At 40.3% G+C, this 1153433-nt stretch overlaps 10 protein-coding genes, 1 long non-coding RNA gene, 1 other non-coding gene and 4 pseudogenes across 19 annotated transcripts; 7 read left to right on the forward strand and 9 right to left on the reverse strand.

Moving 5' to 3' along the window:
• Window positions 1–6081: 6081 nt before the first annotated feature.
• Window positions 6082–7032, forward strand: NCBP2L (nuclear cap binding protein subunit 2 like). The gene has a single exon (XM_045864151.3). It carries the CDS (start codon window positions 6405–6407, stop codon window positions 6927–6929), a length of 525 nt encoding a protein of 174 aa, XP_045720107.1. The 5' UTR covers window positions 6082–6404; the 3' UTR covers window positions 6930–7032.
• A 29969-nt stretch (window positions 7033–37001) lies between these two features.
• MID2 (midline 2) lies at window positions 37002–135149 on the forward strand. Of its 4 annotated transcripts, none has more exons than XM_045881291.3 (10): window positions 37002–37347; window positions 50891–51606; window positions 64358–64453; window positions 107231–107338; window positions 108744–108892; window positions 119208–119335; window positions 120284–120517; window positions 128046–128207; window positions 129621–129828; window positions 130220–135149. In XM_045881291.3, exons 2-10 carry the CDS (start codon window positions 50947–50949, stop codon window positions 130620–130622), a joined length of 2148 nt encoding a protein of 715 aa, XP_045737247.1. In that variant the 5' UTR covers window positions 37002–37347; window positions 50891–50946; the 3' UTR covers window positions 130623–135149. The 4 variants fall into 4 exon arrangements, with proteins under 4 accessions (XP_045737247.1, XP_045737237.1, XP_064430529.1 ...); XM_045881281.3 differs by having other exon boundaries at window positions 37044–37347; window positions 120284–120427; XM_064574459.1 differs by lacking the exon at window positions 37002–37347 and adding an exon at window positions 37473–37493.
• A 1915-nt stretch (window positions 135150–137064) lies between these two features.
• On the reverse strand, window positions 137065–139244 carry LOC129045992 (uncharacterized). Its single transcript, XR_008506591.2, has 3 exons — window positions 139148–139244; window positions 138403–138511; window positions 137065–137948 (listed from the first exon to the last, which is right to left on the reverse strand). It is a non-coding gene; the product is annotated as an uncharacterized LOC129045992 (long non-coding RNA).
• Window positions 139245–166081: 26837 nt separating this feature from the next.
• On the reverse strand, window positions 166082–167382 carry TEX13B (testis expressed 13B). Its single transcript, XM_064574463.1, has one exon. The coding sequence runs from the start codon at window positions 167380–167382 to the stop codon at window positions 166135–166137; it is 1248 nt and encodes a 415-aa protein (XP_064430533.1). The 3' UTR covers window positions 166082–166134.
• Window positions 167383–174956: 7574 nt separating this feature from the next.
• On the forward strand, window positions 174957–268874 carry VSIG1 (V-set and immunoglobulin domain containing 1). Its single transcript, XM_064574464.1, has 10 exons — window positions 174957–175046; window positions 219143–219250; window positions 224424–224486; window positions 226988–227132; window positions 249760–249923; window positions 258963–259161; window positions 263954–264109; window positions 264517–264636; window positions 267545–267698; window positions 268147–268874. The coding sequence occupies exons 5-10, from the start codon at window positions 249771–249773 to the stop codon at window positions 268430–268432; spliced, it is 1068 nt and encodes a 355-aa protein (XP_064430534.1). The 5' UTR covers window positions 174957–175046; window positions 219143–219250; window positions 224424–224486; window positions 226988–227132; window positions 249760–249770; the 3' UTR covers window positions 268433–268874.
• Window positions 268875–274598: 5724 nt separating this feature from the next.
• PSMD10 (proteasome 26S subunit, non-ATPase 10) lies at window positions 274599–281621 on the reverse strand. Of its 2 annotated transcripts, none has more exons than XM_045881345.3 (5): window positions 281488–281621; window positions 279192–279290; window positions 278171–278317; window positions 277989–278076; window positions 274599–275515 (listed from the first exon to the last, which is right to left on the reverse strand). In XM_045881345.3, exons 1-5 carry the CDS (start codon window positions 281599–281601, stop codon window positions 275508–275510), a joined length of 456 nt encoding a protein of 151 aa, XP_045737301.1. In that variant the 5' UTR covers window positions 281602–281621; the 3' UTR covers window positions 274599–275507. The 2 variants fall into 2 exon arrangements, with proteins under 2 accessions (XP_045737301.1, XP_045737293.1); XM_045881337.3 differs by having other exon boundaries at window positions 277910–278076.
• Window positions 281622–281658: 37 nt separating this feature from the next.
• ATG4A (autophagy related 4A cysteine peptidase) lies at window positions 281659–335669 on the forward strand. 3 transcript variants are annotated; one of them, XM_045881323.3, is made up of 14 exons: window positions 316971–317017; window positions 318352–318423; window positions 319254–319346; window positions 320141–320286; window positions 320540–320638; window positions 323104–323205; window positions 323381–323453; window positions 326491–326570; window positions 327222–327409; window positions 327531–327609; window positions 331451–331596; window positions 332824–332880; window positions 334497–334605; window positions 335133–335669. In XM_045881323.3, exons 3-14 carry the CDS (start codon window positions 319333–319335, stop codon window positions 335201–335203), a joined length of 1164 nt encoding a protein of 387 aa, XP_045737279.1. In that variant the 5' UTR covers window positions 316971–317017; window positions 318352–318423; window positions 319254–319332; the 3' UTR covers window positions 335204–335669. The 3 variants fall into 3 exon arrangements, with proteins under 3 accessions (XP_045737270.2, XP_064430532.1, XP_045737279.1); XM_045881314.3 differs by lacking the exons at window positions 319254–319346; window positions 320141–320286 and adding an exon at window positions 281659–281911 and having other exon boundaries at window positions 316907–317017; XM_064574462.1 differs by lacking the exons at window positions 319254–319346; window positions 320141–320286; window positions 332824–332880 and adding an exon at window positions 281659–281911 and having other exon boundaries at window positions 316907–317017.
• Window positions 335670–337466: 1797 nt separating this feature from the next.
• On the reverse strand, window positions 337467–612404 carry COL4A6 (collagen type IV alpha 6 chain). 2 transcript variants are annotated; one of them, XM_045881370.3, is made up of 46 exons: window positions 612144–612404; window positions 611897–611948; window positions 482483–482566; window positions 399702–399836; window positions 398467–398511; window positions 392536–392652; window positions 389166–389234; window positions 387679–387714; window positions 384649–384711; window positions 383828–383863; window positions 383611–383652; window positions 382526–382618; window positions 380932–380985; window positions 376363–376422; window positions 375270–375314; window positions 374738–374791; window positions 373214–373283; window positions 372157–372264; window positions 371099–371239; window positions 370140–370244; window positions 368926–369086; window positions 368250–368429; window positions 367507–367690; window positions 364538–364591; window positions 361622–361693; window positions 361230–361337; window positions 359926–360147; window positions 359365–359526; window positions 357615–357785; window positions 356925–357068; window positions 356347–356472; window positions 355678–355859; window positions 353710–353773; window positions 352597–352671; window positions 351979–352086; window positions 351778–351885; window positions 351194–351265; window positions 350740–350865; window positions 346874–346990; window positions 346382–346543; window positions 346091–346189; window positions 344332–344478; window positions 343288–343404; window positions 342229–342420; window positions 341187–341473; window positions 337467–338933 (listed from the first exon to the last, which is right to left on the reverse strand). In XM_045881370.3, the coding sequence occupies exons 1-46, from the start codon at window positions 612152–612154 to the stop codon at window positions 338673–338675; spliced, it is 5121 nt and encodes a 1706-aa protein (XP_045737326.1). In that variant the 5' UTR covers window positions 612155–612404; the 3' UTR covers window positions 337467–338672. The 2 variants fall into 2 exon arrangements, with proteins under 2 accessions (XP_045737326.1, XP_064430530.1); XM_064574460.1 differs by lacking the exon at window positions 364538–364591.
• LOC123848656 (small ribosomal subunit protein eS12-like) lies at window positions 414100–414528 on the reverse strand (annotated as a pseudogene).
• A 1463-nt stretch (window positions 612405–613867) lies between the features above and the next one.
• On the forward strand, window positions 613868–838428 carry COL4A5 (collagen type IV alpha 5 chain). The gene is made up of 51 exons (XM_045881390.2): window positions 613868–614241; window positions 703390–703449; window positions 713964–714053; window positions 720796–720840; window positions 725686–725730; window positions 725816–725878; window positions 728604–728657; window positions 729867–729893; window positions 731928–732008; window positions 734393–734455; window positions 736527–736562; window positions 736650–736691; window positions 736851–736943; window positions 738177–738230; window positions 738327–738383; window positions 738628–738672; window positions 740237–740290; window positions 742044–742085; window positions 744091–744223; window positions 755601–755774; window positions 756082–756165; window positions 759943–760035; window positions 761435–761505; window positions 761811–762002; window positions 762692–762860; window positions 765235–765327; window positions 765420–765524; window positions 766526–766623; window positions 768195–768345; window positions 779789–779902; window positions 784811–784978; window positions 786287–786376; window positions 786914–787063; window positions 788455–788553; window positions 789939–790028; window positions 790424–790563; window positions 805022–805148; window positions 808401–808481; window positions 809118–809216; window positions 809743–809793; window positions 811012–811197; window positions 820959–821092; window positions 824141–824213; window positions 824336–824407; window positions 825425–825553; window positions 826380–826478; window positions 828909–829121; window positions 833422–833599; window positions 835491–835605; window positions 835926–836098; window positions 837193–838428. Exons 1-51 carry the CDS (start codon window positions 614161–614163, stop codon window positions 837272–837274), a joined length of 5058 nt encoding a protein of 1685 aa, XP_045737346.1. The 5' UTR covers window positions 613868–614160; the 3' UTR covers window positions 837275–838428.
• Window positions 625953–626545, reverse strand: LOC123848687 (small ribosomal subunit protein eS10-like). The gene has a single exon (XM_045881417.3). It carries the CDS (start codon window positions 626506–626508, stop codon window positions 626011–626013), a length of 498 nt encoding a protein of 165 aa, XP_045737373.1. The 5' UTR covers window positions 626509–626545; the 3' UTR covers window positions 625953–626010.
• LOC123848682 (elongation factor 1-alpha 1-like) lies at window positions 646758–648242 on the forward strand (annotated as a pseudogene).
• On the forward strand, window positions 658196–659570 carry LOC123848691 (protein BEX4-like; annotated as a pseudogene).
• An 18965-nt stretch (window positions 838429–857393) lies between the features above and the next one.
• Window positions 857394–857499, reverse strand: LOC123851400 (U6 spliceosomal RNA). Its single transcript, XR_006792575.1, has one exon. It is a non-coding gene; the product is annotated as a U6 spliceosomal RNA (small nuclear RNA).
• Window positions 857500–864963: 7464 nt separating this feature from the next.
• IRS4 (insulin receptor substrate 4) lies at window positions 864964–881869 on the reverse strand. The gene is made up of 2 exons (XM_045874947.2): window positions 877775–881869; window positions 864964–867450 (listed from the first exon to the last, which is right to left on the reverse strand). Exons 1-2 carry the CDS (start codon window positions 881517–881519, stop codon window positions 867446–867448), a joined length of 3750 nt encoding a protein of 1249 aa, XP_045730903.2. The 5' UTR covers window positions 881520–881869; the 3' UTR covers window positions 864964–867445.
• Window positions 881870–927570: 45701 nt separating this feature from the next.
• On the reverse strand, window positions 927571–932772 carry LOC135361986 (glyceraldehyde-3-phosphate dehydrogenase-like; annotated as a pseudogene).
• Between the last annotated feature and the right edge of the window lie 220661 nt (window positions 932773–1153433).

The raw sequence follows: 1153433 nt of genomic DNA on the forward strand, positions 1-1153433 counted from the left end.
TGTTCGCCCAGCCTCCACTCAAATACACTGGATAAGTTCACATTTCATGATTGGATAAATGAAAAACTGTACTGAAAAGGACTTGCAATCTTCCCTTTGTGACTTCTATCCATTAATCTTACTTTTACCATATGGAGCAGAAAGAATCCTTCGAATGTTTCGTGACAGCTGTCCTGTCTTCTTTTAACCATCTCTTTGTGAGACTAAACATGTCCAGTTCCCAATCAGTCTGCAGTGGTTTCTTTTCTTCCTTTTTAAAAAAGGTTTTATGTATTTATTTATTTGAGAGAGCGAGAGTGAGAGAGCACAAGCAGGGGGAGCAGCAGAGGGAGACGGAGAAGCAGGCTCCTTGCCAAGCAGGGAGCCCGATGTGGGGCTCCATCCCAGGACCCTGGGATCATGACCTGAGCTGAAGGCAGAAGCTTCACCGACTGAGCCACCCAGGCACCCCAATATTTTTTAAGGATTTAATTATTTATTTTTGAGAGAGTGAGAGTGTGGGGAGTGGGGGTTGAGGGGGAGTGGGAGAGGGCGAGGGAGAGAGAATCTCAAGCAGACTCCCCTCTGAGCATAGAGCCTGACATGGGCCTTGATCTCATGACCCTGAGATAATGACCTGAACTGAAACCAAGAGTCAGTCACTTAAACCGACTGAGCCACCCAGGTGCCCTCAGTCTGCAGTGGTTTCTTGACCCTCATCTTAAAATCAGGCACCTGGAAATGGACATACTGCTCCCTGTGTGGTTTGACCTGTGTTGAGTACATTAGGACGCTTCCTTCCTATGATCTTCTAATATGATTTTATGATTCTGTTGGCTTAAGCAAAAAGGAAGTCATCTCTTCACATGTACTGAGCACCTACTTTGGGTCAGTTACAGTACCTAAGATCTACTAAGCGACCTCTCCAAAGGTTCAGTGGTGGAGGGTCTCTGTTCTCTCTGACCCCGTGGGGCCAGGAGATAGTATAGCTACCCTCTTCCCATACTTCCTGTTGCCTACTGCCCTCCGGGTCTCTCACTTAGTGAGGATGTCAGCACCTCACTTATGGTCTCCCCAACTCTGGCTACCATCCCGAGTGATTTTAATGACTCATCTACAAACTTTATTCTTTCAATCATCTTCACCTCCAATCCACTTCACCAACCCATTCCCGTGATCTACTTTGTTTTCAACAGATAACCTCATCATGTATTCCATTATGCGAATCAAGGCCATCAGATGCTCACTTTCATTTTCCTGCCCTTACCCCGCCCTGCCACGTAGCTCCTAATCTCCTTTTTTGGGTTGTTGTTGTTGTTGTTTTGTCTTACATGAATAGACATAGCTTGTCCAGTTCAAGGCTAATCCATCTATTTATGCTTCGGAGCCCAATCTCTCCTACCTCTTGGGGACTTTTCTCCATTGGTTATCCCCTTTCTCATCTATATCCTCAACCACTCTCTCTCTCTTTTTTATTGGCTGCTTCCCATCAGCATTTAGATCTGCTCGACTTTCTCCCATTAAACAAACAAACAAAACTCTTCTTTGACTCTGTTCCCAACTGGCACTCACCCTATTTCTTGCCTTCCATCGTCAAGGAAGCTTTATCAAAAGTGAGCAGTCTACACTTGCTGTCTTCATTTCCTCACCTCCCATTCAAAACTCAGCCCTGCCCTTTCCCCCACCCAGTCTGGCTTTTCTGACCCCAGAACACCACTGTTAACTGCTCTTGTTAAGGAAACCAATGACATCCTGATTGCTAAACCTAACGAACAATCTGAAGTCTTGATTTTCCTGGAACTCTCTCTGCTGCAGATAACATAAAGGATTGCCCTCACTCCACTTCTGTCCTCATGCCTCTCTTGAAAGTGCCTACTCCTTGGCTTTGGTCATGCTGTTCCTCTCCTGATTCTCCTCATTCCTCTTGGTTACTCCTTCCTGTGCCTCTTTGTGGACTTTTCCTCTGCCACCCCTTAAATGTTGGTCTTTGCCAGGATTTTTGTCATTCTATACCTTTCCCCCAGATCATCTTATCCATCCCTATGGTCTTATCTACCGTGCTGATGACTCCCTACTCCACAGTTATAGCCTCAGACCTCTCTTGGGAGCTCCAAACCTGAACACTCAATTGTGACTAAACATGTGGGGACATGTATGTCCCACAGGTACCTCAGACCCAAGCTCCGTGTGTCACAAATTCATCTTCCTTACTCAAATCTGCCCCCTATCCTCTCTCTACGTCACTACCGCCATCTTGGTGATGCAGACCTCTATCCACACAGTTGTCCAGGCCTGAAACTTGGGAGTCACCCTAGACTCTTCATTCAAGCAGTTGCCAAGACTTTTAAGTCTGTCTTCTAAGTCTCTGGTATGTCTTTTCTTTTTCTTTTTTTCTTTTAAGATTATTTATTTATTTGAGAGAGAGAGAGACAGATAGTGAGAGAGAGCATGAGCAGGGAAGAGAGGGAGAAGCAGGCTCCCTGCTGAGCAGGTTGCCTGAAGTGGGGCTCGATCCCAGGCGCCTGGGATCATGACCTGAGCCCGAAGGCAGATGTTTCACCGACTGAGCCACCCAGGCGCCCCGGTATGTCTTTTCTTTATATTACTATAGCATGCTAATCCAGACTCTCCATCTTCTTTCTTTAAACTATTTAAATAGCTTCTCAACTAGTCTTCTGCCTCGTGGTCTACTCCCCCTTTTAATCTGTTCTCCACACTGGGGGCTAAAATAAGTTTTCTGTAATGCGAATCACATCACATCACTCCTCTCTGCTTCAAGCCTGATATGACTCCCCACTGTTTACTGGTAGAGTCTAAGCTGCTCTTTATGCCTTACAAGGGCTTTCACAACCTGGCCCTGCCTACCCGTCCAGTCTTATCTCCTCCTGATGACCTATAATGCTTTCCTTATCCTCGTGCCCAGAGAATAGCAAACCAAACACCCCACAATGCCTCCATGCCTTTGGACACACTGTTCTCTCTGCCTAGAATGACCCCATGTCCTCCCGCCAAACTCTTATTCAACTTTCAAAATTGAGCTTGGAGTAGGTCGGGAGAATTACACAAGAAACGAGTAACAGTAATTTGCCTCTGCAGAGAACTGGGTGGCTGGGGCAGAGGTGGAAGGCCAGCTTGCCACTTCCATTTTGCATCCTTTTGCATGTATTGTACTTTGTACCAGACATCTGAATTGCTTACTTGAAACATAAATACAATGTGATCGTTAAAAAAAAAAAAAAAAAAGACCTAGGGGTCATGTTCTCTAGAAAGTTGTCCCCCCGCCATTCTTTCCTTCAGTACCTTCTGTAATTCCCCCCTGCCCTTCTTTGTGCTACCTCTGGGCCTCCTATGTGCTCCTGGAAGTAAAATAATCACGTTGGTTGTTATTTCTCTTTTAAGCTGTCTGGGCCCCCAGCCTGTGAGCTCCTTGAGGACAGAAGCGTATCTTATCTCTTGTTATTTCCCCAGGATCTAGCACAGTGATCCATGACTGTTTATCCAATGAAGAAATGAGTGGAAAAATGAAGTATGGGATGCCCCAATGATAAAACAGGGCTCCCAAGCCTGTGTTCTTTCCAGATCTCTCTCCCTCTGTCCCTTTGCCATGTGTCAAATCTAAAAGTAATAACTGACATTTATTATTACCCATCACCTTGTCAGTTTGGATTTAGCATCACCCAAGGCTGCCCAGATCCATTCAAAGTCCCTCCTACCTCAAGTCACTGGAAGAGTTGATAGGTATTTATATGTCTTATTCTGAGTCACTGAATCACAGAATGGAATAATTTGTCTAATACCTGCCGTTTATTGAATACCCACATGGGTTAACCACTGTGCTAGGTGCTTTTCTTTTCTTTTTTTTTTTTTTTTTATACATGACACTGTCGCAGCATATGCTGCAAGGTAGATATTTTGATCCCCGGTTTACAGATGTGGAAATTGAAACTAGTATGGTTAAGCACTTTGCCCAGGGTCACGTTTCTAGTAAGTGGTGAGGCTGAGATTTGAACTGAAGTCTTTGGACTTCAAAATTCGTGCTTGATTCATACACAACACTGAAGGAAAGGGGGCCTCTCCACTGCTTTGACTGTTCTGCAAGGGGGTCTCCAAAGTTGGCTTGAAATCCTCAGTGCCTAGTGCTCACTGCTCCCCCAGGCAGCCCATCCCATCTTAGGCAGTTTTGACCATTTTAAAAGCTCTTGTTTGTGGTAAGCCAAAATTATAAACGAGCTGAACAAGACACAGCCAGGAATAGTCTTTGGCTCACTGCTAGAACTTCCCTTCTGGTCTGACACCAAACCCTTCCGTTTATTCAACTAGTTACAGGCTCATCTCAACATCTCAATGGTATAGGAGCATCCAGCCTATACCCTGCCATCTCGTCTACAAGAAAATAATGGGAAACTTTGTCCAATGCCTGGATGAAATGAAATCCACTCTAGCTATCACATTCTTTGATCTGCCAATCTAGTAACCAGATTAAAAAAAAAAAAGGAAATGAAGTCTGGGAGGGATATTTGTTTTTTAACGGGGCAATTTGTCAATGACTCAAAGTAATGAGTTTCTAGCGGCAGACTTTCAGCCATCATTGACAAGCCATCAGGAAGATGGTTTTTGGGCAGTGGGCTTCCTACTGCTCTTCAAATGACGTCTAAATAGGCAGAGCTCCCCCATTTTCATTGCTTTGAATTGCACAGCACTGTTGTTTGCACCTGGTTTTATTTAGGCTTCTATTTCAGTTTTCTATTTAATTTTTCTTTGACTGTGTTCTGCTCTTGCACATATTTTCTGTGTCTGGTTCATTCCCGAAATTTCTACATCCTCCTTCCAAACACACGCGTGTTGCACGTGCATGTGCGCGCTTGTGCACAAACAGACACGCGCGCACACACACACACACACCCTCCTTGTCCATTGAGAGTCAGTGCATTACAGCCCCTCCTTGGAAGCCTTCTCTGATGCCCCCACACTGGGTAACTGCTTCTCCTCCTTCTGTGTAATGTAGTGGAAAGTGCCCACAGTGCCCATCACAGAGTAGATCCCCAGTAAATGTTCCTTCCCTTCTTCCCTTTCCCCCATGGATATCTCTACGCCGGTGTCGATCACGCCATATTGTATTTTCTTGTTTACTTGTCTGGCTTCATCCCTCAATTCTGAACTCATGCATGCATTCATTTGACAGATATTTATTGCAATGTCTACTGTGTGTGTGCAGATCGTTGTTCATGCTTAGAGCTGGGGATACAAATAATTTCTGAACATTGTACTTCTGCCATGTCTTTTTCGTTGTTGGATTCATAGCACCTTGCGTAGCGCCTGGCAAATAAAGAGTGTTCATTAAGTGTTTAAGAGAAAGCATGTCCTCATCCGGGTTCCTCCAAGTGTGGTCCTTGTACCACTTGCATCTGGATCACGGAGGGCTGAGGGGTGCAGGTTAGATGTTGAACGTGAGTTCCTGGATCTCACTCTAGAGCTACTGAGTCAGAATCTCTGAAGGGCGGGCTGCAAGAGTCTGCATTTCCATCTAGTTCTCCAGATATTTCTTGCACACTAAAATTTGGGAACTGTTACAAAACAGGAGAGGGGGGTAGAACTAATGCCTATTTTTGAAAAGTGCAGCTAAAACCGACTGAATCATTTTTAATGCCTCTGACCGCGGCAGGAAAATTTAGTAAAGGGGGGAAAAGGGCATTAGTTAAAATTCTCTGGGGAGGTTTTTTAAATAGATGGAATATTCAAGTCATTACATCTAAGGCCTTCTAAAGTCTAAGATGAAAAGTAGATTTATTGCTAGTAAAATCTAATCTCAATTTAGGTCAAATTTATGACGCCGGAAAGTTTTCTCTTTTACAGAGCTCCAAGTACACTTGATAGTATAGATATAGGGACTTTTTGTCTAACCTGACAGTGCGATATATCGATTTCCATATTATAGACTTGAATCGTAAATTTGTTATTTTAAGTTATGGGAGGGTATACTACAACTGTATTTGTGCTTTGACCCTGATTATATATATACCTGATTTATCAGCTGGCCTACATTAGGAATGATGGTAGTGCTCATTCTCCATGAAAACTTGATCCATTTTACTGTTTTATGCCATACTTTCCAAGAGCATTCTGTTATTAAATGTGTTCTTTGGTAATAATTAGGTATGTAAGAGCTGAGTCAGTCGAAGACAGCATAGGTTCCCTTGCGAGAAGACTTGCAAAGTTGCATTTTACGACCATGTTCCTGGGGCCTGGAACTTTCCATTTTGGGTTTGCCTTGACATGATCCTCATAGTCAAGAGCTAAGGTGTCTATGCATCAGGGCACAAACCTCTTAAATATACACAGGTATGTGTTTCTGCTTCCTTCCCTGTAACTTTAATTTTTTGTAAAATTTAATTTAGGGTTTTGTTGGTGGTGTCATTGCTGCTAAGATGGATCGCAAACAGCTGCCCTCACGGTGTCCACTGGGCACCGTGTCCAACGATCTGAGAATTCTGCAAGGCAATTCCTCCCTGGAGCTGAGAGAGTACTGGGACTGGCAGTTTGATGGGGATAATGATGATCAGGAGAAATTACTGAAGGAAAGCTCCACACTCTACGTGGGGAATCTTTCCTTTCATACTACTGAAGAGCAAATATATGAGCTCTTTAGTAGATGTGGTGCTATCAAGCATGTATTTATGGGCCTGGATAAAATTAAGAAAAAGGCATGTGGTTTCTGTTTTGTAGAGTACTATAACAGAGTTGATGCCGAAAATGCCATGTGGTTCCTAAACGGGACCCGCCTAGATGATCGTATTATCCACACAGATTGGGATCTAGGCTTTAGAGAGCGCAGACAGTATGGCCACCGACCTGAGGGCCAAGTAAGAAATGCTTTTTGTGAAGATTTTGATGTTGGTAGAGGTGGCTCTGGAAAACAGGCTCAGGCCCGTGATAGAAGAGGAATCCATTAGTGAAAAACCTGCAGCTCTGGCCCCTGGAAAAGTCTATTAAGGAACAACACCAGGTCAGCAAATAATCCATTTTGTAACAAGTTGAAATTACTTTATATGCTGAGCAGAGACCCTTTCGTTGTATTTTTCCTCTCTGAAATGTTATTAAATGGCACAAACAAAAACATTCTTTTGCTCTTGTCTTAATTTTGAAGCTGGTTGTCAGATTACCAGTTTGGCGGTCCAGTAGTCAAAAGTGAAGGGTTCGTTAGGACTAAATTCGGTGTAAATTAGGTATCTGGGTCAACCAAAGCATGACTACCATTTCAGGAAGATTTTATGGTCATGGTTCCAGGGCCTGAAATGATTTTTCTAAGAGCTTGCATAAAATAAAGTCAAATCAATGGAAATTAAAACAATTATCAAAGGAATAAAGGCACATTATTTTAACATAAAAAAACATAAAAAAATTTAAAAATCTGGAAGAGTTTATAATGAAACAAAAATTCTCTTGCCACACCAATTTCTACCCCAGGTCTACTCCCTAGGCAATAACTTTTAATTTTTTTTAAGATTTTATTTTTATTTTTTTAAAGATTTTTTTATTTATTTGACAGAGAGAGAAAGAGCACAAGCAGGGGAAGTGGCAGGCAGAGGGAGAGGGAGAAGCAGGCTCCCCACCCGGCAAGGAGCCCGATGTGGGGCTCAATCCTAGGACACTGGGATCATGACCTGAGCCGAAGGCAGAGGCTTCCCGGACTGGGCCACCCAGATGCCCCTTAAGATTTTATTTTTAAGTCATCTCTACATGCAACATGGGACTCAAACTCACAACCATGAGATCAAGAGTCAAATGCTCTTCTGACTGAACCAGCCAGGCGCCCCTTAATTTTTTTGACAAGTTTTTTTTGGGGGGTTCCTTTACTGGTAGTTTCCTCCATATTTCTAAATAACATGACTGCATATACTATTTATTTTCATTTTAAAAATCATCTGACTTCCTGCTTTCATAGATGAAGATTTAGTTCACTTACACCCACATTTTCACTTCTCTCCATCCTCTCAATATAGTTTACAACACTTTATTTATGTTTTCTATTGTTACATAAGGTAGGCTATACTGCAGTAACAAATAATCCCAAAAACCCTTAGTGGCTTACAGTCACTAAAGTCTGATCCTCACACTACATTTCCATTGCCGATTGCCTGGGGGGTTCTTCTCCACACCTCAGTGATCATCCTCCTTCTAGGGCCCAGACTGCATAGTCACCGTTATTAGTGTAAATCAGTTACAGCAATTAACCTCCCTCTTGCTGGCGATTGGTTTAGGAATCCAGGCTTAAGCCGATCACAGTTGACAGACCCTGTGATGATAGTTATTCATAAGTTCAGGGGCAAACGATGACCAATGGGGACGCCAGCAAGACTGAAATGAAGGATTTTTAGTTTATGTCTTTCCCATTGGATGTGAATAAGTCTGTACATAGTGATTGCTACAAGCAGCCTTCTTACAATCACAGGAGAAACCAGCCCTAGGCTGAATTGGACACTTTAAAGGAGGGGCCAATGAAACTGAGCCCTTCATGAAATTGTGCAGCTGCTGAAATCAACTAACCTTGCCGCACACACTCTCAGGGTTCTATTGTGTGAGGTAAGACACTATTTTATTGTGTAAGCCAGCTTGTTAACATGTACCTGAAAGCACTCTGATACCAAATACTTTTTCTTTTTTTTTAAAGAGAGGGAGAGTGAGAGTGCACGTGCGAGTGCACCTGCGCAGTGGGGGCTGAGTGGGGAGGGGGGGCGCCGAGGGAGTCAGAGAGAGAGTATCTTAAACAAGCTCGACTCCCAGTACCGAGAGCGGATGCAGGGGCTCAATCTCACGACCCCGAGATCATGACCTGAGCCGAAATCAAGAGTCTGACGCTTCACCAACTGAGCCACCCAGGCGCCCCACCAAATACTTTTTCTTAATTATATTCTTGTGTAAGTGATTTAAGTTGCTCCCTTGTGAGCCCAAACATATATCTCCAGGGTTCACGACCTTACATCTGGGAAGTTAGATAAAAATCAGCTTCTTGCTCCTGACTCCTTCACTCTGACCCGAGGTCATCCTCTCTGGTCAGTAACATTCTTTCCTGAATAAGAGAGGAAAAGGGGATGTCAGTTTTTATAGAATGGCTATTATGGGCTGGGCACTTTGCTAGAGGCTTTAAAACACAATCTCATTTACTCTGAATAGCTCTGTACCTGTGACATGGGTGAGGATACTGATGATCAGGGAAGTACGGTCACCAAGTAGTAGATGGTAGAGCTGGGGTCCAGAGCAAGGGAGTCTATGTCAAAACTGGTGCCCCTAATCAGGGGACTCTTTTGTCTCGTTCCCTTACCTTCAGTCAGGTCACTAGGTCCAAACCTCTCTTTGAGGTTCCTTTTTCTCTGGAAATTATCCCACTGAGTACATCGTATCTGAGCTCTCTCTCCACGCCCCCCCCCCCCCCCCGCCCCGCCAGCCCCAAGCAAGCTTCTGGAGTGCGTTGTTCTTTCTGCCTTGACATCCAATATCACTCAGGCTCAACACTAATACCACCCAGCCATATGTATCTTTACTCCCTGGGAGAAAAAGGAGCATTTGACATGCATTTTTGGCCAATTTAGATTAGTTTGTATACAGTAATGGAGTTCACTAACTTTTTAGGATCTCCCCCTTTGCAACTTCCCTAAAATAGAAGAAGATATGTTTAAAGTCATGGGATTAAAAATTGAATTTTAATTACAAAATGTTTCTGGAGGAGCATCTTGGCATATCTCTCAACCGCTCCTCCTAGTGGCTCCCCACTTGGATTGCTCCCAAGGATGTCTTTTCCTAGGCTCAGAAAAAGCATTTAACAATGTCTTGTGAAACATACTTTTGGTTAAGTAAAGAAACTTTCATACTGTATGGCTAGAAGAGTCCTCCAGTAGTTCTTACAATATACCATGTTCTTCAAAATCACACTGAATATATCAATAGAACAAAGGATGAAAATCACATGATCATCTCAATAGGCACAGAAAAAGCATTTGAAAAAATTCAATACCCTTTTCATGGTAAAAATGCTCAACAAACTAGGAATAGAACAGAGCTTCCTCACTCCGATAAAGGACATCTATGAAAACCCCACAGCTAACATCATACTCAGTGTTGAAAGACTGAACGCTTTACCCCTAAGATCAGGAACAAGACACTTTTATTCCATATTGTACTAGAGGTTTCAAGCTAGGACAATTAAGCAAGAAAATAAAACAAAGGACATCTAGATTGGAAAAGAATACATAAAAATATTTTTGTTTACAGGTCATATGATCTTGTATAAAGACAATCAGAAGGAGTCCACGAAAAAGAGCTATTAGGGCTAATAGTTCAGCAAAGTTGCAGGATACAAAAATGAAATACAAAAATCAATCACACTTCTATGAACCATCAATTAAAAAATCCAAAATGAGGGGCGCCTGGGTGGCTCAGTCAGTTAAGCATCTGCCTTCGGCTCTGGTCTTGATCCCAGGGTCCTGGGATTGAGTCCCATATCGGGCTCCCTGCTCAGCGGGGAGCCTGCTTCTCCCTCTGGCTGCCGCTGTCCCTGCTTATGCTCTCTGTCTCTGACAAATAAATAAAATCTTTAAAAAAAAATCCAAAATGAAAGTAACAAAGTAATTTCATTTCCAAGAGCATCAGAAAGAAGACAATATTTAGGTGAAAATATAACAAAGTGCTAAACTTATACTCTGAAAACTGCAAAACGTTGAAAGAAATTAAATAAATGGAAAGATATAAATGGAAATAAATGGAAAGATATCCTGTGGTTCATGGATTGGAAGACTTATTAATATTGGTAAGAGGGCAATAACTCCCAAATTGATCTATAGATTCAATGCAATTCCTTTCAAAAATCCCAGACGTCTTTTTTTTTTTTGAAACCGAAGAACTGACCGCCAAATTCATATGGAAATGTAATAAAATAGCCAGAACAATCTTAAAAGAGAAGAACAAAGTTGGAAACCTCACACTTCTTGATTTCAGAAGTTACTACAAAGTGTATATATATAGTAAATAAGACAGTGTTGGGCACCTGGGCGGCTCAGTTGGTTGGGTGTCTGCCTTCGGCTCAGATCGTGATCCCAGGGTCCTGGGATCAAGTCCCGCACCAAGCTCCCTGCTCTTCGGGGAGCCTGCTTCTCCCTCTGCCTCTGCCTTTCTCTCTGTCTCTCATGAATAATTAAATAAAAATCTTTTTTAAAAAAGACAGTGTTGTACTGGCGTAAGGGTAGACATACATCAATGGAATAGAATTGAGAGTATAGAAGTAAATGCTCACATTTACAGTCAAATTATTTTTGACAAGGGTACCAAGACGATTCAGTGGAGAAAGAATAGCCTTTTATTTTTTTCAGTTTTTATTTAAATGTCAGTTAGTTAGCATACAGCATAATATTAATTTCACGTGCTCAATATAGTGATTCAGCACTTCATACAACACCCGGTGCTCATCACAAGTGCCTTCCTTAATGCCCATTACTTATTTAACCCATCCTCCCCCCCCTACCTCCCCTCTGGTAACAATCAGTTTGTTGCACTACTAGGTATTTACCCAAAGAATACATACTAATTCAGAGGGATACATGCACCCCAGTGTTTATAGCAGCATTATCTACCATAGCCAAATTATGGAAATAGCCCAAGTGTCCATCAACTGATGAATGGATAAAGAAGATGTGGTATATATATAACAATGGAATGTTACTCAGCCATCAAAAAGAATGAAATCTTGCCATTTGCAATGACATGGATGGAGCTAAAGAGTATTACGCTAAGTGAAATAAGCCAGTCAGAGAAAGACAAACACCATATGATTTCACTCATATGTGGAATTTAAGAAACAAAACAAATGAGCAAAGGGAAAAAAGAGAGAGAGAGAGGCAAAGCAAGAAACAGACTCAACTACAGAGAACAAACTGATGGTCATCAGGGGGGAGGTAGGGAAGGGGAGAAGAAGACATCCAGATGGCCAACGGACACATGAAAAGATGCTCAACATCACTGATCATCAGCGAAATACAAATCAAAACCAGGATGAGGTACCACATCACACCCATCAAAATGGCTAAAATCAACATAAGAAACAAGAGGTGTTGACGAGGATGTGGAGAAAGGGGAACCCTCCTACACTGTTGGTGGGAATGCAAACTGGTGCAACCACTCTTATAGTATGGAGGTTCCTCAGAAAGTTAAAAATAGAACTACTCTATGATCCAGCAATTGCACTACATGAAGAATAGCCTTTTAAACAAATGATGCTGGGACGCGTGGATATCCACATGCAAAAGAATGAAGGTGAACCCTTACCACACACCATATACAAAAATTAACTTAAAATGGTTAAAGACTTAATGAGCTAAAACTAATAATCTTAGAAGAAAACATAGACATAAATCTTTAAGACCTTGGGTTAGGCAATGGTTTCTTAGATATGACACCAAAAAGCATGAATAGCCAAAGGAAAAAAATAGATAACTTCAATATCATCAAAATTAAAGACTTTTGTGCTTCAGGGGACACCAGTAAGAAAGTAGAAAGACAATACAAATAATGGGAGAAACATTTTGCAAATTATATGTCTGATAAGGGACTTGTACCTAGAATATATAAAGAAGTCTTACAGTGAACAATAATAGACAAATAACCCAACTTACAAATGGGCAAAGGATCTAAATAGACGTTTCTCCAAAGAAGAAATACACATAGTCAATAAGCACGTGAAAAGATGCCCAGCATCAGTAGCCATCAGGCAAAAGCAAATCAAAACCACAATGTGATGCTACTTCCCAAACACTAAGACAGCTATAACCAAAAAGTCAGGTAATAACAAGCATTGGTAAGAACGTAGACATTGAAACCTTTGTATGTTGCCGATAGGAATATAAAGTGGTGTGGCTGCTTCTGAAAGAGTTCCTTGAGATGTTAAATAAAGAGTTGCCATATGACCCAGCAATTCTACCCTTAAGTATATACCCAAAAGAAATGAAAACATATGTCCACACAAAAACTTGTACACGAGTGTTCATAGTACCATAAATTATAATAGCCAAAATGTGGAAACCAGCCCAAAGTCCATTTACCGATGACTGTATAAACAAATGTGGCATATCCTTACAATGGAATATTATTTGGCCGTAAAAAGGAATGAAGAACTGTGCATGCTCCATTACAAATGAACTTTGAAAACATTATGCTAACTGAAAGAAACCAGTCAAAAGGGACCACAGATTGTATGATTTCACAGATATAGAATGTCCACAGTAGGTAAATCCATAAAGACAGAAAGTAGATTAATACCAGGATCTGGGGAGAAATGGGGAAAGTGATTGTTAATGGGTACGAGGTTTCACTTTGGGGTGGCAAAAATGCTTTAAAATTGATTATAGTGATGGTTGCACAACTCTGTGAATATACTAAAAGCTGTAAATGGATGGATTGTATGGTATGTGACATATCTCAATAAAGCTGTTAAAAATCATGCTGAACAAAAAGCTTATTGGAGGTGGGCAGAGAAAGGAAGAGGCAGGCTATTCTATCTGTGTCTTTTCTGGTAAGATCGAAGGCTTTCTTCTGTTAAAATTTCTCACAGAACACTTGCCTTCCCTACAACCCTACTTTCGCCAACCCATTTTCTTTCAATTCATGTTCCTTGATGGGTTTTCCCCCATCCAAATATCTGACTAACTATACATTCCCTTGTCCCCCACAAAGGAAGGTGGGGACAGGGAATGTATAGTTAGTCAGATATTTGGATTCTTTGCTGTATTCTGTCCTAGAGGAACTATCTGTTTGTCTGGGTAAGGATAAGGCACTGGGCCAATTTCTGATCTAGATCCAGGAATAACGGGAACAGATATGTAATGCTATGTTTATTCTTTTAAAAGATTTATTTATTTATTTATTTATTTATTTATTTATTTATTTATTTCAGAGAGAGGGAGAGATAGGGAGCGAGGGAGGGAGAGTAAGCAAGCATGGGGGGGGGAGGAGCAGAGGGAGAGGAAGAAAGAAACTCAAGCAGTCTCCACACTGAGTGCAGAGCTGACATGGGACTCGATGTGGGGCTCAATTTCATGACCCTGAGATCAGGACCTGAGCTGAAACCAAGAGTCGGGTGCTTAATCGACCAAGCCACCCAGGTGCCTCCAGCATATTCTTTTTTTTTTTTTTTGATGTTTTTTATTTATTTATTCATGAGAGTCAGAGAGAGAGAGAGAGAGAAAGGCGGAGGCAGAGGGAGAAGCAGGCTCCCCGCCCAGCAGGGAGCCCGACGAGGGACTCGATCCCAGGACCCTGGGATCATGACCTGAGCTGAAGGCGGATGCTTAACCATCTGAGCCACCCAGGCGCCCCAGCATATTCTTTTTATAATGTGACTTTGCTACCCCTCCAATCAAGAAATGGAGTTTCCAGCCCCCCCTTCTCAAATCTGGGCTGCAACTTGCTCTGACTAATATAATGGAATAGGAATTATTTATAAAGCTGTCAATGCTAGGCCTTAAGAGATCCTGCAACTTTTGTTTTTGCAGTTAACTTCTTAGAACGTGGTTGTTATTTAGAGAAGTCCAGACTCTCTGGCTGGAAAAAAGAGACCATGAGGGAAAGAATTAAGTTGTCCCAGTTGGCAGCCAGCGCCAAGGCTCCAGTCATGTGAGTGGGGCCATCTTGGATCCTCCAGGCCCTGTCAAGCTGTCCAATCTGACACCATGTGGAACAAAAATGAGACTTCCTTACTGAATTCTGCCCGAAGAGGAGACAGGCAAAAAATAAATAAATAAATAAATAAATAAAGTAAAATCTATAGAATAATTATAAATTATAGTAGATTCTACAAAGGGAACAAACAACAGCCTAAGAAGAATAACACAAGGGACATACTTTAGATGCACTGGCCAGGGAAATCATCTCTAAGGAGTTGACATTTGAGTTCAGACTTGAAGGACACAGAGGAATAGTGGTAAGAGTGTACTATGCAGAAGGAAGACCAAGTGCAAAGACCTTGACTCGAAAGAGAGCTTAGTGTATTTCAAACACTGTTTAGCTTCAAACGGGGAAGCTAAAACAAGGAAGATGAGGCCAGAGAGGCAGACAGAGACTAGATTCCACAAGGTCTAGCCAGTTGGTCAAGAATTTGTTTTTGTTTTTGTTTTTGTTTTCCCTAGGTGCACTGAAGGGTTTTAAACAATGGAGTGATGGTGATGTGATCTTTCATTTTGAAAGGGTCATTTTTACTGCTGTGGGAGAAAGGATGGGGGGGGGATGCAAGTGGAGAAATCAGGTCATATTGCAATCTAAGCTAAAACTGAAAGTGGCCAGGTTAGAGTGATGAAGATAGAGAAGTGTGGCTAACTTTAAGATATGTTTTGAAGATACAGCCCGCTTGATGAGTACGATGTGAAGAACAGGATAAGGGAAAAGGAAGAATCAAAGATCACGTAGATTTCTGGCTTAGGCAATAGGATTGATGGTGGTGCTCTCTGCTGAAAGTAAGGAAATGATTTGGGGAATCCAGACTTCAGTTTTGGATATGTGAGTCGTGATATATGCGTGTGATCTCTCTATACAGGTGTCAAGTGGACAACTGGAACTCAGAAGAGAACTCTGGGATTTGGGGATCAGCAGGAAAAATGGCACTTAAATTTATGGGAATGGCTGAGATTAGCCAATGAAAGAATGTAGAAATGAAACGGGAAGAGGGTATAGGACAGATTGCTGAAGAATACCAATACTTAAAAATTAGCTAAAGGAAGAGCAGATAGCAAAAGGGAATGAGTAGTGGCTAAGAAGTTAAGAGGAAAACCACGGGACTGTGGTGTCAACAAAGGCAAGAGAGAAGTGATTTCCAGGGGAAGGAGTGGTCAACAGTGCTGAATGTTGCTGATGGCGTGAGTACAATGAGGACAGATAAGTGCCCGTTACGTTTGGCAATATCTAGCTCATTGGCGACAAGAGCTGTTTTGGTAGGATGGTAGAGGTGGAGATCTGATCTCAATGGATTGAGGATTGAATGGGAAGGCAGGAAGTGGAGACAGCATATGTGGAGGGCTGTATATGTGAAAAGTTGGCTATAAACAGGAATAGATGAATGGGATGGAAGTTGGATATACGCTCAAGGGAGAATGCTTATTTTTAAGATCAGTAGAACTAGAGCATGCTTGAGCCCTGACAGAAATGATCCAAAGGAGAGGGAAGGATTGATGTTGCAGAAGAGAAAGGAGATACCTGGAGAGAAGATTCCTTGACATAAAGAAAAGGGATAGAATTCAGAGCACAATGTAGGGACTGGGTGCCCTCCGGAGGTTTAAGTTCATTTGGGATTGGAGTTTTGCCAGAAGAGTCAACAGAGGGAGAGAGGGCCAAGGGAATTGACTGTATTTGCAAGGATGAAACATGGATTTGGGACTGGCTGAGGAATGAAATAAAGTCAGAATGGCGGTTGATGGATATTGAGAAGAGTGATGGCCAACAGATTGGAGGGCTTGAAGAGGCTGTGTGTGTGTGTGTGTGTGTGTGTACCGGCAGTGAGGGTGGGTGGTAGAGGAGTGGGATGTTTCAAATAAAAATGGGAGAGGTGATAGAATTTTGGTGATGATAATGTTCAGGGGTAGCCATGGGAGTAGGTGGCTGAGTTGGAGTAGAGGAAAAAGACCATGGGAGATGGATAGGTCAAGGCACTGAGAATCTGGGTGGTTCATCCATGTGAATGCTGAAGGAATAACTTTGGCAGAGTAGGAGGCAACAGCATTTACACAGTGTGAGTCCATCAGCGTGTTCGCTCTTTGGCAAAGAAGCCAGTTTTTGTGGTTGGGTTCTAACCTCAGCTGGGCCCTCAGAGATACTGGGGAATTCGCCATTTCCCTAATTAGCTCCCTCTCTCATTCCTCAGAACAGCTCCTTTGACCATGTACTACTTACTGTATTATGTACCTCTCTCCTCACACTTTGTACGTGACTTTGCTTCCTACTCTCGAAGACAATAGGCCATCAGGAGGGACATCTCTCATGCCAGCTCCTTCCATACAAACTAACTTACATATGCACAGTTTCATGGTTTCCTCCTTAAGTGGGATCTCTCCGTTCTCCTGAGGCTAATGCCGCATCGATGTGAAGCTCCGCCAACATGCCCCATGCTGGCAACATCCCCTCTCTTCTGTATCTTTACTCTATTTTTCTCGACGTTTCACCTGAGGCTCTAAACTGGCATACATCTGTCCCAGCTGTAACATAGCGGCGGCTGCCACCGTGACCACCACGTCCTTCCTCTGGGCTCCCTTCACTGGCAGACATGTTGAAAGTAAAGTGAAACTAGCAGAGAAGACATGGCTGCCTCCACTTCTTCATCTCAAAATCACTTCTTTGTCTTTTAACTTTTCATTTTGACCGAATTTCAGACTTACAGAAAACTTGCAGTAAGACTTAAAGAAAAGCCCATTTTGCCTTTTACCCAGATTCCCCAAATGTTAACATTTTTTACCACATTTGCTTCATCCTTTTCTCCCACCCCCACCTCCTCCTTCCTTCTCCCCACTCCCTCCCCCACCTCTGGTTCTCTCTCTCTCTCTCTCTCTCTCTCTCTTTCTCTCTCTCTCTCACACACACACACCCTCTTTTGTTCTGAACCATTTGAGAGTAAGTTGCAGACATATGCCATTTACCCCTCAATACTTCAGAGTATATTTCCCAGTAATAAGGACATTGTCTTACATGACCCAGTCACAATGATCAAAATCAGGAGATTAACATTGATACGATATTTACTAATGTACAGATCTAATTCCTAATTCAGATGTCGCTGAATGCGTTGACCCAATGATGTCCTCTATAGCAGAACATCTCAATTCACGAGTAGCACTCAGCTTTCATGTCTCTTTTCATTTGAAATAGTTCTACAGTCCTGCGTTTCATGACATTGTCAATTTTGAAGAGTACAGACCACCTATTTTGTAGAATGCCCTGCAATGGGAGTGTATCTGCGTTTTCCTCATGAGTAGATTCAGGTTATGTGCTTGTGGAAGGAATGTCACAGAAGTGCTGTGTCCTCAGTAGGCACATGATGTGGATTTGTCCCATGACTGGCCACGTTAACTTTGATCACTTGGATAAGATCCCAGGTGCTAGGTTTCTCCACTATAAAGTTACTATTTTTTCCTCTTGTACTAATAGATATCTAGCAGGGAGACTCTTCAAGACTATAAATATCTATCTACTCCACAGGGGGAGTGGGAGAGGGAGAAGCAGGCTTCCCGGCGAGCAGGGAGCCCGATGCGGGGCTCGATCCCAGGACCCTGGGATCACGACCTGAGCCGAAGGCAGACGCTCAACGACTGAGCCACCCAGGCACCCCTCTCCTACATTTTTTAATTGCTGTAAAGATGAGCTTTCCCTTCTCTTCCATGTGTTTATTTCTATCTGTGTGGACTTACAGATTCCTATATTTTTCAAAGGGTTATCATCGTTTATGATGATACTTTATTTTAATGCTCACATTCTCCAGATTTGGCCAGTGGAAGTCTCTCCATGCTGGCTCTAGTATGAATTAGACATGGTCCTCTCACTTCTTAAGTAGTTTGTTACTTCCTTGCACAAACAAGATATTCCAGGCTCATGTCGTACTTTCCTTGCCCTCGTCCTGAAATCAGTCATTTTTCCAAGGAGTTGGGTTCCTTTTAGTGAAAAATGTCATTGAGGAGCCAAGGTCTGGGTGCTGATTGTGTTTGTTGCCTGTAGAGTTTCACAGTGGACAGAACTACGAAATAGATATATGTATATACACCTACACTCATATGCATATATGCATATACCTGCAGAAATGAACACCTGTCTTACAACTATGTCTCTTTTGGCATCTATCTCTATATTAAAAACAATGAAATCACAACAATGGTCCAATTCCAATTCAACACCACAGAGTCATTCTGTCCTCCTTTTCCATATTTTAATTGTCTTCACCAACAGTAAGATATCTGACTCCCATTATCCACAGTATATTATAATCACTTCTTTACCTACTATACTTGGGCTTTGGTTCTACCAACTTACCAGAATGATTCGTGCCAAGGACACAAATTTTTGTAATTGCTAAATTCAAAGGTCACTCTGGTCCTAATATTCCTTGACCACTCCTCTGTGTCTGACTGTTGAAACAGCTCTTTCTTTTTTTTTTTTTCTGTGTTGTATAATTTTATTTCTTTTATTTTTTGATAGAATATATATCTAGAGCTTTTAAGTGTACATTTTTACCCCTTCTTCCCATAGAGACAATGTGCATATTCTTAAATATTGGACAGTCCACAGAATTGGGGAAGGGTTATGGACTTGATAAAGCCACCACTTGAATTTGCTAGTAATTCAGATAATCCTGAGTATGAATTCAGTCTCCAAAATTTTGGAGTATGGAAAACCCCAAGATAGGAGTTGTATGTATAGTACTGGGGGAAAGATTCTAGGACTCCAGGACACACAGTCCATATTATGGGAAACTCTGCTCATGGGCATCCCGTTACTTTTGGGTCTCAAGGCTTCAGGGTTATGTCAGGACTAGGTCGGAACTCAGGAGACTTTGTGGTTTGAAGTGTTGCTGAGTCTCCTCTCAGTTTTAAGCTAGAAGCTTCCTGGACCTAGAAGCTTTCCGGAGGAGGGCTGGTTGGCATGGGGCCTGTTTGGTTGAGCGTTGTCATCCTATGTGGGCCCGAGTGCCTGCTGAGCTGGTGAGTGTGTTGAATCATCAAAACCAAAGCCCATAATGATAAGTGATGATGAGCATCTTTTCATGTGTCTGTTGGCCATCTGTTTGTCCTCTTTGGAGAAATGTCCGTTCATGTCTTCTGCCCATTTTTTAATTGGATTATTTGTTTTTTGAGTGTTGAGTAAAAAGTTAAAAATAGAACTATCTTATGATCCAGCAATCTGGGTATTTTCTCAAAGAATACAAGAACACTAATTCAAAGGGACACATCACCCCTATGTTTATAGCAGCATTATTTATGATAGACAAGATATGGAAGGAGCCCAAGTGTGCATTGATTGATGGAATATTATTCAACCATAGAAAGGAATGAAATCTTGTCATTTGCAATGACATGGGTAGAGCTAGAGAGATAATGCTAAGCAAAATAAGTCAGTCAGAGAAAGACAAATACCACATGATTTCATTCATATGTGGAATTTAAGAAACAAACAAACAAACAAACAAGCAAAGGGAAAAAATAAGAGAGAGAGAGACAAACTAAGAAACAGACTCTTAACTATAGAGAACAAACTGATGGTCACCAGAGGGGAGTGAGGTAAGTAAGGGGATGGGTGAACTAGGTGATGGGGATTAAGGAGGGCACTTGTGATGAGCATAGGGTGATTTATGAAAGTGTTAATTACTATACTGTACACCTGAAACTAGTGTAACACTGTATGGTTAAAAAAAAAAAAAAACAAAAAAACCCAAAACAGGGCACCTGTGTGGCTCAGTCAGTTAAGCATCTGCCTTCGGCTCAGGTCATGATCTCAGGGTCCTGGGATCGAGTCCCACATTGGGCTCCTTGCTAGGCAGGGAGCCTGCTTCTCCCTCTCCCTCTGGGGCTCCCCCTGCTTGTGCTTTCTCTCTCTGACAAATAAATAAATAAAAATCTTTATTAAAAAAAAAAAAACCCAGACCCTTAAGTTGCTGCACTCCCACAGGGCTATAAGATCTGACAAGACTCCTCAATATTTTCACTCAGGCCCTGATCTTCCTTGACCTCTCCTTTGTGTTGGATTCCACTGAAACTCCTCCTTCGTGAAACTCTCCACTTCCTTAGTGCAGTAGATAAAATAATGCCTCCCGCAGAATGTCCAAGTTTCAATTCCTAGAACTTATGAATACGTCACCGAATATGGGAAAAAGGGCTTTGTAGATGGGATTGAGTTAAGGATCTTGAGATGAGGAGATTATCCTAGGTTGTTTGGACAGACCCAATGTAATCAGAAAGGTCTTCATAAGAGGGAAGAAGGAGAGCAGTTAGAAAAGACGATATGATGACAGAGGCAGAGGCTTTGGAGATGGAGGAAGTGACCACGAGCCAAGGAATGCGGGTGGTCTCTAGAAGCTGCCAAAGGCAAACAAAGGGATTATTCCTTAGAGCTTCCGGAAAGAACCAGCCCTGTGGACACCTTGACTTTAGCCTAGTGAGACTGATTTTCAATTTCGAACCTCCAGGAATATAAGGTAATAAATGCGTGCTGTTCGAAGGCACTAAGTTTGTGGCAGTTTGATAACTAATAGAATAAAAAATAGAAATATAGTAGTTTTTCCTTATCTGCAGGGGATATGTCCCAAGACCCCCAGTGGATGCTGAATCTTACATATGCTATGTTTCTTCTTATACCCACATTCCTAGGATAAAGTTTAATTTATGAATGAGGCACAGTGAGAGTTATGACAATAACTAATAATGAAACAGAACGATTATAGCAACATACTGTAATAAAAGTTATGTGAATGTGGTCGCTCTCTCAAAATATCTTAGTGTCCTTCTCTTTAAGATTTTATTTGACAGAGAGAACGAGCGAGCACAAGCAGGGGGAGCAGCAGAGGGCGAGGGAGAAGCAGACTCCCTGCTGAGCAGGGAGCCCGATGCGGGGCTCCATCCCAGGACCCCAGGATCATGACCTGAGCCGAAGGCAGCCGCTTAACCTACTGAGCCACCCAGGCGCCCCACTCTTAGTGTTTCATCTTGTGATGATGTGAGATGATAAAGTGCCTATGTGATGAGATGAAGTGAGGGGAATGACAGAGGCTTTGTGACATAGCATTAGGTTACTAATGACCTTCTCACTGTATGTCAGAAAGGGGACCGTGTGCTTCTGGACCGCGGTGGACAGCGGGTAACTGAAATGGCAGAAAGCAAGACCACGGATCAGGGGGCACTACCGTACCATACAACAGCAATAGAAGACTAATACACTTAGATCCACGACACTACGCTGTCTTGCCTTTCCTGCCTCTCTGGCTGCCCCTCCTCCCTTTTTCCTGGGCTCCTTCCAGGGCTCCTCTTCCTCTGCCACCCCTTAAATGTTGATGTCCCCCAGGGCTCTGCTGTCCTCAGCCCCTCCGTCATCTCATTCGGCGTCTCTTCCTGGGTGAACTTATCTGCTCTCATAATTCCACTGCACATGCTCATGATTTCCACATCTGTGTCTTCAGTCCTTACGTCTCTTCTGAGCTCCTCATCCACACATCCATTTGTCTCCTCACGTATTCTCCTTCATTATTCCATAGACTCCTCAAACTTAGCATGTTCCCAACTGATCTCATTATTCTTTCCCACATTGCCCCATCCTCTTTTCTCCCAAAAGTCTGCTCCTTTTTTCTGCATTCCCTACTCCACATAGTGGCACCACCACCTGCATGTACCCAATCAGACTGACCTGACCGGTCCTTCCTCTTTCTTTATTTTGTCGCAAAGTTCTATTCAAAGTTCTCAATCTGTTTTATATTTGTGTTCTCTTTATCTTTCTTAATATATTGCAATTGTTTCCCAACAGCTGTTCTGCCTCATTCCCCACCCCCTCAAATCCATCCTTCTCGTAGCTACCTGAGTAACTTTTCTAAAACACAAATTTCATCATAGCGTTCCCCTATTTCGAACCATTCAGAGATGGCTCACAGCTTCTGGATAATGTCCATATTCCTTGGGATGTCACACAGAGTCCTTTGTGATCTATTCTGGGACTATCTCATCAGCCTCTTCTCTTTATTCTACTCTACACTCAACTTATTTGCCTACAATATTATCCATTCATTGCCATAACCATATTCTCTTTGGCCTCCGTGCCATTGTGCACGCCGTGCCATCTTTCTGAAATGCCCTTTGTCCCACGAATAAGTTCTACACTGCTTTCAAGACTCATTTTTCCCTGACTACCCTCTTCCCACTTTCACTGCCTATTAGGATCCCATCCTACATGCTTTGTAGCAGCTTGTATTTATCATATCTCAGTGCTTTGTCACACTTCATTGTAATTGTCTGTTCACTTGCATTTCCCCTACTAGACTGTGGACTCTTTGAGGACAAGGACTCAGTATACATCAAAAAATAAACTCTTGGGGCGCCTGAGTGGCTCAGTCTGTCAAGCGTCCCGACTCTTGGTTTTGGCTCAGGTTGTGATCTCAGGGTCGTGAGATTGAGCCCCACGTTGGGCCCCATGCTCAGCAGAGAGTCTGCTTGAGATTCTCTTCCTCTCCCTCTCTCCCGCTCATGCTCTTGCTCTCAAATAAATAAATAAATCTTAAAAAAAAAAAAATCTGTCAGTCATTAAAAAAAAAAAAGAAATCTTGCCATTTGTGATAACATGGATGGACCTAGAGGGCATTATGCTAAGTGAAATAAGTCAGAGAGAGAAAGACAAATATCATATGCTTTCACTTACATATGGAATCTAATAAATAAGGCAAATGGGCAAACAGACAAGCAAAACAGACTCTTAAATACAGACAACAAACTGGTGGTTGCCAGAGGGGAGGTGGGTCAGGGGATGGGGGAAATAGATGAAGGCGATTGAGAGGTACAAATTTCCAGTTCTAAAATACATAAGTCATGGAGATGAAAAGTACAGCATAGGGAATACAGTCGATAATATTGTAATAATGTTGTATGGTGACAGATGGTGATTACACTTAACCATGGTGACCACTGAGTAATAGATAGAATTGTGGAGTCAATACGTTGTACACTTGAAACTAATATCACATTGTATATCAATTATACTTCAAAAATAAGGAAAAAAATAGACTCTAGTGTAATGATTTGATTTACATATGGCACCAATGAAAACCAGTCAAATTGCTTTGTAGTCACAGGCTTGTATCTTATTTTATTGTACATGTATACATTGACAATTCCTTGAAATAAAATGTAAGATTTGTATATTAATTGTCATGCATTTTTGTGTAGTTGCTAATCCTCTCATTCTGTCATCTGGAGTTCATTTTTATTCCCTGAAGCTTGTATTTCCTCAGAGGAAAACTTAAAGTCCCTTCTAAATGACTATCTTCAATGAACAGGCAAGTCATTTTCCATAGTTGCACATAACTGAGCTCTTCGTCCTCTCCTGCAAACTTATCAGGAATTGGAGAATCTGAGAGTTGAAAAAGATTTTTATAGGTTTCACTTTCCAGTGCTTCCCATCCCTGATAGCTCATCCAAGGGAGCCGGTAAATACACAGATTTGCAGGTCCCACCCCAGAGGTATGATACAGTAAAATCTGAGATTGGTATAGAACCCCTGATGGGTCTAATCACCCTGCCAGTGCTTAAATAAACTGGACAGCAGTATAGCATATGCAATTCTTCTTAAACTTGAGTCTGGAATTTTACTAGGTAGGTCTGGGTAGGGGTCCGGAGGTTCTGCATTTCTAGGAAACTCTCCTGTAATACTATGCTGCTGGTCTTTGGCCCACACTTTGAATAACAAGGGCATTAAAAGCACAGAGGGCAGAGTCAAAGAAACCTGGGTTCAAATCCTACTTCTGCCACTTAGTTGTTATGCAACCTCGGGCAGTTTGCTTCACTTTCCCAATCTCCAGTTTCCTCCTTTAGAAAATTGATACAATAAGGCCTCATTGAGCTGTTGTGGAGATTTTTTTTTTAGGTATACAAATTCACACACTTTTGAAAATTTGAGCAATCTAAACAAATTGAGCTTTCTCTTCATCTTGATTATGCAGAATGATTGGAAGAGAACATCGTTAACAGTACTGTGCCTTCCTATACAAGAATATGTCACTTTTTATTTAAGTTTTTTTTTTATGTGTTATGAGACATTAAATGAGATAATGCTTTAAAAGAACTTAGCGTGGTTCCTGGACATCGTAAGTATTCAGTACTTGGTAGATGGTAGCTTTTTTTCTTTTTAACATTTGCTTATAGAAAATTTCAAACACATGCAAAGTAGAGAGGATAGTATAAATGAACCTCCGTGTATCCACCACCCAGTTTCAACAATGATCAACGCATGGCCAATCATGTTTCTTGTGTACACCAACTCATCCCTCCCTCCTGGATTATTTTGTTTTTTTATTTTATTTTATTTTATTTTATTTTATTTTATTTATTTTAAAGATTTTATTTACTTTTTTGAAAGAGAGAGAGATAACATGAGCCGGGGAGGAGCAGAGTGGGAGAGAGAGGGACAAGCAGACTGTGCTGAGTGTGGAGTCTGACCCAGGGCTGGATCCCAGGACCCTGAGATCATGATCTGAGCTGAAACTGAGATTTGGATGCTCAACCAACTGAGGCACCCAGGTGCCCCTCCTGGATTATTTTGAGGCAAATCCTAGACACCCGTATCATTTCCTCTATAAGCACTTTAGCTAAAAGATAAGACCCACCCCCCATTGTGACCATTATGTCACTATTTTCACCAAACATTTTAACATGAAATCCTTAATATAATCAAATATCCACTCAGCATTCAAATAACTCCACTTATCTCATAAGCATCTTTTTGAAGTTGGCTTGTTCAAATCAGGATATGAATGGAAGTTGTATTTTTATTAGTATCATTATTTCTGTCACACAAATATCCAGCCTGGACCCCCCATGACAGGGAGCTTATCAGTTCCCATGGCAGCTCATTTCATCTTTGGATAGCATGACTGCGAGGTTTCCATTCAATATAAAGAAGTATTTCTGTCTCCCTGTGTCTTCCATCCACTGGGTCTTACGCAGGACCAATCTACTCCCTCTGACAGCCTGTATTAGCTTCCTGTGGCTGATGTGACAAAGTACCGCAAACCAGGTAGCTTTAAACAGCAGAAACTTATTGACTCAGTTTTGGAGTTCTGAACTCAAGGTGCTGGAGGGCTGTTTTCTTTGAAGGCTCTAGGGTCGAATCCTTCCTGGTCTCTTCCAGCTTCTGGGGGCTCCTGTTCTTTGGCCTGTGGCAGTGCAACTCCAATCTCTAGCTCCGTCTTCACATGGCCATCTTCCCTCTGTGTGGGTGGCCAGATTCCCTTCTTCTTATAAGGACATCAGTTACATTGCATTAAGCAACCCACCCCACGCCAATATGACCTCATCTGAACTAGCTGCATCTGCAAAGACTCCGTTCAAAAATAAGGCCACATTCTGACATCCCAGCGGTTAGGACTTCAACATACCTTTTTGGGGGACACAATTCAACCCATAACAGAGCCCTTCTGATATTTGAAGAAAACCATCAACTCCCTTATAGTTTTCCCTTATCCAGGTTATATCTTCCCTGTTCCTTCAACCCTTCCTGAGGTTTGGCTTGGTTCTTTCCAAACCACTGGCATGTATTGAATAATCTGATTTGGCTCACAGATTGAAATGTTGTTGGGGCATAGTTTGGCCATGCTGAATAGACACGCACTATCTCCTCGCTGGTTCCACGTACTCTATTTCTATCACTGCAGCCTAGTTTTGAATTGGTACATTCCACCCCCCATCCCAGGCCATATTAGGCGTTCCCTTTCTGTTCTTTCATTTTACCTCTACCATTGCACTTACCACACTATGTGACAGTTATTTGCGTGAAGAAGTATTAAGGGTGTTATAAGTCAAAGGTGTTATAAGTCAAGGGTGTTATAAGTCAACTCTATGCGCCAACATCCTGTTATGGCCATAAAATAGCTGATCCGTCAAACATTAATTGAGATTTTACTATGTGCCAGGCACTGTAATGGTGTGATGGATACAATTTTGAATAAAGCATAGTCTTTGCCCTCAGGAAGCTCACAGTCTAAGGAAGGATACAAGCATGGGAACAGACATGTTGGGACAAGTATTGTGACAGAGGCCAGTTCAGGACACTTGGAAAGTAAGGAGGAGAGACTTCTAATCCAGCCCTGGGTGGGGCATGTTAGGGGAAGCCTTCCTTGGGGACACCATGCCCTGGGCTGAGTCTGAGAGGATGACAAGGAGTCTGTCAGGCAAACGGGGGGAGCATCAGCGGGAATGGGCATCAAAACAGAGGTTGCCATGCAGTCAAAGGCATAGAAGTGTTGGGAGAATTTCAGGGTTGCAAGCTGTTCGGTATTGTTGAAACATAAGCTGTGTGTGAGACATAGTGGGGGATAAGGCTGGCAGGTTTGAGGAGATTTGCGTGGTCCTGAAGTAGCTTGGACTCCATCTTGTAGGCAGTGGGGTGTTACATGATCATATTTGCACTTGAAGAAGCTGATTTTGGTGGCTGTGTGGAGATGTGGATAAGGTTAAAACTAGAGGCAGGGAGACCAGCTGCGAGTTGGTGACAGCTTCTCGGTGTATGATGACTTGAAAAATATTTGAGAAGTTAAACTGTCAAGATTGGGTTAGGGTTTAGCTCTGGGGGGAGTGAAAGAGAGAGAGTGAGGAGGCAGAAATGACTTTCAGGTTTCTGGCATGGGAGTGATTCAGGGATGCCATCATTTGAGACACTGAATATAAAACATTGACTGGGCTTGAAGAGGAGATACTGAGTTTGGTTTTGGGCATGTTAAACTTGAGGTACCTGTGGGATTTTTCAAGGCTTGGGGTAAGTTCTGGCCTGGAGCTGTAGATTTGGGTGTCATCAGAACAGAGGTAAAAATAGAAACAATGGGAATGGGTGGTGGGGCCATCAGGGAGAAACTGGAAAGTGGGAAGAACCAAGGACCGAGGCTGAGATACTGGTCAACACCTACATGTTGATGGAGGAGGAGGATCACGCCGAGGACAAAGTAAGAATAGTTATAGAGGTGTGAAAGCAACTAGGAAAGTGTGGTGTCATGGAAACCAAAAAAAGAAAGAAAAGAGCAGCAGTGTTAAATGACACTAAAGGATCTAATAAAATAAAGGTTCCAGGAAAGACCTTGTTTAATGCTTTTCCAAAAACCAAAGAAATGCAAAATTCTGTTCCCGTTTCCTTGTTCTCTGTACTGATTAGCCTCATCAAAGAAGGAAATCAGGTTCAGTTGACTCATTCTTAGTGAAAACTGCCTCCCTTTAATAATCTGAGCATTCCAGAATGTTCATCAAGCAAATATTTATCAAGCACTTGCTGTACACCAGGCATTGTTCTAGACTCTGTTCTAGGTTTATCATTGGTAAACCAGACAGACAAACCCCCCTGCTCTCATGGAGCTTATAATTGAGGTGCACCATAGCTATGATTCTGACTCCAATTCCAATGTGTGGCTGTTTTTTCCCCCACACCACCAAGTGATTCTTTGACATCAGCTGTGTATCCTACAATTCAACTCAATTCTGACATTATCTATCTGGACATAGTGTCAGACTCCACTGGTTAAGGGCTCAGTCCTACAAGACTGCCCTCCTCCCCACTTCAGATGCCAATCGCAAGTCCAGGTTGTCATCTGTGCTTCTGACCCACGGCTATAGATGGAGGGTTCCAGTAACCCCCTTCTTTGGTTCGATTCATTTGCTCAGAACTCAGAGAAACACTTTATTTACTAGATGCCCAGTTTACCATAAAAAGATACAATTTAGGGGGCGCCTGGATGGCCCAGTTGGTTAAGCATCTGACTCTTGATTTTGGCTCGGGTCACGATATTGGGGTCGTGGGATCGAGCCCCCCCCCCCATTGGGCTCCATGCTCAGCACGAAGTCTGCTGGAGTTTCTCTCCCTCTGCCCCTCCTCCCGCTCACATTTCCTTGCACACACACTCTCGCTAAAATAAATAATAAGCCTTTTTAAAAAAGATACAATTTAGGAACAGCTAGATGGAAGCGATGCATAGGGCAAAGTATATGGGAAGCAGCACAGAACTTCTGTGCCCTCTCCCATGTGATCACCAACCTGGAAGCTCTCCAGCCTGGTCCCTTTGGCTTCATTACATAGTCACGATTGATTAAATCACTGGCCATTGCTGATTGATTCATCCTCCAGCCCTTTCCCTCCCCGGAGGTCAGGGGTGGGGGAGGAGGGACTGAAAGTTCCAACCCTCTAATCACATGGCTGGTTCTCTTGGCAAGCAGCCCCCATCCTTAGGTGTGGTCCAAAAGTCATCTTATTAACATAACAAAAGACATATTTTTCTGTTCCCATCACTTCGGAAATTCCAAAGAGTTTTAGAAGCTCTGTGCCAGAAACAGGGACAAAGACCAAATATTTATTTCTTATTATAAATCACAATATCCCAATAACATAATGCTTATGAGCTGGGTCTAGATCTGGAATCACTACCTGCTAAACTATGTAACCACATGGGCAAATTACTTAATCTCAGCCTTAGCTTCTTCATCTATAAAATGGGGACATGAAGGATTATTGTTAGGAGGTTATTATTAAGAGTAAAAGAGCTAATACCTGTAAAATGCTTTGAACAGTGTCAGGTGCATAATAAGAGCTCAAAAGAAAATGTTAGTTATTATCCTGGTGTGTGTGGGTGCGGGGAGACAAGTCAACACAAGAAAATACGTTAGTGATAAGTGCAAAGGAAAGAATTAAATTCGGGTGATTTGAAAGCAAGTAAATTCATAGTTACTTTGGCTTGAATGGTTTACTGTGAGACAGTGATAATTTGAGCTGAATTCTGAACCAACAGCAATTAGCTATGTTAACAGTCCTGGCAAAATACACTCCAGGTTGACCACCTGTGGCCCTTGGGCCAAATCCGGCCCACAGCCTGTTTTTGTAAATAAAGTTTTACTGTTTTTGTGTTGTCTATGGCTGCTTTCGCTGGGAGCTGAGTCGTTGTGACAGAGACCAGATGGCCAGACAAAGCCTAAAATATTTACTGTTCGGCTCGTTACAGAAAAAGTTTGCCCACCCCTGCTTGAGACAGAGGAAACAGCCAATGCAAAAGCACTAGGCAGGGCTGAGCTCGGAGAATTCAAGGAACAGAAAGGACTGAAATAGGTAAGAGGAAGAGAAGAGTGGTAGGAATCTTGTCTGTAATTTGCAAAACCCACCTTCTTGCCCTGTTTGAAAGCAGTTCATGTCTAGTCTTAGAGGATCTGGTACTGGCACTTCTCCCGTGTGTCCGATGATTTCCGGATGACAGTGGATCATTGATCTTATTTGCAAGTTCTCAGTAGCCTCAGGGAGTGATTCACTCAGGCCAAAAGGTTTGAACTAATTTCAAACCTGGCACTCTTAAGCCATCACAGGCCAGTAACCTCCTAATAGGTCAGTATCAACAGAAGGCACCACCCCAATCAATGCCTTGTTTAAAATTTGAATCCCGGGAGCGCCTGGGTGGCTCAGTCGGTTAAAAGCACCTGACTTCAGCTCAGATCATGATCCCAGGGTCCTGGGATTGAGCCCCGAGTCAGGCTCCCTGCTTAGCGGGGAGCCTACTTCTCCCTCTCCTCCCTGCCTGTGCGCGCGCTCTCTCTCTCTCTCAAATATATAAATACAATCTTGAAAGAAAAACAAAAATAAAATTTGAATCCCACTCAACCTCATTTCACTGATATCTTTGAGTTGGAATTTATGGTCACGGATCTTAAGTGAACTCTTATTCGTGTCTATTATACAGGTATCCCTGCTTTTTGAAAGTTCACATTACCCCATTTTGCATTCACGAAAGACCTACATTAGCCTCTGTTTTCACTAACCGAAAAGAAATCTGAAGATCCTCCCTTTTACAAAAAGAGATGAAAATCGAAAATAGCGCTTGGTATTTCAAAGTGAGCCCTCATTAGAGGCAACACGCATCCCGCGCAGCAAGAGGGACGCCCCCCCAGCTCCTTCCCCTGGACCGACCCTCAGCGTCTTAGCACCAAGCCGTCATAACTTTGAACTGTGTCTGAGCATCTGTGCTTTATCTTGACTTATTTTGTGTGTCCGTTAACAAGCTGTGTCCTAGGGAATCAAAAAAGCCTAAGAGAGGTTATTTTGGGGGCCTCAAAAAAATCTTTCATATAATTTCGTGGCCATCGCTTCTTTGCCATTTTCCCTATTTGCCATCGCCATTTTGGCTTAAGAAAGGTTTTATAGGAATGCTGTACTTTCAGAGAGCAGGGGAGACCTGAATACATCTATAGACCTACCTATCGATGCCTATATATCTACATCGACGGTATTTCCAAAACCACATTTTGAGAGATGCTAGTGTCCTACGAGATATTAATAAGTGAGAAGAACATAAAAGTTCCATGGTCAAACATATTTGGGAAATGTTATATAAAGCTAAAACAGGTTTTATGTCTGGCTGGACTTCTTAAAGCCTCGATAAGCTAATGTGTGCTGTATCTCTGAGAGGGAGATTCACTGTTGTAGCATTTCCTAAACTTCTTTTGTTCAAATTCTTTTTTTTCTCAGAACACCAGTTAATATCTTGAGGGACACTGGTGTTTCTTTTTTTTTTTTTTTTTAAGATTCTATTTATTTGACAGAGAGAGACACAGCGAGAGAGGGAACACAAGCAGGGGGAGTGGGAGAGGGAGAAGCAGGCTTCCCACCGAGCAGGGAGCCCGATCCCAGGACCCCGGGATCATGACCTGAGCCGAAGGCAGATGCTTAACGACTGAGCCACCCAGGCGCCCCCAGATGGAGATGTAAAATAGCCAGGTGTCTGTGCACATGGGTCTCAAGGGAGAGGTCTGAGCTGGAGGGATAAAATGGGGATTGTACTTAAAACCATGGGAGTAGAGGAGGTCACCTAGGGAGGGAGCAGAGATGGAGAACAGAGCCAAGGACTGAGTCTTGGGACACACCAACCTTTGGAGACAGAAGAGTAGGAGGAGGAAAGAACAGAACCTGAGGAATAGGCAATGAGATGGGGGTAAAAAAGCAACAACAAAAAACCATGAAGAACGTGGTATCAGAAGCCAGACTCTACGAGACCTGGGGCGCTGGTTAGGAAGGCATGGCCAGTGGGAACATATAGACTTGGGCCTGAAGACTAATTAAAACTCCAGGAAAGGGGCGCCTGGGTGGCTCAGTCGGTTAAGCGTCTGCCTCCAGCTCAGGACATGATCCTGGAGTCCTGGATCGAGCCCTTCGTAGGGCTCCCTGCTTAGCGGGGCCTCTGCTTCTCCCTTTCCCTCCTGCTCCCGTGTGCTCTCTCTCTCTCAAATAAATAAGTAAAAAATCTTAAAAAAAAAAATAAAACTCCAGGAAAATATTTACCAATGTAATATAAATATCAACGATTATGTGTGTCTTGTAACAAACAGCAATTGGGATAAATTACAAAATTAATAGAAAGCAATACCAAAATATAGATCAGAGGAGGGTAACATACCAGGAACGTGCTGTTTCTTCATAGAGGGAACATATTTATTGTGAACCACTGTCTCTTAAGCCATGAAATGGTCTGTTCACAACTAGTTTGAGAACAATGTCCTATTGATAAGCCCATGCCAAGCTACCTTTCTTCTCACCATCCTGTTAAGAGCCCCCTGGTTAGAAAAGCCTTGGTAAACCTCTGGATTTCAGACAACTAGCTGCTTCTTTTGAGAGCAGTATGAAGATTCCCTTCTGCAGAAGCGACAATTCTCTTGTGCAACAAAATCTCCCTTCTGTGATTTTTTTCCTTCTGAAACAGACGGGGCTCTGTGCTTCTCTCTGTAGAAAGTATCTGGAGTCATTCCCCCTCTCCTCCTCTCCAATTCTTAGCTGGGAAAAAAAAAAGAGCCCATGAGCTGTCCCTTTCATGCTCTAGGACAGTGGTGTGGTGAGTGGGCTTCGGATTAATTCAATTCAACACCTCAAGCTAAATTTGTCAAACATCTTTTTTTCCCCCATGGATCTGATTTATTTTGATAATAGGATCAACACATGTTCTGTACAAAGGTAACCATTAAATAATTATAAACACGTAATTTCATCACATACTCCCAGCCCATTTTGCATCTCCTGCCAGATACGAAACATTTACTTTCATACATTTACAGCGATAATTTGCATAAAACCACCGAACATGGGGATATTTTCAAAGCAGCTGCTTATGTGATGGGATTAGCAAAATCTCCCCCACCCCCACACACTATTAGTCATTTGACTTAATACATTGAAGGCCTCTCTTAAAATTAAAACATTATCTACTAAGAGAGAGACAAATGGAGCTATTACCATTTTGCTCAAATTAGTTGACTGAAATCCTTAATCAGTAAGGTCTTTTGTGAAACGGACCCAGAAGCGGTTTTAAGTTTTGACGAGGGAAAGGAAAGGTCCCTAATATGCGCTGGTGCCTGGGGAGGGAACACGGGGTTCCAGCACTCTGCATGGGACTCTGGCCAGGGATGAGCTTGAAAGCACCGGAAACTCAGGTGGAGCTGGGAGGGACACCTGGGTGGCTCAGTCAGTTAAGCGTCTGCCTTTGGCTCAGGTCTCATAACCCAGGGTCCTGGACGGAGTCCCACATCGGGGAGCCTGCTTCTCCCTCTGCCTGCCTCTCTCTCTCTGACAAACAAACAAACAAACAGATAAATAAATAAAATCTTAAAAAAAAAAAAAAACTCAGGTGGAGGGAAGGCTGCTAAAAAGTGAAGGAGAGAGTGGTTTCTGAAGGATGGCAAAGGCCATTAAAAGTAAATGCTCTCTAAGGGACAGTGCTGCCAAGAGCTAACGAGCTTGATTCAGGTGTCCGTGACCAAAGCGGTCACTTCTTCACGTTTTAGAAAATTCTCCAGCTCTCTGCAGAGATCATATCCAGTGAGGTTAAAGAATTCTAAGGGATCGATTGACTTCTGACTCAACTTGGGTTGTTTTTTTTTTTTGAGACATAACTTAAAAAAAAAAATGTTTAGGGGCGCCTGGGTGGCTCAGTCGTTAAGCGTCTGCCTTCAGCTCAGGTCATGGTCCCAGGGTCCTGGGATCAAGCCCCGCATCGGGCTCCCTGCTCTGTGGGAAGCCTGCTTCTCCCTCTCTCAACCCCCCTGCTTGTGTTCTCTCTCTCGCTGTGTCTCTCTCTGTCAAATAAATAAACAAAATCTTAAAAAAAAAAAATTAAAAAAAAATGTTTAACTACAAGAGAAATTCTCATTGCAGGATAGTCAAACAGTTATAAAATATATAGACTCAAACCTGAAAAATCCTCTCAATACCCACCATAATTTCAGGCTCCCGCTATCTAGATGTGCTCCCAGGTTCTTTTCTATGCATTTACCTGCATTTATGTAGGTTAACACTTGAACAACGCAGAGGTTAGGGGCCCAGACCCCTGTGCACTTGAAAATACGTGTATAACTTTTGACTCCCCCAAAATGTAACTAATGGCCTACTGTCGACCAGAAGCCTTACCGATAACGTAAGCAGTCGATTAACAAATATTTTGTATGTTATATGCATTATATACCATATTTTTTTGTTCTACATTTTTATTAAGTTTTTCTTTTAATTCCAGTACCGTTAACATACAGTGTTATATTAGTTTCAGGTGTACAATATAGCTGGATTTTTTTTAAGAATATTTATTTGAGAGAGAGAGAAAGAGAGCAGTAGTGGGGGTGGGAGGAGCAGAGGGAGAGGGAAAGAATCTCAGACAGACTCCCCACTGAGCACAGAGCCCAGTCATGGGGCTCGATCTCATAACCCTGAGATCATGAGCTGAGCAGAAATCAAGAGTCCAACCCACCACTGAGCCACCTAGGCAGCCCGACAATACAGCTGTATTCTTAGGGTAAGCTAGAGAAAAGAAAATGTGATTAAGAAAATCATAAGGAAAATAGGTTACAGTACTGCACTGTAAAAAAAATCTGTGCATAAATGGACCCACGCAGTTCAAGGTCAACTGTATATTTATTTTCTTACACAAACACCACAACCTCTACTTGTTCTGTATACGTCCTTATTCTTTAAATTTTAAAAAAATATTACTGTGGTAAAATAGACATCACATAAAATTTGCCATTCTAACCATTTTTGAGTGGCAATTAGTATATTCACAAGGTTGTGTAAGTCCCAACACTATCTGGTTCTAGCACTTTGTCATCGTTCCAAACTGAAACTCTGTAACCACTAAATACTTAACTCCTTATTCTCCCCTCCCTTCAGTCCCTGGTATCCTCTATTCTATTTTCTGTCTCTATGCTCCTTGTTCTTTTAAAATTGTTTTTAAAAAGGTAATACAGGGACATTATTAAAAACGTGAACAGTACAAAAGGGCGTATACAATGTTAAATACTACCTCCTATGTTTGACCCCCAGGCAACCAGTGTAATCAGCTTTTCATAGTAGCAAACCATACACCACTTACTGTTTTCATTTAACAACCTGAGAGAGAGAGAGAGAGAGAGAGAGAGAGAGAGAGAGACGACATATATATAATTCGTATTTATCCACTCCTCGGTTATGCCAGGATCAGTTTCCTTCTGACTCAGCTTTTGAAAAAATAAATTTTTTTATTGTGGCAAAAACCACATGACATAAAATTCACCCTCTCCACATTGTCAGCCACGTGCACATTGTTGTGCAACAGATTCCCCAGAACTACCACCCCGCCCCCCGCCCGCCACACACACTCACCCAAGTCCTGCATGACGGAAACTCCACATCCATAGAACAACATCTCCCCACCACACCCACCATTCGACTTTCTGTTTCTATGAGTTTGACTGTCTTAGATGCCTCCTATAAGTGGAATCATGCAGTATTTGTCCTTCTGTGACTGGCTTGTTTCAAAACTTGGCATATGATACTCGAGGTTCATCCATGTCCTAGCATATGCCAAGATTTCCTTCCTTTTCCAAGGCTGACATGAATATGCCACATTCTACTGCATGTATATGCCACCTTTTCTTTATCCTTTAATCTGCCCCTGGGCTTGTAGGTTGCTCCGACCTCGGGTCTAGTGTTAATAATGCTGCAGTGAATGTGAGGGTGCAAATCTCTCTTTGAGATTTTGCTTTCAATTCTTTTGTCTATATTTCCAGAAGTGGGATTGCTGGATCATATGGTAGTTCTATTTTTAATTTTTTGAGGAACTTCCATACTGTTTTCTGGAGCAGTTGTACCATTTCCCACTCCCAGCAACAGTGTACAAGGGTTCCAATTCTTCTAGATCCTCGCCAGCACTTCTTACTTTCTGTTTGTTGGCTTGTTTTTTTTAAAAATAACAGCCATCCTAACCGGTGTGAGGCGATACCTCATTGTGGTTCTGATTGGCATTTTCCTGATGATTAGTCATATTAAGCATCTTTTCATATGCTTGGCCATTTGTCTATCTCCTTTGAAGAAATGTCTATTCAAGTCCTTTGCCCATTTTTTAGTTGGGTTATTTGTTTTGTTATTGGGTTGTAGGAGTTCTTTATATATTTTGGATACTAACCCCTTATCAGACATATGGTTTGCCAACATTTTCTCCCCCACTGTTAATTCTTTTGCCGTGCAGAAGTTTTTAAGTCTGATGTAGTCCCAGTTGTCTATTTTTGCTTTCGTTGCCTGTGCTTTTGGTGTGACTCATTAACTTTTATTTCTCTTAGGGTCAGATTTTCATCAGGATAGCCTGGTTGTGATTTTTGCCTTGTTTCCACCTCAGCGCTCTCTAGTGCATTGTTTAACAGGGGTGTTGGCTAATTACTATTGGTTCCCTGATGGGATACTCCCAGAGCTACCTTAATTTTTCTGGACTCGTTCCCATGCACAGTAATGGCAGGCTTCTGTGGGAGGGGGGTGTTTCCTTCATCTTCTCTCTTCCTTCCCCTTCATCTCCTCCTTTTATCCCATGTCAGGTGCGGAATCTTCTCTGGGGCATCCTCCTTGTTTCCTCTCCCATCCTCTTTGTGAGTGGGGTGGTGGTCTCTGAGCCAATGACAGGTCAGCTGAGAGGCTGACTCCAGACCAATGAGGCTTCTGGCTTCCAGATGGACCAATTAGCTTATTAGGGACATTGTACCTGGATAGCTGGCATCTGTCCCATTGTCCTCTTTAAGGACCCTCTTGTTTCGCCCATCAAGGATCTGAATGTGCAAATGAAACCCTACTTTCTTTTGTTTTGTTTTGTTTTTAAATTTTGGTGGCTTTAATCCATCCCCACAACTTCTGCCCAAGGCCAATGAAGCACAGGCATTCTCCCCTTGTAAAAAGAAAGAGGGGTTGGGTTTCCTTCAATTGTCTGCCCTTTTCTGTCTCCTCCACTATTTTTGTTTTACTCTGTAGTTAACTTTGCATTTAGAGCAGCTTCATCTGAAGACCAGCGCGGTGGACCTAGGCACTCTCTTCTCATTGCCGGTTGCAATGGCCTTTTCCTTGTTCTAACCTGGTGGCTTGTGGGACCAGGGGTTCGGCGGGTGGGAGAAGAGTTTGGCCATAGTCTTCCTTCTGCATTTCACACACATCCTGCGCTCGCTCGCTCGCTCTCGCTCTCTCTCTCTCTCTCTTTTGCGCACACACACGCACACACACACACACACACACGCACGCGCGCCCGCTCGGGCCCCTCTCGGTGTGTCTTCCTTCAAGATGACAGGGCGCTGGAGAAAAGGCTGCTGGAATCAGCTGGTAGGTACAGTAGTAACCCGAACCCCACCCACCCGCTGCCTCTGCTTGCTCAGGTTTCTCCGGTCACTCCTGCCAGGGGAGAAAACATGTAAACGCGCCTCCACAGGAGGGGCTGGGGGAGCTGGGAGCGGCGGGGGCGGCGGAAGGTGAGCCCGGGAAGGTGGCCGGGCGCCCCTGCTGCCGGGGGCCCTTCCCAGTGCTTCCTCGGGGCGTCAGCCCCAGCCCTGTTTGCCCCCCACCCCCCTTTTCGTAGGGATCGCCTTTTTTTTTTTTCCCTCTGCGGCGGCGGAAATGACAGTGTGGTGCTGCCGCGGTGTCATGGTGCTGCCCCTGGACTAAGGGGCGAAAACTCTTAAGTTTGGCTCAGGAGACCCAGCTGCGGTAGCGTCGCAGCCGCCGTGCTGTCCCTGGCGGGGCGCGCGGGCGGGCGGATCCCGGCTGCTGCGCGGCGGCGGCGGCGGCGGCGGCGAAGGCGGGCGGCGGCCTAGAGCGGCGGCGGCGGCGGCGGCGGCGGCGGCCCGGGGAGCTCGCGCCGGAGCCCGAGCCAGCTCCCGGCGGAGGCAGGCGAGCGCCCGGCGCCCTCGGGCGCGCCGAGGAGATGGCTGGCACCCGGGAACGCTATGGGTAAAACGCGCCCCCTCGCCGCGGCCCCGGGAGCCGAGCGCCACCGCCCGCGCCCGCCACGGCCCGGGCTCGGCTCCCGCTCCCGCTCCCGCTCCGGCCGCCTCTCAGGTGCCGCGGGGGCCCGGCGCGGGCCGAGGGCTCCGGGGCTCGGCGGGGCAGGGTGACGGGGCCCGCGAGGCTCGAGGTGGCGGCGGCGGCGGCGGCCTCTCCCCCCGCCCCCCCACCTCCCCGGCCTGGCCCGGGCGCCCGTCGCTGCCCTCTTGGGACGGAGTTTGCACTCCAGGGTGCGGGGCGGGGGCGGCCCGAGGCCTCCAGCGCCGCGACCGGCCCGGCGCAGGGCAGTGGAGCGGCTCCCCCGGCGCCTGGGCGCGAGTCTGGGAAAGGGCACGGCCGCCTTCCCACGCTCCCGCGGCCCGCAGCCTCCTCGGCCGGGCGGCGCCCCTCCGCCGGCCCTCCGCCCGGGGTGGCAGCTGCAGCAGCCCGAGATGCTGCGGACACCCCGCCGGCGGGGAGGCCCGGCGAAACTTAATCCCTTTTCTGCCAGGGGAGCGATCCTCCAGTCTCCGTCTGGGTGGTTCCCTATTTCTGGCCTAGCTGTGAAACCAGCCCAGCGGGGGAGAGGGCGAACTTACCTATGTCCAGAGGACAGATTGCGACCGAACCGGGGAGAGGTGGGGTTTTTCCATTCCTGGCTCCTAAGAATTAAGTAAACAGCGGCGGAGTGGATTTACAGAAACATTTTTGGTGATGCTAAGGTTTAGGTTACTTAGTACTTGGTGTGTAGTGCGTTCTTTCTCTGGAGGCGTTTTTTGGTTTTGTGGGTTTTTCTTTTTTCTTTTTTCTTTTTGGTTTTGTTTTGTTGTTGTTTTTTGTTGCTGTTTCGCAGAGCAGGAAATTGGGATCCTGGGGCCTTTAGTTTCTTCACTTTCTCTCTTCCACACTCCCCTACCCGCCTTCGCGCTCACTTGCCTTCTTCCTGCGCCGTCACGCATCTACCTGCCCACCCAGATCTCCCACCAGACCCTATCCGTCCCCTACACTGCCCCCCACCAACCTGTGCACTCCGCCTGCCGCCCGGCCCTGCAGCCTCTTGCTTCTCAACCCATTTGCCTTTTTGAGGATTTCTGAGTGTGGGGCGAGTGGATAGTGATGGTTGTGTGTCTGTGAGGAGGAGCCCTTATACAGGAATATAGTGGAGTCTGTTGAAATAGACAAGTCATGTGTGTGGGTTGATTCCTTGGATTCTCAAGTTGGGCCATAAGGGCTGCCTTTAACCCTATTCTGTTCCCTCCCAGGACTCTAATCGCTTCTCTGGCGATGTTCCAATAGAAGGGGCATGCTGAATAGGGAGCTTTCCTCCCCTCCTTCTGGCTTAACCTCAGCTGATTACCCCAACCCTCACGTCCCCCTCTTCACCCGACTCCACTCATACTAACTGCCCAAAGGGGGAAACAGTCTTGGCTATTTTTATATATTCCTGTCCAATCAATTAGCTTAATACAGATATAAAATGTGAATTAGATCTTTCCTGACTGTTCCTCACAACTTGATTTATGTGGTTGAAATACAGGTCTAGGAGTCAAGAAGATCAGAGGGCTTATCCCAAATCTGATGTTACATTGGCTTCATGGCCTTAGGACATTCCTGTGACCTTTCTTTCATAGTTGAGGCACTTGTGTAAAAGGCATAATACTGTGTACTGGGTATTGTGAGTCTCGGCTTGGTCCTTTGAAGATGAAAGGGTTCTATAAACCCTTAGCATTACACTTTTCAAATAAAGTACCTCATTTACCTTTTATTGGGATAATAGATTGACTGGGTGCAAGGAGGAACCCTCGTTTACTGGAAACCTTAACTTGCCATTATTAGTCCCCCTGGGAGCCAAATCCATCACCGTACTCAGGACTCCTTTTTTTTGTTGTTCCTAATGCATGTACAACTGAATGAAAACATGCATAAAACTAGGCATGCAGAGTAATGGTGATTATTTTAAGTCGAGGCTTGAATCATATCTAATGTACTCCAACCTAACAGTCTGAGTCAGACTCATTTGAAAACATAACCTCACCCATTTTTAGCCTATATGGGGGCAGTTAGTTAATTTCTACTGAACAGTGGCATAAATAATTGTAGGCATGGCAATACAAGCATGATTAGCATCTAGCAGCGGTGAGTCAACAATATTTATTAAGCATCTACAATGTGCAGAGTTCTCTGCTGACCGGGCTGAGGCCCCAGTCTTGGCCTAGCACTTTGGCCTCCTGCTTGTTTGAGGCCTACTTCCTTACTTGCAGCTCCAGGAGTAGGACAGGGAGGAGCAAGGCAGGGGGAGAGGCCAGGCACAAGAAGGGGTGATTGTTTCCCTCCCTCTTTCGTGACCACTAGACTTCTCATCTAGCATGTTCTACCTTGCAAGGCCACCCCTGGGAAGCAGTGCCACAAATCAGGGTGACTCGGTTGCTTCATGAATATATCATCTGAACAGTGCAAATTGATTTAGATGAAATTGGTTTAGTTAATCCCTCCTCTAAGTGCAGGGCAACTTGCTCCAACTTGCAGATCCTAAAGCAGAGCCAGTGGAGTCTCATAATTGCATCCAAAAATTGCTCTGGGTAGTGCGCCTGTCCGTTCCCTCATCCCTCCTCCCATAAAACCTGCTGACGCCATGACAGTTGAGAAGAAAACTGCAGAAGGAGTAGGTCTTTACCACTCGGCAAACCTCTTTGGCTTGGTGAAGAGGAGAGAATGTCCTCTTTGCACTCTATCTCTTAGCACTCAGGTTCTTTCTTTCCCATCAGGGGCACAGAGCCCTGAACAAGAGGTGAGGGCAGGGCTGAGGCACAGAATGTGTCTCGAATGGCTGTTTCCAGAGGCACCTGCTTGACCTCTTGTGTGTTTGTCATCTAGTCTTTATGGATCTTGGGAACTCCCTAGCTGTTAGGCCGTGTGATTCCGCTGCTAGTGGAGGCCAGGGGGTGCTCCATTTCCATTTAGCGTGGGTTTTGTGTTTTTTGTTTTTTGGGTTTTTTTGGTCTTCTATGCAAAGGGGGAAATCGAGGCACTGTGTATGTAAAATGCTTCCTTACTTAAGCTGGGGGTCTTGACTTAGAGCATTGCATCGTCAAAATAGGACGTGGAACGTGTTGATCCTGGATATATGACAGTTCAGGAGGGTTGCACATTGTCCACTTTTTGATGACTGAAACGTTGGTACCCAGGTGGTATTACTGTAACCGCTGTATTTCAGGTCTCTCAAAAACCATTGTGTTTATCACCAAGCAGTGTAGAGCAGAGACTAGAAAAGTGTTTCTCAGCCAGTGTATTGGATCATGCTAACAAGTGAGAAGACCGGATGAGTGGTGTCGAGACAAGAAATTCCAACTCCGGGGCACCTGGGGTGCTCAGCCGTTAAGCGTCTGCCTTCGACTCAGGTCATGATCCCAGGGTCCTGAGATCGAGCCCCACATCGGGCTCCCTGCTCCACGGGAAGCCTGCTTCTCCCTCTCCCACTCCCCCTGCTTGTGTTCCCTCTCTCTCTGTCTCTATCTGTCAAATAAATAAAATAAAATAAAATAAAATAAAATAAAATAAAATAAAATAAAATAAATTCCAACTCCAATTATCCCCCTGGGCAGACTGCTTGCTGGTCTCCTTTTCATTTCCCCTCTCTTCCAAGGACCGATATGTTTTTCTCTCTATTTCCAGATCCCTATTTTCTCTCTAATTCAGAATTAAAACTCTGTTCAAAGTCTTCCGTGGGCCCCAGAGGTCAGTGGCTCTTCCTACGGTTTCTCTTTTTCCATCTTCCGCTTCTCCATGACCATAGGCAGACAGAATCTTTTGATAGTTAATCTCCCAGCTCCGGCGCTTCCCTTAGAAATCCCATGAGCTGCTCAGACTGCTAGATGTGTTACGCTGTGGGTGGTGGAGGGGTTCTGAGCAGTGTTCCAACACCCCACCACTCCCTTGTCCATGTAGGGTTCACCTGAGTGCACACTAGGGTGTTGGTTCAGTCTAAGTGGGTTAGCAAAGTATCATTAGTAAGATTTGTCCTACTTGGGTTCTTGTCTCCCTGCACAGCTCTGACTGCTTGACCTTGGGCTCTGTCTCAGCCTCTTTCCTGCAGGTCAGACTCCTCTGGGATGAACAGCATCCCCAGTCTTTGGATCTTTTCTCTAACAGAGACCAAACGATCTGATAACAAACTCATTATGTAAACTCAAATCCTCCTGAAACCGAAAATCCCAGTGTTTACAGTTTGCCCCGTTAGGAGCATAACGTATGGGCCTGGGAGACAATGCTAATGTAGGACGGTGAAGTGTGTGAATGCATACAGCCCAGAGATAGAAAAATGGTTTACGGTCCAGAATCCTCAATCGCTTTGTCTATAGCCTTTTGTTCAGTGTTGCTAGGATCCATGTGATTCCCCAGGGAGTAGAAGCTTGATTTCAAATAGGCTTCTGTTCTCTGTCCCTTGTCTCTGACCTGAACTTGGGGTGCTCTCAGCCTAACTAAGATTCAACAGTATGCCCTACATACATATATTGCCGGTTTTATTCTCTGGGAGTGGAGAGGGCTGCCCATCCAGGTGTGTCCCTGAACATTTAAACATTTACAACCATTGCCCTGGGTAAGAGAGCTTGGGAAAAGCAGTCCTAGAACAGATGGGAAGCTGGACTGGTAGCATGAGGTGGATTAAGTTGGTTGTCCCTTTGTTCACCCTTGTGACTGCCGGTGTGTTCTGCATGAAGATAAAGGTGTCATGAATTGTACTAAGGATTCCTGTCAATTATCCTGGGTTACCTTGGCAAATCCTTCTCTTGGTTCCTGAGATTAGTCTTTTGCCTTCGTAGCAAACGTAGGACTTTTAGTTCTGTTATTGTGATATTCACTGTAATGCTTATGGTGACTCTGTTATATAAAATGGCCAGTGGTTCGCTTTAGGAGCTAATTATTGTAAAGAAAACATCGTTAAATCCACATGCTATAAAATATTAAGTAGGCTTTAATGATCTTTCAGACAGGAACTGGTTCTGGTGCTTTCTGTCAGTCGGTCATCAACCTCCAGTCCTGAGCTCTCCCCATGCATGATAAAAGCTGAAAAGAAGAGAGACAGTTCTTCCCTTGGGGGGACTCCAGTATAACAGGGGAGACATATGAGCATAAGAAATACCGCAATCAGACACATGGTCCTCCAGAAAACTTGCGGGGGAGTGTGACTGTTCTCCGTCATGCCAACCGTGTGTTTGGGATGAATTTCCAAACATTTGCTGCTTTCCTCAATAACTTGCTTTGTATCCACCCGTCTGTGAATGTATGATGAGAATATCTCCCTATTTGTAAAGCAAGTTAATAATTTTATTTTATCTTCATGTGATCTTCATAAGAGCCTGAGAGCTGGGGTAGGGCTGGTATTTTTCAAGCCACAGATGAGGAGGCTGTGGCCCAGACACTTTAAATGTCTTACCTAGGATCACTCAGCTAATTCAGCTTAGAGCCAGGACTATAACCAGGCTCTGTTTTGAGGATCAAATGAGATAATGGCTTTGGAACCATTTGGAAACTATCACATGATACACAAACGTAAGATGGCTATTACAGACCACCTAGCCTCTTTTTTTTTCTGGGTTTCTATTTCTAGTCTGGGTCCTTTTAGGGTGAGAATTCTATGCATTGGCTGCCTTTTGTGTTCCCAAATGATCTCCCCCCCGCCCAGCTTCAATGGGTCCTTTCCTACTAAGAGCATTCCAGGATTTGGTTGTCTTTCTTTTCAGTTCCAAAAGGTGTTCTCGTTAGTTTGTACTCCCCTGGGACTCCTCTCCCCCTTTTTTGTCCTCTAGGAACACCCATTATATCTTTCTTGAGGTACAACAGGCAAAACCAGCCACTGTCCTTCAGCATCTTGGCTTAGCCAAAGGAAAGTAATGCATTTTGTTCCTTTCACGATGATGCCCTTCACTGGTCAGCCTTTCTAGTCACACCAATAAATAAGGTTTGTGTTTTGAGGAGCTAGTTTTCAATAAAGCCACCGTGTCTTTCCTATGTGGGAACAGAGAGCAAGAGCTCTGTAATAATCCCATGTCAGAGCTGGAAAGCATCTTAAAGAGATCGGCTGGTGATTCTAGTTCAACTTGCACGACGTTTTTACAGTTAGGGAAACATCAGACTAAGCCGGTACTCATTCTGTCATCCCCCAAGGCAGGGAGATGGGTTTGTAGTGTTTTAAGGAAAAGCTCATGGGACATCCATGTTAATATCCTGAAGAATGTTTATTTTCCATTAATTTGTTTTTAAAACAAGTCCTGCAGCTCAGCTCAATCTTCATTCTACAGCCCAGAGGTCAGGCTTGGTTTCACACTCTCGGTTTTTCTGTGCAGAAGGGGTGTGTGTGGGGGGAGCCATGGCTCCTCAGGGAGGTAGTGAGAGCCCAGGGCCACACTCTGCAGACCTGGGAGATGAAAACTAGACGGAATCTAAACTGCTGAAATACAGGGGCATTTAATTATGTTCCAATCACATTTGAAATAATAGAATTCTGCCAAGTTCAGATCACAGCTTTTCTCCGTGATCGGAGTTAACGGCATGCCGGATTTGGAGGGCAATGCCGAAATCAGTCTTTCATTTCGTAGGTGTAGAATGCATTCTTTTTATCTTAACCACCTGCACGGAAGCTCCTCTTTTGTATTTCCATGTACTCACACAGCCTTATGATACCTTCTTATCGTTTTGTCTCATCGACCTCTGTTTTTCAGGGGTCTCAGCCTGAAGGGGGTGCAGGGTGAAGATAAGGCAGGCAGAAACAGTTGTAAAACCAAGCAAGGGCGAATACGTAAACATACTAAATGATACAGAAGGGAACAAATCAGTGTCTGCGGATATGGGCATTTGTTCCTTAACATGGCAACTGGTATGCCCTCCCGGGCATTTCATCAGTGCGTTTGTATGACAAACCATTGTGTTTTCTGGCAAAAGCTTCCTGATTACCTGTTATCGGGTGGCACTGTATCAGGTTCACATCCTGTCTTTATCTTTAGCACACTCTCTAATTCTGCAGAGATCAGTGATTCACAGACTTTTGGAAGTTGCAACACTTTGACATTGTTTCATTTTTGTCATACTGCTTCCCTCTGTCCTTCCTAAAAGTATTTTGTGATATAGGAGCCAAGTATCTTTTTTTTTTTTTAAGGAGTCTTGTGGTTTTTATTTTATTTCACTTTTAAAGATTTTATTTATTTATTTATTTGAGAGAGAGAGAGAGATCGAGGGAAGGGGCAGAGGGAGAGGGAGAGGGAGAGAGGGAATCCCAAGCAGACTCCGCACCGAGTGTGGAGCGAAGCCCGACCGGGGCCTCGATCCCAGGACCCTGAGATCATGACTTGAGCTGAAACCAAGAGTCCGACGCCCAACGAACTGAGCCACCCAGCCCCCCGCCCCCGTTGTTTTTAAATGAATACAAATTGGGAGCTGAGAACTTTCTGACAACCATTGATCGTTAGAGGTATTCTAGGATGTTGCAAAACCTAGACAGGGAATCACTGACCCAGAAGAACAATCCAAAGAAGTAATCCAGGAGGATTTTAGAATGACTACATAGTTATATAGATGGCCGAATAGTATAGTGGTGATCTGTTTACACTCCAGGGTCAGACCTGGGTTTGAATCTTCTTTAAAAAAAAATTCAGATGTAATTCATGTATCATAATGTTCACCATTTTAAAGTGTACAATTCAGTGGATTTTAGTATATTCACGAAGTTGTGCAACAATCACCACTAATTCCTGAACGTTTTCTTCATCATCCCCAAAAGAAACTCTGTACCCATTAGTAGTCACCCCCCTTCCCTCTCTCTCCCCAGCCCTTGGCAATCACTAACCTACTTTCTGTTCTTATGGATTTGCCTATTCTGGGCATTTCATATAAAGAGAATCAAACAATTTTTGACCTTCGGTGACTGGCTTCTTTCACTTAGCATAATGCTTTCAATGCTCACCCATGTTGTGGTATGGATCAGTACTTTATTACTTTCTCTTGATGAATAATATTCCATTGTATGGATGTACCATATTTGTTTATCCATTCATCAGTTGATGGACATTTGGGTTATTTCTACCATTTGGCTATTATGACTGATGCTGCTATGAACATTTGTGTACAAGTTTTTTTTTTTTTTAAGTGTTTTATTTATTTATTCATGAGAGTCAGAGGGAGAGAGAGGCAAGCAGAGGGAGAGGAAGAAGCAGGCTCCCTGCCCGGCAGGGAGCCCGATGCGGGACTCCACCCCAGGCTCCTGGGATCATGACCTGAGCCGAAGGCAGATGCTTAACCATCTGAGCCACCCAGGCGCCCCTGTGTACAAGTTTTTGAGTGAGCACATCTTCAGTTCTTCTGGGTCGTATGCTAACTCCATATTTAACCATCTGAGGAATTGCCAAACTATTTCCTAAAGCAGATGTGCCATTTTACATTCCCACCAGCAATGTATGAGGGTTCCAGTTTTTCCATATCCTGGCTGACATTTGCTATTTTTTAAAATTACAGACATCCTGGTGGGTGTGAAGTAGTAATATAACCATCCCAATGAGTACAAAGTGGTATTTCAGTGTGCTTTTGATTTGCATTTCCCTAATGGCTGATGATATTGAATATCTTTTCATATGCTTACTGATCCTTTATTTGTATATCGTCTTTGGAGAAGTGTCTATTTAGATCATTTGCCCATTTTGGGGGTCTTTTTATTGTGGAGTTTTAAGAGTTCTGTTTATTTCTAGATACTAGACCCATATCACATCTGTGACTTGCAAATACTTTTTTCCCCATTCTGTGAGTTGTCTTTTTACTTTCTTGATGTTGTCATTTGCAGCACAGAAGTTTTAAACTTTGATAAAGTCCAATTTATCTACTTTTTTCTTTGGTTGCTTGTGCATTTGGTGTAATGTAAGAAACCCTCGCCTAATTTAAGTTCACAAAGATTTACACCTATGTTTCCACCCAAGATTTTAAGTTTCTGCACTTTCATTTAGGTTGTTGATTTATTTTGAGATAACTTTTGTATATGGTGTGAGGTAGGATTCTAACTTCATCACTTTTTTTTTTTTTTTTTGCATGTGGATATGCAGTTGTCCTAATACCATTTGTTGAAAAGATTATTCTTTCCTCACTGAGTGGACTTGGGATCCTTGTCAAAAGTTACTTGCCCATAAACATATGAGTATATCAGTTTGTTTCTGGACTCTCAGTCTTATTCTGGGCTTGAATCTTAGTTCTGCTACTTGCCAATAAATGTAATCTGGGACAAGTTACTTTTTTTTTGGTAATAATACTACCTACCTTTTAGAGGGTCGTTGTGAAAATTAAATGAGACACTGCACGTAAAGGGTATTATTTAGTGCCTGGCACATAGTACATACCAGATAAATTTTAAGGGGAAATGTGCTTAGATAATCAGGGAAGTAGTAAAAAGAGGAGATAGTTGAAAGGATGCTGAAATATTAGGAGTGTCCAGAACAAGGTGGCCTCATGAATGAGAGATGAGATGAAGAGATGTTTGAAAAAGTTGAAAAAAACATTCAGTTCCCCGATCTTGGCTACAGCAGTTGCTAGATGATGATGAAACAGAACAGAATAGAAACAGTATAGAAAAGTTACCATAAGCAACAGATTGGAACCATCTTATATTATTCTTTATAGATCTGAAATCAGTTAAGGTGGGTTATTTTAGAGCACTCGTGTTTGACTTTTTTCTGTCAAGGACTCTTTTGAGAACATTTTGAATGCTGCGGACAACCCTCTCCCCATGAGAATGTGTATATGACAAACACACAATGTTCTTCAGACAGTTCTAGGAGGTTCAGAAATCCCTGGTTAAAAGTCCTATCTTGACCTTATTTGAAGCAATGCTGACCCATAGCATACTTTCCCAAGCCTAATTTCATAGTGAGGTTCAAGTGTCCCACTTACTCCAGAACAATATTTACAGTTTCAGGGAAACTCGGAGAGCTTTTCCTCGTGTACGGAAGAATTTGTATGGCACCCTCCTAAGATTTAGAAGAATACCACAAATACTCTAATTGTTTTTCTATAGGTTTCAACACGTAGAGGTCTTTCAGCAATGCTCCTGACCAACTGTCATTTTGGAGGGGGGCCTTCCTCAGCTCTCCCAGGTAGCTCCCAACACGGACATTGAAGAGTGCAGACTTGCAGTCCTGGAAGAGATAGTAATAGAAATGCTGTGTGAGGTGGAGTTGGGCCTGGAAGAAAAAGATATGATTCTGGAAGGGACTCGGAATGAGAGGCAGCTTCAGAGAAACTCAGGGGGACACAGCGAGACAAAAATAGAAGCGGAAACATGCTGTTTAGAAACCCTCTTGCATATAGTCAAGATAAACTTCAGTGAAGGAGGTGAGATGATTGAAATAAAGGTGTAGGGGAGAGAGCACAGGCACCGACATCAGACCGACCCAGTGCCCTGGGTATGTATGTTCCTGGTTGATTTACTTAGCAGAGCTGAGCCCCAGTCTCCTAACTGTAATATGGGCATGGTAGTTCCTTCCTTACAGACTTCTTGACAGAATTTAATGAAGAAATGTGTGTAAAGGGCTTAACAGTACTCAGAATACAGGAGGTGCTCAATAAATGCTAGGTCCCTTCTTCTGACTTCTTCTACTTTATGGGATCCTTCATTTAACAATTACTGAATACCTATGTGTGTATGAGGCTCTGAACAAAACTATGAAATACTTGATGCCCTCAAGAAGCAGGGAGAGTTAGCTGGAGACACAGATATGTAAATGAAATAAAACAGAATGTTCTGGAAGCCACCAGTGGCTGTGGCGATAAACATGTAAATGAGCGAACTCCTAGGTTTGTAGGCTTGGATAGTGATATTCACCAGATAGGGAAAACTGGAAGAAGAGCAGGTGTTTGGGGTTTTTATGGTGGGGACCCGGGGGGGGGATGAATAACAAGGTCATTTATGGACATGTTGAATTTGAGCAGTGGGGCTATCAAAGGATATATTCCTGCCTGGAGCAAGAGTTGGAATCCATCATCTCTAACTAGAGTCTCCTCCAATTTTAAGAGTCTGTGATATATGCACATTGTAATTGTTTTACTTTTTCATCTCTAAAGGTGAATGCTGATAGATATTAGAAGCCACATGTGGCCAGCCAACAGTTTTGAGGCACTTGTAAATCGTAAACTAAGACTAACCACGTCTCACGTTTGAAAAAAAGTGGTCATACAAACATCTGAACTTACCCAACCGAGACTGGCTGTTTTACAAAAAAAGGACTCTACTTTTACAGCCCAGTTTCCTATAGATTTCCAATAAATAGCTAGTTAGTTTAGTGCACTTAAAGGTTTGATTCAGAAACAGCTTTTAGGGATGCATCTGTTGTACTTACTCAGTGGCAGAATCGAAATTTCAAGGCTTGGTGTGAGTGTCTCCAATGATAGTGAGCTGATGAACAAAAATTATTCAAAAGCCAAAGACGGTTTTCTCTTTTCTATAAATAGGATTAACATTTTCTGTCGATAAGACATATTTTTCCTCAGTTAGGGCTAGCTTAGATCATTTATCTGTGTTGATTTTATTTCTTTTTTTTTTTAAAGATTTTATTTATTTATTTGAGAGAGAGAATGAGATAGAGAGAGCATGAGAGGGGGGAGGGTCAGAGGGAGAAGCAGACTCCCCGCTGAGCAGGGAGCCGGACGTGGGACTCGATCCCAGGACTCCAGGATCATGACCTGAGCCGAAGGCGGTCGCCCAACCAACTGAGCCACCCAGGCGCCCTATCTGTGTTGATTTTAATTAACGGGAGACCCATGGCAGTATCTATTATGTTCAGCTCAGAAATGTCTGTGGGAGAATAGATTGGCCAAGAGATTAGTTTCATGTTAATTGGGTGACTTCTTTTATTCTCTGATGCACCTACCAAAACGAAAGTTACCAGGTCTGAAAATTTCTGGCCCCTCACCTTGCTAATTTGTATCTGGGTATTGGTTTGCATCTTGTTATGTTTTAGGAAGTATGAAAAGACACATGGGGAGGTGTGCTTCACAGTAGGCTTGTGCTAGTTCAGTGGGTGTGTAATAATAAAACCCAGCCAAAACCACAAGGTAATACATCTTCATTATTGATCAGAAACTACTGCTGAGTAAGTTGAAAAGTCATAGTCCCTCCTCATTGAGCTTGATGAGATGAAGAGCTTGCTGAGGGTGAGGGAAGGAAGTGAAAACTAGCACCATTTGTGTCTAGTAACTCAGCTTACTAGAAACAGGATAGAGCAGAAATTTCCATGAGTGGTAACAGGAAGTAATTAAGGTTCACACTCTGAAGAACTTATTATTCTACGCTGAGAAGTCCATTTTTCCAAAGCCCTCTCTTCTTTTTTTTTACTCAGGCTCTCAGAATGGAATCATTTCAAGAAGTAGAGAGTTAGTTTGAAATATGGCCTTATTTTCCTTCCACTGGATGTGGAATAGGCGCAGCCCCTATATTTTACCTTGAAGTAAAATACAGAACAACACTGGAGAATGGAGATGGAGAATTTCGCAGGGCCTCAGGCTCATCATAGTCCAGGACCAGAAATGTCAGTGGACAATATGTGAGGGACGGCTCCGTGCCGGTATTGTGAGCTAGAATAGTAATGTTAACCAGTAAACCAGGATTCAGCGGTGGCCACACGGTTCTGTTTATTAGTGCAGGAACATAAACTCAGGCATTTGTCGAAAACAAGGTTTGAAGCGGGGGAGGGTGGGGGAGAGAGGCTTTTTGATTAATTCCCAGATCGCTTTCCTATTGCTCCAGTGTTGCTGGGGAATGGAGCACGCAAGAGCCTCCGTTGGTTAGTGTGTAGCCAGTCTGCATCCAGGTTTCCTTTGGAGACGCTTAGTGACTCCCGCTTTGTATTCCTCGCAGGTGAAAGCCCAGCCTCTGTGGTTCTTAATGCCCCAGCAGGATTATTTTCACTAAAGATGGAAACACTGGAGTCCGAATTGACCTGTCCAATCTGCCTGGAGTTGTTCGAAGACCCCCTTCTGCTCCCTTGTGCCCACAGCCTCTGCTTCAGCTGTGCCCACCGCATCCTGGTCTCGAGCTGCAGCTCTGGCGAATCCATTGAACCCATCACCGCTTTCCAGTGTCCCACGTGCAGGTATGTTATCTCGCTGAACCACCGGGGCCTGGACGGCCTCAAGAGGAATGTGACTTTGCAGAACATTATCGATCGCTTCCAGAAGGCTTCAGTCAGTGGGCCCAATTCCCCAAGTGAGAGCCGCCGGGAGAGGACTTACAGGCCCAGCACGGCCATGTCTAGTGAGCGAATTGCTTGCCAGTTCTGTGAGCAGGACCCGCCACGGGATGCAGTGAAGACATGCATCACCTGTGAGGTCTCCTACTGTGACCGGTGCCTGCGGGCCACACACCCCAACAAGAAACCTTTCACCAGCCACCGCCTGGTGGAACCAGTGCCAGACACGCATCTTCGAGGGATCACCTGCCTGGACCACGAGAACGAGAAAGTGAACATGTATTGTGTGTCCGATGACCAATTGATCTGTGCCTTATGCAAACTGGTGGGACGTCACCGAGACCATCAGGTCGCGTCCCTGAATGACCGATTTGAGAAACTCAAGGTAAGGGATCTGGGAAATATCCCTTACACAGCGTGGTCTCTCTTAAACACGGCCGTACGGGTAGCGAGTTCCCTCACAAAGCTAGGTCCGCTTTTCCTATGTGGCATGGCCGGTAGCTCCCAAGTTGCTCTCGCGAGGAATAGCCTACCCACTCGCCAGCCCTCCCTGGAACCTGTGTCGTCGGTTGCACAAACATCTGCTTGCATTCCTTCACCTCTGGCCCGTTCTGGATGAGTTCAGGCCCCTGGCCCCACGCGCCACACCAGTAGCCCGTCCAGGGAAACAAGTCCCTCTGTCCTCTGTCAGTGGCAGATTGCACACTACCTATCTTTGTCGTGATCTTTCCACCTCTTCTTTTAAGTATGTGAGTACCTGTGTAGGTGTACTCTAATTAGCATAGGTGCTGATATGCATGCTGATATGCATGGGGAGAGCAAGGGGAAGGCTGGGCGTGTCTCCGTGGAGGTGTGGGGGGAGGTGTCTGAGTGTGTCTGGAGTAGGCGGGAGACCTGTGCGGAGGACGGTAGTGTCTGTGTTTGCTCGCTCCCTTCGCTAAAGAAACAAAGGCCTGGCGTTGGCTGCTTGCTACAAATCGCCCTCAAGCCCTTAACATGGGGCTAATTCTAAGCCCGCCTTAAACAAACAAACAAACAAACAAACAAACAAAAAAAGGAACTTCAGTTTACCGCGAAGTCAGAAGGGGTAATCCAATGTCTGAACTAGAACTTTAAACCGAAGCCAATCCATCTCGAATCCAGGATCCGATTTCGTGCCTGTGCTCGTTTTTGTGGGTTGCACACTGAAGACCGTGGTTGCAGGCCCTGCCTCGGAAGTTCCCAGTCTTCCATTTGTGTTCCGCGGACGGAGTTATCCGAGGTTGCCATGCCATATAATCTTTGTGCGCAAGGCTAAGTGCCCATTTTGTAAGACCGTCCTGCCTCACGTTGATGTTAACAAACGTCAGCTCCGGAAAATTGTTTTATTCCCGTTGTCTGCCCTCTCTGTGGCTTAACTGCTCTTAAGAAGGGAGCTATTTAGCAGAAATTCCAGGAAAATAAAATGTTTAAATGACTGACAAGATGACCACCCCCAGTAGGGACTGGCTATAGAAGCCGAGCTGGAAGGAAGACCCAGATAGGATGGAAGGAGGGCAAGCAGGAAGTGGGGATTTTCCTCTTGTCATGCCCTGAACAAGCCACGGTAACTTATCTGAAGATTTCATGGGGTTGGGGAAGGTAGCAATACTCCGAATAGGATATATTTTCCCCTCCCGTAATTTGTTGCAAGCTGACAATGGTTTGTGCCTTCTCTGATTTTTTATTTATATCTAATATTTACAAATTTGTACAAAGTTCAGTGTTTATCTGTGGATTTCACTCAAGGTGATATTCTCATTCACTTCAAAACTGCAGCGAGGAATGATCTGATTGACTTCAGTTCGTAGATGCCTAAGACGCTAAGCCTTGCACTTGGTCTAGCTGAAGCCTTACACTGTAATGTGGTATAAACTAAGACTTTGAGAGGTTAAGTGGTTTGGTCAAAGTCACAGAATTGGAACGGGAACTCAGCTTCTAGACCCCGCGTGAAGTATCCTTTCGGCTGTGGCCTGCCGCCGCTTTGTTTTGGACCTAAGTTTTGCCCGTGAAACGTGATTTGAAACTTAACTTTACACTCTGGCAATTGCACATTTCATGGGTCACAGATTAACGATTACCAGCATCAAGGAAAGGACATACTGTATAAACTTACAGCTTCATAATGGCAAGAGGTGGGGGTGGGGCTGCAGGAAGAGGGGGAATATGGAGAGGATGGAGCAATCTCTGCCAAATATTTGCAGGTGTTGGAACTATAATAAGGCATTGGCCTTGAGAAATACTCCAAACAGAAAACTCTGTATCCATATGTACGATTGAGATAACAAAAGACTGGATAGAATAAGGCTGTATCTGCAGAACACCAGCTTTTTGAAAACATCCGAAAACATGAAAACACTGGATGATTGATTAGATATTTGGCACCACACAACCACCGTCCTAGTCTCCAGGGTTGGATGGAGCACAAAAGTATTTCACCAAAAGATACTTTAGTCTGTAACTAATCGGTAATTTTTGCAGAAAGAAAGGCCAGATTTTTGAATTGTTCCCCTTTAAATTTTTTAGGAAATGTGCAGAAAATTCTGATTATAAATTAAGTGGAAACTTTTTTTTTTTTGCTCATTTTTGGACCGAGAGTGGAAACATATGAATCATTCCCAACCGTGTGGTTTGTTATGTTGTCTGGAACATCTTGGACTTTGGGGAGGGAGAGGTGCTGCGTGTGTGTGTGTGTGTATGTGTGTGTGTGTGTGTTGGATGTGTGGGGATCACTTTGGTTTGGTTTCCAAGTGTAAAGGCTATTAGTTCTCCACATGAAGCAGAGAGGAGGTCTGGCTTTGAGTGTCACATATTCTCACTTCTTTGGGTTAATTTTAATTTAAAAGCATTTAGAATTATCCCCTTAATCTGCTGGATTCTTCCCCAAGGAGAAAGGAGAAAACTGGTTGTCAGAAGTTATGGGGGAGATGGCCTGGAGCATACTCTTCTGGCCATGAGGGGAGCATGGGAGTCCTATAGGAGAAGGGGAAGGAGGATAGTACAGACATCTAGGGGTTTTATTTTCTGGCCAGTAAGTGAAATGGGGTTTATTTGTTCTTTTCGGTTCTGGAGCCTTACTTTTGGCCTTTATAACTACCCTTTCTGTACTAACCTCCCTGAGTAGGATTAGTGGTCTCTAGTATTTATTTGTTCAATAAAGAATAAACACACTGTTATGTTGTAAGACGGAAGGTCAGAATAACCAGAAGCCAGCTTGTCTTCTTAACATGTGCTCAATCCAGATTAGAGGGTTTGGGATACTTACTATGGTTTATTATCCTTATTTAGTTGTCCATTCTAAGTACATGCCCTTCCGAAGTCCACTAGTAGTTCAATTAATTCTTCAATTGCAAAGAACAATTTTGTTCACGGCAGTTATTACAGTAGAAAGGCCTATCACAGTCATTATTTCCTCCATCCCTTCTCTTTCCACTTAACCAGTCCCAATATATATTCTTAGCTCATGATATGTGCCGTATTTCTATAAAAATGCTTCACATGTTAAGAGTTTTCATTGGTCCGTGAGTTTCTCCCCTTGGAAAAGATCGATACTATTGCATTAATAAACGTTGGCTTTATAAAAAGAGGTCAAATTTCAGTGGCTCTGTATTGATGACAGATTGCAACTCGATGTTCTAAGTCCCGTATGACTTGGTTCGCATGCCGCCCTTCCGTCTTTCCCCCCTACCACTCTCAGACATGCCCAGGCTAGCCTCCTGACTGTCTGCTCAACACACCACTCCTCTCTGCTGCCTCCTAACTTTGACCCATGGTCTTTTCTTGACCGGCTTAGGAATCCTACCCGTTTTTTAGTCCCCAGCTAAAACCCCACAAGGCCCACTCCAAAACACCCCAACTATCCCATAAATTCTTTGAGGCCAGGCACAATGTCTTTTATTTCTTCAGTATCCTCCTTAGTGCCTTGCACAGATATTATATGCTCAAGACATCCAAGTGAATGGAACCTTTATAACGGATCTGCGGGAAGTACACCACCAGCATCTATAGCTTGCTTTATAAAGCTCTCATCTTGTAAGATATAAATCTGTCTTGCCATTGTGACTACTTTAGAGGTCTGAAAAAAAAGATCTTCTGTGGACTACTGATAATGTTAAAAACCAGAGTGTTAAGAGAAGTATGGCACGTCCTTAATTTTAAGTGCCTATTCATTTGGATCGCTGGATTTTCCAACTGCCTAACCCTATGGTGACATCTGTATAAATCAGATGCAATTATTATAATTCTCTTTGAGAGTGATGTCTTCACATTTCCATGCCCATAGCCTGCCAAAAATATAGCTGATGAAAACCAGGGGGAATAGAGGAATTTCCTGAAAGGAATAAACAAGCACATTTTCTTTTTCTCATTACATTTCCACAAATTCATTACTACAAATAATTCTTAAATGCAGTTACATTTACATATCAGGGATCTTGTTGTTATAAAATATTACCTGGCACTACAGTAAGCTTTTTGTTATGGGAAAGTAAAGCGTGCACGCACGCACACACACACACACTCACCCTGCCCCCCCACACACACACACAGAAAGAGAGGCTGAGACAGAGAGAGCTAAAGATTGCTAGACAAAGAGAAGGGAGATATGAGACTTGGAGAATGTTCAAAGGAAAGCCACAACGAGAGTTAAAAGGTTGGAAAATATGATATTCTAGAATCTTATCAGAGTTGATTACTTGCCCTTCTTCCTACTCAGTCACTCTGTCATCCACCCACCCATTCTCACTCAGCTACCACCTTCTCCCAGTCATTTGTCTGCTCACCCACTCGACACCCACTTCTGTCTGCCAAGACAGATACCCTCTCAACTTATCTACCACTGGGCATTTGACTGTTTTGGAACCAGCATGACTATTAATATAAGAGAAAGAAAGAAATATCTTCATGAAAGCCTGGGTTGAGAGGGAGTATATTTGCGTACATATGTATGTGTCGCCATATATGAGTGTGTGTATTTCTGCATGGCTGAGCAGCTGCGAATGATTCTGTTTGTTTGTCTATGTATATCTATAAATGTGTGTCACTGTGCGTGAGGAGGAGAGAGCGTCCATGTTCATCTTCTGTGGGCGTATCTGTAGAGAAGTTGGGTATGAGGATTCCACGCGCGTAAGGCCATGAGCGTGGTCCCCCTAAGAAGGGTCATGGCCTCAGTAGAACCTATCCTGAGACTAAGGATCTCCCTAATAAATGAGCCATGTCATAAATTCTCATGATAAGAAGAGGCTTCAGTGAGGCCAGGTTGGGTTACTGTAGGTGAGGGAGCAGAAAAAGTTGTTTCTCCATTTCACTCCCTTAGGTACTGAACCACAGTAGCAAAATATCATACAAGCAAAGTGTTTGGGTCCAGATTTGCACTCTCTACAGCATGGTGGTGGAGGTATGGGGGTGAAGGTAATGTCTGGCATGGGGTTTCTAAACTAGCTAAACTAGCCTTCAACTCCTGATCATAAAATCATTCCTACTTGTGGATCTGGCTTCTCTGTGGTCTCTTAATTGTCCATGACGTGCTCCCCATTATTTATAATATGTATCAAATCTCTACGCATTTTGTGGGGGGGCGAGGGGGATAAAATGCGTTTTATTCCATCTCGACTCAAATTGTGTGCTAAGACTCATCTGAACTCCTGTTCTTTTCCCTCTAATAATTATATGGAGTCTCTGGCTCTGTTCTCACATAGTATTAATGTGTTGGAAGATATTTTCTGTTGTTTTTTTATTGGTTTGAGAGCAGGCTTAGCAAGTGGATACTCCTATTATCTGCGCTATCTCTCTGTTTTTGTCATTTCTCTTGTCCCAAGTCTTCTCCTCACCACCATCTGCAAGGAGCTAATAATCGTCAGTCCGAGCACAATTTACAAAATGTTGACTCAGAGATTGATTCCTGGGCAGATGAAAATCCTGTCTATTCTTATTGGGCAAAGGGACATATTCCAGAAATATAATATAGGTGAGGAAAGATGAAGGAAAGAAGAATTATTAAGCCCAAAGAAGCGAAGTTGAAAGGGGGAAAATGTGATAATGACACGCAAGTTCTCGAAGGGTTGATGTAATGAGGTAATGTCTTGTTCTTTATCTCCCCTGAAGACAGAACAGATATTAACTTAAACTGTAGCACCAGAGATCGAGGCCAGGGATTCATTCATTCACTTAACAAACAATTCATGAACACTCATTTTGTTTACTGAACACTTCAACTGTTCGAGTCATCGTGGTAGGAGCTGGGGACACAGGAAATCAGGCACAGTCCCCGCCCTGCAGAGCTTTGAACTTACTAAGAGAGACAGATAAGTACATCAAAAATTCCAAAGCAGTATGGTAAGCGCCATGACCGAGGTGTGCACAGGATGCTAGGACGCACGAAGGAAGAATTAGGGAAAGGGAGTCATGGGGCTCAAAACAGGGAATCATGAATGAATTAGTTGGAGAGGTGGGTCAAACTGGAGGCCGTGAAGAACGAGTTGGCAGGACTTGGGTGAATGGCTGACTGTATGGTTACAGATGGTGGAGAGAAAGAATTAAAAAATGACTTTGGAGTAGGAGATGTCTTAAAGAATAGTGGTACTGGGGATAGAAATGGGGAAATTAGGTCGGAGCTAGCAGTTTTGGCGGGATGATTTGACTTTAGCTTTGAGTTTGCTATGATCGTGGGTCATTCAACATTCGTTCATTCATCAAACATTTACTGAATACCTGTTAGATGCCAAGCACCAGAAAGGATGTTGGGGTTACATTGATAAAGAGAGCACAGTCCCAACCCTGGTGGAGCTTTCAGCTCACTGTGGGGAGACAGATAGTTAAGGACACAGTTACAAGACAGTGTGGTGAGTTCTATGACAGTGGAAGCACAAGGGATTGAGAGAGAGCATGGGAGGGACATCCATCAAAAGAGACTTTGGGCGGATTTTTGGATGCCCTATTGGGGGACGGGGATGGAGTAAGGGGCAGCCAGGGCTCTCACAGAAAGAAAATAGTTTGCTCAAATATCTGGAGGAGGGAAAACATGGGGGTACTCTCAGAACTAAAAGGGCAAATGTTCTAGAAGGAGTTGAAATTCAGGCCTCTGTGGTGGCTGAAAGATCAGGGCTAGAGACGTAGATTGAGTGCCTTCAGCATGGAGGTAGAGTCATGCAGTGGTGAGCTGAGTGAGGGCTCAGGATTGAGCCTCGAGGCACACTCAGGGCCTAGAAGGTAGGCATGAGCAAGAGCGTGTGAAAGAGGAAGGCTAGGATGTGCACGAGAGGCAGGAACTGAAGAGGAATATTTCAAGTAGAATACAACATTGAGGACTCCAGGAAAGTAGAGTCGGCTTTGGCTCACTATTCTGTTATCAAAATAAAACACTGGATTTAGGTTTTTAGTACGGGTTTTCTTTTAGAAGGTCCAAATAAAAATTTACACACTTAAGCTAGAGATTTAGCCATGCAATGCACCTGAGGAGGGGGAAAGAAAAAAAAAAATGCAGGATGGTTTGCGTTAGCATTCCTGATAAGGGCACTAGGGGAGTCATGGGTCTTTGCAGAATGATGTCAGAACATTCTGGAAAGAAGAGGGATGGCCACCTGGTTCCCACCAGGGAGGGTTCACCTGGCTTGACGACCAGTCTGGCTATTCTCCAATGAACTTCAAGTAGAGTAGAGCTTGTGGATCCAGCATATCACCTGTATCTCATTCTGGGACATAGCCCGGATCTACACAACAGCAAATAAATGTTTGGGGAAGGAGTACACTCTGGCAGAAGGGGTGTGGGCTTCAGTTGGTGGACCAGATGGTGTGTTCTGCTGTTGAAAGGCCATATGTAATTGATACATAAAGTGACAGACTGAAGCAAAAGCAAAGTAAGTATTTTAAGACAAGCAGTTAAAAAAAGAAAGCAGAATGTGACCCCAAAAGTGTGCTAAGATTTTTGGTTACCGGCCTTTGGACTAGCTAGGAACATCAGTGAGCAGACAGGATGTCAGGAAAAAAGAGCATATCGATAAATAGTCATGGGGTCACTGGCTCAGATCATTTTTGAAGATGAAGCTGCCTTCTGTGAATTGGGAAGCCTCCAGGTTTGGGGTCCATCGGCCTTTCTTCCCTTCCCTTCTCCTCCTGCATCTGCCAAAGGTCAATTCCCACATCAGAACAGCTGGAATCGCATGTAGATTTAAATAACATTCCCCTCATGCCTTCTAGAAAGCAAAAGAGTTTACAGGCATTTGGTGACAGTTCTACGTGTTTCAATAGAACAGGCAGAAAGGCATCACCCCTTTCTAGGCTTCAAGACGAGCCGTGTCAGGTAGGGGTGTGTCAGTGTGCTCACCTGTGTGTGAATACATGTGCCTTCACGGAGCATGACAAGTGGCGATCGTGGTCGAGAGCGTGTGCCATCACGGGAATGCCTGGCTTTAATGACGAGGCAGTGTTTTGACGGATAGCTTGGTTTCTTGAGGGAGCCAGTGAGAAAGTTACCTGAAACAACGTGTGTCTAGAGAAATGGAGGAAAAAAAAAAAAAAAACAGCAATTGGGGCTCCTGGGTGGCTCAGTCGGTTAAGGCCTTCGGCTGGGGTCAGGGTCCCGGGGTCCTGGGATCAAGCCCCGCGTCAGGCTCCCTGCTCAGCGGATAGAGAAATGGAGGAAAAAAAAAAAAACCCAGCAATTGGGGCTCCTGGGTGGCTCAGTCGGTTAAGGCCTTCGGCTGGGGTCAGGGTCCCGGGGTCCTGGGATCAAGCCCCGCGTCAGGCTCCCTGCTCAGCGGAGAGTCTGCTTCTCCCTCTCCGTCCCCTCTCCCGCCTGCTCGTGCTCTTGCTCTCTCTCAAATGAATAAATAAAAATCTTAAAAAAAAAAAAACCCAGTAATTACTTGAGAGGGTTAAAGAAGCCATTTCTTTTTATGGAATGCTGTCTGGAAGAACAGCGCATGCCTGGTATCTCAGACATGGCCAAAATTCTCCTCTTTGTGAAGGGTAGAACAGAACACAAAGAGGCCAAGTCTACACGATACAACCGAAGCGGAACTCAGATAAAAAACCGGAATCGGTGTTGACCGTCAGTTTAGCTCACTTGGGCCTTTTAAAACCTCAGTTACGCAAAGCAGCCAAGTATCCCCCCTCACGTGGTGCTGCTTAGACCCGTGTAGAATTTCGTGAAGGCTGTAATGATGGAGTCATCTGGAGGTGACGAGGGGCTTAGTCTCATGGTGCACCCCCACTCTCTGACCCCCACACAGGGGAAGCACAGAAGGACCCAGAGGTAACCTCCTGCGGCAGGAAATGGGAGCTTCATCCTGCTCCCCTGCCAACCTCCTGTTCCCCGTTTCCTCCCAGCAGATATCTCCATTCCAATCTCCCCTGCCACTCTGGCCCTCTCTTTGTCATGGTTCAGCTTTCTGAGAAAGCTACACTAACGAGGCCTAGACAGAGGGAGCCAGGCTCAGTGATTCACTGGACAGCACCAGAGAAGAACAAAACAAACGGGTGTTTTAAAACCAACCTGCAACAATACAACACCAGAAAGACGCGTTGAATTTTCCATAAGCAGACTTGTACACGTACACACACACACACACACACACACACACACACACACACAGACATGTGTTCTCTTGGTCTACTTCGCCAAAATATAGGCAAGATAATGACTTGGCTAAATCAATGAAATCATTCGAGCCTACCATGGCCCCGAATTTCTAGTTCTAAATGATTCGCCAGTGCCAGGCGTGATAAGGAAGGGTGAAGAAACGGAATGCATACTTGCAGCAATGCTCCGTTTCCCTTTGCATATGTTCATTATCGAGAATCAATTCCAGTTTGAGAGGAGGCTTTCATTCCTTGCAAATGAAGAGGAAGTGAGTAAGTAAATGTTCGGGGTTTTCCTCAAATTATGTCTCATAACGTAAGAAAACAGTGGCAAAAAGCCATCAGCAGATGGTGTTTTCATTAGCCAGAGATTTATTTTTCCAAGCATTTTCATATTAATGAAGTAAGGTTGAAATTAGAGTCATCTTGTCCATTCTAGTTCTGTGGTGTTAAAATGTGCTGGCTTTCTGCAAATTGCTAGGGGGCCGAAGCAAAATAAGCATTTGCCATAATTTTTGATGGTAACCCAAGGTCCATAGTCAAACCAGACCCCAAATTATGTGTTCAGCCCTAATTTTTGTTTTCAGTGGCTTTACAGAAGCTGCGAGTCTCAGTGCTGGGCCATAAATGAGGAACACACGGCAGGGGCACTTAGCCCTGCTCGACACTATGAATTATTTATAGGCTATTAGTTTAGAGACAAGTGTTGCAACAGGTTGCATGGACTCGTTAGAAAACATTTTCCCCATGGAATCCTGTATTTGAATGGAAACGCATTACAGTTTGAAACACAGGTTTCTAATACTGTATCCGCTCTGAGTTCATCAAGCTACATTATGTCTACCTCCTCAGTCCCTATAGTCAATGGTGAGACATGGGATTTCCATTGGTCTAGGAATCTGGACCTCTGTGCTAGTAGAAGTCATAACCGATGGGGCCCATTGCCTATACCCACTGTCTAACCTAAGCTGGACAATTTCATCGAACCATAGCTCTGTCTTAGTCACCCCCCAAGCCAAATTTTTGAAGAGGAGTCCAGACATGCCACCTCCACATCGTCACTACCGAGGGACCCCCTAACTCTGTACCTTTTGGCATTTGCTTCCAAACCCCACGGAAACGCCTTTTTCAGAGGTCACCAGTGACTTCTAATGACCAAATCCAACTGCTTTTTCTTAGTCCTCCTATTTCTTGCCCTCTCTGCATAGCGGACAGTGACAAGTCCTTTCTCGAAACGTGTTTCTCTCGATTACCCTCTCAGCTTGGCCCAGACCTGCAGTACCAATGGCCTTGAACATCACAGCTTCCTCTTAACCAGTGTCCCTGCCCCTAGGCTCTCCTGTTTCAGTCTGCCCCACATTATTGCTGGTAGGTTGAGCTCATAAATGCTGCCCAGATTATGTCATTTTCTTGCTCCAAAGCCTTTGGCAAGTCCCCACTGCTAAAAAATAAAAATAGGTACAAAATCCCCACTTAAGCATTCAAGACCTTCAAAACAGGCCTCCAGCTCTATTTCCAACCTTGCCCCCCACTACTCTCCTGTACCCTCTATTCTAGCCAAATTCAACTTCTCTTCCCTGAACACGTCCTTATACTTTATTCCCTTTCACTCACATTATTCGTTGTGTATGGAACACCCTGTCCTCCTTCATTTCTGTGTGTTAAAATTCACCTTGTCCTTCAAGACCCGCCTTCGTTTCCCCTCCTCTTTCTCTTGGAATTCACTGCGTCCTCACTGGAGCAGGTGCTCATTACCTTTTGTTGTATCTGATCTCTGAACTTCTGCCATTTTTTTGTCTCGTGACATCTACTTAGCTTAGAGATCGTGTCCAAATCAACAGTTGCTGCCCTTCTTTCTCCCTTCTTCACTCTCTTTGCCCTTGCTAAGGAGAAGGCCATGGATGGAGACGGTTGGGGAGTTAAAGAGGGCCAGGGGAGACCCTGTGCCCAAGCCAAGAACAGTGGAATAAATGGGAGAAAATGACTTCCACGGGAATAAAGCCAAAGAAACCGAGGGAGATCTGGCAAGAAGGGGAGCAAAGCTTAAGCTGGTTCTCATAATCTAGTTTGAGAACAAGTGACATCAGACTGCCCATCCTGGAAATACATGTATCCATGGGAATACATCCTCTGGGATGGACTCATGGGCCAGTGCCAAGAATACTAAGGAGCCACAGCTACTTAGTAGATAAGAAAGGGGCCAAGTACATGAGTCTTCTCCCCATTCCTCCACTTCCCTTTGCTCCCCGCCCCCTCCATTCCCTCCTATCAAAAACATGAACTTTGAACAATACAAACCGTAGGAGCCATGGAGACAGCAACGAAGTGATGTACACAACCAAGGGAAGGAATGTTAGCAGAATAAGGGCCAAGAAGTTGGGGTATTACATTGCAACAGACTTGGTGGGGGTGTGGGGATGGTGAGTGAGAGAGGAGTGGATTTTGAGACTGGTCCTAGAGGAGAAGCCACCAGAGCTGAGGACTTGGGAATGGGGAGGAATATAAAAGCCCATTATCAACCTAGAGTGAATAACATTCTGTTTTTTTCACATAAGGAATGGGAGGGAGGAGCTTGCGCAACTGAAAATACGCTAAGAGTTCTGAGTACTGTTGTACTCTTGTTATTTTAAACATTTGCAAAGTGCTTCTCATGTGTACCAGAAAGGATCTATGTACCAGTAAGCAATCATAAGCAATGGATGTCCTACCTTGATACGTCAGGTGTCACGTTTTGAAGTCTGTCGTCTGCATGGGCTATTCCTTGGGGCCAAAGAAGGGAAGCTGTGAGATACAGTGCTCGATTTTGATGAACCTCGCAGTTAAAATACTATCTTTTTTTCCCCTGAAGGAAACTACTGATAAATCTAAAATGTTTCCAAGGGGAAAAAAAAAAAAACAAGAACAAAAAATCATGAATACTGGGGCAAAGCTGTGACTGAGGCTAGAGAACTGGGTTCTAGGCCCAGCTTTGTCATCTACTAATTATAGGACTGCAAAGAACACTTTACCCCCATTCTGAAGCTCAGTTCTCATCTGTAAAATGCTGACATATCCTACCTCATGGATTGTTGTGGTTATTAAATGTTGTATATGAAATTGCCTATAGCATAGTGTCCGGCACGTACTATTTGTTCAATAAATTATGGTTCCCTTAGTCTACTCATCTGTAAAAGAGAGGATAATACCTCTTTTCCTTATGTCACTGGATTACTATGAAGGCAAAATGAAATACTATGAAATACTTTAAAAAGTTAAAAATATTGTAGAAAACATAAAGTCGCCTTAACATTAAATTCCTATATCCACGAAGTCATGATTGTCATCTTTTCCCCAATAACGAGAGCCTGGACCAAATGCACAGTGTTACTCATTAGCACCTAGAACAGTGCTTGGCCCACAGCAAGGGCTCAATGAATCTTTGAAATGTTTGCCAACTGACTGAATGATCTCCACATGATATTGGTTCTTAAGCTCATTGAACCTTTCTTATTTTTTCCCCTCTTCCCTGTTTCCCTCTGGCTTCATACTCTCGGGGATGGCAGCAAACTCTGGAGATGAACCTCACCAACCTGGTTAAGCGCAACAGTGAACTAGAAAATCAAATGGCCAAACTAATACAGATCTGCCAGCAAGTTGAGGTATGTAACGGAAACTTTTGCAATTCTTTCAGAGGACCCAGATCAGGCGATCCTTGGGGGGAACACTTGAGTCTTGTCAAGAGTGTAGCTCAGCCATTTGGAATGAAGGGCTGAATGATAGTTCTAGGCAGTCTCATTCCCTTAAGATGCTTGTTCCAAGAAAAGTGGCAAATGGCTATTGTTTAAACAGAAATAGGTGGGTGGCGGCCATGAACTGGGGAGACAGCAATCCAGGGGGTAATCCGTTCTTTCCAAGGGGTAGGCAATATGAGAATCCAACATGCAGCGTGTTTCTTCTTTCATCAAACTGGACATCTTAGCTCCCTAAAGAGATCCCTGGGGTGTCACAGGGGCAGCTGGGAATCCTGGGTCCTTGGAGTCGGGCGAGGTTCGTTCCGGGCAGTATTGTGTCTGTAAGAATGCTTATCAGGTTTGCTTCTCCTGTTCCTAGCCTCTCCTCCCTTTGTCCCCACGCACCTCCCTTGATCCTCACTCATCACCGTCCCACTTGCTCTTGTCATCAACAAATGCTCTCTATGTTCAAGTTGTCTGAATTGTAGAGTGTCATACAAGTCTCAAGTTTTTGAAACCTGTTACCTGCGTCAAGCTGACATCAAAGAGCAGAGCTTACAAGAGGAGTCAGTCTTTTCATAAGTGGATGTAATAAAAGAAAGATGTTACTTCTCTTTCTTTCTCAAGAGCACGGGACTTCAGCTGTAGCGTTTGGTTTCTGTGTTGGTTTTGTAAAAGAGGCAACGGTAGGACTTCAAGTCTAAAGCGGGTCGGGTAAAATGTTATAGCACTCTTCCTGGGCAGTGATTGGACAGAAATGTTTCTAATTCTATTTGTAATCCCATGGTCTAGTTGTAACCTTACTTGTGTGACAGATAAATGTAGTGGTTCAAGTTAAATCCCACCTAGGGATTTCTACTTAAGGGAGTGTGAGAATCTTCTAGTAAGAAAAAGAATCGTCTTATACTCCTAATTGTTTGGATGTCTTCAAGTCTTGCGTTTCTTAAAGTAGGGTGTACTTGGATGATGAGCATACCATAGCAATTTAATCCCTGCTGGGCACTCCGTTTGTGGAAGAGAGTGGTGCTGTATGGAGGGTGCAGAGAACACCAGTTAAACTCAGGGGCGAGATGTGGAAATGTAGCAGGGCATTTAGGGAGAAGCCCGAGGAATGGAAAGAAAGAACCCTGGAAGGTAAGTTACAAAATGGGGTTCTAGCCCTGGCACTGCCATTAACCGGTGATATGAATTTGACTAAGTCACTTAGCCTCTCCGCTTCAGGGTCCTTACCTGTAAAATAAGGGGTTGAACTGACTCCCTGACCTTCGATGTGTCTTCCAGATTTCACGGGTCATGATTCTGCAAATGGTTACTTTCTTTATTCTCTTCTTTGGTCTTTGATTTCGTCCTTTACTACGTGCGGGGAGAAACAAAGCAGAAGGCATTTTAGAGTGCTTTTCAGCTAGTCGAACTCTGTTCCACTCTATCAAAGCTTCTGATTATGCTGTTAGGTTACAGTATAAGAAACCCACACTAGTGTAGAGACAAGGAAGTATTGTACGCAGGAGACAAGATAAGGGATCCCTTGGCTTAGAATTCTCATGGTTGAGGGCGGGGTAACAGCTATAGTGAATAAAACGTGGTTAGAAATTATAATTATCACCTTCCTCATTCTCATCAAAAAGACTATTAAGTATAGTGTAAGTTGTAGTCAAATTAGCAAAGTAAGCAGTTTGTTTTCATTGCTTATTTGCCCTGAGACCTCTCCAACATCTCATCATCCCACCCCTGGGCAGTTTATCACTCTGACCAGCTTCACCCAAACAGAACCCGGTTCAAGCCCTTCCCAGCCCACCGCACCAATCAGACCTTTGTATTCAGGGCCCCACTCTTTTCAAGCAGCGAGGAGCTAGTCTCATAAAACAATGCATCATTGTGTTCAGAGAGGAGGACTCATTCTGGCCCTCTGGGTAACAGGCAATGTTTTAACAGTGCCTTTCTGAAGTCAGTATTCGGGCTTGAGCCTTGCAGGAGATGACACCAGCGCTGCCAAATATAAGCCAAGTGGGAGGGAAGAGCAGCCCCATGATGAACCAGCAAAGGGGGGTGCGGATTAAGAGGCTCCCTTAGAGATGCTCGTTAAATCCATTGCGTAGGCCGCTGTCTGCTCTGGCACACAAAAGGTCGCCTTTTGCTAATACTTACTTAGGCACGGCTTTGTACCAGGTACAAAGAAAACAGCATGGGCGGGCACAGTATCTGCCTTCGGAAGGCTTACACACTGCGCAAATCCACCCGGATACGGATATACACGTGCGGGCCATAGAGACAATGGAATAAAAATGTTAACCGACGGTTGGCAAAGAACCATGAGATCCGGCATTACATGTCAAGGGTGAGAGTGTATTTGGGGAGTTATCTCCATAGGCCCTCCAGTTTAGGATTCTTTTTTTTTTTTTTTTTTTTTTAAAGATTTCATTTATTTATTTGACAGAGACACAGCGAGAGAGGGAACGCAAGCAGGGGGAGTGGGAGAGGGAGAAGCAGGCTTCCCGCTGAGCAGGGGGCCCGATGCGGGGCTAGATCCCAGGAACCTGGGACCATGACCTGAGCCGAAGGCAGACATTTAGCGACTGAGCCCCCCAGGTGCCCCCAGTTTAGGATTCTATCTTTGACAGGAACCCTGCAAGATGGTTCATGGAAGAGTGTGGCTGTGCTCTATGACATCATCCCTTCTGAAAGGTTAGGGATGTGCTCTAAGCTTCCCCATAATAATAGGGTGAGTCCAGGGTACTTATTATGCTCATTCAGCGCAGAGCCTGTGTGTCCAGAAGGCTTTGGAACAAGCCCCGGGATTAGAAATGCAGTTAAAGAAGGGACTTGAGACTTCATAAATGCTTATAAATACTTTATACAATGAAATAAATAGTAGGAGACTGGCTGTTATGAGAACCGGACACTAAAGGGTGATGTGAATTTTTTTTTTTTTTCTTATTCTATCGAATCCAGCTTTGTCTATAAGGAATGACTCTATTCGCAGTGTGAACCAGGCCTTTCACGTTGGGCGGGGGTGGAGGATACCAGCGAAGGCACTTCTGAGAAAACTGGAATAGGGCTATTTTCCTGCCAGACCTGTTCCCCTTCCTTATTGTCTGCAAATGTTTTTGTCGCAGATTGACTTTTCATAAAGGGGCCGTAAATACTGCCTCTCTCCTGGTTCTTCCTTCTTGTTCTCTGTTCTCCCCAGAAAGTAAACAAAGCCGCAGTCTTCCTATTATTACAGAAACAGAGATTAAGATCACCACAGATTTGTTAGCTGAATTCCTTAGTAAGTCAGCCTGTTCCAGTTGCTGCCCAGCTTCCAGAATTCAGGGGATGGGCAGCTGGAAACTGTTTTTTTTTTTTTTTTGGTTGGGGCTGGAGAGCATGGGAAGGAGGCAGGAGCAGAAGGAAGAGTCCTTTAATCTGGTTAAGGGAGGGCCATGCTTTGACCCTCTGGACTCTGGCCACTTGATCTCTATATATAGTTCTTTGTCCTTTCTCATCAGGCATCCTTTGTTTACATTTCCAAAGGAAATCTCTGTTTAATGCATAGCCAAGGGAAAATGTATACCAACAGATGAATATTTCCTCTTGGCTTCCAAGACCGCGCCGTTTTGTGAATAACAAGCATTCCTGAAAATATTGAGGGGAAGAAAAATAGTTAAGTACTTGGGGATCGGTCAGTTGACAACAAAGCATTTCTTGAGCCAACACTGCGTACTCAGTGCAGTGGGCAATTTGGGAACTATAAAAGAAACATATGCTGTTGCTGGCCTCCTGGAACTTTTGAGTCTAGCTAGGGAAAATACAGTTTCTAGTAAGAAAGAGAAGCATTTAGGAAGCAGCACGCAGTGTAGGGAAGGTAACCTTTCCGTTTTTCCTTCTTCAGCGTCGTTGGTAAGTTTCAGGGAACTGAGCCCACGAAAGCACCTTCCTGGATATTTTGTGTGGCATCTGTTTTCAGCAGTCCAATGGATTAGTCCATCCCAGAAGTCCCATGGGCAGATTGATTTCTTTCTGGTCCTTCTCAAGCCTTTTAAGGAGCTGGGTGGCTTCCCTTAGTTCGGTCTTAGCCTCAGTTGCTTTCGGAAGTCTTACTGTAGGTGGCTCCGCGTTCTCTGCCCTTTCTGCCCGTATCACACGCTGACAGGGTATTTGGCTTGCGAAGGGCAAGCAGCAATGCCTAACTGCTTCTCCAAGCATAAAAATAGGTGTTTGAATGGGAATTAATTTTTAAAAACCACGCTTCTGTGGATGACTTCAGCAGATGCTCCTTAAACGATTTAGAGTGGTGGAGCTGGGAGCAAGAATCGAATCGAAAGCATTAAAACACAGATCTGTTGGTTGGAAGAGTCTTCTCCAAGCCCCGAGAACATGATGAAATGAAGGAGTGAGTGGAGTGAAGTCAATGTAATCAGGGAAAATCTCATAGAGAAAATGCATTTTAGCCAAATGTTTCGGGAGGAAAAATAAATGACTCCCTCCGCTGAGACAGCGAGTGGAGAGGTATTAGAGGAGGTGGAAAAGAGCCTGTCATGTGGGCAAAATGGTATGCTACGCCCTGGGTGGACACTGGGTAGACAGAGATAAATAGGAAGCAGTCCCTGCCCTCAACTCAAGGGAGCTTACCTGACAGGTAAAATGTCAAATACAGTGCGAAGTGGTAATTATTGTAATGAAGGTAAGTGCAAGATGACAGGCTAGCGTGGAGAAAGAAACACGTAAGTCTGCCCGAGGGACTTAGGAAAGATGGCAGAATGGAAATTAAAAAAAAAAAAATCGAGTTCTCTTGAAATAAGTGTTGAATTTTTTGCTAATGAGAATGAGGTAAGGTAGTGAAGCGGACCCCATGCAAGAACACAGAAGGGTAAAGAGCACAGAGATGTGCGGGGCACGTCTTGGTTCAGCCAGAATGTGAAAGGTGAGACTCATTCATTGCAAGAGGTGAGTGTGGAGTCCCATGGGCTAGGGCCTAGATAATGAAGGGCCTTGTAGGCCATGCGTAGGTATTTGGACTTTGTCCTAAAGACTCTGGGGAGCCATGGAAGGATTTAAAGCAGGGGAATAACTGGATAAGACCTGCATTTCAGGATTGCTCTGGCTGTAGTACCCCCACCCCCGATGGAACAGGGGTCAAAGGTCAAAGGTGAAGGCAAAGAGGCCACTCAGGTGGCTTTTTACTGATGCAGGGAAAGACAAAGGCCCAACCTAAGGTAGTGGTAGTAGGGTTAGGGAGGAGGGGATACATTCAAAACACTTCTGGGAGGTAGAATTAGTATTACTTGGTGATCAGTTAGATGCAATGGGTGAAGGGGTGAAGAGAATAGTAGGATGATCCCCAGGTTTCTGGCTTGGGTCGCTGAATGGATGTGTCGCCTTTTAACTAAGTCAGGAAACACAGATGGAGGTCTTTTTAGACACCAGAGGTTTGTCACACTGTGAGCCAGATAGTCAGGTAAGAAATGCCTAGTAGGCAGGTGGCTGACTGGATCTGGAGGTCAGGAGTGAGGTCTGGGGAAGTAATAAAGACCTAGGACTCATCAGCACCTAAGTAGCACATAAAGCCACGGAGAAAGTCTAGAACGAGAAGGCCCGGGACAGATCAGCCCAATTGTTTGTCACGCAGAGTACAACGACAAAACGACCTTCCCGAAATAAATGGAGAGTGTGGAGCTTTTCATGAGATTACTGAAGAATGGTGTGCCCTTAGAAAATTTAAATATCAGAGGGGCGCCTGGGTGGCTCAGTCAGTTACGCATCTGACTCCTGGTTTTGGCTTCGGTCGTGATCTCAAGGCTGTGAGATCGAGCCCCGCCTCAGGCTCTGTGCTCAGCGAGGAGTCTGCTTGAGTTTCTCTCTCCCTCTCCCTCTGCCGCTCCCACCTGTGTGCTCTCTCTCTTTAAAAATAAATCTTTAAAAAATTTTAAGGGGCGCCTGGGTGGCTCAGTTGGTTAAGCGTCTGCCTTTGGCTCAGGTCATGATCTTAGGGTCCTGGGATTGAGCCCCACATTGGGCTCCCTGTTCAGCGGGGAGTCTGCTTCTCCTCTCTCTGCCCCTCCCCCTGCTCATGCTCACTCTCTCTGTCTCTCTCTCAAATACATAAATAAAATCTTTAAAAAAATTTAAATATCCGAAGTAAATGATTCATTTGTGCAAACAATCAACATTTTCGAAATTACCTTCATACAGACTATACTAAGTAACACTTAATGAAGATTTCTTATGTTCCAAATAAGCACTTTATATATGTAAACTCATTTCATCCTTCCAACAGCTCTTAAAGTAAGCACTACTATTACCCCTGCTTTACAGGTAAAACATTGAGATACAGAGGGATTGAAGTGATTTACCAAGGTCATGCTGCTAGTAGGTAACAGAGTGGGGGTTTGAATCCAGTTACTTTAGCTCCAGAGCCTGGGCCCCTAACCACCCCGCTGTGCTTCCTTTGGCAAAGCCAAGGTACACACTGCTTGGATGTCTCTTGTCCATCACCAGTGGTTCCTGACCCATCGTGAGGATGATTTGGAGTCAGGGGTGTGAGTGAGGGATGTGAACGCCGGAGGAGAGCAAAAGAGAAATGAAAAACAGAAGGGAGGAGGAACACCGTCCAAATGGAGGATCACAACAGCAAAGGAAGAGAAGCCTTCAAGGTGTGGAAGGTTTGATAGAGTCCATTGGAGTAGTAGCAACATCATACGGGAAGGTATCATTAGTGACCTCTGAGAGAGAAGGTTCAGTGGGAAGGTGAGGATGGAAGACAGACTGAGAGAGGTCAAGGAGATAGTTAAGTTGTAAGGAAATGCAGACCACCAGGAGTTTGATAGCGAAGGTGAAAAGAGGACTAGAGTGGTAGTTATTAACCTTTTCAAGTGCAGAACAATCTGACTCACACACACACACACACACACACACTCTCACATAAACTCTAGTCGTTTATTCTGTGACCGGGCAGCTAGTAATAGGGGTCACTAGATCCACTCTGACTCACACCGCCCATGCTTCATTTCTCCTCCTCACTTGGCTTCCAGCCACCTCTCCAGCCCAGGGCCCTCTTGCCCAGCTCCAAAGCCTCAGTTTCTACAATTCTGTCCTTCCAGAAATGGTATATAGGTTCTGGGATGCAGTGTGCCATGGTAGGTTTGGAGCTGGGCGGACAGGAGTCATGCTCGCTGTTGTAGCCTTGGACGTGTAACTAGTCTGCACTCGCTTTCATCATCTGTAGGACTTAGACTAATCAGACCTTGAAGGGAAAGGTAGTACATGCAACGCACTTGCTACTGTGCCTGGGATAGTCAAGGCTCAATAAATGGTAGTAGTAGTTGTTGTTGTAGTAGTGAGAGGAGTAGGAGTAATAATAGGAGTGGCTGTTAGCAATAGTAGTACTTAGTGATATTTCTGGGCACCACACCTTTGCCAGAGACTCCTCTCCCGGACCTCAGGACTTCTAGAGGTTTTTATCTTTATTTCCGAGGGTAGGGAGGACAGTGATTCCTGAATGCGCACCATCAATTTCCAATTTAACGTACATGAACTAGCACGCTTCTTGGGAAGGAGGGTGTAGTGAATTGTAGCACTAAAAATGTCGGGAATCTCAGCCATGTGACCCTAGTCAATAACCCAGCAACAACTCTGCGAAGGTGGTACAGTAAAAAGGGGTCTTGTGCTCAATAAGCTGCTCGTTTTCAGTTACTGAATTAAATTTTACCTAGTGGGGAAAAAGTTCACTGCCCTTCTGCAAGAATATCTAAGGGAGTCTTTAAGTTGATACTTAGGTAAACTTGCCCGTTATCGGGCCCAGATTCCTCTTGATTACTGCCTCTAAGCCAAGGCAAAATAAATAAATAAATAAATAAATGAATAAATGAATAAATGAATAAATGAATAAATAAAAATAAAAATAAATAGAAAAAAGAAAAGTTTTAGGGAGGGACACATACTTTCATTTCTAGTGGTTTTAAAAAGATAGCGTTCTTTGGGATTTTTAGAATGTTTATTAGCCAAAATGTTCTGTATTTTTGTGAGAGATCACAGAGTGAGTGGAGCCAACTTAACAGCTCCTGAGGAAGATTTGGGCTACTAGCACCTGGGGAGAATAAAATAGCTATTTTGAAACCAACGTGGAATTATAGGTGGAAAAAACGATTTCCGTGAACAATGAAAAGTAAGTGCATAGTGACCTAGCCAGTCTATTCATTTATAGCACTGAAATGATTAATTCAGAGTATTACATCCAATCCTATTAAGTGTATGGCAATTGACTCTTAATATAGATGAAAAACCTAAATCAACTGTGGAAATCCAAGGTGTGGGCAGAGCCTATTTTTATACTAGGAAAGCAAAGGCTTTATGATTTTTCAGTCATCTAAAGCATTCCATTCTTTTTCAAACATACTTTTTGACAATTCTTGCTAAATTCCAGCGAAATAAAAAATCCGAGGACATGAACTGCTGCATTTGAAACATTTGGAGGGTATGGACACATGGCAGGGTTGTAAGGATAAAATGGGTTAGGATTAATACTGTTTCCTCTCCTCCTCCCCCACATCTGTAGGGCATCTAGGCTCTCTGGTGTAGTCATGTTTTCATAGTCAAAACAGTTCACAGAGGCACGCACTCTCGTTCTGTTTTTGCACTTTCTTTGGCACAATGAAGCTCATTTTATAGCCCCATTTCCCATCTGCTGCCTTCCCCCTCCAGTTCCCGTTTCTCGGTGTTCAAATTCCAGGTTACTCACCGAGTGACCAGAACACCTGTCTAATTTTGGACCCCCTCCTGGCTCCGCTCTTTGCACAGCCCACCCAGGTTCCCCATGTCCAGCATGCCCTTGGAAAGTTGGTGGAATTCTAATAATTCAAGCGAAAGTCCTGTCAAGTCCACTCTGTACCTTTAAATGTTTCCAGTTCTACCCCGACCTCCAATTTCTCTTGCCTCAATCCAACCCCCCAAAAACCAAACCAAGACAAAACAAAGACAAAAAGCCCCCGTAAAATGAAAACAGCCACCACCACTACAACGGACATGCACATAGCCATTGAGATGCCCTTTCTGGGGCGCCTGGGTGGCACAGTCTGTTGGGCTTCTGCCTTCAGCTCAGGTCATGATCTCAGGGTCCTGGGATCGGGCCCCGAGCCCCGAGCCCCACGGCGTCTGGGTTCCCTGCTTAGTGGGGAGTCTGCTTCTCCCTCTCTTTCTGCCCTTACCCCCACTCGTGCACGCGTGTGCGCGCGCGCTCTCTCTCTCTCTCTCAAATAAATAAAATCTTCAAAAAAAAAAAAAGAAAGAAAGAAAGAAAGAAAGAAACGCCTCTCTAGAGAAGTCTAGCTGTGTGATAGGGTGAGCAGGGATTGGGAATGGGAAAGAATCCTAATTGAATCATATGTGCCGGGCTCTATGCTAGAGGCACTCTTGTCCCTGATCCCACTTCGTGTTGGGATGAGAGAAGTTAGATGCTTTTTTCCTCCCTTCATTAAATAGCTCTAGAGGCATAGATGGTCTCTTGGGAGGCCTGGCCCATGGCAAGCCTCTCAGGTACGGATCTCTGAGAGCCTGGAGCAGCTCTGTCCTCACAGCCCTTGGCGGGGTAGGAAGCAGAGGGAGGACTGCCGCTCGAGTTGGCAGAGGGAAGCAGGAGCGTCCGCCACTCAGGCACTTTTACTTGCTCAGATTATTTTTGTGCCGTGAGACCCAAGTGAGGGGTGAAAATCGAGTGGGCAGCTCCAGGTTGCCGACACGGACCCGAGTCACACGGGCAGTTTACTGTGGGACCTGCACTTCCTTCCTGAGACTGCTCGGTGGCGTCCTCCTCCTGGGCTTGTGCATGAGCGTGTTGCCAGGTAAATGCAGTCGCCACGCCACACGTGTTTCTCTTAATAGTTACAAAAGAGGTTGACAGCAAAGATGTACTCTCAAAAGCGGACTTAATGTTATCACATTTAAACAGCCTACGAATAAATACAATACCCCAATGACTGCAAATACACAGATTTCCTCAGAAGAAGAGCGGGTACGTTGTTAACTCTTAATGGTGGGCCCGTGTGCTTTTGGTGGAGATTACTGAGAAGTGCACGCATGCCCAGGGAATCAGCTCTTTACTCCACACCACAGCCCCCGCCCACTACTCCTCTCACCTAGGTCGTATGTTCAATCCAAGTTTACCCCTTCTCGGGCAGTTCTGGAAACTCTCATTACCGCCAAGAGCTTTGTGGGCATTAGCTCGTTTAATCCTCACAATAACCTTGTGAGGGAAGGACTGTTACGATTCTCAGTTTGCAGATGGGCAAACTGAGGCATAGAGCAGGGAACTAATTTGTACAAAGTCACAGATAAGTGGCAGAGGGAGGGTTGGTATCCGGCCAGACTCTGGAGTCCCTGCTCTTATAACCACATGCTGTATTAAAAGAGAAGCGAAAAGCTGAAAAGGTTCATCAATCAGTGGCTCTACATACCGCCTTTTGCAAGTTGCTGATTATCGTGCCTATGGTCAGGGTACAGACAGATGTCTATCTGGATAACCAGTCTTGGTGTGTTATGTGAGTGTGCATCCATGTGGGAATGGCCTGGTGTGTATCTGGAGCAGTATGTGGGCATGCCTTTTAAAAAAATATTTATTTATTTATTTGAGAGAGAATGAGTAGGGAGAAGGGCAGAGGCAGAGGGAGAAGCAGGCTCCCCGCTGAGCAAGGAGCCCGATGTGGGACTCGATCCCAGGACCCTGGGATCATGCATGACTTGAGCTAAAGGCAGATGCTTAACTGACTGAGCCACCCAGATGCCCTGGGCTGCCTTTCTTTGTGGTGATACGCTTTCCATAGAGCATGAACATGCTTTACGTGCCTTTGCACTTGCTATATGCATCTGTCTGTCTATTTCGTAGATGGCTGCCTCTGTGTGTGTGTGTGCGTATGTGTGTGTGTGTGTGTGTGTGTAGGGGTGATATTATAAAGAGGGCATATGTGGAAAGAAGAACATATGTCCAGTGAGAGAATTAGTGTTTAAACTGGATCGTGAGGTCTTCTTTGACCTCTGTTTTTTTTTCCCCCCTCAGAGGGTTCTTCACAAACCCCTGGTATTTTCCACATAAAGGAGGAGAAACTGGGACACAACTGGAGGAGATTGCCTTTTGTTTCCTCCGATTGGAAGTGTCGTCTCTTGTGTTCAGAGCAGGTTTCCCCTCTCGTCTCCTCTATATCCCACACCGGTTTCTAGCTTCTCCTTAGCAACATCAAAGGCACGAGACAATCATTGGCTTTGGAATAATTTTTTAAACCAGTGAAGCTTTAGCTACAAAACTACATTGTACCAATGGGGGTCCATGTCCTATAGAGCCACAGGGTTCCACCTTTAGCTCCTCCACGCCCACTCTATATCCGGGTAATTGTTCACTGGCACAGATCAGCGGGCGGAGGAGCGCGCAAAGATGTCTTCCTAGAAGCATGCCAGGTGGAGAGGCAATCACGGGACATGAGGACCGTCAGAGAAGGTGAGAGGAACAAGGCAGGAAAGGATCACAATGGGAGTTAGTCCGAAAGTATATGAAAAAGAAGGGGAAAACAATCACAGTGTGCCAGTTTACTACACACAACAGAATTCTTTTTTTTTTTTTTTTTTTTTTTTTTAAAGATTTTATTTATTTATTTGACAGAGACAGAGAGCGAGAGCGAGAGCAGGAACACAAGCAGTGGGAGTGGGAGAGGGAGAGCAGGCTTCCCGCCGAGCAGGGAGCCCGATGTGGGACTCGATCCCAGGACCCTGGGATCATGACCTGAGCCGAAGGCAGACGCTTAACGACTGAGCCACTCAGGCGCCCGACACAACAGAATTCTTGCCAAGTTCATGGGGTGTTCTAGCACTCGAAGAGCTCTGAAATTTCTAGCCTCCCTATTCTGGGCTATTCTGGGATTCTGATTGCCACCCCATCATCAGCCAAGAAATCTGAACTATTTTAGAAGGATTCCACTGGCTTTCGAATGAAATGGAATTTATGTTATATGAGAGAACATTTATATTTAAAAAGCAAAAAAAAAAAAATCTGATCTCACACATGAGTAGGCAAATTGTATATTGTCTGCACGCCAGGGAGTAGAATTAAACATCTTCATGCTTTCACACTCCATTTCTGTCAAAACCAGGATATTGGCAGCAAACCATCTGAAGAAACCCACTGACCTCCAGTGAGTCCATGCTTAATGCTAACCCACTGTACAGCTGTTAACCCAGTGACACGTCATTAGCCCAGTAGGCGAAAGCAAATGGCGTTCCGTGGGTTTTGGTATTTATTATTTGTGGCCTTTTAAACAGTAACTACCCTTATAGAGAGTCAGTAAAACCTATGTCACTTTTTCCTTTGTGAACCTTTATCAGAAGGTATTTATTAAACTCCACTTGTGTGCTTCGTTAGCATTGTTTGAAGAGCTCTGGGGACTAGAGCAGGTATGTAAGTCACTGTCTTTGTCCTCAAGGACGTTATCTCATTTCATCCTCTCAAATGCCTCTGACATAGGCACGGTCATTATCCCCATTTTTTTTTATTAAAGATTTTATTTATTTATCCATTAGAGAGCGAGTGAGAGAGAAACAGCACGAGAGAGGAGAGGGTCAGAGGGAGAAGCAGGCTCCCCGCTGAGCCGGGAGCCTGATGTGGGACTCGATCCCAGGACCCCGGGATCATGACCCGAGCCGAAGGCAGTCGCCCAACCAACTGAGCCACCCAGGCGCCCCCCCATTTTTTTCAGATGAGTTAATTCAGATATCTAAGTGACTTAGGCAAGGGACGTGTTGGGACGTGAGATTTAGAGAGGCCAGGAGGGACCTGATCACAAAAGACCTGAAGACTCATGTTAAGAAGTTTGGAAGTCATCCCAAGGTCAGAAGGAAGCCAATTAAAAGTTAGTGTGAAGGCATTTTAAGTATGGGGATAGTGTGTCTTTAAACAGATTATGCTGCCTGGCTGCTGTGTTAAGAGCACGTTGAGAAGATTCAAGACCAAAGATGGAGGGACAAGGTAGGTGACTGTTGTAACATGCTGCATGGTACATAGTAGGTGCTCGGTGCACATTTGTTGGGTGGATGGATAGTTAGGTGGAGGGATGGGTGGATTAATTTAAGGAAGAGATTCTAGTGGACAGAACAAGTGAGGTAACAATAAAGGATAGAAGGGGACAGATTTGAGTTTTATTTAGGAAGTAAAATGTATGGGATTTGATCCTTCATTGGATATAGGGGATGAGAAAGGGAAGTTAAGAATGATGCCCAGGATTTCTGAGGGGCCAAGCGGTGCCATTTATTCATTTAAGGAACATTAGAGAAGAATCACATCTAAAGGAAAAGGATATGGGAAGGAGATGTGTTAGGTTTTGGAAACACTGAGTTCGTGGTGCCCGTGCTTAGGCAAACAAAAATGTCACTAAGCAGTTAGATACGTGGGTCTCAATTTCAGGAGAGGAGCTTAGGATGGAAATAAGGATAAGCAAGGCAAATAGGGATCTTTTTGGGGTGACAGAATTATTCTTAAGTTGGATTGCCGTAGTGATTACACGATTCCGTAAATTTACCAAAAATCATTGAATTGTCCCCTTAAAACAGATGCACTTAGTGGTATGTAAATTACATCTCAACAAAGATTTTAAAAACTAAAAAAAAAAAGATAAGCAAGGCACTGTCATATAGATGGTATTGAGGCCTTTGAAGTGGGTGAAATCACATAAGAGAGTTCGTATATATTAGATGCCAGAATACTGGCATCTAAGGTACAAGCAAAGGAGTTGGGAGTGATCAGAAGGATAACTAGCAGAATTAGGGCCATGGAACCTGAGGGAAGAGAGTATAGTATTTACAGAAGTAAATGAACGATCTTTTTTGTTTTAATGAGAGGAGAGGCATAGATATCTTTAAATGCCAATGGGAAGGAGCCATTTGACAGGGAGAAATTGAGTGAAGGAAAGAGAAGGAAAGATGAATCAAGCAAGGACCCGGAGACGATGGGATGCAGAGCTTAGGTAGAGGGGTGAACTTTCTAGGGGAGGAGAGATCTCACTTCTTTGTAACAGACAGGAGGGAAGGATGGTTGAGGATGCAGGTATGTTTGTTTATTGGCTTGTGAGAATTGGAGGGAATTCTCTAGAGTGAATCCTTTTCTCTTTGTGAAGAAGGAAGTAAAATCATTTGCTGTGTTTTTACTATGAGAAAGGAGGTGGTGAGGTTGGAACTTTGAGGACTGTTAAGAGTTGAATCCACTACATAGATGTAGAGAGAGCTGTTAAGAGGAATATAGGATCAGTAGGAAACATTGGGAGCCCACTTGAAGCTGAACACTAGGAATTCATTTATTTGTTTGTTTGTTTATTTTTAGAGAAAGAGCACGAGCCTGGGTGGGGTGGGGAGGGGCAGAGGATGAGGGAGAATCTTAAACAAGCTCCACACCCAGCACAGAGCCCGATGCGGGGCTCGATCTCATGACCCTGAGATCATGACCTGAGCCAAAATCAAAGGTTGGATGCTTAACTAACTGGGCACTACGAATTTAAAGGGGAATCAATCTATGCTTGTGTGATCAGCATATAGGTCACACTTAAAACCATGAGAATGAAAATGCCCAGGGAGAGTATGCTGGTTAGGTAAGGGGGGGGATGGAGATTATCTATCTCTCTCTCTATCTATCTATCTATCTATCTATCTATCTATCTATCTATCATCTATCTATCTATCATCTATCTAATTTGTATCATTATATTAGTGATATAAACCTTTTGTCACCTGTGTTGTGATTTTTTTTTTTTTTTTGGTTTGCCATTTATCTATATGCTTGTATAGCTTTTTTTTTTTTTTTTTTTTTTTCTGGCTTGTGGAGGAAGGTCTCTCCTCCTTAAATTTCTTTTCATATTTTTAGTGACTTTCTTTTTTGTATTTTAAGTCTTTAATAGATCTGGAGTTTATTTTAGGATTTAAGGTTTTGCAGCTTATTTTAAGATACAGAGTTTTGTTTTCTTCCAGATAAATAGCTACTATGCCAAGACCATTTATTCATATAACAGTCCTTATCCCATTGAATGGATTTGCCACCATTGCCATATATTGGGTTTCCATATGTACTTGGGAATATTCTAGACTCTACTCTGTTCCACTCATTTAATTTGATGTTCATATGCCAATACCTTCTATTTTCATTATAGTGGGTTTATGGTAACTTTTACTATTTGGTGATATCCACTATTTCTTTGTCAAAATTTTCTTGCTATCCTTGAATATTTTGTTCTCATTCTCTGCATGAACTTTAAAATAATTTTATCCAGTTACAAAATATACTCAATTTGGATTGTGATTATCATTGTATTACTGTTATTAATTTTAGGAAGAAATGACTATAAATTTTCCTAATCAGAATCATGGTATACCTCTGCATTTTTTGTAAGTTGTATTTTGGGGACCGTCTCTTGAATATTTTATTGTTTTCCTCAAATAGGTATAGTAACTTTCTTGCTAAATTGATCCTTAGGCATTTTATGTTCTTGTCCCTGTTGTGAATGGGTTGCTTTTGTTATTTCCATTTAAAACCGCATATGGAGAAAAGCTCTTGATTTTATATATTTTCTTGTATATAATAATCTTACCAAATTAGGTCTCTTAACTAAAAAAAAAACAAACAAACAACCTAGAGGCTCTTAGATTTACCTGAAGTACTTATTTTTCTTTTAAACCAATATTTATACCAATTATTTAATTTTCTCATTTTCTTTTGCCTCAGCTAAAATATTAAAAACACTGATGAATAATAGTGGTAATATCAGTCATCCTTGCCTTGTTCATGATCTGGGAAGGACTTTAGCATTTTCCCCATTTAGTATGATATTTGCTATTTGTTTTTTTAGCATACTTAAAAGTTATCGTTTATGTAGAGTTTTTATTTGGATTGGCTGCTTAAAATCCACCATGGTGGGAGTCTGCACCATGGAAATCAGCAAGCACTACAAATAGTGGCTTTTTTTTGAGAGCCAATTATTAAATGTTTACCAACGCACTATTGTCTGAGTGTATCCCCTTTCCATTGTCAGTATTGTTTTTTGTTTTGTTTTACTTTCTCTTTTTCCATAATCAGGATTTTCAAAGAATCTACTCTTGATTTTAATTATCCTTTATATGATAGTTTCATTTTGATTCTATTAATTTCAGCTTTTTAAAAATGAAACCCTCTCTTTTGATTCTTTTAGTTTATTTCATTGTCCTTTTCAAGTTTCTCTTAAGTTGAAAAATTCATTTATTTTCAATCTTTATACATTTTCCTGAATAGGGCTTTAAGTGTATCCTGTAGATATTTTATTAAGTGTGTTTTTTTCATTATTTTCTATAAAATTAAGAATTTCAGTTTTGATTTCCTCTTAAATTTAGGGCTTTATATTTTTGTCATTTTCTTATTTTACAGGATTCTGATCAGAGAAGGTAGACTATAAAATCTCTACTTTTTAAATGACAAAGGACCAGCATGCTTAGTTAGGGACAGAACTCTGGGCCTCAGAGGTCTTGGCACTGAGTGGGAACCATGCTATAATTTATTACTGAAATTCAGCCAGGTCTCGACTTAGTCTAACCATTCCTGTGTTATACAAATACACTAGCCACAAGCCACATGTAACTATTTAAATGTAAATTAATTAAAAGTGAGTAAAATTTAAAAAAACTCTACTTTTTAAAATCTATCTGTATTATGTTGTTCTTTGTGGCTAAGTACACGATCAGCGGTCAACGTTCCATGGATAGAACAGAATAAAATATATTTTCTATAGGATACAAAGTTCTAGACATGACTATTACGTTGCTTTATTGGTAGTTTTTTTTTAAATCCTCTATATCCTCGCTTATTTTTTTAGTGTGAAACCTACTTACTTCATCTGTTGATTTCACACTGTATTTTTTTGTCTTACCATTTCTCTATTTTTAAGAATATTTGTTTCCTAGAAGTACAACTGACAGTTTAAAGCAAAGGCATATTTTTAAAGTTATTAATACATATTGTCAACAATCTCTGCTCACCAAGGCAATTTATACTCCCACCAGAAATGTACAAGGGAGCAGATGGGGCTTTCCTAAGTTTTCCTCTACTATGCTGTTGGGGAATGCTCCTGAATTCGGTCACCTACATTTGCCTTTTTTTTTTTTTTTTTTTTTGTCCTCTCTCTAAGAGAAAAATTCTTGGATGCCAGGCAGTAGTTGAGAGCAGGAGCTCCCACTGGATTAGGGTTAGGGTCAACAAAATTGATGGATGTCATCCAGTAGGCCTCGTATTCCCATAGCAAATTCAGTCTCTAGGGCTCAGGTTGCCTCAATACAGAAAGAGGTCAGAGAAATCAGTGGTTTTGATTAAGCAATTAAATATCCCCATGTTGGGGGCGCCTAGGTGGCTCAGTCGGTTAAGCATCTGCCTTCGGTTCAGGTCATGATCCCGGGGTCCTGGGATCGAGTCCCATGTTGGACTCCCTGCTCAGCGGGGAGTCTGTTCCTCCCTCTCTGCCTGCCGCTCCCCCTGCTTGTGCTCTCTCTCTCTCAAATAAATAAATAAAAACTTAAAAAAAATAAATATCCTCATGGTGCTCTTTAAGTAGCCCCCTCTACAGTTCCTGCTGACCCCACACCTGAATCCCCTAGACTCACTGTCTTTGTCCTGTCCAATAACTGACTTTTTCTTCTTCTTTATTTTTAAAGATTTTATTTATTTATTTGTCAGAGAGCGTGCACAAGCTGGGGGGAGGGGCACAGGGCGAGGGAGAAGCAGGCTCCCCACTGAGCAGGGAGCCCGATGTGGGGCTCGATCCCAGGACCCTGGGATCAGGACCTGAGCCGAAGAGAGATGCTTAAACAACTGAGCCACCCAGGTGCCCCGACTGACTTTTTTTCCTAATATTTCCTTCAAAACTTGTTTTCTGGGACACTGAAATTCCTAATGCTTCATGAATGAAGGAAAACTGCTGTACAGAGCTGCATTTTCACAAAAGACATATATTCTGACGGTAGAATTTTAAGGGTCAAAAATTTGAGTGGAGGCAGTGCATGGTACTGATGGAGTCTTCTTTTTTCCCCGCTATGTAACAGCGGTATTGAATTATTCTTTAGAAATATGCATGGCCTTTGAAAACTCAGTATTAAATTCCTCTTCATAAAGTATCTAAGTCAAACAAGTCAACTGTAAAAGCACATTTTTAAATATAATTCAGAAAATTTAAATATGGAACAAGCCTTAGATGAATGTTATTAAGGAATTATTTATTCACTGTGATTATGCAACAAAATATCCTATTATTTTTGAGACGCCAACGGAAGTATTTCGGGGTGAAATGATATACAGTGTTTTGCATTTGCTTTAAAATACTCCAGCAAAACAAGGCGGGGGTGCATACGAGGCATTTCATCATATTCTCTAGTTTTGAATATGCCTAGAAAATTCCATAATAAAACTGCTTAAAATGATAACAACGGCATCACTGCAGCCAGTAAAACAATGCTAAAATGTATAAAGAAAACATTTTTAAGTTTTCCTTACCCTCTCTCCGTTGAAATCTTCTGTGGCCTGGCTTATTTTTTGTCTACCAAATCCGTTTCTCTCGAAGTCACATTGTTTGAAGCTCCTCAGTGGAGAAAATGTGACGACAGGGAAAGATCCAGGTGGGAGAACTAAACCACATTACTGTCCAAAGGCCGTGCACAGGAAACTGGCTGCTAGTCAACGCAGCCTTCCTTAGAAAATGCATTTGGAGGGGCGCCTGGGTGGCTCTGTCGTTAAGCGTCTGCCTTCGGCTCAGGTCATGATCCCAGGATCCTGGGATCAAGCCCTGCATCGGGCTCCCTGCCTGGCGGGAAGCCTGCTTCTTCCTCTCCCACTCCCCCTGCTTGTGTTCCCTCTCTCGCTGTGTCTTTCTCTGTCAAATAAATAAATAAAACCTTTAAAAAAAAAAAAAAGAAAAGAAAATGCATTTGGAATCTGGTGCTGGAGATGTGAGATCTGAACTCGAAGAGATCATAAGCCTGAATTCCTGCAGTATATTCATGTTCAGAACAAGGTAGCTGAAATTAGCTCACTATTCAAGTAAGGCCACCCCAGCCTTTTTGGTTCTAGATGAGATGAAGAAGAATGATTTATAGAATAGAAATAATTTCTGAGTAATAACTTAAGCCTTTACATGACTTAGAAACAGATTCATGTGTGCACACATACATGCTTACAAATTAACAAATTCCCAAACTGTCTCAGTTAGCCGATAAAAGATTATGGAAGTTTCCGTTGTAAATAATAAATCACCAAGAGTTGAAAGGCCAGCCAACCTATTTTACAGTAAGACACGTAAATGCACACATAAATCAGAGCCTGAATCTCAGCTTTCTGAGAAAGAAGAACTGCATATTTCCAGACTAGAGCAGCAAGTTGAGGAGGTGGAGTGGGGAAGGGCATCTCTATTACTTACCTACTAACTATGGTCCAGGTTCTGTGCTAAGACCTTGATCTCTATTTTCTCATTTGAGTCTTACAACAACCTGTGAGATAGATAATAACTGTTTCTGTTTCACTCAGAAAGTGGGCCTTGGAGATGGTAATTGACTTGGTTGAGGTCACTCAGCTTGTAAGTGTCAAAAGCTGGAGTTCAGGCTCAGGCCTGCCTGACTTCAAATCCAGAGCTCTTTCCACTCTACTTTATTGCCTCCTGGGAGAAAAAGGTGCTGAGAAGAAATGGAAACTTAACACACAAAAATCCTCAAAAAGAAAAAAAAAAAAAAGGAAGGTGTTTTTTTTTTCCCCCCTCAAAAAAAAAAAAATAGTTATGGCTACAAAGAGAGTGATCAAAGGGCAGGCTAACTTTGATGGTTAGAATGAAACAGGGAATCTGAAGGAGCCCTGGCCTTGGGATTAGAAAAACTGGTTTGGGTTGTAACTCCATCACTTTCTAGCTTCTATGACTTTGATAATTTACTTTTACCTCTCTGGATCTTGGTTTCCTCATTCATAAAATGCAGAAAGTAATGCCTGTCCTATCTATCTCATAAGGTTGTTACAGAGATCAAATATAGAGATCAGACCTATCGGAAAGCACTCTCTAGGCTAAGCCACAAAAGCCACACAGCTGTAACAACTATGCTAATTGTAGTTAATGATTTCTTTGATTAACAGTAGCAACATATTAAGCTCTTTGGAATTTCCCAGCAAGTTGAGATTCCTTGTCCTTTGCTTTATATCTTCTCTAGAAGCTACTGGATTTCCCCAAGGGAGGAACTGAGCCCAGAGTCCTAGGCAGAAAGTAAAGACCCAGAGTAAATTGCACTCTGTGTTCCCTCAAACCCTCACCATTTGTATATAGGTGAATCATGTGAAGAGAAACATCAGGGGCAGACGTATAAGGGGAAAAGAAGGTCCAAAAAGGTAGCCTTTTTGTCTGAGCAAGTGCGATGATGGGGCACACAGATCTATCTGCTTTGTCCTAGTGGTGGTGAAGAGAGATTATGAACGATAGGCATTATATACACAGGACCGTGCAGACAAACACACACGCACACATATGTGAGCCTCGGGACTTTTCACCATAAGACAGCATCCATCAGGATAGGATCCCTGGATGAGCCAGTGTAACCTAGGGCCATCTCTGACTCCACAAATCCTTTCGTAACACCGCACTCTCTGTTCATAGTTTTGGCAACTGCCTCTCATCCTTCCTCGTCAATACCCCAGGCAGGCTAACTGGTGGATTCCCTGCTCTGCAGAGCAGGGATTGGATGTGGGAAGGTGCATATTCATCAATGCATTAACAAGCATTTTAATGAGCCTCCAAAGTGTAGAGCTCTACTCTGCTTGGAGCTGAGAGTGCAGGACACATAGGTTCCTCTCCCTCAGGGAGCACTGCAGAGGAGACTAAAATGGAATGGAATTAACGGCATTATATTTTTATACATGAGGGAATGTGTTAGGTAGCTTTCTTGCTTACATACCTATTTCTTCTCGACTCGACCTAATATCTTTTGGGCTCTGAGCCTGGGGGATTGTGTAAATTATGGGGGAACCCAGAGCAGAAAAACAGAATAACAAGCTGGGACCAGCCAAATTTCTTCCCAGCCAAGGATGTGAAATGTAATCGGTACTTTGTCAGAAATTAGCAGTTGACCTCCCTCCGGGCATCAGGCCCCTGCTCTGAACGGAGAGAGTAGGTGATGGTCTGGCTTCTGGGAGGAAGAGAGGCCATCTTACCTTCCGAGATAGGGCAAACCTTGTCCAGCAGTGTGGAGATAACCGCATTTGGGAATGAGGTCTAGGTGCTTAAGGTGTGAAAAGAAGAATAAGGAAAGGGACGTGGCAAACTCAGGGACAAGCAAATCATGACCCGCTATGTTCCAGAAAGCAAAAGCAGTCACCGAAACTGAATAAAAATAAACCAGATGATGAAACAGTGCTCACTTGTTCATTTGGCCGAAAACCCCAGAAGATATAGTGGTTATAGCAATAGCAGTCCCAGTCATCGTCATCACGATCGTGATTGTAGTAAAAACGAAACAATACAGAAATGACTATTTGACTACCTATCACGTGTCAGAAAATGTATTAGGTGCTTTATTTCTGTGATTTCATTTAATAAGCATGTGCAAAACCCTTTGAGGCTAGATGCTAGTATTATCCTTGTTTACAGAAGGGGAAACTTGGCCCACCCACCCAAAACCGAATAGGTGGTTGGTAAAGCAGCAGAACCAAAAGTCTAATGTGAGGCTGTCTGACTTTAAAGCCCATTCTTCTAATAATTGCCAATTTTAATTTTGGGTTTTGGTTCAGTAAAAATAAACCCCCACCCCAGGACTCCCAGGGACCCTTTCCAGAGAGCCCCTACACCCCCCCCCACTTTCTCTCTTTTTGTCTTTCTCTCTCTCTCTCTCCATCCCTACCAAGATAACCTGACTAAGGGCTCTCCTCGGGATCCCCTGGGCCCCTTGGGCTTTTCACCGTACAAACCCCTTAGCTCTAGTCTCTGTCCTGACTCATGAGGTACTTGGGACCACTGGAAATAGGTTCTCAAGACATCTTTGTTACCTAGTCATGGAGTTGGGTATTGTGCAGAGGCCTCCCTTCTCACTGATGTGCTTATATAGAATTCTTCAAGGCCCCTCGTCCTGGGGCTCTTTCCTGGTTTTTCTCCATCTTCTTTCACTATCCCCTACTCTTCCACCCCACCCTACCCTTTCAGTTTGGAAGCAATATAGCCCTTTCTTGAGCTATTTGTACTCTTTCACTTGCCCCTTGCTTCTTCTAGTGACCATCTGCCTTTTCTGAACATGGAACCAGGTTTTCTTTTTTTTTTTTTCCTTTTGTCATCTGAAGTCCCCTGTCTCAGAAGGAATGATTTCTTTCTCCGAATATGCCCTCCCTGACCTTAGCTGTCAGACTGTGTATGTCCCTGGCCCTTTGGGTTAGAGATTCCTGGCTCTGGGTATACAGGGAGTATCAGGGTACTGAGGCCGTCTCCCAGAAACAGAGGTCTTGGGGAGGGATGCTTAGATCAGACTCGAGTACAAAGAGGGGCTAAATGCTTCCCACAGTCTAGTCTGTGGCTAGAGAAGCCATCATCTTTCAGTGGCTTTGCCCTTGTTCTCCCTCCCTTACATAATTCTGTAGTGGTGAAGGGCAGTGACAAGAAGGGCTTGGGGAAAAGCCCGGGGCTAGAAATCAGGAAGCCCGGTTTCTGCTTACTGACTCTGGCACCCAGTAGCTGCACGGACTTGGGCAGAGCAGCCTGCATGTACCCTTTACACTGCCTACTCTGCTATATTGCAGTGACCTGATGACATCTCGTTTCCTTTGTTGGCCTCTCGGCTTCTTGAAGGCAATGGCCATGACCGTGCCACATTCATTACAGAAACTGCAGGTCCTAACTAGTCTCCCTAACCCACCCCCTCTAATCCATTTTCCACACTGCTGTGGGCACGAGCTTTTTAAAATGCAAAGCCCGCATGTCACCCCCCCCCCCCACCAACTGAAGGGTTTCTTCAGTTGTTCCTCATCACCATTAAGATAAAGGTTTATAAGACCCCTCTTGACCTGGACCCTGCCTATGTCTCTGGCATGCCCTTTTACCACCTGCATTTTGTCCTGTGTTCATTCCACAAATACTTAAGCATATTTCTGCCTTGGGCCAGGCATTGGGGACGCAGAGTAAACACGGCACCTGTCCTTATAGAACTTACTCTCCTCTTTCCTGCTGGCTGACTGCTGCTTGTCCTTTAAGACTCAACTCAGGCATCACCTCCTACAGGAAGCCATCACTCATGCCCTATTCCATTTGTCTCTAGCTCCCTAATCCGGTTCAGGTGTTTCCCCCTTGTGTACCTGGAGCACCCTATACACACTTCCATCATAGCACTTCTGTGTACCAATTGTCTCCCCACCAGACTGTAAACTCTGAGAGCGGGAACCGTGTCCCCTCCGCTTTTTTATACCCAGCACATGGCTTGGTACACAGTGGCTATTGAGAAAAGATAATTGAATAAACAGCACCCTCTGGTGGCTAGCTGTTGTAAGTACAACCTTTTATGCATCATAAAAGTGAGTAAAGCACAGGCAATTACCCAAGAGAGGTCAATTTTTTTTTTCTTTTAACATTGGGTAAGGAACCATTTCAGAATGTGTGGTCTCCTAGGACCTAGGTCGTCATTCCAACATCTTTCTAAATCTTTCATAATGCAGCAAATAATATGTAAATGATGGAACAAAATTACCATTTTGAATAATTGGGTAAAAAGAAAATATAAGGGAAATTTGTCTCATGCAATGAAAAAATGTAACCTGCTGTACAATTTTTCATTATACCTTTATTTCAGGGCCCACAAGCTCACATTCACTCATTCATTCAACAAACATTTGTTGAGTACCTGTAGGGTACCAGGCACTATTCTAGGTGTTGGGGATAGAGTAGTAAATGAAACAAAGTCCTTAACCTTAAGCTTACATTCTAGTTAGGGGAGGAACACAATAGCAAATATATTTTTATTATGGGTTATGCGTGCTGTGGATAAAAATAAACTAGGGGAGAGTGACATCACCAAGATGGCAACCTAGGTTGCTCCTGACTTTTCTTCCCCTCGCAAGAAGAATAACTAACATCAATTGAAGAACAGGACCCCACTGAGAAAATCCTAGAATATGGGGGTGAAGCTGAAGCACCCTTTTGCTCCACAGAGACCCAGGCAGACTGTATGAGAATGGTGAGAAGTGGCTACACATTGACCACATTGTGCCTCCTTCAGCCTAGTGCAGCACCGTGCAGAGAGGTCTCCCCTGAGCCTCCAGATCCTCCAGTGGGAAAAGAGAACCCAGTGGGGACACCCATCTCCCCCTGACATGTGGGTCACTTTGTGAGAATCCCTACTCTGATCTCACACTATGGGGATTGCAGGAGTATCTCTGGGGCTCAACCACTGGGAATCTGACTATGATGGAGAAGGGGGAGTGGATTAAATAACTAGTGTGTATGGATCTTGGCCCAGATAGTAATCCCAACAGCAGCTTTGCTTATCTACGGAATCAAGTTGGGGGAATACTCTAACCAAAGTACATTGTGGGGTGCAGATCTAGATTTGGATCCTCAAACAAGGAGTTTAGCCAGCCCTAGAGACCAGTTTGTCCAGGTCCAAGCAAGGAGCTGAATCATAGTCCCACCCACTGTGGAGACTGTTTTCCAGCCCCATCTGACCAGAAGGGCTGGTGACAATATCTGGAAGCAGTGCAGCCCAGTGACATGAACAGAGAGGCCAGCAGGCATAGCTGATCACCCCCAGGGCAAAGCTAGCCCTGGACGCAAAGCATTCTGTATGTATAGGCAGGGGGATCAATTCATAGCTAAGGCTGAGGGTAGCTCCTTATGCCAATGGGAGAGACTGGGAAATTGAGAGTGACCTGGAGTAGCCTCTCCCACTCTCTCCTAGGCAAGGGAGCTGAGACATAGCCCCACCAACCATGAAGATTGTCTTCTGGCCCTTTCTAACCGAAGGGCTGGAGACAACTCCTGAAAGTTGTGCAGCCCAGCGGCATTCAAGCTGAAAGGCAAGTGGGCAGAACTGGTCATTTTCAGAATAAAGCCAGTGGCCCTGTTCAATCAGGGAACTTGGGGTGTGGGTTGGCTTGAGTTAAAACAACAAAGAGCTTTACTGGCTTTAGAGCTGCTTCTCCTGCTGTGCCCAGTGAGGGAATCTAATTCATAGCCCTGCTCATCACTGAATAAAACCTTCAGATTGTCTGACCAGGGAACCTAACCAGAGGACATGGGAAGCTGCATAGTCCATTCAACAGCCCTGAGTATACTGGCACTTAAATAGAGAGCACAGCCAGTGGGTTCCCCCTTCTGCAGAGCAAAACCAGTGGCCTCACCTGACAAGGGAATCCAGTGCACACTCAGGCCTGATTATGGCCCCCAAACAACAAGCTGTACAGACCCTGAGCCCTGGCCTGCTTCCTTGCCAGGGCAGGGAAGCTAATTCATATCCACATCCACTAGTGAATGTAGTACCCAGTCCCAACCATCCAGTAATTCTGACCAGATAATCCAGGCAACAGTAAAGCCCATCCTTCAGCCTCACTTGGGTAGGGAACCAAGCCAGCAGTTCTATCCAGCTGTTCCCAGCCAGTGGCACACACCCCCATTCCTGTCCTCAGAGCTCAAGCTATTGCCTCATCCAAAAATAGACCATAATAGCAATCCCATCTGCCCGAGGACATTAAGAGCAGATGCCCAGAGAACCCAAACTGAGCTGACTGGTGAAGAACTATCTCTGCCAAAGCAAATCTATAAAGTTTGGAAGAGGAGCTCAATTACTTAAATGCACAGATACAAATGTAAGGAATCAAGGATCATGAAAAAGTAGGTAAATATAACACCACCAAAGGAAACTAATAAAGCACTAATTACTGACCCACTAATTACTGGAGATCTATGAACTGTCAGGCAGTGCATTCGGAATAATCCTATTAAGGAAATTTAATGAACAACTACAAGGAAACACAGACAACTAAATGAAGTTAGGAAAACAATGCATGAACAAAATGAGAATTTTGATGAAGAAAAGCAACCATAAAAAAAAACAAACCCATAAACAAACAGAAATGTTAGAGTTGAAAAATACCATAACTAAACTTAAGAATCCAATAGAGAGTTTCAAAAGTAGGCTTGACCATGTAGAAGAAATATTCAGTGACCTGGAGGATGGGACATTGTAAATTACCCAATTGGAGGAGAGAAAAAAAGTGTGAAAAAGTGAGGAAAGCCTATGGGAATTATGGGACAAAATGAAAAGAAACAATAGTCACATTATGGTGAATTATGGGACAATATGAAAAGAAACAATATTCACATTATGGGAATTCCAGGAGGGGAAAAGAAAGAGAAAGAGAAGAAAGTATATTTAAAGCAATAATGGCTGAAAATTACCCAAACCCAGGGAAGAAATGGACATCCAGATATATGAGGCCCAAAGGATGCCAGATAGGTTGAATTCAAATAGGACTACACCAAGACACATGATTAAATTGTCAAAAGTCAAAAGAAAGAATTTTAAAAACAGTGAGAGAAAAGAGAGACACTACATACAAGGGAACCCCCCATAAGATTGGTGGATTTCTCAACAAAAACTTTTCAGGCCAGGAGAGAATGGAATGACATATTCAAAATACTGGAAAAAAATAATTTTTTTGAGATTTATTTATTTATTTTTATTTTGTTATGTTAATCACCATACATAACATCATTAGTTTTTGATATAGTGTTCCATGATTCATTGTTTGCGTATAACACCATTCAGTACATGCCCTCTTTAATACCCATCACCAGGCTAACCCATCCCCCCACCCTTCTCCCCTCTAGAACCCTCAGTTTGTTTCTCAGAGTCCATCATCTCTCATGGTTCGTCTCCCCCTCCGATTTACCCCCTTCATTTTTCCCTTCCTACTATCTTCTTTTTTTTTTTTTTAACATACAATGTATTATTTATTTCAGAGGTATAGGTCTGTGATTCAACAGTCTTACACAATTCACAGCACTCACCATAGCACATACCCTTCCCAATGTCTATCACCCAGCCACCCCCTCCCTCCCACCCCCACCACTCCAGCAACCCTCAGTTTGTTTCCTGAGATTAAGAATTCCTCATATCAGTGAGATCATATGATACTTGTCTTTCTCTGATTGAGTTATTTTGCTCAGCGTAACACCCTCCAGGTCCATCCACATCATTGCAAAAGGCAAGGTTTCATTCCTATTGATGGCTGCATAATATTCCATTGTATATATATACCATATCTTCTTTATCCATTCATCTGTTGATGGACATCTTGGCTCTTTCCATAGTTTGGCTATTGTGGACATTGCTGCTACAAACGTCGGGGTGCACGTACCCCTTCGGATCCCTACATTTGTATCTTTGGGGTAAATACCCAGTAGTGCAATTGCTGGGTCGTATGGTAGCTCTATTTTCAACTTTTTGAGGAAAAAAATAACTCTTAACCAAGAATCCCATACCTAGGAAAGCTGTTTGTTCTTCAGAAACAAAGAAGGGATAAAAACTTGCTCAAACAAACAAAAGTGAGGGAATTCATTACCATCAGACCTGCCTTACAGGAAATGCTAATGGGAGTTCTTTGACTGGAAGTAAAACTATGCTAATTAACATCATAAAAACATAAAAAGTTAGCATAAATCTCACTGGTAATGGTAGATATATCGTCATAGTTAGATTCTGCAATATGGTAATAGTGGTGTATAATTGTGGTGTGGAATAATACTTACATAGCACTTACATAAGTACAATATTTACATAATAATAGTGGTGTATAATAATACAACTCTAGTTTAAAAGTTTAAAAAAACGAACATAGTAAAAGTAACCATAACTACAATAATCTGTTATTAGTTACACAATATTAAAAACATGTAAATATAACATTAGTAACCTAAAATATGAGGGGAGGAGAAGTAAAAGTATAAAGTTTATGAATTTTATTGAAGTTAAAATTTTATCAGTTTAAGATAAAGTATTATAAATTTAAAATATTTTATGTTAGCCTCATGTTAACCACAGGGAAAATCCTATAATAATTTCACAAAAGAACACTATAAAGAAGTCAAATCATACTGATACCAAAAGACATCAAAACACACAAAAAGATAGCAGGATAAGAAACAAAGGAAAGGGGATCTGTGAAACAACCAGAAAATAATTTTTTTAAATGGCAATAGTAAGTCCTTACCTATAAATAATTACTTGAAATGTAAATGGATTAAATTCTTCAGTTAAAAGACAAAAAATGGCTGAATGGCTAAAAAAAAATTTGAAAACATGCTGCCTATAAGAGACTCACTTTAGCCTTAAAGACACACATAGACTGAGAGTGAAGGGATGGAAAAAGACATTTCAAAAAAAAGCAAGTGTAGCTATAATTATATCAGACAATATAGACTTTAAACTAAAAGTGGTAAAAAGAGACAAAGAAGGCCATTTTATAATGATCAGTATATCAAGATGATAGAACACTTGTAAATATTTATGTGCCCAACATCAGAGCACATAAATATATACAGCAAAAACTAACAGAGCTAAAAGGAGAAACGAGCAGTAATATAATAATAGTTGGGGACTCTAATACCCCACTCTCAACAATGGATAGATCATTCAGACAGAGAATCAATAAATAAACAAATTTGAACAACATTATAAACCAAATGGATCTAACAGACATATACAGAACATTCTATCCACAGCAGCACTTCTCAAGTGCACAGGGAACATTTTTTGGATAGACCATATGTTAGGCCACAAAACAAGTCTTAGAAAATTCAAGAAGATTGAAATCATACCAGGTATCTTCTCTAACCATGGTGGCATGAAACTAAAAATCAACAAAAAGAGGAAAACTGGAAAATTCATGAGCACATGGAAATTAAACAATGCTCTCCTGAACCAGTGGATCAAAGAAGAAGTTAAAGGGGAAATAAAAAGTTGCTTGAGACAAACAAAATGGAAATAAAACATACCAAAATGTGTAGGATGCAATAAAAACAGTTCTAATAGGGAAGTTCAATAGCAATAAATGCTTACCTTTAAGAAGCAAGAAAGATCCCAAATAAAGAACCTGACTCTACACCATAAAGAACTAGAAAAAAAAGAACAAACTGAGCCCAAAGTTAGCAGAAGAAAGGAAATAATAAAGATTGGAGCAGAAATCAATGAAATAGAGAACAGAAAAACAATAGAAAAGATTAACCAAACTAAGCATTTGTTCTTTGAAAGGATAAACAAAATTAGCAAACCTTTAGCTACACTAACCAAGGAAAAAAGAGAAAGGACCCAAGTCAACAAAATTATAAATGAAAAAGGAGACAAAGGAGACAACTGATACTACAGAAAATTGAAGGATCCTAAGAGCCTACTGTAAGCAACTATATGCTAACGAACTGGACAAACTAGAAGAGATGAAGAAAATTTTTGAAACATACAATTTACCAAGACTGAATCAGAAAGAAATCTGAATAGACCAATTATTAGTAAGGAGATTGAATCAATAATTTATAATCTCCTAACAAATCAAAACTCAGGACTAGATGGCTTAACTGGTGAATTTTATTAAATATTTAAAGAAGAATTAATGCTTATTCTCAAATTCTTCTAAAAATTTCAAGAGGAGGGAATGCTTCCAAACTCATTTTACAAGGCCAGCATTATCCTGATACCAAAACCAGAAAAGAAAACTACAGGCCAATATCCCTGATGAATATAGATACAAAAATTCTCAATAAAGTACTAGCAAACTAAATTTAGCTGCACATTAAAAGGATCATACACCATGATCAAGTGGGATTTACCCCTGGGATGTTAGGATAGTTCAACATTTGCAAATCAGTCAATGATATATATTTCATTAATAGAATGAAAGAAAAGAATTATGTGATCATTTCAATAGATGCAGAAGAAGCATTTGACAAAATTCAATATCCATTCATGATAAAAACTCTTAACAAATGAGGCATAGAAAGAACATATCTCAACATAATAAAAGTCTATATATGACCAGACCACAGCTAACATCATATACAGTGGTGAGTATTTGAAAGCTTTTCCTTTAAGATCAGGACCAAGACAAGGGTGCCCACTCTCAGCACTCCTATGCAACATAGTACTAGAAGTCCTAGCTAGAGCAATCAGGCAAGAAAAAGAAAAGGTATCAGAATTGGAAAGGAAGTAAAATTGTCTCTTACTTGCAGATGACATGAGTTTATATATAGAAAATCCTAAAGTCCTAACCAAAAAACTGTTAGATCTAATTAATGGATTCAGTGAAGTTGCAGGATATAAATATTAGTAGCATTTCTATACATTAACAATGAATTTTCTGAAAAAGAAGTAAGTTGATGCCATTTATAATAGCATCAAAACCAATAAAATACTTATGAATAAATTTAACTAAGGAAAAAGATCTCTACTCTGAAAACTAAGACATTGATGAAAGAAATAGAAGAAAGCAAATAAATTAAAAACTATCCCATGTTCATGGATTGGAAGAATTAATATTGTTAAAATGTCAATACTACCAAAAGCCATCTATAGAGTCAATGCAATTCCTATCAAGATTACAATGGTATTTTTTACCAAAGGAGAAAAAACACTCCCAAAGTTTATATGGAATTACAAGAGACCCCAAATAGCCAAAGAAATTCTGAGAAAGAAGAACAAAATAGGAGGCATCACACGTCCTGGTTTGAAGCTATATTATAAAGTCATAATCATCAAAACAGTATGGTACTGGCATAAAAACAGAGAAATAGACCAATGGAACAGACTCGAGAGCCCAGATATAAACCCAAGCATATACAGTCAGCTAATACTTGACGAGAGCCAAGAATACTGAATGGAGAAAAGACAGTGTTTTCAATAAATGGTGCTAACCATTGGATATTCAATATCCACTTGAATATTGGATATTCAAATGTAAAAGAATGGAAGTGGATCCTATCTTATATCACTCACAAAAATTAGCTCTGAGTAGGGGTGCCTGGGTGGCTCAGTCGGTTAAGCATCCAACTCTTGATTCCAGCTCAGGTCATGATCTCAGGGTTGTGAGATCGAGTCCTGTGTCTGGCTTCATGCTGGGCTTGGAGCTTGCTTAAGATTCTTTCTCTCCCTCTTCCTCTGCCCCTCTCCCCTCCTCTAAAAGAAAATAACTCCAAATAGATTAAAGACTTAAACGTAAGACCTGAGAGCATGAAACTCCTAGAAGAAAACACAGGAATAAAACTCCTTGATATGTGTATTTGTGACTTTTTTTGGATATGACATCTAAAGCACAAGCAAAAAAATAAAGAAGTGGGACTGCATCAAACTAAAAAGTTCTACATAACAAAATAAACCATCAACAAAGTGAAAAAACCTACAGAATGGGAAAATATATTTGCAAAACATGTCTCTGATAAGGGGTTAATATCCAAAATACATGAAGAACTCATCCAACTCCATAGCAGAAAACCAAATATCCCAATGAGAAAATGGGCAAAGGACCTGAATAGACATTTCTCCAAAGAAGATATACAAAAAGCCAGCCAGTATATGAAAAGACGCTCCGCATCACTAGTCACTCGGGAAATATAAATTAAAACCACAATGAGAGGGGCGCCTGGGTGGCTCAGATGGTTGAACATCTGCCTTCGGCTTGGGTCATGATCCTGGGATCCTGGGATCGAGCCCCACGTCGGGTTCCTGGCTCGGTGGGAAGCCTGCTTCTCCCTCTCCCTCTGCCTCTCCCCCTGCTCATGCTCTCTCTCTCTCTCTCTCTGTATCTCTGTGTCTCAAATGAATAAATAAAATCTTAAAAAAAACCCACAATGAGATATCACCTCATGACTGTTAGAATAACCATCATCAAAAAAGATGAGGTAGCAAATGTTGGCGTGGATGTGGAGAAAAGGGAACCCTCTGTGAGCTGTTGGTGGGATTATAAATTGGTACAGCCACTATGGAAAACAGTATGGAGGATCCTCAAAAAATTAAAAATAGAACTACCATATGATCCATATATATATTGGATCTGGAAAATATATTATATTTTGGTTATATTCTGGAAATAAATCCAAAGGGAATGAAAACCCTAACTCAAAAAGAGATCTGCACTCCCATGTTCATAGCAGCATTATTTACAATAGCCAAGACATGGAAACAACCTAAGAGTCCATCAATGGATGAATGGATAAGAAGCTGTAGTATATAATATAATAGAATACTATTCAGCCATAAAACACCGAGGAAATCCTATCATTCGTGACAACACAGATGGACCTTGAAGGCATTATGCTAAGTGAAATAAGTCAGACAGAGAAAAAGAAACACTATATAATCTCACTTATACATGGAATCTAAAAAAAACCCAAACTCATAAAGAGATCAGAATTGTGGTTACCAGAGGCAGGGGGTGGGGGCAAGGGAAATTGGAGGAAGGTGGTCAAAAGGTACAAACTTCCAGTTATAAGATAAATAATACCAGGGATATAATGTACAACGTGATAACTGGAGCTAACACTGCTGTATGATGTATAGGAAAATAAAGAGAGTAAATCCTATGAGTTTTCATCACAAGGAGAAAGTGGGTTTCCCCCCCCCTTTTTTTCCTTTTCTTGTTATTCTGTCTAAATGAGAACATGGATGTTAGCTGAACCTATTGGGGTAATTACATATACTTCACAATATACGTAAATCAAAACGTCATGCTGGTGTGCCTTAAACTTACACAGTGATGTCTGTCATTAATTTCTCAATAAAACTGGAAAAAAATAAACTAGGGTAGAGATGAGATACCACTTGAGCAAAGGCCTGAATACATATTAGTTATAACTTCAAAGAACTATACAAATGTTGGTTCACCAGACCTGCCTAAAACATTATGGGACTTAGGGAGTTTTCTTTCTTTCGTTTTTTCTTTTAAATTTTGAAATAAATTTAATTTGACATAGAAGTTGCTAAAATAACATAGAGGGTTCCCACCTATGATTCACCTGCTCTTTCCCAGTGTTAACATCTTACGTAACCACACAACTACCACAACCAGGAAATTGTCACTAGTACAATATTCTACTAAGCAAACTACAGACCTCATTCAAATTCCACCAGTTTTCACATGCCCTTAACCTTTTGGGGATGGGGGAGGTTCCATCATTCCATGAATTTTATCACATGTATAGATTTGTGTAATCACCATCATACTTAGAACAATACAAATTCATCACCCCAAAGAAACTCATTTTTTTGCTACCTCTTTATAGTCACATCTGCCCCCCTGGGAACCACTGATCTGTTCTTCATCACTGATAATTTTATAATTTCTGAAATGTTATGTACATGGAAACATACGGTATATAATGTATTATGATTAACATATTATGATTTGCTTAATGTCACTCATCGTAATGCCCCTGAGATCCATTCACATTGTTGTGTGTATCAATAGTTTTTAAAATTTTTTTATTGCTGATGTTCCACAATTTGTGTATCCATGCCCCCACTGAAGAGCATTTCAGCTTTTTCCAGTTTTTGGCTAATGCATGTAAAGGTGTTATGAACATTCATGTACGTTTTTTTTGTGTGGACATGAATGTTCATATTTCTGTGGTGAAATATAGAGTCTTATGTCTTTAGAGGGGTTTATAAGCAAGTGCTGTGCTTAACAAAATGAGCGGGAGAGTGGAAAGAACACAAAAGATTTGGCTTCAGCCTTGTTCTGTCATTAATTAGTAGTATGATGTTGGGTAAGCCCTTCTATCTGGGACTCAAATTTCTATCTGTAAAGTGAGAGGCTAGAAACCTATGATTTCTTTAGTTTTTTTTTTTTTTTTTTTTTTGAGAGGGAGATGGGGTAGAGGGGCAAAGGGAGAGGGAGAGAGGGAATCAATCAGGCTCCATGCCCAGCACAGAGCCCAACGTGGGGCTCAATCTCACCACCCTGAGATCATGACCTGAGCTGAAATCAAGAGCCGACTGAGCCCCCCCAGGTGCCCCTCTTTAGTCTTTTCCACATCTAACAGTTCTGTGGTTCTGAAGAGAGAGAAAGGAGGTTTCTACCTCATTTCATATGGTATTTATAGCCATACACGTAGAATACCAGCTACAAGCCTAGATTATACCTCTCCCACTTTTTTCTGGCATGTTCTAAATAGTTACCCTGTGTGGAAAGAGAATATGGGGATGAAAGTAACTAATCTTAATGCGACAAAGGCTTGGGGGTCTGATCCCTGAGGAGAAAGGACTCTAAAATGGCACAGGGTCATTCCTAAGTCATGTATATGGAGCAAATTGTCCTCTCCCTCTGTCGCCAATATTTTTATTAGTTAGACTCAGGGTAAAATAAACATGGAATATGTGTGTGTGTGTCTATATATATATACATGTGCGTTATGTATATTTTCTGAATGTTACATTTCTAAACCTTACATGCATTTTTATACTGTATATTTTTTTTCAAAAGTCAGGAAATAATTACACAAAATATTTGCAATGGGTAAGTCTGAGGGATGTGATTATCTTGAGAGGCAATTCTGAGAGGAAAAGAAGCATGTGTGTGAGCATAGTCTCTCTCTCTCTCTCTCTCTCTCTCTCTCTCACATACACACACACTGGTTAAAATCATGGACAAGAGCCAAACTGCCTGGGTGCAAATCTTGGCTCTGCCATGTGCTGGTTATGTGATCTTGGGCAACTAACATAATCTCTGTGTCTCCCAGTTTCTTCTGTGGAATGACAATGATATTAATAGTGCCAACTTCAGAGGGTTAATAAGATGTAAATGAGTTAAAATATATGAAGCAATTTGAACAGTGCCTATTGCTTTGCAGGAAGTGTGTCTGTCAGTTGATGTCTGTGTCTGTCACTTCTCGAGATGGCCTGGCTGCCACCTCCCCATCCACATGGCTTTTCTAACTGCAATAGTCCCATCTCCCACCCACCTCTACCCACTAGAACCCCTCACCCACTCCTCTGCCAAAAAAATTAACTTAGGCACTGAGGCAGTAGGTTGTGTAACTCTGCCTCAGTAATTTTTGTGCCCCCTAAGCTGTATTTACTCCAGTCCAGGGGACTAAAAATCCTATTAATAATTTTGCGTAAATTGAATTTAAATAAAAAGAGAGAAAAAATAATTTTGCATACCCGCTAGACCTTTAATTGATCACCCTCCCCCCAAATCTTTTTTTTTAAAGATTTTTATTTATTTATTTGACAGAGAGAGCGAGAGAGCACAAGCAGGGGGAACAGTAGAGGGAGAGGGAGAAGTAGGCTCCCGGCTGAGCAGGGAGCCCAATGCGGGGCTCGATCCCAGGACCCTGGGATCATGACCTGAGCCGAAGGCAGACGCTTAACCATCTGAGCCACCCAGGCGCCCCAACCCTCCCCCAAATCTAAAGAAACAGATAAAATCCATTTGAAAAACAGCCCCCCCCCTTCATTTAGTTATTATATAAAGCTGGCAGGACCATCTTTGAAATGTTACATTGTTTTGCTTTAGAAAAGAAAAAAAAAGATTGTCTCATCTTCCTCTTCCTTTTATACCTTTGAACCTTTTCCATACAAAGGGCTGTGGTGGTGGTGATGGCAGTGTGTGTGTGTGTGTGTGTGTGTGTGTGTTATCCCCCTAGTGTGATCTGGATGAATCCCTTAGCTTAGACGCTGCTGTAGTTGGTGCTACATCTGCTTCGTAAACATTGTGGTTTCTTATTTTTCCCCCCAGGCTTATTGAGATATAATTGACATATAACATGGCGCAAGTTTAAGGTGCACAGTGTGATGGTTTGATATACATGCATATTACAAAATGATTACCACGATAAAGTTAGTTAACACATTCACCACCTCACAGAGTTACCTTTTCTTGTCTGTGTGGTGAGAACATTTAGCGCCTCTCTCTTAGCAATTTTCAAGTATACAACACAGTCTTGTTAACCTTAATCAAGGAATCTAACAAAGCTGAACTCATGGAAACAGAGAACGTTGCATTCTCTTGAACGCATCGTTTTAAGAGAGTAATGAATTCTTTGCAGCATCGTAAGGTGACAAAGCTGTTCATAACAACTCGTTGATAATCCATCAGATGTCCAATTTACCTCCCACTTTTCCTTCTCATCTCCTTTGCACAGAGAATGATTTTCCCACTTCTTTGAGTACTGTGCTGGCGTTTCCTCTCCCCGTTGTTCTCAACCAGGGTGTTAACTAACAATGGTTAAGGTGTTACTCTAGTTTTAAGATCCTGACATTTTTTTCCCCAGGTACACTCAAGGCCTCAAAATGGGAGCGCAGCTCTCCGTAATGTATCTGCAACCGCCGTTTCTAGCCTTATTTCCCTCCCTTGAACCTGTCAGGCTGATCTGCTTTATCCAGACATCCTCTACTTTCCTGGCTGTGCTTTTGTTCAGGCCCTTCGTAGCATTCTCTTTGCCTAGAATTCTCTCCCTTTAAACCTCATTTCTGTATGCCCAAGTCCTGCTCATCCTCGAAGACCAGCTCAATTACCTGAAACCTTCCCTGATCCCCCAGCTGCCCTTTGCCACGGGCAAAATGAGTTTTCTCTGTGTCCTCATAGAGCTTTGTTTGTGTTCTGTTATATTGCTTGTTCTGCTCTACCTTAAATTGTAGTTAGCTGAATTCACACTCATCTCCTCCACTAGCCTATAAGTGCCTCGAAGGCAGAAGCTGAGTCTTTTTCAGCATTCTGCCCCATGCAGGAACCCCCACAGTGCCTGGTACATAGTGTAGGCCCTTGATCAATGCTTCTGATAAAAACTCCCCCAAATGATCTTTAATACTGGTGTTTCAAAATCTTCTGGGGGGAGGGTGTGGCGATCTCTTCGGACAGAAGACCTCAGGGAATGAACTAGGTTGGCATTGACCGTAGAGTGGAGGACACTGAGATGAAGATGCCTACGAGGTGTTCTGTCCATTACCGCATAAATGATGTCACTTGACTCTGGCTATGGAGCTCATCTGCTACTTCATCCATATTGCCCCACCTGACCAGGAAATCTCAGTTCCTTCTGAACTCCTGTGCAGTGCTCTGAAGGGCTGATGGATGTGACTGAGCTGAGGGGAGGCTATGAGTGAGGAAGTTTCTCATGGGGATGAGTTGGAGGGAAGGCTGATGCACTTTGAACCCAAGAATAAAAGACCTATAGAATGAGCATGTGGGAGATTCCCCAAGAAACTATCAAATAAGCTCTCTGAAAGCCGCTGAGGGTAAAGAGGCCTAGGCCATTTACATTTCAATACAGAATAGAAACAATTACCAAAATGCTACTTTTTTGTGGCCTCTTAAGCCTTTGCAACTTGTGGCTTTTGTGAACTCCCACGTATTTATTTCCTTGTAGTGACCAGTAGTAAAATCCTTCTCATGGGACGTGTGTGTCTGTGTCAGGGAACGGTGGAAATTGGAGGAAGACTAGGTCTGACTATGGATTTAATCTTTGGGCTGGGAGGTAGGAAGGAACTTTGGGAAACAGTAGGGTGGGCGGTTGGATAAAAACGTGCAAGTCAAATTCTTGCTGCCTTTGGGAAGAAAGAAAAGACCACAGAGCAGAGAAGAGGACCTGGAGACCTGACAGGGGAGGTCTGTGGTCCCTAGTGCTTAGGCCTTGGAAGCCTCGTGCTGAGACTCTGTCTTAGACATCAGAATCTGCTCCCCGCCCCCACAAAAATCGCCCTTTTTAGGGGGTGGAGAGCTTTATACAAGTAGGTTGCCAAGATTACTCTAATGGTATTTTTCAGTGAGGATTGATTTTTCCGCAGATAAAAAGCCTTCTTGTCAAACCCACTAACCCAAACCAAAGAGCAAAGACCGAATAAAGATCTGGAATCTTCCACCAACCAACCAACCAACCTGTCAACCAATCAACCAAAAATGCTTATCAAGATAACGCCAGTTGCTTTCAACTAAGGGTTAATAAGCAAGTGAAATACATCAGTGCATTTTCAAGGAAAACTGCAGACAAGAAAAATACCAGGGCTTTCAAGTACCTTCCAAGCAATTTGAGATGTTTTATTCACATCATGAAGACAGTTTTACCCTGGAGTATTTCCTATTCAGAAAACACTCGAGGAACCTGCTCTTTTGGGCTGCTTCTTGACATGGAAAAATTTTAATGTCACTGCTTTACCTTTGCTTTGGGATTTTGCCTCTTCAGCCAAGTTTCCACTCTCCTACTTGTGCCTGGCTGTTTGATTTGCTCACTGCAGCTGTCCAAGCCCCTCCCTCCTTCCCTTGCTTCCATCTACATTTTCTCCACAAAATGCATTTACTGTAGTCCATTTTCTAATGTTTGTCATTCCTACTGGGCTTTTTCATTTTACTAAATCAATCAGTAAATGTCTGATGTGTGTAAGGCATTGTGCCTGTCATGGCAGGAGCAACAAAGTGACATCAGAACTTTCCTCAAGGAGCTTGCTGTCTAATTGAAGATTTTCAAGCCAGGAAGTGCTTCTCGTATTTGACCTTCCCTTTCGATTCCTGTTACTCTCTTTGGCTAGGCCCTGTTGACATCACAATAGTTTCCTAAATCACCCACCCCTCCAGCTTACCATTACCCCCAATCGAAGCAATCCCAGTTCATCTCTTTAAAAAAAAAAAAAAAGTTGACTTGATGGTTGCCAGAGGAGGGGCAAAGGAGAGGGAGAATGGGTAAATGGGGGAAGGGGAGTGGGAGGTATGGGCTTCCAGTTATGGAATGGATACGTCACAGGGAATGAAGGGTACAGGATAGGGAATATAGTCGGTGGTATTGTAATAGCGTTGAATGGTGACAGATGGTCGATACACATGTGGTGAGCACAGCATAGAGTAGTTGAACCACTATGTTGTTCACCTCAAACTAATGTAACATTGTGTGTCAGCTATACTCAAATAAAAAATATATATATATTTTAAAAATTCATTCTCTCTCCATCCAACCCTCCAAAAAAATATTTTTCAAAGATACCATATTGCCTAATCAACAAGGCAATTTCGTTAGCTTGGTTCAAAATTTCCCTCCCTTTTACTTTTAAAATCTAAGTCCTGTCTATCTTTAGGAATCAGGTCCCATTTCATCCAGGCATCTTTTCTCCCATTTCCCCACCAAGAGCGATCTTTCCCTTCAGTTTCTGTAGATTATATCCCACATCACTCATTGGTATGCTGCCTTGACTTGTTTGTTTTATATGCATGTGGCTTTTCCCCATTCAGATTGCAAATTTATTGGGAGCAGGGCCTGAGCATAATGCATTACACACAAAAGATGCTTAATACATGTTTGATGATGAAGACGGGGATGATTTTTCCTGATTTCAGGGTGTGTATAGGATGGGTTATGAGGGTGAGTGGCAAAGGAAAGATTCTGGAGGGAGGGGGATGAATTAATAAGGCTTTTACAGTCGCAGTCCAAAAGGGTGGTAAGGGCTTCAACTTACTAATTCCTTGGCTCAGAGCTGCATTGTATTGCCAGAAGAATTTTAGTGAGTTTGAAAAGAAAAGAAGGGGCAGGACTTTGGGACTGCTGTGAATTTATGTGGGGGTTGAGGGAGAGGTAGAAATCAGAAGTAACTGAACCTGAGTAACTTCAATAATGATAGTAGCATTAGAAAAAAGAAAGAAAGAAAGAAAGAAAAGAAAGAAAGAAAGAAAGAAAGAAAGAAAGAAAGAAAGAAAGAAAGAAAGAAAGAAAAAGAAAGAAGGAAAAAAAGAAATCAGAGATGGAAACCAGATGTAGAGGGGAGATGATGAAGTTTTTAAAATTTTTTTTAAAGATTTTTATTTATCTGACAGAGAGAGAGAGGGAGAAAGAGAGAGAGAACACAAGCAGGGGGAGGGGCAGAGGCAGAGGGAGATTCAGGCTCCCCAAAGAGCAAGGAGGCTGATGCGGGGCTCAATCCCAGGACCCTGGGATCATGACCTGAGCCAAAGGCAGACACTTAACCGACTGAGCCACCCAGGCGCCCGATGAGTTTGTTTTTAGACATACTGAATTTAGGGTAACTTGAGTAACCAAGTGGACATGTCTAGCAAGCTGTGAGATACACCCTACCCCCATTCAATTCAATGCAACAAATATTTACTGAACATCTACCATATGCCAGTCACTATGTTGGAGAGACCGTCAAAGAAGACACAAGCCCTGGCCTCCAGAACTCATGTTTGAGTGGGGAAGACAGACTAATAAATTCCTCTGGTATAAGGTAGTAAATGGTATAATTGAATTATATATAAAGTGCTATGGGGATATAAATAGGGGACGAATTGCGTCCAAGCAGGTGAGAAAAAGTTACAGGAGTGACGAGTTTTGAGCAAGGCCTGGAAAGATAAAGTAGAAGTTTGTTCAGTGAACAAATAGGGAAATGGCTTTCCAAGTGAAAGAAGTCTCGAGCGAAGGCACAGGACATGGAAGTGCGGGGCATTCTAGTAATCTGAAATGACTAAAGAGAGTGGGATGACGGAATAAAGATGGATGGAGCAAAAGAGGTGACAGGTGTCAGAAACTGGGCAGGAATTGTTACACTAGCCTGGGGAGGTGATCTAGTGCAGTGGTTAGAGGTGTGGACTAGTGTCAGACTCCCTGGGTCCAAATCCCATCTCTGCCACTTACTAGGTGTGTGGCCTTGAGTGAGTCCCTTAGTCTCTCTGTGCTCAGTTTTCCCATCTGTAAAATGGGACTGATGGTACCTGCCTCATAGGATTGCTCTGATGGTTGAGAGAGCTAGTATATGTAAACTGATTAGGGTCATGCCTGGCATTTAGTGAATGTTACGTAGAGGTTAGCCCAAGGGCTAAAAGGCAAGAAACAGAGCACTACACCATTGTGTACTACTCCCTCAGCAGCTTCAGAAGGAAACTATAAATGGGAACTAAGTCTCCGTCTCCAGATACTCTAAGCACACATCCGGGGAGCACTCGATGAATCTCCCCTTCTCACTGGAGCTGGAGTTTCTCGAGAGGGTGAGTTTCTCTGCCTTGGAAATGTAGGTCCAATTTAAGGAAAGGGTGAGGAGCCTGAGGGGGAAAAAATTCGAATGGCCAGAGTGGGACTGTTGATTCACAATAAATGGGAACTCTCATTAGGGCATTCCCTCCGGCAAGCGGAAATAAAACAAAATCAGGCAGCGATACCGCAAGCATATTTTATTTCAGTTAAGTAAGAAACAGAAAATTGGCCAGCAGGGACCTTAGAGGATGAGCGAACAGGCAGCAGGGTCCAGTGACAGTATTTTGCTGGGCTCGGAGTATGTGGGGATCCTCTGAAGGGGGCCAGCAATTGGAAATGCAGCCCTACCTTGCTAATGAAGCATATCTCGCCCCTGGAGTTCGGATGCTCTCAAGGAACCCATTGTGTGTTCCTCAGCTTTCTAGAACTCTACTTGAGTGCTCCTTGAATAGACTCTTGGAATGATTGTACTTCCCTGTGTGACTGCTCTATGTGCTGCTCAGATGGAACTGAACCTCGTCCGCCCACCCAGCCAGCCCAGGGGTTTCACTTGACAGAACTCGGTTTGAATTCTGGTTTTACCACTTGCTAGCTGAGTGATCTTGAGCAGGTCACTAAAATTGTCTGAGCTTCAGTTTCTCCATCTGTGAAACGGGAACGGAAATGGCTCCTCTGTTATGATAATTACACGAAAGAATTTATCTATAAAGCACTTGGAACATTAAGTCCTTTACACTTAAGCCACCCAAAGACCCCTGCTCTCATTTAAGCCCTTCTGGGGGCTTCCTCCCATCTAATGTCAAGAGTAGTAGAGATGGGAAGAAGGAGAAATCAGTATATGGAAAGACAGTGAAAAATGGTGGCTCTTTTTTCCAACACCCCCCCCCCCCACTCTGACTTTGTAGTAGAGATATTTTGATGTAGCCAGTATTCCAAAATAGGAAAGATATTCAGATGCTGGATGGCCGAAGATGAGAAATATCTACCGAGACATCATGAAAACTCTGTGAAAAATGTATCTACACATGCGTGTATTTACTGTGAAGTCACAGCTGTGCATTTGTATGTTTTAGGATGAGAAGGGGACAAGGAAAATCAAAAACATTTTTTTTAGGATGGTAGAAATAGATTGTTGTAATGTTATCTTAATATTGGTGTGCCTGTGGAGAGGGCTCCTCTCTTCCTGACATACTTATATCTCCTTGCCCTCTTTTCTTTTCTTTTTTTAAAAAGATTTTATTTATTTATTTGACAGAGACAGAGACAGCGAGAGCAGGAACACAGCAGGGGGAGAGGGAGAGGGAGAAGCAGGCTCCCCGCAGAGCAGGGAGCCCGATGCGGGGCTCGATCCCAGGACCCTGGGACCATGACCTGAGCCGAAGGCAGACGCTTAACGACTGAGCCACCCAGGCGTCCCTCCTTACCTTCTTTTCAAAAGAGCAGCAGGAGGAAAGGGTGCTGGAGTAAAGGGAATTGTACAGTGGGAATAACATGCCCCCATCTCATCTGTCCTTCTGCCCAGCCTTCCATTAACCATCATGATCTACCAGAGGCCGGAGAGCTTCCTGTCTGTGGTGCTTCAATGCCTTTGCATCATTAATATCATCATCTCTACCCTTCTTCTAGGAGAGGATCTAATGAGGGAGGTATGGAAGAAGTTCTGCATGCTTAGCTGTCAATCCGAACCTTTGAAAAGAGCCAGCAGGGGAAAAAGGCAGCAATCACTGTGTAATATTCTGGACTTTCTTGGCAGGTGAATACTGCTATGCATGAGGCAAAACTCATGGAAGAATGTGACGAGTTGGTAGAGATCATCCAGCAGAGGAAACAAATGATCGCTGTCAAAATCAAAGAGACAAAGGTAAAGCACGGAGCTTCAGTGAGGCCAAGGCAGAGTTGACTTTACAAATGTCAGAGTTTCATCCTGATAATTCCAGTTTGAATTTGGATCGTGAAAGTAAGAAGAAATGGGGTTGGAGGGAGGGAGGCAAAGAAGAGGCAATGTTTGGCCTAGTGCTACAAACCCGGTAAAAATGATGAGAGTTCTGGGGTATTGGAAATATTCTATACCTTGACCTAGTTGATGGTTACATGGGTGTGTGTGTATGCAACAACAACAACAAAAGTCACAGAGTTGTCCATTTCAGATGTGGGTGCTTTACTGTACGTATGTCATAAGTCAATCCAAAAAGAAAAAAGAAAAAAGTGATGGTAGAAATGTGGGCCAGAATTATGGAAGGACCATGCATGCTATTATATGGACTTTGGGCTTAATCAAAAAGGCATTGGGAAACCATTCTTGTTTCTTAGGAAGGGAGAGACTGATATGGCAGAAGTATGCAGGGTGGATCCAAATAGGATGATACTGAAGTCAGGGAAGCAATCTCAGAGGCTTATGGAATGACTCTCGATGGGAGTTGATGAAGACCTAAACCAGGGAAATGCCAGCACGAATGGAAGGGAAGGATAGAACAGGCATTACTAGAAAGGAAATGATGGATGTCATCGACTGATCGGCTGTAAAAGATGAAGGGGAAAGAGAAGACTTCCAGGTTTTTAACCTGGGAACTGAAGAAGCATGGTCAAGGTCAGGTGTGAACCTCCATGCATCTGTATGTTTGTAGGCTTATTGGTCTGCCGGTCAGGGTAGTGATTATAAGCTAATGCTGGGTATACAATGTGAGGAGTTATGAGAGTCTGGAGTGATGATCAATACTTTGTGCCAAGCTGGGTGGTGCCAGCTACCGTAGGAATTGAAATTTCTGAGAACACAGATCTGTGAACGCACAGGTGTGCATAAGGATCCGTAGAGAAATACATACATCAGAATGTAGATCCTCATAAAGAACAAGGAGGTACTTTTTATTAAACACGGTTGTGAAAATATATCGACCGTAAAATGTATTGATGTTGATCCCTGGGTGGCAGGGTTTCCTTTTATACTTTTTGTTTTCTAAATACTCTATAGTGAGCATGCACTGTTGTTCTAGTAAAAAAATTAAGGTTATCAATAAAAAAGAGGAGGTAGATGACCGAGAGTATATGCCAGGGTGTGTCGCAGCCTAAGTAAGTGGCCTGTAGGTGGAAAGAGGGGCTGGCACGACATAGATGGAGGGTGAGAAGCTGAGTGGTTCGCACAGGGGCCATGGGATATTAACAGGCCTTATATTTAGAATCACCGCAGTAGATCACCTTCGTGTTGTTGTATCGTTTTTAATTAAGCCCTGCATATTGAAGCTCATTTTTCTTCTGCTCATTCCTTTAAGGTTATGAAACTGAGAAAGTTGGCACAGCAGGTGGCTAATTGCCGCCAGTGTCTTGAGCGGTCAACGGTCCTCATCAACCAGGCTGAACATATTCTGAAGGAAAATGACCAGGCCCGGTTTCTCCAGTCTGCAAAAAATATTGCCGAGAGGTGAGCTCCTCCTGGTCTTTTCTCCAGGCCTGCCCTTAGGAAAAGGGTGCAGCCAGAAGTCACTTGATTCTGTTTGGGCATGTACGCAGCAGCTGCCAGCTCATTTTACTAAAGCCCCGGTGGTACGTTTGCTCTGTGCATTTCCGGCACCCTTCTCTCTGGGTAGCTTTACCGCTTCCCCCAGTGCACCACAGACCTGGCTCTGCCCTAGCTCTCCGCTGCCCACTCAGTGCTGCAGTTTTCTTCTTTTTTTTAAAGATTTTATCTATTTATTTGTCAGAGAGAGAGCACAAGCAGGGTGAGCGGCAGGCAGAGGGGGAAGCAGGCTCCCCGCGGAGCAGGGAGCCCGATGCGGGGCTCCATCCCAGGACCCTGGGATCATGACCTGAGCCGAAGGCAGACGCCCAACCGACTGAGCCACCCAGGCGTCCCAATGTGCTGGAGCTTTCTATGTTGGTGTTAGCATAGGGGCAGAGAGACTTTTGGCCACAGAGATAGGTGTGTCTTTGTGCAGCTTTTATTGCTTTCATTTCGTTCTCTCTCACAGATGGATAGAGCAGTAATTCTCAGGCTTTTATTTAATCAGTCACCCCTTGAAAACGTGATGGATGTCCTGAGCCCTCTTCCTGAGGGGAAAATGCATATTAGATATATACACGTGGAATTTTGCCTACGATCCCAGAGGACTCATGGATCTTTCGAAGGCCATCTATACACCACGTGCAAAGAATCTGAAGTCTAAAGTGGAACACTGCTCAGTAGAGTCACGGGGCTCCAGAGACTCATTAGGCGAATCTGACGTCCTTCTATCTCTCTCATTTACTGAAGGCTTTGGCTCCACGTTCACAGTATTCCTTCCTGTTGTTTCTGCCATCATTCCGGGTGACACTGGCAGCATCCACATGGCTGACCCCATCTAATACGCCAGCCATCCATTCTCCTGGCTCCTTGCCATTCCCTCCTCCAGTGACCCTCACCTCTGCTCCCCTTCATCTACCCACTTCCGCGGCTCCCATGCTGAACTCGCTACAACCTCTGTATTTACAGTGGATTGCTTTTCTTCCAAAGCTTCTAGTCTTCAACTGCATCGGGACCCCTAAGGCCCAACTCCTACCTACCACCTACTGTCTTTACTTCTTTCTTTGGCCTGTTGAGGGTCTGTGATTTCTCACTTCAGCTGCTCACTCTCGTTGCAGTATACCCACTTTCCTGGCCCCACTGTCTTTTTATCACACCAACCATCCTGATCGAACCCCCAACCCTGAATCATCCCAGCTCTCTCCACCTTTTCTTTTTCTTTTTAAAAATATTTTATTTATTTATTTGAGAGACAAAGATAGTGTGAGAGAGAGCACGAGTGGGGAGGAGAGGGAGAAGCAGGCTTCCCGCTGAGCAGGGAGCCTGTTGTGGGGCTCCATCCCAGGACCCTGGGATCATGACCTGAGCCGAAGGCAGACGCTTAACCAACTGAGCCACCCAGGTGGCCCTCTTCCCACCTTTTCCATGTCTGTATTTGAGTTGCAGAACCCAGCTAGAGAAAACCACATAATCAAAGAGGTTGGTACTACCGCACTACACATTTATGGCTTCTAATCTCACCGGGGCCCCCAAATCCTTCTGTGTCGCTTTGGTCAGCTTTCTTTTTGCTTTGTCTCCCTAATGGCTATTTCAGATTTTCTGTGTTCAACTCAAAAATTCCAACCCTGCCACCTTCCCGCTCATGCTCAGCAAATGACTTCATGTCCTATTTTAGAAAGAGACAAAAAGTGGTAGGTATGAAAGCACAAAGTTCTCAGCTTCTCAAACCGAACTGCTGGCCATACCTACATCCACATCCATGACTTCTGCCTCCACCCGCCTTTTTTTAAGTAAGCTCCATGCCCAGCGTGGAGCCCAAGGCGGAGCTTGAACTCACAATCCTGAGATCAAGACCTGAGCTGAGATTAAGAGTTAGATCAAGCTTAACCGACTGAGCCACCTAGGCGCCCCTCCCTTTTGATTATAGTAGAAGAGATGTCCCTTCATTTGTGTTTTGGCCACATGCTTCCTTTTTTTCCATAGCTTCAGTTTCTCCCTTTCTCTAGTTGACTTCACATGCACTTTTAAACCCACTCATGTCTCTCCTATCTAAAAAATATAATACCCACAGCTTTCTTCTCCCTCATACCCCCTCTAGCTATCGCCCTATCCCTCTCTTTCCCACATAGCAAACTTCTTCAAAGACAATGCCATTTCCTCACCTCTGACTTACTCTTCTTCAACATTAAAAGTTATTTATATTAAAGTAATACTTGTGCATAGTTAAAAAGTCAGATATTACTAATAGTCATATTACAAATAATAGCAGTCTTCTCCTCACCACTGATTTCTGTTCTCCCATAAGAATAATATTGAGCATTTACTCTGTGTTGAGCATTATTCTAAGCCCTTGTAGGTGTTTACTTATTTAATCCTCACAAGAACCTCATGAGATAGATGCTATTATTATCCCCATTTTACAAGTGAGAGAATGAGGCTCAGAGAGGTTATGTGATTCGCTTAAGATCACCCAACTAGTAAGGGATAGAGGCAGGATTCAAAACTAGGCAGTCTAGTGCCATAGTCTACACTTTTTCCAACAAAGCCAAGCAATTTCAACTCTGTTAGGTATTTCTTTTGGCATGACCTTTACATTTCTTTTTTTTTTTTTTAAAGATTTTATTTATTTATTTGATAGAGAGAGAGATAGCTAGAGCAGGAACACAAGCAGGGGGAGTGGGAGAGGGAGAGGCAGGCTTCCTGCTGAGCAGGGAGCCCGATGTGGAACTCGATCCCAGGACCCCAGGATCATGACCTGAGCCGAAGGCAGACGCTTAATGACTGAGCCACCCAGGCGCCCAGACCTTTACATTTCTAAATAACGTCCTTATATTGTTATTTTCCCCCCAATTTTAGACATTAACAATTGACTTCTGCAACCTGGAAATTTGTCAGCCATCATTTCCTCAAATTTTAAAAAGATTTTATTTCTTTATCTGAGAGAGAGAGAGAGAGAGAGAGAGAGAGCAGGTGGAGGGGTGGAGAGAGGGAGAGAATCCCAAGCAGACTTCACACTGAGCACGGAGCCTGATGTGGGGCTTGATCTCATGACCCTGAGATCCTGATCTGAGCCGAAACCAAGAGTTGGATGCTTAACCGACTGAGCCACCCAGGTGTTCCTCTCAAGTATTCTTCATGCCATCCCCTTCCTTTCTTATGCAGACTCCAATTACATGTATGTTAGGCTGCTTCAAGTTTGTCTCAGCTCACTGATGCTCTGTTCATATTTTAGCCATTTTTTTCCCTCTGTGTGTTTCATTTTGATAGTTTCTCTTTTTTTAAGATTTTATTTATTTAGTTGAGAGAGAGAACACAAGTGGGGGGAGGGGCAGAGGGAGAAACAGACTCCCTGCTGAGCAGGGAGCCCAATGCGGAGCTCGATCCCGGGACTCAGAAATCATGATCTGAGCCAAAGGCAGATACTTAACCTACTGAATCACTCATGTGCCCCTCATTTTGATAGTTTCTAATATGTCTTGGCATTCACTAACCTTTTCTTCTATAATGCCTAATCTGCCATTAATCTCTCCAGTGTATTTTTCATCTCAGACATTGTAGTTTTCATCTCTAGAAGTTCACTTTGGGTCTTTCAATAACATCCATATCTCTACTTAACATATTTAACTTTTCCTCTAGCTTTTGAATATATGGCATGCAACACTAATTCAAAAAGATGTATGCACCCGTGTTTATTGCATTATTTACAATAGCCAAGCAACCTACATGTCCATTGGTATATGAATAGATAAAGAAAATATAATACACACACACACACACACACACACAGGACTATTACACAGCCATAAAAAAGGATGCGATCTTGCCATTTGCAACATGCTAAGTGAAATAAGTCAGACTGAGAAAGACAAATACCGTATGATTTCACTCATGTGGAATCTAAAACAAAACAAAACAAAAACAAAACAAGTGAATAAACAAACAAAAAGCAGAATCAGACTTACAAATATGGAGAACAAACTGACAGTTGCCAAGGGCAAGCGGGTGGGAGATGGGCAAAATGGGTGAAGGGCAGAGGGAGATACAGGCTTCCAGTTATGGAATGAGTAAGTCACGGGAATAAAAGACACAGTATAGGGAATATAGTCAATGCCATTGTAATAGCAATGTATGGTGACAGATGGGAGCTACACTTGTGGTGAGCACAGCGTAACGTATAGACTTGTCAAAACACTGTGTTGTATGCCTCAAACTAATGTAACATTGTGTGTCAGCTATACTCAAAAGAAAATTAAAATCAAAATGTGGACAGAGCATGGAATACAGTTATCATAACTGTCATAATGTCTTATTCTAACATCCATGTCAGTTCTGGGTCAGTTTCAATTGATTGCTTTTTCTCCTCATTTTGGGTTGTATTTTCTTCCTTCTTTGCCTATCTGATCTTTTTTTTTTTTTTTTTTTTGGATGTTAGACATAATGAAATTTATCTTATTGGGTGCTGTATATTTTTGTATTTCTATAAATATTCTTAAGCTTCATTCTAGGACACAGTTAAGTTACTTGAAAATAGCTTGATCCCTTTGGGTCTTGTTTTTAAGATTTGTTAGGTGAAATCAGAGCAGTGTTTAGTCTGAAGCACATTTGTCCGCACTAGTGAGGCAAGACGTTTCTGAGTACTCTCCTGAGTGCTCCATGCATCATGAGATTTTCCAGTCTGTCTCTTGGGAACAGACACTCTTCCTGATCCTTTGTGAGCACCAGGGATTATTCCCTTTCATCCTTTAAAAAACAATTTTTTTTTAATTTATTCATTTGAGAGAGAGTAAGAGCACAAGCAAGGGGGAGGGTCAGAGGGAAAGGGAGAAGACTCCCCTGCTGAGCAGGGAGCCCAACGTGGGGCTCGATCCCAGGACCCCAGGATCATGACCTGAGCTGAAGGCAGATGCTTAACCGACTGAGCCACCCAGGTGCCCCTCCCTCTCATCTCTTTAGGGGGGCTCTTTCCTTGGCCTTGGGCAGTTTCCTCACATGCATGTGTTGATCAGTATTTTGTTGAATACTTGGAGGGGAACCTTCCGAAGGTCTCCAGAATTCTCTCTGTGCAGCCTTCTCCTCTCTGGTACTCTGCCCTGTGAACTCCAGCCAACTTAGTCTCCCAGACTCTCAGTGTTCTTAATTAGAGACTTCATCAGGCTCTGCCTGATTTCCTCTTCATGTACCATTTTACTCTCTTAATTTTGTTGGAACAATTTTTCCCACTGTCTCCTAAGAAAGAGTACATGGGAAGTAAGTTTTTGAGAACTTTTTGTTTAAAAAATATTTGAAATTTACATTTGATAAGTTGGAAATAAATTTCCCTTATAGTTTTGAAGGCATGGTCTATTGTCTCCTAACTTCCAGTGTTGGGCTAAGAAACCCACTGCTATTTTGATTCCTGATCTTTTAAATGTGACCTATATTTTAAAATTTGAAGCTTTTAAGGTCTTATCTTTAATCCAGTTTTTCTGAAATTTTTCCAAGATATGCCTTGGTGTGGGTCTTTTATCATTCATTTTTGTTGGGCACTAAGTAGGTCTTTCCAATCTGGAGCCTACTGACTTTACACTCTGGGAAATTCTCTTACATTATTCACTAACAATTTCCTCCCATTTATTTTCTCTTTTCTCTCTTTCTGGGACTCTAATTAGTCAGAGGTTGGACATTCTAGATTTTCTCTCTGATGTTTAAAATCTTTCATTTCCTAGTTTTCATGACACTGTCTTCTTGTTCTATTATCTGAGATGTTTCCTTAATTTTTCATCAGTCCGTCTATTAAAATTTTAATTTCAGCATTCTTATTTTTATTTATAAGAGCTCTTTCTTGATCTTGGCTTCTTTTTTTTTTTAGCATTCTGTCCTTGCTTTGTGGATGCAAACTATTTGTTTATCTTCTTGAAGACATGGACAGTCATTTAAAAAGCTTCTTCTAAACTCTGCATTGTTTTGGTCTCCCCCAAGTTCCTTTTCTCTCTTAGTTTGTTTTAATTTCTGTCTTTCCCTGAATGTCTGGTAAGCTTTTGGCTGCCTGTTGGAATTTAAGCACTAGAGGGTGACTGCAAGATCTGAGGGGATGGGAACAGTTTGTTGCATCGTGAACGTCACTATACGATAATAAGGTGGAATGCTGGATTTTTACCGAGGGGACCCAAGTGTCAGTTCTGTAAATGTTTTCTCTTCAGTCAGTTTCCCCTGGAAGGAATTCACCAATCTCCTGCTTCTGGCGGGGGAGGAGGGGTATTAAGCCTGGCTCCCACCATTCTGGGAGCCAAGCAAGGAAAAGTGGCTGAGGGTTTTAAGACTGCTTTTGGTACAACGTCAAAGCTCTGCGGAAAGTGAACCTCACATCTCCTGCCAGGACGAGGGAGGAGTAGTCTCTGGCCGAGTGGATCTGGGCTCTAGCTCTTCTTCATACAAACTTTCAACTGTCGGCGGCACAAAATCAGCTTGATGTTGTTGGCTTCCTGACCCAGCTTTCTCTGGTCTGTTGTTGGTTACCGCTCATCCAGCCCTTTCTAGCTTCCAAACATTTGTTGACAATCTCTCACTTGCTGGCATGTCTTTTTCCATTCTCTTTGTCTTTGTGGGTTTATGACATTTTATTCTTTGACTGTCATTTCAGTGGTATTTCATGAGAGCAGAGATAAAACATAAATTTAAACCATTGTATTTAATCATCCTCACTCACTCTTCAACTCTCTGAAATGTCTTCTGCCTAGTTTCCTGAGTGTTCTTCCCGAGGTCACCAAATGGATACCTTGTTGCTAAATCTAATCGACATTCCTTTGTTTTATCTTACTGTTTCATCTTACTTAATCACTCAGTAGCATTTGTCCCTACTGACGATGATTCCTACTTGAAATTTCTCTGCCCTTAGCCTCCATGAACACTCCTGCTTTTCTCCCTACCTACCTAGTTTCTTTTGCCTTTGGGAGCAAATCACCTTTGACCTATTCCTTTAATGCTGTTCTTTATGATTCTGTTTTAGGCTATTCTCTTCTGTCTTGAGAATCATCTGCCCAACCTAAATATCTTCATCAGCGGTTTCTCACAGGGTCTGAAATTCTTCCCCACCAATAATAATTGTAATAATCTATTATGGACCAAGACTTCAGTTAAAATGAAATTTCCACTGGGAGAGTATTCCTTCCCCCTTACAAATGACACTTACCATATTGTCCTTGAGAGATAACTAATGTTTTGCTTAAACATATTAAACATAGAAACACACACTTACATATACCCCAATGCCATTTTTACTCATCCTTAACTTTCCAGCCACTGTTAACATTTGGGAGTATAGTACCCCAATATTTAGATTTTTATTTTATTTTTTTAAGATTTTTATTTATTTGAGAGCGAGAAAGAGTGCATGACTGGGGAGGGGCAGAGGGGAAGGGAGAAAGAATCTGAAGCAGAATCTGCACTGAGCATGGAGCCTGATGTGGGGCTTGATCCCACGACCGTGAGATCATGACCTGAGCCAAAACCAAGAGTCAGACACTTAACTGACTGAGCCGCTCAGGCGCCCCTAGATTTGATATCTATTTCACAAACAAAAGGTCATCCTGCATATACTTCATTATACTCTATGTTTTAAATTTAACAATATATCATGAACTTGTCCCTGTCATTGGATATTATTGGATAACCTGATATGCCCTTACAGCTGTATCTTTGCTTACACCTCAGTTATTTCCTTAATAAAAAATGTATGAAGTAGAACTGTGGTGTCAAAGAATATTTGCATTTTAATCATGTTGGTATTTAATGCCAAACTGATCTCCAAAATTTATTATCAATTTCAGTCCTAATAAAATATGTAGGCATTATCTCATACAGGCATAAAAAGCTCCTATATAATTGTCATTATTTATAATCTTAAATGCTATCTCATTTTAATTTACATTTATTTGATTCCTCATGTACTTGGGCTTTTAAATATATTTTTAAAATATTTTATTTATTTATTTGAGAGAGTGAGTGAGAGAGAGAGAGAGCACAAGCCAGGGGAGAGGCAGAGGGAGAGAGAGAGAGAGAAAAGCAGGCTCCCCGTTGAGGATCCTGGGATCATGACCTGAGCCAAGGGCAGACGCTTAACCGACTGAGCCACCCAGGCATCCCGGGCTTTGAAATATATTTGTTGCCTATTTGTTTTCATATGGTGTGAATTAACTTTATGTTTTATTTGTCTATGCTCCTTTCACTACTCTCCTTTTTGCTCATTCCTAGACACCTTAAAATCTGTTCTGCCCCCAGTTTTGACCCCTTCCAGTCCATCCCTGCAGCCAGCGTACTCTTCCTAAACATAAATTTGAGCCTCACTTCTCTGCCTAAAGTGCTTCAGGTGCCCACACTGCTCTTCGGATAAAGTGCAAAGCTTGCAATATGGCCCACAGGACCCTGCATGACTTTGCTAATTCTCCAGGCAAGGGAGAACACACACATCCACATAGTCTCTGCTTACCTAACTCCTACTCATTGTGTAGGTCATTGTGTGAAATGAACTTCCTCTGGGGAGATTTCCCTTAGTGCCCAAGTCCCTGCCAGGTGGGTTTTGTGTATGTTACAGTCCCTTTGTAGCAGCACGTCTATTGCCTATTTAGTATCTTTCTCCTCCATGAACTGTGAACTTCGTGAGGGCGAGGACCCCAACTGTGTGTCTCCAGTGTGCTTAGCACAGGGCCTGGCACATTCGTTGTGCTCAGTGAGTGTTGGAGGGATGGATGGATGGTTGGAAGAAAGAAGATTGGGGAGGCCAGGAAGAAATTTCATGAGCCAATTTTCTGCCTTAACTCTTGCCCTGTAGGGGTTGTTGTCTTCTTACTCATCAAATCCTGGAAGAGGGGCCATTCAGCATGAGACCTGAAGATTATACTGCTAGTCTTTCATTTGTTTATCCTGGCCTACAGTTTATTCCTAAATCATCTCTATTTTCACAAACAGCCAAGAGCTCCTGTTGGTAGAAGTGTAGCAGGGTGTACATGCATGAGGATATATGTTTGTTTAACTCCTCAACCCCTTAAAACTAGTTCACCGTGGAAGTTTCCTCTCTGGCCTTCTTACATTCAGTGCATCTGCCCTTCATTCTACCTGCGTATTGTCGCCAAATTAATGTTTCTTTCCATTCCGTCATTTGCATGTTCAAGGATCTTCATTGGCTCTGATTCAGAAGGTCTGTCACAGGGCCTCAACATGTATGCTTTGGTCAAAACTCTCCGAGAGAATTCTGATGTGTAATCATGGTTAAGAATTGCTGAAGCACAAAAGAGTTTACCTAATTTTTTTTTTTTTTTTTTTAAAGAGCTGTCTAAATTGGTTCAGGGTATAGAGCTTAGAATCCAATGAACATGGATTCAGTTATATTTCTTTTTTTCCTGACCCTTACTGGTTGTGTGACTTTAGGCAAGTTAGTTAAGCTTTCTGTGTGCCATTTCTTGCTTACATTATATCTCACTGTCATTTACAAAATGGAAATAACATTTACTACGCAGGATTATGGCAAGAGGTAAATTAAACAATGTACATAAAGTACATGCATGGTCTCTTCTATCTACTAAATGCTCAGTAAATGTTAGCAGCTGTGTTGTTGTTAGTCATTCCATTATTCACTCAACAATTGTTTGCCATGTGTCCAACACTGTGTTACAGACCATGGAAGATATGAGAGGTACAAAATATAAATCCTGCTCTTGAGATGCTTAGAACTAGCTGGGGAGATAAAACTAGCATAGCATTATATAATCATAATAAATAATAATAAAATTAAATTCAAATGTTTTAAAAGAGTGACTAAAGTACAGTATTCAGGTGAAGGCTTGAACTCAGCCCCAGCATGCTGGCTTGTTTATTAGCATAAAAAAACATGGAGGGGGAGAAAAAAAATCTCTCAAACTGCTCTTACCAAGCCTTCAGAGGTCTAGTTTTGATGCTGCCTGCCAGATGGAAAATGATGCAGAGGGGAAAAAATCCTGTATTTACTTCTCAAAATTAAGACAGGATGGGGGAGTGTGTTTGAGGGGTGAACATATGTGAATAAATATGGTATAACCCTTAGTTGGTTCCTGATGATTAAATTTTAAATGGTTTCCATTCGAAAAGCACAGATATGATATTTTTCATTTAATGAATTAAGCCCTATGAGTCATTTATTTTCACCTTGTTGAACCAGAAATCAAACACTGAATAAAGGTTGCAAACCGATTTTGATGTATATTGATGTACTTTTTCTCTTTTCCAGGGTCGCTATGGCAACAGCATCTTCTCAAGTTCTGATTCCAGACATCAATTTTAATGATGCCTTTGAAAACTTTGCTTTAGATTTTTCCAGAGAAAAGAAATTGCTGGAGGGGCTAGATTATTTAACAGGTGTGAAAATACTGTGGTTTCCTTCCCATTTTAATGCTTGTCTTTTGGTGTTCTCTTACTTTAAGGTAATCAGAACAGGACAATATTTGTAATGAAAACGCTTTTATAACCTTTAAGACAATACATGTATCCTTTTAGATAGAATATACTTTAGCTCATGTAACAGAAAAGAAAGATGATGTGTCAAATATTTCTGGGGGCAGACGGGTATACCATCATACCTAAAGGTCAAGAAAAAACAAGACATTGCTGATGGATTTCTCCTTATGAGCCTATCAGCAATATATTGTTGCTTGTTGTTGAGGCAGTTAGAAATCAGGTGGCAATTATGGAATATAAAAGAATGTCCCGCATAGGTACAGGTACCATTCAAATTGTTTTAAGGAAATTTGAGGATCTGGCAGATTAGGACGAAAAATGTAACAATTTTAGGAAATGAGGGATGCAAACAGCCTATGAAAAATGCTGGCTACCTTCAGGATTATTGAATGGCCACCTCATGAGAAAAATACACACGTACAATAACTTTGCATTGGTCTTATTTTTGTCAACATATTAAAATAACTGTCATTTATTGAACAACTACTTTATGCCAGGCACTGTGTATTAATTTTATAGTATAAATATGTACCACAGATCTGTGAGGTAATGATCAATCATCCCTTATTTCACAGACGAGGGAATGCATATTAATTTGCACTTGGCCATCCTGCCCAGAATAAATGATAAAACTTTTTTAAAATAAAAAGAAACAGGTCGAAGGTCATGCAATAAGAAAACCACGTGACCGCTGGAGGTCTCAGCACGTGGCTTCCATCGAACGCTTCTCTTTTACGAAGAGAACCTCCTCACCACAAGATGTTGAGTTGGGCAGCAAGAGTGCCAATCGTTAACGTGTCAGAACAGAGAGTGTGCCTTTCTCACCTGCTTTCCCACCTTTCCTTACAGCCCCAAACCCACCATCTATCCGAGAGGAGCTCTGTACGGCCTCCCATGACACCATTACAGTCCACTGGATCTCGGATGATGAGTTCAGCATCAGCTCCTATGAGCTTCAGTACACCATATTCACTGGCCAGGCTAACTTCATCAGTAAGTCATGGTGTAGTTGGGGCCTGTGGCCAGAGATAAGGAAATGTAAGGAAGCAGTAAGCTGCTCAAGATTGGCCGGGGCGCCACGAGGCAAGTGTTTGTAAGACATGTTAGGTTGTTGAGTATAGTGTTTCTCGTAGACAGTGCAAGCTCCCCCAGGGCATTGCAAAGACCATATTACTGGGTGGACAAGCAAGGTGTGTATTTCCTTGCTGGGGCAGTCACGGGGGCCACTCCCATTTGTGTATGTAATCCTCGGCCTTTCCTCAGTTCATCCATGTCACTCTACTCATCCTGAGTCAGAACCCAGTGCAGAATTCATTCCTGGGTAACCACGCCACCGTCATTGCTGATTCTGTGTGTGTGAACATCTCTCTCCTCGGCTCTTCTTCCACTGCATTATCGTGATAAAATACATCACGTTCGAGGATGACTACTTCCTTTCCCGGACCTATTTGTGTCAGCGACTGTAGTGATAAGCCTTCTGTCTTTGTCACTGTACCCCCTCTCCCCCTCCTCCGAGAATGACACCAAATACAAAAAAAGTGTCAGTGGGCCACAAAATGAAATCTGTTCAAAAAGCAGTCACTGGGCTCACATGTTATGGTTTCACCTTCTGATGAATTGGAGCAAGACGAGGCAGAATAGAAACTTGACTCATCGGTGGCTAGATAAGAGGGACCCGGCTGTGAGTTCCCCTCCCTGTGCGGGGGAGAACTGGAAAGCAGAATTAAAACGGGATTCAAGACCGGAACTGGTTCCCACCCTAAGGTGCACCCTGGGTTCCCGCCCTAGTCCGCAGAGCTGCAAAGTAGTAATTTCTTTTACCTTTGTGCTTGTGCTTCCGTGTCTCACTTCGCAGGCCCACACGAGGGGAATTTTCCCAATGAAACCCTCCCAATAGGCTTCCTTTTCCTGTTTGGTGCCAATGCTGGGCCACATGGTGGGCTGGGGAGGTGAGAGGACATTGGGGGTCACACTCGAAAAACACTTGCCTCGTGCAGCTCCAACCTAAGCCACTTGGCCTGGGCAGCTGTGCTCCTAGGTGTTTTTTTTTTTTTTTTTTCAGCTTACGGAGTCACACACTCTAAGGCCTCTCTGACATGCTTTCCTGCCCTTGTCTGTCTGTCTCCTGCTCTGGCAAGTCTTACAGCCAGCAACTGAGCTTCTCCTTCCTGAGAGGGGGAAGGCAGTGGTCTCCAGGGAGCTGAGACATAAGTGCAAGCGACAAAGATCTAAAGGCTGTCCTCTCCCTTTTCAAAGATATATAGTCCTTTGTAGAAGAACTTAAAGGATAATTCTTAATGCCAATAGGATCATAGCGCCTTAGGATTGGAAGGAACCTTGGACGGTCTTTAAGCTAACCTTCTTCCCTTCTACCAGACACCCAGTGGATGATTGTCCTGTCTCTACTGGAACATTTCCAGTTCCAGGGATGGGTAGCCCACTTCTAACAAAATAACTCATTCAGTTCGTTGTGCAGCTATAAACAAATTGTCAGGGCTTCCTTATGGAGGGCCTAACTCTTCCTCCTGGTAAATAACAACGACAATAAGAATTGATACGTGCATTCTGCTTTGTCATTTATAAACGCTCCCACATACATCATCTCACTGAGTCCTCATGCGTTCTTCCTTAGCCTTATGAAATAGATGATACTAATTCTATTTTATGGATGAAGAAGCTGAGGTTCAAATGAAATGAGTTGCCCAAGGTCACAGAGCTACAAACTGATGGAGTCAAGGTCTGAACGCAAGCCTGTCAGACTTCAAGCTTAATGTTTCTTGAATTAAACCCACAGCTACTGATTAGTCCCAGTCCTGCCCTTTTGTGCCTCGCTAATGAACCTGATTCATCTCTCCATGACAGTTCTTCAGATAACGTTAGGTAGCTCTCATGTACGTCCCGTCTAAATTTTCTCCTTTCCAGGCTAAACATCCTTAGTTCTTTGAATCGCTCCTTATGTGACATGGTTTCAGGCCCCTTACTGTCATGGTATCCTTTTTAGGAACACACTCCTGTGTGTCAAAGTGCTTTATAAAATGCACTGTCAAGGGGCGCCTGGGTGGCTCAACTGGTTAAGCACCCGACTCTTCCTTTTGGCTCAGGTCGTGATCTCAGTCCTGGGATCCGGTCCCGCATTGGGCTCTGTGCTCATCATGGAGTCTGCTTGAGATTCTCTCTCCCCCTGCCTCTCCCGCTTGTGCTCTCTCTCTAAAATAAATGAATAAAATCTTTAAAAAATGCGCTGTCAAAAAAGTGAATACAGTACTCCAAAAGTGGTCTGACCACCACAGAAGACAGCTGGATTATTTCTCTTATACATTAGCTGATGCCCCCCAGCCCCGAACCTTTTTATTCCAGTAGTCACATTGACGACTGAGTATTGACTACTGAGCATGTAGTCACTTGGAATCCCTAGGTCTTTCAAATCCTTGATTGTCTAAACCGAAATGCAACACCTTGAATTCATCCCTATTACATTTTTTCTGGTTAGCTTTGACTTCACATTCCAGCCTGCCAAAATCCTTTTAAATCCAGTTTCTGCCTTCCCAGCCTGCCTTCTCTGTCTTCTTCCAGTCAAGTGGAATAGGATAGAGACAGAGCCCTGAGCAAAATTCTGTCTGGCAATGGGCAGATGAGATGAAACTATTTTAGGTGCCCCTGGGTGGCTCAGTAGGTTGAGCCTCTGACTCTTGATTGTAGCTCATGGTCATGATCTCAGGATCCTGGGATCGAGCCCCATGTTGGGCTCCGAGCTCAGCAGGGAGTTTGCTTGTCCCGCCCCCCACCTAAATAAATAAATAAATAAATAAATAAATAAATAAATAAATAAATAAAATCTTTTAAAAAAAGATGAGACTATTTTACTGGGAATATTCATGAAGATTCAAGGTCCTACCCTTATCTGTCGGTCTGGCCTACCACTGTTCTGCCACTGTTGATTGAACCTTGGCTCTGAGAGTTACTTTCCCTTGAGGTTTTTTCCACATTTTCTCTTCTTAAACCACTTTGTTGATATATAATCAGCATTCAAAGAGTTGTCCATCAACAGATCAACAGATAAAGAAAATGTGGTATGTCCATATAATAAAATATAGTTCAATCTTAAAAAAGAAGGAAATTCTGCCATTTGTGACAACATGGATGAACCTGGAGGGCATTATGCTAAGTGAAATAAGCCAGACACAGAAAGACAAATACTACGTGATACCATTTATATGAGGAATCTTAAAATAATCAAACTCCACATTTTCTTTAACCAGAAATTTCTTCCTTGTCGACTAAAATTTTGTCTGGAGAAGCTGTTCCCCTTATTTTTCTTTTTGCTTTTCCTTCCTTCCTTCCTTCCTTCCTTCCTTCCTTCCTTCCTTCCTTCCTTCCTTCCTTCCTTCCTCCCTCCCTCCCTCCCTCCCTCCCTCCCTTCCTCCCTTCCTTCCTCCCTTCCTTCCTTCCTTTTCTTCCTTCTTTCTTTCTTTCTTTCTTTCTTTCTTTCTTTCTTTCTTTCTTTCTTTCTTTCTTTCTTTCTCTTTTTCTTTCTTTCTTTCTTTCTTTCTTTCTCTCTCTCTTTCTCTCTTTCTTTCTTTCTTTCTTTCTTTCTTTCTTTCTTTCTTTCTTTCTTTCTTTTCTTTCTTTCTTTCTTTCAGCTTTCTCCCTTCATCTGTAATTATCTCCCCTCTTCCTCTAAGATTTGGAATGGTCACAAGCCAGTAATGTTTCCGATGATGCTGTTAGCTGAATTCAAACAGATGTTTGGCTGATTGTCTTCCCCATTACTGTCTATCTTTCCTCTATTTCAGTTTTGTGTTTTGCATTTTGAAAGCACTGGCTATACCCTCTGTCTGGCCAGGCAGCCTGTAACATACTGCCACCAAGATAAAACTTCTGTTTCCTCTCCTTTTCATTTCCATGCAAATGTTCTCCACCACACATTTAGACTCGGGTTCATGGATTTCCATATTGTGGTCTTTCCCGTTTGAACAAGGTATATACTTCCATTACCAGAATTCACTCCTCAACCCCATCTCGCCAAGTCCCATTGATACCCAGAAAATCCTCTTTTTACCTTTTCAAAATTTAGAAATGGTTTCAAAATTACAGAAAAGTTGTAAGAGTAGCACAAAGAATGCCCATATACTCTTTACCCAGATTCATCTGTTGTTAATATTTTGTCCCATTTCCTTTATAATTTGCTAGAAGTCCCCATCTCTCTCTATTTCTGAACCATTTGAGAGTAAATTGCATACATCATGACCTTTGACCACTAAATTCTTCAGTGTAGGTTTTCTAAGAATAAGGAAACTCTTATATAACTACAGTGTGGTTATCAACTTGAAGAGATTTGATATAATACTTTTTCTGATCCCGCCATTCATCGCCATTCATATTCCAATTTTGACAGTTGACCCAATAGCACCCTTTATAACATATAAAGGACCCGATATTGTCCTTTAGAGTCGAGGATCGGGTATTGCACTTAATTGTAATTATCCCTAGCCCCCTTTAATCTGGAACACTTCCTCAGCCTTTCTTTGTCTTTAACGACATTGACATCTAAAATCCCCTTTTATTTCTTTATTACAGTGTCCCTTATTTTGGGTTCCTCTGATGTTTCCTCACGATTTATATTCAGATTATGCATTCATGGCTGGAATACTGCACTGGAGATGTTGCATCCTCCTTAGGACATCACATGTAGAGGCATGTGATATCCACTTGCCCTTCATTGGGGATACTAATTTTGTTCAGCTGGTCGAAGGCGTTGCTGGGTTTCTTCACCACGTAGTTACTATTTTTCTTTTTGCAACTAATAAGCAATCCATGTGGTGATACTTTGAGACAATGAAAATGTCCTGCTTCCTCATCAAACCCATCCTGCCCCCACTCCTGTTTTAGTATCAGTCAAAAATCCTTGCCTGGTCCAGTCTTTACTCTGATGATTGCAAAATGATGATTTTCCAAATGAGCGTTCCCTCCCCCATTTATTAGTTGGCACTCTGCATTCTACTGTAAGCAAAAGCCCCACCCTCTATTTATCTACTCAGTATGGACTCATGAATTCTCTTTCTTTAGTGGTTTATAATTCTTTACTGCCCTTGCTTATTTTGATGCTCAGATTGTCCAGACTGAGCCAGTAAGGACCGTTTAAGCTGACTCCTGGGTCCTTAAATTCTCCCATTATTTTCTTGAGCACTTTACTTCTAGCAGAACAAAAGATTCTAGGCTCATATTGACCTTTTCCTGCCCTAGCCTTGAAATCAGCCATTTTCCCAAGGAACCCTGGTTCCTTTTAATGGGAGGATGTTATTAGAGAACAAGATCTGGGTACTAGAAACACACACATGTACCCATGTATGTATACATATGCACACGCATAATATACAAACGCACACACCTAACATATGTGCACATATGGATACACACACACACACACATCTATAGAAATCAAGAGTTCATACCAGTACCTCCAATTCCAGTCCATCCTCACGGGTTCTTTCTTGCCTTCCCCCGTTCCATATTGGTATGTTCCGACTTCACAGTGAGAACCCTGGCTCCCAACGACATCAACACACGTGCTCATTTGCTTAATCCCGTAATGTATCTAACAGTTTCAGAAGTGCTTTGCCCATACCATGACAGAAACAAACAATAGTTCAGGATTTGTTTTCAGTCTTCCTCCTTCCCCCTTCCCCTTGGTGTGGTTGTTTTTCATCTGAAGTGCAGTTGGGTTCATTTGTTTCACTTGCCTTCAGTTTTCGTCCCCACTCTTCCCATTCGTATTGATTTAATTGCTCTTTTCTGAATTCGTAAGGCAACAGGGTGTTTCCCAAAGGGAAAACGAGACAGAAAAGGTGTATTCAAACAAGTGCCCTTCTCTCCCCTATCTTTTTAATCCCATGCCCTTACCCCATCCCTTTGCCCACCGACTTCAAATATATGTACGTTCTCTTATTTGCCTTTCTTTCTTGCAAAAAAAAAAAAAAAAAGAATAGCATACTATCCATGCTCTTCTGCAATTTGCTTTTTTTCAACTAACAGTATACCCTGGAAATCATTCCATATCAGTTAATTGTGATCTTCCTCATTCTTTTTCATAGCTACATAGTACTTCATTGTGAAGTTCGGTCTTTTGTATTGTTAGAAGCATATGTGGAAGACCATTTATTTCTCTCTGTATTAAAATTCAGTGTGCAGTTTATGATTCATACTGTGAATTGGTACATGGATAACCAAGCCCTCCAACATTATTCCTGGCCCTTATCCTTCTTCTCTTTTCATGAGCATGACTGAGCATCTTCACCAGTTATTCTTTCTAGAACATCTCTGTTTGCCCTCCATTATGCTTCTTTTTCTAGTTTTATTTGAGACTTTTTCAACTTCCCACCAAATTCATTATAAAGACCTCATGATCAGATCTCTTTCAAAACACTCATGATTATTATTTTTTTCTAAAACACTCATGATTATTTTTAATTTTCAGCCTCACTAATTCCTTTACAAGTGCTGCATAGAAGTGACTAAATTCACTGCTCATTTTCCTTGCCCATTCCTTTGCATGCTTTGCTAGAATGGTGGTTAAAAAGCAGTAAACTGATTGAAAAGCAGATAACAGAACAGAGAAACCTCGATAATTCATAAACCAGAACGTCAACTCCTCTTTTACTCACAGTTAGCCAAATACATGTTTTTAATTATGCACATTTTTCTCTGTTTAAGTCAGTGTTTATGGTCCAAAGAGTTTTGAAAGCAGAAACCTAGATCTCTGAGTTTGGGAGGAAAGAAGGTTCCAGGCAACAATGTGTTCCTGGACCACCCCACCTCAAATGGGTATTAGAACCAGGAAGGGGCAAAAAGTGAGGAGACGGTAATGTTTGCTTTGGTTCTCATGCCATCTCCTTGGCTTCTCTATGATACCTCGGAGCCCAGGAGGGGGTGGGAGAGATGAGCCATAAGCCCTGAAAGCTTCGCTACCTTGCAGGGACAAAGCAACATGGTGTACACCTCCTGAATTGTCACGGAGTGGAGAGCGCAGTGGACTAGGGTGAGAGACCAGGGTTATACTCAGCACCATCACCATCTGTCTGTGGCCTTGGGCAAGTCACTTTTCTTCTCTCAATCTTAGTTTCCCATTTGTAAAATGAGGGAAATAGGGCGTGTAGGTGTCCTGTTGGCTCTGAGATTCCATGTTCCTGTGCTCTCTGCCCAGCGCCTCTCCATCCATACCAGGCCAGGCTCAGCTGTCAGAGGATTGGACCTTGGGTGTAAAGATCCAGAGACTCCATGAAAGTGATGATTCTGTGACTTTTGTAGAGTGGCTTTTCCCATGTTATCGGGCAGAAAACTGAAGCCACCTAATTTTCACTAGTGGTGGCATTCAACTGCCAGAGGCAAGGAGCCTGGTGTAAGCCTAGCTCCGTGGGAGGAAACAGACAGGAGATATTTAGTTCACTCTGTCGCCTGGGACTCAAAAGAAAACAAAATGAAATTCACTTTTTTTTTTTTTTGGTGGTGGTGGTAGCGGAGGTCAGGGGGGCTTTTGATGAATTTTCAATGTGCTTCTCATCCTATCTCTATTACCTCCTGGTTAATGTCCTTGTCTCCCTCCCTCCCTCCACAGGCCTGTACAATTCAGTGGATAGCTGGATGATTGTGCCCAACATTAAACAGAACCACTACACAGTGCATGGACTTCAGAGCGGGACCCGCTACATCTTCATTGTTAAAGCCATAAACCAAGCAGGCAGCCGGAACAGTGAACCCACCCGACTAAAAACAAATAGTACGTTGGGGTGATTCCAAAAGGAGAGCTCCGTTTTCCCCTCCGCAGGGACCCACAGCAGTGCAAGAGAGCGGAGGCGCTGAGTAGAGGAGCTTTAATAGTCTATGCTTTGGGCGCAGGGTTTGTTGGTGCCCTTGGGAAATACATGAACACAAAGATGTACACAAAGTATATGTAGTAGTAGCTGGTGTTTGGGGAGGGTGTTAGTAAACGGGTTTTCTCTGCACCCCATCCCATGCTAGGGGAACAGTTGTGTAAGACAGTACTGTTTGGAATAATCTGGTAGAATCCTTCTGCTGAGAAGCCATCCCTGTTAGGAATGCTTCTGACCTAAGGTGACGGGAAATCCAACTAACTCGGCTTAACAAATAGTATTTGTGAGTAGCAAAAACAAATAGTTTTTTTTTTTTTTTTCTCTTTCTCACATAGTGAGAAGCTTGAAGGTAGGCAGTTCGGGCCAGTGCAGCAGCTGGTTCTGTGATGTTGTCACAGACCCAAGCTCCTTCTCCCTTTGGGTATTGACTTACTGTTACATGACCACAATACGGCCCTTGTGACCACCAGATGCCATATTTCCTTTTAAGATAGGAAGAAGGGGAGAGGGTTGGTGCACAGGATGGCTATCTCTTCTATTGGGAAAGCCTGGCACTTTTCCAGAGTGTCCCCAACCCTGTCTGACTTCTGTTTCCATCTACTTCCATCTTACTAGCCACCCCTAGCAGCAAGAGAGGCTAGAATATCTCGCTTTTCTGGCCTCTGTGGTGAAAGAGGAGAAGGGGGAGTGTGTTCGCCAACAGTGTCTGCCATGGACCCATTTTGTATAATACAGCTCTTGCCATACCCAGCAATTGGATTCTAGTCATTTGTTTCATCATATGGTTATAAGGAATCCTCTGTCACGAATGATCCTACACAACAAATGTTTTCTCTGATCATTCCTGATGCATCAGTCACTCTAATGAAGTTACCTAATGATATGTTATTTACATCCCCATTGTAAGAGAGTAGAAAGATGGTCTTCACTGAGTCCTTCCATTTTTTTTTTGTTCTGCCACCAGCCGTTCCCCTCACTTTGTCTCACCTCAAATACTCCTTCCCCCAAGACCTACTCAGATCCCAAGCCACCCACTGAAATAAAGCAGAGTATAAGACATCTCTGAGAACATGAAAGCCCGAGAGCCCCCTCTTAATTTGATAACCCGTTGAGGGAGGCAGCTTATTCTTGTTTTATTGAAAATGGTGGCTTCAGGCCCTACTTCCTTAATATAATCCAAATAGCAGCCAACTTGCATGGGCCCAAGAATGATCGTCCTATCAAGAATCCCCTGGTAGCAATAGTCCCAGAGGACAGAGATGGCATTCTTAAATACTTTCCCATGCATTGTCTTTTTTTTTTTTTTCACTTTTTTTCAGGCCAACCCTTTAAACTGGATCCCAAAATGACTCACAAGAAGTTGAAGATCTCCAATGATGGGCTGCAGATGGAGAAGGATGAGAGCTCTCTGAAGAAGAGCCATACCCCGGAGAGGTTTAGTAGTACGGGCTGCTACGGAGCAGCGGGAAATATATTCATTGACAGTGGCTGCCACTACTGGGAGGTGGTCATGGGTTCCTCCACCTGGTGAGTAGATCCCACTCTTATTTTTTCTCCTCCCTTTTTCCTGCCATTAGGTTCCTGGGAGATCCAGGTCCATAGCACAAACATAGTACCCGCAGGTCAAGGTTAAGAGGCAGGTGATGAAAACCACACCTAGTAAAATTGGCCAGCTGTCACAAAACCAAAAAAATATGAAGTCCTGGGAAATACACTGGGCCAGGAGTTGGAAATTCCTCCAGCGCTCTAACTGCTGATTTCGTAAAGCCCTCGTGCTATCAACATTGTGGGTCTAAATGTAAACTATTTAGGAAAGGAAGAAGCATGCGTCAGATTTCTTATATATCCCATATGGTGCCTAGTACCACTCAGATCATTAATAAGTGTTTGTTTCTCTCTCCTTTCAACGGTCTCACAGGTATGCAATTGGTATTGCCTACAAATCAGCTCCCAAGAATGAATGGATTGGCAAGAATGCCTCCTCGTGGGTCTTCTCTCGATGCAACAGTAACTTTGTAGTGAGACATAACAACAAGGAAATGCTGGTGGATGTGCCCCCACAGTTGAAACGTCTCGGTGTTCTTCTGGATTATGACAACAACATGCTGTCTTTCTATGACCCAGCTAACTCTCTCCATCTTCATACTTTTGACGTGACCTTCATTCTTCCAGTTTGCCCAACATTCACAATCTGGAACAAATCCCTAATGATCCTGTCTGGCTTGCCTGCCCCAGATTTTATTGATTATCCTGAGCGGCAGGAATGCAACTGCAGGCCTCAAGAATCCCCTTATGTTTCTGGGATGAAAGCTTGCCATTAAGCTTCCAGAGAGTGTATAACTCACTGGCTCTACAGTCCAGCAGTTCTTCCCCTCCTAAACCTCAGTTAGTGTCCAATATACAAGACACAAAATAAAGTTCATCTGAAGCATCCAAAATAACTAGATATTATAGATTTAATTTTCGTGCATTAACGCTTATATTCGAATTAATGTATTGAGTCTCTCAGAACGAATTATCTGAGGAGTCTGGGTTCAAGCCATTGGAGGAGAAATTTAGAGAGTACCTCTCTTATCATTGGAGAATTAAAAATTCCCAGTGATTTAGGAGTATAAATGATATTGGAAGGAATTAGGATAACTCTAAGTAAATAATGTAGAAAGATGCTCTGAACAAGGGGCTAGCCAGCCGGAAAGGTGTGTGTGGAGGGTGTCAGCCTTTCTGGCACTGGCCAGTTTGGCCAAGTAGAATTTTGAAGTGTCGAAGGATCACATATTATATGTAGTTTTTGATAAAAAGCCTACAATCAAGGATTTATTATACGAAGAACATGTATGTGTATATATAATATATATATAAAATGAATACATAATATATGTTATGTATTCATTTTATAATTATATATACATAATAAATTTTTTGATTTGCTCATTTGAGTGAGAAATATACTGGAAGGAAAAATAAGTTATATCATTCATTTTTGTCCCCTAAAGGGAACATCATCAAAATCAGGCCAACATTTCCTCCCTCCCTCCATCCATCCGTCCCATTCTCCCTCCTGTCACACACACATGTGCAATAATGACGTAGATGGTCGGAAGAGCTCTAAGGTGGATTAGGAGAGATTGGGGGACAGGATTGCACAAGAGATGCTATTGCTGGATAGAAAATTGATCCAAGTAGAAGCACAGTTTCACTGAGGCTACTTAATGGAGGAGGTTCCTTTGAATTGTTAAAAATTCCGTCACAGAATGTCTCAAAGAAATACCGTCTTATTACTCTCAAATACATACAGTTACTAGAATTAGGCTAAAAAAAAAAAAAAAGAGTTGCATAATGGATGTTCTTTAGGAACTTTATTTACGTAATCAGGAAGAATGGAGTGTTCTAGATGAAACAACCATTTGCATATAAATGTACTTGTATTTTCGGATAAAACACTTCTGAAGTACTTCAGAATGCCGGAGAACAGTCTATTTTACTAAACAGGTTAAAGAATTGTTCCTCTTGCGATCTTGTTTACACTAGTCATCTGCTTAGCGGACCCTTCAGTGGCAAATGCAAATATAACTTTCATCCATCCCGGTCTTCCTCGCTATTGTTGAAGGGCATCAAGTTTTACGGTCTGTGCTTTTGTCAGTTCCACTGCAGGGACTGGGGATGTCAGAACCAGAGCTTTCTCCTTCCCAGGAGATAAGTCCACCTCAAGGAGTCTACTTCTCGGGAGTTGCAAAAATACTACTTTTGTACAAAGCGGTAGCTGTCCCAAGCCACCAGACGAGCCTTGAAACAATGCCAAAACGTCTCCCCTCTTCCTTCCGACCACCTCGGTGGACATTCATTCATTCATTCATTCAACAAACTACTAGATGCTGGGTACCACTCTGCTGCTGATGTATTGATAAAAACACGTCCCTTGCTGTCAGATGCCTTACTACTCTGTAGGAGAGACAAAGTATCTATATAAATCCCCTAAATAACAGCTTTGTATTGTTTGTTCACCTAACAGGGAAAGCAGGACTGATGCGCATATAGAGGGCAGGCTCAAACTTACGTTATCTAGCAGCAACATCGGCCTTTTGCTTGAAAAAACTGTATGTCATTTCTGCTAATTAGGAAAGGAGCAACCTCAGTCAGATCCAGCAGTGCCAGGAGCTAGCTTGCTGCCGTGGAAAGCCTTTGGACTAAAATAATCCTAGTTCTTCTGCCATTTCCTAGCAGTGTGACCTGGGGTATGCACGTCACTTCTCCGAGCCTCTGTTTCCTCTTCTGTAAAATAATACCTACCTCACAAGGCTGTTGCAAAGATTTCAAAAGACAGCACATGTAAACTGCCTAGCACAGCACCTGGCATGTAGTGAAGTGCACAAGAAATATTAACCTCCTCCTCCCGGCCCCGGTCCCAGTGCAGTGTAGCAGTGCTTTAAAATGATGCCTTTCATTTCTCAGTTACTCTGGTCTCTCCTCGAGGGCTTAGCCCCCAGTTTTTAAACAAAAGACATGATTTCCCCACCCCACCCCCCCCCTTCAGAAAACCTCTCACTGGCTCCCATAGCATTCAGTAGAAGGTCCCATTTACTTAGGGTTTGGCTTTTCAGGTCCCCATTTGCTTTCTCAGCTCCATCCTTTGCCACTTTCCTCCTTCCACTTGTTACTCTAGACAAGGTCAACTCTTCACACAAGTTGTTCTCTGGGCCTGGAATAGAAACATTACTAAGAGTTCTGATGCCCAGAGTGAACAGGAATTGTTCTGACATTGAGGGAATCGTGTGAAAATGCTATAAATGCAGAACACACCCCCTCCACCCCAGTCCAACTCCCTTTACCTTATCCTTGGGGCTCCCCAGCTATTCATTTTTTTGTGCCCTTTAGGTTTTAGTGGCCTGGGACAAAGCTTCAATTTCCCCTCCTTACATTTGACTACCTTACCTAGACTACCTTTCCCCACCCTGCCCCTCTCAACCAGATTAACTCTTGACCCCCCTCCCCCCACCCCTCTCAACCAGATTAACTCTTGACCCCCCTCCCCCCGCCCCTAGACTGGGGTATGTTCTCATCTGAGCTCTCATGGCACCCTGAGCGTTCCCCACCCCCTTCTCAGCAATAATCACCTTGCACAGCAGTGTTTTTCAAAGTGTGGTCCTTAGACCGCCTGTTAGAGTCACCTTTGGTGTTTGTTAAAACAATTGATCCTAGACCCCACTCCTGATCTACTTAATTGGACTATCTGGGCACATAAGTGGAATTTCACATTTTGAACAGGTTCCCAGGTAATTCTGATGCACACAAAAGTTTAATGTATAATAATCATCTTCCCTACTAGACTGTGAATACCTTGAGGGCAGGGACTGTGTCTTTTGTTGTTGTATTTTTTAATACTCAGCATGGTGTGTGGAACAGAGTGGTTGCCTGACTAAAGTTTATTGAATGAATGTATGAATGACGAATGAATAAGCAAAGTTTCCCTGTTGTACTCTGATATCCATACCGGTGTTTGTTATTTCCTGGGCAGAAAAGTTTGGTTACTTCTCCATTTGGGCTATGTTAATATTATTTTTGCAAATGTCCCAGGACTCATACATATCAATGACTATTGTCTGCCTCAGAAGCTCTGTGGAAGTTAACTTGGGGAATTGTCTAGAGCATGTGGCACCATTCTTTTCAAGAACTTTCCAGTCTTTTCAAACTTCGTTCTTTGAAGGTGGATTTAAGTTTGGGCTACAGCCAAAAATCACTCAGAGCTTAACCTACTGAATAATGCAGGAAATTAAACTGGGTTTGAGGTAAGCAATGACGTTTCTGAGCCAAATAATGAAAAGTGCTTTCCAAGAAACAACATGGTGGTAAAGTACACCTGTGGGGAGTGTGGTGAGTCCTGGAGACTTCAAGGCTTTCATAGATTGTGGCAATGCCAGGGACCTTATTGACTGCCTCTAGCTAAATAAACCCAGTTGGACAAAGGGAATAGGACCTGAATTTAACATCTTCAAGGAAGGTGACGCCCTCAGTTTTCATTGTTGTTGCCCTACTCAATCTATTCCCCTACGATCCTTTCTGCTAGCAAATTATTCTTTCTGTCTGCAATTTATGCTCGTTTCCACTTTTTTATATTGTCTTATTGAAGAAAGCACAAAATTAATCAAAATAAAGTTAAACCTGTTTTGAGAATATGAAAGAAATTTTAATGCCACATTGGAGTTGTGACTACTTGTAAGAATTGCTGCATCTGTATGTGTTTTTATCATGTAATTCCATTGTGTAACTTTGGATGCAGTGAAATTCAGATTTCAGCAAAATCACTTTTATGTTCTTTTCAGCTTAAATACACTAGGTGAATTTTCTAAGCTTCCATGGTTTACATATTTATATATGACTACCTGGATGGAGCAATCCATGGATGGACTTTTTGATAAGCTCAAATATTTGATACCCTTTCCTCTACAGAATGGAAATGTGAGGCTGACAGATAAGAACCACTCCCATGCTTATTTCAATTCCTGAAGCCAATTGCAGCCTTGGAGCCGTTGGCTGTATTTGGCTGTGTATTACAAGTTGGCCAGGTGGGCTGCCATCAGGGCAGGTAAAACTGCCTTTTACGGTCTGGTCTGCCAGCTTCAGACATATACTGTGTTGTTGTTGTTGGCTAGAATATTTATTAGACTATTGTCGGACTATTTTTTATTGAATATTTTATCCCAGGCTTGTTTGTACTGGGAGCTCTGGACCAATAGTGTCTCTCCTAGTGACAGAAATCTGAGCATCTGTGGATTACACAGCCTCATCCTTCTAAAATATCCCAGCCATCCAAAATGCTATATTATGAATTAAATAAATATATATGTATTCATGAGTTCTCGACTGTCTTTCACTGGAGTTTAAATTGGGGGAAGATGAAAAGAAAGACGGCCGTGGGTTACTGGAATTGTCTAAATGACTTGGGGGAAATCAGATATATAAAAGGTAGAGATCTGGGCAGAGAAGATCCAGGGGGTCCAGAAATCGGGATCCCATCATGAAGACTGGTTTCCAGGAGCAGACAACAGTCAGGAAGACTAAAGAAATGAAGGTAAAAGGCCCAAAGAGACACGCACATTACTTTTTAGGGATTGAAGCAGAAACTGGGAATTAAGGAATAACAAAGAAAATCCCACAACTGGAACTTATTGGTTAAGGTCCGAGTAGGGCCAGAAGTGACTTGAAATAGGTTGTCAGAACAAGGGCCTATAGAAATGATGGCCCCAATACAAGAAGATTAAAATATAAAAGAGACAAGAATTTGGAATATCAGGGCCCTAGTGGTCTAACTGGAGAGCAACCTAGGCAAAGGCCAAATATGGGGCTATTACCCACAGCTAAGATTGGGATGTGAAGTTTGGAAAGTCTGGTTCTATTTGATAGGCCAGGCCAGAGAAGATATGGGGTTCTTTATGTTCCCCTACCTAGGAATAGGGTTCCTCCTGGAGTCCCAGTGAAACTGAGCCTGCAGGTGGGGGTGAGGTGATCTGTTTATAAAGATTAGGAGTAACAGAGGCCATCAAGTCGGTTGTTACATGGCAGTGGAAATGTAGACAGCATGATAGCTAATGAGAATGACTCTCCTCCACTGTGAATTTCCAGGGGTGGAGGATCAAGGTGGTCTTCCTATAACTGTTTGGCACGATATGCAAATTACAATTGTGACTGGCCTGGACGGGTCATTCAAGAGGCATTCATTGTGTTCCCAGTATTCCTCTCATTTCTCTGGGGGACATACTAACATGAAAAAAGTATTCCTAACATTTATAATCTAGTGGGGCATCCAATTCAATAATTCATCCCAGATAGTTTTTAACCTACAAACTCAAATTACTCAAGGTAGCTGAAAAAGGAAGCCTTTCCAGAAGACACAGGGGTGAGAGTAGAAACTCTTACCAGACTTGTACATAGGACATGCATAGTAAATGCTGATTGAATAGAAATAGAACCTGATAAGCAGAATGACAAGCAGGCCACCTTGTACACTATGAAGTTTGTCTTAGGTGAACTTCACAGCACCACTTGTATAATCCCTCTTGGGCACATATCTCTGGTCCAGCATCCCCACAATTGCCTCTTTGTAACAGGCAACCATTGTTTAAGGCCAGTCTTCTTCAAAGGGAATAATTACAAGAACTAATAAATTAGCCATCGATAATGTGCTAATGGAGGAGGATGGGGGAAATTCACACCTCCTCCAGCTTCTCACTCTACCTCTTCCTTCCTTCTCAGAAAATAAGAAAATGTTAACAGGAGCCTTCTAGAGACAATGCTTTTGTTGTCCAATCTGGGGGTTTGGACAAGGTGGGGAGGGCAAGCTGTAGACTTGCAGGTTTGAAAGGGTCAGCCAGCAATGCTCTGGCAGGCTTGTAGGGGACATATTTGGGTTGTCTTTAACTCTACTTCTACTTTAACTATACTAGCATTTACTGTGTATGTCCTATGTCAGGGTAGCCTTGTCCACAGAATGCAGAGGATCTGCTACTCCTCCAGCCAGATTGAAGTCCCAGAAAATGGAATTTGGGCTGGTTTTCTCTTTCATGTCCAGTGGCAGGAAAAAGCCATTATGATCTACACATCTTTTTGCCCAGCTTAACTCCCTTGGTGATAAGGGAGGGTGTGGTGATACACCAGAAATGTGTAATTCACATCAAGCAGCTGGCAAGCACACAAGTCCAAGGCCTGAGTGATTTAGCAGGTAAGGGTACAATGGATCATTTGTTTGATTCAAACAGTTTATTATTTACACAACAAAAGAAAAAGTAGTCCAAGGTTCCTGCTCCTAGTGGTCCCTGTCCCAAACACCAAAAAGGAGGACACCGGAAAAAAGGGATCAGAGGACTGCAATGGTAGTTGTGGGACATCCCTTTGCCAAGAAGCCGATTATAGTATGTAGCTCTATTCTGAGAGGGATGAGCCAGGAAGTCTCTTATCTCATCAGATCCCAGGAGGTGGGAGGGGATGAAAAACTCTTGACAGCCTTCCAGGGGATGGGGGGATAAGGAGGCAGCGGGAGAAAAGCAGCAGTGGCCTTGAAGCAGCTCCTTGTAGGCCTCCCATCCTCTAGTGCCCTGGGAGGATCACAGGCGTTCTGCCAAGACTCAGATTAGTTATGGTTCAAGCCTTTGCCTGCAGGACCTCTGTAGATAGTGTGAGGCTGCCTGGGTGCCATGGAGGAGCTGTTCTCGTACAGCAGCTAGCTGAACACCCAGGTACCTTCCCTGGTGTGCGGGGGAAGCCAAAGGAAGCAAAGTCAGGGTCTGTTGAGGAACTCCCCGCCCTCCCTCCCTTCTGCTGACCTTCCATTCATGTCCTTGCACTCTGCTCAGTGTCTTTGGGGTTGGGATGGTGTGGAGGCAGGGATTAAAGGAACAACAAGACACACAATAAATTCAGACCTGGCAAAATTCAGTACCAAGGCCAGAGAATCCCAAAGCCCAAGTCCTTTGCTATCTCTGGCTTAGTTTTTCAACTAGAAATTGAAATGTATGAGTAATTTCTAAGGTCCCTCTTAGCTCTAACAGTAGGCATTTCCATAAATGCAAATTTTCTGAATGTAGTAGTAGGAGCCTAATCTGCATACCTACCCCAAGAATGTTGGGACATCAGGGCAGATCATCAGGAACCTATGACTAGAACAGAAAGGTAGATAACATTGCTGTTACTTTGGGACCTCCGTCAGACTCCTTTTCAAGGTGACTGTACTCCTTTTTACACACTTCTTTTCACTCAGAGCTCCCATGCCAGTCTCGCCCACTTATATTTGACACCATTATTTTTGAGCTTTCCACTTCAGCCCTCTTCCCGTTTTATTCACTAACTGTACAAAATACAGATCCTGCTCTAGTTAGTCAGGTCTCAGTTTCAAATTTCAGGTTAGCTGTCTGACAGTTTTCCACGTATCCATGTAGGAAATTGCCAAAGACATTCCACTTTCCAAAGGCAGAACAGGACACTTGATACAGAAACGAACAAGGGTCCTATGCACCACCTTCCCCAATCACAGCCTTTTTTCCTCAAACTTCCACAAATATACTCCTTACATGGAAGAGAGAGAGTCTTGGCACTTATCATGCAATTACTCACTTATTCATTCATTCAATGAATCGTTTATTGACAGAATCTTCGTGTCAGGGGCTGGAGTCCAGTGATGACTGAAACACATAGTCTCTGCCCTCATGAGACTCATAATCATCTAGAGGGGAGACAGACCACCGATGAATGAACCTTTGTAATAATAGGGGCTATCACTGATTGCTTACACGTCCCTGACACTATTCCAAGCATTTGAAATGTAGTAACTAATTTAATCCTTCCAGCAACCCTAGGAGCTAAAGACTATTATTGGCTCCATAGAGCATGAAAAGTTAATCCCTGTGCCCTTGCCCAGACCGGTAGATTCCGTGATGCCTGGTGAGCAGCTAGCAAGGCTCCTGGCCTTAGCTGCCTCTGGCGCGGGGGTAAAGGAGTTTAACGCCCAGCACCTCAGAAATGATCCCGGCCAGTGGCGCCAGGATTTGGGGTTCACCAGAAAGGATTCCCAGGACTGTGCCAGACACCCTCAAAACCGCCCCCGCCAAGGCTTTCCCATTCTCTTTTTTCCTCCCCTTTTCCTCCCAGTACCCCCCCCCCCAGTACTCCCCCTTTCCAGGCCGGCTCCTCCCTCTGAGCCGCCTCTTCTCTGACTCATTTTCCCTTCCCCGCCCCAAAGACCTTGGCTCTCTCTCTGGAGCCCTTCCCTCTGGCGGGAAATTGAGGAAGGGCCAACTAGCTTTGAGAACCAGGTGAGCGCGTTTCCCAGCGGATGAAAAACGCCCCCTCCTCCCCCTACCGCGTTCGGAGGGACAGGAAATGGAGGGAGTTCCCGCAGCCCCGGCGGCTGGCTTCCCCGCCGCCTGAAGACCCTAGCGGCCGAGCGTGGGAGGTGCCCCGCCCCGCCCCGCCCCGCCCGGTGTCTCCTGGGATGTGAGGAGGGAAGGGGCGGCCCAGTCAAGACCGGCCGGCGGGGCCGCCGCGGGCTCAGGCGGGGTGAGCTGAGCAGGCGCTGGGGCGGGCACTCGCCGCGGGACAAGCTGGGCCACGGAGCCCGAGCTGGAAGCGGGAGATGCGCATGCGTGGAGAGGTGCGCAGAGGTGCCGACAGCAGCGGCGGCGGAGGGGCGTGGGGGCCACGCGCGCGTGTGGCGACTTACAGGGGTGTGTGTGGAGGTGTGCGTGGAGAATGGCAGCGCGTGCGTGTGGGGGTACGTGCGTGTAGGCGTGCGTCAGGCGGAGGGGAGAGCGGGAAGGACCGCTGACTGACGGCGGGGGTGGGACTGAGGTGAAGATGTCAGCGCAGCTCGGGCCGACAGAGCCTAAAGTCCTGACTCTTAACTTTTATTTTCAGAGGTGGGGAGGGAGGGTAGACATGACCCCTTTGAAAATCCGGGAAAACTGTTGATCATCTCCTGGTTAAAAAAAAAAGGCACACAGGTTGCATGCAAGCAGGGAGGGCTCCTGGGCCCGTGGACGGCCATCCGTGGTCCCCAGATCATGGCTTCAAGTGGGGAGAAACCCCTATTGGTCACTTTAGGATCTACCATCGTGACTTTGGATTGTGTGAGAGGAGGAACGGGACAGGTGACTGAGCTGTTGTTGCCTGCTCTCTCTGCGGGCCCGCCTCGGCTCCGCGTCCCTTCGAGGCTGGGTTTGCTGGGCCTCTGGGTCCTGGTGGCCTCGGAGAGGGGTGACAAGGCGGGATCACCCCCCTTCCCGCCTCGTGAACGACTGGAGGAGGGGATCTCGTGGCCATCCCCTGAAGCCGGGGCGCGGGAGGTGGGGGGCGATCTCGTTAGCCTCAGCCCTGCTGGTGAGCGCCTTGCTAAGGGTGCAGCGCAGGGACTGGGAGCGCGCCCTTGTTTGATTGCCGCCCCAGGGTCTCGACAGCCTGTGTGGAGTGTTGGAAGGAGGACTCTACAGTTGGCGCTTTGGCGGGGGAGACTGGCTTGGGTTCTGATCCCATCTTTGCCATTAACTAACCGTGGAACACAAAGCAATTGTCCTCATCTTCCCGGGTGTCACTTTCCTCATTTATAAAACAGGGTTGTTGGAAGTGTAACCAAGACTACAATAAATTCCCAGCACACAGAAGCACTTAATAAATGGCAGCAAGAGTAGAAATATGTAGATTTCCAGAGAAGTTAAATTAAACATTTTATTCTGGAAGAATGTATTAAACTGATGGTTTCTTTTTGGTCTATTCTAGGCACACTTGGTTGTGCCATCTTCATACAAAGCCCACCAAGCCCATTCCATAAAGTCACACGCCTGAAGTAAGTGGGGCTTTAATTTGAATTCTTTGCAGCATTCAGGTAGGTAATGATTAGCCCACTATCAGCTCTCACCTGGATGGCTGCGTTAGTGTTGAAGCCTTCACGTGGGCCCTCCTCCCTCCCATGGTCTCCCTGTTGCAGTCAGAGTTACTTTTCCCTCTAAGTGACAAAGTAACCTGCTGGTTCAGAGCACTGACCTTGATGTCTGACAGATCATGTTCACATTGCAGCTCCACCCTGCTCCACCACCTTCTGGTTGTGTGATCTTGGACAAATCACTTCAGGATTTAAGAATCCTTTCCCTTAAAAAACAACACCACCACCACCACCAAACCAGAATCCTTTCCCTTATCTGTAAAGGGGATGGACAATGGTGGTGGTCCCTGCCTCATTTAGGAGTTGTGAGAAGTTACAGAGATAATGCATGCAGAGTGGCCCATAGTAACTGCTCAGTAAAGTGGCAGATTAAAAATGGTAAGAGCAGCGAGGCTGCTAATGAGAGAGTGGTTGCAGTGGTATACCATGGAGTCTAGACTGGCTACGGAGTAAAGGGATGAGGTGGGAATGAGCTGGAGAATGGGAGAAGTCAAAGGATGGGAGATCTTGATGAGAATGAGGAGTGGGTATTCTGAGCACCCAGAACTAATAAGGGTGGGAGCTTGTAGCCAGAGATTGAGAGAGTGGAGTTCAGGAATTCTGAAGAGGAACAGTCCCATGTTTAACAGGTGGTCTGGAAAACTAATGGCTAGAAATGGCATGTGAAGTGACATGTGATCAGGGATTGCAAAAGTAGAGATCAAGGGACAGTGAAGCTCGAGTGTTGGGTTAGTCATCCGTAGTCATTGAGGTTGCTTATATGATGGCAGGGATTGGAATGGAGAGGAAAATGGAGCAAGTGCCAAAGCCAAGGTCCACCCTGATGAACAGGGAGCAGTCATTTATTTTGCAAATATTTACTGAGCTCTTGCTAGATGTCAGGATATAACAGGACAGACAAAAGTCCTAATCGCACAGAGCTTCCAGTCAAGGGGGAGTGATAATTGGCATTAATAATCCCACCCAAAAATAGAAGACTGCAGACTGTGAAAGGAGCTATAAAGGGAAAAAAAGGGGGGGTATATAAGGGCTTATAGCAGGAGGACCTGACCCTGTCCAAAATGTCAGGGAAGGCTTCCCTGAGGAAGTGATGAGAACTGAAGGATCAGTTGGGGTAGATAGAGGCGGATGAGGGGTGCGTGGAGGAAGTGTCCCAAGTAGAGGAAATAAGCATGTGCAGAGACCTGAAGGTAGAATATGTATAAGGGACTTGAAGAACTGACAGGCATCTCCTATGACTAGGGCATATTAAGCAAGGCGGGGAGCTGAGGCTGAATTATTTTAGGTTTTATTCTAGGAGCAATGGGACTACACCTATTAAAGGGTTTTAATTAGGTGAATGACATAATCAGATTTCTCTGTTTGTATGTTAATTCCCCCCCCCAGTTTTATTGAGATATGATTGAGATATAACATTGTTTAAGGTGTAGAACATAATGATCTGATACATGTACTTATTGGAAAATTATTACAATATTTCTTAAGTAATGCATAACTATATGCTCATAAAAAATAATCAAACACAGAAGTATGTAAATTGTGAAAATCTAGTTTGTACTTTTGTGTGTATACATTAGAATATATGTATGTATATATACACACATATATGTATACGTTGTTGTATTTGTATACAATATAATTATATATATAAAATATAGCAACTGGCTTTTTCCACTTAACAGTGTGTCTTTGACTTTTTCCATGTCTTTATTTTTTAATTACTCAGTAATATATAAGTATATTTTCATGGTAAAAGATCAGAACAATATACAGGTATAGAGAGAATGAATTTTGAAACTTGCCTTTCCTGCTCCCTCCCTATTTGTCATCCCACCAAAAAACAAAACAAAACAAAACCATCAACAGTTTGGTGAATATCCTTATGGTATCCTTTCCATGCATTTATATTAAAAAAGAAGTACTGGGGCGCCTGGGTGGCTCAGTCGGTTAAGCGACTGCCTTCGGCTCAGGTCATGATCCTGGAGTCCCGGGATCGAGTCCCACATCGGGCTCCCTACTCGGCGGGGAGCCTGCTTCTCCCTCTGACCCTCCCCCCTCTCATGAGCTCTCTTTCTCTCTCATTCTGTCTCAAATAAATAAATAAAATCTTTAAAAAAAAAAAAAAGAAGTACTTATACACATATAGAATTTTTTACATAACTGGAGTCATTCATATTGTTATGCTGCTTTTAAATTTCTTATTTATTGACTTAATTCACATATGACACATGAATATATACACTTTTCTTTCAAAGGATTAGAGTTTTAAAGGGAAGGCTAAAAGCTTCTGTCACTGATTTCCTCCCTGCCCTTCCTCCTCCCTACTCACTGTTTGGCTTATTTTCTCTTAGACTTTTTCTGTTCATTTGCAAACATCCTCCCTCCCTCCCTCCCTCCCTCTCTCTCTCTCTTCCTCATACACACAGAATATATAGTATTATTTAGTGTTATTAAAAACTATAAATTGTATTGTGCTTATATGTATTGCTTTGCTACTTGCTTTCACTCATTATGTCTGAGAAATTTTCATGTTAGTACATATACATCTAACTTGTCCTTTTTCACTGTTGCATAGTATTCTACAGAATAGATAGGCTATAATTTGTGTAGCGATTTCCCCACTGACATGGTTATTTCCAACTTTTTTGTTAATATAAAACGCACTGCAATATAAATCCTTGTACGTGCCTCTCTCTTTCCTTTCGCTACTGACTTCTAAATGCTATCTTTAGTCAATACTAGATTTTTATGCATACTTAGGTTTATTTCAGGATTCTCTATTCAGTTCTACTGATTCATTTATTTATACCTGCATTCATACCACATTTTTAATTTCTATAGTTTTATAACATGTTTAATATCTGGCACGGAAAGAGCCTCCTTTTTTCTTCGAAATTTTTTTGTTATTCTTGCATATTTACTTTTTTATAAGGATATTAGAGTGAGATCATCATACCCATATAGAATCTTATTGGGGATTTTGTTGCCATTGTACTGAGTTTATAGATTTAACTGGGGAGAATTTGCATCTTTACATTGAGTCTTCCTTTTTATGAATAAACATGGCTCTCTATTCAAATTTTTAAGTTCTTTAGTAAGTTTTATAATTTTCTGTCTTATAATATGTCTTGAACATACCTTGTTTGGGTCATTTCTAGATACTTTATAGTTTTTGTTGCTACTATTAACAGGATTTTTTCTTTCGTTTTATAATTATTATGGGTATATAAGAAAACTATTGGGTTTTCTATGAAATCATGTGTGTCCAACAACTTTGCTGAATTCTGCTTTATTTCTAATAGTTCGTTCATTGATTCTATTGGATTTTCTAGGTAGGCAAACAGATTATGTGCAAATATTGATAGTTTTGTCTCTTTGTCTTCAACCTGTATACTATGTGCATTTTTTTTTTTTTTTGCCTGAATGCATTGGCTAGGACCCTGTATAAGATTGAATAGTAGCAATGATATCAGACATCCTTATCTTATCCCTCCCTTTAACAGATATGCTTCTAAGTGAAATAAGTCAGTTAGAGAAAGACAAATACCATATGATCTCAGTCATATGTGGAATTTAAGAAAGAACACAGATGAACATATGAGAAGGGGAAAATTAAAAAAGGAGAGAGGCGAACAAGCCGAAAGTGACTTTTAATGACAGAGAACAAACTGAGGGTTGATGGAGGGAGGTGGGGGAGGGGATGGGCTAGATGGGGGATGGGTATTAAAGAGGGCACTTGTGATGAACACTGGGTGTTGTATGTAAGTGGTGAATCACTGAATTCTACTCCAGAAACCATTATTGCAGTATATGATAACTAAAAAAATTTAAATTAAAAAATAAGAATGCTTCTAAAATTTCATCAAGTATGATGCTTACGGTGGGTTTCTGGTAGTTGCTCTTTATTAAATAAGTTTTCTTTAATGCTTAACTTTTTGGGGGCTTTCTTTTTAAAAGCAAGAATGGGTATGAAATTTTGCCATTTGCTTTTTTACCTATAAGTTGGACATACAGGTTTTTCTCCTTTAAATAGTTAATGCATTTAAGTGCATTGAGAGTGTTTTAAAAACTTCCAGTTATGAAAATTTCCAAACATAAATAACAGTAGAGCGTTAAATAAACCCCATGTGCCCATAATTCAACTTCAGTAGCCATCAACATTTGCTGTACTTGGTTCAGCTATCCCCCTCCCCTCTCTTCTGCTGGGATATTTTAGGCTAATCATGAATATCATCTGACTTTACTGCTAAATATTTCCGTGTGCATCACAAAAATTATAGCACAAAGGACATCTTCTCGTATAATCATAATGCCATTACCACACCACTACCCAGCACATACAAGATTTTTCCGATTGCCTAAAATATGTTTTTACCACTGGGGTTTGTTCCAATCAGGATCCAACCAAGGTTAACTTGTATTAGGTTATATCTCTCAAGTTTCTTTCAAGTTTTTAAAAAACTAAGAGCAATACCTCCTCTTTTTTATTTTCATGCCATTGGTTTGTTGAAGACACTTCCGTTTGTCCTGTAGACTTACCCACAATATGGATTTGGCTGATTACTTCCTCGAGGTGCTGTTTTACTTATTTTTGTATTGCCTATATTTCCTGTTTACTGGAAGTTCGAGCTAAACACTTGATTAGATTTAGGTTCTTTATTATTACTTGGTGAGACTATCTCATGATTGATACTGTGTACTTCCTTTTACATAGATTGCTCGTCTTAACTTTTAGTGACACTGAAAGAGAATTGAAATTGTGATAGTCTTGGGCGCCTGGGTGGCTCAGTTGGTTAAGCGACTGCCTTCGGCTCAGGTCATGATCCTGGAGTCCCGGGATCGAGTCCCACGTCGGGCTCCCTGCTCAGCAGGGAGTCTGCCTCTTTCTCTGACCCTCCCCCCTCTCATGCTCTCTATCTCATTCTCTCTCTCAAATAAATAAATAAAATCTTTTAAAAAAAAAGAAAAAAAAAAAGAAATTGTGATAGTCTTATCCCTTCAGTGTAATGTTCTCCATCATCTTTTCACCTAATGGCTTTACCATCCTTTTGATAACTATTATCTGAATCAATTATTTCATTAAGGGTTCCAAAGTAATGATTCTATCATTCTTTCAGCATTTATTAGCTAGCATACCACTCTTTAAGAACTATCCCTCATCTACTATGACTATTTGATAAGCCTAAAATACAGTTCCTATAGGAAAGACACGATAAATGCTTAACTCTTTCCCTGTAATTGCCAGTTTTCCAAGTAAGGATTTGGCGCCTTGTTACCCTTTGACAGATCTGTAAATGTTACAGCTTCCCTGTGTTTCTGGGAATAATCTATGATTAATGATGTATCTTTTTAAATGTACTATGGAATTTGAGTGACTAATATTTTATTTAGCAGTTTTGTATCTGTGTTCACAAGCGAGATTGCCTGTAGCATTAATCTTCAACCTGGGGTTGAACCACCCCTCTGTGGGGCATTTGGAAATGTCTGGAAGTGCTTTAGTTGTCAGTTTCTTGGGTGTGTGTGTGGGGAGTCCTACTGGTATTTAGTAGATCAGGACCAGGGATGCTAAAGGAAGAATTGTCTTACCAAAAAATGCCATTAGCACACCTGTAAAAAATGATGGCCTATAGTTCCTGCTTGTTTGATTTTGGTATTAAGGTTATGCATTTTTATATCTAAGTTCATAAGTGAGGTGGGTCTGTAATTTCTTTCCTTTTACTTATCAGATGATATACTAGCCTTATAACTGTATGGTATCATTTCCCTTCTTTCACTTTGCTATGGAGAATTTTATATAAAGTTTGATTAATCTGTTCCTAGACAGTTGGTCAAACTCTCCCGCAAAGCTTTTTTGGGCGGGTGACTTTTGAAGTAGATTATTATCATTTCATATTCTTCTATGATTAGTTGGCTTATTTAAGTTTTTTATTTCGTAGGCCAACTTTAGTTATTTATTTTCTTGGGAATTATCCATTTCACCTAGATTTTTTAAGTTGTTGGTATAAAAGTTATACATAGTACTTTTTTGATCATTTTTTAATCTCTGTTTTTGTAGTTTGGCTCCCTTTTATTTTATTAATTTGTGCCTTCTTTTTGAAATTATACTTGCTAAAAATTTGTCCATTTTATTAGTCTTATTTATTATCATTTTTAATTTTAATTTTTTTAAAAGATTTTTATTTATTTGAGAGAGAGCGAGTATGGGGGGTGGGGGAGGGGAGGAGGAGGGGGAGGAGAAGAGGGAGAGGGAGAAGCAGACTCCCTGCTGAGCAGGGAGCCTGATATGGGGCTCAATCCCAGGACCCTGGGATCATGACCTGAGCTGAAGTCAGGACTTAACCGACTGAGCCACCCAGGCACCCCTTTATTAGTCTTTTCAAAGAACTAGCATTTCCTTTTATTGATCTACTCTATTGTTTTCTTATTGTTTGCTTTAGATTTCAGTAATTATTTTTTTAATTGAGGTGTAATTAACAAACATTATATTAGCTTCAGGTGTACAACATAATGACTTGATATTTGTATATATTGTGAAATGATCACCACAATAAGTCTAGTTAATATCTATCACCATACAGAATTTTTTTTCTTATGATGAGAACTTTTATTTTTTTTTAAGATTTTATTTATTTGAGAGACAGACACAGAGACAGTGAGAGAGAACACGATCAGGGAGGAGAGGGAGAAGCAGGCTCCCCGCTGGGCAGGGAGCCTGATGTGGGGCTCAATCCCAAGGCTCTGGGATGATGACCTGAGCTAAAGGCAGACGCTTAACTGCCTGAGCCACCCAGGTGCCCGATGATGAGAACTTTTAAGATCTACTCTCTTAACAACTTTCAAATATGCAATTCAGTGTTATTAACTTTAGTCACCATGGTCTACATTGCATCCCCATGACTTATTTATTTTATAACTGGAAGATTGTGCTTTTTGATTCCCTTTACTCATTTCACCTTCCCCTTACTCACTGCCCCTAGCAACCACCATTCTCTCTGTATCTCTGGGCTAGTTTTTTTTTTTTTTTTTTTTTAAGATTCCACATGTAAGTGAGATCATAGAGTTTTTGTCTTTCTCTGTCTGACTTATCTCACTTAGCATAATGCCCTCAAGGTCCATCCATGTTGCTGAAAATGGCAGGTGTTTGTTTGCAACCTTGGGAACTTTCTGATTGTAATATGAAACCAGCCCCATACATGGAAGGCAGGGAGAGATGGAAGGAAGAGTCAGACTACTTCAGATTCATGGGTGGCAGGTTTAATAAGCAATGGAACTTAACCGTGAGGCTTGTCTTGGGCAGCCACAAGAGGAGTAGATCTTCACACCTGTCCACCAGAATCTTAAGTTTATATAGAGGCCTCAAGGGGTTTAGTCCTGTATACCATCCAGATGGTCTCAATAACACCTTACTCTCTCAAGGCTATGTCCTTGGAACAGCTTCTGGGAGTGGGGAAGGCAAGAGTACTGCACATTCTAAGGATGGGGGAGGGAGTGAGGAGGCTCCCAATTGCCCGGGTCCAGCTCATGGGTCAGCTGGAGGTCACATCCTCTTGGCCACTTCCTCCAACAGCAAGATTTCATTCTTTTTTATGGTTGAATAATATTCCATTATCTTTTTATCTATCTATCTCACATTTTCTTCATCCATTCATCCATTAGTGGGCACTTAGGTTGTTCTCTTACCTTGGCTATTGCAGATAATGCTGCAGTGAACATTGGGGTGCATATATCTTTTCAAGCTAGCGTTTTGTGTTCTTTAGATGAGTACATAGAAGTGGAATTGCGGATCAAGTGGTAGTTCTATTTTTAATTTTTTAAGGAGCCTCAGTACTGTTCTCCATAGTAGATGTACCAATTTCCATTCCCACAAACTGTGCACAAGGGTTCACTTTTCTCCACATTTTCACCAACACTTACTTCTTGTCTTTGTGATAACAGCCATTCTAACAGGTGTGAGGTGACATCTCCTTGTGGAATAATGATTGATTTTACCTTAATTATTTTTATTTCCTTTTGATCTTGCTTTTTAAATTGAAAACTCTTTTACTTTCCATTTTTATAGATTTCTAATAAATGCAGTTAAGGCTATAAACTTCTCTGTTACCATATCCCACAGGAGTTTTTCTCCTCAAATTTTATTATGATACTTTTCAAACATACAGAAATATTCAGTGAATATCCATATACCTAACACTTAGGTTCTAACATTTTTAACATTTTGCTGTGTTTGCTTTATTACATATCTGCCGACTCGTCAATCCATTTTATTTTTTGATGCATTCAGAATAAGTTGCACTTCAGTTCACCCCTGTGCCCTTTAGCATCCATTTCATGAATCAAAGTTCAATATTTCTTTATGATTTTTTAAAGATAAGATTTACTTATAGCGAAATACAAGAATCATGTGTTCCATTGGATGAGTTTTGATAATTGACATAACCAAAACCTCTGTCAAGATACAGAACATTTTTAAAAAAAATTTTTTTAAAGATTTTATTTATTTATTTGAGAGAGAGAATGAGATAGAGAGAGAGCATGAGAGGGGGGAAGGGTCAGAGGGAGAAGCAGACTCCCTGCTGAGCAGGGAGCCCGATGCGGGACTCAATCCTGGGACTCCAGGATCATGACCTGAGCCGAAGGCAGTCGCTTAACCAACTGAGCCACCCAGGCGCCCAGATACAGAACATTTCTATCATATCAGGGAATTCCCCTTTTGCAGTTAATCCCCATCAGAAGGTGTCACTGTTCTGATTTATTGTGATAGATTAGTTTTGCACATTGTATTAATTCATATAAATGGGATTACACAATACCTACTCTTTTGTGTAAAGCTCTCTCTACATGGTTCATCCACACTGTTGCTTGTATCAATACTTCATTCCTTTTTATTGCTGAGTAACACTCTATTATATGGATAGATCACAGTTTGCTTATACATTCTTGTGTTGATGGATACCTGGGTTGTTTCTAGTTTATGTTATTGTGAATAAAACTGTTATAGACATTCTTTTTTTTTAAAGATTTTATTTATTTATTTGAGAGAGAGAGCACATGAGAGGGGGGAGGGTCGGGAGGGTCAGAGGGAGAAGCAGACTCCCTGCCGAGCAGGGAGCCCAATGCGGGACTCGATCCTGGGACTCCAGGATCATGACCTGAGCCGAAGGCAGTCGCTTAACCAACTGAGCCACCCAGGCGCCCCTGCTATAGACATTCTTGTATAATTATTTTGCAACAGGGAGTGGTAAATATCTAGGTATGGAATTTCTGGGTCATAGGATAGGTGTATGTTTTGTTTTATGTGAAACTGTCATATGTTTGTACCCTTTTCCTCTCCCACCAGCATCCTTATAAACATTTGGCAGGGTCTGTCTTATTAATATTAACCATTCTGGTGGGTGTGAAGTGGTACCTCACTGTAGTTTTTATTTGCATTTCCTTAATGACTAGTGATGTTGAGCATCTTTTCATGTGCTGTTGGCCATTTGTATATCTCCCTTTGTGAAAGGTCTGTTCAAATATTTTGCCCATGTTCTTGTTTTATTGTGGTAAAATATACATAACATAAAATGTATCACTTTAGTGATTTTTAAGTGTACAGTTCAAATGTACAGCATTAAGTACATTCACATTGTTATGCAACTATCATCACTATCCATCTCCACAACTTTATCTTCCCAAACTGAAGCTTGTATTATACTCATTAAGCAATTCCCCATTGCTCTCTCCCCCCACCCCCTGGTAACCACCATTCTACTTTTTGACTCTATAAATTTGACTATTCTAGGTTCCTCATATAAGTGGACTCATACAATGTTTGTTCTTTTGTGTCAGACTTATTTCAGTTAGCATTGTGTCTTCAAGGTTCATCCAAGTAGCATGCTTCAGAATTTTCTTCCTTTGAGGGCTGAATACTATTGTGTGTATATACCACATTTTGTTTATCCCTTTATCCTTTGATGGATATTTGGGTTGTTTCCACTTTCCCATTTTCTTTTTGTAATTGAATTTTTAATTCATTTTTCTACTTTTACAATTGATTCTTTTTGTTGAGATAAATTTTTTTTTTTTAGATTTTATTTATTTATTTGACAGAGAGAGACACGGCGAGAGAGGGAACACAAGCAGGGGGAGTGGGAGAGGGAGAAGCAGGCTTCTCACGGAGCAGGGAGCCCGGTGTGGGGCTCGATCCCAGGACCCTGGGACCACGACCTGAGCCGAAGGCAGACGCTTAATGACTGAGCCACCCAGGCTCCCCGTGTTAATTGAGATAAAATTGACATATAATATTTTATTAGTTTTAGGTATACAGCATAATGATTTGATATATGTATATATTGCAAAATGATTGCCACAATAAGTTTGGTTTATTGATTTTATTGGATTGATATTGATTTTAAGTATGTACTATTATATCCACCCTTTTAAAGTGTACAATTTAGTGATTTCTAGTATATTTACAATGCTGTGCAACCATCACTACTACCTAGTTCCCGAGTATTTCCAGCACCCCAGGCAGAAATCCTGTAACCATTAGCAGTTACTACCGATTCCTCCTTTCTCTCAATTCCTAGCAACCACTAAATGTACTTTCTGTGTCTACGAATTTGCCTTTTCTGTACATTTCATATAAATGGGATCATGCAATATGTGGCCTTTTGTGTCTGGCTTCTTTCACTTAGCATGTGTTCAAGGTTCATCCGTGTTGTATCATATATCAATACTTTGTTCCTTATTATGGCTGAATAATATTTCATTGTAAGTATATACCACATTTTGTTTATTGGTTCATCAGTCGATGGACATTAGGATGGTTTCCACCTTTCTGCTATTGTGTATAGTGCTGCTGTGAATATCCTTGTGCAAATTTTTGTTTAAATACCCGTTTTCAATTCTTTTGGATATATACCTGGGAGGGGAATTGCCAGGTCATATAGTAATTATATGTTTAACTTACTGAGGTCCTGCCAAACTTTTCCACAGTGGCTGCACCATTTTATATTCCCGTGAGCAATAAATGAGGATTCCAATTTCTCCACATCCTTACCATTTTTAAAGTTATAGCCATACTGGTGAATGTGAAATAGATTATTATTCAGTTATAAGTAGAAATGAAGTACTGATACATGCTATAACATGGATGAACCTTGAAAACATGCTAAGTGAAAGAAGCCAGACACAAGAGACCATTATTGTATTATTCTGTTTATATGAAACGTCCAGAATAGGCAAATCCTTAGAGACAGAAAGCAGAATTGTGGTTGCTAGGGAACGTGGGGTGGGGAGAATGGGGAGTGTTTGCTTAAAGGGCACAGTGTCTTTTTGGGGTGATGAAAATGTTCTGGGATTAGATAGTGATGGTTGCAAAACTTTGTGAAGATACTACAAATCGTTGAATTGTATACTTTAAAAGGGTGCATTTTATGATATGTGAATTAAATCTCAATTTAAAAAAGCAGAGTCTCATTTTAGGCCTGGAGTTGAAATTTGATGTTTAAATTTGTAGCATTTCTCTCCTATTTTTGGCAGCATGCATACCATGTAGAGTCACCATGAAAAGTTGTGTAGTTTGTTGACTGAAGAGGCACATAGCCAAGCGTCTGAATGGGGACTGAAATTAGCCCATATCCTGCTGTCTAACTTGTGTTCCCTAGTTTGGTACTGACTCAGCCCAGAGAAAGAAGCACCATTTTACCCTTTTGTAATTCAGCTGCCCAGAGGAAACCTCTTACCTTGATTTGTCTTCTTGGAGAGGGCATCTTGTACTACTTTGCATTAAAGATGTGATATGTTCTTTTTTTAAAAAAAAAAGATTTTATTTATTTGACAGAGAGACAGCGAGAGAGAGAACACAAGCAGGGGGAACAATGGATACTGCTTTCCTATCCTGGAATCTCACAGCCTTTTACTCAGTCTAATAACCAGTTATAAAATACCCCCATAATCCCCCCAAAGGTCTGTTGACTGTAACTCACTCTCTGGTATAATTTCTATGTCAGGGATTTTTTTAGCTGCAGGCAATAGAACTTGGTTCTGATTTTTGGAAGACTACTGGAGTTGATCAAAACCAAAGGAAATGCTGAAAAACAAGGCACTCAAGGAGGTCCAGAACTAAGGAAGCTTGGAGTATTTGGGTAGCAGAACCTTAGTCCTTATAAGTCTCCCCTCAGGCTTTTAAATTCAGGCACAGAGAATCTGATTATTCCACTAAGAGGGATAGGGTTTCTTTCTTTTCTTTTTTTTTTTTTTTTAAGATTTTATTTATTTATTTGACAGAGAGAGGCGCAGCGAGAGAGGGAACACAAGCAGGGGGAGTGGGAAAGGGAGAAGCAGGCTTCCCGATGAGCAGGGAGCCCGACGTGGGGCTCGATCCCAGGACCCTGGTATCATGACCTGAGCCGAAGGCAGACGCTTAACAACTGAGCCACCCAGGCACCCCTGGGATAGGGTTTCTTACCAGAACACAGATCAGTGAAAGAATGCTGGACAAACCAAATAAAGGAGGTAAGAAAAAGATGGACGTTAACATCCAAGTGGAGATGTTGAATAAATCTTCAGATGTATAAATGTAGATTGCAGAGTAGAGGGCTAGACTGGGATAAACAATTAGAGGTTATAAGGATGATTGAAATAATGGGCATGGTTGAAATTTCCCAGGAAGAGAGTAAGTGGCCATGCATCCCTCCAGCATCGTTACCTTAGGGCCGGAACACTTACGGAGCAATTTGTAATTGGAGGATTGTTTCTTTGTTTTGGAGGACATGATATTCCTAGTAACTGGGAAAAGAGTCCAGGGCATGGGACTATAACACTGTGCTGGGAACATTCCATCTTGTAAGAATGAAGTTGTTATGTGGATATTTTAATGGAATGTAACTTCCTTCTGTCAGTTATAATAAATGTCAGCTTATTTTCCATCTCATATTCATTTATATTGCATTTGGTCCTGTGCTAAATGTTTTATGTATGTCATCTAATTTAATCCTCACAACACATTAATGAAATTATTATTATCACCATATTTTACAGATGGGCTACTGTAGTCTCAGACTTTAAGCAATTTACTCAACATATTGCTAGGAAGCAGTGGAAATGAAATTTAAGTAAGGTCTACGTGAATTCAAAGACATTTCTACTTCATATCAAATGATACCACAATGCCAATATTAGCTATGGTTTAGGATTATTGACCCTTTGCTGTGTACCATGTAGTGTATTGAAGACCTTATATGCATTATCTCATTTAATGTTCATAATAACCTTATAAGGAAAGTACTGTTGTTATTCCTATTTAACAGTTGAGGAGTCTGAGGTTTAGAGATGTTAATTCAATGGTTGTCACATAGTAAGTGGTAGAGTCAGGGCTTGAACACTTCTATTTGATTCCAAAGCCTGTGTGCATCACCAGTTCGCTCTCCTCTATCAAAAATAACTGAATCTTTGAACAGTGGCTCTCTTCCCTGGCTGAGTATTAGAATCACCTGGGGAGCCTTAAACAAAATCGATGCCAAACCTCATCATCAAATATTCTGATTTAATTGATCAGGAATGCAGACTAGGCCTGGGATTTCTTTTTTAAAAAGCTTTTATTCATTCATCCAACTTATTCACTAAACATTTAATGTCTTCTGTATGCCAAGCACTTTCTAGGCATTTACTTCCTAGCAAGATGTATCAGTCAGCTCTTGTCACAATGATACGTAGCAACAATTATAAAATATTAGTGGCATGAAAAACTAAGAACTTACTAAGCACTTACTCTCACATTTCTGGAGTCCAGCCAGGATTCAGCTGATTAAGCAGGGCTTTATGGGGCAACTGATTTAGGTTGGAGTGACTACTTTAGTTGCTTCAGGATGGTGAGTAAGCTGGTGTGGCTCTGCTTCATGCATTTCTCCTCAGACCACTGGACTAGCTGGCGCTTGTGTCTCTCCTGGCTCATCTCCTGCCAGTGGTAGAATCACAAGAGGGAACGTGTCCAACTGTGCAAGCATATTTCAAGCCCCTGCTTGAGTCACATCTGTGTATATTTCATTAGCCCAAGCAAGTCTCAAGGCTGAGCTCAAGCACGGGAGGTGGGGAAAGAAGCCTCGCTTCTGTTGTGTGGACTTGCAAAGTTCATGGCAAAGGCTGAGAATTGGGGCCAATAATTCAATTTAGGTGGGAAAGAATAAAAATGAACAATCAGCAGTACACATAAGAAAATTACCAAGTGTGTTAGAAAGTGATAAGTAATAGTGCAAAAAAATTCTGGAGGGTGATAATGAAGGTGATCTTAATATGCAGCTAGGACTGAGAACCACTGATCTTACAGTGTTCAACCTGGAAAGAAACCTGGGCTAACATTCCCTCAGCCATTGTGAAAATAATAAAACAGATCCAGAAAGTAGAAGAATCTTACTCAAGGTCCATAGGTCCCTAGCTGTAGAAATGGATCTAGGGCCTATGTCCCCTAGTAGACTGTTTCTCTTATACCACAGTATTCCAATCTACGGTCTTAGAATTCTTTATTAATGGCACCAAAAATATGCTGTGGAAAGACACAGTCATTCTTTTTTATCTTGACCCTAGACATTAGAGGTGTACTGTCTAAATCCTGTGCTTCCTTTAGTAACCCAATTCAGAGCCCAATTTCACATTTCCCAGAAGATATCACATTTGTCACTGTTCACATTTGTACTGTTCAAAAGTTTACAGACATTCTACCCTCTTTTAGTTTTTCTCCTCTTCAAGTTAAAGACTGTTGGTTTTGATCTATCTTCTTGTGACCCCATAGTCCCACCCTAGCAATCTACTTGATTATTGGGCCTTCTTTCTTCCCCAACTCTGTAACACCTTGAGTCGTCTTTCTTGAGTTCCTTTTTACTTTGAGCCTCCACTAGGCCTTTCAGTCATCATTTCTGTTTTGGATTACAGTCTTCTTGATTTGCCAGGATGAACAGTCAAAAGAAAAGAAAAGATATGGAACCTGCTTGTACTTGGAGTTTATTGTCTGAACAGAAAGGTGAGTAACTGAATGAGGTAAGAGGGGGTATAATCTAGATAATCCTGTTCATTCTTTTTCTCCTACTTCTCCTCATGGACTTCGGGACTTTTTAGGTGTATATATATATTGAGACATTACATGGATACAATATTTACCCATTAATAATCTCTTGAAAATGTCTCCACAATTTTTGTGTTTTCCGAAGTGAGGAAAAAGAAAAAAGAAGAGGCAACTGTGGTTTCTACTGTTTTCCATGATCCCCAAAGCACTTTTAACCCTAAAAGACCCTCAAGTCTCTCCCTTTACTGTAACCACAGATTTTGACAGGAGACAGCCCAAAAGAGCAAAGAGCGAAGATTGCTGGAGTCCTTCCCCTTGTGGCTGATTCCTGAACTCCAAGGAATATTTAGTTATGAGGAATAGAAATTGGTTATCTTCAACGGACCACTCACTTGCCTGCCCATTTCTGTGACATTCTAATATCTGCCTCTCCAGAGTCTGCTTCCTCCTATCCACCTAGTCACACCTTCTCCCAAGTATAAATCTCACTCTTGCTTTTAAAGGTATGCAAGTACTAAAAACCTATAGAAATGTGGAGGCTGTGTGTGCGTGTGCGCATGTGCGTGTGTGTATGTATACACGCATGCCTGCATTTGTCTATTTCTATCTATATACCTATATGTGTAAGTATTTGGGCTAAGTCTCTGTGTATATGTATTTAAATTGTAGGTCATTGTATACATCTGTCACACTAACATCAGCAATGCCTTATTTCTCATTAACAAGTTAAGCTTAACAGAAGCTTCAACAAAAGCAATAGGCTAATGCTCAGAGGGAAGGAAAATACCAGAAACAGTCACTTCAAATACTGTATGCCTCTTTAAGTTAATGCCTAAAATTTTCCCTCTCTTTTTTTTTTATTTTTTTTAATTTTTTTTAATTTTATTTATTTATTTATTTGACAGAGAGAGACACAGCGAAAGAGGGAACACAAGCAGGGGGAGAGGGAGAGGGAGAAGCAGACTCCCAGCTGAGCAGGGAGCCCGATGCAGGGATGGATCCCAGGACCCTGGGATCATGACCTGAGCCGAAGGCAGAGCTTAACGACTGAGCCACCCAGGCGCCCCGCCTAAAATTTTCCTTACAGTGCATATAAATGTAAATGTTTATACCCTAAATATATGTGTGTGAAGGTTTCACATTAGTTATAAAATAATTTTGTGGGTAAGTTGGAATAGATGTGAGGTGACTTACTTCCTTGTATTTCTGCCTGGGGAGCAGTGTGAATTGCTGTAACAGTGTGGCTAAATTTCTGTATATTTCGTGTTTTGATATGAAGGTGTATTTGTGCTACTCTTTTTCTTTTTTTATTAACATATACCAACTCTGCTCCATATTCATGGAAGGATCTCACAGGTAGATGTTTTCTCTCTTTTACTCTCATTTTGTTTTGTGAAAAATGCCTCCTATAAACCTGGCTTCTCATCCACATTCCATTCCCATCTCTCCCCCCATATTCATTGGACAGCAACCATTGGTATCTTCTGACAAATAGGACTTTTAGATCACATAAAGTAGGTATTTGAATACTAGCAGGACCACTGATTTTACTAGAACCAGCCATGCCCACTCATTTACATATTGTCTATGGCTACCTTCAAGCTAAGATGGCAGAGTTGGATGACTGCAACAGAGACCCCAAAGCCTAAACTATTTACAGAATTTTACAGAGGAAGTTTGCCAACACTTACCTGGATCAGCATTCCCCAAGCAGTTCTACAGAGCACTGTGGTCCAGGAGATAATAACTTCGCTCTTAGGAAAGGGTTCTATAGTCATTTAGGACTAGAGAGTGCTGGATTAAACCAAATTAAACAGCCTTTTTTTTTTTTTCTTTTTTACTGTAGGCCATTTCAGATCCTTTCACATGCTAACATGCATTGAGAAACTCTAAAAGGAGACAAAGGGTGCATTCCCCTTAACTTATTCGACCACTGGACTTCTTTTCCACAGCTCTCTTATTAATATCTTGCAAAATAGTTCTCCAACGAACAGTTATTTGGGAAATGCTAGCTTAGACATTCACCTAACAGAAGTTTAAACTTGATAACTGACTCCTTGGATTATTTTTTCTAGTTGCAGAAAGTGAAAAGCTATGTAGTATGGTATTTAAGCATATAGACCGTGGCTTTAGACAAACCTTAATCTTAATTAAGTCTCTACCACTTACTAGCTGTTGAACCTTGGACAAGTTATCTAATGCAATAAGCAGGACTGGCCACATAATTGGTGGGCTGTGGTGCAAAATGAAAAGGCAGGACCCCTTATTCAAAAGTATTCAGAATTTCAAAATAGCAACAGCAGAGCATTATACCAATGGTTCCTTCTGAGCATGAGACCCGTGCACAGATTGTACACCCATGAACTCATAATCCTGGTTATAAATATCAATGTCCTTAACTATAAAATGTGGATAATACTTACTTCATGGGATTATGGTAAGAATTAAATCAGAAATGTATATAAAGAGCCTAGTAAAGTGTCTGGCACAGAATAGGCAGTAATAAGTGACTTGTTTTTAATTCAAAAGCATTTATAGCCATATTCAATAATTACTTATTGAGTCTCTACTATGTGCCAGGCACCATGCTAGGTACTTAAGGTATTATGGTGAAGAATACAAATAAGGTCCCTGTCTTCATGTAGATTATTGTTTAGTGGGAAAGACAGTGAAAAAATAAACAACACAAGTATAAATTGTGATAAGAGCTATAAAGCAAAAACAGGGTGCCAGGAAAGGGAATAATAGAGAGGATCTGCTTTAAATCGAGTGGTCGGGCAAGTACTCTTCTAGGAAGTAATGTTTAAGTTGAGATCTGAAGGATGAGAAAAAGCTCTCCACGAGAAGAGCAGGAAGAGTGTTCCAGGCAGAGAGAATAGCTAGTGGAAAGGCCCTGAAGTGGGAGAGAACATGGCATTTTTTTTTAAAGATTTTTTATTTATTTATTTGAGAGAGAGAGAGAATGAGAGAGAGAGAGCACGAGAGGGAAGAGGGTCAGAGGGAGAAGCAGACTCCTTGCTGAGCAGGGAGCCTGATGTGGGACTTGATCCTGGGACTCCAGGATCATGACCTGAGCTGAAGGCAGTTGCCCAACCAACTGAGCCACCCAGGCGCCCGAGAACATGGCATTTGTTAGAAACTGAAAGCAGGCTAATGTGGCTTGAGTGTAGGGTCTGAGGAGAGTGATTCACAGTACACCTTGTAAGATAAGGTAAGAGTTTTAGATTTTATATGAAGTGCAATGAAAAGCTCTTGAAAGGTTTTGGGCATGGCAGTCACATGATGTAATTGGTATTTTTAGAAGATCAGGTTGGCTGCTGTGTGGAGGGGAGCCATAGATAAGCTAGAGTAGATGAGTAGGAGGCTATTTCAGCAGTCCAGGAAAGAGTTGATAGTGCCTTGTACTTGGGTGGTATTTGAGGATGTAGAGATAAATAAAGGAATTGGAGGCTTATTTTGGAGGTATAAATAATAGGCCTTGCTAATTGATTGAATGTGGAGGATTCAAGAGGAGAAAAAGAAATAAAGAATGACTCCTAACATTTTTCTGAGCAACTTGGTGGCACCGTTTAACTGAGATGAGATGCCTGGGGAGGGTTTTTTGTTTTTTTGTTTTCTTTTTTGGAGGGGCAGCCATGTAGAAATCAAGAGCTCAGTTTTAGACATGTAAAACTGGAGGACCATTTAAGATGTCCTAGTGGAGAGGGTGGTATGAGTTACAGTTGTTTGTATTGTTGTCTCGGATTCTGTGATTACGAACACTTGGTGTCACCTCATTAGATTACCAGGAAATATTTAGAAAACATCTAAAAGAAAAATACCTAAACACAGGAGTCCATAAATATTATCACCATGGCAGACATATAGAGTCGTGACTGCTTGTTGTAAAAGAACATGGTATATCAGAAAAGACACTGTGTGGGATTCCTCAACAAGATAATTTTATTGAGATGGAACATGTATTTGATCCCTATGAAGAGGGCTCCAGCTCCTCCCAAGCTGTGGTTCTTCAGGGATGTGCGGGGATTGGGAAAACGGCTGTAGTACACAAGTTCATGTTCGACTGAGCAGCAGGAATGGTCACTCCAGGGAGGTCTGACTATCTCATCTATGTACACTGCAGAGAAATAGGCCATATTGCTAACCTGAGTGCTGCCGACCTGATCATTAACACTTTTCAAGATATAGATGGACCAATCCTGGACATTATTCTTGTATATCCAGAGAAGCTTCTGTTCATTCTCGATGGATTCCCTGAGCTTCAGTACCCTGTAGGTAACCAGGAAGAGGATCTTAGTGCTAATTTCCAGGAGAAGAAGCCAGTAGAGACCCTCTTATGTAGTTTTTTTTTTTTAAGATTTTATTTATTTATTTGAGAGAGAGAATGAGATAGAGAGAGCATGAGAGGGGGGAGGGTCAGAGGGAGAAGCAGACTCCCCGCCGAGCAGGGAGCCCCATGCGGGACTCGATCCTGGGACTCCAGGATCATGACCTGAGCCGAAGGCAGTTGCTTAACCAACTGAGCCACCCAGGCGCCCTCTTATGTAGTTTTGTGAGGAAAAAAACTGTTCCCCAAATCTTCCCTGCTGATAACTGCCCGGCCTACAACCATGAAGAAGCTCCACTCTCTGTTAACAAACAGCCTATCCAGGCAGAGGTTGTATGGTTTACAGATGCTGAAAAGAGAGCGTATTTCTTGAGTCAGTTTTCAGGTGCTGATGCAGCAATGAGGGTCTTTTATGAGCTTCGACAAAATGAAAGCCTTGACATTATGTCCTCTCTTCCCATCATCACCTGGATGATCTGCAGTGTCCTGCAGTCACAGAGAGATGGTGACAGGACTCTTATGAGGTCACTTCAGACCATGACTGATGTGTATCTGTTCTACTTTTCTAAGTGCCTCAAAACCCTTACAGGCATGTGGGTGTGGAAGGGACAAAGTTGCCTGTGGGGCCTTTGCTCTTTGGCTGCAGGGGGACTGCAGAACCAGCAGGTCCTAGTTCAAGTCAGTGACCTCAGGAGACATGGGATAGGAGTATATGATATCAATTGCACTTTTCTAAATCACTTTTTGAAAAAAACTGAAGGAGGTGTCAATGTCTATACTTTCCTTCACTTCAGTTTCCAAGAGTTCTTGACTGCTGTGTTCTGTGCCCTGAAGAATGACAGCAACTGAATGTTTTTTGATCAAGTGGGGAAAACGTGGCAAGAAATATTCCAACAATATGGAAAAGGGTTTTCATCACTAACGATACAGTTCTTATTTGGCCTCTTACATAAAGGAAAGGGAAAGGCCGTGGAAACTACTTTTGGAAGAAAAGTCTCTCCAGGACTTCGAGAGGAGTTACTGAAGTGGACTGAGAAAGAAATAAAGGATAAATCTTCTCGGTTACAGATGGAGCCAATAGACTTGTTTCACTATTTGTATGAGATTCAGGAAGAAGAATATGCAAAAAGGATAATTGATGATTTACAGTCAATTATATTGCTTCAACCTACCTATACAAAAATGGACATTCTGGCTATGTCATTCTGTGTAAAAAGCAGTCACAGTCACCTGTCAGTGTCTCTGAAGTCTCAGCACCTACTTGGATTTGAGGAGCCAGAGCGAGCCTCCGCATTCATGCCACCAGCCTTGACACTTAATCAGTGAGTATATTAATGTCTTTTCTCCAGTATTTTGGCCTTCAGAAAAAAACAGGCATTTGTGTTTATTTCAAGTATTCAGGCACATGATCATTTTGAGCATTATTGATAAATAAAATGAATCATCTCCACTTTCCCTATTTTATGTCCGTCACCCCAATAAGGATTTATTGACTATCTATCACATATTGAACACTAGCGTCGGTAGACGATGAGGGAAAGTTAACATTTCTGAGCACTTACTATGTGCCAGGCACTGTGCTAGGTACTACAGATATGTGGATTAGTCTCCTCCGTCACTCTGCGAATGTGCTCTATCATTATAAAGTGTTATGAGCATGTAAGAAATCAAGATTATCATTGAGGACTCTGATATTTTGGTGTCTATGACTATTCTAAAAAAGGTGGTAAACTTAACATTGAATTGGTCATCACTCTCCCCTACATATACTTCATCACTGAGACCTCAAAGAGCTCCAGGTTGGTAAGGGTCAGAACTGCACTCCTGTGTATATTGCCGTAAAGCCTGGGCTTTTTCCATCAGGCTTGCACCTTCACAAAGGGTCCAGAGCTTGCACCTTTACAAAGGGTTCAAAGAGGCTTAGGTAAACCACTTAAATAATACACATTCTGCATAGTAAAAACAGAGTTCTACTGACTTATTGACTAAAGCAGCCAAGAAGATTTATACCTGTGTTATCTAGAAAATGCCACTGGTCATAAGTCTGTTCTCAATACTTGGGTTAAAATGAACATTGCTGGGGTGCCTGGGTAACTGAGTTGGTTAAGCGTCTGACTCTTGATTTCTGCTCAGGTCATGATCTCAGGGTTGTGAGATCGAGCCCCACGTTGGGCTCTCTGCTGAGTGTGGAGCTGGCTTAAGATTCTCTTTCCCTCTGCCCCCCCCCCCAACTTGTGCATGCGTTCTCGCTCTCTCACTAAAAAAAAAAAAAAAAAAAAAAGGACATTGCAATCCTTTAGTTGTGGGACCAGCTGAGGGGTAGGGGACCTTGAGAAGAAGAGATTGGGCAGAGAGCTGTACTTGGGGAGTGAGTTAACCCAAGTCTTTTCTCTGATAGTTGTATTTCCTCATTGGGCAGTAGCATAGAGATAGAAATGAGCATGGGATATGTGTGTTTGAGGGAGGTGGGGGGGGGGAAGGGAAGTGCAGCAAGAGTTGTGTTTGGGATTAGCGTGGAAGGGGTAAGAGAAGTTACATGGACTTAGAATTACCAAGGACCTTGGCTAGTGTCTTGACAAATTCATGACAGTTTCAATCCAGATGTATACTGTAAAATAAAATAATGGACAAATACATTGAGAATTTTTAAACACTGATGGAAACAAAAAGGGGCTTCTGATTCATTCTAGATTTCCAGAAAATCAGCCTTAAATGGAGTCATACCTATCTTAACCCTATTGCCTTTATCAGAGGGTTAAACTTTCTTCAAAATTTAACCCCAAATATTCCTATCATAAGCATGTTGACTGAGATTTTACTATTGAACTTTTCTAGTTTTTTTTGTTGTTGTTCAAATATAATTAACATGCAGTTTCAGGTGTACTGTATAGTGATTCAATAATTATATACATTTCTCAGTGCTTGTTAAGGTAAGTGTACTCTTAATCCCCTTTATCTGTTTCACCCATCCTCCACCTACCTCCCCTCTGGCAACCACCAATTTGTTCTATTTAAGAGTCTGTTTTTGTCTTTTTTTCTTTGTTCATTTATTGGTTAAATTCCACATATGAGTGAAATTGTGTGGTATTTGTCTTTCTCTGTTTGCTTTCACTAAGCATAATACCCTCTAGGCCCATCCATGTTGTTGCAAAATGGCAAGATTTCATTCTTTTTTATGGCTGAGTAATATTCCATTGTATATATTTGCCACATCTTCTTTATCCATCCATCGATGGACACTTGGGTTGCTTCCATGATGTGGCTATTGTAAATAATACTGCTCTAAACATATGGGTGCATATATATTTTTGAATTACTGTTTTTGTTTTCTTTGGGTGTTCCTCAAAAAAATTAAAAAGAAGGGGCACCTGGGTGGCTCAGTCTTTAAGCATCTGCCTTCAGCTCAGGTCATGATCCCAGGGTCCTGGGATTGAGCCCCACATCGGGCTCCCCACTCGGCGGGAAGCCTGCTTCTCCCTCTCCCTGCTGCTCCCCACTACGTGTGCTATCTCTCTGTCAAATAAATAAATAAAACCTTTAAAAAAGTTATAAAAAAATAATTAAAAATAAAAGTACCACATGAACTTTTCTAGTTTTCAATTATAGTTAATTCTTCTATTAGTACTGACAACCAAGAAATAGTTATATTATAAAGATAGCTTGGGCAAGTTACTTGACTTCTCTGAGCATCTGCAAAATGGTGATTAAAATATCCATCATTGGGCGCCTGGGTGGTTCAGTTGGTTAAGCGACTGCCTTCGGCTCAGGTCATGATCCTGGAGTCCCGGGATCGAGTCCCACGTCGGGCTCCCTGCTCAGCAGGGAGTCTGCCTCTCTCTCTGACCCTCCCCCCTCTCATGCTCTCTATCTCATTCTCTCTCTCAAATAAATAAATAAAATCTTAAAAATAAATAAATAAATAAAATAAAATAAAATAAAATAAAATATCCATCATTGTTTTGAGGACCAGATAAGATGATTTGTCTATGTAAAGTGCTTACCTTGGTGCCTGGCACACAGTAACATGGCTTGGGCTTTGAAGTCAGACAGACCAGAGTGCTGACCTCTGTTCTGTTCCTACCATGTGACCTTAGGCAAATATCTTTTTTGTGCCTTAATTTCCTTATCTGCAAAATGGGGTAATACCTCTTAAGGATTTTAGAAGAGGTGAATGAATACTAGTATGGTGACAGAAGCCAAAATTAACCTTTTACTTAAAATTTTGTTTTTAACTATTTTGTTGTAAATTATTTTTGCTTTTTCATCTCTTTTAGGTCCTTCCAGCTGTGCAATTTGCTTGGCTACACGTGCTCTCCCGAGCATGGCATAATCCATACTGTAAAATCAAAGACCTGAAGTAAGTTGAACTTTGCTTTAAACACTTAGGTATTTGCAAGGTAAAGATGGGGTTGCTAGAAACTGCACTGATCAGACCTGAAAACAAAATATAACTAGTGCTCAGCTTCTCCACAGTGGAACAGCAAATGATAAGATATGCTACGAACCTAGAAGGGGTAGAGAGTCAGGCACAGATCCCTGCTGGCCCCTCCAGCCTCTTCCCCTTTTGTATGTGCTATTTTTGCTGCAGGAGTAGGTGGCAGATTAAAGCATCTAAGAGATTTGTGTCTGGTTCCCCTCCTGGACCTACCCTCCCCCCTTCTCCTCCCAGATTCCCACCGTCGTCCTCCTTGGTTTTCTTTGTTGGGTCCTATCCCATTCTGTGCAGCTCAGTGATCTTTTTCTCTCCCTCCATGTCTCACCCCCAACCCCTGTAGTTACTCCCCAAAGTGCCATTGCTCAGAAGCTCCCCACCCCCGGCCTGACCTTCATTTCTTGCTCACTCTCAGGTGTCTTGTCAGCTTGTCAGTTAGCATCAGGAGCACAAAGGCACAAGCCCCCTTGTTTCCAAACCCCTCACCGCATAGATCAGTGTCTGTTCTCCTTCCCTTCTGTCCCAGAGGAAGAGGCGGCCTTTCCAATCCTACCCAAGCCAGTAAATTCACTTTTTTATTTTTGTAAGCATTTAATTATTTCATTTTACACAACACATAAGTACATAACGATCTAAAAGCCCTCCACCCTACTGTCCCAGACCCCACCCCACTTTATATCCCCAACACCCCACCTCCTGCTTACCATCCCCTGACCCTGATGATCTCACCCTCCCTAGGTAATACCTTGTTTGCTAAATGTCTTTCCAGACCTTTGCTTTTTCAAATATCAATCTATAACATAAGGCACATATAAATCTATAATATACATATCATACATATGCAGAGTTACAGAACTTTGGGGGGTTTTGTTTCACACACACAGAACTGGCTGTTGTATTTTTTCATTGAATAGTACAGTGTAGAGTGTATTTTCATGCAGCACAATCGCAGGAAGTGGAAAAGTGGTCATGCCACCATTTCTCCACCTCTTAGGGTTGCAGGATCAACTCCTGTGCTGCTTCTCTGTGCCTTATCTGCTCCCTGGGGCCTCATTCTGACATCCTCTAAAAGACATTTGACTTCAGTAAAGCACACAGTTCTGCTCCCTGACAACCAGGACCAGGCCTTGGCTGTGGCCTCAGCCCCAACTCCAAATAACCCACTGTTTCCTTACCCAACACCACCCTGACTATGGAATCTGCCTCTGTTTACATTCTCTAGTGTGAGAACCTGTTTGGCTCAGGATGGGTCAGGTGTCCACTCCTGCTCCAATCATATACAGCCTAGGTGGGGTGAGGGGTGGGTTGCCATAGACATGGCTGCTCAGGTCTACCAGATACTTGGGTTGGGGAGGGAGACACATACAAACAGAAGCTACAGCACTTTTGGGGTGTGGAATGCTAATGCTCTGGAACACAAAGGGCATCAATCAAAACATGTTTCTCCCTGCCAATCTATACCCTCTCCACTTCCCATCCCACCTCCCTCCCACTCCCTTAGCCCCATTCTCCCACTCATCCCCTCCCCCCACTCCACCTAGTTTCCTCCCTCACCTTGAAAATTGATTTCCCACTGGTATATGTTTTTGTTCAGGGGTTTCACATTTCTAAAATTACTGAGGGCTTTGCAGCCAGATTCCCCTCCCACAGCGGAAGCAAATTTCCCTCCGTGAAAAATTCACAGCTTTACACCAAGGGCAGTCCCAATCCCCAGGCCTGCGAAACATGGGAGGTCTTCTCTGCTGATGGGGTTCATAGTCTCTCCTGTCTCTTTGGGATTCTTGAGGGCCTGTTCCCTGGGACCCCCCATCAGACCACAAGCTAACATCAGAGGGCTGCCGGTGGGGAGATGTCTGAGATGGAGCTCCTGCTGTGAATGTTGCTGCTGGTGGGAATGGTGCGGGTGCAGGTGGGAAAGGGGATGAGGCGCATGAGTAGGAGTATGTGAATGAGGCAGGGAGCTGGACAGGGAGGGGTGATGGTGTGACTGTGGGCCCGGGCTTGAGGGTCCCAGAGAAATAAAACATGGCTGTTTCCACTGACCTGAGATCTCCCTCCCTCTGCCCACCAGTGGTGTAATTTTTCCGCTCCATGGCTCCAACCAGGTGCATGAGGCCTCCACCCAGCTCCCTTGTGGCTTCTGCCCCCAGTGTATCCTTCTGTCTTCTTCCTCTTCCTGTGGTACCAACAGCAGTAGCAAAAGTAGCAGCAGCTTGGGATTCCTCCTCCTCATGGGCCCCTTCTGTCCCAGCCCCACTGGCAGTGGCCAGGCCTGGCTTCATGGAGGCCTGGCCCCGCTCCCTGGTACACCCCAGCTGTTGGGAGATAGGAGAGCAGGGTTGAGACCCATTCTGGGGACGGGGCAGGGAGATGGGGTGGGGATCAAGTAGAGATAATCTTACAACCTGGAAGAGCTTCCACCTCAGGAGGTCCCGTTCCTTCTGCATCTCCGCCAGGTTTGCTTGTGTCTGCCACAGCCGGAAGGCTGACTCCTTGCGCTCCATCTCCTGCTGCGCTGTGAGCATCTTTAGGTCAGTGGCCAAGGTCTGTGCAGCAGACTTATGCAGTCTGGCAAAATCGTGCAGCCACTGTACCCTGTTCTTGTATAACTGGCTCTGCCTGCGGGCAATGCGCACGCCCAGGGCGAGGCTGCTCCAGGCACAGGCGTCTTTGGCCTCGCTGGGCACCGCGCTGTCCTCCAGGATGGCCCTGAGCTTGTTCTCTACCTCCTCCCAGGACAGGGATATATTCTCGAGGTAGAACTCGGGGCCTTTCGTGTGCCCGGCCATCTTCTCATTGATGAAGGCCACCACATTGTTGTGCTGGAACCCAGCACTGGGGTCGTCAGGTTTCAAGGACATGACGACTGAGCACCTTAGGGGTCTGGCTGTCCCTGTGGGATGAATCAACCAGTTGTCCACTCTGCAGGGTCCCTCCCCGCCCCCCGGCCCCCTCCCCGCCCCCCGGCCCCCCATCTCCCCTGGCCCCCTCACCGCCTGCCCCACGATCCCCCTCGCCCCCCTTGCCGACCCCTCACCCCCCGTCCCCCACTTTCCCCCGTCCCCCACTTCCCCCCGCCCCCCACTTTCCCCCGTCCCCCACTTCCCCCCGCCCTCCCACTTGCCCCCGCCCCCCCACTTGCCCCCCGCCCCCCACTTGTCCCCCGCCCCCCCCCACTTGTCCCCTGTCCCTCACCCCGGCCCCCCCAACACGCCGCCCTCAGTCTCCACCCACCTGCTGCCCCGCCCTTTCCCTTCCCCCCTCAGACCCTCTTAAAGGCCCTCTGACTGGCTTGCCCCACCCCCGTACACCTCCTACCAAACCTCACCTCTAATGCTGGGGCCAGATAGGGTGCCAGCTAACTACGCCTACCGACTAAGCCCAAAGAGCGCACCTTTCCCTCCGAGGACTCCGGGGGAAAAGGAAGTCTTGGGACCAACCCTCGAGGGTTTTACTCTAGGACTGTTCCAACTTCCAGAGACAGTGGGGGTGGGAGGGAATTTGTGAGAAAGGTTCCTCCCAAAGTCCAGGACCTAAAAGAACCCGCTACATTGCTGAAAGTCGTTGACGGCGGGAAACAACAAGAGTGGTTAAAAAAGACTTAGAATCGAGAACGTGAAGTATTCATAATCGAGTACAGGAAGTTTCACCCCCCTCCATAATGGTTTGTCCCACGCCAGGGGGCCCTTGTGTCCTAGAGATGGAATGTTCTAGAACCCTCCTTGGCTTTCCATACCCTTCGGAGGAAGAGGGTGGAGCCTGGGAACAGCTTCGTCGCCCATTGGCTCAGCACTGAACATTACAGTCACCCTAAACCGTCTTAAATTCTGGCCATTTCATCCCGAAACCATGTCTCGAATCTGTCCACCTTCACACCCCAGCCACCCTAATCCAGCTCCCCCTACCTGTATATCTTCTTACCACTGCAGCCCTCTGATATCCGGTCTGTCTCCTGCCTACCCTGACGTCAGAGGGATCTGAGCATGTCAGTTTAAACCTCCAATGGCTTTCTGAAGCCTACTGGAAAAACCAGACAGACTTAAGGTTTAATCCTATTTTGCCACTTACTAGATGACCTTCCTCTATAATTGAATCTTAGTTTCTACCTATGGGCTTACCATGAGTACTGAGTAACAAAGTGCATGTAAAGTTGATGTAATGTTTTCTATGATCGCATTTTTGTAAAATATACAAATTGTGTTGTGTGTGTATGTGTATGTTTCTATGATCTTGAAGAAGGGAGTGGGGGGGTATACACTAGACTCTTAACATTGGTTATCTCTGGGAAGTGGAACTGGAGAGAAGGTTTGGAAAAAGTTTTTATCTTTTTAAAATACATCTTTCTATGATTGCATTTGTTACAAAAACATATATTTCTATATGTATGCATGCATTGAAAATCTGAAAAGTCATGTACCAAAATGTTAACAGTGGTTATTTTGGGGTGGTAGGCATATAGTACTAAAAAACTTTATATTTTTCTCTATTATAGAAATTATTTATAATAATCATGTGTTTTAAAAAAATTTTTTAACTATTTTTTGATAACTTATCATTGTAAATAATTTTTAAATATCTATAAGGTGAATGCATCTCTATAATCTTGCCCTTCCCCAACCTAAAAGATGACTCCTATTGATAATTTGATATATATCCTTCTAGTCTTTTTTTTTTTTTTAAAGATTTTATTTATTTATTTGAGACAGAGAGAATGAGAGAGACAGAGAGCACATGAGAGAGGGGAGGGTCAGAGGGAGAAGCAGACTCCCCGCCAAGCAGGGAGCCTGATGCAGGACTCGATCCAGGGACTCCAGGATCATGACCTGAGCCGAAGGCAGTCGCTTAACCAACTGAGCCACCCAGGCGCCCCTATCCTTCTAGTCTTTTAATATAGGCCATAGTAAATACAGTTGACCCTTGAACAACACAGGATTTGAACGGTGGAGGTCCACGTATATGTGGATTTTTAAAATAAATTCAGTACAGTACTATAAATGTATTTTCTCTTCCTTATGATTTTCTTAATTAAAGAAAACATTTTTTCTCCAGCTTACTTCATTATTGTAAGAATACAGTATGTAATACATATAACCTTCAGATATATGTTAGTTGACTATTTTACTGTTAAGGCTTCTGGTCAGTAGTAGGCTATTATCAGTTAAGTTTTGGGGAAGTCAAAAGTTATAGGCAGATTTTCAGCTGTGTGGAGGTCAGAACCCCTAACCCCTGAGTTGTTCAAGGGTCAGCTGCAATTGGCAGGTTCTCAAACAAAGCATCCTCTCACTTGTCTTCCAGCCTTTGCCCAGGCTGCTCCATGAGTGCCCCATGTCCCTGGGCTCCTCCTGTTCTCCCTGCTCCCATTCTCTTCATCCACCTAACTCCTGTTCAGTTTCTCTTCCCCTTTCACAACAGCACTCAAATATTTCTTTCTCTTGTAAGTATTTCTTGGTCCTCCAAATGCCACCCCAAGCTAGGCAGAATTGTGCTACCTTTCTGTGTCCCCATGATACCGTATGCATACCACTTGCAGTGCCTTTCAAGACCAGGTCTGGGTCTTAATTATTTTTGTGTTTTCAGCATCTGGCGTAGTGGTAAGCACCCAATAAATTAATTGTTGAGCGTATTGAAAGAATTCATTACATCAGTAAGGTACAAACAGATACCTTTAAAGAGAGTCCTATTTTCTTGCTTCTCTGAAATGTCTTTTTCTCCACACAGACTGATTTTCTGCCACCTCATAGCTTCTTGTGGTAGGGACCTCTCTTTAGCATTTGAAACTAACCAGTATTTGACAGATACAGAGTTTGTAAAAAATACCCTGGAAGATTCAGGAATGAAGCTTCTGTGTGAAGGATTAAAACAGCCAAACTGTATCTTACAGACATTGAGGTAACTGATAGCAGGAGAATTTGTTGTCTGTGTTCGTATCATTTTTGGTCAATTTCTGTTTGTATGGGGGGGGAGGGCAAAACATGCACAAGATAATGAGGTCATTCTCTGAAGGTTGTACTGACGCCTTATCTCTCCTGCTTCTTGTGGGGCACTGGCAGTTGTTCCAGTACCAGTCGGTGGCTCACTGATCTGGAATTCAGTGAAACCAAATTGGAAGCTTCAGCTTTGAAATTGCTTTGTGAAGGCTTAAAAGATCCAAATTGCAAATTACAGAAGCTCAAGTAAGTTGTAACTATTAGTTTCCTTGCTGCAAGAAACAAAATTTACATATGCAACTCAAGATGGATGTTGTGTGATCAAAACACATTTTGAAGAATCATGGAGAGGAAGAATAAAAGTGACAGTCTCTAAAATTGTTCCTGTGCAACAAGTTTAGGAAAAGAATTTTCTTTGTGGGTGACAACAACATCAATGACTATAATAATAACCCATACTTTTTGAACAATCACTTTGTGCTGAGCATTGTGCTGACTGCTTTGTATCTGTGATTTCCTTTAATTGTAAAACAGCTCTGAGAGGTTTCAGATTATTATCTCTGTTTTAGCAGATGAGGAAATAGGGACCCAAGGTCATAAGACCAAATAACATGGCCAAGGTACAATTCAGAACCCACATGTATCTGACTTCAAAGTCCATGGTAATGATTTTAATAAAAAAGTTTATCGTATATGTATTAGGGTTGTCCAGAGAAACAGAACAAATAAGATGTATATAAATATACAGTTGACCCTTGAACGGCACGGGGGTTGGGGTTCCAACCCCACCCCCCATAGTCGGAAATCCACGTATAACTTTTGACCCTCCAAAAGCTTAACTACTAATAGCCTGCTGTTGACTGGAAGCCTTACTGATAACCTGAACAGTTGACTGACACATATTCTGTATATGATATGTACTATATACCGTATTCTTGTAAGAAAGTAAGCTGGAGAAAAGAAAATATTACTAAGAAAATCATAAGGAAGAGAAAATACATTTACACTACTGTATGGTATTTATAAAAAAAATTCGTGTTTAAGTGAACCCATGCAGTTCAAACCTGTGTTGTTCAGGGGTCAACTGTATAGAGATTTATTTTAAGGAATTGGCTCATGTGGATTAGGGTGGCTGTCAAGTTCAATATTTGCAAGGTAGGCCAACAGGCTGGAGACACAGGGAAAAGCTCATGTTGCCGTTCAAGTCCAAAGGCATTCTGCTTGTGAGAATTCTCTCTTCTTCCCCGGGAGGTCAGTCTATTTCTATAAAGCATTTCAACTGATTAGGCAAGGCCCACCCAAATTATGGAGGGTAAATTACTTTACCCAAAGTCCCTGATTGAAATGTTAATCTCATTTAAAAAATACCTTCCCAGATACATCTAGAATAATTTTTGACCAAATATCTGGATATATGACTTAGCCAATGTGACACAATTAACCATCGCAATATATATGTGGGTTTATTTATTTTTTTTTAAAGTAGACTTCACACTGAGCTCCAGTGGAGCTCAGTGCAGGGTTTGAACTCATGACCCTGGGATCAAGACCTGAGCTGAGATCAAGAGTCGGACGCTTAACCGACTGAGCCACCCAGGCGCCCCATATGTGGGGTTTTTAAAAGCAAAAGCCCTTTAACATTAAAGCTTTCTTTTTTTCTTTTTTTTTTTTTAAAGATTTTATTTATTTATTTGACAGAGAAAGACACAGCGAGAGAGGGAACACAAACGGGGAGTGGGAGAGGGAGAAGCAGACTCCCCGCCGAGCAGGGAGCCCGATGCGGGACTCGATCCCGGGACTCCATCCCGGGACTCCAGGATCATGACCTGAGCCGAAGGCAGTCGCTTAACCAACTGAGCCACCCAGGTGCCCAACATTAAAGCTTTCTAAAATTCACTTTGAAACTCCTTTTTTCCCCCCAAATGCCTCTTTTTAAAATTTCTAAATTGGGGAGATATAGACATGTGTACTAATGAGCCCTCTTCAAGGCTAAGGTTGGAGCCTGGTAACTCAAGAGAAAATTGAGGACTCAAAGATTGTAGTATATATCATAGAAATTCTTGAAAGTGATGGAAGAAAAAGTTGATGGGATTCAAGAAATTAGACTACTCAATATGGAGAAACAAAGATTAAGAAGACAGGAAGGTCGGTAAAAACCACTCTTTGTCCCAAAGAAGAAATATTACATGGATGATGACGGTGGACTGGATCTCTAAGGATGGAAAATTAATAAATAATGAACTTTTTAGATCTTTTGACTATAAAGCTTATTAAAGATATTATGCCATTTCCCCCATGGGATTTGAACAAAGCTATGAGATAGAATTCTAAATTCATGCAGGGAGTTAAAATGAGATTAGGTCATCTTGATATTTCCTCCCAACACTTTTTTGGAGGGGCAGTCAACACTTACTGAGTTGCCACTGGGGGACACAGTGTTGTGGGAGCAAAGTACGATTCTCCCCTGGAGGCTTTGACATTATCAAGGTTGGCAGTCTTGTATAGATGGGCCTTTATTTTCTTTGCTCATGAGGTACTGTGGGTAGGGGGTGAGTAGGACAATAAAGCAGCCAGTTCTGTCTCTGTTCATCTCTCTTTCTCTCCAGGTTGTGTGCTAGCTTTCTCCCTGAAAGCTCAGAGGTTGTTTGCAAGGATCTTGCCTCTGTTCTCATTTGCAATCCAAACCTCACTGAGCTGGACCTGAGTGAAAAATCCCCTGGGGGACACAGGGGTGAAGTATCTTTGTGAAGGTCTCAGACATTCCAATGGTAAAGTGGAGAAGCTAGAGTAAGTTTCTTAGAACTGTCTGGCATCATCTTAGGACTATTGAACTTGGCAAATGCCTGCTTATGTGCCTGGATCTGTGCTTGGGCTTGGCAGAAGTTGTTTCACCCAATTCATTCCTTCCAATAACCATATAAAATGGATTTTTAATCCCCATTGTACAGATGAGGAAACTGAAGATCACAGGGAAACGTGACTTGTCCAAGGTCACACCACTCAAAAGTGGTATAGTCAGAATGTGACTCCAAAATCTGTCTCCACATCTCCTGCTCTTTCCAGTATACAGCCATCTTGCCTGTTTACAGGAATGACACTACTTAAATATTAAGAATATTTACAATGCACCCAACACAGCCCTAGATGTGGGTAGAGTTATCAGAAGGACAAGTGACAAGGCTGCCCTTTAGGACACACAGATATGAACCAATTGGAGAACAACACAATTCAATGTGTAATGAAGTGCCCAACACTGTGGAATCATTTAGAAATGCCAGATGAGCCCAGGGAAAGGTAGGAGGTCACTGTGGGCTGGAGACCTCAGGAAGTGGCTTTGTGAAGGAGGTGTGCCAGGAGCTGGAACTTGAAGGGAGGCTAGGAAAACATTCTCAGAAAGCTAAGAGACAGCAGTGGCTGATTTTACTTCTCCTTTTCTTGGTAGCTTGAGTAGCTAACAGATGCTAGCTGTATGGAGCTCTCTTCTTTCTTGCAAGTGAGTCAGCCTTTAAAAGAGCTGTTTGTGTTTGCCAATGCCCTGGGGGACACAGGAGTACCACATCTCTGTGAAGGTCTGCAGCATGCAAAGGGTATTCTCAAGACTCTTGTGTAAGTGCTTATCCTTGTTCTCACGGGCCTTGGCACTTGAGATTCAGTGGGACTCCATGGTTAACGGCCACCTTGGTATCCCCATTCCTCCAGGCTTTCTGAATGTTCCCTTTCTGCAGCTTGTCGTGAGTCCCTTGCCCAAGTCCTGAGCTCCACCCAGAGCCTGACAAGGCTGCTTCTAATTAATAACAAAATTGAAGACTTGGGACTGAAATTGCTGTGCAAAGGATTAAAACAGCCTGACTGTCAGTTAAAGGATCTGGCATAAGTATCATGGACTATAGCCACAGGCAGAGTTTCCTGATGTTTCAGCAACTCTTAAAATTAAATGAGTATTTTTTGGCCTGGTGATCGAATCTCCAAGGAAGCAATAAATGAAGAACCAAATAATTTAGGGAGTATAAATGTTCCCCTCTCCACAATCTCTGCTTGGCCCTGGCCCAAGGGATTTTTTTTTCACACGATACTCTGAGTTTCTAATGTGTTTTTCTAGTGGGCCAACAGAATTCCTAAAGTAACTCAGTGCAGATGAAATGATGCCAGCCTTCTCTACCTTACTTCCTGGCAGATTGTGGACCTGCTGCCTGACTGGAGAGTGTTGTCAGGATTTGTGCAGTGCACTCTACACCAATGAGTACCTAAGAGACCTTGACCTCGGTGATAATGCCTTAGGGGACAAGGGTATGTAGGTGCTGTGTGAAGGGCTGAAACACCCCTCTTGCAAACCGCAGACCTTGTGGCAAGTGCACAGTGACTCTTTGCTCACTGGGCTCTTGTTCCAGATTCTATATGAGATGGAGGGTCATTGTGGAACTTTCTTGAATCCCCAATTCCCCATAGGTTAGCAGAATGTCATCTCACAGATGCGTGCCATGGAGCTCTTGCCTCTGTCCTCAACAGAAATGAGAACCTAACATCGCTAGACCTAAGTGGAAACGACCTCAAGGATTTTGGAGTGCAAATGCTGTATGAGGCACTGATTCAGCCGATGTGTAAGCTACAGACATTCTAGTAACTTACTATGGCGGGGGAGGTGGGAGGGAGGGGGTCAAGATAGACATGTGGGGTTTGATCATAGCCCATTGCAGTGAGGAAAGAAGAAAAACTGAGGGCAAGCCATGCCTAGGCAAAATATCAAAGTAAGTGAAATGACCAGTAGGCCTCCTCCTTGGACACAGGGACAGGGCTAGAGGCAGCGAACAGGCAGCACTGGATCTCATTGCTAAGAGAAGCAGCATGGAAGAAGAGTACCAGATCTAGATTCTGTTAGGTCTGGCTTCAATACTGGGTTTAGCGTCACTAGCTACATAACCATGCTTACTTAACCTCCCTGAACTTTAGTATCCGTGTCTGTAAAATGGAGCTAATGCTAGTACCTGACTATCTGGTGTTAACAGGGGGATTGAATGAAGTGAAACTTCAGTTATAAATGTACCTAGCACAACCTTTGGCACATAGGTGGTGCTCCATGAATGTTAGATTCTTTCCCTTTTCTCTTCTCATACTTGCCAGGGGCATTAATATTTACATTTGAGAGTCTTCAAGACTCAAGGAAATGAAGCTGTAATGATGCAATTATAGGAAGTGGAGGTCTTGACCCTTTCTGGTCAATGTCCATCTGCCAGCTCAGCAGGCTGGCATGACACACGAAGTCGCTCTTAATTAGGATACAGCTATGCTGTGTTGGCAGCTAACCAGTGACCAAATGGCCATTCATTTCTGGCATTCAGAACTGGAACACATAATGGAAAATAAAGGCCGAGTGCAAAAATTCCACATTTCAAAGCCAATTTGACGGATTGAAGTGTAAATGAAAACAACACAAAAGCCTGATTACAAGTCTGGCTGAAAGAGAAGCTGGTTCTCTACTAGCAAAGTGAAGTGTGTTAGTTTCAAAGGCTTGAAAGTGTGGTGATTACTGCCCAGAAAGAGAGAATCATTCACGACATGATGAGCCTCAGAGATTTAGGGACCTCCACTCCGTGGTGTCTTTCTCAAAAGAGGTAACTGCAGTCTAGACTGTCAACAGGTTGGAATAAGCTTAATGATCAATCCCAATGTCTCTTCCAATACTGAGTAATTTAATGTGGTAGCGCTCTATAGTGTGTATGCTTCAGCAAAGGTCTTAAGTGACAGCGAGGAGAAGTTATTTTGTGATGGCATGCCATATTTGCTTTTTACTGTAAATTATTACATTGTTTCCTGTATCTCTTGCTCTTTGCCTTTTAACCAATGTGCTTCCATTGTGTTTTCAGGACAACCTTCAAACCCTTATAACTTGTCAGTCGACAAGTTGATAACAGTGTGCAATAATAGCTGAGAATACAAAATAAAGGACACACACACACAGAATAGACACCATTCACTGACCTCAAATCAATTTTGATTGTTAGGGTATATGTAAGACAAACTGTAATTAATAGAAATATATACTTACCCAAGTAAGGTGAAAGGAAATTATGGATGATTTAATGTTGTGGTGGGATTGAAAGGGGGTGTAATTCCAGGAGGGCCTTCTAAAAGGGGGAGTCTCAGCTGGAAATTGCAAAGACTGGAGGAAGAAGGTTATTTTCTAAGAGTTGCTGGAGTGTGGGGCTGAATCTTATTCCTCATTGTATTCTCCCCCCCACCATAAAGTTCCTGGCTCAGCTTTGCATACAGTAAATACATATAGAAGACCAATTAGTAATTTAGAGCATCTGGAGGCAAGGAATGGAGACAGTTAATGACATGTTCAATAAAGACTGAGTGTCTAGACATTCAGAAGGTCAAGGAATAGAAGAGGCTGTGGCCTTAGAGTGGCAGAGCTCACTTTCATTCATTCCACAAATTCTTGCTGAATATCTGCTATGTGCTAGGCAAGTGTGCCAGGTGCTAGGAGACAAGAGTAAATAAGACATAAGACAGTCTATGCTCTTCAGGGGCTAGGGGGCTTAGTGGTAGAGACAGGCACATAAACTGAAGAATACAATAGGGCGAGCATGTGGTCTTAAGGGAGTCCTGGCAGGAGACAACTCACCCAGCCCAAGAGGGTCAGGGAAAGCTTCTTGGAGGAAGGACCACCTGAGTTAAGTCTCAGGACTATTAATAGCCAGGAGAAATGGGGGTAAAGATGAAGGAGGGTAGCCCTCGCTCAGGAGATAGCATGAACAAGGTAGCCAGACAATAAACTGCATGGTTTATGGTACTTGATGGGGAAAAGGGTGGGAAATATCCGAGGAGTTTGCTCTTGCTGGAGCATAAAGTACAAAACAGGGTGTGTCAAGAAGTAAGACTAAGGGGGTAGGCAAGGCCTTGTATGCCATATGTGGTTAGTAAGACCTGTTAGCAGAATTCTGAGTGAAAACTCAGTCGTTGCTCTCTTTCTCTCACATACTCTAGTAGTGGTCCATTTCGAGGCCTCTCCTCATCTTTCCAGAACTGGTCCCCAAGATAGAGCCAGTTTTGCTTCCAGAGTTGGTTGGAGAGCCAGTCCACTGCTGCTCTGTTTCTCACTGCCACAGGGAGCTGATCTTAAGAACTGACCCTAACCAGTCCCACAGAAGTTTGGTTACTAGACAGTGATGCCCTGGCTGGTCTGGATCCCTGCTAGCCCTGCAGTGCCATCATACTTGGGCTCTGAGGTTACAGATATATTAGTCCACACATAAACATTCAACTATTGTTCCCTAAAGTATTATATGTGTCAGGGTGGTTGGGTCTAGAGGAGCTCCTGGAATCAACCACAGGTGTATATATATATGAGACGTGCCCTTGCCCCAGAAAGGTGTAGGCCCCTGAGTTGGGTCAGGGGCCCCACTTGAGCCTTTTTCTTTCATCAAGATAATTTTATTTTATGGGCCTTGGTACCTTTCCCAGGCACTGGGCCTTGGATAAAGGCCCCTAACTCACCCTGATGCATGTTCCTCATTCGGGGTTGAGAGTAATTGGTCTCTTAATTCCCAGAAGACCTCTGGGCTTCCTAAGCGTATTGGCCCACCTCTTGCCTAACAGTGAGCTCTACACATCAAGAGGTAAGGCAGCCTTTGCTAAGTCACTCAAAAAAAATTCTCAAGGTCTCGTTACACTTCCATGGCATTAAGTATCTACTTACCCTACAATTTCATATTTAGCAAGGTTACTCATTCACTTTGCTAGATAAAGATTAGCATCTATCCATTAAAAACTAAAATCTTAACCTCACTACACACTTGAAAGAGCTTGTACCTTCTTTTGTAGTCAATGGGTTTTAACTGGGGACACACATGTGGAGTTTGAAGTACTTGCTGGACACTGTGGGAAGTTTTCTAGTAGGCGGGCCGTTGGATATAGGAGTGTGCCCCGGAGATGATAGCTGAAGCCATGCCAATGGATGAGTTCCTCTAGGGAGAGTGAGAAGAGAAGAACCTCTGAGGAACATCTCTGGGGAATTAACCTTGGGCAATACCAACTTTTAAGAGGTGGGTATGGAAAGGAAAACCCATGGAGTAAACCAGGAGAGAAATGGTGTCCTGGAAGCTATGGGAAAAGTGAGTTTCAAGGAAGAAGTACTCAACAGTGTCCAATGCAGCAGAGAGGGCCAAAAGGATGAGTACTGAAACGTATATCCATTGGATTTAGTCATTGGGAGGCCATAGGTGAGGCTGTCAAGAGCTGTTTCAGTGGTGTGGTGGGGCTGGAAACCAGACTGCTCTGACTTGAAGAGATTGGAGATGAGGAAGAGGAGAAGGAGCAGAGACTAATCTTTCAAGAAGTTTGTGAAAAGGGGGCGCCTGGGTGGCTCAGTCAGTGAAGCGTCGGCCTTCGGCCTCAGGTCATGATCTCAGAGTCCCGGGATCGAGCCCTGCACCGGGCTCCCTGCTCAGCGGGGAGTCTGCTCCCCCCTGCTCGTGCTCGCTCACTAGCTCTCATAAACGAATGAATGAATGAATGAGTAAGTAAGTAAGTTTGTGAAAAGGAGAAGAGATGTGGGGCTGTAGCTGGGAGAACTTGTGGAACTGCAGGAAGGAGGGAGTTGTTCTTTTTCCTTCTTGGCTTGTTGAGGATAGGCAAATTTGTAGGCTGAATGAAAGGAGCCCATAGAGAGGGAGAGGTTACATATACAGGAGCAGGAACTAATGGGCTAATGCAGCAGAGCCTTGGGCAAAGGCAGAGAGGGACGAGAGTGAGAGTCCAAGAGGAAGTGAAGCATTTTCTCAAGGAGAGGAGCCAAGGCTGAGGGAGGAGGTAGATGGCTGAGTGGGTGAAGTAACTGAGTGGTGCTACGGAGCAAGTAGAATGGGAATCTTATCCTCGAGGATAGGAAAACTAGCGAAGGCATCTGTTGGCTTGACTTGACACAAGATTCTTTTTGTTTTTCATAGCATTGACACAGATCATTTACATGAAGAAACATTCAGAAAGATGGAAGCTTTAAAAATGAGCAAGCCCGGAATCACCTGGTAGTTTCCAAGGAGAGCCCCTGAATCAGCTGCATATAGACCCCCTCCAATCTGGCACCATCTTTAACAGTTGTGCATTATTCTTCTTCTAATCCTGTTAACCTTTGCTGAGGACCTTAGTGTGAAGCAAGCAGCAGTGATAGCTATTTCTTACATAGAATCATACACTAAGTAGGATGTGAAAGGCAGAAGCACTTTAGTTCAAATGTCTTCAGCAATAATACCTTACATTCATATATTGTGTTATAAAGTTTACTGTGTTTTCACAGAAATCCTCAAAGGTAGGAAGATGAGGCTCAGCGAGGTTGTGACTAACTCTAGGTCATGCAGCTCATTAGTGAGAAGACTGGGACTAGAATCTAGCCAGGCTTTACAATACCCAGACCGGGCAGGGAAACAGTAGAAAAAAGATGTGAATGAGTCAACTTAAAGGAACAAGATACTTGAAGTGATTAAAGGGCAAGAGGGTGTACAAACACATGTTCTCTCTTACGGTGCTAATTTTAAGTAAAACTCTAATTCACAAAAGAAAGAGAGAGGAATGAGTTGGATTGATAGGGAAAGGCTTCCTGGAGGTGCAACTTGATGTGGGCCTTGAGAATGAGGAGAATTGAGACAGGAGAGATATACTGGCTCATGGCTGTAAGACTGCGGGCGTAGCACGGGGCTGTGTTTGTGAGAAGCTCACCAAAAGCACCTAGGGAGAGACAAATGGCAGGCAGGTTTCCCAAGCTGCAGCACTCTCTGCATCCTAGGCTCCTAAGGGTGCTCTCCAGTTCCCAGGCTTGGCTCCCTTTCTGAACTTTTACTACCTACCCCATGTGTTTGTTCTTGTTCATGGACTCCTATGGCCGACTCACCCCTCACCCCTGACAACAGGTTGCATAGCCTAGCATGGACCCTACACGACCCCATGTTCTCTCTCTGCCTAGCTTCCACAGAACACCGGATGAGACAAGTGGAGGGAGGGAATGCCAGGCAAAGAAAAAAGCACAAAGTCCACGAAATAGGAGTGAATGTGGTGTGGGATGGACAGAAAGGTAGGCCGACCTGATTAAGGTATAGAGTTGTTTCTGGAAGCTGCTTGACTAGCTCTGTGACCTTAAATAAGTCACTCGGACTCTTACAGTTTCTATTTGCTCATCTGTAAAACAGGGATAAATTGACATTAACATTGCGGGACTGTTGTTCCCAACATGGTGCCAGGCCCCACACGGTGGTACTATAATGGTGGCTGTCGGTAGGAGTGTATAAATGTAACATAACTCAGCCGTGTAGTCTTCGAGCTCCCAGATTTTCCTGCTGTGCAATCAGTGTTAACTGCACATTTGAACAAACTGTGTGTGCTGGAGATAGCAAAGCTAGCAGGAGAAGAGACACATAGTGGGAAGTTAGCACAAGTGAGAGGTCCAGCTGCTCCATGTCCTCACCCATCATCACATGTTGTTCCTTGCGAACCCGGGAGATGGGGAACTTGCAGTCAGGAGACCATATCTGGCCTGAGAAGAATGGCCAAGACAGCTCTTTGTTTCCAGTTTTCTCAAGTTCTTTCCCCTTAGCTATTTAAGACTTATTTATTGAGAATTATTATGTGCCAGGTTTTGTGCCAAGTGTTGGCTTTACAGAGACGGATATGCCCTTTCCTGTGCACATCCCCTACCATCTTCTTTAACTGCCCTGGTCCCTCTGTCAGTCTGGTAAACATCTGCTAAAACTCAGTCACATTAAGAACTCAAGGATATAGTATTGAATGAAAGATTGCAGAACCCTGTGTGCATGTGTGTTTGTGTATGTCCTGTTTGTATCCAAAAGGATAAATATACATGTGTATGTATATGTCTAGAATATGTGTGGAAGAATGTATACAAGAAATTGCTAACAGGAGTTCTCTCTGTCAAGAGGAATTTGACAAGCAGGGGCAGTGAGAGAAGAGGAAAGGAACTTTCCATTTTTATCTATAGCCCTCTATTCTACTTGATGTTTTTACCATGTGCCTGTATTACTTTTATAATTAATAAACTTGGTGTTAAAAATAACACTGATTTATACTGAGGACTTATTTTTCTTCTTTTCAAACATGACAATTTAGAAGGAAATACAGGGCAGGCACTTATAAGCATGATAGAAAACTAAAGGAAAAGAATGAAAGATTTGACATCAAAATTAAAAATCCCTTTATGAGAAAAATACATAAATAAAATGAAAAGACTAGTGATTAGCTGGAAGAACATATTTGGCACATGTAAATATAACAAATCCATGAAAAACAAAACATGAAGGACTTCCAGCAATGATGAAATAACAGTGAATGGATTCATCTTCCCACATTAACAACTCAAAAAATGGGCAAAATATATGAAATGACAGTTTTCAGACATTGGATAACAGGCAGAGTTGGTAAAAATAAAAAACAAATAGCAAGATGGTAGTTTTATACAGAACCATATAGCAACCCAATTAAAAGGTTGAGATTGGTAGAATACAAAATTTAAAAAAACAAACAAACAACCATATGCTGCCTATAGGAAACCCACTTTTTTTTTTTAAGATTTTATTTATTTATTTGACAGAGACACAGTGAGACAGGGAACACAAGCAGGGGGAGTGGGAGAGGGAGAAGGAGGCTTCCCGCGGAGCAGGGAGCCTGATACGGGGCTCGATCCCAGGACCCTGGGATCATGACCTGAGCCGAAAGCAGACGCTTAACGACTGAGCCACCCAGGCGCCCCTGGAAATCCACTTTCAACATAAAAACACAAAAAAATAAAAAATAAATATAAAAACACAAATAGGTTAAACATAAAAGATAGGGAAAAGATACACCATGTTAACATTGATTTTAAAAAGGCTGGAGTGACTGTATTATTATCAGAGAAAGCAGACTGCAGGCGAAGAATATTACCAGAAATACAGAGGGCTATTTTATAACAATAACGTGGTTAGTTCGTCCTGAGGACATAACAATCCCAAAAGTATATGTACCTAAATAACACATTCAAAATACATGAAGCAAAAACTGGCTGAGCAAGGAGAAATAGACAAATCCACAATTTTAGAGACTTCAACATCCTTCTCAATAATTGACAAACCAAGGAGTCAGAAAATAAGCAAGAATATGTAGATGATTTGAACAACACAAATAATAAATTTGACCTAATTGGCACCTACACAACCCTCAACCCAACAACAGAAAGCATATTCTCTACAAGTGCACATTGAACATTTACTAAGATAGACCATATCTCTGCCATATAGCAAGTCTCAATAAAGTTAAAGGATTCAAGTCAGATAAAGTATGTTCTCTGACCACAATGGAGTTAAATTAAAATCCGATAAAAGAAAGATATATGGAAAATTCTCTGAATATTTGGAAAATAAATAACACACTTCTAAATAATCTATGGCTTGAGAGTAAGTCTCAAAGAAAATTAGAAAGTATTTTAAACTGAATGATATGAAAATCTGAGATATACAAATTTGTGGGATATAGCTAGAACAGTGCTTAGAGGGACATTTATAGCACCAAACAGCTCTATTAGAAAAGAAAGATCTTAAATCAATGACTTCAACTTCCACAATAAGAAACTAGAAAAAGAACAAGTTTAATTCAAAACAAGCAGAAGAAAGGAAATAATAAATATAAGAACAGACTATATATATATATACTATATGATTCCATTTTTATAAAATTCTAGAAAATTCAAAGTACTCTATTGTAATAGCTGATTAGTGGTTACCTAGCAACAGAATTGGGGAGAGGAAGGGATGCATTATAAAGGGGCACAAAAATATTTGGAGGTGATGGATATGCTCATTATCTTGTTTGTAGTGGTGATTTCAGTCTCAATTCATCAAATTGTACTTTTTAAATATGTCTAGCTTATTGTATGTGAATTATACCTTAATAGAGCTGTAAACACACACACGTGCATGTGCATGCACACGTGCACACACACACCCCCCCCACAAGCATGTCTGAAAGATTTAAGAAGACCAGTTGTCTAACCCCCTTATTCTACAGATAAGGAACCTGGGGTCCAAAGAGCGCAAGATCACAAAGCCAATTCTTAAGACTGGGATTAGAATTTAAGTGTCCTTATTCCTAGTCTTGCTCTTAGTATATCAAAGGCAGAGCTCAGATTAAAGGAATAAATTAAATGGTGGGTTTTCAGTCTTTTGTGGTATACCCTGGGGAAAGAGACATGGACATGGTGAAAAGGAGTGACTTTCCCAGGATTCTTTCAATGACTGCTGGAACTGGCTCATACTGACTCATGAATATTGGTGGTTACATTTTCAGGAATTTTGCAAGTCAGTTGTTAAAGCCACTATTAGAAATTAAATGATATAAACTTGCAATTAAATAAATTTTTATTAAAATAAAGATCATAAATACTCTCAACTCACCACTTCCTAATTATTTTGCTACATTTTACTATCATCTGCGCTCTTGAGGTTGTTCACATCTATTGTATCTTGTGGCGGAAATGTTAAATGATGGTGTTCTATTCTGCATCTCTTCTCTATTCCATGTTCAATGACATCACCTTGATAGCTTGAAATTGGCTACAGTGGGAGTGTTTACACCACAGAAATCAGCAAATGCTACATATAGAGATCCCCCCACCACGCACACTCCCACCAGAGATCTGGTTGTTAAACATTTACCAGAACATACCTGCCTTGAAGCATTACTTGCCCTGGGATTCATTTAAGGCTGACCTAGAAGGCAACCCACCAGTGCCTAAAGTTGTGCTAGGTAAACTGTGGGCAGGCAATAAATGTTTCAGGGTAATCAGCCATCCCAGTTTGTCTATACTTTTGATTCCTGAACATCCCAGGGAGCTCCTCAGTCCTGGGCAAGCCAGGATGGTTGATCATCCTAGCGTTTGCACATTTTTTTTTTTAAAGGAACCAGGTGTGTAAATCCATGGAACACTCTCTCTTTTCTTGGGGAAATAGCCCAAATAGGTCTCCTTCTATGAGATAACTAGTGGCACGGTGCACAAAGCCCCACACATTACCCAATCTCAATAGTAGCCAGGAGGACTGACAGGATCTTACATATGGTAGGTGATCGAGAAATGCCCATCGGTGGTAGGAGACTGGAGAGAGGCAGGCCTACAATTAGAATGGAGGCCCAAAGATGGTGGAAGTTCTGGAGTTTGGTCTACCAGCTGGTGGCAGCTGCAGGTGGCAACAGACAGAGGCAGGCTGGGGTTGGGGAAGCCTCAAAAGAGTACCAAGAAAGACTGTGACAATGGGTGTGAAAGCTAAAGGGGATGGCTGCAACTTTGAAGTGTTCGTTGTGGCTGTTAGCACTTTGAGGACATCAAAGGAGTTTACTGGGAAGGATGTGCCCATTCCACTTGGTTTTTCCTTTTCTTCTGTTCAAGGCTCACTCCTTCCAAGGGCTGAGTAGGCGGTTGTCCTATGCAGCATGGGAAAGTTTTCTCTGACCAAAGATCGGCCCTGTCCTTCCCCCACTACCCAGTCCTGCAATTTTCACCAAAGTCAGTCTCTCTCATGAGGAGACAAGAAGCTAGTAGCAGCCTGTTAACATTTGACCTCAGATTAGTAAATTAGTTTCTGATTTGTTCCCAAGAGTCTAGAACATACAGAGCAAGTGAGCTTTGGTGGTGAGCAAAGGAGAGGGGAAGGTTCTGGAGCATTGGCAAACAACACACCAGCCCTGGTCTGGGCCTATCAGTAAGAGCCTAAACTGGAGGTAAAGACCTGGGCAAGGAAGGGCAATATCACAAACAAATGTCACACGCTTTCCAGTTTTATTTATGGTTGATTCAGTTTCTTTTGCCCACTTGTCTCATTCTTGCTTTTCCAACTCCAGGAAATCTTCCTTCAAAAGGTTCCCTTCCCTGCGTGAATGTGTCACACTCCTCCCCAAGCCGTTGGGTAATCGCCATCAGAAGGGGTGGGGGAGGTATGGCTCCTTTTCCAAAAGAAGCAGATAATAATTAATAATAGTAATAATAATAGTAGTAGTAGAAATTATTACTGTTCAAGCACTTAGTTGTGACAGGCATTGTGTTTTACTGTATGTTCTTTTGTTCTTTACTCTTTATTACTGAAGTATAGTTGACACACTAATGTTACATTAGTTTCAGGGGTACCGCACAGTGACTCCACAACTCTCCGTCCTATGCTGTGCTGACAAGTGTAGCTACCACCTGTCACCATACAACACCAGTACGACACCGTTGACAATATTCCCCATGCTGTACCTTTCATCCCAATGACTTCTTCATTCCATAACTGGAAGCCTGTACCTCTCACTCCCCTTTACCCATTTTACCCATCCTTCCCAACCCCCTATCCTCTGGTAACCATCAGTTTGTTCTCTGTATATATGGGTCTGTTTCTGCTTTTTTATTTGTTTTTTAGATTCGACATATAAGTGAAATCATATGGTATGTGTCTTGCTCTGTATGGCTTACTTCACCTAGCATAATATCCTCTAGTTTCATTCATGTTGTTTGCAAATGGCAAGATCTCATTCTTTTTTATGGCTTAGTAATACTCAATTGTGTGCTGTGCTCTGTGTGTGTGTGTGTGTGTGTATTGTCATATCTTCTTTATCCACTTATCTATTGATGGACATTTAGGTTGCTTCTATATCTTGGCTATTATAAATAATGCTGAAATAAATAGAGGACTGCATATATCTTTTCAAATTAGTGTTTTTGTTTTCTTTGGATAAATATCCAGTAGTAGCATTATTTGATTGTGTGGTATTTCTATTTCTAATATTTTGAGGAAACCTGATGCTGTTTTCCGAAGTGGCTGTAGCAATTTACATTCTCCCAGTAGAGCACAAGGATTCCTTTCTCTCCACATCCTCGCCAACACTTGCTTTTTCTTATCTTTTCGATTCTAGCCATTCTGACAGGTGTAAGGTGGTACCACATTGTGGGTTTTTTTTTTTAAAGATTTTATTTATTTGAGAGAGAGAGAGTGCGTGCACAAGTGGGGGGAGGGGCAGAGGGAGAGGGACAAGCAGACTCCCCGCTGAGCATGGAGCCCAATGCAGGCCAGATCCCAGGACCCTGAGATCATGACCTGAGCTGAAGTCAGATGCTTAACAGACTGAGCCACCCAGGCACCCCTCTCATTGTGGTTTTGATTTGCATTTCCCTGATGATGATGTTGAGCATATATTCATGTGTCTGTTGGCCATCTTGTATGTCTTCTTTGGAAAAAGGTCTATTCAGGTTCTCTGCCCATTTGTTCATCAGAGTGTTTTTTATATGTTCAGTTGTATAAGTTCTTTATATATTTTGGATATTAACTCCTTATCGGACATATCATTTACAAATATCTTCTCCTATGCAGTAGGTTGCCTTTTCATTTTGTTGATGCTTTCCTTCACTGTGCAAAGCTTTTTATTTTGGTGTAGTCCCAATAGTTTATTTTTGCTTTTGTTTCCCTTGCTTGAGGGATATATCTAGAAAAATGTTGCTCAGGCTGATGTCAAACAGATTACTATGCTTTCCTCTATGAAGAAACATAAAACCATGTCTCAACATTTAGGTCCATAATCCATTCTGAGTTTTTTTGTGTGTGTGTATGGTGTGAGAAAGTGCTCCTGTTTCATTCTTTTGCATATAGCTGCCCAGTTTTCTCAAGACCATTTATTGAAGAGACTATCTTTTTTCCCATTGTATATTCTTGCTTCCTTTGTCATAGATTAGTTGACCATCTTGGCATGAGTTTATTTCTGAGCTCTCTATTTTGTTCCGTTGATCTACTTGTCTATTTTTGTGCTGGTACCATACTGTTTTGATTACTACAGCTTTGTAGTATAGTTTGATATCTGGGATTGTGATACTTCCAGCTTTGTTCTTCTTCCTCAAGATTGCTTTGGATATTTAGAGTCTTTTGTGGTTTCATAGAAATTTTAATAGTGTTTGTTTTAGTTCTGTGAAAAATACTATTGGTATTTTAATAGGGATTGCCTTGAATCTGTAGATTGCTTTGGGTAGTGCAGACATTTTAACAATATTAATTCTTTTAATCCATGAATGTGGTTTTTCCGTTTGTTTGTGTTGCCTCCAATTTCTTTCATCGGTGTTTATAGATTTCACAGTACATGTCTTTAACCTCCTTGGTTAAGTTTATTCTTGGGTGTTTTATTATTTTTGGTGCAATTGTAGGTTGAAATTTTTCTTAATTTCTTTTTCTGCTACTTTGTTATTAGTATAGAAATGCAACAGATTTCTCTATATTAATTTTGTATCCTGCAACATTACTGAATTGTTACCTCAAATAGTTTTCTGGTAGAATATTTAGGGTTTTCTATGTATTATATTTTCTTGTTTAATTCTATGAAGTAGATATTTATTTTCTTCATGTTATATATGAGATGCAGAGTTGTCAAGTAATTTGCCAAAAGTCCCATAGGTAGTAAATGGCAGAGCCCAAATTCAAACCTGTCTGACCCCAAAAACTTGTGTTAACAACCATACTTCTTCATGTAGACTCTGTCTAGGGTTGTAGAAAGAAGGAAGTAGACATAAAAGAATAATTATTTCATTCAACAAATGTATATGCACTTCCTATTATGTGCTGGACCTATAGGGTATAAAAAAATGAGTACACACAGTCTTTGCACTTAACATGATTACAGTTGAACAGAGGGGATACATCCTCCATTCTGATAGATCTAATAGAAGGCAGAGTTGGATCGGGACCATAACATAATAATGATAAAACTACCAATTATTGAGAACATACTGTGTGCCGGGTACTATGCAAATACATTCTTCACATATATATTCCTCATGACAGCTCTGGGACTATTACTACATTTTATAGTTTGGGAAACAAGGCTAGTAGAGGCTTCATTAACTTCTGTGGCTCAGAATAGTGTGTTACTGGCCTCTTCAGAGGCAGAAGGAAGGAACTAGACTGAACATTCACTTATGCCTCCTTTTCAAGTGAACCAAAGGGATCTGCACCCAACTCAGAGCCTACAAACAAGAGCCACCAGCTGCTTCAAGATCACATGTACCTCAGCCAGCACCTAGTCTGAATGAGCCTGACATTATACTTTCATTGCATTTGGAACTGTGAGAACAGTGAAAGCCACCAGATTCCCATTACTGGCCGTCATCATAGATGCACCCCCTTTTTTTGCTTAAAATTATGTATTCATCATATCACATGCACTGGGTGATATACTCAACTAATGAATTGTTGAACATTATATCAAAAACTAACGATGTACTGTACCTTGGCTAATTGAATTTAAATAAAAAAATTAAAAACCAAAATAAATAAATAAATAAAATGGATAGTCTATCCAATTGATCAGGCAACATAAATCAATAAAATTATTTATTCCTTATGATTGTACCAAGTGCCCCTGAACTGTACACTTTCAAATGGTTAAAATGGTACATTTTATGTTATGTTTATTTTACCGCAATAAAAAACATCTATTACACAAAATGTTGACTTTCTTTTTGAAGGGTGACTTTTTTTTTTTTTATCCTGTTCAGTTAGCCACCATATAGTACATCATTAGTTTTTGATGTAGCGTTCAACAATTCATTATGCAACATTTCATATATATCACATGGTTACAGAAAGTCACTTTCCTTCAAAAAAAGTCCAAAAGCTAAATACTCTATTATGGAGTTCATAATCAGGGCAACAGAGCCTTTTCCCAAGAGACCAGCTCTGCCACTACCTCAGCAGTTTGGAGGGCAGGCAGCCTTGCTCTAGTCATCTCTCGTGTTCTCATGTTATTTTGTGCTACTTCTCCCCAGCTCTTCTTCCCGTGACATCCTTCCCTCACAAAGATGTCCACTATGTCCACCAGATCCTTTGTTATGTGAGAAACAAGCTCTCCTACATGTTCTTCCTCCTCACCAAATGCTACTTGCTTCTCCTTGTCCTAGCTGACTCTGGCATTTTGCCAAGGACATTCATCTATAGGGACTGAAAGAGGGACTTGCATCCTCCTGCTTTTCTGAGGAAGCTTCCAGGCCATTGTTCCTTTGCCCTCTTGGAAATACGATGTTAAGGCACCTGCCAGCGGAATCAATCACTTACCGTACCTTGTTTCTGTTGCCTAGATACTGGTCATGCCCTCAAAGTAATCCTGGCCTTTTAGCCTCTAACACATAGCCTTTCTTTTCTTTCTTTTTTTTAAGATTTTATTTATTTATTTATTTATTTGAGAGAGAGAGAGCATGAGCAAGGAGGGGGACAGAGGGAAAGGGAGAAACAGGCTCCCCACTGAGCAGGGAACCCGACGTGGGGCTTGATCCCAGGACCTTGGGATCATGACCTGAGCCAAAGGCAGACACTTAACTGGCTGAGCCACCCAGGCACTCCCTAACACATAGCCTTTCTTGCCAACATTCATGTCATCGTCCTGGGGTCTTCACTGTTCACCTGGTTTATGCATCCAAAACTTTGGCCTAGCAGTTCTTGACTTCTTAAAACCTAATGATTTATTAATGCCTCCATTTTAGTTACCCTCTTTCATGGCTACCCTCTAGACCTGTGCAGCCCAAACAGTAACCACTACCCACATGTGGCTGTGACTATTTACATTTTAATGAACTAAGATTAAATAAAAATTTAAAATCAGCTCCTCAGTTGCACTAGCCACATTTCAAGTACTCAATAGCCACACATGGCTAGTGGCTGCCATATTAGATAATGCAGATAGAGAAAATTTTTATCATTGGAGAAAGTTCTATTAGATAGCATAGCTCATAATTTCATTCTCACCAAGAACGGCTCCACCTCAAAAATATTTAAAAATGTGTTGTGTATTTACAATTTGCTAGGCACTGTTCAAGGGGCTGAGGATACAGTGGTGAACAAAACAAGCATTGTTTATTAAAGTTTACTATACAGCTATAGTATAAAGACAGTGTGGCATTGGAACAGGGAAAGACACATAGGTCATTAAAACAGAATAGAGAACTTAGAAATAAACCCACACAAATATGCTCAACTTTTTTGTTTTTACAAAGCTGTTCAATACAGGAATGATAGCCTTTTCAACTAACAGCAAATTTGATAAGCAATTCGATATTCATAGGTACACACAAAAAAGAAAATAGGAACCTCAGCCTAAACTTCACACCTTATACAAAAATTAAGATGAATTGCAGAAGTAAATATAAAGTGTAAAATGATAAAACTTTAGAAAATGTATAGGAGAAAATCTTCTGGATCTAGGGCTACATAAAACTTAAAAATTAATTAAAAACTTGCTCTGCAAAAGATTCTGTTAAGAGGATGAAAAGACAAGCTACAAACCAGGAGAAAATGTTTACAAACCATGTTTCCAACAAAGGACTCATATCTAAAATATATAAAGAACTCTCAAAACTCAACAGAAAAAAATCAGACAATTTAATTAGAAAATGAGCAAAAGACATAAACATTTTACTGAAGAGGATATACAGATGTCAAATAAGCACACAAACAATGTTAGACATTATTAGCCATTATAGAAATACAAATAGAACCACAATAAAATACCACCACACACCTACCAGAATGGCAAAAATAAAAATAGTAATAACACTAAATGCTGATAATGTTGCAGAGAAACAATCACTCATACACTGCTGGTGGAAATATAAAATGGTATAGCCACTGTGGAAAACAGGTTGTCAGTTTCTTATAAAACTAAACATACAACTACTATATGACCCAGTAATTGTACTCCTGGGCATTTATCCCATTTATCCCAGAGAAATGTGAATTTATGTTCCCACAAAAACCTATACATAAATATTCATTGGAATTTTATTCCTAATAATTCCAAACTGGAAACAACACAAATGTTCTTCAACAGATGACTAGGAAACAGGTAAATAGGTTTTAAAAATATGGTACATCCATACCCTGGAATACTACTCAGCAATAAAAAGAAATATTGATTGATACATGTGATGACCTGGATGAAAAAGTGAGTGAAAAAAAACAAATCTCAAAAGATTACATACTTTATGATTCTGTTTATATAATAATCTTGAAATGACAAAATTTAGAAATGGAGGACATATTAGGGGCTAAGGGCAGGGATGGGGGAGAGCAAGGATCTGGGAGCACTTAGAAGTGGCTATGGCTATAAAAAGTACCATAAGAGATACTTGCAATAATGGAATTGTTCTATATATTTGACGATCATTGTCAATATTCTGTCAAAGTTTTGCGGGATGTTACAGCTGGATAAAGCTGGGTGAAGGGTGAGATCTCTGTCTTATTTTTTTACAACTGCATATGACTCTACAATCATAATAAGTTCAATTTTTAAAAAGCCAAGGAAAATGAACATTTCAAGGAGGAGGAAGTGATTGGTCAAATGCTGCCAAGAAGTCTAGAAAGATAAGAAATGAAAAATGCCCGTCAGTTTTGACAATATGGAGGTTACTGTGACCTGCTCAGGAGCTGTTTTGCCATAAGTTAAGGGGCTGTTTTGCCATAAGTTAAGGGGCTGGAAACCAGACAGAAATGGGATGAGGTGTAAATAGGAGGCAAGGAAACAATGACAGTAAGAAGAGACAACTCTTTCAAGAAGTTTGGCTGCGAAAAGAATGGTGGTAGCTTGAGTGAGGTGGGGAGTTAAGCAATTTTTTTTTTTAATGAAGATGCTTGAACATGTTTAAACCTGTTGGGAAGGATCCAATGGAGAGGGAAAAATTGAACAAACAAGAGAGAGAAGGGATCATTAATAACACAAGGCTCCTGAAAGATAGCAGACAATGGGATCAAAAGTATACATAAGAGGGACTGCCATTGGAGAGAAGTGGTATCACCTTTTTCTAATGTAACAGAAGAGAACAAGATGAGGATGGAACCAGATAATTTTCTCTGTGATGCTGCAAGAACTGCTGAGAGCAGAGGTGGATGTGAAGGGAGGAGGGAGATATATATATGAAGGAGAACTGGGGATGGTCTTAAGGAGATGGAAAAGGATTGAAATATTTTTATCTGGAGAATGAGTTGACCAAAGAAATTCACCAGGATTGTCTGGCAGTGATGTGGGTGCATTTAAGATTGATGATCTTGAATTTCTTGTAAATCAGTATAACCTGTTTGTGAACTTCTCTAACTGTGCTCAGGTGAAGATACAGAGAAAACAGAATTGGATTTAGCAGGGTGAGGGTTTTACGAAACAAGTTTAAGGCGAGGAAGCTTAGTACTGCCAAGAACGTCACTGAAATGATAAACCATGTCATCTAAGCTAAGTAATGAAGGAAGTAAAAAAGAGCCCTGATAGATTGGGAGGAAATAGATGGATCCATGGACTTTAGGAGCTGAGGAGTGATCATAGTGCTAATTGAAAAAACTGGGAATAGGAGGTTGTTGCTGAAGATGGGGATGCTTGAACTCATGACTTTGGGAATGAAGCAATTTCAGGTAATAACAAGATCTGGGGTGTAGCTATGGGTGTGTGTGATTAAGGGGAAAGAGAAGGTCTTTTGAGATGAAGAGGTCAAGGAACTGAGATGTCAGTTGGGTTAGTTTGGGAGATGTTGAAATCACTCAGGATAGGGCTAGGGCTTAACCTGGGAAGAAAAGTTGTGGATCAGGGGCCAAAGTCATTAGTAAATAAAAAGGAGTGGCCCAAAGGTGATTTGATGAGTGAAGAGGGAAAGGAGTAAAATTAAATGGCCTCAAAGGATTGGATTTTGTTTTTATAGTTTTGGGGTTTGTTTCAGGAGCATAGGGAAGTAATGGTCTGAGAGCAGAAATGGGGAGCAAACAGAACACCAATTTCCCCCTTCATCTTGCTTTGAGGACAGAAAAGATTAACCCTACTCTAGAGGGCTGTAGTGGTGGCCGCAAGGTCTTATGTAACAGACTCACTGAAGAGTCTGAGGATATATGATGGTTGTCTGAATATGCTGAAGCAGTTTGTGGGTACAGAGGAAAATTTCTGGGGGTGGAGAAGGAATGGAGTACTGAATCAGGGGCAAGGAAGTACATGGCATTATGGGGATGGTGGTGGAATAGCTGCTGGGGGAGGAAGAGTAGTGATAACCAGGGTGAAGACCTAGTGGATTTAGTCTGAGCAGATCTTGGAGAATAGAAATCAAGCCTAATGGCTAGAGTTCCCTCAGCCTAACATCTGTAATCTCTGCCTCTTTGGACTAATATGGTAGCAAAGCCAGAGGTTATAATTTCTGCATTGGCATGGCCTGGAGTGTCACTGGTCCCAGAAGAGGTGGCTTCAGGTCTCAATCCTTGTGTCCTGGAGTTGTGGTATTCCTGGTGGCCAGAGTTCCACTTTTCTGACCAGCACCTTCTATCTCTCTAGTCTTTGTTTTTATTGTCACTGAAGTTACTCTTCTAACTCATTTAACTCTTTAGTCCTTTGGCCCTTTCATTATTTCCCAAGCAATCTATCAGCCCTGTCTTCTTCATTTCCACCCCAGACAACTATATTACTAATATTTTCAAACTGCCTTGCCACTAGTCCACCCACTGTATTCTTATAATAGCAGAACCCTGAACCTAGGTCAAACCAAAATGTCTGTCTCCTATGCATGGAGATTGACTTCAGTCTCAGCTGGGCTTTCCACGCTGCCATGGATCCTTCCTGGGCCCTTCATCAGTATTCTCTTCCATTCACCCAAGAAGCAAGTTCAGGTCTTTATCAGTTTTCCTAAGTTCCTTTCCTCCTGTCTCTCAGCAGATAACCTGGACTCCCACTTTACCATAAGTACAGAGGCCACAAATAACCTCGACTTCCTGCCACCCAAACTGATACAACCCTCATAGACTTACAGGCATCTGTCTAAGGTTAAGCATGACATCTATGTTCTGTATCCTCCTTCCTTCTTAGGAACTTTGATCCCTTGTTTGAAAACCCTCCCTTCTTGTCCCCTAGCTGTATCTTCAACCTCTTCTTCTCTACTAGCTTCTCTTTGTCACACACACACGCACATACACACACACACACCATACACATACACTGCTGGGTATAAATAGATCAAGTATCATTCATCCTGGAAAAACAAATTCTCTTGTCAAAAAAATATTTCTCTGATATTTTATTCAAAAATCTATTGTGACAGAATTAATTACATTTCCACTGCACAAAAGCTTGTGTTGGGGGGGTAGGAGGGAAGAGAAGGGAAGATAATAGAAGGAAAAGGAATGGAAAGGAAGGGGAAGAGAAGGGATGGGAAGAGAAGAGAAAACAAGACAAGACAAGAAAAACACAAGAGAAGACAAGAGAAGAGGAGAGAAGGATGCTAACAGTGTAAGATATAATGTTTCAACACAGCCTGTAGGAATATCAAGCAGCTATTGGAATGATGCTTGCACAGTGCATTTGTCATCATGGCAAAATGTTTACAATGTATTTTAATTGAAAAAAATTACAGAACAATATGAACGGTTTGATAACATTTTTGTAAAAATGTGTGCGCGTGCGTGCGTGTGTGTGTGTGTGTGTTATATAAGGCAGTGATGGGCCAAAGAGATAAATGCCAAAATGTTACCCATGATCTGGTTTGTGGGATACCTTTGATTCATCAATATTTTCTAAATCTTCTTACATTAAACATGTAAATTTTGTAATAAGGAAAAAAAACCTCCCTAGACACTAGACCATTCCCTCTCTGTAGCTACACCTTATCTCTCTTTTTTCCTTCAAATCTAAACTTTTTGAATAGTCTCCACTCACTGTTTCCATTTCTTCCCTCTCAAGTCTCTCAATCGTTTGCAATATGGCCTGAGTTCCCACCACCTACTGAAACCATCCTCACCAAGGTTACCCATGACATCTTTTTTGCTTATCTACTGGATATTTTCTGTACTTATCTGACCTACCCAAGTTGTTGGCCTGGTTGATACTATATTATGGATTACTCTGTTCTTCCTTGTACTCCTTCATCTCTTGGGTCCCAGGATCACATTGTTTCTAGGTTTCCTGGCAGCAAGGGTATGAACTGAAAAGGCAGCCGAATCTGGGTTTAAATCCTGGCTCTGTCACTGACTAGCAGCATAAACTTGGACTTAATGTCTCTGGGGCTCAGTTTCCTTCTCAGAGGATGATCATGCCTACTTCATAAAGTTTTGTTCAGGATGAAATGCGCCAATGCTGATGGAACACTTAGCAGTCACTGGTACATGGCAAGTGGTAGTAAGTGACAGTAGTAGCAATAGTAAAATTATTATCATTATTATTATTATTATTCCGACTTCTCTGAATTTTCTTCATAGGTTCCCCTTTAAATGTCAGTGCTCTCTAGGGTTCTGTCCTGGGTCTTGTTCTCTTCTGATGCGAAACCCTGTCCTTGGGTGATCTCATCCATGCTCATGGCTTCAACTACCACCGTATGTTGATAAACTGTCAAATCTGTACCCTCATCCAGACCTTTCTCTAGAGTTCCAGACTCTACTAACCATCTGCCTGAGGTTCACCACTTGAATGTCTCCTACTGGAATTTCAGAGATGAGAGGATTGTGTAGATCAGTGGTTATCAACCGAGGACCATTTTGTTTGGAGTCATTTTTAGTGGTCATGGCTGGTGGCCTTGTGGAGGGTGTGTGTCTCATTGAAATCAAGTAGGTAGAGGCCAGGGATGCAGTTAAACATCCTACAATACACAGGAAAGACTCTCACAACAAAGAATTTTCTGGCCCCAAATATCAATAGTGTCAAGGTTGAGATTCCCTGGCATAAATAACCTCTAAAGGCTCAGCTCTGACATTTTGTAGGGAACATTCAAGTGTTGATTAACAGGGACTAGAGAAAGAGGTGGCATGATTAAGATCACAAGGGGTTTCAGTGACAGAGTGATCGTTGATCCCATCCTCCTCATTGCTTATTTGCCTTCCACCCCTCTTGCTGCTTTTCTTCTGCTTCCTTTGTAAACTCGTCTTCCCATATCCATTCCTTAAACAGCTATCCAGTCTTTTGTCCTCATCTCTGCCCCTCTCAACATCTGTTCCTAGTTCCATAATCTCATCTAGTTCCATGACTTCAACTTCAACCTATGTATTGCTGACTTCTAGGTCTATGTTTCCAGGCCAGACTTTGATCTCTCAAGGTCCAGATTCATAGAGTCACATAACTATTAGTTATAATAATAACTATTATTCAGGGGCGCCTGGGTGGCTCAGTCATTAAGCGTCTGCCTTCGGCTCAGGTCATGGTCCCGGGGCCCTGGAATCGAGCCCTGCATCAGGCTCCCTGCTCTGCAGGAAGCCTGCTTCACCCTCTCCCACTCCCCCTGCTTGTGTTCCCTCTCTCGCTGTGTGTCTGTCAAATAAATAAATAAAATCTTTAAAAAAATATATTATTCAGAATACCTTCTAAACATAATTTCTCTTCCCATATCCAAGGCTTGAGGATTTTGAAGGACTATAATACATGCTATGTTATTCCCTGTGCCCTCTGCTTTATTCACATAGCTGGGTACTGTCTCGTGTTCCAGACCAATTTTTCACTTTTTTCTGTCTATCAAAATTTACCCATCTAGTATTCCTCTCCCTGGAATCCTGGAAGGTGGCAAGTGCTAGTCTTATACATTCATTCATACATACATTTGCCAAATGACTTAGTATGTTTGAGACAACACTGTTCTTGAGGAATTAATACAAGGCTATTTTTTTTTATTTTTTATTAAAGATTTTATTTATTTATTTAAGAGAGATGGAGAGAGAGAGAGCAATAGCGGGGGGTAGGGAGGGGCAGAGGAAGAGGGAGAAGCAGACTCCCTGCTGAGCGGGGAGCCTGATACGGGGCTCAATCCCAGGACCCTGAGATCATGACCTGAGCTGAAGGCAGATGCTTAACCGACTGAGCCACCCAGGTGCCCCTATATAAGGCTACTTTAGAAGATGTAATTGATTAGGCTTTATCCTGGTTCTGTCATTAACTGGCTATGTGACGTTGGGTAATTTAGTTTCGTTTTCTGGGCCTCAGTTTCCTTATCTGCAAGTTGAGAGGGTTAGATGAGGACAGATTCCAGAATATGCCTGAATATAACAACTACCAGAACTACTTGTTAAAAATAAAAATTTCCAGGCACTTCTCCAAAGTAGTATAGGTTGTTATGTCATAGAGTTAACTAAGTAAAATCACCCGTGTCAACCTTACCTGCTACAGACAAACTCAAGTGCAAAAATCCATCTGCAAAACTCAGGATTCTCCTTCCAGTCCAGCTCTGTCCCATCCCAGAGGACCCAACACACTTCTGCATTCCCAGCATTAATGTCTCCCCCAAATCCCCCTACCACTCCATAGCTGTAGGAGACGTCACATCTGTTGGGGTTAAGAGGAGACATAAAATCAGGGAAAGCTTCATGGAAGAGGTTGCTGGAGCGAGGCCTTGAGGGGTGGTGCAGGATTTCACTAAAGGTGAAGGGAAAGAATTTTGCAGAAAGAAGCCATGGTGTGCACTTATTTATTCAAACGATGTTTACTGGTAACTACTCTGTGCCAGGCTCTAAGAGCAAGGTTTAGGTTAGAAGAACATGGGCTTTGGAGTCAGAGGGACCTGGGTTCCAAAGACCTGTTTGTTGTACTCTCATCCACCCCACCTCCCTCACTGCCTACAGCAGCCTTCTGTTCCCCTCAGGCCAAAGAGGCAGCTTCCACTCCTGCTCTCACTGCTGAAAAGCAGTTGTATAATGGGCAGCCTTGTTGCTTTACAGTCTGTCCAATCCCTGCTCCCCAACATCAGAGGCGTGTTTTGGTGACATTGGAATTTGTCTGTAGCAACTTCGACTCTAAGTATGCAAACTCAGGTACAAAACTTTGAGTCTCTCATCCCCAATCTCTGATCAGGAAACATCTCTCAGGGCCCATTTGCACAGGTTGCTGCCCCCCCCCCCCCCGCAAGCCTCTGTGCACATGTGCAGTGGTCTGTGGCAGCCATGTTGTCTCCTTTTTCTGGTGGGGTGTCTGTGGTCATGTGGTTACCAGGGGCTGCATGTGCTTGTGAGGTTTTCTGCTCTATACCATCAGTGTTAGTGTGAAAAGGTTTGTAGTTATGGTAACCCTATAGTTTGTTTTCCCAAAGTGGGCTGTAGAAGTGGCACTATTAATCATTACGCTGTGACAAGAGTGACATATATTGAGACTTGCCCCACAGGGAATTAAGTCACAGTAAGTCATTCTATTTATACCCTTATAAGGAGTCTCAACTCCAGGGTCCACAATGAGGGGTGAAAATCTCCATATGAAGGCAGGGGATCTGGCCCAGAAAGGCAGTTTGAACCTCTTGGTGATAAGTCTGAGTATATTGCAGTAGTGTTCTCCAGTACTGGGTTATAATTTGCTTGCAACAAAGTGGAGTCAAAAATCAGGGTGTGGGGCACCTGGGTGGCTCAGTCAGTTGAATGTCTGCCTTTGGCCCAGGTCGTGAGCCCAGGGTCCTGGGTTCGAGCCCCGCATCGGGCTCCCTGCTCAGCTGGGGGCCCACTTCTCCCTCTGTCTGCTGCTCCCCCTACTTGTGCACGTGCTCTCTCTCTCTCTTTCTGTTTCTCTCTCTCAAATAAATAAATAAAATCTTTTTAAAAATCTTATTTGTGGGGCGCCTGGGTGGCTCAGTGCTTAAGCAACTGCCTTCGGCTTGGGTCATGATCCTGGAGTCCCAGGATCGAGTCCCGCGTTGGGCTCCCTGCTCGGCTGGGGGTCTGCTTCTCCCTCTGACCCTCTTCCCTCTCGTGCTCGCTGTCTCTCATTCTCTCTCTCTCAAATAAATAAATAAAATCTTTAAAAAATAAATAAATAAATAAATAAACAATCTTATTTGTGTCGGTAGCGACCCCATGCACTCCCACTCCTGTGATCTGATGGCTGCAACAGCTTCTGTGGGTCTTGGCCGCGCCTGTAACTAACAGACTCCCAGCCCACCAAAGGACATGGTGCCTTTGGGCTACAGGCTTGGTGGGTCAAGAGGAGTGGCGGTAGCTCGGACACAAAAGGGGCTGTGAGGAGCTGTGAGGGCCCAAAAAGTCTGGTCAGCATGGATACTAGCTAGGCCACCTCAACTTTAGGTCATGGACCCACAGAGTTCTGGGGTTCTGGTGTGACTGCTGTTTCGCAGTTGCATGAGATGCTACGTGGCACTGGCGACAATAGAAAAAGGCCTTGCCGGACCAGGAGTTAGTATGGAATCCTGATAGAAGACAAGTGGAGGAGTCAGAAGCCAACGAGTGGTCTTCATTCTATAAAATCCTAATAATGGAAGAGAGCAAGGGTAAAATAACATGCCACATTTGGTCAAAAGGAAGTGTTCAATACTGGGAAGATTTTCTGTCCCATTTTAGAAGTCCTGTGTATATAAAGGCTGCTCTTAAAAGAAAACTTATTTTGTTACATCTACATTGGTTTCTAGATGTGAGGACTCCTGCAAATGCCCCAGTTTTTCTCTTTTTAAAGATTAAAAAAATTCTTGAGATAAATTTCACTATTTTAACCATTTTTATTTTATTTTTATTTTTTTAAAGATTTTATTTATTTATTTGACACAGAGAGAGATAGCGAGAGAGGGAACACAAGCAGCGGGAGTGGGAGAGGGAGGAGCAGGCTCCCCGCAGAGCAGGGAGCCCGATGCGGGGCTCGATCCCAGGACCCCGGGATCATGACCTGAGCCGAAGGCAGACGCTTAACGACTGAGCCACCCAGGTGCCCCTATTTTAACCATTTTTAAAAAGATTTATCTATCTATCTATCTATCTATCTATCTATCTATCTATCTATCTATCTATTTATTGAGCATGAGTGGGAAGGGCAGAGGGGGAGGGAGAGAGAATCTCAAGCAGACTCCTGCTGAGCGTGGAGCCAGATACAGGGCTCTATCTCATGACCCTGAGATCATGACCTGAGCTGAAACCAAGAGTCAGACACTTAACCACCTGCACCACCCAGGTGCCCCTGAACATAGGCTTTTCAATTCTCTTAAGTATATACCTTGGAGTGGAATTGCTGGGTCATATAGTAACTCTAACTTAACTTTTTGAAGAACTACCATAATTTTTTCCACAGTGGCTGCACCATTTTACATTCCCAACGGCAATGTATGAGGGTTCTAATTTCTCCACATTCTCATGACAATACATTGGTATTTTCCATTTCTTTGATTATAGCCACTCTAATGGATGTATCTCATTGTGGTCTTGATTCACATTTCCCAAATAACTAATGATCTTTGCATGTGTTTACTGGTCATTTGTATATCTTCTTTGGAGATACATCTTTTCAAATTTTTGGTCCATTTTTAAATTAGATTGTTTGCCTTTTTATTGTTGAGTTGCAAGTGTTCTAATATATTTTGTATACTAGACCATTACCAACTATATGATTTGTAAATATTTTCTCTAATCCAGTGAGTTGTCTTTTCACTTGATGGTGTCCTTTGACATAGAAAAGGTTTTTTTTCCCTCTTTTTTTAATCCACCTTCCAGTTAGTTAACATACAGTGTAATATCAGTTTCAGGCATACAATATAGTGATTCAACACTTCCATATGTCACCCTATGCTTATCACAACAAGTGCACTCCTTAATCTCTATCACCTATTTCACCCACCCCCCACCCCCTCCCCTCTGGTAACCATCAGTTTGTTCTCAAGTTAAGAGTCTGTTTCTTGGTTTGCCTCTCTCTCTCTTTTTTTCCCCTTTGCTTATTTGTTTTGTTTCTTAAATTCCACATATGAGTGAAATCTTATGGTATTTGTCTTTTCTCTCACTGACTTATTTCACTTAGCATAGTACTCTCTAGCTCCATCCATGTTGTTGCAGATGGCAAGATTTCATTCTTTTTTATGGTGAAGTAATATTCCACTGTAAGTGTATACCACATCTTCCTTCTCAATTCATCAGTAGATGGACACTTGAGCTGTTTCCATAATTTGGCTATTGTAGATAATGCTGTTATAAACATTGGGGTATATGTATCCCTTGGAATTAGTCTTTTTGTATTCTTTGAGCAAATACCTAGTAGTGCAATTGCTGGATGGTAGGGGAGTTCTATTTTTAACTTTTTGAGAAAACTGCATACTGTTTTCCAGAGTGGCTGCACCAGCTTGCATTCCTCAAAACAGTGCAAGAATGTTCCCCTTTCTCCACAGCCTCACCAACATCTGTTGTTTCTTATGTTGTTGATTTAGCCATTCTAACAGGTGTGAGGTGATATCTCATTATAGTTTTGATTTGTATTTCCCTGATGATGAGTGATGTTGAGCATCTTTTCATGTGTCTGTTGGCCGTCTGTATATCTTCTTTGGAAAAATGTCTACTGATATCTTCTGCCCATTTTTTAATTGGGTTATTCATTTTTTGGGTGTTGAGTTTTATAAGTTCTTTACATATTTTGGATACTAACCCATTATCAGATATGTCATTTGAAAATATCTTCTCCCATTCTGTAGAGTGCCTTTTAGTTTTGTTGATCGTTTCCTTTGCTGTGCAGAAGCTTTTTTTTTTTTTAAAGATTTTATTTATTTATTTGAGAGAGAGAGAGAGAGAGCACATGAGAGGGGGGAGGGTCAGAGGGAGAAGCAGGCTCCCTGCCGAGCAGGGAGCCCAATGCGGGACTCGATCCCGGGACTCCAGGATCATGACCTGAGCTGAAGGCAGTCGCTTAACCAACTGAACCACCCAGGCGCCCTGTGCAGAAGCTTTTTATTTTGATGTAGTCCCAATAGTTTATTTTTGCTTTTCTTTCCCTTGTCTCAGCAGACATATCTAGAAAGAAGTTGCTATGGCCAATGTCAAAGAGGTTACTGCCTGTGTTTTCCTCTAGGAGTTTTATGGTTTCAGGTCTCATATTTATGTCATTAATCCATTTTGAATTTATTTTGTGTATGGTCTAAGAAAGTGGTCCAGTTTTGGGACGCCTGGGTGGCTCAGTTGATTGAGCGTCTGACTCTTGATTTTGGCTCAGGTCATGATCTCACAGTTGTGAGAGCAAGCCCTGTGTCAGGCTCCATGCTTATTGCAGAGTCTGCTTGAGATCCTCTCTCTCCTCCGCCCTTCCCCCTGCTCACATTCACATGTTCTTTCTCTCTCTAAAATAAATAAAAATAAATAAGTCCTTTTTTTAAAAAAAGAAAGTGGTCCAGTTTCATTCTTTTGCATGTGGCTGTCCAATTTTCCCAACACCAATTGTTGAAGAGACTGTCTTTTTCCCATTGGATATTCTTTCCTGCTTTGTCAAAGATTAATTGACCATATAGTTGTGGGTTCATTTCATTGATGGAGTCCAGTTTATTTTTTGTTTGGTTGCTCGTCCTTTTGGTATCTTATTTACAAAATGACTGCCTAATCCAAATTATGGAGATATATTGCCTATGTTTTATTCTAAGAGTTTTTTAGTGTTACTAATTACATTTAGGTCTTGGATTCACTTAGAACTAATTTTTGTGTATTATGTGAGGTAGGGGTCCAAATTATCATTATTTTTTTAATGTGGATATTCATCTATTCCATTGAATGGTCTTCATATATTTGTTAAAAATCAACTGCCTATAGATGTATGAATTTATTCCTAGACTCTAAACTTTGTCCATCGATCTACAAGTCTGTCCTTTTGACAGTATCCCACTGTTTTGATTCCTCTAGGTTTGTAGAAAGTTTTGAAGTTGGGAAGTGTTAGTCACCAGCTTTGTTCTTCCTTTTCAAGATTATATTTTTTATTCTGGGTTCCTTGCATTTCCATATGAATTTTAGTACCAGATTGTCAATTTCTCCAGAAAAGTCTTTTGGAATTTTGATAAGGACTACTTTGAGTCTGTAGATCAATCCAGTGAGTATTGCCATCTTAAGAGTATTAAGTCTTCCAATTCATGAACACGGGATGCATTTATAGAACTAGAGAGAAGCTCATCAAGGAAACAGAAGGCCTGAACAGTACTATAAGATCTAACAGACATCTGGAGAGCACTCCACCCAACAACAACGGAATATTCTTCTCAAACGCACATTAAGCATTCTCCAGGATAGGGGTGCCTGAGTGGCTCAGTCGGTTAAGTGTCTGCATTTGGCTCAGGTCCTGGGATCTAGCCCCATATCAGGCTCCCTACTCAGCAGGGAGTCTGCTTCTTCCTCTCCCGATGCCCCTCCCCTGCTCCTTCTCTTTCTCTCTCTCTCTCCTTCAAAATAAATAAATAAAATCTTAAAAAAAAATTCTCCAGGATAGATCACATATTAGGCAAAAGTTTCAATAAATTTTAAAAGATTGAAATCATACAAAATATGTTCTATTGCCATAATGGAATGAAATTAGTAATCAATAACAGAATGAAACATGGAAAATTCACAATTAAGTGGAAACTAAACACAGTAGCTAATGAGTCAAACAAATCAGAAAGTAAATTAGAAAATACTCTGAGGTGAATGAAAACACAAAAGATGAAAACACATGGGATGCAGGAAAAGCAGTGCTCAGAAGGAAGTTTACAGCATTAAAATACCTACATTAAAAAAGAAGAAATATCTAAAATCAATAACCTAATTTTCCACCTTAAGAAAATAGAAAAACAAGAGGAAACTAACCCCAAAAGAAGAAGAAGAAAAGTAATAATAAAGATTAAGGGCATAAATGAATTAGAGAAAAGGAAATAATAGAGAAAATCAAGTAAACCAAAAGTTCATTCTTTGAAAAAAACAAAAAAATTGAAAAACCTTTATCTAGACTGACCAAGAAAAAGAAGGACTCAAATTACTAAAATCAGGAATCAAACTCAATACCTTACTACCGACCTTACAGAAATTAAAAAAAAAAAAAAGATTATGAGAGAATACTATTAAGAAATGTACACCAAGGGCGCCTGGGTGGCTCAGTTGGTTAAGCGACTGCCTTCGGCTCAGGTCATGATCCTGGAGTCCCGGGATCGAGTCCCACATCGGGCTCCCTGCTCAGCGGGGAGTCTGCTTCTCCCTCTGACCTTCCTCCTTCTCATGCTCTCTGTCTCTCATTCTCTCTCTCTCAAATAAAAAAAAAAAGAAAAAAAGAAATGTACACCAAAAAATTAGATAGTTTATATAGTTTATAGTATTGTTCAGGGTTTATGGTATTTTTCAGGTCTTCTATTTCCTTGATAATCTTCTCTTAATTTGTTCTATCCATTATTGATAGTGGGGTATTGAAATTTTCTACTATTATTGTAGAACTATTTCTCATTTCAGTTCTGTCAATTTTTGCCTCAGGTATTTTAGAACTCTATTGTTAGGGGAAGTTGTGTTTATAAGTGTTATATATTTTCAAAAGTTTTACATTTTTATCATTATATATCCTTCTTTGTCTCTTGCAACAATTTTTGTCTTAAATAAGACTTGTTTGATATGAGTATAGCCACTCTAGCTCCCTTTTGGTTATTATTTGCATAAATATCTTTTCCCACCCTTTATACTCAACCTATTTGTGTTTGGTTATAAATGAGTCTCCTATAGACAGCACATATCTGGAACATGTTTTTTTTCTTTCCATTCTGTTATTCTCTGCCTTTTGAGAGTTCAATCCACTTATATTTAATATAATTACCAATAAAGAAGAACTTCCTTCTGCCATTTCACTATTTATTTTCTTTGTTTGTTCCTCAATTCCTTCAGTACCGAATTATTTTGTGTTCATTAGATATTTTCTAGTGTAACATTTTAATTCCCTAGTCATTTCTTTTTTTTTTTTCCAAAGATTTTATTTATTTATTTGACAGAGAGAATGAGAGAGAGAGCACATGAGAGGAGGGAGGGTCAGAGGGAGAAGTAGACTCCCTGCCGAGCAGGGAGCCCGATGCGGGACTCAATCCAGGGACTCCAGGATCATGACCTGAGCCGAAGGCAGTCGCTTAACCAACTGAGCCACCCAGGCACCCGGTCATTTCTTTTAATATATCTTTTGAGGTATTTTCTTGGTGGTTGCCCTGGGGATCACAATTAACATTCTCATCTATAACAATCAAGGACCAGAAAAACTTCTAGCTATCTGGAGTGAAGGCAGACAATAGTAAGTACATATTTAAATCCCTGTGATCTCTCCCTCTCCCTGAGGGAGTCGTGCAAAGTTCAATTCTAAATGTTCAAAGGCTCCCCAAGTCTATGGTTCCTGTCCATGTCCCATCTTAAGAGTTCTTCAAGGGTTATGAATCTGGCAGATGAAACATTCACTGGCAACTTCAGCTACTACCTGATTAATATTTTCTCAACAATGTTGTCCCAGAGTAGTTTTCAAGTTTGTTTACTATGATGGATCATAGCCTGCAAATTTCTCATCAGACTTTATTTCAGAAAGACTGGAGAGAGACCAAAGGACAGTCTTGGTATCTCTGTAGCCTATTTGATAGTAGAAACATTGAGATTTCTCTCACTATCTTTTTTTTTTTTTTTTCACACTCTGGTGCTTTAACTGCATTTTGCTCAAGGTTTCATAGAAGTAATCTGGAATAATCAGGTAATCTTTAATTTGCTGAACCAGTTAAACTTGGGTGAGAGTACTCTGTTTAGCATTCTGGTCGGCCAAGGCATTTCCTTTTGCTCCATGTGTTTGTTCCTTAGTATGTTTCAACTTTAATTATAGCCACTTCCATGGAGAGGAGCAAGGCATCTAGTAAAGCTTGAACATGCTCACACTGCTTTTTGGAAGTACCAGCAGCTGTTAGAAAACCCTGTTGTTTGTATAGCATTCCAAAATAACAAACCACACCAAAGGCATATCTGTTTTCTGTGTATATGTTAGTCTTTTGACTCCTTGCTATTTGGTAGGCTGCAAGTTTAGCTAGTTGTGCTAACTTGACTTCAGGAAGGAAATTGTATTCAGCAAGCTGTTGGGAAGTAGTGACAGCATACCCAACTTGAGAATATACTTGGTTAGTCTCAAGATATGACTTGTCTAAAAAGAATTCTTAGTCTGGGTTTTGTAGAGATGTTTCAAGGAAATAAGAGATAGACAGCTAGGGTCGCTGGGTGGCTCAGTCGGTTAAGTGTCTTTGGCTCAGGTCATGATCCCTGGGTCCTGGAATTAAGGCCTGTGTCAGGTTCCCTATGCAGCAGGGAGTCTGCTTCTCCCTCTCCCTCTGCTGCCCCCCCCCCCACTTGTGCTCTCTCTCTCTCTCTCTCTCAAATAAATAAAAAAAGAGAGAGAAAGAGAGACAGGTAAAATTCTTAGGTTAAATTTAAACAATCATGAGGTTCTCCCCTCTCTGGAAGAGGAAATAAGATATGACACCAAAACGTACAAATGGCCAATAAACACATGAAGACACTCAACAACATTAGTCATCAGGGAAATTCAAATCAAAACCACACTGAGATACTACTTCACATCCACAAGGATAGCTATAATCAAAAAAGACAAGTGTGAGGATGTGGAAATGGAAACCCTATACATTGCTGGTAGCAATGTAAAATGGCATAGTTACTGGGGAATAATTTGGTAGTTTCTCAAAAGGTTAAATAGAGAGTTATATGATCTAGCAATTCCAGTCCTAGGGATATACCCAGGAGAATTAAAAATGTATGTCCACGCAAAAACTTGTGCATGAGTGTTCATAGTAACATTATTCATATTAGCCAAAAAGTGGAAACAACCTAAATGTTCATCAACTGGTGAATGGTTAAACAAAATGTGGTACAGGCATATGTTGGAATATTCTTTAGCAAGAAAAAGTAATGAAGTACTGATGCATACTACAACATGAATGACCCTTAAAGCATAATAGGTGAAAAAAGCTAGACACAAAAGCCCACATATGGTTTGATTCTATTGACATGAAAAGTCCGGAATATACAAATCCATAGACATAGAAGGAAGAATAACAGTTGCCCATGGTTGGGGGAAAGAGGGATTAAGAAGTGACTGCTAATGGGTATGGCTTTGCTTTGGGGGATGATGAAAATCTTTGGGAATTAGATAGTGGTGATGGTTGTACAACTTTGTGAATATACTAAAAACCACTGAATTGTGCACTGAAAATGGATAAATTTTATGGTTTCTGAATTCTTTCTCATTAAAAAAAAAAGATTTTGTGGGCGCCTGGGTGGCTCAGTTGGTTGGGCAACTGCCTTCGGCTCAGGTCATGATCCTGGAGTCCCGGGATCGAGTCCCGCATCGGGCTACCTGCTCAGCGAGGAGCCTGCTTCTCCCTCTGACCCTCCCCCCTCTCATGTACTCTCTCTCATTCTCGCTCTCTCAAATAAATAAATAAATCTTAAAAAAAAAGATTTTGTTTATTTATTTGAGAGAGAGAGGGAGAGCAAGTGAGAGGGAGAGGGAGAGAGAATCTGAAGCAGATTTCACACTGAGTGAGAACAGAGCCCATCGTGGGGCTCAATCCCACAACCGCAAGATCATGACCTGAGCCGAAACCAAGAGTCAGACATTTAATTGACTAAGCCACCCAGGCACCCCAATTGTATCTCAGTTTTTAAAAAGAGTATGACTCCTATTGATGGTAATATATGCTGAGGAGGAAAGCAGCAGTTAATAGGAAGTGAGTCTGACAGCAGAGAAATGTTGAGTGCTTTGGTGAAAAGAGTTTGAATTGCATGAGGTACCATTAGTTAGAAAGGTGACCCCAAGATTAAATGTAGCTGTAGCTACTACCTTTAGACAAGAGAGATATGTTTAACTACTGGGTAGAGAGAAAAGTTGAGATATGTTTAACTGGGTAGAGATATGTTTAACTACTGAGCAGAGAGAATGAATCTCTGATTTTCATTATATTTCTAAGATAAAACTCCAAGAACTTAACCATTTCTTTTATATATAAGCAGAAAAAAAAATAGTATACTCTGAGGGTGACTCAGAATGGTAGGGCTGTGGATAGTAACTTTGAGTTCATCAAAGGCTAACTCTGTAGTGACCTCTGAAGGCAGAGGATCAGGGATGCCAATTTTAGTCATGTCGTAGTAGGTGGAAATTAATTCCAAAAAGCTGGGAATCTACCACCTGCAATATCCTCTAAATCTGCTAAATTGTCTTTTGGTAACAGGATGAGGGCAGTTTTGAATGGCTGTATTTCTATCTACTCAGAGGGATTTGTCTTCCTAGGATATATCAGGGCTTAGACAGTGGATCTGAGTCTAACAAAATTGTAATTTATCTTTACAAACTGTATGTCCTTTTATAGCCCAAGTTTCTAAGAGATAAAGAGAGCCCTCTTGAGAAGAGATTAGATTAGGTGTATATAAGAGCAACTCACCTACATGTTGGATTAGGTAGAGGGACAGAGAAATTATAAGTCTTGGAGATTATGACTGAGAACCTGAGATAAGTATGAAGGGGCTTCACTGAGGTCTTCTGGCATCAGATCCAGGTGTATTGCTGTTTTTCCCATGTTAAGATGAAAAGGTATTGGGAATCAGGATGCAAGGGAACACTAAAGAAGACTAAACAGACATCTACTACTCGGAAGTGTGTTGAATTTGGAAGTATAGAAACCAAGATAGTGTTTGGGTTGGGGACTGTAGGGAAATGTGGGCAATACCATATGATTTATAATCCTTATGTCTTGTACAAAGTGGTCCCTATGTCCATTAGTCTGTTTTTCACTGGGTGGTTAGGAGTTTTGCAGGCACTAGTACCAAGAATGATTAAGCCTTTAACTATAAAATCTGCCACAATGGACATACTTCCTCTAGTGCTTCAGGTTTTAGGGGATACTGGCCAATTCAGCCAGAGGCATTGTGGGTCAGTATAGATTTGTAAAAGTTCTTTCTATGTCCTTTATTTTTCCCATGTCTGTAGATGAGGAAGCCCAGAGGATATTGGGTACTGAAGAAGTTAAATTAGAAAACTGAAGTAATTTTTAGGGGACTCAGGAGTAGGCTTTAGGTGGTACTCAAGTAGTTGAGGGAAGCCACCATAAGATGGCATACTGGGTTATCAGACTCTAAGAGATCAAGAAAAAGGCCTTTGGGTACACATCTAATGGTAGATCCCGACTGTGCCCAGAGGTCCATTCTCAGTAGGTTGGGGAGAAGGGAAGGAAGGACTGCAGCAAAAGTCATATTGAGAAGTTAAGCATCCCTAAGAGATAAGCGAATGGTTAGAAGAGAGAGAAAATGTGTTCAATGGGTAAGGCCCACCTGAGATTTTTTATTAACCTGGCAGAGTGTGGTGAGAAACTAAAAGCAATTAAAGGTATTGAGTATGGCTCCAGTGTCTACTAAAAATGAGATTGAATGATCATTTATGAATACATAAAATTATTTCTCTTTGCTGATCCAAAGGCAATTGGGAAAAGTGGAGGATGCCTTTCATTGGGGAGGGGAATCATTTTGTTTCCTTTAAAAATTTTTAATTTGATTTTATTTTAATTCCACTATAGTTAAATACAGTGTTTTATTAGATTCAGGTGTACAATATAGTGATTCAACAATCCCATATATTACTCAGTGCTCATCAAGGTAAGTGTACTGTTAATCACCACCTATTTCTCCCATGCCTCTACCCACCTCCCCTCTCCTAACCATCAGTTTGTTCTCTATAGTTAAGAGTCTGTTTTTTGGCTTGTCTCTTTTTTTTTCCTTCATTCATTTGTATTGCTTCTTAAATTCCACATATGAGTGAAATCATATGGTATTTTTCTTTTTCTGACTGACTTATGTCGCTTAGCATTGAACTCTCTAGATCCATCCATGTTGTTGCAAATGGCAAGATTTCATTATTTTTGTGGTTGAATAATGTGTGTATATCTATATCTATATCTATGTCTATATCTATATCTATATCTATATACCACTTCTTTATCCATTCATCAATGGACACCTGAGCTGCTTCCATAATTCGTCTATTTAAATAATGCTACAATAAATGTAGGAGTGGATATATCCTTTTGAATTAGTGTTTACATATTCTTTGGGTAAATACTGAGTAGTGTGATTACTGGATCATATGATAATTCTATTTTTAGTTTTTTGAAGAACCTCCATACTATTTTCCACAGTGGCTGCATCAGTTTGCATTCCTACCAACAGTGCACAAGGGTTCCTTTTTTCTACATCCTTGCCAATGTTTATTGTTTCTTGAGTTTTTGATGTTAGCCATTCTGACAGGTATGAGGTGATATCTAATTGTGGTTTTGATTTGCATTTCCCTGATGATGGTGATGTTGAGCATCTTTTCATGTGTCTATTGGCCATCTGTGTGTCTTTTGAGAAATGTCTATTCATGTCTTCTGCCCATTTTTTAATTTTTAATTTGATTTATTTTTTTGGTGTTGAGTTGTATCAGTTCTTTATTTTTTTAAGATTTTAAAAAATTTGTCAGAGAGTGAGAGAGAGCACAGGCAGGGGGAGAAGCAGGCTCCCCACTGAGCAAGGAACCTGATACGGGACTCGATCCCAGGACCCTGGGATCATGAGCTGAGCCAAAGGCAGATGCTTAACCGACTGAGCTACTTTGGCTACTCAGGGTCTTTTGTAGTTCCATACAAACTTTACGATTGTTTGTTCTAGTTCTATGAAAAATGCTGTTGGTATTTTGATGGGGATTACATTAAATTTGTAGATTGCTTTAGGTTGTATGGACATTTTAATAATATTTGTTCTTCCAGTCTATGAGCATGGAATGTCTTTCTAATTGTTTGTGTCATCAATTTTTTTATCAGTGTTTTCTAGGTTTCAGAGTACAGATCTTACACTTCTTTGGTTAAGTTTATTTCCAGGTATTTTATTATTTTTGGTGCAATTGTAAATGGGATTATTTTCTTAATTTTTCTTTCTGCTGCTTCATTATTAGTGTTTAGAAATGCAACAGATTTATGTACATTGATTTTGTATCCTGCAACCTTACTGAATTCATTTATCAGTTTTGGTAATTTTTTGGTGGAGTCTTAAGGGTTTTCTATATATAATATTATATCATCTGCAAATAGTGTTTTACACTATTTACATCTTCCTTACCAATTTGAATGTCTTTTATTCCTTTGGTTGTCTAATTGCTATGGCTAGGACTTCCGGTACTATGCTAAATAAAAATGGTGAGAGTGGACATCCTTGTCTTGTTCCTATTTTAGAGGAAAAGCTCTCAGTTTTTCCTCATTATGATGTTAGCTGTGGGTTTTTCATATATGGCCTTTATTATGTTGAGGTATGTTCCCTCTAAACCTACTTTGTTGAGAGTTTTTATCATGAATCGGTGTTGTACTTTGTCAAGTGCTTTTTCTGTGTCTACTGAAGTGATCATATGGTTTTTATCCTTTCTCTTATTGATGTGACATATCACATTGATTTGCAAACATTGAACCACTCTTGCATCCCAGGAATAAATCGCACTTAATTGTTGTGAATGATTTTTTAAAATGTATTGTTGGATTCAGTTTGGTAATATTTTGTTGAGAATTTTTGCATCTATGTTCATCAGAGATATTGGCCTCTAGTTCTCTTTTCTGCAGTCACTTTATCTGGTTTAGGTATCAGGGTAATGCTGTCATAGAATGAATTTAGAAGCTTCCTTCCTCTTCAATTTTGGGAATAGTTGAGAAAAATAGGTATTAACTCTCTTTAAATGTTTGGTAGAAATCACCTGTGAAACCATCTGGTCCTGGACTTCATTTATTGGAAATTTTTTGATTCCAAAAAATTTCTCATTCCTGGTAATAGGTCTGTTCAAATTTTCTATTTCTTCCTCATTCCGTTTGAGAGGTTATATGTTTCTGGGAACGTATCCATTTCTTCTAGATTTTCCAACTTGTTGGCATATAATTTTTCATAATATTCTCTTGTAATCCTTTGTATTTCTGTGGAGTCGGTTGTTATTTCTCTTCTTTCACTTCCGCTTTTGTTTGTTTGAATCCTCTCTCCCTCTCTCTTCTTCTCTCTCTCTTTTGATGAATCTGGCTAAAGGCTTATTAACTTTTTTGATCTTTTCATAGAACCAGCTCTTGGTTTCATTGATCTGTTCTATTGGTTTTTGTTTGTTTGTTTGTTTTTTTAGTTTCTATTTCATTTCTTTCTGCTCTCATCTTTATTATTTCCTTCCTTCTACTGGTTTTGAATTTTCTTTGTTCTTTTTCTAGCTCCTTTAAGTGTAAGTTTAGGTTGTTTATTTGAGATTTTTCTTGCTTCTTGAGGTAGATATGTATTGCTCTAAACTTCCTGCTTAGAACAGCTTTTCCTGCATGTCAAAGATTTTGGACCATTGTGTTTCCTTTTCATCTGTATCCCCTGCCATTATTGTATTACTATCAATTAGTTCCTTTGTTTGTTATTAACTGCTTTATGTATTTGGGTGTGCCCATGTTGGGTGCATAAATATTTATAATTGTTATGTCTTCTTGTTGGATTGTTCCCTTTTTGGTTACATAGTGTCCTTCTTTGTCTCTTGTTACAGTCTTTGTTTTAAAGTCTATTTTTGTCTGGGGCGCCTGGGTGGCTCAGTCAGTTAAGCATCTGCCTTCGGCTCAGGTGATGATCCCAGGGTCCTGGGATCAAGCCCCGTGTCGGGCTCCCTGCTCCATTGGAAGCCTGCTTCTCCCTCTCCCACTCCCCCTGCTTGTGTTCCCTCTCTCGCGGTCTCTCTCTCTGTCAAATAAATAAATAAAATCTTTAAAAAAAAAAGTCTATTTTTGTCTGATACAAGTATTGCTATCCCAGCTTTCTTTTCACAACCATTTGCATGATAAATGCTTCTTCAACCTTTCACTTTCAATCTGCATGTTTCTTTAGTTCTGAAATAAGTCTCTTGAAGGTAGTATATCCATTCCATCACCCTATGTCTTTTTAAAATTTCTTTAAATTTTTATTTTTTTAGAGAGGGAGCGAAAAAGGGAGTGGGCAGAGGGAGAGAGAGAATCTTAAGCAGGCACCATGCCCAGCTTGTAACCCAATGTGGGGCTTGATCTCACAACCCTGAGGTCATGACCTAAGCCGAAATCAAGAGTCAGATGCTTAACCGACTGAGTCACCCAGGTGCCCCACCCTATGTCTTCTGATCTGAGCATTTAGTCCATTACAGCCAAAGTAATTATTGATAGATATGTATTTATTGCCATTTTCTTACTTGTTTTATGGTTGTTTTTATATTTCTTCTCTGTTCCTTTCTTCCCTTGCTCTCTTCTTTTAGAACTAGGCTTTCTTTAGTGATATACTTGGATTCCTTTCTTTTTATTTTTTGCATATTACTTATTTTTGATTTGTGGTTACCATTCAGTTTATATATAACATCTTCTGCATATAATAGTCTATATTAAGTTGATGGTCACTTAAGTTTGAACCCATTCTTTACCCTTTCCCCTTCACATTTAGGTATATGGTGTCATCCTTTATATATATATATTTTTTTAAGATTTTATTTATTTATTTGAGACAGAGAGGATGAGAGAGAGAGAGAGCACATGAGAGGGGGAGGGTCAGAGGGAGAAGCAGGCTCCCTGACGAGCAGGGAGCCCGATGTGGGACTCGATCCAGGGACTCCAGGATCATGACCTGAGCCGAAGGCAGTCGCTTAACCAACTGAGCCACCCAGGCACCCCCTCCTTTATATTTTTTTATTTTGTGAGTGTCTTGACTGATTTTTAGAGATATACTTATTTTTACTGCTTTTGTACTTTTACTTATGGTCTTTCCTTTATACTCAGAGTCCCCTTTAACATTTTTTTAAATATTTTATTTATTTATTTGAGAGAGAGAGAGAGAGAGAGCATGGCGGGGAGGGTCAGAGGGAGAAGCAGACTCCCCGCCAAGCAGGGAGCCTGTTGCAGGACTCGATCCCGGGACTCCAGGATCATGACCTGAGCCGAAGGCAGTTGCTTAACCAACTGAGCCACCCAGGTGCCCCCCTTTAACATTTCTTGTAGGGCTGGTTTAGTGGTCATCAATTCCTTTAACTTTTGTTTGTCTGGGAAACTCTTTATCTCTTCTTCTAATCTGAATGATAGTCTTGCTGGATAGAGTTTTCTGGGTTGCAGATATTTTTCCTTTTAGCACTTTGAATATATATCACGCCACTTTCTTCTGGCCTGCAAAGTTTCTGCTGAAAAATTCACTGATGGCCTTATGGGATTTCTCTTATCTTGCTGCTTGCTGCTTTTAAAATTCTCTCTTGATCACTACTTTCTGCCATTTTAATTACTGTGTCTTGGTGTGGACCTCCTTGGGTTGATTTTGTTGGGGGATCTCTATGCCTCCTGGACATGGATTTCTGTTTATTTTTCCCAGATTAGGGAAGTTTTTAGCTATTATTACTTCAAATAAATCTTCTGCCTCCTTTTGTCTCTCTTCCCCTTCTGGGATCCCTATAATGTGAATTTTATTATGCTTGATGGTGTTGGTGAGTTCTCTAAGTTTATTCTCATTTTGCATAATTTTTTTCTCTCACCTGCTCAGCTTGATTACTTCCCATTACTTTGTCCTCTAGATCACTGATTCATTCTTCTCCCCTAGTTGGCTATTTATTCCATCTAGTGTATTTTTAATTTCATGTATTATATTCTCCATCTCTGACTGGTTCTTTTTTATTTCTTTGTTAAGAGTCTTACTGATGTCCTTCACCCTTTTCTCAAGCACAGTGAGTATCTTTATGATCATTACTTTAAATTCTCTATCAGGCATATTACTTATCTCAATTTTGCCTAGGTCTCTTGCTGTGATTTTGTCCTGTTCTTTCATTTGAGACATATTACCTGTCTCCTCATTTTGTCTACCTCTCTGTGTCTGTTTCTGTGTGTTAGGAAAGTCAGATACATCTCTTGCTCTTGAAAGATGAGGTCCTGTAGTGCCCTGCTGTGTAATGTCCCCTGTTCACCAGAACTTGGAGCTTCAAGGGTATCTCCTACATGTGTTGCCTATGCCCTACTGTTGTGGCTGAGCAGCCTTTTCCTTCAATTCAGTTGTCTGCATTGCCTCTCTTTTTCTGTTGTGGGCAGTGTTTGGTTCCTGTGGTATTAGTGGGCCAGACTTGGGCCTCCTTGGGGTCGAAATGAGTCAGACCAGGCATTTTCCAGAGATGTAGTAGCACCAAACTACAGGGTACTTTCCCTGTTTTGTTCCCTGAGAAGCTTTCATTGGTGGATGGGGCCTGCAGTCCGACCAGCTGTCTGCCCCCAGCCCCACTGCTGGGGCTGCAGTCTGACTGATGTTTGTGATTATCTTTTCCTCTTCCCAGGACAGGAGTCACTTTGAAGTGGTGCTGGCCCCTGTCGGGGCTGCTTGCACACTGCCACGCTTGTGGTACCACTTTGGATGGGCTCTGGCCAAGAGCATATTGGAGGGGTAGATCTGCAAAGTGTGAGGGGAGGGAGGTACTGCATTAGCAAGGTTTGAATGCAAGAGGGCACCTGCCACCACCACCTGAACTGAGGCCAGCCAGGTTGTAGTGGGGAGATCCGCAAAGCATGGGGGTGTGGGAATGGGAGGTGTGGTGTTTGCAAGGTTTGTGCCAATTCTCTGGAGGAGGGGACCAGCAGCACCCGGACTGTAACAGGCCTGGCTGGAGACGGTGGATCCACCAAGCATGGAGGTGCTGGATATGTGGTATTAGCAAGTTAGGTAGCAAGTTTTGGCATCACACTGGTTCCTGCAGATGGTTGTGTGTTTACGCTGGGCCACAGGGGAGGGAAATGGAGACTGCTGGCTCCTTTGTTCCTGGAGGAGTCTCCCAATGATCTCTGTCCCTCTAGGATACACTCTGAATTTAATAACTCTAACTCCTGTATGACCCAATTGTTTTTCAAACTGCTGCTGCTTTTCTGTATCTCCGTGGGCTGTTCGTTGTGCTGTGTCTTTAAGGATGGGAACTCAGTTTCCCCTCATACTCCAGCTCTTCCAGAGCCGAGCACACTGATTTTTAAAATTATAGGTTTTAAGACCTACTGGTTGTAAGAACTCATGCAATTCCGTCCCTCTGGTTTTCAAAGCCAAATGTCATGGGGATTTGTCTTCCCAGTTCAGGCTCCCTGGTGTGATCATCTCTTTCTCTCGCCTCTCAGTGCCCATGAGACAGTCACGTGTGTCTGTTTAGCTCCCCACTGAGTCTCAAACTTTCCTCCCACAGACAGTCACGTGTGTCTGTTTAGCTCCCCACTGAGTCTCAAACTTTCCTCCCACAGACAGTCACGTGTGTCTGTTTAGCTCCGCATTGAGTCTCAAACTTTCCTATCCTCTTTGATGTGGCCTCTTCTGTACATTTAGTTGTGGAGCTTGTTCTGCCAGTCTTCAGGTTGTTTTCTGGGTTATTTACACTGGTGTGAATGTTACCTCATTGTACCCATGGGATGAAGTGAGCTTAGAGTCCTCCTACTCTGCCATCTTCCCAGCATCTCTCTCCAGAATCACTGTATTTATGATGGAGCAAGCTTTGTAGGGTTGCCAGATAAAATACAGGATGTCCAGTTAAATTTAGATGTCAGATGCAATGAATCATTTTTTAGTGTGTGTCCCAGATATTTCATGAGATATACTCATGCTAATACATTACTTGCCATTTATCTGAAATTCAAAATTTCCTATATTTTTATTTTCTAAATTTGTCAGCCTAGTTGTGTCTTGTTTCCTGGTCAAAGCAGTACAATAGCAAGCCCCCTGTCATTTTCTCTGCAATATCTGCAAGTGTCCATGTCTCTCTCTCTGTGTTGTATTTGTGGAGGGCCTTTTATTTCCCTTATGCTGTTTAAGTTATAATGGCATAAATTTGTGGTGTGTGGCTTTTTCTTTGCTTATTATGCTCCCCACAAAATGCTGAACTAAACAGTGCTGGACTCAAAGTGCTGTAACTCATGAATGGGTGTGGTCTGCCAGCCTATTTTATGCTTATGAGTAGCATCTGATATTTCAGGCTAAGGGCCACTAACAAAAGATGTGCAGATTGTGGTTGGAGTGTTAGCATTGATGCCCAACTCTGAGTATTCCTTAAATGTGGTTTGTAATGGGTCCCTAAAATTAGAGACCGATTCATCATACCCTTGTTGACAGGTTTGGATTGTTCCTCAGTCAATGAAAGAGGGAAAACCTTCAGGGATTGCCTAGAAGGTCTTTCCCTCTGTCTCTGCTCAGGCAGATCCTGTCCCATTTCTCAAAACCTAGCTCAGATACCACCTCCTCCATGCAGTCTTCTATCTCTATGGCTTTTGCATGCTTGGAGAGTTCTGAAGGTAGGGATTTAAAAGTTAGAGGGAGCTGAAAAAGGGAAAGAGGAGGAGAAAGAGGGCACAACAAAGGACAGAGATCAGGAGAGGTAAAAATCCAGGAGGGAGCTGGGTTATCAGGGGCAGGCACAGAGTTAGAAAGAAGGAGTTCTTTAGGGAGGCAGAAGGCTGAGGTTGTTTTAAGACTCAATAGATTGGAATCTTTCTGATCTTTTTCTTTTCTCAACATCACCTTACCAGTTAAAGAAAGCTGCTCGTGGGTAGTTAGCCATTTTATTTCCTTTTTGTTCTAAGGCGTGAGTCTTGATGTGTTCCCAGAATCCCAAATGGACCCCTGCAATTCAAAATTGCCTTCCTCAGATTCATTCCACTTAGGCCATAATAAAAGATCCAACATAGAAGAAAAAAGAAAGGCATTCTACCTTAGGATCTCATTCTCTGCTCCCAGAGAACATAGAGGGCCAGAGAATTCCCAAAGACAAAAAGAAATAGAGGCAGTGACTTCAGTCAGACAATAGGTTAACCCTTTCAAAGAATCAAAGCCTGCAATTTTCATGCTACAACAAAGAATTGGAGCACATGAGTGGGAACAGGACTTACCATTTGACCCAATAGGGGACTCTGAGAAGAGAGAAAGAGATTCCTTGACTTGCTGTGTTCTTGTCTGAAATCTCAGTAGGTTTGGGGGCTTATTCAGACCCAACTGGAGTCATAGAATCAGACTGTTACAGACAAAAGTAGTTAAAGTGACTCAAATAGAGGTTACAGCCTTTATTCAGTTGTGGCACATCTGGGTGTACCTTGACATCAGTAACTCCATGAGCTGAAATAGGTTGGAGTTTTCATAGGGTGAGAAGAGAAGCGTATAGGACTATAGTCTTGCCCCAGGATGTAGTTTTCTTTGTCTGTAAGTGCCACGCAACTCACAGTTGAAATGGTTGGAGATTGTTCAACTCTCTCAGGATTGTTGGTGTAATCTCATTTTGGCTGTTCTCAGAACAGTTCCGAAAGCAATCTTTGTTGGCCTGTGGGTTGTCTGTTAACTGTCTAATGCCAGTTGATGTACAGGGGACAGAGATCTAGAAAAGAAAGAAAACAAGAAGGGGAAATAAAAAGAAAGGAGACAACATTCCAAGCAAGGAAAAATTGGGGTTTGTTTTAATTTTGTTTACAGTTCTCTCAGCTTCCACCAGTTACATATACTCTTCACTCAGGTACACAAATTCTCAAGTTCAAACCTCAAATGTTTCCCTCTTCCTACAGCTTATCTCTAACCATCCCAGTACTCCCCCCAATACTCCCTTGCACCCCAGTTTTGTTGTCTTCATGTTCTCTATCCCATAGCCACAGGAAATGTCACATCTATTGGGTGGGGAGTCTGAAATCATGGAAGGCTTCATGGAGAAAGCTGTATCTCAGCTAAGCCTTGAGAGATGGGACAAGATCTGCCTGGGTACAGACAGAGGAAAAGACCTTCCAGTAGAAGATGATGATATGAATTTTTTCATTCTTCAAATAGAGTATTATGGAGGGCTTTCTTTGTGCCAGGCACTAATCATGTTCTGGGTAAGAGTGTAGGTTTTGAGGACAAAGACTCAAACCCCAACCTTTGCTATTTCCTGGCTGTACTAGGGGTTGGGATCAGCTATAACATAATCAATGAAGCAGGCTGGATGGAGACTGACAAATTGGAGAGCAAAAGCCCGCTGTTTAACAAGGACAACTCCTGCTCAGATGCTGGTAAGTCATAGCCATGTGGGCTAGTTGGGTGTGATATTCTGATACTTCAAGAAAACTAAGATTCTGGATTTTATGTGAAATACTTTTCTTTTTAAAATACTGGCCATTAAATTTTTTTAAAAAATGAATTTATAGGTCAAACTATACACATCTGTAGGCTGGTTTTCTTCATGGTTGACAAGTTTGCCCCCTCTGACTTAGAGGCTTTACTCTGTACTTAGTAGAGCAAGCAAGGCCCCCCAGCTAGCACTTCTGCTTCATTTCCAGCTTTGTTTTTCCCTACATCTTTCTTTCCCTGCCACTTTGTGGCCCAACACAGTAAAACTGTTGCCCAGATGAACCTCTGTGTTCGTGCACAGGTTGTTGAAGTGCCTTTCCCCACATCCCCACTTCAATTTTCTTCTCCCGACTAACATCTCCTATTCTTTGAGAGCCATCTCCTTTGAGAAGCTTTCACTCACTCCTTCCCTGTGCTTCCCCAAACCTTGGATAACTATTAGTGGCACTCTATTGTCATTCTTTGTCTACTTGTCATCTTTTCCGCAAGTCTGAGTATATTATGTGTGGGACATAAGGGCATGCGGTAAATAAGTGGTAAATGAATAAGTGGAATGAATATATGTCTGCAATGTCATTTGTTATATGTAAACATGCACCAAGAAAAATATAGAAGTCCCCTTCTCTATCCACTCATCCATTTATCCAGCAAATATTTATTGAGCTCTTATTATATGGAAGGGACTGTTCTAGGTGATGGAGATACAGAATGAACATGCCAGACAAAGTCCCTGCCTTCACACATCTCATATTTTAGTGTGTCTTCCCACACTAAAATATGAAATATTTTAAACAAAATGTGTAATATAATGCAAGATGGTGATAAATGTTAAGAGAAGAAAATAAAAGCAGGGTAAGGGCTTAGAGGGTGACAGGTATACTTTCCAATAGGGTAGCTGGAGAAGGGATCTCTGGGAAGGTGACATCTGACCAAAGGTTTGGGGGAAGGGTGGGAGCAAACCATACAGATAGATGGAGAAGAGCATCCAGGCAGAAGGAACAGAAAGTGCAAAGGCCCTAGGGTGGGAGCATGATTGGCATACTTGAGGAATATCAAGGAGGCCAGAGTGGCTACAGAGGAGTGAGCAAGGGGGAGAGCAATGGGAGGTGAGGTCAGAGAGGCAATGGAGGGCTAGACCATCTTATCATCACCCCTCTCAACCACCCATTGAACACAAACCTTGGTGAATAATGGAGTAAAGAATGTCAGTCTTGCTGGGATGTGTGGTGGCAGTCCCAGGGAGATATGCATAGGTCAAAACAGCTTCCCCCACAGATATATGCTTCTCGTAGTTCCCTCTCTACCCAGAGTCTTTACCACAGGGCTCTCAGAGGCAGGTCCCACCTGAGACCAGGCCCTGTTTGCCTTGGGAGGGTCATGAACCTGTGGAGATTGGCCAAAGTTATTTCCTGCTAGTTGGAGTTGGGACCAGGCTGTGCAGCTCCACCCAGTTGGAAAGGACTCCAGAGTTGTTATTCATCAGATATGCTGCTGTTTAGAACAAGTCCTGAGTTTCCCACTTCTACACCTTTTCCTCTCCCAGGAAGACACACCAAAAGAGTCAGGAGACCTATGTTCTACTTCCTGCTTGACCTCCACAGTGGGTTGTGAGAGCTGGGGCAGGTCTGGTGCTCTGTGAAAGGAAGGACTGAGACTTGATGTTCTAGTGCTGTATGTTGCACCTGTGTCTTGACTCTGCATGATGGGCCACCTGATTTCTTTTTTTTATTATTATTATGGTCAGTTGGCCACCATATAGTACATCATGAGTTTTTGATGTAGTGCTCAACGATTCATTATTTGCGTATAACACCCAGTGCTCATCACATCACGTGCCCTCCTTAATACCCATCACCTGGCTACCCCAGCCCCCCAGCCCCCTCAGCCACCTGATTTCTAACCTTGGAAGTGGGCCTTCTATAACCCTCTTCTTGTAGCTGCACCCAGGTGTGAGCATAGCTGTGCTGCCTATTCAAAAGAGGTGGTAAGTGGTGAGGTTTGACTGAAGCCCCAAGGTCTCTTTTCCCAAACATCTCCCACAGCTTCTCCTCTCCTGCACACCCTGACATTCTTACCATTAATTGTTCCTCTCAAGCAAAGGTGGAGGCCGTCTCCAGAGGTGACACCTGGGAGCCCGCAGGCCCGTACACCCAACCTGCCCAAGCGGGATTCAATTATCTTCCTAGCATGCAGAAAGAAAGGACATCTCCTCTTAAGGAAAGACACAAGGCTCCAGGACTGTCAGAAAACCACTGGCAAAGGCTCAGGCCGGGCTCCCTGCTGAGTGGCTCTGAACAGCTCCCAAGCACGAAGAACAAGGGACCACAGGAAGCCCACTGCCTGGGAATGCTGCAATGGATGGTGGCTCTGAAGAAAAACTTGGTCGCCCTTGTAGCTTGGTTTGGGGCTTGCTGCTGGGTAAATTCTTCCTGAGCTGTGGTGTTTTCAGACCTTGAGGCACAGTTTAACCCCCTAAATGAGCATAAGGAGGAGGACACAGTTTGTTAAGGCCTGGTAACTCAGAGGAAGCTTGCACATTCCTGCTTTGCCGATTTCAACTCTGTGCTTTCCCCAGAGTTGCTGTTGCAAAGGATTGTGGGAGCCCTAAGTCCTCCTTCCCATCAGAAGTGCCGAACTATGGGGCACCTGGGTGGCTCGGTCAGTTAAACGTCTGCCTTCCACTCACGTCATCATCTCAGGGTCCTAGGATTAAGCCCTGCATCGTTGGGCTCCTTGCTCAGCTGGGAGTCGGCTTCTCCCTCTCCCTCTGTCTCTCCACACCCCACTCATGCTTGCATGCTCTCTCTCGCTCTCTCTCAAATAAATAAATAAATAAATAAATAATTTAAAAAAGAAGTGTCGAACTAGACAGGAAGGCTTGAAGCAGTAGAGGAGGCTATGGAGGATGGGGGTGCTGCTGCAGCCCAGTGGCCCAACACCTGGAGCCAAGGAGGGACCCCAGCTGAAGGCGAACAGATACTTCCCTTAGACTCTTAGGGTTAGAGCGTGCTATGCGCTCAGCCAGGCCTGGGTTCCTGGCCCAAATTGCTTCCTGTATGAGCTCTCTTTGTAAATATAGGGTCATATTAGGAACCCAGATGTCCCTTCACTTTAAACCAGGAGTCACAAGATCACATGAAGTGAGCCAGGTATAAGCAGTTGGCGGTGGGGACTGGGCGAGCCCCATCTGAAGGCAGCAGCCACTCCTCAGCTGTCCTCGGTTGCCATGCTGAAATTCGCCTGGAGGGGCCTACCTACCAGTTGTTTTTAAGAGAAAGATCTTTACACAATGATTTTAGAAATTTCCTACATGTTTCAATGTCGATAAGGAATTGCATTCATATGGGGCCCCTGGGTGGCTCAGCCAGTTGGGCTTCTGACTCTTGGTTTTGGCTCAGGTTGTAATTTCACGGGTCATGGATCGAGCCCTGGGTCAGGCTCTGTGCTCAGCCGGGAGTCTGCTTGGGGATTCTCTCCCTCTGACCCTCCCCCTGTTCTCCCTCTCTCTCAAATAAATGAATAAATCTTTTAAAAAAAGGAATTACATTCGTATATATACAGCAAGCATGTCTAATACCACTTACTATATGCAGGCACTGTTCTAAGCACTTCGCAAATAATAACTTGTCCAATTCTTTTTTTTAAGATTTTATTTATTTATTTGAGAGAGAGAGAGAAAGAGAGAGAGAGAGAGCACATGAGAGGGGGGAGGGTCAGAGGGAGAAGCAGACTCCCTGCTGAGCAGGGAGCCCGATGCGGGACTTGATCCCAACACTCCAGGACCATGACCCGAGCCGAAGCCAGTTGCCCAAACAACTGAGCCAACCAGGTGCCCAACTTGTCCAATGCTTATAACAATAACAACTCATGAGGTAGGTCTTCCTTCATCTCATTTATTGATGAGAAAAATGAGGCCCAAAGGAATTAAGTAACTTGCTCACAGTCCCTCAGCTGGTAAGTGGCCGAGCCGGGCTTAAAGCCAAGCTGCCTGACTCTGTAGTCCATGTTCTTTGTCGCTATGTTATGCTGCCTCATTAAAACTAGCAAATGAGCAAACAAAGCCCAGCAAACACAAAACACCATGCAGGACAAAAACCAAATAGGAGAGCAGAAGCAAAACAAGCCCTTCATTTGCTTCCTCCGCTTTAAACCAAAGCCAACAGAATTGGACACCTCTGCCATTTTCTTCTGCTTTGTTGTCTGTCTTCTTTGTAAGCTTCTTCGTGCCTGACCCCCATCTTAACACCTCTCTTTTTTAGATATTCCCAACACTGATTTCTTTTCAGCCCTTTCATAAAGCAACCTGGCCTCTTTGCCTTGTCAATTTTGCTCTCTGAAATGTGACCTCTCACTTTTCATTGTTCATTCTCCATCTTTACCTTCAAAAATTCTACTCAAATCCTCCCAGAATCACTGTCACCTGCCAGGTGGAGGTGGATCCCATGAACTTACTTTGTAATGAAGATTTGGGGGAATCACGGCCATCCCTTGCAATGGCCCACATTTCTCTTTCTGTACTTGTATTCATTTAGTTTCTGTGTTGCATAATGCAGTCTTTTATAGTCACATACGTCTTAGTATTAATCCCTGTTTTGTGTGTATTTATCTTGTCTTTCCAGCAAGAGTGTAAGCCAGACGAGCAGGGGCTGTGTTGACTATGTATTCCACCATCTCTTTTTCAGTGCCAAGAAGTCGCATCACATAATCGGCAAAGGCATGGGCTTTGGAGCGCTCTCTCTTGGACCCAAGCCTTGGCTTTGCCACTTACAAACTGTGTGACCAATGACAATTCATATGATCTCTCTAAACCTCTTTCATAAGATTATCATGAGACATAATGCATATAAAATACTTAACCCGGGGCCTATCATCTAGTAAGCCTTAGCATTTGACAACTCTTATTACTATGTCATAGGTACCATTAATCAGCTCTGGCAGCTGTGAAAGTGTTCAATCTCTTGACTCCAAAAAGATGTCTGGTTTTTAGGATTAACTTCACTCAGGCATTGTTAGGAAGTATTGAAAAGGATTGGCTAAAAAACAAACAAACAAAAAACCCAGGACCCTACAATTGTACAATTAGAATGTAATTTTTTTTTTTTTTTTTGGTTCAAGTCAAGCTTGACCTCTCCCAGTTGGAAGGAATTGGAAGATCTAGGACCTCTTTGGGTTGAACAGGTGGGTACATGTGTGTGCAGATGTGTGCATGTTTGTGCCTACACATACATGTGAATTTTTCAAAGCAGAGCCTATGACATGTGTTTGTATAGTGCGTCAACACAAACTGCCTAGGAGTAGGCTTCCCCAAACACTTTAATGTACACAGCAGGTTGAGTCACACTATCAGTTAACATAGGGTTCCTGGTACTAACCCTTTCCAGACTCCCTACTATCGCTAGGTAAGCAATCCTAGGCTACTCAACACAAGCTGACTCATACTTATTGTTAAAACATGACTTGCCAAAGGAGAACTTTCTGCAGGATTCTTCCCTCCAGGACAGGAAACAAAGATTTCCCAAATTTAAGAGGAGAGAACCTCCATGGCCCTACCTACATATACTCCTGTTTCACAGTCTTATTAAAGGCCATTTCTGGCAGTTCTCTGGAGGACTCCCAGTAAGGTGTCCTGAGAGCACATTAAGGACACCAGGTTAACCGTTGAGAGAAATTCCAGTCCTTACACATGGGGATGGAAGGGAGAAAGGAAACTCTTTCACTGTGTAACACCATCACAGGATTCACTTGAGAGTCTATAGTCTGGGACTCCCAGCTTCTTGGTTTGGAGAATTATAAAATTATGTGCCACTTCTTTTTACTGTTTTCAAGGCAAGTAGATATTAACCTGGAATAGGAAATATGTTGTTGATGATGATAATGGTGTTATCCTAGGTTTGTTTTTCAACAAATACACCAGATCATGCACATCCAAATGAGTGCTACCTTTCAAATAGTCACGTTGACATATCATATACTTGAAAAAGTGAATTCACCAAACATAACTACTCTGGGTCCCTAAAGTCACAATATACCATAAGTCATGAGCACATATTCTGGAGCCAGCCGAATTGAGCTGAGGTCTTGGCTCCAGTGCTTATGTGGTCTTCAAAAAAATTCTCTCTGAGCCTCATTTTTAGCAATAAGGGGGTTACCAGGGACTGACGCTTTGACCAATAACAGCCTTATTTGTGAGGAGGATGACTGGCAGCCATTTCCCAACAGGGAACTGATAGAGCAAGATTAAAATGACTGCTCACTAGCTGTGTATAATAAAGGATGGGGATGGGGAACAGGAGCAAATAGGTACCACCCCGTGAAGAGAACAGAAAACTGCCCAACTACATGTGAAATAGGATGTGGGTTATATAACAGGAATAGTTGAGATCTGTTGAGAGAGGGGAGAATGAGTCCTGAGTCTATGTGTTGCTATAAATGAGATTTGAGCAAATTGCTTCATTTCCCAGTGCTTCTGTTTCTTTACCTATAAAATGGGGATAATACTATTACTTATCTCATAAGTCTGTGAAGAAGATTGAGTGAGATACTGCATATAAAGCACTTAGCACAATGCTTGGCCAATAACAAGCTCGTGTGTGTGTGTGTGTGTGTGTGTGTGTGTGTAAAATCACCTAAACACGGTCCTTACCCTCTTTAGGAGCTTGCATTCTTAGAGGTATGAAGAGCACCAGGACATGAAGAGTTGTGCTATCCTAAGTGCTGTGCAAAAGGTACTGATTAATGCTGTTAATGTGAGATTACATCATGTGGGAATCAGGAGACAGTCTCTGGAGGAGTTAACAGTTGTGATAAGGCTCACAGGATGAGTAGATTTTTGACAATTCACTTTGGTGTGGTGGTAGATCTGGGAGGAGGGAATAGCCTTGTAGAGGCACAGGGATGGAAAAGTGAGGCATATGTTCAGGGAAGAGAGTATTCAATTTTGTTTGGAGGTCACTTGTAAGACTTTGGCCATCACTGACATTCTTTGGTGATACAAATCTCAGAAAATAGGCAGCAAAGGTAGGTTGGACACCTATTGAAAGCTAGATAAAAATTCTTATGTCTAGGCAAAAAGGTGAAGGGGAGTCGTGGACGATTTTTGAGTATGAGAATGACCTGATGATATTAGACTTTAGGAAAACTTAGCTGGCAGGATTGTTCAGGATGGATTGGAGAGGGAGGAAAACTGGAGGCCAGGAGATGGGCTAGGAGGTTACCACCACCATCTAAATGAGAGCTAACAGGGACTGAACTAGAGGATGACAGGATTCATCCTCACCTCTCTCAACTGACCTCAACTATTCCTGTTATATAACCCACATCCTATTTCACATGTAGTTGGGCAGTTTTCTGTTCTCTTCATGGGGCAGTACCTATTTGCTCCTGCTCCTCCTCCCCATCCTTTATTACACACATCTAGTGAGCAGCTATTTTTTTTTAAAAGATTTATTTATTTTAGAGGGAGAGAGAACGCACAAGCGGGAGGGGCATAGAGAGAGAGAATCTCAAGCATACCCTGCCCTAAGCGCAGAGCCTGGGATGGGGCTCTATCTCACGACCCTGAGATCACGACCCTGAGATCACAATCTGAGCTGAAACCAAGAGTCGGTCGTTAAACGGACTGCACCACCCAGGCACCCCTAGTGAGCAGTCATTTTATTTATTTATTTATTTTTTACCAGCTCCTTGTTGGGAAATGGCTGCCAGTCATCCTCCTTGCTGATAAAGCTGTCGTTCATCAAAGCCTCAGGAGATGGAAAAGAGAAGATGGGCTGAAGAGAAGTTCTCGGTAGGATCTGGTACTTCTGGAATGGCAGAGTGAGCAAAGTAAGAGTCAAAGAGTACCCCAGTGCAGAGTTAAGGGGGGTGCAACAACAGTGCTTGGGCAGTGGCACAGGTTTGGTGACCAGAGGATGACATGTGTGAAGTCACTGTGAGGCGCAGGTGGGGCATAGCAGTGGAGTTTCCCGGCAGGGAGTCAGAAAAAGCAATGAGGACTCAATAGTGCTGTGATTGCACAAAGAATGTTTGAAACACTTTCTTTGGAACCATTCCAACAGGAATGAATTAAAGTCTTTAGACTCTAAGCACTGACTAGATTATGCCCTTCTATACGTAATTCAGAATTTTAAAAGTCCCTACAAAACCATAAAATATGTAGAAGGATGTCCAATGAATTCTGATTTTCCCATGATGACTACTTCAGGGATTAAAAAATATATGTGAGAAAATTTACTCCCAAATCTGTCTCTCTGTCTCGATCTCATGCTAGTGCCATAAGTAAGAATGGCCTCAGTCTGTCTTTTGGAAAACCCAAGACTGCCATCTGAGCTAGTTCCCAAGCCGCACAAGGACAGCAGGCTCATTACTTTATAATTATGCCCTGTTTCTTTTTTTTTTTTAAGACTTTATTTATTTATTTGAGAGAGAGAGAGGGAAAGAGTGCACACAAGCAGGGGGGAGCAGCAGGCAGAGGGAGGGAGCAGCAGGCAGAGGGAGGGAGAGATGCAGGCTTCCCACCGAGCAGGAAACCCAGTGTGGGGCTCCGTCCCAGGACCCTGGGCTCAAGACCTGAACTGAAGGCAGACGCTTAACCACCTGAACCACCCAGGTGCCCCTATGCCCCATTTCTTGGGCACAAAACAGCATTTTCATGAACTTGATCACCTACCTTGTTTAATAAAATTAGTCTGAAATGACCTAGCTATTTCCAAAGACCAAATTCCCTCAAAGGGTAATGATCTGTTCCTACTTAGGACGCTAGGACATTTAAAAAACATTTCTACTGATCTCACACAATACATAAAAATCAAATCTGAATGGGTTAAATTCAGATTCCCAAATCCGTTCATTTAACAAATACTGAGTACCTACTATGTGCAAGGCACTGTCCTAGGCCCTTGGAATAAATAGTAAATGAAATAGACAGAAATCCCTGTCCTCTTGAAACTTACATTCTAGGGGTGCCTGGGTGGCTCAGTCTGTAAAGCGTCTGCTTTCTGCTCAGGTCATGATTCCAGGGTCCTGCGACTGAGCCCCGTGTCGGGGCTCCCTGCTCAGTGGGGAGTCTGCTTCTCCCTCTCCCTCTGCACCCCCAACTTCTGCTCTCGCTTTTTCTCTCTCTCTCAAATAAATAAATAAAATCTTAAAAAAAGAGAGAGAAATTTACATTCTAGCTGGGTGGAAAAGTTAACCACAAGTGAACAGCATAGTATGTTGGAAGGTAATGAGTGCTATGTAATAAGGAAAAGGCAGTAGGGGATTGGGAGGGCTGGAGTGGAGAAATCTGCAGTTTTAAACTGTGTACTCAGGGGCAGCATTGTTGAAAACTAACATTCGAACGAAGACTTGAAGAAGATGTGAGTTGGACCTGCTGATACCTGGATTTAAAGGGTCACAGACAGAGGAAACCACCAGTGTAAACGCCCCCAAAAGTGGGAGCGTTGCCTGGCTTGTTCAAGAGTCAGCAAGAACAGTGTGGTTGGATCAGGGTGAGAGGGAAGGAGTGGTAGGAGATGAGGTAGGTTGGACGGGTGGTGGAAGGGGTGAGGTAGATCATTTTATAGGGTCTTCTGAACAACTCTGAAACAATTTTTAAAGATTTATTTATTTGAGGGGGGAGGGACAGACAGAGGGGGAGAGAGAGACTCTCTAGCACACTCTACCCTGAGTGTGGAGCCCCACCCAGGGCTGGATCCCAGGACCCTGAGATCATGACCTGAGCAGAAACCAAGAGTCAAACACTCAGAGCCACCCAGGTGCCCCATAGGCTACTTTAAAGACTTTGGCTTTTACTGTGAGAGAAACTGAGAACTATTGGACGATCTTGAGCAAAAGTGAGATGGGATCTGACTTGCATGTAAAAGGATCATTCTGGCTACTGTGATGAGAATAGACTGTAAGGGAAAAAGGAAGAAACAGGGAGACCAGTTAGGAAGCCATTGCAGTGAGCCTGGCAATTGATGGTGGCAGCTCAGCCCAGGGTGGTAGCAGTGAAAGTGGGGAAGGTCATCGGAGTCTGGGTCTCTTTTGAACATGGACCCAAAAGAATTTGCTGGCGATCTGATGTGGTACATGAGGGGAGGAGAGGAATCAAGGATGACGCCAAGGCTTTTGGCCTGAGCAACTGGAAGCACAGAGTTGCCATAACTGAAAGGCAGGACAAAATTATAGAAGCATTAAGAGAAAGTATAATATTATATATTAATATATATTATATAATAATATAAAATAACATTTCTATAGTCTGGGATCAGGGAAGGCTTTCTTAAGGAAGACATGAAACTCAGAAGCTACGAAGAAAAAAATTGCTAGATTAACTACAACAAAATGCAAACCTTCTTTATGGTGGAAGATATAAAATGTTTTAAAAAGTTAGGCTGGAAGAAAATATTTATAATATATGTACCAAACTTAATTCCTTTTTTTTTTTTTTAAGATTTATTTGACAGAGAGAGACACAGCGAGAGAGGGAACACAAGCAGGGGGAGTGGGAGAGGGAGAAGCAGGCTTCCCGCAGAGCAGGGAGCCCGATGCAGGGCTCGATCCCAGGACACTGGGATCATGACCTGAGCCGAAGGCAGACACTTAACGACTGAGCCACCCAGGTGCCCCAACTTAATTCCTTTTTAATTAATTCTTGATTATCAATCAATCAATTAATCTTTAATTATGGGGTATGAAATTAAGATTCCTAAGGTATAAGGAGCACTTCAATGATACTGAAAGACAGATAATTCAATGGAAATTGTCCTAAGGCCATAAATAGGCAAGTCACAGGGAAGGGAACACCAATTAAGCCAGCAAACCTATGAAAAAAGGCTCAGCCTCACTAGAGAACTACAAATTAAAACAGCAGTGTGATACCACTTCTCACCCACGGTACTAGTAAAAACGAATGGCATACTTTTCATTATTGACAAGGGTGTGGAGAGACAGGCACTCTCATACACGCTTAATGGAGGTGTCAATTTATAAAGGATTTCCGGTGGACAATATTGCAGACTCTACCAAAATTTAAAGCGTTCGTCTCCTTTGATCCAGCAGTTCCATTTCTAGGTACCTAATCTACAGAAATAATCACTCAAGTGGGCGGAGATGTAGGCAAAGGGCCATCCATTTCACCACTGTTAATAGTAGTGAAAAACTGAAGGCGATGCAAGAATTGACCAACAAGAGAATGGTTAAGTGAGTTGTGGTACATCTGTACAGTGAACTACTCCGCAGCCTTCAAACAGATAAGGGAGCTCTGTAGATGGTGTCGCACATGCTGACCCAAAGAGACAATAAAAATGCTTTTGCAAGGGGGAAAACAAACTATCGAATGATATGCGTAGTATGATTACCTTTATGATTCAAAAAACCACCACAATGTGCATGTGTCTGTGTGCGTGTGTGTGTGTGTGTGTGTGAGAGAGAGAGAGAGAGAGAGAGAGAACTCGCAGAAGCTCTGAGAAAAACATGAAACTCCCATTGCTTGTGCGCACGGCATGGAATTACACCCGTGGGTAAGAGAATGGAGGCTTTCTTTTTATTCCCTGCATACTTCTTCTTTGTTCTTTGAAATCTCATTACAATCAAAATGTGTTATTTTTGTAATTTTTAAGTTAACAAAAATGAGAAATAAGTCAGAGGCTGCAGATTTCTGAAAGTTCCCAAAGACTCCAGATGCAGTAGCATGATCGATACGTGACAGTCCCACTGTGTCACTGTGACGGGAGGGACAGCATCTAATGTGCTCTCTGTGGCCTTGGGAAAGACACAACGTTTCTGAGCCTCTGTTTTTTATACAGAGAATGGAGATAATTCCTCCCCTGTTTATTTTAGTCAGTTGCGAAGATAAAATGGAAAAGCGGCTTAAAAATCATAAAGCCGTGTAAAAATATGAAAGATATTTAACAATACTTCATGTGCTAGTTAATGACCCACTTCTTTGTCAATAACATCAAAATTCAATACCAAGAAGAGAAATTAGATGATCTCTTTGAGTTTGTTTTGACAGAATTCTTCCTGTCCCAATTGGGTGCGACGTAAGCAGAAATGTAGGCATTTTACTTAAATGTTCTAGAGAGTTCTGTGTTTGTCTGAGATAGTCTGTGTGCAGATGGGTTTGGCAATAGCCTTAAGTCATTCTCTCCACCCCACCCATTTCAGGGCCAGCTAGCTTGGACAGTAGCGGATTAATTAGAAAGCTTTTATTTAGCCCCTGCTTTGTGCTTAGCATTCCACTGTGAGCAGGTGGCCAGACATCCAAGTTCACCTGGGACTGTTATGATTTACACCGTCTGTCCCATGTAATGCCAATAGCAGCCTATTCACTCTCAAAAGTGTCCTAGGTTTAATGATGAATTATATGCTCACCTATGGGGCATGGAAGGAGACGTAGGAAGCCCCTGACTTACAAACACCCGACTTAGAAACCTCTTTCCCTGTCCCAGCTCTTCACCACTGGAAAAGCCTGTATTACTTTCATGGATCTCTTGGAGACTTAATGGATTCAGAGGTCAAGGCAGGGCCGAAGCTGAGAATAGTTGATGTGGACCTCCAGAGGGCTGCCCTCCAAATTGCCCTCCTTGGCAAAACCTCCTCCCTCAGACCATTTCTCCTTATTGCGTTGCCCAATACTCCTGGTGGAAGATTCATTTGGGGTGGAGGAGGCAAGCATTCTATTTTCAATAGTGTAAACCGGTTGGAGAATGTTCATGGCAATTTTTTTTTCCCTTCCTAACATGGAGCTGATTGTCTGCTTATACAGAAGAAGGGTATTTCTGGGAGGCATAAGGTTAGAAAGGAAAAGGTAGTCTTGGAGCGTGAGTTATTCTGGTGAGTAAGACCCTTCCTTAGGGCAAGCTAGGAACTCAAGGGTCCTGGGGGCCACGAGAGTCGAGGACAGAAAGGAAGGTGGGTGTCAAAAGCATACAGTAGTTATTTGAGGGGGGGGGAATGTTGCTTTGTGCTCAACACATGTCCTAGGAAGGGAAAGGCATGTTCTTTTTCGGCCCCCTGCTACTCATTCTCCTCTTCCCCTGCTCTGTATGGCCCAGGACCCAGAATTCACACCGGTGGTAGACTATGTGCCTCATAAGTCTGGGAATGAGTCTTCCGTTTATAGCATCCTGCTTTGGCAGGAATGTGTGCTCTTAGATTCAATCGAAGGGCTTACCAGTACATTTTGGTATATAGCCTTTCTTAACTTGGGGGCTGCCTTATAAGACTTTGTCTCTGCCCTGGAGGGGCTCACAGCTATTGGACTTAGGGGAGACCCAGTTAATAAATAGGAAACTCCTGGAAAACAATCAAGTGCCAACTGTAGTGTATTGGTTCTAAGTACAATGCAAATCTATTCAAAGTGGAGCCCAGAGAGGGGTGGTAAACGTTAAAAAATTTAAAAAAAAAAAAAAAGCGCTTTTCACATAAGACAGCATGACTGATCTGCCCTGTGAATCTGCTTAGACAGCAAGAAGATAGAGGAGAAAATTCTAAGCAGTGTTGGAATTCACCTGGAGCCAAGGTCTGGCACTAGCCATGAGCATGGACAGGAAAGGCTGTGGAAGGAATCAGGAAGCAGTGGGAAACTGGCCTGGCTAAGGTGAGTGGGGCTCAAACATTTCCTGTAAATTAAAGTTCATAAAACGGGGCGCCTGGCAGGCTCGGTTGGAAGAGCATGCGACTCTTGATCTCGAGGTTGTGAGTTTGAGCCCTGCCGCCGGGTGACAGGTTACTTCAATCAATGAAAACTTAAAAAAAAAAAAAAGTTCATAAACCACGTCACTGTAGCTTGCCCATGTTTCGTGTGACTGAACACTGTGAGGCAAGAAATTGCGACAGCATTTTTCGGGTGGGTGAAGTTCAGATGAGGGGAGGGTCAGGTCTTGGAAGGCTGGGAATCCAGATTAAGGACTCGGGTCTTGTTGGAAGGAGTCTGTAGTGGTGTTAACTGAAGATGCTTGGTCAGGGTAGGAACATCGGACCTAGAATCTGGGCTAGAAGCAGCAGATTGGTGAAAGGACAGATCTGAGAGCCATCGCACAGGTGAAAACAGCAGGATTTAGAGATCGCTTCGGAAGAGCCCGAGGAGGCCTTCATGCCTCTCAAATTAAACACGACAGGAACTCTTGTTAGCAAAGGCTTCTCACCAAGGCAACCTGCCATTCCCTCCTAGGGAACCCCCTTTCCAAAGAAATCCCATTACATCTACTCATTAACCTAATTCTGCAAAAGTTGAGACTCATCCAGTGGAAGTCTTAAAGCATTTATTCACTCACCTGGTGGCACAGCGTTCGGTTGGGGGAATGCTATAGGGTTTCTAACCAGGAAGACCAAAGCACGCTATTCGTTATTCGTTCCACTGCCCAAGTGGTGAGAACCGCCATGGCTTCCAAAAAAGTGTGACGTGTCCAGGGTTTGTTCACACAGAAGTGCGTGCTTTTTGCTTCCTAACCCCCGTGTCCTTCCTGTGAACCCTGTCTCCTGAGAAAACCTTAGAGCACCAATTTACTAACCTAATTTGCGAAAGGACGTTAGTGAATCCATGCTGGAAGGCTTCGATGGAAATATTTGAAATTAATTAGCCTTGTCGGCTTTTATTTGTATAGGCTCACTTCCAACTGTATATGCCCCCCCAAGTTTAACTTTTTAATAAGATTGATTTTAAACGCTAAAACTCAGAGAATCTGTGTACAAAGAGCTTGAAGAATTTAAATGCATGAGTTTATTATTAACACAGTAGCAAATATATCAAAGGAAACACACCCCGTGAAAAGTGTTTCACAGAAACACAAATCTGCTCTGAGAAAGGACTGTACCCAGTAAGTAAGCCCGGAGAGTCTGTTTGCTTCGTGATGCCTGCAGATAAGCCTGGCAAAGCTCGCTGTGATTGAAGGAGGCAGTTTGAGACTCAGCCTAGCCCAGGCAAGCACCCGGCCCTCGGCTGCGCTCGACGAACCTTGACACAATGGTGTTCGCATTTTGGAAGGTCTTTCTGATCCTAAGCTGCCTTGCAGGTAAGGAAAGGATCTCCAAACCATCAAAGATGATTGGGGATGGAGTTTTCTTTTAAGCCGAAATCGCCAATTTTTCCATGAATGTTCTCCTCTTGCACTTCAAAGGAATTATGATTACTTTGCTGAATAAAGTAATTTTCAGAGCTCTAGCTTAGCAAATATAGGCCACGTTGTAAATGTAATTTTATGGAGCTTCTGAATTAAAATTTTCTCACAGAAATCACAGGAGTTTTCTTTCTCTCTCTCTCTCTCTCTTTTTTTAATCTGGAAGGTGAACAGATTAATTTGCTCGGAAGCTGAAGTTTGCACTCAGGATAGTTTTTTTTTTCCCCCCTCTTTTATTTTAGTGATTCTTTTAAGGGAACTCACTGTGATCCACTTGCTTTGTTAGGACAAGCAGAGCCTGGCTGGGAGGGCCTGCTATGCTTTACTCTGTAACATTTCTTTAGGAGTTGCAGTTTTCCAAACCAAAGACCTTATTTTGGAAAATATGTGAGTGATTTATTGTTGTGCACGATATGGGTGTTTTTAGGGATTGGAGCAAAACAAAATCATTTTTAGAATCAAGATCCTGATGTTGGTAAGACCCAGGAGAGATCACTAATTCAGAAAATCCCTTGGCTCGTTTTTTCGAATACCAGATCCATTTGAATCTCTTTTTATGATGTTAACTCTATGGTCGGTACAATAATAATGTTTACAGTCATTCTGATACAGTTAAGCCATTGGTAATATTAGGCAGTCATTGGAAGGAGGGTCACTGAGCATATTTAATGACAGAAGAAAATGTCCAGGATAAAATATTAAGTGAAAAAGCAGATACACACATTTGACTAGAATAAATTGTGAGAAGGTTATATACCAAAGTGCTCATGGTGATTGCCTCTGGGTGATGGGATTATAGATGACTTGTTTTATTCCCCAGCTTTTCCCTATTTTCTGGAGTTTCTATAAAGAATATTATACTATTTTCATAATTAAAAATTGTGAATTTTCAAAATTACATGGTATTCAGTAATAGTTCTCTAAATGTTCGTTTCTCAATGCTTAAACAGACATGTTCTGTGGAGTCACCAGAAGGCAATATTGTATTTATCCTGTGATCTAACTAGGACTTAGAGCTGGAACAAGCCACCTTTCTCAGCTTCTATCCTGGTGGGGAACACGTCACAATCCGCACCCACCCTCCACCTCCAGGAATATTCATTTTAAACTTTAACTCTAGACAGTGCAAGTCTTTGTTCCTTCTTAAAGAGCTTCCAGTCATTAGCTAATTGGGTTGCCCCTGGGCCTTCTGCACTAGCCCCCTAAAATCACACATGTAGTTAATCCCCATTTCCTTATGTGAGGCCTTAGGCAGGCCTACACTAGACACCAGCTTTGGAATAGTTACAAGAATGATATTTAACATAACTAACTAATTTTTACTGATTACAAATGTAGTGTATGGGTGTTGTGGACAGGTCGAATATATGAAAACATATAAATAAAATAAAAATCACCAGCAATCTTACCACTCGGAGATTTGAGTGAATTTTTTACATATATTGTTTTTTCCTTCGCAAGTATGTATACACGTCACATGACAAAATTGGGTTTCTACCTTGTATACAGTTTTCTGTTGTTTAAGGAATTACTTAGATGCCGTCAGGATCTTATTTGATTGTGACTTTTAGAGCGAGGCCCAATCAGAGTGACCCAATAAATACTTCAGAGCCTTTGTTCTTCAATGTTTTGTTGGCACATGCTGTCTACTGTTTATCTACACATCCACAGTCTAGGTGGCCCATAGGAAAAGATGGTAGTGTCAGTCTAGCAGGGAGAATGGAAATATGGTATAATATATTACTGTTTGCTATGCTTACACCCCTATGGAAGTCAGAGAAAGGAAGATTTCAGTAGTCTATACTTGGAATTGGTAGTGTCCCTCAGTTGATCCAAATACGTCTGTGAAACAATGATAATGTTTTTATCAAGGCGTAATTTAATGTGCTACCTGGACTTGTTTCCCATCAGGAAGAATGTCATGTTTTTTGGTGTCAAGCACAGTGCCTGGCACATTGTAGGCTCATAGTAAATGTTTGTTGAAAGAATGAATTAGCGGGGCGCCTGCGTGGCTTAGTCGTTAAGCATCTGCCTTCGGCTCAGGTCATGATCCCGGGGTCCTGGGATCGAGCCCCACATTGAGCTCCCTGCTCAGCAGGAAGCCTGCTTCTCCCTCTCCCACTCCCCCTGCTTGTGTTCCCTCTCTCGCTGTGTCTCTCTCTGTCAAATAAATAAAATCTTTAAAAAAAAAAGAATGAATGAGTTACCTTCTGAAATGCTGCCATTTGGAACAACATGGATGGACCTCGAGGATGTTATGCTAAGTGAAATAAGTCAGACAGAGAAAGACAAATACTGTAGAATATCACTTAGAAGTGGGATCTACAAGAGCCAAACTCACAGAAACAGAGTAGAATGATGGTTACCAGGGGCTGGGGAGGTGTTAGATAAAGGGTACAAATTTCCAGTTAGAAGATGAGCAAGTTCTGAGGATCTAATGTACAGCATGGTGACTCTAGTTAATAATATTGTATATATACTTGAAAGTTGCTAAGAGAGTAGATCTTAAATGCTCTCGCCACAAAAAAGAGATGGTAATTACGTGATGTGATGGAGGTGTTTAGTTCACACTATGGTGGTAATCATTTTGCAATATGTAAGTGTATAAACACATTGTACGCCTTACACTCACGCTTTGTTTTTTGTCAATTTTATGTCAGTAAAGCTGGAAAAATAAAAGAATGAATTACCTTCCCAAACCCCAAGCATTCAGAAATAATTTTCACATTCATATTTAAAATCAATTTTCTGTACAATTAAGCAAGACAGATTTTAATCAGGATCTTTCTGTATAATGGCATATGTCATTTATACTGCAATAAAAGTTGATATGATCAAAAAAAATCTTTCTGATGACTTCTTAGGAAGTCTTAGGTTACATTCCATTTCAGGAAAATCATTTCCATCAAAAATGTCTTCTGCAGAAAGTTCACACATAGCATTTAGATACTTGTCACATATGTTAGTCACCTGTTAAAAAGGCATTTTAATGCTATTTTCATTTTCTGGAGGTAATATACTTGAACTTTAGTCTCACAGACAAATCCAAAAAGTGATCCTTTGGTTATATTTTAAGTCAAAAATGAAGCAATTATATGCGAGTTTGCTGGAAATTAAACCACTTCAAATGCATCATGTTAAACATGGTTATTTGAGGAATATTTTTGCTGTGGTTCATTAAGAGAATAATCCCCCCCCGTAAGCGCGGTGACGGCCATATTGTCGGCATTAAGTACACGAGTGAACAATCATTACCAAACCATGAAAGAAAATGTCTTTTAAAAATGATTAAGTGTATAGAGTTTGGATTCGTTTCTTTTAATAATCACCACTGAATTTTAAAAACAACCACGTGTATTTTAACCACATATGTGTTGTTTCGACTTCTCATCCAGCCAGGACAGTGAGGGAGAGTGCAGTTCTGAGTTCTGTTTAAATCAGGAACTAATCTATAGGTTGCTATTCATTCACCGTCTTGTTAATACAGAGATTTTTCTGACTTTTTCTGTTTTAAAATAATTTCCCAATTTAGAGTAAACTAATCCAAAGGGAGGGAACTCTTTTTTTTTTTTTTTTTTTTTTTTTACCTGCCTCTCACAGAATCACTTTCAGTTTAAGGTTACATTTGTACTGTTCACTCTCCGCACGTGACTGTCTCAATTTAAATTAATTCAAGTGAGATGAAACGAGAAATTCAGTTCCTCAGTCACACTAGCCACATTCCATGTGCTCAGCAACCACATGTGGGTAATGACTTACCGAATCGGACAGTAATGCAGAGATAGAATATTTACGCCATCACAGGAAATCCTATTGGATGGGCTGGAGGCTGATCTCCACGGTTTAAGTAATGTGCACTAATGGAATCAGGTGACATTTTTTAAAAGTTCATCTGGAAATATGTAGCTTTGGGTTCTGAAGCGTATTGTGACTCTATTAGGGAGGGACAACTTCTGAAAACCCTCTTTTCTTCAGAACTTAAGGATTGATTGTGGTGCTGTGAGTATTAGGAATCTGGACAATAAAATGGTCTAGAGATACTGCTTGGCCAACTGTTACCTATTTATAGGACAATGTGTAGTATTCTTAAAAAAATAGTTTCACAGTAAATTTGGAGGTTACCACCCTTATTCCAAGGTGATATTGTCGAGCTTCTACAGATCTCAAATTACTTATGTATTTGTGTGTCTTCTAGTTTTAAAAATGTTGCAAATGTTTAAATCACATTTATAGTTCCCAAAGCCTTGATTTTCATTTGCCCTCGTTCTGGTCTGTGCTCTAAATGGCGTCCTGCTGTGTTGATAGGGTGGGCAGAGATTGTGTGTGTCCTGTTCGTTGGTTCCCCCGGGTTTAGCGCTGTACGTGGTACCAGACAGGTGCGTGACAGGTATGGGTTGATAGACAGCACGGCCTCTTGCACGGCTTGCCTGTGGGACCTGGGAAAGCATGGAGAGGACGTTGAGAAGAGGAAAACTGCAGAGTCAGAAGGTGCTGCATTGGTGTCTATCTTAAGTCACTTTTCCCAGTTGATCACGATATCAGTTGCCCTATAAACAGCCAAACTCTGGCAGAGAAGCAGCTGGACCAGGTGGGTTGGCTGTGACAGAGAACTTGGCTATTGAATAGGGAAAACCAGGGGTCTCAGTACATGGTTTGCTTTTTCTTCTAATTTTTCAAAATGTTTGTCAATTCCCTAATTTATGTTTGCCTGTCGTTAAGTAAGAAACTTTTTAAATTGAAGAAGTGTTGGGGTATGCAGAATTGGGAAGGAGGCCGGGATTTTGTCTTTCTGTACTATTTCCTCTGATCTTTCCAGGATCTCTATGTCCTCATTCTCCTCCTTATCTGTAACCATGCAAGCAGCCAGAACTCCCACTCGGGTTCCCCTGCAGCATAGAGAGCGTCTCTTAAACTTGACCTCTTCTTCTAATACCTATCTGACGGTCTTATGTTCCATCCTGGAGAATTTCCGTACTCTCTGACTTCGCAGTGGGTAATAACCAGTTAATCAGATGTGCTAGTACCTCTCAGTGTTACCCGAAGTATTGTTCCCTATCACAGCCCTTTGAAAGATGCTTATGTAGTCCTGAGAATTTCAAGCACAGTGGTAGGCTGGGTTTTGGGGTAGGGGTCTCTTCGGTGTTCCTCCAAAGCATAGGGGCAGCTCACGCTTTTGGAAGGCCACCAGTTCTCAAACTTGGTGGCCTCAGGACCCTGTTACACTCTTAAAACTTGAGGGAAATTTCTGGTCTGGATAAAAGGGCATGGATCTGCTTGTCCTTGCTTCTTTCTGCTTAGCACAGGTATAAACCCTCCCTGGAGATAATGCAAGAGACAACCAAGGGAAAACTCTGAAAGATGGTAAGAAGAAGCAAAGTGGTTTGGAGCCCTGGGAATAACACAATGGCAAAGTGTCTTATTTCTTTCCACCCCAAAGAAGAAGGGTAGCCAGTTCTGGCATTTCCAGATCCCAACCTAGCAACAGAGGGCAGCCTAGGGAAGCTTATTCTTCCACCAGATCTAATGAGAGTCCCTCTGACATCAAGTGAGCCCAGCACCACTGGGTGAGTCATCAGAAGCCACACTCACAAGAGTAGACAAAGGAAGCATTCTTTTTCCCCACTGGGCCTGAGACTCCTCACTTGCATCTAGAGATACTGAGGTGGGAGGGTAGAACAGACAAGAGGAATGAAGTCACAGCAAATGCTCAGTTCTGGAAGGCTCTTTGTGAGCAAATGCTCAGTTTTGGAAGGTCTGAGACTCTCTCCCCACCCCCGAGACACAGGAGTAGCCAGGGCTCCCAGTAGGAGTGTCCCACCATACTGATCCCCCACTGAGAGACCCCCAGCAACCTGACCTGGGGAAACCCTTCCACCCCTCAGGCAAAAGAATCAGAGACAAACAGAAGCCCTAGTGATAGCGGATAAACCAAAGAGACCAAAACAACACTGCAGAGACTCTGGAAATAAAACTAGCGTTAGAATCCCAGCCCACAAAAGTAGGCTGAGCCCTGTGGGTAAAACATGAAACCAAAGAAAAGAGACTGTCTGCTAAAATGACAGATTTAAATGGGAGTTTCCTAACATGATAGACAAAATGTCTGCGGGTTTGGACAAATGTATAATGACATGTATCTGCCATATATTATCATATAGAATATATTCACTGACCTAAAAATCCTCTGTGCTCCACCTATTCATGCCTTCCTCCCCACTAACCCCTTGAATCCGATGATCTTTATACTGTCTCTATAGTTTTGCCTTTTCCAGAATAACAGAATTGAAATAATATAGTATATAGATTTTCCAGATTGGCTTTTTTCACCTAGTAATATGCATTTAATGTCCCTCCATATCTTTCCATGGCTTAATACCTCTTCTTTTTAGCACTGAATAATATTCTGTTGTTTGTATATACCACGGTTTATGTATTTTTATTTTATTTTTAAAAGTATTTTTAAAAAGATTTATTTATATTTAGAGGGAGAGAGCAAGAGAGCGCAAGTGGGCAGAGGGGCAGAGGGAGAGAGAAATCGAAAGAGAGAATCCGCAAACAGACTCCCCACTGAGTAGGGATCCCGTGGGGCTTGATCCCAGGACCCTGAGATCATGACCTGAGCCAAAATCAAGAGTCGGACACTCAACTGACTGAGCTACCCAGGCGCCCCTATATACCACAGTTTATTAATCCATTCACCTACTGAAGGACGTCTTGGTTGCTTCCAAGTTTGGGCAATTATAAATAAGGCTTCTGTAAACATTCATGTGCAGATTTTTGTGTGGATATAAATTTTCAACTTTTTTTGGTAAATACCAAGGAGCATAATTGCTGGAGAGTATAGTAATAGTGTGTTTAGTTTTGTAAATAAACACCAAACTGTCTTCTAAAATGCCTGTACCATTTTGCATTCCCACCATTAATGAATGAGAGTTCCTGTTGTTCCAGATCCTCACTAGCATTTGGTGTTGTTGGTGTTCTGGATTTTAGCCATTCTAATGGGTGTGTAGTAGTATCTCATTGTTTTAGTTTGCATCCCCCGATGACATAGGATGTGAAGCATCATTTCATATGCTTATTTGCCATCTGTATATCATCTTTGGTGAGATGTCTGTTGAAGTCTTTAATCCATTTTAATGTGGTTGTTTGTTTTCTTATTAATGAGTTTTAAGAGTTCTTTGTATATCTCGGGTAGCAGACCATTATCAAATATGTCTTTTGCAAATAGTCTCTGTTAGTCTGTGGCTTTAGTCTTCTCGTTCCCTTGACAGTGTCTTTTGCAGAGCGGAATATTTTAGTTTTAATAAAGTCCAGCTTATCAATTATTTCTTTCATGGATTGTGCCTTTGGTGGTATATCTAAAAAATTCATTACTTGGGGCATCTGGGTGGCTCAGTTGGTTAAGCAACAGCCTTTGGCTCAGGTCATGATCCTGGAGTCCCGAGACTGAGTCCCCACATCAGGCTCCCTGCTCGGCGGGGAGACTTCTTCTCCCTCTGACCCTCCCCCTCTCATGCTCTCTCTCTCTCTAATAAATAAATAAAATCTTTTAAAAAATTCATTACTATACCAAGATCATCTGGATTTTCTCCTATGTTTTATTCTAGGAGTTTTATATTTTGCTTTTTTCATTTAGAGCTGTGATCCATTTTGAGATGATTTTGGTGAAGGGTGTAAGGTCTGTGGCTAGATTCATTTTTTGTACATAGGCATCCAGTTGTTCCAGCACCATTTGTTGAAAAGATTATCTTTGTTCCATTGTGTTGCCTTTGCTCTTTCCTTTGTCAAAGATCAGCTGACTGTTTTATGTGGGTATATTTCAGGGCTTTCTATTGTGTTCCATTAATCTATTGGTCTATTTTTATCACCAGTACTATACAGTCTTGATTACTATAGCTTTATAGAAAGTCTTGAAGTAGTGTCAGTCCTCCAAATTTTTCTTCTTCAATATTGTGTTGGCTATTCTGGGTCTTTTACTTCTTCATACAAACTTTAGAATAACCTTGCCAATATCCATAAAATAACTTCCTGGGATTTAGATTGGAATAACATTGACTTGATAGATCTAGTTGGGAAGAACTGACATCTTAAAAATATTGAGTCTTCCTATTCTATTGAGACATAGATTACCTCTCCATTTATTTGTGTTTTTTTTTTTTTAATTTCCTTCATCAGAGTTTTCTAGTTTTCCTCATATAGCTTTTGTACAGATTTTGTTAGATTTATTCTCAGGTATTTCATTTTAGGGGGCGCTAATGTAAATGGTATTGTGTTTTCAATTTCAAATTCCACATGTTCATGGCCAGTATATAGGAAAGCAATTAACTTTTGTGCATTAATCTTGTATCCTGAAAACTGGCTTTAATCGTTATTAGTTCCGTAAGTTTTCTTTGTTGTTGTTGATTCTTTTGGATTTTTTCTACATGGGCGATCACGTCATCTGTTTATTCCTTCACAATCTGTATACTTTTTGTTTCCTTTTTGTACCTTATTGCATTAGGTAGAACTTCCAGAATGAGGTTGAAAAGGAGTGATGAGAGGTAACATCCTTGTCTTGCTCCTGATCTTAGTAGGAAAGCTTCTAGTTTCTCACCATAAAGGATGATGTTAGCTGCAGTTTTTTTTTGCAGATGTTCTTGATCAAGTTGAGGAAGTTTCCCTATATTCCCAGTTGAGAGTTTTTATCACAAATGGATGTTGGACTTTGGCAAATGCTTTTTCTGCATATACTGATACGATCATGTAGTTTTTAAAAACCTGTTCATGTGATAGATTGCATTAATTCTTTTTCAAATTTTGAGCCAGCCTTGCATACCTGAGATAAATCCCACTTGGCCATGGTGTGGGATTATTTTTATGCATGGTTAGATTTGATTTACTAGTATTTTGTTGAGGATTTTTGCATCTGTGTTCATTAGAGATATTGGTCTATAGTTTTCTTGTAATGTCTTTGTCTGGTTTTAGTATTAGGGTGATGTTGACATTATAGGATGAGTTAGGCAATATTTCTTCTGTTCTATCTTCTGAGAGAGATTGTAGAAAATTGTTAAAATTTCTTCCTTAAATGTTTGGTAGAATTCACCAGTGAACCCATCTGGGCCTAATGCTTTCTGTTTTGGAAGGTTATTAATTATTGATTCAATTTCTTTAGTAGATATAGAGTAGATATAGGCCTGCCAAAATTGTCTACTTCTTGTGTGAGTTTTAGTAGGTTGTGTTTTTCAAGGAATTCCTCCATTTCATCTAGCTTATCAAATTTGTAGGCATAGAGCTGTTCCTAGTATTTTTTTATTATCCTTTTAATGTCCATGGTATCTATAGTCATGCTCTCTTTCATTTCTGATATTAGCAATTTGTGTTCACTGTACTTTTTTCTTAGGCAAGTTAGAGTCTTTTTAATTTTACCATCTTTTCCAATAGCCAGTTTTGGTTTCACTGGTTTTCTGTATTGATTTCTTGTTTTCAATTTCATTGATTTCTGCTCTAATTTTTTTTATGCATTTTCTTCTGCTTTGGATTTAATTTGTTCTTTTTTTCTAGTTTCCTAAAGTGCAAGCTTACATGATTGGTTTTAGATCTTTCTTGTTTTCTAATATATGCATTAATGCTGCAAATTTCCCTCTAAGTGATGCTTTTGTTGCATACCACAAATTTTTATAAGTTGTGTTTTCATTTGCATTAATTAAAAATATTTTAAAATTTCTCTTGAGATTTCTTTGACTCATGTGTTCTTTAGAAGTGTGTTGTTTAATCTCCATGTATTTTGGGACTTCCCAGTAATCTTTTTGTTAATTTATTTCTACTTTAATTCCATTGTGGTCTGGGAGCAGACATTGTGTGATTTCTCTTCTTTTAAATGTGTTAAGATTTGTTTTAAGGCCCATAATGTGGTCTATCTTGGTGAGTATTCATAGTGGGTTATTTTTTAAGATTTATTTATTTGAGAGATGAGGGAAAGGCAGAGAGAGACAGAGAGAGAGACAGACAGAATCTTTAAGCAGACTCCATGCTGAGCAAGGAGGCCTGACATTGGGCTTGATCCCACCACCCTGAGATCATGACCTGAGACAAAACCAAGAATCAGATGCTTAAATGACTGCACCACCCAGACGTCCCCATAATGTTTTAAAATATATCTCTTTGTATAAAACACTTTACCCAACCATAGCAGAATGCACTTGTTTCCCCGAGCCCCCACAGAATATTTACCAAGATAGAGTATGTGCTTGGCCATTAAAAAAAAAAAAAACCCTCCACAAATGTAAAAGAGTTAAAATCATGTAGAGTCTGTTCTCTGAGCACAATGGAATCAAACTAGAAATCAAGAACAGAAAGAGAACAAGAAAGTCTCTAAACAGTTGGGAATTATACAACACACTTCTAAATAACCTATGGACTGAAAAGGAAATCTCAAAGGAAATTTAAAGAATATACATAAAGCTGAATTAAAATGAAAACATAACATATGGAAATATGTAATATGCAACTAAAGCAGTGCTGAGGGAGAAAATTATAGCACTAAATGCTTCCATTTGAAATTAAGAAAAGTGTCAAGTCAATAATTGAGGTTTCTACATCAAGGAACTGGAAGAAGAGTAAAATAAACCCAAAGCAAAGAGAAGAAAGGAAGTAATAAAGAGCTGAAATCAATGAAATTGAAATAAGAAAATTATTAAATGAAACAAAAATCTGGTTCTTTGAACAAAGTAGATTAATAATATTAACAAACCTCTAGCGGGCGCCTGGGTGGCTCAGTTGGTTGGGCAACTGCCTTCAGCTCAGGTCATGATCCTGGAGTCCCGGGATCGAGTCCCACATTGGGTCCCCGCTCAGCAGGGGGTCTGCTTCTCCCTCTGACCCTCTTCCTGCTCTTGCTCTCTGTCTCTCATTCTCTCTCTCTCAAATAAATAAATAAAATATTTAAAAAAAAAAACCTCTAGCAAGATTGGTAAAAATAAAAAGAGATAAGACACAAATCTCCAATATCAGAAATGAAATATGGGATATCAGCACAGATCCTGAAGTCACTAAAAATATAATAAGGAAATACTGTGAACAACTTTACATTCATGTATTTGACAAATTAGAGGAAATGGACCAATTCCCCCAAAACAACAAACTACTAAAACTCACCCAATATAAAATAGATAATCTGAATATCCCCAAACCCTTAAAGAAATTGAATTCATAATTTAAAAGGCTACTGAAAAAGAAATATCCAGGCCTAGATACTTTCACTGGATAATTCTACCAAACATTTAAAAAAATAATTAACAACAATTTTACACAATCTCTTCCAAAACACAGAAGAGGAGGGAACACTTCCAACTAATTTTATGAGGCTAGTATTACCCTGATACTAAAACCAGACAGACAGTACAGAAATAGAAAACTATAGAACAAATTCTTTCATGAACTTAAACTCAAAAACCCACAACAAAACATTGGGAAATTGAATCCTACTATGTTTAAAAAGAATTCTACACCATGACCAAGTGGGATTTATTTCAGGTATGTAAGGCTGGCTCAACACTCAAAGTCATTCAGTGTAATCTATCATATCAACTGGGCTAAAGAAAAAAAGCAAATGATTCTATCAATTGATACAGAAAGAGCATCTGACAAAATCCAATACTCATTCATGATAAAGACTCTCAACAAGTTAAGCTGCTGTCACAGATTGCTAGAAACTGGGTGGCTTAAAACAAGAGAAATTTATTCTCTCACAGTTCTGGAGGCTGAAATTCTGAAGTTAAAGCTTTGGCAATATTGTTTCTCTCTAAAATCTCTGAAGGAGAATCTGTGCCATGCCTTTCTGCTACTTGGCTCCTAGAAATTCTTGGTGTCTCTTTGTGTCTATATACAATGCTCCCATGTTTGATTTTATCTTCATATGGCCTTTCTCTTTGTGTATCTGTGTCAAATCTCCCTCTCCTTTTTCTTATGGGGACAACAATCATTGGATTTAAAGCCCACCCTAAATCCAGAATCACCTCATCTCAAGATCCTTAAATTAATTACATTGCAAAGACTCTATTTCCAAATAAGGTCACGTTCACAGATATCAGGAATTAGAACTTGTACATATTTTTGGTGGGACACAATTTAACCCATGACAAAGGAGAATTACCTCAACTTGATTAAAAGCATCTACAAATAACCTAACAGCTAACGTGTTTTGTATTATGTTGTGTACATGTTGTACATGTAAAGTACTGGAAGTTATAGCCACTGCAATAAGGTAATAAAAAGAAATAAAAAACATATAAATTGGAAAGGAAGAAATAAAACTGTCTCTACCCAAGAAGAGACTGGAATCTAGATTATATAAAGAAACTCTCCAAATTCACCAGTTGAAAATTAAATAATCAATCCAATTAGAAAATGTGCTAAAGATATGAACAGACCTTTCACTGAGGAAGATACACAAATGGCAAATTATCACATTAAAAGTTGTTTAGCATCATTAAATTGCATCAGGGAAAGAAAAATTAAAATCACAATGATATATTACTACCCACTTATTATAATGGCTAAAGTAGAGGATAGTGACAACACCAGAGACTGGAGAGGATGTGGAGAGACTGGACCACTCATATGTTGTTGGTGGGAATGTTTATTGGTATAGCCACTCTGGAAAACAATGTGGCTGGTTTTCGGTTTGTTTGTTTGTTTTTTGCTTTTTGTATTTTTTTAAGTAGGTCCTTTTCCCAGTGTGGAGCCCAACATGGGGCTTGAACCCATGACCCCGAGATCAAGACCTGAGCTGAGATCAAGAGTCGGACACTCAACTGACTGAGCCACCCAGGCACCCTTGTTTCTGTTTTTAATGAAACTAAACATGTCACTACCATCTGACCCATCAGTTGCACTCTTGGGAATTTATCCCAGTGAAATAGAAATTTATGTTCCCACAAAAATCTGTACATCGGAGTTTTATCCAACAGCCCAAACCTGGAAACAACCTAGATGTTCCTAAATGGGTGAATTTTTTTTTTTTTTAAGATTTTCTTTATTTATTTGACAGAGAGAGACACAGCGAGAGAGGGAACACAAGCAGGGGGAGCGGGAGAGGGAGAAGCAGGCTTCCTGCTGAGCAGGGAGCCCGATGCGGGACTCGATCCCAGGACCCTGGGATCATGACCTGAGCCGAAGGCAGACGCTTAACGACTGAGCCACCCAGGCGCCCCTAAATGGGTGAATTGTTAAACAGATTAAATACTCCTAACCAATAAATGGCAATGAGTTACCAATACAACTTGGGTACAATGCTAGGGAATTATGATGAGTAAAAAAAGCCCCTCCTGAAAAATTACAAAATGACAAAATTTTATAAATGAAAGACAGATTAGTGACTGCCAATGCTTAGAATCAGGGATGGGGTGCAGAAGGGAGAGGTGAGTGTGATTATAAAAGGGCAACGTCAGGGATCTTTGTGGTGATGGAGCTGTTCAGTATCTTGATTGTGATGGTAGATACACAAACTTACACATGTGATAAAAGTGTATCAAACTAAGTGCATACACACACTTGAGTACCAGTAGAACTGGAGAAATACAGATAAGATTGGTGGATTGTATCAATGCCAGTGTCCTAATTGTGATATTATAGTATAGTTTTATAAAATGATACTATTATGGGGGGCTGGGTAAAGTGTACATGGAATATCTGTGCTGTTTCTTAGAACTGCATGTGAATCTACTATTATCTCAGTAAAATTTTCAATTAAAAATTACGGAGGACCCCCAAGGAATTTTTGCTCTGTCACTTATTTCTACCTATATTTACTGAATTAGAAATTAAAACTAAAAATTATTTAAACAAAAATACACAAGCACACATTCCATTAGCTGCGAAAGCAATGAATCACTATCACCATCATCAGTAGCTAGTGGAACACTCCACTGTACACTCATGAGAGGATGAGAGTGTAAAAGAAAAATAACCTCTTGGTATTATTATTAATATCATTTTGATCTTAAAGCCTCTCAAAATGGTCTTAGGGATAAGGTGACCAACTCATCCTGGTTTTTCTGAGATTTTCCTGGTTTAAGCACTGAACATCCTAGCAAAACCAGTATGGTTTGCCTGAGACCTGGTTTTAAAACTGAAAGTTCCTCCAAAGAAGACATACAAATAGCCAACACACGCATGAAAAAAATGCTCAACATCACTCATCATCAGGGAAATACAAATCAAAATCACAATGAGATACCACCTCACACCTGTCAGAATGGCTAAAATAACAACTCAGGAAACAATAGATGTTGGCAAGGATGCGGAGAAAGGGGAACCCTCCTACACTGTTGGTGGGAATGCAAACTGGTGCAGCCACTCTGGAAAACAGAAAGTTAAAAATAGAACCACCCTATAACCCAGCAATTTCACTACTAGGTATTTATCCAAAGGATACAAAAATACTGATTCTAAGGGGTACATGCACCCCAATGTTTATAGCAGCAATGTCCACAATAGCCAAATTATGGAGAGAGCCCAAATGTCCATCGACTGATGAATGGATAAATAAGAGTTAGTACACACACACACACACACACACACAGAGGAATATTACTCAGCCATCAAAAAGAATAAAATCTTGCCATTTGCAACAACATGGACGTAATTAGTCCATGTGCTAATGTGTCACTCAGAGAAAGACAAATCCCATATGATTTCACTCCTATGTGGAATTTAAGGAACATAGGGGAAGGGAAGGAAAATAAAAAAGATAAAAACAGAGAGGGAGGCAAACCATAAGAGACTCTTAACAACAGAGAACAAACTGAGGGTTGCTGGAGGGGAGGTGGGTGGTGGGATGGGTTAAACGGGTGACGGGCATTAAGGAGGGCACTTGCTGGGATGAGCTCCGGGTATTGTATGTAAGTGCTGAATCACTGAATTCTACTCCTGAAACCAATACTACACTATATGTTAACTAACTTCAATTTAAATAAAAACTTGGAAGAAAAAAACCCTGAAAGTTCCACATCCAAGAAATGTGTTAGTCCTGGGCAACCTGGATTAGTTTTTCCCCATATTCATAGACCTTTAGGTCCCTGGACAACATTTTAAGAACCTCTGTTTAAGGCCATCCTTATACAGAAGAACTAGCAGTTCGGTGTTATTACCTCACCATCACATAGGATTTGAGTTTCATTACATTGTAATTTGTTAGAAACTCCCCTACCCCCACGCCAATTGCTGGGTCAGCTTTCCTGTACAGTTCATTCTACCTCCTCCTCCTCACCTTGGATACCTCAAACAAGATGTCATTGAAAGTGCTTTGTAATGAAAGAGTGTCCTCAGAATGTGAGAGTGTACCATTTTCTTTTTGATGATTATTTTTTCAGGTCAAGTTAATATGGTGCAGGTGACCATCCCAAACAGTGTTGTGAATGTGACTGTTGGATCCGATGTTACACTTGTCTGCACCTACACCAGCACTGTGGCCTCCCGGGACAAGCTCTCGATCCAGTGGTCATTCTTTCACAAGAAGGACTTACCGCCAGCTTCTGTAAGGACTTTTTACCTCAACTATTCCCCTGTGGTAGTTCTGACATAAACTGTTGAGGTCGTGTGTGAAGGAGTGGTAAACCAGTGATAGCAGTGGCAGAATCTCAGGTACAAAGAGTCTGAAGATAGTTGTTTAGGGAAGACCATCATGTATGTGATGTGGCCTTTGTCCTCTCTTCATATTCAGTTATAGCCTGTTATCTCAAATCTGAGTAGGTCAGTAGCTGGTGTATCGTGTTTTCTAGAGTAGACAGGAATGGTCCTTCTCCTAGGTGAAATAAGCAGTAGTTCTGAGAAGGCTCCTCCTCCCCCCAAATAATCTCCCTATTATTTCCAGAAGACCCCAGTTCAAATACACGTCCTACTTGATCTGCTGATCTCTGTCAAATGTAGTATCTGGGATCTGCCCCTCAAGTGAGCTAGCTCATTGTGCTAGATGAATCCTGATGGAATGAGACTCCCAGATGGGTGGAGAAGGGCCAAGGTAGTGATGAACCCTGAGTAATCAAGGGCAACAAGAAGCTAGAGGGTAGAGGATAGGGCAAATAGGCTGGGGTTAGGGGTCAGAGGTTGCTAGAAGAAAGTGGGTGAAAGTCAAAGGAAAATGTTCTAACTGTAAGCTTGTCTATTTTCAGGTTTTCTTCATGGGGCCTTAAGGGTAATTCCTTTTTAAATTAGCCCAGAGACGAAAATTATATACTCAAAGTTGTGTGTGTGTGTGTGTGTGAGAGAGAGAGAGAGAGAGAGAGAGAGAGAGAGAGAGAGAGAATGCATGCAGAAGTCTGCATGAGTGTGCAACATGTCTGCCAACACATATCCCTTAAGGGAAGAGGCCTATAGCTTTCATCAGATTTTCAAAAAGATATATGATCCAAAACAAGGAGTTCAGAGAAGAAACAAATCAGTATGGCTTGGAATAGTTGGATGGAGTTGAATTGGGGTTTTGATTAGTAGAAAAATGGAGAGCGAGCTGAGTGGACTAGAGGAGATTGAAGGACAGAGGTAGAGAAGGAGGAGGCTGCTAGCTTGGAGGAGCCACACCTTGGCCAGTGGGGCTTCAGCCATCTCTGGTCCTTTGGAGGTGCTAGATCCTCTCTTTACCAGAGGTCCCGAACACTTTTGTAGCAGGAAACACTGTTCAAGAGGTGATTTCATTAATGCCACCCTCTAGTCAGTGTTCACCATTTTTGCTTAGCACTGGTTACCTCAGACATGCATCTGAATCACTCTTCAAAACATGGTGGAATGCTAACGCTCTTCTATATATCTCATGGGGAACCAGCTGACATGCTGCATGTGAAAAGGCTTGGGAAAAATTTAAAGGCCTGTAAGTTTTCTCCCTTGTAAACACCTTTATCATCTTCAGCAGCAGCAGCAACAACAACAACAGTGATTTTACCTCTTTTTGTCACCCCGATGCCCTGACCCAAGACCTCACATATTGCAATCAACTGAGAAATCATCCCTTTGCAGGTTGCTCTCTTGTATTGTGGATGGCAATAATCACATGAACTTTCTTCCTTTTTAAAATTCAGTTTCCTGAATAGTCTTTTCAATGCATTCTTTATCTGTAGGCCTGAAGTCCTTCCCATTTAGCCAGTAGGGGCTGAAATTAGAGAAGCCTTGCCAATATATTTTGAATTATTTGTATGTGTGGTACTCAAATCCAGATGTCCTCGACTGCCTGGAAGTGAGGCCAGGCCAACCTGCGTTCAAAAATACAAGTTGTTCTTTATGCCTCCTCTGACACTGGAATTTACAAGGCCATCTCTTGGTTGAACCAAGTAGTTCTGAGTTGGGAGATGCAGGGCAGAAGGATCTTGTGACCAGCAATGGGTTTTTTCTAAACCTGGAGATGCACAGAAGGTGTAGGTGATCGAACGAGGTGTGGCTTGACCTCAGGACATCTGTTAGAGGCACTTTGGAAAGAAACTTTAGTAACAAGTATGTATGTACTGAGTAGCTTATTACTTGACATTTGCCTCATTCTTCAAAATGTCAGGTACAGGCAAGGCAAGTAGTTTAAGGTATCTAGGCTTTTGAGATGTCCAAATCAAAGGAGCTCCTCTGCACTGAGCCACTGATTCAGTGACAACATTCTTCTTGATCTTAAAATATTTTAGATATTTCTCTGATGCATGAAACCTTTGTTATGCCTGTGCCTTAGCTGCATAGGAGACAGGGTGGGTGGGGGATGGTCTAGCTCTGGGCTTAGAGACAGTGAAAACCACCTCCAAAAAGTCAAGCTTCCTCTTCTTTCTCTTCTTCCATCTTGTTTTAGCTTGCCCCAGCAAGGTCCCCATTTCAACCGTCCTTAGGTCTCTACCTCCAAAGAACTGGAGGCTCTCACCTTTTTCCCCATACCCTGCAGGCATGTGCTTCTCTCTGCTTTTCCAGATGAGCAGTTTAGGAGCACCAGTGGAAACTTCCTGATGGCTATTGGTTCTACTCCTTGCTCTGCTACTTAGCTGCTGGCTGGATGACCTTAGACAAGTCAGCTGACCTTTCAGAGGGTCAGTTTTCCCATCTGTGTAATGGGGCTACTTACCTACCTCATAGGTTTACTGTGAAGATTAAATGAGATGATGCTTGTAAAGCACTGGGAAGTCTTCCACATAGTAGCCATTCAACGAATGTGAGCTATTATTAGTAGTATCATTACTTACAAAATGGTGATTTTGTAAAATCCCTAGCCCATCCAGACCCCCTGCATCATGGGCGCTAGGGATCCGGCCCAACAAAGATATTTAGTATAGGGGCGCCTGGGTGGCTCAGTTGGTTAAGCAACTGCCTTCAGCTCAGGTCATGATCCCAGAGTCCTGGGATCGAGTCCCACATCGGGCTCCCTGCTCTGTGGGGAGCCTGCTTCTCCCTCTCCCACTCCCCCTGCTTGTGTTCCCTCTCTCGCTGTGTCTCTCTCTGTCAAATAAATAAAAAATCTTAAAAAAAAAAAAGATATTTAGTATAGCTCAACAGCTGGGACAGAGCTCTTGGGGGAGTCCTGGCTCAGGATTAGTTTCCTGCTTCACTGCCTGCCAGGTTCCCGTGGCTGAAGGGAGGGGTTAGCCTTCTCTGCCTGCTCCTCTCCCTGAACAGAGTCCACTCAACAAAGAAGTTGTAGACATCTTCAGTTGAGATGGTATTTTTCAAAATGGGATTTGGCCTCTATTTCGAATTTGTTTCTTCTTTGAGTACTTCCATGCATTCAGTATTCTGTAGAGCATGTTGTATGCTAATCTAGGGATGGCTGGTGAACATTTTGGGGATGATAAAAAGAGACTGCTGTGCTATTAGACAATTCTCTGATTTATGGGAGTAAGACGTTGCCAGACTGATCACTGAGTGATTCACTTCAACTCCTGGGTTGATGTGGCAATATATCATGTAGCATTCAGCTCTCAGACCCACCCATTTCTGCTCAAACACAGCACAGCCCGTGCCTCAATACTGAGGGTATGGAGGAAAAGGCAGTCAGTCAGTGTCTAAATATGGCGCATGCAAGAGACGCTCGGGGAAGATGTAGCTGGACCTCTCAGGTAAGAACACCAATTGGTGTACTACTGGACCCCTTCATTGTTTGGAATATCTAGGGCAATGGCACCAGCCTTTAGGAGTGGGATGGGATGGTCCAGATCAGCACAGGCTCCTGGCAAAACTGGGACAGTCTTGAGTCTGCCTTCTCACACCCATGTCTGGACTTCTTTTCAGCCTCCTCCAAAAGGCTCAGGGACTTATTGCTGCCTCGAGCAGGGCAGGGGCCCGCTCTTGCCATAGGCTCGCATTCTTCTCCTACCCCCAAATCATTGTGTTAAAGGAGCAGTTGACTCCAAGGCATAGTGGTTCTCCATACCCAGGGGAGGGTGTTACCACTTACTGACTATCCCCTCCAAGGGGTTCCTTTGGTGAATGGGGACTACAGAAGTATTCCATAAGTCTTCTGACCAGGAGGGCCAGGACATTTATTAGCACGGTCCTTCTCTTAGAGAAGCCCTCCTCTCAGAAGACAGGAACAGTTTCAGATGATCAGTCCCTCAGCAGAGACTTTCAGCTGAAGACTCTAGGCCCTGGAACAGGCAGGCTAGCATGGAAGTTTTGGGTAGTTTGGTGCCCCTCTGATCACACCAATTTTCTCCTCTTCCACCCAGCCAGTAACTGGTAAAACTAAAGAGACCTCACCTGCCCATGAACAGAACAGGCATTGATCCTACTTAGCATGGGTCTCGCAGACAATACTTAGAACATCCTTAGTGGATGAAACCTGTTGCCATTTTCATCTCTCCAGCATACATTTAATGTGGACAACTCCCTTCTAGAACCTAGTGTCTTCGTATTCTCTGGCTGTTCAAATTCTCCCCACCTGGACTGTCCTCTTCAGATAGCATTATATCAAATGCTTCCCAAATGTTGGCAGGGTGGGGGTGTACCATCTCTTCACATGCATTTGAAAATGAGGGGGGTGTTGGTGTAATGGTTATAAATGAGAGTCACTGCTGGCAGTTAGTAGGTGGGAGCTAGAGGTGCTAGATGTCTTGCAATACGCAGGCTAAGCCCACAGGAGAAAGAACGGTCTGCCCAAAATACCAGTGTCACTCCCATTGAGAAACAGTCCACATTCTTCCCTTCCCACCACCCCCTCCCATCAAAATTTATCTGTTCTGTATCCCATGGCCTCAGGTGTATATTCTTGCTAAACCTGATCAATCAATCTAACGCTGAGGTGCTAGGGACTGGTGATACTAATTTATTTTGTTCTCTTCCAAAGAAAATCCTCTAAGTGTAGACTTGTTCCATGCCTTCACCCCAAAGAAGCAGTTCAAATGGTGGGGACCTCAGGCAAATGGCAGCCTGGGAAGGGAGTGGTTTGAAGGCAGGGATGTCTATCTTTTGGTGTTCTTTCCCTTCCATGTGCAATCTCAACCCCCCACCCCCACCCCAAGAACAGTCCAGAAAAAGTGCGGGGCTTGAGACCATTGCCACTGCCCCCTCCTCCCCTCCCACAGCCAGCCCCTTTATGAGTAGTGCAGGAAAACGAGAAGCTGAAGGGAAAGAATGGGTGCTTTACTGTGGGTTTCCACACCCTCCACATTTCCAAAAGGAACCCACAAAAGCAGCTCTGGAGGCTAAATGCATTTATTAATTCCAACTCAGACTCAAACAGAAAGCAGACTGAATTCTTTCAACCCTCCTTGTTTATATTCCAGCCTCTGGTTAGAGAACTGTGTCACAAAGCTGAGGGGGAAAAAAATCTTTTTGGACAAATCTGGCTCCCAGCTGCATGGCCTCATGTGAATAGGAACTTGGCATCATAGGAGGGGAGAGGCTGTTGTCGCAGCTGGCAACCATTGAAGGCATCAGGTGGCAGGCCCACTCGGCATGGGCAGTGCCATGCCAATGAATAGTAGCAATCGGCAGGAAAAGGGTTGGGAAAGATTACCTAGGAATCACCCCCCCGCCCAAAGCAGCACTAGGAGTGCTATTTTCGTGTATTCGGAGAGAATCAGGAGGTCTGAATTCCAGGTCTGGTTATAAATTGTGTGACCTTGGACAAATCACTTCCTCTATTGGGGCCTCAGTGTCCTTTTCTATTATTGAAGGGGATGAATTGGAGGTTGCAAACTGGCGGCCTCTGGGCCCGATTTGACCAGTGGATTCGTGTTGGTTGACCAGCCCAGTATTTTGTTTGTTTGTTTCCACAGTTTGGAAGCCTTGTTGTATTGGCTCTCTGGTTCACCATGGTCCCCGCTGTCCTTGTGATCTTACCACCATCCACCAGCCCCTCCCAGCTATTTCCCATATTTCTAATATCCATCTGGCTCCTGAAGAGTCGTCAACCTTAGAAACCATGAATGAAGTGATCTCAAAGGGGGTCTTATAACAATGTGTCATTATGACTACGTATCAGCCTCTAACATCATGGAGGAGCAGAAGGTACCTGGGGGGGGGGGGCGGGGAGTAGGGCAGCCACGAAGGGCAAGTGGGCAACAAATTAACAAGTACCACTTAAGGGAACACTTGAATGGATTTTTCTTTAAGCAGATTTGCCACCCTGTCCCCCCACCCCAAAGGATGTGTGGCCCGTGGAACATCCATGGCTTTTCCTGGACCTCATTTGCTTTGATCTCTCAATTGACAGTATACTTTCTTTGAAAAGGTACAAGTCCCACAGGATCATGGGCTGAGTCTTGGCCATTGTTCAGCTTTGATTTTTCAAAGAGTTATTCTTTTGTGGAAAATGGCACCACGTTTCAGTACTTCCTGTGTGATTAGATAAGCAGTTTCAGGAAAACATTTCTATTTTTTTTTTTCTTTACAAGGACAGTGTGACAGCTTGGACTTCCCCTAACAGAAAGTCCCTCCATCTGTGTGTTTGGCCACTGGCTAGCCCTGGGGACTTTCCTTCTCAGGCCTAGGCCTTTCCCTTTTAGGTGTCCATTGCTATCCCTCTTTAGCTCCATTCCTATCCCTGACACCCTTCAGTATTATTTGTGAGAGGGCAAGATATATGGGGGGACGGTGTGAGGAGTGAGGGTAGAAGGGATGGGAAGGGTCCTTTTTAGAGGGAAGTTACAAGTTCAGGGCCTCATAACTTATCTGCTCATTTCACCTGGATTCATGACCAAAGGTGAGACTTTTACAGTGGCTTCTTTGCATGTTCTAGTCCTGGCCTAAAACACACACTCTCTTGGTTCCCTGCTCTGGGCAGAAACAAGGTCTTTTCTCCCAGACCCTCTGGCACTCACTGTGGGCCGTAGGCAGGACTGATGTATCTCATTGTGATGTCGCCGAGCCTCAGCATAAAACAGGCTGACTTATCCCCAGTCTTCCTGGGAGCAGGGGAAGCAGCCAGATGTCTACATTGTAAAAGGGCTTCCTGGATGGCCTGCAGGCTGTGTTCCAGGTAAGAGTACACAGGGCCTCAAATTGTTGATTAGCAAGTAAATAAGCCCCACGCTGGCTAGTGAAATGGAAAGCCCAATAGCTTGGGTGTCAACTCAGAGGGAGGCAATAGACCTCTGACCAGCTGAACCTCCTCCTGGACCCCTTGAATACCTTCAGTTAACATTGGCTTTCCAGTTTATAAGTCCAACAAGACCCCTTTGGGGCAAATGTTGGTGATTTCAGTAGGTGTGAATGGACAAATTGAATTATAAATGGCTCATTTGGGGCAGGAAAGAAAGCTAGTTGATGTTAGACAACCGAAGAAGAGAGACAAGTCTTTTCTCCTTAAATATGGTCTTTGAATTTTCCCTCAGAATCTACCTTTCTGCTTTTGTTTAAAACTATATTGGCTTTCGATTTGAAGGAGAATATTTCTGAATTTATCTTGATCATATCTTTTGGTTTGTTAATTGCCTTTCCTCTCTCATTATCCTATTAAGGTAAAGAACACCGGACAAGGAGTTAGAAGAACCAGGTTCTAGACCTTTCCTCACTTAACTTTGTGTGTGTGTGTCTTTTTTTTTTTTTTTTAACCTCTCTGGGCTTCAGCTTCCACTAGAAAGTAAGGGGAGTGAATTAAATGAATAAGGCCCTTTTAGTAGATTTTATGAAAACATTAATTAGTTCCACTGGACTAGGGTGATACCAGTTTATTAAAAAATAAACCATCACTTGAATGACATACATTTATATGAAACTAACAAAGTGTGTAGGATGTGTGTGTATGATGAAGAAACCTCAGGGATCACCTGGTCCAGTGATTTCCAAGCTTCAGTCCTTTATGTCTCATCTTTATGATTTTTGTCATAATTGTGTGTCACCAGCAGTATTATTTAATGTCATTTTCTATAGTGACTTGGTTTTAAAAAATTTTTTAAAAATCTACCTTAGTGTCACCCTAAGCAATAATATCCATGAAGTCACAGATACAATATGCAAGATATGTGTCTTTCTAGTAAGTTTTCATTTATGTACCACCTAAAATCAGCTTATGTGCCTATACCTGGGGAATACATCTCAATTTGGAGGTCATTGCTCTGGCTCCTCATTGAGATGTGGAAACGAAAAGTTGGAGAGTTTAAATCACATTGTTTCTCACCACAAAGCAGGTCGCCATGGAGGCATGACTGGCGGCCCCACCTTCCCTATGTCACAGTCAGAGGCAGAGCTGTGGCTAAAACCCAGGTCATCTGACTCCTAGACCAGGCCTCTTTCCACCTCACCATGCTGCTCCCACAGTTGCCATTATGATCTAACTATTCATGATCTTTACTAGAGATGGGACTAGAACCCAGATCTTCCTTGAGTGTGGTAAATCATAGTAATAATAAGTGAAGCCTGTGACTTTGGATGAGTCATTTAATCGTTCTGGATTTGAGGGCCCTTATTTGTCTAAATGAAAGAATAATTCCAGTTCTGCCCCCTGCCACATGGGGAGAAAGTGAGGAGCCGCCACTGACGAAGCATTTCCTAGGCCACTATGAGGGGATGGGACCAAATGATTTCTCAAGGGCCTCTCTGCTCTGAAATGTGACTCTTCTAACAAACAGGATAAACCCAAGTTTGCTTATCCAGAGGAGTAGGTGTGTATGAAAGGAGTACGAATATTCTAACTCTTAGGGAAACTGAATAGTCCCGTAGTCCCACTTAGTAAATTAAAAAAAAAAAAAAAGTTTATAAAGTGGGGTTAAAAATGATGGTTTTGGCTTTCCCACAGGCATTTGTGTTTTATACAGTGAGTTTCCTCCAGGTAGACTCCTCAGGTGAGCATCTTGATCTAGCCTAAGCTTAGCAGTTGAACCCTGTCAGCTCCAGCTGTTTATCATCTCTAAGATCGGCACACGTCCCTGCTCTGATGACATCACAGAAGGGCTGTGAGCTCACATGAGGAGGTGGTTGTGCACAGCTGTGAGAAAGCTAAAGCACCCCACTGAATTGAGACCCCCCCCCCTTTGCCATGGGATCTGTTCTGTGAGGGAGGGGGTGGGTAGGAATGTTGCCTCTTGCCAACAAAGGTAATGTCGGATGGAGGGTGCTTCCGGTAGCTTACCTTAGCCCTGGACACTCTCCAGTTCTCATTTCTGCCATTTTTCTGTCCTAGATTTACTATTCTGAAGGTGGACAAGCTGTAGCCATCGGGCAATTTAAAGATCGAATTGTAGGGTCCAACGATCCAGATAACGCATCTATCACCATTTTGCATATGCAACCAGCAGATAGTGGTGTCTACATCTGTGATGTTAACAACCCCCCTGACTTTGTCGGAAAAAATCAAGGCATCCTCCAAGTCAATGTGTTAGGTATGGGCAATTTTTTCTGTTTTTTTGTTTGTTTTTTTTTCTCTTCTTGGAACAACTTAGGACCTTCAATGAGCCAGGACAGTGAGTTATGGTGCTAATTAAGTCCCAGGGGATAAATATCCTCCCTGCTCCTTTTCTTGTTGGGGAAATAGAGACACACCACCAACCCAACCCTTAGAGTAACACTGAGAAATCACTCACAAAACATGTTGAAACAATTGCCAAACTAAAAGTGCTGCCAAAATGACAGCAGATGACCCAACCCCCGGGGATCCATGTCTCTGAAGGGTGGAATGAGGACAGATGGGACGACATACCATCCCCACTAAATGATCACTAGCAACTGGAGGGAACCTCTGATTAGAGCCAGTCCTACCTGGGGGAGATAACTGTCTATTTATGATCTCTCCTAAGCCAGCCACAATTCCCACCATGAAATCATTCTTTTGAGTAAAGGCAGGAGGGTCCCTTTTAAAAACATTAGCACTATCTGGAAAAAGGACCACAGGTTAAGCCAGAGTTGAGAATATGGGCACAGATATTCATTATGTGACATTCGGCAAGTCATATCTGATTTTCAAATGCACCTGGAGTGGTTCATTTATACAGTATTTACTGAGTGCTTCCTATTTTGTGCCAGGAGCCATGAAGTTTACAATGACGGAGGCATGGTTTCTGCTCTTGGAGAGTTCACAGTTTTGGGGGATGTCTAGCGCTCCTTCCAATCTCTGAGAGGACAATGGGAGCTTTGCTCCTGTCTGGAGGCCTAGCAAGGTCTTGTCTGCAGGCCTTCAGAAGTACTGAAGGGAGAGAGGAAAGAGTTATCAACCCTCACCAATTAACCAGTTGAGCTGAGGGCTCTCCCATTTCTAAGTGATCCCAAATGGAGCTGATCTAAGTCATTGTTCCTTTCAAGCTGTGTACATCCATCACAGGAAAGGAGGAACTAGATCAAACCAGTGACTTGAAAATTGACTGGCTTGGAAAAGCAGCAATTAGTAAAAGGTGCACACCTAGGAGAACCATCCAGAGTTGTCTGAGCTTGCCTCCCAGGTGACGCCCCAGATGAGGTTTGGTAGTTAACCTCATCTGGAAGGGAGGGAAAGGTAATCAGGAGCTGAGTTTTAAGAGTGGGGTAGCTCAATCGTGCCTTTATTTTGCTGAGCCCCATGCTAGGTATTGGGGTACAGGGAGAAGACAAGAGAATTACACACAAACCCTCTCCTGGGAGAGTTGATGTTCCAATTTGGAAGACTGGTCATTTACCTGGGAACTAAACAGTGAAGCACAGATGCTAGGAGTCCAAAGGCTTAGGTTCTAGTTCGTACTTCGCTACTCAGTGGCCTCGGGCCTGTCAGTCCACTTTTCTCTGGCCATTTTGAGATGGAGTTGTAATTCCTGCCCTGTCTTCACAGGTTTGTTAGGAGGATCAAATGATAGACTGGAGATACCACATTAAAAGCATTTGAGGGATTAGTCCTCTCATGGTTTCCTGCTGCTCCCTGGCTCTGGGTTGTCCAAACCAAGCCTCTTTATCTCTGAGCTAAAGTTAGACAGGAAGGTTAATATTCTTAAGTTTAAAGCTCAGAGAATCCTAAGAAGTTGAGAGTCATTTCCTCTTCAAGTTGCTTTCCCATGAGTCTTTGGGTCCGTTGTTCCTGCAATGACTGTGTCATGACTTTTCCTTAAGCATCCAGGATCCAGGGAAGGTAAAAGGCAGAAGAATCTGTGGATTATCTTGTTTGGGAATTCTCAAGAATTCTGTTTTTGTTAGTTGGGGTAAGAACCAAGGTCTTGTACAGATACATGCTTTCTGGAAATCTTGAGACTGATAATTTTCTCAAAAAATTGCAGAGGCTGTTTGCAGTTCTCAAGTTCTATGGCCTATGAGTGTCTGTCCTGCTTGCCCTGACTGAGGGTTGGGGCATAGTGGGGCAGGGGGGTAAGGGAGGCTAACTGTGGGGAGAGGTGTTGATATTTCCTTAGTGACCATGCTTCCTAGCAATGCATTGCCCAGAGACATTCCATGACACAGTGATGGACGTAGATCCCACTTCCTCATGCATAAATTCATTCAACGGATCCTGAACACACATCTGGTTACTGTGCCACACAACGGAGATGGAAAGATGTAAAAGATGGGGTTTCAGCCCTCTAAAAGTTTTGAGAATAGGGGCTGAGGTGGCAGGGCACAACTTAGGTAAAGGAAACAGCTATGAGCAAAGGCCCAGGTGGTTTGGATGACCGTTCATTTGAGAGGCTTCCATTAGGTATGACAGCCTTGGAAAATGCATCTCTGAAAAATACCCAGGTAGAAGTTTGAATAATTATTTTGTATGTGTTTGGAATGAGCATCATATTCCTTCTGCGATTTGGCACCTAAAAAGAAAATGATGAATATAGGGAAGGCTTGGGCAATGAAGCATTTTCATTTTCATTGATTTTTCTGCAGTGAGCCTCTCCCTCCCACCCCCATTCTGCTGAAAGCAATAATGCTAAATGGTAGATCAATGGCTTTGCCAGTAAAACATCAAAGTTCTACTGGGGTCATTAGCTGGATGAAATGTCAGTTCAATCCTGATTCAGTAGTTGTAGAAAATATGTAGGTTTGGGACGTGGTTCAAAGTGATTCGCTAAGTGTTTTGTTAATAAAAAATAAAGGGAGGAAACTGTGTTCAGGAAAAAAAAGCCTATCTGGGGTTGATTCTGGGTTCTAGAAACACCCCCATTTAATTTTCTGTTCCAAATTCTGTAAAGGCCATCAAGTCATCATGGTTTTAAACAGGCCGTATCTAAATCTAGTGATGCTTGCAATGGACTTCCGGTTAAATAGCCTAGCTTAGGGGAAGCAAATCGAATGAGATGTCCCCATCTGAGAAAATCAATGGTAAGGAAAAGAGAATAAAGAGCTAAAGGGAAAAATACTTAATTTTTTTAAAAGATCTTATTTATTTAGTTGTCAGAGAGAGCACAAGCACGGGGAGCAGCAGGCAGAGGCAGAGGGAGAAGCAGGCTCCCCGCGGAGCAGGGAGCCCGATGCGGGGCTCGATCCCAGGACCCTGGGATCATGACCTGAGCCGAAGGCAGACGCTTAACCGACTGAGCCGCCCAGGTGTCCTGAAAAATACTTATTTTAATTTAAAACCACCTGTTTAAAAGATAGGAATGGTGCAGGGTTTCAGAGAGTTGCCATCTCCATCTCCTCACTCCTGTGTACAGCGGGTTGGAGTCTGAGCCTGGAAGATTAACTTCAGTAGAAAACTATACAATGTGGCAGTAGAAATTAGTCCTGCCCATGGCCAAGAGCAATTCCATGTGTGAGGCACTACAGACAGCATTTTATTTATCTAAATTCAGTATGTTTGGATTAGTCAGAGGCCAGACGGTCTCTTGTTCACATTTATACAGATGAGTCCGCTGAGGTTTGGGTGGGTGAGGGTACTTGCCTAAACACACCCAGAGTAAAGCCGCAGAGAGTGGTCTGTGTGGATCCAGCGCTGTGCTCTTCACTGCTGCCTCCAAAGGGTTTTATGCCTAAGTTAAGACAAGCAAGGTGAGGTGGTAAGTACTGAAATTCAGATTATTATCTCTATGTAACACGAGGCTTAGGACAAGCTGTGAGCAGTAAGACGAATGAGGAGATCCAGATCCTCGGTTTCCCACAGGACCCCTCCCACAGAGATGTTTCATAAACAGCTAAGACTCAGTATGTCCCCAAATAACGGTATCATTGCCCTTTTCTCCTCCTCCCTCCATCCCAGAAAACCTGCCCCTCCCCTGTTTATCTTGGGATAAGCCCAGCTGTCCAAGTCAGAAACCTGGGAGCCATCACCGCCTGTGCCCTCTTCCTCATGCCCCCTATTCGTTTGGCCAAGTCCCATCGATTCTACTTCCTTGAGACCTTTTGATTCTGCCTCCTCCTCTCCCTTGGTTCGGGCACCCCCAGAGTGCGAGCCAACCGTCTAAAGCATTAAAAATGACCACCATCCTTCCCCTACTTAAATTCCTTCCTTGGTCCTCCTTGCCGTCTGTGTAAAATACCTGAACTACAAAGCCCTCCAAGCTGTAGCTTCTGCAGCTCTCTGGCCTCATCTCCCACTACTCCCCCCACGCCACTTCAGACATTACTTGGGCATTTCCGGTGCCTAGTGCTGTGCCAGGCACACAGAAGGGGTGAAAGATGAGTAAAGATTTCAGCATTGCATAGCACACCCCTTCCAAAATGGGCTTCCCCGACCAGTGAGGGACACAGGCCAATTCAGACCCTCCAGTAATTTTGGGTCACCCACCCCCAGAGATATAAATGCCCCAACGTGACTCCTGAAGGAAAGGAAAGACACAGCATTGATAAAACAAAGGTTGTAAAAAGAATAAATAACAACTTAATCTCAAAGTAGCTAAAGGTTCTATTTTTCCCTTAAAACTGGGCTTCAAATGTATAAACTGTGTCTTTAGTCATTTAGCGTTTGCTTCCATTTGGCTGTCTTAATAAAGGCGTATTTTAAGACACAATGCAGAAATTCATGGTCACGAATCTGGGGAGGGAGGCAGACGGAAGAGGAAGAGATGCCGCTAGAATCTTAATGGCCGGGTGCCTGGCAGGTCCTTGAACCTGAAGTGCTCTACTCCCACCTGGCGGTACAATCGGAAAACGGTCACAGGAAGTTCATAAAGCTTTCAAAACTGAGCGCCCAGCACGGTAGTCTACGAAATGACAGTAGGGAGTGGCTGCTGATTGTGACGGGTTTCAACTTCCCCTGCAGCATTTTTACTCTGTGTCATTGCCTTACAGTCAAACCGTCTAAGCCCTTTTGCAGCATCCAAGGAGTCCCAGAAACTGGCCATCCGATATCTCTTTCCTGCCTCTCTCTGCTTGGGACACCTTCCCCTGTGTACTACTGGTATAGACTCGAAGGTGGAGACATCATCCCAGTGAAAGAAAACTTCAGTAAGTCCAGCCCACTGCAGCCCCTGGCAAGGCCTGGTGTGTGTGGTTGGCTGACGGATGGCACGTGTGTGTGGCTGGCTGCTCGTCTTCAGAGCTCAGTCTTCTGGGAAGGGGAGGGAAAAAGCAGATCTCCTAGCAAGGTGACTGTGGTCTGGTCTTACCCCCAACCTCTAGTAGTCAAGCGTGTTTCTGGCTCACCATAATAGAGGTGGTGGATTTGGAGGGAAGAGGCATGGTCCCAGGGGGACTACCTTTGGAAGAGTCCTGAGGGGTCTAGCGGGACCTTGGACAGCTCAAGAAAGGGAGGCCAATGTGAGGGAGTGGGTGGGCACGGAGTGATTCGGCTATGATGACATGATCTGTACCGTCCATAAGAGATTTCAAAGTCTATATCCTGTTTTTGACAGACCCAGCCACTGGGACTTTGGTTATTGGAAATCTGACCAGTTTTGAACAAGGTTATTACCAGTGCACGGCTAGCAACAACCTTGGCAACAGTTCCTGCGAAATTGATCTAACTTCTTCCCGTGAGTTGATCATCCCACTTTAATGCACTTTCTCCTTAAGTCAAGTATCCTGCGCCTGCCAACCAAGTGAATTAATTAGGATCCCTGCTTAGTCCTTCCTGCCTCTCTGGTGATTTTGGTGGTTTATTTATAGGTTGATATGCTGAATTATTATCATCCTAATATCTAAACGCCTACATGATAATATGTGCCATACACTGCCCCAAAGCATTTACAAAACTTTTGTTTATCCCTCACGAAATTTCTAAAAAGTAGGTATTACTATTTAATAAATAAAACAGCAGCCCCATGGATAGTAACAGGCTGGATTTTCTTTATGATGCTGTTGGTGAATCCAGGGGAAACCGGCAATCTATGTTGAACATGGAGCTCACAGACTTTCCAGTTCTTCTGCAATTTGTTAAGATCTGCCTCTAATAATAGTAGTAATAATAACACTTGTACCTACAACCACAGTAGCTAATATTTGTGGAGCACAAATTATGTGCCAGGCACGTGGCCAGGTGCGGTGAGCATTATCTCACTCAATCCTCCAACCATCCTGTCTAGGAGGCACAATATATTGTTAGCCTCATTTTGCTGAAAAGGAAACTGAAACTCAAGGAGATAAGTGACTTTCCCAAGGTTATCCAGGTAGTGACTAGCAGGGCCAGGATGCCTTATTTTTTATTTTTTCTAAAGATTTCATTTATTTGTCAGAGAGAGGGAGGGAGAGAGCACAAGCAGGGGGAGCGGCAGGCAGAGGGAGATGCAGGCTCCCCGCTGAGCTAGGAGCCCATTGTGGGGCTGAGCCCAAGGCAGATGCTTAACTGACGGAGCCACCCAGGCGCCCCTTGCCACACCTTTGAATGATCCCTTAATAACACTTAGGATCATGTCATCTATTCATTATTCCTAACTCACTTTGAATCTGTGACTAATACATACTGTATCCAGGTGGCCAGTTCCCTTGGACCATCGCTTTCCTAGGAAGCTAAGCTTTCTTCCTTTCACTTGTCCTGAATCAAACATTTTCCAATCCCAGGCTGCTTCTTCATTCACCTAATTTCTGTTCCAAGGTGAAGAGATGTCTTTTGGGTCTTCGTCTGTGGTCTCATTCTCCCCCTAGTCCCTTGATCATTTCTGCTGTCTCTTTCTGTATCTTTCCCAGTCCCATTTTGCCTTTCCAGTAGTTATACTGTACCTGTAGAGACTCAGGAGTTGTATTTGAGCCTTGCTTCCGCCCAAATACTCTTTTTAAATGATGCTGGCATTTGGTTGCCTGCTCGCCTGCCTGCCTGCCTCCCTCCCTCCCTTCCCGCCTGCTTCCCTGTCTCCCTCCTTCAAACCTTAATTTGATATCTACTATATGCCAGGAACTATCACAGATGATGCAGATACAGAGATTAATAAGGTCTATGTCTTACACTCAAGGAACTCACAGTTTAGCTAGAGGGACAAACAGTAAAATGTGTTAAATGCTAGAATAGCCATCTGTACAGGATCTCTAGGACCCTAAAGAAGAAACAATTAATTATGTTTATAAAGCCAGGGCCAGCTGTATTGACAAAGTGCTCTTTGAGCTGGATCTTGAAAGGATTTGCAAAGCCTGTTTATCTATAAAACAGGGATGAAGGTGAAAGGCAGCTGACGGATGATGACACTACAGCAGCAGGCTTAGGAGGGCAACCAGTCCATGCTGGGGGAGGAGGATGGAGGGTTCCAGAAGGGATGTCTCCAAGGGAAAAAATCATAAGAAACCAATAGATTATCTGATGCATTATCTGAGGAATATTCTACTATTGACATTGCTTAGAATTGCCAAATTTTTGGTTTTTTGATTTTAAGATTTTATTTATTTATTGACAGAGAGACACAGCGAGAGAGGGAACACAAGCAGGGGGAGTGGGAAAGGGAGAAGCAGGCTTCCCGCTGAGCAGGGAGCCCGACGTGGGGCTCGATCCCAGGACCCTGAGATCATGACCTGAGCCGAAGGCAGTTGCTTAACCAACTGAGCCATCCAGGCACCCCCAAAATTGGAAAGTTAAAACAAGCACAATAGAAACATGGGGGCAAATACCAGATGATTTAAAAAAAAAAAAAAGAGTTAAGAGTGGTTGCCTCTAGAGAATGGGACACAAAGACGGGGAGGAGAGGGGACGGGGACTGCTGCGTCTTTGCTAGAAGTCTAGTAGACTTTCCAAATCGTGCACACAGATTCCTTTAATCATAAAAAGTTGAAAGAATGACCAGGCAACTCAACTAGCCTCTCATCTCAAAATATAAAATGTCCAGCCTTATTTGAAGGGAGGCAGGTGGGGATGGGCCCACCGGAACTCAGGCAAGGTCTCCCAGGGACAGCGGAAGGTCTGGTGCTCAGCTGGATCATTGCACATTCGCTGAGTTTTTCCAAAGACTGATCGAATAGACCAGATGCCTGTTTATGGAAATGGGCATATCCTTTTCCAGTGGCCAGAATGCCTGAGGCTCCTTGGTGAGCATGGCATCTGAGGGAGAGGTTTACAGGGACCTACTTCACCTATGCTCCACATAAGCCTAGTGAAATGTCCCTGCCTGTATCAGAAGTCCTTTCTCTGGTTACCAGATTGTAGCTCTGTGGGGTCTCTTTCATTGATCAAGCAGAGGCCCATTGAAGACTCATTTCCCTCAGGCCTGTTTTGAAAGTGAGCCCCGCACCCCCCTCCCCCAAGTTGGCATATGTCTTCTTTATGTGTATCAGTGTAAATGGGTGAGCTCCACAGTTGAGCCAGGGTGAGTCCAACTGGCAAGAGTTCTAGGGGTTTCCAGCCTATACAAGTCATTTCCCCCACCATATGAGGGCTCCAGATATCCCACACTGGTGACAAATGCACACGTGTGGGGCAGACAGTATGTTCCACTTTACCAACCAGCTGCTTGTTTCTTCTAGATCCAGAAGTTGGAATCATTGTTGGGGCGCTGGTGGGTACCCTAGTGGGTGCTGCCATTATCATCTCTGTTGTGTGCTTCGCAAGGAGCAAGGCAAAGGCCAAGGCAAAGGGGAAGGAGAGGAAGAGAAATTCAAAAACCAGCACAGAACTCGAGTAAGATCTTACTTTGTTGTCTTTACTTGAACGCTGACATTTGTCGGGCGCAGCTCTATCCACCAGCTCTTCCTCAGCGCCCCCTTTAGACCAACATATCAGAGGTGTCTTTCCACTCCCCTCACTGCTTCTAGAAACGACGGGTGGCGGCAGCTACCAGCTCCTGACCACCATGTGCCAGGCTCTGCTCTAAGCTCTATGTCTCTCAACTCCTTTAACCAGCTTTGGGACCCTAGTTTTTCTCTCTCGGACTCTCATTCTCTGGTCGAGACCTAACCTCTCTGGTCAGGAGCGAAGACGAACGCATGGTGTGACAGTGAGTCAGAATCTCAGACATCACAGAGGTCCTGAACAGATTGGAACCTGTGGTCACTGAAGCTACAGAGCCTAGGGCTCCACGTGAAATGCTGAACCCTAACTCGTTCTTCCCTGGGCCTTCTTCCTGCAGACCAATGACAAAGATAAGCCAGAGTACAGAGCTCGAGGCAATGCCAGCCGAACACGTTCTCCAACTAGAAGCCACTCTGCCACCTTCTGGCCAAGAGAATGACCCCGATACCGTCCTGGGGCCAGATCACGAGCCTACCCCCGAGCCCGCCCCACAGCCTGTCCCGGTGCCTGAGCTCGAGCTGGAGCTGGAGCCCGAGCCCAAGCCCGAGCTGGAGTCTGAGCCCGAGCCCGGGATTGTAATGGAGCCCTTGTGTGACAGGGAAAAGGGAGTGAATAGGCCATAGGCTGCTAGCCTAAGTACAGCGTTCATCAGTAAGGAACCCATTACTGGCATTTGGAGTTGCCCTAATCAATCTCCCACCACGTCCCTCTCTTCTGACCTGCCCTCTTCTAACAAGGTGCTCCTGCCTCGATCCAAAATAAACAGGTCAAGATAAATGCACGGGTTCCTACGTCCTTACACTAACACGCAAGCATGACTAATGACAAAGCAAGTGATTCCTAATTCGGTTGAAAGCGTTTTACAGCAATATCTCCATTGTACTTTGGAAAATCTTATTTCTCTGTTTTCAGCTACTCTGTTACATTCCGCATGCACACATGACAAGGTGGCATTAATTGGATTCAATGTTACTCCTAAGATCAGTTGGTCAGGGCTTCCCTAATTCATTTTCACATTGGCCATGAAGACAAGAATTTGCCAGCATTCTCTCAGAGATTGGGGGGGGGGAATCCCCAAAAATCCCAGAGAAGAATATGTAAAGGGTACATATTAAAATGGGTACCTATTTAAAATATTAAAATTAAAATTATCATATTAGATTTCCCAAGGAACCACCCTGCCATAGGGTTTGCTTGAGCATAGCAAAATTCTTAAATGACCTAATTTTTAAATGCAAGATGATGTACAAGCAAACAATTCCAAATAACATGTTCCTTCGGTGACCACAAAATGTTGATATCATGGGTGATGTACAATTTAGCTTTTAATGAGATGTTATCACTATGTCTGATGCTGTCTACTTTAGAAGGGCCAGAATAGGTAAGTGTTCTAAATGAACACTTAAGATCTGTTTTAGATAATCTGAACTAATCATTTAATCTGTTTCACTGGTGAGATATTCCACATTAATACATACCATTCTTGTATAAATGCTAAATATTAACTAACATGCTAGAATGTTTTTCCCATTGATCATATTTTCCCCACATTCCACCTTGAAGAAATTTATAGGTAGACTTTTTCATTTGTGTAATCAGATTTTAAATTGTATTTTGAGGCTCAATAAATACTCAATAAAATCGTATTTGAATGATCCTAAGGTAAATCTCTTATGAACATTATTGACATATACTTCACATACAATAAAGCACACCCATTTCAAGTGTACCATTTGATGAGTTTTGACAGAGGTATATGCCTATGAAACCACCCGTTTAAATAGAGCATTTCCATCAATCCAAAGTGTTTCCTGTGCCCCTCTGGGCAATCCCACCATACTCCGGCCCTAGGCAACCACTGATTTGCTTTCTGTCATTAGAGATTAGCTTTGCCTTTTCTTGACCTATGTCTAAATGTGATCATACAGTCTACTTGTTTTGTGCCTGACTCCAAGGTGAATCTTTTTTAAATGAAGTAATGACTCTAACTTATCACATCCCGATTTTCACGTAGGGGATTTTCTTAAGCTGCGAAGCCCTTTATATAGAGAACATACCTATACACTAATTGAGGTAGAGCCTTTATTGGTTTTAAGGCAGACTGAACTTAACATTTACACTTTAGGAGCCATGGAGAGAAATAACAAGTTTTACGTAGGTAATTTCTTTGATGTGTCGATTTTTTGCCAATTGTAGGGACTTTTTGGAGCATCTATAATTCCATTCACATTAAATACAATATTATGATACACATTGTCTGATGGGTCCAGTAAGCACAATGATGAAGGTTTTGAGAATGATCTAATGATGAAGGTTTTGAGAATGATCTAATATTTAAAGATTAAAAACTAAACACCAGCAGTGTAAAAATCTCAATCACCAGAACACCAAAGTAGCTGGAATTCACTTTTCTCTTCCACTTTTATAATAGAGGCGGAACACAAGAAGAGAGACTAATATATAATACTCAATAGCTGTACCCCCAAATTTTTGATGGATCAGTGCTGAGCAGGAAGGAAGTCACTCTTGGTGATCTTACAGAACTCTGTCCTGATTAGCACTGTTCTGGTCAAAATACTGATGAATAGTTGGATTTAGTGGTTTTCAACTTTTTTTGAGGTCAAGGATCACCTTGAAAATCTGTTGAAAACTCTGGCCCCCTCTCCATAAGAAAAACACTTATATACACAAAGTATCATGTACAGTTTTAGGTAAATTACAGACTCCCTGAATCCAAGATTAAGAACTAGTGACTTAGATAAAAATACAGAAGGGACACTTAACAAATGTGTGGATGCCTTCCTCCTGGGGAGAATGATTACTATGTTGTAGGACTCAAAATGATCTCAATAGCCTGGAAGCTAAGCCGAAATCAGACAGGAATGGAAGGGAAAGTCCAGATTTAAAAATATAGAGTACATGTTGCCCATGAAGAAACCTTAGCTGGGCAAGGCTGGGAAATAGGCGAGGTTAATCTGAAGTGGTATCTTCGGATCTCTCCTTTCAGTGCCCTTCCTGGCCATCTGGCGTCTTAGTTTCCAAACACCCAGGATTCTCATGCACCTACTAGCTCAGTGACCCACTCAGCTCTGCATCCCTCAGGCATAATTCATTGCTCAGGACCTACCTCTACCCTTGCAACCACTTTATTTATTTTTTACAGATTTTATCTATTTATTTGAGAGAGAGAATGCACGCGAGTGGGGGGGGGGAAGGGGCAGAGGGAAAGAATCTTCAAGCAGACTCCCCACTGAGCACAGAGCCTGGATGTGGGGCTCAATGTCAGGACCCTGAGCTCATGACCTGAGCCGAAATCAAGAGTTGGACACTCAACGGACTGGGCCCTCCAGCCCCCCAACCCTGGCCCCATTTTAAAAAGCAGTTGTTGTGTGACCTGTTCTTGTCTAGTGACCATGATGTTTTAACATCCGGTGATGCCATTTGGATTGATAATGAGCGAGCTCTCTTTTGAGTATTTCACCTTTTGAAAGGGGACTCTTGAACACAGGGAATTCCTTAATCCAAAGAGTCTAAATGGTGGGATTTCAAGCACCGGAACAATCCCGAGGGGAGCTATTGCTGGGAAAAGGAGTCTTCTCACATCAAACCATGTGGGTTTTCAGCTACGCTACCTACTTGTAAGGCCACTCGGGGTGAGTGCGAGTTTCATCTCGGTCACCTCAGTCTTCTATTAGCATATCCATAATACACCATGTATTTGTTTGTGATAAATCCTGAGACCCTGTAAAATATGAAAGCGTAACAAAATTTTCACTGAAGTTTACTTGGGCAGAAAAGTGGGCTCATGTTAAAGAGCTTTCCAGCAAGGGAACCAAGCAAAGGTGGATCAGAAAATAAGTAATAGAAGAGATCATTACCCACACATTCTGATTGAACTTCAAATTATTTCAGCGTAATTCTCATTCAGAGAGGGTACTACCGGATTTATTTTGCCGTAGAGAGTTAAAATTTAAGTGGGTGGTCCCAATGAAATCCCAGGTTTCTTAACCATTCACTCTTCTCACTACCCAAAAAGATTTCCAGGAACTTCCCTCAGCTCTTTGTTTCTGTACTTAGCAACTGGGATATGCTAAAGTCAACAGAATAGCTTTTTGGCTGTAGGTATTTATTCTCCTCAAATTCATCTGTTTATTCCGTCATCCGTTGGGTATTAATGGATTGAACGGCTGCTATGAACCAGGTACTGTGGCCAGTGACACAATGATGAGCAGAATTAGAGCTACCTCTTGTCCCCGAGGAGTTTACAGCCTCGCTAACTATGACAATTTCTTGCATGTTATCAACAGTAGTGTACTGACAGCAGGTGAGGAAGGCTGGAATTTGTACTGCACAGGGGAGGGCCTCCAAATTATAGGCCTCCTTTCTCTGTGAGAAAAAGGGACTAAAACATAGTGATTCTTGACCAATAGCTAAGAAATCACGTGCACTGATATCTCCAATGGCCTTCAGAGTACCAGGTGACCTCTACCCCCAATACACACTGGGAAGTTCCTATTTGCAGCTCTTACCCTGGCCTTTGTGTAACTCGGGCTCGATGAGCTTTCAGTAAGAAAAGCTAGAAGAGCTAGGAGGAGGCTTTGGGAGAATAGCACTCAACCTTTTTCAACTGTAGCATACGTTGAGGGTCATAACACACACAATGGCCCACTCCTGACTCTGATGAGGTGGAGGGGGGAGATAATAAGAGAGTTACCTTCTTAGTTGGGGAGACAGGAAGGGGTAAACGTTTAAAAAGTTGCGTCATTCCTATGTATCCCCACCCAATCCCCAGAGGAGACTCCCTGAGTGAGAGAAAATAATCTATCTGCCTGAGATTATACCGAGTCGACTAGATCCCAGTGTAATGCTCTTTCAACAGCAACAAATTAATATCAGTGAAACAAACCCAAAGTTGTAGTAATAAAAGATTGTTTTACAATGTCTATGTGCTGGAAAACAGGTCAGAGGGTCTCATGAAAGCTTCAAACCAATCAATAGTCAATAATCTTGTCTTTGAAGCTTTGGTTTCAACAAGACAAAACAAAGGCTTAGAGATGTTACGGAAGGTTCCAGGAAACCAAAAACAAACCAGCAAAGTAAAGAAAAGCAGGTGGGGGGGAGGGTGAAGGTGTTACAACTACTAGTTTATTATCAAAATGCCACAGTACTTTCCATTTGGTCCAGTTTTTGACTAGAGGCAGACAGAAAATGGACCAGGATCCGGGAAAGCTCCATTCCTCTGGCTCTGGGTATTTTCTCAACTGTAACATGGGAGATGATTTTTTGCCTTCTTAAAGGCTGCAGTGGAGAATGGATTATAAATGTTTGTGAACTATAGTGTGGTAGAACTATACTGTTGTAAAAACCACATCCCCCGCTAATTGGTTCAATACTCTTTTTTTCTCTTGACCAGAGATTCTTAACCTTTTGGGGAGTCACAGATCCCTCTGAGAATCTGGTGAAAGCTACAGAAAGAACCCTCTTCCCAGAAAAATGGACATACAAATGTCTGCAATTTCAGGCAGTCAGAACTGTGACACTGGAGCCACAGAACCCAAAGTAAAGAGCCCCCACACCGTATCACACCTGCCCGCAGACTGACCTGGGGGCGCGACAGCGTGACATGATACGGAAACAGCAGCAGACACAGCCATGTCATGACCTCACTGTAGTTGACTGAGTTAAGAAATGGGGAAATCGGAACACAGGGGTCATTCGGTTAAACTGCTAAGTCAAAGATTATGAAGTAAAACGCTGATTTACCCTGAGTATCACAGAAACTCCCTCAAATTGTGGATTCCCTCCAAGAGATACTTACACTTTTTTTCCACTGTTCCTATTTACCTGCATCTTTCAGCTTATATTCAGTTAAGCTTACAACTGAAATTCTCATCTTTCTTGAGTTCATTTGGAAGCAACTGTAAAACCTGCTGACCTTGAATCACCTTCATCTCTACTGGGTTTCCTATATGAACAGATAACAATCTGATCAGTATCCAAGGCCATTAATATCCTTATAATATATAGTTGATATTTATAAAATGCCAGTAGCCTACAAATTAACTGAGGCTTGGTTTCATCTGTTTCTTATTAAAGAACTAAGATCAGTTTTCTTCCACACCCAAGAAGCCGATTACCTCAGACAAGAAAGTCAGTGTTTATGAAGAGTAAATGCCTTCGGACCTAACAGGCCCGATTAGATGAGATACGACTTTACTCTCTGTTCACGGCTAAAAACCACTGGAAAGAAATTATTTCCCCTGTCATCAATTCTATCCCTGGCATTCAATAAACAAACGTTTAGTTGCATAAGAAGATGCTTCCCTGATTAACATTTGTAAAGATCAGCACCCAAAATATTTATGTAAAGGTTTTACATTATCAACGACACCGTTTGTGTTTACAGAACTCATTTCAGCTACTGGCAGTTAAGTCTCTGACCCACAATTAATGCAAGTTTGTGGGCTCACTAGGATCACTTATTTTAAGCAATATTTGCAGCATGAGATTCGAATTAAAAAAATAATTTGAAGAGTCACTTGGAGTTCATTAGATTTTATGACAATAGCAATCATTTACGTTGTTTCCCTAAATTGAGATCAAGGTTACACTTATTTTCTTTGCTCACAATTAATTAGCAATTCAGAAGATTACTATTTTTAAAGATTTTAGCTGCAGCTCAAGCTTCGCTAATTTTATTGACATTAGAGCTAGCAAAACTGAGAAATGTCTTTATGGAGGATTTTAAGGCTTACGTGGGATGTCTGATTTGAAAGAGAAACCGGGAGATTCTCGCAACATTTTATTTTTTGTTTCTGAAATACAAATCAAAATACATTTTTGTTACATATCACAAGTTTGACATTTCTTCCCAATACAGGATGACTTACTATAGGTACTTTAAAACTTCTGTTTTAAAAAACAATACATTTTATTTTGGAGGGAAAGAGCTCATTAAAAAGATACATGGATACACAGGCTCTTATTTTTCATTATTTTAGTGTTTAGGAATTCTGAACTTGGATAGCATGGCCTCCAACTAAAAATTTGGTCCTTTAAAATATATATGTATTCCTCCCAAAACAAAAAGATCAAAGCGTATTGTTGAAAAAACAGAAATTTTTGGTATAGGCCTCTGAGTGAGCTTGAGAGACAAGTTAGGATGTGTTTCAACTGGACAGTGAACATTCAAGAACCTACTTAGAAACACGTGACAAACAGCGTGGTGCTATTGGGGTTGTTCTGCCTCAGAGGAGAGGGTGCTAAAGACGCACCAAAGCCACAGAACCAACTAACTCAAAATTAACCCAAATTCGGTATGGCATAATATACAACAAGAGTAGAACAACCTCAACAGTTATTCAATGCCTGGCAAGCTAGTTGTAAGCTTAGAACAAAGACCTCAGCAGGAACAATATTCGACACATTTATAAGACTTTAAAGACGAAAACACTTCATTGTTCACAGACGATGGACTGTGCACAAGGACATGAGTTTCCAGGACACTGGGACAACCACAGAAACATACACAGGAAGAATACATCCAAGCTGCTTAACCTTCCACCATTCTCTTGAGTATTAAACCCAAACCACCTCTGGCCACTTGCAGGGGTGTCTTTTCTTCTTTATTCTCAATGTAAATGCTTGCTCCTTGGGACACCAGCAGTTTCGCTTCTTCCACTCTCTCCTCGTCACAGGCTAAGTGTCTGAAATTGAGGACCACAAAGACTGATTACTCCCTACCGATTCTATGTAACAATGAGAATTTCCTGATAGGTGGTCTGAACTGCATATTACTAGGTGGTATAATATTAGAATATTTAGTTAGGAAAGGAAAGATCGATTTGCAAGGGAAAGACTGTTCATAAGCTAAAATTCCGTGGAACAGCCTTATGGTACCAGATCACGTATTGTAATTCTGGACACACAACCATCGAAGAAGGGATCTAAATGCCAGCCTAAGAACAGCTTCCATATTTTATGGAGATCAGAGTAGTCTGCCCCAAAGGCACCCAATACTTTGGGGCTACAATTTAGAAAAGCCCCAGCTCATAATCTGCTAACAGCAATTTGTGTGGTTGGAATTTTGGAAAAGCAGTTTAAAAGGTGTTGTTATCTCATCTGATCCTTACATCCACCTTGTAAGTTAACATGGTGGTAATTATCCCCACTTCACAGTTGAAATTGTGGCAGAGGTCGAAGTCCTTACCTTTGTTGACAGGGCTGGGCGGTAACTGAGGGGGAAACCTCAGCAGGCACTAACGGTTTATCAGGCAGGGTATCAAGCACTTTACCTGTCATGTTATCTAAGCCTCCCAACAATCTAGTGAGGACGGAATTATTATCCTCATATTACAGGTGCGAAAATTAAGGCTCGGGAAGGTTAAGTTACTTCTCCAAGTTACTTAATGTACGTATTTAATATAGTTGGTTAAGTGGCTGAGTTTGAATTGAGTAAACAGCATCTAGCTATCCCCAAATCCTAGGCTCTTCCCGGGACCCTGTCCTGCCTGACTCCTAGGTTTCTTCCTTGTTATGGTGAAAAGAGCTAGCATGGGCAAGTCTTTCTAAACAGAGTCACTCGGGACTAAAGAAAAGATTTTTAAAACAAAGAGTTAAGAAAACAATACTTGAAAAAGACTGAATCTCACTTTAGACTAAAAAGGAGACTCAGAATTTCTGGTTCAAAAAAGTCACCACTCACTAAGGAAGAAAAATAGCCACGTACTGCAGAAAAAAATACCAAGGCAGAGGATGGCCTCAGGTCATAGGCATGAATCAATTCCAGATGGATCTAGTTACATGAAGAACAGGAACTCTCAACCAAAACCAATGCAATGTCTTTGTTTTTTGTTTTAAAAACCTACAGTAAAATACAGGTAAATATTTAACTAATTTCAGGGTGAGAAAGGACTTTCCAGTCATGAGGGAAGATTAATAGGTCTGACTACTTAGAAGCTGAAAAACTTTTGTTCTTTAAAAAAAATAATGAACAGGGGCGCCTGGGTGGCTCAGTTGGTTAAGCGACTGCCTTCGGCTCAGGTCGTGATCCTAGAGTCCCAGGATCGAGTCCCGCGTCCGGCTCCCTGCTCGGCAGGGAGTCTGCTTCTCCCTCTGACCCTCCTCCCTCTCATTCTCTCTGTCTCAGATAAATAAATAAAATCTTTAAAAAAAAATAAAAAAATTAAAAAATAATGAACATGAAAAGACAAACTGGGAAAAAATAGTTTTGACTAACACAGCAAACTAATATTTTTAGCACGTCAAGTGCACTTAAAAAAAAAAAATCACAAAAAATAAATTCCCCGAAAGCAGAGAAAGGGACACACAACAGGTTCTAATTTAGAGCAGAAATCTAATTAGTTGGAGGCATTAAAAGATGTTTCACTTCGCTGATAATAAAAAAATGCAAATGACAACTTGATATACCACGTCTGATATAACAGAAGGCTATTTTCCGTGTTGGTGAGGGGGTAACAGGCATTCTCAAACCTGCTGTCGGGCGGGTACAGTGATACAACTCCTCTGGAAGCAATGTGGCAATATATAGCAATAGTCTCAAAATGTGTGTATTCGTTGACTCAGCAGTCCTACTTCTAGGAGACTATACTAAGGTAATAATCAACAATATGGCCAACGATTTTTGTATAAACTTGGTCAATGTAGCATGATTTGTATTCATGGAAAACTCAAAAAAGCTTAAACAATACAGAGGAATGATTAAATCCTGGCACATCCATAAAATGGAATTGTATATAGCCATTCAAAAATGTTTTAAAAACATTTAATAAAAAAAAATATTTAATAACATTGGAAAATGCTCACAATATACTATGAGGTTAAAGGAACAGGATATAATTACATACATAGTATGATCCCAATTTTGCAAAAAAACTTTTTTAAATATGCATATTTGCATACAAAAGAATGGGAGGAAATATATGAAAAGTACAGAGGCAATTTTAACTTTTATCCTTATACTTTTGTGTTCATACACATGTATTATGATTATAAGCAGAAAAAAAAGAAACGACGTGTGAGAATTAGTGCAAGCAGGCTAATGTCAAGGAGAGCACAAATGACCGCTACTTGTCACTTACAGAGGAGTGTTACCCTCAGTGTCTTGGATATTTGTGGATGCTTTGTAGTACAGAAGGATATGAATCATCTTCAAGTTACCCTTGGCTGCCGCCCGGTGCATTGCTGTGGCCTCATAATGGTCCTTAGCATCTGGATTAGCCCCGCCTTCCAGTAACATGACAGCGATCTGGAACCCCGGGGAAGAAAACAATGCAGACGTCTAGTTGTGTTTGTGTACAGGTTCGGAACTCAAGAGGAGGAGCCAAGGAACGGGAGCCTACCTCGTGCCTGTTTTTGGAAGCTGCGTAATGTAGGGGGGTACAGCCATTTTGGTTGATGGCATTCACTTGAGCACCTTTACCCAGAAGGGCTTTTACGATCTCATCCCGGCCGGCAGAAGCAGCAATATGAAGAGGAGACCAACCTGCCTATGAAAGAGGTAGGGGGTACAAAAAAGAGGGGGGAAGGCACAGGGATTAATGCTGACATGTACGTAGGGTTTACAAAGAGCTGTATGTGAATGATTTAAAAAAAAAATAAATAACCTTCTTTTCCCCTCATTTAACACTGCAGAAAATTTGGAAAGTAGATGTATACAAGAGGGACGCCAAACCACCCATAATCCCATAACACAGAAATAATGATATAGGAGTAATTCTAATGTGTTTTCCAATTGGGATTATAGGATATAAAGTTCTGTGAGTTGCATTTCCCACAATGTCCACTTCTTGCCTTGTTGTGAGAATTTTCTGTCCTTTGGATTCTTGACTTTATTGGTTGCATATTATTTTATTAATATGGCTACGCCTACTGTATTCAACCAATCCTACACTGAATTGTTTTTATTTCTTTGCTATTATAAATATTCCTTCAGTGAGCATCCTTGAAAAGGCATCTTTGCCTACAAAACATTTCCATCCTTATTCTTCACCAAGTTTTATCTTAATATAACCAATACCATTACAATAAATCTCTGTGTAACAACAACAAAAGGATACCCAGGCCCTGAGTATTCAGGCAGTGCTCACACAAAAAAAGCCTTCCAACATAATAAAAAGGATTTGTAGTCTTGTAGCCTTAATCTGCATGTTAACCTTAAATTATGGGGTATGAGTGGCAGAACCAACATTCTAAAATAATGCACCCACTAGACCTGTGTGAGGTCACCAAGGCCCTGCTGTAACTAACTGCCTAGTCATAAAGGTTACAATTTTGTTTGTGAGCTTGATACTCAGTCCTCAGTAAACACCAGTCTGGAGTCTAAAGATAACCGGGCCTTTATCAACTCTGCCTAGGACTCACATCATCTTTATCATTCACTGGCACTCCAAGTTGCAGCAAGAATTCCACAATTTCTGTATGTCCGGCTGAGCATGCCCAGTGCAACGCGGTTCTGCTGTCCTGCATGGGAAACAGAGAAGCAAGACGGTCAACGTTCTTGAAGAGAAATAGAAGAAGGAAAGCAAGAATGCCAAAAAAGATTAATACTGGGGCCAGAAAGCCTATAGTTTGGGAACAAGAAATGGAGAGCACGGGATCCTCAGGTAGGTAAACTTACACCATATTACTTACTACTGTAAGAGAGACCAAGGTTTCAGTAACATGGGGGAGAACCCATTGATGAATGTAATTCTGGGCAGAATCCGGCCTCGAAAGCAGTTGAGCACGAGACTGATTTCACTGCTTTGGCAGAAATAGACCTTTGGCTATTTACTGTGACGTTATTTATGTACTGTTATGCCAGGCACTCTGCTGGGAGTTTTGCAGTCATTGTCTCATTTAATCTCCATGATCCTGCACAATGGACATTATCCCCATTTTCCAGATAAGGAAACTAAGACTCCTCAGGCTAAACAACTTGCCCAAGGTCACACAGCTAGTAAATGGTGAAACTGGGCCATAAACCCGTCTGACATTGAAATTTCCAGATGTTCTGGAAAGAATGAATGAACCTTATGGGAAAGAAACGTTCATAAAACTAGTTGAGATTATCTATAGATTCATTTAAAAAGCATACCACACACAAAATTAGAGAGCAACATTACTTCAAAAAGCTAATAAGCCAGGAGTTAGTTGTGTTTCTCAAAGGGAATTTCTTTTTTTGCAGTGACAGCTGTATTTCTTAGCTCTATGGAAAAGAAAGTGGTATTTTAAACTTTATTACAAAAGAATTCAAACACATAAAAATATACTATAATAGAAACCCATATGTCTATCACCTAGATTTAATATTTTGCCATATTTGCCTCACTTCATTTCCTCGATGAGGTTTTTAAAAACAAATCCTAAATATCATGATTTTTCATCCTTAAATATTTCAGTATCTAAAGAATAAGGATGCTGTCCAACAGAGCTATGAGGCCATTATCACACCTACCAAAATTAACACTAACTCCTTGATAACATCTAAAAGTTGGTATTCAGATTTCCCCAGTTGTCCCCCAAATGTTTTTTAATAGTTAGCTTCTTTCAATCAGGCTCCATACAAGGCCCGTAATTTGCATATGACTGTCGGTTCTTAAAGTCGCTTGACCTGGAATAGCTTCCCTCTTTTTTATTCCACTGACTCAATGAAGAATAGATTATTAAATCTTAATTTGACATTATTAACTTAAATTTCGAGTATTAAATATTATCAGACCATCATGAAGGTAAATTAGGTTTTAAGGTAAAGCCATTTTCAGGTTGAGCAATAAAGAAAAGTCCCAGGAGTCAGTCTCGTGACTTTACTCTTCCCAAAGACACAAAATGGAGATTTGTAAATCCCTGACACTGTATTGCTTAGTGCTTAGCATGGTACCTGTCATAAAGAACGCAATCTATAAATATTTGTTGGCTTGCTGAGGTCACCGTGAATCTTTCTAGAAACTCGGGGTGAAAGCATGAGGGTCCTTTGAGCAGAAACACTTCCCAAAGTCCATTCACTTTTGTTCTGCCTCTGCCTAGGAATGCCCGTTCACTGCCCCAGGAAAATCCCACTCATCCTTCAAGATCTAACCAACCTTCCCTCCTCTGCAAAACCTTTTCAATTATCACAACATTCGCTCTTTTAAGGGAGATTAAATCAGGTCCTGCCATTCTGTGTTCTGAAAGCACCACGTAAACTTCTCTCCAGAGTAGTCACCACAATTTGTTACCGGACGTGTGATTTGGGGTTACTTTATTAACGTCTGCTTCTTCCACTCGACTGTATCCCCAGCTCCTAGCAAACTGCCTGGCACAGAATTGGCGTTCGGTTACACGTGTTTCATGGAATAAAACGACGAGTAAAAAGTAAAGAAACCCATTAAAAAAAAAAAAAAAAAAAAGCTTTCCTCCACGGGTAGCTCAAAGATTGGGCATTTCTGAGAAACGCGGTAAACGTTCTAGAAATATCCAAAATTCAGCGAGCTAAGTACCGCCCCTCCTCCCCCAAATATTTGAGGTTTGCGGGGCTAGCTCCCGCCGCCCGATTCCGAGTCCTGAGGTGACCCCGGCTAAGGATGGGGCGGCGGGGGCGGGGATCTGGCCCTTACGGAAACGGCCTCCCTTGGGCCAGGCAGCCACCCTGGGCCTCGTCGACGCCGCCGCCTGCGGAGAGGCCCCAGCGCTGCTTTACCTGGTCAGTCCTAGTAGCCAGGGATTTATCGGCCAGGATCCTCTCCTTCAACTCCTCCAGCTTCCCGCTGTAGGCCAGGTTGCAGACCATTAGGTTAGACACACACCCCTCCATGTCTCTTTCCCAGGATCTCCGGGAAGCGCGACCCACTGCCGCCTCACGTCGCCAGCTATGACTGCCAATCAAAAGAGCCGGCTGAGTTCCACCAATCACTGGTCTTCCTCATTCCTTTGCTTCTTTCCCACCCAGGGGAGCCTCTGGGAGTTGCAGTTTGAGCGCGGTTCTGGGCGGGGAGGCGCCTTTACCGCTCTCTCCGACTCTGCCCCTAGCAGCGCGGAACTACAGGTCCCAGGGTCCCTTGCGGCCGCCGTAGTCAAGTGGCCGGTGGAATTGGCCCAGGATGACAGCTGGAGAATGGAGTCAGGTACGGGGAGCGGCTTCGTGTGGAACCTGGGTGGGTGGTCGCTGTTGGGCCATTGAGTCGGCCGCGAGAAACGGGTGCGGGGTCCTGGCAAGAGAGTTATGGGAGCCTGAGGGTCCTGTCCCACGGGGGCCCTGACCTGCAGTGGCAGGCGGAAGGGACAACAGTAGGAGCTGAGGGCTACCTCCTGGGCTCGTGCGGGTGGCGGCGGCTACCCTCCCCCTCCCTGCCGCCGCCAAAGGAGTGGAAACAAGTAGGGGTTAATTATTCTGACATCTCGCGGAGTGGCATCAGGGCAGAATTCTGCCACAGCAGTGATAGCATATGACTCCGTAGTAAGGTGATGTGCCAGGGTGATGCCAAAGGCAGGGTGTGAGGCCATAGGAGCCACTTGATATCTAATTGACCTCGGTGAGTCCATGGCCTGGTGACATCACAACTTGATGAGAGTCATCTTGATACTGTGGTATGGTGTTGGCCCTTTAATGTCATGATAATAATGATGACACTGAGGCTTTGCTAGAAATATTAAGCTAATAGTGTTTCTATTTATGGAAATCCCAAAGAGATGCAAGGCTTATCCTTTATAGGGCATATCCAAGAGGGCTTTATGCCAAAACTAGGTAATGATAAGAATACACTCAAGAAAGAGACTGATTATGTTTATATTTATCCTGTTATGGTGTAGAGCAGGGCTTGGCAAACTTTCTGTGAAGCGCCAGATAGTAAATAGTTTAGGCGTTGCAGGCCAAAAGGCAGAATTGCGGATAATTTATAGGCACTTATATAACAAGAGAGAAAACAAATTTCAACAAATGTTTATTGATGAAATCCAAAATAAAACAATAGTTGAGTACTTTTTTGTTGTTGTTGTTGTTATATAGGACTACTAGTAGAAATAATGGAATTCTTTTGGGGGGGATAACATTTTATTTAATTGGGGCTCACAGAGTTCCCCATCTTAAAAATCATGTCAAGTGTTCATCTGTTAATGCTGATCTGTAATGAGATTTTCTTATTTCATCTTTGTAAATGTCTTTTCACAATGATAGGTACTGCCAAATATTGATATCAACCCACAAGCATATTCTTGTTAATTTTTATTTGATTTTTAAAATTTCCGAATAGCTTTAGCTTTATAGAAAAATCGCAAAGGTAGTACAAAATTCCTGTGTACCCTTCACCCAGTTTCCCCTACTGTTCTTTTCTTATTTTTAACAGCTTTATTGAAATGTATTTTATGTACCATAAAATTCACTCAGTTCAAATGTATAATTAAATGATTTTTAGTAACTTTACTGAGTGGTGCAACCATCACCATAATCAGTCTTAGAACATTTTCACTCCCCCAATAAGATCCTTCATGCTCATTTATAGTTAATCCTTGTTCCCACTCCCAGCCCCAGGTAATGACTAATCTACCTTCTGTCTCTATAAAGTTGCATATTCTTGACATTTCATCTAAATAAAATCCTACAATATGTGGTCTTTTGTGCCTGGCTTCTTTCACTTAGCATGGTATTTTTAAGGTTCATCCATATTGTAGCATGTACCCGTACCTCATTAATTTTTATTTCCAAACAGTATTCTATTTTATGGATATAACACACTTTTTCTGTCTACTCAGTAGTTGATAGGTTGTTTCCAATTTTTGGCTATTACTACTAATGTTAGCTGCTAAGAACATTTGTGTACAAGTCTGCCCGTGGACCTATGTTTTCATTTCTTATTGGTAGATACCTAAGGGTGGGATTACTGGGACATATGGCAAATTTATGTTTAACTTTTCGAGAAACTGCAAAACTGTTTTCCATGATGGCAGCACTATTTGCTTTTCCGCCAGCAATGTAGGAGGGTTTCTGTTTCTCTAAATCCTTGCCAACATTTGTTATTGTCTGTCTTTTTATCATAGCCATTCTAAATGGGTATGAAATAACTCATTGTGGTTATAATTTGTATTTCCTTAATGACTAATGATGATGAGCATCGTCTTGTGTGCTTATTAGCCAGTTGTGTATCTTCTTGGGTGAAGTGTCTGTTCACATATTTTCCCCATTTTTGAATTGAGTTATTATCTTTATTGTATTTTTATCGTTGAATTGTAAGAATTGTTTATACCTTCTAGATACAAGTCCTTGCCAGATACTTGATATGTGGATATTTCTACTAGCCTATTGCTTGCCTTTTCATTTTCTTAATGGTGTCTTTTGAAGTGCAAAGGTTTTGAATTTTGATGAGTTCCAATTTATCATTTTTTCTTTTGTGAACCATGCTTTTGGTGTTTTACATTTTTTAAAGTGTACAGCTTATTATTAATGTATTTTAGAGTTGTGTTACCATCAACACAGTCTTATTTAAAAGATTTCCATCACCCCAGAAAGAAACCTTGTGCCCATTTTCAGTCACTCCTCATTGCTACTCCCAACCTTAGGCAACCAATAATCTATTTTCTGTTTCTATGGATTTTCATTTTCTGGGTTTTCATACAAACAGACACAGGATGTGGTCTTTTGTGTCTACCTTCTTTCACGTAGCATGTTTTTGACCTTTATCCAAATTTTACTATGTAGCAGTACTTTCCATTGGAATTCCAATGGAATAATATTCCATTGTATGGCTATACAATATTTTATTTATCTGTTCATCAGTTGATGGGAATTTGGGTGGTTTCCACCTTTTGGTTGTTATGAATAATGCTCCTATAAACATTTGTGGGCAAGTTTCTGTGCAGACATGTGTATTCACTTCTTTTGGTACATATCTAGGAGTAGAATTGCTAGGCCACAGGGCAGCTCTGTTTAACCTTGTGAAGAACTGCCAAACTGTTTTCTACAACAGCTGCACTGTTATACAGTCCCACCAGCAATGTATGAGGGTTTCAATTTCTCCATCTCTTTACCAACACTTGTTAATGTCTGTCTTTTTGATTATAGCCATTCTAGTGGGTGTGAGGTGGTGTATCATGGTGATTTTGTTGTTTTGACTTGTTATGGGAAGTATGTAAAGCATGTTGACGTTACTTTTGGTTCAAACAGTGGCAGTTGTTGAAATGACTTTTCTACAATGTAAGTTTCACAAAGAAGTGCTGTTTTGCCTTGTTATTTTAGATTGAATTAATTAAGAAACATTATCAAGTCTGCAGCGAAAGCTCATTTCCAGAGCCATTCAGTGTTTGATAAGAGTGGCTGAGGGCAGTTTGTCCAACAGTTTAAAAATGTAAATATCATTCCTACTTTGTTTCCCAGATGAAAAACATGAGTGGTCTTAATCTGGCCTGCCAGATGCAGTTTACTGATGGTGGGTCTAGAGTGAGTGTCCTGTATGTAGTAGGTGTTCAATAAATATCTTGTTAATTATAGAGATACAGCAGGCTGGTTGTGTGGTATTCACACAGGATTGAATATAGTAACATTTTACCTTAATAATACATCAAGGAATTGGATTTGATTGCTAAGAACAGCTGGAAAAACAACTCTAAGTACCTCTCCTACTGAGTGACTTGTTTGGGTTATCTTCTTTTATAGATGGTGTCTTGTACTTTTATTTATTTTTATTTAATTAATTTTCTAATTTATTTTATTTTTTCTTCTGCTACCATATGGCAGTTAACTTTCAATTCTGAGTCCCTTGAGGCTAAAGGTAAGGTAACCCTTGACTTTTTGAAGGCTGAAAGACAAACAGGTCTATAAGGGAGAAGGTTTCTTTTGTCTCTGGCCCCAGGTTATGGAGGAACAAGGTGGTGACTGTTTATCAAGAATCAAAGGAGGCCCCTATTATGGACTGACTCCCTTGTTGTTCATATGATCGAATGTTTCCTGTTGCCTTTTCTACGTGGTCACCTAGATTTTAGGTCCTAGAACAAGCCAGATTCATCTTCTGGACTTTATAAGGCTAAGAATAACTAACATTTATCAATCACATGTGTCAGATACTGGTCTTATATCTCATTTAATCCTTCATAACAATCCTACGAGGTAGGTACTATTATCCCTCCAGTCCCCACCTATTTAAAAATGAGAATGCAGGTTCAGAGAATCGAAGCAATCTAACATGCCTAAGGCCACACGATTTAGTAAAAGTTGGAGCTAAAATTGAAATCTGGGCCTAACACCCTAGCATTTAACCACTGCAACCATAGTGCTCAATATTGCTGAAAATGAAATTATATATAAATGAAAACCTCAGATAAGGCAACACTAATTCCTATAGCTCTTCAGGCTGTAACTCTACCTCTGATAGTAAGAAAATGACATGTTTTTCATGCTCTAGAGCAATGTTGTTGTATAGAACTCTTTGTGATGATGGAAAAGTTCTATTATCTATGCTGTTCTAGTATGGTAATGTTAACTTTAAAAATAAAACTGTTGGGGCGCCTGGGTGGCTCAGTCGGTTAAGCGTCTGCCTTTGGCTCAGGTCATGATCCCCAGGTCCCAGGGTCCTGGGATCGAGCCCAGCATCGGGCTTCCTGCTCCTCAGGGAGCCTGCTTCTCCCTCTCCCTCTGCCTGCTGCTCTGCCTACTTGTGCTCTTTCTCTCTCTCTCTATCAAATAAATAAATAAAATCTTTTAAAAAATAAAAAAATAAAAATAAAATAAAACTGTCAGTTACTTTAACAGCAAAAATGGGTTTATTCAGGAATAGCAGAGAATCACAATTCAGGACATGCAAGCTACAGCAAAACCATAGGCAAGTCTGGAGAACAAAGGAGAAGAATGTGGTTTTATAGAGGAAAGCGGGGAGTTGGGAGGACCTGTTATAAGCAAAAAGCCCATTGGAGTAAACTGGGAGTTTGACGTGTAGTGGCTTTTTACTGGTTGAGTTGTGACAGTCTCTCATTGGCTGGGCCATTTCCACCCAAGGAGAAAATCTTTCTTCCTCCTGCTGGGATAATAAAGGAAGGCTTCTTCCTGTTGGGAATACAAGATAGATCTCTTCCTGTTGGGGGTCTGCAACTGACAAGTGGTAAGGTGTGAGAGTTCCCCCTTCTGGCCTCTTGACTCCATTTTACTGATGTTTCCCTGTATTAATTTTCACAACAGCCACTAGTCCCATTGAGCACTTGAAATGTGTCTAGGAACTAAATTTTAAATTTCATTTAATTTTAATTATTTTAAATTTGAACAGCTTCATGTGGCTAGTGGTTATAAATTTGGATAGTGCAGAGAGAGGCAATTTCCCCTCCTGTGCCCCTTTCTAATCATCACCAAATATTTTACTCAATGCAAATACTCTTTTCATAGCACAACTGGAAATGAATATATTCTATAGTGAAACAAACTTGAGGACACCTTACACAGGGTGAATGCAAATCAGTGAACTGTGTAACAGTCTCAGGAATACGTCCTGGGTTACCCAGAATGAAACTCCTCCATCCCTACCACTTACTGGATAAAGTTTGAACAACTGGCCTGAAGACATTTTGCAATTCATAATTCATTGTTTGAAGATGTAATTCATTTATGTGGCTTATTGCAAACACTTCACAATTGCCAGTTGCCTGGTTTAATAGGAGATGTTTTAATCTGTGGCTATAATATTTTTTTAAGCACATGGTTTGATGTTACAGATAAATGTCTTTGGTATTATATGTCACTGGCCTATATACACCTTCTCCATTTAAAATCTATCCCTTTGTACAACCAACTATTATAATAAAACATTTTATTTACTTATTCTTGGGTTTTAGCTTCCACATTCTTGTTTCTTATTCTGTAAGTGGTTTCTTTTTTTAACTTTTAAAAAATCAATAATAAAAGACTCACCTATTGTAGAAATAGTACAGAAAAACTCTGTATATTCTTCATCCAGTTTGCCCCAATCATATGATTTTATGTAATCATAATACAATATGAAAAGCAGGAAAATGATGTTGGAATGATGTGTGTGTACAGTTCTGTGTTACTTTATCACATGAGTAGATTTGTGTAACCATCATGGCAATCAAGATACAGAAATATTCCATCACTAGAAGGCTACCCATTTATGGTCACACCCACCACTTACCCCAGACAATTACTAATGTGTTCTCCTTCTCTATAATTTTGTCGTTTTGAGAATTTTATATAAATGGAATCAAAAAGTGTGTGACTTTTCCATTTTTTTACTTCATAATTTTACTTCAGATCCATCCAAGTTGATAAGTGTATCAATAGTTTCTTCTTTTTTATTGCTGAGAAGTATTCCATGCCTTGGATATACTAAAATTAGGGTGAAGCTCACCCCTTCTCCTATTGAGGGACATTTTGGTTATTTCCAGTTTGGGGTTATTACAAATAAAACTGTTATGAACATTTGAGTATAGGATTTTGTGTAGACCTAAATTTTTGTTTCTCTGATGTAAATGCTCAGGAGGACAATTGCTGGGTCCTATGGTAAGTGTATGTTTAGTTTTTAAAGAAACTGACAAACAATTTTACCATTTAATATCCCTACTGGCAGTGTATGAGCGATCCAGCGTCTCTGCCTCCTTGCTGGTACTGGTAATGTCACTGTTTTCAGTTGAGCCATTCTGATAGGTGCATAGTGATTAATAACTTATTGTGGTTTTATTTGCATTTCTGTAATGGCTAAGCAGAGTCAACATTTTTTTATGTGTTTATTTGCCACCCCCGTATCTTCTTCAGTGAAATGTTTCTTCGTGTACTTTGCCCATTTTCTAATTGCATTGTTTGGGTTTGGTTTTTATGTGTGTGTGTGTTTTAAACTGTCAGGTTTTGAGAGTTGTGTGTATAGTCTAGATACAAGTTGTTTGTCATATAAGTAATATGCAAGTATTCTCTAGCAGCCTATGGCTTGTCTTTTCATCTTATTAATAGGATTTTTCATAGAGCAAGAACTTAATTGTGATGGTGCCCAATTCATTGATTTCTTTTTTCTTTTCTGGATTGTGCTTTTGTTGTACTGTCCAACTCTTCATCAAGCCCTGCATCTCAAAGATTTTCTCCTGGATTTCTTATAAAAGTTTTCTAGTTACATTTAAGTCCACAATCCATTTTCATGTAATTTTTGTATATAGTGTGAGGTTTGAGTTGAGATTAATTTTCTAAACTACAGATACCCAATTGCTTCAGCTTCATTGAATTGCTTTTGTACTGTGGTAAAAAAAAAAAAATGAGTATGCTGAATTCGTATAGGCCTATTTCTGGGTTTTCTGTTCTGACTCATGTGTCTATCTATGTGTCTGTCGTTCTGCCACACCCCAGAGTCTTAATTACTATAACTCTATAATAAGTTTAAAAAATGGGTAGAGTGATTCCTCCTACTTTATTACTTTTTAAATATTGTTTCTTTCTTTTCCTTTTCCTATATGTTTTAGAATAATCTTGCCTATATCTTAAAAAAAATTGCTATGATGTTAATAGGAATTATAGTAGACCTGTATATCAGTTTGGGGAGAACAGATATCTTTACTATGTTGAGTTTTTCAATTCGTGAATGGGGACTGTCTCTCCATTTATTTAGATTTTCTTTTATTTCTTTTCTTGGCATTGTGTCGTTTTCAGCATACAAGTCTTGTACATATGTTTTGAGAATTATAACTATTTCATTTATTTGAGTGACTCTTAATGGTATTGTATTTTTAACTTCGGTTCCCATGTGTCCATTGCTAGTATATAGTAATGCAGACGATTTTTGTATGATGATCTTGCACCCTGCAATGTTGCTGAATTTGCTGACTAAGTTCTAGGAGGTTGTTTTGTGTTTGTTTGTTTTGGTTGATTTCTTCAATTTTCTTTGTAGACCATCTTGTCATCTGCAAGTAGGGACAATGATATTTCTTCCTTTTTATTCGATATGCTTTTTATTTATTTTTTCTTCCCTTATTGTTCTGTCCAGGACTTCTAGTATGTTGAATAGCAGTGGTGATAGCTGAACCCTTGCCTTGTTTCCAATCTTAGCAAAGAAGCAGTCAGTCTTTCAGCATTAAGTATGATGTTAGCTGTAGGTTTTTCTTTCTTTCTTTTTTTGTAGATATTCTTTTGAAAGTTGAGGTAAAGGGTGCGTGAGTGGCTCAGTCGGTTAAGCGTCCAACTCATGATTTCAGCTCAGGTCAAGTCATGATCTTACGGATTCTGGGATCAAGCCCCATGTCAGGCTCCATGCTCACTGGGGAGTCAGCTTGATATTCTCTCCCTCTGCCCCCCCTCCACCCTCTCTCATTCTCAAATAAACAAATCTTAAAAAAAATAAAGCTGAGGCAATTCCTTTTTAATTGCCAATGTTCTAAGCATTTTTTTAAATCATGAATGAGTGTTGAATTTTGTTAAATAGCTTCTTCTGTATCAGTTGATATGAGCATTATTAGTTGTCTCATTTTGTCATAATATGGTAGATTACACTGATTGATTTTCAAATACTGAACCAGCCATGCATCCCTGGAATAAACCCACTTGGTCATGTTTTTTTGTTTGTGTGTGATTTGTTTATATATTGTTTTGCAAATTTGTTTATATATTGCAGAATTCTATTTGCTAGTGTTTTGTTAAGGATTTGTGTGTCTGTACTCATGAATGATATTGGCTTGTTATTTAATTTTTTGTACTGTCTTTGTCTGATCTTAGTATCAGTGAAATATTAGCCTTATAATAGTTGGGAAGTATTCACTCTTCTATTTTCTGGAAGAGATTGTGTAATATCAGTATTAATTCTCTGTCAAGTGGTTGGAAGAATTCTGCAGTGTGATCATCTGGGCCCAGAGATTTCTTTTTTTGGAGTTTTAAAAGTGCAGATTCAATTTCTGTAATAGTCATAGGGCTACTCATATTATCTGTTTCATACTGGGTGAGTGTGTGTTTTCAGTTTTCAAGGAAGTGGTCCAATCTATATAAATTGTAAAATTTATATGTGTACATTTGTTTGTAGTATTCCCTTATTATCTTTTGGGAGTTTGCAGAGTCTCTAGTGATATCCCCTATCTCATTCTGATATTAATTTGTGTCTTCTCTCTTTTTTCAGTTTGTCACTCTTCCTAGAGGTTTATTGATTGCATTGACCTTTTCAAAGAATCAGCTCTTTATTTCATTGATTTTTATTTTTCAACCCTATTGACTTCTGCTCTACCTATTATTTCCTTCCTTTTGCCTTCTTTGGGTTTATTTTGCTCTTCTTTTTATAGTTTTTTAAGGTGGGAAATTAGATTTTTTTTAATTTGAGACTTTTCCTCCTTTCTAAGGTACATATTTAGTGCTATGAATTTCCCGCTCGGCAGTGGTTTAGCTTCATGTCACATAGTTTTTATTGCAGTAAATAATACATAATATTAGATCCACTCTCAACAGATTTTTAATTCTACATTACAGTATTGTTAACTCTAGGCATGATGTACGGCAGATTTCTAGAACTTTCTCATCTGGCATGGCTGAAACTCTATACCCATTGAACAGCAACTCCCCAATTCCCCCTCTGCCCAGCCCCTGGCAACCTCTGTTGTTCTAAGTTCTGTTTCTTTGAGTTTGAATACTTCAGATACCACATGTAAGCAGAATGAGGCAGTATTTGATGTTCTGTGACTAGCCCATTTCACTTAGCATAATGTCCTCAAGGTTCATCCATGTTGTAGCATGTGACAGGATTTCTATTTATATGGCAGACTAATATTCTATACCACATTTTCTTTATCCATTCATCTATTGATGTACATTTAGGTTATTTCTACCTCTTGGCTATTGTAGATAATGCTGCAATGAACATGGCAGTGCAAATATCTTTTCCAGATACTGATCTTAGTTCTTCTGAATAAATACCCAAAAATGGGATTGCTGGATCATATGGTAGTTCCCTTGTTAATTTTTTGAGGAACTGCCACAGGGTTTTATATAGCAGCTCTTCCATTTGTTCATTCCCACCAACAGTGCATAAGGCTTCTGGTTTCTCCACATCCTCACCAACATTTGTTATTTCTTCATTTTTTTTAAATAATGGCCATCCTAATAAGTGTGAGGTGATACCTGGTTGTGGTTTTGATTTGCATTTCCCTGACAATTAGCGACGTTGAGCATCTTTTCATATACCTGTTGGCTATATGTGTATCTTCTTTGGAAGAATGTCTACAAATCCTTTGCTCAGTTTTAAGTAGGTATTTTGGTTTGTTTGTTTGTTTGTTTGTTTTTTTTGGTTTTTTGCTATTGAGTTGTAGGGGTTCCTTACATATTTTGGATATTAAGCCCTTATTGGATACATGGTTTAAAAATATATTCTCCTATTCTGTAGGTTGTCTTTTCATGCTATTGATTGTTTCCTTTGCTGAACAGAAGCTTTTTAGTTTGATGTAGTCCCACCTGTCTGTTTATGCTTTGGTTGCCTGTGCTTTTAGTGTCATATTTAAGAAGTTATTGCCAAGACCAATGTCATAAAGCTTTTGCCCTGTTTTCTTCAAGGCATTTTATAGTTTAGAGCTTATGTTGAAGTCTGTAATTTTGAGCTGATTTTTGTGTATGGTGTAAGGTAAGGGCCCAATTTTTCTTTTGCATGTGGATGTCATTTTCCCAACACTGTTGAAGAGATATCCCTTCTTCATTGTGTACTCCTGGCACCCTTGTCAAAGATCATTTGACTATATATGTGTGAGTTTATTTCTGGGCACTGTCTTCTATTCCATTGGTCTATGTGTCTGTCTTTATGCCAGTGCCATACTGTTTTGATTGCTATAACCTTGTAATATATTTTGAAATTAGGAAATGTGTGGCCTCTAGCATTGTTTTTCTTTCTCAGAATCCTTTTGGCTCTTTGAGGTCCTTCGTGGTTTCATATGAATTTTAGGATAGCTTTTTCTGTTTATGTAAAAATGCCACGAGGATTTTGATAGGGATAATGTTCAGCGTGTAGACTGATTTGGTTAGTGTGGATGTTTGCACAGTATTGTCTTCCAATCCACAAACATGGGATGTCTTGCAATTTATTTGTGCCTTTAAATTCCTTTCAGTAATGCTTTGTATAATTTACAGTATACAAGTTGGTCACCTCCTTGGTTAAGCTTATTTGTAACTTTTTAAATTATTTTTCATTCTATTTTGATGGAATCATTTCCTAAATAATTTTTTTCAGATAGCTCATTGCTATTATATGGAAAGATGACTGATTTTTTGTATGTTGATTTTGTATCCTATAAACAATATTTAGAGTACATGCTAAATTCACTTACTCTAACAATTTTTGTGGCGTCTTTAGGGTTTTTACTTATAAGGTTATGTCATGTACAAACAAAGCTAATTTTATTTCTTTCTTTCTGATTTAAATGTTATTTATTTATTTATTTTGCCTAATTGCTCTGGCTAGGACTTCTAGTACTAGATTGAATACAAATGGTGACACTGGGTACCCTGTTTTGTTCCTGATCTTAAAGGAAAGCTTTCAGTTTTTCACCATTGAGTATGATGTTATCTGTGGACTTTTTATACATGACCATTATTATTTTCAGGTAGTTTCCTTTTATTCTTAGTTTGTTGAATTTAAAATACTTAACTTTTCAACATGTAAAGGTGTTGAATTTTGTCAAATGTCTAATCTGAATCTATTGAGATGATCATGTGATTCCCCCCCATTATGTTAATGTGGTGTATCACATTGATTGATTTGCATATGTTGGGTCATCCTTCCATCCCAGGGAGAAATCCTACTTGGTTGTGGTATATGATTTTTAAAAATATGTTATTGAATTTGGTTTGCTCATATTTTTGAAGATTTTTGCATCTATATTCATCAGGGAAATTGGCCTGCAATTTTCATTCCCTCTAGTGTCCTTTTCTAGTTTTGGTATCAGGGTAGGGCAGCCTCACAGAATGAGTTTGGAAGTGTTCCCTCCTTTTCAGTTTTTTGGAAGTGTTTAAGAAAAATTGGCTTCAGAAATTATTTTTTAAAAAGAATAAAGTTAATTCTTTAAGCTAAGATTTCTTAACTTAAAGAATGAATTTAAAGTTAATTCTTTCAGGGCACCTGGGTGGCTCAGTTGGTTAAGCATCTGACTCTTGATTTCGGCTCGGGTCATGATCTCAGGGTCGCGAGACCAAGCCCCTCATCGGGCTCTGTGCTGAGCACAGAGTCTGCATAAGAGTTTCTCCCTCTTCCTGTGCCTGTCACCCCATGCTTACGCACTCTCTCTCTTTAAAATAAATAAATAAATAGATAAATGAATAAAATTAAAATTAATAAAGTTAATACTTTAAAGGAAGTTAATTCTTCTTTAAATGTTTGATAGAATTCACCAGTGAATCCATCTGGGCCTAGGCTTTTATTTGTTCAGAGTTTTTTGATGACTGAGTCAATCTCCTTACTAGTTATACTTCTGTTCAGATTTTTCTGGGTCTTCACAATTTATTATTGATGAGTTGTATATATTTGGGAATTTAACCATTTCTTTTACTTTGTCTAATTTGTTGGCTTATAAATGTTCATAGTAGTCTCTGATAATCTTTTTAATTTCTGTGTCATTGGTTATGATATTTCCTCTTTCATATCTGCTTTTATTTATCTGGGTATTCTATTTTCTTAGCTAATGTAGCTAAAGATTGTCAATTTTGTTGATTTTTTAAAAAAACCACCTATTAGTAATTGATAAACCTCTAGCCGGACTTATCAAAAAAAGAAAGAAAGAAAAAAGACTCAAATAAACAAAATCACAAACAAAAGAGAAGAAATAACAACCAACACCACAGAAACACAAATAATTGTAAGAGAATATTATGAAAAACTATATGCCAACAAATTAGACAACCTAGAAGAAATGGATAAATTCCTAGAAACATATAACCTACCAAAACTGAAGCAGGAAGAAAGAGAAAATTTGAACAGACCAATTACCAGCAAGGAGATTGAATCAGTAATCAAAAAACTCCCAACAAACAAAAGTCCAGGACCAAACAGCTTCACAGGTAAATTCTACTAGACATTTAAAGATTTAATACCTATACTTTTCAAACTAGTCTAAAAAATAGAGGAGGAAGGAAAACCTCCAAATTTATTCTATGAAGTCAGTATCACCCTGATACCAAAATCAGATAAAGACACCATACACAAAAAAAGAGAACTACAGGCCAGTATCTCTGTAAAAATCCTCAACAAGAAACTAGTAAACTGATTCCAACAATACATTAAAAAAATCATTCACCACGAGCAAGTGGGATTTATTTCTGGGATGCAAGAGTGGTTCAATATTCACAAATCAGTCAATGTGATACATCATCTCAATAAGAGAAAGGATAAACACTATATATCGTTTCAGTAGATGCAGAAAAAGCATTTGACAAAGTACAACATCCATTCATGATAAAAACCAAAACAACCTTGAAAAAGAAAAGGAAAACAGAAAGCATCACAATTCCAGACTTCAAGTTATATTACAAAGCTGTAGTGATCAAGACAGCATGGTGCTAGTACAAATATAGACACATAGATCAATGGAACATAATAGAAAATCCAGAAATAAGCACACAATTATATGATCAGTTAATCTTTGACAAAGCAGGAAAGAATATCCAATGGGAAAAAGACAGTCTCTTCAATAAATGGTATTAGGAAAATTGGTCTGCTACATGCAAAAGAATGAAATTAGATCACTTTTTTACACCATACACAAAAAGAAACTCAAAATGGATTAAAGACCTAAATGTGAGACCTGAATCCATAAAAGTCTTAGAAGAGAGCACAGGCAGTAATGTCTCTGACATCGGCCATAGCAACATTTTTCTAAATATATCTACTGTGGCAAGGGAAATAAAAGCAAAAATAAACTATTGGTATTACATCAAAATAAAAAGCTTCTGCACAGTGAAGGAAACAATCAACAAAACTAAAAGTCAACCTACTGAATGGGAGAAGATATTTTCAAATGATGTATCTGATAATGTGTTAGTATCTAAAATATATAAAGAACTTATAAAACTCAATGCCCAAAACATGAATAATCCAATTAAAAAATGGGTGGAAGACATGAACAGACATTTCTCTAAAGAAGACATCCATATGACCAACCGACATGTGAAAAGATGTTCAGCATCACTCGTCATCAGGGAAATGCAAATCAAAACTACAGTGAGATATCTGTCAGAATGGTTAAAATAAAAAACAAGAAACAAGTGTTGGTGAGAGTGTGGAGAAAATGGAACACTCATGCACCATTGGTGGGAATGCAAACTGGTGCAGCCACTGTGGAAAACCGTAAGCAGTTTCTTCAAAAAGTTAAAAACAGGGTAGCCTGGGTGGCTCATTCAGTTAAATGTCTGACTCTTGGTTTCAGCTCAGGTCATAATCTCAGGGTCGTAAGATTGAACTCTGCATCAGGCTCCGCACTCAGTGCAGAGTCTGCTTATGATTCTCTCCCTCTCCCTCCCCAATCCCCCTCCCCCTGCTCACCCACGCTCTCTCTAAAATAAATAAATAAAATCTTTTTTAAAAGTAAAAAATAGAACTACCCTATGATTGGGTGCCTGGGTAGCTCAGTTGGTTAGGCGACTGCCTTCGGCTCAGGTCATGATCCTGGAGTCCCTGGATCGAGTCCCGCATCGGGCTCCCTGCTCGGCAGGGAGTCTGCTTCGTCCTCTGACCCTATCCCCTCTCATGTGTTCTCTCTCTCTCATTCTCTCTCTCTCAAATAAATAAATAAAAATCTTAAAAAAAAAAAAGAACTACCCTATGATCTAGTAATTGCACTACTGTGTATTTACCCCAAAATACAAAAACACTAATTCAAAGGCATACATGCACCCTTATGTTTATAGTAACATTATTTACAATAGCCAAGATATGGAAGCAGTCCAAGTGTCCATCAATAGATGAATGGATAAAGAAATTTTATGTAGGGCACCTGGGTGGCTCAGTTGGTTAAGCGACTGCCTTCGGCTCGGGTCATGATCCTGGAGTCCCAGGATCGAGTCCCGCGTTGGGCTCCCTGCTCAGCGGGGGGTCTGCTTCTCTCTCTGACCCTCCCCCCTCTCATGCTCTCTCTATCTCATTCTCTCTCAAATAAATAAATAAAATATTTAAAAAAAAAGAAATTTTATGTAAATATATATTTTTTTACATGTATATATGTATATGTTTGTTTAGTATATATAATGGAATATTATTCAGCCATGAAAAAGAATGAAATCTTGCCATTTGCAACATCATGGATGGAACTAGAGTATAGGATAATGCTAGTATTATGCTAAGCAAAATAAGTCAGTCAGAGAAAGACAAATACCATATGATCTCACTCATATGTGGAATTTAAGAAACAAAACAAATGAGCAATGGAAAACAAAAGAGAGAGAGAGAAACCAAGAAACAGACTCTTAACTATAGAGAACAAACTGATGGTTACCAGAGGGGAGGTGGGTGGAGGGGATGGGTGAACTAGGTGATGGGGATCAAGGAGTGCACCTGTTGTGATGAATACCAGGTGATGTATGGAAGTGTTGAATCACTATATTGTACACCTGAAACTAATATAACACTGTATGTTAACTATACTGGAATTAAAATAAAAACTTAATTAAAAAATTTTTCTTGGGTAAGCCCAATATATATGTATTAGCTCACTGTTGGTTTCTGTTGATTGTCTTTTCTCACTCAACTTGAGATATTCCTGGCTTTTTGTATGAGGGATTTTCTGTTGTATCCTGGACATTTTGAGTATTATGTTATGAGACTCTGGATCTTATTTCAGTCTTCTGTTTTGGCATATCTGCTCTGAGACTGCTCTGATGAAAGGATGGGGGCATAGCTTCATTATGGCCAGAGGGAGGTGGGATTCAAGGTTTCCCATTCACCATTCATTGATACTAGGGTAGGAATAGGGGCATCTCATTATTACTGGGCAGGGGTAGAATTTCACGCTCCCCACTAGACCTCTGCTGACAGAACGCCGGCTTGGAGAGAGAAGAACATCTTGCTATTGCTCATGGCCTCCTTTTCCATCATGTTCTGGGGGCTTCATTACTGCCTGGCAGGGATGAAAGTACCAGATGCTCACTAAGCCTCTTCTGAACCCACCTCAAAGAGAGGGGGAGGTGGGTGTGTGACTGTTTACTGCCAGATGAAGCTGGAAGTCTAGGCTCTGCACTTGGCCTTTGCTGATGGGTGTGGAGTAGGGCCACAGTTTTTTTTCTGTGGTGCTTGGCTAGAGTACAGAAGTTATTATCTAAAAGGTTTCTGCCTTGGGCACTCGGGTGGCTCAATTAAGTGTCCGACTCTTGATTTCAGCTCAGGTCATGATCTCAGGGTCCTGGAATCGAGCCCTATGTCAGGGTCTGTGCCTCATTGGGGGGTCTGCTTGAGGATTCTCTCCTTCTTCCCCTGCCCCTTCCCCTGCCCCTTCCCCTTCTCTCTCTCTCTCTCAAATAAATAAATAAATCTTTTAAAAAATAAAAGGCTTCTATCTTGCTAGGCTACCACTTTGTATTCCTTTGGCTAGAGCTTTTTTGGGGTCTATTTTTGTCTGGACCCATTGGTACTTCTGGGTGGCTGGCTTCTCCATCACTGGGTCCAGGATGCATTAGTCAAAAACAAGACCCAGGGAACTTACTTGGGTCTTGAGGTCCCTAGCCAGACTGTCTTCTCTCTACCTTTCAAAGCTGTATAATATACAAATATTACATGATATTAATGATATTAATATATATTGTGTATATATATATATATATGTATAAAATAATGTCCAGTGTTCGGTATATATTATATATATATAATGTTCAGTGTTTTAGCCATGTTTATTGGGAAGAATAAAGAAAGTGTTTATTCTATCCTTTCTTGGAACCAGAAGACGTATAAGGGGTTACTTAAAACATGAATTCTGTTAATTATAGCCTTTCTCCCCGTAAAAATCTAGTTAAGAATGGATAAAATCACTCTGACTCCTACCCGCATTGGTGTACTTCTTCTTTTTCTTTTTCTTTTTCTTTTTTTTTGACTGTTTTTACACTGTGGTAAAAAGCACATAACATAAAAATTACTCTCTTATTTTAAGTGTACAGTTTAGTACTGTTAAATATATTCAATTATCATGAAATAGATCTCCGGAACTTTTTCATCTTAAAAATCTGAAACTCTATACCCATTAAACAGCAACTTACCTTTTTTCTAGTCCCTGGCAGCCACCATTCTACTTTCTGTTTCTATGTGTTTGACTAGTTTCGATATCTCATGTAAAGTAGAATGATACAGTATTTGTCCTTCTTTGGCTTTTTTTTTCACTGAGTGTAGTGTCCTCAAGGTTCATCCATATTGAAGCATATGACAGGATTTCCTTCCTTTTTTAAGGCTGAATAATATTTTATTGTACATTTATACATATATACCACATTTTGTTTATTCAGTCATCCACTGATGGACATTTGGATTGTTTCTACCTCTTGACTACTGAGAATAATGCTGCTATGGACCTGGATGTTCAAATATCTCTTCAAGACCCCAATTTCAGTTCTTTTGAATATGTATACCCAGAAATGGAATCGCCAGATCATAAGGCAATTCTATTTTTTATTTTTTGAGGAACCTGCAGGACTGTTTCCCATTGTGGTTGCACCATTTTACAATCCTACCAACAGTGTACAAGGCTTCCAACTTTTCTATATCCTTGATAACTTGTTATTTTCCATAGCCATCCTAATGGGTATGAGGTGATAGCTCATTGAAGTTTTTTTAGTTTTATTTTTTATTATGTTCAATTAGCCAACATATAGTATGTCATTAGTTTTTGATGTAGTATTCAGTGATTCACTAGTTGTGTATAACACCCAGGGCTCATCACATCACATACCCTCCTTAATGCCCATCACCCAGTTAACCCTATCCCCCCACCCCCCTCCCTTCTGTAACCCTCAGTTTGTTTCCTGGAGTCCGGAGTGTCTCATGGTTTGTCTCCCTCTCTGGTTTCTTCCCATTCAGTTTTCCCTCCCTTCCCCTCTGGTCCTCTGTACTATCCCTTTTATTCCACATCACTGAAATTTTAATGTACATTTCTCTGATGATTAATGATGTTGGGCATTTTTTATATGCTTGTTGATTATTCATATATCATCCTTGGAGAAGTGTCTATTCAAGTCATTTGTCCATTTTAAAAGATCGGATTATTTGATTTTTGTCTTTGAGTTGTAGGAGTTCATTATGTGTTCCAGATACTAATCCCTTAATGGATATATTATTTGCAAATATTTTCTCACATTCCATAGGCTTCCTTTTCAGTGTGATGATTGTGTACTTTAATGCACAAAAGTTTTGAAGTTTGCTGCAGTCCTATTTGTTTGTCATTTTTTGCTTTTGTTATTTGTCCTTTTGGTGTAATATCCAAGAAGTCATTGCCACATCCAACGTCAGGAAGCTTTTCCTCTATGTTTTCTTCTAGGCATTTTATACTTTTAGATTTTATGTTTAGGTCTTTAATTTATTTTGAGTCAATTTTGGATATGGTGTATGATAAGAGTCCAACTTCTTTCTTTTGCATGTGGATATCCAGTTTTCCCACTACCATTTGTCAAAAGGACTGTCCTTTTCTCCTTGAGTTGTCTTGGCACCCTTGTCAAAGACCATTTGACCATATATACAAGGGCTTATTTCTGAGCTTTCTAGCCTATTCTCTTAGTCAATTTGTTTATCTTTATGCCAGTATCAAAGTGTTTTGATTACTGTATCTTTGAAATATGTTTTGAATGAAGGAAGTGTGAATCCTTTGTTCTTCTCTTTAAAAATCGTTTTGGCTCTTTGGAATTCCTTGAGATTCCTTATGAATTGATCTATTTCTACAAGAAATGCCATTGGGATTTTGAGGAATTGTGTTGAATCTGTAGATTGTTTTGGGTAATATGGATATCTTAACAATATTAAGTCTTTCAACCCATGAACACTGATGTCTTTCCATTTATTTGTATCATCTTTAATTTCTTTTAGTAATGTTTTGTATTTTCCCACTGGTATACTTCTATATACTAAATAAAAGTAGACTATCAAGTAAAAATGCTTTGTTACACCTTGCTTTTTCAGTAATTTCAGAGTACAGGTGGTACCCCATCTGTGGTTCCCACAAAATATTTGCTGCTTGGCGCAATTACTGCCCGTACCAGAGGCTCTGCTTATTCAGACATTGAAGCCTTAGCAAGCTCCTTTATGATACAGGATCTACATCCCATTTTTCTCTTTATTCACTATCATTACATTTCCCTTAAAACTATTCTTTTTTGGGGCGCCTGGGTGGCTCAGTTGGTTAAGCGACTGCCTTCGGCTCAGGTCATGATCCTGGAGTCCCGGGATCGAGTCCCGCATCGGGCTCCCTGCTTGGCAGGGAGTCTGCTTCTCCCTCTGACCCTCCTCCCTCTCATGCTCTCTGTCTCTCATTCTCTCTCTCTCAAATAAATCAATAAAATCTAAAAAAAAAAAAAAAACTATTCTTTTTTTTATTATGTTATGTTAGTCACCATACAATACATCATTAGTTTTTGATGTAGTGTTCCATGATTCATTGTTTGCATATAACACCCAGTGCTCCATGCAATACGTGCCCGTCTTGTTTAGTGACTCTAAACTTGAGACCCTGGCAGGACTGCTTAAGGGTAGCCATAAAAAAGGCAGAACCAGGTTTTGGATGGAGAGAGACTTCAAAGTAAACCCAGCCCTGAGCCCTGCCTCCTCCATGAAGCCTTCTCTCATTATGCTATCCCAGGCTCATCTCCTTTTTCTGACCTCCTGGTAACACTTGAGTATATTATACCATCAGCATTCATCTCATCGTACCGACTAAATTAGAACCTCAGTTACCTCACTCCTTCTGGGAAAAAGGCATTTTGAGTAACCAATTTTCTAAATGGCTCATGATTCCCTCTAAGCACCATAAGCTTTTAATATTTTAACTATCGTGAATGGAATTTTCCAAAGGGGGGGGGAACCCAACCAAGAAGCAATTTACTCCTCTGATTTCTTATACAGCATTTATGAACATAATCTAATTTTTTGAGTGAGGATCATTGTTATGACTATAAGTTATTATATGCTATAATGCAGTGGTATTCTAAGGCCTGTTGAAATGTGATTTAATGGTTGTCCCTGCACTGCACGGTCCCAGACCATTTAGTCTTTGTGTATGTGTGTGTGAGTATGTGTGAATATGTGAATCCATATTAGTTTTTTATGATACTCTGTTTCCTTGTCAGCTGGCCCTTCTTGCTGCTGTCAATCTACTTTTATAAAATCAGTTTTTGGGGCGCCTGGGTGGCTCAGTCGGTTAAGTGTCTGCCTTCAGCTCAGGTCATGATCCCGGGGTCCTGGGTTCGAGCCCCGCATCGGGCTCCCTGCTCAGCTGGGAGTCTGCTTCTCCCTCTCCCTCTGCTGCTGCCCCTGCCCATGCTCTTTCTCTCTCTCTCAGATAAAATCTTACAAAAAAAAAAAAAAATCAGTTTTTATCCCGTAGCTCAGAAGGTTCACGAAAGACTGGGACTCAATAGCTGAAGGGAATGCTTCTCAAGGGTCTTGAAAACTTCAGGGTTTACCTTCTCTAGTCTGTTTTGTTTATCTGTAGGTTTGCTCTAATTTGGAGAACTTAACTGTGGGACTAAGAACAAAATCTCCAGGAACAGGAACCACTGGGGCCCTTGAAACCAAATTACCCTGGTTTTTCCTTCTGTCAAGCTCCTTTCACACTGCATGACTCTCCAATCAGACATTTCCTGCTGGATCTGCTGGAAAGAATAGTTGGTGACAGGAAGCATTTTGAGGCAACTCTGGCCTATATCACTTCCTGTCATCAGAGGAACAAACATCAAAAGGTGACACTTAAGATTAACATAAGAATAAAAAAAATTAAAAATTAAAAATAAAAAATAAAAGAAAAGGCACTTTCTATTTGGGGCTCTCTGACGAGGAGTACTCAGGTCTCTGACAAGGAGCTCAGAGTGGGGAGTATTTTTAAATTTTGCTATTGTGGTCACGATGGATGGCAGAAAGTAGAAATGGGAACGGCCTTTAGGGATAGTTATTGTGAAATTCATAACAGAGAGGGGGAACTGTAGCATGAGTGTTGCAGAAGCAGTTGAAAGTTCTAGAAGTATGAACTGAGTATAATGGAAATTACATAGCTAGAGATACACTTCAAAGTCATAATTGGGAAAAGGAAAGAAACAGTTATTCATCCTACTTCCCTGTACACATCTGTTTTCAGTATTTATTATCATGGAATTGTTTCAACTTTTCAGAGATGTTAGAATTTGAGTGCACTTGCTGATCCTAACTCTCTGGTGAAATGTAAGATGTGCGAAACTGAAGTACAAGCTTTGAAATTCAAGTACATTTTCTCTTGGCCACGACCAGGCACAAGTTCTAATGAAACACTTAGCTTTGGGGATATTAACACTCACTTAAAGTTTACAAAGCACTTTTACATCCATTCTCTCATTTGATCCTCCCTATAGCCCCGTGGGGGAAGGTATTATCTACATTTTATGGATAAGGAAAGGGAATCTTAGTTTAAGAGAGTAGCCCAAAGTGACTTGCTTAGCAAAAGGAGAGCAGAAATAGAACCTGGCTCTTCTAATTCATAAGCTAGAGTTTTCTTCAGTCTACTATACTTTCTTCCACTAAGATGGGGGAAAATTCAATATATTTCTCTGATGAAGACCAGCTAATGCTATAGTAGAAAAGAAGAATTAATAAATTTGGGAATTTGTAATCAAAGTGAGCCTGCAAAATAGATAGCATTTTGGAATGCTAGAAGTTGGAAAACCCAATAAATTAGCCCTACATTTAATAATATCTGAAGCCCCAAAATACTTTCACTTGGATTTGATGTGTGTGTGTTGGGGGGGGGGAGAAATTTAGTACTATATCTTTGCTCCTGATAATGAAAGAATATTTTGTTGTTAGCATAATTCTGATCTGTACTGCCAATCTGTACCAGAAATAAATCCCGTATAGAGACTTACCTTTTTCTCTTTTCTTGAATTGAGGTATTGTTTACATACAGTTAAGTACACAAATCTTAAGCGTACAGCTCAGTGAAATTTTATATACGTGCACCCTCCACCCAGATCAAGATAAAGGACATTTCTTCCCTCACCTCCGCTGCTCCAAAGTTTCCGTTTTACCCCCTCCCACCAGCCAACACCACCCCCCAAAGGTAACAACTATTCTGACCACTATTATCATAAATTCGTTTTGCCTGATTTCAGATTTTATATAAACAGAATCATATTGCATGTACTGTTTTGTGTCTGGCTTCTTTTGTTTAACATGTCTGTGAGATTCATCTGTGTTTTGTACATAATATTAGTTCTTTTTTGTTGCTGTGTACCATTGCTATGAATGTTTCACCACAGTTGATCCATCCTCCTTGTCTTAGTCTGTTCACGCTGCTGTAACAAAACTTCATAGACCAGATGGCTTAAACAACAAACATTTATTTCTCACAGTTCTGGAGGCTGGGAAGCTCAAGACCATGGCACCAGCAGGTTTGGTCTCTGGTGAGGTCTCTCTTTCTGACTTGCAAATGGCTACCTTCTTATTGTGTCCTCACACGATGGAGAGAGATCATCTCTCTGGTGTCTCTTCTTATAAGGGAACTGATCCCACTCACGGGGATTCTATCCTCATGACCTAATTACCTTCCAAAGGGCCCACCTCCAAATACCATCATACTGGGGATTAGGGCTTCAACATATGAATTTGGGGAGAACACTAACACTGTGTTAATAGCACCCCATTGATGGACACTGGATGGTTTCTAGGTTTTGGATATTATGAATAAAGCTGCTATGAACATTTTTGACCATATATTTCCATGGACACAGGCACTCATTTTTCTTGGACATAAACCTAGGAGTGGAGTCGCCAGGGTAGGTGCAATAAAAAGACATTTTTAACTTAGAATAAGTTAACTTAGTATTAATGAAAGAACTGATGGCTGGGCATCTTATAAGAAACCCCACTTTAGGAGTTAAAAATGAATCTGTGTTTTGTTTAGCAGATCAAGGTTTTCTGCCTGGCAGATACTGGAGAGTATTTTTGCTGTGGTTGGTGCGCTGGGTCTTTCATGCTTTTCAGTAGATAGATATTTATTTTCCTGGTGTCTGGTACATAGTGTGCGTCAGGGATGAGGAGCCATTTTATTGCAAGCTGCATCTTTTTTAGATGGAATAAAGCTGTCTTTTTGGGGGGCAATGTGGCTCAAATAATGACAAAATAATTTTGGAAACTCAAGTTCACTTTACAGAAATTTGCCCTAGGGTTAACTTGGAATACAACTCTTGTTTTGTAAGTGAAGGTACATGTATAATTTTATGCAGTCCAAAAACTTAACTCTGGCAGTATAATTTTACATGACATCAAAGGTAAAGAATTTTTAAACATCATATGTCTGCTGGCAATGTTTACTAATGAAGTGTGATGTTGAAAGGGTATGGGGAAAATTCCCGTGGTCTGGGAAGCGGGTGAGGTGATTGTAAACAGAGGCAAAAACTGGGCAAGTGCCCTAAATGAAGAGTTACTGTTCCTGGAAAGGACTCGAGAGTTTCTCCCATTGTGCTGAACCAGTGAGCATGCCCCAAGACAGAGACCCACCTTAACCCCTTCCCTGACAAAGATGGTCACTTAGGTTTGGTTTGTTTTTAACAGAAGTTAATTTAATCATGTTTACAAGCCAACAACTAAGATTGGCATCACAGGCAATTACTTGTTGCCCTGTTTCTATTCTGCTCATGGTGAGATACCCAGACTTCCTCCTGAGTGTGTCTGAAAGCGTTCAGGGGCTCCATGAAGCCTGGGTTAAGTCCAGGAGCCTTACCAAGGCTTCCAAGGCCAACATCTCCTAGGCTCGTTTGCCTCTCCAGCCTCAACCCCTGACAGTCTCCACGTGGCCTCACCATTCCACAGTCTCTCAGCCCTTGGCATTTTGGTCCAAGCTGCTCCTCTGCCTGGAACATCCTTCTCCTACCCTATTTGCTTAGCTCTGATCATTTAAGGCTGTCCTGTCATCACCTCTCTTCCCCAAGCCTTCTCTGTACCCTAGGCTGGCTTAGGTGGTCCTCTGCTGTGCTTCCTTAGCTCCCCCGTGCAAACACTGACCATGCCACATAAAAATGAACTCTCTCTCTTTCTCTCTTCCCATTAGACTTGGGATTGCTTAACACGTGTTACTATCCCCAAGGCCTAGTACAATGTTGGCCATATGGTAGGTACTTCCACAAAGGATTGTTAAATTGATGTTTGTATAAATGTATAAACCAGCTTTTATTTTATTTTTTTAAAGATTTTATTTATTTATTTGACAGAGAGAGCACAAGCAGGGGGAACAGTAGAGGGAGAGGGAGAAGCAGGCTCCCCGCCAAGCAGGGAGCCCGATGCAGGGCTCGATCACAGGACCCTGGGATCATGACCTGAGCCAAAGGCAGAGCTTAACCATCTGAGCCACCCAGGCGCCCCTAAACCAGCTTTTAGAATTTTGTCAGTGTGCCCATTCATTCCATAAACATTTGATGGGCCTTAGGGGACAACTTCTTGCAAGGCCCTATGACTGGAGCTTTAGGGGATATGGAGATAAGCATTATGTGGACTGAGATGGGAGTTTGTTCCAATAGCAGAGAGATGACATGCCTGCAAATAATAATAATCTAGAGAACAAAGTGCCCAGTGCCATAAAAGAGATAAAAATATGGGACTGTAGAAGCTTAGAAGAAGGAAAAAATACTTCTTGGTGGGAAAGTTGGGGAAGAAGGGTTCATAGAGAAAGTAGCATTTGAGGTGGGACTTAAATATAAGTAGGACATGAATGAGCAGAGAGCCTCCAGTGTATCATATGGTTTCTTCTGGCCAAAAAGAGTAGATCTCCTGAAGGAATAATAAGCAGTGGAGAACAAATATAAATGTAGAAGGTGGCCATATTGGAGAGAGCCTTAAATTCCAGGCTGATGAGTTCATATTTGACTCCTATCAGTTGGAGCAATCTTGGAAGCCCGAGCAAGTTTTTGAGCAGCTCAATGACAAAAGTGAAGAGATCCTTTAAGATTAGTCTGGTAATTGTGTTTTTTAGTATTTTCTTAGTAAATTATTATTAATTAATTGCCAATAATTACTTTTACTAAATAGTGTGGAAAAACTTCAAGGCCTGTAGCTCCTTGACTTTTTTGCACTAGTCCTTTGTCAGTGGAAATCTAGATGAGGTAAGAGATCATATGACCAATTAGTTCTGAGAAATGAACATTGAAATTCACAGAGGAAGGAAACACTAGCAAGACAGAAATGGCTCATAAAAATGCATAGACACATAAAGAGTTGTTTGCTTAGGAACCGTGTCCAAAACATTGCTTCAGCTGTCTGGAAAAATCTGGACACAGTATATGAATTATATTGTTAATATTTATGCCTTTGGAGTAGTTTAGATCACTTCCAGTTAAAAATAATTAAACTAAAAAAAAATAATTGTACTCTTCTAACCTTGGACTGTCTACACTTACTCTGCCCTATAAACAGTGGGTACTGCATTGTCAGTTTCTTTTATAGTATGTTAAATGACCAGAGCATCTGATTTGTTTCCACCTTAGGCCAGGCCTTCACCACTTCATGTCTGGATTATTACAACAACTTTCTCATTGCTGTCCCTTGTCTCCAATGCCTTGGATGCAGCTTTTATTTTAACAGCAAGGTATAGTGGGAAGAATACCGGATGGAGAGTAAGGTTAACTTGTTTTGAATCCTGGTTATACTGCTCACTAGCTAATATGACTCCGGGCAAGTCTCATCAGCTCCCTGAAACTCAGTTCCTTCAACTCTAAACTGAAAGCAATGATCTCTGCCCTGGCCGTCTCAAGAGGCTGCCTCAAGGATCATGTGAACTCACTCCGAAAGCTGTCTGTTGCTTGGCTGCGACTTGGACTCTACCAGCTTGCTTTGTACCCTCTACCATCCAGTCCCGGGCCTCTCTCTAATCTCATTGCCCAGTATTCTCCAGAACTTAGCCCCCTCTCTGACACACACATACTTCATAGTATTCCCCTAATCTGGAATTTTCTCCTGTCTTATCTCTGTTCATCCTAGTTGAAGCAATCATTTAAGCACCAGTTAAAATCCCATGTCCTCTTCGAAATCATTCCTGATAGCTCTAATGCTCATTGATTTCCCCCTTTTCTGGATTTTGCTAGCATTCGGTTATTATCAACACTTGCTTATGCATTGCCCTTTATTGTTAGATTTTTTCATGGACGTAAGGCACATATCTTTAGATACTATGCTTTTATGATGCCTTTGATTGCTCATTTAACATTTAGTGAATGTTTCTGGGGATACATCCTCTGTATCCCTCACAGAACCAAGTACAGAACTTAGTAAATAATTGTTGGCTCACTTATTTAGAAATTCACATACAGACTCTCTTAAAAGAAAGAGACAAGTAAACCCATCTTCTTTCACCAGAGCTTGAGGTACCCCTCCTGACAACCCACCCTACCTCTACCTCCTACAGAACCATAGATAGGTTGTTAGGATAGGCCTGCCCAACAGAACTTGCTGTGATGATGGGACTATCCTATAGCTGTGCTGTCCACTGTGGTAGCCACTAGCCACATGTGGCTATCGAGTGCTTGAAATGGGGCTAGTGCAACTGAGTAACTTAAATTTTAGTTGTATTTAATTTTAATCAATTTAAGTGTGAGCAGCTGGATGTAGCTAGTGGCTACCGTATGGACAGTGTAGGTCTAGACCACTGGCTTTCCAACTTTTTTGATCCAACAATACAATGGGACATACATTGTATATTGCCACCCAGTTTATATACACACAAACAAGTCTCATGAAATGATATTAATCCTTATTACATGTGATATGTTCTAATATTTTTCCGTTCTATTTAATTTCATTTTTTAAAAATGCTGGTTGCGACCCACTGTGTAGATTTCACAGCCTGCTGAGCAGTTACAATGTGCTATTTGAAAAACACACTGCTCATTTTATAGATGGAGAATCTAAGGCCCAAAGAAGTGCAGTAAGTTCTCCAAGGTCACATAACTAGTAAGTGGCAGGGTAGGACTAGAACCTAAACTTTAGTTTTCCTAGGCTAGAGCTATTTTTAAGAGGGGTGAGGAGTGATTCCTCCTTTTCTTCACCTGCCAAAAAAAAACACCACATTTTTTTCTTAGAGAGAGGGCATGCACATGTGTGGGGGCGGGAGGGGCAGAGGGAGAGGGAGAGAGAGAATCTTAAGCAGGCTCCATGCCCAGTGCAGAGCCCGACCTGGGGCTTGATCCCACGACCCTGAGATCATGACCTGAGCTGAAATCTGGAGTCTGACGTTTAACTGACTGAGCCACCCAGGTGGCTCCACAGTTTTTATGTTAGAGAAAAATTATTTGATATATTCTTCATTTTTGCTAAATATTTTTATGATATCTTGCTCCCTACATGAATCGTAAGCCCTATATTTGAGTATTCCTGTTCTTTTGGTTTGGATACTGTCCAAAATCAAAGATACAATACCACAGGGACTTTTTTTGGACCAACTGCATGACGGCAACTTGGGAATACAACCACACTTTGCACTTAGTAGATTGAGTCTTAACAACAAAACCTGTTGATAAGTAATCAAGGTGATTCTCACCTCAGTTTGTGGGATAGTTGCCTCAAGTCTTGAATTATAAAGCCAATCAAATATTTTTTATACACCCATCCATCCATCCATCTATCCATCCATCCATCCATCCATCCATCCATCCATCCATCCATCCATCCATCCAATGTCCTGCCTTCTCTGTCTTATCAACGAAGATAAGCCTCACCAAAATGGCATCTTTTTATTCTTCTGAAAAATGCATCTCTCCAAAAAGAGCAGAGTTACCTTATCAAAAGCAAAAAGGGGCAGCAATTTAGAGGTGCAGTGATCTGTGTGTTAGGTGCATTCCTTACCAGTTCGTGCATGGAATCCCATTTCCTCATGGATGTTTCTAAATGCATTTCAGTCAGCAGATAGCAGACAATAATTTGTCCTTAAGTGAGAACAACAACAAAAATATACTTAAAGAAGCAACAAGTTTTTCAAAAGAATCACTTTAAAGATTTACTCGTTTTTATTTTAGAGAGGGGGGGGAGGGATAGAGGGAAAGGGAGAGAGAGAATCTCAAGCAGATTCCCCACTGAGTGCAGAGCCAGACATGGGGCTTGATCTGATGACCTGAGATCGCAACCTAAGCCAAAATCAAGAGTTGGACGCTTAACTGACTGAGCCACCCAGGTGCCCCCAAAAGAATCACTTTAAAGGAAAACCAGAGAGTCCAATTTTGCATTTCATTTGATTCTTACTGCCATTGTCAGTAGGATGAATTGACTGAAATCTGTAACAAATGTTTTATTTTGTGAGGCCAAGTTATTTATGGCCCACTTGACTTTTCTAGCTGTAAAGAGTACTATCGTTTGTCAGTCACTTAACAGTGGTCCCTCACCAACCGGACTGGTTATCCCTTTGCTGAATTTGCCCTGAAATTTGTGAGGTGCAGCCAGCACCAGTCAGTTCAATAGAATCTCCTAAAGCCATAAAGTCTAGCTGAATCCTAACCCTTCGGTTAAGGTTCTGTATTGTAAGTCTAAAATGATACATGTTTTCTTGGGGTGCCAAAGTTTATACTGGTCTGTAGAGAAATCATTCACGTCTTCTGCACTATTTGACAACCCAGCATCGCTAGGATTTGACTTGCTGAATACATTCAAGAAAACTTGCAGTTTGGGACATGACAATCCCCCTTGAAATGATGAGAATTGTTGTCCACTTCTCTATTTTCTAGGTTCTTGGTTGTCAGGAAAGCAGGGCAGTGGGAGGAAGAGAAATGGCAGATGGGGCAGGGTGTGTGCCTGGATGGGCAGAGGCTGGCGAGACCAGAACACTGAGTGGACCCAGGAGGAAGGGGGTGAAAGCACATTTTAGGCTGAGCTATGTTGTTTTGAATTCCACCTGCCTCCCGAGGCTCTGCCAATCTACCTGCTGTCTACCATGTCCCTCTTCACAATCCCTGTGCAGGTTGACTTCCTCCACTTTTTTTTTCTTTAACCCCCTCCTTTTATCAACCAAACCCATGAGTCCTACAGGTTCTGGCTAGATCACACTTTATCTCCCTACCCCACATCATGATTTTCTGCTCCCATTTAATCATCCACACTTGCAAACTGCAAGTTATTTTTGTCTCTCTCCCTCCCTCTCTCTCTGTATCTCTCTCTCTCCCCCCCCCAACCCCACCCCACATTCAGTTGCTTGCCAAATCCTTTTAATGTTCCCTCAACCAGGAATTTCTTCCCTTCCCCCTTCCCACTTATATCTTATTTCCATTAAGGCTCAGCTCAGATACCACCTTCTCACCCCCAGTTGGAATTAATCATTTGTTGCTTTCCACATCACTTTCTTTCTTTATGGAGTTATACTCGACACACAATAATCTATTAGTTTCAGGTGTACAACCTAGTATTTTGATTTTTTTGATATTTTGATATATTATGAAATGATCACCTTGGTAGGGCTAATTACCATCTGTCATTGTACAAAATTATCACAATATTATTGACTATATTCCCCATGCTGTACATTACATCACTTTCCTTTATTATAGTACTTATTGTTATTAGTTGTTTCCAGACCTATCCTCTCCACTAGATTAAAAGCTTTTGGAGGATGGATGCTACAGCTCAGTGATGTTTTAACCTCTGTGCACATAGTAGGTACTCAGTAAAAGTTTACAGAATGAATATATTAATGAATATTCGACCCTTACCATACCTATCTTCCATGGACATTTTCTTGTGTTTTTGAAGCTGTTATGTGATAGTATGTTAAATATATATGTACTGCTGAGAAGGCTGTTCTGGAATCAGCAGTATCCTGGCATGCTTTTGGAATCAGGTGGCCTACAAGGAAGATATGCTGCGGTATCTCGGCCCCTTCTGGCCCTGAGATTCTGTGACCATGACATTTCACTTTAGAGAATTTGTGTTGTTTGTGGGACACAAGCCCCACAGAATCTAGGAGCCTTCATGTACAAGTGTCTCTGGTAAGCCCTATTAGAAGATGTGTCGTTCAGAGCCATTTTCTCATTTGCTTGCAATTTTATGAAATAACCCTTAGAAATCTAGTCAATGATGGGAAAACGTATTAAAGTAAGACATAGCAGAAATGGCAGAGTGAGGGCCTCTGAAAAGTATCTATTCTAGCAATGGAAAAAACTGGCAAAAATGGTCAGAATCAACATTTTCAGAACTGTGGACATTCACCAAAGGCTTGCAACAATCTGGGGAGTATTTATTCAAGAAAAGCAGCTGCATTTTGGTAAGAATAGTAAGCTTCATGGTGTTTTCACTTGCCCTATGCCCATCCCTTGCTCTCCAGCCCTCTAGGAGCCTTGGGAATGTACAGCCTCCAATCACAGGGAAAGCCAGTAGCCTGACAGCCATTGCAGGACACAGAATGGGGTTGAAGTTCCTGTAAAGGAACTTCACGTTTTTATTTTATTTTTTAAAAGAGTTTATTTATTTATTTGAGAGAGAGAGAGAGAAAGAGGGAGAGAGAGCATGAGCAGGGGGAGGGGCAGGGGCAGAGGGAGAGAGAGAAGCAGACTCCCCACTGAGCAGGGGGTCTGACTTGGGGCTTGATCCCAGGACCCCAAGATCATGACCTGAGCCGAAGGCAGATGCTTAACTGACTGAGCCACCCAGGCATCCCAAGCCTCATTTTTAGAGAATTGTCATTATTTGATCTTTCTGATGGTTCCTTGGAAGACCCCACTTGCAAGACTGTATTTATTTGCCCTGATTTGGAGGGACAGGGGCTTTTTTTTTTTTAATAAAACTATTAGAGGTGCAGCCACTATGGAAAACAGTATGGAGGTTCCTCAAAAATTAAAAATAGAAATATCATATGATCTAGTAATTCCATTTCTGGGTATTTACCTGAAGAAAACAAAAACATGAATTAGAAAAGATATATGTACCCCTATGTTTGTTATAGCATTATTTACACTAGCCAAGATATGGAAGCAACCCAACTGTCCATCAGTAGATGAAAGGATAAAGAAGATGTGTGTGTGTATGTGTGTGTGTGTGTGTGTGTATGTATAATGGAATATTACTCAACCATAAAAACAAATGAAATCTTGCCATTTGTGACAACATAGTTGGATCTAGAGGGTATTATGTTAAATGAAATAAGTCAGGCAGAGAAATAATTTCACTTGTATGTGGAATCTAAAAAACAAAACAAGCAAACAAACAAACCAGGAACAGACTCATAATTACAGAGAACAAACTGGTGGTTGCCAGAGGGGAAAGGGGTGAGGGAATGGGTAAAATAGGTGAAAGGGATTAAGAGGTATAAACTTCCAGTATAAAATAAATAAGTCATGGGGACTGAAAGTATAGCATAGGGAATATAGTCAATAATATTGTGGGGCGCCTGGGTGGCTCAGTTGGTTAAGTGACTGCCTTCGGCTCAGGTCATGCTCCTGGAGTCCCGGGATCGAGTCCCGCATCAGGCTCCCTGCTGTCAGCAGGGAGTCTGCTTCTCCCTCTGACCCTCCCCCCTCATGCTCTCTCTCTCTATCTCATTCTCTCTCTCAAATAAATAAATAAAATCTTTAAAAAATAATAATAATATTGTAATAATTTTATACAGTGACAGATGGTGGCTACACTTATTGTGGTGACCACTGAGTAATGTATAAATTGTCAAATCACTGTGTGGTACACCTAGAATTAATATAATATTGTATGTCATCTATACTTCAATTAAAAATAAAATGATAAAATAAGAAAACCATTATAGAGGTAATTGATTAACTTCATGGCTGCCTGAGGCAGTAGATAACCAAAAAGCTTAAAAGAAAAAGCTAAGGAAGGTGGCACCTGGGTGGCTCAGTCGTTAGGCGTCTGCCTTCAGCTCAGATCATGATCCCAGGGTCCTGGGATCGAGCCCCGCATCGGGCTCCCTGCTCTGCGGGAGGCCTGCTTCTCCTTCTCCCACTCCCCACTGCTTGTGTTCCCTCTCTCGCTGTGTCTCTCTCTGTCAAATAAATAAACAAAATCTTAAAAAAAAGAAAAGAAAAAGCTAAGGAGTAGCATGTCTTGGAGCTTGAAAAGTTGGGGCATACCCCTGGGAATCTAGAAGACTATCTGCATACTCAGGGCTGCGTATATTCCCAGTGTTGTGTACATGCTCAGGAAAGACCTGAGGGGGCTCTAAGCTTTCACTCTGGCTGATCCCAAACTCTGCACAAGGGAAGACTAAGGCAGAGTTATCACCTGCCTGGCTGAGTGTGGAAGCATGTCCCAACATGTACACAGAGCCTCTTGGCCAAGACTGGGAGACTTGCTGTCTCCAGGAGTTTAAGGAAGTCTTTGTTCAGTTTTTAGCTGACCACTAAGCCAACCCAGCAGAGACTTCAGTGCAATAATCATTATTAAAGTAAAATGGAACAGAGTTAAGCCTGTTGTTCATCAGACCTTGTAGAAGCAAATTCTTGGTCCACCCAGCTGTGGTCTTTGTAGCTCTGCCTGTATAATTCCTATCTCTTTCAACAGGCTGAAAGGGCAGGAACTCAGATGGGGCTGATGTCTTGTTTCTTGTTTTTAAGACAAGATAAAGGTAGTGTATGAAAAAAAAATTTTTTTAAAAAGGACTGTTAGTCAGAAGTGATTCTGTTGGAAACGCGACTTCAGTTCTGCACCTCAGTGATGTCCCAGTTTGCTTCTTCATTGCTCTGAGTTCTTGTGGACGACCTATTCCCCTTTCATAGCCAGACTCTCCTGGATATACCCTCCCCATGTTACCGTTCTTTGCTTCTGTTAACCTCATCTTCCGTTCTGGCTTTCATTTGCTTCATCCACGTAGCTTCACCGGGGGCTGGCTGTAGCCTGACACACCGCATTCTGGGAGTCCATCTTCTAAGGGGAGAATCAGGAAGAATACAGACAGTAACGACCTTCTTGCTGGCCCGAGAAGTGCTGAAGAGCAAGGGGACAATTCTCTGGCTACCATTTTTGTCAGGGCCATCCAAACGAAGCAGCACAGTTCTCACAGGCTTGAAGGGGCTGTACTAATTTGACCAGATGGCTGGGCCATGACTCACTGAGACAGGGTTGGCGATAGGGAAATGTTGTTGTTGTTGTTGTTGTTGTTTGGCCAGTACTAAAAAAAGACCCAAGGCTTATATGCATACATGCTGTACGTTCATCCAGTGCCGCCCTTCCTCACCCCACCAAGGGAATGCCAGACAGGCTGCCCCTTTCCTGCACTCCTCTCAAGCTCCTTATTTTCTGACTCTGTTTCTAGGCTACACTGGATGGTCATTTTGACCTGATTTCTCCTGCCTGTGAGGGGTAGAGAGTAGGGTGGGAAGGTACATGGTGTGACTTACACCACCTCAGTCCACCACCTCCTGGGGATGGCCTGACCTGGGTGGTCATTTTTAGCCTGGTATTTCCTGGGCCTGGGCCAGAGGCTGAGGCCAGTGGAAGAAAGGGTAAGATGGCACAGTTTCCCTGGCAGATTCGGCAGTGATGAGCTTTCGCTGGGGAACAAAATGACTGCCTCATTTCTAACCTCTTTAGATTTGAAATACTGCCGGAGCCTCTAACCTTAATGATGAAAAACATCCTGAGGAGAAAAGCTACTTAAATCCCTGAAAGATTGGGCTTCTGTAATAAGTTTCAAGAAAAGCAGTATCCCTGGGTAGTGTGTTTCTAAAAGTGTAACTTGAAACAAATCGTAACTTCCATTTGCACAAATTATGCAAAGTATAACTTCAGCCTCCAGCCAAGTATTTTGAGCAGGTGGACCTGTTTTCATGATCAGATAGGACTCATTTATATTTAGGAACGTTTATTTCTATGAAAACAGCATGCTCCTGCCTTAGAAAACAAAGCCAAAAGAAAACAATTCCTCCTTTCAAGTGGGTTAAACATATCTCACAATGTCATTTTTACAGGAAAACTATTCCCACGGGGCTTTCAGGGGCTGCTTTGGGAGAGTCCCTGCAGCTGCTTGGAGGTGCACAAAAGGGCCCCTACTCTCTCTGAGCTCCCTTCCCCATAGGAGCCAGGGAGCCTCCAAGAGCTCAGAGAAGGTGGGTGTTGGATGTGTTAGCTTTGAACTTGCAGTGCATTGAAGTATGAACTATGAAATATACTGTCAATTTGATTTCTCTGGTTACAGGTTAAAATAGGTTTTTGTGGGCTAGCTTGGAAACTTATTTACCACCTACAATATTATTTTCTCTCAGAAAATTGCTTAAAGAGAACTTTTGAGATAGGACCCCTTCATAAGTCAGTCTTAACTCTTTTAGCAGACTCTTTCCCCACAGGTGGCACAAAAGTGACTTTTACCGCATCCCACATTATGTGCTCCTAAGTTCTGGGAGTCTGGCCCATGAACTGCAACATTTAATTATGTTTTATTCAGTTGGTTTATTTTGAGAGATAACCGCAGGCATCTGTGAATCCCAAGAACAAGTTAGTTTTATCTTCAGCTTCAAGATCCTTCTTTGCAGAAGTCATATGTGAATAAAATGGCAAATAAGAGTACTGTGAAAACATCTGGGCTTCCAGCTGAAATCTTACATTTTCACAGCTGTGTTAGCTTTCACGTTTGTCACAGCCCCTTCCAAAGCCACTGGCCGTTTGAAACCTCACAGTGTTCCCTGTGACGTGGGCAGAAGTTAGGTATGAAAACATTAGGTATTATCGTATTACCTCGACACACTCTTGCTTAGGAGAAGCTAGCTAAGTGGCTATTTACAAAAAAGACCCCATGACGGGAAGGTTCTGAAATGACTGCGACTGAATATTCAGAGATGGTGCCAAATGGGACCACGAGAAAGGGAAGGTAAAGATAGATGGTCAAAAGGAAATCCCTCTACTAAAGGATTTTGAGGCCTCCTGAGTATCTTTGTTCCTTAAAGAAAAGGATTTGCTTCCATGCGATTCAAGCCAATGACCTTCCACCTTCAGGACAGAGGTAATAATCAGTAAGCCACAGAAGCAAACCCCTTCCTTTACATTTTGCTGTAAGTTTCTCTCCTTTTCTTTCAGTTTTATCTAAGTATGAAAACCAGATTACTATTTTTGCTGACTACCTAGAAGAATTTCCAGATACAGATGAGCTGGTATGGATCTTGGGGAAACAGCATCTCCTCAAAACGGGTAAGGTTTGGTAGCATTTGTCTGTGAGAACCCAAATGAAGTGGGTGCCCGAGGTTCAGGTTCTGTCCATTTTTCCCTGTCGGGTTGGTGGAACGTTGTTTTGGTCACCATTAATGCCACTAGGTGGATATATGTGCCTTGCAGCCAGAGGAGTTCAAGCCTCAGACCCCTTGCTTGCATAGGTTCCTTCCAAGGCCCCGAGAGTCCCTAGCGGGGAGTTCATGTGGTCATAAGTGTTGGTACAATTTGAAAAAGTGAGATATATTTTTATTCTTCTCTTTAAAGGAGAGCCCCTGAATTCTGTAAGCCTTGGGTTTCATAAACCATGCACCCACTCCTAGTATCACTAACCAGTACTTAGTCTGCAATGCCTGGGCTACATACTTCTCATGCCCCTTGTGTCCTTTTCTGTCTAGATTCAAAATGCTGCCACCTAGGGGACTTCTAATCAGCCCATGGCTGTCAGAAACTCTCACACATTAAGGAGTCTTGTAGTTGTCGATCTTCCACTGACTGTTACTGTCTCGGTGTATTCTGACCTCGTATAGAACTTTTAGCCACTGCAGCTAGATGGGAAAGAGGCTGGGATATTTCTTCCCTACCCTTATATACTTATAGATTGGGGAAGACCTTTTCACCTAACACTGCTAACAACCCAGCACCCAGATGAAGCCTGAGCTTGGAGAGAGTCAACTCTGCTTTTTCTGTTTATCTGAGGAGAGATCCTCTTTGAAGGCCCTAGCATAGAGGAGGAGATAGGAAGGAGCTGATCACAATGCAAGAAATGCTTTGAAGAAAGACGCAAAAGCACTTGTGATGTTCTGTATCCATTTAGATTACAATGCCAGTTGCAATAGGTAGTATGGACACACTTTTACACCCTTAATTTGCTTAGCAGGGATCTCTCCTTTTTAGTTAAACATATGCACATGCACACACATGTGCGCCCCCCCCCCCCCCAGTTTTAGATAATGGACAGCGGGTACCGATGAAAGATCCAGCCAACTGTCATCATTCAGGCAGGGGCTGATTGCCTTGCTAGTGGGTTATCCTTGCTTTTCCTATTCCTTGTCTTTTGGCTGTGACCCCATGTTGCTCAGTGAGAGGGAGACAAGGAACCACCCAGCCAGTAGCTCTGGTCCAAACCTAGGTGAGGAGGAATGCTGAAATTACTTGGCTAAGATGAGATTGGGTTTCCTCTGCACTTCCCTAGCCCTCTTACAATAGAATTGACTGGTTATTTGAAAATGAGTTGGCTGCTGACTCAGAAATCAAAGGCAGATATCTTTAGACGGGATATGGTGATTTAATTGTAATTTCACATTTAATTACAGAAAAATCTAAGCTGTTGTCTGATATAAGTGCTCGCCTATGGTTTACATACAGAAGGAAATTTTCACCAATTGGTAGGTATATCATTTGTTGTGCTGTGCTTTCTTCCTTGTAGATAGCTTGCCTGAGGTTATCAGTGACTTCACAGAAACCTCAGAATTAACAGCTCACTGTGGCAAAGAACGGGCTTTAGGGGAATAGTTAAGTCTTAAACTATTTGGAAGTTTCATTGCCAAAGTGCCTTATCGTGTATGGTTCCTTGGCGTTAAGGTGTCACGCCAGCATACTTTTGAGTCCAACTCCAAGTGTTCAGGCACCAGATTGTATTCCTTGTTTTACTTCCTGGAGCACGAAGAAAGTCAAACTTCTAATTTGGGTAATATTTACTAAATTGTAATCCACTTCTTTGTGGAGCTACATGATCATTAAAGACAATTATTCCTTGAGAGAAAGAAAAGAATTCCTTTGTTTTCTTGCCCCTATGAAATGAAAGCACCTTGCCCCTGGAAGATGAATTATTATAGATTTCCTTGGAACTAATTATAGGCTGTTAGAGTACCAGCTGCTGTCTAGAAAAACAAGACAGGTCAATAATAGGCTCCCTTTAGAGAAAATCCGTAAAATGTTTTGTGAGTAGGGTGGCCTATTCCTGCTATCATGGCCCTGTAGGAAAAGAGTATCAAATCCAAATGATAGAAGCTGTTCTCCTAAGAGAACATCCGTCTGACTGGTTTTGATGCAGGCCTGAACCTAGTAACTGGAGTGATATCCTCTTTTCTGATAAGTGCCCCAAACCCAAGTCTACATGGACAGTGTTTGCTCTCCACAGGGAGTACCCAAGCAGGAAAACAATCCAAGAACAATCTTTAGTACCCAGTGGTTTTGAACTGTTAACTTTCTCTAGGTAAAGAGATCTTCACAAGGCTTGAGAACATTTGCAGTTCAACTCTGACAACGTTTTGGCAATAGACGATCTCTTCTTTATGTGGACTTCACTGCATCCTTCCTGTACTAATGTGGCCTATAATCCGCCATTAGCAAGAGCCAAAGGGCTCCCCCTTCCAGTTGGCGAGTTGGCTCAATCCTCCCCGTCTTACTGTAGCAACTCTCCTTCAGTCCCCATGACCAAAGGAAAAGGGTGGTCCCCCATGGCCGTCTTATGAGGCTGATGACCCTCTTTAAAGTCAGTCTGGTGAGATGGTGCTCCTAGCATCGTTTTTCACTTCCATGTTGGGGGGATGGAAAATAATGAAAGCAGAATGTCTCCTCTGCCATCCAAGTTACCTGATTTCACTGGTACCTCGAAAAAGGATATTGAGCTCAGGCTGGCCACATACGTGGGGTTTTCGTTACATCAGGTATTCTTAAAGTGGAAGCCATTGTCTTACTTCATTTATTAACTGATTTTAGGCCTTTTAGAGATGTGGCCCATTTCTCATGTATTAGTAGCGTTTTTAATGACGGCCATGTGCTTAACACCAGATATTTACACCATCCTGAGTGGGTTGTATAACCTTTCACAGATATTTTCTCCTTCAGTGTTTATGATATCCCCCGACGGTAGGCAGGGTATATGTGCTGTTGTTCCCAATCCACAGTTGAGACTTGGATCAGGCACCTAGAGACAGTCCTTCTGATGCCTAATCTAGGACTCTTTCCTCTATTTTATATTGTCCTTCTTGCTGTTCAGATCTTCCTAATGTATATTTAGCACAGTCAAGAGCCTTCCAGATCTCTTTGACCATGCCGATAATTCCCCTTGGTAGCACTGATTCCTTAACTAAGGTTAAGACTGGCCTCCCTGAGAAGTGAGCCAAGCAAAGCCAGGTTTGGTCAGGCAGATAATGATACGGCGTGGGTTAGTATTGGTAGTCATACCTGGCGGTCATCGACCACAACTGCGTGCACACCGAGCAAGAAGTCTCCAAGCAGAAAGCGTAAGGGGCAGGGTTTGTTCATTTGTTGGTTTTGTCTTTGGCCATAGAAACTGTTTCCGTTAACCCTGCGTCACCTTTGCAAGTCCCACCCTCTAACAAACCCTGTTGGCTGTCTGGCTGTCTCTCTCGCCTCTCTTTTCAGAGTCCATGTGTCTGTCTGTCTGTCTGTCTTAGATGATTCCCACGTATGCTGATGTTTTGGGAGAGGGCAATTTAGGGAACTCACAGTCATTCCCGTCCATTTTGCCAACAGGAGGAACGGGCCCTTCATCAGATGCTGGCTGGGGATGTATGCTACGCTGCGGCCAAATGATGCTGGCTCAGGCGCTGATCTGCAGACACTTGGGAAGGGGTGAGTTAAATGGGTCCTCCCTCAGAGGCCTCTGCATTAGCACTGCCTGCTGGTGGCTTAGCATTGGGGCCGAGTGTCAGGAACACTCGGTAACAGAGCTGAAGGCCCTACAGTGCTCTCTGCAGGCCCCAGTGGTGGGGGGGGGGGGCGGGGGGTCCGACGAGTCACCAAAGCCTCCCACGAGAAGGAAACAGCTGGCATTTCCTTGTGACTCACCCGGCCCCAGAGTTATTTTCCTGGGACAGAATTGAACAGGGAGGGAGGTGTGTCATTTAGAGTTTCCATCTTCACTATTGTTTGAGTGAGTCCTTAAACAGGTCAGATAACAAAGAGAGCAGGAAGAAGGGTGTGGCGGGTGGTCTGTTTCTTGACCTCATTTAAAATGTCTGCCTGGTGAAGGATGGAAGTGACCTAAAGGAAGTGCTTGATGAGGGAGTGGGTGCTATTTTGGTTTGGGTTCGCTGAGAATGTCCATTGGGCACCGAAGGAATCCTTAAATTAGATTTCTCAGGAGGCCACTTCATTAAGAACCTTCCGGTCATCTTTGTTGAAGCCCTTGAGTCTTGCTTTCTTGAGCCATGTGCGTGCTTCTCTGTGGGCATCTGGAGGATGACCTTGGCTGGGTGCCCGTGCAGGCACTTGGGTGAAAGGCGGGTTTCACCTGGGGATGAGGGAGGAAAAGGACCCCTTGGATGAGAAGGTACCTGCTGAGCTCATTGGCTGTTGCTCCCTGAGATTCCTTCAACCCCCCTGCCCCCGCCGCCCCTGGCTGCCCCCACCCCGCTCGTGCAGTCTCACGCATCCCGCTGCAGTTGCCAGAGCAGATGGGAAAGATCCTGGGAGATTTTAGGGCTTTGAGGCCTTCTCTTCAGGGTTTAGAATAACCTGAACCTGCTTCTCCTGGGGAGTATCATAATTCCAGTTTTACAGATGAAGAAATTGAGGCTCAAGAAGTAAGGTGACTTGCCCAGGGTCAAACAGCCAAGAGAAGGCATGGATTGGAGAAGAGGAGAAGGCAGGTCTCCCGACTCCTTGTGCAGTGATGTCTCCACTGTGAGCATCTGGCTCAGAGCAGATCCGTTCTCTTTAACTTCCCGTGTATAAAACACAGCAAGATGATTCTCCTGGAAGTGACTTTTGTGGGAAGCAAGTGAGGAAGACATAAAACCCCACAGTCAGCCGTAGGAGTTGTTTTAGCAGAAAAGCAAACAGCAGGGAGAATTTGGAAATCAATCTTGCAGCTGAGATAAATTCCAAGATGGAATTTTGTAAAAGACGTGTTTTGGAGCATTTCCTATTCACTTACTTCATAGTTAAGGTGGAGTGCTCACTTATCACTGTCATCAGTCAATATTTAATGGTACTTAGCAGCCAGCTAATCAGGATTTCCCCAGACTTGGACAATTTGGTGACAAATGATGAAAAAAAAAGTTGGATGCACTTCACCTTCTGAAGACTGTGCTGGCTACAAAGTTTAAAACTTTGGTTTCAGAACTATTGGAAGCAAAGAGATCAGAAGACTCTGGAGATGATGGCCTTTGACTTCAAGAATACTTCAGTCGTGAAGTCAAACTCTGTCTAAAATCTCAGGAAAGAAATTTGTGTCTCGGAAACCAACTAAGCCCCAGAGAGCTGTCCCGTGAGACAGAGTTCCTAAAGCTGAGGGAATGGGAGAAGCACATCATCTACAGCGGAGATTATGGAGAATTTTTACAGTTGTCCCGAGTCCTGGGATAAATAGGCTCTGTGGCATTTGCCGGGGGGGTGGGGGTGGGGTGGGGGGCATGCCTAAGGCACAGAAGGGATTCCTCTAGATGTAATTATTTGGGTTTTGGTCACACAGAAACCTTGAATACTTGATAGCAAAGGCATTTGTTTTTCCAAAGGTCAGTGTGGACTTTTTCAAAGTTGTGTAAAAATGGCAGCTTGCCAATTTTTTTGAGCTTCCTTAGTTGTGAATTGTGTCTATCCCCTGCACACTGTTGAGTGTCCAAATAGCACTTCCCCATGAGACTCTTTTGGCAATGCTGCCAAAATATACAGACCAAAGCCGTTGCCGTCTGTGTGGAGATGAGACAGTATGGCGTCGGGGTGTTATAAGGATATACTTCCGGGTTTTGTGGCGACCTCCTGCTCACAGAGTAGCTGACCAGAAAAGCCTTTTCTGACGGCGTTTTCATGTAATATTTATCTAGCTTCAGCCCTTGGGCTAAGTCAACTCCTTGGTCAACTTGTTGTTTTGCTTTTACTTTACACCCACTGAGACTTTGAAAGTAATGTCTCCAGATGTCTTTGTCATCAAAATTGAAGTTTACTTAGGAATGTGCTAACCCAACGGCCCCTGCCTTCTAGCTGCAACTCCTTTGTTTTCCTTCTAACCTCGTAGTTACGGTAAGAGAGGTAATAAGCAGAGAGGGAATAAGCGGTTATAAAAATGACTTTAACTCATTTCTTTTCCTAAAAAGACTGGAACTGGGAGAAACAAAAAGAACAACCCAAAGAATACCAACGGATCCTCCAGTGCTTCTTAGATAGAAAGGACTGTTGCTACTCTATCCATCAAATGGGTAAGGTCACATCGGTGGTTTTAAGGCAATGTCTGCACCCGGGGCTCTCATCCCCTGCCTTATATGTGGCTCTGTGACTTGTCCGTCTGCTCAATTATTTATGCAAAAAACTAGGAGCTTGTGGCGTGCTGGAAGAACTTTTGCTAACGTCTTTTTTTTCCCCACATAAAAACAGCACAAATGGGTGTAGGAGAAGGGAAATCAATTGGCGAATGGTTTGGACCAAATACAGTTGCACAGGTGTTAAAGTAAGTAAAAGAGTCTGGCGTCCACCTTACTGTTCTGTCTCCTATGCCCCCTCTTCTGCTAACCCTGTGTCCCATCAGTCTAGCTCTTCTTGCCATCCCACTGAGCCATTTTGCTCTGACAGTTCTTTGAGATGGGTGCATGCGGACATCTGTTCTGGTAGATCAGAGTTGTATCCATTGGTACCGGTAGATGGGGAGGCACCTCAGGACTCCTTCAGTGTCTCTTCCCTCTCTGGGTTGGTGCTCACCTTCCAGAGAACCATCAGCCTGACAGTCACTTTGAAGCCAAAGGGCTAATGCTAAGTGGCGGCGGAGGCTGAGGCAGCCTACGCAGGACCCAGACTCCCACCTTGTAGAGTATAAAAGGCCTCATTCATTCATTCCTTCAATATTTACTGAGTGGCTCTACCATGCTAAGTGCTGGGTATATGGAAATAAACTCAACACAGTCCTTGCCTCGGGGAGCTCGCCACCTGTGGGAGGAGACCAACCCCTAGGGAGTCTTGGGATCAGTTTGCCATCTCTTAGCAGACTCCGGGTACCCCAGCGTGCTACTTTTGCCGTTGTTCTGTTAAATCACAGAACTCACCTCCCACAGCAAGGGGCAAGGTGGAGAATCTAAGACCAACATTTTAGAAGTGAACGGGGTGAGTGGCATCAGCACCTACACCTGCCTGTTGTCCCTCTCCTTCCTGACGCCTGCCACTGAGGGCAAACTCCGGGAGGGCAGAGATTGTATTTGTTTCATTCACTGCCATAACGCTAGCACATAAAACTGCCTGGCACCCACAGGTGCTCAACGAATACTTGAAGGATGAATGGAGATGGCATCCAGAATCTGGGGCCGGATTTAGGCCATCAGAAGGTTGGAATCATCTGGACTCCTTGGGGTGTAGCTTGCTTCTTCAATTCCTGGGCTCTCCGGAGGATGATGGTGGGACCTGCTCCATGACAAGTACCGAGGGGGTGCTGTTTCAGTTATTAGCCAGTCTTCGCTGAACCAGAATGCTCTGGAAATGTGCTCATGAGGGGAGTAGGCTGGGTTTCCTGGGGGCCCAAGGGAAATCGATATCTTGGCCTTACTCCTAGCTAATGGTTCCACCCCTCCGAGAGCACTTTCTTGCCTTAGTCCATAGTTCCTTTGGAGGGCACAGTTGACTCTGCTGAGTGAAGATCTGGCAGTATTTCGGGAACTGGTATAGGAAGCCAGGGTAGAACGCATAGAAGATGAATCAGAAGGGCCATGCCGGGCACCAGACCCAGCCTGAAATGGTTGGTTTTTTACGTGACATCCCTCAGAGTTTGCTTCTGTCTTCTAAAATTTGAAGTTCTTAACAACAGACAAATGGAAACATACATTTTTTTAAAGATTTTTTTATTTACTCATTTGAGACAGAGAGATATATATAGAGAGAGAGCATGAGCAGGGGAGAGGCAGAGGGAGAGGGAGAAGCAGGCTCCCAGCCGAGCCATGAGCCAGACATAGGGCTCCATCCCAGGACCCTGGGATCACGACCTGAGCCGAAGGCAGATGCTTAACCATCTGAGCCACCCAGGTGCCCCGGAAACATACATTTTTAAAAGAATTTAAGCGGGTCGGGCACCTGGGTGGCTCAACTGGTTAAGCAACTGCCTTCGGCTCAGGTCATGAGCCTGGAGTCCCGGAATCGAGTCCTGCATCCGGCTCCCTGCTCAGCAGGGAGTCCGCTTCTCCCTCTGACCCTTCCCTATCTCATGCTCTCTTTCTCTTTTTCTCTCTCTTTCTCTCTCAAATAAATAAATAAATAAATCTTTAAAAAAAAAGAATTTAAGCGGGTCTTGATTCATTATTATTGTTACCATTAACAACAGAGTATTAGTATAGCAAGGAAAGGTAATATAGCAAAAGGAATGAAATTAAAGTTTAATGGTAATTAACCTCTTCCTGGGAGTTACTTTGGTTAGGAAAAGAATGAGTTTCTTTCTTTCTTTCTTTGTGAGAGTGTGCACAAGCAGAGGGAGCTGCAGGCGGAGGGAGAAGCAGCCCCCCCCACCCCCCCAGCAAGGAGCTGGACATGGGACTCAGTCCCAGGACCCTGGGAGCATGACCTGAGCCAAAGGCAGACACTTAACCAACTGAGCCACCCAGGCGCCCCTGTTTTTTTTTTTTTTTTTTTTCTCTTTTGTCCAGTGAGACTGGGCTTTACCCAAGAATCCTAGAAGTACTCAGGTTAAACATGCCCTCTTTCAGAGGGGCGACAGGGAAACATAAGGGAGATATGGTCATGCTGCTTTCCTCAGACCCCAGATGATCCCTCTGTGAAAGGGGTTTTCTTTCTAACCCCTTCCGAAGTCACACAATTCAGCATGCTCTCTGTCTTCAGCTGTTGACCAGCGAGGCCCCACACCAAGGCCATCTTTAGCCCAAGTTTCTTGAACAGTGTTTGCACTGCACATGGAGAAGGGTGTAAGAGATCTCTCTCTCTCTCTCTCTCTGCATTTTCCTGGGCCTTATTCTCCGTATTATCTATGCTCCCAAACGTGTGTGTGTGTATATACATTGTGTATATACATATAAATATAAATGTTTATTTATATTTATTTTATATATATATGTATATATATATACATATATATATATATATATATATATTTATATTTATGACAGTTTCCTTTTTAGGGAAAAAAAAAACCCAGTAAGTCAGAATGTCTTTTATTTGAGAAGAAAAAACAAAATCTCTTGGGAGCAGAAACGTTGGTACCTTTTCTCTTTCACCCAGCAGGGGTGACTTCATCTTGTGAGGTAGATTTTTCCATTTTGTAAAGCAGGGCTTTTTTTTTTTCAGGGTTTGAAAACAGTGACTCTGTGGCATTCTCAAGGGTCCTGGACATGGAATGTTCCAGAGCTCTCGGTCAAGGGGGCCAGAGCTTGACCCGAACCCTAACTTCTCTGTGGCTCAGTGTTCGGTGACTTTAGGGACAGGGGCATAGATTGTACTGCTCCCCACTGATGTTACCTTCTTCCCCAATTTTGACCTCATTGTGCATTGCTTTGCAGAAAACTTGCTTTATTTGACGAATGGAATTCCTTGGCTGTTTATGTTTCAATGGATAACACAGTGGTCATTGAAGATATCAGTGAGTCCCTCGCCTGTTTACCTTCCTGGTTGGTGGGTGGTTGAGGTCCTTCCTCAACATTCAGAAGGTGTGTGTGTATGTGTGTGTGAGAGAGAACGACAGACAGACAGACACTGACCCTGGCCTGCTGCACCAAAGTAGGCAAACTTCGGGGAGCACAGGGCTCCCTGTGCCTCTTCTTCTCTTCCCTTTCAGCTTTCTGAAAGGAAGAAAACAATGAGAGGGTCCTCTCTCTCTGGAAGGGCCCAGACCCTTTCCCTGCAGGATACTCAGAGTGAGGATAATCAGTTAAATCACCTACAGGTCTTCTGCCGAGGCCCCCATTGGCCCAACCATGTGCTCTCCCTGATGGGGTTAGAGAGACCAAAAGATACAGCCCCTGTCTCAGAGGCCCTTGCAGACTAGTTGAGAAATAAGATTTTCTCAATGGGCCCCTAAGATCTGGCAGGAGGTGAGTTCTCAGGTGCCAGAAGGAAGAGAAGTAAGGGCTGGAGGAGTGGCCTGGGCTTCCTGTGGGAGGCGGGGCAAGCTGGCCCCTGGTGGTGGTGGGGGTTGCTTCTAGGCAGGAGATGAGGTGGCCCTCAGTTTTGCCCTGGGCATATCTCGGATGACGATACCCCTTGACCCAACTCTCTTGATTTCCCTTTCCAGAAAAAATGTGCTGTGTCCTTCCTTTGAGGGCGGACACAGTGGGTGAGAGCCCCGCCGACACTCTGAATGCTTCGAACCAGAGTAAGGGCACCCCTGCGGGCCGCCCAACCTGGAAACCCCTGCTGCTCATTGTGCCCCTTCGCCTGGGCATAAACCAAATCAACCCTGTCTATGTTGATGCGTTCAAAGTAAGTCACTCCTTTACCCGGGCCCATTGCCGCCTGCCCATCACACCGCCATGTGAGCACGGAGATCCGTGAGCAGCAGTCCAGAAGTGAGTTGAGAATCTTGCATTCTCTTTCCCTCTAGGAGTGTTTTAAGATGCCACAGTCTTTAGGGGCATTAGGAGGAAAACCAAATAACGCCTATTATTTCATAGGATTCTTAGGTAAGAAAAGAGGACTCGCAAGTAAGTCGTCATGGGCTAGGGGAGGGTGGGCAGAAGGTTTGCACGGGAGCCCAGACAGTTCCGGTCAGGGGGCCCTCATCTCGCCCAGAGGTGCCGTGGCCTCTGGTCAGCTCATCCTGTCTCTGGCCTGATTTGTGGAGAGTAACACTTCTTGGTGCCCGATGGAGAGCACATCCCCCTTCAGTGCCTCCACCGCCTTGCCTCTTGAAAAGATGGTTCCACAGCTGCTTGCCCACTGGACCACCCCAAGGGCATGGCATCTTTTTAGCATCTCTCTCTCCTTTCTGTGGGGGCCCAGGGTGGCAGGGTTTCACTCCCCTGGCATTGTGGATCCCCCTCTCCTTGGGGCTTGGGCATTCGGGCTAGGACCCATCCTCTGGCTTCCCAGGCCCACGCAGCTGGGCCTGCTGCCTCATCGTTCAGAGCCGTGACCAGGTAGAATTGAGAGGAGGCAAAGACAGAGCTGTCCTTTTTCTGGTAACGGGGGCTAAGCCTGAAAACCACTAACGTTCCTAATGCGGACCCTTGCCTCGGTTGATGCCTCTGGAACCCTAGCCACCGTATAGGCTAGCTGTGATCTGAGTCATTTAAGGCCCTTGGCACACCAGGTGAGCTCGCCCAGTGCTTCTCAAACTCTAATGTGCACACAGATCAGCCTGAGAGCCGATTAAAATGCAGGTTCAGTAGGTCCGGGGTGAGATTCTGCACTTCTAACTAGGCGGGCCTGATACTGCTCGTGTAAACACCACACATTGCGTACCAAAGGCCCAGACACCTGGTTGGTGCTGAAGAGCACAGGAAAGGGAGTAGTGTGGCCTGAAACTTGGCCTTGAGGAATATGAGCTTGGATTACAAGGGAGAGCCTTGGATGGGCAAGGGGAGCCAGACCGGCCATGGAGAGTGGCATGAGGGATGTGCAGAGGAGAGTGTGAAGTGAGCTCGCACCCCCCGCCGTCCCACTCCGTGGAGATTCAGAGAGCTGAGGTGGCTTGGGAAACAGACATTCCTGGCCCTGTCCTTGGTCTCCCACATGCCAGCTAGCTGTGTGATAACAGGAAAAGAATATCCACTCTTTTTGTCTCAGTTTCTTCTTGTGGAAAATAGGGCCAGGGCCCCTGGCCGGCTCAGTCAGGGGTAGAGCACGCGACTCTTGCTCTTGGGGTCATGAGTTCAAGCTCCACGTTGGGCGTAGAGTTTACTTCAAAAAACAAAAAAGAAAACAGGGCTCACCCCTGCCTCGCCGTGTTGTCACCTCACAGTAGAGCACTCAGCCAAGAGCTGGGCACATAGTGCGCACCCAGTGAAAGGTGGCCCCACCCTTCCGGACCCCCAGCACCTGTCTTTGCTTTGCTCCTCACTCTTCTCTTTGAGGTGGGGTTTCTACAGGGTGGCCTGAGCTCTCGCTATTGCTGCCATCTATTGGTCAAGCCTGAGAACCACAGCTTGATGGAACATTTGCAAACCAAGGAGGCATTTATTTTTCTCAGTACAAAATCCAGTCTTTGGAGTCCTATAAATGTAGATGCCTTCCGCTTCTAAGCTTTTGGGTTCCTGTCAAAGAAAAGGTCGCAAAAATCAGTTTTCTCTTTTTCTGTGCTCGAGGCCAAGGCCGAAACAGATTGGAAAATAATTTTGGAGGGACCGCAAGGAACAATGTATGGGATTCCCCGGGGGGTCCTGGCCTCTCTTACCCCAAATTACCCAGAAAGAGTTTGCCAAGCCAGCATAGCCCCTCTGTTCCGTGAAGCCAGTGGGTCAGGGTGACTTTTGTGGAGGTTGGCTACTCATTAAAGGGGTGTGGGCAATCCTCAGCTCCCCAGAAAGAGGTTTGCACAGTTCCCGTTTGCCATTGCCTTTTATAAATCCTTTGCTTCACCTTTATTTGCGGCCCCAAAGTCCTCCCGAATCCCCTTTTCTGACTTAACCCCTTACTGCATTATGTTGGGGGTTCCAGACTGGTCGAATGTCTGAAGGGAGGGAACAGATGAGAACTGCCATTTGCTGAACAGCTGTCTTGGGTCAGGGACCCTGCAAAGTCCCAACCCCAGATAGATAGATAGAGAACATATATACACATACAGGTATAGATAGGTAGTCCTATACAGAGATATAGATACAGACAGCACGATACCCCTGTGAGTTAAAGCTTACCATAGTGAAACTAAGAGTTAGAGGGTTGTTGCCTCAAGGTCACCCAGCTAGAAAGTAGCCAAGCCAGCATTCAATTCCAATTTGGCCAGCTCTGCCTACCATGCCACATTGCTTCCCAAGGGCCCTCTTTCCCGGTGGGAAGCTGGGAAAAGCTCTCGATGTGTGACACTATGTCTAAGATGAGAGTCTGGCTGTCTGGTTTTGCCTGCTTAGACAGGAGATGCTTGTCCCCTGCCCTTGGGTGAAGGTTGCCATTGGAGAGCCATTGCGTGAGCCCTGTGTCTGCAGGTGGTTGACCAGACAGCCTCTTGTGCTCAGGCCTAATTAGAGACCTTGGTTTGGTCCCCACATCCCTTCTAGGACCTTTTAGGGATTCTACTGTATCTCTCAGAAACAGCTCCACTACACACACACACACACACACACACACGGAAAGGGCCAGAATCACAGAGATGCTCTTATTATCCAATTATTCTCAGCACCTTAACTTGAAACACTCTGGCAGAATGCTCTATCCTAACCCCGCTCTGGATTTCTATTTTCTTGTGCACAACTTCCTTTTCTTCTTACTTTTCTATGGTCATAAGTAGGCTTCCTTCTGAACATCCTGGTTGTTGCTTTTCTTTATGACTTGAAGCTTCTGGGGTATAACTGATCTCACCCAGCTGTGGTCTAGGGGGAATATATATGTCTGTGATAGAGACAAGTTAAGCTATTCATCAGGCATCAGAAACGTTCTCTGCTGACAGAAGCACTTAGATGTGGCCCAGCACAATCCTGGATACCATTCCAGGGAGAGTCTTGGGGGGCATCTCTCCCTACCCCATCCTCCTGCCTTGGGTAGATCTCTCTTTGGTTGCCCAACCCAGTCTACAACACAGAGGCCCAGCTGGTCCTGAGGCCCAGATGGTGAGGTTGGGGTGCTACTTTCGCTAACTCAGCATGCCACTGATGAGCATTGGAGGGCCTCTCAGCCCTTTGAATATCAAAGTACAAGTTTTATTATCTCAGACTCCTCCCAGGTCATTATTGGGCTGTGCTGGTTCACCTTAATGAAGCATGGCTTTTCTCTCCTTTGTGCAGGCCCATCATCTCAAAGTGACTGGGGCAACGCTTTCCACTGGGAATTGCTAACTTGCCAGCTAATCGAGACCAGAAGTCAGAGTCCATCCATAGCAGAGTCAGCATTCCCATTTCTTTGGGAAGGCCAAGGCCTCTTTTTTCTTACCAGATGTGCTCTCTGACCACAGGTCTGAGAACCAATGGCTTGAAGCGAGATGCTTCCCAATGTGGAAAGAGGAAGAAAGCTCCCTAATGGCACCCGGGCTCATGCCCTGGTGATTGTACCTACCACCTCTTTGCTAACTGCTGCTCACAGAGCCTGCCATGTCATCTGTGGTCTCTCATTCGCACATTTTCTCAAACCCTTCCCTCTCCATTTTTGGTCTTGGGCTTTGAGGAGATGTAAATGCTAGGGCGAGACTTCTCGTTGAATGATTGGATTTGGCTTCCTTCAAGCATGATCACCCAAGTTTAGGCTTTCTGTCATCTCATTCCCATTGTCACCAAAGGGAGGGGTTAAGAAAACCAGAGCGCCTCCTCCCGAGGGACAGCTGTGGGGCCAGGGCCAGTGGTTCTTTCTAGATTAAGCATGTCTCATCCCAAACAGGCAATGAGCTCATTTTCTTGGACCCTCACACAACCCAGACTTTTGTTGACACCGAAGAGAATGGAACAGTTGACGACCAGACTTTCCACTGCCTGCAGTCCCCGCAGCGAATGAACATCTTGAACTTGGATCCTTCCGTAGCGCTGGTGGGTACCTGAAGGTTGGGTGGGCCAAGAGATACGACGCCACGCTGTTACAGATTGGTTCCCTGGGAGTTCTCCAGGTTGCTAGGTAGGACAGCGAGAGTATGTTCGCTCACTAGGCCCCATCCCCCGAGAGGTACCATAGTATAGTGGGGAAGGGATGGACCCTGAAGGCAAACTACTAGAGTTGGAATCCAGGCCCTGTCACTTACTAGCTATGGACTTATGGGGAGTCCTTGAACTTTTCTGAGCCTCAGCCTACTCCTCCCTAAAATGAGCAAAACAATACTTCCTTCGGGGTTGTGGGAGGCATACCGTGCATAAGGCACACTGCAAGCATTCTGTAGATGTCGGTTATTATTAGTGTTACAGTCTTTCCCCTTTTGCTTCTTGCCCCCTAATTATTGCCACCCAGGCACAGGGAATAAGGCAGGACATAGTTAGGGAAGGATCAGGGGGCAAGATCTGGGTGGATAGCACTCATTTCCCTGGGCCCGCAATCCAGGAAGATGCAGGGTTTTCCCCCTGGAGATATGACGACTACTGTCTATACACGCTGAAGGGACAGCTGCCCGTGAAGTTACCGGTGGTTCTGAGGCCTGTCTGCATCTTCTCTTCCAGTTTAACCCAATTGTCAGAGCACCAGAGACTGAGAGCGGACAAGAGTCCTCCTCTCGTTTTGGACCATTCTTTCACTACTGTAGGATGGCTCTGAGGATGGGGAAGGAGGTGGATGGTTCTCTTTATTCTGAGAGATCATTTCCTTCAGGTCAAAGCCATCTTATTATGCACTGCCTCTAGCTAAAAGTACTATTTGGCTTTTGTTGGTTGGTTTATCGACTGTTCTTTATGGATGTGTCTATTTGCACACTGAGTGTAATGGAATTAACCCCATGCTTTGGAGATTGGTCTTCAAGTTACTATATCTCACAGTATGAGAGGAGGGTGACAGGGAGGGTCAGGGAGGGAAAGGAAGGGAGGGAGCGAGAATGAGAGAAAGAGGGAGAGGGAGAGATGGAATGAGTGAGTAAATGTGTGTGTCCAGGTAAGGCAATGACCTGGGAGAGGGAGCAATGCAGCCAATGCGTTTCGCTATTGTCAGAAGACGCATCTAAAGAGAGCGACCCCCATCCCAGCTCTGGGCAGGCAGCGCCATCTTGTAGTATGAAGGGCCTGATTTGGTTTCCCTAACCAGTTCTAAGTTATGTTCTCTTGCTTTTCCCCCGCAAGGGATTTTTCTGCAAAGAAGAAAAGGACTTTGATAGCTGGTGTAGCCTCGTGCAGAAGGTAAAGATGTGTGTTTTTCTTAGTCTTAAAAGCAGAAGTTATTCAATAGGATCCCTTTTCAAGACTGCTTCACATAGTGACATGAGTCTAGCCTGATAGGATTGTATTGCAAGGGAAAAACTAAGATGTGGGGAATTATGCATAACTCTGGGGGGAACCAGAGCAAAACCTTTGCTTGAAACATGCTTAGTATATCAAGTGGGTGATATTTTTAGCTATGTAATGTCTCATCTGATTATGCCTACAAGTCACATGAAATATTCAATGAATATGCCACCATTTTCACTTAAAAATGCTAATTTCACGTAGTTCGGCCTAAAGTCTTCCTCATTCTGTTCCTAGCGCTGAGATGGTTGAAGGAACCAAACTGCTTTTCTATTTGTTTTGTGGTCCGTTTACAGTTTCATATAGTCCATGATGTAGTTTAGGGGGCTGTCTTTCTCTTAGCTGTCTCATTTCTTTTTCTTTTTTTTTTTTAAGATTTTATTTATTTGACAGAGAGAAACACAGTGAGAGAGGGAACACAGGGGGGAGTGGGAGAGGGAGAAGCAGGCTTCCTGCTGAGCAGGGAGCCCGATGCAGGACTCGATCCCAGGACCCTGGGATCATGACCTGAGCCGAAGGCAGACGCTTAATGACTGAGCCACCCAGGCGCCCCTTAGCTGTCTCATTTCTATAAAATGTAGGCACGCTGCCATTAAAGGAAACACAATTTGCAGGAATGTGTGTAAACACCCAAGCCAGATATTCTCTCTTCTCGGTATTTTGTGTAAAAGGATATTTACTGTTTTGCTGGCTCACCAGTCTTGGCATCTGCCCCCCTCGTCCTAGCTTCTAACACATGCCAAGCATGTGGGAGACATTGATAAATGCTTATGAAAGAAGGGCGATCACAGGGAGTAGCTGAAAAGCGCCCTGGATGGGGTGGCAGGAGACTTGCTGTTCTCCTATCTGCAACAAAAGGGAAAAAAAAGAAAAAGAGGTTGGGGAGATGGGAGCCCAGAGCCTCTTGCAAGTGTAAGGAGGGCAGATTTTGTCTTCACAAGCGCACAGCTAATTGACACTAATGTCCCTAGCTGACTCTGCAACCCCAGTTAATCATTGGCTGGGACAAAATGGAGAATTCTTTTCTAAAGGCAATACTTACCCTGTCAGAATGCAGCGAAACTCTATCCACACACCCTGTAAAGTCTGAATGAAAGTTCTCTGGTAAGACTGTGCCATCTAAATTAGGACATACACCACAAGTGTTGGACTAAAATCAAAACCCCGCCAACACTATGTCCCAGGATCCTCTGGGGGCGGATTTCACGTAATTAACATGCATTTCCGTGGAGCCAACACATCAGGAACAGCTCGGTGCCGAACTGAGTTAGGCGCAGGCAGCTGGCCCTCCGTCAGCTACCCCCTCCAGTGTCCTTCACAGACTGGCGCAAGAATTGAAGCGGGCTGGGTCTTCAGATGGATCACGTAGAGGATGGGCACACTGGCCAGGGCTTTGTTCTCGCCTTTCCACAACCAGGTCACTCTTGCAGGGCTTGGGATCACAGATGGACAGCCGGACTGAAATGTGTCGTCAGTCTGAAATGTTTACCGCCGTTTCTGTGTGTCCTCAGGAAATCCTAAAGGAAAACTTAAGGATGTTTGAATTAGTTCAGAAACATCCATCGCACTGGCCTCCCTTCATTCCTCCAGCCAAGCCAGAAGTGACAACCACCGGGGCAGGTAAGCCATTGTTTCGGGGCTCTTGGGTAGCAGTTGTTTCACGAGACCAAAGCGACTGTGGCTCATGCTTTCCATGGAAGGTACAGTTTCTCCTCAGCTGGCCTGAGCAAGGAGTAGTGTCCCCGATGATTTTAATCTTCCAGTAAACTCATCTGCACCAATTTCAAAGCCTGATAGTTGAAGAAAATGAGCTCAATGCAAAAGGGCCATGCAAAATCAAAAATGACGAGAATGTGTATTCATGGTCTGGCCCCAAATCCAAATCAGGGGCCAGGGGTGATTCAAAAGGTACCTCAAAGACCCCCAGAGCCTCATCCTCATCCCTGGGAATAAGAGCGTCTAACGAGCTCAATTATTTTTGCTTCTTTCGAAAGAATCTCTAGTACTTGTTCACGGTCCCACCTGCGAGTCTCCTCCACAGAAGCTTTTCTGTAGCAAAACCATTAAAAAATGAGTAGGCTTAACTGTACCGACCACTTCAACCCGAGTGTCAAGCTTTCTTCTTTCTCATTTCCATATTCCGATAGAATTCATTGACTCCACTGAACAACTAGAGGAGTTTGACCTGGAGGAGGATTTCGAGATCCTGAGCGTCTAGGGTAGTGGAAACGCGATTTGGAGGTCTGTCTTCGATCCGGCACCAGAAGAACACGAACCTGTTACATGAGACTTTTCTAGTCCACAAGTGCCTGATATGCCAACAGCATACAAACTTGATAGCAATCATGACTGAGCCAATTACCATTTCTCAGAAAACAAACGATAACAACCCTGCCCCAGAACGAACTAGAACAATCATGGAACATAGGAGCAGAAAGATTAGGAGCCGTCCCTTGCTTCCCAGCTTGTCTTACCTGGCCACAGCGAGTCTTCAGCTACTGAAACAAGGAGATGGATGTCTAACAGAGAGACAGCAACTCCCATCTTGCTTCAAGCACCAGCAGAGGAGAGATGGTTACCCTGTGCTTCCTCCCCCTTTCAGGAGTGACCTCTTTTGGGCTAAATACTAAGAAGCAATCTGTTCTCTTGCTCTAATAATAAAGTGATTGCATCAGGGAGAAAAAGGTCTTATTAAGTTATTTGGATATGTATTTTAAATGGTTATAATGCAGATCAAAAATCTGCCCGAGAAATTACAGCAAATGCGCACTGGTTGTTCTCATTCCTATCTGAGGGAACCTTACTGTCCGATGGGTCACTGTCACCATCCTTACTGATCTTTTTGTCAGATGTCACCCTGCCCTTCAATCAAGTCATGATCACTTTATTTTTATTTGTTTATTTATTTAAAAACTCTTTTTTAAATAGATTTTATTTATTTGAGAGAGAGAGAGAGAGAGCACAGGAGTCGGGGAGAGGGGCAGAGGGAGAGGGAGAAGCAGACTCCCCGTGGAGCAGGGAGCCCGATGTGGGGCTCAATCCCAGGACCCCGGGATCATGACCTGAGCTGATGGCAGATGCCTAACCGACTGAGCCACCCGGGCGCCCCAAGTCATGATCACTTTAAATCAGCGGTGGGCAAATTTTCCTGCCAAGGGCCAAATAGTAAACACTTTCGGTTTTGCGGGCCATGCGGCCTGTGTCACAGCCACTCAGCTCTGCGGTCAAAGTGCAAAAGCAGCCAACACCAAGGGGCACACAAACGAGCCTGGCTGTAAGCCAATAAAGTTTTATTTACAAAAACAGGTGGCGAGCTGGATTTGGCATGCAGACTGTAAGTTTGCCAATCACTGACTTAAAATTGTTGGTTTGGGGGAAAATAAAAAATGGTGTTTGACTTCGACTCCATTTTGGTTGACAGCCACAATTAGAAAAAATTATTCACGTGGTGACATTGAATCCGTGCGGCAAATGCAATTCCAAACCGTTTTGGGATGAGCAACATAGCAAATCTTAAAGCACATTTTCATCAAATTGGCTTTACTAAACCCTCTCTTGTGTGGCTGCACCTCAAGCCTAAGTGGCGTCTTCCCGTGTTCCTTTCCTTCCCTCTTAACTTGGGTGCATTTCACCCCCTTCCTCCACCAAGGCCCGAGGAAGGCCAGCAACCACTAGCGTGAAAGCCAGCACAGAGCAAAGTTGGTTTTGTTTTGTTTGTATATGTAGGAATATTAGAACACTTATTTCCTTAAATGCCATTTTTCTTCTTTTTTTTTTCCAGTAGGTAATATATTCCAGTGGTTCAGAAATCAAAAGGTGCAAAATGGTATGCAATGAAAATGTCTCTCCCTCCCACAGGTCAGTTCCCTTCCCGGAATACTCCCAGCATCATTTCTTTCTTGTTTATCCGTCCAGAAGATATGTTTTATGCATATACAAATATATGCATATATGCCTTGGATTTGATTTTAACAACCTCAACATTTCTCTAGTTTTTAAAAAAGATTTTATTTATTTTTGAGAGAGAGCACGCGCGCGTGAGGGGGGTTGCGGAGGAGCAGAGGGAGAAGGTGAGTCTCAAGCAGACTCCTCGCTGAGCACGGAGCCTGACGTGGGGCTCGGCCTCACGACCCTGAGATCACGACCTGAGCTGAAACCAAGAGTCGGACACCTAACTGACTGTGCCACCCAGGTGCCCCAACATTTCTCTACTTTCGATTTATCTAGAAAGGATCCCGAAGCCCCAGAAGTATGGAAACCCGTTTCTTGAACTCTAGCATGGACGGGGCTAAAAGCAGTTATAGGCGGATTTTGAAACTGAGTTGTGGATTTGTTGCCTTCTGCCTTTTGACCTTTAATTGTATTTTTCCCACCTCAGTGTTTTGTTGTAAAGCTCAGCTTGCAGTAACAGGCTCTGAGGGGGACTCACGAATTATAGCGAAATGGACTTTTATTCATCAGAGAATGTCAAAAGAGTCAAATGTTGATGTTTGATTCCTTTTATTTGCAATGTACAAAGCTGACAGCATGCTTATTACTCAGGAGGTGAAGGTAACAATAATTCAGATTATACTGATTATGCTTTCTTTGTGTTGGCCCGGTTTATATAATATTTAAGGAAAGAGAATCACCTGGAAGGAGTTGCCTCATGTTAACATAGCTAAGTATTCTGAGAAACTGATAATCAGAGGAAATGGTTAAAACACATCCCCCTGCAGAGAATACAATACACTTGATAGTCAACTCAGGCTTGCTTTAGGTCTGCCAACTGCTAAGGAGAGGAGTGTGCTAGATTTGTATGAGGTTTAACAAAATATTAAAATAGTTTAACAGGCTACCTGTGAAAGAGCAATTGGATGGACATTTTAATGGCAAGTCTCTAACAACAGCCTCAGAACGCAAAAGACCCAACAAACCACGGCTTCGATTTGCCCCACCGCACACATCTGGATGCCATTTGGAATAAACAGGGACCTCTGAGAAACTGGGACAAGGGTTTTGCCTCGTTTTGTTCCTGGAGTCCAAAGCAAAATTCACACCTCCTTGCCCATCCCCCTCTGCGCCCCCCAGCCTGGGAGAAAGGGGTGTGGTTCTCATTTCCCTTTCTGGGCCCCCCGCTGCATGCGGTGCCTCCCTTGCTCTACTCTGGACCAGGCCAAGTCCTAGGTCTCTGGCTGGGGAGGGAGCCAGCAAGGAGGAAGCGATTCGTTTGGCACCATCTGAAGTTAACGAGCCCCCTCCTGAAGCGCTCTGGGGCCCAGCCGCGCTCACTGCTCACTCTCGAAGGAATCAGAGCGCACCCCGGGCTGCCGGACAGGTGACAAGTTTCTTTTCTGAATGTGGAAACACCGGCTTCTGGTTTAAGCCAAAGACTGTGTGGTGACCTCGGAGTCTAAGAAAGCAGTCGCCCAGCAGGTCTTTCCGAGGCAGCCGTGAGTAAGCATGCGAACCTCCGCATCCAAGGGCAGCACCAGGTTGAAATGGGGCAGCCGAGCTCAGGAGGGCAGGCTCACCCGTCGCGCTGGACGGTCGGGCTGACCAGTGCCCAGCGGCCCAGCCCGCGGAGACTTGACAGAGGGGCACCCGGGCATGGGGCCTTCCTTCTTCAGCTCGTTTGAGGCTGTGAGGGGCCCGCTGTGGGGGGGGGGGGGGGGGGCGGGCAGGGGGCGGGGGGGGCAGGTGCCTCCCTACAGGCTTTTCATACACACCTGGCAGCGGCTGACCCGCGTGTGGAGCCGCCCGGCCTTGAGCGTTTCAGATACCGGCTCCTCCCTGAACTGCTGCCTCTCTTCCACCGTCGTCAGCCAGAAACTGTACTTGTTGGCAAAGTAGTGGCAGGTGCCGCGGGCCCCACTGCACTCGATGAAGGGAGTGGCTCGGAAATCCTCCAGGCAGGAGCCCGGGGAGACCAGGGACTGGCCGCCGCCCTCGGCGCCCGCCGCCGTGTGCTGCAAGACAGGGTCAGCGCGTGGGCTGTGCGGCCAGCCCGAGCTCGGGCGCCGCGGCTCGGCCCGGCTTCTAGCCAGCGCCCCCGAGCTCACATTACAGGCCCGGGCGCTGCTCGTCCTCGGGGCCAGGAGCGTCCCCTCCCAGCTCCGCAAGGGCCCTCCCAACCCACCGCCCTTGGGCAGCGGGGACCTCTTGGCCGGCGTCCCCCCCAAACTGCCGGTGCCCCGCCGAGCTCCGAGGCATGTTCGGGGCTCCCGCCGATCCCCGCGGGCAAGCAAGTCTGAGAAAGGCTGGCTGAAGGCAGACTCAGGAGGTTTGAGGATGCGGGTCTTCTCCGAGCCCTTGGTGGTGACCCCCAAGAAGAGCAAGAGCACGCGTGGTACCCCACCAAGTGGCTAAACCCTGGGCCCCTCCCCCAGCCTATCTATGAATCGCGCCCCGGCTCTGCAGTTACCTTCCTTAGACCTTCTAACGTTTTCGATCTGTACCACACCCTTCAGGGCAACAGAGAGCGTTTGTTGCTTGCCGAGTACAAGAGGGCCTCGTATGTGGCCTAGTGTCCCGGCCCTCCCGTCAGGGCCCCTTCAGCATCCAGTGTCAGTGCCATTCATTAGCCCATAGTCGCCAGTCACTGTACCCACAGACAGCAGTCCCGGGTCTCCGCACTCCCCACCCCCTCTCCCATCGCAGCCGCTGGGGTATTAGCTGGACCACAGGGAGTGAGGAAGAGGCTTCATCCCCCACCCCCCGGGTCAGCAAGTGGCCAATGGGACGGATGCCCAAGTTGGACGCTCAGGGATGGCTTGCTTTACAAAACTCCGGGAGGGTTAGTCTCCCTATAAGGGATCTTTCCTGACAAATGAAGCGTCAAAGTTTTCCTCATTTTGATCCTCAGATAGAACACTTTCTGGAACAGACGACACACTTCCCTGCCTTACTAAATGGCAGACGTTGCGTCTTTTGCACTTTGCGCAGGACTCAGGCTTATTTTTGGGAATGTTGCTTCTTGTGTTGGGCAGTTGTGTCCCCATACCAAGGGACACAACTTGTAGAGTTCTTAGGCCACCTTTGAATCATTTTCTCCTTCTTAGTAGGCATGTCTTATAGCTCCAAGATGCCATATTAGGCAGTCCAAATTCCCACCCTTACAGGTTTTCAGGAAAATATGGATATTCTAGAACGTTAGAATTCTGTGTAAAGTAAGAGTAAAGAGATTGTGAATAAGGACTTAAGAGTGCTCCCGGGAGCAAGACACGTGCGATTTTGTACGACTTTTGTACCATTGCTTGTGGAAGCTCAGGGGCCTTTTCAACTTATTTCCTGGTCTGGGTGGTGGATGGGACAGAATGAGAGGTGAGGCGATTCTGTATTACTTGGGGATAAACTGCCCGATTCCACAAAGACAGAGCAAACAAGGAAGTACCTCATCCCAGGCAGGTACCACCAATGTGAGGAGGCCTAAGGCTTCGGTAATTCTTCAAAGACACTTTCTCGGCATCTCACCCCCGGCGATTTAGCAAGGAGGCTCTGGCAAGGCAGGGTACTTCAGCGGGTGCCACCCTCATGTTCCCTGGGAGCGAATCTGGCCCGAAACCTGACCTTGCACTCACTGAATGTCCCCCTCCCCCGATAGTCACACGGAATGGCGTGTGAGGGACTTGATGCTTCTTTGGGCTTGCAGACGTTCTCAGCTCTTTCTCAGCAAGACCTACAGCCTTCCCACGGCAACAGGCAGCAGCAGCAAAGATCCCACCGAGGATGTAGAAACACACAGCATGCCCTCATCTGAGCCTTTCAGGAGGACATGAAAGGTGGCCGGAGGGGCCTGGGACGGTGGGCAGAAGAGGAGGGGCGCCCATGCCCAGCCTGGGCAATGAAGAGTGTGTCCGGCCTTGAGTGGGGACAGCCTCTCCCTCACTGCCCCCCGGGATCGGGTGTCACCTCCCTCCCTTGCTTGTGGCATACCTGAAGCTGGCATGGAGACCTTAGGGCCTCTGCCAGTGATTCATATTCTCACCCCTGGACCTCTGGGTGCAAACTGCTCCTTTCCACTCACCCTCAGAATTACCCATCATTCATGCAGGGCTTGGGCCAAGGTCAGGCCGAGCCTCTTGCTTCTTTTCAAATTCTGTGGTTCCTACCTCATGTCACTTGGGCCTGCGAGCCCGACTGAGGGACCCTCCCAGGGCTTCCCCCCCTTCCCCGCCGCCCTCTGCCTCTACCCTGGGGAAGGGGGCAGGGTAGGGCCTCACCATGAGGAAGGAGTACCCGATCCAGAGGCTGCGCCAGCCCAGGGGGCACTGAGGGATGGTGATGTCCTGGCTGTGCACGGCGATGGCCTGCGAGGGCGCCTCGCACACGGAACAGCGGCTGATGTACTGGGGGATCTGGGCCTGGCCGACGGGCATCATGGGGATGGGGGCAGTGGTGGAGAGCCAGTAGGATTTATCGTTGCGCCTGGCATAGTGGCACACTTCGTCGACGTTGCAGTAGATGAAGGGCATGGTGCTGAAGCGGGGCAGGCAGGAGCCAGCAAAGCCTGGAAGGAGAGCAGGTGGGCAGGGGCGGGTGAGGTGTGGCTGAGAGGCTGGGCTGAGACTGTCCCCAGCGCCACTAGGGCTGGACGGGCCGGGTTGGCATCCAATCGTTCGTCCCGGAGCAGGGACGACCCTCCTTCCAGGCCTGGCACATGGTACATCCACTGGCGTCTGTTGGTCAAATCCTATTTTCAACGCACCAGGGAGGTTTGAGAATGAAAGGAATCTTTGTATAAGCCGCATAACGACTCCCTAATTAATCTGTGGTGTCAAACCGGCATTTAATAGAGCGAGTCTGAGGTTCAGAGTCGGCACACCTATAGACAATACAATTAATTCCTGGGTAATTGCTGTTGCCCCACAGGTCGTATTATTATTATTACTCCTGCTAATCGCTAATGTGTAATGGATGCTTAGCATGCCAGACACTGTCCTAAGCGTTTTCCGCTGGGTGATTCATGTAATCCTTACAATCTTTACGCCTCTGAGATAGGTACTAGCATTAGCTTTGTTTTCATTTAAGGAGGAAGTGGAAGCTCAGAGGGGCCGAAGAATTCGTCCAGGGTCCCCAGCCCGTAAGTGGGAGAGCTAGCGTTTAAACCCAGATCCACCTGATGCAACAGCTGGTGTTCGAAGCCCGCTACCCAACGGTGGGCCTGCCCCGGGCTGGGAGAACCGAGGAGGGGAGCTCTTGATCCCCGTTGGTGGGGGGGGGGGTTGGAGGATGGCTCTGACTGGTGTCAGAGCCAGTACTCACCCAGGTCCTGGTTGTGGGCTTTCTCCTGCCCCTCCACGAACAGCAAGCTGTAACCCACCCACAGCTGGCTCATCCCGACGGGGCACAGGGGCACCTGTTCCGACTGGCTGTGCTTCACCAAGGTGTACCCCACTCTCACGCTCTGCCCAGGCACTCCAGCCCTCCCGAAGGGACCCTTCTTCCCTGGAGCACCTGAGAGGGAGAGAGCCGGAGAGGGGGGTGAGCTGCTCATAAGGGCAGCTACAGACTTCGTGGCGAGCACTGAGCACGGCACACTGCAGAGCTCACTGGATCCTCAGGGCAACGTGATCACCCCATTTGGTAGATAAGAGAACAGGCTCACAAGCCCTGTAGGCCGTGGAGCTGGAATGCCAACTCAGGTGTATCCAGCAGCGGAGTCCCTATTTGAAAAAGCGTGCTACCCAGCTCCCCTCCCACTGCCACCTGGCCTCAGGTCCTCTACGAGGGGACCTTACAGGCTCGCCCAGGACATAACCGAGACCCTGCTGAATCAGAGGCAGCAGAAGCAGAATTGGGACTAGCGGGGCAAAAATCATACCCGCTCTCCTGCCCATGGCAGACGTGGCTAGTTAATCGTACCCCTTTTCCACTGAGCCTCAGAGCTGTTCTCTATGCAGAACAACTGATTTGCTATCTCCACTATCAAATGGGAGGTAAGTAGCAGCCATTCCTCATCTCAGACTTTCTTATGCCTTGAACCGCCCCCATCCCATCCATGTCAGAATCCCAGGGTAGAAGAGGGGAGGTGCAGGGCCAGGGCCCAGGCTAGAGGACAGTCATAGCTCTCCCGAGAGCTGGGAGAGAACCCAGAGAAGGATTTGGAAGGAGTCCTTTGCCTTCCAGAAGGTGGGGCTCTCATCCTTCCTAGGCTCAGAGGTGGGGTGGGAACGAATGGAACGCAGTCTGGTTTTCCAGGCTCCTAGTAGTTTCAAGCTTTACTGCCCGGTTTCCTGTTTCTCAGATTTGAGATTTAGGCTCACTCCAAAGCCTCCTGTCCTCACGGAAACCCTCTGCCCCCTGGGGCTGACATCACCAGACCTTCAAATCCTGGAGGGCCTTGCAGTCCGGGGAGACCAGGGTCACCGAGAGCCCCAGGCGGGCCGGGGAGTCCGTTGAGACCATTTTTGCCAGAGATGCCAGGGAAACCTTTGGAGCCTGCAAGGGGAGAAGGCCGGCAGCTCGGACTCCCTGTGGGAGGTCCGCGAGAGCAAGCCCCAGAGAAAAAGGACTCGTGTGTCATGCCCAGGACTTACCAGGAGAGGGCGCAGTGGTCATCATTTTAGAGCACTCAGGGCTGAGCCTCCTGGGCTAGTCCTTAGCTGGAGTCCCGAGTCTGGGCATCTCTGTCCTGGGACCACTGCTCTGCACTTAGCCGTTCTGAGCCCCCCTCACACCTATTTCTCCCTCCCTTCCTCTCATCCTCCCAGCAACGCCCAGAATGCACAGAAACTCAGAGTCCCACGTCAGAGAGGACGACACCTGGGCCCGGAGAGACTACTCACTTACCCGAGCTGGTGCATCAGCTGGGATTAGAAGCTGGGTTTCCCGGGCCCCCCAGCCCCGGGCTTTGTCCCTGGCTCTTGATCCCCCACCGCCCTCGCTCCTTCCCTCGGCGGCACGTTAGAGAGGGACGTGCTGCCCAGAGTGGTCGCTATGCTCTGCCCACACATTCTCTAAAGCCAAGTACATCTGCTGACCTTGCTGGCCCTCCTTCCCGGCAAGAAGCTCGGGGGCTGGGTGCCTGGGTGGCTCTGTTGGTTAAGCGTCTGCCTTCAGCTCAGGTCATGATCCCGGAGACCCAGGATCGAGTCCCACATCGGGCTCCCTGCTCAGCAGGGAGACTGCTTCTCCCTCTGACCCTCCCCCCTCTCATGCTCTCTCACTTTCTCTCTCTCTAAAATAAATAAATAAAATCTTAAAAAAAAAAGGCAGCTCAGGGGCTTTTGTGAAGGAAAGGAGGAAATGCCCCATGAAGGTGCCCCCTCGGAGCTGGAGATCCCAGCCAGTTGCTTCAGCCTCTCAGCCAAGGCCGTCTTAGCTCCCCTCCCCCGAGAAGTCCCCTATTGCTGGTGCTCTCCTTACCTTGGAGGCCTACAGGGCCTTGAACCCCAGGGTCTCCCGTGAGGCCAGGGATGCCATCGATGCCCGGTAGACCCATGGGTCCAGGAGGAACCTGGACAGCTTCTGCAATTGGTGTTTGTCCAGGAGCACCTCGGGGTCCAGAAAAGCCTGGGGGTAAGTGGGGGAGATGGAAATATCAGGTGGGGGCAAAGGAGATGACTGGCATGGGGCCCCAGAAGCCCGCCGTTCTACCCGGCAATTGCCCGCTTTCTGCCTCTGCTGTCTGCCCCCACAGTCCCTAGTGGACCCCTCCAGGATGACTGTCACCATGCTTTACATGATGTCCTCTTTACCCACCTACCTCCCCAGGGAATTGGTGGCTTCTTGAAGGCAGGGAATGGGTTACATTCATTGCATTTCCTCAGGGCCCGGCATAGGGCCTGGGACATGGTAGACAAGTCAGGACATGACTGTGGCAAATGAGGTGGGCGGGGCTTTCGTTCGGGGCTGGGGTCGCTGGTTCACTCCCTCACTGGTCAGAACACAGCGCCAAGGAGGCCAAGGGGAGGCGTCCAACCTCGGAGGTTCAGCGGGCACATCGGCCTGGGACCCTGAGCCTGGCCTGCCGGTTTACTCATAGCCACATGAGCCAATTTGCTTACTAATTCACTGACCAAATATTTCTCAAGTGCCTACTACGTGCCACACCCTGGTAGACTGAGGGATGGAGCAGTGAATAAGACCGACCGTTGTGGAGACTACGGTCCGTTGATAGAGATGGAAGATGCATAACCACAAATACCGTTTGTCTTCCTGCAAGTTGTAAGAAGCGCTACAAAGGAAATGAACAGTGCAGTGACAGTGATAGGGACGGTGACAGTGAGCCGAGGGGACTCTGGGGTGGAGAACCGGCTTGAGAAAGAGTGAAAGTGGCCTCTTATGAGCAGTGACATTTAAGCTGAGACCATTAAAGAATTAGAAGGAGCGGGGGTGGAGGGGAGGGCAAGAGGACTCTAGGAAGTAGAACTCTCCTGTGCAAAGGCCCTGGGGTCAACCAGGTCGGCTAAATGAAAGAGGCGGGTGTGGCAAAGAAGGAGAACAGAAAAGAGGAAGGGCTGATGATGAGGATGAATTGGGAGGCGTCCCCTGGGACTTTGGGAGCCACAGTTTATTGCTCTGCTATGGGAAGCCAGGGGATGACTTATGGCTTAAAAGGTCTCTCTGACTGCTTTGTGGAGAAATGATTGTTGGGGGAGCTGCCCAACGGGGGAGGAAGCTGGGAGGCCAGTTAGCAGGTGGCTGCCGTGATTCCTGTGAGAACCAGCGGTGCTCTGGACCCGGGTGGCAGCAAGGGAGGTGCTGAGAGGTGAGCAGATGCGAGGCGCATCAAGAGGAGGCAGCCCGCGGGGCTTGCTAACAGGTTCGGGGTGCGTGAGGGGCTGGCGGTAAAGGATGGACAGGGTCCTTCTTCATTTCCAGAATTGAGCCCGTGGGTAAGTGGCAATGAGTGCAAACCAAACCGAACGTGCCCACCAAGGCAGAAGGCGTGCAGAGGGGAGGTCAGTAGCCGGCCCCATGGTGGCAGTGGCCTTCAGTCCCGGGAGCTGCCGGAGGCAGAGATGTCCCCAGGGTGGGGACATACCGTCCCTGGAGGAACTTCCTGCTGCTGCCCCAGATACCCAGGCTGTCCTGGCGTGGTGAGCAGTAACTCCTGTGGGCACACGACCCCCAGACCCGCCCCTCGAGCTCAGCATCAGCCGGGCGCGTGCTCTCAACTCACCTCTGGGCCCTGCCTTCCCCTTCATCCCGGGAAGTCCTGGGTCTCCGGGTGGCCCGACCTTGCCTGGAATCCCCATGAAGCCAGGCTCACCTCTCACGCCTGGCAAAGTCCAAAGGAGAGCAAGTCAGGGCCTGGCACGGTGGTGCGGGTGAGGGGCGGCGGGGTGAAGACGAGGCAGATTTGAGGGCGGGAAGAGCACGATCAGCGGGCCTCTCTTCACGGGGCTGCAGGAAGGGGCCATCTCTAACTGTGGAGTGGGAAAGGGCCCAACAGCCCGCCGAGCAGCCGTACCTTTCAGTCCCAGCTCTCCAGGGAGGCCGGAGAAACCTGGAATTCCTTGGTCTCCCTTGGGCCCTTGAGGGCCAGGAACTCCAGGGAAGCCAGGGTCTCCAGGGTCACCTTGATCAGAGGACGGCCCAGGGGGCCCCGGGGGCCCCGGGGAGCCTGGGCGGCCTAAGGATAAGATCAGAAGAGGAATGAGGGCAGGTGAGCAGGAAGTGGCCACCGCTGAAGGCCTCAGCCTGCTAGGAAGCCAGAGCCTGTTTCCCACGGCAGAGAATGTTCCCTTGCTGTGTGCGGGGTCCCAGGGCCTGGACCTTCCCGAACCCTCTGAGCAAATGCAGCCCGTTCCAGTCCCCTGTGTCCCTGCTGGGGGAGGGATGTGAGGCCAAGCAGGCCCATGCCTGTCCAGCAGTAGGAATGGGGCCGGACTGTATTAGGACCTCTCCCAAATCCGGACAGAAGGTGAAGGTCAAACCTCTTGGGGGGGCTTCCTGTCTTTACCTCGCTCTCCATCTAGGCCTGGTCGCCCAGGGTCGCCAGGCTGTCCCACTATGACTGAGGGCAAGGAGAGGCCGGGGGCACCGGGCAGACCAGCAGGGCCCTGGAGACCTGGGAAACCTGCAAAGAAGAAATAAAAAGGGGCCGCTATGGGCTTGGTGTGGCCGGGCTCTCCCGGAGAAAATGGAAGCGGTTAGGTAGGGGCCAGACCAGCGAACGCCCTCAGAGGGCTCTTCTCCCGTCGGTCAGTTGGTCTCCCTTTGCAGCCCACCGAGGAGGAGCACAGCCCACAGGAGGTCACAGAGACTCCCTGTTCACCAGCCCCTCCCCGCGCACCCCCCTCCAGCCACCCTCCCCCGCAGGTGCCGCAGTTCCTCCTTGGGACGGAGCTTTGGAAAGTTCTAGCTCCCAGTGTCGCTGGAAATGGAAATATTTCAGACAGATGTCCCTCAAATGGGGAAGAAAAGAAGGCATGACTACAGCACCTGGAACTGAAGTTTCTTTAAAGTGTTTTTAAACCTTCTGGCCCCGTGGGCACATTTTCACTGAATTAGCCAGTTATGTCTGGGGCTGCCCAGAGAAGGTATGAGGGCCGAGGTGGGGCATGGGCTCCAGCCAGAAGAGCCGCGGGCTGGGTGTGAATGCAGGTCCCAAGGGCACTACGGCTCCCGGTGTCTTCTAGGGCTAGTTTCTGGGTCTTCTAGGCAAACTGGGAAAGGCTTTGACAGGCAATCCGTGATATCAGCTGGCTGCTTGCTTAATTGCCTATAGAACAAATTTCTCTATACCACATCCCGGCCCCCGCTTTTGGTCAAAGAAAAAAGCTATTTATTAGAGTAGATACAGAATACTTGTCTACTCCGATATTTTTTACTTGTTTTCTGTTTGTGGAATGATTTCTACTATAACGTTCAAAACCAGAAAATTTCAACTGATTACAGAAGATTTATTGAATATGCCTATGAAGACATACATGGAATCCTGATGGGAAACCACATCAAAGCCATATGTAAAATGTCAAAGTCCATCTTATACTTGTAGTATGAAAGAAATGTATTTATTATTTTGGCATATTCTAGAATACATTCCAATGACGAGAAATAGATTCCCACTGGTTGAAAACTATTCTGGTGGTCGAGATGATTTTTTGTTTGTAACAATAAAATCCAAAAATACAAGGTTGAATTTTTATTTTTCTGATGAAGAAAGCCAGAAATATTAATGTGGGACTTCTCGTATTCTGTTAAAGAAATGGTAAATCCATAAAAATGCGTAAAGAAAGATGGCGGATTGGTGAATTCCGGTGGTTTTTACAGCTCATTAGTGAACTGAATGCAGAGGAAACATAAAGAATAAAAAAGCAAATTTCAAGAAAAGGCTCCAGTTATTATAAGTCCGGAAACGAAACAAAAGAAAACAAGAAAAACAAGTTGTTAAGCCACATGTTGTTACTTTTAAGTATGGTCAGTTATGTCTTGATGAACCTTTCAAGTATTTTTCTTTGTCACAAAGGTAAACTTCGGAAAAGAAAGACATATTGTGTTTTTTCCTGAAAATATAGCTTTATATATACACATACATATATTTTTATATATAAATATAAAATATATATATGGTGAAATGAAGCAAAAAAACAATAAACAAGACACCAGATGGTGCTGTGGGCAGCACACAGATTATAAAAAGCTCCCATAGTAGTTTTTGGAGCTGTTTTTTGAGTTTAGAATTGTACCAATCTAGCATTAAAACTGAAATAAAGGTCCTACTGATCTCGAGTAGTTAAAAAAAAAAAAGCTCATGTATTTCTTTAAGAATGAGACACTTTAAAGGAGCACGTGAAAATGCCCGATGGCATGTTTTTCCAACTCATTTCAGTGTCTGAGACTTAAGAAAAGCCTAGGTACACAAACGTAGCCTCTAAATATCTAGTGCAAATGCGAAAATGAATGGTGTGATTCATAGTTATTTAGAGAAAGGTGTTATAGGGACAGGGACTGCTTTAGGAAGTTTGCTTCGGGGTAAATCGTCATTTTACACTGATTTCTATGATCGTAACAGAGTTAGGTTCCTATGGGGGGGAAGATATTTGCTGTATACTTTTAAAACAATGTTTTAATTAAATATTGAGAAGAGCAGAAGAATATCTATAAATCGCAAGTAAAAACTCACCCAGATAACAATGAACATCCAGTTTAAGAAAAAGATGGCATTACCTTTGAATTTCTTTGCATGCCCTTCACAGATCCCTACCACCTTCCCTCCCTCTCAAGGGGCTACCACTCCTGAATTTTGTGTTCATCATTCGCACAGTTCGACCACGCGTATCCGTGCCCCGATATATTGCTTGTTTTCATTTATTTATAAACTTTGATCAGTGGAATCATACCCAACGTCTTTCTCTGCAACTTGGGTTTTGTTTTTGTTTGTTTTTTTTTAAATCAACATCGTGTTCCTGAGATGTATCCATCTTCACATGTGTTGTTTACTACATTTGTCATTGTGATTTTGTTATTACCTCAGAGAGCGAAAGGAAATGGATAATTTAATGACCAGGCATCCATAATCAAGATGGGAAACCATCTGGGTTTCGCTTCTCTCCGGGTCCCCTCTTTTCTACCTCCTGTGAAAGTAGCCACACTCTCTCCCTATGGGCTCAGACCCTGTGGGAGCCCCCACTCGGAAGAAGCTGCTGGCTTTCAGAAAAGAACGGGTTGGTCCTGACCAAAGGAAAAAGTGAACACAGAGAGAGCAGATGCACCAATATAAAATTCAGCAGAAAATGAATTAATGTAGAAATCAGTTCCTGGAAAACAGACACGCATTATACAAACATGCACATAAATTAGATGCATGGGGACCTCAAGCTTCAGAACCATAACGGAGGAGCAGAACATTTTGCAAGTAGAATTTCCCCAGGGAACACATCATGATATAACGGACAATGTTTCTTGAGCACCTACTATGTGCCAGGTGCTGTGCTAAGTGCTTTTATACCTATTACCTCGCTCCTCATTCGTTCCTCACCAAACCTGTGCGCTCAACTCTCTTATTATGCCCATTTTACAGAAAAGGAAAATGAAGGGTCCATGGGGGATTGAGGGGCAATTCACTTCCTTGTTCAAGGTCATACAGCCAGTGAGGGGTAGAGCTGGAATTTGAATCCAGTGGTCTGACTTCAGAGCCCATACTCCTAGGTGTGATGCTACACTAAATTTGCTTGCTGTCTTACACCGAGTGCCATGTATCTGGGTCTTCAGAACATTCGCAAGGAGAGGGAGAGACTCAGAATTCATTCTCGCCATTTGAGAGGTGGGGAAAGGAAAGCTCAGGAGACTTCAGATGATATCATGAGTCAGGGGCCAAGATTAGGGCAAAACCTGCTTTCTAGTAACCCCCACAGATCCTCACTGAGTGCCTGTGAGTGTCTCTCCTAGGGAGACATTTATCTTCTTGGTCTTGGGCTCCTTCCAGCAGCCACGCTGTCTTAGAGCCCTGGGAGTAGAGCGCCAGCCGCCCTGGATGCTGAGGAACTTCCGGCAAATCTCTTGCTAAGTGGACAAGCCCTGGACCTCAGGACCTTTAAAGTCAGGCCCTGGCCAAGGGCGCAAGAGAGACCCTGGGGTTAATAAGGGAGAGCAGGAGGGAATATGGAGGCTAGAGGGAGCTCACCGGACTGCTCCTTGACACGCCTTCCGGGAAAGCATGCTCCCGCCTCCCAGTAGTCAGTTCCACTGGGTTCTGAGATCCCCAGAGATGTGAAGACATGCACAGCTCAACCCTGTGAGCCATGTGGCCCTGAGGAGCCCCAACCTTGGCTCCCTGGCTGGGCCTTACTCAGCTTCTATAAGGCCTGACTTGGGCTCACTTACCTCGGCCACCTTTTTGTCCTTTCATGCCTGGCTTCCCTGGGGCACCGAGGCCAGTTCCTGGAGAACCTCTTTCCCCTTTGGGACCAGGCAGGCCAGCTGGCCCAGGCACGCCGGTTATACTAGGTCCTAGGAGGAGATGCAGACAGAGGAGGGACAGAACTCAGTGCAGGCGAGGCCCTCATGCCTAGCTCATGGGCTGGGGGCCTGCCTGACACGCACCAGAAGCTGAGTACTGAAGTAACCGGAAGGAGAGCTCATTCTGAGTAGAAGGACAAACTCCTTCCCCCTTCCTCCTTCCTCCACAAATCAAGGCACTTCAGATCGGGGGCCTGGCAAGGAGATCTATGAGCTGAAGGATATGGGATACCCCACAGTTGAGAACTCATGGCCAGCCCCCTGCCAGCCTTCTGGAAGAGCCAATGCTCTCCTCCTTGCCCTTGAGGGCCTTCCTTACCCGGAGTTCCATGGGTTCCCTTGGTTCCTGGAAGCCCATTCAGTCCATGTAAACCAGGAAGTCCAGGGAAACCTGAGGAGACAGAGTATCAGTAATGGCTCTGGCAACTTCTGAATCATGAAGGGTTAGCCAAAGGTCCTGAACCCCCAGAGCCTTCCAAAGTCCTCATTTTAAAGGTCATGGTCTTTCTGGAGGCATTACTTAATGCCCTAAGGGAGAGCAGACCACTCCCTAACCTCCACCCTAGCTTTTCCTGACTCTCATTAGAGACCCATACAACTTTAAGAGCAGGGTGGTAGATGATTAGGTCTCTTCAAGAACGCAGCGTTGCCAGCTCCCAGAGACTCGCTATCCAACCCTGAAGTCAGGGGAAGGCTACGTGTGCCAGGACAACAGCCTTGCTCGCTAACTCTTCTCTCCATGGATTCCCTGTTCTCCTCTTCCCGTTATCTGTCACATGGCCAGTCACTAACTCCCCAGGAAATGGCTTGCCCCCAGAGGGTGTCTCCTAATATAAAGGAGTTGCTGTCCTTTTTCTGAGGGAAGACCCTCTTTCCCCACGGCCTCCTCTCAAATAGACATACCTTTGGTTCCCATTAGGCCAGAGGGTCCCAGGGGCCCAGTTGCCCCTGGATGGCCTGGAGAACCCGGAAACCCTGGATTTCCTCTCATGCCTGCAATCCCGGGGAGTCCTGAAAGTGAAAGCAAGGCAGGAGCTCAGAATGGGCCATGGCTTGAAGCTGACACTCACTTTTTCAGAATACAGTCTTTGGGTGGCACGGTACCTGGGGAGCCAGGAAGGCCAACATCTCCAGAAATACCAACATTCCCATCTTCACCTTTGCTTCCTGGGAAACCCACATCACCAACGAATCCATCTGTTCCTTTCTCGCCTACAACATCAAGAAAAATGCTGAGTGGTCGGGCCCCGTTTCGGGTACCATGTTTTTCCCAGGGGAGGGGGAGCAGGAAAGGAAAGCTACTTGAACTGTCAAGAGAGCCTGGTCCAATGAAAAAACTCTGAAAAGGATGGTAATAGAAGACCTGTCTTTGCATTTGCAAGGTGCTGCCCCGCTACGGTAAGTAAACGTGTTCTGTGTGCCCCCATAAGGAGGAACAATGGGTGGAAATGTTCGAGAACCAGTTTAGATAATTATAAACCGAGGAAGTGGACACCATTATCCCAAAGGTCTTATTCGACTTAACTCATGAGTCTCGAAGGAAAAGTAGACTGGTTTGCTTGGGGAAACCGTGGGCTGCCTATGAGTGGATATGTGTCAGGGTAGGAATTTCTTTGCACTGGATAGAAGTTACAGAACTTGGGGTTGACCTCCCCAATTCCTCCTGATCCTCAGTTTTGAGGAGCCTGTGAGACACGTGAGATAAAAGGACAGTAGACTTACCTTTAAAACCAGACTCCCCAGGTTGTCCCTTGGGTCCTGGGCTACCGGAAATTCCAAATGTCTGACCTTGATCTCCTGGGGATATGAAGATATTGTCCAAGTGGTCAGGAGAAGCTAGAGCTCATTTTACAGCAAAGAGATCTTTTGATGGCAAAACCTTTTCAGATTCAATGTAGCCAGAGGAGATCTTTGACAAAAGTACACATTGGGTAAAAAGTGACCAATCACCAAAAAAAGGCTGGGATGCTAACAGGCTACTGGCAAGAAATGCTGCTACGTGAAGCATATCTCCATTGGGAAGACATCGCTAGGTTCAGTATGGGCAGAGAAGATGGGAGGAGGGGTGCTAAAACATCACCAGAATGGAACAATGATGATGGCAAGTATGGGAAATTTTCCTGCCCCGTGGGCTGGGCTCAGCAGGGAAAAAGACTGTCTTGAGCCGAGGCCCTCTTCTGCTGCTGAGTTTGGAAGGCAAGTGGGTCAAACCACTGTTTGGTCACACGTCTTTGAGGAGCAAAGCCCTTTGCAAAGGGGTCTTGGCCAAAGGGGAAAGGTAAATCAATTTACTTCCTCTTGAACACTGAGTTTCCTTCCCCAAGAACCCTGACCTGAGCCTGCTAGAAATCCACCTTGCTCTGGAAACACCCATTAAAAGAGAAAATGCTCCTCACCTTTTTAAAAAAAAAATTATTATTATGTTCAGTTAGCCAGCATACAGTACCTCATTAGTTTTTGATGTAGTGTTCAATGATTCATTAGTTGCGTATAACACCCAGTGCTCATTACAGCAGGTACCCTCCTTAATACCCATCACTCTGGTACCTCATCCCCCCACACCCCTCCCTTCCGTAAGTTTGTTTCCCGGAGTCTCTCATGGTTTGTCTCCCTCTCTGATTTCTTCCCATTTAAGTTTTCCCTCCCTTCCCCTGTGGTCCTCTGCGCTATTCCTTATGTTCCACATATGAGTGAAACCATATGATAATTGTCTTTCTCTGCTTGACTTATTTCACTTAGCATATATACAATGGAATATTACTCAGCCATCAGAAAGGATGAATACCCACCATTTGCATCGACATGGATGGAACTGGAGGGGATTATGCTCCTCACCTTTTGAACCTGGGAGACCAGATGTTCCTGGGAGTCCGGGAGTACCATTGAGACCCTGTGAACCCTTCCAAAAATATGGAAATCATTGTTTCTGCCTGGAGCTCAGGGCCTCCCATGCTCTCACCTCCCCACCCCCAACAAACCATTGCCTGAGAGAGGTCTACTGCATATGCTGTGGCAGGGGTGGGTGGGTGGAGGGGGCATCCTGCGGAAGGGAAGGTGATGAGCCAAGGGTGGAAATACATAGGGTTTTTAGGGGAAGGACTCTATCTGCAGATTAATCCTGGTCTCGTCATTCATAACTTCCCAATGGCTATCAAAATGAGAATCTTGGGAAATCAAGGTGTGACTATTGTAGCAAGTCTCTTTGAAAATACAGGACGTGACCATCCAGCCGGATTCTTGGTGGTGTGCTCTGCAGAGTCGGCTGGTGCCACCCATGCCAAAGCTCTGGAGCCACAATGCGCAAAGAAAAGGATTGCTTCACTGGGCAGGGCGATAGCTCTCAGCTGCAAGTCCTGCAAGCTTCGGATCCCTGCAAGGAACCACGTAGCAGGCTGGATGTGCGCAGGTCCTGGAGTCTGCGTTTGGGCTAATGTTACCATTTTCACGGGAAAAACTGCCTTGACTGACTCATGTCCGGCACACTGTCTGAGTCCGGGATGTGGGCGTGTCAGCTGCTGTCAGTCCAGTGACTCCCCCCGGGAGCTGGTGTGGTTTTGAGTTGTGGAGCCACCCGTAATAAAGACGTACACTACCTAGCGCCTTGCGTGGGAGTCTGAGTTCTGGGCCGGGTCTCTGAGTTCGCTGACCCCCCTACCCTGGATCCCCCCTACATTTGCCTGGCTTTTTCCGCACATTTGGGATATCTGCTCATTCTGAGCCTTTGCTCACGCTGGGACCCCTCCCAGAATGCTTTCCCACTTTGACTCCATCCCTCCTAGGGCAGGAGGAGTCAGGACCATCCAGCTAAGAATACTTTCTTTTGCAGTCGCTTCTGGGATGTGTGTGTGTGTGTTTGTGTGTGTTCTCTCCACTCTCCATCAGATGGACTGATGCTTTTAGAGGGACACAGACTTTGCCTGCAGGGAGCACAGGCGTTCTGGGATCCAGTTCATTCGGTCCCTTCAATACTGCTACTATGACGGCTACTACTTACCGAGAGCCCACCATTTGCCAGATACCAAGCTAAGCGCTTTACGCGGATTAGCTCGTTTAATCCTCACTGCTGTCCCGAAGGAGGTTTGAGGATCATTCCCGTTTTGTGCAGATGAGAAACGCGAGGCTCAGGCAAGGTAAGCGGTAAGCACAGAATCACAGAGCTGATGAGCGGGGGAGCAGAGATCCGAACCCAGCTCCGTCTCGTGCCTATGCTTATTCTATTGCCCTGCCTTTGAAGAACCCAGACAAGCTGATTTGGTTATTTGCCACTTGTCAACAATGACCTTTCTGAAATCACAACGTCAAGAGGCCTGTACCAAAGTCTTACGATGTGCCTAGCTCAAGGGCAGGGGCGGCGGTGGGGTGCGGACTTCTAGAAGAACGTGTAAGGACTTGTTCTCATGGCCTGACAATCTCGTTGAGGAACTCGGGCCCACACAGAACCAACTGGGGTTCATATAAGCAGTGAGAAGTGCAGCATGCCTGCAGGGTGGGAGCTCTGAGACTCCTGGGGGAGTGGGTGCCCGGGGCCGGGGCCCAAAGCACGGGTGGGCATTAGCCAGTTAGTTGCCGAGAAGGAGGCTCTGCCCTGTGGGGGAGAAAGCATGAACAAAGGCCCAGAGGAAGGAACCTTCAGGAAAGGGGTGGGGGAAGGCCTGTCAGACTCAGGGAGAGGGCTTCATCTCGGGTGAGCTAGGGGAAGGGGCCGGGAAGTGGACTGGGGCCAGAAAGATGGGGCGCAGGGGGCTGTCCCCCTGCTACGGAGGTCCTTCCCTGGTGCAGAGACCAAGAGCTGGGTGCACTTACGCTTTCCCCTGGTATTCCTGGGAAACCCGTGATTCCAGGGGACCCCTTCAGGCCAGGTAAGCCCCGTCGTCCTGCGGAGCCAGGGAGGCCTGCTCTCCCAATGAGTCCCTTGATGGTACTGGGGAAGCCGGGAGCTCCAGGCAATCCTGGTGGCCCCGGGGGGCCAACCTCTCCTTTGTCACCTGGGAAAGAAGCAAAGGGCTTAGAAAAAAGACCCTGGGCAAAAGCAAACCTGCTCCCCAAAGGTGCAGGACCCCGGGATCACAGGCAAACAAACTGTAGCCTTGGGGACTTGGGGATGGCCAGCTGGGGGGGTGGGGGGTGTGAAGGTGTGGGTGGGGGAGGTGCCTTCAGCCTTAGGGGGCACCAGTCAGCGCCACCCCGGCTCAACACTGCCAGTGCCCATGTCCCAGCATCTGCCAGGCTTCTCTGGGGGGAACAACAGGGGTACCACAGCCTGTGGTTCAAAACTTCAGTTCCAGAGTGGCAATGAAAAGTGGCAGCCTCGAAGTCTGGACACCCCTCAGGCCCAGAGAAGGCAGCCTCCTTGGACCGCCTGCCGCCACCCACACTGCCACTTTGGTGGGGGGCGTCTTGTGCTGCGGGGCCTTTTCTCAGGAGGGAAGTTGAGGATGAGCGTTTCTCCTGCCCGTTGCCTGCCCCTGGCACCTCTGGGCCCAGGAAATCCGGCGGATCCAGATGAGCCTCTCGAGCCTTTGTCTCCTTTGAACCGGATGTTCAGTGTGGGAGGTCTTGGGCTGGGTATTCCAGCTGGCCCTGGGTCGCCTCTTTCTCCTGCAAGGGCGGAGGGGGGAGTAGATCGCGAGACCCTCGTGAGAGGAAGCTTAGACACGGGGTCAGGCACGGGCTGACCTTTCATCTCAGCTCCTCCCGCACCACCCCCCGGCCTCCTTTCCGGGCCCTTCCCCGCCCCTGGCCCTCCAACTTCCCACCTATGTGCATGCCCTCTCCTTGGACGGGCCCAAAGCCGGCCAGCAACTGTGAAGCCCACTCCAAACCCCTCTCCACTGAGCGTCTGGGAACATTCCATGAGGCCTCTAACACACAGCAAAAACTCACAAGTGATTAGGTCTTTTGGTTTAAAAGCCAAGGTTTTGGGTTCAGAAGCCCCAAATCTTATTATCTAACATAGGATGGGTACAAGCCACACCAGCTTCAGGGTCGACGGACAAAATGTACCTTGGGAAGCGGGGCTAGCGAGTTCAGAATTCAGTTCCCGAGCTCACCTTTTTCACCCGCACTACCGGCCCGTCCAGATGGTCCCACTCTTCCGGCTGACCCAGAAATGCCCTTTAATCCACTTGCGCCAGGAATACCAGGGAGACCAGGCATCCCCGGGAAACCGGCCAGCCCAACAGACCCCTTCTCACCTGTTGAGAAACAAGAACTTCTATTATTAACCCTGCCTGACATACAAGGAAATGGGACGCTCAGAGAGGTTAAATAAGTTACCCCAAATCACACAGCTTGGCAGTTGCAAAGAAGGGATTCCAACCCAGGTTTCTCTAACTCCAAAGCCCCAGCTGTTAAGCATTAACAGAACTCATGGGTGGCACAGAAAAAAAAAAAAAAAGACCTAGGGCCGGGAGGCAGGGAGATGAGCCCTCGCCAGGTGCTGTTGCTAATCGGCTGTGTGACCTTGGGCCCGTCATTTGCCCCTGTATAAGATGGGGACGCCTCCCCTCCAACCTCTGGTGGTCTAGCAGAAAGGGCGAGCCATTGGGCCCCATGGAAGGGGTGGAGCAAATGAGTATACCCAGCGTGGTGGTCACTGTCCTGGGCCTTCCTGACAGCGTTACCCAGCCCAGCGCTCCACCCAGCCAGCGGCGAGGGTGACTCACCTTAGGTGGGAGCCTTCCCTTAGCACGGCTCTGCCCGACCCTCTTACCACAAACAGTCCCACCCACTTTACTTACCCTTCGGACCCGGCAGGCCTGGCAACCCAGTGTTCCCTGGCAAGCCTGAGCTCCCCAAGAAGCCAACCAGCCCTGGAGATCCTGGAAGGCCTTTCAGCCCCGGCAGGCCTCTCTTTCCAGCTGATGAAGGGGGACCTGTCTCGCCTCTTACACCTTTCTTTCCAGGATGTCCTGAATTAGCACAGGAGAGAACACGGGACAGCCGTCAAGGGAGGCTGTGTCCAGATCTGGGCCACTGCCCGTTCCCATGGCTTCTGGTTGGCTGGCTGGCTGGGTGTTGGAAATGGTCCCTTAACAATGGCCCTGTGCAGGCTGCTGACTGGCAGACTTCTCAGCTGGCTGAAGCCTTAGCGCTTGCCACCCTGAGCCCCACGCACGCCAGTGGCTATTACTTTCAGCATGGCAGGGTGGCTGGCAGGGTGTGCAAACCCCTTCCGATTAGAACTTCTTCCCCCTTTTATGAATGTGGTTCACATCTTCGCCTGTGAATGGAGCTCTGGGAAGCCAGGGCGGCAACTGGACCCTAGCTCCCTGGTACGTCCCGTCTGAACTGCACCACAATGGCTGTTTCCTGAGCCAATCTGGTGAAGTAGAGGTTAAAGCCGGACATTGTTTCAGCCTCCCAGGGAGCCATGGATACAGGGCTGCCCTTTTAATCCCTCTTGCAAGCAGTTAAGTCAGCCAGTTCCTTGGCATTAAGGTTGAAAGACCCCCTAGTGCCAAGTCCTGTAGAAATCCCCAAGGCCCATTTGGTCTCCCAGGTATTCTGGGATTTCTTTCACCAAGCTTTAAGTTGGTCAATGGGATTAACCTCCTGAGCTGCTGCCAAAGTGGAATGTTCAGGTACAAAGCAAGGAAATTAAAAAACCAAAGGATTAAATCGGTGACGACAGAGGTATGTGGGCCCCTGAGGACCTCAATGAATGGCTGACTTGGCTTTCCATGAATTGAAAAGCATCCAGTAGCTGCAAGCCCCAGGATTCTAATGGGGGCTGGGAAGGGGATTCCACAACAAGGGAAGGAAATTCAGCGGGGGCCAACCCCCCAGCATGAGTCCGGGGACCCCTGGCCTTGCCAGGCTCTAGTATACAGTCCGAGAATTCCTTGAGCAGCGAAGCCGGTGGGGGTGTGAGCCTGTGAGCTTGCATACAGTTTTCTCACCTGGACGGCCCATGGGAAGACCCCAGAGACACAGAGAATAAAGGGGATAAAAAGGAGTTTAGCGGTTCTGCAAAAACTCAACTTCAGTCGCGTGGCCAGGAGTAAAGGGAGGGGAGTGACGGAGTCACCGAGGCAGGGGTGAGGCGGGTGGCAGGAGGAGCAGGCGAGCCTCGAACACTAGGCTGGAGCCGGGGGGTGTCAGCCCCGCGGCCCAGTCCTCAGAGGCAGGCTCGCCGGAGAGGCAGGCCACCTTGCAGCCGCCCTCCGCTCAAGCTTCTCCCCCCGCCCACCCCAAGCAGGCTCCCCAGAGCCCCAGCCGAGCCAGCGGAGATGGCTCGACCCACCTGCACAACTAGGGCGGTTTCTCAAACTGGGAACGGGGAGTGAGGCCACGGGGGAGGGGTGGGGAGGGATGCGTGCTACCCTTTTGGAAGCTAAAGTACAGATTGGGAACCATGACAGGTTGGGAAAGTCGAGGATCCTTCTAGACCCTGCCCCTGGTGCACTCCTTCTGTTGCCCCTCGGGGCGCCAGGGCCCAGGGCCCGGCTTACGGCTGTCAAGCTGGGGCTCCTCCTCTAAAGGACCTACCTGAAGGGCCCGGAAAGCCTGGTGCACCCGGGAGCCCGGGTTTGCCCTTGACGCCGAAGAGACCATCAAGCCCAGGGGGCCCTGGCTGTCCCACGTGGCCCGGTGTGCCGGGGCTGCCCCGTTCACCTTTGGGGCCTAGCAGGCCCGACTTCCCAAGCAAACCTAGTGAAAGGAAGGGGCAGATGATCAACAGCCTGGATGGACAGCAGGGACCGGTGACCAAACCAACTTGCCGCATAAGAGCTTGGCCCAGGGTACGTCCCCGGTGTCACGGTCTCCTCTGTTCCAGCCCTCGCTGCTTGTGCCCTAGCGGCAAATCAGAGGCTGTGCCAGAAACCGGACTCTCCATTATGGTCGCTTCCAGATTGACTAAGTAAGGAGAACAGACTCCGGTGATTTAAGAAAAAGTTCCCAGAAGGGGGAGACAGAACAAAATGACTTTTCAGTGTCACCCCCTCATGGATCCACCACCCCAGGCTCAAGCCTGTATTCATGCAAGGCTATACCGGTCACCGAAAGACTTTCCATAGACTGTTAAATAAGTGAGTCAAAAATAGTCACCCTTGGGTCCCGGAAGGCCAGAGTCTCCAGGAAATCCTCTGTCCCCTGGCAATCCCCGTAGGCCTTGCTCCCCCGGTGCACCATCCTCAGCACCAAAGATGTCACCAGGGGCTCCCTTGGAACCGGGTAAACCTGGACTGCCAAGTTCCCCGGGCAAGCCATCTTTCCCAGGGAACCCAGGAAACCCGGGCAAGCCCTTCTCCCCACGAGGTCCAGGAAATCCTAAATGTAAAGAGGCAAAAAATAAAAAGGCCATGGAGGTTTAGAAGGGATAAGTCTGGGTAGAGATCTCGGAGACAGATTTGGGTTTTTCTATTACAAAAGCTAACATTTCAATAATGTGTGTCACTTCTCTTGAAAGGCAAGAGCCTCTGGTCCTGGGAGGACGTGCCCAGAGGCGGGCACTGCACCCTGTGAACTGCAGAAGGTTCTAGCTCAGTGAGGCCAGGCCTGGGGCTGAGCCCAGCAACCCACGCCCCGGGCTGCTCCGCTGGCCGAAGGGCACAGGTTATACCCAGGACTCTCTGTCAAAGGCCCAATTTCTTCTGGAGTCATCTATCCCCTGCTGTCATGCCTCCCTCCTCCGTGCGTGGTTGGAGGGGTTTGAAGCTGGATAAATAAACCATGGAGGGTATGGCCCATGACGAGCCCCGTGCCACAGAGCAGGGTGGTTCTCAAACTGAGTGGGGGTCAGAACTACCTGGGGATGGGGGGGCTAGGCCACACCCAAATGGCTGGGCACCACCGCCCCCCGCCCCGAGCTTCTGATCAGTAGCTCTGCCGAGGGGCCGAGAGTCTGCATTATTATTAACAGGTTCCCAGGAGACGCTGGTGCTGCAGCTCTGGGGAACACAGTTTAAGAACCCCTGGGGCAGTGGAGAACAAGCTTGCCACAGGGTGTGAGCAAAGGGATAGAAAGGAACCACTTCCCTCTGACTCATCTGAACATCTTTGTGTGACCTAGAAGGAATCGATCCAGGAACTTGCCAGAGGCTTGGCAGTCAGCTAACCAGGTGGAGTGCTAGCTCTGTCACTAGTGACTTCGTGACCTCAGGCAAAGGCACTTTCCACCTGAGCTTCATCTGAAAGTGAAGGGCATGTCCTGGCTGATGGCCCTGGCCACTCTGACTCACTGTCACGCTCTAGCTTGAAGCCCTGTCTCACCTGAGTACGAGGTCAAAGCCATCCCGCCCACACCAGAGCGTAAACCTCACTGCTTGGGGGCAGTGGATGGCTGGCTACCACGATTCAAACCCACAGTCACAGGGGAGGAGAAGCAGGTGAGGAAAAGCTTCGTTCCTTACCTGGCAATTCAGGAAGGTGAACCAATCCTGGACTTCCGGGCTCTCCTTTATTTCCACGCAGTCCAGGCTGGCCCGGGGTCCCAGGGAGGCCACGGGCCCCTTTAGGGCCTGCGAACCCAAACATGAGTGGTGAGGGGAAAGGAAAGTCAGGGTGCCTGGTCACCTTTGGGATGTTCACTCAAGAATCCTAGTCTCTTGGGCGGGGCGGGGGGGCCTCTTAGCCTTACCTCACCGCACGGACCTCTCCAGGAGCCATTCTATTTCCTCAGTGCTCAAGGCCACCCTCTCGGGAGGAATGTGCCCCCCCAAATGCTGCCAGCCTGGGCCCCGCTTCCTTGGGCTCATGGCCCTTATGAGTGTGCTCAGTGGTTTTCTCTGGACTCATTCCATACCTGGGAATCCAGGAGCTCCTGGTAAGCCTGATGGACCATAGGACCCAGGAATTATACACGGCAAGGTGATGCCTGTAAGTGGTGACACATAAGCATCCAGTGAGCCCGCCGAGTGAGGAACGATTTCCCCCTAGCATGCTCCTTTACTCCCATCCCCTCAGATGGCACAACCAAGGTCTTCCCACCCAACAGCTGGGTGCCCATGCAGAAGAATCCTGGCATCAGAAGCTCTTGGGAGTTTCTCCTAGTGCAACTGCTTGTAGATAAGAGTGCCAGAAAGCACCTCCTAAACCAACGTCCAGTGGGCAGGCAGTCATCTATGCAGTAGATGTCCCCTAACAAGATCTCTGAGAGGTGGCCCTATGCAGGAGCAGCACCAAAGGGCAACTGCCTACTCGCCCCACCCTCCTATGGAGCCTCTTCCCTAGGATGGGGGCTTGGGGTTCGTCCTGAGGATCCATTATGGCCATGTGACTAGATTGGAGGGCTTGCAGCCAAGACCCCTCGAGTTCACATGTCTGCCCTTTTCTTGAAATGAAAACAACCCATTGGGTTCTTTTGCCCCACCTCATTTGGGATCTACAGAAACCTATTGACGATGACCCTGGGTCTGAGGAAGCTGTATTGCTGTACTAGGCAAACACTGAAGGCCACACTCTTGGCCGTGACACACAAGGACCCTTCCCTCAGCTCCTCCTTTGAAAATGTCAACTCTGTGGGGCGCCTGGGTGGCTCAGATGGTTAGGCGTCTGCCTTCGGCTCAGGTCATGATCTCAGGGTCCTGGGATCGAGTTCCGCATCGGGTTCCCTGCTCAGTGCAGAGCCTGCTTCTCCCTCTCCCTCTGCCACTCCCTCTGCTTGTGCTCTTCTGTCTATCTCTCTGTCAAATAAATAAATAAAATCTTTAAAAAAAAAGAAAAAGAAAAAGAAAATGTCAACTCTGCGACTCAGGGAGAAGCAGTAGTCAATTTCAGGGTTCAAGACATTGAAATTGGCCGGCAGAGCCCCTTCCCTAGCAAATTCCTCCTTGCTCGTTCATAATGCAAATAAAGAGTCTATATAACATCACAGAGGGGAGGTTTAATAAAATACCGATGAACAAATTGTGTCGGCCCCCTCAAGTGCCATTTACAAACAATTGCTATGCTAATTAAAATTAGTCTTGCCTATTCATTACAACAATCCCCCAAGGCCTGCTTAAAGCCACAGAGCCAACAGTTCTAGTAAACTGCTATAGCTTTCGCCCATACTTAAGAGAAATCACAAATTGCATTTTTTGCAGATACGTATACAAGCTATGATTCAGATTTCATACTCAACTGGCGGCCATTCCTCCTCCACGTGTTCTAGTCCTAAAACAAAATGGGGGATTGAACGGTATAGTGTATTGGTTAAGAGTTTGGGCTCTGAGGCCAGAGAGACCTGAGCTTGCATCCTAGTTCTGCTACTCACTAGTCGTGGGGGCAAGATACTTCAACCTCTCTGAGCCTCAGGCATAAAACAGAAGCTACTCTTCTTAGATGGTGTTTGTGAGGATGATAGGACAGGATGCTAGCAGCATTTCACTGGGTGCCTAGCACCCTGGTGGTTGCTCCGTGAATGGCCGTTTTTGTTAGTTTGTTTGTTTTTAATCATCTTATTTAAGAAGGAATATTCAGAAGAGCTCCTCCAAGGCCATCCCCTGCTTCCTACCTTAGTCCGGTTAGCGACACTACTCTATAGCCTGGGCAGTGGCTGTCTGCCTTCTAGCCCGCAGGTCCTGAGAGTCATACTTCTACAGCTGGAGAGAGGACATTAGGGCCTGATCGTCCCCCATAGGTGCTCACACCCACCTGCCAGGTGCTGAGATGATGGTGCTATTTCTGAGGGCCATCTCCCTACCGTGGAACTATATAACCTGTGGGCAAGCTCGTCATGATAAGATGCTCGGCTGGGAGAGGGCTGCCAATCCTGTGCTCAGCTTGGGCCTTGGGCCTTTGGACTAGATGGAAGAGTGGCCTCCCTGGATGCTATGACGAGAGGGACCCTGCAGAAGATTCTCGTGTCCCCGCTATTTCAATAGCCCGTTAGCTCCAATGTATCAAACACTGCCGTTTCATTGCTTCCAAACTTATGAAACAAAGGGTAAAATCCAAATATCCCTGCGCTGGCTGCAAACATGAACATCCATCCTCACTCCATTCATTAGATAAGTTTCATAAATTCTTTTCACTTGTGACAGCCAGATAAAAACAAACCTTCAGAGGATGGGGCCAAGGACAGGCATCTGGAAAGGCTCCAGGACAGACCTGCACACCACAGCACACTTGTGCATTGCGAGCAGAGGGTCAAAACCTCAGGAGGGCAGAACTTCAAGTCACCCTGGTACCTGGCTCTTTCACTTTACACCTCTGTCTTCTACTTTCCATCCCTGAATTCAGAGCCTTCTCCCCCGACAAAGCAGAAATCAGCTCTCCCTGCCTTCTGTTTCATAAGTGCAACACATGAGCAAATTAATGAGAATTGTCCCCGTTACTGCCCAGATGTGTCTTCAGAATAAAAAGTGCCTCTGCTTCTCAAGATTCTAACATCTCCGTTTACTCTGGGTCGCGTGAATGAACATCAGGCACGTGCGCATCCTTCCGGGTACCTCCCAAGGCAAGTTATGGCCCCAGTTAAGTTCACAAAATGAAGGTGCTCCAGGCAGACATCAGCCAAGCCATCGACATGCATGGTGAAGGAAATTAGTCTCTCTCAGAGACCGCATGCCCACTTACTGCTTTGTGCCCCAGCCTTAGGATCACCCCCTTCTCCCAACCAGAGGCTCCAGTGCGGTGCTCAGGCCATCATGAGTGTCTGAGATAGAGGTGAACGGAAAGGAAGGGAGCTTTTGCCCACACTGGTGTTTGAGAACCTCGACACTGAGCTAGCTCTCACCTCCCTCTGTGACTAAGTGTCCTTTACCAACGCTCTCCCTGCAGCAGCAATCACCTAAACCAATCGAGTAAAGAAGAAAATTAAACCGGGACAGGAGTTCCTTGAGGTCCAAGGGAAGTCTGGCCTGCAGCCTGGGTATGCCCACCGATCACAGTCCCTGTCTGGATTGAAGGGAGAGAGCTGACACACACACGGGATCAAGGACACCGTAGCTGTTTCGGTAATAACCAGGGTGATTGATTACTATGAGCATCTGGATCAGAGCCTCTTTGGAAACAGCCAGTTGTCTGCCGGTCCAAGGTTTGTAATAATTCACACCACTCGGGTGAAAGGCTTCTAATGACTACATTCCCTTTCTGGCAATGCAGCCATCCTAGCCTGGGCCATCACTGGTTGGAATGAGTACATTAAGAATAGCATCTTCAGGGGGCTCAGTCAGTTAAGCGTCTGACTCTTGACTTCGGCTCAGGTCTGATCTCAGGGTCGTGAGATGGAGCCGTGCGTCAGGCTCCGCACTGGGCGTGGAGCCTGCTTCAGATTCTCTCCCTCTGCCCCTGCCCACTCACCCTGCTGCTCACACACTCTCTTAAAAAAATAATAGAATAGCATCTTTTGTTTTCATGGCAACAGTAATGGCCACAATGCAAATGTCTAGAGCTCACAGGTTATGTGTTTTTAAAATTGCGTGGAATAAAATTGCTAGGTATGAGGACCTGTGTTTGGTTGCCACGGAGAGAAAAAAGAAAGCCAATGCTCTTAGTTGAAGTAATTTTTTGGAAAATCGTGGTACCGCAACAAGACCATTTTCTGCATAAGGCATCTCCCAGGTTAGAGTTTACTACAGGACTATGTTCCTAAGAACTTTCTGTGTCTGGGGCCTAGTGATGTTTAGGGTAGAAATGGTCCCATGGGCCTCCTTCTGTTGACTCAGCTTATTGTCAAACAATCAGAATGTTGATAATATCCAGATTTGAGTGCATGTAGGTATGTATATACCGTCTCAGGTATGTATCTGAGATGTATCTGAGATAGGTATGTATGTATCTGAGATGAGTATGTATCTGAGATACATATCTCAGATACGTATCTCCTGTATAACTCAGTTTAAAAACCTAGTTGTCTATACAAATGGTTGGCCTACAATAAAGACCCAGTTGGCAGAGGGGCAGCGGAATGACCATGAATAATGTTTCTAGGAACAGAGCTAGATGCCAAGCTATGGTTGACACCAGGACTTGCAAAAGGCAGGATGACTGAGTCTGATAAAAATTCCTCACAGCGGGCGCCTGGGTGGCTCAGTCGGTTAAGCGACTGCCTTCGGCTCAGGTCATGATCCTGGAGTCCCGGGATCGAGTCCCGCATCGGGCTCCCTGCTCAGCAGGGAGTCTGCTTCTCCCTCTCCCACTCCCCCTCTTGTGCTCTTTCTCTCTCTCACTCTCTCTCTCAAATAAATAAATAAAATCTTTAAAAAAAAAATTCCTCATAGCTTTCATAGGACTTTGTAAACTGAAATACTGACTCGGTTTGAAGAATCTTGAATCATCGATTTTAAGGTAAATAAAAATTGACAAGACCTGGTTTTTTTTTTGTTTGTTTTTTTTTTTTGGTAATTCTTCAAGGTGACAAGGTAGAAAGAGAAGAAACAGGTCTAAGAAATAGCCCTTTGGTTATTGAGAAACCCCTTTCTTCTGTGAGTGTATGTTAGTCTCTTAAGGAATATTGCACTGTGCTAGGCAAATTGAGAAATGCCAAAAAGGATTGCCTTCCTTAGTATCCAGCTGCTTATGTAGCAGTTGGGAAAAACAAAAGCATTTACGGAAGAAAATACGTAACTGAAGTGGCAGTGACATCCTGGGGAGGTCAAGAGAAGGCTTAGTGGAGAAGTGGGACTTGTACCCTGAAAGGTGGATAAAACCTGACTGCATAGAAAAAAGAGGAAGAACATTCCAGAAACAGAAAAAAGAGGAACATTCCATAAAAAGGCCACCCCTTGTGGCTTCAAGCCTAGGGGCATAACACAATGAGAGCAATAATTCTCAAATATTACATTGGCAACAGTATTCATAGCGGAATTGAGTGGGGGGAAAGTCTGGAGGTAGGAGAGGAGAAACCACGTAGGAAGTTGTTGCCATTCACCCACTCACCCAACCATCCACCCATCCTTCCTTCCAACCGTCCATTTATTCCAACAGGCATGGAGGTATATTTGATAAGCTGGGCATGAGATAACAAGAGCTCAATAGCAAGAAGAGGAAGGAAAGAACATAAGCACTGCAAATGAAGAATAAGAGATGAATTTCGAGTTTTCAAACTTCAGATGACCGTGAGTAGGGTGGTGCGACTAATGGAAACCGAAGTTGGGATGAAGAGCTGTTCTGGAAGAAGGTGAGTTATTAGCATGGTATCTTTGCCATCTACAAGCAGGGCTGTCACTCGTTAGAATTCCTGCAATTCACGGACAAAAAGAAGCTCTCTAAATGGGAGGGATTTAAGATAGGAAATAGAGATGAGACTAGATACAAGTAGGGTCTCTTGTCAATCTGAGACCTCAGGAATGAAGGAAAGGCTCTTCCCTGCTGATGACATTACCATCTAACTTAGAGGACACCTATCCCATCTCCGGCTCATTACTTCAATGGTACTTGTAACAAAATGGCCATCTGGCATCTGCTTGAAATTTTCCAGGGACTGTGAGCTCATAAGTTCCCAAGGCAGCTCTGTTACCTTTTCAGACTGGTCTGGGTTAGGAAGTTTTCTTACTAAGTAGGACTGAAATCTACATTGCTCTGTGTAGGTGTACCACGGTATAATTGTGATCCTTTTCCCATATGAAAACCCTTAGAAATTGCAAGCAGTGATTATAATCAGCCAAGTCTCTTCGTCTGACACATTTCATGTGCCCGGGTCAGAGCCACACTCTACGAAGGGTCAGTTTCTCAAGTCCCAGACCATCTGATTCCATGACTCACCGGGAAGCCCAGGGAGGCCTTGTTGCCCTGGTAATCCATCAATTCCTTGATCTCCAGGAAGCCCACGAGGTCCAGGAGAGCCCGGCAGCCCAATTCCTGGGGGGCCAGTTGGACCACTGTGGCCCTTTTCACCAGGAAGTCCTGGTAACCCCTTTTCACCTGGGAAGCCCTGTCCACCGTCACCCTAGACAACACAGAAGAAAGAATGAAAGCCCAACTGAAAGACGGATCAGGAGAGGCTTCCGACCATAGGAAAGAGGTAGCCAGTGTGGTCCATGCTCCGTTTTTGGCTAAAATCCTCGATCCCTCTAGTTTCTCAATCGATTCCTCTATTTGGTTAATGGGAATAAAGCTAGTCAACCCTCGGAGATTTGATGATGCAAAACCTTCTAGATCAGTGGTGGGGAGGGGGCCAGGAAACAGGAGCAGGGTAGCAGTGCTTGGGGGCCCAGAAAGCAGCTGGATTACTTGCGGGGGGCGGGGGAAAGTTACTGAGAAGCTGAAGCATTTAAAGCGATAGGGTCGATTGTTATGAGCCTTTATCAACTGAGACAATGACCCATGCCCAGAAAAAGATTCTCATCTTACCCAAGATGAGCAGAAAGTGTTAGTGGCAGAGGCCAGAAGAGATGCTGGGCACTCTGTTCTGCCCTGCCTCATGGCCTAGTGGCCATCAGAACCCCCACCCCCAAAGTCAGCCGTGAGGCTTTATAGAGCTCGACACCCAGGAATGATCAACTTACCGGGAGGCCTGGCAGACCTGGCAAACCTGGTATTCCATCCTTGCCTGGGACTCCGGTCTCCCCAGGGAGCCCCTGGGGGCCAGGATCACCCTGCTCCCCCGGCACCCCTGATCTTGAACTGAGAGTCGGTTCCCCTTTCTCTCCTTTGGGGCCCGCAGGACCAGGAGGCCCAAATAAACCCTGACAAAGAGACAAAAGGGCAGAATCAGGAGATGCAAACATGGTAGGACTCTGGCACTTAGCCTAGGTCTGACCTGAAGCAGATCCTTGGGTACCTTTTGGCACTGCTCTGGGCACTTGAATATGTCATCATCTTGGATCACAATTGCCCATTTATTTTCTTACCTTTCTCAAAGTTGAAATTTTTGAGGATGCTAACCTTGTCTTAGTTTGACTTTATCTTCAGGGCCCTGGGGCCGTGCTAAGCAAATACAAATGATTTTGTGGAAGGAAGGGATTAAGGAAGGGAGGGACGGAGGGAACATAGGCAGATCAATGCAGAAGGGGACTTTGGACATCATCTGGTCTGACTTTTTCATACTACAGATCCAAACCATGAAGCTTTGTTTTATCCCCATCTCTCTTTCCTGTGTTTTAGGAAAGTGCTTGGGGCAGGAGTAAGGGACCCTGGAGAGCTCCCAGTCCTCCCCCGGGGCCAAAGTTGGGTAAGACTTACTGGAGTCCCTGATGGGCCCTGTGCACCCCCAGAGCCTGGATCTCCTCTGGTTCCTTTAAGGCCTGGAAGGCCTATGAGGCCAGGTGGCCCGGGCAGGCCTGGCTCCCCAGGTGGTCCGGTGTTTGGGACACCACCGTCACAGGCACAAAAGCCCGAGTCCCCTGGGGGGGAAAAGAAGACAACGGTTAAACAAAGTGGGCCACCTTTCCAAGAAAAAGGATGATATGACCGTGGTGATCTGTGCCTTGAACCACCCCATGGAGGGAATCAGAAGGCCTGGTAACAGGTATCAGGAAGTACCCTAGCTCTGTAGTGAGGCAAGAAAGGGCTCAGGCTCACATCCTAAGTCAAAGCTTGCAGTTCCCTTCCTTTTCCTTCCAAATAGTCCTCCTTGGAGCTGAACAACAGAGATGGAACTTGTAAAAAAAACTTCCGAACCAGCTCCGCTAATAAGCAGTGACTTAAGAGGCGGCACTGAGAAAGGGGAAGAGGAAGTGAGGGCCATTCTGCTTGAGGTCGAGGAGAGCTGCTCATTCTGTCAGAGAAGAGGAAAGATCTCAGATACTTGAAACCCCTCGGCAATCCCCAAACCTCTCCTCGGCCAGCAGTCTCACCTCTTCCTCCACCTTGGCCTGGGCCACAACTAAAATGAATTGATTTATTTGCACTTTAGCATCTGGACTTCAAGAGCGTGCAACAGAGGAATGACCCAGAGGCCACAGGATGATGGACGGAGCCGTGCCGCTGGAGGCTGCGCTAATCGGTCAGCCCTTCACCATCAGTGGGGACCTGCGGTTGTTTTCCTGGGGCCTGTTAGCTTTTCTGGAGTGCCAGGTCTTGACCTGTTCAGACTCTTTTCCTTCAGGCTGAAGGTAATGATAAGTGACTTCTGGCCTTTGGCCTTGCACACTGGGAAGGGGTGCAGCATGGGCTGGCTAATAGCTGGGGCTGCTGGCCACAGCTTCTGCTGGTGGATGGCGTAGGAAGAGGAAGAGGAGCCCACGACCCACTTCGTCCCATGTGACCTCAATTGCTAGCCTCAGTCTCCGAGCCCTAAATGTGGAGCACTGCCAAGAATCCTATAATCAAATCCCTGATCAAGCCCCCCAACTGCTTCTGTTCAGGTTCCCAAAGCTGTTGGTCTACTCATGCCCCAGAAACCTTCTGCAAGGATTTTGGGGGAACACAGAAACCCAAGGCGACAAAAAAATCACCTTTCATTCCTTTGAGGCCTGGGTTTCCTCTTGGACCTTGTTCTCCTCGGAGACCAGGGAAGCCTGGCTCTGCGTTCTGTAGGGTTCCAGTCTCAAATGCTGGACCTTCAGGGAAAGGGAAACATCAAAGATAGGCGCATCACACATGACTCAGCACAGCAGCTCGGTTGCTAAGGCCTGTGTCCTTGAGGCTCAGCAGCCAAAGCAGAGACAGGGACCCAACGTCTGTGGCAAATCTTATCCCCTGGTGGCCCTCGTCACTCTACTATGACTTACAGAAGGGCTACTATGTTCCAGGCACCGGACTAGACACTGAGGGGACTGGAATGACCAAGACAGCTTCGGTAAGTCAGTGGTCCTAATGTCTACCCCAGAAAGTACTCTTGGGACAGCAGAGGAAATGGGGTTCCTGGGGTTTAGATGACAATGAAACTTCCTGGGGTTTAGGTGACAACGAAACATGCTGGGCCTGTGTCCAGCCTTTCTCTTAGAATCTAGGATCCCATGCTCAGGTAGAAGACATAAGGAGAATAAACCCTGTCAAGGCTTTGAGCAACTGTCTTGAGGATCCAGGCTTGGCTTCCCATGTCTCAGGCTCCTATCCCCACCCCACTGGAGCCCTGAGGACCAGGGGAAGCTTGAGAGAGCCAATGTTGCTTCTTCATGAGCTGTGAGACCAGAGGTGGAAGGGCTGAGAACAACGGAGGGTGGGATGAAATGACTACACAAACTGGAAGGCGGGTAGTGTTTGGGCATCGAGGTGGCCTTAGCTTGCTTGCTCCTTGATGAGGCTCTGACCGTTCTGGTCGCTAACCTCTAGCAGCAAGGCTCTGACTCAGGAGCATCATGTGTCCTGGCTATTTCTCCTGTGAAATGCTCTCTCTCTCAAGAATCACAACTGTTCTGCAGTCCCAATCACACCTGAGTCTCAAGACCAAAGAGAGAAATGAACGACTTACCGGGTGGGCCCGGTAGGCCGGGCAGGCCTGGCAAACCATCTCTGCCAGGGGGACCAGCTGTCCCAACTGTGGTGCGGCCTGGGTTTCCTTGGTCCCCCTTCAGACCTGGAACTCCTTGGGGCCCTAGGGCACCTGGGACACCTGGAAGGATAAGCCCATACAATAATGCTAATCACATCATCCTATTCTTCCAGGGGTGTTCCAATCAACGACATATGCTGGAAACTCCCTCCAAGGGAAGAATTTGGGAGACCATTTGCCCTTCTCTTGCATCAGAGTTAGAAAGGTCCTTAGGAATCATCTAGCCCAACCTCCTAGGAAGTTGAGGCCAAAGGACATGGGGAAACGTGGTCAAGGGTGCAGAGCTTTTTGGTGGAGAACCTGAGTAGAAAACCTGGTGTCCAGTCTCCTCCTTTTTGATTTTTCAACCTCGGTGGTGGGATCAGCTGTACCCCTTCCAAGTGGTTGCTTTCAAAGCACAGGGATCCTTCCAGATGCCCATCTCCAAGGAACTTAGAAGCTTAGGCCTTTCAAAGTCCTGTCTGAAGCTTTATATTTGGCTCATCACCCTCTGAGAATCTGGCATGGCCTTTCTCTATTCACTACTACAGAATGACATATGGGTGTACTCCTCCAATGGTGGGTTCAGTCATAGGCTCCTGGGCCATTTAGTGCCTGAGGTAAGCACAGAGTGAGGGTCCGGGTACAAAACTCTCCTCTAGGCTTCCGTTAGCCCCAGCTGGCCAGCATCAGCTGGGATGGCAAATCCATAGAAGAGTGATAGGGCTCCAGCAGTCCAAGGCCAGCCCCCTCTGGTTGCTGCAAACCCCAAAAGAATTGCCTGTCTAGCAACACTACATCATTCAGGCCAAAGGAAAGCTGCTCGCCCAGGTCCTATCCTCATATACATTAGCCTCGGGCTGGTGGTGCAGCACTTAGTGACTACAGTCTACCTTTCCTTTGACTTTGGCTAGGTATGTACCCAGACCAGACAGGGGTATAGAAGGGGATGCTGGGCACCAGCGTGTCTATGTAGGGGGTGAGTTAGTTTGTTTCACCTGGTAAAGCCGGTAAGCCGGGGATGCCAGAAGGGCCAAGCAGGCCCTGGATACCTTCATCTCCTTTAAGTCCTGGGAGGCCTGGCATCCCGGGGTCTCCAGGATAACCTGGCATTGCAATGAAAAAAAAAAAAAAAAGCAGTAAGCAAACCCAGAAGAGGCCCACAAATGCCACAGAATGCCTAAGAAGGGTTGCAAGGAGATGTCCTCAGGGTAGAAGTCTCTTTCTTGCCCTTCACAGGTCTCCCAGATGCTGATGGCCTCATGTGATCACGGGCCGACTGCAGCTAAGGCTCCACTAGTGTTGAGAACTGGTCTGGCCAGGGCTAACATTCCCTGGTAAGATCTGGTAAGTACTAGGAAGGTTCTTCTACTACTGTTAACCTGCTGTCATGCCTCAAATACCTACCATTTGGATTAAGGTGTTGAAGTCTACTATTCATGTTATGCCCATAGGTTTCCAGGAAGCCACTGTCAATCATTAACACCTTGGCTTCAGTGAGTTTACTGGACAGGGCGTGGGCCAGAGAGGATGAGAGGGGAGAAGTAATTTCAGAGACCGAGGCAGAAGAGGTACAGTAGTAGAAGCCTTTGCTCAAGCAAGCAGTCACTGGAGACACATTGGAGAACACAATGGGAACAGTTGGATACTTTCCCACCTCCTATGCGATTGTCAAACCCAAACACACATGGGATCATGCAGATGAGACCCCAAGTGTCCCACAGGATCAGGCTAAAGTCAGCCTAGCTGGGGAGGATATCAATCCTGCCCTAAGCATCATTAGGAGAACAACTTTCAGCAAGTCCAGGCCCAGTCTGACCAAAACCTTAGTCTTGGTGGACCCAACACAAACACGGAGTGTAGGCCTTGGCTTCTTTGCCTGAAGACATTGCAGTTAGCTTCATTCCCCACGTACAGGACCCACGAGGGGCCCTTGAGTGAATTGGCTTTAGCAGCAATCCAGTGGCTGACAAAGTATCCTCTTAACGATTATAGGGACTATAGAATGTCACCCCTGATCCTTTCTTTTTCACTCCAGTCAATGAAAAGTTGCACCTGAGATCACAGCACCATCTGTATCGATGAAAACATCTGGGCCTGGCAGGCCAATGCCACCCTTTTCACCCTGTAAAGATTCAACTGGTTAAACACAGACATTCCCATGACCTTATCACTCAAGCTCTATGTGCCCTCAAAGCCATTCCCTGGGAAAATGAAAGCTTTCCCCTTCTGCAACCCCTGATTCCCAGGGCCAACTAGTGCACAGATTAATTCTGAAGTCCAACAAATTTCAGATGAAGGTAACGCAAAGCAGGTCAGGAGCCCGACGCTCAATTTGCGAACCTGTCAAAAATAAGGGATCCCAATTTTATTTTTCAACCTGACTCCTGGATCATCTGCTTCTGGGCCTGGGACATAGATCTCAAGACTAGACAACGTTGCTGCACCAAAGAGGTGCAAAAGAAGGGGCAGTTTTAACTTTTTTTTCCCACTGTAAGCTGGCCCAGGATTCTGCTACTGTCACTGGCCTCGTTAGTGGATGATTTCAGGCAGAGGAAGTCAAAGGAGTCCTAAGTCCCCCAAAAGGGGGATTCAGGTATCAGAATCAGATACAGTGGCTTATCCCAGTGGGGTGGTGGGAGCTGCCTGCCCCCGGAACAGGAGATAAGGGGATGCATTCTCTGTAGAGAATTTAAAAACAATCATAAAACTGGGGCGCCTGGGTGGCTCAGTCAGTTAAGCGCCTGCCTTCGGCTCAGATCAGGGTCCTGGGGTCCTGGGATCGAGCCCCGCATTGGGCTCCCTGCTCAGTGGGAAGCCTGCTTCTCCCTCTCCCGCTCCCCCTGCTTGTGTTCCCTCTCTCGTTGTGTCTCTCTCTGTCAAATAAATAAATAAAATCTTAAAAAAAAAATCAAAAAACCAAAAATTTGGCAATTCTAAGCAATGTCAATAGTAGAATATTCCTCTTTGTAGAGATGGATTTGCTCCTGCAGCCCTCCGCCTTACCCCCACCCCCACTTTAGTCTACCTCTGATCAAGTAGTATCTAAGGAAGGCTCATTGGCTTTGTGTGCTCAAAGTAGGGTTCATGCACTTCATGTGAAAAAGGTAACATTTACAATGTTAAAATATTAAAAGACTACTTCATCTCATAGGTAGGCATTCATTATGGTCCAGGTGTTTGCGTCCCCCCTGCTCCCGATTCATTTTGAAAACCGAATGCCCGAAGTGATGGTGTTAAGCGGTGGGGCCTTTGGGGGGGATCAGGTCATGAGCGCGGAGCCCCCACGATTGGGACCAGTGCCCTTATAAGTGGAGGCCAAGAGAGCTAGCTTGCCCCTTCCACCATGTGAGGACACAGTGAGAAGTCAGTGACCTGGAAGGGGACCCTCACTCACGCTGGCATCCTGATCTCGGGCTTCCGGCCTCCAGGACTGTGAGGAATAATTTTCTATTTTTTTATAAGCCACCCCGTCTGTGATAGTTTCTTAGAGTGGCCAAATGGACTAAAGCGCATTTATGGGAATTCTTCACCCTTCCACCGCCCCAATCCTGGATTTTCGCTTCCCAACAACATTACCTTAATTCCTGGAAATCCATTAAGCCCAGGGAAACCTGAGGACCCCTTCTTGCCCTGTGACAGAAACACAGTTACAACTAGTCGAATGTCTAAGAGCATAGGAGGGACTGGTCTTTGGACGAGGCCAGGGCAAATGGCACAGGGATCTTGGCTGGCCTTCCAGGGTATGCATGGATTCTCCCCGACTGTGGAAGGTATACAATGTTCCAGAAGGCAATATGGCACGAGGTAGCCAACTCGCCTGTTAGGAGGTATACGGGCCCCAAGGCTAGGGATGAATACAAGCAGGCTGGCCTCGCTAGCCCCTGATAACAAAATAAAGAAGTAGAACCATAGCACGGCACTGGATTGGTCAACCCTGGACACTCAGACAAAAGAAGAGAGCGGCTGAGATTATACCCATCAAAGGGAGGTAGACAACTTGTATTATAAGCAGTGGCTCCCTCTGGACCCATGGCCATGTTAAGTAAAGCAAGGGGGCCTTTTGATTAGGACTTTACATGCGGGCTTTTAGTGATATTAACCAAAATACCTGACTCCCTGGAAGGCCTTGGCGTCCTTCTAAACCCATGGGTCCCTGTAAAGAGAATGGAGCCACCTTAGAAAGATTAATAGCCCACACTAGAAAAAGCCAATAGACTTACATAACAAAGCTTTCCCACTGAGTTCAGGACTTAGCCAGTTCCTAAAATCAGGTAAGAGAATGTCCCTAGACCTGGCTTAATGACTTCTTTCTAAGCACTAATCCATCAGGTTGAATAGCCACACAGAGCATTTTTAAAGAGCAAAATAAAATGGAAACATTTTAAGTACTGGGTGGAATTTGGTAGAAAGGCTGGGTGGTATTATACTTAGTCTGCATTAGTTCCAAGTCATGACATTTTTAAATAGATTGTGGGAGGGCCTCTTGTCTCTCACCCCAACTGCATTCTTTGCTGGTGATTATGTCTTTTCAAGACAAGGGAGTAGAGAAAAGTAGAGAAATAAATGGCAGGGTAAAGGGCAAACATTGCTGAACACTCAAAAGATTCTTAACGAGCTTTATGACTAAGCCAAAATCACAGTTCTCTAAATGTTACCTCTTTAAGGCTAAGGTTGGCCAATTGCTTATAGCTTAACACCTAAGTGCCTGAAGCACTTAGAATCACAAAGGCTAACAATTATTTCTCCACTTGAAGAAGGGTTATTACTGGAAATTGTTGACTGCAAATGTCATTCGCTATGTTCTAGACCACCCCAGGCTTGTTTCTGTTCTATAAAGATTATACTTGGCCCTCTTCCATTACTACAACATCCGCACCCTAGCCCACATTCCCCCAGGATAGAAGGTAGTGAAGGCAAGACAACGCTCACCCCATTATTAGCCCAGATGACAATTCTCTATGACAACAAGGAAAGGAAGTTGGCTGAGGAGCCATTCCGTATTCAAGGGAGCCACTAAGTCAAGGAAATGGGGGCAAAGTGAAAAGGAGGAGGTCTCAGGGACCTGAGGGCTGAGGAAGAAAAATAAGAGAAGCTTCGGTGGCTATCAAGTTATACAACATAAGATGAGAACAGGCCAAAAAATGGACCCGATGGACCAGATAACCTGACAGACCCGGGCAAGCAACGTTCCAGGTTCATACCCTAGGTCCTGGCAAACCAGGGATTCCCTTTTCTCCCTTTTCTCCAGCAGTTCCAAATCCCTACAGGAAAAGAAAAAAAGAAACCACAAGTTATAACATCCATTTCCTCTTGGGTCTCCTGGCTCCATCCAAAGCAGGGAGGTAACTTCAAATCAAGACCATTGCCATTGCCATTGGGGAGGCTCACCATGCTGAGTCTCTTGTCACTGCCTGAGAAGCCCATAGGGCCTTCAGAGAGTTTGGACCATTCATTCAAGGTTCCCTCTTGGTTTTAGAAGTAATGTCTTGTCCCCCTGAACATGATTGTATGTCTTCACAGCTACATGGACTAACAGCATAGAAATGATTAGATATCTAACTTCATTGGTTTGACAGATGGGGAGACTAATACTCAGAACAGTTCAGCATCTTGTATGGGTTACAGAATGGATGAGCCAGCCAGGTCTTCAAACTTCCATTCCAGGGCCCTTTGTATGAGAAACAGGCTGCCTTCTACCACCTAGGAGCTTGTTTCTTTGACCCATGAATGGAGAATTGTGTTAATCCTTGGGGATCAATACTAGTGGGAAGAACTTTTGCCCTTTGGAGGCATGATGGCTGCATCATCCTCTTCGATGGGAAGGATTATTTCTATCTAGGTGTGATCTAGACCCCTGCAGGCCCTAGCAGTACTCCAAAGGGCACTATGAGACGGTCTTCAACCCCTCTTGCCCTGGTCAAAGGAGGTGAGGGCTTGCAGCCATGGACATGACTTGGGGATTCTCTAGGGACAAGCAGAAATTCAAAAAACAGTGAGTGAGAAAGCTTCCTTTCCTCTGGGTCCAAGGCAAGCACATTCTGGGCCCTTGAAGTACAGAAGAGTTCACTACCAAAGTGGATAACGTCTTTCACGGCCATTTTGTTGTTATGGTTTAAACGTGGAATTTCTGGAGCATAGGTTTTGGCAAACAACATTTAGGCCTATTGTAAGAGTGGAGGAGGCAGGGACGCTTTCTTGAATGTAAGTTTGTGAAACACAGTAAATGTTGTGGCATGTCTCCTGTCATCCTCTTGATGTGACCTGGCTCAGCTGATTGTGCAGCCAATGCTTGGATCCTGCTTCTAGTTTTCTCTTCCTCTTATATACTCAGATTATTCCCATGGGTACTGAAAGCTGGCTGAGTAGCCCTTAGCTTTCTAGGCCCAAGTTGGGTTTTTCGGTGGTTGTTATTGTTTTTAATGTAGGGCTTTTTTGTGTGTGTGGCTTTTTTTTGTGGGGTGGAGGGTGGAGTGTGCGTCTGTGAAGGGTCTAGTTCAAAGCCGACTTTGGTTCCCGCTTGTCTTTCTTTTCTTCTCCATCTCTAGCTGTGCGGCACATGGCTCAGACCTCATGCTGAGTAGGATTTCTATTTGAAAGGCCCGTGGGTCAAGTTGAACACAAACTTCTTTGAAATCATAGTGCTGCATCTCAAATTGGAAACCAAGGCATGGTGCCGCCCGGTGGAACACGTCTCCGGGCCTCCGAAGCCAAGCACCGTGACCTGTCCACGGAAGCTGTGGCAGCCCGCACTGCCCCAGGCTCTGAACAGCACTAAGATGGGTTATGTAGGAGAGTTGGTAAGCAGGAGGTCTATACCACACTCACTTCCATCTCCTCCAAGACACGCTACACCATACAAGGTCATCCCATACATCCTTGTTGAATTCAATAGAATGACCCAGAGAACAAAGCAAAAGGGGAAGCATATCCAGGAACTCTCATACTGTCTACCTGTCTTGCCCGCAGTTGCAAAGACAAAAGGACCTTGTCCTCCTGCTTCAGAAAGCAGAAAGGCCGGGCGGGGGGCAGGGGGGTTGTGCGTGGATGGCCCTGTCGGTTAACCGTCTGCCTTCGGCTCAGGTCATGATCCCAGGGTCCTGGGATCGAGCCCCGCATCGGGCTCCCTGCTCAGCAGGAGAGTCTGCTTCTCCCTCTCCCTCTGCTCCTCCCCCATGCTCGCGCGTGCGCTCTCTCTCTCTCTCTCTCTCTCTCAAATAAATAAATAAAATATTATTTTAAATATATTCAAATAAATAAAATTTTAAAAAATTAATAAAGAAAAGGAAGCAGAAAGGGTCTCTGGACTCTTGCTTTCTCAGAGAGCTTGTGCTACCATGTGTATTAAAAAAACTAAAAAGTTTAAAAAGGAAAAAAAAAATCAAAGAAACTTCTTTGTGTGTCGTTGGGGTGGGAGATTAAAGCCAATGAAACTGACGTGACTTGGCAAGATACTGGGCTGTAGGTTCGGCTTGTCTCCCCATGCAGGGAGGCACCGGACAGGGCCCTGCTGACCAAGTTGTTCTAGCAAGATGCACTGGGACCCCGCCGTGTCACAGTCAGTCCTTGCCAGGAGTGGTCTGTCCTGCACCCACTGCCCCCCAACCCCTTCTCACCCATATCCAGGAAGGCCTCATTAGAGCACTAGCTTAGTTGTTCCTAGGCCTACTGGCTAGGGCCCCGGTCTCCTGCTATTTTTGGTTCAAGGATATTAGCGGTTCTGCAAAAACTCAACTTCAGTCGCGTGGCCAGGAGTAAAGGGAGGGGAGTGACGGAGTCACCGAGGCAGGGGTGAGGCGGGTGGCAGGAGGAGCAAGGGAGCCTTGAACACTAGGCTGGAGCCAGGGGGGTGTCAGCCCCGCGGCCCAGTGATGGCCGCTTTGGCCACGGTTCCTCAGAGGCATGCTCGCCGGAGAGGCAGGCCACCTTGCAGCCGCCCTCCGCTCAAGCTTCTCCCCCCGCCCACCCCAAGCAGGCTCCCCAGAGCCCCAGCCGAGCCAGCGGAGATGGCTAGACCCACCTGCACAACTAGGGCGGTTTCTCGAACTGGGAAAGGGGGAGTGAGGCCACGGGGGAGCCTGGTTGGGGCTCAGTCTCACAAACCCTAAGATTGCAAGCCTAAGCTGAAACCAAGAGTAAGATGCTTAAATGAGTCACCCAGGTGCCCAGCAACTATGCTTTTAAAAAGTTATCTCTTAGAAATACCGAAGTCTTTTATGTTGAAATAAGTCTGTTATTTGCTTCAGCTTGGCTGAGTTGCTAAATGTCAAAGCTGAGTGATGAGTACACAGCAGGAGCATATGCTTCTCTCTCTTCCTGGTATTTGTTTAAAATGCTCCATAATAACAAGTTTACTTTATTTTTTTTTTACGTTTTCAATCCATGCACTTCTCTCCATTTTCATTGCTATCACCCTAGTGCAAACTGCCCCCATCTCTCCCCCAGACTGAGGTAGTGACCTCTGTTTGCTGCCTCAGCCTCCTGTCATCCTCCACACCCCCACCCCCAGCCCCTGCCAGAGTGATCTTCTTAAAAATGCAAGGTAGAGGGGCGCCTGGGTGGCTCAGTCTCTTCAGCGCCGGACTCTTCGTTTCGGCTCAGGTCATGATCTCAGGGTCTTGAGATCAAGCCCCCCATCTGACTCCATGCTCAGCGGGGAGTCTGCATGAGATTCTCTCCCTCTCCCTCTGCCCCTCCCCCCTCCGCTCACGCTCTCTCTCCCTCTCTCTAAAATAAGGAAATAAATCTTTAATAAAAGTGCAAGATAGAGCCTTCTGACGGCTTCCCGTTCCATTTAACATAAAAGCCACATTCGACCTACAAAGGGCTCCATGATCTGGCTCTCGCCCTTGCTCACCCCACTCCACCCACTTGCTTTCTTGTTTTTGCTCAAAAGCAGTGAGCTTTTTGAACCTCAGGGTCTTGGCACTTGCGGTTCCTTCAGCCAAAAACGCTCTTCCTGATCCTCGTGGGACTTGCTTCTTCATAATGTGCACTTCCTCAGAGAGGCCCTTCATGACTGTTCTGCCCAAAGTAGCCCACCCCATTCTCACTCCACACTCCACCACTTTACCCTTTCTTTAACCTTCTATGTATCACTTATTATGATAAGAACTTGTTCTTGATTCATTTGTTTACTTGTTTTTGTCTCCTCCCCTCACTCCCCCATTAGAATGAACTCTCCTCAAGGACAAGAACTTTTACTTCTTTGACTGTTATTTACTGTTGTCCAGCAGAATGCCTGGCACCTAGGCACCCTCAAAAGGTATATGTTGAGTGAAAGACGCTAAGATACAAGGGCAGCTAGGAGAGTGAAGATAGGATTACTAGGATTAACTACCATTTACTGAACAACTGATCCATGCCAGGCACGTACGAAGTCCTTTCCATGCATATTATCTCATTTAATCCTCATAACCATGCCATTATCACCCCCCCCCCTTTTTTGGAGGGAAACTGGAACTCAGGAAGGTCAAGAAACTTGTCCAAGGTCACACAGCTAGAAATCAGTGAAATCAGAAGTCAAGCCTAGGTCTGTTTTAATTCTAGAACTTGAGCTAATAACTGCTAAGATATATAGCCTCATGAAGAGCCATGTTAATATCCCCATGGGTTCGAGAAACATGAACATTTCCTTAAATGTTTTCTAGTAATGAAGATGGTAGAATGCTCTCCAATAACCACAGGAAGAGGTCTTCCTGTTAGTCTTCTATTGCTATAGCTTTTGTCCAAGCAGGTCCTTGAATACATGTTGACCAAACAGGGAGACTTACCGGGAGACCTGGAGGGCCACTTATTCCTGGGAAACCCGGAAGCCCTGGTTCACCCTGGAAAGCGAACCAAAGATTAGTGAGTAGCAGCAGGAAACAGTAAACATAAAGGATATGGCTCCTGTGAGCTGCTTGGGCTGGGCAGTGGGCAACCAAGGGGGTATTCTGTGGTATAAATTCCCCAGGAGCCCCAACTAATACCTGCACCAGGATATCAGTTTGGGGAGCCCTTGTGGTATGGGAAGGACCAAGGCCTATGGCAGGGAATGAAAACTGTCTAAAACAGAATCTCAAATGTTGAAGCTAATTGGGAGACAGAAAAGATGATCATCTGCTGTCTTTCTAGTGGAAGGAGCCATTCAGCGTGATTTCCTGTTGCAAATTCCAGGCTGCAAAGAAATCAACAGTTTGGGGAAAAGAGTAACAATTACAGTTTGGATGCGGACCCATAACACTGTAATCTGTCTTTCTCCAATATGCTAATTTACCTAGCTGTGCAATGGAAGGGCCCCCTAAGGTTTGGGAATGATCAGGGAGGCAGGCAATCTTTCATATGCTCCCAAACTGGTCCTAAATTAATGATTGCTTTCTGTAAACCTGAAGAGGGCCTGGAGCTGTTGCTTCCACAAAGACAAAATTGAAGAATGGGAGTAAACACCTTCCCCCGCCTGGGTCCCTTGATAATAGGCACAGAATCACAACACTTAAGGGAACCCTAGGAAGGAAGGGAATGCAGGTTACTAAAGATATCTACCCACCTTAACAGCATACAGGCATTCGAGTATTACCAGGTGTACACTCACTCACATTGAAATAGAGATTATAACATATCTCAGTTAAACAGGTCTACAGCTTCAGCCACGGTAGTTCATATCAGGTGAATTAGGGCATCTACTGCCACTTGGTGACAGTATGCCCTATTTGTAGGGTCAAATTTTGAGGGCAAATAACTTCTTTAAAAAGATAACTTAGGGGCACCTGGGTGGCTCAGTCGTTAAGCGTCTGCCTTGGGCTCAGGTCATGATCCCAGGGTTCTGGGATCGAGCCCCACATCGGACTCCCTGCTCCATGGGAAGCCTGTTTCTCCCTCTCCCACTCCCCCTGCTTGTGTTCCCTCTCTCGCTGTGTCTCTCTCTGTCAAATAAATAAATAAAATCTTTAAAAAAAAATAAAAATAAAAAAATAAAAAGATAATTTAAAAGTAACCATGTACACCATATGTGTTCTGTCACAGTGCTTTGGGGACAACATAAGTATTGAGATGGTTGGGAGTTAGGAGGGAAAAAACCCAACTACTTAATATTTGTTTTAAGTTATTCAGCATCTTGATAACTGAATTTGAAAAACCAAACCACAGAAAATAGGACTTAAACAAATGCCCAGAAGCCCAGGCACACTCATATCCACGCACCCAAACACAGGGTTTTTAGAAGCTTTTCACAGGGGACAACACAGAGAAGGCTTTACCCTCACTTCCAAACAAAAAAGCATGACCCAGAACCCTCTATCTTTCCAGTAGAGTCTGGTTATTAGAGTTTAACTTTGGTATTAATAGGAGAAGGGTGGTTAGCATTTCCTAGGCTTAAATGTTCACTACCTTGGATCCTTTCTTCCCTTTGGGAAATCCCATAAATTCCAGCTCCCCGGTAGATGGTGGGGGTCCTGCAGGGCCTGGGAGGCCAACATCTCCCTGTAAGATCAAAGGGAATGTTAAGCAAAGCAGAAAGGTTTGTCCTCTGGATGTCATTCACAAATAAACTGTCCATTCCTTTGGCCTCTTTACCCTCACCCTTGCCTCAGCGAGGAAGCAAAACTCTCAGTACCAAGGGGCTGGGAAGAATTATAAGCCTGGCCAAATGCATTTTGTACCAGCACTGCAGAGGGAAGAAGCAAGATTGATGAAAGGAAACCACAGGTTCGCGGTTGCCAGGGTCATGCATCAAAGGGTGTTTAGAAGAGAGCAAAAAAGGCTTTTGAGCAAGGAGAACGGCCACCTCTTGGCAATGGCGATCAGACTCTAATTGGCCCAGTCCTTGCCAAGAGCATGAGCAGAGGCAGTGAAGTCTGTGTTGGAACACCGGAGGCTGGATTTGCTCCTTGGATGTACAAAATGCAGCCGTGCAGGGTGGAGAGGGCAAGCTCCCAGGCTCCCTCGTGCCTCGCAAAATCACTCTACGGTTTGTGCAGATGGAAACAGGGGAACGAGGGAAGGGAAGTAGAAGAGAATGGTGAGAGGTTGAGGAGGAGAGACAGAGGGGATAGAGAGAGAGACAGGAGGAGAAGGAGGAGGAGGTAGAATAGGAAGCATAGAGGGAAGAGGAGAAGCAAAGGAGAGGAAAGAGAAGGTGACATAATATACAGAACATCAGGGAAACACCCAGGTGGAAGGAGGAGGGAATTGATTTCAACAGAGTATGTTTGTAAGACATGCACATTTCACAGGTCGGAAGCAGGGAGACTACATACAGTATTTGGAAGGAAAAAGACCCCAGGAGGCAACGTGTGGCGTGTGTACACGCAGCCCCTCCAGGGATCCCACCACACGACCCACGTGGAGTGGGAAATGCTCATTTCCCAAGGCAAAGATCCAAGTGCCCTTAAAATGAGCAGGCACATGTGTGCAGCCAGAGATGGTGCTGGGAGCATATGGAAGGCAGATTGTATTTTCCAAAATCTATTTACCTTGACTCCTTTCTCTCCTTGGAAACCTAACCCCATATTCCCCTGGGGCACAGGGTTGCAGGGAGGAAAAACAAAATCAATTACTAAACAAGCTCCAGGAACTTAAATTGGAATGCAGTATTTTACCAGAAAGTGTGTTTAACCGAACCAGAGTCTCTCTGGGGAAACTAGAACACTTAGTGGTAGGAGGCCAAGTGCCCTAAGACAGTATACTTACATCAGGACCAGGGAAGCCGGGGGGGCCTGGAGGACCCTATATTAAAAATGAAAGGAATGAGCACTTGTTAGTTTCAGACAAAAAGAACCTGGGCATGTGGAGAGTCCCTGGAGATGAGTCTCCCACCCCCTCAGTATGTTCTGGCTTTAGCACTGCAGATTCTAGCTCCCTCTCCCATGGTACCCCCCTTTTTAAAATCTCCTTTGAAATCTCCCCCATTGACCTGATAACCATGTTCATGCTAAGGTGGTAAAGATTCATGCATCATTCCTCCCAATAGGCTACACATTTAAAAAATAATGGCCTTGGGGAAAGCTAAACCAAAGTAATCAGTGGTGAGATTTCATGCACCAGAGAGAGAACATTCTGGAAACGGGCCTTTCCCAGAACCACATGGGGATAACTGGCTATGTTCTTTCTATACCGGTGAGGGCAAATACGTTTGGTATTCAAAAGATAGGTAGGTCGGTAGCCTTGTCCAAGGTGGAGTGTGGAGAAGGATTTCGAAGTTGCTTCTGTGTTCAGGGTGGGTGATCGTGGTGATGGTGTGATTAATTAGCAGGGTCTGTCATGGGTGAGGGGGGTAGAAGATGGAAATAGGTGTGCCAGGCACTGCCATCCCTGGGCGCAGAGTCAGAAAGACTCTGATAAAGACAACAATCAGCTCCTTACAAGAGCAGTCTTCACTTGACTCCTCCAAGAATGGAGGTTGCCTTTTTCCACTAGGAGAGCCTACACAGGCTTATATTTCATCGGTGGCCCTGTTGGGAAAGGATTCATGGGAATACTGTGATCACGTGGTCGATTTAGGTTGGTCTTACTTGCAATCCTGGTGGCCCCATGGGTCCTACAGCTCCTGGGGACCCGGGTGCTCCTGGTGGGCCCTAGAGAGGCAAGTTTTTATGAAGGTCAGAAAAAAAGACAGTTTCTCAAGAAAATTGGAAATATATGTCTGCAAGAGCAGCAAAAGAATATTCATAGCAACTTTATTCATAGTAGCAAACAGTTGGAAATTTCCCAGGTGTCCACTGATACAAGGACTGATAAATAACTGATACATCTACACAGTGGAATAAATCCTCAACAATAAAAAGTAACAACCTACTGATATGTTATAATGTGGATGAATCTTGAAAGCATTGTGCTAAGTGAAAGAAGCCAGACCCCCAAAGGCTACGGATTATATTATTTCCTTTATAAAAAGTTCTAGAATGGGAAAAACTGAACTATGATGGCGAGAAATCAGCACAGTGGTTTCCTTTGGGTGGGGGCAGGGATTCACTGGGAAGGGGCAGAAGGGAAATTTCTGAGGCGATGAGAATGTTCTATGCCTTAAGATGGGTTTGGGTTATATAGGAGTATGTCTGTGTCAAAACTCAGGAAATGTTCCATTTAAGATTTGTTTATTTCATTGCATGTAATTTTTACATTAAAAGAAAAACTGCAAAGACATATTGAAGTCTAGGTAATGATAGACATGCTGTAGTATTTAGAGGTAAGAGTACTACTGTCTGCAGTTTACTTCAAAATGCATCAACGATAAGATGGATTGATGGATGGATAGAGATGGATAGATGGATAGAAGTGGGATAAAGCAAGCATAGTAAAATATTAATATTAATTCATTCCCCTTTGCTCTATATTTGAAATTTTTTTTTATATTAAAGTGATGTAAAAAACAAAAACTTCAAAAGAAAGCAAAACACTTATAAACATCAAATAAAGTAGACTCTGGGACAAAGAATATTACCAGAGATGAAGAGGGGGTATTTTGTCATGATAAACTAAGTCAATTCATCAAGAACACATAACAATCTTAGATGTATATGCATCTAATAGCATAGCTTCAAAATACATGAAACAGAATTGCAAGGAGAAATAAACAAATCCACAACCAGAGTTGGAGAATTTTAACATCCCTCCCTCAGTAATTAATAGAACAACTAGATTTTTAAAAAAAATCAGTAAAGACACAAAGATCTAAACAACACTGTCAACTACCTTGACCCGATGGACATTTTTTAGATCACTATACCCCAAAACAGCTGAAAACATATTCTCTTTAAGAGCATACGGCACATTCACCGAGACTGTTTCATATGCTGAGCCATGAAACAAACCTCAACAGATTTAAAAGGTTTGAAAGCCTACAGAGTGTTCACCCACACTGCACTGAGATCAAAGTAGAAATCAACCACATAAAGATGGCTGGGCAGCTGCCAAATATCGGGAAATTAAACAGCGCACATTTCCGTGGGTCAAAGAGAAACGCAGAAGGGGAATGAGAAACTATTTGAAACTGGATTGCTAAGGACAGTATTACAAGCAAGACAATAAAATCTGAAGAGAAAGACGGTTATGGGGAAATGGATGGCCCAATGAAAATGGGGGGATGGTAATGAGGTGTTAGGTAAGGGATGGAGAGGCTAAGCAAAGTCACAAGAAAGTAGGGGTTCAGAGGGTCCCCAGGAAACAGAACCCTGCTTTGACAAAATAACCTGGGGTCCCCTTACTGATCACAAATCTCTTATTCAGCCACCAAACCATCCTCCCCCGATCTAAATGATTTATTTGTCATGCCTGCGAATACTGTCGACGAATACTTGTACCTTTGTGGGCTGAGCAATGACTCCCTAGGAGAAGCGAGGCAGCCAACAACGTGGGTGTGATTCTGCGAATGTAGTTAACACACCATCTAAGCCAGTGTTGCCTGGTGAAGGGGACCCTTATGCCCTTGGTCTTCACTCACCTCTGTTTGCGTGCATGCTTGCACGCATCCTGTTTCTTGCCTACCTCTTCCCACATGGCTCTCTCTGTTTAGATAGCTTCCTCCCATTGCGGGCCAGCCCAAACATCACCCGCAGTTCTCAGAGGTTACCTTCTCCATCTTAGATATAAAGTCTCCCATGATGTAGCTTTAGGTGGACAGCATCTCTTCCTCCAAGTTGGTGAGGAATTCTTATGCCACAGTTCTACTAGTTTTTCACATCTTGGGGTGTGTGTGTTGGGGTGTGGGGTGGGCAGAGACCCTGACTACACTGTCTCGGGGATCACTCATAGCACCTTGCAGCTAGTAGGAGCTCAATAGTGGTTCTGGAATGAAAAAAGAAAGGCAGGAACCCTGACATAGGAAAGAAGGAAGAAAGAAGGGGCTTTTCCGAAGCCACTTCAAAGGAAAGCAACAATGATGTGGCAACCCAAGGAAATAGAAAGTTCTTATTTTTTTTAAAGATTTTATTTATTTATTTGAGAGAGAGAGAGAACAGGTGCGGGGGAGCAGAGGGGGAGGGAGAAGCAGACTCCCCGCGGAGCAGGGAGCCCGATGCGGGGCTCGATCCCAGGACCCCGGGATCATGACCTGAGCCAAAGGCAGACGCTTCACTGACTAAGCCACCCAGGCGCCCCAGAAAGTTTTTATTAATACAACTCACAGCCTTGCACAGACTCCCAATTATTAGGAGTCCCTCAAAGGAATTTCTAGACAGAACAGCTTTCATAGAAAAGTGTTCTTTTTTGTTTTAACCCGCAGCATTCTGAACACACAGAGAACAGTTAGTAGACGCCGAACGAAAGGCGAAATTCTTTCCGAATGCATCGCAGGGAGTAGGAAGGTCCCTGGCCTAAGGGTCCGAAAGGCTACCTCCTGTGCAACTTGAGGGGGACAGCCGACCCTCTCAGAACTTTCTCACCCAGAAAATATCAACAGCGTGACCCGCTCTACCCCAACTGTCCAGATTTTCCTTGAGAAAGTCTACAAAGACCTTCGAACGCCATAGCGAAGAAGAATGCAAGGGGACCCGCAGTGACTGCCGACCAAACATTGGGTGCTCCACCCAGAAATGACAACTTACAGTTATTCCATCCAGTCCAGGCAGCCCAGGCTCCCCCTGAGAAACAGACAAAGGCAGGACATGGAAGAGATTAATTAAGCCTGCGCTATTATTTCATAGATAACGGACCTATGCTTCACGGGCAGAAAAACGCATTGCTGATGCTCGGGCCTCCTCTGTCAAGGTCTTGTGTTTTAAATAATGCATGAATTGGGCCTATTCAACCACTTACTTTTTTTTTTTTTCCCTATGAAAAATCCGGACTTTAGAAGACACATATTATAGCCTTGGTTGAACGGGATTTCATATTTTACTTGGAGTAATTAATTTTCACCTTTGCTAGGAACTCATCAATTAGAAACTGCTTCTGTGGGCTGGTGATTCTCCTGCTCTTTTTGGAAGAAAGCGAAGCTACCTTCCCGTGTGCCTTCATCCCCAGAGAATCCTTGCCCTTATGTATACAATGCAAATCAGACATTTCAAGGGAGAATCAACAGAGCATACAGTCTCTGATTACGTTTTAATTACTTTGCAGCATCTTAAGTCACTGTATGAATCTGTAATATAACCATCTTGTGGAAATTGCTGTGTTCCACTGGGTCCAGGGTCTCCGTGATTTTTGGCAAAGCCCTTTCATCAGTGTTTGCTATGACAATGGCTATACTTTGACACCTGCTAGTCTTAACCCGTTTGGCTTACGGTCAAAAAAAAATCAGCTCTCTGCAGCACAGGAAGAGCACTGCCTGGGTTTTAGCTCTTCGGTAAACCGGCTATGTGAGTCTGAGCAAGGTACATAGCCTCAGTGTACCTCAGTTTTTCTATCTGTAAAATGAGCAACATGAATCCATCTGCTACCAGGGGGACGATGAGCTCACCTCCCACTCTGCAAGGGAATAGAGTCAATCATTTGGGCACCAGAGTTTCCAGGTTAGCATACACCGAGAGTACAGTCACAAGAATACAGAAAGTTCTTGTCAATTCTAGGAAGAGATGAAAGTTTCCAGCCAGCTGCAGAGTTGATGGGCAATTTTTGCAGACAGCCAGGGGCCCCGCGAGGGTAATGGGCTGGTGCGCAGGTAGAGAAAAGGGCGGGGCCATCATTCGGGGGCCGGTGGCCATGCCGAGATGGGCAGAGACATAACATGGCTTTATACCAAGGTATGCAGACATCGAGGATTTTAGGGTAGACAAAAGGTATCTGCCTCCTGGAAATGTCTTGGCTTGTCGAAGAAAATGATACCCAGGCAAACTGTTTGTTTGCTGATCTGTCTCCTATTTTTGGTCTAGATCCTATAAAGCAAATCTCTTTGACAGTATGGTTGCAAACATTTCTGTCAGGGTTTCCATCACAAAAAAAGCTCCGGATCCCTTTTAAATCTAGCTTGGTCTCCTCCTTAAATAGAGACACAGATGCTAGTTCTGGAAATGTTTTATTGGAGCTGGGGCCCAATCCTGGGGAACTCAACTTATAGCCAGCCTACTTAGCTGTCTGCCTTAGGGGCTCTTACCTTCATTCCTTTGAAAGTACCTTGGGTGAGGACAGGTTCACCTTTAAAGCCTTTCTGACCAGGAAGCCCCTGAGTAAAATAAGAAACACTTGTGAAGAAATGCGCACACACAGAGAGAATTTTTTTTAATTTTTTTTTTTTAAGATTTTATTTATTTGCGAGAGAGACAATGAGAGACAGAGAGCATGAGAGGGAGGAGGGTCAGAGGGAGAAGCAGACTCCCTGCTGAGCAGGGAGCCTGATGTGGGACTCGATCCAGGGACTCCAGGATCATGACCTGAGCCAAAGGCAGTCGCTTAACCAACTGAGCCACCCAGGCGCCCAGAGAGAATTTTATTAACAGTATGATCTGATCACACAGAGGACACAGCAGCGAGATTCTGGAACTATGTGGTTTGTTCTACGGCTGAGCTAAGGGGCAAAGTACATCCCCCAAACAGGTGCTGAGTCTCAAAGCTATATGTCTGCTTCCCCATCTCCCCAGTCAGGAGTCTGTAAAGGGATGAGAAAGTAGGAGACTTTGACTCTGTTCAGAACACTGATCTGAACATCCACATATAACACACGTGTGCATAAGCCTACCGCTCACCTGCTCCACCCCTCACAGGTACGTCACTGACACGGCCTCTGGCTAGGACAGAGCTTAGAGAACTTCGGTATAGAGCCAGATAGTAAAGAATTGAGACTTTGTGGGCCATATTTGGGCTCTGTCTTGTATTCTTCTTCTCTCATTCTACACAAACCTTTAAAAACTAAGCTGCAGTCATGGGTCACACCGGCCAGTCTGCGGCCCTCCGGGTTAAGAGATATCTACAAAACCATCTCCATCCTGTGCTTCTGCCAAAAAACCTCAGCTTCAATGCCTGTCTAAGAGGCTTGGTGTGTCTCACTGTTAACATGGAGAACGGTTCAAAGTACACCGAACCTGACTACCAACCAGACTTTTTACTGTCTCCCTAATGTCTGCTAAAGTTTGTCCTCCTGGGGAAAATCAATGTCCCTATATCTAAGGGGAAGTCAGGATTAGTATTGGAGGTAGGACTAAGCTTTGGGGACTGAAGAGTTGGCTGAACTATGGATTCCTCGAGCTCAAGGATCATAGGTGTGATAGAAGAACAGTGGGTCCCCGAAGCACCTTCTTTCCAGATGCTTCCTGTTTCCCCTTTTACTTATAGCCACTCCTTTCATCAAAGGGGCTTGACAGAATATCCACTCAAGATTCAGCAGCGTTAGTAAGGGTTCAGCTTAGTAAAATCTATGCCCAAGTTCCTATTTAGGCTTAAAGGGAGGCTTAGGGACAGGATTAGGTTTTACCCTTGTCCTTTTGGCTGTCCGGATGTTTATTACCTCAAGATTTCTTTTCTCCCTCTTGGGGGCAGCATTTCCTCACTTTGCTGGGTTTCCATTCTCTAAACACAGATGTGATTTGTTCTCCTCTTCTGTTGCCATGGCAGTGTTTGGAGGCCTTTGTGACTCAAACAAGCTCATACTATGTTGGTAATACGTCTTTCTCCAACCCCCACCTCCGCTGTATATTGGTTTGGTCTTTAGATGTCAAGGTCCTTTATACTGGTCTGAGCCTTGTGCTTCGTCTCACTTTCTTATGCGGATACCCACACCCACGACTTGGTCACTGAAGGCAATGGTGCTACTCTTCCAATAAAATACTAACTAACTAATGCTTCAATGAATATAGGGTGCATGTATCTTTTTGAATTAGTGTTTTTGTTTTCTTGGTATAAATACCCCGGTATGGAAATAACCTGTCTGTCGATGGATGAATGGATAAAGAAGATGTGATACACACGCGCGCACACACACACACACACACAGGAATACTACTCAGCCATAAAAAAGAATGAAATCTTGCCATTTACAACAACATGGCTAGACCTCGAGGGCATTACACTAAGTGAAATAAGCCAGGCAGAGAAAGACAAATACTATATGATTTCACTGATATGTGGAATCAAAAGCAAAACCAAAACAACTGAACACACAAAACAAAACAAATTTCAGATACAGAGAACAGACTGGTGGTTGCCAGAGGTGAGACTGGGAAGGGGATGGGTGAAATGTGTGATGGGGATCAATAGGTATAAACTTCCAGTTACAAAATAAGGAAGTCATGGGGATGTCATGTATAGCATGGTGACTATAGTCAATAATATATTTTTAAAAGATTTTATTATTAAGTAATCTCTATACCCTAACGTGGGGTTGCATCCTCCACTGACTGAGCCAGCCAGGTGCCCCTAGGGTAAACAATATTTTATTGCATACCTGAAAGTTGCTAAGAGAGGAGATCTTGAAGGTTCTCACCATAAGAAAAAAAATTTATCATTCTGTATGGTGACAGATAGTAACTAGACTTAGTGTGGTGACCATTTTGCAATGTATACAAATATCGGATCATTATGTTGTACGCCTGAAACTAACATGATGTTAGATGTCAATTACACTTTAATTATAACAAAGAAAAAGAATGTGGGATAGCACTGGAACAAGACATACTGAAAAAATGCCAATAATTCATGTAGCTACAGAATCTGTCTAATAGTGTGATTTCTAGCTAAATCCATCACCTCAGTACCCCTAGTAGCTTAGATTATTTCAAGTAAGGTTGACAATGGGCTTGAATGTGTTATTTTTCTCTTTCCAGTCACTTGTAAAAGCAGCCTTGCAAGGGCATGGTATATATTAGAGATCCTTCAGATCCAAATATCTGAGCCCTATCTGGATGAATAGAATTAAATAAAAGTGGTGAGAGGAGGATCTAAAAAATGCTCTACCAATCCCGGGACCAAGGGTTATGGGGGTGGGTTGTGGGGGGATGGGGGCAAACTATGTCAGTGTAGAGTAGGATTTCTCAATTCTTTCTCACTATGGACACTTTGGGACAGATGACTCCTTGATGTTGGAGGAAAGCCATCTTGTGCTAGTGGTGACAACCAAAATTGTCACTAGTAACTGTCAAATGTTCCTTGGGGGTGGGGAATCACCCCTGGTCAAGAATCACTGGTTTAGACCAAGCCTGCCAAGCCCTTTGAGTCATTATCAGTGCTCCCGTGATCCCACGTAAGCCTTCCAAGTACTGCATTTTCCAATGTCATCTGATGTGGGAACATGTCAAATAGCCCAAGTGTATACTTTGCTCTGAAATGTACTAGAGGCTCTTCACAACCCTGCCAACTCTAAAAGTATCGTTTGAAAAAGAAAAAAAAAAACAAAAACCCTCTGAGGAGTGGAGCGTGTGCACGCCCCCCGCAACTGGTATTCTTTAGATGCAGATGCTTAATGAGGTCTCCATAAAAGCAGGGAATGGCGAAGAATGCCTTTTGAGATAATGGACAAAGATCCAGCAACGTACGGGTGGTCCAAGAAGCCCAGGATAGCCATCAGGGCCCGGATATCCAACAGCTCCTCGAGTGCCATTGCAGCCATCCGGGCCAGGTGGGCCCCTGGGCCCTGGCTGTCCGGGGTGGCCCTGTTCCAAGAGAAAAGAAGGGATCACGTCAGCTGCAGGACTCCGACCTACCCTGACAAGCTCCACAGGAAGAGAAACCAAGTGCGCTGCCCATCGCTGGCTCCTTGTCCACTCCCTTTGCCCTATGAGAACTATGCTCTTAGAGCTTTCGTCCACACTCAGATGTACGGAGCTGATGACAACCCGGGGCGGGGGGCCCTCCCCGAAGGATTGATGCTTTAATTGGACCCGTGCTGAAACCGAAGGGATCAAGCCTAAAGAGATGGGATACACAGGGTGGTGCAACTTCAACTTCCCGGGGTAAAAAGATATACTAAGACAGGGCTTAGCTGGCTGGCAGCCGAAGGGTTTCCATCAGGGAATCATGCCAGGCCTTGGGACTTCCTCAGAACAGACGGGAACCTGGGCAACCTGGTGTGGCTCTCTGTATTGGAAAAGCCTGGGGCTTTTTTTTATATGGCTCTGCCTAGGAAAAGATGTTGGCTGTTGGTCAAGAGAGCAGAAGCAGTTTCACAGCACCACCTCTATGCTTTCGCCTCTTCTCCATACTTGCTACTGAGCCAGTTGTTTTGCCGGGGGGATTAGCGATCATTCACATGACTGATCAGAATTCAAGAGTTTCCCAGAGTTGGGCTTAGAGTCCACCTTTTTGTAGGGAACAGATCTTTTAAAATCTGTCAAAAGCGGGGTGTGTGTTGGGTTACGGAGCAAAGAGATGACCTGAAAGCCCAAAAATCTGGACGGGTCAATAAAAGGTTGACTCCGATCCTGTCACATGCACTTTTTAAAGCCAACCATGGATATTTCATAATTTGAGGAAAACGTGCCACACATTCGAAACTCAACTTTTTGAATCATTAGGGGAAACGAGCTTTTGTCAAATTCTTACTGAGAAAATGCTCCATAGGATTTTGATACGGTTTCATTGTTATTACGGTGGTTGGAGATAGTCTACTGATACAAAAGTATGAGTCTAGACTGCTGGACTCAGGGAATGCTAAGAACAAAAGAATGGTCAAGAAACTTATCTTCACAATAAACCTGCTGCAATCTGTACCTGCTCAGACTCAGGTGACAAATTTTAGCTGTGCTGGGGACACCGAGAACAGCTTACTAAGTCGTCAACACTTTATTCCCAAACGAAATGGCTCTTCTTGTTTGCCCTGAAGATCCACGCTCCACCTTCCCCAAATCTGTGCCTTGGGAGGCTGAACTTTATGAACGGTGCCGCCTAGGCTCCCTTTCTCTCTGTCTCCCAGTTGTCTCTGGCCACTGGGAGACACAGGCAGAAGATCAAAGAGCAGGAGGAAAAAGAGCACAGGTTGTTTATTTCCCTCACGCCCTCCCTCCCTGGCCATATTTCGGACAATGGCCACATTTCTCTACAAGTCTTCGTTGAGCAGCCACTATTCCTTGGCTCCAGCTCTGACCAGTGTCCAGTGTCCAGTTCCACGATCACTGTTCTTTCTTTCCCCTTTGGGCCTAGAGGCAGCCAAAGCTTTTGTGTCAGCTGCTTTGCAATTCATTGCTGTTGCCCTGAATCATGCCTACATCCTTTAAATATACCCTTCACGACACTCTCTTCAGTTAATCCTTTCAGGTGGAGTGTCTATTTCTTCCCGGGATCCTGATCGCCACTTTAAAATATCCCAGCCGGGGCGCCTGGGTGGCTCAGTCGTTAAGCGTCTGCCTTCGGCTCAGGTCATGATCCTAGGGTCCTGGGATCGAGCCCCGCATCGGGCTCCCTCCTCGACGGGAAGCCTGCTTCTCCCTCTCCTACTCCCCCTGCTTCTGTTCCCTCTCTCGCTGTGTCTCTCTCTGTCAAATAAATAAATAAAATCTTTAAAAATAAATAAATAAAATAAAATAAAATAAAATAAAATAAAATATCCCAGCCAAACGTGCTAGGGGTCATCGCTCAGCTGGGTAACAGGGATGAGTTAAGGCAAAGACAATAGGTTGGCTCAGTCCTAGAGACCCACCTTACTCCTTGAGACTTGGTTGTGTTTGACATCAAAACTCTTCCTGACTTCTTACCCCTTGGTATCTACGGTTTTTTTTAACTTGGGCCCCAATCCTGTGGTTTTCTTGCCTGAATTCCTTTTTTTAAAAAAAAATTATTTATTTTAGAGAGCGAGCACGACGGGGGGAGAGGGGCAGAGGAAGAGAGAGAATCTCAAGCAGATTCTGCGCTGAGTGCGGAGCCCGACGTGGGGCCCCATATCACGACCCTGAGATCATGACCTGAGCTGAAATCAAGAGTCAGACGCTCCATTGACTGAGCCACCCAGGCGCCCCTTGCCTGAATTCCTAATACCTTCTACCTGCAGGATTCCAGGCAGCACCTGTTCACTCTTTCCCCCCCTTAGCTGAATTCTCTGGAATTAACCTCTGGCATTTGACTTAGACCTGTCAGCCTTGTCTTGTTCAGCTGAGGTGACAGCTAAAGCATATTCTGAGTCAGCCAGACTTGTGTTCCAATCCCAGCTTTGCCTCTCCCCAGCTTGAGCCTCAGTTTCTTCATCCGTAAAAAATGGAGATGAACAATACTACCTCCTAGGGTTGTTGTCAACATCAGAATGAAATGAACAGTTTATGGCTACAATTAAATGAGGCTAAGTTTACTACATAGGAGCTCAATGAACAGGAAGTCTACTTCTCCCAGGCAAGTCGGCAAGGGTATGCCACCGGGCTGAAGTTCTATCTCCTTTGAATTCTCTCAGTAGCACCACAGCATTTCAGGCAATGGGCCCCTTCTGGTGTTAGCTAATGATTTTACATATGTGTGTGTCAGTTTTCAAGGGGAACGTAGCTCTTTGAGGGAGGAGACCATGATTCTATACAACCGCAAGGTGCCAAACACACAGGATAAGAAGATGTGCTGTAATCCAGAAAAGCAATGTTCCTGAGAACCCAGATTTCAAAGGGAAAAGTTTCCGTTTGGTGAGTGGTTTGTGCTCACTCCGAAGATATAAATCTGGTGTGTTCAGTTACGAGTCTCTAGGAAGGGAAATGTTTGAGATTAACTCCAGGAGAAAAGCTAAACATACATTGCAAAGGACAACTTGAAAACTTCTGCTCCCAACCTTATGTGAACTGAAAACAGTTGATAAACACACATTTCTTGTGGGTGCCAACAGCTCCAATGCACAGCTGTGATATCATGAAAAACCACAAGCCTACCGCCCCGAGTTGATGTTAGTCAAATGTTGACTATCTTGATGAATGTGTGTTTGTTCATTCTCCCAACTGGTTGCTGTGCCCCTTGATGCACAGACTTGGATGATCGTAAAATGATTACTTGCTCACTCATGTTGAAACTACCTACATGGCAGCAACAATGGAGTTTTGGGACCAAAACCAGTGACACATATGTTAGCGATCAGCCAGTATTAAGTGGGGAATCAGATTTGTGCAGTCATCCAGTTTAGTAAGATGTGTTGGGAAAGCTGTTGGTTTCAGCTGACGAAAGTAGAGCGAAATAATTAGTCTGGCTCGGCCAAGGGTGTCTATGCCTTCCTGTGTCTGAGGGAGTCCTGCCAGTCTGACAACTGTTGCTTATGTGGGCACTAGGGGTTGGAGCCAGTCCCACAGATATTTCTAACGTTCTAGTATGTGGTGAATTCAGCTCTGGGGTCTCTGAGGCCTCCGAGTGGAGCAGAAGAGGTACTCTGCACTTTCAAGGAAGCTAGATAAGACCATCACACAAGACAACTAATAAATACCATGGGCCACATGTAATAAGGAGCTAGAGTGCATGGAACAGACACCGAGGACTCCTAGGAGATTAGAGATGGAAGGGAGAGGTAAGCAGCAAACAGAAGGTGCCCAATAAATACATCTTGAACCCCTGGAAGAGAGGGAAGGAACAAGGGAGAATAATTTCACGGAGTAAGAGAGTCTTGGAGCCTGAAGCTAAAGCAATCAATGGTCAAAAGCAAACATAGACAACCTTTGGTCAAGAGAAGGGCCAAGGGAGTGGGGACTTCTATCGGGAGCAGTGCATTCATTTGGAAGAATCTGGACACCTGTACCTCATTCTCCCAAGCAATGAAGCCCCAGAGAGAAGTGAGCAATTCCTGCAAGCCCTAGCACTCTCCTGGCCACACGCTGGAGAGAGAAGTATCCAGCTGGACTCTGGGGCATGTCCCAGTTCAGAATTGAAATCAGCCTCTGTGTCACAGGATTCGCTTCCTTCCAGCCCCCATTAAAAAGAGACTGCAGGAGGAAGAGCCCAGTGCTGCTGTAAGCTCCAAATCCCCCACTCAGCTCCAAAGGAGGAATGGAAGAGGCGCTTTCCAGCTTTCTCGTTTTCCTTACCCGCTGGCTCCCAGAAGACACACAATCCGAGCGGAGACTCTGGATAAAGTGCCGATAGGAAGACAGCCAGGGGAAAATGCCAGAGGATGTCATGAAAGGACAGCTAACCCCATCCACTTATGTCTCTGCTGGCCCATTTCTGGGCATTTTGCAGACTCCACAGTTGGATAAAATGCAGAATTCTGATGGCCGATTTGTTGATACAGATAACAAATATAAGGAAACAAGACTCTGTCCTCCAACTCCACAACTGTATACTAGAGCTGGAAAGAAAATGGATCAGATGATAATATCTTTTTAAAATATTTTATTTATTTGAGAGAGAGAGAGAGCAGACAAGCAGGGAGAGGGAGAAGCGGGCTTCCCACTGAGCAGGGAGCCTGATGTGGGGCTCGATCCCAGGACCCCGGGATCATGACCTGAGCCGAAAGCAGACGCTCAACCGGCTGAGCCACCCAGGTGCCCCCAGATGATAATATCTTTGAGGGTAGATCCATACGCTTTTTCTGTATCCCCGTAGTAGAGAGACAGCATCTAGTGAGTGCACGAGAAATACCTACAGACTGGCACAAGGAGGTTTAAGCCCCCTTCCTTGATACGAGATGATAACACAGTATAACGCAAGAAGCTGTTAAGTCCAGGATTTGCCAAACTGTTCTTAGATATGGTTCAGAAGAAACCCTTCGAGGTTGTTGGAAGGATAAAAGCAGGCTCTAAAACCTCCCTCAAACAAAGAAGCTCCACTTTTCCCTGATTCGTACACTGAGCTTCCTTCCACACAACCTTTGGGTCTTCTCTGAAAGAAGGCTGAAAACCATTGCTATAGACAAACACAGCCCAGGCTACAGATTAGATATCTAGACACGTGCCAAAAGGCAGAACTAAAAAATGACAGCAGCAAGTTGCAAATACTGTATTTTAAAGGCTGGCAAAATGTTAATCATGGACTCTCCAGTGGTGGTGTAAATAAGGATACAGGGTGAAAACGGAGCAACCAAGGGGTTGGACCAGATAAAATGGGAAAAGGAGAGTTCTGTAAGCTCCAAATTCCTCACTTATCTCCAGCAAAACCAGGTCCTCAGGATAAAGGGAAGGGGCTGTCTCTGTGCAATCTTTGGAATAGTCGCTCTGTAAAAACTAAAGGGAAATTCACTCTGGAATGAGATAAGACTGAAGAGAACAAATCACTGGAATGAAATGTATTGAGATAACACTAAGTATTTTTCTGCCTAATTTTATGTATCCTCTAAATATTCTTTTTTTCCTTAATTTTCTTATGATGAGTATGCATGCACTCTGATGTGTGTCTCCACACATCATCTCCGGTTAAAGCTCCCCTTGACCCACAAGACCTAATTCTTTTTGGCTAACGTATTGACAGTCATGCCCGCACATGTCCCAGCTGGCTTTTTTTCCTTAATTTTCTTATGGTGAGTGTGCCGTGAGGTACGACCTAGAAGTGGTGTTGAAAAATGCCTCTGGGGACATACTCACCGGAATCCCATTGATGCCGAGAAAGCCAGGAACTCCCATGGGACCCTAAAACAAGGAGTAGGAAGAGGAAGGTGTAAGACACAATCTAACTGATCTCCACTAGATTCAGTGGGTTCTTTCACATGATTCATGACCTAAGAAGTGCTGTGCACCTCCCTCTCCACATTGTGTCACCTTGCTCCCTACTCCAGGTCCGAGTGATCACTTGCCTCTACCCAAAGTCTTAAATATGTTTGTGTTCTGAGGCCAGTTTTTATCTTGAGCAATATGGTGCCAGACCAAAAATAATAGCTCAATATTACATGCTGCTTTGACATCTGGGAAAACTGGGAGGGCCTCTAAAGGCCTAGCCCCAAGTTCCCCTGTCTTCTCTGCTCCCATAGATAAGATCTCCTAGGGAAATGGCCCTCCTTATCAAACAGAGCAGGAGCAGTTCCTGCTTATCCCTGAGTCGTGGGTTTCAGTCCCTGATGGCTCATTAAATTATTCAAACAAGCCAACCACATCCTCCCATGGGAACCAAAGGGCACCTCACCCTTTTGACACTACAAAGGCTACCTCTCACAGCCCCTTCTGGTTTGGTCTGTTCCAGAGTGCACCTCCCCTCACACACCATGTGGCCCTGCTGTGAGTATAGGTAACTAATAAACCTGATGTCAATCTCTTCCATCCGAGGTCAGGGGTCATGTCTTCTGCCATCCCCAGAACCCTAGGGTGGGAATCCCTCCCTTAACAGTGGGGTGAATAGGAAGTGATTAAAATCTGCAGGGAACATAAACTAAGCTGCTAAGCTCAGCCAGCTACCATGACATGATCAATCTCCTTTCTTGCATCTCTTTCCCTACCTTCGTGGCCCAGACTGCTTCCTAGCATTCTGACACTTTGCTTCCCAGTCTCCTTGCTTGGATTCCTGACCTCTCCTGCCCAGCTGATTGAACTTCTGACCCATGCCCACCTCGAACCCACCTGAAATCCCAGCCCAGCAAGCCCACTTGCCCAGCAAGTAGCCAACACATGTGCTTTATGGCTTGCTTTCCATGAGGGTGTCTCTAGAAATGGGTTGATCCATTAGCAGCATATCGTCCAGCCTGTTTCTTATTTAAGTCTGTAGCCTGGCACCAAGGGACTCAAGATTAGCATTATTTCCATAAACAAACAGAACTGAGATTTAGAACCTTTCACCTTCATATGTGTGGTCCATTAGTCAAAGAGAAACCAAGCTCTGGTGTTTTTACCTTATCTCCTTTTGGTCCATATGGTCCCAGGGGGCCTGGGGAGCCTCTTTCTCCTTTCAACCCTGCTAAACCACTAGGGCCGGCAAATCCTTGTGGACCTGTTGGACCTTGAATTCCGATTGGTCCCGGTCGCCCCTAAGATGGAGAGAAGGGGTGCAATTAGGCCAATAGAGGACTCAACATCAACACTTCCATTTTCCCATGCACAGAGAACACTGTCATCACTTCACTAAATAATTTTGGCTTAGAGATCTGTGAAGCATGCCAAAGTTCCAGACACAGATCAGAAAAGGCTATTTTCGGGGCTGCTAAGCTTATTTGGATAGAACATATTTTATAAGCACATTTAATAAGATTCATGTGCACCAAGATCCTTCAACTTTGTACTTCTTAGGAGATTAGTTATTCAGGCGGGATAATATTGTCCTCTTCCTAGTTAATGCCAGGCCATCTATCAGATTGTCAAAATAGTGAAAGAACAGAATGCTGGAGAGCATTGTGACATTTTATAACTCACATTCAAATGGCCAATCCCATACTTGCAGTGAAGTCCAGAAATGGCTAGGCCTAAAGAACATTGCCTCGGGGTGGGGGTGGGGGTTCCAGAGAAGGGAAAAAGATCCAGAGAGGGGAAAACCCAGAAACCCATAGGCTGACCAACCTGCGAAAGCTCATCTTTGTTTGCAGATCCCAGGGCCCCATCACTGCAACTGGAAACAGATGCTTACAGGGAACACACACACACACACACACACACACACACACACTGTTTATTTGTTCCTTCTCTCTTTCTCCCTCTTTCCCTTCAACCCACCATCTGTAGAGTGTTGAATGTGTAAAATTCAAGAAGCCTGAGACTATCCATTAAGTATCAATTATGATAGCAAGAGGGAGCAGCTTGAGGATTTTGAATGTGTTAGTTATAAAGTGTCTGCAACAGTTAAGTCTGAGAGTTCAGGCTGACATTTCAAAGCTGACGGAGATAGAGAATTAACCCCAGTGGGTGCAACACAGGCGGGCTAGTCTATCATTTAGAACAAATCCCAGTAGGTACTGAATATTCTTGGCAGAAAGATGAAAATCATTAGTAATGTGCATTACCTCTCAGAGAACACCACGCCATACCAGGTAGAGAGCCTATTTTCATGAACGTTTCCCATCTCCACCTCTTGGCCCTTTTACTGACTGTCTGCAATTTCCTACAGATCTGCGAAAAACTCAGGAAAGCCCATTAGACATGCTCTTTAGTATTCACCTTCAAGGATTACCTTTTAAAAGGCTGGAAACAGGACAGATGCTTTAGGTAGTGGTTAGAGTCACGTACTGGGCAAGTGGCTACCAGCTGTGCGGGGCCTTTGGAGTAAAGTTTCCAGTGTCAATTAGGCCCATGAAGACCAATAATTCATCCAAAGAAGTACAAAGATGTTCTTCCTAAGGAGATGCAATTTTCTGGGGGTACCACCCACCACTCAACCTTCCCCAGCACCCAACATATAACTTCTAAAGGGTGCTAGGCTGCAGAGTGCTTAATGGCTTATTTCTGGGAACGATGGAGTGGGATGAGAACTTTCACTTTTTATGCTCTTACCTCCCACTGTTGGAATTTTGTTTATAATGATTGTTATTTATTACTCTTGTAAGTATATATATAAAGAAAAAGACCAATACCAATACTTAAATAATGCTGGCGGGTTGAGGATTAACAAAGAAATTAACAAAGAAGTCCAAAAAGTAGGCCTAGCTTTCAAGACTAATGTCCACAAAACCACAGCAAACAGTACGGGTCTAAAACAGAGCCTAAGTGGTCCAGGAGCACAAAGAAAGGGGTGGCCATGGAGGGTTTGTGAAATGCTTACGTTCTGTCCATGGCTTGGGGGAGTCATGGCCCACACTGGAAAGGCTGAGGGGGCCCCAACTGAGGCGGGCCTGGAAAGCAAAGAAGGAAAGTTGAAGACTAGATGGAGGAGTGCATAGGGAACCCTCAGAGGTTTGGGGACAGGGGACGAATGGGAGGAAGGCAGCATTTCAGGGCTGAAATTCCAGCCTGCCTGAGGCTGGAACAAGGGAGACAGATAAGAACCAGCTGTTGGGGATGGAGGGGACTGGTTGGTGGGAGGATGGGGCCCAGGATGGGGCCCAGGATGGGCTTGCTGAGGCCGGGTTATTACTAGCAGAGAGGATGCAAGCAGGGCACTGAGTGCTTGACCCAAATCTGAGGCCTGCCCAAAGCTTTCTCACATCAAGGGATGGGAGGTGGAGAGCACGATAAACCATTGGACTGAGAGAGCAGATTGTGGTGTGGCCCAGTTCCCATCTTGCTTGCATCACTGGGGCCTGAGCAGGGCCTGGCTGGCACAGTCCAACTCTGGTCTCTTGCCCCTGTGAGCACACGCTCAGCAAGAGTAACCAAGGAGACATAGGAGTGTGGTGATTCTAAGGTTGGACTTAACAGGAAATCTGATTCCATCGAGAAAAGGCAGGATTCCCTGGCCTGCTCCCTTTCTCTCGGCTGGCCGGCCATGCTGAATTTGCCACAGAGAGCTTAAAGTGAGTCTCTTAAAGGACTCGTGGATTCTTTGGATTCTAGTTCTTTTTCCAAAGGGCCTTCTGAAATGGCCCCCCTCGGGGGCACGCGTACCTCCAGGTATAGCCTCTGGGCTGGCCCCGGCTGGAAAGCTCTCAGACCCAGCTAAGGGCCAGAAGCGGGGCCTGCGGGATGTCTGGAGGCCCCTGAGGTACCACTAGCCTAGAACTGCCTCCTCAGTGGGGCGCCAGGCCCTTCTGGATCATAGGATCCGAGACGAGGACTCTTCCTCCCCCCTGCGGTACCATCCATCATACAGCGGTGCAGAGCACGGCCAGCAGCTGAAGACCACAACGGGAAGAAGGGAGGGACACATTTGATATGTCATAGATATGCTTGCTCTGTGTTTCCAGCTGGATGTTCCTTTTCGCTCGTCTCCAACGCACGGGGTTCCTGTCCCTGTGCCCACTCTACTGAGGAAGCTTAACCCTAAATCAATGATGAACTGCCTTTTTTTTTTTTTTTTTTTTAATTTGGTCCTCCGAAGAAGAAGCGCTCGGTGGCACCTTTCATAATGGCCAGCAGAGGTCAGCGTGAGAACACAGCAGCTGCAGATAAGCAGGTGGGTGGGTGGGCCTCTCTCACTACAAATAAAAAGAAATCAAACCCGTGTCAGAGAAGTCACAGAATGTTCGGGCAGAAAGGGCCCTCGGAGACCATTTCATCTAGGTTCTATTTTATACATGGGGGGAAGAGAAAAGAGGCCGAGAGAAGGGGAAGGACTTGTTTGGGTCCCATAGCTAGTGAGGAGAACAGCGTGGGACTCCAACCAGACCGCCGGCTGCCAGTGTGGGGCCCTTTCCCTGTTCGCCAGTGGCAGATGTCCTAGGGGGTCCTTGAGCCTGCCCCCCTTACCCCGGGCCCGCCCCTGGGACTGTCCCCATCAGTAGGCTGCGGCAGCCAGATGCTCACACATCATTTCTCTCTTCCTAACTCTGATCATTTCCCAGAGCCAATCTGAAACACCAGCACTGTTGGGACCTGCTATAGCAGAATTTCAATGGGCTTGGACCAATGCCCTGCCCTCATACATGTCATTTATTTTGGCAAATAGACCCAGACAGGGCAGAAGGGACTCCACCCAGTCTTTCCAACAAGCTCTCCTGCCTCCATCTGCTAGGGATTTTAAATATGTGCAGCAGGGTCGAATTCTCCAGAGACTGAGCTGGGACTTGTGCCTGAGGCCAGGAACGGCAGTGCCTGACTGACGCGCAGGCTACCTGCTTCCTGCTGACCACAGGGCATTGGGGCTAGCATGCGGTCTTGGGTCACCTTAGATCAGACCACACCCACAGCTCCGGCCCCACATCACTGAGGTAACAGACCCGGTAATGGGTCTGCATATGAAAGACAGTAGTCCCTCCTTATTCGTGGGTATGTGTTCCACACCCCCCTGGTGGTGGCCTGAAACCGCAGATAGTACCAAACCTCTCTCTCTCTCTCTCTCTCTCTCTCTCTCTATATATATATATATATACACACACACACAGACACACACTATCGTTTTTCCTCTACACACATACATGATAAAGTTTAATTTGTAAACCAGGCACAGGACAAGATTGACAATAATAATAAAACAGAACAACTATTAACAATTTGCTGTAAAAAAAAATGTGAATGTGGTCTCTCTCTCTCAAAATATCTTACTGTTCTGGACTCACCCTTCTTGGGATGATGTGAGGTGGTAAAATGCCTACGTGATGAGATGGTGTGAGGGGAACGACGTAGGCGCGGTGACGTAGCTTCTGGACCATGGTTGACCACGGTAACCGAAACCACGGAAAGCAAAACCGTGGAGAAGGGGAGACTGTTGTGGTACACAGGCGCAGAAATAGCCTCGAAGAATCATAAAAGCACACGCCTCAGACTAGGCACTAGTGTGAAACGGAGAGGGGGCTGGCTTTTCCTTATTAGCCCCCTTTCTGTCTTTTTATCCCTTCCTGAAGTTTCCAGTGTCCTTCTCCCAACAAATTAAAATTAAACCCATGGAAGAATCTGAAACTCATTGCCACTGAGGCATAAATGACTGACAACAACTTAGAGCTTTACTTCTCCCCAAGGGGATTTGTATTTTAATGGAGTGCAAAGCATTAAGCTAGGGGATGCAAATGATATTTATGAAGCAGAAGGGAAAAGGGAGCGTGTGCAGGCTTTCCTGAGGATCCAACTCTATAGCAGGAGGCGGTGTAGTGTGGTTACCTGGTATCGTGGTGCTGGATCTGGAGTCAGACAGAGCGGGAGTCAAATCTCCTTACTGCCATGTAATAGCTAGGTGACCTTGGGCAAGTGACGTAACCACTGAGTCTCTAGAGCTCTGAGAAACAATAGCTCTGGGGCGCCTGGGTGGCTCAGTTGGTTAAGCGACTGCCTTCGGCTCAGGTCATGATCCCGGAGTCCTGGGATCGAGTCCCACGTAAGGCTCCCTGCTCAGCAGGGAGTCTGCTTCTCCCTCTGACCCTCCTCCCTCTCATGCTCTCTGTCTCTCATTCTCTCTCTCGCAAATAAATAAAATCTTAAAAAAAAAAAAATGAAAAAAAAAGAAACAATAGCTCTGGTGTAGGGTTATTGTAGGCATTTAAGTGAGTTAATGAACGCCTGGCCGGTAGCATGAAAGTATCCATTCCCTTCCCTCTTTAGGTATCATTTATGGTAAAATGGAGAAGTTATGATTGAGTATTTTTTTTAAAGATTTTATTTATTTATTTGACACAGAGAGAGAGAGAGCGAGAGACGGAACACAAGCAGGGGGAGTGGGAGAGGGAGAAGCAGGCTTCCCGCCCAGCAGGGAGCCCGATGCGGGACTCAATCCCAGGACCCTGGGATCATGACCTGAGCCGAAGGCAGATGCTTAATTAATGACCGAGCCACCCAGGCGCCCCATGACTGGGTATTTTTAATGTTTGTTCTCTTAAGTTTAAGTGGGAGATGCACAGATATCATTGAAAAACTCTCTTTGGGGCAGGGATGTGTACCCTGGAATGAATGAGCATGTATGCCAGCACCCCACATCTATGAGAACACTGCCCCCCTTACTTGGTGTTGGTGTCTTGGCTCTCCTGGGCACTCAGCTCTTCAGTGTCTGCTCATTCTCCTAAAGGAACTTCCTCTACATGCTAATGACTCCCCAGTCTGAACCTCCAGCCCCGATTGCTCTTCTCAGTATACCAGATCCTTATAACTAATTGCTCACCAGGCCTCTCCACCTGGATATACCATCCCAAACTAGACATGACCAAAGCCTAACTCATCATCTTCTCCTCAATCCCATTCCCGAAACCAGCTCCTTCCTCTTGAGTAAATGGAACTAACTCAGCAAATGACAGTCTATCCACAAAGTTGACTAAACCAGAAACCCAAGGGTTCTCCATGACCTCTCTTCCCTCATCTTCTGCATCCAATCCACCAGCAAGGACTGTCAATTCCACCTCCAAAATGCAACTCAAACCTGTCCATTTCTCTCTATCCCCATGGTCTTCATCCAGGTCTTCCTCATGTCTCCCCTAGAGTGTTGCCATAGCCTCCCAATTGGTCTGCCATCCTCCAATCTTGCTTTACTTTCTTTTAGCATCCTGTCCCAGGGCCTTTGTACATGTCTCTGCTCTCCTAGTTAGCTCCTATTTATCATTCAGGCTCCAAGATATCAGCTCCTCCAGGGGCGCCTGGGTGGCTCAGTCGGTTAAATGTCTGACTTTTGATTTCGATTCAGGTCATGATCTCAGGGTCATGAGAGCGAACCCTGCATTGAGCCCTGCATCGAGTCCCACACTGGGTGTGCAGCCTGCTTAAGATTCTCGCTTTCCCTCTCCCTCTAGCCTTCATACCCCCCTCACTCGCTTGCTTGCACATGCTCTCTCTTTCTAAAAAATATTTTTAAAATTTTTAAAAAAATTAAAAAGATGTCAGCTCCTCCAGGGAGCCTTCCATGATTACTTCCACCTCACAGAAGGGGCTAGATCTCCTGTTTGTGTCTATACCCCCCAACAGATTGAGCTCCTTGAGGACAAGTCATGTTCTTATTCCCCCACTGAATCACCTGCACTAAGTACAGTGCCTAGTACACAGTGGGAGCTTAGTAAATGCTGAATGAAAGGAGAAATGCATGAATGAATATGCACACTGAGAAGCCAGCGGTCAGGCACAGCAATACCTTCGTTGGAAGTCTAGATAGCCACCCCAGAGTGCAATCGAGAACCATCTGATCACAGAACCGCAGAAAAGATTGCTGCACAAGACTTAGGAACTCACCCCGTTCAGGATGGAGAAGCTGATGCCCAGCAAGGGAAAGGAACTTAACCGAAGTCCATACAGTATCAACTCTACATATAAAGGAAGGGAGAGGATGGGGCAGCAAGACCAGAGACACGGAACCCAGTGAGGAGGCTGTGACTTCCTGAAGAGAAATAATGGTGGCCTGGACTAGGTTCATGGCAGTGAAGACAGGGAAAAGAGAGATTTGAGAGTGATTTCAGAGGGTAAAAACCATACATTGTAGTGCTAGTTGGAATTGGTGGGTTAGACAGAGGGAGGTGTGAAGGATGACTCCCAGGTTTCTTGATCGGGCAACTGAGTGGATCTCCTCACTGACATGAGGAAGCCTAGGGGAAAAAGAGTCTCGGGTAGAAGATGAGGAGTCCACCTTTGGAGAAGTGGGGATTAAGATACCTGGGGACCATGTAGGGAGATATTCTGCACCTGTTGCTCTCACTAGACCGAAGGTCTGAGAGGGCAGGGTGCTCAGTTGACACCTTTACCATGGTATCTCCAGAGATGCCGTGTCTGCTATGGAGTAGACACTCTATTTTGAGGTGCATCCATGGAAAGAATGGAAATACAGAATTAAATGTGCACTTGGGAATCTTCGCGAAGGCCACCCCCAAGTCTCATTAGCTAGGGGAAAAATTAGATGAAAAGACTTTGTTGTTATCCTGGAAAAGCCCTGAGTGGCCTTTGGGGAAAATGAAGCGGAGATCCCTGACCTCCAGCCTAGGAACTAGATGGTTTGAACTTACGTTCCAACTTGAATTCCCATCTTAACAAGATGGGAAGAACTTATCAGATGCAAGATGCAAGAACATATCAGATTCTGGCCTGAGTGGTTGGAGTCTCGCTCCTAGCCATGAAATATGTGGTAAGAAAGAAACTAATGCTAACACCCCCAAGGGCAGAATACTTAAGACACTTCCGGATGCTTCTCCTTTCACCGTTCCTTTATACATCTGGGCGGTAGGCTGAGGGCACCAAACTGCATAGCAGTTAGCCAACTGGGCTTGCTAATGTCATACAGTTGGTCAGTGGCAGAGCTGGTATCAGGGCCTCCCAATCAACTCTGTGCTCCTTCTGTTGCAACATATGGAGGTAGGATAGCCTTCCACAGAGGCCTACACTCCACTCTCCTAGTAATAGCACTAATGGGCTAGCATTGTGTGCAGAAGTAAATAAGGGAGAAAGAACACCAGTAGGCGAAGAATAGGTCTAGTGTATGACAAAGCCTCGTATCATCCAGATAGACCCATTTTGTAGCCAAGGAAGCCCTGGTTCAGCTTGATGAGGATAGCATCACCCACAGTTGGCCAGCAACCTGTCCATCTACATACAGACCTACCTACATACATAAATAGTCATCAGTGTCTAGCAAAGTGTGAACCTCCCAAATGGTTAGCATCTGCCACAGCTAAGAAGCAGTATCAGAGGCTCACCCTCAACACTCAAAGGAAAACACATTTATTTTCTAGTTCTTAAGCTATAATCAGTGTTTGAAGCGGCTAGCCCAGGCATGAAGACATGCATCTACACGTTTTGTTTGCAAAGACACACACACACCCATTCCAGTGGCTATTGTGAGCTTGTTGAAATGTTCGGAAAGACACCTCCCAGAGTGATAAAGTTAACTCTTACTAGGCAACACTGCATCCCTCCCTTCTACATGTTCATTCACATTTCTCTTCTATTTTTTTTTTTAATTAAAAAAATTTGTTGGGGGGGCGCCTGGGTGGCTCAGTCGTTAAGCATCTGCCTTGGGCTCAGGTCGTGATCTCAGGGTCCTGGGATCGAGCCCTGCATTGGGCTCCCTGCTTAGTGGGAAGCCTGCTTCTCCCTCTCCCACTCCCCCTGCTTGTGTTCCCTCTCTCGCTGTGTCTCTCTCTGTCAAATAAATAAAATCTTAAAAAAAAAAAAAAAAGAATGACTTAAAAAAAATTTTTTTTTAAGTAGGTTCCATGCCCAACATGGGGCTTGAACTCATGACCCTGTGATCAAGAATTGCAAGCTCTACCAACTGAGCCAGCCAGGCTCCCCTAACATACCTCTTCTAAAACATAATAATGACCTTCTTTCTACCAAGTACTTACTAAATCCCATCTCCTCTAATCCATCTCTCTAATAGCCCCAATGGGTAGGTATTAGACTTATTTTACAGGTGAGGAAACTGAAATCCAAATACAGAGAGGGTAAGAAACCTGTTTGAGGTTACACATTAGACAATGGCGAAGCTAATTTTGGTGATACAAAAGCCTGTGCTCCCACCAAGCTACATCGCCTCTTTGCATCGAATAATGTTCTGAATGTAGAATCCCAAACCCACTTGAAAAGGGGCAATGAGAGCTACTCTGAGCAGAAAATACCATCATTTTCATTGCTAGCAGAACAACTGATCTCAATTGGCCCAAATTTCTCACTGGAACAGGTAATATTTAACAGAAATTCAATGGAATTAATAAATTAAGTCCTAAAAGGCAGTTCAAGGTATGACAGGTCCCAGAATTTTTTTTTAAAAAACGGGGAGATATCTTTTTAATTTCTTCCCACCTCCTCCTGTTCGTCCCCCTCCTCCTCCTCCTCCTTTTTAAATTGTTCCACAGTTAAAATGGCCTCCTTAATTGCTCTGTGGATTATGGACAGTTTACTAGGCTCGTGAAGACAAATTCTGATGTGCTATGAGTCCTTAATGCTAGCATATTAAATTAGGAGCAGAAAAGGGAATAGAGGCACAGGATACTAATTTGATGATCATTGTGCTAAGCAGAAATTGGAGAATTTTGTCTTTAAACGTGTTATAGTTTCCCTTGCCCCCGGGGAATGCCAATAATTGTTAAAATAGGATGAAGCAGCAATGTCTGCTAGATAGAAGCAAATAAGTTGATGAAGAATTTTCAGGTCTCATAAAACGACATCAGAAACCAGACCAGACTTTTGTGTCAATATCGTAACTGGGAAGTCTAAGAACCAAAAATCAAATAAAACTATAACTATGACCAATAACAAGCCATTAAAAAAAACAACAACAGAACAACCACTCCTGTAAGCATTACAGATAGTTGAATGAGCCCCCCACACCCCTTTGAATGGGCACAGAGTCTATACAAAGAGCCCCAGTGTACTACAAAGCATGTACTGAGTTTCTGGACTGCATGAGAAAATAAATATGGCTCTTCTTGGGACGAATTTCACCTAAAACTGATAGATGTGTCGGAAAAACTTGAAATCCTTACTTTGCCATAATTTTGTTTTCCTTCTTTGAATTTAGAAGGCAACTTGTGTATGATTTGATGGCCCAGGACTCTTAAGAAAGGCTTCTAGTAAACTTGGATTGACGTTGTCATTGCTTCTCAGAAAAACCTCCTGTTTAAAACAGAATCTTGAGGTTTAGGTTCTATTCCCCGTTCTCACTTTCTAGCTGGATGATCTTGAGAAAGCCAAGTGATCTCTAGGCCTTAGTTTTCTCATCAGCAAAATAGAACTATTATATGCCCCACCTACTTCCTGGGTTGCTTTGAGCATCAGTTAAGACAGTGTATGTGAGAGGGGCTGAGGGTTTATTCTATCGACAAAGCTTTGCTTTGGGGGAAAAATAAAACTCTAATAACCAAACTCCCAATTTTTGAAAACGCCCATTTGCTAGGTTTATAAGGCAGGAAGCTCTGAAATCAATAAGAGGCTCACGAGGAGGAGGTTTCAGTAGGTAAAATAAAAATTGAATGAAATGAAGAGCAGAATTTAAAGCTGAGAAAGGTGGGGACAAATTGACTGTCTAGCACAGGATTCTAATTATAGTTTAAAAATGATTGGACCTGCACTATCATCTTATTATTGTAGTTTTTTAAAATGTGGTTTAAAATACATGGTTTAATTATAACCCGAAGCTGATCTTTTTCTTTTAGCATTTCTAGCAGAAACATAGCCATGGTTTTATTAGAAAAATCAAAGTGAAACAGGACTTGCCAGGAACTCACTTGACAGCAATTTTTGCTGCACTGTATCTATTCCATTAGACAAGGAATACTTGTGGCCTTTTTCTCTGACACAATAAATTACCCATCATTGATATACTGCACAACCTTTGGCCCAATACTGAGCTGATGTGAGCTGATTGCTTCTGGATCAATGCTGGCTTCCCCAAGTCTCTGATGAGCAGCCATCAAGGTTTGGGAGTTGGAGGGAACATGGAGTAACCAACTACTGCTCTTTAAACAGAAGAATAAAAGGAAGGTAGGATCAAAGAAATTCCCTGTTGGGACCCTTGCCAAAGAGCTCAGGGAGCTCTGAAAGGGGAGGGAAGGGCATGGAAGGGAGAACAACTTACTCACATAGTCTCAGTGGTTCTCTGGCAGAGCCACACCCCTGTATTCATTTAGAACCAGAGGAGGATTCAGATCCACACCCATGCAGATAAAGAGATACACATTCCAACCCAAATATACAGGCCCGTAGGCACAGGAGGCCGCTAAAATGGCAGGGCTTGCTGGTATTCTGGCATAGTCCACCATATACCTCCTGTAAGGTATATGGATTTGAATTCTCAGCCAGCCATGGATTTGAATTCCAGAAGCTAGGATGATTTACTTCTCCCCGACCTATGCAGTAGTCCCTAAGGACAAGTAAAGTCATCCACACAGACACGTACAAGCCAAAAAGGATATGTATGGGAAGGGGGTCTGGAGAGCGAGGGTTCCACAATCCTGGTATCGTTTCCTTTTATGTGATGGTTAATTAGAAGCTGAGGTGAAATCTAGCGCTGTGTGCAACAGGAAAGACGGGCCATAGTGGTGATGGCCGCTGTGGTACAGATGAAAAGTAGAAGCTCCAGAAGCATAGTGGCATCAAGAATAAGAGCTACAAGGGGCGCCTGGGTGGCTCAGTCAGTTGGGCATCTGCCTTCAGCTCAGGTCATGATCCCAGGGTCCTGGGATCGAGTCCCGCATCGCGCTCTCTGTTCAGCGGGAAGCCTGCTTCTCTCTCTCTCTCCCCCTCTGCCCCTCCCCACTGCTCATTTGTTCTCTCTCTTTCTCTCAAATAAATAAAATCTTAAAAATAAAAGAATAAGAGCTACAAGCTTGCAGTGGAGAGGTGATTCAGATTTCAAAGTGTTTGCCCATTCACAACTCCATTTAATGTTCATAATAGCCTTGTCCTCGAACTAGAGAAAGTAATTGAGGCCCAGAGGTTAATGAACTTGTCCATGGCCACACAGATCATGAGCAGCACAGCCAGACCTTCTTACTCCCAGTCTAGTGCTCTTTCCTCTACTCCCTTTATAAAGTGATGGGTCAATTCTAGGTTAAAAAAAAATTCCCACTACCATGTCACGTAACTCCACTAAAAACCCTCGTTCTGGACCTCATCGAGTCTTCCTGATTCTTCCCTTCATCTTTCCTGATGCCCAGTGGCACTCTTAGTAACCCATTAAGTAGATGCACCAAGGACAAAGAACCCAAGTCAATCTACGTGGTCCCCTCATAACTTACCAATTTAGTAAACATTTGTTGAGTGCTTACTATGTGTCAGCCATGGTACTACATGTTGGGAACTCAGAAAGAAACATACCATGGATCTTGCCCTGGAGATGTCAGTCTGAGTCAGAAAGATGAGTTATGTACACACATGAGTATGTCATAAGGCAGAGGAAGACAGGAGGGATATGACTCTGAACCCAACCAAAGGATGTTGATAAGTTTGTCTTAGAAATAGAGGAGGGCCTTCTATTCCTCCAAAGGAGAGAGTGGAGGAGGATGCATTAAAAAAAAAAAAAAAAAAAAAGGCCCAGGCCAAGTTTTGGTGAGAGGTAAGTGGAGAAAGTCCATTTCAAATGGACCTCCATTTTTGCAATCAATGTCGGAAGCGAGGTTACATTAAGAGTGAGGGTAGCTGAGGCTCAGCTGGAGAGGGCTGGGAGGAGATGCTATGGGGGACGTGGCAGAAAGTCAATTGTTAGAAAAGTGTGAAGGGCTGCCAAGCAGCCCTGGGAGCTCTGCTGACACTAGAGAACATGCTTTTGTCGAGGAAGCTTTCCTCAAACAGTACTTTGGCAGCCCAGGACCTGGAGCAAGCAAAGCAGGTGGTGGGGGTTTTCCAGGCTTGGGCTCTGGCACAGACATCAGAAGTACTGGGGGTGAAGATGGGGGTGGGGGAGAGGGATAGGTCCAATAGGAGGATGTGAGAGCCTTGTTGACATCGCTGATCTTGGGGTCCAGGCTGGAGAATGATCCAGAAGCGAGCTAGCAATTCCTGATAAACAAATTACTGACTAGAAAAGCTGGCTTTGCTCAAAGCGAGAAGTCTGAACTAGCTGTAGCTATGAATTAGGGAGAGCACTGAGGACTTGAGTCCGTGCTGTCAGGACAAATCGGGAGCCAGAGAGCACAACCTGGAGATTCACGTGTGGAGAAAAATCCACCGTTAGCCATGCCAGGCCACACGTACTGAAGACTGAAGACCTTATAGTTGGGTCTAGCGCCCAATTCGAAGGGCGATGGCTTTAGCCAATGCAGAGTCCACGCCATGCGTAAGGGGGGAAGCAGGCAGCTCACGTGCTCACAGCTCACTCTACCTTCCCCACCTCTAGAGTGTCATTTACATTTTTGTCACATCGTGCTCTGCCCAACTGTTCCCTTAGTGACAGTAGCAATGTCTTGACGCTATGATCTGCTTCCCAGAGAAAGCAGAGCTAGGGATGAATCAGGAAAGCCTTCTGAGAGGAATCCAGGTTGGACACTGGGGAGGGAAGCAAAACTAGCCAAACCTTAGGACCTGGGGTAGAAAAAGAGATTAAAAAGCTGCCGGCCAGTCCAGGGTCCTGGTCTGGGAGGTTAACGGGGCAACAGGCCCTATGGCCCCTTACCTCTCCATCCATCACCACTTTTTTTTTTTTTTTTTCATCCTCTGGTTTCATGAGGTTTTTCAAAGCTTCTAGGTCTGGCGCCAGCAATGTCACAGAAAAAGTTAACAGAGAATTCCGCAGAGATAAAGTCTCCAGTGAAGCCGGTCCTAGCCAAGAATAGTGACTGCTGTCCCCTCAGGCTGAGTGGTAAACAAACCTTCAAGTGCTTTCTTTCCCCTTCAAGGCTTTGAGAGCTTCAGGTCCTTTGGCCTGAGAACCCAGCAGCTAATTGCTTCTCTTGACTTGCTGACTGACAAAGAGAGGTGTGTTTAGTCCAGTTTTAACCATTCCCTGGAACTCAGAAGAAGAAAAGAAAGTAAGGGGGGGCCAAATGCGGGGGAGCTCTAGTAAGGCCGTATGGGAGAGGGAAGATCTCCCGAGGGTGAAGTGAAGGGGCATGACTAGGGGAACGTTTGAATCAAGGTGTAGAGCAAAGCTTGCTTTCAATGAGCAATTGCCAGGTAGATGGCACCAGGGCTCACCAGAAGCCCTCCTATCCTACCCTACTCTAGTAACTACCCTTCCTCCCCCTTATATCTTCTGGACTGGTTGCTTTCCTTCAGTCTTCAAAACATGCTCTTGTCTGCCTGATGCCAAAAAGTAAAACAAAAATCTTTCCTCCCACCCCCTGACCAACGCCATCTCTCCACCACTGTGTCTTTTTTTTGGAACAAGAACCAAGTTTATTTGTTCATTTCTTGCATTTGAAGTATTCCTCGATGACATCCTTTGCCTGAGACTCTTTGCCATAGTCCTTAACCACCACACAACTGCAACCAACCACTTTACAGGGCTTTCCCTCTCTGTTAATTTTACAGAGGCCTACCCATTCCCCTAGTTTCTTGTTGTCATCAACCTTGTTAGGTTGATTTGGTGTTCAGCACAAAGGGCCTCCACCAACTTGACATACATAGGCTCATCACAGTTGGATGCAAGCACACAAAGATGGGCTTGGCGCTTGTCTAAGGCTTTGGCAGCTTCGCAAATTCCACGTGCTAGGCCATCGTGGATGAGGGAGGTCTTCAGCACCTCTTGTAAACAGTATTAACGTCCATTACACCTCCGGCAGCAATGCCTTCCTCGACCATGGATAAAACTCCACCACTGTGTCTTTCCAGAACACACTTCTTGATAGACTAGACAACACTCACTGCCTCTACTTCCTCTCTTACCAGTCTTCCCAATTCCTGGCAGTCTGAGCCTACCAGTGCCTCCTTCTTGGAAGCATCCTCTCGAAAGTCACCAGGAAACTGGAAAGTAAATTCGAATCCCATAGACCTTCTTTGTGGCTCTTGTCCTTGCTGAACACTCTTTTCCCTTCTGCAACCATCTCCTTGGCTTTCCCTGCATGACAGTATGGGTCCTCTGGTCTTTTATCATCTCAGTCCTCTTCACGGGCCCCTTCCCTTCGGCCCCAAGGCTCTTGCTCCTTTCTCAGTGATTCTATCCACCTCCTGAAACTTTTACTATCTCCTCTATAACGATGAGTCACCACTCTATTTCTCAGGCCCTGTCAATTTCTCAAGTCCATGTCTACACTCCCCTTACTGGTCCCCTTAGGGACCAATAACAAAAGCCTAGCTCAGTCCCTCATTAGCTCTCACCTGGATAACAACAGCCTCTGGAGTTCTGTCTGTATCCAAACATTGCTGCCAATCTAACATGCTGGACAGTAATTTTCCTAGATCTGATCGTATTGCTCTTCTGCTCAAAAACTGTAAATCACTCCCTATTATTTTCAAAACAAAATCCATACTCCTTAACCAGGCATTGAAAGCCTTTCACCATTCAGCTCCCACCTGTCTTTGCAGGCTTATTTTCCACAAAACACCCCTGGCTGCCCTAGACGCCAGGCGTGAGTCTCCTTGCTGATACTGAAAATCCATCCTGTACTCGCTCACCACCTGGCTTCACCCAAGTGATTCCCTTGCCGAACATACCCCTCTTTTCCACAACTCTCTCCCAAGGCTCTATCTTTCATTCAAAGCTCAGCTCAAATCTGATCTCTTTTCAAAAGACTTCTCAGATTTCCCCGGTTGGTGTTATCATCTCCCTTCTCGTAGCATGTAAAAATTTTGTGTGTGTGTTGTTTGGAACTCAGCTGTAGAGAGCTGAGTTAATCACACCCTCAGTTCATGGCAAAATACTATCATTAGTCCATATAAGGTCCCTCCTTTTATTGTATTACTTTCTTTCACCCAAACCTCCATTCTCATTCTTGTCCCCTCACATGGACCTTATATAATGCATCGGATGTAAGTCCAGGAGATAGATAGATAGATAGATAGATAGATAGATAGATAGATAGATAGATACTTGTCGTTGTTATTGGTGGTGGTGGTGGTGGGGTGTGTGTGTGTGTGTGTATGTGTGTTTGTGTGTGTGTGTAAGTTGATGTAACTATTATTGGGCCACAGATCTTCTATTTCTTATCTTTTCACAAGAACGTATTCAAGATCTCTTTGGTATTTGCACAACTACTTTCTGGCTTCTAATCCTTGTTAGTATGCAGTCACCACACTTTACATGTGTGTTTCCCCACTGATGGATGCCTAGTTTGCCTCCAATCCCTTACACAAAGGATTCTGTGATAAACAAATGATTCTGTGATAAACATCCTTATAAGCATCCCATTTTAGAACCCCGGAGAGGTTCCCCAGGACACATACTCAGGAGTGAGTTTGCTGGGTTGTAGGAACATATCCGTTGTTACTAGCAATACGTGCCATCTCATTGCTCTTCAAAAAGCTAGACCAGCTTACACTCCCATGAGCAATGCTGAGGATTCCTTTTTCCCCACATGCTCATAAATGCTTGGTGTTATCTTTTTAATTTTTGTCATTTGGATGAGTATAACTTGGTATCTCGCTGCTATTTTGATTTGTATTTCTCTGAATACAAGCTAGATCTATCATCTTTTCATATGCTTGTTAGCCGATCCAGTTTCCCCTTCTGTGAGCTGTCCATTCTGTGAATATGCTTTGTCTCTTTTTTTTCCTGTTGTGTTTTCTGCCTTTTTCTTGTTCTTTGGACGTTCTAGATATCAATGCCTTGCCAGGTTTAGACATTACAAATATCTTCTCCTAGTCTAGCATCTGTCTGTCAACTTTGTCTAGGATGTCATTGATTGAATTGAAAGCCTTAAGTTTGATGTAGTAAAATTCATGACTTCTTTACCTTCTTTTCTGTACTTCAGGGTCTTATTTATGAAGTCCTATACCATCTCAAACTATAAAGAAAGTCTCCTCCATTTATAGTTTTACTTTTCACGCTTAGGCTTTTAATCTACCCAGAAGTCACCTTTGTATGTTATGAAGGTAGCAACCCAACTTTACTTTTCTCCATATAGCAGTGCTTCTCAAACCTTTTCACGTCATAGCACAGAGAGAATATGATAGTATATTCTTGGCATAATGTGGGAAACTGAAGGGGCTGCTCATGGCCAGAGGTGGAGGTTACCAGCTTGGGAACTCTGGCCATGTTAGAGGTCCTGCCTGGTCATCCGAAGGATCAAGGGGATCAATAATAGCTCTACATTCCTGTAATCCACGTGTGGCTTTCGGAGTGACACACTGATTGAGAAACTCTGCCGCACAGTGATCCACTCTTTCTAATACCAAACAATCCATCCTTCCCTTGCTGTGAAATTGCATTGATATTATCATATTTCTGAGCTCTATATTCTATTCCTTTGTTTTATTTGCCTTTTATGGTGCCAGTCCTACAGTAATTTATTATTATTATTATTAATATTATCTGTGCAGCATGTCTCAAACTGTAGAAAGGCAAGTCTCTATTCTTTTTCAAAATAGACTTAGATATTCACAGACATTTATTCTTCTATATGCATTCTAGAATCAGTTTTTTCAGGTTCCTTAAAACATCCTGCTGGAATTTTTGTTGGAAGGGCACTGGAGTGGTAGATTTGGGAGAAACTGACATCTGTACAATGATAAGTCATCCCATTCATCCGTATGGTGTCTACCACCCTTTAGTCAGAGATTTTTATATCTATTAGTAGAATTTAAAAACTTTATCTATAAAAAGTCTAATATCCTTTTTGTTAGATGAATTACTAACAACAAAAGATATGTTACAGGTTTTCTTTTTGTTGTTATTGTGAATGGTGATTTTATATACAGAATTTCGTATGTCTGTCATTATATTCAGAGTGTGCACTGAACTAGAAGTCCATGTCCAGAGGCCTTCCCTCATTGGGCTTGGGGCATCTGAAGACAGGCCTTTGATTCACCTTTCGCCACAGTAGGTGCTCACTTAAATGTTGTTAGTTAAACTGAATAGAGGGGACTGCAAAGTACTTCAGAATGCTCTGGAAATTACCATCCATGTAATTTTTCTGACAAAAATGCCATGTGATTCTCATTTAAAACTAAATGCCATGTTACTTCAAATTAGATGCTGAAGGAAGGAGAGGGAAGGAGGAAAAACAGATTATTGCAAATGTATAGTTTTGACTTTTGAACCATGTTAATGTTTTATATATCCCACCCAAATTAAATTAAACTATAAAAGAGAGAGGGGGAAGGATCTTTGAAATTGAATAGAAACCCCAACAAATGGAAGTTAATTGTGGTGGGTAATAACTGAGAGGGGGCATATATATGGGAGACTTCTGGGTGGGGATAACGTTCTGTATTTTGATCTGCTTGTTGCCTACATGGGGGTGTTCACGTTGTAAAAATTCCTTTTGCTGTACACTTATGATCTGGGCACATCGTATTATAAAGTATAATTTAAAAGTAAAAAAAAATTTAAAAGACGACATTTACAGGAGGATCATGAGGAATAAAACGTATACAAAACACTTAATATAGTGCCTGAACATAATGATAACATCGAGTATTTACTGTATGTCACCCTTGTGCTAAACACCTCCTAAGAATGGTCTCATTTAATGCTCGGGGCAGTCTTCTGAAGGAGATACTATTATCATCCACACTTGATATGTAAGGGAAATGAGGCAAAGAGAGGTTAAATTACTACTCACAGTAATTTACTTTTCTCCATATAGCAGTGCTTCTCAAACCTTTTCACGTCATAGCACAGAGAGAATATGATAGTATATTCTTGGCATAATGTAAGGGAAACACACACATATAGTTGGAGAGTGGGATATAGTCCCACTCACAGTCATATAGTTGGAGAGTGGGAGAAGCCCTAGTCAAAGCCAGGTTTCTGCAATCTTAACCCCTATGCTGAAGCGACATTCAGTAAATAGTGCTATTGTGATGTTTTATATATTTAAAAAATATAAACCAAATAAAAGACAATCAAATATGTATTATATAAAATATATTAAAAGTATATAATAAACATATTTATTATATATATACATATATACGTGTATACGTATATATATACATATAGATGTGTATATACATATATATATATATGCGCACGCGCGCATGCGTGTGTGTGTGTGTGTATTACCGTTTAGAAGCCTGAAAGAAAAGCACCCTCTGGAGAAGAAAAGGGTTCTAGATCTTGCTGCCTTCTGTCAGATTGTTTCTACTGCTCATTCCTACCTCCTTTTCAAAATGATGGGTCATAATAGAATCAATTTTTTCTTTTTTCTTTTTAAAGATTATTTATTTATTTATTTATCAGAGAGAGAGAGCACAAGCGGGGGGAGTGGCAGGCAGAGGGGGAAGCAGGCTCCCCGCTGAGCAGGGAGCCCGATGCGGGGCTCGATCCCAGGACCCTGGGATCACGACCTGAGCTGAAGGCAGACGCTTAACTGACTGAGCCACCCAGGTGCCCCATTAATTTTTTTTAAGTAAGCTTTACACCCAATGTGGGGCCTGAATTCAAAACCCTGAGATCAAGAGTCACATGCTCTACCAACTGAGCCAACCAGGCACCCCCCAGTTTTTTCTTTTTTAATAAACTTTTTTACTTTGGAACAATCTTATATTTATAGAAAACTTGCAAAGATAGCAGAGTTCCCATATACTCCACACGCCCATTACCTGGTTTCCCCTGATGTTAACATCTAACATAATTATTGTACATTTATCAAAACTGAAACATTAACATTGGTATGATACTATCAACAAAACTCCATACTTTATTCAGAGTTCGTCAGTTTTTATACGAATTCCCTTCTTCTGTTCCAAGAGCCAAACCAGGATACATCAGCACATTTAGTGAAATGCATTACACTTTAAAAATTGTGGTAAAAATGCACACCTTACATTTACCATTTTAACCCATTTCAAGTGTATAATTCTGTGGCATTAAGTACATTTACATTGTTGTGCAACCATCACGACCACCCATCCCTAGAACTTTTTCATCTTTCCCAACTGTAACTTGTAAAATGCATTTTCACAACCAAGAAAACCTATAGTCCAGAGTAGCTGGAGCCGGAGAGAAATACATACAACCATGCAATTAGCAACTACGTTGTACAAGACCAGACGGAGAGGTTGATTTACATGGAAACCATGGAAATAGCTAAGTATAAGCGGTACGTATAGGAAACATCTAGATGGCGTTATGTTACTCACCATACAATACCCTCTTAATACACAAAACTTTGGCAATAAAAAGCTAAGCAACCCATTGGAGTGAAACTCATAACCTGAACAAGCAGCTGCAGATGGTTTTGAGAGGAGATAACTCCGTGCAACCAATCCCAAAGCAAATCAGTCACCAGGGAGAAAAAGGAGACTATACCCCCGTTCTCAGAAAAGAACCTAAAACCAGTCACTTCACTCATTGCCTAGCAGTTACCCAAAAATGTGTGTGGCCCCTGAGTAACTCAAGTGATCGAGCCCCAGCACACACCTCACGGACGCTGTACCATCAAGCAATGGTCAGAAGGCTGCACAGTCAAGCAGCTGGAATTGGAGGTAATCTTATAGTATGTCAAGAGCTCCCATGGTTATTGTTGCAAGCGTTTGACCATGGGAGGAAGATTCCCTAGAGTAGAAACTTGAGACACGCTCTCAATCACCTGGGGATCTTACTAGAATGCAGGTTCTGATTCAGTAGGTCAGGAGTGAGGCCTGAGGTTCTGCAGGTGCAGAACCATGGGCTCCCAGGTGATGCTGCTAATCTGTGGGCTGCACTTCGAGTAGCGAAGCTCTGAATTAGTAGTTCTCAAGTTGGCCGCGTGTTGGAATCACTTGAGGAGCTCCAAAACCTACTGATGTCTGTCTGGGTCCCGTTCCCTGAGAGTCTGACTTAATGAATTAGATTAGGGCATCCAATGGACTGAATTAGGTTCTCTTAAAGTTCATATGTTGAAGCCCTCACCCCTGCCATGTAATTGTATTGGAGAAAGGGCCTTGAGGGAGGTGATTAAGGTTAAAGGAGATCATTAGAAGGGTGGAGTTCTTTTTTTTTTTTTAAGATTTTATTTGACAGAGAGAGACACAGCGAGAGAGGGAACACAAGTAGGGGGAGCGGGAGAGGGAGAAGCAGGCTTCCCACTGAGCAGGGAGCCCGATGCGGGGCTCGATCCCAGGACCCTGGGATCATGACCTGAGCCGAAGGCAGACGCTTAACGACTGAGCCACCCAGGTGCCCCTAGAAGGGTGGAGTTCTGAATGGAGACAATTGGTGCCCTTGTAAGAAGAGGACTAGACACCAGAGTTCTCTCCACCAGGTGGGGACACAGAAAAAAAGTGGCCATCCACAAGCCAGGAAGAGAGCTCTCCCCAGAACCCAACCGTGCTGACACCCTGATCTTGGACTTCTGGCCTCCAGAACTGTAAGAAGATAAATGTCTGTTATCTTCAAGCCACTCAGTCTATGATATTTTGTTCCGATTGCCCAAGCTGAGACAGGGTGTGGGCCAGGCATTGGGAGGTTTAAGAAGCTCCCCAGGTGATACTAATGTGCAGCCAAGGCTGAGAGCCTCTGCTCTAAATAGCAGTTGAAGTGAATGCTTGTCAAATTTGCATCTTCCTTGCACCTGTGTGAACACAAAGCCCGCCCCGCCCCTGCCCCCCGCCCCCCCACCGCCGCATATGCTTGGAGAACTACCAGCCCACGTCACTGATTCATTACAGGACAGACACGAGTCCCTCTCCTGCTCAAACAGCTTAGTCATACCCATCAAAGACACGAGTGCCCTGCTTAACAGTTGGGATGGCTTATGTGACATTTAATAAAATGATAACTGTCGTATTTTCTCTTAGTTCTGTTTAGGAGAAAGGCTGGAGACAATGTTAAATGATTTGTATTTTCTGTTCCTGGCCTTAACCAAGACTTATGATCTTCTAACCTGAGTGGGCATCTGGAAAGTCCTGTGAAGAATGAGCTCTTCAGGATGTTCATCAACACTTTTTTTTTTTTTTTTTTTTGCTTCTTTCACAGGAGAATGAAAGGAGAGTTTCAAACACTCTTTTCTGATTATACCAAGCAAGGCTGCGCTGGCATAATGTGGTATTTAGTGTTCACCTTTAAGCAACATTTTCTGAGTTAGAATGCTCAGAATCAACATCAAGCTTGGTCAGAAAAGAATAGATTTAATTTGAAAGACCTTCCTGGCAAAATCAAAGGGCCCAGGGAGATGAGTCAAAGTCTTTTGTTGGTCATCTCCTGTGCACTGGGGGTCACCAAGCCAAAACCACACAACAGTGAGCTCGGTTTGCTTTAGGCTCTGCTTCTCTTTAGGCTGACCAGTGGTACCATGGTTTCCCAAGGCCCAGGCCCAGGGCACCTGGGAAATACACACCTAAGCACCTGACCTGCCAAACGGCACAGCTGTTTTGACCAACCGATCTATGGGGCAGCCCCTAATCGTGGAACTGCCCCTGGATTGTTGTGAGGGTCAAATGCAAATCTTCCATGGGAAAGTACTTTGAAAAAGGATTCGGCACTAGGTGAATATGATCCCAGCATGGTGATGAGGCTGTTAGAATGTTTGATCATGCTGAAACGGTTAGGATGAGCAAACTGTAGGTAGGCTGGTTTAGGTAGCCTAATCACCATTCCTTTCCCACGTGCAGATAATCGAGAAATAATAATGGAAATGCCTAATGGCTTCCCTGAGTTCACTCATGCTACTTAGCTTCAGGCACTCATCCAAAAAAAAAGCCAGCTTGGACAGCCACAGAGCTGGATTTGATCCACAGTGAAGAGATGTCTGTTTTCTGACACCATTCAGGTGTTCCCTGGCCACGTTAGCAGAAAGTAAAAAGAAGACATTCTGGGGGGACCAGTTATGTGCTAAAAAAACACCGGGCCCTCACAAATGCTCTCGCAACCCACAGCTTGGCAGAAATAAGGTTTTCTTCTTTAACGGTCACAGAAGTTTGGGGATAAAATCACAGAAGAAAATACTCCCATCAGTACATGTGACAAGACAATAAAGAAATGCTCTTGCAAACTTTCCCAACGAGCTTTCAAAAAGACAATTTTAACAGAAGGGTGCACGCATGCATGCACCCACAGGAACAGGTCAGGCCAATAACACTCCGAATGCCCCGGTCCAAGGAGCCTCTTCCACCAGTCTGCGTTTTGATCCTACCTCCAACTCGTCCAACAGAAGGCTCACTGTTGTGAGATGTTTACTTGTCATTAATTAGCTCAATTAAATGGTGCACTGAGCAGAGGGAACACCATGTTATTGTAAGCGTTCACAGCAGTCCCATGGAAGGAACTCCGGGCCCAGGGGGTAAGACAGAAGAGCTGTATGTACCCAAAACTTCTCCCACCCACCCCTGAGAAACTGTGGCTTTGGGGCCGTTGTCTTCTGCATTTAGCAAAGAGCAAAAGCTCCAGACCGCCGAGCTCAGTGTGCAAGGGATCATCTGCCCTGGCCACACGGAGAGGACAGAGGGTTGCCAGTGAAATCGGGCTTGATGGTCATCTGCACGTGAGCCACCTCCAAAAGGGGCACAGACCACAGAGTTCAATCGGCAGGTGCCATTCGTGAGCGAGCTTTATACCCTGTCCTCAAAAAGGCGTGCATCTCAGCCGAGGCAACAGTGCGGTACTTTGGCTCCTGTTACCTGGACCCTGTGCAGGTAGGTCCCAGGGACCTGAAGAGGGAATTCAACCTCCACAGTCTAGTCTAGTTCGGGGCTGCCACTCAAATGCTTTCTAGATTTCTCAGCAAGCAAAAGGCCGGCAGAGCATCCAAGAACTGAGAGGTCAATGTAACCTTTCGACAGAGGCTCAAACGAGTATTCTAATAGGCTACATAGAAGCAGCCAAGAGGGAGATAAACACATCAAACCCAAAGCCACTGCGCATCTCTATTCCGTTTTCCTCTCTGTTTCCATGGCACTCATCACTTTGGTGCCTCTGAACAACTGGGAGCAATAATTTTCTTTTTTTTTTTTTTTGTTATCCCAGAAGAGGTTCTGAGACTACTAAATGCTTCATCTCTGTTTTCTTCATCTCTTTCATATGTGAGAGTCTGAGAGCTCTGGGGTGGCATTTTTGCTGGGTCACTCGCCAGCACTTAACTATCTGTGTGATCCCGGGCCAACGACTTAACTTCTCTGGGTCTCCGTTTTCTTAGCTTCGATGTGAGGTTAGCCATATAGCCCCTACTCGTCTGGGTTGCGGTAAGGATCAGATGAGATAACTCATTTGTATCAGTTAAAGTACTTGGCTCCGAAGGGCAAGAAATCAACTCAGTGTATGTTCAAGTGTGTTTTAAGCTGTCTACAGCTGCCCACAAAGCCTCAAGTATTCACTACCTGGCCCTTCACGGAAAATGTTTGCCCCCTCCTGCTCTCTCTCCTTCCAGTAAATCCAGTAAATTTTGCTTCCTTTGTGTTTGTCCCATCTGCGACATAGAGAGTTCCAGAATAGACGGAAGGGTGGAGGAGGCTTTGGAGCCTAGGTAAGCAGGAGCAATCGGGTCAGGGGGCCATGGCCACAGCCACTGACTACCACCGTGGTTGAATTCGGTCTCATCGTCTTAGCCTTTCGTTGTTCCAGATTGCAAGTTGCTGGAGAAGTGTCCTACCGGCTCAGCATGGGTCCTATGCCCACACCCTAGCTGCCCAGGAGCAGGTAAAGAGAGTGTCTGGCCTCCTTTGTCTTCCCCCAGTGAGAGGTGGGGCCCCGGCCCACCACAAGACTCACACAATGAGAGGTTCTTTCCAACTAGAAAAGGCATCTGGGTGCTGAGTGATTGAAAAATGACATATATTCACTTTGCCCCATAAAGTGCTTGGCACGGTGCCTTGCACACTGAAAGAAAGCTCTTGCTGGTTTCAACCTATGCCGCTGCTGCTGATTAGTATTCTCACCAGGTGTGGGCACCAAGCCTGATCCAACGCGGGTGCCCAGTGGGGGCCAGGCCTTTCCTCTGCTTGCCCTCTTCCCCTCTGCCTTGTGGAATTTCCTGTAACTCACTCCCCCCCTCGCAGCCATCCGCACTCGTGGGTTGGAATCCTTACTCTGCTACTTCCTAGCTGTGTGACCTGGGAGCAGCTTCCCCACCTATAAAATCGTTCAGTTTCCCATCTATGAAAAATGGAGTTATGATAATAATAGCACTTGCTTCCCAGAGGTTGTCGTAAGGGTTAATCAAATCAACTTGGGTAATAAAGTACTTACAACTGTGCCTGGGTACATAAATGTTAACTTGTTATTCCGTCTCTTCTCATAGCTGCTCTCCTCCCAACTTTCAACTCCCCGGTCCGTGTCTTCCATCTGATCGCTGCCCCCAGCTTCACCAACACCGTCCCTCCCATTTCTCACTGCCCTCAGACCATTTCTGCTGAGATGCTGGGCTGTGATCCGAACCAGTGTATGTTTTCCAGTAGCCACTGCCCTCCCTTGACCACCCCAGACTTGAGGCCTCAGAGCTGTCATGGATTCCCCTCCCTCCCCTTCATCTTCTATTGATCACTGAGACCTGTCCAGGCTCCCTTTGAAATGTCGCCTGCCTCTTTTCTCCCTCTTCAATTGTCATGACATTTGCATTTCAGGCCTGAGGTTTTTGAAATGGCCTACCAACTTGTCTGCTTGCTTCTCTCAACCTGCCCCACCCCAGCCCACCCTGGCCACAGCCCATTCATCTTAGGCACAAAGAGCAGATTCAACTTCCTAAAAGATTAAAGTCTAGGGGCCGCGAAGCTCCTCGAAAGTCTTCAGTGCTTTTCTTTCCCCAGAAAAGGGGTTCTTGAACTGGGGTCCACGAATGAGCTTCAGAGCGTTCTTTGCTTGCCCTACCCTCCTTGAAATGAAATGTATGAGAAAGCAGCTGTGCATGGATTTCTGGGGAGAGGAGAGGATACGTAGCGTTCATCAGATTCTTCAAGGGCTCCGTGGTCCCAAAATGGTTAGCTGATGTTCTAGGATAGTGGCATCCAGGGTGGGGGCACAGGCCCCCCTGGGGGAGTGCAAGATGATTCTTTGGCATTGAGAAGGAAATATTAGAACTTTGACATTTTCATTACATCATCCTTTGTGATTTTTGTGTATGCTTTATTATATATGAGTGCATTAGTACAAGTATACAGTTTATAAATAAATATACATATATTGGGGTATGCTAATGTATTTTTCTTTTCTTTAAGGATTTTATTTATTTATTTGACAGAGACAGCATGTGTGCACAAGCAGGGGGAGTGGCAGGCAGAGGGAGAGGGAGAGGGAGAAGCAGGCTCCCCACTGAGCAGGGAGCCTGACATGGGGCTCCATCCCAGGACCCTGGGATCATGACCTGAGCCAAAGACAGACGCTTAACTGACTGAGCCACTCCGGCACCCCAAGCAGGAAATATCTAATGTATTTTTTTGATAAGCGTATATGATCCAGACATTTTTGAAAATCCTGCTTTAAAGAATCAAATCGAAATTCCTCTGCTCTTCGCTCTCTGGTCTGAAGCTGTTTTTTCTGCCCTTGTGTCTTTTATGTGACCCCTCCACATACATTATAGGCTCATTCCCACCTCTGGACCTTGGTTCATGTGCTTCTCTTTGCACAGACTGCCCTCGTCCTCTTCTCCATATTAAAATTATATCAATTTTTTGAGGCTCCAGGAAAAGTCCCGCTTCCATCAAGAAGCCCATTCTGACTAATCCATCTGTTCCGTCACTAGAAAACTCTCTGGAGCACTTATTATGTCACTCCAGCAGATGGTTCTTAAATGTGCAGATTTTATTGACTTATCTCCAACAACCAGAAAGCAAGCTCATTGAAGGAAGATTACAGAAATGTTTTCCATCTTCTCGATAGGACCTAGCCCAGTACTAGAATCAATGCTTAACAGAGACTTGCTGAATGGAGCCAACGCAACAAGCCACTGGGATATAGAGTCCTCTGGTGGTCTTACCAATGATAAGGCTCTTGGTGGGCAGAGAAGTGAACTCACATGAAGCAGGGACTCTCAGTCCCTGCGGATGACCTAGAAAGCAGGTGTCAAGGGGTAAAAAGCCTAAGCAAACAAAATCCTGTCCAGTCACCCCAGAAAGCTTTATACTTCCAGTCCATTTCCCCCAGGGGTCCCAATTTTCTGTTGAGGCTGATTTGATAAATGTATTTGAGGGGCAAAGTATTAATGACTGATAATGTAGTTAATGCCTGACCCCATCGTACATAATGGTGGCACCGAGACACCTTCGGTGGAGTGATGAAAGACTGTCAGTTATAGGCACTAACAGGATTGGCTGGGGAGATCTGGGCTTGAGATTTCTCCGTGTCCTTCGCATCACACTCCAAAAATGAATAGGCGGGGGGAGAGGGGGAGGAAAAATGGGACATCAGGATGTTTCACTGCACGAAGAGGTGAAGTGCCTATCTGAGATCAGAGTAAGCACGACAGCCTTCCATGACAATCTGCCTCCTCCCTCTCTGGAGGCTGTTTATATATATCATGCAACTTGTGATTAAAATGCCCTCCATTGCCCAGTACAGTGTAGGTTGCAGTGACACGAGAGACACGGAGCTTGAAATACTTCGGAATCCAAATAACTCTAAATTTGAGGCTGCGTTGATTGCAACGGGTCAGTCTCCCCCTCAGGCTGTGGAGCTGTGCCAATGAAACGCCAGGAACACAGAATGGCATCCCGTTCCCATCTCTGTTCAGCAGGAAGTCCAGAGGCTCAGAAAGGGAACCAGCTGGCTGAGTGAGGAAACCATACATTTCCAAACAATTTCCAATTAGCTGTAAAGTACCAGCGCTCTATAGAGCGCTGCCTTTTACGTCAAGTCTTTTGGGTGGTGGAAAAGGAGCCCTGACGGCTGGAGGTGAAAGTCAAGACCCGCCCCCCAACAACTCCTTGAGAAGGGGACACGTGAAAAGCTGGCTCTTGGGGTTTAAAGCTTCCCTCCACTACAGAGTGGCGGATGTGCATCGGGCAAACATCCTGAGATGAACTCTACCTATTTCAATTCCTCTCGGCTAAAGTCTATGAAATAATTAATTCCAGCCCCCTTGTCATCGCTTGCATGATCTAGAGAAGTTCACGGGCATTGATGACAAGGCTGTCAACCTCTCCCTAAAGCGCCATTCCTTTGTGTGCGTAGGCTCCCCTTTCGCATCTGCTCAATCTCTGGAGGACAGAGGCCTTTGTCTCCAAAATCCCTCCCTCCACAATACAATCAGGGCTTAAGTGACTCCCTGGGCCTGTAGAACCAGTCACAATGCCCCACGCTTCCTGCCCTGAGAGCCCAGAATTCATGACCGTGCAGATAAATGAATTACACACTTGGCCAGAGATTAAGCCTGGTCCTTTGTACAGCAACCTCTGAGGTCTGGGGGAAGATTTGACCTGTCAGGATCTGTGTTCATTTTGCCTTGATGAGAGGCAGAGCAAAGCGGTTCTGGCTGTACAATCCCACACCCTGGGGTGTGATAATCAGCAAATTGCAGACAAGGAATTGGCTATTGCCCGATTCTCATTGTCCAGAGCCCAGGCTGAACTGTTCGGTGGCTGGCAGGTTGTTTCTCTGACTCCAGATGGCAGACCCATCTCTTGCCAGGCAAGCCGAGGAAGAAGAACGTCCCAAGCTGTGGTGCCAGCTACAAAGGGATCACAGGAATTTCAAGAGGCCAAATGTACAGAGCTAAGTCCATCCAGAATCCCACCCAAGGGACTGAGGCAGGAGGGACACTTGGGTCCGAACTCCGTCCACCTCCTTGCCTTTAAACCCAAGGATTTAGGCAGAACTGGGAGACTCTGAGAGTCTTTTAAACAAGAAAACCCCCAAATTGCCACTTCAAACCTATTCCTTAACAAGTCAACTCAGTAACCTGCAAATGTGTGTCACTTAAAACCCAGACATCTTCAGATTTCCAGGGGCTTTTGTATGCCAAATGTGAGCTGTCTGGTGTCTGAAGGGTAACACCATTGTCTTGGCTATACTCCTCAGGTTCTCTGCTCAAGTGTCTCTTCCTTAGAGAGACCGATCTTGAGGCCCCGATCTACATCCCATCCCCTTGTTGCCATCTCTAACCACACATGTTCATTTTCTTTCATGGCATGTATCCTAATTTTTAATTATCTGTATTTGCTCATTGGTCCAACGAATATTTATTACATGTTTACTGGCTCAGTTCTAGGCTCTGCAGATACAACAGTGAATGAAACAGACAAAAATCCCTTGCCTTCATGTAGCTCACATTATAGTAGAGGAGATAAATATATAAAAATAAGATTATGTTACATAGTAAATGAAGGCCCAAACATGAATTCTCATGCCAAGAAATATTTGCAAGAAGTTGTACACTGGTAAATGTATATCCCTATAATGTACAGTCATGAGCTAATTATGTTTCTTTTTTATTTTCTAGTGCAGATAAATCTGATCTGAACTCATAATAACAAAGTGGTTTTCAGCACAGGAAAGCAGCATCCTTATAGCTCTTTCCACTATCTGTTAAATAACAAAAAGTACTCACTTTGCATTATGTTTATACCTCTATAATAATATTTATCTCTCTGAATTGTGATTGTTAATCTCTCGGGCTCCTTCTATCCCTGAGTAGAGAGGCACTTGAGGGCAGGGACTATGTATTACTCATCTTTGTATCCCTAGAATTCAGCCAGGTGGTCATAAGTTTTTGTTGAAATGAGAATCCTGGACCCTGTCATAGGTCTGGAGACCACGGAATGATTTGCGTGTTAAAGCCCAGGAACCAAGTAAGACCAGAGGATGCATCTAGCTCCATGGGGTCCAGGCCGGGCTGGGGCAGAACTAGAACCCCCACTTCTTTCCCAAGCTGGAGAAGGCATTGTCTGATTCACGAACCTTTCCTCAGCCCTTGGGAATTTTATTCTAGGATTGATGGGTTCCTGTGGGTCCCATCTTTCAGAGAACTCCTTAATTTATTAAGTCCTTCGTTAGAGATTACAGTAGTAAATCTTTTATGTAATGGGGATTCTTGGAGTATGGACTATGAAAGTCTACAGAATTGTTTGGTTCACTGAGGCCTAAGGGGAAGACCTTTACTGATGCAAATCTTTCTAAATTGTCAGAGGCAACATTCCTGCCTCACAAGATAGAGTCGTGGGGAGATGATAGAAAAGCTTTCTTTGCTGTTTGAGGACTAGGTGGACTCTGAGTTATTTTCCAGTAGATCATTTTCCATTGTCTGAGACTGTAGTTGTTAGAGATGTAGGACACAGACTAAATAAGTAGAGAACCCAGGATGCTATTTGGAGGCTCCTTTATTTTTCTGGGCTATATCCCTGACTTCTCAGATCATTTCCCTATCACATACGCTTCTTCCTAAAGAAGAATGCCACAGATATCCCAGATAGCAGGGGTTCTGGCTTATCAAGATTTTACTGAGCATTTCAGTGGGATAGCTGTAATCCCATGGGCACACTTACTTTAAGGGAAATGATTTTCACTCTATAATCTTCTTCCCTAAGATGGCTGAAAGAGGGTTTCAACAAAAGCACGCCTGGACAGTTGAAGATATCAGGGGACTATTGTCGTTTGGTTTGGATAAACACTCCAAGTGCCAAAGAATGCGACACAAGGGGATAATTAGTTCCTCCCTAGGGAAGAAAAAAAGGTGAACTCTACAAATTGCACACGTTAAATGCACATTGTCTTGAGGCTGAAATGTCCATTTTATACAGCTCCCACACTTTCTCCGAATTTTGTATCGATAGATGTGGTCATGCCAGTGGGCACTCTGAATATTCTTGCTTATCAGGGGGGATTGTGCAGAATGGAAAAGGGGTCAGAGGCGGGTATATGCCAGGGTCACAGGGGCTGTGGTGGAAGCATGGGAGTGGTTGGAGAGGGGGTAAGTTAAGCTTGAAGAAACCACCAGTGCGGCAAAGCATTTTGTTTACTTTACCTTATCCAGGCAAATCCTCAACTTCTTAACTCCAGCGATATAAAAGGAACAATGTAAAATGGTGCCTCGGAGAAAAAGCAAACGCTGACCAAGTTTTGTATAAACTCTTCCCTAGATCTGTCAGGGAAGCCTTCCAAAAGTTGGAAGCCTTAAGAAGCCTCTATCGCTCTTGCAAGTGCCCTTACAAAGAACCCCCAGTGTTGGTTTTGCTGATTGCTCAAGCCCCTCTGAGCCTCTCGGAGAAAAAGAGAAAGAAAGGGCACCCCAAAATGCGGGGGGGGGGGGGCTACTTCCTGAAGAGAGCTGTCTGCAAAGTTCTGCTCTGATGGCTTGCTGTTTGAACTGGACCAAGGAGAGGGTCTGCGTTGTCTAGGAGAATCTGTGTTAGCGCTCCACACTTAAGTAACTCTAAAATGTAGAGCAGCACTTATCAAAGTGCTGGGGTTCAAACCCTTGGGAATTGAAAGAACTCAAGAAAGGGCTGATTGTTCAATAAAGAGACTAGGTAGCCTGCCCAAGGCCTACCACAAACAATACCACATTTGGAGGCTCTTTCCTCTTCCCTGCTCTTCTCTCCTCTTTCCCCTAACTCTGTTAAATCCAAGTTCTGTGTGCACCCTGGGTCTGTTTTTCAGTTCTCTCTTGTCACACTGGTCTGCCAACCTCACCCTGTTAGCAAACCCTGACTCCTTTTCTTGCCCATGTTCATTTTCCACACTTCCTCCTAATTATCTGGCAGTCAGCATGTTCAGCCTCTCTTCCAACTCTAAGCTCTTAGGACAACACTCAACCATGGCCCAAACCCCTATGACATAACAACAGATGCCATCACAAAACCTTTAAAATTAGGTTAAATGGCAAAGCCTTCATAGAGAATGAGGTATGTTCAGTACTAGAGATACAGTTGCTATAAGGTCATCATAAGGCAAGAGGAGGAAGTAGTGGGGCATTTCTTCCAAGACGTGGTAAAGAAAGTAACCTAGCCAGGAAGTAGGACACTTGGGCTCAGCTCTACCATCAACTCTCTGTGCTCTTCAGTGAGTATCTCCTTTTCTTTGGATTTCAGTTTCCTTATTTGAAAAAGAAGGCTTGTAAGTGAAATCAGTCCTCTTTCAAAGAAGGATACCCAAACCACTGGTGGTTTGGGGTGGTACATAGATAAATATTTTTTATTCTAGTAATTTTATATATATTCTATCTTACATTTGGAATACACTGGTTTTCCACCTACAGTTTCATTTTAAGGTACATGTAGCCAGGTAAAAGCATGAACCAAACTAAAGAAAAGCATTTAACAAAATAATAAGTACTACACATAGCAAGAGTAAAGGCATTACGCAAATTTTGACTTGGATTCGGTGAAGGACAGGTTAAATGATTCCTACTGGCTCTAGAATTCTGGGTCAATTAAACAATAACAACTAACACTTTATAGCATTTATTATGTGCCAGGCATGTCCCAGTGTTCTAAGAATTGTATATATTAAATCATGTAATTTCACAACAACCTTATAAGGTAGGCACTTTTATTATCTCTATGTTACAGATTAGGAAACAGGTATAAAGGGACGAAGAACTTGTTTAATGTGACACAATTTAAGAGCTTGAGCCAGGATTTGAACTCAGGAAGAATGGATCCAGAAGCCACACTGTTTTAACTACTATATCAGTGCTTCTCAAAGTGTGGTTCCTGGACCAGCAGCATCAACATCACTTGGGAGCTTGTTAGAAACTCAAATTACCAGGTCTCTATTCCAAGCCTACTGAATCAGAAATTCAGAGCAGAGTCCAATAATCTGTGTTTTAATAAGCCCTACAGGTGTTTCTGACACACACTCACATTTGAGCCTGCACTATGCTGTAATGAACCAATGGCAGCAAGTGTGGAATGATGGGAGAGTGATTTGGATGGCAAATTGAGACAGAGTGAAGGTAAATGCAGGATTGGAGAGACTTGGCTATGTCTGATAGCAGAAGGCAAAGAGCCAGATTACAGAAACTGAGAAGAGGAAGAAAGCAGAGTAGCTTGGGGGTCATAAAGGACAATGAGTATGCCTATCTTTCAGAGGACTGGAAAAGACAGAGGTAGACCCAGGGAGGAAGAAGAAGATGATGCTTTGGATTTCTTGCCTGTCTGACAAAAAATAAATAAATAAATAAAAAATTGATGAATAGCTTTTAGTGGTGGTGGAGGGGAACTGATCAAGGAAAAAGGTGATTGAGTCGAAGTGCTGTGAGCCACAACATTGACATGGGTGAAATAATATTTACTTACAGTGCTTTAGGTCAGAGTAGCAGCTGGAGATGATTTTCCAATGAACCAAGCCCAGTGATTCTTAGGGCTTTGTGGCAGCCAGGAAAATGTGCCACTCAGAACCCTTACTTGGGGAGCATAATTGACAGATGGCCTTACTGCTGGCGCTCTGGATCCATCACTACACTGGAGCTGGAGATATGCTTCCAACAGGCAGTTCCCAGCCAATGACTGAATGTGGCAAGAATAAGGTAGGGCCCATTCCCATGAGACAGGGACTCCTCTGATGGGTGACTTTGGCTTAAGAACTCCTTGATGGCTTGGCTGAAACTTTCTTAGAACTGTGATACAATCTGAGATTCTACTTGTCCAATCCTCTTCCCCTCCCTCTCCCCTTCACAAGAGTTCGACTTGCACTGTCATCTGCAGGCCCCACCCTCTTCGGATCCCTTCCCTTTTTGCCTCACAGGCACCTAACTCAATAAATCTCTTTTTTAAAGATTTTATTTATTTATTTGAGGGAGAGCGGGCATGAGCAAGAGAGCACAAGCAAGGGGAAGAGCAAAAGGAAAGGGAGAGGCAGACTCCCCACTGAGCAGGGCGCCCAACATGGGGTTCGATCCCAGGACCCTGAGATCATGACCTCAGCCGAAAGCAGATGCTTCACTGACTGAGGTACCCAGGTGCCCCTCAATAAATCTCTCGTATGGCTAAATGCCATCTTGGATTCTGCTTTATAGAGGCCCTGAACTAATAGAGGATTCTTCCTCAGCCATGATTTGCTGGATGAGTGAAGATGTGGACTCCGAAAGTATCTTTAGATTGGATGGTTTTTAAGTTAAGAGTAACATACATTCAAGGAGGTAAAGAGGAGTAGAAGTAAAGTATCTGATAACCTTAACCCTGGACCTTTATAATAGGGGACCCACTTCATTCGGATTCCCTCAGTAATATAGAGACAAATATGAGGTATTTACAAGTTAGTATTTATAAAATTCACTTTTATACTGGTCTTATTCTCTATTCTTGGATTTCCACAGGAAAAGCTTTGACACAAGGCCCTGAGCCTAGTGGTTTGGAAGGAAGCAATGATCTGGGGGAATCATACTGTGGGATGAGTTACCGTCACTCTTGAATAACTGGAAGGTATCTGATTCCATGTGAAAATGAGGACAGTGGTGATAGCACAATTGAGAAAGAAGACTGATGACTGATTTTTCAGAGGTTGAAGAAGCTGATGTTGGCAGTCAGACTTTCCTTTTTTAAAAGTGTACACTTCTACTACATACACTCTTTGGGAGGGGCCTCTCCCAGGCTAACCATCCCTGGGAGAAGTAACAACCTAGGATCCCACACCTTAGAGGACATAATCCGTGAAACAACTGCAATAGATTCATTAGGGATGAGCTGTGGTGTCTCCTTTAAAGAGAAGCTGAGATATTATGGGGGAAAATCCCAAATATTTACAACTCTACCTTTTCCACTTTTGCCCTGGTGGGGAGGACACTCACACCCTCTTCTCTGTAAAAAACCCCTGGGTGACTGGATCACTTCTTCGAGACCCCAGAGTATGGCAAGAACCAAGTCAGTCTCGTAAGTGAAATTACAAGTAGAAGTCATGAGCTGAAGGGTGAGGTTGTTTTTGCATGTGTGTGTGAAAACTGGGGGATTGAGCCCCTCCTACTCATGCCTTCAGAATAGCTGAGCACCTCAGACACACTGAAATTTAGTCTACTTAGAAAATGATAAGGAACCAATTGCAAAAACAAGAATGGGATCTTTAAGACACAACAAAGAGTTTAAAAAAAAAAAAAAGAAAGAAAGGAGGGTAAACTACTCTAATACAACTTGCTGTGTAGTGGGAATGTTCAACCGCAAGGGAAACTTTAGGACATGAACACATTTTTAAACAGAGGCACTGAATGTTTGGTCAGAAACAGATGCACCTGGCAGTCAAGGGATAATGCCATTAACCAGAATTATACCTTTCTCCTGATTGTTCATTTATAATAATTATACCATTGAATAAGTAAATAATCGTGATTCCTCCTTTGCAAATCATTTAACATCTCCAACCTAAAGGATCATTTAGATCATAAAGACAATCTAAAGAACTGATAAACAAGACTTCCAGGTTCCTGCTATTGCCTTTTACTAGAATCACAGGCTTCTCTCTATTGAAACTGTGAGGGCTCAACTCTTAGATACTGCCTGACAGTGATATCAATGTTGTTAGACTTAATAAACAGTATTTTTTCTTAATAAACAATTTTTGCATAGGAGCAACCCCTATGGAGGGCACAGGCCATAAGTAAGAGGAACAACTTATTAGGTGGAGAGCAACACATGAAAAAAAGGCAAACATCCAGGAATTTGCTAATGATAACAGTAAAGATCATAGCTGTTAATCAGTACCACACATTTCCAGCAGGTCGTGCTAAGCTAGGTTTGGTCCTCTCAATTAACAGGATGCTATTTCTTCCTTCTAGTCAGGTGGCCCTGGACACAGATGTCTGGAAAACATGTAAGGCCGACTTGTGGGAAGATATACCAAGTAACCTGTTTGCATGTAGCCATCTTGCAAACCAATGGATTGACCCTGTTTACTAGCCAGGGCCATCCAGCCTCAAGTGTCCAGGCAAGTAGACATCATTTCCAGTAAATTCAAGGGCAATTATAATCTTGCACCAAACATCCAGGGTATGATTACCACATGGTGAGTTCGAGGTGGTGTCTTGCCAAGTCTGAGTCAGGAGGCTGGGATATGGTCCCATTTTTGCCACCAACTGACTTGGTGACCTTGTGTACACCTCTTCTCTCTTCTTTCTATAAGGGGAGTAGAGCAGGCACTCTTGAGGGTTCCTTTCAGCTCTAGAGCTCTCATTTTTGTTCCTTACAAACTGATCATGTCCCCATGGCAAAAATTAGAGAGGGGAAAAATGTTTCATCTTAAATGTTGTCAGATGATTGCTTTAACTTTTTTTTTTTTAAGATTATTTATTTTTGTCGGGGAGGGGCAGAAGGAGAGAGAGAATCCTCAAGCAGGCTCCTTGCTGAGCACGGTGCCCGATATGGGGCTCAATCCCACGACTCTGAGATCATGACCTGAGCCAAAATCAAGAGTCAGCTGCTTAACCGACTGAGCCACTCAGGCTCCCTGCCTTAACTGTTTCGATCCTGGCTGAGAAGAATTCTGAAGCTAGGTTCAAGCTTATCAGGAAAAGAAAGCCAAAGACAAAGGAATGGGTGGGAAATGACAGCTTTCATGCCATGGATTTACCACCCCAGACACAGACAATACCACTTGGGCAACTGGACCATACCAGTTGGAAGTCTCCATTCTAACCAGTTCATGGAACTGGAGTTAGGGATGCTTTCAAATACTCTTAGACTAATCATGAGCGCTATGTGCTGTCTAAGACCCATACCTTGATGAATAAATGCTATTATTATTTCAGTATATGATTACTGGTAGTAATGACTAATAATAATACTTAATATTATTTACTATATCGAGACAAATATCGTAAATTTGGAAGCGGGAAAGGCAAGTCCAGGAACAGCCATAGCTGATTTTCAACTCAATGAGTTGTATAATGAAGACCTGCCGCTGTTTTTAATTCAGACAGATTAATAACTCTCTGCAGCCAATGCTATGGGATATAGATCAATAAACTATTAAATGGCAAAGAAACATTTTGCAAATTAAGTAAACAAGCTCTCTTTTTTGTATGAAAAATGTTTAATTAATGTGGAATGATGGCAGTTGATTCTGTGCAATCTGCTGTGTATATCTTAGAATGCCCTACAGAAATACCGTTTCCCCAGTTTAACATAGTGCAGCTAAAAGCATATTAACATTTCAGACAGAAAAAAAGAGGAAATTAGTTCAATGGCTTGCCACCTCCTTTCACTTTTTAGTGGAACTAATAAGAACTCCGGAGTTGTGTATTTTGAAACCTCAACACATCGAGAATATTTGATTGTATGCCACCTTCCACATCAGAGAGAGAGCGCATTCCTACTGAACAGTGTTTACCAACCACTTCTTTAATCTTCCCCAGATTAGAAGCCATCCCTAGCATAGATAATGGCCCTCTGGCAGGAGCTAGCCAATGCTATTGCTAATCATCTAGCATTATGCTGCCTCATAGGGCAGCTACTAATCACAAGTGGCTATCACATTTAAATTAATAAAATAAAATTTAAGATCCAGATCCTCAGCCACATTAGCCACATTTCAAGTGCTCAGTAGCTATATGTAGCTAGAGGCTATCTTATTGGACGTCACGGATTTAGAACATTTCCAACACTGCAGAAAGTTCTACTGAAGGGTACTGCTCCAGGGAGCCTAAGTATATTAATTACATCTAGAGGTGGTAGGAGTTTCGAAATGGGTTAAAGAAAGCTTCCAGGAAGATTCAGAACTGGAAGGAGTTTTTTAAAATTCAAATTAATCGCCTTTATTGTGTAGATTAGGAACCTGTGAGCCAGAGAAGGTCACACAGCTAATGTGTAGCAGAGTTAAGACAAGAATCCAGGCTGTCTGATTCTGGGGCCCCTGCTCATTCCGTGGTCTTGTTGATATACCTAGAGTATTTTCCTGGTTATTCTACTAGCTCAGGGTCAGCTCCCATCAATGTCACCAGCTCTACTCCAGTAGCCAGATGTTCCCATCATCTCCCCCTGCCCCATCCACTTATATTTTAGAGAGAAAACATCAGGAGAACACTAAATGGGGTTGGAGGTTGGGAGGAGTGTGCAATTATGCAAGTAAATACCTAGCTCCAGAATTAAGAGTAAACATTCCAACTGATCTATAAATATTTAACCAAAGTCATACATCTGGGCCCCAAAGACAGGAGTTTGTTCTTGGCATTTACAATTAAAATGGATTAATTCCCTGACACAATGTTAATACTAACCTTTCTCGAGTATAAACATGTCCTAGGCTACCCTGCACTGAGTGTAAATGTATAGGAACAGATTATTCACTTGATACGAGCTCTTGGCAAAAACACAATGGTCTATTCTCAGAGTACATGCATGGGGACGTTGTATCAGTGAGGGGTTTGCTGGGTCCTGTTTCACATGGGTTGGGGGAAAGGCAATGGTCTTGTTTACAAGGACAATTAGGCTGTCCTCCAGAGCTTTGGCTGTTGGGCTCAATCAGATGCGTCCGAGACTGGATCCCAAACCTCCCATAGCAGTTCTAGGATGGTACGTTTTCGTGGCTGCCATTCTCTCAACTACCCCCAACTGCTGCTCGGCCTACAGAGATGGCTAGGCCCCAGTCCACTACTTCTTACAGGACTCACACTGCTTTTCAAAGCAGGTTACCTCTGCCAAGAAGTCCTGAAATGGGAAGTGCAAGGACAAAGTAATCTGCATTAACGAGAGGGGTTAGTCCTCTAAGCCTCAGGCTCTCTTTCTGATGTCCTTTTTACCTCTCTCCTTTGGTGTCATTTCTTCACCAAGACAGTCATGGTTCTCCCCTCCTGAGAGTATTGGAGGTATCCGGGACTTACTGTGTGGGTTTTGTTCATATATAAAAACAAGGATCCAACGAGGGAATGTTTAAATCAAATACATTAATCACTAATGATGGAAATTCAAGCATAAGTGAGGAAATAGATGTGATTTTTAACACGCATTTTGAGGAAGAAGGGGAGTCCTGCTATACCCTGCAAATCTCACCATCTCTGGTGTGACCATCCCTGCAAAGCGGACTGTCTGTGGTCCTCCGACCGTCTTATACAACTCATGTGAGGCAGGTAAACATAAAGGCAAAGCTTCTAAAAGGAAGGAATCACATCCCTTCCATTTGCTTCATGGCACCTTGGCATATTGACTCTTTTAAGCTGGAAGAATCTGAGAAAACAGCAGAAGCAGGAAGGTAACTCTGACCTGCCCGACACCCTTCTCCCCTGAAACAGGTCATAAAAACCTCATGTGCGAGGTACCCTCCCCATACCCAGAGGAAAGGAGCATCCTTATATCCAAAGACAAAGGGACACTGAGAAGAATCTGAACAGACAGGCCTTGCTAAGTTTCCACCAGTTTATTACACCCACCTCATACTCCTTAACCTATCATATTTCTATACAGCTGCCCACTCTTCATCAAACCTAGCATAAAAATACACAAGTCTAATGATTTTTTCAGGTCATTTCCTTATGAAGGCCCCCCTACCATGTAAAAATCACATTATATACATTTGTGTGTTTTCCCCCTGTTAATCTGTCTCTGTCAGTTTAATTTTCCGACCGGAACAGGGACCCTAAGAGGGTTGAAGAAAAACGTTTCCTCCCCTATAAGAGCCAGTCATGGATTGGTAGTTAGGCTGCCTATTTGCATGCCTCTAGCTTTAAATATTTAAATACATCTTTGTCTTTACAAAGACTCTGTCTCTTAAAAGCATCAGTTGCTCTATTTTTTACATGACTATCTGAAAAAATTTAAATAAACCGTCATCAAAAACCTTTGTTTACAAAGGTAGAAGATATTGGAATCTACATTTTATAAACACGGATACATTCAGTAGCTATTTGTTTAAAAAAAAATGAGCGGCTGTAGCCAATGTTTACTAAGTCCAGGAAGACCCATAAGACCACCACAACCATCATAAAAGATAGATTCTAGTGGGTAAACAAGGTTTAGGGAAGAGAAGCAGTTCTACCACCTAACATCACACCAAAGCACTACACTAGGTCAGCGATAAATCCGTAAGAAAAGAGAGATGAAATCCACCTGATTAGGTTCTCATATGAGATTCCTGCATCCCAGTTCTTAAAGCAGTGATTCTCAGTTGTAGCTGCACATTAGAATCATCCAAGTTCTACCCTAGAGAGCTGGACCCAGGTACTGGTGTTTTTAAAACATTTACCAGGAGATCCTGGTGTGCACTCAGGGTTGATCAACACTGTCCTAGAGCAAAAGGTTCTGTTCAAAGTTCTTATTCATCTGAGGCATTAAGAAGAGCTTATAAAAGTGGTTCTCAAACCTGACTGTACATCAGCATCCTCCTTGAACTTTTAGAAAATAAACTCTTGGGACCTGTCCCCATACCTCCAAATTAGAAATTTTGAGTTGGCCCTATGAACCCATAATTTTACATGCTCCCCAGATAATTCTCATGCAGCCAGCCTGGCAGTTTCTTGTTGAAGGAAATACATTTGAGAACTCCTCAGCAATCAACCCTGGATGCTCGGATGCCTGAATCTCACTTCCAGAGAATCTAATTTAATTGGTCTGGGATGGACCCTGGTACCAGTATTTTTTTTTTAAAAGCTCCCAGTAATTTGTGTGCAATCAGGTTAAGAAACCTTGGAGCAAGAGTGGCAAAAAAAAAAAAAAAAAAAAGAGCCCATTTACTGGCCTTCTGTATGTTCATGCCCATGGCAGACATCACTAATCGATCCTGGCACTCTTTCCTGCCCACGTGTGGCCTCATAATTCTTCTCACTACATTGTTTATAAAGTGGACATAGAACCACTGTTTGCCATCTTTATTTTAGATTTTGCCTGGTATAGTATGTAAGTGTCCAGATTGTTGTTTCAAAGCTCTTTCAACTCCATCTTCTGCTGCAAGTAAGAGTAATTTATCTCTTCGTATTGGGTTAATGAAGGGCCTCTGTATGACCTTCTAATATCAAGTATACAGGAAAGGCCAAGTGTAACGGGAATTCACTCAATATTTCCCTCGAACCTCTGATGAGAGTTCTCGTTTGTACATCCCAATCCACTTTCCATAAACATTCCACCTATTGGTGGTTGTCTTATCACAGGACTCATACCCAGCATGCTGAACCGTTGTCCCAGATTACCATATGTGGGAGAACACTTGAACTTCAGAATGAAACCCTTCTCTTGCTGTGCTGCTTCCTGCTTTGGAGAAGAAGAAGGGCCAAGTGGGCCAGGAGTTTCGGCAGTTTCTCCTGTGGCTGATAATTAATGTGGTATGTGAGGAGGGCAGAAAGAACATATTTACTTCCTCTAAAGAAGGGCCTCTTTCTCTGGGGCCGGTTGTTTCAACAAATGCAAACAAAGAACTGTGGGAAGACACAGGGCCTTTTCCTTTGGTGACCTGCAATAAAGCACCTTTAAAGGCCACAGATCCTAATTCTGATTAGGACTGGAGAAGTCAGTGCACACGGAGCATGCCAAGGATCCAGAAGTCTGCCAATGAGGAAAGTTCGGTAGGAGGCAAGCAGCCTGGCATTAAGGGAAAGAGGAGGCGCTTTGGAGTCAGCGTATGTTGAATGTCTCTACCACTTATTAGCTGTGTGACTCGGGGCAAGTTACTTAACTTCTCCTAGCTTCAGTTATCTTACCCACAAAATGGAGGATTATAATAATACCTTCCTCTTAGGCTAGTGGAAAAGATTAAATTAGACAGTGATAGCTTTCTATAAAGCCTCTTAGAATAGATCAGTGCCCGGCAAACACTAACACTCAATGAAGGGTAGCTAATATTATTACTCGATTAGGTCACTATACTGCTTCAAAATCCATATTAGCCTTTCTCAGGGGATTGATTACTCCTGGACAATCAGCATCAGAATGACCTGGGAGGGCTTGTTAAAATGCAGATTCCTAGGCAACATTCTGGATCTAAAGACTCGGGATTGGGCCTCGATTCAGGAATAAGCCATTTTAGCAAATACTCTGGTGATTCTGCTTCACGTTTAAGTAGGGTGTTATGCTAAGCGAAATCAATCAGTCAGAGAAAGACAAATACAAATAGGATTTCACTCATATATGGAATTTAAGAAGAGCAGGTAAACGTAGGGGAAGGGAAGGAAAAATAAAATAAGATAAAAACAGAAAGGGAGGCATTAAGGAGGGCCCTTGATGTAATGAGCACTGGGTGTGATGTGCAACTGATGAATCACTAAATTCTACCCCTGAAACTAATAATACACTATATGTTAACTAAATTGAATTTAAATAAAAGATAAATAAAAAATAAAAAAAAGAACCACTGATCTATATAATTAATAGGGCTAATCATATCTGGCTTGTTTATCCCACAGAAAACACAATTAATTTATATGGGGAAAACTGTATACAAGTACTCGAGGCAAACAACATTACACACTTTCTAGGTGGCATTAAGTAAAATCATTCAGATGGCAGGAAAGGAAACGGAGGGAATCCTGAAAACACAGGAGACTTTCTCTGCCTTCATTGTTTTTCTCTATCTGTAAGTGGCATAAGAATTAACAAAAGTAAAATCCAAGTAATTACAAGTCAATAAGTGTTACAAAGAAATACATGGGATGACAAAGAAATGTGTGGCACTAGGGATTATGTGTCTAAGGGAGGATACTGTCAAGGCAGGTCTAATACAGTGGTGATTGTTATAGAAAATGATATTTGAGTTGTCAGCTAGAGGATGAATAAACCAAGTGAAGAGGGTGCGGGTGGGAGTGAAAGAAGAAACAGTTGATGATAAGCATTTCAGAAAGAAGCAGCATGTTGAAGGCCCAGAAGTTGAAGAGAACAGGGTGCATTTGAGGATACTGGAATGACTGCTGAGCATTGTGCTATGGACTAAATTATCTGTTTCCCCGCCAAATTCATATGTTGAAACCTACTCCCCCAGTGGGCTGGTATTTGGAGGTGGGGTCTTTGGGAGGTGATTAGCTCATGAGGGTGGGGCCTTCATGAATGGGATTAGTGCCCTTACAAAAGAAGCCCCAGAGAGCAACCTCACCCTTTCCACCATGTGAGGACACAGCAAGAAGATGACCATCTACGAACCAAGGAGCAGGCTCTCATCAGACACCAAGTCTGTCAGCACCTTGATCTTGGACTTCCCAGCTTCCAGAACTGTGAGTGCTAAATTTCTGTTGCTTACAAGTGACCCAGTCTATGGTATTTTGGTTATAGCAGCCCAAATGAACTAAAACAGAAGAAGGGGTGGGGAGAATGATACTAGAATGTGGAGAGGAAGACAGAGCCACCAGGTCATAATGGCCCACGCTGCTATGATGAAGAGTTTGGACTTTATTCTGAGTGTAGTGGAAAACCGTTAAAAGGGCTTCTAATCAGGGAAGTAATAAAACACAGATGCCCCAAGTAATAGAGAAAAAAATGACATAAATACTAAGGAGAACAAAGGCATGACTCAGAAATAACTCTAGGTACAATAGAGGCAAAGGTGAGCCACTGTAGTTGGGAAGGGCCTTGTTAAAGGCAGACATGACCTGGACCTGATAAATGAGAGCGACTTGGTTATGGGGTGGTTCATTTTGGGTGGAGGAAAACACCTGAGGGGAGTGGAAACCTTAAAGTGAACATGGCCATGTGGGAAGATGAAGCATGAGAAAACCACCCTTCTTTTTTCTTTATGGAAATACGTTTTGTTGCTGGTATTTTGACGTTGGAAGACTATAATGATAGAATTCTGGAAAATCACTTTGTGAGATAGGTGAATGGATGCAAGTAAAGATGCCAGAGTCACAAATCAAAGGTAATCTGAGGAAAATGGTGAGAGGAAGAATAGAGTTGGTAATGGCTTAAACATTCTGTTTTACAAATGAGCAAAAAACTAGGTGTTCCTCAGTCCAGGAACAGGAAGATGTTCGGAATCACCTTCCCACAAAGTACAGGCTTTGAAATGGGAGATCATGAAAACAGCTTGAGAGCTCCATGAAGAAAGACTCTATATCTTTGCGGTTCACCAATGTGGCCTTAACATTTAGCATAATGCCTGGCAAATGGTAGAAACTGAGTAAATATGGTACTTTTAATACCAGAGCCAGATACTAAATGTGTGAATCTTGTGTCTAGGGGCCCTGAAAGTATGAAGGGTCTAGGTTTCCCATAAGCACAGTTGTGGGGGTGGGGGGGTAGTAGGCTTTGCTGTTTGTCATCAGCTTGGCTCAACTTCTACATTAGTTTACTATTCCTGTTATAACAAATGACCACGGACCTAGTAGCTTAACAACACAAATTTATCATCTTCCTCTTCTGTAAGTCACAAGTGTGAAATAGGTCTCACCGGGCCAAAATCAAAATATTGGCAGAATGGCATTCCTTTCTGAAGGCTCCGGGAGACAATTCATTTCTTTGCCTATCTAGTTTCTAAAGACTGCCCACATTCCTTGGTTGATAGCTCCTTCCTCCATCTTCAAAACCAGCAACATTGGCCAAGTCTTTCTCACCTCACATCACTCTGACACTCTCTCTTCAGCCTTCCTCTTCTACTTGTAAGGACCTGTGTGATTACACAGAGCCAACCTGGAAAATCCAGAATACTCTTTCCATCTCAAGATCAGTTGATTAGCAACATTACTTCTATCTGCAACCTTAATTCCTCCCTGGCATATAAGGTAGCATGTTCACATGTCCCAGGAATTAGAATGTGGATGTCTTTGGGATGGGGAGGCATTATTCTGCCTATTGCAAGCTTCCGTCCATGAAACTGGTAAATACACTCTACTGGACAGTGCTCCCTTCTTGCAAAGGGAGCATACCAATCACTTAACACAGTACATTGACTGTATAGTAGTGTTCTCTTGAATAACACTATCAGAATAGGTAATTGCTTGGCTAAAGTGAAGAATCATATAAAAGAATACATACAGTCCTTAAGCATTTTATTTCAACTTAAAACATACAAATGTACATTCATTCACCAGTCTGGTGATATGCTGTAAGACCAAGGCCTTTACTGGAGTGTGGGTCCCCAGCTAGAATTTCAGATTCTTTTTTGCATAGGTTATATCCCTAATGTATCTCATTTGATTCCCAGGTTAGGTTATTTTTTTCTAACAATGGAGCAGCTTTTTAAATTTTTAAATTTTTATTTATTTATTTATTTATTTATTTATTTATTTATTTATTTATTTATAGAGCATGAGCAGGAGGGCTAGAGGGAGAGGGAGAAACTTGAGCTGACTATGCGCTGAGCGTGGAGCTGATGCGGGGCTCGATCTCACGACCGTGAGATCACAACCTGAGCTGAAACCAAGAGTTCTATGCTCAACTGACCGGGCCACCCAGGCGCCCCAACAATAGGGCTGCTTTTAAAAGTAACTTTTCTTTATCAAATCTTTCCAAAGCATTGACGTTGTTTTTCAGAGAAACAATAGCTTCTCTTTGATACTCACATCTCATAAATTTACAGTAAGTTACCTAATTATATTAGCAAGTACAACTGGCATAAATGGGTTTGGCAAGAAAACAACTAGTTCTTGGTAAGTGTCAACTCAACACATGGAAGCAGAAGTGTAAGGGTCAACCAGAGCGTAATTTTTTTTTAAAGATTTTATTTATTTATTTGCGAGAGAGAATGAGAGAGAGAGAGAGAGAGCATGAGAAGGGGGAGGGTCAGAGGGAGAAGCAGACTCCCTGCCGAGCAGGGAGCCCGATGCGGGACTCGATCCCGGGACTCCAGGATCACGACCTGAGCCGAAGGCAGTCGCTTAACCAACTGAGCCACCCAGGCGCCCAACCAGAGCGTAATTTACTGTCCAGGAGCTTCCCTTGTGCCCTGAGCATCGGTCAGTATATATTTCAGTAGGAAGGAAAAGTATCAACTTAGTCCACCAAGTCAGCTAAATGGACGTCAGTGAGGGGAGCTTTTACTATATTTAAGAGTTTACTAAAAAAAGAAAAATCAGTAGATACCATGGAATCTCAATATCCTCTTCTTGAAAGTCCCCGCAAAGGTGCATCAGCTAATATTAATAGCGGTTAGTATTTATTTAGTGCTTATTATGTGCCCAGCATTGTGCCACTTTATAAACATTATTTTATTTCATCCTCACAACAACTGTATGAGGTAAGATGCAGTAAGCCCACTTTGTAGATGAGATAACTAAAACTTAGGGTTGCCAAATGTCCCGAATCAAAAGACATTCAAGTCCAGGCACTCTACCTACAGAGCCCACACTTATTGCTACTGTACTATGCCAACGACCTGACCAGCAAGACGGGAATCATAGGGCCCCTGGGTGGCTCAGATGGTTAAGCGTCTGCCTTCGGCTCAGGTCATGATCCCAGGGTCCTGGGATCGAGTCCCGCATCGGGCTCTCTGCTCCTTGGGAGCCTGCTTCTCCCTCTGCCTCTCTCTCTCTCTGTCTCTCATGAATAAATAAATAAAAATCTTAAAAAAAAAAAAAAAAAGACGGGAATCATAATATGTGGTACCACACTTTAGCTGCCTCCTTGTTTCCTTCCTCTTCCGTAGTCCAATGATGGATCATTCCAAAGCAGAAGGCAAACTATCTATGGCAGTGCCCCTAACCGGACTTCTTTGTTTCCTTATCTCCTCTGACATGGTAGCTGTACAGCTCTCTCTCCCTAGCGATGAGCCAGAAAGATAATCAAGAACCAAAAGCAGACACTGCTTGAATTTATTGAGGTTCTTTATCAGCAGCAGCTATTTCTTTCCAGCAGCATTTTTTTTAAACACATTTGTTCTTACTTACTTTCCCTCTGGATTTAGCTATTGTCTCTGAAGGCTCAAGGACAACCATCATTTCCTCTTGGTTCTACCACTATAAAGGTCACTCACTTACCTTCTGCCTTCAGAAATCCCTGCAAGTAACTTGTCTTCCAGTCTTCCATGGAAGTATGGAGAAAGATCAGAACTCAGTTTCCTTGCTATGGCTAAGCCACATTAGCCCTTAGAATCAAGAGATTAGGCGGGGCTGCCCTGAATGGTAAAGCCAGACAGCCATATCAAGCAGCTGCTGGAAGTTATGCTACAGAAAAAAAATCAGGAAAGGAAACTATGCCAAAAGAAAGGGAGGGGCTTTCAGAGACTGAGGTCACGGAGACCTCTGTCAAGAATATTCACATGAGGCAAACACACTGTCAGTGCATGTTGACCAGAAACCCAGAGGAGGAGAATTTAAGGTCAGATGGTACTTTCGTGCCTTCGGATGTTAGAAGCCAGATTTAGGAGTGCTAATGTATTGAAAGACAGAAGCACAGGGTTGCCATGGAGACTCACATTTGAAAAAAATCTCACAGGCTCTATCAGAGATACTAGCTCAAATTTCTTCAGGCTAGGTTTGAGCAGCTTGGACTAAAATTCTACCCAGCCAGACTGGGCAGGAATGGGCAGATTCATGATGTGAGTGCCACTAAAAGAACTCTGTACAAAGGCAGTCAGGGAAGGGCTAAGAGGAAACTAGCCTGGACCTATTAACATCTACACACAGCTCAGAGTCCATAATAAGCATGTTGACAGAATGCAGGTAATTATAATATTCCCATTTTTCAAAGAACCAGAGTATGGTGGGGTTTGAGGTCACTCTGGTCCAACTATCATGTGATGTTTGGATTCTTGTTTTAAAGATCTATTTGTATTAAAAATGGAGAGGTTCACACGTCTGTTTCAGGGACAGAATTTGTGTCTGCATGTTTTGGTGGGGGGTGGGGTGGGGATGGGAGCTAGCCTGCAACTCCAGGTAGGTCCAAATGGAAGAGTAGATGGTGATGACTGTGAAGGAGGCCCATGGGCCAAATCCCAGGGACATAAGGGAGAACAAAAAAGGACCTGGCCATAAGAATTCATTCCCAGAAAGAAAGGAGCCATGGACCTTTAACTAACTGATAGGGCACATGTTATGGAATCGTGGAATTCAGTGTGGCAAAAAGCTGAGAGGATTAGAAGCCATGACAGTTGAGTTTGCATTCCAGCCGTGTCCAAATTTTCTGTATGACCTTGGGCAAATCATTTCAGCCTTCTGGGTCTTAGATTTCTTATCTGCAAAATGAGAACAGTCATATCTGCCCTGCCTACCTATAGAAGATTCCATTATTGAGCCCAATTCTTTGCCCTTCCTCTATCTGTGCCCACTTGACTCATTTCTGCTGTAAAATCTGTGGAGTATACCTCCTATTCATCGACTGCATTCCATCATGTAACTGGCTTTAGCAAATTGGATGATGATGTGGAACTAACAAGGAGCCAGTTAGGAGCCCAGGCCCTAAGAGGCATTACTGTTTCTTCTCACTCTTGCATCTCTGCCTCAACCATGAAAAGAGCAGGCTCAGCCTATCCCATGGTTCTAGGAGGAAGATGAGGAACATGGGAAGTGCAGTCACTACCAGCCTAGACCAGGTAACCCCTAGCTTGTCCAGACTCATGATTGAGCCCAACTTAGACTGGCCAAGGCCCAGCAAACCTACAGACTGGTGAGAAATTATAAACGTTTGAAGCTACTGAGTTTTGGGGTGGTTCATGAAAGAGTGAAAGCTAATTGATTTGCCAATTTCTAGAGGTGATCTGAGTTGCAACTGTGATAATATATGAGAGCACTTTTCCAAAATTTCCAAGGTTTATACAAATGTAATAGACTGTTCTAAGAGCGGCTAAGTAGCTTGAAGGGCTAGAATGGTAGGGCCAAGTGGAGTTTGGTCTGTTACTGCAAGTTTTAATGGAAAAGGTTCCTTTTGCCACGAGAAAACTAGGGGAGGCAAGTCCCAAGGTTCTACTCCAGTGACCTCATCCTGAAACCACATTGCCCATGAATTCCTGTTCAGGCACTTGAGGAAGGACAACAAAGCCTAGAGTAAAATGAGATAGAGAAAAGGATGACTTAATGAGAAGTCTCCCAGACTTCTTCAGACAGAAGGACAGGATGCCAACAGCTCTTCCCTCTGTCTCCTCAAATACTTGCACTGTTCATTGAATATGCCATAAAATTCATCGGCGTTGGTGGAGTCTTGTGGGCTGTGGCCAGCAGGCTTGCTGGGCAATAATTCTGTCAGCTCTCTCTTCCAAGCAACTGTCTCTGAGAGTTCCAAAAGCTAAACACAGGAAAACCACACCAGCCACAGGCCTCATTAACCAATAAACCCTGATGAAAAGCAGGATCTCACACGGTTGTTTCTGGTACAAAACTCCCCCAAGGGAGGGGGAAAGTTGTACTTAAAATTCCCATTGGGCTGACTAAGATGCTCCTATCCTTCACAATTTATTTCAGAGTTTGGGTCAGGCCAGTATTTCCACCAATAAAATAAATATCAGAAGGGACAGTTAGAAGGCCTTGGCAAGAAAAGCATAAGTAAATACAAGAGCACAGGCAGAGGTATTTGGAGAAGTAATATTAACTGGGCTCAGTGGAATAAAGAGTAAATTATTTACACTCCCAAGGATTCAAGGCAGACTCAGCCATTTAAGGGAGGGAGGAATGGACCATCTGCTGCTCCAGCTACAAGTAACCAGCTTCCATGTCCCACACCAAGGCTTGAACCACAGGCAAAGATATGAATCACAACCAGATACAGCCCAGCAATTTCCACCTTGGGGGTCTATAAAGGGGAAAAAAAAACCCTTTTCATTCTCTCTATTGGCAGCTGGGATTGCTAGTTCTCCCTTTATGCAACTGTCCAAAGGGAGTTCTCTCCTTTATACAGAGTGAGAAGAAGACACACTACTTTAAACCACTTTATTCCTGCCGTGTTTCCCTTGTGAAATCCGTCCCTCATCCACCCACCCTGAGCGAGGGTGAGTCTACAGTGGATGAATTCCCTTGTTATCCAGGGACACCCAAGAACACCGAACACCTCATTAACCACGTTACCCTTTCTTTAACCACAATGCCCAAACAGATACCTTGGATCACATGCGTTACTACCAGCCTACCAAACCTGAAGCTTGCAACCCTTCCTTGTCCTTCACTCCCACAACTAGTAGGTCCTTCAAATTGGTCTTTTCTTCAGGTGCATCTCTTGGTTTGCCCTGTTCCTCTCTCCTTCCACTGTTTTGCCCTATAATAAGGTTTGTTTCCTCATGCTTTGATTACTCTAACAGCTTGTAAGCTCCCTGGCTTCTAGGTTTTCTCTAACTTTTCTTCCTGTTCCACTCAGGTCATCTTCCTCACCTACCATTTTGAAAAATCAGTTCATTCCCCTTCTTTTCAAGAACGAGAATGACTCCTAGTTTCTTATGGTATCAAAGCCTCTGTGTGGCAGTCCCATCACTCAAACTTTACTCTCTGTGTCAAACACCACCTTCAGGCCGGTACCTGGAAAACTAGTTCCCACCTTTGAGACTTTGCTCAAACCATTTCCTTTGCCCAGAATGCTTCTTGAGACCTCCTCAACGGCCCTACTGCTCCATGTATGCAGAGCCAGCCTCAGATTTCTATCTCCCCATGAAAACTCTCCTAATAATACTAATGAGATGAATGGAAATCTAATTAAAAAGAAACAAACCAAACAACAACAAAAGCAAGATGAGCAGGAGGATTCCCAGTCTTCTTGCTGCTGGGTTATTGGTGGCTTCTTTAGCAATGCCTTTTTTATACATCCCTCCTTTTCTATTTCAATAGGAACATTTAAATTCAAGATGGCACTCTCCACTCCATCTGTTGTTGATGGTTCTCTACTTTGGCTGTGTACTAGAATCAGCTGGGGAGCTTTTAAAACATTGGATGCCCAGGTTGTACCATAGACCATTAGATCGAAATCTCTGGGGGTGGTGTGTTCCAGGTATCAGTATTTTAATTGCTCTAGGGGAGACCAAGGTTGAGCACCACCAATCCAGATGACCACTATAATCTTCTGCCAGGTTTTCTCCATCCCTTGCTTCCCTCAACTGTTCCACATTTCACTGTTGTTTAAATTCTCAGCTCCAAGTGTTTCATTCCCTTACTCAAAATATTTTAATGGAATATATATATATATATATATATATATATATATATATATATATGTAGGTTTTTTCATTTCTGTATTCTTCTCTAGAATACAAAATGTTTAAATATCATTTTACATGTGTACTAGTTTTCTATTGCTGCACAACAAATTTCCATAAATTTAGCAGTTTAAACTTAGCAGCTTAAAACAACACAAATTCATTAAGTCACAGTTTCAACAAGCCAGGAGTCTGAGCATGGTTTAACTGGGCCCTCTGCTAAGGGTCTCTCACTGTTTTAAAATGTAGGTTTTTGGGGCACCTGGGTGGCTCAGTCAGTTTAGCGTCTGCCTTCGGCTAAGGTCATGATCCCAAGGTCCTGGGATCGAGCCCCGCATCGGGCTCCCTACTCAGCGGGGAGCCTGCTTCTCTCTCTCCCTCTGCCATTCCCCCTGTTTGTGCTATCTCTCTCTCTCTCTGTCAAATAAATAAAATCTTAAAAATAAAATGTAGGTTTTATTACCAATCAGGTAAGGTGAAGCCAACAGACCAGAGAATGACAGCCATTGGAAAGATCGTTTATAACTGCAGGTCCCAAGAGGAGGGCACAGCATCCCCACAGGGCCACAAGGAGAAGCACCAGGGTTGGTCAGGAAGTAGAAGGAGTAAGGGGAAAACAGCAAGAGCCTTTACTGCAGTTTCCATGGAAAAGGCAAGGCAGGGTAAGCAGGTTTAGGATTAGGCTAGTTTGAATAATTTCAGAGGGCTCTGGGGTATAGGAGCTATCATTGGTTGTCTGGTACCTGGCTCTGAGATGGTTAGGGCAGAGGAATATTGCCTCCTAGAGTGTAAGAGCCAGATAGAGGAGGTGGTTCAGATATGGGGTCTGGATTGGCTGATTTGCATATGAAACGTACCCTCCTGGGAAAGTCATTTGCTATCTCTAAAAATTGGCTAAACCTGAGAGGGACAATATCTCCCCAGATGCCACAGCATCAAGAATGCAGAAAATAAGAAAATATAGTTAATACACTCACCAGGTTGAAATCACAGTATCAGTCAGGGCTGCGGACCCAAGCTCACAGCTTATTGGAAGAATTGAGTTCCTTGTGGTTTTAGTACTGAGGTTGCTGATATCTTGCTAGCTGACTGTTGGGGGTCCTCTCAGCTCCTAGAGGCTGCCCTCAGGTCCTAGCCAAATGGCTCTCTCACACCATGAAGATTCTTCTCCTTCTTTTTTTTTTTTTTTTAAAGATTTTATTTATTTGACAGAGAGAGATAGCGAGAGCAGGAACATAAGCAGGGGGAGTGGGAGAGGGAGAAGCAGGCTTCCCGCCGAGCAGGGAGCCCGATGTGGGACTCGATCCCGGGACTCCGGGATCATGACCTGAGCTGAAGGCAGACGCTTAACGACTGAGCCACCCAGGCGCCCCGAAGATTCTTCTTTAAAGCCAGATGAAAATTCTTATATAATGCAATGTAATTACAGGCATGACTATCTCATCATCTTTGCCATAATAACATAACTTAATCAAGGGAGTGGCATCACATCGTATTCACATGTCTGCCCACTCTCAAGGGGAGGGGATTATACAGAGCGTACAGGCAAGTAGCAGGAATCTTAGAACTATGCCTCCCAAGGTATGGAATTATTTGTATGTATATATTTGCATGGGAGCAAAGTCTGGAGGATGTTAGTGTGAATCATCTCTGTTGAGGGGCTTTCTGGTGGTATTCTATTTTTAAATAAATTTTTATTCTGTAAAGCACATATATTATTTAGGAGTTAAGGAAGGAAAATAGGAAGGAAGGGAAAAGGGATGAAGGAAGGAAGAATCTTCCGTTGCTTAATGAACTAAGTATAAGTCTCTCCTGTCCAAACATGTTCTCCGTAACATAACCCCAACTCTGTTCAAGGACCCATCTTCCAATACCCCCTTCAAATGATCCCATATTCAAGCCAAACTAAGTACCCTGGCCCACATGTTAGCCTATGCTTGTCTACCTGTATGCCACACTCATTACTCCGTTGCTTTATTTCTGTCAAAATCCTATCCATCCCTCAAGGCCCACTGCTATCTCCTCTGCAAACTAATTCTTGATCCCACCGGTCATGAGTGCTTCCTCTTGCTTTTGAAATCCCTGAGCAATAGAGGATAGGGGTCAAGCTCTGAAACTCTAATGTTATATTGCCTAGGTTCTACTCTTGGCTCTTGCTATTCTTGCTAAGTGATCAGGGGTAAATTGCTTAACTTTTAATAAGTCAGGGCCACTGCTCGGACAAGATAGAGCAATTGGGAGGAGAGGCTTTAATTCATAATCCAAGGGGCACTAACAGAGTGGGAACACGGAATTGAAACATCTATGTCAGAAACCCAAAAGAAACCACTACGCTTTTATAAGAAAATCAACTGTGTAGGACTGAGACTGGGATGGGGCTGCAAATGAGTGGAGCTTTGAAGTTCAAGCCCAAAACATAACCTTTGCCTTGGAAAATTCCCCAGCCAAAGTCACAGACACTAAAGAGGAAGCAAATGCTCCATGAAACCAGGCCATGTCATCAATGATGCTTCCCAGGCCATTTCTCCAAAACAGAGAGTTCTTCCTATTTGCAGTGATGTATGAGTATGTTAATTCCAAGTGAGGAAATTTCATTTGTGATTTTTTTGGAAATTGAATTCATCCAAGAGAAACAACCGTCCCAACAATTTTCTCCTCCATTTATTCCAGTGAGATTATGAGAAGCAAAGCAAAGAATAGTGTTTTCCAGACCTGTGCTTAAAAGAGACCGAGCACCACATCATCTGTTTAGCTCTCTGAACTGGCACAGTGACGCACATGAGGATTGCCAAGCTCTGCCAGGCTCCCTGGGAAGTGAAGCCTAAACTTTGACTCCACCAAACTATTTATGAAATTGGCATTCATCGGGTACACCAGGTTAACTCACTGTGGACCTGGATTCTGATTTGTAAATCCTTATTTTCTGTGTCTATATAATAATTGAGAGACACATCAATGAAAGATAGCACTTTATGTTACAAAGCAAGAGCTGTATTATTATGATTTATCATTTGTTTGGCACCGACCATGTGCCAGATACTTTGTATCCATGATCTCAGTGAATCCTCATATTCCCCTGTGAAGGATGAGAAGCCACTGGGTGCAGCAAAATGGGAGCCTGAACTATATTCTTCACTGATCTCTTTTTTCTCTGGCCTCCTAGAGTAACTCAGGATCCAAGGACTTGGCTCAGAATACCCCAAAGCAACTTCTTCCAGTTCCTGTGTCAAGTGTCTCTTCCTAAGATAGGCCACTCTGATATTTAGAAGTGTCTATTGCTACGGTGATAGATGGCGTGGGGAAGTGGATCACTGGAATCAGAAAACTGAGGCTTGCAGCTTCTAACAGGCTATGGACCCTCAACCAAATTCTTTTACCTTTCTGGGGCTCTAGTTCCTCATCTGTAACATGAGAGGGTCAGACTAGATTTATGGTTTGAAAATTTTCAAAAGCTATGGAAGCTTTGTTACCCCAAATCTTATAGAAGTTCAAAGCAGGGCGACTGGTTGAAAGGGGTGGAGGCAAGAAGGGCAGAGAGGCAGACTTGAAAGCACTCTGCTGCATCTTAGGGCATGAGGGTCCGTGGTTTGAAGACACAGCTGTACTAGGTGAAAACGAAAGGTCTGACAGTTGATGGTTCATAAGCTGGACAGTCTACTTTTAGACTTTGCAGTGTATATTTCCCTTCCCCAAGCGGAAAATAGAATATCATCCAAGATGAGGACCATGCCGTGACCGTCTTACATCTCTACTCTGGTACCTAGCTCAATGCTGTAATGCTTAACAGGTGTTCAGTAAATACTTGCTATGTACCTGTTGGTTCAAAGAGAATGTTTGCCCTGGGTTGTCTGTATCTAAAGATGAGCATCCTCTTTTGGCCATAGGGTGGCCCTCTAAAATTTTGAGAGGGAAGCCAGTCTCAAAGACTACCATTCTATTCTTTTCATTACTTATAGCTGACTATTGTCGGATCTAATGTCCTTGATTACAGGGCATGGTGGGACATGGTGCTTTCTAGCCGAGACACTTTAAAAAGCCTTTAAAATCTACCATGACAAATGGCATACAAAGTGACAAGAATGTATTAGACATGGGCTCCCAAGAAAAAAGAGGGCCTGGGAAGAAGGTAGAGCCTCTTTAATGGAGGGTCCTGTGGGAGGAAGATTGTTAGATACTAATTTGCTGTTTGAAAAGATGTCCTGATAATACAAGACAACATATGAAGAAGGGCCACACTTGAGAAATGTGAGCGAGATGAAGAACCCCCACAGACAGAGGCGGAAAGAACTGTAACACCTTCGATAGGTTTAGTGTTCTATTTATTGATTTGTTAACACTACACTATAGCCCTGCCTGACTAGTAGAGGACAGACAACTCCTGTGCTTTAGGTTTAATCCACTGAAAAGAAAGGTACAGAGACCTAAAGCTGAATTTTGTATTATTAGGTGAAACTCTCAACAAGTTTTTTTCTTAAAGACCACAACACACACACACACACACACACACACACACACACACACCCCACATACACACGTCTTTGATTTGCCTCATCTGGGGCAATTCACTATTTGGATCCAAACATTTTGCAGATCTGGAGCCAGCCAGTTCAAAGAATGTTATGTTTTCCAAATCAATAAAAAAGAGGGGTCAGAAGGACAGGTGCTCAGCTAGCAAGTGTTTGCAATTTACAGTGTTAATAGCCATTGACAGTTCAAGTGTTCACCTCAATCTTTTGACAGTCTTGGTCAATGAGGAGTTAGTTAAAATAAATGGAACAAAGTTACAGTTTTCGGAGCTCATAGCATGCTTCTGTGCCTAACAAAGTTTTATTTCTCTCCTTCACCTGGAAAACAACTTAACCTCTTAGTATCCATTTTTTATTGGGTGCAAACTCCCACCCGATCCCATGAGTTATCTTCCCTTTAAGTCAACTCTCCACCCTCATCCTTCATTTCATCCAAACAGCAAGGTCTTACTAAAAACAAAACCGTACCTGACAAACAGCATCTGCTCTTTTCCCAAGTAGCCCAGAGAGTATATTCTGGGTCCACAGGATGCCAAATCAGAAATCACAATGGACAGGGTACGGAAGGTCAGTGAGTGTGTTTACTGAATCTACTCCATTGTAACCTTAGTGTACATGTTCACAATAGGAGAGCCCAGGGGAAAAGAGTCTTCCCCTGAGGTCACAGTCTGGGGTCCAAATCAACCCTGGAACTTCCATCCCAACCTCTTCCACCAAACCATTTCTCTAGGTTGTTAGTTTGCTATATGAAACCCCTATCGATATTCTACCTCAAAATTTACTATTATTACGTGTAAAGAATAATGGCGGTGGTGATGCTAATAGTAGAAAAGCAGTGTGATTACAGGAGAAGGGAGCTTATATGGGGGGGAAAGTAAGATACGTCATCCCGCAATGTCTGAGCAGAAGGTTGTTAATGCAATCCAAGCCATTAGCAACTGGAAAGTGCCCAGGCCTGACTTCCTGCAGATTTTCTGATCTACATTGCTCAAGATAGCCCACAGAGCTAGTGTAGAATACTCCTTAGGGTCACTCAGTGAGCTGGTCACACACTTGGTTTGTATGGCACCTTGAAAGAACTGCCATTTTCCAGCAAGGCTTTCTTTCCTGACAAAAACAGATCAATTGCATGCCCACCTACCATCTCTTAAAAAGAATGGCATCCATTTTGGCATTATGAGAGCAATAATACCCCCAGAAATACTGAAAGGCTGTTCAAAAGGATTAATGACTTGTAATGACCAAGCTATCTGAGATTTAGGAATAGTTATATGGCCAACCAAAAGAAAGTCTGGGTAGGAGTTATATGGCTCATAGAAAAGATCATATCTGTCATGGGGCAAATTTTTCTCCATCAGGAAGGAGGCACTGGGGTCCCGGGGCATACGATATGGATGCCCCTGTGAAAGCTGGTTTCAGCTGCAGGTGTTAGTGACTTTATTAGGAAAGAAAGAAACTGAGCTGTTCCAGGACTAGAGCAAAAACAGACTGAATGACCCTGGTTTCTTGGCCAGGATAAACATAGGCATAAGTCAAACAAAATGTTAAACTCCACCTCCAGATTGGTGTCACTGATTGGGGAAATGGAGCAACTCTGGCAGTTTGTTTGAGATAAGCTCAAAAGTAGATGGAGGTATGGGGGCTGGAAGTCAAACAACCCCAAAACAAATTAATCAGATTTTTAATTTTTGAGTATCAAAAACACTTAGGTGCAGTCTCATTCAAATTATTTTTAAGCCAGGAGTCATGATTTTATTCAAACTGGATCAGGACCTCTCTTGCCCTGATAAGGCTCTGAACTTGAAAAGTGATGGTTAGCTGTCCCCCTATTTTGGGTCTCCCATTCTTCACGAAGTGGTAGAACTCTGACATTGTAGCTGGGCACAAAGCTACCCAGAATAAAGACTACAATTCTTGATCTCACTTTCAGATGAGTATGACCCTGGGACTAAGTTCTGGCCATCGGGATGTAAGGGAAAATTACATCATGTGATTTCTAAGTGTCTTTAAATGGGTGGGGGTGCATACCCTTTTCCAACCTAGTTCCCATCCTGCTGATTGGAATGCAGACTATGATGGTTGGAGCTAGAGCAGCCATTTTGGATCATAAATGGAAACTATATATTGAGGATGGTGGAACAGTAAGACAGGAGCCTGGGTCCCTGGTGACCATGGAGCTGCCATACAAGCCCTCAACTACCTATACAGACTTTTATATCATCTCAGACATTAAGTTTTTCATCTCTAGAAGTTCTATTTGGGTCTTTTGAATGTCTTCCTTGTTTTTACTTAACATGCTCAATCTTTCCTCTTGCCTCTTGAACAAATGGAGAAGAGTTATAATAACTGTTTAAAAGTCTTTGTCTGCTAATCCTATCATCTGTGTTATTTCTCGGTCAGTTTTGATTGATTTGTCTCCTTATTATGGGTTGTATTTTCCTTCTTCTTTTGAATGCCTGGTAGCTTTCGATTGGCTGTCATGTGAATTTTATGTTGTTGGACGTTGGATACTTTATATTTCTATAAATAGTCTTGAGCTTTGTTCTGGAACACAGTTAAGTTACTTGGAAACAGTTTGATCCTTTCAAGGCTTGTTTTTAAACTTCATTAGGCAGGTCTAGAGCAGCCTTGAGTCTAGGGCTAATTTGGCACCATGGCTGAGGCAAGACCCTTTTGAGTTCTCTGATCTATGAATTATGAGATTTTCCATTCTGGCTGGTGGGGACAGGTACTATTCCTGGTTCTGTGTGATCTTTATTCTTTCTGCTCCTTTTGGGTGGTTCTTTTCCTGGCCTTATATGTGTGTGTTGATCAGTATGTAGCCAGAGATTCAAGGGGGAACTCTTCTCAGATCTCCAGAGTTCTCTGTCTACACAGCTCTCCTCTCCAGTACTCTGTCCTGCAAATTCTAGCTGCCTTAGTTTTCCTGACTCCCGGCTCTGTCTCCTCATCCACGTGGCCCTGCCTGGGTTCCCTCTCCCTGCATCACTGCCTGGAAACTCTCTCCAGGCAGTAAGCTGGGGCAATCATAGGGCTTACCTTGTTTGTTTCCTGTCTCTCAGAGATCACTGTTCTTTGTTGCCTGGTGTCCAATGTCTGAAGACTATTGTTTTCATTTCGTCTGGTTTTCCACTTGTTTCAGGCAGGAGGGTAAATCCGGTCCCTGTTACTCCATCTTGGCCAGAACTAGGGGCTTTTACATCAGAGAGAAATAAATGGCTGTATTGTTTAACCCACTGTTATTTTGGGTTTTCTGTCATTTGCAGCCAAGTCTAATCCTAACAAATACAGGGCTGATCCTTGATTTATTTAGAACAGTTTCTGACTTTAATATAGAGAAGCTAAGATTTTTAGAATAACCAGAGACTTGCATAACGCCTAAGTAAGGTCAAATACCTGGATGAAAACTGAAAGCTCTGTCATTTCCCATGAGAAGAGTGGTGCTTAAGCAGCCAAATCAATTCCAGCTGGTGCCAGTAGACAAAATAAAGTACATTTTTTTGCTTAGTGTGATTAATCTCTCATTCATGGAGACAGTACAATTGGAGAGGAATTTATTCAATCAACGTTTCCTGAACATCTCCTGCAGCCTAGGCACTAGGCTAAGTTCCAGGGATATATGTACAGATGGGGCATAAGCCTCCCGCCAGCAGTTCACCATTTAGATAAGGAACCCCTTATTTAGATAAGATCCCTTGTCATGTGACTAGCTCATGAATTTGGCTAAGAGGCTTAGTGCCAGTTGTTTTTTTTTTTTTTTTTTTTTAATAAATCTTGTCTTCGATTTTTTTCTTTTAATTAGGGAAAATGCCTTCTCAACCCATGGTTCTGCAATGAGCCATGTAATTTATATTTTCAGTAATAAAATAATTTGTACTTTGCGCATCAAGAAGCTTCTCCTGGAACGGGATATTCACACAGAGTCCAAGCTTTACTACTATGGCAGTGGAGAAATAGGCGGGACACCAACCTAACCAAATGATCGAGCTTAACGTTGCCAGCAATGGGGAAAATGACATCATGCTGCATGGTTGTGAGGCACTGAGAAGGATATAACGCCACAGAAAACAAGGTCTAACCTCAATGTGTTCAGGAGAAATAATCAGACAAATCCAACTGAGAGACATTCTGCAAAGCAACTGGCCTAGGCTCTTCAAAAATGTCGATGTCATCCAAAACAAAAGAGAAAGAAAGATGGGGTCTGAGGCTCTAGACTAAAGGAGACCAAAGAGACCAACAACTAAATGCAATGCATAATATTGCATTAGATTCTGTATCAAAAAGACACAGCTCTAAGGAAATTATTGAGACAACTGGGGAAGTTTGAATACAGACGTTCTACCTGTAGATTGTGTCTGTGTTATACTTCCTGAATGCCCTTGTTCTTAGGAGATTCTTGCTCAAGTATTTAGGGGTGAAGAGTCAAGATTTCTGCAACTCACTCTCCAATGGTTCATCAAAATAAACGGTGGAAAAGCCGATGTGGAAAAATATGAAGAAGTGGTCACTCTAGGTGAAGGGTATATGCACAGGGGCTCATTGTTCTATTGTAACTTTTCCAAAGCCTTGAAAATGTTCAAAATAGAAAGTTGGTGGGAAGATAAAAAGCTCTTGACAAGTAAAAAAAGGAAAAAAAGTTTCTCTAATCCCTGTGATAGGTATGAGCTTTGGCTTTGCCGAGAGGTTTCATGAGAGGCCAGACTTGGACTTGTCACCAGACCTGGACAGTAACCAGAAGCTCCTCTGTTCTCCTAGGCCTTCCCTCAAATTGTCCCATCATCTGGAGTATCCTAACCATCACCTTGTACTCCCTTCACCTCCCTTTTTCACATCTGAAAACCAAGCTCCTTGAATAATGCCCATACTTTAATTCTCACTGAATTTATGTAAACTCAGGAAAGTAACGGGCTCCAAGCTAATATTCTCCTTCTAGTGCTGTGCTGGAACTGGCCTGCACTGGCTTAAACTGGTTAGTCCTGGTTCACAGGAGCCAAACACACTGGCAGTTCAAAATCAGCCATGGTGGAAATATTTACCACATGGGTATCCGCACATGGCCTCTACCGCCTCTCCCAGAGCCGGTGGTTAAACATTTACCAGAACACTACTGACTTTAAATCCTTACCCTGTGAGAAGTGTCCTGCAGACCCTCTAATTGTTTTACAGCCTTTCTGAAAGTTCCTCAAGTTCTCTGAGGATTGATAACAAAATATCCCATAGAATGGTGGCCTCTGTGTAGCCCAAGAGTAGGCTTTGACTAAACTGATGATGTAGGTAGGAAGAAGGTAGTCTACAGTAAAAAGGAAAGAATGTTGGCTCTGCCCTCATCCAAAGTGGCTTTTTACTGGGTGGCAATTTAGTGAAGTGGAAAAGAGTGCTGGGCCAGGAGACCAAAGGCCCTGTCACTTACCGACTTTATAAACTTGGGCAAGGCGATTAACCTCTCCAAGCCACAATTTTGTCATCTGTAAAATGGGAGCATTAGCAGAAGCACCTATCTCACAGAGTTGCTATTAGGTGGTATGGGATTCCTGTAATCTGTGTTTTCAAATGGAGACCCGTAGTCAATCACATATAACCATCAGAGCTAATGTTTAATAAGCGTTTACTAGAAGACAAACATTGTACTCATGTATTTAGACATATAATCTCGCTTAGACTTACTTCACCACAATTTTACAAATTTGGAATTATTAATAAATCAGGAAACTGATCTTAGCACTGTGCCCAAAGCAATGTAGTATGTGCCTAGTACATGTTTATTGTTATTGATAATCCCTTGTATTTGTGAATAATTGAATCTAGTCTGCATAACAACATGGTGAACAAGCTAGAGAAGTGTTTATAGCTTTCACTAAGCCTCATTGTCAGTATCTTGCTAAGAGACAACAGAGCAGGGAGCAGAATTAAGCCTTTGGAACTCCCTTTCAGTGCTCTGCTTCCTGAGTAACTTTGGTCATTACACTACCCATCTCCCTGTTTCCTTGCGTCTGGGGTGACCAATTCATCCCAGTTTGCACAGGAATTTCCCTGTTTGAACTTAAAGTCCCATGTCTTAGAAAACTCCTTAGTCCTGGGTAAGCCAGAATGACTGGTCCCCCTACTTTCCCTCTCATTCACAGAATAGACCCAGACCTCTTGCCAAGAAACCCTACTTGGTTGCCACCTCATTCCTGTATACTTTCTCAGTCTTTTCCGAGGGCTCCTCTCCGCTGCCTATCGAATATTTCCCCTATAATTTTCATGTTCTTTTAGTCTTTTTAAAAAGTTGGGTATGGATTATAATTATTCTCATTACAAACTCGTGATCACATGGTACAAATAATTGTTTCCCGTATTTCTCACTTAATGTTGTATCATAAGCATTTTTCCAAGTCGTTCTTCAAGGAAGCATCATGTTAATGAGTACATGATATTCCACCACGAGGGCTATACCTTATTTCTTTACTTAACCATTCTCCTATTGTATGACATTCAGTTTTTTCCCCATCTTTTTTCACTGTTATAAATAGGGTTCTGGGGCGCCTGGGTGGCTCAGTCGTTAAGCGTCTGCCTTCGGCTCAGGTCATGATCACAGGGTCCTGGGATCGAGCCCTGCATCAGGCTCCCTGCTCAGTGGGAAGCCTGCTTCTCCCACTCCCACTCCCCCTGCTTGTGTTCCCTCTCTCGCTATGTCTCTTTCTGTCAAATAAATAAATAAATAAAATCTTTAATAAATAAATAAATAAATAGGGTTCTGATGAATATCTTCATTCATAAATCTTTCTGTACTGATTTGATTATTTCCCTTAATTAACTTTATAAGACTGGAATTACTGGGTCAGCGGCTGTGAACATGTTTAAGACTATTGATACATATTGCCAAAATGCAGAGAAAATCGATTGGGAAGGGAAGTTGCCAGTATTCATTTTAGAGATACATTTGGAAATGGTTTGAATAATATCTGGGTGATTGTGGGGCTTCATTTCATAAATGGCTCTGTGGGGAGAACTCACTTTGGAAAGCACTTTCAAGTTAAAAGCTAAGAAAGTTGAAACAAATTGTATATAAAACGTTTAGTCCATGTGTATCATCTTGTTTATTTTAGGTGGCATTTTATATTTAGGTGAAAGAGATGATACGGAGGAGGCCCCTTTTACAATCGTTACGTACAGTGTCTCTATGCCCCTTATAACGCATCTGCCTTAATTTGATTATTTAGACTTACTGCGGTCCTACTGTAATTGTATCTTTGCTAATATGACAAATTGTTGGTCATATTTTTCAATTTATTTGCTACAGTGTCCTTGGTCTGATATATAGCTCCAATTATAATATTGTTCTTAAGGAAGCAATCTTCTTTGGATGTTACTTCTAGGATTGCACTTAGAGTAAACAGGGGGGACTGCATATACCATCGTTCTTTCCTCCTCCCACTGACCACTAGAGGGAAGAAAACATTCAGAGGTAGCTCACAGCGTTCTCTCCATCCTCCAAAAGGACCAAGGTGGTTTCCAACTGAGGCCACCTGATTAACACTGTCACACCCTTCAGCGATTTCCTGCTGAGGCTCTTTCTGGAGCACCCAGACGCCATACTTGCAAATCGGGGCCACCTCTTAGAACTGTCGTTTCATTTCCCGGAAGGTTACAGAGCTCTTTAAGGAAGAAAGCCATCTCCTCTTGCTTGTTGCACTTTCTTTAGAGATCAAGGGAAGCAGATAATAAATGTAGAGTGATAAAAGCTATCATTCTATGTGTGACCCCTGAAGATGAGAATATACGAGGCACTCAAGACAAAAATCCCAGGACCCGTCTATCGAACAAAGTGAACTTGTGTGCAGCCACAAGAGAAATAAATCCCTGCAGGAACCTGCCTCAATCCAACCCAGAATCTCTCTCAGGCCCTCCCTGATCGTCTCAGCCACACCTCAGACTCTTGGCCAACTCCTGCCACCATACAGTAGAAAAATACCATAAGCCTCACTTCAAGAATTCTCTGGCTAAGCAGCAAGTCAGCTTTATTGCTGGGATCATGTTATCCTTGTGCCTAAGTCTCCAAGTGTGTGGCCTGTGGTTACCAGCAGCACTCTGGTGTTGTGGGAGGCATTATTATAGTATAGCTGTTGAGGGTATATTGGTTGCAACCAGATGGATCTGGCGTCTAATCCCAGCCTCACCACTCTCTAGCTCTGCAATCCTTGGTTTCCTCAATCTTTAAAATGGGGAGGATAATACTACTTACTTTTATTAAAGATTATAAGAATTAAATGAGATAATGAACACAGAGGAGAGTCCTTAGCAAAGTGTCTGGTATATGGTAAATAATTCATGGCGACTCCTATTATTAGTCAAGTTCAGGTCTCTGGTGTTTGCTCTTAGATTGCGTAAGGGCATCCTGCTGTTTGGAACTCTGCTGATTGCTCACCCTGCCCATGTTCGGAGAGGATGTCGGAATCGACTTAAGCCCTAAACGGATAACTTGGCTTGCAATCTAGATGCCAAATCCTCATCTCAACCTGCCGACTCTATTCGGGCCTTTTCACCTCTCTCCAACCACACAGGTCTGGCGGGGCTACGTGATCTCGGGCGGGTCAGACCCAAGCTGATACCGGGAAGCTTCTGGACATGCTCAGTATCCTACAGGGCCAATGAAGTTTTGCTTTTCAGATGACAACAGGGAATCATTGTCGTTTCTTAAAGAGGGAAATGCTGTGATTGCTGTGAGGAAAGCAGGTAGAGATTTAATGCCAAAAGTGATCTTTATGCTTTTAGTTGATTAAACTGGCAAGAATTTGCAAGAGCTATTTAACTTGATTAGTATACTACTTGGCATACTATCATTCACTTCTTCATGTAACAATTTTTTTTTTTTAAATCAAAGTTTGCCTGGTGGGCAGGCAGCCTAGGGAGATTCAAGGCCATACAGCTTGATGGGTTCTCTATAATTCCCCATTCTACTCATTCACTGATGCCACCAAAAGAACTATTGGCATTTATTGAACACGTACTCTGTTTCAAGGCATTGCATTATACATTTAGCATGCATATTTGGTTTAGCCCTCACAAGTGTATGGACTATTATTATTTCCATTTTACAGCTGAGAAAACTGAGGCTCATAGAGCTTCGCTGTCCAGAGTAACACATTCAGCATGGGGAAACCAGATCAGAACTTAAACTCTACACTTCCTGCCAAAATTTTGTTCATGTCACTGTGCTAAATAATGGCTTATTATTAAACAAAACTAGTCCTAAGATGGCATGACAAATTAAGGAGCTAAAAGACTTTTAGACCTTCAGTGCAAATTAATGTCAGTAGCTGAGAGCAGATTTTGACAGGGGAACTGTGTACTGGATATTAGTGTGTGTACGGAGGAGGTGTGGGCAGGAAGACAGTGGTTTCTAGGGATACCAAAGTCATCAATCCCTTGAGGGACACAGGAGCAGGAAGTGGAAGAGAGAAACAGAAAGCTACAATTTTCCCTTTGGTTTCCCTACTAGTGAAAATGTTAATGGACGCGACACATAAAGGGCCATTAGGGAGATCGAAAGGTATGCATGGGTTTGGGGACCAGTGAGATCTGCCTCTGACTCTCAGCTCTACCACTTGCTTACATGCTGTGGGAAACTGGCAAATCACTTAACCTCTCTAAATCTTTGTTTCCTCATCTGTAAAATGGTGAACTTCGTGGTATGACATTTATATCTCACTAAAAATATGAAAGGATACAATATATGTAAGATACCTAGCACAAAGCCTGGCACAGAGTAAATACTTTATAAATGGTAAAAAACTATTATTAGCTCATTATTATGTACCATTCTTATCGCTTTTTATGATGATGATGGCGAAAAAGATGACAATCACTATCTCTGATAGCTCTGAAGGCAACCCCTATATTTTAGTAGGAAGAATACGTCTCTGCGAGCACATTAGTCAAGAGAAGGAGATGAGTGGGTCGTTTCTGGATACATTTAGATCACAGATGGGATTACGAGGCTAGGAGCTCATTTGGCATCTATGGGAGGCCCAGGGGACTCAGGCAGCTGGGTCACCTTTCCAGAATGAATTACAACTTCCCCCTTGGGCTCTATCAACACTTCTTTCAGGAGCCTTGGCTATCTGTGGGCCCAGATGGATACTGGAGGATTTTTGACAAATAATAACAGAACTGCCAAAAGCCACCAACAGCCCAGCCAGTTGGAAAATCATGGTGACCTTTATGTGACTCGTGTATTTATTAAGCACCTACTGAAAGGCTTAAAAATAAGACTGTTGTCAAGAAAAAATTTTAGAAAATGTAAAAACTAAGCTAATTTTTGGAAGAACTTTGAGTTGATGGCAAGCTCAAACTCAAAGAAAATAAATGCTGATTTGAAAGTAAAGTTGCATTAACATAATTCCCTTTGAAGTCAATGATTTGGGTTCTATAAGTTAAAAAAAAAAATCCTTCGGAGTTTTATGTAAGCTAGAGAGGCTGACCCATCCGCAAAGCAGATTGGTTACCGCATATGGGCTATAATGCAAGTAAGCAGGAGTGTAGGTTTTGGATGGTCAGGGACTGGAAACGTGTGGGTGTTATTGAATAGCATTTCTTAGGTTCTAAGCTATGGACATATTGCTGGAAGTAGGTGGTAAAAGAGAGAAAGGAAAGGCTAGCCATCATTTAATGCCACAGTTGGCATGAGTATTGGCATGAGTATTATAAAAACTAGACATTCTATTTTGAATGGAAAAAAGAAACTTGATGCAAATAGCCTATTTGATTATTACCTCATTTTCACTCCAAATGTTGCCAAATTATGTTATTAAAACGATCGGCAACACCTAATGGTCGTGTTGAATGTTCACAGGTTTCCTAATAAGATTTGAGTTGTGTGCTTTTTCTAATGGCTACCCCTAAGGGACCAAGTTCTCAGTCTAATATGCCACTTGCCAGTTCTTAAAGATGGCGGTAGGAGCCTATTAGCATACAAAATTGTTCAAAGTTCAAGATGACTGAAAATGAAGTTTAAGCAGTCCTGTGAGTGAAGTGGATTTATGTTGCTTACTCTGTCAAACCCAACAGATAAGCTCTATTCATGCTAACATTTGGCCACAGTTCCACTTCTCCCCCATACCTGGGAGAGGAGGAGTTGGGATGATTAATGGGTGAGAACTGCTACTCCCTATGTTTTATGGTCCCATCATTTATGAAGAGGAGAGTAAAAGTGGCTAAGATGTGATTCCCTTCTGGATGCTCTGGATTCTCATGAGCCTCTAGGCACCCACCCCCGACCCGGGTCAAGCTCTTCCAAATCTGTTTCTCCTCTAAGGTCCCACTCCAGTCTCATGCCCTCATCAACTCTTCCTGTCCCTGGCAAACTGTTTTCTGCATATATATCCAGGCTTGAATATATACTCTTCCATTGAATAAAGTTCTATACAAGGGAAGATCAAGACAAACGAAACGCTGATCCCATGTTCAAGGGCCTCAAAGCCCAGTAGGTGAGAATAATGGTAATTATAATAATAGCAATAACATCAGTGATAACAGCTGTAGTAGTGGTGATGAGGATGATCAGTGCTTAATGTGTGCTAAGCTCTTTACATACATTATCTTATTTAATCCTCACAATAAATCTTATTTGTTCCTTCATTCAACAGAACAAAACAAATCAGACCAAGTCCCTCTCCATGTGGAGCAAAGGAGACTGAGAAACTTCCTCCATCGAGGTCGGAGGAGAATCAAAGGAGTGGCATCTTGGAAGTCAAGCAAAGTAAATTTTTCAAGACAGTGAGCAGCCATTTCAAATGCTGGAGGTAGGCCAAGTAAGTAGACTGAGAGATGATCATTGGAATTAGCAATGGACGTCACTGGTGACCTTTATGAGAAAGGAGTGGTGACAATGAAAGCCCGATTAGAGCAGATTCAAGAGAGAAGAGGAAAAGTGAAGATTTTCAGTATAAACAGCTATTTCAGGGGGTAATGCTGTAAGGGAAGCAGAGAAGGGGGATGGCAACTATAGGAGAACATGACGTTGAGGGAGGGTTTGGTCATGCTAACAGCTAATAAGTAATGGAGCACTGACTTGGCGTCAGGCGCTACATCGATTGCTTTATGTGTATGACTTAGCCTATGCAATGACCATAGCAACCCTGTGAGTCAGCTACAACCACTCCAGGTCACAGATGCAGAAACTGAAGCTCAGAATGGTTAAGCCATTGGCTTGATGTAGGGTTTCTCAACCTTGGCATCTTGACACGTTGGGCCAGATAGTTCCACGTTGTGGGGGAAGGGTCCTGTGCATTGTAGGATGTTTAACAGCATCCTTGTCCTCTACCCACTAGATGCCAGTAGCACCTCACCAATTACAGCAATCAAAACTGTTTCCAGGGGCACCTGGGTGGCTCAGTTAAGCATCTGCCTTCGGCTCAGGTCATGGTTCCAGGGTCCTGGGATCGAGCCCCACATCGGGCTCCCTGCTCGGCGGGAGGCCTGCTTCTCCCTCTCCCACTCCCCCTGCTTGTGTTCCCTCTCTCACTGTCTCTCTCTCTCTCTCTCTCTCTCTGTCAATTAAATAAATAAATAAAATCTTAAAAAAAAAAACAACAAACCCACAAAACTGTTTCCAGACCTGGCCAAATATTCCCTGGGGCACAAGAGTGCCCTTGGCTGTGAACCATGGGATAAAGATCACACATGTAGTAAACGACAGAGCCAGGTCTTAAAAGATTGGTTTATCTGGCTCCAACACCTGTGCTCTCAACCACTGGACTTATTTGTACTACGAAGATGATAAATTTCCCCTACCCTCTTCTGGGTACCTGCAGATTTCTGGGAAGTATGAAGAGTGTCTGGCCACTGGGCCGAGTAAGTGCCTTCCTGCTCACAAGTTCTGTGGTTTGGGCTTGCACGTAGTCCCTGAATCTGACTCTCTCTCTTTCCCTCCCTCTTGTTCCCAAACACCACACACACACACACACACACACATCCCTGGCCTTCATTAATCAAGGAAAGTTTTTTTTCCCCACTCTGGAACCCCCTACGTAAGAGGAAATGGTTGTTGGACTAGATGATTCCTAAAGTGCCTTCTGGCTCTGCTGTCCTGTGAGTCTCAATGTCCTCCCTTTCTTCAGGAGGTAAATGCTTTTTATGGAGGGGGGTGAGGGACAAGGGACACTTGAGGACCTTTGAGTTTGGAAGCTGGTCCAAAGCTCCCAGGCTGTGTTTGTTTCCGTTTCTCCCATTGCAAAGAGCCAAGGGCCACTCTGGTTTGGGCCACAGGCACAGTGGGGCAGCGACCAGTGGCTCACGGTCACCCTAAGCTGCTTCAAGTGGGGCGGCCGCCTCCCCCTTGGGCTGCAGAGGAGGTTCTGTTGCTCCTGCTGGGCTGGGCTGGGCAGGGCCCCCTCCCTGGGGGGTGGCAGCCTTGCGACTGAGCCCCGAGAGGTTGCCTCAGAGACCCGGCCTCCCGTGCCTCCGCGGGGCTGGCCGGGTGTGGGAGTGCGCTCTGTGCTTGGGGGTCCCAAGGAGCGGGGACTTCTGGGGACGATGTGAAGAGCCCGTGCGGGCCCCTGGGCCAGATCAAGTTCCCCTAGGGAATCTGGGAAACCGGGAACCCAGTGGACGCCCTGTGGGAGCTGGTCAGAGTGGGGGCATTTTGTCATTAGGCTCGTTTACAGCCTGGCAGGGGGCTCTGTGACACTCCACGCTCTGCTTCCTCCAGGGAACCCTGGAGGCCTTCAAGCCCGGCTCCTCACTTCACGAGGGAGGAAGGAGACAGGCTTCCATCCTGCTCTCAGAGCTTTAGTTAGGTTTGGGAGCAATTTGGAAGGTAAAACTCAGTGAACTGTTAGCTTGCCTTACCCCGGTTATCAATCACTGGAACCACGGGCTCACACTTCCCACAGTGGATTTTATGAGGTCACTAAACTCCCCAGCACATGTCTCAAAAACCAGTCCATGTTAGGCATCGTGGGGCTCCGGGTGTCTTTGCCCTCCTGAGCCTCTCTGAGTCTCTATGTTTCTATGTATGTACTGTTGGGTACTTTTCAGGTTTGGGGGGGATCACTATCTATGGGGATATACAGGTTTAGGTACATTTCTGAGTTCATGGAGTGTCTGAATGGGTTTTAAGAAAAATAAACGTTGCTCTATGTGAACATGTGTGGCTTTTCTCTCTGTGTAGACTCAGTTAATAATTCTTCAACTGAATTGCAAAGGCTATGTTTAACCCCTGGCTTCCTTCCCTCCCTGAGCTTTGTGAAGTTTAAGGCTCTGTTCTTACAGCAAAGGGGCCCCGTCTGGGGAGCCTGTTTAAACCTGTCTCTTCCTTTTGTTTGCTTTCTTTTTGTCTCTCTATGGGGAAACCTGGCTCCTGAACCCTGGTTACCCCTCATTCCATTCTGGGCCCCACAGCATGTTTCTCCCCAGCTCCCTCCTTTGCTCATAGCTTTCCTGGCATTTCCCCAGCAACACGTGAAGGGGGCAGCAATCAGTGACTGTGTCAGCTCCAAGAGGGAACCCAACTAAAACAGTGGAACGCCAAGTCACTACAATTACTTGAACTAGCAAAGACATGCATGGGGACAGAGATCAGGGTTTCTTTGGTATGGACAGTAACTAAACATATACATTAATATCCCTGGGGTCCAAAGGAATGAGCATTCTTTTTTTCCTTTGGGTTTTCAAAAATTAAAGACAAAAACTAAGCTTGTACAACAGGATTAAAAAGTGTAAAAGCTGTCATAGCAAAGCCAAGCGCTCAGTCAAGTCCGCGGCATGAGCCTGCTATGGTCACAGCTGGTAATTCAGCATAAGGACACAATGCCGTAGATATCTCCACTGACCACGCTTCCAAATTTGTCTTAAGGGAAACAATGGCTTCCTTCTTTCGTGATTCCCAAGCCCTACCTTTCGCTCATAACTCCTGTAACAAAATGTGTCAAGTAGGAAACAGAAGCTCTTTCAGAACCCACTGAGTTGGCCTTTCTCGCTGGGCCCTGCACTGATGGCAGGAGCTCTTAGCATCCCGTGCAGAAAAGCATCACACAGTCTCCCCTGTAATCAAGACAAGGGTCACCTCTGTGCTGTGGACTCTACTTGGTTTGGGGATGAATGTTCCTCCTTTGGGATCAGTAGGGACTAACAAGTGGAGAGACTCATTTCCAAGGAGTTGGAGGAATGTGAGGGGGAAAAGGAGCTAGCCCCGTCTTCCAGCTCATTAAAAAATAAATAAAAAGGTGATACATTCATCTAAAATGAAGCCCTCGTTATCCGATCACTGTTTTAGGTGAATGTGGATGTGTGTCTGTGCTGTGTGTTCAAGGCTGGAGAGAATCACTGAAAGAAACATAGGATCTGAGCAGCAGAAAATGATGCACACTTTCCCGTGTGCATATCCCAGCTTAACCTCTAAAAAATAGGGAGCATTCTACCTGCCTCTCATGTCTCTCTACTCCAATCCGCCCTGCATGACCCCCACCAAATTCATGCTCCTAAAGAAACTTTTTTTTTGTCATAATATTAAAAAAATACTTTGTTTAGGGGTGCCTGGGTGGCTCAGTCGGTTAAGCATCTGCCTTCGGCTCAGGTCATGATCCCGGGGTCCTGGGATCGAGCCCCACATCCGGCTCCCTGCTCAGCGGAGAGCCTGCTTCTCCCTCTCCCTCTGCCTACTTGTGCTCTCCCTCTGTCAAATAAATAAATAAAATCTTTAAAAAAAAATACTTTGTTTAATCACTCTAGTCCATACTAATATCTCCTTTTGAGGACCTGTAGTGTGTGTGCATGCGTGCGTGCGTGCGTGTGTGTGTGTAGTCTCCCTAAATAGAGGTCTGGTCCTTGTAATATGTTTGCATTCCCCACAGTGCCTGCACCAATATTTAGCCCCCAGAGTGCTTTCTTAAATCATGTCTAATGGGCTCGAACCTCACACAACACAATGAGAAAAACAAAATACAGAACATAGTCTGGGACCTCTACCTCTATAAATAAAGGTGGCCATTAAATAAATGGCCACGTGCCCCATTTCTTAAAATAAAAGCTCTTTTGAAGAGATGACAGTGAAGCAAATTTCTGCAGAGCAATGCACATTTGTTCCCCATCGACTTCTACTATAGCTTAAGAGAGATGCCATGCAATTAATTTTCTTAAACAGTCTTGGAAGATTTCCATTAATGCAAGTCTTCTCAGAATAGACACCAAATGACTTCCCTGACATACACTTGGGAATTTCATCTACACCCATTTCCAATTCCATTGCAGTGAACTGCCATACAATGAGTGGCCTACATAGAGGGACAGCCCTGCACCAGAACTCTAACAACTGACATGACTCCTCACAAAACCTGTAGTCACAGACACAACCCAGGCTTTCCTGATGTGTGCATTTTACTTTAGTTTTTATTTTAAAATTTTTTTTAAGATTTAATTTATTTATCTGTCAGAAAGAGAGAGCGCACAAGCAGGAGGGAGGGGCAGAGGAAGAGGGAGAAGCAGGCTCCCCGCTGAGCAAGGAGACTGATGTGGGGCTCGATCCCAGGACTCCGGGATCGTGACCGGAACCGAAGCTTAACTGCTTAACTGACTAAGCCACCCAGGCAACCCCTCTTTAGTTTTTAAAAGACAGGAGTATGAGGAAAACATTTTAAAACCCAGACAAGGATGTAAACAGATGCTATACCTGCAGGCGGAAGTCACTTCTCACTGAGGCAGGGGAAGGACTATGAATTTACTGGTGTCTGGTCTACGTCTTAGCAGATTTTCTCCACCACAAGTGCCCCTCTCTTCACAACAATCCAACCCAAGTGAGCTCATCTGGTTATGGTCATGGGATGAAGAGGCTATTTGGCAGAGAGGAAAGAACACTGGGCAGGGGTGTGGAATACTTGTTTCAAATCTCAGCGATGCCACTTACAAGGGACCTTGGGAAAGTCTCTTAACCTCTCTGAAGCTGTTTCTTCTAAAAGTCTTCCTATTTAAAGTGAGGGTAAGAGCTTTCAGAGGCATGCTAGGAAAGCCTTTTATAAACTATAATATGCCACTTGGGGCTTGGATCCAACCTTCTCGGCTTGAAATTTTATGATTTTTACATTTCTTTACTATCTCACTTCTCCCAACTCCTGAGATTCTCATTGCTTTATTTTATGTAAAATTGCCAAGGTGAAGCTCTAAAGTTGATGGCGTGGCCATTCTGTAGGGAAAGAGCAAAAGATTTCAAGGCAGTTATTTTTCTTTTATTCAAAGTTCTTTTGCCTCTGTTTGTGGGTCCCCATCTATTCTAAGTATGGTCTGGGTCAGTGGCTCCCAATATTTCTGATTGCCTACCTTTTTCAGTGAAAAAAAATTTGAGCATGCTTCCTCTCTTTCCGTCTGTCTCTCTTTCTCTCTTTATGTATATAATACACACAATATGATATATTATTTTTTTTAAGATTTTATTTATTTATTTGAGAGAGAGAGAATGAGAAACAGAGAACATGAGAGGAAGGAGGGTCAGAGGGAGAAGCAGACTCCCTGCCAAGCTGGGAGCCCGATGCGGGACTCGATCCCGGGACTCCAGGATCATGACCTGAGCCGAAGGCAGTCGCTTAACCGACTGAGCCAGCCAGGCGCCCTATGATATATTATTAATAATTATTTAAATTATATACATGTCCTACTCCACATATATATAATGAAACACATAAGATACAGAACATGTAAAAAGATGAAACACATCTCATGTCAAACGTCCTGTCATGATGGCCTCATTATATTATTAGCTAACATTTCAAAGCACAATATACACTTACAACATGCACTTAGGACAAGAGTTTTCATTATTGAGAATGGGTGTAAATCCACATTTTATATAGTCTTCTTGATTATTCCTGCATTACTTTTTTTGCCACCTTCTGGCCGGGTATAATTAGATTGTCGTGGTTTTTACCTTATAATGAGGCTGATGGAAAAACTCAGTCTAAGAGTAGGAGAAGTGTGAGCCCTGCCATTTTCACGTGCTCACGTTGTTAGTTTTCTCTTTAAGACATGGTTTATTTGCAGGAATTTTCTTAAGCCACTTACCCATTTTGTAAGGGTTAATGTAGCTGGAGAATATAATCCATAAATCCACTTAACTGGGCCCAAGGAAATAGCAACATCTCTGGTATAGGTCCAGGGGAAAAAGATGTGAGGTCCCCAGCATCGCCCCTCCTGTCTTGTGGGCTCCCGGTCTTCCCTCAGAATACCTTATGGGGCATATGCAATGGGAAAGCCGAAGACAGACGCACCGGATGAGGGAGCCCAGGACAGTATACAGGCTTCATAACAGCAGTAAGAATGGCTAACGCTCACATGGTGCCCAGTGTACCGCACACTGTTGTAAGCGCTTTACATGAATTAGACAATTCAATCCAATCTTAATTGCTTTCTAGACATTCTCAATTTAAATGGGGAGTTGTAGTATTTTCTTTTCAACTGCCAGTGGACTGACTTGTGTACATGGCACTCCCTCCTTCCCCCAAGTTTGGAGCCCACTGATCCAGGCTCTGAGGGCGAGAATCTCTGGGTAAGTGGGTACGCTTCTATAAAGTCCATCACAGCCGCTCTTTCTGACATCCTGCTGCTGTAGGCTGATGGAAATATTCTGCCAGGGCACTGTGCTCACTGCCATTTGCCAAGAAGGACCAAGACACTGACTATATCTCATAATGATTTTTTGAAGATTTTATTTATTTATTTGAGAGAGACAGAGAGAGAGCACAAGCCAGGGGAAGGGCAAGGAAGCAGACTCCCCACTGAGCAGGGAGCCCGATGTGGGACTCGATCCCAGGACTCTGGAATCATGACCTGAGCTGAAGGCAGACGCTTGACTGACTGAGCCACCCAGGCGTCCTATCCCATAATGTTCTTAAACAAATCCTAAGTTTTCTTTTTAAAGATTTTATTTATTTATTTGACACACACACAGAGAGAGAGAGGGAGAGAGAGAGAGAGAGCACAAGCAGGGGGAGCAGCAGAGAGAAGCAGACTCCCCGCTGAGCAAGGAGCCTGATGTGGGACTCGATCCCAGGACGCTGGGATCATGACCTGAGCCGAAGGCAGACGCTTAACGACTGAGCCACCCAGGCGTCCTATCCCATAATGTTCTTAAACAAATCCTAAGTTTTCTTTTTAAAGATTTTATTTATTTATTTGACACACACACAGAGAGAGAGAGAGAGAGAGAGAGAGAGCACAAGCAGGGGGAGCAGCAGAGAGAAGCAGACTCCCCACTGAGCAGGGAGCCCGATGCGGGACTCGATCCCAGGACCCTGGGATCATGACCTGAGCCGAAGGCAGATGCCCAATGACTGAGCCACCCAGATGCCCCAACAAATCCTAAGTTTTAATATCCTGCATGAGGACATGCCTTTTGATGGATGGCCAAAAAGGGACTAGTGACACAGGAAGTGATCCTAGGCACCTGAAAGCAGAGGGGAGGAAGTGGGTGAGGACGCTATGGCGGGGACAACGGGAAGGAGGGATGGAGAGCTAGAGATGCCGGAGCAAGAGGAAGGGAAGCCTGGATGGCCAAAGGAGGAAGTTAGGAAAAGGGTAACCAGCTGGCAAGGGAAGATGATGGCAGACTCTACGAGGAGACAATACATCACACACTGCCATGCAGGATGCTCGCCCGTGTCTTGACAGCCAATGTCTCTGACATATGGCTCAGCGGGCCAGTCCAAGAAAAAACAAGTGGTCTCTAGAGATCTGTGCTCACAACTCCTCCCCAGGGATGCAGAGGGGACCCTGCTTCCTTTCATCAGAATGGCATACGTAATGTATTCAAGCAGTGCAAGGATCAAGCAATGCTTAAGCTAAAGAGTGAGTCCATGAAGCCAGAACTGTGGGAAGAAAGAATTCCCTGGCAAGGCAGGGAAGATATTTGGGGAGCATGGGTGGTGAGGAGACATCCCTGTGGTTCTCTTCAAATCACACCAGTCAGATGATCAAGGAGGGGGGAGGGCCGCACATTCCCACAAGAGTGCAGCTTCAGCGGTGAGAAGCTTCCAGCATCAGCAGTAAAAGGCCCCAGCAATTGATTTACATCAGAGGCAGCTGCCAAGACACCACTCCAAAGGGTAGGGCACTGTCAGACTTCGCCTTCCATATCTCCCTGCAACACTAGAAAGCACGATAAGACACCCCGGGGGCAAGGGACTGTCACAGTGCAGTAACGTAACGGTGTCTGACTTAGATGATCGGAGCCAGTGGCTTCTTTGAGATTACCCAGCCCAAACTCCTCATTTTACTTGGAGGTAAACTGAGACCCTGAGGGGGGAAGCATCAGCCCAAGTCACCCAGTTAGCAAAGCTCTGGTCTGGCACTGGGGTCTCTGGATATCTAAAGCGGGGCTCTTGACTCCACAACTGTGTATTATCGCCTCCTCCGGCTCCTTGGCTCCTTTCTAACAGAAGGTCCCTCACTAGTATGGAACCATAAACCCCATACTGCCCCAGAATGATCAAAGAAGGGATTAAGATAACCACAAACATCTGCCGGGCTATGAGTGCACCTTGATTTGGTGCAGAGACACTACATTTTAACCTTATCGTCAATTATCCTGCACCTAAATAACTACAGTATATTGAAATGCACAGAGACTTCTAATTTTTTTTTTTTTTTTACCTCCCACCCCTACTGCCACCCGATGGCTACGTCCCTGCACAAAGGCTGTTCCTCTCCTCCCATGAGGCGAGAAGAACAAGGGAAACTCAAGACTATCAACTTTGCAGAAAGCTAAGAGGCTTGGTGGAGAGGAGAGTGCAATCAATGTCAAAAAAGAAAGCCCGTGATTACCTTTGACTCACAATTATTCAAGAATAGCCTCACCTTGGAGGAAGGACTCATTGCTGGTAGCAAAATAAAAGCATTCTGCCAAGTCCCTTGCCTTGGCAGGCACAGAGTAAGAAGCGACCACTCAAAAGAAGAGGGCAGCGCCCAAAGCTCAGAGGGGTTAGGTAGAACAAAACCCCAAAGCAAGCTATAGGAACCAGAGTGTGGGAAAGAGCGGGGTGCGGGGCGGGGGTCGGCTTACAGGTAACAGGATCTAGAAACAATATGGAAATGACTGCCCCAGCTCCTTGCCTACTTTTAGCAGAAGGGATTCCCCCGAGACAGTGGACTCTCATCTGCTGCACAGCAACCTCACAGCTAATCCAGGATGTGGAGAGTACGGCTGGACCCCTACCCATCCCAGCTGGTGGGTCAGTTGGTCAGTCCTTCACGAAACAGTTTGTAGTGTCTACTGCCCCCGCAGAATCTAAAAAGACCCAGCCTCTACCCTTTAGGAGTACCTAAGCTAGTGGAGAACAGACAAGTCAATAGCTTGCTATGGTTCAGCACGAGAGGAATAGCGAGAAAGGAGATAACCTCAGCCTTGCAGATCGCAGGAGGCTCCACATGGAGGTGAAGCCTGCGTTCGGTTTTAAAGGATGGGTAAACAGAAGCAAGCCAGCAGAGAGAGGGTGGACCCAGTGGAAGGAGAATACATGGAAATGGAGTAGCATGTATAAAACCCGGAGCCCTGCTAAATAACATAGCAGATTCTGTGAACTGTAAAGGGTTCAGTTCATGAGTCTGGTTTGGTTGTGCTTTCTGAAGGAGGAAGCACCTGGTGGTGAGAGCTGATGTGGGAGAGGCAGTCAAGCACCCGGCCACAGAGGACTTCCTAAGCCTACTAGAGCTAAGATTTTACTGTGAGATCTACTGGGAGCCACTGAAGGATTTTGAGCAAGAGTTTCAGGATCATATTTATGTTCTGGAAAGATTATGACAGCAGAGTGGCGAACAGCTGGGAGAGAGTGAGTCTGGTGGTTGGAGGACCAGTCTGAGGGCTCGTAACGTAATTCAGGCAAGACAATATACGGGCCTGGACTGGACAAATAAGTATGGAGACGGGTGGATGGATTTGGGCTTTGTTTCGGAAGATAAATGGACAGGATGTGATGATGAACTGGAGGCAGCGGTGGAGAAAGGTTTCTGGCTTGAGCAATAAAGTGCGTGGTGATGCCATTTGCTGAGATAGAGAAGGCAGCTAAGACTTAGGAAGGGGCATGTCTGGTGGGAGGTGATAGCGGAATTCTGTATGAGACATGGTTGTGGTGCCAGTAAAATTCCAAGCAGAGATAGCCAATAAGAAATTGACCACACCAGGGACGCCTGGGTGGCTCAGTCGGTTAAGCATCTGCCTTCGGCTCAGGTCATGATCCCAGGGTCCTGGGATCGAGCCCTGCATCGGGCTCCCTGCTCCGCGGGGAGTCTGCTTCTCTCTCTCCCTCTGCCTGCTTGTTTTCTCTCTTTCTCTCTCCCTGTCAAATAAATAAATACAATCTTTAAAAAAATAATAATAATAATAAAAGAAATTGACTATGCTGACCTGAATCTAAGGAGAAAGGTCTGAGCTAAAGGCAGAGATTTAATATTTATCATTGTATGGGAGGCAGTGGAAATCCCTGGCATCTCTGAAACCACCCTAAGAGAGGCCTCTCATGAGCAGAGAAGTAGGATGAGGACAAAACCCTGGGGAGTCCCAAAGTAGGAAAAACACGAGGAGAGAAGAACATCATGAAATCCAAGGGAACAGAGTGTTTCAGGAAGGTGTCTCGTGCAGCAGTGAGGCGACAGGAGATAAAGACTGAAAAATATCCATTTGGATTAGCAGGTTACTGGGGCCCCGTGTTCGCAGTGAGGCCAGCCCGCGGAGGGCCGAGGAGTGGGTGTGCAATGAAGGCAAGCGGCTTCATGCGGCTGGAGCAAGGCCCGGCCACCCAAGGAGCTCACGAGCAACATAAGCTTCGCCTTGGGAGCGGTAGAGGATAAGGACACTGGGGCGTGGGGGGTGGGCACACAGGGAGAAGGGAAAGATGTCCACCAAAATTGCCCAGATCAGGAGCCAATGGAAAGGCCTCTGACATGGGGAACGCCAGCTATTTGCAGGAGGAGAGTCAAACAAAACTAAACCAAACCAAACCAAACCCAAAAAACAAAACTAGTGGTCAATGCATCTGGGCCTGGAATTCATGGGAAACACAGAGTTTTTCACAGAGAAGAAGCAGGAAGCAGGCTGCAAATGAGGAGATAAAAGACCCGGGGTGCTTCACGTGAAACTCTCTAGCTAGGACACAGCGGTAAAACAGGGACAAACAGCCTTTATGGGAAGGGGGGGATCCCAATATTCCCCACGGTTTGGGATTATCTGTGACAATGCTCCTTTAGGTGGCATGCATAATTCGGAGCTCACCATGCTGTATATAAATGCCAGCTGGAACACCGCAAAAACAGGGGAAAGTCTGAAATCATATTAAGGAATACAGGAGGATCGGAACAAAACACACAGTCCCACCATCTCCCAACTCAAGCACACACCGATGTAGTACAATGCAGAGACAACTTGCAAATCCAGTAGGGAAAAAATGGGAAGAGGTGGAGATGGAAAATGGATATTTTTTGTTCAATCTAATGCACCCCCACCAAAAAAATATACCAGGGAAGAGAAAAACTCCAAAGAATGGTTTTCCGAGTTAATAAAACATCCCCTCACCCCCTGCCCAGAAAGAAAGCTGAAAGTCAAATCGTTAAGTCCAAATTTCAATGTCCAGGGGGAAAAAAAGAAACCCTTTCTTTAACATTAGCAGGTATGCTCTCTTTTAAAGTTGACATTCTCCTGAAGGAGGCTAAGTAAGTTTCACCATTGACAGGCTAGTGAGCTTGGCCAAGACACTTGTGGCCTAGAGATAATATGGACCCTGCAAGAAGATGCTTTGGGAAAGTACCAAAGCAGTACACCAATGTTAGGCAAAGGCTTTTTTTTTTTTTTTTTTAAGATTTTTTTATTTATTCGTTTGAAAGACAGAGAGAGCAGGGGGAGAGGCAGAGGGAGAAGCAGACTCCCCGCAGAGCTGGAAGCTCGACGCGGGGCTCGATCCCAGCACCTGGAGATCATGACCTGAGCCGAAGGCAGACACTCAACCATCTGAGCCACCTAGGCGCCCCTAGGCAAAGGCTTTTTACCAGGCAGGGCAAACCCTCGAGAAAGCAGTTCGAGAGCACGTAAGCCAGAAGGGGGTTGGTTTGCCGTTGTGCAGGAGTGTTAGGTGTTGTGTAAATGTCCTAGTCAGTTCAAGAGGCCTTTGGCAAAGGAAAAGTACACACTGCCCAGCAAGCTATGTACTTGATGTTTCCCCAAGGCAGGAGGCAGGCCTGCCAAGGGCTGCGGCATATCTCAGGGGTGACCCCGACGTTCCATTCCCCACAGCGCGCAGAGCTCGAAGGGAACAGCTTGAAATCCAAATGGGGCCCGCTGCTCAGCTAAGGAAAACAGTCTCAAATCTTTCTGACATCTGCACAAAAGGGGTACTGAGGGGCTGTCCTGCAGGGTCAACAGTGCTGGAGCCAGTTTAAACAATCCTGCTTGGCCCTGGGAAGGCAGGAGGGTAGAGAGAATGACGCAAAGGGACCTGATCTATCTGGGAAATAGGACATCCCTGGTTTTGACTCATGAATTACAGCTTGGTCTGGTACAGCAACCTGGACAAACGTTCCCAGCAACTACAGACTTCACAAACTCGAGGACCATGTTTAACTGGGCGGGCTCTGCACCTTTTAAATATTGAGAAAAAAAATCAGTGCGGTGATATTCTATTTTCCCCAGTCCCGCAGCCCTTTAGCCACTCATGTTTTCAAAGGAGAAGACAGACGAGGGCTCCAGATGCTTGGAAGCCAAATGAAAGCTCCTTACTGAGGAAATCCACTGCCTTCCATCTTCAAAGATCAAACTCTCAGCCAGGGGTTAAACAATGCGGTCATCTTTGGCATGTTTGTCTGGTGTGGGACTAACTTCTGTTCAGATATATAATAAGATTTTCTACTTTTAAAGGCTCTGCACCCCCAACCAACAGCCCAGATGTGCTTCGCAGTTCCCTGGTGGCGGGGTCTGACTGACTTGCCTCCTGTCCTCTACAATCTGCCAGGAAATGCCCTTTGGCGGCAAACTGCAAATCTCATCCGCTTCCACTTGGGCCATTTTTTATTTATGATATCTTTGCAGAGGAAAGGTAAGTCAGTCAGAATCACTCATTATGAAAGTGGGCAGAGGACATGTCCAGGAAATTCACAGAAGAAATACACATGTTCCATGAATATGGCAAAAGACACCTAAACTCATGTACAGTCTGGGAATTGGGAGGATTTTCACCCATATTAGCAAAAATATCAAATGTGGACAAGGGCGTAGACACGTGGGCACTCCTATACAGTGCTGATGGGAGTGTAAATTGGAGTATTTTGTGGGGCAAGAAAGCACTAGCTTTGAGAGTTAAAAATCTTTATTACCTTGTATCTGGAAATTCTGATCCTATAAGTACAAGATCTGTTTGTGGATTTCCACTGGGGCACTGCCACTTTTTAAAACAGGAAACATTTGGAAACAACCTAAGTGTTCATCAAAAGGGGAATGAATGGCTGGATTAAACAATGGGGGAGGGGAGAGAAAAAGATCTTAAGGACATATTAAATGGCTAAAAAAGCACACCCCAAAACAAAACAAGGCACAGAATATATACTTATGATTGTAGTTTGGAAAAAAAAAAACCCAGAAAATGAAACTATTTTTGTTCATATTTCTACATCTCTGATTATGTACAGGAAAAGACCAGAAAGACAACAGGGGGACTGGAGTCTCAGAGGAGACTTCTGCTTCGCTTCTATTGCTTGCATGTTGTTTAAGAATGTATTCATATATTTATTATAGAACCATGTTTTTTCTAAAGTGTTTCCTGGTTGAAGATCAGAGGCAGAGGCATGGGCCTCGGTGGCTACAGTGAACATGACTTCTCCGGGAGGCAACAGTGGGTAAAAGTAAATAGGCAAGAAATCAAAGGATCCAGGTAATAGTCTGAATCTGTCATCAATTTGCTGTGTGACCCCGGGAAGTCATTTTCCTTCTCAGAGTCTGCTTTCTCTATACAATCGGTGGATAAGATGAGAAGCTCACTAAGATACGTCCTTTTCTGATATTTTAGGATTCTCTAAGTCCCTTTAATGTATAATGGGCCTGGTCCCTTTTGATGAGGAGATGGTTTTTTCTCTTCCTTCAAATTCTGGCATAGTTTGATATTTCACTTTACTCCAAATGGAAGATAATGAAAGAGAAGGTGGAGTGACCACTCTGTTCCCTGTTTGGCCATGTTTTTGAGGGTCTGGTTGACCTATTTATGCTCCCTCCCTTTGACAGTGTAAGCTCTTAGGCATTTTTGAATGTGATCAGAGTGCAGACACAATGCTGCAAGTCAGAAGATCTGAATTCTACAGGATGGCTATAAATCCCGGGGACATAGATTATTTTTCATTTTGTAAAAATGGAACCCCCTCGAATGCTTTTTTTCTGAGTTACACTAAAGATGTCGGTTTATTCTCTGAGAGTCAGGGGTACAAATCATCTGGGGCAATGCTTCCCATATGCATATACAAGGGCTGATGGAAACACTCTGCTAACTCACTGTACTCCCTGCAATTTGCCAATAAGGACCAAGACACTGAATATATCCCAGAATGTTTTTAAATAAATCCTAGCTTCTAATATAATACCTACAAATCATTCTTTATGGGCAGTCACCCGGATTTTTGGACTTTAAGGCTACCCTGGAAACTCTTTTTTTTTAAGGTTTTTATTTATTTATTTGTCAGAGAGAGAGAGAGGGAGAGAGAGCTCAAGCAGTGCTCACATCCCTGGTGTGTAGATAACCACTGGACCGCTTGTTCCCCAGAGGGAAGGACCAAGTGGCTAAAAATGAGCTATGAAAATGTACATCTAGGGTGCCTGGGTGGCTCAGTTGTTAAGCGGCCGCCTTCGGCTCAGGTCATGATCCCAGGGTCCTGGGATAGAGCCCCACATCGGGCTCCCTGCTCAGCGGGAAGCCTGCTTCTCCCTCTCCCGCTCCCCCTGCTTGTGTTCCTATTCTCGCTGTCTCTGTCTCTGTCAAATAAATAAATAAAATCTTTAAAAAAAAAAAAAAGAAAATGTACACCTATCTACAAACATAATCTGGTTCTTCACAACCTAATTGGCTTTTGGAAATACTCCAGATGAAACCTTGAGGAAACGTTGGCATTAAGTCAATGGAGGAAACCTCTTCCTGCTCCCTCAGAGACCTTGACCAATCTAGTTCTGCCTCTCATCTGGGTAGTAAAGCTCCTTCCAGCTGGTCCTCATCACTTTGCTTATTCCATGAAGTCACAAGAGTAAATTCTAAGCAGTTTAATTCTAAAGAAAACACACACACGCACACGCACACGCACACGTCAGATCGCAACTCCTTTGACATTGTGTCTTTCAGCAATGGAAGAAGCCACTTACTCTCGCTCCTTTCTCAGGAAAGCATTTACAGCCACCACTACAGTCTTGGCCCCCACATGGCTTTCCATAGGACTTCTTCTCGCCCTATTTAAAAAAAAAAGAGAGAAAGAGAAAAAAGTTAGTAAACCATGTGAACAAAGAAGCAATGTAGCCCCAGGGAACCTAACCCTTAGCTACACTCCTAACCAAGTAAATTTAGAGTGGCTTAATCATCTCATATGATGGTGTCATGAGTCACACTGGATTTGTGTATTTGGTGTTCATGGAGAAAGCAGTAGCTATAGCAGAGAACTTGAGAGAAATTTCGAGTGCTAGAAATGTGATGATAGATGAAAATGGCCACCCTGTACTCTGCTCCTGGAATTGTCCTCCTCAGGCTCTACTTTCAACACATCATTCAAACCTTACAGTAACACCCCTGTGCCCCAGTTAGTCAGATCCAAATGCCTCACCTGGTACCGTACAGTATACCCTCAACTGTTCAACTTCCTTTTTTCTTATCTGCTTGATGATGAGGTTGATGATGAGGATTACTAGCTGAATTTCTACAAAGCCCCTGTGTGACCTGACCTGCACTGACTCTCTCTAACCGCATCTCTTCACTCTCTCCCAGGCTGACTCTGCTTCAATCACACTGGTATTTCATTCTATAAAAACTTAAGCCTGTTTATGCCTCAGGGCCTTTGCCCTTCCTGTTATTTCTGCCTGGAATGCTCTTCCCTAGATGTTGGTTTATTATTATTATTATTATTATTATTATTATTATTATTATTATTGCTGGCCTCTTTTCATCAACCGGGTCTTAGTTCACTTGTCTACTCTCAGAGAGACCTTTCCTGACTACTCAACCTAAGGCAGCCCCCAGTTCCTTCCAATCATATCACTGTGCTCTCTTTTCAACATTAAACATTCTCTCTCCCGTCCCCCCACTAGAATGTAAGCTCCACGTAAGTAGCGACCCTATCTATATTGTCCAATGTTATATCCCCAATGTCGAAAAGAGCGGATGGCACATAGAACGTTTTGATGACCATCTGAATGGAGCTGGGATTTGAACCCAGGTCTGACTAACTCCAAAGCCCTGACCTTAACCCTTGGCCTTAGAGTTTTCTAAGTCCTCTCTCTACCAGAGCTTCAATGAAAGGGTTCAGAAATAAGGAAACTGCCATTCTGACCCTATCCACCTTGGGTGGGGGGGGTGCGGCGGCGGAGCAAGACATAAATTCTAACTATTATCTGTAACAAGAGCTTTATCTCTGGGATGGATTTAGTATCATCCAACTTTTTTTGTTTAATGTTGGCTGTTCTTTTTTTTTTCTCAAAAGAGAAAGGCACATTTACGAGCCCTGCCTCATGCTTAATCATTCTTGCCTCTTTGTACTGTGAGTCTTTTCCTAATTCCCAGGGAGCACTGTGAGTTTCTCAGATGGTCTTTTATCTCTGTAGACATTCCCACAACACTTTATCACCGCAACACCTCAGTAATAAGGTAGTGGTGGCAGAGCTCTGACAAAATATTGCTATTTTAGATTCCAAACACCTTCTTGATACGAGATAGTTTATCTCTTATATGCCTTTGACATGTTAAGTGTTATTGTACACTTTCCAGTTTGCCTTCCATTTTATGGCATACAGGACAGGCAAGTATTCATGAGGGTGAGATCAAGAGGCACTGTGGGGGGGAAGAAGTTGGGGTGGCTGGCATAGCATAAAGAACAGAGAGACAGACCTTCACCTACGCTGTCACCTTCGTCTCCTGCCGAGTACTATATTTCATGGGGTAACGGGTAATTTGTATTTGCTTCCACATCTATTTCTGTATTTTCCAAGCCATCTTCAGCGAGCATATATAATCGGTAAGGAGAAAAACAATTATGTTACTAAATGATCCAAGTCACCCCCTTCGAGGGAGAGGACTCATCAGGCATTGCCAGAGCTGTTTGGATATCCGTTTGGAGCTATGTATGGCCTACTTCCAAACAGTGCCTTTTGGGTGTCCCACAAAATTTGTCTGTCATGGACCCAACGTTTCCAGATCACTCGTATGGAGCAAGGGAGCTGGCGAAGACAGGGGATAAAATCCTACTCACGGGAGCTGGGCAAAAATGGAAGGGACAGAAGCTAAGGTTTCTTGGGAACTTGGCCGAACAAGGAGGCAAAGACACCCAGCTAACAGACAGGAAGCCATCACTGCCCTCGGCCACTGAGGGAAGTAACCAGAGAAGCCCCACTGGCCACAAGGCAATTTCCTGTAATTCTGGCCCTGACAGTTCCCCCAGGAGTCTTCAATTACAGTGAGGGCGGGGAGGAATGAAAGGAGTGGCTTCCAGGGAACATGACAAGACCAGGCTCTGAGGAAGTTTCTTCCCTCTCCCGGCTTGTCTGCGGACCCTCCAACCCCTGCTCCACCAGGCCACATCACTGGTGTCATTCCCGTCCTGGAATGCTCCCTGCTTCCTCTCCAAACCCAACCCCCTCCCTACATCCACAGAAAATTCCAACTGGAAAGGCCCTGAGAGATCATCAAATACAGGATGATCTTCCTTCTATCAGACCGGCGCACCATTTTTTTTTTTTTTACTGTAAGTATTTCTTGTTCTTTCTTGCTATCCTGAAAAGAAATTCACCGGAATCAGTGATAATGAAGATGTAAACAGTATTTTAAATAGCACATATTATGCCATAACTCTATTGCAAAGCAAAAACAAAAGTCATTTATAATGAAACAATATATATTCTAATCTGTAAATGCTCATACGTCGCTTCGTTAGAAGATGTGATGAAGTTGTCAGAGGCTAGCAGGTCAGTGCAGGATCACTATGAATGGGACAGCCAGCTGAAGCAGAATGACCCTGGGATGTGGTATCAGTGATTCAAGCACCACGAATACAGTTGCTATTACCACGGTAATAATGCACGGTAAAGTTCTGGGGAAATGAAGTTCAATATTTCCTTTGTTTATTGTGTAGCTTTAATCAGTAAAAACAAAACCATGAAAAATTCATCTTGAGATGTAATGCTATGTTCTAGGCTCAGATAATTATAAACAGAGTTTTCACTTTCATGAATGTCCAGAGGTCTTCTAAAGGTAGGGCAAGATACGAGACAATTCTTTTTTTTTTTTTTTTAAGATTTTATTTATTTATTTGACAGAGAGAGACACTGAGAGAGGGAATACAAGCAGGGGGAGTGGGAGAGGGAGAAGCAGGCTTCTTTCTGAACAGGGAGCCCGATGCAGGGCTCAGTCTCAGGACCCTGGGACCATGACCTGAGCCGAAGGCAGACACTTAACGACTGAGCCACCAAGGCGCCCCAAGACAATTCTTCATAGTGTGCAGAACGCCTGTCATTCCTGGCTCCTACCTAAGAGCCACCCCCCCAATCATTTTCACAACCAAAACTGCCCTCACAATTTCCAAAATACCTCCTAGGAGTAGGGTACTTCTGGTAAGAACTAGTAGTCTAATCCACATCACTCATTTTCCAGATAAGAACCCTGAAGGAAAGAACTGTGGTCCAGATCACACTGTTAGCGAGTGAACCCTCATACTTCGGATCCTAATTCCACATTCTTCCCACTATTCCATACCTCTCAAGGCCAAGTTCAAATTCCATATCTTCCATGGGCACTCCGGCTCAGCAAAATGACATAGCAGGCCCACCCACTGGGCAAGTGTCACATGTCACTGAGGGACAGTCCTTGCAATGTTTCTGAGGTTGCATGGTTGAGAGGCTTGTTTCCTCAACCAAACAATGATGTTGATAAGGGAAAGGTCAACCTATTTTTACTTCTCTGGGTATTCCCATAGTGTTAGAGGGGCGACCTACGTCCTAGCCATTACCTGGGACAGTGTACCTTGGATAAGCATATAAGCTCTGGAGTCAATCTGTAGAGGCTTAAATCCCAGCCTAGTTGGGATTGATCTGAGACAAGTGACTTAAAATGTCAAATGGAAATGGCAACAATATCTGCTGTCTAGGGATTGGTTGGAGGATTCAATAAGATAAAGCACGGGGGCACCTGGGTGGCTCAGTTGTTGAGCATCTGCCTTCAGCTCAGGTCATGATCCCAGGGTCCTGGGATCGAGCCCCGCATCGGGCTCCCTGCTCCGCGGGAAGCCTGCTTCTCCCTCTCCCGCTCCCCATGCTTGTGTTCCCTCTCTTGCTGTGTCTCTCTCTGTCAAATAAATAAATAAAATCTTAAAAAAAAAAAAAAAAGATAAAGCACGGAAAGCACAGTGCCTGGCTCATGGTGAGCACTCGGTGTCAGTTATTATTATTACATGGATATTAGCTATGCCACACTCTTGCATATCTGCAACACCCTGGCCTCCCTCTGGAGCTAGGAGTCAAGTGGGATGCAACGATATATCCATGCCAATTTGTCTACGGCTGATAGCCACTCAGCTTGGTTAGGACATCCATTTGGACTTGTTGATATCTGCATATAATTGATCGTGTAGTATTTTTAATAGCACCAGTATCTATCTATCACCAGTATCACATCTATCCATTTGCTGATGCTGGTTCCCTTGTCCAAAATGCCTTCCCTACCCCCTTTTCCCATTTATCACAAACCAAACTTCTATGCATTCTTCAAAACCCAGCTCAAACACCATCGTCTTGGTGAAGACCCATTCCAAACCCCCTCCCGCCACGACCCAGTGCCAGTTTTTCCTTCTCAGTGATTTCTTTTTTTAAATATTTTATTTTGTTTTGTTTTAAGATTTTATTTATTTGTTAGAGAGAGAGAGATAAAGGGAGAGAAAGAACCCAAACAGGGGAAGCAGCAGGCAGAGGGAGAGGGAGAAGCCGGCTCCCTGCTGAGCAAGGAGCCCAACTCGGTACTCGATCCCAGGACCCCGGGATCATGACCTGAGCCGAAGGCAGAAGCTTAACCGACTGAGCCACCCAGGTGCCCTCATATGGTAACTTCTGAGCAGAGAATAGTGTTTCTTTAAGCATGGTCCTTGGGCCAGTGTCATTAGCTCTGGAAACCTGTTAGAAATGTAAATTATTGCCCCCTCCTAGACCTAATCAATCATAAACTTCAGAGTGGGGCCCAGTAATCTGTGTTTTAACAAGCACTTTGGGTGATTCTGCTGCACAGAAAAGTTTGAGGACTCCTGCTAGAGAAAATGAGGGAGTGAGCTAAGTAGTCAATCTGGGGTAAAAGTGTTCCAGGCAAAGGGAAGAGCAAGAGCAAAGGCGGGAGATGAGAGAGCATGCTTGATGTTTTGGCTGAGCAGCAAGGAGGCCAGAGTGCTGGGATGGAGTAAAAGTGATAGAAATGATGATGAGGTCAGAGATGTAATAGGAGCTAGATTGTGAAAGATTTTAGAGACCACTGTAAGAACTTTGCCTTTGGAAACAAATGAGCAAAGGGGAAAAAACGAGAGGCAGAGAGACAAATCAAGAAGGAAACTCTTAACTCTAGAGAACAAACTGATGGTTATCAGAGGGGAGGTGGGTGGGGGGATGGGGGAACGAGGTGATGGGGATTAAGGAGGGCACTTGTTCTGATGAGCACAGGGTGATGTATGGAAGTGTTGGAGCACTGTATTGTACACCTGAAACTCATATTACACTGTATGTTCACTAACTGGACTATAAAGAAAAACTTTAAAAAATGGTTTTGAGGGTGCCTGGGTGGCTCAGTTGGTTAAGCGACTGCCTTCAGCTCAGGTCATGATCCCGGAGTCCTGGGATCGAGTCCCACATCGGGCTCCCGGCTCAGCAGGGAGCCTGCTTCTCCCTCTGACCCTCTCCCCTCTCATGCTGTTTCTCTCTCGCTCGCTCTCTAATAAATAAATAAATAAAATCTTAAAAAAAAAAAAAATGGTCTTGAGCCCAGGAGTGACATCTCCTGTTGGAGTAGCAACTTTGAAAGGGAGGTCAAGGATTCTGGTTTTGAGGGCACCTGGGTGGCTCATTCAGTGAAGCATCTACCTTTGGCTCAGGTCATGATCTCGGGATCCTGGGATTGAGCCCGGCATTGGGCTCCCTACTCAGCGAGGATCTGTTTCTTCCTCTCCCTCTGTTCCTCCCCCCACCCCCGCTTGTGCTCTCTCTCTCTCTCTCGCAAATAAATAAAATCTTAAAAAATACATTTGAGAATTCTGGTTTTGAGATGTCTGGTAGACATCTAAGTGGAGAAGTCAGATGGCTAGTAGATTCCGTAGGTCAGCTAGCTATGGAATCTGGAGTCCCAGGGAGAATGACTAGCTTGGACATGTACACGTAGTGCTTTGGTCAGTACAGACTTGACTCTGTTATAGTCACAAACCCCAAATATCAGTGGTTTAAAACAACTAAAGTTTATTTTTTATTCATGTCACGATCCAATGAGGGAGAGGTGGGTCTCCTTAGTGGCTTTTTTTTTTTTTTTTTCCGAAGGTGACTTGGATTTTCAAGCTGCATCTGTGTAGCAACTCCACTCCACTCCAGTTTCAGATGCTAAACCTTTCTCTGAATTTCCCCCTGATGTGTTCTGTTCATATTGACCTTTGCAAGAACTAGACACGGTGGATGACCTAAGAGCATGGAAAGTAGGAGAGAACAGGGATTATCTGGTGAGCACCGTCTCTGCCACCATGTGTGTGTATAAAGAGACACAAGACTAGATGATACTACCAAGGGAGGAAATGTAGGGAAAGAGTGACAAACCGTGCTGAATTGTTGATAAGTCAAGTAAAATGCGGGATGAGAACATACCAACTGATTTAGCCATGTGACAATCTGGACCACAGCAATTTCAGGAAGGAGAACCAGGGAAACATGGTAGGACTGCAAGGCAGCTCTAAGGGCCCACTTGAGGTGAGTGGTCATAAACTTAAAGGAACACCAGTTATCAACACTGTGAGGTTTTCTTTAGCCTTGTTCAGCCATGTGGGTATAGATGCAGATTAGCGGAAGAAATGGATTTAATCAAAGTTGGGTTCTGTTAGGTGAGAGTGATAAAGGACAAGAAAGGCAAAGGATTCAAAGGTGTACAGAACAAAGGAATTGTAATGGTGGACCATGGAATCTAGGCTTCCTAAGGAGGGAAGTGAGCACAGGCAGGCAGTGGGTAAGAGGCAGTGAAAAGGGTAATAGAATCGATGGATGATGGATTCTGGCGAAGTTGAAGAAATGTGTGGGTTTCTGAGTTGTGACCGGATCTCAGAAGAAAGAAGAGGTGATGCCATAGAGAGGCTAGGGACTGTTACTACTCTACATAGTGCAAAATGAGATAGAATGGAATAGAATAATTTCTCCTTGAAGTATCTCGGTAAATGGTTGAAATGGTTGTTCAATCCTGGTTTCATACAACGTAACAGAACTATTCCATTTTGGTAACTTGAGGTTTCTTCAAAACACCTTTCACACCAAATCTCATTTGATTTCCTACCACAAGTCTGAAATGGGTATTTCAGATGTACAGGTATGTGTAGGAACATACACCCATACACAATATTACAATGATTTCTTTATATCTTCAACTACCCTCCCAGACAGTAAGTTCCTCTGAGATTGAAGACTTTGATTTATTCACCATAAGGCAAATCAATTTAAAACCAACCCTCTAAGCCTCCATGTTGTGAACTATAAAATAGGGATAAATTTTACTTCGTAGGTTTCATGAGGTTAGAGATAATGTCCCTAGCAAAATGCCTGGCACATCTAGTATGCTCGACATATGTTAGCTGGTATTATTTATAGTTCCAGTATCTAGCACTGTGCCTGCCCTACCTCACAGGGGCCCACTCAGTGACTGATCTGCATTTTCAAGATGAGGAAATGGAGGCTGAGCTGTCAGTGACTTCTTCCATATTGGAAGTTCAAGTGTCAGAGCTGGGATAGGAACTCTGGTATCCTCACTCTCTGTCTCGTTTTTTGTTTTTTTTTTTCCCCATCAGAACCACTGCCACTAGTTCCAGGAATTAGCCTAAAATTGAGGAGTCAGAAAAAGAAAGATAAGGGTCAAGAGAGAGGTGCCCGTTTTCTTCTTTTGCATTTTCTTAATCAACATTAGTCTACTTGCCTTATAATAATACTACTTGTATCATTTCTACACTTTCTAAACAACCTTCATATATGATTCTCATAAATCTTTTTGGAACATACAAAAGAAGAATTTTTATATGTCCATTTTTCAGATGAAAAAAAGCCCCACACAAACCCGAAACTTAGAGAGCTGTGTCACTTGCTAGTTAAATTACAAAGCAAAGACTCAAAGTCAGGGTTTCTTTTTTCAGTGCACAGCTAAACTTCTAAAAGGGAAAAGTGATACAAGATGCTGAGATGCCATTTTATCAGTTGCGGGTATCTCAGGGCCCAGAAACGCAGAGAGGCCTCTTTGGCTGAATCAGATCTATTCCTGGGGCCACATTCATGACCATGGCTAGTGTTCCCCTAACAAGCCACGCCCCTTTAGCATCTGTCTAGGTTTCCGAACTTCAGGCTAATAATACAGAGAGTCTGGCTTTACTTTGAGCAATTTTAAAACACAACCTGTTCATTGAAATTTACACACATACGCACATTAAACCAAGCTGAGTCTTGTTCCATGTTTAATGTGCATTTGCTTTTTAAGAACAGCTCCCTCTGAGTTTATGAATGAAAGGCTCTGGGGAAAGAAGGAAGTGATCTGTGGGAGCTGGCTGCTTACCAGGTGGAACTTGTCACCCACACTTTATTTTAAGGATGACGCTGATACCAGACATTACTGAGTAGTTCAGGAAGGCATTTCCATCTGACATCTGTCTGTGTTCGCACACATCCACAAACACAGCTGATGGGGACGGGGTGGGGAGGAGAACAGCCATGCTGGATTTCACTTGGAAAAGCCCTAGCCAGCCAGATTGAACCAGGGCCCACAGGGATGTACTGTTCAGTGAGACCTTAAAATGAATTTAGCAAGCAAATGCTTAGCACACAAATAGACAAACTAAATGTTGCCCATAATGTTCTTAAAGTAGATACCTCCCTCTCCCTTGCCAGTAAGTACTTACTGAGCAGCTGTGAAAAGACAGCATTTCCTAGGGCCATTCACTGGGAGCAGGTGAGGAATCTTTAAGCTTTAAGGCTGGAAAGGGCCTAAGGATGAGAGGTCCCACAGTTCACACATAGGGTGACCAGATTTAGCAAACAAAAATGCAGGCAGCGTTGAGTTAAATTTGAATTTCAGAAAAACAAGGAAACGCTTTTTGTGTGTCCCAAATTAGCATGAATATGTTCCATGCAATATTGGGGACACACTTATAATAGGAAAAACCCATTTGTTGTTTATCTGAAATTTAAATTTAACTCTATGTCCTATTTTTTAATCTGGAAATCCAACCAGTGGCATATGTGACAAGTTTGGTTGTGAGGTGTGTTAAAGGAAAGGCTAGTAATAATATTTAAAGTACAAACTCTGCAACTTACTTTTTAGAAAATTAAGAGGGTAGTTGAGTTTCTGCAATTGGGTCACTCTTCCTCATTTGCATCCTAATATCCAAAGCAGGAAGGAAAGGTAGAGTTATAACTGACAATGTGAGGATTAGATTGATTCATTTGCTCAATGAGTATTTACTGAGTGCCAGGCACTGTGCTAGGTGGTGGGGATATGATGATAAAAACATTGAATATGGGGCGCCTGGGTGGCTCAGTTGGTTAAGCGACTGCCTTCGGCTCAGGTCATGATCCTGGAGTCCTGGGATCGAGTCCCACATCGGGCTCCCTGCTCAGCCGGGAGTCTGCTTCTCCCTCTGATCCTCTCCCATCTCATGCTCTCTCTCTCTGTCTCATTCTCTCTCTCAAATAAATAAACAAAATCTTTAAAAAAACAAAAAAAAAAACAAAAAAACCATCGAATATGACTTGTATGGGAATGTTCATAGAGCTTTATTCATAATAACCCCAAAGTGGAAAGAGCTCAAATTTCCACCAATGGGTGAATGGATAAACAAATTGTAGTATATTCGTACAATGGGACACCATTCAAGAATTTAAAAATGAACAAATTATTTTTTTATAAAGATTTTTATTTATTTATTTAACAGCGAGAGAGAGAGAGAGAGAGAGAGAGAGAGCACAAGTAGGCAGAGCGGCAGGCAGAGGGAGAAGCAGGCTTCCTGCTGAGCAGGGAGCCAGATGCAGGGCTCTATCCCAGGACTCCGGGATCATGACCTGAGCCGAAGGCAGACACTTAACCACTGAGCTACCCAGGTGCCCCCGAACAAACTAGTGATACACGTAACTGCATGGATGAATCTCACAGACATTGGAGAAGCCCCACATAAGAGCACATTTAGTATGAATCCACTTATACAAAGCTCTAGAATAGGCAAAGCAAGTCCGAGGTAACAGAAATCATTATAGTGGTTATCTCTGCGGCGGGGGGCGGGGGGAGAGGGTGAAGTTGACTCAGAGGTAGAAGGGTACTTTCTGGGATGGCAGACATGGTCTATATTTTGTTTGGGGTGATGTTTATGAGTGTACACATTTGTCAAAACTCGTGAAAGTATACGTTTTTTAAACATTTTATAAAGACACTTATTTTTAGAAAGAGAGAGAGTGTGTGCGTGTACACACACACAAGCTAGGAGGGGGCAGAGGGGGAGGAAGAGAGTCTCAAGCAGACTCCCTGCTGAGCCTGGAGCCCGATGTGGGTGGGGCTCAATCTCACAACCCTGAGATCATGACCTGAGCCAAAATCAAGAGTTGGACGTTTAACCAACTGAGCCACCCAGGCACCTGAAAGTATATGTTTATAATCTGTACCTTTCATTGCTTGTAAACTATAATTCAGTTTAAAAAATAAATATAGTCCGTGCCATCAGGGAGCTTATATTCTCATATGGAATACAGATCAATTATACAAATATTTAAAGAATAATAATTGTGAAAAGTGTGACAGAGAAACACAGGGTGCTAGGAAACTTTACAATACTTAAGTCATTAAGACATAAACATTCTTCTTTCATTCAACAAAGACTTACTGAATGCCTGCTTACTTTGTGCCAGGCACTGGATTATACCCTGGGAGTATACCGTTCAATAAAATAGACTTGCTTCTTTGCTGTAAAATCTTGTAGGGGAGACAGACATTGGGAGAGTAAATGATAATCTTTTAATTATAGTTGTGCTATATGATACAAAGGACACCAACAGAAGGACATGAGGGCATATGCCAGGGGCACTTGGCCTCCATGGTGGGATCAGCGAAGGTTTATCTAAGGAAGTAGAGTTTAACTGAGGTCTGAAGAATAAGGTGGCATAAACTAAGTCAAGGGACAGGAGTGAGGCAGAGAATCTTCCAGGAAGAGGAGACAATATAGGCATATGCCCTGTGGTGAAAGAGAGCATGACACATAGGAGAGACTTAAAGAAAGCCAGAGTGACTGGAACAAGAAAGCAGAGAGGACAGTGACATGAGATGATGATGTACAGGCAGGGAAATGCCTGCTTGTGTGAGATCTCATTGGCCATGTTAGGGAGGTTCATTTTTATCCCAGAACAACAAGAAGTCACTGAATAATTTTAAGTAGGGAATAACTTGATCAGATTGATACTTGAGGAAAAATGTTCTAATGGCAGTAAGGATAATGGACAGGAGGGTGGGTAGTGGGGTGGGAGACCAATTAAGAGACTGTTGCAGTCATGGTGGCCTGAACAAGGGTCATGGAAGTTGGATGGGGAGGAGTGAGTGGATCTAAGACATAATTAAGTAGAGGGGGCCTGGCCAGAAAGGGACAAGACTAGAACCGAGGCTTTCTCACACCAAATCCACTTCACTGATTTGAGGACAACCTTTCATGCACATCTGCTGTGTATCAAGGCACTATGTTGGATGCTATGGAGAAAGACAAATATTTAGAAAACATTTATTGCACTCGAGGAACTTCAAACCTAATGAAGGAGATAACTATAATCAAAAGAAGAAAGTGAAAAGTATCATTGAAAAAGGTAAAGAGATACTTTCTAGAACTTAGATGCTATGTTATATTCTATCTTCTCTCAAGAACCTTTGATGACTCCTTCCTACCTGAAAAGTTGCAAAGTTCAAAATCCAAGTATAACCTTTAAGGGCCCTTCTAGATCAGGCTCAACCTACCATTGCAGACCCACCTAGCACCTCGAATATTCTACTCCTAGAGGTCTGTTTATCAGAGGGTCCATTTTCTTGGAATGCTTCTCATATTCCATCCATTTCTCTGGAAATTCTAGTCACATCCTTTCTCTTTCTTTCTTGTAACAATTTTATTGAGATATAATTCATATATGATACATTCACATATCCTTTCTTAAATGTTGCCTTCTCTCTTTTCCAACAATAGCACTATTTTTGTATGGTATTCATTGCCCACTCTAATAGCTTTCCCTTTTGACTACTTCAGATAAATTGTGATGACAGTTTTTTTAATAATAATATGTGAGATTATTTTGAGTGGTTAGGCTGAGCCTGTTTCCTCAGCTGTGCAATGCATGGTGAGGCTGCACGTCCTTCTACTTTTTGTGAGCCTACTCTTGCTATTAGACTTTAGGTATACAGTGTCACGGGCTTTAGTGGCTTGGCCCAGAGCCTTATCATTCGTTTATAATATGTCTTTAGGAAAATCATTCCAAGGATTTGAAAACAAAATCCTTTAGGGTTTCTAGTTGGGAGCCTAAGTTAGAATGGAAGAGTTGATAAGCTCTCTTAAGATTTGAACCTACAGCTATAGGAAGGATTGGGCCTTCCAGGACAGGGGCTGCATCTTGTTAGAAATATCTTGACAGACCAACTCATCTGTTATAGAGTCCCAATGATCAAGGACACTGCCATTTCTGTATTTTGTACTAGGGGAAGGGAGTCTAACAAATGTCTAGCTAAAATGGATGGTAAGTCCATGTGGAGTTCACCAGCAGTGGCAACTATGAGAAGGAGACAAAATGCGAGACAAATACAGGCTGTTTCCATAAAGATAATATGTAGCTAGATATTTAACTTCTGTCTCTAAGGCCCACTGATGTAGATGAGGCTAAAGATGTTTTGCCTTGCTCAGAGATGAGGAAAGATGACATGGGGAGGAGAACCTGAACCAGGAAAAAAGAATGGCTTGTAGCAAATCCATCCCTCATGATTAGAAGGAAACTGAGAGGGAAACCCCCTCCCCCCAAAACCCAGTAAATAGCAGACCAGGATCTCTGTCTTCATTTGCCAAGAACAGCATGTTACTTTTACCTAATTTTATGGCTGCAATTTTAAGCTGTAAATCCTTTCAGAAGTTAATTTTAATTTTGCTTGCAGGGTGAACAAGACAAACCAACTTGTCACGTATGCCTGCATTTCTAAAATTAGGAGAAGCAGACCTAATCCCTTCTCATATGCAGAAAATAGAAACTAGTCAAGTAGTCTACTTGGTTGGTGGGAACAGACTTTAAAAAGAATCATGCAAAAACAAAACAACAACAAAAAAACCCAGCACTATATGTCACAAGTGAAGTTCAAACTCCAGTTCAAACTTTTTGGCCTTAGCCAAAGCCCATAAGCAAAAAAGAGCAGTCCAGTGTTTCTGTCTCTGATTCTATGTTTCATGGCTTTGAAACTCATCTACTTTTCTTTTTGTTTCTAGGCAAAATGAAATGAAAAACTGATTTCAGAAAGCTCATCTGTGGCAAAGACTCAACTACATTTTTGGTAATTCCTTTGAAATATACAAACTATTAAAGCTCACTGAAGAAGAAATAGATAATCTGACTAGTCCTATCTCGATTTATAAAAATTTTTTTGTAGTTAAAATCTCCTCACAAAGAAAACTCCTAAGCCAGATAGTCTCCCTGGTGATTTCTATCAAATGTTTTAAGGAATAAATAATACCAGTCCTATACAAACTCTTCCAGAAAATTGAAACTCATTTCATGAGTTTCTCTAACTCATTTTATGAGTCAAAATTACCACTACAGGATATCTTTCAGGAGTACAGACACAAAGTTTCTTACAAAAATTTAGGAAAATTGAATCTAATGATATATAAAAAATTATGGTACATTATGACCAAGTGCAATTTGTCCCAGCAATGTTAGGTTGGTTTAACCTTCAAAAATCAATCAGTATAATTCGCCATATCAGCAGACCAAAAAGGAAAAAGAAACATGATTACCTCAGTAGATGCAGAAAGATGATTTGACAAAATTCAACATCTATTCCTGATAAAAACTCAAAGCAGACTAGAAAAAAAAAGGGGAACTTCTTCATGCTGCTAAAGAGTATCTTTGAAAAATCCTACAGGTAACATTGTATCTTATGGTAAAAGTCTGAATGCTTTCTCCACTAAGATTGGGAGCAGGGGAAAGCTACCCACATTTGCACCTCTATTCAACATTGTGCTGCCGGTTCTAGCCAGTCTGACAAAGCATGGTAGGGAAAAGAAGTCCAAATTTGAAAGGAAGAAGTAAAACTGTCTTAATTCACAGATGACAATGTAAAAAATATATGACATCTACAAAAAAGCTACCAGAACTAATAAATAAGTATAGCAATGTCTGGTGATACAAGATCAATATACAAAATAAATTATATTTTTATATATTAATAACAATTGCAAATTGAAATTAAAAATACCATGTGATAGCATCAAATGTTTGAAACACTTAGGGATACATCTAACAAAACATGTACAAAACCTGTACACTGAAAACTTAATTGCTGAGAAAATTAAAGAAGACCTAAAAAAAATATGGAAAGCTATTGTTGAAACCCATTTCTCCCCCATTGATCATCATACATTCAGTGCAGTTTTGGGTTTTTTTTTTTAAATTTTATTTATTTATTTGACAGAGAGAGACACAGCGAGAGAGGGAACACAAGCAGGGGGAGTGGGAGAGGGAGAAGCAGGCTTCCTGCCAAGCAGGGAGCCCGATGCGGGGCTCGATCCTGGGACTCCAGGATCATGACCTGAGCCGAAGGCAGTCGCTCAACGACTGAGCCACCCAGGCGCCCCATACATTCAGTGCAGTTTTAAAATGCATATGGAAATTCAAAAGACCCTAGAATAGCCAAAACAACTTTGAAATGGAAAAACAAAGCTTTAAGACTTATAGGACTTGACTTCAAAGACTTAATATGACAATGTGTTATTGGTGTAAATGTAGACAAATATATCAATGGAACAGAGTAGAGAGCCCAGAAATAGGCCCATAAAAATATGGTCAACTGATTTTCAACAAAGTTGCAAAGGCAATTCAGCAGAGAAAGGACAGTCTTCAGCAAATGATGCTGGAACAATTGGACATCCATATGCGAGAGAGAGAGAGAGAATGGACTTTGATCTGCACTTCACACCATATACAGAAGTTAACTGAAAATGGATTGTAGACCTAAATGCAAGCCCAAAACTTTAAAGCTTTCAGTAGAAAAATCAGGAGAAAAATCTTTGTGCCCTTAGATTAGGCCAAGATTTCTTAGATACGACACCAAGAACTTGATGTAAAAAAGAAAAAAATTGAGAAATTGGACTTCATCCAAATTAAAACCTTCTAATTTTGGAAAGATATCTTTAAGAGAATGTAAAGACAAGCTAAGACTGGGAGAAAATATTTGCAAATCACATATCTTATAAGGGACTATTAATACAGGCAGTATCATGAATGAATATGAAAATAATAATGCTAAGGGGAAAAAAGCCAGTAAAAAAGCACATATATGTTCTATATTTCCTTTTACATAGCACTCTGAGAAATGAAATTTAACCTATAGTGACATAAAGCAGATTTGTTATTATCCAGGGATGGGGAGTGGTGGAGCAATGTGAGGGGAAGGATTACAAAAGGGCATAAGGAAACATTTGGGAGTGATGGATACGTTCATTATCCTGATTGCGGTGATGGTTTCATGGTTGTATACGTATGTCTAAATTTATCAAACCGTACACTTTAAATATGTGCAGTGTACTGTATGTCAATTGTACCTCAGTAGAGCTGTTACAAAAAACTAATAGGATGCTCAAAGGGACTTAACAGCCAATGGCCAAGTAAGTGGTGATTTGATCATTGGTAATGATAAGTGGAAAAAACGAGATGCTTAAAATATATAAAGCTCCGTGAGTTCATAACAGTAACTCTCCCTCCCTCATCCCACCTCCAGCGAAAACCCTTCACTGGTCACCTTTGGAGGATGCTAGGGAAATAACTACTTTAAAAATTGGTTTCAAAAAGGGAGCAGTGAGCCCCGCATCGGGCTCCCTGCTCTGCGGGAAGCCTGCTTCTCCCTCTCCCACTCCCCCTGCTTGTGTTCCCTCTCTCACCATATCTCTGTCAAATAAATAAATAAAATCTTTAAAAAAATAAAAAATTTAAAAAGGAGCAGTGGCAGAGTCAAGCATTTATCCCGCCTTTCCTGAATGAACTTGGGGTAACCATAGAAATCAACGAAGGGGTGTTTCTCCTAGAGGAAAAGACAGAAGTATAGAATCAACATTTGCAAGCCCCTATGAAGTAACGGACTGAGATGATGAATATTAATGGCTGCTAACACCACAGAAAGAGAAACGAGCAGACATTGCAGACATTTTGTGCCTCACGTTGAAAGAATAAAGCCGCCTGATGAAATAGTCTTGGAGAAAGAGAACTGGAATATGATCAAGTCTCTAAAGCTAACAACCAATACTTTACAATAATGTTACAGTAACTCCAGGGGAACAGCAATCAAGAATCAAAACTGTGGGAAACTCTTAGAGCATAAATGATGCAGTTTTTCTCAGCAAAAGATGGCAAGGAGAAAAAGGCAGGAATAAGGGGGGAACTAGATTAAAGTGATTTAAGAGACTTATCAAGTTGCAATGTGGGGGCTTTATTTAGCTATTCAAATGTAAGAAAGCAATGACATTTATAAAAAAATGAGGAAATCTGAACACTGACTGGATATTTGATCATTGTGAATTTTGGTTGTGGTGTGGTAATGGGATTCTGGATGTTTTTGTAACTTACTTTGAAGAGATGCATAATTAAATGTAGATGAAATGATCTCTGGGGTTTGTCTCAAAATAATTGAGGGTGCGGAGACGTGGGGACAGACAAAACACGATTTTCTATAAACTGGTAAATTTGAAGCTAAGCAATGGGTACATGGGAGGGGTTTCATTGCACTATTGTATTTGGAAGTTTTCTAGAAAACATCATTTTAGAAAAAGAATTCAAACCTGAATGAATGGATGAAGGTCAATGATTAGATGTGGAAGGTGAAGGAGAAAGGAGTCAACAGGGAGCAACAGGGAGAATGGTAGTGCCATTTGCTGAGATGGGGAAGCATAGAGTTGGACGTGTGTGTGTGTGTGTGTGTGTGTGTGTGTAGAATGAATTCAGTTTGGGACACACTGAATTGGAGGTACTGTGAAAAGCCAGGGAGACACGTCTCAGCAGTTAGCTATGTGTGGACTTGGAGCTTGGAAGAGAGATTTGGACTGAAGCATAGAATTGTGAATTGATGACACTGGGCAGAAAGAGAAGAGATCCTGAGATAGAGGACTGAGGAACACCCACATTAAAGATGTAAGCAGTGGAAGCGGGCCCCAAATTGTAGGGGTACAAAGCAGGATCGGACAAAGACTCTGCCCTTGTGAAGCTTACATGTTAGCCAGGGAGACCCATTCAGGTAAGCTCTATAGGCCTGGTACTGGCCCAGGTACTGGGCAAAGAAGACAGAATTTTGAAAATATTCATATGCTGTCTTGCATGGTTCTTTAAGTATTCTATGGGCATTAACTAATCTTCCCTCTCACAAGACTGTATGTGACTCCAGTGCAGGGAGTCAGAGAAGAGCTGGTGTTTGGGGGAATAAGTGGAATTCACATGTTAAAGGCATAAGCCTGGGGCCCCTGCGTGGCTCAGATGGTTGGGTGTCTGCCTTCGGCTCAGGTCATGATCCCAGGGTCCTGGGATCGAGCCCCACGTCAGGCTCCCTGCTCGGCAGGGGGCCTGCTTCTCCCTCTCCCTCTGTCTGCTGCTTCCCCTGCTTGTACACACTCCCTCTCTGTCAAAAATAAATAAAATCTTTTAAAAAAAAGGCATAAGCCTTCCCTAAAATACCCAGGGTCAGCCTTTTTGATGGGTGGTTCATGCAAAGTAGGCACTGATAAGGCCTGAAAACTGAGGAGGCAGTGCTAGAAACCAGGAGGTAGGAGGCTGGGGACAGGTTACTGCCCCAGCTCATAGGTGCATTGTCTAGTTGGGCCCAAATCAAGTTGCCAGAGAGACAAGAAGGCTGATCAGGAGCTTCTATGTGCCCAGTTTTCACTCCACAGCTACATCAAGCGACTTCTCCATCCCTAGCCTGGGTACCAGAGATTAGGCCAAGATTAGTAAGGGGCCCTAGTAACTTTGACGCTCCTCAGACCATCACCACTTTGTTATTACATAGCATGCATGAAGCCATGATTCAATAAATGTTGACTGAATTAATAAATTCAATCAATAGATTTAAACTCTCAGGATAGCCTGAGAGGAGGGGAGTCAATTTTTGCCTCAGGTCAAGGTCTCTCCTTCAGAATTAAGTCAAGTGTCCCCTTACAGATAAAGCCTAAGTATCATTAGTATTATTAGCAAGTGTAAAGAGCATCAGGAAATACACCTTGATGCTTTTCTTGTGGCTTTGTTTCCCACCTTGTCCTACTTTCATCAATGTGCTTTCTCATTTTTTGCCATATTGTACAAATCTCTGAACAGAGACCTCTTCTCTATATCCTCACAGCCTAGCACTGTGCCTGGTATATTAGTAGGTGGTTGTATTAGTCACGGTTCTCCAGAGAAATGGAACTAAGTGGATATGTGTGTGTACACTTATTTGATTGATTGTTTGATTGATTTGAACTGGCCACACAATGGGAGGCTGGCAAGTCCAAAATCTGCAGGGCAGGTTGTAGACCCAGGGAAGAGCTGACATTGCAGTCTCAAGTCCAAAGGCAGCCTGGAGGCAGAATTTCTTTTTCCTCAGAGGACCTCAGTCATTTTCCCAGAAGGTCTTCAACTGATTAGATGAGGCCCACCCAGATTATAGAAGGTAATCTGCTTTACTCAAAGTCTACTGATTTAAATGTTAATCATATGTAAAAAATACCTTCACAGCAACATCTAAACTGGTATTTGACCAAACATCCGGGCACCAGAGCCTAGCCAAGTTGACACATAAAATTCACCACCACAGTCATTAACATTTTTTTTAAGACTATTTATTTAAGAGAGAGAGAGAGAGAGAGAACGAGCAGGGAGGAGAGGGAGAAGCAGACTCCCCGTAGAGCAGGGAGCCCGATGTGGGGCTCAATCCCAGGACCCTGAGATCATGAACTGAGCCGAAGGCAGACGCTTAACAACTGAGCCACCCAGGTGCCCCCACAGTCATTAACATCTGATTAGAACAAAGAACTGCAATCAACTGTGGACTGCCTGAATTTATGTACTACTTCTGAACATCAAGTAGCAAATACAGTGGACCCGTGAACATCAGGGAACACCAGGGCACTGGTTCATTTCTGACTAGAAAAACATTTTTCAATTAAGCCTGTGAAACATGAATTGGAAGTAATTAAGGTACAGATGAAACTTATTTCCAGATTCGCTCCAATCTCTGAAACTTTTTTAACTGATGAACCACCACATTATTCATCCACTAAGAGGCAATAAAGCAACATGAGCTGGCATGCTTGGAACTGGTTTCTAGCCCCTGCTTTATCATTAACTGGCTAAGTGACCTTGGGCAACTCATTTTACCTTTCTTGGCTTCTGCTTCACCAACAGCAAAACAAGATCCCAGAAATTCTTTAAAGCAAATGTGGTATAATAAATCGAATGCTTTTGAAAAATCTGGGTTTAAACCTTGGTTCTGACAGCTACTAGTTCTGCATGAGTGACTTTTGAGCCCATTTCTGCAGCTGCAAGATGGAAATAGGGATACTTATCTCACAACAGGGTTGTTCTGAAGATCACATAAGACAAATTGGGTGCACAGGGTACAATAGATGTTAATTCCTTTCAGTGCCCCTTCCCCTTTCAGCTCAAATACTATATGATTCTGTTCTGTGTAGGTGGGGAGCTAATCCGTCTTGGAAAAATACAACTTCCAACAGAGAGACTAATCATAAGCAGGAAACTCAAAAGATACATCTGAGATTACAGAGTCTTGAGCTGCTTTTGTTATGGTGGAATTTCATGTCATTTGGAAAGAATATTTATGACCATTTGGCATTCTTTCAGGTCTGGCTAAAGTCCCTTAGCTCTTTGACTCCCATGGGCCACTTTGATGGCTTTGTGGGGATGCTGGAAAGCAAGGAAAGTCAAAGCTATGGGTATCCCCGCAGCAACAGAAGGCTGAGTGCTTGCTATATGCCTTACACCAGGCTTGCATTATCTTATTTAATACTCACAATAAGTCAACAAGAGTAGGTACTATTATTCATATCCCATGTTTACAGATGAAGAGAATGAGGCTCAGCGGGATGAGGTAACTTGCTGAAGATTACACAGCTTGTAAACACAGAATTGGAATTTACTCTCATGTCTGTTTTGACAAGAACATAGACTCTTAACTACTACATTAAACTGCCTCTTCTTGGAAAGTATCTCTTTTATAAAACACACACATACATACACACACATATACACACAGGCTTTTGACGTTTTGAAGAACCTTTTGTATACGTATGTGTGTGTGCATATGCTCCCACATATGCACAGAGTTTAAATAATTTAAAAATGGAGGGCTTAAGGAACCGGGGTTGCTCATTTTCCTAGAAATTGAGATCGCTTCCTGAGTTCTGCAAGGTGGGGCAGGGGTAGTTAGTAGAGTCGATAAGAGGCCTAGGCCTCTACTTATCTGTGATGTTGACTATATGTCACATTTAGCATGAGACTGATATAGGGTATTCCTTAGGGGCTACCATGTATCTATCTAGTGCTTTCTATGTGCGAGGCACTGTGCTAAGTGCTTTATGCATTATGCCACGTAATCCCCAAAACAACCTTATTCAGCTGATGAGAAAACTGAGACTCAGAAATTATATCCCTTGCTCAAAGTCATACAACTAGTAAGTAGCACATCTGGGACTCAACTCAAACATCAAGCCCTTGTTTTTAACCAACCACTATGCTAGATTTTCAAGAAAAGCATGGCTTTGCCTCGATAAATTAAACATAGAACTACCATATGATCTAGCAATTCCACTGCTAGTTATGCACTCAAAAGAACTGAAAATAAGTGTTCAAACCAAAACTTACTTACCAATGTTCATAGAGGCTCTAGTCACAATAGCCAAAAGGTGGTAACAACCCAAATATCTATGAACAGATGAATAAGTAAACAAAATGTGGTATATTCATACCACGAAATATGATTTAGCCACAAAAAGGAATGAAATTCTCTTTTTTTAAAAGATTTGATTTGTGTATTTGTCAGAGAGAGAGAGAGAGAGAGAGAGCACAAGCAGGGGGAGGGGCAGGCAGAGGGAGAAGCAGGCTTCCCGCCGAGCAGGGAGCCGATGTGGGACTCGATCCCAGGACTCTGAGCCGAAGGCAGACCTTAACCGACTGAGCCAGCCAGGTGTCCCAGGAATGAAATTCTGATACCTACTACAACCTGGATGAATTTTTAAACTATATGCTAAGTGCCAGACACAGAAGGCCACATATTGTCTGATTCCGTTTATATGGAATATTCAGAATAGGCAAATCCACAGAGATAAGAAGAGTTGCGTGGTTGCCAGGGGGTTAGGGAGAGGTGGGAATGGGGAGTGACTGCTTAATGGGTATGGGGTTCCCATTGGTGTGGTGAAAAAGCTCTGCGACTGGACAGTAGTGATGGTCGGGCAACATTGCAAGTGTAATGTCCCTGAATTGTACACTTTAAAATGGTGAAAATGACATATTTTATGTCATGTGTATTTTACCACAATAAAAATCAGTCAGTCAACAATGACTCAGCCCATTGGTCCCTGATTTTCCTTATGCCTGACTTTGTGGGTTTTGCTCCTCAAAGCATTTACAAGTATCTCCTTTCTGCTGGCTCATAAACACTCTAGGCTCATTTCCCCCCCTCTCTGCCATACCCCTACTGTCCCTTCCCTAGTCCTCCTTGGACCTGGAGTCTCTCTTCCTTCTTCCCTATCGCTTCAAATTTTAATCATCCTTCATAGCCCAGCTCACCCACCAGGACATCTCTGATTATTTCTCCTCTTTAGCGTCTAATCAAGAAACCCAAAATAACCCAGGTAGGCCCATTTTATTTTTAAATTAACATTAAAAGTTACCGTTACACGACTGTTTCTTTTTTTTTTTTTAAGATTTTATATATTTATTTGACAGAGAGAGACACAGTGAGAGAGGGAACACAAGCAGGGGGAGTGGGAGAGGGAGAAGCAGGCTTCCCGCAGAGCGGGGAGCCCGATGTGGGGCTCGATCCCAGGATCCTGGGATCATGACCTGAGCCGAAGGCAGATGCTTAACGACTGAGCCACCCAGGTGCCCCTACACATGTCCCCTCCCTTCTATTAACACCTCGCTGTCTCCCATAGCACTTAAGAGTTTTCACATGAGTTGGCTTGCTATTTTATATGCACGTAAATATGTTTGGGAGAGGTTCCTGCGGGTGGGCCCTATTTCTCTGGTAAGACACTTGCCTCTTGATGGTAATACCTGTTTCTCACACCTGCCACTACTAACATGTAAAACAGGACAGTGGAAACCATCACTTCATCAGAACGGAAACATCTGTTTACTGTATTCCAGTTTCTAACAAATGAGAATCAGATGAGCTCTTACTAGTGAAGCAAGGAGCAGACAGACACTTTCCAGGAGGCAAAATGATGTAGTAGTTAAGAGCATTTGTTCTGAACCAAAACAGACATGGGGGTAAACTTCAATGCTGTGTTTACTATGTGTGTAATCTTGGGCAAGGTATCTTACCCCTCTGTTTCCTCATCTGCAAATGGGATATTCATAATAGTGCCTGCCTTTGGTTGGTTGTACAAATATGAAATGAGATAATGCAAGCACAGTGTCACATGCAGCAAGCACTCCACATGTTAGTGTTTGTGATGATCAATTGCTTTCCTAAACCTCCTTGCAGAGGAAACAGTTTATTCATCAACCTAGGGCTCAGGGAAGCATTCAGCCTAGTCATTTATAGTGTGTTAGGTTCAACCACGGGGTCCTAACTGATGGCATCAAGACTCAAAGATATAGATTTGGAAGGTTCAGTAATCAAATCCAGGAAAATGCAGGCTGATGCTGTGATACTGTAATTATGACCTAATAAGTCCAATTAACTGTGCCAGCCAGATTCCTTTTGGAATAACTGTGGCGCTCCTAAGCCTGAGAACAAAAGTGGGACTTGAAAGAAGGGCTAGTTTGCATCCTGGCAGATGAACAAGGGATCTGCTTGTGGCTTACCAGCTGATAATAGAGAAATCAGTGGACGGGAATGAGATGGCATTCCCAGTGTTTAACCACAAGAATAAGCCTTTTAATTCCCTAATCCCTATGGATCTCTTGGACTCATGGTTATTCATCAATTTTCTCCAAAAATCTGATTGCCCGTGCATGCCAAGACAGTTGCCCACCTCTCAGTAGACTGGCTTATGCCTGGGCATAGGAATTTGAGGCTGAAGAGTGAAGTGACATGAGCTGGAAAGAAGTAACGGAGTCAGAACAAGAAACGGCCTTGGGAATTAAAGGGCTGTAATCTTTGTAAAGAATTAGCAATGCACACACACACACACACACACACAGCTCTTTCAGACTGGCCTTGCTCGGGATCCAAACCAAATCCAAACCCCTGTCAGTATCCCTAGATGGTACAGAAAGCCACTGGGAAAGATTTCGGGTAGACAGTTGACTACTCTCATAATGCACAATCTCCACTGGAATGATTACTTTCCTAAGGCCAGACTGGTTTGCTTGCCCCTTTGGGTGAACTACCTCTAGCCCTTCTAGCCCTTGGTTCTCAAAAGCCATGGTAAGGCTGCACTCTTATAAGCAAGCAAATAAACAGCTTCATTTTGTCTGGTCCTACGATGGGTTTTATTTCTCTCGAAGGTAGGCACAACTCTGAGGAGTTTTGAAAATAGTAACTGGAATCTTAACTGAGTTTGGACGGTCTGTACTATGAGGTGGCCAGGAGAGAGAGGATTTTTATTGTCAAGCTAAGCTTCACAAGATATCAGAGAATGACAGAGGATATCTTTCTTGACTTGTGCACTTTACAATGGCTGGCTCTGATTCTCCACTCATCCCCAAATTTCCCTGTGGCCCCACACCTGTCCCCTCCCTGCCAAAGAAAAATGAACCAGAATTTTAAAATCACTACCTCTGACTTGTGGAAGTTATCGGAGCAGGGGAGGTGCTGCGGTGGGGTGGGGGTGGGGGATGGCTGGAGAAGCTTTCAGAAAAACCAGGAACGGACTACAGAGTGGCTCGAGAGCTGGGCAAAAGCCTGGGCTAGAACTGTACTTTCTGACTAAATCGGACCCATGGCTTCTGAATCCCACACCAAATTCCTGATGAGTTGGGTTTTTTTTTCTTTAATTTATTGAAAGACCTCTACAGTGATCTGAAAACCAATATTAAGACATATATAGGGTGCCTGGGTGGCTCAGTTGGTTAAGCGACTGCCTTCGGCTCAAGTCATGATCCCAGGGTCCTGGGATCGAGTCCCACATCGGGCTCCCGGCTCAGCAGGAAGCCTGCTTCTCCCTCTCCCACTCCCCCTGCTTGTGTTCCTGCTCTCGCTGTCTCTGTCTCTGTCAAATAAATAAATAAAATCTTTAAAAAAAAAAAAAAAGACATATATAATGTCCTCTCTCATTGCATTCTGTCTTCATCTGACCCTTGCCCCCTTGGTCCCCCTCTCCTTTTTGATCCGTTCTTTTACTACACTTGCTCCCCCCCTCCCTTGGCTCTTACTCTTCCCAGAGTAATTACTCTCTCAGAAATGCAGTTCTTAGCAGCCTAGTCCAGGCCCGACCCTCACCCTTCCAAATGTTCACAGCTCCTTGTTTGGGAGCCAAATCCTAATCTTCCTCCACATTCTTACAGATAACCCTCTCCTCACCATAGCTTCCACCAAAAGTAGACAGGCCTCCCCCTCTTGTGAGTGATGGCAATCTGCTTAGGAAATGAACAGATTTTGATCTCAAAGCCAGGAATACAGACCTCAGAGAGCTTCACATTTTTCACAGCCTCTGTCCCGAACTGCTCTCCCCGACCTGCCTTGACTTCACCTCTTGGCTTCCTTTTAATCTTTTTGGCTTCTGACCTCATGACTCATTTTCCCCACTCCCAGTCTTGCCTCAGATCTGATTCTTGCTACAGTTTCTCAGCTTGGGGGCTATCTGATTTCCTCCACACTAATGATTCCAACTCCTTTTCTTGCTATGTTGCACTTGACTGCCCTGGATAAACACCTTACTCAGCTCTCTGAACTCATGCACAGGACCCTGAAACTCTGCTCAAATCCCACCCCCCTCTAACTTTGGTTATTCCTGGAATTCAACTAACATGTATCAGATACAGCCTCATGATGCAATGCTTTTACATCCATTCATTCCACAGATAACAAGTGCTTTTTACATTCACGGTATACTGCAAATATGCAAATGAAGTTATTCTCTGAGGTAACACTAGAGAGCTCAATAGAACTTTCTGTAACGAAGGAAATGCTCTGTACCTGTGCTGTTCAATTCAGTTGCCACCAGCCACACGGGGCTAGTAAGCACCTGAAATGTGGCTAGTTCAACAGAGGGGTTCATATTTACATTTTCCGTAATTTCCATTAATTAAAATTTAAACAACCGCATGTGGTTAATGGCTATCTATGTTGCAAAGTGTAGATCTAGTGTATATTACCTAGGAATGGACTTGCTTGTGTAGAAGAGCATCTGCATTTTCAACTTTACTAGATATTGCCCATTGTTTTCCAAAATGGTTGTGTGTTACCCCCCAAATGGAAAAATAACTTAAATATCCAATAAGAGACAAAAAAAATAAACACACTGTGATTATATGCATACAATGGAATACTACAGCAAAGTTAAAATGAAAGAAAGAGAACTATAACATAGATGAATCTTAAAACACCATGTTGAATGAAAACACCAAGCTAGAGAATGCTATGTCTTTTTTAAAATATTTTTTATTGTTATGTTAATCACCATACATTACATCATTAGTTTTTGATGTAGTGTTCCATGATTCATTGTTTGTGCATAACACCCAGTGCTCCATGCAGAACATGCCCTCCTCAATACCCATCACCAGGCTAACCCATCCTCCCACCCCCTCCCCTCTAGAACCCTCAGTTTGTTTTTCAGAGTCCATCGTCTCTCATGGTTCATCTCCCCCTCCGATTTCCCCCCTTCATTCTTCCCCTCCTGCTATTTTCTTTTTTTTTTTTTCCTTAACATATAATGTATTATTTGTTTCAGAGGTACAGATCTGTGATTCAACAGTCTTGCACAATTCACAGCGCTCACCATAGCACATACCCTCCCCAGTGTCTATCACCCAGTCACCCCATCCCTCCCACCCTACCCCCCACTCCAGCAACCCTCAGTTTATTTCCTGAGATTAAGAGAATGCTATGTCTTACATCATTTACCTAAAGCTTATAACATGTCAAGCAATACTCTACGTTCTTGAGGAATGTAGTAAAAGTAGAAAGACATGCATAGGAATGACAAATATCTGAACGAGTTTATTAAAAAATAAAGTTCTTTCTCTTTCTGGGACTTACGGTCTCCTGGTAGGGGGGATGGACAGGAGGGCAAGTCAAGTTTGTATATTTACAGAAATAACTATACTTTATAAAGGCCATGAGAAGAGAAAAATATTTAGAAGCTTATAGGGGAAGGACTCTCATATTTGTCACTGCATACTTAGAATAGATTTTGACAGTTCCAGGCTCAAGGCTTGGCTGGTGCACAGTGTTGCAAGCAGAACAGTTAATAGTTGCTATGTCACAGGGTTTGTAAGGCTGACTGAGGGCCATGGGACAGAAGATGCTCTGAGTTCTCTGCCATCGGACTTATCTAAACTCCCAATGGGCTGTGTTTTATTTACCCTAATATGTAACTGTGCCTTACAGGTGTGCAAGAACACTTATACATTTATATACATTATATATAACATATAACATTGATACCAGTCATTCTCTCTACTTTGAACTTACCATATTCTCCACCCCACCCTCAAAGCTTCTAATCTGAGAGTCAGTTCTCACGCCACCTCTTCTGGAAAGCTTTGCTTAACTGCCCAAGATAAAAATTAATTACTCCTTCCACTTAATAATCTTTCTTCTACCTGAAAAAAAAAATGGCAGTGACTCCTGGGTCAGAAATGCATTTTGCCCTCCCAATTAAGAGTTGTACTAAATTATATTAGGAATCCACAGAGCACCCACCAAACTCTAAGAATTTGAGGAGTAAAATTAAAGCACATTAGATACGACCAGTGAGATGCAAAGTCACCTTACAAGAAATTGCAGAGGTTCCCGGCTGAAAGCCAGTCCAGACAGTAACCCAATCAATGTTTTATCATATCTAAAGAAAGAGAGTCCATTGGGAGGAAGAAGGTCAGTTGAAAAGAGTGAAAATGGGGATTTTCAAAAGGAAATCCTTGGCAATGCAGCACGTCCAAGGCTAGTAGTTATTTTTGCTTATGCTAAATCAATCAGTTAGTAGTTATTTTTGCTTATGCTAAATCAGTTAGTAGTTATTTTTGCTTATGCTAAATCAATCAATTAGTATTCTGGTTTAGGCATCTACCTCTTATGAACCTGGCTAGCTAGTGTGGGTGTGTCTTAAGAAAATGATATACTCCCTCTGGGTTGACAAAATTCATTTCCCAAATAGGCAAAGCTTAGAGCCAAATTCAGAAATGTGAGGAACTAAGCAAGGGGCCACCCAAAGGGCCATTTAACCTTACCCTGAGAACACTCCTATGCTATCACCCCTTCTGAACAAAAAATATACTGTGTTCATTGAGTGGGAAAAGCATTGGCACATTTTATGGATAATTTTAGGCAGAAGTCTTGCTGGATAGGTGTGCCTTGCATCCCTAGTTAAACATAAGCTTTTCAAGGGTAGGTATGTTTTGCTAAATTCTTTGGGCTTACAATAGGGTAAGAGCATAGCACTTGACTAGGTAAGCACCCAATGGATACTTAAGGAATGAAACTTTGACTCTACACGCCCTCTAAATGGTATAGTTGGACAGCCGTATGGGGTTGGTTTAAGGAGAAGAAAAGGACTTTGGTCATTTATTCATAAAAATATTTAAGAGTGCCTGATATGTGTTAGACATTATATTATATACCGGAGATATATGAAAACAAGACAGATGTGGCTTTCACCCTCATGGAACTTACATGACTCACAGAGTTGTTCCAAACGTACAGAAAAGTACTAAGCAGCAGTGTTCTATGTATGTAGATGTGCAGTTTCTATCAATCTGTACACTTAGAAATTGTAATAAACACGGTGGAGAAAAAGGAAGAAGGCTATGAGGAGGATTAGTGACAGAGCTTAAATTAGATGCATACTCAAGGATGATCAGCCTCCCTGAGTAATGTCAGTCAAGCTGAGCCTCAAGGTAGTAGTTAGCCATAGAAACAAATGGGAAAAAGAACATTCTAGACAATGGGAATAAACAATGTGCAGGTCCTGAGTTGGGAAATTACTTGGTACAGTGGAGGAAATGAAAGTATAGCTAGAATGTAGTAAAAGTGAGGGAAAAGGATGAGCTGAGTTGAGCCCAGAGAGAGCCAGACCACATAGAATCTTGCAGGCCATCCTGAGGATTGTGGGAAGCAAGTGAGGACTTTTAAGCAGTGAGACTGACTTGAGCACATCTGCATTTTATTTTACTTTTTTTTAATATTTTATTTTATTTTATTTTATTTTATTTTATTTTATTTTATTTTATTTTATTATGTTAGTCACCATACAGTACATCATTAGTTTTTGATGTAGTGTTCCATGGCACATCTGCATTTTAAAAAGATCATTCTAACTGCCCTGTAGAGAATGTACGAGAAGACAACAGTGGCTAAGGAAGACCACTAAGAGGCTGCTGCAGTAATTCAAGCTAGAGATGATGGTGGCCTGAAAAATGAGCGTAGACAAAGAGACAAGGACAGGTTAGAGAAATGTAATATGAGATAAAAATCAACAGGATTCGGTGAAGAACTGGTTTGGGGGTGTGGGAGACAGGAAGGAATCAAGGATGATAAGCAGGTTTCTCCTTGAGCAACTGGGTGGATGGTTGAACCATTCACTAAGATAAAGAACAATGGAGGAGGGCCAGGATGGGTTTTTGTGGGGATGGGGAAGGCTGGTGTCTTTTGTTGGGTCTGAGATACCTTCGAGACATCCAAGAAGAGCTATCAGGTAGACAATTCGATTGCAATAATCTCCTAACTGGTCTTCCTCCATCTGTTCTTGTCCCTCTATAGGAGCCACTCAACCTTTGAAAACATACGTGGATAATGTCTGCCCTCTGCCCCCAATTCTCCAAAGGCTCCTCATTTTTCTCAGAGTAAAAGCTGAAATCCTTCCAATGGCCTACAAGACTGTGCATGATTTACACACTCTCTTTTTAGACCCTCTAACCTGATCTACAACTCTACTTCCCATTCACTTCATTCTACTCATGCTGGCCTCCTTGCCAAATTCCCACTGTGGAGGCCTTTGCACCGACTGGCTCTTCCTTCTGCTTGGGACACTTTTCCTCTAAGAGATCCACATGGCTAATTTCCTCATTTCCTTCAAGTGCTAGCTCACATCACACTTTCTCAATGAAGCCTATCCTGACCACCATTTTAAGATTGCTACTTTCTTTCCAGCACTTTCAACCTCCTTTACCTTACTTTCCTTTTTACCATAGCACCTATGACCTTCTGGCATGCTATCCAAATAACTTATTATATGTACTGTCTGTTCTCTCCCTCAATGTAAATGAAATAAGAGCTGGTGTCGGTCCTATTTAATGATGAAACCAAAGTGCCTAGAACAGGGCCTGGTACAGAGCAGGCACTTGATAAATATTTGCTGAATGAATGAAAGCAAAAGTGGATCTGGAACTCAGAACAAAGTTCTGGACTAGAGGTATAACTTTGGAAGTCATCAGCATAAATGAGATCACTAATGCCAGCCATGGAAATGCTTAAGATTGACTAGGATACAAAGAAAAGGGAAGGCTTAGGGCCAAGCCCTGGGGGATTACAACATTTAGAGGTCAGAGGAAACTAAGCCACTAAAGTAGAATAGGAAAGAACTTCCAGAGAGGAAAGAAGAGAATAGACAGCTTTGTTCAGTGCTGCTGAGGGGTCCAATAATCAGAGGCATGGGGCACCCGGCTGGCTCAGTCGGCAGGGCACGCAAACTCTTGACCTCGGGGTCATGAGTTCGAGCCCCACATCAGGAGTAGAGATTACATTAAAAAATTAAAGGAAATAAAATCTTAAAAAAATAAGAGGGACGAAAGTTACCGTTGGGCTTGGGAACAATTTATTCGGTGATAGTGCAGGCTCTTTATCTCTTACCTAGATCTTTGCAGTTGCTTGGCGATAACACCCTGCCCTCTGACTCTCCTTTTCCCCTTTATATCCATTATACCAAAACCAGATTAATACTCCTACAAACAAATTATTTAATATATACTGAGAAATGATGGGGAAAGAAAAAAAAAATTAAAATCAGAAGAATTACCAATGCATAACGGTATGTTCCTGGGTAAGCCAATTAGTTACCCAGCTTATCCATCTAGAAAATGGGGATAAGAATAATGCTCTGGTTCACAGGATTAGCATGAAGATCAAATTAAGTGCCGAATGCATCTAGGTCTTGCATCCATGCAATTTGACATTACTTTCATGGAATACGGTCAGATCGGTCTAGGCTGGCCTTCCTTTCTCAGCATTCCTGGGGATGTCTGAAATATAAACAGTTGGTTTTTTCCACCAAGTTGCACTAAGAGGCATAATTAACACAATATTACACAGCACACACAAATGTTAGGTGAGCATCAGGACCACGAGAATTCCCATGGAGTATTATCCTTTACAGCGCACCACTCCCACCATCCCCTTACCATGTACCGACTACCATGTTTCTCCCCTGTGGTGGCTTGCAAGACTGTGAGGAGGTGGTAATTTCTCTGCTAGCAGCTTCTGAGCCTACCTTGTTGGAACTGACCGGAAAGAGCTGACTGGTTCCCTCTAAGACCCCTAAATGGGGTTGAAGTTTGTTTCTTGCCCAGCTCCCCCTGTAGTACGCACCAAATCTTGGAAGCAGGCAGGAAATATTTATCTCCTTTCCATAGCCACTGGCAAAGTCACAGGGGGTGAGAGGGAGTGAGGGTCTAGACAGGGTGAGGTTATGGGCACTCAGGCTGAGATCAGACCCTCTCTGCTTCCATAGGTCACATAAGGATTGGTGACACCCCTTAGCCTTGCCTGAGCAAGGCAAGCCTGTGTAAGACTTACAAGTTGCTGGAGGGGGCGGAGCAAGATGGCGGAGGAGTAGGAGACCTGGATTTCATCTGGTCCCAGGAATTCAGCTGGATAGGGATCAAACCGTTCTGAACACCTACGACCTCAACAGGAGATCAAAGAAAAGAATAGCAGCAACTCTCTGAACAGAAAAGCGACCACTTTCTGGAAGGTAGGATGTGTGGAGAAGTGAATCCGAGGCGATATTCGGGAGGATAGACGGCGGGGGAGGGGCCTCCGTCGGCTGCTTCTGGCAAGAGATAGAACCGCGCAGCACAAAATCGGAACTTTTAGAAGTCGGCTCCACTGAGGGACGTCGCTCCAGTGGCTAAGTGGGGGTGGAACCCTCATGGGACAGGGTGGTCTCAGGACCCTCGGGGTCACAGAAAGACCGGGGGTGACTGAGGGCGGCAGAGCTCCCAGGTATTGGAGTGGGGAAGCCGGCTGCAGAGACGGAGCGGAGGCACGGGCTCTCAGCTCGGGTTGCCATAAACTGTGATCCGCGGCACAGTCGGGACACTTCTCTTCCAGCAGGGACCCAACAAGAGGCAGATCCGGGAGACTCCCCTTCCTCCCCCGGGAGGAGCGGCGCGGAAGCGCACCACAGGGATCAGCTGGGTTTGGAGACTCCACACCGAGTCGGGTGCCAGAGATAGAAATGCTCGGTCACAGGGTGGGTGAGTACGGAGTGCGGCCGGAGACCGGGGAGACGGGAGTGACTGACAGCTTTTCTCTGGGGGCTCACTGAGGGGTGGGGCCCCGAGTTCTTGGCTCCTCTGGGGTGGAGACTGGGAGGCTGCCATTTTCACTCTTGGCCTCCAAAGCTGTACGGAAAGCTTGCAGGGAACAAAAGCTCCCGAGAGCAAACCCGAGCAGATTACTTAGCCCGGACGGGGCAAGGGCGGGGCAATTCCACCTCCAGCAAAGACATTTGGGAACCACGGCAACAGGCCCCTCCCCCAGAAGATCAGCGAGAACAGCCGGACAAGACCAAGTTTACCAATCAATGAGAACGGCAGAACTCCAGTGCTAGGGGAATACTGCACATAGAATCCATGGCTTTTTTACCGTTATTCTGTAGTCTTTCAAAGTTAATTTTTTTTTAACTGTCTTTTTTTTTTTTGAATTTTTCTTTTTCCCTTTTTCAACCAACATCTTATCAATCCCTTTTTTTAAAAACATTTTTATTTTTCATTTTTAGAGTCATATTCTATCCCTTCATAGTAGTTACCCGTATTTTTGGTATATATATAAGTTGTTCTCTCTTTAAAATTTTGAGATAGTTTCTTCTAACAGATCAAAATATACCCTAAATCTCTAGTGTATGGTTTTTTTCTACTCCCCTGCCTGATCACACTCTCTCCCTTTTTTTCCTTTTTTTTTTAAATCCTCTTCTTTCTTTTTTCAAACAACTTCTTATCAATTCCTTTTATAAAATTTTTTATAATTCCCATCTTTACAGTCATATTCCATCCCTTCATCATATCAACCTTTATTTTTGTACATATATAAGTTTTTCTTTCCTTAAAATTTTGGGAGGCACTTTCTTCTAACAGACCAAAATACAGCCAAAATCTAGTATGTGGCACTGATCTATATACCAGCCTGATCATATTTGATCACATTCTGTTTTTGTTTTGTTTTGTTTGTTTTTATCTTTATCTTTTTCTTTTTCTTTTTTCTCTCTTTCCCGTTCTTTTCCCACTGCTTCAGGTCTTTTCTGATTTGTTTAGAGTATATTTTCTGGGGACGTTGTTACCCTGCTAGCATTTTGTTCTCTCATTAATCTATTCTCCTCTGCACAAAATGACAAGATGGAAAAAATCAGCTCAACAAAAAGAACAAGAGGTAGTACCAACTGCCAGGGACCTACGCAATACGGACATTAGTACGATGTCAGATCTAGAGTTTAGAATCATCACTTTAAAGATACTAGCTGGGCTTGAAAAAAGCATGGAAGTTATTAGAGAAACGCGTTCTGGAGAAATAAAAGAACTAAAATCTAACCAAGTAGAAATCAAAAAGGCTATTAATGAGGTGCAATCAAATAGGGGGGTGCTAACTGCTAGGATAAATGAGGCAGAAGAGAGAATCAGTGATATAGAAGACCAAATGATGGAAGATAAAGAAGCTGAGAAAAAGAGAGATAAACAACTACTGGATCACGAGGGCAGAATTCGAGAGATAAGCGATACCATAAGACGAAACAACATTAGAATAATTGGGATCCCAGAAGAAGAAAGAGAGAGATGGGCAGAAGGTATAATGGAGCAAATTATAGCAGAGAACTTCCCTAATTTGGGGAAGGAAACAGGCATCAAAATCCAGGAGGCACAGAGCCCCTCTCAAAATCAATAAAAATAGGTCAACACCCCGACATCTAATAGTAAAACTTACGAGTCTCAGAGACAAAGAGAAAATCCTGAAAGCAGCTCGGGAGAAGAGATATGTAACCTACAATGGTAGAAACATTAGATTGACAACAGACCTATCCACAGAGACCTGGCAGGCCAGAAAGGACAGGTAGGATCTATTCAGAGCACTAAATGAGAAAAATATGCAGCCAAGAATACGATATCCAGCTAGGCTGTCATTGAAAATTGAAGGACAGATAAAAAGCTTCTAGGACAAACAAAAACTAAAGGAATTTGCAAACACAAAACCAACCCTACAAGAAATCTTGAAAGGGATCCTCGAAGCAAAGAGAGAGCCTAAAAGCAACATAGACCAGAAAGGAACACAGACAATATACAGTAACAGTCACCTTACAGGCAATGCAACGGCACTAAATTCCTATCTTTTAATAGTTACCCTGAATGTAAATGGGCTAAATGCCCCAATCAAAAGACACAGGCTATCAGATTGGATTAAAAAACAAGACCCATCGATATGCTCTCTGCAAGAGACTCATTTTAGAACCAAAGCCACCCCCAGATTGAAAGTGAGGGGGTGGAAAACCATTTGCCATGCTAATGGACACCAAAAGAAAGCTGGTGTGGCAATCCTTACATCAGACAAATTAGATTTTAAACCAAAGACTGTAATAAGAGATGAGGAAGGACACTATATCCTACTTAAAGGGTCTATCCAACAAGAAGATCTAACAATTGTAAATATCTATGCCCCTAACACAGGAACAGCCAATTATATAAGGCAATTAATAACAAAAGCAAAGAAACACATCGACAACAATACAATAATAGTGGGGGACTTGAACACCCCCCTCACTGAAATGGACAGATTGTCTAAGCAAAAGATCAACAAGGAAATAAAGACTTTAAATGACACACTGGACCAAATGGGCTTCACAGACATATTCAGAACATTCCATCCCAAAGCAACGGAATACACAGTCTTCTCTAGTGCCCATGGAACATTCTCCAGAATAGATCACATCCTAGGTCATAAATCAGGTCTCAACCGGTATCAAAAGATTGGGATCATTCCCTGCCTATTTTCAGACCACAATGCTTTGAAACTAGAACTCATCACAAGAGGAAAGTCGGAAAGAACTAAAAAACATGGAGGTTAAAGAGCATCCTACTGAAGAATGAATGGATCAACCAGGAAATTAAAGAAGAATTAAAAAAATTCATGGAAACCAATGAAAATGAAAACACAACTATTCAAAATCTTTGGGATGCAGCAAAGGCAGTCCTAAGAGGAAAGTATATAGCAATACAAGCCTTTCTCAAGAAACAAGAAAGTTCTCAAGTACACAACCTAACCCTACACCTAAAGGAGCTGGCGAAAGAACAGCAAATAAAGCCTAAACCCAGCAGGAGAAGAGAAATAATAAAGATCAGAGCAGAAATCAATGAAATAGAAACTAAAAGAACAGTAGAACAGATCAACAAAACTAGGAGCTGGTTCTTTGAAAGAATTAACAAGATTGATAAACCCCTGGCCAGACTTATCAAAAAGAAAAGAGAAATGACCCAAATCAACAAAATCATGAATGAAAGAGGAGAGATCACAACCAACACCAAACAAATACAAACAATTATAAGAACATCTTATGAGCAACTCTATGCCAGCAAATTAGATAACCTGGAAGAAATGGATGCATTCCTAGAGATGTATCAATTACCAAAACTGAACCAGGAAGAAACAGAAAACCTGAGCAGACCTATAACCACCAAGGAAATTGAAGCAGTCATCAAAAATCTTCCAACAAACAAAAGCCCAGGGCTAGATGGCTTCCCAGGGGAATTCTACCAAACATTTAAAGAAGAATTAATACCTATTCTTCTGAAACTGTTCCAAAAAATAGAAATGGAAGGAAAACTTCCAAACTCATTTTATGAGGCCAGCATTACCTTGATCCCAAAACCAGACAAAGACCCCATCAAAAAGGAGAATTACAGACCAATATCCCTGATGAACATGGATGCAAAATTTCTCACCAAAATACTAGCCAAAAGGATCCAACAGTACACAAAAGGATTATTCACCATGACCAAGTGGGATTTATCCCTGGGCTGCAAGGTTGGTTCAACATCTGCAAATCAATCAACGTGATACAATACATTAACAAAAGAAAGAACAAGAATCATATGATCCTCTCAATAGATGCAGAAAAAGCATTTGACAAAGTACAGCATCCTTTCTTGATCAAAACTCTTCAGAGTATAGGCATAGAGGGTACATTCCTCAATATCATAAAAGCCATCTATGAAAAACCTACAGCGAATATCATTCTCAATGGGGAAAAACTGAGAGCTTTCCCCCTAAGGTCAGGAATGTGGCAGGGATGTCCACTATCACCACTGCTATTCAACATAGTATTAGAAGTCCTAGCCACAGCAATCAGACAACAAAAAGAAATCAAAGGCATCCAAATTGGCAAGGAAGAAGTCAAACTCTCACTCTTTGCAGATGATATGATACTTTATGTGGAAAACCCCAAAGACTCCACCCCAAAACTGCTAGAACACATACAGGAATTCAGTAAAGTGGCAGGATATAAAATCAATGCACAGAAGTCAGTGGCATTCCTATACACCAACAACAAGACAGAAGAAAGAGAAATTAAGGAGTCGATCCCATTTACAATTGCACCCAAAACCATAAGATACCTAAGAATAAATCTAACCAAAGAAGCAAAGGATCTGTACTCAGAAAACTATAAAATACTCATGAAAGAAATTGAGGAAGACACAAAGAAATGGAAAAACGTTCCATGCTCATGGGTTGGAAGAACAAATATTGTGAAGATGTCAATGCTACCTAGAGCCATCTACACATTCAATGCAATCCCCATCAAAATACCATCCAGTTTTTTCAAAGAAATGGAACAAATAATCCTAAAATTTGTATGGAACCAGAAAAGACCCCGCATAGCCAGAGGAATGTTGAAAAAGAAAAGCAAAGCTGGCGGCATCACAATTCCGGACTTCCAGCTCTATTACAAAGCTGTCATCATCAAGACAGTATGGTACTGGCACAAAAACAGGCACATAGATCAATGGAACAGAATAGAGAGCCCAGAAATGGACCCTCAACTCTATGGTCAACTCATCTTTGACAAAGCAGGAAAGAATGTCCAATGGAAAAAAGACAGTCTCTTCAACAAATGGTGTTGGGAAAATTGGACAGCCACATGCAGAAGAATGAAACTGGACCATTTCCTTACGCCACACACAAAAATAGACTCCAAATGGTTGAAAGACCTCAATGTGAGACAGGAGTCCATCAAAATCCTAAAGGAGAACACAGGCAGCAACCTCTTCGACCTCAGCCGAAGCAACTTCTTCCTAGAAACATCGCCAAAGGCAAGGGAAGCAAGGGCAAAAATGAACTATTGGGACTTCATCAAGATAAAAAGCATTTGCAAAGCAAAGGAAACAGTCAACAAAACCAAAAGACAACCGACAGAATGGGAGAAGATATTTGCAAATGACATATCAGATAAAGGGCTAGTATCCAAAATCTATAAAGAACTCATCAAACTCAACACCCAAAGAACAAAGAATCCAATCAAGAAATGGGCAGAAGACATGAACAGACATTTTTCCAAAGAAGACATCCAAATGGCCAACAGACACATGAAAAAGTGCTCAATATCCCTCGGCATCAGGGAAATCCAAATCAAAACCTCAGTGAGATACCACCTCACACCAGTCAGAATGGCTAAAATTAACAAGTCAGGAAATGACAGATGTTGGCAGGGATGCGGAGAAAGGGGAACCCTCCTACACTGTTGGTGGGAATGCAAGCTGGTGCAGCCACTCTGGAAAACAGTATGGAGGTTCCTCAAAAAGTTGAAAATAGAGCTACCATATGATCCAGCAATTGCACTACTGGGTATTTACCCCAAAGATACAAAAGTAGGGATCCAAAAGGGTACGTGCACCCTGATGTTTATAGCAGCAATGTCCACAATAGCCAAACTGTGGAAAGAGCCAAGATGTCCATCGACAGATGAATGGATAAAGAAGAAGTGGTATATATATACAATGGAATATTATGCAGCCATCAAAAGGAATGAGATCTTGCCATTTGCAACGACGTGGATGGAACTGGAGGGTATTATGCTGAGTGAAATAAGTCAAACAGAGAAAGACATGTATCATATGACCTCACTGATATGAGGAATTCTTAATGTCAGGAAACAAACTGAGGGTTGCTGGAGTGGGGGGTGGGGTGGGAGGGATGGGGTGACTGGGTGATAGACACTGGGGAGGGTATGTGCTCTGGTAAGCGCTGTGAATTGTGCAAGACTGTTGAATCTCAGATCTGTACCTCTGAAACAAATAATGCAATATATGTTAAGAAAAAAAAAAAGAAGAAGGTAGCGGGAGGGGAAGAATGAAGGGGGGGAAATCGGAGGGGTAGACGAACCATGAGAGACGGTGGACTCTGAAAAACAAACTGAGGGTTCTAGAGGGGAGGGGGGTGGGAGGATGGGTTAGCCTGGTGGTGGGTATTGAGGAGGGCACGTTCTGCATGGAGCACTGGGTGTTATGCACAAACAATGAATCATGGAACACTACATCTAAAACTAATGATGTAATGTATGGGGATTAACATAACAATAAAAAAACTAAAAAAAAAAAAAAGACAAGTTGCTAACCCTCACTGGTTTCCCCAGAAGGAGAGAAGCTCATTCTCTTTTCCTGGCACTTGTCCTTTTTCTCCCTCCCCTCATTTAGAGGCTCACAGCCTCTTCTGGGGACGACCTTTTACCAACTTCTGCCATCTCCTAGAAATCTTGGCCTTGGGTGTTCCATTCATGTTAACACACGTGATACCACTTTGGTAAGTATAAAGTTGAATTTCAAGGCACTATTACTGGCTGCTTATTAGATGCACGGCTGTCTTAGATGGCCGAGATTCACTTACCCCCAAGAAGTTACACATATTCGTCCAACATTTATTCATTTAACACCTACTGCATATCGAGCATTGTCCTAGGCCCGGGGGATATTGTCAATGAACAAAGTAGGCCCAGATCCCTGCCCTCATGGAGTTTACATTCAGTTGAGAATACGATTAGCTATAATACACATACGAGAATACGAAATGATACACGTTAATAACACACGCTAATTAAGTAAAGTGCAAAGACAAGCCTGTGTGTTTAGAGTTCGCAGTAACTGGAGAAACAGCAGTGCAGTGCGAGGGGACCAGCACAAGTTTAGGGATGGCCTGGGTCCAAGTTCCCCTTAGGCTACTTGATTACCTGCTGTGCCTTGGATAAGTGATTTAACTTTGCTGAGTCTAATCTTTAAATTGAGGATAAATGATACATATCATAGAGGGTTTTGGTGAGAAGGTATGATGAATCATGCAGAGGCGGGCCTAGAACATTTAATTCTTTTCTCATTCTAAGCAACTCTACCCATATCTCTTGCCTTGAGGATCTTCAGATTTTTTAACTAAAGGTCTAAAAAAAGCAAAATATTTAATATCTCTGAATCTCAGTTTCTTTTTTTATAAACTGGGAATTAGAATAATTAGGCCATAGGGTTATTTGAGAGTTAAATGAAATACATAAAAAGCCCGTAGCATAGTGCCTGGCCCATAGCAAGTGATCAATAAACGCTCATTGGGTCCTTTTCCTCCTCTTTCTGCCTCGTCCAGGTCACCTGCATAGACTCATATCCAGTGTCCAAAGGTGACTTACAAAACTCAACTGTCAGGTATTTGTTGATAAAATCTATTTGGCAGGGATAATGTAAGGATTAAAGGAAGCAACTCATGTGCCTGGCCCAGTATCCACACATAAGAAAGCTCATATTCCCTGTCCCCAAGAAATCTGCCTGTAAAACATATCCAAGCCCAGGACCCCACAGTGGGTGATTGAGAAGCATTGGTTATACTCCTCCAAAAACCACAAGAGACTCTTTTCTGGGGAAGCAAAAGAACAGAGTAGAAGAAGCAAAATAAAGGGAGAAGCTGGGAACTATGAGAAATAGTTGAGAACATAGTTAAGAACATCTAGCTTTTAAAATATATGGCTGTTAATTTTTGTAGTTGTGGTAATACTACTGTAGTTATATAAAAGGGCTAACAGTTGTGTACTGAAATATTTACAGATGAAAAAATTTTAAGTTATTGGATATTTTGGTCTAAATTGCACTATACTTTTAAATTGAAGAATATGAATACTTCAGCAGTAATCTGGTTTTCTGGCAAAGCATATATGGCCCAAAGATACATTGTAAGTACATATGCTTATTTACAATTATATTCGAACCGAAGTAATTCTCTAATTCCTACCCTATTCCAGTTCAATCATGCAGAATTAGCTCAATTCAGCAAGGTTTATTGAGCACCTGTGTATGTGCAAAGTGGGGGCTGACCACGTACCCATCGAACATAAGGTAGACTAAATTCAATTTAACAAATATCTGCTATGTGGAAGCCACCAAAATGTGGCTCCCATCTTCATGCCATATTAACCAGGGGGACAGCAGTGTGGCAAGATTTGGGACATACAGAAAACAATCTAGGGTGGCAAAAAATTGGTCTAAGTTCTCAAGGTTCATTTTTGGTTGGATGGGATGTCTAAGTACACACTGAAAGTCACTGTTTTTCAAACAGCCCCTTTCTTTCAAGAATAAACAAAAACAACAACAACAAAACAAACATTACCTAACGAGAATAAGCATTCTTAGCCCTAGTGGCCAATAGGTTTGGGATCAGAGATGAACTGGATTTGGAGATTGGAAGGGACCTTAAATTTGAGATTTGATTTCACAGATTAACTTTTATTTGAAAGAGAGAACACAGCATTCCTTATCCATACCCTCAATAAATGTTCAGAGTGACTGGACACCAGAAGTGACTGAGGCACCAAAGAGATTGCAGTAAAACGTTGGTTTTATCCTTCCATTCCAAATTAGGACAAAATGAACATAATTTACCAGTTATTTTTGGCTGCAAAGGCAAAAAGCCAAAAAAAGGCACGGGGCGGGGGGGCGGAGAGTGGGAGGGAGGACTGGGGAGAGTTAAGTTGCCTGCTGTTTAACCGGATCTAGCCATTAACCAAAGGTGGCCCTATCAGCACAGAAGAGCAGGAACAGTGAAATTGATTAGACAACCTTAACTGCCTCTTATCAAGTGGTAGGGATAAAACACAATAGCTTGATTTTTTTTTCTTTTTCATGAATGTTCTGTCTGTAAAGATCCACTTTACCAATTGTTCTAGTAAGTACTGTATGCATTTTTATCCCACTACAAGAATAAAATCAACTCCATTCCAAAAAGTAATGCTTCTTGAAGGCTCAGATCTGCAAGAAAAGTTCCAAGGCGGGACTCCGGGTCTTCAGTCAGCCCCTTGAAACACCCAAAACATGAGTTTCCACTTAGAATCGACTTAGAGGCGCCATCGACTCTGCCTTTCACTTCAAGGGAGCAGACTAAAGATGTCAAAACCCTTCGTTTGGTAGAACAGTGATCCCAGCCAAAGAACAAAGCAGCGCAGGACCTCTCTCCTGGCCACCAAGAATAAACAAGAAAAAGGGAACAGCTTTACAAACAAAACAAACCCAACTATCCTCCCCTTCTGCTTTCTTCATCCTACTTGGCAAAAATCTCAGAGTTTGGGGGAAGATTTTGGAATATAAAAGATCTGTGCTTAAGATAAAACTTGAATTTTGCTGAGGCTCAGCACTAAGGCCCTTCCGGAAGGCATTTTTTTTTTTAACATTTCAAAAAGATAGTTTTAACTTTTCTTCAGCAACTGAAGTCACACGTTAAAAACCATATTATCAAAAAAAAAAAAAACCCACCCATATTATCGATAATTCATTTCCATTGAATGTTTATGAGGAAAGAAGGCTTTAAATTAATACAGTATTGTGTGATCAGCCATCATTTGTTTCTGATCCAAGATCCTTTGATTTCATATTGATAAAGTTATCTGAAACTAGGCTTTTGGGGGTTCAGAGAGTTGCTTCATAAATCATGTCCCTGTGTGCAAACCATATCCCTTTCCCCCCAGCAAGGGCAATGAGATTTTTACAGGAAGGAATCCAGTATTTGAGTGGTTATGATTTATACTTCCATTTTACATCGAAATTAACTGTAAACGGAGCTTGTTACCCAGATGAATACTAACCATGAAGGGTGGGTGGGGAAATGATTGTGCCTATGTTACTAATAGGCCCCACCCCGGATTAAGTGTCTACACTAAGGTGGAATACATCACAGACATATAGGGTGGGGACGGGTTCCTAACTGCTGCCCTCCCAAGGTAGGTTTTTGTTGCCTGGATTTGAGCCCTCCAAGCAAACAAAAGTTGTCCTACTTGTTTCTAATCCATACTTAACTAAAACCTCAAGTACTAGGTTCCCTCTCCTCTATCCCCCATCCCATAAGACTTCATTAACCAAACAAATCTCTTTTCAGGTGAGTTTTAGTATGTAATAATGAAGGGTGGATTTCACCACTTATCATCCACAAATGGGCCAAAATTACCAAAACAGTTGAAAAGTCAGCATAATTACAGTTTATCTAAATAAAACACATGTAGTCATCTTCTGGAACCGACAGAAGGGTATGAGTTATAGCACCATCTGGAATTGTGGACAAGGCAGATACATGTTGAAGCCTAAATTAATAAAAGCTGAGCAATAGCTAACAGCCCAAGCATAAGAGCTCGGCATTAATGAGATTAACTCTTAGACTACCGTCATACAGTTTACTCAATTATGAGGCCAGGTGTGAGCTTTTTATCTCCCCCTCATGCAAATTGGATACATTAAATGGAGAGGAGTTACAGTATGGCCAGAGGTGACATCTGGTAACTACAGGTGGGGCGAATGCAAATTTTGTGGATTGGTGATTATTGCCCTGGGTCAAGAGATTTGGGAAAAATCCATGATCGAGGCTGTAGAGAGGTGGTGGAGGCACGCGGCTGCTTTCGATAGCATGATGTTAATTTTCATCATCTTCATCACAGATGTGTAGCATCTGCCGAAAATCAAGTGGTTCTCAACTTTCGATGTGCATTAGAATCACTTGGGGAGTTTCGGAAAACCCCAGGACCAGGCCCCACCACAGAGGAACTTAGGAGGTAGGGCCCAGGTGTCAGCATTTTTTTTTAAAGCTCCTCGAGCTCCTCGGGTCATTCCGATGCGCAGCTAAGTTTGAGAACCACAGGTCTAAATGTGATTCACAAGGATTCAAAGCCACACGGGGGGAGGGGTGCGGGGAGGGGGAACCAGCGACACATACTCCATGGCCTCGACATTGAACTCCCCGCTTTGGGACAGGACTTGAAGACAGTGCCTACCCCCTAGTAGAAAAGAGCCAACCTTGAAGGGGCATTTACTTTGTGGCAGGCAACTGTGTGTGGAGCACTTCACGCACTCGGTCTCATTTAATCCTCATGACATCCCTATGAGGGATATGTTATTTTTTTTAAGGATTTTATTCATTTATGTGAGAGCGCACAAGCAGGGGGAGCGGGAGAGGGAGAAGCAGGCTCCCCGCTGAGCAAGGAACCTGATGCGGGGCTCGATCCCAGGACCCTGAGATCATGATCCCAGCCAAAGGCAGACGCTTAACCAACTGAGCCACCCAGGTGCCCCGGGACATGTTATTTTTATTGCCTTTTTACTGAGGAGGAAAGTAAGACACAGACAGGTGAAGTCGCTTTCCTAAGGCCACACAGCTACTCCTAACAGCTCTGAAACTAAAACCCTGATTGATCTTTCACGAGGTGCCCACAGGCCTGGGTTCTCTTTTGTCAGGTTTTCGCTGCTCAAAACGTCTCTTCTCTCAGGAGGGAGACTGGCAGTCCACCCTCACCAATCATGATGCACGATGACAAAAACGTCGGCCTACAGCCACCCAAAAGCGCCCATTTGTATTTACGCCATTTACCACCACTTAGAGCAGCTCCTAATTAAGAGTTACATTTCCCAAAGCACTTCGTGGTTATCCACCTTTCACCTTGGGCCTCTAAGGAGGCAGTCACACTCAGGAAACGCGGCAGGAGAGGATCTGTCAAGAAAATCCACATTTGAGACGCTGAGCCCAAGGAGCCCAAGGAGCCCGAGGAGCCCGAGGAGCGCGAGGAGCCCAAGGCGAAGACCGCAGAGACGTCAAGCTGCTTTACCTTACCTTCTGGCCACTCCCGTTGGTGGCCCTTCCCCGACTTAATAATGAGCATCCATTTCAGCAAGAAACAGGCACCTCCCAAAGTCAGGGATCTAGCCTTGTGGTTAAATTTTTCCAGGGTATTGTTTCGCTAAAATCCAGACCCAGTGGAGGGAATGAAGGAATTCCGTTTCTAACAGCGCCCCACGGGGCTGGACATGTGTGAAGGATGGATGGCCCCAGGACACCAGATCAGACTGTTGTACAGCGAACTGCCCTGAGGCAACCCCGAGCGGGGAGGGCAGGAGAAAACCCATTAAAGCGGCTCGGAGGCCCCACTTCAAACAATGGGGCCTAGCCGCAGGCAGCAGGAAGCAAGCAACAGGCAGGCCAGGCTGGCTACAGCAATAAGGGCGTGCAGGAGGGGGCTGTTTTCTGAGCTCTGGGATGACCTCAGGCCTCCGAGGCAGAGTCCCAATCAAGCGCCATATCCGCACAGCTGCAGTTGTGACTCAAAAACAGTCTTTGTGCGAACCGTGGGCTATGGACTGGAAAGGGCCGAGACTGTCACCCTGGTCTTTTTAGCCCCATCTGTCCTCACAGATAACAATCCCCATTAGTAGTAATGTCTTCAAATGCGTGTAGAACATCAGCATAAATATAGCCAACACACCATTTCCGTGAATACAAAGGTGTCAGGACCTGTACGAGGAGGATAATAATCTGTGAAATCTTTTCATTTGTAAATGGATTTCCTTTACAGTAGAGCCATTTAAAAAAAATGTGTTTTTGTTTTATCTGCATATAAGAAGAGAAAAATACTAGAAGTATCCGCGCTAAAGTGTTAACGTCTATCTCTGGATCCCAGAGTAATGGATAATTTCTTTCTTTCTTTTTTTTTTTAACCTGTTTTCTTTTGTTTGCTTGTATTTTCTAAATTTCCTAAAAGAAACGTGTATTCCTGAGGTTATTTTATAAGTTTTTTAAAAAAGGTCTTTGGTTGTTGTAGAGTTGTTTTCAATAAAAACAAACAACTTTTTATGAGTGTTTTATCTGTCCTTAATCTCAAAGATACTGCTTGAGAAAAGAGATTTGCCTTTCTAAAGATAGAGCATGACACAATATACCCATGTACCCTTTGGGAAAATAAAGATTCTATAAATAAGTCACAAGAGGCCCTTGGCAGGGGCTCAATATCAGTAAGAGAGCCAGTCCTAAACTCTAAAAGAAGAATTGGCCAGGTTACCAATTCTACTGAATTTTCAGAATCCTGGCATATGTAAGAAACACTCTTTCTTTTTTCTTCCTTGACTGTTGGAATCTTACCTTGGAACAACACTCAGGGTTTGGTTTGTCATGCTCTACAAAGATGGAGGCAGAGGTATGCCAGGGCCAGCTCACATCAGTTTAAGGCTTTGGATTGTGTGTGTCTCTTCTCCAACTCTGCATTCGGTGACATCACATTGATAGCTTGAAATCAGCCTTGGTGGGAAGATTTATACTGTGGAAATTGGCAAATGATACAAATCAGAGCTTTCCCCTCCTCCCACAGGGAGCTGGCTGTTAAACATGGGAATATCTAACTTCCCCTCCTAATTCAGCTGAGCCATTGTTTGTCCAATGCTTGAGTTGGGGAGTGAAACGTTTATTTGTACCAAAGCAAAACCACATTGCTGTAAAAACTGCAGGGATTGGATTCAACCCAAGTTTAGCTCTTGGCTCTACTATTTAATCAGCAGGGGCCTCTTGCCACCCCTGGACCCCGGACTGTGGGCCTGAGTTCCTTCATCTCTACGAATGAGAGGGCTAGACAATGATGTTTAAGGTCCTTTACAGACAGTGACCACTTATGATTCTGAGCTGAAGAGGCAGCGGTTAGAGGTTCAGACTTCGGAGAGAAGACAGCCCTTGGTTTAAATCTTGGCTCAGGTAACTCAGGTGAGGTACCCTAACTTCTCTGTGCCTCCATTTTCTCATCTGGAAGATAATGATTATAATCATAATACCCTTCATTATACAGCAGTTGCTAGGTTTAGATGAGATCATTCTCAGCAATCATAGTAGTAGGCACCAATAAATGCTAACTCTCATCATTGAACCTGTTCTTGCTTGTTCCTGACACGAAAATACCTTAAAACTATAGAGAAAACTTGATTTGCTATGATTATCTTTGAGATGTTGCCCAGGCTCCGTTAGATATTTATAACCTCTTACAGATTAATCATCACTGGAAATCACGGTAGAGAATCACTTGAAACATAAATATAGATAATAAAAGGGGGGTTGGGGGCCTAATGTTCATTGTCCCCTATGTGAGGTTTTTTATATACCCTTTATCTTGTCTAATGCTCATACTTCCTGTGGGAGCCAGGTGTCCTTCTGTTTATTTTGGGTTTTGTCCTTTTTACAGATGTGGACACCGAAGTTCTGAGATGTTAGGTAATTTGCTCAAGGATCTACAGCTAATAACTGGCAGAGCCAGAAATCCTCTTCAAAAGAGATGAGCCCACGTATCACCTGAAGGTATTGGAAGACTATATTTTTTTTTTCAGAAACACAAACATCGAAACAATTCTGTTGATTACAAGGTATAGGGGTAGATAAAAAAAGGAACTCTGGAACAAAAATGCCATCACAGATCTAAAAAATAAAATCTGCAATAGGTATGGAGTGGTGGAGCAGTGGTAGCTAAATCCAATAATTTTATAAAATTCGCCTAAATTGAGAATAATATTTTGGAAATTTTACACAGTTTCATCTTTCTGAAATATTTTGGGATGGGACTGTTCCTATACAGTCTTGTAGGGCAGTGGTTCTCAAAATCTGGTCCTGAAACAAGCAAAATCAGCATCACCTAGGAACTTGTGCGAATACAAATTTTCAGGCCCCACACTCCAAACCTACTAAGTTGGAACCCCCCTCCTAAGAGCAACCCCCTCCTTCTCCAAAGGCTTCCAGGTGCTTCTGAGGCGTGCTACAGTTTGAGAACCAGAGTTGTTTGGATAGGTGGAAAAAATGGGGGGAAAATGAATTCGATTCAGGCCTCTAAAGAAACCTTTACATATAAATATGTTGCCCTGAATGGCTGTAGGTGGTGACGCTCTAAGTGAATATTGAAAGTGGTACCGCTTTAAGAAAGATTTAAATCATTCATCTTTCTATAAATAACAACTCAATCTTGCAGAACAGGGAGTTTCATGTCTTTTTGCCACACATCCTAACTTTCCCACAAAGCACCTATAATTGAGTTTTCTGAAAGAGTGGTTACTGAAAAATAAATGATGTTCAAAGGACCTTGGTGCTTAGTGTTGACTTTGTTTCTGGTTTGGGGGCAGGTGACTGTCAAAATCTACCCCTTTCCTTCTCAAGAGCCAGAACCCAAGGTTTTAGCCAGCAATGTGCAGGGGAAGTTTTGCTTACACTGCAGAGCCTCGGCAAGGACAGTCAATCCCTCAGAAATGGCATCTGCTCTGGCACTTAATTCTGTTTTATCCACAGTGAATTCTGCTGGAGCCAAGGTTAGCCTCAGGGGTTCCAATCGGCTCTCAGGTGCACATCTAAACACCCTGTCTTTGTTTCATTGCAAGTTACATGACTGTCATCCCCAAGAGAACTGTGCCCTATTGACAAGTTGCTTTTCATTACTAAAATGAAATCACATGAATCTGTATTCTGGAAGGATATAATAGCCACTGTTATCAATGTTAACAGTGGCTATTTTGGCGGGGGGGTGTGGTCTTTTCTTCTTTATGTTTATCTGCAGTTTTTTTAAATTTAAAAATAAATGACTGTGGGCGCCTAGGTGGCTCAGTTGGTTAAGCGACTGCCTTCAGCTCAGATCATGATCCCGGAGTCCCAAGATCAAGGCCCACATCGGCTCCTTGCTCAGCAGGGAGTCTGCTGCTCCCTCTGACCCTACCCCCTCTTGTGCTCTCTCTCTCTCTCAAATAAATAAAATAAAATCTTAAAAAATAAATAAATAAATGACTGCAATGAGTCTGATTTGATTTTTAAAATTTAAATTTTCAACATAAAAAAGAAGCAGTCTTTTTAAAAAGTCAGTGACTGTGTGTGAGTGTGAATGAGTGTGTGTGTGTGTTTATGTGTGTTGGAAGGGTGGCTAGGAAGACTTCTCACAACCACCCCTCGAGCAAATAGAACCTGTGGTTATGATATACTCTTAAAGCACCTGGTGGCCCCTGTGGCAGATCCCAGATGGTAATACTCTTAAAAGACTGTACCTTGATCTTAAAGTGAGGTGTTTTCAGGATGCAAAAGGATGCTTTGCTTGTAGAGGGGCAGAAAGAAGGGGAGAAAAACAAGAACAACAAAATAAAGTTATTTCCAACCAGGAAAAATAGTGATGTTACGTGCACAGAAAAACCACTGGAGCTGTATTTTTTTCAAGCAGCAAAAAAGAACAAAACAAAACACAACATATCGGCTACACGCGCACGCGCGCACACACACACACAGAGGCAAGATAGTGAAACAATCTATATATTCACCGTACAAGGCTTGTAATCAGAGATCATTTCTGCCAGAGAGCATACTGGCAGATAAAATATCCTCTGCAAATTGCCTGGATAATTGCCATGCTATTATAAGACCTCTTCTTCCCCCATCAATGTGGCAAGGTACATAAGAATCTTGGTCAGAACGCTCTAGCCTACAGTCCGTGCTTTGGAGTTAGGTAAACACAGGCATCAGGAAGAGTTTTTGTGAGGCTGTTGTGAAGTGTGTGTGTGTGTGTGTGTCTTTGTGCACATGCACACTCATGAACGCATGCTCCTCACTTGGCTGTTGCCTCAGTTTCCCTTCCTCTATCTCCAGCTAGAAAAGAAGGGACACACCTGACCCCTAAGAAGCAAATGCTGAACATGTGTTTAATGTGAATACAACCCAACATTTTACTCCAGGAGGTGCGAACAGTAAAGCCCTCTCCTCAAAAGTGGGCTTTTGCTTGGCCAGGAAGCAAGGAGTCAATGTGCTTTGTATATACATACTCCACAGAATCCTTGTAACAAACCTTTGAGGAAGATATTAATCGCTTAATGGGCATAACACTGTACCCTGGGAGGAATTAACCACAGACGGGGCTCATGCAGAGAGCACTTGGTATGCATCTGGCACTGGGCTATGTGCTTTCTATGCATTATTTCATTGAATCCTCACCAAAGCAGAGTTGACAATATTGTAATATCCAGTGGTGTGCCAGGTAGTCCTTGGAAAAGCCACAGCATAAGCCTAGGACACATCTTTGGGGCATCAACTTCAACTTAAAACATTAAGTACTCAAAAAACACAATTATATTATGGAGGAGGCTACAAAATGGGTCTTGATTTTTAAGACAAAGCAGGGGAGTCAAATTTCAAGGTCCCTGAGGGGTCTGTGCTTACGTCCTCTGTCACTGGCCTTACGTTATGCCATACTGCTTCTAAACAAGGCAATTCTTGCCTACCCTCTTATGAGATTTTCTAGAACTTGGGGTTCCTTTTGAGAATGTCTTAATTAAGAGATTACATATCGATTTTCTTTACTCTTACCAATCCCTTTCTTCTGGATCCCAGTCCCTTTGGCATCACCACTGGTTGAAGAGGTGATGGTAAAGGAACCAAGTTTTCTGACAGGGTGGCTGAGCTACACAGGGTAATGGGGGCAAGAAATAAGAAAGCCCAGACAAGGCTACAGTCCTCAGTGTTTCTAGGTCCCGATGCTCTTCCCCCTGAGGCCTGGGTTCTACTCCTCAGTGAAGTGACAAGCCAGGTCTCCTCAGAAAGTCCTTCCCAGTTGTAGTCAAGTGAGCCTACTTCTCTTTGCCTGCTTATCACTTCCCAAACAATCTCCAAGTTCATCTTCTCTTTTTCATCATGGGAGATGATGAGAAAACAGGCTTCAGTACATGGCATCCCTCTTGGCCAGCCTTGCTGGACAGCCACAGTTTCTACCTCTATGGCTTTGGGATATATGTGAGTCAGCCTACAGTTCATGTATGATTCCACATATATTTGAATATCTGTATGGAGGCTTTGTGTTAAGCCTCAGGAGGATGAAAAGAAGATTAGGAGAAAAGGCAAGAAGAATGCACAAGACCAAAAGATCACTTCCCACTGAGGTGGCATTTAAATGAGCTTTAAGGGATGGGAAGAATTTCATTAGCTAGAGATTATAGGGTGAGGGAGAGGCATTCCAGAGGGAAGGAACAGCATAAGCAAACATTTGGTGGGGGAAGGGGTGGTGGGAAAGATCGACCCCAAAGAAGCACAGGGCCTATCCAGGAAATGCGAGATAAGTACTCCAGGATGTCTGAGATTACAGTATATTATGGAAGTGGTGGGAAAGTAAGGTGGAAAGAGAGATCCCAAAAGGGTTTTAGTGTCAGACTCAAGGGTTTGGCTTTATTTAATTGGGAGGGCAGGGCCATTAACTTTTTTGATAGAAAATGATGCTATTGGAGAAGTGATTTAGAAAGATGATACCAGGGAGTTGGAAAAGGAGAGAAAACCTTGCAGATGACACAAAATAAGGTGCTATGCTGCAAGCAAAAGGAGTGTTAAGATATTCTTTCCTCAAGAAGCATATACTCAAGAAAAAAAAAAAGAAGAAGCAACATATACTCAGATAAACTAAAACCAGCAAACACCATGAAATGATTCTATACTGCTTAGCACAGTACTACAAGTGTTTTATTATAGGACACTGACTGGAACAACTTCTGAACACACATTTTTTTTTCCTCCACAAATATTATGTTCTGTAGCCACAACTCTCACAGGCCCATTGCAGCCCTGGATTTTGAACTCTGTGACCTAGAACCCTTCCTTCTTCCTCATGTTCATCCTTCCTCGATCACCAAAAGGGAAAAGAAGGGTTTCCCGACAATAGCGTTTTTCGTAGGATGGTCTTTAGGTTCTCTTTCCTCACTTCATTTAACACACTAGGCCTTTGATAGGGTAGCAAGGCTTCAAAGCTGCCATAGCCACCCCCTCCCCACTCCCAAATCACCTGTGCTGATTTGCTGAACAGACTTCTGAGATGACAAGCAAATATCATTTAGGAAGAAAAACATGCCATCTCTATGGCAACCTGAAAGTCTGAGAGGGAGCCCACCTTGAAATCACCAATGATCTCTTCAAGAAGTCTCTAGGGCCCGGGTTAGACAATCTTTTATTAAGAGGTTGGCTGTTTTTAGTGAATCCACTTCTTAAGCCACAACTCTAAGCCCTAACTCTTGAAATTCCTATGCAAGTGGTCTCTTCTTCCCATGCCGCATTGACATGCAAAGTCGTGATGTGGAAGAAAAGTGAAGTCCCTCAGCAGAGTGGTCAATTACTGAGCTCCTGCTGTGTGCAAATCTCGCGCTAAATACTCTAGAGATACGATCATAAAAATGGTGAGGTCGCACCCATTGAGATAGCAAGATCTATCCAGGGAGACCCATGGGAACAGAAGAGGGAGCGACCAACATCATTAGGTATCCATTTTGCAATGATCACCGTAGGAGACACTAGCATTGCTAGAGATCATATGCTTGGATTTTCAGTGTCAGTGCTAATGTTCTCTGGCCGAGCCCCACCTGAACCATAAAAAATGTGCAAGACATTTCAATGTTTTAGGATCCAAAGTATATCTTCCAACTGTTTCTTACACCTTCAAACATAAAAATGTTCTCCGATAAAAGAGGTGCCCCAGTTTCTGGTTCAGAAAATAGAATCACTGTGTTTGTTTATTCATTCAACACAAATTAATTGAACACTGCCATGGACTATGCATTACTATATGGATACACTGGTGAACAAGGCAAACAAGGAAACAAGGTCCCTGGCCTCATGGAGCTTATGTTCTGGCAAGGGTACTCAGACAATACATACATTAAGAAACCAGATAATTTCAGAGACTGGATACAAACAATGAAAATCACAGGGTGATGTGGTAGATCATGGTAGGGAGGGATCTACTTTAGGTGACCAGGGAAGGACATCCTTTTTTTAAGATTTTATTTACTTATTTGAGAGCGAGAGAGTGTGCGTGTGTGAGGGACAGAGGGAGAAGCAGACTCCCCATTGATCAGGGAGCCTAGTGCCGGGCTCGCTCCCAGGACTCCGGGATCATGACCTGAGCTGAAGGCAGACACTTAACCGACTGAGCCACCCAGGCACCCCATGGGGAGGACATCCTGATGGAATGACATTGGAGTGAACATTGGCATGATGGTAAAGAGTCAGCCAAGCATATCTCTTAGGGAAGAAAGTTACAGATAGAAGGAACAGCAAATACAGAGTTTCAACAGCAAATAATAATATTAATCATGTGACAGGCACGGTTCTAATGCTCTGCATATCAAAATCATTTCATTCTTGTTGCAACCACAAGAAGTACATACAATTAATAACCCCAGTTTTCAAAGGGAGAAACTGAGACAAAGAGAGATTGCAAGACTAAGCCGAAGTTAATAGCTAGTGAATGGCAGGTCTAGGACTGAAATCTTGCTGCACAATCTTGCTGCAAAGTCCGTATCTCAACCATATAGTGGGGAAGTGTTCAAGCAATACCAGAGTCTATCCTTAAGGGTTGTAATTTGCATAAGGCACACTGAAAAGTCTTACAAAGTAAGCTAGGCGGTTATAGAGCTAACCCGGTAATGGGGCACCGAGGAAGCAGGTAGAGCGGAGCAGTGACATAATGCATTCCACATTGAATCAGATTTGAAACATGGAATTTTGATCTATGGAATTGTGCCTGAGCACCCAGACTTAAACTCTTCTAAAATGTTCAGAAGTGTCGGAAAAAAGGGCAGGAAATACCAGAGTGTAGGATTATTAACCCTCTTCATAAACAACAGCCATAAATCCAAGTTTCCATCACCTACCTAAAGAGCTCTCCAAGAAAAACAGCCTGATTAAATGAGATAAGTGTGAAGAAACTGGCAACATGTCATCAATACAGACAGTTGGTTCATGGGTATAATCATCATTCTTCATTTCCCTGGAATTTTTCATCTGCAACACTTTATCTATTAAAATAATAAGAGCAGAAGTAACACCTTTCATCGGAAAAAAAATGAAAAATGCCTGCAAACATTGACTCATTGCCCTCATGATATAACAACAAAGTGCAGAAAAGTCTTTTCAATTCCCTTTAAAGAGGAAAAAAAAAGGGATTTTGAACTCTAAATATTTTTGTCCACACCACTCATTCTAGACTGCCCTTTATTCCTTTTTAGCTGTCACATGGTTTTTCGTATTATCTTCTTGACATACATACATATATACAAACAGACGAGTAGAGATACTTCATTCAATGAAGGCTTACAATGATGGGCAGAGAGCTTGCAAATACATAGAACTGGGACAAGAGCAAAAGGCATGTTAGAACTGGAAGACATATGGCAGAATTTTATCATGATACACTTTGGAAATGGGACTAGACAAGACCCAAAAACCTGCAATGGATAGGCAAGGCCTCCTCTACTTGCTGCTTCATGGTCAACAGCCCAGAGCTGGGTGACTTCTCAGTAGAGACGTTAGAAAATGACTTGACTCCATAGCAACTTTGGCCCTCAAAATGTCAGTCCAACCTGGAATTTGGTAAAAATTCCACTTGTACCCCTTGCCTCAATTTTCCTACTCAGTGACCATTGAGATAGGACAATGGCAACCCATACATGGTCCCTCTTACGCAAAACCACTTCTGCGGTTTCTCATTAGAGGATGAAGTCGAACTTCCTACTGTGGCATACAAAGCCCTCTATGTCTGCGTCTACCACCTTCTCCTGTCACATTCACCAACCTCCTAAAAATTGCCCTCTTTCATGCATTCCTCTTGCATATACTGTTACTTCTCCCTGCAATGTGCTCCTTCTTCCTCTTCTTGCTTCTCCCTCTTTGCCTTCTCCTGGTAACTCCAACTTGCCAACTCCTCTTCGGGAACTTTTCTGAGAGTCACTCTGGCAGTGAAGTATAGATGGTCCAGGACAGGGTTAGTTAGACATTGGGAAGGTCCCTAGTTAGAAAGGTATCTTATATACTTTTTAAATCTTCATAACACATCAATCTGTTAAAATCACTTGTAGGCTATATCCAAATAATTTGTTACAAAGAATTGTTAGTTTGCAAAAGTTTGCAAATGATCAAAAGCATATTCAAGGTTATTCCCATATAATATCACTAGTACTCAGGTTCCCCAAGAAGTCTTGCTTGACACCTCCCACACAATTTAGGGTGCCCTAGACTCCCACAGTACCCCCGTACCTCCTGTACCTAGCACTTTGCACTCTGCGTCAACACTATCACTTTTCTTGTCTGTCTCCCTTACTGGACTATGAGTTCCTCAAGAGCAAATCAATATATTATTCATTTCTGTATCTCCAGTGTCAGGCACAGCACATGGTATAGAGTAGGCCTTTGCTGAATGGTAGCATAAGCATTGACAGGTAAAGTAACTACGAAAATAGGACAAAGTCCTTTGAGGACCAATATGAGTCCACTTTATTTTACCTTACACATCTAAGCAGCCCTAAGTTCGATGGATGATCAATCACTCTCAAGAAATTGTCTCATCTTCTCATTCCTCTGGTTATCATAGAACTTAATCCATACTCTTTTTGATGGGGAAGCTGCAGACATAATAGAGCAGAAGACTTGCCTTAGTAACCCTGTCTTTTGAATTCTATGAGCTGGCAACACAGCACAAGATAAGATATGGGTGGGATAAAGTAGCTGAAATGGAAAGTTGGGACTCCAGATCCTTTCCAAAGGGTGGTGTTTCTAGATCAGGCATGTGGAGAGGGCATAAACTGGAAAGAGCTTCAGAACCCTAGAGATTGAATCCACACTAGAGATATACAGTTTGACATGGTTTAAGACAGAACAGAACCCCAAACCATTCTGGAAGCAGATCTATCCACTGCAATCAAAAGATATTGTTATCTCCAAGTTCTTGCCATCAGGGATTCCTTCCCTTTCCTACGTCATCAGCCTCTCATTCTCTACTGGCTCCTTCCCCACCTCCTACAAAATGTGCACATCTCCAGCATCATTTCATTTGATTCTCAAACTAATCCCACGAGGTAGGCAATATCACTATCCTCATTTTAGAAATGAGAAAATTGAGGGCCAGAGAATGAAGTGAATTACCCAAGGCTACACAGCTAGTAAGTGACCAGATCCAGGTCTCTAATCCAGAGCCGTCTGATCCCAAAGTCCTTGTTTTTAACCACTCTGTGAATGTTTGCCTTCCTATCTAACTCAAGCCAGTTGCAATTGCAGGTTTGTTCCTATTTTCCTGTCTTCCAAGGTAATGGAGGACAACTGCCTACACTATCCATGTTAATACTCTATCTTGTACCAGGAGATTCATGGTCATGTCTATCTCTGAGCATTTCTTCTTAAAATTAAACACAGATGGTTCAGCCTTTCGACTCTATCAGATCTTTAATTAAATCAATCAGCCAAACCTGGGAACATTTATTAAGTGCCACCTAGGTGCCCATTCCTGTTTCAGAACTTGGTACAAGCTCTTGGCTCGAAGTGGGAGAAATGTATAAATATGGAATGCAAGACAGTGGGGAGTAGGTAGGAATGAGCAAATGTACGGTATTTATTTTAAATGTTCACACATTAAAGAAAGTTAAAGGACAGAGGCTGTCATCGTTTGCCTTTGGGAAGTACAGGTTTCAGGAAAATACCACCCGCATAACATATTAGTAGTTAAGGAAATAAGAAAAAAAAAGAAGCCCCATATACATATCTTAATTGTGTAGAGTCAACAGATGAAATCCAGAACTGCTATATTCAGAGCAGCTGCTAGAAGACTGGACACAGCTGGACAAAAGTCATTAACTTCAAGAGTAAAGTATTTCTAAGCACACCAACAGCTGTGTCAATCATATTTGGAGGCAACCAGATGTTTTAGTCAGTGTTGTGGCTCCAGCGAATGCCCTTACCCAACTGCTAAATAATCCCAAACTCCAGAGATCTATCATTTTCTTTCATTTCAATTGCTAGGGTCCCTACATCCTTTCGTTCATGCCAATATCCACCTGCAACTCTCACTTTTCTGTTCTTTTCAACTATGACTCTTTCCTCAACATGAAGTTATTAACCTATTAATCTAGTGTCTACTGTGCACATGGTGCTATTGGGAACACAAGGACATATCATAAAAGGCAGCAATGGGCTCCATCTCCACTATGCACTTGGTGCTATTGGGAACACAAGGACATATCATAAAAGGCAGCGATGGGCTCCATCTCTCAGAAGCTTACAAACCACTAATATTTGGGAGACAAGAAGGACATATGAGATTACTAGAATTTGCTGCCCTAAACTGATGTGCCAGATGAGAATGCAGACAGGCATATGGGCTTTCAGAAGAGAGGGTAGAGAGATGGATATTTGGGGTAAGAATAGTCAGGATCATTTCATGAAGGAGTTGTCACCTGAATTTTTGAAGGACCACCAGGTTGTGATTTAAGAAATGGGGGAGGGCTTTATAAGCAATGAGGGACGAGAATGAGTCATTGGAGAGAGAAGGAATGGATGCGGCTGGAAAACTAGTCTGAGGCCAGATCAGGGAGGTTTTGTGTCCCCAGCAAACAGTCTGACTGTCATCCTATAGGAACCCAAAAGCCAGAGCTATTATGAGGATAGTCTACAGAATATTGCAAACATTGATTTACCATTTTTAATTTTGTAGAAACTAGTCCCCATGACCTCTCTGTGTGATATTTAATTATTTTTCTGCTATCACTTTTAATTCTGTTTTCAGGGATTTTTTTTGCCCTCCGGTTGATTAAAATAATATATTTATGATACGAAGCCCCCCGCTTCAATGCCTTTCTCTGGCCCTTAGCCCTCACAACCTGAAAAGTCGCTAACGCCTATCCCCCTTGCACTCAGCTTAATTAACTGCACAAATAGATTGTTTCTCTAACATAAAAATTATCCGGAGAGAGAAATAAAAGGAGAGGGAAGGAAGCTATGAGAAGCCGAAGCCAGAAGACAAATTTATCTCACTCAAGAAGCCATACTGGTTATCATAACAATAACAAATATTTATAGAGGGCTTTCATCCTGAAGAATCCCAGAGCCCCAGAGCAATGAACACTTGCGGTAAATAGATTAAAGGAGCTACTCAGCCATCCAAGAGAGGAAGCCTTCTCTCCCAGGCTCAGGGCACTAAGTCATTTCTGGGACAGCATTCGATTTTAGCCAAGGGATTTTAAAGGAAGCTGGATGGAACTTCCAAGTCATAAAACCTGGACAGCACGCATAAAGAACATCCCAGATTCTTTTCACAGGAGAGAGCCTGGGAGCAACAGGCATGTCCAGAGTCATCTTAAGTCTCATGCATCAAGAGGCAGCTTCAGAGGCTCGGGAAGCCTCACTGATTTGAGGTAAAAGAAGTCTAAAGTACCATCAGATATGGTTTTATATTTTGAAACCATAGATTTACCTTACTGACATAGACTTCCAAATAAATTAATTCAATAAATATTTAGTAGGAGTATACCAAGGGAGAAGGAGGGTTTAAAATCTCTTCAGAAATTCAAGCCACACCATTAATAATTAAGAGCATGTTGTTCTGGTTTCATTTCTGGATGTTAATGAACATTCAGTAGCTGTGTGATCTTGGACAAGTCATTTGGCATTCGTGGATCTCAATTTCCTCAAACTAGGGTGTGTGTGTGTGTGTGTGTGTGTGCGTGTGTGTGCGTGTGTGTGACAGAGAGAGAAAGGGGGAGGAGGAGGTAGGGCAGGGGTGGGGGGAGAGAGAATATACCACATAACTTTAATAACTTTAGTAACTATTTTACCTGCCTGTGTGGAGTGATCACAGGTCATTTGGCTCAAGTCCCCATTTGGAAACCTGAGAAATGCAATCTGCTAGACAGCACGGAGCTCCCTACTTAGAGCAAGTTGAAGGAAACATTAAAAAAAGAGGAGCAGGTTGTGAAGAGGGTAGAACTTGGACAAATGGGTAAAATTCTCAGGTATACTGATGTATGATCACAGGGATCAACTGGTTGTAGAGGTCACCTGAACCAGTGGTTTTCAAATGACTCCATGGAATACCAAGGTTCCTTGAGGGCATGTCAGGGTCTATCAAGGGGGCCCAATGCAATGAAGAAATGTCCTTTACAACGTCCTTTCTATTTCTGAAATTCAGCCAATGTTGCAATAACTGCCATGACTGGCAAGTCCTTCCCTCCCAAGGTAGCCTATTAGACCTTTAGAGAGCTCGGATGGTTAGATGGCTTTTCTTCATATTGAGCTGCAATTTATTTCCTGGAGCTTCGACCTATTGACCCTAGCTCTAGTCCTTGGGGCAATACAGAAAAAGGTGAATCCCCTTCCCCCTGACAGTCTTCCAGATCTTTTAAAGACAGCTAACCTGTCCCAGAAGTGTCCTCTTCTCCAGTCACAACAGCTCCAGTTCCTTCACCTGCACCTTTCTGTCCCAAATCAGTTGCCTTACTTATGTGTTCAGCCTCATGGCCCAGAACTGCCCTCAAACTTTGCAGAAGAATCCGGGACCATCAAGTCTCTTGGTCTCGAGACCATTCTATGTTTATTCCTACTTATGCAACATGATATTACAGAAGCTCAAAACAAGGGTGAACCTCCTCAAACTCAGTGCTGCTGACTAGAACTACCGTAGCACAGGAGAGCACGGTAGCTGGAGGTGATGTGGGTCTATTGGAAGAAGGTAAACACAGAATGAGATTATTACTTGGTAGGCATATGGTAGAGGGGGTTTGGTGGGCTAAAGCAATATTTCCCCTATTCTCTTTCTTTGAGCCTCGAAAGTCTGATTCCATGACTCAACTGACATCCTGCAATCTCTCATAAATCTCTGCACTTGAGATGATCTGAACCCCTTCCGTGGGGCCTCAAAAGTCGAGTCCATAAAGCAAGTTCCTGCAAGGAAGTCCAGTGGCCAGTTAGTAGTGTAACACCTCAGCTGCCCCGGTGGTTCCATCCAGGAAGATCTTTCCCAAATAGGGAAGAAGGTGATAAAAATAGAAAGAAGCAGGGGCCTACTTTCAGCTCCCAAGCACAGGCCTAACTTGTGGCAACATCACACGACTAGTAAGTTGGAGAGCAAGGCTTGGAAGCTGGGTGTACAGACGCCAAACCACCAGTCTTTCTTTTCACAGCTGTGAGCTTATCTCAACACCAAGTTCACGTACTCGCATCTTCACTTTCCAGACACCTGCATGCCTGCTACCGGTAAAGGAGGCCTTGAAGGGTTCTTTGGTCACATCAGACATTCTGTCTGGCTTTCAATGACATAATAACCCACATTTTATTCAGATCAATTTTTTCCGAGCCTTTAAAGATGTGCTTTGACTTTGCTCTTCCGATAGGGAGGTCTTTTCAGTCAGGTACATTTTCTTCCCCCACCAGTGTCTTGACAATCCTAATCAAGATGGCAAAATCCAGAGCAAATTAAGGGACACTTTGCCTATACCCCTGAAGAGACTCTTTTCTCTCCTTCCACAATCAATTCGAGGAAATTTTATTGAGCACTTGCTACAAGATAATATCTGAAAATCACTAAGAAATCCCCATTGTATAATGAAAGGGGGGGAAAAAAAACCCTGAAGTTCCTTAGTGTGATGCACGTTATATATAGGATCTTTTGTATTGTGCCTTCCAGCCTAATTTTGAGCCTTGTGTCCAGCCATCCAGACTTCTCTGCCCCCTGCCCCAGCACACACACATTTTCCACATGATGTAGCCACAACTGACTACTTGCTATTCCCTAAACATACCATGTATTGTGTGTTGTGCACATGTGTGTGGTGCACCCACTCATGCTGTGCCTCGTGTGGGAGACCCCTGTGTCCCTGGGGGCTCAAACTCAACTTCCGAATTTAGCCATAACTTCTTTCTGTAGCCTTTCCTGCCTCCTCAATTCCCAAATGACTCACTCAACTGCATTCTTCGGGCAACACTTGTTAGAGCATTAACAAACGTTTGTTAAAGTTACTTGCTTACGTATATGTATTTCCACTAGGCTCGAAAGCAGAGGCTTTGTCTTGGCTATCCTCATCCCTTCCTTTACTAGCCCTTGAGCTCCTTCAGAGTACGGGTAAGTAACATCTTACTCATTTTTGTACCCACAGGGGCTTATATGAAGCAAACACACCATAAGCCTCTGTGGAATTGAAAGCAAGTAAAGCAAATGATTTCTAAATATAAAATCATGAAATATATAGCTGTCCCCCAAGAACTCACAGTGTCAGAGTTGAACAGTTTAACTGGATAGCAATTCAGTAACAAGGCAGACAAGCCCAAGTGTTCTAGAGGTTCAGAGAAGGGAGAAGGGAGTGAAGACTGGAGCTGGGTAGGACAGCACTTCTCAAACTCTGATGTGCAGTGGGGAATTCGTAAAAACGCAAAAGCTGAATCAGCAGGTCTGGGAGGGGCCTGGAAATCTGCATTTCTCACAGGCTCCTGGGTGATTCTGATCCTGTGGGTGTGAGCACCGTACTTTGAGAAGTAGTGAGGACATAGAAAGCTTTCTTGGAAGAGGCGCTTCTTAAGCTAGGTGCATTTCCTACCTGTCTTAGTTAGGTTAAAAAAAAAAAAAGGAGGGGAAGCAAGAAGAACAGCAAAAGTAAAGTAACAGAAGTAAGAAAGAGAACGTTTTATTTGCAGGAGAGTAAATGGAACCGTATAAACCAAGCAGAGAGGTCTTATAAGGGTATGATTCCTGATGAGGCTGGAGAGATTAGGTGGGGCCAGATTACTAGCCACACCAAAGACCCTTCTGAGGGGTTTGGGCTTTTCATTGTAAGTTCTTTTTATTTTAGAGGTGGGGAGAGGAAGAGGGAGAGGGAGAGAGAGAATCTTAAGCAGGCTCCATGCCTAGTGCAGAGCCTGACTCAGGGCTCCGTCTAACCACCCTGAGATCATGACCTAAGCCGAAATCAAGAGTCAGATGCTTAACCGACTGAGCCACCCAGGCGCCCCTCATTGTAAATTCTTTTTTTTTTTTTTTTTTTTTTAAATTTGAGACAGAGAGAGAGAGAGCACAAGTGGGTAAGAGGATCAGAGAGAGAGGGAGAAGCAGACTCTCCGCTGAGCAGGGAGCCCAATGTGGAGCTCGATCCCAGGACCCTGAGATCACGACCTGAGCCAAAGGCAAACGCTTAACCGACTAAGCCACCCCTGTGCCCTCCATTGTAAATTCTTAAGCAAGAACTTGATGTATCATCTTCACACTGTATATTGTAGAAATGTTCAGTTTATAAAACACATTTTCCCAAGGATTATCGTCATCTGATCCTCACAACATCCTCACCCAAGAGTGTTAGGTCAGGTGTCTTGTTTTCATTCCCACTTCACAGGACGAGGAAACGGAAGCTCACAGAGGTGAAGTTACTTTCCCATGGTTACCCAAACTTGGGATTAGAGACAATATCCACACCAAGTTTTTAGGACTCCCAGTCCGAAGTAATTTTTCATCATATCCTGCTGCAGACTGCCACTTTAAACCAGAGGGTCCTAAAAGGGGCACTTTTGAAATTATCTTCACATTATTCCAATCTTCTCTTTAACTGCAGCTCATTATCTGACGAAGGGAAATCTGCCTTCAGAATTATAATTCTCTGACCCAAAAGGCTATTAATTTCCTTCTATTTAGTCATTGAAGGATTTCTCTCTGCCTATTTCTTATTGTATGCTAAAGAAGAATGAAATTATCCGAGTAAAAATATGGGGAGGCACCTGCTACTCTATTTTGTTTGAGAAATTTAAAAGAAACCACTCTGAGTCTCTTAAAATCAGGCTCTCCTCCCAGAAGCCTTGCTATTGGGGCTTCGCTGGCCATGCATCTTTTGTTTGTTTTTCCCAGCCCGGAGATGTGATCACATGATGTGATCTGTTGTTGCCTGTTACGATCCTACAGGAATCTACTGTTTCCCAAACTTCCCTTCTTTAGAGATTCTCTTCTGGAGATTTGGAGGGCGAGGGGACTGATAGTGTGACATCACTGTCATACTTTCTGATGCTTTCTTTTCACTTGCAGAGAACGGAGTTTTGTCACATTGGAATTAAGTGGGTCCAAATTCCTGCTAAGCAGCGCGGGGGAATTAGGAAACGCTTTTTCGAGAAATGAGAAAAGAGAAGACAACCTCAATTTAAAGATCTATAGAACGTGTATTATCAAACCGGTGATAGAAACCTAGCAGGTTCTCAACCAGTGTTTCAAATTCGATGAATTTCTAACGTGTCTGTTGAATGTTCAGACTACTAAATTGAAGTTATTTGTGTTTGTCTTCTTCCTAATTATTAATACAAAAAAAACCCAAACAAACAAAACCCTTACTGGCGTATGACTTTGGGCTAGTCCCTTAACCCCTCTGAGCCTCAAATATATCATTATCTCAAAAGGGGATGATGAATTGTACCTCTCATAGGATTGCCATTATATGCTGCTGTATGATCATGCTCTTTTCCTTCAGAAGTTATTACAGTTAATAATTATCTATTTATTTGTGATTTGGGGATTAATATATATCTCCCCCAATAGAATGTACAGTCTGCGAGTACGTCTGTCCATCATTAGTATATTTCAGCATCTAGCCCAGCCCAGCACCCGGCACATAGTAAGAAGAGTAGGTGCTCAGGAAATGGTGGCTTGTACTCTCCCACTCACTCATGCTTTCTCTGAAAAGAACATGAAAGGAAACTTAGAAAGACCCAAAGAGCATATCCCGCTATCTTTAAAGACAGGAAACTGGAGGACAGAGGTGTTATCTGATAAATTGTAATTAGACAGTTGACCACTAAACAATGTGGGGAGTTCGACCCCATGTTTTTCAAACGTCAACTGTAAACAGCCAAGGCAGGTAATTTGGATCAGTTATTCTCACTTTCTGGACTGAGATTCACAGTAAGAAATGCATTTTATATAGTTTCACAAAACAATTATTTCCAGTAATGCAACTGGAAATTTTCATTCTATTCTATTCTACTCCTGTCTTGTTCATTCCATTCTCTTGTATTGGGAAAAAAAATGCTGGTCAGGATCCATACAATTGATTAAAAAAAATAAGAATGGGTTTCATTCAATCTGCAGTTGGAAAAATATTGCTTTAGATGCCCCTAAACTCCATTTCTACCAATCAAGAAAAGAAACAGTTCTCACTGGTACTATCTAGATTATTGGCCCTACTCATCCTTCAAATTTTAGCTGAAATGGTTCCTCCGAAATCATTTTCTGATCTCTCCAGTCTAGAGCATGTTCCTTTGTTGTATGCTACTGTATGTTTATGTTCCTTTTCTTCAGAAGCTATTACAGTTAATAATTATCTATTTATTTGTATTTTGGGAATTAATATATATATCTTCCCCAATAGAATGTGCAGTCCATGAGTATGTCTGTCCATCATTAGTATATTTCAGCTTCTAGCCCAGCCCAGCACCGGACACATAGTAAGAACTTCATAAATATATGCTGAATGAATGAATGTACAAACTAATAAATGAATGAATAAAGGTGTTCATAAACCCATAGGTAAACCTGGATAGCCATCAACCTACTATGAAATAATTAGATGATTTTGCCTTCCAAAGTGAAAGGTGTGATGAGGTTTTATTAAAAACTATCTCCTTCAGGGGCGCCTGGGTGGCTCAGTTGGTTAAGCGACTGCCTTCGGCTCAGGTCATGATCCTGGAGTCCCTGGATCGAGTCCCGCATCGGGCTTCCTGTTCGGCAGGGAGTCTGCTTCTCCCTTTGACCCTCCCCTCTCTCATGTGCTCTCTCTCATTCTCTCTCTCTCAAATAAATAAATAAAATCTTTAAAAAAAATAAATAAATAAAAATAAAAACTATCTCCTTCAGTAAACTGTTAGCTCCACGAGTGCCAGGATCATGTCTGGTTTCGCTCCCCATCACCCCAGAACCAGCACTGTCCAGGGGAAGCAGCAAATGGTTTAAAAAGTTTTGCTGCATTAATAATAAATGTATAGGTGGAACCTCTGAAACATTTCCAAATTTCATAAAGGTTTCCAAGGTGAACCTAATGATTACGGATGGTCTCATGCATCCAGCCTTTAGCAGTACAGATAATCACAGAATGTCAAAGGTGGAAAAAACCTTACACATTAATCAGCGGCAAGCAAACTTTTTCTGCAAAGGGCCAAATAGCAAATGCTTTCGGCTTTGTATGCCCTACAGTCTCTGTCATAACTACTCAACTCTGTTGTTGTAGTGCAAAACCGATCGTAGACAATACCTACACAAATAGGTATAGCTGTGTTCCAATAACACTTGATTTACAAAAATGGGTGGCAGACTGGATTTGGCCGCAGTGTGCTGACCTCATCTAACTAATCCAACCTTAACTCAACTCCCTTATATTTTAAAGGTGAGAACATAGGATTATTTCCCTAGAGGGCAAATGGCATGTGCAAGGTCACACCACTAATAAATGACCAAGTGGGGACTTCCAACCTTCAATTCCCATAACATCATGGCAGCCACCTTTGATGGTCGGCCTGCTTTAGCCCCAGTGTTGGTACTACACTGCCTTGTTTATTGACGCTAACGTACTTTACCTTAGATTTGATTTGTGTTGGTAGTTTTTCACTTTTACTTTTTATTCTGTCATCCGTGTAGTCTAAAAGCCTTGGGAGTAATCAGCTTTACAGAGAGATTAGACAAATCCCTCAATTTTATTCAGGTTCCTAGAGTTCTGCGTCCTTACATATTCACAAAGAGTATATACCGGGTTCTCTTTGGCAAAATGTTCTGACTTCTATGGTACTGAGGGCTGGATGGGGGGGGATAGGAAGTGAGAGCTATGTCATTTCATGCCCTACCTTACCCAGGTCTCGCACAAATCATTCTGTAGCAGGGGTTCACTGAGTTCCAACCGTACATATGCAGCACTAAGCTAGATGTAGGAGGGAAGGAATGATAAGGATGAGAATATTAATAGCAGCTAACTTATATATGTTCTGACTATACACCGAGCACATTATATACAACTTCCATAAAACCTCATCACAACCCTTTAAGGAAGACTCAGGGGCACCTGGGTGGCTCAGTTGGTTAAGCGTCCAACCCTTTTTTTTTCTTTTTTAAAGGGAGAGAGAGAATCTCAAGCAGACTCCGCACTGAGCACGGAGCTGGACATGGGGCTCAATCTCACAACCCTCAGATCATGACCTGAGCCGAAAACAAGGGTCAGAGGCTTAACCAATTTCAGCTCAGGTCATGATCTCAGGGTCCTGGAATCCAGCTCCTCCATGGGCGTTGAGCCTGCTTAAGATTCTCTCTCTCCCTCTGCGGCCACCACCCCCCCACCCCCGCTCACATGCACACACTCTCGCTCTATAAAAAAAAAAAAAAAAGAAGAATCAGATAGACTAAATTGCTTGAATTGGAACCCAGTTTGGTCCATGTTGCAACCCTGGGCTGTTTTTACCACTTCTTCTGTTCTCAAGGCCACAGATTCCTGAACACTCTTCTAAGGATTGGAAGTAAAAAGCTGAAAGCCCTTAGCCCAGTGTCTAGCACCTAGACACTGCATTAATGCAATGAATTAGGCATTCATCTGTTTTTGTTACTCACCACTTTCCAGCATATGCTCATGCACAGACACACACTCTGATCATACTGAACTTCTCAACACTTCCAGTACAAGCAATGCCCTTCCACACCACTTTGCTTTTGCATGTGCTGCCTGTTCTTTCTGGACTGCTTCCCACCATGTGTCCTCTACTCTGCTAAGCCTCGGCTCAAATGTCACCTCTTTTATGACACTTCCCTGATGCCTCTGGAGACGCCGGATCTAGACACTGAAGCAGTCACAGTTTCCCCTCCATGCTTCCCCCGCCCAGCACTTCGTTCAAATCTCTTATTATTGGACCTAGTAAAGCATCGGTTCTCTGGTTTATCACACTAAGAACTCTACTGAGACAGGGGCTGTCTTACTGGTTTCCTTTGTAAAATAACATCTATTGTGTGTTTTTAATACAGAAAAGTATAAAAAGGGAAAAAAGAGGACCACAATTCATCTCCCAGAAACCTCATTTAGTCTTAAAGAAAATAAAGCAATATATGAACATGGAAGAAAATTCAAACTGTACAAAAGGTACAAAATGAAAAGTAAGGGTCTCCCACTAGCCAACCCTCACCCAAGAAGAAATCTTTGATAACAGTTGTTTACATAACCTACCAGAAAAACAGTTATACTTTTCAGAACATATATATATATATAACATATATATATATATATACACCAGATCTTATTGAAATAGGTTTTTCGCACAAGAGATTTTTCTCAACACAATATTATGTACTTAATTATACTTAATTATATATATCTCAGATATTTTTTTTAAATTATCACAGATCAATTTCATTCTTTTATGTAGCTCCATAGGGTATTATTTGGGATGAATGTAAGTTACTTTACCAGTCTCCTATCTGTGGGCATTTATGATTTTCTCGATATTACTATTACAAGTGACACTGCAATTAAAATCCACATAGTAACTCTTTGTGAATACAGGAAAGTACCATACTGAATAAAAAAAATGCACCCCAATTTCAGAGATACTAAAACATGCATAAAATACACATCTATAAGATAAATGTGCATTTTGGAGGGGCACCTTGGTGGCTCAAGTGGTTAAGCGTCTGCCTTTGGCTCAGGTCATGATCCCAGGGTCTTGGGATCGAGCCCCACATCGGGCTCTCTGCTCAGTGGGAGCCTGCTTCTCCCTCTCCCTGCCACTTCCCCTGCTTGTACTCTCTCTCTCTGACAAATAAATAAATGAAATCTTAAAAAAAGACCTTTAAAAAAATAAAATAAATGTGCATTTTGGAATTGATGAAGTATGGTATATTTGTGAAATAGTCTGAGTGGAATTGATGGGTCAAAGAATATGTGAATTTAAATATTTTTTAAAGATTTATTTGTTTATTTGAGAGAGAGAGAGAGAGAGCACGCACAAGCAGGAGGGGCAGAGGTAGAGGGAGTAAAAATCTCCAGCAGACTCCGCTGAGCACGGAGCCCGACGCAGGGCTCTATCTCAGGACCCTGAGATCATGACCTGAGCTGAAACCAAGAGTCAGGTACTTAACTGACTGGGCCACCAAGGCACCCCTGAATTTAAATTTTTGACATATGTTGCCAAATTGCCCCACAAAAAGGCTACATCAATTTCCACTCCCACCAGCAAGGTATGAGAGTGACCGTTTTCCCACACTCTTAACAGCACTTGGCAATAGCCAACATTTTAATTGCCAAAGAAAGAGATTGTGCCTAACTTACATCCATGAAGTACAGTTTGAAAACCACTGCACTAAATACCCTCTCAAACTTTCAACCTTGAGATACTCTGATATCCTGTGAAATTTCAACAACTGGCCCCACCAAATCGGAAGTTTTCAAGTGAACGTCCATTCAAAGAGAAAGTTTTCCATTCAGAGCAGCATCTCTGAGCCAAAGCACAGCAAGACAGCGTAGTAAGGCCAGATGCAGGATTAGAGATTCTGTACAAGAAAAACACTCCCTTCTTCCGCAGCAGCAGCTGAAATCACTCAGATTTGAAGTAAGAGTTCAGCTTTCTCTGAGCTTCTCCTGACCTTGCTTAGCTGATTGCCTTCTTAGGTTTCTGGACCATTGTTTCAGCCAGCCCCCAAATCTGTCCTGAATCATGCATCTTCTGGGAAAAGATCAACCTTCTCTAGGGAAATGTCTCATCTTATCAATTTTTTTTTTTTTTTTGAGAGAGAGAGGAGAGGGGGCACACACTCATGCAAGCAGGGGTGGGGGGAGGTGGGCAGAGGGAGAGGGAGAGAGAGAATCTTAAGCAGGCTCCACACCCAGCATGGAGCCAGACAGAGGGCTCGATCTCAAGACCCTGAGATCATGACCTGAGCTGAAATCAAGAGTTGGACGCTTAATTGACTGAGCCACCAAGGTGCCCCTCATCTTATCAATTGATCTTGACATCTCAATAACAAAAACCTGCGCTTGAGGGCGATGCACTTTTAGGTGACTCCATAGCTTTGAATTGTCACTGTCATTGTGGATGTTGAGGTGGGTGATTCCTCACCTTCTTGTACGTCTGGTTGTCACCAACAGTGAGAAGTGTGGTTCCTCACTAGTAGCCACTGAATCAAATGTCCTAGAGAAGAGCAGATAGGCAAAAGCTACTTAATGTAGCCGACAAATAGGTATTGAGCAACTACTAAGTGTCAGGTAGTACTAAGTGCTAACAGTACAGTACTCCTGCCTCTGTGCAGCCTACATTGTGTGTGTGTGTATGGGGTGGGGAGAGTGGAAAGGACACAGACAATAAAGAAACTAAAATATACTGTATGGCAGATGGTGACTAGTGTTATAAAGAAAAATAAAGCAGGGAAAGGGGATCCGGCAGGGGTTGGTTTAGCTATCATTGACTGAGCACCTCCCATATGCCAGACTCAGGGCCAAGCCTCTTCCCATACATGATGAAATGAGAGGGAGAAGGAGAACAGGACAGGGGAGAGAGAGTGGCTCCATTTAGCTTAAGCTTGTCTTTAGAGTCAGTTTGAGGGCTGACACTGTCCAGCGCCACCAAGTAGAGAACGAAGAAGGGGAAGGCAAAATGAGCCACTTTCCAGGTTTTCATGCTTTTAGGGCTTCCTCATAGCATGTCTTTTGAATTTATTTAGGTGGCCATTTGAAAATTGGATGCACTGCTGTTCTGATATTAAGCACAATACAGCACCCAAAGGCAAACCTATATACCTTTTGGATCATCTATATAATTCCTCTTCTTCTTTTTTTAAAGATTTTTTAAAATTTATTTATTTGACAGAGAGAGAGAGAGAGGCAGGCAGAGGGAGAGGGAGAAGCAGCCTCCCTGCTGAGCAGGGAGCCTGACGTGGGGCTTGATCCCAGGACCCTGGGATCATGACCTGAGCTGAAGTCAGATGTCCAACCAAGTGAGCCACCCAGGCGTCCCATAATTCCACTTGTTCTAATCACCCAACAAAGTGTATAGAGAATAAGAGCTGGGGGAGGGCAAGGAGTGTGTACAGTAACAGGAGTTGCTTGTGTCAAAAAAAAAAAAAATGGGTGAGTGCTTATGGAGAGGAACTGGGTAGATCAATGTAGACCATGACGGAGGCACTACTTGGGGAAGGGGGGCAAGGCCAGCATGAGAGGCAGGGAAGAAGAGCCTGTGACTAAGTGTAAAAGATGGGGAAAAAAAAGAGAGAGAGAGAGAGAGAGAACAAAAGCAGGAGAAAAAAATGTCAGTTGAGCAGCTGCTGAGATCATGGGAAATGAGTAAAAAAATCCGAAATCTCCACTTTGCTTCTCCTGCAGACTTAGATCCCCACCCTCAGACAAACATTATCCGAGCTAGGGAGTTGGTTAAAGCGCTTTTCAAGTGCTTTGCAAAATCAAGGAAACTAATAGTCATTTTTTTTTTCTCATTGGGGAAGGCTGGGCCTCTCAACATCAAAGAATGGCCTCTCTTTTCAATAAGGCAGCTTCCCACAGCAGTACCTGGCTCCCTTAATCTCGGTAACGACAATAAGTATACAAGCCCCCTTTTGTGAGGAACTCCTATCTAATCAAAACTAATCGCCAAACAGATCTTTGCCTGACATATCTGAGTAACAGAGCCGAAGTCTTTACCCTAGCAGAGGCCCCCAGTAAGGCCCTGTGAATGAGAGGAAGGGTGGTCGGGCTGTCTGGCTGTGGGAAAACAGCTTCCTCAGGATTCTGCGAAAACTCTTTCCGTATTTGATAGGAATTACATCAGATATACCCACAGGCATTTGGAGAACAAGGATACAGTCCAACTCTCTACATCTAGATGGGGACCAGGCAGATCCAGATACTGACAAACTGATAATAGCAGGGTTCCCTCAAAACTTGTTTTCTGGGAGGGGAGCTGAGGGAGTCAAATAGTGTTGGGGGGAGGGGGCTGTTGTGTAAACTGACACGGAGGCCCTCAATTTAAAGATGATAAAAGCTCTAAGGAAGGAGCTAAGGAGGAGCTGAAGAGGCCCCTTTATGTAACTTGTCTAGCAAAACAGTCAAGACAAACCAGGGCTCCACTAATTGGGAGCTATAAGTGGCTGCCATTTATTGAGTGTTTATGGCAAAGCAAGGTGGGTGCAACATGCTTTGCTCAGATTAACTAATTTAGTTTTCAAAACAACCCTATTAAGTAGATAGTATTCTTATTCTGATTTAATAGTTAAGAAAATTCTGGCTTAGAGAGGTTAAGGAACTTGCCGGAAATCCCAACTAAGTGGATAAATTGGGATTCAAACCGTGGCCACATGTATTCCACTCCAAAGCTTGTGTTCTTTCTCCTTACTACATGATACTACTTGCCAAGGGATCTATTGAATAAACGCATTTGATACAGAATTTTCTCCTCATGTGTTTTTTATTTTCTTTTGTTTTGTTTTTGGCCCATGACTGGCTTTTCCTTATTCTGCTCCTGGGTTTTAATGGAGGCGCCATCATAAGGTTCATTTCTCTCACCTGTAATCTTGTCTCTCTTGAGCCATGAGACCTATTGCGAACTCAAGCCCCTGACTGGATTTAAAATTAAAAATTCACTTCTTTAGAGGAAGCTTTCAAATCCTTGAATGCCCTGGTTGGGAGTTCCTTATGCAGTTCCAACCTCTGTATTGTGGAGGTGATGACCTAAAGTTCTGGGAGGGGAAGTGAGAAGCCAAAGGTCAAAGAGCTACAGAATGGTGAAGTTTGCCTCTGGGCTAAACTCTGGTCTCCTGAATCCCAGTCCAGCACTTTGTTACCCCTACAGCCTCCCACTCCCTGCTTCCCCACCCTCTTCCTTGATTAAGCTCTCTTTCCCTGATTAAGCCCATTATATCTCCCCCACCAAGTCCATCCTATGCACTTCATCTTGTTCATTACTATCCAAAGCAAGGCCTCTACATCAGTCAAGCCTGTCACCTTAAGCCCACTTCAATGCTCATTTGCTGGAGAGTCCCTTCACACATATGCATAATGTTTGTGGCTTACAGTTTTTTGTAACTAGCTTAACTTCCTCATCCATCATCTGCTTTAAAAATTTTCTCTTTTCTATTCTTTTGTATTCACCCCATAGGCCTTAAAGGCGCTTAGTAAACATTAGTTAAATTAACAAATATTGTCTCTTTGAAAAAAAACAAACGTTTGCTAAAATAATATATCCTCCCTTGAAGAAAATAAAACTGAGTAAGGAGACTCCTTATCAGTTCTCATTAGAATTTGACAAAGTATACACTAGTTAATTAGCCCTCCAAAAAGGCTTAGATAAGAGCCTGTGGATGCTAATTAACCCCAAGCCCCACACAGACCAAAGGCAGAGAAGGGGGAAAATATTTTGAGCAAATTTTGTTTTCAAGAGAGTAGGGTTATATGAAAACCCAACATGGCATATTTACGAGATTATAGGATTAGCTGTTGTAGCAACTGAGCCAGACTAGAAGCAAAGAGATTACAAAAACGTGGTAGTTCATCTTAAAAGCAGCTCAACTGACTGCTTAATTCTCAAAACACTTCTCTGAGGTAGGAAAGTTATTATTATCACACCTAAACAACAGGGAAACTGAGACAGCCAGGCTAAGTGATTTGTAGGGGCCTAAAGTTGTCCAAGGTATACATACCTGAAACGGATGTTCTACACATTTGTTTGTTGTTTGTAAACCATAAATAGGATTGACCCTAAAATACAGGTGTGCCTCACATTTTAGTCTTCAAAGGTAATTTTCAAAGGGGTATAAATCAAATCCTATTTTCAATATGGAAAGAATGTTCCCAGTGTCAAGTGAATTCTTTAGTAAAGAAAAAAAACCCTCATTTATCCATTTGTTAAATAACCTCCAGGCTTTTTAATCACCAAGTCCCCGGACGAGCAGTCTGACCAAAGAAAAAGAGCTAGAATCTACCAATATAATTCACAAAAGAGCAGCAATTTCGGGTATTTTTGAGACGTTAATAACTACTTCATTCATTATACTGATTAGAACTTCACACTCACTATAAGGGTGGGAGTAAGGGTTGACCATCCATGACACAAAAGGATTGTTATTATCAGCACTTGGCAGAATTTCATTCAGCTATTTGAAATCAGGAGAGAGCTCTCTGATCCATTTTAAGAAGGCTTGTAGCCTCTTTAATAAAATTTACACAAGTATTTCCAAAGCGTTAAGTAAGTAAACTGGAAAGGAAGTGCAATGAAGTTGTCTTTTCTGAGTTGTCTGTCCCATGGAAACCATTACCATCCATCTATCTACGTTAGCTCAAGGACTTAGTATCGTTTTAAGTAATCAAGGGGAAGGCTCCAGGCTTTCTAATCTAATTGCCATCTCCAGGGAAGTGCCTCCTTTACTCAGCTAGGTTGTAGTGGAAGAGCATCTCTAGGGATTAAGAATTGAATGATTTGGACTATAGCTTTTTCAATCATTTTGATGGTGCTTGTCTCAGGAATTAAGCTTTTTTTTCCCTCCAAATTTGTTATTTAACGAAAGCTGCTCATCTGTGTGGGTAGGTGTTATAAGCTACCTCTTTGGTAAGCACCACTAATTTAATGTGCCTGGTGAGCTTCTCCTTAACATTTCAAGGACTACAAATTGCTGATCTCAAGAATCTGGACTCACCTGACTAGAAGATGAAAGAAAATAGTATTATCCTCAAAGGTTGTTTTGTTTTGTTTTTTTTTCCTGAGCCACCTGGAGAAGAGACATTTTATAATCAGAATCAGTAAGAGTTGAGAAACTTCACATGATTATCTGGGATTCTTTTTTTTTTTAAGATTTTATTTATTTATTTGAGAGAGAGAATGAGAGAGAGCACATGAGATGGGGGAGGGTCAGAGGGAGAAGCAGACTCCCTGCCGAGCAGGGAGCCCGATGCGGGACTTGATCCAGGGACTCCAGGATCATGACCTGAGCCGAAGGCAGTCGCTTAACCAACTGAGCTACCCAGGCGCCCCGATTATCTGGGATTCTTAGAAAATGGTACCGACACCTTGCTTTTTTAAAATTATTTTCAAAGATTTTATTTATTTATTTGAGAGAGAGGGCAGGGAGAGGGAGAGAGAGAGAGAATCTCAAGCAGACTCTGCCCTGAGCATGGAGCCTGATGCTGGGCTCAATCTCATGACCCCAAGATCATGACCCGAGCTGAAATCAAGAGTCTGACGCTCAACTGACTGAGCCACCCCGGTGCCCCCAACAACTTGCTTTTAATACCCTTCTTCATATGCTGGTATAGAATAGATTCCCTTACCTACTCCAGCCCTACCTTTTCTTATCCAGTCAGGCCCCTACCTGGTTTCTAGCCTTCTCAGTCCTCACTTTGGGGACCACTTGATTCCCACCTGCCGCCTCAACTATGCTCCAACTCCTCAGATAAATCTAAATAATAGTTGAGAGGGGGAGCATTTAAAGAGGTCTAATTCAACTCTAATCTAACACTCAGTGCAACATCACCATCACTGTTGGTCTGGCCCTAACTCTGTATTCTGGTCCTCATAATTCAATGGCTCTTCTATTCAGTTCACTTCAGCAAGCTTTAATTAGTATCTATTATGTGCTGGGTACTTTAGTTGGGCCTTGGAGACAGCTCAGCTTAGTGAGGTTTCAGACACGTAATCTTAGAATATCAGCATGTATTCAGAGCTAGAGTTATGCTCAGGGTGTTATGAAAGTCCAGAAGAGACCCCATCACCACTTCGTAGCCTTGTTAATAATGGAAACTGGATCCCTCCCTGAATTGTTCATGTTGCCTGAGTTTCCTAGTATCCTTAACTTAGTACCCTCACATTTGTAGGGTTGGAATCATGAACCCTGGGGTGTATATATACATATATAAAATACATACATATTTTTATATACATATATAAAACATATAGGGGCACTTGACTGGCTTAGCCATAGAGCACGTGATTCTTGATCTTGGGGTGGTTGAGTTCAAGCCCCACATTGGGGGTAGAAATTACTTAAAAAATAATAAAAAAAAATATACAAAGTTTCCTACCCTTCCCACAGGCACATTCCAGTCACCTTCCTCAGAACTAGCCACTGTTAAAAATTTCTATGTGTTATGCATATGAATTTTCACTGGATGTCATGGCTTGTAAAGAAAAATGACTGAGAAGAAAGCTTAAATCCTGGGGTTTTCTAAACCCAACTCAGCATCAGAATCACTTGAGTTTCTTTTCAAACAAGAAAAATTTCTTTTCTCTTATAGTTTCTGTGAGTCAGGAATTTGGGAGCAGCTTTCCTTGGTAGTTTAGGCCCTGGGTCTCACACTAGACTGCAGTCAAGATGTCGGCTTGGGGCTGCAATCATCTGAAGGCTGGAGGATCCACTTTCAAAATGGCTCACCCACATGATTGATCTGCTGATGATGGTTGTTGGCAGGAGACCTCAGTTCTTCCCCAAGCTGGCCTCTTGGCAGGACTGCTTGACTGTCCTTGTGACATGGCACCTGGATTCCCACAGAGTGAGGGATCCAAGAGGTCAAAGGGGAAACTGCAATGTCTTTTATAACCTAGCTTGGAAAAATCACACACTGTCACCTCTGCCATATTCTGTTGGTCACGCAGATTCTGAGTCAATGTGAGAGATGACCATACAAGGTTGTGAATAGCAGGAGCTGAGACTCACTGTGTGTCATCTTGGAGACTGGCTACCATAGGCACAGAACAAAACAAAGAAGGGTGAACAATTAACTAGTGGGTGTGGAATGATGGTGCATAGCAGAAAACAACCAGCACCCTTCATTGGCCACCCCACACTTAAAAATATTATATGCATTCCTGCCATTCTATACCACATGACTCTTTTATTTTTCTTCACAGGACTTGATACAAACTGACACATTATATATTTATTTGTTAATTATTTTCCTTGCTGACTCCCTCGCCCCCACTGGAATACAAACTCCATGAAATAAGGAACTTAGTCTATTTTGTCCCCTGTTGGCACTCAATAATGTTTAATTAAATATTTGTGTATTTGAAGGTGTAATAATTGAGTTTTTTTTAAAGTTCCAGAGTCCCTCATCCCACCATTAGAAATGTGGATTTTCGAGACCTGGAAATCTACATTCTTCTAAAAGCTCCTCACGTGATTTTTTAAATCATTCAGCTTTGTGAATCACTGCTCTGAACAATACAGAAGTTTTCTTTGATACCCTAAATGGCCTGTCCTAACTGGAGGATGCCTGGAACTAGAATTGATTATTGGATGGAAAGAGAGAAAGAAAAAAAAAAAATACATGGCTTTATCTAGCTGTGGGTACCAAGAGGCAATCTAGTCTATTGGGCAGTATAAGATTTTATTTATGCAACATTTACTGAACACCTACTACGTGTCAGGCAGTCTTGTAGGCACTGAAGATACCACAGGGGTAGATGAAACAAACAAACGTCTTTGGAATCACATAATTTATATTCCAGTGGGACAGCTGAAGGTAAAGGTGGCATGAAGGACAGCATGCCAGAGGCACGAAGCAGAGCACAGCAATAGGTATGCAAGCACAATACACAGAAATTGAAGTAAGCAGGTTATTGACACAGATGGTAGGGAAGGATTAGAAAGAATGATACTTTTATTTTTTAACTATGCATGTACTGGCTTTGCAGTTAATTTTTTAAGTTTTCATGCATAAAGAATTCCCATGAGTATATCTGGGTTTGCAAATAATTCCCCCAGCATTACCTGTAACCCTACTCTTTTCATCTCCCATTCAGAATGCAAGTGAGCACCACTGACTGCATTATAAAGCAGCTCTTACCAAAGTTTTAAAAATGTGATACTCTACAGGGCTTTTCAGAGCCTTTGATACATTAATAGGCATTGTAAATCTCAATGCATGAGGAGACCCTAGTAAATATATTTCCCAAACTCTTATGGCCTCAGGCTCATTTTTTTTTTCTAAGAAAGTCTCCAGTGTATGTGTTGCATGTATGGAATACCCTTTGAGAAATATTGGTTTAGAGCATGTTTGAAGTCATAAGTGGTAGAGATTGGCTAGATGTTTACCCAAGTTTTTCCTTTTCTTTCCAGACACATAGTTAGATTACATTCCCCAGCCTCACTTGAAGTTAGGTGCAGCCACATGACAGTTTTAGCCAATGGAATGTGGGTAGAATTCTTATATGCCACTTCTGGGTGTGAATCATAAAAACATCTCATGCAATCTTCCACATACTCTCTTCTTATTTGCCCTCATATACAGAGGATTCCAAAAAGACTGTCATGGCAAAGGTTGGCAAACTATGGTCCATGGGTCAAGTCCAACTGCCCGCCTATTATTGTAAGATAAGTCTTATCTATGGCTTCTTTCATGTTACAATAGCAGATCTGGGTAGTTATGACGGAGACTCTATGGCCTATAAGCCTAAAATATTAACTATGTAGTCCTTTACAGAAAAGACTGCTAACCTCTGCTTTAGGCCATGGGACAAACTTGATGAAAGGTGCTTGGGTCCCTGAATGACTGCCTGGGACAGAGGCACCTGTTTCCTCCACGGACTCACAATGGACCTTTATTATGTTAAGCCCCTGAAATTTTTGTTGTTCTTCTTGTTGTTGTTACTACAATTGACCCAATATATTGTTAAGGGCTGTGCTGGATATTCTGCTTGCTTCTCCATATAGACTTTCTAGCTTTTTCTATTACGTTTTGTGCCCAGGGAGAACGCCCACACTTTTGAGTATGCGTTCGGCTGAGATACTGACTGATGCAAAGGATAGCCTTGAGTCTGGTTTATTTATATTAAAAAATCACAAATTTCAGTATGTTATTATTAGTATGTTACTTAAAGTACATCTCAGAGCCGATGGAGACACACTAGTAGTATTATAGCACTTACAAGTGAAAAAATACTAGAGTTGTCTCCATATCACATTTAAAATAAATTAATATTTTTAAAAAGCTCTCAAGGCTGGACGGTATGTGAAGAAAGACATTCCACCAGGAGTTGGAGATCCAGAGTCTTCTATTTACTCTGCAAACTTCCTTCTTAATCTCTCTTTTCATTATTGCCAACAACCAGAGTTCTTCAGAGATCTTCCAAAGGCTTAACCTGGTGGTCTGTCCTATAAATCCCTCTGCCACCAATATTTGATAATGATCCCAAGAATCCACTAACTTACCCAACACACTAAAGATTCAACATGGAATCTCCTGGGTTTATTCATTATTGAGATTTTTCAGTAAACAAGTTTCTGCTTTCATGCTCAGTTAACCAGGTAATGCCATCAGTCTGTTTCCAGAACACAAGCTAATGGATAACTTAATATATTTAATTAACATAGATTAAATTTAAGAAGGCTATTTTTTACTTCTGTGAATCAAGACCATTGTTGATATTCTTTCTATGTAAATTGCTCGCAACAGCTTAAGGAGATTATATCGGTAAACTAGTGCATAAATAGCTGAATTGCTATTTAAGAAGAAAAGTTTAACTGAATCACTTTTTGGAAACTGGATTTCTTCAGAGCTAGAGACATTGATCGTGCACTGGCCAGAGTGAATAGTGAGATCTCCATTGGCCCACAGGTTATTTACTGAGCTTTATAATGGACAGAGGATTAGCTACACATTGGGCCTAGGAGCTTTTCCACAAGGCAATAACATCAATTTCAATCCAATACAATCTGTGGTATTGATTAACTTTTGGGATCTCTTTCACCACTACTGATCTGTCTCATCTTTTATTCAACAGTTCCCTGAAAGAAATTTAGAGACAATTCTTAAACACCTGAGGCAAATCCTACTTGCAAATTCTCGGCAACACTGTTACCTCAGTTTACAAACTGTCCTGAGAGAATGGGGAAACTGTCTAGATTCTCAACTCTTTCTGAAACTATACTATGAAGGACACTGAACCAGAAGTCAGGAGTTCAGGGTTTTTGAGTCACTAAGTAGCTGTGTGTCCTTGAACAAATCGCCAAACTGGTATGCACCCCAGTTTACTCCTCTATATAAAGAGGATAATAATCATCAACTTCATAGGGTTGTTGATAGGATTCAAAGAGATATATGCATATAAAGCACTTATTTACAATGTCTGGGACATGGTGAGCACTATTATTATTATAGTATTACTTTCCATAAAGTAGATCAACCCCACCTATGATTCTATTTTCATCCACTCTTCGATGTAAGCCACTGCTATTAAAATACTCACTTGATCACTATCCCTTTAAAATGTTGTACCTTCAATCATGAGTGTATTTTTCATTTTTGTTTTATCCATGTTTGTCTACCCCAAAATTCCCTGAGAACTGTAGGTGAGGTCTTACACCTTAAGGTTCATGACTCGTTTCCCCAGAGGAACAGTCAAGTAACATAAATGAGTTGAGCAGGCTGGGCGGGCATTGAGGTCTATGAGAGCTTATGCCCTGTCTAAAGGGGAAGCTCATTAAGCCCGGCTGAACATTGCCATGTGGGAAAGCAAGCCAAGTGTAGCTAGATTCTAGCCTATTTTTTTTTAAAAAGAAGGTGAACAATCTGTACCTTTAAAAAAATGTGAATTGTCTGTCCGTTTACATGTTTATAAATTACACGTTTACAAATTAATTTAAAATTACAAATTAATTTAAAAACTTGTACCGACCAAATAAAAGATAGCTACACCTTCAGGCTAGATTCGGCTGTGCTATTTACTAGCTTGTGTGACTTTAGGCAGTTACTTAACCTCCTTGTACCCCAGCTTTCACAACTGCAAAATGAGAACAATGTACATAACTCTTAGGCTGTTATGGGGATGAATGTGGTAATGTATGTAAAGAAAACCATTAGAACAGTACCTAGCACACTGGTAGCACTTAGTAAATGTTAATCATTATCATATTCATTTAAAAAGTTCTTGGTAGCAAGAGTATCATTAACAACAGCAACAATAATGTTATTAATGTCAACAGCACTGGTACATAGTCTAACATATATATGTCAGCATATGCAATTGATCGTATTGCAATTAATAATTGATATTGCTATTTATCCTTCCTCAGTTTAGCACAGTATTAGGCACAAAGTAAGGACTTCTCATTCTCGATTTTACTCTTTTCTCTCTCTCCTCATGGCTAACGCAATACCAGGTCATGTTGAGTCTAGTGCATACATTTCTCCTTTTCTTTAGAATGTGAATTTTCCTTTCCACCTCCACTCTTCTTGTCTAATTTTAGGCCCTCATCATTTTTCACCTAGGTTGTAACAGTGGTGTCTTCACTGGTTTCTCAGCCGTAGGTGTGGTACCCTTCAATTCACTTCCAATCAGCAGCCAGAGTGACTGTTAAAATACAACTCTGGGGACACCAGGGTGCCTCAGTTGGTTAAGTGTCTGACTCTTGATTTCGGCACAGGTCATGATCTCAGGGTTGTGAGATGGAGCCCCAACTTGGGCTCCCCCCGCACCCGGTGCTCTCTCTCTCTCTCAAATAAATAAATAAATAAAATCTTAAAAAAAATACAATTCTGCTCACATCTTGCCTCTGCTCAGAAATCTTCAAATGCACCCCAACAATAATATATAACTTGTCTTTTATCTCCACTAGTCCACCAGGTTTTGATCCTGGAACTTGTTCTTAACTTGCCATGTGAATGTTGGAAGGTTACCAAGCCTCAGTTTTCTCATATATACTCCATTAGGTGGTTGTCAGGATTAAATGATTTAATTTAATGCATATAAAGCAGTTAGCACAGTGCCTGGCACATAATAAGTACTTGATAAATGGAAATATTACCATCAGTCCAATCTGAATAATGGTTATGTTAACCTCTACGTTAATCTCAGAGATCTAGCTACAAGGAACATCTTAGTTTCCAAAGATGCCAGATTATTCCACAGTTCTCTACTCATGAAAATATATATTGTGATGAACTGTAATGCCTAAAGCAAGCACTGAAGACAACTTGCCCCTTAAAAACCACAGTAACCAAGAGCCATACCTAAGAAGTGAATATTGTGAGGAGATAAAATGGAATCAAAGCAAAGTTTAAAAACATCCTTGATTAATTAAAAAGAAGACAGGAATAGAAAAACAAAGGAACAAAGAATGGGGGTGGGGTAGCAAATAGAAAACAAATAGCAAGTAAGTAGACTTAAACTCAACCATAACAATTATTACATTCAAAGTAAATGTACTAAACGCTGCAATTTAAAGGCAAAGATTGTCAGAATGGATAAAAAGCAAGACCCATCTGACTCAACTACAGAGTCACAATTTTAGTAGAAAGAGCCATACTTTAAATAAAGAGAAAATCGGGTAAAATTGACTCTAAAACAGTGTTACTAGAGGTAAAGAAGGGGGATTTTATAATGATAAAAGGGTCAACCCTTCAAGAAGCTATAACAATTATAAACATATATGCATTTTAACAGAGCACCAAAATACATGAAGCAAAACCTGACAGAAATGGAGAATTAAACAATTCGACAATAAGAGTTGGAGAGTTCAACTCCTCATTTCAATAAGGGATACAAGGAGTGCCTGGGTGGCACAGTCAGTTAAACATCTGACTCTTGGTTTTGGCTCAGGCCATGATCTCAGGGTCGTGAGATCGAGCACTGTGTTGGGCTCCACGCTCAGCATAGAGCTTGTTTGGGATTCTCTCTCCCTCTCTCTCTGCTCCTCCCACTTGTGCTCTCTCTCTTTTTCTCAAATAAATAAATAAATATTTAAAAAATAATAAAAATAATGGATACAAGTAGGCAGATCAGTAAGAAGATAGAGAACTTGAACAACCCTGTAAGCCAAACAGACCTAACAGATGTCTATAGAATACTTCTTTGAACAACAGCAAAATGTACATTCTGCTTTAGTGCACATGGAACATTTTCCAGGACATACCATATGCTAGTCCATGAAACAAACCTCAGTAAAATTTAAAGGATAGAAATAATACAATGTATGTTCTCCAACTACAATGTAGTGAAATAGAAAACAACAGATGGAAAATATTTGGGAAAATCACAAATATGTGGAAATGGAAGCACACACTCCTAAATAACCAATGGATCAAAGAAGACATAATAAGGGAGATCATAAAGTACTGTGAGATAAATGAAAATAAAGACAAAACTTACCAAAACTTATGGGATGCAGCTCAAACAGTGCTTAAAGAGAAATTATTAACTATAAATGCTTATATTAAGAAAGAAGAAACATCTCAAGTCTATAATCTAAATTTGCATTTTAAGGAATGAGAAAAGGAAGAGCAAACAAAATTGAAAATAAATTAATGTAATTTACTATATCAAAAAATCATCTCAATAATTGAGACCCAGAAGAAGCATTTGATAAAACACCACACCTTTTTATGATAAAAACACACAACAAACTGGGAATAAAAGAAAATTTCCTAAATCTAATAAAGGATATCTAGAAAAAATCTACAGTTAACATGAAACATAATGGGGAAAGACTGAAGGTTTTCCTCCTAAGATCAGGAGCAAGACAAGGATGTCTTTTTTTTTTTTTTTTTTTTTTTTAAGGATGTCTGTTCTCACCACTTTTATTCAACACTGTACTGAAAATTCTAGCCAGAGCAATTAGGTAAGAAAAAGAAATCAAAGTCATACACATTAGAAAAGAAGAAGCAAAATTATCTCTATTCACAAATGACATAATCTTGTATGTAAAAAATTCCAAGTAATCCATTAGAACTAGTAAAAAAGAGGGGCGCCTGGGTGGCTCAGGTGGTTGTGTCTGACTCTTGATCTCAGCTCAGGTCTTGATCTCAGGGTTGTTAGTTCAAGCCACATGTTGGGCTCCACACTGGGTGTGGAAGCTACCAAAAAAAAAAAAAAAAAAAAAACTGGTAAAGAGAAACTATTAGAACTAATAAAGAGTCCAGCAAAGTTGCAGGATACAAGATCAATACACAAGAACCAATTATATTTCTATATACTGGCAATGAATAAGTGGAAAGTGAAATTAAGAAAGCAATTCCATTTCTAATAGTATCAAAAATAATAAAATTCATAGGAAGTAATTCTATAAAAAGTGTAAAATTTATACTCTGAAATCAGTAAAACGTTTGAAAAAAGTTTTTAATCTAAATACGTGGGAAAACATCCATGTTCAATGATCAGAAGACAATATTTTAAGATAGTAATACTCCCCAAATTGATCTACAGAGTCAATTTAATTCCCACCAGAATCCCAGATGGCTTCTTTGTAGAAAATTTCAAGCTGATTCTAAAATCCACATGGAATTGCAAGGATCTCAGAATAGCCAGAACAGTTTTGAAAAATAAGATCAAAGTTGAAGGTTTCATACTTCCTGATTTCAAACCTTACCACAAAACAACAGTAATCAAGACAGTGTAGTATTGGGATAAGGATAGACATATAGATCAATGGAATAGAAATGAGACTACAGAAATAAACCCATTCATCTGAGTCAATTTATTTTTGACAGGGTGTCAGGATCATTTAAAGGGGAAGGAAGTCTTTTCAACAAATGATGCTGTGACAACTGGGTATCCACATGCAAAAGAACGAAGTTGGATCCTTACCTCACACCAATACAAAATTTACCTATAAATGGATCAAAGTCCTAACTGTAAGAGCTAACACTATAAAACCCTTAGAAGAAAATAGCTAAATCTTCAGATTTGGCAATGGATCCTTATATATGGCTCTGACAGAATGAGCAACAAAGGAAAAAAAAATAGAGTGGACTTTGTCAAAATTAACAACTTTAGTGCCTCAAAGGACATTATCAAGAAATTGAAAAGACATGGGGCACCTGGGTGGCTCAGTCGTTAAGCGTCTGCCTTTGGCTCAGGTCATGATCCCAGAGTCCTGGGATCGAGCCCCAGATCTGGCTCCCTGCTCTATGGAAAGCCTGCTTCTCCCTCTCCCACTCCCCACTGCTTGTGTTCCCTCTCTCGCTGTGTCTCTCTCTGTCAAATAAATAAACAAAATCTTAAAAAAAAAAGAAATTGAAAAGACAACCCAGAAAATGGGAGAAAATATTTGCAAATCATATATCTAATAAGGTCCCTGTATTTAGAATATGTAAAGAACTCTTAGAACTCTGTAATAAGAAAACAAATAACCCAATTATAAATGGACAAGTTATCTGAATAAACATTTCTCCAGAGGAAATATATAAATGGCCAATAAGCACATGGAAAGATGCTCAACATCATTTGCTATTAGTGAAATGTAAATCAAAACCACAATGAGATACTACCTCATACCCACTGGAATGGCTGTAATCAAAAAGTTATAACAAGTGCTGACAAGGATGTGAGAATTGAAATCTTCATACACTGTTGGCGGGAATGTAAAATGGTGTGGCCACTTTGGAAAACAGTCTAATAGTTCCTTAAAAAGTTTACATAGAGTTATCATTTGACCCATCAATTCTACTCCTACGTATATGCTCAAGACATAGGCAAACCTATGTCCACACAAAAACTTATATGTGAATGCCCACAGCGACATTGTTCATAATAGTCAAAAAGTGGAAAAAATCGAAATGTCTTTAAACTGACAAATGGATCAACAAAATGTGGTGTATCCACATGATGTTATATTATTCAACCACAAAAAAGAATCAAGTACTAATTCATGCTACAAATTGATGAACCCTGAAAATATTTATGCTAAGTGAAAGAACCTAGTTAAAAACACCACATTCTGTATGATTCCATCTATATGAAATGTCTAGAATAGGCAAATTTCTAGAGACAGAATGTAGGTTAGTAGTTGCTTAGGATTTGGACAGATGAGGTTATAGGTAGGTGCTTCCTAATGGGTACAGGATTACTTTTTGAGATGGTGAAAGTGTTTCAAACTTGACTGTGGTGGTGGTTCCATGTAGTTGTGAATATACTAAATGCCATTGAATTGCACACTTTAAACAAGTGAGTAGAATGCTCTTATGTGAATTATACCTCAATAAAACTGCTACCAAGCAACTATGAAGACATAGCTCAGTTGAAAGTAAAAGGATGGGAAAGGTCTCCCTTGCAAATACTAATCACAAGAAAGCCGGTGTGGCTATATTATCATTTTTAACCTGCCCATCTTACCCACTAAAACTGTGAGTTCCTTGAACGCAGGGGCCACATATATCTGGGCTACGGATTTCTAGCACCTAGCACCTAGCACAATGCCTGGAATATAAAAGGTATTCATTATCTACTTGTAAAATCACTGAATTATTCACTGATTGATGTGCATTAAAATTAGTAGTAAATGCTACTTACAATAATATGAATGAATCTCACAGACCTGATGAGACCAAAAGTGAGACATAAAAAAGTACACGCTGTATGATTCCATTTTCATGAAGTTCAAGAACAGTTAAAACTCATTTATGGTGATAGAAGTTAAATAGAAATGAGTCTTGTGCAATTCTAGAAATGTTCTATATTTTCATCTAGGTGGTTGTTTTATATATTGAACTGAACAGTTAACTAACAGTTTTCATACTTCATTGAATGTGTATTATTCCTAAAAAAACTGACACTAAAAATGATCCATATATGAATACAGGATCTGGGGTTCGATGTTGCTAAACACCACTTTCTTTAGAAAGGTGTATTTATGTAGATTATTGAGTGAAGCTTGTCTTTTTAAAGATTTATTTATTTATTTGAGAGAGAGAGAGAGCAAGTGCATGAGTGGGAGGGGCAGAGGGAGGGGGAGAGAGATTCTCAAGCCGACTCCATGCTGAGCGCACAGAGCCCAATGCAGGGCTCTATCTCACAACCTCGAGATCAGGACCTGAGCTGAAACCAAGAGTCAGATGCTTAACCAACTGCACCAGCCCGGCGCCCTGAAGCTTGTTTTTATATTAATATTATCACCATCCCACCTCAACATCATCCAATTTACCATTGCTTCTCTTTGTCTCTTAATGCATTACAGAAAAAAATAAGGACAAGGGTGCCCTTTACTAGCAAAGTTTATAAACAGCTCTTTCATCAAAGGCTAACCATGTGTTACTGCCTGGCCTTCCACATGCTACCTCTGGAACATCAGATTCTGACTCATGGTTTAAAGTGGGAAGAACGTCCGTCTGGGGGTTAAGGGAGACTGTTTTCGGTGGCAGCAGATCCTGCATGCACTATGAAATGTGGCCCCTCAGCTAAAAAGAATCAGTCCTTATGGGAGGAGCAAAAGCCCCCCTGACAGTATTCATCCACAAAGAAAAACACTCTGGAAGGAAAAAAATCACAGTCAGCAGATGCTTAACCCGATATCTAGAAATCATTCGATCTGATAAAATGGAAGTGACTTGAGGGCGGTTTATCCCATTGGTCTGATTAAGCACTTTGTGCATTTCCTTTACCTTTCTTATGTGCCCTGAATTATATTTTGCATTTACCCTTACAGTTTGCATGGCAACGAGAACGTACCATGCTTGTGCTGGCAGACACTTTGCCTTTTCTAAACCTAACTCCTGACCCAAGAGTCTCTCACTAGGACATTTCAAAATACATTGCTCTAGCTTTTCCAAAGGATTTCATAATAAGAGGGGTTTGACTTCATTTTCTCTCCCAGTTTACCATCTTGCAGTTTTAGGATGAATCAGAATAAACACTAGCCGTGTGCCTCGTATTCCTCATTTAAATATGGCGGATCCAGGACAGCTTTAACTAGCATTAAGCCATCCACGTAGTCATTCTAGAGATACTTACAACTGTTTTAAAATGTTATTCCTCGGGCGCCTGGGTGGCTCACTTGGTGAAGCATCTGCCTTCGGCTCAGGTCATGATCCCAGGGTCCTGGGATCAAGCCCTGCATCAGGCTCCCTGCTCAGCGGGGAGTCTGCTTCTCCCTCTCCCACTGTCCCTCTCCCCGCTTATTCTCTCTCCCTCTCTCTCAGATAAATAAATAAATAAAATCTTTTTAAAAATGTTATTTCTCTCTCCTCCCTTTTCATAGCACCCCTCTCACATTCCCCAGACTCTGCGGGAAAAGCAGAAAATAGGATTAATGTTTGAGAGCAAACTGTCAACTGTCTGTGGAGTAATGAGAGTTGGGTAAAAACTGCTTTCCCCAGGTATGTGAGAGCACTAGCCTGTACCTGTGCTCTCACTGTTCACACATTCCTCTGTTGTGGAATTCAGGTCAGAAACTCTGTATCCTCCACCTCTCCTCCTCCTCCTACTCTTTCCACCCTCCCTTCTCAAGGCCTCCCAAGAATGAATTCACAGCGTTGGAATGAAGAAGGTGAACGGGGCTTTTTCTTTAGTCATCTTAACGTCTGTGCCTTGGCTTGGGTTTTCCCAAATGGAGTGAATTCATCAAATGTGTCGGGACAGAGGTGCTCTCTCTTAGTGAAGTGCACTCCAGCACAAAGGCATTTCTCTTATCTGAAGTCTGTGGCCCCGTGCCTGAAATCCTGGCAGGGAGATACCTATAGGAGCCCTGTTAACTCTTTCAGGACGGAAAAGTATGATCCAGCACTACCTCTCAATGCTAAATCATCATTCAATAGGCTGGTTGGGGGAAATAAGGCTCAGGCTTCAAAAACAATTCAAGGCACTATTCACTTAAGATTTAGAAAATGATGTCATTCAGAAGGTGAGTTACGGGGAAGAGAGTTCAATGTTGACTGAGAAGTCAGAAAAGACAATCAAGGTAATTCAGCCTGGGCTCCCTCTTCTGCCTATCCAATTTCCATGTCGATTTCAAGGCTTAGCTCAAGTTCCACCTGATCCGGGAAGCCTTCCCTGACCACCAAGGCAAATGCTGGGTGTTTTCTCTTTTGATCACTTATTGCCTGAACTTGGCATTTATTTTAAAATTCCTTCTATTCTCAATGACTTCCTATGTATGGAAGTCATATTTCCCACAGAGACAGTTATACACCCAGCAGATTCTGAATCCTCAAACAAGAAGAGCCTCTCTCCTTCACTAAGCCAGACCCTATCTAGTCTTCAAGGTCTACCACAAATAAACATACAGTCCACATAAGAATAATGTGTTTGCTAATGTAAATGGAGCGTCAAGCCAAGTCCTTTAGCCCTCCCTTCTAATCACACTGCTACCCCCTGAGCCTCTCCTATATAGAAGGTCTGAAATAGCCACAGTGGTGATGATCTCTTCTTTGAGGTCTTCTCCAACCTCCCGCAAAAGAGGTTATTACTTAACATTCAACAATTTTCTTGTCATTTACTGTTGCTGCTTAAATGTAGTCAGCCTTGTACCTTTCTTCAGCTTTTCTAAAATTATTATATCTTGTTTCTCAAACTAGCTATTAAATTACTGGGTGATTGGGGTCAGCATATTCTATTTCTGTTTCATCTACCACAGCCCCTGAATGCAGGGCTGTGTGCATAGTAAACCCTCTAAAAATGGCATTGGTTACATGGAAGATGTCCAAGACAACGAAAATGCTCAGCAAAAAGAACATGCAGATAGGAGCTCTCTAACCCCCCCAAGCAAAACACATGGATAGGTATAGTGATGTATTCATGTCACAAAGACATTGCAGGGAACTGAGGCTCATTTGCAGCTTTTCCTGATCAGGTAAATTAGTCTGCTTATACGTAGAGGTCCATCCACAGTGCAAACGTATTTCCCTACAACTGACAACAAGCAAGCAAATTCTACTGAAGTTTGTTAAAAACAAAAACAAAAACAAAAAAACTGCTGGGGCGTCTGGATGGCTCAGCCGGTTAAGGGTCTGCCTTCGGCTCAGGTCATGATCCCAGGGTCCTGGGATTGAGCCCCACGTCGGGCTCCCTGCTCCACGGACAGCCTGCTTCTCCTTCTCCCTTTGCTGCTTCCCTCTGCTTGTGCTCTCTCTCTCTGTCAAATAAATAAAATCTTTAAATTTTTTTTTAAAAAAGAATTAAAACCCCCTGCCAATTAGACAAGTTGTACCTTTTTGAAAAGTTTAATTGGCTGACACTTGTTTCAAGATGGCCAACTGAAGCACAAAATGAATAATCAGATATTTATCGAGCTCCTTTTACATGGAAGACCCTGGGCTAGTTGGAATAGCCACAAAACAGGTGACTATTCTTAAAATCATTTTGAAAGAGAAAAACACAAAGCCACGAGCAATATATGATAAAATAGTTAAATAAAGCTCATTTTGCTCAGTCAAAAAGTACTCTCCCCACCCTGCCCTCACAGCAAGAACTGACTTAAGGATGAATCAATCTTTTCAGACCTTAGGCACTGCCCATCTATTTTAGGCATTATCAGATTCTGAGTCATTTTACTTTTGCAATTAGTTCTGCAAATTTTACCTCATTTTATGTAAAGATCAGACTCTTAGAAATTCTAGAGCTAGGAAGGCTAAAAGATTGTCCAGGGGTTCTGCAATTGTGTGTGCGTGTATACACACTCACACACGCACACACACACACACATGCACCATGGTCTCTTTTGGCAGTCTGGCAAAGGCTTTGGACAACTTCTTAGGATAATGTTTTTGTTTTTTTTTTTTTAAACAGTAATCTGTTTTTTTGGTTTTTTTTTTTTAAGATTTTTATTTATTTATTTGACAGAGAGAGATACAGCGAGAGAAGGAACACAAGCAGGGGGAGTGGGAGAGGGAGAAGCAGGCTTCCCGCTGAGCAGGAAGCCCGATGCGGGACTCGATCCCAGGACCCTGGGATCATGACCTGAGCCGAAGGCAGACGCTTAACGACTGAGCCACCCAGGTGCCCCTAGGATAATGTTTTTAAGTGATAAACTAAAACATACAAAAGTGATTCCTATCATTTAAATTTCAAGAACAGGGTGCCAGGGTGGCTCAGTCCTTAAGCGTCTGCCTTCGGCTCAGGTCATGATCCCAGGGTCCTGGGATCGAGTCCCGCATCGGGCTTCCTGCTCAGCGGGAAGCCTGCTTCTCCCTCTCCCACTCCCCCTGCTTGTGTTCCCTCTTTCACTGTGTCTCCCTCTCTTTCTGTCAAATAAATAAATAAAATCTTTAAAAATATTTTTCAAGAACAGGCAAAACTAATCTATGATGTCAAAAGTCAGGGTTTTACCCTTGGGGGTTTGTATTGGAAGGAGGCACGAGGGGGCCTTCTGGAGTGCAGGCAACACTTTTGTTTCTTGTACTGGATGCTAATTATACAGTTACGCTCACGTTGTAAAATTTACTGAGCTGTACATTTATGGTTTGTGCATTTTTTATGGATGCATGTTCTACTTCCATGAAAAAGTTCAGAAATAAATAATACATAGCATTACCAAGAAATCTGTCACACTGGAATACAGTTCTATCCACAGACGATTAAGGGAGCCTCTATGTTAAGAACCCAGAAAAAAGAGGTGGGGTATATAAAAAGATATGAGATAGGAGCTCCTCAATTTTAAGAGTTAATAATCTGGCTGAGGGGAAAAAAAAAACCCTGGAAAACCTGAAAATTGAAGAAACCAATAAGTACACATGATAAGAGTCAAACGAGAGGGAAAGCCAAAAGAGAAAAGTGAGAATAAGTACTTTGGAGCTAGAGTATGGGGCAGAAGAAGTAGAGGATGTGGAATCCATGCTGTAAATGGAAGGACGTGAAGTGTCTGGATAAGTTGAAGGGGACGGGGTGTTCCTCTTGTAGTATGGCTAGTCAAGGGCTTGAAAGACTTTGTATCTGTTTGGTCATGGTGAAGGAGGCATGCCAGTAGGCAATATGAAATAAAGCCAGTGACTAATACTAGGTATGGAACAGGAAGAGGATTTTGAACTTGGATTTCTTTCTTTTTTTAAAAAAAGATTTTATTTATTTATTTCAGAGAGAGAGAAATTGTACAAGTGGGGGGAGACAGGCAGAGGGAGAGGAAGAAGCAGATTCTCTGCTGAGCAGGAAGCCCAATGCAGGGCTCGATCTTGGGACTCCAGGATCATGACCTGAGCCAAAGGCAGACACTTAACCAACTGAGCCACCTAGGAGCCCCTGAACTTGGATTTCTTATTAATAGGAAAGCATTAAAGATTTTTTAGCAAGACACTAAGAGAGAAGGTGGTTTTATGAATTCATTCAGTTAAATATAGCAAACGTTTACTAAATGCCTACTAGGTTCAATGTACTATGCTAGATTCTGCCCTGGTTGGTTTTAAATAGTCTCTAAGATTCTCTGCTTTGTGTCTTTAATACGTACTAGACCTGTCTAATTTGTAAATTGCCAAATTACATTTACATTCTAGGTTGGTGTAAGTTAGACTGCAATTTATTCAAAACTCCAACTCTTTAGGGTGCCTGGGTGGCTCAGTCGTTAGGCGTTTGCCTTCAGCTCAGGTCATGATCCCAGGGTCCTGGGATCGAGTCCCGCATCAGGCTCCCTGCTCGGCGGGAAGCCTGCTTCTCCCTCTCCCACTCCCCTTGCTTGTGTGTGCTCTCTTGCTGTCTCCCTCTCTGTCAAATAAATAAATAAGATCTTAAAAAAACCCTCCAACTCTTTAGATATTACAAGTCAAGCAAAACTGGGGCAAAAAGACAATAGGATATGCTCCTATTTGGGTCAGGAACATGCCTAAAAGTTTTTAGTTGGATTGTTTCCAAGCATACTGTTTGTCCAAGTGTTTCCCCTTCAGGCAATGTTCTTTTCAACACAGAAAATGCTAGGGTCGGACAGAAGATGAGACACCCAGGGAAAGCAGCAGATTTTAATAACCACTGAATACCCCAGTGATTCACCGTAGCATCGTTCATTATTAACCATTTTGAAAGTTTGATAATGAAAAAGGATTGTGGAAAAGTCCATCCACGTATATAAACCCAGGTAACTGAGAAGCTTCCAAACTTCCCAGCCCACTCTGTTTTCCTACTTCTGTAATATAGAGGTCAGGCTGAGTTGGAAGTTGGGGTAGTCACTTTCACACTGAGTAAGTTAGTGGAGATGGCTAATTTCAGGGAGTTTACTGTGCTCTTTTCAGTGCCTGAAAGCTATTCTATCTTTGTCATCATTACTACCAGTCAAGGCATGCTTTATGATTTCTATAAGACATTCTATCCAGACTACATGGCTGCCAATAAAACAGTTCTTTTCTGAAGACCAACACTAAGCCTCCTTTATTATAAGGTGAAGGTTAGTAAAGATTAGTATTTGCCAGGAAAATGTGTTTAAGACAATTTTGTAAGAGATGGTTTCTCTGCCACATTTACTGCCTGGCTAATATTTTGCTGTTACTACCCCTAGGAAAAAATCTCTAGGTTTGTAATTTGATTCAGCTCTCCTCCTCTCCTCTGTTTTCCTCTTCTCCTTTCTCCTCTCTCCTTCGGAGTGCCTTAAAATATAAGACTTCTCTTTTATAGTGTATAAAGACTTTGGCCATACAAATCACTTAGGAGGTAGTACTGTCTCATTGCTCATTTTAGCTTGGAATAGTTTAATTTGATTATCAGCATTAAAATAGTCACTCCCAGGTTTTCATAGTCCACTTATTTTTGCCCTTAGCTCAAGACTGGAGCTGCATCTCGGAGCAATGATGAAAGGAATATACCTGCTACCTGGGCTTCAAGTAGAGCAGGGTCAAACGGCTATGCCGCACCTCTCCAGAATGTCAGAGTAAAAAACCTTTTGTAATTTCCATTTGGCCTCAGAAAAATCTATTTTCCAGCTCCCAGCCTGAAAAAGGCCAAAAGAGAAATGCTCTGACTTCTTTCCTGGAAAAGACCCAAGCAACTATGTGTGTGTGTGTGTGTGTGTGTATGCTTATATTTATATACACACACAAACATATAAACAATAGGTAGCCTTCAGCTCATTACAGAGTGATAAATTAAGCTTTTCTTTTGCACATGTAAATGTTTTCTGGTATGTGGCATTTGTCTACTAATTTTTTCATGATATATTTGTGAAACAAAAAGTTTATCATATATATCAATATTTTCCCTTATGCTTTCAGATCCTTATGACAGTAATTACCCCCTACTTTACACTTATGAGAACATTTCTCTACATTCTCTTTTAGGATTTTTGCAGTTTTTATCTCCTACATTTAAAACTTTATCTGGCATATATCTTAGTGCACTGTAATATCCTAGTGCACAACACAGATTTGTCTTTTTCAAAATTATTAGTCAACTATCTCTAAAAAACTGATTTGAGATGTTACCTTCATATCTGTACTTGGATATGTATCTGAAATTGGTAATTTCTTGAGTCTTTAGAAATGTGCACATCCTGGGCGCCTGGGTGGCTCAGTCGCTAAGTGTCTGCCTTCGGCTCAGGTCATGATCCCAGGGTTCTGGGATCGAGCCCCGCATCGGGCTCCTTGCTCAGCAGGAAGCCTGCTTCTCCCTCTCCCACCCCCCCTGCTTGTGTTCCTGCTCTCGCGATCTCTCTCTCTGTCAAATAAAGAAAATAAAATCTTAAAAAAAAAAAAAAAAAAGAAATGTGCACATCCTTTGACTTAGCTATTTTACTTGCAGTTATGTATCCTAAGGAAAATCATAGGTAAGTATAAAGCCTCAGCTATAGAGAATGTTAATCAGAACATTATCCACAAGAACTTATATTGAAAACAACCTGAAATGTCTAAAAATAGGAGAGTAGCTGAAAACATATGGTATAGCCATTTAATATGATACAATATATTCCTTACAAGACTATGTATAAAAGCCATTAGGGATATCATACGAAAAATAGTCATAATTTTGGTAAATGAAAATAAGAGGTTATAACAAAGTAGTATGTACAGTTAAGATCACATTCATGTAAATAAAATGGTGGGGATTGTGAAATTTTGGGTGATCTCATTTTTCTTGTTTGTGCTTTTTGGTATTTTCCTATTTTCTATAGCAAAGATCCATTATTTTGTAAGCAGGAAATTATGTTTCATTTTTCAAATAAAATAAAATTTGCAGTATTTACATGTTGACAGAGAGTAACCAAACTGAAATTTGAGACATGAAGTTTATTGCTTGTTGCTTTAAAAATGTTTCAACTTCTATGAAGGTCAAATGAATTGTCAGGGAGTTATACATGTACTATTGTATGAAAATCTCTCTACTGCAAGGAGCAGATAATTTTTCTTCTCCTTTAATCTATTATTATGGTAAGTTACTTTATATATGTCCTAATGTTAAGAATACTATTGCATTCCTATATATGTTAAGAAAAAAAAAAAAGAAGATAGCAGGAGGGGAAGAATGAAGGGGGGGAAATCGGAGGGGGAGACGAGAGACCATGTCCATGAGAGACGATGGACTCTGAAAAACAAACTTGAGGGTTCTAGAGGGGAGGGGGGTGGGGGGATGGGTTAGCCTGGTGATGGGTATTAAAGAGGACACGTATTGAATGGAGCACTGGGTGTTATACGCAAACAGTGAATCATGGAACACTACATCAAAAACTAATGATGTAATGTATGGTGATTAACATAACAATAAAAAATTTAAAAAAAAGAATACTATTGCATTCCTGGAATCAGTTGAGCATATGAGATTTTTCTTTTTTATATCCTGATGGATTTAATTTCCTGATATTTTGCTTAGGATGTTTACATCTATGCTCATGAAAGAAACTATCCGGTAATTGTGCTCTCTCATTGCCATTATCTCTTTTTTTCCCCCTAAAGTTTATCCTGATCTCATAGACTGAGTTGGGTATGGGGGGATACTCCAATTTTTTTCTATTCTCTGGAAGGATTTGTATAAAGATTGGGATAATCTGTTTCATGACGATTTGGTAAAACTTTAACTACAGAACTCATTTTAAAAATAATTAGTCTTCTAGGAATTTGTCCATTTCATTTGGATCAAAATTTATCAGCATAAAGTTGTTTATAACATCCTATTATTATATTTTTAATATCTAGTGCATCTGTAGTTACATCATCTTTTTACTCATATTGATTATTTGTGACCTTTTCTCCTTGCCAGAGGCTTTTCAGTTTTATTATTCCTTTCAAAGAACCAACTTTTTGATTTTAATGATGCTCTCCACTGCCTGTTTATTTTCTATTCCATTAATTTCTGTTCCTACTTTTATTTTCTTCAACCTTTTAGATGTATTCTATATTTCTTTTTCTAACTTCTTAAGCTGAATGCCTACATGATTAATGTTCAGGCTCTCATTTTTTTTATTATAAGCATTGAATACTATAGATTTCCTTCTATGTATACCTTTCACTACATCTTACACTTTTGATGTGTAGAATTGTCATTATCATTCAATTCTCATGTTTACTTTACATTATGATTTCCTTTTTTAATGTGATTTTAATGCCTGAATGTATGAGGATTACAAAATTATTTTTTGTTGTTGTTATTGTCTTCTAACTAAATTTCAGTGCATCTAGAGAACATGTTCTGTGGATAAGAATTTCTTTGAATTGTAATAATTTGCTTTAGGGCACAATATGTGGTCAATTTTTTTTTAAAGATTTTATTTATTTATTTGAGAGAGAGAGAATGAGAGAGAGCGAGTACATGAGAGGGGGGAGGGTCAGAGGGAGAAGCAGACTCCCCGCCGAGCAGGGAGCCCGATGCGGGACTCGATCCAGGGACTCCAGGATCATGACCTGAGCCGAAGGCAGTCGCTTAACCAACTGAGCCACCCAGGTGCCCCGTGGTCAATTTTTACATATGTTCCATGTGTGCCTGAGAATAATGTGTATTCTCTAATTGTTGGGTACAGTGTTCTATAAATATCCATCATATCAAGCTTCTTAATTAGGTTATTCAAACGTTCTATAGCCTTGCTAAGTTTTTATCTGCTTTAAGTATCAATAATTTAGGGAAGTATTTTGAAATCTCCCTATAAAATGTTAAATTTATGAATTTCTTTCTACATTACCATTAAATTTTGCATTCCATTTGATTAGTAAGGGGTCTGCTATCAGTCTAACTGTAGCTCCTTTGTAAATGATCTGCTTTTCTGCTTTCAAGAGTTTTTTTTGTTGGTAGTGTCCTGAAGGGTCATTACATCTGTCCAGGCTACGATTCTCTCTCTCTCTCTTTCTTTTCTTTTCTTTTTTTTTTTTAAGATTTTATTTATTTATTTGACAGAGAGACACAGCGAGAGAGGGAACACAAGCAGGGGGAGTGGGAGAGGGAGAAGCAGGCTTCCCGCCAAGCAGGGAGCCGGATGTAGGGCTCGATCCCAGGACCCCGGGATCATGACCTGAGCCGAAGGCAGACGCTTAACGACTGAGCCACCCAGGCGCCCCTCTCTCTCTTTCTTTCTTTCTCTCTCTCAGTCTATTTCTGTATCTCTCTATCTCTCTCATCCTGTTTGGTATATGTTGTGCTTCCTGAATTTGAGGATTCATGTATTTCATCAGTTCTGGAAAATTCTCAGTGACTGTGTCTACAAATAGCACCTCTCCTCAATTCCCTTTATTCTCTTCTTCTGGGGCTCTAATCAGATATAAGTGTTCTCATTCTTTTTTTTTTTTTTAAAGATTTTATTTATTTATTTGACAGAGAGAGAGAGACACAGTGAGAGAGGAAACATAAGCAGGGGGAGTGGGAAAGGGAGAAGCAGGCTTCCCGCAGAGCGGAGAGCCCGATGCGGGGCTCAATCCCAGGACCCTGGGACCATGACCTGAGCCGAAGGCAGACGCTTAACGACTGAGCCACCCAGGCGCCCCAAGTGTTCTCATTCTGTACTCCATATCTCTTATTTTTTTTTTTTTTTTTTTTACATTCCAACTCCTTGCATTTTAGTCTCCATTGTAGATAATTCTTCAAGATTTTTCTTCTAGTCCACCAATCGTCTCTTCACCTATGGTCTGAGATGTTGTTTTACCAATTCACTGTGTTTCTTATTTCAATAAATGCATTGTTCATTTTTCAAAGTTCCATTTAATTATTTTTCAAAATTTCCTGGTAACTACTAATAGTCTCTTATTGCTTGTTCATCTTTGTGAATATATCCTTACTTTTTAAAAACATTTCATACATAGGGATTCTGAATATCATCAGTCTTTAGGAATATAAATCTGCTCATTATTGTTTCTGCTGACTCTTGCTTATGGTGTCTTGTTTTGTCAGGTGCCTGGTGATCTTTGATTATTGTGAACTCATATATGCTTGTCTATAACGTGTTGTAGAACTGCAAGCCTAAACTGGGGATTTTTTCAAAGGGTATTCTTGTCCGCTTTTCCTGGGAGGAAGAACACTACGAACCTGGGACCATGTTGGTCCCTTCAAGTGTCCTGTTTCAATGAGGGAGTCTCAGCTTCAGAGCCCCCTCTCTGTGCCCCCAACATTGCTGCTCTTCCAAGTCTTAGTGAACCAAAAGCAGAACTAATATATGTAGGGCAATTTCCATATGTCTGGCTTTCTTATTGCTCTTTTCAATTTGGGGAACTGAGGTGGTTCTTGGAATCCCCCATTTACTTTCTCTGACCCCAGAAATGCATAAAACTATATATTATCCAGGATCTTATTGTTTTTTAGTTAGAGAATACTCCCAATGTCTATTACATCATATGGCTGGGAGAAGAAATGTGTAGGCAATGTAAATTTTTATGCCCCATCACTATATTAAAAGCCTTGGTTCTTAGGCTCAGACAAATTACTACCAATTACTATATTCTGGACCAATAATAATCTTCTAAAATTCATAACTTGTCTTCCCTTAACTTCGTGTGAATAATTAAACTTGAATTGACAATTCAGCAACAAATGTCATCTGCCTTACCTGAATATTTGACTTGGCAGAGAGTCATATAAAAGTTATTTGTTCTAAGCTTATCAAATCCAATCAAGTAAAAGTTGTCTCCCTATTCAGCTGCTGAGAGTGGATCTTTTCCCCCACCCTTCTCCTCATGGCCCTCTTCAAGTTCTCCCTCCACCCCTGCTGCAATGTTTGATCTATTTCACATTTCACAATCAAACTGACTAGAATACAGGTTTTGCACAAATGGAGGGAAGCCTAGAAGCTTTCATGATAATAATGTAATAAATAAGCACACTTATTTTTCAATGCATCAGTTATATCTCATTTTAATAAACAAAAGTAAAGGCTTGGCAATAACTACTTAATTTTTCACTTTTTACATATGCAAACTTAATTAATTCATTCCTATCAAAGAACTATAAAACTAAAAGACAACCTATGGAATGGGAGAAGATATTTGCAAATGACATATCCAGTAAAGGGCTAGTATCCAAAATATATAAAGAACTTATAAAACTGAACGCTCAAAAAACAAATAGTCCAATTTAAAAATGGACAGAAGAGGGGTGCCTGGGTGGCTCAGTCAGTTAAGCGTCTGCCTTCGGCTCAGGTCATAATCCCAGGGTTCTGGGATCGAGCCCCACATCGGGCTCCTTGCTCAGTGGAGAGCCTGCTTCTCCCTCTCCCCCATGCTCATGCTCTCCCACTATCTCTCTCTCTCAAATAAATAAATAAAATATTTTAAAAAATAAAAAATAAAAATGGGCAGAAGACATGAACAGACATTCTTCCAAAGAAGACATACAGATGGCTAACAGACACATGAAAAGATGCTCAACATCACTCATCATCAGGGAAATGCAAATTAAAACCGCAATGAGATGTCACCTCATACCTGTCAGAATGGCTAAAATCAAAAACACTGATTAAATGTTTGATTTCCAGAGATTTACTTCCTCTGCTGATAAATCATAAACCTGATATACATCTTGCTTAATTACTGGAGTGGGACAGAGAGGAGACAGAAACTATCACCTGCATATACAGTTCATCCTTGGTTTTCAATAGAAACATTGACTAACATTCCAGCAGAAGTTTTAGTTTCTGTTACCATTTAGGTAACCATTTAGGAATGGTAATTGTCAATTTACCTCATGTGTCATATGTGGTGAGTGAAAAAGTTAAACTGATCATTCTAAAACACACCTAAGGCAGAATCCCCCTGGAGAACAAAAGCTTCTAATTGTTCATCTGATCATATCCAAATTCAATAGTGTAATATTTAAGAATCTACATTACTTGGCCTGTCTCATGTACCTCATACCTCATCTGGCAAGTACCTCCTAACAAATATGTATTCCACCTTCCCACACATTAATTCACAGTTAGCAATATGTGATGATTTAATGATGCTGAAGTGAATAAAATAGAACACCAGCCACGCATCATTAGTAATTTTTTAACATTGATATCATCCCTTTCTTTTCACCAAAAGTAGAATTTGAACTTCAGATACTTTGGGTTTCAACTGCATTTAAATCAGTCCTTTGGAGAGCTGGGTGCCAAATTTCTCTTTTTTTAACAGTAGGGTTCTCCTCACCCACCTCCATCCAAGCCAAGCTTACAATGAAAAAAAAAAAATACACACACATACACATAGAAGTTAAGCATGCTTCTAAGGAAGCACGTTCTAGCACGATTGAGAGGGCTGCTCTGCCTTTTTCTTGTCCCATGTAGTTGCCTGGATGGTAGCTCCACAGGACCTTGGCACTTTGAGAAGCTGTCTGAATTTCGGTATCATCTTTAACTAGGTTGTAATGTGCTTGAAGTCAGGGCACTTTATATTCAGCACAGACATTCCTCCTATTGTCAGCATAGACACTCAGGAAATATTTGTTAAATATTGGTGTGGTGGCAGGGGTCTATTCTTAGATTTCTGTTCTTTTTCTTCCACATATTCTCCTTGAGTAAACCCATCTATGACCATAGTTTTAATTGCCATCAAAATATCCATCCTTCCTATATCTATATCTAGCCCAAACCTCTACCAAGAACTAGTATTTCCACCTGCCTTATGGTTATCTCCACTTGCATGGACCAAGGGAGGGAGGTTGGGCATCTCAGACTTCCACACTGATGTCAGGTTGAATTCCTCCTAAGTCTCTTCTTACCACGTTGTCCGTATCAGTCATTATCATCACTAAGCTTGATACCCAGGACAGGAGTTTTCCTTAATAATTCCCTCTTTTCTGACCCCATGTGCATTAAATCACAGAATCCTGCCAATTACATCTCCTAAGTATTTCTTGAATCTGTTTTTTTTTTTTTTTTCCACCTCCACTTCTACAATCCCTGCCCTAATTCCTGCCCTTATCGCCTCCGACTCACTGGGTTATTTGGAAAAACTGTCACCAAACCATTCTATGAGCCTTCCAGTATCCACCCTTATTACTAGTCTAGTCGATCACTATCATTTACATGATACATTCCAGGCTTATAGTATCCAAGGTCCTTGATCTTGTGCCTGCTTATTCCAGCTTTGTTTTGCATTGATTCCTACCTGGCACATTGTGCTTCTCTAACATCTTGGAGTTTTCCAAACACGCCGTGCTGGTTCTTGCCCTGGTTTTACACTCAGTGCATGCAACCCCTGCCTTAAATAGTCTTTCTTTTCATCTTCACCCCTTTCCCTGGGAAACTCCTATCTTTCAGGATGTCCTGTGTGCTTGTACAACATCCTTTGCATATTTCAATTAGAATGCCATGCAATAAATGTAAAGGAAAATCTCAGTTAGAATGTCATGCAATAGGGGTGCCTGGGTGGCTCAGTCGTTAAGGGTCTGCCTTCGGCTCAGGTCATGATCCCAGGGTCCTGGGATCGAGCCCCGCATCAGGCTCCCTACTCAGCGGGAAGCCTGCTTCACCCTCTCCCACTCCCCTTGCTTGTGTTCCTGCTCTATCTCTCTCAAATAAATAAATAAAATCGTAAAAAAAAAAAAAAAGAATGTCATGCAATAAATGTAAAGGAAATCTGTTCTGTATCTGTCTCTCCTGCTAGACTCTTTACTCCTAGAGCAAGGACTGATGGTGGTGGTGGTAATTATTTACACAATGTTTGTGGAAGGAAGGCAGAAAGGGAAGCAGAAAGGCAGGATTTCTCTAACTCTAAGCAATGTCAGTCTAAATTTGCCTGCTGGATCGTAAGGACAGGTTGTATTTATTACTACACAACTCGAGGTTTTATGGCATCTGTGATTTTACTACGGGAAACCTCAATTCTGGGAGCAAATTATATGTAATCAAATGGCTTTGCTATGACTGCTAAAAGAGTCTTTTATAACTAGAAACTGTTAAGTCGAAAATAAAATGTTTTTGCCTCTCCCGTGAGAGACTAATTCCAAATGACAAACTCTCAGATGGGCCTCAAACTGTGATCTGAGAAGGCGGGCCAGTGATCTTTCAGTCACTGTTGGGCAATAGTACCTTATTGTCCTTATTTAGAGGATATTAAGGCCTTCAAAATCTGGAGGTTCCAGCTGGGAAACTGAGGAACTCTTTATTTACTAAAAGGCTGAGACCCTCAATTCAGGAGACACCAACAAAACTTTATAGCAATGTTAGAAAAAAAAAATGGTGAGGGGGGGCCAAGAAGCAAATTTACTTTTACATGGGAAGGTGGCTAGGGATGATGGGAGGTTTCTTTAAAATCCAGAGGACTTGAATATAATCCATGAAGTAGTTTTTGAACATCTGCTGTCCCAGGCATTGCAAAGAATATACAAATAAATATAACAGAGACCCTGCTCTCAAAGAGCTCATAATCTGCCAGGCAAGGATTTTGCAGGAACTGTGGCAGATATCTATACCAGTGGTTTCCAAATTGTGTACGACAGAACCTAAAGTTAGTATCTGACAAGAGATGAGCATTTAAGGTTAGGCATTTTACAATGTTGTAAAATTCATTTGAAAAAGTGTTTCCCACCCAACAGCAAAGAGCCAAGGAATGTATTGACTAAATTCTGTCGCTGTGTGATTTCAGCAATTCAAGCTGATGTTGTTGCTGCTGGTGGTGGTGATGGTAGTGAGCACGAGAGTGGCAGTTAGTATTTACTGATTACTAATTATGTGCCAGGCATTCTGAACAGCCTACAAAATCCTGCGAACACTTTACATACAATGTCTTACTTAACCCACATCACCCTTTGAGATAGGCACTATTATACAAATAAGGAAACCAAGGCTCAGGGAAATTAAGTAGCTTATACAAGGCCATACAAATCTTTTCCATTAATATTCTTTTAAGCTTCTGGATCAGTTACTAAAACAAACCAACCAACCCTGCAGCCATTTACAATTACCACACCTATGTGAATTGTACATTTTAAATACTACTGTATAGAAAACAAAAGGCAAAAACAAATTGTATTATAGACACTGATAGAAGACTACTACTGTAATCCATAGCACTGGTTTCATTTTGTGCACTGAAAATCATACAGGTGATCCTTGAACAACACAGTTCAAGTGACTTGGCCAGAGTATGTGAGGGGAGGAATCTAGCAAGCTGTTCTTCTTAAGCTGTGGCTAACAGAGCTTCCTAGAGACCCTCCATAATGGCCACAAAGATAGGAAGTTATTAGATATTATAATAATAATTATAATGAAACTATGACATCGGGGAAACAGCTACCAGCAGTAATCAAGTGATTACTACACTAAGTGATTTAAATGTGTTATCTCATTTATTCTTCAAAACAATCCTGGTACACGGGGACTACTATTATCTCTATTCTACCAATGTAAAGAGGCAGGCTTGGGGAAGTCTGAAGGGGCTACGTCACTTGTGTCAGGAAGAGGAAGAGTTGGAATGGATCTCAGGTCTGTCCAGCACTACCCCCTCTGCTTTTAACCACTATGGCAAATCACCCGCTGCCCCCAGTTAGCTATATAAAAACTCCACTAAGCAGCTCTCTTTAATTTAAGCCCCTTAAAAGCAGTCGGAAAAGATGGCGTCAGGCAGAAAATGGGTTGAATGCCAAATTTCTTGTGGAAAGCTATGCCCTTCTCAAGGATAATAGTGGCACTCTATGATCAAGGGTGAAGAATGGTCTTCATTTCTTCATTGAATGGCTAATGAGATTGTCCCCCAACAAGGTTTCTCCTGAGTTGGGCATGATCAACCTTTCTGCGTATCTCAAGCAGCTTATTCTACGCCTATCCCTGGAAGTCTTCTCCAGGATCCTCCCTTTATCATCCAGGAGAGAGCTCCTTGGGGAAGGTGAGAAATTGAAAATCAGGAAAGAGTTTCTCAAGTTAAGCAGCACGTCTGGAGGGTGTTTTAGAAGTGATCAGTATGTTCTCTGAAGGTTCTGAATACATGCATAATTAAGATAACTGATCAATAAATATCACTTCAACAACTGGTTATCACCATTTTGGGGGTGAACAAAAGCTTGCTTTGGAACCTCCCCAGCAAGACTAGCCATTCATGTCACTTTACTACCCTGTATTCTCAAGTGACATTTGCACCAAGAACTCAACTTCCATCTTGTATGAATAACAACCGAGAGGTGTTTTTTCAAAGCTTAAACAGAGAGTGTTTTCTCCTAAACAAACCATATGCCAGCCCACCTAGGACAACAATCATTTCCCAAATTTTTAATAACTGTTATCTGTCTAGACATCAACTCATACTGAAAAAGGAAAAAAAAAAAAGCTGTCAGAGGGTAAAACAATCAACATCTGCAAAGATGAAGAATTTGGGCACAGCAAAGGTATATGTAAAATAAATAAACTGTACTTCAATATGGTGATTAATGCACAAGAAAGATAAGCCAGGGGTGGGCCAAGGCAGGCACTAGTAAATATCTCCTCTTAAAAAAATCTTGCCAGTAAATCATAATTACCTACCAGGATCATAAAGTCTTTTTGAGGAGGTACCTTTTCCTTGGCAAGTGGACAGGGCCTTAAAAATATAATAAAACTATGGGAAAGATTGATGATTATAATAAGTTTACCCTTTAATTTCTTCCAGCTGCCACTTGATAAGAAATGGTATGCAATTTTGTCTCCTCTCTGACAGGGAAGGGAGGTGTCTGAAATAATATAACTTTAAAGTTCTGTGGAGCCTTGTGTCCGTATCTATTATTATGTGAAAAGTTGCCAACAACTTTGTGAGGTGCTCTGTGCAGATATTATTATCACCATTTTGCAAATGAAGCAACTCAGGAAGAGCTGAAGTGACTTGCCTAAGGCCACGGTGGTCGGGCCAGAAGTCCTCCAGTTGGTACCCAATGAGTTTCCATTACCCCTATTTCCTCAAAACAATGGGTTAGATCATGGTACTAGGTCACTTGTGGATTGGATTTATCCAGGATATTCTAATTTAACAGCAGGAGAAACAGAGTGAGAAGTAATTCGACTGCCTTCAAACTGTAAATAGCTGAGACCTGTACATCCAGGTCATCTGTGCATGCCAAAGTTGATTGCTTAGAGCATTTTTATTTTAAAAGCTGTAGGCATTTCAAGTGCATCTCCTTAATTTCATTTTCCCCCGCTACTGCTGTTTGGGGGGAGGGGATGCTCCCTGTTGATGACTGGGGTGGGATCAGAGGGAAGAGAGACTTAAGGCCATAAGGAGGGCCTGCTGTGCTGGGGTGCTGCGTTTCACACGCTAAAATAGGCATTTTCACAAGAGCATACCTAGATCTTAATGGAGAGGAGCAAGAGATAAGCCTTATCAGGGAAAGAGAAAAGACTCATAGGGAATAACATTAGTGTTTGTTTTAATAGAAAAGCAGGAAATGTGTTTTGGGGCCCATCCAAAATGCCTGCCCAGTAAAAGGAATGAGAGATGGTGTCAGTAGATTCGTAGGCTTATCTAGCTTTCCCAAAACAGCTCTTGTATGTAAATACTGGTTTATTACTACTGACTCTAATTATATTAGTTAGAGGATCTGGCACAACAGAGGACAAGCAAAGATTTATATTCTCTCAGAAATATCAGATGCAGTGCAGCACACCGGCCAGAGTTTCTCTGTCTCTCTCACTGGAAATGTGAAAACAGAGATCGTTTCTCACTGCTTAACGTATCTTAAGCCTAGTGTATGAAGGAGCACTTGACTAAATCCAAGACGGCTGGCCATACATTCAGAAGGAATGAGGAAGGACAGGTGAGAGGTCAGTGAGCATCATCATCATGATGTGCCATTTGAGGGGCCATTTTTGGTTTGTAGACCTGTGGGGAGGGGATCGCTCCACCCCACCCCTGCCCCCACTAATTTAACAAAATCACTGAATGCCTTTGCCTTTCCTGTGACCTTCTGGTACCCCACCAGCTCAGGGACCAACACCACTGAATGAGAAGGGAGCCCAGTTGACATAGGAAAGTTTCTGGGATTCTGGCAGCCAGCATATAATGATTCGAGTGGGTACACACCTGTTAGCCAAACGACCACGCACAATAGAGGCAGTTCCCTGATCCAGGAAAGAACACACTGAATTTCATGGTACAGCGAATTCAACAAAATTCTGTCACAATCAAAACTTCAGCACAGCCTGGAGTGCTGTGAAATTGATTTGGGGTGTGCATGCCAAATAATCAAAGCTAAGAAAGTGACTTTCTTTTGAAAGGTCTTGTTAGTCATTGCTGGGCGGTCTATTATTTGACCCATTAGCTCTTATTTGGGGAAAGCTGAAGGTTGGTAGTACCTTATTATGGAATTCAGGAGAGTAGATTATATACATGGAATGTTTAGTAGCCTTAATGGCAGGCACACGGGAGGATTGCTACATCCATTAAAGTAACACAAGGTAAAAAGGTTTTATTTGGGGATCATCACATTAGAGAGTCAGCATCACAAACGCACACAGAATTACTGCGCAAAAATGTGAATCTCCAAATGAAAGTATTAATGTTAAAATTCAGGTGTAAGAAGATGATAGATTTAATGTTAACACATTTTAAAAGAAGGAAAATGATCTCTTGGAAGGAAATGAGTCACTGGATTGCCTGGCTTACCAAGTTAATCATAACACTGGGACTAAGGTGAGTCTGGTCCATCTGAACTGATCCAGCATGCTCTGCAGAATCCCAAAGGGAAGAGATAACCTGACCTGCCATGCTTCTAGCAGCATTTAGGCAGTTTCCACTGCTTTGCTAGAATTAGGATGCACTGGCTTTGCCTGGTTTCTGTATAGTCCAGTCAGAACTGATTTTCTAGCCTAGGTCCAGGGCACTCTGGAGGTTCACAAAGACTGAAGGCAATGTAGGAGTTAAACATATGTGACTACTGGTTTTCAGAAACAGTGTGGATAGTATCTAGTGCTTCTCATCTATGCAAAGCTGTTCAGAACCATCACATTATCAAGAGACATTAATTAAAGGTTTCATTCTCTCCCCATCTTATTTGCTACAAAGTACATGGGTTGAGGGTTAAGTCTATGGCCACTGCACTGAGCAAAGGGAAATTCATAGAGACATGGAAAATGCAGTGTATGATGATTTTTAATAGAACTCTCTAATCAAACCTCTCAAAGTTATGCTCAGTAGTCAGTGACTAATAGGTTGAGGAGGAAAAGATTATATTCAATCTGCCTGTTAACTACAAGACTTTAATCAATTTCAGTGGAAAATGCTCTGAGGCAGAAAGAAATATAATAGGACAGTGATCTAATCTCTCAGAAAGCTTGGTGCCATTTTCTGTTTTCTCTCCAACTGGGAAGACACTAATGCTGAGACCATTCCCAAGTATATTCTACATCAATGCTGAGGAAGAAGAGGGTCATCTTGCTCAGTGAACCACACAAGTCCTTAGCTACAAACTGCAGAAATCTGAATATCCTGGTATAGTTGCATTTCATCACACCAGAGCATTTGGAGGGCCTTGTTGAAGGGGGCCGGGGTGTTGTGGCAAACCTGTGACCTCAAAAGTCTGCCCTCCTCTCCAAGAAAGTCAATAAAATCCTACAACTAGCGTACAGCAGCCCTGGCGAGAACAAAACCTGTCTTTGAACCAGATTTGAACCATGGATCACTAGTTTGTAACCTCTGGTCTAGGCTGCAGTTATTAGAGAATTTCAGATGTAGGAATTGTTAGAGCATGCTTTGCCAAGGTGATTCAATTCGAATGGATCTTGGCATATGAGTAGGATTTCTCTTCTCCCCAACTACTTCATTTCATGTAAACCTACTTTTGAAAGGTCTCCAAACATTACCCCCCAACACACACACACTCAACATTCCCTATCAGCGCATACCTATACCCCATCGATTTAGAATCAGGGAAACCTATCCCCTTCCCACATACAGGATTTATCAAAGAAGGAGGGAACTTGATAAACCATCCTACAACTCAAATTTCATTTCCTCCAAGGAAACTTTCCTGATTACCTTCTTCCCAAATGACCTCTCCCCTCAACCACCCCAACTGCCTACTCTAGAACTCAAGTGCCTGTACCATTTATTTAGTTCACAGAGAGGCTTGCAATAAAATAGCAGATCTTTTTGTGAAATGGGATGTATCAAAGTCACAGGATGGGCAGAAAAGCAAATGTGGGATTGTTGGATGACCACTGGATTCAGGCTGTGGCTCTGTAAATGGCTTTTGTACCTACCAGCCAGATGACCACTTAAAATCAATAAACCTCAGTCCCTTCCATCTGTAAAATGGGTATAATAATCCCTACCTATCTCATATAACTGGTGAGTGGCTCAAATCAGATAACATGAAAACCCTTAATGGAAGTGTGAAGGCAATGCCGTCATCATTATTATTATTCACCATTTCAGTCTGTGAGAATGGGTTGTTTAAAGTTCACTCTGAAAGAATGATCAACCTTTCAATTTACTAGTTGCAAAAAGCAACTCTCATTATGTATTATTCATTGCTCCTGGTAGCCTCGCATGATGAGAATTTATAAGTAACACATTTTGAGCTGCGCATTGAAGTTAAGACTTCTACAAAGGAGATCTGACTATATTGTTCAGGTTTCACCTGAGAAACAACAACAGTGAAGACCAAAGAGGGTAACCAAATAAGCACAAATAAAAGCAAAGTAGCCAGTAATGATGAAGGAAAGGGAGGTGATTACCTACAGACATGCAGGCCAAGACACTTGCCGCAAGACTTAAGTCCACAGATTTACAGTCTCTGTTGTGACTTTAGGCAATGTTTGGCTTGGGTATCTTCCTAGCAACCACTTATATATCCTTTTCCATTCTTCTTCCCTGCCTCTCTTTACTCCCACTGATTAGGTGGTGCAGAGTAATGATTAAGAATGGCAGATTTGGGTTAGCCAGACCTCGGTTTAAATCCCTGGTCTGCCACTTGCTAGCTTTATGACCCTCTGCAAGTTGTTCAGCTTTTCTGAATCTCGGTATCTCATTTGTAAAATGGGGTAATAATAGTAATGAAGGCAGAGTCTGGCACACAGTTTATTCTCAACAAGTATTAGTTATTATAGTAGATAATTGTTATAGTAGATAATAAACATTTGTTTATTATAATTAAAATTACTTATAATTATAAATAAACAGTAGCTCTTATAGTAGATAATAAACAATTTCTTTTTTTTTTTTAAAGATTTTATCTATTTATTTGAGAGAGAGAGAATGAGAGACAGAGAGCATGAGAGGGAGGAGGGTCAGAGGGAGAAGCAGACTCCCCGCCGAGCAGGGAGCCCGATGCGGGACTCGATCCCGGGACTCCAGGACCATGACCTGAGCCGAAGGCAGTCGCCTAACCAACTGAGCCACCCAGGCGCCCCGATAATAAACAATTTCTTAATATACTTCTCACAACTCTCTTCAGTAGTGATCCATGCTCCAAAATGGTCCTTTACCTCTTTCAAAATGACTCTGGCCAGATCCTCAGCAAAGATTTAAAAAGCCATTTTGTACTAATGTGTAAATGACTTACACTTTCTAGATATATATTAAGATAATGTTTAGGAGTATCGGTGGCCAAAGGAATGGATCTATAATAGTCTAATTTTTGACAGAGTGTTAATAAATGGCAGGTAAAATATTTGGGACCCTTGCATAGTAGAGAGTTCGTAGGAATATTTAGAGATTATTCAGCTTAATAAACAGCCACATACTACCAGCAAGCCTCACCTAAAGTTTATTTTATTCTCCTAGCCTTTCCTCCATTTAAATATAAAATCTAACAGGCCAAGTCAACAGGCATTTAGTAAGTGCCTGTTGTATGCCTGACATCATGTTGGGTGAAGGATATAGTAAATGAAGATTAGTTTCTTTCTCCCTCCTAAGCAAAAAAGAGAGAGAGAGAGATGAATATACTTTCAACAGTTTAAATGGAGTTAAGGGTCAAGATTGAGTATAACAGTAGGAGAAGGTAATGTGATGAAGACTTGTACCTTAAGCAAATAAAAAGTACCTGAGCCTCCATTTTTTCATCCAAAATGAGTGTAATACTCCATAAAATTTTTCTTTCCTATTTCATAGTGTTCTGGCCAGGATCAAATGAGATAGTACACAAAAAAGAGATTTGGTTAACTTCATATGAATATTAGATGCTGCTGAAAACTCATACTGTGATATGGGAGTGAGTATTATGGAAGTAGCAACCCGCCCCGGAAGATGAGAAAGGAGAAACTGCCAGAATGAAATACAAACAGATGAGCTCTAGGGGCTTCCGCTAACATACATTATCAGGTATCAACAGCATCTCAAGCTAACAAAGGAGGAAAATCCTATCACCCTACCACTCTTGGGTTTATTATGAAATAAAATCATAAATAAGGTTCTTAGTACAATGACTGGCACATGCATCATCTTCGTTTTGCTATTGTTATCATATTATTATTAGTAGTAGTAGGCATTTGCATACAACAGTTTAAGCTATGGCCTTGTTTTTAAGAGCTCTGTAGTGAGAAATGAAAGCACTTGTAAGTTTCCATTCCAAAGCCTGCTTGGAATCCTCTGACGGCCACTAAGTAACCTGTGTGTCAGCAGAGGGGAGTCCTCCCCCTAGCTGATTATTGTTCCCTGTAACATAGGTGTAAAATAAAATAATGGTCAGTTCTGGATGATAAAAAAGGACTAAAGCCTTCCTTGTTGTCAATTTCAATGCTTTATTAATGGAGACAAAAATAAAGTGAATGTTATTTTACTTATACAATTATTAAAACCCAGTACAGAATCCTACCTAGGTTTTTGAAGCAGGCCTCTACTCTGTACATGCACAGTAGCACATGACTTCCAAAATATTCTACCAAACCTACCAAGTTTATAGAATCCACACTTACAACATCCCTAATTTCATATAAAACAGTATCACACTGACAGAAAATATAGAAGTGCAGACTCCTCAACTTTACAGTAAAACGTCATGTTTTGATTTAAATAATCCAGTCCCAATATACCTTTCTAATCTTATTTTCCACCACTTTCAACCCCATATTCTTTGGAAAGCTTTTAGCTTCACCAGAATGTCCACATTTTGTTTACTGGGGGCACAACTAGTATAAACCTCAGGACCTATGTATTTGTTTCCATGGCAACGTGTTTGATAAAACTCTATCTTCCTTTAGAGCGGTATTTCTCATCCTTCAGACTGCCAAGGAACTCTACAATGGATTCAAGGATCTATTTGAGAAACACTGACATAAGAAAGTTAAATCTTATTTTATTAAAAAAAGCCTTCTGATAATGCATTGCCATTTTAAAAGACAAGTACTGGTGAGGGGCCTGGGTGGCTCAGTTGGTTAAGCGTCCAACTCTTATTTCTGCTCAGGTCATGATCTCAGATTGTGAGAGAGAGCCCCTTGTCGGTGGGAAGTCTGCTTGTGATTCTTTCCCTCTGCCCCTGCCCCTGCTCATGCTTGTCTCTCTCTCTCTCTCAAATAGATAAATAAATCTTTAAAAAAATAATAAAAAAGACAAGTACTGGTAAATGAATTCAACATGAGTACAAGAGTGAACACTCAGAAGGATTATTACCATTCTGTCATTAGAAGAATGTTTCTTAATCTTAAAAACTTGTAGATCCCCAAGAATACTTTTGCTGACACCCAAAGGTTGATAGACCACAATATGAGAAGCAACAGTACTTTTCCAGCTTTCAAGCAATTCGATATAATGGATAGATCCTAATAGAAAGATGTTGAGTCTAAGAATTTCTTTCTTTTTTTAATTACAGTATAATTGACATACAGTGTTATATTAGTTTCAGGTATACACTATAATGATTCAACAATCCTATGCACTTCTCAGTGCTCATCAAGATAAGTGTACTCTTAATCCCCTTTATACATTTTACCCATCCCTCAACTCACCCTTTGGCAACCACAAGCTTGTTCTCTGTATTTAAGACTCTGTTATTTTGTTTGTCTCTTTTTTAATTTGTGCATTTTTATTGCTTCTTTAATTCCACATATGAGTGAAATCATATGGTATTGGTCTTCCTCTGACTGACTTATTTCACTCAGCATTATACCCTGTAGATCCATCCATGTTGTTGCAAATGGCAAGATTTCACTCTTTTTTGTGGGTAAGTAATATTCTGTAATGTGTGTGTGTATATATACATCCTCTTCATTATCCATTTATTCAACATAGTACTGGAAGTCTTAGCCACAGCAATCAGACAGGAAGAAGAAATAAAAGGCATCTAAATTGGTAGGGAAGAAGTAAAACTTTCACTATTTGCACATGACATGACACTATATATAGAAAATGCTAAAGTCTCCAAAAAACTACTAGAACTGATAAATGAATTCAGTAAAGTTGCAGGACATAAAAATAATACAAAGGAATTTGTTGTATTTCTATACACTAATAATAAGGTTGTAGGAAATTGGTTGATAACATCTGTGGTTGAGCTATTCTAGTGACGTGAATATTTTGGATATTATTTTCTACTGGTGTGAATAAATTCTCTTTCTTTATGTAAAAACCTAATAGTTACACTTACAGTTGCCATAAAAAGTGAAAAGGCATTAAGGAACAGTTCACAGCCATGAAATGCAAATGCTTAGGATAATCCTCATCACAGTCTCATAGTTGATTGGCCATGAGGTGATAACTGTTGAAGGTAGGTGATAGGAACACAGTCATATTATGCTGTTCGCTCTGCTTTGTGTATGACACTTTCCATAAGGAAAACAATGGACCTGTTAGCTAAATGACCACAGCAAAAGACTGTGAAGAAATATTACAGAAGATATTCTATCACCACAGACATACCATGAGTGAAATTGACTTTGACTTTGCACTACCAGCTACTGTCCTCAGATATCTAGCCTTGTGCTTCTATTGATGACAATAATCTCAGGTTTTAGTGTCAGAAGAGTAATCAAGATCACCTGATGCCAGAAGACAAAGTGTTGGAATAGTTCAGAATATCATTCTAACGGGTTCTGTGTGGCACTCTTTAAATAGGTTCTTTCTTCCTAACCTACAATTTATATTATTGAATGTCTATAAAAACTCAATGGCACGTGATGTGATGAGCACTGGGTGTTATAAGCAACTAATGAATCATTGAAGACTACACCAAAAACGAATGGCTAGTTGAATTTAACTTAAAAAAAATAAAAAACAAATTCAATTGTCTATTCCTCTACTAAGCCCAGGCAGAGGTTTGTAGTACCTGCAGATACTCTAGACCACCCATGTGATATTTGGTTGGTATCTTGACAAGAACTGTGTGTGTGTGTGTGCGCATGTGTGTGCGTGTGTGTGTGTTAAGATTTGTCTTTATATTAGAGATGTCTCCTTTATCATCTATGATTTTTAGTGACAGTCTCATTGGCTAGGGCCCTCTCTTAAGCCATTAGCAATAGTAAATTTGCTAGAAGCATTGTTGAAGAGCTTTATGGCAAACTAAAAAAACTAAAAAAAAAATTTTTTTTTAAATGACCTCTAAATTGAGACAGGCGGACATAGCAAAAGCAGTAGTGCTCTCACTAGGTTTTTGATGCTCTTTTTAGTTTTAAGCCTTGAACATTGTCTCACATTCTAAATACTAGTAAGAAACAAACCTGGAATAACACAGTGTATGCAATGCCTTATTCTAGACTGAGATGCAGCAGGGGTGCTGAAAGTCCTCATTTGTTTGAGTTTTACAGATAGTCAGGATCGTGTCATTGATTCACTCAGGGCTAGTTGTTTGCTTAAAGAAAGAATACAAACGTATTGGCATAGGAATCCCAGGAATCCGATTTTATGACATGGAATCCATCAAAATACTCAAAAGGAGACATTTAAATGGAAAATTCCTTCTGTGCAAGATTAAAGACCAGATTCTGTTGTTACCAGTCCTCTCTGGGAGTAAATTACACAGCCACCAGTTATACAACTTTCTTTATAATAGGACCTGGTGTAATAAAAAGAAAACAGACTTTGAGTCAGAAAATCTGAGTTCTAGTTCAGGCTCCTCTAATACCAACTACTACCTACCCTCGAGCAAGTCATTTAACCCCATCCCATGGTCAGAGGATCACAGAATTAGAGCTGTTCTGTTACTCTAACAGTAAACAGCAAGAGGCGAGAAAGAGTCCAGAATAGAGCATTTTAAAAATTAACAAGTCAGGAAACGAAAGATGTTAGCGAGGATGCAGAGAAAGGGGAACCCTCCTACACTGTTGGTGGGAATGCGAGCTGGTGCAGCCGCTCTGGAAAACAGTATGGAGGTTCCTCAAAAAGTTGAAAATAGAGCTACCCTACGACCCAGCAATTGCACTACTGGGTATTTACCCCAAAGATATAAAGGTAGTGATCTGAAGGGGCACGTGCACACCAATGTATAGCAGCAATGTCCACAATAGCCAAACTATGGAAGGAGCCAAGATGTCCACCAACAGATGAATGGATAAAGAAGATGTGGTATACATATATACAATGGAATATTATGCAGCCATCAAAAAACCCAAAATCTTGCCATTTGCAATGATGTGGACAGAACTAGAGGGTATTATGCTGAGCGAAATAAGTCAATCAGAGAAAGACAATTATCATATGATCTCACTGATATGAGGAATTTGAGAAACAAGACAGGATCATAGGGGAAGAAAGGAAAAAATAAAACAAGACGAAACCAGAGAGGGAGACAAACCATAAGAGACTCTTAATCATAGGAGACAAACTGAGGGTTGCTGGAGGGGTGGGGGCTGGGAGGGATGGGGTGGCTGGGTGATGGACATTGGGGAGGGTAGGTGCTATGGTGAGTGCTGTGAATTGCATAAGACTGATGAATCACAGACCTGTACCTCTGAAACCAATAATACGTTCTATGTTAATTAAAAAATAAAGTAGAAATAAAAAAAACAAAAGACAGCCTTTTATTGAAATAAAATTATTCTAGGTTAACACCTTTGTATACCACTGCAGCATACAGCTACAGGAACACCAAAGAGGCAGAAGGGATTCAAATCAAGGGGGGAAAAAAACAACACCTTGCTTTAAACAACACAGCCTACAGTTTGGATGATAATGATCAAATTCATAAGAAGTAGCTTGATTTTTGCAGAAGCAAGAAAACAGGAATGAGTGAAATTGAAAGGAAGCGATTTAGCAAGAGGATCCCAGGGAAAGGGACCGGCCTAGTGAGACCAGCAATGTCTTTCCACAGGGCACATGAAGTAAGAGTGTGACTGACTATTTCCAGCTCTCCACCTTCAGGGGACACGGTAGGATTGCACTTTCTGGCCTCCAATTGATCCCCTGATCAAAGCTGACCAATGATAAATGAAAAAAAAAAGTGACATGGGTCCGCTGCAGAAAAAAAGAGTTAATTGGTAGTGCAGGGTGAGACCTTCAGAGCTCTCTTTCCCTCTGTCACAACAATCAGCAGCATTCCAGATGGTGGCTGCTCCATCTGGGTCTGAGGTTGAGGACCATATAATGTCCCCCACGTGACCCATGATGGATATGCAGTGTAAACAAAAAATAAACCTTTGTTATTTTAAGCCACTGTGATGTTGGGAGTCGTTTGCTATAGCAACATAACCCATCCTATCCTGACTGAAGGGATGGCAGTTATGAGGTCAAGCACTCTTCCTAACAGAGGGGGGAAAAAGAGCTTGGGGGCTTTTCTCGCAGCAGACGAACCTCAGTTAAGGGTCTTGGTGCTTCTCAGAGGCTTGTGTCCTGAAATATCATAGGGTTCTATTATGGACATGAACAGAAGTATGTCACTGTTACTGGCAGCTAATAGTGGATGTGAAAAATAAAGAGGACAAGTCAGGACAGGGAGGCTCAAGGGACTGGTAACTTGATATAAATCCTTCCTCTCATTCTGTTCCAAGTAAATAGTGACTGAAAATCATATGGCTCTTCAGTGGCCTATCCAGAATAACAGGCTCTAGGCCAGTTTGAAGCCAGCAGGTGTCCTCTGTAATAGAGTTGGCACCTTCATTTGTCAGTCTATTTAGTAGCAGAGTGGGCAAAAAAACTGAATGAACAAGGAAGAAAGAACTACCTTCTCATCATTGGAGGCCCTTAAAGGTGACCAGGCTGAGAAGAGTATTACAAACTTTGGGGGATGAAATTAAAAGTATATCCTTATGTAATGTAAGGCTAACTAGTCTCCATCTAAATTATTTTCTCCTGAAGATTCTAGGGATCACGGATCCTGCCCTAACCAGGACTATTAATAGGTATAGGGCTACAACAAGGCTAGTGAACAGCACCGCAGGAAGCTGGCGGTAATTACAGGCTGTCTTCTTGGCATGACCTCTGTCCATTAGCAGCACCTTAAATGGGGGGGGGGGGGGGGACTGGGAGATGATGAGCTGCACCACAGCGCTATGAGAATGAACTGCCAGTAGTAGCTACAATTTATGGAAGCACATACAACAACGAGGCACTTTATGAACATTATAGCTAATCCTCACCACCATAAGAGGTAGCTGTGACATTTTTCAAATGAGGAGACAAAAGAATGTCAACAAAGTGCGGAAGGAGAAAGTCTACAAGGACGAGTGAGTCAAGAGTAAGATGTTACTGGTAGTTCTATGAAGGACTCAAGGGAAGCAGTTCAGTTTTGGTGATTAAGAAGTGACTTTGAAGAAATTAATTTCAGTGAGCTGGTTGGGAAGAAAGCCAGACTACAAAGAGCAAAAGAATAAATGAGTAGCAGAGAAGGATGTGCACTAACTGTAGAGTATTTTGTCATGAAATACCATACTTCACACACACTTTACCTATATCCATGTAAATCTCATCAAAACTATGGATCTTTCCCCCAGAAAAATGCACATACGTATCTAATTTTACATACAATTTCAGGGCACTCATACACCCACCTGAAACCCACAATGAAACTGCAGGTTAGGAATGAATGATATATACTAAAACTTAAGATGGTGCAGGTGGACCTATGGGAGTGATACACAGGTGGTTTCAATTGCACCAGTAATATTTTATTTCTTTTTCCTGTTAATATTTAATTTCTAAGTCATCTCCACACCCAACGTGGGGCCCGAACTCACAACCCCGAGATCAAGAATCACACACTCCACCAACTAAGCCAACCAGGCACCCCAGTAATATTTTATTTCTTAGGCTAGGTGATGCCCATATATTCATTATGTTATGTCCATGACATTATTATGAATGTTCATTTTATTGTTTTATGTAATATTTTATATAAAGCATTTTGTTGTGTTATTAACTTTTTAAATAGAAAAAGATGTTTATATAGAAGAATATCTTTGTTTGTAGGAAATGCACACTGAGGTATTAGGGAGCGATGTGCCATCATGTTGGCAAATTACTCTCAAAATGGTAAAGAATCACTTTTTGTACCATAGTTGAAACTTTTCTGTAATGCTGAGACTGTTTCAGAATTTTTTTAAAAGACAGTAAAAGAGGGCACCTGGGTGGCTCAGTTGGTTAAGCGACTGCCTTCGGCTCAGGTCATGATCCTGGAGTCCCGGGATCGAGTCCCGCATCGAGTCCTGCATCGGGCTCCCTGCTCGGCAGGGAGTCTGCTTCTGCCTCTGACCCTCCTCCCTCTCATGCTCTCTGTCTCTCATTCTCTCTCTCTCAAATAAATAAATAAAATCTTAAAAAAAAAAAAAAGACAGTAAAAGACACTTAACACTAAAAAGAAAAAAAAAACTGACAAACAAAAAACCTGAAATAAAGACATACTCTCACGGGTATACAGAAGGGCATAACCAAATTTACAGAGAAATGTACACATAGAAATGCCCTGAGTGATCCTTCAAAATAGAGACAGGAACTGCTATCCATTTGGCTCTAAAGAACAAAGTTTTTTTGTCAGAATTCTCTTTTCCCCACTGACTCATACTCTGACTGGGAGAGTGTAAACTGGGGGGCAGTGGACAAAGCAGCAGCAATCTCTCAGCACCTTTGGCTCTCCTGGCCACCAGGGAGACTGGGAGCCTCAAGCTTCTCTCATGGCCTCAAGACTGGAGAGCTCAGGCTGAAGGCTCCAAAACAGGTGCTGGGCATCAAACCAGAAAAAGCTATGGATTTCCTCCAACTTGACCACTGTGCCTTCAATCCTTCTGGTAGTCCAGTGGGGAGAGATTTGGGGCGTGGGGGGAGAAATAGAGGTTTTTAATTGAGTAGGCATCTGGGTGAAGTTACAACTTTTTTTTAAGATTCTATTTATTTATTTGACACACACACACACACACAGAGGATGAGTGGTAGGAGGGGCAGAGGGAGAAGTAGACTCCCTGCTGAGCAAGGAGCCCAGAGAAGCAGGCTTCCCGCCGAGCAGGGAGCCCGATGCGGGACTCGATCCCAGGACCCTGGGATCATGACCTGAGCTGAAGGCAGAGGCTTAACCGATTGAGCCACCCAGGCGTCATGATGTTACTTTTTTTTTTATTATGTTCAATTAGCCAACATATAATACATCATTAGTTGTTTTTTTTTTTTTTAAAGATTTTATTTATTTATTTGAGACAGAATGAGAGAGAGAGCACATGAGAGGGGGGAGGGTCAGAGGGAGAAGCAGGCTCCCTGCCAAGCAGGGAGCCCGATGCGGGACTCGATCCCGGGACTCCAGGATCATGACCTGAGCCGAAGGCAGCCGCTTAACCAACTGAGCCACCCAGGCGCCCCCATCATTAGTTTTTGATGTAGTGTTTTGATGTAGTGTTCAATGTAGTGTTCCTCTTTCACCTTCTATTAGCACCTCATTCTGTCCTATGAAGTTTAATGCCCAATTATTATGTAATTCGGTGCTTTAAGATCATGGAGGTATCTTGACAGTTCCGCAACATCTGATTTTAATTTCATTTGAAAAATATGTTTTAAACTATTTTAAAACTGAAATAAAACACAGCATGCAGCATTCAAATGGGTTGCATACCAAACATTAACTCATCGGAAACCACCAATTGTGTTAATGTGCATTGCCAAGTTAACACTGTGTATTTATGTGCATGTGTGAGAGAGAGAAGAGAGAAGAAAGTAGTGTCTGTAGACCTGAAAATATAGATTTTATTGCTACATTTGTTTAACTGAAATGTTAAACATAGCACTTGACATAGCAAGACCAAGTGTTAAACAAAAAAGCCCTCACCCCACGATGTCCACTATTTATTTGGGTACATCAGTATTTTCTCCACACTATATAACCAAAATAAAACAGAAACTGGAGACAACGACTGCTAACAGCTCTCAATTTCAGATTTTTATTTTTTTTTCTTAGCCTCTTCCTTCTTACTGACTTTACAAATATGTAAATGTTAAAAAAAAAACTTTGGCTTACTGGCAAATGGCTATTTTGGTTTGGATTCTATATGGGGGATCATATGAAATTTCATTTGGGGAGAAAAGGGTCTACTGCTGTAAATTTTGAAAAATGCTCTAATTCTTTTTCTTCATCATTATCAACATCAACATGGACATTATTATCTATGAGCATGCTCCGGATATCTAGTTGCATGCTAGGTGCTGGTAAGTATTTATGCAACTTAATCTTATCTCCAAGACAAGGTCACATAAATCTTATAAGTCCAAAGTTAATCCTCATCTTTAAGGATCTGCTACACTCAACAAACAGAATTTAGAGATTCTAGGCATTTTAGATTTTTCTCTGCCAACCCTCTTCTCTCTGGGAAGGAAAAATGGTCACTCAAAGCTTTAGAGAGCAAAGAGAGATACCACTTAACTTTCATTTCCTCCTCAACAGAAAATCTGTCTCCCAAAGGACCAATTCAGCCGCTTGACCAGCAGTCCCAGGTGAATCTTGTAGAGCTTTATGGACAGGGAAATTTCCACTGGAGAGCACCAACTCCCCCTTAGTACAAGTGAATCAGATCGAAAGATACTGGCAAACTAACCCTATTGTTGCTAGACAAAGGGGAACTGGGACTTCAAAGATGCCTGGGGAGCTCCCTTCAGACATAATCTTCAGTTGGGACCCTGGTCTCCACAGGGGGTCACAAAGGTAGGACAGCAGAGGTAGAGGTGACTTTGGGGAAACTGGATCAAGTGTAACAATTTTGACTCTTCTTCTCTCCTAGGAAGCTTGAAAAACAAATCCAACAAATAATTAAGCAATTGGCTCTCATGTGTCCCCCAGATGGGCTCAGCACTCATTTCTGATACACAGGCAGTCACAGTGAGTGATCAGAGGATGACCATAGTAATAATTTTACAGCTAATAATATATTTAAGGATTTGTCCTAAGGCCATAGTTAGTGTTGGAGTCTATATTTGAACCTAGGAGCATTTGGCTCCAGATTTGGAGTTTTTTGCTTTTTTTAACCACACTATAATCCATAAAGGAAAAAAAAATCGGGAAATAGACCTCCAGACTTAAACATGGAACCTAAAAAGAGCTCGAGAAAAGACACATGCCTCGTGGCTTTCCTGAATTTTATAAACCTGGAACGGGCAGATGTGTGCCACAGAAGTGACCCCTCCATGCATGAAGAGTTGGTCAGAGCTGGACCCAGAGTAGGTGGTCAGCAATAACCATAATGCCTATCATCCCCCACCTAGAGAAATATACCTTACCACAAGCATTAGGTAAATGCTCTGGGGAGTCAGGGAGCAAATAAGAGTGCAGGGCAGGTCTCGCTCTTTCTTGTTCCTCCAGCCTCATCTTACACCATGCTCTGCCAACCTCCCTGCTCTTCCCCCTCCCCAGGCTCTAGCCACACTGGCTTAGTGCTTGCCATGGTCCTTCAAACCACAGGGACGACCACAGTGTTTGGCATATAGTAGGCATGAAATACCTAGTTTTTTAAAGGAAGGAAAGGAGGAAAAACAGGAGGGACAGAAGAATAGAAAGAAGGAGACACTTCAGAAAATTATTCACTAAAGTGGGCCTGAAGGGAAGAATAATATGTCCATCTGCAGACACAGGAGGAAAACGGGCGGAGAAGAGAAGGGTGTTTCAAACAGAAGGAAAAGCAGGAGGAGTGACAATGCATGGCATGTTGAGCCAACACCAAAAGTATAACTGTGATTTAAACATCAGTACGAGAACAGTAACAGCAGATGGAGTGGGATGGGTAGGCAGGGCCAGATGATGATGGGTACAGGCAGCTCTCACAAATGTTGGAGCGGCACGATCACATTTGTGCTTTAGAATAGGTCCTTTGCTTGCAGAGAGGATGGCTATCAGGAACAAAGGTAGGAGGCAGCGGAAGACTGAAACCAGAAGAACAGTCAGGTCTGTTGTAGGAGTCCAGATAAGAGATGATAAAATGCCTGGATTCGAGAGACAGCACAGTATAGTGGGTTTTAACCCTAATTCTGCCATTGGCTGGATTTGTGATCTTGGATAAATCAGTTCATCTCTCCGGGCTGAGAACATTTGCCCTATATATTTCACAGGGTCACTCTGAGCAGCTAATAATATAATTGAGAAAAATACTTCGTAAACTTAAAGCACTAGAAATTATATGTCATTATTAAAGAGGTGGAAGAGAGAAAAAGAGATAAGGGGGATAACTGAGAAACATAGCCATCCTTCCAGACATACAATCTATGGATGAGAGAGTCTTCTCTGACATCTCCCTTTTTCTCACCTTGTTATATATCGGTTGCCAAAATTGGGGAATCTTTTTTTAATTTTCTCTCAGCAATAAAAGAAATAAAGAACACCTGTGGTGGGGGGCAGAGTAGGGATTTAGCACCTACCTTGTTATTTCTTCTAATCGCACAACACTCTCAGGAGGAAGGCGTTATTATCCTATTTTTACTGATGAGAAAATTGAGTCTCCAAAAGGTCGAATGAGTTGTCCTTAGTCACCCAGCTAGGAAGTGCCAGTGGGCAGAGGCAGCATTCAAACAAAAGTCTGATTCCAGAGTCCTTTCTCTTAAACATTATACCATTGAAAAAGGTGGTTATTTTGCCATCGAGGCAATTGTTATTAGAGTTAATATTAGTAATTGCTCAGATAGACAAGGAAAAGGCAGGAATAAATCTTACTCATTCAAAAGTCATCTGTCATGCTTGGTCGTACCCTGGACATTGTATGTACAAGGCTGAAGAGGACAACACAGACATATAAGCACAGAACTTGCATGACTGCATGGCAGGTGCTATCAAAGAGGTCCAAAGAGCCTTAGAATCACAGGGGAAGGAAGAATGAATTCTTTCTGAAGAGGTCTGGGATGGTTTCATAGAAGAAATAACATTTTATCTGGGTATTAAAAAAAATAAAGATTGGAGTTCACCAGGTAGAGGAGAAAGTGTAAATAATGGAGAGAGACATTCCAGCTAAGGAGGACAGCATATACAAACACAAAGAGATAGGAAAGAACATAAGGTAGTATAGAAATGGAGAGATGTTCAATCCGAATGAAGTGTAATGTACACTATGAGGTTGAGAAGGAGGGTTGGCAGGAAAAAACACACAGACACGAGGCTGGAAAGGTAGTTGGGGCCAGATCATGAAGGCCCTTAAATATGCCAAGCTAAGGAGTATGTATTTTAATACTGGAAGAAACAAGAAACCAACAAAGGTTTGAAATCAGGAGATAACATAATTGGATTTACTGTTAGTAAAATAACTCTGGTGGCCGTATAGAGATTAGAATGGAGTCAGGAGGTAGAAAAACTAGTTAAGAGGCTATTGATATATGATAATGAGGTTTGGAACCAATCTAGATTCTACAGATTTTTGGCAAAACTGATGGAGCTTGGTGAGAAGGATGGAGATAGTGAGAGTTAGTGGCTGATTCTATAGTTTCTTCCTTGAAACTGGGTAGATGGTGATATTTAACAAAGATAAAAAAAAAAATGAGAGCAGGAGGTTGGAGTGTCATGGAAAGGATTGGAAAACAGTTTCATTTTTGGACACATTGTATTTGAGGCAATAGAAAATAATAATAGCTGGCATTGGTTGAGTGCTCCAGGCATTGTTTAGTATTTATATATTTTTAATTAATTTATTTATTTGAGAGAGAGAGAGAGCACGTGCGCACGAGGGAGCGCTGGGGGAGGGGCAGAGGGAGAGGGAGAGAGAAAATCCCAAGCTGGCTCCATGCGAAGCGCCGTGCCTGACGCGGGGCTCCATCTCAGGACCTTGAGATCCAGACCCGAGCCAAAATCAAGAGTCCACACTTAACCGATGGAGCCACCCAGGCGCCCCCAGGCATTGTTTTAAGTGCTTTGTATGTATCAACTAATTGAGATCTGAGCTGACTAGGTAATTGGAAGTATAGGTTTGGAGCTCAAAAGACATGTCTGAGCTGGAAATATAAATTGATAGTCATCAGTGTATCCGAGTCATACATAGTTAAAACTGTTGAGGCGAGAAGAAGGCAAACGATAAAATGCTGAGAAAAAAGAGCACCATTTTAGGAGCAGAGAGTAATGAAGATGATAAGCTCCATGACAGCAAAGATCACACTTGACTTGTTCACCACTGTGTCATCAGAGCCTGGCATACTATTTAGAATACAGTGCTTGCTCAATAAATAAATGTTGAAGGAATAAAATAAAAATATCAGAGAAGTATAAGGAGCAACAATGAGACATAGTGTCTTGAAAGTCAAAAAAGGAAAGGCAGTTTCAGAATGACTGGAAAATGCAAAACACTACAGTAGAGAGACCAGACTTGTGGTTACCAGAGGTGGAGGATGCATGGAGGGAGAATTGGAGGAAGGTGTTCCAAAGGCACAAACTTTCAGTTACAAGGTAAATCAGTACTAGGCAGGTACAATATGATGACTCCAGCTAACACTGCTGTATGGTATATAGGAAAGGTGTTAGGAGAATAAATCCTAAGAGTTCTCATCACAAGGAGAAATTTTTTTAACGTTTTTTCTTTCTTCTTATTGTATCTATATGAGAAGATGTATGCTTGCTAAAACCTATTGTGGTAATCGTTTCACAACATACATAAATCAAATCATCATGCTGTATGATTTAAAGTCATACAGTGATTTATGTCAGTTATTTCTCAATAAACCTGGGGAAAAAAAAACAATAGGTAAGTCAGATAGAATGAAAAGAATCCATTGGGCTTGGTAGTTAGACAGCTGTTAGTAACTTGAAAGAGGGCAATTTTGGAGAGTAGCCTCAGTCTAGACTGTAATAGGCTTAGGAGTAAATGGTTGTTGAAGAAGAGTAGACAATGAGCAGGAATTTGGTGGTAATAGGATTGAGGGGGTTAGAGGTACAGAGAAAAATAAAGCTATGGTTTTTTAATTATTATTATTTGTTTTTATAATGGAGGAGACTTTACTATTATTTGTAGAACAGAAAAGTCCTAGGAGAGGGATTGATTAAAGATGGTAAGAGAGTGGATAATTGCTCTTAGCTAATTTTCCCATCACTGTTTTCCTTTGAGCATGCTTATTGGGTCTTTTATGTACATTTAATTAGATTTTAAAACAAGTTACAGCCCTATGATCTACCTCACGGGGACATTTAGTCAGCTTAAAAGGACTTGATAGTTTAATACAGGATGGCACTTTCCTAATATGTTCTTTCTATATGTGTATGTCCTGAAATCTACAGAGGATAGGACTAGTCTATACTCTAAGCATGGTGGTGAAATTATGGAACTATCCATATAATTGAGGCAAGCAAAACCAAATACATGTTGATAATTGATGTCAATCTGTTTCATTCTTTTAAAATTTCTTATTCAATTTATTTAAATAAAAAAAAAAAAACAGTTCACCCATTTCTCCCACCCCCTACTCCCTGCCTCTAGCAATCACCAATCTCTTCTCAGTATCTATGAGCTTGGTTTTTCTTTTTTTAGATTCCACATATAAGATTTATCATATGGTATTTGTCTCCCTCTGTCTGACTTATTTCATTTAACATAACGTCCTTGAGGTCCATCCATGTTGTTGTAAATGGCAAAATTTCATTCTTTCTGACCGAATAATATTTCATTGTAGATATACACACACTACAAATTCTTTATCCATTCATCTATCAATGGATAATTGTTTGCACATCTTGCCTATTGTAAATAATGCTGCAATGAACATGAGGGTGTATATATCTTTCCAAATTTGTGTTTTCATTTTCTTTGGGTAAATACCCAGAAGTAGAATTCCTGGATCACATGGTAGTTCTATTTTTAATTTTTTGAGGAACCTTCATACTGTTTTCCACAGTGGTCACACCAATTTACATTCCTACTAACAGTGTACAAGGGTTTTCTTTTCTCCACACCTTCGCCCACACTCGTTATCTCTTGTCTTTTTTTTTAAGATTTTATTTATTTATTTGACAGAGAGAGCACAAGCAGGGGGAGTGGCAGGCAGAGGGAGAGGGAGAAGCAGGCTCCCTGATGAGCAAGGAGCCCAATGAGGGACTTGATCTCAGGACCCTGGGATCATGACCCGAGCTGAAGGCAGACGCCTACCCAACTGAGCCACCCAGGCACCCCTATCTCTTATCTTTTTGATAGTAGCCATTCTAAGAGATGTGCAGTGATATTTCTTTGTGGTTTTGATTTGCATTTCTCTGATGATTAATGATATTGAGCACATTGTTATGTACTTGTTGGCCATCTGTATGTCTTCTTTGGGAAAATGTCTATTCAGATCCTCTGCCCATTTTTTTAAATAGGACTGCTTGTGTTTTTGCTATTGAGTTGTATGAGTTCTTTGTATTTTTTGAATATTAGCCTCTTATCAGATATATGACTTGCAATTATTTTCTCCCATTCAGTAGGATGCTTCTTCATTTCACTGATGGTTTCTTTTGCTGTGCAGAAGCTTTTTTGTTTGATGGAGTCCCACTTGTTTATTTTAATGTCAGATTCAAACAATCATCTCTAAGACCTATGTCAAGGAGTTTACTGCCTATGTTTTCTTCTAAAAGTTTAATGATTTCAGGTCTTATATTTAAGTGTTTGATCCATTTTGAATTAATTTTTGTGTATGGTCTAAGATATTGATCCAGTTTCATTCTTTTGCATGTGACTGTCCAATTTTTTCAACACCATTTATTGAAGAGACTGTCCTTTCCCCATTGTATATTCTTGGCTCCTTTGTCAGAGATTAATTGACCATATATGCATGAGTTTATTTCTGGGCTCTCTGCTCTGTTCCATTGACCTATGTGTTTTTTATGACAATACCATACTGTTTTAATTACTATAGTTCTGTAATATAGTTTGAAATTAGGGCATGTGATGCCTCCAGTTTTGTTTTTCTTTCTCAAGATTGCTTTGACTATTCGAGGTCTCTTGTGGTTGCATACAAATTTTAGAACTGTTTGTACTATTTCTGTGAAAAATACCACTGGAATTTTGATAGAGATTGCATTGAATCTGTTTGCTTGGGTTATATGGAAATTCTAACAATATTAATTATTTTCAATCCATGAGCATTGAATATGTTTCCATTTATTTGTGTCTTCTTCAATTTCTTTCATTAATGTCCTGTTTTCAATGTACAGGTCTTTCACCTTGGTTAAACTTATTCAATGGTATTTTACTCTTTTTGATGTACTTGTAAATGGGATTGTTTTCTTGATTTCTTTTTCTGATAGTTCATTAATAGTGTAAAGAAATGCAACACACTTCTGTGTATTAATTTTGTATCCTGCAGCTTTACTGAGTTTATTAGTTCTAATGTTTTTATTTTTTTGATGGAGTCTTTAGGGTTTCTATATATAATACGTCATCTACAAATAGTGACAGTTTTACTTCTTCCTCTCCAATTTGGATGCCTTTATTTCGTTTTTTGAGTAATTCCTCTGGCTAGGACTTACAATACAATGTTGTATTGTTTCATTCTTATATTAATGAAGTCATTAGGGAAACAGCATACTTTGCTCCTGTGATCTGGCTTGATTATAAGATTATAGTACCTAGGGGCATATTTACTGGGTACTACATAATATGCCTAAAATCTAACAGATTATTGGTATTTGTAGTCAATGCAAATGCCCTCATCCCTGAACAAGCCTTAGAAAGTGACAACTTGTTTATTCTAAAAACCAACTGCATAACTAGGGTTTTTTTAATGTCACAGATTACTTTGGCAGTCTAGTGAAGCCTACGGACTCCTTTTCAGAATAGTTTTTTAAATGTATTCAATAAAATACATGGGATTACAGTGGAAACCAATCATATTGAAATATAATAATCAAAGCATAATAAGACAAATTTGTGATATGGAATTATCTATCTGCTTCTTTAGTAGCACATTAAATAATATCTATTTCCCCTCCTCTCCTGTCTTAAAATATGTTTGTATTTGACCTGTCAATAGTGTAGCTACATTATCATCTATGTGTTATCCATTTATGTAGTCATTTGAAGATTCCTTTGATGATGTACTCATATGTATGTATCAGTATCCTTAGTCATCCCAAGATAAATATTCTATGTACATACATACACACACATATATATGTTATATATTGTGATTGGTCACAGCTAGCTGATATAGGACATTTGCTGGCAAAGCAGACTACTTTAAAATTTCATATTAAGAAAATGAAAAGACCAGCCATCAGCCACAGATTGGGAGAAAATATTTTCAAGTTGTAATGTATGGCAAAGGACTTTTATCCAGAATATCCAAAGAACTCTTACAACTCAATAATAAGACAACCCAATCTTAAAATGGGCAAAAGATTTAAATAAATAGAAATAGAAATTTTTCATATGACCTAGCAATTCCATTCCTACATATCTACTCAAGAAATGTAAATTGAATGTCCACACAAAGATTTGCATGATAATGTTCATAATGGCTTTATTCATAAGAGCCAAAAAGTGGAAAGAGCCCAACGTCCATTAACTGGTGAATGCATAAACAAAATGGGGTATATCCAGGACACCTGGGTGGCTCAGTCGGTTAAGCGACTGCCTTAGGCTCAGGTCATGATCCTGGAGTTCCAGGATCAAGTCCTGTGTCAGGCTCCCTGCTCAGCAGGGAGTCTGCTTCTCCCTCTGACCCTCCCCATTCTCGTGCTCTCTCTCTCAAATAAATAAACAAAATCTTTTTAAAAAATGGGGTATATCCATAATGGAATACCAATATTAAATGCCAACACCAATAGAGTAAAATACTGATACATGCTACAACATGAATGAACTTCAAAAACATTATGCTAAGTGAAAGATGCCAAACACAAAAGATCACATATTATATGATTCTATTCTATTTATATGAAATGCCCAGAAAAGACAAATCTATAGAGGTAGAAAAGTAGATTCATGTTCACTTGGGGTTAGGGGTGGGAATGAGGGTTAACTGTGACTGGATATGAAGGATCTTACTGGGGTGATGAAAATGTTCTAAAACTAGCAATAGTTGCACAACTTGGTAAATTTACTAAAAATCATTGAATTATATATATATATAAAAAATGTGAATTTATGGTATTTAAATTGTATCTCAATAAAGTTGGTTTTTTTATTTAAAGAATTCTTAGAGACACAGCCCCAAATAAGGCAAATACTCCTCTTGATCCTTAGAGTAGGAAGAAACTTTCTCCATCTCTGAAAATCCCGAACACTCTATTCATACTTTGATGGCTGCAATTAGGGCTGAACATCACAGTGGAAAGGACCAACTTGGGCAAGTTACAACTTTAAGGAAAGAAGTTTGTATTTCAATCAGACCTTGATTTACCTATGCTCTTTGCAGAAGGGGACAACCAGACATATATTTTCTCCCCTTTGCCTCTTCTCTATCTAAATAACTCTCGCTAGGCTTTGACTTTAAATATGCTTGGTTGTATTTGAGCTTTTCACAAAAGCAGATTTGAGGCAAACTGGGAAGAAAAAATAAGGACCCTGACTACTTTGTTCGCATATTTTAACTGCTAGATATGTTGGCCTATGGTGAGATATCAATCTTCCTATTCTTTTCTTTAACACAATGCAGGTACATGCAGATAATAATTTATCATTAGGTATCCTATCTTTTAAGGAACATAATGACCACCATTGTCTGAGAAAGTAAAACCCTAGAGAGTTAGAGACTATGTTTAAATAAATCTTTGTGTGCTGTGCCTCAGGCACTTAATAACCAAAAATGATTATGGATATTCTGAAATCCTAGGCTCTATCTCATTCAGATAAATTGTGCAAGTACTTCACCTCAATGAAGATCATCACTCTTTTAAAGAAATTGAATGGAAACTCATTCTTTAATCCCAGGTCTTAACATTTAGCTTTCCATCCCTTTAAATAGCACTGCTTTATAAACTCTGACAAAGAGAAATCAAAAGCACCTAAAAGACCCTATCTCAAATGGTCACCAAGATTCTGTTATTGGCAACTTAACTCTCACAGTGAACAAACTTTCTTACAGAGAAGCATAACCTAGTTCCTTGTCAATCTATTTAAATGTTATTTTTCATTAGTATTAGTCAAGGTACAGAGAATTCAAAGAGCTAAAACCATTTGAAAGGTGAAAAACATTACAAACCCAGAGGATAAACAGGAATTGAGAGGAGATGAGAACCATCCAATACACATGAGAATCCACTACAAAGAGTAAAAACAAACAAAAAACTTCCCCTCAGAAAAGTCACCTTTTGAGAACTTATCTTGTGATTCTCCTCTTTTTCTTTGCCATTTTCTCCCGCATGAAAAAAAAAAAAAGCTTTACACTGCCAAAGATAATATGCAGAAGTAAACAGCAGTGAAGGAAGCAGCTCTGGATGTAAATAAGCTAAAACAAAAAATATTGTCAGTGTATCTCAAGGTTTATTTTAGTCTTACCAGGGTCACTCACACTGATATAGCAGGTGGCATTGTAAAACAATGATAATCTGAAATCCACACACCAAAGCAGGGCTTGCTTTTAGAGACACACTTCAGTACTTCTAAGAATTAAAGCATAATCCTCCAGTGACTTTTATGTATATCAAGTGATAAAATGCAGTGTTTGGGCAGTCTCCAGCTATCTAGAATGATTTGTTAATGCCTTTCCCCAAAAGTACACTGAATACAATCAGCTAGAGTCTGAAAATAAAGGTTTTGCTGGAGGGTATGCTGCCCAGGCATAACATTTTTACAAGCGGAAAGATTCCCGGACAAATTGTTAACTAATCAAAACCTGGCATTTTCAATAAATGTAGTATTGAGCCTCAAGGTAACACATAACTAAACTTGTGTACTGGAGGAATCAGATGGAGAAGTACACAGAATCGTAGATCAATACTCCTGTTTACAAAGTCTTGAATTTACTTACATAAGAGCTGATGTTCTGAGTTGCGGGGGGTGTCACAAGATGTTAAAAGTCAGGTATTCTGGCATCATTCTCTTTTCTTAAGAGAAATAATTTCACTTCATTCTGGTATTTTCTTAAAGATATATGCCAGGACAAAGTAATCCTTCCCCCCACCCATAAACATATTAGTTGCTTTTATTGGGTTGAATTAAGTATGGCTCTATACACAGTATTTACAAATATTTCAAGTATTAAAAATACAGCCAATCATTTTAAATTGTCAAACCCACAAGGTAAATATCTATCATCTATATGGTGCATGACTTTGGCTATTAAGAGTTTATTAAATAGAGCAGTGAAATTGTACTCAATAGTCAAACAACTTCATATTTGAACTCAGCAGCTAACTTTATTTCTGCCAGCCGAAGTAGCTAGTGAGATTGGAAAACTGCAATATCTCTCATTATTCGGGTCATTCCTCCTTTGGTAAATTATCCTAGTAATTACACTGGGGGTCTCTCTACTTTCTGGGATCCATTAAACTTTTCTTGACCAGATGTCTGCAGAAATTCCTTTGCCTGCAGTCCCTAGCTGATTCGATGGATGATATCTAAACAGCCTATGAAATGTTAACTTTCAGATTTTTTTTTTTTCTATTCTAAACTTTCTGATGACACAGAAAACCAGTGAAAGGAAACATCAGACAGAAACTGAACATCATCTAGTGGTATTAGTTCAGTTCAGGTAGTTAAAGAGTCCAGATGTTGTCATCTGGTACTGTCAAAGGATCACAAGCAAGTTGACTCCCATAACTTTCGCGGCACTTTCAAGTCCCACTCCTTGGGCTCTCCTCCCACTCTCAAACTTGTGTGCCAATTCATGTTCTTGTAGACCAGGGAAAATTACATTTCTTCTGCCTTGGAGATAGATGCAGAGAAAAGCATCAGATGTCAGTCATCTTAAAGTCGTCTGGGAATAGGCTCAGAAATGTGCGTCTCTTGTGTCTTCCACTTTTATTTTCCCAACCCGTTACGAAGTTTTGGGATAGAAAGATGCCTGAGTCCCAAAGGCATAAGCGTGACGCTGTGCTATTCCTAAGAACCCCATTAACTCCCACTAGAAAGGAGAGTGATGTGAACTCTGTTTCGCAGTGCAACCTTCTGTAACCCCCTAACACAAACACAAGAGGTGGAATGGGAAGGGGGTCAAAGGAGGGGGAGGGAAAAGGGTCGGGGAGGAAAAGAGACTCACGGCTCCTGCCAGTTCCTCGGTCAGGCACAACGTAACCAGGAGCAGCCACAACCTGAAACAGGAGGAAGGGTGAGTAACATGGGCTCTCAAGGCTCCGGGTCCTACGTCTGTCCGTAGTCCCCGACCCTTTTTGGCTGCCTGCCCCCCCACTTTCTCTGCAATGACATAAGTACAAGTATAGTCCCGGTCCGGCAAAGTAGCTCAAAGTAGGAAAGAGGGAGGGGAGCTCAGGGCAGCAACAGCTCACCCAGGGTGCATGCTTGCGGCTCCTCCGGAGCTGGGTCCCGGGAGACAGCTAAGCGGCTCCACAGCCCCGGCTCATCAGGGCTCCGCTGATGCTTGGCGGCTGCTTCCTTATTCAGGAGGACGGGCTAGGGGGGCGAAGTGGCCCACTTCGGAAGAAACTAAACTCAGCTTCTAGATAAGAAGTGCCCCAAAGGGAAACAGTCAGCGGTGCCCGCTACAACTTGCCGCACTCAAAAGATAGTTCCATACACTAGGAGAGGAAGGAATGGAGGGAAAGGGGCGGGGCTGTCTGCTGTCAATCATCCCCCCTACCTTGGGCAGCCCGGCGTCTTTCTCATTTTCAGGGACCTCTGCGCATAATATTCCCACGCATCTCCATAGCTTCACGCGCAGGCCCATAGAGGCCTCTACACTAAGATTTAAGCAACTGTGCAGCATACACTTCCATAAACCACCGTTAACTGTTACACATAAATAGATTTAAGGCACAGGACTCCTACCGTTGGGCCCCAAAGTGCCCTTGCACGCTTGCCCAAATGCATACAACACTCATTCTGATCGTCTACTAAGCTCCTGGGGGTGGGGTGGGTGGGGTGGTGGTGGAAGTTTCTGGAGTAATAAATCTACCCAAAGCTGAGTAGAACCTAAGGCTGAGTGGGCCCCCATGAATAGGTCCAAAGTCTTGCAAGACTCTCAAGTGGCAAATTCTAGGTTCTGAGATAACAGAAATGTTCTGAGGAATTCCTGAGCAAATCCGCGAAAGACCCTCCAAGGAGTCCACACAAAATATTTTCTGGGCCTGTTGGTACTTTAACAAATCTGTAGATCAGGATTACCAAAGTATGGTAAGTATGCTCAAGTCTGCTTTATTTCGGAAACATCAATTCAACTGCCATTAACTCTACATAAATGTTCCCAGTTAGGTATTTGTGTTAGTTTTAAAGAAAACTTCATGAAAGTTATTTAATTCCCTGTACTAAATCCTTCTGAAACACAACTGCAATGAGAGTCAATACCTTTTTATATTAGTTCAACACAAAAGGTAAAAATGACAGCATTTAACAATGTAGTTAAATAAAAAGATATGACTGTATTACAATAGCATCCAACCATATAATAATTACCAATATCTACTGAATGCTCCTCAATCTTAGATGTTTAAATCACGCATAAAGTCTTCGTACACCTAAGTAGGTTCGTTTTCCTAATTCTTCGGTTGTAAGAATATGTTTAATTATGTAAATATACTTATACAGTTCTAATATTTTCACATATTTTATTGTATGTAGAAACTGTCCTGCGAGCAGGTGGAAGGCAAAGAACACCAGCAGCCCAGGGAGCGGCGACCAAAATTTGTTTCTAACCATTAACAATAAAAAGCTCAGTTCTTCTAAGATCCATCCGCTAAAAAAAATAGTCCCAGCTCAGGTCTATTTGTAATTGGCTTTGGTGCTCTCGCCAATGAGAGTGGGACTGGGCAGGGAAGAGTAATACCAACGGAAGGTGCAAGTGAACGAATAGAAAAGCTTCCCGGTTGGACTCATGGTACTCAGCCAACTGATCTGGAAGTTTCCCTCCCCCAAATAACTGAGCGTCACTCCCTCGCAGGTTGCTGGGGCAGTCTGAAGCGGTGGCGGAGTGATCCTCAAATTCCCCAGTAGCTGGTGGGGAGGGGGCGGTGCGGGAGGAGAGAGGGAGGAAAGTTGAGCTGTGGGACTTGCGTGAGGAAAAAGTTTGCAAGTCCAGACAGAAGGGAGAAGTGCTCCCGAGAGACCAGCTTTGGGGAGGGGAGGGGGGGAGGGAAGAAGAGCTTCTCCTTTTTTTTTTTTTTTTTTTTCCCACCCCCAACACTCTTAAAAAGCTTCCTCCTCACCTAAGCCGACGGGCACAATTGGGACACCCTCGCTGTCCCTCTCCGCCTCTAGCTCTCTCCCCGTAAACTCAAGATTATGTCAGTTGGTCAGAGCTAGCCAGGGATTTCGTGCGGGTGCTGAAGGAGCTGCGGGAGCCGGAGAAGAATGAAACTGCGTGGAGTCAGCCTGGCTGCCGGCTTGTTCTTACTGGCCCTGAGTCTTTGGGGGCAGCCTGCAGAGGCTGCGGTAAGTCCTTCCTTCTACCCCCCCCCCGCCTCCACTCCCCCCCCCCCCGCCCCCGTCATCTCACGCTCAGGCAGAAATTACTTTTTTGTCCCTTTACCTTCCTTTCTCCTCGGCCTTGGCTAGGGAATTCCACTCTGCCCTCACTTGCTTAGGAGGAAACATTATTTACAACGCTGGTAGCTCAAGCCTTCTCCAGCCCAAGGGAGAGGTTTACGTTTAAAAATCGGGCTGCGGGCTTTGCAGCAGCTAGCTGCCCTGGGGGGCCAGAGCGGAGCCGGGGTGGGGGACGCACCTTAATAGCTCACTAGGCTCTGGAGGGTATTTGAAACTTTTCCTCCCCACCCTCCGCCCTCGGGTTGTTTCCCTTGCCTGCCGGCTAACCTTTACACTAGTTGTACCCAGCCCACGCACTCTTTAAACCTGATCTGTAGTTGAATATTTTGCCTTTTCTAAATCCAGCTTCCATCAGAATGTTGGGCGCGCCCGGGAAGTGCTTCCCTTTTGCCCCTTCCTTAGGCCACACGAACCTACCCTCACATCTGGCCACTAAAGCCCCTGTAGAGACCGTGTCCCCCTTTTGACGTCCTTATGGCAAACGCTCAGGTAACACACGGAAGAAGGAGGTAAAGACGGATGGTCTCAGGCTCCAGGTCTTCGGCGTCGTGGGTTGTTGTTGTTGTTGTTGTTGTTGTTTAACTCCTGGGTTTTTGTTTGTTGTTTACTTAAAAAAAAAATCTTACTAAGGCACCTAAACAAATCGAAACTATGCCCATCACCTATTTAAAGGAAAAGAATTCTCTTTTTTTCAAAGGAGAATGAGTGTTCTGATTTAACGGACAGTGGAGGAGGATGCACCTGTGAAATGACAGCGCAAAAATTCCACTCAGTTTTAGGAATGTAGAATTAAAACTCCAATATATCTCCTAGAAGGATCTCTGGGTAGTCCCACCCACTATCTTTCCGGGGATGAGGCAGATGTAAAGGAATGAATGGCTTTGTTAAAGAAAATGTTTTCCAGCTTGAAGCCCATCATCCTTCATTTCGCTTCACCTTGAAAGAATTAAGTATGCGACAAATTATTTAAAAGTTATATTTGAGTGATCATAATGGGTGGTTTTAAAAACACTTTAATGTGAGATCATGGCTTAGGCCTTCCGTGGTTGAGTGACTTATCAGTTCTTTATATATGCAGCTGCTATGTTATGGCTTATCTGGGTCCACTTTTAAGTTAGCTGTCTGGTTTCTCTATACACTCAGCATACCTCTGATTACATTGTCCTTTTATCCTCCAGAAAATGTGTACCCAAGGTATGAAAACTAACTTTCATATTACTCTAAGCACAACGTCATTATGATAGCAGGTCTGCTGAAAAACCATGAATATCAACTACACTTGTAATTTTTCCTCTGAAAAATTAGAGATGACTTAAAATTGCTTTTTTTGATGCAGAGCATCTTAATGGGGTAAGGTTTTGCCACTCAGTAGTGCTTATAGGCCCCCAGATAAAACTACAATTGTGTTGTTGAAAATAAGTTACTTTTTTTTTTAGTTTTTTAAAATTAATTAATTAATTTTTTTGATGTAGTGTTCCGTGATTCATTGTTTGTGTGTAACGCCCAGTGCTCTATTCAATACATGCCCTCCATCGGGAAAATAAGTTACTTTTAAAAACATCTTGGTGCTTACCGTTTATGGCATGTGGCCCAGGGGCAAAGGTTTTGTGGATGTTTAAATATTTCTAATTTTTTTCCTTTGATGTTGCTGTTAGTAAATGTGCACCCGATACCAGTCATACAGGTATGTATAACAATACTATACATCAATTTGTAATAAAATCAAAAGTGAGATTTCTTTTTATGGTTGACAGAACTTGGGAGCAAGCTTATTTTCTTGGACTCTAATGATTGAGTGTTCATGAAGTAGTTACGGAAGATACCATGCAGTTTTTTTCCTTTTTCTTTCTGTATAATTTTAAAAGAACATTTTATATCCCATTTCTCTATCATTAGGACATTGTGCCTCTAATAAAGCCAGGGGTTTGTTTTTTCTGCTTCACACATCAATATCCTCGTTAGAGGAAATGTTTTAATCATCTCAAAGATATGAATGGTATCTTCTCTCCATATTAGTGCTAGGGATATTGGTGACCTTCTCCAGAGTAAAATGGATGGTAGTGGAGTTGACTGATTGTTGACTGAAGTAGTCTGGTATTGGGACTTTTATATCAGGAAGAATATTGATACTTACAAGAATTGCTTTAATTTTTCATAGTTAAGTGATTTATTTCTGAAGTCATGCCAAATTGGGATATCATAAATACGTGGAAGATTTTTTTAGGTAGAGTGTTTATTAGGTGGAATAGAATAATCTTTATGCTGAAAAGGTTGGCAGTAAGAGAAAAAGGCAGGTTTAGTTTGTAAAGGTCTTTTCTAGTGGTGGAAAGAACATATTTTTATGGAAAGGTAATTATACCCATACTTACTATCAGTAGAATATGCAACTTAGATTTATGGATACTGTGTGTAAAATTGTACTACCCCTACTATACAAATACGAGTTTTTTTGTGCAGTGAAGTGATAGGTTTCTCTAATTTAAATGTACCATCTCTCTTGTGACCAGTGGCAACAACTCACTGAGGGTAGTAATGTCATTTGTGACCAGAACAGTTTTTCCTCTGAAGTATACTATGAATTGACTGCTCCATAGGAAGAATTTGTTGACACTGTGATCATAACTTTAATTTTTGAGTGTTTACTATGTGCCAAGCATTGTGCTAATATGGCAATGTACATTATCATATTTAGTCTTTGCAACAGACCTATGAGATATATACCATTGTTATCCCCACTTTACAGATCAAGAAGCTATGAATCATAGAGGTTAAGTAACTTCCAAAAGATCACATAGGTACTAAGTTGTGGGGCTGGAAATTGCGACAGCTTGACTCCAAATTCTTTACCCTCAATGACTGTACTATACTACCTCCTTTGTATATGATCTATAGAGACTTATTTGCTGTTCAGAGTGTTTGGATCTCTGCTACCTTTTTTTTTTTTTTTGGTGGTGGAGACACAGGAGGTGAAATGGAAATGATATTGGGGATTACATCTCTTCCTGCTGATGTTAGGAGAAGTAGCATTGTATAATGGAAACAGCTTTGGACTTAGAATAAGAGATCATAATAGAGATCAGTTTGATTTTTGTACATATATCTGCATATAGAGAGATAATTTAAAGCAATCTAGAAGCAATTGTGTGTTGCAGGTGTGATTTTATACAATCACATATAAAAAGTTAGATTTATAAAACAACTATAATTTGTGGTGGATGATTATTTTGAAGAAGGTTTTGCTTTTTGCTCGATCCCAGGACCCTGGGATCAGGACCTGAGCCGAAGGCAGATGCTTAACGACTGAGCCACCCAGGCGCCCCACTCTCCGTTTTTTTTTTTAAAGATTTTATTTATTTGATAGAGCACAAGTAGGCAGAGCGGTAGGGAGAGGGAGAAGCAGGCCTCCCGCTGAGCAGAGAGCCTGATGCATGGGGCTCCATCTCAGGACCCTGAGATCTTGACCTGAGCCAAAGGCAAACGCTTAACTGACTGAGCCACCCAAGCGCCCCTTGCCTCTACATTTTGATTGGAATCCTGTTGATCCAAATCTTTGCTCAGTTTCAGCGTGATGTTTATATTCATCCAGCAGATATTTATTCAGCAACCTGTAAGTACTTAAGAATTGTATATGTTGTTTTATTTCCATCCTCTTGGATATGTTCTGTTCGCAAAATCATTCTGTGCTAGACACTGTGAATAAAACTAAATAAGATAGACAGGTTTCTTGCCTCCATGGAGTTTACGTGCTAGTGAGAATAGTCTTTCTGTGAAACTTTCCCTTACTATTACATATCAATGGCTGATTTTAGTCTTCTTTGAACATTTGTAATATTTAGCCTCTTCCTGTCTAGTATCTAAATGTATTTGGTCTTTTTTTTTTTTAAAGATTTTATTCATCTATTCATAAGAGACAGAGAGAGAGAGAGGCAGAGGGAGAAGCAGGCTCCCCACTGAGCAGGGAGCCCGATGCGGGACTCGATCCCAGGACTCTGGGATCATGACCTGAGCCGAAGGCAGACGCTTAACCATCTGAGCCACCCAGGTGCCCTAAATGTATTTGGTCTTACAAGCATTTTGTTTCATGGGATTTTATCTGTTCTCCCTATTAGATTATAGGTAAGAACTGTATATTTGTTCATTTGTTCAACCAATTTACATGTTGGTTTTGTCTAATAGCAAAAGTAATACATGCTTAGTATTGGAAACTTGAAAAATGCAGAAAATTATAAAGAAGAAAATAAAAACATGTCCACAGTTCTATCAACAACATAGAAATTGGGGTTCCAATTATTGTTTAATGATTTTCCTCTTTAAAAATTGGTTAAAATTTTTAAAAATTGGGATTACTTTATATACAGTTGTATATCGTAATGCTTTTTTCATTTATTAAGCATTTTCCCATGTTATTAAAATTCTTTGTTTAAAGATACTAGTTTTAGGGGCACCTGCTTGGTACAGCCAGTTAAGTGTCCGACTCTTTGTTTTAGCTCAGGTCATGATCTCAGGGTCCTGGGATCAGGCCCCATGTCGGGCTCCACGCTCAGCAAGAAGTCTGCTTGAGATTCTCTCTCCTCCCTCTGCCCCTCCTGCTCATGCTCTCTCAAATAAATAAATAAATCTTAAAAAAAATAAAGATACTAGTTTTAAATGACTGTATATAAGTTATACATACCACAATTAAATTACCTATTCACTTTGTTCTTCTTTTTTTCAAAATTTTATTTAAATTCAAGTTAGTTCATATATAGTGTAGTATTAGTTTCAGGGGTAGAATTTAGTGATTCATCAGTTACATATAACACCCAGTGCTCATTACATCAAGTGCCCTCCTTAATACCCATCACCTGGCTATGCCATCCTCTACCCCACTCCCTTCTGAAACCCTCAGTTTGTTTCCCAGAGTCCATAGTCTCTTATGGTTTGTCTCCCTCTCTTTCTTTATCTTATTTTAGTTTTCCTTCCCTTACTCACTTTTATAGAATATTTTTTTAAAGATTTTTTTTTAAGTAATCTCTATACCCAATATGGGGCTCACACTCACAACCCCAAGATCAAGAATCACATGCTCTACTGACTGAGCCAGCCAGGTGCCCCTATAGAATATATTTTTAAATTTCAAGTTTTTAAAGCCATTGTAAGAAAAACTGCCATGAATAATTCTTATTCCATATTTTGTATTCTTTTATTAGTACTGCCTCCTTTATGGGGAGTTAGTGAGTTAAAAGCCATTAGTATTTTCAGAGTCTTTGGTACATGCAGCAGACCCTGACATTTAGAAAGGTGATATCAACAGATAAATTATGATAGCTAACTTTTTTTAGTGGTTACTATGTTATACCTGTTAGGTAGATAATACTATTCCCATTTTTATGTATAAGGAATCTGAGGCCCACAAGGTAGTTAAATAACTTGTCCAAAGTCGTGCAGTTAGTAAATAATTGGGCCAAGATTTGAATCAGAATGGTCTGACTCTAAAACCTGCTCATGAGATTTTCCTCAGTTCCTGTTTCATACATGATAGATAATACAGAAAAATAAAGTCATGTTGAAAAGTTGAATAATTCCCACTGCCCTGTCCATAACCCCTTCCTGTGACTGGTCACTTGACTTGATTTTAAAGATACACTCACCACTGGCCCACCCTTTAATAACTCTTTACTGTAATTGCCTAGGCCATCCATCCTCAAGGGCCTAAATTTTAATTTAGTAAACCATGCATTCCTCTCCATTTCTCCCCTGGACAGAAGGTGGAGCCTGCCCTCCATGAATACCACCCCTCACCTCTTCCTAGCAATAGCAAGGATATAACATATGCCAAACCCATTGACATTCCCCTTTCCCTAGCAGAGTTGTGGAATGCATCTGAAATGGGAGCCCCTTCTGCTCTCCCTTCTCACTCTCTTCATCAATCCCTACCCTATAGCTGCCTGTGATGCTTACACTTAAATGGCTGTGTCTTTGTCTAGTGCTGTCCCTTGCTTTCATCTTTCCCTTAGTGTTACTCCAGGACATTTCCCCCATTAATTGCTAATCTATTTTTCTCACTTTGGGGTGATGCTATTCTAGCCCCCAGCTCCTCTTTTAAGAAACAAACTTGTAAGTATACGTGGAATCAGGGGTCCCCCATCCATTTGGTACCACTTCCATTTTACCTTCTTCTTGTGTTTCCTCACGAGCTAAGAGACTTTATTGCCTTTATGCCAGCCTTGTAGCTTGTGCAATTCAAATGTATTCCTCTATAAAATCACAAACTGTTATGCATTATGGCTTTTCCAGGTGGCATTTGAATAGCTGAACTTTAAGCTTCTGAATGATAGAGATCTGCTCTTGCCAAATTACTTTCCAGAATGGTTTTACCAATTATACTCCTATCAGTAGTGTATAAGAGTGCCTATGAGACAACCTTGATAATTTTTTTCTGTCTAGTACAGTGACTATGGAATTGATGCTCAATTGATTGCCAGTTGGTTGGTTGATTTGGTCCTATCCTCTAATGATTTTCTTTTTAAAATGTAATGATTCCATTATCTCATCCGCTTCTGATGATAGCAGCCATGGAACAGAAGTAATTTTTGAAAATATATTCCCTCTAATTAACATTATAAATGAACCACCCAGCCACTTAACTAAATCTTCATTACAAAGATGTATTTTTAATAGCAGTAATTCTTGAGGTTTTTTTGGAGAGGCATCTTTAGTGTGATCTCTGATACATAGGCTCCTTTAATTTTAACAAACCAGATTCTCATTTTATGCATCAATGCTTGAGTTTATTTACCTTCATAATCTATCCAGGTCCGACTGCCCTTTGTTCCTTTAGCAGCTTCTGCTGGCCTTTAACCAAAAGTGTAGTTTGTGATGGTACTTGCTACCCTGATGAAATGGGAACCTTAAATCCCTTGCTATTTGCTAACCAAAGACAACCAAAGCAAATGTTATAAGGAAACAGGCTTTTGCTAAATTCAATTTTTAATTTATTTTTTTTACTTTTATTGAACCTGATGTAAACATTACATTTACTTATTAACTTGGAGACTTAAGCACCGCTTATGAGCAAGTGCTAGTCAGGTTAATAGAATTGGTTTTATGACAGTGAGTACTAAAATAAGACTGTAAGAAATTCTGTTAGCATTTACATCATCTTATAATTAAGTCAAATAACACTCTTCCTATATGTTAGGAAAACTGGCTGAATTGCTTCCAAATTTTCTTATGGTATATATGACACTAATGGAATATTGAAGGAGATCTTGGAACTTGAGGAGGCAAATGGTACTAAGAGTGGGACACTAGGGAAAAATTGTTTAGTATATTCTGTATTTTGAGCTCTCTAGGACTTTGTTCATGGAGGAGAGGCCCTTCTCTGTCCATAATCTCACAATCTAATTGATGTAGTAAAACATTTCCTATATGAAAGATAGGCATAACAGTGACTGTTTATATCAGATAAGTTTTTATCTGTTGCAGGTGGTAGAAAACAGAAATTCAGCTGTCTTAACAATAAAGGAAAATTTTAGCTCACTTAACAAGAAGTTTTGAAGTAGAGTATCTCCAAGGTTAATCAGTTCAGCCAAATAAATGACATAGGTTCCTTCCACTTTCTGTTCTGTCATACTCTGCCTAACAGCTTACTTTCACAGATTAGTGCCCTTCATACTACCAGGATGGCTGCTGCAGTTCCAGAGATCACATGAAGATACCACAATGACCAGTAAAAGAAGAGTATGAACTCTCTGTTCATTTGTGTCCTCTTTTATCAGCAATGAAAACTTTATCAGGTGTCCCATACCCCCACCCTGAAAACACCCCTTACATCTCATTGGTTAGAATTGTTTTGTATGTATATATTTCTACTAGTACATTGGCAAGTGAAATAGGACCATAACAGTAGTTAGACTAGTGACTTAACATCCCTGCTTCCAAAGCACATTGGTGCCTGCAAAAGTTGGAGGGTGGGAAAATCTGAATAAAAGCAAGGTTCTTAGGGGCGCCTGGGTGGCTCAGTCATTAAGCGTCTGCCTTCGGCCCCGGGTCATGGTCTTAGGGTCCTGGGATCGAGCCCCACATCGGGCTCCCTGCTTGGCGGGAAGCCTGTTTCTCTCTCTTCCACTCCCCCTGCTTGTGTTCCCTCTCTTGCTGTGTCTCTCTCTGTCAAATAAATAAATAAAATCTTTAAAAAAAAAATAAAAGCAAGGTTCTTTTAGGAAGGAAGAAATAGTTCCTGTTTCATGACCTCATGAGCTTATCCCCAGGATTAGTTGAATAACAGATTTGTAAGAAATTGATGTATTTGTTAAATGTAAGATGTATTTCTTAATAGGGAAACTAATGTTTTTTAGAGTTGTATAAATGAAAGATGTTGAGTATTTACATAATTATGGACATTTTAGAGCTAGAGGGACATTAATCTTTTAGGTCAGTAGTTTTCAAAGTGTGGTCTCTGGACCCCTGGGATTCCTAAGATTCTATCAGGAGGAACATGAGGACTATTTTAACAAGAGTATGAAGACTTTTTTGTCCTTTTCGCTGTGTTGGCATTTGCACTGATGGTGGGTAAACTGCTAGTGCAGTGTACCAAATTGTCCTAGTAGTTGTATTCTTCATATACTCAGGGGATAAAAAGCCAATTTTACTTAAGAATGGTCTCAGTGTAGTATTAATTTTATTAATTCTTGACCTTTGAGTGCACATCTTTTTAATGTTCTGTATGACAAAATGAGAAGTATACACAAAACACTTCTGTATGTTGAAGTAAGGTCATTGTTTTCAGGAAAAGCACATGTGCAGTTGATTGAGTTGTAGGTTGAACTAGCTGATCTTTGCATGGAACACATTTTTATTGAAAGAACAACTGAGACAAACTATGGTTTTTCAGACTTGGGTATTTGGCAGGCATTTTCTCGAAAATGAGCAAAGTGACTCTATCACTTAAAGGAAAACTATTGGCAGTGTTTGTTGCCAATAAACAAATTTGAACTTTTCAAGTAAGAATTAGAACTAGAATTTGCATCTGCCACTATGAGCGTGACAGCTTCCCAAATCTTAGTGTTTTCTAATGAGATTAGTAATTATATTAATGTATATGATTTTGTATAATGAAATGTATTAACATTTGGAAGTTGTGCAAATATCAGTGAACTAATATTTTCCAAATGACTAATGCATGATGTTACAATATCATGCATGGGTAAAAGATCCATTCAGAGGCAAGATAGATCAATGAGTTTTAATGTAATTGAGTACAAATAGTTAATTGATGAGGTTTCCGATTCTGTGTTGCAACTAACCTTAGGGTCTACCACTTATAGAGCTTTGGCATAGTATCAAAAAATATCCACAATTCTCTTAAAAGGCTATTAAAATACTCAGTTTTCCAAATATATAACTTTATGAAGCCAGATTGTCTTCATATATTTCAACCAAAACAACATATTGCAACAGAATGAATGCAGAAGCAGATACGAAGATCCAACTATTTCAACCAAAACAACATATTGCGACAGAGTGAATGCAGAAGCAGATATGAGGAAGCTGTCTTCTATCAAGGCAGACATTAAAGAGATTTGCCAAAAAATAAAATAAAATAAAAACAATCCAGATAATTCCTCTTCACACTTTTTTTGTACTTTTGGAAAATGTAATTAGTTTTCATAATATATGTTAACATGTAATGGGTTCATTATTGTCACTTAAAATTTTTTTATTTAAATTTTACTTAGTTAACATACAGCACAATGGTATTGTCACTTTTAAATGAATGAATAAGTAATTATTTTAAATACTAGTTTTAGGGCGCCTGGGTGGCTCAGTTGGTTAAGTGACTGCCTTCGGCTCAGGTCATGATCCTGGAGTCCCGGGATCGAGTCCCGCATCGGGCTCCCTGCTCGGCGGGGAGTCTGCTTCTCCCTCTGACCCTCCTCCCTCTCATGCTCTCTGTCTCTCATTCTCTCTGTCTCAAATAAATAAATAAAATCTTAAAAAAATAAAAAAATAAAAAAATAATAAATACTAGTTTTATTTTATATGGTACATATTGATAGATATAACTCACCTAAATAAAAGCTCTTGGAATCCTCAATGATTTTTAAGGGAGTAAATGGGTCTTGAGACCAAAATGTTTGAAAACCACATCTCTATGGAGACCAACTCCATCATTTTATAGGAAAGTGAAATGATTAATAAAGGATGCAGCTAGTTAGTTGCAGAAGCAGAACAGGAATCTTATTCTAGTCCTCTTTCCAGTATACCACTTTGGTTTAAGGATTGGTGAGCTGTTAATATGATTTTGTAATTTTATTCATCCTAGTAGACACAATTAAACTACCAAATAGAAATAGTGATACTAGATTGTACTCGTGTATCTTTCCTACCATCTTCAGTCCAATTGCCAAGTCAGAAACATTTTCACTGAATAAACCACAGCAGAGGAGACAATGATGAAGAAGGACAATGAGCTAGAGTTAGTTATTTTTAGATACTAAATTGGAAAATCCATGACATCATGATCCTTGTCTTACATATCTTTGTATTCACCACACTATATAGACTGAGTCCTTGCATATAGTTGGTTCTCAGTAGCTAATCGAATGAATTTTGAATTTGGGGGAAGGTAGATTAGCATCAGAGACAAGATCTAGAATCAATGGAATGAGTTACAGGAACTCTTGGTATCAATAATTTTCTAACAATTAAGCTATTTAATAATGGAAATGCCCCATTACTAAAAGTGCTCAAATAGGGAATGTATGCTACCTTGTCAGAAATAAACAAAAAGTGTCTTTTAATTGTAAAATTCTATTGTTCTGGTTGTTAGAAGGAAAATTCTTTCTTATTGAGCTCAAATCTGCCTCTTTATAAATTTTAAGTAACTTTTGAGATATAATTGACACACAGTAAAATGTACATATTTAAAGTATACAATTTGAGGGGCGCCTGGGTGGCTCAGTTGGTTGGGTGTCTATCTTCAGCTCGGATCATGATCCCAGCTGGGATCATTGCTGATAAAAGAGGACACAAGTGAACAGGTCCTGGGATCGAGCCCCACATCGGGCTCCCTACTCAGTGGCGGGGAGTTGGCTTTTCCCTCTCCCTCTGTCTGCTGCTGCCCCTGCGTGTGCTCTCTTGCTCTCTGTCAAATAAATAAATAAAATCTTAAAAAAAAAAAAGTATACAATTTGAGGAGTTGTGACCTATGTAAATGCCTGTGAAACCATTGATACATTAAAAATAATGAACATATATATCACCAGAAAAGATTTTCATACCTCTTTATAGTCCCTCCCTCCCTCCCTACTTCCATCCTTCACTCCCAAGTAACTACTGATCTGCTTTCTTACATTTGTTTCATTTTCTAGAGTTTATATAAATGGAATCATACAGTATGTACCCTTTCTTTGTTCTGTCTTCTTTCTCTCAGCATTTGAGAGTTATCCATGTTGTGGTGTGTATCCGTAGGTCATTATTTTCTTGCTATGTAGTATTCCATCCTATGGATATGCCACACTTTGTTTTTCTATTTACCTGTTAATGGACATTTGGGTTGTTTACAGTGTGTGGCTTTTATAGGTAAAGCTGCTAAGAACATTTTAATGTTTGCATTTTTTTTTAAAATTTTTTTCTGGCTACAAATTTATTCAACACAAAACATCTCCGGCTTTACTGAGGTGGCTGACCATGTCCACGACCAAATCCGCCTCTAAACTGGAACTCAGTTGCTGACCCAGCCCCGGCCTCAGCTTTCTTGTCGGCACCAGGAGGCACAGCGCTTCGTCTGTAGATGTCTGTGTCAGCTTCCCCTCGTGTGAGTCTTGCAGATTGCTCTCCCTCCAGACCTTTGGGCTGTGGTCGGCCAGTCTCAGGGCGGCTGCAGCGCAGAGTGGCAGGCACAATCTCGGGGGGCAGGTGGAGGTAATCATGGAGATACTGGAAGCCCTCATTGGTAAGGTACCAGTAGCAATGTCTCCAGGCAAACTGTTCCTTTAGGTAGCCTCGTGATTTGAGAGACTGCATGGCCTTCATGACGTGAAGGTTGGGCACATTCTTGTCTGCCAGCTCAGGGTGTTTGGGCATGTGGACATCCTTCTTGGCCACCATCACTCCCTCCTCAAAAAGGAGTTCATAAATGGCAATTCGGTTCTTCTTGGGCATCAACATCTTGGCAGCTGCTACGTCAGGGGCCGGGGCTGGAAAGGAAGGGGCATGCGCAGCCTGATGTTTGCATTTTTTTTTTTTTTTAAGATTTTATTTATTTGACAGAGCACAAGCAGAGCGAGAGAGAGGGAGAAGCAGGTTCTCTGCTGAGCAAGGAGTCCGATGCGGGACTCGATCCCAGGACCCTGGGATCATGACCTGGGCCGAAGGCAGCCACTTAACCGACTGAGCCACCCAGGTGTCCCGATGTTTGCATTTTAACAGTTATTTTATTGAAGTGTAATTTACAAGTGATATGCACTGATCTTAGGTGAACAGCTCAATTGTTTTGTTTTTTTTTTAATATTATTTATTTGTTTGACAGAGAGAGCGCGAGAGAGCAGGAACACAAGCAGGGAGAGTGGGAGAGGGAGAAGCAAGCTTCCCGCTGAGCAGGGAGCCTGATGTGGGGCTCAATCCCAGGACCCTGGGATCATGACCTGAGCCAAAGCCAGATGCTTAAGCGACTGAGCCAACCAGGCACCCCAGCTCAATTGTTTTTTTAACAATTGTATACACAGTAACCACCAAGCAGGTCAAGATCTAGAACTTTTTCTATTAAGCTCCCTCATGCCCCTTACCTTTCAGTGTCTTTTGTGTCTTCTCTAAGAAATCTTAAACTCCAAGGTTGCAATAATATTATCATATGTTTTCTTTATAGTTTCAGATTTTTTTCTATGTAGATAACCAGTTATTCCAGCACTATCTATTCAAAAAAATCTCCTTTTTTAATTAATTTACTTTGATGGCTTTATTGAAAATCAATTGAATGTGTATGTACAGGTCTTGGATGGAACTCACTAGTCTGTTCTGTTGATCTTTTTATATATCCTTATGCCAATATCCTACTGTCTTCATTATTTTGGCATTATAATAACTCTTTAAATTTTGTAGTGTGACTCCTTTGAATTTGTTCTTCATGATTGTCTTGACTATTGTCTTGGCTATTGATTCCATATAAATTTTATATATTTTTATTTTTTGATCTTTAATATTGAATTTTTATTACTTTTTTTTTAGTTTCATTTCTTTTTGTTTCAAGTTTTTAGTTAAATTCCAGTTAGATAGCATATAGTGTAATATTAGTTTCAGGAGTAGAATTTAGAGACTCCTCACTTCCATATAACATCCAGTGCTCATTTTTAAAAAATTTATTTAGATTTAATTAGCCAACATATAATACATCATTAGTTTCAGATGTAGTGTTCAATATTTCATCAGTTGCGTATAACACCCAGTGCTCATCACATCACATGCCCTCCTTAATGCCCATCACCCAATTACCCCATCCCCCCATCCACCTCCCCTCCAGCAACCCTCAGTTTGTTCCCTATAGTTAAGAGTCTCTCATGGTTTGTCTCCCTCTCTGATGACTTTCCATTCAGTTTTCCCTCCCTTCCCTATGATTCTCTGCCCTGTTTCTTATATTCCACATATGACTGAAACCATATGATAATTGTCTTCCTCTGATTGCTTATTTCACTCAGCATAATACCCTCCAGTTCCATCCATGCCGATATAAATGGTAAGTATTCATCCTTTCTGACGACTGAGTAATATTGCATTGTGTATATATAGCATATCTTTATTCATTCATCTGTCGATGGACATCTCGGCTGTTTCCACAATTTGGCTATTGTGGACATTGCTGCTATAATCATTGGGGTGCAGGTGCCCCTTTGGATCACTACATTCATCTTTGGGGTAAATACCTAGTAGTGCAATTGCTGGGTCATAGGGTAGCTCTATTTTTAACTTCTTGAGGAATCTCCATACTGTTTTCCAGAGTGGCTGTACCAGCTTGCATTCCCACCAACAGTGTAAGAGGGTTCCCCTTTCTCCACTTTCATACCAACATTTGTTGTGTCCTTTCTTGTTAATTTTAGCCATTCTGACTGGTGTGAGGTGGTATCTCATTGTGCTTTTGATTTGTATTTCCCTGATGCTGAGTGATGTGGATCATTTTTTCATGTGTCTGTTGGCCATTTGTATGGCTTCTTTGGAGAAATATCTGTTCATGTCTTCTGCCCATTTCTAGACTGGATTATTTGTATTTTGGGTGTTGAGTTTGATAAGTTCTTTATAGAGCTTAGATACCAGCCCTTTATCTGATATGTCATTTGCAAATATCTTCTCCCATTCCATAGGTTGCTTTTAGTTTTGTTGACTGTTTCCTTTGCTGTGCAGAAGCTTTTTATCTTGATGAAGTCCCAACAGTTCATTTTTGCTTTTGTTTCCCTTGCCTTTGGAGACCTGTCTAGCAAGAAGTTGCTGTGGCCGAGGTCGAAGAGGTTGCTGCCTGTGTTCTCCTCTAGGATTTTGATGGATTCCTGTCTCACATTGAGGTCTTTCATCCATTTTGAGTTTATCTCTGTGTATGGTGTAAGATAATGGTCTTGTTTAATTCTTGTACATGTGGCTGTCCAATTTTCCCAGCACTGTTTATTGAAGAGACTGTCCTTTTTCCATTGGATACTCTTTCCTGCTTTGTCGAAGATTAATTGACCATAGAGTTGGGGGTCCATTTCTGGGTTCTCTCTTCTGTTCCATTGATCTATGTGTCTGTTTTTGTGCCAGTACCATACTGTCTTGATGATGACAGCTTTGTAATAGAGCTTGAAGTCTGGAATTGTATGCCGCCAGCTCTGGTTTTCTGTTTCAACATTCCTCTGGCTATTTGGGGTCTTTTCTGGTTCCATACAAATTTTAGGATTGTTTGTTCTAGCTCTGTGGAAAATGTCGATGGTATTTTGATAGGGATTGCATTGAATGTGTAGATTGTTCTGGGTACCATAGACATTTTCACAATATTTGTTCTTCCAATCCATGAGCATGGAACGTTTTTCCATTTCTTTGTGTCTTCCTCAATTTCTTTCATAAGTATTCTGTAGTTTTCTGAGTATAGATTCTTTGCCTCTTCGGTTAGATTTATTCCTGGGTATCTTATGGTTTTTGGTGCAATTATAAATGGGATAGATTCCTTAATTTCTCTTTCTTCTGTCTCATTGTTAGTGTATAGAAGTGCAGCTGATTTCTGTGCATTGACTTTATATCTTGCCATGTTGCCGAACTCCTGTATGAGTTCTGGCAATTTTGGGGTGGAGTCTTTTGGGTTTTACACATACAGTATCATGTCATCTGTGAAGAGTGGGAGTTTGACTTCTTCTTTGCCAATTTGAATGCCTTTTATTTCTTTTTGTTGTCTGTTTGCTGAGGCTAGGATTTCTAGTACTATGTTGACCAACAGTGTTGAGGGTGGGCATCCCTGTCATGTTCCTGACCTTTGGGGAGAAGCTCTCAGTTTTTCCCCATTGAGAATGATATTCGCTATGGGCTTTTCATAGATGGCTTTTATGATATTGAGGCATGTTGTCTCTATCCCTACACTGTGGAGAGTTTTAACCAAGAAAGGATGCTGTATTTTGTCAAATGCTTTTTCTGCATCAGTTGAGTGGATCATATGGTTCTGGTCCTTTCTTTTATTAATGTAGTGTATCCCATTGATTCATTTGCAAATGTTGAACCACGCTTGCAGCCCAGGAATAAATCCCACTTGGTCATGGTGAATAATCTTTTTAATGTACTGTTGGATCCTATTGGCTAGTATCTTGGTGAGAATTTTGGCATCCATGTTCATCAGGGATATTGGTCTGTAATTCTCCTTTTTGGTGGGGTCTTTGGTTTTGGAATCAACACCCAGTGCTCATCACAAGTGCCCTCCTTAATACTCATCACCCATTTAACCCATCCCCCCACCCACCTCCTGTCCAGCAACCCTAGTTTGTTCTCTATAGTTGAGTCTGTTTTATGGTTTGCCTCTCTCTCTTTTTTTTCCCCCGTTCATCTGTTTTGTTTCTTAATTCCATATAAATTTCAGATTCATCTTGTCAATTCCTACTAAAAAACTTTTGAATTTTTGATAGGGATAGCAACAATTCCGTGGATTAATATAGGAAGATTGAAATCTTAAAATTATTGATTTTTCCAATCCATAAACACAGTACATCTCTTGATTAATTTAGATGTTCTTTAACTGGGTCATCATAGAGTCATGCACAGCATTTGCTCACTTTCTTCCCATGCATATGATTGTTTTTATAGTAAATGCTCTTACTTAAAAATTGTACTTTCAGTTGCTTGTTGCTAAGATACAGACATATGATTCACTTTTATATTGAACTTTTTATCCTAAGATATTACTCATTTTTTCTTTTTTCTTTTCTAGTGTTTGATTTTTGCACAGTTCTGTGAGTTTTGATAGATCCATACAATAGTGTAAGTGTAATCTATAATCAAGTTATAGAACAGTGTTGTTAAATTTATTTATTAGTTCTAGTAGTTACTTTGTATTTTCCATGTACATAATTATACATCGGCAAGTAAAGAGAGTTACACTTTTTCCTTTTCAATTCCTATGCCTTTTTGTGCTGGCTGCCTTATTGGACTGACTAGGACCTCCAGTATAAGTTTAATAGAAGTGCTAAGAGGAGATATCCATTTTTGCACTCTGTCTTTTGGGGAGGATATTCAGTATTTCACCCTTATTTTAGCTTTTAAGTTTTTCATCATTACAGATTGAGGAGGTCCTTTTCCATTCCTATTTCCTGAGATTAAAAAAAATAATGTTAAATTTCATCAAGAAATAATTTGCACCAATTTAAATGATCATACTGTCCAGAGCTCAGCTGAGCTCTTAAGTCTGAGTAGCCAACTAAAACAAGCCAAAATGAAAATTAGAGTCAAGTCTTTAATTGCTTACTTCATCTCACTGATGAAGAAGCTTCAAAGAAAAAGCTCTCACAGTTTTATGGACCTAGGGGCCCAGGGGCAGAAGAAGAGAAAAAATAGGAGTGGAAAACTACTGGGTACTGAGTCAGAATGGAGAAAAGTGTCTTCAAATTTTACCCCACTTCCTCTGCTATGAACGTTGCAACAGGTGTTTGTGTGGACATGTGCTTTCATTTTCTTGGATAAATAATCAAGTAATGGAATTGCTGGGTTGTATCCTAAGTCTATTTTTAACTTTACAAGAAAATTAAAACCTGTTTTCCAAAGTGGTTGTACCATTGTACATTCCACCAATGTATGAAATGTCTAGTTGTTCCTCACTGTTTCCTGCATTTGTAGTTATTTTAACCATTTTGGTATCTTGAGTATTGCAAGCACCTGGTAGTTTTCATATAGTTCTCTTTTTATTTATATTTAGTAAAATTTACTGTCTTTGGTTTACTATTCTATGAGTTTTGATAAAAGCATACAATCTTGTAACCACTGTCATAATCAAGATTCAGAGCAGTTCCATCACCTCAAAATACGTCCTCATGCTGCCCCTTTATAATGAGCCCCCTCCCCCAACCTACCCACAGTTCCTGGCAATCACTCATCTATTTTCTTTTCCTGTGATTTTACCTTTTTTCATAATGTCATATAGATTGAATCATCCAGTATGTAACCTTTTGAGTCTAGTTTTTTTCTCATTAACATTATACATTTGCAATTCATCTATGTTGTGTGCTTTAGTAGGCCATTTCTTTTTTGTTTTCTTATAGGTGAGTAGTAAGAGCTCTTTATATATTCTGGATACAACATCTTGTCTAATCTAATACATACATGTTTTGTGGATATGTTCTCCCATTTGGTAGCTTGCCTTTTCAATTTTGTAACTGGTATTTTCAGAGAGTAAACGTTTAATTTTGGCACAATCCAGTTTATCACCTTTTTATGGTTATGGCTTTCTGTGTCCTTTATAAGAGATCTTTGAGTACCCCCAAACTCATCAGGATTTTCTCTCACGTTTGCTTCTAAAAGTTGCTTTTATGGTTTTAGCTTTTGACTCATTTAGTTATTTTATGTATGGTATTTGTTAAGAATACTGGTTCAATTTTTTTCCCATTTGTTTAACTAGTTCTAGCACCATGTATTGAAAAGATGATCCTTTTCCCTATTGAATTACCTTGGTACCTGACTCATTTAGTTATTTTGTATATGGTATTTGGTAAGAATACTGGTTCAGTTTTTTCCCATTTGTTTAACTAGTTCTAGCACCATTTATTGAAAAGATGATCCCTTCCCCCATTGAATTACCTTGGTACCTTTGTTGAAAATCTACTAACCATGTATGTGTGGGTCTATTTTTGGACTCTGATCTGTTCTATCGACCTATATGTATATTCTTAAGCTAATATCACACTGTCTTCATTACTGTAGTTTTATAATAAGGATTTAAATCAGGTAGTGCAAATTCTCCAAATCTGTTCTTTTTCAAATTTTTGGTTCACTTCCTTCTCCTCCTTCTTCTCTTCCTCTTCCTCCTTCTCTCATCCTTCTCCTCCTAATCTTCTTTTGCATTTCTATATAACTTTTATAATTAGCTTTTCAACTCATACAAATAAAACTCCTGGAATTTTGAATGGGATTATGTTTAATCTACAAATCATTTGGGGGGAAATTTGATGTCTTAATAGTATTCAGTATTCTGATGAATGAACATGATATATATTTGTTTATTAAGGTCTTCTTTAATTTCTCTCACTAATGTTTTTTACTTTTCAGTGTGTGGGTCTTATACATACTTCGTTAAATTCATCCCTAAGTATTCATGTGTTTGAACAGTATTATTAACGGTATTGTATTTTATTTTCTGTTTTCAGTTGTTTGTTGTTAGTATATAGAAGTACAATTGATGTTTTTATTGACTTGTGTGCTGTGATCTTACTAAATTATTTTACTATTTCTGGTAGCTCTTTTATGGATTGCTTAGAATTATCTGCAAATGTCATTATGTCTTTTGTGAATTAAGATAGATTACTTCTTTTATTCTACTATGCACTCTTTTTTCCCCTTTATATTATTGTTAGGGCCTTCAGGAGAATGTTTAAAATAAGTGTTGAGACCACAGTCTTTGCTAACTTTTCCCAATGTCTGAAAATATTTATTTCACATATTTTGCAGTTTTCTGGTAGTTTATGGCAAGAGGGCAAGTCCAATAACAACTGATCCAATATAGCCTGCTTTTATTTTTTGATAACACTGCTGTCAACACTTTTGAACAAAATTATTTGTATTTCAGATTATCTCCTTTCCGAAGACTTCTAAAACTAGATATTGCCATCTATATACCTATGTCTCTACCTACATATCTATCTATCCATCCATATAACTACCTAAATCTATAATATAAGAGTTACCTCAAGAGCAGTGATCGTTTTCTACTTCTTCTATACTTCACATCATCTGGCAGAAAGCCTTTCATATATTGTTCAGTATTTAGGATTAGTGTTTAGTGTTTAGGATTAATTAATTTCCTCATACTCATAATATCAAGCCTTTCATATATTGTTCAGTGTTTAGGATTAGTGTTTAGTGTTTAGGATTAATTAATTTCCTCATACTCATAATATCCCTTTAATCATAGGATAGAGATATTTCTGATCTTGCCTGTGAAGTTTAAGGGAAGAGAAACTGGGATCATTACGGTAGTTTTATTTTCTATTCATTTAACGGTCTTATTTCTCTTTGATAATGTTGTAGGAAACAAAGAATTCAGCTATAATAGGTCTTAGATTTGGTCATTCATAAAAATATTTAAAGAATACATTTATTTTGAAATGAGGAAGACTCTTTTTCTACCTTCCTTCATTTTGACTTTGTAGGAGAAATGCTTGAACAATGGCCTTACCCATTTTGAGTTAATTTGGTTTCAGGAAGCCTTTTGAAATGTGAAGCATTTATTAAGCTTTAGTATCCCTTCTGAGTAGTTTTCCTAGCTGGCTATTAATGAGCCAATTTACCCTAGCTTTGAGGTCATGTTAATTTTCATTGTTTTCTTTCAAAATGAAAGAGTCAATGCTTAATGTTGTGATTTGTAAAATAAGCTATACATTTTCTTCACCTGTGGTATGTTGAAAGTTTCCACTGTCTGGCAAAATTTACCTCCACAGGTTGTGGATTTCCCCATCTCCCATTCCCCTTGCTTCCTGGAGATACTAGATACATTTTGGAAGAAGAAAAATAACAGCTTTTCTTTTCCAGTTCTTATGGTCAGTTCCTGGGTTTTTAATTTTTAAAGATGATTTTACTTCAGAGTGAGTATACTCAGTTTATAGTAATTTGGTTAACAGTGGATAAATTCATTTTTTGCTGTCACCTCTCTCAGTTCTGTTTGCTTGCTTATCTTTTACAGCCTATTTGGGCATTTCATTTTTCTCCACAGTTGCAATAAAGACTTCTTTTTGTTATATCACAAGCTTATTAGACCTTATCACTGCCTTCATGCCTTCAATTGTGTATACTGTATAATGGAAAAAACCACAGACTAATGTTGTAAAATAACAAATGAGACTAAACTGAAAAAGGTCACCTTTCTTAGAGGCTGGAAAAGAGGTTTGTCTTCAGGGGCTTGGATTTGTTTTCCTGACTAGTTTGACTGACACATTTGAATTTGCAGATTGACAACCCTTATATTAAAAACATGGGCTTATAAACGTATCTGTTTCCTAGTAGATTTTCACGCCTATATTCTCATTTTATTCCCTCCACTCCATGATACACAGATAGGGAATGGGAAATATTTTTTTCTCCAGATGGTTAAATCATTATAATTTGAATTTGTCAATATGCCAGAAAACAAAGGTGAGTTCAAAATCAGGTCTTTCTGATTTTCAGGAGGCATTGTAAACCTTATTTACCCAGCCTTTGTTTGTTTTTATTTGAGTGTAGTTGACATACAATGTTAACATTTGTTTCAGGTATACAAAATAGTGGTTCAACAACTCTTATGGTTATGCTTTGCTCACAAGTGTAGCTACCATCTGTTACCATGCAACGCTATTGCAACACCATTGACTATATTCCCTATGCTATACCTTTTATTCCCATGACTTCTTCATTCCACAACTAGAAGCCTGTATCTCCCACTCCCTTTCACACATTTTGTCCATCCCCCACCCGCTTCTCCTCTAGCAACCATCAGTTTGTTCTCTGTATTTATAGGTCTGATTCGCTTTTTGTTTGTTTATTTGTTTGTTTTGTTTTATAGATAACAGATATAAGTGAAATCATATAGTATTTGTCTTTGTCTGACTTACTTCACTTAGCATCCCCAGGCTTCGTTTTAAAATCAGGTCCTAATTTAATCCGAACAAAGCTGAAAATATTCAAGAGGCAAAGGGATTAAATTATTTCAGATGATAATCTTTTTCTTAGTTTTTCTTACATGTCTAGTTTTTCATCGGTATTCTTAATTCATGGTACTTAAAACTTCTGTAAGGATTTTTATTGGGTTTAAGCATTAGTAGAAATGTAAATTGTTATAGAAAACAAGAGTATAGACATAGGGTCTCTTTAAATCACAATTAATGAAAATGTGTACTCATAGGGACATTAACTTGGTTCATTTTGGATAGAATACTCGAGGGCCTAACATTTCATCTCCATGGTAAATGTTTATTCAAAATTAAATGGAGAAAAAAAGACTTAAGGGGATGATAGTGAAATTATAGGTTTTTTTTCTTATCTGTATTTCCTCATTTATCTATAGTAAATATTTACTTTTGCAATAAAAATGTTAAAAAATATTGAATATTAGTTTACAACTGTATATTTCAACTTTTTTTGGATTTAAACAATTTAACAACGTATTTTACAGTTAACTATTTTCATGCCATCATTATTAAAGGAAAAAAATTACAGGGGAATTAATGAAAGAAACTAAAACAGGATTTTATTATTTTAATAAACATTTCAGGTCAATTTTAGAGTTTTCCTTTACCTGCTTTTCTAAAATAGAACTTCAGTGGGTCTTTTTTAAAGTAAAAAATTCCAGAGGCTGACACAATAACCTAATACCGGTAATAATTCTGTCATTGAACACAATGAAGAGGAGTCATCTTTAATTTGTACTCTTTCATGTAAAGTGTAACACGTATTCTCCTTATCTTTTCCCTCCACTGAGTAACAAACACCCTTCCACTTTTACTTGTCAGTGCTAAAAAAAGTGATATTTTGAACGTTGGATCCAACTTTTTCACTTATATTTGGAGCAAAATATGTAATGTATATATGAAACCTATGATTTTATTTTAGGTTCTTGTGAATGTACCCCAAATCTTTAGATAAATTGACAGAAAAGTTGCTATAAAATACAAATTCCTGGGGCACCTGGGTGGTTCAGTCGTTAAGCTTCTGCCTTTGGCTCAGGTCATGATCCCAGAGTCCTGGGATCGAGCCCCGAGCCCTGCATCGGGCTCCCTGCTCAGCAGGAAGCCTGCTTCTCCCTCCCCCACTCCCCCTGCTTGTGTTCCCTCTCTTGCTGTCTCTCTCTCTCTCTCTCTGTTAAATAAATAAAAAAAATCTTTAAAATATAAATTCCTGGTTAAAAAATTTCAGGGGTGCCTGGGCAGTTCAGTTGGTTGAGCATCCAACTCTTGATATCAGCTCAGGTCTTGATCTCAGGGTTGTAAGTTCAAGCCCCGCATTGGGCTCCACGCCTACTTTAAAAAAAAAAAAAAAAGAATCCCAGATCTTTATGTTTTAACTGAGTGTTTTGTAGTTGAGTTAGGAATATTCGGGATTTATAGAATATGTAGTAACTCTTTAATAAACACTTCAAAAAAGTGTCTTAGTTTTTAATTACTTGTAAGTTCTATAATTTGTTCCAAAGTCTTAATAAAATCATTTTTAACTAGTTAATGCTTTTTCCCAATATTAATTGAAAATATTGAATAATATTTCCTGTTGCTGTTCCGAAACCCATCTCCAAGTTGTATTTTCCCTAAAGAAGAAAATTGTGTCAACCTCAGTGATTGAGAGTTGACTCCATAACCTAGCCAGAAGAGAGGGTGTTGTGGAAGGAAGATACACTTTTAGGGTTTCTATTGCTGAGAGGATGTAGATTTTCTGATTTTGTCTAGAAGATGGTATAGGTAAATGCAGCTGGGTACAATGAGAGTGGCATGCCATTAGGCATGTTATATCCATCTTCTTTAAAGATTCTGCACATTTCTTAGTCATTCCTTTGTCAGGTGGTCAAAGTGTAGTGTGGAAGGTACATTTTCCTCCTTCTCATTGTTGCTTTAATGTAGCACTTTATCACAGGAAATTGTGGAAAGAGCGGGATTTGGAAGTTAAGTTACACTTCAGAACTGGGGTAGAGAGAGAATGCTGAGATAGTTTATCCTGGACACCAAAGGGCCTGGAATTAGAATGATGGACTGCTTTAGCATTTTGGTAGAACAAATTCCTCTCTTTTTACGGCAGTACAGAGCCCCTGCAATAGTTGGTTCTAGTTACTGTAGTAGTGTAATGGTTTGTTGTGGAGCATGGTTGTTGACATCAGACTTAGTTTAAGCCATGACTCTTCCACCTACTAATTAGACTAATTAGGCTAATATTAACCTAAAGTGTCTTAATGTGTACTACATAGTAAGTGTTAAATAAATGATAACTGTGATTTTCCACAGGATCTGTAGTCTCTTGTAATATAATTCAGTGAAATCTAATTGCCTTTCCTTAGGCATAATAATTTGTATTTTTCCTTTTTGATTATCTTTCTTCATCTTTGGTCTTTACCATAAAGTGGAAAGATGACTTAAAAGAACTTATTTCTAAAGGTATTGGCTAGACATGTCGGTTAAATATGCATATACCAATATTTGATATATTAAAAAAAAGATACAATTCCTTAAATAGTGTTATCTGACTAGAGATGAAAAGGACCAAAAGAGAGACAGGAAAATGGGGGAGTGGAAGTAGTTGTAAAGAGAAATTAAAACTAAGCGTCAACAAGAAAGCAGGTTTATCTGTAGCCGTAGGGGAGAACTGTTAAAACTACTTTGAGCATTTTGATTTCCTAGGAAGCTTCTTAAGGTTTTTAATTATTAAATTATTTATTGGGTTGAAACTAAATATTTATATATGTTACATATATGTAAGTTTATTATTCCTAAATTGATTTGAGGGGTTCTTTTCTACCCAAAGGAAATTTAAATAAATACTTCAAATATTTCAGGAAATACAGCATGCCATTTAGTAAATTTAAGGGAACAAGTGAATAACTTAGCTATTCCAACAATGTTTTGCCTCCGCATTCCTTGGCGCAAACAGGGACCTCAATGAAGCGTCCCTCATGGGAGTTGCCTTTGGAAATCTTACTGAAGAGGTCCAAGTCCCAATTCAGGGTTCAGGCTCCCCTCCCTTCTATTTTTTTTTTAAATCAACTTTTTTTGAAGTATAGTTTACATACAATAAACTGCATCCATTTTAAGTGTACAATTACTGCATTTTGACAAGTGTGTGCACCCACAATAATTAAGGTATGGAATAGTTTCATTACCCCAGAAAGTTCACCTATGCCCCTTTCCAGTAAAATCTTGCCCTGTCTTTGTACCCTGGAGGTCACTGATCTGCTATCTATCTTTCACTGTGAATGTTTATGTCCAAGTTATTTTGTATACATATTTTTCATTTCTTTTGGGTAGATACAAAGGAATGGAATGTATAATATATTTAACATTACAAGAAACTGCTGAAATATTTGTCAAAGTGATTATACTATTTTACATTCCCACCAGCAGTGTATGGGATCCTTTTAATTGTAGCCATCCTAGTGGATATGAGGGGGTATCTTGTTTTATTTTGATTTTCCTGATGCTGAGCATATGTTCATGTAGTTAGTGGCCATTCAGATATCCTCTTTCGTGAAGTGTCTTCTGTAATCTTCGCCTATTTAAAAAAATTGTATTGCTTGTCTTCTTAAATTTAAAATTTTTATATTCTGAATACAAATTCTTTGTCATATGTACACTCACACACACGTAGTATTTTTCCCATTCTACAGGTTGTATTTTCTTTCCCTTAGCAGTATGTTTCAATTAGATTTTTAAAAATTTTGATGAGGTCTAGTTTATCAGTTTTTTCTTTTATCATTATTGCTTTTTGTGTCATGTATAAGAAGCCTTTAACTACATGAAAGTTTTCAATTTTGCCTATTTTTCTTCTATATGTTTGATACTTTTAGCTTTTGAACCATTTAGAGTTATTTTGTGTATAGTACATAGGATCCTGGTTCAGTTCTTTAAAAAAATTTATTGTGAAATTCACATAATATAAAATTAACCATTTAACATGAATAATTCAGTTACATTTAGTACATTCACCATGTTATGCAACCGCTGCCTTTATCTAGATCCAAACAGTTTTATTGCTCTAAAATAGAACCTCATACTTAAGCAGTTTCTCTCTGTTTCCAATCCCCACCCCCAGCCCCTAGAAACCACCAATCTGCATTCTGTCTCTGTGGATTTAACCTATTCTGGATATTTCATATAAATGGAATAATACATTATGTGACCTTCTGTGTCTGGCTGCTTTTACTTAGAATGATGTTTTTGGGGTTCATCCCCATCATATCATCTAGCAGTACTTCATTCCTTTTTATGGTTGAATAATATTGCATTTTATGAATATACTACATTTTGTTTATCCATATCCATTATGGACATCTGAGCCATTCTTTAAGCAATTGTGAATAACACTGCTATGAACACATACATATATATATATATACTTATTTGAGTACCTGTTTTCAGTACTTTGGGGTATATACCTAGGAGTAGAATTACTGGGCCATATAGTAATTCTGTCTTTTTGAGGGACCACCACACTGTTTTCTTCAGGGGCTGAACCATTTTAAATTCCTACCAGCAATGCCTGAGCATCTCAATTTCCCCACCTCCTTCCAACAGTTTTTATTTTGTTTTATTGTTATTACTATTATCATTGTATTATGGCCATCTTAGTTTGTTAATGAAGTACTTCTTCATTATGGTTTTGATTTGCATTTTCTTAATGACTAATGATGTTGAGTATCTTTTCATGTGCTTGTTCCCTATTTGTATATCTTCTTTGGAAAAATGTCTATTCAAGGCCTTTGCCTATTTTTTAATTGGACTATTTGTCTTTTTCTTGTTGAGTTATAAGACTTCTATATATATTCTGGATACTTAAGAGATACATGATTTGCAAATATTTTCTCCCATTCCGGAGGTCATCTTTTCACTTTCTTAATAATATCCTGTTATGCACAGAAGTTTTAAATTTTCATGAAGTCCAATTTGTTTATTTTCTTTTGTTGCTCATATTTTGGTGTCATATCTAAGATTCCATTGTCAAATCTAACATCATGAAGATTTACTCCTGTGATTTCTTACAAGATTTTTATAGTTTTAGATTTTATATTTAGGTCATTGATCCATTTTGAATTAGTTTTTGTAAATGACATGAGGTAGAGAGCCAATTTTATTTCTTTGCATGTGGATATGCAGTTGTCCCAGCACTATTTGTTGAAGAAACTATTCTTTTCCCATTGGATTGTCTAGGTACCCTTGTCAAAAATCAATTCACCATAGATGTATGGGTTTATTTCTGGCCTCTCAATTCTATTCCACTAGCTATTTGTTTGTCCTTATGCTAGTACCAACCATAGCTTTATAGTAACTTTTGATATTGAGGTGTGTGAGTCCTCCAACTTTCTTTTCCTTTTCTAGATTATTTTGGCTATTTGGGGCCCCTTACAATTCCATATGAATTTGAGAATCAACTTTTCCATTTTTGCTCAAAAGGCTGTTGGGATTTTGATAAGGATTTCACTGAATCTGTAGATTGCTTTGGGTGGCATTGCCATCTTAATATTGTTGAGTCTTCCAATTCAGGAACAAAAGTTGTCTTTCCATTTATTTAGGTCTTTCCCCCCCCCCTTTTTTTTTTTAAATTTTATTTATTTATTTGACAGAGAGAGAGCACGAGAGCAGGAGCACAAGCAGGGGGAGTGGGAGAGGAAGAAGCAGGCTTCTCGTGGAGTAGGGAGCCCAAGGCGGGGCTCGATGCCAGAGGCAGAAGCTTAACGACTGAGCCACCTAGGCGCCCCTCCCTTTTTTTTTTTTTAAAGTAAACTCTAGCCTCAACGTGGGGCTTGAACTCATGACCCTGAGATCAAGAGTTGCATGCTCTACCGACTGAGCCATTCTCTACTCTGCCAGCCAGGCACCCCTATTTAGGTCTTTTAAAATTTCCTTCATCAGTGTTTTCTCTGTACATGTCTTTCATTTACTTGGTTAAATTTATTCCTAGATATTTTATTCTTTTGGATGGTATTACAAATTGAATTGTTTTCTTAATTTCTTTTTCAGATTGTTCATTATGATTATATAGAAACAAAATTGATTTTTTGTGTTCATGTTGTACTCTAGGACTTTGCTGAACTCATTTTTTAGCTCTAATATTTTATTTGTAGATTCTTCAAAACTTTCTATATAGAGAGGATCATGTCATCTGAAACAGACATAGTTTTACTTCCTTTCAAATTTGGATATATTTTATTTCTTTTCTTTACCCAATTACTCTGGCAAAGGCTTCTGGTACCATGTTGAATAGAAATGATGAAAGCAAGCATTCTTGTCTTACACCTGATCTTGGAGGAAAAACTTTCAATCTTTCACCATTGAGTATTGAGATAGTTGTGAGTTTTTCATAAGTACTTTTTATCATGTTAAGAAAGTTTTCGTCTAGTCCTAATTTCTGAGTGCATTTATCATGAAAGGGTGTTGGACTTTGTCATATGTATTTTCTGTATCAATTAAGATGATCACTTGGTTTTTTCTCCTTGTTCTGTTAATGTGGTTTTTTCTCCTTGTTTTGTTAATGTGGCCTATTATATCAATTAATTTTCTTATGTTGAACCACTCTTGCATTTCTGGGATAAATTTCACCAGGTCATGGCATATAACCCTTTTTGTGTTCTATTAGATTCAGTTTGCTAGTAGTTTGTTGAGATTTTTTGCATGTTTTTTGTAGGGAGTATTGGTCTGTAATTTTCTTTAGTGTCTTTGTCTGGCTTTGGTTATCAGGATAATATTGCCTTCATAGAATGAGTTAGGTTGTATTACCTCCTCTTCTACTTTTGGAAGAGTTTGAGAAGAATTGGTGTTAAGTCTTCTTTAACTATTTGGTAGAATTCTCCAGTGAAGCTATCTGATTGTGGACTTTACTTTGTGGTGAGTTTTTTTATTACTGATTCAATGTCTTTACTTGTTACAGCTTGTTCAGATTCTCTATTTCTTTTCTTTTTTATTTAATTATGAAATCTAATTCACATAAGATGTTAGTTTCAGGTGTACAACATAGTGATTTGACAATTCTATACATTATTCAGTGCTCACCACTGTAAGTGTGGTCACCGTCTGTCACCATACATTATTACAGTATTATTGACTATATTCCTTATGCTTATTTTCATCTCTGAGATTTATGTATAACTGTAAGTTTGTATATTTAAATCCCCTTTATCTATTTTACCCATCCCTCCCACCTCCCCTTTAGCAACTGCTAGCTTGTTCTCTGTATTTAAGGGTCTGTTTGTGCTTTTATTTGATCACTTGTTTTGTTTTTTAGATTCCACATATGAGTGAAATCATATGGTATTTGTCTTTCTCTGACTTATTTCACTTAGCATAATATCCTCTAGGTCCATACACACTGGCACAAATGGCAAGATCTCATTCTTTTTTATGGCTGATAATATTTTTATTCTATATACCACATCTTCTTTATCCATTCAACTAGTTTTTTAAGTTTTTATTTAAATTCCAGCTAGTTAGCCATACAGTGTAATAGTAGTTTCAGATATACAATATAGTGATTCAACACTTCTGTACAATACCTGGTGCTCATTATAATAAGTATACTTCTTAATCCCCATCTCCTATTTAACCCATCCACTCACCCACCTCCCCTCTGGTGACCATCAGTTTGTTTTCTATAGTTAAGAGCCTGTTTCCTCATTTGCCTCTCTCTCTTTTCTTTCCCCCCATGTTCGCTTGTTTTGTTTCTTAAATTCCACGTAAGAGTGAAATCACATGGTATTTTTCTTTCTCTGACTTACTTTGCTTAGGATAGTACTCTCTAGCTCCATCTCTGTTTCTTCTTGAATTAGTTTTGATAGTCTGTGTTTTTAAGAATTTGTTCATTTCATCTAAGTTGTCTAATTTTTTGGGTGTATAAGTACTTATAGTATTCTCTTATAATCCTTTTTATTTCTATAAGGTTGGTAATAATGTTATATCTTTCATTATTTATTTCAGTTATTTACATCTTCTCTAATTTTTGATTTTGTTGATCTTTCCAAAGAACCAGTTTTGGTTTCATTGATTTTCTCCATTGTTTTTCTATTCTCTGTATTACTTATCTCCACTCTGATTTTTAGAATTTACTTCCTTCTGCTAGCTTTGCATTTAGTTTGCTCTTCTTTTCTGTTTTTTCTAAGGTGCAGAGGTAGGTTACTGATTGATTAAGATCTTCCTTTTTTAATGTAGGCATTTACTGCTATAAATTTCCCTGTCACCACTCCCTTTACTGCATCCCGTAAGTTGTGGTATGTTGTGTTTTCATATTCATTCTTCTCTGAGTGTTTTCTAATTTCCTTTGTGATTTTTTTCTTTGACCTTTTATTGTTTAAGAGTGCATTGTTTGAGGGGCGCCTGGGTGGCTCAGTCGTTAAGCGTCTGCCTTTGGCTTGGGTCGTGGTCCCAGGGTCCTGGGATCGAGGCCTGCATCAGGGCTCCAGGCCTGCATCAGGGCTCCCTGCTCTGTGGGAAGCCTGCTTCTCCCTCTCCCATTCGCCCTGCTTGTGTTTCCTTTCTTGCTGTGTCTCTCTCTGTCAAATAAATAAAATCTTTTTTTTAAAAAAAAGAAGAGTGCATTGTTTGATTTTCATGTCCAGTTTTTCTCCTTTTATTGAAATCTAGCTTCATTCCATTGTGGTTGGAGAATATACTTTGTAGGATTTCAGTATTTGTATATTTATTGAGGTTGGTTTTGTGGCCTGTATAGGTTCTATCTTGAAGAATGTTCCATGTGCACTTGAGAAGAATGTGTATTCTGCTCTAGAGTGAAGTGTCCTATATTTGTCTTTTAGGCCTAGGTTTAAGGTATTGTTCAACACCTCTATTTTCTTATTAATCTTCTGTCTAGATGTCTTGTCCATTTTTGAAACTTGGTTATTGAAGTCTCCAACTATTATTGTACAGCTATCTAATTCTGTCTTTAAGCCTGTCAATATTTGCTTCATATATTAGGGGCTCTTTTGTTTGGTATATATGTTTATAATTGTTATAAATTATTGATGCATTAACTTAAAAAATATGTACAAGATAATGTCATTCTTTGTGTCTTGTAACAGATTTTGGCTTAAAGTCTAGTTTGTCTGATATTATAGCCAGTCACTCTAGCTCTCTTTTGGTCATTATTTGCATGGAATATCTTTTTTCTTTTTTTAACTTTGAATCCATTCTGCCAATCTCTGCCTTTTGATTAGAGAGTTTAATCCATTTACATTTTAAGTAGTTACTTATAAAAGGGATTTACTATTGCTGTTTGCTATTTGTTTTCTGTATGTCCTTACACCCTTTTTGCCTTTCGTTTTCTCCATTCATTTCTTTTGTGTTTAATAGATTTTTTTGTATTGTACCATTTTTATTCTCTTTTCATTTCCTTTTATTTATTCCTTTTACATATTTTCTTAGTAGTTACCCTGGGGATTAAAATTAATGTACTGGGTCTCCTGGGTGGCTCAGTTGGTTAAGTGTCTGCCTTCAGTTCAGGTCATGACCCCAGAGTCCTGGGATCGAACCCTGCATTGGGCTCCTTGCTCAGTGGAGAGCCTGCTTCTCCCTCTCTCCCCTGCTCGTGCTCTATCTCTCGCTATTTCTCTTTCAAATAAATTCTTTAAAAATATAATAAAATAAAATGAATTGACTAAATTTATAACAGTCTGATTTGAATTGATACCATATTGTTCTTCTTACAGGTTACATCTGTAATACATTGTGTGCCCTGTAACATATATTTATAATTACCTTTTTATGCATTTGGTTTTTAAATTATATAGGAAATAAAAAGAGGAGTTACAAACTGAAAATATACTGGCTTTTTTTTTTTTAAGATTTTATTTATTTATTTGAGAGAGAGAATGAGATAGAGAGCATGAGGGGGGGAGGGTCAGAGAGAGAGACAGACTCCCCGCTGAGCAGGGAGCCCGACGTGGGACTCGATCCCGGGACTCCAGGATCATGACCCGAGCCGAAGGCAGTTGCTTAACCAACTGAGCCACCCGGGCGCCCCCATACTGGCTTTTATATTTACCTCTATAGCTACCTTTACCAGAGATCTTTATTTCTTCATAAAGTTCTGAGTTACTGTCTTGTGTCCTTTCATTTCAGCTTGAAGAAATTCCTTTAGCATTTCTTTTTTTTAAATTATGTTAATCACCATACATTACATCATTAGTTTCTGATGTAGTGTTCCATGAACCTTTAGCATTTCTTGTATGGCAGTTCTATTGGTAATGAACACCCTCAGGTTTTATTTATCTAAGCATGTCTTAATTTTAGCTCCATTTTTGAAGGATGATTTTTGCTAGATAGGCAATTCTTGATTTTCAGTGTTCTTTTACTTTTGGTACTTAAATATGTCATTCCACTGCCTTTTGGCCACCATGGTTTTTGATGAGAAATCAGCTATTTGTTGAAAATCTCTTCTTTGTGTTGAGTTGCTTCTCTTTTGCAGCTTTACAGATTCCATTTGTCTTTGTCTTTGACAGTTTGATTAGAATGTGTCTTGGATCTCTTTGAGTTGTCCTACCTGGCGTTCATTGAACTTCTTGAATGTGTAGATTCATGTATAATCAAACTTGGGAATTTTGCAGCTACTATTTCTTAAAATATTCTTAAAAAGAATATTTAAGGACACCTGGGTGGCTCAGTTGCTTAAGCATCTGAGTCTTGATTTCAGCTTAGGTCATAATTTCAGGGTTGTGAGATTAAGCCCCACGTCAGGCTCTGCACTGAGTGTGGAGCCTGCTTGAGATTCTCTCTCTCTCTCCCCCACTGCCCCTCGCTAGCCCCCTCATGTGCACTCTCCCTCTCTCAAAATAAATAAATAAAAATATTTTTTAAAAAAATATTTAAATATTCTTTTCTGTTTTCTTTGGTACTTTTTTTTTTTAAAAGATTTTATTTATTTATTTGAGAGAGAGAGAGAGAGAAAGAGCACATGAGAGGGGGGGAGGGTCAGAGGGAGAAGCAGACTCCCTGCTGAGCAGGGAGCCCGATGTGGGACTTGATCCCAGGGCTCCAGGATCATGACCTGAGCCGAAGGCAGTCACTTAACCAACTGAGCCACCCAGGCGCCCTTCTTTGGTACTTCTAAAATGTATATTTTGTTCAGATTGATGGTGTCCCATAGATCTCCTGGCTCTGCTCATTTATCTCCATTCTTTTCTTTCTGTCACTCATACTGGGTAATATCAATTGTTGTATCTTCAAGTTTATTGATTTTTTTCTTCTGCCTGCTGATATCTGATGTTAAACACCTCTACTGAAGTTTTAATTTCAAATATTGTGCTTTTTAGCTCAGGAATTTCTATTTGGTTCCTCTTTGTACTTCTCTGATGTTGATATTTTCCTTTTGTTCACATATTGTTTTTCTGGTTTCATTTAGTTCTTGGTCCATGGTTTTCTTTAGGTCTTTGAGTATATTTAGAACAATTGTTTTGAAGTCTTTGTCTAGCTTTTTTGCAATGGGTTTGCCACCAGAACACAGGTGTCATGAAAACCACCACTGAACCCAAACCAAAATGGGAAAGGAAAAGACTCCTATCAACAATGTCATTGTCATCATTGGACATGTAGATTTGGGCAAGTCTACCACTACTGGTGGTCATCTGATCTACAAATGTGGTGGAATCAACAAAAGAACTATCAAAAAATTTGAAAAGGAGGCTGCTGAGTTGGGCAAGGACTCCTTCAAGTATGCCTGGGTCTTGGATACTGAAAGCTGAACATGAATGTGATATCACCATTGAAAATTTGAAACCAATAAGTATTATGTGACCATCATTGATGCCCCAGGATACAGAGACTTTATAAAAAACATGATTACAGTCACATCTCAGCCTGACTATGCTGTCCTGATTGTGGCTGCTGGTATTGGTGAATTTGAAGCAGGTATCTCTAAGAACCCGCAGACCCGTAAGCATGTCCTTCTTGCTTACACAGTGGGTGTACAATAGTTATTTGTTGGTGTTAACAAATGGATTCTACTGAGCCACCCTACAGCCAGAAGAGATATGAATAAATTGTTAAGGAAGTCAGTACCCACATTAGGAAAATTGGCTACAACCCTGAGACAGTGGGCATTTGTGCCAATTTCTGGTTGGAATGGTGACAACATGCTGGAGCCAAGTGCTAACATGCCTTGGTTCAAGGGATGGAAAGTCACCCATAAAGATGGGAATGCCAGTGGAACCACACTGCTTGAAGCTCTGGATTGCATTCTGCCACCAGCTCATCCAGCTGACAAGCCCTTGCGTCTGCCCCTCCAGGACGTCTACAAAATTGGTGGTATTGGTACTGTCCCTGTGAGCTGAGTGGAGACTAGTGTTCTTAAACCTGACATGGTAGTCACCTTTGCACCAGTCAATGTTAAATGTTAAAACTGAAGTAAAGTCTGTTGAAATGCACCGTGAAGCTTTGAGTGAGGCTCTTCCTGGGGACAATGTGGGTTTCAGTGTCAAGAATGTATCTGTCTGGGCGCCTAGGTGGCTCAGTTGTTAAGCGTCTGCCTTCGGCTCAGGTCATGATCCCAGGGTCCTGGGATCGAGCCCCACATCAGGCTCCCTGCTCCACGGGAAGCCTGCTTCTCCCTCTCCCACTCCCCCTGCTTGTGTTCCCTCTCTCACTGTCTCTCTGTCAAATAAATAAATAAAATCTTTAAAAAAAAAAAAAGAATGTATCTGTCAAAGATGTTCGTTATCCTGAACCATCGAGGCCAAATCAGTGCTGGATATGTACCTGTGATGGATTGTCACACAGCTCACATTGCTTGCAAGTTTGCTGAGCTGAAGGAGAAGATTGATTGTTATTCTGGAAAAAAGCTGGAAGATGGTCCCAAGTTACTCAAATCTGGTGATGCTCCCATCATTGATAGGGTTCCTGGCAAGCCTATATGTGTCAAGAGCTTCTCTGACTATCCTCCTCTGGGCCATTTTGCTGTTGGTGACCTGAGACAGACAGTGGCTGTGGGTGTCATCAAAGCAGTGGACAAGAAGGCAGCTGGAGCAGACAAGGTCACCAAGTCTGCCCAGAAAGGTCAGAAGGCTAAATGAATATTATCCCCAATACCTGCCACCCCAGTCTTAATCAGTGGTGGAAGAACGGTCTCAGAACTGTGTGTCAATGGGCCATTTAAGTTAATAGTAGAAGACTGGTTAATGATAGCAATGCATTGTAAAACCTTTGGACGGAAAGGAGAATTTTTTGTGGACCATTTGTTGTGTGTGTGTGTGTGTGTGTGTTTGTATGGCAATTTTAAGTTATTAGTTTTTAAAATCAGTACTTTTTAATGGAAACAACTTGACCAAAAATCTGTCATAGAATTTTGAGACCCATTAAAACAAAAGTTTAATGAGAAAAAAATATATAAAAATAAAGTCTTTGTCTAATAACCAGCATTTGGACTTTCTCAGTGATAATTCCTGTCAGTTATTTTTTTTTTCTTAAACGGGCTACACTTTCCTTTTACTTTGTAATATTTGGTTGAAAGCAGTATTTGATTATTTTAAATGTGGTAACTGGAAATCAGACTTTGCCCTTTACCAGAGTTTCCTTTTTTTAAAAATTTTTTTATTGTTATGTTAATCACCATACATTACATCATTAATTTTAGATGTAGTGTTCCATGATTCATTGTTTGTGCATAACACCCAATGCTCCATGCAGAACATGCCCTCTTTAATACCCATCACCAGGCTAACCCATCCCCCCACCCTCCTCCCCCCCCAGAACCCTCAGTTTGTTTTTCAGAGTCCATCGTCTCTCATGGTTCATCTCCCCCTCCCATCTCCCCCTGTTCATTCTTCCCCTCCTGCTATCTTCTTCTTTTTTTTTTTTCTTAACATATATTGCATTGTTTCAGAGGTACAGATCTGAGATTCAACAGTCTTGCACAATTCACACAGAGTTTCCTTGTTTTTATTGTTGAGGGCTGCCATTATTCATTTGTTTAGTGGCTTTTACAACCTGTTTATGCAGAGCCTCTATCCCTTGTCATGTATGGTACTGAAATCTGTGTTCCTTTAACTTGTGCTCAGATAGTGTTTTGATAGATATTTCTCTGAATGCCAGGAACCAATAAAAGAGAGAAAAGGAGAACAAAAGAAAAAAAAACAGAAGGAAGAAAAAATATCTCCTGTCTCTGTGCGTTGGCTCTGTGTTATGGCACTCCTTTAACACTTAGCCAGGACATTTGCAACTCTGCCTTAGGTTTCACTCCCTGCTTATATTGTGCTTAGAGATCAGCTACAGTGAAAGCTTAAGTTTTTCTTAGGTCTTTCCTGAGCGTAGGTCCTCCCCTGGGCATATACCTGGCTTTTTAAATTCCTCAGTATACATGGGCATTTTTCAATGCCCTATTTTTTCCAAAAAGCTCCACTGCTTTTCCTCCCAGGCTTTTGGCATCTTATCCATATGCCTCACCTTCAGTCTTTTGCCCCTGGCAACTGTGGTTTGTTCATTTACTTTACATTGGTTTTTCACAATGCCTACAGCTCGACTGTCCTGTGTCTTTTCCAGGTTAGGTAAAACAAAGATAAATGCCTTGCATCAGTCCTTCAGGTGGTCCCCAGACAGGTTAGAACAGACAAACAATTCTTCGTGAACAAAATCTGCTCTGCTGTCCCTGGTACCAGGGACAAGGGTCCCACAGTGAACGTGGCTACCCTCTTAAAAAGTGCCACTGAGCCAGGGAGGCAGCTGGGTAAGGACAAGCAAAAGCACCACAGACCTTTTCTACCACTTTTAATTTGTATTTTTCTTGATTCAAAATTTATTTGGTTGTTGTAAACCTTGGATCATTTTCCAGAGTTCTGACAAATTTGGTTTTGACAGTTCCTTCTTAATTTTTTGATGTTTCTGCAGAGGGACAGGTGCTTAGAGTTTCCTACTCCACCATTTCACTGATGTCCAAAAAATTTTTTAATACGTTCTTTTACTGTTTTTTGGAAACACAATCCATTCCCTATTGAGTTACTTTTCACTTTCTGGATCCTCTACTCTGTTTTGTTAATCTGCTTGCCTATCCTTACACTAATATCACACTGTCTTGATTATTGTAGCTTTATGATAAGGCTTGAAATCAGGCAGTGCATGTTTGTTTGGATTGTGTTTAATCTGTAGACTAATCGACATTAACAATATTGAATCTTTCTTTACATGTCTGTGGTATATTTACTTTTTAGGTATTCTTTAATTTTCCTTGGTGATGAAAAAATTTACATTTCAGTGTACCAGTTTTATTATTTTTTGTAGTAACTTTTTATAGATTCTTCAGGATTTCCTATATGCCATTTCTGAAAAGAGACAGTTTTACTTTTCCCTCTCCATTCCCTCTATTAGTTGTTTACTTTGCCTGTTCTGGAGAGGACCTCCAGTACAATATTCAGTAGAAGCAGGGAGAGCAAAGTGATGAGATTAGTCATTTATGCCTTGTTCCGCTTATTAGAAGGAAAGCATTCAGTTTTTTACCATTAAATGTGATGGCAGTTCAATGGTTCTCAATAGGTGGGGAAACTTTGCCCATAGAAGACAATTGGCAATGTCTGGAAACATTATTGGTTGTTATGATTGGGGGCTGTTATTGGCATCTACTGGTAGAGGCCAGAGATGCTGCTAAACATCCCATAATGGCCAGTACCCCCACCCACCTAGTCTGCATGACAAAGAATCATCCAGGCCAAAATGTCAGTAGTGCTGCTGCTGAGAAACTCTGTTAGTTGTGGGTTTTATGTGCTGCCTTTTATCAGATTAAAGAAGTTAGCTTTTATTCCTAGTTTGGTGAGAGTTTTAATCAAAAATGACTACTAAAATTCTGCATCTACAGAGGTGATTATATAGTATTTTTTCTTTTATTGTATTTATAGAGGGAATTACTATCTTCATCCATTCAGGTTGCTATAAGAAAGTATCATAGACGGGGGGAAAATTTATTTCTCAGTTTTGGAGGCTGGAAAATCCAAGATCAGAGTGCTGGCAGAGTCGGTGTCTGGTGAAGTCCCCCCTCCTGGTTCATAGACAGCTGGATCTGGATCTTGCATCAAAATCTGGATCATGGAAATTCACTTGACTTATTTGGGATTTGTGTGACTAAACTGGCTCAAAGAGTCTCACATTGGGAAATGTGGAAAATAATTTTTATGCCTTTGTTGATTATCTCATTACAATTGGGCTGGAAAATACTATACAATATGACTTCATTTTAGCTTGATTACATCTGCAAAGACCCTACTTCCAAATAAGGTCACATTCTGAAGTCATGAGGTGGACATGAATTTTGGGAGGACTAGTCAAACCAGTACACCATGCATAAGAAAAATTTTTTTAATTTAAATTTTTAGTTAACGTACAGTGCAATATTGGTTTCTGGAGTACTATTCAGTGATTCATCACATACAACACCCAGTGCTCATCACAACAGGTGCCCCCTTTTTTTTGAGGTGGGGGCAGAGGGAGAAAGAATCTTAAGCAGGTTCCACGCCCAGCACAGAGCCTGATGCAAGGCTCAATCTCACAACCCTGAGATCATGACCTGAGTTAAAATCAAGAGTTGGACGTTAATAGACTGAGTCACCCAGGTGCCCCACAACAAGTGCCCTCTTTAATACCCATCACTCATCTAGACCATCCCCCACCCACCTCCTTCCGTCACCCCTCAGTTTGTTCTTTATCATTAAGATTCTCTTATGGTTTGTTTCCCTCTCTCCTTTTTCCCCCTTCTCATATGTTCATCTGTTTTCTTAAAATTCCATGTGAGTGAGATCATACGGTATTTGTCTTTCTCTGACTGACTTATTTCACTTAGCATAATATGCTCTAGCTCCATCCATGTCATTGCAAATGGCAAGATTTCATTCTTTTTGATGGCTGAGTAGTATTCCATTGGAGATAGATAGATAGATAGATAGATGATAGATAGATAGATAGATAGATGATAGATATAGATACACACACACACACACCACATCTTTATTCATTCTTCTGTTGATGGACATTTGGGCTCTCTCCATAGTTTGGCTATTGCATTCCCTCCGAATCTGTATTTTGGATCCTTTGGGTAAATACCTAGTAGAGCAATTGCTAGATCCTAGGGTAGTTCTATTTTTAACTTTTTGAGGAACCTCTGGAGTGGCTACACCAAGAAAATTTTTTATTTATGCTTTCAAAAAAGATACCTTGAAAATATTTTCATTTTAATATCCTTTGGTCTAAATGCCAAATCTAAATAGTCCTATATGCAAATGTTCAAATGCACTAAGATTCATATAGGATTTCCCAAAATTTTCAAAACAAGAAAATGTGGAAGAATATGATATCACTGTTATTTTTTTCTAAGATTCATATAGGATTTCCCAAAGTTTTCAAAACAAGAAAATGTGGAAGAATATGATATCACTTATTTTTTTCTGATTTAAATTTATCAAAATAAAGCAAATGATCATTACATTAGAAAGTGTTTGGAGGAGGAGGTTTGTGAGACAGTCATCAAACTTTTGCATTCCAGTACATATGCCGGCTTGACTAGTACATAATCTCCTCACCCTCAAAAAGCCCACAGTTCTGTTGAGAAACAAATTACAATATGGCATGATGAGTGCAATAGTAGAATTGTACATAGGGTACAGAACAAAATAATTATTTGTATTGAGTTCTAAAACTCTGTGTGTGTGTGTGTGTGTGTGTGTGTGTAAGACAGAGGCGTGGGGGGAGGGAGAAAGAGAGGGTGAGAGAGAGAGAGAAAAGAGTTAACTGATAGTTTTTAAAGGAAAAATAAGTAAATCAAAGTTGTTTATTCTGTATACACTAATGCAAAACTAATCACCCTCACGGTGTTGTAATATAGTTCCACCATATGTCCACAGTGTTGATTTATTTATTCCAAACTGTCAATTCTCTGACCAAGTATTCTCTTTTGGATCTGGAGGAGCTGCTAAAGGTAAAGCTCTCATATAGCTAATCGGGAAACTTCAGTGGGGAAATACTTAGAATATGTAGAATACGTAACAATACTTATAATAACTTGAAAAATTACAATACCATGAAACAAACATCAGCCTGATTAACTGCTGATTTTGTAACTGAAATAAATTGGTTCCCTTGGTTCTTACCCTGCCCCAAGGTGTTTTTTAGACAGGAGAAATTAGCTGTAATAATTTGCTGAAGAAGATGTGCTGTGCTGCTTTGGATTGTTTTTCTTTTTCTTCCCCCTCCCCACCTCTTGCTCCATTTACATTTATTTTTGATTAGGTAATACATTCAGGTAGTTCAAATTTTGATAGTTATAAAAGTCTATACAATTAAAAGTTTCCCACTCTTTGTGCCCAGCCGCATAATTCTCCTTCCCAGAGGCATCCTGTGTTAACTTTTCTTGTTTTTCCTTTTAGAGCTATTTCATGCATATATAAGCATGGGCGCTTACAAACATACATGCACTTACTTATGTTTCCTTATTTTTACACATTTATTTATGTTTCCTTGTTTTTATACATTTTCTGTACTTTGCTTAAGATCATTCTATATTAGTACATAAAGAGCTATGGCTGTGTAGTATTATTCAATTGTATGGATATGCCATGATTTATTTAACCAATCCTCTATTGAGAAATACGTAGCTTGTTTCCTGACTTTTGCTATTATATTTCTGCAACGAATAACCTTGTAATAGGTCATTTCAGATGTGTACTATCTGTAGGATAAATTTCTAGAAATGGAATTGCTAGGTTGGATGGTATGTGCCTTTGTCATTTTGATAGATATTGCCAAATTGTCCTCCATAGAGGTTGTACCAATTTACACTTACACTGGCAATAGATAAAAGTGCTTGTTTCCCCAACACTCACCAACACATTGTGCTATCAAACATTATATCTTTGCTAATATGATAGGTGAAAAAATGATATCTCATTGTGGTTTTAATTGCATTTATGTTCTGAGTAAGGTTGAACATCTTTTCATATATTTAAGACCCTGTGATATTTATAAAAAATAATTCCCTTTTTATGGTGGTTGGTATGCTACTGGATTGATGGCACAATATCTTTTCTCCTTAACTTACACCTATAGGCATGTTTTTTTACATAAGAGAACAAAGGTAATTCCAAAGAGCACCTTTAGGTCAAATAAACTCTAAGCCAGAACATTTTACGTGTTTTAAAAAATCACTACAATTTACAGTTAATTTACAATTAACTCATTTTACACTAACATATCATAGTTGACAAACAACTGGACCAACATCTCCTCATAATTTGAAATGATGTAAATTACTTATAAGAAATTTAAGTCAACATTTTGTTATTTCTTATTATATATTGTACTTAAAAAATTTTTATATCTTAAGAAAAATAGAATTATTCTTTACTTAGAAACTTACCAATGTGTTAGAATTTACAGAGAATTATTTAAAATTATGATATGTTCTCATTTGAAATACGTGTTTGCAGTTTCCTTTCTCAATGCCTAAGACACATTATAGGAAGGTTAGAAGTTCACTGTATATTTAAATGTGTTGGCTGATTCATAAGTGGCTCTGGACTCTTGCATCATACAACAAATTGTTCTCAGAGCTTTGTCTATGGCACTGTATATCACTTCTATTATAGCACTTATCAATGTCTGCCATGTATCATCATTAGTTATTTATATGTCTGCCTTTCTCACTAGATTGTGAACTTCTAGAGGATATAATTTGCATTCCCCTTTTGCATTAGCTTATAGCTTTGCATAAACTCCATACGTATAAAATGTTTGTTGAATTGAATTGAATCACATTTACATTGGGGTTCTAAGGTTAAATTTTTAAAAACACTTTTCTACATATTTTTTTATTTCACTTTTATGTAATGTCTTATTCTAATGCTGCTCAAGTTTCCTTTCTGCTAATATTATTGACTTTGTATTGAAAAGAATTACCAAAGTGCTTCTCTAATAATAGCATTGAAGAGGTAGATTTTTTTATTGTACATATTTCCTTACTCTTCTTCATTTTCTTCCATCAAAGTCCAACTTTAATTCTAACCACAGGCAGTTCTAAATATTTACTGGACAGTGGTGGGTAGATTGGACATTGTGGTAAGGTATATGCATTGATTGATCTCGCTAAGATTCTCAATTTATGTAGGCAATTTGAAATGTGAAATTAAAGTTATGGTCATTACTAATATTAAGTAATTTAGAAGATTCTATAACAGAGTGAACAACTTTTCAAATGGCTCTTTTTAACTTAAATATTTATTAAAATAATTGTGGATTCACATGCAGTTCTAAGAAATAATATAGAGAGATCCTTTGTACACTTTACCTATTTCTTCCCAGTGGTGATACCTTGCAAAACTATTGTATAATATCACAACCAGGATGTTAATATTAACACAAAATTATTATTATTATTATTTCACCATATTTACTTGTGTTCATTTGTGTGTGTGTTTTAGTTCTGTACAATTTTATTACATATATAGATTCATGTATCCTCCACCACAGTTAAAATACTGCACAGTTCCAACACCACAAGGATATCTGTATTGTGCTTTTATAACCACACACACCCCCATGCCCCACCCCCACTACCCTAACTCATGGCAACCCATAATCTGTTCTCTATTTCTAAAATTTTGTCCTTTCAAAAATGTTATATAAATGCAATAATATAGTATGTAACTTTATGTGATTAGCATTTTGATCAGCATAATTCCCTGGAGATATATATCCAAGTTCTTCTGATTATCAATAATTTATTCCTTTTTATTGCTGAGTAATATTCCATGTTATGTATGTACCACAGTTTGTTGAATCATTCACATATTGAAAGAAATCTGGGTTGATTCCAGTTTGGGGCTATTACAAATAAAGCTGCTATGAATATTACTGTACAGGTTTTTGTGTAAACAGAAATTTTCATTTCTTGGGCTAAATGACCAGGGGTATAATTGCTGGGTCATATGGTAGTTGCATATTTGCTTTTCTAAGATATTGTCAAACTGTCACAGAGTAGCATTCTCTCTTTTTTAAAGATTTTATTTATTCATTTGACAGAGAGAGAGAGCACAAGCAGGGGGGCGGCAGGCAGAGGGAGAAGCAGGCTTCCCGCCGAGCAGGGAGCCTGATGTGGGACTCGATCCCAGTACTCTGGGATCATGACCTGAGCCCAAGGCAGATGCTTAACCGACTGAGCCACCCAGGCGCCCCCAGAGTAGCATTCTTATCCTATATGAGTGAACCAGTTTCTCCTCACCCTCACTGGCATATGCTGTTCTCACTATTTTTTATTTTAGCTGTTCTTATAGGTGTGTAGTGACAGCTTAATTTGGTTTCAGTTTGTGATTCTCTAATGGCTAATGATGTTGAACATCTTTTGATGTGCTTGGTTGCCATCTTTATATCCTCTTCAGTGAAATGGCTCTTCATTGTGTTTTGCCCATTTTCTAATTGGACTGTTTGTTTCTTCTTTTTACTATTGAGTTTTTGAGTTTTTTATATATTCTAGATTCCAGTCCTTTGTTGGATATGTGGTTTGTAAATATTTTTTTTCCAATCTGTAGCTTGTCTTTTCATCTTCTAAACAGGATCTTTTGCAGAGCAAAAGATTTAAAATTTGATGAAGTCCAATTATTCAATATCTTCTTTTTATGAGTTGTGCTTATGGTGTTATCTAAGAACTCTTCACCTAGCCCTAGATACTAAAGATTTTTTGAAAGTTTTATAGTTTCATTTCTAACATTTAAGTCCATGATCCATTTTTAATTTCCCCAGTACAATTTGTTGAAAAGGCTATCTTTTCTCCATTGAAGTGCTTTTTATACTTTCATAACAAAAAATCACCTGGGTTTATTTGTGTGAATCTATTCCTTAGTCTTTACTCTGTTCAATTGATCTAGAGGTCTATTTTTTCACCAATAACATACTGTTAGCTATATAGTAAGCCTTAATATTAAGCAGACTGATTCCTCCCACTTTATTCTTTTTTCTCAAGGTAGTTTTAGGTATTCTAGGGCCTGTGTTATATAAATTTTATAATTAGCTTATGTCTATAAATCCTTGCTGGAATTTTAATTGGAATTGAATCAAACCTACAGATCAATTTGGGAGAATTGGCATATGTAGGATGTAGAGTCTTCCAATCCATGAGCATGGTATGGCACTCCATTATTTAGATTTTTTTCTACCCATAATAGTCTCTTTTGTGTTTTCCTTGTTTTGATGTCAGATGAAAGTGCATACATTAACATGGATTTCAAATTTTTAGGCTTGCTGAGAATGATAAAACTCATTAATACTCATTTACTATTTATTTACTTACTCATTCATTCATTCATTCACTCATTCACAATGCAGATATATTTATCTTGCTCCTTGTAATTAAGAGATAATATATTTTTACAGTATTAATATTGATTTTAAAGGTTATAACCCTATAAATAAATGAGAAATTGACTGTACTAAAGAAAGGACATTAATATAGACTAAGGAAGTTTTGTAATGATATTTACTGTAAAGATTTTTATCTCTGGTACAAAATAAATATGGGCTGAGGGAGGGATTACTGACTAAAGGAATAGGACTTATCAGAGGGAGGGTGTAATCTTTGAAAAATTTCTTATTTGGCAATTTTAACCCCAGAATCAAAAGAAATTGAGGGTATGGAGCGAGTCAACTCAGGAGGTATGAGTAAGTGATTATTTAGAAGAGAATAGAAATATGAGGGCTGTACTGGAGATTTCCTTTTATGGAGTAATGCAAACATTTAGGTAAGTTTATAACTCTTCCTTGAAATAGGAGTAACTATTTTGCTTGAGTTTTCTTGAGTTAATTATTCATTCAACAAGTATTTATGGAGCCCTTACTACTTTCTCTGCATTTTGTCTGGACCTGTCGGTATATAGATGTTATAAAAACAATATCCAAAGACCCAGCAGTCACTGGCTCCCTTCTCAGTACCTGCTCCCAGTGGTCCTGAGGGCATGTGGGCCAGAGGCAGCCCCAAAGAATAGGAGGCGGAGGGAGAGCAGGTGTGCAGGTCTGTGTCTTGGCTGTGTACTCGCTGAGAGAAATGGGAGGGGGAGAATGCAAGGATAGGCCCAGGAGCCATGGCGTCCAAAGAGAAACAAGCAGTGAAAAATCTCAATGTGGAAAATGCCCAGCAGGAAAACGAAAGAGAACAGGGCCCCATGCAGAATGTAAAGGAATCATGCAGTTGGAGAGGAGGGTGAAGGCCAGAAGCCTGGAGGAAATGTCAGGCTGGGGTGAATGAGACGGCTTGTCTCTAATTTTCAATGAGCCATACCTAACAGGCATATTGACCACAGTGAAGTGGGAGATGATGTGGAGAAGTTCATAGGGCAGATGATGGGAATCAGTAGAAAGACTAAGGAGCAGCAAATGAGGCATCATAAGCGCTTCCAAACTCCTGAACCTAATAATCATTATGGCTTTTGCCTTATACCTTGAATCCTAAGGTTTTCCCCAAGGTTAATAATGTGGCCTCTGCTCTACAAGATTGTAGTTTTGTGATTTACTTTCTCTGTAATCTTTTTGGTATTTCCACTTAGAAGTTTGTAATTAAATATTGTTTTGTCTCAGTGTAAACCTTTCTGTCCAGTAGGGCAATTTCACCCAGTTTTAGGAAAAACTATTATTTTCATAATATGAAATTAACAAAGCAGTTTAAAAAGCAAAAAAAAGGTAGGATCCCTGAGTTCATGGAATTTATAATGTAATATATATAATATAGCAAAATAACAGCATCTATAGATTTTTTCCAGCAGATAAATGGTATGATAAATTTATTATTTGAATACATCTATTTACAGATATTAGTAGCCAGTACAAGAAGGAATACCATCCTTGTATATCAGTTTTCAAGTTACAGGGATATTTCTGATTTTACTGTTTTTTAAGGTTTTGAAATCTACGTATCTGAAGTTATTGATTTGATTGGCAAATGAATTATGACTTAAATAGGTATTTTCTAAGCCATTAATACACAGCATTTTAAATATATTTGATGAATTGGCAATATATGTCAAAAAGAAAGGCATGGGGTGCTTGGGTTGCTCAGTCGATTAAGTGTCCGACTCTTGATTTCAGCTCAGATCATGATCTTGGAGTCCTGAGATCAAGCCCCATGTCAGGCTCCCTGCTCATTGGGCGTTCTACTTGAGATTTCTCTTCCTCTCTCTCTGCTCCTCCCCACTGTGCATGCTCTGTCTCTCTCTAAAAATAAATAAATCTTTTAATAAAAAAAAGGAAAGGCATATACAACCTTTGGTATGAGAAATCTGACATAAATAAGTGGCTGATAATGTTAAAAATATGAGTTGCCTTGTATTTTCCTCCTCTTTCATAAGAGATCAAGGAGTCTATAGGAGCCTGTGTAAAGTTCATATTAAAATAGATACCCTCCAGGGTCCCTGGGTGGCTCAGTTGGTTAAGTAGCTGCCTTTAGCTCAGTCGTGATCCTGGGGTCCTGGGACCAAGCCCCGCATCGGGCTCCCTGCTCAGCTGAGAGTTGGCTTCTCCCTCTCTCTCTCCCTCTGACCCCCATTCTCGTGCTCTCTCTCTCTCTCTCTCTCTCTCTCTCAAATAAATAAAATCTTTAATAAAATACATATCCTGGAAAGCAAAATAAGTATGCTTCCTGACATGTGACAGTTGAAACCCACTATAAAATATGTTTTAGATTGAATGGCATGTTAATAGGAATATTGGGAATGATTATATATTTGAAACCATTGATTCCTTTGTACATTTCATTTGTTAGAGCACAACTGTTTATTTTTCACTATTTTTTATTTTTAAAAAATATCTTACATATTGGGGCACCTGGGTGGCTCATTCGGTTAAGCGTCTGCCTTCGGCTAAGGTCATGATCCCAGGGTCCTGGGATTGAGGCCCACATCGGGCTCCCTGCTCAGCAGGGAGCCTGCTTCTCCCTCTCCTCCCCACTCATGCCCTCTATCGCTATCTCTATTTCTCTCTCAAATAGAGCAATAACTTTTTTAAAAAAAAAATTCAAAAAAATATTTTATTTTATTTTAGAGAGAGAGAACATGAGAGCATGGGAGTGGGGAGGGCAGAGGGAGAGGGAGAGAATCTCAAGCAGACTGTGCTGAGTGGCAGAGCTGGGGGGGGAGAGAGGGAGGGGGTTAATCTCATCACCTTGAGATTATGACTTGAGCTGAAACCAAGAGTCAGATACTTACCTGACTGAGCCACCTAGGCACCCCAAAATATAGTTTTTTCAAACAAATTAATGCAATGTGATTTGTTTCAACCTTTATTTTTAAGATTTTATTTAATTGAGAGAGAGAGTGAGTGAAAGAGAGAGCACAAGTGGGGGGAGGTGCAGAGGGAGAGGGAGAAGTAGACTCCCCACCAAGCAGGGGAGCCTGATGCCGGGCTCAATCCCAGGACCCTGGGATCATGACCTGAGCTGAAGGCAGATATTTAACTGACTGAGCCACCCAGGCACCCCATGAATCTTTCTTTTTTTAAATAAAGATTTTATTTATTTATTTGAAAGAGAAAGAGAGGGAGTACAAGCAGGGGGAGGGGCAGAGGGAGAGGGGCAGTTAGACTCCCCACTGAACAGGGAGCCTGATGCAGGGCTTGATCCCAGGACCCTGAGATCATGACCTGAGCTGAAGTCAGAAACTTAACAGATTGAGCCACCCAGGCACCCCTATTTGTTTGAATCTTGATTGGAGAAAAACAGTCTGTTTATTTTAGGAAAGTGTAGGAATACTCTGGGTTATGAGACATAGATATCCAGTCTACCCCAAGATATGGGTGGGTTGGTTACTGTAGAATGGAACTATAGAGCATTCAAGAAGTGAGGCAGCAAAGAGAAGATAACTTGTTTTTGAGCTTCAAGATTCCATATTATCTATTTGTATTTATTTTGTTCTTTTTTTCTCGTCCTCATACTTTTTGTTCCCTCTTAATATTGGCTTGCATATGGCCGACATAGCCTTTGAGGCCATTCTCTATCATGACCTCTTGGCTTCATTCCCATTGCTACCTAGGTTAATCTCTTGCTGTTTTGTAGTTCAAATTCATGGGAGGAAATCTAATCAATCTGTTTGGTATGTTTATTTTTTCATGCTGGCCCCCTCCTAGTCTACTGGCCAGCCAAAGGATTGATTGTTTTTGAGTTACCTTGCTCCTTCCTATTCTATAATTACCTATAATCATGCATGAGAATTCTGGATCATGTAGTATAAAACATGACTGCCTGTGGCTGCCCTTGTGTAGGGACATTGGTCAGGACCATTTCACTTAGCAAGGACTTGCGTTGTCACTATGATTAATAATAATAAAGGATAGTTTATGAAAATATGATACCTTCAGATAGGTTTATTTAGGCCTAAAAGACAGTTTTTAGGAAGAATATCTATACCGTATTATAGTTATCTGGGGTATAATGTTGATTCGGAGTTGTCTTAGTTCTTGTTTTTAGAAAGTGGCTGATACCCTAAAGTTTACATTGCACATATTTCTCTTAGAAAAATGGACAAAATTTCAGATCTTCCTCTTACGATATTTATGTATATTGTATAAATATAACAAAATGTAAATCGTTTGGATACTCTCTACCATTAATTCATTATCTAATTTGAACCTCATTAACTTTACAGAGATAACTAATTGGTTTGGCTTATCTATTCAGGCCTGTGTCATCATTTGTGTAGACTGAGCCAAGAATACAAATGCAACTGTTCATACCATATGTGTAAAACTTAAAAAATTTTTAAACCAAGTTAACAAACTATTAAGTAAAATAATGTTGTAGTCCCACATTTTGACATATGCCTTTATAATGAGCTGGAAGGTTAGGTTTCAAGTTTAGAATTCTCAAACTCCTTACAGTTTAACACTGGAATATGATTGCCCTGGGAAATCTGACTCCTAGTCCTTGGCTGGCCTCCTCTATTCAATACCTGACTCTTGTCTTGCCTGAGGGACTTCATTGTAATGTTATGTTTCCTTCCAGCCTATGTGTACAAGCTCTGTCCATGGTCCCTATCACCAGCTTCCTTTGACAATCCAGTAGGCACATAGATAGCAAGATCCTCCCTCCAGAACAGCACTTCAAAATGGGTTCCAAGAGAGAATTAAGCCATAATACCCCAAGGCATTCATTGGATAAAAATAATAAAATGTTACCAGTCTTGTACCATATTTGAGAGAATGGGCAAAATGGTTACATGAATAATTTTATTTAGGGCTTAAGAAAGGCTACTGGGCTGAGAAAGGCTGGTGGAGAGTAGACCTGAAGAAGAGTTCTGTGTGGGCTCATGAAAGTGGCTTGGGGATATTTGGGCAGGGAATTTCAAGATCTTGGGTACTCAAATTATGATCTGGAAGGGGGAGGCACAGACTTCTGGTGGTTCTTTCCCTTTGGCCCTGCAGAATCTTCTCTCCTAGAACTGGGAGCAGCTGAGGAATGGCTAGTGTGGGGTCTGCTAAATTATGGGGCCCTCTTTGCCCATATCAAAGTGTGGTACTTCATCCATTAATTGTTTTTCACATTTTACCTATTAGATGCTATGCTAATTTTTTTGGCTTGAAAATGTGTTTAGATGTAATCAGGCTTGGTTCCAATGAACATGGCAGAGTAGAGAATGCCAAAAATCCATCTTTCCACAAAAGCAGCAAATAAACTAGCAAATATTCTCAGAATCAACTTACTGGCATTCTGGAAACTAATAAAAAATTTACAGCAACCAGGCAAATGTTTAATCAAAGAAAAAGCAGTTACTTTTTAAGAGAGCTTTGTGGCATTTTAACTTACCTAGTCTCCATTCCCTGTTCTCTAGTTTGGCAGAAGCTTTCAAGTGCCCTTATTCTTAAAGAATTGTGGTCATTTATTTTGACCAGTTTGGTGGCTCCCTGAAGGACTAGCTCAAAAGACTTGCCCTTATTTTGCCTAACTCAGAACTCTCCCAAGGCTGAGGTAGCTACTTGGCGGGCATTGTGGAAAACATAAAGGCAAATATATTAACCACTGCCTCCCATGGCAAGGAATAACAAACAAACAGTAAAGATCAACTGAAAATATTTGGGTATAGGTATCTCTTTGAGACCCTGCTTTTAATTCTTTTGAGTACTCAGAAGTGAAATTGCTGGATCATATGGTAATTCTATTTTTAATTTTTGAGGGACTGTTTTCCATAGCAGCTACACCATTTTACATTTCCACCAACAGTGTTCAAGGGCTCCAATTTCTCCACATCCCCACCAACACATCTTAGTTTTTTCATAGTAGTCATCCTAATTGGTGTGAGGTGCTGTCTTGTGGTTTTTAATTTGCATTTGCCTAATGATCAGTGATGTTGAAAATCTTTTTCGTGTACTTCTGGGCCATTTCTATATCTCCTTTGGAGAAATATCTATTCAAATCTTTTGTCTTATTGTAATCACGTTGTTGTTGAGTTGTAGAAGTTCTTTATATATTCTGGATATTAATCTCTTATCAGATTTGATTTGTATGTATTTTGGTTGCCTTTTCACTTTGTTGATTGTGTCCTTTAATTCACAGAAGCTTTTACATTTGATATAGTCCAATTTATCTCTTTTTACTTTTGTTGCCTGTGCTTTTGGTGTCCTATCCAAGAAATCATTGCTAAATCCAATGTAATTCATGAAGATTTTCTTTCATGTTTTTTTCTAAGAGTTTTTAGGATTTTAGCTCATATGTTTAGGTCTTTGGCCCATTTTGAGGTTGTTTTTATTTTTTTAAATAAAATGTAGCATTCATCAAGAAAGATTAAAAGGAAGGATGGAAATGGTAGAGTGGGAAAGATTTAACCTACTATATATAGCTAATTGGACAAGTAAAATGGGTAAATAAAATATTTAACACAACTGGAGGAATTCCTATTTATTAGTAAAATATGCTTTTATAGAGATTGAAAGCTATTCCAAAAATGTCTGGCCATTTTTATTGCATATAACCTGTAATTAAATTTTAATTATTGTTCTTTTATTATGATATGTAGAAGCTAAGCTATTTCCTGTGAGCAAATGGATTGATGAGTTTTGCACAAGTATGGAACATCATTGAGTCTTTTACAGGATTTGTGGTTCTTTGACTCTGAATAAGATAGTATGTATAAACTCTTTCCCAACTAGTACCTGGTTCTGCTATATTTCTCTTTCTTCCAAGCCCAACTCTTTTTTTATTTTTTATTTTATTTTCTTTTTATTAACATATAATGTATTATTTGTTTCAGGGGTACAGTTCTGTGATTCATCAGTCTTACACAGTCTTTTGGTTTTGTTGACTGTTTCCTTTGCTGCGCAAATGCTTTTTATCTTGATGAAGTCCCAGTAGTTCCTTTTTGCCCTTGCTTCCCTTGCCTTTTCAAGCCCAACTCTTTTTTAAAAAAGATTTATTTATTTGAGAGAGAGAGAGAGCTTATGAGCAGGAGGAGGGGCAGAGGGAGAGGGAGAAAGAGAATCCTAAGCAGATTCCCTGCTGAGCATGGAGCCTGAAACGTGGGGCTCCATCGCAGGACCCTGAGATCATGACCTGAGCTGAAATCAAGAGTTGGACACTTAACTGACTAAGCCATCCAGGTGCCCCCTTAGCCCAGTTCTTAAAGCCTTACTGTCTCACTTGTACCTTCTGATAAGCATTTTTATTATGTTAAGTATGGTTGACTATCATTTTCATCTTTATAGAGAAAGCATTTTAAAATGGATTTTAAATGGGTTATTTAGTAGCTATTGAGCTATTGGAAAGCTATTGAGACTTAGAAAAGGGATGGAGAATTTTTAAAAAGGTATGTTTATAAACAGTTGTAGATGGGAGTTGAGTAAGTGAATTGTGCATTCATTTTAGGGATCTTATTCATTAGAAAATAGAGAACACTAGAGAAAAAGACTCTTGATTTTATTAACTAAATGTACTTCATGCATATAAAGCAGTTTGAGTAGAATCAATTCAGAGGGAAAATGAATGATGTCAAAGAGGAGAATAACAATTTTACTTCATAAGTTGCTAACTCAAGTAGTGAGCATTTAGGAAATGTACTGGTACAGCCTATAGATGAGTTAAAGTTTTTTCTTAATTAAGCCTTCTTTGGAAGAGTTGACTTTAGTGACTAGGCTGTTTTTATGTAGTGTTTTTCTATGTCGGTTTTTATTTATATACTTCATGTTGGTGAGTGATGTCATCAGCAGAGATCATATGGCAATTGATACGCTGTTGTTTAACTCCAGTTCTGATTTTCTTAAAAAAGAAATGTGTGTACAGTGTAGTTTCTGTTATCCAAGGGACCTAATCCTTGGGTCTATATAGCCATCAAATAAAGTACTATATTTCATTAGAGAGAGCTTCCCAAGTGCAAGGGGGATTAACCAGCATTTACAGGGTTTACCTTATATCTCCAACATAAAAGAACTGATGTAAAGAATGGTATCATGTAAATGTTCTTTGACATTGTAATCAATTTTCACTTTTAATTGTTTTATAAATTGGTATTTTGACAGAAACAGGATAAGGATGTAACTGAAGCACCTTAAAATACAATGTTAAATTGTGACTGCTTTGTTTACATTGTGATTTATTTTGATAATTGCCTGATACTCAGAAAATAATAAAAAATCTCAATAAGAAAATAGACTGCAACTATTTAAGCCTATAATACTTCTTTCTTATTTTTATAAATTAATTTTAAGCACAAGGCTTATATTTAAAGCTGTTTTTTTTTAAAGATTTTATTTATTTATTTGAGAGAGAGAATGAGATAGAGAGCATGCAAGGGGGGAGGGTCAGAGAGAGAGGCAGACTCCCTGCTGAGTAGGGAGCCCGACGTGGGACCTGATCCCGGGACTCCAGGATCATGACCTGAGCCGAAGGCAGTCGCTTAACCAGCTGAGCCACCCAGGCGCCCCTAAAGCTGTTTTTGACTGAGAAAATTACAATACTGAACTCTCTGTGTAGATTCGCAGAATTTCTCTGCAAATCCAAACAGGTGTAGCATGGAGACTGCATAAAAGAAGCTGCTTTGAGGTATAACAAGACCCATTATTGAATTGCTTGAAATGATTATTCTAGAAAAATTTCACTTTCACCCATGGATTTTTTTATAGGTCAACATTTTATATAAGGGATCCTTATGGCAAATGGGTGATAGGAAGGGCAAAATAGGAGGAAAGGTCCATAAGTAAAGATGTAATCAGTTGCAGTTAGTACAGCAGGCAGGAGGTAAGAGGACATTTGGTTCTTTTTTTTTTTTTTAAGATTTTATTTATTTATTTGACAGAGAGAGACACAGCGAGAGAGGGAACACAAGCAGGGGGAGTGATAGAGGGAAAAGCAGGCTTCCTGCCGAGCAGGGAGCCCGATGCGGGGCTCGATACCAGCACCCTGGGATCATGACCTGAGCCGAAGGCAGACGCTTAACGACTGAGCTACCCAGGCGCCCCATTTGGTTATATTTTGACATGCTAAATCTTTTATAGACAAGAAAATATTCTAGTTTCAATACATTTATGCTATCTTCTTAATTTGTGTTTCAGCATTCGATAAGCATATACTTCCAGAAGGACTTTGGCCTGTCGTTATAAATTAAACACATGTTTTTTCAGATGTGTTGTTCAGTGCATTTATAGCATAGATAATGTAGAGAGAGGTTGATGTGGAAATGATTGTTTTTATAAATATTCATCCAATGAGTCACCCACATGTTCTCAGAATGACTTATATGTATTAAGATATATGCATGGCAGATTCTATACTGCAGAAATAACACTGATTTTGTAACAACATCAAATTAAGCTTTTCCATTCTCTCATTCTCTCTAGCCCCATGATTGAATTTCATGTCTTTGGTGATACGTACTTAGACATTGAGTACTTAAACATACAGTTGATGTGTTCAGACTCTGGGTTAGATCAAGATGCTTAAAAACTCAGTTGTGAATCTTTAAAAAGAAGAATAAAGATGGAAGAATCACACTACCTGATATTAAGGCCTGCTATATAGCTACAGTTAGTAAACCTAGCTTGGTAATTGTAGAAGGGTGGACACATGAATTATTGAAACAGAGAAGAGAATCAGAAAATAGACCTCCATAAATATACCCAGCTAATTTGTGACACAGAAACAAATGCAGTTCGATGAAGGAAGGGTAATTTTTTCAACCAATGATGCTGGAGCAGTTGGATATCCATAGACAAAAAGGTGAACTTTGACCCAAACCTCACACTTTTAAAACAATTAACTCAAATGAATCATGGACAGAAATGTAAAAATAAAACTTTAAAACTTTTAGAAAAAAATAAAGTTCTCAGTACCTGGTACTAGGTAAAGAGTTCTTACACTTGATACCAAAATGCTAACTGATGAGAGGAAATACTAATAAATTGGACTTCATCCAAATTAAAAACATTTGTTCTATCAAAGTCTTTGTTAAAAGGGTGAAAATACAAGCTATAGACTGGGCATAAATATTTGCAAAACATGTCCATCAAAGGGTTAGTATCTAAAATATATAAAAACCTTAAAACTCATCATTAGAAGAAGAATCTCATTAAAAAGGGATAAAAGATATGAACATAAATTTCATGTAAAAGGATACACAGATGATATGAAATTATGTTTAACATCATGAGCCATTAGGGAAATGCAAATTAAAACCACAATGAGACAGTACATACCTATAAGAATAGTGAAAATAGAAGATAGTGACACTACCAAATGCTGACAATGACGTAGAGAAACTGAATTATTCATATATTATTTCTCCTTTGTAGTGATATTTCATCATGGTTTTAGTTTTCATTTTCTTATAGTTCATGACATTGAATGTCTTTTCATGTGCTTATATGTATAACTTCTGTTTTGTGAAGTATCTATCCAACTCCTTTGCCCATTTTTAAATTGGGATGTTTACTGCTAACTCTTTAGATTTCTTTATATGCTTGGGATAAAAGTACTTTGTTTACTGTGTGATTTACAGTGTTTTCTCCCAGTCTATAGTTCTTCTTTTTATTCCCTTAACAGTGTTTTCAAGTTAAAAATTTAAAAATTTGATGAAGTCCAATTAATCATTTTTCTCTTCCATAGAATGTGCTTTCTTTGTCATGTCTCCAAGAATTTGTGTGTGTGTGTGTGTGTAAGACAAATTTTATTTTCTAAGAATTTTTTTGCCTAAGGAAGATATTTTTCTATATTTTCTTATAAAAACTTTATAGGTTTAAAGTTTAAATTTAGATGTATCATCCATTTCGTGTTAATTTTTGTTTAAGATTTGGAATTTCATTTAAGGTTCATGTTTTTATGGATTTCCAGTTTGAATACCATTTGTTTAAAAAGACCATTCTTTCTCCATTGAATTGCTTTTGTACCTTTGGTAAAAATCATTTGACCACATTTGCATGGTTTTATTTCCTGACTATTCTTTTACATTAATTTATGTGTATATCTCTTCATCAGTACCACTCTGTGTTGATTAGTATAGCTTTGTCATTAAGTCTTGAAATCCTTTAACGAGTTTCTTCCACTTTATTGTATTAAAAATGTTTTAGCTATTCTACTTACTTTGTTTTTCCATATAAATTTTAATACTAACCTTTCTATGTCTACAAAAATTACTGCTATGATTGTGATTGGAATTACACAAATGTATATATCATTTTGGGTAAAATTGACATCTTTACTATATTGCATCTTTCAATCCACAAACACAATATGCATCTCCATTTATATTGTCTTCAATTTCCTCTATGGGTATTTTGTTGTAAAAATGCTAAAAAACCACATAAAACTGCTCATATTTTGTTAGATTTATACTAAAATATTTTGTTAGAGTTGTTAATGATGTTTCCTTTTTAGTTTCAGTTTTCAGTTGCAACTTGCTAACATATAGGAATACATTTGATTTAAATTGATTTTTGCATGTTATTCTTTTATGCTACAATTGGATAAATTCACTTACTAATTCTAGGAGATGTTTTGTAGATTCCCTGGGATTATCTACATAGAAAATCGTGTAATCTGTGAATCGAGACATTCTTATTTCTCTTTTTCCAATGGTTTATATTTTTCTTTTCTAACCACTCTGGCTAGGACTTTCACCTTAGTGTTGAGTGAGAGAGATTCTTCTTTCCAAAAATATTCAGTCTTTCTCCACTACATAGGTGTTTTTTATAGGTGCTTTTTATTAGGTTGAAGAACTTCTCTTATATTTCTAGCTCATTGTTTTTATTATGAGTGAGTAATGAATTTTGTTAAATGCTTTTACTACATGATGTTTTTATTCTTCAGACTGTTAATTTGTAGGATTACATTGATTGATTTTCAAATATTGAACTAGCCATGCATTCCTGAGACATACCCCATTTAGTCCTGATATATTATTCTTTATGTATATTGCTGGCTTCAGTCTGCTAATATTTTATTGGGGATTCTTGCATTTATTTCATGAGGGATATTGGGCTGTAGTTTGCTTATTTTGTACTTAGTGTGGCTTTGGTGTTAGCCTAATGTTGGCCTCACAAAATGAGTTGGGCAGTGTTCTGTCTTCTTCTATTTCCCAGAAGAGATTATATAGAATTGTTATTACTTCTTCAAATATTTACAGAATTTGCCAATGAAACTATCTGGGCTTAGTGATTTTTTTTCAGGAGGTTCAAACAATGAATTTAATTTCTTTATAGTTATAGGATAATTAAAGTGATCTGTTTCATTTGGGGTGAGTTTTGTAATTTGTAGACTTTTAGGAATTGGTTCCATTTCATCTACATTGTCAAATTTATGAGCATAACGTTGTTCATAGTGTTCCCTTATTCTCATGTTAAGGTCTCGTGGATTCGTAATGATGTCTCCTCTTTGATTTCTGATACTGATAATTTAGGTGTATCTTTTTTATAGTCACCCTGGCTAGAGGTTTATCAATTATATTGATGTTTTCAAAGGACCAGCTTTTGTTTTTATTGATTTTCTCTATTTTTCTATTTTCAGTTTCACTGATCTCTGTTCTAGTTGTTCTGTTCATAGTAGTTTTACAGATGACTTGGAATTTTCTACATTTATCAATCATATTATCTTCAAATAAAAACCGTGCTGTTTTTTCCTTTTCTATCACTTTGCTTTTTTATTCTTTTTCTTATTACAATGGCTAGGCACAGTGGCACAATGTTGAATAGAAGTGATGTGAGAAGACATTTGTATGTGTTCCTAATCATTGGAAGAAACGTCTTTGATATTGCATTATTAACTATAATGTTAGATATATATTTTTTATATGCAAATCATCAGGTTGAGGAAGTTCCCATCTATTTTTAGTTTGGAGACAATTTTTATTATGAATCGTGTTGAATTTTGTCAGATAACCATGTAATTTTACTCCTTTAATCTGTTGATGAATATGGTTGTATTTATTGATTTTTGTTTGCTAAGCCAGTCTTGCATTTTGGGAATCAAACCCTATTTGAACAAGATGCAATATCCTTTTTATATATTATTGTATTTGATTTGGTAATATTTTATTAAATATTTTTGCATCTGTGTTCTTGAGGGATATTTGTCTTCAATTATATTTTCTTGTAACTCATTTGTCTAGTTTTTGTATCAAGGTGTAATTGAGGTCTTCTAAATGAGTATTTTCTCTTATTACATTTTCTGGGAAGTGTTTGTAGCATAGGTATTATTTTTCTCCTTAAGTGTTTGATCAGATTCACTAATGAAGCCATCTGGGCCTCTATTTTTCTTTATGTTATAATACAGTTTTATATTTATATTGTGCTTATTTAATTAACATTATAGCATGAAAACTTGCATTTTTCATTAAATATTTTTCAAAAACAAGATTTTTTGCAGTTGTATAATATTTATTTGAATAAATATATTGTAATGGATGTAACTAGTCCCCTGCATTTGGGTATTTTGGTTGTTAAATATATTCCCCCATTGATCTCTTATTACCAAACAGTGAAACAAATTAAATTATAATGCTCTTTTCTCTAAAACATACATCTATGTGTATGAATATTTATATATAATATATATATTACATTGTATATCATATAAAACTTAGAGTATATTACATACATTATATATAATAAATATATGTGTATGTATAAAAAATAGATACACACACATGTATGCACACACACACACATGCTAAGAGAGAGGAGCAGATTGACAGACTCTGGTGTTAGATACATCAGTACATTAAGACAGTCCAACTTTAGATGTTGGGAGTTCAGGAATTTTTTTTTGTGCTCTTTTCATAGTTTTCAGTATTTCTATATTTTTTTTTCCAGACTGACAATGTCACTTTATAATTAGGCAGGAAAGAAAAAAAGTAGACTGTTTTAAAGCTATTACAGACAGGTTGAGAAATTACTAAAATACTATATGGTAATTAAAATTCTGGCAGTGTTCATATTAGAGATTTTTTTCCCCCAACAGTAGAACGTTAAATGATGTTGGAGTCAGTGTAGTATTTCAGGCTCCCATGGGAGTTGCCAAATGATTAAGAGGGCACTTATGCTTTTTGGGAATAGGTCCAGCTTTTAGTTTTTCTTCTTCAAAGTCTTAAAGAAATGAAAATCTTCACAGCAAATGGCTTTTTGTTGTTGTTGTTCCATTTGGTTTACAGCATGGAAGGCTACCCAATATCAGCAGACACCAGAAGAATTTGGCTTGAAGTTTTAAAGTTGCTTGAGAAGGGGAAGGGGGATGAAAGGAATTACTTTGAAGAATTACCCAGCCAATTGGTTTAATGTGACCAGTGATAGGATAAAGTAAAAGCTTTAGAACATGTAATTCATTGTGACTGCTACAGTTTTTCAGGACAATTAAGAAATAAACTTTATTGCTCAGTCTTAAGAAATATTGGGGAAAAACATATGGTTACTTCATCAAGTGCCTGTAGAATGATTAGGGGGTGACAGTTTAGAAGGGTTACCTAAACTCGGGGCGCCTGGGTGGCTCAGTTGTTAAGCAACTGCCTTCAGCTCAGGTCATGATCCTGGAGTCTCGGGATCGAGTCCCGCTTTGGGCTCCCTGCTCAGCAGGGAGTCTGCTTCTCCCTTTGACCCTCCCACCCTCACCCTCTCATGTGCTCTCTCTCTCTCTCTTATTATCTCTCTCTCAAATAAATAAATAAAATCTTAAAAAAAAAAAAAAAGAAGTGTTACCTAAATTCTTTGACTTCTTATTTGGCCTTCTACAGAGGTATGTGACAGCTTATAAGTTTTAGAAGAAACATTGAGAGAAAGAAAAATAGAGAGCTTTTTAAAAGGTGCATGTATATAGGCAGAGATCGAGTGTTAACCCACCCCTCCTTTCCACAAAACTGGGGAAAGAAAGATAAAATCATCAGAAGTCTAAGATTATATAGGCTGTTTCAGAGCAATTGTGAGGGATAAGGATGAGTATAGCAGGAGGAATGGGACCAGAGGACCAAGGAAGGATGAGAGTTGGTTGGGAGTTCAAGAGAAAAACTGGAAACAAAGTAGAGAAAAATCCAGACAGGTATTGGGCATAGGGTGAAGAAGTTTGTTTGTTTGTTTTTTAATTCCCAAATTTGTATGATTTCAGGATGTTCCCATCAGTATCTATACCTAAAATATGTTATTTTTACATCAGCCTTGGTTTAAATGACGCTAGGAACAAATAATGAGGTTAAGAAGATGAAGAAAGAATGAAGGATAGGAGTAAAATCTTATTTGCCCTATTTCTCTAGCTCAGTATTTCATAATGTATAGTCTGAAGACTACTCACAGTTGCATCACTTGGGATGCTAGCTAAATAGAATCTAATGGTGTCGTGAGTTATTTCTGAGACTTTGAACCTTGGATCAGCATTTTTAACAAGCTTCACAGATGACTCATAGCACAGGAAAGTTTGAGAACCACTGCTCTCTAGTGTATAAGGCTGACTTGTTCCCATAGTGTCCTAATCCATAACTCTCCTCTTTTTCTACCCCATCACCCCATCCCCTTAACACACATGTGGATTATTTCCTTCATCTGGAATAGATGTCACTTATTTCAAAATTGTTTTGTCTTATCACTCCTTTTTTCACTACTGAACTAAAAGTACATTGCTTATAGCTGTTCACTGTTTTGCCGAGGTGCCAAATTGAGTAGTGCACCTTTAGCCAGTATAGGGCTGGTCACTTAGTATGTCAGTGAGCCTAGGCAACTGCCTGCTGGACAGCTATACTCTTTGTGGCTTATTTCTTCTGCTCATTGTTAGGTACACTTTAACTGTTGTGAAGTTGTAAAATAGTATGTATGTATGTATGTATGTATGTATGTATGTATTTTTAGTCAGAATGAACCTAACCAGAAAGCTATCTGTGAATGATTGTGATAGAAGTGAAGTAGTATGAGAAAGTTACCTTTAGCCATGACATAGTTGTGTAAATGACCTTCTAGTTGCATAATACTACAATTTGTTTGGGACATTACATATCTTAGTGCTTTTTGTAATTTGAGGATTTGGTAGTTTGAAAGTTTATGGAAAGCATTTGAAAATTTCTGGAAAGCATTCTACCTGTCTTCTCTTTTTTCCCCATTAGGCAGTGATCCAAGTCTTGTTGGGTTATTTGTGTTTCCATATTTCCCTTTGATTATTTGAGAGGTAGGAGGCCAAAGGAGAAGGAACTGGAGCTCCTGTGGTGGGACAAATTGAAGTATCACCTTTGTTTTATTTTGTAGCCAGATGTATGATGAACATGGACAGGACATAGAGAATATAGACCAGAACCAGGAGAGGAGGTGGGTTTTAGCAGTAGACAGTTTGTTTGTCCAGTTATCTGTGTTGTGTGTGATAGGTAATGTTTACAGGTGAGTTGAGTACAAGAACCAGGGTAGCTGGTAGGAGGCATTGTGCAAAGATCCAAGTCAACATGATAGGTCTGGCAGTGGGATTGGAGTAAAGTTGAAAGAGTTTTACAGTGACCACTCATGTAGCTACTACCTAGATTTTACCATTAAATTTTGCTGTAATTGTTTTATCTCTGTGTCGGTTTATTCATTTCATTACCTGTTAATTCATACTAATTCATTAATTCATACTAATTATTTGACTCATTTAATTGTAAATTGTGGAGATACATCCTATGATTATGCATTAGAAAAATTAATATTGTTAAGGTGGCAGTACTCTCCAAATTAATCTAAAGATTCAGTGCAGTCTCCATAAAAATTGCTACTGGCTTCCTTGCAGAAATTTGAGAAGCTGACCTAAAATTCATACGGAAATACAAGAGACCCAGAATAGCCAGAAGGATCTTGAAAAAGAAGAACAAATTTGGAGGACTCACACTTCCCAGTGTCAAAACTTATTAAGTTACAGTAATCAAGACTATATGATATTGACATAAGGAGAGACATATAGATCAATGGAATAGAATTGAGAGTTCAGAAATAAACCCTCATTTTTACAGTCAATTGATTTTTGACTGGGGTGCCAAGACAATTAGATGGAGGAAAGGAGATAAGCTTTTCAACAAATGGTGTTGGGTCTGCATGCAAAAGAAAGTTGGAACCTACCTCCACCATATACGAAATTTAATTCAAAAATTTTTTATATGAAATGTACAGAATAAGACGATGGACTCTGAAAAACAAACTGTTTCTGCAATTTACTTGTTTTTCTCTAACAGCTTATTGAGCCATAGTTTCTGTATAGTTCAATGATTTTTAGTATATTCATAGAGTTTTGCAACCATCCATTTTACAACCAGGGTTCTAGAGGGGAAGGGGGTGGGGGGATGGCTTAGTATATTCATAGAGTTTTGCAACCAACCCCATTTTACAACCAGGGGTTTTAGAGGGGAAGGGGGTGGGGGGATGGCTTAGCCTGGTGATGGGTATTAAAGAGGGCACGTACTGCATGGAGCACTGGGTGTTATGCACAAACAATGAATCATGGAACACTACATCAAAAACTAATGATGTAATGTATGGGGATTAACATAACAATAAAAAATTTAAAAAAGAAATGTACAGAATAAATGAATTCGTATAGACAGAAAGTAGATTAGTGGTTGCCTAGGGCTGGGAGGGGGTTGGAAGAAAATCAAGAGTGACTAATGGGTACAGGATATCTTTTTGGGATGATGAAAATATTCTAAAATTGTGCACAATTGTGCTGATGGTTGCAAAACTCTATGAATATACTAAAAATCATTGAACTATACAGAAACTATGGCTCAATAAGCTGTTAGAGAAAAACAAGTAAATTGCAGAAACAGGTACATTTCCTTCTAAATATTTTAACATATATTATTAATATATATTCAATATTTATTTACAGATTTTTCTTATAAAATTATATAAAGTGAAATGCAGGGGCACCTGGGTGGCTCAGTCGCTAAGTGTCTGCCTTTAGCTCAGGTCATGATCCCAGGGTCCTGGGATCGAGCCTCGCGTCAGGCTCCCCGCTCCGTGGGACGCCTGCTTCTCCCTCTCCCACTGCCCCTGCTTGTGTTCACTCTCTAGCTGTGTTTCTGTCAAATAAATAAATAAAACCTTTAAAAAAAATAAAGTGAAATGCATAAATCTTAAGTGTGTATTCACTGAGTTTTGACAGATGCATACCCCTATGTAACCCATTCCCCTATCATGTTATGGAATATTAGCATCACCCCCAGAAAGTTCCCTCCTGTCATCTTCCCAGTCCATTTTCTCTTACACCCTACAAGAAGCATCCTTTGTTCTTTATTCTGATTTTTTCTACCACAGAAATCATTTTGCCTGTTTTACTATTTTATATATATATGGCATCATGTAAGACTTTCACTCACTATGCTGTTTTTTTAAAGATTTTATTTATTTGGGGCGCCTGGGTGGCTCAGATGGTTAAGCGTCTGCCTTCGGCTCAGGTCGTGATCCCAGAGTCCTGGGATCGAGTCCCGCATCGGGCTCTCTGCTCCTTGGGAGCCTGCTTCTCCCTCTGCCTCTCTCTCTGTGTCTCTCATGAATAAATAAATAAAATCTTTAAAAAAAAAAAAAGATTTTATTTATTTGAGGAAGAGAGAGAGTGTGTGCGCGCGTGCAGCGAGGAGGAGGGGCAGAGGGAGAGGGAGAAGCAGGCTCCCCATTGGGAGCCTGATGCGGGACTCTCCTGGGATCATGACCTGTGTCTAAGGCAGAAGCTTAACCCTCTGAGCCACCCAGGCCCAAAGATTGTTTATTCATTATCATAATGATACATACCTAACCTCTTTCCAGTGTCTGGATATTATGAATAAAGCTGCAACAAACATTTTATCACAAGCCTTTTTGTGAACCTATGTTTTTATTATTTCTCTTGGATAAATACCTAGGAGAGGAATTGTTGGGTCATAGGGAAGACATATGCTTACCTTCATGAAAAGCTGCCAATTTTCCCAAAGTGCTTATGTCATTTTACATTACCATCAACTATGTATGAGGTTTTCAGTTGTTCTACTACCCCTCCAGTTGTCAATCTTTTTATTTTTAGTCATTCTGCTGATTGTATAGTGGTATCTCATTGTGCTTTTAATTTGCATTTCGCTGATAATGAATGATGTTGATCACTTTTTCACGTCCTTATTGGCCATTTGTATGTCTTCTTTTGTAAAATGTCTGTTGAAATCTTGTGCCTCTATTTCCATTAGGTTGTTTGTATTTTTACTGTTGAGTTGTAGGAGCTCCTTTTATATTTAAGATATCAGTTCTTTGTCAAACATATGTAATATCTTCTTCCATTCTCTGGCTTGCTTCTTCATATTGATAATGCTGTCTTTCAATGAATAGACGTTTTGAGTTTTGATGAAATCTTATTTGTCAGTTTTTTCTTTTGTCGTTGTTCTTTTCTTTGTCCTGTCTAAAAAAAAAAAAAAAAAATCTTTGCCTAACCTCAAATCATAATGGGATGTTGTTCCTCTAACAACTTTGTGGTTTTTAGCTTTTATGTTTTTGTCTATGATCCATTTCAAGTAATTTTTGTGTTTGGTATGAGGTAGGGATTGAGGTTAATTTTTTCCCCATAGAGATATTCAGTATCCCAGCACCATTTTTTTGGAATATTTTTTCCCTGTTAGATTGCTTTGATACCTTTATCGAAAATCAAATATACTACAAATAAACTGTAATGTCAGATTGGGGTTGTTAATAGTAAGGGAAGAGAAAGCTGAGTACAGTCAACGGTACACCCTGTACACTAAAAAGTCGATTTTTGAAAGTTCAAAATTATAATTGCAATTTCATGACCAAAGACTCTAATAGGAGAGTGATTATGGGCAAGTCTAAAAAGTAAAATTCTATCAAAGAAGCATGAGAACTCAAGGAGAAAGGAAATAGAGATGTGTGAATAAACCAGAGGTACAACACAGTCAACTGTATTGATTAATTGATTTATTTGTTAATTATTATGATGATACCACACTGTCTTAATTACTGTACATGTATACTAGGTCTTGAAGTCAAGTTTGTGAACACTCCTACCAAGGTTAAGCAAAAGATCTAATAAAGAAAAGCAAGATTTTAACTAAGTTATGATAAATGTCTTCATCTTCCTGATAGAAATGATTCACTTTGAGTATTTTCAAGTTGGTTAAATAAACCATTATAATTTTCAGAAAGTCACTACTATTTACTAGGGAAACTACTCTAGTGATATGTGTAATTTGGGGCATAATCTTTGGGAGTATTTGACCCTAGCATTATTAACCTTTCCTGAAACTCTAAGTAGGACTCAGGTATCAAGAACTACTGCACTCACCATAGCATGCTGTGAATTGTGTAAGACTGTTGAATCACAGACCTGTACCTCTGAAACAAATAATACATTATATGTTAAAAGAAAAAAGAAGAAGATAGCAGGAAGGGAAAAATGAAGGGGGGGAAATCGGAGGGGGAGATGAACCATGAGAGACTATGGACTCTGAGAAACAAACTGAGGGTTCTAGAGGGGAAGGGGTGGGGGGATGGCTTAGCCTGGTGCTGGGTATTAAAGAGGGCATGTACCGCATGGAGCACTGGGTGTTATACGCAAACAATGAATCATGGAACACCACATCAAAAACTAATGATGTAATGTATGGTGATTAACATAACATAAAAAAAAAGAACCACTACACTAGTTTTGCATTGTTCACCTCCAGGGGGCGCCATTCACACTCTCATTGTTACTAGAAAAGTAAATAAAAGCAAGAAAGAGATTAGAACAGAAGAAAGATGGTGGTGCCTTGGTGGCTCAGTTGTTAAGTGTCTGCCTTCGGCTCAGGTCATGATCCCAGGGTCCTGGGATCAAGCCCTGCATTGGGCTCCCTGCTTTGCGGTCCCCGCTCCCACTCCCCCTGCTTGTGTTCCCTCTCTCGCTGTGTCTCTCTCCGTCAAAAAAAAAAAAAAAAAAAAAGAACAGAGGAAAGATGAGGAAAAGAGATAAGAGAAATACATGTGGTGTAAATGGTAGGTCATCACATGTCTGGTTTCCTTTAGATAGACCAGAAGTGTCCGTTTCAATCATTTATTTTAAAAGTCTTGAAGAAATAAAGCAGATAAGGGTGCCTGGGTGGCTCAGTCCGTGAAGAGTCTGCCTTCCGCTCAGGTCCTGATCCCCAGGTTCTGATCCAGCCCCACGTGGGGCTCCCTGCTCAGTGGGGAGTCTGCTTCTCCCTCTGCTCCTTCCTGTGCTTGCGCTTGCGCGCGCTCTCTCTCTCAAATAAATAAATAAAATCTTTAAAAGGAAAAGAAATAAAGCAGATAGGGCGCCTGGGTGGCTCAGTTGGTTAAGCGACTGCCTTCGGCTCAGGTCATGATCCTGGAGTCCCGGGATCGAGTCCCGCATCGGGCTCCCTGCTCGGCGGGGAGCCTGCTTCTCCCTCTGACCCTTCCCCCCTCATGTACTCTCTCTCATTCTCGCTCTCTCAAATGAATAAATAAATCTTAAAAAAAAAAGAAAGAAAGCAGATAAAAGTAGAGCTTCTCTGGCTAACAGATGCATGTGTAAGATGACCAGAGCTCATTCCATTCACACCTCTGCTGCTTCCACCCACACTCCCTAAAGTTGAAATCCAGCATATAGGGCTGTTGTGTTGGTTTTTGCAGTTTGGACTTTGAGAAATTATGGTGGTGTGGAAAAAAAAAAAAAAAAAAAGTACTGTGCTATGTACCAAAGTGGAAACTATATGTTTATAATTCTTTGAACTTTTTTTTTGCCTTTAAAGCAATTAACAGTTGTCTTAACTAAGTAATTGTCTCCTATTATTGCGTCTCTGATTTGACCATTGGGAATCTTGTGTATAAGATAGATTTATTTAGAAACATACATATTTGAGGTTGCTAACATCTATCTAGTTAAGTTTAATGTAGTGAATAAAGTACAGTTCTGTATATACATTTACAAATATTTTCTTTATTTCTCCATCTCTTCCAATTCCTTTCCATATTCTGATAACTAAAGGATGCTGAAAGAGTTAATATCGGCATAATCACCTCAATCAGAAACTACGACTTTCTCCTAACAGGTTCAAAACTTAAACTGTCATTTGTTCCTATTTTATAAGTGGGAGAAGGTAGAGCAATTTGCTTATTTTTATTACTGTTGATATGTATTTTTCTCTTCATTGGGTGTTTTGGCAGGTCAACTGTACCCATGGAGGTATACTGCAAACGTTATATTCAGTGATAACATCATGCTGGTTTTCAGTAACAGCAGTAATGATTTGGCTGCTTAAGTTGAATACCAGTGAAAATGAAGAATTCACACTCTTTGATAGTAATTATCTTGATGATATATTATAAATAACAGATCTGGTATTAGAGTAAATATAAACATAATTTAAAGGAACTAGCCATCCTATTAAGTATGTGTTCAAGAAACTAGACTGAATTAAGTGGATCAATAGCACTTTAGTGAAAAAATAGTTGACTCGCATATACTTAGGTTTATTTATTTTCTGTAAACCATGAAAGTCTCTTTGAAATGGTGATGCCCATTTTTTATGGTTTTCATTACAGATTTCATCTGGCAAGTCTTTAGTAATTTTGTTTTAGAATTGTCACCATGTTTTCTGAGAATGTTAGAGCCTTCAGTAGGAAACTCAGTTTTAATAACTTGGCTAGTTCAAAGAGGTATCATAAACTACAGAGAAGCAAAAAAAAAGCAGGGAGCAACTTCAGATTGCGTTGAAGGTCTGACATCTGTGAAAGAACAGGGGGAAGAAAAGACTGAGTAGGAAGCATGTCAGACTACAGTGCAGTTCTAACAAATTTTAGCCAGGCCAATGGAGAGTCCTTGAGCCAAAGTCACCTGTTAGTGGAGTCCCTTGTCCTATAGGAATGGATCTGTACTAGAATTCCTGCTATGCTCAGTTGCCTGGGAGCAGTCTGGGTGAAGCATGGGCTTGTTCTGAGCATGTTCTTGGACTGTATATTAATCATTACCCCACATTTCCATGTGTTGCACATATCCACTTCATGCAGATTTGGGGGCAGTTTGTCAATGCATGGTGCCTGTGGTCCTGTATTCCTGAGAGGCAACTTAGAAGACAGAAGTTAGTTGGATGAACCATGGTCTCTCCCCACCACACACACGTACGCACACACACACACACGCAGACCACATAATGATGAGTATTATGAAGAAAACTAAGAAATAGAGAATGATGGTTTTGCTTTTTTAGATAGAATTATCAGAGCAGAATTCTCTGAAGAAATAATATTTGAGCTGATAACTGAATGAAAAGAGTGAGTGAGCCAGGCATGTGCATGTGAATTTGGGGCATTCCAGCCAGAGGCAACAGCAAGAGCAAAAGCCCCAAAGCTTGAACATGAACACTCTTTGACATGTTTGAGGCAGAACATGAGGTTAGGCAATAGGACAGTGTAAGAAATAAGGTCAGAAAGGTAGGAGGGGAGTCAGATGTTGTGGTCTATGGAAAGGACTTTAGGGAATCCATGTGATTAAATTCAAATTTCACCTAAGCATATTTTGCCATTTCATATGTGACTATATTATGTTTGCCTTGCTGAAATTAAAGTCACTATGCTATTCCATTTCCCTTATCTAAAAACTATTCTTTTATCCATTTGTCCTATTAACTTTTCTGTAGTTCCTGTAACTCTTTTCTTTTTAACAATACTGAAAATTTTCCAATTTGAGTCATCTAAACATCTTAACTACTTTCCATACATTTAAAATTTTTCCTAACACTGGTTATGAGAAAGTTTGCATTGGCTTAGTGCATAATTTATTTGACCCTGGAAACATGCATATATTCAACAGTTATGATGTTGCCTGCCCTTAAATAGAGTCTCAACTCCTTTCTAGTTTGAAGACCACCTTTCTTGTTGGAGATGAAGAAAACCAAATGTTTCCCAAATACCAGACCAACCACTTCTCTGCTACTTTTGTTTTTCTAAGCATTTTTCCCCATGAGCTTTGGTTCCTTTTAGGTTTTTAGTTTTCTTGTGATTGTTCTTACATGTTTACATCACTCATTTGTGCTTGTCTTCCTTTTGTTTTCCCCTTTATTCATCTTTCACATGTTTTAAAAGTCTGACTTAGTTGGAGTGTTCCCTGTGTTGTACCTCTGGTTTATTCACACATCTCTATTTCCTTTCTCCTTGAGTTCTCATGCTTCTTTGATAGAATTTTACTTTTTAGACTTGCCCATAATCACTCTCCTATTAGAGTCTTTGGTCATGAAATTGCAGTTACAACTTTGAACTTTCAAAAATCAACTTTTTAGTGTACAGGGTGTACAGTTGACTGTACTCAGCTTTCTCTTCCCTTACTATTAACAAGCCCAATCTGACATTACACTTTTTCATCTTTAGGTTCCTTTTACTGCTAAATGTCAATCAATTCAACTCTGCTCCTCAGGCTTAAAGTCCAGAATGCTTTTGTTGGAAATAATCTGATTTCAGCCATCTTCTCAAGGCTGTGAGTCTTCCCAATTTTTTAAAACACATTGGTTCTCAGCCCTGGGTGCACATAAGACTTAATTGGTCTGGATTGGGGACAAGGCAGTCAGATTTAGGACTACTGTTGTAATGGAAAAGGAAGCTGTACAGAACTACTTCTGTTATCCAAGTGATGAGAAGATTTATTCTTGTTTATTCATTACCATCTTCTTAATATCTCCTGTTATCATGAGATAGTTTTTTTCTACTCACTCTTCATTATTCTTTTTTTCTTGGTTCTCTATCTTGGCTAAGAATGTTTTGTTCTCTAGAAGAATAACTCTTTGCACTTTATAGCCCAAATATATTTTGTAAGAAACCATCACAATTGTCATTATTTTTGCTTTATAGATCAGCTTTATTCAATAGAAATGGCACAGCACGTCATGTGTATCATTTTAAATTTTCTAGAAGTGACATTAAGAAAGCATAAAAAACAGGTGAAATGAACTTTAGTAACATGTTATTTAACCCACTCTAAAATATTATCATTTCAACATGCTATATATCATAAATACGTAATTTACTAATGAGATATTTATACTCTTTGGAAGCCAGTGTGTATTTTACATTTATAAAACATTTTAATTTGGACTAGCCACATTTCAAGTGTTCAATAGGCACATGTGGCTAGTGGCTACTGTATTGGACAAAGCAGGTCCAAATAAATAATTGTTCATATTATTTTCCTTTAATGTCTGCTATAGAAAATGCCTTTTGATTGTTCATTTGTCATAATTTCTTCCTAATTAGAATTAATCCTTTATCTTTTTATAGCACTTTATTTACACTTCCGTCATAGTATTTTTATTTCCTATTGTGTTTATTATATTATAATAATTTGCTTTGTGTTTCTCTAACTAATTTGCTGGGTCTCTGAAGGCAGATTCTGTGTACCATATTCATCTTTGTGCCATCTTTCCCCATCCCCAGCAGTTCTCGTTGGTTTTTGAGATAGTAAAGCATGCAATAAATGTTTACGGAATTGAGTTGCATACAACCCATCTGTTGATGTGCCTACATACTGCAGAAGGTTAGTAACTAGGAATGTGGTCAGTATTCCCTCAAGAATAAAGAGATATTACATTTTTAAAAATCTAGCCACAAATCAAGACAGTGTACATTCTGTTTCAATTTTGTCTACTCACATATGTGTAGCTCTTGTTCTACCAGTTGTACCATTTGAATGTCCTTTTATGATTTTCTGGTATGTGGTATTTATTTCATTCTTTTTGTTTCAAATTCAGTGTTGCCTTGAAGTATGTTTGGATGACTAGCCTGGTAGACTTTGATTTTTAAAGTTATTTTTGCTAGTTTATGTATGCTTCTTAAAGCTTTTCACCCAGCACTCTAGTATTCATTCACTAGAAATGGGCTGGTGATAAAACTCAGGTACAATCCCATGTTAACAAACTTGATTAAATAGCACATTGCCAGGTTGTTGCTATTTTTATTAAAATAAAAGCTCATTGATGGACTCTATGTATGTAAGGTATATTGTGGACAGTTTCTGCCTGTAAGGGATTTTTTAATCTTCATTTCCCAGATATGTTTGTTAAATCTTCTCTTTCTCACCTAAGAGTCTGCCTAAGATGAGGCTAAATAAAGGACAGATTTTTGTCATGACAAGAGCATAAAGTAACAATAAATTTTGAGTTGTATATAAATTGAAGCTGCTTTGGAAATAACTGCTCTATTTGAGTGACAAATATTGAAAAAGGACTGCCAGCTTTAATATTAGAGGAAGTTGTAAGTTTTCTAAATATTGACTTCACAGTTACCACACTATTGCATGGAGCTGGAGCTCTTATGATTTTGGAGGGGTTGTGATGGTGATGGTTTACTATTTCCCACCTTTCATAAGGGATCCTTTGTAATCAGTGGCCCATAATCAGGAACATTATTAAGAAAGCATTGGTTTTTTTTTCCCTGTTGCTTATAAGTGAAACAGCCAAAACTGAAGTATTCCTGCTTTTTGTGATTATACTAAAATAGGGTTTTCCTGATTTCTGCCCATGTTGGAAAATACCGTGGAGGTTTTCATGCAGAACACTTGCTTTACTGAAAGTGGTAGCAGGGTTTCCTGGTTTGCTGCCTGTGAAGTAAAGATCACATTAGCTCCTCCTACCATGAATACCAGCTGCTGAGATGATCAGCCAGTAATTCTGTTAGAAATGCACAGGAAATGTTGCTCTACTCAGCGTAAGGGCTAAAAACAACTTTTTCTTCTTATCTTCCTGCCAGCAGGCAACAGGGAGGCCTAGGGCATGTTAGTGCATTTTTGCACTGGCATAGAGCCCTGGAGTTGGACTCACTGAGTCTTAAATGCACTTAGAACACAGATTTTGACTGCTTAAAAAGGAGTCATTCCAGACATATTTATGCTCAGCACAACTCAGAGGTTTTTATTCTTATTATCATGGTACTGTGGTCTTTTTGTTTGTTTCTTTTATCTGTGATGTTAGTAGTTTTCCAAGGCCAAGTTAAAACAAATAACTACAGATAAGTTCAACTTGTGCTAATCTCTTTACATTTATGGAGCTGCTTTACTGCAATCCTAAGAAAGATGTTGAAACTCAGGATATGTCTGTACAGGCCTGGTACAGAATGTAAAGCCACAGTGCTGTTAGTAGCCAGTCTGTAAAAACCTTCTTGCCACAAAATCAAGGTTTATCTTCTCAGTTTTCTTTTCCCAGTGAAGCCGTAGCTGTGGTTAACTCATTTAACCAAAAAGAAATCAGTTTAAATGGTGTTGGAAGTTTTCATAATACCCAGAAATAAATTACAACTTAAAACCCAGTGGTTTTATTGTGCTCCTCATGTTTATCATCCCATCATTTTCTGGACCACTAATTTTTGGTTGGAAGTTTTGGATACTTTTCTTCCGGAGTTAGTAGTGAAAAGAATGGCATTTAGAGGCAAAAGACAAAAATCTGAGTTCAAGTGTTAGCTTACTATGTGGTACTAATTCAAGTCATTTAAACTTTCTAAACCTCAATTTCTACATCTGAAAGCATAAATATACCTGCATATATCACAACTTTATTACTGAGAGGACCAAATATGATATACGTTATGTCATTTATAAATTATAAAGAACTACACAAATGCTATTTGTCATTTTTCTTGTTTTGCAGCCCTTTCACCCCCAAATCTTTAATACATCTATGGCATACATATAATCCCATAGTTGCAGGTTAGATATGATGGTATCACTTAAGAATGTGTGTTTCATTTTACTGATGAAAATGTATATATCACCAGATTTTCTTACCAACGGTTCATATTAAAAATGAATAATAATCATTATGGCAGAAACCATTTATGTATAAAGCCCTATCCATCTCCCTATACCCCCAAAGTAAAATAACTGCCTTCCATTTAAATACAGAAATTAAATGTTTCTTCTGCTGGCTATATTATATCTTTTAAGAAACAATATTAAGTGATTTGTTGGGTTGATCTCATTTTAAGATGATTTTAATCTGTTACTTGCTTGAGTTCCCATTGTTCAATTTTCTTTATAAGGGACTTAAGCAGGTTAAATCTTACTACAAAAGTGTCTTAAATATTAGTATCATGGGCTGCCTTTTGAGTTCATCATCACTAGAGATGTACACTAGGTGAGACTGGATGGCTAGAAATGTTTTAGGTGGATATCATAGATCATGTAGAGCTGAGGGCTGAAAAGCTTCTTATTCTTCTAGGTTGTGATGCTTACTTGTGTTTATTTTCAAATTTAGATAACTGACATGTATATATACTTATTTCCTTCAAATATTCCTTATTCTACTTAAAAACTTTGGGAATTCTTGCTAGAAAAAATCTACTTGAGTAGCATGTGAAAAATACATTTTGTGTTTGTTACCAGTTTTCTAAATATTTTTTTCTCTTTTGAACACTTTATGTTCATCTTAAGTCATTTATCTCATTCTAATAAATACTATTTGCTTACTTCTCTATTTGCTTATTTCTCTAATTCCCCTTTTTAGGTTATAAAATCTTCCAGGGAGATAAGATATTTAATAATCTCCATATATCCCATATTAATTTGTACAGAGCCAGACTCCATAAAAACTTCTCAAATTTAATTTTTGGTTACTGACACCTAAAATTGGGGGAAAATTGCTCCTAATTAGAGTACTTATACTTGGTTTCTTTCTTATCTGCCAACCATAGAAACTACTCTTAACAAATGCCATTCTGAAAAGAAGGGCCATATGCACCCCAATGTTCATAGCAGCAATGTCTGCAATAGCCAAAGTGTGGAACGAGCCAAGATGCCCTTCAACAGATGAATGGATAAAGAAGATGTGGTCCATATATACAATGGAGTATTACTCAGCCATCAGAAAGGATGAATACCCAACTTTTACATCAACATGGATGGGACTGGAGGAGATTATGCTAAGTGAAATAAGTCAAGCAGAGAGTCAATTATCATATGGTTTCACTTATTTGTGGAACATAAGGAATAGCATGGAGGACATTAGGAGAAGGAAGGGAAAAATGAAGGGGGGGAATCGGAGGGGGAAAAGAACCATGAGAGACTATGGACTCTGAGAAACAAACTGAGGGTTCTAGAGGGGAGGGGGATGGGGGGATGGGTTAGCCTGGTGATGGGTATTAAGGAGGGCACATACTGCATGGAGCACTGGGTGTTATACGAAAACAATGGATTGTGGGTCACCACATCAAAAACTAATGATGTATTGTATGGTGACTAACATAACATAATAAAACAAAATTTTTAAAAAATGCCATTCTGATTTAGGATAACTTTGTAATGTAAAAATCCCATTTTCACAAATGCCATTAAAAGCATCTAGTAACCCAGTTATTTAAAAAGCTCTCCATTTCACATATTTTCAAATGGTATCCAAAAGTACTCAGAAATAAATAATTTACCCAAAATAGGCATTGCTTCCTTATCCTAAATGTAAAATCACTAGGGCTAATCTGAGTTAACTTGTTTATGGATTTTTAAGGTTACAGTACTTCTGATAATGACATGTTTGGTAATTTGTCCAGATTAGATACCAGTGTCTGATAACTGATGACTTCAAATCTTTGTGCTCATTTTGAACAATGTTATTTTATAAGCTTAAACTTAACAGTCCAGCATACATCTGCTTGGTAGCTTTTTATTTAGACCTGTCACCTCCTTTCCCCAACCTTCTTCTATCCCCATTGGAAAAAAAAATAGGTTCTTGAAAACTAAATGAGTGTATCTTTATTCTTTAGTTATCTTAAAAACTGTTATATTTTAATCAAGGAAAATCATTAACATTAAATGTTAGTACTGGTGAATAATAACATGTTATAGTCATCATTTTATTGAGTCTCTTCATATTTTAAGTTCTGGGTTTGTACACAGTGGCAGCTGCTGCATTGGTTACAAGGCTTTCAAACTGATGAATGTGTTCATCTGTAATTTGATTTTTTAAGAAATACTTTTATGATAGAAGAAAATGTTTTCATAGAAAATCTGGCAAAATATCTTGGCTTTTGCTCAGATTTGGGAAGTGAACGGGAATCAGTTTAAAGTGTTGGAAAAGTCGAGAAACTTATTCTGGCTTTGGCTCTGGCTCTGTCATCGACTGGCCCTCTATTTCTTGTTTAAAATGAGGGGAATCGGTTAGATAATTTCTAAGACCTCTTTCTACTCTGCTAACATCCTTTTGTTGTTAGCATTTTTTAAGGAAGAAATAGTATGATCTGTTTATGGATTGTGGTAGGATATCAAATAAAGGATGTAACAAAAGAAATGTAAAATTTTTAGCCTTGAACTGTTAAAGGATGGTGAATTCATGCCCTCCAAAACAGAGGTTCTGTGTTAAAAGTTGGCAGGTTAACGAGGACTTCTGTTTTGATATGTTAAATTTAAATTAGTATCTTCCAAGAGTTTATGAGACTCATGAGAGTAGCCGTTGTGTAATAATGTGACATAGTATTATATTGTGTGCATATGGCTTAAAAAGTACAACTCATAGTAAAAAACATGTTGCTTTCCTCATCCATTTTGACTTCCTAGATCAGTTACTTAAAAATTAAAACTTGCAAATAAGTTTTTAAAGGTTTTATTTATTTATTTGACAGAGAGAGCGAGAGAGCACAAGCAGGGGGATCAGGAGAAGGAGAGGGAGAAGCAGGCTCCCCAGTGAGCAGGGAGCCCGATACGGGACTCGATCCCAGGACCCTGGGATCATGACCTGAGCCGAAGGCAGACACTTAACCATCTGAGCCACCCAGGCACCCCATCAAATAAGTTTTTCTTGATCAACACATTATCTGCTTACTTTGTGTTAGGACAGATGAAGTGCTCGTTCTGCTACCATCTTTATCTCGTACCTTCTCTTAGTATGTCATGCTGTTTTCAGTTAAATCAGTAAGCAATGTTTACAGTATTTGGAAATTGTGAATATTATGAATATGTTTCTGATTGTAGAGCCAGATAAAAACTCAATGATTACATTTCTTTTTATTTTTTTGATGTTGATCTTTCCCCCTGAGTCTCTAATTACATTTCATCTGTTCTTAACATGCATTTCTCATACACTTTGTTTTTTTTCAAAAGCTCATCATATTTAGTTCCCTTTTTTTTTCCTGGGGGACTGCACTAGGGACACCATTGTCTCTTTTTAAAAAATGTTTAAAAGAGTTTATTTATTTATTTGAGAGAGAACGAGAGAGAGAGCACAAGCAGAGTGAGGGGCAGAGGCAGAAGCAGGCTCTCTCCTGAGCAGGGAGCCCAATGCAGGGCCCGATCCCGGGACTGCAGGATCATGACCCGAACCGAAGGCAGACACTTAACCGACTGAACCACCCAGGTGCCCCTCTTTTTAAAAATTTTTTTTTGATTCTCTGATGGCATATAAAAATATAATTCACTTTAATATATTAGATTCATACCCAGCAACTTTGCTAAATTTTATTATTTCTAAATTCTTTTTTTTTTTTTAAAGATTTTATTTATTTATTTGACAGAGGGAGAGACAGCGAGAGAGGGAACACAAGCAGGGGGAGCGGGAGAGGGAGAAGCAGGCTTCCCGCCGAGCAGGGAGCCCGATGCGGGGCTCGATCCCAGGACCCCGGGATCATGACCTGAGCTGAAGGCAGACGCTTAACCATCTGAGCCACCCAGGCGCCCCTATTTCTAAATTCTATGTATATTCTTTTAAATTGCCTTTCTATGCAATCATATCATCTGTGAATGACATTTTTCTTTCTTTTTCCAAGCCTTTTCTTTCCTTTCAACAATGGCTAGGGCCTAGGTTAAATCCAACCCTGTCATATTTTATTGAGAATTTTTGCACTTAAATTCATTGGTAAGATTGACCTCTGATTTTCCATTCGTACTCAGTCCTATTTCAGTTTGGTATCATGGTTATGTTAGTTTTACTCCTCCTCTTCTGTTCTCTGGAAGAGTTTGATTATATTTAGATTATTTGTTCTAACTTAATTGCATTATGATCAGAGATCATGTTCTGCATGAATTCTATCCTTTGAGATTTGCTTGGACTAACTGTAAAGCCCAGTGTACATATGGTCAGTTTTTATAAATATCTAGTATGTGCCTGATCTAAATGTGTGTTCTTCATTTGTTTGGTACACTGTTTTATGTATGTTCACTAGAACAAGTTTGTAATCATGTTTAAATCTTTCTACATCTTTACAGATTATTTTGTCTCCATGTTCTATCAGTAATCAGAGATCTCTTTAAAATTTGCAACTATGATTGTGGATTTGTCTGTTTCTCCTTGTAGATCTGGTACTTTTAACTGTGTGTACTTGAGAATGTTACTAGTGCATACAACTTTAGGTGTTTTTAAAGTGTATTTCTTGGGGCGCCTGGGTAGCTCTCTCAGTTAAGTGTCTGCCTTCGGCTCAGGTCATGATCCCAGAGTCCCGTGATAGAGCCCCATGTTAGGCTCCCTACTCAGCAGGGAATCTTCTCCCTCTCCCTCTGCCCCTCCCCCTGCTCCATTCTCTCTTTCACTCTCTGTCTCAAATAAATAAATAAAACCTTTAAAAAAAGTGTATTTCTTGTGAACCAAACCTTTTATCATTTGGAAGTGACCCTATTTTATCTTTTATAATGCTTTTTGCCTTGAAGTCTATTTTATTTAAAATTAATACAGTGATACCAGTTTTCTTTGTTTATTATGTGTATGATACAACTTTTTTCAGCTTTCATTTCAATCTTTGCATGTAACCTTATGTTTTTGATGTCTCTGGTAAATAACATACATGTTGCAATTTGCCCTTTTTTTTTTTGCAGTCTGAGGATACTTGTCTCTTAAACACTTTTATCAATGTAGTTACCCACCTAACATTTTAGTGACGATATTTTAAAAAATTGAAAGAAGGTTTCATGAATACCACTGTATGGTCCCTCTAGATTCAGCACTTGCTAGCATTTTACCCTATTTGCTTTATATTTTTATGTCTTTTGCTCTCCAGTGTCTGTGTGTGGGCAAGTTTAATGATTATGTAAGTATTTGTGTGTGTGTATATACACTTCTTTTTTGCTAAGCCATTTAAAAGTAATTTGCAGATACCATGTATGTTAAATGCCTAAATACCCCCGCATGCATCATGCCTCACCAAAAGAAAAGGACATTATACTATATGTAAACATACCATTATCATGCTTGAAAAAATTAACAATGATTTTATTTTTATTTTCAGATTTATTTATTTGAGAGAAAGAGCGCACGAGTGAGCACAAGTGGGGGGAGGGGCAGAAGGAGAGGGAGAAGCAGGCTCCCCACTGAGCAGGGAGCCCAAAACCGGGCTTGATCCCAGTACCCTGGGATCATGACCTGGGTCGTAAAGGCAGACACTTAACCAACTGAGGCACCCAGGCACCCCAACAATGATTTTAAGGTATAATTTAATATTCAAGTCATATTCAGATGTCCCTAATGGTCCTTAAAAGTCTTTTATAGCTGTTCATATACTATATTTGTTTTGCTTCCTTAAATTTTTAAAAATCTGGAATGTGTTGGAAGAAAATTTACTATCGGTCTCTCATGTCTCTGTATATCTTGAGAGGAGTGGAGCTGGCTCTTTGGTCTGGACTATCTTTTAAAGTGTATTTGTGTAGTGAACAACTTGGAAAATAGAACTAGTATTTCTATTTGGAGGAAAAACCAGGTTTGTTTATTGCCCAGTATAATAAAGATAACATTTCAGAACAAAGGTCAAGCAAGCTTACTGCCCATTATAAAATATGTGGGTTTCCTAAACATTCAGTTTATCTACTTTAACAGTAATGTGTATGTGAAGGCATTACCTTGTCCTCTTCATGTCACCCTGTGGAAACTGTGGATCAGGGAAGCCAAGGATATTGCTGTGAATAATGAATTATTGTCTGGTCAAAACATCTTGTATTTTCTGCCAATATCCATGAAACTATGGCAGGCTAACTTGTTAGCTTCCAACTAGGGAAAAATCTTAGAACCTTGATTGTTCTTGACAGAATGGTCTTCCCACATTTTTTTCATAACACTGATTTTTTAACAGCTTCATTGAGATATAATTTACATACAATTCACCCACTTGAAGTTCACAATTCAATACTTTCTAGAATATTTAGAGTTGTGAAACCATCACCAATATCAGTTTTTGAACATTTTGATCAACCCCCAAAAGAAACCCTTAGCTGTCAATCCCTATGTCCCCCCAGCACCCCAGCCCTAGGCAACCACCAATCTAGTTGCTTTCTCTATAAGTTTGACTATTCTGAACATTTCATGTAAATAGAGTCATTCAACATGTAGTATTTTGTGTCTGGTTTTTAGCACTTAGCATAATGTTTTCAAGGTTCATCCATGGTATAGTGTGAATCAGTACTTCATTGCTCTTTATTGGTGAATAATATTCCATTGCATGTATATACTACATTTTGTTTGTCAGCCCATCAGTTGATGGACATTTGGGTTGTTTTATACTTTTTAGGCTACTCTGGATAATACTATGAACATTCATTTATATGTTTTTGTGTAGATACGTTTCTATTTTGCTTACATATATACCTAGGTATGGAATTGTAGAGTTGCTGGGTCATATGCTTGAGAAATTACCAGATTATTTTCTAAAGCAGTTGTACCATTTTGCATCCCCATCAGCAGTATATGAGGGTTCTAATTGCTTTGGAATCCTTGTTAACACTTAATGTTGTCTATTTTTTATTATAGCTATCCTACTGTGTGGGAAGTTATATCTCATTGTAGTTTTGATCTGCATTTCCCTGATTGCTAATGATCTTGAGCATCTTTTTGTGTGTTTAGTGGACGTTTGTATATCTTTTTTTGAGAAATACCAATTCATATTCCTTTGCCCATTTTTATTTTTATTTTATTTTTTATGGTAAAAGGGTTCTATATTACTCTCCTGCATTCTCCTCCTGCCAATTTCTCTCAGCTATGTCATTATTTTGCTATTAGAGATTATAACTCTTACATGCTGTTCTATCATGATAATTAATTCTCCTAGGATTTGCCTTCAGAGTTAATCTAAAATTTGATAACAAATGGATAGCAATATAATTATGTAAGTATCAGTCACACCTAGAACTTCATATTATGATTGGACTCAGAGACAAAAATTTTATAATTATAAGCCACAAAACCTGTGGAGCTCAAAGAGAATCTTGAATTATAGTCAAATGTAGTCTTATAGATTCATTTGATTTGTTTTCAGTTTGGACCATAACTTTCTTTTATAGATTTTTTCTGAAGATATTATCTTTATTTTTCTTGTTACCATTTAAAAAAAAAAAACCTTCTTCATCATATCACTGATTTTTAACCCAGTTTCTTAATTAACCTCCTCATCGGATATGAGAATATTTCCAAATTTACACATAAAGATATACAAATTCATTTTCCTAAGACCAGCATATGACATTGCCTTGTCTTTCCTACCCTACGGCTAGGATTTTTTTTTTTTATCTTTGCCATTCTGTATATACTTAAGAAATGTTTCGAAATTGAATTGATTTAATTACCAATAATTCTAAACATTTTTTTATTTTTTCATTTTTTCTGTTCTCTCTTGTTTATGTAGAAGTTAGAACATTATAATTAACATACAGTGTTGTATCAATTTCAGGTGTACAACATAACGATTCAACAATTCTGTACATTATACAGTGTTCCCCACATTAAGTATAGTCATCATCTGTCACCAAACAATGTTTATACAATATTATTGACTATATTCCCTATACTGTAATTTTCATCTCTGTGACTTATTTTGTAACTGGAAGTTTGTACCTCTTAATCCCCTTTATCTATTTTACCCAGCCCCCAACCCACCTCCCCTCTGGCAGCCACCTGTTTGTTTTCTGTATTTAAGAGTCTGGGATTTTTTTTGGTATCTTTTGTTCTTTGTGCATTTGTTTTGTTTCTTAAATTCCACATAGGAGTGAAATCATATAGTATTTGTCTTTCTCTGACTTATTTCACTTAGCATTATACTCTCTTAAGTCCATCCATGTCGTTGCAAATGGCAAGATCTCATTCTTTTTTATGGCTGAGTCATGTTCCATTGTGTGTATATAGCACATCTTCTTTTTCCATTCATCTATTGATGGACACTTTGGTTGCTACCTTTGTCCATTTTTAAACTGGGTTGTCAGTAAGTTAATAAGAGTTCTTTATATATTTTAGATACAGGCCCCTTATCATGTACATGATTTACAAATGTTTTTCCACTTTATAGGTTGTCTTTCACTATCCTGATAGTGTTCTTGAAAGCACAGTTTTTTTAATTTGATGAAAATTTAAAAAAATAAATTTTTATGAGATTTAAAACATACCTATTTTTTTCTTTTATCATTTGTGCTTTTGATAACATATTTAAAAGCCTTTGACTAACCAAAGGTCAGGAAGATTTACTTACAAGTTTAGAAAATGAGAAGTCTGAATTCTCTAACTTTCTTTTTCAAAGCTGTTTTGACTTTTGAGATACCTTGCAATTTCATATAAATTCTGTATCAATTTTATATATCTTTAGTTATCTTTATTCCTGAGTATTTTATTCTTCTTCACACTATTGTAAATGGATTTTTGCTTAATTTCATGCTAGTGTATAGAAATACAATTGATTTTTTTGTATATTGATATTGTACCTTGTAACCTTGTGAACTTATTTATTAGCTTTAATAGAATTTTCTATATACAAGACTATGTTGTATGTGAGTAGAGATGGCTTTACTTCTTCCTTTTTAATATGAATGGCTCATTTTCTTGTCTAATTACCCTGGTTAGAACCTCTAGGATGATGCTGAAAGGAAGTAACAGACTAGACATCATTGTTTTGTTCCTGATATGTAGGGAAAGGATTCAGTCTTTCACCCCATTAATTATGATGTTAGCCAAAGGTTTTTTGTAGGTGCCTTTTATCAGCCTGAGGAAGTTCCCTGCTATTCCTACCTATATTGGTAGTAATGTCCCCTCTTTCATTCTTGATTTTAATAATTTGAGTCTTTCAATCAAAAAGTCTTTCAGTAAAACTCATTAACTTGAGTGTCTCTTTTTCTTGGTAGCTTGTCAATTTTGTCAGTCTTTTCTAAGAAGCAACTTCTGGTTTCTTTGATTTTCTCTATTTCTCTATTTTCCACTTAACTAATTTCAACTCATATATGTATTATTTTCTTTCTTCCACTTGCTTTAGGTTAGTTTTCTCTCTTCTCTAATATCTAAAGGTTAAAGTTAATTTATTGACTTGACATCTTTTTTAAACATAGGCATTTACTACTATAAATTTCCTCTAAGCAATACTTAAATGCATCCCTTATGTTTTGATATTTTGTGGGTTTAGTTTCATTTTTTCTCAAAGAATTTCTAATATGCCTTGTGATTTCTCCTTTGACCCAAAGGTTAATTAGGAGTAAATTGTTTATTTTCTGCATACTTGTGAATATCCCAAATTTCTTCCTGTTGGTGATTTCTAGTTTCATTTCATTGTTATAGGAAAACATACTTTGTATGATTTTAATCCTTCTTAAGTTTATTAAGATTTACTTTATGGCCTAGCATATGATCTATCCTGTATAATGTTCTATGCAATCTTGAGAAGAAAGTATATTATGCAGTTTTGGGGTAGAGTGTTGAATAAAGGTCTTGTTGATCTTCTGTCTTGCCATTCTACTCATTATCGAAAGTGGGGTATTGAAGTCACCAACTATTATTGTTGAACTATTTCTCACTTCAATTCAGTCATTTATTGTTTCATGTATTTTGGGGCTCTCTTAGGTACGTCTGTGTTTATACTTGTCATGCCTTCCTGGTGATTTGACTCTGTTATCATTGTAAAACGTCCTTCTTTATGTCTAGTAATACTTCTGTTTGGCATGTATCTTGTCTACTATGAGTATATCTACTCGAGCTTTCTTATGGTTGCTATCTTAGTCAGTTTACACTGCTATCACAAAATACCACACATTTGGTGGTTTATATACAATAGAAATGTATTTCTCACAATTCTGGGGACTGAAATTCTAGTATCAGGCTGCCAGCATGGTCAGGTTCTGGTGGAAGCCCTCTTCCGGCTTGCAGACTGTTGATTTCTTATATTTTCACATGCCAGAAAGAGGGCTAGGTAACTTTTTGGCCTTTTCTCATAGGGACAATAATCCTACTCTGAGAGCCATACCATCATAATCTAATTACCTCCCAAAGACTCCATCTCCAAATACCATAAAATTGGGATAAAGATTTCAGCATATGAATTTGGCAGTAGTAGGGGGAGGTGTTGGGGATGAAAAAACATTTAGTCTCTTGCTTTTGCTGTTTTCATGACTGTATTATTTCCATTCTTTATTTACAAGCTTTTCGTATATTTTAAACTATTATGTTCTCCTACATACATCATTTGATCTTGCTTTTTTATATAGTCTGACAATCTCTGAATTTTGATTGGCTTGTTTAATGCAATCACATTCAGTGTTATTATTGATATAAATAGATTTTTGTCTGCCTTTTTTGTTTTATGTATTCCTCATGCTTTTTTTGTTCTTCTGTTCCTCCTTTACAGTCTCCTTTTTTATTAAGTGAATTTTTTTAGTTAAATATTTTAATTCCTTTAATGATATTCTCCACTGTATTTTTTGAGTTATTTTCTAGTGGTTGCCCTGTGCTCTGGGGGTGAGCTGTGGTTGGGGCAGTTGAGCACAGTACTCTGTCGGCCATGCCTGGGGTAGAGCTTTTGTTTATGAGTTGAGGCTGTGTGGAAAACAAAAGCCTTAGAATTCTCAGCTGTTTTAGGTTGGAATTGAGCTTCTGCAACTTGGAACTGGGCAAGGGGGAGAATGAGAAATGCTGATGACCTGTTGCAGTGAGATGCTCTAGTGCTCAGCTGGGAGCTGGAGGGAGGAGCTCTGGGTTCATGTCTGCTTCCACCTTGTGTGGAGCTTTTGTCAAGCTGGACAGGGAAGGGAGAGAGGAAGGGAGTGGGGCATGGCTAAAATGCCATAGATTCTTGCTGTTCATACTGAGATTTAGTAAATTTTGTTGAATGGTTGTTTCTTCATTTGCTGTAAGTTCTTAGGGCAATATCCAGAGACATAAATTTTGTTGTTTCTAAATGTCACCAGCTATTGTTGTTTTGCTAGGGAGATGATCCGCAGAGGTCCTCAAGCTGTCATTCACAAAACCTCGGCATGGCATTGACTTTTTGAAGAGTCCATGGTAGCTGTCCTTCGTATATACCACATTCCACATTTGTCTGATTATTTCCTTATATCATGTCATTTTACACTTACTTATACTTGACATAATTACTGATATATTTCTTTTATTTTTCCTATCTATTTTAAGATAGCACTTTCTTTCTCTCTTTTGCCTTTTTTTGGGTTTATTGAGTATTGTCCCTCTCTACTCCTTTGGAATTAACACCTCACTTACCTTCTTTTAAGGTTTACCCTAGGAATTAGAATACCTAAGTTGTATACTTAGGTATGTAGAATACCTAAGTTGAGACCTTATCAAAGTCTAAAGTAATCAATACCCATGCCCGTTTTCTACACAATTACAATTACCTTAAGAATACTTTAACTTCACTCATCCTCCCATGACTTACATTGTATTATCACTGTGTTTTTCTTTTAGTTCCGTATTTTTGAACCCCACAGCTCTTTTTATAATTGTGTTTTATAGTTACTGTTTGTTTAAATTCACCCACAAATTTACCACTTTTTTCTCCATTATTTTTGGATTTTAGACCTTCCATTTCATTTTCATTTCCTTTCATATAAAGTCAGAAGATACTCAAAAGGTTTGAATTTCCTTTTGTGTAGCCCTGCTGGGAGCATACTGTCTCAGTTTTTATTTGTCTAAAAATGTCTGTATTTTTGCCTTGTTGTTGAAAGGTATTTTTACTGGGTAAAAAATATAAGTTGACAGTTTTCTCTCAGTATATTAAAAATGTCATTCTAGTCTGGCTTCCATTGTACCTCTGAGAACTAATCTGTAATTGCCACTCCTTTGAAGGCAATCTCTCTTGTCTTTCTTGATACTTTTAAAGTCTTGTCTTTGGTTTTATGTTTTGAGGTTATACTATTTTGTGTCTAGCTTGGGGTTTGATTTTACTTCCATTGGATCTGTTAGACTTCTTCAATTACAGATATCTTTATTTCTTGAAAACTCTTTGCCATTGTCTCTAACTCTTGTCCCTGCCCCATTGCCTCTTTCACATCTTCCTCTGTAAACCTAATTACCTGTATGCTATACACTTGCTCACTTTTTCTTCCATACTTCTTAACTATTATTTCACATTTTCCATGTTTTATCTCTGTAATATATTATAGACAATTTCTGTTAACTTTGTCTTGTTTTAAACTTTACTGTCTCTTTAGCTATATATAGTCTGCTGTAAAGCTCATCCACTGAGTTTTAAATTTCACAATTTTTTTTTTTTTAAAGATTTTATTTGACAGAGAGAGACACAGCAAGAGAGGGAACACAAGCACGGGGAGCAGCAGAGGGAGAGGGAGAAGCAGGCTTCCCGCTGAGCAGGGAGCCCGATGCGGGGCTCGATTCCAGGACCCTGGGATCACGACCTGAGCCGAAGGCAGACGCTTAATGACTGAGCCACCCAGGCGCCCCTAAATTTCAATTTTTACTTCCAAAATTTTTATTTTATTTCAATTCAGCCATGTTACCTTTTCTTTTTTTTTCTTTTACAATTTCTTGGTTCATTTATTATTTTCAAGTTTTGAAAATATCTTTCATAATTGCAAAAATAGTTATATATTTTGTGTCTAGTAATTCTAATATCTGAAATTTTTGCCAAGCAGTTTCAGCTGTCAGATGTTTCTCCTGGTTTTTGCTTATGATATTTTGCTTCCTTGTATGCGTAGTGATTTTTGAGTAGGATATCTTATTTTCCTTTCCAAAAAATTTTTTTAGAATTCTTTGAAGTTCACTCTGAAGGTATATTCTTCTACATAGGCTTTGTGTGTATTTCTGCCTAGCCTCTGGGAGGTCAAAGCAATTTGAGCCTACTCTAAGCAAATTTGCTGTTGGAGGTTACTGGGCCACCCAGCTAAATGCTAATTTAGATTGTAAATCTGTATGTAGGCCAGTTTATGGTTATACTTTCTCAGAGATGTTTTCCCCTGTACTTTTCTGCTGAGTGCCAAAATATCTTTCTTAAAAGTTCCTGGGGGTGCGATCATGGGGTACTTTTTTATGTATGAAATACCTTTAACCTGAAAAAGTTGTGAAACAAGAATCTCAAATTCTCCCAAGTTTGGTAAATGCCCTCAGGGCAAAAGTAGTTTCATTGGTCAGTTTACTGGGTTTTTTTTCCTCTAGATTTTTGCCTGATAAATCCTATTGTGCTTTTCTTTGATGCTTTAAGATATTTTTACATTTTAAAAACAGTTTTAGTTTTTTTTTTAAGCAGTCATATCGTCAGGATACTTAATTAGCCACGTATTGGAATATTTCTTATTTTTCTGTGCCATTATTTTGTAGTGTATATATCTTGAATCACTGAATCAGAATTAACTAGAGATGTTTATTAAAATTTAAGAATCTGGTAGCCAATTTCAAGCTTACAGAAATAGCATCTCTAAGATGGGGTCCTAGTACCTGAATTTTTGTGAGGTTCTTTAAGTGATCCTAATGCATGTTGAAGTTTGCTTTTATTCGTACTTTTAATCCTCATATCTGTTTTTTTTAATTGTATGAGCCTGAGATCTAAATTTGTTTTCTATACTTGTCCTAGCACCATATGTTGAACAATCCATTATTTTCACATTTATTTGATATGCCAACTTTTATCATATAGTAAATGTGTGCGTGTGTGTGTGTGTTTCTGGCCTATTATGGCTCATCCAGCTGCCCATTCTTTGAACGAGACCATACTGTTTTAATTATTGTAGTTTCGTGATGTGTTTTACTATGTGATAATAATAAATCTTCTATGCTTTTTAGTATTTTCTCCTTAAAACATTTAAAACATTCCTACAGTTGCATCATTTTCTTGCTTTAACAGTGTTCAATGACTTTGCAGAATTAAGTAGTTTTTCCAGTTTTTAAAAGAACTTTCTTTTTTTTGCCTTATTTCCTACTATACCTTTTTCATATGGACTTAAGAAGTCCTTAGACTGAGGTACTTAATGTTTATTTTACCTGGCTCTTTGCCCACAAAAATTTTGTGTTTTAATCTTCGTACTTGCCATGGCCATTTTTCCTCTAGAAATCTTTCTGCCCATCCTTCAAAATTGAAGTCAAGTTATTTACCTTCTTTCTCTATAGAGCTGTTATCACCACTCCCAGGCTCAAGGGAATTCCCTTTCTTAATTTTGACAGCAATTATTGACTATACCACTCATTTTTACTTGGTAAATCCTACTGAATCACAGACTGTAAAAGCTGAAAACTTCCTAAAGAGATTATAGTGTCCATCTTTGTCATTTTACCAAAGAGAAAAAACTGAGTCCTAGGGCATGGGAATGACTTGTTTATGGTCTCCTAATGATTCAATTGTTGAGGTAAACTCAGAATATATTTCTTATATTTTAGAGCTCATTCTATTACCATTGTCTCCTACATCATTATTCCATTGTATTTAAATTTTATTTTTATTTATTTAGGCATAGATTTTTTTTTTTTAACTAGATTGGAAGTTTCTTTAAGGCAGCACTCATGTCTACACGTTTTTTGGTATGACTCATAGCCCTAATATTGTGCTTTGTACTTATTGGGCACCTAATTAATATTAATGGCTGTTGGTAAAAAACAAGCTGCTCCATTAACCAAATGTCAAATTGGGGCTAGTTCCTTGTGGGCATCACTGTTATAACTGTATGGAAAGTGGCATCTAGTGGTCAGTGTGTGTATTACAATGCCTTTAAACACTCCCCTCCCCCCAGGACCAGTGTCATTATCATGTAGGTGGAATAAATAGAATATAAATTAAATTTTTAAATTGAATTCAAAAAAATATCAAATGTCTTAAGTAGCGACCTCTCTAAAGTATAGCTACATGTTAAGTAATAAAGAAGTACAAAAAGATGAAATTAATTAATTTTAAAGAAAAATACTGTATAAAATTACTTCCAAAATAACATGCACACATATTTAAAGTTATATTGCTTGTTTACAAATTATATTAGCATTTGGAGGATTTTGTTGGATACTGAGAAGCCAGAAATACAATAGTAAAGAAAATTCACATAGTATCTTCTCCATATTAACAAAATCCTCTCTGTCTTTGCATTATTCTCAGGAACTTAATTTATATTTTAAAAAGAAAAATTTCTTAGTTAAAGATGAAAATGAAAAGTTACACCATCTTTTACTTGTAACACCAGAAAACGATGCTCGTATGTTTACATTTAAAGTGTAGACATACATTCCAAAGTCAAATGTTATTTTTAGATGTACAGCCATTTTGGATTACCATTATCCTTTACTCCTCCATTAATGCATGTAACTGATTATTGATAATATGCACAATCTAATTCAGTGAATATGACCATTGGCAGTTTTTATCTTGTGATTCAGTAGCTTCTAAAATTTGTAAATTGGTACTTTGAAATCTAGAATTCATGTTTGCCCAAAACAATATTATGTATCTTAAATTAACCTCTGTTCCTGACACACTGTAATGTAATTTTTCCGTATGGAATTATCCTTTCTATTAGAGAGCAATATGTACTGTCTTTGCATCTTCCATCTGCACCTAACATAACATAGTGGTTGGCACATAACAGGTGATCAGTAAGTATTTGTTGAGTTAGTTTTATATGTTGGAAGGAGCTGTGTCTTATTCGTCTGTAGTGCCTAACAAGTTTTCTGGCCTCTAATCATGCCCAATTCATGTTTGATGAGTAAGTCTGTGTAAGTCCATTTAACTTGTAGTTGATGTATAATACTAAAACCAGTGTATAACCTAATCCCATATGTATGACAAATAACAGCTGCATAACAGACTTTAGATTAGAGATGTCAGAAGCATTTTTTACTGGAACAACATCTTGCAATATGAGTAAGAGATTAACTTCCAACATCAAGCCATTGTTGTTTGCTTCCATCAGGAAAAGGAGTTTGAACATGTGGCTGACTTCTAGTTGCAGCTGAATGGGTTAGGAGTTATGAGTAGAAGGATGAGGTCAGTAGTTTGATAAGGAATTGGGAAAGTATTCTGGTAGTAGTTGGAGCAAAGGAACACATGGAACGTTGGGAAGGAGGCTAAGGTACTTTTTAAGTCACAGTCTTCCGAGGCCGAGCATTGATACACATTACTTGGTATTTACATTACATAAAAATTTCTCTTATTTAATGAGAAGCATACTACCATATTTTATATAAATGGTGAGTTATCTACATGTGTTAAACTAATTACAGTTTGTTTTTCTAAGCAGTTCAGCTTTATGCCAGAGTATAGGGTAGATCTGGATGTCAGAAGTCATCTACTGTCTTTTTCTCTTATAGGTTCTTATTTTATTTTATTATTTTATTTCATTTTTTAAAGATTACTATTTTTTAAAGTAATCTCTGCACCCAATATGGGGCTCAAACTCACAACCCCAAGATCAAGAGTCGCTCCATTGACTGAGCCAGCTAGGTGCCCCTCTTATGGGTTCTTATTTTAGAGGAGGATATTTTTCTGTCTTCAAGACCTCAATTCTTAATATGAGTTAATGAACTTATTAGTAGTGGCTCTTTAGAACATCTAGGCTGTGGGAACATTTGTGGTAAAACTGTTGGAATCATTATAGACTGAGCTACTAGTAATGAGAGAGTGGAAGCAAATTTTAAAAAGTTGGTAAAAGATAGCATTATGTATTTTATGCTCCGTGATTGCTCACGAATGCCAAGATACAAGCAACTTCAACCAGCAGACATCTTTGGCTAGTTGCCAAGGTCATTGCTAATATAGATTGAAAGGTCATTTCTTGCATGTGATGTTAGTACAAAAAGGAGTTCCTAAGAGCTCGGACAAGTGGCAAATCATACTACAGGGAAGTTGTTTGAATTCTTTTAAGTTTTTAATATCTTTTAAAAAAGATATTTTTCACTTTAAAATTATAAAAGTTATATCTGCTCATTGTGAAAAAATCAAATGGAAGTGTGTACCATAAAAGGTGCAAGCTTCGCCAGAGGTAACCATTGTTCGCAATTTGGTATGTATTCTTTCAGATATTTTTTTGCTATTTGGGTAATAAGTTTGGATTGTTGAATTTAGTTGAGGGGTAAGTCAGAGACTGGTTTTCAGGTTCATATTTAATCACTTTCCTCCCTTTTTTTCTTCCTTACAGGCTTGCTATGGGTGTTCTCCAGGATCAAAATGTGACTGTAGTGGTGTAAAAGGAGAAAAGGTAAGATTTGAAATGAGCCTTTGAAAACTTAGTAAAACCAGTAAAATAATGTTTTAATATGTTTTTTTTAAAAAAAAAATAGGGCTTCTACTGCACATCTAAGTAAATAAAATGAATTCTACCATACTGCTTATTTTAGATTGCTGTAAGGATTAGACTATATCTCAGGGATTAGCAAACATTTTCTGTAAAAGACCATAGAGTAAATAATTTAGGCTTTGTGGGCCACATAAGGTTTGTCTCACACATTTTTCTCTCATTTTTAAAATAGCCCTCTAAGAGTGTAAAAAAATTTCTTAGCTCTTGGACTATACAAAACAGACTTATTACTGCATTTGGTCTGAGAGTTGTAGTCTGCCAACCTGTGATCAATCTGGTTGAACTCACTGACTTAAGAGGCAAAAGAGGGAAAGACACTTAAGAAGGAACCTAACATCAGGCTACTAATCTGTGTTGGGTATCATGCTAGGCAATTTCATATATTTTTATCTAGTCCGTGTAAGTTAATGATTGGTGAATCTCTATTTTTATCTCACTTTTCCCATAGCAGCACCCCTTTTGTATACATGTGATAATTACACAGTAAGTATTGGTGAGGATTAAATAGCATAAACCTAGCCCCTCTGAGTCAGTGACTGACAGTGAGATTAGAAGATTAAAAAAGGATAATGAATTGTGGCCTAAAGAGAATTATGCTAGGAGAAAAGGGATAACGAATTGTGGCCTAAAGAGAATTATGCTAGGAGAAAGGGGTTCATACTCTAGTCTCCACTGTATGGGGCTCAAATATTTTTTAATGAATCAGTGCATTTTACTAATTATATACAAAAAAGTTTAGAATAGTATCTCAGGAGCATATTCCATTTAGGGATATAGAAGGTCTACTAGCACATTAAAGATGTTTAAAAGTCCTGGAGTAAAGAAACCTGCTTGTTTTGCAATGCTGTATTTCCAAGCTCCATTTGACTCACTTCTTCCTAACAAAGCACCTGTTAATAATAATTGACTAGTGTTAACTAGAATACCTATTTAAGTGACATTAGTTTGAGGGGGGTAGTTTTATAGTAAGGGTGTGCTTTCTGTAGTGGTAAAAAGACCAAAAGAGATTCATTTCTGATATTGGTAGAGTGACTTTTTTTTAAAGATTTTATTTATGCATTTGAGAGAGAGAGTGTGCACGTGGGAGCATGAGCCAGAGGGGTGAGTGGAGGGGAGAGGGTTGTTGGGAGAGGGAGAGGGAGAAGCAGACAAAATTTATACCTACTTAATGGCATAGGAAAAGCAGGAAAAAGGTAGAGAGGATTCTACCCTTGGAAGAAAGGAAGTACACTGGGCAAGTTTGCATTTATGGGCTTTTATCCTGAGTGTGTCCTTCAGTCTGCATGGCAGAGGATGGCTATAACCCAGACAAAAAGCCACAGTCTTACTGGCTTAAGAAGTTAAGAGGACAGAGTTGAGGATGCCAGAATGACTGGAAAGTGATGAGAGATATGCTGCAATAGAGGGAGGCACAGAGAGCACAGCCCAAAAATTTGTTTGTAAATTCCACCCAAATTCTTGGTTGAACCCTGAACTTTGTATGTATAGGGGAAGATTCACACAACCCACCAAAAGGAACAGCTGGAAGTCTGCAATAATTGAACATAGATTTAACTGCTGTCCATTGAAGGGAAAACAAAGTTAAGTGTTAGTTCAGTTGAGTTAACTATTTCCGAAAACAAAAGTTCAGTACACTTCAGAAGAAGATAAAAAAATCTAGGAAGACTATAATATACAATGTCTCATTTGCTCTTAAAACTTACTAGGCATAAGAAGTAACAGGTAAAAGAGATCCATAGTCAAGAAGAAGACTCATGAATGAAAACTAACTCTGAAATAACACAGATGTTAGAATTTGTAGACAAAGATTTAAAGCGATAAGATAAATATATTTGTTGATTTAAAGGGAAATGTGCTCTTATGAGTGAACAAATAGAGAATTACAACAGAGCACTGGAAACTAAAAAAAAAAGGAAAATCTAGATTTAAAAGGCAAAGTATGAGAAAGAATAATTCACCCGTTAGGCTTTTTTTTTTTTTTTTTAAAGATTTTATTTATTTATTTGACAGAGACAGAGACAGCGAGAGCAGAAACACAAGCAGGGGGGTTGGGAGAGGGAGAAGCAGACTCCCCGCCGAGCTGGGAGCCCGATGCGGGACTCGATCCCAGGACCCCGGGATCATGACCCGAGCTGAAGGCAGTCGCTTAACCAACTGAGCCACCCAGGCACCCCACCCGTTAGGCTTTTAACAGCAGAATCGATGATGGAAGAAAGGGTCAGTGAATTTAAAGATGAATCAGAGGAAAGATACAATCTGAAGAAAAAAAGAAAACAAATGCATAGGGCCTCACTGACCTGTGGGACAATATCACATGGTTTAATGCAAATGTAAATGGAGTCCTATAACAACAGGGAGAGAAGTAAACAGGGGAGAAAAAAGAATAATAATTGAAGGGGCAGTAGTAATGACAAGAATTTCACACACTTTGTGAAAAATATAAATTTACAGATATAAGAAATTCAGCACACCATAAGCAGAATAAAAATAAAACTATACCTAGGCACATCATAATGAATCTACTGAAAAAAAAAAAACAGATTAAAAGAAAATCTTGAAAGAAGCTAGAGAAAAAATACACATTACATACAGGGACACAATGATATGAAAGATGACAGACTTTTCATCCAAGAGGATGAATACTGTATAACAACGTAAAAACATTAGAGAGTTGAAAAATCTGCCAACACAATTGTTATATACAATGAAAATATACATAAAAATAAAGACAAACAAAAACCAGACTCTTAAATACAAAGAACAAATTGGGGGTTATTTTAATTCCATTTAGTTAACATATAGTGTTATATTAGTTCCTGTACAATATAGTGATTCAGCACTTCCATACATCACCCAGTGTTCATCATGACAGTTGTACTCCTTAATCCCCATCACGTATTTCACCCCATCCCCCCACATACCTTCCCTCTGGTAACCATCAGTTTGTTCTCTAAATTAAGAGTCTGTTTCTTGATTTGTCTCTCTCTCTCTCTCTCTTCCCTGTGTTCATTTGTCTTGTTTCTTAAATTCGACATATGAGTGAAATCATATGGTATTTGTCTTTCCCTGACTTATTTCACTTAGCATTATACTCTAGCTTCATCTGTATCATTACAAATGGCAAGATTTCATTCTTTTTTATGGCTGAGTAATATTCCATTGTATATACCACCTCTACTTTATCCATTCATCAACCAGTGGACATGTGGGCTGCTTCCGTATCTTGGCTATTTGTAAATTATGCTGCTGTAAACATAGGGGTACATGTATCCCTTTGAATTAGTATTTTTGTATTCCTTCAGTAAATACTCAGTAGTGTGATTGCTGGATCGTAGGGTAGTTCTATATTTAACTTTTTGAGGAACCTCCAGACTGTTTTCCAGAGTGGCTGCGCCAGCTTGCATTCCCACCAACAGTGCAAGAGGGTTCCTTTTTCTCTACATCTTTGCCAACACCTGTTGTTTTGTGTGCTGTTGATTTTAACCATTCTGACAGTTGTGAGGTGATAGCTCGTAGTTTTGATTTGCAGTTCTCTGATGGTAAATAATGATGAACATCTTCTCATGTGTCTTTTGGCCATCTGGATGTCTTTGGAGAAAGTCTGTTTGTCTTCTGCCCATTTTTAAAAAAATAACAGCTAATTTTATTTATTTTATTTTTTTCATCTTCACAAGTGTCCTCTTTAATACCCATTTAATACCCATCACCAGCAACTCTCAGTTTGTTCTCTTAACTATACAGTCCCTTATGGTTTGCCTCCCTTTCTGTTTTTTTCTTATTTTATTTTTCCTTCCCTTTCCCTTTTCATCTGTTTTGTTTCTTAAATTCCACATATGAGTGAAATCATATATTTGTCTTTCTAGGACTTACTTCACTTAGCATAATACACTCTAGTTCCATCCATGTTGTTGAAATGGCAAGATTTCATTCCTTTTGATTGCTGAGTAATATTCCATTGTATATATGCCACATCTTTATCCATTCATCTGTGGATGGACATTTGCGCTCTTTCCATAATTTGGCTATTGTTGATAGTGCTGCTGTAGTGCAATTGTTGGGTCATAGGGTAGCTCTATGTTTAACTTTTTGAGGAACCTCCATACTGTCTTCCAGAGTGGTTGCACCAGCTTGCATTCCCACCCACAGTGTAAGAGGGTTCCCCTTTCTCCTCATCCTCACCAACATCTGTTGTTTCCTCAGTTGTTACTTTTAGCTATTCTGACAGGTGTGAAGTGGTATCTCATTGTGGTTTTGATTTGTATTTCCCTGATGATGAGTGATGTTGAGCACTTTTTCATGTGTCTGTTGGCCATTTGGGTGTCTTCTTTGGAGAAATGTCTGTTCATATCTTCTGCCCATTTCTTAGCTGGATTATTTATTTTTTGGGTGTTGATTTTGATGAGTTTTTTATAGATTCTAGATACCAGCCCTTTATCCAATATGTCATTTGCAAATATCTTCTCCCATCCATCAATTACCTTTTAGTTTTATTGAGTGTTTTCTTCAGTGTACAGAAGCTTTTTATCTTGATGAAATCCCAACAGTTCATTTTTGCTTTTGTTTCCCTTGCCTCTGGAGCTGTGTCTAGCAAGATGTTGCTGCAACTGAGGTCAAAGAGATTGCTGCCTGTTTTCTCCTCTAGGATTTTGATGGTTTCCTGTTTTACATTTAGGTCTTTCATCCATTTTTAATTTATTTTTGTGTGTGGTGTAAGAAAGTGGTCCAGTTTCATTCTTCTGCCTGTCACTGTCAGTTTTCCCAACACCATTTGTTCGAAAAGACTGTCCATTTCCAATTGGATATTCTTTCCTGTTTTGTCAAAGATTAATTGGCTGTATAGTTGTGGGTTTACTTCTGAGTTTTCTGTTCTGTTCTATTGATCTATATGTCTGTTTTTGTGCCAGTTTCGTACTGTTTTTGATTACTGCCACTTTGTAATATAACTTGAAGTCTGGAATTGTGATACCTCCAGGTTTGTTTTTCTTTTTCAAGATTACTTTGGCTATTTGGGATCTTGTGTGATGGACAGAAGACTATTTAAAGCATAACAACAGAGCTTCAAAATACATGAAGCAAAAGTGACAGAATTAAAGGGAGAAATAGACAAATCCACAGTCATAGTTGATAGATCCTAACACACCTATCTTAGTCATTGACAGAACAACTAGAAAAAAAGATCAGTAAAGGCACAGATGATTTGAATTCCATTATTAACAACCTAGACCTAATTGACATATATGGAGTCCTACATCCAATTATAGAATGTGTTTTTTTTCAGAGGCAAATGGAATTATCTCCAAGATAGACCATATGATGTGCCATAAAATGAGGCCCTATAAATACCAAATGATTGGAAACATCAGTATATGTTCTCTGACCACATGGAATGAGTATGAAATCAATAATAATAAAATATGTAGAAAATTCCCAACTATTTGGAAGTTAGGAAACACTATTCTAAATAACTGATAGACCAAAGAAGAAATCACAAGGACAATTAGAAAGTACATCAAGTTGCATAATGATTAAACTGCAGCATACTGAGAATTGTAGGATCGAGTTAAAGCAGGGCTTAGTGGGAAATAGCTTTAAATACCTATATTAGAAAAGAAGAAAGATTTAAAATCAGTGACCTACATTTTCCACTTAAGAAGGTAGAAAAGGACAAGTAAATCAAATTTAAAGTAAGAAAAAGAAGGAAATACACAATATAGTACACAATTCCAAGACACTAAAACTATAGTAAACTTGATAGTGTGTTAATAGCAAAAGAATAGACATATAGGTGAATGGAACAGAATTAGAGAGTCCATAAATAGACCCACAGATATATAATGAATTGATTTTTTTTTAAAAGATTTTATTTATTTATTTGAGAGAGAGAGAGAGCGCACATGAGAGGGGGGAGGGTCAGAGGGAGAAGCAGGCTCCCTGCCGAGCAGGGAGCCCGATGCGGGACTCGATCCAGGGACTCCAGGATCATGACCTGAGCCAAAGGCAGTCGCTTAACCAACTGAGCCACCCAGGCGCCCAATGAATTGATTTTTTTGACAAAAGTGCAAAGGCAGTTGAGTGGAGAAAAGATTCTCTTTCAACAAATAGTACTGAAACAATTAGATGTGCATATGCACAGAAATAGACTTTGACTCATTGCTTGCACTGTATACAAAAATTAACTCACAGTAGACAATAGACCTAAATATAAAACCTAAATCTAGAAATATTTTAGAAGAAAACATAGGAGAAAATCCTTATGATCTTGGGTTAGGCAGATTTTTCTTAGGACACCAAAAACATAATCCATAAAAGAAAAGGCTAATAAATTGTATTTCATCAAAATTAAGAACTTATTCTTTTCTGAAGACATTGTTTAAAGAATGAAAATACAACCCACAGTCTAGGAAAAAAATATTTGCAAATCACATATCTCATAAAAAGTCTTATATACAGAATATGTAAAGAAATTTCAAAACTCATTAATAAAATAAACATCCCAAAGTAAAATTAAACTAGAAACAAAGTGACAAAAGATTTTAAGGTACTTCACAAAATAAGATATGTCGATGGCAAATAAACACATAAAGAGTTACTCAACATTATTAATTAGGGAAATGCATAATAAAACCATGATAAGATACCACTATAAACCTACTAGAATGTCTAAATATTAAAATATATCCATACTAAGTATAGATAAGGATGGGGAGCAACTGGAACTATTATAGATTGCTGATGCAAATATAAAATGATGCAAACCCTTAGGAAAAAAGTTTGACAGTTTCTTTAAAAGGTAAGTGTAAACCTATCAGATGACTGTCCTTCCCTAGGCATTTACCTATGAGAATTGAAAGCATATATCTATATATAAGTAGTACATGAGTTCATGGTAGCTTTATTTGTAATAACCAGAAACAGGAAACAACTCAATTAGTATTAACAGGTGGGTGAATCAATAAATTGTAATGTATTTATACAGTGGAATACTACTCAGCAATAAAAAGGAAAGAACTACTGACATACACCACAACATGTCTAAATCTCAAATAATTATGCTCAATGAAAAGTTACACAAAAGAGTACATTCTGTATAATCCCATGTATATAAAATTTTAGAAAAAGAAAATTAATTTATAATGACAGAAAGTAAGGCAGTCATCACCTGGGGGAGATGAATAGAGGCATGAGGAAAATATTATAAAAGGGAACACAAAATTTTTTTATAGTTATGATGTTCACTTCAATATTGTTTTTAATTAAAGATTTAATTTTTTAGAGCAGTTTTAGGTTCACAGCAAAATTGAAAGATACAGAGATTTTGCATATACCCCCTGGCCCCACACATGCATACATGCATAGCTTCCCTGTCAACATCCCCCACCAGAGTGGTACGTTTGTTGCAGTTGATGAACCTACATTGATACATCATTATCACCCACAGTTCATAGTTTACCTTGGAGTTCACTCTTGGTGTTGTACATTCTGTGGATTTGGGCAAATGAATGACATGTATCCATCATTATATTATTATATGAGTATTTTCACTGCCCTACATATATTTTGTGCTCCACCTATTCATCTACCACTCCCATCCCTGGTGACCGCTGATCTTTTTACTGTCTCCGTAATTTTTTCTTTTCCAGAATATCATATAGTTAGAATCAGAGTGTGCAGCTTTTTCAGATTGGCTTTTTTCACTTAGTAATATGCATTTAAAGTTCCTCGATGTCTTTTCATTGCTTAATAGTTCTTTTCTTTTTAGTGCTGAATGATATTCCATTGTCTGGATGTACCAGTTTCTTTATCTGTTCATCTACTAAAGGACATGTTTGTTGCTTCCAAGTTTTGACAATGATGCATAAAGCTGCTATAAGCATCCATTTGCAGTTTTTTGTGTGTGTGGATATAAGTTTTAAACTCCTTTGGGTAAATACCAAGAAACATTGCTGGATCATATGAATATATTTAGTTTTGTAAGAAACTGCCAAACTGTCTTCCAAAGTAGCTGTATCATTTTGCCTTCCCACCAGCAATGAATGAGGGTTCCTGTTGTTCCACATCTTTGTCCGCATTTGGTGTTGTCAGGGTTTTAGATTTTGGCCATTCTAATGGGTGTGTAGTGGTATGTAATTGTTGTTTTAGTTTGCATTTCCCTGATGACATATTACATGGAGCATCTTTTCATATACTTTTTTGCCATCTGTATATCTTATTTGGTGAGGTATCTGTTAAAGTCTTCAGCCCATTTTTAAATCAGGTTTTCTTATTGTTGAGTTTTAAGAGTTCTTTGTATATTTCAGATAATAGTTCTTTATCAGATGTGTCTTTTGCAAATATTTTCTCCCAATCTGTGGCTTGTCTTCTCATTCCCATTAACACTGTCTTTCACACAGAAGTTTTTAATTTTAACAAAGTCCACTTTATCAGTTATTCCTTTCATAGATTGTGCCTTTGCTGTATCTGAAAAATTATCACCATACCCAAGGTCATCTAGATTTTCTCCTATGCTGTCTTCTAGAAGTTTTATAGTTTTGTATTTACATCTATGATCCATTTTGAGTTGATTTTTATGAGGAATATGAGGTCTCTGTCTAGATTCTTTTTTTTTTTTTGCATATGGATGACTAGTTGAGCAACATTTGTTGAAAAGACAAGGGAATTTTTGTGAGTAATGGATATGTTCATTATTTTGATTGTTATATATGTGAAAAAAATTTCAAATTGTATGCTTTAAATATGTGCAGTTTATTGTATGTTAATTGTACCTCAATAAAACTGCTTTTAAAAAGTAAGTTTAACACACAAATAATAAAATATGTCAATTCTGCCAAAGAAATGTGTCCAAGTGCACACTGCTAAAAACAAAATTTGCTAGACTCCTACTGACAAACAGATCAGATAAAGGGCTGGTATCCAAGATCTGTAAAGAACTTACCAAACTCAACACCCAAAAAACAAATAATCCAGTCAGAAATGGGCAGAAGACATGAACAGACATTTCTCCAAAGAAGACATCCAAATAGCCAGCTGATGCACGAAAAGATACTCCACATCATTCGGCATCAGGGAAGTACAAATCAAAACCACAATGAGATACCACCTCACACCAGTCAGAATGGCTAAAATTAACAACTCAGGAAACAACAAATGTTGGCGAGGATGTGTAGAAAAGGGATCCCTCTTACGCTGTTGGTGGGAATGCAAACTGGTGCAACCACTCTGGAAAACAGTATGGAGGTTCCTCAAGAAGTTAAAAATAGAGCTACCCTATGACCCAACAATTGCACAACCTCTAGGGGCATGTGCCTCCAATGGCCCATTAGTCAGTTGCCTTATAGATATGGATGCTTTCTCTTTCTCAGGTGCTGCCTAGGCTGTCACTGTGGATAAGATCTGGTGAAAAGGTTCCTAGAATGAGGTCCAGAGACTCAGACTTCAAGACTTAGAAAAGGAGAGGAACTGTTTGCAGCTCTGCAGTTGGGAGCACAAGCCATGGAGCAGTGAGCCCTCAGGGTTCTTAAACTTAATAGTGGTGAATTTGCTTTCTGTGATTGGATCTCCCAGGGTTTCAGGGCTCACACTCTTTCTATAATTGGCTATATGCAAGTTAACTAACCCTAACATGTTGATATAATGATATATTAGTATAGATGGCAGCTCTACACGCCCACCTATCTATCTGTGCAGATATGCACATCAGGCAACCTTATTGTATAGATGCTGATAAAATGTAGGAAACCTTACTAGTAGGTTGGCAGCCCTTCTGTGCTGATGTTTATAAGTGCTGTGGTCAGAACTGGACTTGAGTTACAGTTCAGTTAATAATTCTGAGTAGAGGAATTGCTGGTGGTTTTTTCTTTATATGATTTTTGTTCTTCTACAATAACCATGTATTCCTTTTTATATTAATTTTACAAACAGAAGAAATATAAAATTTTTGATGTTCTGGAGCCCTTTTCTGACTAATTTATGTCATCAGCTAATGAATTGCCATTCTGGGTAATCCTGCAACTGTTCTACTCTGGAACAAATCTGAAAACTTCTCAGATGGTTTTCTTTTACACTTCTTCATTCCTGCACCATACTTATTTTATGTAACCCCTACAGACCTGGTTTCCTGAATTTATTGCCCTCTTCCCTGTTAAACTCTTGATGTCAATATGTTTAAACCTCATTTCATCTCTGATAGGCTTTTTACTTTTATAAGAAAGCAAGAGACTACATTACCATATGTGATATAAATTCAGAATGGTTTATGATTTTCCACTTACATCTTATAGGTTTTCTCATGTTAGTGGATATTATGAATTTAGTATCATTAAATTAATGTTCTCTAGATAGTCTTTTGATCTTTTTGAATCTCAACCATACCCATGCTTGAAAATTCACAAATAACATTCACTCTTGTTCAATTTCAGGGGGAGAGAGGATTTCCAGGTTTGGAAGGCCATCCAGGTTTGCCTGGATTTCCAGGTCCAGAAGGGCCTCCAGGGCCTCGGGGACAAAAGGTATGTGCCAGGTTGCCAACCAGTAATACTAGAGGCAAGAAGCCATCTTAAATGTGGGACTAGGTGTCAAATCAACTAAGAAGTTATTGAATTATAGCCAGAAATTAATATCTAAATAAAATAATAGAATAGCTAAGAGTCTGTATTTTATTGTTGGTTTTTTTAAAAACTGAATATTACTGCCATATTCAAATGTTTTTGGAAGATGCTGTTAATTGGATGTGGTTATTGGGATCCTTAACAAAAATTAAATTTTGTCAGGAGCTCAGCTGAGCTGGAGAGAGCTGAACTGCCAGGTGTCAGAGTAGCTGATTAAGAAAACAAGCCAAAATGAAAGGAACCATGAAGCCTTTTACTGTGACAGTGTAATAAGCAAAATGTTTAAGCAGAAAAAGCACCTAGGATCTTTCCCCACTGTTCTATTTTTCCCCATGGAACAGTACCAGTGAGGACCTCACCTTGGCTGGCCAGCAGGAGGTTAAGGGCTGTGCTGTTATCCAACACTATTTGGGCCAAGGAATTGAGGCTAGTCCGTTCTGCTTCTAAAACTGAAATAGTGTCATTAAGTCTTTGGTCTAAGTGTCATAAAGGTTTTTGACCTTTACTTAACTCGGACAAAGTTGCACACAACTTTTTGGAATTGAATGACCCTGAGTGGGAATAGTTGCCTGGAGCATACACAAGTCGAATCGGTAATACCACATGACAGTTCTCCTCAGTAACCAGAGTACCTGGTTTTGGAATTCTCCTCTTACTCTGTTTAGTTTGATATGCTCAATAGGAGGGGCTGTCTTGAATATGTGGCAGTCTCTTTTTTTTTTTTTTTTTTTTATTTGACAGAGAGAGACAGAGCGAGAGAGGGAACACAATCAGGGGGAGTGGGAGAGGGAGAAGCAGGCTTCCCGCGGAGCAAGGAGCCCGACGCGGGGCTCGATCCCAGGAGTCTGGGATCATGACCCGAGCCGAAGGCAGACGCACAACGACTGAGCCACCCAGGTGCCCCGAATATGTGGCAGTCTCTTATCAATGCCCCCATATGTACATGTTACGTTGGTAAGAATGTTGAAGGCCTGGCTTTTACAAAAGAAATAATACCCCAGGGGAGATACACACAGTGCTGGTAGTATAAAAACCATTTATTACCATGGGGGTCAACGAGCCAGAAGTCTCTTCTGGTGGGTAGAGTACTTGAGTAGAATTGGAAAATTTGTATAAGGTGGGCACAGGTATGGAGGGTAGGAGGCCACCATTATTGAGGTCAAAATAGGCCCAGTGGCAGATCCCATTTCCCTTTTCCCAGATGCTTCAGATCCCGTCTCAGACAGGAGCAATATTACCTGTGAGGAGGCGTTTTGTTTCTGTAGTCTCAGAGTCCATCTGTGGGACCATCAGGTCCAGTATAATAAGGTTGGGGTATCTGAGGTACTAAAAATTTCCATGTTTAGAGAAATGTCAATTTGTTTTATTCAGTGGCACAGCAGTCAGGTATTTATCTATGGGGTTGAATAGTGGGTGACATATTCAGCAGTTTGTCAAATTCAGAGTGGTGGCATTTCCTGGGACAGGTATAGCAGTGAATTTGGTGAGGTAGAAAGCACTGAGGCTGTTCTGTGGGAGAGAAAGATGAAAGGATAGATCCATGCAGCCTTTCTTTCCTGTACCCAGGCTCATGGATCCAAAGGTGCAGTTGTCCTATCATTTGGGAAGACTTATCCCCATTGACTGCAGCGCAGGCAGTCTCTCCTCTACCATAATCGAGGATAGCATCTTATGTGTATGTTAAGGTAGGGAATGGGAAGAGATAATAGCGAATATTAAGATTCAGAGAAGTTTCTCGGTTTTCTAAAAATAGTTCTTTTGGTTGATTGCCCTTTACCATCCGTAATAGGTGGACTGGTGAACTGATAATGAAAGGGCCAGTTCTCTTCATTTGCCTGGAAAGGAAAAGTAGTCTAAAAACCTTTTCTTCCTAATCTTATTTCACGTAATAGTGGTACATTATGTTATTAGAGTATTAAGGAGATCAAATGGATACTCATCAGGTAGTCTTTCCAATAAAGGAGGAAATTGATTTAAATACGTAAGTACTTTTAAACACTTAACTATATCAGAACCGAGATTGGGGGTGTGTGCTTGGGCATGATCTCTGAGGAGGTGACAGTACATTGTGGTAGTTTTGTTAGATTCAAGAGCAGAAGGGCCCTGTGCTAAATTTCTTGAGTAGAACTTTATGCTAAGGAAAAAGCAAGACTCTAAATGACTGCATAGAAGTTAAGTAGATGGGACATTTAACAGAATTTCCTAGGGCTAATGAGGTGTAAAAACAACAGAATGTTTCTTGTGCACCTAGGAGTGGCACAGAAATAGCAGAGAGATCTGAAAGAGTCAAGTGGATGGAACTAAGCACCAAGTCAGCAGTAATCCATGCATACTACTGGCATGGGACATCTCAGTGAATTCCAGCTTGGACGGGACTGTCCCAACCTTCAACAACTTGGAACTCCCTAAGCTCTCCATAATTTAGGCACAACCTTATGAAAATGAGGTGGGGACTCCCAATCGCCTGAGGTTAAATTTCAATCATGTTAATGAGGTGGGTGCTTTGAAATAGAAATTAAGCTGAACCATAGGAAAATAAAATGACATTTCTTGCACCTGAGTTTACCCAGGATGAGGGGCTGAGTTTCTTGTGCACCATGCTTACTGAGAGGTGGCACTTTTAATAAAGATTTGTGGCAGCTTAAAAAAAGTTAACTATACCTGAATCCCTTTGAAATAGTTTAGCATTAACTAGAACTATTGTACAATAGTATGATAATTTTTAAAGGTGTGGTGGTATGCATTTTAGATTTAGAAAGTAGTCCAATCTTTTGCTTTGATTCCATTTCAGTATCTATATAATGAGAAGGCTACACTGGGATTCTAAATTCGAAGCCTCTATCTCCAATATGACTTCATGCTTCCCAGCATAGCTGAATTTATACTTTTTATGTGATCGGGTATTCTAGTACATGCATATATGTATTAACATATATGCCCAGTCAAAAATTTTATAGGATTGTTCTTTAATCTTTATATTCTTATATATGAAAGTAAAGATATATAAAACAAATACATATACAGGAATATATATATGTATTCATATATACATTTTCCAAGAGATTTCTTTATTTTTAAAAATAAAATTTAATTTTTGATAGATAATATATTCATTTTATTGAAAATAAATTAACATAAGAAGGTATATAGTGAAAAATACTTCCTTTCCACCTGTGAACATGAGCCACTGAGTTCTACATATCCCTAATAGGTACCAATTTCTAATACTTTCTTGTGAATATGCTCGCTAGTTTTTATGAATATGCACATAGATACAAATATATACATGCACATACATGCTTAAATACACATAGACACACTTTTACCTCCCTTTGTTTATAGAGTGGTAGCATATTCAACATGTTTGATCTTTGTTTTTCACATAATACACATTGTAGATCTCTCATATCAGTATACAAAGAACCTCCTCATTATCTTTTATAACTGCATTGTATTCCATTGTGTGATAAACTAATTTTTTAAGGCAGTCCCCTACTGATGATCAGTTAGATAATTTTCAGTTTTTTTCTTCTACAAACAGCGCTGCTAAAATGTATAGTTTTAATAGACTTCCTTTCCCCAATAAGGGATTATCTCTGTAAGATTATTAGAAGTGATATTGCTAGCTCAGAGGGTACATGTATGTATGTATTTTTATGGATATTGCCAAATTGCCCCCCAAGAAGTTGTATGATTTATCCTTGGTTCAGCAATATACAAGAAGAGCAATTTCCCTATAGCTTCACCAACCCTATTAGGAAATTTGGCTTTTTGTCAATCAGATAGATGAAAACTGGTCTCTCAATGCCTTTAGTTTGCATTTCTCTTATTAAGAGTGAGATTAAGCATCTTTTCATAGGTCAAAGATTCAGTTGTGTTTTCTATGAACTGTCTTCTATGACATTTCATTTTCCCATTTTTCTAACAGTATTGGTGGTTTTATATGTTAATGAGCTATTTATATATTAGGGTGATTACCTTTTGTGTTGTGAGTTGCAGTTATTTCCCCTAGTTTGTCATGTCTTTACTGAGTGTGTGTGTGTGTGTGTGTGTATTTATGTGTCTCTGCGTGTTTTTCAGGGGACCTTTATGGCTTTTGGATTTGAGTAGGAAATGCCTTCCCCACTGTAAGATTATAAAATAATTTTCCCATTTTTTCTACTAGTATTTTAATAGTTTAATTTCTTCATGTAAATATCTTTCTAATTCATCCTGGTGTGTGGTTTGTTATATAAGTTCCACCTTTATTTTTTTTCCAGATGTCCTCACAAATGTGTCCCAAAGTAAATTTCCCCATTGATTTGCAGTGCCGCTTTCAGTATAAATCAAATTCACATGAATATATGGACTTGTTTTTAGACCTTCCATACTCTTTCAATGATATGCTTATTCAAATATCAGAACAAAACTATTTTAATTTTTGATGTATTATGCTGTATTTTTGTATCTGACAGGGCTAGTTTCCCCTTACGGTTCTTTTTTTTTCCAGAATGTTCCTCAGTGTTCTTGCTTGTTTATTTTTCCATATGAACTTTAGAGTCACCTTATCCAGTTTAAAAAAAAAAAACAACTCATGTTATTTCTATTTTTATTGTGTCAAATTTTAACTAAATTTGTTGAGAATTGACTATTTTTTATGTTGACTCCTATTATCCAAGAACATGGAATGCCTTTCCATTTGTTCTCATCTTCATGCTTTTTGAACTTTAGAAATGTTTTAAACTTTTCTTCTTATGAATCTTATACATTTCTTATTAAGTTTATTCCTAAATATTTTATCTTTTTTTGCTATTGTAAATTGCATATTTTCTTCCATTATATTTTCTAACTGGTAGTTGGTATTTAAGAAAGCTCTTGATTTTCTCATACTAATTTTATATACAGTTATACAATTATCTTCCTGAATTACCTTACTGATTATAGTAGTTTTTCATGTGATTTTCTTTGCTTTCCTTAAATACAATCATATCATTTGCAAATAATGGTAGTTTTGCCTTATCCTTTCCAATTTTTATACCTCTGCTTTTCTCTTATTTAACCATGTTGGGAGGGCAACCAGTGAATCTTTGTCTTATTTCTGCCTTTCGTGGAAAGGCACAAAAAGATTCATTAAGCAAACGGCCTTCTGGTTGTTTTAAAATAGAATTAGATTTACTTTAATCTCCTTAGAGGTGCATGTGTTGTGGAAAGTGTTGATTATTAAACTTTTTGAAAAGCAAGGTATAGTAGGCAGAATAATGTCTACCCCCTAATGATGTCCATGATGTAATCCCCAGGACTTGTGAATATGTTAGGTTATAGAGACAAGCAAAATTAAGATTGCAGATGGAATTAAATTTGCTAATCAGCTGGTCTTAAAGTAAAAAGATTATTCTGGATTATCTGGGTGGGGCCGTTATAATCACAAGAGTCCTTTAAATGTGGAAGAGGGAGGCAGAAGAGTCAGTGTCAGATTGATGCAATGTTAGAAAGATTCATTCAACCATTGCTGGCTTTGAAGATTGAAGAAGGCCATGAGTTGAGGAATGCTGGCTGCTCTAGAAGCTGGAAAAAAGGAAATGGATTCTCCTTCTAGGACTCCAAAAAGCAACAGGGCTCGCCACTGAGACCACTGTCATACTTCTGATTTCCAAAACTATAAGATTGTGTTGTTTTAAGCCACTAAGTTTGTAGTAATTTATAACAGCAGCCTAAGAAACTACTATACCAGGTAACCCTTGTTACAAATGAAAATTTTTATGGAAGCCCCACATAAAACATAAAAATAGAGCTGCGCTGATGGAAGGAGGGCTGTGACATAGGCTTTAAGGAACCTCCAGTGGAACCTCTAAGGTTATGAGTTGTGTAATTTAGAAACCACTTGTGTAAAGCAAGATGTCCCAGATTAATAAAACCTATCTAAAGCCTCAGGTGGTGGCCTACTAGCTGTATGGTCCACTGAAATTCCCGTCTTTTGGAGCAGAATTAGGTTTTCTTTATTCCATTTTTAAAAAACTAGTTAATAAAAACTTAGTGAGGCAAAACTTAAAATTCTCAGCAATGCAATTGTAACTTAGAAATGGGTACATAGATTAACACACATGTGGGCAGCCTCTTTTGCATGGAGTCTACAGAAGAAGCTTAGAAAGGGAAGTCTGTGGTTCTTTCTTTTCTTTGCTGAGCTTTGCCAGTAGAAAGGGCCTTATAAAACAAAGCAAAGGTTTAAAACAGCAGACGCAAAAGCAGCACATATTTGGGCTCAGAAATGATGCTATTTATTACCAGCATGGCAAGTAGGTTGACACATTGTAGAAACTGCCCAGATTTTCAGCATTTATTTGGCTTATGCATAAATGATTTGAGGAGTATCAGTACCACTATTTCATCTTTGTTTTGTATGATTTTCATAGTTCACTTTACAGGTACAAAGTTTCTGCTACATGTCAGCAGTTTTCTTCTCAGTAAATAAAGACCTTTCTTTTTTTTATCATATAACTTACCTCAGTGCTCAGTCTCGATGATAAATGCTTCTTCCTTGGGTATGTAAGTTTCTCACTTTCACAAAGATTCACAAAAATTTAAGTCTCTTATTGTTATAATGTAAAATTAGTTATTTGAGGGCTATTTTAGGAGGAACAAGAACTAAATGTGTTGTATTTTTCAGGGTGATGATGGAATTCCAGGGCCACCAGGACCAAAAGGGATCCGAGTAAGTGATAACTGGTGGATATCAAATGTTTTGTTGGTCAAAACAGAGAAAAAGCAAATGAAGTGTTATGAGACAACTGAAAAAGAGTCATATTAAAATGCAAAAAGAAAAATATAGTCTTTAAAAAGTTAAATGTAAGAGTTGGTATGTCTAAAATTAGCCTTTCTTTAGTATTCTGGTAGTTATCTTTATATATCCAAATGTCTATTTAAACTAATGTAAGAAGATTTTAAATTAGTTTATGGATAAGAAATACAAGTGCTGAATTCCAACAATTTGTCAGTTTATTAAAAATATGTATCATACAAATGATTTAAACCAGAACTTCCCAGCCATATGATCATCTCAGTCCTCTGGGTTCAGAGGGCCAATCACCTCAGGCTGTGTACCCTTCCCAGTGTACCATATACAAATATTATAATTTTCTTTGTGTATCCTGAAGAGAGTCAGTTTGGGAAGCACTAATTTAAACCACTGTGTTAAAAAGTAACTACTTTGGAAGTATACAACATTTTCTCAATTCTAAGATATATAATTTTTCATTTTAATGTTCTGAAAACCAGGATTTGTCTCAAAATGGAAGTGCACATTTAGTGTAATTTTTCTGAAAAGCTTTTAGGTTGACACATATCTTTCAGTGTGTTTTAGAATTGGGGGAAACTAGTTTAAAAATAGCCCTGGCTTTTGGAAACTCATATTTAACTTTTCTGAGCCTCTGTTTCTTCATTTGTTAAATTAGAGAGTTAAACAATATAATCTCCAAGGTACCTTTTAGCTCTAAAATTCTGTGTTCATAGATTGACAAGGTGATGACATAACATGTTTATTTATGTGACAGAGACAGTTAAACATTCTGATCCTTTGATCTCCAGAAATTTAGTAGATGTACAAATTTTACGTAAACATTAAAAACATTCTGTTTGCTGTATACTTCTTGACAACATATAGCTTGCCTTATGTGCTACTCATGCCTGGTGTTTTTTAAGGAACTGGAGAAGCAGGAAAGAAACGCAAAACCCTCGGTTTTATTAGCAGACATGGCTGTGTGTTATTTTGTATAAATGGATATCAATATATTATTAAAGCTCTTCATAAGAATCATAGTGTATTACATAATAGCTATAGCTACCATTAACTATGTCATAAGCACTGCTGAAACTAAAAAAAAAAACAAAACACAAAAAACCCCGTCCATTCTCTCAATTCGTGTTTGCAAGTGCCTGAGTAGTCTGTGTCCCTCAACTAGAACTTCAGAAGTGCAGAGGAATAAGTAGCCGGATAGTTCCTGCATCCTTGTGTCTCAGCCCAGAGGCAATCTTGACGTGCAATTTTTAAGACTTATTATTATGGAAATTTTAAGCATACCCAAATGTACGGAGAGTATAGTACAGTGAACCCCACCATGTACCCATCACTCAGCTGCAAAAGTTAGCAACATTTTGACAAGTTTGTTTCATCTATACCCCACCACTATTTTGGGGGAATATTTTTAGGTAAATCCCTCATATCATTCATTCCACCAATGAATACTTCAGTATGTCTCTCTGATAACTACATAACCAGTTTACCATTATTACACCTCAAAAAATTAGCAGTAATTTTTCAGATATACTTTAAAACTCAGTCCTTATTCAGATTTCCATGATGGATGTCCTTTAACAATTGGTTTGTTTAAACCAGGATCCAAGCAAGGTCCACATACTGCATTTAGTTGCTGTGTTTCTTAAGCTTTCTTTTATTATGCTATTGGAGAAACTGGGTCATTTGTATTGTACTTCATTCTACATTCTGGATCTGTTTCTTCATGATGTCATTTAAATTGTTCGTCTATCCCCCATATTTCCTGCAGACTGGAGGTTGCCTTATAAGAGGCACTAGAGAACTTTCTGGGGATATAGAAAGAGCTATATACTTAAGACTTGTGCTTTATACTATATATAAATTATACTGCAAAATATCAAAGAAAAATAGAAAAAGAATACTATGTACATAGTGCTGCATACTTACTACTGAATTACATCTTATGGCACAGACATCTGTTATCCCACTTTTTTTTTTTAAGATTTTATTTATTTATTTGAGAGAGAGAATGAGAGACAGAGAGCATGAGAGGGAGGAGGGTCAGAGGGAGAAGCAGACCCCCCGCTGAGCAGGGAGCCCGATGTGGGACTCGATCTCAGGACTCCAGGATCATGACCTGAGCCGAAGGCAGTTGCTTAACCAACTGAGCCACTCAGGCGCCCTGTTATCCCACTTTTTTGATGTTAGGTTTGATTAGTGATCGCAGGTATATGGGCCTGCTTTTGCCATCAGAATTTCCCCATCAACTTTCATCTAATGATTTAGTATTCATTGATGATCATTGCCCAGATCCATTTTTTGTTCAGAGTTGCAGAAGGGTGATTTTTAAAATTCTATAAATCCTTCATTTATTAGCTAGAATTCTGATTTATCAGCTGAAATTCTAATAGGGTAATGAGTTAGTACACCAGCAACTTTGAGTGATGGTCAGGAAGGTTTTAAGAATTTGTTATTATTATAAACACATGGGATTTATGTGATCCAGTCAGTTGTACTCATTATTCTTGTTGAAGCCAAAATGATCATCTCTTTGGCTTGTGGGAGCCCCTTTAAGTTGGCCCCTGTCCTGTGTCCTTTTGAAAAAACCATATTGATCTTTGATAACTTCCTTGCTTTTTGATACAAGATTCCTCAGCCTCATTTTGTACATTTCCTCTCCAGATCTGAAATTGGCCATGTATCTGATTCTAGGCTCTTTTTAGTGAAAAATGTGATTTAGATACTACAGTCTAATGATAGGGGTTTTCTTTGCTACTGGTAGTCAATTATTTTGATGTCTTTTCAGTTGACAGAATTAGGAAAAATTTATATTCTGAAGAGAAAAAATATCATGAGTTTATAGTATTACTTCCAATTGAAATTTAAAATGGAAAGAGTTCTGTATACTTTCTCTCTCCCCTGCCACCTTCCCCTCCCTACAGTGAAAATCTTGATTCCTAATGACACTAATATAATTTATTATTTTCTTTATCCTACAGTGTACCTATGATAGCTTCAAAATAGCAATTTACAGATGAACAAAATAACAATTTCAATTTTAATAGTTAATAATAGAATTCTTAAATGCCATCATTTCTTTGCTGTTCTTTTTTCCTCTTTGAATTGACTGATTTCACTAAGAAAGTGCAGTCAAAATATGTTTTTTTTTTTTTAAAGATTTTATTTATTTATTTGACAGAGAGAGACACAGCGAGAGAGGGAACACAAGCAGGGGGAGTGGGAGAGGGAGAAGCAGGCTTCCCGTGGAGCAGGGAGCCCGATGCGGGGCTCGATCCCAGGATCCTGGGATCATGACCTGAGCCGAAGGCAGATGCTTAACGACTGAGCCACCCAGGTGCCCCCAAAATATCTGTTTTAAAGGCACTTGAAGTAATTTTTTTTCTTTGTATGGTTTATGTCAACAACCAGATATATATTAAGTTCATTGGTTCTAGTTTGTTTGCAATTTTTAGTAGTTTTCTCTTTTTACCTCTTAATTTTTTATTTTTAATTACTTAAAATATTTACATTGTTCTCTAATAATGGTATAGTCAGAGATTCCCATCCATTCTTGCCATTCCCCCATTCTTTTTCCTCTTTCTCCCTACCTTTTCCCCCCAGACATAATTATTTTTATTATTTTTTGTTTATCTTTTCATTGTTTTGTATCACCACCCTTATAAAAGTGTAGCATATTATATATGCTACTTACACTTTGTTTCTTTTACTTAACATTATGTCCTGGAGATTACTACATATTTCAGTGCACAGAGATCTTTCTCATTGTTTTTAAGGGCTGCATAGATTTGCATTTTGTGAATGTACCATAATTTATTTAGTCATGCCCCTATTGTTTCTAGTGTTTAGCTATAATTGTGGTTATATGGTCACTTCTTTTTATTTTATTTATTTATTTATTTATTTATTTGAGAGGGAGGGAGGGGGGGGAGGGAGAGAGGGAGAGAGAAAGAGAGAGAAAATACATGAGCAAGGGAGGGAGAAGCAGACTCCCCGCTGAGCAGGGAGCCCAACGAGGGATTGATCCCAGGACCCTGGGATCATGTCCTGAGCTGAAGGCAGACGCCCAACCAACTGAGTCACCCAGGTGCCCCTAAATGGTCATTTCTAAACTTTAGTGATAACAATGCTGTAATCTTAATAACCTTGAAATTCAGATTTTGTTTTATAATTTCTAGTGTATGTTTGGGATAGGTTCTTAGAAATGGTTTGCTTCAAAGGGTAAAAACATGTAATTTTGCTAGATATTTCAAATTTCTCTCCATGATGTTTGAATCCCATTAGCTGTGTATAAGAGTACCTCTTCCCCAGAGTCTCACCTACAGAGAATATTGTCAAACTTGTATTTTTGCCAATTCTGACAGAAATTTGATGGAAGAATTTTTGGAGTGATCACATTGATGTTCTCAGGAGCAGATATTTTTGCCACTTCCCCATCCCCTGCTAAATTCAGTATTCATCACAAACCTGAGAGAACCACTTTATCTTTTAGAAAAGATATTTCTTCCCCTAATTTGCCTGCTCCTGCTTACATGCAATGAAGACAGTGTTCCCTCAAATAGGAGTTTCTTCTATAGTTCCTATAAAAGAGACTTTTAAACACGTGTAGGAGGTTTTTTTTTCTATAGAAAGAACAAATGGTAATCATCAATGAGACACATTTGTCCATTGCTATTCTAAATGTAATTTTCATAATTCCCTTAGGTAGGATATAATTTTATTCTTACTGATTGTTGTTTGGTTCAAGGAATTTATTTCTTATTATAGGGTCCTCCTGGACTTCCTGGATTTCCAGGGACACCAGGTCTTCCTGTAAGTAGAATTTGGCTTTTTAATTGAAAATTCCTTCAAAAGTAATCTAAGAAATATTATACATGTGTTATATCCCTTTTCAAAGGGAATGCCAGGCCATGATGGGGCCCCGGGACCTCAAGGTATCCCTGGATGCAATGGAACCAAGGTGAGATTTTTTTCAACTTAATCTTAGGCAATATGCTTGATAGTAATAGATTTTATTTATTTATTTATTTATTTATTTATTTTAAAGATTATATTATTTATTTGACAGAGAGAGACACAGTGAGAGAGGGAACACAAGCAGGGGGAGCGGGAGAGGGAGAAGCAAGCTCCCCACAGAGCAGGGAGCCTGATGTGGGGCTCGATCCCAGGACCCTGGGATCATGACCTGAGCCGAAGGCAGACGCTTAGGGACTGAGCCACCCAGGCACCCCGATAGTAATAGATTTTAAAGTTTAAGGAAATCAATATGAAGAATGTTAGAGATACAGTAGCTTCATGTCTAAGACATACATAGGGTATGTTCTGAGTTAACATTTTCAATATTGAAACATCAATAATTCTTTAGACATGTATAATCAACCGAGATACTGCATTGGATTGAAGGTTTTTACTGAATCCTATTTTTTTAAAGATTTTATTTATTTGACAGAGTGAGAGAGCACAAGCAGGGGGAACAGTAGAGGGAGAGGGAGAGGCAGACTCCTTCCTCACTGGTCAGGGAGCCCGATGTGGGGCTTGATCCCAGGACCCTGGGATCATGACCAGAGCCGAAGGCAGACGCTTAACCATTTGAGCCACCCAGGCACCCCTGAATCCTATTTTGACTTTAGTGTAAAGTAGGATGAAAGTTAAAAAGGAATTAGGATATATAAATTTCAAATATTATATTAGTTGTTAAGAGTAATACTTAATGACTGTCATTCACTAGCTTTGCCTTTTTAAAAACTAGGTACAATGTAAGTTTTCAAAAATGCATGTTTTGAATTTTTTTTTACCTTGCCTAATAACTTTCTTAAGAAAAATCCTAAAAATCTACCTGTAATACAGGACATTAATTTTTACTATAAACTATTAGTATGAAAACAGAAACTTCTCCATCAGCTAAAATGATGAATTTAACAATTTAAAAAGAAAAATAAAACTTTACATATGAAAAACATTTTTTCCTGGCCCACTTTTCTTATCTTCCGTCAACTGTTTGGATTTATTATAAAGTGATAGCAAGGATAAAAAGTGAGGAAAATTTGCTTTTTTGACTGTTTGTTTATCATAGCCTCTGTTCTTATTCCCTCACTTTTCTCCTTTTCCTATCTATTAATGCAATATGTTATTATTTTCTGTATATCCTTTTGGCATTTTCCATTCTGCACGTGATATTTTGTGGAACTGTTCATGAAATAGCCTCGATCCTTCTAACTTAATGGCTTGTGTCAGATTTTGTATTAGGGTACATATTTAAAATAACTTGAACAAACTGTTTTGTATTATGAAGGCTGTATTTTGTGATAATTATTGTAGTATATACTTGAAGGCAATAAAATTATTTTTACCTCCAATATTTCTCCAGGTCAGTGTGACTCTTGCCAATAACAACAACAACAACAACAACAACAATATATTTTTGGCAGGATGGGGCGGATTTGTGAGGCTTGCCTGAGTTCTTCATTTCAGCTGGGGCGGCCTTACAGTAATAGGACCAATGTGGAGTAGTTTGCATGGAACATTGTTTTTAAAGTGGGCTACATTCTTGTGCCTATTCTGGTTATCTGTTCGTTTGCCAGCATGCCTTGAGCAACAGAAAGACCACTAGCCAAAGTTTTAAATTTGAAGACCAGTGTATCCACAATGTGTATAGTATGCTATATGATGAAAGAGATCTTTTTCTTTCTTGTTATAAAGTAGCACCTTAGCAGATCTCATGATTAGTTTATGTGTGAGGCCCCCAATTATGTGAGCAACAAATTTTTAAATGGAATTTAGTATGTATACTTTCAGATTAAATGCTTTTTTAAAAATATTTCTTACTATTTAACTAATAGAATGAGCCCTAGAGATGGAATCAGAATATATGGGTTCTTTTGTTTTCTGTCTTCTAAACTTGATGTACAGGCCATTTCCTTTCTCTCTGGGCCTATTTTTTCCATATGTGAAAAGTGATGGAGAGAGGAGTACTGGACAAAGTAACTCAAAGGCTGTAATAATCTTACTCTTTTAAACCTTTGAGAAGAATGTCTCTAGGATTACCATGGCATGTAGGTATTAGAAAGGAGGTTGCATTGGGGTTCTTCTACAGCAATTTTACTTTTGTTTTCTAAACCAAATGTCCATATTAGTACTTTACAATGGTGAGTGAGAAAAATCGGGTGCCTAGAAAACATAATGACCTTCAATTGCTAGAACTATTGCTATTATTGTCCTCTTGGTGATATTAATGGCATTCTTTCTCACCATCTTTTCCTCTTCACAAAAATAATTTGAAATAGTTTACAGTAAAAGAAAAATGCGATAGGGCAGTTAAAATAAGAATCTATATAATGCATGGGCAGGAAATTGAGACAAATCATTAACTATTAAATGTGATGATGGCTAGGAATCTGTGGTATGATCGTCTCAAAATGGATTTGTCAGAAGAAAATGACTGGGGTAGAAGATTTTTTCTTTATTTCTGATTAGGACTGATGAGTAGGGATAAAAGTATCTTAGAAGGCTGAACTGATATGAGCAGTTGATATTGAAGTAATTGGAAAGGGAAGGCTAATGAGTTTTTGGCAATCTGGCATGTTTCTGAATGGCTTTTACAGAAATCTTTTCAACAAGTTATTGTTTGTTGGTGTAGTTATGCTTTGTTTCTTGTTCTTCCATCCTCTTTTATTTTTAATTCCTAGGGAGAACGTGGATTTCCAGGCAGTCCCGGCTTTCCTGGTTTACAGGGTCCTCCAGTAAGTTATACAATTTGGGATTATAATGAACACAGGAATTGACAGAAGGTGCAGAAGTGTAGAAAGTGAGCTCAGTGCATTCATGTGGAGCAAAGGTAGTACATTTGAAACTAGTAAACTATACAACTGAAGTAAAGTCTGTTGAAATGCACCATGAAGCTTTGAGTGAGGCTCTTCCTGGGGACAATGTGGGCTTCAATGTCAAGAACGTATCTGTCAAAGATGTTCGTCGTGGCAGTGTGGCTGGTGACAGCAAAAATGACCCACCCATGGGAGCAGCTGGCTTCATGGCTCAGGTGATTATCCTGAGCCATCCAGACCAAATCAGTGCTGGATATGCACCTCTGCTGGATTGTCACACAGCTCACATTGCTTGCAAGTTTGCTGAGCTGAAGGAGAAGATTGATTGTTATTCTGGAAAAAAGCTGGAAGATGCTACCAAGTTCTTGAAATCTGGTGATGCTGCCATCGTTGATAGGGTTCCTGGCAAGCCTATGTGTGTTGAGAGCTTCTCTGACTAGCCTCCTCTGGGCCGTTTTGCTGTTCGTGACAGAGACAGACGCTTGCTGTGGGTGTCATCAAAGCAGTGGACAAGAAGGCAGCTGGAGCTGGCAAGGTCACCAAGTCTGCCCAGAAAGCTCAGAAGGCTAAATGAATATTATCCCCAATACCTGCCACCCCAGTCTTAATCAGTGGTGGAAGAATGGTCTCAGAACTGTTTGTATCAATTGGCCATTTAAGTTTAATAGTAAAAGACTGGTTAATGATAACAGTGCATCGTAAAACCTTCAGAAGGAAAGGAGAATGTTCTGTGGACCATTTGTTTTGTGTGTGTGTGTGTGTGTGTGGCAGTTTTAAGTTATTAGTTTTTAAAATCAGTACTTTTTAATGGAAACAACTTGACCAAAAATCTGTCACAGGATTTTGAGACCCATGAAAACAAAAGTTTAATGAGAAAATAAAAAAGAAACTAGTAAACTATAAAAAGATTTTTTTAAAAAAAGAAGTTGGTAGTATAGCTCTGTGCTGGGTAAAAGCAAGGATTCTATTGTATTTAATATAAATGTCATCTCTAAGTATCCTAAGATACTGTTTACGTAGAATGACCCTACCGTAGTCTATTTAATTGACTCTATTTGGAAAGCAGTGTGTTCTTTTGCTCGCACCCCTCTCATGTGTATAAAATAATCATTTTCTTTTTAATAATAGGGACCTCCTGGGATCCCAGGTATGAAGGTAAGCATCTCATGCTAGGAAAGTAAACATTTTGAATAAGATATTCGGAAAGCTTGCAACTTCAATCAGATAATGTCTCTTGACTTCTGCCTTAGAGTAGATGTTTCTAGAAGTTGTGCAGATACCCACACCCTCCTTAAGTAATCTCCATTGTTCCATGGAAGTATCTTCTATGTGCTGATACACTTGTAAATGTGTATATCAGACTCAAGTTTCTTTTCTTTTTTCCTCTTTTTAAAAAGATTTTATCTTTATAAAAAAAAGCGAGGGGACAGAGGGAGAGGGAGAAGCAGACTCCCCGCTGAGCAGGGAGCCCCATGTGGGGCTCAATCCCTGGACCCTGAGATCATGACCTGAGCTGAAATCAGATGCTTAGCCGACTGAGCCACCCAGGTGCCCCTCAAGTTTCTGATACTTTCAGTTCCCATTACATTTTGATAGAGTTGACCATCTGCTCTCTCTCTAGAAATGCTCTTTTCCCTGACTTCTGTGACACTACCCTTTCATGATTTTTCTTCTGTATCTCTCTGGTCATCACACAGTCTTCTATACAAGCTCATTCTATTCTATGTAGCAGGTATCAGGACACAATTCTGACCCCTTTTTCTCTTCTATGCCTAGCAATGTTGTTAAAGCTCATGCTATTGTTTACAATCCAGCTACTGAATACCTACATTTATATCTCTAAAATAGACTTTTCTTCTGAGTTAGATGCATGTATTAAACTGCCTCTCTGACATCTCTACTCCGATATCTCTGAGACATTCAGATTAGCACGTTCAAAGTTAACCCAGACCCCTAAAACCTGAGAGTTAGTATTTACATCTTCTACTCCTTCACACACCCCATTCCATTCTATTACTAAATACTGTTAATTTTGCCTATAAAATATATCTTAAATTCATCTGCTTTTCTCCATCTCCACTGCCACCACACTAACCATAATGTCTCATCTGGACTATTATAATAGCTTCTTAATTAGTCTTTTTTTTTTTTCACTACTGTCCCCTCACCTCCCAGCCTGACTTATTCTAGATTAAGTAGTCAAGAATGATCTTTTAAAAACATAAATCAGTAATTTAATCTCCCTGCTTAAAAACTTTCAAGGGCTTCCCGGTGCATCTGATATAAGGTCCACATTCTTTTTCAAGGCCTGTAAGACCTGCATGTTCTGGTCCCTTCCTACATTTCCAGACTTCTCTTTAAACCACTTTTCCCTTGGCTCACTGATCACACTGGTCTGCATTAAGTTATTTGAATGTACCAAGCTCTTCATTTTTTGGGTCCTTTGTAGATGCTACTTCAACTACCTAATACTCTTAATTAACCCATTTTTACCTGGCTGACTCCTGATTATCCTTTAGATCTCAGCCTAAATGTTGCCTTCACAGATTGCCCTTTTTTGACTACCCAAACTAATTCCTCCACTATTTCTTTTTTTAATTGAAATATATTTGATGTATAACACTATAAATTTAAGGTATGCAACATGTTAATTTGATACATTTATACATTATGATTGCCATTGTAATAATAATTAGCACCTCTATCATGTCACATAATTATCACTTCTTTTTAGTTCTCCACTATTTCTTTATCATGTACCACATTGTTTTTCTCCATAGCCTTTAACTGAACCTTTTGTCGTCTTAGTTGTTTACATGTTATGATCTGCTTTTCAAAAGCAGTACATTGTTAACACCATGAGGACAGAGGTCTTGTTTATCTCCTTCACTACTGAGTATCCAGAGCCTAACACAGTTCTTGGAAAATAGTAATAATTAATAAATGTTTTGTAATGAATGAGTAACTGAAGGTACCATAGGCCCTTAATAAATTGATTGTACTTAAGTGTATTCTGGCCACTTCCCCATTTCCCTTTAAAAGGTAAATTTATTCATGTTAATTACTGAGATTGCCTAATCTTCAGAACATTTATATGACACATTTAATTCTCAGATCATTTTTTGTGCTCTTGCCCATTTTCATGTGTCATAACTGTTACTTACAACTTCCACGGATGATTTCTTTCAGGGAGAACCAGGCAGTATAATTATGTCATCACTGCCAGGACCAAAGGGTAATCCAGGATATCCAGGTCCTCCTGGAATACAAGTAAGTATCCAGTGATTTTCTTCTTCACTATATTAATTAAATCAGATCACAGCATCACTTTTCTCTCTTCAGCCTTTAGTTCCTTCTATTTTAGTTACAGAAATTATCTGAAGTTTGATAGACATTGCATGTACCTCATACCTGAAAATAAAAGCAATCTGGACCAGGGAGAATTTTATAAAGGACTGCTTTGTTCTTTTATCTTTCTATGCAGTTTCCATGGAAATTTTTGTTTTGGGGTTTGGCAGCAGAAATACACTTCTGTATTCTTATTCTTCTGCTGTGAGGATCAGTAGGTGGTAGGAGTAGTCCTGATAATTGTAAATGGTCTGATTAAAAATAAAAATTGTAGGTCTCCCATTTAAGATATTAGAAGACATCATTTGTAACACTGTTAGTTATGCATGATATATGAGCATATTTTGAAGGCTGAAGGAATAAAATTTATGCATGGTGAACATCAAGTATAATCTTAGGGAAAAAAGTTATGTTAGCCTATAGATAACATGCATAAAGACAGCAGTATCGTTTGAGTATTTATAGATCAGGTAGTCAATTTCCTGAGGTTTATATTTCACAAAGATTGATCCCTTTGCCAAAAAAAAATCAGTACTTTCTAATATTTGATTACTTAGATACACTGTTGGGGAATTTTTTCATTAATTACCAACTCATTCCATGCTTGACAAAAGCCATCCATGTGCTCTTAAGTACTCTCAATCTTGCCCTTTATCCCTTATAATATTTTGTTATGTAATAGTTGAAAATGCAGCAGAATACATGCAAAATATATGTTATGAAACGTAACTACCAAATGAACACCTATGAATCCAAAATAACGTTTAAGAACTAGAACATTTCAAATAATTTTGAATCAACCTGGGGTTTCCTTGACAGTCACATCCTTCTGCATTCTACGAAGATATAAGTACCATTTTGAGTTTTCTTTTGCTTCTTAAAGATAGTTTTGTCATAAATACATATATCTCTAAACAAGAGTGTTTAATTTTGCTTTTAAAATAACATAACATTTATATAGTTCTGCAACTTTTTCCACTAGATATATTAAGATACATCCATATTATTGTATGTGACTGTAGTTCATTCAGTTTCACTTCCATATAACATTCCATTGTGTGAACATACTAGAGTTTGTTTCTCTGATCTCCTATTATTGAATATTTGGTTGTTTGGGAATTTTTTTAAATTACAAAATAATCCAGGATTTATACCTAGATACAGAATTGCTGGATTTCAATGAAGTCAAATTTTCAGCTTTTTAGGATGCCAAATTGTGTTCCACAAAAGTTGCATCATTCCTTTATCTGTTGTCCCAGTTATTCTCACTTCCTTCTTTGTCTTTAATCTTACTTATTTTTTATTTAATTTAATTAATTTTTGCATCCTTTAAAGTTTTTTTTAAATTTTTTATTCTGGTATAATTAATATACAATGTTATATTAGTTCCAGGTGTACAATATAATGATTCCACAATTCTGTACATTATTCAATGTTCATCACAATAAGTGTACTCTTAATCTGTCTCACTTATTTCACCCATCCCCCCATCTGTCTCCCCTCTGGTACCATCAGTTCGTTCTCTTTATTTAGAATCTGTTCTTTTTTTATTGTCTTTTTAATTTCTCTGTTTTGATTAAATTAAATTCTTAATTTAAATTCCACATATGACTGAAATCCTATGGTATTTATCTTTCTCTAACTTATTGCGCTTAGCACTATACCTTCTAGATCTATCCACGTTGCAAATGGCAAGATTTTATTCTTTTTTATGGCTGAGTAATATTCCAGTGTGTGTGTGTGTGTGTGTGTGTGTGTGTGTGTGTGTGTACACACCACATCTTCTTTATCCATTCACTTATGGATGGACAGTTGAGTTACTTACATATCTTGGCTATTGTAAATAATGCTGCAATAAACATAGAGGTGCATATACATTTTCAAATTAGTTTTCACTTTGTTTGGATAAATACATAGTTATTTTTTACTTTAAAACAGAGAAGCCACCTAGAAACTGGTAGTCCTTTCCTTCCCATTTGTAGCATAAAAATCCCACTAAACACCCATCTTTATCACTTTATTTTGTAAAACTCCCTTACTGTGTATTTGTCCTACATTTGTTATCTGCCACTGTAAAACATCAGTTTTCTAAAAGCTGTAGCCATTCTTTTTAGTTGAATTTCTTTATAGTTACTTAATCCTTTTATTCTTATACATTTTAAAATTCTGCTTATAATACTGCAGAATTGTAGAATTGTGTAACCAAATTCTGGCAATTACTTAAGTTAAAATTTCATTCATTAATTCTTTGCATGATATAGTAAGAGGTTTTTTTTTCATCATTTTCTTCACTTCCTTTATAACAGGGCCCAGCTGGTCCTACTGGCTTACCAGGGCCAATTGGTCCCCGAGGACCACCAGGTTTGATGGTAAGCTTGCTTCTGTAATTTCATTTCTCCTACTTTAAAAAATTTTTTCTCTCAGGAATAGTAATATTATTTCTACTGCTTGAAAGTATAATGCATTTTCAATGTTTACAATCTATATTTTTATTTTATTTTATTTTTTTAAAGATTTTATTCACCCATTTGACAGAGAGAGAGCACAAGCAGGGGGAGCGGCAGGCAGAGGGAGAAACAGGGTCCCCACTGAGCAGAGAGCCAAGGACCCTGGGATCATGACCTGAGCTGAAGGCAGACACTTAACTGACTGAGCCACCCAGGAGCCCTATTTTTATTTTTTAAATATTATTTATTTACTTGAGAGAGAGCAAGCACAAGCCGGGGGGGGCGGGGTGGGTGGGCGGGAGAGGGAGAAGCAGGCTTCCCACTGAGCAGGGAGTGCGACCCAGGGCTCTATCCCGGGACTCCAGGATCATGACCTGAGCCCAAGGTAGATGCTTAAACGACTGAGCCACCCAGGCGCCCCTATGTATATATTTTTTTATTTGCAGGATATTTTACAATGCTATGGTGAACAATATATGTGCTAAGTAATAGCTTCATTTTATAGATGGGGGAAAATGAGGTACACACAAAGAAAGATTTAAAATAAAATATTTCATTGGTTACCTCTTGATATGTCAGTGTTAAAGTTGATTCTAGTCATTGCTGTCAGTCTTCTAGGGCAGTTCTCTAGTCACTTGATGAAATATGTTTCTTCTAACTGCAATTTTCTGTTTAAGAGGAACAAAAACGGGTATTCAGAAAAAAATATTAGCTCTCATTTCTGAGGGGCCTGTGACAAAACAGTAGGATTGGTGAGGGTAGTAAATCACTCTGCAATGGGGTAAGGATTTGTATACCCCAGGAAAGAAGCAAAAACTTCTAAAGACTTGACTATGCAGCTAGTTCTCTTGCTTTACTACCTCTGTGGTCACTCATATTTTCTACTGTAATTAAATTCTGAGTATTTTTGCCCCTGAAATACTTCGATTTCATTCAGGTCATGTTTTGGACTTAGAGCTTTGCCTCTTAAAAGGGCAAGAAAATTGTACTTCAGTCAAAGTAATTTCTCATGTGCCACTCTATCTCTCATCTACCATATATTTAAGTGACAGTTTTCATTATACCTTTATAGATTGCACAATTTTGCTTGTGACAATTGGTCCTCTATTCTTGAATGAAGGAAATAACATTTGGAAAATACTAAAAGAATCTACCAGAAAAGATTGTGATTTCTGCTTTCCTGGAAGTATCTACAAGAGGATTAGAAAACCCCCTTTGTTTAGTCTATTTTAGTTGTAGACATCCTGCAAAACATGAGACTCTGGACTATGGCACTTTTTCCTAACTCTGTTTTTACAGCATCAGTATACCCTAGGTGTGTTGTTACATCTTGAATTTCCTCAACTCTTGTGGTGTGTTGTTACATCTTGAAATTTTCTCAACTCTTGTGGCTATGTAACTGATTGACTCTGCACTTCTGAATGTTCCTTCAATTAACCCTGATTCAACAGGTTGAAGCAAAGTCTTAGAAGTGCCACCAGGGTACAATATGTAAATGAATAGGTCCATTGAGATCAAAGATGTGATACACTTGGGTAAATAAGTGCCTATTTAACTTTTCAAGCCTTGAAACATTACAAAGTCAGGTCACATGAAAATAAAACTGAAAAAAGGAAACCCATGCTTTTTAGATCTAGAGAGTTAATTGCCTTATGAGTCCTAAATTTTTTACCTATAATTCTGACATGAGAAATTTGATATGTTTGTTGAGATTAACTTTTATATTGGTTTTTGGCACTGGGGTGTTAACCCTTTGCCTCCACATATCCTTGTACTTCTTCCCCTGCCCACTTGTATGCTGTCACAGGAAGTCTCCACATTCATCTGGTTTGTTAAAATCAATTTAAATGTGAGAAAAAAACAGGAAAATATTATTTTGAAGGGCTTTGTCTTTGCTTTTTATGAAACCAAATAATTATTTTAAAATTGAATAATTTTTTAATAAACTTATTAATATATCCCTTTTTTCCTTTTCTGTGTCTTCTATTCTTAGGGCCCTCCTGGTCCACCAGGACTTCCAGGACCAAAGGTAATTTTCTTTTATGTACATTTTTTATTTGGTGTGAATTCTTTCTGTTAGTGTCAATGAGATTTTAACTAAAACCTCTCTCTTCAGGGGAATATGGGCTTAAATTTCCAGGGACCCAAGGGTGAAAAGGTGAGTAAAGAAAAATGTTGATTATTCAGCCCTCAATTTTCTCCTTTCCTCATCATTTGAGCTCGTCTTTTTGCTTCTTGCATCTGACTTAGCTTACATTTTATATTATTGTCTGTGTAAATTATGAAATATTACTTTCTTATTAAATCTTGCAAACAGGGTGAGCAAGGTCTTCAGGGCCCCCCTGGGCCACCTGGGCAGATCAGTGAACAGAAAAGACCAATTGATGTGGAGTTTCAGAAAGGAGATCAGGTGAGTATGTAGAGAGGAAATCAATGAACATTTTGCTATAAAAGTGGCATTTCATTAAAATGCATTCATTATAAGTTGGAATATAATTATATGTGAAGGTACTTTAAAAATAAAAGAATTTGAGATAATTAAATATTTAAAGAGCTTTATTGAGATATAATTTACATACCATACAATTCACCCATTTAAAGTGTACAATTCTATTTTTTTTTGTATATTCACAGGGTAGTGAAACCATGACTACAATCTAATTTTAGACCATTCTCATCAGCCAACCTCTAAAACTCCATACCTATTTGTTGTCACTCTTCATTTCTCCCCAAACTCTCAGCCCTAGGCAACCACTAATCTACTTTTTGGCTCTGTAGATGTGCCTACTCTGATCACTTCATATAAATAGAATCATACAATATATGGTCTTCTGTTTCTGGCTTCTTCTACTTAGTATGTTTTCAGGTTCTTCCATATTGTAGCATGTATTATACTTCATTTCTTTTTACGGCTGAATAATGTTCCCTTGTGTGAATATTCCACATATTGTTTATCCATTTATCAGTTGATGGACATTTGGATTGTTTGCATTTTTGGCTATTATGAATAATGCATTCATGTACAAAATTAGGTCATGGTAAGGTGGATGGTCATTGTCTTAGATGACTGTCTTCTCTACATTTCACTGATATACAAAGAGTATTATTCTATAAACCCTTGTTGTGTTTAGAAGTAATTATCTGATACCTTGCTTCTACTAGAGTAGATGAGATCATACATATCTTTTATAGCATAGTGACCCACCCTTGAACAAAGTGTGTACATTGTTGTTTCACTTTAAATGCTAATAATAAAGTTAAGAATAAAGGACAAATTGTATTGAAACTCTACCATCAATATGGATTTGGGTCGTTTAATTCTCTGCCAAATATATGTGTGTTATATGGCCCCTATATCTCCTAGTTTTAGGTATTCTTGCTTTTTATAAAATGTATCATTAATAATTTAATTTTAAGTGTTGTCTTTTTATTTACCTCAAAACTCAGCTTGTACATACATTAGAAATGAACTGAAGTAAGCAAAGATGGCTCTTGGTTCTTTTGCCTAGCAGATTTCAACTTTGAATTAGAAACATCCTGTTATCTTTAGTTATACTGCCTGAGTCTATAGTACAGTTTGTTAAAAGTATTCTTAGCTAGCTCTAGTATTAATGTTGCTTTCCTTTCCCCTACTACTGCATAGGGACTTCCTGGTGACCGAGGACCTCCTGGACCTCCAGGGATACGTGGTCCTCCGGTAAGTCACCTAAAATTCTTTAATGTCATTTAATGTAAATTGGTATTGATACATAGCACTCCATGAACCAGTATAAAACTACTTTTGTGTGTACAGGGTCCTCCAGGTGGTATGAAAGGTGAGAAGGGTGAGCAAGGAGAGCCTGGCAAAAGAGTAAGTATTATGACCACTAATTCTCTTTGCAAAAGATTTTAAATGTGTGTTTGTGTAATTTTATTCTTTCCTCTTAAATCCTACTTTCTTTGTCTCAAAATGTCATATTCAATTATTTATTACAATATTGAAGTCTGAAAAGTCTACTTAATAGTCCAAAGCAGGGATAAAGCTTGTTATATTCTTTAATCTCATACTTCCTAAATAACAAATTTATATTCTTGCATTTCTTTGAATCTTATAGGGTAAACCGGGTAAAGATGGAGAGAATGGCCAACCAGGAATTCCAGTGAGTAGATAAAGCCCGTCCCCTTCACCTCACCCCTCCCAAAATAGCAACATTTATATGTGGTTGTAGAGAAGCAGGATGGCAAACAGGCTTGGGTTTGGAAATAGTTACTATGAATGGAAATTACACTTTCTCTTTTGAATATTAATTTAAAATTTCTTTGTTAAAAAACGAAATTCAGATTTTTTAAGTCCAATTTATTGAGCTATAACTTGTATACAGTAAAATGAACCATTTTCAGCATACAGTTCTATGTGTTTTGGCAAACGCATACAGTTGTATAACCAGCTTTAAAATCAAAAACAGTTCCATCACCCTCAAAAGTTCCCCCAATGTTCTTTTATAGTCATCTTCTCCCCTACCACCCAAAGCCCCTGGCAGCATTTGATCTATTCTCCATCCCTATGATATTCCCTATTCCAGATTGTCATTTAAATGGAGTCATATTATATATAGCTTTTTGAATCAGGATTCTTTCACATAGCATAATACATTGTACTGTTTATCAATACTTCATTCCTTTTATTGCTGAGTAGTATTTGATTGTAGGAATGTACCAAGGTTTGTTTATCCATTTATCCACTGGAGGATATTTTGGTTGTTTCTGGTTTGGGCCATTATGAATAAAACTGCTCAAAACATTCACATACAGTATTTTGTGTGAACATAAGTTTTTTCAATAAAAGTTTTTGACAGATCATTCTAATTACTACAAAATAAAGAGGAAAATTTAAACATGCAAGTCTAGGAACATTATTTTAATCAGCCTCAGTATCAAGAGTATGCACAGTAGATGTTAAAAGAGGTTTTCAAGGACAGAAAATTTGATGAAATTTTGGAGACCATTCTGAAGGAAAGCAGTAATTCTTAACAAGCCCTAAGTTGAAAGTATTAAAATCAGATAAATTGGTTTCCAGATGATTTTGCTAAACAGGTAGTCCTCAATTTGTAAACTCTATAATCACAAATTACTTTAACATAAAATGGCGTAAGGAGGTAAATTTAGGGCCTTACCTCCTGACAGATTGGTCTTTGTTTCATGATTTAGGCAGCCATGATGGTCAATAATTGCCTCGGATTGTTTTTTGACAGATATCTTCAGGGAAAAGACTGTTCTCTGTTTTCACTGGAAAAACTCAAGTCAGATCAAATAAATATAGTCACCAGACAGGTCAAATAATGACAACTCTTTGGGAATAGGTCTTTGAAGAAGCTCCATCCCTGTTCTTTCCCTTCCATTTGCTGCTAGGCTGCTGGTTTTCACCTTGATTGTGAGCTGTTGGTTTTCAAGGATACCATTCAAGGGGCTAAGGAAGGGTGATGGGACTAGAGCAAGATAAAACGCTACAAAGCTCTGTGGTCTTACCAAGATTAAGTCATTTTGTTTTCCCCAACAAATACTTCCTGGATTGCTATAAGCCTTTGGTTAATTTCTAGTGTTCTAAAAAAGTTGACTCTGACCATTTTTGCCAATGTTCTTTGTTGCTTTTATGGAGGAGAGGGTGTTTAGACATCCTTACTCCACCATTTTTGCTGATGTCACCCTGATCTCTGTATTTTAAAGGGTTTGCCTGGTGATCCTGGTTACCCTGGTGAACCAGGAAGGGATGGAGAAAAGGTAAGAATTTTAATACTTTGAAGTGACCGGTTTTATTCTACTTAACATAATCCTTTTCTTTCCCAAGGTTGAGTTCTAAATGAAAAAGTTCTTAATAACTAGCTTTTATATTCAAAACATACCTTCTTTATTCATCTTTTGGTGTTGCTCCTTTTTCTTTTGTATCATTTCCTCTAAATTTTCATTCATTGTCCTAAATCACAATACATGTGGTGGAAATACATGAAGAACTGTTTAACTTTAGCATTTCCATTGTAAAAAGTTGGTGCCTTCATTTTGAGCATGTATTGGCAAAACTTTTGTTCTCTAGAAAGTGGAAGATTCAGCACTATTTTAGTGAGGTCCTTATACTAAAAAGGCTTGTAGCTGTGAATTTAGAATGTCTCCACTACACATTTCCATTCTCTGTGCAATTATTGTCTGAAAGTCTGTGGCTAATTCTTTGTCACTTTTTTTTTTTCCATTTGGCTATACAGCCTGACTGAAGGTCATTTATTTAGTCATCTATTTTAAAAAGTGACTTTGAAAAAAAAAGTGACTTTTAAAGAATGTGTGAAGCCCACATTTCCTTTATTTATAGCAGACCACAAAAATATCCAGTTTTCCAATCTCTGTGGTCTCTAATTGCTTTATATGAAAACCAATACTAAAAAGCTTTGTTTTGCAGGGCAAGGAGGAAATGGTGTTACAAACTTGAATGTACCCAGAGGGTGCATTTTTTTTTTTTAAAGACTCTTTTGTTTTTTTAAAGATTTTATTTATTTATTTGAGAGAGAGAGAATGAGAGACAGAGAGCACGAGAGGGAAGAGGGCAGAGGGAGAAGCAGACCCCCTGCTGAGCAGGGAGCCCGATGTGGAACTCGATCCGGGGACTCCAGGATCATGACCTGAGCCGAAGGCAGTCGCTTAACCAACTGAGCCACCCAGGCGCCCGAGGGTGCATGTTTTAATGGAGATCATAAATACTCAGAGAACAAGATTTTTTTTTTTTTCAAGTAGTAAGTGAAGTGATAGGACTAATTCTTTAAACTAAATGAAGCTTTTAGATAGATGAAGAGTTCCTATGAACAAGTCTAGAACAAGAATAGAGGTCTGAGAGAGATCTATCCTTAGGTCTTGGCCAATAGAATAACAGTTGCATACTGTGTTTTTCGTGCTGTTGTAGCTACTGGTTTAGAGTAACCGTTTTGTCTCTGAATTTGTCTTTCATTAGTTTCTAAGAGGTAACCCACAAAAGCAATTATAATTAATTAGCTGTTGCTGATTGTAGTTAAGTCCATCAGCTCTAAAATATCTGTCACCAATGGAAATAACACTAAATTTATGCCCTTGACAAATTTTGTTAAAAGAAACATGGCTAGATGTAAAAAAATATAACAATTTTAACGGATTCTAGTGGTACCAATTTTTTTTCAGTGTCTTCTTTATAGAGTATTTATACTTTGCTAGAAAATAGGAATATTAAAATCAGAGGATGTTGCATCTAGAAATACCTTAGAAGTCTGGTCTATATATAAGGCAGATAAATTCATTGATTTGATCAAGATCGTGTAGCTAGTAAATCTGAGACAACATCACCGGTCTTCCTAGTCTTATTTCAGTACCATCTCATTACCTCAAGTTGTATTTCTCTTTGAGATATTTTATTATGGATTCCTGGGTCTTTATGAAACTTAGTTATCTGCTATGTTTTTAAGGAAATCGATGTTTTCATGTGATTTTTACTAATCTACTTTACACTTGTATTAAACAGGGCCAAAAAGGTGACATTGGCCCAACTGGGCCTCCTGGACTTGTAAGTTTTTTTTTAGTCTTCATTTATCAGATTTATGAATGCATTTTTATTTTTGTGCCTTAATATCCTCTGTACCTTTTCCTCGTAAAACACAAAATTCCAAGTCATTAGTAACTTTTACTGGCTTAAAAGTCTACATCTAAAAACTTCAGTAATGTTGACCTCAATGTCTTTGTATTGTTCTGCCTGTATATTACTTCTCCATAGTAAAGATCCAAAATTATGGCATTGGGTTGTTTTGCATCATGATTGCCAAATTATTTCTCAAGTAACCAGCAGGTGGTGCAGGTGTTGCTTATAAGGGTTCAATAAAGAAACTTGGGAAACAAGCAATTGGCCCTTTCCCCTGCAGAGCTCTGGAAACATGGATTTGGTCTTAATAGGTTTTCTCAATTTGTAATTGTCTGATTCACACCTCTTTCTTCCTTGGGTATGTGCTTTCTAGGGGCTCTTAATCAAATGTAGGAAACTGCTCTATGAAAAATTAATTTGGGGGTTTACAGATTTTGCCATGTTTGCATTCACCACAGAATTTAAGTCAAATGTATTTCCAATCTTAATAAAAATAAAATATCATTGCTACAGTTTGACATACTGGCTTTCCTTTGGTTGAAATTTGGTAAGACTCTGGGTTTTATACTGCGTTGAATCTGCAAAGGTGCAAGTGTCATAATGTCTGTATGTTCAGACGTTTGAGTAACATTAATTCTTGCTGTCTATAATCAGTCTCAGATATTGATACTTAGTACTTAACAAATCTAATGAGGATATACTTAAAGATCTTAGACAATTTTTATTCACTTTCATTTTAAAATCAGAATTTTCATTCTCTGAGAAATAGTTCCTTTATAAAATGAGATGATAACATTTTGATAAATATCAGAAGAAATGAAAATTTTGAGAATGCAGTCCTATCCAGCAGCTCACTTTCCCTTTTGAACTATCATCTCCATTCTAGGTCCCACAACTTTCAGTCTCCTTTTGTCTGAATATTTCTTCTATCCAATAGAACCAGGATGAAATATTGCACTTTGCCAGTAGGTGTTGATTTGTACTTCAGTCCAACAGTCTCTTAAATCTAAAGCTTAATTATCATTATAGCTCCATGAGATTACTTTCTTTATATTTCAATTATTTAACATGAAATTCTTTAGACACTGAGATTCTAAGACCAAGAGAAAAGGAATGATCAGTTAGTTGATTCTAATCAATAAAGCCATCCTAAAAGAGATGAGTTTGTTTCATTTTGTTTTAGAGGAAGAAAGAAATGTGGGTTGTTAAAGGGAAAGATTGGGAGAAGGCATTATAGATATTTGAAACGGCATATTCAGAGGGAAAGGCAAGAATGTGCAAGATGCATGAAGTGGTTATAATCAGACCTCACTCTCCTAAAACTTCACTGCTAGAAATAATAGGAGATGAAATAGGTGAGAGAGGTCTTGGAAGTGAGAAGAGATTTGACAGAGTCCAGGGTGAAAAGTAGCATCAGACATACTAAGAAGTAGTGAGCAATTTTGAGTCCTTAAATAGGATAGCTAACACAGAGAAATTGATTTTTGAAGAAGTATATTCTAGCAGTAGATTTGGATGGAAGGGGAGAAGCTCCGAGGTGCTTCTGTTAGTCCAAGTGTGAGATGGGCATAGTAGCTGTGGCAACAGGAAAGAAGGAGGCAAATTAGAGACACATTTTCAGTAAAGAATTATTAGGCTTAGGTAACTGGAATGAATTGAATGTGATAAGAGAATTCAAAAATAATTCTACTTCCGTAAGCCTGGGGCTCAGGAGGGTGGTAATATTATTACTGGTATTAAACAGTTTCTAATCAGTTGAAGGATAGGAGTGATACAGAATGTGACTGATAATCTGTGTAGTAGTCTTGATGATTTTGCACTCAGAGCTTTGTGAAAATGATGGCACTGTAATCGTATGTAGCTGCTAGATTATTTTTAGGAGAACAGGCCTCTTCCTCTTTGAGTTCCTTAATTTTTTTCTTTCATAATAAAGGTAATTCCTAGGCCTGGGACTGGCGTAACTGTAGGGGAAAAAGGAAACATTGGGTTACCCGGCTTGCCTGGAGAAAAAGGAGAGCGAGGACTTCCTGGAATACAGGGTCCACCAGGCCTTCCTGGACCTCCAGGTAAAAGAGACTGTACTTAATGTTCTTGTGTTTATAGCATCTTTGCTAATTCACATGTCCAGTATTATCGTACTAGTTCCAGGATGAGCATAGCAGTAGGAGACATGAGTATCTTTTAATTGACAGAAACTTCTCAACTCATACTGTAGCCTTTCTCACCAAATTTCTCACCTGTACTTTATTTTTTTTTTTTTAAAGATTTTATTTATTTATTTGAAAGAGAGAGAATGAGAGAGAGCACATGAGACGGGGGAGGGTCAGAGGGAGAAGCAGACTCCCTGCCGAGCAGGGAGCCTGATGTGGGACTCGATCCCAGGACTCCAGGATCATGACCTGAGCCGAAGGCAGTCGCTTAACCGACTGAGCCACCCAGGCGCCCCTGTACTTTATTTTTTTAAATTTTATTTTATTATGTTATGTTAGTCACCATACAATACATCCTTAGTTTTTGATGTAGTGATCCATGATTCATTGTTTTCGTATAACACCCAGTGCTCCATGCAGTACGTGCCCTCCTTAATACCCATCACTGGGCTAACCAATCCCTCCTCCCCCCTCCCCTCTAAAACCCTCAGTTTGTTTCTCAGAGTCCATAGTCTCTCATGGTTCATCTCTCCCTCCGATTACCCCCCTTCATTTTTCCCTTCCTTCTCCTAATGTCCTCCATGCTCTTTCTTATATTCCACAAATAAGTGAAACCATATGATAAATGACTTTCTCTGCTTGACTTATTTCACTTAGCATAATCTCTTCCAGTCCCATCCATGTTGATGTAAAAGTTGGGTATTCATCCTTTCTGATGGCTGAGTAATATTCCATTGTATCTATGGACCACATCTTCTTTATCCATTCATCTGTTGAAGGGCATCTTAGCTCTTTCCACAGTTTGGCTATTGCAGACATTGCTGCTATGAACATTGGGGTGCATATGGCCCTTCTTTTCACTACATCTGTGTCTTTGGGGTCAATATCCAGTAGTGCAATTGATGGGTCATAGGGTAGCTCTATTTTTAATTTTTTGAGGCACCTCCACACTGTTTTCCAAAGTGGCTGTACCAACTTGCATTCCCACCAACAGTGTAAGAGGGTTCCCCTTTCTCCACAACCTCTCCAAGGTTTGTTGTTCTTGCCTTGTCAATTTTTGCCATTCTAACTAGTGTAACGTGGTATCTCAATGTGGTTTTGATTTGAATTTCCCTGACGGCTAATGACGATGAACATTTTTTTCATGTGTCTGTTAGCCATTTGTATGTCTTCTTCAGAGAAGTGTCTGTTCATATCTTCTGCCCACTTTTTGACTTGATTATTTGTTTTTTGGGTGTTGAGTTTGAGAAGTTCTTTATAGATCTTGGATACCAGCCCTTTATCTGTAGTGTCATTTGCAAATATCTTCTCCCATTCTGTGGGTTGCCTCTTTGTTTTGTTGACTGTTTCCTTTGCTGTGCAGAAGCTTTTTATCTTGATGAAGTCCCAAAAGTTCATTTTTGCTTTTGTTTCACTAGTCTTTGGAGATGTATCTTGAAAGAAGTTGCCATGGCCGACGTCCAAGAGGTTACTGCTTATGTTCTCTCTAGGATTTTGATGGATTCCTGTCTCACATTGAGGTCTTTCATCCATTTTGAGTTTATCTTTGTGTATGGTGTTAGAGAATGGTCGAGTTTCATTCTTCTGCATGTGGCTATCCAATTTTCCCAGCGCCATTTATTGAAGAGACTTTTTTTTCCATTGCATATTTTTTCCTGCTTTGTCGAAGATTATTTGACCATAGAGTTGAAGGTCCATATCTGGGTTCTCTATTCTGTTCCATTGGTCTATATATCTGTTTTTGTGCCAGTACCATGCTGTCTTGGTGATCACCGCTTTGTAATATAACTTGAAATTGGGCAACGTGATGCTCCCAGCTTTGTTTTTCTTTTTCAACATTTCCTTGGCGATTTGGGGTCTTTTCTGATTCCATGCAAATTTTAGGATTGTTTGTGCCAGCACTTTGAAAAATGTCATTGGAATTTTGATCGGGATGGCACTGAAAGTATAGATTGATCTGGGTAGCATAGACATTTTACCAATGTTTATTCTTCTGATCCATGAGCATGGAATATTTTTCTACCTTTTTTGTCTTCTTCAATTTCTTTCATGAGTGTTCTGTAGTTCCTAGAGTATAGATCCTTTACCTCTTTGGTTAGGTTTATTCCAAGGTATCTTATGGTTTTTGGTGCTATTGTAAATGGAATCGTTTCTCTAATTTCTCTTTCTACAGTTGCGTTGTTAGTGTATAAGAAAGCAACTGATTTCTGTGCATTGATTTTGTATCCTGCCACATTACTGAATTGCTGTATGAGTTCTAGTAATTTGGGGGTGGAGTCTTTTGGATTTTCCACATAAAGTATCATGTCATTTCCAAAAAGAGAGAGTTTGACTTCTTCTTTGCCAATTTGAATACCTTTTATTTCTTTTTGTTGTCTGATTGCTGTTGCTAGGACTTCTAGTACTATGTTGAACAATAGTGGCGAGAGTGGGCATCCTGGACGTGTTCCTGATCTTAAGGGAAAGGCTCTCAGCTTTTCCCCATTGAGGATGATAGTCACTGTGGGTTTTTCATAGATGGATTTTATGAACTTGAGGAATGTTCCCTGTATCCCTGTACTCTGAAGAATTTTAATCAGAAAAGGATGCTATATTTTGTCAAATGCTTTTTCTGCATCAATTGAGAGGACCATATGGTTCTTCTCTCTCCTCTTATTAATGTGTTCTATCACATTGATTGATTTGCGAATGTTGAACCACCCTTGCATCCCACTTGGTCATAATGGATGATCCTTTTAATGTATTGTTGGATACTATTAGCTAGGATTTTTTGAGGATTTTGGAATGCATATTCATCAGGGATATCGGTCTGAAATTCTCCTTTTTGATGGGGTCTTTGCCTGGTTTGGGGATTAAGGTAATGCTGGCCTCATAGAATGAGTCTGGAAGCTTTCCTTCTGTTCCTATTTTTTGAAACAGCTTCAGGAGAATAGGTATTATTTCTTCTTTGAATGTTTGTTAGAATTCCCCAGAGAATCTGTCAGGCCCTGGACTCTTGTTTCTTCAGAGGTTTTTGATCACTGCTTCAATCTCCTTACTGGTTATTGGCCTATTCAGGTTGTCAATTTCTTCTTGTTTCAGTCTTGGGAGTTCATAGGTTTCCCAGGAAGGCATCCATTTCATCCAGATTGCTCAGTTATTGGCATATAGTTGTTGATAATAATTTCTAATAGTTGTTTCTATTTCCTTGGTGTTAGTCGTGATCTCTCCCCTTTCATTCATAATTTTATTGATTTGAGTCCTTTCTCTTTTCTTTTGGATAGACTGGCCAGTGGTTTATTGATCTTCTAATTCTTTCAAAGAACCAGCTTCTAGTTTCCTTGATCTGATCTCTGCTCTAATCTTAATTATTTCTCTTCTAATGCGTGGCTTAGGCATTGTTGGTTGCTTTTTCTCTAGTTCTTTAAGGTGTAGAGTTAGTTGGTGAATTCGGGATTTTTCTATTTTTTTGAGTGAGGCTTGGATGGCAGTGTATTTCCCCTTAGGACCGCCTTTGTAGTATCCCGTAGGTTTTGGACCAATGTGTTTTCAATCTCATTGGTTTCCATGAATTGTTTAAGTTCTTCTTTGATTTCCTGGTTGACCCAAACATTCTTGAGCAGAGTGGTCTTCAGCTTCCAAGTGTTTGAATTTCTGCCAAATTTTTTCTTGTGATTGAGTTCCAGTTTTAAAGCATTATGGTCTGAGAATATGCAGGGAATAATCTCAGTCTTTTGGTATTGGTTGAGACCTGATTTGTGACCCAGTATGTGGTCTATTCTGGAGAAAGTTCCATGTGCTCTCGAGAAGAATGAGTATTCTGTTGTTTTAGGGTGGAATGTTCTGTATATATCTATGCAGTCCCTCTGGTCCAGTGTGTCATTCAAAGCTCTTATTTCTTTGGTGATTTTCTGCTTAGATGATCTGTCCATTGCTGAGAGTGGAGTATTGATTGAGGTCTCCTACAATTAATGTATTGTTATCAATATGACTCTTTATTTTGGTTAACAGTTGGCTTATGTAGATGGCTGCTCCCATGTTAGGGGCATAGATATTTACAATTGTTAGATCTTCTTGTTGTACAGACCCTTTAAAATGATATAGTGTCCTTCTGTGTCTCTAACTACAGTCTATAGTTTAAAATCTAATTTGTCTGATATAAGAATTGATACCCCAGCTTTCCTTTGAGGTCCGCTGGCATGGAAGATGGGTCTCCATCCCTTCACTTTCAGTCTGCATGTATCTTTAGGTTCCAAATGAGTCTCTTGTAGACAGCATATGGATGGGTCCTGTCTTTTTATCCAATCTGCAACCCTGTGTCGTTTTATGGGAGCATTTAGGCTGTTTACGTTGAGAGAGATTATTGAAAGATATGAATTTATTGTCATCATGTTGCCTCTGAAGACCTTGTTTTTATAGATTGTCCCTGTAAATTTCTTTTCTATATCACTCTTGGGGTCTTTCTCCTTTTATAGAACCCCCCCTTAATATTTCCTGCAGGGCCAGCTTAGTGGTCACATATTCTTTCAGTTTCTGCCAGTCGTGGAAGCTCTGTATCCCTGTATCCATTCTAAATGACAGCCTTGCCGTTTAAAGTATTCTTGGCTGCATGTTCTTCTCATTTGAATATGTCTGAATATGTCTTGCCAGGCCTTTCTAGTTTGCCAGGTCTCTGTGGATAGGTCTGACATTATTCTGAAGTTCTTCCCTCTGTACGTAAGGAATCTCTTCCCCCTAACTGCCCTTAAGATGGTTTCCTTGGTTCTAATATTTGCAAGTTTTACTATTACATGCCGGGGTGTTGGCCTGTTTTCCTTGATCTTGGGAAGGGTCCTCTCTGCCTCTAGGACACAAATGTTTGTTTCATTCCCCAGATTAGGGAAGTTCTCAGCTATGATTTGCTCAAATACATCTTCTAGTCCTCTCTCTCTCTCCATCCCCTCAGGGATTCCAATAATTCTGACATTGGGATGTTTCTTGGTGTCACTTACTTCTCTGATTCTATTTTCATGGATTCTGAGTTGTTTTTCCCTGGCCTCCTCTTTTCCCTTTTTATGTATTAATTCATCTTCTAGGTCACTAATTTGTTCTTCTGCCTCGCTTACCCTAGCTGTTAAGATTATCTAGATTAGATTGGATCTCATTGATAGCATTTTTAAGTTCTGACAATTCAGCTTTCATTTCTGCCCTTAGAGACTCCATGTTGCCATTAATTGATTTCTCCATTCTAGCTATTGTCTTCACAATTGCTAGCCTGAATTCCATCTCCGACATCTTGGTTGTATCTGAATCCATTTGTAAATCTGTGGCATAAGTCATAGTCTCTGAGTCTTTTCTATTTTGGGGGTTCCTCCTCCTAGTCATTCTGTTGAGGGGTGGTTGAGGGAATGTATAGAATCCAAATTATTGACCAGAACCCAAGCAAGATGCACCTGTTTTCTAGGGACCTTAGGGTTGCTGGCCTCTTGTTTTCCCAGGCTGTCTTCTGGAGGAGGGGCCTGCTGCACTGTTACTCGGGCAACCCTGTTTGGGCAGAGTTGCCCTGCCCCCAGTGGCAGCTCAGTGAAAACCATTTTTTTGCGGCTTTTGTTCTCTGGCAGCTTTCTGCGTCTCTTCTGAGAGTCAGAGCAGAAGAGACCATTTCCAACCCTCTGCCTCAGTCTGTTCTCCAGGCCACACTATCTCCGTTTCTGTCTGTGCTGCTATAAACTGCAGTTCCTGGGTTGTGCACCCCTCAGCAGTGCTCCCAGTCCTCACCTCCAGATCAGGGCACGTCTCTGCCTTTTGTGCTTCTAAAACCGCCAGCCGCCCCCAGTTAGGACAAGCAGCCCCGCCGCTCTGGTTTTCCATCCCGGGGGCTGCCCTAAAGTCCTTTCCCCACCACTACTGGTCTGTGAGTCTGTGCCCGGTCCCCAGTGCAGAGGATATCGCTCCCGGGCAGTGTAGGATCCCGATGGCTCAGCTCCCTCCCCCTTCCATTTATCCTCCAATATCTGTCCACAGAATCCCAGCTCCCTGCTTCGTACCTCAAAACCAACAGCCTGCGATATTCTGTTTGTAGAGATCCAGATCTATCTTCTCACATCTCAGGCTGATTTTGTGGGTGTTCAGAGTGGTCTGTTAGATATCCAGCTCAATTCCGGGGACCGGTTGGAATATGGTCCCCTACTCTTCCGCCGTCTTTTCTCGAAAAACTCACCTGTACTTTAAAAAAAGAAGCCAAGTCCATTTGATAGTTCCCTTTTACCCTAAAAATACCATTTCTACCTTTTATTATTAATAAATTACACCCAATGTTTCTGTGATCCCAAAATTAATCATTACATTTTTTATTCTGCTATGGAAAGGAATGCTATTCTAATAATGCCTAGTTTGATAAGATTTCCTGTATTAAAATAGTAAATGGCACTATCCACTTAGAATTCCAGAAATACCTGTTTAGAAATCCCCATAGTGATTTTTCTCTGCTATAAAATTTGGGGGCTCGGTACTGAGCGTTATGTCATTCCCTTATTGAAGATACACAATACATTTGTGTATTTGGCCATAGACTGAGTACCACCCTTGTCTAGCATGTTTATTTGGATGATCTCTAAAATGAAGAGATAGTATGGATTTATGAAAATATGAAAAGGCATCTGGCATAGCACCTGGCAAACATATATGTTTAATCAATTATTGTTCCCTACCCTTCAAAAATTTGACTAATGAAATATTAACATGAGATGAGTGACTCAGTGATCCCCCAAGGAGAAAGAATAAATGTAGGTCCTATTTCATTCTAAGTATGTACTTTGAATTTCTAATTTCAAGATAGTAAACTAAACACATACTATGTCTAGAAAATTCAGATAAGGAATTCTCCCAGGATGCAGCATTATAGAATTAGATCATATGAAAGAAAAATTAAGAGAAAAAGGATAAACCTAGAAGTTCCAAAATTTACTATGAAGGAGTTCAAGGAAAGAAAACATGAGCCCCTATGAAATGGTGTATGAATTACCAAACAAGAGTAAGATAATAGTAATACACAAATACATGATGACATATTGTAGGGACATTTTAGAATTTAAGGATAAAATGAAGCTCTTAAAAACTCTCTGAGGGAAAAGGCAGGCCACCTACAAAGCAGTGAGAGTCAGAGGAAGATAGTGGAGCATTTTCAAAGTGATAAAGGAAAATAACTATGAATTTGGGATTCTGTATTACATCAAACTGTTATTGTAGTGTGAAGATAAGCTACTTTGAAAGTTTACCACCTCCAGAACTTCTCTAAAGTAGTTACTGGAGGGTTTAGTCTAAGAAGGAAATGAATTCAGGATGAACTTGGGGGTGGGAATGGGTAAGATACAAGAACCAATGGTTAAGAAAGATATTTTGTGGAACTAAAATTATATACATTATTACCATAGGATGTAGTGATACAGAGAGAAGAGGGGGAAGTCAATCATAGGTTTTTTTGTCTTATTAGAGAGAATACTAATATTATTAACTCTAAGTTTTTAGAAAAATGTAAGTTTAAATACATAGGTCAAAATTTTAGTAGTAACCACTAGAGAAGAATATAAATAAAATGCATGACTTACACATCCTTTGAGAAAAGAAAATGACCAAAAATCTGGATCTACATAATACAAGTTAGAATTGGGACAAAACAGACACAGACAAACTTTGGTAAATAGAAAATAAAATATAAGATGACAAGAAGTCAAAAATAAATCAGTAATTCCAATAAATGTGAAATGACTAAGCACTGATTAAAAGACAAAAACTAAAATAAAATTGAAATAAAAAATACATACTGTGCATAATAGGCCTATTTAAAGTAAAAGGACATAATTTTTTTTTAAATAAAGCAGTTGAAAGATATTAGGCAAGCGCTATCTGAAAGAAAGCTGGTTTAACAATTCTAATATAGTATGAAATAGGATTCAATTCAAGAAGTACATTAAAAAGATATTTCATATGGACATTTCATAGATATAGACAAATTATACCACAATGATGTAAAAGTCATGAAACTTTATACATCTAAAAATACAGCTTTGAATATATAAAGTAAAAACTGATAAACTACAAGTGATAAATTGGTAAATCCCTAACATATTAAGGAGGTAAAAAATGAATCAGGATATAAATGATTTGAGCAACACAATCAAGCTGCATATGTGGGAGAAAGAAAAGCTGTGTGCGGCAGAGAATATACATTCTTTTCAAACTTACGTGAAACATTTACAAAAATCGGCTCTACTAGATCAGAAAAAAATCTTTCTTTTTTTTTAAGATTTATCTATTTATTGTTGAGAGAGAGAGGAGGTGCACGCGCATGCACACACACACACACACACAGGGGCGCAAGTAGGGGGAGGGGCAGAAGGAGAGAATCTTAGAGCAGACTGGAGCAGACTCGCCACTGAGTAGGAGCCTGGTGTGTGGCTGGATCCCACCACCCATGAGATCACAACCTGAGCTGAAACCAAGAGTTGGACACTTAACTGAACTGACTGAGCCACCCAGGCGCCCCCAGAAAAAATCTTTTAAAATTCTATGCAGGCTATGCTCTGTGACCACAGTGAAATGAAGTTAGAAATTAACAACAGAAAGCACCAAATACCTTTACATTTGTATATTAAAATGCACATATGTAAATAACTTTGGAGGTAAGGAAGAAACAAATGGAAATGACTAAATGCTAAACAACCTTATATCAAAACTTATTAAACATAGCCAAAGTGGTACCCTTAATTGTATTACAAAATTAAAAATACTAAAAATAAATGAGTTAATTTGAAAAAATAATAAGAACTGAAATAAGCATAAACAAAATAGAAGGAACAAGTTGATAAAGCTAAAAATAAGAATAAAATATGATCAAGAGAAAAGCAAGAGAAGTCACAAATAATATCAATAAAATATTATTACCATAAATACAATTATAAATTACAAGAAAACTATAAAACTCTATCAATGTATTGGAAATTCTAAATGAAATACACATTCCTCATGAAACAAAAAACACAATTACTAAAATTTTCCTGAGAAAGTAAAAAAACCTAAGTAGATTAATTACCATGGAAGATTTGGTAATGTTAAGGATTTCCATGAAAAAACATTGTATGGGTGGTTATATAGTTTTGTGGATGAATTCTACTAAGTTGTTGGGTGAATAATTCTGATATCTTACAAACTTTTAGAGCATTTTTTTTTTAAAAAGGACATTTAATTTATTTTATTTTTTAAAAAATTTTATTTATTTATTTGACAGAGAGAGAGATAGTGAGAGCAGGAACACAAGCAGGGGGAGTGGGAGAGGGAGAAGCAGGCTTCCCGCCGAGCAGGGAACCCGATGCGGGGCTTGATCCCAGGGTCCTGGGATCATGACCGGAGCTGAACGCAGACGCTTAATGACTGAGCCACCCAGGCGCCCCAGGACATTTAATTTAATAACATTGATACCAAACCATCAAGGAGATAGCACTAGAAATAATTATAATTCAATCTCATTTATGAGTGTAGAAACAACAATCCTAGATAAAACATCAGCAAATCAATTCAGAAATATATTAAATAATATGATGATGTGACCAACTAAATTTTACCTTAAGATTGCAAGGATGGTTCAACATTACTGTAATTGACTACTACACTGACAGATTAAAAGAGAATAGGCCGCTGTTTGCAAAGAAAACAGTCAATAAAATTCAATACCCATTCAATTTTTAAAAGGTAAAAAAGTTATCAAACTAAGTTTAAAAGGGAACTTGATGAAGCTCTCTGCTTCATATAGCAAGTGCAGGATTGTACAGAAAATGCCATACTTTTGTGGTAAAACATCAGAACATTCTCATTCAAATAAAAAATAAGATACACATACTCAGAGTTGCCTATACTGTTTGTCCTTACACTGGAGAGACCAGCTGGTACACTAGGTCTGGAAGAAAAACGAGGTGTAAGGATGGAACAAAACCCCAAATTTTAGTTATTCACAAACCCTATCATAATCTACCTAGAAAGCCTAAAAGAATCAAATGACAAATTACCAGAACTTAGAATGTTTGCAAGGTGGCCAGATATGATAGTTGCATACTTAAATATTATTTGCCTTTCTCTTCACCAGCAGTAAAAAAATTAAACATATAAGAAAAAAAATCCAGTTAACAATAGTAATAGCAATAAAATTCACAGGAGTAAATTAACCCATGAGTAAACCAAACCAAAGATGTGTAAGACCTTTTTTCAGAATTCTGTAAGAGATCATTAAATAATATAAAATTAATAAATAAATGGAGAGATACACTTAATTTTTCATATGAGAACTCAATATTATAAACAGGTGATTCTACCAAAATTTAATCTTTAAATTCAAATTAATCTCATTCAAAATTCTAGTATTTTTTTAAAATGAAACTGACAGACTGATTCTAAAATGCATTTAGAAGATAAATTTGTAAATCTAGTAAGGATGGTTTTTATTTATTTTTTCAACAAACATCTTTCATGAAGATAGAAGCATTTTATTTTCTTTTTTTATTTAAATTCAATTAGCCCACTTATAGTACATCATTATAAAGATGGTTTTTATTTTTTTTTGAAGATTTTATTTATTTATTTGACAAGAGAGACAGCAAGAGAGGGAACACAAGCAGGGGGAGTGGGAGAGGGAGAAGCAGGCTTGAGCCCAATGCGGGGCTCGATGCAGGGCTCGATGCGGGGCTCGATCCCAGGACTCCAGGATCATGACCTGAGCCGAAGGCAGTTGCTTAACGACTGAGCCACCCAGGCGCCCCTATAAAGATGGTTTTTAAAAAGAACAAAATGGGTATATTTTCCTTAGCAGTTTTGAAAACATTATTCAAATCATTTATAATTATAATGATTATTTTTATTATTATAAAAGGATGTGTTCATGATAGAAAAATAGTGCGGAAGAATGTCCAGAAATAGAGCCATGTTTGCATGAAAACTTTAGATGCCTCTTTTTCTCTTGCTAATGGCTTTCTAGTATTTCTTAGATTAAAAGATCATTGCATCAAAAAAAAAGATCAAAGCATCAAAGAAGAGCAGGTAGAGGGTTATCAGTACATTTCCAAAAGTAGTAAAGCTACCTTAAATTATTCTTTCTTACACTCAAACTGGTACTTACATTATTTAAAACTTTTCATGCTTTTCCATATGTCTATTCTCATAGAAAAAATAAGAACATAACTGGCATTATACATTAAAGGAAGATCTTATCATTATTTCTCATTGAGAACTAAAGTAATATCTCTAAAATAAGATCATTTTGATCACTTTAATTTTTTTTTTATCTTAGGGACTTCAGTTACCGGTCCTCCTGGCCCCCCTGGCTTTCCTGGAGAAAGGGGCCAGAAAGGTGATGAAGGTCCACCTGGAATTTCTATTCCTGGATCTCCTGGACTTGATGGACAGCCTGGGGCTCCTGGACTTCCAGGGCCTCCTGGCCCTCCTGGCCCTCACATCCCTCCTAGTAAGCTATACTTTTCTCCTTAAATTCTGTGGGTTTGGTTTTGTTTTCATTTGTAAGTGAATCCAGCTGAAGGTTGGCATTATTGTACTGCTTCTTCTACTTTTGATTTTTGGTGATTCTTTGATGTTTAAATTTTCCCTTCAAATTAACACCATTATTATATCTTCCTTTTGCTTATAGGTAGTTGTATTACTGCAGAGAAGTAACTGAAGATAGATCTTATTTTTCTAGCCTGTCAAGCTTTCTTTTTGTTTAGTCTTCTGGATATTTCACAACAATTAGTTTGCTATCCTTTATCTTGTCTCAGGTGATGAGATATGTGAAGCAGGCCCTCCAGGCCCTCCGGGATCTCCAGGTGATAGGGGACTCCAAGGAGAACAAGGAGTGAAAGGTTTGACCCCCATAGTCGTTCCTTCATTCTTTCAGATCTTCAGCCAAATGCCCTATATCCTCCACTCTACCTCAGTCACTCACTGTCATGGTCTTCCTCCCAAGACCATCTCATCACCAGTAATGCATACTTCCATAATCTTGATTTTATGAGTCCCATTTTCTGACCACTGTATCCTTTCTAGCTCACTACCTCTGATAATCTGACTCCAATATTACTTCAACCTCACCGATACCTTCCAACTTTGACTCTCCCTCAACCTTTTGATGTCCTTTCTTCCCTCTTAACCTATAAATGTCAGGATCAATCATTGTAAACGATCTCGTGTATAAACCCTTGCCTCCTTCGCTCTCCTCTCACTTCATTGTACTCACTTGGAACAAAAGCCTAGTTTTGGTAATTCTGAATTATCACATCTTCTGAGCCTACACCTTCTCTTCCCTCCTCAAATTTTTAACACCTCCCCTTCCATTCTCATGTTAAGATTTGGACCTTCTTCCTCTTCTACTGAGCAACTGAAGTAATAAGAGAATTTTCACAGATTACCACTACCACATTTACCCACCTACTTGCATCTGTGCACATATACTCTGCCTTCCTGCCTATTACTATCACTGCTCCTATCTAAAGCCAATTCTTCTATTTGAACAATGGATTCCATTCCCTCTTATGTTCCCAGGGATTTCATTCCAGAAATTCCTGCCTCTCCCACATTGTCAATTTTTCCGTTTTACTGGATCACTCCTGGCAGCATACAAATATACCTTTTTTCACCCATCTAAAAAATACCTTATCATAATCCCACTTTCCCTGCCAGATCCTGCTTTATTCCTCTGCTCCCATTGCTGCAAAACCCCAGAATTTTCTACTCACTATCTCTGGATACTCTTCACTCCAATCAAAATTTTACTGCCTGATCCACCACTCCACAGGTGCTGTTTTTGTCCAAGTCACCAGCAGCCTATACCCTGCTAATCCAAATATCAAGTCTCAGTTCTTTTTTTTTTACTCAATTTTTCATCTTTAAACACTTTCCTCACTTGTCCTGATTTTCTTCATACCTCCTTGGACTATTATATATATATATTAGATATAGAGGTAGTGATAGAGATAGATATGTCTATATATATCTCTTTCTGTATATTTGTCTCTCTATATATCTCATTCTCTCTCTCTCTCTCATATATCTCATTCCCTCTCTCAATGTATCTATATAATCTCCCATGTAACTACCATCTAAATCAAAATATAGAACTTTTCCAGGACTCTGGAAGACTCTTGTGCCCCCTAGTCAGCACTCCCAAAAGTAACCACTATTTTATCCTCTATCATATATTAATTTGCCTAATCTTGAACTTTGTATAAATGGAATCATACAGTATGGGCTCTTTTATGTCTAATTCTTTGGCTCAATATTATGTCTGTAGGATATACCTATATTTTTGTTTGTAGCAATATTTTTCACTGTTCTTTGGTATTCATTGTATCAATATACCTAAATACTCTAATGTTAATGGACATTTGGTCTAGGGCTATTATAAGTAAAGGTGCTATGAACATTCTTATACATATATTTTGTAGGACATAAATTTCTGTTGTGTATATACCTGTGAATGGAATTGCTGGGTTATAGGGGTAGGTGCAGGTTTTGTTTCCATAGATACCACCAAACCATTTTCCAAAGCGGTTTTAGTCTCCAATTACCTGATGAGTTACTGATGCTGAGCCTCTTTTCTTTTCTTTTTTTTTTTTAAGATTTTATTTATTTATTTGAGAGAGAGAGAATGAGAGAGAGCACATGAGAGGGGGGAGGGTCAGAGGGAGAAGCAGGTTCCCTGCTGAGCAGGGAGCCCGATGCGGGTCTCGATCCCGGGACTCCAGGATCATGACCTGAGCCGAAGGCAGTCGCTTAACCAACTGAGCCACGCAGGCGCCCCTGAGCCTCTTTTCTTATAGTTCATGTATTCTCTTTGTAAAGTGCTTTTTTCCTATTTTTAACTGGAAATTAAAGAAATCCAATCTTTAATGTCCTCTTTTATGGTTAGTGTTATGTTCTATTTTAGAAATCGTTGCTTATCCCAAGAACCTGATGATATTTCTGTGTGTTTTCTTCTAGAAGCTTTATTATTTTGACTTTTATATTTTGATCTTTCATCTGTCTTCAAGTAATTTTTGTGTATAGTTTGAAGTGGGCATCAAAGTTTTTTTCCCCATATGAATATCCAATTGACTCAATATTGTAGTACAAAAGACTGTCATTTCTCCAATGAGTTGCATTAGCACTTTCCTTGTAAATCTTATGACACTATATGTATTAGTCTGTTTCCGACCTCTCTATTTTGTTAATTGTTCTATTTGTTTCTCTTTCCACCAATGCTAGACAATCTAAATTATTGTAGCCTTATAGTAAGTCTTGGCTTAATTTGCATTTCCATATGTATTTTAAATTTATCTACCCAACGTTTAATTTTGGAATGCCCCGAGTATTTTAGTCCTTGTTCCTTTTCTGTATTTGAACTCAATTCAGTCAGTCTCATGACTTTAAATACCACCTATTTGCCAGTGACTTTCAATTTCAAATTTAAGTCTTTTCCTCTAGATTGTATATCCAACTGTCTACTGGACATTTTGAACTTGACATCTGGATCAAGTTAAAGTCCTGATCTCTGCTACCTCCTCCCCCATAATTTTACCACTTATGTCTTCCCTTTTTTAAATGCAGGCCACCCTAGCTTTTTGGTTGCTTGGGCTGAAAACCTTGGAGTCATCTTTGATTCTCTTCTTCTTTTGTATTCCATGTATGATCCATGAGAAAATCCCATGAGCTCTACTTTCAAATATACCCAGAATCTAACCAACTCTCCTCATCTTCATTGCTGTAACTCTGGGATGAGCTGTCATCTCTCCTAGATTACTACAGCAATAGCCACTTAAATGATTATGCTATTTCTATCATTGCACATCCATTCTGTCCTCAATATAGCAGCCAGAGACATCCATTTCAAACTTAAGTCATATCATCTTGCTTTTCTGTTTATATTTTTTTTACTGGATTCTCATTTCACTCATAGTAAAAGCCAGGCTTTATGGTGGCCTATGTGACGTTTTATGATATGCCACTCATTATAACCTGTGAACTGTCTGATCTGCTTCCCCTTCCTCTCTCTACTCCAGCAATCTGGTCTCCTTGATGTTTCTTGAATAGGCCAAACATGGCTAGTCTTTCTTCCTAGAGTACCTCTCCATTCATTAGGCACATGCCACATTCTTTAAGATTTTATCATATCTCATCATCTCATTTGACCACCCTATTAAAATTGTAAACTGCCACCCATCCCTAGCATGTCTAATCGCATTTACCCAGGTGTATTTTTTCTATAAACATAACACCTTTTGATACACACACACACACACACACACATATATATGTAAAATATATATATAAATACTTGGCTACCTTCATTGTTTATTATCCCTTTCCACTGGTAGAATGGGAACACCATGAAGGCATGGATTTTTGCCTGTTTTATTTGTTTTGCCTGTTTTGTTTTGTCTGTTTTGTTTACCACTATATCATAGATACCTGGAACCAGTACTTGGCAAATAATAAGCACTTGGCAAATATTTATCAAATGAGCTGATTCTAATATAGGCTTCTCTAAACTATACTGTTGGGTAGGAATGTTGTCCCTTGGTGCTAACTTCTTTAGAACTTATCTAAAGGACATAGACACACCCCTTTGAGTAAAATTTGTTTCTCAATATGCTTTTCTCTAGGTGACAAAGGTGACACCTGCTTCAACTGTATTGGAACTGGTGTTTCAGGGCCTCCAGGTCAGCCTGGTCTGCCAGGTCTTCCAGGTCCTCCAGGTAAAACATTCTGCCTCAGGCAACCTTGTAACAATATTTCTTGGCTAGATTTTAGTGAGCTCAGTTTTATAATGATGCCAGTTTCTCATTTTATAGCAAGTCTCTCATATCCATAAATAATTAAATATGAAATGCCTCTATCTGTTACAAAATAAATTATGCTCTTGTTTCTAACACCTGAAGCTACCAGTATTTTCTATTAAAGCATTTTGACAATATTATTCCAAGAAAATTATCTTCCCTGTTTTCCATATGGTGAGGAAAATAATTCATACAGAGTCAAACTTCTTTCTTCCAAAAATCTGGGGGAAAAGCTCATAATGTCTGGCCCCTGAGTGTAGTTTCCAGTGGCAGAGCTTCTAGTCTTTGGGGATGTATCACATGTTGTCATTAAGGGACAGGGCTTCTACTGTAGTTTGGCAACCAGCTGCCCATATTCCTCTTTCTATATATAGCTCCTCCTTTCCTGTTTCCAGTCCAAATTATATTTGATATCGATCAGACCCACAACTCTCTCTCAAGTGCCTCTTGGGATATCCCAATATTATATCTCTTGAAATCATACTTTATGTTTGTGTCAGGGCTGAGAGTAGACAGATCTCTTACCTTTCTGTCTAGTATGTCTGCCAAAGAAACTAATTCATTTAGCACTTGGAGATAGATTTTTAACAGGTCTTATAGCTGCCACTGGAAGTTAATAATCTAGCCTTGTACCTCCAGTCTAGTGGTTTTCAAACTTGGGAGTACATTGGAGTTACCTGGAGGACTTGTTAAGAACCCATATTGCTGGGTCCCACCCCCCTAAAGTTTCTGATTCAGTAGATCTGGTGTGGGGGCCCAAGAATTAGCATTTCTAACCAGTACCCAGGTAATGCTGATACAGCTGATTGAGGGACCCATTTTGAGAACCATTTCTTTAGTTATATTTCCTCTAGTCTTTGGGCACCAAATGTTTCTCATAAACCAAATTTTATGAAGTAGTAAACCAAAGAAAGGACTCATAAGGATCTGGGAAATTTGTTTAGGTCAGAACAAAAAAAGATACTCATACTGTGTGTCCTTATCTCTTTCTCCGCTTGGGAATAGGATGGTTACAGGAGCCTTAGCACCTCTGTGCCTAGCAATTGGTCACTGTGAGCTCTGAGAGGCATTGTAGTTGGAAACACCTAAGGATATAATATTGTATAGATTCACCTAAAAGAAAGGATGATTTGCTCATTTTGAGAGCATAAAATAGGAAAACAAAAATGTGACTTGTTAAATGTGATTGAATGGGGTTCTTATTTTAAAACTTGACTTCCTGACTTGATGATTTTTATATGAGCTTTGTCAGGGGCTCAGGGTCAAAGTTCACATTATTGTGTGTGTGTGTGTGTGTGTATGTATGTGCATGTATTAGGATCTCTTGGTTTCCCTGGACAGAAGGGAGAAAAAGGACATGCTGGTCTAACCGGTCCCAAAGGATTAACAGTAAGTTTTGAGTATATTATAGAACAACAACAACAACAACAAAAAAACTAGAAGAAATCCATTTACACTTTGGTTTTCTCTTGTGGATATATATAATAAAAGAAATTTAGTTCTTCTATTAATTTGTGTTGTTTTTCATTCCTTGATTCTCCCTGACTCACATGCCTCACTTTGTTCTTAGCTTTGTACACTAAATGTTATTGGGTGGGTTGATATGATAAACTGGAGAGAGAAATGTGTTGGAAAAAAAAGAAACTGATTTTTTTCTCTTCTTCTTTTTCCCTTCTTTCTTTTTCTTCCTTCAGGGCATACCAGGAGCTCCAGGTCCTCCAGGCTTTCCTGGATCTAAAGGTGAACCTGGTGACATCCTCACTTTTCCAGGAATGAAGGGTGACAAAGGAGAGTTGGGTTCCCCAGGAGCCCCTGGGCTTCCTGGTTTACCCGGTACCCCTGGACAGGATGGACTGCCAGGGCTTCCTGGCCCCAAAGGAGAACCTGTGAGTTGGTTTGATATTCTTGGTTCTGTGATGTCAAATTGTTACTTAGGGATATTTCCTAGGATGGGCCTGGTGCTATGATGAACACCCAATTAGTGCTTAAAGGACTGTAACTGTATGTAGTAATGGTACACTGTTATTGACTATGTAGGGGTTCTTTACCACTCTTTTCTCTCAGTTGTTTTATCTTCTTAACCCATTACTATATTGAGTAATATTGGCTGTGAATAGGTGGGCAGGAGGTTAAGATGCTTATGGGTCAGTGTGAGGTTCCCCTTCTCTTATACTACATATCTTTGTCTGGGTTTATTTGGACCTAAGAACAGAAGTCTAATTTGGTTTTATATATAGTAAGCTTAGAGGTTAGTGTAAGTAGATGGCCATGTGATGGCTAGACTACAAACTTCTTGATTTATTGCTAGTATGTAAGCTTTATGAAGGCAGAGATTTTTGCCTATTTTTGTTCTTTGCTGTATCACTGGCCCCTGACACAAAGTAGGAACTAAAAAATATTTGTTGAAGGAAGTAATGAATAAGTAGAATGATCACACATCCCATCCCGTAATAACATACGCTTATACAGCTTTTAAGAACTATTTATGGCTGTATCATTTCTTTAGTTGTATTCAGTAATACCAACATACCAACCTCTATCTATATGTTTCTGTATTAAATTTTTCCCTTTTCAGGGTGGAATTGCTTTTAAGGGTGAAAGAGGTCTGCCTGGGAATCCAGGCTTGCCAGGTCTCCCAGGGAATAGAGGGCCTATGGGCCCTGTGGGTTTTGGCCCTCCAGGCCCAGTAGGTGAAAAAGGCATACAAGGTGTGGCAGGAAATCCAGGCCAGCCAGGAATACCAGGTGAGTTTACTATGGTTGTTTTGTTTTTAATTTGGCACTTAAAAGCAAAATGTATTATCTTTTGGTCATTCTTGGCTTCCTTTCATGAAGGATGTTTCCCTGGCCATTTATATTTGGGCTTTTCAGAGCTCCTTAGCAAGGGAGCTCAGTGTATGTGTTTTCTCTAAAGTGGGGGAGGTTCCCTCTTTAAATTTCTTCTGTCTTCATTGTTATTGTTGTTTGTTGTTTTTAACTACATGGTACATAAAGTTTAACAATTATAATGGAAACACACATGTACCTACCACACATGTCAAAAAACAGAAGCTTGCCACCATCCTAGAAACCCCCATCTTCCTCTCTCTGTCCTTTTCTGACCATAATCCCCTTCCATTTCTTCAGAGGTAACCACTGTCCTGACTTTTGCATAATTTCCTTCCATTTGCCCCCTAGTTTTATCACCTAGATATGGATCCCTAAACAAAGTACTTTAATTATGCTTCTTTTTGAACTTCATAATAATGGAATCATAGGGTAAGTATTCTTTATATTAACTTTGTGTATAGCTATAGTACATTCATTTTCATTGCTGTATAGTATCCCATTGTGTGTGTGTGTGTGTGTGTGTGACAATTTATCCATTCTGTTGTTGATGGACAATTGGGTTATTTATAGTTCAGGTGTATTATGAACAATGCTTCTGTGTACATCCTTGTATCTATCTAACTATCTATCTATCTCCTGGTGTACATGTGCACATACTTCTCTGAGGCAAGGTCAGCAAACTATGGCACAGCATTCAAATCTGGCCCACTACTTGTCACAAATGAAACTTATTTGAATACATCTGCACCTATTCACTATTGTCTATGGTTGCTTTTGCACTCCTACACATAGACTCAACATTTTGCAGAATTGAGTAGTTGCTACTGGAGACCATATGGCCCACAAAGCCTGAAGTATTTACTGTTCAGTCCTTTACAGAAAAACTTTGCCAATCCCTGGACTAGAGTATATATTTAAGATGAGCATTCCAAAGCATAGAATAAATGCATCTTCAGCTTTACTAGATAATGTTCAAAGCAATTGTACCAATTTCATCAGCAGTATTAGAGAGTTCTTGTTGTTCTACATCCTCATAAACATTTTGTATTGCCAGACTTCTTACATTTTTGTCAGTTTGCTGAGTGTGATGTAGCTCATGACAGTTTTATTTTACATTCCCCTGATTACATTAAAGTTTAGCACCTTTTCATATGTTTATTGACTGTTTCAATTTCCATTTCTGAAATTCCCATTCAAGTGTTTTTTTGACCATTTTTCTACTGGATTGTTTCTTTTTATTACTGATTTAGGATTTTTTAAATATATATATTCTGTGTATTAGTTGTTTGTTATCTATTCTGCAAAATTTTCACTCACTATGGCTTGCCATTTTCACTCTATATGGTGTCTTTAATCAACAGAAATCAGTTTGAATGTAGTCAAATGTATCAATCTTTTCTCTCATGGTCAGTGCTTTTTATGTCAGGTTTTAGAGATCCACCTTTGTCCTGAGCCTATTTCAAGTCCTTATTTAATTAATGAGAAGTAGGTGTACTGGACTTTGCACACATAAAACCTTAAGGTACCATCAGTTAACCAAAATGAATATTTCTTGTTTACTGCAGTTTGAGTTTTGTTAGGCTCTTTTGACCTACATTTAAAATTATTTTTATAGATGCCATCTTCAATCCTGGAAGCTCTTTTTTAAAAAAAAAGATTTTATTTATTTATTTGACAGAGAGAGCATAAGCAGGGAGGAGGGGCAGAGGGAGAGGGAGAAGCAGGCTCCCCACTGAGCCGGGAGCCCGATGTGGGGCTCAATCCCAGGACCCTGGGATCATGACCCGAGCCAAAGGCAGACGCTTAACCAGCTGAGCCAACCCAGGCGCCCCAATCCTGGAAGCTCTTAAAACTGTCATCTACTTGGGCGCCTGGGTGGCTCAGTTGGTTAAGCAACTGCCTTCGGCTCAGGTCATGATCCTGGAGTCCCGGGATCGAGTCCCACATCGGGCTCCCTGCTCAGCAGGGAGTCTGCTTCTCCCTCTGACCCTCCTCCCTCTCATGCTCTCTGTCTCTCATTCTCTCTCTCGCAAATAAATAAAATCTTAAAAAAAACAAAACAAAACAAAACAAAACAAAAAAACCTGTCATCTACTTTTTCTTTTTGAAAGTTTATTCTTCTGTTTGGTTTATTCCTTGAATATATAATATGGGGTTATTTTTCTTGTGGGTTCTTGTTAGTGTGCATTTTCAAAAAATTATAGATACTTTCTTGTTTTGCTTTTAATTAAAGGAGATCTTTAGTCAAGTGAACACTTCTCATTCACTGTTTATTCCTTCTTGTTCTTAGGTCCTAAAGGTGATCCAGGTCAGACCATAACCCAGCCAGGGAAGCCTGGCCTGCCTGGTAATCCAGGCAGAGATGGTGAAGTAGGTCTTCCAGGTGTGTGAGGAATTTATTTGGCCATGTCTTTAACACTCACTGGCTTCTTTCTTTGAAAGTATCCCTTTGAAAAAACTGCTGTTTCTCCATAGGTGACCCTGGACTTCCCGGCCAGCCAGGCTTGCCAGGAATACCCGGTAGTAAAGGAGAACCAGGTGTCCCTGGAATTGGGCTTCCTGGACCGCCTGGTCCCAAAGGTATGTAGGACTGAGCAGCAGGCAGGTTAATTTAACTAGTTAGTATAACATTATTCATTGATATAGTTCCCTCAACAAATAAAATAAGTTAACTGTGCTTCTTTTCTAGGTACCATAAATAATGTAAGTGAAAAGTCACAGCATGTATGCACTATAATTTTATTGCCTTTATCTAAAACAGTCCAGACAAGAAAATACCTAAATCATAGATATGCAAAAATGATATATAAGCTTTTAAAATTACAGAATTATTGTCTTTTGTGTTCACCATTGTATTTTCAGGGTTTAGAAAAGTTCCTGGCACATAGTAAGCACTCAGTAGATACTTGTTGAATGAATGGATTGTACTAAGCAGAAAACATTTATTACACATATGTATCCAAGTAATGTTTTATCCTAAATCATATTCTCTTGATTTCCTGAAAGTTTTTAGGGCTGTTGCTTCAATTCTGCTTTTTTTCTCACAGAATTTATTCTCATGAGTGGCAAGCATGCACATTGGTCTGAGAACAGTACTTAAACATGGCCTTACTCACTTATACTAAATGACTTCAAAAGAGTCAGATTTGACTTTATGTGTATATTTCTGTGTAATGTTTACAATTGTTTTTAGCTCACTTCCAGAATTATATGGTAGGCCTTGTATCTTACTATATCCAGATATAAGCAGAATAGAAGTTTTCTGCATGTTTGTGTGGGAGTCATTCCTTATGTTTAGTTCTGTCTCATTAGTAATAACTCATTTTCCTTTAGAAGAGTGTATCTTCCACACACATTAGCTCTATATGAAAATGGCAGGACCATAACATGAATGAAAGGGAATATCAGGTATTTGTAAGGCTTGATCCTGAGTAGTCATCTAGAACTTCAGTGTACTTTTCACATCTCACTGTAGTCACTAAGCATGATTGGACAGGGTAAAAATGTGGGTTTGGGAGTTTGGGTATCTTTCTTAAAGTGTCTTCTCTTTGGAGATTAAAAAATGACTAATCATTTCACAGGTTTTCCTGGAATTCCGGGACCTCCAGGAGCACCTGGAACACCTGGAAGAATTGGTCTAGAAGGCCCTTCTGGGCCACCAGGCTTTCCAGGACCGAAGGTCTGGGATATTTTAATTTATTCTTTCCCCTTTTCCTATTTCTATTAGCCCTAGCTCTCTGCTTTGATATAGACATTATTATCCCAAGTCTTCACTATATAAATAAAGTTAGCTGATTGTATTTTCTTTTTTTTTTTAAAGATTTTATTTATTTATTTGACAGAGAGAGACACAGTGAGAGAGGGAACACAAGCAGGGGGAGTGGGAGAGGGAGAAGCAGGCTTCCCGCCGAGCAGCGAGCCCGATGTGGGGCTCGATCCCAGGACCCTGGGATCATGACCTGAGCCGAAGGCAGACGCTTAACGACTGAGCCACCCAGGCGCCCCAGCTGATTGTATTTTCACTTAAAAATATTTAACCTGGGCACCTGGATGGCTTAGTTGTTTAAGTGTCCAATTCTTGATCTCAGCTCAGGTCTTGATCTCAGGTCATGTGTTTGAGCCCCATATTTAACCCAAAACAGTCTTTCATTGTCCAAGAGGTCATATTTGAAGCAAACAGAAAATTTCTGAAACTGTTTTAGAGTGAAAGGTTATCTGATGAGATGAGATTAGATGAGAAAATACAATCATCAGCTCCCCCTGTGCTTCTCTGTAGTATCAGCATATCATTTAACCTCTGTCCCTACCTGTGTGATGATTGTTTGAATAGCATGTCAAGAACTTCCCATACTGTTTCCCAGTCCCAATTCCATCCCACATACGTAATGTAAGCCACTGTTATTAGCTTAGTAATAATAGTAATATGATAATAATAATAATAATAAAAAATACTGTGTTTGAGTTACTTTCCATTCTTTTTATTATATCTTAGCTAATCTAAAGTTTTCCTTAGTCAACCTTCAGGAAACTGCTGTGGTATATAATTATCCTGACTGTTTCTGTATTTTCTCTGTACTAATTAATTAATTTAAACTTTTTGTGTTTTCATCATTGCTATTTCTTCCATGGGAAGAACAATTGACCATGACCCCAGCTCTCATGAGAAACTACTTCTCTATTGTCTAATTGTTCTTATTTTATTATGAACCTTTCAAATGAACACAAAAGTAAAAAGAATAATATAATGAAGTTTCACATATCCATTACTCATATTCCAGATGATTAAGATTTCATATTTACTTCATCTATTCCTTTTTTCCCTGCTAAAGTATTTTAACTCAAATCTCAAAATCATATTATTTCACCTATAAATACTTCAGTATTCATCTCTAAGTAAGTGGACATTTCATACAAAAACCACATTGTCATTATCACACTTAGTCAAATTTAAAATAATTATCTAATACTCAGTATGTAATCACATTTAGTGAGCTGAAAACAATTGTTCTTAATCTTATTCTCTCTCAATTAATCTCTTTCTTGTCCTGAAACCAAATCCTTTGTTTCTCATCCTTCCAGATATTCTCTCCAGTATGTCAATTATTTTTCATTTAGTTATCCTATTCCCTCCCCCATAGGGAAAAAAAAGGTATTACCTTGTAATTTCTGCTTTAAATTCTCCATGGTAAACATTAAACACCAAGAAAATCATGAGAGGTTTTGTTGTGTTTTCTCATGTGTGTGCTTAAGGGAGAACCAGGACTTGGGCTGCCTGGGCCACCTGGGCCCCCAGGACTCCCAGGTTTCAAAGGAACACTTGGTCCAAAAGGGGATCGTGGTTTCCCAGGACCTCCAGGTCTTCCAGGACATGCTGGCTTGGATGGGCTCCCTGGACCAAAAGGTATAGAAATTACTGCTACTTCTCAATTTGCTTTTAACTTTTATAGAAATTGAAACTGTTGGGAAAATTTATGGGTGATAGGTCCAATTAACTGAAAGCCTATGGTCCCACTCGGTCACTGCTTTTTTTTTTTTTTTTTAATTTTCCATTTATGTTTTTGTGTTTTATTTCATTGAATAGATGATTCAATCATATATGTATAAAAGTAGCACTGAGAAGTCTTCCTTTTACCCCCTCTCCATCCACTCTGTTTTCCCCATCCCATATGTAGCCAATTTTTGAGTTATTTGTCCTTCTAGTGTTCCTTCATACAAATACAAGCCAATAAGAATATATATTTGTATTTCCTAACTTTCTGAAAAGATAGAGTACTACCTTTTGACTTTTTGCACATTAGATCACCTTATGTCAGTACATCAAAATCTTGCTTTTTAAAAAATAGCTACCTAGTATTAAATTGCTTGGGTTTACCATAGCTTATTCTACCAGTTGCTAGTCACTAGATTGGGTTTCTTACAATCTTTTCTTATTAGAAATAATGTCACAGTGAATTGTCTTGCATGCATGTTATTTCATATGTGTACAGGTGTAATAGTAGAATAGAGTAATGAAAACAGATTTTCTGAATTAAAGGCTAAATGAATCTCTAGATATTGTCAGATTCCTCTCCATTTGCACCATACACCCCTACCAGCAATGAATGAGTGTATTTGTTTCTCCACAGCCTTCTAAGTGAGTATGTTGACAAACTCTTTAATTTTTTCCAGTCTGATAGAGGTAGTTATCAGTATAGTTTTTAAACATTTTATTATGAAAATTTTCAAACGCATAGAAAATTAAAAACTGCGCAGTGAAAACTCCTATATTGACCATCAAGATTCCACAGTTAACATTTTATCTCTGCCAACATTTTATTTTTTTAAATTTCATATAAACAGCAAAGTAGAAAGAATTTTCAGTGACTACTATATACCCATTATTGATATTCTGTTATCAACATTTTACTATATATGATTTGTCACATATCAATTCATCCCTTTCTTTAAAAAAATTGACTTATTTTTTGATGCATTTCACAGTAAATTGTAATAGCAGTACACCTCTCCCTAAATACTTTAGCATGTATATTATAATTCTATGCTTGGTTTTTTTCCTTTTGACATAAAATTCACATTAAGTGAGATGCACATATCTTACAGAGACATTTGCTGGATTTTGACAAATGCATGCAGTTGTGTAACTAAACCCCTATCAAGATATAATCTCAGAAATTTCCCTTTTGCCCCTTTTCTCAGTCCCTACAGCAATATCCACAGTGACAACTGTACAGTTATGATTTTTCCTTGTAAATTAATTCTGCCTGTTCTAAAACTCCATATGGAATCACACAGTAGGTACATTCTTTGTAAGGCTTCTTTCACTCAGGATATTGTTCTTGAGGTCCATTCATGTTGTGTTTATTAAGAGTTTTTATTTTTTATTATTGAGTATTTCATTATATAAATATACCAGAGTTTGTTTATCCATTTTCTGTTGATGGACACCTGGACTATGTTAAGTTTTTGCCTATTATGAGTGAAGCTGTTAAGGACATTCTTTTACAAATCTTTTTGTAGATATGTGCTTTCATTTTGCTTGGTTAAATACCTAAGAGTAGAATTGTTGGGTCATAAGGTAGGTATATGTTAGTTATATGAGAAACTACTGGAGCTTTTTCCAAAATGGTTGTACCATTTTAAACTCACACCAATATGGTATGAAAGTTTCAGTTGTTCCACATTCTCTCCAACATTCGGTATTAATCAGTCTTTTCATTTTTGAGTTTTGGTAGGTGTGTTGGTAACATATCTTGGTCTTAGTTTTCATTTCCCTGATGACTAATGATGTTGAGCTCTTTTACTTGTACTGGTGGATTATTTACACATTTGAATATTTTTCCCATTTTAAAATATGGGTTGTTTCTGTTTTAATTGTTAAGTTGGAAGTGATCTTTATATATTCTGTGTACTGATCTTTTGTGAAATATATGTTTATGAGTATTTTATCCCTATCTGGTTTGCCTATTCATTTTTAATCAGTGTATTTTAATGAATAAAAGTTTTAGTCATTGATGTTTCATTTATCTGTTCTTTATATAATTATTATTTTCTGTTTTGTCTAAGAAACCTTTCCCAAAGTTGCAAAGATATTTTGTTTTATTTTATAAATTTTATGATTTTAGCATTTATGTTTAAGACTATCATCCATCTCAAATAATTTTATTAAATATTATTTCTTTAAAATAGTTCCCTCCCCATTGGATTACTTTGGCATCTGTGTCAAAAATCAGATGGCTATATATGTGTAGGTCTATTTTGTGTTGTCAATTCTACTTATCTATTATTTACTTATCTATTTTACTATCCTTAAGGCAGTACCAACTATTTATATTACTGTAGCTTTATAATAAGACTTGATGTCAGGTAATGTAAGTCCTCCAAGTTTGTTCTTTTTAAAAAATTTCTTTGGATATACTATATCCTTTGCCTTTATTCTCAGGATAGTTTAAATTTGTATTTCCATTAATATGAATAAAATTGTACATCTTTTCATATGCTTAAGGGACATATTTTTCCTGTGAACTGCTCATGTCCTTTGCTCATTTCTCCATTGGTTTCTTCTGCTCCCTTAATTCTGATTCCCCTAATTATAAAAAGGAATAGAATTAGCCTAGCTGGTTTGGCAATTGTTTTTTTCCTTACTGGTTTGCAAGGAATGGGACTCTCCTGGTCAATATTTTGACCCCCAGAGAATAATCTGAACAGCTCTGTACTCCTAAAGCATGTTGGATTGATTCCCATTAAAGCAATATGACATCATAGCCCAATTTAGCCAGCCTAGATTCCGCCAGCAAAAGCCCCAAACTAGCCCAATACAAATTCTTCTTAGATAAGCTCTTTTAAAAATACCTGTTTTCAAGTAAACAGTTCTGGCCAGCTGTAAACTGTAACACTCAAAGTTACTCGTTGTGTTTCCCACCAATTATCTACCCCAGTTTAGACATGTGACCCCAAAATTGCAGATAGAGACATTCCAAATGATAAGCTATGTGTCAAACAGTCTCCATATGGAAATTGCTCATTCATGATACTTTGTTTATTAAAATGTCCGTGAGATGGGTTAAGAAGAAATGGATTGAAGCCTATTTTATTTTCTTAAAGATTTTATTCATTTATTTGCCAGAGAGAGAGAGACAGAGAGAGAATAAGAAGGGGGAGCAGCCGGCAGAGGGAGAAGCAGGTTCCCTGCAGAGCCGGGGGAGCCCAATGTGGGTGGGACTCGATCCCAGGACCCTGGGATCACAACCTGAGCCGAAGGCAGACGCTTAACTGACTGAGCTACCCAGGCATCCCTGAAGCCTAATTTAAACATCAATGTCTTAATAGACATTTATTTTCCTAATCTTTGAAAGGAAGTATAAGATCCCCATATCCTAATAAGAATCATTCTCAAATATTAAAGCCCCAGCACAGTTCCTAAGGTGGTAGAAGAAAAAGAATTTGGGATATCCTGCCATGTAATTCCTTCATTCCTCAAACATTATGTTCTTATTCTGTACCAGGTACTGCTTGAGTCACTAAGAATACAAAGGCATAGAGTCTGTTCTCTGACTACTGTAAGAAAATCTAGGTGGTATCACTATGATAGTGGTTATTTCATCTGGAACTTTTATGAAAATGTATCACTAATGTTTTGGGTCACTAAACCACAGTCAGAACTCAGTAAGCAGCTCACAATAAAAGTTCACCTAGCAGACACATTTATACCAGTGGCTGGGCATTAGAACCTAGTAATCTTTCCTAATAGGAGAGATTGATAGAGCACTTTCAAAGCAAAATAGTGACCAATAATAAATTAAATAGGCTAATACCCGGGCGCCTGGGTGGCTCAGTTGGTTAAGTGACTGCCTTCGGCTCAGGTCATGATCCTGGAGTCCCTGGATCGAGTCCCGCATTGGGCTCCCTGCTCAGCGGGGAGTCTGCTTCTCCCTCTGACCCTCCCCCCTCTCCTGTGCTCTCTCTCTCTCTCAAATAAATAAATAAAATCTTTAAAAAAAAAAAATAAAATAAAATAGGCTAATACCCATCAGGAAAGAACGATATGAGGATGAAAATGTGCTTAAGAGGGGCGCCTGGGTGGCTCGGTTGGTTGGGCGACTGCCTTCGGCTCGGGTCATTATCCTGGAGTCCTGGGATCGAGTCCCGCATCAGGCTCCCTGCTCAGCGGGGGGTCTGCTTCTCCCTCTGACCCTCTTCCCTCTTGTGCTCTCTGTCTCTCATTCTCTCTCTCTCAGATGAATAAAATCTTAAAAAAAAAAAAAGAAAGAAAATGTGCTTAAGACTCAACAGTGGAATCACATTAAACAAAAAAGAAAAAAAAGATGACTTTGGAAACATTCAGTTTGTCTCATATGTTACTTTTGTTCAGGGCCTCATCTAAGGTACCTTGGGAGACTTCATAAAGGAGGTGAGGCTTGAGCTGTATCCTTATAGAAGGATGTTCCAGGTAGCAGGAATAACATGCAAAAGTATTGTGACACATAGAATGGCACAGAAGTGGAAATATTGAAAGAAATAAAAATTATAATTTGCAAAATTTCTATATCTAAAAATTAATAAAATATGCCTAATGTATTTGTGGAAAAATTAAAACTCCATTATTAACAACTTGAAAAAAGGTAAAGTTAATTGGTTGATAAATCATATGTATGCATGGGAAAGCTGAATGATGTCAGCTCCTTCCAAATTTGCCTAAATATAATGCATTTTCAGTGAGAATTGAAGTAGGAGTTTTTTGGAAGCAGTTGACATAATTGATTCTGAAACTTAACATTTACCAAACATATACTAAAATATATTTCAGTATCTTTGTAATTACAGCATTGTGAACCAGTGCTGGAACAGACAAATAGACCAATATGACAGAGTTAAGAAACATGTATATACAGAACACACACACACACACACACACACACACTCATGTGTATACAGAGAAATGTCATCAATTAGTAGGGGAAGAATAGATCCTTAAAAGTTGGTATTGAGTAAATGGTCTCAAATAAATAAATTTCTGATGCATGATATGTTTAAAATCATAAATTTGAAAAGTAAAATTTTGGGGCTCCTGGGTGGCTCAGTCAAACGGCTGTCTTCAACTCAGGTCATGATCTCAGGGTCCTGGGATCAAGCCCCGCATTGGGCTCCCTGCTCAGCGGAGAGCCTTCTACTCCCTCTCCCTCTGCTGCTCCCCCTCCTTGTGCTCTCTCTCTCTCTCTCTCTCTGTCAAATAAATAAAATCTTAAAAAAAAGCAAAGTAAAATTTTAAAAAATATTACAAGAAAATGTGGAAGACAGGGAAAGAGATTTTCGTAGTGCCTTAAGATTATACAATTTTGGCAGGTTTCTTTAATAAAGAGAAAACAAAATTACAAGTAGAAAACTGGGATACTGTAATGCCCAACATCAGGTGGTATTCAGTCCAACTAGACTTGTCATGCTCATTCAAGCATGGGCCATACTTTGCATTGGCTTCATGTAGAAGGATACAAGGATAGGATGTACAGTATTCTAGCAAGGCAGTGTTAAGAGTTTCTTTTCAATGTTAACTCCTCAATATTGACATTTATAGAACATTCCCCCAAGTAAGAGCAGAAAACACATTCTTTTAAAGTGCACGTGGAATATTCATCATGATAGACCATAATCTAGGCCCTAAAACAAACTTTGGCAAATTAAAAATATTGAAATCATACAGTAGATTCTTTTACCATACTGGATTTAACAAGAAATCAGTAATAGAAAGCTATCTGGGAAAATCCTGACATATTCAGAAAATAACCAAAACACTTCAAATAACCCATGAATCAAAAGGGAAATTGCCAGGAAAATTAGAAAGTATATTGAATTTAATAAAAATGAAAAGAAAACATCAAATTTGTAGGATGCAGATAAAGAAGTGATTAGAAGAAAATTCATATATGAAAAGCTTTTATTAGAAAAAAAGAACAATCAAAATCAATTATCTAACTTTTAACCTTAAGAAATTAGACAAGGAAAGTAACAATAACTAAAAAAGTAATAATAGAGGAAAATAACAGAGCAGATATCAATGAAATTGAAAACTTAAAAACAATGGAAAAATTTTATGAGACCAAATGAGGTTCTTTGAAAAGATTGATGAAATGGATATACCTCTAGCCAGGCCAGCCAAGAAAAGGGAAGAGACCTATGTTACCGTTATTAGTAATGAAAGGGGGGGCATCATTACAGACCCTATAGACATTCAAAGAATAACAGGGGAGTATGACAAACAGCTGTATGCCTGTAAATTTGACAGCTTGGATGAAATGGGTGAGTTTCTTAAAAGATACAAACTACTGAAGCTCACTGAAGAAGAAATAGACAATCCAATATTTATTAAAGAAATTTGGTATGTAGTTAAAATCTTACCAACAAAGAAAGCTACAGATCCAGATGGCATCATTGGTAAATTCAACCAAACATTTAAAGAAGCAATAACACAATTTCCACACAATCTCTCTCCAAAAATAGAAGTGTATAGATTGTTTCCCAACAATTACATGAGGCCAAAACAAAAAACAGGCAATGACATTATAAGAAAAGAAAGTTATAGACCAGTATCTCTCAGGAATATATATATATATAAAATCTCAAGAAAATATTAGTAAATCAAATCCAACAATATATAAAAAAAGGTTATATGCTACACCAAGCAAGGTTTATCCTCAGAATACAAGGCTGATTTGAAAAACCAGTGTAATTTGCTTTATCAACAGTCTAAAGAAAAAAAAAAACAGCTATATTAACATCTTAATAGATGCTGAAAATTATTTGGCAGAATTCAACATTTATTCTGAAAAAGTACTCTCACAAAATTAAGAATAAAAGGGAACTTCCTTAGCATGATAAAGAACATTTACAAAAAAACTTGATCCATTATATTTAGTGGTGAAAGACTGATTGCTGTTCCCTGAATATATGGAACAGCACAAAGATGTCCTTTCTTACCATTCCTTTTCATTATCATACCATAAGTCCTATAAAGCAATGAAATGCTATAAGGCAAGAAATAGAAATAATATGATGACAGATGGTAGCTACACATGTGGTGAATATAGTCTAACATACAGAGAAGTTGAATCACTACGTTGTACACCTGAAACTAATGTAACATTGTGTGTCAACTATGTTCAAATAAAAAAAAAAAAACTCATCACAAAATACCCCCCTCCCCAAAAAAAGAAATGAAATGCATACAGATTAGAAAGGCAGAAATAAAACTGTCTGTATAGGTGACTTGATTTTCTCCATAGAAAATTGAAAACCTACAAAAAAAAACTCCTGGAACGAAGAATTGAATTTAGTAGGATCATAGAATACAAGGCAAATATACAAAAATAGATTGTATTTCTCTATGTTAGCAATGAACAACTAGAAATGAAAATTAGACAAAAACAGTATTATTTGAAATAGCATCAAATACCATGAAATACTTAAGTATAGTTCTAACAAAATATGTGCAGGATCTGTATGTGGAAAACTATAAAACACTTATGACAGAAATCAAACATCCAAACAAATGGGAAGATATTTTGTGATCATGAGTTGGAATGCTCAATATTGTTAACAGTTTCCTCCAGGTTTATTCATAGATTGAACATGTTCCCTAGCAAAACTCTGCAGTAGTTTCTTATTCAAATATTTATTTAGAAAGGGAAAAGACCTAGAATAGCCAAAATAATTTGAGAAAGAGTACAGAATGGGAGGATTCGTAGTACTTAATTTCCAAACTTAATGTAAAGCCACAGTGATTAAAATAGTGTGGTATATGTGAAATGATAGACACATTTAGATCAATGGAACATAATAGGGAGCCCAAGAATAGACCTATACAATTTGATTTTTGACAAAGTTGCAAAGGCAATTTCAATAGAAGAGTAAGTCTTTTCAACAAATGGTGCTAAACCAATCGGTCATCCATGTGTGAAATAAAAGAAGACATACCCCAAACCATGCTTCACACCTTGTGCAGAAATTAACTCAGAATGGATCATAGACCTAAATGTATAACCTAAAATGATTAAAAAAAAAAAAAAAACTTTTGGAACAGAGACAGGCAAACATTTTCTGTAAAGGGCCCGATAGTAAATATTTTAGTTTTTATGGGCCATCTATGGTTTCTGTCATACAATCTTTCTTTTTTCTTTTTTAACAACCTTTAATAATGTAGAAACCATTCTTAGCTCACAGGCAGTTCAAAAACATGCCTATAGTCCAAATTTAGCCCATGGGTAGTACTTTAATTATCCCTTGTTTTAGATGAAAGCATAGAAGAAAATCTTTGTGATTGTAGGTTGGGCAGAGTTGTTAGATAAAACATCAAAACATCAAAAACTAATGATGTATGGTGACTAACATAATAAAATAAAATTTTTAAAAAATGCAAAAAAAAAAGACAAGACCTCTGAAAAGGCCTGGAACCAGGAGTTTTTAAAAAACAAAACAAAAATACATTTAAAAATTGATAAATTGGACTTCATTAAAATAAATGTACTTTCGTACATTTATCTGACAAAAAGGACTTATGTCAGAATACATAAAGAATTCTCAAGAGTTGGGGCACCTGGGTGGCTCAGTTGGTTAAGCATCTGCCTTCAGCTCAGGTCATGATCCCGGGGTCCTGGGATCAAGCCCCACATTGGGCTCCCTGCTCAGCGGGAAGCCTGCTTCTCCTTCTCCCACTCCCCCTGCTTGTGTTCCTGCTCTTGCTATCTCTCTCTCTCTGTGTCAAATAAATAAATAAAATCTTCAAAAAAATAAAATAAATAAATTAAATGTCCTTTTTTAAAAAAAGAAATGTTCTAAAAGTTTGTAAAATATCAGAATTGGGCTCCCTGCTCAGTGGAGAGCCTGCTTCTCCCTGTCTCTTTCCCTCTCCTTCTCCCTTTCCCTCTGCCACTCTCTCGCTCGCTCTCTCAAATAAATAAATAAAATCTTAAAAAAAAATTCTCAAAAGTCAATAATAAGGAAACAACCAAATTTAAATTTGGAAATATGGGCAAAAGATCTGAACAGATACTTTACCAAAGATACCTGAATATCTAGTAAGTACATATAAAGGTTCTCAATATAATCAGTCATCTAGGAAATGCAAGTCAAAACTAGAAGATAGCATGTCTTATCCTGTCAGAATAGGCTTCAAAAAAGAAGGAAAACTGACAATACCAAGTGCTGCCAAAGATGCAGAGTAACTAAAACTCTCATACATTACTAGTTAGAATTCAAATGGTAGAGCCACTTTGAAAAAGAGTTTGGGAGAAAATATTTGCAAATAGCATATCTGATAAAAGGTTAGTATCCAAAATATATAAAGAACTTATACAACTTGATACCCAAAAAATAAATGATCCAATTAAGAAAAGGGCAGAAGACACGAATAGACATTTTTCCGAAGAAGACATATAGATGGCCAACAGGCACATGAAAAAATGCTCAGCATCACTCATCATCAGGGAAGTACAAATCAAAACTACAATGACATATCACCTTTACACCTGTCAGAATGGCTAAAATCAACAACACAAGAAACAACGGGTTGGTGAGAATGTGGAGCAAGAGAACACACAGGTGTTGATGAATTGCAAACTGGTGTAGCCACTGTGGAAAACAGTATGGAGGTTCCTTAAAAGGTTAAAAATAGAACTACCTTATGATCCAGCAATTGCACTACTAGGTATTTACCCAAAGAATACAAAAATACTAATTCCAAGGGATATATGCACCCCGATGTTTATAGCAGCATTATCTACAATAGCCAAGTTATGGAAACAGCCCAAGTGTCCATCGACTGATGAATAGATAAAGAAGAGGGAGTAATATATATGTGTGTATACACACACACACACACACACACACACAATGGCATATTACTCAGCCATCAAAAAGAATGAAATCTTGCCATTTGCAATGACGTGGATGGAGTTAGAGAGTATTATGCTAAGCAAAATATGTCAGTCAGAGAAAGACAACTACCATATGATTTCTCTCATATGTGGAATTTAAGAAACAAAATGAAGGAACATAGTGGGGGTCAAAAAGAAAAGCAAATCAAGAAACTCTTAGCTATAGAGAACAAACTGATGGTTACCGGAGGGCAGGTGGGTGGGGATGGGTGAAATAGGTGATGAGGAATAAAGAGTGCTCTTGTGATGAGCACCAAGTGTTGCATGGAAGTATTGAATCACTATATTGTCACCTGAAACTGATATTACACTGTATGTTAACCAACTGGAATTAAAAAAAAAAAACTTTAAAAAGAAAGAAAAACAGTTTGGTAATTTCTTATAAACATACCCTTACCACATGACCCAGCAATCCCACTCCTAGTTATTTATCCAAGAAAAATGTGAAACTTCACACAAAAACCTGTAGATAGATGTTCATAGCAGCTTTGTTCATAATCAAGAATTGGAAATAGTCTGTTTGTCCTTCAGCTGATGAATAGATGAACAAATTATGGCATGTTTGCATAATGGGATACTATTCAGCTATAAAAAGTAACAAACTACTGATAGTTACAGCAACTTGGATGAATCTGAATGCATTATGTTAGGGGGAAGGAGATATACTCAAAAGGCTGCATACTGTATAATTGCATTTATATGCCATTCTGGAAAAGGAAGAAATGTAAGATAAAACAGATCGAGCAGTTGTCAGGGAATTAGGGTGTGGAGAGGGTTTGACTACAAGCAGGTACAAGAAGCCTTTTGGTTTGATGGAACTGTATATGTATCTTACATATCTTGATTTGGGTGGTGATTATATGACTGTATACATATGTCAAAACTCATCAAAGTATATTAGAAAAAGAGAATTTTAGTATATGTAAAATTTTCTAGAATAAGAGACAGAAGGTAGAGGGATAGTGAAATTTCCATGATCAAAAAGGCATTTTACTGATGGTGGGAGAGGCTTTAGCATGTTTATAGGACATGGGCCGAAGTTAGAAATACGAAGATGTTAAAGGTTATCTACCTTTATTGTTTTTTTTTTTTAAATATATTTTAAACTTAGAGATACTTGCCCAAGATGATTTGCAAATAAAGGAAATGTGTGTTTTATAATCTTATGTACTATTTTGTGAGGTTGGTTTAAGTACTGAAGTTGAGTGCTCAGCATAAGTTATACGTCTGTAACTTTTAATGCATTTCTTGAATCTGCTCTGGGTATTTGTGCATACTTCTCTTGCTCAGTGATTGGATAGCTTTTCAAGATCCCTGCTTAATTTTATATGCCTCTTCACATAGGTATTGTGCTTCCTAATGACTAGTGACTCAGCTATTGTTGTTGTTTTTAATATCTAAACTATATTTATTTCCCTAAAGGTGATGTTGGGCCAAACGGACAACCTGGGCCAATGGGACCTCCTGGGCTTCCAGGAATAGGTATTCAGGGACCACCAGGGCCACCAGGGATTGCTGGACCAATAGGCCAACCTGGTAAGATTGGAGTAAATAATTGTGCATTTTTGTAGCATTCATTATATAGAGGTTGGCTAGTTCATCAGTAAACTACAACTACAACATCAGTAAACTACAACAGGAAAACCTGTTTTCCAGAAAACAGATTTCAGAGGTAACATGTCTCCTTGTATAATTTTGTAAAATTGAAAAAGTACAGATCACAGCATAAGAGTTTCTTTAATCCCTGATACTTTCCTTCCCTGTTCATTTAAAATTGATCTATTAACAAATAATGCAATTTCACAATTGCAGTATGTTGCCTCAGCATACAATCATTGAGCTAGTTACAGTCTTGGAATCACAGAACTAAGAACTTGCAGTGCTGATTATTTCAGACCTGAGTAGCTGTACAGAATTAATAGACCTTTTTAAAACCTCGTAACATTTCTTTTTTATACAGATATGCAAAATAAAAACAAATAAAAGATATGCAAAACAAGTTTTGTCAGCTTGTAACCTAATAGAGAATCATATGGTTCTTCTATGTTTGTCTGAGAACTTACTTCAGTTTTGTGGATTCTGAGCCATCTGGTGAGGCTCACTGAGGGCCACTCTTGGGCCAGTATGTTATTGCAAGGCAATGTAATAATTCATAAAGTTAGAATAAATATGGAAAACTTAATCATTCCTTAATTTACATGAATATGTCAGATGACTTAAACTCACAGTTCAAATGTACATACATTGATTTTGAAACAGTAGAAATATATTTTCTGACCTTAAATAGCAATAAATACTTTGTTAGTTATTATGCTAATAATCTGGAAACACCAGTTAACAATATAAAAAGCCTGGAAAGTAAAGGTTGTTTTTGCTTATGTTCTTTTTTTTAAATTTTGTGTTATGGCCCATTGTACCTTTTTTTTTTTTAAATGGCCCCTAACATGTCACTACTGATTTAAAAATGAGAAAACTTACGGTGTTGCTTTGAACCAGGTTGTTACCCAGGTTGTTAAAAAGTAGCTGTGTCAACACTCAAGAAAAAAACCATTCTGTTCAACTAGCATAGCAAAGGGATCTTGAGAAAAAACAATTTTTAGGTTTGATCATTATAGTCTTGGCCTGCTGTTCTACAAAGATGGCTAAAATGAATTTATCATTCCTGTTATGTTTTGTCATTTCTTTTGTTTCCCAAAATTACATGAGGTTTTGGAAGCATTTTGAATTCTTAAATCACAGCTAAACAAGAATGAAAAGAAACTACTGTTAATACCAATCTGAACAAAATAAGGGTACATTTATTTGTACTTTATGCTTTTTCAAATTTAGCTAATACTCTAAATGTTTCATTCATCTAATGTTCTCTGTCTTTTTAACTGATGGATATATAGGTATATTAATTTATAAAGTCTAGATAGGATGGACAGGGGAAAAGTAATGGTGTTGAATTTAATCTCATTTCTTTCTCTGTAAATATATACTTTGCCATAAAATTCAAGATCTTAACTAATATGGTTCAACAAATGAAGTTAACAGCAATTGGCATGAAAATGTATTGAATGAATGCTTATTAATATAAATATGTTATCAAATCACAATTTTTTTTACTACAGATCACATTTTATATTTAATAGTAGCCCATATACTCACTTTTTATATAAATTTATTTATATCACCAAATCAGATTATCTTAGCCTATTTCAAAAGCATTGTAATTTCTGTTTATACATCTCAATGAAAGGGTGATCAGCAACATTGTTACTAATACCTTGATATACCTGACTTGCACTGCATGGCTGAAATTCTAACTACCAGTGTTTTTTTAATAAGCTTATTTAATATACTTGTGTTTCATTTTGCAATAGAAAACTTAATGCAAAGTATTCTATATGGTCATCTCTCCAGTATAAATGTTTGCATGATGCTTTTCAAGCTTTTTTGACTCCAGTTTTCTGCTGTAATTTAATTAAGCTTTACTATTTTTCATTCTCTTTTCCAAGGCAGGATACACAGTTTAATGCATGTTTATAAATTAAGGAACTGTTGAATATCAAGTCCTCATTTGACAGCAGGGAAATAAAAGAAAAAAAATGCCAAAGGATAAGAAGCAAAATGCTTTTCATTCCATGCCCTACTAATCCAGGCAGAAATGGAAATTGTTGATTCTTGCTATTTGATCTGGCTATTAGCTAGAAGATTGCTGCTTTAGTGAATCTTTAAGAGGTCAGTTAAATATACTCAATTCTGTGTCCACAGATCATACCCTAACCTGAGCCAAATGTACTGTAATGCTTGCCCAGTCTCAGGAGAAAGTGCAATCAGTTCAGCCTCATCCCCACTAATGTGAAACAAAGAAACAAGGAATTAGTCATGTCATTTCATAGATGAAGTTTCCTAACCCATTTTCATCTATGGAGTTTTCTAACTTTTTTCCAGCTATCAAACCCTTGGGGTGTGTGTGTGTGTGTGTGTGTGTGTGTGTAAAGTTCTCACGATAATATGTGTTTTTGGAATTTTCCCCTTTTTTCACTAACTGGTCCCATTTGGCTGCCAATACATTTACAGCATCTACACACCCCTAATGTACTTACCCTCTATAGATATAGCCATATAATTCCTATTATATAAGGAGATTCAGCAGAGCTTTTGAATTTATGTTGACTGTTTTCATTCTTGATCTTACCAGGATGCCTATTTCTGACAGTATTCATGGAAAAGGTCTATGCTGTGAAAAGTACAGCATAATATCTGTTACTACTACAAATAACAATGAAAAAATCTTTGCTAGTACATGCAGGTTGTTTAATCATACTCATCTGCTAATAATTATTGAGTTCTCTGTACCTAAGCTGTTATAGTATAAAATCAAATTTAGTTTTAAGTTCTAACTTATCTTCAAGAGGTTAAGTTCCAAAAGGATTATTCAAAGCAATATAAGGATCAGAGACAAGAGTGTAAAGCTGATCTTCATCAAAAAGCATTACTTTTTGTAAATGTAAATACTTTATTGTGTCTCTATTGGGGAATACATTTCAGTTATAGAATATTGCTATATGAACATCTGAACGAATTCCTAAAATAAGTTCTTTACTCATTACTACTAATATATGATAGTCTTGAATCAGTATCTAATAACTTCTATTTGTAGACTTTTTTGTTCTCATCTTGACATGCTTAGTTTTGTTTCCTAACCTAATCAGTCTTTTTGCAACTTGCTTCTGCTTGGGTGGTTCATCTTGCTACTGAACTGTAACTCCTGCTTCTTGAACTTCAGGTCTACCAGGTACAGTAGTTATTTCTCAAAAGCTGGATCTTAAAGTAAAGCTTTAAACATGAAAAACAAACAAGATTTGTCCAGGTTTGAGTCTTTGTTTTTTTTCCCCATTTTGTAGAGCATATTTCAAAGGACAAATTAGTTATCTTGAAAACTCAGCTATCAAAAACTAGTTGGGCTATAACAATAAGCAGTGATCCAGATAGAGCTATAATAGTGCTCCCTATTAGGTATCTCATCATACGTCACAAATATAATAATGTAAAATATCTCTCCCCTTTCTATAGTATTTTCAATGAAATGACAGCATTGGAACCATTACTGTGGTTCCATGGAATTTCTCTAATCTTCAAAGTGAATTTTATCAGTTTAAGGACATGCTGGTATATGACATCAAACAAAACTTAAAATCCCAGCATCTTGCTCTATTATAAAAATAATTGTGAATCTTCAACAATAAAATTAGGTCTTGTTGTTGAAGGGACACTTTGGAATGGTCACCTGGCGTCACCTGGCTCAGTCTCCAGCTTCCAGTCAGTTGTATTCCCATTTAACAGATGTAGATCAACAATATTAAGTGACTCGCTAAGTCACATACCTGTTAGGAATTGGAGTGGGAAGTTGCCTTATGTTTGTAGAGCAGTTCTTTTCCCTAAAATATATTCTTTTTTAACCATTTTGTCTCAGAGTAGTTCAGTCTTACAGAACTTATTAAGGTTAAATATTTTTTCAGTGTCATATTTTTTTCTGTAAAATCCTGGTTGGAATACTGAGAAGTAAAATTTAACAACAAAAACTGATGGTGTAATGTATCATTAAAGTAACATGTAGGGGCACCTGGGTGGCTCAGTCATTAAGCATCTGCCTTCGGCACAGGTCATGGTCCCAGGGTCCTGGGATCGAGTCCCACATCGGGCTCCCTGCTCCATGGGATGTCTGCTTCTCCCTCTCCCACTCCCCCTGCTTGTGTTCCCTCTCTCACTGTGTCTCTCTCTGTCAAATAAATAAAATCTTAAAAAATAAAAATAAAAAATAAAATAATTTCCTTAAAAAATAAAATAAAATAACATGTAAAATGAAGCTAAAATAAAGTCAAAAAGGTCCACGTAATGGGATTATTCAGTAATTGATCATTTTTATGGATTATAGAAATATATCCCAATAATCCATAGTACCTTAGAGCAGTGCAAATCGAAATGCAGTCAACGGACCAATGTCAAATCACAAGCTGCTTGTTACCAGTCTGTATTGGAATTAGAAGAAATTGAGAGTAAGCATTTAGAAACTTATATGGTAATTTGACAGTGTAATTGTATTTGTTGAATATAATAACCAAAAGGTAGTAATGTATGTCTTTGGTTTTTTATTTTAGTTTTTTTAGTAATTTTTATTGTGTTTTATGAAAATATTAGTCCATGGTGGACCAGGAATTAAGAAAATAGTGGTCTTTCACTGGAAATAATTTGAGAAGCACTTTCATAGAGAAATATGCTTGAAAATCCTAAAGTTTGATTGTTAGGTCATTTTATATGCATGATACCAAAAGTATCTCTGACTCACTGTTAGGTTTGTTATACACAGGAGTCTATCATTTGTTTGCTAGAAAAATAATCAGATACATCTTTTAAAACTACTTCAAAACTTGTTAATACTGGTGTTGTATTAACTAGGCCTGCATGGAATACCAGGAGAGAAGGGAGATCCGGGGCCTCCTGGGTTTGATGTTCCAGGACTCCCTGGAGAGAGAGGCAGTCCAGGGATTCCTGGAGCACCTGGTCCTATGGGACCCCCCGGAACACCAGGGCTTCCAGGAAAAGCAGGTGCCTCTGGATTTCCAGGTAATTCATTTAAAGTTTTCTCTGGTTTTGGATTCAGGAAATTAAAACTAATATAATTCTGGTATATTATTTTCTTGTTGTACTTTTCTGGATTGACACTGTCCCTTAAGGAAAAGTGTTAAATGTCTTTGCAGGAAATTTACTTTGCTATTTTTATTACATTTTTTCTCTGAGATTTCTGGTCACATACTGCTATATAAAAAATGATCCCACAATTTAATGGTTTAATTCAACCTTTTTATTTTGTTCAAGATTTTGTGGGTCAGGAATTAAGGCATGATTTGATGGGGTCATTTATCTCTGATCCACATGGCACCAACTGGAGTGGTTGGGATGAAGGATCTACTTCCAGGATGGCACTTCTCTGACACCTGAGTGTTCTATGCCCTCTTCATATGGTCTCTCATTATCCATAATGCCCCTTCAACATGGCTTGGAATCCTTACATTATGGTAAAGTCAGGGCAGTTGCTCTCCTTCTAGAGGCAGCTGGCTTCCAAAAGAGAGGATCCCCCAAACTAAAAGCGAGTGTTCTAAAAGCCCCGGGTGAAAGCTGCAAGACTTCTTATGATCTAGCCTTGAGAATCATTCAGTGTCACTAAGTCAAGGGCAAGGCACAGAGTCAGCCCAAATTCAAGGAGAGAAGGCTGCACAAGGGTGTGTATACTGGGAAGTGTGGTGAAGCCATCTTTGGAGATTAGCTACCACAGTGAGTCTTTTTATTTTTATTTTTTGAGAGAGAGAAAGAGTGAGCCCAGGGGTGGGGAGGGGCAGAGGGGGAGGGAGAGAAAGAGAATCTTAAGTAGGCTCCACGCCCAGTGCTGAGCCCAATGCGGGGCTTAATCCCACTATCCTGAGATCATGACCTGAGCCAAAATCAAGAGTCAGATGCTTAATTGACTGACTGAGCCACCCAGGCGCCCCAGAGCCTTTTTATTCATACATATCAACAGTAGTGGTCGCTAAGGTTACAACAGTTAAAAAGGGGTAAAACTTAGTGCCTTCCTTCCAACACTCAATAGTCTTCCAGTTGACATCTTAAAAGTTATCTTTTAGGGCGCCTGGGTGGCTCAGTCATTAAGCACCTGCCTTCGGCTCGGGTCATGATCCCAGGGACCCTGCTCAGCGGGGAGCCTGCTTCTCCCTCTACCCCTCCCCCCTGCTCCCGCGTGCTCTCTCTCTCTCTCTCACTCACTGTTGCTGTCGCTTTAGCTCTTTCTCAGATAAATAAAATCTTTTTTAAAAAAGTTATCTTTTATTTTTCCAAGGTCAAGGAAAAGTAAAAATTAATTATTGATATTCTTCAAAGGTGCCAAAGGTGAAATGGGTATGATGGGACCTCCAGGCCCACCAGGACCTTTGGGAATTCCTGGCAGGAGTGGTGGTCCTGGTCTCAAAGGTAATATTCAGAGTTGGCTGGTAGATGCATGTAAGAGAGAAAATTAAACATTGTTTTATGTCAATATAGAATATTTTTATTTGAGTGCTTTAAAATGAGCAATGCTTACTTATATTTTGTTTCTAGGTGACATGGCATTTTTTAAAAGTTTTTATTTAAATTCTAGTTAGTTAACAGAGTGTAATATTGGTTTCAGGAGAATTCAGTGATTCATCACTTATGTGACATGGCATTTAAGTACATTCTATTTTCGATTTGGTGGCATACACAATTTGGATACATGAAACGTGGTAAATGCTCAGCTCAAAAATACAGTTTCAATAATTGTCAAAGAACCCCAGAAAATAGAAGGAGTGTTATTTGAGTGTAAAAATGTGTGTGAGTTCAAGTTACTCATAGACAATAACAGTAATGCCTAAGTGTTTTGGATGGTCAGTGGCCTACTAAATTACGGAACATATGAATAATCTTTATATGCGTTAATCCTGGAAGGACGAATCTGATCTGTTGTGCCCTCTCCACACATGTTGGTTTTAGGTGATGATGGTTTACAGGGTCAGCCAGGACCTCCTGGCCCTGAAGGAGAAAAAGGTGGTAAAGGAGAGCCTGGCCTTCCAGGCCCTCCTGGACCAGTGGATCCAGATCTGCTGGGCTCAAAAGGAGAGAAAGGGGACCCTGGCTTACCAGGTGAGTAATGCATTTATTTGTGAATGTATTTACTGATTTATCTCAAGTTTCATTTTAAATAGCATGAAAAGTGATTTGTAGTGTAGGAGTCACCAACAAAAGGCATGTCAAATTTTTGGTAATGAAAATTTTCACCGAGTTGTATTGTTTCAGTGATCAAGTTTTATTTAAGTATTTTCTTTGTAGTTTAATCTGTTGCAAACTATGAACTCTTAAAATAGACTTAAGGCAATCACCTTCAGGCTTTCCAGAAAGCAATGTAGGATGTGGTTAAGAGAATGGATATATAGCCAGAATCACTTGGAAAACAGATTTCAGTGTTGGGGAAATTTGCTGGTCCCTTAAATTTTTTCCCTTGAGACTGGATGGGGATGAGTAGTATATTATTGCCCTGCAATGTTTTGATATACATATCATACTTGGCTTTTAAATGCAGTTCATTGCTATTCTGCCTTGGCAGAATAAACAAGTATTGGACTATGAATAGCCGGGCAAGCTCAGCTGTGGGGGAAGCTGCTGAAAGTAGGGTTAGGGAACAACTGTGTTACTATAGTTATTTTATTAGAAACAAATAAGATATGAAGTATTACACTGACTTTTTAAATTAAAAAAATCTTTTTTTCTTTTTATAAAAGTATAATATAACAAGACATCAAAAAGTAGGTAAGCACAAATTAATAAAGTGCTTACGATCCAATCTGTATAGTATAGCCTTTCAAACAACATGGAACTTTAAAATTAGTTATCTTTATTTGCAGCTTATAGTAAAGTTTGTGGCTCTTTTTGTGTTGTAACCATTAATATTGTCAGCCCATGTGTGCCTGTGAGTGTGTGTGGGTGTATGTGTGTACATAGATACTATGTTTCCCTAGGAGCAGGACTTGGTGGGATTTTTCCTCAAAAAAGAGTTTAAGACATTACTGTAGTTTTGTATGTCATCACAAAAGAGGTGGGGACACCTAATTTTTTATTATTGTTAAAATGAGATACCTTTCTTGAATTACTCCTTACGTCTTCTCTTTCAATTATGCCTTCTGTAAAATAGAGGCAGTAATCTATATTATAATAGGATTATTAAAGATAGTTATCGAATCTAAAAGATAGCCTAAAGATAATCTGCCCCAATTCTTTCATTTTACAGTGTAAAAAACTGAGGCCCAAAGAGGAAAATGACTTAGTTATTGAGTGCTTTGAATTTCTTAATGGTAGCTAAATAAAAAGTGGAGGAGTTTAATATGTGTCCAGTGCTATTGGTTCATACTCTATCAGAATATCATGAGTTCCTGCATTTCATTCATAGTTCAGAATTTGGGTTGCTTGCTTTCCCAAATTATTTTTAATGGATTAATGATATCAACCTAACTTGTCTTCCTTATACTCATCCTTGGAAGGTATTCCTGGAGTTTCAGGGCCAAAAGGTTACCAGGGTTTGCCTGGAGACCCAGGGCAACCTGGACTGAGTGGACAACCTGGATTACCAGGACCATCAGGTAAGTATGACAGACCACCTATAGCAATTGAATGGCTGATCCTAGATCCTAGGAAAGTAATTATGTATTTATCACATGTGATGGTGTGTTTTTTTTGTGTGTGTGATGATGTTTTGGATCTGATCATGACACTATGCTTGAGTAGCTACTGAGATGTGGAGCTCTTTTTTAGCAAAAATGTTGCCATTTGGCCCAAGTGTCAACTGACAAAGTTTGTAGGATATTTTGCTTTGCTCAGTTTCTTCTTTTTCTGGCAGTCAGGATGTAAACAGAATAAGAAGTACATCCAAATAAGGTGGTGTGTTTTATTTACACACACTGCAACATGTATAAATGAGACAATTATCTGGTAGGTACTGAAAAATTTACCTTTTTTTAGTTATTGCCTTCAGACAAGTCAATCATTAAACCATGTAAAGATGGCTGCTGATTCTATTTTTTAAAGTTTTTAGGGACAAAAATTTCACAACCTACCTTGGTAGTCTGTTTCAGCATTAATCACCCTTAGAGTCAACATGGATTTTTTTCTTATTTCTAATAAAACTCTTGCTGCTTCTTAAGCCATTTTCTTTTAGTTAGGCCCCAAAGGAATAAAGAGCAGCTGGTCTCCATCCTCATAGGAGTCCTTCAGGTCAGTTATTCTGCTCTAGACTCTCTACTACATTGCCTTGATATATAGTTCCTTTCTATCCTTCACATCTTCTGCATTCTCTTCCCCAAGTTGGAAGTCAGTGTGAAAGAAAAAAAGAAAAGAAAAAAAGTTTAAGGCAACATTGTGGTCCTTAGAAAATCCCTAGGTAACACCACAGCTCATGCACCTGAGCTCTAGGAAGAATGTATAAGCACAGCAGCCATGACTGTTGGGGGTGACAGTATAGTACCTCTCCCTCAGCCTTTATCTATCTCTGGCCTAATGTCCTGGGAGTATATCATAACAGGATACCACTTTCCGTTTACTGCTTTCACATAATCAGACTTACATGGGAAAGGCACTTCTCAGTCTTTTAAAAGCAGACTTGTTATATTGGATTTATCTGTGATAAATACAGTAAGGGTAGTTATGCACATAATATGAATAGGACTTCAGGTGATTGGAATTGTTTTAGGACAAGAAACAAGGTGTCCTGGTAAAATTTTTGCATTTTCAAAACTGATTTGTATTAGGAGACCTCTGTTATTATGTTTATATTGTAATATGTCCCTAAGGAGATTTCATAGGTACCTTTTGCCTGTTTTATGCTGAGTTAGATCTGTGGAACTTAATCATGTATTAAGATTTCATCCATCTAATCCCATGCTTACATTATAATTACAACCCACTCCAAGAAATCAGGCAACCTCAATATTGCTGACTTGTCTTAATTTAACCAATTTAACTTTTCTAGGTCCCAAAGGTAACCCTGGTCTCCCTGGGAAGCCAGGACTTACAGGACCTCCTGGACTTAAAGGAAGCATAGGTGATATGGGTTTTCCAGGTCAGTGATGGAAATCTCCCATATATTTAATCCCATTAATGGCAGATGGTTCATTCTCTTTGTTATTAAAATAGAGACTGGTGTTGATAGAATCAAACTGAGACAATAACTAAGGTAATCAGTGGCTAGAGCTCTCTCATCACACAAATATTTGAAGTGGGGATTAAGGGACAGAGTTTTAGAAACCTTAAGAGTAAGGATCCACAAACATGTATCTTTTCTCTCACTGTACCCCTTTCTCTTAAACTTCCTTGAAAAATAGTTGTAAAGGATCATTCTATAATTCAGAATTTGCAGAGTTCTTTTTTTAGACCTTTTCCCTTAGTCATAAGCATCATAGACATGCCATGAATAAAGAAATTTTGTAAAAAATGCATGTTATGTGTTTTCAACAGGCCCTCAGGGTGTGAAAGGGTCTCCTGGACCTCCTGGAGTTCCTGGACAACCTGGCTCCCCAGGATTACCTGGACAGAAAGGAGAAAAAGGTGATCCTGGTGTTTCAGGCATTGGTCTTCCAGGTCTTCCCGGCCCAAAGGTAACCCTCTACTCTAGGCATATACCTGAGCAGATGTGATTTTTTTAAAATACTGTGCTCATTCCTAATTCTTCATTAAACGAACTATACAATGACATGGTATATTCTGGAAATTCATTCCTCCTGTTTTCTCTTTGTAAGAGGTTATGTTTTAGGGTTTGTAGCCAATCCAAAAAGGTAAGTGTGGGGGAAACATTCTGATTTCTTTATTTTCCCTCTATCTTAATCTCTGAGTATATTTCAGTAAACCAAAGGTAAATTCCTGCCTGGCTTTGGTTTTCTTTTCCCATCTTGGTGGTGGAATGTTGATCTATATCCTAATATTATTATTAACTAATATAAAGAGACTTATAAACAAAGTAACTTGGGGCGCCTGGGTGGCTCAGTTGGTTAAGCGACTGCCTTCGGCTCAAGTCATGATCCTGGAGTCCCTGGATCGAGTCCCGCATCGGGCTCCCTGCTCGGCAGGGAGCCTGCTTCTCCCTCTGACCCTCCCCCCTCTCATGTGCTCTCTCTCTCTCATTCTCTCTGTCTCAAATAAATAAATAAAATCTTTAAAAAAAAAAACCAAAAAAAAAACAAAGTAACTTATGCGATTAATGAAGGTACAGTAGTATTCTTAACTGCATATCTGAAGTAGTTCTCTTAAAACAGTTTTACATGTCCCTCCATGCCCCTAGTCAGTGTGAAAACTTTGGTAGTGTTTCTCGATCAATCAAATTTAGAATGTATCTTAGAATCATTAGACTCAACAAATATTTAATAGCTGCTTAATTCCATGTAAAAAGGTAGTAAGTCCTACTGATTTGTGGAAGTACTTTTTAACTAGCAGAGATGCATCCATTGTCTATTATATATGTTGCAAATATTTTCTCCTAATTAATCATTTGTCTTATAATACTGTTTAATCATTCAGTCAGACCACAAAGCTAGGAAGTATTAGGAAAAGAAGGGTGTTACTAACCTTCCATGGAATTAATGAAAATTCCCACTAAGAATGTACTGAATAATGTGGGTGTTTTTTCCTTTTAAGCTGTCATTTTTATTTTTTTTAATTTAAAAAAATATTTTATTATTGATGTTAATTCCAGTATAATTAACATACAATGTTCCATTAGTTTCGGGTGTACAAAATAGTGATTCAACACTTCCCTACAATACCCAGTGCTCATCACAGCAAGTGCACTCCTTGATCCCCATCACCTAGTTCACCCATCCCTCCACCCACCTTCCCTCTGGTAACCATCAGTGTGTTCTCTATAGTTGAGTCTGTTTCTTGCTTTGTCTCTTTTTTTTTGTTCAGTGATTTAACTCGTGAAATTTGAATAATGTTTTAAAGATAATTTCTTTTTAATAGTATACAAAAAGATTTTAGTTTGATTGAGTAGTCAATCAACTTATTGTAAGACATAATCAAGAGAAATTTCTGCATATTAACTGCAAATTAACAGTGTAAAGTCTATTGAAATGATGCTGAATATTTTCTGTTCTACTTAAATTTTACCAGTAATACATGACTACATTAAAAAAATGATAATACAGACATATCAAGGGTAGAAGTGAAAATCTCCTTCATAACACATCTTCTTTATTCCATTCCCATCGCTATAGATATCTACTGATAATAGTGTATAAATTTGAATCCCTTGCCATACATATTTTTATGTATATATACAAAATTTGGGGTTTCCTATGTGTATTGTATATGTGTAGAGTCATAGAATACACACTATTCTGTATTTGCTTTATCACTTATATCTTTTAATCTTTCTATTTTATTATATCTTAGACAATTTTCTTTGTCACTGTACTTTTTTTTATTATGTTCACTTAGCCAGCATATAGTACATCATTAGTTTTTGATGTAGTACGATTCATTTGTTGCATGTAACACCCAGTACTCATCACAACACTGTACATTATTTTTAATAGTTGCATGATATTCTATTGTTGTAAATATCGTAATGAATATTCTTAGACATATCTGTGGACACATGTATAATTATTTATGCTGTATAGATTCCTAAAAGTGAAATGTCTGGGTCAAAAGATAAGTACATTTAGGTTTTTGTTTTTTAAAGTTTTTATATTAAGAGTAACCAGTAAACTTGATTTTAAAAATCAACCAGTATGACTGATATGAGGAATTCTTAATCTCAGGAAACAAACTGAGGGTTGCTGGAGTGGTGGGGGGTGGGAGGGATGGGGTGGCTGGGTGATAGACATTGGGAAGGGTATGTGCTATGGTGAGTGCTGTGAATTGTGTAAGACTGTTGAATCACAGACCTGTACCTCTGAAATAAATAATACATTGTATGTTAAAAAAAAAAGAAGATAGTAGGAAGGAAAAAATGAAGGGGGCGGAAATCAGAGGGGGAAACGAACCATGAGAGACTATGAACTCTGAGAAACAAACTGAGGGTTCTAGAGGGGAGGGAGGTGGGGGGATGGGTTAGCCTGGTGATGGGTATTAAAGAGGGCACGTACTGAATGGGGCACTGGGTGTTATACGCAAACAATGAATCATGGAACACTACATCAAAAACTAATGATGTAATGTATGGTGATTAACATAACATAATAAAATTTAAAAAAATGTAAAAAAAAAATTAACCAGTATGAAACAATGTAAAATGAGAAGTCTTCTTTCCACGCATTTACATACCTTAAATTCATAGTTCTTCCCCAAGGGAACCACTTTTAGTAGTTGTCCACAAAAGACATTTTATGTGTATATAAACATGAATATATGATAGATATTTCATCAATTTTAAGACTCAATTTTTTTACATTCAAAATCTCTGATATTGAGGTGCATCTTACAATGGAAAGCATCTTACAACTATAATTGGAAGCATTTTATTCAGTTACTAATTCATGAAATGATGCTGCATCTTCCAAATGTAGGTATCTTGTATTTTTATTTACACACATAAAATCATACTATATATCTGGTCTGGACCTAGCTATCATAACTTAGTAAGTCTTAGCAAACTTTCTTTATCAGCCCATAAATAAATGCCTCATTCATTTTCATAATTATATAGTATTTTATGTATGGGTTAACCATAAATAGTTTAACCTATTATGAATGCTGAGTTGTTTCTATATTTTCATGATTATAAACATATGTTGCTCTGAAGATTCTTACCCATATCTTACATATGTATCTTAAGATTATTTGGTAAATACTTCCATAGAATAAATTCTGAGTAAAGTTGCTGGAACCCATCATACATATGCCTTTTTAATATTGATAATTACTAATTTTTCTCTTAAATATCTCTGCTGCTTCATACTATCTTGATCAGTATCAGAAATTTTCTATTTTCTCCTCATTTTACAAATATTGGGTATTATTAATCATTCTAATTCTGTCAGTCTAATGGGTGAAAAATAGAGTATCGTTTAAATTTGAATTTTCCTAATTATGAATGAGATTTCTTTTCTTATGCTTATATCTCCTCTACAAATTGTCTGTTCATACTCTTGCCTCCTTTTTAGGAGGGGATTTGGTTGTGTATTTCCTATTGACTTATGGAAGTACTTCATAAAGATGCATCCATTATCTATTATATATGTTGCAAATATTTTCTCCCGGTCATTTGTTTGTCTTATAACCCTGTTTACTGTGCATTTATCATGTAGAGTATAAAATTTTTACATAGGCAAATGTTAGTTATTCATTCATTCAAAATATATCTAATGAGTGTATGAGGTGCCAGGTACTGTTTTAGGTGCTGGAGATAGAAAACGAATGAAACAAACTCACTGCCTGTGCAGAGTTTGCATCTAGTCAATAAAATAAATATGTTTATAGTGTGCTAGAAGATATGGTAAAAGTTAAGTGAGGCTTGGGGATAGGAATTGCTGAGAATTGTTATATTTTGAATTAGAGTAGTAAGAGAAAGCTGCTTTGAATGCAGTTGATCTGGTGACATGCAGTGAGGGAATGAGTCATTCAAGCATCCTGAGGTGGGAGCATACCTGACACTTCTGAAGAGCATACAGGTGGCTAGTGTGGGTTAAGCAGAGTGAGTGAAATGAAACTAAGTTAGAGATGAGATCAGGTTGGTAATGGGAGATCGATTATCTAGAGCCTTGCAGATCATAGTAAGGGATTTTACTCCTGTGTGAAATGGGGAGTGACTGGAAGGAGTAACATGATTGTACTTAAATTTAAAAATATATCGTAGCTCCTATTTTGGAACTATATCATAGAGGAATAAGGATGAAAACAGTGGGACCACTTATGACACTATTTAAATAATACAGACCAGAGGTCTTGATGGCTTGGATCAAGGTGGTAGCAGTGGAAGTGATAAGAAACATTCAGAATCTGAATATATTTTCCAGGTCAAGCCAGATATCATGGGCTATGAGAGGAAAGATATCATGGATGACTCTAAAGTTTTTATCCTGAGCAAGTTTGAGAATGGAGTTGCTACATACTGAGATAGGAGAGATTTGGGGAAGCAGATTTGGTGGGAAAGATCAGGAGCATAATTTTCTGATTGTTATAAAAACTTCTATATCCTAATATTATAAAAATAGACCTATGTCTTTTCTTCCAGTACTTTCATGATTTTGTTCTTTGTATTTACATCTTTAATCCATGGGTTTTTTCTCTCTGATGTGTGAGGTGAGGAAGTAATATCATGTTTTCAAAATAAATACCCAGATAACCCAACCCCATATGTTATAGATTCCATTCTTTACTCATTGATTTGAAATTCCATTTAAAATTTTTTCTAAATTTTTTCATATATGTTTTTTTCTGGACTGAGCAAATGTTAACATTTATATAATGGAACTAAATTACCATAACTCATATCTGAATTTATAATGAATGTCAGCCAAAAAAAAAAACATATTTCAATTGGCAAATATCCACAGTATATTCAACTCTTCAAGCAAGAGGCTAACTTAGTTTCTTTCTCTATGCAGCCTTCAAGTATATTTCAGGAAGCAAATTCTACACTAAACTTAGATACTTGCAGAGTTGATAAAACAGAAATCAGGTATTTGAAGTAGTCTGTTGTTTCTTTCATATGGTATTGTTTTATCATATAATGGTGACACATTGAAAAAAATAAGATTTTATAGCTCAGTTCTTAGTTTGCACAGTTCTGATATGCACAAATTTGTTACCACAATTTAGTTAAATAACATCAGTCCACAACAACACAGTTCAAACTTAAGTTACCATGGTATATTAGCTCTTCATAAATCATAATCACTATAAATCCATAAATCACTGTATACAGAACTTGTGTATCATAATCAGTGAACGATTATTTCACTTCTTTCAAATTCTGTCACTGATTAGTCACCGTGAAAATGTTATTCCCTTAATGCTCTTATAACAAAGCATGTAGTTGTGTTGCCTCTTTGTCTCATTGATAAACCAATGTGAAATTTTAAAAATACGGATACTCAAAAGAGAAAATTAACCAATAAAGATGAAAGTGCAAAAAAAATTGGAAGTGATAATACTGGAAGTGACATTTAAAGCTAATATAAATAGGGTTACAGACAAAATAGCCAGCCATAGGAATATTGACACTGCCACCATTGAGAGACTTTAGAGGTGCAGACAAGGAAGTTCGTGAAAGCAAACTTAGCAATATATGACTTTTCTCTATACATGTATAACTTATATGAAGAGAGATTTTAAAGTTGTGGGAAAAACTTTTAAAGGTCGTGGAACAATCATATTTTTCTCATTATTAAGATCTCTTTTACATGGTTTTAGCTTGCATCTTCATTTTTATAGTTCCATACTATTGTGCAAAGTGAGACTGCCTATATTATAGAGAGAGTAGAATTAAAGTTTCAGAAGACATAATAGTATGATTGGCGGATGTCAAGCATAAGAAAAAATTATATAATTAGTGAGTTGTTAAAAACAAGGATAGTGGTGGGGCAGTCCAAGAGGGTGACATAAGAAGATACTGAACATACCTCTTCCCATGGACACAGCAAATCTGTAGCTACATAGGGAACAATTAATTCACTCTGAAAAAAGACCTGAAAACTAACTGAACAGCTTCCTTCACAACAAATAATAAAAGGGCAACATCAACGGGTAGCAGAGGCAGAAATATGGTCTCATCCAGAACCCCACCTCCACTACCCACAAGCAGAAGGGATCTTACAAATCTGGACCTCCTCCCTGAGGAGTTAGGGGTTCATGCCCCACATCAAGCACCCTAACCCCTGGGACCTGTAACAGAGAGACAATCCTCCAAAACATCTGGCTTTGAAAACCAAAGGGGCTTACATCCAAAGGGCTGTGGGGAACTGAGATGCATTTCTTAAAGGGCTTGCATGCAGACTCACCCACCTCAGGAACCAGTGCGAAAGCAGCAGTTTGAAGGTGCCTGTACTATTTGTGAAGGAGATTCATTTGCTAATATTAAAGCATCTGCCAGAGGGGCAGGAGTATGTTGGAACTCTCTTTGGAGTTGGAAGTGCTGGCAGGCACCATTTTTGTACTCTCCCTTTATCTTGATAGTACTGGCAAGTGTGACCAGCCCTTCACTCTCCCATTGCCCCACTAAAGATGGCAGGCAAGCACCAGCCCTAGATTCTCCTGTTGCCCTGCAAAAGAGCCACATACCAGTTCTGTGCTCTCCAGTGGCCCCCACAAAAGCCAGCAGGTGCATGCAGTCCATACTGGAGTCACTCCTTAATCATCAGGCTCTGGTGGCCAGGGGGCTGGCATTCCTAAATCCCACAAGACTGTAACAATCAGAGAGACAGTTCTTGGTATGCTACCACCCCCGCCCCAGACCACTACACAGACAACATACTGAAACAAATCCCCAGTATGTCTGCGAAAAAGGCCTATTACTTGTCTTGGAGCTTCTGCCTGAAGGGCAGACTTAAAAGTTTGGCAAAGATCTAGAGGCTACAGGAGTGCTCTCAGGGAATGTAGGCTGGAGTATGCCATCTTTGCATTCTTCCTCAGCCTTGCTACAGTTTGCTGGTACCTCCCAGAAAGGATTTGGTACATTTGTCTGAAGCCCTGAGTTTTTCAACACCTCCAGATCCACCTAGTCTGCAGGCCAGCAAGGTTTACTATTGTGGCACCACAGGACTATATATATTTGCATACTTTTAAACTGCTACCTCAGGATCTGGCTTCCAATCAGCCTGAAACTAGGTACTGACAGAGATTCCTCCCTTTAGAACACTGACAGGTCTTGGCACACCCTCAACAACTGAGACATATCAAGAATAAATTAGGCTGCTTAGACAATTACAAAGATTTGAGAGACAACAAGGAACTTAGGTCTAAGGTTGATGGATAAATTGTATCTTTTACACAAGGCTACTCCTTCAAGACTGGGGTAAGTAGCTGTTTTGCTGAAGAATACAATAACTGAATTGAAAAGTACACAGGAGGGGTTGAAAAGGAGACTACATGAAGCAGAAGAAAGTGATCTAGGAGGTAAGTGTGAAACTCACCCAAACAGAACATCAAAAAGGAAAAAAAAAACTTCAAAAGTAAAGATAGCTTAAGGGACCTATGAGGCAACATAAATCTCAATAACATTTGCATTATAGGGGGTCCCCGAAAGAGAAGAGATAAAGGAGAAGGAAACTTATTTAAAGAAATAATGGCTGAAAACCTCTCTAATCTGAGGAAGAAAACATTCAGATCAAGAAAGACCATAGAGACCCAAATAAGATGAACCCAAAAAGATCAACACTAAGACACATTATAAGTAAGCTGTTAAAAGTTAAAGAGAGAATCTTAAAAGCAGCAAGAGGAAAACCCCGTGTTATGTACAAGGGAACCCCAATAAGACTATAAGCAGATTTTTCAGCAGAAATTTTGTAGGCCAGAAGGGAATGGGACAATATATCCAAAATCCTGAAAGGAAGAAACTTCCAAACAAGAATACCCTCCCCAGCAAGGTTATCATTCAGAGTTGACAGACAGATAAAGACTTTTCCAGACAATCAAAAGCTAAAAGAGCTCATCACCACTAAACTGGCCTTACAGGAAATATTAAAAAGAGACTTCTTTAAGCTGAAAAGGAAGTGCATTAATTAGTGACAAGAAAACATATGAATGTATAAATCTCAAAGGTAAAAGTAAATCTATAGTAAAAGTAGTGGATTAATCACTTACAGATCTAGTATGAAGGTTAAAAGACAAAAGTAAAGTAGAAGTAACTCTAAGTACAGTAATAAGTTAAGGGATGCACAAAATGAGAAGATGTAAAATGTGACATCAAAGACATAAAATGAGGGAGGAGTAAAAATGTAGTTTTCAAATGTGTTCAGACTCAAGTTACTATCAACTTAAAAAAGATTTTAATCTAGGCTGTTATCTGTGAGCCTTTTGGTAACCACAAAGCAAAAACCTATAATAGATCCACAAAAGATAATAAGAAAATATAATAGCATTAAAGAAAGTCATCAAACCACAACATAAGAGAGCAAAAGAAGAAGAAACAACAGAGAGGAACTACAAAACAGCCAGAAAACAATTAACAAGATGACAGTAGGTACATACCTATCAATAATTACTTTAAGTGTGAATGGACTAAATTCTTCAGTCAAAAGACATTGCATGACTGACTGGATTTTTAAAAAGACCCAGTTAATAGGCTACCTACAAGAAACTCACTTTAAGTATAAGGACACACCCAGACTGAAAGTAAAGGGCTGGAAAAAGATATTCCACACAAATGGAAACCAAAAAAAAAACTGTATCACACAAAATAGACTTTTAAACAAAGACAGTATTAAAAGACAGGGGAATTACATATGATAAAGGGATCAATCTAATAAGAGGGTATAACATTTGTAAATATTAATGCACCCAACATAGAAGCACCTAAATAAATAAATATTAACAAACCTAAAGGGAAAAATTGACAGCAATACAGTTAATAGTAGGGGACTTTAATATCCCACTTACATCAATGGATAAAGATTAAACAACATGCTACTGAACAACCAGTGAGCCAAAGAAGAAATCAAAGGAGAAATAGAAAGAATACCTTGAGAAGAATGAAAACAGAAATACAACTTTCAAAAATCTATGGTGTGAAGCAAAAGCTGCTCTAAAAGGGAAGTTCATAGTGATACAGGCCTACCTCAAGGAACAAGAAAAATCTCAAACTAAATTTACATCTAAAGGAACAGCAAGAAGAAAAACAAATGAAGCCCAAAGTTAGTAGAAGGAAGGAAATAAAAAAAGGTCAGAGTAGAAATAAATAAAATAGAGACTAAAAATAGAGCTGGTTCTTTGAAAGGATAAGCAAAATTGACAAACCTTTAGCTAGACTCACCAAGAGGGGGCTCAAATAAAAAATTAAATTAAATCAGAAATGAAAGAGAAGGATTTACAACTGACACCACAGATATACAAAAGATCATAAGACTATTACAAATAATTATATGCCAACAAATTGGGAGAGCCTAGAAGCAATGAATAGATTCCAATAAACATACAATCTTCCAAGATTGAATCATGAAGGAATAGAAAATCTGAATAGACTGATTACTAGTAAACAGATTGAATCAGTAATCCAGAAAACCTCCAAATAAACAGAAATCCAGAACTACACAACTTCACTGGTGAATTCTACCAAGCATTTAAAGATTTAATATGTATCTTTCTCAAACTTTTCCAAAAAATTGAAGAAGAGAGAACACTTTTGAACTCATTTTATGAGGCCAGCATTACACTGATACCAAAACCAGTCAAGGACACCACAAAAAAAAGAAAATTACAGGCCGGTATCCCTGATGAACATAGATGCTGAAATGCTCAACAAAATATTAGCAAACCAAATTAAAAAATACAACAATTAAAAGGATCATATACCACAATCAAGTGAAATTTATTCCAGAGATGCACAGATGAGGTTTACATCTACAAATCAATCAATATGATACATCACATTAATAAAATAAAGCATAAAAATCATATGATCATTTCAATAGATGCAGAAAAGGTATTTGACATAATTCAACATCCATTTATGATAAAAACTCTCAACAAAGTGGGTATATAGAGGGAATGTATTGCAACATAATAAAGGTCATACATGAGAAGCCCACAGCTAACATCATACTCAGTTGTGAAAAGCTGAAAGTTCTTCCTCTAAGATTAGAAACAAAACAAGGATGCCCACTTTTGCCACTTTTATTCAACATAGCATTGGAAATCCTAGCCAGAGCAATTAGGCAAGAAAAAGAAATGAAAGGCATCCAAATTGCAAAAGAAGGAGTAAAAACTGTCACTATTTGCAGAAAAATAAATGTATATGTGTGTATGTATATTTATACTTTATATTTATTAAAAAAACCCTAAAGACTCCACCAAAAACTGTTAGAGCTAGTAAATTCAGTAAAGTCACTGGGTACATAGTCAACATGCAGAAATCTGTTGCATATCTATATACTAACAACCAACTATCAGAAAGAGAATTTAAGGAAACACTCCCATTTATAATTGCATCAAAATGAATAAAATACTTAGGAATAAATTTAACTGAGGAGATGGAAGACCTATACTCTGAAAACTATGTCATTGATGAAAGAGATTGAAGATACAAATAAATGTGAAATTATTCTATGCTCATGGATTGGAAGAATTAATATTGTTAAAATGTCCATATTACCCAAAGCAATATACTGATTCACTGCAATCCTCATCAAAATCCCAATGCTATTTTTCAAAGAAATAGAAGAAATAATCCTAAAATTTGTATGGAACCACAAAAGATTCTGAATAGCCAAAGCAATCTTTTTTTTTTTTTTTTTAAGATTTTATTTATTTGACAGAGACACAGAGAGGGAACACAAGCAGGGGGAGTGGGAGAGGAGAAGCAGACTTCCCGCAGAGAAGGGAGCTGGATGCAGGGCTCAATCCCAGGACCCTGGGATCATGACCTGCGCTGAAGGCAGACGCTTAATGACTGAGCCACCCAGGCGCCCCTAGCCAAAGCAATCTTGAGAAAGAACAACAACGCTGGAGGTATCATACTCCCTAATTTCAAACTATATTACACAACTATCTATAGTAATCAAAATAATATGGTATTGGCATTAAAACAAACACACAGATCAATGCAATAGAACAGAGAGCCCAGAAATAAACCCACACAAATATAGTCAGTTTATGACAAAGGAAGCAAGAATATACAATGGGGAAAGCACAGTTGCTTTAATAAATGGTGTTGGGAAAAGTTACAGCCACAGGCAAAGAATGAAACTAGACTACTATCTTATACTATACACAAAAATGAACTCAAAATGGATTAAAGATTTAAATGTAAGACCTGAAACCATAAAACTCCTAGAAGAAAACAGGCAGTAAGCTCCTTGACATTGGTCTTGGCAGTGTTTTTCTGGATGTGTCTCTAGGAACAAAGGCAATAAAAGCATAATAAACAAGTTTGGCTACATCAAACTAATCTGCACAGCCAGGGAAGTTGCCAAGTGAAAAGGCAACCTACTGAATGGGAGAAAATATTTGCAAATCATATGTCAATAAGGAGTTAATATCCAAAATATGCAAAGAACTCATACAGTCATTAAAAATGAAACAAAGAATCCAATTAAAAATGGGTAGAGAAACTGAATAGACATTTTTCCAAAGAATGCATACTAAGGGCCAACAGGTACATGAAAAGGGCCAACAGGTATTTGACATGACTAATTATCAGGGAAATGCAAATCAAAACCACAATGAGATATCACTTCACACCTGTTAAAATGGCTATTATCAAAAAGACAAGTTTTAGCAAGTGTTGGCAAAGATGGTGAGAAATGGGAAGTCTTGTGTACTGTTGGTGAGAATGTAAATTAGTACAACCACTATGAAAAATAGCATGGAGGATCCTCAAAAAAATTTAAAAAGAACTATCATATGATCATCAATTCAACTTCTGGATATTTATCTAAAGAAAATGAGAACACTAACTTGAAAAGATATACACATCCCCATATACATTGTACTATATTTACAGTAGTCAAGATGTGGAAGCAACTTAAGTGTCCATTGGTATATGAATGGATAAAGAAAATGTGGGATATATATACAAGGGGGTTTTACTGAGCCATATAAAAGAATGAAATCTCACCATTTGTGACAACATGGATGGACCTTGAGGGTATGATGCTAAGTGAAATAAGTTAGAGAAAGACCAATACCATATGATCTAATTTATATGTGGAATCTAAAAATAAATAAGTAGACAAAAATTTTTAAAGAATGAGCTAATAGATACAGAGAACAAAGTTGTGGTTGCCAGATATGGGGGTGGAATATTGGAGGGTGGGTGAAATGGGTGAAGAGGGTTAAAAAGTACAGACTTAGCTATAAACTAAATAAGTCATTGGATGTAATGTACAGCATAGTGACTATAGTTAATACCGTATTGTATATTGAAAGTTGCTAAGAGAGTAAAAAAAAAAGTTTTTATCACAAGAACCAAAAATTTTATAACTATGTATGGTGATGGATGTTAAATAGATTTATTGTAGTGATCATTTTACAATATATATAAATATAAAATTGTGTTGTATACCTGAAACTAATGTTATATGTCAATTTTATCTTAATAAAAAAAGAATTATATCAAAGGTTAACATTTGAACAAATGTAGATATTTGTGGCTTAAGTCTATTCAAGTCCTATCAAGCTTTTGCTTTGTAAATAGAATTTTCCTTTCTCAGAGTGATTTACAAGATTTCTGGCCAGTTTGTTGATGTTCTGAGTAAACTCTCCTTATTTTTTATTTCTTCTTGCTTACCTTTTTGGAAGCTCATTGCTTTCTCTGAAAGTGTATGAATGATAAAAACTTAGATAAAACTTAAACTAGCAAATTGTAGTCCTTTTCAGAAGCCCTGGTGAAATATTTACTTTCTTTATACAATTTAGAATAGGGCCGTAGAGTGGTGAGAACTGTAGTGGGGAACCAAGTGCTAGTTGAAATTAAGAGATTTGGGTTGTTTGTAGAACTTAACATAAATCACCAGGAGCTTGTTTATTGCCTTTCAAGTTTACCATTAGCAGACTATTGGAATTTTCTTCTTGTTTTTCATTTTGATATATAAATGTCATTGGTTCATGAATAACAAGAAGAATTATGATAGTTTATTCAAAGCTTTTCTGTGTAAATATCTAAGGTGGAACCAGTTCAATCCAGAATTTAATTGTATACCTATTATGTGTGTAAAAATGCGCTAGATGTTATATGCAAACAATGAATCGTGGAACACTACATCAAAAACTAATGATGTAATGTATGATGATTAACATAACATAATAAAATTTAAAAAATGTGCTAGATGTTTGATTTATAAGGGTTCAGACCAAAATACATATATTCCCAGCCCAATGGGATGTAAAGAGAAAAGGAATTAGTTAAAAAGGCTTTTGCCATAATGCAGAATCATTTGAGTCACAAATAGATGATCTTATTCACCTAGACAAGCACAAGCACTAAATGGAGAAGGAGGTATTCAGTAGATGATGTTGAACAGTGACACTTTGTTGGAGAGGTCATGATCCTCATGAGCAAAGCAGTGGACACTGGTAGATTTAGAGTTACAGCATGTTCTCATTGTTATCGGGGAAAACTTGTTTTAACTTGTGAAAGTGGGTATGAATTCTAAGGCTCTATTAGAAGGAAACATAATGCAAAAGTTCACTGAGCAAAAGTGGTTACATATGAATTGTCCCTGACTCCAAAGGAATGTTCAGTGTAGTTGAAGAATCAAGACATGCATATGTGAAACCATTATTGATTTGACAGAATAAGAACCTTCCCTACATTCTTAGCATAAGCTTTCTTTGTCCTAGAAGGCTTCATGGAGGATATAGGATTTGAGATGTTCACTGAAGAATTGCTAGACTTATTCATGTTAAGATTAAATTTACTTTTTGCAGTAGAACCTACTGTAACTATTGTTGGACATAATTATTGTAAGCAGTGAATTTCATTGTAGCATACTAGGGATAACAATTACAGGTTCAAATCAGACTATCTGGATCCAAATGCAGACCCCACAACTTATTAGTTGCAACACTGTAAAATGGGATAGTGTATTTCTTACCAAATTGTTAAGGATTAATGAGATAATACATTTACATATTTTAGAAATAGCATGAACTCTGGAGTCTGACAGACTTGGTTCAAATTCTAATTCTGCTGCTTGCTAGAGCCATTAGGCACTTGAGTTCTCCAAGATTCAGTTTTCTCATTTATAAATAGCGATGATAAAGCCTAACTCAAAGAGCTGTTGTGATGATTAAACAAAGCATTTTCAGGCTAAATTTCTACAAGTAATTAAACAAAACATATTATGTAAAGCACTTAGCAGAGTGCCTGACATATAATAAAAGCTCTTTAAATAATGTTATGTTGTTATACAATCTAAGTCATGTAGAGACTCAGTTTTATCTTCTTATTCGTGGTTTTAGGGTGAACCTGGTCTGCCTGGATACCCAGGAAACCCTGGAATCAAAGGTTCTAGGGGAGATACTGGTTTGCCTGGATTACCAGGGACCCCTGGAGCAAAAGGACAGCCAGGCCTTCCTGGATTCCCTGGTAATATTCCTTTTCTTAAATGCTTCCTTCTCTCCTTCCTATCAACTCTAACCCATACCACAGAGCAACTTATTTGGCAGACTGCTATTCTGTTTCCCAATGAGATACTGACTAGCAACATCATCTTGAACCAGCTCTTTAACTTTTCTTTGCCCAAATTTCTTTCTGTATAAAATGAGAATGAGTATTACCAGCTCAGCAGGACAATATCCTCTGGGCAAAAACTGTTTGGTAGAGCATTTTTCAATCTTTGACTGCTAGCCACAAGTCAATTAAGAGACCTTACTATTTTTGTAGGTGATAATATACACTACCAGATCTTAGCCTGCTGCTGATTCTCTTAGAAAGTTGTGCTCAGGCACACAGTTAGGTGGCTTTTGGTAGGACAACTGTTCAGTTCTTTTATATGACAAGGACTGAGTCATGCAAGCAAAGGGACTTAGCATTATAGTCAAGTAGGTAGCCTGAACTACAGTTATACTATCTGCTCTGTTTATGCTTGTATTTAATTTGTTCGTTTGTTTGTCTTTTGGATCGCACAGTGGCATGGATAGAGTGGGCCTTTGGTTATCTTTTCCTTAACGTTTTATTGAAGTATAATGTAGAGTAAAATGTACAAGACTATAGATGAGTTTTTACCCGTATATATATATACATGTACCCACCACACATATCAAGATATAAAATAGTTTCCTTGCCCCATAAAGTTTTACCCATGCCCCTTCACAGTGAAACCACCCCCCGCCAAGGTAACACTACTATTACCATCAAGTAATTTCACCTGTTTTTGAAATTCATATAAATGGAATCATACAGTATATATCCTTCTGTCTGGCTTCTTTTACTCATGCCTGTAAGATTCATTTGTCTTGTTGCATGTGTCAGTAGTTTTTTTTTTTTATAATTACTCTGTAATAGTACATTGAAGAAATACATAATAATCAATAACCCATTCACCTGTTGATGGACTCCTGGGTTGTTTCCAGTTTGAGACTATTAAAAAAAAGATGCTATTAACATTCTTTGACATGTCTTTTGGTGGACATACATACTCATTTCTCTTAGACAATAACTTGATAGTAGAATTACTGAATCATAGAGTAGGTATACGTTTAACTTTAGTAGATGGTGCCAGTTTTCCAAAGTGGTTTTATAAATTACAGTCTCACATGCAATCTATGAAATGTTCCTGGGTGGCTACTGGTGGCTTGTCATGATTATATTGTGGTTAGTACTTTGTATTGTGAAATGTCCAGTTGCCCATGTCCTCACCTCATTTGGTATTGTCAGTCTTTATAATTTTAGCTGTTCTGGTGGGTACATAGAAGTGTCTCATTGAAGTGTTAATTTACATTTTTAAATGAATAACAATATTAAACACCTTTCCATATTCTTATTGGCCCTTTGGATAGCATCTTTTTGAAATGCCTGCTCCATGTTGTTTTGCTCACATTTATTGGATTGTTTACCCTTTTTTCTTATTGATTCAGAGTAGTTCTTTATATATTCTGGATATGAGTCCTTGTCAGATACATGTATTACAAATATGTTCTTTCTGTCTTAAATTTGCCTTTCATTCCTAATGCTGTTGTGTGATGACATTTTCTTTTTTTTTTTTTTTTATTTGAGAGAGAGAGAATGAGAGACAGAGAGCACGAGAGGAAAGAGGGCAGAGGGAGAAGCAGACCCCCTGCTGAGCAGGGAGCCCGATATGGGACTCGATCCCGGGACTCCAGGATCATGACCTGAGCCGAAGGCAGTCGCTTAACCAACTGAGCCACCCAGGCGCCCCAATGATGACGTTTTCTTAATACTGTTGTGTGATGAACAAAAGTTGCTAATTTTTTTTTCAAAAGTTAATTTTAGTAAAGTCCAGTTTATTAATTATCTTTCATAGTTAGTGCTTTTTGTGTCCTATTATAAAATATTTGCCTACTCAAGTTTATGGACGTATCCTTCTATTTTTTCTGTAACGTTTAAGGTTTAAGCTTTTATATTTAGGTTTATGATTTGTTCGAATAAAAATATTTTTATGGTGTGAAGTAGGGGTCAAGGTTCATTTTTTTTCAAACAGATATTCAATTGCTCCACACTGGTTTTTTTTCTTTTAAAGAACCTGGGATCTTCTGTTCTGCTCATCAAAAGACATCATTAAGGAAATGAATAGAGAAGCCACAGACTTGCAAAACATGTATCTGACAAATGACTGATATCTGGGATATATAAAGAACTTATACAATTCAATAATAACAAGATATACAATCCACTTTTTTTAAATGGGGAAAACTATGAACAGACGTTTCACAAAAGAAGATATATGGATGGCCAATAAGCACATGGAAAGGTGATCAATATTATTAGCCATCAAAGAAATGCAAATTCAAACCACAATGAAGTAGCACTACATTCCTACCAGAATGGTTATTATTAAAACAACTGATATCACCATATGTTGTACAAGGATCTGAAGCAACTGGAATTCTGAAACATTGTTGTGAGTGTCAATTAGTTTGGCAGGTTTTTTCTTTTTAATAAGATGCACCATATGCCTACTCTGACTCAGCAGTTCCATTCCTATCTAGGTATTTATCCAAGATAAATTAAGACATATATCCTCAAAAATACTGGTGCAGAAATATTCATAGCAGTGTTACTCATAGTAGCTAAAAACTGGAAGTAGAACAGATTTCCGTAAATTAAATAGATATTCATAATACCTAAAACCTGACAATGACCCAAATGTCTGATAATAGATGAATGGATTAAAAAATTGGTATATCCATACAGTGGAATCCTACCAGTTCTACCAATGTAATATTTTGGTGATTATTTTTATTATGAATATATAATAATGCCAGCCTCTGGATAAATCACTTTAAAACTTAAAATTATTCTTAAAAATATTGAGCAAAGGGCGCCTGGGTGGCTCAGTTGGTTAAGCGACTGCCTTCGGCTCAGGTCATGATCCTGGAGTCCAGAGATCGAGTCCCGCATCGGGCTCCCTGCTCAGCAGGGAGTCTGCTTCTCCCTCTCCTGCTCCTCCCTCTTGTGCTCTCTCTCTCTCTCACTCTCTCTCTCAAATAAATAAATAAAATCTTAAAAAAAAAATATTGAGCAAATACCAGCATCTTCCTTGTTTTTCCCCCTATTCTTCACTGTTTCTGTGCTAACTCTATAAATTGTAAGTTTGAGTTGTAACTCTTAAAGCAATGCAGTTTTTCTTCTATTACTAAATTGAACTCTTTATTCTAGGAACCCCAGGACTTCCTGGAGCAAAAGGTATTAATGGTCCTCCTGGGAACCCTGGCCTTCCAGGAGAACCTGGTCCTGTAGGTAAGCATGAAACCTAAGGATTAGTTGTAAAACTAAAGCTCATATTCATTTTGGGAAAGTCAAATAATTTCTGGGAGCTGTGAACAGTTTTAAGACAAAGAAACTTAGTTCTACTTGTTAGGTACAAAGGAAACAACTTTTTTTTTTTAAGTGAACAACTCTTAAAAAAAAGTTACTTAAAATTATTACTTTGGAACCTTATTTGGGGGGGCTCTTTCCAGGGAGAGTTATTTCAAATATCCTACAATTAGTGGAAACTCTGGTATTTTTCGGAATGGCAAAGTGTAGCACTGTTGTTTACTGAGTTCTAAAGCAAGTCACTTCTCTGGCCCCACATATGAGGCCTATAATAGCACCCCATTCCACCCCCACACCTTACCCTCCTTGATATTCTAAAGCTAGATTAAAATGAGAAACTGGAAGTTTTTGGATACTGAGTGAATGATAAAGTTCTTCCTTATTAGCCTTTATTCCTTCTGTGCTTCTTTTTCACAAGATTTCGTCATTTAAAGGGGTGTCTCGGGTACTTTGTGTCATTTGGATAGAACTATTTGAAGCTAGTATGGAGAGAATGGGGAATATGGAAGGAAAGGGAATTGGGAGGATAGGTATAACCTGCTGTACCCTGTGCTTTAGGTGGTGGAGGTCGTCCTGGGCCACCAGGGCCTCCAGGTGAAAAAGGCAACCCAGGTCAAGATGGTATTCCTGGACCAGCTGGACAGAAGGGTGAACCAGGTGCTATATTTTTTCATTGTTCCTAATTTTCTAATTTCTTTCTTGTCTTCTTTAACTTTTGCCCGTTTTCATCCACAATGAAATTATATCTTCTTTCTTAACCTCTAAGCTGCTATACACTTTTCCCTTCCTAAGTACCTTCTTGCACTCTACTGAGAATATTACTTCACGTTTATCAATCAGGTTGCCTCCTTATAAAAAACTCCATATCCTTTCTTGCCCAGTTTTTCATGTGAAGAAGTTACCCAGCTCTTTTTATCCTTTCTGGATGACCTCGTTTCACTATGCAATCTATATTCCATTTATAGATCTATATGTATATAAAGATATATTTAACACTTATCACAAGTAGAATATGTCTTTATAGTTTTCTCATGTTTGAATTGTGGTTCCATGTTGAAAACAAATCTTCTGCATGTTTCATATAACATAGTAGCACTCAGTAAAAAACTGAATGAGCCAAAATAATTTGTCCTTGTTTCATTTATTATTATCTATTTGAGAGTTTGGATTTATGCTCTGACAGGTCAGCCGGGCTTTGGAATCCCAGGACCCCCTGGACTCCCAGGACTTTCTGGTAAACTTTCATAAAACATACTAGATCAGTCCATATAAAGAGAATGTGCTCCAGTACATTTATTTTTCCATCTTCACCACTTACTGTTATAAAATGCACATACAACCCCAGAAAACTCAAAAGCTAAAGTTATATCTTAAAGCAGTTCTTAATTAACAATTTAGTAGAAAGAGTTGTGCTACATAAAAATGCATTCTTAAGGAAATTTACATATAAATATCCCTTTGTTAATTTCATAAGTAACTGCTGAGGAAATGATAAAGAAAGCAAAATTGTAGAAAGAGGTAGATTTCACTAAATTTTTTAAAGTCTTTCAGCTGGAAAAAAAATCCTCTTTTCTCCCTATGGAAACAAAACCAAAGTAATATAAGGAAACTTTTTAGAAACATGTACCAATAACAAAAATGGAAAACTTCATATTAATATGCATCTTGCGTTTTGGGTGGGTATGTGCTCATATACATCTACGTGCCCTCACTTGTTCTTACTTTTCATTGTAAGCACCAAAGCATTAATTGAATGACTGATTGTGTGTACAGATGTGCCTGTTTATGTTTTGAAGTGACCATTAGCTATTCTATGGAAGTTTTTTTCAAACTACAGACATATCTCCTAGAAATTCCTATATCCTTCCCATGATCCCAATGTCAAAATTATTACTTTAATGTGCCACTGTTACATCGCTTTCAGGTATGTTGGTGGTGTAGAAAAAAAATGTTGAGAATAGTTTGTCTGGGTTGGGATTCTAAATCTTGAATAGAATTGTCTTCAGGGACATACAGCAACCACTGAAGATCCATATCTTCATTAGTCTCAAAATTAGCCTCAAAATATTTCTTCAAGGAATTTCCCCCAGCCATCTCTAACCTGTTCATGCCAATACTTTAAGCCTTTCTATTTTTTCGATTTTTATTTTCTCACAGCTACTGATCATGTGATCTTTGCTCTGTGTCCTAATACAAAGGGTATCTTTCAGGATCCAAGCTATTACTGTTTTTATATTTCTATACATACTCTAATAAATATTTCTGTAAGCAGTTGAATATATTTCATAAAACGAATGGGTTTTTTGGACGGGTGAGGAATTTGGTGGGAGATAGAAATGATCCTAGCAAATCCCATCACTTGTTCTAATAAGAATGAATACATTTAGCCTTATAGGCAAGCCTAATACAGGCAGTATCTAATTTGTTTCCTACTGTCACTTTGCTTTCATAGGTCAAAAGGGTGATGGAGGATTACCTGGCATTCCAGGAAACCCTGGCCTTCCTGGTCCAAAGGGAGAACCAGGCTTTCAGGGTTTCCCTGGTGTGCAGGGTCCCCCAGGCCCTCCTGGTTCTCCGGGTCCAGCTCTGGAAGGCCCTAAAGGCAACCCTGGGCCCCAGGGTCCTCCTGGGAGACCAGGTATGTACATGAGTGGTAGGGGAATAGTCTGTTTATTCATTAATTTATTTCATTTTGCTGGCAGGTTATTCAGTTTTTAGGACTTAAGACTCTGTAAGAACTTCTTACAAGTAAATAGCTTGGTTTATACCTAGCTCCATCCATTTCTGTGGCATCTAATAATTCTTTTCAGTAACGCCTTTCATCATTTACTTAAAGTTGAACTAAAACAAACCAACTTGGAGGAAAAAAGGAAATAGTGGATTTATTAGTCTTTAATAAAAACATAAAACTATACTGATAACCTGGCAGCAAAATGCCATCTGCATTTTTAATGTGAGCTTCTCAGCATGTCATCACAGAAATCATTTTAGTGATCACCCCATAGATGCTTGTGGTCCATACCAAAGTGTTGCTATGGTTCTCTCATATGATCAGCAAATGTCACCAAGCACAATAAAAAATTTTTTATCTTCTCTAGGAACTAGGCAATCAAATTTATCTTCAACATCACAGCATGATTAAATTGAATAGTGATCTCTTCATACCAGCTTCATGTCTATACCTCATTTGTCTTGTGTTAACTGCTCTTGTAGTCTCAATTTTGCATCCAATGTTCGCTTTTCATTTTGTGTATGTGCTGTGTCACTTCATTTTGCTGTTTGGAAATGCTTGTTTTCATCTGGGATTAATGTTGCTGAGCCCAACCACTGGTGACAGATTATTAACAGATTTTTGGGACTTAATATTCAGTTTTTATATTTTGAGAAATTAAAAACTTGGCCTTCATTGATTTAAAATAATAAGAGAAATCTAAGGTTAAAGAAACAAAACAGTTGTCCTTTTAGCCTTTGAAAGTCTGACTCATTTTTTAAATGTATTTAAAAATAAAAATCTCCATTTAAATTACCATAAACTCTGAAGTGATTGGAGTTAATTTTAATAAGATATGCTCTGAAAACATGAATCAAATGGGATCACATACTTTGTCCAGAGGATCATTTCAAAACCAGATTTTATCTGATCTGACTTGACTGTTTATAGAGGGTGTTCAGAGTTTTACCTTGTTTTACTATTGAAGAAAACCAGTGAAAATCACCTCAGCCATATTAACTCTTGCATGTGAAGAATTGACACCAATGTCTTGCTTGGTTATGCATGCAATAATTACAAAATAAACCAAACTATTATCATTTTTTATGTTTTAATCAGCACTCTGATTATTTGTTTTTTACTGGTAATGGAGCTCACTGTGGAACATTTTTGTGAAATGTGTCAACATAAAGACATTAGTCACAAAGGTGCTTTTAAAAATTACTGTTTCTAAATAGTAGGAAGAAGAACACCTTCCTCATGAGTAGTTTGCGACATCTCAGTTTATTCATAAACTGCAAATTAAAATGGAGTTTTAAACCCAATTGATCTTAGAATTAGTTGTTTTTGAGCTCATGGTAATGATTATTATAAAAATGTTTTTTTTGTCCTTCAAAATATGTCACATGTGCTGTCTTTGTTTTAGTGCTGATGCTAAGTGGTAATAATTTGGTTTATCTACAGGTGCATGAATATGAACTTCCAGAGTATTCTTTTATTGAATTAAAGTTTAACTTGAAAGAAGTTAGTGTAATGCTTTAGTTTCTTGATATTGCTAACAATTTTGATATTTTTCCTTTTTGTTAATGATGACATTGGGCCTTGGTGAACTTTGATCCCTATCCAGGTCCTCCAGGTTAGCTCCTTAACTCCAAAGTAGTAACTGCATGAACTTTGAAACTTTTCTTAAATTTTTATATATATTTATATGTATGTGTGTATATATAGTTATACATATATACATGTATATGTATACATATATGTATATGTGTATAAGTATATAATTCTATATATAATTCCTCTCTCTCCATATATATATATATATATATATATATACCTCTACCTAATATTTTCAAGTGCTTGAATGTATTTTAAGAGCATATATGCCAATTCAGTTCTTACATGTTGATCTGTCTCTGAAAGCTGAAAGAACTGTAGAGTCCAATGTTTGTATCTATTGGAATAACCCAAAATTACCTAGTTAGGAAAACTAACATTTTAAAATTCATATATTTTTTGTAATTTTTAGTCAAAAATTTATAGTACCCAAAAGTGTATTGTATAATATTTTACCTTTACCTTCAGAGTAGAGTATATTTCTTATTTTTGTTTTATATCTATTAATGTAAATGAAATCAAACTATCCTTCAAAAAGGCATTCTTTTTTTAACTTTTTATTTAAATTCCAGTTAGTTAACATACAGTGTAAATTAGTTTCAGTTACAATTTAGTGATTCAACCTTACAAACAATATCCATTGCTCATCACGAGAAATGTACTCCTTAATCCCCATCACCTGTTTCACGAACCATCAGTTCTCTATAATTAAGAATCTCTTTCTTGGTTTGTCTCTGTCTTTTTTTCCCTGGGCTCATTTGTTTTATTCTTAAATTCCACATATGAGAGAAGTCATATGGTATTTGTCTTTCTCTCACTGACTTATTTTGCTTAGCATAATACCCTCTAGTTCCATCCATGTTGTTGCCAATGGCAAGATTTCATTCTTTTTTATGGCTCAGTAATATTCCATTTTATATATATATATATTTTACATTTTCTTTATCCACTCATCATTCTATGGACATTTGGGCTCTTTCCATAATCTGGCTACTATAGATAATATAGATAAAATACTATAAACATCAGGGTGCATGTATCCCTTTGAATTAGTATTTTTGTATTCTTTGGATAAATACCTAGTAGTGCAATTGCTGAATCATAGGGTAGTTCTGGTTTTAACTTTTGAGGAACCTCCATACTGTTTTCCACAGTGGCTGCGCCAGTTTGCATTCCCACCAACAGTGCAGGAGGGTTCCCCTTTCTCCAAATCCTTGAAAAGGCATTCTTTTTTAAACAATAATATGTATTATCAGATCCTGCAAATATGCAATTCTTGACTTGCCACAACTCTTGTAATTTTCCAAACCATCCCATCTTCACATTTTGGGTTGTCACAAGGTTTTAAATTCTCCTGCTATGAAAATGAACTAATAGGTATAGAGTAAAAAAATTCCATACAACCGACACAGAAGCCTCTTACTCTTATTTGAATTATACGCATAAAAACATTACACACTGAAGAATAGTTATTGGGAGCTGTCCAATGGAAAATTGCTGATTCACAGTGAGAGATGTTAACCTAATTAGGAGTAAAAGGAACCACAAATATCTGAATGTGTTTATTATTTCAAGATAAATAGACCTTTTTAAATTTCTAAGGAGGAACTAAAATGGGGAAAAAGTGTATTCCTAAGTTCTGACTATTGGGAATGGCAGGAAATTTTATGAATTAAAAATTCGTAATTTTTCAAGATTCTTTTTAGGAAGCCATCTTATCTGAACAGATTCCCTAGTTACCTATTCCTACTTACTACATCACTCCTTCCACAAACCTATAATTTCATAGAGCCATAGAGTATCTGATCTAGAAGTGACCTAAGTTTTATACTTTTCAAAGAGATATTACTCACCAGACACTTGTTAAAGATGGCAAGACACGTTTTATTTAAGACTATTGCAGTAGGGGAGAGACAGTTGCAATAGGGGAAAGAAACTGAGTTCAACTGAATACAACAAGGATAAATGGGGATTTTAGTCAACCAGCAGAGTGAGGGAGTCAGTAGATGAAAAGTTACTAACATGAAACATCAAGGGTAGGTAGATTCTTGCTAAACTGGCCTAATAGAATTCTTGCTAAAGTCAGGCCAAAGACTTAGACATCAAGGTTGGGGGATAAGGGACTTGATCAGATATCAGCAGTGGGGGGACTCTCCGTAAACTGACTTGCTCAAGGATTCTTGCTAAAACTAGACTTCAGCATACCAAAAACAGGGCCAAAGAATGAGGCCTAGTTGAGAGGAAGGGTCAGGGGAGCCTGTCTAAAGTTTAATTAAGGAGAGAATCTTCATCACATACGAGAAAACTGAGGTCCAAAGATGTTAAGAAGCTTGCTCAAGGTTATACTGTTAGTCACTGGCATAGCTGGGAATCTGACTTAGGGCTTCCCAGTGCTCTGTTCAGTGTCTGTTTTACTAGTAACATATATCATCCTCTGACAAAGGCAGTTGTATGGCTCAATGCTTATGATCTGGCTTCTTATTCTAGTTATAAATATAATAAGTGATGAAGCAAAGCTGCTTCTGCCATTTTAGGAGACTCTTAGTTACAGCAGACTGGACCTTGCCTCCACTCTCTTGTTTTCTGTTACCTCATAAGTTCCACCAATCCTTATTAACTGCTTCTTGAGTTTTTCCTAAATGGATGTCATCAAAAAGATTAGGACAAGTGCATACTATTTAACTATCACCATGATAAAGAGAAAACTTAGGGTATACTTTGAAGTAATTTTGAGTACTCCCCTTTCTGACTTGCATAGAAGTCTGCTGCCTTGATCACTTCCAGATTTTAGTGTTGGCTAGAAGATTGCTTTCTTCTGGGGCACTAGATTATATTCAAAGAAGAAACAGGGAAGTAGCCACATCACTTTTAAACCAACTTGACATCTTATTTACCAGATGTACTCTAAATTACATAGTTATTGGAACCTGGTATCTACAGTGTTCTCTTCTTTGCAACAGTTGAAGACTACAACCTTAAGTGGAAACTGGATTTAAAATTGATGTTATATGCAACTGATGAATCATTGAACACTACATCGGAAACTAATGATGTACTATATGTTGGCTAATTGAATTTAAATAAAATAAAATTTGCCAATCAATTCATAAGCTTATCTTTAGTTATTACCACTGATGTACAAGACTTTAGGTATTTTTATTTTATTTTTTTCAGTTAAACTTTGTTAAGTCATTTGAGAAATAATGGATCGATCACTTCATGTACAAAATTGACTTGGCATATAACTCATTAAAATTTTAATTCTTAGAAATTAAAATCTTAGAAGTTTTGCTATGATATGATCTGAAGTTTTCTTTATTAGTTACTCAGACCAAAATACATATTTCAGTGACTTTTTTCTAAGCATTCTTGTTATTGGTCCTTCTATAGCAAATACATATATAAAATGTCTTTACTCAAATTCAGAATTATCTTAGGTAGGAATTCTATTTTATTTAACTAATTGTGTGGCCAGACTCTCTCAAACTGTCATCTTGAGTCAGTTTTCTGTATGTGGTTTAGAAACCATTTAAACAAACAGAAGCTGATTTTTAGCCTTTTGAATTTCAAATTATCAAATGCCTTGAAAGTTTATTGCCTGGCAGTAATAATAATGTTTTATATTTATGTGACATGCCACCATTTACATCATATAATGTACTTTTATTAAGAGCTCCTTGAAGGCAGAGTTTGGGTGTAGCTAATCTTTGTGTACCCTGTAGCACCTTGCACATGGCAGATATCAGGTCTATATTTTTAAAATGGAATTTGACCTTTAAAACAACTCTGCGAGGGAGGTTAGGGCAGATAACACTGTTCCTATTATGTGGGTGAGAAAACAAGCTCAGAGATTGAATTGTCCACAGTCGCATAGATGTAAATAGTAGAACCAACAACAGACCCTAGGTCTTCTAAATCCTAGATTCAGTGCTCTAGCACAATTTATTCTCTCTGCTAAGCTCAGTGTTTATAAATCATAGCAAGACTTCTAAGGAAAGGAAATTGTGTTTATAGTTAATTAACATTAACCAAGAGTTGGCCTATTTATAGGCTTTTTATCTTTTTATTTAATGATCCTTTTTTAAAAAAGTTAATAGCCTGATTTAATACGTGCATTGAAAAATAATAAAGTAAATGTGATATTTTCTGTGGTTTGGGGTAGGATATTGCATGTCAAAATATTCTTAATGTACCCCTTCACTGATGGTCTTCACATTTTTGGAAAATTTGGCTCTTTAACACTCAGTGGTGAACAAATACATATTGGCTCTTTCTCTTTAAATAACTTGTTATAAGTAATAATTCACAGAAGAAAGCTTCTTGATGAATTAGGAAAAAAATCAGAATGTGGCTTCATAGAATGATTTTCAAAGAAGGCAAATAGAAGTACAGTTGGTAATAGCCATTGTGTACTTACATTTTAATTTCTCTAGTCACCTGTGATCTCTGTATTTTTGTCTAATGAGGCCTTTAAGGTTAACTGTACCTCTCTGAGGTGGTCTGAACATATCAAGAAATTTGCACCTTGAGTTTTTACTAAAGGAAGGCAGAGGCCAAGATAAATGTAAGCATTTATCTAAAATTATCCCTTTGTGAAGGGAATGGAAGGCAATCAGTGAAATGGTACTGTCTTACCAACTTTAATGTTTGAGATGCTAACTTTTGGAAAGCCACAGTAGCAGTGTTAACATGATATCTTTAGTAGAGTTTTCCATTTTTTGGATTAATGAAAGCGAGCAGCTTATTTCCTATAATAAGCTCTATTTGAAAATGTTTGGCTGTCTACACTTCTGTATGGTTCTGTTTGCATACTGATTATGCTGTAGATATGAGAAATGCTGGCAAAGAGGATTATTGTTTAACTTGTGCTATAATGTGAACCACTTCTAACTCATAATCTTATTTTGTACTGTGTGATGTCTGATACTGCTAACATCGATCTTTGGGCTTTGGTGAACTCTGATCTTCCCAGGTTTTCAAGGTTAGACTCTTCACTGGTCAATTCTTTTCTTTTTTTTTAATGTTTTGTATGTATGATAAGAGAAATGCACTTTTTGTTTTTTTTGCTGTAACTCAGAAGTCATTGAAGAGGGCTGTTATCCTCAAATACTACCTGCTCTGGTATTTAACATATTGGTAAAGGTAATGTGACTTGTTTATAATCAAGTTTGAAATGACATTAGGTCTTTGTAGCTTCATAATAGGTAATCCACATGTGAAGACATGTTGAATTTTAAATGGATATACACTTGTTATCTTTAAGACTGCATTAAGATTTTTAGGCAGGCATCTGGCCTATTTGTAACCTCTGCATATTGGTTTTTGTTGCATGACATTGCTCTGACATGTGTTTATGTGGCTATTTTCAAAAATGGAAGAGGGTTAATATTGAGTACTATTAAAAATAAAATGTATATGTCCCTTATGTCATTAGCAAGTCATTAATTTAAATTTGAGGGACTCCAGAATGGAAGGTCTGAATTAATAACATGTAAATTTCCCAATATTTTCTTTTAATTGCAGAAAGAACAATGCCCATAACATGCCTAATTTTTTTTCAAATATTCTGATAACTTTTCAGACTGGGGAAGAGGATCATAAATTATTCCTTTTTTTCCCCATCTTAATCTTACTTCCTCATTGTTAGGCTGATTAACAGATAGTTTATTTTTTTTCCCCAATAAGACGATTTACTACCTGATTTCTAGTCCAAATTATACATTATGGATGAAACTAATACTTTTGCTTAGAAAACCCTATCTAGGGGTGTGAGCTCAGCAGTTGTTCTTGTTTGTTTATTTTAGTGCAAAATACTCCAACCCTTACTTTATGATTGGGAAGAGAATTTCTAAGTGTGTCTGTCTGGTTGCTGGCCTTGGGTGGACTATATAATTTAAACTGTTTAAAGATAAAACAGTTGTTACACAGTTGTGGACATACTTCTTCTTTCTCATGTGCCAGATAGAATAGTGTTATATTATGAAATCACATAGAAATAGCTGAAAGTTTTAAAATGGACTCATATTTTAAAGATATGTTCTTACTTTCAGTTTTACTAATAAGGTAATAGTAGTAGTAACAATTTTTAAAAACCTCTTACATAATTCTTACTATGTACCAGGCACTGTGTTGTAATTTATACATATTATCTTATTTAATCCTTGGATCAACCTGGTGAAGTAGGTACTATTCTTATTTCCATTTTAAAGAGGAGGAGATTGAGGCCAAAGAGATTAATAAACTTCCTAAGGTCTAACAGCTAATAATTATTGGAGCTGGGATTCCAACCCAGCATTCCAGCTCTAGAGTCCAGCATTCTTAATCCATATGCCATGCTGCCTTGTTAGCATGTAGTCACTGATTCTGGGTAGAGTATTGGAAGGGAACTAAAGTCTGAATTTTATCTCAGATCAGAAAGATGACCCTTTGTCCATAGGTAAGCATGAACTCAAGTATTCTAAATTCATTTGCCTATAATATTTCCTTCAAAAGTAATCACTACATACCTTCCTTTTTTGTTGAAACCAATGAAAAACTAAGGTTACCAAAGAAGAAAATGTATAAGTGCTAACTGTTGCTTGTTCATCATTTAGTGCTTCATAATTAGTTTCTGAAGGCAGAACTAGTTGGTCTTAGCTTCCTCCACTGCTTAGCAAGCAAGTAACAGCTATTTCCCATCTAGTGACAAAAGATGTGGCCACTGATAAGATCTTGTTGGTTGTTTAATGGACCTGATATCTTTATTTAGAATGAAAAGTTAAAAACATAGTATAAGGAAAAGAACTTAGCAAAATCCTATTTTAAATAATTTTATTTATTCACCAGACATATGCAGAATTTTTCTTCAGAAATATTTAAAAGGCAAAGAATATGAAAACATGTTTAAAATAAATTCAAAAGTACTATATTGAATTAATAAATTTCTGACACTAAAATATTACCATTTATTAGTAAGCATGTCACTAAAATGAGATTAAACAGCTTAAGTAACTATCTTAATTGCATAGTAATAAAAGCTAAATAAAACTACTTACAAATACTACTTACAAAATAACTACTTATAAGTAAAGCAATCTGGGGTACCTGGGTGGCTCAGTCGTTAAGCGTCTGCCTTCAGCTCAGGTCATATTCCCAGGGTCCTGGGATAGAGCCCCACATCAGGCTCCCTGCTCAGCAGGAAGCCTGCTTCTCCCTCTCCCACTCCCCCTGCTTGTGTTCCCTCTCTCGCTGTGTCTCTCTCTGTCAAATACATAAATAAAATATTTTAAAAAAAATAAAGCAATCTACTGTTAATCACAATGAGACAAATGGCTTGAATCCCTGATTGCCCTACAGTAGTGATTCTTTTTTTTTTTTAAAGATTTTATTTATTTATTTGAGAGAGAGAGAATAAGAGAGAGAGCACATGAGAGGGGGGAGGGTCAGAGGGAGAAGCAGACTCTCTGCCGAGCAGGGAGCCTGATGCGGGACTCGATCCAGGGACTCCAGGATCATGACCTGAGCCGAAGGCAGTCGCTTAACCAGCTGAGCCACCCAGGCACCCTACAGTAGTGATTCTTAAAGTGTGGTCTGGAACCAGCAGCTTTAGTTAGAGGGCACTTATTAGAATGCACATTTGTGGGCCCCTCCCCTGCCTTTCTGAATCCAAAACTCTGGGGGTGAGCCCAGGAATCTGTTCTAACAAACTCTCCAGGGGATTCTGATGTATGCTTCAGTTTGAGAACAGTGCCCTATGTATGGTGTTTGTTTCTTTTCACTTAAGTGAAACACTCAGGGATTACAGAAGCAGTCTTTATTTTAATGTCCTGAGTCCTGTCTTCAAATATGAGCTTATGAGATTTAATGTTTAATAAAATGCAAACTAAAAAGGACTGCAGACCAGTGTTGATAACAAAAAGAACCCAGCCCAGCTTATATTAGAAAGAGAGTTAGCATAGGTCTGTATGTTTTGACGTAGTCTGAATTTTATCCTGCAAACTAATAGGATTTAGAAGACTGATATTTTAGAAGCCAGGCTTTTATACTACTTTTATGCTATACTGAAATATGGCCATTTGTTGTGCATTGTCAAGGTCTACCAGGTCCAGAAGGTCCCCGGGGTCTCCCTGGAAATGGAGGTATTAAAGGAGAGAGAGGAAACCCAGGCCAAACTGGGCAACCTGGTTTGCCTGGTTTGAAAGGAGATCAAGGACCACCAGGACTCCAGGTACGAAATGAGAGTAGAAATTTGATGAGAAAGGGGTGTGGGTGTTTGCATTCAAAATGAGAATTCTAAGCTGTATTTTTTTTTATCAGTATTTACTGGTCAAGGCTCTATGCATGCCTTACTGGTGAATTACAAAAGAAGAAAAAGGCAAGTTTTCTATCTTCTTCCAACTAAAGGGACTTAGCTACTTTATAGTTAAAGGGTTCCTCAGAAGACATTTTACCTGGAGTCATTGATATGTATGTGATTTAGGTTTGAGAAACCTTCATTTCAGTGAAAGCAAATTCATAAAAGAAGATGTATATATCAGAGCATTACATGTGGATGAGACCATTCATAAGGAAGTAATTATAGTTGAATGGGGATATTTTAGGCTTTGAAATTAGATAGAGTTAGGGTCAAATTTCAGCTCCACTGTACACTTCTGCTTTGTGTCTATGAGGAACACAGACAGACACTTTAGGTTTCTGTCTTCACCTGTAAAAAGGGCATAACATATCCCCACATTTGTATTCATGTACTTTCCACATTGGTTTGAGTGACCCAGAAAGTCACATGCTTCTTTATGGATCATTAACACTTCTTGCATTCATTCAGGAAGATTGTTGTTAGATATCACAACCAACACAACCTGGGCTCAATCTTTTAACTCTGATGACTGCTTTATAGCAGAAAAAAGAAAAAAAAACCATCTAAAACAGTAGTCCTTAAAGCTTTCCAACAACTAACCTTTTTTCCTCATATCACTATTCTAGACACATACTCTTAGTTTTTGAGTCCTCTCTTTATTCGTTCTCTACTTAGTCCCTCCTCATCCATTTCCCAGGTGCTTCTAGTTCATATGTCTCTATGCCTGATTCAAGACTACTGCCTGATAGCAACATTTTATAAATCTAGTATTATCAAGTTTTATTCATTTTCTTTTGTGCAAGTTAGTTCTTACGTTTGCACCTTTTCTAATTTTTTAATGGAAATAACATTAAACATAGAATAATTCCAAGAATGGTAAAAAAAACCTTTCATGTATAATTTACCCAGATGGACTAGTTGTTAATGTTTTGCCCCATATGTTATGTGTGTGTATATAATTATATATATATATTTGAAACATTTGAGAATAAGTTGTAACTATCATGTCTTTTTAGCACTAAATACTTTACTGCATGAGATTTCCTAAAATTAAAGATATTCTTTTATGTAATAACAGAACAGTTATCAACTTCAGGAAACTAAACATTAATATAAACTTTTATTTCTACTTTACATATTTTCATTGTGTTGGTTGACCTAGTAATTGTCCTTGATAGTATTGTTTTCCTCCAGTATGGACCAAATTATGCATTGCATTTAACTGTCATATCACTTTATGCTTCCTCAATCTGAAACAGTTGCTAAACAATGTTTTTTTATTTTTTTTAAAGATTTTATTTGTTTATTTGACAGAGAGAGACACAGCGAGAGAGGGAACACAAGCAGGGGGAGTGGGAGTGGGAGAAGCAGGCTTCCCTGCCAAGCAGGGAGCCCGATGCCGGGCTCGATCCCAGGACCCCGGGATCATGACCTGAGCTGAAGGCAGACCCTTAGCAGCTGAGCCACCCAGGCGCCCCGCTAAACAATGTTTTTTTAATTTCACGATCTTGACACTGTTGAAGAAATGTAGCCCCTTCCCGTTTTTATTTTATTTTTATTTTTTTAAGATTTATGTATTTATTTGATGGGGGAGGGGGAGAGGGAGAGAGAGAGAATCCCAGGCAGACTCTGTGCTGAGCATGGAGCCCAACACAGGGCTCATATCACAACTCTGACATCATGACCTGAGCCAAAATCAAGAATTGGGCGCTTAACAGACTGAGCCACCCAGGTGCCCCGTCCACCATTTTTTAAAACAGAATGTTCCTTCTTTTTTCTGCTATTTATTCATTCTAGTTATGCATCCCCAGCTGGAATACTACATGAGTGATGTTGTGTCCTCCATCAGATATTTGGGCCCACAATGTCTGTCTGCCCCTCATTGATGATCTTAATTTTGATCATTCCAACAAGTTGTTATCTGGTTTCTCCACTGCGTGGTCGCTATTCTTTCCCTGTAACTAATAAGCAAAACTATGGGAAGGTACATTAAGATCATGCAAATATACTGCTCCTCATCAAAATTTCCCCGTATATTTAATATCTATTTATGATTTTTGCCTCAACCAACCAATCTAGTGGTTGAATATAGTGATGATTTTCCAACTCTAGTGCTACCTCCACATATACCAGTTGGCCCTTCTTTTCCATGTATTATCTAGTTATTATTAGTATGGACTCATAAGTTCTTTTTTTAATGATTTATAATTTTTTAAACTGTCGTCTGTTCCGATGCTCAAATTATCATTGATTTGGAAACTTCTTCAAGCTGGATCCTGTCTTTCTAACATGCCCTCCTTTTTAGCCATTTCTTACATGTTGGAATATGTTCCAGGTTTGCCCCTTTTCAGTCCTACTGATAAAAGTTTCATTGTCCCACATTTATTCTTCCTTTAGGTACATTCTAGACTTATTCTCAACTCTTCTTTTTCCCATAGTTTTCCTGGCCCTCAAACCCAATTAATTAACAGGCCCTGCTATATTTTTTGCTAAGTCTTGCAGACTTTAGCATTTCTGTACATGTGATTCTAACCCAAGCATTTATCACCTCAGTGCTACACTTTAAACAAGTGCCTTTGTTCATGATAATAAAATAATAGCTGCCATTTATTAAGTACACACTACATGCCAGTCAGTTTTCTAAGTACTTAATATGAGCTATCTCCTTTAATCCTCACAAAAACAAACAAACCATGAAGTAGATACTATTATTTTCTCTATGTTAGAGGTGAGAAAACTATGAATCAAAGAGGTTAAAAAATCAACTAGAGGTTACACAAGCTAGTAAGGGGCAAAATTGGGATTTGAATCCTAGAAGTTTGACTCTAGAGCAAGTGCTATTAGTGAATATGAATACTGTATAATTTCACTCCCTTCCCCTTCAGTTCTTTTCTAAAATTAATGATTTTATTTATTTAGGGTAATCCTGGCCGACCAGGTCTCAATGGAATGAAAGGAGATCCTGGTCTCCCTGGTGTTCCAGGATTTCCAGGTATTTGAAGGGTTGTTTTTATATTAAACTCCTTTGGGATAAGATACCCATTTTCTGATTTGACTGGGCAAACGCTATGGCCTTGTTACTTTGCGGTGCCATTTTATGTACCTTCTTTGCAGGCATGAAGGGACCCAGTGGAGTACCTGGTTCAGCTGGCCCTGAGGGGGATCCAGGACTTGTTGGTCCCCCAGGTAAGAATTACTGCAGGAGCTAGTTATACCTGATTCTTAAGCACATTGAGGAATTTGAAAGTTTGCATTCTGTCTTTGAACTAAACTTTTAGAGTCTCAGTCCCCAACAACGGAGAGCAAGTAGGCAAACTCTCCCTCTATTTACTATCTCTCAACCTGTCTATTTTATTAAGGAAATACTGAGACCAGATCTTTTTTTTTTTTAAGATTTTACTTATTTATTTGTCAGAGAGATAGAGCCAGAAAGCACAAGCAGGGGGAATGGCAGAGGGCAGGGGAGAAGCAGGCTCCCCACTGAGCAGGGAGCCTGACGTGGGGCTCAATCCCAGGACCCTGGGATCATGACCCGAGCCGAAGGCAGACGCTTAACCATCTGAGCCATCCGGGCACCCCGAGACCAGATCTTTTGAGTTTAAGATGGATGCAGGACTAACAAGAATGCTTCATTAAGATTTTTATTAGATTTTATATTAACTTTCCCATATTCAGTTGAACAGATTATAAGAGCAAGTCATTTTTAATTGAAAATATTTTTAATATAAAAATAGTTCTTTTTGCTGGAGACTTATAGAAGTTTCCTGTAAACTGGAATAGGACATCTGCTAAATTCCCTTACAAGTTCAGTGGGACACTTGACAAGCACAGCAAGCAAGAACTGCAAATGATGTTAGAATCAGAATGGACTTGTCAGGAAATAGAATTGTCTTCTCCTGACACCAGTGTTCACAGATTTGTAATGGATTAGACTTTCTAGTAACCAAGTCATGCTTCAAGGCTCGAAAATAGGGACAATAGGCCTAATTTTTCCATTGACCCTAAAGAAATTATTCATTTTTTCAGTCTTCTGGGTGAGATGATGGCTTTCCCAAACAGATTTCTGTTGGACATGTCAACATTTCAACACATGTAACTTGTTTCTTTTGCACCAATTTTTATTCTGACCTTAGGACACTTTGGCATCCATTCCTTCTGGCTTCTCTCTTTCCTACCTTCCAATTTGTGTGTTTTGCCTCTTAGGTCCCCCTGGATTACCTGGTCCTTCAGGACAGAGTATTGTAATCAAAGGAGATGTTGGTCCACCAGGGATCCCAGGCCAGCCTGGATTAAAAGGTCTGCCAGGACTACCAGGACCTCAAGGCTTACCAGGTACCTTTGCAGATCATCATTCTAAGCCTTATCTATTCGAGAACATTTCCCTAGTTCTCATTTCACTTGTCATAGTTTGTCTCTGAGGAGTCTCAACAACTAGTAGAATACCAGACCACCACAGATCCCATTTCCTTTTTTCTTAAAAATGTTAATTTCTCATGCCTTAATTTCCTTTAGGCCCAGTCTAATCTCTTCTAGCCAGTTCCTCTGGCTATTTTAATTTGAATGATTAGGTTAATGTTATTAAAAACTTTGTAATGAAATTAATATGCATTTAAGATCTGATGCTTTCTCTATCCCAACCACCAGAAGGATAGAAAGCTAATTTGATCAGCCATCAGCTCCCCACTGTGAGGCCTCGTGATTTTTAAACTAACTCCTGTCTAGTTGGCCATTTGACTCTATGCTTGCAGCCAATTTTGATTATACAAGAAAGCTAGAAACTAAGTTCAGTCTTTCTCGCTTATTAAGTGATTGGTTGTTAGTCTTTCCATAAACTAAGTGTACCAGGCAGTAACAACCTTAACTATGGTGAGACAGATAACAAAAGTTGGGCCTTGCACTCCTATTTTGTTCTGAGGCAAAGAGAACACAAGTGCCATATTATGGGAATCTTCACAGACACAAATCTATTGTTTAAAACTAAAGCTAAATCCTTGTCTGCTTCTTTGTCCCGGGCTTGAGCTATTCCTTTGTGTATCTGGATTAAAGACAAGACCAGACTATGAATTTAGTGACACTCAAGAACCTTAAGTTTCCTAGATCTGTCTGGTTATGGAATTATTATACCCATATTTGAAGACCCTATTTTTTTTCCCTGTAGGTCCAATTGGCCCTCCAGGAGATCCGGGACGCAATGGACTCCCTGGCTTTGATGGTGCAGGAGGGCGCAAAGGAGACCCAGGTCTGCCAGGCCAGCCAGGTGAGACAAGTAAAACACTGCTGTTGATAGTAGTCTCAAGTCTGAAAGACCTCTAGACGTCCAGTTGGAGCTGTGAGAGTTTTCTTCTTAGGAGAGTATAGCTAGCTGGTGAATCTGTTGTTGGAGGAAAATAGGACAGCACATACAAGGAGATTTGCCAGTATACAGAAAAGCATAGAAAGCTTGTTTTTATTTATGTGTTTAGAGTACTGGAAAACAGTTTTTCCTCAAGATGAGGTTTTTCCAGGTATTCACTGTCCTTACCTGTTCTGATAATTTTCAGTATGTTGATTTAAATCCCATGACCATCTTGAAACTATTGTGAATCTTTCCACATTTGAAAATATGACAACAGCGTGTAATTTCCCCCATAAAATTCAGTAATACAGTTGTAAGGTTTGTAAAGTTTAAAGTGCTCCCCATAGAGCTTTGAGAGTCAGAGTGGCATCTTATACTGAGATGACAAATTGATTTTCATGTTTTTAGTTCTTTCATTAACGGGTGCTCCTGATAATATTGAATCTGGTATCTACTAGATTTCCAGTATGTTCTCAAGCTACTTCCAAAAAGAATTTGAGTCACCTTGCAATAAAAAATACAAATAGAGGAGCTTAATAGACATTTTCCAAAGAAGACATACAGATGGCAACAGACACACGAAAAGATGCCCAGCATCACTAATCATCAGGGAAATACAAATCAAAACAACAATGGGATATCCCCTTATACACATCAGAATGGCTAGAATCAAAAAGACAAGAAATAACAAGTGTTGGCAAGGACGTGGAGAAAAAGGAACCCTCATGCACTATTGATGAGAATGCAAACTGGTACATCCACTGTGGAAAACAGTATAGAGGTTCCTCAAAAAATTAAAAATATAGAATTACCACATGATCCAGTAATTTCACTACTGGGTATTTACCCAAAGAAAACAAAAACACTAATTTGAAAAGATATACCCACCCCTTTGTTTATTGTAGCATCATTTACAATAACCAAGATATGGAAGCAGTACAAGTGTTCATCAATAGATGAGTGCATAAAGAAGAGGGATATATATATATATATATATATATATATATATATATATATATATATATATATATATATGGCTATTATTTAGCCATAAAAAAGAATGAGATCTTGTCATTTACAACAACGTGGATGGACCTAGAAGGTATAATGCTAAGTGAAATAAGTCAGAGAGAGATAAATACCATATGAGTTCACTCATATGTGGAATGTAAGAAACAAAGGAACAAACAAAGGAAAAAAGAGACTAATAAAAAAACCAGACTCTTAAATACAGAGAACAAGCTGGTGGGTGCCAGAGGGGGGAGGTGTGTCGGGGGTGAGTGAAATAGATAAAGGGGATTAAGAGTGCTCACTTATCATGATGAGTACTGAGTAATGTATAGGATTGTTGAATCACTATATTGTATACCTGAAATGAATATGATACTGTTTATTAACTATACTTCAATAAAAAATATTAAAATTAAAAAACACACTGAAGTAAGATGGCTAAAATAGAAATAAAAGATCATAAACTCAGTAGATTTTTAATATATATTAGCAACTCTAGACGACAATATAAATATAACTCTAAATAATATAAACATAAAGAATATTTATTGGCAAATAAATATCAGTGGCAGCAAGGCAGACTGGTAATACCTATGGCCTTCCTGGAACCAATACCCTGCCATTTCATTAACTGTATATCAGGGAAGGAACAAGTTAGTGTCATCTTCATCACATATGGGCATTGCTGTGAAGTTTCCCCAAAATGAAAATGCATATACACAGTGGCAGAAGGCCTGTATATAAAGAGAATTGTAAAATAGGCTCAAATCAAGAGACTAAACAGAGAAAGGGAACCGTTGGTAAATTGAAAATAGACATTTTGAAAAGGCTGCTTTAGTAGTGCCCTGCCTATTCTCTAAACAAAAAGGTATGCCTGAGAATAATTCCCCAGACAGATTCAAAGGAAAATGCTTTTCAGCACTGAAACTGGCAGACTGATGGCAACCACACCCTTCCTTTCTCGTTGATGAACAAAACAGCAGACTGAAATTTCGTCATGGGGTTTGGACTCCTTTAGTAGAGCAAGAGACTAGATAACACACAGACTTCCCAAATAAGCATCACTTCTTCCTATCTAATGTTCCATTGCCCAGTACTCATTTAGTGCCTAATGTTGTCAACCAATTCCATTAGAAAAAATATATGTTTAAATCTCTTTGAGAGCAGGGACCATATTTTATTTATCTCCAAATCCATGATATCTGACAATACCTTAATAGGCACTCTATAAATATTGACTAAATTAATAAGTCAAATGAGATCATAATGTTTTGTCAGTAGCCATAATAGTAGGATCAGAGCTCACTTAAATTTTGTATACTGACGATTCCATGGAAATAGGTACTCGTGGTTTGGATGGTCCCCCTGGACCAGATGGAATGCAAGGTCCCCCAGGTCCTCCAGGAACTTCCTCTATTGCCCATGGATTCCTCATCACACGTCACAGCCAGACAACAGATGCACCACAATGCCCACATGGAACTGTCCAGATTTATGAAGGCTTTTCTCTCCTGTATGTTCAAGGAAATAAAAGAGCTCATGGTCAAGACTTGGGTAAGATAACTGGCATCTTAGTTTTTACTGTGTGTTTTGTTTTGAAAACCTTGTTGGATTCTGGAGTAACCTTGGACAAAGTATATATCTCTATTTGGGGTGGGGGGGCTTCCAAATTGAAGACCATGTCAAGGGCAGCTAAATATATTCACTGTAAGTTTTAAATAAATAATACGTTACCCTAAAAGCTTTAGCTAGCTAGTGTGAGGTACAATTCTTGGCCTAAAGCAGCACATTTTGGGAAAGGCCACATGTACACTTTGTTAGCTATTAAGAAAACAGATTCCCTGGGCTCTCTATGGTATAGCAGTCGCTTGAGTGGGCAATGTTGATTCATAGAAGATAGTTTTTTCTTCTCTGACACTGGTCTTCATCAAGTTGAAAGGTAAGTTCTGAAGAGAATCTTGATTTCTAAATCAAAGAAATTAAGGTCATTTCTTAATTATGCTAGTTTATAGTTCCTAAAATAAGTGTCTTAGCTTTGTAAAGTATTATCAGAGTAGATTAAAACTATGCAAAGCACCATATTTCTATATAAAATACACTTCATTTAATGTGTTCCCGTGCATCTTCTCTATACTGTGGTGGGCAGATTGGTTGATGGGATGAGACTGGACCGGATGTGATTCTCAAGACATCTTCTAATCCTTAACATTTCTTTTTGTGGAATTTTGACTTTGGATTTCAAAGCCCCATTGTGTGACCTGCGGCTGCCAATTTTAAGGATCATTATCCCCTTCTTCGTCTCCATAAAGACATTTAAGAAGATAGTCTGGGCTCCCAGTTTCTGGAGTGTCTGTAGTAAGAGACCTCCTGAGGTCTCTTTAGCTAGGCTATTTTGTGAAAACAGTTCTGCAGCAACAGAGACCTCCAGAGGTCTTCTCTACTCACTCTATTCCCAGGGCATATGGCCACATCTGCCAGATAGTGCTGGCCCACTGGAGTCGGCATCTCCACTGACATGGAAGCCAAGAGTCACAGGTCATTTAATGAAGCCAAATATAGGAGGAGTTTGCCCGCCAACTTTCTTCTCCCACTTTTACTTTTCTTCGTCTCCTTTTCATCTTTCCTCTGCTATTTTTCCTTCCCGCATTTACTTTCTTTAGGTAGCATCTTCTCTTTCTGATTTTATAATTGACAAATCTTCATGGTGAAAATATTCTTATCTTTTACATAAATTTCTCTAGTCTTCCTCCCATAAAATTCTTCTCCTTTTAGGCCATTCTCTCTTCACTATCAGAGTCTTAACTTATACCTATAATCGAGCTTATAAACTTCAAATCCCTGACTTGATAGTCAGGGAACCATTAGAAGTTTTTGAGCACCGTGAAATTCAAAAATGTAATTCAAATAAAAAATGGGATCTGCAATCCAGTATGTCACTGTAACTTTCCAAAATGCATGTACTTGGTCAAACAAGGGCTGTCATACTATGCATTCAACCATGGAGGCTACAAACTGGCCCTGACTCAGGTACAGTATAGGCCTCAGACATGGGAAGGCCATGATACAGGGCCCAAGATCCCAAGAGTGATCCCAGATTGCAGAGTTTCTTCTATGGCTCACACAGGGATCAAACTGGAGAGAGCTTGATGGCTAAGCAAAGAATAGAGACAGCTATAAGAAACAATCACCTGATCAAATAAATACAGTCTATGGTGGATTAGTGAAAGGATTATGGTATGTAAAAAAAGAGGGTGGAGGTAACAGATGGAATACTAAAACTGTTCTGTATAGGAGCAAAAAAAAAATACTAAGAATAATTAGTCTATTAAAGCCTTATAGTTTTAGAAAATGGGAGGCATTGAGAATTCATGAGATTTTTCCTCAAAATTTTTCCGAAAATTTGGAGACAATACAGAATTCTGCATCATTGTGTGCAGCCTAAAGCATAGATGCAACCAAACACCCCCGTTCTCTTCATATGGGCCTTCCTTTTATGTACCTTTTCCTTTTCTTTCTCAGACCAGGGATATTGCCAACCCTGTCCCCAATTAGGCAGTAATATTTTATTATTAAATTACTTTATAAATAAAAAGAACTTTGATTTTCATTCTCCAATTTGATTTTCACAACTATGATCAAGAAAGATATAGGACAAGTATTATTTTCTTATATTTTATACACAAAAAAACTGGCTAAGAGGTTAAGTGACTAATTCAAACCTCTGCACGCAATGATGGAGATAAGAATTGAATCCCAACACCTACCAGTGCTAAATCCATTCATTTTCAATTATGCCAATTTGTCAATCACTCTTACGTGATCTTGAGTTAGTCACCTTTCTCTGAGCCAGTTTTTTTCCTCTGAAAAAAGAATTATTTAGGCTAAATCAATGATTTTCAACCTGAGGAACTTCTGAAAAGATTCCTAGACCCATCCCAAACCCCTTATGTAAAAATTCCCAATGATTATGACAATCCACTAGGTTTAAGAAGTATTGGTCTTTTATCAGTCATCTTCAGTCTGAGATAAGCATATTCCTTTGGATACATGAGGAATTTCCAAGAACTACACAAGCATAATTTTAAAGGAATCAAGTTTCAAATCCTCAACTTTCATATGTACTTTTTCCTGAATTTGAACGGCCTGTGTATATGCTTTGGATAATCCTGTTTCCCACATCCCCTTTCACTATCACCTATCTCCCACTTTATGAAAGACTCATAGTATGGCATATTGCCTTGAATTGTGAAAACCTCTGGGGGACAAATTCAAAGGGACAACTCAAAATGATGGTTTTGTTAAAGTCTCCATTAATTGAGGCTCTATAATTCAATCCATCTCATTAGGAAATGCATTCCCAACAAAAGTTTACTTTTTGTGTTTAGAAATTATCAAAATTTATAGTATCTGTATTTTTATAAATTCCCAATATAATGATGACAATTAAAAAAATATTTAACATATAAACCTTATGATCATAGCAAGTTTTTTAAAGTTATTATACATTTTTGTTTCAGAGAAATATGATAGGATAATCAATAAAAAACTAAAAATAAAAAACACATTAGGATAAAACTGTGTGAGAAAAGTGGAATGGACATATAATTTCCGAATGCAAAAGGAGCATTGAATGACTTCCACTTGTTAAAGATGAGTTTATGTACTTTAAAAAAATGTTTATTGTTAAGTTTCAAATCATTATGTTGGATATATATATATTTTTAAAGATTTTATTTATTTATTTGATAGAATGAGAGAGAGAGAGAGAGCATGAGAGGGGGGAGGGTCAGAGGGAGAAGCAGACTCTCCGCTGAGCAGGGAGCCCGATGGGGGACTCGATCCTGGGACTCCAGGATCATGACCTGAGCCGAAGGCAGTTGCCCAACCAACTGAGCCACCCAGGTGCCCCATTATGTTGGATATATTTAAAAGAGAGAAAAAGTTTGTTTTAGACATGACAGCTGGTAACATTTGAAATGTGGTTTGCAAAAGTCCCAGGCTCCAGTATCACAAAGTGGAGTATAGAAAGGTAGCTTTGGAGCCAGGAGACAATAACCAATACCTTAATAACTGGTATAGTATCAATTTGAAATTCTGATGAAAAGTTTTATATCTAAACTTAAAAATGTGGGGGGTACACCATTTTTCATCATTCTTTGGTGAATAAATAAGAATAAAAGATAACTTAGAGTTATATATAGAGATATAGATAGATGATAGATAGATAGATAGATAGATAGATAGATAGATAGATAGATAGATAGATAGATAACCTCTATTGCCCTTACCAGTCCTGAATTTTATTCCCCTTGCAACCTTCCTTTCTCTCTTATTTTTTTTCCTTTTTATTATTCACCTCCAAACCTGTTCATGGTTGCTGTGCATATTGGTCAGCACTACCATTGTCCCTAGGCTCAAAGAGATTGCAAAAACAAACAAGATACATATGAGGATGTCTTGGAAGAAGAGATGGTAGGCTGGAGAGGAAGTACTAACCAGATATTATAGAAACTCAGTGTGTGTCCTTCACTTGTTCACAATCAATTGCTCAATATTCTCCATAATATTTTATTATGTTTATAAGTACATCACCAGTGTAAAAACACTGTTGGAGAATATATAATGAACTGCAACAATAAATGTCTACATAAATTATAAGATATATCCTGATTTTAGAAATGTTAAAAATGTAAGTAAACGTGCATCTTATAATTGAAGATCTAAAACAAAGTATATTTATTATCTAAGAAATGTGGGCATATTTCTCCTTGAAAGGTTGTTTGTTAGGGTTTCAAAAGAAACTAAAGTATCTCATAGTATAGTCCTTCATCCTTTTCTCCCCAATTCTCCCTAGGGACGGCTGGCAGCTGCCTTCGTCGCTTCAGTACCATGCCTTTCATGTTCTGCAACATCAATAATGTTTGCAACTTTGCTTCAAGAAATGACTATTCTTACTGGCTGTCCACCCCAGAGCCCATGCCAATGAGCATGGAGCCCCTGAAGGGCCGGAGCATCCAGCCATTTATTAGTCGGTGAGACATTGGTGTAGCTTTGACTTTTACCAATCCCCAGTTAGTTTAGCTAGTCAGAAATGAGTCTAAAGCTAATAATTTGATCATATTCTTCCCAGGTTGTGTAGGACAGAGGTGCCTTCATAATATTCAGTTAGGTATTTAGTTTAAGCTGTATTAAGTGGAGATTTGCTTTTGACCAGACCCTATGATAGAAATAGTGTAATACACAAAGAAATCAGACTAATCATTAGGCAAATGTATGTAAAATAATATATATATCAGTCTTGGCTAAGTGTTACAATAGATCTAATAAAATGTTATGAAAGCATAAGGAAAAGAATGTTTAATTTTAATGGGATAAATTTGGGATGACTATATGGAAGAAATGTATTTTGACCTGATTAGTACTTAAAGGATGGGAAGGACTTGAGATACAGGTAGTTATAAGGGGGAAGGGCATACTAGGCAGAGAACATGGGAATAGGTAGTAGATTGATGTGTCTAGAATATCACTTGTAAAGGTTGCATAGAGAGAAGAGATTGGAAAGTTAACTTGGACCCAGGTTGTAGAAGGTTTTCAGCATCAGGTTTTATTTTGGAATTAATCTGGTATATAATGGGGAGCTTCCAAAAGTGTTTGAGCTACACTTCAGGGAAAATTACAGAGCCATCAACATGTAACATAGATTACAGAGGAGATAGTCCTAAAATAGAGAGATCAGTTAGATTGAAGGTATTGCTGTAGTCCCGGTAGGAATGGATTGGAACTGTCAGTGGGGGACATGTATCACTTTAATACAATAGATAGGATTTGGCAGTTGATTAGTTATGAGACAGAGGAAATGATAGCTGAGGTTTGGAGCATGAGTAACTAACAGGAGAGAGGTACCATTAGTAGAGACTTCCTAGAGTTTGCCACATCAGAACTCTAGTTTAACTCAATCTCCTAGGCATATGAGATACTGCCATTTTCATTCTGATCGTGGCCCAATTGATTTAGGAGTCCACTAACCATAAAGGAGAGTCATTGCAGAGTCTAGTTTCTTTGACATTGAATATAAAGGTTAAACCTAGCTCAGCTTCTCTTAGTAGCAAATTCATGGTGCCCTTTTTAGTACATTTGCCCAGATTTGGGGGGAATTTATTTTTTGTGATTTTTGTCAGTCCCAACTCTTGGGAGTAAAGGTCCTTTAAAGGTATTTCCTGTTTTGTAGATAAACTTCACCAAATTGGTTCAGTCATATGTCAGAAGATCCCTTCATGATATTTATTAAAGATTTGGTAGACTCAGCTATATTTACTGTGTTGCAGCTTTACTTGATTTTATAGATTTAAGCCACATCTCCACATGCCTGGGTAGCTGCCCAGCATTCTGGAAATGCTGTATTTCTCTAGATGTGGCCAAATGGTTAATAAATATCCTTTGGACCAAAAATAATGGGTGGGGATTGAGTAAGTGTCTGTTTCTTGTCTTTTCCAGTTCACCAGACATTGTTGTCACTACAGTTTCAGCATTACTAAATAAATGTCTACCATCCAGTTGGGCACTTTGACAGCAAGTAGTATGTGCAATACATGAAGCCAAGCTCTTACAGCAATTATGGCATTGACTATATAGCAAGTATGAATACAAATTTAAGGCAGACTGGAAAATGAAAATGCTATGGCCTTTGTTGTGTAGTTTCTTTAAAAAAAGGCTTACAGTTGTCATTTATAACTTTATTAAGTATATTGGGAGAGACAGGGCTTATGAAAAAGCAGTTCTTGAAGTGCATTTTTCTCCTGCTTTTGTGAGCATAGAAGACACCTTAACGGGCTTCTATACCAGGAAGGCTTTTGAAAGAAGAGGGACTGCTAGTTCCCACATACTCACTGTGTAGATTGTGTCCCCCTCCTTTTCCCTTACCAGATGTGCAGTATGTGAAGCTCCGGCCGTGGTGATTGCAGTTCACAGTCAGACCATCCAGATTCCCCATTGTCCTCAGGGATGGGATTCTCTTTGGATTGGCTATTCCTTCATGATGGTATGAAATACTCTTCCTTGTCTTTGTCATCGTAGCTGACTGTCCATAATATCTGTATATCTTCCCAATACAAGGAATCCCTGTCATGTGCATGAACCTCAAATAGCTTCTGTCCAAATATTGTGTCCCCCTTCACATATTTTCTGGAATATATTTTCATAATCTGCCTGTTGCTTCTGTTGAGTACCCTTGGTGTTGATACTGTTCTCTTATCTCTTGCCCTAGATCCTTCACTGGATTTGAATTTTTGGTCATATTTAGCACGTATCTTTGGGTATTCACTAAGGTATCAGTGGCACTTTTTCCCTTATCTTTTCTAGCACACAAGCGCAGGAGCAGAGGGCTCAGGTCAAGCCTTGGCCTCCCCTGGTTCCTGCTTGGAAGAGTTTCGTTCAGCTCCCTTCATTGAATGTCATGGGCGGGGTACCTGCAACTACTATGCCAACTCCTACAGCTTTTGGCTAGCAACTGTAGATGTGTCAGACATGTTCAGGTAAGGTCCTTATGGCTTTAGTTCAGTCCTAAGCTTCCTTCAGAAGTACTAGGGAAGAGAGAAGCAATTCATGGATGGTTTATACCCAACAAATGTTAAAGATTTAGTGGACTGTGTTTTTCATTTGTGCTTGTTCTTTTCATATACTTGATTCAGGACAGAAAAACAGACTTGGCTAACGTTAGGTATGTGTACTTTCAGATGGCTTGGTAGTAGTAATCCTTCGGTAGCAAACACACAAAGCAAGAAAAGGTTATGTGACCTGCTCAACAATAAGTGAGCTGCTCAACTAGACTGAGGCCACTCCAGGAATTGAAGATTGAAGCTGTGATCTATGATCCCTGCCTCAGTCCAGTGATCTCTTTTCCCATGATGTTTTCTTCTCTCTTTTTTTTTTTTTTTGAGAGACAGAGAGCATGATGTGGGAGGGGAGGGGGAGAAGTAGGAGAGGGAGAAAGTGACTCTTAGGCAGGCTCCATGCCCAGCACAGAACCCAATGCTGGCCCCATCTCACAACCCTGAGATCATGACGTGAGCCAAAATCAAGAGTTGGACACTTAACCAACTGAGTCATGAAGGTGCCCCTTTCCCAGGATGTTTTCAATGCTCTCATCCAAGTGTCTGAATGAGTAAGACCACATATAGTGTATGTACTTCAGGATAGTTCAATCTATTGGATTTTTTTTTTTTTTGGTTTAAATTAATTTTTATATATTGCTTCTTTTGAGTTATCATTACTTGATATTTTTCTTACAATTATCTTTTTGCATTTCATATGCATATGTTTTATCATTTATTCATCATCAGTTGCCCAGATCTCCCTCATTCTAGGACTGTTAGAAAAATGTGTAAGAGATAAAGAGGGAGAGACAAATAAAGGTAATAAAGAGAAGAGTCACAAAATTAGCTATGACCACTAATGGCTCTTTGGCCATACCAGTTACTGCACTAGATCACATTGCTCAAAAATTAATCATTAAGTCGTAGGAGAGCTACTTAAGCATGAATAGGATGTATGGGTGTGAATTTGAACCAATAATAGAATTGAAAAACCAGAAAAGGCTAATTTGATCATCCTGTTTCTTATTTCCCAGCAAACCTCAGTCAGAAACGCTGAAAGCAGGAGACTTGAGGACACGTATTAGCCGATGTCAAGTGTGCATGAAGAGGACATAACATTTTGAAGAATTCCTTGTGTGTTTTTAAATGTGATATATATACATATATATATATATAAAATCCCCAGGATGCAACGTCTCACTCCTCCCAACTTTACCACTGCTGCCACCAATGGTGCTACTATATATGGCCAAGAGGACATGCCGACTAGTAACTACATGGAGATTCAGATGTACCTCAACAATATGCCAGAGCGAGGTCTCTCTTAGTTTTCTATGAATGAAATAAGGAAATGAATTTACTTTTTGGGTCCAGAATGACTTTCCCCAAGGATTATAAGATGAAGATTATATATTTTGCCCAGTAACTTAAAACAGCACGTTAAAAATTCAGTTAAGAGAAGAATCACACTGAGTAAAATAAAAGACTGCAGTTTGGGGGAAGAATTATTTTTCATGGTGCTACTAATCCTACTGTATCCCAGGTTTTTAATATAAAAGTGTTAAGCTTATTTTGCTCTGTAAGTAAAGAATGTGTATATTGTGTAAACAGCCTTTTAGTTCAAAGTGTTGACTCATTTAGATGTGACCTGACATGTATCACTCTTTAAAGACAACCGAGGCAAACCTAGAATACAGACAAAAAAATTTTGTATCCATGTTTATCAAAGTGAAAGAATTTATATTCTTGCATCAAGTTACTACTGAGAGTAAATTTATTTTGAGTTCTGTCCCCTAAGTTCTTATTTGACTTTTTTTTTAAAAAATAGGTCATTTTAGAATTTTAAATGGTCATGTTACATACCAAATTATAATATCTAATAGAACAATTTCTCTTTTGCTATATTCTTCAAGATCCTCAATACCAGATGCCCCCTTTTTTAATGTTTCTTGTTTTTGCTCATCCCTAACTAGGCAAAGTCCTCCCATATAATTTTGAGAAACAAAAAAAATGATAATTTGTTCCCTGTGCTTCTTCTGTAAGAATTATTCTCCTGTGGTCTCTGCTTGTACAAGAACTGGGAAGACAATACTTGGTTAGTCTTCTCTCTTCAGTTACAAAGCCAGTTGATGTTTCTTCCTCTTTTTTATTTTAAACATTTTATTATAAATAGTCCTAGAATACCTTATTTCCCTAGTTGTCCTCTTTTCACTTCATGTTTTTTAACTCACCATTATCAATTTAATTAAAGATATCCTATGTTGTAAGAATGGATTGTTGTGTATCTCTTCAGACTATGTGTAAAAATCTGCTCATTTACAGATGGACTACACATCTGCACATCAACAAGTAGTCCCTTCTCAGAGAATCATTTAGAGCAGTTCCAAAGAGGTTTCTGCAGACTTTGATCACTCATAGCTGACAGAAGACATAGAGTAATGTAAACGTTTTCTAATAAACAGAACAACCCATTGGAAAGTACTTTTGCAATAATAAATGTATTAACAATATTGTATTGTTGGCTGAGAAAGGAAGCAGAACAACTTTTTATTTAGGGAAGAATTCATTAATAATGTAAAAGCAGATTAGTGAGTTAATATTCCTGATGATTAAGAATGAACACATGTAGCTCTCTAGTTGAGAACTTGCTAAAAGTAAGAGGCATTAAAAGACTCTATAATAAAATTTGTATTTCAGTTAAAATATGAAACAACCAAAATAATTTTGAGAATTTTAGACCCTAATATGAACCCATGTAAAAGCTAAAGCTTAGAGTCTGTAGTTATAGAAGTTAGATTCTAAACAATGATAAGTGCTTAATAATACTGTTGATTTCAGAGCTAGGCATGTGCAAATTCTAGCTTTTTTTTTTCCATATAGCCATGTGACTGAAAACACTAATGGGTAATTGTAAATGAAAATACCATATTGCATCACATAGATTTTTCTGCATGAGGAATACCCTTAAAGGTTGTTCCTGGGGTTACAGTTGCGAGCACTAATTTCAGAGATTTTGCTGTTTGTTGCTCTCCCTCTCATTTTTTTTTTTTATTTTTAAAGATTTTTATTTATTTATTCATGAGAGACAGAGAGAGAGAGGCAGAGGGAGAAGCAGGCTCCCAAGGAGCAGAGAGCCCGATGCGGGACTCGATCCCAGGACCCTGGGATCATGACCTGAGCCGAAGGCAGACGCCTAACCATCTGAGCCACCCAGGCGCCCTCTCCCTCTCATTTTTATCTTGTTGAAAACCTTGCCTCAGAAAGAACCTAACATTTTAATAGTTGAATGTGTTGGTAGTCCATGTGTTTCGTAACCCCCCAGCTATCCCCAGTCCTGCTTTGTTGTTTAAAGTACATGAATTCAATCCATTCCAGGACCTTAATGTTGTTGACCCTCCCTTGCCACTGAATAGTCAACAATTATTCTGATGTAACTGCTCTAGTAGTTACCTGTAGTGAGTTTTGTAGTCATACATGCCTAATGGTTTTCCCATGTAAGCAGGCAATGGATGAGCTGTTCTTCCTTAACCAGATACAAGTAGTTGTATCTTCCTTAACCAGATACAAGTCCTGAATTCTTGTACATCTACAAACCAAGTGATACACATATTTTTGGTGTTACAATCATCACTTCCAAGCTTCCAAAGAGGTTCTATTGGACAGTCTGTGATTGTACCATGTATTTTCTCACTTGGTCAAATTTGAAGAACCCTTTTTTTCTTGCGGTGTCCGTGAAATTCTTTGCCTCAATTGGCATGGTTAATTGAAAACTCACTGGTTACACCAAGCCATCAGAAGGTTTATTCATATGTTAATCACAAGAGGGCACTATTGCCTATAAAAATAAATAAGCATGAGTAATGATTTGTTGAGCTCATTGTTGATGGTGGTGGTGAAGTTGTCGGAAGCTCTGCCTCCGGATTCTTGTTTTAAGCTTCATGTATTCTTTCTTCCTTGTAAAGATCAACAGCAAGTATTTTAAGAGGTGTCCCAGTTTCCCAATGTCTGCATCCAAAAGAAGGGACAGCTTTGCTATGAAAGATTTTCTTAAGAGCCTGATTAGGAATTGGCCCTGGTAGTACTTCCCATGCCTCTCAACGCAGAAGCAAAGTGCAGTCACTTTTGTTTGGCCAACACTTCAGTTGGCTTCTTTAGCAGAGAAGCTCTGTTCTCATGCTGCACTATACAAACACCCTCATCCCTAGGCAGCTCCAAAATCAATTGAATAATATTTATAAATCATACATCATTTATTTTAAAGCAGTGGTTTCTAGAGTATAGTCAGGTTGTTTGGAAGGTTTCTATGGTGGAGGTACTCAAAAGTTGGGACACTGAAGGAATAAATCCAGATAGGGCTGTCTTCCAAGTTCAACAACAACAAACGTTCACTAGATATTTATTAGCTATAGAGTACCATGACAGATAAGAATCCACAATCAATTCAACCTGAAAGATAGATAGTCATTATAATACATACTCCTAAGAAGAGGTATGCTTTTCCATCTTGACTACCAAATCTTACTAATTCTAGGTCAGACTAGAAGAGATCAGGAGGCTTTTTGCCAGCAGTAGCTATCCAGAGGAAGCTGGCTCACCAAGCCGTTCCCTAACACGTGGACAAGCTAAGATCCCACATATGTAACCTTGACTCTCGGGTTCTCTATGAGTGGATAGCATGCCCGACACATGACCTAACAGGATGACAAACTGTTGACATTAGAGCATTTTCTCTTTTGTTTTCCTCTTCCAGATTCGCATGGCCTTCTTTGCCCTACTTTCTGCCCCCAGAGGGTTCCTGTGCCCCCTGGCTTCTGGTTGAGTTCGACCAATGGGATGCTCCCAGCAGGAGAGAAGAGCAAAGGACAAGACTGATGTCAGGGTATTTTATTTTCGTGGGGCACATGTAGTGACCTCAGGTTGGCTTGTGCTCCTCAACTGAATGTCCCTGCTACTCTCAAGATGATCTGTTCCTTTAAATTATTTCCCATTCTGGTTCCAGGAACCAATTTCCTCTCATCTCTGCGGGTCTAGATTTATGATGACAAGTCGGCAGCAGCCTACAACAGCTTGTAGTTTCCAAAACCTGCTGGAGGTGCTTCATTCTATATGTGGGAAAATGAGGGTGGATTGATAAAATGGCAAGCATGAGTAGCATCCTCCACTTTGAACTGAGGGATAGACCAGCAGAAATGTGAATTAACATTACTTAATCTAAGACCGAGCTTACCAAGCTTTATTGAAGGCTGCATTCCAAGGTTGTTAGGGTGAAATGAGGCAAAATATGTTCATTATGGCCCTAAATTATTTAGGTTTTTTTTTCCAAATATTGCCCCACTGAATCTCTAAAAAACATACATTTTGACTTCCCCCTAGGTGGTCATTCGCCTTGCACCATCCTACTCCAAATGAAGAATCTCAGTTGCCCCATTGGCAGACGAGATCCTAAGCACTGTTAACTGATCTTTGAAAGCCCCAGAAAGAAAATTCCTGGTAGTGTTACTTCCACCAGAGAAATTTGCCAAGCCAGTTGTACATGCCTGCAGTCAATAAAAATGCTCCAAAGTGTTACTAGGCCAAGAAATAAACAATTTAAACCACCTAAAATAAGTGGTTTCCTAGCCTCAAGAGCCTCTGTGAAAGGTGAGCCCACAGAAGTACTTCAGATCTGCTTCCCTTCTGTTCACCAAGGGTGCGAGAGTGAATGCTTAGACTGGAGATTACAGAAGATGGGACTGGCTCTAAAGCCAAAGGCAGTCTGAGATTCCTCGCTACTTTCAACCAGGGCCAGATGGAGCCTAACAAGAGGTGACTTTTTAAAGGCGATACTTTCTTTTGAAGTAAAAGTGTTTTCTGGTTGATTTCCTCAGGGCCAGTAAAGTGCTTGCCACAAGCCACAACAGTAAACCAGATGTCAGATCTTTGTCATTCTCTGACGCAATAATTCGACCCTTGCTTGGGCTCTAAGGAAGACTCCTCCTGATGCCTCAGTAGCAACAAAAGTAACACCTCACATTTATATAGTTCTCATTAAAATGTCATTCATCACACATCATTCCATCTGAGCCTCAGCAACCCTGATGTATTCAAACAGTGCAAGGATTAGTTTCCATTTACAGATGCAGAAGCCGAGCCTTACAAAGGTTACGTGACTATCCCAAGGTCACCGAACATGTTACTAAGTTCTTTTTCACTCAAAACCTAATCATCACCTTCTCGTCATGAAAATGCCTGTGTCAAAAAAATCAGAAATCTGTGTGGTGGAGACTCTTGGCACTACAGAGGTTTCTGCCGCATGAGAAGTTATAAGCTGCATGTTTTGGGAACCTCAGTTCCCAGTTATGGATGAGTGTTTTTCACAGCAACTGAGGTCCCTTTGAATTAGCCCTTGGGCACAAAGGACTTACAGTGAATTCACCGTACTTCAGGATACTCTTGTCTGGTCTAAGCCTCCGCAGCTAAAGAAAACCTTGTGAGTCTGGCCTGGTGCCCACCTCACTTGAGCTTCTTCAGGACTCTTGAATCCAGACAAGCTCCTGGAATTTGAATGCCCTAGTCGGCAAACTCTCCAGTGCTACTACTATTCAAGTAGGAACCAGTGTGTCTTGATTGTTATGTAAACCTAAGACTATGCAGATACCATCTATCCTCTATTATAGACAATGCAGAACGTACTCCTTGGAGAGGAAAATTTATTTAGTTCCAACAGGAAGGTTTGTCATTTTTCATTTACTTTAATATACACTTAAACACACAGAAAAGCAACTTGAGTTCACTAACTATAACCTCCATTGGTCATGTTTCACATGTAGTAGCTTTCCTTATTTGGCTCCCTTCAGCGGAAATTTAGACTGGGAATCAGATGAACAAACATCAAGCCAAGTGGGCCAAGCAGTATGTGCGTATTTATCAGATTAGAGAGGCAGGAAAGGTTAAAGACAGGTTGGAAAACATCTAGGCTAAAATAGGGCCCTACTTAGTTTATAGTAATCAATATAGCAGCAAGCCAGACTTTGAGATTACTAGGTTTGAATGTGTTCTTAAAGTTGACTGTGTACTTTCAGATATGCAACTGTTGCCCATCTTAAGGCCAGGAGCAGTACAGAAAACTGCCCCCCCACACACACACACCATGGAGTGCAAAGAGATAAGAGCCTAAAGCCGTTCTCAGAAACACATCCTTCTCCTGGTCTGAGAAACCAGTATGTTTTTTCTGACCTCTCCGACCTAGCAGAAGCAGCCATGGGCACAAGACAATGTGCTATACAGCTTTTTTTCTTTGCAGCTATCAGTTTTACTTCATCTATTTTGAAGATCTGTTACTAGGTGCATAAATATTTATGATTGTTATGTCCTGTTGATGAAATGATCCCTTTATCGTTATGATAATGGTAATATGGTGAAGAAAATATTAATACTCTTTGCTCTGAAATCTACATTGATAGCAATAGAGCCATCCAGGTTTCTTTGTGTTAGCATGGTGTATTTTTTTCCGATCACTTTACTTTTAATCTTTTTTCTCTCTGTATATTTGAAGTACATTTCTTTTAGGCAGCAAACAGATAGTTGGATCTTGCTTTTTTATACATCGAACAATCTTTTTCCTTTAGTAGACCACATTTAATGTGGTTATTGAAATGGTTAGGTTTAAATCTATCATCTTGCTATTTGTTTTCTATTTGTTTCATTTGTATTTTGTTCACTTTTTAATGCCTTGTTTTGGATTCATGGAGTGTTTTTTCTGATTTCATTTTATCTTCCTTGTGGTATATTAACTATAACATTCTGTTTGATTAATTTAGTGACTGCGTTAGGGTTTAATTTATCACAATCTACATTATGTATTCTGAATATTAGTCCCTTATCAGATGTATGATTTCCAAATATGTTCTCCTATTTTAAGGGTTGTCTTAATTTCTTGATGGTGCCCTTTTATGTACAAAAGATTTTAATTTTGGTGGAATTCCATTTATCTATTTTTCTTTTCGTTGTTCTTGCTGTTGTCATATCTAAGAAACCATTGCCTACACCAAGGTCATGAAGATTTGCCCCTGTTTTCTTCTAAGAGCTTTATAGTTGTAGCTCTTACATTTAATTCTTTAATTCACTCAAATTAATTTCTATACATGGTGTGAGGTGAGGGTCCAACTTCATTCTTTTGCATGTAGCTATCCAGTTGCTCCAGAACCATTTGTTGAAAAGACTGTTCTTTTCCCCCATTGATGTCTTGGCATCCTTTGAAAACTCAATTGACCATAGATGTATGGGCTTATTTCTGGATTCTCAATTCCATCCCACTGATCTGTATGTCTGTCTTTATGACAGTATCACACAGTCTTGATTACTGTAACTTTTTAGTAAGTTTTGAAATCATCAAGAGTGAGTCTCCCAGCTTTGTGGGGGGTTTTTTTGTTTTTTTTTTTTAAGATTTATTTATTTGACAGGGAGAGACACAGCAAGAGAGGGAACACAAGCAGGGGGAGTGGAAAAGGGAGAAGCGCGCTTCCCGCGGAGCAGGGAGCCCGATGCCGGACTCGATCCCAGGACCCTGGGATCGTGACCTGAGCCGAAGGTGGATGCTTAACCGACTGAGCCACCAAGGCACCCCAATTTTGTTCTTTTTTTTCAGGATTGGCTATTCAGGGTCCCTTGTGATTCCATATGAATTTTAGGATCAGCATGTCACGTACTTCAAAACAAACAAACAAACAAAGAAGTCAGCTGGGACTTTGATAGATTGCATTGAATCTGTGTATCACTTGGGGAATATTGTATTTTGACAATATTAAGCCTTCCAAACCATAAACACTGGATGTCTTTCCGTTTATATAGGTCTCTTTAATTTTTTTCAATGATGTATTATAGTTTTCAGTGTACAAGTCCTGTACTTCTTTTGTTTAATTTATTCCTAAGTATTCTATTCTTTCTACTGCTACTGTAAATGGAATAGTTACCTTAATTCTCATTTCAAATTGTTCATTGCTAATGTATGCAAGTATAATTTTTTGGATGTTGATCTTATATCTTATAATTGTACTGAATGCATTTGTTAGCTCTAATAATTTTTAGTGGATTTCTTAGGATTTTCTATACATAAAGTCATGTCATCTGCAAAAAGAAATAGTTTTCTTTCTTTCTCTCCAATCTTTATGCCTTTGATTTACTTTATTTGCCCAATTGATCAGGACAGAAACCCTAGCTAAATATTTAATAGAAATGATGAGAGTGGACATCTTTTTCTTATTTCTAATCCAAGGGGGAAGGTTTCAGGCTCTCACCCATAAGTATGATGTTAGCTGTGGTTTTTTTCATAAATGCCCTTTACCAGATTGAGGAATTTTCCTTCTACTCCTAGTTGTTGAGTGTTTTTATCATGGAGGGTTGTTGGGTATTGTCAGAGTCTTCTTATGCATCAAGACAATCTCATGGGTATTTTTTCTTCATTCTATAAATTAGGTGTATTACACTGATTGATTTTAATATGTTGAATGAACCTCATATTCTGATATAAATCCCACTTCACTGTGGTGTATAATCCTTTTAATGTGTTTTTGAATGTGAGGATTTTTTGCATCAGTATTCATAAAAGATATGGATCTGGAGTTTTCTCATAGTGTCTTTGTCCGGCTTTATCATCTCCATATTACTGGCCTCATAGAATGACTTGGGAAGTGTCCCTTCCTCTTCAATTGTTTGGAAGAGTTTGAGCAGGATTGGTGTTCATTCTTCTTTAAATGTTTGGTAGAATTCACCAGTGAAGATATCTGGTCCTGAGCTTTTTATATGTTGCTTAATTGGATTTGCTAGTGGTTTGTTGTTGTTTTTTAAAGATTTTTGCATCTATATTAATAAGCAGTTTTCTTTTCTTGTGATGCCTTTCTCTGGTTTTGGTAACAAGATTTTGGTATCCATGAAGTATTGGCCTCATTGAATGAGTTGGGAAGTTTTGCCTCCTCTTCCATTTTTTGGAAAATTTTGTGAATGATTGGTGTTAGTTCTTCTTTAAACACTTGCTAAAATTCATCAGTTATCTGGTCCTGGGCTTTTATTTGTGGGGAAATTTTAACTATTTAATCTCTGTATTTGTTATATCTCTTCAGTTTTTCCGTTTCTTCTTGTCAATTTTGGTAGTTTGTGTTCTTCTGGAGATCTGTCTATTCCATCTAGTGTGTCTAATTTGTCTACATACATTTGTTTATTATTTTATACTTACTTTTAGTCTGTAATGTCAGATATTTTTATTCTTTATATAGTTGTAGTATTCTTTTATAGTTATTTTTATTTTTGCAATGTCAGTAGTAATGTTCCTTCTCTTATACCTGATCTTAATAATTTGAGACTTCTCTCTCTTTTTTTGTCTTGGTCTGTCTAGCGATAAGTTTGTCAATTTTGTTAATTTTTTTCAAAGAACTTTTGATTTTGTTGATTTTTTCTATTGTTTTTCTACTCTCAAATTCATTGGTTTCCACTCTAATCTTTATTATTTCTTTCCTTCTGCTTGCTTTTGATTTAGTTTGTTCTTTGTGTAGACTTTTTTTTTATTCTTATGTTAATCCCCATACATTACATCATTAGTTTTAGATGAAGTGTTCCATGATTCATTGTTTGTGCATAACACCCAGTGCTCCATTCAGAATGTGCCCTCCTCAATACAGACCACCAGGCTAACCCATCCTCCCACCCCCTCCCCTCTAGAACCCTGTTTGTTTCTCAGAGTCCATCATCTCTCATGGTTCATCTACCCCTCTGATTTGCCCCGCTTCATTCTTCCCCTCCCGCTACCTTCTTCTTCTTCTTTTTTTTCTTAACATATATTGCATTATTTGTTTCAGAGGTACAGATCTGAGATTCAACAGTCTTGCACAATTCACAGTGCTTACCAGAGCACATACCCTCCCCAGTGTCTATCACTCAGTCACCCCATCCCTCCCACCCCACCCCCCACTCCAGCAACCCTCAGTTTGTTTCCTGCAATTAAGAATTCCTCATATCAGTGAGATCATATGATACATGTCTTTCTCTGATTGACTTATTTCACTCAACATAATACCCTCCAGTTCCATCCACGTCGTTGCAAATGGCAAGATCTCATTCCTTTTGATGGCTGCATAATATTCCATTGTATATATATATACCACTCCTTCTTTATCCATTCATCTGTCGATGGACATCTTGGCTCTTTCCACAGTTTGGCTATTGTGGACATTGCTGCTATAAACATCGGGGTGCACGTACCCCTTAGGATCCCTACTTTTGTATCTTTAGGGTAAATACCCAGTAGTGCAATTGCTGGATCATATGGTAGCTCTATTTTCAACTTTTTGAGGAACCTCCATACAGTTTTCCAGAGTGGCTGCACCAGCTTGCATTCCCACCAACAGTGTAGGAGGGTTCCCCTTTCTCCGCATCCCCACCAACATCTGTCGTTTCCTGACTTGTTAATTTTAGCCATTCTGACTGGTGTGAGGTGATATCTCATTGAGGTTTTGATTTGGATTTCCCTGATGCCCCGCGATATTGAGCACTTTTTCATGTGTCTGTTGGCCATTTGGATGTCTTCTTTGGAAAAATGTCTGTTCATGTCTTCTGCCCATTTCTTGATTGGATCATTTGTTCTTTGGGTGTTGAGTTTGATAAGTTCTTTATAGATTTTGGATACTAGCCCTTTATCTGATATGTCATTTGCAAATATCTTCTCCCATTCTGTCGGTTGTCTTTTGGTTTTGTTGACTGTTTCCTTTGCTTTGCAAAAGCTTTTTATCTTGATGAAGTCCCAATAGTTCATTTTTGCCCTTGCTTCCCTTGCCTTTGGTGATGTTTCTAGGAAGAAGTTGCTTCGGCTGAGGTCAAAGAGGTTGCTGCCTGTGTTCTCCTTTAGGATGTTGATGGACTCCTGTCTCACATTGAGGTCTTTCAACCATTTGGAGTCTATTTTTGTGTGTGGTGTAAGGAAATGGTCCAATTTCATTCTTCTGCATGTGGCTATCCAATTTTCCCAACACCATTTGTTGAAGAGACTGTCTTTGATCCATTGGACATTCTTTCCTGCTTTGTCAAAGATGAGTTGACCATAGAGTTGAGGGTCCATTTCTGGGCTCTCTATTCTGTTCCATTGATCTATGTGTCTGTTTTTGTACCGGTACCATGCTGTTTTGATGATGACAGCTTTGTAATAGAGCTGGAAGTCCGGAATTGTGATGCCGCCGGCTTTGCTTTTCTTTTTCAACATTCCTCTGGCTATGCGGAGTCTTTTCTGGTTCCATACAAATTTTAGGATTATTTGTTCCATTTCTTTGAAAAAAGTGGATGGTATTTTGATGGGGATTGCATTAAATGTGTAGATTGCTCTAGGTAGTTTTGACATCTTCACAATATTTGTTCTTCCAATCCATGAGCATGGAACGTTTTTCCATTTCTTTGTGTCTTCCTCAATTTCTTTCATGAGTATTTTATAGTTTTCTGAGTAAAGACCCTTTGTCTCTTTGGTTAGATTATTCCTAGGTATCTTATGGTTTTGGGTGCAATTGTAAATGGGATCAACTCCTTAATTTCTCTTCCTTCTGTCTTGTTGTTGGTGTATAGGAATGCCACTGACTTGTGTGCATTGATTTTATATCCTGCCACTTTACTGAATTCCTGTATGAGTTCTAGCAGTTTTGGGGTGGAGTCTTTTGGGTTTTCCACATAACGTATCTTATCATCTGCAAAGAGTGAGAGTTTGACTTCTTCTTTGCCAATTTGGATGCCTTTGATTTCTTTTTGTTGTCTGCTTGCTGTGGCTAGGACTTCCAATACTATGTTGAATAGCAGTGGTGATACTGGACATCCCTGCCGTGTTCCTGACCTTAGGGGGAAAGCTCTCAGTTTTTCCCCATTGAGAATGATATTCGCTGTAGGTTTTTCATAGATGTCTTTTATGATATTGAGGTATGTACCCTCGATCCCTATACTCTGAAGAGTTTTGATTAAGAAAGGATGCTGTACTTTGTCAAAAGCTTTTTCTGCATCTATTGAGAGGATTATATGATTCTTGTTCTTTCTTTTGTTAATGTATTGTATCACATTGATTGATTTGCAGATGTTGAACCAACCTTACAGCCCAGGGATAAATCCCACTTGGTCGTGGTGAATAATCCTTTAAATGTACTGTTGGATCCTATTGGCTAGTATTTTGGTGAGAATTTTTGCATCCATGTTCATCAGGGATATTGTTCTGTAATTCTCCTTTTTGATGGGGTCTTTGTCTGGTTTTGGGATCAAGGTAATGCTGGCCTCATAAAATGAGTTTGGAAGTTTTCCTTCCATTTCTATTTTTTGGAACAGTTTCAGAAGAATAGGTATTATTTCTTCTTGAAATGTTTGGTAGAATTCCCCTGGGAAGCCATCTGGCCCTGGGCTTCTGTTTGTTGGGAGATTTTTGATGACTGCTTCAATTTCCTTAGTGGTTATAGGTCTGTTCAGGTTTTCTATTTCATCCTGGTTCAGTTTTGGTAGTTGATACATCTCTAGGAATGCATCCATTTCTTCCAGGTTATCTAATTTGCTGGCATAGAGTTGCTCATAATATGTTCTTATAATTGTTTGTATTTCTTTGGTGTTGGTTGTGATCTCTCCTCTTTCATTCATGATTTTGTTGATTTGGGTCATTTCTCTTCTCTTTTTGATAAGTCTGGCCAGGGGTTTATCAATCTTGTTAATTCTTTCAAAGAACCAGCTCCTAGTTTCGTTGATCTGTTCTACTGTTCTTTTAGTTTCTATTTCATTGACTTCTGCTCTGATCTTTATTATTTCTCTTCTCCTGCTGGGCTTAGGCTTTATTTGCTGTTCTTTCTCCAGCTCCTTTAGGTGTAGTGTTAGGTTGTGTACTTGAGACCTTTCTTGTTTCTTGAGAAAGGCTTGTATTACTATATACTTTCCTATTAGGACTGCCTTTGCTGCATCCCAAAGATTTTGAATAGTTGTGTTTTCATTTTCATTGGTTTCCATATATTTTTTAAATTCTTCTTTAATTTCCTGGTTGACCCATTCATTCTTCAGTAGGATGCTCTTTAGCCTCCATGTATTTGAGTTCTTTCCGACTTTCCTTCAAAGCATTGTGGTCTGAAAATAGGCAGGGAATGATCCCAATCTTTTGGTACTGGTTGAGACCTGATTTATGACCTAGGATGTGATCGATTCTAGAGAATGTTCCATGGGCACTAGAGAAGAATGTGTATTCCGTTGCTTTGGGGTGGAATGTTCTGAATATGTCTGTGAAGTCCATTTGGTCCAGTGTGTCATTTAAAGTCTTTATTTCCTTGTTGATCTTTTGCTTAGACGATCTGTCCATTTCAGTGAGGGGGGTGTTAAAGTCCCCCACTATTATTGTATTGTTGTCGATGTGTTTCTTTGCTTTTGTTATTAATTGCCTTATATAATTGGCTGCTTTCATGTTAGGGGCATAGATATTTACAATTGTTAGATCTTCTTGTTGGATAGATCCTTTAAGGAGGATATAATGTCCTTCCTCATCTCTTATTACAGTCTTTGGTTTAAAATCTAATTTGTCTGATAGAAGGATTGCCACCCCAGCTTTCTTTTGGTGTCCATTAGCATGGTAAATGGTTTTCCACCCCCTCACTTTCAATCTGGGGGTGGCTTTGGTTCTAAAATGAGTCTCTTGCAGACAGCATATCAATGGGTCTTGTTTTTTAATCCAGTCTGATAGCCTGTGTCTTTTGATTGGGGCATTTAGCCCATTTACATTCAGGGTAACTATTGAAAGATAGGAATTTAGTGCCATTGTATTGCCTGTAAGGTGACTGTTACCGTATATTGTGTGTGTTCCTTTCTGGTCTATGTTGCTTTTAGGCTCTCTCTTTGCTTAGAGGACCCCTTTCAATATTTCTTATAGGGCTGGTTTTGTGTTTGCAAATTCCTTTAGTTTTTGTTTGTCCTGGAAGCTTTTTATCTGTCCTTCAATTTTCAATGACAGCCTAGCTGGATATCGTATTCTTGGCTGCATATTTTTCTCATTTAGTGCTCTGAATATATCCTGCCAGTCCTTTCTGGCCTGCCAGGTCTCTGAGGATAGGTCTGTTGCCAATCTAATGTTTCTACCCTTGTAGGTTACATATCTCTTCTCCCGAGCTGCTTTCAGGATTTTCTCTTTGTCTATGAGACTCGTAAGTTTTACTATTGGATGTCGGGGTGTTGACCTATTTTTATTGATTTTGAGAGGGGTTCTCTGTGCTTCCTGGATTTTCATGCCTGTTTCCTTCCCCAAATTAGGGAAGTTCTCTGCTATAATTTGTTCCATTGTACCTTCTGCCCCTCTCTCTCTTTCTTCTTCTTCTGGGATCCCAATTATTCTAATGTTGTTTCATCTTATGGTATCGCTTATCTCTCGAATTCTGCCCTCGTGATCCAGCAGTTGTTTATCTCTCTTTTTCTCAGCTTCTTTATTTTCCATAATTTCATCTTCTATATTACTGATTCTCTCTTCTGCCTCATTTATTCTAGCAGTTAGCACCCCCATATTTGATTGCACCTCATTAATAGCCTTTTTGATTTCTACTTGGTTGGATTTTAGTTCTTTTACTTCTCCAGAAAGGGTTTCTCTAATAACTTCCATATTTTTTTCAAGCCCAGCTAGTATCTTTAAAGTGATGTTTCTGAACTCTAGATCTGACATCGTACTAATGTCCGTATTGAGTAGGTCCCTGGCAGTCGGTACTACCTCTTGTTCTTTTTGTTGAGATGATTTTTTCCGTCTTGTCATTTTGTGCAGAGGAGAACAGATTAATGAGAGAACAAAATGCTAGCAGAGTAACCACGTCCCCAGAAAATATACTCTAAACAAATCAGAAAAGACCTGAAGCAGTGGGAAAAGAAAGGGAAAGAGAGAAAGAAGAAAAAGAAAAAGATAAAGATAAAAACAAAAACAAACAAAACAAAACAACAACAACAACAACAAAAAACAATGTGATCAAATATGATCAGGCTGGTATATAGATCAGTGCCACACACTAGATTTGGGGTGTATTTTGGTCTTTTAGAAGAAAGTGCCTCCCAGCATTTTAAAGAAAGAAAAACTTATATATGTACAAAAATAAGGGTTGATATGGTGAAGGGATGGAATATGACTGTAAAGATAGAAAGTATAAAAATTTTTTTTTTTAAGATTTTATTTATTTGAGAGAGAGAATGAGAGAGAGAGCATGAGATGGGGGAGGGTCAGAGGGAGAAGCAGACTCCCTGCCAAGCAGGGAGCCCGATGCGGGACTCTATCCTGGGACTCCAGGATCATGACCTGAGCTGAAGGCAGTCGCTTAACCAACTGAGCCACCCAGGCGCCCCAGAAATTATAAAAAATTTTATAAAAGGAATTGATAAGAAGTTGTTTGAAAAAAGAAATAAGAGGCTTTAAGAAAAGAAAAAAGAAAAAAAAAGGGAGAGGATGTGATCAGGCAGGGGAATAGAAAACACCATATACTAGAGATTTAGGGTGTATTTTAATCTGTTAGAAGAAACTATCTCAAAATTTTAAAGAGAGAACAACTTATATATATAAGCCAAAAATACGGGTAACTACTATGAAGGGATAGAATATGACTCTAAAAATGAAAAATAAAAATGTTTTTTTTAAAAAAAGGGATTGATAAGATGTTGGTTGAAAAAGGGAAAAAGAAAAATCCAAAAAGAAATAAAAAGACAAAAAAGACAGTTAAAAAAAATTAACTTTAAAAGACTAAAGAATCATGGTAAAAAAGCCGTGAATTCTATGTGCAGTATTCCCCTAGCACTGGAGTTCTGCCGTTCTCATTGATCGGTAAACTTGGTCTTGGCTGGCTGTTCTCGCTGATCTTCTGGGGAGGGGCCTGTTGCCGTGGTTTCCAAATGTCTCTGCCGGAGGCGGAATTGCTCCGCCCTTGCCCAGTCCGGGCTAAGTAATCTGCTCGGGTTTGCTCTCCGGGGCTTTTGTTCCCTGCACGCTTTCCGTACAGCTTTGGAGGCGGAGAGTGAAAATGGCGGCCTCCCAATCTCCGCCCCGGAGGAGCCGAGAACTCGGGGCCCCGCTCCTCAGTGAGCCCCCAGAGAAAAGCAGTCAGTCACTCCCGTCTCCCTGGTCTCCGGCCACACTTCGTGCTCACCCGGCCTGCGACCGCGAGCCTCTGTCTCTGGCACCCGACCCCGGGTGGAGTCTCCAACCCAGCAGATCCCCGCAGTGCGCTCCCGCGCGGCTCCTCCCAGGGGAGGAAGGTGAGTCTCCCCGGATCTGCCGCTTGCTGGGTCCCTGCTGGAGGAGCAGGGGCCCGACTGTGCCGCGGATCACGGTTTATGGCCACCCCGAGCTGAGAGCCCGCGCCTGGGCTCCGCCTCTGCAGCCAGCTTCCCCGCTCTGATACCTGGGAGCTCTGCCACACTCAGGCACCCCCGGTCTTTCTGTGACCCCAAGGGTCCTGAGACCACACTGTCCCGGAGGGTTCCACCCCCCGCTTAGCCACCAGAGTGACGTCCCTCGGCGGAGCAGACTTTTAAAAGTTCCGATTTTGTGCTCCGCGGCTCTATCACTTGCAAGAAGCGGCTGACGGAGGCCCCTCCCCCGCCGTCTATTCTCCCGAATATCGCCTTGGATTCACTTCTCCGCACGTCCTACCTTCCAGAAAGTGGTCGCTTTTCTGTTCAGAGAGTTGTTGCTATTCCTTTCTTCGATCTCCTGTTGGGTTTGTAGGTGTTCAGAATGGTTTGATCCCTATCCAGCTGAATTCCTGAGAGGAGACGAAATCCAGGTCTCCTACTCCTCTGCCATCTTGCTCCGCCCCCCCGTGTAGACTTTTTTTTTAAGTAATCTCTACACCCATTGTGGGGCTTGAACTCATGACCTGGAGACCAAGAGTCACATGCTCTGCCCACTGAGCCAGCCAGGCACCCCTTTGTGTAACCTCTTAAGGTAGTAGGTTAGGTATTGATTTGAGATCTTCTGGGTTTTTTTAAAATATAGGCATATACAGCAATAAATTGTTCTCTAAACACTACTTTAGTCATAATCCATAGGTTTTGAAGTGTTTTGGTTTCGTTTTCATTCATCTTCAAGTATTTTCTAATTTACTTTGTTATGTCCTCACTTAACCATTAGGTATTTGAGGATGTATTTAATTCCATGTATTTGTGAGTTTCCCAAATTTCCTGCTAATTTCATTCTGATGTTGTCGGAGAACAGACTTCGTATGACTTCAGTCCTTTAAAATTTATCAAGACTTTTTTATGAGTTAACATATGGCCTATCCTGGGTAATCTTCCATGTGCTCTTTAGAGCAATGTGTATTCTGTGTTGGGTGGAGTATTCTATAGAAGTTTATTAGATGTAGTTGATTTATAGTGTTGTTCAAGTCTTCTATTTTCTTGGTGCTCTTATGCCTAGTTGTTCTATCCATTATTGAAATTAGGGTATTCAAGTATCCAAATATTATTGTTGGATTGTCTATTCATCAATTCTGTCAGATTTTGCTTCATGTATTTTGGGACTCTGTTGTGATATATATATATATATATATATCTCCATATACTCTTATAAAATGTTTTTCTATTCTTATAAAATGTCTTTGTCTCTAGTAACAACTTTTGTCTTAAAAGTTTATTTTGTTTGTTATTAGTATAGTCAGTGCATCTCTCTTTTTGTTACTCATTGCATGGTATATTTTTTTCTATCCCTTGACTTTCCATCTATTTGTGTCTTTGAATTTAAAGTGTGTCTCTTGTGGACAGCACAAAGATAGACCATGATTTTTATATCCATTCTGCCAATCTCTTCCGTTTGGTTGTATTGTTTAATCTATTCACATTTTTTTTTTTTGAGAGAGAGAGAGAGAGAGTGGGGGGAGGGGCAGAGAGAGAAGGAGAGAGAGAATCCCAAGCAGGCTCCATGACCAGCATGGAACCTGATATGGGGCTGGATCTCATGGCCCTGAGATCATGACCTGAGCCAAAATCAAGAGTTGGATGCTTAACCAACTGAGCCACCCAGGTGCCCCTTAATCCATTCACATTTAATGTAATTACTGATAATGTAGGACTTGTGACTGCTATGTTGCTCCTTGTTTTTTATATCCTGTCTTTTTTGTTCCTACATTTCTCCATAACTTCCTTCTTTTGTGTTAAAAAGCATTTTCATTCCCTTGTCATTTTTTAAATTCTATTTATTTGGAATTATTTTCTTCTTGCTTGCCGTGTGGATTACAATTCACATCTTAAATGATAACAATCCAGTTCAGATAAATGGCAACTCAATTTCAGTAGTATACAAAGAGTTTGCTTCCATATAACTTCATTATCTGTCCCTCTTTGTACTTTTATTGTAATAATTACATCTTTATACCTTGCATGCTCATCAACACAGATTTATAATTATTGCTTTATGCAACTGTCCTTTAAATTAGGAGAAAAAAGAGTTACAAATAAAATATACATATATACTCTTTTTTATAGATTTTTAAATTTATTTATTTGTCAGAATGAGAGAAAGCACCAGCAGGGGGAGTGGCAGGCAGAGGGAGAAGCAGGCTCCCTGCTGAACAAGAAGCCTGATGCCGCACTTGATCCCAGGACCCTGGGATCATGACTTGAGCAAAAGACAGACGCTTAACATGGACTGAGCCACCTAAGCATCCCCTCTTTTTTGTATTTACCTATACAGTTACCTGTACTAGTATTATTTATTTTTACATGTGGATTCGAGTTACTGTCTAGTGCCCTTTCATTCATTTCAGCTGAAAGTACGCCTTTTAGTATTTCTTATATTATTTATATTTATGTATAAGTATAAATATATATGTATTTTTAGGTTTTTATTTATTTATTTGACAGAGAGAGAGAGCACAAGTAGGCAGAGCGGCAGGCAGAGGGAGAGGGAGAAGCAGACTCTCCACCGAGCAGGGAGCCCGACATGGGGCTCGATCCCAGGACCCTGGGATCATGACCTGAGCCGAAGGCAGCTGCTTAACCAACTGAGCCACCCAGGTGCCCCAATATATATATGTTTTTTATATAAAATATTTTATATATATATATTTCTTCTATTTCCATATGGTGAATTTTCTCAGTTATTGTTGATCTGGTGATGTCTTACTTTCTCATTCATTTTTGAAGGATAGCTCTATGACAATAGGATACTTTGTTGATAGTTTTTTTTTCTCTTAGAACTTTGAATATATTGTCCCAATAATTCTAGCCTCCTTGGTTTTTTTTTTTTTTTTTTAAAGATTATTTATTTATTTGACAGAGAGAGACATAGTGAGAGAGGGAACACAAGCAGGGGGAGGGGGAGAGGGAGAAGCAGGCTTCCCGCGGAGCAGGGAGCCCGATGTGGGGCTCGATCCCAGGACCCTGGGATCATGACCTGAGCCGAAGGCAGACGCTTAACGACTGAGCCACCCAGGCGCCCCGCCTCCTTGGTTTCTGATGAGAAATTGCCTAGTAATATTATGAAGGATCCCTTGTACATGATGAATTGCTTCTGCCTTGCTGCTTTGAAGATGCTATCGTTGTCTTTGACTTTTGACAGTTTGATTCTAATGTAATCTTGGTGAGATTTTCTTTGAGCTATTTCTCTTTGGAGTGCATTGAACTCTTTGGATGTGCAGATTAATGTATTTCATCAAATTTTGGTAGCTTTTGGTTACCATTTCTTCAAATATTCTTTCTGGCCTTTTGTCTCTCGCTTTTCCCTCTGGGACTCCTGTTATTATGGATATTGGTTCACTTGACGGTGCTCCATAGTTCTCAGATGGTTCTGTTCCTTTTTCTTTACTCTTTTTTCTTTCTATTCCTCAGACTGGATAATCTCATTTGACCAATCTTCAAGTGTGCTGCTTCTTTCTTCTGTCAGTTCATATGTATTGTTGAGCCCCACTGGTGAATTTTTCATTTCAGTTTTTGTACTTTTCAACTCCAGAATTTCTTTTTTTTATTTATTTTTATTTTTTATTTTTTATTTTTTTAAAGATTTTATTTATTTATTCATGAGAGACAGAGAGAGAGAGAGAGGCAGAGGGAGAAGCAGGCTCCCAAGGAGCAGAGAGCCCAATGCGGGACTCGACCCCAGGACCCTGGGATCATGACCTGAGCCGAAGGCAGACGCTCAACCATCTGAGCCACCCAGGCGCCCCTCAACTCCAGAATTTCTTAGTGGTTCTTCTTTTTATTTTTTAAGTACTTGTTTACTTTTTTCTTCTTTTTTTTTTAAATTTAAATTCCAGTTAAAAATATGGACTGCTTCATGAATTTGTGTGTCATCCTTGCACGGGGCCATGCTAATCTTCTCTGTGTCGTTCCAATTTTGGCATATGTGCTGCCAAGGTGAGCGCACTTATTGGTTCTTTTTAAATAATTTCTATCTCTGTATTAACATTCACTATTTAGTGAGGCATCATTCTTATATTCTCATCGTTTCCTTTACTTTTGGGAAAACTGAAATTGCTGATTTGAAGTGATTGTCTAGTTAAGTCTGAAGTCAAGGCTTCCTCTAGGAATTGTTTCTGTTGACTACTTCTTTTCCTGTATATGGGCTATACTTTTTTGCTTTTCTACGTGTCTCATAATTTTTTTCTTGAAAATTGGAAATTTAAAGTAGTAATGTGAGGACTTTGCATATCAAATGCCCCCCCCAAAAGTTTTGTTGGTGTAGCTATTTGTCGTTGTTGCTTGTTTGTTTGTGTAATGATGTTTCTGTACTAATTCTGTCAAAATTTGTGTTTTTTTGTCATGTGTAGCCACTAAAGTCTCTGCTTCACTTAGATTAGTGTCCAGATAATTACTTTACAGAAATTTCCTTAAATGCCTGGAACCAATAAATCTCCCAGCCACTGCCGAGTGGCTCTGTGATCCCTGGGGCACAGCTTCAACTCTCAGCCAGGCCGTTCACAACCCTTTTTTAGCCTTCTCCTCCTGCTGGTATAGAATCCTACAGGTTAGACAGTGGTGAGACCTTTGTCTTCTCAGGTCTCTCATGAGCATGTGCACAGCCCTGGGCATGCCCCCATCACTACCTGTTCTTTTCCTTCTAGGTTCACAGAAACATTTCAGAGCCTTTCAAAGCCTCCTATGGATATCACATCTTCCAGAGTTTCCTTTTAAGATTTTTTAGTAAGCTTATTGTTTATCTCAACTGTTATCTACAGTCTGAGGCAGTTGCCATATTAAACAACTAATACTGTTTGGTTTTAACAAATGCCCCCAGGGAAAAGTTCATTGGCACCGGCACACCTCTGTGTTAGGTCAAATATAGACAAGCTTTGTGAGTGCGTTCATCCTGGGAACCACCAAACAGGTCAATAATGGCAGTCATTTGGGAATGAGGCTTTGAAGGAGCTCCTACCCTTTTCTGCACACTCCAGTGGCTGCCAAGTGGCTGGTTTTCACAATGATTGAGGGCTATTAGTATTCCAGGCTACCACATAGCTAAGCATAGGGAGATGGGAATAGGGCAAGTGAAAACACCACAGAGGTCAGTGTTCTTACCAAGATTCAACTGGTTTTTGTGGATTTTGTTTTGTTTTGTTTTTTTGAGTAAACAGTTCCTGGATTGCTGCAAGTCTTTTGTTAACTTTCAGAGTTCTAAAAAAGTTGATTCTGACCATTTTTGTCAGTCTACTCCTTGGTTTTATTGGGGAAAGAAATTTCAGAGGTCCTTATATTCCCACTGATGTCCTCAAGCATCCTCTAAAGACGTATACATAATAAGAAAAATAGTTTATAAATTTACCCATAGAGTTTCCATTTTCAGTCACTTCATTCTTTTGTGTAAATCTCTATTTCCATCTTGTTTAATTTTCCAAGCATTAGAAACTCTTGTTTCTCTTCAGATTGCATGAATCTTTAGCCTTTTACTTCCTTTCTTTAAAGAGCAGTCTGCTGGTGCCACATTCTTTCAGCTGTTATCTATCTGAAAAAGTCTTTATTTCACCATGGATTTTGAAATCTCTTTTCACTGGGCATAGAATTCTAGGTAGACTTTTTAAAAAATCCTATCAGAACTTTAAAGATGTTGCTCTAGTGGCTTCTCACTTGCATCATTTCTAATGAGAAAGCTGCTATCATCTTATCTTTGTTCCTCTGCACATAATGTGATCACGATGTGTTTTGGTGTAATTCTTTGTGTTTCTTGTGCTTTGTTTTTATTAAGCGTCTTAGACCCATGAATTTATAGTTTTCATCAAATTTGGAAAAAATTTTGCCCCTTATTACTTTAAATTATTTTTCTGGTCTCCCACCTCCCCCTCCTCCTGCATGGACTTCAGTCACGTATACTAGCACATTTGAAATTGTCCCACAGTTCACTAATGCCCTGGTCATTTTTGTTACTTCTCTTTTTTCTTTGTTTTATGTTGAATTGACTTTATTGCTATGACTTCAAGTTGAACAATCTTTTCTTCTACAATATCTTATTTGCCACTCATCCCATCTAGTATATTTTTCCATCTCCAAAATTATAGTTTTCATCTTTAGCAGTTCCATTTGTGTCATTTATATATCTTCCCTTTCTCTAATTAACTTTTTAATATATGTTATAAAAACTGTTTAATGGCCATGTCTACTAATTCTATCATCTGTGTCATTTCTGGATAGGTTCCCATTAATTTTACTCTTCATTATGGGTCCTATTTATGTTTTGTGTTTTTGCATGCCCACTGATTTTTTTATTTGGTGCCAGGCATTGTGATCATATCTTGTTGAATGTTGGATTTTTTTTTTTTTAAGATTTTATTTATTTATTTGAGACAGAGCACATGAGAGGGGGGAGGGTCAGAGGGAGAAGCAGGCTCCCTGCCGAGCAGGGAGCCCGATGCGGGACTCGATCCAGGGACTCCAGGATCATGACCTGAGCCGAAGGCAGTCGCTTAACCAACTGAGCCACCCAGGCACCCGGATATTTTGTAATCTTATAAATATTCTTTAGTTGTTTTTTTTTTTTTTCCTGGAACACAGTTAAATTATTCAAAAGCTGTTCCTTTCACATCTTATTTGTAAGATTCCCTAGGTAAGTCTGGAGCATTGTTCAGTTTAGGGCTAATTTTCCCCAATACTGAGGCAAGAGCTTTCTGAGTATTCTATCCAATATCCCATAAATCTTGAGGTTTTCCATTCTGGTTGACAGGAACATGTCCTACTTCTATGCCTGTGTGAGTACCAAGCACTGTTACCTCTAATCCTTTCAGGTGGTTCTTCCTATGGCCTCAAATAATTTCCTTCCATGCCTGGTGTGATCAGTTATTTTGCTGAATACTCAAGGAGAACCCTCTACACATCTCTGGAGTTCTCTGTGAAGATCTTTCCTCTATGGGAATGTATCTCATGAATTCTAGCCATCTTGACTTCCTTGTGCTTAGAGGTCCATCTCTTTAATTCAGGGGTTGGCTTAGATTTTCCACTCCTGCACCATGGTCTGAAATTGCTCTCAAAGTAGTAAGACAGGTCAATTGTAGGGCTTACCAAGTTTGTTTCTCACCTCTGAGGGATCACTGACCTATATTAGTTGATGTCTGGTGTCTTGAAAATCCTTGTTTCATATTTTGAAGGATTTTTATTTTGTGTTTTTTCAGGTGGGAGAATAAATCCGGTCTATCTTGGCCAGAAGTGGAAGTCTTCTATCTCATTACTTACAATGATTTGGTGCCAGCTCAGAGTATAAATTCATTACAGTAACACATCAAAATCAGTCTAGAGGATTTTGTTTACCATGTGGTACATAGGGCTTTCAATGTAGGGTCATCTGGTGTGTCTTTTGTAATATGACTCTTTGTATTAGGATAGGCTGGCCTTTTGTCTCAGTTGTGATTTAGCAATTGGAGTTTCAGATAAGATTTTTTCTCGTTAATTCTGGCAAGATAAAGTTTTACTTTATCGTAAGTGGGGAAAGTAGAAAATTGGTTTAAGTTTCTGAATCCACAAAGTGAAATATTATGAGCACCTTCAGTGTAATGAGAATTTCTTGGTGGAGCTGGACAGGGAGGGAGAAGAGAAGATCCTCTTTTCAAATCTGATGTGGCAAACTCTCATTTTCCATGGAGTATCATGGGTCATAAACTCTAGACTAGAAAGAAATATTTCCAATCATTTTATCCTATCCTCCTACCAGACTTCTTATCGGGACTTTAATAGATGGGAAGGGTAATTAAAATAATTTCTCCAAGGGAGAGAAGTGGGTGAATAGACAAATAGTTGGAAGGGTGGTAGGGCTTGGTCTACACCATGCCTAAGATCCCTCGTAGTTCTAAACCCAATTCCAGAATGTCAACTCTATACCAACCAAGAGTCAACTATAGTTTTCTAATGTGCTAAGGAACCAGATTAGAACACTTGACAACTCCAATGTTGACCAAGTATCATTGTCACACCCCCACAAAAAGACATAGTAGTCTTGCAAAAGAGGTTTTTTGCAGTATCGACATCTTACATGGGTTATATCTACTGTGTAATTAATGTGATATATTTAACTATAATTCTAAGCAGAATGAGCAGAATCATAACTAATGTAAAGAAGAAAAAAAATGGAATAAGAAAGCAAGGTCAGACAGATGGTTCCTAAACTGCTCTGAGAAAGTTAAAAGAAACAGTAACAAAAATATGAGCACGAATATAGGCCTACATGTATTCAATTCCCTGAAAATGATGCAGAAAGTACGAAAATGTTGAAAAGCTTCTCGGAGTTACAAAATGAACTCTAAGTCTCACATTTTTCTGTAGACATTTAAGAATCCACTTTCCATTTCAATATTTCTTTGCTCCTTTTGTTATTGAAATGCTAATTCAGATGATTGCCATACAGAAGACACTGTAATGGATATTCTGAGATTGAAAAAATGAAGGACGGGATTGCTTCTCGTTCAGTTCTATGGACCCAAATGTTTAAAATTAAGTTAAACCAGTGATCTCCTCTTAGGTTCTCGGGACTTTATTCTAAATAAGTTTCCTCCATTTATATAGCACACCACTGATGTTACTGACAAATTCCAATGTAACATGCAACAGTGGTTCCTAATTGCTTTAGCATTTATCATGCACAAGAGACAGGAGGAAAGTTGTCTCATTTTGTACAGCTCCGTTGCATTTCTTATCTCTGAAGTACACTTAAGCAGCAAACTGGGACTTAAGGTAGCTGCCTGAAAACCAGCACCCATTAACATGCATGTCTTGGAGGGAAAATGAATTGGTTTTTCTCAAATGGAATACAGTTCAACCTCGTTCTGTGCATTGATTTTGCATAATTTCTCTTTTGCACATTTTATAAATTAGGGGTCCTGATCTGGCTTACCCACACAAATTCTCATACTCACATTTTCCAGGTTCTGCCTTTGGGCAGTTTTGTTTTCAAAACATTAAAAAAAAGCGTTTAGGTGCGTTTCCAAGATGCCTTTTGGATTCAATTAGCACCTAGTAATATTTTTCTAAACAGTCACTGGAGGTGCTTAACTAGTGTGTACTTATGCATGTTTTACCTGGTAAGTCTTCTGAATAGATTTTATGCTTTAAAGAAACAGTACCACTTCACGTTCTATAGTGAGCATGTGGTTACTATGTAGGAGACCAGGGGAGTGGAGCCGCTGAAGTTCTACATGTAGATCTTTCCAGAGTTCTGCTGACTGTTGAAGCAGCCACACTGGCTATGCCTACTGTCCCAGGAGTTCAAGTCCCATTAAGATGTGAATCACCTGTGAGGAATTCTTAATCTCAGGAAACAAACTGAGGGTTGCTGGAGTGGTGGGGGGTTGGGAGGGATGGGGTGGCTGGATGATAGACACTGGGGAGGGTAAGTCCTATGGTGAGCGCTGTGAATTGTGTAAGACTGTTGAATCGCAGACCTGTATCCCTGAAACAAATAATACATTATATGTTAAAAAGAAGAAGAAGAAGATAGTAGGAAGGGGAAAATGAAGGGGGGGACATCGGAGGGGGAGACGAACCATGAGAAACTATGGACTCCGAGAAACAAACTGAGGGTTCTAGAGGGGAGGGGGTGGGGGGATGGGTTAGCCTGGTGATGGGTATTAAGGAGGACACGTTCTGCATGGAGCACTGGGTGTTATACGCAAACAATGAATCATGGAACACCACATCAAAAACTAATGATGTAAGGTATGGTGATTAACATAACACAATAAAAAAAGAAAAGATGTGAATCACCAAATGATTACACAGAGATCATGTAGTCTTGGTTAAGCACAGATGTGCCCATGTCTTTGAGGGGCTGTTTGGGACAAAGAAAATACATTTGGACTGTGTCCTGACAAATACAGATTGCCTCTCTTAAAGTGAGGACTAGGGCTAGAATTCATATATAATCTGTGACATTAAAATGTGTGAATGAATATATATATGTGTGTGTATGTATAAATTGTTTTTTTTTTAGGTTTAGCTCCTTGAGAGACTGTGCATGTGCACACACACACACATGCACACGTGTGAGTGGGGGGAGGGGCAGAGGAAGAGCATCTTCAAGCCGACTCCCGGCTGAGCAAGGAGCCTGATGATGTCGCGGGGTTCAATCTCACACCCATGAGATCATGAGCTGAGTTGAAACCAAGAGTCTGACGCTCAACCAACTAAGCCACCCAGGCACCCCGATATATAAATTGTTTTTAAAGATGGTCTCTGTTGTGGACAATTTCTAATGATAAAGGCAATCTAATTACACCCTCCCACTGTGATATTCCTTACCCACAACTAAGGTCAAGTTGCACAATGAGCTCGATTGTCTGCAAACATACAATGTAGCTTGTGAATTATGCACATAATGTGGGAACTGACTCCCTACCCTGTTCCCCATCCGACTCCACAGGTCCCTCCCCCATCACCCATTGAACCTTGGTCGGGCCTTGGTCCCCAAATCTTACTTACTTTCACTGCCCTTCTGTGTGGCAAGGGCGATTTGGTAAGGGAACCAGTGAGAGAAGCAATTATTTTTCTAGTGTTCCTTTCAATCTTTGGTTTCTGACAAGGCTGGCAATATAACTTACTAATATGTTCTTGATACATTTGACCCATCCGTCCTTCTATATTCCATCAATGCAAAGCTGTTTTCTGTCTGTTCGTCGGTGTGTTTTTTATGTACTCATATTTGCCTTCCCAATGATTAAAAATAAGCCTATTTGACCCTTGAACTACACTGATTTGAACTGTGCAGGTCCACTTACACATGGATTCTCTTAAAAAATAAATACACCACAGTACCATAAATGTATTTTCTCTTCTTCATGATTGTCCTTGTTGTAATAATGTCTTCTTTTTTAAGAATACAGTATGTAATACACATAACATACAAAGTATGTGCTAATGGACTGTTTCTGTTCTCAGTAAGGCTTCCGGTCAGGAGCAGGCTCTTAGTTGTTAGCTTTCGGGAAGTCAAAAGTTAGACGTGGATTTTAGACTGTGCAGGGGGTCGGGGCCCCTAAAGCCCTGTGCTGTTCAGGGGTCAACTGTGAATGAAAAGGGAGTCAATTAAACGGCGAGAGTACATGGCAAGGGAAGGAGAGGAAAGAAAACTGTAAATGATTACCTTACCCTCACTGAGTGGTCGATTCTCTATATAATTCATACCTCACAGTCGACATGAAAACTCAGCTAAGCTCTACTCAAGTACCACCTCCACGTTTGGAGACTCAGGAGTTAATGTGTTAACGTCACCGAGAAGCCTGGTGTTTTTAAGCACAGTGACTTTTACCCAAATCCTAAATTAACGGCTTTTTCTGAAAAATGCAGTCAGTGCCTCCACAGAGCAGGAAAAAAATATATATTTATAATGGAGTAGGGATGATGCTATTAAGAAAAATGAGTCTCCACACATAATAACTTTCGTGAACACATTTATTGCAAGTAGCTCTATGGAAAGGCAAGTCAGATATATATATAAACACTATACAAAGTTGCAAGGTTGTCTCCCAAAACTGCAAATGAGATGTTTACAAAGAAACGAGAGTATAAGAGTATTTACAAAGGAAGACAAAGCCAGAGCAACTCAAAGCAGATCTGTGAAGCAGAAAGAGCAAATGTAATGAACCACTGGAACTGTAACGTTTTAGTTTTTACTGACCAAGTGACTATGTCTGAGACCAAATTAAATGTAGAGGTCACAAAAAAAAAAAATAATAATAATCGTTCCATCACTAGTTTTTCTTATCAGCAGCATAAACCGGTAGCTGGAAGGTAAGTGATATGTTGGTACACATATGCTAAAAGGATTCTTCCAGCACAATACTGAATAAATTAGTTGTGCCTGTAAACTAAGAAGTAGTGTCAGAAAGACTGCGTATTTGTTATGCTGTACCTGTGACTATTTGTTTGTACTGTTGTGTAGGAGGTTTCCCATCTATTTATTCAGCAAGTGTTACACCCCTGTGCTGTACCCTGTCGCTGGCAGCCCCCAAACCTAATATACAAATAAAGCAGTAGAGCATTTTTCCCCCAAATCATCTTTGCTTTCCACAATTCTGAACGATTGTGACTTAAAACTTACTTGAAAATAAAAATGGTGACAGAAGGCTTGAAGAAAGGCTGCCTATAGAGTGCACTGTTACCATATTGAACAAAAGCCACACTGCACTATTTGATTAGGTTGGGAAAAGAAGAGTCTGAAGGAACTGACGGAACCTACTGCCCTCGCGGTCACCAGTCACGGAAGGAGTGACTGGGACCGCGGTTACATCCTCTCCCCGGCCCCATTCACAAGGGAAAAAAAGAGCCCCCTCCATCCCTCTGGTTGGTAGGCAAGGAATAAAAAAACAGACGTCAACTCGGCTCTTCGGAAAAGTTAGTTTAGCAACATGTACTACAAAGCCTGCTTGAAGATAGAAGTACATGTTCAAAGACATCAAAACCGAGTGGCGAAAAACTTCAGGTGAAGAGTACACGACTTCAAAGGTGCACACTGAATGCGAAGCAATTTTTTTTTAACAGAGTTACACACAACAGGTACACCTACGTCACATGTGCACAGGTACACAGAGGTGCGCATACACACGCACTAGCACTCACACAGTTCTACAGACACTCACACCCATCTGTGGTATGATGAGGTTTGCCAGTCAGGACACAAGTCACAACTTGTGTGCCATCACGTGACAAAGCTCTAAGCAAGCTTCAAGACCTTTGTACCGATCCTCTGTGATCACCACCTGTTAGTGTCATGTTCTCAAAGGTCCAGGTTCCTAAAATCTTAATTCAGTTTCCATCAGAGGCAAGCAAAAATAGGAGGAGGAAGCTTGCTCTGATTTTTTTTTTATTTGATACATCTTATATAGGCTCATTATCCATAAGGAAAACAAGACCTTATAAGAGGTCCCTTTTGGCTTAAGTTTCAGAATACTGATTGATGCATATACACGAATTTCTTGAATATGGGAAACTGATCTCTTTATAGGAGCCCTGGGCATGGGAGGGAGAGTGTGTGTCCAGCAGAGAGCCAGAGAGAGAGGAAGAATGGGGGGCAGGCGGGGGGGCGGTGGGGAGGCCCAGAGAGGCAGAGCGGGGCTTTGTGAGGAGACTGAATAACTTTGCTTCTTTAAAGGGGGAAAATGTAGGTTTCAAAATAAAAAAAAAAAAAAAGGTTTTGGAGACGCTCAATTGATTTGCAGGCAGAACATTGCAGAATTGTATATGAACAAATAATCTGTTCCTCAGTGCTGCCTTTAAAATGTTGAAAATGCTCATTCAAGATATAAGTTCAGTTGACATTTAATGTGGACAGAAGGTTGCAGTTTTGTTAATGAGCAAAAACTGCAGTAATCTGTCCTTTGGTCCTGTCTTTAAGATGTTGAATATGTCCCATCAAGACATCAGTTCAGTTGACATTTAATTCCTTGGATCAAGAAATGTTTTATGTATGTACTACTCAGAAGAAAAAGATTCCAGGTCATACCTACCTTCTCATAACTTTTTTTTTCTTTTTCTGCTCTTGTGTAAAGGATTTTCAGCTTCCAAACTAAACCTAAGTGTTATACATCGGTGAAATGGGTGTTGATTATAGCATATGCTTCCTTTCAGAGAGACTGGCGGGGAGAGGGGGGAACCAGAAAATAAAAGCAAAGTACAGTGCAAATTTCTTAATGCACAATTACTTGGTCCATAAGGCAGCAGGACGAATGATCTATGTTAGGATCATTCACCTGCCGGCATCCATTTGTCAGCTTTTAGAAATTCGGGCTGTTTTCTATTCAGAAGCCTCTGAATTTTCTTTCTTTTAGGCAGATCTGGAGTGGACAAAGGTGAAATTCCATTAGCATCACTTTTCTTCCAAAGTGTGTTTTTGTGACAATGTAATCACTCTAGGGAAAAAAAAAAAAAAAAAAAAAGGATGACAAAACAAAAAGTTACTTTCAGAATTAAAGTGTGAAGTTCTTTCCCGCTCCCCCCATGCCTGCCCAACAACCTCGCCCCCCTCCCCGGGCTCTAAAATAAAAGGAAATCAAACTAGTAGTTTTTGAGAGCCATACTGAGGAGACTGGCTCGGCGTGGACATGCCTAACTGCGTCAGCCACCTGTGACAAACGCTAGTGCGAGCAAGCCGGGCAAAAACTCAAGGGTAGTTCCTCCTTTTGCCCCCAGGCTGTCACCCTGACATTTCCGGTGGACAGTGACCGGCAACCTCGTTTGTGCGTGCACTGTTCTATTTCCTCCCAGTGGGTGCAGCCAGCAAGTGAGCCAGGCATTGGGCGGACAAGGAGAATTTTTGTCTTCTCCTACACGCTTGACTATGCCCTCACCAGATCATGTGGCACATAGTCAAAGGATTTGAGTACAGCCGTAGCGAGAGTCTCCAGGCTTGGTCACTGAATTTCTTCTAAAAGAGCAACGTCATACCTGTAAAGGAGATTTGGTTGACATCCTCGTCTGTCTAATAAAAAGCAGCTCTGGCATTACTCTCTTGGCCTTCTGCTTATTGAGAGGGTGCATAAATGGGGAGTGGGACAACAGGAAGGGGGGGTCTGGTACATTGGAGAAGGCACCGGGCTGGAGAGGGGATGGACGGGGATAAATGGTTAGTAAATGGATTATGGGATGCTAGTGTTCCTTTAAGATCTTCCCACCAAAGTACCACGTTTCACTACAACCAATCTCAAAGAATCCATGGAAAGCCTCACCCAAGTAGGCTTCAAGTACAAGATGTTGTATTAAAGCAGTATACATTATAGCAGTTTATTCTTTCAGTAGAGGTTTGAAAAATGTACCAAACTTGCAGGTGGATGAAGCATCAAATATCTCCATCATCCCCTTCCACCTACTTGCGCCTATTAGTAATAACTCATTATATAGGGCTGTTCCTCTACATTAAAAGGTTTTGTTTGTTTGTTTTTTTTAACACCCTAGATTAGTAAAGATACTAAGTTTTCCTGTCAGCAGTGGGTTTAGGAAATTTTCCGTTCTGTGGATCTATCAAGTTTACACAGGATGAAAGGCGTCCGTGAGAGCTCACCGTGAGAGAGCATAGGAGCAACACAATTATCTGCTGCAAAATGGGCATCACTGACTTTTGCACAAACTCTCAGCTAGATACTTTTGACAGAAATTTAAGGTTAGAAAGCCATCTCGCCTGATTTTGTGTGCTACTTTGTTTTAATATAAAAACATGTTTTAATATAAAGTACACTGCATGTACTTTAAAAGGGATTTCTTACTAACCTATATTTCGTATCTTTTCTAGAAACATACAAATTAAGCCTCATATGACTACCACATCGAAAATTATACTGAGCCCGAAATTAGGGGTATTTGTTACCACTTGAGTTGTTTTACTTTCTTCTTTACTCTTGTTTAAATGAGACTCTACTAAAAAATTGATTCATATTTCAATTGCTTTCTGGTAACACCCATGCCAACACTAACTGAATGTTTGGTAACATACTAAAACCTAGAAAATAATGGTGTGACTTCAAGTTTACATTACAAAATATATTTGTCAACTCTTGATTAACTACGCTAGTAGAAATGAATAATGCTATCCAAAACAAGATAATCCCAAAATAATTTAATTTGCTTTTGAAATGCACTATGGGAACTCGAACCACAGATTTACCTTTGTAATCCTGTTTTACTTAGGCCAATATTAAAATGAGTTTACATTCCCTGAGCACATTCCAAAGAAGAGCAGAAAGCAGGAACTCAGAAGCTTGCTGGGTGGCAAAGGAAAGCACTTCAGCATTAAAACTCCACCAGAAACACTGCGAAATGAGTATCAAAAGGCTGATAATCCCATCTGAGTTCCGTCTCTTGTTCATTTTTTGGGGGGGGGTCTCTTGTTCATTTTGAGGTCATTTCACCACCAGAAAGGTAAATGGTGATGTTCTGAATACTGTGGCATGTTTTCACTGTGTTATTGCCACTCGATACTGACAGGTTACAAATGATGGCCTTACTGGATGTTCTTACTTTCTGATTAATCAGAGACCTTTTTAAGGACGAGTTAGTTTCACCCCTTTTAATGGGAGGTGTATTCTTCAAGTAATTTTTCTCTGTAAGGGAGAAAAACTCATTGGACTCCGATGGGTCAACACATTTTCCGACTCCTGCCCCCCCAAACCTGGCAAGTATTATTTTGTTCTCGAAAACAAATGAAGTAAACTTTTCTGTTTCAATTTGTATAATGCTATAAACCTGAACATTAATCTTTAATACACTAATAAAGCACACATGACTTCAATATCCCTGGAAATTTGTAGGGCAAGCCAAGAAAGCCGTTCCTCCAGGGCATTCCAGACCTCTTTATATGAATCATAAACATGCCTCTATTACGGTTTGAAGTCCAAAGCAGCAATGGTTCCCTTGCCCAGAGAGAGCCAAAACTATAACAATATATCCAGTTTTTCTTTCTCTTCCCACTCTCCTCCCATCTCACTGCCTTAGTTATCTTTTCAACTCCAATTTGCCCAGAACTCAAAAAACTACTTCTCAAGTTCTTCTCAACATTCCTCATTCCGCTTATTCGTCAACACGCTCTCCCTGCAATCAACTGGTGATCACACAGACAGGGGCAACCAAGCAAAGTGTTGAAGGCAAACAAATGAAAGGAAAGGAAGAGAAATGGAAGCAGAGACCCCAAAGATGAATGTACAATAACACAGTTATATTATTTAGCTTGGCGTTGCCTCTTGCTTATATATAGTTCTCTCTCTCACTCTCTCTCTCTCTTTTTCCCAATAAGAACAGATCATCACACCTTTCTGTGTCCTGTGAACATACAGGCGGGTGATTCTCTAGGAACTGATAAAAAATCGAAGTGCTGTCCCTCAAGGGTGAAAACTGGCACTAACTGTTGTTAATCTTTACAACACCAATCATACCAGACTATTGTCTCCTTCTTAGACCAGAAGAGCAAATGCTTCTCCCCATGGGGGTAACGGGTTTGTTACAGAATAGTCAAAAGGATCTCTAAGGGAAATTGATGACACTTGTAAACCTCCATCTCCTCAAAGGACAGTTTCAATCGCGGGACACCTGCCCTTCACTAGCAGGCCCTGGACCACGTAGGCATGTTCATTCCAGTCTTGATTATCTGGATACAAACTATTTGGGGATTTTTATCCCGGGTCAGCTTCTCTACTACCTCCCAACACACACTTGGGCCACTTCACTCTGCTGCCTAGTTACTGCAGACTTAAAGAATGCAAGTTACTAGAATTCTCATATAGGCGGTCTCCAATTTACAGAAGAGGCATATTCCAAGGCTCATTGTTTAGTTGAAACTCAGAATAAATTATCCCGCAGAAGCAATGTTGCAAATAAATGGTGGATAGGTTCGTAGGCTCATCTAACACATGCCTGTATTAACCTATGCAGTTCTTGAACGAACAGAGGAGCTACTTGGACGATACCCAACCATCACTTACAACCTCATGTCTGTGGGAGGACGTGTTTGCAGCTTCAATTTAAGACTCCGGGGAAATATCTTTTTGACCCTTGGCAAGAGGAAGAGTGTCCCCCTAAGCCCAGTGGCTGGCATAACTGGGGAGTGGGTGGGCTCTGAGGGGGGGGACAGTGTTGGTATGCCTTGCAGGCTGGAGGCACAACTAAGAAAAGGCAGGAGTTAACCATCACGTGTATTGGTCAGACTTTCCAGGGTGCCCATGGGCACACATGTGAATAATTTTCAAGATGAATTTCGAGACAGACTTCATTGATATTCTCTCTAAGGTTCAGGCCTACAAGGAGAAAATTAGTGATTATAGAAAGGCAAATTATATGAATTGTGAAAACTAGCTAAAGTGACGACCATTTCGGGAGTGAATTGGATATTCAGTAAATCCAGAAGGTCTGGCTAGCATCAGGCATATTGTGGTCAATCCAACCATGAAAATAGCTTTAAACACTGGCCCAGCTGCCTCTGTGTCAACAAGTGAGAGTGGGGCAGGCAGCGCCACCCGGGACCTGCAAAACAAGGACCCCTTCAAGGAAGGTTGTTCCTGCAAGCTAAGTCCCAACAGGCTGTGGGGTGGGAAGAAGCAACATCTGGTGGTGGGGGGGGGTGAGTCCTCCATGGGCCCCGCATGACTCCCAGAGCGGTCCTCACCCTTTCAGCCAGAGAGAGGCCAGAACAGGATATGGTTTCCCCAAATCAGGGACACACATTTGACAAAAGGCATGTGAGGGCAAGACTCACATAGTACAACCAGTACAACCCTAGCCCGTAAGAAAGGGGTGTCATGAAGCTAGTGAGAAAGAGTAACTTCCTCATTTCACTAAATAACTATGTAAGTGCATATTTTTCCATTAACTCTAAAAGGAATCAGCCAGAAAATTATAAGGGACCCTCTTGAGGCGCCCGGGTGGCTCAGTTGGTTTTGTGTCTGCCTTTGGCTCAGGTCATGATCCCGGGGTCCTGGGATGGGCTCCCTGCTCAGCGGGGAGTCTGCTTTTCCTTCTGCCCCTCCCCCTCCCCCTACTCCTGCGTGCTCTCTCTCTAACAAATAAAATCTTTTAAAAAAAGAAATTATAAGGTACCCTCGAAAAGAATGCGAACCTGTAATAGGATAGGTGTCTACATTTGAAAAAGTCTATTTTTCCAGCATTCAGCCCACATTTCCAGAAGAAGATTCTTTTTTTCCAAAAGGAGATTGAAATGTAGGACCTGTAGCTGTACGACCAATAACCAAGGCAGAACTGCTACAGCCTGTATTTGAAGTTCATATGGCAAGCACAGTATCTTGGCAATGTTATCAATAGCTTTAAAATTAGCAAGCTGACAGTCGTGGTAAAAACTGAATGTGTTGCAATGTATTCATTTCATTATTATAAAAGGATGCCTTTTTAATCTCTCATTTCTCACTCAGGACCAAGCAGTGTTTTCCAGTGAATGATCTTAACCATCTAAGAGCCTGGCAGCACCTCTCAGACAAAACATACTGCAGGCTTTAATTAAGCACTTTACAAAAGCTATTTTCCAATAAGTACCAATAAAACGTCTGGGCTATTTTTACATAGTCTTAAAGCATTAAAAAAAAAAAAGGTGCTAAAGAAAATGAATTTAATTTTAAACAAGGATTTTTATGTCTCGAGGATTTCATTTTCAAGGCTTCTAAAATCTATTTGCCTGACTGCCAAAAGCAAGTTTGCTTTTTAAACAAATGAAGAGCGTCTATTTCTACCACCCTTTGGCTTCCACCTGTCTCACTTTATCCTGTTGTGCCCACTGTGATGGTTTAGATTAGAATATCAGATTTGATACACATGGAAACATGAAATTAAGAGACTTTTGGCTATAACTGGCAAATACCAATGGATTATTAAGAAAACCAAAGCTATCTGACTTCAGTTAAGGAAATGACCATTAATGGAAGTTTAGGGAAGGCACCGCATCTCACTTTCCGTTCTTTTCAAGTGTTTCCCTGGGACCCAAATAGCTACACACACTATTTGTGTTGAGGAGGTAAAGATTAGCAAACTCCTCCCCAAACCAGATTTAAAACATTCAATTCCAGTACGGGTCAAATTCTTTTATTCTGGGAGCCATGGCAAACAGTTTAACGCGATGAAAATTACCCACGCTCTGGCAGATGGTTCACAGCTGTAACACCCTGAATGAATTACTTCCCCCCCCCAATTGCTACTATTAAATTCAAGAAAACTCGTAATTTTTTCCCAACCCTTGCCTATATAATAATCTTTCATCAATAGGAAAATGACAGATTGAACATCCGATGAGAGGACGGTGTGATGGGCTGGGTGGAGTGCTGGACTCGAGATCAGATGTACGGGTTTGATTTTCAGCTCTGTCACTTACCTCTTTGGCCATGGGAAAGTTCTTAACAGCAGGCTTCAGTTCCAGAACCTACTGTCCCCCAGCAAAATAATGAATGTGAATGTGTTTTGCAGATTACAGAGCAGTACGCAACTGTTAAACATTCCCTCAAGCAACAAGTTGACAATTCAACAACAGTGCTTTTCAAATCACACACAATTATCGAGTTCTCCCTGTACTGGTTACTCTCACCTATTGCAACATGAAGATTTTTGTGTCATTCTAAAGAAGTCTGAGTTTGTTACCCCAAACAGCTGCCTTCCAGTGACTCTAGAGTATTTGGGTTCATTTTTGGTGATCTGGGAGAAGACGGGAAAGCAAGAGATCCTGTTTGCGTTTTTATGCACGTGTGATATTTGGCTGTGCTCAGTTAAAGTCCTAGTCCTTGTTTAAAGATGGTTTGCTAGTGGCCGAAATTTTTGCCCTGGAAGCATCACTCTTAGGATGAATGCAAACGCATAGTGACTGCCAACGACTTTAGTTAACTTTAATTGAGTGAAGTCCTCTTTAATTGTTATAGGTTACCTACCTCTACTCCAAAGGACTGTCCAATTTTTTTTTTCCAGGGGTGGGGGTAAATGTTGCCTAAAATAAGTGACCTGTCAATGGTGATGGAAAAATCTCTGCTGTATGGAGATTTTATTCTAGTAGTTTATAATAAATAAGTCCAATACAACAAAAGCAATTTGCTCTCAGCACCTGTAATTTATAGCAAGAGGATTTGGCAGTCGCATACTGAAAAGCAGCTTACACCTCCTTCATGTTAATAACAGTGTCAAACATTTCAAAAGCTAGCTACTATGGATTTTTTTTTTTTTTTTTTTTGCTTTCCAATACCAAGTGCTATCACAACATGACTAATTTTGGCTGATCAATTCTCTCACTCCTTCTGGAGCTGCCCTTATCCTCCTATCTCTGGAATGGAAAAATCTGAATTTTTCACCTTAAGTCCCTTTTAAAAAAAAAATTTTATTGTTATGTTAATCCCCATACATTACATCATTAGTTTTTGATGTAGTGTTCCATGATTCATTGTCTGTGCATAACACCCAGTGCTCCATGCAGAACGTGCCCTCTTTAATACCCATCACCAGGCTAACCCATCCTCCCACCCCCCTCCCCTCTAGAACCCTCAGTTTGTTGCTCAGAGTCCATCGTTTCTCATGGTTCGTCTCCCCACCTTAAGTCCCTTTAAACTATGAATTCTACCTCAGACCCAGCAGGAGAAGAGGCAAAAATGCATACATGAGTCAAGAATCAGACTAAACCAAATAAGAAACCACATTCTCCTCCTAAATGCTACTGCTTACAGCCCATGTGTTTAAAATGTGAAGACTCTGCCCCTTAAAAATTATGTAATGTGTTAAAAAAGTCAAGTCCAGGTTATATTTCTGGGTGTTTCCAATTGTCTTGAACAAATGGCTTTAAAGTACTTACGTGCAATGTAACTGTAGGTAAATGAGATTATGTATTAATTTTGTGTTATATGAACAAAGTGCTTTATAATCACACTTCACGTTACTTGTTATAAGCAGATCCCAACTATAAAGACCCCAACCCTGAACAACCACGTAAACCATTTTAAATGAAAGTAAAGACGAACTGAAAGGTGGGATTTGAGGACAGAGAACTTTGTGCATCTACACGTAATAATAACAGTAACAGCAATGACAATGGTGATGTTTATGTAATAATTCTTGTGCACCACTTACTAGGTGCCAGGCACTGTCCTAAGCGCTTGCCATAAATTAAAATTACCCTTTGAGATACATAACTCCCAAGAAAGACTATGCCTTTGCTCCTTTGTGAAAGCATATTTTTTCTCTTCTAACATGCCATATATATGATAAATATATACACAGATATTTAATGTGGATACGAAGAGAGATCAGAAATGGGTGAAAATTATTCTATAGCTTTATAGTAAAAAAAAAAACAAAACCTATCAGAATTATCTGCCCTGTTCTTAGCACTTCACAGACAACATCCTACCATATCAATTTACATTAAAATGGAAACAAATGTCATTTCCTGCAATATGTTCTTTCTATATAGCTTTCCTTTTATATCTATATCTCAGCAACTTATGTGCCTGAGTCACTCTCAGGACCAATTACTTTTGCAAGAAGCTAAATCATCAGTTTAAACTGTGGAAACTTTGTTTAGGTGTTAATCCAATCACAAAATAAAAATATATTTGTAAAGTGCTTTCAAGTCCCCAAACGCTTCTACATTCATTCTCTTATTTTAACCTAAGCACCTTCCTCCCTGTCAGATGCAGCCTCCTTTCTCTAGTTACTCAATAAAGCCAGGAATTTCCTCAATGAGCAACACATTTAGACAACACCAAACCTCCCAAATAGCTACAAAGTCATCTGAAGCCATTTATAAGTCAGCAACTTAGGCTAAAATAATAATTGGATCTAGATAATCTTTGGGAAGTCAGGGTTTATTGCAGGAACAAGATTTCACTAATTATAATCTTTGTTTAAACAAAGACTATGAAAAGTAGAGACAAACGTCTTGGAAAACGTGTCCTTTCCAAAGAACCACAGGCAAACAGGCAGCTTTGGCCACACGTACATCAATATCACAAATAGTAGCTTCAGCAGTTAGGTTCAAGCAGTAGCTTGAGACCAATTTTCAGATGTACTTTACAGACTAAAACAGATCTGTTCCTGAAAAGCTGATTGTGAGTCAATTTCTTGAAAACAGAATTACGTATTTTAAATACATAGCTCTGGCAGTAGTGGTGATCCTGTGTGTGTGTGTATTGGGGGGAGGGGTGTCAAAATTTAAAGGAGCTCTGAATTGAATCCCCTGGCAAGCCAAAGCATCCTTTTGTCGTCTTAATGATCGCTCCTTAGTGTGTCCATGCTGCAAATGTGAGTTTTTGTATGGCAAGTCTTCTAAACCGGGGGGGGGGGGGGGGGGGGGCCAGGGGAGGGGGCTACACCTGCACTAAATAGGGAGCTTGTTAGGTGACTGTTGTGATCAAGTCCCCGACTTGTTCTGCCTGATCAAGCACAGTGGGCAGAGATCCAATCACAAAAGCATTCCACAAAGCAAGCAAAGCAAAAATCTTCACTAAACTGACTACTGGAATGAAAACTCCTGGGGTCCATCCCTTCCCTTCACTGGGGAAGCAGCACAATCTTACTGACGAGGGAAGGCACGGACTATGGAGACATCATCTTCGGAAATCATTTCCTGAGAATGTCTGCAGGCGCACTGATAACAACCCTGCATACCGTACACAGTAGATTTACTCCAAGTCTCCCTTTCAAGTCTGACAGCTCCCACTCTCCCTTATTTCTTCCTTTGGAAAAGTAACCCTTTACAAACTGCCCACTGTTCCACGGTAGGCTGTTCCCTGGGGTCAGGTCTTCTGCCTCGCCTTATTATCTTGCTTTACTGGATTTCCCAGAAGACACACCAAGGAGCTGTTTTCAAAGCTTTTTAACCCTTTCGAACTATATTCATACCCATTATCAAGTTGTCACCATTCCCTCTTTGGGGGGAGTTACATGAAGAAAACGAGGCACAGGGAAGGTGACTTGCCTGTCAATACTAGTGACAGGCAAGGAACCAGCAAGGGTTCTGGCAATGTATCCTGCATAAAAACCAAACAAATCAACGCAACAACACATTCCCGAGCCAAACACGCTCTTCTTTTAATCACCTGTTGTTTCAGATTCTGTTTTGTGCCCTCCAGACATTCAGGCTAACAATGGAGATTTAACCTTCTTGGTAAATCACAGCCAACTAGCACAACAATGACTGCTTTTGTAAAAAGTAACTTTCGAAGGAGAAAGGGTACCTCCCCCAGAAGTTACGGTCGATGATTACTGCTTAATATTTGGTGCTCTTCTTAAAATTTTTGTAACCAAATATGGGTGTTTGTAGCAAAGTCGCTTTTACCTGTTGATTTGAAAAGTTGATAGGATCCGATGCATGGTGTCTGTCTGCATAAGTCATTAAGTGTCAGGGAAGGATGTTTGAAAGCATCTATCTATCTATCTATCTATCTATCTATCTATCTATCTATCTATCTATCATCTATCATCTATCTATCTCCTTAAGCTTTAGCTACTCCTAAAAAGTAGAACCAGTGTTGAAATGATAATAGGGTTCGGGTTTTTCTTCCCCCCAGATAAAGAAATTTATGACTGGATCCAAACTTAAGTTTTTTGCAAAGATCACAAGGTATGGCACGAATACTGAAAACTGAATTCTACTCTTCGTGCTAAATAGGCACCAGTTAATGGAATGTTAACTCGCTTTTTCCTACCGCCGTAAACATCGATTCATTAAGCAATAACCATTAACTTCGGGAAAAGGATTCCAAAATTACCCACCTCTGCGGGGAGGGTCGAACTTCTTGTTGTCAGGTCTGGCAAAGTCCATTCTCACGTAGGTGTCGTCGTCTTCGTCGTCAGGCTCCTCTCGCTCGGGGGGACTCGGCACCGGGCGGCGAGGCGGTGGGGGCGGGGCGGCCGCGGCGGCCCCGTTCTCACCTCCGGCTAGGTCTGCCGAGGGGTTGGGAGCTCTCGGGCTCGAGCCACCGGCGACGTTTTGGGGCCCCCTGACCGCTTCGGCGGCCGCAGCGGCGCCAGCAACAGGTTGGAACCAGCGGACGGAGGCGGAGTCAAACCGAGCGGCGGCCTCCAAGCCCCGCGCGGCTGCCCCGATGCCCGGGGCCACGGCCAGGGCCGAGGCGGCGGCTAACGCCCGGCTCAAGGCTAAGGCCGGCACAGCTGCCGAAGCGGCGGCGGCCGAGGCAAAGGAGGCCGAGAGGTGTCTCTCGAGGCTGTCCGTTGGGAAAGCCGAGACCGCGGCCCTGGCGGCCCCAAAGAAACTTTGCGAATGGCTTTGCGGGCGTCTTCGCTCCAGCTGCTGTTCTTCCTGCAGCAGCCTAGCTACAGGCGGTGGCTCGGAACAGCGGCTGGGGGTGAGAGAAATGTCCATACAGCACTCAGAAAACGGGTCGACCACATAGATGCGACCTGTTTCAGCATCATAGCGAATGGCACTGTCACCAAAAGGCACGGCCGGTGTCATTGCTGGATTGAAAATCACTTCAATGTAGTCGCCCTCTTCCTCATTCGCACTGCCACCTGTAGCGCTGGGAGGAAGAGGCGCAAGGGGCCACCTAGCACCTTCCAGAAAGAGGGGGTTGGCACCTGGAATGGCTCTGAAAAGATTCGAGAGCCTGTGTGCTGGGTTTGGAAATGGCAGTCCGAAGTCCACATTCACATAGTTAGAAAAGGCTGTCGGTCTGGGGCCAGCAATGATGCCCCACGAACCTGGCAGTCCGTGGATAAAGGGGGCTGGTACATTGCTCGCTCTCTTAGTGAAGTCAATGTTGACGTAGTCACGAGAGCTGTCAGCTCCTCTCTGTTCACGTGTGGGCTTTTGTGATTTTGGCTTGATTTTATTTCCTTTTGTGATAAAAGAGAGGCGGTTAGGTCTCTTAGCCTTGTTCTTGGGGGGCCCATCATCTGAAGGCTTTGAGGGTGACCCCCCATCTCCATGCTTCGAGAATGACCCCTCAACTGAAGGCTTTGAAAGGGCATCTTTGGGGCCCCGGTTTGATGAGGCTTCCTTGTCTAGGCCCTTCCCGGGGAATTTTCCAGGTAACATTGGTACATACTCACTGTGGTCACTCTGTCCCAACGGGGAGCCCCGAAAAGGATTCGGCAGGGATAGGTAGGAGCTCCAACTTTTAGAGGAAGAGCCACCCTGAGGATTTGGGGGTTTTTTTGGAATTGCACCGGCTCCAGGAGCCATAAACATATAGTCACTCTCACTGTCATTGTCCTTTGACTCCTCCTCCTTTTCAGCATCCGGCTCTTTGGGGGGACTTGGGGCAGGTGGTGGGCTCACTCTGGGAAACATCATCATGTACCCTCTTGAATCTTCAAAAGGTGACCGAGAGTGGCGTTTTGAATCAGAGAAGTTTTGGGGAGCCATTGGCATGTAATCACTGGAGCTTGGGAGAGGGGCCGCCACCCCTGGCCTCATTGGCACGTATGGGTCATCCTCATCTTCGTCAAAAGCTCTGGCTCTGTGGGGACCCCGCGCTGCACCTTCTGGGGTCTCTAAGTCTTTGACCTCCTTGGCCTCTTTGCGTTCTTTTGGGGCTCCTCTGTCGGCACAAAAATAGAGCCGGAACCTTCCCCCGGACTTCCCTTTACCACCAGTTGCTCCAGCCGGTGGGGGCGGAGGCGGCGGAGGAGGCGGCATGTGCTGCTTGCTTTGAGTTAATTTGCCAAAGTAGGACCTTTTCTTCAGAGATTTTCCGCGCTCACCATTGTCCTCGGAGGTTTTCCCACTTCCTGAGCCTTTGCCCCCTCCGGGGTTCTTGCCCCCGCCTGAGCCCTGGCCATCTCCGGCTCCCCGCCCACCGCCTGAGCCGTGTCCGCCGCCGCGGGCTCCCTGGCCACCGCCCGAGCCGTGCCCACCTGCAGTGCCCTGGCCATCGCCTGCACGCTGGTTTCCTCCTGCCCCCTGGCCCCCCGAGCCCTGGCAGCCTCCTCCGGAGCCCTGCCCCCCGCCCGAGCACTGGTTTCCTCCCGAACCCTGGCTACTGGAGCCTTGGCCACTGGAGCCCTGGCCACCTCCGGAACCCCGGCCATTTCCCGAGCCCCATCTGTTCATGGGCATGTAGTCACCTCCGTTTCCTTCCTGACCCTCTGGGCCCCGAGGGCTGCCTTCTTCCCCAGAGCTGCCGGAGCCAGAAGCTCTGTCGCTCGGGACTTCTGCGGCAGGCGGGACACGCACCGGGCTGGGGGGGAGGCGACGAAAACAGCTGCCAGGCACTGAAATCGCTCTCCGGGACCTGCGCGCTCGGGGCAGGTGCAGTCTTCCTTGCCTGGAGGGGGACACGGGTTCGCTGGGTGTTAGGCAGCGCCTGGTGAGGAGCATCTCGTCTTCCCCGTCACCGATGGCCCTGAGGTGGTAAAACTGCTCAAAGCGGGACCTTCTCAGCCAGCCGCCGGGCTCGCGCGGCAGCGTGTCCAGGTGCCTCCTAGTGGACAGCAGGGTTAACAGGTGGGCGCCGACGCTGATGCTGTAGGTGCGGCAGCGGGCTCGGTATTCGTCTGCACACAGGGCTCTCATCTTCTCCAAAAAGAGCTCGTGCATGTTTTGGGCCACCACACAGTCATCGACCTGCATCCACAGCTCGCCGGGACCGATGACGGTGGACCTACCGACTTCCAAGAAGAAATACTGCTCCGAGTGCCCGCAGCGACGGATGCTCAGGAGCTGGACGACCACGCTGGCCACCTCGGTATTCAGCCTCACAAACACCACCTCCTCGTCGGTAAGACAGAGCCGGAACACGCCGCTCAGCTCTTTTCTGTGCCCCAGCCCCCTGGGTTTGACTATTACCTGCCACACATCCTTGTAGAAGGGTGGCTCCGCCGCCGCTGCAGCCCCCCGCGCGGCCGGCTCCCCATCCGGCGACGCGCCGGGCGTGCCGCAGCGGCGGCGCTTGCTCTCGAGGATGAGGCGGCTGAGCAGCAAGTACCAGCTCTCCTGCTCCGACTCGTTCTCGGCCACCATCGCGAAGTACTCGTCCTGGGTGAAGAGGGCGATGAGGTGTCGGTACCTCGCGTCGGCTCGCTGGCTCACGGAGAAGCACTGGTACAGGGTGATCACGCGCCGCGGCGGGATGAGCGCGGGGACCGCGGCGCCGGACGCCGCCGCCGCCGCCGCCGCCGCCGCGGCGCGGACACTGTGCCGGAACTTCCTGGCGTTTTCGTAGTATTCTAGCCGAGCCGGGGCGTCGGCGGTCGCGAGTTTGAGCACGAAGTAGCGCCGGTGCCCGTGCTTCTGCTTCCGCAGGTAGCCGCGTTTGCAGACTTCGTCCCCGACGGGGAGGTCCTCCTCATCGGACTCCGAGTCTGACCGGGAGCCAGTGGCCGTGGAGAGCCACATGGCTCCCGGACAAGACGACCCGGTCCCAATGAGTGCGGTCGGGGGGCCCGAGGAAAGAAGTGGGGTGGTCGCCACCGCAGCTAGAGCCGCCGCCGTTGCCGCCGCTGCAGCTCTCAGTCTCCTTGTCGCTTGGTCGCGAGCGAAGGAGCCACTCGCCATGGTGATGCACGATGGTTTTAAGGTGAGCGAGGGGGAGGGGGGGCTCGGGGAAGGGAGGGCTGGGGGGAGAGGCCGTCTACCCTTGTCCGCCCGCCCCAGCCCCCTCCCGCCTCGGCCCCGCCCCCGCCCACTCCACTCAAAGCGCGCCGCGGCGGGCAAAACAACACGTGACCGCTGCCTCACGCGGCGGCCGCTGCGGCTCCAGCTACCGGCGCAGTGGAGGGGCGCGAGCCGCCGCCAGCCAAGGTGTGCAGGGGAGGGGGCGGCGGGCCCGAGAGGCGGCGCCGCCGCCTCCCCGGCCTAGACGCTCCGCGAAGCTCCGGGCCTGTGGGCCTCGGGAGGACCGACGGGAGGAGGCGGGGCTGCCCGGCCACGCTGGTCCTACCGAGGAGTCCACGAAGGCACGAGGGGGCGGGAGGAGGAGGCGGGGAGGGGCGGAGGGGAGCGCGGCCCGCGATCGGGGCCGGGCGGGGGCACCACAGCCCGGGCTCCATTGGCTGGAGGGGGCGAGAGGTGGCAGCGGGGGCGGAGCGCAGCCCGTCCCGGGCGGCGCCGGGGTGGAGAGCTAGCACCGCCGCGGGACAGTTTGTTTGTTTATTTAGGGAGCGGGAGCCAGGTGAAACTGTTGCCGGGTTCTCATTGGGCGGGAAGGGAGCCAATGGGAGTGTCTGGCAGGGAGGCAGCCTTGAATTAATTAGTTTGGGGGGCAGGAGGGGAGCCGAGGGGCGAGGGGGGCGGGGCTTGGGTCCCGGAGTGGGCGCCGCCGAGTGGCTGTCGCGCACGCGGGCGGTAAACAACCCTCTGCAAGTAGCTGTTAATGGTAGTGCTAAAACTCGTGCGGATCCCTGAGCCGCGGTGACCCGGGGGCCGGCGGCGGGCGCCCTCTTTTTTTTTTTTTCCCCCCCTCCCTGTCCCTCCCAGAAATCCTCTATTCCTGTCACAGGCGGGCCCCCTGGCTCCCGCCGCGCGCCGCGCGAGCTCGGCGTCTCGGGGAGAAAGTGTGGGCAGCCCCCTGGAAACGTGTTAACGACCGGGGCCCTCAGACCTGCCTCCCACCGCGCTGCAGGCACTCCCGAGCCCGCTCCAGCCCTGACAAAAGCCCGCGACTCTCAGGCACCCGAATCACAGCTATGCCTTTAAAATGAACACGCTCTCTAATCAGAGAGCGTTTCTAGTCCACGAAACGCAGGTTGGCTAAAGATGCGGTTTCTGGCTATTTGATTAGTGATGTCTCTGAGAGCACGAATTTGGGGGCCTGCAAAGTATACAGCCATGTTGAAAAAACTCGGACTCGGTGCTTACTGAAATACGCCAGAGATGAGCTGTCGTGGTATTTTCCCGTGAGAGATGTTTCGAAAGGCGCCTTTAAGGGAATCTCAAAATAATACTGTTTCCCTTTCCTTGAGCGAGACCGAAAAACTTTAGAAACAGAAAAGCTTGTACCCAGAACAAAGGATCACACCGAATACATATCCTAGAATAGAGTTCACATCCCTCGCGTCAAGAAAAGATTTTTGCTGAATTTCAGTCTACAATTTGACACCACAAAAATAAGAACTACTGCCTCCCTTGTTTCTGGAAAAACTGCTGGAGTGTAAGTGCAACCTCTTTAAGTCTCTCTCTTCCCTCTCTCTCCCCCCTTCTCTCTCTCTCTCTCTCTCTGTCTCTGTCTCTTTCTCAGTTTGTCTTTTACTAGGATTTCAGCTTCCTAAGTGTGGAGATGGGTCAGTATTACATTAAAATGTCAAAGGAGTGGCCACAAGAGCAAAGAGGGATTTGGGGGAGACAAGTGATATTTCTCTCTGAAAGAATGGAATGTCGGTTCACCTTTGCCCTAGGGTGGATGCTGCAAAGGGTATTATTTATAAAATCTAACAGTAAACGAAGCAGTGTATACATCATAAAAATAAACCCCATCCCTGTCCTTTTAAGAATTTGTTCTCTCGGGAGCAGAATAAACAGATTTGGGTGAAGGGTTCCTTTTTGACGCTCCCACTTGGGGAAAAAAGAAATTGGTTGTGGTTGTCTCCAAAATATTAGAAACATTAACATTCCCTCTGCTGCCGCCGGCTTATAAGCACAGCATATTCACAGGTGCTCCGAACAGCGGTGGTTTCTGAAAGGGGCTCTCAGAAGCACAATGAGTGTGGATGCTCAGAGAGCCCTGACTGGAGCTGCTCCCTACATGTTTCAGCTGCCTGGTCACATACGTAGAAGATTTCCCACACTTACAACCCAAATGCTAATGAATAAAATAAAATAAAAATAAAAAAATTTTATCATAGGTATTATGACGTTTCATGAGTCTTTGCAAGCGTAGGGTTTTGCTTTAGATAGAAATGTTTTGGAAACAAGGCAATGCATTTGGAAGTGCTGTAAAGACATGACATTTTAGAATGTATTGAAAGACATTAAATGGCATCCTGAATAAAATTTGGAAAATACTGAAAATAATAGATTTTTAAATCCTCACGTCCTTACAGAGTTCTGGCATAGAGTAGTAGGCTTACACTCTATATCATTTTGTATCTTGTTCTTTTCAGTGCTACAAGGTAACATTTTCCTGTGTTATTATGGATCAGCCTAAACGTCAATTAAAACGCTGCAAAGTGTTCTAGGCAGCTGTATATTAATGTACTTAAGAATCCCTCTGCTTTGTGCTGTTTGGCTGTTTTTTGTTTTGTAATATTATAGATAATGCTGCAACAAACATCTTGTTCCTATAGCTTTTTTTGTTTGTTTGTTTAGAATTAGTCCCTTGGGGTGGAAACCAAGGAGTAGAATTACTGGGTGAAAGGTATGAACATGCGATGCATTATTTTTCAAAAATATTATATCAGTTTACCATGTCACCATACTGATGGGCAGAATTGGGCATTCTTATTTTTTTAAAAAAATCACTGATACATGGGTGCAATGGTATTGGACTGGTCTTTTAATTTGCATTTTTGTTTACTAGTGAGATAAAAAAAACTTTTATATATTTGCTGACAGTAGACTGTCTTCTGTAAAGTGACTTTGCTTCATCTCTTGGAGTCTTAGTATTTTTTTTTCCTTATCTTGTGCCACTTGTTTACATAATAAAGATATCAAAACTTCCATCATATTTGTTGAAAGTTTTTTCCCCAGTCTATTAATGAAAAGCATTGCATTTAAACTTGATTCCATTCTATTTTGAAAGGTGTGTAGATTTGGTACAGTGAGGTTTGTAGTGCAGCGTAGGAGAGAGCGATTCACACACACAGATACCACCACGGTCATTTCTTCTTTTAAACAATCTCATATATCTAAGCTTATATGGTCCTTTAAAGAGACAACTAAGTTTGTTCTCTTATCAACAGACTATAGGAGAGCATCTAAACTTGTTAAATTTTATGTGGTCCTCTTAAACAGTTCTTCGTCAGGCATTATTCTCTACTCTGGCAGAGACCCCTAGGACTAATAATCAATGTGTTAAGAAAGAAGTATGGAAAAAAAATTTTTTTTAAACAATTACAGTGCAAGATTACCAAGGCTGATCATTTGTATCCAAAGTCTATTATTTGGCTGCATCAAAATGGAGTTACAGATATAATGAGATGTTGCAGGGAGGGATTTTACTCTGTCTGTTTCCTACAGTGGGAGAAGATGGGGCAAATATCAGTACTTGTGAACAGGGAGAATGTGTGGCTAGAAGAACATTATTTTCTTTACATAAGTCAACCAGATCTCCTCAGTTCTAAAAGTTGTGCCAACTCCAAAGCTCTCTGGGGGAGACCATCATTACTGAATTGCACCAGAAGCTGCTGCTTGTCCGACATATATTTAAACTTTCATCTTCCTGGACAACTTAAAGATATAGGATAGTTTAGTTTAGGTCAGGTTTCTGTAGGCAAAATAAAGCAGAGGGGTGGTACAGACATCTAGATGGTTGAGGCAAAAAGGAGAGACTTTGTATTTGGCTTGAACTCACCAGATGGGTGCTTTAATGCTCCACTCCTCTTTGGTTATAGATTCCCGCCTCTTTTTTGTTGTTGTTGCTTTTGTTTTCATACGCATGACAAATTACCCCAGAAAGAAATTGTTTTCCATATCCAGGTATAATTTCTGTAGAGGCTGGACTCTGAGCCCAGAGTCGCGAACACAGATTTTTTAAAACAACAGATTAAGATGTAAGAACACCTCCACTATTTCTTGTTTGCCAGTTTAGCTGAGGGAGGGGGAAATGCAAGCATTTCAGCTGATGTTTTACACCTCGATAGTCAGGTGTACCTGGATAAGCACAGCCACGGTACCTCTAAAACAGTTTCTATCTCATGAAGAAATATGCCTTTAATGGGGTTTGCCTTTAGAAGAAATTTCCTGTGAATCCCGTTTTGGGAAAGCAGTTGTTTGACTGAATTGAGTAGTGGCTACGATAAAAACTCATCAGCCTTTTTCCTCACAAACATGATCATCAGTATTCTAAACTCCACTTGTGCTAAAATCAAAATGGATAATAGAAATGTGGATTTACTTAGCTTAAAAATTAAACTGTTGCATTAAATATGGGCATTGTTCAAGAGAAGAAAGCCTAAGAGGAAAAAGTAACCAGTATAAAAGCACTATTATTCTTGCCCAATATATAATTTTTTTTTTCCCTCTAGGTATTAGCTCCACAGTCTTTGTGAGCTAATGTCCAATTATGTTGATAAAAATGTGGGGCTACCCTTGCTATTACAAACGGGTGCTAGCAATGATGATTGCTTTCTCTGTGTTTGGACGTAAATGAAGCCATGCACAATGAATGATGCTTTCTGCACTACGCGGGGATAAGGGCTGCCCCCTGATTTGTGGCTGCGGCCACCGCTTGCAGATGACGGCTTTGGTCTCAGCTTCTTTACTTCTATGCTACTCAAAACCTCTGCTGGAGCAAACAACCGTCAAATGCCTGAGTGCTGCACCCAGAACAGGTCTGTTTGCCGCTTTTGTTTCCTCGCACTCTGCAGCTAAAGTAATTAGAGCAAATACATGGCTTAATTAGGCTCCTCAAGCCTCCCTGTTATCTTAAGAGTCAACTGAAAATTAACTCAGTTAAAAATCAAGCATTTCCCTCCACCTTCGGAAGATAAAACTCATTTGGAAATGACTTTTAATAAGTAAACATCAGAACAATGAAACCTAGCAGATACCTCACATACCTTTCAAAGATTTCGCGCTGCATGCGTTTCTTTTAATGTAACTATAAAGGAACAATAAAACATTTGGCCTAACGCTATCCCTCATTGGTATCCTACGGCAACCTTGTTCTTAGCCTCAGCGAGATCATCGGTTCGTACTGCCTCGTCTTCAGAAGTTAGACTCCTTATTTTATAAATTAAAGAGCAGCGTCACGTGGCTAAATTTGCTACTTGAAAAGAGCTAAGTGTTAGAGACGTGCATTTTCTTCTGGATGTTTACCTGTCCACTTTTGTCTTATTTAAGATGTCATTCGTATTATGCTCCTCACTGATTCTTCTTTCTCCACTCCTCGCATGGGCCTGCAGTATCGGCCAGATGGAACCCTTCCTTTTGTTTCCATAGTCAGCATCCTGGTCCAGGCCTTAATCAACTCTTACCAGCATTGCTGAAGCAGCCTCTTAAACTAGCTTTACCCTTCTTCAGTCTCCAGATGGTCAACAGAGTATTTTCTGTCATATGTCACTTTCATCACACCATTCCTTGCTTAAGGATGTACAGAGCATCCCCATTTTTCCTTCCGCGGTGTCGGAACTGAACTCCTAACCTCCAGGTTTCTCTCTTCCCAACTGACACCACAGCCAACCCGCTTTCTCATCCCCTGGCTGCACGCGACCCATTCTCCCAAAGTCACTCCTCGTTCTATTACAGTACCTTCTCACTGCCCACACCACTGGTTAAGTTGGTCTCTTTATTGCATTCTGTATATGATTTATCCATTTCCACTGTTAGGATATCACTCACGTCTAAATGTCCTGTCCTTCCTAATTACCGATGAAAGCCAGTCACCTTCCTCGAGACTGAGCTCAAGACTCACTCAGGAAAGCTTCGCTCACTCACATAATCTTACTACAATCAGTGCCCAATTTTCCTAAGCATCGGATATCGAGTAGAGCTAAGGATTTAGTTCGTATTGTTGATACAGTCGTATCATTGGTGAATGACAGTCACTGTTAGAATGACTAATAATTTTCTCCTCCTTGGCACGTAGCTTCTCCCCTCGGAACTACCTCCCCTCCCCAAATGCTCTTACCCACCCATTGTCCTGGCTTCTTCAGCCCGTCCTTCAGGACCTCCCGTGTCTCCAATATCTAGCCACTACAAAGTTAACTACTGGCACAGGAGATTTCCAAGACCCTACTCGAGAGCCTTGACCAGCATACATTCTGGTTGGTAGGCTTGTGATACATAGGCTCTTAAGTAGTTAAAAGTGCTACCCTGGGATTATGACTAACCCCTGATTTAGGAACAGTGTTGTAGACTATAAACTGCTTGAGGACCAGGACAGGGACTGTGCCATATTCATCTTCGTATCCCTAACGCTTAGTATGGTGCCTGGAAATCACCAGTAGATGTTTACCTTGAGGAAAGAATGAGGGTAGGAAAAGGAAGAAAGGGAAGGAGGAAGGGGAGGGAAGGAAGAAAGGAAAGAAGAAGGGATGGAAGGGAGGAAAGGGGACCGGAGGGAAGCATGGTGGAAGGGAAGGAGGAAGGAAGGGAAAGGAGAAAAGAAATGTCTCAGATAGCCCGTAAATGGTCAATGCAGACCACTTCCTCCTCCAGATAATGTTTTTTAAATTTCACACTCAATGTCACATTAGTTTCAGTTGTACAACACAGTGATTCGACAACTCTATATGTTATGCTATGCTCACAGGCGCCACTACCATCTGTCACCACAGAACGCAATTACGACACCATTGACTATATTCCGTATACTGTGCCTTTCATCCTGATGACTTCTTCATTCCATAGCTGGAAGCCTGTATCCCCCACTCCCCTTCACCCATTTTGCCCAGCCCGCACCCCTCCCCTCTAGCAACCATCAGTTTGTTCTCTGTATGTATAAGTCTGATTCTGCTTCTTATTTGTTTGTTCATTTGTTTTTTAGATTCCACATAAAGTGAAGTCATATGGCTTTTGTCTTTCTTTGTCTTATTTTACTTAGCATGCTACCCTTTACGTCCATCTATGTTTTCACAAATGGCAAGATCTCATCCCTTTTTATGGCTGTGTAATATTCTATTATATATATCACATCTTATTAACCCATCATCTGTTGATAGACACTTGGGTTGCTTCCATATCTTGGCTATTGTAAATAATGCTGCAGTGAACACAGGGGTGCATATGTCTTTTCGAATTGATCTTTTAGTTTTCTCTGGGTAAATACCCAGTAGTGGAATTATTGGATCATGTGGTATTTCCATTTTTACTTTTTCGAGGAATCTTCATACTATTCCCACAGTGGCTGCACCAATTTACATTCCCACCAACAGTGCATGAGGGTTACTTGTTCTCCATGTCCGTGCCAACATTTGTTATTTCTTGTTTTGTTTTGTTTTAACAGCACCCAAACTCTTGGTGAGTGATGGCAAGGCTTGGTGACTTCTGCCTGATGTAACACCTCTTCCTCCTCAAAGGAATCATGCCCATTTTTTCTTCTCATTCATCATAGCTGAGCTAATTTTTTCCCCCACACATATCCCTTTCCCATCTTGCAGTTGTTGTCAGAAACCTCGGAAAATGTCTGTACCCTATTTCCCGCCCCCCCCCTTTTTAGTTCCAGTTGGGAACAAAGAGAACTTCCAACCCTGAGCATGTAGGGTGATGAATATACAGTTACTGCTGGTCATAAACATAGAGTCATGGTGATCATAAAATCTCTATCGAGGAAAAGCACTTTCCACTTCTTGGCACCATTGTGTTTCTCTACCACCACCCCCCCCACACACACACACACTAGAATGTCAGCTCCGTGGGTTCCTGTGTGCTCTCCATGTATTCCCTGTGCCTAGAACAGTGCCTGACACATAGGAAAGATCCTCAATAAATACCTGAACGAGTGAATAAAAATGAAAAATATATGTTTTGACATTAAAATGGAGATACCTCATGGACCACAAGTGCTCTTGATAGGGATCCTTTTCAGAATCTCTAAGAAGGCTTCATCTACTTGCTTTAATTAAACATGCTCTTTCTTACACATGCAAAATATGTCCTGATACGTTTTATAAACCTATTTTATAATTGTTTTTATTTTCTAATTTTTATCTAATGGTTAGTATGCTTTCTAGTATATTCCCGTAGCCAATATACGGACAGAATTTCCACATATTGTGAATTAAATGAGTTTCTCTGGGCAAGCCTATAAATCCAGCCAACATTTGTTTAATCGCGCTTCTGTAGGTAAAATGTGTTCAAAGTTCAAAACAACCGCCTTCCAAACTGCTTTTGAAATACAGCCATTTTTAGTTTCGTGAGTTTCTGTATTCAGTCTGTGCTTTACTGTCAGACAATTGTTTATGGATTGTTAGTACTTTTCAGTTGCCTCATTAGTGGCTGCTTTATCTTCCCCAGTGTTTTGTAAGCCCTCCTGAAGGCAGGGATTATGTTTTTCCACTTTTGTTCATCCCCTCATGGTGCCTAGTACTGCATTGTACTCAGGAGCTACTTGTTGAATGAAGGATTTTACCTAAATGCAAAATACTCCATAAGGTGATAAGCCCAGAAGACAATGTATGACATTTTGCAAAAGATGAGACATCATCAGTCATTGAATGCACTCTTCAGTATTTAGGGCCACTGCACTTGAGAGTCCTGTTAGAGACTACATTTTGTTTAGGCTTGGTAATCACTCCTTCCTGCCAAACCTTTTCACATGGGGGTTTATTAAAAATAGCAACAATCCAGGACAGCGCATCATAATTATAAAAGAAGCAGCAGAGGTTTAAAATACTTCATTTTCATTAATTACATGTTCCCTCTTCCTCTTAAATACATCATCAGGGAGAATTATGAACTATTATGCAAATAATTTGAGTTCAGGAGTTAGGAAGGAAGGTGTTTCTGCTTATTTACTTTAGGATCTTTTTCAAATTCAGCACTAAGGAGTCAAAAGAGAAATGAGGAGGGAAAACGTTCATTTCTGATCAAGGAACAGCAAGAAAATTTAGACTCTGTCTCATAGTAAACTGCTCCCTCCTTCTGTAATAATGCATTGAAAATACCTGTGATCTTATTTCTTAACCTGAGTGATGATTACATGGGCATTCAGCACGTAGTTATTATTTAAACTGCACAGGGGCGCCTGGGTGACTCAGTCGTTAAGCGTCTGCCTTCAGCTCAGGTCATGATCCCAGGGTCCTGGGATCGAGCGAGCCCCGCATCAGGCTCCCTGCTCAGCGGGAAGCCTGCTTCTCCCTCTCCCACTCCCCCTGCTTGTGTTCCCTCTCTCGCTGTGTCTCTCTCTGTCAAATAAATAAATAAAATCTTTAAAAATAAATAAACTGCACATAGGTATTTTATACACTCGTCTGTACATATATTTTCCAATCAAATAAAAGATACCTTAAAGAAAAGTGTGGTCCGAGAGGGAAACATGTCAGTATTTCACATTGATTCAAAATCCAGAACCAAGTAAATATAAATCATTCCTTCCTTTTGTTAATTAGCATTCAGAAAGGAATAATGTTAACATTTGAATAGAGTGTTTAAGAAATAGTTACATTTGCATCTGAAAAGAGGTGTCCCTTGGAAAATAAAATTGGTGCTTTCAGAATTAAAAAACAAAAACCAAGCAAAATAAAACATTTTGCCTACCTCAAGAGATTTCTTTAAAGATTGCTTCCAGGTTCACCTGAAGACTTTTGTCACATGGTTCAGTACTTCTGTGGAATCTTTGAGGTGTTAGAGAATCAAAGCTAAGAGCACTCCAAAAAGTGAGCCGTGTAAGCTGAGAAACCCTATTCACAGCACCTAATAGTACAAACTGCTTTACAGGGAAGACTTAACTTTTCTCTAAAAGTCTGTTTTCTACAATTTCATCTTCTGTGTGTATGTGTGTACCACAGAGTTGTGGTTTTTCATGTAAATTTGTTTCTCATCAACCAGATTGTAAATTTCCTGAGGCCAGGGATAATCCATTGTCTTTCATGTTCCCTGCCTGGCCTCGCTCTGTGTTAGTCACCTAATACTTTCGCTTGATTTGCAAATGCATACATGTCACATTCTGATAGCTTGTGACTCCTTTGTCTCATCTGTTTTATACCCAAAAGAAAGCTGGAGAATATAAGGCTCACAGTCTCCTCTCTTGTAATGTGTATGATCTGGAGGCGGTGTAGTGGTGATTATAACCATGGTGGGGGGGGGGTTGTGAGTTTTGAGGTGTTTGCGCAATTAAAATGATGGAAATATAAATGCAACAGCATGGTGTGATCTGAAAATCTTTTAACATATTATTAATTCTACAAAGCAATTTTGAAAGTTTTCTGATATAAGGTTAAGTTGACTTTTTGGTATTGTGACCCTGAGTTTAAAAAAAAAAAAAACGGGTGATGGGTATTAAGGAGGGCACGTGTGGTAATGAGCACTGGGTGTTATACGCAACTAATAAATCGTTGAACACTACATCAAAAACTAACGATGTACTATATGTTGGCTAATTGAGCATAATAATAAAAAAAATTTTTTAAAAACTCTGTCAACTTACTAAAACTACAGGTTTATGCCTGAAATAAAAACATGACCCAATTGTTGAGAAATAGTTCTTTAATTTTAATTACTTGAAATTGAAACTGATTTACTCTACATAATCTTTCTGGGAATTGAAAGTCTAATATGTTAAAACTTAACCATCATTTGTGACATTTTGCAACGTTACAAATTACTTTTAGCAACTGTATTGCAATACATCTCTAACTTCTAGATGTCATCGTTCAGCTTCCTTTCAGTGTTAGGAGTTCACGAGGATTGTATGTGTGTGATTTATCTTTGTTTTACAATTTCAAATACTCGCCCATAGCAAACCACATACTCATAAGTAAAACTTTCTTTAATTCATCACTTCTCCTCAATAATTAGCATTGCCTTTTAAGTTGTGTTATGCCATAATAGAACCAGTATTTGATAATGAACAAAATGTTGATTTTTAGTAATAGGAGAAGTGTGGAAAGAATACTGTCCTGGAACTCCAGAGAGGTGGGTTCTAGTCCCATTTCTGCCACTTACGAGCTGTCTGATCATTTAATCCTATTTATCTTTGTTTATCCTTTTAAAAAATGAGAGGTTATAGACAAGTGTTTTCTAATGTTTTCGAAACAGGGAGAAAGAGGACAAACATATACCTTCCAGTTTCTGTATACTCATATTGTTCCTTATTTTGAACTGTACACAGAGAGAAAGCTGTATTGTGCCTTCAGAACAAACGTCTTAGCAGTTGAACATCTCCTTAAATTATTAAATACAAATTTGTTTTCATCCCCCTTTTAAAAAAAATGTATGTATGTATGTATGTAATCTCTACACCCAAGGTGGAGGGCTCAAACTCACAACTCTGAGATCAAGAGTTCCATGCTCTTCTGACTGAGCCAGCCAGGCGCCCCTTCATCCCCTTTTTTATTCATATATATATATATATATATATATATATATATATATATATATATATATTTAAAATTTTCAAAGATTATTTATTTATTTGAGAGAGAGAGCATGAGCAGAGAGAGGGGTAAGGGGAGAGGGAGAAGCAGACTCCCCGCGGAGCAGGGAGCCCGATGCGGGGTTCGATCCCAGGACCCCAGGATCATGACCTGAGCCGAAGGCAGATGCTTAACCGACTGAGCCACCCAGATGCTCCCCCTTTTTTATTCATATCTTTAAAAAATATTTATCACAAATCGGATATGTTCCAGTTAGTAATTTCGGTACTGCAACTATGACAGTGAATAAGACACATGATGTCTTTACTTACATGGAGTTTACATTCTAGTCGGGGGGAGCCAAATAAATAAAGGCCTAAGAAAATATCAGGTAGTGGAAAGTCCAGTTTTAAAAATGGAATTCAGTGATATAGAGAATGTAAGTGTGTTGGGTGGTCTGAGAAGGTTGCTCTCAAAGGAGAGGACATTTGTGCTGAGATGCAAATGCCAAGAAGGTAGTAGCCATGTGAAGATCAAAGGAAGGCAGGTCATGTAGAGGAACAGAAAGTACAAGGCATAAAAGCAGGCATAAGTTGGGAGTGTTGGAGGAACAGAAAGAAGACAAGGTACTGGAACATAGTGGGGTCAGAGAGTCAAATGCCACATCAGGGAGGGGTTTGTAGGTCAAGGTAAGGAGGGTGGAGTTTATTCTAGATGCAGTGGGCAGCCATTGGAGAGGTTTAAGCTGGAGAGTGACATGATCTGATTTACATTTTAAAGAGGACTTGCCAGCTGTCACTTGGATTGATGGGGAGCAAAGGTAGAAGCTGAGAGACCAGCTAGGAGAATATTTTAGTGCTCCAGATAAAGGTGGCTTAGACAGCAGTGATAGTAGTGGAATTGGAGATATGAGGACAAAGTTGGGATATCATTTGGAGGTAAAGTCTACAGAAGCTGCAGGATCGAATTTAGGGTGTGAGGGACAGGGATGAATCAAAGGTAACTCCTGGGTGGTTGGCATGAACAGGCTTAGTGGAGTTATTATAAACTTGAACATTTTTACAGAAAGTAGAACCCATTTAACATTAAACTCTATATGACTTCATTTCTTTTTTTTTTTTTTTTTTAAAGATTTTATTTATTTGACAGAGAAAGACACAGCGAGAGAGGGGAACACAAGCAGGGGGAGTGGGAGAGGGAGAAGCAGGCTCCCAAGGAGCAGGGAGCCCAATGCGGGACTCGATCCCAGGACCCTGGAATCATGACCTGAGCCGAAGGCAGACGCTTCATGACTGAGCCACCCAGGCGCCCCATGACTTCATTTCTTTTCCCATCTTTTAATGTAGGCTTATATGATTTTGTATAACTATAATCAATGAAGCAAAATGTTTGAACTGTTCGATGTTATTTTTTTTAAAGGGGGGGGAGGGGCAGAGGGAGAGAGAATCTTAAGCAGGCTCCATGACCAGCACGGAGCCTGACATGGGGCTCGAGCTTAAGACCCTGAGCTCATGACGTGAGCCAAAGTCAAGAGTCAGACGTTCAACCGACTGAGCCAGTCAGGTACCCGTGTTTGATGTTATTTTTAAGTTAACATTATTTCAAACAAATAAATCTGTATATCAACATGACCCACAGTCCTCAATCCTCGTCATTTTCAGCAAGACTATATCGTTCTTATTCATTCTCCTGTTATTATTCCTGTTATCACACCAATCTTAAAATTGATTTTTTTTAAAGATTTTATTTATTTATTTGAGAGAGAGAATGAGATAGAGAGAGCATGAGAGGGGGGAGGGTCAGAGGGAGAAACAGACTCCCTGCTGAGCAGGGAGCCCGATGTGGGACTCGATCCAGGGACTCCAGGATCATGACCTGAGCCAAAGGCAGTCGCTTAACCAACTGAGCCACCCAGGCGCCCATTAAAATCGATTTTTTAAAAACACTGCCACTTTAATTTGAGGGCCAATACTACATTACTTGCCCCTATTTTTCACCTTTACCAAATATTTATTAAGCACCTTTGCCTACTAGGTAACTAACTACATCATTTAATTGTAAAATGTTTTATTTTTAATAGTACACAAGTCTGGAGGCAAGGTTGAAGGAGGTTAGGTGTGTGGAGCACCTTGAAGGAATTGAGAAAGTTTTGTCCTATTTAGTTGTAAATGTACTATTAAGCCGCTTTATGACTAATGCCGTCATACCTGATATGAATTAACTGTAGCTGTCTTCATGTTTGGCTAGAGCTATAAGGCTCTGTTGCACAAACCAGTACACATATGAAGATGGTTGACAGCTTTATGATAACCATTTTTTTTTCAGATTCTAGTGGTGTTATTCTGGAGCCATTCAATCTCTGATAGCTTCATAAACCAAACTGATGTGCCTTCTGCTGCTGTTATTTTTCAGCTGAACAGAGAATGCTACATTGTTTGTGTAGTATTTTTTTTTTTTTTTTAATTCAGAATGCCCTTGCAGTGCTTCTTCGGTTCTCCTGGTTTATTATTTCCTCTCTGAAGATCACTATGCCTGCTTTCATCCATCTTGCTCATTTACTTTGCCAAGATTCTATCTTGCCATTTAAAGTTAAGTGGGACTCATAGAAGACACAAATGACAAAGTCCAAAAGGCTTTCAGGCACTCCGTAACAGTCTGTGATTGATAGCTGTGAAAAAGATGGAGGGCCAGGTTCTAGTGCTTCTGTTTAATCTGGAACTATTCTTAGGTTATAGAATCCTGGCAGGGTTATGTGTATGTTCTTGCATTTGGGCACGTGGTTTAAAAAAAATTAACTATCCCTACAAAGCTTGTTACAAACACAGCAGTTCTCTTCACCCACTTACTCCTCACCAGAGGGAGCCATATTTAACCTTTGTATCTTTATCTTTTCTTTTTTTCTTTTTTTTTTTTTTTGAGAGAGAGAGAGAGAGCACGCAGGCGAGCAGGGGTGGCAGGTGGGAGGAGGGGCAGAGGGAGAGAGAGAATCTGAAGCAGGCTCCACGCTCAGCTCAGAGTCCGACGTGGGGCTTGAGTTGAAATCAAGAGTTGGGCGCCTAACCGACTGAGCCACTTGGGCGCCCCTATATCTTTATCTTTTGATACTTATCTCTTTATTTCTGAACTAGATGTCTCTATTGCTATGCCTTGATTTTTCAGTTTTAGACATCCGTTGACTTCTTGGCATAAGAGGATTTTGCTTTTCTTCACATACACACTCGTACCCATACCATACACATGCCCTCTTCCTACTCCTTCATTTTCCCATTATAAATATACTGTGTTTTCAGTGTTTTGACTATGTAAATGCAATTAACAGGTGAAACAGCTAGTATAATACTTTCAGTATCCTCTACAACTTTGTACTTTCCTTGGAATTAGTAATTATTTCTGTGGTTGTTGAATTCTCTATGTTGTTAGTAGTCTATGTTATTGACATCTTCTCTCCCATTGCCTTTTGTTTGTTCGTTTGTTTGGTTTCTGGTGAATGTGCTAACGTCTCCTGGATGTAATATACTGCCAGTGATGAGTTTATGAATAAATTCAATGAGCTAAAAAATAAAAAGCTCACTCATATGTTTTCCACCTAGTTTCTAAATATGCGTTTAATTCATTTGGATACAGGAAATCCTTGCATTTTCTTTGCTGTCCCATTTTCCATATTTTTTACTCATTGTTATTATTGAGTTTTCTGTTTCTCCTTTCATTAAAAATAATTTTCCAGGAGCTCTTTTTTCATTCCTTAAGTGTTCCTTTTAAAATACCATCCTAATCACACTTGTCATGGTGAGCATTTTATAATGAATTAAATTGTTGAAACACAATGTTGTACACCTGAAACTAATATATTATATGTCAACTATACTTCAATTAAAAATAAAATTTAAAAAATAAAGTAACATCCTATTATTATTTCACAGTTGTGATGTCTTCTTTAATATCACTGAGGATATTGATTATAATTATAATTATTCTCTCCACGTGTGGCAGAGAAAATTCATTGCCTCCTAATATCTTCAAAAAAATGGATATGGTTAAGCAGCAGGTGGCAAGGGAAGATTTTTCAGACCAGAAAGCTGGTGGACTTTTGGTAAAGGTGACGTAGTCACCTAGGATATCTTGGAAGTCAGACAACATGCAGCTGATTGAAACTGCAGTGTTACAGGAAATGGTTTTAAAAATTCAGAACATTGGTATGTCTTGTGCTTTGTGCCACATATGGCTACTGAGTTGCCTTACGAGGGAGACAATGCAGTCCAGAGATAGCCAAAGGGAGGCATGCTATGCTTGTGGTTTATAATCTAATTTTACTAGGATGCCTATAATTTGCAGAACTTTCAGGGTTGAAAAAACCGACCACTATGAATATCCAAAAGAAAGTAGTGGTAATCAATAAGACAGTATTAGCAGGAGATAAAATTTTGCCTCCAAGTATTTTTCAGGAGGCTCTCTTTAAGACTTTTCGTCCTGCCAATGGGCTCCAACGAAAATTAAAGTGAGGGAATTTCCTTCCCACTCAAACCTATTTTTAAATAGCCTCCAGGTATCCACCATCGGATTGAGATAGAAAGGGTCAAGCCAAAAAAAACAGAGGCCAATAAATAAAATACCAAGGACAGGATTTTAAAAACTAAGTCTAGAAAAGATCTTTGTATGTGCTTACTCCCTCATGGGACTGACTGGAAGTAATGAGACTAGAAGCCTAGAAGTTTTTTTGGTTGATGTTTACTTGTTTTCCAGCTTTATTGAGATATAGTTGACATATAATATTGTGTACGTATAAGGTGTGAAATGTGTTGATTTGATACACTTACATATTTTAATAAGATTACCATGGTGGTGGTAGCTTACACCTCCTTTAAAGTCACATAATTCCATTTCTTTTTCATGGTGAGAACACTTGAGATCTACTCTCTTACCAGCTTTTAAGTATATAATACAATATTGTTAACTATATTCACCATGCTGTATATTAGACCCCTGAACTTATTCATCTCCTAACTGGAAGTTTGTACCCTTTGACTAATACCCCTTCCCCCAGTCCCTGGTAACCATCATTCTACTCTGTTTCTATGAGTTTGGTTTTTGTAGATTTCTTGTATAAGTGGAGATCATACAGTATTTACCTTTCTCTGCCTGACTTACTTCACTAAGCACAATGCCCTCAAGGTCCATCTGTGTTGTCTCAAATGGCAGAATTTCCTTCTTTCTCATGGCTGAATAATACTCCATTGTATATATATAACACATCTTTGTCTATTCATCTGTTGATGGATACTTATGTTGTTTCCATATGTTGGCTATTTTGATGCTGCATTGAACATGGGAATGCATGTATCTCTTCTCTATCCTGTTTTCATTTATGTTTTATTTATATATATAATATATGATTATATGTAATAATATATAATATATATATAATAATTTTTATATAAAAATATACTTATCTATTCTGGATATATACCCAGAAGTGGGATTGCTGGATCATATGGTAGGTCTATTTTTAATTTTTGAGGAACTGTCACACTATTTTCCATAATGGCTGTAAGAATTTACATTCTCACCAACAGTGCACAAGGGTTCCCTTTTCTCCACATCCTCGCCAACATTTAGCTCTTGTCTTTTTTTTAAAAGATTTTATTTATTTATTTAACACAGAGAGAGAGAGAGCGAGAGAGAGAGCGCGCACAAGCAGGGAAGCGGCAGGCAGAGGGAGAGGGAGAAGCAGGCTTCCTGCTGAGCAAGGAGCCCGATGCGGGGCTCGATCCCAGAACCCTGGGATCATGACCTGAGCTGAAGGCAGACGCTTAACTGACTGAGCCACCCAGGTGCCCCTAGCTCTTATCTTTTTGATGATAACGATTCTAACAGGTTTGAGGTGATAGCTCATTGTGGTTTTATTATTTTTTTAAATTTTAAAAAATGTTGAGCTTCTTTATTAAATATTTCTTTTTAGTTGTACATTTTCATTCCAGAATTTCCTATTGGTTCTTTTTAACATAATTTGTATATTTGTATTAATATTCTCTATTTGATGTGACATTGTCATCTTCCCTTTACTTATTTAATCATAATTTCTTCTAGTTTTAAAAAGTAGTTATAATTTCTACATTGAAATCTTTGTCAAATCTGATATTGGTTGCTTTTATTCCCAGTTTATTTTACCTGTTTTTGTTTGTTTTTTAGCATGGGTGGGTCACATCTACCTGGTTTTATTTTTCTTGTAACATTTTGCTAGAAACTAGACATTGTAGATAATACTCAGCTCTAAGTACTGTCCTGCCCCCTGTCCCCCACCCTTTCTGGACCTGTTTTTGTTTCTTGCTTGCTTATTTGCTTAGTGATCAGTTGAAACATATTAGTGAAGTCTATTTTGTTTCCCTCTCTGCAGTGTTAAGCCTTTGATATTGCTCCTCAGAGGGGCTGCAATCTTGTCATTGTGGTTTTAATTTGCAATAAACTGATTATTAGTGATGTCAAGCATTTTTCATGTAACTGGTGTCCATTTGTGTGTTTTTTTTTTTTTTGGAAAAATTGTCTACTCAATTCCTCTGCCTATTTTAAAAATCAGATTGCTTGGTTTTTTGTTATTGAGTTCTACTGGTTTCTTATGTTTTTTGTATATTGACCCCTTAGCAGATATGTGGTTGCAAAACCCCATATTTTCTCCCATTATGTAAGTTGTCTTTTCATTTTGTTGATTTTTTTTTTTCTGTTCAGAAGCTTTTAGTTTGATGTAGTCCCACTTACTGATTTTTTTTGCTTTTGTTGCTTGTACTTTTTGGTGTCACATCCAAGACCAATGTCACAGAGTATTTTTTCCTATGTTTTCTCTGAAAGTTTTATGGTTTCAGGTCTTATGTTTAAATCTTTAATCCATTTCTAGTTAATTTTTGTGAGTGGTGTAAGATAGGAATCCAATTTCATTTTTCTGCATGTGTTTATCCAGTTTTCCCAACACCATTTTTTGAAGAGACTACCCTTTCCCCATTGTGTATTCTTGGCTCCCTTGTCAAATATTAGTTGACTGTATATGTGGCAGTTTATTTCTGTAAAAGCCTGTAAGTTTTTGACAGTAGTGAATTGCAAAAAACAAAACAAAAACAAAAAACCCTACAAAGCAAGGCTTCAAAAGCATGTGATACAAAAAAGCCCCATGAAATACTAGCTATAAATTTATTTATTTATTTATTTATTTATTTATTTATTTATTTATTTATTTTAAAGATTTTATTTATTTGACAGAGAGAGACACACAGCGAGAGAAGGAACACAAGCAGGGGGAGCGGGAGAGGGAGAAGCCGGCTTCCCGCTGAGCAGGGAGCCCGATGCAAGGCTCGATCCCAGGACTCTGGGATCATGTTTGAAAAAAATAAAGTAGGAGCACTCACACATCCTGAATTCAGAATTCACTATAAAGGTACAGAGATCAAGGCCGTGTGGTTTTTCTGAAAGGACAGACTATGGATTAATGGGACCAAAGACAGAATCCAGAAACAAAGGTGCAAAGGAGAAAGAGTATAAACCTTTCAACAAATGGTGCTGGAAATATTGGACGTCCATATGCAAAAAAAGAAAAGAAAAAAAAAAAAGCCTTTGACCCTTGACCTATACCTTGCCTTCTATATAAAATTAATTCAAAATGGACCATAGATCTAAATGTAAAACTGAAAACTGTAAGATTTCTAGAAGAAGACATAGAAGAAAATCTCTGTTAACCTTCAGTTAGGCAAAAATTTCTTAGATATGATGTCATGGACACAATTGGTAAAGGAAAATGCTGATAAATCTGACTTCAGCAATAAAAAGACAAGATACAGAATGGGAGGAAATATTTGAAAGCTTATGCTTGATCAAGCACCTGCATCCAGAATATCTAAAGAATTCTCAAAGCTCAATAAAAAAAACAATTCAAATATAAAAGGAGTAAAAAAAATTGGACAGAAACTTCACCAAAGAAGATAAACAAATGACAAAGACACACATGAAAAACTGCTCAGCATCTTAGTCATTAGTGAAATGCAATTTTAAACCACAATGAGATACCACTGCACACTTTTCATATTGGCTAAAATAAAATAAAATACGGGCACACAATGTGCTGGTGAAGATGCAGAGCAACTGGAAAACTCATGCATTGCTGGTAAAATGCAAAATGGTGTAGTCACTTTGGAAACAGCTTGTTCAATTTCTTACAAAGTTAAGCATACGCTATCCAAAGCAGCAATCCCACTCACAGGTATTTTTTAAGTTTTTATTTAAATTCTAGTTAACATAAAGTGTAATACTAGTTTCATGTGTACAATATAGTGATTCAGCACTTGCATACATCACCCAGTGCTCATCAGGACAGTGCTCTCCTTAATCTCCATCACCTAGTTCACCCATCCTCCTACCCTCCTCCCCTCTGCTAACCATCAGGTTGTTCTTTACAGTTAAGAGTCTGTTTCATGGTTTGCCTAGCTCTCTCTTTTTGTCCCTTTGTTCATTTGTTTGTTTCTTAATTTCCATATATGAGTGAAATCATATGGTATTTGTCTTTCTCTGACTGACTTATTTCACTTAGCATCATACTCTCTATCATCCGTGTCATTGCAAATGGCAAGATTTCATGGTTTTTATGGCTGGGTAATATTCCATTTTATATATATACCACATCTTCCTTTTTTTTTTTTTTCTCAGCTCTAGGATTAGGGTTCGGATTAGGGCCAGTGTTAGGGTTAGGGTTAGGGACAGGGGAGGGTTACATTTACGGCCGGGGTAAGGATATGTGCCTGGTATCCTGCAGTTCAGAAACCTCTCCAGAGTGTTAGGTTTAGGGTTAGCATTAGGGTAGATGTTAGGGGTTAGACGTTGGGGGTTATGGGTTACAGTTTTGTTTAGTGTTAGGATTAGGATTAGGGTTATGGTATGTGCCTGGTATTATGCATTTTAGAGACCTCTCCAGAGAATTAAACCCCAGACTTCTGCTGGGTGAGAATAGACATGGCAGCCATCTACTGAGCTGAGGCAAGGAGGGGATTTGGGTCTCTAAATGCTCTGTATATAGATATTGAGTTGTTCCTTCTGGGTTTTTTGGGGGCCCAAAATTTAATTGTACTTTAATGTTTTTTACACAAGTTTTTATTTGACTTCCAGTTAGTTAACATACAGTGTATTACTAGTTTCAGATTTAGAATTTAGTGATTCATCACTTACATACAACACCTGGTGCTCATTACAAGTCCCCTCCTTAATACCCATCAACTATTTAACACTCCCCTATCCTCCTCCCCTCTGGTAACCCTGTTTATTCTCTAGTTAGAAGTCTGTTTCTTGGTTTTCCTCTTTTTTTTGCCCCTATGTTCTTTTGTTTTGTTTCTTATATTCCACATGAGTGAAATCATATGTTTTTTGTCTTTCTCTGACTGACTTATTTCACTTAGCATAATACTCTCTAGCTCCATCTAAGTCATTGCAAAAGGCAAGATTTCATTCTTTTTGGTGGCTGAATAATACTCCATTGTGTGTGTGTATATATATATATACACACACATACACCACATCTTCTTTATCCATTCATCAGTTGATGGACATTTGGGCTGTTTCTATAATTTGGCTATTGTAGATAATGCTGCTATAAATAATGGCGAGCATGTACCTCTTTGAATTAGTATTTTTATATTCTTTGTTGGATCGTAGGGTACTTCTATTTTTAACTCTTTGAGGAACTTCCATACTATTTTCTAGAGTGGCTGCACCAGTTTGCATTCCCACCAAGAGTGTAAGAGGGTTCCCCTTTCTTGGCATCCTCATCAACACCTGTTGTTTCCTTGTTGTTAATTTTAGCCATTCTGACTGGTGTCATTGTAGTTTTGATTTGTATTTTCCTGATGAGTGATGTTGTGCATCTTTTCATGTGTCTGTTGGCCATTTGCATGTCTTCTTTGGAAAAATGTCTATTCATGTCTTCTGCCCATTTTTTAACTGGATTATTTGTTTTTGGGTGTTGAGTTGGTAAGTTCTTAATATATTTTGGATACTAACCCTTTATCAGATATGTCATTTGCAAATATCTTCTCTCATTCCATAGGTTGCTTTTTTTAGTTTTGTTGATTGTTTCCTTCACTGTGTAGAAGCTTTCATTTTGATGAAGTCCCAATAGTTTATTTTTGCTTTTGCTTCCCTTGTAGTAGGAAGTTGCTATGGCCAATGTCAAAGATGTTACTGCCTGTGTTCTCCTCTACGATTTTAATGGTTTCCTGTCTCACATTTAGGTCGTCAATCCTTTTTGAATTTAATTTTGTCTGTGGTGTAAGAAAGTGGTCCAGTTTCATTCTTTTGCATGTTGCTGTTCAGTTTTCCCAACACCATTTGTTGAAGAGACTGCCTTTTGTCCATTGGATATTCTTTCCTGCTTTGTCAAAGATTAGTTGACCGTATAGTTGTGGGTTCATTTCTGGGTTCTCTGTTCTGTTCCATTGATCTATGTGTCTGTTTTTGTGCCAGTACCATACTGCGTTGACCACTACAGCTTTGTAATATAACTTGAAGTCTGGCATTGTGATGCCACCAGCTTTGGTTTCCTTTTTCAACATTCCTCTAGCTATTCAGGGTCTTTTGGGGCTCCATGCAAATTTTAGGATTGTTTGTTCTGTCTCTGTGAAAAATACTGCTGGTATTTTGGTAGTGATTGCATTTAATGTGTAAAATGCTTTGGGTAATATACACATTTTAACAATATTTGTTCTTCCAGTCCATGAACGTGGAATGTTTTTCCATTTCTTTGTCTGTTCTTCAATGTCTTTCATCAGTGTTTTATCATTTTCCGAGTACAGATCTTTTATCTCTTTGGTTAGATTTATTCCTAGGTATCTTATAGTTTTGGTGCAATTATAAATGGGATTGATTCCTTGCTTTCTCTTTCTGCTGCTTCATTTTTGGTGTATAGAAATGCAACAGATTTCTGTCCACTCATAAGTATTTCGCCATGGGAATTAAAACATATGTTCACACAAAAACTTGCATGTGAATGTTCATAGCAGTTTATTTTTCATGATTACCCCAAACTGGACACAATCCAAATGTCCTTAAATTGGTGAGTAAAGGAAAAAATCCTTTGCTTTATCTCTGCAATGGAATATATCTCAGCAGTAAGAGAAAATGAACTATTGATGTAAACAACAGCATGAATTCACTATGCTAACTGAACAAAGCCAGACTCTAAGTCTACATATGGCATAATTCCACTGATATGAATCCTGGAAAGGGCAAAGCATTAGGGTCAGATAATAAATCAGTAGTTTTCAGGGGCTGGGGTTGGAGAGAGGCGCTGACTATAAAGGAACACCATAAGGCTAGATTGTGGTGGTGGTTACACAGCTGTATGCATTTTTAAAACCATATATAAATGTTCAACAAAACGAGTAAATTTTACTGTTTGTAAACTATTCCACAATGAAAAGGTAGGGAGGAAATGGAGCTAGAAATATCCTGTATTTAACTCTTTAGTCTCGCTCCTGCACTCCCATGTTTTTGCCCACAGGAAATAAAATTCTCCAGCCCCCAAAGAAGAGCATACTATTTATCTATGACCCTCCTATATGCCCATTGAAGAAAATAGTCAAGGAAGAACCATGAAAGTATAGACCAGGGGAATATGAAGGAAATAGATAAGAGAATTGGCACCATAGAGCAGAACTAGAGACTTCCAAAGGGTAAAGTCCTTCACTTCTAAGGTAGGGAGGGAATCATCTCAGTCATGCTTAGCAGGATTTGATAAATGTTACTGGACAGTGATTACCACATGTTCTCATTCTTACTTTGCTTGAATGGAAGTTTTATTGTATTTTATCGTATCTCCATTCCACCATTTTGTTGCTTTGAGGTTAGGGTAGGGAGAGGAAGGTAACACGTTATTTATATGAAGTTGAATCTATAGCCTATCTAATACACAGCATAGTCTGTTTATTCCAAGTTGATCTATTTCTTTTGGTTGCTGACTTCATAAAAAAAAGTTATCAGGTTATTATTGGTTGTTGGCTCATTTTCAAGGTTGTGGAACTAAAATGTTGACTGGGGACTTCTACTTCTGGTAATTACAGATTTGGTAAATTATACTAACTTTCCCACTGAGGGCAACCACACAAAAAAGACATATTTCTTAAAATCATCAGTGGACTAGTGAATAAAAAAGATAGTAAAGAAACTCTGGAATTGGATTGAAGAAGATAGAAATCCAGAAATACAAGCTGCCCTTTTGGGGTTGCTGTTCCCCTGGGATGTTGCCAATTCTACAAGACATGACAAAGATACAAAGTCTAGAGGGGCAAAAGAATTCAAAGCCTGCTAAGAGGCAGAAGGCATGGGTAATCCCATAGATTTTGGGTATGGGGCTCCACCATAGAAGTAAGAGTAACCTTTTACCAGATTAACTTTGACAGGGATTACAGCCCACCTTCAAATCATATCTGTCCCTGAAATTATAGTATAGTGATTCCATATTGTTATTTTCCATAGGTGCTTGGCAAAAGTTAGTGTAAATTTTCTCTGCAGATAACATCATTCTTAATTTCAAATTATTTCTATAAACACTTATAATTAAAAAGTTTAATATACACTAAAATCACACCAGAAGACAAAAAATTGTGAATATTGCAGCATTATTTACAATTGCCAAAATATCAAAGCAGCTTAAGTGTCCATCAGTAGATGAATGTATAAGACAGATATGGTATATATATAGTGGAATATTATCCATAAAAAAAGAATGAAATCTTGCCACTTGCAACAACATGGATAGACTTAGAGGATCTTATGCTGTGAAATAAGTCAGCCAGAGAAAGATAAATAGCATATGATTTCACTTATATGTGGAATCTAAAAACCAAAACAAATGAATAAACAAACAAAAAACAGAAACAGACTCACAAATAGACCAAACTGGTGGTTGCCATAGGGGAGAAGGGTGGAGAAATGGTGAAATAGGTAAAGGGAATTAACAGGTACGAACTTCCAGTTATAAAATAAATAAGTCATGGAGATAAAAGTACAGCATAAGGAATATAGTCAATAATATTGTAAAAACATTGTATGGTGACTACACTTATTATGGTGAGCATTGCACATGTATAGAATTGTCAAATCATTATGTTGTGCACCTGAAACTGATATAACGTGGCATGTCAACTATACTTCCATAATAGAAATTTAAAAAAAACTTTTTGAAATCACAAAAAATCTAACACAAACAAGAACCAGGGGAAAAATAGGCAATAGCAACCTATCAACAAGGGATCCAGAAATATGAAAAATTACACATGAATTTTATTTATTTTTATTTAAATTCAATTTAATTACCATATAGTGTATTATTAGTTTCAGAGGTAGAATTTAGTAATTCATCAGTTGCATATAACACCCAGTGCTCATCCCATCAAGTGCCCTCCTTAATGCCCATCACCATATTACCCCATCCCCCTACCCCCTTCTCCTCTGGCAACCCTCAGTTTGTTTCCTAGAGTTAAGAGTCCCTTATGGTTTGCCTCCCTCTCTGTTTTTTTTTTTTTTTTTTTTAAGATTTTATTTATTTGACGGAGAGAGACACAGCGAGAGAGGGAACACAAGCAGGGGGAGTGGGAAAGGGAGAAGCAGCCTTCCCGCGGAGCAGGGAGCCCGATGAGGGGCTTGATCCCAGGACCCTGGGATCATGACCTGAGCCGAAGGCAGACGCTTAACGACTGAGCCACCCAGGCGCCCCTCCCTCTGTTTTTATCTTATTTTATTTTTCCTTCCCTTCCCCTATGTTCATCTGTTTTGTTTCTTAAATTCCTTGTATGAGTAAAATCATATGATATTTGTATTTCTCTGACTGACTTATTTCGCTTAGCATGATACCCTCTAGTTCTATCCACATCCTTGTGAATGGTTAAGATTTCATTCCTTTTGATGCCTGAGTAATATTCCATTATATATATCTATATCACATCTTTATCCATTCATCTGTTGATGGACATCTGGGCTCTTTCCATATTTTGGCTGTTGTGGACATTGCTGCTATAAACACTGGGGTGCATGCACACACAAATTTTAAAATAACTTTAAAATAAGTATGTTTACCATGCTCAAGAAGCTATAAAACAAGGCTGAGAATTTTGGTAGAAGACTAAAAACTGTTTTAAAAAAGACATAAGAGGTTTGAAAAATCATAACATGAACATTTTAAAATTGAATCGAAAAACTGTGATAACTGAAATTAAGAGTTTGGTGGATGAGGGGCACCAGGGTGGCTCAGTTGGTTAAGTGTCTGACTCTTGGGGCGCCTGGGTGGCTCAGTTGGTTAAGCGACTGCCTTCGGCTCAGGTCATGATCCTGGAGTCCTTGGATCGAGTCCCGCATCGGGCTCCCTGCTCGGCAGGGAGTCTGCTTCTCCCTCTGACCCTCCTCCCTCTCATGGTCTCTGTCTCTCATTCTCTCTCTCGCAAATAAATAAATAAAATCTTTAAAAAAAAAAAAAAAAAAAAAAAAAAAAAAAAAAATTAAGTGTCTGACTCTTGATTTTGGCTCAGGTCATGATCTCAGGCTCTGGGATTGAGCCCCACATTGGGCTCCACCGTCAGGAGGTAGCCTGCTTAAGATTCTCTCTCTCTGCCCCTGCCACCGCTCAATGTGCGTGCTCTCTCTCTCTCTCGCTCGCTCTTAAATAAATAAATAAATCTTCAAAAAAAAGAATTTGGTGGATGTGCTTTAACATCAGGCTAAGCCTAGCAGAAGAGTAATTCGGTGAACTGAAAGGTCAGAAGAAAATTACCAGAATGAAGTATGAACAAAAGGTAAAAATCAATGAGAATGTAACCAGAGAGAATGCATGGAGAAGGTCTAACATATATGTAACTGCAATTTCAGAATGAAAGAGAGAATGGGACTGAAGTAATATTTGTAGAGATAAGGGCTTTTATTTCAATAGTTTAGGGACAATTAGATAGCAGTTTAGAAAGAAAAAATTAAATTTGTCTTCTTATTTTATACCATACATAAAACAGTTTCACCAGAGGTGTAGGTCTACATGTGAAAAGCAAAATAATATAGCTCTAAGATAATATAAGAAAATACTTTTGTGATCTTAGAGTAGGGAAATATTTCTTAAACATGATTAAGAAAAATACTAAAAGGAAAAAATATTGATAACATAAAATTCAGAACATTTATTCAGCAAAGTTTCCAGAGAGGGAAAAGTGAAGCTATGGAACGTATTTGCAAAATATCTATTTGACAAAGAACCCATAACCAGAATGCCTACAAATCTATAGAAAAATGAGCATGAACATGCACTTCCAAAAAGAGGACATCTAAATGATCAATAAACATATGAAAAGTTGCTCAACCTCCTTAGTTATGGGGAAAAAGTAAATGAAAACCACTATGTGATAATATAATTGATCCTATAAAATGGATCATACCAAGTCATAGGATGACTATTATTAAAAAGGCAAGAAATAGGGGTGCCTGGGTGGCTCAATCAGTTAAGCGTGTGCCTTCAGCTCAGGTCATAATCTCAGGGTCCTGGGATTGAGCCCCGCATTGGGCTCCCTGCTCAGTGGGGAGTCTGCTTCCCCCTCTCTCTCTGCCCCTCCCCCCTGCTCATGTTCTCTCTCTCTCAAATAAGTAAATAAAATCTTTTAAAAAGACAAGAAATAACAAGTGTTGGCAAGGGCATGGAGAAAAGGGAACCCTTGTACACTGTTGGTGGGAATGTAAATTGGTGCAGTCATTATAGAAAACAGTATGGAGTTTCCTTGAAAATTTATTTCTAGAGCTATCATATGACCCAGCAATCCTACTACTGGGTATATATCCAAAGGAAATGAAATTAGTACTTTGAAGACATATCTGCATTCATGTTCATTGCAGCATTATTAACAATAGCCAAGATATGAAAACAACCTAAGTGTCTTTCTGTGCACGAGTGGATAAAGAAAATGTCATATTTATATTCAATGGAATATTATTCAGCCATAAAAAGAAGTAAATCCATTTGCCATAACATCTATGAACCTGGAGGACCTTATGCCAAGTGAAATAAGCCAGGCACAGAAAGACAAATACTGCATGATCTCACTTATATGTGGAATCTAAACAAACCAGACTCTGAGCCAGAGAGTAGAATGGTGGTAAGCAGCAGTGGGGAGGTGGGTGAAATGAAGAGATGTTGGTCAAAGGGTACAAACTTTCAGTTATTTGATGAGTAAACTAATGTACAGTGTGGTGATTATAGTTACTAATACTGTATTGTATGCTTAAAATTTGCTAAGAGAGTAGATCCTAAGTGTTCTCACCAGACACATACAAAATGTAACTATGTGAGATGATGGATGTGTTAATTAATTTGATTGTGGTAATAGTTTCAATGATATATGTACATGTATTTTATAATGTATTTGTATATTAAATGTATATGTACATGTATATTGTATATTAAAATGTATATTAAATCATTGCATTGTACACCTTAAATATATATAATTTTATTTGCCAATTATACCTCAATAAAGCTGAAAAAATAAGGTAAAAGTATCAGATCATTTTATTTTTAACAGCTACATAATATTTCATCATAGAAGCAAACAAGAAATTTATGTAACTATGTTACTATTATTTGATTTCTAGTGTTACTCCCACCCCAATTTTCCCTTATTATGAGTAATGTTGCCACAGATAGCTTTGTGATTAAACTTTTGTCTGCATTCCTGATCATTCCCCTAGAATACATTTAAAGAAATCTACCAAAGAGGACAAACAGCTTGTATATTTTTCTTCCAGAAAATAGAATAATTTATTAATTTTTTTTCTGGTTGTAGAAGTAATACATGCTTGTAGAAATTTTCAGTAAGTAGAGAAAAAGTAGGAGAAAGCAAGTAAAAATCATCCATAATCCCACAACCTAGTCCTAGAGATAACTACTGTTAGCATCTTAGTGTATCCTTCCACAAATGTGCACAAATACGAATACAGATTTAAAAATGAATCTATTCTTATTACTTTCACTTCTTTTTTTAAAAAATTGAGATGTAATTGACATCTAACATTATGCAAGTTTAAGGTGTACAATGTGTTGATTTGATGCATTTATATATTTGCAATATGATTACCACTGTAACATGAGCTAATACCTCCATCATGTCACGTAATTAATCATTTTCCTTTTTTGTGTGTTGAGAACATTTAAGATATAGTCTCTTAGTAACTTTGAGGTATATAATACAGTATTGTTAACTATAATCACAATGCTGTGCATTAGATTTCCAGAACTTACTCATTTTCTAACTGCATAACACACACAACCACCTGCTGAAGACATCTATAAGCCACTGTCCAGTAGAACTTGTTTGGAATGATGGAAGTGTTCTATTCTGCACTACCCAATACAGTAGCCATGTACCACATGTGGTCGTTTTACTAAGGAACTGGATTTTAAATTTTATTTAACTTTAATTAATTTAAATTTATATAGCTGCATATGCCTAGTGGCTACTGTATTGGACAACACAGGTGTATAATACCTACATATTCATTTTAATAGTTTGCAGAGTACTTAATTAAATGGATGCACTGTAACTTACCTAACTGGTAGATATAAGTTGCTTGCAATTTTTGCTATTATAAACAACACTTCAACGAATACTGTAAAGGAGGAAATACGTTGAAAGAATACGGGCTAGTTCACTTTTCTGGTGTATTATCAGTTCAAACTCTTTTGCCAGTGCTATACGCAATTTATTTGATTACTCTTATAATTCAATTATGGAAATATTTGATGTACCTGGATAAATGTTTCATAACCTTAACATACTGAGTATTTCCTTTTAGAAAATGTTTTTATCCAGCCTTAGAACATGAATCAAATTCTTAGAGAACTAACTTTATGTAATACACTTTAATATGTTTTTTCCTTTGTAGGGTAATAGTTTTACTTTTTAATGTTTTTCTTAATTTTGAAGATTAGCATACATGCAGGAGAGTGTATGGAAAAGTATTTGTACAGTTGATGGAAAAAGTAAAAATCAACATCCATGTATGTACCACTCAGTATAAGAAATAGAATATTACTACATGCCAAAAGCATAATATATGACCCTCTATCATCATATTTCACTCCCATTTCCCAAGAGATGAACATTTGAATTTTGTGGTAATCACTCCTTGTTTTTTTTAAAGCTTTTAACAATTAAAATATGTTTCCTTACACTACATCAAAAACTAATGATGTAATGTATGGTGATTAACATAACATAATAATAAACAAATGGCAAAAAAAAATATGTTTCCTTAAAAATACATGGCTTAGTTTTGCTAGTTTTTGAACTTCATATACAAAATCAAAAGTGTGTAATTCTTTTGTGTCTGCCTTCTTTCACTTAATTATGTATGTTATCAATGATGTTAATTGTTTTATATTGAGAGATAACATACTGCAAAGTACCTATTACATTAACATTTATTGTACATTTCATTGACTTTTAAAATTCATGCATACACTCACATAGCCATCACCCTGCTAAAAATAAAGATTTTTCAGCACCCTGTAAGAGTCCCATGTGAGCCTTCCCTGTCTATAATCCCCTTAGAGGAAGCTACTCTTCTGATTTCTACCATTAATGATTAGTTTTGACTGTTTTTGAAGTTCGTATGAATGCAGTCATACAGTATGTGATCTTTTGGAGTCTGGCTTCTTTTGTTTAAAGTTATATATTTGAGAGTCATTCGTGTTGTTTTGATATCATTAGTGTGTCTTTCTGTTGTTGTTATTCAGTAGTATTGCATTGTATGAATATGCCACAATTTTTTTTTACTATCACTGTTCTTTTTTATTTTATTTTACTTTATTATGTTAATCACCATACATTGCATTAGTTTTTGATGTAGTGTTCCATGATTCATTGTTTGCGTATAACACCCAGCGCTCCATGCAGTACGTGCCCTCTTTAATACCCATCACCAGGCTAACCCATCCCCCCCACCCCCCTCCCCTCTAGAACCCTCAGTTTGTTTCTCAGAGTCCATAGTCTCTCATGGTTCATCTCTGCCTCCGATGTCCTCCCCTTCATTTTTCCCTTCCTACTGTCTTGTTTCAGAGGTACAGGTCTGTGATTCATCAGTCTTACACACATCACAGCACTCACCATAGCACATACCTCCCCAATGTCTATCACCCAGCCACCCCATCCTTCCCAACCCCCACTACTCCAGCAACCCGCAGTTTGTTTCCTGAGATTAAGAATTCCTCATATCAGTGAGATCATATGATACATGTCTTTCTCTGATTGACTTATTTCACTTAGCATAATACCCTCTAGTTCCATCCGCATCATTGCAAATGGCAAGATTTCGGGTTTTTTTATTATTATGCAGCTATGCCACAATTTTTAGACAATTTTTTCGGTGATGAGTATTTGGGTTGATTTCAGTTTGGGCTATTATAAATAAAGCTGTTATGAGCAATCTTGTACACATCTTTTTGTGAATATATGCATTCATTACTTTGGGATATATGCCCAGAAGTGAAATGGCTAGGTCATGGATCATTAAGTAGGCATATGATTAGCTTTGGTAAATGCTCTGGGTTTTCCAAAGTGGCTATACAGTTGTTCATTTCGAGGAGTAGTGTATGAGAGTTCCAGTTCTCCCACATCTTTTCCAACAGTTAGAATTATTATTACTGTTATTTTTAATATTTATTTATTTTTTAAAATTTTTATTTATTTATTTGACAGAGAGAAACACAGTGAGAGAGGGAACACAAGCAGGGAGAGTGGGAGAGGGAGAAGCAGGCTTCCTGCCGAGCAGGGAGCCCGATGCGGGGCTCGATCCCAGGACCCTGGGATCATGACCTGAGCTGAAGGCAGACGCTTAATGACTGAGCCACCCAGACGCCCCCAACAGTTAGAATTATTAATATTTTTAATTAGAGCCAGTCTGGTGGTTAGTATTTCACTGTGGCATTAATTTGTATTTCACTGAGGACTGCTGATGAGCACCTGTTCACATGCTAATTGTCATTTGTATATCCTTTTTTTCTAAAATGTCTCTCCCAAGTTTGTTGCCATGTTCTTATTGTTTTCTTTCTCTTATTAATTTGTAGGGTTTTTAAAAAACTCGATATGAATCATTTGTCAGATTTATGCATTGCAAATATATTTTGCCATACTCTAACTTGCTTTTTCATTTTATTAAAGCTGTATTTTTAAAAGCCTTACTGAGACATAATTCACAGATCACACAGTTTGCTCATTTGAAGTGTACAATTTAATAGCTTTTGGAGTTGTGCAACCATTAACACAATACATTTTAGGATATTTTTATTACTCCAAAAAGAAACCTCTTACCCATTAGCAGTCACTTCTCACTGTTTCCCAGAACCCCCAGGCTCTGGCAACCACTGATCTGCTTTCTGGCTCTATAGATTTTCCTATTCTGGAAATTTCATATAAATGGAATAATATAATACATGGTCTTTGGGGCCTGGCTCCTTTTATTTAGAATAATGTTTTCAAGGTCCATCCATATGGTATGTATCAGTACTTCATTCCTTATTATGGCTGAATAATATTCCCTTGTATGGATATACGACTTTTTGTTAAACATTTATCTGTTGATGGACATCTAAGGTGCTTCCATTCTTTGGATATTATGAGTGATGTTGTTACGAACACTCATAGTACATGATTTTGCATGGACATATGTTTTAATTTTTCTTGGGAATATATCTAGGAGTAAAGTTGCTGGATCATATTTTAACTCTATGTTTGACTGTTTGAGGAACTGCCAGAGCATTTTCTAAAATGGTTGCACCGTTTTTACATCTCCATTAACAATATACTTGTGTTCCAATTTCTCTAGGTCTTCATTAACACTTGATATTGTCTAGTATTTTTTTATTATAACCAGCCTAGTGGGTGTTAAGTGGTATCTCATTGTGGATTTGATTTGTATATCACTGACAGCTAATGATATTGAGCATCTTTTCATATGCTTATTGGCCATTTGGATGTATTCTTTGGAGAAATGTGTATTCAAATCCTTTGCCCATATGTAATTGAGTTCTCTTTCTGTGATTGAGTTGTAAGAAATAGTTATACATTCTCGATACAAGTCTCTCTTGATATATGGTATGTGACTGATGTCTCCGATTCTGTAGATTGTCTTTTCACTTTCTTCATGGTATCCTTTCATACACAAAAGCTTTTACTTTTTGATGATTTTAATAATGGTACTTTAGCAAACAGGAGAGGAGTTTTTGATGTCAATAAAGCCTAGCTTGTAATTTTTAAATTATTAGTATGCTTTGTGTCCTATTTAAGAATTTGTCTAAGTGTCATAAAGTTATTCCTTTATGTTTTCTTCTAGAGCTTTTTTGGTTTCATTTTACATTTAGAAACATGATCCATTTTGTTTAAATTTTCTATGGTGTGAGATAGTCATCAAGGTAGTCTATTTGTGGATTCTATTCTCTTTCATTGATCTTTGTCTATCTTCCTGCCAATAACACTCTTAATTACTGTAGCTTTATTGTAAATCTTGAAAACTAGTAGTATAAATCCTCCAACTTTGTTGTTCTGCAAGATTGTCTTGGTAATACCAGATCCTTTGCATTTTTATATGTTTTAAAAATTAGCTTATCAGCTTCCACAAATTTCTTCCTGGATGTTTGATTTGGATTAAAATATATTCATAGTTCAATTTGAAGGGAATTGATATCTTAACGATGTTGAGAATTCCAGTTCATGAACGTCATATAACTCAATTCATTTATGTCTATTCACAGCAATGTTTTGTAGTTTTCATCATAGAACTCTTTTTTTTTCAGTTCTTAGGGTTTTTTTAATGTTCAGTTAGCCAACATATAGTACACCGTTAGTTATTGATGTAGTGTTCAGTGATTCATTAGTTGTGTATAACACCCAGTCCTCATCACAACATGCCCTCCTTAATGCCCATCACCCGGGTACTCCATCCCCCCACCCCCCTCCCTTCTATAACCCTCAGTTTGTTTCATCATAGAGCTCTTATACATCTTTTATTAAATGTGATCTCAGCTATTTGAAATTTTGTTATATACATTAAAAATAGCATTTAAAAGCATGATACTGGCACAAAAACAGACATAGAGACCAATGGAACAGAATAGAGAACCCAGATATAGACCCTCAACTCTGTGGTCAAATAATCTTCAACAAAGCAGGAAAAAATATACAGTGGAAAAAAGATAGTCTTTTCAATGAATGGTGCTGGGAAAATTGGACAGCCACATGCAGAAGAATGAAACTCGACCATTCTCTAACACCATACACACAGGTAAACTCAAAATGGATGAAAGACAGGAATCCATCAAAAACCTAGAGGAGAACATAGGCAGTAACTTCTTGGACATCGACCACAGCAACTTCTTCCAAGATACATCTCCAAAGGCTAGTGAAACTAAAGCAAAAATGAACTTTTGGGACTTCATCAAGATAAAAAACTTCTGCACAACAAAGGAAACAGTCAACAAAACAAAGAGGCAACCCACAGAATGGGAGAAGATATTTGCAAATGACACTACAGATTAAAGGGCTGGTATCCAAGATCTATAAACAACTTCTCAAACTCAACACCCAAAAAACAAATAATCAAGTCAAAAAATGGGCAGAAGACAGACACTTCTCCGAAGAAGACATACAAATGGCTAACAGACACATGAAAAAATGTTCATCATCATTAGCCATCAGGGAAATTCAAATCAAAACCACATTGAGGGGCGCCTGGGTGGCTCAGTTGGTTAAGCGACTGCCTTCGGCTCAGGTCATGATCCTGGAGTCCCGGGATCGAGTCCCACATCGGGCTCCCTGCTCGGCAGGGAGTCTGCTTCTCCCTCTGACCCTCCTCCCTCTCATGGTCTCTGTCTCTCATTCTCTCTCTCTCAAATAAATAAATAAAATCTTAAAAAAAAAAACACAAAACATTGAGATACCACCTTACACCAGTTAGAATGGCAAAAACTGACAAGGCAAGAAACAACAAATGTTGGAGAGGTTGTGGAGAAAGCGGAACCCTCTTACACTGTTGGTGGGAATGCAAGTTGGTACAGCCACTTTGGAAAATAGTGTGGAGGTTCCTCAGAAATTTAAAAATAGAGCTACCCTATGACCCAGCAATTGCACTCCTGGGTACTGACCCCAAAGTCACAGATGTAGTGAAATAAGGGCCATATGCACCCCAATGTTCATAGCAGCAATGTCTGCAATAGCCAAACTGTGGAAAGAGCGTAGATGCCCTTCAACAGATGAATGGATAAAGAAGATGTGGTCCATATATACAATGGAATATTACTCAGCCATCAGAAAGGATGAATACCCAACTTTTACATCAACATGGATGGGACTGGAGGAGGTTATGCTAAGTGAAATAAGTCAAGCAGAGAAAATCAATTATCATATGGTTTCACTTATTTGTGGAACATAGGAATAGCATGGAGGACATTAGGAGAAGGAGGGGAAAAATGAAGGGGGGGACATGGGAGGGAGAGATGAACGATGAGAGACTGTGGACTCTCTGAGAAACAAACTGAGGGTTTTAGAGGGGAGGCGGGTGGGAGGAATGGGTTAGCCCGGTGTTGGGTATTAAGGAGGGCACATACTGCATGGAGCACTGTGTGTTATATGAAAACAATGAATCATGGATCACTACATCAAAAACTAATGAAGTATTGTATGGTGACTAACATAACATAATAAAATAAAATTTAAAAAATAAATAAAAGTAAAGACTCAGGACACCTGGGTGACTCAGTCAAAAAAAAAAAAAAAAGAAAATGTGTAAAAGACATGAACACATATCTCACTGAAGAAGATATACAGATAACAAATGAGCATATGAAAAGATGTTCAACAGGGCCATCTGGGTGGCTCATGATTTAGGCTCAGGTCATGATCTCATGGGTTGTAAGATTGAGCCCCTACATCTGGCTCCAGCTCAGCAGGGAGTATGCTTGAAGATTCTGTCCCTCTGCTCCTCCTCCCCTAAAATAAAAAAATAAATCTAAAAAAAAAAAGAAAAAATAAATAAAATAAAAACATTTTTCATCAGTTGATGGACACAAGGGTGCCTGGAGGAGTATACGACTTGATCTCGGGGTTGTGAGTCCAAGCCCCATGTTACGTGTACAGATTACTAAAAAAATAAAAATAAAATAAACATTATTCAATTGTTTGTTTCTGGTTATATAAATACAATTAATTTTTATAGATTTCGTGTTCAGCTACCTTGCTAAACTATCTTATTTATCCTAATGATTTATCTGTAGTTTCTTTTGCATATTCTGGTATACTATATTATCTGTGAATAATGATAACTTTGTCTCTTCCTTTTCAATCCTTATGCATTTTATTTAATTTAAATTTTTTGTATATTTAGGCTAGGTTCTTCAGTGGCAAATAGAAGTGGTAATAATGGGCAATGTTTGTCTTGTTTATGATTTTAAAGGGAATGTCTTCATTTTTTGATGAACTAGTCTACTCTTTTCCAAAGAATTTTTGCAGATACCCTTTATCAGGTTCAGAAGCTTCCTTCTACTTTTAGTTTTCTAAGAATTTTTCTTATAAATGGATGTGGAATTTTATCAAGTCCTTTCTATATCTGTTGAGATGATCATTTGGTTTTTCTTTTTAAATATTTGATGCAGTGAATTACCTTACAGTTGTTCCCCCTTATCTCTGGGGGTTACATTCCAATACCAGCAGCAGATGTGTGAAACTGCAGATAGTACCAAACTCTAGATATACTATGTTTTTCCTATACATATATACTTATGATAAAGTTTAATTTATAAATCAGGCACAGTAAGAGATTAACAATAACTAATAACAAAATAGAACAATTGTAACAATATACTATAATAAAGATATGTGAATATGGTCTCTCTCACAATATCTTCCTGTACTGTACTCACCTTTCTTCTTCTTGTGATGATGTGAGATGATAAAATGCCTGTGTGATCAGGTGAAGTGAGGTGAATGACATAGGCATTGTGATGTAGTATTGGATTACTATTGACCTTCTGACGATACATCAGAAGGAGGAACATCTGCTTCTGGATAGTGGTTGACTATGGGTAACTGAAAGTACAGAAAGTGAAACTGCAGGTAAGGGTGCATTACTGTATTTGGCATAAAAATAGCAAGATTTTTACTCCTTGAATAAATACCTTTTTTCTATGAAATGCTAATTTTTAATCTTTTATATTTGAAGATTTCATATATTTATTAGAGAGAGAGAGAGAAGGGGGAGGGGCAGAGGGAGAAGGAGAGAGAGTCTATTTTTTTTTAATTTTATTTTATTATGTTATGTTAGTCACCACACATCATTAGTTTTTGATGTAGTGTTCCATGATTCACTGTTTGTGTATAACACCAAGTGCTCCATTCAATAGGTGCCCTCTTTAATACCCATGACTGGGCTATCCCATCCCCCACCCTTCTCCCCTCTAAAACCCTCAGTTTGTTTCTCAGAGTCCATAGACTCTCATGGTTCGTCTCCCCCTCCGATTTCCCTCCCCTTCATTTTTCCCTTCCTGCTATTTTCTTCTTCTTCTTTCCCCCTCCTCCTCCTCCTCCTCCTCCTCCTCCTCCTCCTCCTCCTTCTTCTTCTTCTTCTTCTTCTTTTCTAACATATAATGTATTATTTGTTCAGAGGTACAGGTCTGTGATTCATCAGTCTTACACAATTCACAGCGCTCACCATAGCACATACCCTCCCCAATGTCCATCACCCAGCCACCCCATCCCTCCCACCCCCCACCACTCCAGCAACCCTCAGTTTGTTTTCTGTGATTAAGAATTCCTCATATCAGTGAGATCATATGATACTTGTTTTTCTCTGATTGACTTATTTCGCTTAGCATAATACCCTCTAGTTCCATCCTCATCATTGCAGATGGCAAGATTTCGGTTTTTTGATGGCTGCATAATATTCCATTGTATATATATACCACATCTTCTTTATCCATTCATCTGTTGATGGACATCTAGGCTCTTTCCATAGTTTGGCTATTGTGGACATTGCTGCTATAAACATTGGGTTGTATGTACCCCTTCTGATCACTACATTTGTATCTTTGGGGTAAATACCCAGTAGTGCAGTTGCTGGGTCGTAGGGTAGCTCTATTTTCAACTTTTTGAGGAACCTCCATACTGTTGTCCAGAGTGGCTGCACCAGCTTGCATTCCCACCAACAGTGTAGGAGGGTTCCCCTTTCTTCACATCCTCACCAACATCTCTTGTTTCCTGACTTATTAATTTTAGCCATTCAGACTGGTGTGAGGTGGTATGTCGTTGAGGTTTTGATTTGGATTTCCCTGATGCTGAGGGATGTTGAGCACTTTTTCATGTGTCTGTTGGCCATTTGTATGTCTTCTTTGGAGAAATGTCTGTTCACATCTTCTGCCCATTTCTTGATTGGATCATTTGTTCTTTGGGTGTTGAGTTTGATAAGTTCTTTATAGATTTTGGATACTAGCCCTTTATCTGATATGTCATTTGCAAATATCTTCTCCCATTCTGTCGGTTGTCTTTTGGTTTTGTTGACTGTTTCCTTTGCTGTGCAAAAGTTTTTTATCTTGATGAAGTCCCAGTAGTTCATTTTTGCCTTTGCTTCCCTTGCCTTTGGCGATGTTTCTAGGAAGAAGTTGGTGTGGCTGAGGTCGAAGAGGTTGTTGCCTGTGTTCTCCTCTAGGATTTTGATGGATTTCTGTCTCACATTGAGGTCTTTCATCCATTTTGAGTTTATTTTTGTGTGTAGTGTAAGGAAATGGTCCAGTTTCATTCTTCTGCCTGTGGCTGTCCAATTTTCCCAATACCATTTGTTGAAGAGACTGTTTTCCATTGGACATTCTTTCCTGCTTTGTCAAAGATTAGTTGACCATAGAGTTCAGGGTCCATTTCTGGGCTCTTTATTCTGGTCCATTGATCTATGTGTCTGTTTTTGCACCAGTACCATACTGTCTTGATGATGACAGCTTTGTAATAGAGCTGGAAGTCCGGAATTGTGATGCCGCTGGCTTTGCTTTTCTTTTTCAACATTCCTCTGGCAATCTGGAGTCTTTTCTGATTCCATACAAATTTTAGGATTATTTGTTCCATTTCTTTGAAAAAAGTGGATGGTATTTTGATGGGGATTGCATTGAATGTGTAGATTGCTCTAGGTAGCATTGACATCTTCACAGTATTTGTTCTTCCAATCCATGAGCATGGAACGTTTTTCCATTTCTTTGTGTGTTCCTCAGTTTCTTTCATGAGTATTGTAGTTTTCTGAGTACAGATTCTTTGCCTCTTTGGTTAGATTTGTTCCTAGGTATCTTATGGTTTTGGGTGCAATTGAAAATGGATCAACTCCTTAATTTCTCTTTCTTCTGTCTTGTTGTTGGTGTACAGAAATGCCACTGATTTGTATGCATTGATTTTATATCCTGCCACTTTACTGAATTCCTGTATGAGTTCTAGCAGTTTTGGGGTGGAGTCTTTGGGGTTTTCCACATAAAGTATCATATCATCTGCAAAGAGTGAGAGTTTGACTTCTACTTTGACGATTCAGATGACTTTTATTTCTTTTTGTTGTCTGATTGCTGTGGCTAGGACTTCTAATACAATGTTGAATAGCAGTGGTGATAGTGGACATCCCTGCCGTGTTCCTGACCTTAGGGGAAAAGCTCTCAGTTTTTCCCCATTGAGAATGATATTCGCTGTGGGTTTTTCATAGATGGCTTTTATGATATTGAGGTATGTGCCCTCTATCCCTACACTCTGAAGAGTTTTGATCAAAAAAGGATGCTGTACTTTGTCAAATGCTTTTTCTGCATCTGTTGAGAGGATCATATGATTCTTGTTCTTTCTTTTATTAATGTATTGTATCACATTGATTGATGTGCGGATGTTGAACCAACCTTACAGCCCAGGGATAAATCTCACTTGGTCGTGGTGAATAATTCTTTTAATGTACTGTTGGATCCTATTGGCTAGTATTTTGGTGAGAATTTTTGCATCCATGTTCATCAGAGATATTGGTCTGTAATTCTCCTTTTTGATGGGGTCTTTGTCTGGTTTTGGGATCAAGGTAATGGTGGCCTCATAAAATGAGTTTGGAAGTTTTCCTTCCATTTCTATTTTTTGGAACAGTTTCAGAAGAATAGGTATTAATTCTTCTGGAAATGTTTGGTAGAATTCCCCTGGGAAGCCATCTGGCCCTGGGCTTTTGTTTTTTGGGAAATTTTTGATGACTGCTTCAATTTCCTTAGTGGTTATGGGTCTGTTCAGGTTTTTTATTTCTTCCTGGTTCAGTTTTGGTAGTTTATGTGTCTGTCTCTAGGAATGCACCCATTTCTTCCAGATTATCTAATTTGCTGGCATAGAGTTTCTCATAATATGTTCTTGTAATTGTTTGTATTTCTTTGGTGTTGGTTGTGATCTCTCCTCTTTCATTCATGAGTTTATTTATTTGGGTCGTTTTTCTTTTCTTTTTGAGAAGGAGAAAGAGTCTTAAGCAGACTCTGTGCTAAGCACAGAGCTGGTCACAGGGCTCGATCTCATGACACTGAAATCATGACCAGAACTGAAACCAAGAGTCAGTCACTTTACCAACTGAGCCACTCATGCACTCCTGTAGACATATTTTTGAATAATCATTCATTTGCCTAAGGGTTATAAAACTATTCAGTTTTTCTATTTCTTTCCAGTTCAATCTTGGTAAGATATATCTCTATCTCTATCTATCTATCTATCTATCTATCTATCTATCTATCTATCTATCATCTATCTATCTATCATCTGTCTATCTATCTATCATCTATCTATCTATATCTTTCCAGTTCAATTTTGGTAAGATCTATCTATCTTTGGTTTATACAGATAGATACAATTTGTTGGCATAATTTTATTATATATTTTATATTTGTTTTTTGTCTGCAGTATCTATAATTTGGTACCCCATTTCATTCCTAATATTGTTTATTTCTGTCTTCTATCTTATTTTTCTTTGTTTAATCTTGACAGTAATTTCATTAGTTTTATTGGTCTTTTTAAAGAATCATCTTTTGTCTTCATTCATTCTCTATTGTTTGCTTTTGTCTATTTCATTCATTTATGCTTTTATTAATTATCATTTATTTCTATCTTATCTGGGTTTATTTTGCTGTTCTTTTACTAACTTCTTAAGATATATATATTTGGAGCTCTTTGGAAGAACACTGGAGACATAATGACTATCCTTAAATACTTGCGTGTATTCTTTTTTTACATAACCACACAGCAATTATAAAAATCAGGAAATTAACATTGGCTCATTACTATTATCTAATCTACAAACTCCATTCAAATTTTGCCATTTATGCTGATAATGTCATTTATAGAAAACAATTTTTGATTTCTGATCCAGGTTCCAGTTCAGGATCACACATCACATTTATTTGTGATATCTCTTTAGTCTCCTTTAAGCTAGAATAGTTCCTTATCCTTTCTTTGTCTTTAATGACCTTGATAGTTTTGAAGAGTTTAGGCTAGTTATTTTTGTACAATACTCTCAAATTGTGTTTATTTGTTTTTCCATGACTAGATTCAGATTACATGTTTTGGTAGGAGTACCACAGAATTAATATTGTGTCCTTCTCAGAGCCCTATATGAGGAATCAACAATGTTGATTTGTCCCTTTCTGTTGATATTAACTTTGATTTACAGGTTAAGGTAGAATCTACCAAGTTTCTCCACTGTACGTTTCCAATTTTTTAATTTGTATGTAACAAATATCTTAGGGAGAGATACTTTGAAATTATATAAAAATCCTACTCCTCAAACTTTTACCCACTTGTTTTAGTATCCACTGGAAATTCTTGCCTGAGTCAATTGTTATTATGATAGTTTGGTTTCCAGACTTTGATTTTTTAACCCCATAATTCCTTCTACTTTTGTTAGTTGGCATTCCAATGTAAAAAGATATTTTGCTCTTTATGTATTTATTTACTTACAGTAGTATGCATTTATGTATTCTTATTTTATTTGATAGGTTATAACTTATTACCATCATTATATATTTTGATACTCAAATAGAATAAGATCTGGCCAGTGAAAGCCCTTTGATAAGACACTTATATCTCTTTGGCATGTGCTTATTGTTACTTGAGCACTTCCTTACTTTCTGATTTTAAAAGGTACTCCAGACTCATCTTTTAATTTCCCAGCTCCAGCTCTGGAATGAGCCATTTCTTCAAGGAGTATATAGGCCAAGATATATATATATATGTATGTATTTCTATGTTTATTTATAGACATAAAATGCAAATTTGTTATTTTAATTTATGTTATTATATAACATTAAATATGTGCTATTATATATATAATAGTATGTATGTGTAAAAATCCAAGAGTTCACACTGATACCTCTAATTCTACTCCAACACCACAGAGTTGATTCTAGCCTTCCCACTTTCCACACTTGTAACTCTGTTTCCCAACAGTGAGAAATCTGGCTCCCATTATCCAAAATATATTTACTCATTTGCTCAATTCTAGAATGCACAGAAAGCAGTTTTATTATTGCTAACCCATTTCACTGTGAAAAACAAACCTGTAACTCTAGTTCAATATTTTTTTACATTTTTCTTTGGTATTTAGGCTGAGGACATCAAAACAGTATGTTCAAACATTATTTGGGTTTATTCTGTCCCCTCCTTCAGCTTTGTTGTAAGTTAGATTCATTTGTTTCTGTTTCCATTTTATTTTATGTTTTTCCCCATCCTTTTTTATTTTAGATTTTTTTGTATGTGAAACATTGACATGGTTCCAAAGTCAGAACCATAGACAAAAGAGTATTCAGAAAAGTGTAATTACCTCCATCCTCTATTCCCCTTTCCCATCCCATCCTTTCTACCCTGCACCCCCACCCTCCCATAGGTACAAATCTCATTATTTCTGCTTTTTACTTCCTATGTTTCCTTTTGCATACATGAACATTTATATATATCTTTTTATATTTATCCTTCTTATTTACACAAAAGGTAACTTACAATACACTTTTACACTTCGCTTTTTCCATCCACTTAACAGTATATCCTGGAACTAATGTTCAGAGGTCTTCTTCATTCTTTCTTTAAAAATTATAACTAGTAGACCTTTTCTTTTTTGAGCAGTTGTAGGTTAACAGAAAAAATTTAGCTAAAGGTATAGAGTTCCCATATGCTCCTCACTTTCCTGCAGTTTCCTTTATTTTTAACATCTTGCATTCATGTGGTACATTTATTACAAATGATGAGCCAATATTGACACATTATTACCAAAGTCCATAGTTTACATTAAGGTTCACTTTTGTGTTGTACATTCTGCAGGTTTTGATAAATGTATATTAACATGTATCTATTATTGTAGTATCATACAGAAAATTCACTGCCCTAAAAATCTCCTGTGCTCCAACTATTCATCCACCCATCCCTTCCAAATTCCTGGCAACCAGTGATCTTCTTGCTCTCTCAATAGTTTTGTCTTTTCCAGAAGTCATATAGGTGGAATAACACAGTATATAGCCTGTTCATGTTGGCTTCTTTCAGTTAGCAATATGCACTCAGGGTTCTTTCATGTCTTTTCATGTCATGATACTTCATTTCTTTTTATCTCTGAATAATATCCTATTGTATGAATGCATTATAGTTTGTTTATTCATTATAGTTTGTTATTCATTATAGTTTGTTTAGTCATTCATTCAATTCATAATTGAAGGGTATCTTGGTGGTTTCCATTTTTGGCAATTATTAATAAATCTATAAACATTTGTGTGCAGGTTTGTTTTTTTAAAGATTTTATGTTTTTAAGTAATCTCTGCACCCATTGTGGATCTCGAACTTACAACCCTGAGATCAAGAGTCACATGCTCTACCGACTGAGCCAGCTAGGTGCCCCTGTATGCAGGTTTTTGTGTAGAAATAAGTTTTCAACCCATCTGCATAAAATACAAAGGAGTACAATTGCTGGAAAATATGGTAAAATTATGTTCAGTTTTGTAAGAAACAGGCAAACTGTCTTCCAAAGTAGCTGTAACATTTTGCATTCCCACTAGCAATGAAAGAGAGTTCCTATTGCTCCACATCCTCTGTAGCATTTATTGTTGTCAGTGTTGTGAATTTTGGCTATTTTAATGGGTGTGTAGTGGTATCTCATTGTTTTAATTTGCATTTCCCTAATGATGTTGAGCATCTTTTCCTATGCTTATTGCCATCTGTATATCTTCTTTGGTGGGGTATCTCTTCCGATCTTTTGCCCATTTTAAAATTGTGTTGTTTTTGTGCTATTGAATTTTAAGAGTTCTTTATTTATTTTGGATACCAGTTCTTCATTTGATATGTGTTTTACAAAGATTTTCTCCCGATCTGTGGCTTGTCTCTTAACAGTGACTATTGTAGACCAGAAGTTTTTAATTTTAATGAAGTCTAACTTATTAATTTTTTATTTTATGGATTGTGCTTTTGGTATTGTGTCTAAGAAATTATTTGCCAAACCTAAAGCCACACAGGTTTTCTCTTGTTATCTTTTAGGAGTTTTGTAGTTTTGCATTTTACATTTAGGTTTATAATCCATTTAGGGTTAATTTTTGTGAAAGACTTAAAGTCTGCCTCTAGATTAATGTTTTTGCATGTGACTGTCCTGTAGTTCCAGCACTATTTGTTGAAAAAATTATCCTTTTTATATTGAATTGCCTTAGCTCCTTTATCAAAGATCAGTTGACTGTATCTGTGTGGTCAATTTCTGGTATCTGTTATGTTCCGTTGATCTGTCTCTTTTTTCACCTATACTACACTGTCTTGATTAAAGTAGCTTTATAGTAAGTCTTGAAGCCAGTTAGTGTCAGTCCTCTGACTTTGTTCTCCTTCAATATTGTGTTGGCTATTCTGTGACTTTTGCATTTTCATATAAACTTTAGGATTAATTTTTCAATATGCATAAAATAACTGATGGAATTTTCATTGGGATTACATTGAATCTATAGATCAAGTTGGAGAGAATTAATATCTTGATAATATTGTTTCTTTCTACCTGTGTACATGGACTATCTTTCCATTTATTTAGTCTTTGATTTTTTCCATCAGAGTTTTATAGCTTTCTTCATATAGATCTTGTACATATTTTGTCAGATTTATACCTAAGTATTTCATTTTCTTGGTGCTAATATAATTGGTGTTGTGGTTAAAATACTTTTTTAGCTTTATTGAGGTTTAATTGGTACAAAAAAATTGCACACGTCAAATGTATATGTCTTGAATGAGTTTGGACATATAAATATATTTGTGATACCTATCACCACAACCAAGGTATTAAACATATCCATTACCTCCAAAAATTTCACCGTGTTCTTTCATATTTTGCTTTGTTTTTGGTAAGAACATTTAACATGGGATATATCATCTTAACGTATTTTAAGGTGCATAACACTATATACAATGATACCATTTTCTTTTAAGTAAGTTCTATTTGCAACATGGGGTTTTAACTCATGACCCTGAGACCAGGAGTAGCATGCTCTTCTGACTGAGCCAGCCAGGCAACCCATTATTGTTTTTAATTTCAAATTCCAATTTTTCAACTGGAAACTGACTTTTGTGAATTATCCTTGTATCCTGTAAACTTGTTATAGTTGCTTCTTAGGAGTTTTTTTGGCTGATTCTTTGGGTTTTTCAGCAGAGACAATCATATCATCTGTGAACAAAGACAGTTTTATTTTTTCCTTCCCAATCTGTATACCTTTTCTTGCCATATTGCATTATCTAGGACTTTCAGTATGATGCTGAATAGGAATGATGTTGAATAGTGAGATGGACATCCTTATATTGTTTCTGATTCTAGGGGAATAGCATCTAGTTTCTTACCATTAGGGAATATGTCAGCCATAAGTGTTTGTAGATGTTCTTTATCAAGTTGAGGAAGTTCTTCTCGACTCTTTTTTTCTTTTTAAGATGTTATTTATTTATTTGAGAGAGAGAGAGAGAGTGAGAGAGAGAGCGCAAGAGGGGTAGGGTTAGAGGGAGAAGCAGACTCCCCGCCGAGCAGGGAGCCTGATGTGGGACTCGATCCCAGGACTCCGGGATCATGACCTGAGCCGAAGGCAGTCACTTAACCAACTGAGCCACCCAGGCGCCCCTTTCTCGACTCTTACTTTGCTAAGAGTTTCCATCATGAATGGTGTTGGATTTATCAAATGCTTTTTCTTTTTTTGGCTGGATACAGTCTACTTCATTGATCATACATGACAAGGTAGGACTCCCTAAACTTTTCCCCTTCTACAGGGGGTCTGGGTTTGAAATTGTATTGATGTTGGGAGATTCTCAGTGTGTTGAGAGATGAGTTGGGCCAAGGAGTCTCCAGTAACTGAAGGATTCTGTCTTCCTCTTGTGCTTTCATTGGAGCTGGTAGTCCAGGGGGCTCTTACTCCATGGAGGCCATGTGTCCATCGCCTGATTGCTGTAGCCAGATTCATTGTCATACCAAGAAATGAGCCAGACTAAATGGTCATTGAGAGCAATGCCAGCCCCAGCATCAGAGGTGGAAAAGTGAGTGTTGCTGTTGAAGTCCCAGGAGACAATTTGGTCCTCAGTGTAGCCCAAGATGCCCTTGAGGGGGCCCTCTAATGCCTGCTTCACCACATTCTTTATGTCATTTTATTTGGCAGCTTTCTCCATGCAGCAGGTCAGATCTATGACTGATACACTGGGGGTGCAGACATGTGAGGCCATGCCAGTGAGCTTCCCATTCAGCTCAGGAATAACCTTGCTCACAGCCTTGGCAGCACCAGTAGAAGCAGGGATAATGTTGTGGGCAGCCCCTTGGCCATCACACCACAGCTTTCCAGAGGGGCCATCCACAACATTTTGGGTGGCAGTGATGGCATGGACTGTAGTCATGAGTCCCTCTATGATGCAAAAGTTGTCATGGATGACTGCAGCCAGAGGGGCCAAGCAGTTGGTTGTGCAGGAGTCATTGCTGATAATCTTGGGGAGTTGTCATACTTTTCATGGTCCATACCCATCACAAACATGCAAGCATCAGCAGAAGAGGCAGAGATGATGACCCTCTAAAATGCTCATATTTTCTTGAGGATTTTTTTTATCTACGTTCATGAGAGACACTGGTCATAGTTTTCCTTTCTTGTAATATCTTTGTCTGATTCTGGTATTAAAGTAATGCTGACCTCAGAATGAGTTAGGAAGTATCACCTCAACTTCTATTTTCTAGGAAAGCTTATAGAGGTTTGTATAATCTCCTTAAATGTTTGGTAGATTTTACCTTGGTAGAATTCACCATCTGAGCCTGTTGCTTTCTGTTTTGGCATGTTATTATTATTGATTTAATTTTTAATAGATACAGACTTATTAAGATTGTCTATTTCATCTTTTGTGAGTTTTGGTAAATTGAATCTTTCAAGGAATTGTTCCATTTCAATTAAGTTATCTAATTTGTGAACATAGAGTTTTCTTTAATATTCCTTTATTATTCTTTTAATGTCTGTGGGATCAGTAGTGATGGTCCTTCTTTCATTTCTAACTTTAGCAAATTTGTGTGTGCTCTTTTTTTTTTTTCTTAGTTAAGCTAAGTACAAATTCATCAATTTTATTGACCTTTTCAAAGAACCAGCTTTTGGATTTGCTGATTTTCTCTACTGATTTCCTGTTTTCAATTTTAGTGATTTTGGTCTACTTTTTATTATTTCTTCTGCTTATTTTGTATTTAATTTGCTCTTCTATTTTAAAATTTATTCTACTTTTTTTCATTTCCTAAAGTGGAAGCTTAAATTATTGATTTTAGGTCCTTATTCTCTAATAGTCAATGCTATAAATTCCCTCTAATTACTGCTTTTGCTGCATACCACACATTTTATAATTTTAATTTAGTTTAAAATATTTTTTGTAGGTTCCAGTTTTTATTTGAAATCCAGTTAGTTAACAGATAGTGTAATATTAGTTTCAAGAGTAGAATTTAGTGACTTATTGCTTACATATAACACCCAGTGCTCATCACAAGTGCCCTACCCAATACCCGTCACCCATTTAGCCCAGCCCCTTGCCCACCTCCCCTCCAGCAACCCTCAGTTTGTTCTCTGTAGTTTAGAGTCTGCTTTATGGTTTGCCTTTCTCTCTCTTCCCCGCCCCCTATGCTCTTCTGTTTTGTTTCTTAAATTCCACATGAGTGAAATCATATGGTATTTGTTTTTCTCTGACTTATTTGCTTAGCATAAAATATTCTAGCTCCATCCATGTCATTGCAAATGGCAAGATTTCATTCTTTTTTATGGCGGAGTAATGTTCCATTATATATATATACCACAACTTCTTTATCCATTCATCAGTCAAAATATGTTTTAATTTCTCATGAGACTTCTTTGAACCACATGTTATTTAGAAGTGTGTTGTATTTGGTCTTTTTTTCAGCTTTTTGTTATGGATTTCTGGTTTAGTTTCATTGTAGCTTGAGAGCATATTTTGTATGGCTTCTCTTCTTTTAAATTTGTTAAGTTGTGTTATATGTCCTAGAATATGGTCTATCCTGGTGAATATTCTGTATGAATTTGAGAAGAATGTGCATTCTGCTGTTGTTAGATAATGTATTCAATAGGTATCAGTTAGATCCAGTTAACTATTGGTACTGTTCAATTCAACAATGTCATTTTAAATTTTCAGGCTGCTGGATCTGTTCATTTTTTAATTTTTATTTTTAGGTAATCTCTACACCCAGCATAGGGCTCAAACTTACAACTCCATAGTCATGAGTCATATGCTCCACTGACTGAGCCAGCCAGGCGCTGCTGGATCATTAATTATTGGTGGAGGAATGTTGAAATCTCCAGCTGTAATAGTGGATTTATCTATTTCTCCTTGAAGTTCTATCGGCTTTTGTGTACATATTTAGACACTGTTGTTAGTTGCATACACATTAAGGATTGCTCTGTCTTCCTGGTTAATTAAACTTTTATCATTATGTAATGCCCTTCTTTATCCCTAATAATTTTCCTTGCTCTGAAGTCTGTTTTGTCTGATATTAATAAAGCCATTCCAGCTTTCTTTTGATTACTATTGCCATGTTAAATTTTTCTCTATCCCTTTACTTTTAATCTATATATGTCTTTATATTTAAAGTGTCTTTTTTGTAGGCAACATATAGTTGGGTCTTGTTTTTTGTTTTTTGATCCATTTTGACAGTCTCTGTCTTTAACTGGTATATTTAATCTATTGACTTTTAAAGTGATTATTGATACAGTTGTATTAACACCAACCACATTTGTTATTGTTTTCTATTAGTTGCCCTTGTTCTTTATTATTATTATTTTTTTTTTTTTTTGGTCTTCTACACTTTTTCTGTCTTCTCTGGTTTTGAGTATTTTGCATGATTTCATTTTTTCTACTTTCTTAGCATATCAATTACATTTCTGTTTTACTTTTTAGTGGTTGTCCACTCATTTGCAATATACATTTACAACTAATTCAAGTCTACTTTCAAATAGTGGTCTACTATTACATGGATAGTACAGGTAGCTTATAACCAAGTATTCCCATTTCTTCCCTGCTGTCCCTCATAGCATTGTTGTCATTCATTTCACTTATCCATAAGCTATATCCCTGAATGCATTGTCGCTATTATTTCGAACAAACTGTTACGTGTTAGATCGATTAAGTATAAGAGAAATAAAAGGTTTTATTTTACCTTCATGTATTCCTAATCCTCCTAATGTTTTTCCTTTCTTCATGTAGATCTGAGTTTCTGATTTATATAATTTTTCTTCTTTCTGAAGAACTTCTAAAAACATTTCTTGCAAGGCAGATCTAGTAGCAACAAATTCCCTCAATTTTGGTTTGAGAAAGTATTACTCTTTCACTTTTGAAGAATCATTTTTTTTTAAAAGATTTTGTTTATTTATTTGACAGAGAGACAGCGAGAGAGGGAACACAAGCTGGGGGAGTGGGAGAGGGAGAAGCAGGCTTCCCGCTGAGCAGGGAGCCCGATATGGGGCTTGATCCCAGGACCCTGGGATCATGACCTGAGCTGAAGGTAGAAGCTCAACGACTGAGCCACCCAGGCACCCCGAAGAATCCTTTTTACAGGGCACAGAAGCCTGGTTGTGTTTTTTGTTTGTTTGTTTTTAGATGTGTCTCTCTTTTTTATTTCACATAACCACAATGTCATTATTCACACCTAAAAACATTTAATAATGATTTCTTAATATCATCTAATCTTCAGTCAGTTGTTTTCCTTCAAATTTTTGTTTGTATTATAAATATCTTTTTACAGTTGATTTATTTGGAGTTTTACATTCTAATATATGTTCTTGGTGAACAAACAGCTGAATCTTGATATTTTATTACTCAGCAAAAAATAGATAATGATGATTTGTTTTTTAACACTTTAATATTTTAATCCACTTTCTTCTTCCTTTGTAGTTTCTGAAGAGAAGTCAACATAATTCTTATCCTTGCTTCTTTATGTGTAAGGTGCTTTCCTCCTCTATATTCTCTCTTTTTTCCACCATCATTCGTCTCCAAGTCTCAAGACAGGCAATATATTCCTTTTGGTTATTGAAAAGGCAGATTTATTTCTAGATTATTTTTTTTTTTTAAAGATTTTATTTATTTATTTGAGACAGAGAGAATGAGAGAGAGAGAGAGCACATGAGAGGGGGGAGGGTCAGAGGGAGAAGCAGGCTCCCCGCCGAGCAGGGAGCCCGACGCGGGACTCGATCCCGGGACTCCAGGACCATGACCTGAGCCGAAGGCAGTCGCTTAACCAACTGAGCCACCCAGGCGCCCTCTAGATTATTTTTAAATTACCTCAGAAATTGGGGGTTCAGGATTTGTATAAGGACCTTTTGGTTGATTCCACACCTGAAGAGGCCCTGGACTTTGTCTTCTGTTCTCTGTGTCCTTTAAATATGTAAAAAGTAATGCTTAATTCCACCCAATTTGGTGAGTATTATTAAGAAGAAAGCTTCAGTGTTCTACTTAACTTTCTGGGAAGCTATTCCTTTAAGTTTTTAAATTTTAATTCCAATATAGTTAATGTACAGTTATATTAATTTCAGGTATACAATACAGTGATTCAATAATTCTATACATGGATGCCATATTTTTTAATACCTAGCAAAACTATTCCTCATCTTTTGTCAGACCCTAAAATGCACTAAAATATTTTTGTTGTTTTCAGATGGAGGATCATTCTAGGCACAGCCTGTTTTGTTGCTGAAAATGGAACCTTTCTGAGAAACCAGAAAAGATAGTAGTTTTATGTTTTCCTATGTTTTGTGTGCAACAAAAATATATTCCACTATTTTTTGGTTTGAAGATATATTTTTATTTTAGAGTAGTGATTGATAATACAGTTGATCCTGAAGGACTGGAAACAACATATCAATAATTAAAAGGAGATAAATTATCTTATAATTATTACTATCAACTTTATTTCCTTCTACTTGAAAAACAGATTACAAAAGATAACTGAAATTTTTAGGCATTATTCATTGCTTCATTTTTTAAGAGAAAGCCTTTAAATACATCTTCTCTTACCACTGTACTTGAAGTTAGGTTATCAAAATCTTTAGTGTTATTTTTCTTCATAGCTGTGATAAATCTGAATGAAAGCCATATTACAACATCTTGGCAATTTCTGTGGATTATAAGGACCCAGTCTTTCAACATGTGAAGGTGTATTGTGATTACTGAATGATATATGTCACATCTTTAGAAATCCCCCTGTCTTGAGGTACCTGGGTGGCTCAGTTGGTTAAATGTCCGACTTGATTTTGGCTCAGATCATGATATCAGGGTTGTGAGATTGAGCCTCATGTTGGGCTCTGTGCTCAGCAGAGAGTCTGCTTGAGATTCTCACTCTCCCTCTCCCTCTGCTCCTCTCTTTCACTCTCTGTCTCAAATAAATGAACAAATCTAAAAAAAAAAAAAGAAATCCTCATGTCTTTGTGATTAGGGGAGAACCATCTTTTTTTTTTTTTTTGTCAGTGATACTGTAAAAATATGGAATGGCTTATATTTTACAGTTATCTTGGTGGTATAGTGTTCTTTACTGATACAATAATTTGAAAAACCCTGAATTTCTGAAGCAAAGAGTTAATTTGTCTTGAGCTTGTCAAACAAGGCCATAATTTGAAGTAGAAAAAGTTATCCTCAGTTCATCTTCATAATTTCTGCATTTATGACATTTCCCTTTTATATTTATACTGAGTTCCCTAAATTTTAATAAAAGCTTTTATTGTGCCCTTACACTATGGAAAAGTATTTATGTACTATTTCTAAAATTTCTGCCAATTTATGCTGCAAATAAGGAGTTGCTCTCTATAGATAGGTAACCGAATAATTTTTTGACATCTGTGGCTAGCTATAATATTGAACAGAAATGGAATCTACTGCACTCATTTAAATGTTATTTTAGACATAAAAGAAGTAAATTTAAAAAGGATAATTTAATGATCCAAATATCAAAGTTAGGATTTCTAAATCTGAAACAGGTACTATTATTATATAATATAATTTATACAATGGGAGAGATGAAATAAACTTTATACTTTTTTCTGCCAACCTCTGTATGTACAGTGTTAACTGAGGCTTTTAATATTCCTGAAAGCCAAAAGTCTAATATTCAATAATTATGGAATTTGCAAAATATTAAGAATTTGGGGGGAAAAGCCTTATTCAGATTAATATAATCATCTTTAATGTGTAATAATATCATTTTATGTGATGTGATGAGCACTGGGTGTTATATGCAACTAATGAATCATTGAACACTACACCAAAAACTAACGACATACTATATGTTGGCTAATTGAATTTAAATAATAAAAAATGAATATCATTTTAAGTAGACCTTAAACTGGAGTTCTAATTCTTCTGCCTCTATGCTAAACCTTTCTTTTTCAGATCTTTTTGAATATGCATGTGTTTTCTTTTTAGTAGTGGGTAAAATTCTAACAAATTTCGGATCTCAATTATGGCATTGAAACTCAAAGGCAGAGTAGTTAAAGAGTTCTATTCTCTATGCAACCAAAGCTTAATCAATCATCATTGGTGCCTCTAGTTACATATCTCAACTACTACCTTGATTGTTTTATTTCCCAGCTTCAAAATCTTCACTCTTTCCTCAGTACTCAAAAGATAAAGCTAAATTCCTTACATACATAAAAGACCCTTCAAAGTTAGTCCTTTCTGCTCTTCAGCCTCCTTTCTTATCACTTTCTCTCTGTGTCTCTCTCATTCTGCCATGTTTCAGCTATACACATCTTGCAATTCCCGCATCACATTGTGCCTGTAAGCTATTCCTTCTGCCTGGAATCTCTATTCCCTTCATTGACACAAAGATAACCCATTAATTTTCCAAGGCCCAGCTCAAACATTACTTTCTCTGTGAAGCTGTATCTTACTTCCCCAGGCTCCTTCCTTTTAGTCATGATATACAAGGCTGCGGTAACAAATAGATCCCCAGATTTCATCACATTAGCACTGTATAAATATTTTCTTTCTCTTTTAACAGTTGTGAGAGATTTTTCAGGTTGGTGGACTAGCTCTTCTCTATGTTGTCATTCAAGACTTAGCTGAGAAAATACACCAGTCTCCAACACATGGCTTCCATGTTTCCCTGAATGTTGACACCCTTTTACTATCACACATTTAAAATAAAATTGTCTCAAGTACTTCCTCTACATACTTTCTGGGTTCTCTATTTTGTTCCATTGATCTATGTGTCTATTTTTATGTCAGTACCATGCTGTTTTAATTACTATAGTGTTGTAGTATAGTGTGAAATCAGGATGTGTGATGCCTCCAGCTTTGTTTTTTCTCAAGATTGCTTTGGCTATTCAGACTCTTTTGTGGTTCCATATGATTTTTAGGATTCCTTTTTCTATTTCTGTGAAAAATGCCATTGGAATTTTGATAGGGATTGTGTTGAATCTATAGATGGCTTTGCGTAACATGGATACTTTAACAATATTAGCTCATCCGATCGATGAACACAGATGTTCTTCCACTTATTTTTGTCTTCTTCAATTTCTTTCAATTTCTATCCTCTCAAAATCATATTCTTTTATTTAGATTCATAGAAATCTCATTATATGAAGTGGTCATTTGTTTTAGCAATTCTTAATTCTGTATTTCATCTCAATGAAATGTTTTATGAATTTATTTGTAGATAACTAAAAATCTACAAAATTATAACTGCCTAATTTCTATTTTGGGGGGAAAATTGTATTATTCTGGTCAAGTCTTTTGTAAAGTAGACATACTCTACTAACTTTGTTAACACATTTTACATTTTTTTAATGATATTTTTGCACTCACAAAATTTTTAGTGCTCTTTCCTTGTTCAAGTATTCTGTTTATACTATGTATGTTGGCTCTTATACCCACAGCAGCATACTTACCTATGAGCTCAAGCTGGGCATTTCTGCAGTCTATGTGTAACTTGGCATTGTAAATGGTTGGTTTTCCTCCTTCTACCAAATTGCTGTAAGGCTAGTTATATATCCTCACATGCTGGCCCACATTCCAATTTAGCTATTTTCCTTTTAAAGCTTCTAGAAAATGTGTAAAAATACAGGTATGTATATTATATTCTTGCTTAATTTTAACCACTTCCTACATATGTTAATTGCACTTTTTAAAAGGTTGGCATCCTAAGTTGCCCTCAATTTTCTTTATACCCCTGTCATAGCCCTGACCTGTGTTCACACTTTGTTTAGTTTCTTTTACTCCAGTGAGATCTACATTGGTCTGTATATTATGCTTTTCTCATAGCTTGCCTCATCTTCCCTTTTTAATACAAGATTCCTGGTGACATTTTGTTTAAGAGGAGCCTAGCCCTCCTGTGTGGCCTACAACAAAAGTTGTTCTGGGTTTTGGAGACTTTCTAGTGTCCACCTTTTTTTTTTTTTTAACTCTGCATGGAACTGATGCTTTTTAGAAAGCACCAACATAGAGGTTTTGGACTGGAATTTCTTGTCTAGGGCACTAAGTTTGGCCTCCAAGACTGTATTTTCTTGTCTTCATATTTAAAAGTGCGGTGACTACTGGCTTTTATTTTATTTATTTATTATTTATTTATTTATTTATTTATTTATTTATTTTTAAAGATTTTATTTATTTATTTGAGAGAGAGAGAGAGCACAGGCAGGGGGAGCTGCAGGCAGAGGGAGAGGGAGAAGCAGACTCCCTGCTGAACAGGGAGCCCGATGTGGGGCTCGATCCCAGGACGCTGGGATAGTGACCTGAGCTGAAGGCGTATGCTTAACCGAGCCACCCAGGCGCCCCAACTACTGGCTTTTAAATTAATTAATGCATTCAAAGTATTATATAAATTTTTATTATATAACTACATATAAATATATGCTAATATGTTAATGCTATCCATTATATTGTATATAACATATAATATATAGTATATATAATACGTATATTTTTGCAACTTAGATGTCATAGACACATAAAGTATTAAACCTAGAGACAGCCTTAGAGATCATCTAATCCAAATACACATTTTTACAGATGACTAATCAATCTCCAAGAAGGTTGAAAGTTGCTCAGGTTCACAACAGCTAGTGTGGCAAACCTGGAACTATAATACAAGTGTCCTAATCTGGTCCTCTTTGCTTTTTATGTTTCCTTCAGTCATTCACCAGGTACTATAGAATCTGCCTTGAAAAAGTGTTTGAATAATAGCTAACATTTATTGACAATCACTATGTGCTACACATTCTTCTAAGTATTTTCTGTGTATTTTCATATTTAGTCATAATCATAACTCAAGATGGGGGGGTTATTTTTATCCCCATTTTATGGATGAGAAAATTGAGGAGCATAAAGGACTAAGTAACTTACCAGAAGATATGTAATCTTCCTAAGATAAAAGTTTCAAACATAATGAAATGATATGCATAGTTGAATAGAAATGATATGATTGGTATTCAAAATAAGGTAATATAGGTTATAAGTAGCAATAGCAGATTCCCAATTCTAACTCAGGCAATCAGTCTCCAGAACTCATATTATTAACCAATATACTTTATTGCCTTTCCTCCATCCTTTTCTCTATATTTCCATCATTACCACCATAGGCCAGGTCCTCAATTCCTCCTAAAGGATTTCCCTGCCTTCTGTTCTTTTTCCTGAAATCCATTCTTCTCACCTTGGTCTGATCAATATTCCTAGGCCACCATTTCATTCACATCATTATCTTTTTTCAAGAACAAGTTATGATTCCTAATTGCCCATCAAGTCAAGTCCCAAATCCTAGCTCTGTTAATTTGAGTTTCTTTACAATATGGGCTCTATTCATTGTCCAGTATAATTGTCCACTATTCACCAATATGAATCCTTTGCTCTATTTAGGTGAATAGTTGGACAAAACCTGATCTCATCCAAATAAAGGGAATTTACTAGCTCATATAACTGAAAAATCCAGAGATAATTCTGGCTTCAGGCAAAGATTAATCTAGCATCTTAGTGATGTTACCAAGGATCCAGGTTTACTCTGAATCTCTTCTACTCTGCTTTCAATGGTGTTCATACAGGTAAGTACTGTATCTGTACAGGGTCCAGATAGTAGATCTTTGGTAACTCCAGTATCTCTTCACTACGCACATGTTATTTGGTTTTAAATGGCTAGAAGCTTTGAATATTCATAATAGACTATCCAGTAGAAGAGAAAATCTGTGTTCCAGCATTCCCAGAAAATACACAGAAATTTACTCTGATATGATCCTTTCAGTATCTACTTTAAATTAATTACTGGGCCCAGCAGAATAAAATGCAGTAATTCATTTAGGCTTGAGTTACATGCCTGTCCCTAAGGCAGTCACTAGTGCCAGGAGGATAGAATATCCTGATTGACTTAAGACAATTATGATGCACACCTGGAGCTAGAGTCAACTCTGCCTAAAGCACTTGGCTGAGAATTGCGGATGGAATGGTTTCCCAAACAAGAATTCAGTGCTGTTGCCAGGAGAAAGGAGATAAAGATTTTTTGGAGGCAGTCAGCAAAAGTGTGCTACAGTTTCCCTCTCTTCTCTTCAACAATTCAAATCTTATCTTTTCTTTGATGTTTAACTTAATTTTGTTCACTGTCTCATACCAATCTCTGAAGCCATATAGCATGTACCATATTGTGTACTCGGGTTATACTGTTTTGGTACTTATATATATATATTTAGAACTTGTGACTCCAACAAAATTATAAGTTCATTTAGGGCACAGACTATGTCTTCTTTTTTTCAGACTATGTCTTCTAACTATAGCTCCCACAGCATCTAGAACATTTCTGGGCATACAGCCAGTGTATACAAGCACTTGTTCACTTGACTTATTGACTTGTTGAGTTAGGTACAACCACTTTGTTCATTCTGGTCATCCTCAAGATTGATGCTGATTTCTCTGGTTCACTCAATCATTTGGATCTCTACATCAATCATGAGGATAACCAAAATAAATGGATTGGCTAGACTTCATTCATTGTGCACTTACAGATATATACAGCCTTGCTGATAAATAGTACTTATTTGTATGTACCCAAATCATGCTCCATAGTTTAGGTATGTTTTTGAAGATGTATCTTTTTATTTAGCTATAGCTACTATTAAAACCATTTCTATGGAAAACATTCTCTAATAATTGGTTACATTTGAGTTACTGGTAAGTGCTTTCCATTTTGCAGTGTTTACTTACATTAACTATTGTACCCTATTTGGTGTGCATCTGCCTTAACCTTTTTCTACTTCATTTTATTATATTTTTCATATCTGATAATCAAATTTCTTGGAAAAAGCATTAGCCATATTGAGTGCAGTTCATCTTGTACAAATAATTCACTATTAGCTGGATTTCCCCTAAGTGGAGCACTGAAGTTTTTCCAAATCCATGGGAATTTATTTTCCTATTTGAAAAATTAAGTGGATCTCAAAGAGTTGTCTTGTCCTATCTTTTTAAGATTAAATTTCTGTAAAGCTAATGAAAAGATGATGTGGTTAATTAAATACTAGTGATCTTTATTATTCAAAGTAGGGTAATAGAGGGTATAAGATTTGGAGTCAGAAGACCTGAACTACAGTCACAATTGTGCCCTTTAACTGCATGATCTTAGTGAGCTCACTTAACATTTTGTAAACCTAGGTTTCCTCCTAAGTAAAATGGAGAAAGTGATCTCTACCAAATAGGATGGGGAAAGATGGCATGTGTGGATAGGCCTTGGAACCTCCAAGTGCTCCCACAAAACTTAGTGGCTATAACTACAGCAAAGGAAGTTTTGGAAAGTGACTTTTTACAAAGGTATGATTGATTATGTCATCCCCTGCAATGGCTTCTTATTGAGCTTAAGAGTATTATTATGCCAGAAAGGCCCTGCATGATCTGGCTGCAGTCTCTCCATCTGTATTTTCCTCCTCATTCCCTTCCTACACTCTAGCTATGTTCTTCCTCACTCACTACTAGATCTGAAGCCTTCAAGCTTTTTCTTCCTTCTAAAAATTTGCAGAAGCTAGCCATTCTTCTTAAAGTAGTATTTAGTAGTGTTTTTAAAGTACAGGAAATAAAACCTTAAGACTTAATTTGAAAGATTTATATAGGTTAATAAAGAGCCTGTAAACACAGAATGGAGAATCCACTTCCAAAGGCTATTACAGAGTAAACTCTGTTGTTTGGGAAATGTAAGTTAACTAAGAGTTATATTTGGTTTTTATTTCTCCCAAACGTCTGCAGATTTCTGCTTTCTAAATCTGTACTTTCACCCATCAGATAGTTCTTATCAGTTTTTACTTTTTAAAAATATTTGATACAGATATTATATATTCTGGGCAGAAGACATGAGTAGACATTTTCCCAAAGAAGGTATCCAGATGGACAACAGACACATGAAAAGTTCTCAACATCACTCATCATCAGGGAAATGCAAATCAAAACTACAATGAGATACGACCTCACACCTGTCAGAATGGCTAAAGTCAATAACACACACAAAAAAACAGGGCTTGACAAGGATGTGGAGAAAGGTAAACCCTCTTAACACTGTTGGTGGGAATGCAAACTGGTGCAGCCACTGTGGAAAATAGTATGGAAGTTCCTCAAAAAGTTAAAAATAGAACTACGCTATGATCCAGCAACTGCACTACTAGGTATTTACCCAAAGAATACAAAAATACTAATTCCAAGGGATATATGCACCCCAATGTTTATAACAGCATTATCTACAATAACCAAGTTATGGAAAGAGCCCAAGTGTCCACTGACTGATGAATGGATAAAGGAGATGTGGTATGTATATGAAAGGGAATATTACTCAGCCATCAAAAAGAATGAACTCTTGCCATTGGCAACAACATGGATAGAGCTCAAGAGTGTTATGCTAAGAAAAATGTCAGTAGAGAAAGACAAGTATCATATGATTTCACTCATGTAAAATTTAAGAAACAAAGCAAACAACAAAGGGAAAAAAGAGAAGTCATGAAGCAGACTCTTAATTATAGAGAAAAACTGATGGTTACCAGAGGGGAGGGGTGTGGGGGGATGGGTTAAATATGTGATGGAGATTAAGGAGTACACTTGCTATGATGGGTACCAGGTGTTGTATGGAAGTGTTGAATTGCTATACTGTACACCTGAAACTAATATTACACTGTATGCTAACTAACAGGAATTTAAATAAAAACTTTTTAAAAAACTAGCTATTAAGCAAAACAAAAAACCAAAAAACAAAAAAATCCACAAATATTGCACATTCATGAAAGAAAAAAATATGGAGAAATGTAGATAGAAAAAATAAAATAGCATCACCCATAAAAAACCACCACCAGACTCTTTACATGATGGTATTTAATCAACTGGACATTTCAGTGAATACATACACATGCAGTAGGCACGAAATGGGATCATGTTATACATAGTTATTTGCAATCTGCTTTTTATAATTGTGGTAAAATATACATAACGCAAAATTTGCCATATTAGCTATTTTTAAATATACAATTCAGTTGTATTAGGTACATTCACAATTTCCAGTACTTTGTCATCATCCTCAACAGAAACTCTATACCTGTTAAGCAATAGTTCCCCATTCCCCTCTCTAAAGGAAATTAAAATGATGGCTTTTAAACATATGGAAATATATCAAACTCACTTATTATAAAGGAAATGCAAACTAACCAACTGTGAGATAACATTTTTCTCCTATCAGATTGGTAAAGATCAGAAAGTTTATGAATACTCTGTACTGGGAACTCTCAGAGGAATCAGGCAGTCTCATGCATTTCTGATGTGAGTTTTAAATTGGTACTCCCTCAGTGGAATAATTCAGAGAAAGACAAATACTGTATGATTTCACTTATATGTGGAATCCAAAAAAACAAAAAACAAAAAAACTCATAGAAACCGAACAGATTGGTGGTTACCAGAGGTAGGGATTGAGATATGGGGGATATAGGTGAACATGATCAAAAGGTACAAACTTCTAGTTATAAGATAAATAAGTCCTGGGGATGTGATGTATGGCATGGCGATTATAGTTAATAATACTGTAGTGTATATTTGAAAGTTGCCAAGACAGTAGATCTTAAAAGTTCTCATCACAAGAAAAACATGTAACTATGTGAGATGATGGATGTTAATTAGAGTTATTGTGGTGATCATTTCACAGTATATACATACATCAAATCATGTTACATACTTTAAACTTATACAGTGTTATATGTCAACAATATCCTAATAAAATGGGAAAAAACACATTGGCACATCCTCAATGGAGGGAATTTTGAAAATAACGTATCACAAATAAAAAGGGACAAACCATTTGACTTGGAAATTCCACTCTTGAGTATTTATCCTACAAATGTGGTCACATTTGAGTGGAATAATTATTGCAGCCTTGTTTGTACTTGTAAAATTTTGGAAACAACCATCACAGAGAACTAGTTAAATCATGGTACATCTATATAATGGAACACTATACAGTTACTAAAAAGAATGTGGCAGCTCAATATGTAGTTATATGGAAAGATATCCAAGATAATTTTAACTGAAAAAAGCAAGATGCAGAGCACTGTGGTATGCTACCATTTGTGTGGGGCAAAAGGAATCAATAAATATAAAATCTTTAAAAGTACAGAGGTGATCTCTGGAAAGATACATAAGAAACTGGTATTACTTCTTGGAGGTTGCAGTACACAGGAGAAAGGGAGACTTAGCAAGTTATCTCCACGTTATTCATTGAATAATCTACCTTTCACTACTGGCCACGGTTCATGCAAGATACTGCCTTTGTTGTATATTAAATGTTTATATATCCTCAGCTCTGGTCTGGACTTTCTATTGTATTCTATGCATTTACCACTCCAATACCTCACCAGCACAATACTGTTTCAGTTAGTCATTATTAAATTTTTAACACTAAAAAAATACTTGCTGTGGCAAATTTCCCTTCTTTCCCTCTTTTTTTCTCAATTTCTTTTTTTTAATTTTATTATGTTATGTTAATCGCCATACATTACATCATTCGTTTTTGATATAGTGTTCCATGATTCATTGTTTGCGTATAACACCCAGTGCTCCATTCAATACGTGCCCTCTTTAATACCTGGTGATGGGTATCAGAAATTTCTTAACTATTCTATTATGCTTCCTTTTTTTCCGAAAGACTGAATAATCTCTTTGTTAAGAACCCTTTTCCCCAATACTACTGGGATTTGGTTGAAATGATTTAAAATTTATACATTATTTTCCCTTTATTCATTCTATAAATATTTGAGAACTTACTATGTGCCAGACACTGTCATACATGCTGGGAATAAGTGAACAAGTCAATCAGCAAGTCAAACAAGAAGATCATTGCTCTTGAGGAGCTTACATTTTAGTTTGTAGTGGTGGTGGGAAAATAGGTAATAAATAAGTAAATAGATACACAATAGGATAAGCTCAGGTAAGAATGAATGCCATGACTGGGTGATAGACATTGGGGAGGGTATGTGCTATGGTGAGTGCTGTGAATTGTGTAAGACTGTTGAATCACAGACCTGTACCTCTGAAACAAATAATACATTATATGTTAAAAAAAAAAAAAAAAAGAAGAAGATAGCAGGAAGGGAAGAATGAAGGGGGGGACATTGGAGGGAGAGATGAACCATGAGAGACTATGGACTCTGAGAAACAAACTGAGGGTTCTAGAGGGGAGGAGGGTGGGGGGAATGGGTTAGCCTGGTGATGGGTATTAAAGAGGGCACGTACTGAATGGAGCACTGGGTGTTATACGCAATGAATCATGGAACACTACATCAAAACTAATGATATATTGTATGGTGATTAATATAACATAATAATAATAATAATAAAAGAATGAATGCCATGAAAACATTTAATAGGGCAATATGGTATGAATATCTGTTTCAGCAAATGGAGACGGGTCTTTTAGATAGGTGGCCTGGGGAATTGACACTTAGTTTAAGTGACCTGAGTGATGAGAAGGAACCTTTTGAAGATCTGGAGGATAAATATCCCAAGCTGAAGTTAAAAATCAAGAGTTCTGTTTTGTACCTTTCAAGTTTGATATGCCTAAGATTGATTCATCAGTGAGACAATGTCAAGTAGGTAGTTGGCAAAATGACTCTGGCAGTCAAGGGAGATGTCAGGGCTGGCGTCATCAATATATAAATAGCATTTGAAATTACGAAATTCAACCAAATCCCAGTAGTTTTGGGGAAAAGGGTTCTTAACAAAGAGATTATTCAGTCTTTCGGAATTCATTTGGGAAGAAGAGAAGATGATTAAGGACAAACTCCTTCAGAGGTTCCAGGCAAGAGAACCCACAGAGGGAGACTGAAAAGGATCAAGCAGTAAGGTAGAAATAAAAACAGGAGAAGGTTGCAGCATAAATGTCAGGAGAGGAATATGTTTCAAGAGGAAAGGAATGGTCACATGTTTATACTATTAAGTCTTTCCATTGAGAAACATAATACATCTCTCCATTCAAGTCTACGTTTGTATCTTTTCTGTTTCTCAGTGAAGTTTTGTGGTTTTATAATATATATATATATATTTTTTAAAGATTTTATTTATTTATTTGACAGAGACAACAGTGAGAGAAGGAACACAAGCAGGGGGAGTGGGAGAGGGAGAAGCAGGCTTCCCGCGGAGCAGGGAGCCTGATGCGGGACTCGATCCCAGGACCCTGGGATCATGACCTGAGCCAAAGGCAGACGCTTAACGACTGAGCCACCCAGGCGCCCCAGTTTTGTGGTTTTATTCACAAAAGTCCTTAACACACTCAAAAATATTTAGTTTTACTCTGACTAGAAAAAATGACTCGCTTTGGATTTGGTCTGGATTTATTTTGCAAGAAAATCCAGCTGCAACTTGATATTTACAATGTTATCACTGATAGCTTGAATATCTATGCTATACTTATCTATTGTATGTGTATTTTGAATTGATTTTAGCTTCTTATATTTCTAGTCAAACTTCATTGTGAAAGATTTGCTCTTTGTCTTAGAATTCAGAAGATTTTTACCCATGTGAATTCTTTTAAGTGGAAAATATTTTTACGATTCTTGAAAGTAATTCATGTTCATTGTACAAATACAAACAGTACAGAAATGTGTAAAGTAAAAAGTGAAAGTCTCCATGATTCCCACCCTTCAAAAAGAAACTTTGTTAATTGTTTTGTGTATATCCTATATTTTTTATGCCTACATGAACTTATATATACATTTTTTCAGAATTGTAATTTTATTTTATTTTTTCCTGATTTTTATTATGCCTATATGAACTCATATATACATATTTTCTTTACAAAATGGGATTCTAGTTATATATTACATTCTGCATTCCTTCCCCTACAATATATGGTGAATATCTTTCCATGGCAGTATATAGAGTTCTAACTCATTTTTTTTTCTTTAGCCAAATAGAGATTCACTGATTGTTAACAACGTATTCCACTTACTCTATCATTTGTGCATACTCTTTCTATTTTCTCTCTATTTCTGTCCCCCCCCCCACCCCGCCCCATGCTAGTTTTGGAATAAGTTGTATTATGGCCATTTACTCCTAGAAATAATTCACTGTATGTTTCTTAAGAATAGGTATATTCTCTTATATAACAGTACACTTTCCAACTTCAGTAAATATAACATCAAAACGATATTTTTTCCTAATGGCTCAGCCATATCATGTTTGTGTTAATTGACCCAAAAATACCTACCCCTTTTACCATTTATTCTTCCACTAGAGAAGCCAGTTTAGGATCAGGTATTGCAGTTAGCTGTCATACTATTTTTGTCTTTGATGACACTGACAATTTTGAAGAATATAGTCCCCTTTTCTCTTTTTTAATAGGTGGTTTCTCTTTTTTTCTGATATGTTTTCATAATTAGATTCAGTTTATGCATTCCTAGCCAGAATAGTATGTAAGTGATGCTATGTCCTACTTAAGATACCATATGTGGGGGCATACAATGCCCATCTGTTTTTCCTTGGTGATGTTACTTGTGATCATTTAGTCGAGGTGTTATATGATTTTCCACAGTGTAATTAGTATTTCCCTTTGAAAATAATGAGCAATGCATAGGAAGACACTTTCAAAACATGAAAATATCCCCCTCATTAAACATTTTCCCTAGATTTAGCATCCGTTGATGATTTCTGCTTGGACCAATCTTTATCATAATGATTACAAAATCGTAATTTTCCAATTCTGTCATTTCACATTTACCAGTTGACACTCAGCATTCTAGGTAAGCAAGAGACCTCCTTCCTCTCTGATTTATTTATTGATCTAGTTGTTATCAGTGTCGATTCATGGATTCTTATTTTTCAGTGTTTTGTTGGTTTTTTTAAGATTTATTTATGAGAGAGAGAGCACATGAGCGAGCAGGGGGAAGGCGAAGAGGGAGAGGGAGGGAGAAAATCTCAAACGGACTCCCTGCTGAGCATGGAGCCTGATGTGGGGCTTGATCTCACAACCCTGAGATCATGACCTGAGCCAAAGTTAAGAGTCAGATGCTCAATGGACTGAGCCACCCAGGTGACCCTTATTTTTCAATGTTTTATAATTAATCACTGTCCTTTTTTTTTCTATCCTTACTTTGTTCCAGATTTGGCTAGTGGTACCTCCTTCAAGTTGGCTCCTATGTACTTTTGACATGCTCCCATCATCTCTTTAAAGCACTTCCTTACTTTCTGGCATAACAATGTATATATAAGGCTCTGCTTCTACCAAATCTGCCCCATCTCTGAAATCAGCCATTTCTATCCTTGTTTCCTTTTAGTACTATTTTCTTTTCAAAGGCTGGATATTATTCAAATGTATGAATATAGCATAATTTATTTAAACTTTTCCCTGTGATTGGACAATTTAGGTTGCCTCCAGTTGTCTCATTATTATAAATGCAGCTGGGTGCTGTATGTATACCTAAAGTGGATTGTAGTTTGTAGAACAAATGTGTGCTACAAAACCAGTCTTTGTAGATTCAAATACCTTTAAGGGGGACTATTTGCATGAGTTAATATACATGGGGACTTCAAGTTTTCTTTTGTTGCCTGATGAAGGTTTTTTTTATTGTTGTTGACTAGGGTAGAGGGAAGCAGAAAATAAAGATAATGGATAGGTGAATACATTTGGAAAATGCCGTACATCATTACATAGCCAAATTGAAATTTTGTTGCCCCACGTTTTAACATCAAAAAAGAAAAAGAGAAGAAATTATAAATCAAACATAGATTTTATATTTGATTAGGAAAGGTCACTTCATGTAGAGTGAGCAGGAAGGTGGAAGGATCATAAAGACACTTTTTATTTGTAGTTTCCAATACAGGCATATTATCATCACATTTAAATTATGGCATAATAACTCATAATTTGAAAGCCATGGAACCTGTTTATTTGTGAAGTTGCATGCCTAGTTTTGAAATCACCTGATCCTTTGAGGTTTGGAATCTTTATTGAGTTCAGTGACCTATTTTCTCCTTGATCCTTTCTCCAGTAAACACTAGCACTATGAGCAGGAGCTGATAACTTTAAAACCAGTTAATAAGGGGGAACTATCCCATAAGCACGTGGATGAAAGTGGGTGAGTGTATGAACTTGATCACATATTTATTTATTTATTTATTATTTTTTAATTTTTTTAGATTTTATTTGAGAGAGAGAGACAGAGATAGTGAGAGAGAGAGCACAAGTGAGGAGGAGAGGGAGAAGCAGGCTCCCCACAGAGCAGGGAGCCCGATGTCGGACTCGATCCCAAGAGCCTGGGATCATGACCTGAGCCGAAGGCAAACGCTTAACCGACTGAGCCACCCAGGCGCCCTGATCACATGATTTAAACAGTTGCTGGCAATTTATGGCTATGTAAAGTGAATTGCAGGTTTGTGAATAGGGCTGAGATAAAACAAATTACCTCCTTTGTATATAATTTACGTAAGGAATTGTGGAAGGGGGTGGAAATAGATAGGCTGTTACGTGGAATATCTGCTAATCCCTCCTGATAACTTTTAATGACTACCAGTAAAGATGCCTGGAAATAAGAAGTGGTCTTCCCCAATACCTGGAAGGCTTCAAGCAAAATGCCCTCATAGTTCAGAAGTGGGGAAAAACTAATGAAATTTCCTTTCCCCCGATTCTCATGTGGGAAGTATATGTTTGCTTATCTATTCAGAATGAATTATTCATGTACTGGGATCTTGTTTATAAAATGATCCAGTCTTTCCTCTTTTTTATATAGAGTGCACGTTGAAGGGGAGAAATGGTTCAATTAAATCAAAGTCATTATTTCTTAACTCTATGCCTTCAAATTCTTGTCTTCTATGAACCATACTCTTGGAAGGAACTGAAACCATCCCCTAGATCATACTGTAGGATAAGCAATTATATTCAGGGCTCACTCCCTCCATATACAATAAAGGAGATATTTTAGTCTCTATGCCTTGGTTATTTGATGAGTTTCCCCAAATCTGAAGGTGACAAAATGGACTCTGGAAAAAACCTACCTGGATTTGAGTCCTGCCTCTGCCATTCACTAGCTTTACGACCTTAGCCTTTCTGTGATATTGTCTCCTCATCTATGAAATAGGAATGAGGATTTACAGTATGGACAAGATGGCATAGACTTGTCTCTCCCTGATCCTCCCCACTAAGTACCACTTTAAATCCAGGAAATAATGCAAAAAGATAATTCTAAATAATGGTAAGAGGAAGAGGAATTGGTTTGGGACCTAAGGACTAGAGAAACAACATAGGGACAGTATGTACAGCCATCCAACAGAAGACGGTGACCCAAGTGCAGAATTTCCTGACTTTCACCCTAGCGACAGAGGCAGTCCAGGTAAGCTTATTTATTCTCTGATTAAACAGAAGTCCCACCAACAAGACCGGGCAAGCCCAGAAGCCAAAGCAATGAGGATTAACTGATTGACAGTCCTGCTGACAATAGGCAGCCAGGTGAAGTGTTCTCCTCCTGAGATTGGGCCTGAGATTCTACTCTACCACTGAGAAATACTGGAGTGGCAGGCACCTGCAAGAGGGGCCCCACCACTAAAAATGGTCTGGCTTGGGAAGCCTTTTTGTCCTTACAGACCAAAGACTTCCTTTTACTGCCCAGAGGCACCTGGACAGATGGATGGCACCAGCAAGAGGGACCATACCACAAAATGTGTTCAGGTCTGTAGTCCTTTGATCTCCTGGGCCTGAGACTCCCCTCTCTCTCAGGGGGGGAAAACTTACTGGATGAACTCATTATAGAGTGGAAATGACAGAAAATGGAATTAGTGAACTTGCAGATAGACCAATAGAAACCACCTAACCTGAACAACAGAGAGTTGTTGTTTAGTTGACTGGGTGGCTCAGTCAGTTACGCGACAGCCTTCGGCTCAGGTCCTGATCCCAGGGTCCTGGGATCGAGTCTCGCATTGGGCTCCCTGCTCAGTGGGGAGCCTCCTTCTCCCTCTCCCTCTGCCCCTCCTCCCTGCTTGTTCTCTCTCTCTCTCTCAAATAAATAAAATAAAATCTAAAAAAAAAAGAACAGAGCCTCAGGTACCTGTGGGGCAAAAACAACATATCCAACACTCTTATTATCAGAGTCCCAGAAGGAGAAGAGAAGGAAGTGAGGCTGAGAGTGTATTTGAAAAACTAATGGCTTAAAACTCCCCCAGTTTGGCCAAGGACATAGAACTTTGGTTCAAGAAGCTGAATGAACCCCAAACAGGATAAACCTAAATAAATCCATGTCAAAATACATGATAAGTAAACTTCCAAAAACTAAAATGGAGATAATAAACATTGGGTCATTATGAAGATTAATTAGTGTAATTCATGGAAATTGCCTAGGGCATAACAAAGGGTCAAATTATGTAAACTATCATTTTTTTGATGTGAACTATCATTATAAGCTCTTTTCTTTATTGTCTCAATTGACATTCAGATACATTCCTTAAATCTTTAAGAAGGGTATACATATCAATAGGCCTAGAAGCAGAGGTTTCTTTCCACATCTAGGTTTCATAAGTTTCAGAATCTGGGTGTCTAATTTCTGTTTGTGGGAGGAAGGGCAGGTCAGGAAGAAAGCAAGGTAAATAACCTGCAGTCCTAGTCAGTGTCCTAGTAGGCAAGAGATGGCATGCCTAAATGGTGTAATTGAGGAAAATTTATTAAAGGCGCTGTTAGCAGAGGTGTGGGCAGGGTTGGGAAAATCCAACAAAGGATGGTACAAGATCCTAGAACTAGAAACAGTGGGGAGCCTATAGGCCCAGAGGGGCAAGAGGCCTGCACTGTGACCAGAGTACATAAAAAGCTGTTTGAAAAGGCTGCCTGATGGAAGGTATGGACTTTGTTCGATTGACTTAGACAAGCCTTGGTGATCTAGAAGAGAAGGAACTTGGGAAATAAATATCCTGATCTCACTATGATGCCCTTCAAACATCTGCTAGTATCTCCCATTGGCCAAACCTACTGGGAAGCCAGAGGGCAAGGTTACCTGTTGATGCAGCCCAGAAAGCCCAGTTTCCCAGGCCATAGAGCAGGATGGAAAAGGGTGGGAATGGATCTGGGGGAACAATAGAAAATAGCTACCTCAGGATTTTTGAGTCTATCAATCATTCCTGCCCTAATTAACATCAATTATTTTATTCAGTTAGCAGAATTATTTCCTTTTTGGCTAGTCAGCTGAGAGAACAAGATCTTGAGGAGGGGGAAGAGTGAGAAGGAGATTATTTTTAGTATAAATCACTCTCAAGGAGGACATCCTGGGTTGCTTTGAACTTACAGAGACAATGGGATAATACAATGGCCATGGATAGTGGTGAAGAGAGTCTAACTGGAAGTGCCAGTGGGGATCAGAAAAGATGAGAAGGATCAAAACCAATTTGGCATAATCTGCAATTTTGCCAATAGCCCTAGTAGACATCCAAACCTCCCTGCCTCATTTCCTCTGACACATTAACTGATACACCATACAAAATGAATATGGATAGCTGCCTGAATCTTGGCTCAAAGATTGCAAAGCTTAATGGTATCTCAGGAATGGCAAATGTTGGAGCCTTTCAAATTTTGAAAAGATAGGTTTACATCTGCCAAAGCAACTAAAGAGAATAGATTTACAATCAATGGTTTTAAAGCAGGAATTTCCTCTATACACATATTATCAGAGCTCAGATTTCATTTAATATACCTAAATGGGCTTGCTTGAACACTGATAGCTATCTTAAAACCAAGTGATTAGAACCTTATTGTGGCTATTCAAAAGACAATTTCTCATATGGATGCAAATCATCATTATGTGATTCTGAAGCTACATTTATAACTGCCATTAACAAAAGAGGCACATGATTGACTGCAGTATGTCCTGTAGTAGTCTTGCAATCTAATATTTTAATACAGAAACTAGAGGTCTTGAAGCACGTGAAAGAGGTATTTGCAATTCGAGGCAGCTTATGAGTTTTTGAGTATCTCTCTTCTAATAGCAAATAAAAAGACACAAATTTCTAGTTACTGATTAAAAAACCCCCTAAATTCTAAAAAAATTGGCTTTCCCCAAGTCTCAGGTCTCCTATCCTGGGAATAATTCCCTTTGGCTCTGTGTGGTTTTAAGAGCAAAGAAAACTTAATTCCACTGTCTAAACATTGATTCTGACTGGCTTATTAATGTTTTACTGAAAATTATGGCTAAGTCCACATTGTTAGGTTCATAATTTTAAATAAGAAATAACTCTCCTGTGTTCACTCCCTTTTTTTGGAGGTGAAAGGGAATGTTTCCCCCCATGTTTTGTTTTATATTTTATAGTGACAAAAAAAGACAAAAAGAGACAAAAAAGAGACATCAAATGTTTTATGGATAATCAAATGAAAACAACATATCTCTAATGAACAAAAGCTGAAAAGCAGAATGATATATGGAAATTTTAACTCCATTTCTCAGAATAAATTTCAAGATGAGAAGCAAAATGCATACATATTTCCCAGTGTCTGTCCTTTACTGTTTACAAATATAGCTCTCCAATAGGAGATAGACTTTTTTATTACTGAAATCTTAAAATCTTTATCAGTGGCATACACGATGAAAAAGTCACTGTTGCAGCTACTTTAGAAAGCAGTCTGAATATTTCTTAGTAGGTATTTACCTAAGGGAAAGGGAAACATGTTTATACCAAAACCTGTATACAACTATTATATATGTATTATTATATGTATAGCAGCTCTACTCATAACTGCCCAAACTGAAAGCAACCCAAATATCCATCAAATAGTGAACGGAGAAACAAACTCTTGATTGATCCATGCAGACAATGGAATACAAATTCAATAATAACAGGAACAAACTATTGACATGTGCAACAACATGGATGAATCTCAAATTTGTGATGCTGAGTGAATGAAACCAGACTCAAAATGCTACAGTCCAATTCCACTGATAGGACATTTTGGAAAATGAAAAACTGTAAGAACAACAAGTCAAACCAGTGGCTGAGGGAGAGGGGAAGGTTTCACTAAAAAGGGAATATTTTTTATTATGATTGTAGTCCCACAGCCACATACATTTGTCAAAATTCATAGAATAGTACACCAAGAAGGTAAATTTTACTGTATCTCAATAAATCTCCCTTTAATAAAACACATTGCAAGATACTAAATTAACCACTAGAGTGAACAATTATTCCAGGATGATTAACCATTTGGTGAAATTTCTAGGTCCTTTTGCTTCTCTTCTTGTCCACATTTTGGTTGGTTACTGGAGAATTCACGCTTCTGCCAAAGAGTGATGGAGGCTAAATGAGAATGAGGTAAAACCTTAAATCAGTTGATACTTATTAATTATGGAAAGTATAGAGGTAAATATAGGAAAACCAAGGTCTAAAATTAGATTCTGGGGGCATGCTACGGGTTTCAATGATCTATCCCCAGTGGTTCTGAAACAGGAGAGCCCAAAAAGGTTTTTTTATGTGAAAATTATATCCGTTAATATCTACTCTATTGGAAATTAAAACTGAGAAAGATTAAAATATTTATTTCTTAATTCATTTAAAATGAACAATATACAAGCCCATTATATGTTCACATAATAATATATATTTGTAGGGGCACCTGGGTGCCTTAGTCGGTTAAGCATCTGACTCTTGATTTCGGCTCAGGTTATTATCTCAGGGTTGTGAGATTGAGCCCTGTGTTGGCTCCATGCTCAACAGGGAGTCTGCTGGAGAGTCTCTCTCTCCTTCTCCCTCTGCCCCTCCCCCTGCCTCTCCCTCCCTCTCTCTCTCTCACCCTCTCTAAAAAAAATAATAATAAAATAATATATATTTGTAAAAAATAGCTGTGTTTTCAAAAACTATAAAAATAATAGTTTAAAGTGAGAAAAGTGACATTATTTTACATTTTTGCAAATCTCTTTAATATCTGGCTTAATAGAAGACAGCTGGATTCTTATATCGACATCCAAGCTGTTGTGATACCCCTCTCCACTGTAAACTTCTAAGAGGATGAGTGTAAAAAAGACAAATAACATTTTAGTATTATTGTGAAAATAAGTTTGATCTTGTGGGCCCCTTGAAAAAGTATCAAAGACACACAAGAATCCCCAGACCACACTGAGAACAGCAATTTTATATTATTGGTATAGGGGAAAAGACAAAGAATTTGTGAAATACCTACTATGAGCCAGGCACTGTGCTTAGTACTTTGCATACATTATTTATTATTATCCTCATTTTATAGGCGACGAGACAGGGTTCAGGGCCATTAAGAGGTTCAGATCACACAGGTAGTTAATGGCAGCGTTAGGATTGAAACCTAGGCCTTTCTGCCTCTAAAGCAAGGGCTTTCATCACTTTATCCCAAACCCATTTTTTACTGATAATTTAAGTGTGGCCATAGAACCTACTTCCATCCAGTGGTTGAAAGAAATAGGATTTTGTATTACTGGGGCAACTAGAGATTTTATATAATTACTGTTTTATTTCTTGTATTTAAATTTTATTCCTGATAAAATTGAAAGGGATTAATGACTCTGAAGAGAAGCATGCATTAATGCTAGTAGGAAGTGCATTCCAAACTCTCCTTTCAAAATTCTTCCTTTCCCTGTCTTTTCAAATCCAGAACACTAGTACCCTCCAACTACCTTTTCATCCCTCAGAGTCTCTTGCAGGAAGGGATCAATAAAACTAATTCTTACTTAGGTGGTAGGGATTTAAAGATACTTCTCTGAGGAGTATTTTTACTACCTGAGGGTGGAGAATAGCTCTTATTCATCTTTGTAACCCCAGCAACCTGTACACTGTCTGGAACAGTCAGCATTCAATAAATATTTGTTACCTTTATAGACTAATGGAAAGTAAAAAGCCAAAAAGAGAGTTCTTACAACCAAAGAAAAGAGTGGAATTTTAGTCATCCGTGGAGGAAATATATTTATTGTACCCAACAAATCACAGCATCTAGAAAACCACATATCTAACTACATGGAAAATCATTTGTTTTCACATAAATTCCCTTTGCATTCAATTTTGATTTGATTGTTCTAGAAACTCAAGAAGGTAATTAAAAATCAGCTGTTAATTACCAACATTAAAGCTAATCTTTTTTGTCACATTATTATTAATTATTATTATTATTTATTATTATTATTATGCTGTTGGTTTTCCTCATTGGTGTTGGAGGTTTGGAGCGAGAGTATAACTTTCAACTAATGGTGATGTTTTTAATTGCTTCTCTCATCAATGGTTTGTCTTTATTGTAGCTTCTGTAGTAATCAAAAGAAAGCTCCTAGTCATCTTTTCCATTTGTTCCATTTGGAAGTTTGATCTAATCTAAGAAGAAAGAGGCCTAGTCATTGTGGAGAGGATCAGAATCGGCATGGCACATAATATGTGTGTTCTACTATAAACTAGTCTCTGCCTGATATCAATATCAGTTTTGTCTCTAGCTAAATTATGTTTATATTGCATGCCATGTTTTAAACCTGCAGAGGAATAATGCAATGATAATTCTGTGCAGTGATTAAGGAAATATGTTTTTAATTTAAAATTTGAAAATAACCATGTTAAAAGTAATAACTTCCAGCCAGAACTCATCCTAAAAATGCTGATGGAGATTGGTTCATAATTCAGGCAATATTATTAAATCTTTGTTGTATTGTTTGCAATTCTTTGTAACACCCTCCTTCACAATTTTAAGCCCAATACTGGGTTGTCCATCTATGAAAACTGATCGATAGACAAGGTTATTAAGTTTTGTCTTGTTGGTGTGGCTGCTCTCTTAGGATAATGAAAAATATTAATTTCCTATCAACCTCTAGGATAGATGACTGTTGTTATAAAATTCAAGGGACAACTTGGCCTACCCATGTGCTTGTCAGTAAAGGATCAGTCTCAGAGGAATTCAGGTATTAATTATACAAGTTTCTTAGATATTTGGAATCCATTATCACTGGCAGCCACTTTCTATGCATACTGATGTTTTATTTCCACTCTGGGCCTTGGATCTCTTATTAAGATGGGCAAAAGTAGTCATCATGTATGTGCTAAAATCACCCTGGGCAAGGTGGATTCTAGATCATAGATAATATTTAAATGTGTCCAGGCCTTTCTTTTTCATCACTGTAGTATGTAATTCTGAATTGCTGAGTTAATTGGATTCAGATAAGTAATTGTAGGTTGAAGTAATAGCACGCTGTGGATCTTGCTAAGAGTATTTCTCAAACAGCACAAATGACTAATAGTTTATGGTCACTCCTAACCACTAATTTTCTCCCTAAAAGCCCACGTTGGACTATAGGGGTATGTAAAACATTTGTTCTTTACTCCTGATGTTTCCTATCATGTAGAGAGATGGCTGTCACTGTGATGTACTTGGCCTCTCTCCATCTTTTACTACTCCTCTCCATGAGAGGTGGAGTGACACAGTTTATGGGTTTGGGAGCAACAATTGGATTTGATTAGCTTCCCCTCTTCTTTTTGAAAGTGAGCTATATCCTCTTTTATTCTACATTTGCTCTTATAAAGGGACTCTCCACACACCCCATGGGGAGTGGCCTGATCGCATACAGCATTGCCTGTGTCTGGGTGGATGTCTTTGTTAATTCTGGAATTCAGTATCGGGGAAACCCTCTTGACCAATATCATAAGCTACATCTTACAGCCTATCTCTTATCAGTAATAAAAACTCAGTGTTTTTTCTTATTTCGCAATAGATACAGATTTCAGGCAGGGAAAGGGTGACCTTTTTAAGATGCCAACACTAATCTGTGTCATCTACCTACAAAACCATTCTTTCCAGTGCTAACTATTCTTCCATTTACCTGTCCATTCATCTGTTCCATTCTTGTTCTACCTGCTTTCCCACCAAACCATATTCCATCTGAAACAATTGAAGTTATCACTTCACCACTACCCATAAACATACTGGTAAGTGGTGTAACCTAGGATCTTAGCTGGAAAGAACTCAACATCCTAGCAACTGAATAAAAAATCAATCACGATTTTCAGGCAGAGTTTTCTCTTTGGCATTGTGAATTTAAAATTGTCCGGGTCACCAAACAAGGGAATAAGTAGTGAGGGAGAAGAAGTGATTCCTTTCATGAGCACTAAAATTATTTGAGACTTTAAAACAAAAAAATTAATCTCATAAAATCTCCAGTTACTTCTACTGTGAAGTAACTGGCCTACTCCTCCTCACTTCCAACCTATTTTTTTAAATTGTATTTCCTTCATTGAATGTTATCTCCAACGGACATTGGAATCTTATTGTACTCTAAGTAGGTTTAGGAATATGAAGAGAGGGTGGGTGGAAGCACATGGTGTGATTTCCTTCATGACTCCCTCCTCTGGATGACTCTTGGGTTCATGCCATCCTGAAGAATGCCATCATAGAGGGGCACATGCTTGCAAATTGCCCAGGCCAGTGGATATGACCTGTGTCATCACCATGCCAACATGACTTTCAGGGATGGCAGAAAGTAGGTATTCAGTGACATCTTTAGATCTGAAAATTCAGATACAACCAGCATTCATTCTATTCCTACTTTATGTGTGACTGTACTTAGTTTGGTGGGGAATATGAAGATGTAGCCCACCTAGGAACAGTGTATTCAGTTGCACAGCCCTGAAATTCTCTTAATGCTATCCCAGATTTCAGAGTATCAGGGATGCCAAGAATACCAGACACTTACAACACCTAGAGCCTAGGACTTTGGCTCTGGGTCATATAGCATGAGGTATACACTTTAAGGATTGGTTTTTGAACATGAAACCTTAGAGTTGGAAGAATCTTAGAGATTAGCTAGACTAGCTTCCAACTCCATGTAGACATCTCCACTATAATACCCCTTACAGTAAATCATGCAGTCTCAACTTCAAGATCTCCACTATCCTCAGTAATTCCTGCCTCAACAAGGCAGCTTGTTATTTGCTGATAGAACTTTTGTATAAAATTGCATGTACTTGTGTATTTATGTGTGTAATTTAATTGTTTATTTAAAAAAAATTTTTTTTTCCCTACAAAGTACTGAGCAGAAGCTCATATTACCAGGGCAACAGAAAATGTGGCATATTATTGTTGTTGAACGAGATGGTTACCAGTGGTGCCCATAAAAGATGGGGATTCATGTAGAATCTCAACCCCAAATGAGAGGAGAAAATCCTTTAGATTTCTCTAGTAACTTGCAGGGAGTATACTTCTCTCTAGAGTTAAACACTGGCTGTACTACCGAAAGCCATCTAGCTGCCATGCTTGTGGAGTAGGCAAAAGTTGTACAGAACATCTCTCTGGAGTTCATATAGTCAGGGAGGGTGAAAAGCATCCACAACAATTAAAGCAATACAATAAGAGAAAGCAGAGGAGTTTTAGATTCTAATAACATAGAAAGAACTCAAAGCTTAGGCAAGATTGCCAGCTTTTCTAATTTTAGCAACTATGGATTTGTATCCACGGCCCCTAAAACAATGGCCTGCTCAAGATGAATTTTAGTTGAATGTGTCACAGATGAGGAAAAGGAGAAATAAACCGTCCTGACCCAGTGAGGTATATAACATGTGCAATAGGTGTAAAGCCTTTTACCCCGAGCATGAGGCTTGTTTTTTTTTTAATTAGCATATAATGTATTATTTGTTTCAGGGATACAGGTCTGTGATTCATCACTCTTATACTCAGTGCTCATTACAACACATACTCTCTCCAATGTCTATCACTCCGTTACCCCATCCTCCCACCCCCCTCGCCTCCAGCAACCCTCAGTTTGTCTCCTAAGATTAAGAGTCTCTTATGGTTTGTCTCCCTCTCTGGTTTCATCTTGTTTCATTTTTCCCTCCCTTCCCCTATGATCCTCTGTCTTGTTTCTCAAATTCCTCATATCAGTGAGATCATAGGGTACTTGTCTTTCTCTGATTGACTTATTTCGCTTAGCATAATACCCTCTAGTTCCATCCATGTCGTTGCAAATGGCAAGATTTCATTTTTTAAAAGCAGCAGCAGCATCTGAGGATCCATAGGACAAAGATGCCATGGCTAAAGGTATCAAAGATAGAGTCATGGGGGGCAGTGGGAGAAGGGTTCACAAAAAAAGGAAGAGGAGGAGAGGAATCACTGTACCACTGTAAATAGATACAGACATAAATATGTGTGAAACATAATAGATATGTGACTCTAATCACAATGGAGTGAACCAGACCGTCTTGAAAAGCATAAATTATAAGAAGGATTCCTGAGCACCATTAGAAGCAAGGGTGTGTGCTACAAACCCTCAAGGTCTTGGTCACTAGGGTTTTTCATTGAAAGGACAGAGGCAGTTGAGTGTAAATCAAATATGGGCAACCTTAATCTGGGATGTGCCATAGAGCCTGCAGAAACTTACCAAAGCTGTTGATTATTACCTATTCCTGGTGATTCTTTGACACCATCAGAAGATCATGGAGATATCTTTAAAGATTGTGGAATTTGAGTTAGTGAATTGAAGGGCCCGGGAATCTAGGAACACAGGTTCTTTTTGGTTTGGTTTTCTATTTCTTCTTTTCAAAGGTTGGGCCTTTGGAAGAAGTGTAAACAGGATCTGGGAGACAGCTGCCTCGTGATGTAGATTGTGTCAAATAACAGAAAAATGCCCAGATACACTTCAAAGTCTAGTTATAATGGAGGATAGCAGGTATGACAGGAAAGGGAAAACAAAGTTTAGGAGTTACCTGGTGATTAACATGAGAAAGCTAATGCCCAGACACAGTATGTGTAATAAAGTGAAATTTGTAATAGAACAAATAACACTAAACATGAACTCATTAGTATCATTGAGACAGGGATGGAACAGAACTTCTGGCTAGAAATTGGAGTGGAAGGCTAACAGGAAAGCCTACTGCAAGATGCCTGGGAGCAGAGTTACATCAATACTATGTACACCTGTCTGAAAATTTGTGAATTGTGCTGTCAAAAGGGAGAGCTTGCTGGAATTCTCTGGTCAGTTCCACCAACCATGTTTTCCCCCTCATTCTGTTTTTTTTTTTTTTAATTTTTATTTTAATTCCAGTTAGTTAACATTCCACCAGTCATTCTTAAAATACATATAGACCTCGCAGGAAACAAACTGAGTGTTGTTGGAGTGGGGGGTGGGGTGGGAGGGATGGGGTGACTGGGTGATAGACACTGGGGAGGGTATGTGCTCTGGTAAGTGCTGTGAATTGTGCAAGACTGTTGAATCTCAGATCTGTACCTCTGAAACAAGTAATGCAATATATGTTAAGAAAGAAAAAAAAAGAAGAAGAAGAAGGTAGCGGGAGGGGAAGAATGAAGCGGGGGAAATCGGAGGGGTGGACGAACCATGAGAGACGATGGACTCTGAAAAACAAACTGAGGGTTCTAGAGGGGAGGGGGGTGGGAGGATGGGTTAGCCTGGTGGTGGGTATTGAGGAGGGCACATTCTGCATGGAGCACTGGGTGTTATGCACAAACAATGAATCATGGAACACTTCATCTATAACTAATGATGTAATGTATGGGGATTAACATAAGAATAAAAAATTTAAAAAAAATACATATAGACCTGTGTTTGAGGAGAGTCATCGGGATGAAGGGACTAAAAAAAAATGTCTTATGAAGATCAGAGGAAGGAACTAGAAATGTGGGAATAACAAAAGGACAACAGGCTTTGGACTTGGAAGTTGAATCTCAGCTCTGCCACTTACTGGTTGTGTGATTTGGGCACTGAGCCTCATTCATTCAAATCAATGAATGTTTACTGAACTCCCGCCATATGTCAGGCACTGGGCTGAGTGCTGGGTCTATGATGGTGATGTAAACAAGCCTAGTCCTTGCCCTTAGGGAGTCTTAGTTTCTTTACCAGTAAAATGGGGTTAATAATAGCACCTACCTGATAAAAATCACTGTGAGGATGAAATGAGATGGTACATGATGCACGTGGGAAGTTTGGCTTGGCACACAGTGCTGGGGCTTAGTAGGTGTGTAATAAATGGCAACTCTGTGTACATGTAAGGATGCATGAATGTTTAACTTCTCTTCAAGTATTCGAATGAATGTCCTAAAGGAGATGGGATGAGCTTTTCTGTATATTAGAACTAGGAGCTAATGGGTAGAAGCCTTGGAAAGGGGCGATTTACTGCTTAGTAATGGAAGATGTTTCTAATAGAACTGACCAAAGATGGAATGAGTTGCTTCAGCAGCTTCAGCAGCTTCAGCAGCTTCAGAGCTCTCCAGGGTGGGAAGGAATAAAGCAGAGTAAATAACATCCTGACAAAATGTGCCCTGTCTTAATTCTTGGTTGTGTGGTTCCAGTGTTTTGTTCAAGTTCCTTTGCTTATGCAAGCTACATAGCGCGATCTGATGCAGACCAGGCAGTGGACTTCTTTTCTGTTTTTTCTGCTCCAGATGTGGCCTTCTGAAGTTTGCTTTTTAGACTGAAATATAGGGCCAGGGATAGGATGAGCTAAGAGAGGCAGTCGGGGTGCAAATTTAAGGAGGCACTCATTCTCAGGGTCATGGGAGTGCATGGGTGGCAATGGCATGACCCTGAGAGTGAACACCATCTTGCATTTTGTGCCTTTGGCATTCCTTTAGTCTCACCCTAGTCCTGGCCCTGTTGAGATTTGAAGACAGTAAAGAGTGGGTTTGCTTTGCGAGTTCTTTCAAACAACAGTGACATCAACCTTCTCAGTTTCAGGCATCTTGCCTGCCAGTTACGTTCCTCCCCAAAGCTTATTTGCCCAGGGGATTGATGAGCTAGGGGCACCTCTCATTCCCAGGTGCCTCCAGCTTGTTCATCTGCTGCTCAGGTGCCAGTGCTGACAGGACATGGAGCATTTTGCACCTGGTGAAAACTTGCAGTCCTGAGGAAGTCTCCAGGGGAACACTCCCTGAAATAAATAACTTTTAAAAAGACATGTTTATGGCTTTTCTCTCACCCCATAAGTATGTGCCCATTTGTCTCTGTCACTAGAGATGCTGCTAATCTAGGGTTTCACAGTTTTCATCTCCTCATCCATCTCTAAGAATCTCTTCTTCCCCACCCCTTTCGCTGAACCTGCAGCTGGAGATGCACTATTGAAGCCTTTGGTTCCCTCGCCTAGCTGCCGGGGATCTGGGATAGGGGCTCTCAGGCTCTGAAAGAGCCCGACCCAGAACACCTTTACTAGCACTCAAGGAAACTAGGGAGCTAGGTTGAGGAAACTCCCCAGGAAGGTAGTCCTAAGGACAGAGGTATTGGGGCAAAGCAGCTGGAAAACCCTATTACCTGTAACTTGGCAGACCTCTTTATCTCTGGTGCACAAGGCCGGGAAAGGTTGTCACCCACAGAGCCTAGAGTGCTCGGCATGTGGAAGCCTGTTCCATCCCGGGAACCAAGTCTTGGAGTGACTTGGTTGCCCTATTTAGACTACTCTGCACTTCCTTATTTTCCCTGTTCCTGTTTGGACGATTGTGGGGATTCCAGAGAAGAATATAGTGAGGGCCTGGGTTGGCATGCAGAGAGGGAGGTAGGTACTCATCTCACCTCCCCCCATCCCTACTTCCTTCATGACCAACTGTTGTTGGCCGGTCTAGTCGAATCGGGACTACCAGCCCTTTTTGAGGTAAATGGTGAAGAGGATTTGGGTGGTCAGGCTATAGGACAATGAAATTGTCCTATAATTAGGATGAAAATTAATTTTTCTACAATGAAATTAATACTGTAGGTCAAAGAGAGGACAAAAAGACGTCCCCTACTTTCCATCTTCTGAGGGAGGGTGTCATGGTGTCAAGAATGAGAAAGGATTTTACCCAGAGGTGGATGAGTATTGAGAGCTCTGGAGTACATCCCGGCTCACTTTTTCATTTTCAGGAAGAGCACTTAGTAGATAAAATGCAGTCCACCCCAGCTCTTGACAGCTTGTCCCAAGGCCTTAAGCAGAGGGGACTGTGAGCCTACAGAGCCAGATTACCCTTTAGGAGCCTCAGGAAAAGTTGGAAATAGTAGCGAGGTGAGTATCTGCCCCACCTCAGGCCAGGAACAGAAAGAGTAGTTTCAGCTCGCTGCCTCTGTGTCGACCCCAAGGATATGGCACATTTCGAGCAGCTCCACGGCTGGGCCCTGACCCACCCACAAGCCGCCCATGGCTTCTGCTGTGAGGCCAGGGCAGGGGCGGAGCGTCATCTGGCTACTTCAGAGGACTGGGTGCTCGGGAAGAATTTGGAGGGAAGGTTGCAGGGGGGTTGTGGGAGAAACATGAAGAGAAAACAGATCAGTCAGCAAGGTAGTGCCTAAGCAATTGCTGTAATGTTGGGAGATGAAAGTGGAGTGTATAGGGTCACAGGCAACTAGGCCACGGGTTTGCAGTCTGCTCAAAGTAGCAGAGTGATTGCAGACTCTCTCAAGCCCAAGAAGAGGTGGGGCAGTGTTTGTGTGCTGTATTTATGTGCACAATTCATCTCGGACAAAATGGTGAGGGAGGCACAATTTCTCTTTGGTCTACCTATATTTTAACCAAGCCAAACAAATGTGAGTAAAATGTGTGTGTGTGTGTGTGTGTGTGTGTGTAAAATTCCTAGAGGCACATAGGATTTAGCAAGGAGACCAGCGCTGAATGCCCTTCACTGCTGCCTTCCCAAACCTCTCCTTCTGCAGCCCTTGTTCCTTACCTCTCCTATAGGGTTTCCCGCTTTCCCTGCCCCCTTCCCGATTCCCCACTTCCCTCTGCTTCAGGTCCTCAGCGCTTTTCCCTCTCAGCGTCTTTCTCCCTGCTGCTCTCCCTTCTTGTGTCATGTTCTCCACACTCCACTTCTCTGGACCCCTCTCTCCCACTCTCCTCCCTTCCCTCTTAATCTCCCTCCTGTTTTTCTTCCTTCTGATCCATCTGCTCAGACCTCCCAGATTTCTCCCCTCCGGGGCCTCAGTGTTGATGTTCTGCTCTCTCTCTTCCTTCCTTCTAGGACAAGGCAGAAAAGGCTAAAAACCTTAAATCTTTACATACACTGAAACTGCTCTAATTCATCCCAATTGTCAAGGGGAGGTTATGGGTGGGAGAAAGGGCGGAGTTAAGGTCAGTCTGAATTAATGAAAAATTGAAGTAATAGAACATTTGGAAAGAAATATAACTGTATTACTTTCAAGTACATCCAGTAATACTGCTAACTAGAACAGAATCTAAGAGTCATATAAGTGCTCTAACAAAGAGATAAGAATCATGTATAATTAGCATTATTATGCAGCTGTTAACAGGCCCTCACTCTTAAATAGGCTAGTTCCCTTATTTATATGCTAAATCTATAAGGAGACCTCTTTTCGTAGCTACAGGTAAAATCCTATTACAAGGGGCGCCTGGGTGGCTCAGTCATTAAGCGTCTGCCTTCGGCTCAGGTCATGATCCCAGGGTCCTGGGATCGAGTCCCACATTGGGCTCCTTGCTTGACGGGAAGCCTGCTTCTCCCTCTCGCACTCTCCCTGCTTATGTTCCCTCTCTTGCTGTCTCTCTCTCTCTGTTAAAAAATAAATAAAATCTTAAAAAAAAAATCCTATTACAAAAGTTCTTTATAGCCCTGATTCCCATGTCACTGCAGATGGTCCATTATACCAGTGCTTTGTTGGTCTGGTTACCAAAAATTGCTAACGATAATGTACAATAAATGCTTTTTCTGGTCCTTATCTATTTAATAGTTATTCCCTTATAAAGATTGTGAGTTCTTTCCATTGCAGATGCTCAACAGGAGAGGGAAGTGGAGATGAGTTATTTTGGAGCTGAGCCATGTAGATGTGCGTATTTGTGTGTCTGTGCACACATCCCTGGTTGTCTTTTAGTGAGCACTTACACAAGGGAGGAGGACTTAAGAGGATTGTAGGTATAGTAGCCTACATAAGGGAGTCTGGCTGTGCGTCTGTGTGGATAAAGGCACGGTAATACCTGGATGTGTGTTTAGGCCAGTAAGTATATAGGTGTCAGGATGTGCGTGTCTGAGATCCAAGTCTTTTATGGATACGGGCATATTCTATGTATGAGCAAACCTGTATAAACAATTGTGTGAAGGGTAGAGAGTCTATGAAAACTGCAGTTTGACTCTGTTGAGTGTAGAGCTGTGTGTGATTTGTATGTGTGTATGTGAGAAGAAAGAATACGTGCTCTATACATTAGTAATTCTCAAACCGGGGTTGTGAGATCTTTTTTCAGCCCCACTCCTCTCCTAATACAGATCTTTGAGTTCTCTCTCACCATGTTTTCCTTTTGTTTTGTCTCTCCCTTCTCTTTCCTTACGTCCACCTCCTCCTTCTTTATTTTCTCTCTGATTTCAAAGCAAAATCTCAATCCTCAGCCAGTTATATCTCAATCCCGTCTTTTCTTCTCCATCCATAGCCTTCTCAGTTTTTCTTTATGGGAATATTCACTCTTTTTTTTTTTTTAAAGATTTTATTTATTTATTTGAGACAGAGAGAATGAGAGACAGAGAGCATGAGAGGGAGAAGCAGACTCCCCGCCGAGCAGGGAGCCCGATGCGGGACTCGATCCCGGGACTCCAGGATCATGACCTGAGCCGAAGGCAGTCGCTTAACCAACTGAGCCACCCAGGCGCCCGGGAATATTCACTCTTGATTAAGTCAAAACACCTTTGGGAAATGTGCCCAGCAGCCTACTAGGTGCTAAGGAAGAGTCAGTGAGGGAAACCTGAGGAAAAAGCCTTGTGAAGGTGACAATAAGGAAGAGAGTAGCAATTTTAGGATATATAATTCCTCAGGTCGTTCTCAAACTGTCTCCCTGGTGCCCCTGTGAACACCCCAACACCACAGTGACCTGGCTTCCTTAATCCAGTGATCCTTCTCACTGCTCCCTCAGCCCCCTCAGGGAAGGCCAAGTCTTTAGGATTTGTTACCACTCATAGATCTTCTACTTCCATGATTTTCCCAAACTCTGAATTTTGGTCTCCCTTACTATACCCTCATATTCATTCAGTTATTCATTCATCCACACAACAAATATTTAGTGATGGATATTCATGTGTCAGATACTGTTTGTTCCTGACATGAGGGATAGATCAGTGAACAAAAGGGACAAAAATTTCTGCCCATGAGCTCATATTCTAATGTGGGGAGACAGATAACCAGCAGGAAACATAAAGAGCATGTAAATGATATACTATGTTAGAAGGTGATGAAGTAGAACACAGTAATAGAGATTGGGAGTATATGCAGTCCAGTGTTGGGGTGAGTGTCAAAAGTTGCAATTTTAAGCAGGGTAGTCTGATTTGCCCTTACAAAGAAGGTGACAGTTAAGCCAAACCTTGAAGGAGCTGAGAGAGTAAATAATGCAGATTTCAAGGGATAGGGGGAAGAGCTTTGCAGCACATAGAATAGCTAGTGCAAAGGTCTTGTGGTGGGAGCATGCCTGACATTTTTTAAGGCCCAGGGAAGATGTGCAGGGGCTGGAACAGAGTGAACTGTTATCAGGAAATGTGATCCAGAAAGGGAATGGTGAGAGGTGAAGAGAAGATTTATCCATACACTTCTTATCCTCTACTGCCTATTGTTTACCTTCATTGTGATTACCTCCTATATAAAATGCTTAATAAATAGGGCTCTACAGGTTTAAAGGGAAAGGAGCTTGGAAATTATAGGCCCTTGTGGAATGTTTCTTCAGTTCCTTCCTACTTTCCTTAAGTACCCTCTGGCTGGACTTCTCAAGAGTGTAAAGAGATTCAGTGAGACTCCCATAGTTTCTCTTTCAAAATCTTTGACTTCCTCCTCTCTCTCGGCTATATTCCATCTTTTTTTTTTTTTAAGATTTTATTTATTTATTTGACAGAGAGAGAGGCAGGGAGAGAGGGAACACAAGCAAGGGGAGCAGCAGAGGGAGAAGCAGGCCTCCCGCGGAGCAGGGACCCCGATGCGGGGCTCGATCCCAGGACCCTGGGATCATGACCTGAGCTGAAGGCAGACGCTTAATGACTGAGCCACCCAGGCGCCACCCTATATTCCATCTTTAAGAAAAACTTATTTCTCTCTTCTTGTCAAGGCTGATTCCTCTCTACCTGTGCTTTTTATTCCCATCTCTTCCTCTCTTGATTCCCTTTCTTGCATGCAAGAACCCTTTCAAACCCTTCCTTTCCGCTGGCTCCTGCTCTTCTGGGGACAAGTATGCACAAGCCTCCCTTACCATAAAATACCTTCCTTTAGCCCTACTACATACTCAAGCAACAGCTTCATCTCTCTCCCCTATCAAATTTCATAGAAGAGTCATGTTGCTTTTTCTGTTTCAACCCACGTGCAATTTGACTTCCAATTTCATTTCTGTGTAAAACTGAACTCAGGATGGTTACTAACATCCTCTTCCTCACCAAATCCAAAAGCATATTTTTAGTCCTCTTCAATCTTGGCTCCTTTGTGATAGGTTTTGATGAAAGAGCACAGATTTTGGATCAAAACCAATGTGGATTTGGACCCTGACCCTGCTACTATGTAACTTTTTTTGAGCCACAGTTGTTGTTGTTGTTGTTGTTGTTGTCTTATCTCTAAAAAGGGGTTAACAAGGGGCGCCTGGGTGGCTCAGTCGTTACGCGTCTGCCTTCGGCTCAGGTCATGGTCCCAGGGTCCTGGGATCGAGCCCCGCTTTGGGCTCCCTGCTCGGTGGGAGGCCTGCTTCTCCCTCTCCTACTCCCCCTGCTTGTGTTCCCTCTCTCGCTGTGTCTCTCTCTCTGTCAAATAAATAAATAAATAAATAAATAAATAAATAAATAAATAAAATCTTTAAAAAAAAATAAAAAGGGGTTAACAGTATCTACTTTGCCAGGAGCTGGTGAGGTTTAGAGACAATGGATATAAAGTATATAATAGGGACTAATTAAGTCATTTCCCCCCACCTTTTGTGATTGAGGTTTTTTTTTTTTTTTTTTTTGAGAGAGACACAGAGCATTCATGAGCAGGTGGAGGAGGGGCAGAGAGAGAGAGAGAGAGAGAGAATCTTAAGCAGACTCCATGCCCAACATGGGGTGCAACACTGGAGGCAATCTCATGACCTGAGATCATGACCTGAGCTGAAATCAAAAGTCAAACGCTTAACTGACTGAGCCACCCAGGCGCCCCTGTGATTGAGTTTTCAAATCACCTTTGCTGGATCTTCCTCCTATTGCTTTCTTAAAAATAGACTCAATGTGAAACAGTTATCCATCAAAATCCCTGAGGAGAATACAGGCAGCAACCTCTTCGACCTCAGCCACAGAAACTTCTTCCTAGACACATCGCCAAAGGCAAGGGAAGCCAGGGCAAAAATGAACCATTGGGACTTCACCCCAATGATTATAGTCCACAATAGCCACACTATGGGAAGGGCCTAGATGTCCATCGACAGATGAATGGATAAAGAGATGTGATATATATATATATATAATGGAATATTATGCAGCCATCAAAAAATGAAATCTGGCCATTTGCAATGAAGTGGATGGAACTAGAGGGTATTATGCTAAGCGAAATAAGTCAATCAGAGAAAGACAATTATCATATGATCTCACTGATATGTGGAATTTGAGAAACAAGGCAGAGGAGCATAGGGGAAGAGAGGAAAAAATGAAACAAGACAAAATCAGAGAGGGAGACAAACCATAAGAGACTCTTAATCTCAGGAAACAAACTGAGGGTTGCTGGAGTGGTGGGGGGTGGGAAGGATGGGGTGGCTGGATGATGGACATTGGGGAGGGTAGGTGCTATGGTGAGTGCTGTGAATTATGTAAGACTGATGAATCACAGACCTGTACCCCTGAAACAAATAATACATTCTATGTTAATAAAAATAAATAAATAAATTTAAAAATAAATAAATAAAATCTGTTTTAAAAAAAGTTTTGCATGTCCAAGATTTCACCTTTGGAACTCTTCTCTCATACCATGCCTCCATAGTGTCTTATCTACTACCACCTGTTCAACACATTCAGATATTTGGATAACTTTGACACCTAGTTCTAGGTCCCTAGAAACCTCTCCTAAATGCCTAATGTGCATTTCCAGCTTAAAGATACCTTCCAGTATGTACTTTTTGGGATTCTCCTTTGGGGATAAATGAGAGCAGAATTTGGAGAGACATGGATAGAGAGAGAGAGTTGAAGTAAGGTACTGAATTCTAAGCTGAAGAGTTTAATTTGATAAGGTCAGCAGACCAAAGGGATTCTGAGAAGAGCAGTAACATGATTTGAATTTAGCATCTTCGAAGGATACACTAGAACAAAGAGAAGCTGAGCAGAGAAGCCATATAAGAAGATAATTATGAAAATTTAGGTATTATTTGATGTGATTCTAGAAAGAAAAAATGAAGTTAAAATCCAAGGAAATTTATAGGGAAAGGATTAGAAAGCCTTGGCAGCATACCGGATGTGGTATAAAGGTTTGAGGAGAATCAAAAATATTCCACAGTTTCAAGGATGAGACACTGGAAACTGAGTGGTGCCTTTGATGGTAATGGTGAGGCTAGGAGGAATTCTTGTTTTGAAAAGGGTCAGGAGAGTGAGAAGGGAGAGTAATTAAAATTTTGATATATTAAGTTTCAGAGGACAGAAGGAAACCCAAGGGAAAAATATATTTTGGGTAACTGAAGCTAGAATACAAGAAAGAAAATAAGAAAATAGAGTTAGTCAGTGCTGGTGTTAGACATATTACATTCATTTGTATACAAGGAGTAGCCAAAATTGGGTGAATAGATGAACTCCCCTAAAGGAGTAAGTACAAAGGGGAATGGGTGGGGGGCAGTAATTGGATTTTGGGAGACAGCCAGAGGGAATAAGTGGGAGGAAAAAGGAAAGCTGGAGGAGCCAGAGACAGAGAATTCAAAAACATAAAAGGAGAAGCAGTGTGAGAGAAGCCTACTGACTTTTGCACTAATTCATGGGTCCCTAACTGACTTTTTCATTTAGTACTCACTCTCTCTCACTCCCCCACCTGGTCCCAAGCTTTTCTTTCCATCCATTGTTTAGCTGGGCCTCCTGGGCCTCAGAGTCTAATTATTATTCCTACTGTCTAAATCATTCTCAATTCATGCTTCCCTACATCCATCAGTTATTAACCCTTCCTTCCTAGGTAGTTAATACAGTCAAGCACACTCATTTACAAAAAAAAATACCTTTCTTTGCTAATTGGGTAAGTGATGTTGAAGAACTAGGATACAATAGTAGAGGATTTTAGAAACAATGAATGAAATATTACACCAATACATTCTCATTAAGTCCCTACTGTGTGTCCAGCTGCCCCAAATCAATGACAATACTGTGAATAAATTAATATGTAATACACATAAGGAGAGTAATATCTTCTAGACTTATGTGTATTCTTTTTCTACTTTTAAATGCATTCTTTCCTCAATGTACATCCTGCCTCCATTTCCCCATATTTTCTTTTGTTACATCAATCATATCTCTTTCCTTTTATATACTCACAGTGTACATGCATCCATAAATACTCTCAAAGGTCCAGGAATCTTCTATGTTACACTGACTTGCATGCAAAACCTTCCATTCATATGTTTTTATACTTTTCTTCAGCTTGAGTATTCAGCCAATTCAATGACGCAGTGTTGTCAACAATCTAACATAAGAATTAAATTATTTATATTTTTCCATCTTTGTATCTCTAACATTTTGCTAATAGAAGGTATAACATAGAGATCTAATATTACCTTTGATTTAGAAGTAGATATTTTCTCTGTGACTTATATTTTACTTTATTATGGTTCTAAAAAAATGCCTTTATTCTTTCTTTTGATTATTGAAACAATACGTATTCATAATAAAATATTAAAACTTTAGAAAACTATAAATAATAACTAGATATCCTCTGCAATCATGACAGAGTAACTGGCAATGGACTTACCTCCTGCTATAAACAGCAATAAAACTAGAAAAAATATTTGATGACACTATTTTCAGGAATTGGACAACAGGCAGTACAGAAATATGAACTCTGAGAAAAAGGAGATAAATGTAATTTATGTAATTCTCAGAGAATGTAAGCCTCACATTCTCCCATCTCTCTACCTAGAAACAGTTTACCAACAATGACACAGAGACCAGAGTTTGTGAAAGGGTTTCCTTCAGGTGTTTGTCTGAGGTCTGAACTGCCCAAGTGCAGAATATGTTACCATGAGACCTAGCAGAGTGTGGCTGTTAGAGGTTGTGAGTAGAAGGGAAATACTAGAGGTCACACAATGTGGGGAGATGTGGGAATTCTGATCCAGCCAGAGTGGAGAGACCTTGTTAAAACCTAGCCACACAAAATAGGCATCAGAAAGGCCATTTCTGAAGAGTAAAGACTATGGCCTAGAGGTAGGGCCACTTTAGACACAAAAAAGCTTAAAATCAAGCCTCTACAGGTTAAAGGAGAACCACTACCAAATAAACTGCATATAAGAACAAAAGCCATCACTCAAACAGAAGAAAAATCCAGACTCCTCAAAATGTATCATTCACTGTAACTGGCAGATGATAAAAAAAAGATCACGAGACATATGAAGAAGCAGGAAATATAACCAAAATGAAGAAACTATATGCTGTCAATAGAAAAAAACTCTGTAATAATCAAGATATTGTAAAGATCAGTTAAGGACTTTAATTTAATAATTTTAAATATGCTCAGAGACACAAAGGAAAATATGATCTTAATGGACATAAAGATGAGGAATCATAGCAGAATGGAAATTTTAGGAATGAAAAGTAGAAAATAGAACATAAAAAAATAAGCTAGATGAATCTAATAGCAGATTGAAAATGGAAGAAGGAAGAGACAGAGAACTTGAAGAGAAAACCATAGAAGTGAGCCAATCTGAAGATCAGAGAGAAAGATTGAGAAAAAAAAAAAATGAACATAGTTGCAGCGACCTGTTGGAATCCCAGATGGAGAAGAGAGAGAGAGAATGAAGCAGAAAAAATATCTGAAGAAATAATGGTTGAAAATTCCTCAAAGGTGGTGATATTTAGCAACCTACAGATCCATGAAGCTAAGTGAACTCAAAGACGAAAAAAATACAAAGAAGTCCACACCTAGTTTCATCACAACCTGCCCAAAATAAAAATAAAGAAAAAAAAAATAAAAGCAGTAAAAGTTACACACAAAGGAAAAAAAATATAAAAAGGACTGATGTATCACCAGAAACAATGCAAGCCCAAAGAATGGTATGAGAGAAACAAACAAAAAGACTGTCAATCCAGAATTTGACACCCATCAAAAAAGAATCTTCAGACATGACAATTAAAAAAAGACATTTTTTAGTGAATAAAATCAGAGATAGATAGGTGGAGCAAGATGGCAGAGGAGTACACCTGGATTTCGTCTGGTCTCAGGAATTCAGCTGGATAGGGATCAAACCATTCTGAACACCTACAAACTCAACAGGAGATCAAAGAAAAGAATAGCAACAACTCTCTCATCAGAAAAGCGACCACTTTCTGGAAGGTGCGGAGAAGTGAATCCGAGGCGATATTCAGGAGGATAGATGGCGGGAAGGAGCCTCCGTCGGCTGCTTCTGGCAAGTGATAGAACCACGGAGCACAAAATCGGAACTTTTAAAAGTCTGCTCTGCTGAGGGACGTCACTCTGGTGGCTAAGCGGGGGGTGGAACCCTCACTGGGACAGTGTGGTCTCAGGACCCTCGGGGTCACAGAAAGACTGGGGGTGACTGAGTGTGGCAGAGCTCCCAGGTATCGGAGCGGGGAAGCCGGCTGCAGAGACGGAGCCGAGGCACGGGCTCTCAGCTCGGCGTTGCCATAAACCGTAATCTGCGGCACAGTCGGGCCACTGCTCCTCCAGCTGGGACCCAACAAGCAGCAGATCCGGGGAGACTCACCTTCCTCCCCCAGGAGGAGCGGCATGGGAGCACACCGCAGGGATCTGCTGGGTTTCAAGACTCCACATGGGGTCGGGTGCCAGAGATAGAAACACTCGGTCACAGGCCGGGTGAGCACGGAGTGCGGCCGGAGACCGGGGAGATGGGAGTGACTGACTGCTTTTCTCTGGGGCGCACTGAGGAGCAGGGCCCCAAGTTCTCGGCTGCTCCGGGGCGGAGATTGAGAGGCCGCCATTTTCACTCTTGGCCTCCAAAGCTGTACGGAAAGCTTGCAGGGAAAAAAAGCTCTGGAGAGCAACCCGAGCAGATTACTTAGCCCGGACCGGGCAAGGGCGGGGCAATTCTGCCTCCGGCAAAGACATTTGGGAACCACGGCAACAGACCCCTCCCCCAGAAGATCAGTGAGAACAGCCAGCCAAGACCAAGTTTACCGATCAATGAGAACGGCAGAACTCCAGCGCTAGGGGAATACTGCACATAGAATTCATGGCTTTTTTTACCATGATTCTTTAGTCGTTCAAAGTTAATTTTTTTTTTAACTGTCTTTTTTTTTTTTTTTGAATTTTTCTTTTTCCCTTTTTCAACCAACATCTTATCAATCCCTTTTTTAAAAAACATTTTTATTTTTCATTTTTAGAGTCATATTCTATCCCTTTATAGTAGTTACCCGTATTTTTGGCATATATATATAAGTTGTTCTCTCTTTAAAATTTTGAGATGCAGTTTCTTCTAACAGATCAAAATATACCCTAAATCGCTAGTATATGGTTTTTTCTACTCCCCTGCCTGATCACATTCTCTCCCTTTTTTTTTCTTTTTTCTTTTTTAAATCCTCTTCTTTCTTTTTTCAAACAACTTCTTATCAATTCCTTTTATAAATTTTTTTTATAATTTCCATCTTTACAGTCATATTCCATCCCTTCATCATATCAACCCTTATTTTTGTACATATATAAGTTTTTCTTTCGTTAAAATTTTGGGAGGCACTTTCTTCTAACAGACCAAAATACACCCCAAATCTAGTGTGTGGCACTGCTCTATATACGAGCCTGATCATATTTGATCACATTCTGGGTTTTTTTGTTGTTGTTGTTTTGTTTTCTTTGTTTTTATCTTTATCTTTTTCTTTTTTCTTTTTCTTTTTTCTCTCTTTCCCTTTCTTTTCCCACTGCTTCAGGTCTTTTCTGATTTGTTTAGAGTATATTTTCTGGGGACGTTGTTACTCTGCTAGCATTTTGTTCTCTCATTAATCTATTCTCCTCTGCACAAAATGACAAGATGGAAAAAATCACCTCAACAAAAAGAACAAGAGGTAGTACCGACTGCCAGGGACCCACTCAGTATGGACATTATTACGATGTCAGAACTAGAGTTCAGAATTATCACTTTAAAGATACTAGCTGGGCTTGAAAAGCATATGGAAGTTATTAGAGAAACCCTTTCTGGAGAAGTAAAAGAACTAAAATCTAACCAAGTAGAAATCAAAAAGGCTATTAATGAGGTGCAATCAAATATGGGGGTGCTAACTGCTAGGATAAATGAGGCAGAAGAGAGAATCAGTGATATAGAAGACCAAATGATGGAAAATAAAGAAGCTGAGAAAAAGAGAGATAAACAACTACTGGATCACGAGGGCAGAATTCGAGAGATAAGCGATACCATAAGATGAAACAACATTAGAATAATTGGGACCCCAGAAGACGAGAGAGAGAGGGGCAGAAGGTATAATGGAGCAAATTATAGCAGAGAACTTGCCTAATTTGGGGAAGGAAACAGGCATGAAAATCCAGGAAGCACAGAGAACCCCTCTCAAAATCAATAAAAATAGGTCAACACCCCGACATCTAATAGTAAAACTTACGAGTCTCAGAGACAAAGAGAAAATCCTGAAAGCAGCTCAAGAGAAGAGATATGTAACCTACAATGGTAGAAACATTAGATTGGCAGCAGACCTATCCACAGAGACCTGGCAGGCCAGAAAGGACTGGCAGGATATATTCAGAGCATTAAATGAGAAAAATATGCAGCCAAGAATACTATATCCAGCTAGGCTGTCATTGAAAATAGAAAGAGAGATAAAAAAGCTTCCAGGACAAACAAAAACTAAAGGAATTTGCAAACACAAAACCAGCCCTACAAGAAATATTGAAAGGGGTCCTCTAAGCAAAGAGAGACCCTAAAAGCAACATAGACCAGAAAGGAACACAGACAATATACGGTAACAGTCACCTTACAGGCAATACAGTGGCACTAAATTCCTATCTTTCAATAGTTACCCTGAATGTAAATGGGCTAAATGCCCCAATCAAAAGACACAGGCTATCAGACTGGATTAAAAAACAAGACCCATCGATATGCTGTCTGCAAGAGACTCATTTTAGAACCAAAGACACCCCCAGATTGAAAGTGAGGGGGTGGAAAACCATTTACCATGCTAATGGACACCAAAAGAAAGCTGGGGTGGCAATCCTTATATCAGACAAATGAGATTTTAAACCAAAGACTATAATAAAAGATGAGGAAGGACATTATATCCTACTTAAAGGATCGATCCAACAAGAAGATCTAACAATTGTAAATATCTATGCCCCTAACATGGGAGCAGCCAATTATATAAGGCAATTAATAACAAAATCAACGAAACACATCGACAACAATACAATAATAGTGGGGGACTTTAACACCCCCCTCACTGAAATGGACAGATCGTCTAAGCAAAAGATCAACAAGGAAATAAAGACTTTAAATGACACACTGGACCAAATGGGCTTCACAGACATATTCAGAACATTCCATCCCAAAGCAACGGAATACACATTCTTCTCTAGTGCCCATGGAACATTCTCCAGAATAGATCACATCCTAGGTCAGAAATCAGGTCTCAACTGGTACTAAAAGATTGGGATCATTCCCTGCCTATTTTCAGACCACAGTGCTTTGAAACTAGAACTCAATCACAAGAGGAAAGTCAGAAAGAACTCAAATACATGGAGGCTAAAGAGCATCCAACTGAAGAATGAATGGGTCAACCAGGAAATTAAAGAAGAATTTTAAAAATACATGGAAACCAATGAAAATGAAAACACAACTATTCAAAATCTTTGGGATGCAGCAAAGGCAGTCCTAAGAGGAAAGTATATAGCAATACAAGCCTTTCTCAAGAAACAAGAAAGGTCTCAAGTACACAACCTAACCCTACACCTAAAGGAGCTGGCGAAAGAACAGCAAATAAAGCCTAAACCCAGCAGGAGAAGAGAAATAATAAAGATCAGAGCAGAAATCAATGAAATAGAAACTAAAAGAACAGTAGAACAGATCAACGAAACTAGGAGCTGGTTCTTTGAAAGAATTAACAAGATTGATAAACCCCTGGCCAGACTTATCAAAAAGTAAAGAGAAATGACCCAAATCAACAAAATCATGAATGAAAGAGGAGAGATCACAACCAACACCAAAGAAATACAAACAACTATAAAAACATATTATGAGCAACTATGTCAACAAATTAGATAACCTGGAAGAAATGGATGCATTCCTAGAGAGGTATCAACTACCAAAACTGAACCAGGAAGAAACAGAAAACTTGAACAGACCTATAACCACTAAGGAAATTGAAGCAGTCATCAAAAATCTCCCAACAAACAAAAGCCCAGGCCAGATGGCTTCCCAGGGAAATTCTACCAAACATTTAAAGAAGAATTAATACCTATTCTTCTGAAACTGTTCCAAAAAATAGAAATGGAAGGAAAACTTCCAAACTCATTTTATGAGGCCAGCATTACCTTGATCCCAAAACCAGACAAAGACCCCATCAAAAAGGAGAATTACAGACCAATACCCCTGATGAACATGGATGCAAAAATTCTCACCAAAATACTAGCCAATAGGATCCAACAGTACATTAAAAGGATTATTCACCACGACCAAGTGGGATTTATCCCTGGGCTGCAAGGTTGGTTGAACATCCACAAATCAATCAATGTGATACAATACATTAACAAAAGAAAGACCAAGAATCATATGATCCTCTCAATAGATGCAGAAAAAGCTTTTGACAAAGTACAGCATCCTTTCTTGATCAAAACTCTTCAGAGTATAGGGATCGAGGGTACATACCTCAATATCATAAAAGCCATCTATGAGAAACCCAGAGCGAATATCATTCTCAATGGGGAAAAACTGAGAGCTTTCCCCCTAAGGTCAGGAACGCGGCAGGGATGTCCACTATCACCACTGCTATTCAACATAGTATTGGAAGTCCTAGCCACAGCAATCAGACAATAAAAAGAAATAAAAGGCATCCAAATCAGCAAAGAAAAAGTCAAACTCTCACTCTTTGCAGATGATATGATACTTTATGTGGAAAACCCAAAAGACTCCACCCCAAAACTGCTAGAACACATACAGGAATTCAGTAAAGTGGCAGGATATATAATCAATGCACAGAAATCAGTGGCATTCCTATACACCAACAACAAGACAAAAGAAAGAGAAATTAAGGAGTCGATCCCATTTACAATTGCACCCAAAACCATAAGATACCTAGGAACAAATCTAACCAAAGAGGCAAAGGATCTGTACTCAGAAAACTATAAAATACTCATGAAAGAAATTGAGGAAGACACAAAAAATGGAAAAACGTTCCATGCTCATGGATTGGAAGAACAAATATTGTGAAGATGTCAATGCTACCTAGAGCAATCTACACATTCAATGCAATCCCTATCAAAATACCATCCACTTTTTTCAAAGAAATGGAACAAATAATCCTAAAATTTGTATGGAACCAGAAAAGACCCCGCATAGCCAGAGGAATGTTGAAAAAGCAAAGCAAAGCTGGCGACATCACAATTCCGGACTTCCAGCTCTATTACAAAGCTGTCATCATCAAGACAGTATGGTCCTGGTACAAAAACAGACACATAGATCAATGGAACAGAATAGAGAGCCCAGAAATGGACCCTCAACTCTATGGTCAACTCATCTTTGACAAAGCAGGAAAGAATGTCCAATGGAAAACAGACAGTCTCTTCAACAAATGGTGTTGGGAAAATTGGATAGCCACATGCAGAAGAATGAAACTGGACCATTTCCTTACACCACACACAAAAATAGACTCCAAATGGTTGAAAGACCTCAGTGTGAGACAGGAGTCCATCAAAATCCTAAAGGAGAACACAGGCAGCAACCTCTTTGACCTCAGCCGAAGCAACTTCTTCCTAGAAACATCGCCAAAGGCAAGGGAAGCAAGGGCAAAAATGAACTATTGGGACTTCATCAAGATAAAAAGCTTTTGCAAAGCAAAGGAAACAGTCAACAAAACCAAAAGACAACCGACAGAATGGGAGAAGATATTTGCAAATGACATATCGGATAAAGGGCTAGTATCCAAAATCTATAAAGAACTTATCAAACTCAACACCCAAAGAACAAATGATCCAATCAAGAAATGGGCAGAAGACGTGAACAGACATTTTTCCAAAGAAGACATCCAAATGGCCAACAGACATGAAAAAGTGCTCAACATCGCTTGGCATCAGGGAAATCCAAATCAAAACCTCAATGAGATACCACCTCACACCAGTCAGAATGGCTAAAATTAGCAAGTCAGGAAACGACAGATGTTGGCGGGGATGTGGAGAAAGGGGAACCCTCCTACACTGTTGGTGGGATGCAAGCTGGTGTAGCCACTCTGGAAAACAGTATGGAGGTTCCTCAAAAAGTTGAAAATAGAGCTACCATATGATCCAGCAATTGCACTACTGGGTATTTACCCCAAAGATACAAAAGTAGGGATCCGAAAGGGTACGTGCACCCTGATGTTTATAGCAGCAATGTCCACAATAGCCAAACTATGGAAAGAACCAAGATGTCCATTGACAGATGAATTGATAAAGAAGAAGTGGTATATATATACAATGGAATATTATGCAGCCATCAAAAGGAATGAGATCTTGCCATTTGCACCAACGTGGATGGAACTGGAGGGTATTATGTTGAGCGAAATAAGTCAAACAGAGAAAGACATGTATCATATGACCTCACTGATATGAGGAATTCTTAATCTCAGGAAACAAACTGAGGGTTGCTGGAGTGGGGGGTGGGGTGGGAGGGATGGGGGGACTGGGTGATAGACACTGGGGAGGGTATGTGCTCTGGTAAGCGCTGTGAATTGTGCAAGACTGTTGAATCTCAGATCTGTACCTCTGAAACAAATAATGCAATATATGTTAAGAAAAAAAAAAAAGAAGAAGATAGCAGGAGGGGAAGAATGAAGGGGGGGAATCGGAGGGGTAGATGAACCATGAGAGACGATGGACTCTGAAAAACAAACTGAGGGGTCTAGAGGCGAGGGGGGTGGGAGGATGGGTTAGCCTGTTGATGGGTATTGAGGAGGGCACATTCTGTATGGAGCACTGGGTGTTATGCCCAAACAATGAATCATGGAACACTACATCTAAAACTAATGATGTAATGTATGGGGATTAACATAAGAATAAAAAAAATTTTAAAAAATTAAAAAAAAGAAGATGTGGCATATATATATACAATGGAATATTATGCAGCCATCAAAAGGAATGAGATCTTGCCATTTGCAACGATGTGGATGGAACTGGAGGGTATTATGCTGAGCGAAATAAGTCAAACAGAGAAAGACATGTATCATATGACCTCATTGATATGAGGAATTCTTAATCTCAGGAAACAAACTGAAGGTTGCTGGAGTGGTGGGGGGTGGGAGAGATGGGGTGGCTGGGTGATAGACACTGGGGAGGTTATGTGCTCTGGTGAGTGCTGTGAATTGTGCAAGACTGTTGAATCTCAGATCTGTACCTCTGAAACAAATAATGCAATATATGTTTAAAAAGAAGAAGATAGTAGGAAGGGAAAAATGAAGGGGGGGGAATCGGAGGGGGAGATGAACCATGAGAGACGATGGACTCTGAGAAACAAACTGAGGGTTCTAGAGGGGAGGGGGGTGGGAGGATGGGTTAGCCTGGTGATGGGTATTGAGGAGGGCACGTTCTGCATGGAGCACTGGGTGTTATGCACAAACAATGAATCATGGAACACTACATCTAAAACTAATGATGTAATGTATGGGGATTAACATAACAATAAAAAAATTTTAAAAAATCAGAGATAATTTGTCTCCAGTGGATCTTCTCTATAAGTATTAAAAGAAATTCTTCAGGCAAAAAGGAAATGCTAATAAGTAATGTTTTTTGAGCATTTATATTTCTTCTTGCAAATTGTTCATGTCCTTGCTCATTTTTCTATTAAGGTGATATTATTCTTATTTATCTTATTTATATCATAAATATCATATGATCATCTAAATAGATGATGAAAAAGCATTTGACAAATTCAACATCCTTCCATGATAAAAACTCTCAACATATATGTCTCTGAGTTATTTCCCTTAGCGTAAGGCCCTCAAGCTCCATCCAAGTTGTCCCAAATGACAAGATTTCCTTTTTCCTCATGGCTGAATAATATTCCAGTGTGTGTGTGTGTGTGTGATCAATCACATCTTTATCCATTCATCCAAAGGGGGACACTTAGCTTGTTTCCATATCTTGGCAATTGTGAATAATGCTGCAATAAACATGGGAATGCACATACCTCCTTAATATCCTGTTTTCATTTCCTGTGGATATATACCCAGAATTGGGATTGATGGATGATATGATAGTTCTATATGTAATCTTTTGAAGAATCTTCCTTCTGTTTTCTATAGTGGCTGTGCCAATTTACATTCCCACCCATAGTGCACAAGGGTTCCCTTTTTCTCCATACCCTTGCCAACACTTGTTATCTTTTGTCTTTTGATGCTAGCCACTCTGACAGGTGTGAGGTGATATCTCACTGTGGTTTTGATTTGTATTTCCCTGGTGATTAGTGGTGTTGAGCATCTTTTCATGTACTTGTTGACCATTTGTATGTCTTCTTTAGAAAGCTGTCTGTTCAGTTCCTCAAAATGGGCAAAGGATTTAAACAGACACTTCACCAAGAGAGACACATGGTGGTAAATAAGCCAGTGAAAAAATGCTCAATATCATGTGTCACTAGGAAGATAAAAATTAAAACCACAATGAGATATCACTACATATGCCGTAGGGTAGCTAAAATTAAAAACACTGAGTATATCAAATATTGGTGAAGATGGAGGAAACTGGAACTCTCAGACATTGCTAGTGGTATTGTAAAATAATATAGTCACTTGAAAAACAGTTTGACAGTTTCTTAAAAAGGCAAATATTTCACCTACCATATGGGCCTAGCTATTCCTCTCCTAGAAGTTTATCCAAGAGAAAAGAAAGGATATGTCCCTATAAAATAATATACATAAATATTTATAGCAGCATTATTTGTAATAGGTAAAAACTGGAAAAAGCCCAAATGTCCATCAACAGAGAAATGCATAAACAAATTGTAGTTTGTCTATAGAAGGAAATACAAGTCAGAAAAAGAGGGGATGATAACCCAATAGCATAAATGAATCTCAAATAATTATTCTCAGTGAAAGAAGGCAAGTAACATTTCATTTATATAAAATTCTAGAAAATCTAATCCATAGTGAAATAAAACCAGGTCATAGTTGTTGGGATGGTGGTAGGATGGTGAGAGAGGTAGGATGGGTTGATTACAAAGAAGCATGAGGAAACTTTTTGGGGTAATGAGTGTGTTCATTATCTCATTTGTGGTGATAGTTTCATGGGTGTATAAGTATGTCAAAACTTATCAAGTTATACAATTTAAAAATATACAGTTTATTGTATATTCAGTATATGCCAATAAAGCTATTCTAAAAAGGAGTTTAAGAACTCCTTGAACTTTTTACCTAAAATCCATAGATTTTATCTTCAGAAAATTATACTTGAACCAAGTTGACTTAAAATGGAAAAAGAATGGTAACCATGGTTGATGTTTAGATGTATATGTTGTCTTGTATTTTCTATGTGCATGCATAGATAGACACGTATTTTACAGACATATAATACATACTATTTTAAATTTGATTGTCACCTAATTCACTGAGAATGTCTATCTATTCCAATAAATATAAATTGACAAAATATTTTAATGACTATAATATTCTATGAATACACTATATTGTATTCAATGGATTCCCTATTTTAACATTTGTTTATAATATTTCAGTATTATGTACAAAACTGGGATGAATATTCTTGTATATATAACCTTGCAAATTTTTATATTATTTTCTTTTGATAAATTTTTATACTCGATTTCTTTTTTTGGTGCTTATTGTCGAAGAGCCATCCATAAAGGGTTATAACAACTTAAACACCTGCCAGAAATATATGAGAGTGCCTATTTCTCCATACTCAGTCATCACTGAGTATATCCTTTTTTTTAAGTATTTTATTTATTTCTTTGAGATAGAGAGCACACGAGAGTGAGAGCACAAGAGCTAGAGCACTAGAGTGAAAGCATGAGAGCAAGAACATGAGCCAGGGACGGGGGTGGGGAGGGGCAGAGGGAGAGGGAGAAGAAGCACGCTCTCCACTGAGCAAGGAGCCCGATGCAGGGCTTGATCCCAGGACCCTGCGATCATGACCTGAGCCAGAGGCAGACACTTAACTGACTGAGCCACCCGGGTGCCCCAGTATATCCTTTCTTTCTTGGTGAATATGATGTGTGGGAAGTGGTTATTTCATAGCTATTTAAAATTACATCTCCTTGAATATTATTGAGAATGTATATACTTTTAGTATTTTTTAAAATTTTATTTTATTATGTTATGCTAGTCACCATACATCATTAGTTTTTGATGTAGTGATCCACGATTCATTGTTTTCGTATAACACCCAGTGCTCCATGCAGTACATGCCCTCCTAGTATTTTGTTAAGCATTTGTATTTCTTCTTTTGCAAATTAATCCATGTCTTTGTCCATTTATCCATTAAGGTGTTATTTTTCTTTTTTATTTCTTATTTATTTATTTAATGTATTTCTTTCTTTTTTCCTTATTTATTTAAAAGAACTACTTTTAAAAAAAAATTTTATTATGTTATGTTAGTCACCATACAATACATCATTGGTTTTTGATGTGGTGGTCCACGATCCATTGTTTTCGTATAACACTCAGTGCTCCATGCAGTACGTGCCCTCCTTAATAGCCATCACCGAGCTAACCAATCCCCCCTCCCCCTCTCCTCTAACACCCTGTTTGTTTCTCGGAGTCCATAGTCTCTCATGGTTCATCTCTCCCTCCAATTCCCCCGCCTTCATTTTTCCCTTCCTTCTCCTAATGTCCTCCATGTTATTCCTTATGTTCCACAAAGAAGTGAAACCATATGATAATTGTCTTTCTCTGCTTGACTTATTTCACTTAGCATAATCTCCTCCAGTCCCATCCATGTTGATGTGAAAGTTGGGTATTCATCTTTTCTGATGGCTGAGTAATATTCCATTGTATATATGGACCACATCTTCTTTATCCATTCATCTGTTGAAGGGCATCTCGGCTCTTTCCACAGTTTGGCAATTGCAGGCATTGCTGCTATGAACATTGGAGTGCATATGGCCCTTCTTTTCACTACATCTGTGTCTTTGGGGTCAATACCCAGGAGTGCAATTGCTAGGTCATAGGGTAGCTCTATTTTTAATTTTTTGAGGCACCTCCACACTGTTTTCCAAAGTAGCTGTACCAACTTGCATTCCCACCAACCGTGTAAGAGGGTTCCCCTTTCTCCACAACATCTCCAACATTTGTTGTTTCTTTCCCTGTCCATTTTTGCCATTCTAACTGGTGTAAGGTGGTATCTCAGTGTGCTTTTGATTTGAATTTCCCTGATGGCTAATGATGATGAACATTTTTTCATGTGTCTGTTAGCCATTTGTATGTCTTCTTCAGAGAAGTGTCTGTTCATCTCTTCTGCCCACTTTTTGACTTGATTATTTGTTTTTTGGGTGTTGAGTTTGAGAAGTTCTTTATAGATTTTGGATACCAGCCCTTTAACTGTAGTGTCATTTGCAAATATCTTCTCCCATTCTGTGGGTTGCCTCTTTGTTTTGTTGACTGTTTCCTTTGCTGTGCAGAAGCTTATCTTGATGAAGTCCCAAAAGTTCATTTTTGCTTTTGTTTCACTAGCTTTTGGAGATGTATCTTGAAAGAAGTTGCTGTGGGCGATGTCAAAGAGGTTACTGCCTATGTTCTCCTCTAGGATTTTGATGGATTCCTGTCTCACATTGAGGTCTTTCATCCACTTTGAGTTTATCTTTGTGAATGGTGTTAGAGAATGGTCGAGTTTTATTCTTCTGCATGTGGCTGTCCAATTTTCCCAGCACCATTTATTGAAGAGACTGTCTTTTTTCCATTGCATGTTTTTTCCTGCTTTGTCAAAGATTATTTGGCCATAGAGTTGAGGGTCCATATCTGGGTTCTCTATTCTGTTCCATTGATCTATATGTCTGTTTTTGTGCCAGTACCATGCTGTCTTGGTGATCACAGCTTTGTAATATACCTTGAAATCGGGCAACGTGATGCCCCCAGCTTTGTTTTTCTTTTTCAACATTTCCTTGGTGATTCAGGGTCTTTTCTGATTCCATACAAATGTTAGGATTGTTTGTTCCAGCGCTTTGAAAAATGTCATTGGAATTTTGATCGGGATGGCATTGAAGGTATAGATTGCTCTGGGTAGCATAGACATTTTAACAATGTTTATTCTTCTGATACATGAGCATGGAATATTTTTCCATCTTTTTGTGTCTTCTTCAATTTCTTTCATGAGTGTTTTGTAGTTCCTAGAGTATAGATCCTTTACCTCTTTGCTTAGGTTTATTCCAAGGTATCTTATGGGTTTTGGTGCTATTGTAAATGGAATCGTTTCTCTAATTTCTCTTTCTACAGTTGCGTTGTTAGTGTATAAGAAAGCAACTGATTTCTGTGCATTGATTTTGTATCCTGCCACATTACTGAATTGCTGTATGAGTTCTAGTAATTTGGGGGTGGAGTCTTTTGGGTTTTCCACATAAAGTATCATGTTGTCTGCGAAAAGAGAGAGTTTGACTTCTTCTTTGCCAATTTGAATACCTTTTATTTCTTTTTGTTGTCTGATTGCTGTTGCTAGGACTTCTAGTACTATGTTGAACAATAGTGGTGAGAGTGGGCATCCTGGACGTGTTCCTGATCTTAAGGGAAAGGCTCTCAGCTTTTCCCCATTGAGGATGATATTCGCTGTGGATTTTTCATAGATGGATTTTATGAGCTTGAGGAATGTTCCCTCTATCCCTATACTCTGGAGAGTTTTAATCAGGAAAGGATGTTGTATTTTGTCAAATGCTTTTTCTGCATCAATTGAGAGGACCATATGGTTCTTCTCCCTCCTCTTATTAATGTGTTCTATCACATCGATTGATTTGCGAATGTTGAACCACCCTTGCATCCCGGGGATAAATCCCACTTGGTCGTGGTGGATGATCCTTTTAATGTATTGTTGGATCCTATTAGCTAGGATTTTGTTGAGGATTTTGGAATCCATATTCATCAGGGATATCGGTCTGAAATTCTCCTTTTTGATGGGGTCTTTGCCTGGTTTGGGGATTAAGGTAATGCTGGCCTCATGGAATGAGTTTGGAAGTTTTCCTTCTGTTTCTATTTTTTGAAACAGCTTCAGTAGAATAGGTATTATTTCTTCTTTGAATGTTTTGTAGAATTCCCCAGGGAATCCATCAGGCCCTGGACTCTTGTTTTTTGGGAGGTTTTGGATCACTGCTTCAATCTCGTTACTGGTTATTGGCCTATTCAGGTTGTCAATTTCTTCCTGTTTCAGTCTTGGCAGCTTATAGGTTTCCAGGAAGGCCTCTATTTCATCCAGATTGCTCAGTTTATTGGCATATAGTTGCTGATAAAAATTTCTAATAATTGTTTCTATTTCCTTGGTGTTAGTCATGATCTCTCCCCTTTCATTCATAATTTTATTAATTTGGGTCCTTTCTCTTTTCTTTTGGATAAGTCTGGCCAGTGGTTTTTCGATCTTATTAATTCTTTCAAAGAACCAACTTCTAGTTTCGTTGATCTGATCTACTGTGTTTCTGGTTTCTAATTCGTTGATTTCTGCTCTAATTTTAATTATTTCTCTTCTAATGCATGGCTTATGTGTCGTTTGTTGCTTTTTCTCTAGTTCTTTAAGGTGTAGAGTTAGTTGGTGAATTCGGGATTTTTCTATTTTTTTGAGTGAGGCTTGGATGGCTATGTATGTCCCCCTTAGGACTGCCTTTGCAGTATCCCATAGGCTTTGGACCGATGTGTTTTTGTTCTCATTGATTTCCATGAATTGTTCATGTTCTTCTTTGATTTCTTGGTTGACCCAAACATTCTTGAGCAGAGTGGTCTTTAGCTTCCAAGTGTTTGAATTTCTGCCCAATTTTTTCTTGTGATTGAGTTCCAGTTTTAGAGCATTGTGGTCTGAGAATATGCAGGGAATAATCTCAATCTTTTGGTATCGGTTGAGACCTGATTTGTGACCCAGTATGTGGTCTATTCTGGAGAAAGTTCCATGTGCACTGGAGAAGAATGAGTATTCTGTTGTTTTAGGGTGGAATGTTCTGTAAATATCTATGAGGTCCATCTGGTCCAATGTATCATTCAAAGCTCTTGTTTCCTTGTTGATTTTCTGCTTAGATGATCTGTCCATTGCTGAGAGTAGAGTATTGAGGTCTCCTACAATTAATGTATTGTTATCAATATGACTCTTTATTTTGGTTAACAGTTGGCTTATATAGATGGCTGCTCCCATGTTGGGGGCATAGATATTTACAATTGTTAGATCTTCTTGTTGGATAGACCCTTTAGGAATGATAGAGTGTCCTTCTGTGTCTCTTATTACAAACTTTAGTTTAAAATCTAATTTGTCTGATATAAGCATTGATACCTCAGCTTTCCTTTGAGGTCCGCTGGCATGGAAGATGGATCTCCATCCCTTCACTTTCAGTCTGGATGTATCTTTAGGTTCAAAATGAATCTCTTGTAGACAGCATATGGATGGGTCCTGTCTTTTTATCAAATCTGCAACCCTGTGCTGTTTTATGGGAGTGTTTAGGCCATTCACATTGAGAGTGATTATTGAAAGATATGAATTAATTGTCATCATGCTGCCTGTGAAGACGTTTTTTTTTTATAGATTGTCCCTGTAAATTTTTGTTGTATATCACTGTTGGGGTCTTTCTCCTTTTATAGAACCCCCCTTAATATTTCTTGCAGGGCCAGCTTAGTGGTCATGTATTCTTTCAGTTTCTGCTGGTCGTGGAAGCTCTGCATCTCTCCATCCATTCTAAATGAAAGCCTTGCCAGATAAAGTATTCTTGGCTGCATGTTCTTCTCATTTAGTACCCTGAATATGTCTTGCCAGGCCTTTCTGGCTTGCCAGGTCTCTGTGGATAGGTCTGACGTTATTCTAATGTTCCTCCCTCTGTACATAAGGAATCTCTTCTGCCTAACTGCCCTTAAGATGGTTTCCTTGGTTCTAAGATTTGTAAGTTTTATTCTTACATGCTGGGGTGTTGGCCTGTTTTCCTTGATCTTGGGAGGGGTCCTCTCTGCCTCTAGGACGTGAATGTTTGTTTCATTCCCCAGATTAGGAAAGTTCTCAGCTACGATTTGCTCAAATACATCTTCTAGTCCTCTCTCTCTCTCCACTCCCTCCGGGATTCCAATTATTCTGACGTTGGAATGCTTCATGGTGTCACTTATTTCTCTGATTCTATTTTCATGGATTCTGAGTTGTTTTGCCCTGGCCTTCTCTTTTCCCTTTTTATCTATTATATTGTCTTCCAGGTCGCTTATTCTCTCTTCTGCCTCAGTTACCCTAGCTGTTAGATTATCTAGATTGGATTGGATCTCATTGATAGCATTTTTAAGTTCTGCCAATTCACCTTTTATTTCTGCCCTTAGAGACTCTATGTTGCCATTAATTGATTTCTCCATTCTAGCCATTGTCTTCACAATTGCTAGCCTGAATTCCATCTCCGACATCTTGGTTATATCTGCATCCATTTGTAAATCTGCAGCATAAGTCATAATCTCTGAGTCTTTTCTGCTTTGGGGGCTCCTCCTCCTAGTCATTCTGTTGATGGGTGTTTGAGGGAATGTATAGAGTCCAAATTATTGACCAGAACCCAAGCAAGATGCACCAGTTTTCTTGGGACCTTAGGGTTGCTGGCCTCTTGTTTTCCCAGCCTGTCATCTGTGGGAGGGGCCTGCCGCACTGTTACTCAGGCAACCCTGTTTGGGTGGAGTTGCCCTGCCCCCCTGTGGTGGGGGATGGGCTCAGTGGGAATCAGTTTTTGGGGCTTTTGTTCTATGGTGGCTTTCCCTGGCGGCTTTCTGCATCTCTTCCATGAGTCAGAGCAGAAGAGACCATTTCCAGCCCTCTGCCTCAGAGCAGAGAGACCGCATTCTGTTCTTCAGTGAGCTCTCCAGGCCACACTGTCTCCGTTTCTGTCTGTGCTGCTATAAACTGCAGCGTCCTGAGTTGTGCGCCCCTCCACAGCACCCCCAGTCCTGCCTCCATGTTGGAGCTCGTCTCTGCCCTTTGTGCTTCTAAAACCACCAGCTGCTCCCAGTTTGCGTGTGCAACCCCGCCGCTCTGGGTTTCCATCCCAGGGGCTGCAGTTAGCAGGTGCGACCCCCCCCCTCCGGGTTTCCACCCCAGGGGCTGCCCTAAAGTCCTTTCCCGACGCTACCGGTCTGCGAGTCTGTGCCCATCCCCAGCGCGCGAGGCTGTCACTCACCGGCGATTTAGGATCCCCATCGCCAGGCACACTCCCGCTGCCGTTTATCTTCCGATATCTGCCCGCAGAATCATGGCTCTCCGCTTCCTACCTCAAAACCAACTGCCTGCGATATTCTGCTTGCAGAGATCCAGATCTTCTTACATCTCAGGCTGGTTTCGTGGGTGCTCAGAGTGGTCTGGTAGATATCCAGCTCAATTCCAGGGACCAGTTGAAATAGGGTCCCCTACTCCTCCGCCATCTTTCTCCCCTCCCAAAAGAACTACTTTTAAAATAAGGATATTAACCCTTTGTCATATATATTTCAAATATTTTTTCTCATTGGTTGTTTGCTGTGCCTTTTAAGTTGTCTTTGCCATTTGGAATCTTTTAATTTTATATTCTATTTACAATTGTAGATGCTAAATTTTGTCTGGAAAAAGTGGACTTATCTTTAATCATCTTGTGTACTTCACCATGCCTTGTGTTGTACTTATTTGAGATTCATAAAATATAAGAGCTCCTGACACTATACATGTAGAGTATTAGGAATGATGCATAGCATATAGTAAGTGCTCAATACATTTTAATCACTACTATTATTGTTACCAATATTAAGTTAATAAGTGACTCTGATGATCTGGGAAATGAGATGGTTATAATACATACAAAAATAAGTCTCCATTGTGTTGCTTCTCCTCAGAAAGAGATATAAAGTTGATTTCATCCAAATATCAAACTATGATTTTCCTTTTGCTCACTTTACATGAAGATTGAATGGCTTGATCTTTGGGGCTGATTTAAATCACCCAGAAAACCTAGTTGTCCTTTTTTCATACTTACAAATTTACCCTGAAGCTCCCTCTGGATGTAATGATTTCAATGGAATATTTTGATAAAGATTTCTTAATACTGAGTGTGAGGAGAAAACTTTTGAACATCCTACCTTTCCAGCTTCTGTAGCTGCAGGCATTACTTAGAATGAGAGTGAACAAAGGTGGTGATGATGCCATGAACAGGGTTCTGCAGGAGTTGCCAAGCAGCTGAAGAAATCTGAGACCAGAGTGATGCTGGTTGGAAGGAAGTTGTCTGAAATCAGGAGTTACCATGCAATTGGGGTAGATGAGAGATATTTATAGTTGGCCATCTCTCTCCAGCAAGGTAAATGGTGGGTAGAGATGAATCCTTAATATGGTTATATTTGTATATTAACCAAATTTTATACAGATGCTCAAAGCATCTAGAGTACATGAATTTGGAGTGTGGTATAATGAATATAACATATTCATAGTCAATTCATTCATTTTATGAATGAAATTTGGGTAAAAATGTTGAAAATGGATGCCTAGCATTGAGGCATTTAATTATAATCAGAAACTATGACTCACCTAGATCAGTGAGAAGAAAATTAAAGCAAAGCATAAGAGATTAATGAAGTTTGCAAAAAATTGAGACATGTACTTAATTACACACAATGATGATGCTTTTAGTGGGTTGTACAACAACTGAAAAAAGAATCACATAGGAATCTCTCCTAAAGATATCATCTAGTGGTCAGATACACCCTATGGTTTATCACAAAGTCCAATCTGGCTAACACTGACTTACGATGCTCCCATACCCTCATGCCTGAAAAGCTAGTGTCATGCTTCCCACCTTTTGCCTCTCTTGATAGATTTTGGGGATCTCTCAGATTTCAGCAACAGCTTTCTCTGCTAGTTTGGTTGAGAACCATAATAATGCCTCATCATGAAAAGCTTGGAGACAGCTTCAGGAGAATAGGTATTATCTTCTTTAAATGTTTGGTAGTATTCCCACGGAAATCCATCAGGCTCTGGACTCTTGGTTTTTGGGAGGATTTTGATTACTGCTTCAATTTCGTTACTGGTTATTGGTCTACTCAGATTGTCAATTTCTTCCTGTTTCAGTCTTGGTAGTTTATAGGTTTCAGGAAGGCATCCATTTCCTCCATGTTGCTTAATTTATTGGCATATAGTTGCTGATAAATTCTTTTTTTTTATTATATTATGTTATGTTAATCACCATACATTACATCATTAGTTTTTGATGTAGTGTTCCATGATTCATTGTTTGCGTGTAACACCCAGTGTTCCATTCAGTACGTGCCCTCTTTAATACCCATCACCAGGGTAACCCATCCCCTCATCCCCCTCCCCTCTAGAACCCTCAGTTTGTTTCTCAGAGTCCATAGTCTCTCACGGTTCGTCTCCCCCTCCGATTCCCCCCCCTTCATTTTTCCCTTCCTGCTATACTCTTCTTTTTTTTTTTTTTTAACATATAATGTATTATTTGTTTCAGAGGTACAGGTCTGGAATTCAACAGTCTTACACAATTCACACAGCTCACCATAGCACACACTCTCCCCAATGTCTATCACCCAGCCACCCCATCCCTCCCACCCCCCACCTCTCCACCAAACCTCAGTTTGCTTGCTGAGATTAAGAATTCCTCATATCAGTGAGATCATATGATACATGTCATTCTCTGATTGACTTATTTTGCTCAAAATAATATCCTCCAGTTCCATCCACATCGTTGCAAATGGCAAGATTTCATTTCTTTTGATGGCTGCATAATATTCCATTGTTCATATATACCACATCTTCTTTACCCATTCATCTGTCGATGGGCATCTTGGTTCTTTCCATAGTTTGGCTATTGTGGACATTGCTGCTAGAAACATCAGGGTGCACATACCCCTTCAGATCCCAACATTTGTATCTTTGGGGTAAATGCCCAAGAGTGTAATTCTTGGGTCATAGAGTAGCTCTATTTTCAACTTTTTGAGGAACCTGCATACTGTTTTCCAGAGTGGCTGCCCCAGCTTGCAATCCCACCAACAGTGTAGGAGGGTTCCCCTTTCTCTGCATCCCTGCCAACATCTGTCATTTCCTGACTTGTTAATTTTAGCCATTCGGACTGGTGTGAGGTGGTATCTCATTGAGGTTTTGATTTGGATTTCCCTGATGCTGAGGGATGTTGAGCACTTTTTCATGTGTCTGTTGGCCATTTGGATGTCTTCTTTGGAGAAATGTCTGTTCACGTCTTCTGCCCATTTCTTGATTGGATCATTTGTTCTTTGGGTGTTGCGTTTGATAAGTTCTTTTTTTTTTTTTTATTTGACAGAGAGAGATAGCGACAGCAGGAACACGAGCAGGGGGAGTGGGAGAGGGAGAAGCAGGCTTCCTGCCGAGCAGGGAGCCTGAGGTGGGACTCTTTCCCGGGACTCTGGGATCATGACCAGAGCCGAAGGCAGACGCTTAACGACTGAGCCACCCAGGCGCCCGAGTTTGATAAGTTCTTTATAGATTTTGGATACTAGCCCTTTATCTGATATGTCATTTGCAAATATCTTCTCCCATTCTGTCGGTTGCCTTTTGGTTTTGTTGACTGTTTCCTTTGCTGTGCAAAAGCTTTTTTTCTTGATGAAGTCCCAATAGCTCATTTTTGCCCTTGCTTCCCTTGCTGTTGGCAATGTTTCTAGGAAGAAGTTGCTGCTGCTGAGGTCGAAGAGGCTGCTGCCTGTGTTCTTTAGGATTTTGATGGACTCCTGTCTCACATAGAGGTATTTCAACCATTTGGAGTCTATTTTTGTGTGTGGTATAAGGAAATGGTCAAGTTTCATTCTTCTGCATGTGGCTATCCAATTTTCCCAACACCATTTGTTGAAGAGACTGTCTTCCATTGGACATTCTTTCCTGCTTTGTCAAAATTAGTTGACCATAGAGTTGAGGGTCCATTTCTGGGCTCTCTATTCTGTTCCCTTGATCTATGTGTCTGTTTTTGTGCCAGGACCATACTGTCTTGATGATTACAGCATTGTAATAGAGCTGGAAGTCCGGAACTGTGATGCCGCCGGCTTTGCTTTTCTTTTTCAACATTCCTCTGGCTATTTGGGGTCTTTTCTGGTTCCATACACATTTTAGGATTATTTGTTCCATTTCTTAAAAGTTGATGGTATTTTGATAGGGATTGCATTAAATGTGTAGGTTGCTCTAGGTAGCATTGACATCTTCACAATATTTATTCTTCCAATCAATGAGCACAGAACGTTTTTCCATTTCTTTGTGTCTTCCTCAATTTCTTTCATGAGAATTTTATAGTTGACTGAGTACAGTTTCTTTGCCTCTTTGGTTAGATTTATTCCTAGGTATCTTATGGTTTTGGGTGCAATTGTAAATGGGATCGACTCCTTAATTTCTCTTTCTTCTGTCTTGTTGTTAGTGTATAGGAATGCCACTGATTTCTGTGCATTGATTATATATCCTGCCACTTTACTGAATTCCTGTATGAGTTCTAGCAGTTTTGGGGTGGAGTCTTTGGGTTTTCCACATAAAGTATCATCTCATCTGCAAAGAGTGAGAGTTTGACTTCTTCTTTGCCGATTTGGATGCCTTTTATTTCTTTTTGTTGTCTGATTGCTGTGGCTAGGACTTCTAGTACTATGTTGAATAGCAGTAGTGATAGTGGACATCCCTGCCATGTTCCTGACCTTAGGGGGAAAGCTCTCAGTTTTTCCCCATTGAGAATGATATTCGCTCTGGGTTTCTCATAGATGGCTTTTATGATATTGAGGTATGTACCCTCGATCCCTATACTCTGAAGAGTTTTGATCAAGAAAGGATGCTGTACTTTGTCAAATGCTTTTTCTGCATCTATTAAGAGGATCATATGATTCTTGTTCCTTCTTTTATTAATGTATTGTATCACATTGATTGATGTGCAGATATTGAACCAACCTTGCAGCCCAGGGATAAATCCCACTTGGTCGTGGTGAATAATCCATTCAGTGTACTGTTGGATCCTATTGGCTAGTATTTTGGTGAGAATTTTTGCATCCATGTTCATCAGGGATATTGGTCTGTAATTCTCCTTTTTGATGGGGTCTTTGTCTGGTTTTGGGATCAAGGTAATGGTGGCCTCATAAAACGAGTTTGGAAGTTTTCCTTCCATTTCTATTTTTTGGAACAGTTTCAGAAGAATAGGTATTAATTCTTCTTTAAATGTTTGGTAGAATTCCCCTGGGAAACCATCTGGCCCTGGGCTTTTCTTTGTTGGGAAATTTTTGATGACTGCTTCAATTTCCTTAGTGGTTATAGGTCTGTTCAGGTTTTCTGTTTCTTCCTGGTTAGTTTTGGTAGTTGATACATCTCTAGGAATGCATCCATTTCTTCCAGGTTATCTAATTTGCTGGCATAGAGTTGCTCATAAGATGCTCTTACAGTTGTTTGTATTTCTCTGGTGTTGGTTGTGATCTCTCCTCTTTCATTCATGATTTTGTTGATTTGGGTCATTTCTCTTTACTTTTTGATAAGTCTGGCCAGGGGTTTAAAATCTTGTTAATTCTTTCAAAGAACCAGCTCCTAGTTTTGATGATCTTTCTACTCTTCTTTTGGTTTCTATTTCATTGATTTCTGCTCTGATCTTTATTATTTCTCTTCTCCTGCTGGGTTTAGGCTCTATTTGCTGTTCTTTCGCCAGCTCCTTTAGGTGTAGGGTTAGGTTGTGTACTGGAGACCTTTCTTGTTTCTTGAGAAAAGCTTGTATTGCTATATACTTTCCTCTTAGGATTGCCTTTGTTGTATCCCAAAGATTTTGAACAGTTGTGTTTTCATTTTCATTGGTTTCCATGAATATTTTTAATTCTTCTTTAATTTCCTGGTTGACCCATTCATTCTTTAGTAGGATGCTCTTTAGCCTCCATGTATTTGAGTTCTTTCTGACTTTCCTCTTGTGATTGAGTTCTAGTTTCAAAGCATTGTGGTCTGAAAATATGCAGGGAATGATCCCAATCTTTTGGTACCTGTTGAGACCTGATTAGGATGTGATCTATTCTGGAGGATGTTCCATGGGCACTAGAGAAGAATGTGTATTCTGTTGCTTTGGGATGGAATGTTCTGAATATATCTTTGAAGCCCATTTGGTCCAGTGTGTCATTTAAAGTCTTTATTTCCTTGTTGATCTTTTGCTTGGATGATCTGTCCATTTCAGTGAGGGGGGTGTTAATGTCCCCCACTATTATTGTATTGTTGTCTATGTGTTTCTTTGATTTTGTTATTAACTGCCTTATATAATTGGCTGCTCCCATGTTAGGGGCATAGATATTTACAATTGTTCAATCTTCTTGTTGGATAGACCCTTTAAGTACAATATAGTGGCCTTCCTCATCTCTTATTACAGTCTTTGGTTTAAAATCTAACTTGTCAGATATAAGGATTCCACCCCAGCTTTCTTTTTTGGTCCATTAGCATGGTAAATGGTTTTCCACCCCCTCACTTTCAATCTGGGGGTGTCTTTGGGTCTAAAATGAGTCTCTTGCAGACAGCATATGGATAGGTCTTGTTTTTTAATCCAATCTGATAGCCTGTGTCTTTTGATTGGGGCATTTAGCCCATTTACATTCAGGGTAACTATTGAAAGATATGAATTTAGTGCCACTGTATTGCCTCTAAGGTGACTGTTACTGTATATTGTCTTTGTTCCTTTCTGGTCTATGTTGCTTTTAGGCTCTCTCTTTGCTTAGAGGACCCCTTTCAATATTTCTTTTAGGGCTGGTTTTGTGTTTGCAAATTCTTTTAGTTTTTGTTTGTCCTTGAAGCTTTTTATCTCTCCTTCTATTTTTTTTTACTTTCTCCTATTTTCAATGACAGCCTAGCTGGATGTTGTATTCTTGGTTGCATATTTTTCTCATTTAGTGCTCTGAATATATCATGCCAGTCTTTTCTGGCCTGCCAGGTCTCTGTGGGTAGGTCTGTTGCTAATCTAATGTTTCTACCATTGTAGGTTACAAACCTCTTGTCCCAAGCTGCTTTCAGGATTTTCTCTTTGTCTCTGAGACTCGTAAGTTTTACTATTAGATGTCGGGGTGTTGACCTATTTTTATTGATTTTGAGGGGCATCCTCTGTGCCTCCTGGATTTTGATGCCTGTTTCCTTTCCCAAACTACAGAAGTTCTCTGCTATAATTTGCTCCAATATACCTTCTGCCCCTCTCTTTTTTCTTCTTTTGGGATCCCAATTATTCCAATATTGTTTTATCTATTGTGTCACTTATCTTTCGAATTCTGCCCTTGTGATCCAGTAGTTTTTTCTCTCTCTCTAGTAGTTCTCTCTTTTTCTCAGCTTCTTTATTTTCCATCATTTGGTCTTCTATATCACTGATTCTCTCTTCTGCCTCATTTATCTTAGCAGTTAGAGCCTCCATTTTTGATTGCACCTCATTAATAGCCTTTTTGATTTTGACTTGGTTAGATTTGAGCTCTTTTATTTCTCTAGAAAGAGTTTCTCTAATAACTTCCATGTTTTTTTCATGCGCAACTAGTATCTTTAACATCATCATTCTGAACTCTAGTTCTGACTTTGTACTAATGTCCATATTGAGTAGGTCCCTGGCAGTCGGTACTGCCTCTTGTTCTTTTCGTTGAGGTGATTTTTTCCGTCTTGTCATTTTGTGCAGAGGAGAATAGATGAATGAGAGAACAAAATGCTAACAGGGTAACAACGTCCCCAGAAAATATACTCTAAACAAATCAGAAAAGACCTGAAACTGGGGGAAAAGAAAGGGAAAGAAAGAAAAAAGAAAAAGAAAAAGGTAAAAACAAACAAAAACAGAACAAAACAAAAAAAAAAACAGAATATGATCAAATATGATCAGGCTGGTACATAGATCAGTGCCACACACTAGATTTTGGGTGTATTTTGGTCTGTTAAAAGAAAGTGCCTCCCAAAATTTTAAAGAAAGAAAAACTTATATATGTACAAAAATAAGGGTTAATACGATGGAGGGATGGAATATGAATGTAAAGATGAAAATTATAAAAAATTTTATAAAAGGAATTGATAAGAAGTTGTTTGAAAAAAAGAAAGAAGAGGATTTAAAAAAAAAAACGGTGAGAATGTGGTCAGGCAGGAGACTAGAACAAAGCCATACACTAGAGATTTAGGGTATATTTTGATCTGTTAGAAGAAACTGTATCTCAAAATTTTAAAGAGAGAACAACTTATATATATATGCCAAAAATAAGGGTAACTACTATGAAGGGATAGAATATGACTCTAAAAATGAAAAATAAAATTTTTTTTTATAAAAAAGGGATTGATAAGATGTTGGTTGAAAAAGGGAAAAAGAAAAATTAAAAAGAAAAAGTTAAAAAAATTAACTTTGAAAGACTAAAGAATCATGGTAAAAAAGCCATGGATTCTATGTGCATTATTCCCCTAGTGCTGGAGTTCTGCTGTTCTCATTGATCGGTAAACTTGGTCTTGGCTGGCTGTTCTCGCTGATCTTCTGGGGGAGGGGCCTGTTGCCATGGTTCCCAAATGTCTTTTCTGGAGGCGGAATTGCCCCACCCTTGCCGGGGGCTGGGCTAAGTAATCTGCTTCGGTTTGCTCTCGGGAGCTTTTGTTCCCTGCAAGCTTTCCGTACAGCTTTGGAGGCCGAGAGTGAAAATGGCAGCCTCCCAATCTCCAACCTGGAGGAGCTGAGAACTCAGGGCCCCACTCCTCAGTGCGCCCCAGAGAAAAGCAGTCACTCACTCCCGTCTCCCCAGTCTCCGGCCGTACTCCATGCTCACCCGGTCTGTGACCGAGTGTTTCTATCTCTGGCACTCGACTCGCTGTGGAGTCTCCAAACCCAGCAGATCCCTGTGGTGCGCTCCCGCGCTGCTCCTCCTTGGGGAGGAAAGTGAGTCTCCCCGGATCTGCCGCATGTTGGGTCCCTGCTGGAGGAGCAGTGGCCTGATTGTGCCGTGGATCATGGTTTATGGCAACCCCGAGCTGAGAGCCTGTGCCTTGGCTCCGTCTCTGCAGCGGCTTCCCTGCTCCGTTACCTGGGAGCTCTGCTGCACTCAGGCACCCCCGGTCTTTCTGTGACCCCAAGGGTCCTGAGACCACACTGTCCCAGTGAGGGTTCCACCCCCCGCTTAGCCACTGGAGTGACGTCCCTCAGCGGAGCCGACTTCTAAAAGTTCCAATTTTGTGCTCCATGGTTCTATCACTTCCCAGAAGTAGCTGACAGAGGCCCCTCCCCCACCGTCTATCCTCCCGAATTTCACCTCGGATTCACTTCTCTGCACATCCTACCTTCCAGAAAGTGGTCGCTTTTCTGTTCAGAGTTGTTGCTATTCTTTTCTTCAATCTCCTGTTGAGTTCGTAGGTGTTCAGAATGGTTTGATCCCTATCCAGCTGAATTCCTGGGACCAGACGAAATCCAGGTCTCCTACTCCTCCACCATCTTCTGAGAGTTTATTTTAATCATGAATAAATGTTGAATTTGGTCAAATTATTTTTCTGCACTGATTGATATGATCATGCAATTCTTTTTTTGGCTTGGAAATATGGTAGATTATACTAATTGATTTTCAAATATTGAACCAGACTTGTATCTCTGGAATAAACTCTATTTATGGTGAGTTTCCATGGTGGATAATCCTTTTATGTATTACTGAATGCTATTGCTAATATTTTGTTGATTTTTCGTGTCTATATTCATAAGGAGTACTGGTCTGAAATTTTCTTTCTTTTAAAAGATTTTATTTATTTATATGTCAGAGAGAGAGAGAGCACACAAGCAGGGGAGTGGCAGGCAGAGGGAGAAGCAGGCTCCCTCCTGAGCAAGGAGCCTGATGCAGGACTCCATGCCAGGACCCTGGGATCATGACTGAGCTGAAGGCAGATGCTTAACTGACTGAACCACCACGCATCCCTGAAATTTTCTTTTTTTGTACTGGCATTTCCTTTTGATATCATGGAAATACTAGCTTCATAAAATTAATTCTCATCTTTCCTCCTAATTTCTGGAAGGCTGTGTAGAATTGGTAAAACTTGTTCTTTAAAATTTCGGTAGAATTCTCCAGTGAAACCATGTGGGCCTAGAAATTTTGAGGGGGGGATTTTAAAATAAAATTTAATTTCCTTAATAAATATAGGGTTATTCAAATTATTTCATTTTGAATGATTTGTGGTAGTTTGTATTTTTTGGTGAATTTGTCCAATTTATCTAAGTATTCAAACTGATTTATGTGGAGTTGTTTTTAGTATTCTCTTATCCTTTTGATGTCTTCTTTCTTTTTTTCTTTGTCAATCTTGCTAGAGGTTTGTTGATTTTATTCATTTTTTCAAAAAATCAGATCTTTTTCATTGAATTTTTATTGTAAATTTCATTGATTTATGCTCATATCTTTGTTCAGTGTTCTTGCTTTGGCTTGTTTTACTCTTCTTTTTCTAGTTTCTTGAAGTGGGAATTTACATTATTGATTTGAGACTTTGCTTCTTTTTAAATGTAACTATTTAGTGCTATAAATATCCCTCTCATCATTGCTTAAGCTGCAGCTTACAAAATTCGATATGTCATTTTTAGTCTTCAATGTATTTTTCTGTTTCACTTGAGACTTATTCTTTGGCCTGTGAATTATTTAGAAGTGTGTTGTTTAATTTCCAAGTGTCTGAAGATTTTCTTTTTATCATTCTGCTATTGATTTTTAATGTGGTCCCATTGTGTCAGAGCAAACACTTTGCATGACTTCAATTCTTTTAAATTTGTTGAAACTTGTTTTATGGTCCAGGTTATGGTCTACTTTGATACATATTTTGTAGGCACTTGAAAAGGGTATGTATTCACCTATTGTCAGATGAAGTGTTCTGTAGATGTCTCTAAGATCCTTTCAGCTTTGTGTTCTTCTATGTACTTGCTTATTTTCTATTAGTTGTTATATCCATTGCTGGAAGAAGGATGTTTAAATTTCCCACTATAATTATTAATTTGACTATTTCTCCTCTTAGTTCTATCACTATTTTCTTTAAATATTTTGCATATTTGCATATTTGGTGGCTATGCTTTAAGGATTGCTATGTCTTCTTTGTGGATTGACCCTTTATTTATTTATTCATTTATTTATTTTTTTAAAGATTTTATTTATTTATTTGAGAGAGAGAGAATGAGAGAGAGCACATGAGAGAGGGGAGGGTCAGAGGGAGAAGCAGACTCCCTGCCGAGCAGGAAGCCCGATGCAGGACTCGATCCAGGGACTCTAGGATCATGACCTGAGCCGAAGGCAGTCGCTTAACCAACTGAGCCACCCAGGCGCCCTGGATTGACCCTTTAATTATATGATGTCCCTTCTGCCTCTGGTAATTTTCTGTGCTCTGAAGTCCACTTTATCTAAAATAACTACTCCTGCTTTACTTTTATTAATTTTCATATGATCTATCTTTTCTCATTACTTTACTTTCTACCTGCCTATGTACATATATTTGACATGAATTTCTTTTAAGCAGCAAATGGTTTGGTCAATCCATATCTTTTAATTTGTGTTATTAGACCATTTTTACATTTGATGAAAATATTGTTATTACTATCATTTGAGTTATTTGTCCCTCAGAGGCAGACGGTCATTTTTCTCTCACTGTTATCCAATTTAATTTTTTCATTAATTTTCAGAAGTCTTACCATGAGGTTTTGGTGTGGATTCTGTGGGATTATCTTGTTTGGGACTTGAAACTCTTCTTGAATCTGCAGGTTTATGTATTCTGCCAAATATGGCAAGTTTTCAACCATTATTGGTTGAAATATTTTTTCAGCACTGTTCTCTTTCTTGCTTCCAGTACTCCAGAGACATGAATCATAGAATTTTTATTATTGTGTAACAGGTCTCCAAGACTCTGTTCAATTTAAAAATGTATTACCTTTCTGATGTTCAAATTGTGTAATTTTTATTGTTCTAACTTTAATTTCACTATTTTTTGTCTCCCCATTCTGTTCTTTAGTCTATCCATTGTGTATTTTATTTTGTTTATTGTATTTATTTTTAGCTCTAAAACTTCAATTTGGTTCTATCTCTTTAATTATGATAAAATACATATAACAGAAGTTTTACCATTAGAGATATTTCATATATTCACTATGTGCAACCATCACTGTTATCTAGTCCCAGAACATTTTCATCACCCCGAGGAGAAACCCCTTAACCGTTAAGTAGTCATTTAAAACTCCTCTCTCCACTAAATCACAGACAACCACTAATATACTTTCTGTCTCTATTGATTTGCCTAGATATACTGTATAAATGGAATAATACAATATGCGACCTTTCATGTCTGGCTTCTTTCACCTAGCATAATGTTTTTGAGGTTCATGCATGTTGTAGCATGCATAAGTACTTCATTTCTTTTAATGGCTGAATAATATTCCATTGTATAGATATGTCAAATTTTGTTTATCCATTTTGATCATCCAAATTGATAATTTATGGACATGTGTATTGTTTCTACCTTTTGGCTATTGTGAATAATACTGCTCTGAATATTTGTGTATATATTTTTGAACACCTGTTTTCAATTCTTTTGGGACCATATCCAGGAGTGGAATTGTTGAATCATATAATAATTCCATGCTTAACTTTTTGAGGAACCACCAGTTTTCCACAGGAGTTTCACCTTTCTACATTCCCACCAGCAATGAATGAAGTTTTCCATATCCCCACATTGTCACAAACACTTATAATCCTCTTTTTTAATTGAAGTATAGCTGACACACAATGTTACATTGGTTTCAGGTGTACAACAGAGGGATTCCACAACTCTATATGCTATGCCATGTTCACCACAAGCATATCTACCATTAGTCACCATACAACACTATTACAATACCATTGACTCTATTCCATTCCCTATATTGTACCTTTCATCTCTGTGAATTATTCATTCCATAACTGGAAGCCTATACCTCCCACTGCCTTTCACCCTTTTGCTCATTCCCCTTTCCGCCCATCCTGCCTTCTAGCAACCATGTTTGTCCTCTGTGCTTATGGGTTTATTTCTGATTTGTTTGTTGGGTTGCTTTGTTTTTTAGATTCTATATATAAGTGAAATCATACAAAATTGGTCTTTATCTGTCTGACTTATTTCACTTAGCGTAATACCTTCTAGGTCCATCCATGTTGTTGCAAGTTACAAGATCTCATTCTTTTTTAGGCTGAGTAATATTCCAGTGTGTGTGTGTGTATTTATCTATTTATCCATTTATCTATTGATGGACACCTTTGTTGCTTCCATGTTGTCTATTTAAATAATATTGCAATTAACATAGGGCTGCACATATCTTTTTAAATTAGCGTTTTCATTTTCTTTGGGTAAATACCCAGTAGTGGAATTACTGGTTGTATGGATTTTTAATTTTTAAATTTTTCAGAAAACTCTGTATGGCTTTCCACAGTAGCTGCACCAATTTACATTCTCACTAACAGAGCACAAGAGTTCCTTTTTCTCCACATCCTCACCAACATTTTTATTACTTGACGTTTTGATACCAGCCATTCTGACAGGTATAAATTGATATTTCATTTTGGTTTTGATTTGCATTTCCCTGATGATTAGTGGTGTTGAACATCTTTTCTGTGTCTGTTGGCCATGTGTATGTTTTTTTGGAAAAATGTCTATTCTGGTCTTCTCATTTTTTAATGTTTTTTTGGTGTTGAGTTGTATCAGTTCTTTATAAATTTTGGATATTAAACCCTTATCAGATATATCATTTGCAAATATCTTCTCCCATTCAGTAGGTTGCTTTTCTCTTTTGTTGATGGTTTCCTTCACTGTACAAAAGCTTTCATTTTGGGGTAGCCCCAATACTTTATTTTTGCCTTTGTTTCCCTCACCTAAGGAGACATACCTAGCAAAATGCTACTAAAGCCAATGTCAGATTACTGGCTGTTTTCTTCTAGGAGTCTTATGATATCTGGCTTTACATTTAGGTCTTTAATCCATTTTGTTTATTTTTGTGCATGGTGGGACAAAGTGGTCTAGTTTTATTCTTTTGCATATAGCTGTCCAGTTTTCTCAGAACCATTTACTGAAGAGACTGTCTTTTCCCCATTGTATATTCTTGCATCCTTTGTTGTATATTAATTGAATATGCAGATGTGGTTTTATTTCTGGACTATCTTGTTTCATTGATCTAAGTGTCTATTTTTATGCCAGTATCATACCGTTTTGATTATTATAGCTTTGTAGTATATCTTGGAATTTGGGATGTGATACCTCCAACTTTGTTTTTCTTTCTCAAGAGGGCTTTGGCTATTCATGGTCTTTTGTGGTTGCATATAAATTTTAGAATTATTTGATCTAGGGGAACCTGGGTGGCTCAGTCGTTAAGTGTCTGCCTTCTGCTCAGGTTGTGATCCCAGGATCCTGGGATCGAGCCCTGCATTGGGCTCCCTGCTCTGCGGGAAGCCTATTCTCCCTCTCCCACTCCCCCTGCTTGTGTTCCCTCTCTTGCTGTCTCTCTCTGTGTCAAATAAATAAATAAAATCTTTTTAAAAATTTTAAAAAAAGAATTATTTGATCTAGTTCTGTGAAAAATACCACTGGTGTTTTGATAGAGATTGCATTAAATCTGTAGATTGTTTTGGGTAATATGGACATTTTAACAATGTTAATTCTTCCAATCCATGAGCATGGAATATCTTTCATTTGTTTGTGTCATCTTCAATTTCTTTCATCAATGTTTTATGGTTTTTAGATTACAGGTCTTTCATCTACTTGGTTAAGTTTATTCCTAGGTATTTTATTCTTCTAGTTGCAATTATAAATGGAATTTTTTCATTTCTCTTTCTGCTATTTCATTATTAGTATATAGAAATGCAACATATTTCTGTATATTAACTGTATATCCTACAACTTTACCAAATTCATTTATTACTTCTAATATTTTTTGGTTGAGTCTTTAGGATTTGCTATGTACATTATCATGCCATGTGCAAGTAGTGACAATTTTACTTCTGCCTTGCGAATTTAGATGCCTTTTATATCTTTTTCTTGTCTGATTGTTGTGGCTAGGACTTCCAGTACTATGTGAATAAAACTAGTGAGAGTGGACATCCTAGCCTTGCTTCTGATACCAGAGGGAAATCTCTCAGGTTTTCACCATTGAGTATGATGTTAACTGTGGGTTTGTCATACATGGCCTTTATTATGTTGAGGTATATTCCCTATAAACCCACTTTGTTGAGAGTTTTTATCATGAATGGATGTTGAAGTTCGTCAAATACCTTTTCTGCATCTATTGATATGATCATGTGATTTTTATTCTTTGTTTTTTTAATGTGGTATATCACATTGCTTTGTGAATATTGAACCATCCTTGCATCCCTGGAATAAATCCCACTTGATTGTGGTGAATAATCTTTTAATGTATTGTCGAATATGATTTGATTATGTTTTATTGAGGATTTTTGCACCTACGTTCCTCAACGATATTGTTCTTTCTTCTTTTTTTGTAGTGTCTTTGTTTGATTTTGGTATCAGGGTAATGCTGGTCTTGTAGAATGTATTTGAACACTTGCTTTCCTCTTCTACTTTTTGGAATAGTTTGAGGAAAATGGATATTGACTCTTCTTTAAATATTTGATAGAATTCATCTATGAATCTATCTGGTCCTGGACTTTTGTTTGTTGAGAGTTGTTTTTATTACTGATTTAATTCTGTTGCTAGTAATTGCCTGTGCAGATTTTCTATTTCTCCTGATTCAGTTTTGGAAGATTATATGTTTCTAGGAATTTATCCATTTTTTTTCTAGGTTGTCCAGTTTGTTGGTGTATAATTTTTTCTATTAGTCTCAAAATCTTTTGTATTTCTATGGTGTTAGTTGTCACTTCTAATCTTTTCCTTTATTTTTGAGGGTCTTTTATACTTTTCTCTTGTTGAGTCTGGTTAAAGGCTTATTTTGTTTATCCTTTCAAAGAATCAGCTCTTGATTTCATTGATCTTTTCTTTTTTAAAAAATATTTATTTATTTATTTTAGAGAGAATGGGCATGGAGGGGCAGAGGGAGAGAGAGTATTAAGCAGACTCTGTGCTGAGCATGGAGCCCAATGCAGGGGTCGATCTTATGACCCTGAGATCATGACCTGAGCTGAAACTAAGAGTTAGGTGCTTAACCCACTGTGACACCCAGGTGCCCCTTCATTGATCTTTTCTATTGTTTTTTAATCTCTATTTCATTTATTTCCACTCTGATCTTTGTTATTTCCTTCATTCTACTAACTTCAGGCTTTGTTTGTTCTTCTTTTTCTAGTGTGTGTGTGTGTGTGTGTGTGTGTGTTTAAGTTTAGTTTGTTTTTTTGAGATTTTTCTTGTTCCTTGAGTTAGGCCTGTATCGCTATAAATTTTTTTCCATCTTAGAATTGCTTTCACTGTGTCTCAAAGATTTTGGGCCATTGTGTTTTCATTTTCATTTGTCTCCATGTATTTTTTAAAATTTCTTCTTTGATTTCTTTGTTGACCCATTGGTTGTTTAATAGTGTGTTATATAGCTTCCACATGTTTGGGTTTTTTTTTTTTCCCAGTTTTTTTTTCTTATAACTGATTTCTAGTTTTATACCATTCTGGTTAGAAAAGCTGCCTGATATGATTTCTTCTTTTTTAATTATGTTCAGTTAGCCAGCATATAGTACATCATAAGTTTTTGTTGTAGTGTTCAATGATTCATTAGTTGTGTATAACACCCAGTGCTCTTCCTAACACATGCCCTCCTTAATACCCATCACCCGATCACCCCATCCCCCCATCCCTCTCCCTTCTGTAACCCTCAGTTTGTTTTCCAGAGTCCAGAGTCTCTCATGGTTTGTCTCCCTCTCTGATTTCTTCCTATTCTGTTTTCCCTCCCTTACCCTGTGATTTCAATCCTAAATTTATTGGGACTTGTTTTGTGGCCTAACATGTCATTTATCCTGGAGAATGTTCCATGTGTACTTGAAAAGAATATGTATTCAGTTGTATTTGGATGGAATATTGTGTATATATCTATTAAGTCCATCTGGTCTAATGTGTCATTGAAAGACATTATTTCCATATTGATTTTCTGCCTATATGATCTATTCCATGGATATAAGTGGGATATTAAAGCCCCCTACTATGACTATATTGCTATCAATTTCTCCCTAAATGTATGTAAATATTTGATTTATATATTTAGGTGCTTCAATGTTGTATACATAGATATTTACAATTATTATATCTTTTTTGTTGGATTTATCCCTTTATCATTATGTAGTGTGCTTCTTTGTCTTTTGTTATATTCTTTCTTTTAAAATCTATTTTGTCTGATATACATATCGCTACCTTGGATTTTTTTTCCCTTCACTTTCATTTCTGTGGAATATCTTTTTCCATCCCTTTTCTTTCATTCTGTGTGTGTCTTTAGGTCTGAAGTGAGTCTCTTGTAAGCAGAATATAGATGGGTATTTTTTTTCTATTCCATTACCCTGTGTCTTTTGATTGGAGCATTTAGACCATTTATATGTAAAGTAATTATTGATAGGTATGTAATTATTGCCATTTTATTAATTGTTTTCAAATTGTTTTTGAGGTTTTCTATGTTCCTTTCTTCTTCTCTTTCTGTTTCCTTGTAATTGATGACTTTCTTTAGTGTTATGCTTGCCTTTCTTTCTCTTTTTTTTGTGTATCTGTCATAGGTTTTGGTTTGTCATGAGGTTCATATATAACATTCTGAGTATATAACAGTTAATATTAAGTTGATGGTCACTTAAGTTTGAACACATTCTAAAATAACTTAATTTATCCTCCCTTCACTTTTTATGCATATGTTGTCATATTTTATAACTTTTTATTTTGTGAATCACATTAACTAATTTTTTAGATATAATTCATTTTACTACTTGTCTTTTAATCTTCATATTAGCTTTATAAATGATTTTTCTATCTTTACTGTATGTTTGCTTTTACTCACGAAATTTTTCCCTTCATAATTTTTTTTTACTTCTAATTATGGCCTCTTTTTTTCCCCTTAAAGAAGTAACTTTAACATTTCTTGTAAGACCAGTTCAGTGGTGATGAATTCCTTTAATTTTTATTTGTCTAGGAAACTCTATCTTTCCTTTGATTCTGAATGATAACCATGCCTCGTAGTGTATTCTTGGTTGTAGGTTTTTCCCTTTCAGCACTTTGAATATATCATGCCACTCTCTCCTGGCCTGTAAGGTTCTTGCTGAAAACTCAGCTGATAGCCTTATGGGGTTTTTCTTTGTATGTAACTAATTGCTCCTCTCTTGCTCCTTTAAAAATCTTTTTTTTATCTTCAAACAATCCTAAAATTTGTATGGAATCAGAAAAGACCCAGAATCACCAAGGAAATGTTGAAAAAGAAAAACAAAGTTGGGGGCATCACCTTGCCTGATTTCAAGCTATATTACAAAGCAGCGATCACCAAGTCAGCATGGTACTGGCACAAAAACAGATATATAGACCAATGGAACAGAATAGAGAGCCCAGATATGGACCCTCAACTCTATGGTCAAATAATCTTTGACAAAGCAGGAAAAAAATATGCAATGGAAAAAAGACAGTCTCTTCAATAAATGATGCTGGGAAAATTGGATAGCCACATGCAGAAGAATGAAACTCGACCATTCTCTAACACCATACACAAAGATAAACTCAAAATGGATTAAAGACCTCAGTGTGAGACCGGCATCCATCAAAATCCTAGAGGGGAGCATAGGTAGTAACCTCTTGGACATCAGCCACAGCAACTTCTTTCAAGATACATCTCCAAAGGCTAGTGAAACTAAAGCAAAAATGAACTTTTGGGACTTCATCAAGATAAAAAGCTTCTGCACAGCAAAGGAAGCAGTCAACAAAATAAAGAGGCAACCCACAGAATGGGAGAAGATATTTGCAAATGACACTACAGATTAAAGGGCTGGTATCCAAGATCTATAAACAACTTCTCAAATTCAACACCCAAAAAACAAATAATCAAGTCAAAAAATGGGCAGAAGACATGAACAGACACTTCTCCAAAGAAGACATACAAATGGCTAACAGACACATGAAAAAATGTTCATCATCATTAGCCATCAGGGAAATTCAAATAAAAACCACATTGAGATACCACCTTACACCAGTTAGAATGGCAAAAATTGACAAGGCAAGAAACAACAAATGTTGGAGAGGTTGTGGAGAAAGGGGAACCCTCTTACACCGTTGGTGGGAATGCAAGTTGGTACAGCCACTTTGGAAAACAGTGTGGAGGTGCCTCAAAAAATTAAATATAAAGTTACCCTATGACCCAGCAATTGCACTCCTGGGTATTTACCCCAAAGACACAGATGTAGTGAAAAGAAGGGCCATATGCACCCCAATGTTCATAGCAGCAATGTCCACAATAGCCAAAGTGTGGAAAGAGCCGAGATGCCCTTCAACAGATGAATGGATAAAGAAGATGTGTTCCGTATATACAATGGAATATTACTCAGCCATCAGAAAGGATGAATCCCCAGCTTTTATATCAACATGGATGGGACTGGAGATTATGCTAAGTGAAATAAGTCAAGCAGAGAAAGTCAATTATCATATGGTTTCACTTATTTGTGGAACATAGGAATAGCATGGAGGACATTAGGAGAAGGAAGGGAAAAATGAAGGGGGGGGAATCGGAAGGAGAGATGAACCATGAGAGACTATGGACTCTGAGAAACAAACTGAGGGTTTTAGAGGGGAGGCGGGTGGGGGGAATGGATTAGCCCAGTGATGGGTATTAAGGAGGGCACGTACTGCATGGAGCACTGGGTGTTATACGAAAACAATTAATCGTGGATCACCACATCAAAAACTAATGATGTACTGTATGGTGACTAACATAACATAATAAAATAAAATTTAAAAAAATTCTTTTTTATCTTTAATTTTTGACATTTTAAATATTATGTGTCATTGTGTGGACTTCTTTGGATTCATCTTTTTGGAACTCTGGGCTTCCTGAATCTGGATGTCTGTTTTCTTCTCCAGGTTAGGAGGGTTTCATGTATTATTTCTTCAAATAAGTTTTATGCTTCTCTCTCACTCTTACCCATCTGGATCTCTTATAATTCAAATGTTTGGGTGTTTTTTTTTTTTTTTTTTTGATGTGTTCCAAGAGATCCTTTAACTTACTCTCATTTAAAAAAAAATTTTTTTTTTCTTTTTGCTGTTCAACTTGGGTGCTTTCCATTACTCAGTCTTCCAGATCATTGATCTGTTCTTCTGCATCCTCTAATCTACTATAGATTCCTAGTGTGTTTTTCATTTCAGTTACTGTATTCTTCAAATTTGATTGGTTCTTCTTTTATATTTTTCTATCTCTTTGTTGAAGTTCTCAATGAGTTCATCCAGTCTTCTCTCCAGTCCAATGAGCATCTTTATGACCATTAGACCATTACTTGGTACTATTTTTCAAGTAGATTGTTTTTCTCCATTTCATTTAGTTCTTTTCCTGAGGTTTTGTCTTGTACTTTCATTTGGAGCATATTCCTCTGTCTCTTCACTTTTCTTGACTTTCTGTGTTTGTTTCTATGAGTTAAGTGGAACAACTACTTCTAAACTCGAAGGAATAGTCTTTTTTATTGTTGTCCCCTGTGTGGACTGTGTGTGCCTGGTTTGGCTGGTTGGCTGGAGCTGTGGCTGGCATGGGCTGGTGTTCCCAGGGCATTCTGTGCTGGGGCTTCCCAGGTGGAATGGACCTAAGCTGAAGTGGACCTGGACTGGGGTGGTTCCCAGTGTGCAGGGCACTCTGGCAGGACAGCTGAAGGTGAAGTGGGTACAGGGTGAGGAGTACTGGGGCTCTTCACACAGAGGGCATTCTGGCAAGATGACTGAAGATGAAGGGGGTATAAGCTGGTGTGTTCCAGAGTGCCCAGCACAGGGGGTGCCCTGGGAGGGCAGCAGGAGCTTAGACAGTGCAGGTGGGGCGGGTCCCAGTGTGCTCCACACATGGGGCACCTGGTGGGGTAGCTGTAGCCAAGGCGGGTGCGAACCAGAAGGCAGGAGTCCTGGGGTCTTCCATGCAGTGGGCAGTGGGGCAGCTGAAGACAGGTATTCCCAGTGTGGTCTACACCAGGGTACCCTGGAAAGTTGTGTGGAGCCAAATTGACGTGGGCCTGGATCTTTACACCTGTGCCACCTCGGTGAGATGGCTGGAGCTATAGTGAGCCCTGACCAATGTTGTCCCAATATGTGCCATACTGGGGCTACCTTAGTGGGATGGCTGGGGCTGGTGTGGGCTGGGTCCTCAGGCTCACTGAGGCAGTAGGCTGGCTAGAATGCTTGGACCCTGCTCCTGTCTATGCTGTCAAGTTGGAGGGGGAAAGTGATGCTCACCATGATGTTCACCAGCCTCTCTGACCTGGAGAGAGTTCCAGCAGCTCTTGCACTGTTTGGCAGGGTTCTAGGGCTGGATTTTTTATATTCTGGTTGCCATTTTAAACACATCTTTTTTTTTCTGTGCCCCAGGGCAGATGAATCTACTCATGGTCCCTCAATACTATCCCTTCCCACTGCAGTTTGCAATGTCAGGGGTGAGTGTTCCTTTCGTTACCATGTCTCCATTTGTCTTGTTCTCTATATGGTTTCTTTATCTTTTGTTGTATAGAAGCTGTTCACTTAGCCCTCAGTTTTTCTTCAGGAAAAATTGCTCCATAAATAGGTGTAGATTTGGTATGTCCCATAGAGGAGGTGAGTTCAGGGTCCTCATATGTCACCATCTTGGATCAGAACTCCTTCTGGTTTTTTTTTTTTGTTTTTTTTTTTGTTTTTTTTTTATTCTTATAGCCATCCTAGTGGGGGTGAAATTGTATCTCATTGCAGTTTTGATTTACATCAAAGATGCTGAGCATCTTTTTGTGTGCTTATTGGCAATGTGTATATCTTTGAAGAAATTCCTATTCAAGTCTTTTGCCCATTGTTAACTGGGTTGTCTTTTTGTTGTTGAATTGTAAGAGTTCTTTTATATTCTGGATACTAAACACTTATCAGATATATTATTTATAAATATTTTCTTCCCTTCTATAGGTTGTCTTTTCCCTTTCTTGGTTGTCCTTTGATACATAAATGTTTTTACTTTTTTTTTTTTAAAGATTTTATTTATTTATTTGAGACAGAGAGAATGAGAGACAGCATGAGAGGGAGGAGGGTCAGAGGGAGAAGCAGACTCCCTGCCGAGCAGGGAGCCCGATGCGGGACTCGATCCCGGGACTCCAGGATCATGACCTGAGCCGAAGGCAGTCGCTTAACCAACTGAGCCACCCAGGCGCCCAAATGTTTTTACTTTTGATGAAATTTAATTTATCTATTTTTTCTTTTGCTGCTTGTGTTTTTTGTGTTATGTTTAAGAAACAATTGCCAAACCCAAAGTCATGAAGATTTACCCCTATGGTTTCTTCTAAGAATTTTATGTTTAGTTCTTTGATCGTGTTGAGTTAATTTTTGTACATAGTGTGAAGTATATGCAACTTCATTCTTTTGCATGTGGCCATCCAGTTTTCCAGCATCATTTATTGAAGCGGATAGCTTTATCCTATTGAATAGTTGTGGCACTCTTGTTGAAAATCAGTTGACCATAAATTTGACGGTTTATTTCTGGACTCTAATGTATTCTATTGATCTATGTGTCTATTTGTATGCTAGTACCATACTGCTTTGATTGATGTAGCATTGTAATATGTTTTGAAATTGGGAAGTGTGAATCCTCTACCTTTGTTCTTTCTCAAGGTTGTTTGGCTATTTGGGTACCTTGCAATTCCATAGGAATTTTAGCATAAGCTTTTGCATTTCTTTGGAAAAAAGGCTGTTGGGAATTGCATTTAATCTGTGGATTGCTTTGAGGAGTATTGCCATTTTGACAGTATTAAATCTTTCAATGCATGAACACAGGATGTTTTCCCATTTATTTAGATCTTCTTTAATTTATTTCAGCAATGTTTTATAATTTTTAGTTGTATATATTTTGTACTTATTTGGTAATAAAAAATGGAATTTGAAATTTGGTAATTATAAATGAATTTATTCCTATGTATTTTAATATTTTGATGCTATTTTAATTTTGAAATAATTTCCTTTTTAGATTGTTCACTGCAAGTATACAGATGTTCAAAGAATGTTTGTGTTGATCTTTTACCCTACAACTTTGCTAAATTCCACTTGGTTCTTTATCATACCCTCCATTTGCTGAGATATTCTTTTTATTTCCTGTGGCTCTTTTTGGTCATTTGTTTTGAATGTGTTCATAATTGCTTATTGAAACATTAAAAAAAAATTTTTTTTTAAGATTTTATTTATTTGCGAGAGAGACAATGAGAGACAGAGAGCATGAGAGGGAGGAGGGTCAGGGGGAGAAGCAGACTCCCTGCTGAGCAGGGAGCCTGATGTGGGACTCAATCCCGGGACTCCAGGATCATGACCTGAGCCGAAGGCAGTCGCTTAACCAACTGAGCCACCCAGGCACCCTTTGAAACATTTTTATGATAGCTACTCTAAAACTTTTGTCAGATCATCCTGATATTTCTTTTATCTTCATGTTGACATCTACTCATTGTCTTATCTTATTTAGTTAGTCATCTTCTTGATTAAGTGACTTTTAAAAAAGATTTATTTATTTGAGAGAGAGAGAGCATGAGTGGGGGAGGGGCAGAGGGAGAGACTCTCAAGCAGACTCTTTGCTGACTGTGGAGCCCCATGCAGGGCTCAAGCCCACAACCCATGAGATCATGAGCTGAGCTGAAACCTTAAGTCAGACACTTAACTGACTGAGCCCCCCAGGCTCCCCTACAAGTGACTTTTGATTGAAACCTGGATTATGAGGCTCTGCTTTCTATTTAAATCTTCTACTTCACCTGGCCTGCTCTAAGATCACTCCATCAGAGGAAGTGGGAATGCCACTTCATTACTGCCAGGTGGAAGTAGAAGTCATTTCCCTACTTGGTCTTTTTTGATGCCCAAGAGGAGGCTCTTCATTATTGCTTTAAGAGGGTAAAGTTTTTGTCTTCCCATTAGGCCTACAGTGATACCTACCTGAATGGGAGGATTAGGTATTCCTTATTAGTGCTTTTCCCAAGTGTTTTCCACTGACACCACCAGATGATAACCTCCTTACCACTTAGTGGTGGTGAAAGTCTTGACTCTTCTCTAAATCTTTTCTGACACCACCCTAAGTGAGGAGGGGAAGTGGTACCTTCTTATTGTCAGATGGAGGAAGAAGTCCAGGTTCTCCACATGGTCTCCACTGACATTGAGATGGCAAGAGTCAGGAGGTGGTGGGGAGGAGGAGCCTCATTACTTCCCAGCAGGGATGAAGTCCCAGCTCCTTGCTTGGCCTTCTGTGACCACACCCTAGCAGCGTTTTTGAGGCACTTCATTATAGCCTGGCTAGCATGGAAAACTTGACTTCCTACTTGGGCTTTGCTGGTGTGTGAGTGACCACAGCTTTTTCCTGTGGTGTTTGGCTAACATAGACTGTTTGTTGTCTAAAAGTTTTTTGTCTTACTAGGCTGCCTCTTTCCTGACCCTTTGGCTAGAGAATGCAATATTTTTGTGGGGCTTTTGGGTTGCTGGCTCCTCTAGCACCTTCTGGGATATATGAGGCAAAAAGAAAACCTAGGGAACTCACCATCATGATATTCTTCGGATCCTGAGGTATCTAGTCAGTCTGACTTCTGTCTTCCTTTCTTGTGTGTATATCTATATATAGATATATACACACAATGTATACATATACAACTATTTATATTCCATATATAAAGTTGAACTTAGCAGAAGGTAGAAGAAATAGAGAAAAGTATGTCCATTACACCTTCTTAGAAAAATAAGTCTCTGAAGAGGTTTTAGAACAAATCAGTGTAGACTATTTCTTAAGAAATTTTCAATTTTATTCTCAGTACATACTCATAATGCAAGGGAAATAAGATTCATGTATTAGAAATAAAGAAATTGAGGCACAGAAGTGTTAGATACTTCCCCATTCCAAGTAGTGATTTCCAATTGAATACAAGGAGAGAGCCCAGTTTTTCTGACCAATAACTTAGGGTATTTCTATTAGATCGTACTTTATATTCCAATCAAACTTCTAGTCTTTTATGAACAAAGAAAGGATTTTCTTGTAATAACAGAATGCCTGCACGCTACAGCATGCTATGGCAACACTGAGAATTCTTGAAGAGCTAGAGAAACTTCAGCCATGGGGAACCTCAACCCATGTGTTAAAATCAGATAGGACATAGCTTGGCTGCAGCAGCACCTATTGGAGGAATCCGTGTTGCTGATATCAGGTAAATGACTTAAAGTAAATTTTCTGATAGGAATTCCTAGTCAGTGTACATTTTCCAAATATGGTTCCTGGGGCAAGCACAAATCTTCAATCTCAGGCCAATTTGTAAATGTAAAGTTGAAAGAGATCTCAGCTTTTTAAAATGAATCCTGCTGCTGCTTAGAGCTAGCAATCTGAAAGTTATCAATCTGTGTTGGGTGGCTCTAGAGAGCAAAATGAAGAAACAGCAGCAATTAGAGGAAGACAGTTGCATCTTGGTATAAGACTTCAAATGACCAAAGTTATCCATTATGGTATGGGCTGCCTCATTGGGTAATGAATGAATCCTTTATCACTGGATAGCTTCGAGCCAAGGTATACTGTAGAATTGATTCTTGCACTCAGTGGACACTTGGTCTAGATGAGTTCAGAGGTCTTGACTTACTTTAAGTTTTTATCATGACTTCTTGTGCGAAATCAATTCGGCAAAACCTTTTCTCTCCATCTTAGTCTGCTCAGGTTGCCATCACAAAATACCATCAACTGGGTGACATAAATAACAGAAATAAATGTATTTTCTCACAATTCTGGCAGTCTGAGATGAGGGTGCCAGCATGGTCAGACTCTGATGAGGGCTCTCTTCCTGGCTTGCAGATGGCCACCTTCTCACTGTATCTGCACATGGCCTTTCCTCCATGCATGTGCCTGGAGAGACAGAATTTCTCTTACTTCCTCTTCTTATAAGGGCCACCAATCCTATTGGATTAAGACCCCACCCTTGTGACCTCTTTTAACCTCCTAAAAGCTCTATCTCCAAATAGAGTCACATGGGGGATTAGGACTTCAACATATGAATTTTGGGGCACATAATTGAGTCCATAGGTCTCTATCCTATTCTTGCTCATGTTGTGTGTGTGTGTGTCCAAAACAATTCACTAGGATACAAGATTATGGAGTGTGTTACTTGACTGTCTGATTCATCTATGTAGTTCTCAAAGTGATTTGGGATAGTGCTTTTCATCTAGTAGGTTCTCAATATTTGTTGAATGAATGAGTAAATGAATGAAGCATTTACACAGGTGGAATGAGATGTTTTAGCTCTAACCGAAAAACACTGTTTCCTTCAAAGGTTTACCATTCACTAAAATGTCCCAACTTCTTAACATGGGTTCCAAAGTTCTTAATAATCTAGTTCCTGCCCACATTTTCTGCTTCATCTCCCCCCTTTCCATTCCTATCACCTAGAACCCAGCCATACCAAATTTTTTGCACTTCCCTGAACACATTAATTTCTTTCATACCTCCAAACTTCTGCCTGTGCATAAGTCCCTTTGCTCAAATGGTTTTTTTTAAAAAAAGATTGTATTTATTTATTTGAGAGAGAGAGTGCGAGAGAGAGAGAGCATGAGCAGGGGGAGAGGGTGAGGGAGAAGCAGACTCCCCCCTGAACAGGGAGCCTGACTCAGGACAATCCCAGGACTCTGGGATCATGACTTGAGCCAAAGGCAGATGCTTAACTGACTGAGCCACCCAGGTGCCCCCAAAATTGTCTTTCTTATCTTTTCAGCAGGCAACTCCTTCAAGACTCAATTCAAATGTCATAATCTTTATGAAGACCTTTCTGATTCCTCAAGAAAAAAAATAACAGTTCATTCCTTTGTGATTCCACAACATTGTATTCATGCCTCTATAATAGCCCTTTCCAAATAGACTTGTAGTTATTTATTTATATCTGTTGCCCCCACCAGACTGTGAACCACCCAAGGGCAGAAACTCTCATCTCTTTGTACTCCTAGCACCTACTAAATATTACATAGTGGGTGTTCAGTAAATGTTGGAGACATAAGTGCTTTTGAGCTACACAATCTGATATTACTTTGGCTACTCTTTTTATTTAGAAGTGAAATTAGTTTTATTTAACACATCAATCATATGAAAATAAGATAAATAGCAGAATGAGGCATGTAATCTTGCATTTATTTTATATATAGATAGATAGATATAGATATAGATGATTTACAGGAAATTTTATGACATATGGAGATAACATGTTCCTAAAAAGCTAGTAAATTTGATGTGTCAAAAGTTAAATAGCCCTAAGAAATACATGTACATGCATACATAAGTACTCATAGTTGTAATTTTCTTTTTCTGATTCAACATGATTTTGATTTTGGCATGTAGCCTTATAAATTAATGGAATTAATACACACTACATCTAGAGAAAGGTAGTTAATTCAACTTTCCAGTAGAAATATTAAATCTGCATTTTTTCTAGGCAGTCTCTATGCAGGCATATGTGACAAAGATCTGTTCCTACATTTCAGATGTGGTCACTTGATAAATTCAGTTACTGAACATGTTTTTCATCAAATTTTAAATTTCTAGTATCAGTCCTGTAATAAAGATTTTGAGATATGGAACATTAAGGGAGCAGAGATTAAAGAGGAACTGACATTGTTTTATACACAGAAAAAAAAGGAGATCCAAACAAAAGATGAAAGAAATAGTTATCACTACATCTCTACCTACATGAATTTGTCTATGTGAACTAAATGAAAATTGGAACAATATTTTGGCCGATATAAATTGAAATAGAAGAATTATCTTTCTAGTCTCTACTCTCTAGATAAGTGCTTCTCAGTATGGTCCCTGCCCCAGCAGCATTGATATCACTTGATAGTTTATTAGAAACTCAAATCCTTAGGTCCCACCAAAGACCTGCTGAATCAGAAATTCTTGGGGTGAAGCTTAACAATCTGTGTTTTGAACAAACCCTGCAGGTGATTCTGAGTGAATTCAAGTTTGAAAACGAACTACTGCTCTACATTTCTGAACTTCATGAATTCCCTGGATAATCACCTATCTTCCTTCCTCGTTTTTTCCTTTATGGGGATAATGATATATTGTTTTCTGGTGTTAATGATTATTATTATATAAAAAGACTGTTCCAGCTCCCTTGTCCCTGTGCTTTATAATGCTTGGATTCCTAGACCAGAAGCCCCAGGTTGTTTTTCCATCCTTTGATCCTTAACTTGGCTCCTCATTCTTAGAATATAAGCTTTATCTTCCTAGCTTTAAAAGCCTGAAAAACACACACTCAGGTAATAGAAATCACATACACTGTTTTCAGGGTGTGCAGAATGTGTGTGAGAATGAACTCTACCTAAAAGTCCTGTTATCCCATTTCTGGGACTCTTAGATATAATAAAACAAGGGTGGAGGTAAATATCTACAGTTTTTCATTGTAACCCTGGTTGTCATAGTGAAAAATTGGATAGTTCAAATGTTCATTAACAGGGGGATGACTGTACACATTATGTTAAATTCATATTATTGAATATTATATATCTGATTAAAAATTTATTAGCTCAGTACATACTCACATGGAAAGATGCCTGATGTATCGTAAAGTGATAAAAGTAAAACCAAGGTGCAAAACAGTATTGGTTTATACATTCTTACTACTTGGGAGAAAAAGACCATTTGAATTTACAGCATGGACATATTTTACATTTACAGTATAAAAGAAAACACTATCATCTATCTATCTCACTTATTTATTTATTTATTTATTTATTTATTTATTTATTTATTTTAGTGTTCCATGATTCATTATTTGCATATGATACCCAGTGCTCATTGCAATTATAGACAACAAATGATCATTACAATATGGTTTTAACTGCAGAAGAGTGCACTACAAAATAGCATACAGCAGGTATTTTTGAAATAATGTGACTATCTCAATGGGGCTTGGGTTGCATGGGTGTATGTATTTGTTAAAGCTCATTAAATGGTACCACTAAAATTTGTGTATTTCAGTGTATGTGAATTTTATCTAATTAAAGAGATGTGTGAAAGAATGAAAGTGGATCCCTCGTTTCGCCATATACAAAAATCAACTCAAAATGGTTTAAAGTCTTGAATGTAATGCCTGAAACTATAAAATTCCTGCAAGAAAACATAGGGGGTACACTTCTCAGTGTTGGCCTTAGGAATGACTTTTTTGAATTTGATCCCAAAAACAAAAGCAAAGGAAACAAAAGCAAAAATAAAAGTGGAGCTATACCAAATTAAAAAGCTTCTGCTTATCAAAGGAAACCATCAACAAAATGAAAAGGTAACCTACAGAATGGAATAAAATATTTGCACACCATATATCTGATAAGGGTTTAATATCCAAAATATATAAGAAACCTATACAACTTGATATTAAAAAACCCCTAATTTTAAAATGGTAAAAAGACATGGAAACAACCTAAGTGTCCATTGATGGATGAACGAATGAAGTCGTGATATATATATATTTTATATATATAGTATATGTATATAATACATATTTATTATATGTATATTATATATGTTTTATATATAATATACATATATATTGTATATATATTTCAGCCATAAAAAATGAGGAAATCCTACCATTTGAAACAACATAGATGGGCCTTGAGGGCATTATGCTAAGTGAAATAAATCAGTCAGAGAAAGACAAATACTGTATCATCTCACTTATATGAAAAATCTAAAACCAAAAAAACCCCATCAAACTCAGAGCAAAGGAGATCAGATTTGTGGTTACCAAAGGTGGGGGTGGGGAGTTGGAAAAAGGTGGTCAAATGATACAAAATTCTAGTTATAAGACAAATAAGTACTAGGGAAGTAATGTACATTATGGTAACTATAGTTAACACTACTGTATGATATATTAGGAAAGTTAAGAGAGTAGATCCTAGAGTTCACATCAAAAAGAGAAATAGTTTTTTTCTTTTTATTGTATCTATATGAGATGATAGGTGTTAACTAAACTTATTGTGGTAACCATTTCATATTATATGTAAATCAAACCATCACACTGCACACCTTAAACTCATACAGTGATATATGTCAATTATTTTTCATTTAAACTGGAAAAAGTGTTCTTTAAATACACATTTTTCAGAAACAAAACCATACTAATGGCCAACAGGTACATGAAAAGATGCCCAACATCACTCATCATTAGGGAAATGCCAATCAAAACCACAATGAGCTCTCACCTCACACCTATTAGGATGGCTATTATCAAAAAGACAGGAGATAATAAGTACTGGTGAGGCTATGGAGATAAGGGAACCCTTGTGCACTGTTGATGGGAATGTAAATTAGTGCAGCTACTATGGAAAACAGTATGGAGGTTCCTCCAGAAATTAAAAATAGGATAGCATATGACCCAGCAGTTTCACTTCTGGGTATATATCCAAAGTAAACCAAATCATTATCTTGAAGAGGTATCTGTACTCTGATCTTCAGAGCAGCCTTATTCACAATAGCCAAGATATGGAAACAACCTAAGTGCCTGTCCATTGATAGATAAATGGATAAAGATAATGTGATATATCTATATCATATATATATATATGTGTGTATGATAATATATCACAGAATATTATTCAGCCTTAACGAAGAAGGAAACCCTGTCATTTCTAACAACATGGATGAACCTGGAGGGCATTATAATGAAATTAACCAAAGACAAATACTGCATGGTGTCACTTATACATGGAATCTAAAAAAATAAAAGTTGAACTCATAGAAACAGAGTAGACAAGTGGTTGCCAGGGGTTGAGGTGTGGGGGAAATAGGGAGACATTGGTAATAGGGCACAAACTTTCATTTATAAGATGTTTAAGGCCTTAGGATCTAATGTATAACATGGTATTTGGTTGGTCCAAATTCCTTTAACTATTCCTATAGTTGGTAACACTGTATTGTATAATTGAAATTTGCTAAATGGAACAGACAAGAATGAGCAAATCCCCTCTTCCTGCTTCAGCCTTGCAGTCTCTTTCTAGCACTTGCTATTGGCAGAGCCTGATGTGAATCCAGTTGTCAAATGTAGAAATGTAGCTTTCTGATTCCCAGCCTTAGCATCACATTGCATAATATAGAAGAGTTGGTCTCAGTTAAGACACCATAACTTAATGACTGGCATACCTCCTAAATGCTTCTCCTGAATCACCTCTTACCTTGCTCAATAGGAGCTCTACCCTGCACCAGGGTGATCTTTCCTCTACAATTTTAATGTTTTAAAGGTTCATGTATATTCAGGAAAAAATAGATATTTCCATTTAAAAATTTAATTAATTGATTTTAATGATGACAGTTGGTATAATTTGCGGGGGCGGGGGGGGGAGTAATGAGAGCTTTCCAACCTCTGCTTGAATACCTCTGAGGTTCAGGAGCTACCTACTTTAAGAAATAGTCTGTTCTATTGTTGGAAAGGCTCCAACTGTAAGAATGTTTTTGCTTATAACAAACTGAAATCTGCTTGCCTTAATTTTCATCTTACCGGAACAACACTGAACAAGATGGCATTCTACTACATAGTCTTCTCATAGTATAAAGGAAACTTAAGCAATTAACCATGGCACAAAGGGTTGGTGATGACATAGACAAGGAGGAATAGTGAAGGCTATAACAAGAGTTTTTGAAAAGAAGGCACAATAACTTCTAAGGTATTTGACCCAGGCCCTACCTAGAGTGAGAAATGACAAAGCCACAGAAATTCATCCGAGATCTGTCTGGGATCCCCAGTTGTTCTCAGCAGGCCTAGGTGCATTATCTTGTAAGGGGCACTGTATTTCTGGTGATTCTGCTTAGCAGGAACACCACTTGATGGTGCAAACTAAGATTGAAATAAATAGCTGTGCCACTAGAAATCCTCAGCAATCAGAAAACAATGAAATTCTAATCAAACTATCAAGATGATGATAGTCTAAGTATGTAATTTTATTATGCCTAAGATACATGTTTGAAGGAAAACTCGCCAAGTTTGTATATGATGCTAAATGACACAGGGGCTGCTAAATGTTCTCAAGGACAGCATTTAATTCAAAATGACTGTGACTAATTAGGGAAAATGCCCCTACAGATACAGGATAAAACTTAAAAGGGAAAAATACAGGCTGTTACTTCTGGGATGGACTGATAGTTAGGTACCTGTGTAAAAGAAACAAAAGTGAGAGGGGCACCTGGGTGGCTCAGTCATTAAGCGTCTGCCTTCGGCTCAGGTCATGATCCCAGGGTCTTGGGATCGAGCCCCGTGTTGGGCTCCCTGCTCCGCGGGAAGCCTGCTTCTCCCTCTCCCACTCCACCTGCTTGTGTTCCCTCTCTCGCTGTGTCTCTCTCTGTCAAATAAATAAAATTTAAAAAAAAAGAAACAAAAGTGAGTAGAATGAAAAGGATCAGAATTTACCAGAATCTATAACATAAAGCTCTTGTGGGGAAAGTATCCAACCAAATACCAGGCTAAAATTAAGAAAAAATAGGTCTGGGAGATGAGCTTTATATTATAAATTTTTCAGAGCTCTCTCATTCTTTCTCTGCCCTTTACCCATTTATTTATACCTCTCCTTTTACCACAAAAATAGACATCTAATGACACATAAAATATAATGTAAATTTTAAAAATAGTCGGCAAATAAGAGAGAGAAACAAGTATGGGGATATAAGAAGACTGGGAATGGGGCTCAAAATGCAAATTGTGAAGAAATATGTTCTTTCTATTGGTGGAAAGCAAATTTAACTTTAAGCTTACTAGCTGCTAATTAAAAAGGGAAGAAGAAAGAAAACGAAGCAGGCCAGTTTAAAAAAAAATAGAAGTGTATGGTGTTTACAGTAAGCCACTATATTATTAAGGTGTGGACAAAGTATAAATGTGATTAAAAAATTGAAATATCAGTCTTCTGAGGAAAGGTTAAAGGAATTCGGACTATTTAGCTCAAAGAAGAGGAAGCTAGGGGGTGACTTGATGACTGTTTTCAAATATTTCAGCAGACTTTATGTGAGAGATTCAAAGTATTGCTTTCTGTGCCCATGGAGAATAATAAAAAGGAAATAGACTTTAAATGACAATCTGAGAAAAAAAAGTTGCAACCTACATAACAATAAGGATTCATATCCATAATATATAAAGCACTTCTACCAATTGGTTAGAATACTTAAAAGTAACTTAATAGAAAATGGCCAATGACATGGACATGTAAATTACAGAAAGAGGAAGTACAAAAGACCGATGAAAATGAAAAGATGCTCAACTACACTAACAATCAGAAAAAGTACAAATTATATTAGCATCACTTTTCCCCTCATCAGACTGGAAAACTTTGAAAAAAAGTGTTAATAACAAGTGTGGAGAAGAATATGGAGAGATACACATGCTCACAGTCTGTTGGTGGTATAGCCACTTTGGAGTATAATTTGGGAGTGTATATTAACATGGGGAATGTGTATGTCCTGCAACTCATCAGTTTTACTGATTATTAGAGTAATTAGTCTTATTCACTGTTAGTTCACCTTGCCTTCTGGGCACACAGTAGGACAGCATTCAGTGGCTCTCTCTCATGGTTGCTTAGACCAATATGTTTAATTCTGGTCAGTGAGTTATTACTTCTGTGACAAGTGGGAAACTCTGAATAGCTCTCTTTCTTTATGCCATGGAAACTGTCGGTGTTCAAAATGGTGACTGCTTCGGCAGCTTGGGTCCCTAAGTCCAATGAGGAGAGCTCTCTAACCCTCAGTGGACATGAATCTTGAGCAAAAAATAATACCTTTTTCAGTCATCAATCAATGTAGAGAGAACTCAAAAAATCACTAAGTTAAAAAACATGCAAAATGATATACATAATATACCATTTATGTAAAAGAATCAAACCACAAAGTAATTATATATCCTCTGTAGTTACACTTAATGTATATTATTGCGAATGCACAGAAAAGAGTCAAGAGGAATACACATCATAACATGCACACTCAAAATGTGATTGCTTTGAGGACAGGACTGATTAGAACTGATTTGGGAATGGTGGTAAAAGGGGAGTTAGCCTACTCTAATTTTTTTTTAATCTTAAAGGAAGACTATATTAATTTTGAAAAAAATCAAAATGTTAAAATAATGTAGTGTAAGGAAGATTTTTTGTGTGTGTAAGGGAAGAACTTTTTACCATTAGTTTTAAAACATCAGTGGGATGTAAACTCAGTGGAGAGTAAATTGGCCATATGTACCCATATAAAAATGCACATCTCCTGTGGTTCCATATTGTAGGGGCACACGTGCATATAATGTGTATACTAGCATATTTATTGCGGCACTGTTTGTAATAGCAAAAGATTGAAGAAAACCTTACATCTTTCATTAGGGGATTGGCTAAATTAGTTGTTGTACATTTATACAGTGGAATACCTGGCGTAGTTTAAAAGAAAGAGGCAGCTCTATATACCGATATGGAAAGATGTCCAAGATAGATTAAGTGAAATAAGCAATGTAGAGAATATTGTGTATGGTATATTATCATTTAGAGGAAGAAAATTTTAAGAAGACTATATCTGTCGCTCTTCTCTCCAAACCAACAAGTACAGGAGCAGAATGATAACCTCACAGGACAAATTGTTCATCTTGTATAAGATAAGGAGGTGACAAAGGGCCTCAGCATGCCTGTGAGTTGGAAAACATAACCTACCACAGCCAAGAAGCATCAAAAAGATTTTTACTTTATCTTGAAACATTTACAAGTATAATGATAGTAAAGGATTACTTTTGCAAGGATGCCTATACAGAACGAAACAAAGTATGTCTGAGTAAGCAATGATTACAGGGGAAACAAGGTAAAATGTAAGCAGTGGAGACAACTGGATAATGGTAGAAAAGGACCTGCCTACCACTGGGAGATGCTGCAGGAGCTGCTGAGGCTAAATAGGAAGATTTCAAGAGTATAGGTCCTACACTAGAGGAGACAATACAGGAAAACCTGGACCAGTGTTTCCTGAAGTGTGGTCCTGTGCAGATGTAATCGGTATGTAGGCAGTGTCTAGGTAGTCTATATGGAAGCCTAGGAAGATAGCCTGAGATGGAGCAATAGATTACTTCATATTTCTCTACAACTGAGGCTCACAAACATCAGGTTCTCCTCTGGCCTTGGACGCCCCCACCATCGTAGGTGAGGAAGTGTACAGTATAAAGATTGTGACCTCTATGTACATTTGTATACTAGGATGCACATTCGCAGGGACCCGGAGTCACTATTAGTTGAATGTGGGCAGTTTGTTAATAATATTAAAAAGGTCTCAAATAAGACTGAAATAAAAATGAAAACAGGCTGCAATCAGGCTCTCATGTGTCCATTTTGTAAGTTTTGCTTGTACTATTACCATTATAATGCTGTGATTCTTGATATGCAGTCTTAGCCCTCAAGGAGCTATTTTGTCTTCATCAGGGACTTTGTCCACAGTCTTATGATTACATCTACGAGGCACATGTTTTAGTATCAAGACATTAGTTTCCCCCTCAGTATCTTTTTATGGTCAAAAATATAAGACTTTGCTAAAACAGTTGAATTCAAACATTAATGACACAGTAGATAGTTCACACAGAACAGTGTTACACAAAGTGTGATACTTGGACCACCTGCACCAGAAACAACTGGAAACCTGTTAAAAACTGCAAATCTCTGGGCCCTACTGCAGCTTTATCAAATCAATCTCGGTGGAGGTGGAGCCCAGGAATCTGTCATTTTAATAAGCTTCCCCAGTTGTGTCTGGTGCACACATAAGTTGAGGAACCACCAGGATGTATGAGAATTAGGGAGAATAAGGTAGTGAGAAAAAAGCATTTTTTTCCCCAAAAAGTGATCATTTGAAAACCGATTAAGTGTATGCAGCAAGGGTTTAGAGGAGTTAAACATTACCCTAAGTTACCTCACTCGGGATATAAAACAATGATCAAATTTCCTATTTATGATAGAGAAGTTTAGCCTGAAGGAAGCCACAAAGAATAAATGTATGCTCAGGCTGATCATGACACCGATAGACATCTGTTAGATATCTTTTCAGTAAAATAAATTCATTAAAAGTACAACTAAATGTGATTAAATTTTTGTATCTTTGAAAGTCTTCATATGAATAATTCACAGATCAGGAAAAAAAAAGCTTCCGTCAGGCCATGCATGTGTCTCCTGATTTTTGGTGCAGAAAATATGGTTGCCTTAGTTATACAGGACTGAGCCCAGGGATTAAGCTCAGCGCAGACAAGTAGATTTGTGTGTCATCCACAGAGACGATAATTGAATCCAGGAGACAGATGGTATTGACCCTGGTACAGTAAACCCACCATGTTCAGAATTGCACAACTTGGTGGTTTCATAATTTCAGCAGAAGCCAATGCTATGGGCAATCATCACGTAACTGCTAATCCCTTTTGATAGCACTTTTAGCTTGGCCGATTGATTAATTAATTCAGTCAAGGAAAAGGTACCTCCATCTCTCTTGTTGACATCTTTTAGAATAACTAATTTTTCTCCTCTTCCCATAGTGAAGTGATTTGGGGATCTCTAACAGTTCCTCCAAGAACAGACAGGGCCTCATTTGTATAGTAATAAAAAAGCCTAAATGGGAGTCTTAAGGCCAGTGGGAAATGCTTTGATGTGGAATTATGGAAAGAGATACTACAGAAGAAGCCAAAGATATGAGATGCAAACCAGATGAAGACTAATATTCCTGAGGCCCAGACTGCGGAGGGTGTTTAGGATTATGTAGTTATTCATGGTATCCACAGCAGCAGAGAAGTAGATGTGATAAAGAAAAACTATCTTTTGATGTGGCACCGAGGTTTTCAATGACCTTAATAAGCCAAGTTAAGGGTAGGCAAGTCCAAAGATTTTTAATACACAGGATTAACAACTCACTCCAGAGGTTTGGTGATGAAAAATGGATTTAAAGTTTATTGATGCCTGCTATGTCCCTGCCACTTTATATTTGTTATTCTTATTTCTCCCTCACAACGAAAGTGTGGAAATTAAGGCTCAGAGAAGTTAAGTAACTAATGCAAGCTTAAAACAGCTTATAAAGTGACAGAACTTGGAGTTGAACCTAGTACTGTCTTATTGCAAATGTAGTGTGCATTCCACTACAAGAGGCTGACCACATGACATTTAACAGGATTTTGTGACCCACCGGCCCTTTATCCTTTAGGACCCTACTTTGGGCACGGGAGTAACATCAAGTAGCAGTTGTGGGGAGCTGGTTGATTGTAGGTTGGAGGAGAGGACAGAAGCCTTATACTTAGTGAGTATTAACTTATTTAGGCTTAACAACGATTGTGATGTATGAGCTATGGTCATTTTGCTGCTGAGGAGAAATAAGGTACAGAGCACTGAAGTAACTTACTCAAGATCATCTAGCTAGTGCATAGCTGTATTCAAACCAAATTTGTTTGGTTCTAATGCTCCTGTGTTGCACTATGCCATGTTGCCTCAGAGAAATGAAGAAGTCAAGTGTTTGTGCTTACAGATGGAAGAAAAGGAACTAGAAGAGAAGGCTGAGAATGAAAGATTATCCCTCCTGTGTTCCTGAGTTCACTGTCTATTTCTGCTTGCCTGACCCCTGATCTTTACTGTATTATTCAATAAAATCCCTCCGTTATCCCTCTTCTGTATTGTTATCGTTCCTATTTCAAACTTCTCATTACTGAGGTCTGCTCTTTAAACCGAATAATCCCATAGCACTCTCCTACTACATCCCTGAAACCATCCTTGTTCTTTATCATCTCTCTCTTTATTCCAATCGATTATGCAGGACAACCCCAAATTCCTACCAAATCTTAGAACCCATTTCCTCTTACTTCTCTAGTACATTTCGCCAGAGTGGAACTCTGGCTCTCTTCTGCAAACACGGATGTCGTTATTAACTCACTAATGAGGTCTTTTTCAACTCAACTGAGATCCTTTCAACTCACTGGAATTGAAGAAGTTTGTGGTACCACACTCAGAGCTTCATCATAGAACATATACCATGAGGTAGCAAAGCAATCTCTAACTAATTAGTATGCCCTTACCTCTTCAACTATCTTTCCTATCCGTGGTGTATTTCCACCTTGCCTACCATGCTAATGTGTCTCTGCTTATGTGTCTGCTTTTGCCTATTAACCAACCCTCTTCTTAGGTTTTTATCCCTAAAGTTTCTGTTTGATACTTGCCTATCTACCACTGGTCCATTGCTCCCAGTTGGACAGGTAAGCTATGTGCCCCACAGTAAATCTTGGTAAGCATATCAGTCACACCCTATGCTATTTCTGCTACTTCCCTGGTCTTTTCTTGTATTTTTTGAATTCTCTCCCAATACAGATCTGGCTCATTCAAGAGAAGGAAAAAAAAATGAAGTGGTTAACATGTTCTGCTTTAATATTGGCAATTTATTTATTTATTTATTTATTTATTTTTTTTTTTTTTAAATATTTTTATTTATTTATTCATGAGAGACAGAGAGAGAGAGAGAGGCAGAGGGAGAAGCAGGCTCCCAAGGAGCAGGGAGCCCGATGCGGGACTCGATCCCAGGACACTGGGATCATGACCTGAGCCAAAGGCAGAGGCCCAACCATCTGAGCCACCCAGGTGCCCCAATATTGGCAATTTAATGGAATAAAATGATATCTAATCACAAAGGCCCTAATTGCTACTCTTATCTTTGATTATATCATGTAGTATATAGAAAAATGAAGAAAATACTCCAATTGAAAGATTTATATTTATGTGAATTTGGTAAGTCAGCCTAGACTAAGGTGTATTGACTTACAGATAGCCAGATGATAGTCATGGACAGGAGTTCATGTCCTCCATAAGGAGGAACAATTAGTAAATTTATGATTTGGAGTTCAGATTATACTTGTAATGCAAAAAATAATCATTTATTAGCTAAAGTTAGTTGTTATGCCTTGATTATAATGAATATATAAAATTATTGATGGAATCTGTTACCTATTCTATGAAATATAAGACACATGAACTTCAAATATTGATATAAATTTTAAACATGCTGTTTTTTAACCATAGGAATTAATGACTTACATGAAGGCAGATTCTCTTTCTAAAATCAAACAAATGAGTGGTCTTAGTTGTAAAAAGGGAGACTGTTCCTTATTTACGAATGTGTTCCTTGTCCTTCAGGGTTGATTTGCTGTATTGAAATCTTCATCCCTGTCCTTTCTACTGGGAAGGGAAGTTTACCTTTCCTTGACCCTACCACACCTAAATGCTTCTGCCAAACTAAACCAATTCTTTGTTATTTCCTAAATATATGCTTTAATGTAGGTAGAACTTTGGAGAGCTTTAGAACTTCCATAATCTCCAGCAACCCTTCAAAGTGATGTGTCTTCTATGAAAAAGTGGCTTTGTCACTATAAGAGAAGTTCCCTAGACCTTCGTACCATTTAGATTATTGTCCCAAGTTCCCCTATAATTTCTAGACTTGTCACTGCCTTTAACAATGCTAGTCTCTGTGCTTACACAATTACTTCCCACTCCCTTCTCAGTTTGACCAACTTCTACTCTTCCTTTAAGAACCAACCCAGTCCCCGGCACATGTACCCCAATGTTCATAGCAGCAATGTCCACAGTAGCCAAACTGTGGAAAGAGCCGAAATGCCCTTCAACAGATGAGTGGATAAAGAAGATGTGGTCCATATATACAATGGAATATTACTCAGCCATCAGAAAGGATGAATACCCAACTTTTACATTGACATGGATGGAACTGGAGGGGATTATGCTAAGTGAAATAAGCCAAGCAGACAATTATCATGTGGTTTCACTCATATGTGGAACATAAGGAATAGCACAGAGGACCACAGGGGAAGGAAGGGAAAACTGAAGGGAAGAAATCAGAGAGGGAGACAAACCATGAAAGACTATGGACTCCAGGAAACAAACTGAGGGTTTCTGAAGGAAGGGGGTGGGGAGATGGGGTAGCTGGGTGATGGGTATTAAGGAGGGTATGTGTTGTGATGAGCACTGGGTGTTATGGGCAACTAATTAATTGTTGAACACTACATCAAAAACTAATGATATACTATATGTTGGCTAACTGAACATAAAAAAAAAAAAAAAAACCCAAATGTTGCTTTCCTTGAGAAGCCTTTTCTGATCCTAGACCCAAAATAGTGGATTTTTTGGTGTGATCTTATAATGTTTTGCTAAAACTATAGCATTTCTCAATTTATATTCCAATGATTTATTTACGTGAATGTCCCCCACAGTAGACTGTCAGCTTTCATATGCAAGAATGATGTATTTTATAACCTCAGCTCCTAGAACAGTGCCTGGAATAGGTGCTTAATTTGTTATTTAAAACATGAATACATTATGTTGTAAATAATAATTGTAAAATGGATTAATAAACATGTCCTCCTAAATGTAAATCATTTTTATTAAGTGCCCACTGCACTGGATATTGTACAGGATGTATTATGAACTAATCAGACATGAGGTACTTACGTAATCTAGACATTTGAAACCTCATAAATTCTGATTATACTAATTCAGAAATTGAGATAATCCAGATGAACCAGCATCAAGATTACCTTGGTTAGAAATTCCTCTCTTCATTTTTGCAAAATAATAGTAACTGTATTCAAGGACCTAGAAAAATTTTAAAGGGTTTTATATAAAATAATTGATATCCTAATTAACAATCATTCTTGTCTATTTTCATTAAAGCAGATTTCCTTAAGGACTTTTCTAGGATACAGATTTCATTAGCTTACGTTAAATTACAATATGTACTTGAGGGTAATGACACTGGGGAAGGAACTGAAACTGGGAAAAGAGTATAGAATCAAACTTGGACCACAGCTCACCTAGAAGGGGCCTAGACACAGAACAAGTTACATTAAACCAAAAGATTTACTGAAATCTCTATCTTCAATTTAAGCCCCAGTATCTTAGAGGCCTCCAATAAATATGTTACTCTTCCTTTCATATTTTTCCTCATCCAAATCTATTCTCAGGAAAGTATTTGAAAGAATTTCAAAGAATGTTCCTTATACTATGGCCCCCAAAACCCAAATTTAATTTTAATAAAGGTAAAAACTTAAAGTAGAAAATAAAATTTTTGGTTGTATTTTCAACCAAATGGTGACCAAATGCCTGGTTGAGGTGGAATGGATGCTCCTTAGATCTGTGAAATTACTCATTGGATTAGAAGGCAATAAATATGACTTTTACCAGCCTTGTCCTGGGTGAAGAGCATGGATGTTGGGATATTGGATTCACCTCCTTGTGATGGTATACATTTTTTCCCACTCTGACAAAAAGTCTTGTCAAAGTTTAAAGGATTGTTCTTTATTATGGTGTGGGTAAATGTGTCCTACTGAAGACCTATAGTCTTCTAGGGCCCCTTCAGATACAAAGCAAACCTCTCTTCATTTCTAACATTTGATGAATATTGAGCAAGCATTTGGGAAAGCACTTTTTTTTCCCTCAGAAGTAGATCTGTGTATCTTTGTCTTTCGCCTCAGCTAACCTTAAAATTCCAGTGTGAATGTTCTGTTATTAAATAAGAGTTACTGTACTTTTAATGTGTGAGGCATTTTTCTGCCAGTATTCCAGTTTAACATTATTATACATTTGTTTAATTGGTGACTGGTTTTATGATTGTGTAATCTTTCTGGAAACATACAGTGGAATAGAGAGCCAGAAACTGATTTTGGTTACAGTTGACATCAAAATTAGTCTTTCTCCAAGAGGAAACCAAATGTGCAATCAACTTGTATGTAGACATGTGGTCATTGGAGGGGATGAAGGAGCTGCTGAAAACAGAGGAATCTAAAATAAAATCTGGTATTAATGAAACACCAACAGAAGCAGAGTAATAAGATTCCAGTTCCAGCTTTAATGTCTTAACTTTGCCATTGGTGCTCCTTATCTGGAAAAGGGACAGAATTTCCTTCCCCTGCTTATCTGAAAGGGCTGGCTGAGGATAAATTAGATATTTAGAGTGTCTTTTTAAAAAGGCACTATTGATGTTTAACAATTATCTGTGATTGTAAAAGCGAGCCACAGAATAAGAAAGTTATTTGCACAAAAAAAAGAAAGTTATTTGCAATTCATATATTTGACAGAGGACACATACAGAATATATAATGAACACCAACAAATCAATTTTAAAAGACAGTATACCCAATAGAAAAGTGGATAACAGATTTGAATAGACACTTCTCCAAAGAGGATAGCTAAATAGTCAATAAATATCCAAAGATGTTCAATCTCATTAGTAATCAGGGAAATGCAATTAAGACCACAATGACATACTACCACAAAAGTCAGAATGGCTAAAATGAGAAAGACAGCGGATATCAAGAGCAGCTGGAACTCACACACTCTAGTGGGAGCATAAATTCAGAAAACTATTCTGGAAAACTCTCAAATTATCTTCTAAAGCTGAGTATATGTATGTGCTATAACCCCGCAAGTTCACTCTTAGGTACTAAACCAACTTAAGTGCTCTTATTTGATTAACATAAGACATATTCAAGAATGCTCAGAGTATGACCTCACTGATATGAGGAATTCTTAATCTCAGGAAACAAACTGAGGGTTGCTGGAGTGGTGGGGGGTGGGAGGGATGGGGTGGCTGGGTGATAGACATTGGGGAGGGTATCTGCTATGGTGAGCACTGTGAATTGTGTAAGACTGTTGAATCACAGACCTGTACCTCTGAAACAAAAAATACATTATATGTTAAAAAAAAAGAAGAAGAAGAAGAAGAAGAAGATAGCGGGAGGGGAAGGATGAAGGGGGGAAATTGGAGGGGGAGACGAACCATGAGAGACTATGGACTCTGAAAAACAAACTGAGGGTTCTAGAGGGGAGGGGGTGGGGGGATGGGTTAGCCTGGTGATGGGTATTAAAGAGGGCACGTTCTGCATGGAGCACTGGGTGTTATACTCAAACAATGAATCATGGAACATTACATCAAAAACTAATGATGTATGGTGATTAACATAACATAAAAAAAAAAGAATGCTCAGAGTAGCACTATTTGTAACAGATAAACATTGGATTCAAATGTTCATCAACACTAAGGATAAATGCTTTACAGTATGCCAAAACACTACACAAAAGTATATATACAGCATGATTCTTCTTTGTAAGTACAAACATAGGCAAAACTAATACATGATGTTATGAGTCCAGATAGTAGTAACCCTTTATGATGGCGTGATTGAAGAAGACTTGAGAGGGGTTTCTGGGATGCTAGTTTTGTTCTGTCTTTTTGTTTTTTGTTTTTTTTAATCTGGATGCTGGTTACATGAGAGCATTCAATTTGTGAAAATTCATTGAGCTAAAAACAGGTTTTTAGTCACTTTTGTACATGTGTGTTCTACTTCAATAAAATATTTAAAAGAATCACTGATATGTTTTATAAGGGCTCTGAGACCCATGGTTGGTTCTGGTATTCTTTGCACATGTGCTAGCAGGCAAATAATTTAACATCTTTGTTTCTAGCTTATCATCTGAAAATGGGTTAATACCTACTCTACCTGGTAGGAATCTATGAGGTTCAATTAATTAATGAATTGTTGTAAAGGCAATTAATAAAAGGAGCTTATCTGAAACAAGATATTATTATTTATTGAAGTGTTTTAAGAAGCAACCTCTTATCTCATAGTCCCTTCTTTCCCCATTGGAATTAAGCATGTAGCCTGGAGTCCTCTTCAAATATTCTCATTATTTTCCGTTTATTTGTACTGGCATTCCTTATTGATTACAGAAGCTATTTAAAGTGTGCAAAAAAAAAAAAACCAAATTGTATAATTTCTTTTGAATATGGCAACATCAGCAAATTTTTCCTAAAAAAATTTTGATCCATTTCATAGAAAGTTCTACAGTGGTACAAAGTATCATCCTTATTTAAAATTTAGTAAACATGCCTTACTGTGCATAAACAAGAACACCACAACTACTCTTGAAAAGAAAAAAAAGATGGATGGGCGGAAGGGGACTGTTAAAATGGAATCAAATAAATGTGCAGTGCTTTTGACCCATTCTCAGATAATAATGATCTTGCTTATAAGGTGCTGCTCCTGCTGATGTCCTTGGAGAAAAATGGACTTTAGTAAAGTTCAATAAAGTCTCAATTTTAAAAGAATTTACTTCCAAGAGCTTTTCAAGAACCCAAACAGCAGCTGGTACAATTGTCCTGTGTTGTTTCTTTGGAGACATACACCTCATAAGAGGAGAACTTTGAAGTCTGATTGGCTGTGACCCTGTATGCACAGATGCCTAGCTGTAGTTAAAACTAGTGGATATTTGAGGAATCTTAAAGCAAGAGACATCAAACTAGTATTACCTACACAAGTTAATGAAGTAAGAAACTCAACTTCCTGTTAATACGTTCAACAAACCCTATCAGAGACAGATTTGGATAGGTTATACTCTGTAGCATAGTGAATTAGAATATTATCCTTATTGATTCTATTATTAGTTTCAAATTCCCCATGATGTCTTAAATAGCTACTTATTTATGGGATAGAGGGGATTTCCTATCTTTAGAGAAAACTACTTTATCTTATTGTGGAAAAAACACACAAGACCTACCCTCTTAACATTTTAAGTGTACAACATATTGTTGAGTATAGATACAATGTTATATAGCAGATCTCTAGAGCTTATTAATCTTGATTAACTGAAACTTTATGCCCATTGATTAGTAATTTCTCATTTTACGCTCTCCACAGCCCCTGACAACCACCATTCCACTCTTTGATTCTATGAATTTGTCTAATTTAGATACTTATATAAGTGGAATCATGCAGTATTTATCTTTCTGTGACTGGCTTGTTTTACTTAGCATAATGTCCTCCAAATTCATCTATGTTGTCACATATTTCAGAATTTCCTTGTTTTTTTTTAAGGCTGAGTAGTATTCCATATTATGTATATATCCCATTTTTTTAATCTTCTCATCTGTCAGTGAGCATTTAGGTTGTTTCCACACCTTGGCTATTATAAATAATGCTGCAATGAACTTAGAATTGCTAATATCTCTTCAAGATCTTTTAAAATTCTTTTGGATAAATACCCAGAAGTGGGATTGCTGGATCATATAGTAATTTTATTTTTAATTTATTCTTCTTTTCAAATTTTTATTTAAATTCCACTTTGTTAATATACAGTGCAATATTGGCTTCAGGAGTAGAATTCAGTGGTTCATCACTTACATACAACACCCAGTCCTCATCATAACAAATGCTGTCCTTAATACCCATCACCCATCTAGCCCACCCCCCACCCGCCTCCCTCCATCAGCCCTCAGTTTGTTCTCTATCCTTAAAAGTCTCTTATGGTTTGTTTCCCTCTCCCTTTTTTTCCTCCTTTCCATAAGTTCACCTGTTTTGTTTCTTAAATTCTACATATGAGTGAGATCATATGGTATTTGTCTTTCTCTGACTGACTTACTGCTTAGCATGATACACTCTAGCTGCATCCATGTTGTTGCAAATGGCAAGATTTCATTCTTTTTGATGGCTGAATAATATTGCATTGCATATATACACCACTTCTTCTTTATCCATTCATCAGTTGATGGACATTTGGGCGCTTTCCATAGTTTGGCTATTGCAGCATTATTTTTAATTTTTTGAGGAACATTCATACTGTTTTCCACATCAGCTGCACCATTTTGCATTCCCACTAGCAGTGTGCAAAGAGTTCCAATTTCTCCACATCTTCAACAATTGTCTTTGTTTTATAATAGCCATCCTGACAGGTGCAAAGTGATATCACATTGTGGTTTTGACTTGCATTTTCCTGAAGATTAGTGATGTTGACCATTTTTCATATACCTGTTGGATATTTGTGTGTCTTCTTTGTAGAAATTTCTAAGTCCTTAGCACATTTAAAAATCAGGTTACTTGGGGTTTTTTTTTTTTACCATTGAGTTGTAGGAGCTCCATATTTTTGGAGGTTGATCCCTTTCAGATACATGGATTGCAAATATTATCTCCCATTTTATAGGTTGCCTTTTCACTCTATTGGTTATTTCCTTAGCTGTGCAGAACCTTTTTAGTTTGATGTAGTCCCTACAATGGTCTGAATGTTTGTGTCTCCCCAAAATTCATATACTAAAATCCTAAACCCCAAGGAAACGGGATTAGGGGGTGGGACCTTTGGGAGGTGATTAAGTCATTGGGGAAGAGCCCTCATGAGTGGGATTAGTGCTTTTATAAAAGAGGCTCCAGATGGGGCACCTGGGTGGCTCAGTCATTAAGCGTCTGCCTTTGGCTCAGGTCATGATCTCAGGGTCCTGGGATCCAGCCCCGCATCGAGCCCTGCATCGGGCTGCTTGCTAAGCGGAAAGCCTGCTCCTCCCTCTCCTACTCTCCCTGCTTGTGTTCCCTCTCTCGCTGTGTCTCTCTCTGTCAAATAAATAAATAAAATCTTCAAAAAAAAAAAAAAGGCTCCAGAAAGATCCTTTGCCCATTTCCACCAAATGAGGATGAAGGAAAAAAAAAAAAAATGACTGTCTCTGAACCAGGAACCTCTCACCAGATACCAAAACTGCTCATGCCATTATCTTGGACTTCCCAGTTCCCAGACTATGAGAAATAAATTTCTGTTTTTTATAAGCTACCCAGTCTTTTGTTATAAGCTACCCAGTCTTTAGTTATAGCAGCCTGGATGATGGCAATGATTTCATGGATATGACACCAAAAAGCACAGAAAACAACAAGAAAATAAGGAAACTTACTAAAAGCAATGTCATGAAGATTTTCCTCTGTGTTTTCTCCTAGGAGTTTTACAGTTTCAGCCTTTAATCCATTTTGAGTTGATTTTTGTGTATAGTGTAAGAAAGGGTTGAATTTCATTCTTTTGCATCTGGACATCCAGTTTTCCCAGCACCATTTGTTTAAGAAACTATTCTTTCCTCACTGTATATTCTTCATAGCCTTGTCAAAGATCAGTTGCCTGTACATGCCTGGATTTATTTTAGGATTTCTATTCTGTTCTTTTGGTCTATGTGTTTGTCTTTATGCCAGTACCATACTTTTTTAATTACTGTAAATTTGTAATATAGTTTGAAATAAAAATTGTGCTATTTCCTGCTTTGTTTTTCTTTCTCAAGATTGATGTGGCTATCTGTGGTCTTTTTGGTTGCATATGAATTTTAGGATTGTTTTCTCTATTTCTGTGAAAAACACTTTTGGAATTTTGGTAAGGATTGTACTGAATCTATATATGGCTTCAGGTAGTATGGACATTTTTTTTTAAATTAGTTTCAGAGGTGGAATTTAGTGATTCATCATTGAGTATAATACTCAGTGCTCATTACATCAACTGACCTCCTTAATGCTCATCACCCCATTATCCCTTCCCCCACCTACCTCCCGTTCAGCAACCCTCAGTTTGTTTCCTAGAGTTCACTGTCTCTTATGGTTTCCTCCCTCTCAATTTTCATCTTATTTTCCCTCCCCTTTCACTATGGAGAATGTGGAGAAAGGGGAACCCTCTCACACTGTTGGTGGGAATGCAAGCTGGTACAGCCACTCTGGAAAACAGTATGGAGGTTCCTCACGAAGTTAAAAATAGTGTGGACATTTTAAATATTAATCTTCCAATTCATGAACATGAAATGTCTTTCCAAATATTAATCTTCCAATTCATGAACATGAAATGTCTTTCCATGTGTTTGTGTCTTCTTTAATTTCTTTCAGTATTTTGTAGTTTTCAGTATAGAAATCTTTCACCTCCTTAGTTAAGTTTATTCCTAGGTATTTTACTTTTTTCAATTCTGTTGTAAATGGGATTGATTTCCTAAGTTCCCTTTCGTATAGCTAGCTCATTGTTTGCATATAGAAATTTAATGGATTTTTGTATGTTGATTTTGTATTCTGCAACTTTACTCAATTCATTGATTAGTTCTAAGTTTTATGGAGTTTTTAGGGTTTTCTATGTATAAGATCATGTCATCTGCAACAAAAAGCAATTTTACTTCTTCCTTTCTGACTTAGGTGCCTTTTATTTTTCTCACCTAATGGTTCTGGCTAGGGTTTTCAGTACTATGTTGAATAGAAGTGGTGAGAACAGGCATTCTTGTGTTGTTCCTGATCTTAGGGGAACACATTCAGTTTTTTTACCATTGAGTATGATGTTAGCTATGGGTTTGTCATATATAGCCTTTATTACATTGAGATAATTTCCTTCAATTCTAGTTTGTTGAGAGTTATTATCATGAAAGGATGTTGAATTTTGTTAAATGCTTTTTCTGCTTCTACTGATACACCATGTGATTTCTACCCTTTATTTTGTTAATGTGATATACCATATTAATTGATTTTCATATGGTGAAGCATCCTTATATATCAAGGATAAATCCCACTTGGACCTGGTCATGGTGTATGACCCTTTTAATGTGCAATTGAATTTTATTTGCTAGTATTTTGTTGAGGATTTGCGTATCTATCTTAATCAGGGATATCAGCTTGTGGTTTTCTTTTCTTATGGTGTCTTTGTCTGGTTTTGGTATAACGGTAAGTATGGCCTCACAAAATGAGGTAAGAAATGTTCCCTACCCTTCAATTTTTTGGAAGAGTTTGAGAATGATTGGCATTAATTGTTCTTTAAATGATAGAATTCACTCATGAAGCCAGGTAATCCCAGGCTTTTCTTTGTTAGGAGGATTTTGATTATTGATTCAATCTCCGTACTAGTTACAGGTCTGTCCAGGCTTTCTATTTCTTCATGATTCAGTGTGGTACAATGTATGTTTCCAGGAATTTATCCATTTCTTCTGAGTTATCCAGTTTGTTGGCATAAAATTATACATAGTGGTTTCTTATGATCCTTTTTATTTCTGTGGCATCAGTTGTAATGTAATCATTGAACTGATATTCAATGGAGAATAATGTAATTCTCATTACAACAGAATTTATTCAAAATAAATTCTGATTTTATTTGAATTTTCTCTCTTTTTCTTAGGGTAGCTAATAGTTTGTCAATTTTGTTTACTTTTTCAAACAACCAACTCAGTTTTCTTGACTTTTTCTACTTTTTTTCTATCTTCTATTTATTTTATTACAGTTCTAACCTGTTATTTCCTTTCTTATACTAACTTTGGGCTTAGTTTGTTCTTCTTTTTCTAATTCCTTGAGGGGTAAAGTTAGGTTGCTTATTGAAATCTTTCTTCTATTTTAATGTAGGCATTCATCAGTATGAACTTCCCTCCTAGTACTGCTTCTGCTGCATCCCATACATTTTGGTATATTGTATTTTCATTTTCATTTGTCTTGAGGTATTTTCTAACTTCTATTTTTTCTTCTTTAACCAAATGGCTGTTGAAGAGTGTGCTGTTTAATTTATAAAGATTCGTGATTCTTCTTGTTTCCCTTCTGCTATTGATCTCCAGTTTTATCCCATTGTGACCAGAAAAGATACTTGACATAATTTCAATCTTCTTAAACTTTTTGAGACTTGTTTTGTGACCTAGCATGTGTTATCTATCCTGGAGAAAGGGCCATGGACTGAGCTCATACAGGAGAAGATACCCACAGCACAGCTCTGCCAGAGATTCTGAAGGCCTCTACCAACTCTCAATCTTCAGGGAAAAGCAGGGAGCTGTAGTTCTTGTCTGTTTGCTCTGTGCTGAGGGGACAGAAGGGATGAGCTATGGTGTCTACCATCCCAGGATGCTACCTCCATTCTCCCATAGGAGGCTAGTTGTGCCAGACCCATCAGAGCTCCAAGACTGGAAAGATGAAATCAGTCCTCTGGGAATCCCCCTTAGAAAAGTTGGGATGCTGGACATGTGAACCAATCCTGGGTGAAACTGGGAGCTAGGTCTCTTCTTAATTGTATGGTGCTTCACCGGGGACAGAGATTCTGGTGAGAGGATGTATTGAATCTCCCTACCAGCTTCAGTGAATGTGGTTTTGTATTCACCCAAGGTGCAGGAAACTTTCAATTAGATTTTGATTTGTCACAAAGATAATTTGTTCATGAATTGTTGCTGAACCGGTGTGTTTGAGGGAAGAAGGAGGGTTCCAGGGCTTCCTACTCTGCCATCTTGCTGACTTCACTTTCTAGAGAAAATTGGTCCTTGACTGTAATCACATTACAGTTTTGAATCTCTCAACTTTTTTTTCTGTCAATGGAGAATGCCCTCAAGTGGTTCCTTTCATCATGTTCCAACTCACCTACTCCACTCTGCTATTTATCCTTATTTTCTTTCTTATCCACCATTCATCCTTCATCCTACTTTCACCTTCTTATTTATTTCCCTCTTTCTTCCTCTTTATTTATCTCCCTCCTACCTTCTTTTTCTCTGTTCCTTCCTTCCTTTTGCATTCTTTCTACTTTTCTTTCCTGTCATGGTAGATGTCTTGTTATGGCAGTGAACAACACAGGCAAAGTTCTTGTCTTTATAAAACTTAAATACCCTATTGTAATAATATATAATATGTTACTAATTAGTGAAGAATGAGGAATCTTGGAAATAATATGTTATATGGTTCCTCATTTGTCATGAGTTCACACAGCTCTGTCTACGTAATTATGATAAAAAGTGTTCAGTGATTTAGATGATGGAATTCTTCAATTTAGGTATGAAAATTTTCCTTTTCCCTTAAAGGCATGTTTTTCCATTCAAATTATCTAAGTAACTGTTTAAACTTTTTGTCTTTGTCTATGTAACAATCACTAAATATTTTTCCTGGTGAGAGGATGAAGTTGAAGTTACCTAATTAGTTACCTAATTAGGTAGTACCCAGTTACCTAAGTTGAAGTTACCTAATTAGTCAAATGGGTGAGTAACACCATTCTCATTCATCCAGGATAAAAAACTCACTGGAACTTTTGATCTCTTTTCCCTCACTCACTTCTAATTAGTTCCACTCCATAGTAGCACTGAGATCCCTTTCCTCTCCTTTACTTACTATTATCTCTGCAATACTTTGCCAACTGATCTCCCTGCCTCTGACTCCTGAGACCACTCTCATCACAATTGTCATAGTGGCCAATCTAAAGTACAACTCCAATTGTGTCACTCAAAGCCTGAAATCTTTTGGTGGCTCCCCATTACCTACTGGATGCTGTTCAGACCCTTCAGACTGGCAATCACAATCCTTCACAACTGGCCCTAAGGTACTTCTTCATCTTCATCCTTTTCATCCTGAACCCCAGCCAAAACCGAGTTCTTGTTCTTTCTTCAAATATGCCATGTTTTTCATGTTGTTTCCTTTCCTTTAACCCACATCTTTACACATACAAATTCTACCTATCCTGCAAGTTCAAATGTCATTCCATTAAGCCTTTCTATATATCTCCAAAGCCCAAAATGAAAATAATTTATCATCTTCTTATATCCCAAATATTTTATTTGAACATATCTTACAGTATTTACCTCTTTCCAATTTTAATAAAATTTTGCACCATGATTTTATGCCATTTATAATATTTTACACTTATAAAATAATTATGCTTTTATCATAATTGCCAAATATAATAATTATAAAAATCTGCTTTCGCAGATTTTAAAATCATACCTGGTCCATAGAATGTACAAGAAATACTGAAAGAATGAGTGAATGGATAGAAGAATGACTGAATTTTCCCCAGAATATAAGCAGAATACCAAGAGGGCTAATGAATATTGGAAAGCTCTGGGAAATTCTCAACTGAAAAATGCCTGTTAAGTACAAAGTGTAAATATTTGACAAAAAAATTGACCCATGAGGGAACAATTTTATTTGTGGAAAGAAACACTTGTATCTAGTAAAACAAAACAAAACAAAACAAAAACTGACATACAAAATACAGGATAGCTAACCTTGTGGTTATCTAAGATGAGAACCAAACCTCATGAATCCTTTATTCCTTCACGCCTTTGCATTCTATCCATGAAGTGTCTTGTATCATGTCCCTTCTTATGCACTCCACTACCTGGGTCCAGAATTTTATATTCTTGTATCTGTACCATTGCAAATTGCCTATTGCATCCAGTTTACTAAACTTTACCAATGCTTTTTTTAAAAACAAGAGATTTTATTTTTTTAAAGTAATCTTCACACCAGTGCAGGGCTCAAACTCACTACCCCAAGATCAAGAGTTGCATGCTTCACCAATTGAGCCCCCCAGGTGCCCCTAAACTTTACAAATGCTTTTAAAGCAGCTGAAACAGCAAACATTGCCCTACTTAAAACCTTTGCCTACTCCTCATTGCCTACCTAGATAAAGTCTAACTTTTTAATAAAGATATTCAAAGCATTTCACAGTCTGTTTGCAATGATCTTTGATATTTCTGGCTGCCTACCCATCATCTTCTGAATAGGTTTTCTATATTTAGAAAAATGTCAATATAATTAGGCTTACTCTTTATAGATGTCAGAACTCACATTTCTAGCCTCCCTTGCAGCTAGGAAGCAGGCATTTAATTTAGGATCAGCCAAACAAGCACACTCATGAGACATTGATTTGCAAGTGAGTAACATGAAGGAATTGGCTCTATGTAAAGCTCTCATTTTGCTGGCACAAGAAGAATCCAACTTTCAGGAGCAGCCGCAACACACAGGTGTCATTGGTCCTGGCAGCAGCAACAGTCGCAGTCAAGTTGTTTCTAGCATTTAGTGTTTGGCATTGGCAGAGACGGCAATTTCCTACTCATCAGACCAGTTCTGTGGTGCAGTTTTGGGTATTATTCCAGGAAGCCTAGCCTTATGCCTGTTTCTTCAGCCCTCCCAATGATACTGTGAGCCATCTAGTATCTGTTAATAAATGTCTTTGTTGCTTTAAATAGAGTGGGGTTTGTTGTTTGCAGCTAAGAACTCTAAATGATACACTCTTTGTTTTGCCTTATTTTTATTTTTACCAATTCTTATCATGTGTGCTGCCATGCCAGATACTTACTCATGGCTTCATATCTTTTCTCCTATGTTTCTCTCTTCTTAACATACACTCCATTCTCCCCACTCACTCTCTCAAGCCTAGCTTTTTGTTGTTGTTTTTTGTTTTTTTTTTCACTAGGCTTAGTAATTACTATTACTCTTCAAACTTTGACAATAAAACCCTTTGAGTATATCTCCCAGGACCCTCTTTCACCATCTTAATTTACTCCGCCATAGAGTTCATGGTCTTTCTAGCATCTCAAATTTGGCTATCTTCCAATGAAGTTTATATGCTGAGGCTGTCCTCAAAGACATAACACTTGACATATAGTTACCCAAAATGTTCATCTAACAACTTAACTTCACTCTTTTACCAGGAGACTTTTTCTTTAATTAAATTTATGTTTTCATTACAAAAGTAATATATAAATATATGCTCATTGTAAAAAATTCAACACAAGAAAAACAAATTATTTATTGAAGAGAAATGGCCCAAGATGGCAGTGTAGGAAGACCCTGAGTTCACCTACTCCCACAGATATACCAAATCTACATCTCCATATAGAACAATTCCTCCTGAAGAACTGAAGGCGATTGAACACCTCTGCACAACAGATAGAGGGACCACATAGAAGAAGGGTAAAAGAGAGACTTGTTGGGCGCCTGGGTGGCTCAGTTGGTTAGGCGACTGCCTTCGGCTCAGGTCATGATCCTGGAGTCCCTGGATCGAGTCCCGCATCGGGCTCCCTGCTCGGCAGGGAGTCTGCTTCTCCCTCTGGCCCTCCCCCCTCTCATGTGCTCTCTCTCATTCTCTCTCTCTCAAATAAATAAATAAAATCTTTTAAAAAAATTAAAAAAAAAAAAGAGAGAGAGACTTGTTAACAATGGGAACACTAACCTCAATGCAGTGTACTGCCTTAGGGAGGGATATCACTGAAGGGTCTGCATGCAGGCTTGCCTGTCTTAGAGTATAGCAAAAAAATCCACAGCAGCTTAAAGGACAACTAGAATATCAGTGAAGAAAATCCATTTACTAAACTTAAAGCATCCACCAAATGGGTGGGGAACTGCTGGAACTCTATCTGGGCTTGGAGATGCCAGTGAGCATCACTTTTTATATTCCCCCTTCACCTTGATAACATGGATGAGAGCAGGGTCCAGGTGCTTTAGTCAACCTGCTATGGCTGCCCCAGAAAGCCCCAGGCCTCTAGTCCACACCAGTTCTAACTGTATCCCCAAGGCGGCCCTTGCATGGCTCACTCCAGGAACCCCCCAACCTGTGCTCAACCCAGCCATCCTGCCAAGGCAACCCCGGCATAGTGCATCCCAGGACCCCATGGCCTACACTCACTCACCTCCAGCGATCCTGCTAGGGCAGACCCAACATGGTGTGCCCTGATATCCCTCTTTGTGTACCTCCTCCAAACCCAGCCATCCTGTTGGAGCAGCCCTAGCATGGAGTGTTTCAGGGTCCCAGCCTATACCCACTGCAGCTCCTGCCATCCAGCTAGGGTGACCCTGGTATGTCATGTCCAGGAACTGTCCTGGCCCATGCCTGCTCTAGTTCTGGCTATCCCATTAAGGTGCCCCAGAACTTCTCAGTCCATACCTATGCCAACTCTAATTGTCCCACCAAGGTAGTCTTGATGCAGCATGCCTCAGGAACCTCCCCCCAGCCTGTGCTGGCTCCAGCTCTAGATGGCCTGCCAAAGCCACCAGGCATATGCAGTCAACACAGGGCATGCTGCTACACAAGGCCACTTTTTCAAAACTGGGATAGCTTTTCCTCTTAATTCATAGAAGCACAGAAAGTAAAAAAAAAAAAATGAGAAGATAGAGAAATATGTTCCAAATGAAAGAATAAGATAAAACCTTGGGAAACAACCTAATGAAATGGAGAGAAGTAATTTATCTGATAAAGAATTCAAAGTAATGGTCATAAAGATGCTCACCAAACTCAGGAGAATAATGGAGGAACACAGTGAGAACTTCAACAGAGTTAGAAAATACAAGAAAAAAAAATCAGTGCTGAAGAATACAATAATTGAAATGAAAAACACACTAGAGAGAATCAATAGCAGATTAGATAATACGGAAGAATGAATCAGCAATCTGGAAGACAGAATAGTGGACATCACCCAATCAGAACAGCAAAAAGGAAAAAGAATAATGAAAGTAATTTAAGGGATCCCTAGGACAACATTAAGCATATTAACATTATATTATAGAGATGTAAGAAGGAGGGCAGGCAAAAAACTTATTTGAAGAAATAATGGTGAAAAACTTCCCTAACCTGAGTTCCTGATGATCTTCCAACAAATGCCCTTTTTGTTTAAGTTAATTACAGCCTGTTTCTCTTGCTGGAAATCAAAAGCATTAACTGATACACCTTTCTTGAATGACCATGCCAACTTTCCTTATTTTCTTCTCCCCAGAGCTTCATCCTTTTGAAGATACTGGCCTATAAATTCACATCTAGTGATATTCTCCCTTTTATTGGTCATTGCTGTTGCATATATGCTGTTGCATATATATTTTTATAACCAGAAAAGCTTTTAAATACCATCTTGTTTGAGTCTCTTATTTTAAAGAAAGGAAACTGAAACCCAGAGAAATGTAGAGTATCCGGGTCTCTAGAATCCTGGTCTCTTGACTTCTAGTCTATACCATTATGTCACTCTATCTTTCTATAGACTCATTGAGAAAGTCCTAATTAAGTAGCTCCAAGATGTTTTTAAAATTTAAGAGTAAGGTTAATTTACTTACCTTTCATTTTGTCTTAGAAGGTAAGAGAAGTTAAGTCTTCTCCCAGAAAATGCATTTTTCCTTTTAAATTTGCAATTCACTTTGTACTTCAGAAAAAAAAAAAAGAGAATACAGAGAGGGGACCATGGGTGGCTCAGTTGGCTAAGCGCAACCCTGCCTTTGACTCAGGTCATGATCTCAGGGTCCTGAGATCAAGCCCCATGTCGGGCTCCCTGCTCAGCCAGGAGTCTGCATCTCCCTCTCCCTCTGACCCTTCCCACCCATCCCCCCACTCATGCTCTCTCTCTCTCTAATAAATAAAATCTTTTAAAAAAGAATATAAGAAGACACCCAAATGGCCAACAGACACATGAAAAAGTGCTCAACATCGCTCGGCATCAGGGAAATCCAAATCAAACCCTCAATGAGATACCACCTCACACCAGTCAGAATGGCTAAAATCAACAAGTCAGGAAATGACAGATGTTGGCAGGGATGTGGAGAAAGGAGAACCCTCCTACACTGTTGGTGGGAAGGCAAGCTGGTGCAGCCACTCTGGAAAACAGTATGGAGGTTCCTCAAAAAGTTGAAAATAGAGCTACCATACGATCCAGCAATTGCACTACTGGGTATTTACCCCAAAGATACAAAAGTAGGGATCCGAAAGGGTACGTGCACCCCGATGTTTATAGCAGCAATGTCCACAATAGCCAAACTGTTGGAAAGAGCCAAGATGTCCATCGACAGATGAATGGATAAAGAAGAAGTGGTATATATATACAATGGAATATTATGCAGCCATCAAAAGGAATGAGATCTTGCCATTTGCAACGACGTGGATGGAACTGGAGGGTATTATGCTGAGCGAAATAAGTCAAACAGAGAAAGACATGTATCATATGACCTCACTGATATGAGGAATTCTTAATCTCAGGAAACAAACTGAGGGTTGCTGGAGTGGGGGGTGGGGTGGGAGGGATGGGGTGACTGGGTGATAGACACTGGGGAGGGTATGTGCTCTGGTAAGTGCTGTAAATTGTGCAAGACTGTTGAATCTCAGATCTGTACCTCTGAAACAAATAATGCAATATATGTTAAGAAAAAAAAAAAGAAGAAGATAGCAGGAGGGGAAGAATGAAGGGGGGGAAATCGGAGGGGTAGATGAACCATGAGAGACGATGGACTCTGAAAAACAAACTGAGGGTTCTAGAGGGGAGGGGGTGGGAGGATGGGTTAGCCTGGTGATGGGTATTAAAGAGGGCACATTCTGCATGGAGCACTGGGTGTTATGCACAAACAATGAATCATGGAACACTGCATCTAAAACTAATGATGTAATGTATGGGGATTAACATAACAATAAAAAAATTTTTTAAAAACCTTACAAAATAAAAAAATAAAAAAATAAAAAATAAAAAAAAGAATATAGACAAATGAACAATTAGTCATATTCCCACCACTCAAAATTAATAACTATTATCCTTTTGCAATATTTACCTCTGGTCTTTTGTCTTTTTTAAATATATGAGAAATTACATGTAGTTAAAATCTCCTTTAAGGACCACCTCCATTTGTATTGCATTTATTTATCTGCCAAGGGGAAACTACTATCAGAATTTGATACATATCTTTATAATTCTTTTTCCATACATACATATTTTATCTATAACTAATATATAATACTTTGTGTTATTATGTATGTTTTTAAATTTACATAAATGATATGAAGCATATTGTTTTATATCTTCCTAATTTAACTTAGTATTATATATCTGAGATCTATCCACACTGATATAGCTCTAGTTTATTCTTCCTAGTTGATAAATTCTGTCTTATCCTTAAATTCTTAGTTCATTCTCTTTAGTTGCTAAATTCTGTTCCTAGAAATAACCTGAAGCAAAGGTTTTCCACTAAGGCTATTGGGAAGTGAGATCCCAAGATATCAAGAGCGAGGAAAAGGAAAGCAAAAGAGGTGGGGGGGAGGGTAGGAGGAATTTATTTCCTGTCTTTTATGGATCTATATTTGTTCCTGAAAGTGTTATCCCTGTGGCCCTCTGTACAAATATTTCCACATTTTGCCAACTGGACTTCCCTAGCAGATACTGGAGAAGCCAGATCCCATGCCCCATTGCATTCAAATTCATATGAATCCAAAAGTGGTGGCAAAAGCCAGAACTTCCATGAATCCAGTTGGATCATGCCTTGGTATTGATGTTGCACCTCAGGAGGTGCAGTGGAGGTCATGCCATCCCTTAGCCAGGTTCTCCATTGAGCAAATGGTTGAAAGCCCAGAAGATAGGTGAAGATTAATTGCATCAGATGAAATATATAATTTGGGCCCTATATTCCATCATATAACTACATCACATTTCATTTATACTTATTTTTATTGATAGACATTTTACCACACAGAAGTTTGAAATCTTGATGTACTTATATTTACCAATTTTATACCCTGTGGTAATAAAAATGCTCTGCTAAATTTCCCTCTAATAGTTTTATATTGTTTTAACTTTAAGCCTAATTCACCTGGAATTTATTTTTTGTATTGTTGAAAATGTTCCCATTTAAAAATATAAAAATAACATCACTTGGTACATGTTAAACTTACTTCTATGCCACTCAAGAGTGTATTTGAGATCTTTTCATAATAGTACAAACAATTCCAACTTCATCATTTCACTTGTTGCAAGGTAGTCATATGTATGCCATGGTATATTTAGTCATTCTGTTGTTGAGAAACATTTAGATTTTGTCCATTTTTTTTTCACAACTACAGTGTTACAATGAACAAACATCCTCATATATGCCTGTCTGAGCATGTGCATGAGTATTTATCTATTGTGAAATGGAACTGCTGGCTTATCAGATGCTTACATACATTTATTTATTTGTTTATTTGTTTGTTTATTTGTTTATTGTTTTTATTTAAATTCCAGTTAGTTAACATGCCGTGTAATATTAGTGCTAGATGTACAATTTAGTCATTCAACATTTACATACAATACTCAGTGCTCATCGCAAGTGCACTTCTTAATCCCCACCACCTATTTAACACATCCTCCCACCCACCTACCCTCTGGTGAGCATCAGTTTATTCTCTATATGTTAAGAGCCTATTTCTTAGTTTTCCTCTCTCTTTTTTTCCCCTATGATCATTTGTTTTGTTTCTTAAATTCCACATATGAGTGAAATTATATGGTATTTGTCTTTCTCTGACAGATTTATTTCACTTAGCACAATAGTCTCAGGCTCCAGCTGCATTTTTGCAAATGGCAAGATTTCATTCTTTTTTTATGGCTGAATAATATTCCATGGTATGTATGTATATATGTGTATATATAGAGAGGTGTATATGCATATATATGCATCACATCTTTATTCACCTATTGATGGACACTTGGGTTGTTTCCATATCTTGGCTATTGTAAATAATGATGCAATAAGCATAGGGGTGCATGTATCTTTTTTGAATGAATGTTTTCACTTTCTTTGCATAAATATAGATATACTACAAAACCATAGTAATCAAAACAGTATAGTACTTGCACAAAAACAGACACACAGATAAAAAAAACATAACAGAGATCAGAATTAGACCCACATATATATGGACAATTAATTTATGACAAAGCAGCCAAAAACATACCACGTGGAAAGGACAAGTCTCTTCAATAAATGGTGTTGGGAAAACTAGACAGTCACATACAAAAGAATCAACCTAGACCACTATCTTACACCATACACAAAAATTAACTTGAAATGGATTAAAGACTTGAATGTAAGACCTGAAATCATAAAACTCATAGATGAAAACATAGGTGGTAAGATTCTTGACATCAGTCTTAATATTATTGTGGATCTGATTCTAAAGGCAAGAGAAACAAAAGCAAAAACAAGTGTCATTACATCAAACTAAAAAGCTTCTGTGCTGTAAAAGAAACAATCATCAAAATGAAAAGGCAACCCATTGAATGGGAGATTTTGCAAATCACATAACCAACAAGGGATTAATGTCCAAAATATATAAAGAACTCATAAAATTCTACACCTGAAACTAATATTACACTGTATGTTAACCAACTGGAATTTAAATAAAAGTTTGGAAAAAGAAAAATATAAGCATATAAGCACAAAAAACACCAAAAAAAAAAAAAACCCTCATACAATTCATCAACATAAAAACCAAACAACTTGATTATAAAATGGGAAGAGGATCAGAATAGACATTTTTCCAAAGAAAACATACAGATGACCAAAGCGTGCATGAAAAGACGTTTCACATTACTTATTAGGTAAATGCAAATCAAAACCACAATGAGGGGCGCCTGGGTGGCTCAGTCAATTAAGTGTCTGCCTTCAGCTCAGGTCATGATCCCAGGGTCCTGGGATCAAGCCCCCCATCGGGCTTCCCTCCTCAGCAAGGAGCCTACTTCTCCCTCTCCCTCTGCCTGCTGCTCTCCCTACCTGTGCTCTCTCTCTCTCTCTGTCAAATAAATAAATAAAATCTTTTTTTTAAAAACCCACAATGAGATACCACCTCACACCAGTTAGTTAGAAGGGCTATTATCAAAGAGACAAGAAATAATAAGTTTTGTAGAGGATGTGGAGAAAAAGGAATCTTCATAAACTGTTAGTGGGAATGTAAGTAGTACAGCTATTATGGGAAACAGTATGGATATTCTTCAAAAAATTAAGATAGAACTACCATATAATCTGGCTATTCCACTTCTGGGTTTTATCCAGAGAATATGAAAAAAGGGATTTGAATAGATATGTGCACCCCTATGTTCGTTGCACTGTTATTTACAATAACCAAGGTATGGAAGCAACCTAAATGTCCATCAAAGGATGAATGGATAAAGAAGATGTCTCTCTCTCTCTCTCTCTCTCTCTCTCACACACACACACACACACACACAACACTGGAATACTGTTCAGGCATAAGAAAGAATGAAATCTTGTCATCTGCAACAACATGGATAGACCTTGAAGATATTATGCTACGTGGAATAAATCAGACAGAGAAAGATAAATACCATATAATTTCACTCATATGTGAAGTCTAAAACAAACAAACAAAACAAAACTCATAGATACAGTAAACAGATTGGTGGTTAGCAGAGTGGAAAGGGATAGGGGTGGGCAAAATGTATGGTGATGGATTGTAACTAGATTTTTAGTGGTGATCACCTTGTAGTGCATACAAATGTCGAATTATAATATTGTACACCTGAAACTTATATAATGTTATATACCAATTTTACCTCAATATAAACAAACAAAAACTTCAGTTCTTCAGAAGACAAATAAGTTTAAAATAAAACTTTAGACAGGGAGAAATTATTCATAATCCACATATCTTATGAAGGACTTGTATCCAGAATATTAAAGAACACTAACAACTCAACATTCATAAATTTTTATAACCACAACCACAAATAGGATATAGAACCTTTGCAACGCCCTAAAAATTTCTTTCGTGCTTCACCTTTTTATTCAGTCTCTCCCTCTAACCTCTGGCAACCACTGGTCTGTTCTCTGTCCCTATTGTTTTTTTCCTTTTCCAGAATGTCATATAAATAGAATAGCTTGACTTTTCACACTTAGCAGTGAGATTCACTTATATTATTCTGTGTGTCAATAGTTTGTTCCTTTTATTGGTGAGTAATATTTTGTTGTATGGATTTACTGAAGTTTGCTTATCCACTCATTCATTGAAGAACATTTGGGTTGTATCTGGCTTTGCCACTTACATCTTTGGTATTTCTTCAGTATCTCTCAGCAATGTTTTGTTTTAGTGCAAATAACTTGCATATTTTTGTTACACTTACCATAGCTCTTTTACATTTGCTGATGCTATTGTAATGGTATTTTTAAAAAATTTATTTCCCAATCTCTTGCTGGAAGTATATAGAAATAAAATAGGTTTTTGTATATTAACCTTGATTCCAGCAACATTGCTTAATTTATTTGTTAAATTTAATAGTTTGTAGGTTCCTTGAATTTTCTATGTACAGAATCATATCATGAGAAAATAATGACACTTGTCTTTCTTCCTTTCCAATCATTAAACATTTTATTTTTTCCATATTACTGTTACACTGGCTAAGATCTGTACCAAACTACTATGTTTATAATTTGAGTTCAACTAACACCTCTAGCCTCAGCCCAACAACACAAGGTCTGTTCTTGTCTTTCCTATTTTTCTATATGTACGTATTAATATCTCTCGCCCACATTGAGAAGCTTTGCTGCCAGTAGCATGGATATATTAGTATATTTACTTATTTGCTCAAATCTACAGTGCACGTGCATACACACAAAGGTTTCAGAATTCCTGGACAAAATAAACACATCAAGTGAAGTTCAAAATTTCATAGCAGTTTTTGTCTTTAGACTGAAGATGTGTACTCAAAGTATTATGCTCAACATTTTTATGAATTAGCTCTTCAGTTTTTTCTTTTGTGTGATTATGGTATCAGTTTAATAAACAGTTAAGTTCAGTTGTTTCTGCTTGGATTTTCTTTTAGTTTATTTACCATTCTTGCCGATTTATTTTATTTCTGGAATATGTAAAACAACACAATTCAAAAAGTCAAAACTATACAAAAATTATCTTCAGAGAAGAGTCACTTTCTTCTCTATCCATTCTACCCAGTTTCTACCCACCTCCTATAGGCAGCCAAATTTCACTAGTTTCTGTTTTTCTTTTTGCAAAACCAAGAATGTATGTGTGTGTATTCTTATTTCCCCTTCTTCCTCACACAAAAGACAGGGCAATATACACACTTGCTTGCACTTTGCTCTAAAAATTTTTTTAAACTTAACTTATCCCAGAAAACAATTTATCCAGGAAATCACTCTTTATAAGTTTATAGGGATTTTTTTGCATTCTTTTTTTATAGCTTCGTAATACTCTATTGTGAGGATGTACTGTATTTTATTGAATCAATTTCCTTTTTATGGGCATTTGGTTGTTTCCAATATTTTACATTTATAATTAATGCCCCAATAAAGAACTGTATTGGGTTTTTTTTTTTTTTTTGCATCCGAGTAAGTTTCTGGACGTGGAATTGCTGAGTAAAATGCAATTGTAATTTTGTTAAATAATGTGAAATCCCTCACCACACCACAGAAGTTGTATCATTTTGTATTCAGCCCAACCATGTATGGGAGTGACTTTTATGAACAGCCTCTTCAACAATGTTTTATTAAGCCTTTGAACTTTTGCCAATCTGATAGATTGGAAATTATATCCTGGATTGGTTTTAATTTGCATTTCTTTTATTATGAGTAAAATTGAACATCTTTTCATATCTTCAAAGGCCATTCCTATCACTTAAAATTATCTGTTCCTATCTTTTACCTGTTTTTTAAAATTGAGCTTTGGTATTTTTTCCTTCTAATTTACAAGTTCTTTATGTAGTAGAGATACTATAACATATGCTGAAAATATTTTCTCTCAGTTTGTAATTTGTCTTTTGATTATTCTTATGTTGTTCCATGTTGTGCATTAAAAAAATTATGGTTAAATTCATTAATCTGGGGCGCCTGGGTGGCTCAGTTGGTTAAGCGACTGCCTTCGGCTCAGGTCATGATCCTGGAGTCCCGGGATCGAGTCCCGCATCGGGCTCCCTGCTCGGCAGGGAGTCTGCTTCTCCCTCTGACCCTCCTCCCTCTCATGCTCTCTCTCTCTCATTCTCTCTCTCTCAAATAAATAAATAAAATCTTTAAAAAAATAAATAAATAAATAAATTCATTAATCTTTTCCTTTATTGCATCTGGATTTTGAATCATGGTAGAAAGTATTTTCCCATACTCAGCTTGTATAATTTCACTTTTTTACATAGAATTTCTCATCTGCTGGATTTTATTCTTCTCTATGGTGTGAGGTATGGATCCAATTTTTTCCTTTCCAAATGGTTATCTATTTCTCCCAACACTAATAAAAGGCCCATCTTTGTCCCTAAGATTTGAAATGCCACCTTTATCACATACAAATTTCCATGTGATTTTATCTATTTCTGAACTTTTATTCTATTCCATTGGTCTGTCTCTCCATTACTTTTACATAGGTCATTGCTGGCATGAAAGATTGGTTTCTATATGCCAATATTACAGCTACTTCTTTTCTTCACTCTCTGTTTAGCTGAATTCATTTGTTAATTTTTATCTCTAAGGATTTTTATGTAGATATTTCTGCAAATAATGACATTTTCCCTCTAAGAGTGTTTCGTAATCCTTTTCCTCTTCCTTGCCAAACTTTGTACCTTTCATTTCATTTCACTATCATTTCTTAGCTAAGACTCTAGTAATATGTTGAATAAAATACTAATGGCCAGCCTCCTTGTTTGTTTTTTATTTTAATGGCGAGAGTTTTAATGATTCACAGTTAAGTATGATACTTGAGGTAGGTTTCTAGTAAATATCCTTTGTGAAGTTAAGGAAGCTTTAATTAATTTTCTATAATTTTTTAAAATGATGCATATATGTTGACTTTTATTTATTGCTCCCCCCAAATTTATTGATGATTTTATGGCATTTTTTCCTTTGCAATTAGTTAGTATGTAAATTTCATTGTTAGATTTTTCTAGAATTTATCTACCATTTATCATGACAGACTATCCTTTTTCCCCAAATTTATTGATATATTTGACATAATATTTTGTAAGTTTAAGGTGTACAACAGGATAATTTGATATATGTATATATTGTAAAATGATTACCATAATAAGGTTAGTTAACACATCCATTGTCACATATACTTACAATTTTACAATGGGGGGGGAGGGAAGATACTATTTTTTTTTAAATTTTGGTGTCTATTTGCCAATATTTTATTTGGGATTTTCCCATCAAGACAAACCATGAGAGACTCTGGACTACAGGAAACAAACCGAGGGTTACAGAAGGGAAGGGTGTGGGGGGATGGGATAACCAGGTGATGGGTATTAAGGAGGGCACGTGTTGTGATGAGCACTGGGTGTTATAGGCAACTAATGAATCACTGAGCACTACATCAAAAACTGATGATGTACTATATGTTGGCTAATTGAACACAACAAATTAAATAAATAAATAAATAAATAAATAAATAAATAAATAAATAAGTGATATTAGCCTTATAGTTTCTTTCCTTGTGCTATCTTTTTCTCTAGGAACGTAAGATGAGAAAAATAAGTTGGATAGTGTCGGTCTTTTTCAGTGCTCTGGAACAGTTTGTATAAGATAAAAATTATCTGTTTCTTGAGTGTTTGCCCATAATACCACCTGGGCCTCATGTATTTTTTAGGGAATATATGTTTGACTACTGTTTAAATTTCTTCCGCACGGGGGCGCCTGGGTGGCTCAGTTGGTTAAGCCACTGCCTTCTGCTCAGGTCATGATCCTGGAGTCCCAGGATCGAGTCCCGCAATCGGGCTCCCTGCTCGGCGGGAAGTCTCCTTCTCCCTCTGACCCTCCCCCTTCTCATGCTCTCTCTATCTCATTCTCTCTCAAATAAATAAATAAAATCTTAAAAAAAAATTTCTTCCGTACATATTGGTCTATTCACATTTTCTATATCTTTTGGAACAATTTGGGTCATCTTATTTACATTTCCATTTTATCTAGGTTTTCAGATTAACTTATATAAAGTAATATGTAGTATTTTATAATTTTATAATTTCATTGTTTATAGTTTTTCTCTTTTGGTTTGTGGTTTATATTATTTGTGTCTTCTCTTTTATTTTTCTTGATCATACTTCTTAAAATTCAATTCATTTCATTTAGGATTTATGCATCTATGTTCTCAAGTGTATAGAAGACTTGCTCACAGTATATGAAGATTCTGAAAGAAGAAACTCACAGGGCTCATAGAGAGGTAGCATAGAATGGATAAGCAAAAACAGTTAGGGATGTCCCCCAGAGATAGAGGGGATCATTTAGGATTAGTCAGGGGGTGCGCAAAATAAAAATAAGGGACAGTGAGTCAGGAATTTGAAGACAAGATAAATTCTCAAAAACTGTGAAAGATCACTTAATTGATAATAACTTAATGTCAGAGAAGATACAGGGCCACACAAAAGGCAGGTTCTGTTTCTCAGGGAACAGAGAAGGACAGTGAAGAACATGAGCTACATAAAAGGCATTGCCAGGAGAAGTAGGGGTGGGTGGTGGGAAGGCAGAAAGCCTGGAGATTTGTAAATTAATGGATAAATTGATGGAGGGCAGGGTGGAAGTGGCAGGATGTCAGGGAGAGAATGTAAAATGTGCATGCAGAAGGAGGTAAGCAGGGCGCCTGGGTGGCTCAGTTGGTTAAGCGACTGCCTTCGGCTCAGGTCATGATCCTGGAGCCCTGGGATCGAGTCCCACATCGGGCTTCCCTTGCTCTGCGGGGAGCCTGCTTCTCTCTCTGCCTCTGCCTGCCACTCCCCCTGCTTGTGCTCTCTCTCTGTCAAATAAAGAAATAAAATCTTTAAAAAAAAAAAAAAAAAAAGGAGGTAAGCAATGAGGATTTTGCCAGTGCTCTCCCAGAATATGAAAACCGGACGTTAGCACCACCATAAACTTGTATTTTTTTCCATAGCCAGAATGAAATAAATGTTTTGGAGGTGTGGGAGAATAATATTAAAAATTACCCTTTAGTAAAGAATTAACACTGTTCGAAGGTTTTACATATATGACTCACACTGTCCTCACAGTAACTTTATAGTGTAGGTACCATATAACCATATGTTATAAATTAGTAAAACAAGGGGCACCTAGCTGGCTTAGTCAGTGGAGCATGAAGCTCTTGATCTTGGGATTGTGGGTTCAAGCTCCACGTTGAGCATGGAGCTTGCTTTAAAAAAAAAAAAAAAGAACGAAAAAAATTAGTAAAATGGAGTTTTAGGGAAATTAAGTAATTTACCCAAGGTCATCAGCTAGTAAAGTTGACAGAGCTGGGATTTAAGCCTATTAGACTCTGTTTTACCCTATAACCCATGTGCTATACACAGGGCCGCTTCTGCTCCTTCTTTGATTTTTTTCTATGAGCCCTCTTACGTGCTCATTTTTCACTCTGTAATTTGACAGAAATGTCTGAGTCATTTTGTAAAATCCAAAGAATATGAAGAAAGCAGTGAACTCTTGACACAGTAACTTATTTTGGTATAGGTTTCTGGTATAGTGTTTCTATGATCTATGGAGGGGACTCCCGATTTGCCATATTATTTGTTCTGTTCAGACCCCATACAGCTTCAATAAATGGGCAGTAAGAATGTGTGCCATTGGGTGGCAAGTGTCACTGATGAAAAAGGGCCATGTAGGTCTATTGTGGTTATGACTAATTCCTGATTTCTGATTCTTTACTGTAGATTTATACGGGTCGTTGTGCATTAAGTATGATTTAGAAGGCTTGGGTAATATAGAAATGGGATAAAAATGCTTTTGAAATTAATCTTATTCAAATACCTTTTCAACAGATTAGGATTCTCGCACAGGAAATTTCCCATTGCATTCTCATTCATCAAACTAGAGAATTTCCATTTCAAGTAGTTGCCACTCTCTGCACAGAAAGGATGTGTGCAGCTGGAGAGTCAGGCCTTTAGTATTTAACTGTGAGGAAAAGCCCAGTATTACATTCAGGACATGGTATCCATGGCAACTTGCCCAGCAGCTTTTTAACTTTTTAACCTATCAAAAGATGATTTCTTTAGTTTTCTTTTAATTTTTCTTCCTCTGCGCTTTTGGTCTCTAGTCATAATCGTTCCCAGTTCACATGGCATTATTTCTCCCTACACAATAAAAGCGTTGAATGATTATATTAGATTGTCACTAAGTATTTTTCATCAAAGGTAAATACATAAATCTTCATAATCCTGACTCCACTAATTAATGAACTTTAAGCAAGCCTGAACCAAATCTCATCTCTGTACTAAAGGAAAAAAGTTTGCTAAGCAGATACAATTGAGGTGTGAATTTTAAATCGTATTCATATGCATACGACTGCTCAGGGATGGGAGGTTGTAATTAATTTATTTTCCTGGTTAACCGAAAGGTAAGCAGAAAACCTGTATATTTCAACCCGTGTTACAAACTTCCTCTGAAAGGTGCTAGTTTACTTGCCTGCTTTAGCAATACAGTCTCCCGAAGATAACTGGCTCTTTCTTCGAGGCCAGAGGATCCTGCAGTCCCCGAGGCTCATGACTCTGGAAGTCAGTGATCTTTGTTTGGAACCCCATATGAGGCTGCAGAGACTGGAGGACGTAGAAGAGAGGGTTCAGTGTGTGCTGATGCCAAAACATACTCTGAAAGTTTCTTTCGTGTTGAAAATAAATCCCCGATATCAGATTTTTTACCTGAGGCAAAAGGTTGTTAATAGCACAGACTCTGGAGTCAGCTTATGTGGATTCAAATCTGGGCTCTAACTCTCTACTAACTGTATGATTTTGAGAAAGACAATCTCCCTAAGTCTCAGTGTCCTCATCAGGAAAATGGGGACAGCCATCGAACCTACTTTAAAGTAACCTAGCACCTACAAAGTAATTGTGAGAAATAAGTGTGACCATCCGTGCAAACTGCTTAGATCAGTGCTTGCCAGCTACATAGGAAGTACTCAATAAACATTAGCTATTGTGATTTCTCCAAAAGATGAAGAAGTGTCCAGGTAGAATCTGCTCCATTGAAAAACCGGGAGATGGGTATTGAGGAGGGCACATGTGGTGATGAGCACTGGGTTTTATATGCAGCTAATGAATCGTTGAACACTGCGTCGAAAACTTATGATGCACTATATGGTGGCTAACTGAACATAAAAAAAGTAAAATAAAAGCATGCTTGATGCAAACAAAAAGAAAAAAGGAAAAACTCACGGCTCGGTTCAAGGCAATTGCAATTGTACTAAACAATACATTCTGACCTCTGTGTGGCAAGCGGGTCTTGTATCAGGCAAAATGGTCCTAACATAGTTGGGGTAACTGTTTGCACTTGAAAGTAATAAAAATGCATGGCTTTAAAAATATTGTGTATTTCAGATTTTCCACTACTTCAGCTTAGCCCTGCCTCCAGTGACTCACAATAGTGAGATTATACTGGGCATTGATTTAGACGTCTGTACGTGCGCCTTCGAATGTGTGCCAACCCTGAAAACAATTCAAAAAGAAAAAAAGTAGGTTTTTTTATTCCCTTTGTCTAATTATCCCTTTACCTTTTTTTTTGCCTTCTATCACCTGAGACACATGCTCGTTTCCTTAGAAATATATTTCCTAAAGGCTTCGATTATTTGAATAAAATAAAGCTAAAGATGTACGTGCCAACATGATCGTTTTGCACTTGCACAGTTAGGCTGGGTAGTGAATCTAGTAGAAAAAGTACTATCACTTGAAAAATCACTGGAAAAAGTGATGAGAATTTATTTTAGTGTGGGGACTGCAGAGGCTTGAGAGAAAATTCTAGCTTTGAAACACTAGGATTTGAGGAGATTTGTGTCTCATTCTGTTCCAATCCACCCTTAGGTGGGGTTTCTATGGAATCAGACTAACTCATTTACGCTCTGTCTTTCACACTTAACCGTTAATCCAGTCTCTCACTTCTACCCCTGCCTCACCTACCACCTATGGCTTTCCCTACTCTTTCTCCCCTAACTGTCCTCTGTGTCTAACTAAAATTTTTGAGGGCTTACAAAATGTGTGCTTTTCTGGATGTGGTCCCTTTGTCCCTTTGTTTCTGCCCGAGAGCGTGCACGTGTCTTCAGAGTTGCTAAGGTCTCTGTTTACCACTGTGTGTGCATGGGCGAGTGGCTGTGTGTGTCTTCCATTGAAGAATAGGGGTTTGGGTGTAATAGGCTGCCTATACCCTGTAAATGGTCCTTAAACAGAAGTGTAAGAACATCCTTAATCCTTTGTTGCCTTCCTTCTCAGTGCTACCTTAAATTTCCTGGCAGGATTCCCACATAAGGAGGCCCTGACTCTGAGAGAAGGGTTTTTCCCTCTCTTGTGTTTCGTCCTTTTTGTCTGTTTTGAGAGAAGTGGCCCCTGGTAACTCGCCCTTGAACTCCCCCTTTTCCTACCCATTTCCCTCCTCCCTTTCCTAGGCTGTGCCAAAATCTCCACAGCAACATCTAAAGGGAAAGGGGGTGGTGCGGGGAGTGGGGGGGATACAACCAATCATTGGTTTGGGAAAAATATACAAGTTAATGAAATGTTGGCTCAGATATTGTTCCTGGATCTGTGGATGAATGTGAGTCTTCTGTGTACTAAATGGACAGATTAGCAGTATCAAGCAATAGTATATTGATAAGAGACCCTTTGATTAAGAAGCAAAAATGCTACCCAACTTAAAGCGTGCTTTAAACATTTCAGAGCCCCAAGTTTGTTTGATTATACTGAAATCTCTCCCAAGGGTGTATTAAAATTGAACAGAACACAGATTCCTCCAACAGGCAAGCTTACCTTTCAGTAACCTGCCATGAATTCCGATCACCCTGTGGAGCCACACAGAAGACTCTTTCTTCCAACAGAGACCTTTCCCTTAATTATTTGACTAAGAAGATGGAGATCCGGATTTTAGTCTCATTTCTGCCACTGACCTATTGAGTGACCTCAGATATGTTGCTTAGTACCTCTGTCTCAGCTTTTCCACCTATAAAGGAGAACACTCCCTATTTGCTCCTTCTGCATACATTCACTTAATAAGTAGGAAATATGGGGGAAAGTATGTGACTTACTTTGGACAGAATATTTTAGACTTTTGTGAGGATACCATCTAGCAAATCTGAAATGGTTGTCTCCTCAAGTAATTGGCTTCCAGTGGCTTAACATAATGAAGGTGCCTCAAAAACATTAATTAGGGAAAAATAACTCTGCTTAATAGATTTATTTGCCATCCATATATCTTCTTTGTCGAAGTGTCTGTTTAAAACTTTTGCTAATAGGATCAGTCCTACTCTTTAAAAATAAGCTTTATTTTGGACAGTAATTGACATGAAATATACCTCATCTGTTTAAAGTGTTTAATTTGATAAGTTTTGACATATGTATACACCCACAAAACAATCAGCACAATCAAGATAATGAGCATGTTTCCTCGTGCCCCTTTGTAATCCTTCCCTCATGCCCTTCCCCAGTTTTCCCCATCCCCGGGCAACAACTGATCTGCTTTATGCCATGACAGATTAGTTTGCATTTTCTAGAATTTGCTGTAAATGAAATCATAGAGTATGTACTCTTTTTCTGGCTGGCTTCTTTCACTTGGCATAATTTCTTTTTAAGATTCATCCAAGTTGTTACGTGTGTCAGTAGGTTATTCCTTTTCATTACTGAGTAGTATTCAGTTGTATAATTATACCACAGTTTATCTGTTTATCTGCTATTTGGAGCTATTACAAATAATGCTGCTATGAACATTCATGTATAAGTTTTTGTGTAGACATATGCTTTTATTTCTCTTGGCGTAGATACCTAGGACTAGACTGGCTGAGTCATATGGCGGGTGTATATTTATCTTTAGAAGAAGCTGCCAAACTAGTTTCCAAAGTGGTTGTACCATTTTACATTCCCACCATCAATGTATGAAAATTTCAGCTGCTCCACTTGGTTACCAACACTTGGTATAGTCAATGTTTTTAATTTTAGCCAGTTTAGTACATGCATAGTGGCATTGCACTGTGGTTTTAATTTCTATCTCCCTGATGACTAATGATATTGGGCATTTTTCATGGGCTTACTTGTCATCATCCATATATCTCCTGTGGCAAAGTGTCTGTTTAAATCTTCTGTCCATTTCATTTATTTGGTTGTTTGTTTTCTTACTGCGTTTTGACAGTTCTTTATGTATTTTAGATATAAATCATTTATCAGATATGTGATTTGCAAATATTTTCTCCTTGGTCCTTGGCTTGTCCTTCCATTCTTCTAAGGGTATTTTTGAAGAGCAGAAGTTCTTAATTTGGATGAATGCCAGTATTTTCTCTTTTCTCTTGTGGATTATGCTTTTGGTGTTGTATCTAAAAATTCTTTGTTACACCTATCCTAGAATCCTTGATTTGAAAGGGTTCCCTAGAGATCTTCAGGGGTATTACTTGTCCTACCAGATGTTCTTAACCTAGAGCCCATGAACACAGTAGTGTGCTATTAAATATCTGATAGTTGGCTCTGCTGGTTAAAAGCCCTGGTTTGTAGCATTTGCTGGTTTCCATGTCTAATTTCAAGTTTCAAGCCTGATGTCACCAAATATGGAGTTGGAAAAAGATGGCATGGTAATATGCTGTTATATAGTAATTTGCCACACAGATAAAATAGATATAAATAAATAACCTTAAGAACATAGACTCAGATATTGTTCCTGGATCTGTGGATGAATGTGAGAACTAATAGAACACAGTGAAATAATTAAGAAGTGATGAGGTTTGAGTGTTTATTTACTTTTCTTAATATGATTTATTGAATTGTAAACTTGTATAACTTACTGATTAACAATAGCTGCATTTAGCAAACAGCCAAACTGCCTGAAAATTCAACAATAATTTCTTGCAAGCCACTTCATGTTATCTCCAACACACCATTATGTAGATTTCTTGTGGAGCGTGTAAGGGGTCCATGATTAGAATTTAGGCTTTTTTTTTTTAAACTTTTAAGAAAAATTACATCTTTATTTTCATTAACCTCTAAGTGAATGTCTGCATTTCCTTTGATTGTGAATATACTTTGAAATTATAGGTAGGCCCACCATTAGATCTTGTATTTAAAACCACATAGGGGCATCTGGGTGACTCAGTTGGTTAAGCGTCTGCTTTCGGCTCGAAACATGATCCCAGGACGCTGGGGTCGGGCTCCCTGCTCAGCAGGAGTCTGCTCCTCCTTCTCTCTCTGCCCCTCCCCCTGCTTGTGTTCTCTCTCTTTCTCTCTTTTGCTCACTCTCTCAAATAAATAAAATCTTTTAAAAACCATATAAAATACATATATTGTCATATGTGTGTTTTAAAAATTTTGATAACTAAATTTTGCTTAACAGGTTTTCTTTGTAATCCTATGGATTTTATTTCATGCATTTAAAAAGGGCTTTATAGGCTTTACCATATACTAAAGGGGTCCATGGCACATACACACAAAAAAATGTTAGGAACTCTTGCAAGGGATTTCAGGTAAATGTGTAGCATTCCTGTTTATAAATAGCTTCCAGGATGGACAAGCTACAGTCTCCTTGCTTAGATCATTATCAGAAATGTCTACCTTCTTGTTACTTATGTCTTATGTTATAAGGAGTTTTGGAGTCATGTGGATGTAAGTCCAAGTCCCACTTCTGTTGTTTATTGGTTACCTGATTTAAAGAAACTTAATTTGGCTCTCTGTGTCTCATTTTTTTCAACTGAAAAATGGGGTAATAATGCATGCTTGCTTCAAAGGGCTTTACGATGAGGATAAAATGAGTGCCTGGCATGCATTAGGTGTTCAATAAATATTTGCTTCTTTTCATTTCAGTGGAAGAGGGGAATCGCTGATACATTCCAGAGTGTCTACTGCCTAATTCATCATATCATAATTATAAACATATTTTCCCCCCAGGGTGAGGATGTCTCTAAGTCTGAAGAGAAAAGGATACTCTTTCCTGCTTTTAGTACTGATCACTGGAGCCTAGAGGAGTCAGCTGTTTTATGTTCACCTCAACTCAAAGCTAGGGACCAGGAGGATTTCTGGGGAGAGGAGGCTGGATTCTGGATCTCCAGCTTTGAATGCTATGCTAATTTAATGTGGTTTTGACTCTAGGGTCTTACTGACTCTAGTCAAGATTCTGAGTGCCGGGACCCCTGGGTGGCTCAGTCGGTTAAGCATCTGCCTTCGGCTCAGGTCATGATCCCAGGGCCCTGGGATTGAGTCCCATATCAGGCTCCCTGCTCAGCAGGGAGTACTTCTCCCTCTGCCTACAGCTCTCCTTGCTTGTGCTCTCCCTCTCTCTCTCTCTCTCTCTGGCAAATAAATAAAATCTTAAAAAAAAAAAAAAGATTCTGAGTGTCAAACATTACCTCACTCAAATACACAGTCACCTCTTTAAGCCCTGAGGGCAGGCCACAGCTTCCCGGACACTGATGTAGCGGCTTTCCATCTGCTTCAGTCTGTGGACCTCTTCCAGTGGTAAAACCTCAGTGGATCACCTGCACCTCCAACTCTCCCTGGCCACAGGCAAGAAACAAAAAACAAAACCCCCCAAAACAAAACCAAAACTCCTTAAAACTAATGGGAAGCCTGGCGCCACTTTAAAAGAGACACCAATGAGATGATGTCTGGTTTAAATATCATAAGTGAATTATGTGTTCACGCCAGAAACCAAAGTAGAGGCCTTGTCATACTGCAAATGTCAACACTACAAGAGATCAGTCGATGGACCTACTCAGGATAACCTTTGGAGACCCTGGCAGTCCCATTTGGATGCTCCATTTTGGGAAGTGTTGCTTTCCAAGAGTACTTCATGCTTATTTGATCATAGAGTAAATTAACTTATAATTTTCTTCTCTTCATTTTTTGGTAGAGAGACAACAGGAAATAGTGGAAAGAGTACTGAATGTTCAATCAGACAGATCTGAACTTGAACCTTTTCTGTGCTAATAACTAGCTGTGGTTAACTTCAACAAGTTTCCTCAACCTCTGTGAGCTTCAGTTGTGTCCTCTGCATAATGAATATATCTATTCCATAAAATAGTTGTGAAGATTACTAAAATAATGTATTTTATGTGGCTAGGACATACCACATAGCTAGCTCTCGAATTCATTTATTTTCTTCCTCTTCTTAGGCCACAAAACTAAAATAGAATAAACCAAGATGAAGCCAACACTGTACCAGTGTCACATTTATAAATTTTAGAGGAAGAATTTGTCCAATAATTGGGTCTCTAGGCTCTTTTATTGCATTAATCCCTTCCATTTTGAGCCTGGACTTCATAGTACTTCACTGAAACCTCTGTCTTGATGAACAATTTCCATGTTCTCCACTTCTTGTTTTTCTGACATAACTACTTTGCTAAACTTTAGTTTTGGATCATTCCAAATACCTGCTTCTCAACTTCTACAACCAGTAATACTGAGTCTGCTAGAGGAAACCGCACAGCTTTGCAAGTTGGCGTTGCCGCAAATTTGTGTTCTCCAGTTTGACTTCTGGTCACTACCTTTGTTCAAACCTTATAGTGACAATTCCAAAACTTCCTTCCCCACGGTCTCCCCACTCTCTTCAGAAGCTTATTAACTCTTATTTCACAGAGAAAATTGAGCTTATTATGGATGGACTCTTTAAATTTCCCACACCTAAAAATTATCTTTATGTGTGTCCACTCTCATTTCCTTCCCTCTGGTCTCAGAAGGAAGTTTTCCTTCTCCTGTTCAAGTTTAATATCTCCACCTGGCTTTGTTGCCTATCTCTTAATATTTCAAGAACTTCATTGTATCAGCTGTTCTCTCTCTTCTTTGTATCTTTAATATATCTTATCCCTTTCTTTTTTTTTTAAGATTTTATTTATTTATTCATGAGAGACAGAGAGAGAGGCAGAGGGAGAAGCAGGCTCCCAAGGAGCAGAGAGCCCGATGCGGGACTCGATCCCAGGACCCCGGGATCATGACCTGAGCCGAAGGCAGACGCCTAACCATCTGAGCCACCCAGGCGCCCCCCCCTTTCTATCAACATAGAAACAAGTCCAAGTGCTGTCATGCTGAAAATTCAGTAACCCTCTCTGGACTCTGCATCTCCCTCAATTTCTACCCTCTCTCTCCCCTTTTCTTCTTTCACAAGCTTCTTGAAAAGTGATCCACACCACTCTTTCCAATTCCTTCCTAATTTCCCATTTTTCTCTTCAGATCATTATAAACTAGTATTTAGCCCTAAATCTCCATTGAAACTGCTCTTGTAAAGGACACTAGGGATCTCCTAATAGCCAGAGCCAATAGACTCTTTTCTGATTCTCATATTACTTGATCACTCCAGGTGAATTTGGCATTGTTTTAAGATGCCCTGCTTGAAACTCTGTCCTGCTTTGACTCCTGGGAAATTATTTTTAATCCTACCTCTCAGGCTCCTTTGTTGGCTTCTCTTCTTTGGTCTATTGTCTTGATGGTAGTTTTTTTCTAAAGCATCCTCCTTGCTCTCTTGTCTTCTTAATCTATGTAATATATCGTCATGGTTGTAACTACCATCCATTAGACGGTTAAATCACCATAACCAGCTAGCCCTCCCACTGTGTTTCAGCTCCCTTTTGGTCTTCTCCACTTGGATGTTCCACAGATACCTCAAAGGTAACTCCAAGGTTAAGAAATGAAACTCATCTTACATCTGAAACTAATGATGTACTATATGTTGGCTAATTGAATTTAAATTTAAAAAAAAAAGAAATGAACTCATCTTACCCCTAGACTTTTTTCTTTTTTTTTTTTTTAAAGATTTTATTTATTTATTTGAGAGAGAGAGAATGAGAGACAGAGAGCATGATAGGGAAGAGGGTCAGAGGGAGAAGCAGACTCCCTGCCGAGCCGGGAGCCCGATGCGGGACTCGATCCCGGGACTCCAGGATCATGACCTGAGCTGAAGGCAGTCGCTTAACCAACTGAGCCACCCAGGCACCCCACCCCTAGACTTTTTTCAACTCCTATATTTCTTATCTCAGAGAATAATAATACTAACCAAACCATAAACCTAGGTTTTGTCTTAGATGTTTCTGTCTTCTCACTTTCCATCCACATTGTGCCAATCATAGGCTTGTTTTCCCTTGGATCCATTCTTCACCTTTCTTTGCGCTGCTCTTTTTGCAGAGGGGTTGGTCCTGCAGGTTGCGATTCCCAAGTTTCCATGTTAGGAGGCTTTAATTGGTTTCGGCCAATAGGAAACACTAATAGGAAATTGCAGGATAGGAGAAAAGGAGAATCCAGTGTTTCTTGGCAGCAGCTGCGTCTTCTCCATGTCTTCAACTAACATTAGACAAGCTTCCATCATACCCAGCTTCCATGGGGTGACCTCTGCTCTTGGTGTCTAGTAAAAACTTCCCTTCCTGTTGTCCTTTCAGCCTTGGGAGTGGTAGGGGCTTCCTGCTGTTGCTAGTCTTTGTATATCTTCAACATACCCCATATGTTAAGGACGGCACATGATGTGATGAACACTGGGTGTTATACACAACGAATGAATCCTTGAACATTACATCAAAAACTAATGATGTATAATATGTTGGCTAATTGAATTTAAATTAAAAAACACACCCCATGTGTCATCTCAGTTCTTCCATCATCGATGTAACCTATTATTGTATATAATTCCTTTTGTGTTACTTAGAGGGGTTTCTATCTTCCTGTTTGGACCATGGATTAATGCACCCATTTACCAAGCATTATAAATGCTGTTTCCTTAACATCTTTCATATCTGTCTGTACTTTTCAGTCTCACTGCTACTGCCCTAGTTCGGGCTTTACTACAGTACTCTCCTAACTAGCTCCTCTTTTATCTATCTTCCATGCTGCACACAGATTGATCTTCCTTAACAATAAATGTAATAATTTTACTCCACTGCCTAAAACCCTTCAATAATGCTCACATAGACATTATTCCCAATTATCTGTCATTTTGTACATCACCCTCACAATTTTTTGCTGTATTTGTGTACCATCTATACTATTACTTAGGTAATATTTTATCTAAATATATTCACTGAAAAAAGTTTTAGCTTTTTGTCTTGAGCAAACCTTGGGTTTGAAGGTTTATTTTTTTTCCTAATACACTTTAAAATAAATGCCAAATGATTAAAAATATACCATATACCGTTCCTCATATATATAGCACACTTTGGGGCACAGTGGTCTATGAGATCAAGCCAAAAATTTTTACTGGTATTTATAAGGTCTTTCATGATCTGGCTTTTGAACCTTACTTTCCCATCTTCCCCTCTGTCCTAGCCACTGCCTCTGCCTTTAGTTCAAATTGATCACCTCCTCTTTCATGACGCCCTCTATGCCATATGTAGACATATTTTGTGCACTTACCTATTTACAAGTCTTTTTGTCTCTAGTAAACTAGCTTAAGAAAATCATTCCTGATTGGTGTCCATAATATATATATATGCCTGTATTATTCTGGATACTAGATGATAGTGGTCCATTCTTTTTTTTTTAAAGATTTTATTTATTTATTTGAGAGAGAGAATGAGAGAGAGCATGAGAGGGGGGAGGGTCAGAGGGAGAAGCAGACTCCCCGCCGAGCAGGGAGCCCGATGCGGGACTCGATCCTGGGACTCCAGGATCATGACCTGAGCCGAAGGCAGCCGCTCCACCAACTGAGCCACCCAGGCGCCCGATAGTGGTCCATTCTTTCCAAACATGTAACCTCTCCTTAAACCAGAATAACATCATTTTTTTTTTTTTTACTGAAAAAGTGTTATTTATTTATTATCAAGACCAGACTGAGTCATCACTGTAAAGTAATTCTTTTCAGCTTCATTTAACATATGGGCTCACCTTGGTAAAATTTGTTAAATTGCCAAACATAGAAACTGAACTAGAGCACAGAAATTATAGTTTGCATCCACATTACTTTCAATACTTATTTTGGTTTTCAAAGTGTAATAAAGGCACCCAAAGAGGAGAGAAAAAGCTATGCTTCTTTTTTTCCCTATGCAGCAGTACAGCTTGAACTGACTTCTGACTTTTTGATTTGCTGCTGAGGGCAAGGCTCAAAGTAAAGAAGAAAAAGGGCAGTTACAAGTTTTTACAAGCAGCAGCACAGACTCATAGAGCTAGATGGTACCTTAGAGATCATCTAGTCCAACCTCTTCATTTTACAGATAGGGAGTGAATTAGGCCAAGAGAAAGGGAAATTCCAGACTAAGCAAGGGTTTGTGTGTGTGTGTGTGTGTGTGTGTGCAGAAATGGAAGAAATACTCCCGTTTTTGAGCTATCTTATTTATTAGCACAGAGTTCACATATACAATCCCTTTGACTGCTTGTTTGTGCCAGGAAGGGGAGATCAACACACAGGCCTGGGATCACTCACAACCCCCACAGAAGATTGCAGTGACCTGTGCCCACATTTATATTCACATAGATGAGACTCAGAGACTCTATGGATCCTCAGCTAGTCATATTCTGCCAAGGTAGCCTGCTGGAACCAAAGTCTTTCTAGAGCTCAGCTCACTGACAGTCACATCAATTATGCTTTTTTCTTTTCTTTTCTTTTCTTTTTTACACCAAATACGCTCTTTAGTCATGATCAGTTTTTCTTCAAATAAACCTAGAGTAGTCTGGAGAAATCCCTGTTTCACAGATGGGAAATTAGAGCCTGGGAATAGAAAGATTGCTCAGAAAGACAAAAGCAGCACTAGGACTAGGATTGAAATTGCCAACATTGGTAGTTCTAGATGCCAGAACTATATATCTAGAGGCTTTATTTCACACATTTGATATAATTCTGTTTTTTTTAAATTGACCTCTGCTTTGTTCATTTGGTTCCTGATTTGGGGTAGAGTCTTTTTTTTTTAAGATTTTATTTATTTATTTGACAGAAAGAGAGAGCAAGCGAGAGAGCAAGCACAAGCAAGGGGAGTGGAAGAGGGAGAAGCAGGGAGCCCGATGCAGGCTCGATCCCAGGACCCTGGGATCTTGACCAGAGCCGAAGGCAGACGCTTAACCGATTGAGCCACCCAGGTGCCCCAGGGTCCAGTCTTAATGAAAAAAAAACCCAGAAACATCAGGAAGAAACTAAGGCTATATAATGAGCCAACAGACTACTCTCAGATTCAGTGACTGATTATCATATTAGAAGATAATACCTCTTCCCCTTGTTCCCCACTCTCTATTTCCCTACTCATTAGACAAGGATAAGAAAGGAAGTGAAACACAAATCTCTACATTTACTTAATTGTCAAGAGCTCTGATAAAACTTGTGATTAGGAAAGAGGTTGAAATTAATGGATAAAAATGAACTGTAGGACTTACCTGTAGAATTACACTTAATCCATACTTTGCCTGTTCCCGATGACCCTGGTTAATTAAGAATTGACTGCACTGCACAATGTTCTTTTCTGTCAGAGGTGTCTATCATGAGAGGGTATTATGTTACCTTTCTGTATTTATCAGCCAAGAAAACATTTCTCTGAGGAAAACATTCAGTACAATGGGAGATAAGTACTAATAGAGTAGTAGGAAGACCAATCTTATTTTTAAAATATCTTCAGTGACTGAGTTTTGGAAAATAAAATAAATATCAGTATGCACTTAGAATGACATCCATATGGGCAATTTTTCTGCCAGATATAAAATGAAAGTAGGAATGGGTAACTTTACATATAGAAATCCGGTTGGTGTACTTGAGCTGTCTACAAGTTATTTTTTTGGAGAAGTAGCTGAAAAATGCCCAGTATCTTTTCAGAAGTGCACTAAGTAGATACCAGAATGGGAGTTCTCAAGGTATCCCGCTGACCTGCCTCTACAAACAGAAACTAGAAACTAGTGTTGATTTCCATTAGCAGGCTCCTTTAGCTCAGAGACCCATTTTCTCGCCTCATTGGCAACTCACTTTTGAAGGACTGGGTTTTTCTAATAAGCATCTCATTTGGAGTTTGTTTGCGAAGGTATGGCTAGACTTTCAAGTTTATTTTCTTAAGCTACTGCATTATTTCTCACCTCTCATGCCTAAAAAATAAATTTGTGAGAAGATAAGTATTTCGAAGGGCAGCCAAAGACTTACGTGACTCTGATTCAGGGGGAAGGGTAAGTGGACTGATGTTTTTAACCATGTTAAAGAAATTTTGAATGAAGACAGGTGGTAATCATGTACTGGAAAATGTGTTAGTAAAAGAGACAACCAAGCAGTGACATCTAGAAACGAAGTCATGTGTTATAGGACAAAGTCATATGTTATAGCAGAGGAAAAATTAAATCTGAAAATTAAAGAAAAAATTTAATATCCAACTAAAAGAGCAAAAGACTTTTTCTTAGTAAAGAAACAATGATAATGGTTCAAGAATCACTTAAAATTGTGGAGTGCAATCAGCAATGCCATGGGGTGCCACTGGGTGCCAGTGGTAGGCCTCAGACTTGGGTAGAAGAAGAGAAAAGAGCAAACAAGTGAGGCTGTTGAAAATGAAGATGAAAAAGAAGGAAGGCGAAGAGAAATACATAAGGAAGGAATAGCCAGCAACAATTCTGATTATCATCCTATAATAGCAAGACGATGAATTATTCCCGAGAGTTTTAAATATAAAGAATGAAGTAAAAGCATTATTTGATTTTTTTTAAAAAAGTTCAGATTTCAGATATTCTGAGGAAAACCCTCACCCATGAAATGGTGAACATGCATTGATTGTCACTGTTTTCATTCCTTTTAGTGACTATGGTTATATAACAGATTAAAGTTAGTTTCAGAATAGTTTGGTAGGTATAGGAACACCCGGCTGATTCAGTCAGAAGGGTATGTGGCTCTTGATTTCAGAGTCATGAGTTTAAGTCCCACATTGGGTGTAAAGATTACTAAAAATAAATAAATAAATAAACTTTTAAAAAAAGAGAATAGTTTGGTAGCTATAAAAACTGTTCTTTTTAACAGTTTGTCCACAGCCTGCCTTAGTGGCCCTCAATACCAACATTTTTATGGTTCTGAGGATGGCATTCTGGTTTCCCATTTTTAAAAATCTGGGCATTAGTATGTTGTATAAGACTCTTCAGTAAGACTAATAAATACTTAATAAGACTAATAAATACATGAATAGATAAAAAAAAACAAATCCTTTACATAAAATGGCTAATAGGAGTTATCTTAAACAGTTCAAAGTTAGTCAGCTTGCTCCCAAAGATTTACATGCTAAGGTACATTCTTTTCCCAAGGCCTAAGAAAAACATGGCGTCCTTCTAAACATTGATGGTGGCACAGCATATGCCATTCTCATTATCTTGCTTGTCACATGGAGAGCTCACTGCTCTTCAGCATCAATCATTTTTCAGTGACTGAAACAGAATTATAATAGTCCGGCAAGGGCACTGTTACATTAGTTGTAGAGCTGTGCTACCTTAACAAGACAATTTTAAAGAATTCATAGATAACATGTGGTAGAGTATATAGAGTAGGTTCTCTCTATAGAGTCTATTGTCAAATCCTTCAAAGATGCTCCTTTTTAAAACCTTAGAAAATTATAGCACAGTGATAAAGTTAAATACATGGTTAAAAAATCAAATAGCACAGAGGGCTTATATGGGGAAAAAGGCAATCCTCCCTTGCCCACCTTCAACCTTGTTCCCCAATGGCAATCACTTTTAACCTTTTCAAATATTTAAAATTTTTCTCATATAATCTCCCTATCTCTTAAGTAATGTGTTTATGTTGCTGTTTCTTTTTTTTTTTTTAAGATTTTTATTTATTTATTCATGAGAGACAGAGAGAGAGAGAGGCAGAGGGAGATGCAGGCTCCCAAGGAGCAGAGAGCCCGATGCGGGACTCGATCCCAGGACCCTGGGATCATGACCTGAGCCGAAGGCAAACACTTAACCATCTGAGCCACCCAGGCGCCCTATGTTGCTGTTTCTTAAGTGACTTTAGGCATGGTTTATTGACATCATGCTAAGGTAGGTGAGGATGTGGGGAGTTTACATAAATCCCTGCCCAACTGTCCTCCCACTATAATTTATATCCCTATTCTCAGTTCTACCACTAGTTACCTCTGAAATCTTAACTATGGTGAAGTTTCCGTCTCTGGTTCCCTGCTTCATGATTCCCCACTTTGTAAGATAAAGATATTAACATTCCTACTCTTCCTTTCACTACTCCTCCTCATCTCCTACCCTTTAATCACTGTCAGCTGTACATTTATTTTTACATCATTAAGGTTGATAACATTCACATTCTGTTAGGTGACCGTATTTAAATGTCTTGTAATTTGTCAGATGAATTGTTCTAAACATTGAATACCAACAAGCAGTTGTTTACATGATTATAACTATATTATTCACAGCATAACTACATTGTGTGCTGGAATTATAATTGCTACTCTAAAGGGCCAATACTATGCTTCTGTACCATTCAATGGAGAATAATCTGAGGATCAAGTTCAAATAGTTTCACCTACTATTATACTCCCTTCAATTGCCTTGATCATACCCTCAAGTCATTATAAACATTCAATCATAACATCAGTGCCCTGCTTTTTTTCCTGGATACTATTGACATACCAAGCACAGGGCAGTGGGAGCAGTCACCATGACTCAACAGTAACTGCAGCAATTAAACAACTTTACACCCACAGGCTTTGTGTTTTGTTTTGTTGTTTTTACGGAGGAGTATTTTATCACTGACATTTTTTGGAATTCCTGATACATGGTGGTAACAAAAAGCTGACCAACTTTTACTCAGTTTCATTATGGTGTTTTAATTCTCTATAAAAAATGCATCCTCTTCTTGCCTACACTCAAAGAAAATGACTCCTACTGCCCTGGCCCTTGGTACACCAATGTTAGTGACTGTTTTCCCAGAGTCCTCTTCTATCTTCTATCTCCCAATATGGGTCCCTGCACAGTGACAGTCCTAGGATTTCTCTTTCTTACTATTCTGATTTAGATTACTTTCTCTTAGATCCCACAACTTTCTTTTTCTTTGCTCTTTCATTTTGCTGTAGCAATTCTCAAGTAATGTCTAAGAAAGGATGCCTCGGAGGCCAACTTTCTCAGTCTTTTCATATCTGAAAATGGCTTTTATTCTATCATCTTACTTAGCTGATACATATGCTTGGTTAAAAATTCTAGGTTCGGGGCACCTGGGTGGCTCAGTTGGTTAAGCGACTACCTTCAGCTCAGGTCATGATCCTGGAGTCCCAGGAGTCCCTCCCCCTCAGCAGGGAGTCTGCCTCTCCCTCTGCTCCTCCCCCCCCCCACTCATGCTCACTCTCTCTCTTTCAAATAAATAAATAAAATCTTTAAAAAAATGTAGGCTCAATATAATTATCCCTCAGAACTTTGTAGGTTTTGTTCTATCACCCTCTGATTCTTGTTCATTTGGGGGTAAACTTTTTTTTTTCACTAGGAATTCTTAGAATCTTCTTTTTATTCCTGGTGTTTTGGAATTTTATGATGGTGGTTATTATTTTGGGGTTATCTTCAGTTCCACATGTTCTATTTCCTCAAAGATCATTTTTTTATTTGATCTTTTTCTTTTAGGTTAGAGGTTTTCCTCAGTTGTCCTGTGATTGGTGGTTATCCATCAATATTCACGAATGAGAAAATAGAAAGGTTGACTAGAAGCTCAGTATATGTAAGCAGGGCTTATGGTCTGTCAGGCTTTGCTTTGGGTGAACAGGTAGTGAATTAGCTGGTATGCTAGGGAACCCTAGAAGCCAGAATGAGGAGGGTTTATTCTGAAATGCCAACTCTCACACTAGCTCTTTAGGCTCTTTTCAGGCAGTCTTTGCCTGAGGGTAAATGCTCAGCTTCATGGCATTCCATGTGGGGGAATGGGAAATGTGTGGGCCAGAGGTCAACATTTCCATATAGAGACCTGCATCAATTTCCCCATTTTTAGCTTACTTCTCACTCCCACTCTAAAGTTTTCATGAAAAGATTGCCCAACTTCATGTACTATAGCTCCTCCCCTGTGCTAGGCTATGCCTTTTTCTTGTCTACTTTACCTGTTACCATGCTTTCATCTGCTTTTTTGGCTTCCAGAAATTTGTTGAAGTCTCTTATCTACTGCAACCCATTCCATTCTCTTTGCATTCCTGCCTCCCCAGACCAATAGTTTTTGAGCACTTAGAGGGCTCTGCACCAGGTGCTATTCTAAGCACTAAGGACATGATAGAGAAAAGAATAAGTGGAAGAGATAGGTATTAAGGGCACAATAGTAAAAGGACAGTCTAGTAATAATAAACAAGGCAACAAATAAATAAGGCAATCTCAGAGAGTATTAAGTTCTAGGAAGAAAATAGAGTAATGTGATACAGAGATCTGGTGAGAAGCTTTAGAGAAACTAGTCAGGGAAGGTGTCTGATCTGACCCTAAAATCATGGGATCCTAAATCAGGGAAGATCATTTTGATTTGAGCAAATAGAATGATGAGAAGGAGCCAACCTGGATAAGGTCTGGGGAAGGGCACTCAGGGCAAAGGGAACAGCCTTAAAGTAGAGACACCTTCAGGTAAGAAAGCCCCGAACAGGCCAAAAAAAAAAAGTCCATATGGCTGTAGATCAATGAAAAAATTAGACCATTATTTTTTTAATATTTTAGTCTTAGATAGCACCTATTTATTTCCAGATAATGACATATGAGGATTTCATTCTGTTCCTCTACTGCCACTTCAGGTCCCCAATGTCCTACTGTAGTTATCACATTCTTTTTAGTTAAATCAAAAAACAGTGTTTACATTCTTCTGGATTACTCAAGTATTTTTCACTTCAGAGGCAAGCTGAGCAATATAGTAGGGGCTGAGCAGCTATTTTCCTAGAGTTCCTAATTTTCTCCCTTTTCACTTTTCAATGCCTTCCTTAAAATGTCTTCCTGTTTTATTCCCCAAAGCTTCCTTGTAACAGGTCTTCTATCTTGACCCCCATCTTTCCAGGAAAAATCCTCCTAAATCCTCTGTCCAATTGCATTCAACTGTGTAATTACTCTCCCCATAGCTGTCACTCTTGACTGTTTCTTTAGACTGGATATACCATTTCCTGACTCTCATACCTATTGTCTCTGTGTTCATTTTTTATTTACTTTTTTTTTTTTTTCCTAATGCTCATTCTCAGCTAACTTCCGAAGAAAAGGTTCGTGGAAAACAGATGAACATAAGGGAAAATAAGAGAGGCAAACCATAAAACAAACTCTTAACTATAGAGAACAAACTGAGGGTTGCTGGAGGGGAGGTGGGTGGGGTGGGATGGGGTGCGTTAAATGGCTGATGGGTATTAAGGAGTGCACTTGTTGTGATGAACGCTGGGTATTGTATGAAAGTGATGAACCACTAAATTCTACTCCTGAAACTAATATTACACTATATGTGAACTAACTGGAATTTAGATAAAAACTTGAAAAAAAAGCCAAAAGTTAATTAACTAAAAAGAAAAGGTGCATAAGAGTGAATCTCATTTGATTAACAGTTTGGCTGGATATGGAAATTTTGGTCGAAAATAATATTCCCCCCAAATTTTGAAAGTATTGCACTATCATCTTTCAAGTATTCAAAACTATAGAGAAAGTGAAAGCCATCCCAAGTCTCATTTTTTTCACTCATTTTTACTTTATTTTAAATTCCAGCATAGTTAACATATAGTGTTATATCAGTTTCAGGCATACAATATAATGATTCAACAATTCTATACATTACTCAGTGCTCATTATAAATGCACTCTTTTTTTTAAGATTTTTTTTTTTTTTTTTTGACAGAGAGAGACACAGTGAGAAAGGGAACACAAGCAGGGGGAGTGGGAGAGGGAGAAGCAGGCTTCCCGCGGAGCAGGGAGCCCGATGCGGGGCTCGATCCCAGGACCCTGGAATCACTACCTGAGCCGAAGGCAGACGCTTAATGGCTGAGCCACCCAGGTGCCCCATAAATGCACTCTTTAATCCCCATCACCTATTTCACCTATCCTCCCAACCACTTCAGCTCTGGTGACCATCAGGTTGTTCTCTATAGCTAAGAGTCTGTTTCTTGGTTTGTCTCTCTCTTTTTTTCCCTTTACTCATTTTTATTTCTTAAATTCCACGTATGAATGAAATCATATGGTATTTCTCATTCTCTGACTTATTTGGTTAGCACTATTCATTTATTTTTAAATTGTTCTTTTTGGGGGGCACCTGGGTGACTCAGTTGGTTGAGCATCTGCCTCTTGGTTTCGGATCAGGTCATGATCTCGGGGTTGTGGGATGGAGCCCCACCTCAGGCTCTGCCCTGAGTGCATGGAGTCTGCTTGAGATTCTTTCCCTCTTCCTCGTCCTCGCCCTCTGCCCCTCCCCTCATCTCTTACACTCACTCTCTAAGAAAAAAAAATAAAATCATTTAAAAATTATTCCTTTTGATTTGAAATTTTTAGGAACTTCTCTGTTCCTGGTATTCTGAAAATTTGCTATTATAAGATTTAGTGTGTTTGTGTGTGTATGTGTGTGTTTCTTTTTCATTTACTAATCTGGAAACTTGATGGGCTTTTTCAATCTAGTAATTAGTGTCCTGAAGTTCTAAGAAGTTTTCTTGCATGGTTTCTTAATTTCCTTCCCTCCATTTCTCTATAGTTTCTGGAACTCCTATTGTTTATTGTCCAACCTTTTGGATTTATCCTCAGATTTATTATCTTTTTAAAATAATCATTAAGATTTTACTACAAGAAATATAAAATATTTGGGGGATGTCTATAGATCTTGTTATTGATTTCTATTTTAATACCTGGGTGGTTGGAGAATATACTCTGTCAGATGTCAGTCCTTAGAAATCTACTGGGACTTGTTTTACGACCCAACATGTGGTCTATATTGGTGAATGTTCTTTACTAAATTTGTATTTTGCTATTAATGGGTCTGATGTTTCATAAAAGTCAATTAGGTCAAATGGTTGATGATGTTGTTTAAGTCTTCCATATTCTTTCTGACTGCTTCTCTACATGTTCTATTAATTACTGAGAACATGGTGTTAAAGTCTGCATGTTTGTAGATTTGTCTATACTTTCCTTTATTTTCTGACAATTTTTGCTTCATATATTTAAGGACTTTTCATTAGGTGCAACAAATTTAGGAATGTAATCTCTTCTTGACCAATTAACCCTTTTATCATTATGAAATGTCCTGCTTTATTTCTAGTATTTCTCTTCATCATGAGTTCTATTTTATTTGATATTAACATAGCCATAACATATTTCTATTGAAGTATAATTAACATACAGTGTTATATTAGTTTTAGGTGTATGGCATAATGATTCAACAATTCTGTACATTACTTAGTGTTCACCACAGTAAGTATAGTTATCATCTGTCACCAAAAAACATTATTACAATACTATTGACTATATTCCCTATGCTGTACTTTTCATCTCTGTGACTTATTTATTTCATAACTGGAAGTATGTACCTCTTATTCCCCTTTATCTGTTTCACCCATCCCCCCATCCAACCTCCAGTTTGGCAACCACCAAAGTTTGTTCTTTATATTTAAGAATCTTTTTGTTTGTTTGCTGCTTTGTTTCTTTGTTCATTTGTTTTGTTTCTTAGATTCCACATATAAGTGGAATCACATGGTATTTGTCTTTCTCTGTCTGACTTATTTCACTTAGTATAATACCCTCTAGGTCCATCCAGGTTATTGCAAATGACAAGATCTCACTCTTTTTTTATGGCTGAGTATATATATATTCTTTTTTATGCTTAGGGTTTGTGTGAAATATCTTTTTTCTTCCATTCATTTTCAGTTGTTTTTTTTGTTGTTGTTGTCTTTATTGTGTGTATGAAGGAAGAAACATGGTGGGGTCTTTATCATCCAATTTGACAATTTTATCTTTTAATTGGGGTGTTTAGTCTATTCCTACCATCTAGGTGCTTGATTTCTATTTATCTCATCTGTTCTCTATTTTTTTGTTTCTACTTTCTTAAACTTATTTGGATTAATCAAATTTGTTAAGTATTTCAGTATATTTCCCATTGATATTTTAGTTATTCTTCTTGGTGTTTTAATGATTATGGTGGAAATTATAAATATATCTTTAACTTATCACATTATGCATTCAAAATATATTATTTGATGAACTATTTAATAATTTTGTAACAATACTTTCCCACCATTTGGGTTCTTGTCATATATTTTGTTTTCACATATGCTGTAAACTGCATATTCCTTCATTGTTATGTTCACATTAAATATCCAATAGTCTTTAAATAAACTTAATAACACATATATATTTAAAAATAAGATTGTTTAAAGGTTATGTTTATTACTGACCAATTTACTCTTTCTGATGGTTTTTATTTCTTCTTGCATAACTAGGTTTCTATCTGATTACATTTCCCTTCAGCCTATTTGATTTCTTTCAGTATGTCTTTTAGTGCAGGTCTGTGGGAGATGAAATCTTTCAGCTTTGTACAAAAATATCTTTATTTAACCTTCATTTTTCAAGGATATTTTTACAGTATTCTGGCCTTTATTATTTTTTATAAGAAAGCAGCTATCATTCTTATCATTGCTCTCCTATGTGAAATGTTACTTCTTTCTCTGGATGCTTTCAAGATTTTCTATTTACTTTTGGTCTTCAGAATTTGACTATGATTTCCCTAAGTGTGTTCTGTATATTTATCCTGCTTGAGGCTTGCTGCGCTTCTTAGATTGATGGGTTGGTATTTTATCAGTTTTCAGAAAAATGTTTACTCATTATCTCTTCAGATATTTTTATACTTTGTTCTCTCAAACCTTTCCTCCTGGGACTCCAATTTTATATATATGCTAGATCATTTGATATTGCCTTACAGGTCTCAGATATCCTGTTCTGGTTTATTTCTCCTTTCTTTTTTTGTGGTTGCCTCTTTGCTTTGGTTTAGATAATTTCTGATCTTTGAGTTCACCAGTCCCTTTCTGTTATGTTCGGTCTTTGATTCCAATTAATTATCTTAGATATTGCATTCTTCAGCTCTAGAATTTCTATCTGATTTTTTTTGGAGATATCTTTTCTCTGCTGAATTCTCACATCTGTTTACACTCTTCCCATATTTTCTCTACCTTTTAAAACATAATAACTATGTCAAACTCTTCTTTTCCCTGTTAATTCCAGTAGCTAGATGATTTCTAGGTTTCTGTCTAATGAATTTTGTTTTTAGTATTATGATTCACATTTTCCTGGTTCTTCATATGTCTATTAATTTTTTATGATATACTGGATATTGTGAATGATATGTTAGAGAGACTCTGGATTATGTTATCTTCTCTCAAAGATTATTGGGTTTTGTTTTGAAAAGGAGTTAAATTACTGGAGAATCATCTTGATCCTGTCAAGGCCTGGTTTTAAGCTTTGTTTGGGTGAGGAGGGCTATTTCTATTTTGCCTCCAGTCCCAAGGTATAGTCTTTATTTCTAGTTTGTTGTTCTTACACCTAAGTGTGGTCTTTCTCAGGTTTCAGGGGAATGCTTGGTATGTTAACCAAGGTCTCTTTACTCTGGATGGGTCAGAATTCTAATAATATATCCTCCGTACTGTGTGAGTTCTGAAATCTTTGTTCAGCTGAGGATTTGGCCAAGGAATGGGGAAGTACTCCTACAAAGATTCCTGTAACCTCCTCATTTCAAGTAACTGTCCTGTAGATTTCAGTCAGTGTAGCAACTCATAACTCTGATCTCTCTTTCCTCACCCCCATGAGACTTTTACTTTCTGTTTGGGCTCTACTTCTCTGCACTACAGTTTGGAAATTGTCCACAGGCAGAAAGCTATGGAGTATGTAGACTTCAACTTAAGTGTTCCTCTTCTCTTGAGTATAGCAGACCTGCATATCCACTATCAAGTGCTTGAAAACTGTTGTTTTATGTATTTTGTCAGGGAAGCATCTGAATGGTACAAAGCCCCCTTGAGAAGGGATTTGTTCATACCCACACAAATCAGTGTCAAAGACATTTATAAAATTAGGACATTTTAACTAGAGTAAGCTGTAAAACAGATTTCTCAAGATATTCTCCAAAGACCTGGGAACTTTCAAGTATCCATTGTTACTCAATGTAATTCTAGCCATTACACCAATTCACCCTGCCTTTTATTCTAAGTGTTACAAAAGAAATTGAACATTTCATCAAGTTTTTGCAACAGTTATAAGTGCTTGCCCTGTAATACTGTACAGAGACTGTAAGTGCACTGTGAACAAGGCACTTAACCCCATCCCCACACCTGCATCCAGCTCTAGGAGTCAAGCAATTCCTTGATATTCTTGCTACTGGGAAAGTCTCAGCAAAATGCCCTTTTCTAAGTGAATCAAGCATCAAGAGATCATACTACTGAGGATACCTATAAAACCATTCTCATTAAGGAGTCTTCTGAATCAAGTACCTGTCATGAGTTGAATTTCCATCTTCTTTGGAATTTTTCAGTGTTTCATAAAGTATCATAAAGTTTGTATCTCATGATTTCACGTGTGATAATGTATTTCAAAGATATCTGAGGGTATTATTTCAACCTGATTAATTAAACACAAGAAACAGGAAAGTAAACTTCCATTGTTTTCAGACTTTCTTAGGCAGCTGGTATCAGCCCTATCCCATCCTACCCATCTGTAGCAAAAGGAGATGCAGGGAATCCTCTCCTTTAAAATAGCAAGATCTATAATCCTCCCTGGGGGCAACTCAATCCTTACTGTGTTTTTCTTTTACAAAAGTCAAGAATTTCTGAGTCACCTCATTGTCTACTGAGGGAAAAAAGTATGTGGGGCGTGCCTGGGTGGCTCACTTGGTTAAGCATCTGCCTTCTGCTCAGGTCATGATCCAGGAGCCCTGGGATGGAGCCCCGTGTTGGGCTTCCTGCTCAGCGGGGAGCCTGCTTCTCCCTCTCCCTTTGTGCCACCCCCCTCATGCTCTTTATCTCGCATGTGCTCTTTCTCTCAAATAAATAAAATCTTTTTTAAAAAAGAAGAAAAAAAAATGTGGTTTGGTTTATCAGAATATGTACACTTTTCAAATTAAGTCAAGAAATTATTGGCTTCTTAAAAAAAAAGGAAATCATTGGCTTCTATGTGTGTGCTAGAATGGTGGGTCATCATCAGCCATCTCCTCCTATTTCTGCTTAGATTACACCAACATTTCCACCTGCTTGCAACTTAAGAGCAATATTATCTATACATAAGAATTCTGCACAAATTGTCAAAGCAACCCTGTTATAATAGAAATCAAGAAGAACCACAAGTAGCTCCATGACTGTTTCTTTACTATTTGTACTAATCACAACTCTCTCTGGGGATTACTTTTCAAATCAGGAGGAGATAGGCTTTGTATCAAGTGACTAGGTAACAAGTTTGGAGTGCCTAGCTGAATTCCTAGTTATGCTGGTTAAATGCTGATATCCTGAGCTGTCTGTCCCTGAGAATTCTAGATTATATTGAGCCAACTCCATTGAAAATTTTGATGCTGAAAGATCTCCCAGATTCAGCTCTTTAGGCTGATCAAATTGCACAATTAACTGCAAAGGATCTCAGATTAGCCGGGGTCTTGAACTAGACCAGAAGGGGGTATCCATAAGGGAACCACCCAAGGAATTTAAGACCTTCAAAGCTGTCAAGATGAGTTATCTGTCCATAAAGAATGCCTTGTATGGGGGAATTGTAGCGTTTTTCAAGAAGGCAGCTTTCTTGTTATCTTGGCCACGCTAAATGTAGCATATCCAGGATCTGTTTACATGAAAGCCTCAGATAGAAGCTATTTCTGATGTCCTGGAATTGATTCTGATATTTAAAAGACTGTAAAAGAGTATAGCCTGTGACAAGCTACTTAGCATAACCTATTAAAGGTACCTACTTTTCCATTTGGGGGGCAGAATGGAGAAGCAGAGGGATCAAGATGACTTAGATAAGAATGTGTATTGATTTTGGAGAGCCATTCTAAGATAATAATTTCTTCATTGAGCTAGGCTCCCTCTCAAAATGTCCCAAAGGGGTCCCAGTACCACCTCCAACTTCTGTTGTGCCAGTTGTTTTTAATACATGAATTAACATGTACTACTCTCTCTAACAATGTGGCCTGCACATTGAGATTTTAAATTTGTTTCACTATTTAGAAGATAAAAGTAAATTTGGAAAGTTTTGAAAACACAAAGAGGTTGAAAAAAATGAGAAAAAAAAAATCCCAGCCCTAACCCAGCCTTAGAAGGCAATTACCATTAATGTTTCGGTGTTTCTTCCCTATTTTCTCAATACATTAAAAAGCATTAAACTAGTTTTTAAAAATTAAATAACTTTGCACATGACAAAACACTTCCAACCAACTCAGAAGTGTCTAAAATTAAACGTAAAACTCATATCTTCAACTCCATTCCCCCTAGTGCCCTTGAGTTCCTCAGATAGAGATACCACTTAGGTACGTAATTCTTCACATGGTTTCAAATTTAGCATTAAATAATATGCTCATTCTTCTATTTCTTGGTCTTTTTTTTTCTTGGTCTTTTAAAGAGCATCTAGGGATTCATTTCATTTCAGGAGCATAGAATCTGAAGCCAAGACTGCATGGGTTTGAATCCTGGCCCTGTTACTTCCGGGCTCTGTGACTGTGAGCAAATTCCTTAATCTCTCTGGGCCTTCATTTTCTCATCCAAAAAAAAAAAATGGGGGTAATAATAGTACCTATCTCACAATGTTGTTGTGAAGATTATGAGTTGATATAAGCAAGATGTTTAGAATAGTGCTTAGCACTTTCTAAGGGTTCAGTAAATGTTATTATTTTTATTATCTTGAGAGAAAAATTTTATTTCACTTTCATGGCTTCTTATTTCCATTCTACTCCCTCATATTTGTGATATTATTTTTAGGGTTTTAAAAATGGATTTCAATAACAAATTAAATCTATATTTCTTTTTTTAACTTTAGACAGTGTCTCTTGAGAGGTGAAGATATAAAAGGTGAGATATAAAACATAATGAAATTAGCATCCTTTTACTTATCTCCACCCTCCATCTTCCTCCCACTTTGCAATTTATATTTATACCTTTACTTTCATACGAAAAAGTTAGATAATATTTACATTCTCTTTTGAAACTATAAGATTTGTGATTCTTTTAGGTTCTTGCCACTCAAAGTGTGGTCCTTCCACCAACATCCTTAGAATTAGGGACCCTGGGGGCTTGGTAGAAATACATAATCTCAGGCCCTACCTCAGATTTGCATGATGAAAATCTGCATTTTAACAAGCTCCCCAGGTGGTTCATATGCACATTAAAGTTTAGGAAGATTGCTTTACAGCAGTTGATTTCAATTTGACTGCTTCCTACGTAATTCTAATATGAAAGCAGGGCTGAGAATCATTGGTTCAGAGCTACCTGTTATGGGGATCTTAAATTACCTCAAACCCCCTTCAGGCCCCAACCCCCAACCCCGTTGGAGTGTCTCCACTCTATGCAGGTAGTTTACACTCTTTCTAATGCAGATGTAGTTTTTAGGTTTAATCCTGGAGGCATCTAAACTGCCAGCCAGTTTGCTCTGAATGGGAGAGAGGGCTATGGGAAGGAAGAGGAGCTCTATTGGCCTAGCTGTCCTGAATACAGTTCTTTAATTGCACTGAAAATTGCCCACTTATGCTTTTGTGTTTCCTGGTTCTGAGCTTGGCACTTCTTGGAGCTCTCTTGGAAGAAAGTACTCTTACAACTGTAGTTTTGGGTTGCAGTTTTCCCTCTTCTATTTCCTCCATTAATCAGATCCCATCTGCTTTCTATCTTAAAGGGATTTCCTCAAACTTTCTAAGCTCTTGCTGCATGCCTTTTTTGTTTTCTAGCCCTGTTTTGGTTTAATTATTTTGAAAATATGTTTTCCATCATTTCAATGAGACTATGGAAAGGAAGAGAAGTAAATACATGTGCTCAGTCCACCGTCTTTTGCCAGAACACCTTCCGCAGCTGAGTATAAGAAATTTGTGGTCAAAAGCATTTTCCAAACTGTTACCATTACACCTCAACACCCTCAAGCAAACAGTCATGATCAAAGAATCGTGAAGACAACTAAGAATGCACTGAAGTGGATTATTCAAGGAGACTGGCCAGTACTCGCTAGGTCTTTAATTGGTTCTTTTGTCATTTCATGTTCAATGTAATGAGGCAAGCTTGTTGATTTACTAATGGTATGACATCTCAAGCCTTGCCCTGTGTCCATTCAAACTTAGATGAGGGCTTAAAAGTTCAAATTCCATATGCCACTCTGTTGGCACCTAGAACAACATACTAACAGATGGTATGCATTTAATAAATGTTAGATGATAAATAAATGAATGGCTATGTGGCCACACAGCACTCATTTGTACCATAAGACTTTGTCTCTGCTAGTAGGTTAGGAGCTGAACCAAGGTGGGTTTCTGCTAATTTAGGTAACAGACCCTGGGTCATATGAGTGCAGAGTCACATAGGCAGGTGTGGCATTACCATAATGACAAATATATTTTTTTAGCAGGGGGAGGAGGGGCAGAGGGAGAGAGAGAATCTTAAGCAGCCTCCATGCCCAACATGGAGCCCGACTTGGGGCTTGATCTCACAAACCTGAGATCATGACCTGAGCTGAAATCAAGAGCTGGATGCTTAACCAACTGAGCAACCCAAGTGCACCCCATAATGATCAATATTAATGATCTTCCTGAGGAGATTTGTTAACAGCCAAACCACTGGACTCATCTTTTCTAGAGTCATCTGTTGATTTTTTAGCTACCACCTCTGGAGGACACATCAGAACAACAAAGTGAAGAGAACAGTAATTCTTTTCTAGCTCCTGAGATGGCCAAAATGGAGTCACACTTGCTTGAATAATACAACAGCTGATATCCACAACAGATCTCCCTTGTCAGTTTAAAGATGATATTTTAGATAAAGGAGGATGTGGGTGATGTATGTCAGGAGGCACTGTGCCAGGCAGTGCTTTTGTTCCCTGGACTGAGTTATGATTGCAGACTTATAGGGATTGGTTGGTGTGGCAGTGGAATTAAAATACAGTCTTGTTACAGACCAGACAGGATTTTAGTCGGGCTTTGCTTGGTGTAATGCAACCTGACACAATAGAAACAATTGCCTGGAAGAAAACCTCTCCTCTAGCCCTCTGAGCCTATATAGCAAATGGCAATATTCTAAAAGAATTCTGCTGTCTGTTGGGTAATGTTGCCTTTACTCAAAACACATGCTGACCACCTGTGTCCTATATTTATCCCCTGTTGCTACTTAACCATCCATACTAAGAATGTTTTCTTAAAGTCTTTCCCCTTCAACTTTCCCCTAGTTCAGTTAGTTGGCTAACTTTTGCCTTTTTTTTTCACCAGAAGTTCTTGCTTCACATGTCTTCCCCCCCACCCAAAAAAAAGAGGAAACAAGAGTCTATTGACAAAGGCAATATAAACTAAAGTTGAAAAAAAAAGCAATATGTGAAGGAGTTAGGCTCCTGAAGTAGAAGGGACATTGTTAGAAGAGAAAACACTGTTTTTGGTAAGATCTTTTTGCTGGAGCTATAGCATATGGTACTTGGTGGTATGACTGTACATATCCTGGAATTTCTTATAGGAAATAGCTACACTTCAAGTGGAAACTTTGCTAGGGACAGGGCCTGGGTGGAAAAACAATCAAAAGAATTTGTGAAAACAGAGGGAGAAAAAGAAATACAGAGAGAAGAGGGAGAAGCACAAAGAAAGCAATGTGATTGAGTTGATGGAAGGCTGTTTATGCATAGCAACAGGAAACATTCCTGAAAGCTGTATTCCTTAATGTTCTACAATCCTAGCTCTGAAGAAGGTAATCAAAGACAGACTCATAAAGGAAAGGCAGATTGGGTAACCAACAAGGTAACCCTATATAAATCCTTGGTGAAAAGTCATTTGAATAGAATTCTGGTTCACTAGAAGAACCAGATTCACTGCAAAAGATTGGAAGTGGAGCTCGGGAAGATCTATATATTGTTACCACAGTATAATGGAAAATACAATTTTTAGTCAGATAATTTGGGTTAAATATTAGATCTGTCACTCACTAAATCTATGAACTTGGGCAAGGTAGCAAACCTTCCTGAGCCTTGGTTTCCATATTTGAAAACCAGGCTAGTAACATTTTTCTCATAGAAATGTTTTTATCATGTATCAAATGAAATAATATATTAAAAAGTACCTGCTTAAAAATCATTTATCATTATTGTCATTATTTCAGGATGCAATTTTTTAATTTATTAAAATAAAAAATTACATTCCTCCAGAGAACTGTCAAGTACAGGTTGACTACCAGGAAAATTATCTAATTATAAAATTGTGGTCTTTATTGTATTAATTTACAACTTCAACCCTGTAATATTTATTCCTTCATGATATTTTAGTTACTGTAAGAGATTATGCTTGGTTATTGGAAATGCACGTTTTTCCTCTGCAGAGAGAAAAAATTGGTCAAGGGTAGACTTTCTCAAAATAACATGTGTAAATCCTTCATCCTTAGTATTGCTAAGAACTCACATTGAAGAACAACCAATTTGCAAAATACTTATCTATGGTGGCCATGCACTGTTAATGAACTCTACTTGTTCAACATTCTGAATAAAAAACTCAAGGAAATAAAATCTGTTAGTTACTAATGAAACTTGACCATAATTGGTTAAACTGAGAAGAACATGGCATCCAGTTTTGACGTTTTCTTGTTTACACCTGTGTGCTGAGATCAGCTCACAGATACAGAGGGTTAGTTAGGTGGTTCTGAGAAGGGCAATGAATTTTAATATTGAATAACAGTACCTGGAATTCACAGAACACCTGATATTCAAGTACTTCTCAGACATCATCTCATTAATTTTTAAGCCCATCCTGTGAAGCAGATGTTTTTGGTATGCTGATGGGAAAAAAACAAGTTTCAAAAAGGTCAAAAGACAGGGTAAAACAAGTTAAAGATACAGCTAGGTATTAGAATCCAGGCCTACTGACTCCCACTCTGTTCCTTTTATTGCTTTTTGAAATGTCAGAGGTGATAACTTAGGTCAAAAAGATGTTCTTTCAACCACATCTAGTTAAGAAGAGGATTGTCATTGGGATGCCTCAAGTTTGGACTTTTGTTTGTTTGTTTTTAGACAGTCTGGCACCTACCATAGCATAAAATTCAGAACCAAATCCAAGGGTTTATGACATTTTATACCTGGGATGACCAGAAAGTCTTATTATAACTCTTTCTTAGGTGTGCCTCCCAGATCTTTTTTATGTATTAGATCTCTCCTAAATAAATATATCAATGCTCATATATGAAAGAAGAAAATGTTAAATAGATGATAAAGTGCCTAGACTTTTATCTCTATATCCTTAATTTGGCCACAATTCAGTAAATAGTATCTAAAATATTTGTCTTTCCTATATCATAGATCTTTTGTTGTTAGTTTTACATATGAAATAAGTTAGTCACCGTGTCTCAATATAATTTTAATAAATTTATGTTCACACTAGCAAGCCACAATCACTAGCTGGTGTTTGTTAAAGCTCTCAATAATTAGTAGGCTAAGGTTCTAAGAAACCTGATATTAAAAGGGATCTTGTAGTCTTAGGTGCTATTTTTATCCCTCAAAATTGTCTACTTCTAAGCAGGCAGAAAACCTATTGAAATTGTGCCCAAAAAATCTTGGAAAAATAATGGAGCAATTGATTTGTTTCCTAACTCCAAATGTAAGAAAACAGTACTTCAATCTTTAGATATAGTTCTCTATTAGTTAGCAATGATAAAGATTACCTTCCCCTCCTTACTCATTAGCTTAAATCATAAGGGAAAGTAGAGCAGTTTATATGGGAAGACACAACGTTTTGGGGCATCATGCTTCAGTTACCAGATTTCATTAAGGAAATGATAGAAATTTATTCTTATCAATAAATTGTAGAAATGGGATATGGAGTCTGTCATCTATGGGTAGCAGAGTTTTCTCTTCTTTCCCCAAGGATTTCTGGCATTTCTCAAAGCGCTTATTTTGTTTGGGGAATAATGTGGTTTTCCTTTTCATTATATTCACCATCTCAGTCTTTATATTCACCCAGGAGTCTTTCAATTTTCATTATATCTGGGTTCAATCACAAACACAGACATTCCTCTAGTATTCTGGGGCCATTTAAAAGTTAAGAAGGGAATCTCTGTTCTCACTAACATGTGAGTCAACACATAGCACATTATGTCATAAAGTTATTAGGGTTTTAAGGGTTTTAAATTTAAAAACACAAAATCAGCCTTACTATTTTCAGTTTAAAAGCCATTTATTAAGCCATTATATTGAGTCAAACACCTTGCTAGATGTTGGAATACAAAGATAAATAGATGTGGTTGCTGTCCTAAAGATGCTCACAAGCTGATGGGGGAAACAGGCATGGAAACATACAATATGTAAGTGATGAATCACTAAATTCTACTCCTGAAACCAATATTACACTATATGTTAACTAACTAGAATTTAAATAAACACTTGGAAGGAAAAAAAAGAAACATAACTTTTAAACCAATATGGTAAGTGCAGAGGTATGCAAAGGTTGTTTGAAGAGCAGTCTCTTATTCCAGATGGGAGTCTGTTATGCAACCTAACCTATTCTTTCAAACTCTACCAAAAAAAGTAGTTTCTGATGTCCTGGGAGATCAAGCAAAGCCTCTACTATCCTTCCTCAAATCACTCCCTCATGCCTATGCTATACGATGTTGCTATGCTTTATCTGTTAACTATAGTTTCCCTTCCTTTCACACTATCTTCAATGACCAATTTTAAGGCTCAATCCCTAATTTGGGTATACCTATCTATTTCAGGATGTAAGGTTATGGGGTTTTTTGTTGTTGTTTTTCAACCCGTAAGATGTGCTTTTACCAATGCATTTCATGAATGAGAAAACTGGGACTCAATGAGGAAGACTTGCCCAAAGTCACACAGCTGGTAAGTGCTGCAGAGCAGGGCATTAAACGTGGGAGAGTTCTTAAAAAAAACAAACATGAGAGAGTGGGAGAGTTCTTAACCACAACACAAATGTTTCCCAAACTTTGGTCTTTGTGGTACCATTTTCATGATTTTGCCATATTTGTGTTAACATATTTACTTGTTTTAAATTTTTTTAAGATTTTATTCATTTGACAGTGAGTATGAGTGAGCACACACAAGTAGGCAGAGCAGGAGGGAGAGGGAGAAGCAGGCTCCCCACTGAGCAGAAAGCCCGATGTGGGTCTTGATCCCAGGACTCGGGGATCATGACCCGAGCCGAAGGCAGACGCTTAACCAACTGAGCCACCCAGGTGCCCCCATTTACTTGGTTTTTTTTAAGATAGCTTACCTCCTCTTTAGAAACCTTAATTTTATCCTAGGCAATAGAATCTGAGTAATCACAGTTTTCTAGTGCTAGCCATATATATGTATGTGTGTTAGTGTATATTGATAAAATATATAAGTATTATCATAAAAATATTAGTCCATGTACCACCTAAAATCATCTCACATCTCACAAAAGGTATGCATGTCATTCTTTGGAAACACTGATCTACTCTGTACTATTTGTATAGTTAATTTATCAAAATTGCATGCAATTTTTTTTAAGATTTTATTTATTTATTTGAGAGAGAGAATGAGAGGGAGGAGGGTCAGAGGGAGAAGCATACTCCCTGCCGAGCAGGGAGCCCGATGCGGGACTCGATCCCAGGACTCCAGGATCATGACCTGAGCCGAAGGCAGTCGCTTAACCAACTGAGCCACCCAGGCGCCCTGCATGCAAATTTGATAGTGGATAAATCTGATTAAAACTTGGGTGGTTAGGTGCTGTCTCTTTTTATCTTCTCCAGAAGAATAAATTAATTTGCAAAGTAGTGAGGACTATCTAAGGAAGTGGCTGTAGTCCAGATATAAGAAAAAGTGAGAAGTGACTGATAGAAAATAACCAGGGGGGAAATGTTTTATTAAGAAGAAAATTTAGACTGAGAGAATAGAATTCACTGGTAAGTAGTTAAAGGGAGGAAGCTTGGGCCAAAACACTGAGAAAATAGGCACTATTGAGGGACTTGTAGTTATGTACCTGTGATTATTATGTGTAGCTAACTTGGGTCACTATTATTCTTGTGTTTGGTGTAAAGCAATGCCAGCTTCTTTCACTCCAATATTACCAAGACTCACTTTGAGGAAATATGTGTAAAATCAGGGTCATCTGCCACTCTACTTGAGAGACTCCCAGGACCTCAGGTGCTGGCAACATAGACAAAGAGTAAGCAGTTAGCAGGCTGCCTGGCTGTTCCAATGGCCAAGAGAACAGTTTGTGTGTGTGAGCAGGCTTGAGCTATGATCATCTCTGCCTCTCTGGGATAAGGCAATGATTATAGATATTAATGAGGAGTGTTTGCTTGAGCCCTGGTAGACTGTACTCAGCTTAAACATAAGTTGTAGCTGTTGTTGTTTTCAATTTGTACCATTAACAGAAAACATTTAAGAGGAAACCATAAGATTAAGGATGAAACCAGAAAGCTCGTGGTGAAACCCAATAAGGTAGTATCCCATTTTGTGCTAATTGGTTTTAACTAGCAATCAAAGAGGCCAGATGGCCTCTCCTGGGAAGGAGAGCACTACATTTTAGGGAAATATATGCTTGTCCTTCTTCATGAATATTCGTACTCTTGTTCTTGCCAACATCATCATTTTTCATTTTTTATCTCTTCAATAACAATTCAGATTTCATTTGCATGTTTTAAAGGATATAATATAGGTATTAAAATATCAATTTGTGGAATTTTTTCTCATTAAGGTACTAGTTTTATTAACCTGCATTTTGGTGTACTTTTATAAATTGAGGAAGATGTCACTCTTTAGGATATATTCAGGACAATTTAGAAACAAACTACAGAAATTGACAATAAGATAATAAGTTTGTTTTTGAAGGGTGCCTGGCTGGCTCAATCAGTGGAGCATGTGACTCTTGTTCTCAGGATTGTGGGTTTGAGCCCCATGTTGGGTGTAGAGATTACTTAAAAATAAAATTCTTAAAAAATAAATAAAAATAAAATCTTAAAAAAATGTTTGTTTTTTGAGATTTGGAGCCATTTCCAGCAAAGAAATGAAGTAAGAGCTAAGGAATTAAATGTCAGAGGTGAGCTAGTCAACAGGATGGGATTTGGGGAGGGGGCTTGGGAAGGCTCAAGAATTGAGGGAGAAAGGCAGAGTAGTTTGTAGAACGAGAGTTATGCCCAAGTTGTCAGATTGAGTTGTAAGTTTCAATATGTAGTTCTGTTCTTATGCTCAAAAAGTGAGATTTATCTTTCCATCTTCTAGGGTCTTCTCTGTTTTCTTCCATTTGGTTTTTATTAAAAGCTAATTTTGGCACTGTGCCATCATCCATTCTATATGTTATTTCGATTTTTTTGCAAGTCTTTTCTATTACATGTACTATGTTCTGTTCAAAACAGGCAAGATGAGATTTACTACTATTTCCATGCCTAGATCATAAATACCAGACTCAAGAAAATATGAATCATATTGATTATCAATCTAAAACATTCACTAAACATCAATTCTTTACAATGCATGATTTGGACTACCGATAAGGCTACAAAGAAACTATAGCCCCTTGCTCTTAGCACTTATGATCTAGCTGGGCAGAAAAGGAATCAATCCCTGAAAAATCCAACTAGCAAACCCTCTAAAATATAGTCTATGCTTTTTGAAAAGTTCAAACAAATATATCAAAACTTAAAAAAAATGATTTCTCACAACTTCAAAGTGTACCATTGGAGTAAACTTATTCTGTAGTGGCTACCATTGTTCAAAATGATCTTTGGAAATCATCTTTGATATTACCTTCAAAGTCTGTGATCCATTCTTTGGAATTTCCTTAGAGGTCAAAAACATTTCCACTGAGAGGGTGAAATTAATTTCAGGGAACAGTTAAGAGACATTTGAAGCCAAGGATGGTAAATAAGAAAGCCAAGCAAGCTGAGTAATGGCACAGTTGGGTTAAGTTGAGGTGTGCCCACAAATCAATAAGGCTGGTTTTCCTGGGTAGTTTGGAAAATGAATTTGAAAGCAATTTCTCTACATGAGTTCCCAAGTTCTTTTCCAATGTTAGTTTCAATAGAATAGGTAAACATCCTCCCAGCTATCAACAGGCAGGTCCCAATTTGGATACTATGACTTTTAGAGAAGCTAGAGAGAGTTTCCCCCATAGAAACAGTGGTAGTTCAATCTCCAGACTAGATTATAAAAACCTATTTACACCTGTAGTATAGCTGAAGAGAGTAATAATGCTCTTTTAACCACATCTAGTTGGAACTTAGAGCCTTATTTCTATGGGCAAACACAACTGGTATTCAAGTTATTCCACAATCTTACAGAAGAATATAGGATTCCCTTTTTCCTGATTAACAGGGTTAGGAAAATCAGTTGTAGGAAAAGTGATAGATATTCCAAGCACCATTAATTTTTTCACTCTGTATAAAAGGTGTTTCAAAGTGGTTGTCTCCCACTGACAGAATGGGAGAAATATTTGCAAATGTCTAATCAGATAAAGGGCTAGTAACCAAAATCTATGAAGAACTTATTGAACTCAACACCCAAAGAACATATAATCCAATCAAGAAATGGGCAGAAGACATGAACAGACATTTCTCCAAAGAAGACATCCAAATGGCCAACAGACACATGAAAAAGTGCTCAACATCACTCAGCATCAAGGAAATCCAAATCTAAACCTCATGAGATACCACCTCACACCAGTCAGAATGGCTAAAATTAACAAGTTGAGAAATAACAGATGTTGGCGAGGATGCGGAGAAAGGGGAACCCTCCTATACTGTTGGTGGGAATGCAAGCTGGTGCAGCCACTCTGGAAAACAGTATGGAGGTTCCTCAAAAAGTTGAAAATAGAGCTACCCTATGACCCAGCAATTGCACTACTGGGTATTTACCCCAAAGATACAAATGAAGTGATCTGAAGGGGCACATGCACCCCGATGTTTATAGCAGCAATGTCCACAATAGCCAAACTATGGAAAGAGCCCAGATGTCCATTGACAGATGAATGGATAAAGAGGATGTGGTATATAGACACAATGGAATATTACTCAGCCATCAAAAAAATGAAATCTTGCCATTTGCAACAATGTGGATGGAACTACAGGGTATTATGCTAAGCGAAATAAGTCAGTCAGAGAAAGACAATTATCATATGATTTCATTCGTATATGGAGTTAAGAAATAAAACAGAGGAGCCTAGGGGAAGGGAGGGAAAAATAAAACAAGACGAAATCAGAGAGGGAGACAAACCATAAGAGACTCTTAATCATAGGAAACAAGCTGAAGGTTGCTAAAAAAAGGAGGGGGGTGGGGGAATGGGGTAACTGGGTGATGGACATTAAGAAGGGCACATGAAGTGATGAGGACTGGGTGTTATATAAGACTAATGAATCACTGAACTCTACCTCTGAAACTAGTAATATACTATATGTTTATTAATTGAATTTATTAAAAAATAGCAAAGTGGTTGTCTCCCCTGTCAAGTCCCCTTGGTTCTTGCTCTATCAATTATCCTCTCTCTTGTGTTTTCTCTGCACTCTTACTCAGATTCTTCCCTTTGAAGCAAGCAAGCTTCCATCCAACTTGGTGTCCCACACTTGATTTCATTCCCTTTCTTCTCTCCTTGTCCAACACTCAAGAGAATAGCCCATTGCTGTCTCTAATTCTTTACTTCCCATATGATACTCAGTCTACGACAGTCTGACTCTGTCCTCAAAATCCAGATTTGTAAATTGGTAATTAGAAAAATTCCTGAAAAACCACTTTTGTTGGGTGGGGACAGAAGCCTGATTGCAGGATATTAAGTATTGTGTGGGCAGTGAAGGTTTGAAGGCAGAGACACACCTTCTCATGAAATTTAGCAATGAAGAAGAGGGTCATAAGATGGGAGCTGAAATAAGATGGCATGTGGGTAGAGTGTGGGAAGTCTCAAGCAATGGTTTTTGTTTAGATAGGAAAGACCAAATATGATTGCAGCCATATGGAAAGTAGTCAATGGAGAGGGAGAGGTTGGAGATGTTAAAGAAATAAAGGGTCTAAATGGAGGGTCTAGGCTTAGATAAAAGAACTTCTTTTTCTGTGGACTTGGAAAGATAAGAAGATTGACATGGCTGGGGCGCCTGGGTGGCTCAGACAGTTAAGCGTCTGCCTTCGGCTCAGGTCATGATCCCAGGGTCCTGGGATCGAGTCCCGCATCGGGCTCCCTGCTCAGTGCAGAGCCTGCTTCTCTCCCTCTGCCTCTGCCTCTCTCTCTCTCTGACTTTCATGAATAAATAAAAAAAAAAAAAAAAGAAGATTGACATGGCTCAAAAAGGACTGGTAATATATTTCCTATTGGTTCTGTTTCTCTGGAGGACCCTGACTAATACACTTCCCAATGCTTTTTAAGCCATGCCTATTCTCTTATCTTTCCAAGTCTCTTATCTTTCACTTCAACCTTTATAATTGCATGAGCCAAATCCTTATAATAAACATATATACACATATATAGGAATATATATATATATAAACATATATATAATAAGGATTTATAATCCTTATATTAAACAAAATATGTTGATTGTATATATTTATATAATAAGAATTTGGCTTGTGCAAATATGGAGGCTGAAGTCCCAAGATCCACAGAGTAAGTTAGCAAGCTGGAGACTCAGGAGACCTGCTGGTGTAATTCCAGTCTGAGTCTGGAGACCTGAGAACCAGGATAGCTGACAACATAGTTCCAGTCTGAAGTCCAGAAAGTTCAAGACCCAGAAAGAGCTGATGTTAAAGGCAGGAAAAAGCCAATGTCCCAGTTCAAAAGCAGTGAGACAGGAACAATTCTCTCTTACTTGAAAGAGAGTCAGATTTTTGTTCTATTCAGTCCTTCAACTGAGTGAATGAGAGCCACTCACATTAGGGAGAATAATCTCTTTTACCCTGTGTACTGGTTTAACATTAATCTCATCCAAAAACGCCCTTACAGAAGCACTCAGAATAATGTGTGACCAAATATCTGAGCGCCTGTAGCCCAATCAAGCTGGCACATGAAATTATCATCACAGTAAGTAAAACCTGAGAAGTTAACATAGAGAACTTCAATTTCCTCTGAAAGCTCAAGGCCACATATAGTAAACAAGTTACAAATTGAATTGAGGGTGTAAAAGGCACAGAAGACAGTTGAGTAATAGGGCAAATAATTTAAAAACTATACTATATAAAATTATGTGTTTCCTCTTGATAGTTCTGAAAAAGTCTTTATTTTGCACCACTTCCTCCATCAGCTTACTTCAGTGTCCAAGCCTGAACACGGGTACCTCCACTCCTAAGAAATGATGGGGTTGGCCATGCTTATTATTTTTGCTTTTCCCACATTGATGTTTTTATAAATATTAGAAGCAGCTGCTGGAATTTTTCTTAACAGATCACCATAAGCCAAGATTCCATTCATCAGGACTTAGGAGCCTATCTCAGAAATGTGGATGATTATGAACAGTGTCACTCACTTTATTTTTTTTTAAGATTTTATTTATTTATTTGATAGAGCAAGAGAGCACAAGCAGGGGGAACAGTAGAGGGAGAGGGAGAAGCAGGTTCCCCGTGAAGTAGGGAGCCCGATGCGGGGCTCAATCCCAGGACCCTAGGATCATGACCTGAGCCGAAGGCAGACACTTAACCATCTGAGCCACCCAGGCGCCCCCAGTGTCACTCACTTTAAATAAAAATTAACTAGCATATCATGTGACCCTAGTGGTAGACTCCCTATTTATTGCTATAACTACTGCTGATGATCTCTAGGAACACCTGGGTAGATGGAATGTTTTTACATTTTCCAACCTGATTCAGCTTTTAGCTTGGTTTGAAAATGTCATTCTTTGTATATGTATTTTATCATATACTCAGTAAGGAATGCTGAGATGCTTAATCCATCAAATATTACAAAATGAGGATTGTTTCAATAACTATTCAGCATAATGTTTAAGGATTATATATATATATATGTATATATATATAATGTATATAATATACTTTATATATGTAGAAAATGCCATTCTTCATGTCATGAGAAGTCTTCTCCAAATAACTACTTATTGGAGTCCTTCTATACTCCAAGGCCAGATTTGACTACTGCTTTCAATATTGATCATGGTTTCTGGTGTCAACTAACTCTATATTGCTGAGGTCATTCCTATTTATTGGTTGACTGTAATTAATACTCTCTAGCATAACATTATTGAGAGATGTGTGTGCATTTGAAAATTACAATTCATAAGCTTTGGTTTATCAAGTATGGAATTGTTAGTAATGTGGAAGCACACAGAAAATACAAATGCTCTTGAATTTAAGCCATCATGTTGTGGACCAATCACCATGGGCTAAATTTACAGGACAGGACAATTCCTTAATATTTTATATGGTTTCCAGGTTGAGTCTGGCAAGTGTTACAGAGTCAGGGGAGTATTGCTGCAGCCAGGACAAGGTAACCAGGAGAATTCTGCTCATACTTTCCCCACTAACCCCAGTCTAAAGAGAGAACACCAATCTTGGTCTAAGTCTCCAAATTTTCCTGGCAAGTTCAGGATCAGGGGCTCAAAACCCATAGAGAATATTCATGAATTTTTTGTTTACATGTTGTTGTTCACAATAATATTCTTCTTGATTTAAGTATTATAATTTACAAAACCTTCTAAAGCCCTTCATGGTTTGTCTTTTAACTAGATTCAGGGTAACGTGACTCTTGAGTGAACCTAAATATGGGACTTTTATGGTTACTTGACAATTCACTTAATGGTTCCCCATACTAAGATGGTATAGACTGGATTGGTATGGGTCATCTGATCATCTTATTTTAAATCAACTTATTAAACCAGCTTCGCTTTCAATTTCCTTCCCTGACTGACATTTTGCAAAATGTCTGTTGCAAAGATATTCAATATGATTCCAAAAAGTAACCAGCATAAGAGTAAAGCTAACATCACTCAAATATTTGGTCTAGGCTGTGCACTTCTTCATCAAAGCATATACAATAATCTGCATTCCATTATTATCATTTAGATTTGGGTAGAAAGATCCTTAAGTGCTTCTATGTACCATGTCTTCTGTGTACTCTACAAAAGGTATTCTTTGCAAACATCAAAGGTAGCAGTGATGAATGACACGCACCTAATGCATAAAATCCCACTCCCACATCTATTTGAAGGCAGCCTGCTTTTCTTTCATGGACCTACACTATATCAATCTGGACAATTCAGGCTGAAAACAACCACATAACAATCTAAAGTAATTCATATAAAAGCAGAAGCTTTTTGCGTAAATTACCTAGGTAATGGTAGATATATAAATAGGGTGCTAGGGACATTTCTTTCAGGTGGGAGACAATTAGATTATTTAGTTTTATTGACTTTATTAGTGTCATTAGAAATACAATGTGCTTAATTCTCCAAGATAATTAAACATACTTCTCTTTTATCTGTAAGAGGCCAGCCTTCAGATTTCAACTTACTGGAAAGGTAGCTGAACTCTAGAGCTCAGAGGCAATGTTTAGATGAAGAAAATAACAGAGATTCTGGAAAATAGAATGCAAAATGGGGTGCTCATGATGTCATAATAATATGGATGTAAGTCAACATTTTGTTACGTAAAACAGTGTGAGGACTAAAGGTGTATTATATAGAGCCAATTTTTTCCCAAGACTTATGTGTTTTAAGGACCAAAGACTGAACCAAGAAAATAATAGTAAATTCGTTAATTCGTTTTTTCACATATTGTTTCTATTACCACAGAGAAGTTGTCTAAGTAAAGCTTTCAAGTCCATTTGATACTATAAATATCTAAGAGTGTGAGTTGGGTGTTTGGTGTAAAACATAAAACTTGTGAAATAAAAATATACTTGAATTTCTAACATCCTGCCGGACATCTCCACAATATTATGCCAGACTCTAAAACTTAATATGTCCAAAAAGAAACTGGCAACCTGCCACTCTGACTCTTCCCTCTTCCCACCTGTTGACTTTATGTTGTTATAAACTATATGCAACTAATGAATCATTGAACACTACATCAAAAACTTACGATGTACTATATGCTGGCTAATTGAACATAATGAAAAAAAGCACAGAATCAGGTATTTTTATTATGGAAAAAGACTATCACAGGTGGGGGGAGTCTTTTTGTATGAAGTTATCATTGTAGAGAATTTGTATAACCAGTTGATAAACAAAGTAATATTAAATGGGCCATCTACCCAGGCACAGAAATGGTTCCATTGTACTGTTACCCAACAGCTATACAGCCATATTTTGCCTGTAGAAGCTTTTACCAAAAAAAAAAAAAAAAGAATAACCCTACCTGTTGAGAGCCAAACAGAATTGCTTATTGCTCTCTTCTTTTCTTCCATCACTTGCCTATGCATATTATCTTTTCTATTTAATGACAGCTCCCCAATACAATTGCTACAGAACCTAGCTGAAGAGTAAAAGTGTGTGGTTAAGAGATTGATGTGTAATCAAATGGCCTTAATAAGCAGAACATATGTGCAGACTTCTATGTAGTTTGCAATTTTATGAAAGAAACTAGGATACACTTCTAAAAGTTGAAATTATTTTTTGCATAGAAAATGTTCTGGAGATCAGTGTTGATAGCTGGATTTATGAATTAATCACTGGTTTTCTCCAGAAGTGAAAGAAAATGGAAGAAATACCTTAAAAATCAGAGTCATTTTAAGGCAAGATTTAAAAGGGGGGGGAGGGAAGAAGCAGGTTAGATGAACAAAGGTTTGGCAGAGGATTGAGAAAATAGTCCTCCAAATAACAATGGCATCCCAAAGTAACAAACAAAAATGGCAGTGTGAGTTTGTCCAGAGTGATATCTCCTTGAGACATGACAGAACCAGCTTCCCCTTAGATCCTAGGGCTAGGACTTTCCACTGAAAACATTATAGGATGATGAGTGCCTTCAGCCACAGCACATGTCACATCCTGAGCCAATCCTTGTGGGAGAAGAAATGAGAGATGGACGCAAAGTGATTTGACAGTGAGCTTTTCAGATAAAGATAATAAGGTCCCATTCTTGATAGCAAGCAATTTGGGAGTCAGTGAAGAGGTTTGAAGAGGGTTTGTGTAAGGTGATCATGGTAACAAGAATGGAGGAGAATTTTAACAAAAACATTTTGAGCCATTTCAGAAAGTGAAGATAGGTTGGATATGAAGGAGAGAAAACACAACAGAGAAAGAAATGATAAAAATATAAATCATTGTTTCAGCTGTCTAGATGAAGAAGGAATGGAGATTAAGGAAACTGTGAGAAAAGACACTTAGATTTTGCCATAGCCAAAATCTTAGTTGTGCCTTAGTAGTTCTTTATTGATTATAGAACAGGATGAGTTTTCTTAGGATTCAACACTTTCTCCCTATTTCAGGGAACACTTAGAGCAGGGGTTCTGAATCCTTGGCCAATGGACTACCCAAAGAGTCCATAAATATAATTCAGGGAGCCCATGAATTTGTAGGGAAAAAATTTACATCTTTGTTTTCACTAATATCTAATTAAAATGTAGCATTTTCCTTAATTATGAATGCAGGCAAAAAAAAAACTATAGTAGTTTTAACCATCCCTGTAATTTTTCTACACTAATAATAATCACAGATATTTGCATATTTTTAAAAGATTTTATTTCTTTATCTGAGAGAGAGAGAGTGAGTGAGAGAGAGAGCATGAGCAGGGGGAGGGGCAGAGGGAGAGGGAGAAGCAGACTCCCCACTGAGCAGGGAACCTGACATGGGGCTTGATCCCAGGACCCTGGGATCAAGACCTGAGCTGAAGGTAGACACTTAACTGACTGAGCCACCCAGGTGCCCCATAGACATTTACATATTATATTAATGTTTTACCAGATATTTTGGAATACAGTTTATATTCATGGCTATTTTTGTTATGGCATTTATTAGACATCATTATATCTTATTATTTAATGCATTAATTAAAAAGTACATATAGGGAGACTTCTGGGGAAGATGGCAACATAGAAGGATCCTAAGCTTACCTCATCCCATGGACACAACTAGGTAACACTCAGATCAGTGCAAATAACCCAGAAAATGACCCAAAGACTACCAGGACACACTCCACAACTAAATGTAGAGAAAAGGCCACATTGAAGAGAGAAGGAGGGAAGACCCATAATCGGGAACTAAACGGACCATGGGCCACCTGCAGGAGGGAGGGATGCTGCAAATGTGGAGAGGGGAGAGAAACAGATCCTCACACTGGGAAGCCAGCATGGGAAAGATGAGTCCCCATAACATTTGGCTTTGAAAATCAGAAGGGCCTAATTTCATGAGTTCTTACAACCAGCAGGACTTAAAACCTGGAACTTTAAAAATCAGTGGGCTTGGCTCAGGAAGAGCCAGGAGGGTGAGAGGAAAGTAAGTTCTCACCCTTATATAGACAGCACAACAAACAGCACACAGAAATACAGCATAGAAGCAGCAGTTTGAAAAATGCCTGGAGTATATGGGAGATATGTTTACTAATCTCAGAGCATGTGCTGGAAGGGCAGGATCATTTCAAGACTTCTCCAGGAACAAAGGAGCTGGCAGTTGTCATTTCTCTCCCCCAAACCCCAGCCTAGACACACAGACACCTGTGGGAACCAAAACAGTGCCCCATACTTACTACTTAACTTGCTAACATGCCCCCCCCCCTTGAACTTCTGCAGATCCAACCCTTCTAGGCAGGCTTACCTCAGTCCCAACAGCTGCAGGTCCCCTCTTCCAGAGGACCAGTGCAAACCTTGCTAACACCACATGTCCGGCCCCACAGCTTTGCTGATCCACCCCCTCCAACACACTCTTGGCCAAAGCCCATCCAAAGCAGTGCCACAAGCTTTGCAGTGTGTAAGCAACCCTGACAGGGGCCAGCACCACCAAAGTGACTCCGCCCTTGGGTGAGAGGAAGAGAACCCACACACCAGTCAGACTGCAGCCCCAACAGTGGGCTGGGGGCAGACAGTTGGTCTGACCTCATGGCCTCACCCACCAGTGAAAGCTTCTCAAGAGACAACACAGTGAAAGTGCCCTGCAGTTTGGTACTACTGCATTTCTGGCAAATGCCTGGTCAAACTTAACTCAAGCCCAAGGTGGCCCTGACTGGCCCACAAACACCACAGAGGACAAACACTGTGCACAACAGGCAAAGATGCAGTCATCCACCACAGATGACTAGACTGAAGACAAATGCAATGTAGCAACAACAGAAGGGTGCATGCAACACACATAGGAGACACCCCTGAAGCTCCAGGTTATGGTGAACGGGGAACACTGCACTGCAGGGCACTGCTGGACCTCTTCATTATAAACCCACTACTTTCAAGAGCAGAAGATGTAGCTAACATTCCTAACACATAGAAACAGACACTGAGAGTTAGAGAAAGTGAAGAGACAGAATATGTCCAAATGAAAGAACAGTACCAAACCACAAGAGACCTAAGCAAAATGGAGACAAGTAATATGCTGATAGAGAATTTAAAATAATAATCATAAATATACTTACTGGACTTGTCAAAAGAGTGGAGGATATCAGTGAGACCCTTAACAAAAAGATAGAAAACATTAAAAAAAAAATCAGAGATGAAGAACTCAATAAATGAAATTTAAAATACACTAGATGGAATAAATAGTAGAATAGAGGAAGCAGTAGAATGAATCAGCAATCTGGAGGAGAGAGTAATGGAAAGCAATCAAACCAAGCAGGTGAGAGAAAACAAAATAATAGAAAATGATAATAGACCTAGGAAATTCAGTGACACCATCAAGTGTGACAACATTCACATTCTAGGGATCCAGGAAAGAGAACAGAAAGTAAGGGGGCAGAAAATTTATTTGAATAAATAATAGCTGAAAACTTCCCCAATCTGGGGAAGGAAGAAGAAACCCAGGTCTAGAAAGGACAGAGAACCCCCAACAAAACCAACCCAAGGAGGTCCACACCAAGACACATAGTAATTAAAATGGCAAAAAAATCATGATAAAGAGAGAATTTTAAAAGTACCAAGACAAAAAAAAGCAGTTACATGCAAGGGAAACCCCACAAGTGGATTTTTCAGCAGAAACTTTGCAGGACAGAAGAGAGAGGCATGATATTTTCAAAGTGCTCAAAAAAAAAAATCTGCAGCCAAGAATGGTCTATTGAGCAAGGCTATCATTCAGAATAGAAGGAGAGAGAGATTTTCCCAGACAAACAAAAGTTAAAGGAATTCATGGCCTCTAAACCAGTCCTGCAAGAAATGTTAAAGGGGACTGTTTGAGTGGAAAGGACAGACCATCAGTAAGAATAAGAAGCAATTGCACTGGGGAGCCAGGGTGGCTCAGTCATTAAGTGTCTGCCTTTGGCTCAGGTCATGATCCCAGGGTCCTGGGATTGAGTCCCACATCAGGCTTCCTGCTCAGCGGGAAGCCTGCTTCTCCCTCTCCCACTCCCCCTGCTATGTTCCCTTTCTCACTGTGTCTCTCTGTGTCAAATAAATAAATAAATAAATAAATAAATAAATAAATAAATAAATAAAATCTTTTTTAAAAGGGAAGCAATTGCACTACTGGGTATTTACCCAATGAACACAAAAATACTAATTCAAAGGGATACATGTACCCCAATGTTTATAGCAACATTATCTACAATAATCTACAATAGCCAAATTATGGAAAAAGCCCAAGTGTCCATCAACGGATGAATGGATAAAGAAGACATGATATATCTCATGGAATGTTACTCTGCCATAAAAAAGAATAAAATTTTGCTATATGCAATGACTTAGAAGGAGCTAGAGAGTATTATGCTAAACAAAATAAGTCAGTCAGAGACAGACAAATACCATATGACTTCACTCATATGTGGAATTTAAGAAACAAAACAAACAAGCAAAGGAGGGGAGAAGAGGAAAACCAAGAAACAGACTCTTAACTATAGAGAACAAACTGATGGTTAACAGAAGGGAGGGGGCTGGGGGATGGGTGAAATAGGTTATGGGGATTAAGGAGTACACTTGTTGTGATGAGCACCACATGTTTAATGGAAGTGTTGAAGCACTATATTGTACACCTGAAACTAATATAACATTGTATGTTAACTGACCACAATTTAAATAAGAACTTTAAAGAAAAAGAAAGTAGAAAGCACAAAAGCAATAAATGAGTATATCTGTAAAAATCAGTCAAGGAACTCACAAAATAAAAGAATGTAAAGTATGACACCATATGCCTAAAACGTGGGGGTGGGAGAGAGGCATGAAGAATGGGTTCAAAGTTAAGCAATCACCAACTTCATATAGACTGCTAGATGCAGAAGATGTTATATGGAAACCAAACGGTAATGACAAATCAAAAACCAAAATAGATATTCAAAAAATAAGAGAAAGGGTTCCAAATATATCACTAAAGAAAGCAAACTAATCATGAGAGAGTAGAGCAAAGGAAGCAAAGAACAGAGAAAAACTAGAAAAACAACCATAAAATAAGTAACAAAATGGCAATAAGTACATACTTAACAATAATTGCTTTGAATGTAAATGGGCTAAACACTCTAATCAAAAGACAAAGAGTGATGGAGTGGATTAAAAAACAAAACAAAACAAGACCCATCTATATGCTGTCTACAAGAGACTCATTTCACACCTAAAGACTCATGCAGATTGAAAGTGAAGGGATGGAGAAGAATTTATCATGCAAATGGATATGAAAAGAAAGCCAGGGAAGCAAAACTTAATATTTAAAAAAATAGATTTTAAAATGTTTTATTTATTTATTCATGAGAGCCAGAGAGAGAGAGAGAGAGAGGCAGAGGCAGAGGGAGAAGCAGGCTCCCCGCCCAGCAGGGAACCTGATGCGGGACTCGATCCCAGGACCCTGGGATCATGACCTGAGCCGAAGGCAGACGCTCAACCATCTGAGCCACCCAGGTGCCCCTAAAAAAATAGCTTTTAAAACAAATATTGTAAAGAGACAAAAAAGGACACTATAGTAATCATACAGGGGACAATCCAACAAGAAGATCTAACAATTGTAAATATTTATGCACTTAATATGGGAATACCCAAACACATAAAGCAATTAGTAACAAACATAAAAGGAAGTTATTGATAGTAATACAAGACTGGTAGGGGACTTCTTTATCCATTACATTAATGGACAGATCTTATAAACAGAAAATCAATAAGGAAACAATAGATTTGAACGCCACATTGGACCAGATGGATTTAGCAGATATATTCAGAACATTCCATCTTGAAACAGCAGAAGACACATTCTTTTCAAGTGTACATGGAACATTCTCCAGAATCGATCACACATTAGGCTACAAAACAAGTTGCAACAAATTCAAAAGAATTGAAGTCATATTATGCATCTTTTTCTGACCACAACACTATGAAACTAGAAATCAACCACAAGAAAAAATCTGGGAAGAGCACAAATACATGGAGGTTAAAGAACATGTAATTAAACAATGAATGGGTCAACCAAGAAATCAAAGATAAAATCCGGGGCGCCTGGGTGGCTCAGTCATTAGGCGTCTGCCTTCGGCTCAGGTCATGGTCCCAGGGTCCTGGGATCGAGCCCCACATCGGGCTCCCTGCTCAGCGGGAAGCCTGCTTCTCCCTCTCCCACTCCCCCTGCTTGTGTTCCCTCTCTTGCTGTATCTCTCTCTGTCAAATAAATAAAATCTTTAAAAAAAAAAAAAAGATAAAATCCAAAAATATACGGAAAGAAATGAAAATGAAACACAATGGTCCAAAATATTTGGAATGCAGCAAAAGTGGTTCGAAGAGGGAAATTTATAGCAATACAGGCCTATCTCAAGAAGCAAGAAAAATCTCAAATGAATAACCTAACATTACACCTAAAGGTGCTAAAAAAAGAACAACAAACAAAACCTAAAACCTGCAGAAGGAAGGAAATAATAAAGTTTAGAGCAGAAATAAATGAAACAGAAACAAACAAACAAAAACCCAATAAAGCAGATCAATGAAATCAGGAGCTGGTTCTTTGAAAAGATCAATAAGGGCACCTGGGTGGTACAGTTGGGTATGCATCTGACTTTTGGTTTTGGCTCAGGTGGTGAGATTGAGCCCATGTTGGGCTCCGCACTCAGTGCAGAGTCTGCTTGAGATTCTCTCTCCTGCTCTCTCTGCCCCTCCTGTTCACGCTCTCTCTCTAACTCTCAAATAAATAAATAAATCTTTTTAAAAAATCAACAAAATATATAAAACCTTAGCCAGACTTATCAAAAAAAAGAGAGAGAAGACAAAAATAAACAAAATCAGAAGTGAAAGAGGAGAAATAACAGTCAACACCACAGAAATACAAAGGATTATAAGATAATATTATGAAAAGTTATATGGCAACAAATTGGACAAGCTAGAAGAAATAGATAAATTCCTAGAAACAACATATAACCTCCCAAAACTGAAGCAGGAAGAAACAGAAAATTTGAATTTGATGATTGCCAACAATGAAATTGAATCAGTAGTCAAAAATCTCCCAACAAACAAAATCCAGGACCAGACAGCTTCACAGATGAATTCTACCAAATATTTAAAGAAAAGTTAATACCTATTCTCAAACTACTCCAAAAAATAGAAGAGGAAGAAAAACTTCCAAATTCATTCTATAAGGCCAGCATTACCCTGGTATCAAAACCAGATAAAGACACCACAAAAAGGAGAACTACAAGCCAATATTTCTGATGAACATAGATACAAAAATCCTCAATAAAGTATTAGCAGAACAAACCCAACAATACATTAAAAGAATCATTCACTGTGATCAAATGGGATTTGCTATGGGGATGCAGGGGTGGCTCAATATTCACAAACCAATCAAGGTGATATATCACATCAATAATAGAAAGGATAAGAGCCATATGATCATTTCAGTAGATGCAGAAAAAGCATTTGACAAAGTACAACAACCATTCATGATAAAAACCCTCAACAAGGTGGGTTTAAAGGGAACATACCACTACATAATACAGGCCTTATATAAAAAACCCACAGCTAACATCATACTCAATTGGGAAAAACTGAAAGCTTTCCCCCTAAGCCATGAACAAGACAAGGATGTCCACTCCCACGACTTTTATTCAAAATAATACTGGAGTCACAGACACAACAATAAGACAACAGAAAGAAACAAAGTCACCCAAATTGGTAAGGAAAAAGAAAAACATTCACTATTCACAGATGACATCATACTGTATGTAGAAAAACCCTAAAGACTCCCCCAAAAAACTACTAGAAGTGATAGATAAATTCAGTAAGTCACAGGGTATGAAATCAATGTATAGAAATAAAAGCAAAGAGGTGAAAGACCTGTATTCTGAACACTATAACACATTCGTGAAAGAAACTGAAGATGGCACAAAGCAATGGAAAGACATTCCATGCTCATGGATTGGAAAAACAAATATTATTAAAATGTCTATTCTACACAATGCAATCTATACATTTAATGCAATCCCTATCAAAATACCAACAGCATTTTTCATAGAACTAGAACAAACAATCCTAAAATTTGTATGGAACCACAAAAGACCCTGAATAGCTAAAGCAATCTTGATGGTACTGGCATTAAAAGTAGACATAGGTCAATGGAACAGAATAGAAAACCCAAAGATAAACCAACAATTACATGGTCAATTAATTTTTGACAAAGTGGGAAAGAATATCCAATGGGAGAAACACAGTCTCTTCAACAAATTGTGTTAGGAAAACAGGATAGCTACATACAAAAGAAAGAAACTGGACCATTTTCTTACACCATATACAAATATAAATTCAAAATAGATTAAGAACCTAAATATGAGACCTGAAACCATAAAAATTCTAGAAGAGAACACAGGCAGTAGTTTCTCTGACATCAGTCATAGCAACTTTTTTCTAGATAGGTCCCCTGAGGCAAGGGAAATAAAAATAAAGTATTGGGCATACACCAAATTGAAAGGCTTCTGCACAGCAAAGGAAACAACAAACACAAGTAAAAGGCAACCAGCTGAATGGGAGAAGATATTTGTAAATGACATATCCAATAAAGAGTTAGTATCCAAAATATAAAAAGACCTTATACAACTCAATACCCTAAAACCAAATAATCTGATTAAAAATGGACAGAAGACATGAAAAGGCATTTCTCAAAAGAAGACATACACATTCCTAACAGACACATGAAAAGATGCCCAGCATCCCTCATCTTCTTTTTTAAAATTTTTTATTGTTATGTTAATCACCATACATTACACCATTAGTTTTTGATGTAGTGTTCCATGATTCATTGCATCCCTCATCTTCTAGGTAATGCAAATCAGAATCACAATGAGATATCACCTCATACCTGTCAGAATGGATAAAATCAAAAGATCAAGAAACAAGTGTTGGTGAGGATGTAGAGAAAAAGGAATCCTCTTGCACTGTTGATGGGAATACAAACTGGTGCAGCCACTGTGGGGAAGAATATGGAGGTTCCTCAAAAATTTAAAAATAGAACTACCCTACAATCCAGTAGTAATCACACTGCTGGATTTTTACTCAAAGAATACAAAATCACTAGTTCAAAAGAATATATGCCCCTATGTGTATTGTAGCATTATTTACAATAGCCAAGTTATGGAAGCAGTCCAACTGTTCATTGATAGATGAATGGATAAAGAATATGTGAGATATATATATATGTATATATACATGTATATAATATATTATTCAGCCATAAAATTAATGAAATCTTGCCATTTGCAACAACACAGATGGATCTAGATAGTATAGTGCTAAGGAAAATAAGTCAGTCAGAGAAAAACCAGTACCATATGATTTCACTCATATGTGGAATTTAAGGAAAAAAACCCAAATGAACAAAGGAAAAAAGAGACAAACCAAAAGACAGTCTCTTAACTATAGAGAAAAAAACAGATGGTTACCAGAGGGGAGGTGAGTGGACTGGTGAAATAGGTGAAAGGGATTAAGAGTGCACTTATCTTGATGACCAATGAGTAATATATAGAACTGTTGAATTGCAGGCGCCTGGGCGGCTCAGTTGGTTAAGCAACTGCCTTTGGCTCAGGTCATGATCCTGGAATCCCAAGATCGAGTCCCACATCAGGCTACCTGCTCAGCAGGGAGTCTGCTTCTCCCTCTGACCCTCCCCCTTCTCATGCTCTCTCTCATTCTCTCTCAAATAAATAGATAAAATCTTTAAAAAAAGGAATTGTTGAATTACTATACTGTGAACCTGAAACTAATATAACACTGTACGTTAACTACATTGGAATTAAAACTTAAAAATAAAGTGAAACGTACATATAGTAATATATTGTTTTCATTTTTTGAAAACTGTATTTCAAATGCTTAGTTTCTTTTGGAATCCCGTGTATTTAATTTTATGTATTTGAAGAGACTTTTAGAGAAGGTCAACCTCTGGCATGACAGTGTGAGAAAGTCCACTGAGCCACTCACTATTAAAATGGGGGAAAAATATGTATACACACACACATACACACATCCATTTAATGCCTCTGGAAATAGTCATAAGGGCAAAAAAGAAAGAAAGAAATATATTTTCAAGAAAATCTATGGAAATTTATTAAGGAAGTCTGGTATTTGAGCCAAGAGTGCCTCTCCCTCTGCCTTCTCAGTTCAGTGATGTAAGACTACACTCCAGATTGCTGCAGCCAACAGCACAGGGCTCCCTCTCTCTGCAGTTCCCAGCTGGAGAACTTTCTACCCAGGAAGAATGGGCTGTCAGTGTTTCTCATACTGCCCCCAGCTGCCTGTTGTTGAGACTAAGTCCTGGACAGTGCATTCAAGAGGTGGTGACTCCCTTCTTCTGTTTAACCTCCACTTATATAACAGTGGTTCTACCTTGAGTATGTCACACTGAGAATACTGGGGTCTCAATAGCTCATGATCCAGTTAATGAGGTGGTGTTTCCATACAAAGGGAGGTAAGACAAGAAGACCTGAGATTGCTCCACCCCCTTCCACTGAGCACTCATCTCCTAGATTGACAGTGTCACTCAAAGAGAAGCTTACCATTTTTCGCACCACCAGTCTAGAGCCCAGGCTCATAGATTTTCCTGAGAGGAGGGAGAGAAGGGGAGAAGCAGGCTGTAAAGCAGATAGCTTCTGTTTTAGGAACTGATGTCCTTTGCAGCAGAGCATGAAGAAGTTTAAATCTAAAAACAAGTGGACATTGTGGTGAAGGGAATTGGGAGATTTGTGAATCTAATGTCAATATAGTCTTGACTATAGGTCAGCTAGTTTGCAGGAGAGATCAGGGTAAGAAGAAAGCTGGGAGGAAATCTCATGGGGTCAGAATAAATATTAAGTACTCACCTCAGAAGTAATTCTGATTAGATTAGTTTGCAAAGGAATTCATGCCCCAGGGCATTGTTGTGGCTAGTAGAGCAATCAGCAGGCAGTTGGAGTCTAACAGCTGAGTGTGGTCAGGGAAAGAGTAGAAAAGAGCCTACCAGTTACACTATGTTCCCAGGATGACTGTTGTCAGAGCTAAAGCTGTGATTCCCTGAGAAGCAATATAAAAGAATTAACACTGTGGAATGGAGGGGAGGGGGAGACTAGATTCCATTAAAATATTCAGTCAGTAACTAAACAAATAAACAAGCAAAGAAAAATGACAAGCCCTAAAGGGGAAATGCTAGTACTCAGAGTAGCTACAATATTTTATCTAATGTCCAGTTTCCAACACAAACTTGTAAGGCATGCAAAGAAATAGAAAAATATGACCTATGGACTAGAAAAAAGCAGGCAACAGAAAGCCTGAGAGAGTGACCAGATGGAAATGGAAAAAGGTTTCAAAGTAGCTGTTATACATATGTTCACAGAACCAAAGGAGAGCTTGATTAAAGAAGTAATGAAAGATATGTTGGCAATGCTGCATCAAATAGAGAATATCAATAAAAAGATAGAAATTTTAAAGAAGAACCAAATGAAAATTCTGGAATGTAAAATAACTGAAACAAAAACAAATTCTTTAGAGGAGTTTAACAATGGATTTGAGCTGACAGGAGAAAGAATTTGCAAACTTGAAGATAAATCAATACAGATTATGTAAGCCAAAAAAGAAAAAAAAAAGCTAGAAAGAAGGGTAAAGAAAAATAACATTTCAGAGAGATGTGGGACCTCATGAAGCACATCAACATACATGTAACGGGAATACCAGAGAAGAGAGAGAGAAAGAAAAAATATTTGAAGAAATAATAGCTGAAAACTTCCCAGATTTGTTGATCAAACAATAACCTACATGTCCAGGAAGCTCAATGAACTCCAAGTAAAATAAATTCAAAGAGACATACAAACAGAGACATTATTGTAAAAATGATGAAAGTCAAAGACAAGGAGAAAATCTTAAAAGCGGCAGAGAAAAATGGCACATCATTTTCAAAAGAGCCCCAATAAGAATAATATCTGACTTCTTAGCAGAAACAACGAAGGCAAGAAAGCAGTGGGATAAGATATTCAAAATGCTCAAAGAAAAAAAGTCAACAAAGATCCCCATATCCAGAAAAGCTATTATTCAATAATGATTGTGAAGTAAAGACTTTCCCAGATAAACAAAAACTAAGATAATTTGTTGTTAGTAGAATCACCTTACAAGAAATACTAGGAGCACCTGGGTGGCTCAGTCAGTGGACGTCTGACTCTTGGTTTCAAGTCAGTTCATGATTCCATGGGTCATGGAATCAAGCTCTACCTCAGGCTCCACGCTCAGTGGGGAGTCTGCTTGGGGATTCTTTCCCTTTGCTCCTCCCCCTACTCATGTTCACTCTCTCTCTCCCTCTCTTTCTAAAAGAAATAAATAAATTTTAAAAAAAACGAAAGAAAGAAATCCTAAAGGAAGTTCTTCAGGCTGAAAGCAAGTCATGTCAGATGGTAATTCAAGTCCACATGAACAAACAAAGAGCATCAGTAAAGGTAATTATGTAATTATAAAAGACAATTAATGCAGTTTATTCATTCTTTTCATAACTCATTTAAAAAGCAATTGTGTAAAATAATATGTATATAATGTGTTGTTAGACCTATGACATGTAGAAATGTAATACTGTGTGATATATTTACCAAAACAGCACAATGGAGGTGGGTGGCAGAAAAGCTGTAATGGGCTAAAGAAATGACGACGGATGGTAAAATAACAATTATAACAATGTATGAATGTGTTTGTACTGTTGATAGCCATTGTTAAATGTAACATGTATAAGAATAATGTCCCAAGAGGAGATAAAAGTGGAGTAGAGCTATACAGGAGTAATATTTCTATGTATTACTTGAATTAAGCTAGTATAAATCTGAAGCAGCTTTTGAAAACTTAAGATGCAACCACTAAAAATAATATCAAAAATAAGTATACATATCATTCATGAAATTAAAATGCTCCAGTAGAAAATATTCACTCTATGCAAAAGAAAGCAGTAAAGGTGGAATAAAGAGGGAAAAAGACAGAAAACAAAAATTATGATAATAGATCTAAGTCCAACAATATCAACAATAACATTAAATGTGAATAAATTAAATAATTCAAAAAAGAGGCAAAAATTGTCAGAATAAATTTAAAAAATATGATCTAACTATATGATGTCTACATTGTACATACTTTAGATTCAAAGACAAAATAGTTTGACAGTAAAAGGATGGCAAAGGATATATCATGCAAATAGCAATAAAGGAAAACTTGGGGGGTGCCTGGGTGGCTCAGTTGGTTAAGCATCTGCCTTTGGCTCAGATCATGATCTCAGGATCTTGGGATCGAGCCCCACATCAGGCTCCCTGCTCAGCAGGGAGTCCACTTGTCCCTCTCCCTCTGCCCTCACCCCTGCTCATGCGCTCTCTTGCTCTCTCTCTCTTTCTCTGCTCTTCTCTCAAATAAATAAAATCTTAAAAAAAAAAAAAAAAAACAAAGAAAACACACACACACAAAAAAAAATGAAGGAAAACTAGGGTGACTATACTACTATCAGACAAAATGGAATTTAAAACAGAAAATGTACTAGAGATAAAGAGGGACATTTTATAATGACAAAAGTGTCAATCTGTCAGAAAGATATAACATTTATAAACATATATGCACCAAATAACAGAGCACCAAAATACATGAAGCAAAACCAACAGAAATGAAGGGAGAAGTTGACAATTCAACAATAATGGTTGGAGATTTCAATACCCTACTTTTAATGATGGATAGAACAAAAAGACAGAAGATCAATGAAGAGATAGAAGACTTGAACAATACTGCAAACCAACTAGAACTAACAAATATCTATAGAACAACCTAGTGAACAATAACCTAAAATACATTTTTCTCAAATGCACATGAAATATTCTCCAGAATAGATCCTATGCTAGGCCATAAAACAAACCTAAATAAATTTAAAAGGGTAAAAACAATATAAATTATGCCCTCTGACCACAATGGAATGGAATTAGAAGTCAATACATGGAAAATTTTGGGGAAACCCAAACATATGTGAAAATCAACAGCACGTTTCTAAATAACCAATGTATCAAAGAAGAAACAAAAGGGAAACCAGAAAATACTTTGACATGAATAAAAATCAAGATAAACCCTACTAAAATTTATGGGATGCAGCTGAAACAGTTCTTAGAGGGAAATTTATAGCTCTAAAATGCCTACATTAAGAGATAAAAGAGTTCTCATATCAATAACCTAAACTACCACCTTAAGGCACTGAAAAAAAGAGAGCAAACTAAACCAAAAGCAAGCAGGAGGAAGAAGTTAGAGTAGAGCAGAAATTAATGAAATAGAGAAAAAAACAACAGAGAAAATTAATGAATCCAAAAGCTGGTTCTTTGAAAAGATTAGCAAAACTGACAAAACTTTAGCTAGTTTGACTAAGAAAAAAAAGAAGACTACTAAATTAGAAGTGAAAGAGTGGATATTACTACTGACCTTACAGAAATAAAATGTATTATAAAGGAATGCTATGAACAATTTTATGCCAACAAATTGGATAACTTGGCTGAAACGAACAAATTCCTAGAAATACAAACTACTGAAACTGACTCAAGAAAAAAAAAGACAACATGAATATACCTATAACAAAGGAAGAGATTGATCAGTAATCAAAAACTATCCATAAAGAAAAGCCCGGGCCCAGATGTCTTCACTACTGAATTCTACCAAACGTTCAAAGAAGGATTAATACGAATTCATCACAAATTCTTCCAAAAAGTAGAATAGTGGTGAACAATTTCTAAATCATTCCATAAGGCCAGTATTGGCCTGATTCTAAACCAACAAAAATATATCACAAGGAAACTACAGACCAGTATCTCTTATAAATATGGATACAAGAATCCTCAACAAAATACTAAGAGACTGAATCCAACAACATATAAAAAGAATTAAACATCAAAACTAAGTGGGATATAGCCTAGGGATACAAGATTGTTTTAACATCCAACAATCAATTAATGAAATACATCACATAAATAGGATAAAATTGCATAATCACTTCAGTAGACACAGAAAAAGCATTCGACAAAATGCAACACCCTTTCATGATAAAAAAAAAAATTATTCAACAAACTAAGAATAGAAGAAAAGTTCCTCAGCCTGATAAAGAGCATCTATGAAATCCCCACAGCTAACATACTTGATGGTTAAAGACTGCATGCTTTCCCCCCTAAGAACAGGAAGAAGACAAGGATGTCCACTCTTGCTATTTCTATTCAACATTATACTGGAGGTTCTATCCAGGACAATTAGGCAAGATAAAGAAATACAAACCATTAAGATTGGACAGGAAGAAGTAAAACTGTTTATTCACAGATCACATGGTTTTATATATAGGCAATCCTAAGGAAGCCACTTAAAAAAAAAACTATTAAAACTAATAAATGAGTTGGGCAAGGTTGTAGGATACAGATGAATATACAAAAATCAATTGTATTTCTATCCACTTGCAATGAACAATCTGAAAATGAAAATAAAAAAACAATTCTATCCACAGTAGCATAAAAAGAAAAAATACTTAGGAAAAAAATTAACGAAAGAAGGGCAAAACTTAGGTAACTACAAAGTATTATCAAAAGAAATTATAGATCTAAATAAATGGGAAAATATGCCATGCTCATGGATTGTAAGACTTAACATTTTTAATTCAGCAATGCTTCCTTAAGTGATATACAGATTCAGTGCAATCTCTATCAGAATCCCAGCTGAATTCTTCATAGAAACTGACACTGATTCTAAAATCTGGCAAGGTATCCAGAATAGCCAAAACTGTCCTGAAAAAGAAGAAGAAAGTAGAAAGATTCACACTTCCCAATTTCAAATCTTACTCCATAGCATCAGTAATCAAGACAGTGTGATACTGGCAAAAGGATAGAAATATAGGTTGATGGAGAAGAATTGAAAGTGCAAAAATAAACCCATACATCTATTGTCAACTGATTTTCAGCAAGGGTGCCAAGACTATTCACTGGGGAACAAATAGTCTTTTCAGCAAATTGTTGGTATAACTAGATAGCAACATGTAAAATAATGATTTTAGATGTGTAACCTCACACCATATACAGAAATTAACTCAAAAGGATCAAAGACCTAAATATAAGAGCAAAAGCTATAAATCACTTAGAAGAAAGGAAAACATAGGGGTAAATCTTCATGACCTTGGATTTGCCAACAGATTTTTACATACCCAAAGCATGGGCACAAAAAGAAAAAATAAATTAGACTTCACCAAAATTAAAAACTTTCATGTCAAAGGATACCATCAAGTAAGTGTAAAGACAACCCACAGAACAGGGAAAAATTTTGTGAATCACATAGCTGATAAGGGGCTTTTATCTAGAAAATGTAAAGAACTCCTAAAACTCAATAATAAAATGCAAATACCCAGTTAAAAATGGGCAAAGAATCTGAATAGACTTTTCTTCCAAGAATATATACAAATGGCCAATAAGCACATGAAAAGTTGCTCAACGTCATTAGTCATTAAAGAAATGGAAATTAAAACCACAAGGATATAACACTTCACATCCTCTAGGATGGCTAGAATCAAAAAGTCAGGTAACAAGTGTTGGCAATGATATGGAGAAACAGAACCCTCATATTCCAGTGGTGACAATGGTCCAGCCACCTTGGAAAAAAGTCTTGACCGTTCCACAAATGATTAAATATCGAGTTACCAAATGACCCAGCATGTCCACCTTTAGGTATATACTCAAGAGAAATGAAAGCGTATGTCCACACAGAAGCTTGCACACAAATGTTTATAGCAGCATTAATCATAGCAGCCAAAAAATTAAAAAAAAAAACCCTCAAATGTCCATTAAAGGACAAATGAATAAACAAAGGTGATATATCCATACAATGGAATATTATTTGGCCATAAAAAGGAGTGAAATATTGATACATGCTAATGTATGCACTATGCAAATATTATGATAAGTGAGAGAAACCAGTCACAAAAGACCCCATATTATTCAGCTCCATTCATATGTGTGTTAATTTCCTAGGCGTACCATAACAAAGTACCACAAACTGGGTGGCTTAAAACAGAAATTTATTGTCTCACAGTTCTGGAAGGTAGAAGTCTAAAATCATGTTATCATCAGGGTCATACTTCCTCTGAAACATGCGGAGTTGAATTTTTCCTTGCTTCCTATAGATGCTGGCTGGCGTTTGGAAGCCGTCCTTTGTATTCCTTGGTCTGCACCACTTCAATCTTTGCCTCTATCATCACATGGCTGTTTTCTCCCTGTGTCTCCCCACCATCTTCCCTCTGTATGTGTCTGTGTCCAAATTTCCCTCTTATAAAAACACCAGCCACATTAGATTAGGGACCCACCCTACTCTAGATGACCTCTTTTTAACTAATTGTATCTGCAATTATCCCATTTCCAAATAAGGTCACATTCTTAGGTACTGGGGGCTAGGACCTTTTTTTTTTTGAGTCACAATTCAACCCTTAACAATGTGAAAATCCAGAATAGGGAAATTTATAAAGACAGAAAGTAGGTTATTCATTGCTTAGGGCTAGGGGGTATAGCTCAGTGGTAGAGCATTTGACTGCATTGCTTAGGGCTAGAGACAGGGGTGAGGGGACAGGGGATAATAGCTAAATGATATGTGGTTTCTTCTCTAGGTGTCGAGAATGTTCTACAATTGACAGTGGTAATGGTTCCATGTATCTGAATATGCTAAAAACCATTGAATTATACACTTTTTAAAAAAGATTTTATTTATTTGACAGAGAGAGACACAGAAAGAAAGGGAATACAAGCAGGGGGAGTGGGAGAAGGAGAAGCAGGCCTCCTGCTGAGCAGGGAGCCCAATGCGGGGCTCGATCCCAGGACCCTGAGGCCATGACCTGAGCCGAAGGCAGACACTTAACGACTGAGCCACCCAGGCGCTCCTGAATTATACACTTTTAAAAGGGTGAATTGTATGGTACGTGGATTAAACCTCAATAAAGCCATATTTTAAAAGAAAGGAAAAAAGATTTTTAAGAAATTGCCCAGTAGTTGGTGTGTGTTTTGGGGGCGGTACATATTGTTTATTGATAAAGTTGTGTGTGTGTGTGTGTAGTATTCTCTTGGATGTCAGTAAAATTAATAAAACATCTTTTTGGGGAAAGGGATCTGTGACTGAAGCAACTCATGATAAATGTGGACAGGGATGTAGACACACAAGTAAGAGAGACCAACATCAATAGTAGTTGGTAAAAATGTTAATCAAGCCCTCTCAGTAGAAGAAAAGGATGACAAAATTTACCTTTTGTCTATAAGACCACTGCAAGAAATATTTTACCTCAAAACACATGTCCTTGTACACAGCCTCCAATTACAAATAGAAATTTAGCAGGAAAAACAGAAGAATCTTTCATACACAAAATGTCTTTGAAAACTCTCAGATATGATGATAAGGAGTATTTTCTGTGGGTCCAGAGAAAAAATTCTATCGCTGTAATTATTTGTCGTGAATTCTTTAACTTCACATTCTGTTTTCCTTTTTTGGGGTTTTCCAAATTCACTTCTTTTTTCCCTTTCCTCTTTGGGGTTGAGGGGATGCATTGTTGCTGGATCCAACTGTTGACTTGGATTGATGATCATTTCCACTCCCTTTAGACCTTCTGGACCCTACAATAGGAGGTAGAGAAGAAGCTTTCTGACCATAAGACCTTCTCATTGTCAACTTGTCAAAAAGTAAATCACTGTAAGTCAAGTTCTTAAACTTATCTCTGCCAACCTCCACATAAAACTGCCCATTTTCCCAACTCTGCCACATTCTCAACCAGTTTTCCCTCTAAAGTATAAATTCTGTGGACTGCCCCACTCCTCAGAGTTATTTTTTCTGTGACCATTTGCAGTACGTGATTCCACAGATTCAAGGTTTTTCTAAGGATGAGGAGGTGAGAAGCTTGACTTATGAGGCCCCTGTTTGCAATCAAGAAAAGAGTGCATGGCTCCTGAAGCTGTTTTCTTTCCTTTTTTTTTTTTTTAAGACTTATTTATTTATTTGAGAAAGAGAGAGAGAGAACACAGGGGGAGGGGCAGAGGAAGAGGGAGAGAGACTCTCTGCTGAGTGTGGAGCCCTACACAGGGCTGCATCTCACAACCCTGTGGTCACATCCTGAGCGGAAACCAAGAGTCCGCCACTTAACCGACTGCGCCACCCAGGCGCCCCATGAAGCAGTTTTCTAAAGCAGTGGACACACTGATCCTACTGTGCATTACTGGCTTGATCTTTAAAAGCAAAAAAATGCAAATAAATGTACCCTGATGTTTATAGCAGTATTATCTACAATAGCCAAATTATGGAAACAGCCCAAGTGTCCATTGATTGATGAATGGATAAAGAATATGGGATATGGAATCTTATTTAGCCATAACAAAAAAAATCTTGCCATTTGCAATGACATGGATGGAACTAGAGTATTATGTTAAGCAAAATAAGTCAGAGAAAGACAAATACCATATGATTTCACTCATATGTGGAATTTAAGAAACAAAACAAATGAGCATAGTGGGGAAAAAAGAGAGAGGGAGGCAAACCAAGAAACAGACTCTTAACTATAGAGAACAAACTGATGGTTACCAGACAAGAAATTGTCCAGTACTTTCACCAGACTTCCCAAGGGCCCACGGTACTTCAAAAACAAAAACAAAAACAAAAACAAGAACAAAAAAAACCCAAATCTAATCCAAAGCTACTTTAACAAGTAAAATTTAGTGGACCTAAGGCTGTACGGTCCTGTATGGTAGCCATTAATCACATGCAGCTATTTACATTTGAATTTAATTTAATAAATTTAAATAAAATTATAAAATTAAAAATTCACCTCATCAGTCATACTAGGCACATTTCAAGTGCTTAATAGCCACTTACGGCCAGTGGCTACTGAAGCACAGATACAGGACATTTCCATCATCACAGAAAGTTCTATTAAACAGCACTGCTCTTGCTCCATTCTCTGCCCCACTCCATTGCTCGGACCCAACTACCACCAAATTAGGTGTAAAGACCAATGGATTTCTTACAAAGTTGACATCAGTATCAATTATAGAATGTTACTGTGCTCTGGAACTTCACATACATTATTTCTTTTAATCTTCCAGCAGCACCATAGTGGGATATTTCCTATGTAAAAATGAATTTCTAGGGGCGCCTGGGTGGCTCAGTTGGTTAAGCCGCTGCTTTCGGCTCAGGTCATGATCCTGGAGTCCCGGGATCGAGTCCCACATCGGGCTCCCTGCTCAGTGGGGAGTCTGCTTCTCTCTCTGACCCTCCCCCCTCTCATGCTCTCTCTATCTCATTCTCTCTCTCAAATAAATAAATAAAATCTTTAAAAAAATGAATTTCTAAAGCTAGGCAGACTTCAAATTGGAGCTAAAACCTCCCATCACTTCAAGAAATGGGATCAGGGTTCACAAGAAAGAAATCAGAGAGAGACTGGAGAAGTCCTGCAACCCAAATTTAAAAGCTGCCAGGTAGTTCAACACAGGTGATACATGCTTGGTTGGAATATTGGAGGCTGAATGCAGATTTGAGCTGAATATAAAATGCCACTAATAGGAGGGAAAGGAACACCAGCTGATTAACAAAATTGACTTGCATCATCTTGCCACTCTATTTGAACCACTCCCATATAGTTTAGTTTACAACTGTGGTTGTAACAATAGCATCAACTACAACAACAGCACAACTATACAATTTAGCCAAGATTTAATGAAAAGGCTGTCTACTGGCTTGTGGGACTGCCAGCCTGTAATTTTAAACTTACATTGTGCCTTTTAGAAACGAATGCATTTCCCACCCTAAAGCCAGGTTGTAGATATATTTTCCAGCTCTCCTTTTCTTTTTCACACTGAAATGTACTCCTTGACATACATTATAATTTATAGATATTGGAAACAGCCCAAATATGAAAGTAAAGTTAGGAGCAAATTTGACAATGTAAAGAAATTGCATCATTTCAAGCTTTCAACAAGAAATGTTAATAGGGCATTTGTCACTGTCATTTGGATCACAGTGGGCTCTTCAGAGTAACAGATATTTTCTTGTGAAAGAGTAGCATGGGTTTTTTTTTTTAAAGCAGTTCTTTAGTTAATAACACAAATGCTTGTTCAGACAAGTCATGATGACCTTTAGTAATGATTTAATAAATGACTCAGAGGTAGACCACCAATGAGAGTGAGATGTTCTGTTATTGCCAAAACAATTTTCCATTTTACTCTTTTATTCTTTAAAAAATAAGAAGAAATGACATATTAATTATATATTTTTTCTACTTGTAAGACATCACTCTGAGTTTCATGATTTGAAGGAACTTTCCTGATTGGTTAATTTATATCAAAGCTGCTTCTCCTGTTGCTTCACATAATACCTTGGTCATAAACAAGGAGTATAAAGGAGTAATTCTCATCTATCAGAAAGAAAGTAAAGAAGGAACTGAATTTAGCATTTTTTTTGAACCTAATGTACATCAAGCATTTGAGCAGTGCCTTTTATTAATCTCCCTTTCTCTATATCTTGAAAAAATTCTTTGCAGTAAAGTGCATATAGTGCACTAATCTTAAATGCACAGCTCAATGAGGTTTTCCATATGTCTATACTCTAGTAACTATGACCTAGATCAAGGGTCAGCAAACTTTTTTTGTAAAGGCCAGAGAGTAAATATTTTAGGCTTTGCAGGCCATATGGTCTCTGTCACAACTATTAAACTTTGTCTTTGTAACACAAAAGCAGTGTTAGACAATATGTAAACAAAGGGTGTGGCTATATGCCAATAAGCACTTAGGGACACTGAAATATGAATTTCATATGATTTTCACGTGTCATGAAATGTTCTATTTTTTATTTTTTCCCAAATACTTAAAATATAAAATTATCCTTAGCTTCCCAGATGTACAAAAACTAAGTGGTGGCCCAATTTGGCTCCGAGGCTATAATTTGCTGACCCCTGTCTTAGATCAAGAGACAAAGCATTTTAAGCCCCAAAGAGGTCTCCCTGAAGCCCCTTCCCAGTTAATACCCTCCCTGCAGAGGTAACCATCATTCTGACTTCTATTACCATTCATTACATTTGCCTGTTCTTGAACTTCATATGAATGGAAGCATACAATACGTATTCTTTTGTGTCTGACTTCTTTAATTCATAATTCCTGTTCATGGGATTCAACCATGTTATGTATCAGTAATTCATTCACTATTGTTGCATAGTATTCTTCTGTATGAATATATAATTAGTTATCAATAATTTATTTACTCGCCCAACTATGTATATTTGGATGGTTTCCTGTTTGGAGCTATTATGAGTAAAGCTGCTCTGAACATTTTTGCACACATTTTTTGGTACATATAAGCATTCATTTCTTCTGTATGTGTGTGTGCATGCATGGGTGCACGTGTGTGTGTGTGTGTGTGTGTGTGTGAATAGTGGCTGCAGACTATTAGATCTGATTGGTCGTCAGAACCACTTACAGTGTGTGGACTTGTGAGACTGTCTGAGACTCTTTTTTTTCATTTTTACATGGTAACTATTACAGCGTCCAGTGTTAGACAGCAGTGGGAAGGTTCCTGGCAGAGTAGGTAAGATGGAGAATTTCCTGCTGAAGTGAGCACCCCCCACCAAGAGCATAGAGAAGATCTTAAGACTGCAATGAATGCCAGGCATACAGACACTAGAAATGGGGTACATCCAGCCCCTGTATCTGCCTTACATGGGGAATAAGCCCAGAAAGCACATAGAACAGCAGGGTTGCCAAGGGAATATGAATGTCAGGCATTGGAGATCTGGAAAACTGCTGGTCAATTCATCATGTCGATCCCATGTCAGCCCCAGCTCCCATGCTCCTATGATTCCCAAACAATTAAATTTGGTAAATATAATGGGGAAAAATACATTTTCTATAGTCAGATTAAAGTATTTGCCTCTGAGCAGCAGGTACTGCTCAGAGTAGTTGCCTCTGAAAAGGAGATACTAAAATTTAATTTCCAATTTTTATGGAACACAAAAGAAACAAACATTGAAAGCTTCCAATGGGGAAGAAAACAAATGAGGGTGATTTTTCTCTTCCCTTATCACCATTATTTTCCTCAGTTTTTCTCCATCATTTTGTCTCTCTGTCACTCCCTCTCTGCTGTTTTCTTTAGTCTCTCTGTGTGTGTCTCTCTTTGTATATCTCTCACTCTATTTCTTTGTATGTACCTCTCTCAATTTGTCAGTCTCATTCTTACCCTTTCTCAGTTTCACTCTGTAATATGTGTGTCACTGTTCCTGTCTTGCTGTCTTTCTTTGTCACTGTTACTCACTATATTTCTTTATCTCTTCTCTCTCTCTCTCTCTCTCTCTCTCTCTCTGTGTATCTGTGTATGTGTGAATGTCAGTCACTCTCTGTGTCTTTCTCTGTGTCTCTATGTGTTGGCATTTGTTTCTTTGTATGTGTCCCTTTCTATGAGTGTCTCTATCTCTCTCTCAAACCACACATATTCATTCGCTCACACACACATACACACAGGGCGGTCTGCTAGCCACAGAGAAAACAAAGCAAAGTATTCTGGAACATTGCACCTATTCAGAAAGAAGTGCGGTAAAATGGAAACCGCTAAATAAGAGTGGGAGTACCTTTCACCCTCATTCTGTTTGTTCAAATCTCAAGATCAAAATGGTCTAAATGCAAATTCCTATTGAGGTTTTGACTGAGGCCACTCTTTTTAAATAAGCCAGTAGGATTAGCCTTAAATATTGGGGAAATATGAGAATGCCTATAGAGCGTGATTCGAGGAAGCCCACACACAGCACAATTTGCCACAGTGCTATCTTAAGTCATTTATTTCACTAGCTTCACCATTGCCTTCTTCCCACTTTTCTCTTTGTAAATTCAAATATTCCTGGGATAGAATATAATAAAGATATTCCCAATGAGGTGTTAGTAGCTTGTGAGAGCCAAGAGAAGCTCCCACTGACCACCTGGGATGGGGCATGTGTGTGCATTTCACAGAAATGTTTCTTTTATTAGAGGTGCAAGGGGGTAGAAAATGAAAGTGAAGATGAAAGAAAATTAGGAGATCCATATCACTTGTTGAGTGAACTTGACTAAGTCACTTACTCTCTGTAGACCTCAGTTTTTCCAGTCAGAAAATATGGGGGAAGGAATGGTAAGGAAATAGACTAAGTTTCAGGCCCCTTGACCTCTACTTTAATCAGAGACTTTCCTCTTTTACCAGGTTCCTATGTTGGGTTTTCAAACAAAATTTTGATTGAAGAAATTCAAAGAAAAGAGATTTGAAAAAAATTACTGCACTAGGTAATCTCTAAATTTCCTTATTAGTCAGAATGTCTCTGGTTCTAACCCTAAAGCCCAAAGGCATGGGACTATCTCCAGAAATTAGGTGTGTCTCAGTTAAGAAAACATATGCTTGAAAAGGATGCCAAATGATTTTGTTAGTCTGTAATTCTTCAATTTGTGTATTTGATTAATTTTGATACACTCTTTTAAACTCTTTCAATTGACCCTCAGTCATGTTACAGTTATTTGTGCAGACTTGTAAGCAGAAATTTGTAAAAAAATTCTATTTTCCCTTTGAGTTGTATTCTAGTGTCAAAAGTGCCACAGAAAAAAATTGGAACCCCAATATGAACAAAATACATTTAGAATGCAGCCCAGATTTCATTTAAAAGCAAACACTTTTCTGAAAAATATTGGTTTATGTCTATACTACCTTAAATTTGATTGTGCCACCATTAAAATACCCTGTTAATTTGGCACTTGGGGAAATAGAGGGGGGCCCTCGGACCTTTTTATCTTCCTAAAGTCACAAATAGAAGCCATCATAGTCTCATTTTTAATAGTCTCTAGAATACTTCCCTTTGAAATTTCCAGGCAATGGCTTTCCTTCTGATCTTGCCTTGAAAGTTGCCAGGTATGGGTCACTATTTCTGACTCCAATAGCTTCATCCCATTCAGTACACTCTGCTAGTGAATAATTTCTGTTGCTCCTTTCCAAGCACGGTGTTTGTAGGAACTCTAAAGCACAAAATCCAGACTAGTTTGAAGTAGCCTCATAACCTTGTTCAGCAATTTTAGTGACTTTCAAAGTTATTCCCTTCAAATTTACTTCTAATCATTTTGTAAATAAAAGCTGCTCCCTTATCTCCCTAGCTTTGGCTTGCTGAACAACTTCAAGGAACCCTTCCATGAATCCTTTTGTTAGAGCTGAAAAATCTTACAATTGGAAGAAGTAGTAGTTCCTAGCTTATGGTTTTAGGAAAAGTAGCAGTTTCACATCAATTGACTCTCCTAGTAACTGAAGCAAATCTCCACAAATATCGTATTATGTTTCTATGCCAAGGCATAGCTCTATTCTGAGTGGCAGAGAAGCCCTCTAAGGCTGTAAGGTAAACTATGGTGGAATGTTCCTTTTTGCCAGTTACCCACATTTTCTCCATGCTGTCAGAGATAGAGGATAAGGATTTATGGGAGTTCACAGATCCTGGCCTCCGAATGGTTCAGAGAGACTTTGGAAAGAACTTAGCCCCCTTTCTTCCCATTCTTGCTTATTGCTCAGGGGGAAAATATTGCTGAGCCAATGATAAAGGAAGGGTGGAGGAAGGCTAGTTCAAATTGTCAGGAAACTTTAATTATAAGCTCTTCAAAAAGAAATTAAGTATGGTTGTTTGCTTTCATACATCATGAAATGAAATAAGCTGAAGAAGGGCTTCCTTGTAGGACTTCCTCTAGGGAACTGCTTCCAGAGATTGGTAGAAAGTTCAACTAATTAGTTTAACAATTACACATAAACAAAGGGGGTACTTTCTAAGTATTAGACAATGCATGGAAAATTGGTGTTTTAAGGAATTTTATGAATCTTTGCAGGAAAATCTTGTTTACTATTATAATTAGCTTAGCAAATTGGCTTCTTAGAGCATAAAAATAAAGTAGGCTGTTTCCTCAATTTTCACTAATTCTGAATTAATAAATTCTAAACTAAGACCATTTGAGATTTGGCTCTGCTTATGTCTATTCAGTTCTTTCCCTACACCTCCTAATCCTCATCCCCAAACAGGCTTGGGGTGTTTTTTTTTTTTTTTTTTGATAGTAACTCTTGCATAGAAGGCAACCAGAGAAATGAATATTTTTGTTGTTGTTCACCATTACTCCTTTTGGAGAATTAGCAGAACAAAGCACTCATCCCACACACCATGTGACATAAGGAAGTGGGTCTAAAATGCTGATCCTTCTAATGAGATTGTACCTGTATCTGTAATGAAAAAGCACTCTTCACAAACTAATTGTGTAAACCAGAGAAATATTAGCCTACTTCAGTTCAAAGACCTCAGCAGCAGCATTTGTATCCCCAAACTGAATATCCTAATTATAAATGAGCCACACTTATTTGTCAAACACTTAGAGATCTCTAAAAACATATAGCTTTGCCTTTTATCCTCTTGTCTTAGTCACTGGGATTACTTTATGTACTTGAAAGTAATGAGATTGCATTTTCTCCCACCAAATATCCTATCACTCATACTTTTCATTTAAGGCAGACTGACCTTTCCCCCCAATTAGAACAAATTAGTGACGTTTTACTTCATCTCAAAACCACTGAGCCATTGTAAGAGCAGAGTCAATGGTGGGGCTCTAATAGGGCCTTGAAAGCTGAGCAGAAGAGAAAGAAGCAAAGAGAGCAGAAGGAGTAAAGGAAGTGGGGGTGGAGGTGCAAAGGATGGTGACAGAGGGTGGGGTCCTGGTGCCAGTGGTTAGGAATCAAAGGAAATGAAAGAGAAATGAGGTGGCCTGGAGACAAGGGAGAAAAGCCTAGGGATTGCAGAGAGGGCAGGGTGTTGAGACTGAAAAAGGAGCAAAAAAGAATGAGGAGACAGGTGTGAGGTGCATTGAGCCTCAGAATGGTGGGAAGTGGGGACGGTGATGAGGGGGCTGCCCCATCTGTTTTTAACTGGTTCCCTTGCTCCTTCTCTATACAGGAAAGAGCTCTCACTGGCTCACTGGTTCTTGATCTCTCTTTCTGTCTCAGGGCCCCATCTCTTTTATAAATGGGAATACAGAAGGATAAAAAGGTAGATAAGGGATTGCCCAGGGCTCTATGCTGTTGCAAAAAGAGGATGGTGCTAGAGTCAGACAGTTTAATATTAAGTTCACTGTGAGGTCTGGCATGCTACCTGATGCCTCAGAAGTTCACTCTCCTCATTCAAAATCAAGGGCAAATAATACTATTCTCTACAATTGTGACTAGTATCAAATAAAGTCATATGCAGGCAAGTGCCCAGCACAGGATCTGGTGTATAGCAAGGGCTCAGTAGGTTAGCTATGGATCCTCACACCAACTTTCATAAATATACAGAACTATTTATGGCCCTTAATTGTATACAGTATGCATGATTTCCTCTCCTTGCTGAACCTGTTTAAGTCTGAAATAACATACTAGAGACTAGAGAGTCAGATGACCCGAGAGTCATTCCTACTGTTTAAAGTACTATTTGCAGACAATTCTCTTTCAAATTTGACCATCCTACATGTGACAACAAGAAAAACACTTATTTTCTTCTCTGTGCCATATACTTTCTATCCAATCCCGTGCTTTTTTTTTTTTAAAGATTTTATTTATTTATTTGAGAGAGAATGAGATAGAGAGCATGAGAGGGGGGAGGGTCAGAGAGAGAGGCAGACTCCCTGCTGAGCAGAGAGCCCGACATGGGACTTGATCCCGGGACTCCAGGATCATGACCTGAGCCGACGGCAGTCGCTTAACCAACTGAGCCACCCAGGCGCCCAATCCCGTGCTTCTTAAACAGTGAACATTTAACCCTTGGAAGAAAGGAAAGCAATAGGATAGATATGACACATCTTCTTGGAGTTTCAGTTTTACTTCCAGATTTAGAGGAAAGCAGTGAAGTAATTTAACCAAGACATAATTGAAAACATTATTATTACATTCAAACAACCACAAATACACCATGGAATAGAAAGGGATTTGAGTGAATTTTAAAGATGAAGCATGACCATGAGACTTCAAAGTAATTTTCCACTGAGACCACTTTGCACTTTGCACTTAGACCCTCTAGGAATCAAGATCAGTCTTGTTACAGTTAGATAGGCTAACCTGCCATAACAAACAGACACAAAATTAAAGTGCCTCAACTGCATGAGAAGTTTATTCCTTATTCACATTAGAGTATAAGGTGAGTGTTCCTGGTCAGCAGGTGGCTTTCCTCCATGTAGAGATTCAGGACCCAGGCTGCCTCCAGTTCAAGATTTTATTATTCCCTAGGCTAATGTTTCCCAAATTTTAATGTGCATTTAAATTACCCATGGATCCTGTTAAAATGCAGATTGTGATTCTGTAGCTCTAGGTGGGCGGGGAGGAGGGCTGAGATTCTGCATTTCTAATGAGATTCCAAGGACTCAGATGTTACCGATCTAAGGAATTTACTTTGAGAAGCAAGGCCATAGACCAATGGTTATCAAACCTGATTGTACATTACAGTGGCCTAGTGAACTTCCAAAAAAGATTTATTTATTTATTTGAGGGGGGGGAGGGGCAGAGGGAAACAGAGAGAGAGTCTTAAGCAGACTCTGCACTGAGTGAGGAGCCCGACAGATGGCTTGATTTCACTATCCTGAGATCCCAACCTAAGCCCAAAGAGTTGGATGCTTAACCGACTGCATCACCCAGGCGCCCCCTGGTGAACTTTTTAAATATCAATTTTGTTGACATAATTTATAAAAAATAAACTGCACCTATTTAAAGTGTACATTTCTGTTAAGCGACTGCCTTCGGCTCAGGTCATGATCCTGGAGTCCCGGGATCGAGTCCCGCATCGGGCTCCCTGCTCAGCGGGGAGTCTGCTTCTCCTTCTGACCCTCCCCCCTCTCATGTGCTCTCTCTCTCCTCTCATCGTCTCTCTCAAATAAATAAATAAAATCTTTAAAAAAATAAAAAAAATTAAAAAAATAAAGTGTACATTTCTATGAGTTTTTAAAAATGTATTTACCCACGTAGTTATCATAATCAAGATATAGATTATTTTGATCACCAAAAAAAGTGCTCATGTGCCCCTTTACAGTCAATGGCGCTCATGCCCATCTCCAGGCAACAGCTGATGTGCTTTCCATCATTATAGATTATTTTGACTTTTCCAGAACTTTACATTAATGGAATCATACATTCCTGGCTTTATTCACTTAGCATAATGTTGGTTTTTTTTTTTCAGATTTATCCATGCCATTGTATGCTTAATTTGTTCTTTTTTTCGTTACTGAGTAGTCTTCTGTTATAGAACTATACTATAATTTATTTATCTATTCACCTAATGATGGGCATTTCGCTTTTTTCCCAGTTGTGTGTGATTGTGAATAAAGCTTCTATGAATATTCATGTACAACAGTTTCAGTGAAGAAGTTTTCTTTTTTCTTTTTTCTTGAGTAATTACCTAGAAGTGGACTTGCTAGTCATATAGGAGATGTATGTTTAATTAATTTTTTTAAAGATTTTATTTATTTCTTTGAGAGAAAGAGAGAGTGAGAGAGAGCACAAGCAGGGGGGGGAGCAGCAGAGGGAGAGGGAGAAGCAGGCTCCCTGCTGAGCGGGAAGCCTGATGTGGGGCTTGATTCCCAGGACCCTAGGATCATGACCTGAGCCGAAGGCAGACACGCTTCACCAGCTGAACCACAGAGGCACCCCGATGTGTGTTTAATTTAAAAGAAACTGTCAGATTTTTCCTGAAGTGGCTGTGCCATTTTATATTCCCACTAGCAATGTAGGAGAGTTCTGGTTGCTCTGCATTCTCACCAACATTTGGAACTGTCAAGCTTTATAATCTTAGGCATTTTAATGGCTGTGTAGTGATATTTCACTGTGCTCTTAATTTCCACTTCCCTAATGACTCATGATGCTGAGAATATTTTCATGTTTATTGATCATTTATTTGTGTGTGTGTGTGTGTATATATATATATTGGCCATCTGTATATATTCTTTATAAATTGTCTGTTCAAATATTTGCCCTTGAAAATAAGTTGTTTATCTTATCATTGAGTCTTAAGGGTTCTTCATATAGTCTGGATATAAGCCCTTTGTCAGATATGTCTTGTGAATATTTTCACCCATACTGTGACTAGCACAGTCATCAGTTTCTTTTTCTTAATAGGGTCCTTTGATGAGCAGATGTTTTAAATTTTGACAAAGTCTAATTTATAAATAATTTTGGTTTTGGTTATTGCCCCCCATGTCTGTGTCTGTGCGCAGGTTATAAAGATACTCTCTTATATTTTCTTTTAAAAATTTCATAGTCTAGGGCGCCTGGATGGCTCAGTCGGTTGAGCATCTGTCTTCTGGCTCAGGTCATGATCCCAGGGTCCTGGGATGGAGCCTCACATCGGGCTACCTGCTCCGCAGGGAGTCTGCTTCTCCCTCTCCCTCTGCCCCTCCCCCTGCTTGTGCTCTCTCTCTAATAAATAAATAAATCTTTAAAAAAATTTCATAGTCTTAGCTATTATATTTTGGTCTATGTTCCACCTTGAGTTAATTTTTGTGTGTGGTGTGAGCTAAGGATCAAGGTTCATTCTTTCCATATGGACATCCAGTTTTTTCCAGTACCATTTATTGAAAAGAATTTTCTTTCCCCATTGAAATCCCTTATTACCGCTGATGAACATCAATTGACCATACATTGTATGGGGCTATTTCTATACTTTCTATCCTGTTTGGTTAATGTACATGTCGATCTTTATGGCAATGCCATACTGTCTAGATTAAAGTAGCATTATCATAAGTTTTGAAATCAAGTGGTATGTGGTGTTCTCCAATTTTGTTTTCCTTTTCCACAGTGCTTTGACTATTCTCGGTTCTTTGCATTTCCGAGTAAATATTAGAGTTAGCTTGTCAATTTCTATAAGAAAACCTTGCTGGAATTTTAATTTGCATCATATTGACTGTAAAGATCAATTTGTGGATAACTGACTTTTTAACAATATTGAGACATTGAATCCATAACCCTGGTATATCACTTGGGCTCTATCTCTAGGGATTATGGTGTGGTTGGTTTGGGATGGAACTTGGTACGTTTTATTTTATTTTTTAATTAACATATAATGTATTATTTGTTTCAGGGGTGCAGGTCAGTGATTCCTCAGTCTTACACAACGCCCAGAGCTCGCCATAGCACATACCCTCCCCAATGTCCATCACCCAGCCACCCCACCCCCCCCCAGCAACCCCATTTATTTCCTAAGATTAACTTGGTGTGTTTTAAAAAGTCCCTCTAGTGATTCTAACCTATAGCCAGTGTAGAGAACCTTTGCCCCAGGACTTCCTCGTTATCTCTGCATCCAGCTGGAGGAAAGGAAAGAGAATGTAAAAGAGGTTACAACTATTTCTTACAAGCTTTGGTTTGGAAGTGGCCATATCATTTTTGTTCACATTCATTGGCAATAAATACTCATAAAACCACATGCATTTAGATGCAAGGAGTCCTGGATGGGCAGCTGCTTTCAAGTTATAAATGCACATTATTGAAGGGAAGAATGGATTTTGGTGGCAAATAAGCAGTCTTTAACACAAATTTCCTCAGTCTCAATGTGACTTAAGAGAAGCACTGCTGCATTTTATTTCATTCAATCCTTTCAACTATTCCCTAAAGCAATTTTTCCCAAAGTTTGACACATATAGACCCCATATATTGCTGGTATTACAGGAAATGGTTTTAAGTGGTACACAATTACACAAGTCAAATTATATGTGTGTGTATACACACACAAAGATGTATATATTATATATACATATATAATTATAAAATAAATAATTATAACTTGGGGAAACTATTTTTAATTTTTTTTTTTAAGATTTTATTTATTTGAGAGAGAGAGAGTGAGAGAGAGAGAGCATGAGAGGGAGGAGGGTCAGAGGGAGAAGCAGACTCCCTGCCGAGCAGGGAGCCCGATGCGGGACTCGATCCCGGGACTCCAGGATCACGACCCGAGCCGAAGGCAGTCGCTTAACCGACTGAGCCACCCAGGCGCCCCGGGGAAACTATTTTTAAAATTGAGTTGATAGTAAAAGATATGTTAGATAAATATTAAGTATTGGTATTATGCTGCTGTGACAAAAATTGAGAAGTGATATGTGAATAACTGAAGTTGGGAAAACTTTGATAATAGGAGGGTAACACCTGGGGTCTCTAACAGTTTTTATCACCTTAAGAGCAATAAGTAAAACAGTGAGCAGAAATGGAGCCCACTTGAACAGACCAATTGTCAGCAATGAAACTGAATCAGTAATCAAAAAACTCCCAAAAAACAAAAGCCCAGGACCAGATGTCTTCACAGGTGAATTCTACCAAATATTTAAAGAAAACTTAATACCTATTCTTCTCAAACTATTAAAAAACAGAAAAGGAAGGAAAACTTCCAAATTCATTCTATGAGGCCAGCATTACCTTAATTCCAAAACCAGATAAAAACACAACCAAAAAAAAAAGAGAGAGAACTACAGGCCAATACCTTTGGTGAACATAGATGCAAAAATCCTTAATAAAATATTAGCAAACCAAAAAAAAAAATTAGCAAACCAGGTCCAACAATACATTAAAAGAATAATTCACCATGATCAAGTTGGATTTATTCCTGGGTTGCAAGTGTGGTTCAATAGTCACAAATCCATCAACATGATACATCACATCAATAAGAGAAAGGATAAAAACCATATGATCATTTCAATAGATGCAGATAAAGCATTTGACAAAGTATAATATTCGTTCATGATTAAAAATCCTCAACAAAATAGGTTTTGAGGGAACATACCTCAACATAATAAAGGCCTTATATGAAAAACCCACCATGGAATGCAAGCTGGTGCAGCCACTCTGGAAAACAGTATGGAGGTTCCTCAAAAAGTTGAAAATAGAGCTACCATATGATCCAGCAATTGCACTACTGGGTATTTACCCCAAAGATACAAAAGTAGGGATCCGAAAGGGTATGTGCACCCCGATGTTTATATCAGCAATGTCCACAATAGCCAAACTGTGGAAAGAGCCAAGATGTCCATCGACAGATGAATGGATAAAGAAGATGTGGTATATATATATACAATGGAATATTATGCAGCCATCAAAAGGAATGAGATCTTGCCATTTGCAACGACGTGGATGGAACTGGAGGGTATTATGTTGAGTGAAATAAGTCAAACAGAGAAAGGCATGTATCATATGACCTCACTGATATGAGGAATTTTTTTTTAAAGATTTTATTTATTTATTTGAGACAGAATGAGAGAGAGAGAGCACATGAGAGGGGGGAGGGTCAGAGGGAGAAGCAGACTCCCCGCCGAGCAGGGAGCCCGATGCGGGACTCGATCCAGGGACTCCAGGATCATGACCTGAGCCGAAGGCAGTCGCTTAACCAACTGAGCCACCCAGGTGTGGTTCAATAGTCACAAATTGAGGATATGAGGAATTCTTAATCGCAGGAAACAAACTGAGGGTTGCTGGAGTGGGGGATGGGGTGGGAGGGATGGGGGGGCTGGGTGATAGACACTGGGGAGGGTATGTGCTCTGGTAAGCGCTGTTAATTGTGCAAGACTGTTGAGTCTCAGATCTGTACCTCTGAAACAAATAATGCAATATATGTTAAGAAAAAAAAAAAAAGAAGAAGAAGAAGAAGGTAGCAGGAGGGGAAGAATGAAGGGGGGGAAATCGGAGGGGTAGATGAACCATGAGAGACGATGGACTCTGAAAAACAAACTGAGGGTTCTAGAGGGGAGGGGGGTGGGAGGATGGGTTAGCCTGGTGATGGGTATTGAGGAGGGCACATTCTGCATGGAGCACTGGGTGTTATGCACAAACAATGAATCATGGAACACTACATCTAAAACTAATGATGTAATGTATGGGGATTAACATAAGAATAAAAAAAGAAAAAAAAAAGAAAAACCCACCATGAAAATCATAATCAATGGGGAAAACTGAGCATTTCCCCTAAGGTCAAGAACAAGACAAGAATGTCTGGTCTCCCCACTTTTATTCAACATAGTACTGGAAGTCCTAGCCACAACAATCAGACAACAAAAAGAAATAAAAGACATCCAAATTGGTAAGGAAGGAGTAAAACTTGCACTACTTGCAGAAGACATAATACTATATATAGAAAACCCTAAAGACTCCACCAAAAAACTACCAGAAGTGATAAATTAATTGAATAAGGTCACAAGATACAAAATCAATGTACAGAAATCTGTTGCATTTCTATACACTAGTGATGAAGCAGCAGAAAGGGAAATTAAGAAAACAATCCCATTTACAATTGCACCCAAAATAATAAGATACCTATGAATGAGTAAACGTAAGGAAAGAGGACTTTCTTTTTTTTTTTTAAAGATTTTATTTATTTATTTGAGACAGAGAGAATGAGAGACAGAGAGCATGAGAGGGAGGGGGGTCAGAGGGAGAAGCAGACTCCCTGCCGAGCAGGGAGCCCGATGCGGGACTCGATCCCGGGACTCCAGGATCATGACCTGAGCCGAAGGCAGTCGCTTAACCAACTGAGCCACCCAGGCGCCCGGAAAGAGGACTTTCTTTAGTAAAAGTCCTCTGAACACTGAACACTATAAAACATTGATGGAAAAAAAAAACACTGATGAAAGAAATTGAAGATGACATGAAGAAATGGAAAGACATTCCATGCTCATGGATTGGAAGAACAAATATTGTTAAAATGTCTTTACTACACAACACAATCTACACATTTAATGGAATCCCTATCAAAATACCAACAGCATTTTTCATAGAACTAGAACAAACATCTTAAAATTCATATGGAACCACAAAAGACCTTGAATAGCCAAAACAATCTTGAAAAGATAAACAAAGTTATAGGTATCACAATTCTGGACTTCAAGTTATATTATAAAGCTGTAGTAATCAAAACAGTATGGTACTGGCATTAAAAATAGACACATAGATCAATGGAACAGAACAGAAAGCCCAGGGGAACCTGGGTGGCTCAGTCAGTTGTGTCCAACTGTTGATTTCAGCTCAAGTCATGAGGTGAGCCTTGTATTAGACTCCACACTGGGTGTGGAGCCTGCTTAAAATTCTCTCTGTCCCTCTCCCTCTGCCCCTCACCCCTCTTCCTCTCCCTCTCTAAAAAAAATAGAAAACCCAGAAATAAACCCACAACTCTTTGGCCAATTAATCTTAGACAAAGCAGGAAAGAATATCCAGTGGGAAAAAGACAGTCTCTTTGACAAATGGTGTTGGGAAAACTGGATAGCTACATGCAAAAGAAAGAAACTGGATCACTTTCTTACATCACACATAAAAATAAACTCAAAGTGGATTAAGGACCTTAATGTGAGATCTGAAACCATAAAAATCCTAGAAGAGAACACAGGCAGTAATATCTCTGATGTCGACCATAACATTTTCTAGATTTGTCTCCTGAGGTGAAGGAAACAAAAGCAAAAATAAACTACTGGGATTACATCAAAATTAAAAGCTTCTGCTACCAACAGTAAAGGAAATAACCAACAAAAATAGAAGGCGACTGGGGTGCCTGGGTGGCTCCGTTGGTTAAGTCATCTTGATTTTGACTCAGGTCATGCTCTCAGGGTCGTGAGATTGAGCCCCTTGTGGGGCTCCATGCTGCGCATAGAGCCTGCCTAAGATTCTCTCTCCCTCTGTCCCCACCCCCTACTCCCATGTGTGCTCTCTCTCTCTCTCTCAAAAAAAAAAAAAAGTAGAAGGCAACCTACTGAATAGGAGAAGATATTTGCAAATGACATAACCAATAAAGAGTTAGTATCCAAAATATATAAAGAATTATACAACTCAACACCCAAAAAATAAATAATCTAATTAAAAATGGGCAGAAGTCATCAACAGATATTTCTCCAAAGAAGACATATAGATGACCAACAGACACATGGAAAGATGCTCAGCATCACTTTTCATCAGGGAAGTGCAGATCAGAACCACACTGAGAAAGCACCTCACACCTGTCAGAATGGCTAAAATCAAAAACTCAAGAAATAACAGGTGATAGTTAGGATGTGGGAAAAAAGGAATCCTCGAGCACTGTTGGGAATGCAAACTGGTACACCACTGTGGAAGACAGTATGGAGGTTCCTCAAAAATTTAAAAATAGAACTACCCTATAATTCAGTAATCACACTACTGGGTATTTACCCAAGGACTACAAAAACCCTAATCTGAAGGAATATATGGACCCTATGTTTATTGTAGCATTATATACAATAGCCAAGTTGTGGAAGCAGCCCAAAGGTCCATCAATAGATGAATGGATGGGGTACCTGGTTGGCTCAGTTGGTAGAGAATGTGACACTTGATCTCAAGGTCATGAGTTCAAGCCCCACTTTGAGCATGGAGCCTACTTAAAAAATAATAATAATAAATAAATAAATATCTTTTAAAACTAGATGAATGGATAAAGAAGATGTGGTATATATTTGCAATGAAATATTATTCAGCCATAAAAAAGAATGAAATTTTGCCACTTGCAACAACATGGATGGATCTAGACAGTATAATGCTAAGTGAAATAAGTCAGTCAGAGGAAGACAAATACCATATAATTTCACTCATATGTGGAATTTAAGAAACAAAACAAACAAAGGAAAAAGAGACAAACCAAAAAAAATCTTAGACAACAAACAGAGGTTACCTCAGGGGAGGTGGGTGGGGAATGAGTGAAATAGGTGGAGATAAGAGTACAGTTATGTTGATGAGCACTGAGTAATATATGGAATTGTTGAATCACTATTGTACATATGAAACATAAAAAAAAAAAACTATATGTTAGCTAGAGTGGAATTAAAATTTAAAAAAGGAAATGGAGGCCACAATCCAGGAAAGTGGGGGAATTGTGGGAAAGCCTAGTACTGTGCTGAGTAAGTAAATATTTTATTGATTGGCAATGGAATGTCAGCTTTGCCTATCAAATTACAATAGTAGTACATAGGTGCCCAGCAATTACTCCAACAAAACCTTCCTCTAAATTCAAAAAGACACAGTTTCTTGTTGTTGAGGCTCAGAGGACATAAAGCCTATCACTTGCTGAAGGGAAATCAGAGAGTTTCTGGAATAGGAGTTCTCCTCCTGACTTAAATAGACAAAGTGAATTTTTTGTCCATTTTACTATTCTCATTCTTTTGGGGAGTTAGTTTGGTTGATTTGTTTTGACTTTGGATTTAGTTCATTTTATGTATTTGTATATATTTTTTGTCTGGTTTCTAGCTTTTATTAAGCAACATGTTCTGAAACTTAGCAAGAAGCCAGTAGCAGCAGATGGGGTATTAAGTGGGAGACAGGATCGTCTCAATTGTTTTTGGCCCTTACTTCACCTGCCAAATCAAGATAGATGATGAGTATGGGTTCTGCCCCCCAAGCTAAAGCATCTATGATTCTGTTTCCTGGCCCTGTCATCCATCAACTTGATGGAAGTTCAGTAAGTCCAAAAACTAAACATGCCACAACTCTCATCTGACTGACTTTAAATGGGTTGGGGGTAGGGTAAAGAATAGATGAATTAAGAGAGAAGGAAAAAATGTTGGGAGCAAGAGATGGAGAGGGTAGGTAGTTTTCATCCAATTTTAGTAGATCACATCTTCATTGTAAACAAAGTTTCTCTTGCATACTAATTTAAAATCTTCATCTAATGTCAAGACTGACATTTTTGATCTTTTTTTAAATAAGATTTGTCATATCATTGGGAAGTGACTTGGTGTGTCTGTGAACTCTCTGAAATCCTACAAGAATAAGATCACTCAGTACTATGGCAACCTGCCAATACAACTTGTTCTAAATCTCCTTGGCTTTGAGAAGTCTCATTATCAACCAAAGCACAATGTCAATCTAGCAGGAGGCAAGTTAGACTGTTGATTAGCAATACTATGCACAGGCCACCAAATACCTTTTCTGTGATCTTTGTCGAAGCCCCTCTGAGCTGTTGCTGCTCAGATGTTCTGCATCATGGCATCTATCTTTTCAGCTGGACTTGTGCCATGGTTTTTAAAATGATTTTGTACAGTGAAACAACACATGTCTAGCCATGGGCCATCCATGGCTATCACTTGGATCTGGTAAGGATAGTAGGAATAAAATCCTGATTATTCATCTGTAAAAGGTACTGATTAAAGACAAGTGGGACAAATAGCTCTCTCTGTCTCTCTCTTTCTTGGCCTTTGGCTTCTCTAGATGAATATACTCAACACGGTCTGCTGCAAACATGTAGTAGAAGGCAGAAGTACGGGAATAGCAGAAATATTAATTCCCTCCAATTCGAATATTTTTTATCTGGGAAAAAAGATTTTTGAAGATACATGAAACTAATGTCTCAACACTGCTTTTTGGACTCAAAGGATGGAAACTGAATGGCATGACCATATGACCTTGTTGCTAAGGCAGTCAGGTGACTTAACTACTGAAGAGACTTTTTTTTTTCTCAAGTCCTGAAGAGTGGAAATGAGGAAGAGAAAGAAACATTTGTTTTCAGACACAGAGCAACAGAAAGTACAGTATTATAGTTCCTGAGAGAAGGGAAACAAATGAAGTGAACCCTGGCTTTCTGCCTTGAGGCACTTTCCAGACCATACTGCAGGAAAGAGGAATCCAAGTAGAGCATAGTGATTTCACCAAGTTGAGAAGATAGAGATCAGTATTCAAGAAGGCTGAGGTAGCTGGGGAAGAGGAAGCTACAGAGAGAAAAATAAAAACAACTCTAGAAGTCTGCTGGAGTCTGTTGCTAAAATAATAAGCCCTGCATGCGTTAGGCAAAACTGCATAATTCTGGGCAATGAATGATCAGGGATCTGTGAGTTAAACAATTCTCAGAGTTCACATAGAACTTGGAGACATTTAAGTTTCTACCAGCCAGAGTAAGGAGACTATTTAGCACCCAAGGCTCAGGAGTAGTAGGGAGCCAAGAAGCATCAAGAAGCATCATGCCTTTCTAGTAGAACTAAATTAGCCAGAGGTAAAGACTATCCTACATCTGTCTCATGAACTTAAAAGCTTTGAAAGAATCATACTGATACACAAATAAGTCAAGTGTCTCCCAAAACAAAATTCAACAGTCTTGATATTTCTTAAAGAGAGAACAACTTATATATATACAAAAAATAAGGTTAACTACAATGAAGGGATAGTATATGACTCTAAAAATGAAAAATAAAAAAGATTTTTTAAAAGGGGATTGATAAGATGTTGGTTGAAAAAGGGAAAAGGAAAAATTTTTAAAAATAGTAAGAGAAAATAAAGAAAATTTAGAAAATTAACTTTGAAAGACAAAAGAATCATGGGGAAAAAAGCCATGAATTCTTTGTGTGTATTCCCTTAGTGCTGGCGTTCTGCCATTCTCATTGATCAGTAAACTTGGTCTTGGCTGGAGTTCAGGGCCTGATGGATTCCCTGGAGAATTCTACCAAACATTCAAAGAAGAAATAATACCTATTCTCCTGAAGCTGTTTCAAAAAATAGAAACAGAAAGAAAACTTCCAGACTCATTCTATGAGGCCAACATTACCTTAATCCCCAAACCAGGGAAAGACCCCATCAAAAAGGAGAATTTCAGACTGATATCCCTGATGAATATGGATTCCAAAATCCTCAACAAAATCCTAGCTAATAGGATCCAACAATACATTAAAAGGATCATCCACCATGATCAAGTGGGATTTATCCCCGGGATGCAAGGGTGGTTCAACATTCGCAAATCAATCAATGTGATAGAACACATTAATAAGAGGAGAGAGAACCATAGGGTGCTCTCAATTGATGCAGAAAAAGCATTTGACAAAATACAGCATCCTTTCCTGATTAAAACTCTTCAGAGTATAGGGATCGAGGCAACATTCCTCAAGTTCATAAAATTCATCTATGAAAAACCCACAGAGAATATCATCCTCAATGGGGAAAAGATGAGAGCCTTTCCCTTAAGATCAGGAACACGTCAAGGATGCCCACTCTCACCACTATTGTTCAACACAGTCCTAGACGTCCTGGCAACAGCAATCAGACAACAAAAAGAAATAAAAGGTATTCAAATTGGCAAAGAAGAAGTCAAACTCTCTTCACAGATGACATGATACTTTATGTGGAAAATCCAAGACTCCACCCCCAAATTACTAGAACTCATCCAGCAATTCAGTAATGTGGCAGGATACAAAATCAATGCACAGAAATCAGTTGCTTTCTTATACACTAACAACGCAACTTTAGAAAGAGAAATTAGAGAAACGATTCCATTTACAATAGCACCAAAACCATAAGATACCTTGGAATAAACCTAACCAACGAGGTAAAGGATCTATACTCTAGGAACTACACAACACTCATGAAAGAATTTTAAGAAAACACTAAAAGATGGAAAAACATTCCATGCTCATGGATTGGAAGAATAAACATTGTTAAAATGTCTATGCTACCCAGAGCAATCTATACCTTCAATGCCAGACCGATCAAAATTCCAGTGACATTTTTTAAAGTGCTGGAACAGACAATCCTAAAATTTGTATGGAATCAGAAAAGACCCCGAATCACCAAGGAAATGTTGAAAAAGAAAAACAAAGCTGGGGGCATCACGTTGCCTGATTTCAAGCTATATTACAAAGCAGTGATCACCAAGACAGCATGGTACTGGCACAAAAACAGACATATAGACCAATGGAACAGAATAGAGAGCCCAGATATGGACCCTCAACTCTATGGTCAACTAATCTTTGACAAAGCAGGAAAAAATATGCAATGGAAAAAAGACAATCTCTTCAATAAATGGTGCTGGGAAAATTGGACAGCTATATGCAGAAGAATGAAACTCAACCATTTTCTAACACCACACACAACGATAAACTCAAAATGGATGAAAGACCTCAATGTAAGACAGGAATCCATCAAAATCCTAGAGGAGGGGTGCCTGGATGGCTCAGTCGTTAAGCGTCTGCCTTCGGCTCAGGTCATGATCCCAGGGTCCTGGGGTCGAGCCCCGCATTGGGATCCCTGCTCCACGGGAGGCCTGCTTCTCCCTCTCCCACTCCCCCTGCTTGTGTTCCCTCTCTCACTGTGCCTATCTCTGTCAAATAAATAAATAAAATCTTTTAAAAAAATCCTAGAGGAGAACATAGGCAGTAACCTCTTCGACATCAGCCACAGCAACTTTCAAGACACGTCCCCAAAGGCTAGTTTGGGACTTCATCAAGATAAAAACCTTCTGCACAGCAAAGGAAACAGTCAACAAAACAAAGAGGCAACCCACAGAATGGGAGAAGATATTTGCAAATGACACTACAGATAAAGGGCTGGTATCCAAGATCTATAAACAACTTCTCAAACTCAACACCCAAAAAACAAATAATCAAGTCAAAAAATGGGCAGAAGATGTGAAAAGACAGTTCTCCAAAGAAGACATACAAATGGCTAACAGACACACGAAAAAATGTTCATCATCATTAGCCATCAGAGAAATTCAAATCAAAACCACATTGAGATACCACCTTACACCAGTTAGAATGGCAAAAATTGACAAGGCAAGAAAACAACAAATGTTGGAGAGTTTGTGGAGAAAGGGGAACCCTCTTACACTGTTGGTGGGAATACAAGTTGGTATAGCCACTTCGGAAAACAGTGTAGAGGTGTCTCAAAAAATTAAAAATAGAGCTACCCTATGACCCAGCAATTGCACTCCTGGGCATTTACCCCAAAGACACAGATGTAGTGAAAAGAAGGGCCATATGCACCCCAATGTTCATAGCTGAAATGTCCACAATAACCAAACTGTGGAAAGAGCTGAGATGCCCTTCAACAGATGAATGGATAAAGAAGATGTGGTCCATATATACAATGGAATATTACTCAGCCATCAGAAAGCATGAATACCCAACTTTTACATCAACATGGATGGGACTGGAGGAGATTATGTTAAGTGAAATAAATCAAGCAGAGAAAGTCAATTAGCATATGGTCTCACTTATTTGTGGAACATAAGGAATAGCATGGAGGACATTAGGAGAAGGAACGGAAAAATGAAGGGGGGGAAGCGGAGGGGGAGATGAACCATGAGAGACTATGGACTTTGAGAAACAAACAGGGTTTTAGAGGGGAGGGGGGGTGGAAGGATGGGTTAGCCTGGAACAAACAATCCTATGGGTATTAAGGAGGGCACGTACTTAATACTGATGGGTATTAAGGAGGGCAAGTACTGCATGCATGGAGCACTGAGTGTTATACGAAAACAACGAATCATAGATCACTACATCAAAAACTAATGATGTATTGTATGGTGACTAATATAACATAATAAAACAAAATTAAATTAAAAAAAAGAATTGGACGCTTAACTAACTGAGCCACCCAGGCACCCCAAAGATGAATAGTCTTTAAAGAAGACAAGAAAATCCAGTACTGAACGGTGTAATATTCACAATTCCATCATCCAATAAAAAAATTATTAAACATGCAAAGTAGTTAGAAAATGTGACCTATAACTGGGAGAAAAATCATTCCATAGAAATAGATCCATAAATTATGGAGGTGATAGAATTAGCAGGGAAGTAATGTAAAACAGCTATTATAAATATGGTTAGGGTTTACAGGTATACATGAACATAATGAGAAAGTAAATGGAATTATTAAAAAGAAACATATGAAAATTATAAAGCTGAAAAATACAAAGTCTGAAAAAAATCACTGTATGGAAGTAAGGGCAGATTAGGTACTATAGGAAAAAAAAGTGAACCTGAAGAGATAACAGAAAATTTAAAAATGAAGCACAGAGAGAATAAAGACTGAAATAGCATTAATAAAGAGTAGTTCATTAATGTTCAAACTGAAGGAATAATATAAGCAAATGGCACAGTAGTTTTGATTATGAGGTGTTTGGGAAATGGTACTATTTCAATGTGGTTACAACATAGAGAGAGGAGGGAAAGTGCTGGAAGATAAAGTTATAAAATTAGGTTTGGGTCAATCAAGAAGGACCTCATATACTATGCTAAAGATTTAGAACCTTATTCTATGGATGATGGAAAACAATCTAAGCTTTTGGAATGAGTGCTTGACAAGATTGGATTAGCGTTTTTGAAAGGCCAATTTGGATGGACAGTGATTTGCAGGCAGGAGATATCAAATTCAGGGATATAATTTGTGAGGCTTTGGAGATGTCAAGGTGAAATAGGACAAAAGCCCAAACTTGGGCAGTGGATTTTTAAAAAGGCAAATTCAAAAAATTTTCAAGTGGAACTGACATTATTTGGTGCAAGGATTTTGAAGAGTATAGGAAAAGGGAGAATGAGAATGTTGAAGAAGAGGAAAATCATATCCAGTTTTCTGGCTTGAGTAAAAGGGGGAATATTGAACTGATATCATTCTGAGATATAAATAGCAGTAACACTACCTTAGGGGATATAGTTTTGGACATACTGAGATTGAAGTGCCTGTGGAACATCCAGGCAGAGAAGAGCTGGAAGTAAGTAAGATGAATGGAATTGGGAATCATTCACAAATAGATAGGGTCAAAGGCATAAAAGTAGATAGGGCAGAAGGAGAATATGTCTATTCATATGAGAAGAGAACCAAAGGTGGAACCATTTGGTAGTATCAACATGTAAGGATCAGATAGAGAAAGAGAAGCAATCAGAGATGTCAAAGAACTAGGAGACTAATATTGTAGAAAGCAGAAGAGAGACTTTCCCGGGGAGAGTGATAAACAGTGTTAAATATTGCTGAGAGGTCAAGTAGTTTATCCTACTTGAGGAAAAGAGGCAATTTGACCTGGTTTAATTCATTAGTGCTTCTAGTGAGAGCGGTTTCAGCAGACAAAAGCAGACACCATATTGCTGTAGATTGAGTAATAAGTCAGAGACAAAGACATAGAGTCGTTAAGTTCAAACAGCTTTTCTCAAGATGCTTAGCTGCAAAGAAAATTAAGGGAATAAGGTGATAGCTTGAGGAAGAGGCATTCTTGAAGGAAGGCGATTTATTTAAGATAGTATTTGAGCATGTTTGTATGCAAAATGGGAAAAGCTGGTGCAAAAAAAAAAAAGAAAGCTTAAAGACATAGAAAAAGTAAGGGGGCTAATTGATGGAGTAATGACTCTGTGGAGGCAAATCATGAGTGGAATGATTTGTCTTGGAAAAGATAAGAGCAGTTCTTCCTATATGACAAGAGGAAAGGAAATAAGTACAGAATGGTTAGTTTAGGGCACCTCTAGGTGGCTTTTAATTTCTCTGTGAGGGAGGCAAGATCATCTGAGAAGTGCACTTAGGGGTTTTAAGAATAGTAGGATAAATTTGTCACAGACATTAGTGACAAATGAAAGAAAAAGTACTTATTAGAACAAAAGCAGAAGTGTCCGCAATTTTGAGAGTACATGTGAGATTAGAAAGCTTAACTTTGGGGGCGCCTATGTGGCTCAGTCGGTTAAGCGTCTGCATTCGGCTCAGGTCATGATCTCAGGGTCCTGGGATGGAGCCCCACATCAGTCTGCCTGCTCAGTGGGGAGTCTGCTTCTCCCTCTCCCTCTGTCCTTCCCCCTGCTTCTGCTGTCTCTCTCTGTCTCTCTCTCTCAAATATAAATAAATAAAATCTTTTAAAAAAGAAAGCTTAACTTTGGAAATGGCAAATGCTATTTTCTGCAGTAGCACTTTGTAACCTAGGATTAAAAGTAAAGAAAATGGATCTTTATGTGCATCTAATGTTGGATATTTGCAGGGCAGGGCTGATGAAAAGATAAGTAGGTAAATAAATTAAGGGCAAAAGTGAGGGTGTAGAAAAAGGAATGACAATTTGCTCCAGCTTTGCATGGAACATGAAGCCAGCAAGGAGTGAGCAACTCTGAGAATAGAGAAGGTTCAAAGATTTAGAAGCCTCAAAGATATTGAAGAACAAGTTTAGTGGGAGTAGGGAAAATTGAGAGGAGGAAGATTAGGATGCTTTGATCAGAGGGTGAGATAACCGAATTAAAGTTTCTGGAGACAGACAAATTTTACAAGATGACAAGCTCTAGGATGTGGTTACAGACTTGCTAAAGTGAAGTAGTGGTGATATTTGCTGGAACTAAGTGAGCTCAAGAAATTGTAAGGCTACATTTCTGAAGTTACCCAGTGAATTAGAATAACTAATGCTAGCTGTAGCTCCAGATAAACCAGGAAATATCAGCAGATTTACAATACAAGGGTTTGTTTTGCACTCATGTAGAGTCAGGAGCAGGTTGGTAGGGGTTGGTTCTCCTCCATCAAATGGCTTAAAATTCAAACTCCTTCATGCTGAAACCCTGCCAATTCAACACATAGTTTCCAAGGTTGTTAACAGCAGGGAGGTACTGCTGTTAACAACTGTTAACAGTAGTTAAGGCCTACTGGCTCTTAACTGTGTCAGCTCAGAAGTAACATATGTCATTTCAGCTCACAGTTCATTGGTCAATACAATTTACACGCCCCCAATAATTGCAAGGAAGTCTAAGAAATACAAGGGAGTCAGGAGTATTTGTGAATACTGTCTCAGCCACATTCAGGAGAGAGAGCAGGACTTGGAGTAGCATTGTAGGTTAAGTGTCAAAAGTCTGAATGAACGTGTATATTTGTACATTGGGGAAGGGAGGATAGGCAACTAAAAAGGTGAGGAGAAGGTGATAAATACAGAATGGTTTTTAAAGAGGAGAGCATTTTGAGTGAGGTTTTAAAAGATATAATTTAGAAAGCTCTGTAGGGAACTTAAGAAAATGCTATACCATGTCCAGGTTCATGCTCTGGGTAGGGACATAGTGTGTGATATGGCTTAAAAAATGAACTGGGACCAGATTGTGGTGGGAATTGAAATCAGATTAAGGCTTTCAGCCTTTACCATGGAGGCAAAAGGATAAAACGGTGTGATAATAGGTGCCATGTAGGAAAATGATTTGGCAATGGCAATCAGGATACATTGGAGAATGTAGATATTGGAGGCAAGAAAAGCAGTTGGCTAATGGGGGCCTGACCAATTGTGCTGATGGTGGGAATCCAATGTCATATGCAGGAGACATTAAGGGAGAAAAATCAGCAAGCTATTATAATAAACAGTTGCTGCATATTTTATCTGCCTCCAGCATGCATCCAAAAAAAAAAAAAAAGCCAGATAGACCTTGGAAGGGTATGGGAAACAAAAGAAAGATGGATGAGATATTTATCAAAAGTCTAACACAGGTAGACTAACAGGCAGAAAGATTACAGGTGAAGGAAAGAAGTGGAGAAAAGTCCTGGGGAAAGATTAAAAAAAAACAAAAAACAATGGGTCAGGTGCACCTGACCTGTAAGTAGGGAGGCATAAGGCAATGGTGATTATCAGCAACTGAAGGCCACACGCTGGGCCTTCCAGCATCTAAGCCAGAGGTCGGCAACCTTTCAGAAATGGTTTGCCAAGTCAGCATTTATTCACTCTTCATTTCAGACTTTGCATGCCAATAATAAATTTCTCCACTTAAAAACTCTCTTTCAGTATAACTAAACTGTTGTTGCATGTGACGTTCTCTTTAAAAGTTTAAAGACTAAGAAGCTGCGCTTAAAATGAAATTAAAAAGCAGATTTGGTGAGGTTCCTTTTATATTCTCTTTTGTTTTGCTCTGTTCCCCAGCTTCCTGTGCAAATTTGTATACTCAAAGCTATGTTCAAACCTTTCTCAAACTAGTGTCCCAGCCTCAGCCCCACTAGCTCCAGAATTGTTATTATCACAAACTGCTGATAGTGGGCCATGAGTTGAGGCCACAAGGGACCAGAGCTCACCCTCTGCTGGGTCTGAAGCTACTTGAGGTCAGAAGCATAAATGGTAGAGGAAGTGCCAGATGCTGTAGGAGCACAAAGCAGGGAGACCCGAACTGCTCTGTGATACAAGAAAGATCCTCCTTGAGAACTGAAGAGTGAGTAGGATATAGTATGGAGGCCCAGAGCTGAAAGAGCATGTGATGTGTTTAAGAAACTGAACAATACCCAGGGCAATTGGAGTATAGAGAACTAATTGATAATGGTGTGAGATAATACTGGAGAGGTGGGCAAGGTTCAGAACTTGGGAGGGAAAGAATGGTATGGAATGCAAGCACAACACTTTATATATTATTTTATCTAATAATAAAGCAGATACTGTTCTAAATGTTTTACAGTTATTAGCTCATTTAGTTCTGACTCCCACCTTTGAGGTAAGTCCTGTCATTATCCCCATATTAGAGATGAGGAAACTGAGGTGTGGAGAGATTAAGTAACCTTCCCAAGTTCACACAGTTTGGGACTCAAACTCAAGATGTCTGGCTCCAAAGTTTGTATTCCTAAACACTGCACAATACTGCCTTATGCCAATATAATATGCCTTCTTGGACAAGTAAACAAGATTTTGTTTAGAATTAGAATTATTGGTTGTACTAATTCAGATACAAGACAATTTCTTAGTATAGGGCCATTGGAATCTGGGACACTCTATAGATGGCCAGAGGCCCAGGAAAATCCACCAAAAGGAAAAAAAAGCATGTGTTTGTGTGAATGTGTGCACACACACACAAATTAGTTTTGTTAAAAGAGATATTTGATTACTTCTGATTGTGGGAAGATGGAGTAGATTTACTTTCTCCTATTCCTTCCAATAAAGTACAAGTAAAATCCCTGGACATCATGTATAAAACAAACAAGAGAAGACTCTGAAAGTTAGAGAGAAGAAAGCAGACTGGCTAGGAAACTTAGGACCCAAAGAATGACATGGTGGTGAGTTTCTTGAGTTTCTGGGTTTTCCTTTTGCCTCATATATCATAGACATGGGAATAAAGACATCTCCAACTGGGAAATGCCTACAGGTAGAAACCAAAAAAAAAAAAAAAAAATCCCAACAAAAGCGTGGTCTCTCTAGCCAAATGGCCAGGAAAGGGACAGCTTTGCAAGACAGAAAGCATTTTAGGTAATAACTGATTTATTCCAGCTAAACACTACAGAAAAAATGGTGGCCCTACCTCTATCCATGCCAGTAAAGGACAAGTAGCAAATCTACAATTCTCAGGGGTCTATAACCAGGCAGCATAACACCCTCACCAGATTTGAGTCAGAGAAGGCCAAATAGGGAACTAGAACTTTTATCACTGCCAGCTGATAACAAGGTCAAACCCTCATCCCCCCACAGTGTCAGGGGAGACTACATGGGGAAACTGAACTTTCACCCACACCCAGCAGTAATGAGGCACTTCTACCCTCCCTGCTTGTGGTGGTATCAAAGGGGAACTAGTGGAGAGTAAGAGCTTTCACCATTAACCAGCAGTCATAAGACCACTCCACCCTTTTGTGTCATTAGATGCCATGTGGAAAGCATAATAAGGCACTGTTATTCCTCCTAGCCAGGGAGATATCAGTAGTAGGAAACCAAAAATTCCACCCCCCCCCAACAATAATGAGAATCCCACCTCACCTGAGTGTCAAAGGAGGCTAAGTAAGTGGGAAATTGGACTTCTACCTCCACCCAGCAGTAACAAGGTGTGTTCCCTTTCTCTGCCAGAGGAGTGTGAGAAGCTGGCAAAGTAGAAGATTTAAACAAGATCCAGACTGTCATATACTAATACCCCAAATATCCAGGTTTCAGTTTAAAAAATCACCAATCATACCAAGAACCAAGATCCCAAACTGAACAAAATGGTATCATAGGTGTTTACATATGCTCAAGTTCATCATAATGTCCACATTAAATATATACAGCCCTTTGTATATCAATTACACCTCAGTAAGTCTGTTTAAAGGAAGACAGTCAATAGGTACCAAGATGACAGAAATATTAGAATTACCTGATAGATATTTTATTTATTTATTTATTTTTAAATTTTATTTTATTATATCTTAGTCACCATTCATTACATCATTAGTTTTTGATGTAGTGATCTACGATTCATTGTTTGCATATAACACCCACTGCTCCATTCAGTACGTGCCCTCCTTAATACCCATCACCAGGCTAACCCATCCCACCCCCCTCCCCTCTAAAACCCTTAGTTTGTTTCTCAGAGTCCATAGTCTCTCATGGTTTGTCTCTCCCTCCGATTTCCCCCCTTTATTTTTCCCTTCCTACTATTTTCTTTTTTTTTTTTTTAACATATAATGTATTATTTGTTTCAGAGGTACAGGTCTCTGATTCAATAGTCTAACACAATTCACAGCGCTCACGATAGCACATACCCTCCCCAGTGTCTATCACCCAGCCACCCCATCCCTCCCACCCCCTACCACTCCAGCAACCCTCAGTTTGTTTCCTGAGATTAAGAATTCCACATATGAGTGAGATCATATGATACTTGTCTTTCTCTGATTGACTTATTTCGCTTAGCATAATACCCTCTAGTTCCATCCACATCGTTGCAAATGGCAAGATTTCGGTTTTTTGTTTGTTTGTTTGTTTGTTTGATGGCTTCATAATATCCATTGTATATATATACCACATCTTCTTTTTTTATTTTAAGATTTTTATTTATTTATTTGAGAGAGAGAATGAGATAGAGCATGAGAGGGGGGAGGGTCAGAGGGAGAAGCAGACCCCCTGCTGAGCAGGGAGCCTGATGCAGGACTCGATCCCGGGACTCCAGGATCATGACCTGAGCCGAAGGCAGTCGCTTAACCAACTGAGCCACCCAGGCGCCCTATACCACATCTTCTTTATCCATTCATCTATTGATGGACATCTAGGCTCTTTCCACAGTTTGGCTATTGTGGACATTGCTGCTATAAACATTGGGGTGCGCATACCCCTTCGGATCCTTACATTTGTATCTTTGGGGTAAATACCCAGTAGTGCAATTGCTGGGTCGTACTGTAGCTCTATTTTCAACTTTTTGAGGAACCTCCATACTGTTTTCCAGAGTGGCTGCACCAGCTTGCATTCCCACCAACAGTGTAGGAGACTTCCCCTTTCTCCACATCCTTGCCAACATCTGTCATTTCCTGACTTGTTAATTTTAGCCATTCTGACTGGTGTGAGGTGGTATCTCATTGAGGTTTAGATTTGGATTTCCTTGATGCCAAGTGATGTTGAGCACTTTTTCATGTGTCTGTTGGCCATTTGGATGTCTTCAAATTTGGAGAAAAGTCTGTTCACGTCTTCTGCCCATTTCTTGATTGGATCATTTGTTCTTTGGGTGTTGAGTTTGATAAGCTCTTTATAGATTTTGGATACTAACCCTTTATCCGATATGTCATTTGCAAATATCTTCTCCCATTCTGTCGGTTGTCTTTTGGTTTTGTTGACTGTTTCCTTTACTGTGCAGAAAGTTTTTATCTTGATGAAGTCCCAATAGTTCATTTTTGCCCTTGCTTCCCTTGCCTTTGGCGATGTTTCTAGGAAGAAGTTGCTGCAGCTGAGGTCAAAGAGGTTGGCTGCCTGTGTTCTCCTTTAGGATTTTGATGGACTCCTGTCTCACATTTAGGTCTTTCAACCATATTGAGTCTATTTTTGTGTGTGGTGTAAGGAAATGGTCCAGTTTCATTCTTCTGCCTGTGGCTGTCCAATTTTCCCAACACCATTTGTTGAAGAGACTGTTTTCCATTGGACATTCTTTCCTGCTTTGTCAAAGATTAGTTGACCATAGAGTTGAGGGTCCATTTCTGGGCTCTCTATTCTGTTCCATTGATCTATGTGTCTGTTTTTGTGCCAGGACCATACTGTCTTGATGATGACAGCTTTGTAATAGAGCTGGAAGTCTGGAATTGTAATGCCACCAGCTTTGCTTTGCTTTTTCAACATTCCTGTGGCTATTCGGGGTCTTTTCTGGTTCCATACAAATTTTAGGAATATTTGTTCCATTTTTTTGAAAAAAGTGGATTGTATTTTGATAGGGGTTGCATTGAATGTGTAGATGGCTCTATGTAGCATTGACATCTTCACAATATTTGTTCTTCCAATCCATGAGCATGGAACGTTTTTCCATTTCTTTGTGTCTTCCTCAATTTCTTTCATGAGTATTTTATAGTTTTCTGAGTACAGATTCTTTGCCTCTTTGGTTAGATTTATTCCTAGGTATCTTATGGTTTTGGGTGCAATTGTAAAGGGGATCAACTCCTTAATTTCTCTTTCTTCTATCTTGTTGTTGGTATATAGAAATGCAACTGATTTGTGTGCATTGATTTTATATCCTGCACTTTACTGAATTCTTGTCTGAGTTCTAGCAGTTTTAGGGTGGAATCTTTTGGGTTTTCCACATAAAGTATCATATCATCTGCAAAGAGTGAGAGTTTGACTTCTTCTTTGATGATTTGGATGCTTTTTATTTGTTTTTGTTGTCTGATTGCTGTGGCTAGGACTTCTAGTACTATGTTGAATAGCAGTGGTGATAGTGGACATCCCTGCCGTGTTCCTGACCTTAGGGGGAAAGCTCTCGGTTTTTCCGAGAATGATATTCACTGTGGGTTTTTCATAGATGGCTTTTATGATATCAAGGTATGTACCCTCTATCCCTATACTCTGAAGAGTTTTGGTCAAGAAAGGATGCTGTACTTCGTCAAGTGCTTTTTCTGCATCTATTGAAAGGATCATATGGTTCTTGTTCTTTCTTTTATTAATGTATTGTATCACATTGATTGATGTGTGGATGTTGAACCAACCTTGCAGCCCAGGAATAAATCTCACTTGGTCATGGTGAATAATCCTTTTAATGTTCTGTTGGACCCTATTGGCTAGTATTTTGGTGAGAATTTTTGAATTCATCAGGGATACTGGTCTGTATTCTCCTTTTTGATGGGGTCTTTGGTTTTGGGATCAAGGTAATGCTAGCCTCATAAAATGAGTTTGGAAGTTTTCCTTCCAATTCTATTTCTTGGAACAGTTTCAGAAGAATAGGTATTAATTCTTCTTTAAATGTTTGGTAGAATTCCCCTGGGAAGAAATCCGGCCCTGGGCTCTTGGCTATTGGGAGATTTTTGATTACTGCTTCAATTTCCTTAGTGGTTATAGGTCTGTTCAGGTTTTCTGTTTCTTCCTGGTTCAGTTTTGGTAGTTTATACATCTCTAGGAATGCATCCATTTCTTCCAGATTGTCGAATTTGCTGGCATATTGTTGCTCATAGTATGTTCTTATAATTGTATTTCTTTGGTGTTCCTTGTGATCTCTCCTCTTTCATTCATGGTTTTATTTATTTGGGTTGTTTGTCTTTTCTTTTTGATAAGTCTGGTTTTTTGATAAGTCTGGCCAGGGGTTTATCAATCTTGTTAATTCTTTCAAAGAACCAGCTCCTAGTTTTGTTGATCTGTTCTACTGTTCTTTTGGTTTCTGTTTCATTGATTTCTGCTCTGATCTTTATTATTTCTCTTCTCCTGCTGGGTTTAGGCTTTATTTGCTGTTCTTTCTCCAGCTCCTTTAGGTGTAGGGTTAGATTGTGTATTACAGACTTTCTTGTTTCTTGAGAAAGGCTTGTATTGCTATATACTTTCTTCTTAGGACTGCCTTTGCTGCATCCCAAAGATTTTGAACAGTTGTGTTTTCATTTTCATTTGTTACCATGATTTTTAATAATTCTTCTTTAATTTCCTGGTTGACCCATTCATTCTTTAGTAGGATGCTCTATAGCCTCCATGTATTTGAGTTCTTTCCAACTTTCCTCTTGTGATTGAGTTCTAATTTCAGAACATTGTGGTCAGAAAATATGCATGGAATGATCTCAATCTTTTGGTACCTGTTGAGACCTGATTTGTGACCTAGGATGTGATCTATTCTGGAGAATGTTCCATGGGCACTAGAGAAGCATGTGTATTCTGTTGCTTTGGGATGGAATGTTCCGAATATATCTGTGAAGTCCATTTGGTCCAGTGTGTCATTTAAAGTCTTTATTTCCTTGTTAATCTTTTGCTTAGATGATCTGTCCATTTCAGTGACGGGGGTGTTAAAGTCCCCCACTATTATTGTATTGTTGTTGATGTGTTTCTTTGCTTTTGTTATTAATTGGCTTATATAATTGGCTGCTCCCATGTTAGGAGCATAGATAGGTACACTTGTTAGATCTTCTTGTTGGATAGATCCTTTAAGTATGATATAGTGTCCTTCCTCATCTCTTATTATAGTCTTTGGTTTAAAATCTCATTTGTCTGATATAAGGATTGCCACCCCAGCTTTCTTTGGATGTCCATCGGCATGGTAAGTGGTTTTCCACCCCCTCACTTTCAATCTGGGGGTGTCTTTGGGTCGAAAATGAGTCTCTTGCAGACAGCATATCGATGGGTCTTGTTTTTTAATCCAGTCTGATAGCCTGTGTCTTTTGATTGGGGCATTTAGCCCATTTACATTCAGGGTAACTATTGAAAGATAGGAATTTAGTGCCATTGTATTGCCTGTAAGGTGACTGTTACCGTATATTGTCTGTGTTCCTTTCTGGTCTATGTTGCTTTTAGGGTCTCTCTTTGCTTAGAGGACCCCTTTCAATATTTCTTGTAGGGCTGGTTTCATGTTTGCAAGTTCTTTTAGTTTTTGTTTGTCCTGGAACTTTTTATCTCTCCTTCCATTTTCAATGACAGCCTAACTGGATATAGTATTTTTGGCTGCATATTTTTCTCATTTAGTGCTCTGAATATATCATGCCAGTCCTTTCTGGCCTGCCAGGTCTCTGTGGATAGGTCTGCTGCCAATCTAATGTTTCTACCATTGTAGGTTACAGACCTCTTGTCCTGAGCTGCTTTCAGGATTTTCTCTTTGTCTCTGAGACTCGTAAGTTTTACTATTAGATGTCAGGGTGTTGACCTATTTGTATTGATTTTGAGGGGGGTTCTCTGTGCCTCCTGGATTTTGATACCTGTTTCCTTCCCCAAATTAAGAAAGTTCTCTGCTATAATTTGCTCCAGTATACCTTCTGCCACTCTATCTCTTTCTTCTTCTGGGATCCCAATTATTCTAATATTGTTTCATCTTATGGTATCATTTATCTCTTGAATTCTGCCCTCGTGATCCAGTGGTTTTTTATCTTTTTTCTCAGCTTCTTGATTCTCCATCATTTGGTCTTCTATATCACTAATTCTCTCTTCTGCCTCATTAATCCTAGCAGTTAGAGCCTCCATTTTTGATTGCACTTCATTAATAGCCTTTTTGATTTCGACTTGGTTAGATTTTAGTTCTTTTATTTCTCCAGAAAGGGTTTCTCTAGTATCTTCCATGCTTTTTTCAAGCCCAGCTAGTATCTTTAGAATCGTCATTCTGAACTCTAGTTCCGACATCTTACTAATGTCCATGTTGATTAGGTCCCTGGGAGTTGATACTGCCTCTTGTTCTTTTTTTTTTTTTTTTTTTGAGGTGAGTTTTTCCATCTTGTCATTTTGTCCAGAAGAGAATAGGCGAATGAGAGAAAAAAATGCTAACAGGGTAAAAACCCCAGAAAAATATACACTAAACAAATCAGAAGAGACCTGAAACTGGGGGAAAAGAAAGGGAAAGAAAGAAAGAAAGGAAAAAAGAAATGATCAAATATGATCAGGCTGGTGAATAGATCAGTGCCACATGCTAGATTTTTGGCATATTTTGGTCTGTTAGAAGATATGGTCTCCCAAAATTTTAAAGAAAGAAAAACTTGTATATGTACAAAAATAAGGGTAATACGATGAAGGGATAGAATATCATTGTAAAGATGAAAATTATAAAAGATTTTATAAAAGGAATTGATAAGAAGGTGGTTCAAAAAGAAAGAAGAGAAATTTAAAAAAAAAAGGGAGAGAATGTGATCAGGCAGGAGACTAGAACAAAGCCATACACTAGAGATTTAGGGTATATTTTGGTCTGTTAGAACTGTATCCCAAAATTTTAAAGAGAGAACAACTTATATATATACAAAAAATAAGGTTAACTACAATGAAGGGATAGTATATGACTCTAAAAATGAAAAATAAAAAAGATTTTTAAAAAGGGGATTGATAAGATGTTGGTTGAAAAAGGGAAAAGGAAAAATTCAAAAAAATAGTAAGAGGAAATAAAGAAAATTTAGAAAATTAACTTTGAAAGACCAAAGAATCATGGGGGCAAAAGCCATGAATTCTCTGTGCTGTATTCCCTTAGTGCTGGCGTTCTGCCATTCTCTTTGATCAGTAAACTTGGTCTTGGCTGGCTGTTCTTGCTGATCTCCTGGGGGAGGGGCCTGTTGCAGTGGTTCTTAAATGTCTTTGCCTGAGTTGGAATTGCCCTGCCCTTGCCAGGGGCTGGGCTAAGTAATCTGCTTGGGTTTGCTCTCGGCAGATTTTGTTCCCTGAAAGCTTTCCGTACAGCTTTTTTTTTTTTAAGGATTTTATTTATTTATTTGACAGAGAGAAACACAGTGAGAGAGGAAACACAAGCAGGGGGACGGGGAGAGGGAGAAGCAGGCTTCCTGTGGAGCAGGGAGTCTGATGTGGGACTCGATCCCAAGGACCCTGGGATCATAACCTGAGCTGGAGGCAGATGCTTAACCAACTGAGCCACCCAGTTGCTCCTCCATACAGCTTTGGAGGATGAGGGTGAAAATGGAGGCCTCCCAATCTCCACCCCAGAGGAGCTGAGAACTCGGGGCCCCAATCCCCAGTGAGCCTCCAAAAAAAAGCAGTCAATCACTCCCGTCTCCTGGTCTCTGGCCACACTCCATGCTCACCTGGCCTGTGACCGAGCATTTCTATCTCACACACAACCCCGTTTGGAGTCTCCAAACCCAGCAGATTTCTGCAATGTGCTCCCATGCCTCTCCTCCTGGGGGAGGAAGGGCAGTCTCCCCGGATCTGCCACTTGTTGGGTCCCTGCTGGAAGAGTAGTGGCCCGACTGTGCTGCAGATCATGGTTTATGGCAACCCTGAGCTGAGAGCCCACTACTCGGCTCCATCTTTGCAGCCGGCTTCCCCGCTCTGATACCTGGGACCTCTGCCATACTCAGGCACCCCCAGTCTTTCTGTGACCCTGGGGGTCCTGAGACCACACTGCTCCTAGTGAGGGTTCCACCCCCCGCTTAGCCACTGGAGCGACATCCCTCAGTGGAACAGACTTCTAAAAGTTCCGATTTTGTGCTCCGCTGCTCTATCATTTGCCAGTAGCTGGCTCCCTCCCCCTGTGGTCTATCTTCCCAAATACCACCTTGGATTCACTTCTCCACAGGTCCTACCTTCCAGAAAGTGGTCGCTTTTCTGTTCAAAGAGTTGCTGCTATTCTTTTCTTTGATTTCCTGTTGAGTTTCTAGGTGTTCAGAATGGTTTGATCCCTATCTAGCTGAATTCCTGGGACCAGATGAAATTTAGGTCGCCTACTCCTTTGCCATCTTGCTCCTCCTCTTGATATTTTATTTTTTAAAAGATTTATTTATTAGTTTATTTTAGAGAGAGAAAGAGCACAAATGGGAGGGGTAAAGGGAGAAAGAATCTCAAGCAGACCCCATGCTGAGCATGGACCCCAGCCTAATGCAGGGCTCAATCTCACAACCCTGAGATCACCACCTGAGTCAAAACCAAGAATCAGATGCTTAACCAACTGAACCACCAGGCATCCCACCTGATAAATATTTTAAAGCAGTCCCATAAAAATACTTAAACACACAGTTACTTACATGCTTGAAACAAACAAAAAAATAGAGTCTCAGTGAAGAAATAAAAAGCCTCAGCAAGAAATAAAAGATATAAAGAAGAATCAAATGAAAATTTGAGAGCTGAAAAATGCAATAACCAAAAAAGAAAAAAAATAACAAGGATGGCCTCAACAACAGAATGGAGGGAACAAAGGAAAGAATCCATGAACCTGAAGAGAACAATAGAAATTGCTCAATCTGAAAAACAGAAAATAGTTGGGGAAAAAAGTGAACAGAGTCTCAGATTTAACAGTCATGTCATTGGAGTCTCAGAGGAAAGAATAAAGAGGACAAGATGGAAAAACTACTTAAAGAAATAATGTTTGAAAACTTGCAAAAATTGGCAAAAGATATAAAACTACACATTCAGAAAGCTAAGTGAATCCCAAATAAGAAAAACCCAAAGAAATCCACACCAAGATACATTATAGTTAAACTTCTGAAAACTTAAAGACAAAAAAGCATCTTGAAAGCAATGAGAGAAATGACACCTTAGTTGTAACAGATAAAAAATTTGAATGACACAAATTTTTCATAAGGAATCATGGAGATCAGAAGGAAGTGGCACA

The sequence above is a fragment of the Mirounga angustirostris genome, unplaced genomic scaffold (assembly GCF_029215605.1).
Source record: "Mirounga angustirostris isolate CCGP_5_RB_7025 unplaced genomic scaffold, mMirAng1.0.hap1 SCAF_11, whole genome shotgun sequence".
In the NCBI taxonomy this organism is placed as follows: Eukaryota; Metazoa; Chordata; class Mammalia; order Carnivora; family Phocidae; genus Mirounga; species Mirounga angustirostris.

What these genes read in the sequence shown, in the direction of transcription:
- TEX13B (XM_064574463.1), bottom strand. Translation starts at nt 167,382, where the DNA reads ATGTCCTTGAAACCTGACGACCCCAGTGCTGGGTTCCAGCACAACAAT.
- NCBP2L (XM_045864151.3), top strand. Translation starts at nt 6,405, where the DNA reads ATGGATCGCAAACAGCTGCCCTCACGGTGTCCACTGGGCACCGTGTCC.
- LOC123848687 (XM_045881417.3), bottom strand. Translation starts at nt 626,508, where the DNA reads ATGTTGATGCCCAAGAAGAACCGAATTGCCATTTATGAACTCCTTTTT.
- COL4A6 (XM_045881370.3), bottom strand. An exon ending in TTCCTGAGAAAGGAGCGAGA is followed by an intron (nt 399,837 to 482,482) that starts GTAAGTGGCTTC and finishes TCTCCATCTTAG; the next exon opens with GGGCGACCGGGACCAATCGG. An exon ending in TGGCCTAATGGGAACCAAAG is followed by an intron (nt 351,266 to 351,777) that starts GTATGTCTATTT and finishes CTGTCTCCTCAG; the next exon opens with GTTTCCCTGGACTTCCTGGT.
- IRS4 (XM_045874947.2), bottom strand. Translation starts at nt 881,519, where the DNA reads ATGGCGAGTGGCTCCTTCGCTCGCGACCAAGCGACAAGGAGACTGAGA.
- VSIG1 (XM_064574464.1), top strand. Translation starts at nt 249,771, where the DNA reads ATGGTGCAGGTGACCATCCCAAACAGTGTTGTGAATGTGACTGTTGGA. An exon ending in AGGACTTACCGCCAGCTTCT is followed by an intron (nt 249,924 to 258,962) that starts GTAAGGACTTTT and finishes TTTCTGTCCTAG; the next exon opens with ATTTACTATTCTGAAGGTGG. An exon ending in CCCAGTGAAAGAAAACTTCA is followed by an intron (nt 264,110 to 264,516) that starts GTAAGTCCAGCC and finishes TGTTTTTGACAG; the next exon opens with ACCCAGCCACTGGGACTTTG.
- MID2 (XM_045881264.3), top strand. An exon ending in ACCGATTTGAGAAACTCAAG is followed by an intron (nt 51,607 to 64,357) that starts GTAAGGGATCTG and finishes CGGGGATGGCAG; the next exon opens with CAAACTCTGGAGATGAACCT. An exon ending in AGATCTGCCAGCAAGTTGAG is followed by an intron (nt 64,454 to 107,230) that starts GTATGTAACGGA and finishes CTTTCTTGGCAG; the next exon opens with GTGAATACTGCTATGCATGA.
- PSMD10 (XM_045881337.3), bottom strand. Translation starts at nt 281,601, where the DNA reads ATGGAGGGGTGTGTGTCTAACCTAATGGTCTGCAACCTGGCCTACAGC. An exon ending in CTTCCAAAAACAGGCACGAG is followed by an intron (nt 278,077 to 278,170) that starts GTAGGCTCCCGT and finishes CCGGGGTTCCAG; the next exon opens with ATCGCTGTCATGTTACTGGA. An exon ending in ACTGAGGGTAACACTCCTCT is followed by an intron (nt 275,516 to 277,909) that starts GTAAGTGACAAG and finishes CCTCAATTTCAG; the next exon opens with ACACTTAGCCTGTGACGAGG.
- COL4A5 (XM_045881390.2), top strand. Translation starts at nt 614,161, where the DNA reads ATGAAACTGCGTGGAGTCAGCCTGGCTGCCGGCTTGTTCTTACTGGCC. An exon ending in CTGGATGCAATGGAACCAAG is followed by an intron (nt 725,879 to 728,603) that starts GTGAGATTTTTT and finishes TTTAATTCCTAG; the next exon opens with GGAGAACGTGGATTTCCAGG. An exon ending in AGTTTCAGAAAGGAGATCAG is followed by an intron (nt 736,944 to 738,176) that starts GTGAGTATGTAG and finishes ACTACTGCATAG; the next exon opens with GGACTTCCTGGTGACCGAGG.
- ATG4A (XM_045881314.3), top strand. Translation starts at nt 281,659, where the DNA reads ATGACTGCCAATCAAAAGAGCCGGCTGAGTTCCACCAATCACTGGTCT. An exon ending in CTGCAGACACTTGGGAAGGG is followed by an intron (nt 320,639 to 323,103) that starts GTGAGTTAAATG and finishes TTTCCTAAAAAG; the next exon opens with ACTGGAACTGGGAGAAACAA. An exon ending in ACAGTTGCACAGGTGTTAAA is followed by an intron (nt 323,454 to 326,490) that starts GTAAGTAAAAGA and finishes ATTGCTTTGCAG; the next exon opens with AAAACTTGCTTTATTTGACG.